General features: G+C 46.5%; 1 protein-coding gene across 9 annotated transcripts; it reads right to left on the reverse strand.

The window, feature by feature from the left end:
• Window positions 1-28,395: 28,395 nt before the first annotated feature.
• On the reverse strand, window positions 28,396-905,728 carry LOC147729834 (complement factor B-like). Of its 9 annotated transcripts, none has more exons than XM_086954730.1 (20): window positions 905,557-905,728; window positions 860,488-861,390; window positions 774,774-774,959; window positions 756,660-756,809; window positions 727,850-727,924; window positions 671,893-672,032; window positions 614,764-614,896; window positions 583,401-583,517; window positions 516,202-516,279; window positions 361,631-361,780; window positions 309,478-309,501; window positions 294,786-294,809; window positions 261,874-262,001; window positions 249,686-249,803; window positions 190,741-190,879; window positions 159,836-159,921; window positions 159,258-159,385; window positions 136,012-136,099; window positions 60,627-60,676; window positions 28,396-28,690 (listed from the first exon to the last, which is right to left on the reverse strand). In XM_086954730.1, exons 1-20 carry the CDS (start codon window positions 905,612-905,614, stop codon window positions 28,574-28,576), a joined length of 2,892 nt encoding a protein of 963 aa, XP_086810856.1. In that variant the 5' UTR covers window positions 905,615-905,728; the 3' UTR covers window positions 28,396-28,573. The 9 variants fall into 9 exon arrangements, with proteins under 9 accessions (XP_086810856.1, XP_086810855.1, XP_086810863.1 ...); XM_086954729.1 differs by having other exon boundaries at window positions 756,639-756,809; XM_086954737.1 differs by lacking the exon at window positions 774,774-774,959 and having other exon boundaries at window positions 756,639-756,809.
• Between the last annotated feature and the right edge of the window lie 11,915 nt (window positions 905,729-917,643).

Below are 917,643 nucleotides of genomic sequence, written 5' to 3' on the forward strand. Positions count from 1 at the left end.
CGCTGGCGGCCTGGGTGCGCATCGATGCCCAGTTTAGGGGCTTCAAGTGGTCTCCGGGACTCTCAGACAGAATTGCATTATATGCAGACGATGTCCTGTTCTTTCTTACTGCCCTAGACAGGTCGGGCTGCGGCTGCTGCGCATCTTACAGATTTTTGGGGGAACCTCTGGACTATATATGAACTTGCGTAAATCCACAATATGGGTGCTGGGGGGTCATCGGAGGTTGGGAACGTGGACTGCATCGGTTCAGCAGGCTGTTGGAGGATTGAAGTATTTGGGGTCTTCCTGTCTGATGTGCCAGCGGTGTCCTGGGAGCGCAACCTGGTTCCGGTGTGGGAGCGTATCCGGGAAGATATTAAGGTCTGGTCCCGTATGCCCCTGTCCATATATGGTCGGTGGGCCATATTCAAAATGGTGGCGCTTTCCCGTCTCTTATATCAATTGCAAAACCATCCTTTCCCGATCCCACCCCGATGGTTCTGGCAAGTGAACGCAGCGCTGGGAAAGTTTCTGTGGGAGGGAGGTAGGGTAAGGGTATCACTGCGCACATGCTTCCTCTCTACCTATTCAGGAGGCCTGGCCACGTCGGATGTTCTTTCATACTATCAGGCTTCACATTTGCTGGTCCTCAGTGAGCGGTGGTATGGGATAGGGGGGACCCGGCATATGTGGTTGAGCGGCAGCTCATGGGGCGCCACTCCCTTCACACCCTGCTGTATTCTGCGCTGCTTCGGGGACCCCTGCCACCGGTTACGCGGCTGATATTCTCTGTCTGGAGGCAGACGCTGTGTAGGATGGGGTGGTGGAAAACCTTAACCCGTGAGACCCCTCTCTGGGGCAATGGACGCCTGCCTCAATTAGCTGTGCTGCAGGGCTTCCGGGAGTGGGACTCGATCGGTATCTCGGTTCTGGGAGACGTGGTGAAGGACCTGACCCTCTAGTCTTTTCAGGACCTGCAGGAAGAATACGGTATTCCACAAGCCCAATTCCATTGCTATCTACAGCTTAGGCATGCCCTGGGCCCCAGCTTGGTAGGCCTGGAATCACTCCCTGATTTCAATCCCATTGAGGCGAAGGTCTTTATGGGGGAACTTCCAGATCGCAAGATCTCCTGCATATATCAAACGCTGGTCATCCACTGCTCCCCTGACCTGCAGGGGCTTCAATGTGCATGGGAGGTGGACGTGGGCGACCTGGAGGCAGAGGACTGGGCTGAGGCCCTTGCGAGCCCGCTTTGGGCGTCAATAGCAACGGGCTTGCGGTTAGTACAGTTTAAGTACTTGCACAGGGTATACTTTACCAGGAAACGCCTGTGGAAAGTGGGCTTGATCGCATCACCTGAGTGTCTTCGTTGCCAGCGGGAGGAGGGTACACTTCTTCATACAGTGTGGGATTGCCTCTCCCTACACAGATTCTGGAGGGGAGTGTACACATGTTTGTCTGAGGTACTGGGCTGGGAGCTCTCCAACACCCCGAGTCTGGCCCTGCTACACATCATGGAGGGAGTGGGGGGCAATCAGTACAAGCGACACCTCCTGCTATTGGGTCTTATACTCGCAAAAAGAGACATTGCTAGGGCCTGGAAGGCACCCAGGGCTCCATCCGTACACGCCTGAAATAACGGGTTAGACTTCTGTATGGGACTCGAACAACCTATCTTCCAGGCCAGGGGATGCCCGCACAAACATTACAAGATATGGCACAGGTGGGCTGATTATCGGGGGATGGACCTGGACCCGCCACAAGATATGGAGACACGCCTGCTGGGATGATGCAAATATTATTCTCATGCTTGTACAGGGGTGGGGCGGGTGGGACCGTAGGGGCTGTCATTTCATGGGCGTACAGTGGTAAAGTGGATGACAGTGTGTGACATGGATGCGATTTGGGAGAGTGCGAGGGGTGTTGTTATACGGGGTTTTGTTTACTGCTCTTAAAAAAGTTGAAGTCAATTACATGTATATTTGATGTGTGCAGTTGCCCCTGGTGCTCAGGGCCCTGCAATTTATGTGATGCTTGACAAATAAAATTTGTTTAAAAAATAAAAAAAAGAGACTGGTACTGGGTAAGATCAATTGCCGGCTCGTGGATTGTCTTTACTGAGTCTCGTCTGGTCGATGGTGCACCCTGGCGCAGACGAGTGGATTTCAGAGGCAAACACAGAATATCAAAGATGTAAGATTACAATAAAAGATTCAAATTCAGTTACCAGCGTGTGCTTAAAGACAGAGTGTGACGAATCCTATGGAGTACCTGGGGACCTGGAATTGAAGTGTCAACAAGCTAGATAACAACGAGCAGGTAAGGGATGGGAAATGGAAACATGAGGGACTAAAGAGGGAACCAAAATAAGGTATGCCAGTGACCGAACTATCGCAAACAGCGGGAGTTACAACAAGCCAAGCACACTGTGCCAAGCATCATGGTCATAGATCTCAGCTTCTTTATACTGCTACTGCCTTGCGTGACTGGAAATACTCTGAGACTTAAGTTTCCATAGGCAGACCTGGGTATGCACTTGTCTCTTTCCTACATGCCACTAACGTGTTCTCCAAAGCCGCCACTCCAATAAACCTAGTATCCTTGTCACTGGCCTCTTGATGTTATATATTGGTATACGTCGAGTTTTCTTCTAAGTCTTGTTGCTACCCTCCAGATGTTCAGATGTGTGTATCTGTCACCTGCTCACTCTGTGTTTGGGTTATCCTGTCAGCTACCTCACTGGTTCCCGACAGCTTCAGATTCAACCCCTACATTGTATCCGCTTATAAGATATCAAGGGGCACAGTCTGGTAACCTCTACCTTATAACACGCATGCCTAGTGTCATGGTATCTTGTAGCAGATATGGCTATGAAGCACAGTGGTGAGACAGGTGAAAACCTCATCAACCAGTCTTGCATCTGAATCCCTACAGCCCCTCTCAACCTAAGCATGTGATCCTGGGCAAATAATCTGCCTCCTCCTTTTTCAAGTGCTTACACGTAGTCCATTTTAACATGTGTGTTTCATTTGAAAATTCATACAGTGTGTTAGGTAAGCATGGGGCACTAAAGTATGTATAAGAAAGGGGAACGCCAGTAGAAGCCATTAGTGATACTAGGTTTGAAATTGACTCTCTCCATTCCGGGGGAACGAGAGAGAGAGATACAGAGAGAGAGAGAGAGACGATTGAGAGAGAACGAGGTGAAATGGAAGCAAAACAATACGTTTCTACTTTTCTACTTTCATTTATGCATACTGCAGACAGAAACACAAAACTGGTTATTAATATTAAGCCTGTTAATGCTATTTTTCTGAGACTTATAAATCTGCCACGAAGCTTAAGTACAACATCCTTCTGAGAGAAGCATCTAGTCCGTAATTCACCCTAAACTTTGATCCACCTTTAAAAAAATCTTCAGTTGAAAGGAAGTGTGGCTATGAAGCAATGCTTCATAGCCAGTTTGTAAAATGAATCAATAAAAGTATGGTGCCCGACATTACTTGGGAGTCTGCCACCCACTGCCCACTTAGAGGCGTACCCGCTGTGCTGCTCGTTCTTAAAACAGATTAAATTAATACCTATCGGACAAACATGAAACAAAAGGAGGCAAATAGCTCTCGTCTGGTTCACAGTGTAAAATTTAACAAGAAAGATCAGGCTTGGAACATAACCCCTGAGTTGAGTTGAGTTGAGAGATGATTTATAGAGCGCTACTTTGCCCAAGGGCGTCAAGGCGCTAAAGATGGAATAAAGAGCTGTGTGGTGGAAGACGGGAGGGAGGATCAGTTGTAGGCCTGCCTGAAAAGCCAGGTCTTCAGAGCCTTTCGAAAGAGGGGGGTAGGAGGTAAGTTCCTTGATCTCAGCCGGAAGAGTGTTCCAAATTTTAGGAGCACAAGTGCTGAAGGCTCTATCGCCCCATCTGGCTTTGCTGGTTTTAGGGACAAGCAAAAGATGTTTATTGGCTGACCGAAGTGCCCTGCCGGGGACATATGGAGTTACCAGGGGTTTGATGTCTTCAGAACCAAGCCCGTGCAAGGCACGGTGGGTGAGACATAAGACCTTGAACTCTATTCTGGCCTGGACAGGGAGCCAGTGAAGGTCCTTCCTGATAGCAGTGGCTGAGGCGAGTTTCGGGGCATCAGTGACAAAATGGGCTGCTGCATTTTGAACCATTTGCAAACGCTGTATCTGGGATTTAATAATTCCCAGGTACAGTGAATTACAATAGTCTAACCTTGAGGAGATTAAGGCCGTCGTAACCAATTTACGGGCATCGGTGGAAAGATAATGAACTAATCTCCTCAAGGTTCTAAGAACACCAGAGCAGGTGGAAGTTGTTCTGCTAACTTATTTTTGAAAGGAGAGTTTGGTGTCAAAAATGACACCTAGGTTCCGGGCAGATTGAGAGGGCAGTGGGCAGGTTCCTAAAGAAGGCGGCCACCAATCCATTGACCAAATCTCCTCCTTGCCTCAGAAAATCAACACCTCTGTTTTTTCCCCATTCAATTTAAGGGAGTTCCTCACCATCCAGTTAGCAACCGATTGATTCCATGCAGTTCCTGAAATTACGGGATGTAGTTTCAACCGTCTGTGAAAGGGAGACCATGATCTGAGTGTCGTCAGCGTAGGAGAGAACTTCCAGCCCAAACGATCTAACAAGTCTGGCAAGAGGAGTAACATAAATGTTAAAGAGCGTGGGGCTCAGGGACGAACCCTGAGGCACCCCGCACTGCACAGGCTTGGCTGGGGGAAAAAAGTCACCCAGCTTGACCTTCTGTGCACGGCCATCCAGGAAAGATTTTAAGAGACTGAGTGCAGGACCGTCCACTCCTATCTCCTTGAGCCGTTCGACTAAGATGGAGGGAGATAGAGTGTCGAAGGCGGCCGTAAGGTCGAGCAGGACCAGAAGAGTAGCCTGGCCCCTGTCGACCTTGGCACAGATGTTATTATTGACGACAGTCAGAGCAGACTCAGTACTATAGGACCTGCGAAAGCCGTGCTGAGAGGGATCGAGAAGGCTGGAGCTCTCCAGGAAGGCACTCAGATGGTGGTTTAAATGGGCCTCTAGCATTTTAGCAGGTGCTAGAAGAAGTGAAATAGGCCAGAAGTTTTTAAGGATCCTAGTATCAAGTGAGGCCTTTTTAAGGAGGGGCTTAACTATGGCCATTTTCCAAAGGGTCGGCAAAACACCTTGATGGATGGCTAGATTGGTAATTTCCAGGAGCGCAGGGAATAATACATCTCTACACTCTTTGAGGACCTTTAGAGGGCAGGGATCAAGAGGGGAACCTGTTTTAAGCCTATCCAAGTACCCGTTGAGTTGCTCTAATGAGATCGGGGGAAAAGTAAGAGAACAACCCTGTGGTGACTCAGCTGGGTCTTCGGTATAAGGGTAGGGAGGAGGGACAAGGGAGGATCCTAACGCTTGGTTGCAGGCTTCTAAGTTGGAGTGAATATCAGCTATCTTTGAATAAAAGAAGGCTGATATCTGATCACAGAGCTCCTGAGATTCTGTTACCGGACTAGGGGCTTGCAGAACTGACAGAGAGTCAACGATTTTGAATGTTCCCTGGGAGAGGTGAGGGAAGTAGTCAGTTTAGAGAAATGTGATTTTTTTTCAGCGAGCACCGCCGCTTTGTAATCTTTAAGTAGGAGTTTGTGTTTGATCCTTTCAGCCGGGTCTATATTGTCTCTCCATAGCCTCTCCTTTCTCCTACAACCCTGTCTCAGACATCTGAGAGAATCGGAGTACCAAGGGGCCGAGGGGCGTTTCCTAGCGGAGTAGGTCTGTTTAATGGGAGCAAGTTTATCCACCGCTTTTGAGATAGCGTTATGCAGATCAAAAGCCGCAGAGTCAATGTCATTTGTAGGAGATTGGGGTTGGGCGGGCAAGAAGGGGGCTAGTAGATGACTATTTATTGCTCTAAAGTTTCTTTTGAGTTCCCACTTGCACGGACCTGCTGGGGGTAAAGAAAGGTAGGGATGTGTAAAGTCCAGGGGAATAGCCATATGGTCTGACCAGGACAGAGGAAGGGGGGTCCCGGACTCTACCCTGGGGTCGTTAGTGAAGACCCCGTCAAGGGTGTGGCCAGCTGAGTGTGTGGGGCCTTTTACGATCTGGTTAAGACCGAGTGATGACAAAGAGTCCATCAAGGTGGCAGTGTCAGTAGAGACCTCTGTATCTAAGTGAAAGTTAAAATCTCCAAGAATGGAACAATTAGGTTGTCTATGTAAGGTTCAAGCAGCTTGAGAAGCTTCTGAATGAACGGAGGCCGAGGGCCAGGAGGCCTATATATCAAGATCCCCGCAAACGAAATTGAATAATAGTGAACGAGTCTGCTTTCCTCAAGGTGTGTACGTGGGGGTTCTTTTTCCCTGTGAAACCTTTGAAAACTATGACATTTCAAAGCACAATTTTCTCAATAAGTACCTAAAAATCTATGGTTTCCGCAAAGGCAATATTTTTATGGTAGTCAAGCAGGCCTACCACTTTTTAGAAGTATTGTAAGTTCATCCATCCTTGGGTATTGTTAAAGTAACAAAGGCAAAATGCAGCATTTCTCAGCAAATTACTCTAAAAATATCTAAAAATTAAATGCGATACAAGGCGTTCAGAAATTCAGTTTCACAAGGACTGTTGTTCACCCTATGGGCACCTACCACAACGCCCTCCTTCACATTTTAAAAAGAAAGTTTTTTCAGGTGCTGTTGTTAGCAGCGGCTGCCGGCACTGATCAGAGGTAGAGCGGCGGGGGGGAGGATGCGTGAGGTAGGGGGCGGGGGTGGGAGGACATGGAGGCAAGCAGGAATAAAATAAATAAAATAAAAACTTTGCTTCTTTGCCTCCATATTCTTCTCTCGCTCTGCCTTACCGGAAGAGCAATCAATCGTTGTGATTGGTCTGAGTGCTGTGTTTCAGCGCTCAGATGCTGACTGGGGGCCTGGACATGTTCTTCAATAAGGCTGTATAGCAACCTGCATGGAGAACATGCGAAGTGTGCAAGACTGTTTTGGGCTGCCAGAGAGAGCCGGCCAAGCAGTCACTGCACACTTTAGGAGGGTGCTACCACTCCTCCTCTGCCCCCACCCCTAACGCAAAGCAGGCGGAAGTGGGAGAAAATGAAATGATAATAACACAAGTTAATATTTTATTTTCCTTTTGTGTCACAGCAAAAAAGCAGTAAAGCAACGCTCCTCTGCCTTAGCGGAGGAGCTACCACTGGTTGTTAGCCAGATGACACACCAGTTCAAGTGAATCAGAGCATCTGGTACAGGGAAAAAGTGCTGACTGTACTGGCCACATTGGCCTTTTGGAAGCACTGCCTTTGACTGAAGTGATGAATCATCCCTAAATTGACTGGCCTTTCAGTAGTGAGACCTACATGTGAAGGAATGTTCCAGCCTTTCTGCCTTTTCAGAGGTTCTAGTCTAAAAGACCTTTTGGATCACTACGGTCCATTCTCTTCAGATACTGCCTATACATTCATCTTAGTTGCAGTTGACTCGTGCACATGTTTTCTTTGGGTGTGGCCACAAAGAAGTGCTGATACTCCAACTGTCATCAGGGATTTGTGTGTCTTTGTGGGAATTTTTGCATGTGGCACTTTCCATTCCGACCAGGGTCCTGCGTTCACCTCTAAGGAGGCCAATGGGTCTTTGGGAGTGCTGGTCAAATTTTCATCTCCATACAGACCTGAGGGTAATTTTGTTGTAGAGCGAATGAACTATGACTTAAACCAATCCTTGACAGCTAGGGTCCTAGGCACTGGCAGGGACGTTCGCCCATTTGTATAGCGTAGAACGTGCACTAAATAATCTCCCTAGAAGATCTCTGAGTGGACGGACACCATACGAAATGCTCTTTGGCATGAAAATGTTTGTGCAAGACCTTGATGGTCTAAACATGGCGCCCTCTGGCGTGTCCTTTGACATAGATAATCATTCTGCTGTATTACAGAGGCTACAAGAGACCTGGCGCAATCTTGCAAAAGAACATTTACCTTCAGCCACAGATGCAGCTCTGTAGATTCCGGTAGTGGGCTGGCTACCCAAAGTCGGAGACCTGGTCTGAGAGAAGGTAGAGAACAAAAAGGAGTTTTTGCCCCTCTTATCGTGCACCTGTCCCAGTACTTGGCTTGAAGGTTACTCGTACAGTCATTGTACCACCACTTCCTAGTTGAAAAGACAACAGAAACGTCTCTGTGGACAATGTCAAGTTACAACATCTGGCCAATCCAGAATAGTATAACACCAGCCTCTTCATGTACGGCAATATTCCGGAATCCAGTGTTAGGCGCTTCTGACACCGCGTAACCTGATACTGCCATAGATATGGACTATGTAAATAACCCTTTGAGAAATCTCCCTACTTCCAGTCTAAATGAAGAACTGAGCATACTTATCCTGCAACCGAGTCATCACCTGGTTTGCAACCGGATACCCTTCACCCGTCAAGTTTCTCTATTGACTCGCACTCTACATTATCATTGTCCCCTTCCAAATTTTCTATTTTGGGGCCTGGTTCAATCAAACTTATATGATTCCACCTTGGACTTACATTTAGATGGTCTTTTTTGCCATTTTTTTCTTTTTATGCCGATTGGATTTGTGACAGTCTTTTTCCTTCTCATAAACGGTCACTACATACCTGAACGCTCTGCTGTGAAACTGGTTGATGGAACTTTGCCCCCACATTCGTCTTCTCACATCATAGAGAGGGACCTGACTTCTGTCAACATCTCTGCCTGGCCAGTTGCGGATGGCATAGTTCGGGATGCAGTGGATTTTCAGACTCATGGCCCTACAGAGATAATTAACGTGCCAAATGTACTTCGTGTTTCCGTGGGTGATGTATTGAAACACAATATAACGGTCTGATGATTGGAACATACATGCCATACAATCTCTGTTTTCAGATTTGAAGTACTATGCTGCTTTTGATGCTGAAGATTTGTATTTGAATACTGCAAATTATGCTGATTTGTTTTGCTACCAGCATTACGGCCATCATTTCCTGCATAAAGCTAATACATTTAGAAATGTTTTTAATTACACACAGTGGAAACATTGCCTGGCTCCATTGGAGGTTAGCTCCAAAACGTTTTTGAAAAAATGTACATATTTTACAGATTTTGATAAATCCAAACCGGAATCCTTTTATTTTAAATTGAATGTTTCGTCCAATTCTAAAGTGACGCTCACCTACGCCAAATTAGTGTATTCCCAATCTTTTATTAATGATTTGTCGGTGGGTGGCTATGATCTGTGGGAGACCACAATGGATCTTAAATCTGTGTGGGATTCCAAACCCTGGCAGGTGCGAGGCACTGAAGCTTTACATCTCGCGGGCCTCATTCCAACTCAAATTTTATTTTTGAATGATTCTGTCTATCAGACTTCGGGGCAGATTTATGAGGCCCTTGCGCCACGTTTACGCTGCTGTTGCGTCACGCAACGGCGGCGTAAACGCGGCGCATCCCTACGAGGCATTTACAACGTGACGCATCTATGGAGATGCGTCACGGTGTAAGGCCCTGCGCCACATGAAACCTGCGTCAGGTTTCATGTAGGCGATCCGGTGCAGGGGGGGGGGGGGGGGGGGGGGGGGGCGTTCCGTCGCAGGAACGCCCCTGGAAAGTGACTCAGTGAAATCTACAAGATTTCACGGAGTCACTTTCTACGTCAATTCCTTACGCCTGCTTGAAGCAGGCGTAAGGGTGATGCACCATGCAATGTAGGGGTGGCCCCTGTGCATTGCAGGAGTCATGTCGCACTTGTGACATGACTCCAGCAATGCGCCGCCCGTACGCCGAAAGATGCGTCACGCATCTTCCCTGCCTTGAACCATGGTGCTCCGGATTGTAAATGCGGCGCACCATGGGTGGCAGGGCTGTGGCGCACTGTGGCGCACATTAACTGCCGCATCCCTGGGGATGCGCCAGTTAACGTAAATCTGCCCCGTAGTGTTTGGGATTGGCTACTTCAAAGCAAATTAATGCTCCTGCCATTCCCAGTCTATCTGCATATCTGAACTAGACCAATCATAATGATTATTCCACTGACTACTTGCGGTCCCTATCCCAGAATGTTACTTTTAATATTTCTGCTTTAGACCCCCCAGGTTGGTTGGTTTGGCAAACCAGCTCAAATGATTGCCAACTCCGTTTCCATCACAAGGCCCCTGGCTTTACACAGGATAGGCCTGACCCCCGTTTTTCTAATTCCCATTCTGTCACTACTTACTCGGTTGGTAAATTGTCAAAACTGGTTAAAACACTCGACACTGTCCTCTGTGAAACAACATTTGTCGTTATTATCAGGTGACATTGATTTGACAGATTTTATAAAGGGTCCTGCTGGTGCCTGATCGAAACGATTTATTTACGCAACCTATAATGAAATATTGAAGCTATCCCAAATTGAGGCTGCTTCCCATTTAAGGGCGATAGACCAGGCTAATTTGGAAAAATTCCTTGCTGTTGTGGATTATAGTAGTAGCACACTTTCCTTCTGCATGTATACATTGCACAGCACTGTTTCATCTGTTGTTGATATTGTGCAAGAAGATGTGTCTGTTTTGTATCATGGACAGAATCCGTTGCGTTCAGTTGTGCAGTTTGCATGGACTTTACAAATTCTTAAAATGGGAAAAGTTCCTTGGGATTATTTGAACGCTACATCTTTATTTATGCCGTTTAACTTGACAAGCAAACAGCGATTTATGTCCATGAAAGATGCTACATGCACACTTTTACTCATTGAAACTGAAGTTGCTGTCTGGCTCATCCATGGGGTAATAACCTTACCATTTCCCTTGTTTAAATTTAGCTCCTATATGAAGCATTACCCCTTCGGCCCCTGGGCAGAAGTTTACCTAACTGGGGAATCATGCGATTCAACCATAGGCCATTCTTTGGTTTGCAAAAATATACTGTTGCACGGAGTCTGTTACTTAATGACCCCGAATCTGGCATGCATTTTGAAAGGTATTCCAGTGCCCAATATTACACCAACTTTCACTCTGCTTGCAAATGGTAGTTATCTGCTTTTAAATAATGAGGGAATGCTGCGGTATGCTTGTGTACTGTTTCCACCCCCATTTGGGAGACCCAATGACTCGGTCTGGCCTTCCATTCCAACCTTGAGAGCTGACATCGACAAGTTGAGCAGAATTAGAGCATTGTTGTCCCAAAAAGAAGTTTCTCTCACATCTGCATGTGAGACATTCATCCTTCATGTGGCCAATACCTGATCTGAGGTTCAAGCCCTTCTTAGTACTGGCCTCCCACTGCATTTCGGTGCTTTGATTCATACCATTTTCAATGCCTCTAATACTGCAGGCTTGGCCCATTTTTTTAAAGTTGTGGGCTCTGGCCTTGTGTCTACTTTCCAAACTATTTTTGGTATAATACCGGCATTTATTCATTATATTTTTTCCGGCGTCTTTGGTGGGTTGCCACTATTACTTGCCTTAGCTGCTGGAGTACTGATATTAATTTACCTGCTGCGCAATGGCTGCTTTTCCGGTGGGGCTGCACAGCCAAGACTTACTGTAGATGCTTCATAGCTCTATGCTTGAATGCTATGGTACTTTGCCCCTGGCCACACTCAGCAAGGCTTATGGATTGTCCTTTCATTTTGCATATTACACTTGCGTGCAACCTGTCTTTACCGGCTTGGAATGTTCCTTTGAATGGGCATTGGACATTTGCCTCTCCAATAAGGTGTCTCCTGCCGTAGATTTTGATCGGCTGCTAAGCCCCTTAGTGTCTCATGAGCAAGAGTGTTCCGGTGTTGGGATTATGGCCTGCGCCGCTGCGCTTGGAGTTTTGGCACAGTGGGATATCTGTGCACAGCACAGGATTTCCTACAATGAAGTTATATGGAGTACCACCCAAGTTGTCTGCTGATGGCACTGGAGGCACCACTTATTGAGGAACATGTTTGTTCTTTCAGTTTGCTTGAGTGGATAGCATCTCTTTTTTCTGACGATAACAATGACTTCCTCTTGGAGGCTTTTGCAACTTACTGCTCATACACTTTGATGGATTAACTTGACTAGCATCGATCATCTTTAGGATTTATTTTTGTTTCCTTTTTTTCTCATTCGTCGTCTGTTGACATATTGTATTTGTCGACCGTGTTACAAGACAAAAAGATTTTTTTCACTCCCCCTAAAACTGACAGGCTAAATTCCAAATTGACTTCTTTGTCGCATTCTCGATGCTCTAACTACTTGCTCAAACTTCTTGAACTCTGTGTTCTCCGTCTACCTCTGTCTGGACTGACCAAGGGAGGGTGTAGTGAGGCAATAGAATTACCTGCCGACATTGCTAAGTTAGCATTAGTTAGTATATGCTTGCAGGCATCTTGCCGCTTTTGCACACGTTACTACATGGCTTTATTCTTGTGGATGAACTGCTGGTGCATTTGTGCATGATAATTGTCTGCCCTTCACACATTTAGCTGTACACTGTGATCTTAGTCTGCACAGCGTGTTCAAGGTCGAAAAACAATGTATGCTGTTGATTTACTTTGGTCAGTCCAGCGCCCATAGACACAACATAGAACACAGGTGCACTACTGAAAGACGAGTGCTTTCAATATGGCATTGCATGCATGAAAAGGTACTTGGAGAGATTCATTCCAACGAAGAGCTGTACTTGTACTGAGATGTGATTCCTTGCATCTACACTTAGAGGTATGGGGTCCCCCTGACAAAGCCTAGGGTCTTCTATAAATATAATAAATTAGCTTATAGCACAGGGAGGGTGGTAGGGCACTGTAGCCCTGTTTCCGCTATCATTATAAGATGATTACACCATTTGTGCTTTATGGAATTGTAACCATGCTGAATATATTGTTCTTATGGATTTCACTGCTTGTGTTGGCTAGTATACTACACTGTAGAGCACGTTAGTTAAAATAAACATTTTAAACTATACAGTGTTTCTATTTACTCACGTTGTGGACAAGTATGGGTGTTTGAACAAAAGAGTGTTCTTCTTCTTGTGATTCCTGAGAGGGACGGAGTGACATGTTCTAGGATGTCTAATCATTGGTAGCTTCGCTGTAGTATGCATGGGCGTCCGCAGAAATGTTTCCAGGGGGAGGGCAAATTTTTCACCATCCCCCCTTGCACCTTTCTCCCCTCTGCCTTGCACCCTTCTTTCCCACCCGCTTGCACTCTTCTCCCCCTCCCCTTGCACCCTTCTCCCCCTCCCCCTTGTACCCTACTCCACCTCTGCCTTGCACCCTTCTCCCCTCTGCCTTGCACCTTTCTCCCCTCTGCCTTGTACCCTTCTCCACCTCCGCCTTGCACCCTTCTCCCCTCTGCCTTGCACCCATCTCCACTCTGCCTTGCACCCTTCTCCTCTCTGCCTTGCACCGCTCTCCTCTCTGCCTTGCACCCTTCTCCCCCTCCGCCTTGTACCCTTCTCCACCTCCACCTTGCACCCTTCTCTACCTTTCACCCTTCTCCCCACTGCCTTGCACCCTTCTCCTCTCTGCCTTGCACCCTTCTCCCCTCAAACTTACACCCTTCTCCTCTCTGCCTTGCACCCTTCTCCATGGGCATCCACAGAAATGTTTCCGGGGGGGAGAGGGGGGGAATTTTTTACTTCATCACCATCCACCTTGCACCTGTCTCCCCTCTGCCTTGCACCCTTCTCAACCTCCCAAATGCACCCTTCCCCCCCTCCCCTTTGCACCCATATCCCCCTTGTACCCTACTCCACCTCTGCCTTGCACCCTTCTCCCCTCTGCCTTGCACCCTTCTCTCCACTGCCTTGCACCCTTCTCTACCTTGTGTCCTTCTCCCCTCTACCTTGCACCCTTCTCCCCTCTGCCTTGCACCCTTCTCCCCTCTGCCTTGTACCCTTCTCCCCTCTGCCTTGCACCCTTCTCCTCTCTGCCTTGCACCCTTCTCCACTCTGCCTTGCACCTTTCTCCTCTCTGCCTTGCAACCTTCTCCCCTCTGCCTTGCACCCTTCTCCCCTTTGCTCTGCCCCCTTCTACCCTCTGTCTTGCACCCGTCTCCTCTCTGCCTTGCACCCTTCTCCACTCTGCCTTGCACCCTTCTCCCCTCTGCCTTGCACTCTTCTCCTCTCTGCCTTGCACCCTTCTCCCCTCTGCCTTGCACCCTTTTCTACCTTGCCCCATTCTCCCCTCTGCCTTGCACCAGTCTCCCCTCTGCCTTGCACCCTTCCCATCTCTGTCTTTCACCCTTCTCCCCTCCCCATTGCACCCTTCTCCCCCTCTGACTTGCACCCTTCTTCTCTCTGCCTTGCACCCTTCTCTCCTCTGCCTTTCACCCTTTTCTACCTTGCACCATTCTCCCCTCTGCCTTGCACAATTCTCCCCTCTGCCTTGTACCCTTCTCCTCTCTGCCTTGCATCCTTCTCCTCCCTGCCCTGTACCCTTCTCCTCTCTGCCTTGCACCCTTCTCTATCTTGCACCATTCTCCCCTCTGCCTTGCACCCTTCTCCTCTCTGCCTGGCACCCTTCGCCTCTCTGCCTTGCACCCTTCTCTTCTCTGCATTGCACCCTTCTCTTCTCTGCCTTGCACCCTTCTCCTCTCTGCCTTGCACCCTTCTCTCCCTCCCTGTTGCACCCTACTCCCCCTTCGACTTGCACCCTTCTACCCTCTGCCTTGCTCCCTTCTCCGCTCTCCTGTGTACCCTTCTCCCTTCTACCTGGCACCGTCTCCTCTGTGCCTTGCACCCATCTCCCCTCTGCATTGCACCCTTTTCTACCTTGCACCATTCTCCCCTCTGCCTTGCACCCTTCTCCTCTCTGCCTGGCACCCTTCGCCTCTCTGCCTTGCACCCTTCTCTTCTCTGCATTGCACCCTTCTCTTCTCTGCCTTGCACCCTTCTCCTCTCTGCCTTGCACCCTTCTGCCCCTCCCCGTTGCACCCTACTCCCCCTCCGACTTGCACCCTTCTACCCTCTGCCTTGCTCCCTTCTCCTCTCTGCCTTGTACCCTTCTCCCTTCTACCTGGCACCCGTCTCTTCTCTGCCTTGCACCCATCTCCCCTCTGCATTGCACCATTTTCTACCTTGCACCATTCTACCCTCCCGCTTGCACCATTCTCCCCTCTGCCTTGCACCCTTCTCCTCTTTGCCTTGCACCCTTCTCCTCTCTGCATTGCACCCTTCTTCTCTCTGCCTTGCACCCTTCTCTCTCTCAGACTTGCACCCTTCTCCTCTATGCCTAACACCCTTCTCCTCACTGCCATGTACCCTTCGCCCCTCCGCCTTGCACCCTTCACCTCTCTGCCTTGCACCCTTCTCCCCCTCCGCCTTGTACCCTTCTCCATCCCCCCTTGCACCCTTCTCTACTTGCACTGTTCTCCCCTCTTCCTTACACCCTTCTCCTCTTTGCCTTGTCCCTTTCTCCTCTCTGCCTTGCACCTTTCTCCTCTCTGCCTTGCAACCTTCTACTCTCTGCCTTGCACCCTTCTCCCCTCTGCCTTGCACCCTTCTCCCCTCTACCTTGCACCCTTCTCCTCTCTGCCTTTGCACCCCTCTCCCCTCTGCCTTGCACCCTTCTCCACTCTGCCTTGCACCCTTCTCCCCCTCCGCCTTGTACCCTTCTCCACCTCGCCTTGCACCCTTCTCTACCTTGCACCCTTCTCCCCTCTGCCTTGCACCCTTCTCCCCTCTGCCTTGCACCTTTCTCCTCTCTGCCTTGCAACCTTCTCCCCTCTGCCTTGCACCCTTCTCCCCTCTGCCTTGCACCCTTCTCCTCTCTGTCTTGCACCCTTCTCCCCTCTGCCTTGCACCCTTCTTTACTCTGCCTTGCACCCTTCTCCCCTCTGCCTTGCACCTTTCTCCTCTCTGCCTTGCAACCTTCTCCCCTCTGCCTTGCACCATTCTCCCCTCTGCCTTGCACCCTTCTCCTCTCTGCCTTGCAACCTTCTCCCCTCTGCCTTGCACCCTTCTCCCCTCTGCCTTGCACCCTTCTCCTCTCTGCCTTGCACCCTTCTCCCCTCTTCCTTGCACCCTTCTTTACTCTGCCTTGCACCCTTCTCCTCTCTGCCTTGCACTCTTCTAACCCTCTGCCTTGTACCCTTCTCCACCTCCGCCTTGCACCCCTTCTCTGCCTTGCCCCCGTCTCCCCTCTGCCTTGCACCCTTCTCCCCTCTGCCTTGCACCTTTCTCCTCTCTGTCTTGCACCCTTCTCCTCTCTGCCTTGCACCCTTCTCCCCTCTGCCTTGCACCCTTCTCCCCTCTACCTTGCACCCTTCTCCTCTCTGCCTTTGCACCCTTCTCCCCTCTGCCTTGCATCCTTCTCCACTCTGCCTTGCACCGTTCTCCTCTCTGCCTTGCACCCTTTTCCCCTCTGCCTTGCATCCTTCTCCTTTCTACCTTGCATCCTTCTCCTTTCTACCTTGCACCCTTCTCCTCTCTGCCTTGCACCCTTCTCCTATCTGCCTTGCATCCTTCTCCACTCCGCCTTGCACCCTTCTCCTCTCTGCCTTACACCCTTCTCCCCTCTGCCTTGCACCGTTCTCCCCTCTGCCTTAAACCCTTCTCCCCTCTGCCTTACACCCTTCTCCACTATGCCTTGCACCCTTCTCCCCTCTGCCTTGCACCCTTCTCCACTCTGCCTCGCACCCTTCTCCTCTCTGCCTTGCACCCTTCTCCACCTCCCCCTTGCACCCTTCTCCTCTTTGCCTTGCACCCTTCCCCCTCTGCCTTGCACCCTGCTCCTCTCTACCTTGCACCCTTCTCTACCTTGCACCCTTCTCCCCTCTGCACTGCACCCTTCTCCTCTCTGCCTGGCACCCTTCGCCTCTCTGCCTTGCACCCTTCTCTTCTCTGCCTTGCAACCTTCTCCTCTCTGCCTTGCACCCTTCTCCCCTCTGCCTTGCACCCTTCTCCTCTCTGCCTTGCACCCTTCTCTATCTTGCACCATTCTCCCCTCTGCCTTGCACCCTTCTCCTCTCTGCCTGGCACCCTTCGCCTCTCTGCCTTGCACCCTTCTCTTCTCTGCATTGCACCCTTCTCTTCTCTGCCTTGCACCCTTCTCCTCTCTGCCTTGCACCCTTCTCCCCCTACCCGTTGCACCCTACTCCCCCTCCGACTTGCACCCTTCTACCCTCTGCCTTGCTCCCTTCTACTCTCTCCCTTGTACCCTTCTCCCTTCTACCTGGCACCCGTCTACTCTCTGCCTTGCACCCATCTCCCCTCTGCATTGCACCCTTTTCTACCTTGCACCATTCTCCCCTCTGCCTTGCACCCTTCTCCTCTCTGCCTGGCACCCTTCGCCTCTCTGCCTTGCACCCTTCTCTTCTCTGCATTGCACCCTTCTCTTCTCTGCCTTGCACCCTTCTCCTCTCTGCCTTGCACCCTTCTGCCCCTCCCCGTTGCACCCTACTCCCCCTCCGACTTGCACCCTTCTACCCTCTGCCTTGCTCCCTTCTCCTCTCTGCCTTGTACCCTTCTCCCTTCTACCTGGCACCCGTCTCCTCTCTGCCTTGCACCCATCTCCCCTCTGCATTGCACCCTTTTCTACCTTGCACCATTCTACCCTCCCGCTTGCACCATTCTCCCCTCTGCCTTGCACCCTTCTCCTCTTTGCCTTGCACCCTTCTCCTCTCTGCATTGCACCCTTCTTCTCTCTGCCTTGCACCCTTCTCTCCCTCAGACTTGCACCCTTCTCCTCTATGCCTAACACCCTTCTCCTCACTGCCATGTACCCTTCGCCCCTCCGCCTTGCACCCTTCTCCTCTCTGCCTTGCACCCTTCTCCCCCTCCGCCTTGTACCCTTCTCCACCCCCCCTTGCACCCTTCTCTACCTTGCACTGTTCTCCCCTCTGCCTTGCACCCTTCTCCTCTTTGCCTTGCACCCTTCTCCTCTCTGCCTTGCACCCTTTTCCCCCTCCCCCTTGTACCCTTCTCCACCTCCGCCTTGCACCCTTCTCCCCTCTGCCTTGCACCCTTCTCCTCTCTGTCTTGCACCCTTCTCCCCTCTGCCTTGCACCCTTCCCCCTCCTTGTACCTTTCTCCACCTACGCCTTGCATCCTTCTCCCTTCTGCCTTGCACCCTTCTCCCCCTCACCGTTGCACCATCCTCCCCTCTGCCTTGCACCCTTCCCCCCTCCCTATTGCACCCTTCTCCTCTCTGCCTTGCACCCTGCTCCCCCTTGTACTCTTCTCTACCTCTGCCTTGCACCCTTCTCCCCTCTGCCTTGCACCCATCTCCTCTCTGCCTTGCACCCTATTCCTCTCTGCCTTGTACCCTTCTCCCCCTCCCCCTTGTACCCTTCTCTACCACCTCCTTGCACCCTTTTCTACCTTGCACCATTCTCTCCTCTGCCTTGCATCCTTCCCCCCTCTGCCTTGCACATTTCTCGCCCACTGCCTTGCACCCCTCTCGCCCTCTGCCTTGCACCCTTCTCGGACACCCCCTTACACTCTTCCTACCTAATGGAGGGGGCTGCCACCTGGAACAATGGCACCATTTCAAAAGCATGATGAACTAGGGCCGACCCTGACTGGGCCCACACCGGACGCACTGGCGATCCAGGGGTGGGGGGGGCAAGTGACCCCCCTTGCGGACGCCCATGGTAGTACTGAGAACGAATGAGACACTATAGCTAGTCAGATTGGGGTTCTGGGTACTGAGGTGGGTTTTCTGGTACACTAATACACACCGAGCTCCTGGTTTCCTGCGCATAGTTCTGTGTATGTGCAGAATCCCTGCAACAAAACACTTTTATAGAAATGTTTCTAGGGGGGGGCACATTTTTAACTTCATCACCATCCCCCTTGCACCCTTCTCCCCTCTGCCTTGCACCCTTCTCCCCCTCCCCTTCTCCTCCTCCCCCTTGCACCCATCTCCCCTCTGCCTTGCACCCTTCTCCTCTCTGCCTTGCACCCTTCTCCTCTCTGCCTTGCACCCTTCTCCCCCTCTGCCCTATACCCTTCTCCACCTCCACCTTGCACCCTTCTCCCCTCTGCATTGCACCCTTCTCCTCTCTGCCTTGCACTCTTCTCCATGGGCGTCCACAGAAATGTTTCCGGGTGGCAAATTTTTAACTTCATCACCATCCCCCTTGCACCTGTCTCCCTTCTGCCTTGCACCCTTCTCGCCCTCCCAATGCACCCTTCTCCCCCTCCCCTTTGCACCCATCTCCGCCTTGTACCCTACTCCACCTCTGCCTTGCGCCCTTCTCCCCTATGCTTTGCACCCTTCTCCCCTCTGCCTTGCACCCTTCTCTACCTTGCGTCCTTCTCCCCTCTGCCTTGCACCCTTCTCCCCTCTGCCTTGCACCCTTCTCCCCTCTGCCATGCACCCTTCTCCCCTCAAACTTGCACCCTTCTCCTCTCTGCCTTGCACCCTTCTCCTCTCTGCCTTGCACTCTTCTACCCCTCTGCCTAGTACCCTTCTCCACCTCGCCTTGCACCCTTCTCTACCTTGCACTCTTCTCCCCTCTGCCTTGCACCCTTCTCCCCGTTGCCTTGCACCTTTCTCCTCTCTGCCTTGCACCTTTCTCCTCTCTGCCTTGCAACCTTCTCCTCTTTGCCTTGCACCCTTCTCCTCTCTGCATTGCACCCTTCTTCTCTCTGCCTTGCACCCTTCTCTCTCTCAGACTTGCACCCTTCTCCTCTATGCCTAACACCCTTCTCCTCACTGCCATGTACCCTTCGCCCCTCCGCCTTGCACCCTTCACCTCTCTGCCTTGCACCCTTCTCCCCCTCCGCCTTGTACCCTTCTCCATCCCCCCTTGCACCCTTCTCTACTTGCACTGTTCTCCCCTCTTCCTTACACCCTTCTCCTCTTTGCCTTGTCCCTTTCTCCTCTCTGCCTTGCACCTTTCTCCTCTCTGCCTTGCAACCTTCTACTCTCTGCCTTGCACCCTTCTCCCCTCTGCCTTGCACCCTTCTCCCCTCTACCTTGCACCCTTCTCCTCTCTGCCTTTGCACCCCTCTCCCCTCTGCCTTGCACCCTTCTCCACTCTGCCTTGCACCCTTCTCCCCCTCCGCCTTGTACCCTTCTCCACCTCGCCTTGCACCCTTCTCTACCTTGCACCCTTCTCCCCTCTGCCTTGCACCCTTCTCCCCTCTGCCTTGCACCTTTCTCCTCTCTGCCTTGCAACCTTCTCCCCTCTGCCTTGCACCCTTCTCCCCTCTGCCTTGCACCCTTCTCCTCTCTGTCTTGCACCCTTCTCCCCTCTGCCTTGCACCCTTCTTTACTCTGCCTTGCACCCTTCTCCCCTCTGCCTTGCACCTTTCTCCTCTCTGCCTTGCAACCTTCTCCCCTCTGCCTTGCACCATTCTCCCCTCTGCCTTGCACCCTTCTCCTCTCTGCCTTGCAACCTTCTCCCCTCTGCCTTGCACCCTTCTCCCCTCTGCCTTGCACCCTTCTCCTCTCTGCCTTGCACCCTTCTCCCCTCTTCCTTGCACCCTTCTTTACTCTGCCTTGCACCCTTCTCCTCTCTGCCTTGCACTCTTCTAACCCTCTGCCTTGTACCCTTCTCCACCTCCGCCTTGCACCCCTTCTCTGCCTTGCCCCCGTCTCCCCTCTGCCTTGCACCCTTCTCCCCTCTGCCTTGCACCTTTCTCCTCTCTGTCTTGCACCCTTCTCCTCTCTGCCTTGCACCCTTCTCCCCTCTGCCTTGCACCCTTCTCCCCTCTACCTTGCACCCTTCTCCTCTCTGCCTTTGCACCCTTCTCCCCTCTGCCTTGCATCCTTCTCCACTCTGCCTTGCACCGTTCTCCTCTCTGCCTTGCACCCTTTTCCCCTCTGCCTTGCATCCTTCTCCTTTCTACCTTGCATCCTTCTCCTTTCTACCTTGCACCCTTCTCCTCTCTGCCTTGCACCCTTCTCCTATCTGCCTTGCATCCTTCTCCACTCCGCCTTGCACCCTTCTCCTCTCTGCCTTACACCCTTCTCCCCTCTGCCTTGCACCGTTCTCCCCTCTGCCTTAAACCCTTCTCCCCTCTGCCTTACACCCTTCTCCACTATGCCTTGCACCCTTCTCCCCTCTGCCTTGCACCCTTCTCCACTCTGCCTCGCACCCTTCTCCTCTCTGCCTTGCACCCTTCTCCACCTCCCCCTTGCACCCTTCTCCTCTTTGCCTTGCACCCTTCCCCCTCTGCCTTGCACCCTGCTCCTCTCTACCTTGCACCCTTCTCTACCTTGCACCCTTCTCCCCTCTGCACTGCACCCTTCTCCTCTCTGCCTGGCACCCTTCGCCTCTCTGCCTTGCACCCTTCTCTTCTCTGCCTTGCAACCTTCTCCTCTCTGCCTTGCACCCTTCTCCCCTCTGCCTTGCACCCTTCTCCTCTCTGCCTTGCACCCTTCTCTATCTTGCACCATTCTCCCCTCTGCCTTGCACCCTTCTCCTCTCTGCCTGGCACCCTTCGCCTCTCTGCCTTGCACCCTTCTCTTCTCTGCATTGCACCCTTCTCTTCTCTGCCTTGCACCCTTCTCCTCTCTGCCTTGCACCCTTCTCCCCCTACCCGTTGCACCCTACTCCCCCTCCGACTTGCACCCTTCTACCCTCTGCCTTGCTCCCTTCTCCTCTCTGCCTTGTACCCTTCTCCCTTCTACCTGGCACCCGTCTACTCTCTGCCTTGCACCCATCTCCCCTCTGCATTGCACCCTTTTCTACCTTGCACCATTCTACCCTCCCGCTTGCACCATTCTCCCCTCTGCCTTGCACCCTTCTCCTCTTTGCCTTGCACCCTTCTCCTCTCTGCATTGCACCCTTCTTCTCTCTGCCTTGCACCCTTCTCTCCCTCAGACTTGCACCCTTCTCCTCTATGCCTAACACCCTTCTCCTCACTGCCATGTACCCTTCGCCCCTCCGCCTTGCACCCTTCTCCTCTCTGCCTTGCACCCTTCTCCCCCTCCGCCTTGTACCCTTCTCCACCCCCCCTTGCACCCTTCTCTACCTTGCACTGTTCTCCCCTCTGCCTTGCACCCTTCTCCTCTTTGCCTTGCACCCTTCTCCTCTCTGCCTTGCACCCTTTTCCCCCTCCCCCTTGTACCCTTCTCCACCTCCGCCTTGCACCCTTCTCCCCTCTGCCTTGCACCCTTCTCCTCTCTGTCTTGCACCCTTCTCCCCTCTGCCTTGCACCCTTCCCCCTCCTTGTACCTTTCTCCACCTACGCCTTGCATCCTTCTCCCTTCTGCCTTGCACCCTTCTCCCCCTCACCGTTGCACCATCCTCCCCTCTGCCTTGCACCCTTCCCCCCTCCCTATTGCACCCTTCTCCTCTCTGCCTTGCACCCTGCTCCCCCTTGTACTCTTCTCTACCTCTGCCTTGCACCCTTCTCCCCTCTGCCTTGCACCCATCTCCTCTCTGCCTTGCACCCTATTCCTCTCTGCCTTGTACCCTTCTCCCCCTCCCCCTTGTACCCTTCTCTACCACCTCCTTGCACCCTTTTCTACCTTGCACCATTCTCTCCTCTGCCTTGCATCCTTCCCCCCTCTGCCTTGCACATTTCTCGCCCACTGCCTTGCACCCCTCTCGCCCTCTGCCTTGCACCCTTCTCGGACACCCCCTTACACTCTTCCTACCTAATGGAGGGGGCTGCCACCTGGAACAATGGCACCATTTCAAAAGCATGATGAACTAGGGCCGACCCTGACTGGGCCCACACCGGACGCACTGGCGATCCAGGGGTGGGGGGGGCAAGTGACCCCCCTTGCGGACGCCCATGGTAGTACTGAGAACGAATGAGACACTATAGCTAGTCAGATTGGGGTTCTGGGTACTGAGGTGGGTTTTCTGGTACACTAATACACACCGAGCTCCTGGTTTCCTGCGCATAGTTCTGTGTATGTGCAGAATCCCTGCAACAAAACACTTTTATAGAAATGTTTCTAGGGGGGGGCACATTTTTAACTTCATCACCATCCCCCTTGCACCCTTCTCCCCTCTGCCTTGCACCCTTCTCCCCCTCCCCTTCTCCTCCTCCCCCTTGCACCCATCTCCCCTCTGCCTTGCACCCTTCTCCTCTCTGCCTTGCACCCTTCTCCTCTCTGCCTTGCACCCTTCTCCCCCTCTGCCCTATACCCTTCTCCACCTCCACCTTGCACCCTTCTCCCCTCTGCATTGCACCCTTCTCCTCTCTGCCTTGCACTCTTCTCCATGGGCGTCCACAGAAATGTTTCCGGGTGGCAAATTTTTAACTTCATCACCATCCCCCTTGCACCTGTCTCCCTTCTGCCTTGCACCCTTCTCGCCCTCCCAATGCACCCTTCTCCCCCTCCCCTTTGCACCCATCTCCGCCTTGTACCCTACTCCACCTCTGCCTTGCGCCCTTCTCCCCTATGCTTTGCACCCTTCTCCCCTCTGCCTTGCACCCTTCTCTACCTTGCGTCCTTCTCCCCTCTGCCTTGCACCCTTCTCCCCTCTGCCTTGCACCCTTCTCCCCTCTGCCATGCACCCTTCTCCCCTCAAACTTTCACCCTTCTCCTCTCTGCCTTGCACCCTTCTCCTCTCTGCCTTGCACTCTTCTACCCCTCTGCCTAGTACCCTTCTCCACCTCGCCTTGCACCCTTCTCTACCTTGCACTCTTCTCCCCTCTGCCTTGCACCCTTCTCCCCGTTGCCTTGCACCTTTCTCCTCTCTGCCTTGCACCTTTCTCCTCTCTGCCTTGCAACCTTCTCCTCTCTGCCTTGCACCCTTCTCCCCTCTGCCTTGCACCCTTCTCCTCTCTGCCTTGCACCCTTCTCTATCTTGCACCATTCTCCCCTCTGCCTTGCACCCTTCTCCTCTCTTCCTTGCACCCTTCTCCTCTCTGCCTTGCACCCTTCTCCCCCTCCCCATTGCACCCTACTCCCCCTCTGACTTGCACCCTTCTACTCTCTGCCTTGCTCCCTTCTCCTCTCTCCCTTGTACCCTTCTCCCTTCTACCTGGCACCCGTCTCCTCTCTGCCTTGCACCCATCTCCCCACTGCATTGCACCCTTTTCTACCTTGCACCATTCTCCCCTCTGCCTTGCACCCTTCTCCTCTCTGCCTGGCACCCTTTGCCTCTCTGCCTTGCACCGTTCTCTTCTCTGTATTGCACCCTTCTCTTCTCTGCCTTGCACCCTTCTCCTCTCTGCTTTGCACCCTTCTGCCCCTCCACGTTGCACCCTACCCCCACTCCGACTTGCACCCTTCTACCCTCTGCCTTGCTCCCTTCTCCTCTCTGCCTTGTACCCTTCTCCCTTCTACCTGGCACCCGTCTCCTCTCTGCCTTGCACCCATCTCCCCTCTGCATTGCACCCTTTTCTACCTTGCACCATTCTACCCTCCCGCTTGCACCATTCTCCCCCCTGCCTTGCACCCTTCTCCTCTTTGAATGCACCCTTCTCCTCTCTGCATTGCACCCTTCTTCTGTCTGCCTTGCACCCTTCTCTCCCTCAGACTTGCACCCTTCTCCTCTATGCCTAACACCCTTCTCCTCACTGCCATGTACCCTTCGCCCCTCCGCCTTGCACCCTTCTCCTCTCTGCCTTGCACCCTTCTCCCCCTCCGCCTTGTACCCTTCTCCACCCCCCCTTGCACCCTTATCTACCTTGCACTGTTCTCCCCGCTGCCTTGCACCCTTCTCCTCTTTGCCTTGCACCCTTCTCCTCTCTGCCTTGCACCCTGTTCCCCCTCCCCCTTGTACCCTTCTCCACCTCCGCCTTGCACCCTTCTCCCCTCTGCCTTGCACCCTTCCCCCTCCTTGTACCTTTCTCCACCTACGCCTTGCACCCTTCTCCCTTCTGCCTTGCACCCTTCTCCCCCTCACCGTTGCACCATCCTCCCCTCTGCCTTGCACCCTTCCCCCCTCCCTATTGCACCCTTCTCCTCTCTGCCTTGCACCCTGCTCCCCCTTGTACTCTTCTCTACCTCTGCCTTGCACCCTTCTCCCCTCTGCCTTGCACCCATCTCCTCTCTGCCTTGTACCCTTCTCCCCCTCCCCCTTGTACCCTTCTCTACCACCTCCTTGCACCCATTTCTACCTTGCACCATTCTCCCCTCTGCCTTGCATCCTTCTCCCCTCTGCCTTGCAAATTTCTTGCCCACTGCCTTGCACCCCTCTCGCCCTCTGCCTTGCACCCTTCTCGGACACCCCCTTACATCCTTCCTACCTAATGGAGGGGGCTGCCACCTGGAACAATGGCGCCATTTCAAAAGCATGATGGACTAGGGCCGACCCTGACTGGGCCCACACCGGACGCACTGGCGATCCAGGGGGGTGGGCAAGTGACCCCCCTTGCCCCCCCTGCGGACGCCCATGGTAGTACTGAGAACGAATGAGACACTATAGCTAGTCAGATTGGGGTTCTGGGTACTGAGGTGGGTTTTCTGGTACACTACTACACACCGAGCTCCTGGTTTCCTGCGCATAGTTCTGTGTATGTGCAGAATCCCTGCAACAAAACACTTTTATAGAAATGTTTCTAGGGGGGGGGCACATTTTTAACTTCATCACCATCCCCCTTGCACCCTTCTCCCCTCTGCCTTGCACCCTTCTCCCCCTCCCCCTTCTCCTCCTCCCCCTTGCACCCATCTCCCCTCTGCCTTGCACCCTTCTCCTCTCTGCCTTGCACCCTTCTCCTCTCTGCCTTGCACCCTTCTCCCCCTCTGCCTGTACCCTTCTCCACCTCCACCTTGCACCCTTCTCCCCTCTGCATTGCACCCTTCTCCTCTCTGCCTTGCACCCTTCTCCATGGGCGTCCACAGAAATGTTTCCGGGTGGCAAATTTTTAACTTCATCACCATCCCCCTTGCACCTGTCTCCCTTCTGCCTTGCACCCTTCTCGCCCTCCCAATGCACCCTTCTCCCCCTCCCCTTTGCACCCATCTCCCCTTTGAACCCTGCTCCACCTCTGACTTGCGCCCTTCTCCCCTATGCCTTGCACCCTTCTCCCCTCTGCCTTGCACCCTTCTCTACCTTGCGTCCTTCTCCCCTCTGCCTTGCACCCTTCTCCCCTCTGCCATGCACCCTTCTCCCCTCAAACTTGCACCCTTCTCCTCTCTGCCTTGCACCCTTCTCCTCTCTGCCTTGCACTCTTCTACCCCTTGCCTTGCTCCCTTCTCCCCTCTGCCTTGCACCTTTCTCTTCTCTGCCTTGCACCTTTCTCCTCTCTGCCTTGCAACCTTCTCCTCTCTGCCTTGCACCCTTCTCCCCTCTGCCTTGCACCCTTCTCCCCTCTGCCTTGCACCCTTCTCCCCTCTGCCTTGCACCCTTCTTTACTCTGCCTTGCACCCTTCTCCTCTCTGCCTTGCACTCTTCTACCCCTCTGCCTAGTACCCTTCTCCACCTCGCCTTGCACCCTTCTCTACCTTGCACCCTTCTCCCCTCTGCCTTGCACCCTTCTCCCCTCTGCCTTGCACCCTTCTCCTCTCTGCCTTGCACCCTTCTCCTCTCTGCCTTGCACCCTTCTCCCCTCTGCCTGCACCCTTCTCCCCTCTGCCTTGCACCCTTCTACTCTCTGCCTTTGCACCCTTCTCCCCTCTGCCTTGCACCCTTCTCTACTCTGCCTTGCACCGTTCTCCTCTCTGCCTTGCACCCTTCTCCCCTCTGCCTTGAATCCTTCTCCTTTCTACCTTGCACCCTTCTCCTCTCTGCCTTGCACCCTTCTCCTATCTGCCTTGCATCCTTCTCCTCTCTGCCTTGCACCCTTCTCCTCTCTGCCTTGCACACTTCTCCCCTCTGCCTTGCACCCTTCTCCCCTCTGCCTTACACCCTTCTCCCCTCTGCCGTGCACCCTTCTACCCTCTGCCTTGCACCCTTCTCCACTCTGCCTTGCACCCTTCTCGTCTCTGCCTTGCACCCTTCTCCACCTCCCCCTTGCACCCTTCTCCTCTCTGCCTTGCACCCTTCTCCTCTCTGCCTTGCACCCTGCTCCTCTCTGCCTTTCACCCTTCTCTACTTTGCACCCTTCTCCCCTCTGCCTTGCACCCTTCTCCCCTTTGCCCTGCCCCTTCTCCCCTCTGTATTGCACCAATCTCCTCTCTGCCTTGCACCCTTCTCCACTCTGCCTTGCACCCTTCTCCCCTCTGCCTTGCACCCTTCTCCTCTATGCCTTGCACCCTTCTCCCCTCTGCATTTCACCCTTTTTTCTACCTTGCGCCATTCTCCCCTCTGCCTTGCACCAGTCCCCCCTCTGCCTTTCACCCTTCTCCCCCCCCCGTTGCACCCTTCTCCCCCTCTGACTTGCACCCTTCTCCCCTCTGCCTTGCACACTTCAATTCAGTTCAGTTCAGTTCTAGTCTTAGCCTTCCACCCTTCTTCTCTCTGCCTTGCACCCTTCTCTCCTCTGCCTTGCACCCTTTTCTACCTTGCACCATTCTCCTCTCTGCCTTGCACCCTGTTCCCCCTCTCCCTTGTACCTTTCTCCACCTCCGCCTTGCACCCTTCTCCCCTCTGCCTTGCACTCTTCTCCCCCCTTGTACCTTTCTCCACCTACGTCTTGCACCCTTCTCCCCTCTGCCATGCATCCTTCTCCCCCTCACCGTTGCACCCTCCTCCCCTCTGCCTTGGACCCTTCCCCCCTCTCTATTGCACCCTTCTCCTCTCTGCCTTGCACCCTGCTCCTCCTTGTAACCTTCTCTACCTCTGCCTTGCACCCTTCTCCCCTCTACCTTGCACCCATCTCCTCTCTGCCTTGCACCCTTTACCTCTCTGCCTTGTACCCTTCTCCCTCTCCCCCTTGTACCCTTCTCTACCTCCTCCTTGCACCCTTCTCTACCTTGCACCATTCTACCCCCCGCCTTGCATCCTTCTCCCCTCTGCCTTGCACCTTTCTCGCCCACTGCCTTGCACCGTTCTCGCCCTCTGCCTTGCACCCTTCTCGGACACCGCCTTACACCCTTCCCACCCAATGGAGGGGGCTGCCACCTGGAACAATGGCGCCATTTCAAAAGCATGATGGACTAGGGCCTACCCTGACTGGGCCCACACCGGATGCACTGGAGATCCAGGGATCCGGGGGGGGGGGGGCAAGTGACCCCCCTTGCCCCCCCCCTGCGGACGCCCATGCATGTGCAAGAATAATAATAATAATAATTGAGGGCGGGGTAGTAGGGAGAACGGATGAGACACTATAGCTAGTCGGATTGGGGTTCTGGGTACTGAGGTGGGTTTTCTGGTACACTACTACACACCGAGGTCCTGGTTTCCTGCGCTTAGTTCTGTGTATGTGCAGAATCCCTGCAACAAAACACTATTATAGAAAAAGTAGAAAACAATATTAAAGTTAATTAAACTTGATATTATTCTAAAACAGTTAAACTATATTATACTTACCTTTGTTATTTTGGTTCACAATATTTTTGTATTCATAATATTTTGACCAGGTTATTATGATCATACAATATGTTTGAGTCAATATACAGGAGGAATAGCATTTCAGCTGGTTTGGTGCAGTGGTGAAAAAATAAAGCTACAAACACATATACATGCTCTTGATGCATTTTATTTTCTAAAAATATATCTACAGGACAAAGTAACATTCCCTATATAAACGTATGTAGTCTGTATTGAGCTTTGCTACAAAAAGAGTAACAAAAATCATGAAAAGAACCAACTGTTGTGGTGAACATGTGCCATAGATGTACATACACAATTGTCTCTTTTTTGTCATTTTATTCCGGTTTTGCTCTTTATCCAGCTCATAAGCCTGGGCACGCGGGTGTAGAATCCCATAAAATCTTCAGAGCCACATTCTTCGTGTCTGCCAAAGCTGACAATGCCAACCTGGTGTGAAAGAAGAAGAGAATTAGTGGGACTTACTTTAGAATGGACAATTTATTTAACTGATGTTGCCAGAGGTGGAAAGAGAATGAATAAGTAGTTATTTCTAAAGAATACTCCTTCCTGCTCCTGATGATCTTTTCCCAAACTTCAGGAAATGGAAGTTTTCCTTTTTAGCAATTACTGTTCACTGGTAGCATATGGTGCTGTTATAGATCGAACCATGGATCTAGATGATGATATTATTGAAAATGGCAAAGCTAATTGATAAAGGTAACAAATGGCGCAGGAGATGTCACTTTCCTTTTTTACCACGCTTCGCAGATGACATTAATGCTACTTAGAGGGGCTTTTAACACCTTTAGTCCCAGTTTTCGAGATTTTGCTATATTTTAGGTCTTGCATTTGGACAGCTTAGCTGCCTGGCGGTGGCGAGAGATCATGTTATCACATCCACACAACATACAAAGACAAGCAGATATAGATGGTGGCTTTCTGACCTCTCATTTCAGCCATAGGCTACTGTGCTTTAGATGGCTGTAGGCACTGTCTTACAGCGTTGTCTATCAGTCTATGGAATTTCATGGATTTGAGCAAGCTGAATAGTAGACCACACAAACATTGGCATTAATTCCTTTTTATATATATTTTTTCATCTATTTTATATCAGGAGGTCCGCAACCCCCATGCTCACTCTAGGTGCTAAAGCCATTGTATGTTCATGTGTGTTGGAACCAGCGGCGGCTCCTCCATTAAGAGGGGGAACACTGCCCCATTGCTGGAATCAGCATGAAAACATTTAAAATAAAATGATAATAAAGCAATTAATAAAACTGTTTTATTATCAAATTTATTTTACATGTAGGAGGGAGCCTTAGTCAAGTCTACCCAATATCTTCGGGACCTTCATTGGTTGAAGGTTGAAAACCGAATCAAATTTAAAGCACTCTGTTTTATGCACAAAATTAATTCTGCTAAAGCCCCGAAATATCTTCTTTCACTTGTCCGCCCTTATCTTCCACCTCGATCCCTCTGTTCCTCTACACAAAGAAAGTTTGTTATCCCCAAAATTAAGTTATCCCGTATGGGAGGCAAATCTTTTTGCTACCAAGGGCTTGTGTTATGGAACTCCTTGCCTTTCTCAGTACGCAACGAAGATAACTATTTTAAATTCTGCAAAATCCTAAAAACCTGGCTATTTAACATCTAGGCTCTCGTCTCCATCCACCTTATTTATACATCCTTACAAATCTCGCGCCGGGAAACCCTTTGTGGGTAGCTGTTGTGCGTAACAAATGCAATAATAATAATAATAATAATTGAGGGCGGGGCCATCAGCACCAGGGGGAGTGGTGGGCACAGGGCATCAAGTGCGCATGTCGATTTGGCTTGCCGTCTTAGAAAGGCCAAACCGACATGCACACTTGGATATCTCCAGGCTGTTGCTTGGAGATATCAGCAGGGCTCAGGACTCTCAGTCCCTGCTGGAGCGTGAAACCAGCCCCCTCTGACCAATCCTGGCGCTTCTCTCGTACTGGGTAATACCAGCATGAGAGCAGTGTCTGAATTGGATCAGAGGTGTCTGGGAGCCTTGTGTGCAGCTCCTGTGCATCAGGAGCGGAAGAGCGCAACGCACAGTGAGGCGGTAAGTTGTATTGTTTTAGCCCCCTGTGCTGCTCCATCACTTTTACATGCTAGCTGCGGCCACTGGTTGGAACGCATGCATTCGACACATGTCGTGACACACCAGCAGCTAATTGTGGCTTTTTTATATTTTGGAAAGGTAAAATAAAAATACCAAAATCATGCTGCAGGACAGCAAAAAAAGGAAGTAAGGGCTCAGTAAAAGCTGTCAGACTATCTTGAAAATATAAGGAAACAAAAAGATTTGACAACGTGTCAGCAACCACCTGTTAAAGGCAGACCTATTGCCTATGCCAATGCTCGTTTCTTTCTTTTTATTTAAAAATATTGTTATTGAACATTTTCCAGGATAAATGAACAGAGGAGGGAGAAACAGAAAAGGAATAGAAAAAGGTGCATATTGAAGAGCCCAGACCAGGTACAGAGGAGCTGGGATAGGAGGTTAACATAGAAAATCATGAACATATATCAAAACTTAGGCCGCGTTAAATCAGAACAGTATAAAGTTCTGCATGTATGAATCATAATAAAAAATTAATATGGTACCAGTAGGCGATTGAGTGAGAAGCAATGTATAGAGAGGGTCAGCTCACATAGAGTACATGGTGTCCAGTATCTTGCAGTGAAGATTATAACACGAGGCAGTTAAATAGGACAGAGATCAAGGGAAATAGTGTCAGCCGGAATTGAGGAGCAGATAGAATGCTTGTTCGGGGCAAAGAAAGACATGAGGTGATAGGCAACAAGGAATAGATCCAGCTAACCGCACAATAGGTCTTTAAGGAGGTTTGGTGGAGGCAAAGTAGTTGTTGAGGGCTGTCCAGACACAGGAATTGCAGACTATCCGTGGAGAGCTTCGGAGGGAGAGGTTATCCGTGCCTCTCAAAAAGGAGACCCTGTTTAACCAAGATCGGAAAGAGGTAGCTGCTGTTTTTCTCCAGTTAGTAAGTACTGTTTTGCAGGCAGCTGTTAGGAGAATATCAATGAAAAGGCTATCACTACAAGAGTTGATTTTTGGGTCCAGGAATCCTTGGACCAGGGATAGGAAGTTCCTTTCTAGTTGGACCCCACATAGGGTGTGAATGAAGTTGATTACCAAGTCCAAAATATGGGAGAAATGTTGTTAGAGACTACTGACTTCCATATTAGATTCAGGGTCTACTGAGTGAGAGTCTCAGCGGGCCTGTGTTATGGAACTCCTTGCCTTTCTCAGTACGCAACAAAGATAACTATTTTAAATTCCACAAAATCCTAAAAACCTGGCTACAGCCATCTATAAAACTAAAAAAAACCTTATTGGATGAAGTGAGATAAACAAGCTACAACAGCTTAAGAGAATGGCGATCCTCGAATTGACATGCAAAGAGAATCTTGATTGCATTTAAGGAGGTTAACATTACGCAATAACATTTTATTGCTGCCCCAACATGCAACCTATTGAAGAACATAAAATACATCACAAAGCATTAGAATGTTCAGACAATATATATATCCAAGGCATGCATTCATCATCCTCTTTAAGCTGTGACAAATCCTTCATCTTCTGCCAAATACCCTTATTGTACATTGTCTGAAAATAAAAACGTAACATTAATTCACAAGAACATTGCTGTCATAATATTATCCATATTATTAAATGTTACTTTTATATTCCTTTTTTGTGTAATAATTCTTCTCCTCATAGGGTGAGGAGGGCGGGATAATGGTAGCCTCTGTTATCTTTAATGAAATCAAGATTGTCTTTGCATGTTAATTGGAGACTTGCCATTTCATTACAAGACCAGAGGCTACGATTATGCATGTGTACAGCCATCCAGGACCACACTACTCATATGCTCCACTGGTCTTAAATAAAGTTTTAGAGAAAGTATTTACATTGGACCACTCATAAGTAGCTATTGAAACTGCTTTGTAAGACTTTAAATAAGACAGTAATAACTGTTGCTCTCCATCTGCCCAAAATTCCAACAACTTGTTCTCATATGACTTCATACAACTCCCCAGGGATACCTTTGCACACTCGGGAAAATAGGTACAAAAAATTGTCTCAGACATGATTTTAGTCGTCTCCCAAATGTCAAAATGTACCCCGACAGAAGAATACAATCTATTCGAAATCTCCAATGCCTTAACATCAGAAACTCTTCTAAGGAAATTAAGAAAAGTAAGGTTCTTAACTTCAAAGAAATCTGTCTAAGCGAAAGGTAATTATTACCTGGCCATGAAGTGAGCAACCTGAAAACTAAACTAACATCCTATAACGTTTCATAATAGGCCCTTAGGGGTCTCCTTAACCTAACTCTCGACATTACTCTCCTAATCAAAGGGTCATTTCATATAGCAAAATTATTAGCTAAAGCATGTTGATAGTCGTACATGAGAGATCGGAGCTGAATAAATCCGCAAAGTAGTTTTCTACCTTGGCTACAGGAGCTTCCACAGAAACCCCTTTCCATGCACCAACAACACTACTTCTTCCATACTCCTTTGTATCTCTTTCTATTGCCCAGGACTCATTCAATAGGTCTCTAGCCTTTTCTGAAAGACCAGAATATCTACTATTGCCCATGAAATCTCCCAAGAAGTTTCATGCTACCTTCTAAAACCAAAGGTGTTCCTCTCCTTCATCCACCAGAAGACCTAAAGAAACCAGAACCAGACAGGGTATTGCTACCACGAATTCCATCACGCCTGTGAACCAAACCTGAGACTTTTAATAGGGCGTTACTAGATTGATACTGCATTTTCTGTCTGGACCTTAATCAACATTAGGAAAGGCATAACCTCCCTCTCCCTCTCAATCCTGGAGAAAAGTGTCTACTGCCATTGCCCCAGGTTCTGGTCTCCAACTGAAGTATCTGAGTATCTTGTATATCAATCTGCTCGCAAAAAAGTCCACTTGAATTGGACACCATAACCTCTGAATCAAACCAAAAACCTCTGGATTCAACTTCCAGTTGCTGAAGTACATGAGGTGACTGGAGTTCTAATCCGGCTTACATTTTCCTGACCAGGAATACATTCCGCTCTGAAAAGGATCTTTTAATTCCAACAGATATACTATATCTGTTTTGCCAAATCTCGGGTTGGCCAAACGGTTTATATATGAAACAGCTGTAAAGCTGTCCAAACAAATCAGAGACCCTCTGTTTGCCAATAAATCTTTGAAGCTCATCAATATGTTTAAACCCGCTAAATCTCTAAACAATTTATATGTAACGATTGTTCCTCCTTGGACCATTTGCCTCCTGTCTCATACTTATTCAAACGTGCACTTCAGCCAATGCTGCTGGCATCCGATTCTAGAACCTATTCTGGAAAAGCCACTAAGATGGCTTTGTAAATCTAAGCTTCTAAAATTTTCAACCACCATTCCAGATCCTCCTGAGTGCCCAAGAACATGGAAATTGGGTCTCCATACCATAAACCTTTCCTCAGACCTAAGGCCTTCAGCCTCTGAAGAGCTCTGCAATGTAAGGGACCTGGGGAAATGGCCTGAATGGAAGAAGACAGTAGTCCTATGGCTCTTGCTTGGTCCCTCAAGGTGATCACATTCCTTGCTAGAACCAATCTTATCTGCTTTCTTATCTTTGTTATCTTCTTCTGTGGGAGAATCAGTTGGGATAAGAAAGCTTTGGAATTCTATGTTATGTTCCATGTTATGTTACTCTATGTATGTCCTAAGTAGTGACCACCACAGACTTTTCCACGTTGATTACAAACCCCAAACTCTCCAAGAGATCGCCTATCCAAGCGAGATGTTTCAGCAATTCTAACCTGTCCTGGGACATTAGCAACATGTTGTCCAAATAGATTATTAATCGGACCCCTCTCTCTACCTCGCTCTCTCCCTCTCTCTCTCTCTCTCTCTCTCTCTCTCTCTCTCTCTCTCTCTCAAGAAGGCTAGCACTGGACGCATCACCTTATTGCTTCTGGCTTTCTATGCCATATCTAGTATGTGAGTCAGGGGTTCCAGAATATCAAGGACCTTGTCCTGACATTGCTTCAGGCATTTCTCTATCTCCTTCCTGGGGCCCTTTCCAAACTTGACTGAAAAGGTAATGAGTTCTGGGTCTAGATTGGGTGTAGTACGGGTCTTATCTACAGTGGATGGCCTGGGGAACTCAGCCCTCAATAAATTGCAGGTATCGTTATCAAAAGATTTCCTGACCCATAATTAAAAACAAATGTAACCACATGATTCATAGGCCACCACTCTGCACTTTGCAGGGGGTTAATCATATTAGGGTTGAACATATCACCTTCAAAGGGGTCCTTTACACCCTTAAATGTTGAAGCTTGTTCCAAGTCATCATCCAGGCTTTCAAAGAGGTATGAGCTCTCCTGAGTATCACAAACATACTCGTCCAACTCTAAATCCCCATACTCAACAGCTTCCTCCTCGATCCCGCAACTTTGCACATCACGTAACTCTTTTGTACCATCTAGGTTGCTCTTTCTCATCATGCCACTTGTAACAACCTTTTCGAGAGCCATGTCAAGGCTGACCTTTCCTCTAGTGCTGCTGCGAGCACCATAATCTATTGTAACGCTTAGACTACCACACTTAAAAGCGTTAGACTGAACTCTCTCAAGATGTCTACTCTTCTGGGAAACTTTACATATTTTTTGGGTATTAGAGGTAGAAGGGGAGTCCTTCTTCGACAAGGAAAAATAATGTTCCTCTAAAGGAATGTCCCTCTTCCTCTTAGCAAGTGCGGCCTCCACGCCCAGTTTAATGGAGGATCTCAGCTCCTCGTCCAAGAATTATATATCAAACAGGAAAACTTCTACTCCCCATCAGGAAAAGAGCACGCACACGAGGACCATTTGGGTTAAGGCCTTTTTATTAAATGAGCCTCCTCCAACCCAACATAGATACGCGTTTCAGCTGACGCAGCAGCCTTCTTCAGTCTAGTGTGGGGCATTTTGGTATCAACCTTTATACATACTTAAAATCATAGACATAGAAAAGTTCATGACGTTTTAAAAAACAAATATTTGAAATTTAAATAGTAAATGTAAATATTTTTAAGATCAGTGAATATTGAACGTTTCATTGGTACTGTGTATTAGATGGTTGTTATTATCGGCATTTCTATATTGCATAATGCATGCAAGATTGTTCATGAATAAAGTGCATAGTGCCCAGACCAAACTATTCTAATACAAATTTATACTAAATCACTGATCCTTAGCAGTAGATATCTTCATGTTATTCTACATCAGGTAATGTCCATGTGCCATTTAAAAGAATCCCATCGCGCTGGTCATATGGTTATAAGTGTAAAACCATCGTGCTGCTCAAAATTAAAATTAGAATTCGAGGGAGACACGCTGCATTACATTTGCCATTATACTGAATTCAAAAACATTGTTGGGGAATGTCCGTATAATAGCGTCCGGCTCATGGCGAACAATGCTGAAATTGTGTGCTGTTGTATGCCATCGGAGATTGAAACATATTTAAATTATAGCACTGACTGGCAACACGCTGCATGTTTACTGAGGCATATAAATGATAGAGTGCAAGCCTTCTTGCAGCATCTCATTACCCAGTCCGAGCCTCCTAACAAAGGTTATCTAAAATGCTGGCCGGGACTACTCATCCCATAATGCCTCAGAATTATCACACCACTGATCGGAGGCATCGCATGTGCCGAAATGAAAGTTAATGTTTCTCCTGACGAACATGAGCATAGCACGAACTCATTCCTGTGGCGTGTTGCTGAATGAGTAACGTTTTTCACTTAACCGATATACATCTCTTGAATCAACATAACAATCACCAGCCCGGATATATATATATTGTAAATCTTCTGCTGAGGAATTTGTTAACAACATCAATATCAATTCTTTGAACCTTGAATTCACAGCTAATATCAACAATGTGAGTGTAGACTTCTTGGATGTAGAGGTTTACATTGAGGACAATAATATCATGACTGGAATGCATAGAAAATCCACGGCTGGAAATTCTATTTTACATGCCCAAAGTAATCATCCTCGCCATCTTATTAAGAGCATTCCTTATGGGGATTTTTTAAGAATTAAGCGCATATGCAATAATGAGATTGATCTTGCAATATGTGTTGAGGGTTCTTTTCAGAGGTTTTTACGTAGGGGATATGATAAAGATGCTCTCACTAGCTCCCTTAAAAAGGTGATGTCAAACCAGACAGGTCATACTTTTGAACCTGGGACCATAATTACTGACACTCTTCATTCGGTGCCTACTAAGACTGATAAACCCACTGTTCGGTTAATCACCACCTTCAACAATCAAGAAAGGAAGATCAGACAGATATTTAAATCCAATTGGCCCATTTTAAAAACAGACATTACGTTAGCTCCCCTTTTGGAGGACATGCCGAGTATTACTTTTCGCCGAGCACCCTCTATGAGGGATGCTCTGGTAAAAACTAGTCCAGAGGTCAACATTAAACCTAATTGGCTTTCTAATAGAACTGGGTTCCGTAAATGTTGCTCATGCAGGGCTTGTAAATTTTGAGTCAACACTGCAGAATATCTTGAAGGACTCACTAACACTGTCATTAAGATCAACAGTCTTTACACCTGCAAAACTGATCACGCGGTTTATGTTTTAAAGTGTACTTGTGAGCTGCTATATGTTGGCAGCACCAAATTACAAGTATATAACCGCATTTTACAGCATCTTCGGGCCATAGTCAATTCTGACCATAATTACCCAGTGGCACGTCATTTAAAATTGGTCCACAATAACAATCTTAATGATTTGCAATATTTTGTTATTGACGCTGTCCCCTTATCAAAGAGAGGAGGTGATGAAGAAAAGAAATTAGGACAGTTGGAAAACCATAATATAGTTCTGCTTAATATAATAGTAAGATTCCTAATGGCTTAAATATGGGAGAAGATCTTCATAATTTTCTGTAAATATTCCAGTTTATTCCATTATTTGCACAGTATTTTAATGGTTTTTACCTATTTATATGGTTTTACCTATTTTTATATTGTGCTGAGGATGTTTTATTGTTAACTTATTGGGCTTGCCTGTGGATTATTCTAATTAATTGTACATGATTCATGAAATTGTCTTTGATGCAGTGTTATCCTTTTCTGATCAATTTATTGGATATATTCTTAATGTGTTTTCCATCTATTTTTAGAATTGCAGTAATCTTGCTTATGCTCTAACTTTATAATTTTCTACTGTACTGTATATATCTGCCGGTATCTTGCACTTTATTGCACTTTGCACTTTATCACTATTGAATATATTTTTGTTTGGCTATTGATAGTTTGTTAATGTTAGAAATTATCATGCTCTGGTCCATTTTATGGACTTGAATCATTGCACTAGTTTTTGCACACTTTTATTATGTGGTTTTTTTAACGTTGTTACTGGATTGTGTCCGTTGGACCTCTTAGGACTAGATACATTATTTAACAATTTTATTGTTACCTTTTTATTGGCTGACTATGAATTCAAGCACTTGCCCTATATTTGCTTTCTGTTCATTATTTTCTTCAATGTATATATGGAGATAGTTTAGGAATAATTATGGTTTTAACCTTTGTCCTTTACTATGAAATTTCTCAATACTGCGATGTTATGAACAGACCATTATGAAAAATATTTTTTCAACATTGAATTTTGAAAAGTTTCACATCTCAGCCAGCCGATTATGTTATAATTAGTATTTTTTCTATGTCTTTGACCACGTGGGAGGGGCCATATGTAGTGACTGCCAGTATTTAACCACATGTATCTCTGGGATTGTCATGTGATCAAGTCCGGGTTCCCCGGACGAAACGCGTCATGTTGCTGTTCCCATCGATGGAATAAAGCACTTTATTTTTCACCAAGAAACCCTCATTGTGGTCTGTACCTGCTTTGTGTTCGACCCGTTTTCTGGTTGCTGACACTACAGGATATTGTGGAATGATATATATATATATATTCCGCTCCACTGTCAAAAAGGACCGGACCAGCATCAAACCATCCTCGGGTTTATTTGCGCAAATTAACAAGACTCGTTTCAGCCTAAGCCTTCGTCAGTGTCAGCTGGCGTCGGCGAGGCGGAAGTAAATATCGGCATTAGATACATAAACATGAATAAAGGACTCCTCGCCCCGTTTTGATCGCCATCTTAGAGTGGCTAAACAAAAGTATATACAAAACTTTCTTGTTTGCAGAAAGCTGATTTCAAATTTCATTTCCTACATTTCATAATTACATGGAGGTAGTTTGAAAACCGCATTACGTTTTTACATTATTATTAAACCCTGTATGGGTATAGTTGAAAAAGCGATATACAACCACTAAAACGTACATCAACATTATATCTCCATTGTCAAATTCACAAATGTGTAGGTAGAAATACAATTATCCACTCATTTTAGCCTTATTCAAACTAATCGTTGCATGATCCGCATTGAACATAATTACATTGATTCGTGATTAAGTCTTAAATGGGCAGACAGTGACTAATTCTCGCATGTATTGTTCCCTTCCCTGTCACTGTTGGAACAACTATCAATGTATGTAAAGTGTGGATCATATGCTTCCAATTAGATAAAGATCTCATAGTCACTGATAGCCCCCAAGGGACCTTCTCTGACACTGGTGCTGCTCTTTCTAAGATGAATGGGCTACAGGTGAGTGATGAGTTCCTCACCCACATTAAGCCCCTTCAGCATTTTCGTTTGGAGTTCAATGATGTACCTGGACTCCAAACGCCTTAATCTTTTCTTGTAGTCCCCTCCCCTGATGTCCATTGTGATGTAGTCAAGGCAAAAGAAGGTTAGGAGATTTCTATCACTGTTGTGGTGTGTGGCGAAATGCCTAGCCACCGGATAGTTTTAATCTCGGTTGGAAATCGCCCTTTGGTGCTCTAGTATTCACAGTTTTACCGCGCTCACTATGCTCCCTATGTAGCGGTAGCTACAGGGGCATTCTAATCAGTATACCACATAGGTCGTGGAGCAGGTCATGAATTTAGAGATCTTAGTGCATGAGTTTCTTTCTGGCACTTGATAGGATAGGACTCTCTTGCTTGAGCTGCATGCTTTGTATTTCCCGCAAGGATACGAGCCGTGCATTGCATGCAGTCCAGTTTTAGAGTTTTCCTTGGCTAGATGACTCTGAACTAGCTTATCTTTCAGAGACTTCGTCTTTCTGAAAGAAATTTGGGGATGATTAGAGAGCTCTTTCCCAATCACTACAACTGACTTCAGGATGTTCCAATTCCTGCACATAATCACTCTCACCTTATTCGCTGCCACCGAGTAATTAGTGATGAGCCTTACAGTGCCTGTTCCCTCTTTAAGATTACGGCCCTGTCTGTCTCCCAGTAATGTTATTCTGTTGGTTGTGTCAACCTTGCTTTTGGCATGTTGAAGTACCCTCTGTGGATAACCCCGGGATTTAAAGCGTTTAATGTTTTTGTCTGCTGCATCTTCATAGTCCTTCTCCATGGAACTGTTTCTTTTTATTCTTAATCGTTCCCTATAAGGGATACTATCAACAAGGGTCTGGGGATGGCTACTATGCCCATAGAGGACTGAGTTCCCAGCTGTACTTTTCCTATATAGGGCCGTTTGAATTGCCCCTGATTCGACAAACACCCTCAGGTCCAGGAAACTAACTTCTTCTCTGCTTATTTCATGAGTGAAGGTTACATTTAAGTCATTCTGGTTCAGGGCTGTGATATATTCTTCTGCTGAGGATTCTGATCCCTTCCAAATGATGAAGAGATCATCAATGTATCTTCTCTAGCAGACCACCCTGTCACCCACTCCCCCTTGTTGTCGGTCCAGGCCGCCTGCTTCTCCAACCAGCCCAAGAATAAATTTGCGTAGCTAGGGGCGAAGCAGGTGCCCATCGCCGTCCCTCTGATTTGCCTTTACCGTTGCTCTTGGAAAATAAAGATGTTATTATTAAGACAGAATGAAATTAATTCCATTATCATTTGCCTGTTTTCCAGGTATCTGGCTGATCGGAGGCCAAGGAAAGTTCCCAATGCCTTTACTCCATCCTGATGTCTAATACTTGTATATAAGCTGGAAATGTCAAGAGTTATCATAATAAAATCATCTTCCCAGCTCACATGCTGTATTTGCTTCAGGAAGTCTTTCGTGTCTTTTGTGTAAGGACTTAGTTGTGTTACCCACGGGGCTAGAAAAGAGTCAATCAATTTGGACATATTTTCAGTCAGCCCTCCAATTGATGACACGATTGGTCTTCCTGGTGGTCTAGCGGCATCTTTGTGGACCTTCCGCAGATGGTAGAAGGTGGGTATCTTTGGTTGTTTATTCTGTAGGAATAAATATTCTTCCCTTGAGAGAATTCCTTTCCAGTACCATTGTTCAATTAGGGTGTGATATTCTCATATGCTGGATTGGTAATCTACCTCCGTTGTTGGTAAATAATTGTCCTTATCCTGTAATTGGCGAAGTGCCTCTCTACAATAGTATTCTCGGCTGAGTATATATATATATATATATATATATATATATATATATATATATATATATATATATATATATATATATATATATATATATATATATATATCCAACACACAGTTTGCCTGCATTGAGTCAGCCCACACGAGTGCATAAAGGTAATCCTCTTTAATTCATGAGAAGAACAGCTTTCCATTATCAGCACAAGCGCTTCGCCATCTTAGTCCTGTGCTGCCCAACGCGTTTCATGCTTGGCGGCATTTCATCAGGGGCTCCAGGTAGGTGAGGGAATACAGCCCGCAATATGCAAGTCACTTTTAAATTAACCAATCCCCGCCCAGGTGGACCGCACTCGCCGAAGAAGGAGCAGCTCGTAAACGGCTTCTGCACCAACAGGAATGAGCGCCCTGAAAGAGGTCTTGTTAGCGGCACTTCCCAATCAGGCATGCCCTCGTGACTTCAGAAAACAAACCGCTTGACACACCAATGGGTCCCAGTTTCTGTCAAAGTAATACAATTTAATATTAAAATGCCGTACTGTAAGCCTTTTTGGTTAAAGTTCCCTAAACTTTTTGCTTTTCCCCTAGACTATTTTCCTGACCTAGAGATGCCAATTTAGATGCTATGGTTACTTTGCCACTGCTGATCAGTGTCAAAAAACAGGAGTTCCCTATGTGAAATGTAACAGTGAATGGTTGGGTATGATTGGTATGTTTGCCTTACTAGTAAAAGTCCCTAGTGATGTGCACTGTGTGTGCAAGGGCTAGTAATGCAAGGGCGCGCAGAGAAGGGAACTCAGGCATTCAGTGTAGGGCCTGCGTGCAGAAAGCTAAGTTAGCATGTAGTCCTGACAAGTACAACCAATTGTCAGGCCTGACTTTCCCTTTTACATACACATGGGGCACCCTTGTGATAGGTACCAGGTAACCCCTGGGCAGGGTGCAGTGTAGGTTAAAGGCAGGACATAAACTGAGGTGTGTGTTATGTTCTGGCAGTGAAAAACTCTCCATTTTTCATTGCTGAAAGGCCATTCTGCCCATAGGACAGAATGAGGGAGGCTGGGTGTTGTGTTTGTTAGCCTAGTTTCCTGTCAGTTTATAATGGAGAGGTGAAGTTTAGTATCTATGGAGTCACAGTGTCATAATGCATCTTTCTGTGAAGGTGGTTTTGTCACTGTGTGTTTATAAACCACTCCTTTAGAAAGTGGCTGAGTTCCTTGCTCTTAGCATTTCTGTGTGTCTCTGAAACGTGGATTGTCTGTCTGGAACTGAAAGGTGAGAGGAGCTGGGAGAGGTGGGAGAGATCTTGACCCAGGAGGGGTTGAGATGGCACCAGGCTCCCCTGCATCTGGTGAGTAGGGGGAGGAGAAGCCCGGGAGGTGAAAAGGCCTCAGCTGGGGCTATAAACCAATTGACCCATCTCCTGCGGAGTGATTAAGGATCCAGACCCCCTGTATCAACGGGAGAGATGTGGCACTGGGACGGAGACAATACACATACAAACTTCGAAGACATTAAAGGGTATAACTATGAGAGCTGAAGCCCCTGAACGTTGGAATGAAACAGATATGGATTGAGACTGAAAAGGCTTAAACCCATTCTGTGGTCAAGAGGAACCTATGCTAAAGAAGGAACAACTGAGGAGACTGCTGTGGATAGACCAATTTTTGCTTCGTGATCTGGGGCTGGTCTGCAGTTTGCTGTTCTAACTAAGGAAGAGGCTGTTGTGACTGTGCTTGGAGGCACTCGGTCCCCCTGCTTGAAGAAGACTGTGCTTTGTGCTGTGTCTTGTAACCCCAAGGGCCTGAGTTGAGCTGACTCCCTGTTTGGAAATACAGGATCATAAAAGTTTCTGGAGAAGTCCCAAGCAATGCGGTGTGTGCGTGCTTTTTGTCGCTTGAGACCCTCAGAAGTTGTGCCTTGTGATCATGGGCACGCAGCTGTAAGCTAAGTCTCAGACGCGCAGAGTGCGTGTCGAGGTGCAGGTGGAGTGTCTGGTCGTGGTGTGCACGGGGAGACTAGCCGAGGCTCCCTGTGTCGTGTCGTGGTGCAGCCTGTGTGTTGGTGAAGAGCACTTGGGCCTCGTGTGCAACAAAGGAAGAAGCGAGACTCGGACGGGCATGTGCATGTCGTGGTGCAGCCAGGGTGTTGGTGAGGAGCACCTGGACATCGCGTGCACCAACGGAAGGAGTGAGACTCGGACGCGCTAGGTGCATGTCGTGGTGCAGCCCAGGTATTGGTAAAGAGCGCCGTGGCCTCGTAGGCACCAAAAGAAGAAGTTAGTCTCCTACGTGCAAGTGTGCGTGTCGTGGGGGGGCGCTAGAGGGCACACAAGCTGAATGGCCGCACTCCCGTGAGGCTCCAGCAGCCTGGCGCCAATATCCGTAGTTTATCCTTCTTGACCTGGTCCGCGACGTCTGAAAACCCCTGTAATTGCCGAGTGTGGTCAGCTGAACACTCGGTGAAAGTTTGGTGGTTCGGAGTTGTATGACTCCGAAATTAGAGCGAGTTGAAGCTTTTCGCCTTGGGGACGCCCTGCCGCTGTGGAGCTCTGTGGCGGCGTAGGTGGACACTAGACACCGGTGCGCAACACGAGGTGCGCAGGCCTGAGCGCCACTTGTGGACGGAGCTCCTGGATGCACCCGGGACAGCAGACTACGGTTTTTACCGCATCCTCCCGAAATCGTTTGCCGGAGACCCTATCCTTGGTACTGGGACATCCTGGGACAGACGCAGGCGGTGTGAAGACCAGACGGAGGTGAGGCGCTCGAAACCAACGTCGGTGCTGCGGCCATACGCTAGTGCGCACGGTACGAGGCGGACTGGGCTCTCCCCCCCGGCCGGCCTGATAACGCTGGGAGGGGGACCGGGCCTTTGCCTCCCCAGCTGGTGCACTTTTGTGATCGCGTGGAGAACGTGGGCAATCTGCCACTCTCCGCAGGACTGAGGAAGGCTTGGGGCACTGCAGGTTGCGCTGCACAACGACCTGACACGAGGCCAGACACACGCCAGTACTGAGAGGGCCCTGGGAGCAGTTACCCGTCTACCCTGCCTGATACAGCCTTACAATATTCTGAGCCCCTATTTACTTACCGGATTGAAGCGCACTGAGACCTGGGGGTGCAGTGAGTGGCTGATCTGAAGAGGCAGTGAGTCCATACACGGCAGGCTACTATTGAAGGGTCCAGCGCTCGGCTTGGACAGGTCGGCCTTGAGGCGCAATGGGGAAACCTGACAGCAAGCAGCCCAAACTGCAATTTGAACCTGCTGTGCAAAGAAAGACCACGAGGCACACGGTGGATGGCGTACCACCTTGAAGCCCGTCTGCGGAACAATCCACATCAACACCGATGGCGCAGGACCTTACTACGATGCTCCAGGAGATGCGCCAGGGCTTCGCCACAGTGGTGGACAAAGTGGACAGCCTCTCGGCCAGGATGGACAGCATTGCCCAGAAAATGGATGTTCACGAAGAGCGTCTCACAGCAGCGGAACGCTGTATATCCGATAATGATGACACCACAGCCTCCCACGCTACGAGATTGTCGCGTATGGACAATGTGCTGCGAGTCATTGCCGCCAAAAATGAGGAATTGGAAGCGAGAAGCCGACGGAACAACATTCGCGTCACGGGCATTCCGGAGACAACCAATACAGGGAAAATGGAGCTCTACATTGAAAAGATTCTTGTCGCAGCGGTGGGAGCGGAGGCCTTCTCCAACCAATTCATAGTGGAGCGCGCTCATCGATCGCTGGGGCCCAGGCCCCAATCAGGCGCTGCGCCGCGGCCCATAATAGCGCGCCTACTCAACTACAGAGATCGCGATGCAGCGTTGCGAGCAGCCCGGGCAAATCAGACCCTCTCACACGATGGAGTTACTTTTTCAATTTATCCCGACTTCACCCCGGTGGTACAAGAACAAAGACGGAAGTTCCTGGTGGTGAAGAGGAAACTTAGAGACCTTCAAGTTGACTATGCCCTTTTGTACCCGGCCAGATTGCGAGTGACGCACCAGGGGAAGCAACATTTCTTTGTCAACCCGCAACAAGTCGAGGACTACATTAAAACTTTGCCGAAGCGTGGAAGGCCTGCTGCGGGCGCCGAGGACCAGGACGACGCAAGGTCTGAGTGAACTGTGAACTGATTTTGCGCTCCATGGAGTTCTACGTGCTACTGTGGAGTGGTCCCTGATTCGAAGTCATAAGATGGTGCCACTTCTGATTATGAAGGCTTCAACGACTCCAAGGGGTGCCACGGACGGGCGTGGACTACAGGTGGTAACGTATGCCAGGCACCCCCCCCCCCCCCGCTTCACCTCCCCTTTCGGACAGAGGCACAAGGGGCGAGCATGCACGGAGCGGGAGAACTAGGGGTGGGCGGTAGTGCACCTCGGATGTCCCCTAATGGGTATACCCCAAGTGACTTGGTACTATTTCTCTTCATGTTTGAATGTTTGGGTAGGGTTTTGGGTGGGGGGGGGCTCTGAGTACTGGCGAGTTGGGGATGCTTCAGTGGGTGGGGGGGGGGGGTAGGGTAGATTTGGGATGTATCCTGACAGTAGGTATTGAGACATGGACTCACTTTACAGCCTTAATTGGAGATCCGAGGGCGGAGGAGAGAGGAATTTTTGCTACTGCTTCGGTGCGCACTATGTGCCGACTGTGGGTCTCTTGGGGAGGGAGGGATGGATACGTACATTGGGGAATGTTTTGTTTACTGTTTGTTTCATGTGCGAAAGGTATCAACAAGCGATTTCTATGCTTAGATGTGGGTGTTTCGGATTCCGCAGGGTCTGTGAATACGCCTGGGGTGCGCTTTGTGAACTCTACTTTGCAGCGGTTTGCTGCGGAGGCAGTACTATCTTCTGTTTGTCTGGTCCTTTGTTATCGCTGGAGAATATGGTGTGTGCATTATACAGCCATACTATGTGGAATGTGGGGGTCGGGGAGGCCCAGTCTTGAACCATGGCCTTTTGTTGATATTTTCAAATGCATACATGGGTGATACTGACTTGAACATAATTACGTGGAACGTGAGAGGGCTGGGTGATCCTAGGAAGAGGAGGCAGATTCTGGGCTACCTTGACCGCCACAAAATACATATTGCCTTCCTTCAGGAGACACATTTTAAACCGCAGGGCTTACACTCATTTGGAAAGAAATGGGCTTTACATGCAGTATTCTCCTCCTACTCGTCGTATGCACGAGGTACTGCTATTTTGGTAAAAAGAAACACGCCTTTTCAGCTGGTGGGCACGAGAGCAGACACTCAAGGGAGATATTGTTTGATGTGGGGCAGACTGGGGCGCATGGCTGTCACCCTGGCCTGCTGCTACGGGCCGAATGTGGATGATGTGCAGTACTTCACTGACCTATGGGCGGCTATCGTTGAAACTGGGCCACAGCATCTCATTTGGGGGGGAGATTTCAACATTACCCTGAACCCCGCTTTGGATAGGTCGCATCCGGCCCCCCACCATTATACCACGGGGAGGGAGTTCCTCCGGGCAACGATTAAGGATAATAATCTACTAGACGCATGGAGAGCTATGCACGGGGCGGCAGGGGAAGGCACACACTTTACAGCACAGGCGAGGTCCTGGGCTAGATTGGATTACTTTCTCTTAACACCACAGCTTTACACAACCCTAATCCACTCAACGCATCTCCCCAGAACATACTCAGACCACTCCCCCGTCCTCGTCACATTGCGAGGCGCTGAATTGGGGCCCCCAGTAACGGCATGGCGATTGCAACCCATGATGTTGTTAGACAATGCATTTCAGGAAGAACTTAGGACTGAATGTCTGGATTTTTTCCAGCGCAATAGAGACTCTGTTAAAGACGTTGAGACCATCTGGGATGCCTTTAAGGTCACACTCAGAGGTCTCTGCATCTCGAAGGGATCGGGGATACTTAAAGCTATCAGGAACAGGTTGACACTGCTAGAGTCAGAACTTAGAGAAGCGGAGGCTACTCTTCGGGTTGAGCCTGGAGGCGACACACTAGCTACCATAAGAGAAAAATTGTCGGAATACAATGATGAGGCTGCGCGGGAGGTGAAATTCAGAAACAAACACTGGGTGGCCAGGAGATATGGGGAAGGCGAAAGGCCTGGGAAGGCTTTAGCTGCTACGATTAAACTTAAGCGATCACCCGCTATTATTTTTGAATTAGAAACGGCAGAGGGGATTCTCCTTAGAGACACCACACACATAATGAATGAATTCATAGGACATTATAGTGCTCTGTACACCTCAACCCGAACAGGAGAATTGTCGCTGGACGACTACCTGGCAGATGTGTCGCTGGGATGGCTGAGTGACTCACAGCGTGCCTTTCTTAGTGCCCCATTTCAACTTGACGAGGTGCGGGAGGCCATCATGCACCTGAGCTCTGGAAAGGCGACGGGACTAGATGGCATTCCTATCGAATTCTACAAGACATATATAGAATTCATGGCACCGGTCTTGCGCGAGGTATTTGAGGACGCACTGGAGGTAGGCCACCTGCCTGCATCCATGAGAATCGCCCTAATAACGTCCCTTCTTAAGCCCGGGAAGCCTGCTACCCGCTGTGATTCGTACAGACCCCTGTCACTATTAAATTGTGATGTGAAAATACTCGCCAAACTGATAGCTACGCGCATTGGCCTCCTGTTGCCTGATTTGATACTCCCGGATCAGGCTGGATTTGTGCCGGGTAGGGCAACATCACATAACCTCCGCACTTTTTTTTCAATTTGTGGTTCGGTTCATGAAGACCTACCGATGGCGGCCGTTTTTCTAGACGCCACAAAGGCGTTTGATTCGCTAGAGTGGGATTATGTCTTTCAGGTGCTGGGACGTATGGGGTTTCCGCCAGTTTTCATATCCTGGATTAGATTGTTGTATACGGAACCAGTGGCCAAGGTCCTCATTAACGGCAAACTGTCCTTGGAATTTACTATATCCAGAGGCACGAGGCAGGGCTGTCCCCTCTCCCCACTACTATTTGCCATAGCCACCGAGCCCCTAGCAGCCAAATTGCGCCAACATCACCGAGATAGTGCACTGCGGTGCTTTCAAAGGCAGATATTAATTTCGATGTATGCCGACGACATCACGCTCTACATTCGTCACCCTGGTGACAACTTAAACCCTATCCTTAGAGAGTTTGTGCGATTTGGAGTCCTCTCCGGGGTCCAGATTAACTGGAGCAAATCCTGTATATTCCCACTTACGGCGTCAACGCATAACTTCGCCATGGACTACCCGCTTGCCTGGTGTGAGGGAGATTTCAAATACCTGGGGATACGAGTTGAGAAAGACAGGGACGCACTTATCCGGGCCAATTATGGCACTGTTATGGATAAGATTAGCGACAACGTCTCCAGATGGATTACCCTTCCGCTATCCATGGCTGGCAGGGCGTCGCTGATTAAGATGGTGATACTCCCTCAATTGCTATACCTCTTTATGAACATTCCGTTCCACCCAGGGACCTTTTTTTTTCGACTGTTGCGCACTGAACTGCTATGTCTAGTGTGGGGCGGAAAGTCGCCACGGCTCAAATGGGAAGTCCTTATTCGGCCCTACTCACAGGGGGGGTTCGGAATCCCAGATTTTGAACTTTATTACCGTACAGCCCAGGCCCATTTTGCTTATTTTTGGATTAGGCAGCCCAGATATATGCCCCAATTAGCTGCTGAACACTGGCTGGCGCATCCTACGCCTATTGAAGGTGCACTCTACTCCGCTGTGGAGGGCAGAGATAAAACCCCCAATACTGTGTTAAGCACGGTGACGGCATGGCGATATATCTGCTCGAAATTAGACCTGGAGATGCTATATGCCCCACTGTTGCCGTTGGTGTATCACCCGAGGATGCCACTGTTACAGGAGCCAGGCTTTCAGAAACTACTCAAAAAAATAAATGTGAGTACATGGGGAGATCTGTACCAGAATGGCGTATTCCGCTCAAGGGAACAGCTCTACAGTGGAATCCAGCCCACACCACTGGAGGTTTTTTATTATATCAGACTCCGAGGTGGTTTGCAAGTTGTGACACCCGACTTTCCACACGAACCACCTGTCCTTGTCCCGCTACAACATATTCTCCTGAACGACAACCCCAGCAAACTAGTGTCCACACTCTACAAGTCGGTCCGTGCCCAGGTGGAGTATACAGAAGTACCTGCCAGGGAAAAGTGGGATCAGGAATTGGCCACGGCCCTAACGGATAGACAATGGACTTTCTGCTTGCAGCAGACAGAACGCATATCATCCAGTAGTCGATATAGAATCATTCATTACAAATTTCTACACAGACTTTACCACACACCTGCACGACTACACAGATTTCACTTGAGAGATACTGCAAATTGTGATAGATGTGGGGCCCCGGAGGCTGATTTCTTGCACCTTGCATGGGAATGTGACCAGGTCCAACACTATTGGGTACAGGTGTTTACGGCCATCTCCAAAATGATACACGCACAGGTGGAGCTATCCCCGGTGATGGCACTGCTGGGGTATGTGGAACCGCTTCAGGCGGCCCATCGCAAATATGTAGCACTAGCTATGTTGTTGGCTAAGCGAAGAGTGGCGTGCAGATGGGGAAGAGGGAGAGCCCCCAAATTTAAGGATTGGATGAGTGATCTGGTATATTGTCAGGAACAGTTGCATACCTATTCAGAGCTGTTGCCTGTCGCCTCCAGGCCTACTGATGTATGGGCCCCACTGCAATGTTATCTGCTAGAAGTACCTGGGGAAGAGCCATGTAATTAACGAGGGGCACTACCCATTACAGTAGTACTACTACAAGGCATTGTGCTCACGGGTTGAGGAGAGGGGTGTGATAACTGTGACCTCACTTGCTGGTATTGATGTCCCCCTAGTGTCCCTGTATGGGCCTCAGCGGCCACTAACGTAAGACTCTGTTTGTTCAGGGGAGGTTAATGGGGGCTAGGCAAATGTTGGGCCAGTCTGGCTCCACTTCAGGACATTGTAGATTGTTCCAAAGCAACCAAGCAACCCAGCTGTGTGGTGTGTAGGTCGCGCCACGCTTGATATGGACTAGGCTCTGCCGAGTGGACGGACACCCCATTGACGAGTTAAGATACCGCACGAGTTGCAAGTTAACACACAAAAAATAAAATGAAAAAAGTGAGACGCATGGATTTGATTACTGAATAAGCGTACTGTCATGATGTTAGCAGTGTAACTGCAAGTTTGAATGTATATAGCTATAAATGATGCCTTGTGACTACCTGATTATATGTGGATAGCGGCCGGCCTCCGGGTTGTAGGCGTGACGCTGTGTACACCTGACAGTACTTAATAAACGTCTTACAAAAAAAAAAAAAAAAGTGTGCGTGTCGTGGTGCAGACAGGGCATTAGGGAAGAGCGCCTGGACATCGTGTGCACCGGGAGAAGAGGTGAGACTCGGACGCGCAAGAGTGTGTGTCGTGGTGCAGACAGGGCATTAGGGAAAAGCAACTGGACATTGTGTGCACCGGGTGAAGAGGAGAGGCTCGAACAAGCAGGGTGCGTGTTGAGGTGCAAGCGGAGCATTGGTGAGGAGCGCCAGATCGTCGTGAGCACCAGAGATGAGGCGAGTCTCAGACATGCGATGTGCGTGTCGAAGTGCAACCTGAGGTGCTGGTGAAGAGTGCCTAGTTAGGGTGTGCACCCTAACTAAAGTAAAGTCTCCACAGTGCAGAGGGCTGGTCTTGGTGAGGACTGAGACCGCCGGAGTGAGGGCCAAGTCACTGGGGCCCTCGGAGTCGATCAGCAGTGGCCCCGACAGGCAGCCACGGAAGAGCTGAGTCGCCGGCCTGAGTCTGCCACAGCCCGTGACAGAGTTCTGGGTCAAGGCCCAAGTCGCTGAAGTCGGGGAGGAGAGTGGGATCGCGTCCCCCCAGGTGATGTGGATCAATACCTGAGGTGGGGCGCGGGCCCTGAGGGACACTCTCTCGGCCTCTGCTTCAGTCAGCTCGGACGCGCAAGAGTGTGTGTCGTGGTGCAGACAGAGTATTAGGGAAGAGCAACTGGACATTGTGTGCACCAGAAGAAGAGGAGAGGCTTGAACGCGCTGGGTGCGTGTTGAGGTGCAAGCGGAGCATTGGTGAAGAGCGCCAGATCGTCGTGAGCACCAGTGAAGAGGCGAGTCTCAGATGTGCGGTTTGAGTGTCGAAGTGCAACCTGAGGTGCTGGCGAGGAGTGCCTGGTTAGGGTGTGCACCGAATTGAAGTAAAGTCTCCACAGTGCTGATGGTGGGTCTTGGTGTGGACCGAGACCGCCGGAGTGAGGGGCAAGTCACTGGGGCCCTCGGAGTCGATCAGCAGTGGCCCGGACTGGCAGCCATGGAAGAGCTGTGCCGCCGGCCCGAATTGGCCGCAGACATTGACTGAGCTCTGCATCAAGGCCCAAATTGCTGACGTCGAGGTGGAGAGTGGGATTGCGCCCCACCCCCCAAGTAACGTGTTTCAACATCTGGGGTGGGGTGCGGGCCCGGAGGGACACTCTCTCGGCCTCCCACTTCAGTCAGATGCACGAACCATTGCTTCAGTTCGGAACCAGGCCCGTGCTGACCCAAGACGGGGTAGAACTGGGGCCCCAGTGGGAAGCAGTACTTTTTGTGTCATCATTTGGTCCATAAAGGGGGCACTGGTAACAGAGTACTTAAAACTGTTGTATTACACCTTGCATTATTGCTGCTAACAAACTATCAAACTGTCGTATGACGCCTGACCTGCTGGTGGTGATACGCATTGCATTATTCCTTCAATTGCAAAGTACATGACTGTGGCACTTCGTTTGGCATTGTTTCTCTGTAGCACAGTTTATGAGAATGTCCTTACGCATTGCAGTATTGTTTCTTTATGCAACGTGTGTGATTCTAGCAATAGGACTTGCCTAACCTTTTGGGAAACGGTTAGAAGTGAGCTTAACTGTTGGTTAGAATCAGTGGTTCGGAATAGAACCTACCAATCCACCGGAAAGAATACTATCCATCCTTATATGTTGATTTTGTACCGTGTGGTTGTATCATATAATTGCTTATATAAAGATTATACTCATTTTATCAATATTCGTGTGGAGTCTATTTGTGATGACATCATGGGGTTACTTTGAGCGTGGTTGCACATACTGAACACTCGTGCCTTGGAGATAAGCCTGGCTGCTCGTGCCAAGCTACTAAGTGGCTGAGCAGGGCTATCTCAGACGGTATCCTTACTTAGCCTAATGTTGAAGCGAGGGGTCAGGGAAGCACGCCTCCAGCATTTGGTGGTGGTGGTAAGCAACAGGTACATTCACTTCCAACACATACTATAAACCTAAATATGTACCGGGCCAATCAATAGATTGGAAAAGGTAATCCCATGCCCATTATAACAAGGCACCAAAAACTATACAGTAACATAATTACTAAACAGTTAAGATAAGCATAGATTAAATATAAGTATGCAAGAACTTATCTGTATAGGAGCAGCTAATACAAGAAGATGATAACTGTGTGCCTTGGATATATATATTGTCTGAACATTCTAATGCTTTTGGATGTATTTGATGTTCTTTATAAGGCTAAATGTTGGTGCAGCAATAAAAGGTTATTGCATAATGGTAGCCTCTAGTCTTGTAATGAAATTAAAGTTGTTCATAAATATTCTCCCCCAAAGCACCTTGACTTACGTACCAAACGTCCAGCACGTATGCAGTAATCTAGGATCCTTTTTCACAGTGTCAAAAGAATCAAAGCTCCAAATAACCATCACATACTTGTTACCTCCACTTCTGCCCCCGGACAGCAACAGGACAAGTGCTTCACATTCACACCCTCTTACGCAACCTTAACGGTCCAGCTTACCCATGCCCAACTGCAGCTGGCCACATTCAAGAACTGTTCTTCAAAATATGGGAAAGAGCCAAGCCCACTAAGGCAGATATTTGTGACGACCCTCCTCAAAAAAAGCAACCCCAGTCTTAGATGACCTTAACATTTCTTGTTCTATTGTCGTCCTTCCGTAGATTTTCAAAGTATTGGACAAGGTAGTAGCAGATCAACTACAATCCCACACAGAAAACAACTGTCTCCTAGACTTCCACCAGTGAGGTTTTCAACTTACACATGGAACAAAATCAGCACTCTTCACAATCTAGAATGACTTCCTGGAAATAGCAGACCCGAAAGGCCTCCCTTTACTCATCTTCCTTAACTTGTTGCTAAATTCAATACTGTAGACACAATCCTTCTATAAAGAACACAATCAGTGGCTCCTGTCTCTGAGTGAGTGCTAAATGGTTGCCATTTTTCCTCTTCGAGCGCAGTAAAACTTGAAGTCCTCATAAAATAACCGTCAAAAGAGAAGTACCACGTTGTTCTCCCTTTCCTACTTGAATTACATCAAACCACTCGTGGGCACATTCTGTGGCTATCCCCTCCAGTTCTACTCTCAGGCTGATCACACTCAATATTACCTTATGGTATTAGGGGAGTTAGACCAATCTTTGGCCTATCCAATGCTTTAAGGCCATCAAAACCTGGATAGCCTTCAATAGCCTGCAATAGCCTCAAAGTGGATGATTATTTAAAAAATGTAATTCTCGTCCTATGCCTTCAAGAATTCCTCCAACAAATGCCACAGTCTCCAGTCAGTCCCCTGAAAATCCACCAAATTAGAAACCTGGTAATAATTTGGGAAGCTACCCGCAGTCTAGTTTTACAGACAGGAGCATTCAAACGAAACTAATAAAAAACTGCCAATCCTTACACCAGAAAACCACACCTGATGGTGGAGAAGTGTGGCTCAATGGTTAGAGGCTGAGAAAACAATACACCTGCCTGTGCTGAGAAACTGTTTCTTAGAACGCAACCGATGATAAAGCATACATGAAAAAATAGCATGAACACTTGCTTTTAGAATTGCAACTTTTAATTCAATTTTTTCTCTGAAGACTGTTATTATTTTTAGTCTTTTGTCTTTTTAGTGCATGAGAATACAAACAACATGAATAAAATTATACATTTATATACAAACAAAAAACACACATTGGTATGTACATAGTTCCAACAAACTCACACTCAACACATTCTTGGCCATCCAATCATACAAAAACCACATTCATACTGGTCCCAGTGTCATGAAAACAATTGTGTAAAATAAATGACAATCCTGTTTGTTAATTTTTACACATAACTCAGATTTTTCAAAGATTTTTTGAAAAAAAGCAATATTTCAATACAATTAGTGCATTAGATATAGGACAAATGACAGGGGACCGGGTCAGGTCGACGCGTTTCGAACCCTACAAATCTGGGGGTTCTCTTCAGGACCACAGTCTGACTAGAAAGAAAAGAGGAAAAAATCATCACTAACCAAAACCTTCGAGATCACCATCTCAACCAATGTACAGTTTCCCTCAGCCTACCTCGACAAGTGGGACGAGTATCCACAGAAAACGAGAAGAAACAGGTGTATTCCCAGTGAAGAGGGAGCGAGAGGTGCTGCAAGAAAGATAGGATATTCTCAATCTCACTGCGCGTTTCCAACATAACTGTGCCTGGGCTGGTGGGTACAATGGGTCTGTGCGCTTACCTTTGAGTAGCGCGCGTTTGCTCAAAACAATGCTTCCCAGTCGGGACGTGCACGGTCCGAGGGCTCGGATCCGGCGTCACTGAAGCTGGGGAAAGAAAGGGTAACGCGGGTTACCGTCATACAAAAGCGATCGCGTGGTCTTTTACTGGGTGTAGGCGCTCGCTGGCGCTTTGGTGAGAAGCTTACCGTGATTGATGCTTTGTGTCAGAAGTCCACAGTCCTCGCTCCTCACCCTGCAGTCAAAGGCGGGTTACCGGAGTCTCCCAGCAGTGTAGCTAATGGGTGTGGCTTGGCCCCAAGGGATGTTGGGAAATGTAAGTGCTGTGGTCCTAACAGGAGTGACAAAGTCAAAGGAAGCGACAAGGGCTTCTGGGAGATGAAGTCCATTCATGAAAAATCAAGGATGGGTTTTATAAATTTCGGAAATTTCATTTAGTCCACTGACCGCCAAATAGACTTCTTAGGGTCGGTGGCTTTCCACAGATCAAAGGACACCATAAATGTGGAACCTGCGTCTGTTGCCCTGACACTATAGAAGAGACATTGTTCTCGTTTAACAACATTCACTGGAAACATGAAGTGTTTACAAACTGTAAAACAAGGAATGTAGTTTATGCCATTGTATGTCCCTGCCCCAAGTTATACATTGGGAAAACTACCCAAGAGGTCAGACAACGCATCACTCAGCATAAATCCAGGTTACGCAGAGAAGTGGACAATGCGCCCTTAGTTCATCATTGGTTGAAGAAAAAACATGACAAGAATAACTTCAAGTGGACAGTCCTGTCCAAAATTGAAAACGACCCAAGAGGCGGTGATGTGGAAGCAAGACTGAACCAAAGGGAAGCACTGCTAATAATGAAATATGATACAGCGGTCAGTGGACTAAATGAAATTTCCGAAATTTATAAAACCCATCCTTGATTTTTCATGAATGGACTTCATCTCCCAGAAGCCCTTGTCGCTTCCTTTGACTTTGTCACTCCTGTTAGGACCACAGCACTACATTTCCCAACTTCCCTTGGGGCCAAGCCACACCCATTAGCTACACTGCTGGGAGACTCCGGTAACCCGCCTTTGACTGCAGGGTGAGGAGCGAGGACTGTGGACTTCTGACACAAAGCATCAATCACGGTAAGCTTCTCACCAAAGCGCCAGCGAGCGCCTACACCCAGTAAAAGACCACGCGATCGCTTTTGTATGACGGTAACCCGCGTTACCCTTTCTTTCCCCAGCTTCAGTGACGCCGGATCCGAGCCCTCGGACCGTGCACGTCCCGACTGGGAAGCATTGTTTTGAGCAAACGCGCGCTACTCAAAGGTAAGCGCACAGACCCATTGTACCCACCAGCCCAGGCACAGTTATGTTGGAAACGCGCAGTGAGATTGAGAATATCCTATCTTTCTTGCAGCACCTCTCGCTCCCTCTTCACTGGGAATACACCTGTTTCTTCTCGTTTTCTGTGGATACTCGTCCCACTTGTCGAGGTAGGCTGAGGGAAACTGTACATTGGTTGAGATGGTGATCTCGAAGGTTTTGGTTAGTGATGATTTTTTCCTCTTTTCTTTCTAGTCAGACTGTGGTCCTGAAGAGAACCCCCAGATTTGTAGGGTTCGAAACGCGTCGACCTGACCCGGTCCCCTGTCATTTGTCCTATATCTAATGCACTAATTGTATTGAAATATTGCTTTTTTTCAAAAAATCTTTGAAAAATCTGAGTTATGTGTAAAAATTAACAAACAGGATTGTCATTTATTTTACACAATTGTTTTCATGACACTGGGACCAGTATGAATGTGGTTTTTGTATGATTGGATGGCCAAGAATGTGTTGAGTGTGAGTTTGTTGGAACTATGTACATACCAATGTGTGTTTTTTGTTTGTATATAAATGTATAATTTTATTCATGTTGTTTGTATTCTCATGCACTAAAAAGACAAAAGACTAAAAATAATAACAGTCTTCAGAGAAAAAATTGAATTAAAAGTTGCAATTCTAAAAGCAAGTGTTCATGCTATTTTTTCATGTATGCTTTATCATCGGTTGCGTTCTAAGAAACAGTTTCTCAGCACAGGCAGGTGTATTGTTTTCTCAGTTTATTGTTGACTCAGCCTTGCTGAGTTTTGAGTCAAGACCCTTTTTTTGTTATTCAATGGTTAGAGGCGGCAGACCCAGAGGCAGAGGTCGGCCCGGGACCTGGGTTCAATTCCCGACGCGGCCAGATGCAGGACCAATGTCAGCGGGCCAGATAAATCTCGCCTCGGTGCCACTCTAACCATGGGGTCCCACGCTGCAACTCTGGGTAATAGCTTGCTTAGTCTCCACTCCGGCCCCATCACCGCCGGGGATGCCTGGCTGCACCTTGGGGATGCCCAGTAAAGGGACCATCTCACAGGGAAAGCCAGAACGGGTTCCCCAGTGGTACAGCGCTGGGACGCTCAAGGGTAACCACGCGCTCTATAAATCCAACATTCATTCATTCATTCATTCACTATCACAGCATACCAAACTGCAAATACCCATTAGGGTCCGGCAACCTCATAATAGCGATGCATTGCACCAACTCCACAAATGAAGGGAATTAAAACAGCATCACCATAAGCTTGGTGAATAAAAATCAGGGCACAGACACTGGAGGCTCAGAAAGAGACAAGTTACACAATGAAATAGCACAATGGTCTGTGCGCATTCTGGTGTCAGAACATCACAGCCATATCTGTTAGCATTGCCAATCCCTAAACTCAATGAGTTTGTTTACTCTAGACATTAGCATTTTCATCTATACTTTAGCATGGCAAGAGTGCCTTAAGGTCAGGATTTGGTATGTAATGCGGTTGACCAATAGTTTTTGAGAAGGTAAGAGATTTGTATGTAGTTCTGTATTTTTTAATAAATACCGGGTCCAGAATAGAGCTCCTATTCTGGAAAGGGAATGTGTAATGTCCTAGTCTGCTGAGAAGGGTTTGAGGAGGGCTGTGTGGGTGTCTTTGTCTGTTTCTCAGTGAAGGTTGGTTGATATCAACAAGAGCATTTTGACCTGATCACTGCTGTAATCAAGTAAAGATTGTTTTAGCTTGCGGATGAACCGTATTAGATGTTCAGCATCAGTGGTTAAGGTGTTATAAGATAAGGGTGCGGGCCACAAAGTTTTGATATCCCACAGAACTACCTAATTCTTCTAAATAGCTGGTGTATGTGAGCATTCCATGAGAGAGGCCCTGACTCACAATTTCATATATTTCTTATATTCTGACTGCTTACTTTACTTTCTCAGCTTTAACCATTTATATTTGCTAAACTGCTGACTCTTAAATACCTGGTGGCTGAGATTTCTCTTCCAGTCTCTCAGACTACCCAGCTGCAGTTTGAAACAATAAACCTTTTATAACAACCACATCGTCAGACCCCATGGACGAAACATCATATCCTACGCAGATTACACCCAGGTCATCCTCTCGCTCTCAGAAGACCCCACCACGAGGGCCAACTTCCTCAGGTGTATGACCAGCATCTTCAACTGGAGGAAAAACAACTGCCTGAAACTCAAAACAGGGAAAACAGAAGTGCTGATTTTTGGCAGCAGCCCTTCACCATGGAACAACTCCTGGTGGTCCTCTGAAGCAGGATCCTCACCCATTTCGACAGACCAAGCTCGCAATCTTAGCATTATCCAGGATAGAAAACTCACCATGAAAAGCCAGGTTAACGCAGTCTCATCCGCCTGCTTCAACACTCTTTTCGCATGCTAGGGCAAATATTAAAATGGCTTCCCGCCAACACCTGACATACCGTCACTCAAACCCTATTCACCAGCAACCTGGAATAGGGCAGCACACTCTATGCAGGAATCCCCATTCACCTCCTGAAGAGACTGAAAACTATACAGAATTTTGATTGGTTCAGATGCTCCGTCCATCACCACCCTCTTTTGTACCAACTACACAGAACTCAGCGGCCAGACTCATGCTCGATCTTCTCAAATGGACCCACGTCACCCCTCACCTCAAGAAACTCTACAGGCTCACCATACAGAAGAGATGTCAATTTAAGATGCTGATCCACACCTACAAACCCCTACACAACCAAGGACCAGCATACATCAGACACCTACGATCCGCCTCCCCCGCACTCATACCCTGCATCCGCCAAAGCAACAGCGGAGGATGCTCCTTCTCCTACCTCGCTGCTAAATCTTGAAATGACCTCCCCCTTCACCTCTGGACCTCCACCTCTCTCCTAGCATTCTGGAACTCATTGAAGACCTGGCTGTTCAACTGAACCCAACTGAAGCAGCAAATCCCTCAGTGCCTGAATGCCCTCACGGGTGATTAGTGACACTTTATAGATCTTATTTGATTGATTCATTAACCAGACCAACCTCATACATGTCAATATTTTGAACCTGGCAAGAGGGAGAATTTAGGGGGGAAAAAACGGGAGAATTGATTTTTCCCATTGATTTAAATTGAAGTGCAGGAGCTTTTACGAAGGAGACACCAAAAATTAAGCTATTTTGGGCTTTGAAAATTGCTAGTATCCCACCTGAATCGGGTCTGGTGGAATGTAGGTAACCTCCAGCTACATTAGTCACCATCATCAAGACTACACTTAAGTACCATCAAAGTATAATTATATCCACCTACATAACGCTTCTCTGCTTTTCTACAAGTTTTTCATTCTTTTTCCAATGGTACCCGTCCATGGATCTCTACAAACATGGTTGACTATTCCACACTCCTTTAGCTTGACTGTCAATTATGCCAGGCCACCATTTCACAAGCTTTCAAGCCTTCTAAAGAAATTACCAGGTCCCTTACCAATCACCTCCTTCTTCCCTACACCCATGTGCCCCATCAAATCCTTTCTGATATTCTGTAGGATCTCATCCCAAATCAAGCGTCCCTGGATTACAATCGATCTATAGATAGATATTTGTGCATCCTCAAAACTTAGTAACTGACAGCTCGCTAAGTTGTCACAACCATTCACATTGTTTTCACTTAGGCACCATAGGTTCGCCTTTTTAGCACTTGTTTTCTCACTCATGCTGTGCCACACCGGTGTGTCATTCACCTACAATGCTGCACATTTATCTTCAAAAGCATGGTAACAAGGTCTTCTCTGCTACGTTTTAATACAACTACCCATGTGCGTATTCTAATGTAAATAATCTTCATATTGCAGCCTTGAAAAAGCACCAGGTCTGCAAGCCAATTGTTGGCTGTCACAACGTATATGACACAACTTATGTGAAACTGTGGGTAAATAAATACAATTCAGAAGAACACATGAAAAAAAATTCTGTTACGAAAACTAACATAGAGTAGCAAAATGAATGAGCATATCACTGTCATTGTTGTCTAATACTGAAAGGTGATTACACTGTAAATAATATGTTTTGTATTCTTATTCCGGCTACAACCCTTTCCCCGTGCAAGGGCTTCAGACAAGGGGCCTCATTTATGAGGCCCCTTGCGCCATCGGAACTTCACTTTTCATGAAGTTCTGTGGCGCAGAAACCAGCGTGGTATTTATCAGGCAGCAGTACGCCAGTTTTTGTGGCGTACTGCTGCCTGATAAATATCAGTCCCTTTAACGCAGTGTTCTGCGTTAAAGGGGCGTGCAATGGGTGTTGCTGGGGGCGTTCCCAGCAACATCCATGGCCTTTTGACACTGCCCCAGATTTACGAGAAATCGTAACTCTGAAGCAGTGCCAAAAGCTTACGCCTCCCCAGGGGAGGCGTAAGGGAGGCGCAACAGCGAGAAATGTCTTTATTTCTCCTTGTGTTTCCTTTTTCTATGTGTGCTGCATTCTACAGCACACATAGAAAGAGGCAAAGCCTCTTGTGATTATTTTTGTACAGAAAGGTTTCCCTTCCTGTACAAAAATAATCTTCCCGCAACGCAGGCACCCTTGCACCATTGTGCAAGGGTGACTGCGCTGGCGCAGGCAGGCCATTGTGCGCCGGCGGAGGGGAAAAGGACAGGAATGCGCCGTATCTTATAGATACGGCGCATTTCTGCCCTTTTCTTTTGCCGTAGGGAAGCGCAGCAGGAAGGCCCGCTGCTCTTCCATGCGGCAAAAAGTCATAAATGAGGCCCAAGGTGTCCTGCTGCTGATACCCTGGAGCCAGCAGGTAGCCTTGGAAATCAACAGTGAAGCACAGTACATGGTCCTCCCCCTAACCCCCCGACCAGCTATTGGGTCGCCAGCTGTGAGGTCACTGGGCCAGCTCCGCCCTGATTTGATGTGCATTAGTTTACCTGAATCCAGCGATTCCTCATCTTCATCACCAAAGGTCCCCCGGAGTCACCTTTCAAAAAAGATAAAAATAGCAATTACCCGCTCTTCTGAAATTGGTAAAATAGATCCAGGTTATTAGAACAACAGACAATATGTGTTGGCTTCTCTTTACCAGACAATCTATCGAATACGCTATGAAAATCAATCAGTTACTTTACTCAACAACAGTTGTACCAAGCACGGACTAATAATATACCAGAGACCTCAATCCATAAATGACCAGTCGGTCCCTTTCAGAATGTAATGCTGCTGTCAGGCCCTGCCCAGGGAGTGTGGCTTCACAGCAAAAGCAGGACCTACTGCTTGCATCTGGTTTCCTGGGGTCAATTCATGACTGAGATCTGGGCCAAGTATACCTCACCCGCACTTGACTCTCAATGTAGTGAGAGCCAGCAGTCAAAGGCTTCTCAGGGAAGTAGTGTGGGGACAGAGACTCAGAGCTGACTAGACAATGAAAAGCCATAATAATTATCTGTCCATCCCAGTGCTTGTCATAATGAAAAGAGACATTCTTAAATGTCATAATGATGGAGCGAGGTGGGAAAACAAAATTTTGTATGCCACTCGTGAAATCATTTCCTCATAACAGTAACCTTTATTAATTGTGTGGTGTGGAAAATATTAACCAACGAGGAATAGAATGCACACACATATACACGTGGGAATACTGATCTGCTTGCATGAAGAAATATAATTAACTAATTAATGTTGATGTTGTGATGTAAAATAATGCAAAGCTTCGAAATAAACAAAAACGGCGTAAATGTGCTTTTTGTGCATGTATTTGTGGCAGAATCCGGAGGATAAGTGAGTATAAATTGCATCTATGTCGCTTGTTTGCTAGGTAATAATTAACAGGGAAACCTTAGAATGGGGTGAGTGTTAGATCTGGGGGTTTCTAGTTGGCAATGGTTATCACCTTTGTCCAAATAGGGACCCTTACTTCTAAGTCAGGACAAGGGGATTACTGTCCTTAATAACCCCTGCTCACCCCCTTGGTAGCTTGGCACGAGCAGACAGGCTTATCTCAGAGGCAGTGTGTTAAGCATTTGTGAATATACACAGTAATACAGTGATAACACAACAAATGGACACAACACAGGTTTTATAAAAATAAGCATTCTTTATATAGACTTAAACACAAGATCACATACGACAAAAATCCAAAATACTGTACTAAAGGTTACTTAAAAGATGATAAAAGTCTCTCAGTTCAAGTGGTTGGTAAATGCGACAAAGTTCTCAACAAAGTACCTGGATGTAGCACGCAAAGTAAACAAAAGGCTCGCAGAAGGGGAGATGCGTTGGTTCCGTGACCCAGGGGAACGGTTGCGTCCTTCCTCAATGCTTGCGCAAAGTAGGGGACTCGTCGTGAGCCTTACCGGTGCGGAGGTGATGCGTAGATTCTCGACCTGTTGCTGTGCGCAAAATGGCGCCTTGATGCGATGCAATGATCCAGTTGCGATGCAAGAAGATGGCGCCCTTGATGCGGCGATGCGATGACGCCCGGGCAGCCTTGCGACGACTCTGTACTTTGGAGCCGCGACAGGCCCTGTGATGGGCTTCTCCGGTGATGCGATGACAGCTCTCTCGATGCGTCCCGCTTCTCCGGCGATGTGACAGCAGACAGCTTCGATGAACACACGCTTCCAGGGAAATGCAACAAACTCTCGCTTCTCCGGCGCTGCGATGATTTCAGCTGCGGCGGTGACACGCTTCTCTCAATGCGTCGCGCTTCCATCTCCCAGCGGCACGCAAGTGACTGGAGTCAGAATTCCCAGCATTGAAATTCAAGAGGGAGCTGGAGGTGAAGTCTTTTGGCCCCGAGACTTCAGCAGGAGGCAAGCACAGTTCAAGTCCTTGGAGAATATTCTGTAGATGAAAGTCCTTACAAAGTTCCTACTCCTTTCCCTTGGCAATGAAGCAACCACTGCAGGCCAACCCAGCAAACAGCACACTGGTAGAGGGGCAGTCCAAACTTCTGCAGCTTCCTTGGTTCTTCTCCTTGACAGAAAGGTTTCTTGTTCCAGAAGTGATCTAAAGTCTGTGGGACTGGGTCCCAATATTTATACCCCAAAATCCTTTGTTCTCCGAAGGCAGAGAGGCCTCTGCCTAGTTCAAACCAGTTCATGAGCACTGTGTTTACATGACTCTTCTCTTCCTTTCACTGTGCAGGGCAGAAACATCAGACGCCCCACAGGAGGTAGAGCCAGCACAGGGGAGGGAAGATACAGCTCTGGAGCACTCTGTTGACAGGATTCCTCTTCTCCTTTCACTGTGCGGGGCAGAGACATCAGAGGTGGAGCCAGCATTGTGGAGCGAAGGCCCAGCCCTATTCAGGTCCCAGGTGCACTCTCCCTCTCCCATCTGGAGGTAAATCTCCCTTTTCACCACTGGGCTGTCCCAGACTGTCTCCTGGAATTTCCCCAGCCCTATCACACACAAACCCAGACAAGGAATACACAAGTCAGCAGAGGCGGGCTCAAATAGTTAGGCAAGCAAATACCTGCCTTCTAAAAGTGGTATTTGCAAACACGGAATATTAAAATAAACTTTACTAAAAGATGTATTTTATTATTCTGAGTTCAGGCATATTAAACTCGAATTTCTACCATGTTCCCTGAGTCAGGATTGTAGGAATGTAACAATCTTCCCTGCCCATTCTGGCCTATGATAACAGGTAGCCTTCAATGGTGTAAAACGAAAATGGCTGTAATTTACTATTAGAACATGCTACACACATCAGAGCATGTCCTACCTTATACTTACAATGCACCCTGCCCACGGGCCTACCATAGGGGTGTCTAATATGAAGCAAAGGGAAGGTTTAGGGACTGGCAAATGGGTGCACTTGGCCAAGTCGATATGATAGTCACAGACTACACACAGGCCTTGCAATGGCAGGCCTGAGACACACTTTCGAAGCTGCTTCTGTGGGTGGCACAACCAGTGCTGCAAGCCCACCAGCAGCATTTGCTCTACAAGCCCTGGGCACACATGGTGCACTGTACTATGGGCTGACAGTAGATCAAATAAGCCAATCATGGAATCCAATCAGTATATCAATTTAACATAGGTAGCACTTCCACTGGGGCACTGATTAGCAGTGGCACAGGGCCCAAAACATACAACCAGCAAAAATATGTTATGCTATGTTATGTTATACTGTATTTCTAAAGCGCACAGCTACTCAAAGTGTCCCGGCGCTGCTACACTGAATCCCCCACCACCCGGCTAAGAAGAAAACATCAGTGGAAAGGGCTCAGAACAAAAGTGTTTTCAATTTCTTCTTAAAGACTACCGGGTCCGAAACCCTCCTAAGTGCAAGGGGAAGCTCATTCCAGGCAAGGCCAGCTTTGCGAGTGAAAGACCAACCCCCCAGCCTGTGACGCAGAAACCGCGGATTCAATCAATCAGAAATTCTTTATTTCGGCTTTGTTGCCATACAAGAAACAGTGCATATACATTACAATTAAAAAAAACATTACAGCATAGAACTTTAAAACCATTAGCTAAAAAAATACATTTCATATTAGGAAACAATCGGAGCACAAACAACATTAAAATTCTAGGATGGACCCCCCACTAGTTTCTAGAAGGTAGACCAATTCTATTTCTAAGGATGACCTCGATTACAGTTGATGCCCCATTTTTTTCCTTTGGAAAAAAATAGAATGTAAAAATCTACTTACACTAAATATTATTGGTTGCGTTGTGTTAGTTGTAAGAATTCTCAAAGCCTGTGTACATGACCTTACGCCTAACAGTAGGCATATTGGTTTAATCCATCTTTTCCTAGCCTGTGCGTACGCAGGGCAAAAAAAGAGGATATGTTGCTCATTTTCTATCTGGTGGTATTCGCACATGGAGCAAACTTCATCTGTTGCTATGGATGAAGTATTTGAGCTCCTAGCCCAACGTGCCAAGGTTGTCTTTATTAAAAGGTTTCCATATCTAAATTTTAGAAATAAAGTTTTGGCAAGAGGGGGCTCGATTTCGTCCATAAAAGTCTCAAATAATGGCACGTCCTTAAAAGTAAGGAAGTTTGTTACTAAAGTCCCGCCAGTTGAAGCACTTGTGATCATGTTAACAATAAAGGTCCAGAAGGCCCTTTTTAAAATTAATTTCGAGTTGGGTGGAAGTTGGTTGGGGTTCTCCCAAAAATGTTTCAGACCTATTTTACTGCGCCAAATTTTAACATGCTTAAACCATGGGATAGCTTTTAAATTATCAAGCTCCATAATTTCTTTTAGCCCGTCTCTATAATCTTGTAGTTCGGGGACCCGCCATAGTCTAACCCATAGCATCAGTGGGCGAATTATAATATGGTGGAGTGCCTCTCGGGACCCTTACCAAACTTCGCATAAAATTATTGTCTAGGACACTAAAAGTGTCCTTGGACCCAGGACCCCAAATTTCTGCACCATATAGCACTGCTGGTTGGACTTTAGATTTAAAAAGTTCAATCGCCGGAGACACAGCTTTACTAGTACTCAGGCTTTGGTCCCTAAGGATAGGTTTTACATTCTGGGAAAATGTGAGCTTACTTTTTTCCATTTGAGCTCTCCAAGAAAAATTGGAGTCTAATGTCACCCCTAAGTATGAAAAATGGGAGACCGATTCTAGTTTTACTCCTTTCAAAGTTAGACAGCCTTTATCTGATTTGGTTGGATTAAGGGCCATACATTTGGCCTTTTTCCCATTTATCTCCAGTCCCTTCTTACTGCAGTATTCACTGAAGGAGTTCAATAATGCCTGGAGACCTTTTTTGGTTCGGGAAATCAGGATAGTGTTGTCAGCAAATAATAAGGATGTTACCCTTTCACTGTTCAGTTTTGGGGAGTCATTTTTACATCCCTCCAGGTATGAGGGGATGTCATTCACGAAAAGGGAAAAGAGCGTGGGGGCCAGTACGCAACCTTGGCGAACACCACGCTCAATGGGGATTTTTTGGGTTAACTCACTGTTTGGGCCCCATCGAATTCTCGCGAAATTCCCTTCATGTAACTCTTTAATCTGAACTAATAGATTGTTTGGCAGCCCTACTGCACTCAGCGTTTTCCATAGGAAATTGCGAGGCACTAAATCAAATGCTGCCCTTAAATCAACAAAGGCGACATATAAATGACCCCTTTTAATCTTTACGTATTTCCAGTAAAGGCAGCAAAATCTAAAGATCTGATCTATTGTGCTAACTTTGGATCTAAACCCAGCTTGGTATTTGGTTAGAATTGCGTTTTCCTCCAGCCAGTCACTCACACGAGATAAAATGTGTCGTGAGTAGATTTTCTGGAGAATATCCATTAGACTGATTGGCCGATAATTAGAAGGGTCCAACCTATCTCCTTTTTTAAAAATTAAAACTATTTTGGCTCCCTTCCAGCTTTCGGGGAAGTCTGAAGTGCGGGATAACTTATTGCACAGATAATTAATGTATGGTGCCCATACTTTTAAATCGTGCTTATATAAGTCTCCCGGAATCTTGTCTAGACCTGGGGCTTTGCCAGATTTTATTTGGCTTATTGCCAGCTCGGTTCCCCTAGTGTAAAGTCCAGATAATCTGTTGGAAGTTCGTAGCTTGGGGCATTCATATCCATATGGGGATCGTCATATTTTTTATAAAGATTGGTAAAGTGGTTAATCCAGGTTTGTTCGTCCAAATAGACATCCTTAACCACTCTCCCTACGTGGTTCCCATTAGCTAATAGCCTCCAGAATGCTACGTTATCACGTGATTTGGCGGCCAGCAGCATATCAGCCCATTTTTCTTCTTCCCAAGCTATTTTCGAAGCCTTTTGAAACGGACTTGTAATTGTTCCTAGCTATTTGGATGTCTAAGGGTGACTTGGATTTAATCGCTAATAAGAGTGCCCTTTTAGACTCTCTACAGGTTCTGTCATACCAGGGTTTGCTATGGGACAGATTCTGTGTCTTTTGCTGGTTCTTCTTAGGCATTTTGGTGACTAACAATTTTAGATCATCAAAAATGTTTTGGTGTAGTGACATAAAATGAGTTTTGTTTTCCTCATCTGACGTTAGGCCTATATATGGTCCAAAAGTCCCTGCGAAGAGTATATATATTTCTATAAGAATGTCGCCATGGTCCAATATAAATGGCCATTTAAGTGATCGCCTATTATTACTAATATAAATCTCGATATTGTCACCATTGCTTTCTTCTGCTAAGGGGGAAAGAACTGTATCCACAAACAATGAAGCTTCCATTACGAGGTTTAAAGGAAAGTGGTCACTTTCTAACCTCTCCTTTACCTCAAGATCAAAAAGATACGGCCAAGTAGGTATGGAAGCAATCACAAAATCTATATTACTTTTGCAGTTTTTCCTGCAAAAGGTCGGTAACCGTCCGTTGCAGGCCCTGAGGCAGTACTCCGTACATATTTTAGTCATTTGGAGAGCCAAAGTTGAACATTTTACTGATTTGGCATTCTCCATGGCAGGGATTTTATTGGCCTGGTCTTCCTCTTCAAAAATGGTTGTGTACAGCTCTCGCCTAGGGTAATTGTATCCCTAATTACTGATTTAACCAAAGGTGAGGACCCAGAATTCTCCAACACTTCAGTTTCATTGACAACACCCTCAACGCTGGGAATTCTTGTTCCACTTTCCTCACCCCCCCTTCTCAAGAAACATCAATCACAATCGTCTAGGCCACTAAATATGTCAAATCTGTTTGTGGTCTCTAGAGGTGTGAATGGTTTTAGATGATCCATTCTTCTGTTATTAGCGTTGTAAGGTCTGGCTGGCACATAGTTCCATCCGTGGGAATCTGGGACTGACACAGGATAGGGCACATATTGTGGGTTCCTAACATTCTGTATGATCGGCGGGTACAGTGCATGTTGAGTGTTCCCAACACTCTGTGTAGTCGGAGGATAGCTGGTTGGGTGAATATGTGTTGTTATATGCTGTGGTGGTTGGTGCTGGGATGGAAACACCACTGACCTTGGGTAGAAGTACGTCAGTGGTCTAGGGATTATGCAGTTGTTAGTGCTACCTGGCGGCCAGTTTAATATAAATTGGACGGCATTAGGATCCCTGAAATTCACTACCACCACATCGCCCTCGATGTCTTTGGGTCTGCCCCCCAACCATTGAAGACGGCGAACGTGAACAATTTCGCCACTAATGTGATTTGCAATTTGCCTGAATAGACTTAGCCAGTGCATAATCTTATTTGTCAATTGAGCAAAGCCCTCCCGCTTATTCGTTTCCAGTACAGGCACCCCTGTTAGGACTACCACAAAGGGTTCTGCCTCTGGCGGGAGTTCGGGTAATGGAGTCTTTTTAGGTCTACCCCAGGTGTACCTAGTGTCTCCCGCCTCCCTTGTTGGTCTCTCTAAGAGTGTGTTCGCCATGCTATTAGAAGATTTGCTGTCTAAAATAGCCGGTGTCTGATCTGGTTTTTTTTGTGGCAATTTGGGGGGTGGGTTGTGTTGTGTGATCGTTTTGTTCCCCGGGTGCTTTGAAGTGGATGGGTTCGTGATTGGGGTAGAGATTGGGACAATTAGAGTAGATTGGGATGGTAATGAGGTATTTTGTGTTACATTACTTGGAGCTAAGATGGTAACAGCTTCCTTACTTCCCAATGCCTGCTCAATTTTACATAGTCTGCGTTCCACTTCGATCAGCCTCTCCAAAATTGATGCCGAGTAATTTTTAATTAAACTCTCTATACTATGCAATGTGACAAGGCCCTGGGCTGCTTGGGGCACATTAGCAACCACACTAGTATCCGTGCTACCCTCTTTGTCTGTAGGCATATTGGGTGAGGGTGGGATGTAATGTTAGTTCCTTCTGTAGCTACTAATAGGTTATTGGGGTTTTTAACAATAATATTCGCCTTTTTTCCAAAGTCAGAATGGCTCAACTTTGGTTGTTGCGAATCCCCCCTTTTCCGCCATTTTTTATTCGGGGGTGGGCCATATATTCTATGCGAAGGCATTGATGTTTTTTTTACCCTATTTCGTGTTATTTTGGCTGGCATGGGGGCAGGTGCCTTCATTAAACTAGGAGTGCTCGTGTGGGTTATTAAGGGAGGGCCAATCGTATCCGGCTTGGGGGAAGTACTTAATATAGGCGTGATGTCACTTGCTACCAAAGGCTGGTTATCCGGTATGTGTACAGTATCATTGGCTTTCTGACTAATCTTATTGATAGAAGTAACAGGTAGAGGTAATAGTGACACTGACCCGTTCTTCATGCTTTCCATGGAACGGCGGCGTTCAGCTCGTCGCTCTGCCAAAGCAGTTTCCTTAGTGATGTCAGGAGTAGATTTTGTGAAGTAATTGTCAAGGGTTTTGTTTAGCGGGCCCCCCTGCTTATCTGACATAATTGGCTCGGAGCTTAGCGATATCAAAGGAGTGTAAGACAAACAGTCCGACAGTTATCAAGAGCGAACCTATATGGTCTCTTCTGCAATTACGAACAAAATAACAAGATACCAAAGGGCTATGCCCAGTCCAGTCTCCTCGGTGCTCTGAGGGTCTCAGAGGGTCCGCCCTTAATTCGGGCTTCGTCCCGAGCTTCGGCCCGTGCGCGTCCCGCGTGCGCGTGGGTAGGTGGGGTTATATAGACAGGGGGAGGAGGGAGGGCGGGAAAAGTCGCAGGTGCGCTGGTGACCGGAGCGCTACTCCTGCTGGGACTCGCAGTCCCGCCGTCGTAGACCAACACAGGCTTCAGGAACTCCCCGCACAATCCAGGCAAGACACGGGACAATCAGCTTTTCCCCGCAATGAAAAATGCTCAGGCTAAGTCAGGGACTCCAGCAACAGTCACAGGCTGCGAGCGGTCCCGCGGAGCGGGGGCCGCGAGCCGTCTTTATGCAGCAGGGGGAGGAGGGAGGGCGGGAAGAGTCGCAGGTGCACTGGTGACTGAAGCGCTACTCCTGCTGGGACTCGCAGTCCCGCCCTCGTAGACCAACACAGGCTTCAGGAACTCCCCGCACAATCCAGGCAAGAAACAGGACAATCAGCTTTTCCCCGCAATGAAAAATGCTCAGGCTAAGTCAGGGACTCCAGCAACAGTCACAGGCTGCGAGCGGCTCCCGCGGAGCGGGGGCCGCGAGCCGTCTTTATGCAGCAGGGGGAGGAGGGAGGGCGGGAAGAGTCGCAGGTGCGCTGGTGACCGGAGCGCTACTCCTGCTGGGACTCGCAGTCCCGCCCTCGTAGACCAACACAGGCTTCAGGAACTCCCCGCACAATCCAGGCAAGACACGGGACAATCAGCTTTTCCCCGCAATGAAAAATGCTCAGGCTAAGTCAGGGACTCCAGCAACAGTCACAGGCTGCGAGCGGCTCCTGCGGAACGGAGGCCGCGAGCCGTCTTTATGCAGCAGGGGGAGGAGGGAGGGCGGGAAGAGTCGCAGGTGCACTGGTGACCGAAGCGCTACTCCTGCTGGGACTCGCAGTCCAGCCCTCGTAGACCAACACAGGCTTCAGGAACTCCCCGCACAATCCAGGCAAGACACGGGACAATCAGCTTTTCCCCGCAATGAAAAATGCTCAGGCTACGTCAGGGACAGTCACAGGCTGCGAGCGGATTCTGTATGAGGAGTTGGTCCGATGACCGCAAATGCCTAGATGGAGTATAGCAAAGCAAAGCGCTTCGGAAGATAGAGTGGGCCCTGTCCATACAAGGCCCGTTGGACAACGGCCAGCATTTTAAATTTCCAGCGGGCCTCAACTGGGAGCCAGTGAAGGTGCCGGAGATAAACCCGCACACTCTGCCTGGACGAAAAACCCAGCAGGACTACCTGCAGTTTTTTTATCAGATAGCCCGGACAACCCTCTAGAAGCGCGTTGGAATAGTCTAGCCTGGAAAGAATCAGCGCCCGGACCACTGTTTCTTTGGCCTCTGCAGGGAGCAGGGGGAGAAATTTGCGCAGCGTTCCCAGTATGCCAAAACAAGTCCCAGTAAGTTTTTTGACATGCATCGCAAAATTCAAATTTTCCTCAAACCAGACCCCCAAATTTTTTGCAAGACCTTTGTCAGATTGAGGGTGCGGAAAGTCCGGAGGCCATAGTCTGGTTCTGAAATCTGCAGGAAACGCTCCAAACAGGAGCACCTCCGATTTCTCCTCAGTACACTTGAGCTGCGCGTTGGCCAGCCAACGAAACACAGCAGAGAGACAACACTGAGCCAAACTGACCGAATCCTCGCCCTTTCTCCAGGTGAACAATAGCTGCGTGTCATCCGCATAGGCCATCACCTTAGCCCCCAGTGACTCCGCGAGGTAAACCATGGGAGTCCATAGATGTTAAACAAAAGGGGGCTAAGCGAAGAGCCCTGCGGGACACCAGTGGAGAGAGGGGATGGAGACGAGGCAAATGGCGGCAGCCAGACCTGCTGAGATCTATCCTCGAGAAAGGATCGAAGCCAGCTCCCGGCTGAGCCTGCAATACCGATAGCATCCAGCGCTCGAGGAGGAGAGAGTGGGGGACCGTATCGAATGCCGCCGAGAGATCCAGCATCACTAGAGCTGCTCTCCCGCCGGCATCCAAACAGTCCCTGATAGCCTCCACCACCTCTAACAGTGCCAACTCCGTGCTATGGGCGGCTCGGAACCCCGATTGCGCAGGATGCAGCGCGCCCGCCTTCGCCACAAAGTTAATAAGCTGCGAGCTGACCACCTTTTCACAAACCTTGGCCAAACTAGGCAGCAGAGAAATGGGTCTGTAATTGGCGGGGAGCGAAGGATCCAGGGTGGGCTTCTTGAGCAAGGGGAGTAGGAGTGCCTGCTTCCAAACCTGCGGGACATACGCCTCGCGAAGCGACTGGTTAATCAAAAGATTAACCTCCGGATTGACCGTGTCGGCTAATTCAGCCAGCAGCCAAGCCGCGCAGGGGTCGTTGGGGGAGCCAGATTTCAGTGCCCGAAGGATTCTGCTGGAGGCCAAAAGATCGATAGAGCTAAAGGACAAGAAGGAGTGAACCGAGTCCTTCTCTAGCCTAGACCCTCGCATGGGTAAGGACGGCATCGGGTTTTCAGGGAAGGAAACTTGAATATCCCTGATCTTCTCCCTAAAATGATTGGACGGAGTGTTTGCCCAAATGGCTGAGGGGGTAGCAACTACCTCCTGCGCTCTGGGCGCCACAAAACTCTGCACAATGGCAAAGATTTCCTTCGCATTGTTGTTCGCCCTCTCAATGCGAGCGGCAAAATGCAAGCTTTTAGCCGAGGAGATGGCTAGGTAATACAATTTCTGTTTGGCTCTAAGTGCCAGTTTGGCCATAGGACAGTAGCCACTGGCCCTCCATGCTCTTTCCAAAACCTTGCAGGAGTGTTTGAGGTCCCTCAACTCCGAGGTAAACCAAGGCTTCGAGGGGGTTTCTCTCCCCAACTTACAGAGACCAGGGGCCGATTGGGCAGAGACAGCACCACTAATCCAACTCGAAAATGTGGTGACCTTGTCGTAAGGGCACTTACTAAGGTCGGGCGCGAGGCCGCCAACTGATCCCTTAGAAGAGCAGCATCAATCTTCCTGGCCAAGGGGGCGCGGTGGCAAGACGGCAGTAGGCGTTTGTGATGAGCAGGCCACGAAAAGGATACTGGGAAGTGATCTGACCAGGTGATTGGGAGAGGTTTTTTGACCTGCACCGGGAAATTGGAACCAATGGGATCTAGAATGTGGCCCCCCTTATGGGTTGGGTCAGTCACCCATTGTGAGAGTATAGCTGGCTGGAGATAATCCCTGAAAGCGGCGGCGTCAGACGACTCAGCCGAGTCAAGATGTAAGTTAAGGTCGCCCAGAAAAAGGAAGTTGGAAAACCTTAGGACTCTCTCCGCTAAAGTGTCACCACAACCTTCCAGAAAGACATCCGCTGGACCCGGAGGGCGATATAGTAGTGAACCACCCAAGGTGAAGTGAGTAGACAGTTGGAGGCTGAAGTCCAAAGCCTCACTGCCATCCCAATTGTTGGGGGATTCCCACTGAAGAACCCAACAGTCTCTGAACATTATGGCTGAAACCCCCCCCCCACCCCTCCCCTCCCCCCCCCCCACTGGGCGGCCCGTCCGATGTATTTTATACCCAGAGGGGGTGGCCAGGGTGACTATGTCAAAACAGAGGAGGCAATCCAACAAAAATGGAAGGGAGACTCACACCAATGATGTCAGGTCTAACAGTGAGGTAAACAGAAGGGCTATAGTTCCATATTTAACATTATTTTGTGTTTGTTTCTATGATAGTTCCCATTCTGGCCTGTGAGGCCTAGTGAAAATATGGCTGCTCTAATAAAAGCGAATTGACGATGAACTGAGCGTGGGCAGCTCAATTCCGAGTTGAATGCGAGCTGTTTGTGCATGAACAAAGTCAGTTCAAGGCCAATATGCCCTGGAAATCCTGATGACTGCCAAGAGTATGGACGTTTGAGTTACTGAACGTGGGAAAACTACATGGAGTTGCAAGGTTAAGGATGTGACTAGGCCAAAGACTTTCTTAAACAAAGGACCTTTCAAAATTTAGCTGACACAACGGAATTGAATGTTAAAATTATGAGGTGATGCTCATCCACCTCAAATTTGTCCAATCAGAAACCGAGTTTGTGTTGATAGTTACTTTTTAGATAGATAAAGTTAGTGAAATAGTGTATAAAAGCCCCTGACTTTACTTAAAATTATGCTCCTCTTCGATTTCCTCCAGAGATGCTGTCGGAATGCTGATCTTCCTGAGATGTAAGATTTTCTTGAATAAATATTTTATTTCTTTGAATGAGAACTGAGCCTTAGATGAGGGTATTAGTTAGGGAAGCTAGGAGAAAATGAATTTTTGGGAACCATCTGTCTTTTGCTAAAACATGTATTCTGAAATCTAAATAATAATGTCAATTTCTGAATCTTTTAAATAAATGAAAATGACTATCTGAAATAAAGTTTACTTTTAAAAGTTACTTTGAATACAGAAATTATTAAAACGAATAAACTGTCAGACATGCTAAGCTTTGCTTTTAATAGAAAATAGATAAATGGAGAATTAAGCTGGTCTTGCATTTTCCTACGCCTAATTTTTTACTAGCTGATTCATCAATCCTAAGGGTGGTGTGTCTTAATAAATGTCTTGTTAATAAAAACCATGGTAAATCTCATTTAAACTGCAGGTGTAAATAGTATAAATATTTAGTTTTGATTTAGACACTCCGCCATGATACAGCAGCTCTCCTTTGAGTTTCACCGATCCATGAAGTAGGATGGAAGCTGTTTTGTGAGTAACTCGCAGTGTTATGGGCCCCACTGATGAGTAGATGTATAATTTTGTACTTCAGGGAAAGGTGACATGGTTTTAGAAATTGTTTCCGGAGTAGCGCTGCATCAATAACATACCAGCCTATGGGTTCTACGATCCAGATTATGGGCACTAGTCAAGTGCCACACCATATATAATGCTCTCTCCCAGTTCCTATGGTGCCCTTATATGGAGATTGTCTAGAAAAAATAAAAAGGTTGAAGGCAACCACCAGGCACAGGTTTGAGTGAGTATAATAAGCAACCACCATGTTGGGTACCCTGTAGATACGTTCTTTCAGGTGTTAGGCAAAAGAGTTCATACTGGCAAATGTTAAATGTCCTTATGAAATGTTTATCTTTACAATTTCAAGAAACAGTCTCTCTGTTTTTTGTTCTCAGGCCCCATGTTACCTATTTGCAGAACCGGCAGCTTGGTGCGGTGCTGGATGTTGTGCTCACCAGGATTGCACTGTTGGTATCTTTGGCAGCGAAGCGGGACTGCAGGAGGTGGTCTCACTCCTCTTTCTGTCCGCCGGGTCAAACAGCACAGCAGGCCTAGATGATGGGTGCTCATAAGTAGTGGCCTCTGGGCCAACTCCGCCATTGGGGTGGTGGGGAGCAGATCCTCTGTAGGATGTGCCTCATGTCGGGCAGTGACAGCACAATCTGCTCTGACCACACTGCAGGGTTTCCGGACAACATGGTATTGTCCTGGCTTGAAGTTTCTTCATGAAGTTGACCACATGAACTGTGCAGAAAGGCCAGGTGAATGTTCATGACTTGAGTTTATGCTAGGCTCGCTCCCAATGTAAGGAGGCTCTTGTGGGTGCTCCAAACCCAGTGAACAAGGTTAGGATTTTTCTCTTAGACAGTCTCTCCTCTTGCAGGGCTAGGCTCTTTCCTTTCCTCTTGGAGCAAGAAGGTAGCGTTCTAGGTGCTAGGAAAACCCACAGCTTGTCCAGCAAATTGCTCTGACTTCAGGTGATATCCCTCACCTCTGTGAGATGGGCTCTCATGCAGACACCAGCCTATGTCTCACAGTAACTTTTCGAGTATTCTGTTGAGCACCCCCGTCCTTGGCCAAGAAACCCCCGGAAATGGAACAAAGTGGGATGGGTTGGATCCCAATGTATACCCATTTCGTCCGCAACTGGTTTGGGGTGGTTCCCTTTCATATGGCATTTTCTGGCTGCAATGCAGACACAACCTATGTGCAAGGTGATGGCTCTCTCACCAATTAGTGATGCTGGTTCCAAGCATAAGTATCCAAAAGATCGGCACAATAATACTCTGACCCTGGCTGTCATTAGTCTTCCTGAACACGGGCGGCTCCTACATTAGGGTGGAGGAGCGTCGCCCCACTGCTTTCTCACAGTGCGAGAAGCAGAAACATATAATGGTATTTTAAATACCATTTTATGTTTCTGCTTCTAGCACTGTGAGAAAGCAGAAGGCAGGGCATGCCTGGTTGGTGGCGGGCAGGAGGGTATACCTGGTTGGATTGGGTCAGGGAGGAGTGGTTTGCACCACTCTGAGTAGCCTGACTGTTTGGTCGGCCCTCTAGGGCCGACCAAACCAGTCATGCGCACACTATATTTTCTCTATGTAGGCTGCATGCAGCCTACATAGAGAAAATGGCCTCCCTACAGGCGGCGGGCTCCAGCGTTGTGATTGGATTACGGGAGGGGAGAGACCATGCCTGTTCCTGATCCTGAGCAGGAAAATGCCAAATGCCAGACCCGGTCCAGGAGAGGTGGCGCAGGACCCGGTCAGGTAAGATTTTTTTTCTTTTAACCCACCCGCAAGTATTGCGAGCCACGACTGTTCCTGAAGTAGCAATCAGTGGAAGACAAAACAAAGAGCAAGCCATGCCTAAAATGCTCCTCACAATTATCAACAAAATCTGGTTGCTCACCTCCCACTTCTCTACCATCCGCCATCCACCAACTGGCAATGCTCTGGACAAATAAATGAGCAATTCCTTGCTAAAAGGTCCTCATAGCATTTTTAAGGGTAGAACTGTCTCCATCCCCCTTCACTTCAGTTTCTGGGTCTCCACCCTTCAGCTTCAGGAATGCTAGCAACACATGTCACGTTTTCTGGGAAGCTGTAGCCACCCTCCATCTTGTGCCATACTAAACCAGGAGCAATCCAAAATGGATCCCACTGGTCCCAGGAGTCATATCTCATATGGAGTCTTGCTACAGTATATATGCCACACACAATGCATACCCAGCCTCGACTCGCACACAGAATGTCCGTGCGAGGGTCTGAGTACATCTAAGTGGTAATTTAAATAAGTGGAGCCTGCAGACCGCACTTTCCTGAAGCCACAAGAAGTCTGCTCAAGACTATTAATACAAAAAAATTGTACGCTGCCATCACTATTTCCACATCCCAAGACATGGACAGTAGTCCCATGTCACTAAAGAGGGAAATACATCAAGTTCTGGCTGGACATTGGCTTTATCATGAACAGTGAGGCCTCCGGGCCCACAATAGATTAACATTTTAGCTGGGCCAATGAAAAGTAATAACCCCAGATTCACATGCAGGTGAGTCACCCAGGGCAGGGATACACACCCATGTACTATGAAGCAGACATTCCAATGCCAAAACTAGCAATTAGAGAAGAATTCAATTTAATTAATATGAATGTAGGTAATGGCTCTCTTCTAGGATGTGCAGCTGTGCTGCTGGGTTTGCAGGTTTTCTAGGAACTCGTCAGCAAACAGGAGTTTCCAACTTGCTGTCCTAGTGGGGATAGCTTAGACCCAGTAAAGAAAAACATTTCTGAACTGTGGAGAAAAGGTCTTAAAGAATAGTGCAACTAGGAGAGTTTGTGCAAAGTTTTACACCTGGTGTTGGTTCCACGAGGAGAGTGTGCATAATTACCACGTATAGCTTTCGTATAGAGAGACAGACTAGGGGTAGTCAAATGAGTTAGCAGATACAAAGGGGAAGTTAGCTGGTACAGAACACAACTGTGCAAAAATGCAAAGAAAGACACAGGCTAAACTACATGGAAAGCCATGTATGTAACAAAGACTGCAGCAAACCATGTATACGTCCACTGTGGCTCCCTTGACCCCAGAATACTTGGTTTACTCCCCTTTCTCAGAGTTGGTTATCACTATCTGACCCTTGTACAAAAGAATAATAACTTATGATGTGGATGAAGATGCATGGTAGACTTTAGGAGCATCAGATGTGTATGAGCCCAAGGAAGGCTGCGAGGGGTTGTGAAGTGTGGTCCTCTGCTCTGGAAAGAAGGTACAGCCACAGTGAGCTCGGGACAGAGGAGTTGCAGATATCAGACCAGGGGAAGGCCCGGTAAAGAAGTGAGGAATGGTATAAGGTCCAGGCCCAAGCGGCTAATGTGAGGCCCAGAACATAGGGGAGTTCGAAACTTAACATGGACATAAAGAGCCCTGATGCCACAACTCAGGGTGCACTGGAGACATGAGTCTCCAGGAATAGTCACTCGGAGCTCCTGAACCAGGGTCTTATGGACTGGGAACATCTAATGAAGTATCTGAGTCAGAGTCTGAATGTCTCACGGGAACCTCACCCTGGTTGATGGTCAGTGACGACTGGCTGAAATATGCGGTTATAGGATCCCTCTATAGCAGCAGGGGAGAAGCATAACTGTTTCATTTGTGTAGGTCATAGCAGTAGGCCTTTGCTGAGATGCTGTGCAGTCAGCAAGTCCAGATGGCACATGTGGGGGAAATTGGCGCTCACACGACAGTGAGTGTGGGTGCATGGATTAATGCATGAAACCAAGGAGTACATCCTCCTGGGAGTCTCTGTAATGCACACATGAATGTTTCAGATAGTGGGGCCTAGCAACACCCTGCAGACACATCAGTAGTTCTTGATTATGCCCTCTAAGTGCACCAAGAATAGAAGATAAACTTTGACAGCAGGCCCCTTATATATCATCTTTTCTACTGGGTCAACTGTCAATAGGAATGGCCAGTCCCAGAGAAAGAAAAGCTTTTCAATCCAATTGGATCTGAGGACCGCACACAGCGCCCTCCTCCTTTCCGAAACATTGGACTGAGGCCAAGAGACCACCTGACCACTAAGTGTAGGGACTTTCATCAATTCTGGAATTCCATGCGATCCCTAGGCTATCTGATCCCAGTAGGAGGGCCGGAGAGACATCCAGTTCTGTCCAAATGTGTCTTAAGCTGATCCTGGTATTTTCAAGACTTCACAGCCTTGCACAGAGCTGTCGTCCATCCGCTGGGCTCTTTTTCAGATGGATGCTCTCAGGTCACGCCTGGACTTGCACGGAAATGCATGTACCCTTCTTTAGTACAGTGGGTAGACTCGCAGTGCTTCGCAGCCCTATTTCGGCTGGCGTGATTGGAGTACAGAGTCCATGCCTGGTCGTCCTACCTGAACTCAGGAGCACAATGACAATTAGGTCTTCGGGGGCAGCTGCAGTTCATAGTTGCTATAAGTGTCTGCTGTGTGGAGATGGTTAGGCTGGCCGTGGATCATACCAGAGGCCACTTGAATTACCTAAAGGACGTTTTATGATTGAGAAGAGACAGGTGAAGGGATGGAGATGTGAAAGTCACAGCTGGTAAAAGGTCCCATTTCGCAGTTGCAGCAAACCTCTGTCCTATTGTGGCTTTAATATGAATGAATACGATATTCAAATCATTATCAAGGCTTCGTGAATGGGCTACTGAATGAATAATGTGAGCTGTGTTCCATATGTTTGATTGGTTGTTAAAGGTGGCAATCCTATTTTTTAACTCATGCTAGTAGCCAAGTAGTTATGTATTACCTTTGATGGGGAAAAGTTGGTTTTCATATATCATTTTGATCTCTAGTGGACAATTTATTCTCCACATGTCTCGTGTGTGCTATTCAGCTTTAGTATAGAAGGCAAGGCTTTACCATTGAAGAGGAAGGGGTTGTTTCCTTGACTTTTGTGACATGTGGGAGGAATCCAGGACATCACCTGCTCCAAGCAATCTCTGTGAGGTTGGGTGGCTGAGTCACTGTCTAAAGAGTCACTTTTCTTCATAAGGAAGGAAATGATCTTCAGCGGTTCGAAGGTACATTGGGATCATTTCAAGGTGATGTTATAAGTCAAACGGCACTTATGTAGCTAGGAAAGGCTGGCGATAAATTAAGGCATAGCATGTTTTTCGAGCTGATGAAACGGCTCATTCTTATGACTGAGATACTGTTTTAGGTCAGGCTACACAGCGCAATCCAATATTGTCACTGAGTCCTGATTTAGAGTTTGGCAGATGTTACTCCGTCCGTCAGGGTGGCGGAGAACATTACCTCTGCCACCCTCATGGACTAATGTCCACCCAAATGTACAAATGACCACCAGCCCAAGGCTAATTTGGTGGACACCCACTGTTGGTTTTGACAGCTGTTGATCAACCCTTTCAAAAGCTTTTTTTTGAGAAGCCAAAGCGTGATTTTGTTATTGAAAAACATGTCCACCCCGCCGGGAGGTTTCCTCACTGTTACTGCTTTTTTTCTGTTCCTCAAAGTGAGTTTTTATTCCTGGTGGTGACAGAGAAAAAAGGCATTATACCGTCCACCCTAAATGGGGCTGGCGGTGTAATGTCCCTCCTCTGATGGCCTCTATTCCGTGGGAAGAAGCTTTCCATCAATGGAGCCAACGAGGGCTCCATCAGCGGAAAGCTGGTGGCGTGCCTGACTTTGTGGGGGAGTACCCTGCCCGCCAAACTATAAATCAGACCCCAAATCTTTAAATATTTATCGAGTGGGATGTGACTTCGATCAGAAGACATTAGACTCACTTCATGCTACTGGCTATTGGAATATCATGCTCCTGAGTGCCTCTATTGGAATGCATGATGGACTATGTTTCACCTGAAAATGGAGTAAATGTGTGTTTATACACAAGAGAACGGCCAAACAAAGGTGTTCTTTTAGGATGCTGGAAACCCATATATTGCATAAATGTCTGCTTTAACACGGGTGAACCTTATGTGAATTTTTGTGTTTATTGTCAGAATTACATCTTATACCTTTTTATTTATGACAGTCATCAGGTATTGGCCTGTGGCTCCGGGTCCAAAGATGTCAAAAGCTACCTACTTTATCTTAGAAGTTTTGTGACAAAGGATACCGCTCTGTGGCTTAGATAATGACTACTTGCTCAAGCCAAGCACATCCTCTACCAAATTATCCACGAAGGGACACCATCCTTTCTGCCCTAGGATTACCCTGGTGGCACCAGTGCCAAAATGGCATCATATGCAACTTAGAGGTCCTATCAATGGGAGACTCTGGGATGCCCAGACAGGGGCCCATGAAAATCAGTTATTTTCTGTTGCAAGCTAGTTAGGTTAGACATGTCTTAGGTACTGGATGCCACGTCGTTGTGAGTATTCGCGACCCTATTCAAGTCTCTTTAGCACTTAGTATAGATGAGTAAACGCCCTGAGGGTGGGATTTTCCTGAGAAGTAGCAATGATAGACTTCATATTCAAGTTGAGAGAACGGATTAGCTTCACAAAGTATCAGACACACTCATCTTTACTGTCACACAAAGGCAAGACATTTTTTGAATAGACCCTTTCATGTTCATTTAGCCTTTAGCTGGTTTAGGCAAGGATGCAACATAGTGTCTAGGTCAAACTCGCCCTGTGTCTGAAGGGCACTCAGGCCTATTGGGCTGGCATGAACAGCAACATCAAAACACAGGGCAGGATCAAAGTAGGCCACACGCTTGCCTCTGTGATGTGTGGCGTGAAGCTATCAAAAAGAGTCACACAATGGTTTCATATGGCATATTTTGTAGGGAAAAACAATCAATGATTGTGGGAGACGAAAAAGAATATTACACAATTAAATCAACAATACAACTTCTGCTATATAAAAAAATGTGCGTATTTAAAGGCATAAAATAAATGATGCATGTATATAAGAAGAAGGGACTCGATGCAATGGAGAATATGTGTGTATACGAGCAAAGGGAATGTTTTAACATTGGAGTTAATGCAAGAAATAGGGTGACCAACTGGCATGGGTGCAAATTCTGGACAGTCAGTGTACAAATTCAGGACAAAGGGTCAAAATTCATGACAAAAATTCATGACAAAAATTTTGGACAAAACATACGTTTTACAGACATATCAGAAGAGGTTGTACAACAGTATATAAGTAAATAGATAACCAAAATAAGTACCAGTCAAAATAAGTTTATATAAGGTTGAGGCAATCGTGCACTTCAAAGTTTTTCAGTTTGCACGCAGCTTTGCAAAGCCACATCTGGCCCTCTCTGAAATCAAGATTTGTGCAGGAGAAGGCACACCACTATATGCTGCCCTATAATAGGGCCCATTGTCATTCTATCTGTGATAATCGTCTGCAGACTCAGAATGACAATGGGCCACTCCACAGTCTGTGTGAGGTCCGGGAGGGGCTGCTGCAGGCAGCCTCAGTCAGGGCGACACTGTTTGTTGGCGCCCCACAATGACCACCTCCGTCACAGACTCCCTCACTAGCGCCCATTAACAGTGTCCCTCATCTCCATAACCACTTTCTCTATGATGCATTAAATTAGTTTTATAGCGCCACTCGTACCAGTGCATAGTGTCATTTTACATCACACACACATACATGTGTTAGAAAAATGTATAGGAAATGTTACATAAGGCACATGATTATGAGGTGTAAGAGTCACCTGTCATCCATACTGGTAGGCAGTACAGTTTAAGTGTGCTTGGTCTGGAGAAGCACAAACTAAGAATTTAAAACTTAACGCCCTGGTTGGGGTATTCTTTTTACTAATAAGAATTAATTTCTACTCAAATAAACCATGTTTTCAACATTAGGATAATGAAAAACTGAGGGGGGATCAGAATGTTCTGATCTATACCTTGCAGTTAGCATGTAGCTCTTTGATGACAGTTAATAGCTGACTGCTCTATCATAGAATGTTAACTTATAAAATGCAATTGGCAGCCGCTCGTACAAGTGAGGTTTCGCAGTCGTGTGTGTTGGAGGCCAGGGTCTCATGCACTAAATTTGACGCCCCTCTAGATCATTGTCTGGAGGTGCGTCAGCCTCCCCAGGGGAGCCCACCTCTTCAACTTCTTCTTGGCCAGAGGCTATTAGTTCACCGACTAGGGTGTCCCAGGCTTTGGCCTTGTCCATGGTACCAATCCCTCGACTGGCTTCTCTGAACAACAACCTGCTTTCAGCCCCCGCCCACCTCTCTAACTCTCTTATCCAGGTGGTAATCTGCGGTCCTCTCGGGGCCTTCCAATTTCTAGCTAACTCCCTCTTGGCTAGGACGTAAGCAAGGTCCTGAAACTTCCCTGTGACCTTGTTCTTAGCCGTGTGTGGAAACCATCCCAGGAGGAAGTGCTCTGGCATCTGGGGCAATGTTTTATCAATGAGGTCGCCCATTATCTGTCGTATGTCTCCCAGAAAGTCTGCAGTAAGGGTAGTCCCAAAACATGTGGAGTATGTGTGCCTCCCTCACCCCGCATCTTGGGCAGCCTGCTGATTCCACGGCGAAGTACAGCCAAATGCGGGCTGGCATCAAGTACGCTCTGTGCAGTACATCATAGTTAATTAATTTAAAACGGGCATTCCTAGATGCCTTTGGTGTACTTTCTAGTATTTTTTCCCAGCCCCTCTCTGGAATGGGCTTCCTCCCATTGTAGTTTCAGGCGTTCTAGTAGCCGCCGTGCATCTGTCTGTATGGCCTTGTATAAGCAGGACACCGTTTTAATTCTGCCCGCTGAGAGTGCCACATATCTGCACCCCGCCAGTGCTTGTGGCTCTGTGTCCCCTCCTCTCCAATGTTCCCTAATCTTGCGGGTCGAGGCCCTATGCTTCAGGAAGTGTCGCCCAGGGATGTCATACTTAGCCTGCAGGTCCGCGAGGTACAGATCTCCCATTTCTCTCAATCCCGCCTCTACCCAGACTTCCAACCCCGCCCAGTGTTCTCCCTGTGGGCGATAGCCCAATTGTGTCAGTGGTATGGAAGGTGAGTAGGGAGTCACAGCGCCCACCTTCCTCAGGTATCTGGACCAACAGCGCTTTATCACCTTGGTGTCCTGCATGTCTGTTGGTGCGGTGCGGCGGGCTCGTAAAAGGATTTTTGCTAGGTTAACAGTATCTGGTGCATCCGGGCAACGTTCCCTGTCAGGGTTGCGGTCTGCCACTAGCCACTGGATCAGCCAGTATAGTTGTGAAGCTAGATAATAGCTCTCAAGGTCAGGCACTGCTAGCACCCCCCTCTGCTGTAGGGTGCCGCAATAATGACAGTGCTACTCTCCGCCTGCCTGAGCCCCAGATAAAGGAAGTGATCATTGTGTCCAATTCCTTAAACTTTGCCCGTGGGATCCATACCGGCAGTGTCCCAAAGTAATCCAGGAGGCGTGGCAACGTTATCATCTTTAAGACCGCCACTCTCCCAGCAACGGAAAGCAGGAGTGTGCTCCAGAAACCAATTGCTGCTTTGCCGCCCTCACTGCCTTGCCCACATTACCCTCTAAGAGGTCCAAGGCCTCATGATAAACTTGAACACCCAGATATTGTAAACATCTAGGTTCCCATGGCAAGCGCCCAAAAGAGAGCGGGGGAGGGGTATCAGGGTTCAGCGGAAACAGGCTAGATTTTTGCCAATTAACCTGGAGACCAGACACAGTGCCGAATCAGGCCAGCATAGTACGTGCCACACGGAGTTAGCCCGCCGTATCGCGCAAGAAGATCAGGAGGTCGTCCGCATACAAGGCTATTAGATTGCGGCCTGTTGATGTCTCCAAGCCCGTGTAATCCTGGCCACTCCTGGCTCTGCACACCAACGGTTCCATGGCCAGAGCAAACAGGAGAGGGGGTAAGGGGGCATCCCTGTCTCGTACCTCTCTCCACTCTCTGCGGAGGTGAAATTACTCTGCCAGTGCGCACACAGGCTGTAGGAGCTGCGTACAGGAGCTGAACCTATTTTAGGAATCCTTCCCAAGGAACATTCCAGCCAGGACTGCATACAAATATTGCCACTCCAGGCTGTCAAAAACCTTCTCTATGTCCACTGCGAGCACTGCTGCTTCCGGCTTATTGTACTATTCAGCATCCATTACATGCCCTCCTCGAAACGGCCACAGTGCTCACTACTAAATCCGCCAACTTCACCATCCTAGGTGACCTAAACTTGCACTTTGACGCGACTGGCGACCATACCATTAATAATCTCCTTGCAGACCTCTCGGAACTGCAACTTAACTCTCTAGTCCACACTTCTACCCACATAGCTGGACATACCCTAGATCCGATCTTTTCTAACATACAGGAGGCAGCTACAGAAACCCCCACCCCCATGGGATGGACGGATCACCACCTTGTTAAACTGAGTGTTCCGGCACCTCAACGTCAGTTTAAAACTGAATCCATTCAGCGTCTAAAAAGACCCTGGCACAAACTCTCCCCCCTCGCCCTACATGAAACCCTTGGAGAGTTCCAATACGATGCTAACCAGGAAATAGACGCGACCTACACCTCGTTCACCAACTGGATCAGCAATGGCCTCGACACTCTTATTCCGGCTAAATTGACTAAAGGACGTAATACACCCTCTAACCCGTGGTACGACGATACCCTTAGGGCAATGCGCAAGGAGTGTAAAAAAGCTGAGCGCCTATGGAGGAAACACTATGATAACCAGGATAAGGAAGAATATCTATCCAGGCTTAAGACCTACCATAAAGCCATCAGATCTTCCCGCGCTTCTTTTTATACCAACAAAATTAACTCCAATGCGAACCCATCTAAAATCATCTTCAAACTAGTGAAAGAGCTCCAAAACCCTAGGGCGCCCCCACCAAAAATTTCTTCCAACGAAAAATGTGAGCAGCTCGCAACATATTTCGTTGAAAAAGTCCAGAGAATTTATGCAACCTTTCCACAGATCGCTCCTCTCCGTGGAGTTCCTAAGATCACAGCTCCTAACATCTTACCTCTGTCCCAAATTTCTGCCATCACCGCTGCAGACCTGATCAGACTAGGCAAGAAAGTGAAGTCTGGCTCCCCAGCTGACCCCATGAGTCCTTCTCATTTCCTGGACTCGATGGACTTTTTTCTATCCCCCATGCTGAACATCCTCAACCTTTCTTTTACTACAGGATCTGTACCCATAGCTTGGAAGCAAGCATGGGTATCACCGATAATTAAAAAACCTACCCTCGACCCCTCCAAACCAGAAAATTTCCAGCCTATATCCCTTCTCCCCTGGATTTCCAAAATAGCCGAAACCCATGTTAATGGCATCCTTTCGAAACATGTGGAACGTCACGGAATCCTGGACCCCTCCCAAAACGGCTTCCGCGCAGGCCATAGTACGGAGTCTGCCCTACTGGCCACTACGGAGCATCTCCGGACGATTTTAGACAAAAAAGTTGACAGGTTGTCCATCAGTACCTGGTGTTTTATTACGCGCCATTCCCTTAATAGCCACCCGAATCTCCCGTTGGGTGGTATCCCCCCTAAGAGCTCCGCAATTTCAGGGGTCAGTCGTGTCAGTGGGAGATCAGTCAGGTAGTCCCGCATATCTGCCAATTCGCAGGTATATATTTTGGCATAGAGTGCAGTATAGTAGCGTGCAAAGACCTTGTTAATCTTACCCTAAGCGAAGTGTCTGATCCCCCATTTGTCCTCTATTTCCACTAGAGGAGAGCCCCAGCACCCCAGATTTGTCAGCCATGCCAGGAGTGAACCGGACTTGTACCTTTCAGAATGGGTGCGCTCCAGATATTTTTTATAGTCTCTCTGTTTGCCTCGCTGTCTCCTCTTTAGCATCCAGGAGTGCCCATTGGAGTTCCGGGTGTCCCGGCCTCCTGCGCTCTATTTCACGGAGAGCTAACTCTTCCCCCTCCACCTCTCTGATGAGGACCCTCCTGACTCCTGTGGCCCGTGTAATGCACTGGCCTCTCAGGACCACCTTAAAAGCGTCCCATTCTGTGGTGAGGGATGTCGCCGTCCCAGTGTTAAGTCTGAAATAGTCTACTATCTCACCACTGATCTCCTCTCTAAAGTCCTGATCTTCCAATGTATCTGGTTGAAGTCGCCATGTGGGAACCGCTGGTGCGCCCACCTCAGGGACATAGTCAGCGTGTTATGCTCTAAAACGGTGCCTGCTAAATATTCTGCTGACGTGACTTGTTGGTGAGCAGCCGCCAAGCACAACAAGGCATCTAGCCGGGCGTGCACCTCGTGGACCACCGAAAAATAAGAGTATTCTATGGTTTGCGGGTTCAGGGTGTGCCATGTGTCTAACAGGCCACAGCTCTGCCTCCAGGTTGTGAACCCATGGGAGGCGCGTGCTGCTTGGGAGGTTGGCAGCTGGGGTGAGACGGGTCCAGGTATGTGGTCTACACTGGTCTACACTGTTGAAGTCACCCCCACTATCACAGTACCTGCAAGCTATTGTGTTAATTTGTGACTGAGTGCAGAAAATAATCCTGACTGGTCGACATTAGGGGCGTATACACTGATCAAGGTAATGTCCCGGCCCTCCAGCTTCCCCTTGACGGCCACGTAGCGCCCTCCGGATCGGTTACTGAGTGGAGCAATTGGAACAGAACCCCCGCTTGGATCCACACTAACACCCCTCATGCATAGGCCGAATAAGTAGTGTAGAAGAACTGTCCCCTCCACCTTTTATGTAATGCCTGCCCTTCCTTTTGCGTGAGGTGCGTTTCTTGAAGGATAGCTAACTGGGCTCCTTGCCGATTATTGTATGAGAGGACTTTATGGCATTTTGACATAGTGTGCATGCCCCTGATATTTCAGGTCATGCATTTGTAATGTTGGTGGTCAGCCATGGTCGAGTAGTACTCTGTTCCGAACCCTTCCTAGGATGGTAAGCACCCACCGCACCCCTCTCTGGGCCGAGCCCTCATACCATCCTACATTTTGCAACCCAGCGTTTCCCCCCAAACCCAACAACAAACTCGCCCCCGAACTCCCACTCCCCAGTATAAGTAGATAAAAACACCCCCCATCCAAACCAATTGATAAAGTCTATAAGTGACTGCTTGTAGGGTGGTCAGTCAGTCCCAAAGGGTGGCCAGCTGCTGATCACCCGTCTCTGCCGCCGCCATGTTCTCATCTATGACAGACGCCCACCCCACAGCAATCCTCTCTCTTGTACCCCTGTACTTGAATGTAATCGCAGGAGCAACCTCCAGTGAGCGAGTTCTGCACCTCCCAGATCGCCATTGTGCACCACTAGATGATGCAATTTGCCGTCTACGGTGTTACAATCTGGAGTGGCTCACTCTGCACCTCAGAGTCACTGGACCCACCCTCCGAACCAGTATCCACTATAGTTCCACTGTCCTCCGGCTGGTCTTGGCTCAACACCCCGCTGCTGATCCGGGCAACCACCTGCATCGCGTTCAGCCTTTCCAGTTGTGTCTCCTCCTGCGAAGACGCCAGGGTCTCCGCCCCAGTCCTCCGATTCCTGGGTTGGTGTCCTTGTCATCCCCCTTTCGTCAGGTTCGGTGGCCGCTCCGCACCGTCATTGTTGTCTAACCAGTCGGACGCCTCCTGAGGGGTTCTGAAGAACTCCATGCCCCCAGCCATTACAACTCGCAGCGTAGCCAGGTATTGCTTTGTGTATTTGTAATCTAGTTGCCGCAACCTCTGTTTCACCTCCTGGTAGGACCTCCGCTGTCGTTGCATTTCCTGTGAAAAATCCAGGAAGATGCGCACCGCGAAATTGTGCACCTGCATGTAGCCCTTGATGCGTGCCTGGGTTAGAATGTGCTCTCTGTCCATGTAGTGTAGGAGTTTTGCTTTCACCACTCTTGGTGGGACACCTGGTAAGGGTGGTTTCGCTGGGACGCGGTGTGCTCTTTCCAGGGCAAAAAAGTTCGACAGCCTGTTAGGAGCTATCTCTTCCCTGATCCGGTTTTCGAGATAATCCGTCATGCTGCGGCCTTCAATTTTTTAGGGCAGGCCCACGATCCTCAGGTTGCTTCTGCGTAACCTGTTTTTGGTATCTTCAGCCCTGTCCTCTAGCGTCCGCACCTTCGACTCTAACAGAGCCATTCACTGCTTCATGTCAGTGAGCGCTGGCAGGGCCTCAGCAAGTTCTCCCTTAGTTGATTTGACTCGGACAGACAATTTCTTATGATCGTCTCTGAGCAAACCCATGTCTGTGCTCAACAAGTCAATCTTGTTTTCCAGGCGCTCGCTGGACGTGGTGATAGCCTGCAAGATGTCCTGCAGCGTGGGGGCTGCAGGGTGTTCCCCTCGCTGCTGGGTCTTCCCATTTTTGTCTGCAGGCACGTTTGAGGTGGTATCCTCTTTGTCCTTCTTCTTCTGGGGCTTCCCCATGGTGTCTTCATACCCTGGGACACCTCTGGTGCTGTGCGTACTCATGGGGCACCCCAAATCGTTCTCATCGGGTTTGCACTCGTCGCTTTCAGCAGGCCCCTGTATTTATACCAGCCCGGTAGGGCGACGTTGTCGACGGCTGCCGTGCAGTGCACTCAGAGTCACCAGTCCCAGTGTAGGGCCCCGATCCAGGTCTCCACCGCTCGCCGTCTGCGGTGTTCACTGTCACCAGTAGGTTCCGGACCCCTCAGGAGCTCCCGCCTGCCCCAGGTCCTGCACAGGAACCCCCAGTACTTCTCCTCAGTAGCGTGTGCTCAGGCCGCCCGGGTAGGCACACAGGCCCACAAGGGGCCTAGTCTGCTCGTAATATGGCGCTCTCCCGTCCCACAACCTGGAAGTCGCACAGGAAGAAGGGAGCCAAAGCCTTGTCACATCCACCTGTGGCACCCCTGGGTAGCCGGCGCCCGCCCCAGTTACGCCCCTATCTGGGCTCACCTTCTCATCGTGCCACCTGCGCAGCAGCGCACGCTTCAAGCTCCAGGCTTGGGGGGTACCACTGGCATTGCAGCTCTTCGTCTGGTTGTGGGCCCTATGGGGCCTACCCCAAGTCCCTCGGTGGCAGCCGATCGCGGCAGCCAGCTCTACACAGTGGGCAGGGGGGGCCACCCTCCAGAGCACAGGTGGATCTGCGCTAATCAAGGTGTCCCAGGCTCCTCTATCTCTGTCCGCGCCGCCATCTTACTGCTGTTCACCTCCATTGGCATTGCATCCGGTCTCATAGGTGCCAGTATACAGGGTGCTTCTCCAGGATCCACAGAACCGTGGGGGTTGTACCCCACAGAGGGAAGAAGAAGAGTTGCTGCAGCGCTTAAGCCTCTCACCATGCAAGAGGCAGCTAGCACTTGTCTCGTCCCTTTCAATTCCTGCTGGTCACTGCCATCTTAGTTCAGCTCCCTGCCGCGTTCACCGCAACCAAGTTTCAGCGATTTACGGCCACGGGGGAAGTTTGTTCCATCTCCTGGGTGCCCCCTCTTCAGTTCCAGTTATGGGGGGTGTGCTGTGGGGCGTCCTGCTCCCCCCCCCTCCCTCCCTGGGGGTTCAGGATGATCGGCGATGGCAGCTGGCCGACGGGAGCTCGCGGTGAGTGCTGCTCACACCATCGGCGCCAAGCCACGCCCCTCTAAGGTAGACCCTATGTTGCGTATTCTTTACTATTGACAGGTAATTTTGTATGCATGCTTGCACAGGTCCCAACAGATTTCTCTTTCTAAATCTTTTAGTCCCCTGAGTATCATTTTAACGTCAGTTTTGGTGTATTGTAAAATTTTCACTGTATACTTAACTCCAATGCTATTATCCACTTTTATTAGGTGGTTGTCTATGTAGGCCAGCCATCAATTTCCTCCAAGCATCAGGCGTTAGGCAATCTAATATTATAGCCTTTGTAAACTTGGTCCCTGCTTTACTCCATATATTATACCACAGGAGAACAGGACTAGCCTATAGAGCATCTTCTAGAAAGTGGGCTGCAACTTCCTTATGGGTTATGTACGTTGAGCTCGTTTTTGGCACAGCCAAAAGTCAAGCCATGAATAGGTTCTCTAAGGTTTCCAGCGGGGCAAGGTGAGACCAACCCCACACTCCGGCGCCATTTGCAGCACTTGGGAGGCATTTACTTTTATATAGCATCAATATCTCCTTAATCGGTTTATGGCCTATTTTATTTGCAAGCCTGAAGATGGATTCTATGGCTCTCAAGAATTTAATTTTAGAAATGTTTATTTGGCTTTCCCAACATCCCGATGCAGTAATTGTATTCCTAGATATGAAAACATTTTAATCTTATTCAGCCTTTCACCCTTTATATGGTGAATCCTATTTTTTGCTCTTCCCTTTCCACACACCATGATAACAGTATTCATTAAGTTTACTTTCAAATCTTTGTTTTCAATAAAAGTAACAAAGTTATCTATCAAGAGCTGGAGCCCATTTGCTGTTCTAGAAAGAAGAACGTGATTGTCTGCATATAATAAGATTAGGACAGGGTAAAACCCGACCATGGGTGGTCAGCCTTGATTTTCTGTAAGCACTCATCAACCCCATCTATATAGAGTGAGAAGAGCAAAGGGGCAAGGACACAACCCTATTGTATCTCCCGATCAACCTTAAAAATGTTGGTACATTCCCCCTTCGGGACATAGAGCACCAGTGCAGTTAAGTGGAAGTACCATTGGGACAAGTAGTTAACAATATCCATCAGAGCACCCATATCCGAGAGGGTTTTCCAAAATTTATTGTGGTTTACCAGTTCAAATGCACTACTTAAGTCTGCAAAGCATAAATGCACATGTCCCTCATTTGCAGCTGAATATTTAATAATAAGCAGTTTTAAATTAACACATTGTTCTATCGTTCCAATATTAGTCCTGAACCCATATTGTGTGTCAGAAAGGATATGTTTCTCCTCCACCCATTGCTTCAGTCTACTCTGGAGAATTCCACCCATTAATTTAGCACTTGAGTCCGGGAGAGATATTGGGCGATAGCATCTCGGCTCTCCTCTATGTCCTTTTTTAAATACTGGGACGATTGTACTCTCTGTTCATGAGACAGGAAGGAAACACTTAATTGTTGAGTTATATACTTGTGTTAAAAATGGGGTGCATAGAGTGGCATGTGCTTTAAAAATATCTATTGGAACTCCATCTGGGCCTGGGGCCTTTCAATTAGCAGCTTTATTTATTGCACTAGTAACATCCTCAAAATTTATGGTTCGAATGTCTACAGCATCAGTAAAACACAGTCGAGGTAGGCACCTCTATGGGATAATTGTCGGTATTAAAAATAGTACCGAAGTGTACTGTCCATCCGCCCTGTTGTACGGATACCTCTACCCCTGGGTGCTCTCTGTCTTTTAGGAATGGGTGGTTTATTGTTTTCCAAAATAGGGAATTGTCCTTTAGGTCTGCAGCCTGTGATAGATCGTCCCAGGTGTTATCTTTCATGCCTCTTTTTCTTTCATCGATGGCAGATTTATACATAGCTCTTAGGCTACTGATTTTTTCCTTGTCTCTTGGTGTGTCCTGTAAGGCATTCCTCAATTTCCTATTGATCCTGGAACAGTTCTTGTGAACCATCCCCTCTTTTCTTTCCTCTTGTCTACAGAGGGATGTCTTAATTTATCAGAGATCTCAATCACAATTTTACAGAAGGCTACCAAAATACTCAGAGGTGGTGAGTTCAGGTCCGTACATATATTAAAATCTCTAAGATTTTCTGCAAAAATTTCCCCTGTTACGACAGTGCCATATATATTTGCCCATTTTAAGCTGATGTAATTTCTGATTGTATTTCGATTTAGTTCATAATTTGTTGACCTTTAAGCCTTAAAATACTTATATGAAGGGCCACCGTCAAAATAGAATGGTCACTGAGAGTATTTGGAGTGTTGTCAAAAGATTCTGTTAATCGATGTTCATTTTTAGTCACCAAGATGTGTTCAATAACAGAGCTTCTACCATTCCCATAATATGTTGGTACTAGTGATTGTTCTTCCCCTTTAGGGTGTTCTAACAGGCCCAAGCTATATTTAAAGATAATTTCTTTTAATGCATCTCCATAAAGACTGTGTGAGAAGTGCATCATTCCTTCCCCGTTAGTTTTTACATAGCCGAGACGTTTTGGCCCCTGCTGCTACATTGGCTCATATTAAAACCCCCTAGCCATATTAATATAAACTCGTCCTTAATATAATTAAAAAATAGTTCAATCTCCCTGCTTAAGCTCATAATGACATTGGATTTTGTTTTATCAAAGACATTATTATAGAAATTAAGTAGAACCAGATTTAACTTTTCCTCTGTTTGTAGGTGGAGGAATTGGAAGTAAGGGGAAGACATAGAGGAGCTTGTAATTTTTAGTGGTGCGGGTGTAGGTATTAAAACAGTCAAACCTCCCTCAGCTCGCCCTCCCTCTGAGGGGGTTGCCGGAGTTTGGAAAGAAATAAAACCCTCCACATGAAAATCATCTATTGCCCACGTCTCTTGCAGGCAAACTGTGCGTCTGGCTAATAGCCTGAGCCCACTCTGTGTTTGTTAGTTTATTTTTCACTTCCGCCACATTCCAGGTCCTAATTACAAGGTTTGGATTTTCTGATCTTGTACAGGTCAGAGAAGATCTATCTAGATTCTGTGTTTCGCAGTCTACATGTATGTATGTATGTTACTACCCTTCCTAACTTCCCCACCCAATTGTCAATCCTGTTCATTATAATTCAAAAGGGCAGAAAACCTATTTGTGGTCGGAATTGCTATGCATGATCTGTTTTTTGATTTTATTTGGTTGTGGGGAGTATTCTGATTTGCTTAAAACTCTGTTTGTGCCGGGGTATCAATCCTGCCCATGAACATCTCTGGCCTGTAAAAAAAGCCCAAGGGTTTGGCTAAAATGTGCCCTCTGGTATTCTCGGAGAATCGCCTATGCCCCAAGCCAAGGAGTAGAGTTCTAACCATCTAGGGGGAGCGAAAGTTCACAAGAATACAGTCACTTTCACCAATTTCCTTTGAAGGACCTATCCAACCAACTCTTCTGACCATTATAATTTCTTGGGCAAGGCAGTTTGTACTACATGGTTGGTTAGGCAGTCAGTGTTTAACCTTTTTTTTTTTATATCAGTCCAAGTTTCTGATGCCCTTGGCAATAGTTTGGGTACATTTCTCAATATATTTACATATTGCGTTACTTCTGGTGGGAGGTTTAAACTCATATTTATGTGTTTTTCTTGACTCATGGAAAGATTGTTTTCACTTGAGAGCAGCAGTGGAATAGAAAGGGCAATGTGTAATGACATACTTGTGGTAAATTATTTTGTGTCACTTTTTTTATATATTTTTTGGTAAATGTTTATTGATAACAGTAGTGCGACAATCATATCACAACAATCAATTGTGGTACTTACTTAAAAAAGCTTGTATGTACATTACAGTACTTGATTACATGCATTGATATTTGACATTCCTTTGTTGCATTATTCATATCGTAAATGAGGCAGAAGGGGAGGGAACAAGATGCCGAGCACAGATATTGCCTCAATATTCATTCCACTTGCCCCATATTTGTGACCATTTTTTCGGGCAACACCTTGCTATATATACAGTTTTGTCCCTCATCATACACCAGCCCATGTTTTGCTTCCAGGCCTCCACTGAAGGTGCAACATTTGCTCCCCACATCTTAGCCACATTTTGTTTAGCTACCATCAGTCCGAATGTCACCCATGTTTTTCCTTTGTTGTTCAGGTTGGTAGGTTCCCAGATATTCAACAAGCATTGTTTAACCTCAAGCTCCATTCGTACCCCAAGGGTTTCCTGCAAGCTAAGGTGGATTCCCTTCCAGTATTTCTCCATGAAAGTGTACTCCTACAGTATATGTATGAATTTACCTTCTTGGCCATATTGCCTCCTTCACCCCAAGTCTGCTCTACTGCCATATTCTATGAAGAATCTTTACTTGGGCCAGTCTAAGTCGAGCTGTGATCACTACCTCTCAGGGGGAGGCTATCGCCTGTTGCCATTCGTCTTCATCCAGTTCTGAAATGTCTCTCGCAGCACCCACGTACCTTTCCCAGGGGGTCTACGGCATTATTAATCTGTTTTTTTATATGTTAAGGAAACCGCATTTGTGTGCATATTGCCCTCAAGGAGTCTGTCCTCCAGGGGCGGGGCCTCCGGGGGCAGGGGGTATTCCCCCTTTGGTATCTGTGATGCCAGAGCTTGGCTCACCTGTAAATATCGAAAATATTCTGTGTATGCCATCTCGTACTCCCATTGTAGGGTGGCGAATGATATGACCCTTATTCCCTTCCATAAGTCACCAACTCTTGAGATCTCAATTATGTCCCATTCATCAAATCCCTTCATCTTTCTCAAGTTACCCAGCTGCACTGAATCCCACAGGGGAGTGGCCTGAGTTACTTTTTGCCCCAGCCCCTACTTCTGGTGGCTGTGTGCCAAACTTGCACTGAGTGCCCAGTGGGTCCCGTCAGATGAAATTTGTGGGGTTTGGAGTAGAGTGCCATATTGTAGTTTCCACCTGGTAGAACCTATTTATCCATTCTGTAGCCGGGGTCATCCCAGATTCTATATGTGCATTGGTTGATGGTGGTCAGATGGGCTGCCCACTAATATTTTTTAATGTCCAGGAGCCCAATTCCTCCATTGTACCAACACCTCACCCAGGGGCGCAACTAGGTCTTAATTTCGGGGGGGGCTAACATGGCAGAGGAAGGGGCGTGGCTAATGTAAATCAATGGGGCGGAGCTAAAATGGCAGATAATCAGGATCGGTTAATGCTCAGGTCAAGCTGAGAAAAAAATGTGGTGAATTCTACATTTGAAACTGGACAACAATTAAAGCACACATTTTTGTTAGTTTGATGCATTGCCCCCCAAAACCCATACTCACCCTGAATCTTAAAATTACCCCTGGCACACCAAAACACATACCCACGCTGAACCCTAAAATTAACCCCTTCACACCCTAAAACCCATACCCGCCCTGAAATCTGTAATTACCCCTGGCACCCCAAAACCCATACCCATCCTATCCCTAAAATTATCCCTCCTCGGCACCCCAAAACCCATACCCACCCCACACCCTAAAATTACCCCCTGGCACCCCAAAACCCAATACCACCCTGAACTCTAAAATCACCCCCCTGGAGCCCCAAAACCCATACCCGCCCTGAACCTTAAATTACCCCTGGCACCCCAGAAACCATACCCATGCTGAACCATAAATTCCCCCTTGCCCCCCAAAATCCAAACCCACCCTGAACCTTAAAATTACCCCAGGCACCCCAAAACCCATACCCATGCTGAACCATAAATTCCCATCTGGCACCCCATAACCCATACCCACCATGAACCCTAAAATAGCCCCCTGACATCCCAAACCCACACCTGCCCTAAACCCTAAAATTACCCCTGGCACTATAAAACACATACCCACGCTGAACCCTAAAATTAATCCCATGGCACTTCAAAACCCACACCCACCCTGAACCTTACAATTACCCCTGGCACCCCAAACCCCATACCCATGAACCCTAAAATTACCCCTGGCACACCAAAACACATACCCACGCTGAACCCTAAAATGTCCCCTGGCACCCCATACCCACCCTGAACCCTAAAATAGCCCCCTGACATCCCAAAACCCACACCTGCCCTAAACCCTAAAATTACCCCTGGCACCCCAAAACCCATACCCATGCTGAACCATAAATTCCCCCCGGCACCCCATAACCCATACCCACCCTGAACCATAAATTCCCCCCTGGCACCCCATAACCCATACCCACCCTGAACCCTAAAATTGCCCCCTGACACCCCAAAACTCACACCTGCCCTGAACCCTAAAATTACCCCTGGCACACCAAAACACATACCCGCTCAGAACCCTAAAATTACCCCCTGGCACGCCAATCCGTAACCCACCCGTAACCCACCCTGAACCATAAAATTACTCCCTGGCACCCTAAAACCCACACCCACCCTGAACTCTAAAATTACCCACTAGCACCCCAAAAAAAAATGAACACTACAAACTTACACTACATTTGCATATTTGGAGGGGACTGTCCTCTTTGACGTTTCTATGTATGTAAGTCAAGAACAACATTCACAGTAACCAAGGGGCATATGTATGAAAGTTTGGTTTTGCTATTCTCAAATAGCAAATTTTAGAGAATCGCTATTTGAGAATGGCAAAACGAGATGTATGTAGGATTTGCAAAAAAAATTGTGAATCCTACATATTCCATAATTGTGAATCGCAAAGTGCGATTCACAATTACGGAAACCCTCTCCATTCATTCCTATGGGCCTAGAGGCCTATAGGAATGAATGGGAAGACATTCTCAATTTGGGCCATATGTATCATCAAACCAATTTGCATTTCCAAAATAGCGAATTTTAAGGAATCGCTATTTTGGAAATGCAAAATGGTATGTATGAACAAAATCGCTTTTATATAGCGATTCCTTACCATTCCTAATTTGCGATTAGCAAATTGCTAATTGCAAATTACCCATTAATTTCTATGGGCCAGGAGGCCCATAGGAATGAAGGGGCAATTTGCGATTAGCAATTAGCTAATCGCAAATTAGGAATTTTTTCAAGGGTGCAGGGGTGTCTCAAGAACACCCTGCTGCACCCCTGAAAAAGACATTTGGGGGCATATGGCGCACATACATGCCCTAAGGGCATGTATGGGCGTCATATGGCACCTTTGGTTTGTTTGAAAAAAGCATTATTAAAAGAATTTGCAACTTACCACCAACTGGAAGTTGGTGGCAATTTGCGATTCCTTAATGGCATTTTTTTCTTTTTTTTTCTCTGATACATTGCATTTAAGGAATCGCAAAATTTGCGATTCCTTAAGTGCAATCGCAAAATAAGGAATAGCAATTTTTGCGATTCCTTATTTTGATGCAAAAATGTTTGATACATACCATTTAGGTATTTAGCATTCGCAAAGGCCGAAATTCGCAGAATTTCGGCCTTTGCGAATGCTAAATGGCTTGATACATATGGCCCCTAGATATGTAGGCAGTATGTAATGCTGTGCTGAAAAATGCATTAAAGTTACTGGAACTTACACAAAAAACTGCTGCCTGACAACAGGGGGAAAGGGATGGCCAGTGCAGGTGAAGCTTTTCCTTTGTAAATTAATTCCTGCTGGCGTCATAGCCCAGGGGTTGCTGTCTGCGCACTTGTATGAAATACACATCTATACAAGTGCACAGACAGCACCCCATGGGCTATGACGCCAGCAGAAATTCCTTTACAAAGGAAAAGCATCACCTTAACTGGCCAGCCCTTTCCCCCTGCTGTGCACTTCACACCCCATGCTGACAAGCGATCAAGTGCTTAAGTGAAATCCCTGCCTTCAGGCAAGGATTTCACCTCGCGGCGCCACCGTAAAGGAAAACAAGAGGTGGGGGCAGGAGGTCACTCACTGAAGCAGAGGCTGGCTGGCTCGGGCTGCTGGGCCTCTCAGAAAGCATTAAAAAAATCATTCTCTGATCGGATGCTATCTTGCACCATTTCAGTGCGTGTAATCTTAGCCCGGGCAGAGGAGGCGACGGGGGGGGCTGAAGCCCGGTGAGCCCAATGGGTGTTGCGCGCCTGACCTCACCAGTTTTGGAAGTGATTTACGGGGACATCCATCCCAGAGCAGGTCTCTCTTATACTCTCTACCTCTTTCAAATATCTTGCGGAATGCAATTTGGGAAGTTTTGCAGAAGATAAAGAAAACGTGGAAATGACATCATTTTAAATTGAGCGGTTCTTCCCAATAACAACATTGGAAGATTTTTACAATTTCCTACGTCTCTTTTCAGGCGCTGTAATGGGGATAATAGATTATGCTCGTAGCACGCACAGGGGTCCGCTGTTATGTACATCCCCAGGTATTGGAATCCGTCTTTAGCTTCCTGTGCCAAGCAGTCTTTGGGCAAGGGGAAAGCCCTCCACTGAGTACATAAATCAAGGATTCAGTCCAATTGATTGTATAGCCTAAATACTTACCAAAGTTTGTAAATATATTGAGGACTCTATGCAGCGATACCTTGGGCAAAGCCAAATATAGAAGTATGTTTTCCGTATATAGGGAGATGCGAATCTCCGTAGTTTCTGCCCATTTTAGGCCCTGAATAATGAGGTCTCTGTGGATCCAGGCTGCGAGGGGCTCCAAAGTTAGTGCAAAGAGCAGCGGGGACAGCGGGCAACCCTCTCTTGTCCCCCTACCTAGGGAGAAGACCGCCAATTTTTTATTGTTGACAATTACTTGTGCTTGAGGTTCCGAATACAACAGTTTTACACAGTTTGTAAAGTTTAATCTGAATCTCATCTTGCGCAAGACCGCAAAGAGGTATGGCCATTCTATAGTATCAAATGCCACAGTGGCATCCAGGACCACCACTACCGCGTCTTCTCTTATGGTGTCCTGACGTCCTATAACCCCGTTAAGCCTTCTCATGTTAAGTGCTTTGTCACTTACTTTATAGCTGTGTTCCCAGTTTGTATCCCAGTTTGTGTCTTAAGTTGGGCTAATAATTCTTTTACAGCTATCTCATGTTTAGATATTCCGTAATTAATGACCTCCAGTTTATTTTATTTTATTTTATATTCTTCTATAGCGCCTGAATAGACCCCCGAAGGGGTATCTCCGCGCTTTGCCAGTAAGAATGTCCTCAGATGGTTTGTAGTAGGATGAAAATGGTACATATTGACAGAGGGGGATCAGTTACTGGAGAATAGATGTGTTTTTAAGACCTTTCGAAAGGTCAGATGACTGGTGAGTGATCTCATCTCAAGAGGTAAAGAATTCCAGAGCTTTGGTCCTAGATGTGCTAGTGCTCGCCCTCCTTGTCTGGACTTTTTTATTCTAGGCACCTGCAGAAACTGCTGGTTGCCTGAGCGCAGGGTTCGCCCAGGGGCATATGGCTGGAAAATTTTGGCTAGATATTTAGGACCTTCGCCTATCGCACTTTTATGAATAGTGCACAAGGTCTTAAACTGCACTCGTTTCTTCACTGGTAACCAGTGAAGCCTGGTCAGCAGCGGGAGAGAAGGAGACCTGGGGGGAGCATTTAGGATTGCCCTTGCTGCCGTATTTTGGATCACCTGTAGTTTTTTTAACTGCCCTTCATTTGCTCCTAGTAGAAGGCCGTTACAGTAATCAACTCTGCTGATGACTAATGCCTGCACAAGTGTTTTCCTGTGGCAGTCTGGCAAATAGGGAAATACTCTCCTTAGCATTCCAATAGCTCGAAAACAGGTACTAGCCACCTGATTTACGTGGTCCTTGAAAGTGAGTGTCTGATCTAATAGCACTCCAAGATTTTTTACTGTGCTTTTAGGGCTAGGAACAGGACCTAACTCTAAGGGCCACCATTCAGGTGTCCAGTGTGCTGCTGCTTGTCCAGTTCCTTCTTTCGCGTGTCCTTCAGTGTTATCAGTCTGGTATGTAACCTCTTTAAAGACCAGTATGTAGCTTTAGTGGATTTGGATATGTTTTCCTTATTATGTGTGACCGTAGGAACCGTTGTAGAAGCAGAGTTTCCATTTTCTCCTGTACTTGCCTTCACCTTTTTCAAATTAGTGACTAATGAATCTGACAATCGACAGGATTTCTTTGCTGGGGTAGGGTGGCTCATTTACCAGATAGTTCCTATCCGAAACAAACATATCAATCACATTATACAATTTATTTTCTGCGTATCCTATTTGGGCCTACGGCAAGGTCACTAGCTGGTGTTAGATCCTTATCACTAAACCACACCCTCCTGTCGGAGTGCGCATGCGCAGAGGGTCTATTTACAGTGAGGGAACTTCCCCCGGTTACCCCCCTACGCCCGATTAACCACGCCCTTCTGTCGAAGTGCGCATGCGCAGAGGGCCCGCTTACCAAGATGGTACTTCCGCCCCCCCGGTAACCCCCGTACGCCCTATTAAACTCCATTAAAGGGGGCCCTTGCATCTCTGAGCTGTTTACTGGCATCATTGTGCACGTGCAGGGTGGCTAACCAGCCTAGAGAAAGCATGACTCTCCCCTCCCCCGCACCCATGTAGCCAACAGGCTGTAACTGCCCCAGGAGTTCTACGAGAGACCACTTGTCCCTCCGTTTGGGCGACCCCATTAAAGAATGGCGCCGCCCCCTAAGGACCTTAAATTACTGCTCACCAATCATGACCTTACCGCCTGACCTGGAATAGCAATAAATACGACAATTGATGACCTGTAAACAGGATAAAGTTCTAAGGAACAGAAACGTATTAGTCAGATACACTTGTCATCTATAACTATTTTTAGCAAAACTGTGAAAATATTCATAACACACAATACCAATCATCTGCTTCAGGGGATGGTGGGTGAGGAAAAGAATAACAGCCTCCTAGAGGCTGGAGGGGCAGGTCGTGGCGCGCGGAGTCAAAGAGGCAGACTCCTGCGCTCCACTGCCTTTTAACCCCTCTTTGGCCAGGCCGGATCTAACCGGCCTGGCCTTTGTTCCATAGTGACCCGGAAGTGATTCAATCACTTCTGGGTCACTGCGGGACTTGGGGTCCAATCTCCGTTGCTGTGCGCCCGACGCGTCATGGTGACCCGATGGGAGCGCGCCACAACAGCCAATGCGGGTAGCGGTTGGGGGCCGGTGCGCCCGCGATACCTGCGGCGGGACCGATGACGGCCCCACCTTTCCTTTTCTGCTGCATCTTTTCCCAGCTCCATTGTCAAGGGAAAAAGGCATTTGAACAACAAAAATAGTGTTTTTGCCGAATTATTGTGAACTGTGTATGTTCTGGTCATGGGTTCCACTTCTAGTAATGAAATATAAATTGTAACAGAACGATACATTAAATAAGGTGGTTTGCCACTGCATACTTCCAGATTTTGGGACTTTACAATGCTTTCCTGGGCATAGTTCAGTTCACAAGGTTTGTGAATTGTGGCATTAGACCACGGGAACGCATTTCCTCATGTGTACTTACTTTACTTACATATTCAGGGGAAAGGAAACGTTTTGAACACTTTCGGGAGCCTCGAAAACAGACATCTTCGGGCTTCTTTCAATTGAGATCAGCATAAAATATGGGTCATTTTGAATAACGTCTGACGTTGTAGCTCTTCATGCCCCAATGGACGTGACCTGGCTCTTCCAAACGCCAGCTGCGTAGTAGCACTCCGAAGTTAGAGACAAGCAATGAACAGCTTACCTGGCTCATACTCCGGACATGGCAGGGTTTCCCTAACAAAAAGCATCCGGCCACTCGCAGGTAGCTTGAAACCGATAACAGTATGAGGACACCATGATACAGTTTAGGTGCTGAGAGGCAGAGGCAGGAAGCAGAAAACGGAACAAAAGAAGTGGACCGAAACTAAGGTAAGGTTAAAAAAAACAGCTCACTCAGTGGCACATGCTGAGTTCAGAGCGTCAAAACACAGCATTTGTGTCGGCGGGCGTATGATTAAGGGAAATTGCTGCCTTTGTGTCAGAGGGTGGTGGGAGGGTGGAAGCAGCGAGGTGGAAAGCAACGTTTTTTTTAAAAAAAAGTTCCCTTCAACAACAGATAAAGAAAGTAGGCGTAAGGACACTGTGAATGGCCAGTGCTCCTTAGCTTTGACCGGAAGTGATGCACCTGCTGCCTGATCGATATTTAGGAAAAAGCAAAGAAGAGCGATGCAGCAGTGACCCAATGGTAAGTAGTAGGTGAGATTATTATTATTATTATTATTAAAAAGGTTCTTTTATAGCGCATGGCCACTCTGGAGCATCCCAGCGCTTAAGACTGACCAGACAGGGATGAATTAAAATGGAGATCTGAGTTATCTAGTTTTTGGAAACAGAAGAGTTTTTAACTTTTTCCGAAAGACAAGAAGGTTAGGCTCCTGGCGAAGAGGTGGAGGAAGAGCATTCCACAACCCAGCCGCATTGTGCGAGAACAGACGACCTCCTGTGCGGGCTCTGCTGATCCTAGGAGCTATCAGCAGGTTTTGTTGGTTCGAGCGAAGATTCCTGGTGGGTTTGTATGGTCTGATCATGTCATCTAGAATGGGGGGGCCACTCCCATAGAGTGTTTTATGGACCGTGCAGAGTGTCTTAAAATGGATTCGCTCCTTTATGGGGAGCCAGTGCAAGGTGCAGAGTGCGGGCTTGGCTGATGTACGATGGCTGGTGCCCGTAAGTAGCCGTGCTGTGGAATTCTGGACAGTTGTTTAGTTTAAGTTGTTTTGTTGACCACAACAGTTCTTGCAGACAGCGCATGTACTGTAGGCTCGACCCCAAAAAAAGGGGGTAAAAAAAGTGAATTTATTTATTTTAATTCCCATAGGGAGCGTAATCGAACCTACAGCCCGAACAGCTGGACAGATTACCCCAAATTTGGTATAAAGATAGATGTTGTTACATGGATTGATCTTTTTGTAATTTGGTGCAAACTCGTTCAGTAGTTCTTGAGAAATTTAAGTTCAAAAGTATGGTGATATCTGTGGCCACGGACATTTCGCTGCAATTTCGCGATCAAACGTGAATGCGCATGCAAATGTGTTGGCTGGAAGCAACCTGAAATGAAAGTTGCAGCCGCCATTTTATCGATGGGGAACAGTTCCAGGGGCAGAACATTTCTGTGAAAGCTAATGTAAGGGGTCAGGGGGGAGGTACTCTGACCCCATGTTTAAGAAAAGACGTTGTTAGTGAGACAAGCTTACTTTACTCATCCCAGTTTATGGATTTGAAGGAGAACTAATGCTCAATCAATCAATCAATCAAAGCATTTATATAGCGCACTACTCACCCGGAGGGTCTCAAGGCGCTTGGGGCAGAGGGGGGGCGGGGAGGTCCGCTACTGCTTGAACAGCCAGGTCTTGAGCTGCTTCCTGAAGGCGAGGTGGTCTTGGGTCAGGCGGAGGTGGGTCGGGAGGGAGTTCCAGGTCTTGGCGGCCAGGTAGGAGAAGGACCTTCCTCCTGTGGTGGCTCTTCGGAGGCGGGGGCGGCGGCGAGGGCGTGGTTGGTCGATCGAAGCTGGCGTGTGGGGGTGTAGAAGTTGAGGCTGCTGTTGAGGTATCTTGGGCCTTGGTTGTGTAGGGCTTTGTGTGCGTGGGTGAGGAGACGGAAGGTGATTCTCTTGTTGACCGGGAGCCAGTGCAGGTCTCTCAGGTGTCCGGAAATGTGGCTGTGTCGGGGGATGTCGAGGATGAGTCTTGCTGAGGCGTTCTGGATCCGCTGGAGTCTCCTCTGGAGTTTGGCGGTGGTTCCGGCGTAGAGGGAGTTGCCGTAGTCCAGGCGGCTGGTGACGAGGGCCTGGGTGACCGTCTTCCTGGTCTCGGTGGGGATCCACCGGAAGATCTTACGTAGCATGCGCAGGATGTTGAAGCACGACGAGGAGACGGCGTTGACTTGTCTGGTCATGGAGAGGGAGGAGTCCAGGATGAAGCCCAGGTTGCGTGCGTGGTCTGCAGGTTTGGGTGCGCTGCCCAGGGCTGTGGGCCACCAGGAGTCATCCCAGGCGGAGGGTGAAGAGCCCAGGATGAGGACTTCCGTCTTGTCTGAGTTCAGTTTCAGGCGGCTGTTCATCATCCACTCGGCTACGTCTGTCATCCCTTCGTGTAGGTTGGCTCTGGCGGTGGCGGGGTCGTTGGTGAGGGAGAGGATCAGTTGGGTGTCGTCGGCGTAAGAGATGATGTTGAGGTTGTGTTGGTGTGCAATGGCCGCGAGGGGGCTCATGTAGACGTTGAAGAGGGTAGGGCTGAGCGAGGAGCCTTGAGGGACGCCGCAGATGACTTCGGTGGCTTCTGATCTGAACGGGGGGAGGCGGACTCTCTGTGTCCTTCCGGCGAGGAAGGAGATGATCCATTCTAGTGCCTTCTCTTGGATTCCGACATTGCTGAGGCGCTGCACTAGGGTGCGGTGGCAGACAGTGTCGAATGCCGCGGATAGGTCCAGGAGGATGAGGGCCGCAGTTTCCCCGTTGTCGAGCAGGGCTCGGATGTCATCGGTGGCTGCGATGAGGGCGGTCTCGGTGCTGTGGTTGGCCCGGAAGCCGGACTGCGAGAGGTCGAGGGATCCGTTCGTCTCGAGGAAGGCGGCCAGCTGCTTGTTGGCGGTCTTCTCGATGACTTTGGCCGGAAACGGGAGGAGCGAGATGGGGCGGTAGTTTTTGAGTTCGATGGGGTCTGCTGATGGTTTCTTCAGTAGAGCGCTGAGTTCGACGTGCTTCCAGCTCTCTGGGAACATAGCGGTGTCGAAGGAGGTGTTGATGATGTCCCGCAGGTGGGGTGCGATGACGGCGTCAGCTTTGTTGAAGACGTGGTGAGGGCAGGGGTCGGTTGGGGATCCGGAGTGGATGGAGTTCATCGTGCGGATGGTGTCTTCGGTGGTGATCGGGGTCCAGGCGCGGAGGGTGGTGGTGGGGGTCGTTGGTGCGGTCATAGGGTGCGTCGGTTGTGTGCTGAAGCTGTTGTGTATGTCTGCGATCTTGTTGTGGAAGTAGGAGGCGAGGGAGTTGCAGAGGTCTTGTGATGGGGTGATGTCGTTGTTTCCGGCGTTGGGATTGGAGAGCTCTTTGACGATGTTGAAGAGTTCCTTGCTGTTGTGTGCGTTGTTGTCCAGTCGTTCCTTGAATGCGGTTCTCTTGGTGGTATGGATCAGTTGGTGGTGTTTTCGGGTTGCGAGCTTGAGGGTGGTCATGTTGTCTGGTGTAGGGTCTCTGCGCCAGGCTCGCTCGAGGGCACGGCAGTTCTTCTTGGAGCACTTGAGTTCGTCGGTGAACCAGGGTGCTTTCTTACTGCCGGGTCTGCTGGGCGGGGTCCTCAGTGGGGCGAGGTCATCTGCGCAGTTGCTGATCCACTTCGTGAGGTTGTTGGCGGCCTGGCTGGGGTTCGCAGAGCTGGCGGGGGGATCTTGGCTCAGGGCTGCAGCGAGCTGGTCAGCTGTGATCTTGTTCCAGTTTCTGCGTGCGACCTGCTGCTGGTGGTGGTGGATCGTGTTCTTTCTGAAGCTGAAGTGGACGCAGCTGTGGTCCGTCCAGTGGAGTTCGGTGGCGTGGCTGAAGGCGATGTGCTTTCTGGATGAGAAGATGGGGTCGAGTGTGTGTCCGGCGTAGTGGATACCTAGTGGATATCTAGTGCCAAGACACCGTTCGGTATTCCTGCGCTGAGAAAATTGCTATAACATAACATAAAGGAATTCAGATGTTTCCATGAATCATCTAATGCAGCTAAGACAAAAGAAGACAGCACTTTAATGTTATCTGAACAACAAAAACTTTTCTGAAGGATTCTTTTAACTGCTGATTCCTCACCTTGTGAATCTTTCCAGGAATCAGACTGGATCCAGACTCTCTTGCAATAACTCCTGTGCACTGGTCAGTGGCACCATCAGTCCCATCATGACTCTGTCCCACCCCAGGACATGGCAACATCGAGCTGCATATAGGCTCCACCTCTACATGCCTAAATCAGCTGCTTTTTTCGGGACCGGGGCAGCACCCAGGACAGTGGGCCACCAATCTGGGGACCAGAGTAGAGGAGCCTCTCCAAATAGCATAATCTCTGTTTTGCTGGCATTCAGATGTAAGAAATTATTCCTCATCCAAGCCGAGATGGCTATCATGCCTGTGGAGAAGGTTGACTGGGTATTGGGAGAATTTTTATCAAACGCCATTTCGGAGCAGGGTATCGTCAGCATATGAGATTGGGATGAAGCCCAATTCCCTTAGTAAATTCGCTAAGGGAGCCATATAAATATTAAATAGAGTGGGACTAAGGCAGGATCCCTGAGGTACACCTTTTGTCAGCTCAGATGTTTGTGAACGGAAGGAACCAAGGTTGATGGTTTGGGTGCGGTGAGTTAGGAAGCTTGACAGCCACTGGAAGGCAAGGCTGTATACTCCCACTTTTCTTAATCTATTTAAAAGGATATCATGAGATAGTGTGTCAAATGCAGATGACAGATCCAGCAGCACTAGTAAGGCTGCTTGTCCATTGTCCAGTATGTGCCTGAGGTTGTCAGTAACTGCAATCAGTGCTGACTCCATACTAAACTTGGGTTGGAACCCGCACTGAGTGGGATCAAGGCAGCCTGTTGCTTCAGATGCTTGTTGGTGTGTTTTTCCAGAAGTTTGCATAAATTAGGTAAGAGGGAGATAGGACAGTAGTTGGACAGATCATCTTGAGGGGCATTAGGTTTCTTCCGAATGGGGATTACCTGGGCAGCCTTCCATTCAGATGGAAGATGGCCCTTGCTCATGGAAGAGTTAAGAATAGAGCAAACAGCGGGTGCCACTTTGAGGAAGACTCTCCTCTTGTTTCGTTGCTTTAGAGGCAGTATTCCAGAAGGATGAAGGTTCTGGCTGGCTTGTTTCCTACTGCTCTTCAGGACCTTGAGTGTCCAGAGGAGGGGGATGCGGAGATCTGCCGACGATGCAGCTGCCCTGAGGTAGCAGGGGAGAGTGCCTGGCTCCGGCGAGGTCATCGGGCTCTGCATGCAGCGGGGCGCCGAGTGGCATCCCTGACCAACGCGGCAAATTGAGAGCTGATAGCCGGACCACAGCGATGCCAGGCGGCCCTGCATAACGACGTGGGGGAGGACGAATGCTCAGGATCCCACCGGCCGGCAGGAGAGGAGCTTCTCAGCAGGCGGCGCCCAACTACAGTCCCCGGTGAGTGTGGTGGTGAGGGCCTGCACCCAGCGCTGCGGAGGTGGGGCGGGGGCAGGTCTGAGCCATCGCATGAGGGGGGACGGGGGCACGCGCCCAGCGGGACCGAGTCATGGTCACGGGCCCCAATAGGAAGAGGTGCGGAGCGCTAAGAGGCTGAGGGCCAGTCCTAGAACAAACACCCCAGAAGTAAGGGGCGAACAACCCAGGGATCTATGGCCACAGCTAAGGGAGATTGGAGGACTACGGAGGTGCAGCAAGTAAGCTCCAGTCAATCAGGGGGCCCGCAGTGAACTGGCGTAGGGAAACAAACTTTACTGGGGGCTGCACTATATACATCGTGGTACAGGCCACGGATGGCGCAACGATCCATCTGGGAACACTTTGAGTCAAAGGCGGAGGGGCGACCGGATTGGAACAGAGAGGTGGGCTTGGATTTGTGGGCTGCGTGGGGAGCGCCAGACTTCCCCAAGACTGACCAAGGGGTTCTTCCACTGCTGTAAGGAGCTAATTGCTAGTGGTTGTTAAAAGGTCACGCCCAAGGTAGTACGGGCTTCTGCAGGGAAGGCGGATGCGGACACTGGGAGCTGCAGGAACATTGGCGCCCGTCATCTGGAACCACAGGTGGTATCGTAAGGGGATTCTGGGCAGGGAGGTACACTTCTGCTGGACAGAGCAAAGATCAACGTTACAAGATGAAACCTAAAAACAAAAAGGAGGAGGCTGTCGGGCAGGAGGATACCAAGAGAGCAGGAGGCAGGTCGGAGGAAGCACTGTCGGATATAGGGCTGCGCCAACGCCTGGAACAGATACTTGAGGCAATAGCGGCAACGAAAGATGCCCTCCAGCAGGACATTGCGCAAGTGGCGATGGGACTGGGGCTCCTGCGTGCAGACCACTCGAAGTTGGCAGATAGGGTAAAGGAGACCGAACTGACCCGCCAGGAATTGAAACCAGCTCAAACCGCGATGGAAGCCAAGCTGGGCAACGCTCTTGAATGTTTAGCGGGGCTGGAAAGAGGGCAGAGGACTCAGAAAGTAGGAACCGGCGCAACAACATACGCGTGGTGGGCCTGCCCAAACAAACGGAGGGGGCCGGGATGATTACTTACCTAGAGACCTGGCTCAAATCAGTGGTTGCTCCGGAAGGCCTGTCTTCATTCTTCACTCTAGAAAGGGCGCACCGGGTGCCAGCTCGACAGCCGCTGCCTGGTCGCCCCCCTCGTCCTGTGGTGGCTAGGTTGCTTCACTATAAAGATAGGGACATACTGATCCAAAAAGCACATACAGCGGGACCCTTTAGGGTTGACAACGCCACAGTCACAATATTCCCGGATTACACCCAGGACATACAGAGACCCAGGGCCTCATACCTGGCGGTAAAGAAAGAACTGCGAGAAGAGGGGATCCAATACTCTCTGATCTTCCCGGCGAAATTGAGAGTGATTATGGACGGCGCGATGCAGTTCTTCCAAATGCCTGAGGATGCCTGGACATGGCTGGAAATGTATAGAGCGGGCACAGATCGCCGTGCCCAGGGACATGCCGCGCCGCCGAAGCCTTCCCAGATGCGTAAGTCCCAACGTCTCCGGAAACGGAATAAAAATCTGCAGAAACAACAGCTGGTAAAACTGGCGATGGACAGACAGGGGCGCTGGCGGCAACGGCGGAAATAACGGGATCGCAGAAGACTGAGCTAATCGTGGGGATGGAGTCGGATGAGGATAGAAGGAGGTCGGAAGCGGAGTTTTCGGAAACGGATAGCAATAAAGGACCTGCGGTTACGCCGAGCACAGCAGAAGGAATGCTGGACGAATAGCGTGTCTACAGGGCCTTTGGGGGACTGAATGATTGTCCTGGACAGCACACGAATGTTGTTGCGCCTGGAAGCGCATGGGCACACGTATTCACAGAATGGCATCGTTAGGGGTCAAAGGCGGGGGGGGCTGGGGCGAGCGCTGCTTCCTGTTGGGCCAAGTTACCCTCCCATTGCCCTTAAGGCTAACTGTGGTGACTACCATAGGATAGTGTTGTGTGTATTGTTATGAAGTTTGGATGGGGGCTGATAGCTTGTTATTGGGTCCTGTTCTGGGGGGGTGGGACGAGGGGGTTCTGGGGGGTGTTGTTACTTGGGGATCTGTTGGTGGTGTGGGCGGGCGAGTAATGTCCTGGGTGAGATGGCAAGACAACAGCGATCGGGACGTTACCTGACTTAAAATGCATCACATGGAATGTAAGAGGCTTGCACACAATGACTAGGCGCCATAAAGTTCATGCTTATTTACTGAGGAGAGGAATCCATATAGCGCTATTACAGGAGACACATCTGACAAGGGCGGAGGGCCAAGCGCTGCAGCGTAGGTGAAGAGGTCAAGTATTCAGCACGGGGTACTCTGCGTTTGCTAGGGGAGTGCTAATATGGGTAAGGGCGGGTGTCCAGTTTCAGGCAATAAAACAAGTGTTGGACCCGGAGGGCAGATATGCAGTGGTAGAGGGTAGGTTATATGGCAGGGACATTGTGCTCTGTGGTGTTTATGCCCCTAATACCGATCAGGCTCGCTTTCTGACCAACTTATCAGGCGTGTTGGCGCCCTACCTGGCGGGCCCGGCGGTGGTGGGAGGTGATTTTAATGCCATCGCAAATGTTGAACTGGATAGATCGCATCCTCCTCTAGCTACCACCCGATCCGGAAATTGGCTAAAACTAGATCTGAGTGGCAGGAAAGATGGGGGCTGGTTGATATATGGCGGGCGCAGCATCCTTATGAAAGGGATTATTCTTTCTTCTCTTCTATACATGAGCTCCAAGTCTGAATTGACGCAATCCTTTGTTCCCATTTGGTTGCCCAAGTGGTGGGACATACTGAATACCGTACCAGAACTATCTCTGATCACAACCCGTTGTTGATGTCGCTCAAATGGAAGCAAGTGTGATCCGCAATTCCGACGTCGCGCTTGCGGCCCGAAACTCTAGAGGAACAGGTCTTTAGAACGGAAGTGGGAGAGGGTATTGACCGTTATTTTCAAGAGAACCAGGGAACGGCATCCACGAGGGCAGTTGAGTGGGACGCTTTTAAATTAGTTGTTAGAGGGCTCTGTCTTAGTAAATATTCGGGAACCAGAAAGACAGTGCTAGAAGATGTGGCGAAAGTGGAGGAGGCACTGAGGGGCCTGGAGCAGCGGAGGCCAGAACAACCGACGCTGCAGGCGCAGTTACTTGAAGCGAAAGAACAGCTTGCAGTTGAAGTCGAGCAGTTACGCTGCTTTGACTACAAAGGCTACCTGGCAAAAGTACATGCAGAGGGGGACAAAGTCTGTACACTGTTGGCCAAACTGGCTGACCCGGTGCCGAGGAGTGGTCCGATCATGCGGATAGAATTAGACACTGGCCTACTGGTTCACTCGCAGGCGCTGGGATTGGCCCGGTTACGTACCTATTATGAATCCCTATATTGCAGTAAGCTGGAGGCAGCGGAAGCAGATATAGAGGAATACCTGGAGGGGATACCATTACCGCAACTGGCCGAGGAACAGGCTAAACTGTTAGGGCAGAATATCACTCTCACTGAGATAGGCAAGGCAATTAAGCACATGGCCCGGAACAAGACGCCGGGGCCTGACGGGCTGCCCATTGAATTTTATGCCCAATATATTGATGCACTGGCTCCCCGCCTATTGGAGGTCTATCAAGAAGCAGGGAAGGAAGGTCGACTGCCAGGATCTATGCGTGAGGCATTGATTATTCCCCTGTTGAAACCCGGACGCGCAGACGTAGATGTGGCCTCTTATCGACCATTATCTATGTTAATGGTGGACTACAAAATCCTGAGCAGGATACTAGCGTCCCGGCTCCTGCCGCACATGACCTCGCTGGTGAACATGGACCAATCGGGTTTTATACCAACTAGGAATACGGCTTCAAACATACGTCGCTTCCTACGAGTTATTGCAGAGGGACATGATGGCCTCCGGTCTCTGGCAGTCCTAATGGTGGAAGTGGAAAAGGCGTTCGATAGCCTGGAATGGGCCTTTCTACACACAGTCCTGGGCCGATTTGGACTGGGAGACCAGTTTGTGAACTGGACAAGGGTGCTGTATTCATCGGCCACGGCCAGGGTGCGACTCGGTGAAGTGATTTCAGACCAGTATCCGGCAATGCGGGGAACGAGGCAGGGCTGTTCGCTGTCGCCGCTGCTATTCGCATTGGCGATAGAACCGCTGGCGGTTCGGGCGCATTCAGGGCTGATCTATCGGGGGTTGCTGCTCCAGGATAAGCCACACTATATTTCATTGTACGCAGATGATTTGCTTCTCTTTTTGGGGGATGCACAAGATAATCTGTGTGGAGCTACTTCCCTGCTGTCGCGATTTGGAGCGATCTCAGGACTCAAAGTGAACTGGAACAAGACATGCCTCTTCCCGATCCGACAGGGACTAAGTCTGCCAACGTCAATTGGTGAGATCACCTGGGAACCGACTTGCCTCACCTATTTGGGGGTTCGGATCTATCATGACAATGTAGATCTGCTGGAAGGGAATGTGGGGCGCTGCATCAGGGCCCTGAAGGGCTGCATGGAGTTCTGGATGACACTCCCTCTATCGGTGATGGGCAGAATAGCTTTGCTTAAGATGGTAGCTCTTCCCAGGTTGCTGTATTATTTCTGTACTTTGCCGATCTGGATCCCACCAAGAGTTCGGATGTTGCGGGAAGGCTTACGCCCATTGGCGGGCCTCAAAACGAAATGGGAGGAAGGTATAGGCCGTCCGATTCCGCATACCACATGGGAACATATTCTCAGGAGGGCGTGGAAGGGGAGCAGGAACGCTCGAATCCAGCAGATTTCGTTTTTCATTCTACATCGGGTCTACTTGACCCCGGGAAAGATCAGAAAATAGGGCGATATGAGGTGCATTCTTCAGCAGGTTTTCCCGGTATCGTTGGTCTAGTGGGAGTTCGCCCGCCTTTAAGCTGTCAGAGAACATACGTAAAATGTGTGGGGCAATGGTCCCCCGGCCTTTTTGTAGAGATCTATAGGTATCCCATTTATCCATACCGCTTTGCCAGACTGCAGTGAACCAATCGCCACCTGCAATTCCTCCACCGAGAGATCTGCCTCGAGTGTAAGCGTCGCCTCCGGGGTGAGCTTGGGCATATCAATGTCTTTTATATAAGTCATTGCCTCCTCCTGCGTCATCGCAGAGGTGGATGCGTACACCTTCTGGAAGTGCTGCACTAGTGTGTGTACTGTTGCCTGTGGGTCCATTGTCAGCCCTCCCCCCTCTGCAGAAATCTGCGCTATCCATCTAGCACCCTGCTCCCTTTTGTCAAGCCACACTAGGAGTTTACCGGCCTTGTCACCGGTTTCATATATCCTGTGTTTCGTGGCCGTTAGCCTCTGGGTGGTCAATTATCAGAGGTACTCTCTATTCTGTTGCTGTTTCAGACACAGGGTTTGGGACTTAGCAGGTGTGGGATTGTCGGTGTGTTGTGTCTCTGAGCCGTGTAACTCTAATTCTAGATTCAGCAGCTCTTGCTGCTTCTCCCGCTTATGCCCTGTAATTAAAAAAATAGCCTACACCCCAGGACAGTTTTGTATGCTTCCTATAAGGTGGTGGGAGAGTTAACTGATGCAGTATTCTCTCGGAAACAGTGATCTGTCGCCTTAATGACGGCCTTTTTGATCTTGGGAACTTGCAAGTAGCCGGGATATATCGGGTACATACACCGCCGTGTCTTGTGATAGTATGTGTATTGTAAGAGTAATGGGGAATGATCTGAGATACCCATGGGTCTGATCTCTATACTATCAATGTTGTTGAGACTACCCGCCGAAGCTAAGAAGTAATCTATTCTTGTTAGACTAATATGTACCCCGGAGTGGAATGTGAATTGTCATGTCGTCGGGTGGTGCCATCTCCACACATCTGTAAGCCCAAGTGCCTCCATAAAACTCCTAAGGCGAGACACGCCGGAATCACCCGCCCTTGCAGGGTATCAGTCGATAATCCCGTCTATAGTGGCGTTGAAGTCCCCTCCAGTCGAAGTGGAGTGGTGTGGCTCACTGGTTAGAGGCGGCAGACCCGGAAGCAGAGGACGGCCCGGAACCAGGGTTCAATTCCCGACGCGACATGGTCGAGAACCAGGGTCAGCGGACTTGATAATTCTCACCTCGGTGCCTACTCTAACCAGGGATCACACTCGGCAACTCTGGGCATTAGCTTGCCTCATTTCCACAACGGCCCCCCACAAACGCCGGGGATGCCTAGTTTCACCTTGGAGATGCCCAGGAGGGAACATCTCACAGGGAAAGCCAGGACGGGGTCCCCAGCGGTCTATAGCGCCAGGACACCTCCGGGTAGCAGTGCGCTTTACAAGACACACACATTTACACATTTACATTTACATCCAATCAATAACTCCCCCACCAGGAGGTCAAGCGAAAATTTCCTAAGAGCCGGTAGTGTAATCGTGTGTAGTGCAAGGGGGGATGTAAACAGACTGTGTTGATAGATCGTCCCTCCCACTGACCTACTATGGCAGCAAAACGTCCTTGATCATCAGTTTTGGTGTTATGTACTGTAAGTGGGGATTGTTTACTAACCAAAATACCTACCCCCCGGGATCCTGAGGAGAATTCTGAGTGCACTATCATTTTGTATCCCCATCTGTCCATCGCTTTACAATTGGTGCCAGTAAGGTGTGTTTCCTGCAACAATACTAATGCCGGCGAGCTCTGTTTGATACACTGCAGAACGAAGCCCCTCTTAATTTTGTCTCCCAGGCCACGTACTTTCCATGTGAGCAGGTAGAGAGGTGCCACCTGAGTCAAGGAGCACGTTCCTGGCGTAGGGCCCCGTGGGTCATATAGTACCATCTCTGGTGAAGTGTATTAGATATAGTGCATGATCATAGGTGCAATGCATGTGTCGTGAACTGCATATGAGCGATGCACATCCGAGTATTGTATTTGAAGCCATAGCAAAAAACAAACATAAACAGTGAAACAGTCCCCCCTCCGACACCCCCCGCCCTGCTTCCCTGCCAGACGGACTCAAAACTGCCCGCCACCCCAGCTCAGCAGAGTGCTTGATCCGAAGTCCCATGACTGTTACTTGCGTGTAGGGGGAGAGAAGTCCGAGGCAATTTTACTTAGAGGTCCGTTAACATCTCTCAGCGATAGTGAGTCCATTTCTGCGTCACTGCATATTTCCTTAATGTGGTTTCAAACTGCATTACAATATCTAATTCCTCAGCCTCCTCCTGCTGCTGGTGGCCCCCCTCCATTTCTTGTTCCCGGTCTCTGTGATCTTCCTCTGCCCTGTGATGTTTCCGCCGGATGTCTGGCCGTCCGGATCCTTCCACTCGTCGCCATGCCTCTAGCCAGTCGGGGTCAGGTGTCTCAAAAAACCAAATTTTTCCATCTGCCACAACCCGCAGCCTCACTGGGAACAGCATCAAGTAGGGCAATTCTCTGGCTCTCAGTTCATTTTTAACTTCCAGGATGCTCCTGCGTCCTGCTGACACAGCTGCTGTGTAATCCGGGAAGAAGGACACTGTCGAGTTTTGGATGCGTAATGGTGGCGCCACCCACGCCGTCTGTAGTATGGCATCCCTGTCCTGGAAATTGAAAATTCGGGCGAGGACCAGTAGGGGTGGGGGCCCCCGAGTTTAGGCTTCCCTCCCGGCACCCTATGTGCATGTTCTACAGAGAAAAAGGAAGAGAGCCCGCTGGGTTGCAGTCTGTTTTCTTTCACATACAGGTCCATGGCAGGGCCCCCCTTGCTTTCGGGAATGCCCGTAATTCTAACGTTACGACGGGCGCGCCCTTCCGGGTCGTCCAGTTTTACCAAATGCTTTTGTTTTCTGCCTCTAGCTGAGTCACCTTCTTGAGCAAAGCAGTAGTGTCCTTCGTTAAAGACTTAGTCACTTGTTCAACTGTGGCGGTCATCATCTGAAAGTCGGCCCTCAGGAAAGTAACATCTGTAGAGATCGATCCCACCGTCGACTGGACATTAGTGAGGGCTGACATTATATCTTCCAGCGTTACCTTAGTTGCTCCGCTTTTGTCCTGGGCCTTGTCAGCAGGGTCTTTGTGCTGAGGTAATGGGGGAAACTCTTTACTGTACGCAAATTTGTCCAGTTTACCTTGAGAGGTTGTGTGAGGGCCCCTGCCCCCATCCTGTGCTGGACAGTGGAGTGCCAGTCGGTAATCGACGCCTTCTGCGAGGCCACCGGTCCCGTGCGGGCTGTCGGTATTCCCTCCGCACCGCAATCTGACCACGAGGATCTCGTGTCTTGTAGGGTGATTCCAGGGGTGACGCCTGCGCAGTATATCACAGGTATACGCTCCAATATCCCCGTTGTTCAGCACGGCTCAATTTACTGGGGGGCAACAGTCTGCGGCACCGCCTGAGCTTTCGGTTGCTGCCTGAGGGGATAGCTGTGCCCGGATGCCCCGTCTCTTGCCATGTACTAGGCGGGCCCACAGGGGCCGTCGACCCGCAATGCCAGCATGGCGCCAAAGTCAGGCAGAGTCAGTGGACGCCGCTTGTCCCCTCTGGCCACCACCTGGACCGTTGCGCCACTCCATAGTGTACCGTACGTTTCCCAGTAATGGATGCCCCTCTTCTCCTGCGTTTTCCAGGTGGGCCATTTTACACTCAGAGTCACGGCCTCAATCTGGGTATCAGACCACTTTTCCCATCAGCGGTACACCAGGCACCAGTCCCAGATGGTTCAGTGTGAAACCCGGCCGCGTTGTCAGACCGGCCCCGCGCTTGTTGTCAGCAACGTGTGTCAGCTGCAGGCCCTGGTCTGCGTTCGGGGTCCACGCTTTTCAGGGGGGAGGAGGGGTCTGTACCTGGTTGATGCCCCAAGGGCAGAAGTGGGTCGTGCGCGCCACAGGCCTCCACCAACTTCTCCGCACCTGCGGCCGACAACCACCAATCAGCCACGAACGTCAGGTGGGATATGCCGGACGTAGAACTCTGGAGATGGGCTTGCGTCACAATTTAGTCCCCCGGCGGGAGCCGCTGCAGCAGGCTTCCACCGTCTCCGCCCTTTCTACGGCGCCTCAAACTTCGGAGAATTGCCGGGTTTGGACTGATGTGTTGCGCTCACTTTCAGCTACATGCAAGCGTCTTTGGGGTAAAATTAACGTGCGGATTAATAAGCGGATCATCAGGGGAGTCTGTTCCTCCCTCGGAGCTCCTCTAGGCTGCGGCCATCTTACTCGACAGCAAGCCACGGCCCTTGAGAGGCATTTTCCTCTTTCTATGTGTGCTGCAGAATGCAGTACACATAGGAAGAGGAACAACAAGGAGAAATGAAGATATTTCTCCTAGGTTGTATGTTCTAACAACGAGCTCCACAACCACGACTTCCCTAACAACGAGGTCGCAACCACGACCTCGTCTAAACCACAACTTTTTTTCCACGCATTCCTTTATCACGTTTTTTCGTGGTATAGAAATGCGTGTTTTAAACAAATGCTTTACATCTACTACCCCGATCGCTCCACTCCTTAAAAACTAATTACACCCACCCTAAAAATAAACACGATTACCCACACACACCTGAAGCTAAGCTGGTGCTAAATTCTACTTTCTCTTCCTCGAATATCCCTCACCGCTCTTCCTTCCCTTCTGCGAGAGAGATCTGGTTACAGGGCTTACTGCAGAAGCCTCACTCACAGTTGTCCGTAATAAACTGGAATTTGATGATCTTTTGCTTTTTTTGAACAAAAATACTGATTAATCAAAGTAGCCCTGCTACAGTGCTAGAACTGTGCTGTGCATTTCTTCGTGTCAACAGCACTCACGAATATAAGAGAGGCTAAAATGCTTCGCCCGGTTGCTCTGCCCTCCAGCCAGGCACAGTGCGTTGCTGCTGAATTTTGAACAGACTAGCAGCACATGAAACACTAACTGGAAATACTGCCATAATTCCTTGAGAGTGAGACGGATCCAATTTCCATGGATCAATAGAAAAGGCCTCCTTCGCCTGCTCATTTGCACATGCCCTGGCATAGGTTGCAGCTGGTGAAAGGCACAATCAGTGAGGAGGGTTAGGTGTGTTGATGACTTCACGTGCCTAAAGAGAAACATGAAACCCAAATTTGCGTTATGGCAAGTTTCACTTCTCATGATTGGAGAGTGTCTCCTCGCATGCTGCAAACCTGCGCTCTAAAAAGTTGTGACACGTGCCCGCTTGACTGATTAAACCAGGTGACTTGGCCAGCCCCGCGCGCACGGAGAGGAAGCCACACATGGTCATCTTCTGGAGAAGAATGCTGGCGCAGAATAGGGCGTAGAAGAGTGAATTGCGTTTCCAAGATTGAAGAGTGCATTTTTAGTCCGGGAATCGTTGTTTAGAAGAGTCGTTGTTCATGCCTTCGTTGTTCCGCATTTGTCGTTGTTTGCACTTCGTTGTTCAGGTGAGTAGTAATTAAAACTTCATTGTTTAGGATGTTTCCCTTCTCCTTGTTATGCCTCACTTGGGGAGGCAATGCATTTCTACGCATTTCCAGGTCTACCACTAATGGTAAATCTGGGAATGTGCCAAAATCCATGGCTGGATGCGTGGGAACCCCCACGTTCCACCCATAGTAAACCTCCTGACGGCAGATTTGCGCTGTCTTGCGTTACTCTACATTTATTAAGCCCTGCAGGGCCACACAAGGTGGGCTTGCGCAGCTCAATAAATCTCTCTAGGTCTGCGTCGCCCTTACACCCTCTTCTGTGACACAAGGGTGATGCATCACCTTGATAAATCCGGCCCTAAGTGTTTGAGTCTGGGCGGTGAAGAGTAGTGTCAGGGTCTTTGACCTAGGCAGCTCTTGTAGGAATGAAGAGTAGGTATCCTTGCATTTCACTCTGAGCCAGTGGTAGGCAAGTTAATGTATCAAGAACTGAGACATTATTAAGAGTGCACAGCGATAAGTAGTCCAAAAAGCCCCCTAGCCACCAGGGATTTCTTTTTCCAAGTTCGGGGTGTGGGCTGCCAAGAATGGACATGCCAATGCCCCCACCCACCCCAAAAAAGATGCCACGTTCTTTCTGCCCCTCCCAGGAGGCAGATGGGGGCAATAGCCACTGATCTGCCCCCCGAGGGGGGCAGAAAGCTCACTATGCTCCAGCGAATATACTGGCTTTATTATACGCAGGGGTGGGGGCTGACCAGAGGGTTCATCCCAATGCCCCGACCCCCCAAAAGAGTAGGCACAGTCTTTCTACCCCCGTCGGGGGCATATTGGGGCAATAACCCCTGATTTCCCCCTCCCCAAGATGGCAGAAAGGCCACTAGGCACCAACTTTGTTTTTCTGAATGTGCCTACCTGGGTATTTTGGGTCCTAGCGCAGCCGGCACCTAGGGAAACATTGCAAACCTATATATTTTTGAAAACTAGACACTGAAGGGAATCCAGGATGGGGTGACTTGTGTGGCTCTCACTAGCTTCTGTTACCCAGAATTCTTTGCAAACCTCGAACTTAGTTAAAAAAAACACATTTTCCTCACATTGCTGTGATGGAAAGTTCTGAGATCTGCATGGATACACAAACTTCCACCCACCCCGCATTCCCGAAAGTCTTCTGAGAAAAATGGTACCTCACTTGTGTGGGTAGTCCTAGTGCCTGCAACAGGAAACGGCCCAAAACGCAACGTGGACACCCCACATTTTCACAGTGAAAACTGACCCTTTTGTGGCAAATTGCCTAGCTGTAGATTTTGAACCCTCGCTCTGCTGGCACCTAGGGAAACCTAGCAAACCTATACACTTTTTTTAAACTAGACACCCAGGGGAATACAGGATGGGGTGACTTGTCTGGCTCCCACCAGGTCTGTTACCCAGAATCCCTTGCAAACCTCAAAGTTTTTCAAAAAACACACATTTTCCTCACATTTCTGTGGTGGGAAGTTCTGGAATGCATGTGGATCCACAAAATTCCACCCACCCTGCATTTCCCAAGGTATTCTGAGAAAAATGGTACCTTAAATGTGGTGTGTCCACATTGCGTTTTGGGCCATTTTCTGTCGCGGACACTAAGCCTACCCACACAAGTGAGGTACTATTTTTCTCTGAAGACTTTGGGGAACATGGGGTGGGTGGAATTTTGTGGATCCTCTCAGACTCCAGAACTTTCCACCACAGAAATGTGATCAAAATGTGGGGATTTTCTTACATATTTTTAAGTTTGCAAGGGATTCTGGGTAATAGAACCTAGTGGGAGCCAGTCAAGTCATCCATCCAGGATTTCCCTTGGCGTCTAGTTTTCAAAAATGTATAGGTTTGCTAGGTTTTCATAGGTGCCCGCAGAGCTAGGGTTCAAAATCTACAGCGGGGCACTTTGCAAAAAAAGGGTCAGTTTTTACTGTAATAATAAAGTGTGTCTACCTTCCATTTTGAGCCGTTTCCTGTTGCGTGCACTAAGCCTATCCACACAAGTGAGGTACCATTTTTATCGGGACACTTAGGGTAACACAGAATTGTAGAGCAACTGTTATTACCTATTGACTTTTGATGCATTTCTGCCTACCAAATGAAAGCCAATGTGTAAAAAAGAAGTCATTTTGAAAAATGACCTATAATTCTCATGCTAGTATGGGTACTCACAATTTCGGAAATGTGCAAATATCTACTGTTTCTAAACTCTATAATTTGTTCCAATTTCAGAAATACAAAGGTGTCTCTCATACCGATTTTTCCATGTATATATTTTCCCAAATGAATTGCTATATACCCGGTACATAATAAAAAAACATTCGTTCTTGGTGAACCTACAAGTCCTATACATCCCCAGAACCAGAAAGGTCCAGCGGGTGCAACGGTATATTGCTTTTAAACAGCTGTCATAATAAGTTGTAGGTGAAAACGTTGATACAAATGGTTGTTTTTTTTAACTAATTTTCAATTTTTGCTATATTCAATGGTTAGTTTCTATAAAGAAAACTTGAAGGATCTACACAAATGACCTCTTGCTGAATTCAGAATTGTGTCTACGTTTCTAAAATGTATAGCTTTCTAGGATCCATTATTGCTCTCATACTCACTTCCAAACTTAACTGGAAGGAGTCTGAATGCACAAAAAATAGCAAACTGTGTAAAAAAAAATTTGGTTTTCTGACAAAAGTCTGATTGTCCCTGAAAGCTGGGGAGATGGTTATTTCAGCACAACAACCCCTTTTTGATACCATTTGCAGGGAATCCACAAACCCTGGTTACCTTTAGAATCCCCATGATGTTGGAAGAAAAGGACGCAAATTTTGCGTGCATACCTTATGTAGTCAAAAAGTTACAGGGGCCTAAGTGCAAACTACCCCAAATAGCTAAGAAAAAAGGCTTAGCACTGGGGGGGAAAAGGCCAAGCAGCTAAGGGGTTGATGTGCAAAGTCTGGTGCTGCCAATTCCCCATGATCATATGGCAGGTTAATACTTCTCAACGGACACATGGCTGTTCCCCAGATCAGTGTTGTTGTGTGATCTGAGTGTCATAAAGAAATGTTAGGACAGGGGATGGGGATATTGTTAAACAAGTAATGAAGTTTGGGCAAAAAAATCATCTAGCCAACTAGAGACGGTGGCAAAGATTTCCACTTGTTCGACAAGTCCTCTTCAGCGAGGAACAGATCTTGAATTTGAAGCAATAGGTGATTTGCCTGGATGTTTGTGTCTATATTGACTAGGGATAGTGGGCACTACAAGTCCAGGCAGTAAGGTGATTTTCCCGGTTTCAGAATGGGTATTAGTACAGACTCTCCAAGAGATTGGGGAAGGGTGTCCTCCTGTAGTGCCTCATTGACTACTTGAAGTAAGTGTGGTGTCAGAATACCAATTCAAACTTTATTTCGATCTATTAGATCATCAAAGATGTACAGACAATCAAAGTCATAATAATTTATACAGATCAATTAAACATTAGTTATAAAAGCTGGACTACAACATGTGAGTCAGTTCATCCTCAGGGAAGGTTAAAATCATTAATAGGCTGTAGTTATTAAAAATCCACCTCCGCCTTCAAAAGGCGGGTGCGAGTGAACCACATTGCTGTAAGATACTTTGCCACTGCAAACACAGTTGGAGGTGACACATCAGTCTTTAAGATTCTGTACGCAGGGAAGAACTGTCTGAAGCCCAAATTTTTGAGGAGGGGGACAAGCCAATATTTCCTTATTCTTTGATAGGCTTTGCAAAAGAGAACCACATGTAAGTCATTTTCTTGAGAATGCGCACTGGCCGGGCAGTGCTCTGTGGTTGGAGGCAAAGACCAAGAACTAGTGAATGACCTGAGGGGTAATGTGCCATATCTCCACTGCAAAAATAACTTCCTGGTTAGCACAGGGGTCATGCCATCCAGAACACCTTCCAAGAAGTAGAAGTCTTTGCTTTGAATAAATAGGTTCGTCAGGGATCCCTCTCGCGTGCTATCCAAAGCTATGGTAAGCTTTAGGTCGTAATAAGCTTTTGACAGTACTTTGCGTGGGATCCTGCTACTTGCATTTGCTGGATCAGTCCAAAGTTCTGAGAGGCCCAGGCTCTCACATGACCTTTTTATATAGCTTTGACATGGGATGTGGGTGGCATTTGATAGGCTTAAAAACTCCTGAAGCTCGGTCCTGTAATTGATGAGTTCTTGGCTGCTCCATAATCTTCGCCAAAAAGTTAAAGGTTTGAGACCCAGTTCTTCTGCAATTGGTCTAACTCCCAAGTCTAATCTCAGAGGGAGTAACGGCGTGCTTGGTGGGAGAGCTACCAACTGCCTGATGAATTTGTTTTCCGGGATCATGAGGTTTTGGGCAGAAGTGTGGCCCCACAATTCAGCCCCATAAGTGACTGCCCCCCGTACCTGAGATTTATAAATTTGGATGAAGGGGGGACAAGTGGACGATATATTGAATTGTTCACCATCCTGGAGATACCACCCACTATCTGCACCAGTTTCATATTTGCCTTAATCTGGTGTGTCCCCCATGTCATATTCTCATTTAAGGTTACTCCTAAGTACTCAAATGTAGAGACCCTCTCTAATCGCACTGAACCAAGCAAGGGATTAGGGCGTGTTGAAGGGGTGGGGTTTAGGATCATATATTTTGTTTTAGAAGCGTTGATCTCAAGGCCCCTCTCTGTACAAAATTTCAAAAAGCCATCAAGTACCCATTGAATTCCCGTGGGGGATTTTGACAGCAGCAGGGTGTCGTCCGCAAACATGATAACAAGAAGTTGGAGAAAGTAAAATCAGAGTATAAAGAATCAATCTGGCAGCAATTACTAAAAGCTAGCAAAAAACCCAACAGTAGCGATTTCTGGGGGATTATTAACGCGTTAACAATGGGCCCAACACTTCAGCAACAGGCAGGAATTGGTGCAGAAATCTGGACAGACCATGTAAAGACCTTGTTCAACCAGCGCAGGAAGGATCTAGAACAACAACACCAGGGGCAACATCACAACCAAAAGGAGGCACAAGCCGAACAGAGACATGCAATTCCAACAGCTAATTCAGACCATTTAAACTCCTCTTTTGAGGAGCAAACTTCTCTGACAAACGAGAAAGAACTAAAAATCCTCATAAAGAAATTAAAGTCCGAGGGAGCGGCAGGGCCAAACGGCATTCCAAACGTAATCTTCAGGAATAACCCAGAGTTATGGTCTGAAATTCTAACACCAGTCTTCAACGAGATCTATGTAAATTCTAACATCCCAGCTTCCTGGAGGGGGACTGTCATACACCCCATACACAAAAAGGGAGACCATGGTAAGCCAGGGAATTACAGATTAATCTCCTTAATTGACGTGGAAGCCAAACTATACGCCTCGTGCCTATTGAACCATCTGCAACGTTGGATGGAGGAACAAAACATCATACCCAACTTCCAAACATGATTCAGGCAAGGCATGGGCACTCAATCGAACCTTGCAACCTTAGCTCTATTGACGGAACAGGCGCAAAGAGGGAAAGTCCGCCTCTTAGCCTGTTTCGTGGACATCAAATCTGCTTTTGACAGAGTGAGCAGGAATCACTTATGGAATAAACTTAAAAGATGGGGTATACCACATGCACTCCTCACCGCTATTGTAACCTTGTATACTGACACCTGGACAAGAGTCAAGCTGGGAAACGGGTCGAGCACCACCGGAAATATTCCTACACAAAGTGGTCTGAAGCAAGGCTGTGTCTTGGCCCCAAGCCTTTTTAATTTGTATTTATCGGATATCGCCCGACACTTTGATAACCCAAACTGCCATCCCCCGAAACTGGCCAACAAACCAGTCGCAATCCTCCAATACGCAGACGACATTGTCTTGTTAAGCCAAACCCCAGTGGGACTACAAAGATCAATAAACAACCTGGCATCCTATCTGGACTCGGAACAGCTAGAGATAAACAAAGACAAAACAAAAATCGTTCGTCTGGTTGACAGCAGGAAATTAAAGTTCAAATGGAGGGTTAAGGGCGCCCATGTGGAAGAAAAAAGTTTGTATAAATATCTGGGCGTAATAATTGGGCATGGCACAAGTCACAAAGAACACAAAATGTCCCTCAAGGCAAAGACTCAGTCCTTGATCTACGCTTATAGTTCCTTGAGTAAAAAATTGGACTGCCCTAACCATTCGCATTTGTTAAAAGTAATGGCTGCTCAAATCCAACCAAGTTTGTCATACGGCCTTGTCCCCTGGTGCGGCAAACACTCCCATCTCCAGAACGAATTGCAGTCAAAAATTTATAAAGCAGTTTTTGATTTGCCAAAATGTGCTTCGCCCGTCCAGGTGAGACTGGAATTTGGGCTTCAGGATCTTAAATACAGGGCAATGAGTAACTTTATTAAATTCTGCCACACCCTCCGGCTATCCGAAGCGGAAACTCTAAATAGACTCTGCTGGGACGAAGTAAGGTCACAGAATGAGCAAGATACCCCAAATTCTTGGGGGAGTTATCTGAGCTCATCTTTGGCCACTTTGGAACTCCAACCAGCTTGGGACAACAAGATGGATCGAGTGTCCTTTAATAAAACTGTGAACGTCGCAAGCAAAAATAAATCTTTATTGGAAGATAAATGGACAGTCATGAATTCATACAGGTCTCTAAAGCCACAAGCCTACTTATCTGCCCATTTTAGTTCCTATTTAAAGATGTGCTTTTTAAAGTTCAGGATGGGGGTGTATGTCTCTAAAGATTTATCCCCCTCATGGGTGACAGGTTTTAACTCAGAACGTTGTCGCTTATGTGGATTCCAAAAGGAAACCTTGGCCCATTTGTTGTGCGCCTGTCCAGCCAAGTTGACCCAAAGGAGACAATACCTAAAGGCGATCTTTATCAATCTGAACATTCGCTCTAGCAGACAAGCAGTGATAAGCTGGCTGGAGGGCTTGTCATGCATCTTGTCTTGCCAAGGAGTTAAGTTTATGAGATTAGTCAACAGCTGTCTATTGCAAGCGGATGATCTTTAACCATAATTGCATGTAACATATTCCTATACTTTTAATCTGGTTGGTATATGATTTTAATTTTCTGGCTGTAATCTGATCTAAACATAGTTTTAGAATGATTTTATAATAACAGAATTTTATACACTTGAAATGTATGAGAGAAAGAGTACGGATGTAAAATGAGCACTTGCATAATGATATTTCTTGCTGTTCGAGTATATGAATCTCACTTATTTTATGTAGGGGGGGGGATTGTGATGATTTTAATTAATCAAGCAATAAACTTAAACTTGAACTTGAAACTTAATAGCGGGCACCCTGCTGCCATTCAATTTGGGAGCATCAATGTCGTCAATCCTGGTCAGGTGGGCGATTACCCCGTTGACAAAGAGGCAGAACAGGGTCGGTGCAAGCACACAGCCCTGTCTCACCCCTCTGTCAATGGGGAATCTTTCCGTTAGATTACCATTTCTGCCACACCTGACACGCGCAAAATTATTCTGATGCAATTTCATCAGAATGGCAAGATTGTCTACCGGGACCCCTAAGTCAGCGAGCACACTCCATAATTTGGATCGTGGCACCAAATCGAAGGCGGCTCGCAGGTCCACGAAAACCGTGTACAAGCTACCCCCCTCGATTAGTGCGGTCCTCCAGTAAATAAGGTTTAGGTGGAATATCTGATCAGTTGTAGACACCCCCCTTCTAAATCCCGCCTGGTATGGGCTCAGAGTGGCAGTTTCCTCGAGCCAGTTCTGGAGGCGATCCAATATAAGCCTACCAAAAAGCTTCTGGGACACATCTATTATACTGATGGGCCTGTAGTTGGCTGGGAGCAGAGGCGAACCCTTCTTGAATATAGGAACAACCTCTGCACCCAGCCAAGTACTGGGGACCTCCATGCCCAGCAAGACAGCATTAAATATTGTCAATAGATAGGGAGCCCATACATCAGGCTCCTGTTTGAACAGGTCGCCTGGGAGGCCATCCAGCCCAGGATCCTTGCCTGTTGACAGTCCCGCAATAGCAGCTCGCACCTCCTTTTCTGTAAAGGGGTCCCCCTCGGGGTGGCTAAATGTTGTTGGGGATGGGTAGGATGAAGCCCCAACTTCCACTGTACAGAGGGACTGAAAGTGCTCTTGCCATACCCCTGGCGCAATGTTCGGTTCTATTGCCGATGCTAAATGCTCAGATCCCGTATTAACAATTCGCCAGAACATACGGTAGTCCCTGGTAGCTAGAGAACTAGAGAGTTCCTCCCATTTATCCTGGTCCCATTCAATCTTAGCCTGGGTGACCAGTTTCTTATATTCCCGTCTTCTGGCCTGTATCTCCAGTCTGCTTTTGCCCTCCTTAATGCAGGACCGGAGATCTCCCTTCGCCTTGAGGCATGCAGCATTATACCATGTATTGCGGTATGACCCGCCACCTCTGCTTTGTCCCTCAGAAAAGAGGTCTGCCGCCAAGGTCCTAATGAGCTCCTCATGTGCCAAATACAGTGATTTGTGAGTTTCCTGGGTGCTGGATTCCTCACTTAGGATACCCACTTTTTCCAATATTGGAATGAGTCTAGCATAAAGCCTGGGAAGCTTCTCTCTACTAATGACTAATTTTTCCCACCTTATTCTCCTTCTGTTATTTTCATAGAAGCCCTGGATTTGCCACCACCGTAGCATAGTCCCTACCCTCCTGGCCAGGGAGAGCATAGTCCAATTCTAGGGCGTTGTGGTCTTTCTATCACCCTGAAGTCGATGATATGCGACCACAAGGACAGTTGTACTAGGACATAGTCCAGTAGGGACTCCCTGCCTGCTCTATTAAAGGTATGTTTGCTGGGAATATCAGATTTGATGCGCCCATTGCAAGCTCTAACACCATGTTTGAGAGTAAGGGCAGTAATCTGTAGGGCAAGTGGGGTCCAAGCTCTGGGCGGAGGAGCCACCGTGGAGGGAACTGGACACCTTGCGTCCTCTTCCAAGGAGGGCCCATCCAGGAGGCCTGCAAGGGGCTCGAAATGTGAGTTCAGGTCCCCACCCACCACAAATGGGATCCCCTTAGGAATTTCGCTGAGGAAAGCTGATACTTCCTCAATAGTAGGTGATTCCCGTGATATGTTTACCGGCCTTGAGTATACATTTATCACGGCAAGTCTACGGGAGTCTATCCATTCTAGCAACACCACTAATATATCCTTTGAAGCCAGGGGGAGATGTACAGCCTGACAGCCCAGGTGGGTAGCCACCCAGGTTGAAAGGCCTCCAGAAGGACGGCCCCTGCCCCCCATTTCGCAGGAATGTAAAATGCCACGAAGCCTTGGCGAGAGTATTCGTCCTTCGCCCAGTCCATTCCTGTTGTTCCAGCTTGTTGCCCAGGCCAGCCACATTCCATGAAATTAACATCAGAGATGGTGGCTTTAGGTTCGAAGCTGGGGTTAGGGAGGGGCCGTTATCAATTGCACTGCCCAAGGGCCTTGTTTTTGGGGTCAAATCTCCTGATGCTTCCCCTAGTTCCCTGATTATAAGGGGCGGGTCAGCAGTGGTTTGGTTGTCCTCCTTACTGTCACCACCACCATCTGAGGGACTATGTTCTCTACCTTTGTTAAACTCTGATAGCCTAGGCACTTTGGCCCGCAGAGTGAAGTCTGGGTCCCCTGAGGATCCACTTTGCCCTGAAGTGTTCAAGGACCTGGCGGCACATGACATCTCTCCGCTTTGTTCCTTGGTCAATGCGTCACTTACATCTGGCGTAGTTCCACTGAAGTGGAAGCGAGCCATGGTTCGTCCGATCCTGAAGAAACCTAGCCTGGATGGGAGCAAGCCGGAGAGCTATCGGCCTATTTCACTCTTGCCGTGGCCGGCCAAGGTGATGGAGGCACACGTAAATGCCGCTCTCTCGGAACATCTCCGTCGAGCTGATATACTCGACGCCACGCAGAATGGGTTTAGGGCAGGTCATAGCACGGAGACGGCTCTGCTTTATATGGTGGAGCACCTTCGCTCCGTGCTTGACGCGGGACAAACGGCAGCGCTGGTGCTATTAGATCTAAGCGCTGCCTTTGACACCGTCTCGCACCCTATCCTTCTGCAGCGTTTAGAGGAGGCTGGTGTTACCGGCACTGCTCTCGACTGGTTCCGGTCGTTCTTAACCAACCGGGCCTTTAGCGTGACCGTCCCACCTTATCAGTCAAAATTCCATCCGTTGAACCTGGGCGTCCCCCAAGGCTCCTCGCTGAGTCCTACGCTGTTCAATCTGTACGTAAGGCCGCTAGCTGAGGTTGTCAAACAATGGGGTATGACCATGGTGTCATATGCCGATGACACCCAGCTAGCGGTCACGATCAGCGGGGATGCTGAAGTCGACGCTCCCAGGTTTCAACAAGGACTGAGGGCGGTCGCTAGCTGGATGACGCTCAATTGTCTCCAGCTAAACGCTAGTAAGACCGAGGTGATGGTATTTGGTAGACAACCGGAACTGTGGGGAGAGAGATGGTGGCCGGAGGAGTTGGGTTCTGCTCCCATCCCAGTCGCCGAGCTTAAGAACCTCGGGGTCTGGTTGGACCCTTCCCTTACATTTGCATGCCACACTAAACGCACGGCTGCTTGTTGCTTCGGCATCTTGCGTGGGCTCCGTCCTGTGCTAAAGTTCTTCGATGCCCCCACTCGGCAACTCATGATCCAAGCTACCGTCATCTCCAGGCTGGATTATGCGAGTTCTTTGCTGGCCGGGTTGAACGTAGCTGAAATCGGGCGCCTGCAACGGATCCAGAATGCCGCAGCGAGAGCGGTGGTAGGCCTTCCAAGATTCTGTCCTACCTCCAGCACCATACGAGCGCTGCATTGGCTTCCGGTGGCACAGCGGATTCAGTTTAAGGTCCTCTGCGTCGCCTATAAGATCTTGAAGGGGTCCCCGGCAACGATCCTTACGACCCTCATGGCCAACTACATCCCAGCACGACCCTTAAGATCGGCAGACCTCGAATTGGCCGTGGTACCGCGCTTTAAGCGAAGCAGGGCCGGTGGACGCTCTTTTCGAGTGCGGGCCGCTGCTTTGTGGAACTCCTTACCCCCGGCAATTCGCGCTATGAGCGATTTGCTTTCTTTTCGTCGCGCCGTGAAAACATTTTTATTCCCTTAGTCATTTGCTTGTGCTGTTTTTATTAGTTGTGTTGTGTAGCTGCCTTGTCGGGCGCCAGGACGCTCCTTAGCTGGAGCATCTGTGCGCCTAATAAAAAAACCACATAACATAACATAACATAACATAACTGTGTGATGGAACATCAGGCTGCCCAGTCTCTACCATTAGATCCGTTGTAAATTTAGGGGATATAATATCTGCCTCCACACCCTCCCTAGGGTAGCAGTAGTGCTCACTAGCATTACACTTGAACTGTCAATCTACCATGTCTAAGTGGCTATACCTATTAGATGTAGGAAAATATATAGGGTGGTGGATAGTCTCCTTTCTCTCTACCCCTCCAAACACCTCCCCTCCCGTGACAAATTTCCCAACCCTCCTCCTCAGTGTTTGGTGTAAAGTACGCTTGTTGTTGACATCTAGGATAGTGAAAGTCTCCTCTCCCTCTGGGGTCCCACCCACCCGCCCTCTCCCGGAGGCTACCCCATCCCTCCTCCTCACATGCGTATGTCAGCCGGGGGTAAAAGAAAGAGAGGGGTAGGGACTGAATATTGCTCCCCTGCTCATCGGGGAACCATCTACAGATGTGTGAGACGGTCATGGGATCTCTGAAACTAATCAGGACACAGTCTCCTTTGATGGATTGTCTTGAACTGCCCACCCATGGGACACTTCTTACCATAATGACCTCACTCGTAATACCTTGCGGGAGAGGTCTATACATAGATAACCAATTTACCACCTTGTTCTTTAAAGGGGCGGTAGATTCTTTAAAAGTGGTTTTTAACTCCGGAACCCCCGCTAAAATTACTGTATAGGGACTCGCCTCCGGTGGCAAGTTCACTACTCTTGATTTGTTAGCATTGCCTAATGCTTCATCTGTTGGTACTGCTACTTTATGAGGCTGGCTAAGAACCAGAGTATTATCCTTAGGCTGCTTGGACATGGTTTGGGAAGGGAATGCTTGTGCATGATGAGCTGTAGGCTGGTTAGGGATAGCAGCATTAGTCTTGGACTGCGTGGTCATACCTTGGGAGGGGGTTGGTTTGGCCTGTTGGACTATGGTTACTACACTATTGCCCACCTTGGTGGTAGCTAAGACACCCCTCTTATTCTTTGTCTCTACCCCCCCTCTACCACCCTTGCTATCTAGTTTGCTATCTACTTTAAAGTTATCGGCTAGTTGCACTGTCGATTTCTCTATGTTCACTAGCCTGGCTTCCATCTTAATTAGCCGTGCTTCTAGGGGACTTAATAGGGACCTCAGAAGAGATCCTATATCGGCAAGAGTAATGTCTTCGCCGGAGGTCTCCAGGAGATTCGAATTAGTGTGTTCCGTTGTCTCTACAAACGGGATCTCAATAGGTGTAGCCTCAGCTCTATCAATAGGCAAATTCCCCATTGTGCTCAATCCATGACTATTAACCTCCAGAGTAGGATTGAGCTTTAGAGTTTTTGCCTTCCTTCCCCCTTTATTTTGTACCCCTCTTTTCACTTTGGGGATTGCTCCTTCCCTTGCCCCCTGCAGTGGGTCTCTGTCATTGATGTTAACCACAACGGGAGCATGGTCAGGATTGGGGAGTGGAACAGGGTGGGATTGGACCAGTGGCAAATTTAACAAGCTCAGATCAACAAAATCGCTGAGGTCCTTCGCACTAATGTGAGAGCTGGAGTTGCTCAAGTCTGGATTCACAGAAAACTCGCTGACACTTATTACCTCATTATTAGACTCAGGGTTCTCGGTACGCTTGGGTCTGTTAACTGGGCTCTTAGCCTGTGCCAAGGGACCCATGGAGGACCTTCTCACCCAGTCTATTTCTTGAGAAATACGCCTCTCCAAGATCGTGATTTCGTCAATCAGTAGTGACCCTGCTTTGACAAAGTAATTATCTAATGTACCTTTGGCAGTGCCGGTTGCTGCCAGCGTGCTTTTGCTCCTAGTTTCCCTCGTGGTCATCGTCAGGCACAGTTGATTTTGATGTTTACCAGAGAAGGGTCTAAAGAAGGAGCGGACCTGGGGGGATGGCCCGGTCCCGGTCACGACCGTTCTCGAACGGCCTCAAACGGCCCGCCCTTTGCCCGGGCTTCACCCCGGTCTTCGTCCCGGGTGCGTGGATGTGGGTGTGGCTATATAGGAGGAGGAGAGGGCGGGAAGAGGCATCAGGTGCGCGTGGTCACAAAGCGCATGTCCTTGTGGTCCTCACAGTCCCGCTCCCCCTAAACCGCCCAAACTACAATCCAGCGGCAGGTCCGGGTCAGGAGCAGACAAAGGACACCATGCGCCAATAGTTCCAGGTAAAAACGGGATAATGTGGGCTTTAAAATCGTACAAAAGTCACCAGCGTGCACCAGGAATTTGACTGCGAATGGCCCCGCGGAGCGGGGGCCGCGAGTCGTGTTATGAAGGTCAGCAGGGAGGAGGGGGCGGGAAGAGGCACCCGGTGCGCGTGGTCACGAAGCTCAAGTCCCTCTGGTCCTCGCAGTCCCGCTCCCCCTAAACCGCCCAAACTACAGTCCAGCGGCAGGTCTGGGTCAGGAGCAGACAAAGGACACCATGCGCCAATAGTTCCAGGTAAAAACGGGATAATGTGGGCTTTAAAATCGTACAAAAGTCACCAGCGTACACCAGGAATTTGACTGCGAGCGGCACCCAGAATAATAGAATAAGGTTGATAAAATCACTGCCTGGAGCCTTACAGGTGGGAAGGCTGTTGTGATTTGGTCTGGGGTAATAAGGGTCGCTAAAAATTGCCTACAAGGCCTCTTGAGCCAAGCTGGAGTAATGCACTTGTGGTAGGGTGTGTAGTCGTCAGGGGACCTGGATACGTGGGAGTCATAAGGCCTGGAGTAATATGCAGCACATTCCACTAATACATCCGCAGCATCGAAGAGGGCCTCACCCCTCTCACCCACCAATTGCAGGATACCCTTTGGCTGTGTTTGCTGACGCATTACATATGCTAATGATCTGCTTGGTCTTTCTGACTCTCCATAGGTTCTAGTTACCATGTATTTGTGTGAGTATTTGACCTCTTGGTCAGCTAGGTCCGATAACTTTGCTCTGATCTCGACTAGGGTATGGAAGTCAGTGCAAGCATATCGCTCCTTCAGTGTGTGGAGGTCTTGCTCCAGTATATCCAGGTTGCCCCACATTGTTTTCCACATGCCTTGGTGCTTAGCTGTACAGACCCCGCATATGTACGGCTTGACGGCTTCCCATACAGTGACCACTGAGGCCTGATTTAGTCAGATAGTCAGAAATAGATATGTAGTTCTGTTTGGATCTTGCTTTTGAAGATGGGGTACAGCAGGGCTAGAGGTAATAGACGTCAGGAAAAGGTGCAATGTCTGGAGTATGGGAACTCCAATGGCAGCTTAACAGGCAAATGGTCCAAGAGGGTGCGATCGAATGGATCCAGCTGTAGACGTCTTGTGTGCCTAGCCAGTAATCCAGTCTCACCCAAGTACCACGCGCAGGGGAAATGTGCCTACATTCCGTGGTGCTGGGTTGCCTGTCTTTCCAGATGTCTACTAGTCCTCCAGAATCCATTGTGTGGCACAGAGCGAGGGCAGCTGCATGATGTGTGTGTGTGTTGCAGTAATGGGGCAGTCTAGATTTCTAATGAGCATAAGCTTAAGACGCCCCCCACGGAGTATCACTTGGGGCCAATGTGTCACACATCTGTGCCAGAACTACTGGAGAAAATCAGGTTTGTCTGTGCTGAAGCCTTATGTGTTGATGAGAGTCGGCTGTCGTCATCCCAGCATGATCAGTAGCAGGTTGTACCATCCTTGTGTATCATTTTCTTCAGAGAGGAGCCAGAAAGTCAATTCTTGGCTTACTAGTATGGCAGTGCCAGAAGTAGAAGACGAGTAATTTTGCAAGTGCCCTCTGGATACTCCATATCTGTGCAAAGGTGCACAGCGAGTGTGCACTGCGGTGTGTCTCATTCTCCTGCAGGAGGGCCACGTCTATGTTATGGCAGTCAAGGTACGCCAGTACCTGACTAACTTTACAAGGATTGTTAAGTCTGCGCACGTTCCTCATAATGAACTGTATAGGTGTTACAGCTGGCATGGTCTATGCCATAGATCTGAACATGGTGTATGGTGGAGTGTGTGCCCCTGAAGCAAGTAATATGGGGTGAAATTAATGAGAAGCCTCACAAATGTGATCCAGTATAACAATTGTACGATATGCTTTGTACTGCAAAAACTATATCACAGCTATATTCCCACCCCTCCACCCACACCAGCCATCCCAACCTGCTAGTGAATCATCCCTAAAAAAGAACCCTCACCCACAACAACAACAAAATAGGCACCATAAGGGTGCCAAGTGCACCCAGAACATCAAGGGTATTACCACAGGGGGTAGTCCAAGGTGCTGGCCAAACACCTCCTCTTCATATGGGGGTGTGTGTCCCGGGCAGATGAGAGCAAATTGATGGCATCAAGGAATGTTGGATGGTAGTTTGCTAAAGGTAATTGTAGAGCCCAAGGGAGGAAGATACGGATTAGCCACCTCCCTCTGGCCATGGTCGCCAGGCAGACAGCTAGGGCCACAGTCCAGCCACTATTCAACAAGGAGTTTTCATGAAGGTCAAAGCAAAGCATTTTGCGGGGTGGGAGATGCAGAGACATGTGATATAGGGCAGTGCATATGAAATGCTTCCCTGCTGAACATGGGATTATGAGGCAGGAATTTGCAGTGTGTCTCTTATACCAAGAGGGTAAAGTCTGGGTAGATTGAAACAGTGGATCCTTCGTGCATTAGAGGTTGCTGTTAGTGTGATATTCACAGAGCAGCATTGCAGTCTCTGAAGTTTAGGATCCTAGCAATATTTGGCTGTTGCGGAGCCCTATGGTGGGCCTAGGGCCCAGAGCGCAGTGCATTCACTCAACTGCGAAAAGGGGCAAAAATGCAGTAAAGCCAAACAAGGATTTAAAGAGGGTCACCACATAGGGGCTGAACCGATGTCGGACCGGTCAGGAGCCGTAACGGACCGACCTGCTGTCGTCGATTATGTCCCTGCAAGTAAGATGCTACCGAACCCTGTTCAGTCGCATTCATATGCTTCATAATGGAAGAATGCATTCCGAGCGGAATGCATGCCTGCATTGTGTACAGCAGGGGTGCAGTTCATCCCTGCACCCTGTGGCCGGCACCCCAAGGTGCCTGCCACAGGGTGCAGGGATCAACAGAGGGGCTTAATAGGTGTCCCCAGGCTGCCATTTGGCCGCTTCGCACCAATGGGGGCCCTGCTGTAGGCCCCCAGATACAGTCCGGGGGAGTACTGAAGGATTTCCGGATGGCAGACGGGCTCTCCGAGCCCGTCGTAAGCCATCTGGAAATCGGAGTCGGATTCCATTCAGACCGAGCCCTTCAGAATGGCTCGGTCGGAAAGGAATCTGCCCAGCACATTCCGTTGCGGTCGGAAGGGCTCCCAAAATGGTTCGGAGCCCTTCAGACCGGAATCGGAATCAGCCCTTAATAAGTCTATCATATTCCTTGTGTTTTTTGACTTGGGGATGCCCACTATAGAAAAGTTTCAATTTAGTCTCCAAGTCTTCATTTTTAGCTTTGATAAGGCGCAAGACTTTGCCCATATCACTTCTTCAACTGTGGAAATCTGGGTCTCCGCTGTGGTAAGTTGGGTTTACTGTTTAATGAGAGTGGTTGTCATCTTGTCCACTCTGGAAGTGAGGGTGTCCAGCTTAGTATCAATGGAGGTCCAGCTTTTCTGCATATGTGGTGGGAGCATTTTAATGTTCATATCATCAGTGTACGCGATAGCGCTTGGGCTGGATAATTCATGGCCAGGTGGCTGGGCTTTGCCAATGCGTTTGTCCCCAAACTGGAGCTTGGACTGCCAGGTGTCTCCTTTGCCTATCTTTGTGCTTGAAGGAGCGGCTCTCTAAGCACAGTCAGGGTCAGTGGGACTGTTGCTCAATGATTAGAGCGGCAGACCCTGATGCAGCAGTCTAGCCCGGGACCAGGGTTCAATTCCCCGCCTCGGCGGGTCTTAGGCTCAAAATTCCACGGACCTGATAATTCTCGCCTCGGTGCCTATTTCAATCATGGAGTCCCACTCTGCAACTCTGGGCAATAGCTTGCTTAATCTCCACAACGGCCCCCACAACGTTAAGGATGCCTGGCCTCCACCTTGGGGGTGCCCAGGAGTGGACGCCTCACAGGGAAAGCCAGGGCGGGTTCCACAGCGGTATTCGTACCAGCGCCTTGAGACCCTTGCGGGTGAGTAGTGCGCTATACAAGTATCCATTTACATTTACATTACATTTACTGTTGAGGGCTTAAAGTAGTGATTTCTGATGTTCATATCTATTATTGGTCCTTGTTGCAACCAAAAGAGTAGAAAAAACCTCCCATGCGATATCCCTTCTGCAAGGCCCCTGTGCTGTAGAGCAGGAGGGATGTGGACAATTGTAGAGGTCAGTATGGCAAACTCATCGGTCCCTCTCATGGAAGGTGGCTAGGCCAGGGAATCATCCACCCTCCAGGCTGTCCCTCGGGGCCTCTAGGACTCATATGAATGCACACCAATCTCAACAGGGGTGAGGGCATTATCATCTCTCCAGGCCCAGCCGTTACCTGGCGTATCACCCATCATTCTCACCCAAGCTGTGAGCCTGAATGGGAGGGATTACAGTGTGCCGACATGGACACCCAGCACCAAATAGCTCGCAGCCGCACACACAGTCATCAGATAATCTTTTACGAACCACACAGCCAGCCCCCCGCCAGTAACTCAAACCACAGCAGGGCCACCCTCATGCAGCTCCCAGGCCATCTCACAAAGCTGTGCAGTCAGCCTCGCCAGTAATATTGGCAGCACCAGCAAAGACGCTGCAAACTCGAACACCAGGCCGAGCCAACCTTCTTGCCCCATCCCCGTCTGCCAGCAGCCAGGCTGGCTGCTGATTTTTTAAGTAAGTCGGCTCCATGCCAGTGTCAGATCACATTAGCGGGTCCTCAAATAGGAAATATAGCTGCAGCGGGCATCTGTGGAGGTCGATGGCGTCCTGTGAATGTGGTTAATAATAGATAGTGAGCCTATTGCAAGGGTCGTCTTGGAGTCAGGCACTTTAGCACCACCACATTCCCACGTTTTTTTGTCCACCAAATCCCTATGAGGAGGAGAGGGTACTTCGGCGAGCTTCTGCTTTTACATTGATAGCAATATGCTACACCAGGTAAACAATCAAATGGTCTGGTTCATTAGAGCAGAGAAGATAAAGATTGTTTAGAAACAGACCCTTAATCTGATGGGCTTTCCTTTGTATCTAGCTGTGTTATGCTTTGGCCAAGAAAGATTCTTCTAAAAGTCCTAGGGTCCATATAAAAGGGTGAAAGCCACAACCACAGCCCATCTCACAGTGGTCTGGTTTCTGACATTTGCCAGGAAGCATCATGGGCATCTATCCATTCTTTCTTCGGGCACTACTGTATTGATTCTCAAGTCTTTATAGAGCATCATTATGCCTGCTCAGTCATTCAGGACTTCCTGGTGTAAAATCAAAGCCTCAGACTCTGGTGGATACTCTATTTAACTGCAGATTCCTCCCTGCCTGCCCTCCTCAATGCTCTACTGAATACATTTTAAATTTTGCAATTGCTTGTTTTCGCTTAATTCCTCTATCTTTTACCTGGAGGAATTTGCACTCAGAATAAGTCGAAGTTGGGGAGGGAAGGCTACAATCACCCTTGGGATAAAGCTGCTATTTACATTCAAATTATATTTCCAAGAAAAATGTGTTATTCTAATCCTATCCAGGATGAGGATTTCTAATACAGTATACTAAATTGTAGAATCAATAGTGGCTGAAGAGAGGAAGTATCAAAGAGTACACTGTATTACCAGTGTTCAATAGTCGGGCATCGAAATACCTGCTTTGGAATGACATTTGTCTGCTGTGGCATCTCATGTATTTATGATCACTTACCTTTGCAGGCATCAGATTGTGAGCCTCTGGCACAGAACATGTTCTCAGTGAAGCGGATATTATGCCTGGTGTAACAGCGAAAGCGAGGCTGCATAAACAGAGGCAGAGGGAGAGAGGAAAAATGGAATGAGTTGAATTTGCAACAATATAAAGAGCATCATTAGATTGAATCTTTGGTGGAAGGGGAGCGACTTTTGTGCTTCTGGTTGCATTTTGGATTGAATGCAGCCCTCTGTGTTTCTGCACTTTATATAGATGTTTGAGTATGGGATCATCTTCCAATTTAACTATGAGAGCTAGTGGGGGAATAAGTGAGGCAGAGACTAAAAGAACATGGAGAAATGGTGTGCAAATCATAATCTGCTAAATCTTTGATGTTCCTACTATAAGTGAATATCTGTGGCTGGTGCTCCTCAGTGAAAGGTGTAGATCCACTTGATAAGATGCCATATGGTAGCATAAGCTAACGTACATTTAAATTAACCTGTTATTCTTTTTTTTTTATTCTGTGTTTTACTAACTAGTATTCGGTCACCACATTACAGTTAGAGATGGGTCGCCACAGCACAAAACTGAGAATTAGGTCAAAACATGTCATAGTACATTATACACAGCAGAACGGAATATCACAATGGCATGAGAATCAAGGCGATATTGGTTCATCAAGGGTGGGGGTAAGAGGGGGTTCACAAATATTGCCACAATATACATTTCATTTATCCCAGACAGCCATCCATTTTTGGGGGCAGCCTTGTGCAACATAAACAGATTTTTCCCTAATCATACTCCAGTCCATGTCCGCCTTCCAGGCTCCCAGTGTAGGTGGCGCAGTTGCTTCCCATAGACGGGCAATATTTCTTTTAGCCACCATTTGGCCAAGCGTCGCCCAGTGTTTGCCCTTGCTGTTAAGCTCCGTGGGCTCCCACACATTCAAAAGGCACCTTTTGGCTTTGGGCCGAATCACAACTACCCAGACAGTACTCATGCACCTCTCTCCAGTATTCCTGAATCAGCTAACATTTCCATATAATATGCATAAAGGAGCCCTCAAGTCCGCACTGTCTCCTACACAACCCCTCGTTAGCCCTGCCCATGTGTACCATTCTGGGACCAGAGATATAGATTCAGTGCAAAATTTTTAGTTGGACAAGTCGCAGTCTAGATGAAATAGCAACTTTCCTAGGGGAAGACACTGCCTCCTGCAATTCTTCTTCATCTAGTTCTAGCCCATCCCTCTCCCATCCCCACCTCAATGATACAAGGGGATCCGGTGTATTGTTAATGAGTTTTTTGTACATGAGGGAGATGGCCTTGTCTGGCAGGTATCCATCAAGCAGTCTGTCCTCAAGTGGGAAGGATTCCGGTGGGGAAGACCCTGTGGGGAGATTAGTTTGGAGGGAGTGTCGGGCTTGTAGATATCTGAAATATTCTGTATCCGCCAACTTGTGCGTTTGTTGGAGTGAAGCAAATTAAACCACCCCATCTCCTCCCTAGAGATCCACGATGCAGGATAGTCCAATTAGGTCCCATCTATCAAAACCTCTTGTCCTCCCGAGGGAGCCCAGTTGTTTAGCGTCCCATAATAGAGTGGCGAGTGTGAGCTTTTGGGCCCAGCCTAACCTACCATGTGCCAGAGCTGGACTGGGTGTTTTGTGGGTCCTGTTAGTGAGTACCTGTTGGGTCTGGAGTAGAGTGCCCTGTTAAAGTTGCCCCTTGGAGTAGCCACATGTACATTCTGTAACCAGGGTTGTCTCCGATACGATAAGTGCAGTGGTTCACGGCTGCCAGATGGGCGGCCCAGTAGTATTTTTTGATGTTGGGGGAGCCCTATGCCCCCGTCATACCATCCGAGTGTGAGTTTGTGTAGGTCTATACACGGTCTACCGTCCCATAATAAGTCCTTCTGGGTGCTCTCAATGTCATTGAAGTACCTAGTCGGAACCAGGTGAGGGAAGTTCTGCAGGGCGTACAAGAAGCGTGGAAGGGTCATCATCTTGAAAAGTGCTGCATGTCCCAATAGTGACAATGGCAGCGTTCTCCAGGTCGCGGCGTCACGTCTGAACCTCTGTAATGGGGGAAGAAGATTACGCTCATAGCGAAGTTTGGCATCAGCGGTGGTGAAAATGCCCAGGTATTTAAATCCCTCTGGTGCAATCAAGTTGGGACAGCCCAGTGGCAGGGAGGGAGGGTCTCCATGTAGAATGTACAACAGCGATTTGCTCCAGTTTATTCTATAACCAGAGTTTCTCACAAAGCTGGTGAAGATATCAAGGACAACTCGCAGTGATCTCTGGGGTGAGGCGAGATATAAGAGGATGTCTTCTGCGTACAGGGAGATGCGGTCTTCCCACCCCTCCGCCCACGCAAGCCCCCTAATGGAAGGGTCTTTCCGTATCCAAGCCACTAGAGGCTTGAGGGAAAGAGTAAAAAGCAAGGGCGAGAGTGGACAGCCCTGTCCCCTGCCAAGGGTAAATGCCTCAGAGATCTTGTTGTTGACTACCACTTGGGGCAACGTTTCTGTATATAGGAACTGTACCCAACCAATGAAGTTAGGGTTGAAGCCCATCTTCTTGAGGACCACCATTAGATATGGCCATTCCAGCGTATCAAACACCATTGTACGTCCAGTGAGACCACTATAACGTCTTCTGGAATAGTGGCCAGTCGCACCATTACTCTATGTAGTCTTCGCAAGTTGAGCGCCGTATTGCGATGAGGCATGAAGCCTGACTGGTCTGGATGCACCAATTTGCATATTACCTGTTTTAGTCGACTTGCTAACAGCTTAGCTCGGATTTTGGGTTCTGCATCTAACAGGGAGATGGGCTTATAGGAAGAGCATTCATCCCTCAGCTTCCCTTCCTTATGTATGGTGACCAACGTGGCGATACGTTGATCACGGGGAAGTTGGCCACGGTCCTTGCTATCCTCAAACATATTCCTGAGATATGGGGCCAGCTTATCAGGTTTAAGCTTATGAAGCTCAATGGGCAGCCCGTTTGGGCCCAAGGCTTTCCCTGACTGAAGGCTTCTGATTGCCGTTGCAATTTCATCATTCCTTAGTGCTCTGTCCAATGAGTCCCGTTCTAAGTCTGTAAGGGTAGGCAGTGCGATATCTACAAGAAGTGCGGCAGAGCCCTCCTATGGCAAATCCAAGCCGATCTGATACATCTTTCTATAGTGGTATACAAACTCAAGAACAATGTCGTGGGGTTCTTTCAATACAGCGCCAGAGCTGCTCTTGAGTTCTGGGACCAGTCTGTTTGCCCTCTCTCACTTATCTAACCATACTAACAGTTTGCCGGCGTTGTCCCCCAGATCATACAGTCGTCCATCTCTATCTCTCGCCAGGGTTTTGGCCATGTTGGTCGCAACGGCTTGGTATTCCGTTGTCTTCAGTTGTAATTGAATGAGCGCGTCTTGGCCCTCGCCTTCCTCCACTACCTCCTCAAGACGGAGGAGATCTTGCACGAGACGAGCCATGTCTTCGGCTTTTTCTTTGCACGACTCAGCGATGGCCGATAGTGCCTGCCCCCTGATGACTGTCTTGAATGCTTTCCGGAAGATGGTAGGAGAGTCAACCGAGCCTTTGTTGTCCTGGAAATAATGGTCAAGAGTTTTCGTAAATGTGTCCTTAACTGTGGGATTACGGAAAAACCACAGGTTGATTGGCGCCACACAATGCACCCTCTTGTCCCCGAGTGTCAAGTGGGCCCATAGCGGGGAGCGGTCAGAGATACCGTTTGCCAAATGTCTGATTTCTCGTACAGTTGTTGTCTGTTGCTCAGGCATGAGTATGTAGTCCATTCTGGAGAAGGTATGGTGTGACCTTGAGTAGAAAGTGTAGTATTTGAGTTCTGAGTGGCGTGCCCTCCAGAGATCTGTGAGGCCAAGGGCCTCGAAGAAGTTATCAAGCCATCTGCCTGCCATGCCAATATCTCGAGGCGGAAACCAATCGAGCTGACCCGAAACAACGGAGCTGAAATCTCCCCCATCACCAGGTGGCTTTCTGGAAGTGAAAGCATGAAAGCCCCCAGGTCCCTAAAGGATTGGTTCTGCAGACCCAGTGGAATGTAGACTGCTATTAATGTAAGGGTGTGACCCTCTCATTGCCTCGAGACCGCTGAATAACGTCCCAGTGTGTCAGTCCAGATGTGTTGTATGCTGAACAAAAGGATTGTTTAAAGAGAATGTCAACCGCCCTGGAACCTGAAGTGAAGCCCCTGTGTGCCACAAGCTTGTACCCCAAACTATTTAATGCTTTACAAGTGTTGACAACTAGGCGCATCTCTGGGGAAGTGTGACGTTTGGAGCCTGTCGCTTTATGTACTGGAGCACAATACTTCATTTTATCTTGTCCCCCAAGAAGACATTGGCTGTGTGCTCTAGACATGTAATGCAACCCATTAAGAAAGATTTTGGTAAGGCTTGACCAAAAATTACCCTTCCAACCACCCAGAACCCTTGAGAACAGCTAACTAAAGAAAACAACATAATATCCCCACATAACTGTCCCCCCCCCCGCTACACTGATGCATAGGCTTGAAACTACCCACATCCCCAACTAGCAGAGCGCATGTCGCCCAGTGAATAGATCAACAATTGCGGGGAAGTAAAGGATGACACCGACTCTGGCCACACAGGGCCCCGCCTCCAGCCCCCGCAGTAGAGTGCCATTGTGAGGTGCCATCAGTCCCGCAGCGCCAAACCCCTGTAGCAGGCCTCCACCCCCGCTCATCTCGTTAAACATTATACATTACAGTCTGCTGGAGCAGTTACTAAAGTCCAACAGCATAAAGAGCCGCGTTCAGTCCCCACCGCCGACCAGTGTTGCCGGGATCCTAGATCTCGACCTCCAGGATCGCTGACTTTGCCTGTCCGATTACGACCTGCCGCCTATGGAGCCTGGTGATCGGGGATGAGTATCTCCCCAGCTTTCTCCAGGGGTCGACCTTGTTCTCTGCGTAGTCTCCTTGTCCAGCCATGCCGGCACCTCCGATGGGACCGTGAAGATCCACGACTTCCCATTGGCTATGATCTTGAGCTTCACAGGGAAGAACATCATGTACTTGATGCCTCTGTCTCTTAATGCCTCCATCAAAAGAACGTAGCTCTTGTTGCACTTTGAGAGTAAAGTCTGGGAAGAACCGCACTGTGGTGTTTTTATAGCGGAGATCCGCCTGCAGACGGGCTGCTTTCAGGATTGCGTTGCAGTCCCTATAGTTGAGGATTCTTGCAACAATTGTTCTGGGAGCTGCCCCAGGCTTCGGCAGGGGAACCGGTGCTCATTCAATCGCAAAGAGGGAGGAGAGTCGTTTTGGTTTAAGGTGGTTGAGAATTAAGTCTTCAAGGAAGAGGTCCACACTCAGTACCTCTGGGCCCTCCGGGACTCCCACCACTCTGATATTATTGCTGCGGCCCCGCCCCTCGTGGTTTTCAAGTTTGGTGCTGATGCACCAGCTGTTGAACCCATTCTTCCAGCTTTTTAGTTGTACTATGGAGCTCCGTCACATTCGCCTCTGTTGCTTTAACTCTGTCCATTGTTTTATTCATATCTGTTTGCAGCAGATTCATTTCAATGGAGACTTTGCCAATTTTTGTTTCAAGTGTTGCTCCCAGGACCTGTATAGCCACCATTATTGAACCAAGGGATAGTTCGGGTTTGCCAGAATGTCCTCCCGGGGCCCCATGCTCTGTCAGCGGCTGTTTCAGTACGGTGTACTTGTTGAGTTTGTTTGTTTGCACCGCTGCACCACCTTTGGGCTTCATTTTGTGGGCAGGCCTGCCAGTGGTTCCCAACCGTTAGGGGGCCCCTCTGCCCTGCTCAGTCCCCACACTGGTCCCACGTAAAAGACCGAGGATTTAATTAAGGCGGCAGTCACAGCCCTGTCACTGTGGCTTTCTTACACTCCGTATATCAGCAAGAAAACCTTCTCAGGCACCAGTATTCAGGTCGGTAGTTCCCAGCTACATCCGGCCCTTACACACCTCCGCGTCACTCCGCTTCTACCACTAAGTGCCAGGATAAACCGCAGTGCCAGCAACACAGTTTACAGACTTCAGTTGTTGTTTGGGGGATCCCGCCCTGAACTTCGCAGTGTAGCCAATGTTCACTACAGCATGCAGCGAGCCTCGTAGTGTGGCACACCTAGCACATGTGGAGAAGTGTGGCTCACTGGTTAGAGGAGGCAGACCCTGATGCAGAGGCCAGACCCGGGACCAGGGTTCAATTCCCGACGCCGCAGGGTCTTGAGCTCAAAAATGTCCACGGACTCGATAATTCTCGCCTCGGTGCCTACTCGAATCATGGGTTCACACTCTGCAACTCTGGGCAATAGCTTGCTTAATCTCCACTACGGCCCACCGCGATGGGATGCCTGGTCTTCACCTTGGGGATGCCCAGTAGGGGTTATCTCGCAGGGAAAGCCAGGACCGGTTCCCAAAGCAAGCGCTAAGAGACCTGTCGGTGATTTGGCGCTATATAAATCAAAATTAACATAACATAACATAACATAACATGCCCGCTCCAAACCAATGTCCATCACCACATCCAGGACCCATCGCGGCCCCCCCACTGCAGACGACTCAAATCGTGAGGGAGGCGTCCAGCTCGGTTGTGGTTCTCTACGTACAGTAGGGGCGCACAGCTTGTCTCAGAGGGAAGGCCATGTCGTGTTGAAGGCTGTGCACAACCGATCCGCTGTTCGAATTCAGCCGGTAGCCAGTGAGTGCTCCTAGACGAGCGCAGTGCCCAGTGTCTCCGGTATCGTCCTGCCGTAAGCCTACGATGTCCACTGCAGTGCTGCCACCCACAGGAGATAGGCCAGGCTGCTCCCCAGCAGGCCACAAAGGATGAAGGAGGGGGAAGGGTGGAGGCCTCCCACTTCAGTCTCGGCTCCCGGACACGGGGGGGCAGTGCAGGATCTCTGGCGCAGATGGGCAGCCAGGCAGGATCAGGCTCCTTGCAGTCCTGGGGGGGGGAATCAGGCAGATGAGGAACAGCGGAGACAGCGGGCTCCCGCCCTCCCCCACCCCGATCACCGAGGTCTGTGTAAACTGCATCAGCGGCAGACCATTGTTGGGGACGGGGGAAGACGGGGGAGGACCCGCAAGCCCGTACCTTCGAGAGCTCACCACAGTGGAGCTGCGCAGAGATGCAGACTTGCTGCCCGGTCCCCAGTCTCCATGACGGACCTACTTCAGCTCTCCCAACCCGGTGTCGCAGCTAGGGACCAAAGCGATTTCAAGCAGTTTCCAACAGGTTTTTTTGCATCAGTCAGGTCGGCTGATGATCCGCTAGCGCTGCAGGTGCTCCGGCTCCACCAATGCAGGAGTTATTGTGGATTTTCAGGGTCTTTGGGGCATGGCTCCGGTGGAGCTCTCCCTTTAGGTGGGCATTTATTCCAGCACCAAACGAACCTGTTAAGTTTTATTTCTAAATCTGCCATGTTCCTCACTGGAAAATATATGATCACCATTTCTTTCTAATCTACTGTTACCTTCATTTGTTTTCTTTTTTGTAGGGTGACTGAGAAGGAATGATACATGTAATAAACTCACAAACATGACTTGGGCCCAGTCAGGCTTGTTTGTTGAACCTTAGGTCAACCCTGGGAAGCTGTGGCTTCGAGCAGTCAGGCTAAAACAAAGGAACAAGTGTAAAGCAATAAACAGCAACAAAGCAACTGGATAAGAAAGAAGCAAAAACTCGCTTACACCAATATATAACAAGCAAAGGCATACCCAATAGGTCTCGCTTTTGGGACCTTGTGCGGACAGAGGGATGAGGACTCAGTTGAGAACTGAGAGATGGCAAGTGAAGAATGATTAGTGAGGAACGTGGAGCGGTGGGTGAGAAATAATCACTGAAAGGCACTTGGCTAAACACTTATAAGGTCCCAAAGGCGAGACCTGTTGGCTATGCCAATGATTGTTTTTTAATGCATTATTACAATCTCATCTGTGTTATTCTATGACATACTCTTACTGTTTCATAATAACCCTATGTTCATTTGGCACAGAACGCCGACCAAACCCTTGACCGTCAAGCAGAAAGCCACTCTATGCCTACAAAAGAGGTCTGAAGAAGTCGGCATTATATTGGGTCCGTTTTGAGCAATGCTGGACTGACATGAGGGGGGGTGCTCCAAGCTTGTGAAAAACATGTGGCCAGCATGAATGCAACAAGAGTGGGTCGGTGAAAATGTGGCATCACCAGTAGGGGTTGCTCTATTGTGCCTCATAGCCAGCTGTACACCACTGCCTCAGACGCAGTGCAGGCAGTTATACCAACAGCGCCGTTTCTTACCTCACTGCACAAGCCTCTTTTGCCCTCTTCCACTCACAACCTGCAGGACAATGAGGCGGGTTCCTGTAATGGCACAGCACTTGTAGCCCTGTCCTAAAGTTCCCAGGATGAAGTCTGTTTTTAACCCATCCACCAAAACTAGGTTTGCACCATGCCGTGTCGCTCTGTAGTGCTGGTGCTGCTTTTCCTTCTCCTACTGCTCGGCATTTGTAGAAGTAAAATCCTGTAAGACTCTGCGTCGCCATACCGCTGTGGTAAATGTGGTCCCTTTTTGTACTGGTGTTTTCTCATGTACCATGGAGCTGTTCCGCTGATAGCTTCCCTGCGGTAGGGTCCGATTTAGAATTTGGCGGAGGGTAACTTCCACAAAGGCGACGGATAAGCTACTTAAAACTAGTGCTTTACAGTAACCCGCCCGCCAAAGTCTTCACCAGGCCCTCAGTTTCGTCTGGGAAAAAGATTCCGGCCACCATTTAAATCCTGCCACAGAAATCTTTGTTGTTATGAAAGCGAGAAGATCAGATGAGACTGCGACTGATTCTCGAAGCTCCAATACAACATCCCACCACTTCTGTGTGTTGGTGTGTCCTGTGGTTCAAGGCACAACAAAAGGCAGCAGACAGACAAGTAAGTACGTAAAAACCTACAACACTCTCTGCCTGGAGTTGGGGCTCGTGTCCGACTGACGAATCGTTTGTGGGGCTGTCTTTCCCGTGCCAATTGGTAGGTTTATTCCAGGTTTGGAAGGACGTTGTTTGACTAACGTGTCATTTTCCAAACAATTGAACGATTTTTAGGACCTTTCTGCCTCACAGCACCAGTCTCTGAGCCTTTCAGGCAGTATAATTCAGTGCTCCGATTCGAGCTGTCCTTTATGGGAGGAGTTTAGCAATTTGTATGTTTGTGCTGTTTTGAGACGGAAACAAAGTAGGAGAAACTGGATTTTTACCATCCCATTACATCTCTCGCGAGGTGAGACCCGCATTCAGGAGCATCCTGTCTAATTGGGGAGGGATGTTTCTATGTAGCGTGAAGCGCACGTCCAGCTTAGAATGTTTATTGCAATTTGAAGGTTCAGATTTAGAAACTGTTATTTTATTACAAACGGTGCTAAAACGTGCCGCTTTAAAGCCATACTCAGGAGTGGCAGAGTAGACTTAGATGGTGGAAACATGTTTGTGTTGGCTCCAGGCCCTATCCTGCACCAATCCTTTTCCCTTGGACCCTGTGGAGCGCTCTCAAATACATCAATCTTCGGTGGCATACAACACAGGTACAGCAAAGGTACAGAAAAGTCAGCAACATTTACTATTTGTGGAGAAAAACATTCCCAAGTCCATTCCTGATTGGATATGAAATGAAATGTAAGAGTATTTGTAAAGCGCGGTAGCAACCCTGAGGCATCCTAGTGCTGCGAAACAAACGCGTGAGAGAGGGCAGGGGGAGCCTGTTCTAGTCCTTAAAGAGCTGGGGTTTGAGTCCTTTCCTGAAGGACAACAAGTTCGATTGCCTCAAGTTGAAGGGGTAGGGAGTTCCAGAGTTTGGTCGTGTTGTAGGAAAAGGAACGTCCACCACATCTGGCCCTCTTGACTCAGGGTACTGTGAGTAGGTGAGAGAGGGTGGATATGAGCTGCCTATTTGGTAGGTATGGTGTGACCAGTGAGTGGTTGATATTGGCTCCTGATTTCCAGAATGCTCGATGTGCGATGCAGAGGGCCCTGAATGCGACTCGTCCTTGACGGGGAGCCAATGTAGCTTCCTGAGTTCTCTTTTGACTGATGTGTGACGCGGAATCTGGAGAACGGTACGTGCCGCGCAGTTCTGGACAACCTGCAGCTTGTTTAGAGTGGACTGAGGTGCTCCTAGGTAAAGGGTGTTTCCAAAGTCCAAGTGCGACAGGATTAAGCCTTGGATCATGATTTTTCTGGCATTGAATGGTAGGAAGGGGGTAATTTTTCGTATAAGTCTGAGTAGACCGAAGCAGGTGGCTTATAGTTTTGCTGCTTGGTGATTGAAGTTTAGGGATTTGTCCAGCCAAATGCCCAGGCTTTTGATTGAGTCCTTGGGCGCCGGAGGGGGTCCAAGGCATGAAGGCCAAAGATGTTTAATGTTGGGGTTGGGGTGGTGACCTAATAGCATTAGCTCGGTTTTGTCTCCATTTAGTTTGAGACAGGAAGATGTCATCCAGGAGGTCACTGCCTCGAGGCAGTCCCTAAGATGGCTAGGGGTGGTGTGGGACTGACTCAGGGCCATCACTAGCTGGGTGTCGTCCGCATAGGTGATTATTTTTAACCCGAAGGGGCGGACGATCTTCGCTAGGGGGCTCATGTACACATTAAAAAGCGTGGGGCTCAGGGAGGAGCACTGCGGCACACCACAATTTAGAGGTTTTTTGGCGGAGGCAGTGTCGCCTTCGAAGACTTGGAAGGATCGCTCCTTTAGGAAGGATGCGAACCAAGAGATTGCCAGCGATGAGACTCCTAGGTTGGATAGTCATTGTAATAGTATGCTGTGGTTTACAGTGTTGAAGGCGGCACTTAGATCTAGTAGAATGATGGCTGCTGTGCCTCCCTGATCCGTGATCTTCCGTGCCTCTTCTATCACATTGATGAGGGCAGGGATATAATCCTAGCCTCTGCCTTGTCTATATGCGTACAGTGTTGTAGCACTCAGACTGCGTGCGTGGGAGACTGCCGACAAAGCAAACAAGCACGCGAAAAGACAAAAAAAATGCGCCCGCGCCTCGTGCGACAGCAGGGGGCGCGGGGGTGATAAGAGGAAGGGGCCTGTGCGATTGACTTGCGGGTGCCAGCGGCTGGCGCTGCGATAATTGATAGCATATGGCGGCAGCCGCTCGCTCCCGCAAGCCAATCGCCTCACGTGCACGCATTGCCATTGAAGGCAATGGAACGCGTGCATGTTTTTGGCTGAAAAGCCACGGCGATAGCAAAAGGTCTTTTTTATCTATGCAGCGCATGGAACGCTGCGTAGGCGAGACCTAAAAAGTGTGGCTACTTGAGGGCTATACGCCCACAGAAAAACTGGTTTGGCAACTGTTTTCCCCTCTCTGTCACCTCTACCAGCCTGTCTACCTGAACAATAGAGCAGCCCCTCCCAGGTGTATCCACCATTTGCCCTTCAAAAGGCGGCTTACCATTGAAGTTCAGCTTACTGGATCACATCCTGTGTAGCCTCCTGTCATGGATGGTAACGTCTACTTCAATGACAGACCCCTAGTGTTTCTTTCATTGTTAGTCGTTTACACTTCTCCACAGGAGGGCAGAAGGCCATCTTGAAAGACAGTCTTTATGTGCAACAGCAAACAGGCACTGGAAATATTTGGCAACAGTGGCAACATACTAAAGTTGTACCCTGCCCAAAAGTGCCATTAAATTCTATTTAACCAATATATAGAATTGTATGTACTGATTATTTTGATAGCTTGAAGTAGCCATCTTAGTAGTCTTCTTCAGAAGTTAGCAGGGTTAAGTGTCAGCCTGCAACTCTGCACTCCCCAATGGGACACAGCCTTTTACCATCAGAAACAACAATGTGGAGTTTTTACTGGTAGGACTTTTAAAAAAGAAAAGAAACTACAGGTCCAACCTTTTAATATGATGCACGCTGCCTTTAGGGATTATTAGGCCTGCTTTAGGGGTGACTTACAAACCTTAAAAAGGAAGGCTTGGGCTTTACCATGGCTTGAAATATCAAACTTGAGTTAGTTTAAAACTGCTCTGCCATCCAGAAATGGCAGGCTGGTAGTCACACTTTTGCTTTGTCACACTCCTGGTGTCAAAACTAGTGCTGCAGTCCATCGGAAACACTTTCACTTACAGGCCCTGGGTCCCCTGGTACCATATGCTGGATATCTAGAAGTAATTCAAAATATACAATTGTGGATAAGCCAATTAAACATGCCTTTTAAGTGGTCAGAACACATGCACTGAGTCCTGATTAGTAGGGCTTCAGGCATTTAAAGGGTTGTTAAACTAGTGCCTAGTAGTCAAAGTGGGGGCACAAAGTGGTGGTGAACCAGCAAATAGCCTGTTTCCTCATAGCAATATGATCTATTTATAAGGTCTTCCCCTCCTATGTATGTTCTTATTTACTCTGTTGAGGTAATCTACCATTCATTGGACACTACTAGTGTAGCTCAGCTCAACAGGAGCTCAGTTTTACGATCCCAGGTAAATAGAAGATGCAAAAAAGGCGTATTTCTTTGGAGTCTTATTAAGGTCACTGATCTAGGCTCTTTCACAGGTTTATAACCATTCCGGACTCTTTCGGGCATTTTCCTTGTTTGTACCGAACTCCAGCTAATTTCATGTACGTTGTCAACTGATGGTTGTTTAAATCAGAAGACTCCATCCCCTACTTGTGAACATTGTCATGTAAGGAGATGAATAGACCACATTCTTGTGCTTCGCAATAAACCATCCTCCATTTTTCAACACATGGACTATACGCAGACCAGCACAAACTTTCCACTACTAATTTTCCGACTCCCGCACCATGCATAGCAGCTGTCTGTGCTTATCTGTTACATGGCTATGGGGTCTACTTGGGCCCGCCTATCTAGTTGTGACATACTCATTGTTGAATTATATCCCCTCGTGGATGCTTGAGTTAAAAGCAGGGGTAGATGCCCAGTACTACACTACTGGCAAGAGGTCAGGGTCAAGACTGATCTTCTGGTCTCTTCAAACACTTAACTCTCATGCATACCAGTAGAATATCGGTCCCCTTGAAACACATTTTCAAATATAGAACAAATACAGTGGGTGGAACTTTATATTCTTGCAGTGCTCTTGGAACTATCCTGACCCTCTTGTATGCAGGGATTATGGGCCAGTCCATTTTTTGTGTTTATACTAGCGTGAATAGGAGCCAACTCTAAATCTTCTGCAAAGGATGGGCGTCCACCATGCCGTCAATTTCATAATTTAGGGTTCAAGTAGAAATATATAGCGTGAGAGAAAAATTCAAATTGGCTGACGAGCAAGAGTTCCTCTAAGAGCTCCAGGGCCAGGGATTGCAATTTGGCAGAAGTCCCAGAGATGCCCCCATCGACGTACAAATCTTCAAGCCATAACCCTACATTGATGACAACCAACAAAACAAAGCAACAAAGCAAATATTAAAGCCTCCATAATAGTGGCTCTCAGCATGTGAAGCCCTTTAGGGAAGCTCACACAGGACGAAAATCACCTAGTACTCCAGGGACTGTGAGCAATCGCAAAAGTGAGCCCGGTGTGTCCAAAAATAGCCCTGGGCACCTTTTGAGAAAATCTCTATGCCCCAATTCTGATAGAATCTTACCAGAGAATGCTGCACTAGACTATCAAAGGCTAGAGTGGAACGGGAGAGTGCCAATCAGATAGGGACATTACTGATGGCCGGGGAGTGTGGGGAGAGCAGAGAGCATGAGGCACCTGAGACAATGTTCTAAGCGCGGTAACAAGTGTGATTTTAGGGGTAAAGTTTCATTGCCTGATCCAGACCGTGGAGAGCACCGAAGGGCTCAGGAGATGCCAATGTGCACAAAACCTTCGGGGAGTAGGGGGACGCTACAAACAGGTATCGGCAGATAAGAAGAACTCACCAAAAATAATACTAGGACAGTGACTCCACTGTCCTCGTTAATGTTTACCTCTTAGTAATGGCAAAGGCCTGGTCCTGTCCCGTAACAGAGTGGAATGAATATTAGTCAGGCTAACCAAAGAACGATGTCCTGAAACAACGTTAATGCTCCCACCTTGTCTCCTTCTGGTATTAACTCTCTCAGAATCAACCATGTAACGGATTTATCCAAAAATGGAAAAGAGATTCAAACCGAAAGGAGCAACCCCAAAACTCTCATATCTGATTCCAATTTTTGCTTGTCAAAAGGAGCCATGAAGACCAATCTGATCATCGACATGAGATGCTCAGTGAAATGAAGACATTTATTTTACTCCCTCAAGGCAGTCAATGCCACACAGAAAATCCCCCATGTTCTCAAACTTATAATTTCACCCTCCCTCTCACTCAAAGTGAAAGCTACCATATCAATTTATAAAATGACAACATCCTTATACCAGCAGCGGACAATGACATACAAGCTTTAAACTCACTTTTTAGTGACCTGAAACGGCAAGTAACAGCCCATCTCATATTCCAAACCCTGTACATGTTCCTAAACCCACTAACGCCATCGAAGAACCAAACCCATGAGCAACCGTAGCCCGTCAATCTACACAGACTCACAGAGTCTCCAACTAGACCTTCCTATCTCCATCTAGACCACCCTACTAACAGCACTCACAGCCCAAGATGCAACAACTCAATGCTAGGGAGTGGGTCAGCGCCCAAGAAACACCCTATAGACATAGGCCCGGTGACTAATCCAAAAACACAGTCAGCTCTCGAAAACTCGCAAACATTCGCATGAAACGATAACGCGATCTGTCTCCATCTAGACCGTCCTACAATTAGCCCTCGCGGCCTGAGATGCAAATACTCAACAATAGGAAGGGGGTCAGCACCCATGAAACACCCCATAGACTAACAGCTGGTGACTGTTTTAATCTTTTTAAAATATACTTTCTATTGATTTGTACTGTATTGAGTTGTACATCATGACAATATTTGGTGCTTTATGACATATATACAGCTGCAGGATCAAACTACAACAGCATGGAATCAGCAGCACTGGAAATCTCTGGCCATATCAAATGGGCATTGGATTCAGGGAAAAATACAGCCCTGATTCTTCTTGACTTGTCTGCCGCATTCAAGACCGTCCCACACTCTATCCTCCTGTCTGTGTGGGACTGGTGCAAGTCATTTTTGACTGATAGAGGCCAGTCGTTTGGCTTGCACCTTTTTCCTCGGAGGTCAAGGCAATTAACTAAGGCATACCGCAGGGCTCTTCTCCTAGCCCTACCCATTTTAACATCTTCATGCCCCTCATGGTGTCTGTTGTCGAGCTGTTTGCCCATAAAATAATTTCTAATGATATGACACGCAGCTGCCCTTTGCCTTCGAAGATTTGCCTGCCTCTATTGCAGCCCCTTTCTCGGACAGCATGCATGCTGTCTTTGATTGGACGGAGAGCAGACAACTGAAATTAAATACAGAGAAGATGAAATTCTCTCTTCCGGTTACATGTGCCCAACTGGTGGGAAGATCTCTGGCTCCCCAGTGGTAAAATATTTGGGAGTAAAACTGGACAATGCCCTCTCTATGAAGTTTCTTCCCCTCCTTCCTTTGGTGGCAAGAATTATTGCCATGATCAATTCACATCTCGACTATGCGAATGTCCTGTTCTTGAGAGCTGCTGATGCCCAGGTGAGGCGCCTGCAGGTGGTTCAAGACAAGACAACTTCTCCGTCTGCCTAGGCGTTCCTCAATGGCAGCTGCTGTCAAGGTTTTGCATCTGTTGCCAGATAAGAATTGCATCCTTTCAAAGCATTAGTGAGGGTCCACAGAGCAGTGTTCTCTTCCAGGCCTCGATATTTGGCCCATAGATTCGCTCAGTATAGTCACTCCAGAGCGCTGCACCCCACTCCTCTTCTAGTTATTCAACACTTTAAGTGAGTTCAAAGGGGCGGTAAGGCTTTTTCTTTTTTGGCTGCCAAGGCCTGGAATAAGCTCCCCTGTAAGCTGCGATGGACTGTTTCTGAGCTGGTCTTCGGTAAAAATGTAAGACTTGTTTTTTCTCTTGGGAGAAGTAGTTCTTCCGTATGGGGCTGTGTACCTGAGCTCGCCTGCTAGCGCCGGAACACTTCTTGGGGTAGCTGTGTGCTTTATAAATCATTCATTCATCAAATATAAATGAATATTCCCCAACTCCCCCCACCACACTTGGCTGCTCATTTGGTACTGCAATAAAATGTATTACTATCAGTAGTCAAGAATCATATGGTATAGCTATGAATCCTCGTACTTTAGTCCTGCACTTGCAATTCAATTTGTTTGGTCCCATTCAACTTTGACTACTTGTTTCCCACACAGTATATTTTCTCTTATGTCACATTACCGGGTCTGACTTCTGGTGCCACGTCACTCTGGAGGTCCATCAGCATCCGTCTCCATGCTGCCAAGTCATCCTCTAAACGCTTGTCATGTTTCACATGCTTCATTCTGACCTCCTCTTCCACCGCTCATTGGGACATATCCCACAACCACTCAGTGTACCTGGGGGGTGTGCATACATAGCATTCCGCCATTTTGCCAGTACCAAGCCCAGCATCGGGAATTTGTTTCTTCTTTGACGGGGCAGGGATCGGTACCTCCCGCGGTTACATGGAACCTCCCATCCTGTTGCCCTAATTTAACTTTGATAGACTTCGCCCCAGTAAGACATTACAGGGAGCAACTCCACGCCAAATGTGCAAATCCCCTTTCCAGAGTAGATCGAGTCGGGTAAATGGTATGCACAATTTTGGTTGAGAGGTATGCTTGAGCTTAAAGTGTGAACGCACCCCCATATGCACCTTTTCCCACTTTCGTGTAGGAATGACCTCACCCAATACCTCCTCCCACTTGCCAGCATCCCAGGTACAATCCCTGGCTGATTCCCTCCGGACAAGTCTAATAGTCTGGTTGGAGGTTAGTGACTTGTTTGGGAAAAAGGGCCAAATCAAACATGACGTAGCCAATATTTTGGCGTATCGTAAGTATTGCTCTGATGCTATCTATCGCATCTTCACACGTGATAAACTGGCCGCCGAGATACAGATCTCCTAGGACGTTGCAATCCCGTCCCGTTATTTCTGCACAGACATCACCTCCGTATGACGGCAAATGGTTTCAATGCCCAGATCTGCATATTGCATGCAAAAGGCATGCGATGGAGCACCCTCGTAACCATCTGCGGCTCACCTGCCGGATCAGAAACGGCCTCGCCACCGGTACTCAGAAGGTTCGCAATCTCCAGAAGAGCCTTTCAGAAGGTTCTTCTCTCAGTTGTCCTCCTCAGGTAGCTAGTGGATCGCATCATGAAGATGGACTGCAAAGTAATAAAGTTCCATATAGTGAAGTTCAATGTCTCCCTGTTCCCATGTCTGTTTCAGCATGGCCAGTCCTATCCATCTCTCTGCAGAACCCACAATTGAAAACAACTTAAAGGACATCTGCAACGCCTTCTCTACTTTCTTTAAAGACAAAATCGTAACCTTAAGCAACTCTATTCCCAGCCAAGCGAGTGCCCAACATAGGGAATTCACCAGCCCCACCCTCCCAGCACACAGCCAGAATACTGATCTACACACCACATCCTGCCCAAGGAAACACAGAGCTCTCTGGAACAGTTTCAGACCCCTATCTGAGAGGGAAATCCAGGAAACCATTCAGTGTATGAAAATTATCTCACACTTTGACAATCCCATTCCCTACCACCTACTGAAAGAGATTCTGCAATCCGTCAACTCCTTATGGACAAAAATTATGAATGAATGCCTTCAACAGTGATCCCTCCCTGAATGCCAAAAGATAGGTCCCCCTACTAAAAAAACGTCCATTGACCCGAAAGACTTAAATAACCTCTGATCGGTATCCAGTCTGCTTTTCCTGGCTAAACTGATAGTAAAATTCACCCGCAAGCAGCTATGTGAATTTTGACCTATTAAACAAACACCAATCAGGCTTTAGGCCTGAACACAATATGGAGGTCGGCATGCTAAACATCCTAGATGACATACAAACTTCACTAGACCATAATGAATCCTGTCTCCTAATATTACTGGATGTATCTGTGGTGTTCAACATGGGCGGCCACCAATGCCTTAGAGAAACTATTAAATGTAGAATGGACCTATAAGGAGCCATCTTCAACTAGTTCACCTCCTTCTTGTAGAATCGACAACAAAGAGTCAAATCAAATCAAATCAATAAAGCTTTATTCGGTTGTAGGAAAAACAGCCATAAAAGCACAATATATTTACAAATATATAGAAAATACGGTTAAAAAGGTGTAGCCAGCATGATAAAATGTCATAATAATGACAAGTTCAATTTAGCACCATAAAATTCTCTCAATATTCCATCAATAAAAAGACAAACAAATAGTTTTCTTAAGATATGACTCCTAACAAGAGAACTTGAACATGAGGTATATAAAGGGCTGGGTGCGTACACAGAGAGAAGATAATAATCTTAAAAACGGCAAGTTAAAAACAAATATAAAAATTTGATGGACCAAAATTAGTGCAAAACGCAGCAAATACAGGGGTTGACAGTTATAGAGAAACTCATGTTGGAAGAGGTGCAGCCCATGTTACTCCAGGTTCTGCCTATGCTTAACAACCAGTTTCAGGAATTTTACTATCAATTTGGCAAAAGGTTCAGCATCTAAAAATTGAAGGGCAAGAAATGCAGGGCGGCACCTGTGTAGGCCCAAGACTTTTAAAATTGGTATAAGCCACTGTTGCCTCGGATCCTGATGGAATTTACAAAACAGTGTTGTATGGATCGTCGTTTGGGGAGAAATTTCGTCACAGGGACAAGGTTGGAGGAATTTTTCCCAGGTGTTAGTTTTGGGAAAAGTGACCAGATGGTGGAAAATGTTTAGTCTGAACCTGGTTAACAAGAATCTTTCGTAGCCCGAGAAATTAAAAGTTAGATAAGGCTGGACTGCCATAGTTATTTGGATTTGTAACGAGTGTTGCACTGTAACTTTGGAGACCTCGCTAGACAGCCTTAGAGATTCTAAATGAGCCAGACAAACCTTTTTAAACTGTTTTCTCGGTATTACAGCAATTAGGGTGGGGGAGAGATAGTATTCTAGCATGCCCAGGTCGCTAAGGAATTTCCTGATATAAGCAATCCATCCGATCTTATGTGCTTTATCTAGGGAAATAAAGTCCTCTATGAACCCTTGGCAGAGAGTGGTTTCGCTAGACGACCAGATGCGATGCCATAAGAGAAGGGGTTGAATCCTGATCAAATCTGTTAAATAAGACAAACCCACTTCCAGATGCCATGCATAGGTTGACGTACCCCGCGGGACTGCCTATAGAAATCTCAGAAAGTTGTTTTCCACCTTTTGCACCTTCTCAACCTTGGCATATCCCCAAACACCAGCCCCGTAGACAAAGAGTCATTTTTAAAAAAAATTTTTTAACAAAGAGTCAAAATCGGCAAAAACCTGTCGGATGTAGCTGAATTTGACAGGGGCATCCCACAAGTATCTGCAATTTCACCAATACTCTTAAATCTGTACTTGAAACCACTCACTGACATCCTGAAACAATCAATAATCTCGTACCACGTGTGTGCAGATGATAGCTATCTCTACATCAAACTTTCCCTTCAAGAGGACCTCCAGAAACTAGACGATACACTGAGGAAACCGCAAAACTGCCTGGCCCAAAACCATCTAAAATGTAATCTGCAGAAAACTGATTTCATTCTTTTTTCCCCACCCCACAGGCCCCAACAACCTCAACTATAGCCTTGGGACTTCAACTTGCTAAACTGCTCCTCAACCATTTGCGATCCCATAAAATCTATAGGCATCACTCTCAAATCTTAGCATGCAAGCGCACATACAAGTTGCATGCAGAAGCGCCAACTTACATCTGCACATGCTAAGAAAACTGAAACCCTTCATACTGCTAGGAGACCTCAAAACAGCGATGCAATCTCTAGTGCTCTCAAGACTGGACTATGGGAAGGCCATCCTTGCAGATCTACCTAAAGCCAGCCTAGCCCCAATGAAAGCAACAATAAATGCAGCAGCAAGACTTTTAACAGGCACACATAGTTTTGATAGCATTTTCCCTTCACTCAGAGCCCTCAATTGACTCCCAGTTGAAGCTGAGATTCAAATGAAGGTTGCATGCATAACTCACAAAGCTCTAGACAATTCTGGTTTTAAATGCATGGCGAATAGGATCAAGCTAACAGGAGGTATAAGGGTTTCTAAAAGTGCTAAATCCCTCACATTAGAACCAAACAGATTCAAAACAGGAAAACACATGGCCACACTTTCGTCGAATATGCCTAATAAATATGGAACTCCCTACCATACACAACAAGAGAAATTCTCTCCTTCAAGCTTTTAAAGCCTTACTTCTAGTTAAACATGTATATAATAATAATCCTGTATTTGTAAAGTGCACAGCTACCCGTAGTAGGTTTCCCAGCGATGGGGGCCGTCAAGAAGATTAAGCGAGCTTTTGCCCAGAGTCACATGGTGCTGGGCAGACCCCTGCCGCTGGTGCCAGGGATCGAACCGTGATCCCCAGCGTCCGGCGTCAGTCGCCCTGGACGCTGCGCCACACCTCTTCCCCATGTATCTTTATAGAACTCTTTTGAATGTGCCTTGCACCTTATTCCATATTGGATTCTATTGTACTTGTCTTGCTCTTTGAACTCTCCACTTTTGAAACTGTCATTCAAACTATTTAATATTGTATATGATTGTTTTATACTTTGCTTTTCGAAATCTATGTACTGTGTATCTCAGCGTCAGGTGTCATTGCTGTACTGCAACCCTCATAAGCTCTCTTTGTACAGCGCTCTGATACCGTGATGGTCATGTTCACTGTTAGATCTGGGGGTCTCTAGTTGGCAATGGTATCCACCTTTGTCCAAATAGGGACCCTTACTTCTAAGTCAGGATAAGGGGATTACACTCTTTTATAACCCCTGCTCACCCCCTTGGTAGCTTGGCTCGAGCAGAGAGGCTTATCTCAGAGGCAGTGTGTTAAACATTTGTGAATATACACAGTAATACAGTGAAAACACTACAGATGGACACAACACAGGTTTTTATATAAATAAGTATTCTTTATATAGATTCAAACACAAGACCACAAATGACAAAAAATCCACAATACTACACTTAAGATTGCTTTAAAGATGATCAAAGTTACTTAGTTCAAGTTGATGATGAATGCGACAAAATTCTCACCAAAGTACCTGGATGCGTAACGCGAAGTAAACAAAAGGCTTGCAAAAAGGGAGAGGCGTCGGTTCCGTGATCAGGGGAAGATGATGTGTCGTGCCTCACTGCTTGCGCAGAGTAGGGGATGCGTCGTAATCCTTACCGGTGTGGAGGTGATGTGTAGATTCTTGGCCTGCGGTCCCATCGCGGTGGGCAAGATGGCGCCTTGTTGCGATGCGATGATTCAGTTGTGATGCGAGAAGATGGCGCCCTTTATGCGGTGATGCGATGACGATGTGTAGATGCCCTGGCAGCCTTGCGAAGACTCTGTACTTTGGAGCCGCGACAGGCCCTGCGACACGCTTCTCCGGTGATAAGATGGCGACTCTCTCGATGGCCTCACGCTTCTCTGGTGATGCAACAGCAGGCAGATTCGATGAACACACGCTTCCAGGGAGATGCAATGCAACAATTTCAGATGCGGCGGCGACATGCTTCCTCTCGATGCGTCGCACTTCCAGCTCCCAACGACACGCAAATTTCTGGAGTTGAGAATTTCCAGCAAGGAAATTCAGAGGGGAGCTGCTGAATGAGTCTTTTGTCCCTGAGACTTCAGCAGGAGGCAAGCACGGTTCAAGCCCTTGGAGAATATTCTGAAGATGATGAAAGTCCTTAAAAAGTTGCTTCTGCTTTCCTTGGCAATGAAGCAACCACTGCAGGCCAACCCAGCAAACAGCATACTGGCAGAGGGGCAGTCAAACTCCTGCAGCTTCTTTGGTTCTTCTCCTTGGCAAAAGGTTTCTTGTTCCAGAAGTGTTCTAATTTCTTGGGGTCAGGGTCCCAATATTTATACCCCAAAATCCTTTGTTCTCTGCAACCAGAGAGGCCTTTGCGTAGTCCAAACCAGTTCCTGAGCGCTCTGTTTACATGCCTCTCTTCTTCCTTTCACTGTGCAGGGCAGAGACATCAGCCGCCCCACAGGAGGTGGAGCCAGCTCAGGGGAGGGAAGATACAGCTCTGGAGCACTTTGTTGACAAGATTCCTTTTCTCCTTTCACAGTGCAGGGCAGAGACATCAGACCAGCCACAGGAGGTGGAGCCAGCATTGTAGAGCGAAGGCCCAGCCCTATTCAGGTCCCAGGTGCAACTCCTCCCTCCCATCTAGATGCAGATCTCTCTATTCACCACTGGGCTGCCCCAGCCTGTCTCCTGGAATCCCACACCCCTGTCACTCACAAACCCAGACAAGGAATACACAACCTAGCAGAGGCAGGCCTGGACAGTTAGGCGGGAAAAAACCTACTTTCTAAAAGTGGGATTTTCAAACACAGAATATTAAAACCAACGTTACTAAAAGGTGTATTTTATCATTCTGAGTTCAAACAAACTAAATTCGAATTTCTACCATGTTCCCTGAGTCAGTTAGGGTTATAAGAATGTAATAATCTATCTGCCCATTCTAGCCTATGGAGAACAGGTAGCCTTCAATAGTGAAAAACGAAAATGGCTGTAATTCACTATTAGGCTATGCTATACACACCAGAGCATGTCCTACCTTATTCTTACAATGCACCCTGCCCTTGGGCCTACCATAGGGGTGTCTAATATGAAGCAAAGGGAAGGTTTAGAGACTGGCAAGTGGGTGCACTTGGTCAAGTCGACATGGCAGTACTAGACTGCACACAGGCCTTGCGATGGCAGGCCTGAGACACACTTTACAAGCTGCTTCAGTGGGTGGCATAACCAGTGCTGCAAGCCCACCAGCAGCATTTGATTTACAAGCCCTGGGTACTTATGGTGCACTGTACTAGTGGGTGACAGGTAAATAAAATAACCCAATAATGGAATCACCAATTATTACATCAATTTAACATAGGGAGCACTTGCACTGTGGCACTGATTAGCAGTGGCACAGTGCCCAAAACATATAACCAGCAAAAACATATCAAAACAGAGGAGGCACTCCGTCAAAAATGGAAGGGAGACTCTCGCCAAAGATGCCAGGTCTAACATTCAAACTTTATAAAACATTAGAAATAAATAAATAATTCCCAGAGCCTCTCACCTGTATGTCAACTTTGGTGTGCTTCAGACTTATGCTTGGTACACTTTTGAAAAAATAGCCCCAGCCAGCTACATAGCCGGAAAGGGATCTCTCTCGCTCTTCAATACCCGTCACGGTCAACAACTTCTCTGCAAAGACAACACAATGGCCAGTCAAACATAGTCAATTAAATGCACTAGGATTTCACTTGGTTAAGTCCTATCAAATCACTGCAAAAATATAGCTTGCTGAAAGCAAAAGATAAGAAAGAATGTTGGCGAATTCAACAAGAAAGGAGGAGGCCGAAGCAATACAGGGGTGCAGACATGTCAGAGAAGAATGGAGAATGAAGAAACATTTCAATGTTTCAATGACAGGGAAAGGAAGCTTAGGTGCGCTTTCAGATGCAGACTTATCAGAGAGGGTAGAAGAGCTGTGGAGTTCTGGATGCATGCATGGCAGAAAGGTTGGTGAATTATGAGGAACAATAAGATTCAGTTATGGAAGAAGGAGGATGGGTTGTCCCGACATTTTGCGTGCAGGCTGTGTTGAAGACAAAAGGAGAGCTGGAGGGTGCATAGATCAGGGAATTTACAGACCTTGAAACAAGCAAGACTGCTCCCAGCTGGTGTCTGGTGGTAAAAGAATCTCCTTTACTTCCTCCACACAAGGAAGACATACAGGCCTAGAAGAACAAATTCAAAATTAATAAAGTCAGATTCAGTAATATAAAAATGAATCACAGAGGAGCAGATTTCAAGAACCTTGATCTAGATGCCAGAATTTTGTTTTTCTCACTTCAGTCAGCACGTTCAGCGGTATGCCGCCGGCAATATTTAAAAGAAGGTACCTTAGAGTGTGTTCGATGGAAGTTAATCAAGGGTTTGTCTGGGATTCTTATCGGCCACTTGGAGGGTCAGTACCCCCAAGCAGGATCTGTTATAGCCATCCTACAGGTTTGAATCTAGTTTAATTCGGTCTCCCTTTCAATCTTGAAAATGGGTTATGAAGCTAATAAGTGAAAATTAAAAAAGCGACAGACCTACCAAACATAATGTAATTTTTTATATTTCTAATTTTTTTGTTGTTGTGTACAGTGTTTTCTTTGCATGAATAAACCTAGTGTTATATATGGATATGCATTTGACATTTCAAGAATAAATTGGCTTACATGTATGTTGTTTTGATAGGAGGTTGAGTTTAGTGTATTTGTCTATTTCCTGTGATAAATGCTTTAGAACCATTTGTCCATATAAACTGCTGAATCTACATTTTCTGTGGCTTGTTAGGTGCACACCCCTATTATGAGGAATTGCACCACTTCCTCTTCTCCCCGTGCCCTGACTGTTCTAGTTTCCTGGCACCAGCACGTGGTCTTCACACTGAGCCCAGAAGCAACCATGTGAAAGCGACAGCATCAGTGTGACAAGATATGAGTTTCTCATCTAACCTCAGCACCCTTCCTGTACAGCAAGCACATAGGCAGTACCCTATGTACCCTTTGCTTGTATCGCACACACACTATATCCCCTGAGCAACTTTCCTCTCTACCGCAGACAACCTATACTCCCCGGCACACTTTGACTGATGCACAGAGCCCGTACCCACAGAGCCAATACCGTACCCAGTCGGTACAGCACACAGCCTGTAACTCCTGCACATCCTGCCTCTGTACCAAGGAGAGCCTGTATGCCCTGTACAATCTATTCTGCACAGAGCTTGTACTGTACACAGCCTGTACCTTTACTTTAAACTAGGGGACTTTTGTACAAGCCCCTAGAGCCATGGGAACGTCACTTCTTGTGACATTTACATGGTGACAGTGGCTTTGCCTTATTAACAAGGCAGCATTAAACCACTTAAAATGCCTTGTAAATAAGGCCCCCTTTTGTGCTATGCTTACCGTTAAAGGGGTGGACAGTGGGTGTTTCGGTGGGCGTTCCATCGCAACAACCATTTATTTTGATCCTGGCCCCTATTTACAAGGGCAGCATAAATAGGAGGCAGGGAAAACCTGGTCTTAAGTTGGCATAACAAGGAGAAATGCTATATTTCTCCTCGTTTTTACTTTTTCCATGTGTGCTGCCTTGTGCAGCACACATGGAAAAAGCAAAACGTCTTTTATTGTTTATGTACAGGAAGTTTCCCCTTCCTGCACATAAACAATCTTTAAAAAAATGCCATTTTGTGACTTTCATGTGTGCTGCATAAAGCAGCACACATAGTAGTGACAAAATGGCATTACAAGATTTTTTATGTCCAGGAAGGTCCCCCTTCTTTCCCCTGCACGCAGGCACCCTTGCACAATGGTGCAAGGGCGCCTGCATTGGCACTACATTGCTAAGTGTCGTGCCAGCGCAGGGAAAAAAGCAAGGCTGCACCATATTGTTGTAAATATGGTGCAGTTATGCGTTCTGAAGTGGTGGAGTGAGGCGTTAAGCCATGAAGGCCAACTCCTCATTCGGCCACTTCTGTTGTACATATCCCTCTATGTCTTTACTGCACAAAGTCTATTCCACTGCCTGTAAAACACAGTCTGTATTCTTGCACATCCTGTACCCATGTATACACCCTGCCTGGACTGCACACTGTCTGTTGCTCCTGCACACCTTGCCTCTGTACCACAACTAACCTGTAGTAACCTGCAAACTCCTTTACTGCACCTAACCATTTATTCTTGCCTGTAAAGCACACCTCTGTTTGTATCACACACAGCCTGTACTTCCGTACACACTGCCTCTACCACACATAACCTGTACTCATGGCACACTACATCAGTACTGCACAGAGCCTGTATCCCTGCCTGTAAAGCACAGAGACTGTATGTTTACCTGCATCATACACATCCTGTACCATTACACACTACCCATGCTGCACACAGCTTGTGCTCCTTTCTGTACCACACATAGTCTATATTGCACAGAGTCAGTACCCTGCCTATAAACCACAAAGCCTGTACCACACATAGCCCTTAGCTTACAGAGCCTGCACTGCACACAGCCTGTATCCCTTGCAGTATCTACTACTTCAAGCAACTCACAATGGCAATCAGCCATGGGATGATAGTTGCAATGTCCATCCCAGCAGATGGCTGATCCCTGTCTTCCTCCAACCTATATGTGTTCAGGACCCTAAAATTTTATACAAGATATCTCAAAATGGACAACCTAGTGAAGTAACCAACTAAGTGGACTATGAAAATAAGAAATGCCATAAGGGACCTGAAGAGCTGCGCAAAGCTGCCAGCTTGAGGAATACCATAAACTGCACGCGCCTATCTATCACACTTTGCCATCCAACACACTGCGAAGCGCTCAGTCTGATAACACGATAACCACACATCGCTGGTCATCACGTATTACATAGAAATGCTTCCCACATAGGATCAAAACAAACACAAAATCCTTCCAACCAAATACCCTACAGAGTGTGTTGCATGCCACCCATGTAGCCAAGCGCTTAAGCTACACACATAGAGGTAATAAGCGCCATATAAATGTGGCACTACAATACTACTTTGAGTGGTTGTGTTTGGTTAAAACTATAAAACATCATTAAATAATGAAAAGTCATGAAGTAATTAATGATCCATCACCTTGATCCATTTGCTTAGCTCTAGCATCTGTTTTAGTTAATATTTTTAGTCAGTGGAATGAAGCCCATTGGCTTCTAATGGAATGCCATAACCATACACTTCAAGGTAGACGTAAAAGTTAAACTTCAATATTGAAAGATCAGAGACACAAGGCATCAAATGTTATGGAACAAATAAAGAATAAGGACACCAAATATATATATATACAAATAACCAAGACATGCCATATTATTTCCCTGCCATATTAGGGACATGTTGACATTTTTCAAAGAATTGCAAAAAGCAGTTTTCACTTAATTTGGTAAAGGGTGAATTTGTTCTTATAATTTGAATCCCAACATGTTTGGGGTCGGTCTATGATGTGATATTGGGTAAGTAATTTAATAATATGATATTTGGCACTCACGTGCATTTTGTTGATTTTGCTTCAGACATTTTAGTAGCAAAATTTGTGTTGGACCTTTGTTGTAGTCCTTATGATGACTAGAAACCATCACTTTTACAAACAAACTCATATACCTCCAAAACCAAAGGATGCATAACAAGCATTGGCATAGCCAATAGGTCTTTCTTTTGGTATCTTATGTGTTTAGCCAGAACTGTTGTAGAGCATTGTGGCTGATGTGTTTGTCTGGTCACCATGCATGTCCTCTCCAACTCACCTCCACAAGAGTGCGCGTAGTAGAACTTGCACAAAGTAAACAAAAGCAACGCAAAGTTTGAAGCATGCATCCACTAAGTAGAGTTGTGCTAATCAGCGTGAGGAAAAGTTGCACAAACCAACAGAACAGAGCTGGTGAAAACAAGGAGAAATCAGCTGAAAATATGCTGTGCGAGTCAGAGTATGACGACCCAGTTGCCAAACGACACTGACTGGGTACGAGTACCAAAGTTCTGATTGCCTGGGCCACGTGAAGAAGTGAAAAAGAGCCAATGACCTGGGGGAAGCAGGCGAGGGCTCCCAATGAGGCTGGTAGAAACAACACGACTTGCTGACCTGCAAGTAGTACCAAGAGGCAACACAGGCAGACAATGGCAAAAGGAGACAGCAGAAATCGGCCAATAGGCGACAGTCAGGAAAGCTCCTGAGTAAGGAGAAAGGGCTGGAGAGGCAGAGCAGTAAGCGGGGAACAATGAATTTAAATTTGAAAAGAAAGAAAAAAAAACAGTCTCAAGTGACCGCAGGACGTGTCGCATGGACCAGACACACACAGCGTTTTCCTTGCGGGAGCGAGCAGGGGCACCGTCTGTTTTCAAGATAATTACAAACAAATGGCACCGAAGCTCGCTCCTGCAAGATAAATGCCAAACGTGCACGCGTTGCAATAGAAAGCAATGCAAAATGTGCATGCTTTTAGCCAAAATGCTGATCGATTCCAAAAGGTCCCCTCCTACGTAACGCATGTGCGCTGCGTAGGCAAGAGCTAAAAAGGGCACCCAGATTCCAAAAGCACCCAGGAACCATACAAACAGTAGAAATATGCTACCCAAATGCATGTTATGCAACATTCACACCTACCCATTCTGCCCCTCCTGCTGCAGCAATGTTGGCCATTTTGAAAGGACATAATGGAGCGAAGAATAAACGTATAAACTTTCTTAAAACAGAAGTCTCACGTTTCTACATAAAATGCAGCACTGGAAATTGGACTGACCGCTGTGAAGACACATCCCTTGCTTATAAGGTATGTGTTTACAGAGAGGCCCACAATGCTGCCCACATTCATGTTCTGAAAGGCTGCACAGAATAGCCGACCCTTCATGATTTCCATTAAGCAAGGTCTAAAGAGGTGGCCAAACGGAGCTCCGGACCCGAGCCCTACAAAATCCTGAATTAAACACACTGCTGCTTTCTAAGCGCGCCTCAATTACACTAACCAGCGACTGATGGTGCTGGGATCAGCTGGCCCTGAACATACAAGTCCGGCACCCGAGGAATTAACGGCAGCCATTGAAGATGGGAAATACTGATAGGCGGCGCGGGGGAACGCACCTCAACGGGATACAAGCTGTACTCCGGACAATCACCCACCTTCTGTTGAGACGCTGTGCATGACTGCGGGGCACCGCTATGAGCCGAAGACAATGAGGTGAGGGGCGCTCGATTGGCTGGGACTCTGTGGGAGCACAGTACGGGCACTACAACTACGCGAGCCCGGGGCTGCATGGCCTGCTGAGAAGGGGGCATAGCTACGACCCGATGGCGGAAAGCAGCTAATCTCCCAGGCCCCGGACTCCAAATACCGAGGGAAAAGTATATGGGCATGTACCCCTCACCCAGGGAACTCTGCTGTCTGTTATGTGCACACCTGCAACAAACTTTGAAACACTGGGGGATACTCTCATTGTCATAGTCCAGGAACACACGCACAGAGGCACATCGGGAATAATCACCGGAAGCCTTCTTTCTCCCTCCCGGAGTGGATGCCTGTGGACTTCCTAGACAACCCCCTCTGCTTATTGCATCGCAGGTCAGTCCATACTAGAATACCGTGTCCCGCAGGGTCGCAGTCCAAGAGGAATACGGCCCCCCTCCTCTAACAAACAAGAGGCAGTGACCTATCCGAATAGTGCTACGCCTAGGGAGTATCTCTGGTGACAATACCACCGGTATTCAGCAGCTACGACATAACAGGCATGGTCAAACGACCGAAGTGTGCCTTGCTCCCTTCCTAGCCCAAGGGGTTGCTGAGATACGAGGTAAGTCAACAACACCTCGACACTATGGGTCGGAACAGATTGAAACCACAGGGACAGATGGTGGTGGACCCCACGCAAGATGCGACGGATGACGTGGATACTACGCCGAGATTAGATTGTGTCCCCCCTATGGTGCTGCCAGCACAGGTGGACAAGCTGGACCTTATACTGCAAGAGGTGCGAGACTCCAGGAAGGCCATAGAGGCGCAGATAGGTACTCTAACTACAGGCTTAACCCTATTGAGAGCAGACCACACGAAGGTAGCGGACAAAGTGAAAGACCACGCCATGTCCTTGGCGGAGATACTACCGCAGCAAAAGAAAATGGAGACAGATGTGAAAACCCTACAATCCCAAATGGCCGCCCTGATAGACCGAGTGGAGGACGCGGAAGGGAGGGCGAGGCGCAATAACGTCAGAGTGATTGGCCAGCCGGAGAAAAGTGAAGGGACTGACGCCGCAAGATATATGGAACAATGGTTCAGAGATCATGTGACGATGGAAGGCCTCTCCTCGCAATATTGCATAGAAAGGGCGCACCGTATACCAACTAACAGACCGAAACCATGTGCCCCGCCACGCCCCCTTATTGTGAAACTGCTCAATTACAGAGACAGAGATGAATTATTGCAGAACGCCAGAGAGCAGGTGCCGATCACCTTCGAAAATACAAGAGTCTCCTTATACCTGGACTACACGCAAACGGTTCAACGCCAGCGTTCCTCATTCCTGGATGTGAAGCGAAGGTTACAGGACGTGAGTGTCCAGTATGCTCTCTTCTTTCCGGCACGCCTGAAGATACTACATGACGTCGAGGATTGGATTGAGGTGATGGAGCTGACTGCAGCAGAAGACACTAACCGCCAAGGCCTAGCTAAAGGATCTCAACAGACTGCATCAATGAGTCGAAGAGGTGGTCACTCCCGAAGGGCCTTCCAGAATAAGCGAACCCCCTCGCAACGGCTACAACAACCTAAGCAACAGGCGGTCATCGCGACGGCCACATGTACAAATGGTCCGCGAATTGGTAAAGGGACTAAATCCTCCACAGAAGAGGAATCATCACATTCACGCAAGTACACTCTACCCCGCATTTCTATGGCATAATTGAAATACAATGTTGAAATTGTTAATTGCTATTAGCATGCCTATTGCAAGAAAGTACAGATAGGGCTCGGATGCTGTTGTAGCTCCATAAAGTTCTTACAAGGTAAAGCACGTGCGCATGCGAGGTGCAGGACCCGCCCCCACATGGCGAAGGCCCATAGTTTGCAATTCTTTCTTTGCCTGTTGCAATGTTATGTTGTGGTCTGGTATGGTTCCGGTCCCAGACCGTGTATTGGAGAAGTTAGGGGGAGGGATGGTCACTTTCATGATGCAGATAATACTTTAGTCGCTTTCATATACATCACATTTGCACCACATAGAATATACGAATTGATGCAATGCATACACTGGACAGATATACTATAGTCACATGGAATGTACGGGGTATGGGCACCACACACAATCGTCATAGGATTCATGCGCTTCTGACTCGCCGTAAGGTGCAGCTGACCTTTTCGCAGGAATCACACATCGTGGCTGGTCAAATAGTGAAACTTAGAAAGAAATGGAGGGGGCAGGTGTTCTCCACCTCTTATTCGGACTACGCTAGGGGTGCTACGATATGGGTACGCCATGGAGTGCCCTTTGTGGCGCATGAACAAATAATTGATAAAGAGGGTAGATACGTTTTTGTGCGGGGGACATTCGATGGACAAATGGTGGTGTTGGGATCCATCTACGCCCCTAATTTTGACCAGGACAAATACTGGGATGTCCTCAGCGGTGCACTTACAGGATGGGACACGTGCCCCTGGATCTTGGGAGGGGACTGTAATACGGTTGTGGATGTCACCGTAGATAGATCACACCCGCCACTACGCGGTGCAGGGGTACTTAAGCAATCCGAGGTGCTGGTACGCTGGATGACGGGCTGGAGACTCTACGATGTGTGGAGGATGCGGCATCGAGAACACCGGGAATACTCATTTTATTCAGCAGTGCACTCCTTACACACTAGGATAGACAGGATTATTTGCTCTGCTGATATTACACGGCAGGTGGTTCACACTACGTATCTACCCAAAACATTCTCCCACCATAACCCACTGGAGCTTACTATCACATGGGGCAGAATACCTACACCGGGCCCCACATGGCGCTTGTGGCCACAATTGCTGGAAGATACAGTATTCCGCACGGATATATTACATACGATAGAGCAGTGCTTTGCCAAAAACAGCGGCACTGCGACCAGCAGATTGATAGAATGGGATGCGTTCAAGGCGGTTTTGCGGGGAAAGGCGATCAGCACAACGGTGGGTGCATGACAAGAATTACATAGGTCACTGGTAGAAACCGAGATGGAAATGGGCAGACTAGACCAACTAGCAGCGACTGATGACACACAATTGGGGGCACTCCAGGAAAAGCAGATTGTACATGCTGAACTGTTGGAATCTCTTAGACACATAGATTACCAGGAATACACCAGACGTGCACATCTAGATGCAGACAAGGCAGGCACCATGCTAGCCAGACTTCTCCGTGATACCCCTCCCACGATAGTCATAGCTGAAATCACTCAGGCTGATGGCGCAAGCTTATACACACAGGGAGAAATTAATGAGGCCTTCAAATCATACTACGCCTCCTTATATGCCTCCTTATATGCCGTACCTGAGGCGACACCCGCTGACCGAACAGATGATTTCCTATCTGCCTTGACCTTCCCCACACTGACACCCGCGGCACAAAAAGACATATCAGGGACTGTAACCCCACAGGAGATAAAGGTTGCTATGAAGGGCCTCCCTTGAAATAAGACCCCTGGTATGGACGGTCTACCCATCGAATTTTATAACACGTACCCAAATTAACGGACTTATACAAGACGATCTGGGAGGAAGATGCACTGCCTCTTACTACCGCGCAAGCACTGGTAATATCACTGCCTAAGCCAGGCAGGGACCACACAGACATGACCAATTATCTCCCGCTATCGCTTTTACCCACTGAGTATAAAATACTGAGTAAGGTGCTGGCCAATAGGCTGCAGCCCTTCTTACACCATCTGATACATGTGGATCAGACAGGGTTCGTACCAGTGCGTAGCACCTCCTTGAACATTCGGAAGTTACATTGCTTAATGTCTGAGGCACCGCAGGAATTCCCACATGCAGGATGCCTCTCTTTGGACCTTAGTTATAGGAAACAATGGAACCTAGCTTATTCAACATATGTACAATGTAGTATAGAAACACAATCGAAACTATACAGATCAAGATATCCTGACCCAGCCGGGACAGGAGTTTATTCTCTAAAATCAATGTCAAGTATACAATACAACTATAACAAGACACAAGCCTGTGCCGTACTGACAGAGAAAGAGAAGATAGATGTAGGGTGAGAAAAAGGGGTGTTTTTCAGGCAAGGAAAAAGAGCAAAGACAGGGCACTGCAGAAAATTCAAAGATCACTGGCAGTGTCGCCTGGAGTGGAATGTACACAAGCTTTTTAGACAATAATGTAAGTGTCAACCCACTCTTGGGTGTCGACGTTTCGATCCCTATAGCTCTACTAGATGCATGGGATCATCATCAGGACTTATATAATAACAAAACATGCCTGAATGAAACAAGCCTGTTAAGGAGACAAAACAAAGAAAGAAAGATTCTTTAAAGATCCGTTAACCAACAAGGAGTAGTTTAAAAACTAGACGCCCACTTTGTAACACATTCGAATTCGCAGTGCGTAAACCAGTGCATGGTGTTTGTGCCAGGTAAAAAAGCTTCACAAGGCTATTTTCACAATATTCGGAATCGCAGTGGCATGCGTGAAATTTGATTCGTCTACAGGACTCTATGGTGAAAGTGGTTTTAAATCCAGTGCAGTGATAATGCAAGGTTGCACTTCTTTAATACTTAGACTATTTAAACCGGAGAGGGAATTTGGCCTGGGGGGGCTAGAGATTTATAAAAATTTTTTAAAGAATCATACCTCTATGGTAAGAGGAGAATCCCCACAATGGAGGTCTCTATTACTTCTAGGAAGAGGCGGAAGTAGTGGTGTCAGGCTAAGGATAAAAACAAAGCCTGTTGTTTGAAAAACAACCATTTAAACCCTTTTCTACAGTAATAGTTAAACATGGATCGCCTGCAACATATGCAACATACCAAGCGGTTGTGTGTCCACGTAGTTTAAAGTGGAATTCAGTAATTGTGGTGTTTCGGTAGTTTAAAACTTCAGCGCCCGTCTATAATTGAACCGGGTGGCCGCACTGAAAACAAGAAATGGGTCAAGGATTAAGGTGGAAAAATAAGAGCTCAGGTATAGATGTTCCGACTAGGAACGGTACGCGGTTACCTTTCAAATGCAAGCGAGGGCCGGATTCAGAAGTTTAAGGCGACGATGGCACTATACTTCGGGCGTCAGCAATGTGACCAGTGTGCGCTCTAGCAGAGAGAGAGAAGGATATTCGGCTTAGTGCGATCCAGGGAGCAGGGGCCAAAGCATGGACGTGTCTTAGAAGTAAAAAACTACTCACGAAGTCATAAATGTGGCTTGCCTCGCCCTGGGGTTCACAAATGTGGAAATAGAGCGCTGAAATAAAGAGTTGGGAGTCAGCGCGTGGAGAGTCAAAATAGCGTGTGACTCGATAAAGGGGCCCATCTAGCCCGCAATCGATACCGCCCTACTTACTTAGCCATGATGAGACTGCGCCTCTCCCAGGGGTGCTCGGTCAATGCCGGTTTCAGCGTGGGAACATGTCCACTGACGCGGGTTGTATAATTCACCCCGGTCACGTGCTGTTAAAAATGGGTGCCATCTTGGAACGGCTATGGCGCTTAGATAGCGGCCATCTTGGAGTGGAGGGTGGGCAGTATTCTCATCGAGAGGACACTAGACTCAAGGCCACGACCACACAGGGTACCCACACTGTTTATACTACAACTGCTAGAACTGTGTCTCACTAAGAATTACTTTGTCTTTGATGGGGTGTTCTTCCAGCAGATAAAAGGCACCTCTATGGGAGCTATTTTTGCTCCCCACCTGGCGATTCTGTACATGGACGCACTAGAGACAGGCACTATTCTAGCTGATACAAACCCATTCAAGACAAGCATTGGTTGCTGGCGACGCTATATAGATGACATATTTCTGATTTGGAATAGTGACAGGGACATTCTAAATTCATTTCTACATTGGTTGAATAATAACTGTGACAACTTGGAATTTACTCTCTCACATCACAAAACTGAGATAGCATTTCTTGATCTCACAATTTACCATGAGGAAGGTGAACTGCTAACTCGCCTATATAGGAAACCGACTGAACGGAATACCTTACTGAGATACGACAGTAACCACCCCAAAGCCCTCAAAGATTCTCTCCCTTACTCGCAGTTCCTTCGGATCAGAAGGAACTGCTCTTCAAAGACTGATTATTTCAGGGAAGCAGGTGTACTATGCTCGAAACTCAAAACACGAGGTTATCCGAACAGGATAGTAAGAAATGCCTCAAAACGAGCATGGTACTGCCCGAGGGAGGCACTACTCCAACCCAAGACTAGGCCAAGCTCAGAGAGAATAGCCTGTGTTACAACCTTCTCTCCAATTTCAAACAAAATAAGAAAAACAATTCTCCGTCACTGGCCTACCCTCAACTCAGGAATACTAACGTTTGACAAACCATTGTTTGCTTTCAAAAAGAGTAGAAACATAAAAGACCATCTTGTCCGTGCAGCCCTCCCAGCACCACCTTCGAACAGCACTATTGATTCAAACTGGGGGCCGCCACCTTTGAGGGGTCATGTGAAATGTGGAAACTGTATTGTTTGCGATCTGACACTTGAGGGGCGCACTTTCATCACAACCCACATGAAAGACTTCACGAACTGCAACAGCTGCAATGTGATTTATGCTATTGTATGCCCTTGTCCTCTAATGTATGTGGGACAAACGACACAAAAAATAAAGACCAGAATAAGCCAACATCGGAGCCGCATACGCTGTGGAACCCTGAATGCCCCATTGGTTGAACATTTTGCCAGCATGAACCATTCAGCAGACGACTTGAAATGGACCATCCTGAAAACTGTCAAATTACCACAGAGAGGTGGTAATTTACAACAACTGCTCAACAGGGAGGAACTAAAATTCATTATTCAATTCAACACGATCCATACAGGTCTTAATCGAAGCGAGGATTGGACAACACTGCTATGATTGAGTCTCTGGTTTAAATATTCCAGGAGCAAAAATGGGAAGTAAAGGAAAACACTGTTGGTTTTATTAAGGTCTTGTGTAAAGATATAATGATCACAACGTGATGATGAGACATTCTGGATACAATTTGACATCTGGGCTCGATGAATGAAAATAATCGTTTTTGTAAATAACCAGTCACTTTTTCACAATTGTCACTCTTGGTTTGTCACATTGTCACTATCAATCTTTTTAGTCCAGGCAGACTCACAGCCCATTGATTATTTCATCCCACCCTCCACTCCAAGATGGGGGCTACCTAAACGCCATAGCCGTTTCAAGATGGCACCCACATTAATCAACAGCTGACCAGTTTAAGAATACTGCCCACCCTCCACTCCAAGATGGCCGCTATCTAAGCGCCATAGCCGTTCCAAGATGGCACCCATTTTTAACAGCACGTGACCGGGGTGAATTATACAACCTGCGTCAGTGGACATGTTCCCACGCTGAAACCGGCATTGACCGAGCACCCCTGGGAGAGGCGCAGTCTCATCATGGCTAAGTAAGTAGGGCGGTATCGATTGCGGGCTAGATGGGCCCCTTTATCGAGTCACACGCTATTTTGACTCTCCACGCGCTGACTCCCAACTCTTTATTTCAGCGCTCTATTTCCACATTTGTGAACCCCAGGGCGGGGCAAGCCACATTTATGACTTCGTGAGTAGTTTTTTACTTCTAAGACACGTCCATGCTTTGGCCCCTGCTCCCTGGATCGCACTAAGCCGAATTTCCTTCTCTCTCTCTGCTAGAGCGCACACTGGTCACATTGCTGACGCCCGAAGTATAGTGCCATCGTCGCCTTAAACTTCTGAATCCGGCCCTCGCTTGCATTTGAAAGGTAACCGCGTACCGTTCCTAGTCGGAACATCTATACCTGAGCTCTTATTTTTCCACCTTAATCCTTGACCCATTTCTTGTTTTCAGTGCGGCCACCCGGTTCAATTATAGACGGGCGCTGAAGTTTTAAACTACCGAAACACCACAATTACTGAACTCCACTTTAAACTACGTGGACACACAACCGCTTGGTATGTTGCATATGTTGCAGGTGATCCATGTTTAACTATTACTGTAGAAAAGGGTTTAAATGGTTGTTTTTCAAACAACAGGCTTTGTTTTTATCCTTAGCCTGACACCACTACTTCCGCCTCTTCCTAGAAGTAATAGAGACCTCCATTGTGGGGATTCTCCTCTTACCATAGAGGTATGATTCTTTAAAAATTTTTTATAAATCTCTAGCCCCCCCAGGCCAAATTCCCTCTCCGGTTTAAATAGTCTAAGTATTAAAGAAGTGCAACCTTGCATTATCACTGCACTGGATTTAAAACCACTTTCACCATAGAGTCCTGTAGACGAATCAAATTTCACGCATGCCACTGCGATTCCGAATATTGTGAAAATAGCCTTGTGAAGCTTTTTTACCTGGCACAAACACCATGCACTGGTTTACGCACTGCGAATTCGAATGTGTTACAAAGTGGGCGTCTAGTTTTTAAACTACTCCTTGTTGGTTAACGGATCTTTAAAGAATCTTTCTTTCTTTGTTTTGTCTCCTTAACAGGCTTGTTTCATTCAGGCATGTTTTGTTATTATATAAGTCCTGATGATGATCCCATGCATCTAGTAGAGCTATAGGGATCGAAACGTCGACACCCAAGAGTGGGTTGACACTTACATTATTGTCTAAAAAGCTTGTGTACATTCCACTCCAGGCGACACTGCCAGTGATCTTTGAATTTTCTGCAGTGCCCTGTCTTTGCTCTTTTTCCTTGCCTGAAAAACACCCCTTTTTCTCACCCTACATCTATCTTCTCTTTCTCTGTCAGTACGGCACAGGCTTGTGTCTTGTTATAGTTGTATTGTATACTTGACATTGATTTTTGAGAATAAACTCCTGTCCCGGCTGGGTCAGGATATCTTGATCTGTATAGTTTCGATTGTGTTTCTATACTACATTGTACATATGTTGAATAAGCTAGGTTCCATTGTTTCCTATAACGAAGTTATACCCATGGTTCTTAGCTATCCGTTGGGTTCCCCTTGTTTCTGTAAATCTCTTTGGACCTTAAGCAGGCGTTTGATTCGATTCACTGGGAATGCATGTTTAGGGCACTCCCGCGCTTTGGAATACCTGAAAGCTATATGGGGCCGACAGCGAGAGCGAGAACCTGTAGACACATCTCGGGCGAATGTAGGATACACCGAGGAACGAGACAGGGCTGCCCGTTATCACCTCTGATTTTCATATTAGCACTGGAACCCCTGGCGATTGCACTGCGGCAGAACTTGCCAGATATGGGAATACCACTCAGACATACTACTGATCTTTTGTTGGCGTATGCCGATGATATAATTATCTATCTCCGGGACCTCCGACAACCTCTAGCTCCACTTTATGACCTGTTTCAGTCCTTTGAGATCATGTACGGCCTTGCTGTGAATATAGCCAAATCACAGGCCCTTTTCTTTACGAATCATGATGCCACCGCAGAAGTGGGATTTGAGGACGCCACATTACAAGTTGCCCCCACTACATTTAAATACTTGGGCATCCAGGTGTATAGAACAAATGCTGATATGTTAGAGGGCAATCTTGGCAAGACTATATGATCCCTGCGATCCAGTATTGCTTTCTGGACCTCACTGCCCTTATCAGTTATGGGGAGGGCAGCAGTAGCGAAAATGGTAGTCCTACCACGGCTGCTTTATTTCTTTATAAATTTGTCTCTAATAGTACCACTGTCCACATTTCAAACACTAAACGCACTGCCATTAGACTTAATATGGGGAACAGGAAGGCAGCGTATTAGCTTGAAGAGATTACAAGTAGGTATGGGTATGGGAGGGTTGGGAGTCCCTGACTTCCGCGCATATTATTACGCCTGCCAACTACAATGGATGTCCTACTGGACAGCAGGCCACAATCTCCATGAAATAGGATACACTACCACTGACTCTGAAAATGGTACCCTACACGCTCTCTTACTGCCCAGCTACAAATTGCGGAAAGACTTACCTACACTACTAACCACTGCACTGACGTGCTGGAAGGCGGCACTTTGATACACAAAAACACCCTCCACATATGCGAGCAATATTCCTCTGCAGGGCATTCCGCTTGGCGCTGGTATCCTCACACATCATAAACTGATACCATGGACAGACTCTGGCATAACGACGGTGGCAGACCTCTTTAGTCACGAACTCCTGATAGATCATGACATGTTCGTCCACGAGACGGGTGCACCACAACACTTATTTTTTTTTAAATATATTTCTTTTTATTAATATATAATAAACAATGAAACAAAATTAGCAAATGCATTGGGGGTACATCGACATTATTTCTGCAGTACTCGGAGCAGAGGAAGTCTTGCAAAACAGGATATGATAGACAGAATATTCTAGAACTTAGAATCAAGGGGAGTCCTGAGTGTCACAACACTTATTTTTAACACACGCTGCTCTCCTACAGTAGATTAAAAAATATTGGGCACTGTGGGGCCAGGAACCCGACCAAAATGAACTGGTGAAAATAGTACATTACATGGGGAGAGGACGGCACTTGATCCGCTGGATATATCATGGGATCAGCGTCCACACCAGGATGAACCTAGACTCATTGCGTGTTATATGGGGGGAGGAGATAGGCAGGGAACTTTTGGATACTGAATGGGCAAGGATTATAGAGCACCCGAAAAAGCTTTCCCGAAACTCGAGATTTAAGTTTATACAAACCGTGATACTGCATCGAGCCTATCTGGCCCCAGGTCGGCTAGATAAAATGTTCCCCCAGACGCAACACTTATGCCCACGTTGCCACGTCCCGGAGCGGGATTATTGCATATGCTGTGGACATGCCCCTCACTAGAAGAATATTGGGTCAGGATTAGAGAACTTACTGAAACAGTGACACGCCTTACATTACACGGTACAGTGGAGGAATGCCTACTGGGCTTACACAAACGCAGATCAAAGCACAAGTTACAATTTCGCTTCATTGGCCTGGCGTTACTCCTGGCTTGTAGGAATATTCCGATGCGATGGAAATCCAGCAGGCCCCCTGAGATCCACAAATGGCACACAGAGATGATAAAATGGGGTAGTGCAGAAGGCGCAGTGCTGCGAAGAGAAGAGGCGAGAAGACTACGTAAAACACCGATAGCCCTAGAATGGGAGGCAATGCTGGAGGCGCTCAAATTGGAGAAATCTAATGTGTTAGTTTAATGTTTGCAATGTGTGTATAGATAATTGTCATTTGCCCACACCTGACTGTCCAACGGATTATGTAGATGTGTTACGCAGTTGTATGCAAAGCAACTTACTTAGACTGCAAATGTACAGATACGGATTTTGCTTTTGAAATGTGACCACAGTTATTGAGGGTGGGAGGGGGATTGTAAAGAGGTATTTCTTTATGTTCTTTATATTTACCCATTATGAACCACTGACATGTGTTACATTGTTGTGACCATAGAACCGATCATATTTATGACAAGTGATGTACTTACATGACCATTTTACAAGATTATGAACGGAAATTAAAACTCAATAAAATGTGTTAAAAAAAAAGCAAGGTCTGAGTATATGCTGAACATGGGTCGCCTTCATTTTAAACTGACTATTGCAATAGGTGAAAGGTTGCAACTTTGACGAAACTTCCTAAGTACATTACAAGTTTTCAGTGACAAAGGACTGCATTTTTCGAAGTTGCTTCACGCTACAATTCTCAGCTCCATTTCCCCCTCCTTGTGCTTAAGTTATTGTCAACCCAAGCCCCCATGTTTACATCCCAGCACACTGCCAAAATCACTTATAAAATAAATAAATACAATATATGTCCCATTTCCCTCTTGTGGATAACTAAGAAAAAGTCAGGATTGCGTGTTAGGGTTTTTCCTGCTGCCAAGTTTTTCATGCTCAGTCTGCTGGAGGCAGTGACCACGGTGGCATGTCGCCTCAGTTGTGAAAGAAAGTTTATTTAAAATGATATTATCAGGACACACTTGCCTGGAGGAGGATAACTCCGACTACCCCTAAAAATGGGCACCAGCATTGCTGTGGCGTTTTTGTACTTCAAGGCATGCTTAGGGAGGCTAACAATGTGGTTGTGGAACAGGAGGAGAAACAAGGAACCCGCGGAAATCGAGGGAGGATCATGGTACATGTGACTCACAGGAAGGAATTTCAGTAAATAGAAATGTACGCCATTGGTTACAAATAATTAACGGGCCAGGGATCAAGAAAATAAACATCATGTGATTGCGCCAAAGGCAGGACGAATATTTTTTATATTCAATCTCCCTTAAAAAAAATTTCAAAAGGGACCTTGCAGATTCCAAGATTATCTTATTGCAGGTGGCTTGCTGCGGGGAAATCTTTGACAACTAAGGAAGTGACTGTTGCAGATATTTAAATATGAAACGCCAACAGGATGGCTCAGTGAGCTGAACACTTGCCAATGCTATGTTCTAAAGCCCACTAGTTTTAATCACAGCAAGGCCTTCCATCCTGTGGAAGCTTCTTCATACTGTTTGCACTGTTGGAACTGCTGACAGCAGCAAACCCACAATCCTTCCTGGTAGGCTGTCAGAGTTCCTCTTAGTGTGAGCGACAGCACTCTGTCCCTCCACAGCCCCTCCGGAGACGTCTAAGCACATGTAAGACTGTTGATGCTTTCCAGCTACAGTGGGCAAAAGGGCAATGCGAAATAGAAAGACCAGAGATCTCGCGCGCTCTTAGAAAATGTTCCGCGCACCAGCAAAGAGGAACTGTTCCTACATGTGGACCTGGGCTGGTGTCATTTAATCACTGTGCAGCTGCATAAATACTGAACTGAGGAATGTCTGCCTGCCGTTGGATGCTTTCTTTGAAAGCACACTGTAGAAAATTCCTCTGCACCATTTTCCATGTGGTGCTAACACATGTGCACAAGTAACTGCATAGCCAGGGCTCTTCCTCAGCAAGGAACGCTGTGATGTAGGCCTACTACACCAAAAACCTTCATAAGCAGTAAGAACAAGCACAAGCTCACGCGGCAGCAGGGGGAGGCGTACATGCCTTGCGCTGCACCAGGGGGAGGAGGGGGGCCTGCGCGATTCACTTGCGGGAGCGATAATTGCTACCATATGGCGGCGTTCGCTCCCGCAAGTGAATAGCCACAAGTGCACGCGTTGCCATTGAAGGCAATGGAACACGTGCACTTTTTTGGCTGAAAAATCGTACGATAACAAAAGGTCTTTTTGCCTATGCAACGCATGCGCGCTGTATAGGCGAGTTCTAAAAAGGACCCTAAAGGAAAAACCTGCAAATTCAAAAATTTGGCTATGCCCATTTTTTACAGACAGGTTCGAAGACCATAGCGGCCTGGTCATCCAAGAATAGTGTGCTAGAGGGGTACTATGAATTAGCAAAACTTCAAGAGACACTAGAATTGACAAAACATGCTGGATTTAGGTACATTAGCAAAGGCCGGTCTGATTACAAATGTAAAGATAGTGCAGTCAAAAAGTGGTGCATTGGCAGAGCAATGTGAAAGTCTCAAACAGGACTAGCAGGGACACATTAAGTTAGTTTGTCAGAGTTGTGTGAGGCCCCTGCAGTGGAGATCTTTAAATGTTACAATTTTGGTATGAAAGGAGCACTGTAAAATGATGATCCAACACTGGAATTCCAGAAGGTACAGCAAGTCATGGTAGAAGGTGACTGAAAGACGCATGGGTTCAAGTGACATACCAGCAGAAGATTTGAAGGTTAAAAATGGCAGAATAGCTAGAAATCATGGAATATTTATCAGATTTGATTTTGTTTCGTATCTGCTGGAAAGGGAAAGGCTGAAGTACTCTGGTAGCACTTCATACGTACTGAAGGAGCTAGATTCAGGGGAAAATGGAGCCTGGGGCAGAACAACAGGACTTGTATACTTTGGACAGTCAGCACTTGAGGCATTCAAGTTTAGTTCTGTTCATTAAAATATGCGGAAAGAAGGCAAATAAGTGTGTTCTGATGAGTTTTCATGTAATATTAATCTCTAGTTTTCCTACTCGCTCTACCTGACTATCTAGGAGTAAAATAAATGAGTAATGAATTTCTTACCCCATTGCCATGAAAACCCAAAGGACCTGTCTTTCTTTGAGCATACACTGGGCACATGCCAGGAGAGTGCTTCCATGATGTCACCGAGACTCTCACATCGTGCATGAAACTTTAAAGGACACCTCAGGTAAAAAGAAATGAATACCATAATCATGAAAGGAATGGTGTTATAACGGTTGAGAATCTGAACAACATACCTTATGTTATGATAGGCTTTGACTGATACATCTGAAGACGCTGAGGTTCTTATGGAGACCCATATATCTGTGATGCCATGACTTGGAGCCTCTTTAAATCAGGGGCAAAAACTAGCCGAAGTCCCTTCTAATCAAAAGTCTCAGTTAGGGTCTCCCACGTTTGAGGTTTCTAAGTTAAGGTTCTTGATATGTAAGAGAAAAAGTTGGTAGGTGTCTGTCAGTAGTAGGTCTTGCTCAGGTATTGTGCGTATACTCATTATTGAGTGATAAAAGCCACTATTGACCAGTGGTGGATACCGCTTAAAAAATATGGTGGGGTGTAAAGGCATCAAACTCACATATATGATGCCACACTTCTCCCCAGTGTTCCATGAGCAGGAACGGAAGGACTTCCTTTCTGCTCAGTAGAAAGCAAATCCAACCAATCCTGGAGTTGCTCTCATCAGCATGAAAGCTGATGCAGGATTGGAGGTAGCAGGATAACCCAGCGCTCTTTTTGAGGCTAGGGACATGTGCCAGCAATTGATGGGTCTATAGTGCGCCTGTCGGACTGGCTTTAGGTAGCCAGAAAGCCAACCTGACATGCGCACTGAAAGGGGCAGCAGTAATCGAGCAAGCTGATGACAAAATAAACTGGCATTATTATGCTTTTTTATTTTTGTGTGTTTGCCTGCGGAGCTCGCAGGAGGCGGGGTGACACTCTACTGCTCTCGTAGAATTTACCAGTGTGCTTTGGACCATGACTGCCAACTACTTTCATTATTTTAAAGCTATAAACATAGAACAGTGTTTTGCTTATTCTTTTATATAATAATACTGTGTGGCTTTTGTTTATGTACATGATGTGATACATAGTCTTGTCTAGACATATATATATTCTTGCTGTGGTGTTTGAAATCCAAGCGTCGAATTAATCTTTGAGATATATGCTCAGTCTGAACTTTCAAATCTTCCTGACATGTTTCGAGGCACCGCCCCTTAATAATAGAAAAGGGGGCTGTTAGGTCACAAGGTGCACTATGTACTTTGATATTTCCATAGCATGCCTCTCACAGGTGAGTTCTCTTATGGCATGCTGGGAATTGTAGTGCCATAAATGATCTCCCCTCCGGTAGGGTTCGTGTACCTGGTATCATTATTTGGCTCCCTTACAGTCAATATGTTTGCTGTCCGGTGGGTTTCAGAGTGGGAAAGCAGTCCATTTAGGCAGGGACCTCCTCGCTGTTGCTTAGCTTGAATCCAGTTTCAAACTAACAGACCCGCATCTTCGATGTAATCGGCCCCAATGTATTAAAATCTTTATTTCGGCTGTCACAACAAGATGATGGATGGAATGCTGAAACTTTGCAACCACTCACCCCCAGCACATCGGGCAGGTATTTATGCAAAATATCGAAAAAAACATCCCCATGCCAAAATATCGTGATATGGAAATATCATCAGAAAAAATATAGATGTCAAAAATATCGACTTTAAGGTAAGTAATATCGATTTTTAAAATATAGAAGTCATAAATATCGTTTGCAAAAATATAGCTGTTTAAAATATCGTTTTTTTATTAGTGTTATGTATTTTTAAATATATGTTAAATATATGTAATGTCATTTTTTGTGTAAGTATTGTTTATGTTTTCGAATATATGTGTTACGTTTTTAGTAGTTAATAAAGTTAACATAATTACATTTTGTGTGTTTTAATCCTGTAGTGCTTTTTCGGTTTATATGTGAATCGGGTGGGAAGTAATTTAATTATAATGAATTAATGATTATTTTTTCTTTATTATTATTTCTTTAATAGATACCTAATTATGTTAATCGTGCTTGTAATTTTTTTTGGGTACAATTTATGTGGGTTGTGGGCTTTTTAGGGGTAAAGTGTGGGATGTTTTTTTTAAAAATTAATTAATAATTAGTTGTTAATAATAATTAATTAATTGATAATTAAAAATGTTAACTGTAATTTTCTTAGGTGCAGGTTGTGGGGTTTTAGGGGTGAAGAGTGGAGATTTAAGTAATTAATAATTAGTTGTCAAGCAATATTATTTAATTAATTGATAATATATTGTGTCTATACTGTAATAATTTCTTTTAGGTGCGGGTTGTGGGATTTAAAGGGGTAAAGGGAGATAAGTGGTATATTAAATAATTAATTAATTAGTTGATACTTATTTGATAATTAAATATGTTCATTGTAAAATTACATTTTCATAGGTGCTGCTTTTGGGTTAATAGGGGTAAAGTGTGGGGAGTAAATTAGTTTATAATTAGTTGATAAATACCATCAGTTATTACATTGAAAAGTAATTTTAATTCTGTAATTTATTTTTTTAAAGTTTAATGTTTGGTGCAGGTTATGGGGATTATAGGGATAGTGGGAAGTAAATTTGTTTAATGAATTATATTTTGAATTCTAATGAATATTTGTTTAATTGATAATTAATTATGTTAATTTGTCAAAGGTTTTGTTGGTGTATCCCGAGGGAAGTAAATACATTTTAAGCAATTAATAATAATTCTTTTTAAATGTTATGAGTGTTGTGTGTTTTGTGGGGTGTATTGTGGGAAGTACATTAATTATAACAAATTATTAATTAATACTTATTTAATGAAAATCAGTTTGTTGATGAATATTTATATTAATAGTGTAAATAATTTTTGGGGTGCAGGTTGTGAGTGTCATGGTATAAAAGGTTGGGAAGTAACTAAACTAAATTCATGTAATAAATAATGTTTCTGTTAATAAATAATTTCTAACTAAAAATATTTATTTGTATGAAAATTATTTTTGTATTGTATTTCTAATAACATTTGTAGGTATTTGTGTTATGTATTTAACATTGTAACATGTTTTTATTTTTTAAAAGTTTTAATATTAAATATATTTTTATTTTATTTTTCAACATATTTATATTTTTTATTTACTTTGTTTTTAAAATAATTTATTTAGTTGAACATATTTTGTTTGTTTTTAATGCTGAATTGACTGGAGTGGGAATAGTAAATTTTACCCTGTCCGCATTCCAACACTTACCTTTCTTTTGTACAGACTGGAATGGGAATAGTACATTTTGCCCCTCTTCTATCCAACACTATCCCTACTGTTGCACTTATTGGAGTGTGAATAGTTAATTTTACCCCGTAATCTAACACTTTCCCTACTTTTGTAGTGACTGGTGTGATCACAGTACATTTTAGCTCTTTGCACTCCAACAGTTTTCCTACTGTTGTACGGGCGGGAATGGGTACAATAAATATTACCTATCCGCAATCCATTGCTTTTATTACTGTTGTATTTATTGGCGGGAGATTTGTTCATTTTAACCAGTTTTAATATTTTTGCGTTTACTGACTTGGGAGTAGTAAATTTTTTAAATATTTCTTTTAATAGTTTTCATACTTTGGAATGAATTGTAGTGGGAATAGTATATGTATTACATTTTATATTTTATAATTTATTTTATGCTGTTATAATTTATATTATTATGTTTTTTGTTAATTTAAAATTATAATATTTTTATTCAAACCAATACCGGAGGCCTTCCACAGCGTCTAGAGACAACTCCGGAGATTCGGCGTGACCTAGAGCCGGAGAAAAGCCCATTTTGATTCTGGGCCGGTTTTGGAGCCGGAGCCTGGTGCTGGGGTAAGCGCGTCAGCCGCTCCTGAAGTGAATAACAGCGGGGACCCAAACCAGAAGTTGACGGTCGGGTCCCCTCGTGAAGGAGCTGCAAGTGCGGCGGCGTGCAACACCAACAGTGCTGCTGGACCCCCACCACCCCTCCGGGCAGTGAATTTGGGCGCTAGGGGAGCCTGGAAATCGGTGGAGCTCTGAATTTTAGCGGAGACTGGCGCAGAGCGTCTTGGCCTTGGCGGGGTGAGTGTGGACCGGGGTCACACTGTGGCAATGAGCGAGCACCAGCCAGTTGTTGAAGGGGACCCGGCAAGACTGGGGAACTGCCCCGGTGAATTCGAGGACACTTGTCTCCGTGTCCACGAGTGGGGGCAGAGTTGATTGCGGCCAAGTGACGGGGGGAGATCATTACCCCCCCCAGGGAGCGGCAATAGTATCTGCGACACACCCGGCGCTGAAAATTACAGTAGCCCTATAGGGGAACGATGGCAGTGGGGGTTTCTTGGAGCCAGTGATGGCTGACTAAGACTAAACAGTGTTTGACGTGGAGGTCCCCCACTGGTGAAATGCTTGCTTAGAGACCCAGATGGGAAGAAGTCTGTGCCTGAGCACTTGGGGTGTTGGAATTTCCGGCGCTGAGTAGTCGGTCTGGACACCGGACTGTGTAGTGATCACCACGGAAGATGGCGTCCAAACAAGATGGAGAGAGACATTCCTCCAGGGGACCGAGGGCCCCGAAGCCAGTGCAGTCTAATAAGTTGGGCCGGTACACTTTGCTGAAGGGTTCACCTTCCGGCTTGGGGTCCACTGTCCGGGGGTGGAAATCATGCTACACGATGTCATGGCGGCCATAGACGGTACTAAATTCTCCCTAGGACAGCAAATGGTGACTTTGAACTCCAAACTGGACACAGTGTCTATTGCAGTTAATCTAATAAGAGCGGACCTTACCAGGGTTAACGAGAAGGTCAAGTCACTTGATATCAAGACAGCCAGCCTAGTAGACGCCGTGTCCAAGCTGCAACAGGACATGCGTGCTCTTAAATCCTCACACGAAATGGCGGAACGCAAGTTGGACGAATGTGAAGGCAGGGCCCGGAGAAATAATGTCCGTATTTTGGGGGTGCCCGAGAGGTCGTAGGGCCCCACCACGGATTTATTTGAGGAGAACCTTGTCCTCAAGTATCTCTAACCTAAAGGCCTGAGTAATTTTTTCACCATTGAACGTGCCCATAGGGTCCCGGGAGGGAGACCGAGGCCTGGGGGCCGCCACGCCCCATGATCACCAGAGTCCTGAATTTTAGGGACAGAGACTAATCCTGCAGTCGGCGAGGTCCGGGGGCCCCATCCAGTATGAGAATACTGCCCTCACCTTTTCCCTGGATTTTACGCAGGCAGTCCAGAAGCAGCATCGTAACTTTTTGGCTGTCAAGAAGAAGCTGAGAGGCAGGGGGCTGAAATACGCCATGATGTTCCCAGCACTTTTGAGGGTGGAAGCCAATGGGCGAGCCTGGTTCTTTGACAACCCGGATACTGTGGCTGATTGGATAATCACTCTCCCTCGAGATGGCTCAGAAACACCGTACAGATCGGAGGAGCAGGCGATGGCGGAACAGGAATAAGATTGTCTTTTGGCCCTCTGCTTTGACCTGGTTTTGCCGGATGTCGGTGACTCTGAAGCCTTCGGGCTGCCACATTGCTCTCCGGAAGTTTAGCTGGGTGGCGGGTCGGGGGGCTCGGAAGGGGTCCAGTTGTTTTTGATAGGGGTCGGGGGGAGGAGAGGCCGAACCTTCTCCATTTTTCTTTCTTTGATTTTTTGGGGCGACAGGCACTCTGCATTTTTCAGTGGGCAGTTTGGAGCCCAGTGGCCAGGGCAGCGGGGTGGGGGAATGTTGGGGGGAAATGTTTGGTTTATTTGTTGGGTGGTTTGTTGGTTGCATCAGCACAATACTTTGGCTCAATAGACAAAATGCAAGGGTTTGCTGACTGTGCTGGGTGGACAATAGGGATAGAGAAGTAAAGGTATTGAGTCGGAACGTTAACGGGCTGGGTACAAAATTAAACGGAGTGTAGTCCTTCAAAAGACAGCCGCCAGAAGTGGTCCTGCTTCAGGAGACACATCTCGTTGGAAACTCATGCAAAGCACTACACAGAATGGGATACAACTTGGTTGCACACTCAGGGTTTACGTCGGTCTCCCGAGGTGTGGGAATTCTGATTCGTAAGGCATTCCCATTGGCAATCCCCTCCACATGGGAAGAAGGGAGTGGCAGATATATTGGAGTCACGGGCACATGGGAGGGTCAACACATAACCTTCCTATCCATCCACTTTCCTCCAGGGTTACAGGGCACAACACTAGCAGATTTGGGGACGGTCAAACTTTCACTCCCTGATGGGCATTTACTCTCAGGGGGCGACTTAAATGCAGTCATCTCTGGTATGGTGGATAGACATCCCCCACGGGAAACGGGACGGGCAATGCGGTGGCTGCCAGACTTTATAGACGCAATGGGCGTAGTTGACACTTGGAGATTACTCCACCCACATCAAAAGCAGTATACTTTCCACTCTGGGGCACATAATAGTCTCCCGCGACTAGACTATTGTCTGGTCCCTGCTGCACAAGCATCCTACATCACAGAGGTTACACACTTAGCTAGAGGTATTTCAGACCATTCTCCACTGTGGATCCACATATTCGTAACTCGGGGAACAGCTGGAAGGGTGGCCCCAATAAATCTGTGGTATCTGCGCTATCTCAAAATTCGCAAAGATCTCATTGCAACGCTAGATAAATACTTTACTAACAATGTTGGATCTGTGTCCTCTTCCTTGTCCTTATCGGAGGCCTTTAAAACTGTGATCAGGGGTCAAGCCCTGTCTCTGATAGCTGGCTCTAAAAAGGAGAGGCAGAGAGAGGTGGTGGAGTTGGAGGCTGAAATGTGTAGGTTGGAAGGTGAATTGGAACTGGGAGTAACTCAGGCTAAACTTCATCATCTGAGCCTGAAACAACACAATTACAAAGCACTGGTCACTGAGAGGGCTAAGGCTCTTGGTATGGAACAGTAGAGCAGGCTCTATGACTTGAGGGAACAAGGCAGAGAAGCTTATTGCATGACTTGATAAGAAAGATTGGGTCTCTCGTCTAGTCCCAGAGCTCCTAACGGAAGAAGGGACACAACTCACCGAGCCACAGGATATAGTGGATAAATTTGCTGACCCCTTCCGGGCAGTTTATACATCGTTCTCCACTAGCTCGGAAGCCGAGTCCCATCTGCTACTCCGAGACATGCAACTCCTGTGTCTTTCCCCCGAGGATTGAAAGTTCATGGATAGTGCACTAACAGCTGCCAAAATTGCCCAGGCGATCCGTTCATTAAATTCTGGAAAGGCACTAGGTCCCAACGGGCTCCCCATTGAACTCTATAAACTCAAACCAGATAAACTAATGCCTTACCTGAAGGAAGTGTATGTGGAATCCAGAGACAAGGGAGTTCTCCCTAGAGATCAGAGAGTCGCTACGATAGTAGTGATTCATAAGGAGGGCAAGATGAAAATGAGCTGTTCTTCAAACAGGCCTATCTCTCTTTTAAATGCCAAGCCGAAGATTCTGGCCAAGCTTCTGGCGCATAGACTGGTAAAAGTCATCAGTGATTTGGTCCACCCTGACCAATCGGGCTTTATGCCCCATAGGAATACGGCCGTAAACCTGCGTAGACTACATGGGGTATTGGCCAGAGCTCATACTCTGCGGGAACCAGCTATAATTGCGTCACTTGACGCAACAATGGCCTTTAACATGATCAAATGGTCTTATTTATGGGCAGTCTTGGCCAGGTTTGGGTTTGGCCCCGAGTACATCGGATGGATACGTCTGCTGTACTCAGAACCGCTCGCTCAAGTAGTTGTAAATAACAAAAGCTTAGGCTCCCTTTTTGCTGGGGCGGGGCACCCGTCAGGGTTGCCCGCTGTCCCCCCTTCTTTTTGCATTAGTTTTGGAGCCTCTTGCCGCTTGGATATGCTGGGAGCTCTCGATTAGAGGCTTACAGTGGTCCCCTGAATGGGAGGACCACATATCTATTTGACCTCTCCCCGTAAATCCCTTACTGTTATCTTCGATGTCCTGGCCTCCATCAGGAGAAATTCAGGACTTTCAATTAACTGGGAGAAATCCTTGTTGTTTGTATTGAAGGAAGACCCCCCAGTTCCTCCGAGACACTGTCCTAAACAGTTCAACACAGAAGGGTTCAAATACTTGGGAATCTTTGTCTCTTTAGATCCCTCGGTTAGGTATTCCCGAAATCTCCTCCCCCCTTTGCAGAGGCTTAAGAGTGATATTTCCAACCGGAGGAAGCTTCCCCTTTCATTGTTGGGTAGAGCAGCCCTCTTTAAAATGATGGCTCTTCCTTGTTTTCTCTACGCTCTGCAGAATACCTTGGATGTGGTGCCATCGGGATACTTCAGTGAGATCGAGAGCCTGCAGCGGAGCCTATATGGGAGGGCATGCCCCGCATTGCTTTACAAAAATGAATATTTTCTTGGTATGACGGAGGCATTGCTCTCCCAGATATCAAAAGATACTACTGGGCCTCCAAACTGGCAGCTATTAACCACGGCACACATGGCCGGGTTGATGACCCTGGATACGCTATGGATAAAAGGCTTCTTCCAGGGGGTATGTATAGCAGAGCTTTGTACTCTCAGCTGAATAGATTGGCGTTAACTGGGCCAACCAAGCACTTGGTTCGGATCTGGTACGATGCCACAGGTTGACTGGGCTGGAAAAACAAACTGACCATGGCCACCCCACTGTGGGACTCCGAAAAACTTGGCAAGCTCTGGAAGACAAAAGGTTTCGATAAATGGGACCTAATAGGAATCTCCACAGTTAAAGATATTTGGGGGAAGAGAAAAATCAAATTATTTGAGGAAATGCAGGTGGAGTATAAACTAGCAAATTCCGAATACTTCCGTTATGGGCAGGTTCGTCACTCCCTTCTCTCAGCACTATTCGAGGAGACAGAACCCCCAGAGGCCTCACCTCTCAAAGATAGGATATTAGATGGACACCTTCCTTACAAAACGATCTCCCTGATATATAAATAACTGATTAACCACAGTTCTAACCCCCTTGAGGCATTAAGAGACAAATGTATGCAGGATGGGATAGAGCTAGATGAAGAGGATTGGCAGATAGCAGTGTCCTCCCCAAGAGAAGTTGCAATTTCAGCTCGCCTGAGATTAGTTCAACTTAAAATTCTACACAGGATCTACCTCACAGGACCCCAACTAGTACATATTGGACTCTTAGACATGGGATTATGCAAACGACAATGTGGTCTCGTTGCTACTTTTATCCATATTATCTGGGAGTGTGAGCACATCACCACATATTGGCGCAACATACATGACATTATGCATAAAGTACTGGGGATCTCCCTGTTACCGGAGGAGAGGAGGTGCTTGCTTAACATCTGGGAACCCACTGACCTAAATACCTCACAGACACAATGGGCTACCCTCGGTTTTATGATTGCTAAACGAAATATAGCCCAAATGTAGGGAGCGGCACAGTCTCCCACTCTGGAAGTGTGGGAAAAGAATTTAGATTGGTGTATGTTTAGGGAGAAGATTACATACCTCGTGAGGGGACGCCCTCGCAAGTGGTCATTGGTATGGGGGCCCTGGAATAGTTACAGAGGGGAAATTTATACACCGCCACTAAATGCAGCTATTGATGATGCCCACTCCCGTGAAGTTCCTTTACAAGCGTAAGTATAATACTTTTAATTAATAATATTTTTAATGTGTACAATAATTTCTACTACATATAAAGAATTTTAAGTTGTTTCATTTTTTTTAAATTATGGAGCTTTATTTTTATGTAAATGATATATATATATAAATATATATATATAATATTATTTTTAAATTATGATATAAATTAAAATATTAATTTAATAACTTTTTTGTAAGTAGATATATGTAAATATATATTAATTATTATGTGTGTTTAACGTCTTTAAATTAAGTTCATTTGTTATATTTGTTAAGATATATTTTAAATATTTTTAAAATTAATGTTTCTATTTAATATGTTTAATACTTAATGTTTTATTTGATTAAAATGTAAAAATCAATATTTAATCAATCAATCAATCATAGACATTTATAGAGCGCACTACTTACCCGGAGGGTCTCAAGGCGCTTGGGGGGGGGGGAGTGCTGCTACTGCTCGAATAGCCAGGTCTTGAGCTTCTTCCTGAAGGAGAGGTGGTCTTGGGTCAGGCGCAGGTCGGTCGGGAGGGAGTTCCAGGTCTTGGCGGCCAGGTAGGAGAAAGACCTTCCTCCTGTTGTCGTTCTTCGGATGCGGGGGACGGCGACAAGGGCGTGGCTGGCTGATCGGAGATGTCGTTTGGGAGCGTAGAAGTTGATGCGGTTGTTGAGGTAGCTCGGGCCTTGATCGAGTAGGGCTTTGTGTGCGTGGGTGAGGAGGCGGAAGGTGATTCTTTTGTTGACGGGGAGCCAATGCAGGGCTCTCAGATGTCCGGAGATGTGGCTGTGTCGTGGGATGTCGAGGATGAGTCTGGCTGAGGCGTTCTGGATCCGCTGGAGATCCAACTATATTGATGACCGATATATCCCCCCGATATTTTTGTACTTACCATTATGACTATGGGGCTGATTACAATGGTGGGCGCATGACTGTATCGGAAACGGGACCGCCTATATTTTGTATTTTGCCTTGTGCGGCTGGCTGACATTTGAGGACACTGCACATATCCCAGCACTATTTGGCAGGGACCATGCAGTGCCTCCCACATTGTGCAGGGATGTGTAGGGGGGGCACCAAGAATGTTCCACAATTTCACCATATTTACTCTGCCGAAGGACGAGTTCAGGTCCGTAAAGGCCATCTGGCTAGATACAGATCTGGCTACCGGGTACTTGTTAATGATGAAATACAAGTTACTGCAAGGCTTGTTTAAGGTCTCTCTTTTGGAAGAATTTTAGATACTAAGGGCCAGATGTATTTAAATTCAATTAAGCGAGTCCTTAATAGTGATTTTTACCGAATTGCAATTAAGGACTCGCTAAATTGAATGTAGGTAGGAAACTCAAAAATATTAGCGATTCCTTAATATTCCTTAATAACTAATCGCTAATTGAGATTCGTTAATAAAGAATACATAGCCATTCATTCCTAGGAAGCCCATAGGAAGGAATGGGAAGATATACACTAATTGCGTTTAGGTATTAAAGAATCGCAAATAGCGGGAGCTATTTCAAGGGTGCCAGGGTATCCAAAGGACACCCTGTTGCACCCCTGAAATGTGCATGTGACCACATATGGCGCACATCCATGCCCTAAGGGCATGGATGTGCGCGACATGGCACTTTTAAAAAAGCAAAAAATTGCTTTTTTAAAGGAAATCGCTACTTACCACCAACTTGAAATTGGTGGTAATTAGCGATTCCTTAAGGTTGAAGTGCACTTTTTTTAGTGCTACTTACATTGCATTTAAGGAATCAGTATTTCCGATTCCTTAAATGCAAGAGCAAAATAAGGAATGGCAATTTGTGATTCCTTATTTTGCAAGTAGGTTTCAACTCTACATTTGCCCTCAGCCAAATACCGGTCGGTAACGCAGAAATTACGCGAATTTCTGCGTTACCGCTCGGTATGTGGCCACCTACATCTGTCCCATAGTGAGTTATCTCAGTGCATAAGCTTGCTTTATTGGGATTCATTTTTAGTTCCATATTTGGCTGAAGCAAATGTTATTATAATTATAAAATGTATCTAGTATACTGTGATGGTGAAGTAACATGAGCTTTCTTCCATGTTGGATCTGATGGTACACAGGTCTTATAGTACACTCATCATATTTAAGGGACAATCATGGTAAACCCAGTTGATTACGTATCTGAATCACCTTTCTTGCATGACTTTTTTCTCGTCAATTTACCTTACTTTGTCAGAGTACTCTATGGAGGTCTGAAGCTTCAGCAGAGCAATGTCATAGTCCTTGGTGGTGGAATTCCACTTCTCATGCTGTACGATCTTCTCAACAATCACAGACTGCTTTTCTTTGGTGGAGAGAATTCCTTGCCAAACAAACAAAACGCTTGTTATTAGAATGTTGGGCACGTGCACTACCAATCATTACAGCACTGCAGCCCACTCATTGGTATTTGAAATATGCTTCTCAGTGCATGCATGCCATTAGTTAATTCTTCATTTTGGTTCTCATTTATAATAGCATCTTGTCTCATGGCATACAGTTCTTAACAACATTTCCCTTCGTCCTCATGCCTCATACAATACATCATCGAGCTCCCTGCACATAACTGATAGTAGACTAGCCTTTCTACTGCATGTTCCATACAATAAAATACCCCTCTTACTGGCTTTTATTATTAATAGAATATTGTTGGCCTTGCATACCCTGACCAATAGAATACCATTCTTACTATATTATAACTGAATTGAAGACTATCTTGCTGTATGTCACTTCCAATACAAACCCTGTCACTGCAAGCAACTTACAATAGAATACTCTACTCACTATATTCTAGTTACAGCAGGATACCAGCCTCACTGTAAGACAGCAACAATAGATTAGATCTGTTACTGCATTCTCCTTTGTGGAGGCCCCCTTACTTCATGCCACTTACAAGTCACCAGCCGTCTGGACTACGGCAACTCCCTCTACGCCGGAACCACCGCCAAACTCTTGAAGAGACTCCAGCGGATCCAGAACGCCTCAGCACGACTCATCCTGGACATCCCCCGTCGCAGCCACATCTCCGGACACCTGAGAGACCTGCACTGGCTCCCGGTCAACAAGAGAATCACCTTCCGACTCCTCACCCACGCACACAATGCCCTACACAACCAAGGCCCAGGATACCTCCACAGCCGCCTCAACTTCTACGCTCCCAAACGCCAGCTTCGATCGACCGGCCACGCCCTCGCCGCCGTCCCCCGCATCTGAAGAGCCACCACAGGGGGACGGTCCTTCTCCTACCTTGCTGCCAAGACATGGAACTCCCTCCCGACTCACCTCCGCCTGACCCAGGACCACCTCGCCTTCAGGAAGCAACTCAAGACCTGGCTGTTCGAGCCTCCCCCAGCGCCTTGAGACCCTCTGGGTGAGTAGTGCGCTATATAAATGCTTTGATTGATTGATTGATTGATTACAACTGAATATCACTCACAGCATGTAACATTAACAAAAAAAAACATTTGCAATGCAATAGGTCTCGCATGTGCGTAAGTTAGAGCGATTGGTGTTGTAAATTGTAGTGGATGTACACAGATATGGACGTGCAGTAGGCACATTGTCCAACCTTTGTACCAAGCAGAACAGCTGGTAAACTACTGCACTGCAGTACCCCCACAACCATGAGCACCACTACTCCTCCGAGGCCAGCAGTAGAAAACAAGATAGCTGGCGCTGCTATGTAACGCATAATGGGAATGCATGATAATTGTGGGTTCCAAAGGAGTGCCAGACATCTTATATGCTGATATCGAGAGGAGTGGATATGGCGAGTGGCTGATCTTAAGGCCGGCAAACAGGGTTCGCATTCCGGAGGAAGGCAACAAATTCGATCAAACAGTTCTTCCAAACAATAGCATAAAGGAGATTAGCAAACACAGTGTAGGGTGGGGGGGCTGCAAGAAATAGTACCTTCATTAAAGCAGACAGCCACTAATTAAAGAGTATTAAAGTGTAATTCAGCGGTGCACCTCAGCACAAAAACGGAAGTTATTTATCAGGTGCACAAACCAATAAGATGCCACCAAAGAAGAGTGACGCTGTAGACAATGTATGGTAAGCAATAGGCGAGATTACACTATGTATAGTGATTACAGCAGGTCTTCGGGATAAGCATGCATGCATCCTAGGCTCAGCCTAAAAAACAGCCTACTACATTACACTAACAATTGACTGTCTCTGTTACTTCATAACCCTCATGATAAAACACCTTATTGCTGCATGTCACTCACAATTGGATAAACCTACCTCCCTGTGCTGCTTACAATAAAACGTATCCGTCATTAAATGCCACATTATAATAAAACGATACAGAAATGGGGGTGGTGATGAACAGAGTGTCTGAATTAAGCAGACCACTCTTACCCAGTCCAAAGATCAGGGCTTGATCCACCACCGTTATTTATCTCACTGCACCATCCCAGTTCAGAACCTGGCTATATGCAAATCAGTCTGTCCCTGGCCCAGTGCATCATGGGAACAGGGCAGACTAAACTACCAAGCCAATTCTTCACCAGAAAGGAGACAAGCTACCGGGGACCGGTTTCTGGCATTTCAGCCGTCTTCGGCCCGGCTTGCTTGAATCCTAATGGTGCAGTGAGAAAGGGACTCATGTCTGAATATACCCTGCCACACCTATAGTGGCCAAAAACGATACAGAAATGGGGGTGGTGATGAACAGAGTGTCTGAATTAAGCAGACCACTCTTACCCAGTCCAAAGATCAGGGCTTGATCCATCACCGTTATTTATCTCACTGCACCATCCCAGTTCAGAACCTGGCTATATGCAAATCAGTCTGTCCCTGGCCCAGTGCATCATGGGAACAGGGCAGACTAAACTACCAAGCCAATTCTTCACCAGAAAGGAGACAAGCTACCGGGGACCGGTTTCTGGCATTTCAGCCGTCTTCGGCCCGGCTTGCTTGAATCCTGATGGTGCAGTGAGAAAGGGACTCATGTCTGAGTATACCCTGCCACACCTATAGTGGCCAAAAACGATACAGAAATGGGGATGGTGATGAACAGAGTGTCTGAATTAAGCAGACCACTCTTACCCAGTCCAAAGATCAGGGCTTGATCCATCACCGTTATTTATCTCACTGCACCATCCCAGTTCAGAACCTGGCTATATGCAAATCAGTCTGTCCCTGGCCCAGTGCATCATGGGAACAGGGCAGACTAAACTACCAAGCCAATTCTTCACCAGAAAGGAGACAAGCTACCGGGGACCGATTTCTGGCATTTCAGCCGTCTTCGGCCCGGCTTGCTTGAATCTTGATGGTGCAGTGAGAAAGGGTCTCATGTCTGAGTATACCCTGCCACACCTATAGTGGCCAAAAACGATACAGAAATGGGGGTGGTGATGAACAGAGTGTCTGAATTAAGCAGACCACTCTTACCCAGTCCAAAGATCAGGGCTTGATCCATCACCGTTATTTATCTCACTGCACCATCCCAGTTCAGAACCTGGCTATATGCAAATCAGTCTGTCCCTGGCCCAGTGCATCATGGGAACAGGGCAGCCTAAACTACCAAGCCAATTCTTCACCAGAAAGGAGACAAGCTACCGGGGACCGGTTTCTGGCATTTCAGCCGTCTTCGGCCCGGCTTGCTTGAATCCTGATGGTGCAGTGAGAAAGGGACTCATGTCTGAGTATACCCTGCCACACCTATAGTGGCCGAAAACGATACAGAGATGGGGGTGGTGATGAACAGAGTGTCTGAATTAAGCAGACCACTCTTACCAAGTGCAAAGATCAGGGTTTGATCCATCACCGTTATTTATCTCACTGCACCATCCCAGTTCAGAACCTGGCTATATGCAAATCAGTCTGTCCCTGGCCCAGTGCATCATGGGAACAGGGCAGACTAAACTACCAAGCCAATTCTTCACCAGAAAGGAGACAAGCTACCGGGGACCGGTTTCTGGCATTTCAGCCGTCTTCGGCCCGGCTTGCTTGAATCCTGATGGTGCAGTGAGAAAGGGACACATGTCTGAGTATACCCTGCCACACCTATAGTGGCCAAAAACGATAAAGAAATGGGGGTGGTGATGAACAGAGTGTCTGAATTAAGCACCATCAGGATTCAAGCAAGCCGGGCCGACGACGGCTGAAATGCCAGAAACCGGTCCCCGGAAGCTTGTTTCCTTCCCAGTGTAAGAATTGGCTTGGTAGTTTGGTTTGCCCTGTTCCCATCATGCACTGGGACAGGAACAGACTAATTTGCATATAGCCAGGTTCTGAGCTGCGATGGTGCAGTGAGTTAAAAAACGGTGTTGGATCTAGCCCTGATCTCTTGACTGGGTGAGAGTATTCTGCTTAATTCAGAGACTCTGTCCATCACCACCCCTTGTTGTTAAATATTTTGTCCACCATAAGCATGGAAGGGTATACTCAGATGTGAGTCCCTTGCTCATTGCACCATCAGGATTCAAGCAAGCCGGGCCGACGACGGCTGAAATGCCAGAAACCGGTCCCCGGAAGCTTGTTTCCTTCCCAGTGTAAGAATTGGCTTGGTAGTTTGGTTTGCCCTGTTCCCATCATGCACTGGGACAGTAACAGACTAATTTGCATATAGCCAGGTTCTGAGCTGGGATGGTGCAGTGAGCTAAAAAACGGTGTTGGATCTAGCCCTGATCTCTTGACTGGGTGAGAGTATTCTGCTTAATTCAGAGACTCTGTCCATCGCCACCCCTTGTTGTTAAATATTTTGTCCACCGTAAGCGTGGAAGGGTATACTCAGATGTGAGTCCCTTGCTCATTGCACCATCAGGATTCAAGCAAGCCGGGCCGACGACGGCTGAAATGCCAGAAACCGGTCCCCGGAAGCTTGTTTCCTTCCCAGTGTAAGAATTGGCTTGGTAGTTTGGTTTGCCCTGTTCCCATCATGCACTGGGACAGTAACAGACCAATTTGCATATACCCAGGTTCTGAGCTGGGATGGTGCAGTGAGCTAAAAAACGGTGTTGGATCTAGCCTTGATTTCTTGACTGGGTGAGAGTATTCTGCTTAATTCAGAGACTCTGTCCATCACCACCCCTTGTTGTTAAACATTATAATAAAATACACACCACTGCATCACACTTCGAACAGACTACCAATCCCTGAAAGCCATGAGAAGTATAATAATTCTTGAAACTGCATGCTACTGCCAGCTGAATCCCCATCTCATTGAAAACCACTCACAATAAAATATAGATGTAAGTCATGATCTCAACTATAATGTAGGAAATGCAATTACAAAATTTGTGAATCATCTTACAGGTCAGATTACATATCACATTAACATTAACACTATCAATTTAATTTATTTCTATTTATAAAGTTTTATATAGCGCAAACTTGATCCCGAAGGATATCAAGAGCACTTTAGAATTTGAAGGAAATGAAGGTAACAGTTCAGTATATGAGTCACATGGAGAATCTACAAAGACATTGAATCAAATAGGGCTCACATAACAGGCTGTTTATAAACCTGGGCTAAGCAAAGAATGGGGTAATCGATGAAACATAATGACATAAGGGGAGCATATACAATAATAATATACAAGATTAACAACAAATTCTGGAGTATGTCCGGTGCAATTAGAGCAGACACTCGCACATCTTATTAAGGTAAGAACTTATTCATGAAGAATAAATGAAACAACTATGATTACAGTATTATTTTGTGACTTGAGTAAGCGTTATTATTTAATAAAGTTGTGCTATTAATTGTTGTTACTTATTTGAATAAATATTTTGAAGTTATAATCATCGTATCTTGTGTGTGAGTTATGGTTTTCAGGTTGAGTTATGAATTGCCGAGTTAACTATAACCAGCGAATTTCTCGGATTTCTAGATATTGTTTTGTATCAAAAACATCATTTTAATTGTGTTTTGTTAAGTGAATTTCAAACGTTTTTCTTAAACTTAGGGCATCATAACGATTTCGAGCGGAGCTGCCTCCTCCCGACATCATCTTGGTCAAAGTACCAAAAAATACCTGGTTGATGGTCCCAATCGACTAATGAGGATGCGACGAACACTGTTCAGTCGCACTCCTATACTTTACAATGGGAGCATGCATTCCGGCTGCAATGCATGCTCCCATTGTAAAATGGAGTTGCAGTTCATCCCTGGATCTCGTGGCAGGCAGCTTCGGATGTCTGCCATAAGGTACAGGGATCCTCAGGGGGTGCACCAACCAGAGGCCGGACACCAAAGGGGGCACTGCTGGGTGCCTCTAAAGTTGAGTTCAGACAGCCTTTCTGTGCTGGAAAGGCCCGCACAGAAAGGCTGTGTAAAAACAACAACATCGTAATCCTTACCTCAACAAATGATGGACAGAATGCTGAATGATTCAAACATTCTCCCCTAGTCAAGAGATCTCAGGAAAATTCCTTGTTCTTTTGCCCACTATGCCACCCAAGTTTGGACCCAGCCATAAATAAATCAGTCTTGAACCTGTGCCTCATGGGAACAGTTCAGACCGAACTGCCAAGCCAGGTACTCCCTGGACCGGAAACAAGCATCCTGGGACCGGTTTCGGGTATGTCACCCTTCATCAGTCATGCTAGCTTGAATCCAGTGGCACAGTGAGCAAGGGCCCACGTCTGGGCATATTCGTCCCACTTATGGTGAAAAGTGTAATTGCAACAAATGAAGGACGGAATGATGAATGATTCAAACAATCTCCCCCAGTCAAGTAATCTGGGTTAAATCCATTGTTCTTTTGCCCACTACGCCACCCCAGTTTGGACCCAGCCATTTACAAATCAGTCTTGGCCCTGTGCCTCAATGGAACAGGCCAGACTGAACTGCCAAGCCAGGTCCTCCCTCGACCGGAAAAAAGCATCCTGGGACCGGTTTTGGGGTATGTCACCCTTCATCAGTCAGGCTAGCTTGAATCCAATAGCACAGGGAGCAAGGGACCCACGTCTGGGCATATTCGTTCCACTTAGGTTGAAAAGTGTAACTGCAACAAATGATGGACAGATTGCTGAATGATTCAAACATTCTCCCCCAGTCAAGAAATCTGGGTTAAATCCACCGCTCTTTTGCCCACTATGCCACCCCAGTTTGAACCCAGCCATATACAAATCAGTCTTGACACTGTGCCTCATGGGAACAGTCCAGACCGAACTGCCAAGCCAGGTCCTCCCTGGACTGGAAAAAAGCATCCTGGGACCGGTTTCGGGGTATGTCATCCTTGATCAGTCCGGCTAGCTTGGATCCAGTGGCACAGTGAGCAAAGGACTCACGTCTGGGCATTTTGGTCCCACTTAGGGGGAAAAGTGTACCTGCAACAAATGATGGACGGAATGCTGAATGATTCAAACATTCTCCCTCAGTCAATAAATCTGGGTTAAATCCATCGTTCTTTTGCCCACTACGCCACCCCAGTTTGGACCCAGCCGTATACAAATCAGTCTTGACCCTGTGCCTCTTTGGAACAGTCCAGACCGAACTACCAAGCCAGGTCCTCCCTGGACCGGAAACAAGCATCCTGGGACCGGTTTCAGGGTATTTCACCCTGAGTGGGATTGGTATGCCCAGACAAGGGTCCTGTGCTCTCCATGACAAAGGAGTCAAGCTATCCTGGCTGATGATGGGTGAAACCCTGAAACTGGTCCCAGGATGCTTGTGGTGGACCTGGACTGGCAGTTTGGGCTGGACTGTTCCCGTTGGGCACATAGTCAAGACTGATTTGCATATGGCTGGGTTCAAACTTGAATGGCATGGTGAGCAAAAAACCAATGGATTTAGGCCAAGATCTCTGAACTGGGGTGAATGTATGACATTGTTCTGCATTCTGTCCATCAATAGTTGTTTTTGCATTTGTCACCCCGAGTGGGACGAGTATGCCTAGACGTGGGTCCTCTGCTCTCCATGCCACTGGAGTCAAGCTATCCTGGCTGATGAGGGGTGAAACCCCAAAACCGGTCCTAGGATGCTTGTTTCCAGTCCAGGGAGGACCTGGCCTGGTAGTTCAGGCTGGACTGTTCCCATTGGGCACAGGGTCAAGACTGATTTGCATATGGCTGGGTTCAAACTGGAATGGCATGGTGACCAAAAAACGATGGATTTAGGCCCAGATCTCTGTACTGTGGTGAATGTATAACATTGTTCTGCATTCTGTCCATCAATTTTCACCCGCCTTCCTCTGCTCTGGATCACTTTGACCCAATCTCAGCTGAGCTCTTCCTTGACCAAGCAGTCAAGGTTAAGTCTGGCTCCCCTGCGGACTGTGCTCCTGCACGGATCCTCAGAACCCTTTACACCAGCTGTCCCGTTCCTCCCCTTACCTTTCTCAATTCTTCTTTGGCTCTGGGTTGTGTCCCCTCTTCCTTCAAATCTGCCATTGTTCTTCCTATCTTGAAGAAAGCTGGCCTGGACCCCTCCCTTCCATCTAATTTTAGGCCGATCTCCCTTCTCCCTTACCTAGGGAAGATCCTCGAAAGCTACGTGACTTCTTGCCTCTCCGCCTACATTGAGGACAACCATCTCCTGGCCTCCCACCAGGCGGGTTTTCGACCCGGCCACTCCACTGAGAGTGTGGTCCTCGCGGTCCTGGATGAACTCAAGGGGAAGGCCGACAGTAACCTCCCCCAGGCCCTGGTCCTTTTGGACTTGTCCGCTGCGTTTGACACGGTCGATCATGCCATCCTTCTCGACCGTGTCAGCGCAGCAGGCATCCAGGGCACGGCCCTCTCCTGGATCGCGTCCTTTCTTCAGGGCAGATCACAGGCAGTTCACCTCTCTGATTTCTCTGCTCCTCCCCTTCCGGTCACTTCTGGGGTCCCACAGGGTTCTTCTCTTTCCCCCCTTCTTTTCAACCTCTACATCCGCCCTCTTGTTTCTTCCCTTCTTGAGCTGGGGGTCTCGGTGTACAATTACGCAGACGACCTCCAGCTCGTCTTTGATCTCTCATCCCCTGCTGACTCTCTCCCTAAATTCTGCTCCACTCTTGTCTTCATTTCTCAGTGGATGAGCTTCAATCATTTGAAGCTCAATCCAGATAAGACAGAGCTCGTCCTTACTGGTGGCTCGTCTAATCCTTGGTCCTCCGTTCACTGGCCCCTTTCTTTTGGCCCCCCTCCCTCCCCTGTTCCCTCTGTCCGGACTTTGGGCATCAAGATCAGCAATGACCTATCCATGCATGCCCAAATTAGCTCCGTTGTGTCCTCTTGTTTTTCTTCCCTTCGCCTTATCCGCAAGATCTCCCGGTTTTTTTCTGTTGACGCCCTCAAAACCATCATCACGGCCTTGATTACATCCCGCCTGGATTATGGAAACGGCTTGTACGTAGGCATTCCTGCCTACGAGACTCGCCGTCTCCAAGCCATCCAAAACCAGGCGGCCCGCCTCATCCTTCGTCTTCCTAAATCTGCCCACATCTCCCCGGCCCTTAAGACCCTCCATTGGCTTCCGGTTCACCTTAGGTCCCAGTTCAAACTTGCCTGTCTGGCCTTTCGGGCGCACTCTCGCTCTGCCCCGCTTTTCATTAATTCTTTAATCTCTTCCCATGCCCCCAGCCGCTCTCTTCGCTCTTCTTCCCTTTCCCTTCTTCACGTCCCACGCTTTCGCAAATCCCGCACCGGGGGCACACGATTCTCCGTGCGGGCCCCTCAGATCTGGAACAATCTCCCTCTTTCTATTCGTTCTATCCCTATTTTTTCCCACTTTCGTAAAGCCCTCAAAACTTTTTTTTTCCTTCAGGCCTTCCCCGGTTAAATTCTCTGGGATCCTCTGTTTATACTGATTTGCCCCTAGCGCCAGGAAGCCGCTTGGCCGCAGTGCTCTTTAGAAATATTTTTTCATTTCATTTCATTTGCAATCGTACTCCCTCCAGATGGAAGAGCTTCCCTTGGGATTACTGGCAGCATTCAAACTGGCGGACAGGCTCTCCGAGCCGGTCAGAAGCTAGTCCGAAAGACCATTCTCTTTCCTTTCCGACCGAGTCCATCGCAATGGGTCAGTCAGAAAGGAATCCGACCGGCAAATTACGATGTGATCGGAGCCAGGCCTTTAGTGTTATAGTTAATCCTCACCTTAACTTCAATTAACTGTAGTTCTTACAGTGAATTTCAGTTTTTCTTTCATTCTATACTTTACCAAACTTTTCTGAACATATTTCCTCCCTTGCTGCCCATGGCCTTGGGCAGTGCACAGTGGGGTATGGCCACAGGGACTGGCCAACAGTCATGACCTAGGCCCAACCAGCTGTGGGTGGCCTACACCGCTGTCTACAATCTTTGGCCATGCCCAGCGAGAGTCTGACTGAAATGCCCTGTAGCCAAACCATATCAGGTGACCTTGCAGGGCTTAGGCATTTAAAGAGACAAGCTCCCTTTTATTATTTTAACAGTTTTATGTTTGGGGTAGGTGGTTGGAATTAGATTTTTGTTTTCATTGTTTTCGGTTTTCTTATGCAACTTTGGTAGCAAGTAGACACTTATATACTTTCTTCTTATGTCTTTATTAATGGAAGTTGTGATAATACTCCTCCAATATTTCAATCTCAATCCTGGCAATCTTCTCCCTCAGAGATGATGGTGGTTTTGCATTCCATGCAGTACAGTATAAAGATGCTCAAATAAAGGGATATATTTCTTCAGGTTCCTGCAGCACATCTTGCAGAACATTCCAAGGTCTCTCCGATTTGCAGCGTACTGTTTCTTTTCAATTTTGCTCCTGTAGGAACTCCCCCCCGACACTCCTTGTTATGCTTCAGCTTGAGGTGTCTTCACATGGTGGATGTATGGAAGGAGTATGGTCCTCTTTGCAGCCATCTAAGATTTTTGGCCTCTTATCTTGCAGGTGAGCCTCCTAGAGTTCAGCTTGATCTCCCTCAGTGTGTTTCGCACTTCCCATTGTTGCTTGATCTGTGACCCCACAATATGAACTTAGGAATGAGCGCATTAAAATAATTGAGGCCATTGTGTTTTTTCCCCTGTAACTGACTCCGATACCAGTCCATTTCTGTGAAAAACAAAATTACAGAATATCTAAATGTAATGGTAATTCACCAATTGTTATCAAGGCTGAAGACTCAAACACCCCAAAATGTAAAGTGGTACCCTTAGCTTCTATAGCAGAACCACAGACTAGGAGACCTTTTTTGAGCCCTTTTTTAAGTCCCTTCCCAGCAATGAGACTGTGGTCTATGGATCGCAAACACAGTGTGCCTGTTGGGGTTTACAAACCCTACTCAGGGATCACAGGTCCCACACAAAAAACATTTCTTAACTTACATAGTTGTGGGGGAAACTTAGGGGCCTGCCAACAGCCCCTGTCCCCTTGTGTGGACTTTCAAATTGTTTTTAAGGGCATGGGGACTGTATCCCTTCTCCTGTAATGTCTGTCTTCGAGAAAATGTTTTCTTGCGGCTAGCCAAGTAGAGCCTTTGGGTCTGCGGTCTTTGTTTTGATTCTAGGTAACTGAAAATTATGATGGAAAAAAACCTCCATTGTCCAATAAAGTTTCTTTATTTTTTAAATGTAAGTCTGCAAACTCTCCTTGAACCTGGCCTCAAAACAGTTTGCAGATTAATGTCTAACTATCTTAATTTTTTGAAAAACAAGAAAATTAATAATCTCAACCTTCGGTAGTGCAACCACCGCTAACCAATCCTCCAACACCCTCCCAAGTTCCCATCCACCACCCTGGACCACTCAAACAAGCACTTAAAGAGGTCATTGTTCAATACTCTTTTGGGACCACAAAGGATCCAAATTGAGGAACCAAAGATATATCAGTCAGCTCCAGGGCTCACAAGATCTGCGGGCAAGCCAGGCCTCCGTAGTCTTTGTTTAAATAGGAATGGACAGGGTTCCATACATTTACAGAGGAAGTGAGATTTCTCTGCTATTTCAAATGCTATTTTTTCATGTCCCAGTAGATTACAAAGTTTATGCAACCAGAGTTCATATGTTGGTATGTTATTGTTTCCCAAAGGGATAGAACAGTGTGGTTGGCCACCAGAAGGAGGTGGGGGATCCTCATGCCAGCTATGGGGTGGAGTGGGCACAAGGCCCGCTGATAGCTTGCCAAACAGGGCCAGGCAGGTATCTTGTCTATGTCCTGACCTTGGATCCGTGAGATGGCAGAAAAGATCTTATCCCAAAAGTCTCTCAGTCAGTGGCAGGACCATACAATATGCCTTAGAGAGCCCACCTCCCCGGATCCCGCCAGCAAGCATTGGAGCATGTAGAATTAATAGTGTGGAGTCGGACAGCGGTATGATGACATTGAAATAGTATTTTATAAAGCATCTTCCTGCCTTGGCCCTGGCAGGCAAAGTTCTAAGAACGGAAGAATATCTTGTGCCATTGTTTGGTGACAAGTGTTATGTTAAGGCCTTTTTCCCACTGCGTCCGGAAGTATGATTTACATACAGTTGCTGTAGAATAAAGAATATTATACATTTTAGCAACTAGGTGCTTAGGCAATGTGAGGTATTGGAGGAATTTTTCGAATAGTATGACATTCCAGGTGGAGTTTGCTTTGATACAGCTCTGGCTGACCCAGTGTTGAATCTGTAGATAGTGGAAGCACTTGGTCTCAAGGATCTCAAATTTGTGTTAAATCTCCAGAAATGACTTAAAATTACCTTTAGAATAAAAGTCCCAAAGGTGAAAGCATCCCTTCGACCTTCAAATCTGGAAGTCACAGGTTGACATCGATGGTGAAAAATCTGTGTTATCTGTTATGGGTGTGAGAGGGAATGGAAAGGTAATGAGACCTCTGTCTTTGCAATTGAGTCCAAGACCACAAGTGTCCTTGTGAAAGGGGTCAATCATCCCCCTCCCAAACATAATTCATGCAAGATGCCTGCAAGTGAGGTTTCTACTCCCGAAAGGTAAGTAAATTGGTCTCCTGACAGAGACTTTTTTCCACATATTCTTCAACTTTTGAATAGATCCTAAAGCAATAATTATTCGGGGTGCGGTCTGTGAATGGACTCAAACCAGAAAGTCTTGCAGGGCCGAGTGGGCAAAAGGCCCCTCTTGGTGAACCTGACTGTCCAGGCACTAGTGCTTTGTAAATGAATGAACGACATCCACATAGTTTCTTGGCAAATGTCCAGGACAGGAACTCTGCTTGTTGACACAATGGTTGTTGTACAGAGTCCTTCCTGAGGCTGCTTTTTGGCCAGTCCATAGCAGATCCTAATGCAAAGCATGAACCAGCAGGAGATAGTTATTTTCTGCACAACCTTGCTTTTTTTTCACCCTGGAGACCCTCTCAAAGAGGTGACCGTCCATCCAGTGTTCTTTGGTAGATCAATATTAAAGCTTAGAGCGTTCCGGGGGTCCAAAATGGTAGAGTTTCTCCTCCTCATTTGAGAGGTGAAAAAGAGCACAGAACACCAGCAAGGTGATGCATTGATTGACGTGAAAAGATGTCACAACTTTAGACAAAAAGGATGCGGGAGTCTGCAAAGCCAGCTTGTATGGGAAGAAGGTGATGTGAGACAGGTTGACAAAGAGAGCCTGAAGCTCACTCACATGCTACGTAGATGTTATGGTAACAAGGAAAACACTCTTTAGGGTGAGAAGCCACAAGGAACATCTGCCTCAAAGTGAGTGCCCATCAGATACTTGATGACCAAGTTAAGGTACCACTGTGGCATGACAAACAGAGAGGGAGGAATGAAATCCTGCAAACCTTTCAAACAGCTCATAACAATTAGATACTTAAACAATGGGGGCTGATCAGGCAATCGTAAAAAGATGGTAAGATTTGAAAGGTGTTCTTTAACTTTGCCCAGAGAAAAGCCTTGCCTGGCTAAGGATAAAACAAATAACAGGTCATTAGATAACTTAGCCGGGGGAAGTCTATCACCTGAGTACTGCGCCAAGCCACAAATTTGTCCCACTAACATGCAGATACAGTTTTTGACGAGGGACGTTGTCGGAGGAATGGTCGGAAACGGAATCTAGGAGGCCGTATTCAGTTCTCAATGGTTGCCTATTTATTGAGGATTGGTAAGAGTAAGCTGTCAGGAATGGCAAAGGTGAATATTCCGGCAGATGGTACATACTTCAGTCTTCCTCTCTTCAGGGTGTTCTTGCTTCAGTGGTGCTTCTTCCCCAGGAAGCTCAAGAGAGGAGATACCAGGGGCAGTAAGTGCTCGGTCCTAGGGTTATTTTCTGTATTTATACCCGTCACCAACACTTTGTGACAACACCTGTGACTTCTGTAGGCTTTGTGCGCATAGTGAGGACAGGGTTATAGGTGGGACTGAGGTAAGAGCAAGTCACAAGACTAGATGGAAAATAATTGAAGTACCCAAAGAGGAAGAAAGGAAAAATGAGAAGAAGGCTAAATTCCCTTCAGTACTTGTCTTATGTTCTCAAAAGATACTCTTTTCACAAAAGGAAAAAAAAACAAGGAGTGGTAGTTTCTCCCACGCAGCCTGTTTTTACCTCAGGGCTTAGCTGTCACCTTGCATCCAATCAACCATTTTAAATAACATATATCTCTTGCATTTCATAAGAGAAAAATCACGACTTCTATCGTTGTCTCCCCTCCCCTTACTTGATTCCTCCTCAAGTCAGCCTCCCTCCTGTGGATGCCAAGGATCCCTGTCCTGAATCCCTTAAGCCTACCCCAGAGCTGACTTGCTGACTCATCACCTGGGCCGCAGTTCTCCAGAATAGCAGCGGCAAGCAGGCATCTCCTGGGGACTCCACCAATTTTCACTCCAGACTTCTGGGCCTACGTCCCCATCGCCGGTGCCTTCTCCTTCCTTCTCGCCATCCGCTGTCTCCTTTGGCCCCGGTTCCAATTCCCACAGTCTTCTCTCAGCATCCTCGATTCTCCCCATGCTTCAGAGTTCCTCCTCGCATCCCTCCTGTTCCTGTGGGATGCTCCTTTTCCCGTCCTCCTTGGATGATGGTTGGGGGTCCGTGACGTCCTGTAGAGAAGAGGAGACAGTGAAAGATGTCACCCCGCCTCCACTTCCGTCTCATAAAGAATGCTCCTCTCGTAGGGGACGTTCGTGCTCTTCCGTTGCCCCCTCCTGACAGACGACTTGTTGCCAAAATTACATTAACCATCTCCAGAGGAAGGCCAAAGATGGTCAGTTGTTGCCGCTCCATCTCCAAGCATGATGACTAAGGTGAAGATTGAGATGGTTTGGGTGCAGATCCCTTTCCAACTAATGCAACAGCAGATCCTCCTGGAGAGGCAGCCTGATCGAGGCAGATGCTCATGCCCAGGAGTTCTGCATACTACACCCTCCGTGTTCAATCTGGAGCCAGACATACAGGAATTCAGAGTTCCACTCAATGTGAATTGCATCTCCGATCGAGAGACACCTTGAAAACTCTAACACGCAGAAGTGCTGACCTTGCGTGTTCTTGGTGGTGGCAAACAGATCGAGCCAAGGTTCTCCCCATTCGCAGAAGAGACCTTGCACCACCACTAGGTGCAATTGCCACAAGAGATCTGCTAAGCGCCAAAGGTTGACTTCTTCCTCCCTAACATTCCATGATACTTCCAGGTGGTTCACCACCAGGAAAATTCCATGTTGGACTAGCCATGTCCAGAAGCGCAGGGCCTCCTGCCACAGGGTCCGTGACTCCACCCGTCCCTGTCTGTTCTATATGGCAGTGGTGTTGCCCTTGAGCACCTGTAGCAGACTTCCCTTGATGGACAGAAAGAAGGCTTTCAACGTCAAACAGATGGCCTTCAACTCTAGAAGGCTGATATGAGCTGTGGTCCAGCCAGAGACCACAAGCCTTTCATCTCAACCTCTCCTAGCTGGCCACCCAATCAAGGACCAATGCATTAGTCACCACTGTCAGCTCTGAGTGGGAAAGTGAGAGAGGTATGCTGCTGTCCCAAGCGTGGTCCAGAAACCATCACTGCAGACCCTTTCAAGACTCCTCAGAAATCTGAATGTGTTGGAGAGACCCTCTTGATGTTGTGTTCACTGAGATTTCAAATCGCACTGCAGAGCCCACATATGTGACCTGGCTTGCTGCACCAAAAGGATGCAGAAGCAATCAATCCCAGGAGACTCAGAGTTCACCTCACTGAAATCCAGGACAGAGGCTGGAAGATAATGATCATAGCTTGAATGTCAGGACTCTCATTTCTGGGGGAGAAGCATAAAACCAAGCATGTAAATAGTGAAAACCAAAGATGACAGGAGATTTTACATAGTTTGGAAGTGTTTGACAACTGCCTGGGGCAAGCCAGCCTTCAACAGTCTATCATCGAGGCAGAGGAAGTCTGAAGGTGTGCTGCTACCATGGCTCTCACTTCATGAACACCAGTGATGCACTGGTGAGACTGAAGGGGAGCACACTGAACTGGAAATGCTCTCTTCTCACTACAAACCGTAGGTAGCGCTGATGAGCCAGAAGAATGGAAACCGACATCGTAATCCGTACAACGGAAATGCCGTACATATGGATTACGTGCCAGTTTCCGACTGGCCAACAGACTCCTGGAGCCCGTTGGAATCTAGCTGGAGTCACGAATGGAGCAATAGGGTTGATGACATGGGCTGGGTGGGGCAGATAAGCCCAGATAGCGTGCCTAGGTTCACTCTAGAGTGAAATATACTGTGTTCCTGAACAGGCAAGTCCTGTCGAAGGGCATATCCATGAGGGGTGACTTGACAACACTTAAAAAAACAGTGGACGGCAGCTAAGTGTGACGGTGAATGGCAACACGAGTCCCAATGTGACTTAAAGGCAACCATGTTGTTTTGACCATGCTTAGGCTGTGTTCTGGGTTAGGGTCTTAGATATAGGTGAGTAGTAGGTTTTATATATTTTTCCCTACCTATTACCACTTTATTTAAATAGTAATAGGTAGGGAAAATTATTTCTAATTTTCTATATATGAAAAAAAGTTCATTACGTTCCAGAGTACTACCAAGAAGTACAGCTGTAATTTAAAAAAGTTTGTAAAAAATAAAAAATACAATGTACTACAATAAACTACACTATATTCTATAAATATAGGGTACTACAGTGTTTTAAAGTTTTTTACAGAATCTATTTAACCCCTTAGCTGCGGCGGCTATTCCGCCGCAGCGCTAGGGGGAGGGGGGGGCACGCGCCGCTCCCGTACTCGTGATGGAACCGCTCCGTCATGAGCTTCAGGTGGGCTGTGCTTGTGATGGAGCGGTTCCGTCACGGCCCCGCCCGCTTAATAGAATGCGCCGCGCAGGTGCAAAATCAGCGGCGTGCAGGTGCGGCGAGCGGGCCGTGACGGAACCACTCCGTCACCAGCACAGCCCACCCGAGGCTCGTGACGGAGCGGTTCTGTCATGAGCACGGAACGGGTTAAAAAAGAAATAGTTTACTGAGTACGGTATGACCAAGAAATTACAGTGCTACTTACAAAAATAAAAATACGTAAAAAAACGATGATAAACACTACTACATTACATATAAGGAGAAAGTTAGCATTTTTTTTTGACATTTTACACTTATGGCCTGATTACGATATCGAGCAGACGACACTATTGCAGTCTCTTGACTTACCAACACCGCGATTACAATGTGACCACACATAGAGCGGTCACATACTCCCATTTGTAAATGGGAGCATGTGCTGTGGCCATAAACCAATCTGTTCATCCCTGCACTGCATGACAGGCACTTCAGGGTGACTGCCATACGGTGCAGGGTTCAACAGGGGCCCGCAACTGGATGCCGCAATGTCAGTTTCTGACAGACTTTCCATATTGGAAAGCCCGACAACGAAAGCCTCCCGGAAACCGACATCGTAATCCCTACAATGGAAATGCCGTACATATGGATTACGTGCCAGTTTCCGACTGGCCAACAGACTCCTGGAGCCCGTTGGAATCTAGCTGGAATGATTGGCCGGTTTCACTGTCGACCACCAGCATCCTAATGTGGCGGTCAAAACTGAAACTGTGATGAGGCTCGGAATGCCTAGGACCTGCGGTCAGAGACTTTCCAACTATCATTGTTAGTCTGTGCTCTGTGTTTTAAGGTGAAATATAGTGTAGTACAGTGTACGGAATTTTTTTTAAACATTTTTAAAAAACACTGCACTGTACACTATACTTCCCCTTGATAACCACAACACACATTAAGCGTGGTCTTAACTTTATATCGCACTTTTGATTTTGGAAGGGCAAATAATTGTTTAGACCAGTGATTCTAAACCTACGGTCAGGGAACAGCAAAGCCTTAGAGAATTAAATATTAAGAGATGTATAAAGTGTATATAATTGAAGCATGAAAATGTACAACTGAAAATTGTAAAGCATTCCATAATTGAATCTAATATTGGAGGCCAAAAATTACGTTGGTATACTCAGATTGATTTGTAGGAGCAGTGCAAGAGCGTCAAATTGAATATAATATGGGGAATGAGTGACCTTAATTGAATTTAGAATAGCTCCAACTTTCCAATTATAATGAACATTTATTTGTTTTCTATATGTTTGTGAATTAACTAAAATAGTTAATCATTTGTGTAATTGTGATGAATGTTGCTGCATATTTTGTGTTCTGGTTTGCAGTTCAAATCATCAAAAATGCTTAGATCTGGGTCCCCAGCTTCCAGTAGTGACTCAGTGTGGACCTGGATTCTGTTAATAATTCAGTGGCGGTCCCTTGAGTTATGTAATGATTAAGTGGGGGTTCACAGGACTTAAAAGGTTAAGCACCACTGGTTTAAGCCATACTTAGTCAGTGTTCTGAGTTTTAGAGGGAAATATAGTGCAGGACAGTGTACTTAAAATGTTTTTTAAAAAAATGAGAAAATAGAAAATTACACTGTATTACATTATATTCACCATTTAAACCTTGAACACAGAATAAGTGGTGTCTAAACAATATGGTACTACCACGGTACTCTGCATACTTTTTATAAAAATATATAAATTAAGAAAAAGACTTTTACTTAAAATTACACACTGATATAATCTGACTCATCCCTTCATATATGCTGATAAACACTTGAACACTATATTTACACTAAAAAGCCAGAACCCAGCCAAAGTCTGGTCTAAACATTATGGCTGCTTTTTTACTTTTGTATGGGTAGTCATTAGCCAATCATGCAGTGTTTTATCAGCGGCATGCACAGCGGTATACAGTGAAATTACTAAAGTATACTGCCGCACAGGTTGTATGACAGAGGCAAGCATGGTTAGACCATGCATGCCTCCAACACTCAGCCCGAACAATGAATAGGTCTAAACAACGCATTCCTTTAACACGCATGCCTTTACCACTCAATTTTGTGGCAAAGGCATGATTGGTAAAGGGATATGTGGTAAAGTTCACACCCCATCCCCTGACCTATAATTAACCCAACCCTCCTGAGCACTCCCACCTCTAAAACCTTAAACTACCCCAACCTTCCCCGCTCTGTGCCCTAAAACCCTAGCCCCTGCCCTATAAAGAACTCAACCCCCACCGAGCCCTGAAAACTACCCCCATCGCTAACACCTAAAACTACCACGACCTCCCTGCACTGAGCCCAAAAACCCAGACCCATCCCTATTAACAACTCTGAGCCCTAAAAACGACACCCATCCCTAAAACGACTCTCCCAAACCTAGTCACAGCCCCTCTTACCTGTCAGCGTCGAGCTTTCTGTCCTAAAGCTTCATGTACCTGGACATCTAGACAGCGTTCTGCCTTAACCACGCATATGCTTGTTTAAGGCATATGCATGGTTATGGCATGCATGGTTTCACTTGCAGGGATCCGGCACACGTGTCTCTGCCAGCTTTGTAAAGGCCGTTTCCTGCAGCCCAATATATGCATAGATTTTTGTGCCTTAGGGGCCTGATTCCTGATGGTAAACATGTCTCTAAGTTTACCATTGTTTGCAATTCACAAAGACATTCTATTAGTAGTATCTTTATGACTGAGGAGTCGCTGCACATAAAAAGACTGGGCTGTCCTACCCTGTTATGTACGAATACTCTGCAGTCTTAAATATACTAGTTGTAAAATAAGTTTGTGAAAAGCAAACAATCATTAACTTACACAAAAGTGTAGGTTTACCTTTATGAATAATGCTCATATATTTTCTCAACTCTATGACATCCCACTCCACTCTACCATGCCCCACTCAATGACATGCAACTCCACTCTACGCCATCATACTATACAACATCCCAGTTTGCTCTACGCCCCTCCGCTCTAAGACAGTACCACAAGCCACTATGACACGTATTTCCACTCTATGACACTCCACTCCTTTCTACACCACTCAACTGCACATTATTCCTTTCTATGCCACTCTACTCTGTGCCACTGTAATCTAAGCCACTCCATTCTATGCTATTCCACTCTATGCCACTTCACTATATGCCACTTAACGCCACTTTACAGTATTCCACTCTACACAACTTCTCTCTATGCCACTCCACTCTAACCTATTCAACTGTATGCCACTACACTGTACACCATTCCACTCTATGCCACTCCAATCTATCCCACTCCACTATATGCTATTCAACTGTACAGTACTCCACACAACCCCATTCCACTCTATGCCACTCTACTGTATGCTAAACCACTATGTAGCACTCCATTCTACCATATGCCCCTCCAGGCTATTCTGCTCAACGCCAGTCAACTATACGTCACTCCACTCTACGCAATTCTACTGTATGCCACTCCACTCTATGACACTCCAGTCTAAATCACTCCACTCTACGATATTCCAATCTATGCAACTCTGCCTTATAGCACTCCACTTTATGCCAGTCCACCCTATGCCATTTCACTATACACTATTCCAGTCTATGCTATTTGACTCTATGCCACTCCTCTCTACTCCATTCCACTCTACACCACTCCACTCAATGCCACATCACTCTATTGTATTGCACTCTACACACACTAGTCTACACTACTATACTGTATGCCACTCTATGCTATTCCCTGTACACCACTCCACTCTATGCTGCTCTGCCCTACGCCACACAACTGTATGCTTTTCCACTCTACGGCACTCCACTTTACAGCGCTCCACTCTACGATATTCAGCTCTATGCCACTCCACTCTATGCCACTCAACTCTAAGTCACTCTACACCACTCCACTCAACAGTATTCCACTCTATGTCACTCTTCTCTATGCCACTCCACTCTATGGTGTTCCGCTGTATTCCGCACCACTATACTCCACTCTACTGAACACTAGTTCACTGTTCTCCACTCCACTCTACCCCACCCAACTCCATACCATTGCATTGCACACCACTCTGACTCTATACTATCCCACTGTATGCCACTTCACTCTAAGGACTGCAACTGTAAGCCACTGCATTGTACGGACCTCCACTCTACACTGTGCAACACTTGATTCTACGCCACTCCACTCTACGTCATTACACTCTATGCTAATTCACTCTACGCTATTCAACTGCACTCTAAGCCACCCCACTGGATGCCACTTCACTCTATACCACTGTAACCCACTACATTCTACACTATTTCATTCTTCACCACTCCATTCTACATCACTACACTCAATACCTCTACACTGTACAGTATTCCACTCTACATCACTCTACTCTATGCCACTCCAGCTTATGCTATTCCACTCTATGCTATTCCACTTTATGCCTCTGCACTCTATGCCACTCAACTCTATGACTCTCCTCTCTACGCTATTCCACTCTATGCCAGTCCAAATGTCATTCCACTTTCCGTCACTCTGTTGTAAACCACACTACTCTACGCTATTCAGCTCTACACCACTCCACCCTACGCTGCTCCACATTATGTTCTTCTATTCTACGCCACTCCACTGTACACTATTCCACTCTACACCGCACTACTTTATGTTACTCCACTTTAGGCCACTCCACTCTATGCCATTCTACTTTACATCACTCCACTGTACACCACTTTATTTCACTTTCCTCTACTGTATTACACCCTACACCACTCCACGCTATGCTACTCCACTCCATTCCACCATACTGTAAGCCTCTCCAGTCTATGCTAGTACACTCTACACCATTCCACTCTACGCCACTCTATGTCACTCCCCTCCATGCTATCCTACTACACTATTCCACTCTATGCTATTCCAAGCCACTCCACTTTGCGCTATTTCACTCTACTGTACTGTATGCCACTCCACTGTATGGCACTCCAGTCTATGTCATTCACTCTTTGTTGTTCCACTCTACACCACTTAACTCTATGCCACTACACTATAAACTATTCCACTCAATGTCACTCCACTCTACGCTATTCCACTCAATGTCATTCTATAATTTTCCCTCTGCGTTTCCACTTGATGCCACTCAACTGTATGCCACTCTACACCACACTACTACACTATATGCTATTCCACTTCACTCCATGCCACTTAAGTGAACGCTTTTCAACTCTATGTTACTTCACTCTATGCATTCATTCAATGCCATTCTACTCTACGGCAATCCAATTTACGCTATTCCTCGGTACACTACTCCACTCTACGCCAGTCCAATTTACGCTAGTCCACTCTATGCAATTCTACTCTAAACTCTACTGTATTCCACTCCACTCTATGCTAGTCCACTCAATGCCACTCGACTTTACGCTGTTCACGCTACACCACTCCACTCTTTCCCCACTCCACACCACTGTGTGTCATCACTCTATTGTACGCCACTCCACTATGTGCTATTCCACTCTATGCCACTCAACTGTACTCCACTCTATGCTACTCCATAATACACCACTCTACACCATTCAACTCTATGCCACTACACTTCATACCACTCTACGCTATTTTACTCTCTGCTACTCCACTCTTTCCACTTCACTCTATACCACTAGAGTGTATGTTATTCCACTCTACGCTACTTTCATCTACACCACTGCACTCTACACCAGTCCACGCCACTCTACTCTATTCTACTCTAGGTCACTCCACTTTACGCCACTCTAATGTACGCCATTCCACTCTACGCAACTCCACTGTGTGCCACACCACTCTTTGCCACTCTATTCTACACCAGAATGCAACAGGAAATGGGCTCTGATCATTCTGTTTACGACCCTTCCTAAATCTCTAACATCTTTTGGACGATGGCTATGCGAATTAATTTGCCTAGTTGAAGAAGACCTTGAAGAGTCTAATTTCTTCCTCACAAACAATTTCACCGAAAAGTCATACTTTTCTAGAGGGTAGACTGGCATGGATCTTAAATCCTCTGGAGGCTTATTGAGACAATTGTTTAAAGCGACTACCCTACCCTTGCTCCAATAGGTGCGCCCCTTTATTAATGCCGTGGGTTCCATTTCCACCAACATTTTTCATAAAATTGTTCTATTCACAACTTAAGCATTCTCCTCAAACAAAATTAAACTGAAACGTAAAAAAAACAATCGTCCAGATGCTATCAATCAATCAATCAAACATTTGTAAAGCGCACTACTTACCCGTGAGGTTCTCAAGGTGCTGGGGGGGGGATGCTGCTACTGCTCAAATAGCCCGGTCTTGAGGAGTACTCTGAAGGTTACCAGGACCTGGGTCTGATGTAGGAGGATAAGGAGGGTGTTCCAGGTTTTGGCGGCGAGGTGGGAGAACGATCTGCCACCGGAGGTCGCTCTTCAGATGCGGGGGACGGTGGCGAGGTCGGTGGAGCGGAGCTGGCGGTTGGCTGTGTAGAAGCTTAATCGTCTGTTGAGGCATGCTGGTCCGGTGTTGTGGAGTGCCTTGTGTGCGTGGGTGAGGAGCTTAAAGGTGATCCTCTTGTTGACGGGGAGCCAGTGCTGGTCTCTCAGGTGGGGGGTGATGTGGCTGTGCCAAGGGATGTCGAGGATCAGGAATGCAGTGGAGGTCGTTTCAGGAGTTTGGCCGAGGCTCCAGTGTAGAGGGTGTTTCGGCAGCCCAGCCTGCTGCGGACAAGAGCCTGGGTGACCGTTCTTCTTGTTTCAGTGGGAATCCACCTGTAGATCTTGCGAAGCATACAGAGGGTGCGGAAGCAGGGGTACGAGATGGCGTTGACCTGCTTGTGATGGAGAGAGTAGAGTCAAGGATGAACCCAGGTTGCGTGAGTGGTCAGTGGGTGTTGGAGCTTTTCCCAGTGCGGTCGGCCACCAGGAGTCATCCCAGGCTGAGGGGGAGGAGCCGAGGATGAGGACTTCCGTCTTGTCCGAGTTTAGCTTCAGTCGGCTGTTCTTCATCCACTCGGTGACGGCTTTTATCCCTTCGTGGAGGTTGGTTTTGGCGGTGAGAGGGTCCTTGGTGAGGAAGAGGATCAGCTACGCATTTCACCGGCGTAGGAGATGATGTTGAGGTCGTGCAGTTGGGCGACGTGGGCGAGCGGGGCCATGTAGATGTTGAACAATGTCGGGCTGAGGGTTGAGCCCTGGGGTACGACGCAGAGGATCTCGTTGGCTTTGGAGTGAAAAGGGAGGAGGTGGACGCTCTTGGTTCTGCCGGAGAGGAAGGAGGTGGTCCAATCCAGAGCCTTGTCTCGGATCCCAGCGTCGTAGAGGCGTGTGCGTTGGGTGCGGTGACAGACAGTGTCGAAGGCTGCTGACAGGTCCAGGAGGATGAGGGCCGCTGTTTCTCTGTTGTCCAGCAGGGCCCAGGTGTTATCAGTGGTGGCGATGAGGGCAGTTTCGGTGCTGTGGTTGCTGCGAAATATGGACTGGGAAGGGTTTAGGATGTTGTTCTCCCTGAGGGAGTGGGTTAGTTGTCTGTTGAAAGTCTTCTTGATGACCTACGCTGGGAACGAGAGCAGGGAGATGGGCCGGAAGTTCTTGAGGTCCTTGGGGTCAGCCTTGGGTTTTTTGAGTAAGGCGTTGATGTCGGCGTGCTTCCAGCTCTCTTGGAAGGTCGCTGTCTCGAAGGAGATGTTGATGGCTTTCCGGAGATGGGGTGCAATGGTGGTGCTGGCTTTGTTGAAGATGTGGTGTTGGCATGGGTCTGACGGAGATCCGGAATGGATTGTGTTCATGATTTTGATGATGTCATCGTCGTTTATATTGGTCCAGGAGAGCAGGGGATTGGTGCGGATGGTGGTTGTGGGGACAGAGATCTCAGTGGTTGTCCGGCGGTCATGACGTTGAAGCTGTTGTGATGTCTGCGAGGCTATCGTGATCTGTCGTAGCTATATTGCAAGATATGTCTCTTAAGGTGTTAGGGGTTGTCACACCGTTTGGATACTTTATAGGTAAAGGCTTGAAGGGATGGGCCCAAGGTTTTAAACATTCCTGATCACCTTGAGTTTATACCACAGATTCTTTCACAGTTTTGGCCGGATTAAAATTTGCTGGCTCTAAGATGTGTGTATTTAATTGAGAAGTGTCCTTTAAGCCAGATAAATTTTACTGGGGCGATGTAGGATCGATCAAAAACTTGGGGCGCTAGAGCTCCACCTGCTTGGTCTATATCCTTATCTGACAATGTAATTCCTCTGGGGTGCTCAGTGAACTGGATTCTCCTTGTGCCCTTTTTTCTTAGCCTTCACGATGGCCCTAATGACTGTGCCCTTAAAAAGAGATGAGTGTTGTTTATTTTGAAGGTATGCCATGCAACTTGTAAAGATATAAGGGTAAGAAGTTATCTCCTGCACAGGAACCCTAAGTTGGGGGGTCTCACTGTTTGGAGATGCAGTAATGAATTAACCTTTTCCTCTTAGCAACGTAATAGGTGTGAGTATGGGGCTTTCAAATTTTGTGCAGGATAACCAAGCATTCTTTAGGAAGACTAAAGTAGCCTACCTCTAGGAAATGAGATTCCAGAATGTGTGCTTCAGATTTTTGGGATATTGGTATCTGAGCTGATGCTGAACGAAAACGTCTAGTCTGAGAAGGAGCTTCTCGTGGGGACTGAATGACATCTCTCGGAGCGTTGACTCCTTGCGCTTTTACACCCATATTGGTACACTGGGATGAGGCTCATGGAAACCCCTCTCATCCTTTTCATCACATCCGTCATGAGGGGGAAAGATGGAAAAGCATTGGCAAATGTCCTTGACCAGTTTATTCATAGTGCATTGCTCAAGGACTGGCGATGTAGGTGCAGGGTGTATTTTGCATTTTCAGGAGTGGCCAACAGATCTATTGTTGGAGTCCCACACCGCTGAAAGTACTTGTGAAGGACTGGTAGGTGGAGTTCTCATTCATGGACTTTAGTTTCCCCATTCATGGACTTGTTGAAGCATTCTGCTACGCAGATTAAGAAAGGGTTGTTGAAGCATTATGCTAGGCAGATTCAGAATGGGGTACTCCACTCCCAGCAAATGCTTTGCCAACAGATGAATGTTGCTGCAGGTTGCCCAGTGTCCAATGGGATGCCTGACCCCAGGGTTGAACTCTCATTGTCCACCGCAGTGGAGGTTCTGCAGACAATAGGAGGGGTATTCGCCCAGGTTACATTAGGTATACTTGACATGTTGGTGGCTGTTTTTCTGCCCTTCCCATTTATGAGAGAGAACCAAAGGATAAGTAAGAATTGTTGGTGAGTAGTTTCTTGTTTCAAAATAAATTAAGATATCTCCAAACAAGAGCAAACAAGAATATGATAGTAATAAACATGAATCTTCCAGCCCCAAGCCTACACCTAACAAAGAAATCCACTATGAAGATTATTTACTTTACAGTCCAGAATGCACTTTGACTATGGGGGTGTGCATGTTGTTGTCTCTCATGAAGGCTTTATAGCAGAAAGCCCGGAAAAATTTATATAAGGTGACATGCGTTAAGTGTGCCTTAGAAGATTAAAAGGGTAGAGATGTGAGTGCCCAGGACCGCTTAGCTGCGAAGGTGGAAACACTGATATGGACTGATAAGTGCATGATGGGGAGGTTCAAAAGTTGCGAGGACAGTGCTGTGGTGCAGCTGGAGAACAACGTGGAGTAAATGAGATTCACTTCTCTTACATTAGTCTTTTAGGTGCACCCTCATCTGCTGACAGAGACAATGCTAAATAACAAATCCACACATTTCTGTACATCTAGGTTTTAGATGAGTCAATTGAATGTTCGGCTTACTTTAATTTGTTATCAGACTCCCCAAATAAAGGTCCAGTGGTTTAGGTTACTCGAGAAGGAACCTTAATTATGGACCTAAGGAATTCAAGACAAAGGGAGGATGTATATCATGCTGCAGAAAGGGAAAATATCTGGCATTGGAAGATGTGTAATTTCATGTGCTTTCGGACCTCATCAAGGCAACTTTGTCCAGGTAGCAGGGACTAGGAATCTATCACTGTTATTCCCTGCTAAACTGACTATGCACCAAGAAGGGAAGATACATTTCTTCTCACCATTTGATGCTGCCCACGAGGTCCTGCAAGAGGGTAAGGGCAAGGCTTCAGCGGCTAGTGACACATTTGGTGTCACTAAGTGTTCATGCTTTTGTGCAGTGGTATTTTTTGGTGTTTATTTGTTCATTTCAATGTTTCCTCTTCTAGGCTGGTGGTCTCTAATTGCTCCGCTGAGTATTCTTACTAGGTATTAGACTGGTGTCATCAGAATTTATTAGATTTTAGTGATCACTCCCTTTACCCACCAATCCCCCCACACCAAGGCCTTCTCGGTTTTAGGTGAGCACTGGTATTTTAAGGACTGTACTGCTTTCTTTGTGTCTATTGTTCTACTTTTAATTTATTTTTCGCCTTCCTGTGATATAACAAAAGTATAAAACGGCTTCTCTTTGTCTGAAAGGCTCTGTTTCAGGGCTAAATGGGACTTGGCAACAATCATCAGCCCTGATTATAAACACCTCACTATTTTAGTTCCACACATTTACACTTGCGGATCACTTACAACTGAAACTTGGAAGAATCATGGCTTAATTTACATTTCCCGTCAGCATCCCGACCACACTTTAAGACCGAGGAAGAAAAGCCTACTGTTGTATGAACTGAGTAGAACTTAGGCTGCTTTGGGGTTTGACAGTGTGCCATTTTCCAACAAAGAGCATAAGGGGGCTGTCTGATGAAATATTGTCAACATAACTATTGCCAAAAAATATTGAGGGCTCGAATACCTTGCATGTTTAGTCACAAATGTTCACGAAAAATAAATAGAAAACAGCAGTATAGTTAGACAATAGCTAAGTATATAATTTTTTTACTATTATAGACTATATTAACTTTAAACATATATTAACTTTAAAAATTATATTACAACTTTAAAATATACTTACAATATAAAAAATTTCAAAGAATTTAAAATAATAATATATACTTTAAAATATCACAAAAATAATGAACTAAGCTATATATATATATATATATATATATATATATATATATATATATATATATATATATATATATATATATATATATATATATATATATATATATATATATATATATAAAAATATACTCAATACAATATGTATGAAGTACATTTCCATGAATAGTCAAAAAACATTGTTACCGTATTTTAATTTATACACAAATAAAATGAAAAATGGGGAATGAACACAATAACATTATAAATAAAATTATATTAAACAATTTCAACAGTTAAAACATAAAAAATAATTTAAAACATTTCTCCTTCTGTGACCCTAAAATTTCAGAACCAGCAAAAACAACAGAAATTAATAACAGAAAAACAATAATACAAAATATTGAAAAAAATAAAAACATTATAAATTACTATACAAAGATCATAAACATAATAACATTCATTTACACAACATTAAATACAATTAAATAATTAATTCCCGTGCAACTTAAGCAACATTAGGGTAATAGCATAAGGAACAGTGGGGAAAGTGCTGAACTTTAGAAAGCTCTGCGTTAATTTCCTCCACCTCAAATTATTACATTGTGAACAATCATTTAAGCAAAGAGATTCCATTGAAAGAACACAAAAGCACCGCCCACTGGAGGGAAATATTAAGGGACTGCCGTCTTGGAACCACATGTCCCAGAATGCAATATAAAAAGGAGCCACTCGAGGCCATAATTATAAATTGTGGACATTTGGCTTTGGATACAAGCGGTACGTTAGTTGCAGACTTACCTTTGAGAAAGGTCTATGTTAGACTGAAACGCATCAGGACTGCCATGTTGTTCAAACAAGCATTAAATCAAAATCAAAAGAATGCAGCAAGTTACGTGTGCAGCTCACTTTCTTTCCATGCGGGGAGAGCTTTGTTGATATTTTGTCGGCGTGGTCCTGCCGAGGAGCGATGCACCACCAACAAGAGCGCCACCATTGCCCGCCGTGGACCGAAGTTTTTTCCCATGAAAACGTACTAGGGCAATGAGGTGCCGCCGAAGACTGGCTTCGGTATTGGACCCATACCAACCTTGAAAATGGGTTTGGACGCGGGGTAACAAAAGCTTCCAAAAGTGAACAATCAATTGGAAAGGGGCGACCACTCGGTCCCCCCGAATGTATGGTAGGGTGCCCCGATCCCCCCAGGAAACCATTTTGGGCAGGAGGCGTGTCTCGGCTGGTATGCCCGAAGCGGCGTAGCCGGGGCGCGCCTTTTTCCCGCCCAAGAGGGGTTGTCCTAGACACCTACACCGTTGGCCACGCCCTGTAGGCAGGCCGGAGGAGGGTACACGCCCTCCCGAGGAAGAATAAAAGGAGCAACAATCCAAAGAAGCATCCTCTTGTTCCTGTGCTTGGAAGCTGCACCTCCTCGTTGCACGTCAGCCCTCGACGGAACAAGGAGCCAATTTTGAGAACTTGTAATCTTTGTGTTTCTCTTCCAGGAGCCTTTCTCTTCCATTCGAACCTCTGGATCCAGGACCTCGTTGAGCAGCTAAAGCAGCAAAGGTCGAGTATCCAAACAACGATGCCGGGCAAAAAGGGCGGAAAGAAGGCAGGGACGGAACAGATGCTCCGCATGCTGGTGAAAGATATGGCGAACATGAAGAAACAAATGGCGGCAATGAACAGTGCGGGCAGACCGAAGAAGGTCGTCGGACCAGCATTGCCGGGAGTAGTCCCCGCAGGGAGAGGTAAAAGGGCCAGGAATAGGGCGGCAGGGGGGAAGCCCCAGTTCCTGAGTCACCGCCGGCAAGCCCGGTTAGTCCAGTGGAGGCCCCAGTTCCGATCCCGGACGCGGGACAACCGATCCCCGTTGTAGTTACGCCAAATAATGAAGGGGATATGCCTCCGGAGTTGGCCGCCCAGTTGGCCGCATGGCTGGGGAAAAATACAGAGGGTGCTACGGCGCCAGGGGACACGGCCGAAGAGGCCAGGTTACTAATGAAGCAGTTGCGGCAATCGAGAGATGCTGCGAAGGCGAATCTCCCTATTGTTTCCCCTCAGGTTCCCTCGGAACGACCGGCGTCTGGCGTTGGAACAACAGCAGGATCAGCTACCGATTCGGGTAAGCAGCCGTTGCCAATGGCAGGGGAGGGATCGTTACCCTCGAGGAGGGAAAGGGTGGTTCAACATATCCCGCTGGCCACGAAAGAAATGATTTGGGCTGATAAATATGTGAATATGTTTTCTCTCTTAACTGACCACTACGAGATAGAGCACGTTAAAGGTCAGAAGGATTTGTTGCACCCGAGCGTATGGCGTGCAAAAATGGCGGGATTCAGGGTGGATGAGACGATCTCTAATTGGGCCAGGGCATTTGCAATGTTCACTGCGATTATGGGGGAACGGAAGCCCGAGGTGTTGACTGAATTGGCCTGCTACCAGACATGTATAATGGGTTTCTATGAAACATATGAAGGCAATCAATGGTTGGGTTATGATAGTAAGTTTCGTAAGGCCAAGGAGCACGACTCATCTCTGACGTGGGATTGTTTCGACTCCATCTCTTGGCAGAAGCAGCTCATGCCGGGCACGACAAAGTCGTCTTCGCTTGGCGGGAATGGGGCGGAGCCCGCCCGCCATTATTCGGCGGCGCCCTTTCGAGCAGGCACCAATAATGACCAACAATCAAGGAATGGTGGGAATTCGGGTAGGAAAGGGGTCTGTTGGAGCTTCAACAGAGGCAAGTGCACGAGGCCACAAGGGACATGTAAGTTCAGGCATGAGTGTGCGGGGTGCGGACAATCTTCACACCCTGAGAGTTCGTGCAGAGCCAAGAATGGTGATACAGGGGGTAGAGGAGGGGCCAAACAGGTCTAACATCGACCGAGGGGCACCACTGCCTACTCCCGTAGACATCATGGCAATGATCCCTTGGCTGAATGAATACCCTGATCATGTCTCTGCTGGGGTGTTGCGAGACGGTTTCTCGTATGGTTTCCACATCCCGGCGGGGACAATTGCAGTGTAAAAACCAACTATCGGTTCAGCAGAATACGGCGGTGGTGCAGGCTAAGATTGCAAAGGAGGTTGCCCGTGGCCGGGTTGCTGGCCCATATGGGCAACCGCCAGTCGCTAACTTCATTTGTTCACCGTTGGGAGTAGTCCCCAAGAAGGACCCAGGTGAGTTTAGGTTGATTCATAACTTGTCGGCTCCGAGGGGTCTCTCGGTGAATGATGCGATTGACCCAGGAGTTTGTTCGGTGCGGTACGCATCCTTCGATGAGGCCGTCGCCATGTTGAATCGCCTGGGGCCCGGAGCGCTCATGGCCAAATCGGATATTGAATCAGCATTCCGGTTGCTCCCGGTACACCCTCAGGATCAGCGTCTGCTAGGCTTTGTGTTTCAAGGACGCTATTACATGGATAAATGTATGCCAATGGGTTGCTCCATCTCTTGTGCTTATTTTGAGAAATTCAGTTGTTTTTTGCAATGGGCGTTCACCAGAGCTACGGGCTATACGCAGGTTATGCATTACCTTGATGATTTTTTGTTCTTGGGGACAGCCGGTGACACGGAATGTGCACAGGCTTTACTGGAATTTTGCGATCTCATGAAACGATTTGGTGTGCCATTGGCACCAGGGAAGACAGTGGGGCCATCTACTTCACTCGAGTTTCTTGGAATTGAGCTCGATTCAGTGGAGGGATGCTTCCGTCTGCCCAGGGAAAAAGTAATGAAATTTAGGGCCTCTCTAGAATTGTGCATCAGCAAAGAAAAAGTGACTCTCCATCAGTTGCAACAAGCAGTGGGCCAGCTTAACTTTGCCCTTAGGGTGATACCTATGGCTCGCCCCTTTTCCCGCTCTATTGCACAAGCCATGGTCGGTCTCAAGGAAGGGCACCACCGCACAAGACTGTCTGCAGAGGTTCGCCAGGATATGCGCATATGGTTGGCATTTCTGGCGGATTTCAACGTCGCGTCGTGTGGAACAAGCCACCAGCTTCCTCCGAGGAGCTGGGTTTATGGACCGACTCGGCGGGGAGTGTGGGATTTGGCGCCATCTTCGGTAATCGATGGTCGGCACAAATATGGCCGACGTGGTGGCACGACAGTGGGCTCACGGGTAACATTGAGTTTCTTGAGCTGTTCCCCATTTTTGTGGCCTTAAAGACATGGCCAGAGGGGTTTCGTGATCGCACAGTGGTGTTTTGGTCCGACAACATGACCGTGGTTGAATGTATCAATAATCAAGCAGCACGCTGCAAATGGATTTTGAGAATACTGAAGGAAATTGTTCTACTGTGTTTGAGACTAAATGTCCAGTTTAGGGCAAGGCACGTGCCGGGTGTACTGAACCAATTTACAAAAGGGGGTGGTGATGAACAGAGTGTCTGAATTGAGCAGACCACGCTTACCCAGTCCAAAGATCAGGGCTTGATCCATCACCGTTATTTATCTCACTGCCCCATCCCAGCTCAGAACCTGGCTATATGCAAATCAGTCTGTCCCTGGCCCAGTGCATCATGGGAACAGGGCAGACTAAACTACCAAGCCAATTCTTTACCAGAAAGGAGACAAGCTACCGGGGACCGGTTTCTGGCATTTCAGCCTCTTCGGCCCGGCTTGCTTGAATCCTGATGGAGCAGTGAGAAAGGGACTCATGTCTGAGTATACCCTGCCACACCTATAGTGGCCAAAATCGATTTACAAAAGGGGGTGGTGATGAACAGAGTGTCTGAATTGAGCAGACCACTCTTACCCAGTCCAAAGATCAGGGCTTGATCCATCACCGTTATTTATCTCACTGCCCCATCCCAGCTCAGAACCTGGCTATATGCAAATCAGTCTGTCCCCGGCCCAGTGCATCATGGGAACAGGGCAGACTAAACTACCAAGCCAATTCTTTACCAGAAAGGAGACAAGCTACCGGGGACCGGTTTCTGGCATTTCAGCCTCTTCGGCCCGGCTTGCTTGAATCCTGATGGAGCAGTGAGAAAGGGACTCATGTCTGAGTATACCCTGCCACACCTATAGTGGCCAAAATCGATTTACAAAAGGGGGTGGTGATGAACAGAGTGTCTGAATTGAGCAGACCACTCTGTACTGAACCAGGCGGCTGATGCACTCTCTCGTTCCCACATGCAGGCCTTCAGGGGTTATCTACCTTCCGCGGACTTGGTGGCGGCACCATTTCCCGAAGCTCTCTGGTTACTCGGTGCCCCGGATTACAGGACCTCGTGGGAGCAAGTCTAGCACCCAGGACAAGGAAGGCATACGAGGGAGCGTTCCGTTCCTATTGGTCATTTTTGGGTCCAGCTATGGGGGATCATTGGGGGCAGGAAGAGTATGTCCTGAAGTTCCTAGTGTCACTTCACCAGGCAGGCCGATCAGCGGCAACGGCCAATACGCACCGGGCCGCCATTGCCTTCATGGCGCAGGCGCATGGCATCAAGGACCCCACGTCATCCTTTCTAGTAAAGAAGGCACTGCGTGGGTGGCAACGCCTCGAGGGTCGTAGAATGGACGTGAGGCGCCCGATCGGGCTAGAAAGATTGTCCCTGTTAATGTCCGTACTCCCTGCGACATGTTCATCCCAGTCAGAGACAGTGCTGTTCCGGGCCGCTTTTGCATTAGCATTCCATGGGGCTATGCGGGTAAGCGAGCTGGTAGCGAAGAATAAGCAGGATACGGGGGAGGTCTGTGTCGAGAACACATTCAGATCAGGGGTGATTCAATGGTAATCACAATAGCCAGGTCCAAAACCGATCAGGGAGCTATCGGGGACAGTGTTGTTGTCCAGCGCATTCAAGGGTCCCCCACGTGCCCAGTGAAATGCGTGGAGGAATATTTGGCGCAAAGGGCAGTATCGTGGGGGGGAAGCTTGCTGAGACACACCGACGCCACCCCGCTGACTTGGTTTCAGTTTCAGTGGGTGCTAACAATGGCAATCGCGGCAGCGGGCTTGGACCAGAGCGATTTTGGGACCCATTCCTTCCGGATAGGGGCTGCTACAGAGGCTACAGCCAGGGGTCTGAGTGTTGAAAAAGTGAAGCAGTTGGGGGCGTTGGTCCTCGAACTGTTATAAAAGGTATGTGCGGTTGCACATGTTGTGAAGCCAATGTCATGCACTCACGCTTCTTGTTTTCTGTTTGGTTTACAGTTTCGCGAGCAGGCTTTGCGGGGCGGACTGTGCAGTTGACCCGACACCTGGGGACCAGCGGTCAAAGATCACCGGCTGAGGGAAGAGTGGTGTGGGTCGTTGGCCACTCATACGTGAGGCGTGCCGCGGACGTATTCAAAGAAGGTGACATGATTCACGTGGCTGGGGAATACGGGTACAGGGTGACCTTCCACGGAAGGGGCGGGCTCTGTATTGACCAATTTCAATGTTTTATTGAGGGACTGTTAGGGCGGACAAGGTCACCGCCGTCTGTAATCATAGTACACCTGGGAGGCAATGATTTGGTGACCATTGGTCGACGAGTACTACTCGAGCGAATTCTATCCACTGTTAGTTGGTTGGCGAGAAGGGTCCCAGGGTGCACGATGGCATGGTCACACATGATTCCCAGGAAGGTGTGGCGGGGGGCCCTCTCTGTGACAGCTTGAATCATTCAGTTAAGAAAGTCAATAACAAACTTAGTAGGTTGTTTCACTCAGGACAGTTGCATTGTATTCCACATGGTTGTATTCGGGGGGACCACATGTATCTCGAAGATGGGGTTCATTTGTCCCGGGAGGGGAATGTCTTACTCATAGGAGACTTCGTAGCATGGTTAAGGGGTTTGTGAGTCCATGACCTTTAGTAGGAGTTTGTGGGGGGTCCGGATAGCCGGTCAACTATCCGGCCTGTGGCGGTAAGGTCATGATCGGTGAGCAGTAATTTGAAGATCCCTAGAGGTGGGGCGCCACCCATTATGGATGAGAGCGCCCGGGGGGAGGCGGCCATTGGCCCCTCACACGGGGAGGCGGCACCCTCTGAGTATGGGGTCGCCTAAAGGGAAGGCGGTCATATGCCCCTCCCAGGAGAGGAGGCGGCTACGGCCCCTCCTACGAATTTCCCGGGGCCAGGACATCCGCGACGGCGGATGTGGTAAGCAGTGTGGGGCGGGAGGGGGGTCTACGCTACCTTCTAGACACCTCACACGAGTCCTCGGACTACCACTAAGATGGCGTCGAGTTAAATAAGGGGCCCCCGCTAAGACAAGGGAAATTGGAAGTTGGCACAGAGGTACAGTCCTCTGTGCGCCCGCCCCTCACAAGTGAGGGGGGAGTTCTGGTATTAGGGATCTGACACCGGTTACGACCTTGCCGTTGGCCCGTAATGTTAGGATGTACAATTTTTATTTAGAGAGTATGCATTTGCAGGATGTTTAGACTCGGCTAGGAGAACCTTTGTATTAGAGATTTGTTAAGGTTAGCCAATAAACATCGTAATGTATAAATGAAAAATTGTACATGATATGAAACTGTTATTTTAATGTTTTCATTTTGTTTCATATTTTAATAAATACGGCCGGGAGGGTAACTCCCTCCCGCCTTCCAAAAGTTCAAGAACTGTGTCCGTCTTCCCATCCTTGGGGATTGTGTTGGGAGGGGGTGACGGGTATCCCGGCCATATGGAAAGGGGCGACCACTCAGTCCCCCCGAACGTATGGTAGGGTGCCCCGATCCCCCCGGGAAACCATTTTGGGCGGGAGGCGTGTCTCGGCTGGTATGCCCGAAGCGGCGTAGCTGGGGCGCGCCTTTTTCCCGCCCAAGAGGGGTTGTCCTAGACACCTACACCGTTGGCCACGCCCTGTAGGCAGGCCGGAGGAGGGTACACGCCCTCCCGAGGAAGAATAAAAGGAGCAACAATCCAAAGAAGCATCCTCTTGTTCCTGTGCTTGGAAGCTGCACCTCCTCGTTGCACGTGAGCCCTCGACGCAACAAGGAGCCAATTTTGACCCACCCACCAGCCCCTTATGGCAATGATTAGTATGGTATTAAGTTGATTTGCGGTGATAATATCTCTTTTTTCCAGGGTGTTTATGTGTAATAAAGTTCGGATTGTTCGGATTGTTTTTAAGGCAATAAAATGATTTGCGTCATCGCATGTTTTCTCACTCAAAGTAAGCAGAGTATCACAGTCTAGTTTGAAAGATGTGTTACATGTGTAGACAAGGTTTATATTGCGAAAGTCCAATTAAACTGTTTTCCGCTCTTCATTAGGTTCACAACGTCGTATTTATTTTGGTCGGGCGGTAAGGTCATGATCGGTGAGCAGTAATTTGAAGACCCCTAGAGGTGGGGCGCCACCCATTATGGATGGGAGCGCCCGGGGGGAGGCGGCCATTGGCCCCTCACACGGGGAGGCGGCACCCTCTGAGTATGGGGTCGCCTAAAGGGAAGGCGGTCATAGGCCCCTCCCAGGGGAGGAGGCGGCTACGGCCCCTCCTACGAATTTCCCGGGGCCAGGACATCCGCGACGGCGGATGTGGTAAGCAGTGTGGGGTGGGAGGGGGGTCTACGCTACCTTCTAGACACCTCACACGAGTCCTCGGACGACCACTAAGATGGCGTCGAGTTAAATAAGGGGCCCCCGCTAAGACAAGGGAAATTGGAAATTGGCACAGAGGTACAGTCTTCTGTGCGCCCGCCCCTCACAAGTGAGGGGGGAGTTCTGGTATTAGGGATCTGACACCGGTTACGACCTTGCCGTTGGCCCGTAATGTTAGGATGTCTACACATGTAACACATCTTTTATTTAGAGAGTATGCATTTGCAGGATGTTTAGACTCGGCTAGGAGAACCTTTGTATTAGAGATTTGTTAAGGTTAGCCAATAAACATCGTAATGTATAAATGAAAAATTGTACATGATATGAAACTGTTATTTTTTTTTTTTTTTAATTTGTTTTTATTGTTGCAGTCGGAGAAATAGTGTACACTGTTATACCATTGTCGGTGCCGCTTCAACATTCGGCTGCATCCGACCGTTATCGCAACTTTTATATTTTTTTTGTTTAACATTCAACTTTAAGGTCATAGATTGGCAATTAGGGAGCATTCCGCACGTGGAGTATTACATCCCATTGTATCAACATATCAGTTAAGGTCTATTGTTCCACAGATAGTGCATCCAACCCCCATGTCAGGAAGGCAAGGGAAATTCTGTACCCTCCCGCCGCGTCTATAGCCCCCTCCCTCTCCCCTCACCTATCCCATATCCTCTTCCTCGTCTGAACTGTCTACATCTTCCTCCTCTGGCAATGGTTCACAAATTTCCCCTCGATATGTGTTCCATGGCATCCATATCTTGTTCCATTTACGTGGGTTGATTCTTTGCTGGTATACCGCCCGCTCCGTCACCATGAGCATGTCCATGTTTCTGCACCATTGCGTCAAAGTCGGTGCCTCTGAGGCCCCCCACTTCTGTGCTATGTCCCGCTTTGCTAGCATCAGTCCGATGACCACCCAGTGCCGCCCCTGTGGAGTCAAGTTGTTCGGGCCCCAGACATTCAGCAGACAGATTCTAGGGTCAGGTGTGAAGGGGAGTTGCAGAGTCTGTGCAATAGTACGTGTCACCCGCCTCCAGTATTCTACCATACTGGGACATGTCCATAGGGTGTGAAACAGTGTGCCCTCTTCCCCACAATTTCTCAGACAGTATGGGTGATTTGCCCTCTGGATTTTATGTAGGGTGGTGCGTGTGTAGTACACCCGGTGTAGTATTTTGAATTGCACTAAGCGGAACCTCATCGAGATACCAGCTTCTTTAGGCGACGCTAGCGCCGCATTCCAGTTTGTCTCGTCCAAGTCCCCGAGCTCCTCCTCCCATTTGTCCTTCAGTTTCTGTAATGGGTCAGGCAAGTTGTTCACCAGCTTGCGGTACGTGAGGGAGGTGGCGCTGGAGTCCATGTAATCCGTGAGGAGTCGGTCTTCTAAAGGAGCCGATTCTGGGACCTTAGCGCCCGGGGCAATGGCAGCCATTAGAGCATGCCTGATCTGTATGTACCGGTATGTTTCAGTAACGCCCAGCTCGTATTGGTCTCTCAGGGTCGTGAACGGAATTACTTCATCTCTCACCCACATGTCACCCACTGTGGAGATCCCTATGTTGTCCCATTGGGTAAAGCCCTTGCTGTGTCGTAGATTGCCCAGGGCTTTGGAGTCCCACAAAGGTGTAAGCCGTGTGATCACACCCTCCCAGTGTAGACGTCTCTGGGCCTTGTGCCATAGTGCGACAGTGTGCTTAGTTGGGCCTATCAGTTTCGCCATTAACCCTTTGTTATAGAGCGGGGCCAGAAGGGTACTAGTGCCTAGCTGCCCCCTGTCCGCAAGGTATGCCGGGTCATTCTGTGGTGCATGTATCCATTGGTTAATCACCTTGAGATGCGCCGCCCAATAATATAGTTCTAGGTTCGGGAGCGCAATTCCTCCACTGTACCAGTCTCTGTTCAGCTTCGCTTGAGCGACCCTAGCCGGCCGGTCTCCCCATAGTAGGCCTGACAATTGCCCTGATATCTGCCTAAAAAAGGAAGGCGGGACCATCGCGGGTGTATTTTCCAAGACGTAAAGGAAACGGGGCAGCGCCATCATCTTGAAGAGCGCCGCCCTGCCCAATAGCGTTAACGGGAGGGTCTTCCAGTGCCGGACATCCGCTTTTAGTCTGTCTAGCAGTGGCTTCAAGTTGCGTTCCCGAAAGGCCACGTGATCTTGAGTGATTTGGATCCCCAAGTACCTGAAGGAGACGGTCTCCAGTAGTAGAGGACAGTCCCCGTGCAAGTGCGGCGGAGTCCCATGCAACATGTAGAGCACTGATTTCGCCCAGTTGATTTTATACCCTGAGGCTATACCATGTCGTTCACACAGCGCCAATAATACCGGAATTCCCTCTGCCGGGTCAGTCAGGTACACCAACATATCGTCGGCGTACAGGGACACTCTATCTTCCCAGTCGCCGCCCCAATCTATTCCTCGCAGTAGCCGGGTGGTTCTAATGACCGTGGCTAACGGCTCCAGTACCAGAGCAAATAGTAGCGGCGAGAGCGGGCAGCCCTGTCTCGTGCCCCTTGCTATCGGAATGTCTCTCGAGATATGGCCATTTGCCGTCACTCTCGCCACCGGGTCGCTGTACAATAGCTTGATCCACGCTACGAATTTCGGGCCAAAGCCCATATGTTGTAGGACCGCAAAGAGATACTGCCATTCTACCAAATCAAACGCCATTTTGGCGTCCAGCGAGAGGATCGCTGTAGGTTCAGTCAATAATGGGGCTCTTGCCAACACTCCGTGCAGGCGTCGGAGATTCATTGCCGTGCTTCTGTGAGGCATGAACCCCGACTGGTCCGGGTGTATTAGATGGGTCAGGTGCGGCAACAACCGGGTGGCCAGTAGCTTCGCCAGTATTTTACTTTCGGCATTGAGGAGGGAAATCGGTCGATAAGAACCGCATTCCTCAGGTGGCTTGCCAGGTTTTGGGATAGCCACGATGGTCGCCATGCGCTGGTCAAGCGGCAGCTGTCCCTTATCCAGACTTTCCACGAACATACGAAGCATGGGTGGGGCTAATGTCTCCGGCATGGCCTTGTACCATTCAATCGGTATTCCATTGGGGCCTAAGGCTTTCCCTGAGTGCAGTGCTGCGATGGCTAACTGCAGTTCTTCAGTAGTGAGGTCAGCCTCTAGTTCCTCCATCCTGTCCTGAGACAGTGCACGGGTAGGTACTCCCGCCAGAGCCGTCTCCGTCATTTCCCGCGTCACATCTATTTCAGGGGCATACACTGTTTGATAATGATCCGCAAGTAGTTCGACTATCAGTGAGGGGCGAGTTTGCATTTCCCCTTGCGGGTCTTTCAGTCGCAGAATCGACCTCTGCCCTTCCCGTTTCCTTTCCAGCCATGCTAGGAGTTTGCTGGCCTTGTCCCCTATATCATATATTCTGTGCGCTGTGGCCGCCATATTTTCTACCACCCTTTGGCGTAAAAAATCAGTATGACGTCGCTGACACAGTTGAAGCGTGTGCAGCGTGGCATTTGTCGGGGTAGCCATGTGGTCATCGTTGGCCTTAGCGAGTTCGTCTTCTAGGAGTATCAGTTCTTGCTTCTGAGTGCGCTTATGTCTCGTTATGGCGGATACAGCTTGTCCCCGGAGCACCGTTTTGTAGGCCTCCCAGAGGATTGAGGGCGAGGAGACAGAGCCTTCGTTCTCTGTGAGGTAACATCTGGTGGTTGTCTTAAGTGTTTTGGTCACCTGGGGCACTTTAAGATATCCCGGGTATATCGGGTAAATGCGTTTTCGGGATCGTTCCGGGTTAGAAAGAGTTAGTGCCAACGGGGAGTGATCCGAGACACCTCTCGGTCCAATCCGTACGTCCTCAACCGCCAGGAGTCCATGGCCCAACGCCAGGAAGTAGTCGATCCTTGAGAGACTATGATGGACCGCTGAGTGGTAAGTGTATTGTTGGGCTGTCGGGTGGAAGCTTCTCCAAAGGTCTATCAGACCTTGCGCTTCGAGGAAGTCAGTCAGTCGGGACGGCCCGGGAGCCTGTGCTCGTACCGGGAATCTATCCAAGGTATTGTGTGCCACTGCATTAAAATCCCCTCCCACTATGAGATCCCCTTCCGGAAGGTCCAACAGAAATTTCCCCAGTTCCGGGAGTGCGACTGCATGTAAAGCCGGTGGTACATAAACCGAGACCACATTTAGCGGCCTCCCCTCCCATTGTCCAAGAGCGGCCGCAAAGCGCCCCTGCGTGTCTACTCTTGTGTTTTGAACTATGTATCTGGAGGATCGGTGCATTAGGATCCCTGTGCCACGAGACCCCCTAGTAAATTCTGAGTGTACTATCATACGGTATCCTTTCCTGTCGAGGGCTCGTGTGGCAGTGCCTGCTAGGTGTGTTTCTTGTAGTAGAACTAGGGCCGGGTTAAGCCTTTTTATACTTTGCAACACTAGGCCTCGCTTGATCTTATCTCCCAGGCCCCTCACATTCCACGACAAAAGTTGTAAAGGTGCCACTGGTCCCGACCCCGGGTCTGCCCCCCCTACGTCATTCCGAGTAGTGTGTGCCATAGCTTCTGCGGTGGAGAGTGTCTATGCGTCGGCCTGAAATTAGTGTGAGAGAGTGCCTGGAGCTCGCCATGCTGTGTACGTGTGCTTTGCCAATCCAATTCTGACCTGTGAAACTTCCTGAAAAACATACAAACCCCCCTACCCCCAACTCCCCCCCTCCCTGCCCCCCTGCTACACGGACTCAGAACTGCCCGCCCCCTAAACTCAGCAGAGTGCCTAACCCGAACCCAACCCACAGTACTTGCTCGTTGGGGTGAAGGACTCTCCGGAGTCTGCGGTCCTCCATCATGTCCACGGAGGTCCTCCGCCCAGTGTCCTTGGCGGCCCACCCAATCAAAGTTGTAGTCAATCTGCCATGAGAGACCTGGGAAGTCATTGTTCTTCGTTGTGCTCACGTTCTTGAACCTCGCTCAGGGGTGAATGCTGTGTCGTGTCTCCCTCAGACGTCTGGGAACTCGGTCGCATACCATTATTGCGGTGCTTGTTCGGTCTGTTGGAGCGGCGAGGCAGGCCCGTTGGTCTCCAGCCCTCCAGCCAGTCGTGCATCGCCTCCGGAGTATCAAAGAACCATGTCTTATTGTCCGCCACTACCCTCAATTTGGCCGGGAAGAGCATCGCGTAGGGAAGTTCTCTCGCTCTAAGTTCTTTTTTCACTTCAAAGAATGTCCTCCTCCTGCGTGCGACCTCAGCCGTGTAGTCCGGAAAAAACGCTAGTGTGGAGTTTTGGACTTTAATTGGGGGTGAGTTTCTTGCCGCTTGTAGAATCGCGTCTCTGTCCCTAAAATTGAAGAGGCGGGCAATGATCGGTCGTGGGGTTACTCCCGTTTTCGGGCGACCCCCTGGGACTCGGTGTGCTCTTTCTACTGAGAAAAATGTGGAAAGACCCTTGGGCTTAAGTTCTTTCTGGATCAGCTCCTCCACATACAGGTCCATTGCCCCAGTGTCTTCCGATTCTGGAACCCCTATTATGCGGATGTTGTTCCGTCTCGAGCGCCCTTCCTGCTCGTCCAGCTTTTCACGCAAGTCTCTGTTTTCTTTTGAGATCCGCTCCATACTGATTTGCAGCTCTGAGACATCCTCCACTAACGATTTGGTTACAACCTCCATCTAGTTCACTTTTTCGGACATTTTGTGGAAGTCCGCTCTTATCAGTGTGATCTCCGTTGAGATCGACCCCACTGTCATCTGAACCTGCGCCAGGGCTCGCATCACGTCCTCCAGGGTCGCTTTCTTCCCCCCTGCCGAGTCGACTGATTTGTTCGCCTGCATCCTCGCGTCTGTCGGGGAGGACGTCGTCTTGTCGTAAGCATATTTCTCAAGCTTGGACTGCGTATTGCCACCCTTCGGTCCCTTCCCTGCCATTCCGGCTCCTGCCGCGGTGGTGATATACAGGCGAGAGATGGCTGTGCACGATGCGTCCAAGGAGCCGATTCCGGCTGAGAGTGTTCCAGGCGTGTGTCAGCTGCTTCCAAGCTGGTAAGGATGTCGGTACTCCTTCCACCTGGCCGGATTCCGACAGGCGTTATTTATGGTACCTTCCGCTCACCATGTGTATACTGTCGGTGAGACTCCCGGTCCTGGCCTTGTCACAGTGCGGCTCGCTCGGGATATTCCCCCTCTCTGTCGATCTGGCGCAGTTGCACTTCGGTCCGGTGTTTCTGGCCGCACCTCCCCTCAAACTGCTCTCTCCCCGTATTCACTCCGCGACTGATGTTCTGAGCAGCCCCCGGTAGGTCTTGTCCTCAGCTGGGGTTACTGTTGGCCTCCATATGAAGGTGCCCACCATCCGGTGTTGTAGCCGGGAGAACAGTGCCCCTCAGCAGCCTCACCCGGCGGCGAGTCCACCAGTGATGCGGCTCCCTCACCCCCTGGGCGAGGAACAGGCACTGCGTGTAATCTGCGGGGTGCGGGGTCCCTGACCTTGGGGTCTGTACCGGGACTCGGTGACTGGACTACGGTGAAGGGGCCGGTGACGTGCCTCGGTGCATTAGAGAATGTCCCTGCGCCATTGTTGTAAGGTGCGACGCACCCCCATTTCAGGTGTCCCGTGATCCGGCCAAGGACCCCAGTCTGCCCTCACGCTATCTTCAGGGTGCCGCACCGGGGCAGGTGTCTCACTCGTAGCTCTGCGGTATGAATGCCTGGGTCTAAGATGGCGGACCCGAGTTCCGATGTGGCCGGGTCTTCTGCCTCCGTACCACGATCGGGGAAGGTCCCTGGTGTGCGCCGGGTCTCAACGGATATCAGACAGGCTCCCGGTCACTCGTACCTGGGTCTCGGCGCCGTCGGACACTTCCCGCAGTCGGAGCTCCACCACCAGCGGTCGCTTCCGGTGCCTTTGTGCCCAGTCCTCAGCACTTCCTGTCGGGCTCCGGATCACACCACCTCCCTGCTTCTGCTCCGCTCCGTGGCCTGAGCGGGTCGAACGGGTATCTCCGCTTCCCTCAGGCGGATTCACTCCGCTGTTTTTGCTGGGTGTGCCGCCCGGTCCTGGGCTTCGGTACCTTCCCGCTGGGAATCTGTAGTCGACGGATTATTGGTCGGATTTGCGAGGAGGCCGCTCTAACCTCGGAGCTCTCCCTTTACGCTGCCGCCATCTCCGGCTGCTAGCCACGCCCCGAAACTGTTATTTTAATGTTTTCATTTTGTTTCATATTTTAATAAATACGGCCGGGAGGGTAACTCCCTCCCGCCTTCCAAAAGTTCAAGAACTGTGTCCGTCTTCCCATCCTTGGGGATTGTGTTGGGAGGGGGTGACGGGTATCCCGGCCATATAAGCAATTGATTGGTCTTTGAGAAAGGTCTATGTTAGACTGAAATGCGTCAGGACTGCCATGTTGTTCAAACAAGCATTAAATCAAAATCAAAAGAATGCAGCAAGTTACGTGTGCGGCTCACTTTCTTTCCATGCGGGGAGAGCTGTGTTGATATATATATATAAATATACACTATATAATATGTATAAAGTACATTTCGAAAATAGTCAAAAACATTGTTGCAGTATTGTAATCTATGCACAAATAAAATGAAAAATGGGGAATTAACACCATAACATTATAAATAAAATTATATTATACAATTTCAGCAGTTAAAACATTAAAAAATAATTTAAAACATTTCTCCTTCTGTGACCCTAACATTTCAGAACCAGCAAAAACAACATAAATTAATAACAGAAAAACAATAATACAAATTATTTCAAAAAATAAAAACATTTAAATTACTATACAAAGATCATAAACATAATAAAATTAATTTACACAACATTAAATACAATTAAATAATTAAGACCATAAAACTGACCAACTAAAACATAAAACTTACAAAAAGACATTTTATAATCAATTAAGAATAAATATATAACAAACTTTCCACCTTATTTCCTCGCAAGGCTGCAGGGGGAGGCGCATGACTCTCTAGCGGTGGCAGCGGTCGCAGGCACTGCTCATCTTGCTCATTTTGCTCATCTTGATCCACCTTGCCATCACTGCAAGCTGTTTGATCCCACTAATCCCACTAATTCTGATCTTCGAAATTGCCGATGCCGCCTCAGAGGACTTAACGTTGAAACGTCCTTAGAGTTGGCCAAGGAACTAGAAGACCACCACAGGACACTAAGAGTGCATAAAAACAGCCTAAAGAGTACCTGAGGAGCACTGTGCATGTGCCTCAGTCACCCCCCCACTGTCTGTCACTGAATCACAGAATTACAGAGCCTCCCAAGACTCCCTCCCAAGATCCCACAGGGGCAGCAGAGAGCACCAAAGCCCACCGCGTGGGGGGGGGGGCTCCACTTGCGATCAATTACTCACTTGGGTTCATTGCTCAGTGCGGATTTGCTCCCCTAGGCCACTCCTAGGTCTCTCCAGGGTCGCTCCACCCTACCCTCCAGCCATGGATTTTCAGATTGTTTGGCCGCTTAGTGGAGAGGACACAGAGGCAACTAGGGCAACTAGGGATCAGGGAGCAGGGAGCCAAGTGGCTAACCACTTAACATTGAATACTGCATACTGAACACTGAATATTGAGCTCTCGGTGCCCTCTATACTCATTGCACTTATTGCATCCAACTTATCCTCACTGCACACTGCCCATCGCACTTCAAACACCACAAGAATAGCGAACAGCAGACCACACCTGCCACAAGCAGATCAGATAGCAAACCTATTTCACACACGCCTGTCCAGGCACTGGAACATCTGGAGAGCAATAAGTTCTGCCAAAAGACCGCTAGAGCTAAATATCTGACAACTGACAACTGAATCACGCCTTTAGCACTTAGCCTTTAGCCTTTAGCCACTAGGCGGACTCCAGGAGTCTCAAGGCAAGGTCATGAGGTCGGGTAGATCTAGAGAGACCCTGGCATCAAAACCAAAGGCAATAAAAGGGAAGAAACCAAATCCCAGCGCAAACAACATCTTAGAGCCAAACCTTATCACAACGGAGCATGAATCAGGCGAGGCTCAGGGTACGGCAATAAAACAGCAAGCAACAAGCGAAAGCATAAGCTCAAAAAATTGTTACTAACCAAAAATATATGCAAAATTCAATTTCTTAAAGGATGTGGGCTCAGCTATCTTCTCAAGCAATAAATCTTTGCAAGGCTTGCAAACCCCACTGCTACAATTGCCACCATTGCTATCAGTACCAACATCACCAACACTAGTATCCAACAAAAGCCCTCTACTCCCAGACAAACCTATGGAACAACAACACCAAGGCGAGACTTTGAAGCACAGTAACAACACCACTTTCCATAGGACCCTGTCTAATGGAGAGAAGCCCCACTAATCGGCTGATAACCCGTCATCACCCCTACAACAATTCACAGGGAGCCTGTGTAGCAGCCAGAGGACTCCACTGGTAGAATTCAAATACAAAGTGAATATAACCCTCGCCTCATCATCTCAACCAGATGGCAAACCAGGCAACGGGTCTACTGAAAGGGTTAAAGTCAAGCAGGTACAGGAGCAGGAGCCCGGAGTTGAATCATGGACAAAATCAGAGGAACAAATCAGGGAAACAAATTTCAGTCTTATGACGAGCACGCTAACAAGGAGCCACAGCACACCGATCAAGATCCAACAACGAAAAGTCCTCTACCAGTTGCAGATCTGTACGGCTATGACCATGGCAGCACACCTACTAACCTGGGAGGTCTGGGGGCAGGCTCTCAGGACCATAGCCAGAAAGAAGATGGCAGGGCAATGGTGTCCTATCTTAACACACTCGAATGGGAAGACATGGGAATACCTACAACTCAGACCAGAAGGCGCACCCCCAGCAAAACTCCCTACAGGAGTCCCCCAGGGCTATAAACCTGGCAGCTCACAACACCAACAATAGCAAAAACGAGAAAGAACTCAGGAAAGAACAAAACTCTGGTACCTGGAATTCTCTCTTAAACAGCATTCAACTAGCCGTCAAAGCCTTGCAGTACCAATCACAAAAGATGGAGCTACAATGAACACTTCTGAACACATTGTCAGTTTTCACAGCGGGCATCGATGACAAGTTGGGCAACCTGAACAGTCTGATAAAGAGAGCGCAAACAAACACCTACCTTAGTTGCAACTGCAACTAGGTAGTCGACAAACTAGCTACTCTGCCCTCAAAGCTAACTGGTCTTATAAGTGATATAAAAAACTCAAGTGCAGGAAACGCAACAAAAGATCTGGGCACTACCAAATTCGAGGAGGGACCACTGTAACGACCGGATTCTCGGACCAGATGGGATCAGCTCCTAAGAGCCCCTCTAACCCAGTCGGAACGTAATCACCTCCCTCCTTAGAACGTATTTACAATGGGTATATGTATATGTATGTACATCTCGTACCTAAGGATGGGGAAAATAGCAATACACATGCATAGGTTTTTCTACAATATCCCATTCATACCAACTAGTCTCACGGCCACTTAGGCCCAGACTAATCTACCCTGGGGCAGTTCTGATTTTATGGCACGACACGGAGGCCATATTATGCAAATTCTCCTTTATTACCACAGCTCAGCAGCAATAATAGAATAGAACTTTGTGAACATTCTGAAGAGATGACTACTCCATCTCAGACCAAGTATCTTCCTTCTTTGTTGCTGCTGCTCAGAAAGATAAGTACTCTGCTCTTCAAGCTTAGTGACTTAACCTTAGAATAAGCTTGTTTGTGACACTTGGTGTCTTGCTACTTCTTAAACCTTTTGTATAATGCTTGAAATTACCGTATTTTTTGGTTTTGTGTCAGCAGTAACTGGATCTTATATTTATTTATATATCTCTTTCTAATGCTGTCATCCAGGAGGTCACTCTGTGTTTTTCTGTCCGTTTATCGAACTGTGTTATTGTGGACTTCACTCGCTTTGCACTAGGGGCTTGTCATCTCTATTTTTATGTATCTATCGATCTATATTTCCCTGCAGACGAGGAAGACTGAATGCGCGTCGTCCTCATCCTTGTTCTCATAGTTTGAATGACATATTGAGGAATTGGTATTGACATTTTGACATTTTGACAGCTTGTCCATTGGTCCGACCGGCTTCCGTTACCCGGCGCCTTTTTGAATGTCCCTCGCGCACACACGCGCATGCAGTTTTGTCGCGCACACACGTGCATGCAGTTTGGTCTAGTGCCTACCTTCTAGTCTAGCCTCAGGTCTCCCCGCATGCTCCGCCTCACACTTTGGCCCCACATTGGGAACATTTAATCGGATTCCGGCACCGATGTGATGTGAACGGGCACGGGGCAATGACACGCACACGCGTTAGAGGAATGCCCATTAGCAGAGGCCACGTTCACGTAGCAACGTACGTAGCAACCATTTTGTACCCCTTAGCAACCCTTCTCAACGGACTTCGCGAACGATCTCCTCACCGATCTGATCACCCTCTTGTGCTTTCCCCTCACTTTTCCTCGCGTTTATAATCGGTAACTTTTCCGATTTACTAACAATATTAACAACAATTTTGGACATAAAAAAAAGGGGAATTACCATGTCCACATCCCCATCGATTGACCAAAAATTAGAAGAGCTCGTCAATAAGGCTGTAGAGAAAGCCTTAGGATCAATTGACGATGCTATTAACAAAAAATTAGATTTAATTACTAGTCTTTCCTCCAGTCCCTCTACTAGTAAGGTCAATGGGGGTCCAAAAGGTAAAAAAAGAGCTATTCCTGTACCTAAACCTAATAAAGGGGCAAAGAAACCCAGAAGCTCTATTACTTCAGACCCTAGGGGCGCTGACAAGACTGGTGCCTCGGGCACCCCAGATGGGCAACATAGAGGCCCAGAGCTTCCAATCAATATTTATAACAGCGATGAAAGCTGCGAGGAGGAATTAGAACTATCCTGTTCATCAGGATTCAATACTGATGTGGAAGACGACCACACCAGGGGAACTGGAAGCCATGAAGAGGCGTCCAAGGCCTCAGCACCCAACAATATGCTCCTTGATCCCTTTGGGGAAGAAATGTTCGATCCCCTTCTTATTAAACATCCCCTGTCCCCAGAGTGGACCCCCTCACAACACATAGTCGATTACCTGTCTTACTGGCTTAGAAGGGAGATTCCCCAAGAAGTAAGATCCAGACTAAGATCCGAGTGCCCACGCCCGTCCCTGCCAAATAAAATTGCTATGACACCCGAGTTGGACCCAAAAGTGGTGGCATTTATAGCCAAAAACAACAGGGACCCAAGGAAGGGTATTGATAAAGGACTGAAGTCATGTCAGGAATGTCTACTTGACGTTATAGGTCCTTTATCTAAAATATTTGAAATGACGGAATCTGCATACGTAGGCAATAATCAAATTGACATCAAGGAGCTCAGAGAATGGGTGCAAAGAGCTTTATGCCTTGTAGGCAACGCTAATACCGCCATCTCCATGGAAAGGAGAAAGGGAGTCTTGCTTAAAATAGACCCTAAACTTATTGAACTGGCTAAAAAAGACGGAGGTGCTGATTCTCAAGGTCTCCTGTTTGGAGAAGACTTCATCAAGGAAATGGCGAAATATGTAAGCGCTTTCAGCTCCATTCAGAAATCGCAAAAGGAAATAAAAAAGGGATTCAACGATAGAGTTTTTACCAGGGCCGGGAGAACACGGGGTCGTTTTCCCGGCCGCGGAACCCAACCTACAAGACCCTTCAACACCCGCGGAGGAAGATTTCATAACAACTACAACTCCCAATTCTTCCCACAAAGGCAAAGAAATCGAGGCCCCCCATTCAGAGGCGAGAGAAGACAACGTTCCTTTTCTTCAGGTAGGAACCTTCAAAGACCATTTAGATACCCCTCCAAAGATGGGAGGGAGATTACGCCTGTTTGCTGGGAACTGGAACTTAATAACTCAAGACAACTGGGTCTTACAAACAGTAAAGGGTTACAAAATAGATTTTCTAGGGATCCCCTTCCAAACACGTTGCCCTCACGAGATCACTTTCTCTCCCAAAGACAGAGATCTGGTCTCCAAGGAAGTACACGCACTTTTAGAAAAAGGGGCTATAATCGAGACCAAAATAAAAGGATTTATCAGCAATGTTTTTCTAGTAGAGAAGAAAAACAAAGAACAGAGGCCTGTAATAAACTTAAAAGATTTAAATCGTTGGGTAGTTTACCAACATTTCAAAATGGAGGGAATTCACCTCCTAAGAGACATCTTAAGGAAAGGGGACTGGCTCACCAGGTTAGACGTAAAGGACGCTTACCTCACAATTCCCATTTGGGAACCCCATCAGAAATTCCTCCAGTTCACCTGGTTAGGAAAACTCTACCAATTTTGCAGTCTCCCCTTCGGACTATCGTCTGCCCCTTGGTGCTTTACCAAGGTTCTACGACCTGTGACCGCTTGGCTCAGGGAAAGAGGGGTAAGACTGATCATATACCTAGACGACATCTTAATAATGGCCCAATCGAAAGAGACTGCCTCTCTCCACACAAACCTTGCAATCCGAATCTTGGAACATCTGGGTTTCATCATATATTTAAAAAAAGTCCTCTACAATACCCAGTCAAGAAACCCAATTCCTAGGCTTTACGGTAGATACTATCAAAGCGGAACTAAAATTACCATCCGAAAAAGTCAGGAAGGTAAGAAAAGAATTGAGGAAAGCTCTTTTGAAGAAAACCTTTCCTCTGAGAGTACTAGCAAGGATAGTGGGACTCTTGTCTTCAACGATCCAAGCTAGTGGGACCACTCCACTATCGAGCACTTCAAAGACTAAAAGCGAGTGCTCTAAGATCAAACCACTCATACTCCCATATGATCTCTCTAGATCAAGAGTCGAAGACAGAACTCCTCTGGTGGTTGAAGAATGCGAAAGCGTGGAATGGCAGAGCCATTTTCGGGGAACAACCGGATCTGATAATAGAATCAGATGCGAGTTTGCAAGGCTGGGGAGCGAGATGTGGGAAGTACTTAACAGGTGGTCGTTGGACCACTCAGGAGAAGAGATTGCATATCAACTGCTTAGAATTACTAGCAGGTTAATTTGCAATTCGTTGCTTTACACCCAAAACAGCGAAATGCTGTGTGACACTACGAATGGACAATGTTTCAGCAGTCCGCTACGTCAACTAATTAGGAGGACCTCACTCCAAGGGCCTGACGGACCTTGCGAAGAGTTTTTGGGAATATTGCTTGAACAAAGACATTTCGGTAGTAGCGGAACATATTCCGGGTTTGAGCAATGGTGTAGCAGATTGGTACTCCAGGAATTTCAGGGACTCAAGCAACTGGAGATTAGACAGACAAATTTTTCTGACTATTCACTCAATGTGGGGTCCTTTCAGGACAGACCTTTTTGCAGATCGTCTGAACACACAACTGAAGGAATTCTTCAGTTGGAGGCCGGACCCTCTAGCTCGAAAAGTAGACGCCTTTTTACAAGACTGGAGAGGTTTGAAACCTTATGCCTTCCCGCTGTTTGCCTTACTTCCTCGACTTCTTCTACATGCTCGACGCTACACCGAGGTTATAACCGTAATAACTCCTCTCTGGAGGTCCCAAGCCTGGTTTCCAGTCATTCTGGAAATGAGCATAGACTTTCCAATTCTCTTACCCATGTTCAGAGAAATCCTCTTGGGCCCAGAGGGAGACATCCACCCCCTTGTGGATCAAGGTCTTCTAACCCTGACGGCATGGAGGATTTCAGGAGACAATGGCAAATCCCTGGGCTTTCGCCAAATGCTTTCAGACTCATTTCTGAGTCGTGGGCTCAAGGTACAAGAAAGGCATATCGACTGGCATGGAGCAAATGGGTTCGCTGGTGTCTTCAACGAAATCACGATCCCGTTTCAGTTGATCTAGTTCATGTTATCAACTACCTTTCTGAACTTTTTACTTCAGGACTCTCTTATAGAACCGTTAATGTCTATAGATCTGCAATTTCTGCAGGCCATTCCCTCATTGATGGTCTCTCCGTTGGACAGAATTTACTCACTAAAAAAATCATGAGAAGCATGAGAGTCATTAACCCTCCAACCACTAAATATACCGCCCTTTGGGACGTAACACTGGTACTCCGGACCTTATCATCCTGGGGGGAGAACTCTTCCCTTTCTTTGAAACGTATCAGAAGAACCTCCGATGTCAAAGCTCTAGATATTTCTAGCAGATCCTTTCAACCAGAGGGTGTATGTTTCTATCTTAAGAGAATAACTAAAACTTTATCTTCCTCTATTTTCTACCCCTTCTTTCCTCAGAATGAAAGGCTCTGCGTGGTTAAATGTCTGAAAGAGTATGAGAGGAGGACTGCTAGTCTAAGATCAAATGAAACTCAGTTATTGATTTCCTTTAGATCTCCCCATAAAGGAGTTTCTTCTCCAACTCTAGCCAGATGGGTGAAAGGAGTTATGTGCGAAAGTGGTGTGAACACCTCTATTTTTGGAGCGCATTCCCTTAGGGGCGCTTCTGCTTCTAAAGCCTATTTTCCTGGTGGTGGTTTATAAGAAATTCTTAAGGCGGCAGACTGGTCTAATGATACTATGTTTAGATCTTGCTACTTCAGACCAATCTCTAATGTGATTGATAATGTTCTTAATGCACTTTGAACCTGCATAATATGGCCTCCGTGTCGTGCCATAAAATTTAGATTTTTCACAGCCTGCTGGGCAGAAAATCTGGATTTTATTAAGGACACGGAGGCTAATATTATCCCGCCTCTATTCTCATGTATAACCCACCCTTTTTTTGAACAATGTTATTTGGAAATGTATTCTTCTTCTTCTTTCAGAATAAGAATCTACTTCTCTCTGGATTACAAGTTGGAAATGTATTCGTTGGAATGCTGTTCCTTTCCTGTTGAACATCTTTCTTCGCAGCCTGACAAGAAGGAAGATACTTGGTCTGAGATGGAGTAGTCATCTCTTCAGAATGTTCACAAAGTTCTATTCTATTATTGCTGCTGAGCTGTGGTAATAAAGGAGAATTTGCATAATATTAGCCTCCGTGTCCTTAATAAAATCCAGATTTTCTGCCCAGCAGGCTGTGAAAAATCTAAATTATGTACCATTACACACTGATCACCCTCAGTGCTCACTCGACACGCAATCCGGCGTGCCATATACACTGGGCTGCAGTCCCAGCGCTCTCTTTTTATCCGGTCCACAATCCGGCTGACCTACACACTGGTTTCCCCCCCAGTGCTCGCTTACTTACAACCCGATCCGCAATCTGGCGGATCTATGCACCAGCCTCCCACCTGGTGTTCTCATTAACGCCGCTTACCAACGACGATCACTCTCCTATGAATACCTTTGGAAGAAATCTCTCATTTGCTACTCGGGATGATACTACAATAATATGAATAAGCACAGCTTTCCAAATTGAATCATGTACCTTCTGCTCTCGGCATCAAATGGTCCCTCTCTCCCTCATTATTCAGTCACCTCTTACCTGACCGGGATTTACATCCGTTCATGAAAACGATGTCTGACTAGAAGACCAGGTTACCCTGATTGAACAAGATTACAAGGCACATGTCGGTTCACTGAGAACTGGGGTATTTTATTACAATGATTATAAACACAGCACTATACTATAACATATATCCTGCAAAGAAAGGTGAAAGGTTAGAATGTGCACATTATACTAAATAGGGCAGAGATCACCTTGTGAGCACGAAGTCGGGGTTCAACAGTCATCTAGGTTCCCTTCTCGTCTGTGCCTTGGCTCGTCTCGGAATCACACCTCAGCAGTCACGAGTACACGTCTGCACCGCTATGCTCTGTCTCCTCTGCTTCCCTCCAAGTCACTGGAACCTTCCTCTTTATTAGCTGCTGTCTCTCTCTATCTCTGGTCGCTCTGCGCTACTTCTCCTTCTCCTTCAATCTTTCTCAGAGAGTATCAGCTTCATGACCTTTCTCAGGCTTCAAGATGGCGACTGTCTGCCTGGAAATAATTAATAGCATTGATGCTAACGGCTAGCTGCCGCCTACAGACTGACTGACTCACTGCCTAACACTTTCGCTAATATGGAAGCTTGTCCTTTCATGGAAAGTTACGGCCAGTAACCTGCCGCCCACCAAATTCTTGTACCTCCCCGTACCAAGGACACGTTCCCAGCCGGCCGGCCTGATGTTGTATCTTCGGAGTGAAGAAAAATACAGTCTTTTGATAAGGGCCAGCCTGAGCCGGTTCTCTCCAAGCGAACAACACTTCAAAACTAAAACATTACACTTGACCTAGAAGCCTATCAAGCTGCTGGGGCAGAAAGCAAGATGGAGTCTCTCCCGTTTGAGGCCTACAAGGCCCGAAATAAGCATAACTCCATAGAAGGTATACTAACACTCTTGCAAAAGGACGGATTATCACTAATACTAATGAATCTATCCCCTAACTTAAGTTTATAAGCCCTGATCTAAGGAAAAGGGTACGAAAATGCACTACTGTGCCTTATGAATAGGCCCTGTTTATAGTTCTAATCCCTGCACTAGGAGGGTAATAGGCTGGAGTCACCTTCAATCTTTCTCCCTCAAAGGAGGGCCGAAAAAGTCGCTCAGAACAACCACTTAGTAGGGAAAACCCCGGTAAAAGGTCAAAGGACGACCTTGATGACCTCAACGAGGAGATAGCACTGATTGGGAAAGGGAATACACAAAAACTCAACGCTAAACGTCGCCAACAAAAAAGGAAAGGGCGAAATCAAAATCTACAAACAAACACAACAAAATACTTTCCCATCTTCGCAGGCACTCAGGAAAAACATACAACTAATGCAAGCAACGAAGGGGCAACACATTGGCTAAACTTGGTATCAAATACTTCTAACCAACTGCAAAAACCAAACAGAAGAATGATAGATTATGATGAAATACATGTCCAAGATTCGCCAATAAGAGACAAAATCAAACAAAACGAAGAACAAAACATAGAAATGCAGAAGATGAGACCGTCTCCAAAAAACGGCAGTGACAAGATCAGCCAGGAGCAAGATAACCAAGAAGAAATGAGTGAACCAAGACTCCCAACCAACGATCCTCCAGGGCAAACACGCGGTCAGACGTGTAACCTAGAGGCACTTAGACAACTTGAATCTAAGCAAACCAACGGGGAACTCACTGGTAAAATGGCTACATGACAAGGGGGCAGAACCACCACAAACTCCCTTAAAACATACAATAACAAGTCCAAACAAAAAGATCTCCTCAGCAGCAGGAGTAAGCAAACACCTGGATAACCAGGAAGCAAAACTACGCAATGGACCAACGGCTATAGCACACCGATCACCAGTGAAACAACAAAGACAAGGTAACAGCCGACAGTCAACCGAGGTCCTGGTCTTTTACCCCAAATACACGTCAAAAGGACAGCAGGACCTGCTCAACCGTGGGAACATCCTCAGACTAATGCAATCAATCCCAAAACTGGGGGGAATAAGTTCAAAGGACTTAGGGCCAGATGTAGGTGGCCGTTTGAGGCCATTTACCGAGCGGTAACGGCCGATTTTGGGCGTTACCGATCGGTAAATGGGTGACAGGTATGTAGGGGGCATTATATTACCGAATCGGTAAAATTACCGAATTGGTAATTTTACTGATTCTGTAAAATACAAATTCGGTAATTTTACCGATTCTGAGGCACCCAGATGTAGGTGGGACTCGTCAGAGTCCCAGAGGCCTTACCAAATCGGTATTTTACCATCAAATCCAATTTGATGGTAAAATACCGATTCCGGTGTGCATGCACATGTGTGCATGCACACCTATGCCATGTGACAGGCAGATCTGCCCTTAGGGCATGTATGCCTGCCACATGGCACCCGAGCCTGTTTTGGGGGTGCCAGAGGGTGTCAAAGTGACACCCCCTGCACCCTTGTGAAAATCGGTATTTACTGATTCGGTAAATACCGAATTGGTAATGCCCATTCATTCCTATGGGCTTCAAAGAATCCAGCAAACAGCCTTAATCAAAAAGCAGATAGCCAAAGGCAGGAAAGAAGGAGTCCCGGGACCAAATGGCATCCCACCTGCCCTCTACAAAGCTAAGAACAAAGAGTGGGCGGAGATCATGCAACTTTTATTCGTGGCAATCAGGCTACTAAACAGAATTCCAGAATCCTGGAGGGGGTCGACGACTGTTCCTATTTACAAAAAAGGAGACAAAGCTGACCCAAACAACTATCGTTTAGTAGCCCTTCTTGATAACAAGGCTAAATACTTTGCCGGCACCATACTAGAGGAGATCGCACTTTGGGCTGAGTCTAATCTGATTATACCACTGAATCAGACTGGCTTTCGGAAAAAAACTGGAACAGCAACAAACATCCTCACCATCTCACTAATCATCGACGCAGCAAAATCTTCCAAGCTCCCGATACACTTGTGTTCTATAGATTTTAGTGCGGCATTCGATAACATAGAGAGAGGTAGACTATGGGGGAAACTGGCGCAATGGGGCCTACCGCAGTCGACCCTAAATATGCTGATGCTTCTCCATACGGACACCTGGGTGCAGGTGAAACTAGGTAGCGGCACACACCTGTCCTCTAAAGTTCGAACTACCAAAGGTCTTAAACAAGGGTGTGTGCTTGCGCCAATTCTGTTTAACCTTTTTATGGCGGATCTGCTGAGAACGCTCAATGCTTGTAACTCCCACTCACCGCGGATAGGAGGGAAACCTCTGAGCAATCTCCTGTATGCAGGTGACGCAGTGCTACTTAGCCACACCTACATTGGTCTCCAACGTCTTCTGACTGTAATGAAAAAATACGCCATGGAAAACAACCTAAAAGTAAACCTCAGCAAAACTCGCACAATGTAATGTAAAAATTATTTATATAGCGCACGGACACCAAACGGTTTTATGGCGCTGTGAACGGATGAGCAAAAGAGGGAGACAGTATGCAGATGTTATTCATAGGCTTGACGGAGCAGATGAGTTTTTAAAGTTTTCCTAAAAGAGGAGTAGCAGGAAATAGACCTGAGTCCAAGTGGAAGAGAATTCCATAGTTTGGGTGCTAGAAATGAAAACCTGTCAATCAACAGTCACAAAAAACAACAGAAGAGCTGGTCTCTCGGCGGTTTAAAAATTGAGCCAGCCTGCGAGTACAAATATCTGGGAGTCATCTTCGACAAAGAAGGCGCTTTCACGCTCCAGAAGCAGGAAATAAGAAGGAGAGGTTCATTGATTACTTTGACGATGAAAAACCTGGCAATTCAATTGATGGGTCCGACTCTGACCCCGTTCTTGAAAGTAATCAAGGCAAAGCTGCTTCCCTCAATTACCTATGGCAGCGAGGCTATGCGGGGAAGAGACTCCAAAGACCTGGACAGCATACAGGTTAAAGCTTACAGAATACTGTTCTCGCTCCCGCCTTACACATCTCCGGCTCAAATAAGACTGAAGTTTGGCCTGCAAAAGCAAGATATAGCCAGGAATGGGGCATACATCATTTGCTTGCATAAACTGAGAAACGCCAACACAGATACACTAAACTCTCTGCTATGGCAGGATATACAAAGTAGGGATGCTTCTGAGGCAAGAACTTACCTTCAAGCAGCATTGGAAGCCACCAAACTCTCAAGAGCTCAGGGACACACAACTAGGCCATAGCACTTTCAAAAAACTAGTCTGGAAAAATGTTAAATCACTCTCCTTACTGGAGGACAAGGCACTATTCTCTAAAAGATCACACGCATGGATGACCCTAAACTCTTATAAATCGTCAACACCACAAACATACTTCAATCAGGGTTACCCGAAAGCCACAAAAATGATCTTCTTAAAATACAGACTAGGGATTCTGCCAAGCACAGAGCACCAACCGCCATGGCTCAGGAAAGACGGAAAAGAAACCTGGATGCTATGCAACTTAAAGAATGGTGACATTCTCCATGTAATTTGCTCATGTGCAGAACTGCAACAAGCACGCCAACTGCTTCTTAAAGATCAATTCAAGCAAAAAGGTATCAGCACTAGAAGGCAAGCGGTGCTCGCCTTCCTGAATCCCTCAAACACCAAACTACACTGCAGACTGGTGAAATTTCTGCCGACACTGGGGGACAATGCTACAGACTCAGGTCATTCAGTAGACGGACAATAGTACCTAAAGGGCACATCCAGTGCACATGTCCGTCCAGTACCAGAGGGTCATTCTTGAGAAACGCAAAAAAGCTAGTCGCCAAAATAGCATATGGCCGAATAGGATGGGAACAATCTAATATGAGGATCTGTACTGCTTACCGCTCAGTGTAAAAAGTGTGTTGATCAGTCTCATTGAGTTACTTATGTGTAATTGCAACAAATTCCCAATTTTACGATCTATTTTAATGGTTTTAAACAATGATGTTTTAAGAATTCTGTAATACGCACTGCAAAGGTTCTAATTAACTATGCATAATGAACTAAACTTCAACTTATTTCCCTACAAACTCAACAACCTGCCAAAAAAATTAACATAAAACAAAAAAACCTTAATATATATTACTAAAATAAAAGAACGCACTAACAATAATTAAACATAGTTAACATTGAAATAAAAACAACGAATAACATTAAAAATAATAAAAGCCAAGTCAATAAAGAATCTAAAATATTCTAAAAAATATTATATTCTCTTCCACAATATTTTTGACACAATATTTGTGTCTCACGACATTATTACTACAATACTGTCAGAAACCCCACTAGAGCTCATCTGCAGATGGTATCACTGTCTAGACATGAACCCTGGGGTCTACCCAACGCTGAGTGGTGTTTGCTTGTTCAACTCCTGAATAAATGCATGTGTAAGAGATATTCTGTTCTGCCATTCTTTATATGTGCTTACAAACAAATCCACATTCAGTCTGCAGGGTATGAGGGAAGGGCTGAAGACTCTCCCTAGCAAACGTCTGCCTTTTTTGGTGGGTTATGTTTGTTCTCACTGTCACTGCTTTCCCGCCCTTTTGGCTCTGAGATGCCGCAAACTTACCTACAGTGATCTTCTATAACCAGTTAAACCATTAAGGTTGCATCACCCCATATGTATGTAGTCACTGAACCACACATCTGTTTTTGCCTGGCGACATTCACTCCCACTTCCAGATTGCACTGTGTGTTCAATTTAGCCAGAGAAACTTCCCTGCACCGTGGTCACAACCAGGTTCCAACAATCTGCATATATATGACTTTAATACTAACATAATGGATATATTATAAGCATGAATAAAAGTCTCATCTCTTTTTAAAAGGTACACCACTGATTTGACAACCCATTTTCTCAGTATTACTGATGTACTGCATTTCTGCGCATCTAAATCTACGTCACTCTCCAAGAGTATGCCTTGAATGTTACACTTCACTACTCCTTGTGCTTCAAAGCATACAAAAGGAGGTACTTCAGTGAGCTTCATTACTATAGTATCTGGTTCCTAAAGCAACAGGCAACGTTGGTTGCAAGGTTTTCCTAATGGCCACTTCGTTCCTAGACGTGCAGAGAGCTGGCCTCACACTTACCAACAGAGACAATGACATTTTCCGGCTTCAGCAACCTTCCCTCTTCATCATCAAAGCAGTGAGCTGCGCTAAGGATCCATTTTTCTCCAATTACAGAACCTCCACAGAAGAGATCGCCCTAAAACACACGGGAACACAACACCAGATTAAGATAATAACTCTACAGATTGATAACATTTACCAGTTCTGTTAATAATGCCCCCTTCTGATAATAAAGCCCTGATACTCATGAAACAATACGTCTCCATGACTGCCCGAATAAGGCACCAGGGGGCATATTATCAAGGGGGTTTATCTCCGCTTTTTTGGCTTTAAAAGCCAAGAAAGCGGAGATAAAATTATCTCCCTATTACCTAGCTGTCGCTAACACCAGTTAGCGACAGCTAGCAGGAGATAGCGACCATCTTGGGCCCCACTTTGCATATCAGTGATATTTATCACTAATGACATGCAAAGTGGGCGTGCCAAGATGTTAGCGACTGGAAACAGTCGCTAACATCGCTATCTCGTATTACCAACTTATGGAGATATTTGCGCTAAGCGCGAATATCTCCAAAAGCTAACACCTGCCCTGAGCAGTTCTTAGCCATGTTATCCAATGGGAGGTGGATAACATGGCTAAGAGCATTAGCTCGGTAATGCATGAATATCGCTGACTTTTCAGCGATATTTATGCATTGCGGCCGATTTTTATCGCATTTGCGATAAACCTTGGTAATACCAAGGTTTATCTGCGATAAAAATCGCCGCAGCTCAGCGGTAAATTTTTGTCTCTAACCAAGCAAAAGCGATAATTATCGCTATTGCTTGGTAATATGCCCCCTGATTCGGCAAACTAACGTCAGGATTCCAGAAAAAAGTTGGCTCTATGGAACATGGCAACCATACCACCCAGTCAAATCCATCCAAAACCATGAATAAAAGTAACTATCAAGTGAAGGCTTTTGAGAATGTTTTTCTTGCCCTGGTATCTAATGGCCTGGTAAACATAATTGATGGTAACTGAGGACCTCTATTTTTCTGAATGAAAAAGCAGAATACACACTTCCTTAAAAACACTTAATCGTGAGACAGCTAATAACCCCCAAATTCCCCAGAATCAATCAATCAAGGAATGTGTAAAGCGCACTACTTACCCGTGAGGGTCTCAAGGCGCTGGGGGAGGGGGGGGCAGGGGGGCTGGCGGGGGGTGCTGCTACTGCTTGACAGGCCAGGTCTTGAGCAGCCTCCTGAAGGTTAGTAGGTCTTGGGTCTGCCATAGGAGGATAGGGAGTGTCTTTGCGGCGTGGTAGGAGAATGATCTGCCACCGGAAGTTGCTCTTTGGATGCGGGGGACGGTGGCGAGGGCGTTGTCGGCAGAGCGGAGCTGGCGGTTCGGGGTGTATGCTGGTCCGGTTTCATGGAGTGCCTTGTGTGAGGAGCTTGAAGGTGATCCTCTTGTTGACGGGCAGCCAGTGCAGGTCTCTCAGGTGGGGTGTGATGTGGCTGTGTCGCAGGATGTTGAGGATCAGGAGGGCAGAGGCGTTGTGTATGCGTTGTAGTCGTTTCAGTAGTTTGGCCGGGGCTCCCATGTAGAGGGCATTTCCGTAGTCCAGCCTGCTGCTGATGTGGGCCTGGGTAACAGTTTTTCTTGTGTCGGTGGGGATCCATCTGCAGATCTTGCGGAGCATGCGAAGGGTGTTGAAGCAGGAAGATGAGACGGCGTTGCATTGCTTGGTCATGGAGAGTGTTCAGTCGAGGACGAACCCCAGGTTGCGTGCGTGGTCTGTGGGTGTTGGTGCTGTTCCCAGGCGGTCGGCCACCAGGAGTCAACCCAGGCTGAGGGGGTGGAGCCAAGGATGAGGACCTCTGTCTTGTCTGAGTTCAGCTTCAGACGGCTGTTCTTCGTCCATTCGGCGACGGCTTTCATTCCTTCGTGGAGGTTGGTCTTGGCAGTGAGGGGGTCCTTGGTGAGGGAGAGGATCAGCTGTGTGTCATCGGCGTAGGGGATGATGTTGAGGTTGTGCAGTCTGGCGACGTGGGCGAGCGGGCCCATGCAGAAGTCGAACAATGTCGGGCTGAGGGATGATCCCTGGGGTACGCCGCAGATTATCTTGGAGGCTTTGGAGTAGAAAGGGGGGAGGCGGGCGCTCTGGGTTCTGCCAGCGAGTTAGGAGGTGGTCCATTCCAGTGCCTTGTCTCGGATTCCTGCGTTGTAGAGGCGTGTACGTAGGGTGCGGTGGCAGACTGTGTCGAAGGCGGCTGAAACCTAGCCAGAACCTAGCACCCACTGCCTTGAAATCACTTTTCGACTGTTTGACTTCATTGGACCCTGAATAGAGCCTTGCTGCTTTCAGATAGGGGTGCATTATAGAAATATCACATGCATACATGAATCTCTTCCTGTAAAGGCAAACGAGTTATACCTAAAAAGTCTACATGTCATAATATAAAATAAATTCGTAGTATTCTAAAGTAGGTTCTCAATATTTATCAAAGAAATCCAGCCTGTTTATAGCACTGCACATTATCATTTCTAAAGTTCCAACTTGGAGAGTTCAATGGACCATTTCTCTACTACTGGTTTAACTACATATTTCCATGTATGAAAAACACTTTTATTTGGAGGCATTTCTGGGCACCAAGAGTGGAAAAGCAAATTGGTAAAGTACTGAACTCTAATTTAACCCAGGAGCCTAAAATTATTTGATTCACAAACTTGCTAGGAATGAAAACATTGTGCAGGTAATCGATCTGTTCTCGAACCTCAATTTCTGAAATCAGATGATGGAGAGAATTAGACTGATTACAGGTGAGTAGGTATTTAATAGAGTTTCTATTATGACTGTGCATTACCCTTTGACAAAGTGATGTACCTATTCGATATGTGAGAGAGTCTACCTGCTCCCTACCTTTACATTAGAACTTACGCTCTGGTTGCTTGTCTGTTATATGTGTAAATGTCTGTTACCTGTTTTGTGATTATGTAGACAATCTTGAACTTGTGCTGACTGTTTTGTTCCTGTTGTGTAACTACGACTAAGGCAGGATAGCATTTCTGCTCACTGTGTGCAAGGCGATCTGTCACTATTGTGTTCTTTGTTGTTTATGTGTGAATTACATAAGCTTGCAATACTGAGTGTTGGGCTGGCTGTTCTGCATTCCTAGGAGTACTCTTTATTTCTATAGCTTACGCTGTACATGTTAAATGTGAATAAGGGAAGCTTGTTTTCCTGCTGAAGATGTGATAACTGTTGTGGCTACATGGTGCAGTTTGTACAGCTGCTGCGAATGCTGTAACTGAACAGTATACAACTGAAAAGACTTGCAGATCCGATTTATTTATAAATAAAATCCTTATGTTTCATGTCTAGATAGCTTCCTTAAGTCATTCATATTCATACATTATTTCTCCAAGAGGAGTGCAATTCCACTCTCCATGTGTTTATACTTTGAAAAAGAATTAGAGTGAACACAAATATTCAGAAAAATACACAAAAATACGTTCAAAGTACTTGTCCAAGTCACTGCGTGCATATCTCCAGAAATATTTTTGAGCAATTTGAAACTTGTGAAGACTTAGACAAACCGTTAATAGAACTAGAAAAAAGATACTGGCTATTAAAGTCTCAAAAGATGCACTAGGGGAAAGCACCAACTCTCTTAGCAAAAGGGTCTGGGGAATTCCTATTAAATTCGAAAAACGTTATTTTTGACTGGAGCAATTAAAAGAATTGTCACTTTCATTTTAGTTCATGGATACTTCGCAGCATAATGGTTGTAAACACGTTTTGACCTCACAGTGTGGAACCTAAATGCAATGAAGGTCTTCATCAGTGCTGGTTTTGGAGGCAAGATGGCGTCCGAGTCGGACGTGTGAGTTTGTTGCTCCTGCCGGACCCCACAGAGATAAAGGCAATGCGGCGAGAAGACTGAAATTTCGTTAATAATCAGTTAAAAGCCTCTGCTATTGCTGAGTTGGATCCTTATGATGCTACAAGGAATAGTATTACCTGGATGTGGCGGCGGTTTGGTCAGCGAGTGCGCTACGCTCGGTTACTGCCCCTGATCAGACACCTAACTCAGCGCACCTGGTGGAAGGCGGTTTCCCGTTCGAAGCAAGACAGAGCGGCTTTCGCTACTACGGTGCCCGGAGCTACGGTGCTTGGCATAGAGAGAGGTTCTTCGAGCGGTTTGGACGAAATGCGGCTGAAGGGAAGGAGGGCGCGAGCACAGGGCGCTGCAACTGAAGCGGTTAACGGAGCAGAAGCGGCGAGCAAAACGCCAGAAACTACGGCGGTGACTACGGCTGAGACTGACATTGCTGGAACAACTCCCCCTCCTCCACCTCCCGCAGTGAGTACAAACTGTGCAGCGCTAGAGAAATTAACGGGTAGAGAAGGGGAGTTAAGTGTTCGGAGAAAGATACCAGGAATGTTTACCGCTTTGAAAACAAAAGCGGTGGATACAATTGTTTCAAACATCCCAAATGTCTCAAATATCCAGCAAACAGCTGCTGTAGGAACGGAGGCTTTGATGACTGTGTCCGGGGAAAAGGCTTCTGACTCCAGCCTGGCTCCGAGTTCAACAGCGGTAGCTTTGGGAAATGAGAAAGGGTCTTTGACAGACTTTAATACATTTGTGAGCGGTGGCAAAGATTTGAATGTAATAGGCATGACTGCACAAATACAAGCACAAGTACAAGTGAATAAAGGGCCTTTGTGTGAAGTGCTACAAGAGAAAGCAGGCAGTGCTGAGGCGACTTTTCCAATTGCGGGAGATACTGACTCTGCAGACTTCTTTTCTCTATCAGAGCATTCTATGTCCTCATCCGAAAGTTTGGTTGAATTGTATGCGACTCGTTTGAGTATGGAGGACGATGGCCCAGACGATGAGATAGAAGAAGAAACCGGCTGCAGTCTTCACAGTAGTCCGGATGAAAATACGGATAAAGAGTTTACTGGCGCAAGCACTGTTCGGAGGCTTAGATTGGACAGAAATGACAAAGAGCTCTACTTAGAAGGCGCAGTAAATGGAAATAAAGATGTGGAGTACTCTGAGGATATATCATTAGATCTGATATATCAAACCATGATGCAACACAGGGAAGAGAATCGAGAAGACAGTATGAAAGTTCAAAACTCTTGCAAGAAATTACAAAATTCGGTCAGGAGGTTGGTCAAGTCACATAATGAGTTTGTCACTAGAGCAACTGAAGCTGAAGCACGTATATCTTCATTGGAAGATGAGATGGGTCAACAGCGGAAAACTATTGAATCACATTTAGCGACCAAAGAAGATATTAATTGGAAACTCACAGACATTGAAAATAGAGCCCGTAGAAACAATCTAAGATTTTTGCAAATTGAAGAAGGGAAAGAAGGATCTGATACACGAGGATTCATAGTTTCATTGTTAAAATCTGCTATGTCACAGACTGAGAGATGGGATTGGGACAGAGAGGTTGAGAGGGCCCATCGATTTCCGTTCAGGGTAAATCCTAGAGATAAAAAACCTCGTGCAATTCTAGTAGCGTTTAACAGTTTTCAAGCTAGAGATGAGATTTTTTTAAAGGCCCGCCCTGATAAAAAATGTAAAGGTCTTGATTGTGAATTTTTTGTTAGACCTGATTTGTGTAAGCAGTCTGTTGAATTACGGTGGCAGTTCAGACAACTTATAGCTCAGTTTCAAGGCAAAGGTGCGCAGGTGTATTTAATGTTTCCTGCAAAACTCAAAGTTATACACAAAGAACGCACCAGATTTTTTTACCACTGAGTCTGCCGCCAAGGAATTTTTGCTTTCAATCTGATATTGGGCTACGAGATGCAAATGTCTAAATAATTTGGATTTCTGGGGTTATCTCGCTGGCAGTATTGATTTGTAGTTTATTATGCAAATGTCTAAATAATTTGGATTTCTGGGGTTATCTCGCCGGCAGTATTGATTTGTAGTTTATTCATAGGATTTGTGAAAACTCTGTTGGGGGGCGGCAGGGGAGGGGGGACAAACTTTCATCACAGGACCATTGGTCCTAAAGCCTCAGCGAAGCGGGGGGCAAGGGGGAGGGGGGGTGAGAGGGGGGGCTCTTTTGGGGGGGTAAAGGCACGGGAGGGTGTAATTAAAAGGGGGAAAAAATTGGAACACGACTAGTGATTGCTGAAAAAACAGACACAAGATACAATGAGCAGAAATTGGACTTAAACATGTTATCATATAATTTTTCTTTTGTAAAAAATTTGGTTAAATTACCTTGGTCGAAACGCATGGATTTAATATGGCGGGAAATTGCTTAAGGATTTGCTCTCTGAATGTATCTGGTTTAAATAATTTAATAAAAAGACATAAAGTGGCAGCGGAGTTAAAATATATACAACCTGATGTGGTTTGCATACAAGAAACGCATATCCCATGGAGTAAGAGGGATCTCCTGAAGGATTTAGGCTATAGATCTGTATCAGTCTCCAAACAATCGAGTATGATACGTGGGGTGGCTATTTTGGTTAGAGACACCTCAGTTACTGTTGGGCGTAAGTTGGAAGACAAGAAAGGACGCTGGGTCATTGCTGAATTAAAGCTTGGAAACAGACAGGTTACGTTAGTCTCGGTATATGGGGCTCATCTGGATGACCCCGAGCCATTGATAGAGATCAATTTGGAGTTAGTTAATTTCCAACATCCGATAGTGATCTGTGGTGATATCAATATTAATTTGAGCACTAGTGCTCTAGGAGATCCACAAACAATTCATAAGGGACGCAAGCCCAAGGTTTATATTGCCCTTAAGAATTTATTAGAAGATCATGGGCTGGTGGACACTTGGGGGGTGCTAAGAAATAAGGACTGTGGATATACATTATATTCTTATCCACACAAAAAATTAGTAAGATTAGATTATTTTTTTTTACCACGAAATTTAATTGAAGGTACGAATATTAGAATCTACCCCCGAATTTCTTCGGACCATTCCCCATTAGTGGTAGACATACATCACTTACCCAAAAGGAAGATACAAGCTATTTTCTCATACGATCGTAAACTGGGCGTAAATACTGAATTTATCACACACATGCAGGGCTGGATTCAAACCTTTTTTGATGAAAATCGTGGTACGGCTATCATCCCTGTAGTATGGGATACATTTAAAGCAGGGTTTAGGGGAGAATGTATTAATTTCGCATTGGGCCAGCGCAAGAAATTAAAAAAGGAACTAGATACGTTATATGAAGTACTGAGAAACGCGGAGATCTCTTTAACCAGAAAAATTGCTTTGGGTAATGCTGACTTGGCTGAAGAGGAGAATGGGGTTATTAAAGCTAGGTCCAATATCTTGGGGTTCTGGGATAAAGAAATTGCTAGAAAGTTTTTAACTTCTAAAATGACAAGCCACAAATTCGGGGAAAGAATAGGCTGGATCTTGGCGACAAAAATCCGAATGAAACATTCCGCTGAACATATAGGGGCAATAGAAGATTCTCATGGCAATTTACATTATGATCAAGAAAGTATACTGGGTATTTTCCAAACTTATTATGCAAAACTTTATGCTAGGGAAGACATTACAGTGCCTGATGACCAATGGTATGATAGGATGTTGATTGACCTGAAAGTACTAGACCCTGGAATAGCTGATGAACTAGACCAACCCATAACTTTGGGGGAAGTGGAAATTGCAGTGAACAGTTTAGCATTGGGTAAAGCTGTGGGGCCCGATAGGTTGCCTGCTGAAATGTATAAACGTTTTTTGTATAACATCAAGGATGAGCTACACCGGGTAATTTTATCTGCTCAAGGTGGCAATCCTCCTGCTACATGGGCCGAAGCAACAATTTTAGTGTTCTGTAAAAAAGATAAACCTACTGATACTGTGGGGTCTTATAGACCTATATCCCTGCTGAATGTGGACAATAAGATTTACTCAAAGATATTGGTAACCGATTGTCCGGGGTAGTGTCATCTTTAGTGTCCAGATATCAACACGGGTTTATTCCTAAAAGGAGCACCACTGAACACATCAATAAAGTTATCACCCTGTTTGATTTGGCTGCGGTTAATAAAAGAAAATTAGCGCTTTTTCTATTAGACGCGGAAAAAGCGTTCGATCGGGTGGCATGGGAGTATCTATGGATCTTAATGGAAAAAATGGGTTTTGGTCAGAGATATATTAAGGCTATCAAAACACTCTATCTCCAACCCAACGCTAAGATATCTACTTTGGGCGGACTCTCTGATGTGATCAATATTACAAGAGGGTTCCGCCAAGGCTGCCCATGTTCCCCCCTTTTATTTGCATTATATATTAACCCCTTTATTGAGTTACTAAGTCAGAATAGGTTGATTCCCCCCTTTATAGTTGCTGATTTTTCTTTCTCCGTCTTCGCATATGCGGACGACATAGCAGTAGTGACGGATAGCCCGGAAACTGCTAGTTTGGAAATTGAGAGGTTAGCCAAAGAATTCGGCAGGATAACGGGATATAAACTCAATGCTTCCAAAACACAAATACTCTGTTCCAGTGCCATAACTTGGGGGGATGAAAGGGTGGTTGATGAAGTTACATACTTAGGAATACGTATTAAAACGGACATGGATGAGCTGGTTAATGCTAACTGGAGTAATGTTTTCCATAAAATTAAAACCTCCTTGGAGAAATGGGAGCGGCTATATCTGACTATTATTGGTAGGACCAATGTCATCAAAATGAATGTCCTTCCGAAAAGTCTTTATTTATTCCGATCGATACCCCTGGACTTTCCGAAACCCAAATTACAGGTGTTACAATCTCTCTGCGGTAAATTTATTTGGAGTCCCGGAAAACCCAGGCGGGCAATGAAATATCTTACCGTACCAATTGAAAGGGGAGGGTTGGGGGTACCTGATTTTTTTTGTATTATGTAGTATGTTTTTTGTTAAAAATGAGATTTTTGTTAATAAGAGATGCCAAGGAGGACATGCATAATTACCCCTCTGTATTTGAGATTTTGATGGGTTCACAAACAAAACAAGTGTTTTTCAATGAAATTGATGGCAATTATTACAAAAGGACACGATTTAAGGTTCTTATAAGTGCTCATAAAGTTTGGAAATGGGTGGCCCGTCTTATTGATGTAAGGAAAGTCTCATATTACACTCCATATTGTTCGGTTGGTTTCTTACCCATGATATTTTCGGATGGAGTGGCTCGGAACTTGCAAAAAAAAGGGGTATTTAGGTTGGGAGATTTTTTTTCGAGTGCAGGAGAGTGTAAGTCGTTCTTAGAAATGAGTGAAGAATTTGGGTTATCCAGAAATTTTTTCTTTAAGTTCTTACAGATACGAGATTATTTTAACAGACACAAAATTTCCCTAAGGGAGGACAAAATCATAGAGGGTATAATACAACAAGTTAAGATAGGTGTTCTCTATCGCATGTTTTTGGAAGAAAAAACTGATGATTTGGATAAAATACAAGGAAAATGGAGGGAATTATTGGGAGACAATGATATTGAAGTGGGAAATCTGATTTTGATGTCTAAAGATGTACTGATGTCCGCTTATTTAAAAGCTCAATTTTTCAAAAGCCTCTTTGATTTATACTTTACACCGGTTCGAATGTTAAAGTGGGGAAGAGGTCATGATGGCAAATGTTTTCGCTGTAAAATGGATAATGCAGATTGTTTACATATTTTTTTTTCTTGTCCCATATTAGGGAAATGTATTCAAGATATTGAAAATTTTGTCTCTATTATCCTAAAGGTTAATCTAAAAATTACTCCTTCAATGATGATTTTAGGAAAGCTTCCTGAGGATGGTCAAAATAAGGAATTCATTGGTTTTCGACAGTTTATTTTTTTTATAATGACAGTAGCCAGATTATGTATTGCGGCAGAATGGCTTCAAGAAAAACCTCCATTATTTCAACAATGGCAAGCTCGGTTATATAAATTGTATAAGTTAGAATGGAGTCTCTTCTCGTTATCTGAATCAAGAAGGAAAAAAAGATTGGGATGGAAAATTTGGGGGACTTTTTCTGATTTCTATGAGACTTAAAGAACTAATGATGTGGTTATATCTGCGTGTATCTCTTACTGTGTAGTTTTCTCTTTTTCTCATTTGTAAGTTGTATTTGAGTATGTTCGCTTGTATTCTCCATCTAGCCAAGGTTGGAAATCTGTTTTGAACTTTGAATTATGTACTCTGTGATGATTATCTTGTGTACTTTGTATGTTTATGTTTTTTTTTCTTCTTTTCTGTCGTGTTCCAATAAAAAGAAAAAAAAAAAAAAGAAGGTCTTCATCAGAAATGAGCACCTTCTCGTTCTTTAAAGCCAGGCCTATTGTATGGTCTGTTTCCTCTTGGGAGGCTAAGTTATTTGTTGAGAATCAGGTATGGATTCTTGTTGCATTCAGCTCCAGATGGCCTCTTTCCTTCTTTCCAAAAGACTGCTGCCACTAATGCAAGTGTCAGTCTACCTGCGAGGACGGAGACAGAAAACAGTATCTTTCAGAAGAATAGTGCTCCTCTTTGAGAAACAATGAATGATTAACAGGCTTTAAGAAACTATATAGACACGATAAATGTATCCACGCGTCTTGTGTTTTTTAAGAATAGATCCAATTTGACTTTTATGTCAACTGGAAGTAGTCTTTTCAGTTATATGATTAACTCGCCTCCCACATCAAGCCGGGCATACAGGACCATACGCTTCATCTCTGCAGTAGCTCGAAAGTGTCTGGTCTGCATTACTTTAAGGGAACTGCGGACTGCTAAAGCTAGTGCTCCACCGGCTCTGAACATTTTATTTATGGCGGAGAAGCTTGAATTGCTGCAGCCAGGGCTGACCCAAATAATTGAATGATAATATGCAGCTATAATGTTATTTATAAATAACTGTCAGTGGTTGCAGTTCTTTTTCACACGGGAGTAGTATTAGCTCTGTGATGCTCAGGGCTGCAGAGGTGGCTGGGGCAGCAGGAGGAGAGAGAGGGATATTGCCTCTTCTGCTGCCTGCAAGTAGGCGAAGTCTGACATCAGCAGTGAAAGCAACATCATTTAATAAAAACACTGAGAGCAAAATGCTCCTGGGAAGGGCAAACACAATAATTTGGAGTAGAGCCATTTAACCAGCAGTAGGAAAGTGAAAGGGATAACACATCTATATAATCATGAGCAGGGGACTGACCCAAAGCGCATTCTAAGTAATATATGATATGTTTAGGAAATTACAGCTATTGACAACAAACAGCTATAGCTGAGACCTAAAGAAAGATTTGCTAATGTTTGGGTTGTGGGTGTCTTTGTGGGTGCTGGCTAGTCTCTGGAACAGTGATAAAGGCAAAACATTCATGGATCCTGAGGTGTCATGGGAATGTGTGGCCTCAAAAAGAGTGCCTGGTGAACACTCAGAGAGACTAAGAGGCTGTGGGACAGGTTGTGAAAGATGTTGTGCTGGATCTGGGGTAATCTCTCGGATAGAAGGCTGGTATCTAAGGGTACAAGAGCACTGTTTCCATTTATCTGAGATGCCACAAAGATGGTGAATTGATTATACAAGCGTGGCTTGTCTTGTATTCTTTTCCTCCTCTCCCTCAAAATGTTTTCACTCACTCAAAACACGGTGGGTTAAGTTCATGATCAGAGTTGATAAGATGAAATGGGAATGTGGAAATAGTGCCTTCCTTTCTAGCTTCCTGAGTGTTTGGTATTATGGATGTCAATCCAAGTTTCAGTGTTATTGGAATTAGTATGTGTATAGGTTGGCTATACTTTATTTGCTTGAAGCCCTTTATAAAAAGGAAGAGAAGGAAGTCAAAAGGCTATTTCGTACAATCAACTTTAAACTTGTTTTTTCCTTTACCTCTCTATGCCTATTTCTTTTAAATATAATTCAGTACATAAAGTCTTCCGCTAGCTTTCGAAATGTTGTTTACTTTCAAAAGTTAATTCTTTACTAAAAATGATGAGCATGTTAAAAAAGCGGCGTGGTTCCCGCACATCGTGGAGACTAATTGTGGATTATGATCATCATAAAAACACCATAATTGTAGAACAGTGTGTCACTCCAAAACACTGCAGCAACCCAAATCAACTTGGCACTCATGCAATTTCAAATATAATATTCTCAGCCAATGTGATGTTTCATCTTCACAGGACGCTCCTCTCCTACTTAAGTACACCTCAATCACAACCTATTTGGCTTTCCAATCACTGGGAATGCACCTTATTGAGACTTACTGGAAATTTGATGTGAGCCTGCCACGGCCAGTCCCCGACTGAAGAAAAGAGTCCATTAAAAATTCGCCCCATGGGCCTCTGCACAATTGGACCTTGTACACCACACTGAGAGAAGTCACCAGTAGCATCTAAAAAAGAGAAGAAGACTTACCTAGGAGGAGTATCAGGGATACAATAGTTCATTCCTAGACAGCGCTTGCATACATATATAAAGGTGAAGTACAAGGGTGCGTTCAGAATACCATATTCCACTTGTGGCCTTAGCCGCCTCTGTCAGCTCTATCTTCCTGAACCTCTCCCAGCTCTCCTAACTCCTGACTAGCAATATAAAACTCTGCGCTCCACCAGCCACTCAAGGAGCACTCGGCAGGTCGCCTCTAGCATTCATAATTCACCAAGCCTGGAATTAAAGTTCTAATCATATGTTAGCTTTCTCAACCAGAATACTGGTGGGGTATCAAAATACAAAATCACCACTACTCAGAATGGGAAAGAGGGCCCAGAGGCCAGCCCACACATCAGAGGGAATCTACTGTACCCTAGTGCCGCTCTATTTCCCTATTCATGTATTATAGTCTTAATGAACAAGTTACTTACCTTTGGGAATGGCTTATACGGTATCCATTGTAAACATAAGCTTTACTTTTTCACACATTTTTGGCAATACAACTTTGTTTTAAGCCACAAACGTATTTGTAATGTGCGGTAAAAATTCACACTGGTTGCACTGAGTCTCTAAATTGCCTAAATAAAGTACTTTTTTCACTTAAAATTTGCTAGAAGGTAAACTGTGCATTGTTGGACCCGGCCCTTTTGGCAGGTTCACCCTGAGACTTTTTGCTTTTTCCTAGCCTGTTTCTGTGACCTGGTGTTAGTGATTTTAGGCCTCTGCGCACTTTTTCACTGTGGTACAGTGTAAAGTGCTTGAGCTCTCTGTGTATGTGTGGTGAGTGACCTGCCCTCCCATAGGAATGAATGGGGAATATGTATGCCATGGTAGTTCCTGATGTGTGGGGAGTGCAGGGTCGAGTTTGATATGTACGGACTCGTGAGATTGAATGCTGCGTAATGATATATGCGGCATGATTGTGTCTAGTCTAGAAGTGCCACTTTTGGAGGTGGGCATATTTGTGTAATTTGTGTCTGGCGTGTGATTGGCTGGTGAGCCTGGCCCAGGAGGCCTGCTTGTGGATTGACTGTATGGTTGGAGGATGGCAGGGGCTGGGGAGCCCCAGGAGGTTGTCTGAGTCAGCCCGTGGATGAAAGGCTGCATCTGCTGCCAGGGAAGTGGGAGGAGATGGCACCTGGGAGTGACTAGGGCTGTGCCTGCCTGACCACAATGCTGGCTCCACCTCCCGCTGGGCGACTGTCACCTCTGTCCCTGACACTGAAGAGAGTTCCCTAAAACCAGTTCTAGCTAGTTCTCACACTGCCTGCACAAAGACTTCAAAGACTTTTCTCTGTATAAAAAGGGTGCTGTGACACTCTAAAAATGTTCTTGTTTCTGACTTGAATCCTGCCAGGGGCGTGCTGCTGCTTGGGCCCAGGGGAATCCCTGGGCCCTGCCCAGCCCCTGGATGCCTGGAGGACTTCTGGGGTGGCGCTGTGGATGGTCCTTTAGCGCTTGGGAGCGCTTTATGTGCGAGTGCCGGTGCCCACCCGGCGCCTTTATTTAATTATTTTTAGTGATGGGTGCCACCCCATTTATTTACATATCTAACGGGTGCTCACCCCGTTTCTACGTTTAATTTTGAAACCGAGGGTGCCCACCCCTCGTTATGCCCCTTTGTTCACTGCCGCGGCAAGAGTGTGTAATGGCCGCCGGAGAGAAGCTTTCTCGAGAGCCGTGCAGCCATTGGCTGGCTGTGGGAGGCTCGTCCCAAGAGGCCCCGCTGTGATTGGCCAGCGCCGGATGCAGTGCTTTGTCACCCAGGGGCTCATCCTAGTGAGCCACGCTGGGATTGGGCTACGGCAGGAAGAGAGGAAGTGCAGCTGGTCTCTCTCGGTCCGGGGCTACGGTGAGTTATGGAGATCCCCGGGGCCACCACGAAGAGGAGAGGACACAGCACGAGTGGTGCGGGGCTCCCATGCGATGGAGGGAGCCCCGGAAGTCCAGTTACCTGCAGCGGAGATGCCGCAGCAAGAGAGGAGACGCGCTGCTCTCCCGCCGGAAGAAGCCCCAGTGAAGACGCCACCTCACAGCAGGCATCCGGTGAGTGCGGGCGTCTCGGGCGGGGGTCTCCAATGGAAATGTAGAGCGCCCCCGTCTGGCAGCTGGCCGCTTCCCGGTGTAGGGGCGCATTTTCGCAATTTAGAGCCCAGAGAGGCTCCGTGGCATTTGTTTGAGCCCCGAGGGCTCTGGAGGCCATTATCTCTTGAATCCCCCGAGTGGGACTCCAACGATTGGACATTTCCTTGTTTAGAGTCCAGAGGGGCTCACCGCCCCCATGATGTTTAGAGCCCAGTGAGTCTCTTGGGGGACACCAGTGTTTTAAGAGCCTGTGTGGCTCCAACGTGTGGGGCATGTGATATGCTCAGATCCTGTGTGGCTCCAGCAGTGGGTGCAGTTTGCGCCTAAGGATCAGTGAGGACCCTGTCGCAGTTTTGAAGTTCCCAGCTGCCCAGCAATTAGTGGGCAAGTGCACCGTTTAGGTCTTGTGAGTGTCCCAGGTGCCCAGCAAGTAGTGGGCACCTGCTACGTTTAGGCTTGTGCTTGGACTGGCGCTGCATGGCAGCGCGCCCTGACTTTTGGACACAGGGCGTCTTAGCCCCAACAAGGCCAGTTGGCCTAGGGACTGCCACAGGTGGTGGTTTATGTAAGTTTTGCGCAATTGTATGGTTATTGCACCTCTGAATGTGTTTTCTTGCATCATGTGTTATTCCTGCACCTCTGAATGTTTTTAGGCATCATGTGATTTTTGCGCTATTGTATTGTTCTGGCACCTCTGAATGTTTTTAGGCATCATGTGTCTTCCTTTTCCCTGCGCTGCACCTCTGAATGTTTTAGGCATCATGTGTCTTCTTGCGCTGCACCTCTGAATGTATTTTATTGCATCATGTGCTTTGTTCTGAACACTGCTGAATGTGTAGGTTTATGCATCATGTGTTTCCCTTGTCTTACACCTCTGAATGTTTTTAGGCATCATGTGTTTCCCTTTACTACACCGCTGAATGTGTTTTCATGCATCATGTGTAATGTGTTGTGCTTATACCCCTAATTGCTGTGTGATACTTAGGTGGTTGTTCTTTTTAGTACAGGTGGTCCTAGTGAGGTCCTGGTTCCTGTTACCAGTGGTTACTGGTTGTGTGCCATAGTTGCTAATTTGTGCTACTATGATTTTTATTCTTTATTATTTTTTTATTCTAGAAGTGCTATTTCTGATTCTGACAGTGGCCCACGTGGCCCTGTCTCCTGTAAATAATCCCTTGTGAATATTGCCCGTGCCAGTTGGCACCATGTATTTTGTGTGATACTATCTGATGTGTTTTTACAATACAAAAGTTATTTTATAATAAGCTTGTGTGGAGTTCCTTTTGTGGTGTGCCTAGGATGTTGTTGCTGTTGTGTGCTAGCGCAAATACTTTACACATTGCCTCCGAGTTTAGCCTTACTGCTCGTGCCAAGCTACCAGGGGGTGAGCAGGGGTTATCTTGGCGTGTGACTCCCTTGCCCTGACTAGAATGGTGGTTTCTGCCTAGGTTTGGCGTCAGCCTTAGCCAACCAGAAATAGCCAGTTCTAACATGCATCATATACATTTTACCATACTAAATCAAACTTGTCTCCAGGACTACACTATACTATGTGAATTTCACAGGTGAATTTCTGTGTTTTTTGGGGGTTTTAAGCATTAGTTTTGCTCACTTCAACACCTAACTTTAACATTTCAGTGAATTTCATGTATTTTTTTTATGCTAGGGCAGATCGTATTACCATACCTTTGTATAACGTCAATCTGACCTGTGTTCTTTTCCAGGGAATTTCTAGGGTTTCTTGACCACATTCATCCAATACCCCACGGAGCACAGCCTTTGATCATTCGCAGTGGGGGTTGGCACAGCCTAATCCCCCGCTGGTGTCCAAACTACTGCAACTTGCCCTCCATAGTCAGCTTGCTGCCCCAGGCCAGACTACCCTCCTGCTTGCCCTCTGTTCTCCATTTGCGTGCCCCTGCCTCCACCTGCTGCCCTCTGTGGTCAGTTTGCTGCCACTGCTATCCTTCTGCCAATAACCCTGTTCTCCATCTGCACGCCTGTCTCCTCCTGCATGCCCTCTGTGATAAGATTGTTGTCCCTACCCCTCTCCTGTCTGCCGTCTGTTCTCCATCTGCGTGCCACTGGCCTCTCCCGCCTGCTCTCCGTGGTCAGGGTGCTGGTCCTGCCCTCCTCCTTTCCCTCCATTCTCCATGTGTATGCCTTTAACCCTGCTAGCCTGCCCTACATGGTCAGCCTGCTGCCCTGCTCCTGCCCCCTCCTCTCTGCTCTCCATTCTATGTGTGTGTACACCTGCTGTCTCCTTCCATGGTGTGCTATTTCGCCCCACCAAAGGAAGCCTTTCTTCCTAAGTCATCTTGGTGCCCCTGCTCCCCTCCTCGCTGCTCTTCATTGTCCAAGTCCATGTCCTTGCCTTCTCTCTTCAGCCCTGTGTGGCTGTTGTGCTACGATTGCCTTTCCCGTTTGCCCTGCTTGTTTAGCTTCCTACAAATATACACTTCCTCCCTACCCTCTGTTGTCTATGCCCTACTACTACTACTGTCCTCCTGCATGGCCTCTATGCTTAGCTTGCTGCTTCTACCCTGTTTCCTCCTGCCCTCTGATGTCCCTTTCTCCCTCCCCCAATCTAGCCTACTCCATATTCCATACCTCCTGCTCTCCATGGTTCGTTGTGCTGCTATTACCACTCCTGCATGCCCGCCGTAGTCTGTTGTGCTGCCCCATCCCCATTCCCCATCTTTTGTCTGTGTGTATGCTCCTGCCACTTTGCTCTCTCTTGCCCTCCATGGTCCATTGTGCTGCCACTCCTCGCCCAAATGCCCTGTGTGGTCTATTGTGCGGCTGTCACTACCCCTGTCGCTTGTCCTGCATGGTCAGCTTGTTGTCTCCGCCACCTCACTCCTGACCTACAGGTCAGTGTCCTTTCCCCATTTCTCCTGCCCTCCAATATCTGTTGTGCTGCTTCTGCCTCTAACACCTGCCCTGCATGGCTGGCTTGCTCACCTTGCCCACTCCCTGTTGCCCTCTAAGCTCAGTTGTTCTGCCACTGCCCATCCCACTTGCCCCGTGTGCTTGGTGAGCTGCCACTGCTCCGCCTGCCTGCCCTGTGTGATCCGTGGTGCTGCCACTGCCCCGTCCACCTGCCTGGTGTGGTCAGCTTGCTGCTTCTGTCTCTGCTCCCTTCCGTTTGTCCTCAACTGTCCAAGTTTGTGTTACTGCCCCCTCCCTCCCCACAGTGTTCTAATGAACAGCCAGAATGCTAGCATTCTGTATTTATTACAAACTTCTGGCACACCTAATGTCATCTTGATTAATTCAAACTTGTTGAACCTAAAGCATTTTCTTAAGAAATTAACAAAATGAGTGGCAGGGTCTTTTTCTAATAGAAACCATGGCTAGTATTCTTAAAAGTTATGAGGACACATTTTCTGAGTTCTCAAATAGTGACAAAAGGCTTTTAAACTAGTTGCTATTTTTTTTTTTTTATACATTTGATCACTTGATTATTTTTTGCCCTAGTTACTTACGCGTTTTACACATAACTGTCACTGGGCTGCAATTGGGTGATAGGATTTGTCCTAAACATGGAAAATCCAATCTCGAACCTTAAAAAAAAATGCCTGTAAATGAACTTCACACATATAGCAGTTAGGAAAGCAAAAATGAGGCACATTTTTGCAAATCTAAAGTGTGAGGCGAAGCAAGATTTTAACAGGATTAAAATAAATCAAGACACTTTATTTGGTGAAGCGTAAGTGATAAATATTTACTGAACTCTTATTTCCACACATTATCATTTGTGTGCAATAAAGGTTTCTCAGTGAAACTGCATGTCTGTGCAAATTCAGTGGCCATTTTAATGGAAAATGTGCTGCCTGTGCATGACAGTGGGCTACCCCACAATGTTTTAGTTACATTTAAAAAAACAAATCGCTGACCTCATGTTTATTAAAGATATATCGGTCGTGAAAGCGTGTTCTAAAAATTGGGTCATGTTCTAAGAAATTTAGGAAGCACTGCTTCAGAGGATTCTCTTAGTCATAAATTGCTAATAACTACTAGCAGGCTCATTTGTGATTTGTTCTTTTTCCACACTGTTGTATCCTTTTAAAATTCGACAATGTATCTGCAGTTCAATATGTCAACCATCCGCGAAGTACAATATCTGATCTGTTAGCAGAGAAGACCAAAATATTTTGCCATTACAGGCTCAAACACAATATTTCTATCCTAGTGATGCATCATCTCAGGAGACTGAACAAGGTATCAGACTGGAACTCAAGATAGCTCAAGTGTTACAGCAAGTGGAAATTGAATTCCTAATTATTTATCAAAATAATGCAAATATGGGGTAATTGTCAACTGCCGGGGATTGTTCGGACTGTCAGTACTACCTCAACTTTAATGGACACCTGTGCTGTACTGATCTCCCCCCTGTGCAGCTTTGCCACTCTACCAGAAACGCGTGGTGTATGCACCTCTATCCACTGGCCTGGTTTCGATTTGAGACCTGCTGACTGACTGGCACTTATCCTGGGTGCATGCTGGGTTGATGACATTCGATTTACAAAAGGGGGTGGTGATGAACAGAGTGTCTGAATTGAGCAGACCACTCTTACCCAGTCCAAAGATCAGGGCTTGATCCATCACCGTTATTTATCTCACTGCCCCATCCCAGCTCAGAACCTGGCTATATGCAAATCAGTCTGTCCCTGGCCCAGTGCATCATGGGAACAGGGCAGACTAAACTACCAAGCCAATTCTTTACCAGAAAGGAGACAAGCTACCGGGGACCGGTTTCTGGCATTTCAGCCTCTTCGGCCCGGCTTGCTTGAATCCTGATGGAGCAGTGAGAAAGGGACTCATGTCTGAGTATACCCTGCCACACCTATAGTGGCCAAAATCGATTTACAAAAGGGGGTGGTGATGAACAGAGTGTCTGAATTGAGCAGACCACTCTTACCCAGTCCAAAGATCAGGGCTTGATCCATCACCGTTATTTATCTCACTGCCCCATCCCAGCTCAGAACCTGGCTATATGCAAATCAGTCTGTCCCTGGCCCAGTGCATCATGGGAACAGGGCAGACTAAACTACCAAGCCAATTCTTTACCAGAAAGGAGACAAGCTACCGGGGACCGGTTTCTGGCATTTCAGCCTCTTCGGCCCGGCTTGCTTGAATCCTGATGGAGCAGTGAGAAAGGGACTCATGTCTGAGTATACCCTGCCACACCTATAGTGGCCAAAATCGATTTACAAAAGGGGGTGGTGATGAACAGAGTGTCTGAATTGAGCAGACCACTCTTACCCAGTCCAAAGATCAGGGCTTGATCCATCACCGTTATTTATCTCACTGCCCCATCCCAGCTCAGAACCTGGCTATATGCAAATCAGTCTGTCCCTGGCCCAGTGCATCATGGGAACAGGGCAGACTAAACTACCAAGCCAATTCTTTACCAGAAAGGAGACAAGCTACCGGGGACCGGTTTCTGGCATTTCAGCCTCTTCGGCCCGGCTTGCTTGAATCCTGATGGAGCAGTGAGAAAGGGACTCATGTCTGAGTATACCCTGCCACACCTATAGTGGCCAAAATCGATTTACAAAAGGGGGTGGTGATGAACAGAGTGTCTGAATTGAGCAGACCACTCTTACCCAGTCCAAAGATCAGGGCTTGATCCATCACCGTTATTTATCTCACTGCCCCATCCCAGCTCAGAACCTGGCTATATGCAAATCAGTCTGTCCCTGGCCCAGTGCATCATGGGAACAGGGCAGACTAAACTACCAAGCCAATTCTTTACCAGAAAGGAGACAAGCTACCGGGGACCGGTTTCTGGCATTTCAGCCTCTTCGGCCCGGCTTGCTTGAATCCTGATGGAGCAGTGAGAAAGGGACTCATGTCTGAGTATACCCTGCCACACCTATAGTGGCCAAAATCGATTTACAAAAGGGGGTGGTGATGAACAGAGTGTCTGAATTGAGCAGACCACTCTTACCCAGTCCAAAGATCAGGGCTTGATCCATCACCGTTATTTATCTCACTGCCCCATCCCAGCTCAGAACCTGGCTATATGCAAATCAGTCTGTCCCTGGCCCAGTGCATCATGGGAACAGGGCAGACTAAACTACCAAGCCAATTCTTTACCAGAAAGGAGACAAGCTACCGGGGACCGGTTTCTGGCATTTCAGCCTCTTCGGCCCGGCTTGCTTGAATCCTGATGGAGCAGTGAGAAAGGGACTCATGTCTGAGTATACCCTGCCACACCTATAGTGGCCAAAATCGATTTACAAAAGGGGGTGGTGATGAACAGAGTGTCTGAATTGAGCAGACCACTCTTACCCAGTCCAAAGATCAGGGCTTGATCCATCACCGTTATTTATCTCACTGCCCCATCCCAGCTCAGAACCTGGCTATATGCAAATCAGTCTGTCCCTGGCCCAGTGCATCATGGGAACAGGGCAGACTAAACTACCAAGCCAATTCTTTACCAGAAAGGAGACAAGCTACCGGGGACCGGTTTCTGGCATTTCAGCCTCTTCGGCCCGGCTTGCTTGAATCCTGATGGAGCAGTGAGAAAGGGACTCATGTCTGAGTATACCCTGCCACACCTATAGTGGCCAAAATCGATTTACAAAAGGGGGTGGTGATGAACAGAGTGTCTGAATTGAGCAGACCACTCTTACCCAGTCCAAAGATCAGGGCTTGATCCATCACCGTTATTTATCTCACTGCCCCATCCCAGCTCAGAACCTGGCTATATGCAAATCAGTCTGTCCCTGGCCCAGTGCATCATGGGAACAGGGCAGACTAAACTACCAAGCCAATTCTTTACCAGAAAGGAGACAAGCTACCGGGGACCGGTTTCTGGCATTTCAGCCTCTTCGGCCCGGCTTGCTTGAATCCTGATGGAGCAGTGAGAAAGGGACTCATGTCTGAGTATACCCTGCCACACCTATAGTGGCCAAAATCGATTTACAAAAGGGGGTGGTGATGAACAGAGTGTCTGAATTGAGCAGACCACTCTTACCCAGTCCAAAGATCAGGGCTTGATCCATCACCGTTATTTATCTCACTGCCCCATCCCAGCTCAGAACCTGGCTATATGCAAATCAGTCTGTCCCTGGCCCAGTGCATCATGGGAACAGGGCAGACTAAACTACCAAGCCAATTCTTTACCAGAAAGGAGACAAGCTACCGGGGACCGGTTTCTGGCATTTCAGCCTCTTCGGCCCGGCTTGCTTGAATCCTGATGGAGCAGTGAGAAAGGGACTCATGTCTGAGTATACCCTGCCACACCTATAGTGGCCAAAATCGATTTACAAAAGGGGGTGGTGATGAACAGAGTGTCTGAATTGAGCAGACCACTCTTACCCAGTCCAAAGATCAGGGCTTGATCCATCACCGTTATTTATCTCACTGCCCCATCCCAGCTCAGAACCTGGCTATATGCAAATCAGTCTGTCCCTGGCCCAGTGCATCATGGGAACAGGGCAGACTAAACTACCAAGCCAATTCTTTACCAGAAAGGAGACAAGCTACCGGGGACCGGTTTCTGGCATTTCAGCCTCTTCGGCCCGGCTTGCTTGAATCCTGATGGAGCAGTGAGAAAGGGACTCATGTCTGAGTATACCCTGCCACACCTATAGTGGCCAAAATCGATTTACAAAAGGGGGTGGTGATGAACAGAGTGTCTGAATTGAGCAGACCACTCTTACCCAGTCCAAAGATCAGGGCTTGATCCATCACCGTTATTTATCTCACTGCCCCATCCCAGCTCAGAACCTGGCTATATGCAAATCAGTCTGTCCCTGGCCCAGTGCATCATGGGAACAGGGCAGACTAAACTACCAAGCCAATTCTTTACCAGAAAGGAGACAAGCTACCGGGGACCGGTTTCTGGCATTTCAGCCTCTTCGGCCCGGCTTGCTTGAATCCTGATGGAGCAGTGAGAAAGGGACTCATGTCTGAGTATACCCTGCCACACCTATAGTGGCCAAAATCGATTTACAAAAGGGGGTGGTGATGAACAGAGTGTCTGAATTGAGCAGACCACTCTTACCCAGTCCAAAGATCAGGGCTTGATCCATCACCGTTATTTATCTCACTGCCCCATCCCAGCTCAGAACCTGGCTATATGCAAATCAGTCTGTCCCTGGCCCAGTGCATCATGGGAACAGGGCAGACTAAACTACCAAGCCAATTCTTTACCAGAAAGGAGACAAGCTACCGGGGACCGGTTTCTGGCATTTCAGCCTCTTCGGCCCGGCTTGCTTGAATCCTGATGGAGCAGTGAGAAAGGGACTCATGTCTGAGTATACCCTGCCACACCTATAGTGGCCAAAATCGATTTACAAAAGGGGGTGGTGATGAACAGAGTGTCTGAATTGAGCAGACCACTCTTACCCAGTCCAAAGATCAGGGCTTGATCCATCACCGTTATTTATCTCACTGCCCCATCCCAGCTCAGAACCTGGCTATATGCAAATCAGTCTGTCCCTGGCCCAGTGCATCATGGGAACAGGGCAGACTAAACTACCAAGCCAATTCTTTACCAGAAAGGAGACAAGCTACCGGGGACCGGTTTCTGGCATTTCAGCCTCTTCGGCCCGGCTTGCTTGAATCCTGATGGAGCAGTGAGAAAGGGACTCATGTCTGAGTATACCCTGCCACACCTATAGTGGCCAAAATCGATTTACAAAAGGGGGTGGTGATGAACAGAGTGTCTGAATTGAGCAGACCACTCTTACCCAGTCCAAAGATCAGGGCTTGATCCATCACCATTATTTATCTCACTGCCCCATCCCAGCTCAGAACCTGGCTATATGCAAATCAGTCTGTCCCTGGCCCAGTGCATCATGGGAACAGGGCAGACTAAACTACCAAGCCAATTCTTTACCAGAAAGGAGACAAGCTACCGGGGACCGGTTTCTGGCATTTCAGCCTCTTCGGCCCGGCTTGCTTGAATCCTGATGGAGCAGTGAGAAAGGGACTCATGTCTGAGTATACCCTGCCACACCTATAGTGGCCAAAATCGATTTACAAAAGGGGGTGGTGATGAACAGAGTGTCTGAATTGAGAAGACCACTCTTACCCAGTCCAAAGATCAGGGCTTGATCCATCACCGTTATTTATCTCACTGCCCCATCCCAGCTCAGAACCTGGCTATATGCAAATCAGTCTGTCCCTGGCCCAGTGCATCATGGGAACAGGGCAGACTAAACTACCAAGCCAATTCTTTACCAGAAAGGAGACAAGCTACCGGGGACCGGTTTCTGGCATTTCAGCCTCTTCGGCCCGGCTTGCTTGAATCCTGATGGAGCAGTGAGAAAGGGACTCATGTCTGAGTATACCCTGCCACACCTATAGTGGCCAAAATCGATTTACAAAAGGGGGTGGTGATGAACAGAGTGTCTGAATTGAGCAGACCACTCTTACCCAGTCCAAAGATCAGGGCTTGATCCATCACCGTTATTTATCTCACTGCCCCATCCCAGCTCAGAACCTGGCTATATGCAAATCAGTCTGTCCCTGGCCCAGTGCATCATGGGAACAGGGCAGACTAAACTACCAAGCCAATTCTTTACCAGAAAGGAGACAAGCTACCGGGGACCGGTTTCTGGCATTTCAGCCTCTTCGGCCCGGCTTGCTTGAATCCTGATGGAGCAGTGAGAAAGGGACTCATGTCTGAGTATACCCTGCCACACCTATAGTGGCCAAAATCGATTTACAAAAGGGGGTGGTGATGAACAGAGTGTCTGAATTGAGCAGACCACTCTTACCCAGTCCAAAGATCAGGGCTTGATCCATCACCGTTATTTATCTCACTGCCCCATCCCAGCTCAGAACCTGGCTATATGCAAATCAGTCTGTCCCTGGCCCAGTGCATCATGGGAACAGGGCAGACTAAACTACCAAGCCAATTCTTTACCAGAAAGGAGACAAGCTACCGGGGACCGGTTTCTGGCATTTCAGCCTCTTCGGCCCGGCTTGCTTGAATCCTGATGGAGCAGTGAGAAAGGGACTCATGTCTGAGTATACCCTGCCACACCTATAGTGGCCAAAATCGATTTACAAAAGGGGGTGGTGATGAACAGAGTGTCTGAATTGAGCAGACCACTCTTACCCAGTCCAAAGATCAGGGCTTGATCCATCACCGTTATTTATCTCACTGCCCCATCCCAGCTCAGAACCTGGCTATATGCAAATCAGTCTGTCCCTGGCCCAGTGCATCATGGGAACAGGGCAGACTAAACTACCAAGCCAATTCTTTACCAGAAAGGAGACAAGCTACCGGGGACCGGTTTCTGGCATTTCAGCCTCTTCGGCCCGGCTTGCTTGAATCCTGATGGAGCAGTGAGAAAGGGACTCATGTCTGAGTATACCCTGCCACACCTATAGTGGCCAAAATCGATTTACAAAAGGGGGTGGTGATGAACAGAGTGTCTGAATTGAGCAGACCACTCTTACCCAGTCCAAAGATCAGGGCTTGATCCATCACCGTTATTTATCTCACTGCCCCATCCCAGCTCAGAACCTGGCTATATGCAAATCAGTCTGTCCCTGGCCCAGTGCATCATGGGAACAGGGCAGACTAAACTACCAAGCCAATTCTTTACCAGAAAGGAGACAAGCTACCGGGGACCGGTTTCTGGCATTTCAGCCTCTTCGGCCCGGCTTGCTTGAATCCTGATGGAGCAGTGAGAAAGGGACTCATGTCTGAGTATACCCTGCCACACCTATAGTGGCCAAAATCGATTTACAAAAGGGGGTGGTGATGAACAGAGTGTCTGAATTGAGCAGACCACTCTTACCCAGTCCAAAGATCAGGGCTTGATCCATCACCGTTATTTATCTCACTGCCCCATCCCAGCTCAGAACCTGGCTATATGCAAATCAGTCTGTCCCTGGCCCAGTGCATCATGGGAACAGGGCAGACTAAACTACCAAGCCAATTCTTTACCAGAAAGGAGACAAGCTACCGGGGACCGGTTTCTGGCATTTCAGCCTCTTCGGCCCGGCTTGCTTGAATCCTGATGGAGCAGTGAGAAAGGGACTCATGTCTGAGTATACCCTGCCACACCTATAGTGGCCAAAATCGATTTACAAAAGGGGGTGGTGATGAACAGAGTGTCTGAATTGAGCAGACCACTCTTACCCAGTCCAAAGATCAGGGCTTGATCCATCACCGTTATTTATCTCACTGCCCCATCCCAGCTCAGAACCTGGCTATATGCAAATCAGTCTGTCCCTGGCCCAGTGCATCATGGGAACAGGGCAGACTAAACTACCAAGCCAATTCTTTACCAGAAAGGAGACAAGCTACCGGGGACCGGTTTCTGGCATTTCAGCCTCTTCGGCCCGGCTTGCTTGAATCCTGATGGAGCAGTGAGAAAGGGACTCATGTCTGAGTATACCCTGCCACACCTATAGTGGCCAAAATCGATTTACAAAAGGGGGTGGTGATGAACAGAGTGTCTGAATTGAGCAGACCACTCTTACCCAGTCCAAAGATCAGGGCTTGATCCATCACCGTTATTTATCTCACTGCCCCATCCCAGCTCAGAACCTGGCTATATGCAAATCAGTCTGTCCCTGGCCCAGTGCATCATGGGAACAGGGCAGACTAAACTACCAAGCCAATTCTTTACCAGAAAGGAGACAAGCTACCGGGGACCGGTTTCTGGCATTTCAGCCTCTTCGGCCCGGCTTGCTTGAATCCTGATGGAGCAGTGAGAAAGGGACTCATGTCTGAGTATACCCTGCCACACCTATAGTGGCCAAAATCGATTTACAAAAGGGGGTGGTGATGAACAGAGTGTCTGAATTGAGCAGACCACTCTTACCCAGTCCAAAGATCAGGGCTTGATCCATCACCGTTATTTATCTCACTGCCCCATCCCAGCTCAGAACCTGGCTATATGCAAATCAGTCTGTCCCTGGCCCAGTGCATCATGGGAACAGGGCAGACTAAACTACCAAGCCAATTCTTTACCAGAAAGGAGACAAGCTACCGGGGACCGGTTTCTGGCATTTCAGCCTCTTCGGCCCGGCTTGCTTGAATCCTGATGGAGCAGTGAGAAAGGGACTCATGTCTGAGTATACCCTGCCACACCTATAGTGGCCAAAATCGATTTACAAAAGGGGGTGGTGATGAACAGAGTGTCTGAATTGAGCAGACCACTCTTACCCAGTCCAAAGATCAGGGCTTGATCCATCACCGTTATTTATCTCACTGCCCCATCCCAGCTCAGAACCTGGCTATATGCAAATCAGTCTGTCCCTGGCCCAGTGCATCATGGGAACAGGGCAGACTAAACTACCAAGCCAATTATTTACCAGAAAGGAGACAAGCTACCGGGGACCGGTTTCTGGCATTTCAGCCTCTTCGGCCCGGCTTGCTTGAATCCTGATGGAGCAGTGAGAAAGGGACTCATGTCTGAGTATACCCTGCCACACCTATAGTGGCCAAAATCGATTTACAAAAGGGGGTGGTGATGAACAGAGTGTCTGAATTGAGCAGACCACTCTTACCCAGTCCAAAGATCAGGGCTTGATCCATCACCGTTATTTATCTCACTGCCCCATCCCAGCTCAGAACCTGGCTATATGCAAATCAGTCTGTCCCTGGCCCAGTGCATCATGGGAACAGGGCAGACTAAACTACCAAGCCAATTCTTTACCAGAAAGGAGACAAGCTACCGGGGACCGGTTTCTGGCATTTCAGCCTCTTCGGCCCGGCTTGCTTGAATCCTGATGGAGCAGTGAGAAAGGGACTCATGTCTGAGTATACCCTGCCACACCTATAGTGGCCAAAATCGATTTACAAAAGGGGGTGGTGATGAACAGAGTGTCTGAATTGAGCAGACCACTCTTACCCAGTCCAAAGATCAGGGCTTGATCCATCACCGTTATTTATCTCACTGCCCCATCCCAGCTCAGAACCTGGCTATATGCAAATCAGTCTGTCCCTGGCCCAGTGCATCATGGGAACAGGGCAGACTAAACTACCAAGCCAATTCTTTACCAGAAAGGAGACAAGCTACCGGGGACCGGTTTCTGGCATTTCAGCCTCTTCGGCCCGGCTTGCTTGAATCCTGATGGAGCAGTGAGAAAGGGACTCATGTCTGAGTATACCCTGCCACACCTATAGTGGCCAAAATCGATTTACAAAAGGGGGTGGTGATGAACAGAGTGTCTGAATTGAGCAGACCACTCTTACCCAGTCCAAAGATCAGGGCTTGATCCATCACCGTTATTTATCTCACTGCCCCATCCCAGCTCAGAACCTGGCTATATGCAAATCAGTCTGTCCCTGGCCCAGTGCATCATGGGAACAGGGCAGACTAAACTACCAAGCCAATTCTTTACCAGAAAGGAGACAAGCTACCGGGGACCGGTTTCTGGCATTTCAGCCTCTTCGGCCCGGCTTGCTTGAATCCTGATGGAGCAGTGAGAAAGGGACTCATGTCTGAGTATACCCTGCCACACCTATAGTGGCCAAAATCGATTTACAAAAGGGGGTGGTGATGAACAGAGTGTCTGAATTGAGCAGACCACTCTTACCCAGTCCAAAGATCAGGGCTTGATCCATCACCGTTATTTATCTCACTGCCCCATCCCAGCTCAGAACCTGGCTATATGCAAATCAGTCTGTCCCTGGCCCAGTGCATCATGGGAACAGGGCAGACTAAACTACCAAGCCAATTCTTTACCAGAAAGGAGACAAGCTACCGGGGACCGGTTTCTGGCATTTCAGCCTCTTCGGCCCGGCTTGCTTGAATCCTGATGGAGCAGTGAGAAAGGGACTCATGTCTGAGTATACCCTGCCACACCTATAGTGGCCAAAATCGATTTACAAAAGGGGGTGGTGATGAACAGAGTGTCTGAATTGAGCAGACCACTCTTACCCAGTCCAAAGATCAGGGCTTGATCCATCACCGTTATTTATCTCACTGCCCCATCCCAGCTCAGAACCTGGCTATATGCAAATCAGTCTGTCCCTGGCCCAGTGCATCATGGGAACAGGGCAGACTAAACTACCAAGCCAATTCTTTACCAGAAAGGAGACAAGCTACCGGGGACCGGTTTCTGGCATTTCAGCCTCTTCGGCCCGGCTTGCTTGAATCCTGATGGAGCAGTGAGAAAGGGACTCATGTCTGAGTATACCCTGCCACACCTATAGTGGCCAAAATCGATTTACAAAAGGGGGTGGTGATGAACAGAGTGTCTGAATTGAGCAGACCACTCTTACCCAGTCCAAAGATCAGGGCTTGATCCATCACCGTTATTTATCTCACTGCCCCATCCCAGCTCAGAACCTGGCTATATGCAAATCAGTCTGTCCCTGGCCCAGTGCATCATGGGAACAGGGCAGACTAAACTACCAAGCCAATTCTTTACCAGAAAGGAGACAAGCTACCGGGGACCGGTTTCTGGCATTTCAGCCTCTTCGGCCCGGCTTGCTTGAATCCTGATGGAGCAGTGAGAAAGGGACATTGGCGGTTACTCGCGGATGCACTGCGAAACTCTGAGTGCTGCAGCCAGCGCTGTGCCTCCTTTTTAGGTTTCGAACCTGGCGAGGGGCACGAAGTGGCCCCTCCCAGTTTGAAAACTATTGTCTTCAGTATGGATGTCGGCCCCGCCTCTGCCTCTCATTGGCTAGCTCCATAAATGGAGGATAGCCATTGGGAGGCAGAGGCTGTCAATCGCGCTTTCTCTCGAAAACGCGATTCGGGGGCGTTTCTGGTGCTTTTTTTAAGCCCCGCCCCTTTGTCCCGGGCCGCGCTGCGAATGGCTGCCGGCCCGGGACACCCCGTGACGTCATTCCCGGGCCGCGCTGTGATTGGCTGCCGCCCGGGACACCCCCGTGACGTCAGCCAATCACAGCGCGGCCCGGGACCTGACTTGTTCAGTTTTGCGTTGTGTAGAAAATTAAATCATAATAGTTTAGTTGTCTCTTGGATATGCTGCACAAAATAAACGTTAGCGTAATCTCATTTCACAATATTGAGCAGCAGTTATGTCAATGCATTGGCATTAGTACAGCGAGTATTCTGTTATTAGTAAGGCCTGGATTCAAGGACGCATTTTGTCCTATCCACTCGAAGCTCTAGTTCAGACTTCAGTTTCGTGACTTGCAGGACTTTTGTTCTTAGATCGGCCTGGTTTCTAAGTTCCACCCTTTGGTTTGGAAGATGCCCACGAGTAGTTTCTAACACTACTACTGGCCGTGCCACAAAGGGTTCACGTCGTGGGTGACTCGCAGACAAAGTGCAGAGGAACCATAAGCCTACCTTCAGGCGCCCATACTTCAGTTTAACACGCCTCGTGCATTTGATTCTCAGTGTTTGTGTGTGTTGGTGTAAAGAGTGACGTCACGCCCGTGTGCTCTTTTTCAGGGACTTTGGTATGCTACGCATGAGCCCAGAGCTTGTTTCTCCGTCGCTATCGGCGTCCTTTTACTGTAGCGCCTCATCTCGTGTATGTCGGCGATAGAATTTTTTATTGTCCTTCCTGTAACCTTTTGCGCTATTTTGGATCTTTCAGTGTAGGTCTGACGTGCCCTTCTAATGACCGTGCTGGTTAAATAGGAACACTTGGTCCTACTGTTGTTGCTGACGGTCCAGTTTCATGATGTCCGGTTGGTACAGCGCGTATTAAGTGTGTGCACTCCAAGCAAGTCGTGCTTGAAGCTGACTACATGGGAGGAAACACCCCACCCATAGCAATACCTTCGGGTCGAGTGGGCGCTATATAAAACTGCAAAACAAAATATATATATATATATATATGAACTATGCCTTCTGGCATTTCTCCACGCAGTCCGGTTTATTTCACTGTGGGGGTAAAAAGTTAGAGGCTTATTAAAATTCCCCCCGCTGTCTGCCCGGGCTGGAAATCCCATACATGCTTCGCGCCGTCCAATGGGGCGCCCTCGCCGCGCTCTTGTTTCACTGGCTGCTGCCGTACACTGCAGACGAACCTCCTGCCTGGTGCGCCTATCACTGGTGCTGCCCGGAGGTAAGGCTACTCTCTCCCACTTGTCTTGCCGAGTTGGGCTCCCTCTACTTCACTCATCTGTTTCCCTGGCTCGGGCCGAGGCTGATCCATGGATCGACGGTGTGTCCTGGAGACTTTCTCGAGGTGACTTGCTCTGTTGTCCTAAAACACACGGGCGATCCCACGGTGCTGATCACGAGCAGCAGTAGAAGGAAGCACAGGGTCAGAAATCTTGCATGAACTACTAAGCGCGGGCGAGTTGCTAATTGACAGACTAAAAGTAAGCCTCATCCTATTCAACAATGCAACACATTTCCATGTATGTATGAGACCGAGCAACATGGCCGGTGCCCGGCGGAGCTGCCTTCCCTCTAGCCTTGTGGGCATGTGTCCCTGTCTACCCCACCCTGCCAGTAACACTTCTGGTCACTCCACTCTCTCCTCGTGGCTTCCCCTGTTTCGTTCCCGCTGTAAAACCCTCTTGTACTCCCCTCACATGCGTTTCTACCTCGCCACCCCTGACACGTTGCACTTTCCATGTGTTTCTCTGCAGTCCCTCTCATTGTGTCACCTGTTCTCTACAATCTGCTTCGCGTTCCTGCTTCTCTCGTCTTTCTCTCTCCCCTACAGACCCCCCCCCCCTCTGTTTCTGTAACTCGTCTCCTGTTTCTCTTTCCTCCAATGTTCTAATGAAATCTCTCTCTTAAGCCTCTACCTTCTGTGTAGAGTTCATCTCTCTTCGGGTTCTCTCTCCTCTCCAACATCTGTTTCTCTCTCCGCTTTACTCTCTCCTTTCTGCTTCTCGTTTGTGGACGATTCGCCACACCCAGCCCCTCTTAACACACAGGATTATCTCTAGCTTTCCTTTTGTTTCTCACACTTGTGTGAGTGACCCCTCTTGCACTCTCGGGTCATCACTGTTTACTTCCCTACCCCTTCTGTGTTTCCCATAACTTCTCACCAGCAATGCTTCTCACCCCTTATCCTATTGGGTCTCTGTTCTCACACTCCCTTCTCCACTATTACATGGATCTGACCCCCCTTTACTCCATACTTTACCCTCCCCCTGCACACAGATGCAGTTTCAACTTTGCGCCCACGGGATTCCTCCCCACCCACCCCCGTAGAGCAGGAGAACACTCTGCAGCCCTAGCCCCTTCTTTTGTTTTTCCTCTTCTTTAGGGGTTCACACCTCTCTCTCTCCTACTCTACCCCCCTCTGATTCTCTGCCTATCTGCACTCTCTTTCTGCCCGCCGCCTCGTGTCCCACTCTGTCTTCCCCCACAGACGGGTCTCTTCAGTTCGCCCCTTGGGTACCAGAATCAGGGTGCCTTGTGTACGCTGCTACATCATTGTGATTTTTTTCCTTACAGTATCAAGCGAGGTACATTGAGTCTGCAGGTTTCTTCTTAGTATAACTCAATGACGTTGCCTTTGAATGGTAGTACATCAGACTAGTCTTGATTTATTTTGATCCACATCAAACTGTACAATGTTCTTTAGTATATCGCAATGCAATGTGTTTAGAGCAATTCCCGTTCTCTTTGTATGAAGTCTACCACAATCTGGGCGCATTGTTCCCTAGTACATCGCAGTACCCTTATTTTATACCCCATGTTGAATGAATTGTGTTTACTGGTACATCACAATGCCTTTTGTTTATATTATAACACAACCACAGACAGACAGCATGCTACTCCACTGGGACACAGTGTTATTAGGGAAAGATGTTTAGTAGTTAATAGTGTATTACCTCAGTCAGTTTCACTGTTAGGGGGGAGTGATTAGTGTTTTGTTTTTGTTTAGTGATTAGTTATGTTTGGTAGAAATTAGAAGAGCGAGCTGCTTACAGTATTGGCTGTGCGCGGACTATTAGGTTGAGTTTATGCAACCGGCTAATATGTGTTTTTAGTTTGTTTGTTACACCTTTGCTTGAGTGAATGCGGCGCTTGTTCAGGATGCATGTTGGTGGGGGTGCCTCTGAAATAACCCGGACGTGGTTGGAAAAGGTTTGGTTGGTTGATCTTGTATGAGTTTATTTCTGATTCTGGTGCTCTGTGGCGTGACTTGTACAGTCAGTTGATTCGAGAGAGGAAGAACCAGGTCTTTTCTGCCTTCCTAAATGTCAGGTGAGCTTCAACGCACCCTTCATCCACTGGGAGTGAGCACCATCGTTTTGCTGCTTGCACAGAGAAAGATGTGCAACCAATGTTTTTTTTTTGTAAGTCTGAAAAACCAGTTGTGGTGTCATTCTACAGCGAGGTAATCTTTTCAGGTATGTGTGTTGATCTTTTGATGGAAGGTTGGTGCTGTTCTATTCATGGCTTTGTGTGGCATAAACAGGGTTTTGAAGGTGGCTCCCTTTGTAATGGGCAACCAGTGAAAGGCCTTCAAAGCAGCAAGATGTTCTCTTATAGGTTTATGTGCAGGAGCTGTTCTACGGGCTAACTTCTGGATTCTTTGTAAACACCTCAAGACACAGAATCTTTGGTTAGGCTGGTGACATAGTTGTCATGGATGTGCTCTACATTATGAAGTCAGGAGTATTGCTGACATGCCATATATTTTCAAAAGCTAATTTTGCTGGGGCAAAGTCAGACACTTATAGGAGTACTTCTGGGAAAGTTATGTTGGCTCTTAAAGGCCAGGGCTGCAGAGGGGGGGAATTGACCCTCTTGTCAGGCAGCCTGGACAATTCCTTTATAAATGATAATTTGGTCATGATATTTCTGGCAAACAGTATTGTTACTAATGACCACTGTCTATGAGGTCGCCCGAGTGGGCGAAGCAAAGGTATGCAGTCCCAGAGTGCGGCTGGAGAGTCATGGGGGCATTGCATCTACTTTGACTCTCATGGCGTCGGCTGACCAAGTTTTCCCCTGTCAGTTAAATACTAAACCCTCTCGCCCACCATAACAATGCAGGATGGGAGAGGAGTGGGGAGTGGCCAGAGCAGGTGGATTAATTTACAAATATATTCGAAATTCTCCCTTCTTTATTGATGTGAGCACAAACACGCATACACTCACCGCAATGCATATTGAAAAAGAAGAACTACTCAACATATGAGCTCTTACACCTGTTTTTTCGATTATCAGCCCTCATGTCTAACAAGTAGCGGGATCTTAGGTGAGAACGATGGCAGCACATTCCTGGGAGAGAATAAAAGTGACACGTGGAAATGCTTGAATTACTCTAAATCACTAGCAGTGCATTCCATGCTATCGTTTTAGCTCATCACTATCATTTCAGAAAGAACCAATCACTTGGGCCTTGGTTTTGCTCCTCGTCCCCCCCCCCCATTTCTGTGTGTGTGTTTGTGCTCTGTGAATGTGTGCAAATGCAATAGGTCTCGCATTTGTGAGAGATTAAGCTATTGGCATTGTAAATGACAATGCCATTTATTTATCTGTTTTCAAAACCATCACATAAATACAAAATTTGTCATTTACAATGCCAATAGCTCTAACTTTTACAAAAGGCGAAACCGTTGCATTGTAAATGCTTGTTTTGTTTTGCCACCTCCTCATACCACCGTATTGCGCTGACTGACAGAGAGGAACTTAATTCTTTTTGTTATTTTTCTGTACAGGCCTAGCTCTGACCATCACAGACTGTGACAACATCATGGGCAAATCAGAGCGCGGCCACGGCTCACATTTGAACCACGTAAGACCAGCCGAGCCTCTCGACTTGCTGCCTCTGATTCTGAAGCGTACGCTCCGGCTGATCATCTTACTAATATTGACAAAACCCTTCTTGCGCTCCAGGCCAGTCTCCAATCCATAGATTGATCATCTGAATTTGCGCATGGACCATATGTCCGCGAAATTGAACAAGCACGCACAACGCCTTGGGGAACCGGAGACATGTATTTCAGATGTGGAGGATGGGCTGCAACAGGTTAACGCAAAAACGACATCCATGGAAAAGGTGCTGGCAGTCATACAGGCCCGTAATGAGGACTTGAAAGCCAGATCGCGTCACTACAACGTGCGCATTACGGCCTACCAGAATCCACGAACATAGGCCGCCTGGAAACTTATGTGGAAAATCTCCTCTGTGAGATATTTGGGGCGGAGCAGTTGTCCCAGGTCTTGATCGTGGAAGGGGCCCATTGTTCTCTGGCTGCCACCGCGCACCATTATTGCCCGCCTTTTGAATTATAGGGCCCGTGACACTGTGCTCAGGTTGGCTCGTGAGAAAGTGTGCATCACACATCAGGGGAACGTCCTTGCCTTCTACCCTGACTTCACGGTGGCGGTTCAGGAAGCTCGGAGAGAGTATCAGCCCGTGAAGGAACTTCTCATTGCAGCAAAAATACCATACCCTATGCTGTACCCTGCGCGATTGCGCATAGAATAAAATGGGAAGCACAAGATCTTCACCTGCCCGAAATCAGCAATGGACTTTGCCAAGAATATCACACGACGGAGTCAATCCCCAAAATCTATAGCGGGGAGTGATGACGGGGGCACTACCGAAGGGAGATGAGCGCTGATGTCTGTAGACCACATGTGAGGAATCCGGTCTAAATCATTTTGTGATTTCATGGCCGAGGTGTCGTCCATCAGCCGCATTGACACACTGAACTCTGCCACCAGTGCTGTTGATATCCGACATGTATTGATATAATGATAACAATGTTGATGTTTGCAATGTTTGTTCTGCGCTGATTACTACTGGGGACAACCCAGGGGATGCTTTTTTGTGGTGTAACATTGACAAATGGCTAGAGAGTGTTATCACAATGGCTTGGCTACCTCCTTTTTCACCGGGAGGGATACTGTGCTCAGGCGCCTCCCTTGTGGGTATTCCCCATAACTTTTTACTCCCTCAGCATTGCACTTCGGAACTGTTTTGGGGGTTTCGGGATGGCTTTGGCATGTTGGGGCAGCTGAAGTGGATGGGGGTGTGGGTGGGGTGGGGGGTGTTGTGTGGGTTGTTAACGTGACTGGATCTTATCTTAATCTTTTAGGTGATGCATGTGTGCACTGTAAAACAAACATATCATCACACACTTATGTGGCAGGGAAAGGCTGTTTTGAGACTTTGGATGATTTCTATATCAAGAATAGTTTGCTATAATTATACATAACAATGTAATGTCCGTCTCTTGTTTAACATGGAACGTATGGGGCCTTAACCCGCCAAATAAGGTCCATCAGGTAACAGCACATTTGGATCGCCACGGGATTGGCATTGCCATTAACAAGAAACGCACCTGACGTAGACTACTGATAGATTGGTGTGGAATCACTGGGCTGGTTACCGGCTTGCTCCTTTCTACTCCTCCTATAGCTGCGGGGTGCTCACACTTGTCAAAAAAGGCCTCCCTTTCACTGAAATCTGGACTTATGTTGACATCGAGGATAACGTTGTACATGGAAAGCTGATGGGCATAATTGTTACTATTGCCAACACCTATGGTCCCAACACTGATGCCCCTGCACTTTATGAGTGGATCCTTGCCGCTCTACGTGGGTTTCCGTACGCAGTAGTTCTCTGGGGCGGGGATCCCAATACACATTTGGACCCAACCAGGGATAAATCTAGTGGCAGAGAGGGACACTCTGTTGGGGCAGCTCGTGCTATCAAAGACGGAATGGCTGACCTGGGACTGCTGGATATCTGGCCCACAGGCATGCTGAGAAACTAGAGGGCACACATATCTCCACCGTGCATGGCAGCTGGTGTCGCCTTGACTACTTGCTGGTGAGTAAGGGGGCAGCGGGCTGGGTAAAGGAGGTAGAGAGTCTGCCACACACTTTATCAGATCACTGTCTTGTCTGCCTCACCCTTTCTATCCCGCAAACAGTCCCCGGGTCCTTCACGTGGCGCTTTCGGCCGGAAGCACTATTGGACCCTCTATATATGGAGATGATTAGTGAGGCCATCACACAATATTTTGCACACAACAAGGGTTCTGTGGATAGAGCTGAGGTGCTCTGGGAGGGATTTAAAGTCACCATTCGGGGCACTTGCATAGGCACATCAGCGGGCATTTTAAAAGACCTCAGAGGACAGTTGGCTAAGGTAGAAGCAACTCTGAAAAAATTAGAGCAGGATTATGAAGCAGCAGCCTGTGAGTCGACCCCGGCTTCCATTACAGACGGCGTATTAGAACAGGCGAAATTAGCAGAGGAAGAGATGAGATATATCTCTAAACGCCACGTAGCTCGTGCTTATGGGGAAGGTGGTAGGTCGAGACATCACTTAGCCACTAAAATAAAGCACCGTATGGAGAGGAGGATCATTACTAAGCTCACAGATGACACGGGTCACAACCACTATAACATCCTAGATATTACAGACCAATTCCGGCAATTCTATGTAAAACTGTACACATCGCAAGGAAAGACTGACATTGCTGACCTCAACGACTATCTCTCACAGATAGCCATTGCACGGCTGTCAGATGGCCAGAGGGAACACCTCAATCAGCCGATCAGGGTGGCAGATTTTCGGACGGCGATAAATACCCTACCCAACAAGAAAGCACCGGGTCCTGACGGGTTCCCCTGTGAATTTTACAAAGCTTATGCAGAGGAACTCACCCCTTCTTTATAAAAAATGTATGCTGAAGTGTATGATCTAGGGGTGTCATCACCGACTCTCCGTGAGGCACTTATGATCACAATACTCAAGAAGGATTAACCTCCGCATTTGTGAATCATACAGGTCGATTTCGCTTATTAATACGAATGTCAAAATTCTGGTGAAGATTTTGGCCACTTGTCTCCAACCACTCATGCAAAAATTGTTACTGCCAGATCAGTCTGGTATTATACCGGCACATTCTACCTCCCACAATTTGCGGACACTGTTTGCTATACTTCACACTCTTAATCCAGAATTACCGGCGGAGGCTGTCATGCTTGATGCTGCAAAGGCGTTTGATTCCATAGAATGGAGTTATATCTTCTATGTGTAACAGCGAATGGGATTGTCTCCTCTCTTTGTTAATTGGGTGCGACTCCTACATGCGGATCCCATAGCGCGTCCGAGTAGAGGGCTACACTTCTGACCCAATACAGATTGCTAGGGGCACCGGAAGGGGTGCCCCCTTTCACCGCTGTTATTTGCCCGGATGCTGGAACTGCTAGCTTGCCTTATTAGGCAGTCCCACAAACACGCAGCTCTCAACTTCTTCCCTCGGCCGGTCATCATCTCTCTCCATGCGGATGACATGCTGATCTTTATACGCAAGCCCCGCACTTACCTAGTGCCAGTTCTGCGCGAGTATATCCACTTTGCTCAATTTGCTGGTGCCTACAAATTAACTGGTCCAAATCTACAGTGATGCCGCTGACGGAGGGTACCCTTCCACATGAACCTGAATTTCAATTAAATACCTGGGGGTGTGGATTCACCGGAACCCAGAGGTCGTTATCCCTGAGAACTATGGAACTGCCACCACGATGCTGGAACAACAAGTGGATAGTGGGGTGAAACTCCTGCTTTCCCTTGCAGACTGCATTGCACTGATCAAAATAGTAGTGTTTCCTAAATTTTTATATCTTTACAGTAACATCCCACTTCAACTCACACAACATTTTTTTAAACTATATGTACCCTGCTGCTTCACCTCGTTTGGGGCAGTCGACAAGCGCGGGTGAGCTGGAAGACTCTCACACTGGATTACAAGTACAGAGGTTTCAGTGTACCCGATTTTTATCTGTACTACCTTGGAGCACACGCACAATACACACACTTCTGAAGTGATACACAGCGAGAATTTCTCTCGGCCGATTTTGAGGAAGATGCAGCCATTATGCAACTAAGGTCCGGAAAGGCTCCAGGCCCAGACGACCTTCCGGCTGAATTTTACAAAACGTACATTGACATTATAGCACCGTGCCTCAAGACCCTCTATGAGGAGGCCTGGGAATCAGGTACCCTTCCGCCCGCCATGGGAGAGGCCCTAATTATATCCCTTCTAAAGCCTGGCAAGTCAGCAGATGCCTGTGAATAATACAGACCCCAATCTGCTGACAGATGCTTAACAGCCTCCACATGTATACATGGGGTGACCTATATACAGTAGGTAGTTTTTGACACAGGGAAGACTTAGTTGGGGAGTACACACCTGCCCCCATGGAGACATTCTTGTGCATTAGGCTAAGACATAACGTTAAAGCAGCCACTCCGGATTGCCCGAAGGGTGCCACCCACCTTAGCCCCCTTGCACATGATGCTACAGGCTACTACGCCCTTGTATACTGTATCAAGGTTATATCGCAGAACGCAGGCAGACCAAGCTGAAATAACGGGTGGGTCAACGTCAGGATGGGAGACAGAACTGGGTACACCCCTAGGGAAAAAGCAATGGAAATACTGCTGCCAACAAACAGGGAGGTATAACAGCCAGCAGTTGGCTACAAGTTTTTAGACAGGATATATTACACCCCAGCGAGGCTGCACAGATACAACCTAGAGATATCAGATAACTATGACAGATGTGGGGAGACCTGGTGGATTTCCTCTATTTAGCATGGTTCTGTGGCCCGGTATTTAAGTATTGTGAGGAGATCAAAGAAGCCCTGTTACACATGATGGACACACAGATACAACTCACCCCACTCACAGCACCACTTAGATATACAGAGACCATACAGGCACCCATTAGACGGCTTGTCTCATTTGGCTCTTGCTTGCCAAATGAAGGGTGGCATGCATGTGGGCATATGAGAGTGCTCCCAAATTTAAAGATTGGCTGAGCGATTTATCATACTACCAGGAGTAACCGTCCACATACTCAGAACGTTTACCTATGTCCTCCAGACCTAGAGACATAAGGGGGCCACTAAAATCCTATATGCTGCTGCACCCCACCGGGCACTGAGGAGCAAAAGTTCCTGGTCTGCATTGGAAAGCTGATGCTGGTTGTCTAAACTATACAAAATAGGATGTAATGGGGAAGAGAACTCAACTTATTTACTGTGGAAATACAGTGGGGGCAAAATACACTTATTGAAAACATGTCGAAAGAGGTTGGAAATGAGTACATTGTGCATCAGACATGTGAGAATGCCTTGAGTTTCAAAGTTGCTCCTTGATAGAATATGCCCTCCCCCCATAAACAACCCAAACCCATCACATGCATGCTGGTCGATTGCTGCTCAGCTGTCCGGCATACGACGGAAGTAGCTGAAATCATTCTAAGCGGAGACATTGACATTGCCTTTCTTATGGGTATTTGGCTCAAGGTCCACTCTACACCTATTCTTGACCTACTCTTCCCCCTGGTTATTCCATACCCAGAAAAGATCGACTGGATAGAATTGGAGGTGGTTTAGCTATCATCTTTAAAAACGAAATTCAACTCTTGCTTGTCAAGAACTCTGACCCAGCCACCTTTGAATACCTCGGAGCAGAACTTAAAATTCAGGGCGCCCCACCTTTTTGTCTACATAATATATACCATCCCCCTGGTGAATCCCTTCCCTTCGCAGAGGTACTTTCCGACCTCCTCACCCAATCCTCACTTTCCAACTCTAAAAATCTCTTCCTTGGAGACTTCAATTTCCACTGGAATGATATCAAAGACCCTGCTGTTAATCGCCTCCCTTTCCAAAATCATCCCCATCGACTGGTCTGACCATCACCTCATCCTCTTCACGATCACCTCTAAGGCCCCCACCTCCACGCCAAAAGCATCAAAAACAAGAAATTGAGCTTCATCTTACCCCCCCCGGTGAACTAGAAACTATACTCAAAGCCCAATTTCTGCTTACTTCCCTCTGCCATAATGCTAACGCACTCACCGAGCATTATAATAAATCTGTTACCGAGGTCCTAGACCAAGTTGCCCCTCCCAAACTAAATGCCTAAATAAACTTACTTTCCGAATCCTGGTTCAACTCTGATTTCAACAATGAAAGACGCTCCCTTCGACTGTCCGAAAGAACAAGGAGGCAACACCCGTCCCCCTCCCATCTAGCCATTCTAAGATCTGCTAGGTCCAACTACAAAAAACACATCCTCTATGAAAAGGCCTCCTTCTTCCGCACACATCTTGATAGGGCCAAAAAACAGACATCCTCTTTCCCCCCAAAAACTGATGGCCACAAATGAGAAATGTGAAGAAATTTCAAGTTTCTTCACTGATAAAATCACCAAAATAGATCAATCCTTCCTCTTAAATCCCTTCTCTCACCAGCCCACTACTTACTTATGACATCTCTCCTGAATCTTCATCCCCATCAAATCCCCCCAAGGTTTCTACCCGTCTCTCATCCGTTACCTTCCCACCTGAATCCAACCCTTTTCTCCCCCAGCAACAAAAAAAGGCCTCCTGGCATAATTTTCTCCCTGTCACGGAACATGAAGTCTATAACATCATCTCTAAGCTTAAACCATCCTCTCACACCAAAGACCCTATGCCCTCCTACCTTGTCCAAGATCTAAAACATATCGCCCCACTTTGGACCACCATTATAAACTCGTGCCTGACCACTGGCTGTGTTCCTGCCTCTCTCCAACTGTGTCAAATCACACCCATCCCCAAAAATCCCGACGCAGATCCCAACAACCCAAATAACCTCCGTCCTATCTCCAACCTCCCTCTTCTATCCAAAGCCCTTGAAAAATGAGCCCTGCTCCAACTGGATAATCACATCAACACTTTCAACCTCTTTGACTCACTGCAATCCGGCTTTAGGAAAGGATGCAGCACAGAATTGTCGATGCCCAATATAGTGGACGACATACATCACTTACTTGACAATGGCGAGTATTGCCTACTCATTCTCCTTAACCTTTCAGCTACTTTCGATACAGTTAAGCACACTGCCTTACTTAACACTCTTAAAGTCCGCTTTGGCCTCCATGGCCATGTACTCAACTGGTTCACCTCCTTTCTCCAACACAGAACCCAACAAATCCAAATCGAGAACTGCCTTTCCAACCCCACTTCAATCTCCCCCGGTGTCCCCCAGGGATCCATTCTCTCTCCTGCTCTTTTCAACCTCTTCATGGAACCCCTCCCCGTCGTTCTCAAACAAGCAGGACTCAATTACCACCTCTATGCAGACGAAACTCAAGTGTACTATAAGATTAAATCCCACTCTGATGTCCTACACCTCAATGATGCTCTGACCAAGATCCAATCATGGTTCCACCACAATCATCTCAAACTCAACCCTAAAAAAACCAAAATCATTCTCTAAAAACAACCCACTCTCCATTCGAGACTGGATATCTGACCTTAATGCTTTCAACTGCTCTCTCACAACTTCCAATTCAGTTAAGTCTCTAGGCATCACCGATGATAACAGCCTTGCCCTTACCTCGAACATAAAAACCACAGCCAAATGAGCACTCTTCGCTGTCCGTCATCTCAAGAAAATCAAACCCTTCATCCATCCTGACCGAGGACTTTAAAACTGTGGTCCAATCACTGGTCCTGTCGAGAATAGACTATGGTAATGCTATCCTCGCTGGAACACCTAAAGTCCATCTTGCACCACTCAAATCTTTGCTGAACAAACGTTTTAACCACATCTCCCCCACTCTTAGAACCCTCCAATGGCTTCCCATCGAAGGCGGATCCACCTATAAGATTGCATGTATCACACACAAATCCCTTCACCAAAACTCCCCATGCTATCTCTCTGACAAACTCTACAAAGCGGGCTGCACCCGACCGACAACGAGGACCAACGCCCTCATTCTTATCACCCCTAAGTTAAAAAAGAAATGCACACAAACTCGCTCCTTCTCTGGAAAAACTCCTATCTGGAACTACCTGCCTAAAGACCTACGCTGTAAAACTTCCTACTTCAACTTAAAAAAATACCTCAAATTGTACCTCCTCAACAAATATTGGGGTCAATAATTCCTACTTCTGACACCGTCTCCCACTCATTCTCCCCTCTATTCCCCCTCCATGCCGCTATTTTTTATTTTGACATCTAGCCTCACTCACAGCTTCCCACTGATCTCCCGTTCCCCTATTCCCCTGATCACCCACTTTCCTTATCATCTCCCTCCTTTATCTTCTCCTTTTTCACTCCCTCACACCCACCCTCGCCCTATTACTTCCCAATTAATAATAAGCTCACACACGTGAGCTTATTGTTGTTCTTTTGTAAATAGAATTCGTATTTATCTGCTTTCCTTGTTATATTGGTTCTTATTGTAATGTTTTTGACCTAATGTATAGATTACTGTACCTCCTCACACTTCTGTAAAGCGCTCTGATACCTCTGGTTCTAACCAGCACTATATGAAACCTTTAAAATAAATAAATAAAATATATAAATATGTAATTGTATATTGACCTGCAATTGGCAGTAAAAAGAGAGGGAAAAAAGTATTAGGTTTGGTGTTTTTTCCATACTTACTACCACTTTAGTAAAGTGGTAATAGGCAGGGAAAACTATTTTTAAGTTTATATATATATTTTTTTTAATGTTTCAATATGCACAAAAAAGTGTACAGAGTAGCACGGTAATTAGTGATAATTACCTCGCTACTTAAAACAAAAAATACAGTTCACCGCACACTGGTATAAAAATATAAAGAAATGTATAAATACAAATGTTAACCTTAGAAAATATTTTAGGGGTACCACAGTACTCCCACACTACTCCATAGTTTTTAAAAACAAATATCTAGAAACATATACATGTTTTGCTCTTCCTATTACCACTTTACTAAAGTGGTAATTGTTGGTAGTGGGGGTCCTTATCGCTTACCGCCGCCACAAATGCCCTGCCCACATCCTTAGTAGCTTGGCACGAGCACCCAGGCTTATCTCCAAGGCACAAGTGTACAATGTGTGCAACCACAATCACAGCAACCCAATGATATCACCACAAATTGACTCCACACCAGTTTTTATAAAATTAGTATAATCTTTATATAAGAAGTTATACAATATGACCACACGATACAAAATCAACATGTAAGAATGGGTTGTATTCTTTCCAGTGGGTTGGTAGGTTCTAATCCCAACCATCGCTTCTAACCAACAGTTAAGCTCACTTGTAACAGTTTCCAAAAGGTTAGGCCAGTCATATTGCTAGAATCAAACACGTTGCCAAAGGAAACAAATACTGCATCGCGTAACGATATTCTCTTGTACTGTGCAACAGGGAAACAATGTCATACGTAGCGCCACAGTCATGTACTTTGCAATAAAAGGAATAATGCAATGCGTATCACTACCAGCATGCCCTGTACCAGGAAGAAACAAAGCAATGCATCACGCTACAATCCTGTACGGTGCAATGAAGAAATAATGCACAGCGCCACGTTGTAATCAGATACTGTGCAAGGAAGAAATAATACAATGCGCCTCTTTACAATCAGGAAATCTGCAAGGGAAAAATAATGCAGTGCGTAACGCACCAAGCATGTAGTTCATCAGGCACAAATGTGGTCAGGCGTCATACGACAGTTCGATAGTTTGTTAGCAGCAATAAGGCAAAGTGTAATACAACAGTTTAGGTGCTCCGTTAACAGTATCCCCAATATGGATAAATTAAGACACAAAAGTACAGCTTCCCACTCCGGCCCCCATACTGCTCCTCCTTGGGTCAGCACGGCCGGGATCCGAGCCGAAGCAACAGGCTCACGCAGCTGACAGAAGCGAGAGGCCGAGAGTGTGTCCCTCTGGGCCCGCACTCCACCCTAGGTGGTGATCCACGTTACCTGAGAGGGCGCGACCCCACTCTCCTCTCTGACGCCAGCGACTTGGGCCTTGATCCAGAACTCCATTACGGGGTGTGGCGAGCTCGGGCCGGCGGCTCAGCTCTACCAGGGCTGCCGGTCCGGTCCACTGCTATCTTACTTCCGAGGGCCCAATAACTTGGCCCTCCTTCCTGCGGTCTCAGTGAACACCAAGACCCACTCAAAGCACTGTGGAGACTTTACTTCCAATTTGGCGCACACCCTACCCAGGCATTCCTTACCAGCGCCCCAGGGTGCACCTCAACACGCACACTGCGTGTCCGAGGCTTGCCTCTTCTCTGGTGCTCTAGATGACCCGGAGCTCTTCACCAGCGCCGCTGCTTGCGCCTCGACACGCACCCTGCGCATCTGAGTGTCAGGCCTGCAGATCAAGCAGACAGCAACATGTGCACAGCACTGGCTCAAGGAGCCCTTGAACAAGATAAAAGACAAAGGAAGAAGCTTACTTGGAGCGGTTGTTGGTATTAAATAAATTCCAAGATGGCGGTAGCGTCTATCATAAGATGCACAGTCTAGTTTTTCAAAGTCTCGAGCGCAGAGGAATCCAGGTGAAGCGTGCAGTTCCTTTGAACTGCGCACTTCACAGAAGCATTTACCCTCACCGGTTTCATGTCCCAGTGCTCCATGACTAAACATTAAAGCTTTAGCTAAAATCGTTGGTTTAGGTCTCGTTTCGGTAGCGTCCTTGTGCCTGTCAGGTCTAGGACTTCCCTGACTTCTTTCTCGTATCGAGTTTGCGTATTAGAATTTAACTAAGACAATATTAAGAAGAGGAGTTTCGAGTAAACCATCATTTCCTATTGTCAAATGTCAATAGGAAAGTCAGTTTTCAAGAGAGGAGAACGAATACAAAATCTTCAGTCGAAAGGAGTCTTCAGAGAAGGACTTCCCCTCTCAGATAAGTGTAGTGGTAAAAAAGCATAATTGAAAAATGAAGAAATGACAATTATATATATTCTTGGAATTTAATATACTCAATGTAAAAAATTAGATTAAGACTGACCTGGAAGTGCGACCTTGAATGTACCTGTAAAAAGAAAAGAAAATACAACATTTAATTATGAAGAGAACTAGTGAGAGTATCACAGTTTCAGTGGACAGAGAAACATGGTAAAATGATTTATAAATAGAACACGTATAAAGTTAGAGGTAGGTGGTTACGATAGATAATATGTTTAAATACTTATCCAGATAGGAAGTTGAGATAGATTATAATTAAAGTACATTGTGGTCTTTCTAGAAGCCTAACTCACAAGGACACTGAAAAGAATACAGCACTGAAGCGCAAGAAAAAAGGCAACAAATAGAAGAGAGGATTAGAATCAAGGAATTTTGGGTATGTAAGAATTAGCAAGACTAGAGTACATAAAAAGCAGACTAGGGTAGAATAGGTGTGTAATAACTCTCGTATTCTTTTAGTATTTCTAGATTCTTCTCCACTCCAACGCTACAAACAAGTTCAGCAAATAGAGGGAGGAAGAATTGAAGCCAGAATTCCTGGATTGTTCTCTTCCTATTTATTATTTTATCCAATTTCCCCTTCCCCTTGGGGGTTTGTTGGAGACTTGATCTACATCAGTCTCCGAGATATTCCTTAGCGGGAGTTGGAAAAAAGGCAACTTCTGTTCCTGTGCAAGTTACAGGTAAGAACACCTGTCTCCAGTCCTGACAGAGTGAAGTGCCCACGGCTGGTCGACTGAGGAAAATGGCGGCAGGCTGCCGTCTGCCTTTGGAGCTCCGACCGTGGGAGCTTCCTTCGGGATTTTCCCCGAAGGAAGGCAGCAGTGAGGCGCTGAAAACGGTGAAAGATGCTAGCGAATCCCCTCCCTTTACAGCGTTTCGGATTTTAAAGCATTTTTTCCGGTATTTTGTTTGAAGATCGGCACCCGGCGTTCAGGATACTAAAACCCTAACAGAATGGCTGAAGGAATTAATTTACAAACCTTAGGATTGATCTTAGTTAGTTGCAGTCCGGGAAGAAAACCAAGACCTCAGACAGGAAGTAATAAGTTCAAGAAAAGAAACAGCGGAGTTAGCCTTGCGTGTTGGGCAACAAGCTAGTTTTGGGAGAAAAACATTAGAGTCTTCCCCTGAGAGATCAAATAGACCACACAAGTAATACATTCCTTGTCTCCAGTAATACCGTTAGCTACTCCAGAACGTTTTAGCGGAGACCCTCAAAAGGCGCAGGTATTTCTCACCCAATGCTCTCAGCATTTCATGTGTCGTCCTTCAATTTTCCCTGGCGCGCAATCCAAAGTGGCGTTTGTTTTATCATACCTGAGCGGCAATGCGGCAGCGTGGTCAATGCTAATAGTAGCAAGAGATGATGCAATATTAGAATTTAAACAAGAATTTTTGAAGATGTCTTCAATGAAAAAGAGGCAGAACAACTTCCCCCTCATCGTGCTTATGACTGCAAGATAGAGTTTGAACCAGGTTCCAATCTACCTTGCAGTCGGGTTTACGTATTGACTGAAAAAGAACAGCAGCATTTCAAAGAATACCTGGACAAATACCTGGGTAGTGGTTTTATTAAGCTTTTTCAATCACCATTTTCCTCACCTTTGTTCTTCGTACCCAAGAAAGAAGGAGATTTGAGGCCATGCATTGATTACTGCGCAATCAACAGGATCCCAAAAAAGAATCAATACCCTTTACCCCTCATCTCTGTCTTATTGGATCAGGTCAAAGGAGCAAAGATTTATACCAAACTTGACTTACGAGGAGCCTACCATCTCATCAGGGTTCGAGAAGGTGATGAATGGAAGACGGCCTTCAGGACTAGATATGGACTGTATGAGTACCAGGTGATGCCATACGGACTTTGTAACGCGCCGGCTGCCATCAAACATTTTATAAATGATGTCCTCAGTGAATTCATCAACCAAAGTGTAATTGTATGTATTGATAATATATTGATTTATTCAGCAGACAAGACAGAACATCAAGAGCAAGTGAGAAAGGTGCTGCAAAAACTAGAGAAATGCATATTCAATGTCTCTCAAGTGGAATTTCTGGGGTTTATTCTCTCTCCAACGGGAATAAACATGGATGAAAGAAATATCCAAGCAGTGGTTGACTGGAAGTCGCCTTCGGGTGTGAAAGAGATTCAAAGCTTTATTGGCTTTGCAAACTTTTACCGAAGGTTCATTTGTGACTTTTGTGACTTTTCGTAAAAGATACTGCCTTTCGTAAAAGATACTGCCTCTGACACGACTGCTCAAAAAAGGAGTTACCTTCCATTGGTGAGATGAAGTTGAGGAAGCCTTCAAAGTATTAAAGAAAAATGTCACATCTGCTCCTATCTTACTACATCCAGACCCCTCAGAACTGTTTTATGTGGAAACAGATGCATCGGACCAGGCTGTAGGAGGAGTTCTCTCCCACAGGCAGAAAGAGACAGGCCAGTTCCACCTGGTAGCCTATCGTTCTAGGAAGTTGAAACCAGCTGAAACCAACAACACGATAATAGAAAAAGAGTTGTTTGCCATTAAATATGCTTTCAAAGAGTGTCAACACTACCTCATGGGGGCTAAACACACTCTCACAGTCTTTACCGACCACTGAAATTTAAAAAATGTTAAATCAGCAAGAACATTAACCTCATGAAAACTCAGGTGGTTGCTTTATTTTGCAGACTAGGATTTTGTGATCACTTAGCGGCCTGGAGCTCAAGATGGAAAAGCAGATGCCTTGTCCAGAATGGACACCGAAAATCAGAAGGATCAGAAAAACATCCAAGCGATAATTCCTGAATCCAAGATAATATGTACAACAACCTACCAAGATATGATGGAGCAAGTTACTCAAGCCGTAAGTCCAGAAGAGATGCAAAAATGGTCCAAGAAAGAGTTGGGAAGAAAAATAGTGCATCAAATGCCTTTCTATAAAGGAGTCTTGTATCTACCAACCAAAGAACTACAAGTCCAAGCAATGCATGAATGTCATGATAATCCTTTGGCAGGACACAAAGGTGAGTTAAAAACTAAAGAACTTGTGAAAAGAAGTAATTGGTGCCCACAGATGAATAAAGATATCGAGAAATATGTTAAAAGGAGTAGTTTCTGTCCTGTAACTCCAGTTCTGTAGTAGGGGTATCTCTGTTATAGTCATAATCTAGTGAATAGTCCCGCCCATGTGCGTGGACCCCGGCAATCAAAAATAATCTCTTAAGTTGTCAAAATAATCCAGAAACTGCAAAGACACTTAAGAGAGAATTTAAAGACAGATAATGCAGCCTATATCCACAGGCTACACTGTCCAGTACTTCAACTAGAAATTCCACCAAAAAAACACCACACATAATACAGCCTGCCCAGTTTCTACCATAGAGAAACTTGCCTCCCCCGGTAAAAGACTCTGGAATGATAGAGAGGAAGGTAGGGACAGACAAGCCCCATAGGCTGCCATTATGTGCCTTTAAGAGAACTTTCCAGAACTTCTCCCAGTATCCCAGAATGCATAGCAGGTCCCTCTACTTTCAGTTCTTTTTGAAGGCGAAGCACGCCAGACCTGTCGCATTCCTTACATGATGAGCCATCTCCACCGGGGAGGCGGGCGGGCGCTTATGACTATAACAGAGATACCCCTACTACAGAACTGGAGTTACAGGACAGAAACTACTCCTTCTGTAGTAGGGGATCTCTGTGTATAGTCATAATCTAGTGAATAGAATGGCAAGCCCATCCCCACACCAAAGCGGCGGTGGAGAATAAACAAATAACGCCACTACTGTGCGAACAAATTCCGCAGTGAAGCCTGCCCAACCTGAGCGTCTGCCCTGGCGTCAGAGTCCAGGCAGTAATGCTTAGCAAAGGTATGAGCCGACTTCCAAGTGGCTGCCTTGCAGATTTCAGCAATCGGCACATTACGGAGCAGAGCCGTCGTGGCAGCTTTGCCCCTGGTGGAATGAGCCTTAGGCTTACCTCCTAAGGTCTTATTAGCCTTTTGGTAACATAATTGTATGCAGGACACAATCCACCTAGAGATGGACTGCTTAGAGGTCGCAAGACCCGTCCTGACCGATCCGTAATTGATGAACAACTGGTCAGACCTACGAATATCCTTGGTTTTATCCAGATAAAATTTCAACACCCTCCTAACATCCAGGGAATGGAGAGACCTCTCCGCTGGGGATGAAGGGTTCTGAAAAAACGTAGGCAAAGTTATGGTCTGGTTGACATGAAAATCAGAAATAACCTTGGGAAGAAATTTAGGGTAAGTACGCATAACAACCTTAGCAGCATGAAATACAGTATAAGGTTCAGTACAACACAACGCCTGAATTTCACTCACCCCGCGGGCCGATGTAATGGCCACGAGGAACGCCGCCTTCCAGGACAGGTGCTGCAACGAATCCTTATGAATAGGTTCAAAAGGCTCCTTCATCAATCTGGACAGCACCACATTCAGTTTCCATGAAGGCGAAGGAAGCCTGACAGGAGGGAACACTTTCTTCAAGCCTTCCAAAAAATCTTTGATCACAGGGATCTGGAAAAAGGAAGTCTGGGAAGGGCATTTCCTGTAGGCAGTCAATGTAGCAAGATGAACCTTAATGGAATGAACATTAAGGCCAGACTGCGCCAAATGTAGAAGGTAAGGAAGGATGACGTCTTCCTTGCACGTCGTCGGGTCATAGTTCTTGGACGCACACCAGATACAAAACCTCTTCCACTTGTAAGCATAGGATGTCCGAGTGGAAGGTCGCTTAGACTCCTTCAGTATGTCCATGCAATCCGCAGGCAGATTAAGATGGCCATGCCGCCAAACTCAAAGGCGAGAGGTTGGGGTGCAACATCTGCCCCCTGAACTTCGTGAGAAGGTCCGGCCTGCACGGCAGCCGAATGTGAGGAAGGAGAGACCGGTGAAGCAGGTCCGTGAACCACCACTGTCTGGGCCACTCCGGGGCAATGAGTATCATCCGAGCCCTGGACCGGGCTAGCTTGATGAGCACCGCCGGAATCAGGGGAATGGGAGGAAAGGCGTACAGAAAGCTGTTCGTCCAGTCGATCCATAACGCATTCCCCAGCGTCCCCTGCTGGTAGTACCTGGAGGCGAAGCCTCTGCACTTGCTGTTTTCGGCGGTGGCGAACAAATCTACGTCTGGAGTTCCCCACCGTGCGAAGACTTCTCCTAGTACTTCGTCGTTTATGACCCATTTGTGGTTTTCCTGAACCAGTCTGCTCAGTGCGTCTGCCTGAACATTCTGCACACCTGGTAGATGGGTGGCCGTTATCGTCAGTCCTCTGGCTAGGAGCCAGAGCCAGATCGCCTGCGCCTCCTGTGACAGAGTGCATGATCTCGAGCCCCCCTGCTTGTTGAGGTAATACATCGTGGTGGTATTGTCCGTCTGTACAAGCAGAGAGTTGGTCTGGAAGGACGGAAGAAAGGCCTTCAGTGCCAAGTGAACAGCTCTGAGTTCCAGGAAATTGATGTGATACGTGGCCTCCATCGGTGACCACGTTCCTTGAATCTGTAGAGTCCCGGAATGCGCTCCCCATCCCAGGAGAGAAGCATCCGTCACGACAGTCTGCGTGGGAATGTCCTTGTGAAAGGGAACCCCTCTGAGGAGATTCTCCGCCGAACACCACCACTTCAGAGACTGAAGAGCATGCAGCGACAGTCGAATCTTGTCGTCCCAAGATCCTTTCCTCTGATCCCACTGGTCCTCCAAGCACTCCTGCAGCGGTCTCATGTGCAGCCGTGCGTGTGGCGTCAGGAAGATACAAGAGGCCATCGATCCCAGTAGAGAAGACACCGTCCTCACTGTTGTAGATGGAGTTGTCATAAGAGCCTGAGCCTTCCGAAGGAGAGATAATCGTCGCTCTTCCGAAGGAGACATGCTTGCTGACAGCGTAGTGATGGAGGCTCCCAAGTACTGTATGCATTGGACTGGAGTCGGGACAGACTTGGCCATGTTGATGTGCAGCCCCAGCTTGTTCAAGAGCACGCACGTCTTCTGGAAGTGTGCTCGCGCTTCCGAGAAGGAGGATGCCTTGATTAACCAATCGTTCAGGTACAGGTAGACGAACACCTTGTTCTTCCTCAGGTGTGCTGCTACCACCGCCATGCACTTCGAGAATGTTCTCGGCGCAGACTTCAGTCCGAATGGGAGTACTGTGTATTGATAGTAATTGGTGCCGACTTGGAACCGCAGGAACTTCCTGTGTTTGTGTGCAATGGGCACATGGAAGTAAGCATCCTGTAGGTCTATAGCGCATAGCCAGTCTCCCTGTTGCAACTGAGGATAAATCTGATGCAACGACAGCATGCAAAACTTTTCCCTGCGAATCCATTTGTTTGCCTGCCGCAAGTTCAGAATGGGCCTGAACTCGTTCTTGTCCTTCTTGCGAACCAGAAAGAACCGGGAGTACAGACCTCTTCCTCTCTGAGACAGAGGTACATCTTCTATTGCCCTTTTCCTCAACAGGATATCCGCTTCTGCCTGAAGCTCGCGCAGCTGAAACTGCGAGCTGACCGGGGGAATTGCTGGAGGAGGGCTGGTGAACCGAAGACTGTATCCATTGCAAACAATATTCAGCACCCACTTGTCCTGAGTAATTTTTCTCCACTCTGCCAGAAAAAATGTAATGCTTCCCCCTACCGGAGTGGGTAACAGATCCGGGGGAAGTAGGTTCCTAGGGCCTAGACCCAGCCTGGCCCTTGGGCGCCGGAGCCGACTGCTGGCCTCCTCTGCCCTTCTGGCGCTTCTGGAAGGGCTTACGGAACTGTTGTTGATGTTGCGATTGTCCCGAAGCCTGACCTTGTCCTCGGCCTTGCCCGCCGAACCGCCGTTGGAAAGGGCGGTACGTCTTCTTGGTCTCTTTAGGCTTCTCCAGCCCCACAGCCGTTAGCATCTCTGCCTCCGCCTTCATGCGGGCCATCTCATCGTCCGCATGCTTCCCGAAGAGTGTCTCACCGTAGAATGGTAGGTTGGCCACCCTCTGCTGTGCGTCCGGTTTCAGGGACGTAAGCCTGAGCCATGCGTGGCGTCGTTGGTTGACTCCATGGCGAAATCCGTGAGCAGCCAACAGGGAAGAGTCCGCTGCGGCGCTGATAATCTGGTTCGCCACCAGCATCCCTTCATTCAGCACTTCCGTGAAGTCCTCACGCTTCTCCCGAGGTAAGTGCTCTGCAAATCGCTCGAGGGCGTCCCAGAGGGCACGGTCGTATCGGCCCAACAGCGCCGTGGCACTCGCAGCTTTCATGGAGGTAGCGGAAGTTCCACAGACTTTCCTCCCCGCCGAATCCATCCACCTGGACTCCTTATCCGGGGGAACCGTGGAGGACGGAGTGGTGGCATGTTGCTTGCGGGCCGCCGTCACAATGACAGAGTCAGGAGGGGGTTCCGTTCTCAGAAAGGCCGGATCCGAAACGGGAGCCCGGTACTTTTTCAGCAACCTCGATGGAGCCGCCTTCGTCACCGCAGGGGTGAGAAAAAGGGCCATAGCCGGTTCTTCCAGGCCCGGCACCAGAGGTAGGAGAGGACGAGATAGGTGTTTTTGATGCAATGTCTCAAAAATGACTGAAGTTTTCGGAGTAGGCACCGTTAGGGATATGCCCAACTTCGCAGCGCCCCTTAAAAGGACGTCATGGAACGCCACCAGGTCATCAATCGGGGACACCCTCGTGTCCGGTGACCCCGACAAGGTAGGGGAATAGTCCCTGGTCCCAGAGGACCTCGTGTGTGAGCGAGATTCCCGCCTCCTATGGCAGCGGCTCGACCTCGTGGACGATCTGCGTCGCGATCTCTCCCTTCTCCCAGAGCGAGAGCGAGACCTGCCAGCCTGTGGCCGCTCCACCGGTTTCCGTGGTGGGGTCTTCCTTGGCTCCTCACGGCGTTTCGGTTTTGGGGTCCCCTTAGGAGGTACAGGCAAAGACAGCAGCGAAGTGGACCTCGGCGGAGGAACCTTCGGCTGCGGTGCAGGCCCATGCGGAGGGACAGGAGGTGGTGGTGGGTCGCCTGAAGGAAGTGAAGGTTTGGGTGGAGGATCCTCTTTAGGAACAGGGGGAGGAGTTGGAGTCCGACGCCTAGATGGCGTGTACACCTCTGAGTACACCGAGCCCGGTGACCCCTTAGGCGAAGGGGGCGGAGATCCAGCCCCTTCAGCTGGTGATCGCTTCCTCTTGCGTCCTCCACTAGAAGCAGCGTGACTTCTGGGACTAGAATCCCTCTTGCGCCGTTTTGGAGAGGCTGACTGACTCCCAGACGCCGACCGCTTTCTGCTCGACGCAGAGCGTCGCTTTTCTGGCGTCGAACGACGCTTCTGTGACTCCGGCATCGAACGCCGCCTCCGCGACGTCGACCCCCTTTTTCTCGACGTCGAACGCCGACCCCTCGACGTCGACCTCTTCCTCCGCGACGTCGTACACCGCCTCCGCGACGTCGTACACCGCCTCCGCGACGTCGAGCGTTCTGTCTTTGACGACGAGCGATCGCCATCTCCTTCTTGATGCTCTCGATGTCGAGGAGCCCCTTGACGTCGACCGGTGCCTCGACGGCGATCGACGGTGTCGCCTCGACGGCGAGCGTCGATGCTTGTCACTTCGCCTTCGGCGTCGATAGGAAGACCTTGACGTCGACGAAGACGATGACGTCGACGGTGGCTTCGACGGCGACTTCTCCAAGATCTTCGACGTCGAGCCGTCACGCCGTCTCGACCCGGAGCCCCGGGGAGAAGAGGGGAGCACACCGCCGTCATCCCTCTCGACGTCGTCGTCGATGCCATCGACGTCGACGGAGACCGGGACCGTTTGCTGGACTTCCTGCCCCTGGGGAGCCCCCCAGAGGCCTCAGCAGAGGCAGAGGGAACCTTCCCAACCTGCCCAGACCCACCTGCAGCCTGCAGACGCCTCTCCTCAAGGCCAGAAAGCCTGATCTTCACTCTGTCCCTCAGAGTCCGAGCAGTAAACTGCTAACAGATGACACAGTCCTCAGGGACATGATCCTCAGGGAGGCAGACGATGCAGACATCATGGGGATCACTCTTGGCCTTCTTCCTCCCGCATGCTGGACACTTATCAAAAAGGCCAGGCATTTTAGAGCCCTAAAATACCTGAAACAGCACACAAAAGAGAAAGAGAACACCAAGAAAGTAAACTGAAACACTTTTAGAACACAAAAGTGCCAAAATATCCAATAAACCCTTGAAACAAGGGAGAGCTCAATGCCAGGGTCCTGTAAGCAGGAGCCGGAAAAAAGAACTGAAAGTAGAGGGACCTGCTATGCATTCTGGGATACTGGGAGAAGTTCTGGAAAGTTCTCTTAAAGGCACAGTATCCTATTTAAGCCACATAATGGCAGCCTATGGGGCTTGTCTGTCCCTACCTTCCTCTCTATCATTCCAGAGTCTTTTACTGGGGGAGGCAAGTTTCTCTATGGTAGAAACTGGGCAGGCTGTATTATGTGTAGTGTTTTTTTGGTGGAATTTCTAGTTGAAGTACTGGACAGTGTAGCCTGTGGATATAGGCTGCATTATTTGTCTTTAAATTCTCTCTTAAGTGTCTTTGCAGTTTCTGCATTATTTTGACAACTTAAGAGATTATTTTTGATTGCCGGGGTCCACTCACATGGGCGGGACTATTCACTAGATTATGACTATACACAGAGATCCCCTACTACAGAACCTGTGATATTTACGCTCAGGGAAAATCTGAATGACAAGCCCCCAATGGCTTATTACAACAAATGCCAACCCCTCCCTTTCCTTGGCATACCATCACACTTGATTTGATAGTTGACTTACCTTCTAGCCAAGGTATTGGTATTCATAGACTTCAGTGGAGAAGTGTGGCTCAGGGGTTAGAGGCGGCAGACCCGGAAGCTGAGATCGGCTCTGGACCAGGGTTCAATTCCCCGCCCCGACGGGGGTTGGGCTCAATAATTCCACGGACTCGATAATTCTCACTCTGGTGCCTACTCGACTCACGGGTTCACACTCTGCGACTCTGGGCAATAGCTTGCTTAATCTCCACAACGGCCCCTCGCGGCGGGATGCCTGGCTTTCACCTTGAGGATACCCTGCCGGGGTATCTCACAGGGGAATACCAGGACGGGTTCCCTAAGCAAGCGCATAGATGCCTGCGATGTGGGCGATTTGCGCTATATAAATACATGTACATTTACATTTACAATTACCAAAACGGTACATTTCAAGGCATTAAAGGGAGTCCTGACTGCTAAAGAATTAGCCATCCATTTCAGTACACAGATAGTGAGAATTAATAAATAATTTCTGATCGAGATTCACAAATCTGGTCTCATTTTTGGAAGGCTTTTGTAGAAAGCTTAGGAATTGAGACCAGATACTCCACCAGCTACCATCCTGAGACAGATGGACAGACCTAGAGAGTAAATCAGGAATTAGAACAGTATTTAAGGCTGTTCCTTCTGGATCAGGATGGAGATTGGCCACATTAATTATTGTCAGCAGAGTTTGCACACAATAACACTAAAATGTGTCCACAGGTTTTTCCCCATTTTACCTAAACTATGGCAGACATCCAAACTCTACAGTCAGTCAAACAGAAGTCCCGGTTCCTGGAGTTAAAGATGTAGTTGCACATTTAAAACAAGGCCACCACACAGCGTCCAAAAATCTAGAGCAGGCTCAAAAGAAATATAAAAAGTATGCAGACAAAAAAAAGAAGAGCAGGTCCATCTTTGGTGTTAGACCTGACATAATTGGCGTGAGACTTCCTTCCATTTTGACGGATTGCCTCCTCTGTTCTGATATGTTTTTGCTGGATTTATGCTTTGGGCACTGTGCCACTGCTAATCAGTTTCACAGTGCAAGTGTTCCCCATGTTAAATTGATATACTAATTGGATTCCATGATTGGGTTATTTGATTTATCTGTCAGCCCCTAGTACAGTGCACCATGTGTGCCCAGGGCTTGTAAATCAAATACTGCAAGCCGGGCTGAAGACGGCTGGAATGCCAGAAACCGGTCCTCGGAAGCTTGTTTCCGGTCGAGGGAAGACATGGCCTGGCAGTTCAGGCTGGACTGTTCCCATGAGGCACAGGGTCAGACTGATTTGCATATAGCCATGTCTGAACTGGGGTGGCAGAGTGGGCTAAAGAACGGTGATGGATTAAACCCAGATCTTTTGACTGGGTGTGAGTGTTTGATTGATTCAGATTCTCCGTCCATCACCACCCCCTTTTGTACCGCTTTTGGCCGCCATAAGTGTGGCAGGGTATGCTCAGACGTGAGTCCCTTGCTCACTTTGCCACTGGATTGAAGCAAGCCGGGCTGAAGACGGCTGGAATGCCAGAAACCGGTCCTCAGAAGCTTGTTTCCGGTCCCGGTAAGACATGGCTTGGCAGTTTGGGCTGGACTGTTCCCATGAGGCACAGGGTCAGACTGATTTGCATATAGCCATGTCTGAACTGGGGTGGCAGAGTGGGCTAAAGAATGGTGCTGGATTAAACCCAGATATTTTGACTGGGTGTGAGTGTTTGATTGATTCAGATGCTACGTCCATCACCACCCCCTTTTGTACCGCTGGTGGGCTTGCAGCACTGGTTGTGCCACCCACAGAAGCAGCTTGTAAAGTGTGTCTCAGGCCTGCCATTGCAAGGCCTGTGTGCAGTCTAGCACTGCCAAGTCAACTTGGCCAAGTGCACCCACTTGCCAGTCCCTAAACCTTCCCTTTGCTTCATATTAGACACCCCCATGGTAGGCCCCAAGGGCAGGGTGCATTGTAAGTATAAGGTAGGCCATGCTCTGATGTGTGTAGCATGTTCTAATAGTGAATTACAGCCATTTTTGTTTTCACTATTGAAGGCTACCTGTTCTCATAGGCTAGAATGGGCAGTTAGATTATTACATTCTTATAATCCTAACTGACTCAGGGAACATGGTAGAAATTCGAATTTAGTATGCCTGAACTCAGAATAATAAAGTACATCAAGTTTATTTTAGTATTCTGTGTTTGCAAATACCACTTTTAGAAATCAGGTATTTGCTTGCCTAACCATTTGAGAATGCCTCTGCTGGGTTCTGTATTCCTTATCTGGGTTTGTGGGAGACATGGCTGGGGAATTCCAGGAGACAGGCTGGGGCAGCCCAGTGGTGAATAGAGAGATCTGCATCTAGATGGGAGGGAGGAGTTGCACCTGGGACCTGAATAGGGCTGGGCCTTCCCTCTACAATGCTGGCTCCACCCCCTGTGGCTTGTCTGATGTCACTGCCCTGCACTGTGAAAGGAGAGGAGGAATCATGTCAACAGAGTGCTCCAGAGATGTATCTTCCCTCCCCTGTGCTGGCTCCACCTCCTGTGGGGCGGCTGATGTGTCTGCCCTGCACAGTGAAAGGAAGAAGAAAGTCATGTAAACAAAGTGCTCAGAAACTGGTTTGGACTAGGCAGAGGCCCCTCTGCCTTCAGAGGACAAAGGATTTTGGGGTATAAATATTGGGACCCTGATCCCAAGAAATTAGATCACTTCTGGAACAAGAATCCTTTCTGCCAAGGAGAAGAACCAAGGAAACTGCAGGAGTTTGGACTGCCCCTCTGCCAGTGTGCTGTTTGCTGGGTTGGCCTACAGTGGTTGCTTCATTGCCAAGAGAAAGGAGAAGGAACTTTGTAAGAACTTTCATCTTCAGAATATTCTCCTAGGGCTTGAACTGTGCTTGCCTCCTGCTGAAGTCTCAGGGACAAAAGACTTCACCTCCAGCTCCCTCCTGAATTTCCTTGCTGGGAATTCTGACTCAAGTCACTTGCGTGCCGCTGGGAGCTGGAAGCGCGACGCATCGAGAAGAAGCGTGTCGCCTCCGCAGCTGAAATCATTGCAACGTCGGAGAAGCGAGCCTTCGCTGCATCTCACTGGAAGCGTGTGTTCATCGAAGCTGCCTGCTGTGGCATCACCGGAGAAGCGTGGCGCCATCGAGAGAGTCGCCATCGCATCACCGGGGAAGCGTGTCGCAGGGCCTGTCGCGGCTCCAAAGTACAGAGTCGTCGCAAGGCTGCCAGGGCGTCATCGCATCGCCGCATCAAGGGCGCCATCTTCTCGCATCGCAACTGGATCGTCGCATCGCATCAAAGCGCCATCTTGCGCACCGCAATGGGCCCCCAGGCCAAGAATCTACGCATCACCTCCTCACCGGTAAGGCTCACAACGAGTCCCCTACTCTGCGCAAGCATTGAGGAAGGACGCAACCGTTCCCCCAGGTCACGGAACCAACGCATCTCCCCTTTTGTGAGCCTTTTGTTCACTTTGCGTTACGCATCCAGGTACTTTATTGAGAACTTCGTTGCATTTACCAACAACTTGAACTAAGAGACTTTAATCATCTTTTCAGTAATCTTAAGCGTAATATTGTGGATTTTTTTCGTTTGTGGTCTTGTGTTAAGTCTATATAAAGAATACTTATTTTTATAAAACCTGTGTTGTGTCATTTTCACTGTATTACTGTGTATATTCACAAATGCTTAACACACTGCCTATGAGATAAGCATGTCTGCTCGTGCCAAGCTACCAAGGGGGTGAGCAGGGGTTATTAAGGAGTGTAATCCCCTTATCCTGACTTAGAAGTAAGGGACCCTATTTGGACAAAGGTGATAACCATGGCCAACTAGAGACCCCCAGATCTAACAATTGGAAGTTGGGGATAGAGTTTGATTAAGCACTAAGAACCTTAGATTGAAAGGTAATCGAAAGTTTCAGCTAAGATACACTGTTCCCTACCTGATAGAGAAAATAATAAATCCAGTAGCTTATTGGCTCAAATTACCTAACAAACTTAAGATTCACCCAACCTTTCATGTTTCCCTGTTAAAAAAGACATCACCAGACTTGAGTAGAAACTCGCCACCTAAACCCATCCAACTAGCATCTGGTCAAGAATTCAAAGTAAAAGGAATCCTAGATTCAAAAAGAGTAAAAAAGAAACTTTACTATTTAGTAGACTGGAAAGGTTATGGTCCTGAGGAGCGATCCTTGGAATTGGAATCAGATGTTCATGCCCCAAGGTTGGTGTAGAACTTTCATCAACGTTTTAACTAAACCACCACCGGAAGGACCTCCTTTGTTGGGGGGTACTGTCAGGCCTGCAGATCAACCAGACAGCAACATTTGCACAGTGCTGACTCAATGAGCCCTTAAAGAAGATAAAAGACAAAAGAAGAAGCTTACTTGGAGTGGTTGCTGGCATCGAAGAAATTTCAAGATTGCCGTAGCGTCTATCATAAGATGCGCGGTCTCGTTTTTCAAAGTCTCGAGCGCAGAGGAATCCAGGTGAAGTGTGTGGTTCATTTGAACCTCGCACTTCACTGAAGCATTTACCCACACCGGTTTCATGTCCCAGTGCTCCGTGACTAAACCCTCGCCCTTTAGCTAAAATCTTCGGTTTAGGTCTCGTTTCGGTAGCAGCCTTGTGCCCATCGTGTCTAGGACTTCCCTGACTTCTTTCTCGTATCGAGGCTTCGTATTAGAATTTAACTAAGACGATATTAAGAGGAGGAGTTTCGAGTAAACCATTATTTCCAGTTGTCAAATGTCAATAGGAAAGTCAGTTTTCAAGAGAGGAGAACAAATACGAAATCTTGAGTCGATAGGAGTCTTCAGAGAAGGACTTACCCTCTCAGATAAGTGTAGTGATAAAAAGCATAATTGAAAAATGAACCAATGACAATTTTATATATTCTTTGAATGTAATATACTCAATGTAGAAATTTAGACTAAGACTCACCTGGAAGTGCGACCTTGAATGTACCTGTAAAAATAATAGAAAAGACAACATTCAATTACGAACAGTTTCAGTGAACAGAGACACTCAGTAAAAGGATGTATAAAAAGAACACCTATAGAGTTAGAGGTAGGTGGTTGCGATAGATAATACGTTTAAATATTTAGCCAGATAGAAAGTTGAGATAGAGTATAATTAAAGTACATTGTGGTCTTTCTAGAAACCTAACTCACAAGGACACAAGAAAAGAATACAGCACTGAAGTGCAAGAGAAAAGGCAGCAAATAGAAGAGAGGCTCAGAATCAACGAATTTTGGGTATGTAAAAATTAGCAAGACTAGAGTACCTAGAAAGCAGACTAGGGTAAAATAGGTGTGTAATAACTCTCATATTCTTATAGTATTTCTAGATTCTTCTCTACTCTATCGCTACAAACAAGTTCAGCAAATATAGGGAGGAAGAATTGAAGCCAGAATTTCTGAATTGTCTCTTCTCATTTATTATTTTATCCAATTCCCCATTCCCCCTTGGGAGTTTGTTGGAGACTTGATCTACATCAGTCTCTGAGATATTCCTGAGCGGGCGTTGGGAAAAGGGCGACTTCTGTTCCTGTGCAAGTTACAGGTAAGAAAATCTGTCTCCAGCCTTGACACCAAGGCTGGAGACAGACACCAAGGCTCTTCTCCCGGAGCACACGATGTCCAGGCGCTCTTCACCAACAACCTAGCTGCACCACGACAAGCACTCTGTGCGCCCGAGTCTCACCTCTTCTCCCGGTGCACACGATAACCAGGCGCTCCTCACCAATGCCCTGGCTGTACAAAGACATGCACTCAGCACATCCAAGACTCACTTCCACTTTCAGTGCACACGATGTCCAGGCGCTCTTCACCAAGGCCCTTGCTGCACCACGACACGCACTCAGCGCGTCCGAGTTTCACTTCATCTCCCCGTGCCCAGAATGACCAAGCGCTCCTCACCAATGCCTTGGACTGCACCACGACATGCACCCAGCGAGTCTGAGACCCAGCTTACTCCTGCGTGCCCACGATCACAAGGCGCAACTTCTGAGGGTCTCAAGCTGCAAAAGAATGCGCACACCGCGTTGCTTGGGACTTCGTCGGAAACTTTTATGATCCTGTTTTTCCAAACAGGGAGCCACCTCACCTCAGGCCCTTGGGGTTACAAGACATAGCACAAAGCACAGTCTTCTTCAAGCAGGGGGACCCAGCGCCCCCAAGCACAGTCCCAACAGCCTCTTCCTTGGTTAGAACAGCTAACTGCAGATAAGCCCCAGATCACAAAGCAAGAATTGGTATTTCCACAGCAGTCTCTTCAGTTGCACCTTCTTTAGCAGAGGTTCCTCTTGACCACAGAATGGGTCCAAGTCTTTTTAGTCTCAATCCATTTCTGTTTCATTCCAATGTTCAGGGGTTTCAGCTCTCATAGTTATACCCCTTACTGTCTTTGAAGTTCGTTTGTGCTCAGGGGTCACTGACCCCTCCCTAAATCAGTTCTGCGTGTCTCCCTCCCAGTGTCGCCTCTCTCCCTTTGATACTGGGGGTTTGGATTCTTAATCACTCAGCACGAGATGGGTTAATTGGTTTATAGCATCAGCCCAGGCCTTTTCACCTCCTGGGCTTCTCCTCCCCCTACTCTCCAGATGCAGGGCAGCCTGGTGCGATCTCAACCCTTCCGTGGGTCAAGACCTCTCCCAGCTCCTCTCACCTTTCAGATCCAGACAGACAATCCACATTTTAGCAGAGTCACACAGAAAGGCTTAGATCACAAAACTTAGCCACTTTCCAAAAGAGTGGTTTCAGAACACACAGTGACAAAACCACCTTCACAGAAAGATGTGTTATGACACTGTGAGTTCATACATACTAAACTTCACCTCTCCATTACAAATTACAGGAAGCTAAGCTAACAACCACAACACCCAGCCTCCCCATTCTGTCCTATTTGCAAGATGGCCTTTCAGCAGTGAAAAACGAAATGGAGTGCTTTTTACTGTCAGGACATAACACACACCATAGTATCTAGTCTGCCTTTTACCTACACTGCACCCTGCCCTGGGATTACCCGGGACCTACCACAGGGGTGCCCAATGTGTATGTAAAAGGGAAAGTCAGGCCTCACAAATGGTTGCACTTGCCAGGACAACATGCTAACTTAGCAATCTGCGCGCAGGCCCTACACTGCAGGCCTGAGTTCCCTTCTCCGACTGCCTTTGCATTACTATCCCTGGCACACACAGTGCACATCACTAGGGACTTTACTAGTAAGGCAAAAATATCAATCATGGGCAACTAATGACCATTACATTTTACATGTGGAACACTTGTACTTTGACACTGATCAGCAATGAAAAAGTACCCAAGCATCTAAATTGGCAACTCTATGTCAGGAAAATGTTCTAGGTGAAAGCAAAATGTTTAGGGATCTTTAGCCAAAAAGGCCAAGTTCTACAGTAATAATCCAAAATACCAGGCCTAATAGTTACCTACATCAGAATGCGCAAACCACAACACAGGGTAAGTGTACCTAAAAACAACTTGTTTGCCTTTACCTTTTGCAAAGCCAATGATTACCTAATGAGCTATTAACTTGTGTTACTATGATTTTGCAAAAGTACTGCAATAACAAATATTACTAATTTTAAATACATTAAAACTTAAAAAACAGTTACATTACTTACCTGCACTACACACAATTAACATGTGCACACCATAATATGTAATCCTGCCACATTTAACAAAATCCAACTCCTGTTTTTTGCGCAATGCAAAATTTAATAGTGTATGTTAAATAAATTTAATTTAAGCATGTTTTGGGACACCTATTTTTCTTTACACCGCTTTCAGCCACCCCCACAAAATGTTTTCTCCTTCCACAATTAACCGGCAGAAGAAGCCTGGTAAAATGTGTGAACAATCCTCCAACAGGTGCAAAGTTTTTAAGGTGTAAAACTTTGAAAGAGCATATTTCGATAATATATACAATTTTTAGCCTATCCACATTCCATATGGTTAGGCTGTAATGCGAGTTAAGTTCTTATACTAATGGTATTAGTGGTACTCCAGTGCTCGATGTAAAGCAATTTGTTGCTTTCAATTGCTTTTACTGATATTGGCGATATTTGAACTATATTTGGGACTCCGCTATCAGTACTGTACTTATATTTTTTTTATATCAACTGCACTTCAGTGCTAGATCTAAAGATGTTGTAATTTAATTTGCTACTATTAATGTAATCAAATCCGGTTGCTGCTCTTTTAGATTTTGGTGATATTTGCACTATATCTTAGATTTCATGTTCAATACTGTATTTTCATAGCACTTTCACCTTTTTTGTATATATATTTATGAATTAATGGTTATATTGGACAAGAGCTGTTTAATGTAACTGTGTAGGATGTTCTTCTTTTTATATTCCATTAATGGTAAGGTTGGCAATCCACTCAATAAAAAACAATATATATATATATATATATATATATATATATATATATATATATATATATATATATATATATATATATATTACCTACTGGCGGTCGCCAGTAGGTATATATAGTTAGGATTTTTTTCCTATGGGATTTCTGAAAATTCTATGTCGAATAACTTTGGCGTTTGTGGACGGAATTGGCTGACATTTTCAGGAAAATGGCACATTTTGTTACTGAGCAGCCCCTGAAAATTTGGGGGGGTTTCGTCAAGGGGGGGCCGAGAAAAAAGGGGGGTCCCAAAACGCGTTTTTCCCATTCATTTTTCCATAGGGCGGTTGGAATCACTTTTAGCTTGAACGGCTGAATGGATTTACACGAAACTTGGCAAAATTGTAGATATGATTTGCCCGACGTGCCTTTGCTATGTCTTAATATAAGTGCTCCAGTGGATTTTGAGAAATTAACGTTTTAAAAAACAAATATATCTGTGACAGCGCTCCGGTTAGCGCCACGGTTCGCGTACCTGACGCGTAACGGAACTTCGCGAAGCGAAGCTGATTGGCTCTCCGGTGTCTGTCAACATTCTAAACAGTCCGGAACGGCCGCCATCTTGTGTCTCGGTAGGATCGAGACACAAGAGGTGGCAAAAACAAAGGGGGAAATGAGCATAAGGGGGCAGAGTACATCCTCCCTGACCCCCTAGGTTTGATGAGGGGGCTTTAAAAGGGCCCCGCGGGGCAAATAAAAATAATTTTTATTATCGTTTTTTTTGCGGGGGAGCGCTCGGTACGCGCACCGGGAAGCGGTCCGGGGAGCGTAATATAGGGAAACTAGAATGAAAGAATGTTCAAATAATGTATGTTTATTGATTGTTCTTTTTTTTATTTTTTTTTATTTAAGTACCAACATGTAGGTACCAATGCAGAGTCTAAAAAATGAAAATACACCGTTTCCTTGGTAGATATCTTGCATGTTGTTACAGAAGTTATTGTTGTATATGGAATTCATAGTATAGTCTGTGAGGAAAGCAGAAAGAATATGGAGGCAGGAGATGAAAAAGAGATGTTAAATACACATTGGAGATAAAATAGTGGGAGAAAGGAAGTAACTATGAGCAAACTTACTATGTAACACAAAAAAGTTGCACAGTATATTTAAAGTCTGACTTTACATTATAATCAATTTGGTACTTGTTTAAAAAATACATATAAAAATGAATAATGTCCCAAACAATTTTTGAATTATTAAATATAAATTTATTTCTGAGATTCTTTTTCAAAATTTAAAAGAACTTCTAATATTTGATTGTCAGAAATGTTCTCATTTTCAATCAGGAAATCTACTGATTGTACACATTGAAGTAGTTCATAGTCCCGTGATTCATCCATGTGTTCAATAACTTTATCATTGTTGCTTTCCAGAACAATTTCGATTGAATTTTTTTGCTCTCCTTCCATTTTTGTGCTGTAATTTGAATTAAAAAAAATATGTCAGTAGAGATAGGGCACTGTTGGGATTAAGTTCAGACAGGTACTTTGTTTTTTTTTAACAGTGATTTTATGTGATAAAGCCTAAGTAAATTCATAATTATACAAGACAAACCTAACTCCATCCATAACAATAACAGAGAAGTCTATCTTATTCTATAACTATTACAGAGGGATAGTATATAACTATCAGAAAATATTTTCCAAATTAACTTAAAGTGCACAACATACTTCAGTTTTTAAAATAACATCTTACCTTTCAAAAAGAAGTTTAAGTTGTCAGTTGAAATGCACTTGAAATGTACTTCAGGAAGTAGTAGTCAAAATAGCTGTGTTTCTCTCTCTTTCTTTATATATATTCAGGTACATAACCAATCAAATGTCATGAAATAATAGAAGATAATGAAAGTAGCATTTTAATTGGTTGTCAATTCTAACACTTCATAAGTGTTTTTGTTAGGTAATTTACCTCAGGATATTTAGTCAGGCCTACAGCATAATTTTCTCAATGGAATTCCATCAAATTTGGGTAAATGGTAGGGACTGCTATGTAGTAGGGCCTATTCTATATTTGATGAAAGTGTCTCTAGTGGTTTTTCTGTAAATTACTTTCCCACCTTTTTTTAGCGAGCGCTCACCGGTGCACGCCCCAGTACGCGAACCGGCAGCGTTACGGGAGTCCTCCATTTTGTGTATCGGTAGAATTGAGACACAAGATGGAGGACGAACAATGTTCGGAATGGGTAGAAGGGGGCACGGTAGACACTTTGTGACCCTCTAGGTTTTCTGAGGGGGGCTTAGGACTCTCATATAGGCAAAAAAAAAAAAAAATTGCGTGGGAAGCGCCCGAAACGCGCACCGGTAAGCGAACCGGGGAGCGTACTTTGGTGAAAAAAATTTTAAAAAGTTAGAAAAAGAGGTTAGGGTTTGGCAGATGCATAAAAAATTATATTACAAACATATAAAATATATTTTTCATTTAAAAGAATAATACATTTAACAGTTTTTGATATTTGCTATAAAAAAAACATTGAAATTCACTGAAAAAACCATAGGTTATAGACCATATATAGTTAGGAATTAGCATTTACAAAACCTTGAAAATTCACTGAAAAAACCATAGGTTATAGACCATATATAGTTAGGGATTAGCATTTACAAAACCTTATTTTACTCACACAAAACCATTGAAATTCGCATATATAGTTAGTTGCACTAACTATATATCGCGCACCCGCAATCCACTGCTGATGATGTCACATATTACATCATTCATGACATGGTCAGTGACATCACTGATGACATCACTGATGACATCTCAAATGACATCACTGATGACATCTCAAATGACATCACTGATGACATCACTGATGACATCTCAAATGACATCACTGATGACATCTCATTTGACATTACTCATCACATCACTGATGATATCATTTATGTGATAATACAATGAACCTCTTCAGACTCTAATATAACCTTAGATACAAACAGTGTAAAAAGACACTCACAGACTGTCACTCATCCATGGAGTTACTCACACACCTAGTCAGTCATGCAAAAAATCAATCACACCTCCATTTCCTCAACTATACAGTTATACACACCTTACTTATTCAAACATATACTAACACATATTTACTCTCTTATACAATCCCTGATACAAGTTTACAATGATCCATACAACCACTCACACATTCACTGGCTCTTATGCACAGTTATTTTTATATGTCAACTCTCACATGTACTGTGTTTTACATATGTACTTACTTTGACATGTAGCACTGAGATATCCATTCACTCACCAATACACTCATGCACACAGTCAACCGCCCATACAGCTGATTCAACATGCACCTTTGAACCCATACATCTAGTGAATCAACTGCTCACACATCTATGCACAGAGTTACACACCTCCCAGCCACCCACACACACTCACTCTCCCATACAAATACTTGGCCAAACAATCAATAACCCATATAGTTACTCATATAGCTACTGATCAACACATGCAGCAGTTTACAGAACAACAGATATAATGATGCACAAATTAAGACCGTTTAGTCACTAACCCATGCACTCAGTGAGACATATTTAATCACTCTCTCATACAGTCAGTCAGGCACCTACTAAATCCTTCATCCAGACACTCATTCTTCAATATGTAAGACATATTTTAATTTTACAGAAACATACAGTCACTGGGTGATGTCATCAGTGATGTCACTGACCATGTCATGAATGATGTAATATGTGACATCATCAGCAGTGGATTGCGGGTGCGCGATATATAGTTAGTGCAACTAACTATATATGCGAATTTCAATGGTTTTGTGAGTAAAATAAGGCTTTGTAAATGCTAATCCCTAACTATATATGGTCTATAACCTATGGTTTTTTCAGTGAATATATATATATATATATATATATATATATATATATATGCAGGCAAAGCACGAAGACTGAAATCTGGAGCCCCAGACCCAGAAAACGACACGAGTCCCAAAGTAAAGGCAAGTTCTTTTAATTTTCTTTAAGGCAGAGGCAGCATACGAGACTGACGCGTTTCGGGCAGTTGCCCTTGTTCACAGTCACAGATTACCCTACATGCCTGGTTTTTTAAATTGCTAGTGCACACCATGTGATAGTAAAAAACATAGAAGAGTTACTATTACGGTTTTTTGTTATACATCTTCTCGAGTAAGGCTGCAATGTTGTTTTAAATGCCCAAAAGTCAAATTAGTAATTCATTTACACAATGGATACTGTAACACAGGATGATATCTGCATAAATGCATGTTTATGGTCTGAAACAGTCTCTCATATAAAGTGCAAAGTGCAAAGTGCTGAATTGTGCAAATTATAGATCTTTACATCCTGTGCAAAATAGGCATTTTTAGTTATAAAAGTATAAATACTTAAAAACTTTCCATACAAAATTAATTGTTATGTCATAAAAATGTTATATCCTATATACACGTTAAAAAAGACAAGATCTGTAAACCTATATACTCTGTGCAAAATCGCAATATAAATACAAGGACCTTAAAGACCAAAAAATACTGTTATCAATCCTGCAGGGACATCTTAAAATGATGGCAACCCTGTTTATCCTAAATGAATTGTAAGGGACATCAAGAAGTGATGGCAGCCCTGTTACTCTCCTAGATTAACACCCCGTCTGGTAGATCTCTATGTCAAAATATTCTAAATGTGCTGATAACACCATAGTGCTATGTGTTAAACTCAAGATGGAACTTAAACTAATCCATTTAAATTTGAGTGAACCCCAGTGCAAGAGATAAATAAAAAAGGGAAGGGAAAAAAAGATAGACTGGAATCGACAACGAGGGAAGGAGTAAGGGCCACAGGGAAGGGAGGAGGGAGAAGGACAGGTAACTATACCAGCATAACCATAAAGCAAGAGACTACACCAGGTTCATCAATAAGTATGAAGTTTGACAAATGCAGAAATTTACAAATCAATTACAGAAAGTGATAGAGATCCTCCGTGGTGTTAAGTCCATTGGGCACCTTGGTATCTAGCTCTAATATCATTTTAGATTCCATCTGCCGCAGAAGTTTGTCTCTGTCTCCCCCTCTTCTTGGTTGTGCAACTGATGTTAATACAAAATAATTCAGGCATTCCAAGTTGTTATTGTGTACTTGTCTGAAATGCCTGGCGACAGGATAAGCATTGTCGTTATTTACAATTGCACGTAGGTGTTGTAATATCCTGCCATGTACTGCTGGTCGGGTGCTTCCAATATATCTCAGTCCGCAAGTACATGTCAGGACATATACCGCATATTCAGTCCTACAGTTGTAATTCCCCTTGATTAGTAGGGGAGTTGGACTGAATGGGGTAGAATATGAGCATGTGTTAATCCCGAACTTACATGCCCGACAGCTATTACACTTAAAAAACCCATTTCTGGGTGGTGATCGGGTGGGTTGTGTAGTAAGTTCTGGGAAAGGGTTGGAGACATGATTACGTAAGGAGGGTCCCCTCCTAAACGTAATAATTGGATTAGCTGGAAGATCTCCGGCTAGAACTCCATCTGTCTGCAGAATTGGCCAATTTCTTGTGAGGATAGATCTTATTTTTCTGTCCTGATAACTGAAAGCTGTAAGGAACCTAATCTCAGAGTTTTCAAAGTGTTCCTTTTTATTCAGAATCTTTTTATTTTGGGACAGAAGGGATTCCCTGGTAACTTGTTGGATTTTTGTTACTGCTGTTTTCAGGGTTTTATCTTGGTATCCCCTGGCCTTAAATCTGCTGATTGATTCTTTTATACATTTGTCCCTTTCTTCTGCCACACTACAGATTCTCTTAATCCTAAGTAGCTCACCATATGGAATGTTATCTATGGTGTGTTTCGGATGGGCACTACTGGCGTGCAATGTGGAATTACCCGCTGTTTCTTTACGGTACAGGGTGGTTGCCAACCGGTTGTTTTTGGGATAAACTTTTACATCCAAAAAATTAACTGCTGTTCTACTGATATGGTGCGTGAATTTCAGATTGTATTCATTAGTATTTAACATAGTTATGAAATCCAACGCACTGGCTTCATCACCCCTCCAGATTAAAAACACATCGTCAATAAATCTGACCCATTTTTCCACACATTTAGAAAAGATGGCTTGATGTTCCCCCATGAGGACCTGCTTCTCCCAATAGCCTACGTGCAGGCACGCGTAGCTAGGGGAGAAGCAGGCCCCCATGGCCACCCCCCTCCGTTGCAAATACACATCCCTCCCGAACATAAAAAAGTTGTGATAGAGACTCCACTTAGTCAGGTCCACCAACATTTTGTTGTGGTTGTAGCAGTTAGCTGGTCTGGTACTTAAAAAATATTCCAGGGCTTTTAGACCAGTGGAGTGCTCAATGCTCGTATATAGAGCTTCTATGTCCAATGTTATTAGTAGGGAGTTTTCTGTCCATATGGTGTCTTTAATCTGTTGTAGGAAATGTCCCGTATCTTTGATATATGTGGGCAGACTGGATACCAAAGGTTGTAGAAAATAATCTACATATTGAGCGAGATGTTCACCAATGCTGTCTATAGCCGAGATAATTGGCCGTCCTGGAACTGGGAATATCCCCTTGTGCACCTTGGGGATTAAATAAAATCTGGGCATAATAGGTAGCTCGGTGTGTAAAAATTTGAATTCTTGCATAGAGATTAGGCCCTCCCTTCTATATTTGAAGAGCATTTTGCGTAACTTCTCTCTAGCCAGATCATAATCTTTCAAAGTAGTCTTCATGTAACAAGTCAGATCTGATAATTGTCTGTTGGCTTCTGTTATATACTGTTCTTGTGGCCATATAACAACATTTCCTCCTTTGTCTGAGCCACAGACAATATTATGGTGATCCTGTTTTAACTTATTCATGAGTTGCCAATATTGGTTTTCATGCTCTCGCTTTGCTCTTCTTCGATGTTTTACCTGATGGTAAAGTTTTTTCAAATCTGCTGTTACCACATCATGGAATGCATCTATTGCATCTTTGGGCATGGTGGGTGTAAATGTCGATGCTGGTTTGAATGGACTGGAGCCCGCTCCGATTTGGGAGATGTTAGCTTCCCTGAGTTCCTCTTGCGTGGATGTGCTGGTATTTAGTTCATTGTTATCATCACTCAGTTGATGTAGTGTAAGCATACCTCTGATATCACGGGCTTGTAATACAGGTATTGTAGGATTTAAGTCCACTGTTTCAGTGATATTCGGGCCCTCCTTAATATTGAAGAATTTGCGGAGCTTCAATTTGCGGATGAAACGAAACACGTCCACTCTGGTGGCTGTGTAATTGAAGTCTGTTACTGGACAAAAAGTGAGGCCTAGACTTAACAATTGGTTTTCAGCAGCGGTGAGGGTAGTCGAGGACAGGTTTATGACGGTCTTGTCATTTAATTTCTGTTCTTGCGCCATTGCTTTTTCTTGTTGTTGTTGTTGTTGACGCTTGTGTTTTTTGCGGCGCTCTTTGCGACGGCGGTTAATTCTGGCCCTTTTTTCTATATATATATATATATATATCAAATCGTTTGCAGGTTACCCATTTGTACAAAGGCCACAGGAAGACTGTTCTGTTACACTTCAATTTTAATGGCAGCAGGCACGCGTAAGACCTCACAGCAGTCCCCTTCGATAAAATTCTTAGCCTTTAGCCTGACGCGTTTCAGGAATCCACTTTCCTTTCTTCAGAGGAATGGTTTCTGGCTTTGATGAACTCATTTTCTTGCACACGTGATATTTAAAACCAACACCTGTCCTAGTGGGCGTGGCCGAAAAGATGGCCTTCTGGGTGTTGTAGTACACTTCTGCATTTCACCCTTGTGGGTGTGTTCATCATGTCCAAATTAAAACATTGTTCTTTCCGCAGTGGGTAGAAGCGGGATAGGTGTAGTCTCACACTCCGCTTTATTGCTGTCATTATGTGAAGGCGAGCATCCTCCCGCGTAAGGTGCCAGCCGCTTCCTTCTCCGTGATCAAACCCCTTTCGGAGTTGATATATAATACATATATATATATATATATATGTATATATATATATATATATATATATTTTTTTTTGCAGGTCAAATGTATAAACAAATCAGGGGGGCTTCCATGGGCTCGTGCTTCTCCCCCTGCTATGCGAATTTATTCTTGGGCTGGTGGGAGAGGCACGAGGCATGGGAGGAAAACCATGAGGCTTGGAGTGACAATTTGTTATTATGGACTAGGTACATAGACTACCTTTTTATAGTGTGGCGTGGCGATCAAACCTCGGCTGAGGCATACATCGCAGCTCTTTATAACAACCATTGGAACTTAAGATTTACCAGTACAATAAGTAGTACGAGTGTTTGTTATTTAGACTTGGAGGTTTTTGTAGAAGACAGGACCCTCCAAACACGCCTCTATAGAAAGCCCACAGCGGGCAATGTCATACTGCACACGGCTAGCTACCATCCCAAGAGCCTTATTAAAAATGTTCCATATGGAGAACTTTTACGATTAAAAAGGAACTGCTCTGTGAACAAAGATTTTGTAAGAGCAAAAACACAAGTAGGTGAAAGGTTTAAAAACAGGGGATATTCGACCAACCTGTTTAATCAAGCTGCAAAAAAGGCGTCTACTATCAATAGGAGGGATCTCCTGATAGTCAAAGATAAATCGAAAGAAGATGACCAAGTCAGAATGATTACAACTTTTAATAACAAATCGGGTAATCTGGTCCAGAGCTTCCAAAGAAACTGGGACATCTTAACTACTGATGGTGTCTTAAAAAAGCATCTGACAGATAGGCCTTTAATAACTTATCGCCGCTGTCGGTCGCTATCAGATCACCTGGTCCGTAGCCACTTTTCATTCAAGCCCCAACCTGCATCTTTAACTAACACAAAAGGGTTCTTTCCTTGTTTAAGATGCAAGGCCTGCAAAAACAGCAAAAAAGTCTCAGAGTTCCCAGGCAGATCAGGGGAAGACAGACCAAATAGAAAAATAAAACATCTCTTCAACTGTAACTCAGAGTACACGATTAATTGTCTAGAGTGTCCATGCAAGAAAAGATACATTGGTAGCACCATCAATGCCACAAAGCTGAGGATCTTAGAACACATGAGAGCGATCACAAATAAGGATAAAAATTATCCGGTCGCTCGTCATTTCTCTGAATACCATCAAAGTAATAGAGATCTCCTCAGCTTTTATTGCATGGACCAAGTAATTAGAACAGAATGAGGAGGAGACGGAGAAAAGGCACTCCGAATCCTAGAGTCAAAATACATCATTGACCTTAAGACAATGACACCTTGGGGTTTAAATAACGATGAGGAGATGTGGGTGCATCTATAAAGAAACACATGGGATCATGTGAACTTTAGTTCTGTCTTTGCTGCAGATATATTAAATATCTTTTAAGAAACTTAAACAAACAATGAACGTTTCCTAACCCCTGAGTCCGAAGCTAGGCATCAGTTTTTTTAGCATTTCTAGTAAAAATGAATTTCTGCCCATACAGGGCTACACAACAAAGAAAAATAAAATGAAATAAGTCAGGAATATAACAGTTGACATTATTGTGATATTTGGGGATTCACCCCTGGATGCAACACCATAATAACAAATAGATCAGAAAAAATGATCAATTAGTCATTGTTAAAATTGAAAACTGACTTGTATATATAAAAAAGGTTAGTATGTACACAAATAACGAATGTTTGTTGTTCTCAATGAGTTTTTAATTATGCACTTTAAGCACTTTATTTAGAATTGCCATTATAAGTCACTGTAAATGAATGTGTAAATGCACACTCTAAGATGGCCGCCGCCTTTTTAATGTATGAACCTTCTTTTATGTCGATGAATTAATACAGGCCAGGTGGGCTTTAAAATGGCAACTAGTCACTAACACGAACTGACACTGACGAAGCTTCTATGGCATCTGTCTGGGGTGAGGGGGGTTGCAAATAAAAATACTCTAAATATCGGATTACCTGCGTGCTTGCTGTTTCTTCTGACGACACAAAGTTGGATTGTGTGGCAATATATATATATATATATGAAAAAGCAAATGCGCAAGCGCTTTGGAGAAGGCTCACCGCAGCCTCCAACCATCCGGCTTTCATGTGGCTCCCAAGCAAAAACTGCAGGCTCTCTCTTTAGTTGCTTGAATGTCCGACGCGTTTCGGGGCCAAAACCCGCCCCTTATTCATGGACTGCAAAAAGAACACCATACTCGGTTTGCGCTTCCTGAATGCATTTTATTCAAGAAGAGGGCGTCGTCCGCCCTGAGTGGGTGGAGTTTCGGCACCAGGACTCCTGGAGCTTGTAGTTCCTGGAGTTTTGTAGCGGCCTGCCTTGGTCGCGGAGAGGAGCTCCGCCTCAATACAGGAACAATCATCCACGTATTGGAAGCCTGAGACGATGCAAACGATCATCGTCATTCAGCACAGTCTCCAGATGAAAAATGAAGCAAAGACTGAAGCCTTCCCTCGCGTCCTACTAACAGGACTCTAATGACATTACTACATGCAAAGAAACACCAATCTACTCAAGATTTCATAACCCACTCGATTTGCAGGACTACAAAACTCCAGGAACTACAAGCTCCAGGAGTCCTGGTGCCGAAACTCCACCCACTCAGGGCGGACGACGCCCTCTTCTTGAATAAAATGCATTCAGGAAGCGCAAACCGAGTATGGTGTTCTTTTTGCAGTCCATGAATAAGGGGCGGGTTTTGGCCCCGAAACGCGTCGGACATTCAAGCAACTAAAGAGAGAGCCTGCAGTTTTTGCTTGGGAGCCACATGAAAGCCGGATGGTTGGAGGCTGCGGTGAGCCTTCTCCAAAGCGCTTGCGCATTTGCTTTTTCATTTTCCAGCGGCCTGCCCTGGTCGCGGAGAGGAGCTCCGCCTCAATACAGGAACAATCATCCACGTATTGGAAGCCTGAGACGATGCAAACGATCATCGTCATTCAGCACAGTCTCCAGATGAAAAATGAAGCAAAGACTGAAGCCTTCCCTCGCGTCCTACTAACAGGACTCTAATGACATTACTACATGCAAAGAAACACCAATCTACTCAAGATTTCATAACCCACTCGATTTGCAGGACTACAAAACTCCAGGAACTACAAGCTCCAGGAGTCCTGGTGCCGAAACTCCACCCACTCAGGGCGGACGACGCCCTCTTCTTGAATAAAATGCATTCAGGAAGCGCAAACCGAGTATGGTGTTCTTTTTGCAGTCCATGAATAAGGGGCGGGTTTTGGCCCCGAAACGCGTCGGACATTCAAGCAACTAAAGAGAGAGCCTGCAGTTTTTGCTTGGGAGCCACATGAAAGCCGGATGGTTGGAGGCTGCGGTGAGCCTTCTCCAAAGCGCTTGCGCATTTGCTTTTTCATTTTCCAGCGGCCTGCCTTGGTCGCGGAGAGGAGCTCCGCCTCAATACAGGAACAATCATCCACGTATTGGAAGCCTGAGACGATGCAAACGATCATCGTCATTCAGCACAGTCTCCAGATGAAAAATGAAGCAAAGACTGAAGCCTTCCCTCGCGTCCTACTAACACGACTCTAATGACATTACTACATGCAAAGAAACACCAATCTACTCAAGATTTCATAACCCACTCGATTTGCAGGACTACAAAACTCCAGGAACTACAAGCTCCAGGAGTCCTGGTGCCGAAACTCCACCCACTCAGGGCGGACGACGCCCTCTTCTTGAATAAAATGCATTCAGGAAGCGCAAACCGAGTATGGTGTTCTTTTTGCAGTCAATGAATAAGGGGCGGGTTTTGGCCCCGAAACGCGTCGGACATTCAAGCAACTAAAGAGAGAGCCTGCAGTTTTTGCTTGGGAGCCACATGAAAGCCGGATGGTTGGAGGCTGCGGTGAGCCTTCTCCAAAGCGCTTGCGCATTTGCTTTTTCATTTTCCAGCGGCCTGCCTTGGTCGCGGAGAGGAGCTGCGCCTCAATACAGGAACAATCATCCACGTATTGGAAGCCTGAGACGATGCAAACGATCATCGTCATTCAGCACAGTCTCCAGATGAAAAATGAAGCAAAGACTGAAGCCTTCCCTCGCGTCCTACTAACAGGACTCTAATGACATTACTACATGCAAAGAAACACCAATCTACTCAAGATTTCATAACCCACTCGATTTGCAGGACTACAAAACTCCAGGAACTACAATCTCCAGGAGTCCTGGTGCCGAAACTCCACCCACTCAGGGCGGACGACGCTCTCTTCTTGAATAAAATGCATTCAGGAAGCGCAAACCGAGTATGGTGTTCTTTTTGCAGTCCATGAATAAGGGGCGGGTTTTGGCCCCGAAACGCGTCGGACATTCAAGCAACTAAAGAGAGAGCCTGCAGTTTTTGCTTGGGAGCCACATGAAAGCCGGATGGTTGGAGGCTGCGGTGAGCCTTCTCCAAAGCGCTTGCGCATTTGCTTTTTCATTTTCCAGCGGCCTGCCTTGGTCGCGGAGAGGAGCTGCGCCTCAATACAGGAACGATCATCCACGTATTGGAAGCCTGAGACGATGCAAACGATCATCGTCATTCAGCACAGTCTCCAGATGAAAAATGAAGCAAAGACTGAAGCCTTCCCTCGCGTCCTACTAACAGGACTCTAATGACATTACTACATGCAAAGAAACACCAATCTACTCAAGATTTCATAACCCACTCGATTTGCAGGACTACAAAACTCCAGGAACTACAAGCTCCAGGAGTCCTGGTGCCGAAACTCCACCCACTCAGGGCGGACGACGCCCTCTTCTTGAATAAAATGCATTCAGGAAGCGCAAACCGAGTATGGTGTTCTTTTTGCAGTCCATGAATAAGGGGCGGGTTTTGGCCCCGAAACGCGTCGGACATTCAAGCAACTAAAGAGAGAGCCTGCAGTTTTTGCTTGGGAGCCACATGAAAGCCGGATGGTTGGAGGCTGCGGTGAGCCTTCTCCAAAGCGCTTGCGCATTTGCTTTTTCATTTTCCAGCGGCCTGCCTTGGTCGCGGAGAGGAGCTCCGCCTCAATACAGGAACAATCATCCACGTATTGGAAGCCTGAGACGATGCAAACGATCATCGTCATTCAGCACAGTCTCCAGATGAAAAATGAAGCAAAGACTGAAGCCTTCCCTCGCGTCCTACTAACAGGACTCTAATGACATTACTACATGCAAAGAAACACCAATCTACTCAAGATTTCATAACCCACTCGATTTGCAGGACTACAAAACTCCAGGAACTACAAGCTCCAGGAGTCCTGGTGCCGAAACTCCACCCACTCAGGGCGGACGACGCCCTCTTCTTGAATAAAATGCATTCAGGAAGCGCAAACCGAGTATGGTGTTCTTTTTGCAGTCCATGAATAAGGGGCGGGTTTTGGTCCCGAAACGCGTCGGACATTCAAGCAACTAAAGAGAGAGCCTGCAGTTTTTGCTTGGGAGCCACATGAAAGCCGGATGGTTGGAGGCTGCGGTGAGCCTTCTCCAAAGCGCTTGCGCATTTGCTTTTTCATTTTCCAGCGGCCTGCCTTGGTCGCGGAGAGGAGCTCCACCTCAATACAGGAACAATCATCCACGTATTGGAAGCCTGAGACGATGCAAACGATCATCGTCATTCAGCACAGTCTCCAGATGAAAAATGAAGCAAAGACTGAAGCCTTCCCTCGCGTCCTACTAACAGGACTCTAATGACATTACTACATGCAAAGAAACACCAATCTACTCAAGATTTCATAACCCACTCGATTTGCAGGACTACAAAACTCCAGGAACTACAAGCTCCAGGAGTCCTGGTGCCGAAACTCCACCCACTCAGGGCGGACGACGCCCTCTTCTTGAATAAAATGCATTCAGGAAGCGCAAACCGAGTATGGTGTTCTTTTTGCAGTCCATGAATAAGGGGCGGGTTTTGGCCCCGAAACGCGTCGGACATTCAAGCAACTAAAGAGAGAGCCTGCAGTTTTTGCTGGGGAGCCACATGAAAGCCGGATGGTTGGAGGCTGCGGTGAGCCTTCTCCAAAGCGCTTGCGCATTTGCTTTTTCATTTTCCAGCGGCCTGCCTTGGTCGCGGAGAGGAGCTCCGCCTCAATACAGGAACAATCATCCACGTATTGGAAGCCTGAGACGATGCAAACGATCATCGTCATTCAGCACAGTCTCCAGATGAAAAATGAAGCAAAGACTGAAGCCTTCCCTCGCGTCCTACTAACAGGACTCTAATGACATTACTACATGCAAAGAAACACCAATCTACTCAAGATTTCATAACCCACTCGATTTGCAGGACTACAAAACTCCAGGAACTACAAGCTCCAGGAGTCCTGGTGCCGAAACTCCACCCACTCAGGGCGGACGACGCCCTCTTCTTGAATAAAATGCATTCAGGAAGCGCAAACCGAGTATGGTGTTCTTTTTGCAGTCCACGAATAAGGGGCGGGTTTTGGCCCCGAAACGCGTCGGACATTCAAGCAACTAAAGAGAGAGCCTGCAGTTTTTGCTGGGGAGCCACATGAAAGCCGGATGGTTGGAGGCTGCGGTGAGCCTTCTCCAAAGCGCTTGCGCATTTGCTTTTTCATTTTCCAGCGGCCTGCCTTGGTCGCGGAGAGGAGCTCCGCCTCAATACAGGAACAATCATCCACGTATTGGAAGCCTGAGACGATGCAAACGATCATCGTCATTCAGCACAGTCTCCAGATGAAAAATGAAGCAAAGACTGAAGCCTTCCCTCGCGTCCTACTAACAGGACTCTAATGACATTACTACATGCAAAGAAACACCAATCTACTCAAGATTTCATAACCCACTCGATTTGCAGGACTACAAAACTCCAGGAACTACAAGCTCCAGGAGTCCTGGTGCCGAAACTCCACCCACTCAGGGCGGACGACGCCCTCTTCTTGAATAAAATGCATTCAGGAAGCGCAAACCGAGTATGGTGTTCTTTTTGCAGTCCATGAATAAGGGGCGGGTTTTGGCCCCGAAACGCGTCGGACATTCAAGCAACTAAAGAGAGAGCCTGCAGTTTTTGCTTGGGAGCCACATGAAAGCCGGATGGTTGGAGGCTGCGGTGAGCCTTCTCCAAAGCGCTTGCGCATTTGCTTTTTCATTTTCCAGCGGCCTGCCTTGGTCGCGGAGAGGAGCTGCGCCTCAATACAGGAACAATCATCCACGTATTGGAAGCCTGAGACGATGCAAACGATCATCGTCATTCAGCACAGTCTCCAGATGAAAAATGAAGCAAAGACTGAAGCCTTCCCTCGCGTCCTACTAACAGGACTCTAATGACATTACTACATGCAAAGAAACACCAATCTACTCAAGATTTCATAACCCACTCGATTTGCAGGACTACAAAACTCCAGGAACTACAAGCTCCAGGAGTCCTGGTGCCGAAACTCCACCCACTCAGGGCGGACGACGCCCTCTTCTTGAATAAAATGCATTCAGGAAGCGCAAACCGAGTATGGTGTTCTTTTTGCAGTCCATGAATAAGGGGCGGGTTTTGGCCCCGAAACGCGTCGGACATTCAAGCAACTAAAGAGAGAGCCTGCAGTTTTTGCTTGGGAGCCACATGAAAGCCGGATGGTTGGAGGCTGCGGTGAGCCTTCTCCAAAGCGCTTGCGCATTTGCTTTTTCATTTTCCAGCGGCCTGCCTTGGTCGCGGAGAGGAGCTCCGCCTCAATACAGGAACAATCATCCACGTATTGGAAGCCTGAGACGATGCAAACGATCATCGTCATTCAGCACAGTCTCCAGATGAAAAATGAAGCAAAGACTGAAGCCTTCCCTCGCGTCCTACTAACAGGACTCTAATGACATTACTACATGCAAAGAAACACCAATCTACTCAAGATTTCATAACCCACTCGATTTGCAGGACTACAAAACTCCAGGAACTACAAGCTCCAGGAGTCCTGGTGCCGAAACTCCACCCACTCAGGGCGGACGACGCCCTCTTCTTGAATAAAATGCATTCAGGAAGCGCAAACCGAGTATGGTGTTCTTTTTGCAGTCCATGAATAAGGGGCGGGTTTTGGCCCCGAAACGCGTCGGACATTCAAGCAACTAAAGAGAGAGCCTGCAGTTTTTGCTTGGGAGCCACATGAAAGCCGGATGGTTGGAGGCTGCGGTGAGTCTTCTCCAAAGCGCTTGCGCATTTGCTTTTTCATTTTCCAGCGGCCTGCCTTGGTCGCGGAGAGGAGCTCCGCCTCAATACAGGAACAATCATCCACGTATTGGAAGCCTGAGACGATGCAAACGATCATCGTCATTCAGCACAGTCTCCAGATGAAAAATGAAGCAAAGACTGAAGCCTTCCCTCGCGTCCTACTAACAGGACTCTAATGACATTACTACATGCAAAGAAACACCAATCTACTCAAGATTTCATAACCCACTCGATTTGCAGGACTACAAAACTCCAGGAACTACAAGCTCCAGGAGTCCTGGTGCCGAAACTCCACCCACTCAGGGCGGACGACGCCCTCTTCTTGAATAAAATGCATTCAGGAAGCGCAAACCGAGTATGGTGTTCTTTTTGCAGTCCATGAATAAGGGGCGGGTTTTGGCCCCGAAACGCGTCGGACATTCAAGCAACTAAAGAGAGAGCCTGCAGTTTTTGCTGGGGAGCCACATGAAAGCCGGATGGTTGGAGGCTGCGGTGAGCCTTCTCCAAAGCGCTTGCGCATTTGCTTTTTCATTTTCCAGCGGCCTGCCTTGGTCGCGGAGAGGAGCTCCGCCTCAATACAGGAACAATCATCCACGTATTGGAAGCCTGAGACGATGCAAACGATCATCGTCATTCAGCACAGTCTCCAGATGAAAAATGAAGCAAAGACTGAAGCCTTCCCTCGCGTCCTACTAACAGGACTCTAATGACATTACTACATGCAAAGAAACACCAATCTACTCAAGATTTCATAACCCACTCGATTTGCAGGACTACAAAACTCCAGGAACTACAAGCTCCAGGAGTCCTGGTGCCGAAACTCCACCCACTCAGGGCGGACGACGCCCTCTTCTTGAATAAAATGCATTCAGGAAGCGCAAACCGAGTATGGTGTTCTTTTTGCAGTCCATGAATAAGGGGCGGGTTTTGGCCCCGAAACGCGTCGGACATTCAAGCAACTAAAGAGAGAGCCTGCAGTTTTTGCTTGGGAGCCACATGAAAGCCGGATGGTTGGAGGCTGCGGTGAGCCTTCTCCAAAGCGCTTGCGCATTTGCTTTTTCATTTTCCAGCGGCCTGCCTTGGTCGCGGAGAGGAGCTCCGCCTCAATACAGGAACAATCATCCACGTATTGGAAGCCTGAGACGATGCAAACGATCATCGTCATTCAGCACAGTCTCCAGATGAAAAATGAAGCAAAGACTGAAGCCTTCCCTCGCGTCCTACTAACAGGACTCTAATGACATTACTACATGCAAAGAAACACCAATCTACTCAAGATTTCATAACCCACTCGATTTGCAGGACTACAAAACTCCAGGAACTACAAGCTCCAGGAGTCCTGGTGCCGAAACTCCACCCACTCAGGGCGGACGACGCCCTCTTCTTGAATAAAATGCATTCAGGAAGCGCAAACCGAGTATGGTGTTCTTTTTGCAGTCCACGAATAAGGGGCGGGTTTTGGCCCCGAAACGCGTCGGACATTCAAGCAACTAAAGAGAGAGCCTGCAGTTTTTGCTTGGGAGCCACATGAAAGCCGGATGGTTGGAGGCTGCGGTGAGCCTTCTCCAAAGCGCTTGCGCATTTGCTTTTTCATTTTCCAGCGGCCTGCCTTGGTCGCGGAGAGGAGCTCCGCCTCAATACAGGAACAATCATCCACGTATTGGAAGCCTGAGACGATGCAAACGATCATCGTCATTCAGCACAGTCTCCAGATGAAAAATGAAGCAAAGACTGAAGCCTTCCCTCGCGTCCTACTAACAGGACTCTAATGACATTACTACATGCAAAGAAACACCAATCTACTCAAGATTTCATAACCCACTCGATTTGCAGGACTACAAAACTCCAGGAACTACAAGCTCCAGGAGTCCTGGTGCCGAAACTCCACCCACTCAGGGCGGACGACGCCCTCTTCTTGAATAAAATGCATTCAGGAAGCGCAAACCGAGTATGGTGTTCTTTTTGCAGTCCATGAATAAGGGGCGGGTTTTGGCCCCGAAACGCGTCGGACATTCAAGCAACTAAAGAGAGAGCCTGCAGTTTTTGCTTGGGAGCCACATGAAAGCCGGATGGTTGGAGGCTGCGGTGAGCCTTCTCCAAAGCGCTTGCGCATTTGCTTTTTCATTTTCCAGCGGCCTGCCTTGGTCGCGGAGAGGAGCTCCGCCTCAATACAGGAACAATCATCCACGTATTGGAAGCCTGAGACGATGCAAACGATCATCGTCATTCAGCACAGTCTCCAGATGAAAAATGAAGCAAAGACTGAAGCCTTCCCTCGCGTCCTACTAACAGGACTCTAATGACATTACTACATGCAAAGAAACAGCAATCTACTCAAGATTTCATAACCCACTCGATTTGCAGGACTACAAAACTCCAGGAACTACAAGCTCCAGGAGTCCTGGTGCCGAAACTCCACCCACTCAGGGCGGACGACGCCCTCTTCTTGAATAAAATGCATTCAGGAAGCGCAAACCGAGTATGGTGTTCTTTTTGCAGTCCATGAATAAGGGGCGGGTTTTGGCCCCGAAACGCGTCGGACATTCAAGCAACTAAAGAGAGAGCCTGCAGTTTTTGCTTGGGAGCCACATGAAAGCCGGATGGTTGGAGGCTGCGGTGAGCCTTCTCCAAAGTGCTTGCGCATTTGCTTTTTCATATATATATATATATATATATATAAATATTTCAAACAACTGCCCTGGAGCCTGAAGCGAGTGACATCAGTGGAAGCCTTCGGCTGGCATGCAGGGAAGTGCGTCCTGGAAGGCTCCAGGGCAGTTGTTTGAAATATATATATATATATATATATATTATATATATACAATTTTGAAAACAAGAAACGCTAACCTATTACTATGCAACACCCTAACCCAGAGTCATCGAAATACTGAACGTACAATAATGCAAAATTGTCATAAAAATGACATGGTTGATTTCTACTTTCGGTAAACACAGCGAATCAATCAATCACATGACCGGTTCTAAGCCCCAAGTACTGTGGTATGCCATGAACTTTGCACGGTACATCATAGCACCATATATAACTACGTTTTTTCACAATGTATATGTTCACAATTACTTACACTATTTATATATACAGCCAGAAAATCAACATTTAGATATAACATTCACATGTTTTCACTTAATTTTACGGTATCTTTTATTTTAGTCACTCACTCCACTTTACACCACTCCAGTATTGAGTTTAAGTCACTGAACACTACGCTATTGACAGTATGTTATTCCATTTACGCCACTGCAGTATACGCCATTAAATTATACACTAATCCACTGTACATTACCCGACTCAATCTTACTGTATGTTACTCCAAACTACATCACTAGTCTACGCTATTCTACCGTTCACTGTATTTTATTACACTTTCGTGTATGCCAGTTTACTGTACTGCTCGCAACTGTAAGCTATTCCACTGTATGCAATTCCACTACATGCTATTCCACTATGCCCCACTTTGATACACTTCTGGAGTGTTTGCTTTTCCAGTGTGCGCTACTCCACTCTACGGCACTCAATTCTACTAAAATGCAGTATACGCCACTGCAATGTACCACAATGTACTGCATGCTATCCCCTTTTACACAACTACATTCTGCAGCACTCCACTAAACAACACTTCAGTGGACATCACTGGACGCAATCCTTCAATAATTAACCCTATTGAAATGTATGCTACTCCACTATATGCCAATCAAATGTGCATCCCAAGACTTAACACTGATAAACTCTATGGTATTACAGTAAACACCACTTATTTGTAAGGTAATCTACTGTATGGCACTACACTTTAGGCTACTCCAGCATATGCCATTTCATTGTGCCCTATTACACTGCACACCACTGTAGTGTATGCTATTCCGCTCTGCACCACTGCACTGAATGGCACTGCAATATAAGCCACTCCACTTTGCACAATTGTATTTTACAACCCTACACTGTATGACACTCAATTGTACATAAGCCCACTGTACAACACTCACATGTATGCCACTCCACTGCATGGGACTTCACTGTACCCCCTTTCAGTGTATGTTATTCCATTTTAAGCTATTGCAGTGTATGCTCCTTAACTCTACGGCACTCAATTCTACTAAAATGCAGTATAGGCCACTGCAGTGCACCACAATGTACTGTATGCTATTTCATTTTACAAAACTACATTCTGCACCACTCCACTAAACAACACTTCAGTGAACGTCACTAGACTCGACACTTCGTTAATTAACCACATTGAACTGTACAACACTCTACTGTATGCCACTCCACTATATGCCACTCCACTGTACATCTCAAAACTTAACACCAGAAAACTCTACATTATTAAAGTAAACACTACTTAATTGTAAGGTACTCCAATGCATGACACTACACTTTCGGCTACTCCAGAATAGGCCATTGCACTTTACCCTATTACACTGTACACCACTGTAAAGCGTGCTATTCAGCTCTGCACCACTGCACTGTATGGCACTCCAATATAAGCCACTCCACTTTACCCAATTGTACTATACAATACTGCACTGTACGACACTCAGCTATACGTAAGCCCACTCCAGTGCCCCCCTTATCCAGTTCACGCCACTCCACTGTACAACGTTCCAATGTACACCACTCGACCGTATGTTATTTTAGTGTATGATATTCCAATATATGCCCTTACACTATACAACACCCCACTCTATAGCACTCCACTGAATAGTACTACAGTCTACATGAATACACTCTATAATATTTTCAGGATGTAACTCCACTTTACCACATTCCACTTTATGCTATCCCACTGTGTACTACTGCACTGTATGCCACTATGCTCCATGCTACTTCAATATATGTCACTATACTGTATCCAACTTCAGTCTATGTCACTCCAATGTATGCAACTCCCCTCTATGCCACTCTGCTGTATGCCATTCCAGTGTATGCCACTCCAGTATACCTAATTCTACTTTATTTCACTCCAGTACACCAACATAATTACTGTACCGCAGTACACTTTACAATAGTATCCTCCTCTATATTCTACTGATCTCCCATACATAACAGTCAACTACACACCACTAAACTGAACCAATACTACACATTTGTTACTAACATTAATAAAACCATTGACATTTACTAAAAAAGGTTAAAGATAAGGTATAGTTAGGAAAACGTTCTTTATGTTTGGTATATATACCCGACTTAAGCTGCACAAACATTAGAAATTCTACAATTATAGTTATATCTTTAAATTATCATTTAGGCACCACTTTCCAAGTATTATAACTCACATTTATACTTAAGCACCACCATATTTTTCAAATAACTTACGCACCTCCGTACAATCTTAGCACCTCATTCGCCATATATACATAAATTGCTCCCCACCATGCACTGCTTATGACCTCACGTATTACATCACTCATAACATGTTCTATGACATCTCAAATATATAGAGCAATGTGTACAAAATAAGCTTGGATGATGTCATTACTGGTGTCATATATGAAGTCATAGAACATGTAATGAGTCATTATTATAAGTGGTCATAAGCAGTGCGTGGCGAGGTGCAAGTTATAGATAGCCCGGCTAACTATAACTGGTAAATGTCTGTCTTCTTGTAGTTGATACTGCCAATTTCACCTAACTATAATGTTTTTTTAATTTTGGTTATTTGCTGAAAATTTCTAGAGTTTTTTTTTCTTAAAACAAAAACAGATCTTTTTATCACACCTCCTTATAATATTACTTAAACCTTTGTTTTTTCAGTGAATATATGTATTTATATATTCACCGAAAAAACTAAAGGCTAAAGTAACATTATAGTTAGGTGAAATGTTCAGTATCAGCAAAAGGTTTTAAACTCTACAAAATACAGGAATTCACCAGTCATAGTTATAGTTATCTCAATAACTATAACTGTTGCCATAAACTAACTATAACTCACTCCTCCACCATGCCCAGTATTCTCATCAATAATTTCACTGCAAATGTTGCAGTGATATTATCAATGATGTGATAGAAGATCTCCTGACTGATATAATATGTAAGGCAATTAGCAGTGCATGGGGTGGGTGTAATATTTAATTGCAATACATAAATCCAACACCGCCGCGTATGGCCTCTGGCCAGGCCTCTGTAGCCAGGCCCTGTGACCAACCCCTGCAAGCAGTCAACCCCATGCTGTGCAAGGCCTTTAGGAATGGGGTGCGCCTGGGCCATTAAATACATTAAATTAAATACAGGTAAGCCAGGGATGGAGTCCCTAGGGGTAAAAACAGACCAGAGAGGATGGCTGGGTGTCCCCCTCCGCCAGAAAATAGCGCCAAGATCAGTGGAGATGGGGTCCCCAGGGCCGATATCGGCCCTGGGGCCTTGAGCCACATGCACCACCGTTCTCAAAAATATAAACAGTTGTTCCCTCCGAGACCTGGCCCACCTGAGTGCATAAAAATAACAAGCACAGTAGACTGTGCTTGTTTTTTTTATTTAGCCGCAGATAGTAGTCTAGTTTGTAGAAAATACTTTAAAAAAAAAAACAAGGTCTAGAGGATCAGGGTATTGCAACTATAGCCCCTTGTGCCCTTTTTTTGTTTTTTTTAGGACTTGGGACAGAGTCAGGGAGGTATAGCTTTGTTCAGGCACCAGGGAGCACCCAGTATAAGTCAAAACAATACCCTGTCAGGCGTTGAGAGTGCTCTATACTGAAGTTGCTTTCCACCTAAACTTGAGACCTACCCAGAGTTCTCTACTTCTTTTTTTGCACAATTTATGATTCGCTCTATCAGTGATGTCATTTGAGATATCATCAGTGATGCCACTTACCTAGTCATGAGTGATATTATATGTGATATCATCAGCATTGCATTGAGGGGGCGCGAGTTATAGTTAGCTCAGCTAACTATAACAGCTGAATTTCTCAGTTTTTGTACAAGTGAAATGTCATCCTAACTATAACGTTCCTGTAACCTGTGTTTTTTTTTGTGAATATATATATATCTTAATTGCTGGTTAGGTGGTGAGTTGAAATTCTAACCCATAAATATGTTCATACATATATATATATATATATATATATATATATATATATATATCCAAAAGTTCCAAAGTAACAGTGCACTCAGACCACCAAACAAACGCGACTCCACTGCTGCTCCAAGGGTGTTTATTCACCTAACAACATGTTTCGGCTGCGGACAGCCTTGATCACGCCAGAGCGGACTTTGAAATCATATATATATATATATATATATATATATATATATATGTATATATATATATATATATATATATATATATATATATTCACTGAAAAAAACATAGGTTATAGACCATATATAGTTAGGGATTAGCATTTACCAAACCTTATTTTACTCACACAAAACCATTGAAATTCGCATATATAGTTAGTTGCACTAACTATATATCGCGCACCCGCAATCCACTGCTGATGATGTCACATATTACATCATTCATGACATGGTCAGTGACATCACTGATGACATCACTGATGACATCACCCAGTGACTGTATGTTTCTGTAAAATTAAAATATGTCTTACATATTCAAGAATGAGTGGATGTATAAGTGTCTGGATGAAGGATTTGGTAGGTGCCTGACTGACTGTATGAGAGAGTGATTAAATATGTCTCACTGAGTGCATGGGTTAGTGACTAAACTGTCTTAATTTGTGCATCATTATATCTGTTGTTCTGTAAACTGCTGCATGTGTTGATCAGTAGCTATATGAGTAACTATATGGGTTATTGATTGTTTGGCCAAGTATTTGTATGGGAGAGTGAGTGTGTGTGTGTGTGTGGCTGGGAGGTGTGTAACTCTGTGCATAGATGTGTGAGCAGTTGATTCACTAGATGTATGGGTTCAAAGGTGCATGTGGAATCAGCTGTATGGGCGGTTGACTGTGTGCATGAGTGTATTGGTGAGTGAATGGATATCTCAGTGCTACTTGTCAAAGTAAGTACATATGTAAAACACAGTACATGTGAGAGTTGACATATATATAAATAACTGTGCATAAGAGCCAGTGAATGTGTGAGTGGCTGTATGGATCATTGTAAACTTGTATCAGGGATTGTATAAGAGAGTAAATATGTGTTAGTATATGTTTGAATAAGTAAGGTGTGTATAACTGTATAGTTGAGGAAATGGAGGTGTGATTGATTTTTTGCATGACTGACTAGGTGTGTGAGTAACTCCATGGATGAGTGACAGTCTGTGCGTGTCTTTTTACACTGTTTGTATCTAAGGTTATATTAGAGTCTGAAGAGGTTCATTGTATTATCACATAAATGATATCATCAGTGATGTGATGAGTAATGTCTAATGAGATGTCATCAGTGATGTCATTTGAGATGTCATCAGTGATGTCATCAGTGATGTCATTTGAGATGTCATCAGTGATGTCATCAGTGATGTCACTGACCATGTCATGAATGATGTAATATGTGACATCATCAGCAGTGGATTGCGGGTGCGCGATATATAGTTAGTGCAACTAACTATATATGCGAATTTCAATGGTTTTGTGTGAGTAAAATAAGGTTTTGTAAATGCTAATCCCTAACTATATATGGTCAATAACCTATGGTTTTTTCAGTGAATTTTCAAGGTTTTGTAAATGCTAATTCCTAACTATATATGGTCTATAACCTATGGTTTTTTCAGTGAATTAAAATGTTTTTTTATAGCAAATATCAAAAACTGTTAAATGTATTATTCTTTTAAATGAAAAATATATTTTATATGTTTGTAATATAATTTTTTTATGCATCTGCCAAACCTAACCTCTTTTTCTAACTTTTTTGTATTTTTTTCACCAAAGTACGCTCCCCGGTTCGCTTACCAGTGCGCGTACCGGGCGCTTCCCACGCGATTTTTATTTTTTTTGCCTATATGACAGTCCTAAGCCCTCCTCAGAAAACCTAGAGGGTCACAAAGTGTCTACCGTGCCCCCTTCTACCCATTCCGAACATTGTTTGTCCTCCATCTTGTGTCTCAATTCTACCGATACACAAAATGGAGGACTCCCGTAACGCTGCCGGTTCGCGTACCGGGGCGCGCACCGGTGAGCGCTCGCTAAAAAAAGGTGGGAAAGTAATTTACAGAAAAACCACTAGAGACACTTTCATCAAATATAGAATAGGCCCTACTACATTGCAGTCCCTACTATTTACCCAAATTTGATGGAATTCCATTGAGAAAATTATGCTGTAGGCCTGACTAAATATCCTGAGGTAAATTACCTAACAAAAACACTTATGAAGTGTTAGAATTGACAACCAATTAAAATGCTACTTTCATTATCTTCTATTATGTCATGACATTTGATTGGTTATGTACCTGAATATATATAAAGAAAGAGAGAGAAACACAGCCATTTTGACTACTACTTCCTGAAGTACATTTCAAGTGCATTTCAACTGACAACTTAAACTTCTTTTTGAAAGGTAAGATGTTATTTTAAAAACTGAAGTATGTTGTGCACTTTAAGTTAATTTGGAAAACATTTTCTGATAGTTATATACTATCCCTCTGTAATAGTTATAGAATAAGATAGACTTCTCTGTTATAGTTATGGATGGAGTTAGGCTTGTTTTGTATAATTATGAATTTACTTAGGCTTTATCACATAAAATCACTGTTAAAAAAACCAAAGTACCTGTCTGAACTTAAACCCAACAGTGCCCTATCTCTACTGATATATTTTTTTTAAATTCAAAGTACAGCACAAAAATGGAAGGAGAGCAAAAAAATTCCTTTGAAATTGTTCTGGAAAGCAACAATGATAAAGTTATTGAACACAATGACTCAGAATTCATGGATGAATCACGGGACTATGAACTACTTCAATGTGTACCATCAGTAGATTTCCTGATTGAAAATGAGAACATTTCTGACAATCAAATATCAGAAGTTCTTTTAAATTTTGAAAAAGAATCTGAGAAATAAATTTATATTAAATAATTCAAAAATTGTTTGAGACATCATTCATTTTTATATGTATTTTTTAAACTAGTACCAAATTGATTATAATGTAAAGTCAGACTTTAAATATACTGTGCAACTTTTTTGTGTTACATAGTAAGTTTGCTCATAGTTACTTCCTTTCTCCGACTATTTTATCTCCAATGTGTATTTAACATCTCTTTTTCATCTCCTGCCTCCATATTCTTTCTGCTTTCCTCACAGACTATGCTATGAATTCCACATACAACAATAACTTCTGAAACAACATGCAAGATATCTACCAGGGAAACAGTGTATTTTTATTTTTTAGACTCTGCATTGGTACCTACATGTTGGTACTTAAATAAAAAATAAAAAAAATAAAAAAGAACAATCAATAAACATACATTATTTGAACATTCTTTCATTCTATTTTCCCTATATTACGCTCCCCGGACCGCTTCCCGGTGCGCGTACCGAGCCTCCCCCCGCAAAAAAATCGATAATAAAAATTATTTTTATTTGCCCCGCGGGGCCCTTTTAAAGCACCCTCATCAAACCTAGGGGGTCAGGGAGGATGTACTCTGCCCCCTTATGCTCATTTCCCCCTTTGTTTTTGCCACCTCTTGTGTCTCCATTCTTCCGAGACACAAGATGGCGGCCGTTCCGGACTGTTTAGAATGTTGACAGACACCGGAGAGCCAATCAGCTTCGCTTCGCGAAGTTCCGTTACGCGTCAGGTACGCGAACCGGGGCGCTAACCGGAGCACTGTCACAGATATATCTGTTTTTTAAAACGTTAATTTCTCAAAATCCACTGGAGCACATATATTAAGACATAGCAAAGGCACGTCGGGCAAATCATATCTACAATTTTGCCAAGTTTCGTGTAAATCCAGTCAACCGTTCGAGCTAAAAGTGATTCCAACCGCCCTATGGAAAAATGAATGGGAAAAACGCGTTTTGGGACCCCCCTTTTTTCTCGCCCCCCCCTTGATGAAACCCCCCCAAATTTTCAGGGGCTGCTCAGAAACAAAATGTGCCATTTTCCTGAAAATTCCAGCCAATTCCATCCACAAACGCCAAAGTTATTCGACATAGAATTTTCAGAAATCCCATAGGAAAAAAATCCTAACTATATATACCTACTGGCTACCGCCAGTAGGTAATATACATACAGATGTACATGCACAGTGGGTAGGCTCACTACTTACCAAACTGCTTTGTGAAGGTTCTATGAGGTAAAAGACTGTAATGCAATGGTAATCATAAATGTGGGTACCACGATGTAGTGTACTGCAATAAAATGCACTGCACTGTAACAACTGACATTTACTATCAAGCAGTATTGTCTGACTTTTAATCGGTTAGGTTTAGGAAAAACTTTGTGGTATTAAAAAAATAGCACAATACAGCTGCAAAGGGGTGGTTAATATAGGTTAATATAGGAATGTTAGTTTTGTTCCCCTCACTCTTTTCCTTGTTTTGGGGTGTATGTTGACAACTTAAGTAATATTTGGACTACCCACCATTCTGGGATTGATAATTTATATCAGTACTCAGCAAGTCAATGTATTTCTTGTACTTGAGAATATAGGTATGAATAACAGAAATATTTCTATAGTAATAAAGTGCATTGATATATGATCTAATTAGTTTTGTTTCATGACTCTGGTCATGCGGTGCTACAAAGAGTGGCAGTATTCACAGTCCAGAATAGCTGGTCTGGTTCCGCCTTTTAACCCTTTCGCTGCTGATGACGAGCTCAGCTCGTCATCACCCACGGGTGTCGTGTGCTGATGACGAGCTGAGCTCGTCATATCTGCAGCAGAATAGCAATTTGCAGCACAGCGCAAAAATCCCCGCAGCAGCCATGTGGTTAATTGTGTTTTTTAAATAATTGACTGAGTGACTCCAGTGTTTCATTATCCATGCAACGGGGCTCAGGGATCAGATGTGGCTTGCCCCTGTAGCTACCTAGGGTGATGATCTCCGATCACTTTGTGAAATTCCCAGCTCACAGACACTATTTATGCTGGTTGTTAATGTTTTTCTGTGGTGCTCTACAAAGCGGTCCTTACCACTGTCCTATGAGGGGGTGGGAGAAGTGAGGGGTGGCGGGGCTGAGATGGGAGGGGATTTACAGCTGGTGGGGATGCTGAGGGGAGGGGCGCCGCATGCCCCAGACTAAATGTCTTTTAGCTGTGTATCATGGTAAGTGAGGGGGCTTAACTCTCTGAACAAAAGGCAACACTCGTGAAAGTACGTGGGAGACCACCAGGCTCATATAGTGGCACTACAGGAAACCCACTTAAAGAAGGGGGAAGACATACACCTAAAACATAAAACCTATCCCTTGATATTCTGATCTTCGTCCATCACTAAACAGAATGGGCAGAGGCGTAGCTAGAGCTTGTGGCGCCCGGGGCTATCCTTCAGATTGCCGTCCCCCTGGGGAGGTGTTGGGAGAAAAAGGATGGCGAGCACCTGAAAGAGGTCCGAGAAACACGTAGTATCACAGCTAATAGTTACCTTGATCATGCAAGTTACATGCACATACATGACACCATTGCTTAATTTGTAAAAAAAATAAGTGCTGGGCCCTCATCAGGAGGCCACCGCAGTTTGCACCACACATTGCCACTGTACTTACACAACTACTAACCATCACACTGGAGTGTGACAATTCAGACTGTTTGATGCTGCCAAAACGTTAAGAATGACTTTGGTGGCAGGTATCAGCTGTTGTCAATGTATATTGAATTAACAAACAACTGCTTTTCTGCCCATCTTTAAATTACACAAACAACGCCACCATGTGACAACTGTCATAAGTGCAGGTGCGGGCAATTACGTTCCGGTGCTGGCAATTACATGCTGATGCCGAACACCGGAAACCACTGGCTCAAATGAAGCACTGCATAACACGGTCCTGGGCTAGACAGCCCCCGTCCCCAAAATAGTGCCGCCTGGGGTGGAGCACCCCCACCCAGCTACGCCGCTGAAGGAAAAGCAGAAGAAAACCCAAAATTGACATCAGTTCTACCTACCCTGTTTGTGACATCTCACTCATAACATCACAGCTTGTGCAGGACCCTTGTCCCCTGTCCCCTATCTGACCCGTCCATGATCTCAGCAATGTCTGCAGACCGGTCCACCACACTGCGTTTGACCACAATTCCTCTGGCAGCACCTTCAGGATACTACAGGTGAGTCCAATGCACCTGATCACTAGACTAACTTGAGTTCTGCAGTTGGGGCCGGATGAGGGGGAAGAGGGTTGGGAGAGGCAGTAAGTTAAAAACAAAGCTGGAAGGACAAAATATGTTTATTCTGTCCCAAGTTTCGATTATCTTCACCTTCAGGTAACAGCATATAAAATAAAGGCACACTGTATGTTTACAGATAAATCAAAGTATAAGTGATCTTCCGGGCGACGGGCCTGCTGGTCTCTGTTCCTGTGGCGACGTCTCGGACCACGCGCCCGTGTCCTTGTTTCATAGCCCCGTATTTGCCTGGGTGCCGTGTCGGTGCCACTGTCCAGCCAGGAGCTCACCTCCTCAAGGGTGGTAAAGAAGTAAGTCTTATCCTGCGCTACTACTCTTAGCTTCGCAGGGAAGAGGAGGGAGTATTTGAGGCCTGCTGTACGGAGTCTCCGTTTCACCTCCAGGAACGAGTGCCTTTGGCGTTGTACTTGGATGGTATAGTCCGGGAAGAACATAACTGTGGCATTGTCTATTCGTATCTCCCCGAGTCGTCTGGCCTCTCGCAGGACCGTGTCCCTGTCCCGGTAGTTCAGTATCCGGAGGAGCAGCGGTCTTGGGTTAGAGCCTGTGGGAAGTGGTCTCGTAGGCACGCGGTGTGCCCGTTCCACCACAAAGTAGGGCGAGAGTGTGTCTTCTGGCAGTATGTCTCGCAGCCAGTCCTCCACCCGCTGGGCCGGGTTGTTGCCCTCCCATTTCTCCGGGATCCCCACGAGTCTGATGTTGTTTCGTCGTGCTCGTCCTTCCGCATCCTCTGCACGGTCTTCCAGGAACTCTACCCTGTTCAGGAGGTCCTGTACTTGCTTGTCAGTCTGGGTGACTCGGGGTTCAAGGTCCGCCACTGCGCCTTCCAGAGTCCTGGTCCGGTCCACCAGTTTCTTGTAATCGTCTCTCAGGTGGGTGAGGTCTACGGCGACGCTTTCTATTTTGGACTCCAGTGATGTCCTAGTCGATTGTAGCGACTCCTCCAATCGCTCCATGGCAGCCAGCACGCTATCTAGTCTTGTGGTCACCTGGTCGGCAGCCATCTTATTCAGTGTCTTGCCAGTCTTCCCTTTCTGCGGGGCGCCTCCAGTTCCGGTGCGCGTTTTTACCCCTCCGGACATGGGCAGTGCCACTGGAATATCAGTCCTGCCGGGGGGCGTAGGAGAATCGGATGACCGTCGGCCTGTGGTGGGGTGTGCCCAGGTGACAGTTCAGCCTTGCTTGTCAGGAGGAGAGGACTTTGTCCGGAGTACAATACCAGCAGTGCCCAAGAGTGGCGGCGCGGCCGATACTTGCGTCGGTGTCCACGTGGATGGCCAGCCAGCGTCCCACATGTCCTGCGTCCCAGTCCGCAGAGTAGGTTAATGTAAGAGGGTGGCTGAGCAGGCGTCAGTCAGCAGCCTGGGGTGGGCATGCACATGTCGTGAATAGCTGGCCGCGTGGTATCAGACTATCTCCCGCCCTCGGGATTCACAGGGTCCTCAGGGCATGCAGGTCGGGCAGCGTACCTCAGTGCATGGGGCGGGGGAGCCAGTGTCCTGCGGTCGGGGTCTCGTCGCTTCTCTTCGTGCTGTGGGGAAGCCAGGTCGCTTCGGCCCTGGAAACACGTTGCGTGCGGTCCCCCCAGTCGTGTGTGGCCTCCTCCTCTCCACAAGGCCCAGAGCAGTCCAATTTGGCCGTGGGATGAGGCCGTTCCCAGTGCGCGGCTCCGGCAGTGTCTTCAGTCCGTGGCGCAGTTGGTAAGCCGGCCCCTCGCGTGACCTCCGTGCCGGTCCGTGGGGTAGGCCTGCGTGGTGGTGTGCCGGAACAGTCGTCCGATAGCAGTATCCAGTGGGGTGTGCGCACTGCAGCCAGCCCACCGCGTGGCAGCAAAGTGTCTCGTGTCTACTGGAGCCGTAGATTTTCCCTGGGCAGGTGGGGTGGGCCGAGTGTCACTGTGTGTTTGCTGGCCACCAGCAGAGCTTGTCCCTGAATGGGCGAGGGGCGCTGTCGAGGTCTCAGCGCCGTTGACGCATGGGCTACGGTGTTTAATTCATGCCCCAGCTTGCATCTGTCCCCCACAGTAACGCCTCACCCGTGTGGGAGGGGGCCACTTCAGGCGGCCACTGCCTTCTATCAATGTCCAGAGCGTGGGGCCCTCTCACCTGGCTCTCCGGCTCCACTAGTGTGTTGTTGGCCGTCCCCCTGGGGTCGCGCCACCCTCGGGCGCACAAACTGGCAGTCGGGCAGCCGCGTCCCTGATTTGGGCCACGTCCGGCGCTACGGCTGTGTCACGCCGGCCAGGCCTCCTCGCCACCCCAGCATGACCCCTCCGCAGTCTCCCAGGAGCAGGGGTCAGGGTGTCAAGATGGCCCCCGGGCCACAGTCCCGATGTGTGGGGAGGTCGCGGTGTCCAGGCCGCGGGCCGTGCAGTGAGGCCCAGATGTTAGGCCCAAGCCGCGGTCTCCCGTAAGCACCCTCGCTGTCCGGGCTGCGGCAAATCCCGCCAGAAGCTCTTAGGAAAGGCCGGTGCTGCTGTGTCGGGCCTCCAATTCAAAAATCAGCCAGAATGCCGAGTATGTCGCTATGGTGGTCCGCCTGCCATTTCAGCCGATTACAAGGATAATCGACTGAGAATCGGCCCGGGGAAGGGGAGCTCAGCTCGGAGCTCTACCTGGTTGCGACCTCCGCCATTGCGTGCTTAGCCACGCCCCCCCAGGAATTCACCAGTCATAGTTATAGTTATCTCAATAACTATAACTGTTGCCATAAACTAACTATAACTCACTCCTCCACCATGCCCAGTGTTCTCATCAATAATTTCACTGCAAATGTTGCAGTGATATTATCAATGATGTGATAGAAGATCTCCTGACCGATATAATATGTAAGGCAATTCGCAGTGCATGGGGTGGGTGTAATATTTAATTGCAATACGTAAATCCAACCCCGCCGCGTATGGCCTCTGGCCAGGCCTCTGTAGCCAGGCGCTGTGACCAACCCCTGCAAGCAGTCAACCCCATGCTGCGCAAGGCCTTTAGGAATGGGGTACCCCTGGGCCATTAAATACATTAAATTAAATACAGGTAAGCCAGGGATGGAGTCCCTAGGGGTAAAAACAGACCAGAGAGGATGGCTGGGTGTCCCCCTCCCCCAGAAAATAGCGCCAAGATCAGAGGAGATGGGGTCCCCAGGGCCGATATCAGCCCTGGGGCCTAGGGGCCACATGCACCGCTGTTCTTAAAAATATAAACAGTTGTTCCCTCCGAGACCTGGCCCACCTGAGTGCATAAAAATAACAAGCGCAGTAGACTGTGCTTGTTTTTTTTTATTTAGCCGCAGATAGTAGTCTAGTTTGTAGCAAATACTTTTTTTTTTTTTAAAAACAAGGTCTAGGGGATCAGGGTATTGCAACTATACCCCCTTGTGTCCTTTTTTTGTTTTTTTTAGGACTTGGGACAGAGTCAGGTAGATATAGCTTTGTTCAGGCACCAGGGAGCACCCAGTATAAGTCAAAACAATACCCTGTCAGGCGTTGAGAGTGCTCTATACTGAAGTTGCTTTCCACCTTGTGAGATCTACCCAGAGTTCTCTACTTATCTTTTTTGCACAATTTATGATTCGCTCTATCAGTGATGTCATTTGAGATATCATCAGTGATGCCACTTACCAAGTCATGAGTGATGTTATATGTGATATCATCAGCAATGCATTGAGGGGGCGCGAGTTATAGTTAGCTCAGCTAACTATAACAGCTGAATTTTTCAGTTTTTGTACGAGTGAAATGTCATCCTAACAATAACGTTCCTGTAACCTGTGTTTTTATTGTGAATATATATATATATATCTTAATTGCTTAGTTTTAATTGTGAATATATATATATATCTTAATTGCTGGTTAGGTGGTGAGTTGAAATTCTAACCCATAAATATGTTCATACATATATATATATATATATACATATACATATATATATATATAAATATATATATATATATATATATATATCTATATCTCTATATATATATATATATATATATATATATATATATATATATATATATATATATATATATATATATATATATTACCTACTGGCGGTCGCCAGTAGGTATATATAGTTAGGATTTTTTCTCTATGGAACTTTTGAAAATTCTATGTCTAATAACTTTGGCGTTTGTGGACGGAATCAGCTGACATTTTCAGGAAAATGGCACATTTTGTTTCTGATCAGCCCCTGAAAATTTGGGGGGAGTTTCTTCAAGGGGGGGCCGAGAAAAAAGGGGGGGTCCCAAAACGCGTTTTTCCCATTCATTTTTCCATAGGGCCTTTGGCCTCACTTTTAGCTCGAACGGCTGAATGGATTTACACGAAACTTGGCAAAATTATAGGGACTGTTAGCCCGATGTGCCTTTGCTGGGTCTCAATATATGTGCTCCAGTGGATTTTGAGAAATTAACGTTTAAAAAAACAGATATATCTGTGACAGCGTCCTAGATAGCGCACCAGATCGCGTACTTTTCGCGTAACGGAGCTTTGCGTAGCGAAGCTGATTGGCTCTCCGGTGTCTGTCAACATTCTAAACAGTCCGGTGCGGCCGAAACCAAAAGTAAAATGAACCAATGAAAAGTTTTATAAACAAGTCACATGACCTGTTATGCTTACGTTACGCGCTGGTATAAAAAGCGTAGAAAATCCGTTGGCACGTGAGGCGGCGTCAGTAGCGGACCGATGTGCGAATAGGCCGAAGGCAGCACAACGCGCCAAGATCCGGATGGCACCGAGGTGGTGTTCAGCAAGTTGCCGCACTGGTGTGGCCATCCTACAATGCTGCGCCGAAAGTCGGCGTGGGGCGCCCCGCTGGCCTGTGAGGTCGCGTCAGTCAGTGGGGGCTGTTTGAGAAAGCAATGTGATGCTGTGCGTCGCCCCCAAGATGGAGGCTCCTTGGCTGCAGTGGGGCGCCCCTTGGTGTTTCACTCGCTATGCAGCTGAGTTGCGTCCGCACTTGCGGCTACAGTAGACCGAAGGCAGCACAATGCGCCGAGATCTGGATGGCACCGAGGTGGTGTCCAGCAAGTTGCCGCACTGGTGTGGCCATCCTACAATGCTGCGCCGAAAGTCGGCGGGGGGTGCCCCGTTGGCTTATGAGGTGGTGTCAGTAGCGGACCGATGTGTGAATAGGTCGGAACCAGCACAAGGCGCCAAGATCCGGATGGCAAGTCCTGGATGTTGGGTGCCATAGTTGAGAGCCAAGATCCGGATGGCAAGTCCTGGATGTTGAGTGTCATAGTTGAGAGTTCTGAGCAGTGCTTGTAACACTGTCTGAAGCTTATTTGCACCTGCTGCAGCTTCACTATTGCCCTGGTGTGGCCAAAGATCGCCCATGACATAGGCGGCCGGCTCCCATGGTCTGGCGGAACTTTTTTCCTTTTCCTTTCTGCATCTTGTCCCACAATCCGTTTGACCTTTAGACACGACCAGGTCCCTGAATGTGTGCAGGGGGACGCTATTGATTGAATCAAAATGGCGGCTTCACACAAAGCTGACTCAAGCGTTGCTGGTGATGCTATACAGACAAAAAATGGTTTTCAGTTTGTACATTCTTCAGGATTTTTCCATCCAAGTCTGCTTGAGAGTTTGTAGAACAATGGCTTTAGATCTTGCCCTCCCCTCTTTTGACTGTTGGTTCTTGTTGCCTATCTCTTCTGTTGTCATTTAACTGAAACTTTTTTGACTGCACAAAGGGGTTCTGGTCCGACCGCTGGTTGGTGGAGACATTTTGACTATATCCTGGACCTGCCCGGCCTCGCCCAAAATGGCGCCGGTATAAATGGGACTCGTAACTCCTTGTTGTGTACTGGTTGAACAACCTTGATATCACGAGATACGTATGCAGTTTTGAAGCACATGGCGGGCGGGGACGAGTACTGATTGAACATTTGGACATCCCTATTGATATTAAGTTCTGATGTGTTATTGATTACTGTATTATTGTAAGTTCGAATTAACGTCACCCATGGTACTTGCCCGCAAATGTATATCTTGAAAATTTTATTGTAAGTGGCCCTGTCGTATTTTAATTACAAAATGTACGTCCACCGATTCCGCAACTGTTAGACACCTTAGTTCTTGCAACCTAATGGCCCGCTCGTTACGTTCCTCTACAGTGTAAATGTTTCCTCATCATATACGATTCCAGTTTGCTCCGTGGCCGGCCCACGTGGTTATAGGCCCGTATTTGTATACTGACATTTTCACAATAAAGGTTTTTAAAACAAAACATGGTAGTAGTATTTACATTGGTAAAGTTTTTAATTTTAGTCACTGTTTTCGAATTAGTAAAAGGCAAGTGAAATAAAGCAGTCCAATTATATGACGGATAAAAGGTATAATACGCAGGAACGCAGTTAAGCTAAATGGTCAAGGGCTGTTTTTTACTCCTGCAACATAAAGTGATCGATAAGAATCTGATATTCAGGCGTATCGGCGACTAAGACAGCAGGCCGAGCATCTTTTGCTCAACGGCTCCGTCATGGGACGAAGAAACGCCCTTTTGCTAAAAAAGGAATATATTTTACTTGCAGGACAGTTGTAAATTTTCCGGGAAAGTACATTAGCCTGGAACATTATAACATATATTTTTAAGAAAAAATAATGTTCGAAAGCAATGAAAAGCGTAATTTTTAGGTCATATGACCAAGCCTTTCATCATTAGAATAACAAAAGTAAAATGAACCAATGAAAAGTTTTATAAACAAGTCACATGACGTGTTATGCTTACGTTACGCGCCGCGCCCCGGATCGCTTCCGGGAAGCTGCGCTTCGCGCACCGGAGCACTTCCGGGTGCGCTAACGCGGCGTGTCATATAACGCATTACGCGACAACGTAGGTCCAGAATATAGTCAAAATGTCTCCACCAACCAGCGGTCGGAACACAACCCCTTTCAGTAGTATAAAAAGTTCTGTTAAATGACAACAGAAGGGACAGGCAACAAGAACCATCAGTCAAAGAGGGGAGGGCAAGTTCTTCCCTACCGGGTCACGTTGGGGCGCTACCGGAACTGATAGTCTACAGTGTTTCTGGATGTTTCAGACTGAAGCTGGCGTCAGCATGAGAGCACCACCATCTCGTAGCTCAGTCGTGGCCATTCCACGAGCAATCATGGCAGCCGCTCCCCACCAGAAGCCTGCGGGAGTCGGGGCCCCCAAGACTTTTGTAGAATCTTCAAGGCTCAGGGGACGCTTTCGAGAAGGGGGCCCAAGCCCTAGCAGACAAGCGTCCGAGTTCCAAGGTGTCCCAGGGCCATTTTAGTGGATCACGCCCAAATCTGAAGAGCCGGCCGCCATTTTGAGAGTCTTGTGGCAACCGCCTATCGCTGCACCGCAAGAGTGGGCGCAACTCAACTACATGGTGAGCGAGACGCTGTAGTCGCAAGAGCGGGCGGTAAACAGCTGAATGGCGGAAGAGGCACAGTGTAGCAAAAGCGGGCGGAATGGCAACTGAAACGGTAAAGGGGCACCCCACTACAGCGTGTCTTCAGGTCAAACGGATTGTGGGACAAGGTCCAGAATGGATGAGTCATCAAAAGGCAAAAAGTTCCGCCGGACCCCGGGAGCCGGCCGCCTATGTCGGGGGCGATCTTAGGCCACATCAGGGCAACACGACTTGGGGAGGGGGCAGGAGACAAGCGCCCCCTCCCAGTCGGCGCCACCACACCGTATGTTGAAAATCTGAAGCTATCGTTCTACAAACTCTCAACCAGCCTTGGATGGAAAAATCTTGATGAATGTACAAACTGAAAACCAGTTTTTGTCTGCATAGCATCAGCAGCAACGCTTGCTATCAGAGTTTATGAGATTCATACTCGATCGATTGAGCTAGCCGGATCAGGCAACAAAAAGTATAAAATAGTTATGTAAATAGTTATTTAATAAAATGTTTTACCCTGTTACTTTGCTGGTGTGTTGTATATATTTATAATATTTGCATAGAGTTTATCGTTATTTTTGGCGGGGTGGGTGGCGGAGCCGAGCTGTCTTGCAGTCCTCATGGTGTGGAGCTCAGTTCATCTCACTATTTTCGTATTTCTCAAGAAGGGTTGTTCCTAATGTTTCTATTTTAGCGAGGTCAAAAAGAGATTCCATTAGTGGCCTACTGATTTTGCTCGATTAATTTTTTTTTTTTCAACGATTTATCACAATCTGCAAAGACTAAACAGAGTATTGCGACTTTGTGCTTGTTTGTAAATAGAGAATGAACCAAAGAGAACCAATTGTAAAACAGTAAATGCTTGGATAACAATCAATCAAATGGAGAGACAAGCAGGCACGACGGATTACAACGGGGGTAAAGGCCTGCGTTAACTACCCTTCACTATCTGCAAAGAGAGAGTACTACTTAGAGAAAAGAGGGGGGGGGGGCAGCGTTCAAAGCACATCAGCGTGCATAAACACGAAAAAGTTTTTACCTATCACGTACTTGACATTTTACAGCTTTTGATATTTGCTATTAAAAAACCATTGAAATTCACTGAAAAAACCATAGGTTTTAGCCCATTCATAGTTAGGGATTAGCATTTTCAAAACCTTAATTTACTCGCACAAAACCATAGAAATTCGCATATATAGTTAGATGCAATAACTATATATCGCGCATCCGCAACCCACTGCTGATGATGTCACATATTACATCATTCATGACATGGTCAGTGACATCACTGATGACATCACTGATGACATCTCAAATGACATCATTCATGACATGGTCAGTGACATCACTGATGACATCACTGATGACATCTCTAATGACATCACTGATAACATTTCATTTGTCATTACTGATCACATCACTGATGATATCATTCATGTGATAATACGATCAACCTCTTCAGACTCTAATATAACCTTAGATACAATCAGTGTAAACAGACTCTCACAGACTGTCACTCATCCATGGAGTTACTCACACACCTAGTCAGTCATGCAAAGAATCAATCACACCTCTATTTCCTCAATTATACAGTTATACACACCTTACTTAATCAAACATATACTAACACATATTTACTCTCTTATACAATCCCTGATACAAGTTCAGAATGATCCATACAGCCACTCACACATTCACTGGCTCTTATGCACAGTTATTTATATATGTCAACTCTTACATGTACTGTGTTTTACATATGTACTTACTTTGACATATAGCACTGATAAATCCAATTACTCACCAATGCACTCATGCTGATAGTCAACCGCCCATACAGCTGTTTTCACATGCACTTTTGAACCCATACATCTAGTGAATCAACTGCTCACACATCTATGCACAGAGTCACACACCTCCCAGCCACCCCCACTCACACACTCACTCTCCCATACAAATATGTGGGCAACCAATCAATAACCCATATAGTTACTCATATAGCTACTGATCAACACATGCAGCAGTTTACAGAACAACAGACATAATGATGCACAAATTAAGACAGTTTAGTCACTAACCCATGCACTCAGTGAGACACATTTAATCACTCACTCATACAGTCAGTCATGCACCTACTAAATCCTTCATCCAAACACCTATACATCCACTCATTCTTCAATATCTAAGACATATTTTAACTTTACAGAAACATACAGTCACTGGATGTTGTCATTTGAGATGTCATCAGTGATGTCATTTGAGATGTCATCAGTGATGTCATCAGTGATGTCACTGACCATGTCATGAATGATGTAATATGTGACATCATCAGCAGTGGGTTGCGGGTGCGCGATATATAGTTATTGCATCTAACTATATATGCGAATTTCTATGGTTTTGTGCGAGTAAATTAAGGTTTTGAAAATGCTAATCCCTAACTATATATGGGCTAAAACCTATGGTTTTTTCAGTGAATATATATATATATATATATATATATATATATATATATATATATATATATATATATATATATATATATATATATATAAATATATATATATACACACACAGATATACATGCACAGTGGGTAGGCTCACTACTTACCAAGCTGCTTTGTGAAGGTTCTATGAAGTAAAAGACTGTAATGCAATGGTAATCATCAATGTGGGTACCACGATGTAGTGTACCGTAATAAAATGCACTGCACTGTAACAACTGACATTTAATAAAGCAGTATTGTCTGTTTTATTGTGACTTTTAATCGGTTAGGTTTAGGAATAACTTTGTGGTATTAAAAAAATAGCACAATACAGCTGCAAAGGGGTGGTTAATATAGGTTAATATAGGAATATTGGTTTTGTCCCCCTCTCTCTTTTCCTTGTTTTGGAGTGTATCTTGCCAACTTAAGTAATATTTGGACTACCCACCATTCTGGGATTGATAATTTATATCAGTACTCTGCAAGTCAATGTATTTCTTGTACTTGAGAATATAGGTATGAATAACAGAAATATTTCTATAGTAATAAAGTGCATTGATATATGATCTAATTAGTTTTGTTTCATGACTCTGGTCATGCGGTGCTACAAAGAGTGGCAGTATTCACAGTCCAGAATAGCTGGTCTGGTTCCGCCTTTTAATTGTGTTTTTTAAATAATTGACTGAGTGACTCCAGTGTTTCATTATCCATGCAACGGGGCTCAGGGAGCAGATGTGGACTTGCCCCTGTAGCTACCTAGGGTGATGATCTCCGATCACTTTGTGAAATTCCCAGCTCACAGACACTATTTATGCTGGTTGTTAATGTTTTTCTGTGGTGCTCTACAAAGCGGTCCTTACGACTGTCCTATAAGGGGGTGGGAGAGGTGAGGGGTGGCGGGCTGAGATGGTAGGGGGTTTACAGCTGGTGGGGATGCTGAGGGGGGGGCGCCGCATGCCCCGGACTAAATGTCTTTTAGCTGTGTATCATGGTAAGTGAGGGGGCTTAACTCTCTGAACAAAAGGCAACACTTGTGGAAGTACCTGGGAGACCACCAGGTTCAGATAGTGGCACTACAGGAAACCCACTTAAAGAAGGGGGAAGACATACACCTAAAACATAAAACCTATCCCTTGATATTCTGATCTTCGTCCATCACTAAACAGAATGGGCAGAGGCGTAGCTAGAGCTTGTGGCGCCCGGGGCTATCCTTCAGATCGCCGCCCCCCTGGGGAGGTGTTGGGGGAAAAAGGATGGCGAGCACCTGTAAGAGGTCCAAGAAACACGTAGTATCGCAGCTAATAGTTACTTTGATCATGCAAGTTACATGCACATACATGACACCAGTGCTTAATTTGTAAAAAAAAAATAAGTGCTGGGCCCTCATCAGGAGGCCACCGCAGTTTGCACCACACATTGCCACTGTACTTACACAACTACTAACCATCACACTGGAGTGTGACAATTCAGACTGTTTGATGCTGCCAAAACGTTAAGAATGACTCTGGTGGCAGGTATCAGCTGTTGTCAATGTATATTGAATTAACAAACAACTGTTTTTCTGCCCATCTTTAAATTACACAAACAACGCCACCATGTGACAACTGTCATAAGTGCAGGTGCGGGCAATTACGTTCCGGTGCTGGCAATTACATGCTGATGCCGAACACCGGAAACCACTGGCTCAAATGAAGCACTGCATAACAGGGTCCTGGGCTAGACAGCCCCCGTCCCCAAAATAGTGCCGCCTGGGGTGGAGCACCCCCACCCAGCTACGCCGCTGAAGGAAAAGCAGAAGAAAACCCATATTTACATCAGTTCTACCTACCCTGTTTGTGACATCTCACTCATAACATCACAGCTTGTGCAGGACCCTTGTCCCCTGTCCCCTATCTGACCCGTCCATGATCTCAGCAATGTCTGCAGACCGGTCCACCACACTGCGTTTGACCACAATTCCTCTGGCAGCACCTTCAGGATACTACAGGTGAGTCCAATGCACCTGATCACTAAACTAACTTGAGTTCTGCAGTTGGGGCCGGATGAGGGGGAAGAGGGTTGGGAGAGGCAGTAAGTTAAAAACAAAGCTGGAAGGACCAAATATGTTTATTCTGTCCCAAGTTTCGATTGTCTTCACCTTCAGGTAACAGCATATAAAATAAAGGCACACTGTATGTTTAAAGATAAATCGAAGTAAAAGTGATCAGTAGGAAATGCATTTGTTTGCATTATGATATTTTATTGATTAATCAGTCACTACAGACTGTAACAGTAAAGGAATAGATTCCTGGTGGTGGTGGGTAAGGAGTGGTGGTTAACAACTTCTGTATTTAAAGTGCTACAATGTCACAGCCTATGACTTCAAGCACAATGAATATGCAACTCATTATTTTAACACAGTATAAAATGTTTTTGAAGTGTCAGATTTCGCTGTGGAATGTCTTTCATAAGTTACAGCATCAATGGAAATGTCACATTAGCAATGTGAATACTTGGCAGCTATGACATTAACCACCTGCGCTACCTCACACAAATGAAACCTGCCACTAGATCCAGAGTTTACTTGACACTGTGTGTTGCCCAAAAACTGCTCAATATACAATGAACATTGTAGTACTTTTAACACCTCTGTACTGCTACAAAACTGTGAAACAAAAGTTCCATTACTGAAGAGAAGAGTATCTTGAAGTGCAAGCCTTTTTAAAACACTGCCCCTGTTACTGTGCCGGTTTGTCCCTGTGGTTAAGGCCACAGCCTGCAACCCACTCCCTGTACACATAGCAGAAAAAGCACCATAGCTGCCAAGGTTTCAGACTGCTATGTGTGACCATTCATAATTTCAGTGAAATTATGAGTGACATTTCAATGACAATAAGTGGCACCTTCACAAGAGTAACATTAAGCAATGAAGACGAGGGAAACACCCTTGGGTTGAATAAAAAAATGCAACATAAATGAGTAGAAATGTTTTTTTCCAAAAGCTAACGACTCCAACCGTAATAAAAATCATTAACCCTGAGAGGTCTGCGCCCACCCCTCCCCCGGTTAGGGAACCTCTATCTGCCCAAGGCACAAATCACACCATGACCCCCACATGCTGTCAGAGCTACACTCGGCTCTATTGACTTAAGTGACACAGTGTGGCTTAAAAACACCGAGCGGCCTAACACGATTGGAGTGCCGCATCTCATGAAAATGAGTGATTCAACTGACCCAGGCTGTGAGTGACTGCAAAACTACAGCTTGTAACAGAGCAGGCAGCTGAAGATAATCATGACTGCACTAGGCGCTGCTAGTTTACCATTACTTCACTCTATGCACTGACTCAAGATGTGCGGCAATTCAGTACCGCGCAGCTGCCTCGTAGTAGCCACAATTACTCCTGAGGAAAACCATGCCGCCCGGGCATTATTCAAACATAGCTAAGCAGCAAAGCTGCACAACCCAATGCTCTGAGCTCCACAGCAGCAGCGGTTCATGGGGCGGGATGGGGAGAGTCACAGGCGGCAGGGCTCACTTGATGTTTTAAATAATTTCTGTGGTGTGACCAGTGCTGATTGCCACCACAGCTTCCCACAACTTCGTCACAGTGTGGCTCAGTGCTGTATAATTTAAAGGAACCTGTAGAAATGGGGCGATATATCACCCCAATCGGATGCACAGCATAAATTAAGCATGACTTTGATGCCAAAATAAACCATTGTCATCATTTTTATTCCAATTTCTTCCAACTTTAACGTTTTCATCCTTAGTTGTCAAATGAGAGACAACTTATGTTCTTTAAATCCTTATCAACTGCAGACATGCCAATCCTGGCCTTATACTGTATCGTGATACATAAATAATCCTCATTCATTGATCCAAATAACCCAATCCATTTGGGGCCTATTTCCGGCCCTTTGTCAGGGGTACTCTACAATTAAAAAACATTGTTGTCAAAATGAGCATTCGAATCAATACAATGCATTGATATCTACACTGAATTATACTGTTTTCACCTTGTATAAATTAACGCTTTTCCCACTAAATGTAACCCTAGAGCTACCCCTAAGTTGATGCCCAAAACCACCTCTCCACTACCCTTAAGCTTGCATCCCAATACATTTACATGACAGCCCTTCATAAACGAATTGTTGCCCAACTGCTAAGTCACCCCGGACATTTACCTTCTAAATTAGCTTCCATAAACGCCTCACGATTGAAATACTAGCCTCCAAGTACTGCATGCTTTCCTAAACCTGTGCTTTTAACACCGGTGCTCTGTGTTCACCCTCCTCCTTTTCGTAACCACCTTCAATTGACCCTATATCTCGCTCATCCTTGCTGCATTAGGCAGTAACCTTTCCTTTCATGTACTTCATAATCATTAGTGATTTATTTAACATGCCGACGTCTTTACTCTAGTAACCTCCCCTTCATCTTACCCTGGTAACCCTGATACAATCGAAGTGAACCCACTCTTCTAAATCCGTCCTTCGTGATATTTGCCAAAATCCAAATCTACTACATGTCCCAAAATCTACTGCTTGTGCCAAGGTAAAATGTGTCAGTGCTTTGTCTAACAAGCAGCATAATTTACACTTCCTCCCCCACCACACATCAAACCTAACTGCCCCGCCCACCCTATGACATACAACCTTAATTATATACAATCCTATATCTCTTGTTAACATTAGCTGTTGTACAAATTCATTGTACGCATGCAGGCGTGCTTATTATCGAACCTGTCATGAATTCCAATACAATCCGCCTTGTTTAAAAACTGCAAGGGCTTGCACGCAATCAAATTCAAAATGTAATAAGAATTCCTGACAAGAAGAAAATAAAGAAGGTGTGCACGCTGTCAAACCCCTCCTTTTTGTATATAATTTAAAGGCACATTCTTCTTAATTTTATTAAAAACTAGCAGAGTGAGAGATACAAGTACCTCACTCCAGATGAGCAGCAGTTCGGTACAGCCCAGCCTCCTCGTAGCCCCACTGACTCCCAGTGCTGGGGCATGATTCAGGTTCAGCAGCCAAAGTATGCCCTGGGCTGCGGAGGCCGCTAAGATCCTTAGGTTGGGTTGGGTGAGTCCAGTAACAGCCAGGGACACATTTTTGAAAATATTTCCTGCGTGTGAGGCACGCTTATTGCCCCTAAAGCCTCCCACAACTAATCTCAGGCACGTAGCGAGGCACTGCTGACAACCACTGACGCCGCATCGGGCAGCAGCAGGAAACAGTAACTAGGAAGTCACGTGCGGTGCTGCTGCGCAGCGCTTGCTCTTCAGACAGCCGCCGCGCAGCACTTGCCTGTTGCGGCGGCCTTTATAATTTATTTGGGTACACTAACTGACAGTAATGTCAGCAAGTGTCCCCAAATAAATTATAAAGGCTGCTGGAACGGGCCATTGCCGCCCGGGCGCCTTCAAAATAGTGCCACCTGGGCGGACTGCCCCCTCCACCCCCCTAGCTATGCCTCTGAGAATGGGGTTGCCCTCCTTTTCCACTCCTCCATCCATTTCCTTCATCACGCCACTCACTCTGACAAGGTGGAGAGGTTCCTTATGGTCAAGGGGGTCTTGTGGGGTCATCCATGCACTATACCCATAGTATACCCACCCAATGCAGGTAAATCTGACTTCTCCTCACGTTTCTACTGGCTCTGGAGGGCTTCGCCTCAGGGGACATAATCCTGCTGGGCGATTGTAATCTTATATGGGGCCCTACTGAAGACACGACCCACCGACACATTTCTGCAGGGGGAGTCTTTAATAAATCCCTCAGGGCATTCTGGCAACGCTTGGGGCAGGAGGATTATTGGCGGGCTTTCAATCCTTCAACACAAGGCTACTCATTCTTCTCTCACTCTTACAGATCATACTTTAAGATTCACTATATATTCCCTAGCCAAACACTCCGCCAGTCACTTGCTGGGGCTTGTTTGCATCCAATTTGCCTCTAAGATCATGCTCCATTGAAAGTGTCGTTCACTTGGTCAGCTCCGCATTCTAAACTTGCTAGATGGTACTTCCCCAATTTCCTAACTAGAGACAGACTACTCCCTGACAACCTGAGGATGGCAATTAAGGATTTTGTTTATCACTAGTGACCCCTGAGACACTACCCACGTAAAAAATTGGGATACTCTCAGAGCAGTCGTCAAGAAGGAGGGAGAGGGATCAGTTGATCAGACGGGCACCAATTACCTCCCAGAGAGAGGGGGAGGAAGGTCCAGTATCAGCTTATGCCCTTGTAGACTACACGTTTCAACAAAGGGGGGTTGCTGAACTGTTCCTAAAGAAGATTGAACAGATTGGCTCGACCGAAGGTGTGTATGTTACACCTTTGGGCATCCATTATGTTGGACGTGTTTGCCTCACACACCCAGAAGGGTGTCATGCTTCATCATAGGCGTTGCTCCTCGTCGGGGAGGCGGTGCAATCCCCAACGGGCTCACCTCAGAGAGGGGCTCTTTGGCGGAGATCTTTTTGTCCAACAGCCTATTGGTGAAGTGCAGGTGTGTGGGTCAGGGCAATCAGTATCCTGAAGAAAAAGAGTGATTTAAAATGTAGCAGGGGGTGCCGGAAACCACTTTATTCTGGGGGTCCCCCTACTGCAGTTAAAAAATGGAAATAGCTCGCTGGGTGACGGCAGGTTAGGTAGCGTAACCCTAAACGAGACTAAAGTGAGGGTTGGTCATACTCTCAGAGCAGTCATGAGAGGTAAATATATTGCTTTAGCTACTTTCTTTAAACAACAGCATATGGGGGAGTGGCTCTTATTAGTAAAAGGAGCTCTGTGTGGCGGAAAAGCACACAAAGAGGGCCCTTCGGTTCAGACCCTGAGGCGGTTTACACGAGTGAGGGGGAAACTACAAGCCATATACAGCAACAGGGCGGAAAACACAATCCTACGCCTTCAGGACAGTGGCTATGATGGGGGCGATAAACTAGGCCCGCGGCTGGCGCAACAACTCAGAGCGAAACAAGAAAAAGAGTATGTTAAACACATAGTCGATGACATGGGCGTCACACACTCTAGTGAGGGGGGAAAAGCAAACGCATTCAGGGACTTCTATTGCTCACTTTAAACTGCAGAATCTCTAACTGAGTAGGACCAGTCCTGCTACCTGGACTCACCAGACTTACCACAGGTTCCCTCTTCCATCAATAGTGAGCTTAGCGCACCAATCAAGATAGAAAATATTCAAAAAGCGATAGACGCTCTTAAATTTCAGAAAGCCCCCGGCCCCAATGGGCTAACAGCTCAGTTTTCCCGAACATTTGATGCGGAGTTAAACCCTCATCTGACAAGCCTCTTCAATGAAATAGCTGCTGCACAACAGGTATCCCCATCGATGATGTAATTAGAGACTCCCCATGGGGGAGTCTCTAATTACAATATTCCCCAAAGCTGGGAAGGATCCGCAACTATTTGCTTCCTATCGGCCCATAGCCCTTTTAAATCTGGACGCTAAATTATACTCTAAAATGTTGGCCAGTTGGCTAGAAAATGTCCTACTTACGATAATACATCCCAACCAGTTGGGCTTTATTAAGGGTCGACAAACCTATGATAACTTGCGCAGAATGATACATTTGATAGACAAAGTGCAGAACAAGAGCGTCCCGGCGGCCCTCCTCTCACTTGACGCAGAGAAGGCCTTTGACCGGGTTGACTGGTCCTCCCTGTGTCGCACCCTTCACCGCTTCGGTGAGTCTTTTATCGGAATGGTCCATGCTAACTATCATCCCCCCAGATCCTGAGTCATTGTGAATGTTGAAGCTTAAAAAAAATTCCACTCTCAAGGGGGACGAGGCAGGGTTGCCCCTTTTCCCCCATGCTGTTCGCTCTTTGCATAGAGCCAATTGCAAAGCAGATAAGAGCTAACCCCAATATATATGGGTCAAATTTGGCCCAGATGAACACAAAATTTCGCTCTTTGCAATGATGTTTTATTATCCATTACAGACCTACAGACATCGCTGCTGCCTATTCAAAGTGAACTCAGCTTTTTCGGGAAGGCAGCAGGATTTAAAGCCAATCTATCTAAATCTTTTCTACTTAAAATGACTCTGCCCTAATCGACAATGGCGAGGGTCGAGGAGACATCTCCCTTCTGCTGCGTACGCAAAGAAATTGCCTATTTGAGTGTTACAATCACTCCCAAATTAACTGACCTCTATAAGGCCAACTTTCCTCCTCTGTTGTGGCAGCTTCAATTCAAATTACGGAGGTGGGGTCTGCATTCATCTCTTGGATAGGCAGGATAAATGCAATCAAGATGAATGTTTTACCCAGAAGCCCTGGGAGAATTAGTTCTTTTTGTGCCATCAATCACTGGCACACATTAATCGCTGACTTTGAGTGTTATTTTCAATTAGAAGAGAGACACACAGAAATTTGCTACCTTTAAAATTATCAATATCTATAAGTAGAGGGGGACGGGGAGCTGAAAAGAGGTCCAGTACCCTTGCTCTCAAGAACTATTATAACAATACTATAGGGTAACGGTTCCTATGGTGCTGGATCACAGGTTGGAAAAGTGGTATAGAGGTTGAATGGGTACTTCCTTAATAGGAAGTGGTGCCCTCACACACCAGTGAGAGTGTCATGTGTACTCATCGGGCTTTGCTCCTTGTGGGGTTGGCGCTGTAATAACCCACGGGCCCCATGAGAGGGCTCTTTTGCAGAGAGCTTCTTTAGAAAACTTTGATGGTGAGTGTGAGTGTGTGGGGAAGTGGTGGGTGGTGAATTAAAACAACCTGAGGGGTACCTCAATGTTATATTTGAAGCCGCTGAATGTTTGCTGAGGCAGGCAGAGGAGAAGGACTTTCATTCTGACACACTGATACAAGATGCTGAGGTTCCTGCAGACACTCCAGCTCTCAGTGGTCTGGCATCCCTCGCGGGTTGTCCATCTCGAGACCAAGACGGGGTCCCACAATCTCTCACTTCTGGTAATGGGGTTGGCTTCAGCTTAGGGGGATTCTTGGCTCTACACCTACATACATGCTAGGTGCACGTAGGTATATCTAGTTAGGTTTGCATCATAGGAGTACGCAGTATTATTGTCATGTATTTACATACCTGCCTGTATTAATTGTTTTAGCACTATGGTAGGAATCTACCATCCATTTGCTCTATTGGTGCTCATAATCATTTATATCTGTTTCTGTCTTCCGGTTGTTTCGGCACAAGGGGGGGGATTGTTGACTCCTCAAAATGACTGCTGTAGAGAACAGTGAAACATCCTTCATGAAGGGAGCCTTGGATGAAGGGGAAACCCAGAGTCTCTAAATTGGCAGCATCCATTTGTGTGAGACATCCAGCAAAAAGGGTATGGAATGGGAGGATCCAGCAGAAGAAGAAAGACCACCTATAAAAAGCAATTCGAGGATGGGACATCCTACTCATGTCACTGGCATAGATTAAGTTATACAACCATCACCTATGAGTGGTGTGCTGTAGACCATGTCCAAATCATCATAGTTTGGGAAGTAGAATGTGTATTGGCGACCTTCTTCCTCTGTGTCCTTTAATACTCCCAGGCTTTCCAGAGATTTCTTTTGAATTGCCCCAATGCCAATGGCAATGATATCTGCAAGACGAAAAAGTAATTAACCTCAGTGTGCTTGCAATACAGTGCCACATTTTTTACATTTGCTCGGAATACGTACACAGTAGCATGCTAAATCTGTAGTATTACTATACGATTTATACACTATAGGTAAGGCTCCCAGTTCACTGTATTACCTTAGGATAATGCTGTAGTGTTCCAACTAGAGAATAATACTACTTCAAAATCTGTAGCAAGCAAAATTCATGCAAAACCATTTTAGTGTGAAAAACATGAAGGAGGGCAATTGGAGTACTACATGGCAGTATGCCGAATTCACGACATTACCCTGCAGTACAGTCCGATTTCAACAATACAGCCTACGGGGTAGCAGAGCACACATTCTTTTTGGGCTCTGCAACTCAATCCTCAAAAGTACTGGACAGGTTGCTGTATTAGGTATGGCAGGTGTGACCATTCCTAAAGTACTAGGGTCCATCCTATTGATATGCCGGTCTTCCAAGCAGTTAATTTGTTGTAAGGGTGAATTTTTCGATATTAATTTTCTGTGTGAATGCGCACAACGACCTATGCCTGCCTTACACACATGTGTGGTTTTTAAGCATGGTGTGGCTTGCCGCATATGTGAATTAAATTAATGCATCCCAAACGTTTATCACATATGGCGCATGCAGGACATATTTCCCACCCTTGTTTCCTTCACCTAGTTTTTCAAAAAACCTCTCTGACACTAGTGCTATCACTACACTTGGGTTTTAACCCTTGACCACAACCTCACCAGCATGTTATTATCACATGTATATACCAATTTAAAACAGACATATTTTTGATTGTACCCCCTTTTGTTTCCTTTCCTAGTATTGGGGAGGTCCTACAACAAAGGGTATTCCTGCGACACAATTCAGGTCGTATACTTGATTCCTTCAACCACTGGGGAATCTACAGCAAGTTGATGAGCAATTTGGTCCTGATGAATTGCCTTAGAGGCATGAAACATGTCGACCACGTCTTTGATTGAGGGTTGAATGAGGCTTGATCACCCTAACCGTCACGCCTCAATACCCCTCACTTTCACCAATTTTTAATGAGGCAGTGAGCCATGTTATTAAAGTCTTCTTAAATGGACTCTACTGACCTCTTTTAAACCACACTCACGCTCACTTTTGCACCTTTTTTAGGCCCCTTACACACATGCATCCATTGGCGAAGGAATAAAAGAACTCCGCTAAAGCGTAGCACTGAGTGCCACCCGACGGGCATTGCATCGCCAGCCCGCCGCAGGAGCAGGAAGCCAATGATGACACTGTACGATCATCGGGTGGGATGGCAATAGCCGTCCAACCTTTGACTTGTGTGAGGCATCCTTAATTCCGGTAAGGGATTACTTTAATCCCTATTCCAGACACTTTTAGAAAGAGAGGCTTTCTTAACTTCAGTCCATCCACTGCGGGGAACTCTGTACACCTTGTTGGTTTCTAGATACTGTGGTCGCCCAAAGATGCCATTCCACATCCACAGTAGGGGCGAAAGGACTGCTGTTGTGCCGGGTTGATAAGGAAAGGGCAAGGGATCTGGCAGTGCCCCTTTTGTTGCAAAAGTGCTCAAGTACCATGTCGGTGGAGCACGGAGTAATGTACAAGTTACTCACCTTTGGTAATGTCTTTTCTGGTAGAGACTATTTAACAGCAGATTCCTCACCATAGATCCCGAAAATCATGAGTAGTACCTCTGCGTGCCGGTAGGTGGCTTTGTTCTGCTCTCGTTGGCGGTGTCCATGTCAGAATTGAAGTTGCAGTGCCAACATTGGCGACACCAAGGTGTGCTGACATCAGTTTATTTTGTGACTATTTCAACACCAAAAATGCAGAGCCACGTAAAAAAAAAATGTTGTTATCTTTACCAGTGTGCAGTGTCTAATGGGATCTTGTGGGCAAACAATCCAGTTTACATAGCGAGGAGGATGGGAGAGTCAGTGACAAACCTGTACTTAGATAGAGTCTCTACTACATAATCCGTTACCAAAGGGAAGTAACTTGTTCTTCTGATAGAGACTTTTAACTGCAGATTCCTCAGCAATACCTCCCCATAGGCGGGTCTGAAAACTGGCTTCTACCATAAAGTCTATTTCTGCATGGCCTTGTCCTTCTTTGCTCTGGTGAACCCAATGAAGAGTTGATTGTCCACCTGATGGTTATTAGTATGATCATTGTAGAAGGCATGAGTTCACTTATGGTCCAAATAATTGAGTCTCTCCTCCTCTTAGGAGGGGTGAGGGGAAGCAGGCAGAGGGATACTTTTGGCTGACAGACATGGGAGGGAGTGACCACCTTCACAAGGAAAGAGCTACGTGTCTGAAGGAATACTTTGTCAGGGGAGTAGTTGGTAAATGGTGGGTTGGCTGACAAAGCCTGGAGGTCACTGGCTCTCCTTGACAACGTAATGGGCACCAGGAAAACTAATGGTTAAGAGCTGCAGAGTGCAGCTATGCAGGGGCTCAAAGGGAGAACACATTAGGTAAGTGAGGACCAAATAATTGTCCAAATGTTGCAAATATTACAACAAATGAGTCACAACTTGTGAATTAGACAGGGAGGGTTGAATAAACACCAAGCCACAAACGTATCCCAATGGCAGGTGTGCACAGTCTCAGTGGAATGATGCCTGACAGCCAAGATGACATAATAGACCTCAGCGGGAGATCAAAACCTGTCAACTGTTGCCGCTCAATCTCCTGGCATGAAGGTGGACAGTGTGCAGGTCTGGGTACAGAGCCCTACCCTGTCCTGCATCAGGAGATCCTCCAGAGAAGGCAGCCTGACCAGAGGAGCTATGCTCATGTTCAGGTCTGGATACCACACTCTCCATGCCCAATCCGAAGCCACTAGGATGGTTTGGGCGCGGTCGGTCTGACATTCTTGAAAACATGGGGCAGTACCGGTATCTTCCAAAAGGTATACAGGAGTCCCAAGTTCCACTTGGAGCAGGAGGCGTCTCCGCGTGAGAGCCTATCGAACTGCTGACATTTAACATTGTCTGCAGTTGCGAACAGATTGAATTAAGGCTCTTCTTACTCTCAGAAGAAAGAGCCCATGCACCAACTCCGGATGTAGTCACCATTTGTGATATGCGAGGCATCGATGGCTGCGTTTGTCTGGTCTGGAATTCTGGGAGCCAGTCAGATGTTGCATGACGAGGGAGATGTCCTGTCCCTCCAGTCAATATCCTCCTGGCACAGGGTCTTAGATCCCACCCGCCATGTTTGATGCAATACCATATGGCAGTGGATTTGTCAGTGAACACCTGTACCAGCCTCCCATTGATGGATTCCAAATGAATAGTCCTCAGCTTCAACAAATGTATTTGGAGCTGCGACTTCGCCGAAGTCGTCTTCACCTCTCCCAGGTGGCCGCTCTAACCCAGAAGGGACGCATAAGTCACCATATGTCCTCTGGGTGGGGTAGGGAGAGGCGTCTTCCACTGACCTAATCATGGTACATCAGCCACCACGGCATATCTCTTGCAGTATCCTTCAAACCGGGACCAGGTTGGGGAGATTCCCCTGATGATGCACCCATTGGTACTTCAGATTCCTCTGCAGAGCCCACATATATCATCTGGTGTGCTTAATCATCAGGATGTAGAAGGCCATCAGACCCAGCAGCCTCAGAGTCAGTCTCACCAAATTCTATGTTTGAGGCCAAAACAATAGGATCATAGCTCGAATATCCTGGACTCCCAGTTTGGGAGGACAGGAGAGGAGCTGCACTGTATCCACAATGGCTCCAATGAAAGGGAGCGACTTAGGAGTCAGGTGTGACTTCGGCATCTTCATAATGAAGTGCAAATGTTTGGCTGTAGTCTGGGGGTGGGTGTCGACTGCTTGGGGCGAGACTGGCTTCAACAGCCAGTCATCGAGGTACAAAACTGGATCCCAAGGTCTCTGAAGATGTGCTGCAACCACTGCCATCACTTTCATGATTCCCCTGAGGGGCAATGGTAGGGTCAAAGGGGAGTACAGCAAACTGGAAAGGCTAGTGGCCTACCGTGAACTGCAGGTAATGCACGGGAGCTGGCATGACTGGAATGTGGAACTAAGTGTCTTGCAGGTCCAATGCTACCATTCAGCCTCCAGCATACAGGGCATACAGGCACTGAGCCAACATGAACATCTTACATTTCTCTCTCTGTAGAAAGGCATTGAGAGGGCACAGATCTAGGAAAGAGACCTCTGTCTTTCTTTGGCACCAGAAAGTAGCGGGAATAACAATAATGCCACATGTCTGGTGCAAAACCCTCTTGGTGGCTCGTTTGGCCAAAGGAGCCAGCACTTCCTAACTGAGCAGGGTGAGATAGTCCTCTGTCTGGGATAGTGGCAGTGGCTGATAGGTGCCCACAAATAGTTGTAAGTACCCCTTTTGAATGATCTGAAGCACCCACTTGTTGGAGGTGATCGCATACCATTGTGGCAGGTGGTGCCTGATTCTGTCTTCAATGGGAAAGGCCAAGTGATATGACAGTGACCCTGCTCTTGTGAAAGCACTCACGCCCTACGTAGGCCTTGTCACCAAAAAGGTGGGAGCTATTGTTGGGCATGTTGGTCACTGGTGCCTGGATTTTCCCAAAGAACCATGTGTGGCACCGCAGTAGCACATTAGAAGCCTTGGCGCTACACAGGGAGTCTGTGGTGACAAGTTTATACCAGATGGCAAACTTCATCACAAACTGCTGTCCACCAGAGCTTGGCTGAGGATGGCAAGTCCCTCCTCAGGCAGCAGGCAATTCAGCTGTGCAACTGTGTCCGTGTATGGGAATATCGTCCCAAGTGCCATACAGTCACCACCAACCACATGGCAAGGCTGGTGAAAGAAAATATGCGCAGTCCAGAGGTGCTCAGCCTATTGGATTCCCTATCGAATGGTGTGGTAGAGAACACGCTCTGGTTGACCTTTGAAGTTGACGTCTTCACCAACAGGCTCACAGCGTAGGGGTGCTGGGATTGGAATGCTTGGTCTCCCTGGGAGGGACGATATTGACAGGCAATAGTTTGATACACAGGATCCCCTGTACAAGATTTCGCTCAGGTCCCCAATAGCACTTCAGTGAGGGCTTGATTAAAGGGGAGAAGGGGCTCAGGCAAGCCCACTCCAAGTAGAATCACCCCCATCAAGTCATTGCTCCTGACCTCTACAGCAGGCAGCTAAAGCTTGAGCACCACTGCCGCCTTGCTTTTCACAGTAGCAAAAGATGCACTTTCCTTAGAAGCCTGGCCCAGAGTGGAAAGCATGCCAGAGTCTGAGGCGCTATCCAAGTCACTGGTGTAACCCAGCTCCTCATATCAGTTTATTTCCCTCAGGGTCACCATACACCCCCTCCTCATCTGGCCCTTTAGATAGGTAGGGCATGTCAATGTACAGAAAGTCCGGGGTAAGGTAAGGCCTGGAAGGCGCTGGCTTCAATATTGAGCAGCGTCAGGGCATCACTTAGTCGGCATTGGGGATTATGGTCGGCATGTCGTCAAACAGTGGTACCGGGGAAGTCTTTGGATGGAAATACAGCCGGAGTCTGATCAAGAAACCTGTTTTAAGTTATTTAAACTTAGTGAGATCTGTTGCCACTGTATTTTAGCGAAATGTGGGGGATGAGTCATTAGCTGATTGGCTGATGACTGTAAAAGGCAGGCATGTTGTTTTTAGGTATACTTTGCCTGTGTTTTGCGTTATTAATTCCAATGTAGATAAGTATTAAGTAAGTATTAGGTTTTGTATTTTTGCCCTACTTATTACCACTTTATTAAAGTGGTAATCGGTAGTGCAAAATATTTATACATTTCTATATATGTGTTTTTAAAAATACAGGGTAGCACGGCACTACCGCAGTATCCACCAGACAGATCATTAATACAAGCAACTTTTTCTTCTGATGGATACTTCTACTTGCAGATTCCTCACCTGCAGAACACAGTTCACAGCAATTCCCTGACCAGGAGGATGATTAAACAAGAAAGTCATGCAAGATGGATCTGGTAAAATGTCCATCTCTGTGCATCTCTGTGCCCGGGCAAAAATGCTTTGCAAAGGTGTGCAGTGAAGCCCACGTTGCCACTTTACAAATTTCCGCAATTGGTACACCTCAAGCAAATGCAGAGATGGTGAACATAGCTCTGGTGAAATGGGCTTTGATCCCCCGCCGGTGGACTCTTTCTTGACCAAGGCGTAGCAAGTCTTGATACAGAGGATGATCCATTGAGATAAAGTCCTCTTCTGTATCACCTTGCAGTTTCTGGTTACCACAGTAGCCAGCAAAGAGCTGGTCGTCGGACCAGAAGAGTGATGGACTGACTATGATGGACCGAAGTGACCACCTCAGGGAGGAAAGCAGATCTGGTTTTCAACACCAACTTATCTGAGAAGAAGGTAGTGAATGGAGGATGAGAGCTAACGGCTTGCAACTCACTAATCCTTTTCACAGACATAATTGGAACAAAAAACACATGTTAAAGGGTCCACATACAAACTATGAAGAGGGTCAAACGGAGTACCCATCAAAAATAAAGGAACCCCCTACCAGGAAGTCCAGTTGAGGGAGTGGTAGGAAAAAGATTGGTCATCCTTTGAGAAAACACTTGACAACAGGTATGGCACATTCCGTCTGAGCAAGAGGAAGTGCAAAGTGCATTACTTGAGAAATGTTGGCCTACAGAGAATCCACACAACTGTCTACACACCATGCAACCATGTTGCACCTTCTGCTGTAATAAGCAAACTTAGTGGAAGGGCGACGTGCAGACAAGATGATGTTTACCACCTCTGGTGCCAGCTGAAAGGAGCTCAGGTATCCCAGCTTAATTGTCAAGCATGTAGGCACAGATCCATTCCCTCGAGAGTGAAAGAAAAGGTTCGGCCTTAGTGGAAGGTCATGGGGTGGACAAGTGGAGAAGTATAGAAAATCAGCATACCACACTCTTCTTGGCCAGTCTGCGGCACAGAGAATAACTTGGGCCGGGTCTTGACGAAAACGCATATTGCAGCTGAAAGTTCCACCTCAACTAAAACATGTCCTCAAGGCTTCCCTCAATGGATACTGAAAGGTGTAGAACTGCAGGCACTGAGCATTTTCTGAAGAGGTAAATATGTCTACCTGAGAAGTGCCCCACTGGGCGTTAATGTCCTAGACGACATCTGGGAGAAGTCACCACTCGATATCGGCAAGATAACACAAGCTGTTGATTCTGACATTCAGAGACACCCCACTAGGCGACTCCTGTGGCAGTATGCTCAAGACCACAGTCTCAATGCTTTCAGGAAAAGGAGTAGAGACTTTAATCCCCTTTGTTTGGTCACATGCAACATTGCAGTTGTGTTGTCCATCATGTTCTGCATGGATCGACCCAAGATGGAGGGGAGGAAGGCCTTGAGCGCCAGCCATATCGCCCACAGTTCCAACAGGTTTATATGAGCACCTACTCCTCTTAAGAACAGAGACTTATGATCTCCAAATCCTTCAGTTGAGCTCTCCACCCTTAGGTGGAGGCATCCTTCACCACCGTAGTCATGGTTGAAGTGGGAGTGAAGGCCATCCCTAAAGTCAGGTTCTTCTCATTCCCCCAACAATCCACTTCCATCACAGTGCTGGGGGAGACCATGGAGGACTCTGACAGGTCTCCCACAGGCCCTCATGTGCCAATGTGCGTGCATGACTAGGAGGACAAATGGAAGCCAGCGGACCCAGTAATCATAGGACTCTCAGAAGTAGAACTCTTGCGCCTGGCTGAAAAGATGTAACATCTCCTGAATGTCCGTTACTCTCTGTGACGGAGGGAAGACACACAGAGGGTGGTGGTCAGTACTGACCCAATGACCTTGAGTCGTTGGAAGGGCCACAGGTAAGAATTTCTTTCCCCAGTCCTCCAGACATTTGGACTCTCTGTCAGCAGAAACGGTAGGAAAAGCATTGCCAGATTGGGTGCTCCAACAGAAAGCTTGGATGACCAGACTCTTTGGAGGTAGATGTGTTGGCAAGAAAGCAGGATCACCAGCGGCAGAACAATAATGGGAGGCAACCAGCCTATTGACTGCCAACGTAGATGAGGGTTTCTCCCATGCTGCCATAACAGGATCCAGCAGAGCCTCACTGAAGGTGAGAAGTGTTTCTGAGCAGGCTGATGAAGGAAGAATAACCTCTCTAAGGACTCTAGTTTCTGTTTCAGTAGTTGACAACTGTAAGTCTAACATCTATGCAGCCTTCAAAGTGACTGTGTGCAAGTGTAAAACCTCCGACACTGGCTCCAGTACGGAAGTCCATAGCTAACTCAGGCAATGTACTTAAACCAATGGCTGAAGACAGGCCATAGAATCCAATGGGATTTTGATCCGGTTCACCTACAGGAAAGTACTTCACTGTATCAGAGACTCTTACAAAAATTTAGTTGAGATGGTGTATTTGGGGCAGGAGGGGACAGCAGCAATGGTGAAGTTGATGGTGGAGGTGGGATTGGCGCTGTCCATGGCATTGGCTATGGGACTGAGAAGCAGAGTGCAGGATCAAAGCAATATGGTGCAGACATTGCCTTTAATGGAACAGCGCTGAATGGTTGTGGTTGAAAGGGGATAGAGAGTTGTAGATTCAGTGGGTCCACTGGGCCCAAAGGTGTGCTGGACTGCGCTGGTGCCTTCGTGAAAATCGTGTACATCGTGTTGAGAAAGGCTGCTGGGATGCTCCTGGTGCTGGGAACTTCGGGAGAACAGGGGTCAGAGGCACTGTTGTTGGCTTGAGAAATGATGGCTCCGGGCCCAGAAGCTAAGGAGGTGGAGGTCTATGCAGAACAGGGTCTAAGGGAGGAGGAGGGCTACATAGAGGATGCTCTGTAGGTATGTCGACCAACTCCAGTTCTGAGGGCAAAGGTCTTGTTGGAGAAGGAAAATGACTGGTTGGCTCCTATATTTCTATTCTTCTTGCCAGTGGATGGAGATGGAGAGAGGGACAGTGTTGTTGCAGGGATTCCGTAGAGTACTTGAACTATGCTTGGGATCATAGAACCTTAGTAGGCTGGGACTGAGTCATCCCACCACCAGAGTACCCATGAGCCTGGAACCTATTAGCTATAGTGTCTGACTTGCCTTCCTACTCACTCACAGAGGACCAAGTGATTAGACACCCCAGAACACAACACTCCCAGCCATCTCAGGAATCGCAGTTGCAGGACACACCCTTTCGCTCTCACACTCATACTAGTCCACAATAAGATTTGACAGAGACTTGACAAAAGTTGAAAATGTTTATTTTAACTATAATGCTCTAGTATGCTGTATATGTGCCACAATAAGTAAGAAAATACGGTCAGCATAGTAAGTAGTCCATCAATCATAATAGGAGCTGTCAATGTATAAGACAGAATAACCTAACCTCCCTCCTCTTCTACAGTAGAAAAAGTGATTATATATCAGAAGATCTCTGGGTTTGACAGCAGGCACTGTACCTTAGCATGCACAGATGAAAGTTTTGCATCTCAGGTGCAGTCACTATCTCTTCCCTGGAAGGTTACCTCTCCACCTGTGTTTTATTACCTATTTTTGCATACCTATATGACAACAGTACAGGTTCCCAAACAACAGCTGCATTTGTGTGTTTTGTCTATGTGCTAGGACCTGATCAAAACAGAAGAACAAGGGGAATTGTTGTTTGGCCTAGTCTACTGTGTTCAGACTAAATCCCAGGAAAGAACAGAACACGAAAACAACAGCAGGTTCTGTGTGAAAGTACAGTGTGGCAAAATATGTTTGTATAGTAACGTGCACAAAGCAGAGGGCAGTCTGTAACGGGCTCATGCTAACATAGGGAAAATGACAATGGGCCTGCTCAGGATATATAACACGCTAGCCCTGGTCAGGATGGTAGCACCACAAATGAAGACAGAAATCAGGTGATACGCAGACCCAAAACGTCCACAACAGTTCATAGTCAGTGTCTCCTATACTGACCATTGTCAAACTGGAAAAAAAAAGGTTTGCCGTGGAAAATATATCCAATTACGGGGAATCTCCGGGACCCAGGATGTAGGATGCCAAGTGAAAATATAATGATTCCAATAACAAATCCGAACCTTCCATATTAGAAATGTTAGCCATCCAATTGAGAAGCTCAAAGGAAAAAACATGCTCTTCGTATCCAGCAGTTAACAAGACCATAAATGGGCATCCTGTGGTGATTTCGATGAAACTGAGATCCAGAAGATGCTGTGCAGTTGCACAGGGATCACCTCCGGCCACCAGCCATAAGGACTGGTGGTACAGAAGCAACATGCCCAAGGAACAGTCCTGGTTATGGGCCACTAAGGGACACATCAACAGTTCGAAATCCAGGGCAGCGTGAGATGGTGTAGCCAGGCCGAATGTCCAATGCCTACTGAAAGGGGCACCAGATGCAATGAAACACAGGTTGCACACAGGTGAAATAAGCATAGTGGAATGTTCGACAAAACTAGGCATCCAGAGCGTCTATAAGCACCACTCCAAAAAGTTGCAGCATTCGCTCACGGCACAGTTGCAGCGATGCCTGTCCAGGCAGGACCACAAATGAAGCAGCCATTGTGGAATATAAGGAACAGCACGTTGATGCCTCAAATTAAGAGGAGCATCAGAGGGATCCGACCGAAAATGCTGGAAATAATAGATTGTATTAAAGTTGGGATTACTCCAATAACAGTCTGAAATGATGTCACAAAGCAGGAGCCCAGAGGTTTGAAAAAGTGTGCCAGGCCTTTGTTAACAGACGCATTAAATATTTGATGAATCAATTACCTGAAATGAAGGGGAGATTTGTGTTTAACCCGTTTAGTGATTGCGTCGGACAATGGCCAGCGCAAGCACTACCTCCCTGGTGCGGCGCACGTCCATTGGCCGTCACCAGGGAGGGCCCCTTTAAAAAGTATGATGCAAAGCACAAGAGATTTTTTTTTAATGATTCCCCCTGTGGGAGACATGGAAGGCTTTCTGCGTCTACTCCCGCCCCCTCTCCCACCCATCTGTGACGTCAGCGCGCCACGAGGCGCTCTGATATCACTGATTTCCCCACCAGAGCTGAGGACAGCTGCAGGAAAGGCAGCGCTCGACTCCGATGGGGAAATTAGGCTGAACACGGCCTCCCCAACTTTCAGGGAGGCCTGGTTTGAAAGGGGAGAGTCTCCCCTTTCAAACAAGGCCGTCCTGAAAGGGTTTCCTGGCCGTGGATCGCAGCGGTGCTGCGAACCACGGCCGGGAAACCCCCACTAGACAACAGGGATGTCTTTGGGGGGGGGCTCCTCATGGTAATGGGTATATTTTTTTTAACCTGAATGTTGGCTTTCCTTTGGGGGGGCAATTGCCCCCCCCCCCAAAGTGTAAAATAAAGAATAATAAAAAAAAAAGAATTGCGGCAAAATTGGCAGGGAGTCGGTCCTGCTAACAGTGGCCAGCCCCCTGGGGGGCATTTTATTTATTATAGACATATGCTTTCTGTGTGGGCCACAATCGCTCCCAACGAAGCCATAGCTATAAAAAAAATAGAGAAAGAGGGATATCTCTTTATATATATATATATATATATATATATATATATATATATATATATATATATATATATATATATATATATGTATATATATATATATATATATATATAAAGAGAGAGAGAGAGAGCGAGTCCCTTTCTCTCTTTAGATGGTATACGAATATATATATATCCATATAAATATATTTGTATATAGATACATCTATACTACTATTATAAAGAGATAAGTGTGTCCTTTGAGCCAGGTAAACTCGAAAACTACACCACCAATCCAACCACCCAATACATCTTTGAAAACGCCAGGGCAAGCAGATGGACATAGGCTATATTAAAAAACCAAATATACGTTATTTAAAAAATTTAATATAAAAAAATGTAGTCCCTTGGAAGAAGCGCCGGCCGCGACATGCGTCGTTGACATCAGAAGAGCGCGGGGAGGAGCGGCGTACACTCTCGCGGTCTCTTTCTTACTTCAGCAATAGTGGCTACAGAACAGTTTAAAGAATTCCTTTTTCCCTCGGGTAGCCTGTTCTAAGGTCCTTGTATGCACCTTAAAAAGGCTCATGAAGGTAGGCGTGCAAGAGTGCGAGTTAATCTGTGCTCGGTGGGTGTGTCAATAACAGGCATTCCTTTACAGAACAGGGGGCCTTATTTATGAAAAGTGACGCACCGCTGCGTGAAAACAGCGATGCGTCACTTTTCACTGCGCACTCCTTGCGACACCAATGATGCGTCATATTCAATGTATGACGCATCATGTCGCAAGGACTTACAGATACGTCAGTATTTCTGACGCATCTGTAAGCGCAAAAGTGACGCATTGCTGGAGTGTGTCACAAAGTGACGCAACTCCAGCAATGCGTCCTTTCACATTGGTAAAGCCCCATGTGAAAGGACTTGCGTCAGTCTTACGCGTGCTGTGAGGCAGGCACAAGATGTTGACGCAACAGCATCCTAAAAGTGACGCAGTGAAATCTCATAGATTTCACTGCGTCACTATTACGAGGCTTTTTGCGGGGGAACGCCCCCTCTGCATACATTATACCTGGCGCAGGTATAATGTGGCGCAGGAGTTTAAAAAGTGACGCATCTACCTAGATGCGTCACTTTTTAAATATGGCGCAACAAGGCGCATTTTGTACGCTGCTGGTGCGTCACAAAAAGTGACGCACCGGCGGCGCAAAACTGACGCAAGGCTTTTTTAGGATTGCGAACTTTGAACACAAGCGTGTCATTTACCGGCATTTACAGCAGAGGTCGACCCTGAGCCATGCAGGTGGCATCCGGGTAATGACGTCCCCGACCCGTATTTCAAGTCCAAAACGGACGTCATTACAGGAGCATGCTGATTGCCCATTGTCGATGTTTGTTAGCCATGCAGACCTGAGCAAAGAGACCCCTCTCTGTTCCTCAGACGGCCCCTGATTGGGAGGGTTAATTAGACAGGGCATTTCCCAGAGCAAGGGGTGTTACCCTGAGAAAGAGGCATTGTCTCAGACGTCATGAAAGACGCTTTTCCCATATGGAGGCGCACCGCTGTGGAGTGATGACGGCGCGCGGGGATTTACTGTGAAGGGTAAATTCCCGAAAGAAGGGGCTTTGTGCAGAGGATCACAGATTAGCTAAGGCATGCCGAGACTCTTTTTTTCACAACAGCAACCAGCAGCCAGACATCTCCATGCCAGGCCTGAGTGACTTTGTTCACTTTGATTGCTCGACATCACGTGGACCAGGATGACTCCTCCCAGAGTTGATTAGGTTGTGAAAAATCCAGGACAGGAGAACAGCGTCCTTGGTGCAATGAATAATAATAATACAAATTGGTATTTGTAAAGTGCTTACATCTTACCCCTCAAAGGTTTCAAGGCGCTGGGAACTGTGGGGGAGATTACGTGAGCTTGGCAACAGAAAAGCTTAAGCAGCCTTAACGTCAGGGCGGGCGGGGGCCCGGAAGCAGCCTTTTTCTCCCAGACAACATCGGGACGGCGGGCTGCTAGTATATATATAAATATATATATATATGTATATGTATACATAAGTATACAGAGTGAATGATATATATATATATATATATATATATATATATATATATATATATATAATGTGAAAAGTTAAGAGTTACCCCTCGAGAGGAAAAGCACTGCTCTGGTTGTGTCAGTGATACCTACCTGAGAGTGCTTCTCCTCTCAAGGGGTAACTCTTAACTTTGCACATAATGTAGTCAGCCCAGGCCACAGAGGAGCACCATCGCAAGCCCCGGGCGGGTCCTTTGCAGCTTATTTGGCCAGCGAAAATGGAGCAGGAGGCGCTTTTTGAAATTGGGGGAAACTCTGCATGATGCTGTTTTACTCTACAAAGCGAACTGTAAAGGTGATGTGACGGCAGCGACCCACATGGGTTTCATGGCACATCCAGGCCCACAATGAAATTTGACAATTCACTTGATGTTGTATTATGGAAATAAAAGAAGGGAATATACTGGTGATGCATTATTTGCCGTCACCCACTTTAAGCTGTCCATGAAGAAGGGTGTGATTCCCGAAAAGCGTAGGCAGTGACAATTTTGATGGGTATTGTGTCTGCATGAGCTGCTCTGGTTGTGTCAGTGATAGCTACCTGCGAGTGCTTCTCTTCTGGAGGGATAACTCTTAATTTTGCACATGTATCTATATAAATATATGTAGAGATGAAATCTTACATATATGTATATATGTGTGTGTGTATATATATATATATATATATATATATTACCTACTGGCGGTCGCCAGTAGGTATATATAGTTAGGATTTTTTCTCTATGGCATTTCTGAAAATTCTATGTCTAATAACTTTGGCGTTTGTGGACGGAATCGGCTGAAATTTTCAGGAAAATGGCACATTCTGTTTCTGAGCAGCCCCTGAAAATTTGGTGGGGTTTCGTCAAGGGGGGCCGAGAAAAAAGGGGGGTCCCAAAACGCGTTTTTCCCATTCATTTTTCCATAGGGCGGTTGGACTCACTTTTAGCTCGAACGGCTGAATGGATTAGCCCGATGTGCCTTTGCTAGGTCTCAATATATGTGCTCCAGTAGTTTTTGAGAAATTAACGTTCAAAACAAGATATATATCTGTAACAGCGCTCCGGGCAGCGATCCGGTCCGCTTACTTTTCGCGAAACGGAACTTTGCGCGCAGAAAGCTGATTGGCTCTCCGGTGTCTGTCAACATTCTAAACAGCCCGGAGCGGCCGCCATCTTATCTCTCGGTAGGATCGAGAGAGAAGAAGAGGTGAAAAACGAAGGGGGAATTTAATGAAAGGGGGCAAGGTATACCCCTCTTGACCCCCTAGGAATGTTGTTGGGGTTATTAAAGGGTCCCGTGGGGAAAATAAAAAAAAAATGATTTTTCACGGTAGAAGCGCTTCACGGGCCGCGAACTGGGCCGCAAACTGGTAGCGAAACAGGAATTCGCCATTTTGTGCTTCGTTAATTAAATTACTAGGTATAAGGGGGTGCGGGAGACGTGTCCTAATCCCCTATGTTTCCTGAGGGTGGCTGAGGAGGCTCATATATGTTGATACATCTCTTCCAGCGGCTGTGCGTGAGCTTTTTTTTTTTTTGCTGCGTGACAGTCCGGAGCGGCCGCCATCTTATCTCTCGGTAGGATCGAGAGAGAAGAAGAGGTGAAAAACGAAGGGGGAATTTATTGAAAGGGGGCAACGTATACCCCTCTTGACCCCCTAGGAATGTTGTTGGGGTTATTAAAGGGTCCCGTAGGGAAAATAAAAAAAAAATGATTTTTCACGGTAGAAGCGCTTCACGGGCCGCGAACTGGGCCGCAAACTGGTAGCGAAACGGGAATTCGCCATTTTGTGCTTCGTTAATTAAATTACTAGGTATAAGGGGGTGCGGGAGACGTATCCTAATCCCCTATGTTTCCTGAGGGTGGCTGAGGAGGCTCATATATGTTGATACATCTCTTCGAGCGGCTGTGCGTGAGCTTTTTTTTTTTTTGCTGCGTGACAGTCCGGAGCGGCCGCCATCTTATCTCTCGGTAGGATCGAGAGAGAAGAAGAGGTGAAAAACGAAGGGGGAATTTAATGAAAGGGGGCAAGGTATCCCCCTCTTGACCCCCTAGGAATGTTGTTGGGGTTATTAAAGGGTCCCGTGGGGAAAATTTAAAAAAAAATGATTTTTCACGGTAGAAGCGCTTCACGGGCCGCGAACTGGGCCGCAAACTGGTAGCGAAACGGGAATTCGCCATTTTGTGCTTCGTTAATTAAATTACTAGGTATAAGGGGGTGCGGGAGACGTATCCTAATCCCCTATGTTTCCTGAGGGTGGCTGAGGAGGCTCATATATGTTGATACATCTCTTCCAGCGGCTGCGCCATCTTGCCTTTTTTCCAATGCCACAATTTTGTCGTGCACGGCAGCCATTTTAGATGCCAGGCTGGTCCCAGGCTATCACCTACCCCTGCGGATGTAGTTTATGGCCCCAGCTGTAGAGAATTCAGACATGCCAACCCTCCCGATTCAGGCGTGAGACTACTGATTTCAGTGCTAGTCTCCCGCCTCCCGATTTCTGCAAGCAAAAACCCGGGGGCATATTACGAACAACTAGCGATAATTTTTGTCTCTAACTTGATTAGAGACAAAAATTATCGCCGCACATCGGCGATTTTCATCGCAGATAAACTTTGCTATTATCGCAGAAAAGTCAGCGATATTCATGTATTATCGAGCAAATGCTCTTAGCCATGTTATCCACCTCCCATTGGATAACATGGCTAAGAACTGCTCAGGGCAGGTGTTAGATTTTGGAGATATTCGCGCTTAGCGCGAATATCTCCAAAAGTTGGTAATAGGAGATAGCGATGGTTAGGGACTGTTTCCAGGCGCTAACATCTTGGCACGCCCACTTTGCATGTCATTAGTGATAAATATCACTGATATGCAAAGCGGGGCCCAAGATGGTCGCTATCACCTTTTAGCTGTCACTAACTGGTGTTGGTAATAGGGAGATCATTTTATCTCTTTTTTTTTTGGCTTTTAAAGTCCAAAAAGCGGAAATAAACCCCCTTGATAATATGCCCCATGATTTCTCGGGAGTTTCAGCTGACAGGGCTTGGTATTGTGTTACGTGCTAATTCTTCCAGGAAACGTCAGAGGGTCGATGCAGGGGTTCTAGAAGGGGTGATAAACCATTTAAGCCTTATGAACAAGCGCATGGTCTTTTAAAGATTTGTGAAGTACTCGGGGCGGCGGTGTGTGTGTGCCCTCTTTCAGGAGCGGGCGGGGGGGGCACTGCCAGCAACTTGCCAGGCCAGGCAGTGTTCAACACGTGCGTCACCCTTTCTCTGCCTGCTATTGCGCTCCATGCTTCGGAAAGGTAAGAAAAAGAACGTGCATTTGAGTTTGAAATGTCCGATCTTGTAGCAGTACACTTGCAAAGCCCACACATGACAATAACCCGATTCAAGGCCCCATTCACCCGATTTTTTAAACATATATAGCACTCCAACAAAGTTAGATTTTAAAACTTTATTAACATTTAACTATAATGAACGGAACAAAAACTGTAAAAACATTTAAACATTTTTCACCCAAAAAAGCAACAATGGTCAGAAGCTGTCTTTTGTGCGAATAGTCCCAAGGCAGCACAACGTGCAGAGTTCTGGACGGCACCCAGGTGATGTCGCCTGGGTGCCGCACTGGTTTTGGGATCCTACAATGCTGCTCCGAAAATTGGCGTGGGGCGTCCCGGGTGGGGCGAGGGGAGGCCTCGTCAGTAGCGGTCTGTTGTGCGAATAGTCCCAAGGCAGCAGAACGCGCTGAGATGTTGATGGCACCCAGGTGATGTCCAGTAAACTGCCGCACTGGTTTTGGTATCCTACAATGCTGCTCCGAAAATTGGCGTGCGGCGGCCCGGGGGGGGGGGGGCGTGGGGGAGGCGGCGTGAACGGGCCTCCCCAGGTGGCGGCCATCCAGCTGAGTTGCGTCCGCTCTTGCGGCTACAGCGTCTCGCTCACCATGTTGTTGAGTTGCTCCCACTCTTGCAGTGCAGCGATAGGCGCCTGCCACAGGACTCTTAAAATGGCGGACGGCTCTTCGGTTTTGGGCCTGGTGCACTGAAATGGCCCTGGGACACCTTGGAACTCGGACGCTTGCCTGCTAGGGCTTGGGCTCCATTCTCGAAAAGCGTCCCCTCAGCCGTGAAGATTCTACAAAAGTCTTGGGGGCCCCCGACTCCCGCAGGCTTCCGGTGGGGAGCGGCTGCCATGATTGCTCGCGGAATGACCACGACGGAGCCACAAGATGGTGGTGCTCTCATGCTGACGCCAACTTCAGTCTGAATGATCCAGAAACAAGGTGGGGCTTTCATCGTTTGGGAAAAAAAAATGTTCTAAACCAATGAAAAGTGTTATTTTTAGGTCATATGACCAAGCCTTCCATCTTTAGGAAACCAAAAGTAAAATGATCCAATGAAAAGTTTTATAAACAAGTCACATGACCTGTTATGCGGCATAGGGCTACAAAAAGCGTAGAAAATCCGTTGGCACGTGAGGCGGCGTCAGTAGCGGACCGATGTGCGAATAGGCCGAAGGCAGCACAACGCGTCGAGATCCGGATGGCACCGAGGTGGTGTCCAGCAAATTGCCGCACTGGTGTGGCCATCCTACAATGCTGCGCCGAAAGACGGCGTGTCCAGCTGAGTTGCGGTCACTCTTGCGGTACAGTGACTCGAACGCGCCGAGATCCGGATGGCACCGGGGTGGTGTCCAGCAAATTGCCGCACTGGTGTGGCCATCCTACAATGCTGCGCCGAAAGACGGCGTGTCCAGCTGAGTTGCGGTCACTCTTGCGGTACAGTGAGTCGAACGGGCCGAGATCCGGATGGCACCGAGGTTGTGTCCAGCAATTTGCCGCACTGGTGTGGCCATCCTACAATGCTGCGCCGAAAGTCGGCGTGGGGTGCCCCGTTGGCTTATGAGGTGATGTCAGTAGTGGACCGATGTGTGAATAGGTCGGAACCAGCACAAGGCGCCAAGATCCGAATGGCAAGTCCTGGATGTTGAGTGCCTCAGTTGAGATTTCTGAGCAGTGCTTGTAAGACTGTCTGAAGCTTATTTGCACCTGCTGCAGCTTCACTATTGCCCTTGTGTGGCCAAAGGTCGCACATGACATAGGCGGCCGGCTCCCGAGGTCCGGCGGAACTTTTTTCCTTTTCCTTTTTGCTTCTTTTCCTACAATCCGTTTCATCTGAAGACACGACCAGGTCCCTGAATGTGTGCAGGGGGACGCTATTGATTGAATGAAAATGGCGGCTTGACACAAAGCTGACTCAAGCGTTGCTGTTGATGCTATACAGACAAAAATTGGTTTTCAGTTTGTACATTCTTCAGGATTTTTTTTTCTATCCAAGTCTGATTGAGAGTTTGTAGAAAAATGGCTTCAGATTTTCCACATACTACTCTTCAACATTCTTCCTAAATGTAACAATGTGAAACTCACTAGGAGAACGGCTGTTTCTGTTTCCTTTCAAAATGCTGCCAACAATATTTTCTGAATAGAAGACACCATCTTGTAGCATAAAGGGCCGAAAGGGGTTCTGGTCTGGCCGATGGTTGGTGGAGACATTTTGACTATATCTTGGACCTGCCCGGCCTCGCACAAAATGGCGCCGGTATAAATGGGACTCGTAACTCCTTGCCCGCAAATGTATATCTAGAAAATGTTATTGTAAGTGGCCCTGTCGTATTTTAATTACAAAATGTACGTCCACCGATTCCTCAACTGTTAGACACCTTTGTTCTTGCAACCTAATGGCCCGCTCGTTACGTTCCTCTTCAGTGTAAATGTCTCCTCATCATATACGATTTCAGTTTGCTCCGTGGCCGGCCCACGTGGTTATAGGCCCGTATTTGTATACTGACATTTTCACAATAAAGGTTTTTAAAACAAAACACGGTAGTAGTATTTACATTGGTAAAGTTTTTACTTTTAGTCACTGTTTTCGAATCAGTAAAAGGCAAGTGAAATAAAGCAGTCCAATTACATGACGGATAAAAGGTATAATATGTAGGAACGCAGTAAAGATAAATGGTCAAGGGCAGTTGTGTTTTTCATTTCTGCAACATAAAGTGATCGATAAGAATCTGATAATCAGGCGTATCGGCGACTAAGACAGCAGGCCGAGTCTCTTTTACTCAACGGCTCTGTCATGGAATGAAGAAACGACCTTTTTCTCGAAAAAGGAATATATTTTACTTGCAGGACAGTTGTAAATTTTCCGGGAAAGTACATTAGCCTGGAATATTGTAACATATATGTTTTAAAAAAAATAATGTTCGAAAACAATAAAAAGCGTAATTTTTAGGTCATATGACCAAGCTTTTCATCATTAAAATAACAAAAGCAAAAAGAACCAATGAAAAGTTTTATTAACAAGTCACATGACCTGTTATGCTTACGTTACGCGCTGCGCGCCGCGCCTCGGATCACTTCCGGGTGCGCTAACGCGGCGTGTCATATAACGCATTACGCGACAACGTAGGTCAAGAATATAGTCAAAATGTCTCCACCAACCAGCGTTCGGAACACAACCCCTTTCAGCAGTCCAAAAAGTTCTGTTAAATGACAACAGAGGGGACAGGCAAGAAGAACCATCAGTCAAAGAGGGGAGGGCAAGTTCTTCTCTTCCGGGTCATGTTGGGGCGCTACCGGAACTGATCGAATTGGTAGTCTACAGTGTTTCTGGATGTTTCAGACTAAAACTGGCGTCAGCATGAGAGCACTACCATCTCGTAGCTCCGTCGTGGCTATTCCACGAGCAATCATGGCAGCCGCTCCCCACCAGAAGCCTGCGGGAGTCGGAGGCCCCCAAGACTTTTGTAGAATCTTCACGGCTGAGGGGACGCTTTCGAGAATGGGACCCAAGCCCTATCAGGGAAGCGTCCGAGTTCAAAGGTGTCCCAGGGCCATTTTAGTGGACCAGGCCCAAAACCGAAGAGCCGGCCGCCATTTTGAGAGTCCTGTGGCAGCCGCCTATCGCTGCACCGCAAGAGCGGGAGCAACTCAACTACATGATGAGCGAGACGCTGTAGTCGCAAGAGCGGGCGGTAAACAGCTGAATGGCGGAAGAGGCACAGTGTAGCAAAAGCGGGCGGAATGGCAACTGAAACGGTAAAGGGGCGCCCCACTACAGCGTGTCTTCAGGTCAAACGGATTGTGGGACAAGGTCCAGAATTGAAGAGTCATCAAAAGGCAAAAAGTTCCGCCGGACCCCGGGAGCCGGCCGCTTATGTCGGGGCGATCTCAGGCTACACCAGTGCTATAAGACTTGGGGAGGGTGTCGGAGCCAAGCGTCTTCTCCGAGTCCATGGCCATCACACCGCCCCTCAGGGGCCTCCGTCAAGCTGTTTAGGAAGGTAACATATCACATTGTTTTCTAATGCAGTCAGGTCCACAAACGACACTCACTTACTTTGAGAATAGTGAAGCTGCAGTAGGTGGAAATAAGCTTCAGACAGTGTTACAAGCACTGCTCAGAACTCTTAACTATGGCACCCAACATCCAGAACTTATGCCATTTGAGAATGGCAGTGACATTGAAGCAACTCAGGGATCCAAACCATTAACGTACTTTCACGTATGAAAAACTTACTTGGGGAGGGGGCAGGAGCGAAGCGCCCCCTCCCAGTCCGCGCCACCACACCGTATGTTGAAAATCTGAAGCCATCATTCTACAAAGTCAACCAACCTTGGATTGAAAAATCTAGAAAAATGTACAAACTGAAAACCAGTTTTGGTCTGCATAGCATCAGTAGCAACGCTTGCTATCAGAGTGCATGAGTTTCATGCTCGATCGATTGAGCTAGCCGGATCGGGCAATAAAAAGTATAAAATAGTTATGTAAATAGTTATTTAATAAAATGTTTTACCCTGTTTCTTTGCTGGTGTGTTGTCTATATTTTTAATATTTGCATAGGGTTTGTCGTTATTTTGGGCGGGGTGGGTGACGGAGTCGAGCTGTCTTGCAGCCCTCATGGTGTGGAGCTCAGTTCATCTCACTATTTTCGTATAAAAGAGATCCAATTAGTGGCCTACTGATTTTGCTCGATTACTTTTATTTTTTTACACGATTTTTCACTATCTGCAAAAACTAAACAGAGTATTGCGACTTTGTGCTTGTTTGTAAATAGAGAATGATCCAAAGAGAACCAATTCTAAAACAGTAAATGCTTGGATAACAATCAATCAAATGGAGAGACAAGCAGGAACGACGGATTACAACGGGGGCAAAGGCCTGCGTTAACTACTGTTCAGTATCTGCAAAGAGAGAGTACTACTAAGAGAAAAGAGGGGAGGGGGGGGGCAGCGTTCAAAGCACATCAGCGTGCATAAATACGAAAATGTTTTTATCTATCACGTACTTGACATTTTAAAGCTTTTCATATTTGCTATTAAAAAACCAATGAAATTCACAGAAAAAAACATAGGTTATAGTGGATATATAGTTAGGAATTTGCACTTACAAAACCTTGAAAATTCAATGAAAAAACCATTGGTTTTAGGCCATATATAGTTAGGGATTTGCATTTACAAAACCTTATTTTACTCGCATAAAACCATTGAAATTCCATATATAGTTATAAGCGCTAACTATATATCGCGCACCCGCAATCCACTGCTGATGATGTCACATATTACATCATTCATGACATGGTTCGTGACATCACTGATGACATCACTGATGACATCTCAAATGACATCACTGATGACATCACTGAAAACATCTCATTTGACATGACTGATAACATCACTGATGATATTATTCATGTGATAATACCATGAACCTCTTCAGACTCTAATATAACCTTAGATACAATCAGTGTAAACAGACAGTCACAGACTGTCACTCATCCATGGAATTACTCACACACCTAGTCAGTTATGCCAAAAATCAATCACACCTCCATTTTCTCAACTATACAGTTATACACACCTTACTTATTCAAACATATACTAACACATATTTACTTTACTCTCTTATACAATCTCTGATACATGTTCTCAATGATCCATACAGCCACTCACACATTCACTGGCTCTTATGCACAGTTATTTATAGATGTCAACTCTCACATGTACTGTGTTTTACATATGTACTTAATTTGACATGTAGCACTGAGATATCCATTCACTCACTAATACACTCATGCACAGTCAACCGCCCATACAGCTGTTTCCACATACACTTTTGAATCCATACATATAGTGAATCAACTACTCACACATCTATGTACAGTCACACACCTCCCAGCCACCCATACACACACACTCAGTTTCCCATACAAATACTTGGACAACCAATGAATAACCCATACAGTTACTCATATAGCTACTGATCAACACATGCAGCAGTTTACAGAACAACAGACATAATGATGCACAAATTAAAACAGTTTAGTCACTAACCCATGCACTCAGTGAGACACATTTAATCACTCACTCATACAGTCAGTCATGCACCTACTAAATCCTTCATCCAGACACTTATACATCCACTCATTCTTCAATATGTAAGACATATTTTAACTTTACAGAAACATACAGTCACTGGATGTTGTCATCAGTGATGTCATCAGTGATGTCATTTGAGATGTCATCAGTGATGTCATCAGTGATGTCACTAACCATGTCATGAATGATGTAATATGTGACATCATCAGCAGTGGATTGCGGGTGCGCGATATATAGTTAGTGCTTATAACTATATATGGAATTTCAATGGTTTTATGCGAGTAAAATAAGGTTTTGTAAATGCAATTCCCTAACTATATATGGCCTAAAACCAATGGTTTTTTCATTGAATTTTCAAGGTTTTGTAAGTGCAAATTCCTAACTATATATCCACTATAACCTATGGTTTTTTCTGTGAATATATATATATATATATATATATATATATATATATATATATATATATATATATATATATATATATATATATATACATATATATATTCACTGAAAAAGCCATAGATTTCGAGGACATTATATTTAGAAATTAGCATTTTAAAAAAACAATAGGTTTCAGGGATGTTGTAGTTAGTTGGACATTTCACTCGTACAAAACCAGAAAAATGTGTCCGTTATAGTTAGTAGAGCTAACTATAAATCGTGCCCGTGCAATGCACTGCTGATGACCTCACATATTACATCACTCATGACACGGTCAATGACATCACTGATGACATCTCAAATGACAAATTTTTGTGAATTTCAAAGGTTTTTTAAATGCTAATTTCTAATTATAATGTTCATTAAACCTATGTTTTTTTCAGTAATTTAGATTTTTTTGTGATATTTGGTAACTTTAATATCCTAAAAATAGGTTTTGTAATTTTTTGTGTTTGTTGTTGAAAGTATATAATGTCTTCTGTTTTCTTAAATATTAATACACATATATTTTATTTTTGGAAAAAAAAGTGGAGTTGCGCACCTATTGTGTACCTATCTCGGTGGGTGTGCAGATTCAAACTGCCATATTGGTGCAGTCGTGAAGGATGCACGTTTCAGCCAGCCCACTCCGCTTACATTTACAGGGAGGCAACTACAATGCTACATGTCCCAGGTCTTCCCTGTAGTGATCTGCTGACCACAGGTCTAGTTGTCAGCATGCCACAGCCACTCCCTCACAGCTGGTTTACACCCACACCACACCCATGCTGCACAGGCGTCTCAGGACATCTGACCCTGCCAATAAAGAGGGCCCGGCGCATGTGCGCAACACCATTTCCACTCTCTATCTGGGTATATCTGTGTGCTTATTATGTTGATGGCAGCGAGGAACTTTGGCCGACACAGGCCTCGCGCAATGTGGCAATGACTTGAGGTACAAAGAGTTGGTGGCAGCCGTGACTCTTTGGCCAGCACGGGCCTCCAGCAACATGGCAATGACATGAGGTGCACAGAGCTGGTGGCAGCCGAGGTATTTTGGTCGACACGGGCCCCCTGTCCCGTGGCGATGTTTTGAGCTGCACTGAGTTACTGCCACTACAGCTGAGCGGGTCGCAGCCTGTGATGATGCACAGGCCTCGATACACCATCCTGCCAATCAAGACCCAATTTGAATTCTGAGCTCGGCTGGACTGCTTGTATGCCAAAAGCAGCTGGCTGTACAGACATGACTCCTTGGCGCGGTGCAGCAGGATGCACTGGGGGCCTGTGCCGCGGAATCTGGCAACGGCTGAGGAGGTTGCTCTGGCACGTGGTTGGCCCTCTTGGAGGCAAGCCGGGGGCGGTAGGTGAGCACTGAGGTCTGGGTGAGCAGGGTTGGGCAGTCATCGCTGGGCGGCAGACTAGTCTGGGGACTAGGATAGGATACTTGCGAAAGATGTAGGATTTATGCACACTGCCTGAGAAGTCTGCAATGACATTAGTGTACAGGCCCTGGTGGTCCAGTTTTACCAGCACATAGTTAGAATACATGTGGTTTCTGTTGCAGTAATTGTGTGCAGTGTCGACAGCGGGCACAAGTAGTACATGTGTGCAGTCAATTGCCTCCAACGCGTGCAGGAAGCCTGCTATGGCGTGGTTACCTTGCTTGGTCTCCAGCTGTTCCTCCGCAGTGTGCGTGAAATGAAATGAAATGAAATGAAATGAAAAGACCATTTATATAGCGCGATAACTACCCTTAGGCGTCCTAGCGCTGCAGAAGTCACGCTTATTGCAAAGCAGTTAAGAGCTACTCTGGTTTATTAAAAAGCAGGGTTTTTTGGAGTTTACAGAAGGTGAGTAGTTTGGGCTCCGATCTGAGTAGAAGAGGGAGGGAGTTCCAGAGCCTGGCGAGATTGTGAGAGAATGAGCGGCCTCCACACCTAGCTTTCTTGAACTTAGGTATTACAGCCAGGAAGGAGGACCCAGATCTGAGCTGTCTGTTTGTATGGTAGGTGGCAACTGCAGCAATACCCAGGACTACAAATCACAATCAACAGCCTTAGTCCACAAACTGAAGGACAGAGGATACCCCACCAAAATCATACAAAAACTCTAGCGCTGAAAAAGAACTTTTTTGAATATGAAGGAACATTCTATCTACAGACAAACGGGACTTCCATGGGGAGTGTTTTTGCCCGCAGCGTGGCTGGACTATATGTCCACCACTTCGAACGGACCCATATCCATGGACCCACCAACCCGTACATCACCAACATCAAAATATGGCACCGTTACATTGATGATATCCTCATCATCTGGGAACATCACTCGACAACTTCCTCCTATGGATCAATAACCGTGACGCTTATCTACGCTTCACATGTTCCAGCAGCCAGGATGAACTGCTTTTCTGGACCTCAACATCAAGGCTGAGGGTGGTGGCCTCATCACAAAAACCTTCTACAAACCCACAGCCAGGAACTCCCTCCTCAGGTTCGACAGTTTCCATCCGAGACCCCTGAGGGAGAACCTGCCTTATGGGCAATTTTTGCCCATCAGACGCAACTGCAGCAATACCCAGGACTACAAATCACAATCAACAGCCTTAGTCCACAAACTAAAGGTCAGAGGATACCCCACCAAAATCATACAAAAAACCTGCAAACGGGCACGCAACCAGAACCGAGAAGCCCTCCTGGAGACCATCATAAAACCCCCAGAGGAACCACAACTGTACTGTGTCAAACCAGGTGTCCAGCATCATCAATAAAAACTGGAGAATCATCAATTCAGGCACCAGGAAATGGGAAAAAACACGATTTGCATACAAGAGAGCAAAAAACCTAAAAGACCAACTTGTATTAACCAGACCCAAGCCACAGAATCAGACAGCACAGAACACCATTATCAAGGTCTGGGGCCTCCCAAAACTAACTGGCCACCAACCATGCAATAACTGCAGTTTCTGTCACCTGACTTCCCCCTCGAAACCCCTCTCACTGGAACCCGTTAAAACTTGGATACAACGGCAGTTCACTAACTGCAACTCCTCCAATCTAGTGTATCTAATAACCTGCAGATACGGTCTCCGACATGTTGGGATGACCACCCAGAAAGTCAGAACCAGAATGACGGAACACAGGAGTACCATCAGATGTGGAAAACACATTAGCAGATTAACAGACCATTTCCTGACTCACAACCACACCCCGAATGACTTCACATGGACTGTGATTGAACAGTTCGAAACAAGGGAAATGAATGAAAAATTTCTCCTTGCCAAAGAACAACACTAGGTATACCGCCTCTCCACCCACCTTGAGGGCCTGAACGACTCAATACCATGGAATTCCCTCACACCATGAGTAATCTGACACCCCAGCTATACACTGGCTCGATGCTAGACGGCCCTTGGTCGTCCTACACCCAGCCATGCAGAGTGACCCTTCCTCTACCCCGTTTCTTCGCAGCACAGTGCTCCCAGCACACTAAATTAATAAAGGGGCTATGTAAACCAAACGTACTCCCTTCGATACAGCACACACGTGGTAGATAGCAATAATGTGGCTACTCGCCCATCACCATGAATGCACAATCGGCACCTCAACCCCGTGCGCACGCATAACAAAATAAAAAGATGTGCAAAGTGCTTCTTAGTCACAACGCGCATGCGCTATATCGACTGCCCCACGCACACATGCGCATAGTATCTCGAATGACTAGGCACTTAGGGCGAGGCACTTTCTTCTATTTCCACCACCACACAGGTGCAGCCAATAAACCGGGCTACTTAAAAACCGAGCGATGGCCCTCACAATTCGAATCCGGGCACCGCAGAAGGACGACAGGTCCAAGGAGGAACCAGACCGGTACTACCGTGAGTAATACACAGTCGATCACCAGTATTGGGGTAAGCAACTTTCTCTCCTTACAGGTTGTTCGTTAACCGCGCTTTCTTTAAAACTTTTTGTAGTGTCTTTTTCTCTGCCGAGTGACCCAAGAAGGCTTTTACAGATACTAGCCTGTGTGAGGATATAGTATACTTACTTACCTGCTCCTCACCATGTCTAAAATTACGCTGTCTTAGCCCACCACCACCAATACGGTCTCATGATAAAATTACTAAGTCATGTAACGAACATGACCACACCCTAGTCCGATATAGGACGAGCACACACCTTACCAGTTGGCAATGATTTGTGTTACCAACTCACCATGCTAATTGACTCTACCTGTACGTCTGTCTTTGTCCTATGTGTTATATGTAGTAAAAGCAAGAGGGAATCCCCCTCTACATATATACGCACTTTAGGGAGTGCAACACATTATAAACAACCAGCACTATAATTTAGTATCATTTAATTGCACTTTTTCACTTATTGGTCCTGAGGAAAGCCAGTTTTTAAGTCCTGGCTGAAACATGTAGACCGCACTGGACGTAGGGAATCATAAATTCACCAACACGTCCGAAAGCCTTTTTATCCGCTAACAGGGGCCCAGTTAATAAAATGTATCTATCTTACCCTCGGGTGCTGGGGGACCCACTGTATAGCTTTTAATCTCACTTTCTCACTCACTACACAACACACTCAGCAATTATACCAGCTCTGCAGTAACACTGGCATTGAAGCACACCTGGGGCATGCTAGGTGTCACTGTGGTGGGCCCGATGATGAAGCATGCCACCAACTAGGTTGGTGGGTGAGGGCCTTTTAAACAAACCCAATGGTTCCCAGATAAAAGCGTACATAACAGAGTCTCGCACCTCTAGCTAGTTCTTATTCATATACCATATATAAATCGGGGATCCGGACTAGCTTATCCAGTCCTCACTCTCTTCTTTGATCAGGCATACACTAGGCAGCGCACAGCTGCGAGAGTATAACTCAACCGCCTCCAAAATGGCAGAAAACACCGGCCTCACCCTCTCCGAGGACGATGTCAGCGAAACCTTAGCTGACCCTGCTCTCTTGGCAGACTTCAACACCTCTACCACCATAGCGCAAACAACTGACTGGGACACACTGACAGAGAAGAAACGGAACAGGATACGGACCATCCTGCATGGCGTCATCCTAGCACAGTACCTAAGAACCAACACTGCACCCACGGGCTTACTTGTCACCAATGCCCCACGGATATTCCTAGAAGACGCCACCTTCAGAGAGGACTGAGCCCAGATCGCCTGGCACTGCACCAGGGACTGGCTGATCCTCATCATTAAAACCGCCAAACGGCTTTCGGATGCAATAATGATAGAAATCCAAGCCACCGAAGCTCATTTCAAGACTACAATTACAGGCATCAAGAAAAAACTAGATGACCAGAACCGCGAAATGGCTGAATATAAAGAATATCTCACCCAAACAAAAGCCAAGAAATTTGAGAAAGGCCTGAAAAGATTCAGCTACTCAAAAACCTACCCCTATTCTGATGAAGGCTATACAGCTCCCAAAAGAGACTCTGACAACTCGAGTGACGACAGCTTAGCCTCTAGCAACTCAAGCACAAGATCAAAAAAATCCAGGGGCAGAGGACGCTGCGGTGAACACTGGCAGCAACCTTGGCAGGGACCACCACAGAAGTATAACTTCGGACCTCCACAATTCAGACCCCTACAACCACCATACTTTGGATACCCTCCGATGTATACACCGGGACACGTTCTACCCAGGCAACCAGAACCAGAGGTACCCTTTTTTATCACAGGGCCGCAGGACACGCGGAAAGAGAAGGACGAACACCCAGGTGCACTGGGCACCAGAGGAAGAACCCGTGAGCTCCAACACTCGGAACAAATCCAGAGAACAAGCAGGACCGAGCAAGTAGCAGACAGAGACGCCTCCAGTCCCCTAGTGTTCAACCTCTCAAGTACACCACTTACCAAGAAGGAAACAGAAGTCCTCAAAAAAGGCCTCTCCTTCGTGCTGACCGCCAAACTTGACACCTTTAAGCTACATGTGGCACTTGATGAGTTCTTCAGGAAACTAAAGTTAAAGGCCTTTTTCGAAAAACAAGAACAAACGGAAATGAATGATGAAATTCAAAACGAAACTGGCCTGAGACTAAAATCCACCTTCATCCCACCACCTACAAGCATACCGGTGGAGATAGCGGCCTTTGAACAGGCGGTCTACTCGGACATAGAACTACTACAACCCAAAAATACCTTCAACAACTTCTCCAACGAAGATCGTGAGACCATCAAACGATTACAAGAAAACCCATCTCTGGTAATCAAGCCAGCAGACAAAGGAGGGGGCATCGATCTGATGGATAAAACTGATTATGATCAAGAGTGCCATAGACTCCTGAATGACGCACGCAACTACAAACGTCTAAGATCAGACTCCACAGACGAGTTGAGAAATACCATCAATTATCTGGTAAAAAACGCCAGTGATACGGAGCAAATCTCGAAATCAAGAGGCAGACTACTGACGCACAAAAAATGCCAAAACCCCTTACTTCTATATAGTATCTAAAGTGCACAAAGGGGTTATACCACCACCCGGCAGACCCATCGTATCTGGCATACAATCCCTACTGGAACCACTTTCACGATTCTGTGATTTCTTCCTTAACCTGTTGGTGCAAAAGACACCGTCATACATTATGGATACGAAACACTTACTCAATATCATAAAGGACATCAGCTTCAACCCCACAAAACAAATCCTAGTTGGACTTGACATCGAAAGTCTATATACTAGTCTCCCCCAAGATGCCACCTTACAGGTTCTACATGACGTTCTATTGGAAACTCAATTGGAACACCAAACCCCAATAAGCTTCATAATGGACTGCGCTACTCTAACGCTGAAAAAGAACTTTTTTGAATATGAAGGAACATTCTATCTACAGACAAACAGGACTTCCATGGGGAGTGTTTTTGCCCCCAGCGTGGCTGGACTAAATGTCCACCACTTCGAACGGACCCATATCCATGGACCCACCAACCCGAAAATCACCAACATCAAAATATGGCGCCGGTACATTGATGATATCCTCATCATCTGGGAAGGCGACCAAACATCACTCGACAACTTCCTCCTATGGATCAATAACCGTGACGCTTATCTACGCTTCACATGTTCCAGCAGCCAGGATGAACTGCCTTTTCTGGACCTCAACATCAAGGCTGAGGGTGGTGGCCTCATCACAAAAACCTTCTACAAACCCACAGCCAGGAACTCCCTCCTCAGGTTCGACAGTTTCCATCCGAGACCCCTGAGGGAGAACCTGCCTTATGGGCAATTTTTGCCCATCAGACGCAACTGCAGCAATACCCAGGACTACAAATCACAATCAACAGCCTTAGTCCACAAACTAAAGGTCAGAGGATACCCCACCAAAATCATACAAAAAACCTGCAAACGGGCACGCAACCAGAACCGAGAAGCCCTCCTGGAGACCGTCATAAAACCCCAAGAGGAACCACAACTAACATGTGTCACCACATACAATACTGTGTCAAACCAGGTGTCCACCATCATCAATAAAAACTGGAGAATCATCAATTCAGGCTCCAGGAAATGGGAAAAACCACGATTCGCATACAAGAGAGCAAAAAACCTAAAAGACCAACTTGTATCAACCAGACCCAAGCCACAGAATCAGACAGCACAGAGCACCATTATCAACGCCTGGGGCCTCCCAAAACTAACTGGCCACCAACCATGCAATAACTGCAGTGTCTGTCACCAGACTTCCCTCTCGAAATCCCTCTCACTGGAACCCGGTAAAACTTGGATACAACGGCAGTTCACTAACTGCAACTCCTCCAATCTAGTGTATCTAATAACCTTCAGATGCGGTCTCCGATATGTTGGGATGACCTCCCGGAAAGTCAGAACCAGAATGACGGAACACAGGAGTACCATCAGATGTGGAAAAAACATTAGCAGAGTAATAGACCATTTTCTGACTCACAACCACACCCCGAATGACTTCACTGTGATTGAACAGTTCAAAACAAGGGAAATGAATGACAAATTTCTCCTTGCTAAAGAACAACGCTGGATATACCGCCTCTCCACCCACCTTGAGGGCCTGAACGACTCAATACCATGGAATTCCTTCACACCATGAGTAATCTGACACCCCAGCTATACACTGGCTCGATGCTAGACGGCCCTTGTTCGTCCAAAACCCAGCCATGCAGAGTGACCCTTCCTCTACCCCGTTTCTTCGCAGCACAGTGCTCCCAGCACACTAAATTAATAAAGGGGTTATGTAAACCAAGCGTACTCCCTTCGATACACCACACACGTGGTCGTTAGCAATAATGTGGCTAATCGCCCATTACCATGAATGCACAATCGGCATCTCAACCCCGTGCGCATGCGCAACAAAATAAAAAGATGTGTAAAGTGCTCCTTAGTCACAACGCGCATGCGCTATATCCACTGCCCCACGCACACATGCGCATAGTATCTCGAATGACTAGGCACTTAGGGCGAGGCACTTTCTTCTATTTCCATCACCACACAGGTGCTGCCAATAAACCGGGCTACTTAAAAACCGAGCGATGGCCCTCACAATTCGAATCCGGGCACCGCAGAAGGACGACAGGTACAAGGAGGAACCAGACCGGTACTTCCGTGAGTAATACACAGTCGATCACCAGTATTGGGGTAAGCAACTTTCTCTCCTTACAGCTTGTTCGTTAACCGCACTTTCTTTAAAACTTTTTGTAGGGTCTTTTTCTCTGCCGAGTGAACCAAGGAGGCTTTTACAGATGCTAGCCTGTGTGATTATAGTATACTTACTTACCTGCTCCTCACCATGTCTAAAATTACGCTGTCTTAGCCCACCACCACCAGTACGGTCTCATGATAAAATCACTAAGTCATGTCACGAACATGACCACACCCAAGTCCGATATAGGACGAGCACACACCTTACCAGTCGGCAATGTTTTGTGTTACCAACTCACCATGCTAATTGACTCTACCTGTACGTCTGCCTTTGTCCTATGTGTTATAAGGGTATACAGCAAGGAGATTTTTACGTTTACCAGAGAAATAGGGCGCACACCTGTATGTCCGCAAAGTGGAGAGTACTGTGAAATAGCTAGTACAGGCAAAAGGGCGAGCGGTAATCTCACACTACCGCTCAAGGTTGGACCAAGGAGATCCACACAAATAACAATAAAACAGCAATGCCCCTGCACTATACAAAGTTAGAACATTTTTGTAATGTTATTGTTTAAGGATATAATCAGTTTGTATACATCCACACTTTCGGAGTGACTTTAAGAGAATCAATCATCCAAGTTGAGGTATAAAAGTTCAAAAAAGACGTTCTGTTCTTGGTGTTAAGATTCTGTTTATTGTTCCTTTAGTTATGCCAACACGTGTTTCATCGCAGGGAACACACTGCGAATCTTCAGGGCTGAACAGAAAACACAAAAAGTGCATTTGCAAAAGGTTCTTGTTTTTTAAACAATAATCTAGTGACTTGTTGTGTATGCCGAAGTGAAAAAGTGGGCATGCCAAAGGTGACTCTGTGTATTTGTGACTCATGTTCAATGGTTGAGTGAATTGGTGAGCTATAAGGTGTACGTGATTGAGTGATTCTATTGTGACATGTATTAATATCCTTTATTTCTCTTTCGTGCACTTGTCCATCTGAACAAGAAATTTGTGAAAACAAGTTAAGTCTATACACTGGCCGCAAAGAAAGTAGTGTGGTGTGGTGAAAAGAGTGTTGCTGTGTTATAAAAGGCGGTATTCCCATGTGACTTAAGTGGTAACGCGAGATAGCTGGATAGCATAATAGTAATAAGTATCAGATCATATCCATAGACACATAGCCAGTATCAAGAATATTCCTTACTGCTATTAATCATCCTTTTAATCGCATCACTGCAGTTATTTCACTACGTAATAAATATCAGATCATATACATAGACACATAGCCAGTATCAAGAATATTCCTTACTGCTATTAATCATCCTTTTAATCGCATCACTGCAGTTATTTCACTACGTAATACATTCAGGTTTTGAAATTAATGAAAGTTTTCGGTTTGCTGGGTGGTGTAGTGTTTGATCAGGCATACGTGGTGTGTATAAAGAGACAGTCAGTGGCTAGACTTAATGGGGTAATTACAGAGACCAGCTGGGTAGGTATTCATAAAACGACAAAAGAGGAACTGGTTAGATGGGGTAGCTTGAGGTATAAAGCGGACTGTGTTGTTTATGTCCTTGGTATTGTATACGAGCTTAGAATTGTGAAAATGGCTCACTATAAATGGCTCCAAGAATAACTGCACTGGAGAAACATCCCTCTAAAACTATGAGAGCACTCACCCTCGTCAAGAACATGTGACAATCGTGCTGGATATGTCCGTTTTAGGGCGCTGCTTCGGTTTGTTTAGTTTCTGGGTGAAACAAAGATCCGTGAACACGCTGTCTGCGTAGTTGAAGGATCTGGGTGGGAACAGGTGTTATTAGTTCCCGTTTGACAAATAGTGGTGTCGACAAAAAGGGGTAGAACGCTATCGCACACTCCTACCTTGCTCAATAGTGATGTGCGTTGTAACCGGGAGGAGTCGAAAGGTATCTTGTAAAGTACAAAGTAACGCTCTGCTTTCTTGAAGGCGGGTACACCTAAATGAACAAATTCGGACATGAGTAAATGTTCGAAAAAATGCTGGCTTAAACACTACGATCTAGGGTCCTATTCTAAGCAGGAGAGAGCTCGCTTACCTTATTCGTGCTATGCTCCCTCTTGAGGTTCCCGGTGCCGTTTGCCAATAACGGTCACATGACAGGAAGTATTCTCAAGCTAAATACCGGAGTTCCGTTTTGCACTCCCTAAAAAGCTAGAACGTACGTTGCTTCATAATGGAAACAAGTATCGGCAGAATAAAGAAGAGTTACTTAGATTCTTCAATGTTTACGGTGAAAAAAGTGGCTAGATTTGTTGGTCAGTCGGTCTCGTTAGTTGACAGAAAGCTCATGATTTTAGTTATGCTCCGAGCTGACTCTCGTTTATTGCCATGTGGTAGCGTAATTTGCTGTGTGGGAGAAATTGTTACCGATATGAGATTTTAGTGAGGGGATTACAAGTAGTAGCGTAATCTGTTGAGTGACATTCTTGTAGATTGTGAGATTTTAGTGAGGGGGTGGCGAGGAACCTCCACACCGAGATGAAATTAATTTTAGTGCGTCAAAAGTACATGTCTGTGGTTCATGTCTGGCAGAGATAGCGGTAGTATATAAGAAGTATTAACAGGGGGCGCAGACTTCCTGTAGATGGGGCCAAACACAAATCAAATCCTCATGTCTGGTGGTGGCAGTGTGTATACCCCTTAATGGTATTAATGAGTCATTGTGGAGCCATATATTAACCTCATACATTGTTAGGTTACGAACAAGATGAAAACATGATAATTAAAATTACAAACATCTGTAAATGAATTCTAGAATCAGAGGCTGATGTTGTGATAAGCCAATACAAAACTTTTTTTGACAAAGTGTTATTCGTAGTGTACATGTGGGTCATTATAGCTAGATAAATTTCGCTGTTCGTGCAGATTTAATAGGGAGAGAACATCTAAGGCAAGAGTATTTCAAAAGGTTGTTATCCTAAGAAAAATTGTAGCTCGGGATCGTAATTGAGCCCGAATTCAATGCTTCGGAGACGCATAATCCAGGTGGCTTCTTTCCGTCTCAAAGTCAATTCCCGGTTGCCGCCTCTTACATGGGCGGGCACTGTTTCAATTCCGTAGAAAGAAACGCAAAAGTCCTCTGTGTTAGCCTGGCATTTCGCTACATGAAGGGCTACCGGATATCTTGGATCTTGTTTCTGGATTGCCCTCATGTGTTCTGCTATTCTGTCCTTTAGCATCCTGATGGTGCTTCCAACGTATTTTTTACCACATTGGCATTCTATTATGTATATCACGTATTTCGTGGTACAGTTAATGTTGACTCTAATGTCATAGTTCTCTTGTTTAGGTCCTTGAAAGTGCTTGGTTTTGTGTTTAGCCCATTTGCACATTGTGCAGAACTCACATTTGAAAAACCCATTGCTGCGTTGTGTCAGCCAATTCACTCAACCATTGAACATGAGTCACAAATACACAGAGTCACCTTTGGCATGCCCACTTTTTCACTTCGGCATAAACAACAAGTCACTAGATTATTGTTTAAAAAACAAGAACCTTTTGCAAATGCACTTTTTGTGTTTTCTGTTCAGCCCTGAAGATTTGCAGTGTGTTCCCTTCGATGAAACACGTGTTGGCATAACTAAAGGAACAATAAACAGACACTTAACACCAAGAACAGAACGTCTTTTTTGAACTTTTATACCTCAACTTGGATGATTGATTCTCTTAAAGTCACTCCGAAAGTGTGGATGTATACAAACTGATTATATCCTTAAACAATAACATTACAAAAATGTTCTAACTTTGTATAGTGCAGGGGCATTGCTGTTTTATTAGTCCTATGTGTTATATGTAGTAAAAGCAAGAAGTAATCCCCCTCTACATATAGATGCACTTTAGGGAGTGCGACACATTCTAAACAACCAACACTATAATTTAGTATCATTTAATTGCACCTTTTCACTTATTGGTCCTGAGGAAAGCCAGTTTTTAAGGCCTGGCTGAAACATGTAGGCCGCACTGGACGTAGGGAATCATAAATTCACCAACACGTCCGACAGCCTTTTTATCAGCTAACAGGGGCCCAGTTAATAACATTTATCTATCTTACCCTCGGGTACTGGGACCCACTGCATAGCTTTTAATCTCACTTTCTCACTCACTACACACCACACTCAGCAATTATACCAGCTCCGCAGTAACACTGGTGTTGAAGCACACCGGGGGTACGCTAGGTGTCACTGTGGTGGGCCCGATGATGAAGCATGCCACCAACGAGGTTGGTGGGTGAGGGCTTTTTAAACAAACCCAATGGTTTCCCAGATAAAAGCGTACATAACAGAGTCTCGCACCTCTAGCTAGTTCTTATTGATATACCCTGATTTATGATAGTGCCTGTTTTCCAGAAGGATCGATGTGCAATTCAAATTGCCTTGAATCCGATCCTTGCTCTCACTGGGAGCCAGTGGAGGTCCTTCAGTCTGGGTTCGATTGAGACTCGACGGGGAATTTAGAGGAGGGTTCTGGCTGCACAGTTCTGAATAATCTGCACCTCATTTAGAGTGGCCTGGGGTGCCACTAGATACAGGGGATTCCCAAAGTCTAGACGGGACAAGGTCAGACCTTGGACCATTATCTGTCTAGCGTGAAAAGGCAGCACGGGAAGGATTTTGAGCAGGAGTCTTAGCAGGCCAAAACAGGTGGCTGATAGTTTAGTCACCTGGTGGTTGAAGTCAAGTGACTTGTCTAACCTGATGCCCAGGCTTTTGATTGAATCTTTTGGTGCGGGGGCAGGTCCCAGGCAAGGGGGCCAGAGTGGGTCAATGGTGCTGTTAATGGAGTTGCCGAGGAGCATGAGCTCCGTTTTATCCCCATTTAATTTGAGGCAGGAGGATGTCATCCATTCGGTGACTGCTTCCAGACAGTTCTTTAAGCCGTAGGGTGCGTTTTGCAGGGGATTGAGAGCCACCACTAGCTGAGTATCATCCGCATATGTGTGATGATTTTTACTCCGAAGGGGCAGATGATCTCAGATAGGGGGCTCATGTATATATTGAATAGCGTGGGGCTTAGGGAGGAGCCCTGCGGGGCGCCACAGCTCAAGGGCTTACTGGAAGAGGTGCATTCACTCTTGAATACCTGGAAGGAGCGATTGGAGAGGAAAGACTTAAACCAGGTGATTGCCGTTCCTGAGATTCCTTTCCTGCTAAGTCGGCGCAGTAGGATGTTGTGGTTTAGAGTGTCGAAGGCGGCACTTAGGTCGAGGAGGATGATGGCTGCCGAGCCTCCATTATCCAGGATCCTCCTGGCTTCATCTGTTACTGCAACCAGGGCAGTTTCAGTCCATTGGAGGGGGCGGAATCCCATCTGGGTGGAGTCTAAGAGTTTGTTGGACTATAGGAAATCTGTTAGCACTGTATTGGCATGTTTTTCAAGGATTTTACTTAGCCAGGGCAGTAGGGAGATGGGTCGGTAATTGGAAGGGTTGTTTTGATCTAAGTTTTTTTTTTTAAGAGGGCTTTGACCATGGCTTGCTTCCATGGGAGTGGGACAATGCCGGTGGATAGGGAGGCCTTGAGTAGTTCTAGAATAGTTGGTAGAATGTGATTAATGACTGAGAGTAGGGTGCGTGGAGGTGCAGGGTAATTAGGGGAGCCAGATGTTACCTGATACTTGATAAATTCTAGATTGGTGGAGTCTAGAAGAGGGAAATGATCAAGTATGGCTGGGGACTGAGACCTGGGTTCAGGAGGGTTCTTGGGTCGGGTGACGGGGTGGGGAAAAGAAGTGTAGAACGATTTTGCGGAGGAAGAAATCTGATAGGTTGTCATAGGTTGTCGCAGTGGGTTTGGGCGTTCAGGAAGTCTTGGGGTTTCTCTGGTAATTGAAGAAGGGTTTTTGCTATGCAATATATTTCCCTGGGCTTTGAGGCTGCTTTGGTGATTTTTTCCTCGAAAAAGGATCCCTGCGCGCATTTAATGCTGGCCTTGTATGATTTAATCGCTGCTCTGTAGGCAGTTTTCCTAGAGGGAGAGTAGTCTAGGCGCCATTTCCTCTCTTTGGATTTGGTGGTTTTGATAGGGAGCACCAAGTCGAGTGAGTTGGAGATCCAATTATTATAGTTCTCATTCCCCAGAATGGGGTCGGCGGTGCTAGGTGGTTTGGTGGTTTCAAGACCTCCCAGCCATTCCGTTTAGGGGAGTTTTGACCAATTACGATTTTTGCTAATTGCTGCGGGCCTGAGAGGGCATAGATTTGGAGTGGTCCATTCGAGGGGGATAAGGAAATGGTCCGTCCAAGGAAGGGGGGAAGGAGTTACTACTTGAAGGTCTGAGCAGTTGCTAAATATGGGGTCAAGGAGATGGCCTTTAAGATGGGTCGGTGCGGGCACTAGCTGTATAAGCTCAAGAGCTGAGAGGCTGGTGGTCACTTCTCGGGCTTTGGGGTCATTGGAGTCATCAAAATGAATGTTGAGGTTTCCTAGAAGGGTAAAGTTGGATGGGCTATAAGCAAGATTGGCTATAATAGGTGGGAGAGCGTGGGAAAATTGCCCTTGTGGGCCAGGTGGGCGGTGTAGAAGCACCCCCGAGAAGGTGATGGTGGAGGAGAGGTCAATAGTGAAGGGGAGACTTTCGCAGTCTGGAATAGAGGTAGGTGAGCTGCGACATCCGTAGCAGTCTTTGTAAATCACTGCTAAGCCTCCGCCCTTTCACGATTTACAGTCGCTGCGTAGTATTTGATAGTCTTTGGGGAGGGCCTGGATGAGGTCATGTGCTGACTGATTATGCAGCCATGTCTCTGACAAAAATAGAGCGTCAGGTTGATGCAGGTGTATGAAGCTGAAACAAACCGTGATACTTACAGGTATGATAAATCCTGCATAATGATACCGTAACAGAAGTCCGTGTGGTTGTAAAGTTCCTTTTCTTTCCGACAAAGGTTACTACCTCACAAGCTTATATTACGGTCATTTGGTGCAGGATTGTTCATACCAGTAAGGATTCCGGTTTGTCTAGGTGCAATACATTCAGCCATATTACGTTTGTGACCATACTAACCCTTGACCATTTTCACCCTTCATCCAACAGGTTTCTGAATGTGGACTATGGGGATTTTCAGGACGATATGCAGTTATCTGGATCCACAAGATTCCCTTTTGATATTCCCCGTAGGGAATGTCACACATGTTTGATGTTTTTGTGTTGTTAATTTATGTTTTTGTAATAAAGTTCTGTTTTTCCATTACTGTTGACTACTGGACTTTATGACCTGGTGCACCCCCATTTCAGTGACTACAATCTTGGATCTGGAGCAGAGAGGTGTCAAGAAACGGCTGGGGTTGGGGTGTTTGTGCAGGAATACTACGAATCGGGACGAGCGGGTAGTGCGGATACAGGGGCCCTACGTTGCTTTTGTGGACATGCATCCAAGACGTGTGAGGAAATTTAATAGGGCTGGCTGTGAGACTCCTCCAACTCTGGCATTTGTTAGTTAGAGGGTACTAGAGGGCAGCAGGTGCAGTGCAGCCAGCAGCTTTGTCTGCGGTTGGATGTTGATTGACCGATGTGTTGGCACCGTCAGCCTGTGGGCAATGTGGCAGTGTGCACCAACCTGAGAATGGGGCGATAATTCGTTCGCCACTTTTCCTGCACTAAAGTGCTGATAACTCAGTGATAAGTTCCCACTGTTGGGTTATAGGGTGACTCTAAAACGACCCTTGTGTTTATTTGGACTTTGTTGTAATGACATGCGAATCACAAAATAAAAGATGAAAAAACAAGAAAAGTGGGCAGGGTACAAACACGCTGACCCCCTAGGCCTGATCAGGGAATCCCACAAAAAACCCAGGGGCCAAAAATATTACTTTTTTTTTTTTTAAGTGGCTGGGTGCCCGTATCCAGACGGAAAAAAAAACAATGGGTCGTATTCTCAAGGACTTATCACCGAATTAAGGGCACTGTAGTGCAGCAAAAGTGGCAAAATAATTACCATCCCATTCTCAACCTGGTAAAAACTGCTGATATCGCTGTTTTCCAGGGATAGCTTCCGCAAAAAAACATCGACACGAATGAGAGCGACAACTAACGCTAAAGATATACAGAGTAGGCGTTCCCGTGCAAAAAAAACACAAAAACACCACTTCTCAATATTTTCAATGACCAGCCAAATCTGTGATGCGATCCATAAACAGGCGATATGCCACGTTAGCAGGAAGAATATAACATCTGCCTTTTACTGGTGTTAAGCAGGACGACTACCTACAGTATGAAATGGAGCCCAGCCCAGAACAACATCTGAAGACCAACACATGTCATAGAGCTACTGGTCATGCAGCTCCGACACCCAAAAGGGCCTCAACTCCCACCACCCCCAGGACCTCCCCATTTGACCCCCCACCACTTCCATCAAGGCAGTGCAGAACAGGACAGCGGACCTTCCCAAAATGGCATGGCCCCTCAGCCACACAATTGCTGAATAGTGGGAGATGTGGCAACCAAGTATTTGTGAAGGAGGCAACTCACCCATCAATAACAATGCACACAATGCCAAGTGTAGCAGTGATAGTACTGAACAGACCTCACTATGCAGAGCACAGACCTCTCCATGTTTACATATACTGCTGGTGCTTGTAGTGTTGTGGACAGTCGACACAACCATGTCACCTCAGGCAGTGGGGAAGATCTTGGTCATGTAGCTGTGTCGTCCCCCTCCTGGAAGCGGAAGCGGAGTGGGCTGGTCCAACGTACACCACTCCAGGGTAGTAGTGTGAATAAATAGGCCGGGGCTCTGGGTGTGGTTCGCTTCTGGGAAGGCCATCGTGTCTGCCAGAGCAGCGGCCACAAGGCCACCGCTGTGTCCGCCGGCCTCTTCGACACAGGCTGCCTGCGCACCCTGCGGCACAGCAACGCAGAGTTATGTCTCTACAGACTACTGCCTTCGATGCACACTGTGGACAGCAGGGCTCACAATTCAGATCGAGTCGCAATTGCAGATGACGCAGTCCAATAGGCAACAGACATTACTCCCAGTGCGGCCTCACCGGACCACTCATCATAGCAGGCTGCACACACATTGAGTGCTTCAAGTGCTTCAAGTGCCACTAACTCTGTGCAGCTCAAGTGAATGCCATGTTACTGTTGGTCCTTGCTGACAGCTGCCTCTGGCCTACACTGCAGTCAGCATGGCTGACAATTCAGATAGAGTCGCGCTTGCAGATGATGCAGTCAAGTAGGCAACAGACATTGCTACCAGTGCGGCCTGCCCGGACCACGCATCATCACTGGCTGTGCACACATTGAGTGCTTCAGGTGCCACTAACTCTGTGCAGCTCAAGGCAATGCCACGTGTGTGTGGGCCCTTCCTGACTGCTGCCTCCGGCCTACAGTGCGGTCAGCAGGGCTCACAATCAAATTCTGTCTTGATTCATTCTTTTCAGAATCCAGTAGGCAATTAACTATAATGTCCCTGAAACCTACATATTTCGACAATGTAGTCCATACATATTTCATCTTTTGTTCCATACGCCTACACTGCGGTCAGCAGAGCTGGCAATTTGATTTATTAATTGCAGTACTCTATGTCCTCGGATTTTGTCAAGAGGAAGTGACAAAAAGCATTCCTCGCTGTCTGTGCTGACTACTGCCTTCGATCTACACTGCGGACAGCAGGGCTCACAATTCAGATTGAGTCGCAATTGCAGATGACGAAGTGCAGTAGGCAACAGACATTGGGCCATATGTAGGTGGCAAAATACCGGTCGGTAACGGCCGATTTCGGCCGTTACTGACCGGTATTTGTACTTCCAGATGTAGGGGGCCTGAAAATTACCGATTCTGTATATTTACCGAATCGGTAATTTTACCGAATCGGTAAATTACCGAATCGGTAAATGTACAGAATCGGAAATTTGGGATGTAGGTGGCACTGGAAACAGGGAGAGCGAGGGAGGGAGACAGAGGCTGAGGGAGGGAGACAGAGGCAGACAGAGGGAGAGCGAGGGAGGGAGAGCGAGGGAGAGCCCGACCGAGGGAGAGCGAGGGAGAGGCAGACAGAGGGAGAGCGAGGGAGGGAGACAGAGTCCGAGGGAGGGAGACAGAGGCAGACAGAGGGAGAGCGAGGGAGAGCCAGACAGAGGGAGAGCAAGGGAGAGCGAGGGAGAGGCAGACAGAGGGAGAGCGAGGGAGATCGAGGGAGAGAAAGGGAGAGCGAGGGAGGGCGACAGAGGCCATGGGAGGGAGACAGGCAGACAGAGGGAGAGCGAGGGAGGGAGACAGAGGCAGACAGAGGGAGAGCGAGGGAGAGGCAGACAGAGGGAGAGCGAGGGAGGGAAGCAGAGCGAGGGAGGGAGACAGAGTGAGGGAGGGAGACCTCAGAGTGAGGGAGACCTCAGAGTGAGGGAGGGGGAAGGAGAGAGAGGGAGACAGAGGGAAGGAGGGAGAGGGAAGGAGACAGAGGGAAGGAGGGAGAAGGAAGGAGAGAGAGGGAGGGAGAGGGAAGGAGAGAGAGGGAGACAGAGGGAAGGAGGGAGAGGGAAACAGAGTGAGGGAGAGGGAAACAGAGTGAGGGAGAGGGAAACAGAGAGAGGGAGAGGGTAACAGGGAGAGGGAAACAGAGAGAGAGAGGGAGACAGAGAGAGTGAGACAGTCAGAGTGAGTGAGACAGAGGGAGAGAGGGAGTGAGACAGTCAGAGTGAGTGAGACAGTGGGAGAGAGGGGGTGAGAGGGAGTGAGACAGTCAGAGTGAGTGAGACAGAGGGAGACAGAGAGAGAGAGAGAGGTAGAGAGAGGGAGGAAGAGGGAGAGAGAGAGGGAGGGACAGAGAGAGAGAGAGAGAGACTGAGAAAGAATGAGAGAGATAGAGAGATGTGTGTATGTCGGGTCTGGTGGCTCAGTGGACGAAGGCGTCCGCTGCAGGGACCAGTGATCAACCTCATGGTATCAGGTTTTTTTGTTGATCGAGCCCCGCCCCCTCCCCCACTGACCCCGCCCCTTCCGGTGCGGCCCTCGGCCACAAACCAAACTGTAAATTTGGCCCCCGAGAGAAAGTTTGTGAGTACCCATGCCCTAAGGGCATGTATGTGTGTCACATTGCACACAAGCCAGAATCAGGGGAGCAACAGGGTGTCAAAGTGACACCCTGTCCCCCTTGACAAATCGGTAAAATTACCGAATCGGTATTTACCGATACGTTAATTTCCATTGATTCCTATGGGCCTCAAGGCCCATAGGAATCAATGGCAATTACCGAATCGGTAAATACCGAATCGGAAAATACCGATTCGGTAATTACCGAGTATTACCGATTCGGTAATATTTTAAGAATTATTACCTACCTGGCATTTACCGAATTGTAAATACCGAATCGGGAAAATTCGGTATTTACGATTCGGTAAATGCCATTTACCTACATATGGCCCATTGCTACTAGTATGGCCCTCCCAGACCACGCATCATCGCTGGCTGTGCACACGCTAAGTGCTTCCGTTGCCACTAACTCAGTGCACCACAAGTCATCGCCACGTAGCCTTATTAAGGCAGAATTCATTAGACAAAAGACATTGCTACCAGTGCGGCCCGCCCGGACCACGCATTATCGCAGGTGGCGCGCAGGCTCAGTGCTTCAGGTGCCACTAACTCTATACAGCTCAAGTGAACACCACGTGGCTGTGGGCCTTTCCTGACAGCTGCCTCCAGCCTACACTGCGGTCAGCAGGGCTCACAATTCAAATTCAGTCTTAATTCATTAATTTCAGAGTCCAGTAGGCAACTAACTATAACGTCCCTGAAACCTACATATTTCGACAATGTAGTCCATACATATTTCATCTTTTGTTCCATACGCCTACACTGCGGTCAGAAGAGCTTACAATTTGAATTCAGTCTTGATTTATTAATTGCAGAGAGAATTGTACTCTATGTCCTCGGATTTTGTGAAGAGGAAGTGATAAAAAGCATTCCTTGATGTCTGTGCTGACTACTGCCTTTGATCTACACTGCGGACAGCAGGGCTCACAATTCAGATCGAGTCACAATTGCAGATGACACAGTCCAGTAGGCAACAGACATTGCTACTAGCGCGGCCCTCCCGGACGACGCATCATCGCTAGCTGTGCACACGCTAAATGCTTCTGAGCCCCTACCTCAGTGCACCACAACTCATGGACCCTTTACAATAGAATCTTTTGTGTGTTATTTCACATCTGACGCCCCTACCTTAGTGCAGCACAAGTCATAGACCCTATATGATTGAATTTCTGTGTGTGATCCGATAATTACTGTTGTACTTGTTGCCCGCACTAACCATTCCCTGAGCATACACTTATACCAAACGCATCCAGCACAGACGTCACTGGACATGTGACCCTGGTAATAAAAAGGAGCAAGTGTGCCCGTACCCAGTTCCACTATCTATCTAACTGTGTCCGAGTGTTCATTGTGTATGCATGATGCCCCTGGGCCCTACCACATTATATTGCACTGTTGACAGCACATGAAACCATGTTACCTCTGGCAGTGGGGAAGACTTCGGTTATGTAACTTTGTCTGTGTCATTGTATAATTACATAGGTAGAGAATGGATCATTATCGTACTGCAAGGAGAGTGTTTCGTGAATTTATAAGTGCTTGGGGATTGGCGGAGTGATTGGATAAGTACATATGTTGGCAGAGCCTAACCCCCAAGCAAAAGCTTGGCTCTAATTGGCTGCTGTCCTCCATGTGACAAAAACTGGCCCTGTATTGCTACAGCTGCAGCACTCCACTGAATGTGCAATAAACATTCATATCCACACAGTTGTGTCATGCCCACAATCTTTCATGTGTGGAAGTATGGATAAATGTAGGGCCAGTGATTCCCCCTACCTTCCATGTTCACCATGTTGTGGGACTTGGGTCACAGGGTGACACATTGGCGCTTGCGGCCAGGGTGGCGGCAACACTACAACAGAGACACCTGCATCATTTGATTCCTCATATAGCCCAGAACGGAACCACGCCCAGAGTTACAGAGTCATTGTTCACAGCCTCACTCAGGACTGGCAAACGCCAGGCCTGCGCACTCCCCTTACAATTAAAGGGAGGAACGACAAGGCTACATGTCCCAGGTCTTCCCTGTAGTGATCTGCTGATCACATGTCTAGATGTCAGCATGCCACAGCAACTCCCTCATGGCTGGTTTACACCCACACCAGATTAATGCAGCACAGGCGTCACATAACATGTGACTCTGCCAATAAAAAGGGCTGGGCGCACGTGTTGGAGGCCATTTCCATTCTCTGCCATGACTTGAAGTACACAGAGTTGGTGGCAGCTGAGGCACTTTGCCAGACACAGGCCTTCCGCAACGTGGTGATGACTTGAGTTCCAATGAGTTAGTGCCACCAGAGCTGAGCGGGTGTGCAGTCTGCAATGATGCATGGCCTCGATACACCATCCTGGCAAACAAGACCTGATTTGAATTGTGAGCTCGGCTGTACCGCGTGTACACCAAAGACAGCTGGCTGTACAGACATGACTCTTCGGCGCCGTGCAGCAGGATGCGCTGGAGGCCTGTGCCGCAGAATCCAGCGACGGCTGAGGAGGTTGCTTCGGCACGTTGTGGGCCCTCTTGGACACACGCCGGTGGCGGAAGGTGAGCAGAGAGGCTTATTTTATTTTATTTTATTTATTTTAGTGTTTTATAGAGCGCGAACTTGACCGGTGAGGGTATTGGAGCGCTTTACATGGTGTACAAGGCCTACAAACCAACATATTGCAGAGAAATAATAACACATCTTACCCTTACTCCCACATGTAGATGGTTACAATCATAGTTAGAAACAGTAAAAACAGCAGCCCTTAAATTCTTTGCGGGATAATTGATGATCAGGGGAGGAGGCAATAGTCTTAGCTTCTTTCGGGAGTGATAGGGTAAGATTCGACAGCCAAAATGTGGTGGGTGAGGGCAGGGAATAAATGAGGAATTTACCCATGAGGAAGGTTTTGGCCTCCTTCTTGAAGCCTCCTTCTTGAAGCATGCGAGAGAAGGGATTTTTCTGATGTCGGGTGGGAAAGAGTTCCAAATTCTTGGTGCGGCCCCAGTGAACGCCCTATTGTAGGTTCTTTTTTTCTGAAAAAAGGCAGGTTGGAGTAAGAGGTTTCTGGCGGACCAGGAGTTTCTGCCTGCTCCAGATACCACTAGTTCTGTGCCAGATAGACAGGGGAGTTTGTGTGTAAGGCCTTGTGTGTTATGCATGCCAGTTTCAACTGGCTTCTGGCTTCTAGCGGGAGCCAATTCAACGCTCTCATGTGTGGAGAGATGTGGTCGAATTTTCTGGTGCCAGTGAGTAGTCTGGCGGCTGCGTTGATGTAGGCTTTTAGAGGTGCTAAAGAGATCTTGGGTAGACCGGTAAGGGTGGAACACTCATATTCCAATCTAGAGACGACTAGAGCTTGAACTGCCATTTTTAGGTCAGGAGCATCAATGAAAGGTTTCAGCTTCCATAGGTAACTCAGGTGAAATCTGGCTGCTTTGGCCATCGAGTTGATGTGGTCTTGGATATTCAGGTTACAGTCAAGGATTAAGCCCAGGGATTTGGCAGAGTCCACAATGGTTGGCAGGCAGTTTTTGCGGTGATGGCCTTGATCCACTTCTGAATCTCCGGGTCGGCTTTTGAAGGGGAGATTAGCAGAAATTCAGTTTTCTTTGCATTGAGTTTGAGTTGGTTAGCGGCTAGCCATTGGACAGTCAGTTTCAGTCTCATTCAGTTAGAGGATCTCCTCGAGCGAAGAGATATTGATGTATATTTGGGTATCGTCCTCGTACATGGTAAGAGATGTTGGCGGTGGGTAAGTGGCTCTAAGTAAAGTAAAGTTTGCGCAGCGGCGGGCAGTCACCTCTGGGCTGTGGGAGTGGATGGGGTACAGCAGCCTGGGTGCGAAGGGGCGGGCAGACACCTCTGGGCGGCGGGAGTGGATGGGGTGCAGCAGCCTGGGTGCACAAGGGCGGGCAGACACCTATGGGTGGCAGGAGTGGATGGGGTGCAGCAGCCTGGGTGCGCAGGGGTGGGACAGTGATGAAGGTGTGTGCAGTTGTATGTACTCGGCCATAACTGATTCTATACTATGTTTCAGATGAGTGAGCTTGAGGGCTGAACTAAGTCCCGGCACGTGGTTGGAGACACATCAGTGGCGGAAAGGTGAGTTGTGAGGGTTTTGTCCACAGTGTCGGCACTCACTCTGCCTATCCCTCTCCATCTCTTCCTTTCTCTCTCTCACACTCTTTGTCTCTCTTCCTCTCTCTCTCACTCCTTCTTTCTCTCTTCCTCTCTCTCACACTCTTTCTCTCTTTTTCTATCTTCCTCTCTCTCCCTCACTCTTTCTTTCTATCTTCCTCTCTTTCACTCTTTCTCTGTCTTCCTCTCTCTCTCTCTTTCTCTCTCTCTCTCTCACTCTTTCTTTTTCTCTTCCTCTCTCTCTTACTCTTTCTCTCTCTTTCGCTCTCTCTCTCTGTCTGTCTCTCTCTCATTTGATGGGAGCAAGACGCACAATCTTATCTCGCTTTTTGTCTTGCAGGCTGTGATTCACTGATTGTTGAGGGATGACACGCTATGGCTGTACCTACTTTTATTTTGTTGTTTTGTTTAAATACAATGTTTTATATGTAAATTCATAGATGACTGTGATTCTCATTTGTCCAACCTCACATGCATCTTGATTGTTATAATTGTGTGACATCAGCTGATTTCTTACTTTCCAGATTTCTGAAGGTTGCTGTCACATTTGTTTGTCGTGGGGAGGGTCAGGGGGGGATGGCGGACAAGGGGGTGGTGGTAGGGGAGTCTGGTCACTGTTGTGTGTCCGAGCTGCATGATCGTTGGCTACATTGCATCTGTTGTCGTTCAGGTGTGGCTGTGGACTGGGCTCCCTTTCATGTTGCAGGTTGTAGTCCAACTTTACACCAGGTCAGAGCAGGTGTAAACTTCCTATTGCTAACGCACCTTATCGCCTGTTTTGTATTCTCTTAGCCAATCTTGCTGGTTGTTGAGAAAGTTGCGAAGTGGTGTGTTTGTTGCTTTTTGCATGGGGACGCCTACTCTGCATCTTATTAGCGATATTTAGCGGGGTAATCCGTGATGATGTTTTTGTGAGGCTGCTATTGCTGGTAAATTGGTGATATGGGCTGTTTGCACCAGCTTGGAATAATGCGTTATGTTTATCACCATTTTGGTTGCAATAAAGTGCTGTTAACTCGGCAAAGTGTCCATGAGAATATGCCCCTCAATGTTTTAAAGACCTGAGAAGTATTCGAGTGCCGCGCTGAGAGCCGCGGACCCAGCGCATTCACAATAGGGGGCCGCACTGAGAGCTGCGCACTCTTCATATTCACAATAGGGGGCCACGCTGAGAGTAGCACACCCTTCGTGTTCAGACTAGGGGGCCGCTCTAGGGTCGTGACTACAAACTTTTTTGAAACAAAATCAATAAAAAGTGTCCCATCCCCCGAGGCATGCCCACATCTACGTAATTTTGTATTTTTTTTCAAAGGGGAGGTGGCAGCCCGGGGCCTGGCTTCTCTGCTGGGGACCTTGGGGGGGAGCCCCAATGTCCCCATGGTCCCGCCGGCTCCCCGCCTCCTGCGGGAGCCGGCATGCCTTTTGGGCAGCGAGAGCTGCTAACATGCAGCTTCCCTTGGTCAAAAGCAATTCTCCTTTCCTTGATTGAAGTGAGAGGAGGTTTTCCTTCTCTCGCTTCAACGAAGCAAACCAGGGTTTCCGATCACTGGATAGAAGCCATGCTCCCTCCCTGTCATAGCAAACAGCAGTGTCCCAGTGGTGGACACCCCGGGACATTGTAGGACCCGGCCCTGGGTGGTGACTGTCCCCAGGGCCATCCAGCGCTCCAGGAGGGGGCCGCGCAGCCCTCCCCAACTCTTTTTTTAAAGCCCCGGGGTGGTGGTGGTCCCTGGGGCTGCAAGAGGGCAGTGTGCCCTCACGCACCTAATTTACATAGCCCTGAGAAGGTGGCAGTATAATTATACGATTGCCCCCAGGACCTGGCCCTCCAGGGGGCTCATTTAAATGTAGTGGGGTAGCCCCCGCTTCATTTTTTTATATTTTTTTCACCGAGATTCGCGCACCCACCGCACATTAGTACGTTTAAAAAACATTCTTTTACTGTTTTCTTGTGACTGGGTTCTACTGAGTCACATGATGGCTGCCAACACTTCCTGGTTTGGAGTGTTGGCAGCCAATTAGAATGAAGCTAATTGTCGGGAGGGTTCGCAAACACACTGCGCCCCTGGAAATCAATATTTTAAATTTTTTAATTTTAATAAAATCTTTTTATTAACAAAGACTCGAGAAACCACAGCATACAGAGAAAATAGCATGAGGACGATGTTTCCTTGTACAATGAACCACAGATGATACATTCTCAGGTGGGGTGGGTCCCCCGGTATTTCACCCCACTTCATGAATCTACTACCCCCAGCACTCTGTACCTCTGCCAGGGCAACCACACCCATTCCCACTTTTTGGCACACCTCCCTGCTCTTGAACTCTGTTTCCTCTGCTCTCTGGCACCAATTAAGTTCACGTTTTCATTCTTCAAGCAGGGGGGAGCCTGCACCCCCCCACCACCAGAGTCAACCATATGACCACCTATCTGGACCAGTCTGCCTCCCTTCTAATCATGAGAAGAAGCCACTTTGGGTCGAACAGGATCGGCTCACCTACCACCTTCGACATAACTTCCTCGGAACACTCAAATAGTGTGTGTAAAAAGGTACCTTCTTCTCCGCACCCCCGAACGCACAGCGCAGATGTGGCATGTCCCCAGGAGTAGAGGTGGGTGCTAGGGTAATATACGCAATGTAGAATCTTGAGCTACAATAGCCTGAATCTGACATGCATACCCACTTCCCTGGGGCTCTGGAGTGCCTCCTGCCAATCTTCATCATCGAGGTCTCCCACCCAGGCCGCCCTAAGGGAGACCAAGGGGTATGGGAGATTGTTAACTAGTTTGCAATATATTGTGGAGGTGGGTTGCCCCTGTGTGGGGTCCAGCAAAAGCTGATCCTCAAGCGGGGAATATTCAAGAATCGAAACCCCATGTTGGCTATGGGAGTGCAGGGCATGCAGGGCATGTAAGAGCTAAGTGTGTCTGCGATTCATGCATGCCGTATTCTTTCTGCAAGTATTCAAACGATCGGGGTGATTCGCCCTTCCACACATCTCCCAGGTACTCAACGCCAATCAGTCACCAGCCCCTGAATCCCGTCAGCGCTGCCACCTCCCTGAGAGGATTACCAGCCCATAACGGGGTTCTGCCTGTCAGTCGCCCAGCCCAGCCGAGGCACCTGTTTACGTCCTTCCAACATTGAACCACCACCGAGTATGTTCCGGGCAGTCAGTGCCCAGTCAGCGGGCATACAAAAGGGATTTGTAGTTGCCCTGCGGCATAGATGCCCTATCCACTCTGTAAGCCGGCTCTTCCCTTCCCACATAGACCCAATCGGTAATTACCCGCATTTGGGAAGCCCAATAGTATAGCTTGATGTCCGGGACTGCAATCCCCCATCAAAGACGCCTCTATGTAATTTCTGTAGCGCAATCCTCGGCGTCCCCCTGCCCACAACAGAGACCACACCTCCTGTGTTATACGCTTGAAGAATATCTTTGGAATCCGGAATGGAGTGTTCTGCAGTACATACAGGAGCCGAGGTAGCATCAAGATCTTATACAGGGCTGCCCGTCCCATTAGCGATAGTGGAAGCTATAGTCAGTGGCTCACATCTGCAGCCAGACGACTCATCTGCTGCCCCAGGTTTCTTGCCAGAAAGTCTTTCTGATCTCTGGTGATGTAGATCCCCAGATACTTAAAAACATCTAATACCACTGGGGCTGCACAACACCGCGGAACCCTAGAGGAAGGTCCAGAAAGAGGAAATATCACGGACTAGGACCAGTTGATAGTATATCAACAAATTAAATGGTAACTGTTCCTAAAGAAGAACTGATTCTCTACAACCAATTTTGGCTAGAGCTATACTATGCCTATATGTAGGTGGAGTTAAAGTGGAGATATGGGAATTCCTCCTTTTAGAATAGGTGTCTTCACACACCCTTGTGGGTGTTGGGCTTCATCATCGGGCAATGCTCCTTATGGGGGTGACGCTGCAGTCCCCCTTGGGCCCTGCAAGAGGGCTCCTTATCAGAGATCTTTTCTAGAAGGTGCCGCCGTTGTGCATGCGGGTGTGTGGGCCCAGTGTAAATGTGTGTCAGTGTGCAATAAAATTATCAAAACCAGATCTCCAAAGAGAATTTATTCCGGGGTCCGGAGCATAAATTAAAATATTAAATACTGGAGTAGATTCTAACCAACAGATAAGTAGGGGGGTGAGTGAGTATGCTCTCGCTGCTCTCTATCCGTGAAAGTGAGGTGTACATAAAATTAGGTCAATATGTTTCGCGCATTTGGTGGGTCCCTAATGGATCCTCTGTGCGCTTTGTCAGGACCGTGAGTAAGGTGCTAAAAAAGTGTATAGGAAGTGGTATAAAACTGTTGTAGTCAGGAAAGAGACATCCGGTACTGCCACCTACATTAAGGTGAACATATATCTAAGCACTAGGAAATAAATTTTATTCGTATTTTCGTGTACCACCCTACAGTAAACATAGTAGAAAGAAGGAAAAATGATCAAATCAACAAAAGAAAGTATAATGCAGTACATAATTTCGATTGTGGTACCGTGACGGTCTCCAGACCTTAGTTTTTAGTCTTATTGATGGACCTTATCACACGGAAACACAATTACACATACAGAAAACGGCTGGTCTCAGTTTAAATTTGAACATGCACACTCTTTTGTACAAATAAGGGTGAGAGTCGTGCAGAGAGGAACTGACAGACCGTTGTATAAATGCAACCGTCTCTATCACCTCAATCGTGCCACCGTGACTGCACCCAAAAATAATCTAATAAAGTGCATGTTTAAAAAAAATAGTTGATAGTGTACCCTGAATAGCTACCGAAAAATTCGAAGATGTGCAGGACTTTCGCTATGGAGTAGTACGGCCGTGCCAGATAGAGCACGATTTCGTCAGCGTATAAGAAGATATGCTCTTCCCAATCATCCTGTGCTTGCAGCCCCCATATCTCAGGATCTCTCCTGACCCAATGAGCCAGAGACTCCGATGCCAGGGCAAACAGGGGTGGGTATAGTGAGCACCCCTGCTGCGTGCCTCTCCGAAGCCGAAAGGACCTAGACATGGCATTATTGACCCTCACGCGGGCCATCGCCCCCTTGTATAGGAATTTGACCCCGCTGCAAAAGGAAGGGCCAAAGCCCAGCCACTGGACGACCATAAACAGGTATGGCCATTCGATACTGTCGAAGGCCATCAAAGCCTCCAATTAAATTACAGCCGTTTGTTGGGACCCAACACCTTCAGTCATGTGCAACACCCCATACAGCCGTCGCAAGTTGTGTCTCATGCTTCTACCCGGCATGAACCCCGGCTGGTCCATGTGCACCAGATCTTCAACTACTGATAGCACCCTGTCCATCAGCACCTTTGCCAAGGCCTTGGTCTCCACGTTCATGAGAAAGATAGACCTATAGGAGCTGCACTGATCTGCCGGTTTACCCTCTTTGTATATCACCACTGCCGTAGCTGTCATTTGGTCCGCTGGGAGATGACCCACCTCTCGCACCTCTCGCAACATCTCTAGAAGCGGGGGAAGTATGATCGTTGCCTGCTTTTTGAGAATTTCTACCGGTAGACCGTTGGGCCGGGGCACCTTCCCCGGCTTAAGCAAATTCAATGCTCTGCCCAGCTCTTCTACCGTGAGGTCTGCTTCCGGGGTGCTGCAGACTTCCGGGGGCACCGTTGGCATATCGAAATCCCTAAGGAATTCCTTGCAGTCCGCTGCCGACCTTGTACTCACTGAGGTGTATACGCATTCCAAGTACACCGCAAAGGCCTCCGTGATGTCTGAGCTGGTGGTCTGTAGTACTCCCCCTGCATCGTGGATCTACACTACCCAGGATCTGTTTCTGTCCCTCTTCTCCAGCCACGCTAAGAGCTGTAGGGCCTTATCCCCAACATCGTATAGGCAATGCTGAGTGGCCAGCGCATATTCTCGCACCTCTACTTCCGCCAGGGCCGGCAGATCCCGTTGTTTCAACATTAGGCGATGCCCCGCCTCTGTGTACGACGCCGTCTCAGCCTCACCCTCCATTTGACTAATTTCCTGTTCGAGTTGTCTATATTGCAGGGTCTCTTGCTTTTTCTGTGCCCTAATCAGCACCTGGGCCTGCCCCCTCAGCACCGTCTTGTAGGCCTCCCAGAGTGTGATATGTGATGGTACCGTTCCCTTATTTTCTTCGAAATAGTGCCGCCCTATTGATTTTCGGGCCCTTGAGCGTGGCACAGACCGGCGCATGGTCAGATATTACCCTTGCCATAATATAGACATCCGAGAAGTCCCCCACCCTTTCTGTGTGTGTGTGAATAAATATTCAGGTCTGGAGAAGGATCCATGCCTGGCTGAATAGAAAGTGTAGTGCCTCACTGAGGGGTTGAGCGTCCGCCATAGATCAGCCCGACCCAGCGCCCCCGTGAAGTCTGCAAGACCCCGTTCCCCCTGTGTGCCCCTTCGGGCCCAGACCAATCCATTTACAGGCACATTACAGCATTCGTGTCTCCCCCAATGAGCAGGGCCGCTATGAGTGTGGTAAGTTGTGGAGCGTTACTGAGTGTAGCCTCGCGGTATATAACATTAGCTGAAAACCAACAGGCGTCCCTCCCACTTGCCCGCTGCTGAAGCAAAACACCCTGCTGTGTCCGCCCATGTCTCAGTGATCACCAAGGGAAGCGCTTTGCATATAAGGAGGACCACCCCCCTTGCCCCAGATGTGAACCCGGAGTGTACGACTAGTGTATAACCATATCGATCTAAGGATTTACATCTGCTTCCCCTCAAGTGTGATTCCTGAATGAGAACAGCGTCTGAGGAATGTCTCTTCAAATATTGCATCACTAGCGTGCGCTTGATTTTATGGCCCAGCCCGTTCACATTCCAAGACCAAACCTTTACAGTGGCCGGGTCACCCATTGGCGCTGTATTTGACTGTTGACAATGAGGCCCTCCCATTCCCCATCATAATTTCCACAACAACCCTTATGTTCTTCTGGATGTATAGGTCTCAAGTGTAACTTTTCCCCCTGTATTATGGTTCATGGGCCTCTTTTTGTGTGCATGTTAAGTTAGCATGGCTTATTAGAAGTTTAAACGCCATTTTACTATTTGCTGCTTTTTGCACACAACACTGCTTAGTTGTTTTTGCAAAGTTAGCTTTCACGAAGGTCTATACATGAGAAAAGGTTTGTTTTTCAACATCTCTAGACATACATTGTGGCCCCAGTCTGTACAGTGAGTGCTGAGCCGTCAAGGTTATTATAACATGTGAGCCTGTTTATAGGCGTGTCCGTATAACACATTCTAGACACAACATTTTGGCAGCTGCAAGCCGAGTAGGATTCTGGCGCCTTTATCATAGCACACTTGCCATAATTTTACACAGTTGGAAGATTCCAGGGATGCAGAGAGACTAGCCGATCCAGATGTAATTTACACTTACTGAGCGGACAGGTAATCGGGTCCCCCAAACAAGCTCAAGAGACCTTCTATAGTTTTATAATACATAGGGGCCCATTAGGATGTCAGGCGGATCGCCACCGCCATGCGGGCGGTGGCGATCCGCCCGACATCCTTTTCCGCCCGCCGCCCGCCACCCGCCCGCCACCCATTTCCCTCCCGCCATATTACTATGGCGGGGGGGACCGCGGCGGACGGAAATACCGTCCAATGCTTTTTCGCCCCGGTCGCAAGGAGACCGGGCGGAAAAGGTTTAATATGGTGGCGGTGTCTATCAGACACCATCAGCCATATTAGTATGGGCTTTGGGGAATGCCTTTCCGTCCGTGGCGGCAGGCAAGCTGTCTTCACTTTGGGGTCCCCTGCGGGCTCCCATGGTGAAGGCGAGGTGGGGGGTGCACATGGGGGGCAACTGTGGTACCCCCCTGCATTTGCATACACAATGCGGCAGGCACTGTGCGGTGCAGCCGCTTTGTATATGCAAATGCATCACATGCATTTTTAGCATCGTGGCGGGCGGTGCTGAGAGCACCGCCCACCACAATGTTAAAAATTCAGTATGCGCCCGCCACTGTGGCGGGCGCATCCTAATACCCCCCACGGTACCCTCGCCCTTATGGCGGGCGGTCCCATAATCCGATAGGATGGCGGGCGGACTAAGTCCACCCGGCATCCTAATGACCCCCATAGGTCCTAGATAGGGAGGGTGTTTAAATTAAGAGCTACATCACCTGTTTGCACTATCATTGTAATATGATTCCTCCTTTTGTATTTTATGGAGTTGTAACCATGCTAACCACATTACGTTTAATCATATGTCTGTTATGTTGACCAAAATGCTGCGCTTGAGATCACGTTGTTAAAATAAATATTTTAACCTTACAGTGTCTCTTTTTTACTCCTGTTGTGGACTGGTATGAGTGTATAACAAAAGAGTGTTCTCACTTCCCACCATTCCTGGGATGGTCCTAAGTCGCATGTTCTAGGTTGTCTAATCATTGGTTACTTTGCTATAGGACGAAGAGCTAATTATGACACTGAATCTAGCTGGTTGGGGTTTTCTGGGTACTGAGGTGAGTTTCTGGTACACCACAATTTACTAAAGTCCTTGTTCTCTGTGCACAGTTCTGTGTATGAGCAGAAATCCTTGTACAGCCCCCTGTGAACAAAAAGAAACAACAATCCCAACACCTCCCTCCCTGCATCCCTGCTAGGTGAATCCCCAACCTCCCACCTCCCTAACTTGTAGAGTGCCTGTGGCCCTTGAGAAACCCAGAAACCCATTTCTACGTGGTCTGGTGTAGCTCCCAGAGTGTAGCGATATCTGACAGCTGACTGGAATTTTCCAACCCCATGACTGCATCCCATCATCCCAACGGATTTATGCCACTCTCCGTGAAGCATACACCAACTGCAAGAGTCTACGGCACAGTTCCATAGTTTCGGGTGTGATAGTAGAGACACCCCCTCCACCCCGGAAGAGCAGTCCCCCCTCCATCCAGCACCACACATTGGTCTATATCTGCTGGCGATTATCTCAACATGTAACTTTGCTGTCGCAGCTATCCGCTGCGGGAGCTTCTGACCTCTGGGCCCGACTCCTCTCCGTTTCGGTCCCTCGCCTGCGGCCTCCCTTGCGGCTCACGGTGCGCCAGCCCTCCAACCAGTTGCTCGCCTCTTCCGGCCTTTCAAAGAAGTATGCCTCTCCATTATCGAGGACTTTAAGTCAGGCCGGAAAGAGCATAATATACTTCACGCCCTACTCCAGAAGCGCTCTTTTCACCCCATCGAAGGAGCGGCGCTAGCGTTGCACATGTAACGTGAAGTCAGGGAAAAACTGGATTGTAAGATATACAAAATTGGGACTCAAAAGCATAAATGCCCGCACAAGTCCTAATTTCCCTTTTCAGTGGCGTAGGAGCAGAAAGGTGCAAAAACAAGGGCTGGAGGCACAATTCCCTATATCCCCGAAGGTTAGGAAGCTGGTCCAATACAACCAACTTACCCAAATGCAAATACACAAGATAGCCCAGCACACTTTGTACGCAAAATGTAACAATTATACAATCAAGAAATGCAGAATTATTTCAAAGACGAGTCGATGTTATATTCCAATTCATCCTTTATTAAAAACTTTTGAAACCGCCAACGCGTTTTATCCCATCCAGGGACTTCTTCAGGGCTTATAATAAGTATAAGAAGAATTCTGGTGTGGTAATTCCTCATATGTTAGGGATGGGTAGTTTTTTAGAGTCAATTTGCACGCTTTCCCATAGATTTATATTCCAAGTAATTTTGACACGTGTTTTTTCTTTAGTAGAAAGAGTATCCCGGATAGTAGAGTTATGGTCAAACGATCCTCAGCGATGTCGGGTTGCGCATAAAGTGTGCTGAGCTATCTTGTATATAAAAAAACTGGATTGTAGCATTCTCGTGTCTGAGATCACTGTGGATCCGTACCGCCTGCAGGATGGCGTGTCGATCCCTAAAGATTAGGATACGGGCAAAAATGGTGCACGGAGGGGCCCCCAGTCTGAGCTTACCCCCCAGCGCACTATGGGTGTGCTCATTGGAAGAAAATTGTGACAAACGTTTCGGCTTAAGGTGGTTCAAGATTAAGTCTTCCAGAAAGAGGTCTACTGCTGGCCCCTCCATCACTTCCGGAACCCCCCCGCCCCACTCTGATATTGTTGATCTGGCCTGACCCTCCTGGTCCTCGAGCCGGGCATATATTTCTGCCTTATTTTTTGTGAGTGTCAACACCTGTTCCTCCAGTCGTTTTGTTTTGGCTTTAACTCCCCCAATGTCTGCTTCCGCTGTGGCTACTTTATCAGACATCTTGCAGAAGTCCGCCCTCGTGGGGTTTACTTACTTTGTAACTGAGTCCAGTTTCGGCTTTAGCATGCCTTTCAGCTCACCAATCACCCTGATAATGTCTCTCAGGGTCGGGCCGGGGCTTTGTTCACCCTCTTCATCATGCAGTCCCTTCCGATCGCTCCATCATCCCGTTCCATGGCCACAATGTAGTTATCAATCTGGTTGGCCTGGCCGGGCCCAGGTTCCCGGGTACGACCCATGCCTGAGTCTGTGGAAGAATGAGGCCACCGTCCAGTGGCCTTTGCCAGGTCTGCTGTAGCCAGCACTGGTAAAGGAGGATGAGTCTCGCCTGTGGCACTCCGCTGGTTCGGACAGAGATCAATGTAAGTGTGGCTCGGTGTCCCGGAGTGTTCTGTTGGAGCCGCTGCCCCAAGCCATATTCCACCCCTGCTATCTGGAGGTGCTCGCCTCCTCTCACTGATCTCCACTCAGGCTGTTCTTTGTGGCTGTCACACCCCGTCCGGGAGATCTGGACGCGCAGCCCCCTGGGTCTCCCTTCACTTGCCAGGCCACACAAGGCTTCTTCAGTCATACTCTGGCCAGCTGTCGCCAAATTATCAAGGGGCCCCCATTGGCGTCAGCGCGTCAGGCCGGGGACTCTCCGCTATCTAGCCCACACCACGCCAGCCTCAATGCACCTCCGGTGATCAGGTGCCCTCAACCCCAGAGGCCGTGCTCCTAGCACCAGTCTTTGGGGGCTCATTACCTCATTTAAGATGGCTGCCAAGTAAGGAGCTCGTGGATTTTATCCATGTGATGGACATAGAAACATGTGAATTCTTTTTCCATATTTATCTATTTATCTATTTATTTATTTATTTATTTATTTGTACTAGTCTCACTATCCAACTCGCGACTATACATTTAAGTAAGAATATAGATTGCATCAATCTGTACATATGATTAGATGACACCTCCTTTTAGAATCGGAGTATCTATGTTAATTTGGAATAGGTTTTTAACACTTTTTAGATTCTAGCATATTTCGCACATTATTAGCATTTTGCACTTTGGTGAAAACAATATATGCTATAGAGTTGTTTTCAAATGATCACAATAGTTGTCTGAATATACATTTATAACCTCATACAACACAAATGACTATTGTATGTATGTGGAATTCGGGCAAATTGTAATAATGGCGTATTTTTGGTAAGTTTTTTTATGATGTTAAATTCTTACCAAATGCACTTTCTTCCATCACATATAAGGATATAGTCTGTTTACCATGTTTATGTATCACGTGACACGGGTTTAGCAATTTAAAAAAGTCTTTCCACTAAGCCAGTCTTATGTGATCAAGGCCGTTGTATTGGTCGAAATTGGCAGGCAGAAGAGAAAAATAAAAAGATATTTCATTGCCACGAAGAGTTCACTCATTCTTTCTCGCCGTAAACGGAGGTAAAGGAATGCTTGGAATTGATATATATATATATATATATATATATATATATATATATATATATATATATATTCACTGAAAAAACCATAGGTTTCAAGCCTTATATAGTTAGGAATTAGCATTTAAAAAACCTTTAAAATTCACTGAAAAAACTATAACTTTTAAGGGTGTTATAGTTAGCTGGACATTTCACTCATACAAAACCATTGAAATTGCTCCTATACGTTAGTTGTACTAACTATATTTCGCGCACCCGCAATCCACTGCTGATGATGTCACATATTACAGCATTCAAAACATGGTCAGTGACATCACTGATGGCATCTCAAATGACATCACTGATGACATCATCCAGTGTATGTGGTTTGCTTCGTTATTTAAATATGCATTATATATATAGCCATTTGCATTGAAGAATGTGTGGATATATAAAAATAAATATTTGGATGGAGGATTTAGTAGCAGTGTAATTGACTGTTTACTTGACCAATTTATAGTGCCTCACTAAATATAGTGGATAGTGACTAAACTGTGTGAATATCTGTATTACTTTGTCAGTTGTTGTGTAAACTGGTTCTCCGGTTGGTAACTAGCTATGTGAAAGTCTATATTAGTTATTGATTAGTTAACTGAGTATTTGTATGGGAGAGTGAATGTGTGTGTGGTTCGGTGGGGGGGGGGTGTGACTGCCCAAAGATGTGTGAATACTTGATTCACTAGATATAATAAGTTAAAACTACATGTTCTAACAGTTGATTGGGTGAGTGAATATCTTTATGGGTGTGGTGATGAGAAAGGAATATGCTACTTACCAGTATGCATCTGTTCTTGGCATAGAGGGCTGCAGAGTGGTACATTATGAATAGATCGCCATCTGGTGTTGGGCTCGGATGATTGCACTTTGTTTTTCTCTTGGAGAGTCTTTTGTAGCTTGGTGACTCCTCCTTTGGTTGGTAGTGCGCATGGGCATCGGCTCCATCCTTAGATTGTTTTGCCATAGTAGGGTTAGATGGAGTAGTATGATAGAATACAGATAGAAATGCCCATGTAAGTGTATCTAAATAAGATATTGTTGGAACAGACACAGGTTTCCGGGGAGGCTGGGAGGGCATGTACCACTCTGCAGCCCTCTATGCCAAGAACAGATGCATACTGGTAAGTAGCATATTCCGTTCGAGGCATATGGGCTGCAGATGGTACATTATGAATAGACTATACAGCAGTTCTCTCCCTAGCGGTGGTCGCCCGTGTCTGTTGTACAGCTTGTCCCACTCTATCTTGTTGTGTTGTGTGCACATCTACACAATAGTGCTTTGTGAAGGTGTGCGGTGTAACCCAGGTAGCTGCTTTGCATATGTCATCTAGTGGAATGTTTCCCAAAAATGCCATAGATGCTCCTAGTTTACGTGTAGAGTGAGCTCTGGGAGGAAAAGTTAATGTCCTCTTTGCTTTTAAGTAGCATATTTGAATACATTTTACAATCTATCTGGCAATGCCCGCTTTAGAGATGGGATTGCCCTTATGTGTAGGAGAAAACGCAACAAATAGCTGTTTTGTCTTTCTGAAAGATTGTGTTCTTTCTATATAATACAATATTGCCCTTCTGACATCTAATGTATGTAGGGCCCTTTCCGCTACCGTCTGTGGTTTTGGAAAGAAGACTGGTAGTTCCACTGACTGATTGATGTGGAATGCAGAAATTACTTTTGGTAAGAATTTTGGGTTTGTTCTAAGAACCACTTTGTTTTGGTGTAACTGCATGAATGGTTCTTGAATCGTAAAAGCTTGTAACTCACTTACTCTTCTGAGTGAGGTAATAGCTATAAGAAAGGCCACCTTCCATGTGAGGAATTGTATTTCAGACCTATGCATAGGTTCAAATGGTGGTCCCATTAGTCTGGTAAGTACTATGTTGAGATTCCAGACTGGGGAAGGTGGCCGTCATGGTGGAATGACTCTTTTGAGTCCCGCCATGAAAGTTTTAATTGCTGGTACTTTAAACAGGGAAAGATGTTGCCTGTTTTGTAGGTACGCCACTATAGCTGCGAGATGAACCCTGATAGAGGTATATGCTAAGTTACATTGCTGCAAGTGTAGTAAATAGCAAATGATCTGTTTAGTGGATGCGTCCAGAGGGTTGATGTGATTACTATTACAGTGTACAGCAAACCTCTTCCATTTTGCTGCATAGCATGCTCTGGTGGTAGGACGTCTTGCTTGTTTAATGATTTCCATACATTCTGGTGGTAAATCTAAATATCCAAACTCTATGACCTCAGGAGCCAGATCGCTAGGTTCAATTGTTTGGGATCTGGGTGCATTATTTCTCCATGGTTCTGTGTAAGGTGCATGGGTAATAATCTTAGCTTTTGATGTGGCACCTGTGAGAGTTGTAGTAGCGTGGTAAACCTCGGCTGTCTTGCCCACGTGGGTGCCACTAGTATCATTGTCATTGAATGCTGTTGCAGTTTCCGAACCACTAACGGAATTAGTGGGAGAGGGGGAAAAGCGTAAGCAAATCTGTTGGACCAATTTATCCATAGTGCATTGCCCTGGGACCGGTGGTGTGGGTACCTGGATGCGAAGTTTTGGCATTTTGCGTTCTGATGATTGGCAAACAGATCTATCTCTGGTTGACCCCATCTTTGGAAGAATGGCTGCAGTATCTGGTCGTGCAGCTCCCATTCGTGTACTTGTTCTGACTCTCTGCTTAGGATGTCTGCTATCTGATTTGGAACTCCTGGTAGGTGTTCTACTAACAGATAGATCTTTTGAGGAATGGCCCATCTCCAAATGTCCTGTGCTAGTTTGGATAGTTGGAGAGAGAGTGTGTCCCCCCCTGTTTTTGAATATAATACATTGCAGTCATGTTGTCTGTTCTGATCAGGACTGCCTTATTATTATTTGCATTTGGAAAGCTTTTAGTGCTAGAAATACTGCTAATAGTTCCAAGTAGTTGATGTGCAGTTTCTTTTGCTGCACACTCCACTTCCCCTGCACTGTGTATTTGTCCATATGCGCTCCCCATCCGGAGAGCGATGCGTCCGCTGTTAGTATCACTTGTGGAATCGGTTCTAGGAACGACCGTCCCTTGGAAATGTTTGTTGTGTTCCACCACTTCAGAGAGCGATGCGTACTGTCGTCTACCAACACCAGATCTGTAATCTGACCTTGAGCCTGATTCCACTGTGTCGCTAGACACTCTTGTAGTGGACGCATTTGTAGTCTGGCATGTGGTATTAGCAGTATGCAGGAGGACATCATGCCTAACAGCTGCATAAACACTCGTGCTGGTAGTGAGTGTTGTGGTTGAAATCTTTGTATTAACCTGACCATTGTCTGTATCCTGATTGGATTGGGGTATGCTATGGCTCTTTCTGTGTCTATAGTAGCCCCCAGGGAATTGTTGAATTTTGTTTGGTTGCAGGTGTGATTTTTTGTAGTTCACCGTAAACCCTAGTTGGTGCAGCAATTGAATGGTCTTCTGTGTGTTGTGAAGATATTCTTCTTGTGACTTGGCCTTTATTAACCAATCGTCCAAGTAAGGGAAGACATGTATTTGTTGTCTTCTTAGGTGTGCTGCCACCACAGCTAGGCATTTTGTGAACACTCTTGGTGCCGTTGTGACCCCGAACGGAAGGACTTTGAATTGATAATGTTGTCCTTCCAGTACAAACCTTAGGTATTTCCTGTGGGCTTTGTGAATCGGGATATGAAAGTAAGCGTCTTTTAGATCCAGTGTAGAAAGAAAATCCCCTTTCTTCAGTAAAGGAAGTACCTGTTGGAGCGTGACCATGTGGAAATGTTCCGAATTTATGTATGCATTGAGAGGTCTGAGGTCTAAGATTGGTCTTAGAGACCCATCTTTTTTGGGGATTAGGAAGTATAGAGAGTATACTCCTGTCCCTTGCTGATGTTTTGGAACCTTCTCTATGGCATGCTTTTGTAGCAGTGATAGTACTTCTTCTTTTAACAATGTCAGATGATCTTGACTCATTGGACGCTGTTTGGGGGGGATGTTTGGTGGGGTAGCTGTGAGTTCTAGGCAATAACCATGTTGGATAATTTGTCTCACCCACTTGTCTGATGTGAGGTTTTCCCAGACAGGTAGGAACTGTGATAGATGTCCCCCTACCGGTGTTATGTGGTCTGGGGGGAGTTGTATTAAGTCACTGTTTTGGGGTTGGGGAGTTACGGTTGTTATTATTTCCGCGGCCTCTACCCTTGTTGTTGTTACCTCTGTAACTACCTCTTGAATTACCTTTGGGTGACGTAGGTGTAAAAGAGGTGGATTGCTGATTTGTTCCTGTATTTTTTGAGCCTCCTCTATAGGTGGATCTACGAAAGGAACCCCTTTGTGTTGGCTGTTGTAATGCTCCCATTGACTTAGCCGTTTCTGTATCCTTCTTCATCTTTTCTAAGGTCTCATCTGTGCTTGAGCCAAAAAGTATTTTCTGATCAAAGGGTTGGTTCAATAAGGATGTTTGTACTTCATGTTTGAACCCTGAGACTCTAAGCCATGCATGTCTCCTTAACATGACACTGGTGTTGATGGATCTTGCTGCAGTGTCTGCCGCGTCTAGGGCGCACTTAATGGAAGTGTTAGTTATTATCTTTCCTTCCTGTATTAGCTGATCTGCTCTCTTCTGATGTTCTTTGGGGAGATGTGTGATGAGTTTTTCTAATTCATCATAATGTGCCCTGTCATAACGTGCAAGTAGCGCTTGTGTATTGGCTATACGCCAGCTATTTGCCGCTTGTGATGCTACTCTTTTGCCTGATGCATCTATTAATTTTGACTCTTTATCAGGTGGAGGGGCCTCTCCTGTAGATAATGAGTTCGCTCTCTTGCGAGCGTTTGAAACTACAAGCGAGTCCAGAGGTACCTGCCCTTTGATAAATATTGGATCCTTTGGAGCCGCCTTATATTTTTTATCAATTCTTGGGTTTAACACCCTAGCCCTCAATGGGTCTTTGAATATTTCTGCTGTGTGACTGAGAAGACCCTTCAGCATAGGTAGAGTACCTGATGTTCTTTGTGCAGTAGGTAGTGTCTCTAATAGGAAATCCTCTACCTGAGGTTCTGTATGTAGATCTACCTTATGATATTTTGCTGCCCTATTAATGAGCTGTACAAACCCTGTGTTATCATCAGGTGGTGAAGGCTTTGAGGGATATAACTCTGGGTCGTTGTCATCATCTGACCCTGCGTCATAATTTTCCCATGGGTCATCCTCATCTGGGATAGTGTCATCATCCCCTTGAGGTTCTCTCTCCCCTGTATCACTGTCTACATCTGACTGAGGTGTAGATGGTCTTGGTGTAGAAGGTGGAGGAATATTTGGCATAGTGTGAGGAATAGGAGAAGAGGGTGTGACTTTAGGTCGAGAAGAAGTAGGAGGAGTTGTATTTGTCCCCAGTGTTCTCTTTTTAGAAGGAAGAGGTTTGTCTTCTAGCTGTTCATTCTTCCTCTTCTTCGTCACTACTTTGCCAGTTTGTGGATCGATAAACAAAATCTTTTGTTTGGGATCTGTTTGCTGCTCCTGTGTCGGTACCGAAGCCTTTGGTTCCGAAAGGTGCCTTTGTTTTCGATCGTCAATGTTCGGTGTTTTCGGCACCGAGTGTTTGCTCGATTCCGATTTTTTTGGTGTCGAGTGAGTCTTCGACGTCGAATCATGTTTCTGTTTCGACATGGAATGTTTCGATGCCGAGCTTTCCCTTGCATGAAGCTTCGGCGTCGAAGTTGATGTCGACCGCTTCTCGGATCCGACATGGGGGGAGAAAGCGTGGGCGAATTTTGCGAATCTCGCGTTCGCGAATTTTGCGGATTTGCGAACTCGCAATCCGCAAAATCCGCGAATTCTTGCGAATATGCGGATTTTTTTTTTTTTTGTGTTCGCAAGGATTTCTGCCAGTTCGCGAGGGTTTCGTACCAGTTCGCAATTGCGAACTTACATTTCGTCGCGCAACGGTCGCGAATTATGTTGTTTCTACGTCTGGTTCATCATCACAGGTTCCCAGCACCCTCTGTTTCACCACTGCAACCCTCTGTTACATCAATGCCACCCTCTGGTTCATCATTACTGTAGATTATGGGGGGGAAAAGCAAGCACACCAGCCCTGCTTCAACTGAGATGAATTAATTTGGGGTTAGTTTATTAATGTGTCACTGTTTTAAAATTCCAGTCTGGCACCTGCTTCCTTATCTGTAATTTTGCTTTCTGTTGCAGTGCATTTTTTTTCCCCAGGACCTTCTTTGTGGCCTACTTGTAGCTATTGTATGAGCCTGCTGTGAGGGTCAGAGCAGGGTCATACAATTGTTGCAACTAGCAACTGAATTCTGGAGGGGCCCCAGTCAGGAAGCACTACCGGGAATTGTTACTAATGATGAGTTTGAACTCTTGCCCCTGCCGAGTGCTTTCAGTTTTGAAAAACTCGTTTTTCTGCAAGTTCGCGGGGTTCGCGGGGTGCGAACACGCGCGAGATCGGATTCGGAAGCCGCAAATTCGTGCGAATATGCAATTTGTTTTTTTTGCGGCGTGTTAGTTGGCAAGGTTTTGTGCGTTTTTGCGAGCCGCTCGTAGCGCAAGACGCGAAGTTACCCTCGCGGTCGTTCAAGGGCGCAGCCATCTTGTTTGCCTGACGTATTTCCGTTTCCGGGCGCGACGTGTAATCTCGCAAAGTCCGCGGCTTGCCAGTACAGTCTCGCGCGTGTTCGCAAGGAAAATCTCGCGCGAACTTACCCGCGCGGTCGTGAACGGGCGCGGCCATCTTGTTTCTCATTCATTGCTATGGTTCTGGGCATGGTCTTTGTATCCTCTGTCAATCTCTGCCATCCTTTGCTTGTTTGAAGTTTTTTTTGATCTATTTTACTTATTATCTATCCCTCTATTTTTCTAGCCCTATATTTTTGTGTTTACTGCTACTTTTGGTTAATTTTATACTACTTTTGTAAACTCTTTTCTTTTCTTCTCTTCCCTATTCTATTTTCTTTATTCCTTTCCGCCCAGACCATGGTGAAGGGAGCCGGGAAGCATCCCGAGAAGGGGAAGGGTCCCGCACCCCGTGTCCGGCTCCCGTGCGGGCGTTTGAGGGGTGAGCTAGTGATGCCACGGGAGATCTTTACCCCGGAGGAGGTGGCCCAACTCATTTTTTATGTTCAGCGCCGCCTCCCCAGGACCATCATGGGAGGCGGCAGGATCAGTGCCGGGTACGGGGCCCGGGAGCGCCGGAAGCGGTGGGAGAAGGTGTGCCAGGCCATTTACCACCACTCTCGGGTCTGGCGCACCTACAACCAGGCCACCCACCGCTGGACGGATGTCCTGACCCGTGAGCGAGATCTGCTCGACCTCCTTGGCCTTGAGATCCCCGGGCTTGGTGAGTAGTAGTAGCTATGTCTTTACTACTATGTTTTCTCCTGCTGTGTTATTATATTGCAAATTTTTGTTTTTTACCAAGAGCAATAATGCTGCTCATTACATTGTAGGTAAATTTTATTTCAAAATCTTCTGTGCATTTCAGGTACACTGCTCTCCTTCTTCTCAGTAGTGTTGCTACTATGCTTATTTGTTTTAGATTTTGTGTTCATTTCATTGGCCTGTGAAATTATGTATGAGTGTAGTTGAAAGAACTGCGTAATGCTACACACTAAGGTTCAGATTTTTAATTACCGGCGCATCCCTGCAAAGTTGCAGGGATGCGCCAGTAATTGTGCGTCACGCCACCATCACCCATGGTGCGCCGTATTTACAATGCGGCGCACCATGGGCCCAAAACGTCACCAAAGCGTTACGCATCTGTGCCGTAAAGGCGGCGCATTGCTGGAGTTGCGTCGCAACGATGGTGCAGCTCCATCAATGCTCTGGGGTGCCCTATCTCCCCAATGCTGCGTCAAGCCGTACGTCTGCTTCCAGCAGGCGCAGGGTTTGAGTCACGCATCATTGTCCTCAAAGTGACTGATTGAAATCTTGTAGATTTCCCTCAGCCACTTTTAGGATGCGTTCCTGCGCAGGAACGCCCTCCCTTGCGCCGGAACACCCCTATTGGCGCAGGGCTTTACAACGTGATGCATCTCCCAGATGCGTCACGTTGTTAATATACGCCGCACCATTGCGCCTCTTTTGTGCTGTCGCTGCGTCACAAAAGTCACGCAACAATGGAGCAAAAGAGCCGCAAGGGCCTTCTAAATCAGCCCCTACAGACTCAAGTCCAGTCCTTCCTTTGTACACATGGCGATAAGAAGAAATAGTGGTGGTGGATTAATAGTTTGAGTATTTTAATGACTGGTGAATGTAGTAGGAAACTTTAGTGTTGTCGCTGATCTTCAATCACGATGGACTTTGGCTGTCACTTTGCGTGCTGCGGACTGCTGCCTGCCAATCCTAGGCAAACCTTTTTAGTACTTTGTTTAGTGAGTTACATAGGGTATTTTCCAATTCGACGGTCCGCAAATCAAGCAATACTAAAGTAATGACGTAGTCGACCACATGAGATTGGTCAATAATATATCCCGTGGAGTCGTTACCTATTTGCTATTTCGCAAAAATATTTTGTTACTTTGTTAGTTCTTTTTTAAATGTTTGATTTGGTTGAGAAATATCATCCATGTTTTCTGTTTTTCTTTCTTTCATGTTGTACATCAGCTTCCCCCAGGGGCAACAGGAGGACACAGGAGGAGGAGGAGGAGGGTGCTGCTGTCGATGCAGGCCAGGACCGGGCAGTCGAGGGCTCCTTTGCTGGCCCCAGTAAGTTTTAATTTTAATATAGAGTACTTATTTTTTCCTAGCGTTCCTCATTCGATTTTTTCTAAATCGTCTTTGATCTTCTTGTAGACAGGATCTAAATTCTTATCCTGCCTCGACTATGACTCCGTGTGGTATTACTAGATTATTCTTATTAGTCTGTCTGTGTAGCTAACTAAGATTGCACATTTGGCATTTCCATTGAACTCCCATTCTAGTCACCAATAGCTGTATGCACTGAGTGTAGTCCTCTGGGATTGTACATAATGTCTTTTCAAGTATTCTAAATGTTTATGCTTTGACCATTGCCAACAATAAAAAGGTGAATGACCACCACCAAGAAATAATAAGATACTACTTTATTTTTGGTTTGGATAGGAGGACAATCCATTCTACTACTGTTGCAGGGACAAATCTGCACAAACAGAACTATGGACACTAAATAATGCATCGCTTAGCTTATCAATTATAATAGGTGCTGTAACTGTTAGACTTTCCACATACCTCAGTGATAACAGACTTTGTAGTTGAACCCCCAATCTCCTTACTGACTAGATAGTGTGGCAGAGTCATTTAGCTCCCAAAGTCACCGATGGCAGAGGCACGGACTCATGCTTGCAAAAATTCGAAAACCTTTAGCTCATCCACTCTAGTCTGGAGGACCAAAAACCACAGAGTCTATTTAAGTTTAAAAGCTTTATTAAAAGTAAACACATTTATTAAATTCAAGTTTGTCATAAAAGTGAACGTGTAACTGAAAATGGAAAAGTGCTTAGTGCTGACGATTAATTGGACACATTTCTTGTGGTCGAGCCGAGCTCTCACCTGGTTTGAACTTGATCCTGCTCGTGTTCTTAGAAGTCAAGGTTCTGTCTGTTAGGAGAAAAAGTGGTGCGTGTTAAAAAGTAAAAAGCAAACATTCATCAGTTGTGCCAAAAAGTGCAGCAAGACAACAGCCTTCCCTGGAAAAAGGGACATTTTTACTCTAGAGTACACAGTCAAAAATTATTAAATTGTACACTTTTTTCACATTTCTTTCTTCCTCCTAGACCAAATATTATATAGTAGTGAGTGGTGTATTCTAACATTATTAAATGTACTTTGTAGGTGGAACATCTGGAGACGGGGCCAGCGCGGAGGTGGTGGCATTGGACGAGGAGGACAACTCTGGGGAGGAGGCGGTGCAAGTGCCGGAAAAGGACATGCCTGTGAGGGTTCACACGGTGGTGGCGGGCAGAGGTAAGCTATACATTCCTTAGTCATTGAGATTGAAGACTGCAGAGTGTGCTTTCTGCACGGGTGTATTATAAAAAAAGCAGGTAGTAGCCTCCTCTAAATGTACTTCGACTTAGCTGTGAAGTTTTTGGCGAGAAGAATCCCAATCAGATCTGAGGTGAACTTGATGGATGGGATGAACGAAAAGCGAAAGAAGGGTGTAAGTAAGTGTGGAAGCACGAGAAATGTAATGATGACTGGCAAAGAAGAATGATATGTGTTTGCTTGGTCCCCGAGGTGGCTGGGAAGGTAAGAAAATGGTATGGTGCATGGCTGGGTGAATGATGAAGCAAGGATGGGTGGAAGGAGAACAGCCTGGGTGGGTGAGACAGAAACTGTATGTGTGCAATATACTTTGAATGGATGGATGTCTGGATCATTCATGGTACTATCTGACTCTTAGATAGCATATGTGAATCTAGAGAGAGTAGACGGTCACTGGATGAACTAAGTGTTACTTTGAAGAGCATGTAACACCGCACCCGCACGTCCGTTCCAGTGTAGGAAAGGCAAGGAAAAGAAGTTGTAACGTTGTCCAAAGACTACCATGAATAGTAGCAGTAGTTTGTATTGCAACTGCAAGCACAGCATATATCCAGTTATTACGGTGGGCACTCCCTACCTCCCTTAATAACTTTAGTTTAGTAGTAGTACGTCATTCATGTGTGGGGGTATCACTGTTCACTCAATAATAAGCAAAGCACCTAAAGTCATCCCATATGTCATCAAATACATCCCATGTGAAGTGATAGATAATCAGATAATTTAGCTTCTTCATTTTCCTTTTCTAATACTCATTTGCACTGTAGGGTGAAAGCTAAATTAATTAAGCAGTAGCCCTTTTAACAGAGTATTCTCAGTGCCACCCGTAATAGAAAAGTAAGAGCTTCACCACCTGCATGTACTGGACCGGTACAGTAACGCAAGTCTGTCTCACTCACCATGGTGTGCGTCTGTTTTTCTCGGGTGCAAGTTCACTGCGCTGGCATTATGCCGGCTTGCATAAGATAACGTACCAATTTTCCTAAACAAGAGAGAAGAAGAAGAATAAGAGTGGTGTACTGTCATAGTCGACTGTAATAGAAGTCCATAGTGCTCGTAGAATTTGTTCCTTAAACTCCCACTAATGTTAGAGCAAGGATGAAGAAGTCGGAGGTTACATAGATACTGTCCTCAATAGTTATGCACTGTGCTTTCAATTTGCTACTTGTACTGTGACAACTTTCTGCTCAATCATTTTGTGTTAATCTTAAGGAGCATTGGTTACAGACTATGTCTTTCTTTTTTCATGTAGTTGCTCCTTCCAAATCCAAGACACCATCAAGGAGGAAGGAGCTGGCTCGAATGGCCCGGCAACGGAGGCTGGATGCCACTGTTGCTGAATATCGGCGGCTGGTGGCCCTGGAGGAGGAGGAGACGCAGTCTGGAACAACAACAACGTCCACTGGGACAGCTGCCTCCTCCTCCGTGCGGGCTGCCAGCCAGCGCAGTGCTCCAGCGGTACGGAGCCGGGCTACCAAAGCCAAACGCCACCGCCCAGCAGCAAAGAAAGCAGCTGCCCCTCACAGGATTTGCAAGGCACACCGGCGCCGCTTATCCCTCAGACTGTCCTACCTGGAGCAGGAGGTCCATAATTATAAGAACGTGGTGGAGGGCCTCCGCTTCGAACTTGCCACCCTCCGCAAGGAGCATGATGCCCTGGCTGCTAATTCCAACAGCACCCTGCCATAGTGTCCCTTGCCCCTTTTTTAGAGACTTTTGGGGGGTGGGAATTGGGAGTTGTGATTTTTGGGGACTTTTGAAGGACAATCGTTGGGGTTAGGGAGGGTCTTGCGGGAGATTCTTTTGTTAGGGCTATAAAAATATACTTTTTGAAACTTTATCTGACCATACCTGTTTTTTACTGCTTTTGAGTCTGGTGGGTGGGGGTTTAACATAACAGTAAGTTTGTTTTCCTGAATAGTCCTAGGACTTTAGTAGTACTACCGTCAATCAAATCTCTCGTCTCTCCTAATACTCCATTATACTACCTCCAACCAAACGCCTATCTTACCTGTAATTTCTGTTTGCAAGTAGGGCTAGGCCCAGGGCTGGCTCCACGGGAAACAGCAAATAAGGTTGGCAATCCTGGGCGGATAAAATTTCCTCATAGCGGTGGTACTAGTGGTGTGACACAGTGGCAGTTGCTTGCCTATGAAAAAAAGAAAATGAAATCTGGTTTGTCCTCCTGAGCAATACAAAGGTACAATACAGAATATAGCAGGTGACAGAAGTACACTAGAACAGTGCCACGTTGTAGCCTAACAAATGTTAAAGTATAACTAATTCGGTTGAAGTTCTTTGACATTAGCCATGGGTCTTTGTCAAGCAGAGTAAGAATATATCCTCGGATTTCTTCACCAGCCTGTTGCTATCACCTTATCCTCCCCAGCAAGTGTGTGGATTTATTGCTGTAATTTAGTCACACATCAATCAAAACCACACAGCCCGGGGGAAGAGGGTTAGGGTTTGAAAAATGGATGGGTACGGGGGTTTTTGGGAAAGGTTTTGGGAGACAAGAAAAAGTAGCACAGCATGGACGAACAATTGTAAACATAAACAAATCTTTGGGTACAAACCTATCCATCAATCTTTGAAAGTGCATACACTACTGTAACTGCATGCATGTCAGTTAAAAGTAAGTAGTACTTTCGACAACTGTGGAAGAAAGAATGCGACAGTACAGGGCGTGGGTGGAAATATTGATAACTATATTCAACATAAGGTCTCTGTAGCCAGATACCTGAGAGCCTTGCTGGTCACTATAAATCCATTCACAACAACACTCAATGGGGTTGGTCTGGAAGGTGTCAGGTTTACTCCCCGTGATCCAGTCGATGCAAATATGGTTCCACCTCCAAATGTCACCAACACCCAGAAGTGTAAACACAGGGTGTTCGAGGCATTAGGCGGGGGAGAAAAATAACAAACTAAAATAAAAAATGTGGGATGGGTAAAGGTAGGGTCAGCAGGGAAAGGATACCTGTAACAGAAGACAAGACAGGCATCAGTGAAGTGCTGTCCTAACATACAAGGGTACTCTCATATAGTCTCACTAAATAGTCTGCAAGTCTCCCGCCTACTCATGGGAAATGTAGTTTCATAGTACGGTAGGCGCTTAGGGGCTGCGTAACCTGACAGAAGGTATAGTAGATAGAAAAGGAGAAATTGCTTTTTTTCTAGGTGTCCCCTCACTCACCAGGGTTGCCCCTTGGTGACATGCTTCATCATTGGGGCCATCCCAGTCCTCTACGGCCTGGGGCGTGCTGCGACTTGCGAATTACGTAGGAGCACTTACAAATGACTATGTGTGGTGCAGATGTGATAGTGGAGTGGACTAAGTGATGTGTTAAGGGATCAATGTAGAAGCAGAGAGAGAGCCAAGAAATGCAGTCACAGTCAGAGAAAAAGGCAAGGGATACTGTATCTATGTGGTTGTAGTGGTCCTGTTGGAAGTGGTAACTAAGTTGCCCGCAGAAAAAAAATCCTCCTATTAGCGGCACTCCTCCATTGCAGCCGACGCTTTGTCCATCGATGTTGGTCACCAGAAGACACCCTGTCCACTGCCTGCCTGATGCTGAATTGTGGCTCGCTACTGTGAAGCCTGACTCCATCCTTTTTTCCCCATTGCAGAGACTGAAACCCGGCCTGTAATTATTCAACGAAAAACAGGAAGTGATATAATATTACAACACCACTGATAAATAAATATAAGGTATGTAGGCTGTGGAGTGCAAAAAGTCACAATTTGTTTTTCCTAGTAGACAGTACAATGTTTTTGAAAGTGCGTACTCTGAGTCACCTTTTGAAGGATAAATAAGTATGGGCAAATTAATGTAGCGGATCTTGCCCCTCAAGCTAGGTGTACTGTAAACTGTGTTTTAGAACAAAATTAGATCTTCCTAGCAGTGCTCCCACCCAGACCCTTACTAAAGCCAGTCGCAAAAATGTAGAAGACCCCCAATCAAATCTCAAAAAACGAGGCCTAGCAGAAAACTGGTGACAAAACTTACTTTGAAAGTAAAAGTAGGCCGAAGTACCCTATTTACCCATTACCCACCGTGGATTGCATTCAAACCACTTGCAAGCAACCAAGCAAAAGTAGCCATAGCCAGCATCGCTCCAAGACTCGAAATCCCCCCCACTCAAACACATGCAATAGAAATACTGCTAACCCTAACGAACCCTAAGTTAAGAATAGTGGCAAAGGCTTTCTTTAACTATGCCAAATCCCCCCTTTCCCACCATGGATTTTCTTCAAATGACTTGCAACCAAAATTACACATTCTCACGAGTGCTCTAAGACCCCAGAACTCAGTTTGAAAAATCTAGAACACCCCGAAACACATGCAATCCTGCTGCTAGGGCTAACCCTAACGAACCCTAAGTTACAAAAAGTGACAAAACTAAAGGCTTTTCCGCGCGGATTTTGTCCCAACCACTTCTACCCGGTATTAGACCTTCCCAGGAATGCCCCAAGACCCGGCAACCCACCCGCCAAGAAGCGTAACACCCCCAAACAGGCCAAAAGCAAAATCTCATACTTGCAATATTTCTGGGCCTTCGGTCCAAACGCGCTGCGTAGCTAGGCCATAAGTCGGGGTTGGCACGACGGATTTCCTGAAAAGCAAATGCAATCAAGATTAGAGTGTCCCAGCAGTGCTCCCAGACCACGAAACTCACCCGCAAACACCAGGAAGCCCCCCAAACAGGCCCCCGAAAACGCTACATAGAGCAAAATGTCAGAAATAGCCAAAAAAAAAATCGGCCTGGATTTTGTCCCAACCACTTCTACCCGGTATTAGACCTTCCCAGGAATGCCCCAAGACCCGGCAACCCACCCGCCAAGAAGCGTAACACCCCCAAACAGGCCAAAAGCAAAATCTCATACTTGCAATATTTCTGGGCCTTCGGTCCAAACGCGCTGCGTAGCTAGGCCATAAGTCGGGGTTGGCACGACGGATTTCCTGAAAAGCAAATGCAATCAAGATTAGAGTGTCCCAGCAGTGCTCCCAGACCACGAAACTCACCCGCAAACAGACGGAACCCCCCCTAAGAGCACCTCAAAGGCAAGCAAGTCATCAAAAACACAAAAAAAATTCCGCCTGGGATTTGGTCCAAAACACTTTTATCCGGTATTAGAGCTTCCCAGCAATGGCCCCAGAGCCGTCAACCCAGGAGAAAACGAGTAGAAGACCCCCAAACAGCCAAAGAGCAAAAGTACAAAAATGGGGACTTAGTCAATTTTTCACAAATTTCCCAAATCACTCCGCGCGCGCTCTGCAGCTAGGCCCTAATTCCCCTCTGCCACCATGGATTTGCTTCAAACCTCTTGCAAAGTAAAGTATATATAGCCAGCAGTGCTCCCAGACCACGAAACTCACCCGCAAACACCAGGAAGCCCCCCAAACAGGCCCCCGAAAACGCTACATAGAGCAAAATGTCAGAAATAGCCAAAAAAAAAATCGGCCTGGATTTTGTCCCAACCACTTCTACCCGGTATTAGACCTTCCCAGGAATGCCCCAAGACCCGGCAACCCACCCGCCAAGAAGCGTAACACCCCCAAACAGGCCAAAAGCAAAATCTCATACTTGCAATATTTCTGGGCCTTCGGTCCAAACGCGCTGCGTAGCTAGGCCATAAGTCGGGGTTGGCACGACGGATTTCCTGAAAAGTAAATGCAATCAAGATTAGAGTGTCCCAGCAATGCTCTCAGACCACGAAACTCACCCGCAAACACCAGGAAGCCCCCCAAACAGGCCCCCGAAAACGCTACATAGAGCAAAATGTCAGAAATAGCCAAAAAAAAAATCGGCCTGGATTTTGTCCCAACCACTTCTACCCGGTATTAGACCTTCCCAGGAATGCCCCAAGACCCGGCAACCCACCCGCCAAGAAGCGTAACACCCCCAAACAGGTCAAAAGCAAAATCTCATATTTGCAATATTTCTGGGCCTTCGGTCCAAACGCGCTGCGTAGCTAGGCCATAAGTCGGGGTTGGCACGACGGATTTCCTGAAAAGCAAATGCAATCAAGATTAGAGTGTCCCAGCAATGCTCTCAGACCACGAAACTCACCCGCAAACACCAGGAAGCCCCCCAAACAGGCCCCCGAAAACGCTACATAGAGCAAAATGTCAGAAATAGCCAAAAAAAAAATCGGCCTGGATTTTGTCCCAACCACTTCTACCCGGTATTAGACCTTCCCAGGAATGCCCCAAGACCCGGCAACCCACCCGCCAAGAAGCGTAACACCCCCAAACAGGTCAAAAGCAAAATCTCATACTTGCAATATTTCTGGGCCTTCGGTCCAAACGCGCTGCGTAGCTAGGCCATAAGTCGGGGTTGGCACGACGGATTTCCTGAAAAGCAAATGCAATCAAGATTAGAGTGTCCCAGCAATGCTCTCAGACCACGAAACTCACCCACAAACAGACGGAACCCCCCCTAAGAGCACCTCAAAGGCAAGCAAGTCATCAAAAACACAAAAAATTTTCCGCCTCGGATTTGGTCCAAACCACTTTTAGTGCTTCCCAGCAATGGCCCCAGACCCGTCAACTCACCTGCAAAGAGGTAGAACAACACCCCCACAAGTGCTGAGTCTTTCTTCATTGGGCGTAAACCAGCCCTCTGCTTTGATGGAAATAGGAGTCTGGAGGATAGAGGAGCATGTTCTTCTGAACTTGTGAACCTGAGGAATGCAGACTGCGGCACCTTCAAATAAATTAGCAAACAAGTGAAGACAGTTCTGCTGATGGGCTTGTTTTTGTGATTATCTGATTAAAGTTTGAATTATATTAACTGTGCACAACAAAGAAAGACAGACACACAGGAATAAAAGTGAATAAGGATGAAAAAGAAAGTTATTGATTCGTTGTCTCATTTTCAGGGCTCGAAGTCGGTATCACGGTCCAGGAATAAGAATAAGGCTTCGTCATCATACTCTGCGAATTCAGCCAGGGTGAGGTCAGTGCCACCTGACAGAGTAGAAATTCCCTCATCTATGTTGCTGGCCACCTCCTCTTCATCCGGCACGCTCTCTCGTACTCTTATATCTGGTGGTATGAGGTGCTGATTCATCTTGATCATTGTTAACCTCTCCTCATTTTTGGGCGAGAGGCGGCTCCGTTTGGGAGTTACAATCCCACCAGCCGCACTGAAAACCCGTTCAGAAGACACACTTGCGAGTGGGCAAGACAAGTAGTTTAAAGCCAGGTTGGTGAGCTGTGGCCACAATTCTTTTTTCCCATGCCAATACGCCAATGGGTCAGAATTAACATAGACCTCTGTGGAGTCATTCAGATAGTCCTTCACCATCGACTCAAGGTCCTCCTCCAAGGTTCCTCCACTTTGCGTAGCTCTTGCTGTGCCTCTGACCTTTTGAGAACCAAACCCACGCAGAGCTAGCCAATCCTCTTCAGCCTCCAATGTTTCTGTTGTCTTTCGTGCAGATGATCCGGTTGCCGGTGTCTTTAACGGCTGAGAGGTCACTTGTGCCACAGCCACAGGTGCAGAAGTGGATTGTTTTGACTGGGGATGGCCTGCTGATGTACTGCCATTTCCTTCAATTTCCAGCCGTTCTGTTTCAAACTTCTTGGCTGACAAGGCTAGCCAACGTTTGTACTTTGTAACATCTTCATCACCAAAAGGAAAGAATGCTCTGCCTGCCAGCGCCTTTTTGTAGCGTGGATCCAGAATAGTAGCACAAATGTAATGCTGTTCTGAGTGGATCTTTTGAAGACGTTCATCACCTTGTAGGAGCTCTAATAATTGCTCAGCCAGAAGCAAAGAGTCTTTCTTTTTGTCATCTTTTCCAAACACAGAACACACCTCCTTCAGTTGGTCCTCCAGCATGTACAACAATGGGATAGCTTTTCCCAAATTAGAGTCCTCCTTGCTGACTGCACGCGTGAAGACCTCAAAAGGACGAAGCATGCGTGTTAGGCTTTCAACTATGTTCCATTGCGGCCCACCCATCCTCAGCTCCTCTATACCCTCTTTCAAGAAATATTGATCGAGTTGCGTATACTGCTCATACAGACGCTCAAGCATGTAGAAGGTTGAGTTCCAACGTGTTACCACCTCCTGGATGAGTGCTTTCACTGGCATTTGACATTGATATAGCATGCTCCTCAGCTGCTTCCGGGCCTTAAAAGAATGCCTGAAATGCTTGCAAATTTTTCGGCAGTTCTCCAATACACTGTACGCTGCACTGCGTTTATTACCCAAGAATTTTTGGACAACCAGGTTTATACAGTGCGCCAAACACGGCACTCTGAAATAGTAACCGTCCCTCATGGCCTTAACTATATTGGAGCCATTGTCCGTGGAAACATAACCAACCTTGCGTTTTAGTGGGGACAGACAGTTAAGGACCTTTGTGTTAAAGACATCCAAAATGTTTTCTGCTGTGTGACGTTTCTCCAAACCAAACATGGCTAGTGTTGCATGTTTCCGAGCACCTTTAAAAACAATGTTAGTGTCAACACCTGAGTTTAGCTTTGCTTTAGCCCCTGAAAAAGAGACCCAGTGTGCAGTGATGCACATGTAATCAGCGTCTGCGCCACTGGTCCACATGTCTGTTGTCAGATGTATAGTGTGAACAGCACTCTTCTGCAAAGCTGCCCCAATCACCTTCAGAACATCTTCATGTAGTGCTGGAACCGCAACTCGTGTAAAATAGAACCGGCTAGGAACCTTCCATTTAGGGCAGAGCGCTGTCACTAATTCTAGAAAACCAACCCCTTCTACAAAAGAAAAAGGGAGAAGGTCCAGAGCTAGCATTTTAGCCAGCTTAGTGTTATACAGACGGGTCATTGGGTGGTTGCGTTCATATTGCGCTTCTGTAAACAACATCTTTTTAATGTTGCCCTGGACCAAGGATTTACGGGATGATGATGATCTCTTCGACCCAGTTACGCTCGCTGATGAACTTTTCCGCATTGATGTCTCACTCTCTCCCACACTCTTAGTGTGGCTCCCATGGGGTGTGCTGCTGACAGGGGAACTGGGTTTAAGTGAAGTGTTTGAATCGTCTTCTACCTCCTCGTCATCACCAGATGAAAAAACAACGTTTTCATTGCGTGCAATTGCGGCTTCCTTGATCGTGTGTAGGTGCGCAAACCATTGGACATCGTGCGTTCTCCTAAGATGACCTCTCTGGCCTCCGGTACCATAGTTGGAACCCAACTTACCACGACTAACTCGAAGCTTACAAATGCTACAAATGGCTATGTTTTCATTTTTTGGGCAAACACTAAAGAAGTCCCAAACTGGAGACTTGAAATGTCTTCGGGGGGCAGAGGAGGCGGCGATACTGGTGGTGGTGGTCCTGTTGCTAATGGCAGATGAAGTGGAGGATGTGGATTGCCGAACTTCAGTACGTTTTGCACTTTCACCACCACGAATTGAGGTCGAGGACGAGGTGGGTACCTTCTTGCGAGGAAGAAATATGGAAGCTGTAGGTTTTGGTGTACTACTTAACTCCAAATCTAATGATTCCATTTCCATTGCCTCCTCGCCGACATCATCATCACGCTCAGCAGCTTCTCGGGATAGGGTCAAAATGTCTCTTTGCTGCATGCCCGGTGGGGCTGCAGTGACCTTTGTGATGACTGGCTCGTCGTCATCGTGAGAGGCTTCATCACCAGCAGTATCTGTCACTTCTTGTTGAGCCTCATCACACTCCATAGGTTTGAGTTTTTGGACGACCTTCCTTTTACGCTTAGGTACCGGTGTCAGATCATGGTGTGCCTCTGCCTCACTGTCAGACCGCAGTTGTGGTTCCCAAGACAGATCACTTGCACCAGAACGAGGTGGGCTTGAAGAAGATGTAGACACCCCCCTTGATCTTTTCCTTGCTAGGGATGTGGAAGACAATGAATGATCATCAGGAGGAGTGGCTTCCAATGATACCTCGGCTTCATTGTCGATTTCCAAATGTGCCCCTACTTCGGGAGGAACAACTATTGTGGGCACTTGTGAACCTCCATGCACCTTTGCTTGCGCATCTCCTTTTGCTGCCTCTCCTTCCACATGTACTTGGGCGTGTACTTGCACATGGTGTTGTTGTTGCGGCTGTGGTTGTTCAACACTTGTCAGATGAGTTACAACAACCTGTGTTGATTCAGGGACATTGCTGCTACTTTCTTGCGATGAGCCAACATCACTGGTCGATGGTGATTGGAGAAGTACACTGACTGCCTCTGAAGCACTCAAGGGCTTTGACTTAAGTTGGCGTGGTGGTGGAGGCACTGAACCCAATGGAGCAGGGGTGCTGCTCCCAGCTTGGTCCCCAGCAGATCCTGCTGCTGCAGGCGTACTTTTTTTTTTGCTCCCAAAAAAAGTGGCGGGTGGCACACCAGCCTCCTTGGTAACTTGCTTCTTCTGCTCCTTACTAGCAACTTTCTTGCTAGAGGAGCTACGGAGAACTTTCTTTGGAGGCGGGGCCATCTTCTTCAGAGCAGGTCAGACAGCAGGCCGCAGTTGCAAGAATTGTAGAGTTGTCTGAGGCCAGACGTGACGTCGCGTGACGTTATGCTGCACACACACACCGCTGCAGGACTTCTTCCAGGCACTGGTGGTTCTCTTGAGTCTTGTGCACCTAAAAAAAATGGAAGACAGAGGAACATCAGTTCAGTTATAGAGCACCAAAAAATCGAAAAACACTGCAAAATCAGCACAATCCCAATCCATCCATGCCCTCCATAATGTTTAAATTCAAGACAACCCACAGAAAGACTAGGCCCATGCAAGACTCACTACCCCTGGGCATAAATAAAGGTTGAAAAGTAGGCAAAATGGTTGGAGGCCTAACAACAAAGCCTGCATTTAAAATGGCCACTTGCCTGCCAGCACATGGCCAGTGCCTGTAGCTGCACTCAAAATGGCCACCAGCCACATGGCATGTCCCTCCCCATGAACACCCCCAAAAATCGAAAAACACTGCAAAATCAGCACAATCCCATTCCATCCATGGCCTCCATGATGTTTAAATTCAAGACAGCCCACAGAAAGACTAGGCCCATGCTAGACTCAAATACCCCTGGTGAAAAGGCCACAAGTACAGGCCCAAAAATCGAAAAACACTGCAAAATCAGCACAATCCCATTCAATCCATGGCCTCCATGATGTTTAAATTCAAGACAACCCACAGAAATACTAGGCCCATGCAAGACTCACTACCCCTGGGCATAAATAAAGGTTGAAAAGTAGGCAAAATGGTTGGAGGCCTAACAACAAAGCCTGCATTCAAAATGGCCACTTGCCTGCCAGCACATGGCCAGTGCCTGTAGCTGCACTCAAAATGGCCACCAGCCACATGGCATGTCCCTCCCCATGAACACCCCCAAAAATCGAAAAACACTGCAAAATCAGCACAATCCCATTCCATCCATGGCCTCCATGATGTTTAAATTCAAGACAGCCCACAGAAAGACTAGGCCCATGCTAGACTCAAATACCCCTGGTGAAAAGGCCACAAGTACAGGCCCAAAAATCGAAAAACACTGCAAAATCAGCACAATCCCATTCAATCCATGGCCTCCATGATGTTTAAATTCAAGACAACCCACAGAAATACTAGGCCCATGCAAGACTCACTACCCCTGGGCATAAATAAAGGTTGAAAAGTAGGCAAAATGGTTGGAGGCCTAACAACAAAGCCTGCATTCAAAATGGCCACTTGCCTGCCAGCACATGGCCAGTGCCTGTAGCTGCACTCAAAATGGCCACCAGCCACATGGCATGTCCCTCCCCATGAACACCCCCAAAAATCGAAAAACACTGCAAAATCAGTACAATCCCATTCCATCCATGGCCTCCATGATGTTTAAATTCAAGACAGCCCACAGAAAGACTAGGCCCATGCTAGACTCAAATACCCCTGGTGAAAAGGCCACAAGTACAGGGCCAAAAATCGAAAAACACTGCAAAATCAGCACAATCCCATTCCATCCATGGCCTCCATGATGTTTAAATTCAAGACAGCCCACAGAAAGACTAGGCCCATGCTAGACTCAAATACCCCTGGTGAAAAGGCCACAAGTACAGGCCCAAAAATCGAAAAACACTGCAAAATCAGCACAATCCCATTCAATCCATGGCCTCCATGATGTTTAAATTCAAGACAACCCACAGAAATACTAGGCCCATGCAAGACTCACTACCCCTGGGCATAAATAAAGGTTGAAAAGTAGGCAAAATGGTTGGAGGCCTAACAACAAAGCCTGCATTCAAAATGGCCACTTGCCTGCCAGCACATGGCCAGTGCCTGTAGCTGCACTCAAAATGGCCACCAGCCACATGGCATGTCCCTCCCCATGAACACACCCAAAAATCGAAAAACACTGCAAAATCAGCACAATCCCATTCAATCCATGGCCTCCATGATGTTTAAATTCAAGACAACCCACAGAAATACTAGGCCCATGCAAGACTCACTACCCCTGGGCATAAATAAAGGTTGAAAAGTAGGCAAAATGGTTGGAGGCCTAACAACAAAGCCTGCATTCAAAATGGCCACTTGCCTGCCAGCACATGGCCAGTGCCTGTAGCTGCACTCAAAATGGCCACCAGCCACATGGCATGTCCCTCCCCATGAACACCCCCAAAAATCGAAAAACACTGCAAAATCAGCACAATCCCATTCCATCCATGGCCTCCATGATGTTTAAATTCAAGACAGCCCACAGAAAGACTAGGCCCATGCTAGACTCAAATACCCCTGGTGAAAAGGCCACAAGTACAGGGCCAAAAATCGAAAAACACTGCAAAATCAGCACAATCCCATTCCATCCATGGCCTCCATGATGTTTAAATTCAAGACAGCCCACAGAAAGACTAGGCCCATGCTAGACTCAAATACCCCTGGTGAAAAGGCCACAAGTACAGGCCCAAAAATCGAAAAACACTGCAAAATCAGCACAATCCCATTCAATCCATGGCCTCCATGATGTTTAAATTCAAGACAACCCACAGAAATACTAGGCCCATGCAAGACTCACTACCCCTGGGCATAAATAAAGGTTGAAAAGTAGGCAAAATGGTTGGAGGCCTAACAACAAAGCCTGCATTCAAAATGGCCACTTGCCTGCCAGCACATGGCCAGTGCCTGTAGCTGCACTCAAAATGGCCACCAGCCACATGGCATGTCCCTCCCCATGAACACACCCAAAAATCGAAAAACACTGCAAAATCAGCACAATCCCATTCAATCCATGGCCTCCATGATGTTTAAATTCAAGACAACCCACAGAAATACTAGGCCCATGCAAGACTCACTACCCCTGGGCATAAATAAAGGTTGAAAAGTAGGCAAAATGGTTGGAGGCCTAACAACAAAGCCTGCATTCAAAATGGCCACTTGCCTGCCAGCACATGGCCAGTGCCTGTAGCTGCACTCAAAATGGCCACCAGCCACATGGCATGTCCCTCCCCATGAACACCCCCAAAAATCGAAAAACACTGCAAAATCAGCACAATCCCATTCCATCCATGGCCTCCATGATGTTTAAATTCAAGACAGCCCACAGAAAGACTAGGCCCATGCACCACTCACTACCCCTGGTCAAGGCCCCAACAACAGGTCAAAAATCGAAAAACACAAAATTTTACAAAAAAAAAAAATCGAAAAACACAGAAAAATCAGCACAATCCCAATTCATCTATGGCCTCCATGATGTTTAAGTTCAAGACAACCCACAGAAAGAATCAGTCCACCCACCACTGAGTACCCCTGGGCAAAAGGCCCCAAAACAGCCCAAAAATCGAAAATCCCAAAATTTTAGTTGCAGCAACTGTAATGCCCCAAACAAACTTACTTGTAAAATTTCTAATCCAACAGTGATCCAAAGAAAGTCAAAAAGGCCTCAAATCCAAAGATCCAGCAGCATCCACAAAAAGTAATCCTTCCAGGTCCACATCCAAATGAAAAGTGACCAGGAGATGGACAAAGCACTGGGAGGAGCCTGCTGAACAGGAACAGGAAGTTGAAGACTATGGGGCACTTCCTTCCTCCCACCCCCCTGCCCCCCTCCCCAAAATGGACTCCTCGCTAAAAAAGTGCAGGCAAATGTCAAACTAAGGAGTTATTCACATAAAAATCATCATTTCTAGAAGGTTTATGCTGCTTGCTGGTGGATTTCTTGTGCAGAATTGCAAATTTATATTTTCGCGCGCCGCATCTCAAATCTCGCAATTGCGAAGTACCGCGAGACGTGATCTCGCCGTACTCGCGTTCACAAACTATCGCTGGCAAGCCGCGATGACGTAATCGCGCTCGCCAATTCCCGCGGGATCACACAGCAAGATCCAAAATGGCGCAGCACTCGCAAACTATCGAAAAAAACAACTCGGCAAACGATGATAAACGCCGCGCGCCGCAAAAATTGTATCACCAACGCCGCGCGCCGCCAAAAAAATCCGCTGCGTGCGAATTTGCGGATTTTGCGGGAAATCCGCAAATCTCGCGGATTGCGGATTTCCCGAAAATCCGCAAAATCCGCGAGCGGAACGGATTTTCCGCCCATGCTTCGAGAGTTTCGGTTTCAGTTTAGGTTTCGTTGCCGGGCCCGAAGGCGGGGCGTCGGAAACTTTTTTCTGCGGTTTGACCGGGCTCGAAGGCGGGGTCGTTACCACACGGGGTCGGTTTTTTGGTAAGGGGACGTCGTCACTCACGGTTTGTTGCACGTCGAGTTCTTCGACATCCGACTCGTCCCCTTCCGACCCCGACTGATCTTCATGATCCTCTTCTTCATCGAGGTGCTGGTCTTCGAACAGCTCCGGGATCGCCTCCGACTGCATTCTGGAAACCTCGTGTCTTCGAGCTCGACGTTTTCTAATCGTCGACTTGGAGGAGAATGCTGCGCAGGCTTCGCAGTCCCTGGATTCGTGTTCAGGCGATAGGCAGAGGTTGCACACCTCGTGTAGGTCCTTGTGTGGGAACTTAGGGCCAGATGTAGGTAGGCATTTACCGGTCGGTAACGGCCGAATTCGGCCGTTACCGACCGGTAAATGCAATTTGAGATGTAGGGCCCTGTATTTTACAGAATCGGTAAATTTACCGATCTGTAAATTTACCGATTCTGTAAAATACCGAATCGGTATTTTTTCCGATTCGGTAAAATTGATATGTAGGTGGGACTCTTCTGAGTCCCACAAGCATTACAGAATCGGTATTTTACCATCAAATACTATTTGATGGTAAAATACCGATTCTGGTGTGCATGCACATGTGTGCATGCACACCTGTGCCATATGACAGGCAGACCTGCCCTTAGGGCAGGTATGCCTGCCACATGGCCCCCGAACCTTTTTTGGGGGTGCTAGAGGGTGTCAAAGTGACACCCCCTGCACCCTTGTCAGAATCGGTATTTACCGATTCGGTAAATACCGACCGGTAATGCCCCATTCATTCCTATGGGCTTCAAAGCCCATAGGAATGAATGGGGCATTACCGGTCGGTATTTACAGAATCGGTAAATACAGATATTTACCGATTCGGTAAAAGGAACATCTGGATGTTCCTACATATCCACCCCTCAGATTTACCGATTTTTAATTACCGAATCGGTAAAATTCGGTAATTAAAAATCGGTAAATCTCATTTACCTACATCTGGCCCTGAGCACCACACTTTGGACATTTCTTAAATGGAGTCCTTTCCATGGACTCCGGGCTTGACCACCTCGAGAACGGCCTCCTGTTCGTCGACGTAGATCAAAGTTTTTCTTCGATGTTGGAGTCGAAACGCGCCGGAATGGAAATGAAATCGCGTTTGATAACAATATCGTCGAATTGGAAAGGGAATACGCGCCGACAAGTCACTTCTTTCCGAAGTCGATCTGGAGCGTCTCAATCCTCATCCGAACCCGATGGCGAAAAAAAACAATCTAAGGATGGAGCCGATGCCCATGCGCACTACCAACCAAAGGAGGAGTCACCAAGCTACAAAAGACTCTCCAAGAGAAAAACAAAGTGCAATCATCCGAGCCCAACACCAGATGGCGATCTATTCATAATGTACCATCTGCAGCCCATATGCCTCGAACATATATTTCCCAGATGCTCTAAACTTGCCTTGACATCCCTGTCCTCAACTGGGGACATACTTGTTTGCTGCTGGACAGTCCCCCCCGCCGCCGCTTATTCCACCTGCAAGCGGCCGCAGTGCAGGGGGACTACACGCCCCAGGAGTCCTTGCGGGGCAGTCCCGCACACTGACGCTGACCAACGAGCCCGGAGGCGCATAAATTACCGGGCCCTCCGGGAGCTAAGTGGGAAACGCTCTAAACTTGCCTTGACATCTTGCGCTGACACTGGGACCACTTTTCTGTGCCGTCCTCAACTGGGGACATACTTGTTTGCTGCTGGACAGTCCCCCCCGCCGCCGCTTATTCCACCTGCAAGCAGCCGCGGTGCGGGGGGACTACACGCCCCAGGAGTCCTTGCGGGGCAGTCCCGCACACTGACGCTGACCAATGCGCCCGGAGGCGCATAAATTACCGGCACTCCCTCCGCGTCGCGGGATCGCACGCGGGTCGGCTCCGGGCCCGCCTAAGCCCGTCCAAGACAGGATAAGACTGGGCTGGGCCACCCCCCTTCGATCACCTCATCAGATGGACTTATTGACTGTAAGCTACCTTTTGGTATCTCGTCTGTTTCGTTTTTTGTATCATAAATCTACTGTTCTCGGGGCGTGGCTAAGGCGCCGATGTAGGTGGAAGCGGGACTCCGGAGCTCCTCCGTGCCCGCCTTGCACCACTGCATATCCTGAACCCCGGCTCGCACCCAGACCCCTCAAAAATACATAGGAGGGCAACGGGGGCACGCAGGGTGAGTTTGGAGGACTGGGGGCCCCTGTGTACACCCCCACCGGACTTAACAACTCGAGCGCGGCTCCCGGAGTGGAGAGCGCCCAAAATGGCGGCCGCCGTCCTGCCCTGATGTGCCTGGCGGCTGACTCCAGGAGGCGAGGAAGGACCCCCTGACGCGGTGGCGACTGACCGCTGACCGGCGGAGAACCCCCGGAGACCGGACAAAGGTGAGGGGACCGGGCTGGCGCACTCGCGGGTGACGCTGGAGGACGGGAGGCGGCGGCCATGCCTGACCCTAAAATGGCGCCGGTGGAGACCGAGTGACCGCGTTGGCGGCCGGCGACAGGGCCCCTGGAGCTGCGTGGACCGCTGGGCCAGCGCACTACACACGACCCGACCTCCTGGTGGTTGCGTTGGGGGGTGCGCGAGGACTCTGGCCGTCAGGGAGAGCGGGGTTTGAGGGACTGACTGCCCTTCCCCCCCCACCACGAGGCGCCTACCTGGGCTGGGTGGCTGTCTGTGGAGCTGTGGGGGCCGAGTGGAGGCCTGGACCTACGAGGGGCACCTGTCCTGATATCCCGGTGACGATCTTGCCAGGGAGGCTGTGCCACTGTGGATTGGCAGCACGCGCACAAGGGGGACGAAGAGGGGAACAGGAGACGAGGTGCTGACTCCCCACCCCTATGAGACACTGAAGCTCCGGGCGGGAAGAGGTGCCTGCCTGACCGGGGGCGTCCGGACACAGCGGACCGGGTACTCATCGGTGACTACCCTGCCTTAGCCTTCTAGGTGCCCGGACCAGGGGCACTGGTGCCACACGACGCCGGCGGAGACTGGCCCTTGAACTGGACCCCACGAGACGCAGGCCCAGTGGTCGGAAGGCACGGCGGGCCTGAGGCTGACCAAGGACGGAGAGGGGGAACATCGGTGGCCACCGCAGGGGCGCTTGACGATCGCTGCCCGCCAGGATGGTGCGGGGCAACAGCAGGAAGAAAGGCTTCGAGGCCCTGAGACAGGACGACCCGGGGCACCTCGTCGAGGACGACCCGCCGGGGGAAGGGGCCGGGAGCTCGACCCGCCCACGGGATCCCTCTCTGGGGGACATAATGCAGGCGATTGTGGCGTCGCGGGAGGCACTTGAGAAGCGCATGGACACCATAGGGTCGGACCTAACCCTGTTGAAGGACGACCACAGGAAACTGAAGGAGCGGGTGACGACCTCAGAGGTGGCCCTGAAAAACTTGCCAGGGGACGTGGCGGAGCTCAAAACGGCATTGGCGGAAATGGCCCAGAAGGTGCGGGTCCTGGAGCTCCGAGCTGAGGACAGTGAAGGACGGTCTCGGCGCAATAACCTCCGCCTGGTGGGGGTCCCTGAGAACGCAGAGGGGCGGGATGCGGTCACCTACCTGGAGGGCTGGCTGCGATCCGAGGTGGCCCCGGAGGGACTCTCGCCGTTCTTTGCCATTGAGCGCGCACACAGGGTCCCTGCGCGTCCCCCCAAACCGGGGGTGCCTCCGCGCCCAATTGTGCTGCGGCTGCTGCACTTCAGAGACAGAGACCATATACTGCGGAGGGTGAGGGACATCCCGGACCTGAGAATAGACAACAGCAGGGTCATGGTCTTTCCGGACTTCACCAGAGATGTACAGAAGCAGCGTGCCTCCTTCCTGGCGGTCAAACGAAAATTGAGATCACTGCACCTGCCCTACGCCATGCTGTTCCCGGCGCGGCTGCGGGTGGTCGATGGGGAACGCACTCACTTTTTCCTGACGCCGCAGGAAGCTTGGAGTTGGTTGGACGCGAGAGGGGAGCCGGGCACGGGCCCCACGCAGCAGACCCCCCCCAGGAGACACTCCGCGGATGCGACACCGACGCGACGATCTGGCTCCCCAATGGGCTGGCAGCAGGAGCGAGCCAAGGCGGTGCAAGCGGTGGCGGCTATCAGCCAGGGGGACGCCAGCCCCTCCAGCAGCGCATCTGAGCAGTCGAAGGACAGCACTCCCAGCCCTGGCTCCAGCAGTGGGCACGAACATTCTGAGACGGACCTGCCGGTGGTGACTCCCCAGACGGCGGATGGTATCCTTGGCTGAGACGGTTCGTGAGACCTTGGCCACACAAGTAAGATAATGGGACATGCAGGTGGGGGGGGGGGACCGCTTCTGGACGCTCTGCAGTGGGATGCGGATGCCCCCCCGGGACTTCGCACTGGCACCGTGGGGGACAGGGAGAGTCGGGGGGTCTCTCCTGATTGTTGTTAGGGGTAGTGGGGCGGGGGCGGGGGGCTTCGGACCTGTCTGGAGCCGGCATCGCTGCCACTCCAGCCCTACTATGTAGTGATACGCTCTTTGATTCTTGAGTTTGGATGGGGTTTCCACGTTGGTTGTCTGTCCGGGGGTGTGGGAGTTGGGGTAGTTTGATTATGCAGGTTGGGGGGGGGACGGGGGGGGACCTAGGCGTGCTGGGGGGGTTGCCGGGAGAGTGAGTGGAGTGGATGGGGCTTGGCAGACTTCGCCATGGGATCCGACTTAGGCTATAGATGTCTCACATGGAACGTAAGGGGGATGCACTCGATGCACAGGCGTCATAAGATCCACTCCTATCTGGTCAGGCGGGGCATACACATCGCCTTCCTTCAGGAAACCCATCTGCTGGACAAAGAAGGGAGGGCGCTGCAGCGGCGCTGGAGGGGGCAGGTCTTTCACACCGGCTACTCCGCTTATGCTAGGGGGGTGGCCATCTGGGTGCGGGCGGGGATTCCCTACCAATGCACACAACAGGTGATTGACCCAGAGGGGAGATACATAATGGTGCGTGGCAAGCTGGACGGGAGGGACCTTAACCTGGGTTGCATATACGCCCCAAATGTGGACCAACCTGCATTCCTCGCACTACTGTCCAATAAACTAGCTCAGTTTCTGGTGGAACCCTTGCTCCTGGGCGGCGACTTTAACAGCGTGGCAGACGTTAACCTGGATAGATCCCACCCTCCCCTTCCGAATGCACCAGCTGGTAAACTTGCACTCGCGCGCTCGGCCTGGCAGCGCCGGTGGGGACTGGTTGACTCCTGGAGGGCTAACCACCCGTCGGACAGGGACTACTCCTTCTTCTCCGCTCTCCACGAACTACATGTCCGCATTGACGCCTTCCTATGCTCGCAAGACGTGCACGCGGAGGTGTGCCACAGTGAGTATCTCACGCGCTCGATCTCGGACCACAACCCGCTCCTCGTGCGGCTGCGCTGGTCGCAGCTCCGCCCGAGGATCCCGGCTTGGAAGCTCCGCCCTGAGGCACTGGACGATCAGCTCTTCCGTGCCACGATTGCCTCGGGCATTGAGGCATATTTCCAGGAGAACGCGGGTACGGCGGGGTCAGCCGCGACGGAATGGGACGCCTTCAAAGCGGTACTTCGGGGCCAGTGCATTGCAACGGCTTCGGGAGTGCGGAGAACGCTACTGGAAGACATCGAGAAAGAGGACGAGACCCTGCGGAGACTAGAGAGGGCGAGACCTGAGCGGCCGGACACTCACGAGGCCCTGCTAGGGGCGCGAGAGGCGGTGGCGGCGACAGTGGAGCGTCTCCGAGGCTTTGACTACAAGGCCTACCTCACGCGAGCGCACTCGGAACGCGACAAATCGGGGGCTCTCCTGGCCTGGCTGGCCAACCCGTCCCGCCGAAGCTCGGTCATTCTTGAGCTCCGAGACCAGGCGGGGGCGGCGAGGTTTGATCAACAGGGAATTAACGTGTTGTTTTATGACTACTACACAGAGCTCTACCGCAGCAGGGTCCTCCCGTCGGAGGAGGAGTTTAGGGCCTTTCTGGAGGGTCTTGACCTACCGGTGCTGGAGGAGGAGATCGCAAAGCGACTTGGGGACAAGATTGAGGAGAGGGAGGTACGGGTTGCCATCAAGAGCATGGCAAGAAATAAGACGCCGGGCACCGATGGATTCCCGACGGAATTCTACCTCACCTACACGGATCTCCTAGCGCCCCGGCTGACGTGGGTATACAACGAGTCGAGGCGGCTGGGCTGCCTCCCTGCGACCACGAGAGAGGCGCTGATAGTCCCCCTACTGAAGCCGGGTAAGCAGCAATGGGACAGGTCAGCGTATCGCCCACTGTCCATGCTCAACCTGGACTATAAGATTCTGAGCAAGATCTTGGCGACGCGTTTGCTCCCTCACATGCCCATGCTGGTACATGCGGACCAATCGGGCTTCATCCCGGCCCGCAATACAGCGCTTAACGTGCGGCGACTCCTGCACATACTAGAGGCCGACACTTACGACGGGGATGAGGCAGTGGTGTTTGCTGTCGACATGGAGAAGGCCTTCGACAGCCTGGAATGGCCGTATCTCTTCCATGTTTTGCGAGCGCTGGGCCTTGGCGAAGGCTTCGTAGATTGGACGAGGCTGCTCTATACGAACGCGACGGCAAGGGTCAGGACGGGGAGGATCATCTCTGAGATGTGCGGAGTGGGCAGGGGCACCCGTCAGGGTTGCCCTCTTTCCCCCCTGCTGTTTGCCTTGGCCGTCGAGCCGCTTGCGGCTCGGGCCCGGCTGGGGCAGGCGTATCGGGGCCTGGACGTCTATGGTCAAGACCACCACATCGCACTATACGCAGATGATCTGCTGATGTTCCTGGCGGATTCGACGGACTCCCTGCGAGGAGCTAAGGCCCTCCTGCAATCGCTGGGTAGAATCTCAGGCCTCCGAGTGAACTGGGAGAAGTCCCACCTATTCCCGGCCCGCCCACGGAGGGCATGCCCGCAAACTACAGAGGGATTGACCTGGGAAGAGAGGAGCCTGCGATACCTTGGCACCTCGATCTTCCATGACAGAGCCGATATTCTTGAGGGTAATATCGGTACGGCGATATGGCACACTAGAGAGAATTTCGACTTCTGGGGCACGCTCCCATTGTCACTCATGGGCAGGGTGGCGTTGCTCAAGATGGTAACCCTCCCGCGGCTGCTTTACTTCTTCGGGACCCTCCCGATCTGGATCCCGGCGAGCTACTTTCGGCGGCTGCGATCGATGGTCATCGGCTTCCTGTGGGGGACGGGAAGGCGCAGGGTGGCCCATGCCACGCTTCTCCGCCCTAGGGCGGACGGGGGTCTAGCGGTGCCGGACTACGAGCTCTACTACTTAGCGGCGCAGCTGCAATGGCTGACACAATGGGTGGCTCGGGCCAGGAGGGGGGAGGATGGAGCAGGAGAACCGGCGGGTCCGGTCCAGGTGTTGTCCCGGATTGTCCTGGGACTTCCGATGGGGGATTTCCACCTCACCCAGGAGTTTGCGACGGCCCGGAAATGCTGGAACAGATATCGCCGGAGATGCGGTATTACGGTTCCTTACGCACCAGAGATCCCGCTTAGACTCTGCGGGGCGCTTCCGCACGGAGGCTCGTGGCGCGGGCTGAACGGCTGGGACCAGCAGGGGCTGTCATCCATAGGTGACCTGTACGAAAATGGAGTGATGTTGCCATTCGACCTCCTGCAGGACCGCTTCGAACTGGCGGGTGGAGACTTCCTTCTTCATGCGGCCTTAACGGCGGCGATCCGCAAACACTGGGGGGCGGGCATTTCGGAGCCACCATTGTCCCTGGGATGTCAGTACGTCGTGATGATGGCAGGGACGGTCAAAGCGGTCACGTGCCTGACTCGACGCATGGTCTCGGAATCCACCGCTCCGCTGCTGACCCTGAAGACGAAATGGGAGGCCGACCTGGCGACTGAGATCCCCGAAGAGGCCTGGAATGGTATACTGGAGGGGGCCCGGAACGGCACGCGCAACGCAAGGTTCCAGCTGGTGCACTTTTATGTCCTACATAGGGCGTATCTGACCCCTGATAAATTACATAAGTACTTCCCGGCTCACCCAGCGTCCTGTCCGCGCTGCCCGGCGGATCCCGCAGACTTCCGACACATGTTCTGGTCCTGTCCCGAGCTGGGGCCCTTCTGGGAGGAGGTGGTGGAGGTTCTGAGGGAGGTGACGGAGAGGGACCTGCAACTCACCATGGCACATTGCATACTACACTGGTTCCCACACACATCAAAGAACAAAGTCACTAGCAAGTTCCTGGACTTGGGGCTCCTCCTGGCGAAGCGGGCCATTACGTCCCAGTGGAAGGCGTCCCGGGGCCCCGTAGTAGAGCGCTGGAAGGCTGAACTGCTTAAATGGGCTAGATGTGAGGGTGAGCTTCGCCTGCGAGCTGCGCTCAGGATAGACAATGACTTGGCACTGGAGAGAGCCAGGGCGTGGGAGGGGCTGGTCCTAGATCTCACGCTCCTGGACGTGGAGGAGGAGGAATCCCCAGTACATAGCCCGGCTCCAGAGGGACGCCCGCCTGACGGGGGGGCGGCATAGACCCGCTCGGCTATTGCACTGCCCTTGCGTTCCATCGAGATGATTTACGGATGATTGCAGACGAATCCTGGCACCATGCTTCGGGTCTGATCTTGGTGACAAGGTTGAGAGTTCAATTAGGTGATACTCTAGCACGCCTGGGGGGGTGGGGGGGCTGGGTAGGGGGCAGGGAGAGTTGGGGGGGGGAATCCTGGGTGGGGAAGGCGGGGTAGGAAAAGTTGAGGGGGCTTAGGGGAAGGGGAGGGGGTATGTTCACGGGAGTTGCACAGAAACTCTTGGCTTCAACTGGACTTGGGACAGGGGAGAGGGAGTGTTAGGTCCGAAAAGCAGCGCTGCCGTTTCCCATCCACTTGTTGGCTGTAGCCATGCACAGAATGCTCCAGCGCAGTTTCCTATGTACCTGCGACTTTGCCGCTCGACCTCCGGGGTGCGAGCTGAATGGCTGTGTGATACTGGGGAGTGGGAGCGGAGCTCACACTGAGCATCAAGGGGAATGGCATAAAGTGTACTGTATACTTATCTGTCATTGCTGCAATAAAAAGATAGTTACAAAAAAAAAAACAAAAAAAAAATCTATTGTTCTCTATTTGAGAGAAAGCCTTAAAACCTCTGTTCGAATAATTTCTTCTTGTTCCCCACCTGGGGTTAATTATAACTGGCGGATTGGGTTTAGACTAGCTTGAGGGTATAAGATAGACAATGCCCTCTACAACAAGCAAAGCCTTAAAACCCCAGGCGGGAGGAGGGCTCAGAAGGACCCTGGATGCCTACCTAACTAAAGCGGTCTCGACCTTAGACCGCGAAATCTCTGCCGCCGAGAACCGCTTGTCCCTCGAGTTTCAGAAAAATAAAAGATCTTCATTGGGCTCAATACAACTATCAAGGTCCCAACCTATACTCAGCACGCAAAATAATCATAATGCTTCCATCTTAGACATTGGTATCCCCCTTTTATTTCAAGACCACCGGCCCTCACAGATATCATCCAGCGGAGGCTCGGTTGAAGTGGTTAATCTGGACCCCTCCCAAGACTTTTCCCTGGAAGAACCTTCTCTGCCACAGCTCCCTAAACCAACGCCAAGAGTATAAAGAGTAAACCATCTCCAACTAAGAAGAGGAAGAGAGGGGGAACCGTCCAACGTGGGAGGAGACCCAACGCACCTAGAATCTGCTTAAATTCCAACAGGGGGGGACATACCTGTGAAAGAGACTCGACCAAGGAAAAAGCCAAACCGGCAGGACAGCACACATCCATTTAAACCTCATTTCCTAGAAGCTCAACAGGATGCCACTATGGACAAGATGGAGAACTTTGTTAGGTCCCTACTTCTTCCCCTAAAAGAGAGGGTAAAGAGAGTGGGCAGTGATTTAAGCAGCTTGGTGGAAACTACTGCCTCTAACACTAAAGCGCTAAAAGACTTATCAATATTCATAAAGGCTAACATGAACACCAGACACAGCCTGAGTCACACTGAGGGCACCCTAAATGGGAACACACCTACGCCCCCATGCCACATTTTACCTAGCAAGACAGACGAGAAAGCTTCAGTTGAAGAAACGAGAGCCCCCGCAGTCCCCAAGAAGGTAAACGTAGATGCCACAAAAACACCCATTATAACAAAACAAGGTAGAACGAAAGAGTTGGGGGAGAAGCTAACAAAGAGCAGAGGGCCAGATGATACCACAGCCAACTTACATCCAGCCACCTAGGAGAATGAGAAAGCTCTAAATATAGAAAGGGCCCATCCCTCAGAGAGAGTCCCAAAAAGTATAACCCGTCACGTAGATCTACCCCCGGAGTCGGCCCCGTACGTCATTATCCTTACAGGGGTGCCCGAACTCCCGGACGGGAAGAGGGAAGGATATCACGATTTAAAGAACAAAGCCACTCATTGGCTTAGTAACAACAGGCCATTGCCCCCCAACCTGGACGGGCTGATACTACACATGAGAAGACTGGTTTGGCTGGGACAGAGACCCAAGGACCTATCAAGAGATGTCATAATTATCAATTTTAGAGATCCCAGAGTCCCTACTTATATAACTGATTGGTACCTAGAACAGGGAGGCAGTGGCATATCGACCAGGGATCTGAGTTATTTCTATCCACAACCTCTAGTGTCACCCTGGGGTAGTCGAGATACTTATAACAGATCTAAAGCCGTCTGTGCCCCTATCCTCAGAAATGCTCATATGAATCAATGGGAAACGATACACAATGACCGTAGGAGTATAGGAAGAGCGGATAGTCGCTGGGGTGGAGGATTACAGAACGCGCCACATACTCCACACAACTTACACTGGTCTATCCCCTTAAGAAATAGTTTTAATGAATTCTCGGGATTGGATGACCTAGATTGACAGCCAAGGAAACCCCCGGGGGAGTATGTAACGAGTCCAGTAACCTCCATAATCATACTGACACCTCTGCCTAATAATTATGACAAACACGGTAGGACAGAAGACTTACACGAACCAAATGAACCTGCCACTAGCAGCAAAACAGCGGTGGAACCAGCAGTGGAAGTAGAGGACATTTACCACCCGAGCACACCCAAAAGGGAGAACGATAACCTCTCACTCCTTGCCCAGACACCAATGGATCACTCTCTATCTAAGGAAAGCGGCACAAGAGCAGGCTCTTTAGTGAAAACTACTGGGTCCAAGTCGGATAATCACTTTCACAGTCTGCTCACTTGGAACGTAGTGGGCCTGTCATCTAAGGTCGCCCAGTCTTCATGGCTTGAGCTTATAACGAAACACACCATAGTTTGTTTACAGGAAACCTGGTCGATCGAAGAAATTCACATTATAGGCTTCCAAACTTTTCATGCACCAGCACTTGCCAGCAAACAAGGTCGGAACAAAGGAGGTCTCTGTACCTATGTCGCAATTACAGCTGACATAAAAGTTAGTAAGATCCTAAACACAGTGTTTTACCAGATACTGGTTCTCAGAGGGAGTCATTTACCTAATGAAATTTTAATAAACTTTTACAACAATGTACCCCTTAATATGATTGAGTCTACATTTCATAGCCTCCTGAATAGTCTAATATCTTTAAGAGATCAGCAAGTAGGAGACACAGCGATAATCTGGGTTGGCGATTTTAACTGCACCATCTGCCCTTGTTCTGCTACTGGTTTGTGCGGCCTGGCGGATTATAGGGAAGACTACCCAACCCACTTCGTCCACTCAAAATTAGGCAATATTATTAACAATATGATTTTTCACCTTAATTCGTCCTTTGTGAATGAGCTATGCAGCCCGATTGTCTCTTTCCAACCAACTTTTAATGGACGGGGGTGCAACTCCACTATTGATTTCACATTAATGTCCTCAGCTTACGCAGGATCCGTGATCACTTGGGAAACAGGCAACGATCTTTTTGGCGATCATTACCCCATATCCTTTCTAGTAAAAAAAAAGCGGGGAGTCAAGGCCAAACAAAAACGAAGTTAATTACACACCAAAGGTCAAACTAACTGCCACTAACGGCTATGTTATCAAATGGGATAAGGTTGAGCCTGTCGGGTTCTTAAAAAATGTAATTACGGCGTCCCTTGAAGACATTTTGATATGTCTGACAGACGACGCAGAGCCCGACAAAGTTATGGCCTCCTTCTCAAACCTTCAACTAGCGGTGAAGAATCTCCTATTCAGAGAACGCAGATCAGTTGTAAATAAAGCGCAAGGGTGGTTCGACCACAAATGCACTAAAGCATTAACATCCTTAAAAAAGGCATTACAGAATAAACCTAAAAAACAAACTTTAATTCGTCAAGCGAGGAGAGATTACAAACTAACCATTAACATCAAGAAAGCCACCCTAAAGAGGGAGGCCTGGGCGTCCTTGCGCAAGGCCTCGGAACAACGAGACAACACAGCCTTTTGGAAAGTGATCAACACCCCATACCTGCAAAGTAGAGTTGAGGACTTTATAGATGTAGCTATTCCAGGGGACACATGGGTGACCCATTTTAAACAGCTTTATAATAGACCGATCGACAGGCATAGCTTGACCACTCTTAACGACAGCATGATAGGCCCTATCGAACCGGACGACTTAAGCGCATTTCCCCTGGACATAACCTTTAGCTATCAAGAGGTTATTAAAGCTATCACGGAGAGTTCGTCTGGTAAGGCTCCTGGTCCCGATGGCATCCCTATCGACGTTTATAAGGCAGAAATGGACTTTTGGGCGCCCCTACTGTTCTGACCGGGTTTTTGGCTCTATTTCTGAGTGATGGTGACTTTAAGCTTGCTACCATCCTGGATCCCTATTCTTAGCTTGCTTTGGTCCTTTTAGGCCTCTTTTCAGACCTAGAAGCATAAACTAGAGGATAGCCGCTTTATATGATGATAGATCCCTTATTCCTGACTCTAATCCATCTATTGCCTATTGGCTTTGACATAATTATGTGTCCTTTCATCATCCTACCTATAGTAGAGGGTGGATCCTGTAGTCCTGACTTTATATTACATATTGGTATGGTTTGTGTATGTACTCTGATAGAGTTAAGTCCTTTTCGGGCCTACAAGGCCCAGAACTAGAGAGACTCCATTTTGCTTTCTGCCTTTGCAGACTGGGATGCTTGCAGGATAAAGGTGATGTTTATAGTTAATCCTGTTATGTGCTAGGGGAAAACCAGCAGAGACTGGATCTTATCGAAAAGAATGTGTTTGTCTCTTGGGCCTAGAAGTAACATGCAGATGGTCACTGCAGGCTGCGCAGGGAGCCTCGGAGCTGGCACAGGAATTCGGTGGGAGCCAGGTCTCTGTTGGAAATTTCCATGAGGAGAGAGCATTCCATATTAGCGAAGTGCAGAAAAGGCGGAGTAGTCAGTCAGTGAGTTGGAACCAGAGAGAGCAGTCAGTCAGTTCTTGGAATGGTAGAAGTCAGTTGGAGCTGGAGAGAGCAGTGAGTTGGAATGGAGAGAGAAGGAAGATGGTGTTTGGAGCTGAAGAGAGAAGTCAGATGATTTTTGGAGCTGAAGAAAGCAGTCAGAAGCAGTTACTTATCAGAAGGAGTTGTGATCAGCTGGAGCAGGCAGTTAACAGCTGGAGTCTGGAGTGATGCCTTTTGGAAGAGACTGAAGTTATATCGTGGATTAGTCTGTGGGAGCAGCTGGAGTGAGTTGGACATTGGAGCTGGGATAATCAGACAGAGAGAAGAAGCTAGTGGAGCGAACGGTTATCAGAGCGGCAGAAACTATATCATTAGACTGAAGCTGGAAGGTGAAGACAGTTCGTGGGGGAGAGGAATCCAGTACAGAGTGATCAGCGCAGATGTGTGTCCAAGAGTGCAGGGGAGAATCTGAGATGAGCCAAGGCACAGACGAGAGAGGAACCCAGATGACAGCTAGAACAAGACTTCATACTAATCAGGTGATATCTGTCCTGTTATATTAGTGCCCATATACATTAATCTTGTCTTTTATTTCCTAGGCTAGATTCCCTACTGTATTGCTAATCCTTTTTCTTTCAGGGGTGTGCAGCCTGTTATAATTAGTAATAAAGCTTTCCATTATAATAAAGAGACCCCGCAGATCTGTGTATGTGTCTATTCCCCTTTACTTTTCAGGCTATGTGTGATATTGTAGTGTTATATTGTTGATGTTATTAATGAATAAAGATACCCCAGTTCTTAGCAAACTAGTGCGTGATGGTTGTTCCCTTATGATAAAGTTAACCTTTCTTCTAGTCAGATGCTGTTATGTGAACGGATGCGACTCCCGTCCAGGTAAATGGTAACTGAGCAAGGGAGTAGAGGAGCACTCGAAATAGGGAATAACCTTTACACAGTGTAATTTGGCCATTCTTGTGTACCACATAAAATATAACAATTGCATATGAGACATCCCCAGTAGATATTAGATGTATGAGAGAAACTTCCCAACAGAGAGAGAGAGAGCAGAAGGTATTCATAGGACAGAGATTGCCACTAGAGAGAGAGTGGAATTAGTGAGAGCACTGATTGTGGTCAGTGTGTATACCCACTAGATTGTGGCTTGCGAGAGCACTGATTGTGGTCAGTGTGTATACCCACAAGATTGTGGCTTGTGTATGTATGAAATAATGAGAGCACTGATTGTGGTCAGTGTGTATACCCACCAGATTGTGGCTTGCGAGAGCACTGATTGTGGTCAGTGTGTATACCCACCAGATTGTGGCTTGCGTGAGCACTGATGGTTATCAGTGTGTAATGGTAGATAATCGGAACTGCCCCAGGGTAGTCTAGTCTGGGCCCCTGTTCCCGCGAGACTATAAGGTATGAGTGTGGTGTAGAGCATGGATGTCCTTAGTAATCAGTGAGTATTCCTAGTAATCCTATAGATTTAGAGGTGTTTTTGATGATATGAGCTTGTATATTGTTAATTCCCCATTCTCAGGTAGGTACCCAGGTGCCTGGATAAATGGGTCCTGAGGAGGGAGATGGTTACGTTTCAGCTGGATTGATGGTGTTTTGTGAGCTGATTCTATCTGGTCCGAAAATCCGGTCGTCACACCTACTCACAAATGTCTTAAATAAGTCCAATCAACATGGATTTATTCCATCTTGGCACGACGCAATTGTCGTGCCAATATTTAAGAAGGGCAATAGAAACGTCCCCATCTGTTATAGGCCAATCTCTCTTCTCGACGCCTTGATGAAGGTGGTGGGGAGAATAATCCTAAATAGGATTCAAAGTTGGGAAGATGAAAATCAGGCTATCTCCAATTTACAGTATGGCTTCAGGCCAGGGAAAGGGACGGTTGAACAGTGTTTGAACTTGGCCTTAATCACTTCTAAATACACACAGGTGAGGAGCGGAAAATTACATATCACCTTTATAGACCTAAGTTCCGCCTTCGACTGTGTGGACCATGCGCTCCTATGGAAAACACTGTTCAACCTGGGTATAAATGCTGAAATCCTCACCTTTATTCAAGAACTATATAAAAACGCAGGAGCAAGGGTGAAATTTGGACGCCAGGGGGAATGCTCAGCTAAATTTCCCATTTTAAGGGGGGTCAGACAGGGGTGCATACTAGCCCCCCTGCTGTTCACCATTTATGTTAATTCTATTGGGGAACACTTAAGTGATTCTCAGTGTGACTACCCCTCTATAAATGGTTCACCGGTGTCACTACTTCTGTATGCCGATGACGCGGCAATAATGTTGCGGACTAGAATCGGACTACAGCGGGCTATGGCACATTTTACCACTTTCATGAGGGAAAGGGCCTAAAAGTAAACACCTCTAAAACCTATACAATGTCCTGTGGTCGTGGGCCAAGAAAGGGATCCTGCCCTATATATATAGAATCACAAAGAATTGAAACAACCAACAGGATTTGCTACCTAGGTGTTACCTTCGATAGGAGGGGGAGCTGGCAGCCAGCTGTAGCTGCCAGGAAATTAGCCTTCACCCGTTCCATTGGTGCCTTGAGCAACTTCTCCGCTAAAATTAGGGGAAAGCCCGCGAAGGAACTAATACAGATCTATAAGACCAAATCTGTATCTACAGCAACATATGGGGCCGGGCTATGGGGGACAGAAAACACACAGATGTTACAAAGTTGTGAGAACCAGTTCATCTGCCACTTACTTGGCATCTCCAAATTCACATCAACATTCATGACGCATATTGAAGTAGGACTTCCCTACATTTGTGACATCATCAAGATTTCTCCCCTAATGCTGTGGCACAAGGTCTGGGTGACGGAAGAGACTACATTCAATAGAGAGGTATTAGTTGATTGTCTCTCATTGGATGGGGCAGCTAATATTAGATGGCTATCCTACGTGAAAAACTTCTACACAAAGATAGGCCACCCAGAATTTTTTGACAAACCATCCAGCATGGAGGGGATATCAAGAGGCGCACTGAAAAAGATGGCCTTTGACCATCTAATCACTGACAGATGGAACCTAGAGAAAAAGAAACACACAGTTCTCATATACCAGGAAATAACCCAACATGAAGGCCTTCAATTCTATCTCACTTTGGACCTAAGTCCATATGCCCGCATGCTGATGACCCGCCTGAGATTGGGCACTTTCTTTCGCATGGTCACTTTTCCTACCTGTAACGACTGGTCTTCAGAAATTCAACTGTGCCTGTGCGATGATATTTCAACACAATCTAGCATACATTGTGTGCTGTTTTGCACTTTCTATAAGAGACCGCGTAGGGCCCTTTTGATACCCGTCTTGAAAGCTTGGGGGATTCGGACCTGCAGATTAGCATACACGAAATTACAGCAACTAGAAAATGTTTATGTTATATACGCAGTCTCAAGCTTTTTAAAACTCATTATTACATTTAGGAACACTATGCAAAGCCCATGAAATTAAATTACGTTGGTCTAAGTACTGTGCAATGAGTCCACTCTTTTAAATCATTTTCTTAATCATACAAAATATCTGAAATGTTAATTCATGAAGATTTTTTAGCATTCAATTGTCCAAGCTTATTCTGACTATTATGTTTTATTACTTGTTCAAACGTATTTATTGCATTACCATGCTTTTATAATTTTATCTTGAAAATCGAATAAAGCTTGGTTTGAATTTGAATTTGAATATTTCTCAATGCTACATATCCAACAAACTAGAAAAATAAAAGGCAGTGTATGTGTCAGTTGTTGTATATAAATAAGTATACATAAGACTCAATGATTGTGTGAGTGACTGTATGGATAACTGTATACTTGTAATAATGATTTTATAATTCACTAAGTATGGCCTACTATCTAAATGAATAGATGAAGTTGTGTTTGTATAGGTGTATAGCTAAGTACATACGTAAGTATGATCCATTGTTTGCATAAGTGAGTAGGATGACTTCATATGCGAATAGGATGTGTGCTGGTGTGTAATGTCGATATAGGTGTATAAGTATTTTTTAATAGTGTTCTATTGTTCATTGACAGCATGTATCAGTGAATCTACAGGTAAGTGATTAGATGTGTGTATACATCTATGAATCACTGAGTGGGTTTTTAGATACTTGTATTGCTGTGACAATGGATTCAAATATGATGAAAGAGTTTACTAGTGTATGAAAAGGTGTATGTGATTGTCACGTGGAAGTTGTCATCAGGGATGCCCTCAGTGATGTCATTTGAGATGTCATCAGTGATGTCACTGACCATGTTATGAATGATGTAATATGTGACTTCATCAGCAGTGGATTGCGGGTGCGCGAAATATAGTTAGTACAACTAACTATATAGGAGCAATTTCAATGGTTTTGTATGAGTGAAATGTCCAGCTAACTATAACACCCCTAAAAGTGAATTTGCAAGGTTTTTTAAATGCTACTTCCTAACTATATAAGGCCTGAAACCTATGGTTTTTTTCAGTGAATTTCAAAGGTTTTTTTAATGTGAATTCCTAACTATATAAGACCTGAAAGCCCACCAGGAATCTCCAGTGTGCGCCAGGGGACTGCATTGCAGAGAGGTGTAATGAAGCCACGCCCCTTTTTACACCTCTCTGCAACGCAGCCCCCGGGCGTGTTTGCAGAGGGAGAACTAATTCCCCTTGCATACTGGGGGTCCCTTGGGGCCAACTAGCCCACCTTGAACCTGCAGTATGCGCCAGGGGGCTGCATTGCAGAGGTGGTGTAATGAGGCCACACCCTTTTTTACACCTCTCTGCAATGCAGCCCCCAGGTATGTTTGAAGAGGGGGAACTAATTCCCCTTGCATACTGGGGGCCCCTGGGGGCCAACTAGCCCACCTGGAACCTCCAGTATGCACCAAGGGGCTGCATTGCACATAGTTGAAATGAGGCTATGCCCCTTGTTACACCTCTCTACAATTCAGCCCCCTGGCGCGTTTGCAGAGGGGGAACTGATCCCCTTGCATACTGGGCGTCCCTGGGGGCCAACTAGCACACCAGGAGCCTCCAGTATGCGCCAGGGGGCTGCATTGCAGAGAGGTGTAATGAGGCCACACCCTTTTTTACACCTCTCTGCAACGCAGCCCCGTGCATGTTTGAAGAGGGGGAACTAATTCCCCTTGCATACTGGGGGTCCCTGGGGGCCAATTAGCCCACCTGGAGCCTCCAGTATGCACCAGGGGGCTGTGTTGCTTTGCCCCGGAGAGCGGCGGTCGCCGGGGCAGTGTGGGGGGATTGGGCACCCCCCACACTTCTTTATCACTATGCCCCCGCGATTTGGTCCCCCTGGGGAGTAATTTTTAAAAAAACATACCGGGTTTAAAAAAAAAAAACATTTGGCCTTGGGGGTCTTTGTGGGACCACCTTAACAGGCCTAGCGGGTCAGGGTGTTTCTACCCTGACCCCTTTTTGTGTTCTACTCGTTTATTTTCTTGGTTTCTTGTACCTCAGTCTAATGAGTACAAGATGGCTGCCAACACTTCCTGGTTTGGAGTGTTGACAGCCAATAAGCATGCAGCTTTCTCGGAAAGGTACGTGCACCATCCGCGTACCGTATGCATACGTACGCGGACCCGTGCGCGCACGGTACGCGCACCCTGCGATTTTTCGAAATATATATATATATTATTATTTTTTTTTTGCCTTGGGGGTCCTAGTGGGACCCCCTGAGCAGGCCTAGGGGGTCAGGGTGCTTCTACCCTGACCCCTTTTGTAGTTCTACACGTTTGTTGACAGACATTGGCAGCCAATCAGCAAGCAGCTGATTGGCTTGCTACAGTGTCTGACCAGAGGTGGCATCTCTGGCACTGCGCTGAGATGGATCCAAGACTCCAACTGGTCTCTTACGCCGACGACACGCAGCTGGTGATCTCCCTATCGCATGCGCCCTGTCTTGCTGCCGATGGCTTCCGTTCGTGCATGAAAGATCTAGCCGAATGGATGGCCATCAATTGTTTGAAGCTGAATGGCAGCAAGACAGAGGTGCTGGTGGTGGGGAGAGCCCAGTCTGCCTGGTCGTCGGCGTGGTGGCCTTCCTGCCTTGGACCTACCCCAACCCCCTGCCAAGAGGCACGCAATCTGGGGGTGTGGTTTGACACGGGTCTCACTTTTGGCCCCCAGATTAATCGGGTGGTGGGAGTCTGCTTCGGGATTCTGAAGAAGCTGAAAAAAGTCCTGGACTTACTCCCGATTGAAGCCCGTCAAACCCTGGTCCATGCCCTGGTGACAGCTAGGTCGGATTACGGGAACCTGCTGTACCTGGGCGCTCCAGAAAAAAGCTTGGCTCGTCTGCAAGTGCTGCAGAATGCGGCAGCGCGTCTGATTCTCAGACTGCCTAAAAGGGCGCATTCTAAGGCGGCCCTTCAGCAGCTACACTGGCTCCCTGTGAGGAGAAGAGTGGAGTACAAAGCCCTCTGCACCTGTCACCGTATCCTGAATGGCAGGGCACCCGACCCTCTGACAAAATTGATCGAAGTGTACAAACCAACACGTACGCTTAGATCCGCAGGGGGCGGCCTACTGAAGATTCCAAGAATTAAGAAGGCCCGCATGGGAGGCAGGTCTTTCAGATGCCTAGCGGCTACTAACTGGAATAAACTGCCAGCGGACCTGCGCCTGGAACCAGAGGAGGCCAGCTTCCGAGCGAAATTAAAAAATTTCTCTACACTAGATAACGGCCTGCGCAGTTTTTGTGCCCCTGCTTTCTGCCGCTCCCACTGTTAGCGCGTGGACACGCCGGTGTGCGTAATCGCAGCGCTCTACAAATATCCCAATGAATGAATGAATGAGCTAACGCACGCGAAAGTCCGCGCACATCCGCGCACGTATATATAAATATATATATATTATAGTTAGCTGGACATTTTACTCATACAAAACCATTGAACTTCCCCCGTTATAGTTAGTTGTACTCACTATAACTTGCGCGCCCGCAATCCACTGCTGATGATGTCACATATTACATCATTCATGACATGGTCAGAGACATCACTGATGACATCATCCAGTGAATGTGGTTTGCTTTGATATTTAAATATGTATTATAAATACACTACTTTGCATTGAAGAATGAGTGGATATATAAATATAAATGTGTGGATGGTGGTTTTAGCAACAGTGTCATTGATTGTTTCCTTGACTAATTTGTAGAGTCTCACTATATATAATGTGTAGTTACTAAACTGTGTGAAAGTCTTTATTGCTTTGTCTAATTGCTATGTTAAAGACTATATTTGTTATTTGTTTCCTAACTGAGTATTTATATGGGTAAATGAATGTCTATGTGGTTTGGTGGGGGGGGGGGGTATGATTGCCATAAAATGTGTGAATAGTTCATTCAGTAGGTATATGAGGTTAAGACTACATGTTATAACAGTTGTTTCAGTGAGTGTATATGTTTATGGGTGTGGTGGTGATGAAATATTTCTCTCAATGGTACATCTCCATTAAATTTGAAAAAAATGGCAGTATATGTGACAGTTATATCTAATTAAGTGTGCCTAAGACTTAGTGATTGTATGAGTCACTATATGGATAACTGTATACTTGTAATAGTGATTTTATAACACACTAAGTGTGCGTTACTATCTATATAAATAGATGAAGTGGTGTTTGTATAAGTGTGTAGGTGAGTAAATGTAAGTATAATCAATTGTTTGCATAAGTCAGAAGGATGTCTTTATAAGTGAATACAATTTACGCTGGTGTGTAATGTTGAAATAGGCGTATAAGTATATTTGATAGTGTTCTGTTGATTATTCACTGCATATAACACTGAATCTATAGGTAAGTGATTAGATGTGTGTATAGTTCTATGAATAACTGTGTGGGTGTTTAGAAATTTCTATTGGTGTGTCAATGGTTTCCAATATGCCACTTTCTATTTTACAGTGAGTGATGAAAGATTATACTAGTGTGTGATGAGGTGTATTTGATTGTCACATGGATGATGTCATCAGTGATGTCATCAGTGATGTCATTTGAGATGTCATCTGTGATGCCAGCAGTGATGTCACTGACCATGTTATGAATGATGCACTTTTTGTGACGTTCCGGTGGCGCAGAAGACTGAGTGATATTTATCAGGCAGGACTAAGCAACTTTTTGTGGGGTAATCCTGCCTGATAAATATCAGTCCCTTTCACGCAGTGTCCTGCGTTAAAGGGGTGTGCAATGGGTGTTGCTGGGGGCGTTCCCAGCAGCATCCAAAGACTTGAGTAATTTATAGCATCCTCAAAGTCAGTCTTTCAAAAATTCTAAAGTATAGAACATGATAATCCAAATCCAAATGTTTCTCAAGAAAAGTCATAAACCGTGTCCGTGGGTCATAACTGCCCAAACGCCGATATTCCGAACGATTGAAAATGACTTTTCTTGAGAAACATTTGGATTTGGATTATCATGTCCTATACTTTGGAATTTTTGAAAGACTGACTTTGAGGATGCTATAAATTACTCAAGTCTGCCCGAATTGTGTGGGTAAAATTGATACCTAATCACTTTGAATAAGAATGTACTTACGTCTCGTCTAACATTTGGAAGAAATATCTAGTTATATGACAACAGGATACCGACATAACATGAAGGAAATAAGAACGCCCTGAAGTAGTTCTGTTGTACAGAACGAAACGCGTCGGCTGGCTGTGGTACATAAACTTAAGGAAAATAAAAGCATTTGAATATACACCAAGATTCAGCGCTTCAATAAGGACTCTAAGTGATATGATTTGATTGGACTTGTTGTGCAAGTGGTGCTGTGCCAAACTTTGGAATATTCGCCACTACTCTCTACTACTCACTCTCTACTACTCCACTACTCTCTAAAACTCACTCTCTACTACTCATTCTCTACTACTCTAGTACTCTCTACTACTCTCTCTCTACTACTCACTCCGTACAACTCACTATCTACTACTCTCTACTACTCACTCTCTACTACTCTCTACTCTCTACTACTCACTCTCTACTACTCTCTCTCTACTACTCACTCTTTACTACTCGCTCTCTACTACTCTCTACTACTCACTCTCTACTTCTCACTCTCTACTACTCTCTACTACTCACTCTCTTCTACTCTCTCTCTACTACTCTCTACTACTCACTCTCTACTACTCACTCTACTACTCACTCTCTACTACTCTCTACTACTCTCTCTCTACTACTCTCTACTACTCACTCTCTACTACTCTCTCTCTACTACTTACTCTACTACTCACTCTCTACTACTCTCTACTATTCTCTCTCTCTGCTACTCACTCGCTATTACTCACTCTCTACTACTCTCTACTACTCACTCTCTGCTACTCTCTACTACTCACTCTTTACTACTCTCTACTACTCACTCTCTACTGCTCTCTACTACTCACTCTACTACTTACTCTATACTACTCTCTACTACTCACTCTCTACTAGTCTCTACTACTCACTCTACTACTCATTCTCTGCTAATCTCTCTACTGCTCTCTACTACTCTCTACTACTCACTCTCTACTCTCTATTACTCACTCTCTACTCTCTACCTCTCTACCTCTCTCTACTAGTCTCTACCTCTCTACCTCTCTACCTCTACCTCTCTACCTCTCTCTACACGCACACATATACACATCTATATATGCATATATATGCATATGCACTTATATATATATGTGTATATATATACATACATATATAAACATATATAATCTGCATATCTATATAAATACAAATATAAATGCATGCATACATATACATATATGCATACATCACAAACAGTTTGCCCACGATGAGGAGCCCGCACAACTCCGTGTCCTTGTGCAGTGAGGTCACAGCCAGCTCTCAGTTACCACACTGGCAAAGTACAATTTTCTTGGCTCAACGCGTTTCGAAATTCCTTTCTTGTTCACGAGCCTGAATAACACTGCAACAACAGCCAAGATTTGGACCAACTGCTCTTTATTTGAATCAGACCCGCCCCTCTGAGCACGATCTGTAGCTTGCACAAGTGTGTGCCGTAGTGCATCATGGTATTCGCAGTTCAAACCTTTCAGTGTTCCCCAAGTGGGTGCTGTGGTTGAGGAAAAATATAATCAAAATGTTCCCCAAGTGGGTCAATGTCAGTTTAGGTAGGAGCGCCAGCTGTTTTACTCCGAACACTCACTGTTAAGCGGAATTGTCCTTGATGCGGCGCCGGTCTTTCCAACGCCGCAGGTCCGTGCACTACGGAGAAGCTTCCCCGCGACTTGGACGAAGCCGCATTTAATCCATCACAAACAGTTTGCCCACGATGAGGAGCCCGCATAATGTAAGGACATTAGATCTTGTTGATCCTTGGCGTTTTATGAATCCTCACAAAAGAGATTATACTTTCTGGTCAGGAAGGTATAAGTCATTTTCACGTATAGATTTCTTTCTTGTCTCTGCAAAACTTAAAAGTAAACATCAACGAATTCTGCATAATGGCTTTTCCGACCATGCGATGTTAGTAGCTGAATTTGTGTTTGATGAAAGCATGAATGTCTTAAAATGCTGGGGGTTTAATAAATCCTACTTGTCTGATGTAATATGGGTTACCTCACTTAAAAATGAGATAAATGAGTTTGTTGAATGAAATATTGGGACAGCTCCTATTCATGTGGTTTGGGACTCACTGAAGGCATTTATTCACAGGATTGTCATTGGAAGAGATGCAAGGGAATCAGCCACCCTTAGGGATACGAAGAAGCTATTGCAGCAAAATATTCAGGCTCTAGTAGAACAAAGATACCACAATCCCTCTGTTAGGTTACAGAATCAATTAAATGCTGCCAAAAGGGAGTTGAGTGCATACTACTTTGAAAGAAGTGAGGACATTTTTTGTAGACAAGCCCAAAAAATATACGAACACAGCAATTTTACGGGCAAATTCTTGGCGTGGCAGGTCAAAGAACAAGCCGCAGCCAATGTAATTTGTTCTCTTAAATCTCCAATTAGTGATCTGGACACCTTTGATGTAGGAGAGATAGGGGAAATGATGCTGTCCCATTACAAGAATATCTATACTTCACAGCATACTATGGATCAACGTAGATTAAAAAGCTTCTTAGCTAAATATAGTCTGCCCACTCTCCCTCATCTGGATCAAGAAGTAATGGCAACACTTTTTTCGAGGGATGAATTAGAGTTGGTAGTTAAAAGTCTCCCACAAGGTAAGGCCTGCGGTCCAGATGGATTTCCAGCAGAATTTTTTGTCACATTTCTTAGCTCCCTCTCTGAACTTTTATGAAAAAGGGAAAGGAAGCTAAAGACCCAATCTCTTATAGGCCCATAACACTTCTAAATTCAGATTATAAAATTATCACTAAATTGCTATCTATTCGTTTTAATCATGTATCTTCACAACTGATCCACACAAATCAGAATGGCTTAATTCCAGGTCGTCAACTTATCACTAATACACACTATTTGATTGAGACATTAGATTATTTTGAAACACGTAAGGTGCCGGCTTTAGTTTTTCTTTTAGATGCAGAAAAGGCTTTTGATTTGGTGGTTTGGGATACACTTTTTTTTATTTTACAATATTTTGGTATTCCCCCACAAATCATTACCTTAGTTAAAAATCTGTATCAGGGTGCAAAAGCTCATATTCTTGTCAACACATCTATAGTGGGCTCAATCTCAGTGCAAAGAGGGACGAGGCAGGGTTGCCCACTGTCCCCTGCCCTTTTTGCTTTCTTTATTGAGCCTTTAGCGGCTGCAATTAGGAAATGCACGGATATTCTACCACCTATTGCTTTTATGGATAAGATTAAATTATATGCAGACGATATAATGCTGCTTCTGAAACCTGAGATACATTCGCAGATACAGGCCTTTTCTGTTTTTGCAGAATTTGAAGCGATGGGGAGGTATCGAATTAATAAAAAGAAAACTGAGATTTTAATTTGCGGCAGTATAAATCCTGAATTACACCCTGATATTCAGAGCTGTATTAACAATAGACCAAAAAGGTATCTGGGTGTTTATTTTCTGCCATCAGTCCCTGATTTGTATTTTTTTAATTTTGAACCCTTAATCCAAAAAATTCGGGATCTGTTTGCATGATGGAATGCATTGCCTATATCCATTTTAGACCGGGTGGCATTAATTAAAATGCAAGTACTACCTTTATTTAACTTTTTGTTCTCTACTATTCCTTGCTCCCTACCATGCTCCTTTTTTTCAAAAGTCGAGTACTTGTTCACAGCCTTTGTGTGGGCAAAAAAGACACCTCAAATAGCTATTAATACTTTATACGAAGATAAAGAACAAGGAGGTCTTGGCCTACCAAACCTTAAAGACTATTACTATGCATACTTTGCACAGTATCTTTCAATTTTCAATACCCAGTGAGGCATTGTTCATAAATTTCTTTTTTGACCTAATTTGTAAAGAGGCTGAAATCCCTTCCCCACTCTCAATAATCAAATCACCCAAATTAGTAAGATATAAGGTTTTGAACTGTTTTTTTAAAAAACGCGATGCTATGCTGAAAAGGTACGCACTCTCCCTCCTAAACTCAATAACTCCATTAAGCGAAGCCGTTTCTGGTCTCGAGATTTAAATGGGGCCAGAAACTATACAAAATTGGGCCAGATTAGGCTTCAAAACATTATCGAATTTTGTGGAAAATGGAGCTTGGTTAACCCCTAATGAGATGGCTTTTTTAATCTGCGGAAACTTTCTTCTGATAGGGTCATATAATTTGCTGTTTAAGGCTCTAGCTCAAATTGATCCAACGCAGATAAGCCAACCCTCACATTTAACAAATGATCTTTTTTGATCCTTACTTTTCAAGAAACCCGGAAAATGGAAAAGAAGCTTAGCGCAAAGTAGAGAGGAGGACGTGAGTGCCAAAGCAGTTAAAAAATGGCAGAACTATGAAAGTCTTGAACTTACCGATTATACCTGGAAAACCTTAAACAAATTTAATGTTACTGTATTGAGAGGTGCTAATTGGAGACAAATTCTTTTTTTCAGTAAATGGCTCTTATATTATACTCCTGCAGTTATTGACAAAATGTATAGTAGCACATTGTCTACCTGTTTCAGATGCACACAACCGGACTAGGCTAACTGGTCCCACATAATAGCTCTCTGCCCCAAAATAAAGGTATTTTGGAATGAAATATTCTCCTTAGTCTCTCTTCATCTACATTGTTCGATTACTAGGTACGAAAATTTAATTATATTTGGATTCAATCAAGATCTTAATCTGGTTGAATCTTTAGCAAAATCTTTGTATATTATAGTAGAAGTAGCTAGATCACGGATTCTTAAGTATTGGAAAACAGACATAGTTCCATCCGTGGATGAGTGGTATCAAAAAATCAAGAGAGTCAGGAAAAGTGAATACTTATTTGCTCAAAGGACTGGGGCATTGCGTAAATTTGCAAAAATTTGGGAATCTTATTTTGATTAAAGTTGCTGTTTTTTGGGTGTTAAAATCCATTGCATTCTGTCGGAATATCTAAATATTTATGTTTCTATATGCCCTCTGGGGACTGCATTAAGCCGCTATTGTTTTCAGCTTACCATTTTTAAATTTCTTTTTTTAATGTTGGATATATTGTAATGAATGTAATGAATGAAATGTCAAGAACTCAATACAAATTTATATATAAAAAAAATGTGAGCTCATTTTTCTTTCTGAAGCACTAATCATACTTTCTATGGCAAAATGAACCCCCTCATTTTGTTCCTTTTTAAATTAAATGTTTTCAGACTTACCACTTCATTCCAATCAAGATGGCTTCTGGTGTGCCATACTTTTGTCATAAGTAAGACTGTTAGCGCTCTAGTTGTTCTTTAGAACACTCTGGGACATTCTGTCATTGGGCTATACTTGGGCTACATCTGGGTGATATTTGGGCTACATTCGGGCTCTTTTGTTTCTGTGGCCATCTTGGGAGGCTGCATGTCAGAATTTTTTAATGAAATAGAAGAGGATTTGAGAAGTCACTCAAAATGTGCCCTATTTTTTCTTTCTGCAGCACTAATCATACTTTCTATGGAAAAATATACCCCCTCATTTTGTTCCTTTTTAAATTAAATGTTTTAAGAGTTACCACTTTATTCCAAGCAAGATGGCTTCAGGTCTGCCATACCTTTGTAATAAGTAGGACTGTAAGCGCTCTAGTTGTTCTTTAGAACACTCTAGGAGGCTGCAGTAGAACACTAAGGAATCCACTGACAGTCTCTGTCCTTGTTGGATGTACATGTTTTACTGAGAATGTCAGACTTCATTCTCACATGACTGAGAAAGATAATGTGAATTTACAGAAAATATGCTTTCAGTTTAGCTTATAGATCCCCTGCCAAACCATTGTGGGAAAAGCAGTAGATAATAGTTTTGTTTCAAACATGATTCATGATATCCCAGCAGAAGGCTTTTTCACATGGTAAAATCACCTTAGAACACACCAGTCTAAAGAGGCAAAAGATGGCTGCCAACACTTTCTGGTTTGGAGTGTTGACAGACATTGGCAGCCAATCAGCATGCAGCTCGTGCTCGGAATGGTACAGAGTACAGTAAGCTTACGTAAGCTTACAGTAAGCTGCTATAGATATATATATTTTTTCTCTTTTGATTTTCTCAGGAACTACTGGAGGGATTTACACCATTTAAACAAAAGGCACTTCTGCGTACCAGTCCCTACAATTTTGCCAAGTTTGGTGTAATTCCGTTCAGCGGTTCGGGCTGTAGCAGTGTCTAAACGTCCTATGGAAATTAACATGGGGAAAACACGTTTTGGGACCCCCCTTTTTTCTCAGCCCCCGCTTGACGAATCCCCCCAAAACTTTCAGGGAAGGAGCAGAACTGAGCTGGCCAACATTTTGGAAAATTGCACGCAAATTCCTCAATCGACGCCAAAGTTATTCCAAATAGAATGTTGCAGATTTCCTATGGAAACTAGGTCCTAACTATATATATAAAAATGAATGGGAAAAATGCGTTTTGGGACCCCCCTTTTTTCTCGGCCCCCCTTGACGAAACCCCCTCAAATTTCCAGGGGCTGATCAGAAACAAAATGTGCCATTTTCCTGAAAATTTCAGCCGATTCCGTCCACAAACGCCAAAGTTATTAGACATAGAATTTTCAAAAGTTCCATAGTGAAAAAATCCTGACTATATATACCTACTGGCGACGGCCAGTAGGTAATATATATATATATATATATATATATATATATATATATATATATATATATATATATATATATATATCATACAAGGACAAGGGGACAAGTCTGAAATCAAACCTTCACCCAGCGTGAGGCAGAATACCTCAACACCGCTGTATCGCGTCCCGAACTTGCAGGGTGGCTCTGGTAATTCCGGTAACCCGGATAGAATCCTCCACAGAAGCAGAACCCAGCTGTCCAGAGCCTACTTGACAAAGCGGGAGCCTCTTAGCGCGTACCTGGAACCCGCGCTGAAATATCCACACTCCACACCTTTACCGAAGACAAAGTGAAGAGGCTACACCAGGGGAACAGTGAGAGAAACGGCTTTATTCCATCACATGGGTAAGTATCAGTCCACCAACACCCTCACTCGGCGAATGCAATTCGGCATATTCTCTGCCTTCCTCAGCGCCAGGGGTGTAAATAGTTCAGGAAGGATCTGGTTTCTCAGATATATTCTCTAGCCCTTCCTGATAGGTAGCACAGTGTCCCGCTCCTTAAAGGTATATGCCTAACGCTAACAGCCTTGGTAGTTCGTTAATGTCTCTGCGCCTACCAGTTCCAGGATGCATTGTTCATGTTCGTGTCTGGAGGCTGTTACGTGGGGCGGGTGCACAGAGTTGCTAAGGGGAACCTTCCTTATTTCCATGCTGGCGGAACGTGCTGTCACCTCATGTCCCCAACCGCTTTACCCTGCCGTCACCGGTAGCACTTTGGACGGGGACAAGGCTGAAATTAAACCTTCCCCCAGCGTAAGGCAGAATACCTCAACACCGCCGTATCGCGTCCCAAACTTGCAGGGTGGCTCTGGTAATTCCGGTAACCCGGATAGAATCCTCCACAGAAGCGGAACCCAGCTGTCCAGAGCCTACTTGACAAAGCGGGAGCCTCTTAGCGCGCAACTGGAACCCGCACTGAAATATCCATACTCCACACCTTTACCGAAGAAAAAGTGAAGAGGCCACACCAGGGGAACAGTGAGAGAAACGGCTTTATTCCATCACATGGGTAAGTATCAGTCCACCAACACCCTCACTCGGCGAATGCATTTCGGCGTATTCTCTGCCTTCCTCAGCGCCAGGGGTGTAAATAGTTCAGGAAGGTTCTGGTTTCTCAGATATATTCTCTAGCCCTTCCTGATAGGTAGCACAGTGTCCCGCTCCTTAAAGGTATATGCCTAACGCTAACAGCCTTGGTAGTTCGTTAATGTCTCTGCGCCTACCAGTTCCAGGATGCATTGTTCATGTTTGTGTCTGGAGGATGTTACGTGGGGCGGGTGCACAGAGTTGCTGAGGGGAACCTTCCTTATTTCCATGCTGGCGGAACGTGCTGTCACCTCATGTCCCCAACCGCTTTACCCTGTATATTTACCATGTCTATTTTTAGCCCTACACGTGACCAGGCAACAGCCAATTACTGGCACTTTTAAAAGAACTCGTCATTATTGTGATCACTGTCATGTTAACAAGGCTCCTTTGAGCCGAAACGTCATGCGGAAAACTTGCACCAATTAAATAAGTTCTGGACTTAACTGGTCCGTGTCTGCGTGATCCCTAAACATTGTTGGTGCATTCTGGGACCTGAAGTAATTGGCAGGCACACACCACTTGGTTTACCCGCAGTTTTCCAGGATCTCTGTTCCTGGTTCAGAGCCCGCCCTGCAGGACCGGTGGCCCCCAGCAAAACGGAACTGTTTCTGGTGATGTTTACTGAGGGGGCATGGACCGCTCCTCGCCACTTGCCAGCAGCAACATAATGGAAGCACAAACTTGGAATAACATTGCAAAACGTTTGAAAATGACTCTATTAAGCAGTAATTTGAATCAACTTGCACGTTCCCTAAACATTGTTGGTGCATTCTGGGACCTGAAGTAATTGGCAGGCACACACCACTTGGTTTTTATTTACGCTCACGTGTGAACAAGACGTCAGTGACGTCAAAACGCGTAAGGTGTAAGAGCGCAATGTTGCACATGAAACGACGAATAAAGGTCAGCTGAATCGTCAGTCACGGTGGGGCTCTTTTTGTTGTTCGTGGTTCTACCCGCAGTTTTCCAGGATCTCCGTTCCTGGTTCAGAGCCCGCCCTGCAGGACCAGTGGCCCCCAGCAAAGCGGAACTGTTTCTGGTGATGTTTAGTGAGGGGGCATGGACCGCTCCTCGCCACTTGCCAGCTCAAATGGACGCACCGCAGTAATTGGCAAGGACGAAGGAGAAAGGGGGATGAGAAAGGGTGTCTCCTCTCTTTGGAACAGTGCAGAAGCGGCAACTAATTTAACATCATGCAGCAACTACCAGCACTAAGCAGCAACATAATGGAAGCACGAACTTGGGATAACATTGCAAAACGTTTGAAAATGACGCTATTAAGCAGTAATTTGAATCAACTTGCACGTTCCCTAAACATTGTTGGTGCATTCTGGGACCTGAAGTAATTGGCAGGCACACACCACTTGGTTTTTATTTACGCTCACCTGTGAACAAGACGTCAGTGACATCGAAACGCGTAAGGTGTAAGAACGCAATGTTGCACATGAAACGACGAATAAAGGTCAGCTGAATCGTCAGTCACTGTGGGGCTCTTTTTGTTGTTCGTGGTTCTACCCGCAGTTTTCCAGAATCTCCGTTCCTAGTTCAGAGCCCGCCCTGCAGGACCGGTGGCCCCTAGCAAAGCGGAACTGTTTCTGGTGATGTTTACTGAGGGGGCATTGACCGCTCCTCGCCACTTGCCAGCTCAAATGGACGCACCGCAGTAATTGGCAAGGACGAAGGACAAAGGGGGATGAGAGAGGGTGTCTCCTATCTTTGGAACAGTGCAGAAGCAGCAACTAATTTAACATCATGCAGCAACAACCAGCACTAAGCAGCAACATAATGGAAGAACGAACTTGGGATAACATTGCAAAACGTTTGAAAATGACGCTATTAAGCAGTAATTTGAATCAACTTGCACGTTCCATAAACATTGTTGGTGCATTCTGGGACCTGAAGTAATTGGCAGGCACACACCACTTGGTTTTTATTTACGCTCACCTGTGAACAAGACGTCAGTGACGTCGAAATGCGTAAGATGTAAGAGCGCAATGTTGCACATGAAACAACAAATAAAGGTCAGCTGAATCATCAGTCACTGTGGGGCTCTTTTTGTTGTTCGTGGTTCTACCCGCAGTTTTCCAGGATCTCCGTTCCTGGTTCAGAGCCCGCCCTGCAGGACCGGTGGCCCCCAGCAAAGCGGAACTGTTTCTGGTGATGTTTACTGAGGGGGCATGGACCGCTCCTCGCCACTTGCCAGCTCAAATGGACGCACCGCAGTAATTGGCAAGGACGAAGGAGAAAGGGGGATGAGAGAGGGTGTCTCCTCTCTTTGGAACAGTGCAGAAGCGGCAACTAATTTAACATCATGCAGCAACAACCAGCACTAAGCAGCAACATAATGGAAGCACGAACTTGGGATAACATTGCAAAACGTTTGAAAATGACGCTATTAAGCAGTAATTTGAATCAACTTGCACGTTCCCTAAACATTGTTGGTGCAATCTGGGACCTGAAGTAATTGGCAGGCACACACCATTTGGTTTTTATTTACGCTCATCTGTGAACAAGACGTCAGTGACGTCGAAACGCGTAAGGTGTAGGAGCGCAATGTTGCACATGAAACGACGAATAAAGGTCAGCTGAATCGTCAATCATTGTGGGGCTCTTTTTGTTGTTCGTGGTTCTACCCGCAGTTTTCCAGGATCTCCGTTCCTGGTTTAGAGCCCGCCCTGCAGGACCGGTGGCCCCCAGCAAAGCGGAACTGTTTCTGGTGATGTTTATTGAGGGGGCATGGACCGCTCCTCGCCACTTGCCAGCTCAAATGGACGCACCGCAGTAATTGGCAAGGACGAAGGAGAAAGGGGGATGAGATAGGGTGTCTCCTCTCTTTGGAACAGTGCAGAAGCGGCAACTAATTTAACATCATGCAGCAACAAACAGCACTAAGCAGCAACATAATGGAAGCACGAACTTGGGATAACATTGCAAAACGTTTGAAAATGACGCTATTAAGCAGTAATGTGAATCAACTTGCACGTTCCCTAAACATTGTTGGTGCATTCTGGGACCTGAAGTAATTGGCAGGCACACACCACTTGGTTTTTATTTACGCTCACCTGTGAACAAGACGTCAGTGACGTCGAAAATCGTACGGTGTAAGAGCGCAATGTTGCACATGAAACGACGAATAAAGGTCAGCTGAATCGTCAGTCACTGTGGGGCTCTTTTTGTTGTTCGTGTTTCTAACTGCAGTTTTCCAGGATCTCCGTTCCTGGTTCAGAGCCCGCCCTGCAGGACCGGTGGCCCACAGCAAAGCGGAACTGTTTCTGGTGATGTTTACTGAGGGGGCATGGACCGCTCCTCGCCACTTGCCAGCTCAAATGGACGCACCGCAGTAATTGGCAAGGACGAAGGAGAAAGGGGGATGAGAGAGGGTGTCTCCTCTCTTTGGAACAGTGCAGAAGCGGCAACTAATTTAACATCATGCAGCAACAACCAGCACTAAGCAGCAACATAATGGAAGCACGAACTTGGGATAACATTGCAAAACGTTTGAAAATGACGCTATTAAGCAGTAATTTGAATCAACTTGCACGTTCCCTAAACATTGTTGGTGCATTCTGGGACCTGAAGTAATTGGCAGGCACACACCACTTGGTTTTTATTTACGCTCACCTGTGAACAAGACGTCAGTGACGTCGAAACGCGTAAGGTGTAAGAGCGCAATGTTGCACATGAAACGACGAATGAAGGTCAGCTGAATCGTCAGTCAGTTTTCCAGGATCTCCGTTCCTGGTTCAGAGCCCACCCTGCAGGACCGGTGGCCCCCAGCAAAGCGGAACTGTTTCTGGTGTATATATATATATATATATATATATATATATATATATATATATATATATATATATATATATATATATATATATATATATATATATATATATATATATATATATATATATATATATATATATGAGGCAAAAAGAATCTCATTTCATTCTATTGCTAGATACTAGAGCCCCTAATGGTTTAAACCTTACGGAAGATTTACATGTCTTTTTATAAATTATTTTAAATCTCGGTCTTTCACATGGGCATCGTTATGGTATTTCAGGAAAGTCAAATCTTTGAATCTGTAACAAGTCACTATTCATGAAATTAGAACATATGCTATATATTAGTGACTTTTTGTTTGTGGTTTTCTATTGGGATTCAATATTATTTCTCTTTGAAACATCTAAATCATTAGAAACTTTTTGATGCTTGCTTGCTTTTAATCCTATCTCCTATGTTAGGTGTCTTTATATTCACTACTAGTGTGTAAAAGATATACAACTTTTGGTGTTTCATTGAAAGTCTTTGTTGCTGCTGTTTTTAATACACGTTCTTATATGGTTTAGCACGTCAAATCATGTTTTTTATACACAGTATTTTTTTGTTTTATTTTAGGCCATATTTCTACTTCTTGTTTCATCCCTGCCAATCAACAAAATGTTTTTTTGTATGGACTTTCTTCGATCTTGTTAAATTTGGACCTATTTGAAGTTTAGAATGAAGAACATTTCCACTCATGGATTATACTTGGACACTTACTTTTTTTTGTTCTTCATTTTTTCATATTAGTTTCATTAAGACACTTGTCGATTATTCTTTTGCAAGTATGCATGTTTACATGTAATATTTTCAATAATTGTATATATTTATATATACATTTTATGATGTAACGGTTTCCTATTTTAGTGAATTGTTACTTCATATGATCTAGTCCATTCAATGTTGATAATGTTCAGGCACTGATTTGCTGTGATTCACTTAATATGGCGTTCACTTTAGTCTGTCTTTTATTTTTACTTTCTTTTTTGACATGTGTCAAATATTGTGGTTGAATTTTGGAGCGCGTTATGTGAACAAGCTCCTTTTGGGAATGAAACGCGTCATGGACGACACCATGTCTCTCATTTTCTTTTGTGTGAATTAAATATCCTGCCTCCATTGAAAAAGATTTGCTGCCTCTCCTTGTTTATTTTCCTCTGAACAAGTATCGTATAAGAGATCCTTACCTGGTTTTTTTCACCGTGAAGTGGTGAACAGGAACATTATTATATATATATATATATATATATATATATATATATATATATATATATATATATATATATATACATATATATATATATATTTATATATATATATATATATATATATTTATATATATATAAACAGAGAAATGTCTCAGCGCTGAAAATATGAGAAGGTGAAAGAACTATAATGAGTCTCTTTGAACTTAAATGAAAGGCAGTAAAGTGTGGTACTGCTGCAGAGTGCAAAAAATGTTTTCCTGCTAGATAGAGATATCTGACTTTTGTCTAGTGGCAGTTTTGACGCCATAAAGGGCATGCTGGAAAGAACAGATCTGTATTATGTGGATAGCTAAGTTGATTAGTAGAGCCACGCAGTAGAAACACTTTGAAACAGATGTAATGTACGTGAGAAAGGGGCTATGGAGAGATGAGGGGCACGTTTGCAAGGATACTAGTGAGGGATTCAAAGAAGGTCATATTGTGCAATTGTAAAGCACACGTTCACCCGTGGGCATCGTGGCCCCAAAATGATGGTTGCACTGGCTTTCACCTGCGCCAAAAGGCTGCCATGATAGGTATGTGGCAAGGTAAAGTAATACCGTGTCTTTTTTCTCTCTTTCCTAGTCTTTTTGGAGAGAGTACGGATTACGCAAAGGAAAGGTAAGGTGACTTTGTCATTATGGACTGTTAAACACTTAACTCATGCACACACCCACCTACACTTCAAAACCAACAACCTATCTGCCTTCTACGTAGGATAGTATTTCAAAAGGATAGTTTTAGGCATTAGCAGAGATGGCAAATCGTTGGATGAATGCTGCCCAGGCCCTAAGTCTGGTTCTAGAGTCCAGCTCTGAGGCAGGATCAGAGACTGAGACAGCAGATACTAAAACAGCATCTGAAGGAGAGGGCAATGGAGCCAAATCTGGAAATGATTTTTCAGTCGGCGCAGTTCCATCCGACGACTCATGTTCCAGCGATTCTGAAGGAGACAATGTCAGTCGTGCTGTCCCTTTGCCAGCACAGTCTGTGCAGCAGGACACCTGTAACAGGTTAGAGCAACCCAGAGTGCAGGCATGTGTGGCTGCAAGCACAGATGGAGTGCTGTCTTGGCAGGCTCCCAATTTAGTTCAGCCCCAAATTCCACCTTTCACTGGTGACGCTGGATGTAAAGTCGATATGGCAAATTTGTTGCCAATTGACTACGTCATCTCTTTTTGGATGTTGACTTTGATGAAATTGTGCAGCAAACAAATTTGTGTGCCGAACAATTTCTGGGGGAGCAAGGAGGCACTCTTGGGCCTCATTCTAGAGTGCGCAAGTGGACTCCCACTTCTTTAGGGGACTTGAAGATATTTTTGGGCCTCACGCTTAAAATGGGGGTAGTGCATAAATCAACCTTGCTATCCTACTGGTCTACTCGCACAGTTTGGTTAACCCCCATCTTTGCACGATACATGAACAGAGGTCGTTTTTTGCTATTGCAGCGTATGCTGCATTTCAGTGAAAATTCTGCTTCATTACCCTGGGACCATGCATACCATGATGGTTGTTCAAAATTCTGCCTGTCGTGGAACATTTGTCTGCCAGGTTTCCAGAGGTTTATACTCCTGGAAAGAATATAGCCATTGATGAGTCCTTGATCTTGTCTGAAGGGCGGCTGCTGTTTAAGCAGTACATTCCGAGCAAACGCACTCTCTATGGCATCAAGCTGTACATGCTGTGTGAGAGCTCGACTGGCTATGTGTACAGCTTGAGTGTGTATACAGGGAAGGACACAACTCTTAACCCTGTATGTTGCTCTCCCACCTTAGGGGTCACAGGAAAGATCGTATGGAGGCTTATCCAGCCTCTTCTTCACAAAGGTTATAACCTTTATGTGGACGATTTCTATACAGGAGTAGAGCTGTTCAGTGAGTTCTAGAAAGCTGGCACCATAGCTTGCGGTACAATTCGTTTTTGCATCAAATGATTCCTGCAGGAGCTTGTTTGCAAGAAGCTCCAGAACTCCCAGAGCACTGCGTTGCATTCCAACAAACTGTTCGCAGTCGAATTCTCAGAGAGGTGTGACGTTACGTGCACACTAAAATTCATGCCGAGAGCACTGCCCCAACACGGTTTGGGGTCAGATCGTCCACAAGGCCACCTGTATACTTTATTACAACAAGTACATGGGCGGTGTGGACAAGAACGACCAGGTCCTTCAGCCATACAATCCGAGGCATAAAATTCGTACTTGGTATAAGAAGCTGTTTACTCACCTGATCCAGATGGCAACATACAATGCTTATGTTATTGTCAGACCACCACAGGAAGACTCATGTCTTTCCTTGACTTTCAGTTGTCTGTGATTGAAAGTCTCATTGCTACAGATGCAGCAGCCTCCACTTCATGTATTCTGAAGGACGTGGCAAGGCTGCATGAGCGACACTTTGCTGATAAAATTCTTGCAACACCCAAAAAGGAGCGACCATGTTGTTGTTGTAAAGTGTGATTGATGCAGGGAAAGAGTCAGGAACTCGTGTTTACTGTCCCCAGTGCCCAAGAAAGCATGCCTTCTGTTTTCCTACTCGCTTTATGTTGTATCACATTAAAGCAAAATATTAGGAAATTGACTGAGGTGGAGCTGCCAACAGGTAAACCTTTCAAGTGGTTGGTGCCTTGAAGTGGCTTTATGGCTCCCCTTCAGAAGGCTTGGCTTCAATATTTATATACTTTGATAAGTATTTGTGCTTTGAAGCCAGTATTTCTGGAGGTGCTAAAAACAACCAGTTTAAGTGGTAATTTAGCCTTATCAAATTAGAGTTAGATTAATATTTTATGGCAGTGTAATGGCCTTTTGTAACACTTTTTTTAGTCAATATGGGTAGCATGGGACTTTGTGCACTAGCTCAGTCTTCACCTAGGCAAACCTTCATAGTTTTGAGTAGTAGACAAAGGAGGAAGTACATGGGTGAATGACTTGCGTGGCTCTCACTGTTTTTTTACCCAACATGCCATGCAAAGCTCAAATTTAGTTGCAAAAAAAACTCCTTTTCCAACCATTTTTGAGTGGGAAATTTATGGGATCACTGATCTGACACAAAGTTCCTACCACCCAGCGTTCCCCCAGGTCTCCCGATAAAAATCGTGCCACACTCGTATGGGAGGCAGAAGTACCCGCGACAGGAAAGGGCTCAAAACGTATTGAGGAGACATCAAAATTGCCTTTCTGAAAACAACGCTGTTTTGCAAGGGTGTCACCTTTGCTGTGCTTGGCGGCCAGCTAGGGAACCCTACCAAACCCATATATTTCTGAAAACTAGACACCCAGGGGATTCCAGAGAGGTATGACTTTGGGGAACGTAGGGTGCATGGAATTTTGTGGATCCACGCAGAATCCAGAACTTTCTACCACAGAAATGTGAGGAAAATGTATATTTTTTTGACAATGTTTTTAGGTTTGCAAAGAATTATAGGTAACAGAACCTGGTGAGAGCCAGTCAAGTCACCCCATCCTAGATTCCTCAAGGTGTCTAGTTTTAAAAAATGTATAGGTTTGCTAGCTTTATCTAGGTGTCGGCAGAGCTAGGATTCAAAAGCTACAGCTTAGCACTTTGCAAAAAAAGGGTCCAGTTTCACTAAGAAAATGTGGTCGCGGGCACTTGGCCTACCCACACAAGTGAGTTACCATTTTTCTTGGAAGTTTTTTATCCTGAAAATATGGTGGGTCCATGTTGCGTTTTAGGCCATTTCCTGTTGCGGGCACTAGGTCTACCCACTAAAGTGAGGCACCATTTTTCACGGAAAATTTGTTTTTTGGGACACATTTTTAGGTTTGCAGGGGATTCTGGGTAACAGAACCTGGTGAAAGCCAGTCAAGTCACCCCATCCTCAATTCCCCTCTGTGTCTAGTTTTCAAAAATGTATAGGTTTGCTAGATTTCCCAAGGTGCCGACAGAGCTAGGGTTCAAAATCTACAGCAAGGCACTTTACAAAACAAGCATTGGCATAGCCAATAGGTCTCGCCTTTGGGACCTTATAAGTGTTTAGTTATCCAGCACAATATCCTTGGTGCAGCAACATAAACTGTTGCATGGCTAAACACTTAAAAGGTCCCAAAGGTGAGACCTATTGGATATGCCAATGCTTGTTTTTAGAGGCCTGGCATGCAGTTTTAAATGTAGGCTGGTAAGAAAGGTGTCAACCCAAGGGGCAAGGTCTAGAGAGAAATAAGACAAGAAGAGAGGTGAGTTATAATGAGATAGCACAAATAGAAAGGTGAAGCACAGAATGACAGGTCAAGTAAACAAAGTAGCGCGACAGGTAGAGCCGGTGGGATGAAAAATAGAAAGATATGAGAACTAAAGAGAAAATAGATGCAGATGATGTAGAGAGATGAGGCTAATACAGAGGAAGTGAGAGGGGGTAAGACAGATGTATTAAACGAGCAAGACATTGGAAGCAGAGAGAGTGAAAGGAAACAGTGAAGGAGATAGAAAGAGAGATGAAAGCAAAGAGAGTGATAGATGGAGTGGAAGAGGTAGGGAGAGCATTGTAGAGAGAAAGAAAGAAAATAATGGGAAAGGTGAGGGAAAGAGGACATCAATAAAAAGCGAGACATTGAAGGCCAATAGGTGATGTAAATTGAGAGTCTAGATAGTGTATGAGAGGTGGGGAAGAGAGAGATGAGGTAGTGAGTTGTGAGGCAGAGAGAGAAATGAAAGAGAGAATGGTGAGGTAGAAAGAGGCATGCGAGAGGAAGAGAAAGGTAAGGTATAGATGGCAAACATGATAGAAAGGGTAAGATAAAGAGAGATGAAATTAAGAGGGAGGTGAAGTAAATGGAAGAGAAATGAAGGGGGATGAGATGCAAACAGAGCAGCAAGATGCAGAAAGAAGAGAAAGTAGAGAAAAAGAGAGAGAGAGAGAGAGAGAGAGAGGCACTTGAGGAGAAGAGAGGGGCAGAGAGCTGACGAGAGCTAGAGATCTAGAGGTAGGATCAGAGAAAGGTGGCAAGCTGAGGTCATGAGAGGTAGGTACTGTGGGGCAATGATGCTTATTGAAAGAGAGGTGTGACATACAGAGAGAGAAGACAAGGACTGGAGAAAGTGTCCACACTGAACTAGAGGTTGGTAAACACCCTAAATATAATTATTTAAATAAAGCATTAAGAGTGCACTTTTACGGATTTCAGATTGTGCACCATCTTGCTTTGAAGATGACAAAAGAAGCCTTTTTGGCCCAATAAACACATCCAGCATGTGACATTTAGAATAATGGAGAAGATTAAGAAATGTGCTTAGGCAGAGGATGAAAAGTACTCTACTAATAGGGTGGCTACCGCACTATAGGTCACAACAGACACTATCTCCAGTCCTGAACTATTCACCTACAAACAACTGAATTTTATGTGTTTTAGTGTAATTAGGTCAGTGGAAGATTAACAAGATTACAATACCCATAATACATTAGTCTATCACACAAAAGTCCACGAGTGGAAATAGTGTCTCTGGAGGGAGCTCAGACACTTTGAATTAATAACAGATGTAGATACTTGTGCAATATGGATGACTGCGATCAGCTCGGTGAAAATACTGGTGTCGATGATGTATATACTGCAGTCACTTATCTATATGAAAACATGGCATGCCGAAGCAATCAATCAATCAATCAATCAAAGCATTTATATAGCGCACTACTCACCCAGAGGGTCTCAAGGCGCTGGGGGAGGGGGGTCCGCTACTGCTCGAACAGCCAGGTCTTGAGTTGCTTCCTGAAGGCGACGTGGTCCTGGGTCAGGCGGAGGTGGGTCGGGAGGGAGTTCCATGTCTTGGCGGCGAGGTAGGAGAAGGACCGTCCCCCTGTGGTGGCTCTTCGGATGCGGGGGACGGCGGCGAGGGCGTGGCCGGTCAATCGAAGCTTGCGTTTGGGAGCGTAGAAGTTGAGGCGGCTGTTGAGGTATCCTGGGCCTTGGTTGTGTAGGGCTTTGTGTGCGTGGGTGAGGAGTCGGAAGGTGAATCTCTTGTTGACCGGCAGCCAGTGCAGGTCTCTCAGGTGTCCGGAGATGTGGCTGCGACGGGGGATGTCCAGGATGAGTCGTGCTGAGGTGTTCTGGATCCGCTGGAGTCTCTTCTGGAGTTTGGTGGTGGTTCCGGCGTAGAGGGAGTTGCCGTAGTCCAGACGGCTGGTGACGAGGGTCTGGGTGACCGTCTTCCTGGTCTCGGTGGGGATCCACCGGAAGATCTTACGTAGCATGCGCAGGATGTTGAAGCACGACGAGGAGACGGCGTTGACTTGTCTGGTCATGGAGAGGGAGGAGTCTAAGATGAAGCCCAGGTTGCGTGCGTGGTCTGTTGGTTTGGGTGTGCTGCCTAGGGCGGGGGGCCACCAGGAGTCGTCCCAGGCGGAGGGAGAGGATCCCAGGATGAGGACTTCCGTCTTGTCCGAGTTCAGTTTCAGGCGGCTGTTGTTCATCCATTCGGCTACCTCTTTCATCCCTTCGTGAAGGTTGGCTCTGGCTGTGGCGGGGTCGTTGGTGAGTGAGAGAATCAGCTGGGTGTCGTCGGCGTAGGAGATGATGTTGAGGTTGTGCTGGCGTGCGATGTCTGCGAGGGGGCTCATGTAGACGTTGGAGAGGGTTGGACTGAGCGAGGAGCCTTGAGGAACGCCGCAGATGACTTCGGTGGCTTCAGATCTGAACGGGGGGAGGCGGACTCTCTGTGTCCTTCCGGCGAGGAAGGAGATGATCCACTCCAGTGCCTTCTCCTGCATTCCGACGTTGCTGAGTCGCTGCACTAGTGTACAGTGGCAGACAGTGTCGAAGGCCGCGGAGAGGTCTAGGAGGATGAGGGCTGCTGTTTCTCCGTTGTCGAGCAGGGCTCGGATGTCATCGGTGGCTGCGATCAGGGCGGTCTCGGTGCTGTGGTTGGCCCGGAAGCGAGACTGCGAGAGGTCGAGGGATCCGTTTGTCTCGAGGAAGGCGGACAGCTGCTTGTTGACAGTCTTCTCGATGACTTTTGCAGGAAACGGGAGCAGCGAGATGGGGCGGTAGTTCTTGAGGTCGGTGGGGTCGGCTGATGGCTTCTTTAGTAGAGCGCTGAGTTCGGCGTGCTTCCAGCTCTCCGGGAAGGTAGCGGTGTCGAAGGAGGTGTTGATGACGTCCCGCAGGTGGGGTGCTGTTAGACCTGTCTGCTTCTGGGAAGACTCTAACCACCATGATTTATTTTTTTGTCCCCCTTAGCCTCCCAGAGTTTCTATTTTTATTTTTACATATGTCCATCAGGAGTTTTTTAATGCTGTCAGGAGGCTAGGTGCTCCTTGGCGATGACGCCATTTTTCCCTCATAACCTGTGAGGCCTAGTCAGCCCCCTTGAAAATCTAGGGATCTCCAGAGACCTAAAATGGTGTCCACCAACTGCCATAACGGACACCACTGGAGGACAGGTCCATAGGTTAACATTAGGGAACTTTCTAGAATACCCTAGAGAATTCTGCAGGTCTCAGGCCACCCTATATAAGGCCAGTGACCAGCAGCCATTTTGTGCTGACCCCAGAGTAGAGGAGTGAGGCAGTGGTGAGAGGAGGTGGACACACTGAGAGCAGCTAGTTTGTCACTGAGGCTGACAGTTACTTCAGAGGATTGTTCCCCCTTCAGCCCTTGACCGATCCCTCTACCAAGACATCAATTATTGACCAATGAATCGAGCTACTTGAGGAGGAAGACCCTTCGAAGTCTTGCCCCCGCTGATCCCTAGCGGAACGCCTGATTAGGAGACTTAATTTCCCTGAGTAAGACTTCCACCTACCAGCGCTGAGTAGTAGAGTGGATTCCATCCAGGTGTGGACTCTGTGGTGCTCCTGAGGCTTGGTGTAGGAGGTAGGCGGCAGCAGAGCCTGTTGGGACCCTGACGATAGAGCGCCCCGCTCTGTGCAGCGTTTTTCCTGGAGTCCAGTGAGGGGAGGAGCAGTGGCCAAAAGTGTGGTGACAGCGCGGCGCCAAGCGGGAACACTGGTCCCTCGCACCCGCGCTGCCTTGATCAGTCTTTGTGAGGCAAGGTGAGCCGGCCCTGAGGAGACGCTTCCAGCGCCGGGTCCGCGCATGCCCTGTGAGCGGCGAAGGTCCCCGGAAGGAGGGGCAACAAGGTGAGCAGGCCCGAAGCAGTGCGTCGCTGAGGAGGCAGAGCCGGCGTGGGACGCTTCCGCGCATGACCGGAGGAGCAGCGCGACTGTCGGTGTGACGGAGGAGGCGCCGGAAGGCTTCCTGGAGCGCCGTGTCAGCAACACCGATTCCCCCCACGCTCGAGCGCCGGCTGAAGGAGCCAGCGCGAGCGAAGGAGAAAGAAGGCTCAGGCGTGTGCTCCGGTTTGCCTTTCCGCTTGTGTGTAAAGAAAACACGAGCAGGGAAGGGTGAGCGGGGCCCCTAGTTGATTCACTTCCAGACCCCCCAACAAAGCGCCGGTTCGGCAGAACAGAGGCACAGACGCCGGCAGGCGCCCAGAGGCAACAGTAACGCGTGGGGACTGGGACATCATCGTCCCCACGCTAAAGTAAGGAGTGGGGAAGAGGGGCTCCTAAAGAATCTTATATCTGGGAACTGCTAATAAGAATCCTAAGCTGTGAATAGAGGAAATAATAGTTCATTGTGGAGCTCAGGGCTCATCTGAACGGGGAGTTAGCTTGATACCCCAGAGTAATTATAGCCTTGATTACAGGGTAGTGATACTAGGGCCTTGAAAATTACTACTGAAGCAGGCCAATAATCTTGAATAGCACTGTGAAACTGTTAGGAAATGTACATGCCAGTTAGGTGATGCAAGTGTGTAACCCTGCATAGTAAAAAAACTAATAGGTTTCTTCTAATTACAAAAGAGTGTCACTTCCTCATTACTGAACTTTGATCAAATGAATGTGTTTTACTGCCTTTTTCCACAGCTGGAGGAGTGAAAACTATTTTCCCTAGTAAAAGTGTAATGTTTATTCCTAAAAGCAATTGATGTGATAACCTGTATGATTTCAAATCCAAAGAGCCATATTATTTTTATAAAAGGTAACGGTATTTTTGCAAACAAAGGTGTTGTGTCTTTATTTTAGTGGTTCATCAATGTGTTACTGTGGGTAAGCCTTGTAAGTACTTAGCCAACGCCTGGAGTTAGCTGTAGACCACTACTGTGCCAAGCTACCATATGTAGGCTTGGGTAATCTAGGTCCAACATAATTGGTGTTTCAGCGGTGGGATAGCGGATCTGTACTTACACTTACTTATTAGTAACGCAGTGACAACCACGAGACCCCACCTGGAGTTTTCTCCCTGCGGCCCTCCTAATTTAAATTTTTGATTTTTCCAAATTGACTTCTGGCGGTGGGTGGAGGTTGACCTCAGGTCACTCTGTGGATTTCTCCTGTGTAGCATTTTATACTTCAAATAAGAATGGAGATAAATGTGGAAGAGCTAGACAATTATACTGTGAACCAATTGAAAGAATGGTGTCAGCAGCAGGGGGTGTTCTTCAAGAAAGGCGCCAGAAAAGTTGAGCTGCTGACCAGTATTCGAGCATGGGTAGAGGCTCATTCCGGGGAGGAGGTAGATCCTGAAGAGAGTGACAAGGACACTGTCCTGGAGACCACAACACTGTACCAGGCGGGAGGGGAGAACCTAGTAACAGGTCCTAGAACACCTTCTAGAGTGGGCAGTAGTGTGTCAGAGAGGGGCCTGACCGACGCCGAGTTAGAAGACAGGAGGGAGGAGAGGAGGATGAGAATAGAACTAGCCAGGATGGACATGGTGAGGGAGGAAAAGAGGTTGGAGCATGAGCGGACCATCAAGGAGATGGATTTGCAAGCCCTAAACTTACGTACCCCCAAACCAGAGAATGGTGGCAGCGATAACCAAACCAACACCCGAGAACCTAGACCGTACCTACCAAAAGACATTATGGCTTGTTATGTACCCAGCGACGACATTGCTAAATGGTTAGCCGCCTACGAGGTCTCGCTGAGGGCCCATGGGATTCTGGAAGTCCACTGGGGAGGTGGGTTATACAAATACATGCCCCCCACTGGCAGGGATACTTTGTTGGCCCTTGACCAGAGTGAACATACCTACTATCCGGCTATGAAGCTAGCACTGCTTAAGAAGTTTGGGTTGACCCCTGAGAAATATAGACAAAAGTTTCGGGGCAGCTACAAGCTGGGCACGCAAAACTGGGTAGATTTCTTGGACTACTCCAGGAAGGCCCTGGAGGGTTGGGTAAGAGGCAGCGAAGTAGGGGACTATGAGGGACTATATGACCTCATACTCAAGGAACACCTACTCGAGAAGTGTCTTCCCGAGCTAAGACAGCATCTGGTGGACAGCAAGCTGACCAGCCCCAGGAAGCTTGCTGAGGAGGCGGACATCTGGGTTAGTACCCGGGTGTCGACTAAGGGGACTGGAGGGAATTCCCAGAAGCCAGGACAGGGCACCCCCCAGAAGAAAGAGGGAGGGGAAACTAAGAGGGAGTTCTCGAAAGGGCCACAAAATACTTCGCAAGGAAGGGGCAGAGGATTCATCCCTAAGAGTAACCCCCCTCGCAACCCTACCCCTGGCCAAAGCCAGCAGCCAAGGGTTGTTCATTGTTTTGAGTGTGGTGGTGTGGGACACTATAAAGGAGATGTGAGATGCCCAAAAAGACCACCCCCTCCCACTGGAGGAAAAGCCCCGGGAATCACTAGTGTAGTGCTCGGGGAGGAGATGCCTTTGGTTAATGGAGGGGAGCGGGCGGGTGTCACCTTAGTGTCCCTGGGAGATAAGGAGATGGTTCCCAAGACCCAGCTGCCCTCCAATACTATTAAGTATGAGCAGTGGGTCACCATCAATGGCCGTAGAGGGGAGGCTCTGAGAGACACAGGAGCCAGCATGACTATGGTAAGGAGTCAGCTGGTGTCTCCAGAGCAGGTCATCCCAGATGTACTCCATCCCGCCGTAATGGCTGACGGCAGATTGGGCCACTACCCTGTGGCTGAGGTTCCCTTTGAGTGGGGAGGGGTTGCAGGTCCACTTCGAGTTGCCGTAAGCCTGCCGTGCCTGTTGACTGCCTGTTAGGGAATGATATGGAGCACAATGCTTGGAGGAGGGTGGAGTACCAGACTCACTCTGAGATGCTGGGACCCCCTGACTGGACTTGTGTCAGCACAAGGTCAGCAACTGCCCGAAGGGAAAAGTTGCTTACGCTGGAGCCTGGAACAATGGCCCAGCCGGCTGCCAGAGAGGAGAAGGACAAGAGGCCGGAGGACCCTGCCTCGACATCTCCGCCTCGTGAGACAGCTGGACCACCTGCGGAGGTGGATCTGGAGTCCACAGGGGAGAATGTTGCTTCCTTGGAGAACCTACCCATCCCTACAGAATGGCATGTGGAGGGAGGTCCTTCCAGGGAAGAATTCTGTGCAGCTCAGAAAGAGTGTCCTACTCTCGAGGGGCTGCGGCAACAGGCCAACGCCCAGGCAGCAGGAAACATTGAAGGGAGCTACCGGATTTACTGGGAGGATGGACTCCTCTACAGTGAGCCCAAGGCACCTGGCCACGGTTCAGCCAGAGCCTTGGTGGTCCCTCAATGCTTTAGAGCCTTTCTACTGGAATTGGCTCATGAGATACCATTGGCAGGACATCTAGGACAGGACAAGACCTTTGCCCGGCTTGTCCACCACTTCTATTGGCCTCGAATGAAAGTGGCGTCTGACACATACTGTCGGACGTGTGTGTCCTGCCAAGCTAGTGGGAAAACAGGAGTGAAGCTTAAAGCTCCCCTGGAACCACTACCTGTCGTTAGCACCCCCTTTGAGAGGGTGGGCATCGACATCGTTGGGCCATTGGATCCACCAACTTCAGCTGGCCACCGGTTCATACTGGTTTTGGTGGATCATGCCACACGGTACCCAGAGGCCATACCTCTGAGGACCATCACTGCACCTGTGGTGGCAAGGGCCCTGATGGGGATCTTTACCCGAGTGGGTTTCCCCAAGGAGGTTGTGTCCGACAGGGGGACTAACTTCCTTTCAGCGTACATGCGGGCTATGTGGAAGGAGTGTGGAGTTACCTATCGGTTTACCACTCCTTATCACCCACAAACCAATGGTCTTGTGGAAAGGTTTAACAAAACCTTGAAAGGTATGATCAGGAGTCTACCTGAGAGCCTGCGGAGGAAATGGGACATCCTCCTACCCTGTCTCTTGTTTTCTTACAGGGAAGTGCCACAAAAGGGAGTGGGCTTCAGCCCCTTCGAACTTTTGTACGGGCACCCTGTACGGGGACCTCTCAGCCTGGTGAAGGATGGATGGGAACGGACTCCCAGAAAACTTCCCCAGGACGTGGTGAGCTACATGCTGGCCTTCCGGAGCCAAATGGCTAAGTTGTGGAAGCAAGCTTCAGACAATTTGGAGGCCAGCCAAGCTGTGATGAAAGAGTGGTATGACCACAACGCTCACCCAGTGGAACTGGAGCCTGGACAGAAGGTGTGGGTGATGGAACCTGGAGAGCTAAATGCCCTCCAGGACCGTTGGACAGGCCCCTTTGAGGTGTTGGAGAAGAAGGGGAAGTCCACCTACTTGGTGGATCTTAAAGCCCCCAGGCAGCCCCACAGGGTGCTGCATGCCAATCGCCTCAAGCCACATCATGAGAGGCCCGCGGTTGTCTTGATGATGGTAACCGATGGAGCAGAGGAAGAAGAAAGCGAACCTCTCCCTGATCTTCTCTCGTCCCAAGAAAAGGATGGGTCGGTGGAGGGAGTTATTCTCTCGCCATCCCTAACTCCTGAACAGCAGGGTGATTGCCGCCAGATCCTGGGGCAATTTTCTTCTCTGTTCTCCCTTGTCCCGGGTAGGACCCACCTGTGTACCCATGACGTGGACACAGGAGACAGCCCACCTGTGAAGTCTAAAATCTACCGGCTGTCGGACAAGGTGAAGGCCAGCATCAAGGGTGAAGTCGCCAAGATGCTGGAACTGGGAGTGATTGAACCTTCTGGAAGCCCTTGGTCTAGCCCGGTGGTTTTGGTACCAAAGGCTGCCCCACCAGGCACCACACCGGAATTGAGGTTCTGTGTGGACTACCGAGGCTTGAACTCAGTGACCAAAACTGATGCCCATCCCATCCCACGGGCGGATGAGCTGATTGACCGGCTGGGAGCTGCTCAATACTTAAGTACCTTTGACCTAACTTCAGGGTACTGGCAGATTTCCCTTACGGAGGAGGCGAAGGAAAGGTCAGCCTTCTCTACACCTGAGGGACACTACCAATTTCGCGTGATGCCCTTTGGGCTCAAGAATGCCCCTGCCACTTTTCAGCGGCTGGTGAACAGGGTCCTTTCTGGAATGGAAGCTTTTTCTGCTGCATACCTGGACGACATTGCTGTCTTCAGTAGCAGCTGGGAGGACCATTTGCAGCATCTGCAAGCTGTTCTTCATGCCCTGCAACAGGCTGGATTGACAATCAAGGCCAGTAAGTGTCAGATTGGACAGGGGTCGGTGGTGTACCTAGGTCACTTGGTGGGCAGAGGGACGGTGCAGCCCCTCCAGGCAAAGATTGAGGCTATCATCGCCTGGGAGCCCCCCAAGACTCAAACAGAGGTCCGAGCCTTCCTGGGCCTCACTGGATATTACCGTCGCTTCGTGAAGGGGTATGGCACTATTGTGGCCCCTCTCACTGAGCTTACTTCCAAGAAGCAACCCCGACGGGTAGTCTGGACGGAGGCTTGCCAGCGAGCCTTCCTGACCTTGAAACAAGCATTGTGTTCCGCTCCCATTGTCAAGGCCCCTGATTTTGCTAGAGAATTCATTGTCCAAACAGATGCGTCAGAACATGGCATTGGGGCAGTGTTATCGCAGCTAAATGATGAGGGCTTGGATCAACCCGTGGTCTTCCTGTCCAGGAGACTACTTCCCAGGGAAAGGAGGTGGAGTACAATTGAGAGAGAAGCCTTTGCGGTGGTTTGGGCTCTGAAGAAGCTGCGACCATACCTGTTTGGTTCGCACTTCCTGGTTCAGACTGACCATCGCCCCCTTCGTTGGCTGATGCAAATGAAGGGGGAGAATCCCAAGTTGCTAAGGTGGTCCATCTCCCTACAGGGAATGGACTTTAGGGTGGAACACCGACCTGGGGCAGACCATGCCAATGCAGACGGTCTATCCAGGTATTTCCGCCTTAGTGATGAGGACTCCCAAGGGGTTGGGTAGTTCTCCCCACTTTCAGCTGGGGGGGACGCGTGTTAGACCTGTCTGCTTCTGGGAAGACTCTAACCACCATGATTTATTTTTTTGTCCCCCTTAGCCTCCCAGAGTTTCTATTTTTATTTTTACATATGTCCATCAGGAGTTTTTTAATGCTGTCAGGAGGCTAGGTGCTCCTTGGCGATGACGCCATTTTTCCCTCATAACCTGTGAGGCCTAGTCAGCCCCCTTGAAAATCTAGGGATCTCCAGAGACCTAAAATGGTGTCCACCAACTGCCATAACGGACACCACTGGAGGACAGGTCCATAGGTTAACATTAGGGAACTTTCTAGAATACCCTAGAGAATTCTGCAGGTCTCAGGCCACCCTATATAAGGCCAGTGACCAGCAGCCATTTTGTGCTGACCCCAGAGTAGAGGAGTGAGGCAGTGGTGAGAGGAGGTGGACACACTGAGAGCAGCTAGTTTGTCACTGAGGCTGACAGTTACTTCAGAGGATTGTTCCCCCTTCAGCCCTTGACCGATCCCTCTACCAAGACATCAATTATTGACCAATGAATCAAGCTACTTGAGGAGGAAGACCCTTCGAAGTCTTGCCCCCGCTGATCCCTAGCGGAACGCCTGATTAGGAGACTTAATTTCCCTGAGTAAGACTTCCACCTACCAGCGCTGAGTAGTAGAGTGGATTCCATCCAGGTGTGGACTCTGTGGTGCTCCTGAGGCTTGGTGTAGGAGGTAGGCGGCAGCAGAGCCTGTTGGGACCCTGACGATAGAGCGCCCCGCTCTGTGCAGCGTTTTTCCTGGAGTCCAGTGAGGGGAGGAGCAGTGGCCAAAAGTGTGGTGACAGCGCGGCGCCAAGCGGGAACACTGGTCCCTCGCACCCGCGCTGCCTTGATCAGTCTTTGTGAGGCGAGGTGAGCCGGCCCTGAGGAGACGCTTCCAGCGCCGGGTCCGCGCATGCCCTGTGAGCGGCGAAGGTCCCTGGAAGGAGGGGCAACAAGGTGAGCAGGCCCGAAGCAGTGCGTCGCTGAGGAGGCGGAGCCGGCGTGGGACGCTTCCGCGCATGACCGGAGGAGCAGCGCGACTGTCGGTGTGACGGAGGAGGCGCCGGAAGGCTTCCTGGAGCGCCGTGTCAGCAACACCGATTCCCCCCACGCTCGAGCGCCGGCTGAAGGAGCCAGCGCGAGCGAAGGAGAAAGAAGGCTCAGGCGTGTGCTCCGGTTTGCCTTTCCGCTTGTGTGTAAAGAAAACACGAGCAGGGAAGGGTGAGCGGGGCCCCTAGTTGATTCACTTCCAGACCCCCCAACAAAGCGCCGGTTCGGCAGAACAGAGGCACAGACGCCGGCAGGCGCCCAGAGGCAACAGTAACGCGTGGGGACTGGGACATCATCGTCCCCACGCTAAAGTAAGGAGTGGGGAAGAGGGGCTCCTAAAGAATCTTATATCTGGGAACTGCTAATAAGAATCCTAAGCTGTGAATAGAGGAAATAATAGTTCATTGTGGAGCTCAGGGCTCATCTGAACGGGGAGTTAGCTTGATACCCCAGAGTAATTATAGCCTTGATTACAGGGTAGTGATACTAGGGCCTTGAAAATTACTACTGAAGCAGGCCAATAATCTTGAATAGCACTGTGAAACTGTTAGGAAATGTACATGCCAGTTAGGTGATGCAAGTGTGTAACCCTGCATAGTAAAAAAACTAATAGGTTTCTTCTAATTACAAAAGAGTGTCACTTCCTCATTACTGAACTTTGATCAAATGAATGTGTTTTACTGCCTTTTTCCACAGCTGGAGGAGTGAAAACTATTTTCCCTAGTAAAAGTGTAATGTTTATTCCTAAAAGCAATTGATGTGATAACCTGTATGATTTCAAATCCAAAGAGCCATATTATTTTTATAAAAGGTAACGGTATTTTTGCAAACAAAGGTGTTGTGTCTTTATTTTAGTGGTTCATCAATGTGTTACTGTGGGTAAGCCTTGTAAGTACTTAGCCAATGCCTGGAGTTAGCTGTAGACCACTACTGTGCCAAGCTACCATATGTAGGCTTGGGTAATCTAGGTCCAACAGGTGCGATGACAGCGTCGGCCTTGTTGAAGACGTGGTGAGGGCAGGGGTCGGTAGGAGATCCGGAGTGGATGGAGTTCATCGTGCGGACGGTGTCTTCGGTGCTGATCGGGGTCCAGGCGCGGAGGGTGGTGGTGGGGGGCGGTGGTTCGGTCGTGGCGTGCGTCGGTTGAGTGCGGAAGCTGTTGTGTATGTCCGCGTTCTTGTTGTGGAAGTAGGAGGCGAGGGAGTTGCAGAGGTCTTGCGAAGGGGTGATGTCGTTGTTTCCGGCGTTGGGGTTGGAGAGCTCTTTAACGATGTTGAAGAGTTTCTTGCTGCTGTGTGAGTTGTTGTCCAGTCGTTCCTTGATAGCAGTTTTCTTGGTGGCGTGGATGAGTTGGTGGTGTTTTCGGGTGGCGAGCTTGAGGGCAGTCATGTTGTCCGGTGTTGGGTCTCTGCGCCATGTTCTCTCGAGGGCTCGGCAGTTCTTCTTGGAGCTCTTGAGTTCGTCGGTGAACCATGGGGCTTTCTTGCTACCGGGTCTGCTAGGCGGGGTCTTCAGAGGGGCGAGGTTGTCTGCGCAGTTGCTGATCCACTTCGCGAGGTTGGTGGCCGCCTGGCTTGGGTTCGTTGCGCTGGTGGGAGGGTTCATGCTTAGGGAGGTCGCGAGCTGGTCGGCTGTGATCTTGTTCCAGCTTCTGCGTCCAACCTGTTGCTGGTGGTGGTGGATCGTGGTCCTTCTGAAGCTGAAGTGGACGCAGCTGTGGTCCGTCCAGTGGAGTCCGGTGGCGTGGCTGAAGGCGATGTCCTTGCTGGATGAGAAGACGGGGTCGAGTGTGTGTCCGGCGTAGTGGGTGGGGGTGGTGACCAGCTGCTTGAGTGTCTTATGACAGAATGCAGGGTCAGGAATAATGAATTGTGGCCAAATTTTAATTAAAAACAACATACTGGTCAAATGAAAAAATACTGCATTGCAGAGCTGAGTGTTATTTCATATAAGTTTAAACTTCACTACTTACAATAAAAGATCAGATCAGTATTCATTCTAGAGTTTATCTGCAACCAAAAAAGAATGGAGAAATGTAAAAGGTTCACCGGTTTGGAAAAAGCACTCGCATGCCTGATGCTGCGTGGAACATTCCTGCTGAGAACATAGAGCGCTTCCAATAACCTTTCAATTACTTAACGTGCCTGCCCTCGTGGTACCGCGTTTAAACTTTGCACTGTACAAAACCTTTAACTATTGTGAGACCTTCTACTGGCAGAAGCATACAATGCCTAATTTGTGTCTGGTGTGTTTGTCTCAACGCAGTTAAAAAATACACCAAGCAGGGGCAAGAAACAAAAACAAGCAATGTCAGCACTCACCAACCCTGATATGACTGCTCTTGTTTTTTGATAAATATTCCACACACAAAAGAGACGCATTTGGAATGTATTATTATTATTAGTGGTTCTTCGTGACCTTTGAATGTATCATCTGGTGACATAATGGCAGATCAGTGCTATAGGTTACACAGAGTTATTCGTGTAAAAAGGAAGCAAGCTTTGTTAGACTTTCAACAAGAACACGGGAGTATGGAGTACCAGCAGTTAAGGGGTTAACAATGACTCTATTTGACATGATGTTCTCACCACTTGCAACTTGAAGGTCTCATGTGCCGTAGTGAGAGCCACTGCTTGCTGAAACAATAACGCTTCGAGTCGGCTTAGCTTATCTGTTTTTAGAGTTGGAATGGAACGCCACAATGAACCATCTACAATCCCATGTGGGGGGCGGGAACAAGACGTTGCTACAACAAGTAACTAACTGGGAAACAGACACCACATATGGAGTTCTCGCCTGCAGAGTGCAACAGTCCTGATAATTAGGGACGAGATAACTGCCATTCACAAGCAGTGTAAGAGTGGTAATAATTGCGGGAACAGGAGTTCCTTTCAAATAACAAGTCAGATTGGGGGCAGAAACATTGCATGCACTGTGAATTTTTACTTGATGACACACAAGGGAATGACCGTCAGCAGAGTCGCACCCTTCCCCTGTAAGAAAAAACTCTCTCAGCTCGCTGACAATGATAAATAAAGGGGAGGGACCATAACTCATGTATGTAGCTGCTCCCAAGGGATTCATATCTGCCTGCTGGAAAGTATTGCATGCATGCAGTGAACTGAAACATCAAGATGGGCAATGAGATAACCCTGCGCATTATTTATTTATTTTATTATTATTTATAGAGTTTTATATAGTGTGACAAGACCACAGGGGGTATCAGAGCGCTTCACAGAAAGGTAGTTTTATAGTTACAAGGGTACAAGCAATAAAAATGACATTAGAACAGGGAGGTCCGGAAAAAAGCAAAATCAGTCACAACCGTAGCACATTTCAAAAGGGGGGAAGAGTAAGATAGCGAGCCCAAGTTCTTTCAGTATAACCCTATGACTTTCTTTATAAGGGAGCAAGAGTTAATGATCCAGCTGAACAGGAGAGGGTAGAACTAAATGACAATAGTAATCCTTGTAGTACTCTCAAGAAAAGGGAAAAGCATCGCCTTCTCAAGTGGCCTGTGTACTAGGCCAGAACTTTTTTCATCAGATTTAGTTTGACTTCCCTTTTAAACAAAGCTGTGGAATTATTCAGTCTTAATTCTGGTGGTAAGGAGTTCCAAATTCTAGGTGCAATATCTGAGAATGCTTGATTGTATGTTTTTATTTTATGGAATTTCTATGGTTTGAGTAGTAAGGTGGTGGAGCCTCTAGTGGTTCTGGAACCTCCTGAGATCTCAAGTTTTTGAGCAAGATATAGAGGGGTGTTGAAGTGTAGAGCTTTGTGAGTTATACAGGCAATTTTTAGATGTATCATTGCCTCATACGGGAGCCAATTAAGAGCTTTAAGCTCAGGCGAAATATGATGATATTGTTTGGAGCCTGTGATGAGCATTGCCGCAGAATTGAGAGAAGCCTTGAGTGGGGCAAACCTCGCTCTCGGAAGACCACATAGGGCTTCACTGCCATAATCCAGCTTAGAGAGCACTAATGCTTGCACCGCAGTTTTGAGGTCGTTGTGGGGCAGAACGGTTTTTATTTTCCTTAGGATGCCTAAATAGAAGTTTGCTCCTTTGGTGAGAGAACTGATGTGATTCTGCATGTTCAAGTGACTGGCAAGTATTAATCCGAGTGAGCTTGTAGAGTCAATGATATTTGGCAAGCAGTTGGGGGCAGTCAGTTGGTGCATCCAGAGTGTAATGACTGGAGACTGTTTGTCAGGAGTGATGAGGAGGAATTCAGTTTTGATCGCATTTAGTTTCAGATGATTGAGTGTCAGCCAACTTTGTGTTTCTTGAAGCACTGAGTTGAGAGATCTGATGTCCTCTGGGGAGAAGGATTTTCAGGTACAGTGTGTGTCATCAGCATACATGTAATAATAGATGTTGGTCACCATCAGGATTTCTGTTAGAGGTTCCATGAACAGGTTGAAGAGAGTGGGTGAGAGCGTGGAGCCCTGCGGTACTCCCAGAGTGAGCGGAGAGGGTTCGGAGAGGGACCGATTAACCTTCAGCCTTTGGGATCTATTGTGTAGAAAAGAAGGAAACCAGTTAAGCACCATCCCTGATACCCCCATCCTGTGCTCCAGTAGACCAATGAGGGTATAATTTTTGACTGTGTCAAACGCTGATGAAAGGTCAAGTAGGATCAAAAAGCATGGTTCATTTTGGTCCAGCATACGCAGTGAATCATCTACAATTTGAACAAGAGCAGATTCTGTGCTAAAGCCGAATTGGAATTTGTCAAGAAGTTGGAATTGTTCAATATGACTACAAAGTTGTGTGTGAACGCATTTCTCATGGAGTTTTGCCAGAGTGTGAATGGTGGAGATTGAACGAAAATTGTGAAGATTGGTCTGGTCAACCGTTGTTTTTTTTAGTATGGGGGTGACCTGCCCAGGCTTTAGGCAGTGGGCAGGGGGGTGACCCTTGAAGCAGGGAGGCGTTGACTATCTTCGTCCATAGAGGGAGTAAGGATGATCTGATCTCTGTGAAGACGTTTGGATGTATGGGGTCACTGAAGTGGGTGGAAGGTTTTAGGGTATCCAGATTTTTTCTCATGGTGCTCTCATCAACGGTTTGGAATAGATCCCAAGAGGCTTTGTTTTTGGGCAGAGGAACCAGACTTTGAAGGGGCATAACCAGCCCACGGGATAGAAAGGTGGCAGGTAGATTCTCACGGGCTGCCTGTAGATCCTGTTCAATATTTGTTTTATCCCAGAAGAAAGAAGCAAACTCCTCACAGTTTGGCTATTGATCAGGTCCTGTGGAGGTCGGAATAGGTGTGTTGTTAGATTGAAGCTTGATGAGCTCAAATAGCTTTTTTGGACGATTTCCTGCCTTGTCTAGTTGTTCTCTGAAGTAGCTAGCTTTAGAGCTTCTGTTGTGTTTGTTATCTACATTTCTGAGAGATCCCATCTGCGAAAGATGGTCCACAGAGGGCGAAGATCTCCATACATGTTCTGCTAGTCTTAGATTTCTTCTATCAGTATTTAGGTTCCAGTTGTACCAAGGTTTGGAGATTATGAAGGGTACTCTTTTCAGTTGTAGTGGTGCCATAGCGTCTAGAATGTTGGACATCGAGTCATTGTAGTGATTTGTGAGGTCGTGACCGCCAACATGTCCGGGGGTGGAGGCAGGATGTTATCTCTGCAGAAGGAAACATCATATAGGTTAATATTTCTCAGGTTTCTTTACCAGATTCTAGTTTTTTCCATTTGCGATTTAATGGTTCTCGCCGGTTCTGAGACAAGGAAGGAGATGCAGTGTTGGTTGCACCATTTACATGGGAGGATAGATACAAGTTGAGTGGAGCTGCTCTTGTCAATTACCAGATCTAAGGAAGCTCCCAGGTTGTTCAAAGGGCTACCACATATTTGAGTAAGGTTGAGGTCTGATATGAAGGATTTGAGGCTATTGACTGACAAGTCATTTAGGTAATTACAATGCAGGTTAAAGTCCCCCAAGAAGACCTGGTTGCCGGGACAGTCCACATTTGTTGAAATGATTTCCATGACCTGTTCTATAAAAGGGGGATTGTCTCTTGGAGGGTGGTAGAGGGGGTGGAATTTAAAGGCCTGCTTGTTGTTGCATGAGACCTCGAAGCACATGTATTCGCACGAAGCCAGGGAATCCGAGTGCAGTTGTCTAACTGATAGATTGATACAGTGATTGCAAGCGATGCTGCCACCTAGCCCACCCAGTCTATCAAGCCTGATGATGTTATAGTTGGGGGGCACTAGAATATTGATTATCGGACCAGCAAATTCGTTAAGCCAAGTTTCCGTCAGCACTGCAATATCAGGATCATTTGCAAGGATGAGGTCAGCGATGTCTGCAGTGTGGCAGACTGTCCAATCTGCAAATGAGAGTATGCTATTAAGCTGGGCTTTGGGATCAACTGAGGAGAGGGTGGTGGTGGGTACTATGTTGAGGTTGCTATTTTTTAATGATCTAGTGTTACCCGTGGATTTTCTAGCCGGGTCAGAGTGGATTGTTTCAATTTGGCACATCATTCAAAGCAGGTGATGATACGTAAGATAGCAGAAGGGTTCTAATATCCAAGTCTTGAAGTGGAACTTTAGCTCTGAGAGGCCGAGAGGGGTCATTAGGGAAGGGTATTGTTTCCCAGCTTTGGAGAGTATGAGCCCCTGGAGGTGAGGAACATAGTTGGTGTGGTGGTGTATTCAGGCAGTCTAGTCCCAGACATCAAGAGATGATCGAAAATGTGAGGCACAGTCTCTGAGAATGCTCTAGACTTCTTATTAACCGACTGCTCCGATGTGAGGAGAAAGAGGCTATGTACAGCTGCCTTGAGCTGTTGGAATTTAAGGGATATAGCATCAGCCTAGATTCCTAGCCAGTGTGGGGGCTGCTACTTGGTTTTACAGGCCAGATGCTGGGGGGGGGGGGATTTCGAATAGACTAAAGGAGAGTGGGAAAGTAAGGGGAGGATTGGTTTGCAAAATTGGGTTCCGAGTTTCAGGCCTCATGTTCTTAGGCGATTGGTGTGAGCCTGTTGGCAAGTGGGGGGGGAGGAGAGATGTGGCCTCGCCTGACTATAGACTTAGGAGAGTTGCAATTTAGGAGGCCAGACCCTATATCTGAGCTAAGTTGGGGAGGGGTGGGATCGCTATCCAGACTGCGAGAGAGCGTCGGTAGAGGATTAAGGGGTTTGCCAGTGGGGGAAGAGGGATTTTGGGAGGATGAAGGGTTGTTCCTAGATAACGTGTTCTTGATGATGGGGAAGATGTAGTTGAAGATGCTCAAGTTGTGGTCAGATGTTTGTATGAGTATGGTTCCATTGTTGTAAAGGGAGATGGAGGCTTTGATTTTAAAGGAGGGAGACGGGGTGACTGAAAGTCTGAGGCCATTAGGTTCTTCTTGGAGGTGATCATTTTGAGCATTGAGTAGAATACCAGTCTCCATGTAGCCCGTCTTTTCATGAAGAAGATAAGGTCACTTCCTACTGCACCTTTTTTTAATGCATAAGTAGAGATCTGAGATGAGGGTTTCTGGACGCATTTTTAAGAGTCTATGCTTAAAGTTTTTGGATCTGTTTTTTGTTAGGTTGGGGGGGTACTTAATTGAGAAGGTGTTGAGTCCTGAGGATACCAAGTTCGACATGACAGGAGTACCTCCTTTGGGATCCATACTCAGAAAATAGCCGCTAGGGTCTTGGGTTCAGGTGAAAAAAGGACAAATATAACAGAATGAGTTTCCACTACAGAGAAGGGAAGTTGTTCATGTTCCTCTGCATGTAACATAGTATAACTAGAGTCTTTCATAGCCATTGATTGTTGTTTATGTGTCAAAATAAATAGTAAGAATAATGCGCTATGATTTAGGTAATGCCAAGAAACGCATCCATTCTTAAGTGTTTGCAGTGTCCAGCCGAATTGCTTAACTGATCTAAGTTGATTCGGACCATAATACAAGGTAGATACTTCATTGAAACTATGTTAACAGAAAATAATGTATTAATACTATTGTCGACAACAGAAAACACTGTTTTTTAAATTATCCTGACCAATTCCATGTAGGTGTACTGCAGCCTCCATTTGCGACAATTGTCAAAATATTATATGCAGCATAAACAAATCATTTGGAACAAGGGTCTTTTGGACTCAAAAGAAAATCTGATATGTATATGTCATCCAATAGGAGAGAAAGATGTTGTTTCAAAGCAGTCAACATGGAATATTCTAGCAATTGTTGACATAATATACCTACGGAATAAGTAGAGACAGTGTTGGAACGCGGTGGTTGTGGATAAAGTGGATCAGGTCTGTATCATTTGAACCCAGAGGTAGTGTTGAGAAAATGAGAATGCCAAACATTTGTGTCTTATGGCCATAGTACTCATCCAGTTGGAGCTATCATATAAAAATTAAATCTATCATTTCGTATCATACTAATTAGTTGATCTTCAGTATAATTTGTATAAGGTTGCAAATTATCAAAAAGGGCCAAGGATGGCATAATGGGAGCATTCAATTCTTTACTCTTAGCCAACCCTACGAAAGTAGTCTATTGGACCGTGTCATTAAGAAAGATAATTTGAGTAGGAATCAGACATACATGGAATAGAGATTCTGTACACTGGACTTGCCATGACATAGAGCCCCATACAGATTTTAAATCAATATTGTATTTCCAATAGTCATATCCTTTCAGGGCTAAATTGTCTATAAACAAATGCATATATTAAATTGGTCTGAGTAAGCATATACTTCTTTGAAAGAGTGGGAACCATTTTAAAATAGTACGATACCGGGTCAGATAGGTTATAACCAATAAAATAAGTGTATTTCTTCTTTATGTATTAGAACTACCCTGTGCTACGTACCAACTGAGTATGATTGTACTGGGAAGTTGTCCATTAGCCCTATGTTAAGAATTATGTCCTTAATGTTGATAACAAAACAAATCGGCATTGTTAGCAGAAATTATATATAAATCCTCAGTATCAAAGACAGCATAGTACTGCACTTTGGAAAACATAGAATTCTGAGCATCAACATCCCAATCATCTGACTGCAACCCAGGCACAATTACATCACCCATGGAAACACAGAATGGTATCTGTAGGGTCTCCGTCAGACTGAAGACATCAAATGATACTTTGTCCCATACAATTCCATCATTGACTTGAACCACAGAAATGTTAATAAGGGAACCAGATAAGTGTGTGTTAATAAGGAGGTAAAAACACAAATCCTCGCTGGTGGTGGGGTTAAAACAGAGGGCAATGAAGAACTATCGGAATTTTTTTTAATCTTGAATGATACAGTAAGCATTTCTGCGCCCGTCCGCACCCGTCCAATCCTGGATGGCATCAGGGGCCAGGACCCCTGCCTCTCCCATGAAGATCAGGAAAGTATTTCCCGCTGAGGAACTGCTAGCCCTCAGTTGCGGCATAGATACTGTCTGCTTACATTCGGCCGGTGTTGGGTGGGTGAATGTGAACCTCTTGGTCCTCAGGGTCAACCTGACACCAACGAGAACAGCCACAGAGGAATGCCTGCAGTGCACAAAGCCTACAACTGCCTGCGGAGTTCCTGTGGGAGTGAGACAGAGGCAAAGAACTAGATAATCATTCCTTAATCTGCATACGAAAACAAATATAAACGCCCAGACAACAATGAGGTATAGTACTGTTAGGCGGTTTAATGCATTACCAAAGTAAAGATTACACATCCTGGAAATGAACAAGAAAGGAAAGTCAACGATACCCTTTGTCGTTCAGCAACTCCTGGCGGAACCCCTCTCAGCCGACAATGCCGAACGAACCGTAGGGACCAACTGTCCTCCGCAAGAGCCCCCATCCTGGTAGCTCATCAACGGAGGACACTGTGCAAAGCAGCAGCCTAAAATGCTGCTCGAGTTCCGCTTGCTGCGGTAGGGTATGAGTTGTGTTGCGGGGTTACTGTCCCAGCGGTTAACGTCACTGCTTTGAACCCCTAGCAGGTCTTAGGGGCTTGCCTGCTCTGAAGGACTTCCCACTGCCGCTGTTGATAGTTCCTGTTCCCCCTTTATTAGGCAGCTGGCAAGCACTGATGCCAAACGAGGCAGGGCAGACTGCGCCGCTCACACTGCAGGTGGAATGTTCCTAGAGGCTCCGAAGATCCCGCTCCGAAGAAACGGAGACAAACGCCAGCCTCGCGTTTCTCCCGGGGTATGCTAGCTTCAGCTAGCGTCCGTCAATATCCGATGCCGCTACTGACTGGCGGACGCCATATATGCCGTGAACGCCCTGCACATGCGTCGCGCACGGCCTGTTGGGCATTGTAATTCCTGCAGCATGGCGGAGTTGTCATGCCTGCGCCGCGCGCCGCCGATCGTAAGTTGCAGGCTCGGAAGGCGGCTGCCATGAACGCCGTTCGGTGCCTCTCATGTCCGGCAGTATAACCAGGTACCCGAGAGGGGGGATGGGGGGGTGGCGGGGTCTCGGGGTGCGGTCCTGACAGTGAAGTGATTGTGAGCACTGTGAATTCCAGCTGACAACGGACAAGGAATTGCCAAAAACTAGCTGCACGTCTCTATATTGCCTCTCCTTGAATTGCCAATCCCTCAGTAAACATAGGTTAGAAATCTGCGACCTTCTTAATGACTATGAACCAGCTATACTATTTTTGGTTAAAACCTGGCTTAACGAGACGTCTGCCCCTTATATCTTGGAGGCTTTACCTGATGGATATGCGATTCAGAGGGTGGACAGGGCTGGCCAGAAGGGAGGTGGCATTGCTGCAATTTTTAGGATAGATCTCCAGCCTAAACTGGCAAAACCCGTGCTTTTTTTTGTCTGGGTATCGCGATCTCTAGATCAGTGTCTGGATTACTTATATAGAGACACCCCTGGTCCAGGGAGAGCCTCTATTGATGAACTTATGGAAATACTACCTTCTTATGTCCTCCGCTACTCTAACTTCCTCCTATTAGGGGATTTTAATTTGCATTTGGAAAATAAAGGTTGCAAGGAATCGGCTGAGTTTTTAGCAGGTCCTCAGGCTTTGGGCCTAAATCAATTGGTCTACACTTCCACACATACAAAGGTCACCCATTAGATAACATTTTAACCAACTGTATAGGTACATCTGGCCACTCTGCCGGTCCCTGTAGCTTGGTTAGACCACTATTTACTGCCTTTCAATGTGTTGGTGTCAGGTCAAGCCCTCCAGGGTAGGTGCTCAAAATAGACATTGGTCCGGAAATGGGCGGCACTAACTCAGGATGACTTTGAAGAAGTATTGGCGGGGAGCCCCCTTGAGGTGGGGGACAACATCCTGAGTGCTGATAATTTAATATTGAGTTGGTTGTTGGAGGCGGGTGACTCACTGATACCGCTTAAACAATGTAAAAGTGGGCGTACTTCTACCTCTGCAAAGTGGTTTTCAGCAGAGTTGGCGCAAATGAAATCTAGCTGTAAGCAGCTTGAGTGCCAATGGAGGAAGGGCTACAGGAACGAGAATAGACAGAAGTATTTAGAGGTTTTGAAGTTGTACCATCGCCAGATCAGGAGAGTGCGGAGGGAATACTACACTGGGCAAATTGACCTAGCAAAAAATTCGACGAAGGCCATCTTTCAGGTAGTGAAACAACTGTCCTCTCTGGAACGAGTGACTGCTGCGGTCCCTGCCTCTACGGATTATTGCAATAGGGTTGCTGATTTTTTGTCAATAAGATTGTTAAGATCTACACCACTTTTCCAGAAAGTAGTAGGAGATATGCTCCCACGTCTGGCTTGGATACTCCGGGGTCTGTAGATAAGTTTGTCCTCCATCCTTTGGTGGAAAATTAGGTTCTCAGCCTGATCGAGGTGGTGAAATCTGGGTCACCTTTGGATCCAGTCCCCCCGAAATTTCTGCAACTGGGAAGGAAAATGATTGCTCCTGTTTTCACTTCGCTATTGAACCCCCCTGAATGCTAATAGGACTATTATACAGGCGTTGGTCATGTCTCGCCTGGATTACTGTAATGTCTTGTATCTAGGGGTGACTGCCAAAAAATCTTAACGTCCTGCAGAAGGTCCAAAATGCTGCAGCCCGGCTTATCGTGAACATACCTAGCATTGCATCGGTCGGAGAAGCTTTGAAGGAACTGCATTGGCTCCCTATCCGGGCCAGAGTTACCTTTAAGGCTTTATGCCTTAGTCACAGGATCATTGGGGAAAGGGGATAGCGTTTCTTATGGCCTCTCCTGACAGTCCACCAGCCTGCTCAATATCTGAGATCATTGGGCAGTGCTAGATTGAACGTGCCCCTGGTGCGGAAGGCACGGATTGGTGGAAGATCCTTTGGTTTCTTGGCAGCTAAGGCCTGGAATGAGCTCCCAGTGGATCTTAGAACAACTGAGTTAGAGTCTTTGTTTCGCAAGAAATTGAAAATATGGCTCTTTCGTCTCCCCCGGGGTGGGCTGTGGTAAGGTGCCGTCTTGTATGGATGCCCGTGTTTTCTTGGTGGCCAGATTGGGAGGGTTTGGGGTTCAGCTATGTCCTAGCGCGGGGACACTCCGGCTGGAGTAACCATTGCGCTTTATAAGCTTCATAATAATAATAATAATAATAATAATAATAATAATAATAATAATGATAATAATAATAATAAACAGAAGAACTCAGCTGGAATAACATAGGCTTGGATTCTGGATGTAGACCTGAAGCTTGCACTCCCAAAGGGGTGGATCAGAATAAACGATTTCCATTGCAGACTGTGAAAATAGTAAAATAGGCTCCAGGTCAACTGAAGACTCGACATCCCCCTACGTAGCAGGGGAGAATCAGAAGCAGTGGAGCACAAAGGTTTGTAACCCAGTAGTGGAGGTAAAACCACAGTTCGGGTACTCTGAAGACCAAGCACTGAAACAGGAGTCTGATAGGAGGGACCAAATTCTTTCTTGATCACCACCTTTTCTCGAACCAGATCTCCAACTTTAGCAAGCCAGTCTGAAACAGGAATCAGAGCGGCTGCATCAGATGGCTGAGTTGAAGACAAATGGGTTTTAGCCAGTGCGCCACAACACTTTTGTAGACCCTGTAAGACAGCACAGTGGTTATCTACATCAAAGGTTATGGCATCTGCCATAACGTCTAGACCGTCAAGGTCTGGAACAAACATCTTAATGCCAAAGAGCATTTCTTACGGGGTCCGCCTACCCAGAGATCTTCTTGAGAGGCTATTAAGAGCAAGTTGAACCACATAAAGATGAGTTAACCAGTCATCGACCGTACACAATTCCCTTGCTGTTAAAGAATTCCTTAAGTCATGGTTCATCCGATCCACAACAGAATTGCCCTTGGACCTATATGTAGACGAGAAATGCACCTGCACTTCCATCTATGTCATCGAATCGTGGAATGCCATAGAGATAAAGACGGAATCAGGACTGAATGGAAAGTGCCACAGACATTAGTCCCGACAAAGACATGAAGATCTTTTTTAACAGTGTGAGCGTCAGCCGAGTGCTGTGGCCAAGCCCAGAGGAACCATGTGCAAGAATTCACTGCAAGCAAAATATGTTTGAAAGAATTATCGGATATAAGAGGGCTGAAATGATCAAGATAAATGCAGCCAAACAGCTGATTAGAAATCAAAAGGTGTTTCTGAGGTGGACGCAACACAGTAGAACTCTTAATTTGCTGACAAACATTGCAACAAAGAACATACCTGCAAGTCTGCTAGTATAAACCATGCCACCAATAGCTGTAAAAGAGAAACAGTGGCGGACACTCCCCTGTGTGCAGAACCAATACTTTTATGAGCTGCCATAATAAAGAGCATCTGCAGTCATGGTTAGGAATCAAACAATCTCCAACTCTAGGAATCTACACAAAAGGAGTTTTGTCAGTAGTTAACTAATAAGTATATTTAGAAGAAAATTCCTTTGAAAAAGGAGTTTCATCCCGAGTTGTGGCAATGGCCGCCAAGATTTCATCATCGTTTTAAGTCATGGAATGTGTAACTGTTGCTACTTTAACTGTGACTACTGCAGATTTGGCTGCTTCATCAGTCATTGAATTGCCAACAGCGTGCGCTCACACATGTTGATGGCTCAATGTATGTACAACATGTGTAAGTGACAAGCGTTATTTAAGAGCGGCCACTCGAACCCAAAGCATTTTATGCTTTATCGTGTTACCTTTAAATCCCGAAAATCATTTTGTTTTCAAAAAAACAAATTGTCATTGGAAGACTGTACACAATAGAAAGAATCGCACACAACTAATGTGGGTAATATAGGATCAGCTTATTCAAGAGCTAAAAGGAGAGCCCTCAATTTGACTAGCTGGGCTGTCGAGTACCCAAGGGACTGGGTATGAACCAAGGTAGAGTGAAAAAATGCATTGTTCACTAAACCTACGAGACAAGCGCAAAGTGCAGAGTAAGCTTGTTTAGAGACAAAGGCTGGTTGAGACAAACCGTCAGCATAAAACATACATTTGTACTGGTCAAGGGGAAGTACTAAAGAAGGTAGAGGGTGAATAAGTGCATACTGAAGAAACTCTTGCACTTACAAGGAAGGATCAAATACAAGGTTGACATCAGCCGACAACAAAGACGTTGATCATTGAATCCAACGAGGATGCAGAGCTTTAGAATTAGGAACATTGGCTTTTGTGACTACCTCTAAGGCGGACACAGGAGAAACAACAGAAATGTGGTTACCTAGACCAAGAGAGCATTCTTTCAGAATAGCCGACTGAACCAGACAAAATACAGATGACCAAATTGGGACTATTTAACCAAGTCTGCAAGTATTGCATAGCTAGCAAATGCGACTTTAAAACATGCAACACTGAGGTATGTTCTGGAAGCCAAGAAGAAGTAGAAAAGGATGGATGTATCAAGGCATAAAGTGGTTTGATACGCTGAGCATAGTCAGGAATGTAAGGTCTGACAGCATTTAAAAATCCTAGCGGAGACTGCAACTGAGCACACTTCTCCAAGAAATGGGGAGCTAAGCCACAACCCTTCATAAGTTAATTCATAACCAAGAAAAAGAACAGCTAGAAACTAAATATGCGATTTTGCAAAATTAATTAGTAGCCCAGAGCAGCGAATTGCGTAATAATGTGATCCACTCTTGTGAGTTGGGGATTTAATTCATCATCATTAAGGTATATGTCATAGACATAAGAGAAAGCGTCAGGATCAATATCATGCAAAAGGGACACTATGTCTGCCGCAGAAATCCTGAAGCTATTCTTATACACCATGGGCAGTCTCGCTTATTGCCTCCGGGACCCAGGGCACCGAACCCGGACACATCCTTGTTCTCAGGAGCCAGTTTATGACTGAAAAATCCATTTGAAATATCAAGTGTAGTTTTTAGCTTTTTACACACAATATTGTTGATTAAAGCTGTACTATCGATATTCTGCACAGCAAAAGTACGAGAATGACTATTCAAATGTCTATAATCCAAAACTATGGGATAAGAATTATCAGGTGTCAAGATAGGAAAAAGAGGATTATTCATCACAGGGACACACAGGCTTAATCGGATACTGAGACTACGGCTGAGGTGTAGAACATATTGGACAACATGAGAATGAGAGTCCTTATCCCAACCAGCCCGGTTGCAGTATAAGGATGAAGCCAAGGCAAGAGACCCCTCCGAAGCATAAACATGCTTAACCTCATCAGGGACGAATTGCGAAAAGGAAGGTCTAATCACATCAAATGTCTAATTGTCCCAAAAAATTGCATTTATGGTGCGTCTAATGTCACCTTCAATCTGAATGTTTACATAGTAAAGTATACCAGGTGGAGCTATACAGGTGTCCGTGGTTCCAACAGTTACAAAGACGCCTGTTGTTTCACCTCCAGTAACTGGCGGAGTGTCTGACGTACTAAGGTAACTTCCACTGAGCTGTCAAGGAGAGTCACCACCCAACTCCTGTCCAGGAGGAGGGTTCATACTGTCTGGGGCATACTTTCCTGTCAAAGCTGCACCTTTCTTCTTCTGGAACAGGGCTCTATATGGAGGTTGTTCCTCTCTTTTAACTTTCACGTCAAAAGAGCGCTGCGGGTCCTGTTTGGGTTGCGAGAACTCGCCCTGTCTTTGATCTTGCTGCTCTCCTTGGTAGTATTGTTAATCAGGTGATTCCTGAAAGGAATGAGGAGAACAAGGATCAGGAACCTGGAACCTCTCAGGAGTTCTAATTTTAGAGCGATCACGTAAATCATATCTACGTTCAGAAGCGTCAGAGGGTGGTGACCCACCCCAAGACCTTGGCTTCTGCTTATGTTTGTCCCATGACTTTTAGCAAAGACAGGATGACCCTCCTTCTCTGGAGGGAGCTTACCTTGAGCCTGATTGAAAGGTCTAACCCCCAAGTTTTCATGACCCAAGGACTTATAAACATAAGCAATAATAATCGCAACTCACATTCCTGGTCAATGTCAGCCACCGTCAATAGGCGTTGGCGAACCATTAAAGACACTGCTACACCTTTAATATGAGAAAGAATCATTTTGGAGACTACTGGAATCAACTTCATCCCCAAATCTAAGACAGGACCTGCCCCACGTTCATTCTGTACTTGTTTGAGAATGCTCGGGAGAACGCTCAACAAGTCAAGTCAAGTCAAGTCAAAGAATTTATATAGCGCACTACATACCCATAGGGTCTCAAGGCGCTTAGGGAGGGGAGGAGGATTACTTGTCAAATATCCATGTTTTAAGTTGCTTTCTGAATGCTAGGTGGTTCTGGGTAAGGCGAAGGTAAGTGGGGAGAGAGTTCCATGTTTTAGCTGCCAGGTATGAGAAGGATCTGCCTCCCATGGTGGTCTTGTTGATGCGAGGTACAGTGGCGAGGGCTTGGTTGGAAGAACGTAGTTGGCGGGGGGGGGGGTGTAGAAGGACAGTTGTGAGTTAAGGCATTCTGGTCCGATGTCGTAGAGTGATTTGTGTGCGTGGGTTAGCAGTCGGAAAGTGATCCTCTTATTGACGGGTAGCCAGTGGAGGTCTTTCAGGTGACCAGAGATGTGTTCGTTACGCGGGATGTCTAATATGATCCTGGCTGAGGCGTTTTGGATTCGTTGGAGTTTCTTCTGGAGTTTAGCGGTAGTACCTGCGTAGAGGGTGTTTCCGTAGTCCAGTCGGCTCGTGACCAGAGCATGGGTGACTGTTTTTCTGGTTTCGGTGGGGATCCAGCGAAATGTTTTTTTGGGCATGCGAAGAATGTTGAAGCAGGATGAGGATACGGCGCTGACTTGTCTGTTCATTGAGAGTGAAGAATCCAGGATAACGCCTAGGTTCCGTGCGTGGTCTGTCGGGATGGGTGCTTTTCCAAGGGCTTCCGGCCACCAAGAGTCGTCCCATGCAGAGGGGGATGTACCTAAGATGAGGTGCCATAACAAAGTGTATACACTGAAGCAAACACCATCCCCCTGGTGTTGCAGTCAGCCCACTAGGAGAGCATACAGTAAGGATCCTATGTTTCTCAACAGGACAGGTGGGAGGGAAAACTGCGTCAGGCTGATAACATTTTCTGAGCAATCCAAAACGGAAAGTCCTCACAGTTCTGAGCACGTTTGCCCATCACTGAATTAATAATAATGAGGCTGATAACAAGACCCCCACCGTGACCACCCTGCACTAGTGGCGCAGCCCCAGGCAGAGCCACGAGAAAGGCACGAGCAACAAATTGGATCAGGCATCAATAAGGGAGAACCACCTGAGCATACAACAAACGAACTTCTGCCAAATAGGCTTTAAGATAATTTTGGTACGGTGTAAAACCAGCCTATACAGGCCAAGTGGCCCGTCAATACTTCAGGGGCCCATTCGAACAGTAGCAATAGGATGGGGTAGGGCACCATTAAACCAAATCTGGTGCTCCGAGGCCGTAAGAAGAACTTCAACAACTACATTTGGGTGATAAGATGCCGGAACAGTGGCAACAGTATAGGCATGAAAAGAATTAGCGTTCTTCTCCACAGCGGGAAATGTAACCCAGGAGTAAAAAACAACGAAACGGTACGGAGGATCTACCTCAACGACAAAAACAACCGGAGACCCCACATGGGAGACCCCATGCTGTAACAAATGTTGAGTAACCGCTTCAATGAGCCAGAATCGCAACCGGTTGAGCCATGAAGCCAAACAAAGAGATTCAAACGATAGCACTAAAATGGGTCAAAAGCCTTTTAAAATTCAAGGTTGAAAAACCTACAGCAATAGGTAGTCCCTATAAACTGAGGGGACAAACCCCGCCCACCATGCACGTCTCGGGAAATGGTGTGAGGGTCTTGTGGACAAGCACAAGTGCTATCCGGTGGTGCAGTGAATAAGTACCAGACCAAATGTTGGTGGTGCCATGTGTTTGGGGTTGGATGGGTCAACAGTGCAGGTTTTCTGTTCATGTTTTCGGGTCTAGTTACTTTATTATCCTATGTGCACTTTTCAGTTGATACAGCCATGCTTTTCTGCATCAACTCAATAAAATCAGAAAATCTGTTATTAAAAAATAATACTAGCAGTTTAAGGAAATTGCCAGTAAATGAGATGTCTGCAAATATTGAAGCCTTATCACAAAACACTGTAAATTCTGCAGTATAAACTAAACAAGTAAATCTTATCAGATGGACTTTTACAATAAAGGTCTATATATTGGGGAGAATGGTGGGCTGCTGAATGAATGAATGAATGAAGTGTGATTTATGACCGCGCAACTTAGCCCAGTGGGCATCAAGGCGCCTAGCTCAATATCTAGCTGAATCCACCAAGTGACAGGAGCTTACTGGTAGGCCTTAATGAAACACCAAGTTTTAAGGGCTTTCCTAAAGAGATCCAATGAGGGCTGAGATTTGATCTCCAAAGGAAGTGTGTTCCATAATTAGGGTGCCAGGATGGAAAAAGCCCTACTCCCCCATCTAACCTTCCTAGAATGAGGAACTACCAGTTGGTTCAGCTCTAGAGAGCGTAGACATCTGCTAGGGACATACCGGGTGAGCAGAGACCCAAGAGCATCGGAAGGGCCTGCCATGAGGGCACTGTAAGTAAGGCAGAGGAGTTTAAAGGACACTCTAGAAGTAATAGGGAGCCAATGGAGGCTCTTCCTTGCCATAGTAGCAGATGCAAGCCATGGCAGGGCCAACCCAAATCGCGCCGCGGCATTCTGCACAACCTGTAAAGGCTAAACCCAGAAGAGTCCAGGAAGTTGGATAAGTGAAAGTTCAAATGAGCTTCCAACATCTTAGCAGGAGCCGGCAGAAGGGATATTGGTCTGAAATTCTTAAGGAGACCAGGGTCCAAAGTGGGCTTTTTAAGAAGAGGCTTCACTATCGCCTTCTTCCATAACGTAGGAAAGGTGCCCTGTTCCATAGCTCCATTCATTATTTCCAGCAAGGGGGGTAAAATGATGTCCCTACATTCCTTTAGTACTTTCAAAGGTACAGGGTCCAAAGGAGAGGCTGATTTAGTTCTATCGAGCAGTCGATTAAGACCATCCAAGGAGAGCGCTGGGAAGTGGGTAAGGGTTCGGGTAGGATCACCAGTCCAAGATCCAAGATGCTTAATTGCAGAGGAAGCATTGTCATTCAGGATATTCCTCTGGGATTGTAGAGCAAAATAGATATCATCTATTTTTTTATAGAAGAAGTCCGAGATATTGTTGCATAACTCCTGTGAGCCTACCACGGGGTCAGGTGCCTGAAGAGAGCAGAGGGAGTCCAGGATCTTAAAGAGCTCTTTGGATGAAGTAAGAGAACTAGTCAGGTTGGTGAAATATTCCTGTTTCTCCTTGATAACTCTGCTTTTATATTCTCGCAGCAGACGCCTGTATACCTCCCGTTCTGTAGGATCCCAAGATTTGAGCCAGCCTCTTTCCTTCCTTCTACATTTTTGTCTGAGGAGCCTTAATGATTCCGAAAACCAGGGGGCTGTAGGTTTCTGTCGTGCCACATATCTGAGTGAGGTAGGGGCTAACTCATCAGCTGCTTTAGTGATAGAGTCGGCAAGTTCCTGTGCCGCCTCATCCACCGCCCTCTGGGATGAAATACTTGTGGTTTGGATATAGGGAGCCAGAGCCTCGTTGGAGAAATTTCCGAAGCTTCTTGTAAGACATTTATTAGTGGCAGCAGAATTAACCTCGATACGGGGAGATTCTAAGTCCAGAGGTACTGCTAGATGATCTGACCATACCAGCGGCAGAGGCACGCCAACTGTTAGTCTCAAATCATTGGAAAACACCCCGTCCGTATGACCGGCCCTATGAGTCGGGCAATGTACCATTTGGACGAAGTCACAAGCTTCCAATGCATTAACCAGAGTAGATGTGTCTTTAGCTTCCAGGTCATCTAAATGAAAATGCAAATCACCAAGAATGGTGAAGTGAGATCTCCCAAAGTAAGGCTCCAAGATTCTAAAGAGCTCAGGGCAAAAGTTGGTTCTCGGTCCTGGAGGTCTATATACAAAAATTCCAGTGAAGGAGATCGAAGAGGAACAGACAATACAGAAATATAAAGCCTCAAAGGGATCCGAAGGAACCGATAGAGACTTCACAGTACAGGAGAGTGTGGCCTTAAAGAGGATTGCCAATCCACCTCCTCTGCGTCGCACTCTATCCTGCGTATGAAGCGTATATCCTTCATGCTGCGTGTAGCTCTGCAATATCAGCCTCATGAGGATCCATCAGAGGCGGGTATTGTTAACAGTATAACCACAGATGTCCAATTAAAGAAGGTCATGGATGTAGAAAACAACTTTGAAGATAAAAAGCAGTCTAGCAAGACATTACCTCACCTAGATTAGCTTCCATTGTTTTGGCATGCTTAGCGAGTCTCTCTATGACAGTTGAGGGCTTTCCTCCACTATAGTCTCCTGCAGAAAAGAACAAAAGAAGTTCATTAGATGCTACACGTCTAAAATTCTTTTAAGCCCTAATAATAAGTTAGGGGAGAAATTCCTACATTTGCAGAACTTTTTGTTATTGAACATACTGGTATTATGAGTTTTGCACTTCATTTTCTAGAGGTAAGTATTGGCAGCTCAAGCCTGCTGATATTCCTGGGGAAATGCCTCTTATGTTGAATTTGTTTTTTTTTACTTACCAAATTCTGTATGTTATTACCCATTTACCAAGTGACTACTTGTGATTATAGCTCATGATGCAAGGCAGAATTGATTGGGCATCACATTTCAATTTTTTCTCAAGAAAAAACAACCCTTTATCTGTATTTGTGCCGCTTCCCACATATGCATATCATGGAAGGCTGGCTGTCTGGACATATCTAAAATACCTACCACCAGCAGTAACAAGACCACAATAGAGAAAATACTTGTTGTAACCCAATCCAGAAATCAAGAAAAAATCATGAATAATGAAGTTATCCTTTATTTGGCCAAACGCAAAATACACAATTTCTGTTCAGTTCAACAATCTCCTTTCAGAATCAGGATCCAGACAGTAATCATGGTCCTTCACATGCATCCCTTCTGCAGGCAATCTGAAGGGTGCCAGAATCTTGCCCACATGCTATCTCATCCAAGTTATTTCTTATATTCAACCTCCATCTTCTGACCCAAAATTCTAAACTGCATCTTCGGAGACTGTATTCTTTAGCAATCAGATAACAGTCATAAATAAAGTCTTGACATCAGTGTTTTCAGCGAACTGCAACATTCTTTATCAATGGGGGGATCTCTCACCTTTATGCCTAAACATAGGCTTTTAAATCTTGCATTGGAATACAAGTGCCTTACCTAAATATCTGACCTACCACAAATACCCCTGTGTGTAGACATATATGGTCGCACAGACGGATTAAAATATAACACCAAATGGTGGTCTCTATAGGGATGCCAGCGGCTAGGACCAAGCAAGTATCCATCTAGGAATTTCACAGAACTCTTAATCCCTAGATTTTTATATTATATCCCTGAGGGGTTCACAATAAGACAATTAACATTTATGGAATCAAATAGCAAGATGTCACCTCATGCTTAGTATTTAGCATCACAGACAGGAGAAATGTGGGTCCATACTCCGGATCCCAACATCTTTGCACTTTTGCTGCTTAATTACCAATGGCTGACTTTGACTCCGACATGACTTCCTCACATCAATGATGGTAAACTTCTAGAAAATTGAATGGATCGAGCCTGAGATTTGGAAAGAGCTAAAGTGAGGAAGCTATGTAAAGGACTATTCATCAGAAAAGGAATTTATTTTCAACTATACCAACCAACACTCGAATACCAAAGAAGTTGTGCTCAAAGAACGTGAAAATAGACAATCAAGAAAACCCTTGTTTGCACCACTGTCTTATACACACCTAATGATAGACTAAATCCTAATTCCTAAATACAGCTTGTCTAGGAGAATGACGATGGCTCGATTACAGTTCGGGCTGGACTGTTCCCATTGGTCACAGGGTCAAGACTTATTTGCAGATGGCTGGGTTCAAACTGGAATGGCGGGCAAAAAAACAATAAATTTAGGCCCAGATCTCTGCACTGTGGTGAATGTATGACATTGTTCTGCATTCTGTCCATCAATTGTTGTTTTTCCATTTGTCACCCTGAGTCGGACGGGTATGCCCAGACGTGGGTCCGGTGCTCTCCATGCCACTGAAGTCAAGCTATCCTGGCTGCTGAGGGGTGAAACCCCGAAACAGGCCCTAGCATGCTTGTTTCCAGTCCAGGGAGGACCTGGCCTGGCAGTTCGGGCTGGACTGTTCCCATTGGGCACTGAGTCAAGATTGATTTGCATATGGCTGGGTTGAAACTGGAATGGCATGGTGAGCAAAAAAACGACAGATTTAGGCCCAGATCTCTGCACTGCGGTGAATGTATGACATTGTTCTGCATTCTGTCCATCAATAGTTTTTGCAGATGTCACCCCGAGTGGGACTGATATGCCTAGACGTGGGTCCTAGGCTCTCCATGCCACTGGAGTCAAGCTATCCTTTCACCCCGAATGAGACTGATATGCACAAACGTGGGTCCCTTGCTCTCCATCAAGCTATCCTGACTGAAAAGGGGTGAAACCCCGAACCCGGTCCTAGGATGCTTGTTTCTAGTCCTCGGAGGACCTGCCTGGCAGTTCGGGCTGGACTGTCCCCTTTGGCACAGGGTCAAGACTTATTTGCATATGGCTGGGTTCAAACTGGAATGGTATGGTGAGCAAGAAAACGATGGGTTTAGGACCAGGGGCGACATGCATCAAGGTATTTAGGAGTCACAAACGGTGCGAATCGGTAAATTCGGCCGTTTGCGATTCCTAAATATCTTTTTTGTATGCATCAAACATTTTTGGTAAAATCTCTATTTTTTGCGAATTCCAAAAATGCGATTGCTTTTAAGGAATCGCAAATTTGCGATTCCTTTAAAGCAATGTATGATTGCTTTTGAAATTGCGAATTCGCAATGAGGGGGTGCAAATTACCACAAGGATGAACCTCGTGGTAATTTGCGAAAAAGTTTTGAAATGCACAAAATTGCATTTTAAACACTGTAATGTTACAGACACACATGTCCTTAGGACATGTGTGTGTGTAACATGCACTTAAAAATGCATTTCAGTTGTGAAGGGGGGGTAATTTGGACCCCCCCCTGCACCCATGGAATGCATTAACATTTTGCGAATCGCTAATAGAAATTCGCAAAATGTCAATGCCTTCCCATTGATTCCTATGGGCCTTTTGGCCATAGGAATCAATGGGAATTGCGAAATCGCAATTTAGAATTCGCATAATCCTTGCGATTCGGTAAAAATTGCGATTTTCACCGAATCGCAAAAATTATGCGAATTAATTGATGCATCCCATTTTGCGATTCCTTACTTGCGATTCCCTAAAAATCGCAAATAAGGAATCGCAAAACCTTACAATGATGCATGTCGCCCCAGATCTCTGTACTGGAGTGAATGTATGGCTTTGTTCTGCATTCTGTCCATCGATTGTTGTTTTTGAATTTGTTGATGTTTGGATTGTCCTCTTGTCCCACTCCACCTCTTCCAGTTTGATTAAGCAACTCTGCTGAGTGTTGGCTGGGACAGGAATCCTGTGATACTTTTTGAACCAGTATACATTATGTGTTACTCAGCAAAACCCTTGTGTGGCGATGATCATGGTGCCATTTATGCCCATAACAGTCAAGAGCTTACTCACAAACAGCATCTTGAAGGGGGGCGTGGCCTGACGCCGATGGAGACAGCTCCCGCCGGTGATGCCCTCTCTGGCACCATCCTGCCTGCTATAGAGGAGCCCGAGCAAGGTGACCGGCCCTGGGGGTGTCGGAACCAAGGAGGCGTCAGGGGCACTCACCGCAGGAGTTTGATAGCCCTCCCCCGGAGCCATAGAGCTGACGGACTGGTGAGGCCGCAGGCTGCACAAAATGGCAGCCGCTCGGCATTAACGACTCCTGGTGAGAAGCGGAGCAGACGGAGCTGTGTGCATGATTGAGGATCGCCTTGCACTGCCGCCTCTGATACAAGAAGAGTGGCACCGGCGGAGGTGGGGGCCGGGACTAACGCTGGTAAGGAGGTGGCGCGGGGAGAAAATACAGCAGACCCCTGGACCTGGCCTGTACCTACACACGAGAGAGGAGGCCATACAGGGAGTCCAGAGAACGGAGGCCGACGCAGGGACTTGGAGCCCCAACGCGGCCGGTGCGACCTGAGACACGCGATGACCAGGGCCCCTCTCCCATGGTGGCGGGGCAGTGAGGAAGAATGGCGGCCGCGTAGGGCAGGCAGAGTGGAGACAGCGCTGCGGAGGTGAAGGTACAGGCCCAGCTGAGGATAACAGCAGGGCACAGGGACGGAGCGACTGGAGCCTCTGGGGAGGTCTCCGGAGTTGGGCGAGGCTGCGGACTGCATGAAATGGCGGCCGCGCGGCAATAACGGCTCCTGGATAGAAGCGGTGCAGACGGAGCTGTGTGGCTGACTATTGGCCGCCTTGCATTGCCGCCTCAACCAAAAGAAGAGTGACACCGGTGGAGGCAGGGGCCGGGACTAAAACAAGTATGGAGGTGGCGCGGCGAGAAAATAAAGCAGGCCCGGGACTTGGCGCGTAACTGCACCCGATTGAGGCGGCCGGCCTTCTGGCCATACAGGGGGCCCAGAGGACGGAGGCCGCGCAGAGACTCTGATCTCCAACGTGGCCGGTGCGGCCAGAAACAAGCGACGACCCGCGGGGCAGTGCGGTGGAATGGCGGCAGCGTAGGGTCGGCAAAGTGGAGACAGTGGTGCAGAGGTGAAGCTACAGGCCCCAGCAGCGGATAAAGCAGGACACACGGAGGGAGCGGTTAGACCCCCTGAGGGGGTCTCAGGTGTTGAGGCGAACTAGGGTGCACGAAGGTCAGCGCGGAGGGCAGAAGATGCGCCAGGCAGGCGGGGAGATTCGCAATACGTCCCCACAGGTAGTAGCGCTGCCTCAACGAACATCAGAGAGTCTGGGGCAGAGATAGGGATTCAGATAGGGCAGCTGATCAGGGACCCACTGAACCAGTAGTGGAATGGAGGTAGCGGCTGGAAACCCAAGGTTAGAGTGAGAGAGGCACGGCCTGGCGGTGAAGGACCTAAAGGCAGCAGGCGCAGAGGTGGAGGTTAGGTTCGGGATGGCCAGTGCAGTGGATAAGGAGCCTTCAGGCAGAGGGCCTAACAAACAAATATAATACAGCAAGCCAGGGCTGAGCGGTGAGCTGGCTTTCGCTCCCTCTATAGGGGTATTGAACAGGGCAGCGACTGGTCCCACAGGTCGTTCGACGCATTGGGACGGTGAGTGCCAACATCAAAGGAAACATGAGGCAGACCACCAAGAGAGCAGCAGGATGGGCCCAGCGAGGAGAATGGGAACTCCAGTGCACGCACAGGGTCCAGGAAGGAAGGGGCTGCAACCCAGGAGGAGCTCTCACTCCATGATATCTTGCAGGCCATAGAGAGATCGAGTATGGCAGTGGAGACAAAGATAGACACAATCCGGGAAGACCTGGGCCTTCTACGGGCTGACCATAGGAAGTTGCGAAGCGGGTGACGGTCACGGAAGGAGAGGTAGAAGGCCTGAAGTCACCGGTAGCTGTGACGACACGCAAAGTAACGGACATAGAAAAGAGAGTCCTGATCCTAGAACAGGGCGCTGAGGATGCGGAAAACAGGGTTCGCCGCAACAACATCAGGGTCACGGGCCTTCCCAAAAAAGTTGAAGGGAACGACATGGTGACATACCTCAAACTCTGGCTGCGCACAGCAGTAGCAGAGGAGGGGTTGTCAGCATTTTTTGCCTTGGAAAGAACACACAGAGTTCCGGCCCGAGCCGGCAACCTGGCAGGCCGCCGAGACCGGTGGTGGCCCGCCTCCTATTCTACAAGGACAGAGACCATGTGCTGGGTCAGGCGCGCCTCAAAGGGCTCCTTAAGGTGGACAACAGTATTGTGCGGATCTTCCCAGGTTTTTCTCGGGAGGTGCAACAGCAAAGAGCATCCTTCACCGCGGCCAAAAGGAAACTGGGCTTGATGGGGGCGTCCTACTCTATGGTTTTCCCAGCTAAGCTTCGCATAGTGCGCCCTTGGGGCACTTTGTTCTTCACCACCCGCAGGAGGCCTGGGACTGGATTGAGGAGCAGGACCCCCGTGGACCGCAGAATAAGGGTAAAAACCCAGCTGAAAAGAGCCAGACGCGCTCTCCGGATAGAGGGACATCCTCAAAGAACCACCCGACGACGAAAGAGGCGAACCGGGCCAGAGCCAGTGCAATTGCAGGGGTGGTATCGCTGAGTGCGGCGGATACCCGGGATCCGCTATTGCACTCCGGGGAAGATCAGAGGGACTCAGACTCTGAAACTAGCTCAAGCTCGGTGGGGGATGCTAGCCAGACCCTGCCGCATGTCACCCCCAGATCGGCGGACGACTTGATGTGAAGCGGGGCATGCAAGCAAGTATTGACAGGGCTATGTTGAGGGGAAGGAGGGCATGCTGTCTGTATAGCCCTATACATTGGTAGGAGGGTCCCGAGATAATTACCTGCGGCATTTCTGCTGGTGAGGGTCCGGGGGCGAAGAGGACGGCAGTCCTCCAGGCGGACATTGGCCTAGCCACCACTTCCGAACTTTGGACTACGACTGATAAGGCACTAGTTTGCTAGGTTTGGATAGGGGAGAGGTTCTCACTTGTCCTGGGGGGAGGGAGTTGGGATGTTTATTTAGTTTTCTTATTAACAGGGGGGGGGCGCTGCTGTCGACGGGGGTAAGGGCTATGGAATGACATACCGCATGGGATTTCTACGAGGCACACATAGTGGATCTGGGTGTCGGGAAGGACGGGGCGGAACACAAGCACTCATGCAGCCGACGTGGGCCACATATAATATAATGTCATGGAATGTTAGGGGCATGCACTCCATGAGCAAAAGGTATAAAATATTCTCTCAGTTGAATGGGCGAGGAGTGCACATAGCGATGCTCCAAGAGACCCACACATTGGACACAGAGGGGGCAGCACTGTGCAGGCGCTGGAGAGGAAAAGCATTGTACACATCATATTCAGAATTTGCCCGAGGAGGAATGATCTGGGTGCGGGCGGGGGTCGCCTTCCAACCTACTGAGCCTAAAATTGATCCTTGATGCTTGTATCTGGAAAACTTAATGGGCAGGATATCACCCTGGTAAACGTGTATGGCCCAAATGTGGATCATATTCGATTTCTAGAGCAGCTGTCGGGTATCCTGGCACCGTACATGACTGGAACGGTTTTAATAGGGGGAGATTTCAATTGTACAGCAGACCTCGAAATTGATAGATCGAACCCGCCACTTCGAGACTCTCCTGTGCATACAGTGGCTCGATCCTTCTGAGACTGGCAAACTCACTGGGGGCTAGTGGATGTATGGCGCAGCACGCACCCGACTGACAGGGACTACTCGCACCTATCCCATACTCACGATTTGCATGTACGCCTAAACACTTTTTTAAGTACACCGGACCTATATACACAACTTGGGGTGCGGAGTACCTGACCAGAATGGTCTCGGACTATAGCCCACTAATGATTAGGTTCAAAGGAGGAACACTATAGCAGCCCATCCCAACATGGCTCCTCAAGCCAGAGTCCCTGGAGGACCAGGTATTCCAACATGAGACAAGGGAACATATCATATAATATTTCGCTGACAATGCGGCCTCCACAAACTCTAGAGTCATGGAATGAGAGGCCTTTAAGGCCGTAGTCAGAGGACGGTGTATGGCAACTTCTATTGGGGTTCGTAGGATGCTAACAGTGGACATAAAGAGAGCAGAGGGGGCACTCAAGGACTTGGAGCGTAGACAGCCGGAACACCCGAAATTGTGGCGGGAACTACTGGAGGCCAAGGAAGAAGTAGCGGTGCAGGAAGAGCGTCTATGCTGCTTTGACTACCAGAAGTACATGGATAGGACGCATGCTGAGCGAGACAAAGCAGTGAGACAGTTGGCATGGCTTGCCAACCCGTCCAAGCGGGGCAATAATATATTGACAATTCATGATGAGGTAGGACGACCCTTACATAGACAAGTAGAGATTAATAACCGTTTTCGTGAATACTATGCCCAAATGAATGAAAGCACTGGCAACCGTGAAATGGAAACAATTACAGACTACTTCACACCAAAGAGGCGGGGGAGGCAGAGGCACTGGGAGCTGCCATAACAGAAATGGGGATCAGGGGGACGGTCAAAGCTATGGCACGAGGGAAAACCCCTGGAACCAACGGCCTGCCCCAGGAATTCTATGCCACATATCTTACAGAGCTAGTGCCCAGATTGGTGGAACTATACGCAGAAACATGGGAAGGCGGGAGTTTACCACAGACAACGCGGGAGGCGGTAATAAGTCCCCTGCTCAAGCCCGACAAGATCCCAACAGAGTGCACAGCATACCGACCGCTGTCGATGCTAAATTTAGATTTTAAAATCCTAAGTAAGATATTAGCCACCAGACTGCTACCACTTATGACCTCCTTGGTCCACGAGGACCAAGCAAGATTCATCCCTGGCAGAAATATAACCCTTAACATCAGGCATCTCTTCGCAGTGCTACACCGGTGCACGGAGGAAGCTCCGGAGGGGACGATTTTTGCTATCGGTATTGAGAAAGCATTCAATAGTCTAGAATGGGACTTTCTATAAGCGGTGCTCACACGTATGGGGCTGGGGCAGGGGTTTGTCCAGTGGGTTAAAATATTATATAAAGACCAGGTAGCGAGGGTCCGCACGGGCCGCACCATTTCCTCCACGCAATACCAGTTAGAGAGGGGCACTAGACAGGGGTGCCCCCTCACCCCCTATTATTCGCTCTAGCAATAGAGCCACTTGCGTGCGTGCTACGCTCAGGGACGCCATATGAGGGTATCAGATTAGCTGAGCAGACACACCACATTGCATTATATGCAGATGATCTCCTGTTATTCCTAAAAGACACTGGCGTGGCCTTAGGGGGCGGGCGGCACACGATGGATGAGTTCAGAACACTCTCTGGATTACGTGTTAACTGGCAGAAGTCACAACTCTTTCCGGCGAAATGAGATACTCCGCCTCCCATGGGCTTGGGAGACCTACAGTGGGTGCTGCGTTGTTTTAAATACCTAGGGGTGAAAGTATACCATGACCTCTCTGATGTTCAGGAGGGGAATATAGGGGGGGCTCTGCAGTCACTAAAAGGTTGTATGGCTTTCGGGGGAATGCTGCCCCTATCAGTAGCGGGGCGAATTTCCCTACTGAGAATGATAGCCCTGCCCCGATTGCTGTATTTCTTCACCACCCTGGCGGTGTGGATACCCAGTGCGTTGTTTCGCTCGCTCTACTCCCTTATTGCAACTTTTATATGGGGGCCCAGCAGACACAGAGTGGCCTTAGCTACGTTGAGAAGGGCACAGGTGGAGGGAGGATTGGCGGTGCCGGATATGGAGAATTATTACCTGGCAGGACAACTCCAATGCTTTATGTAATGGGTGGCGGGTAGTCTAGATCCAGATGGGAGGAAGCCCCCCTTCACTCCGAATAGGGAGGATGTCATGAGCACATTAATGGGCACCATTAAGCAGCAACAGATAGGCTCTTCAGAGCATAAAGTGATAAGGAATTGCTGGGCCAGGTGTCTTCACAAGAACAAGACCAAGCGTCCTTACTCCCCAGAGATGTGGGTGGCGTTACTAGAGGTGCTCCCACATGGGGGCCAATGGAGAGGATTGGGGGAATGGGCACAAGCGGGAGTCAATAAAATTGGGGACCTATATGGTGATGGGGAACTGCTTACGTTCGCGAACTTCCAGGCAAACTGGGACATTCCGCAGGGACACTTTTTACTATATGGGGCAGTTACTGGGGCCATGCGCAGGCACTGGGGACAGGGGACAAACGAAACACTCATGCACACCACATGTGAATACATAAGCCTAGCGGGAGGCGTCATTAAGGTGGTATCGTGCCTCTATCGAGCCAATCGGCGGGACTCCACGGGACCGTTGGAGGGACTGAAGGACAAATGGGAGGTGGACCTTGGAGACAAGGATTGGAAAAATGCGCTCCTCCGAGCCACCAAGGTCCCGTAATGCACGATTCCAAATAATTTGTTTTTACACCCTACATAGAGCATACATTACACCTGACAGAATTAATCGCTATTTCCATCGTGAGGACGCAAGTTGCCCTCGCTGTCAGGAGACAGGAGCTAGTTACATTCACATGATGTGGAGCTGCCCACAGCTAGAAGAGTACTGGCAAGACGTGGTTAGGGAGACAGCGTGCGTCACAGAGAAGGAGATCCCATGCACCCCAAGGCATGTGCTGCTCAACCTGTTCCCCCACTCCGCTAAGACCAAGGTTACGGCAAGGTTTCAAGATCTAGCATATATTTTAGCAAAACAAGAAATAACAAACAAATGGAAGGCCCCTGCGCGTCCGAGGGTGGTCAACTGGATGCGGGAACTGGATAAATGGGCGGTCTGCGAACATAGAATACTGCTTCGGAATGCACAACGAGGCATAGGTAGACTGGAGAGAGCGCAGGCTTGGGGGGCATTAGTAGACAATCTGAAGAATGTAGACCAGGAGCCTACTCCCAGCACACCTCAGGCCGGGTCTCGACTGGCCAGCCCTAATAGCCAGGAGCGGGAGAGGAGGGAGTGGGTGCCATGCGTGAACAATAGCACCCTAACATCCACAGATCTGAAGGGGAGCATGAATTGGGCCTAAGGCTGAGCCCATGGAAAGTGAGACCCAGACCACATGTGCAGCGAGAGACATAGTGGCAGATTAGCCGACAGCAGCGGGGGCTGGGGGGGCAGTTGGGGGGGAACTGTTAGATTTTTGTATTAGTTGGCAGCCACCTACTACTAGAGCAGTATAATAAGGCAGAAGTCGCACGGCAAGAAGAGGTATGGACTAGTAACTAGCTGAGCAGATAGGGCCAATACTCTGAACTGTTAACTAGAAATGATTATCCCCCAGATTCATCATTGTCATGTTTTGCGAGTCCTTAATAGGGATTATTAAGGAATCGCTAATAAAGACTCGCAAAACGGGATTCATGTAGAAATCGCAATATTTATTGCGATTTCTACAGCTTCCTTATTTGCGATTCGCTAATTGCTAATCGCAAATAAGGAATGACTCCCCATTCCTTCCTATGGGCCTGAAGGCCCATAGGAAGGAATGGGGAGTCATTCCTTATTTGCGATTAGCAAATAGCGATTCGCAAATAAGGATGCGATTTCAAGGGTGCCAGGGTGTCCAATGGACACCCTGTAGCACCCCTGAAATGGTAATTTACACAGGTGTTGCGCACACACATGTCTAAAGGACATGTGTGTGTGTAACATACAACTTAGAAAAATGCACTGAAGTGCATTTTTCTAAGTTTTCGCTATTTACCACGTAGTTACACAGCACTTCGCGGTAAATAGCGGCCCCAGATTACGAATTCGCAATTTTAAAATGGTTCATGAATTGCATTTAAGGAATCTCAAATTGAGATACCTTAAATGCAATTATTCGCAATTTAGCTATTTTTAGAATTGCGATTTTTGCATTTGGGATGATGAATCCCAAATGCCAAAATAGCGCTCGCAAAGGGCCAGATTCTCAGAATCTGGCCCTTTGCGAGCCGATTTCGACTTCATGAATCTGGCTGAAAGACTAGAAATTGAAATGAATTGAAGATGTACCGCTAATACAGAAATGGCAATAAAATATGTTTAAAAAATAAAAATAAAAAAACAGCATCTTAAACATTCCTCCTGAATGGCAGTTTCTGACTTGTTCTGCAGTAGCCACCTGGAAATTAATGTGTACAGTGCTTTCCACCCTATTCACTGCCCTTATTAACTTGCTCTTTTGCATCACTGTAGTGTCTGATCCCAAACAAGAGTGTGATGATGGGCTGAAGGAACAGGTATGCTTATTCCTAAGGAGTACAGAGTCATGCTGCCTTGCAGCACACAGGATGGAGGTCAGCTTACAACAGCATTTCCTCTTCATTTCACAACATTTAGCCCATTTTAGAATCATACCATTCCTAGAACCACTATGAAACATTCCCTAATGGAACACTAAAACTACAAACCCCAATAAGCATTGACTACATAGTGCGGACAGTATGCTCAGATCGGAATTTACAGATTCTGCTGTTCACTATGGTTGGTGTCGGCAGGTGGTCGACTGAGCCACATGGTCCCTGTGTTACAAAGCTGTGGGCATTTTCAGGTGAAGTAGCGGATGGCCATTTGATATTGGCATTTTGTTCCACACATATCCTAATTGTCTTATTCAAGCATGTGGCCAATGTGAGATGCTTTTCCAGTGTAGAACGCCTAATGTGCTGAGGTACTCAGGAAGTGCAACCTTTGGAAGGGAGGTCCACTGTCGGTCTTAAAAGAGTCCAGCAAACTGAAGGCGCTGAAGATTTTCTACACTTTGGGAATACGTGTTCAAAGGCAGTTGATTCTCCAAGATTGGGCATATAAAGGGAAAATGTATTGTTCTCACTCAAGGACACTCTAGTGGACCAAACAGTGAGTAAATACTGTTGGTGTCAAGCCAACGGAGGTGCGGAATGGCCCAGTTCCCTTATCACAGAGGTAGGACTCTAGGAGAACAATACCTTCGTTTGTACGCAGTGAGCAGTTGGTGTTGCTCTGAACATGAAGTTACTTGGTCAAAGTCCTTCTCTGCAAGCACTCGTAAAGTCTAGCACTGCCTGGGACATCCAGATGCAGGATGTGACATCAACCCACACTACCCAAAGGTCTTCCTCTCTGTCAGCAATCTCTGACAGCAATCTCTGTGTGGCCTGACAGGGCGTTATGGGTCCTGCTCCTCTCTGACTGCTCATCTGTTTCAACCTTTATAGAGCATTGCTCCCTTTGCTCTTCTCTTATCTCAGTCTGGATGAACACTGATACCATCTGATCTTCATGTGTGTTTAAGTGCTCATATGACCTGGTTAGTGGGAGCATAGTGTCCAGCATCATTTTGGGCTCCCTGAGTATCTGCCTGTTCAGGACTGCGGATCTTCACCCTTGAATGAGTTATGATCTTGCTCACTTATTGGCATTGTCTTCTGTGCATGCACTCATACGTTCTCTCAGCCTAGCATGGAATCCGCTAATGGATTGCCTTCTTTCTGTTGGGATAGACTCATTCTGATTTACCGAACATCAGGATCATCCGAAGCTACCCCCGCCCGGTTATAATTATGATCCCCCCTGGTGTTGGAGAGATTCTGGAAGCGCATTAAAATCTTCTCGATGGTGTAATGTTGCAGTAATGTCTCTTCCCCTTCCCGCCAATCTCTTTGCCGTGTTCTAATCTAGGACCCTGATCAATACTGTGACCTTATGCCCCTATACGGCTATAATCCATTCATACCCCTATAATGGCATACACGATCAGAGCCATATTTCAGCCACATTTCTGAAACTCGCCTCTGCAGCTCATTACAGTAGATGACACAGCAGAAGCCAGTATCTTAGATTCCTAGATTACACTCCGAGTTCTTCAACAAGATAAAACCCAGCAACCTGGGAAAACCCCGCTTGCTATGTTTTGATTAATAATAGAACTCTAATGAGCACTGAAAGGACGATCACTTCCTAGTGACATCTTTATTGACGTCTTATGTCCAAAAACTTACATCAAACAAGGCACCTTTCGGGTATAAATATTACCAACGTTGCCTTAAGCAAGCGCGACATCGATGATAGCGATGGTGTGGTGAATACAGGAGAAGAACAGCTGTCCCTTGCAGAGCCCAGCAGATGCAAGCAGCCCACGGACGCTTCCCCTCCTCCTCCTTGACGCGCTGAGAGAGACACTGTCTTTTCTCCTGCAGAGAAAATCCAGCTCCGGCGTTTCCAGCCTACTCTTGCGAGTGACTGGGATATCGAGTCCTGGAAGGAGATATAAGACCTCCAACATTTTATTCCAGAGGTATGGTGTTGACTAAACCCTTAGAGAGAATTCTTGAAGCAAACCTTGGCAAAACCAACTTAACTTAAACTGCTACTTACTTACTCCCTCCCAAGTATTAGGCTTAGGTCAGGTACACTGGGGTAGGCGTAGTTAGAAGCACCAGTTGAGTACGTTAGCTAAATGTATATATGAATGTAGATATTTTATTCATTTTAACCATTGTATGGCTAAGAAACCATATCAATGCTTTTACAGTATTATTTCGCAATCCGCTTTTTACTGTACGCACTTTTTATAATGACTAGTCTTGCAATTGTGGCAATTCATTTCTCTTGCATGAGAAGAAAGACTGTTCAATAAATAATACCTTTTATTGAAAACGCCCGTCTCTCTATTCTCTGCATCTTGGTGAAAGTAATCTGCACAACTGACTGAGTAAATGTTTCACACGACTCTAGAGATTGACTTTTATTCTAAGGAGCAAAGTTGTCATGTTTATGCGGTTGTTGGAAAACTGAATCCCTTCTTGTCTGTACCAGGGAAGCTGATCACTTCCTATTCAGTCAAGAAAGTTTCCAGTGACCTCTGAGCAAGTTGGTACAAACCCAATTAAGTTTAGCATAGTCAGTGGAGACCTGGAAGACCGCACTTCTACGTCTATACTACTGTTTATGTTATTCCAATGCGCAGGGCCTATTGGGAAAATAGGAACTACACTACATGGCGCCCAACGTTTGGTAAGGCGACAAAACTAACGCAAGACGTTAGAGTAACTCAGTCGTGCATTTTTCACACAGACCCTTACTCCCGTAAATACTCCAATAGACGTCTGGAGTGGTTGAAAGGTTAAAATCTGCCCGAACTTAGTAGGAAGAGATTCCTATGTAAAGCTCTGGTTTATTCAACGTTGACGGATACAGTGTTTCAAAATATTGTGCACCTAATCTTTGTCTCCTTGGAGACCTGCTCTGCAAAACCTTTCTGACAATAAAATGTCAGACACTGAAAACGGAACTGTTGATGCCGCAGTAAATGCGACTCAGCAGGGTCCCGATGGTACAGGGACTACTGAACCGGGTGCGATAATCATCCCGGTCAACATAAGAAAAACTATAACGTCAAAACTTATAAAAAATGGACTGACCACACAAGTTGGCACAATCGTCTTCATGATAGAGGCACACGAATATCGGCAGACAGAGGTATTCTATTCATAATTCTTAAATGACACAATTCACCAAACAACTTGTCTTGGCCTAGCTAAGATTAAAGAAGTTAACAAACCGTCTATTCCAAAGCCAATACCTGATAATGCAACCACAGATATTGAAATAAACGTATCACAAATTTTACATCTAAACAGAACACATCCTAATTGGAAAAAGTGGTTAATCTGGCCTACTGACACAAATAACTGTCAAGATAGATTCCTGAATAAAACACAGGGGTTAACAATGACCAGAGCAGACCCCAGATACTCCCAGAGACAACATCCAGGGATAGTAACAACATAAAGTGTAGGGAAACTGTGACTCGAATGGCTAGAAACATCCACACTGGCAGAAATTAAGCTACACTTATCTTTACTTAAAGATGGTGCTGATTTGCGCGATTTCATTCTGGGACCACGCAAACAGCGTCAAAAACGTTTCATAGCGACCAGTATATATGCGGCTTACAACGAGGCTTGGAAAGTCACACAAATTGAAACAGCTGAAAAAATACGAGAAATTGATCGTATTAATTTGGAAAAATCACTTTCTGTAGTGGACAATAGGTTAATGACTCTGTCCTCCAGAATATATTCACTGGACAGTATTGTATCATCTGCCATAGATATAATAGACAAACACTTGCTAATGTTACAGCATGGCCAGGCACAATTGCGTTCTATTGTACAGTTAAGCTGGACGTTGCAAAATCTTCGTTCAGGCTATGTGCCTTGGCGTTTAATCAACACAAGGTCATTGTTTTCCATCTTTAACCTTACTGATAAACAAATCAGCTTGGCACAGAAAGGAACGGACTATACAATCCTGAGCATCGAAAAACTTGAGAGATTACCATTGACAATGTCAGAAAGTCCTGTCATTGAATGGATAATACACGGGATTATCACAATTCCGAAAACAACTTTCCGATTTAAAAATTGCCTTGAATACATACCGACTGGCCAGTATGAACTTTTGGGTAAAGGGTACATTAAGTCAGCATGGAAATTACCATACACACACCCATGCTATAGTGACAGCAACAAAAATGTATTTCTTAGTGGTGATAATTGCAAGCATTCACTAAGCGGTATACTTTTGTGCCAGGTTATTAATTTACACGGGGCCTGTGAAGGAACTTCAAACAACCTTTCATGCCACCAACATGTCACACCTGCAACGCAGATAGAGCCTTTCTTTAAGCGACTCTCGAACTGGAGTTACATTCTAATAACGGATCACAGCTGTTGTGGCCTTTTGCCAGGGAAAGCATATCTCGTACAAGTAACTTCCATGGTCAAATGCTGTATGCAAGCATTGTTTCCAAACAGCCCTGGAGACTCCGAGACTCCCATATGGCCTCGTTTGAATGTCTCTTCTATACGAATTGATACTTTAAGCATAATGAAGTCTGTGCTTTTTCAGACAACAGTGCCCATCACATCATCAAAAGAGACGTATGATCTCCAAGTTGCAAGGACGGCTTCGGAGATACATGACCTTTTAACAACAAATTGCCCCGTGCATTTCACAGAAATGCTTAGCCAAATTCTAAACATGTCAGATGCCGTAGGTATCCGAGGCATATTTAAGATGATTTTTACGGGACTGTTAACACCATTCAAAGCAATTCTAAGAATCACTCCTAATTTTGTCCATTCAGTCTTTGGCGGCATACCCCTGATTTTGGGACTTGTAACAGGCATTTTATTTTTGACCCTCCTGCTCCGATATGGCAAGCCAAAACACAGACATGACTCCGGCAGGGATGGAAGAAACGATCCTAGCAATACGCTACCGGGACCGAATAACTAGAGTCCTTGGATTGGCCAGGCTGAGAGATCTGAACATGACCTGGTTTCTTTCATTCAGACCTATATGGCAGACCTGCATCTTACCTGTGCTTCGATGTATGCTATGCGGAGAGAGAAGAATGCGTGTTGGACACCTGTCTTGCACTTCCATCAGCAGTACCAATGGATATCGATACTTTGCTAAGTCCTGTAACGGCTCACGCATTGTGTTGTCCCCAGCAGCTACCAATCCTGATGACGGCATTCGTTGAGACTCCTGTGCTACGACTAGGTGGTAACAGTGGAGCGAGAAATAAAAGCAACATCATCCAGGTACGACCCTCTGTGAGCATTGCTGATCCAGACTTTGATGATAGCAATCATTCTCACACCTGCCAAGTTACAGCGTTATCGAACTTGGTCGAACTGTCACCTGATTTTGTAGACCAATTTTTTGAGAGCCTGTCTGATATGATGTTCTCCCCTGAACAGAAACAATAACTTTTGAAAAGCATTCCGACACACAGCGTTCCCATGAACTCTGAATTCAGCCTTCAGTTTTGATCAACAAAAACTACTGAAAAGCATTGGAACTCTATTCCCCCGTTCACCAAGAATTTTTTTTTAAATTTAACACTTTTTCAAAATATTTACCTTTTTTCTGGCATGAAATTCTTCGCTTAAAGTAGACCTATTCATAAAGAACAGAACTTCTATTTTTAGGTAGATCTAGAGACATAATAACTTTACATCAGCCTCTAGCACATGTTACAGCAAATGCATTTATATGTGATGAAATTATCTCGCCCTTTTTTTCTGTATAAGGAGATATTTCATGTGTAATTTTTTCGCAAAATCGTTCACTGATTACATATGCTATAATTTTTGAATGATTTCTATGCTTAAAGACGTACAGTACCTATATTTTCATGTATTTCAAAATACACCATTTCAAATGCAAATATGTATTTTGGGGTGGGCAATGTTACACATGCATCTTATTGCTTTAGTTTTTAGTAATTTGATGGACATAAATTCGTGGAGTGGGTGTTGTGTTCTAATCTAGGACCCCGATCAATACTGTGACCTTATGCCCCTATACGGCTATAATCCATTCATACCCCTATAATGGCATACACGATCAGAGCCATATTTCAGCCACATTTCTGAAACTCGCCTCTGCAGCTCATTACAGTAGATGACACAGCAGAAGCCACTATCTTAGATTCCTAGATTACACTCCGAGTTCTTCACCAAGATAAAACCCAGCAACCTGGGAAAACCCCGCTTGCTATGTTTTGATTAGTAATAGAACTCTAATGAGCACTGAAAGGACGATCACTTCCTATGACATCTTTATTGACGTCTTATGTCCAAAAACCTACGTCAAACAAGGCACCTTTCAGGTATAAATATTACCAACATTGCCTTAAGCAAGCGCGACATCGATGATAGCGATGGTGTGGTGAATACAGGAGCAGAACAGCTGTCCCTTGCAGAGCCTAGCAGATGCAAGCAGCCCACGGACGCTGCCCCTCCTCCTCCTTGACGCGCTGAGAGAGACGCTGTCTTTTCTCCTGCCGAGAAAATCCAGCTCCGGCGTTTCCAGCCTACTCTTGAGAGTGACTGGGATATTGAGTCCTGGAAGGAGATACAAGACCTCCAACATTCTATTCCAGAGGTATGGTGTTGACTAAAACCTTAGAGAGAATTCTTGAAGCAAACCTTGGCAAAACCAACTTAACTTAAACTGCTACTTACTTACTCCCTCCCGAGTATTAGGCTTAGGTCAGGTACACTGGGGTAGGCGTAGTTAGAAGCACCAGTTGAGTACATTAGCTAAATGTATATATGAATGTAGATATTTTATTCATTTTAACCATTGTATGGCTAAGAAACCATATCAATGCTTTTACAGTATTATTTCTCAATCCTCATTTTTACTGTACGCACTTTTTATAACGACTAGTCTTGCAATTGTGACAATTCATTTCTCTTGCATGAGAAGAAAGACTGTTCAATAAATAATACCTTTTATTGAAAACGCCCGTCTCTCTATTCTCTGCATCTTGGTGAAAGTAATCTGCACAACTGACTGAGTAAAATAACTGTCTATTGTTTCACACAACTCTAGAGATTGACTCTTATTCTAAGGAGCAAAGTTGTCATGTTTATGCAGTTGTTGGAAAACTGAATCCCTTCTTGTCTGTACCAGGGAAGCTGATCACTTCCTATTCAGTCAAGAAAGTTTCCTGTGACCTCTGAGCTAGTTGGTACAAACCCAATTAAGTTTAGCATAGTCAGTGGAGACCTGGAAGACCGCACTTCTACGTCTATACTACTGTTTATGTTATTCCAATGAGCAGGGCCTATTGGGAAAATAGGAACTACACTACATCTTCAGCGGCTTTGAAGAAGTAGTGAGCAATCCACATCTGCCATCTGGGTGCCACCAGCTCACTGAAGAGCGGTTTTGGGTGTGTAGTGCTACTGGCACGAAGCACCTAGTAAGTCCATTGTCAACGCCGAGGTCTTGGGGCAGAACAAGAATGGGGCTGGGTTCTGGGACAGGTTCACATCCCTGAACACTCACTGGGGGATTAGCTGTGTTGTTCTGATTAGTTGTCACTTGTTGTCATTGGGACCATGGTGCACTTGAGCACATGCAGGCGTGCCAGGTGCTGCTATGCGTACAGAGATACTCACCACGAGAGCGGAGCACAGGAGCACTGCCTCCTCTTAAACAGATAAAAAACAAGAAACTTTTATTTTTACACACAGGCCTGTTTTCTTTAAAGAACACATGCTGCATTAAAACAAAGTTTCCATTTGTACTGGTACACAATTAAAAACTACCTCATTAATATTCATGAGGTAGGTCGAATTGAAACCCACTAAAATTTGGTATTTTGTGAACTGATCTATTAGCACATGTACTGGTTTGCACAATATCACAGTGGTCCCAAAAGTTGAGGAAATGGAGATATCTTATATGGTATGGGTGTGTGACCTCACAATGGAATACACTCACCACTCCAGTCTGGCTCGTTTGTCAAACCTTACCGCAACCTTCAGTAGCTGTGACTTTGAGCAGCCAGGTTTAAACTAAGAAACGAGTCTAAAGCATTTAAACAGCACCAAAACAATTGAATGAGAAAGAACCATGACTCTCAAGAAACTCCACACCAATTTATAAAAATAGACTATATTTGCATGAATGTATAGACACCAAAAGGAACAAGATCCATCAGAGGGTTCCAGAGATATAAATACTTGAAGAAACAATAAATGACAGCTTTTCACTCAACCGCAAACAAGCATGGTAGGTACCACGAATTTGACACTTAGAAACTTTTTTGACAAAACTTGTATCAAGGTTAAATGTGTTCACTTCAGGTAACTTTGAGCAACCAACTCTGGCAGGGAGCAGGTCAGGGGGACCAACCAGGTCGAGCAGGACAGCTAACTCAACAAAAATCAGTCTCTAGCCAGGTTCCAGCATCAATGGCAACTTGCCATTGGGTCCAATGGAGTTATCCTGATGCAAGGGATACTGGTTGATGATGATGCTCATGGATGCTGCAGTCAATGCTAGGTTTGACAGAGGTCATCCCATGGTCCACCAACATGAGGGCATCTTAGGCCACAGAGGTCAATATCCCTGAAACTCCAGATGGTGTCCTTCACTGAACCAATTGTCACTGGTCTACTGGTCTCTGGCTACAACAAAACCAGAGGTTCCCTTCTGCGATGTGAGCGAACAAACCGCACTCCGATGACATCCAGCATACTAAGGTGTAACTGCACAATATCCGGAATTGGTCTCCCAGGATGCCCTTTGGTGAGCTCCGTTGACCAGTAATCTTGACTACCAACTCACCAAGGCATGCTTCTCCAGCTTCCGTGGCCCTGTTGCTGTGCCAGAAAGTTAGCCAAGTGCCTCTTGGAGTTCACCACTTCTGTCTTGGGCTTAGGAGCAACTTTTCCATGAGCCATGCACCTCAAGCACAGTCCTCGCTTTGCTAGACCAAGGAGCAGCACGTGTAATGCAGTCTTTGATGCCGCCTCTCTTCCCAGAGAACAGCAGGGCAGTGCTTCTTTGGTCCTCTCTCCAGTACAGCTGTGATCTGAGGTCCATTGCCAGGAGTGCTATATTTATGCCCAGAGACTGACCTCACAGATGCAACAGTTCCTAGCCAATGAGCTACCATTCCCCTCTCGCCTGATGATGACTTCCTGTATTGTGTGGCAACTAGCTATCCCAGCGTGCACTATTCTGCTCACTCCCAAGCTGGCTGAAGCCTTCTCTCTGGGTATTGAGCTTGGTAGCCTACACTAGAGGTGTGGATACCTGAAGGCTACACATCCATGGGAAAACCGGTCAGGCAACTGTTTACCCCTCTCTGACCAGACGCCAACCTCTCTTGTGTGTGTTACCTATTTGCCCATCGAAGGCAGCTTCCCCTTTAAAGCTTGCCTTTTGGACTCACACCCTGTGTGACTTCCTGCCAGGGAGAGAGGACACCTCTTACAAATTGCAGGCCTCTATTGCTCCTGCTCATGGGAGTTGTTCATACTTCTCCCCAGTAGGGAAGAACGATGTCTAGTAGACAGCATTTGCGAATGGCCACTGGAAGACTTGGACAACCGAGTGGCAACTTTCTAAAAGTTGCATATAGTTATAAGTTACAATAAATTTGACTTGGGCATCAAGTCAGGTTTAACCCTCACAGTAGACTTTTGCTCTAGGGGGTTCCTAAAACAACAACCAAGCACCTTCCAGGACAAAAGCGGACACCTGAGGGAAAACACACAGCTTCCCAATAGTACATACCCAGCTACTCATGCTACCTTTGGTGGGCCTGGAAGTGAAGTCTTCCCACCTTTGTTTGCTTTGTATGACCCCAGCAGAATGACATAAAAGAAGGGTCGCCTCCTGACACCTTTCCAACAAAGTCCTGCAATACAGAGGTGCAGCCTGCACTCACATTCTTGACGAGCCACTGTGATTTAGGTGAAACCATCTGTGCCAGCTCCATGCGCTTCAGAGGCCTTCAAGACAGACCTACCACAAAAGCTCTACGATCTATAGCCGCAGTATGCTGCCACCAGACATGTGACTTACATAAGTGGGCTTCCTTCAGCTACCTACACAAATCACCCCAAACTTGCTGAATTGGTAACTGCTGATTGAAACACTGAAAATATACTCCAAATTCCTCCTTATATTTGAACTCACCACCCTTAAAGCCTTAGAGAGTTGCCAGCGGGATTGCCCACAGTGCCCGTGAGAGATGGAATCCTTGTCCCCGGGGATCCTATGGGTTGGCAGAAACACCATGCTCACTGCCAGATGCACCACTTTCCATTAGGCAACAACAATTGGATAAGACTGACCAGCCTTCTCATAAGAGCAAAAAAAAATTGGCAAGTTTACTTCCCCGTCAGCCAGGGTGCCAAAACTGATCAATGAGGCACCCCTCTATCAGAGGTTCCCAGACTAATCAGACATTGGCATTATATTATTCTTATCTTCCCATCCAGGCTTAAAGTGCTCCATAACTCTCATTCCTTCTTACTTGAATCCCCTGAGGCTGCTTGGGAATTGGGTGGTGGAAAGGAAGGAGCTGAAATAAAACATTCCCTCCCTGGAAGGGTAGCTGCAGACTATAGGAGCAATAGAAGCCACATCAACAGCACCACCCAATCAACAGCACCAACCCAAAAGGTAAGAGACATTTGTATTGACAAACGGGTCCTCCTCTAGGATCACCAAATGCATCAAAGGCTGAAGGTAACCGTCCATGAAACGATGAACGAGTGGGCTCCCCTATTTTGTGTCATACTGGTTGGAAGACAGACTGTTGGTATTTCTACCCTCACTCATATGTTTGGTACACCATTTCATGCCAGAAACATTTTATCCTCATGCACTGCAATGTATAGGGATGTGTTCTTGTGTTTATCAAATTGTTAGCTGAGTTGCAATATGGGCATTGTTGGGAAGACTTATGCTTCTGGGTTGGAAGTGTGGGATGATGGCAGTTGGGGGTTGAAAACCAGTTGATCTTAAGTTTCCCATGTATTGTCTATATCTACAGTGCTCTCCTTTTCTAAGCTACATTACTCATTGAAGCTCCTGCATAAGGCTCCTTTATAAGACTGCCCACTATGCACTCAACACCTTTGGTCCTAGCATCTGCGACTAGGCCGTACATGCAATCCCAGTAACAAGAGCTCACACAGTTGCTTTTGCTGTAATTTTGTAGAACATCAACAAACTTAATGATTGCACCAAGAGGGGTGTGGTTCTCAGGTTTGGCAAACTTCACTCCTAGCTGGAATGGAAGCAATACAAACTTCTCGGAGTGCATATCCCAACACAGCTATCTAAATCAGTGCTTCCTAAACATTTTAGAACTGCAACCGATTTTTTAGAATGACAGGCTTTTGTGACCCACCTAGCTGTAATGGACATGAGGTGGTGACATTTTGTATGCAACTAAAGCATTATGTGGCAGCGCACTGTCATTTACAGGCAGCACTTTGTACAATGAAATGGCCACTAAATTTGCACAGGCATATCGTTTTTACTGATAAAACTATATTACACACAAATGAGTGTGTGGAGATAGGGATTCAGTGAATATTACCATTTGTGCATCATAAGTGTCTTGATTTGTTTTATTGCTATTAAAATCTTTGTTTCCATCGCACTTCAGAATGACAAATAAAAGTGCTTGATTTCTGCTTTACTGCTTTGGTTACAGGTATTTACATTTTGTTTTCTAACAAAAAATGACATCCTCTAGCCTTTCCTTTCATACTTTCTGTACCCCAGCAGGATTCTCACATAATTCACTTTACTTTTCTTTATCTGACTGGAAAGTGAGAGGAGTTTCTAAACATCAATACCCATGTTAAAAAAAGTTTGCAGCAATTTACCAGGAAGACAAAGTCTGACAAATGACTTCTGTCTTTGAAGAGCAGTAAATGTGACACAATAAATACAGAATTTAAAGTCATCTTTCTTTATTGATTGGACTTTCACGACTTTCATGTGAAATGGTCTCCAAATAAACCAGACCACAAGCAACCCACTCCAGTGAATTGGCAGTCCTCTCAGCATCGCAAGACACCCCTATCTTTTCTCAGATCCAGCACATGTTTAATATTATCCTTGAAAACATGTAGGCATCTTCCCAGATAAGCACATGCTGAGCTTCTCGACAAAGCAGCTCTAATTGGGTTGTCTGGTAGGAAGCAGACCACATGCATTACACTTCAGTGGATTGGTGGTGATCTTAGCACGTAGCATCTTCTTCCCAGATGCAGCACCTGACTAACTCTTATTTTGAAAACATGTAGACATCTTTGGGGATTGGCACATGCAGGGCTTATCAACATAGAATATTCAGAGCTGTCTCATTGCCATAGTTTATCACACCTCATCAATTTCATCTATGTATGAAATACATAGGGGTCCATTAGGATGTCGGGCGGTGGCACCACCGCAGTGCTTGCGGGGGGGGGGGAAACGCCTTTTTCCGCCCGCGAACAGCCCGAACAGCGGATCCCACGTCCGCCATATTAGTATAGTAAAACATAGCTCATTTCCCGTCCGCCGCGGAGCGACGGGCACCACCATCAAAGTGCGCCCGCCACCGCGGCGGTGGGAGCCAATCGAGACTCACCGCCATGCCGAATGACGTCCGCACCGCTTCACAAATTAGGATGGCCCAAACAGGCAGACGCACCACTGCAGAGACACCGCATAACCAGACCCGGTGGAAAGACGATAGCAGAGCACTATAGCCGAGACCCGGCCATGAACGCCATGGACCCAGCCCTCCACATGCATCCGGTCATGTACCTGCTACTGCACTACCATCAACAGGGCCGCCGTGATCAAACGCAGCAGGTACACAAATACACCAATACAACACATAACACACGGCGCGTCACAGGGTCCAACTCCATCACAGACACCCTGCTGGGGGTCACAACACATCCACAAGGGCACCCCTATGTTACCCACCTGCCAACAAGTCACCCCTCTGCATCCGGGACACACATCGACCGCGAACTAGCAGCAACGTCCCGCTTCCGGTCACGTCACCGCCGCGGTCAACACATGCACACAATGCAGAAGGCAGGGCCACTACAAGGCATGGGCAGGGCACTGACACCACAGGGACACACCACCCCACCCTGTACATCCCCATGCACATCAACAAGCACAGGCACAAGCAAGCACAAAACGCGCCATGCACCACACAACAGACAACCAGGGAGTCAGCCACTGCAGGAGTAGCTGACAAGGAACACACAAAACCTGTGCCTCACACACTGACGGCTGACAATACATCTAAGCACATACACACAACCTTGGTGTAACCACAAACAGAACACACACACACAGGTTAGCCTGAACAGATGCCTGCACAAAACTATACACAAACACCACAGGACATCAGGAGATGCACATCAGGCAATGCCAAGCACACAGACACACAACACTGTATGCACAACAGGCAGTGTGTGCACAAAAAGCAAAACAGATACACACACACATGACTGGCACAACCACAACACACACCACAAAGCAGTACAGCACAAAAACAACAGTACACCCATGAAATGAAGCTACACCACAGCCAACACACAGACATCCAACACAACAACAACAGGATGCACCACTCTGGGATACAACAGCACACCCAGCAATACCAGAGCACTGGGCAGCACACACAGCTCAAGTGCACAAGGTCAAGCAAAACTGATAAATACCACAAGAACATCACACAGAAAACAATGTAGCCATGTCTAGAGTAGAACAGCACACTTGGCCTAAAACCTCCACCACAAGGCACAGACTCACAAAGGAAGAGATGGGGAGGCACATACACATGGAAACAAAGGGGACAGCTGACATCAAAATCAACTGATTTGCATGTCAGTATCAGACATGTGAGGTGTGTCTAACAGACAAATAGATTCAATGCAGACCCACAATGTCTACGCACAAGTGGCACACATAGGGGATGGCATCACACCACACACCATGCCTCACAGGAGGAGAAAAGGCACCATGTGCCTGCAGTGCTACAGAAAGTCACACACAATGCCAGTGATGACCAGCAGGGTCACACAGTCCACACAAACACACACAACACACATTGAGAATCAAACAAACACAACACTGATGTGCAAGTCACACACTTTGCACACACATAAGTGACAAATACAACAACAAGGAGGAGTCACACAGAACTGCATGGACACATCAACACACTGCACAGTGCACAACAGACAACTCACGCAAAAGCATCAAATCATTTACACAGGGCAGGACAATCAAACCCTTAGGCACACAACTCCTGGCTGACACATGTGTGTCTATCCAAATCCAGGGGCACACACACATACACAACAACTACAAAATCGCACCCTTCACAATGCACACCTCCTCACCACCCAAGAGCACACATCACATGTATGCCAGGGGACCTGGACTACGGGCCAACACAGGATGTCCATACACATACACAGTTGGGCATATATACAGGAATAACACATATACATCATGACAGTGCGCAGCCAGCATGCTAACCTATGCCCAGCATCACACCCTGTGCTGGCAGTGTACCCCAAACTGACATGGCAACCACATAGCCAACAACACAAAACCACTCAAAACATAACAGCATGACAGCTCAACGACCCAACACAGGTAACACAAGTATCAGTGTCAGAATGGAGTGAAGCCCCTGTCACTAAATGTGATGCAAACAAAGAGCCTTGCAATGTCGAATTGATACATAGAGCATGGGGCCCAGTCAACTACACAAACAACAAGCACTGGCGTTGCCAATAGGTTTCGCATTTGGAAAGTTGGAGCTATTGGTTTTGTAAATGGCATTTTATATTTATAGATTGTTGTTGACAATGCCAATAACGATATATAAATCTAAAATGTCATCTACAAAACCAATAGCTCCAACTTTCCTACTGCGAGACCTATTGGCAACGCCAGTGCTTGTTTACTGAAGAGGAGAGATGCGTGGGCAGAGAGGAGCCTGTGTGAACGTGCGGCGGAGATCAAAGAAACGCTAACACCCATATGGAGAGGAAGGGGGGTGGGCTGCCTGGTGAGTTCAATGCGTGTGGCAACCAAGGGAGAGCGCGGCGCACGCTGGAGAGGGAGGGGGTGGGCTGCCTGGCGAGTTCAATGCGTGTGGCAACAGTGGTAGCAAATGGAAGCCCTTCATACTGTTCAGCTCAATTAAAGAAGCACCCAAACCCCGAGTGTGCTGTTCCGCCTGGCACTGGAAACTAGAGAGATGCATATGTCGAGGCATAATGCTGAAAAAATCTGCCGAAGGTCACACCGAGTGCCACCTCCTTCATTGGGAATTCAGGACAAAAATGCGAAAAGTGCGAAAAATACGAAGGCCCTGGTCCGAGCTCTGCACGGCATGTCGGCCTTTCATCCAGACGAGGGTGATAAATGACGTCTCGTTAAATTGGGTAATGGCAGGAACATCTTTGTTACAGCGGAAGAAACCAGCGGAAGAAACCACAGCCACAGGCTCACCAGCTAGAGATCACGCAATGAACACAATTTCATCCTCACAGAGGATGAGATTAGAACTTGATGTCACAACATTGCTTCTGGTCTCGGATTTGCCAAAACACCCTAATCATTCGAGTGGAAATGATTAATAAAAATATAGTAACACGAACATAAGTTCTCAGAAGAACATCACAATTCCAGCGTGGCAACGGGTCTTCGTTATAGTTAGTTTGACAAAACAAAACGTAAAGTTTAAAAAAATAATAGTTAAACGTAAACTGTCAGCGAGGAAAGTAAATACTTTGAAGAAGGGCAGACAAAAACATTTTCCGCCCAGAGGACATAAGTTACTAAAATATAAAAGTCTGAAATAACTTGTGCTTGTGTATTCCAGTGTCACTTATATGTGTCGAAGCTCATTTGTGGGCGAGAACATGCTACTTTGTGCGAGTACTGTGAATTTAAGACTTTGTCTTGGGGCCTGTGTGGATAGTATTCAGAATTCATACATAAGCACTAGAGTTCTGCTCTTATAATTTTTGTTGCTGTGCCTAAGAGGGAATTTGAGGGGATATGACGCGTAAGCATAAGTTGTTGGTACACCAGCCATGCTGTATGACAGGGGAGTCTGCTCATGTGTGGTAAAGAGCAGCCAGTAGGCATGGGAATTGTGTGCGTTGTTGGTGTCTTCCTTTGCACGTGTGAGTGGAGGAGACCCGTGCTCTGCTCTCTGAAGTGTCTGAATGTGGGGCCGTTAAATACTGAAGAGAGGGTCACCTTTGTGCTCACCGGAGCGGGAGTCCTTGAGTGGCTAATGGTGGAGCTTGCTGTGAGGTACATTACTGAAAGTTAACCTCAGTCCAGGCCTCTGCAGTAAAGGAAGAAAAAGCAAATGGCCGGATGGGGGCGGGAGAGCCTGGTGGGGGGGCGGGAATGCGTGCGAGGGGAGAAGTGTGATAGGCAGATGGGCCGGATGGGGGCGGGAGAGCCTGGTGGGGGGGCGGGAATGCGTGCGAGGGGAGAAGTGTGATAGGCAGATGCGCGGAGGGAAGCCGGATGGGGGCGGGAGAGCCTGGTGGGGGCAGGCGGATTAGGGAGATGCTCGTGCGTGTGTGGTCACGTGACCCGCTTTTGTGGTCACGTGACCTCACATGCACTGTAAAGAAACCGCAGTGGAAACGGCAGTGGTTTCACTATTCGATCGAGCCCATGAATTTTCGCCTATTCCATTCGTAAGCGAATGGTAATAGGCGAAACCTAAAAAGAACTTTAATCAGCAAGGACATCGACAAAAGACACAAACGGAGTAACTGTATTTATTCATATATTGCACAGATGTGAAAGTATAACAACTGTACGCAACATCAAGGTACAAAAAGCAGATCAAAAGCAAGATATCCTGCACAGGCAAAGTATAAAAAGGAAGGCCAGTGTCCATGGCACAGGGGAGACTCCAACACAGCAGAGCAACAGGGTCATTGTCCATCGCACAGGTGAGAGTACACCACAGCAGAGCAACAGGGTCAGTGTCCATGGCACAGGTGAGAGTACAACACAGCAGAGCAACAGGGTCACTGTCCATGGCACAGATGAGAGTACAGCACAGCAGAGCAACATGGCCAGTGCCAATGGCACAGGGGAGACTCCAACACAGCAGAGCAACAGGGTCAGTGTCCATGGCACAGGTGAGAGGACAACACAGCAGAGCAACAGTGGCAGTGTCCATTGCAGGTGTGCCAGCAAGTACATGAGAGGCTGCACAGGGGGGACTCCAACACAGCAGAGCAACAGGGTCAGTGTCCATGGCACTGGTGAAAGTACAACACAGCAGAGAAACAGGGTCAGTGCCCATGGCACAGGTGAGAGTACAACACAGCAGAGCTCACAGGGTCAGTGTCAATGGCACAGGTGAGAGTACAACACAGCAGAGCAACAGGGTCAGTGTCCATGGCACAGGTGAGAGTACAACACAGCAGAGCAACAGGGTCAGTGTCCATGGCAGGTAGGCCAGCAAGTACATGAGAGGCTGCACAGGGGAGACTCCAACACAGCAGAGCAACAGGGTCAGTGTCCATGGCAGGTGGGCCAGCAAGTACATGAGAGGCTGCACAGGCAAGGCCAGAACAGCAGTGGGCAGGGACAAGTGCAGAGTCAGGGCATGAGAGGCTGCACAGTGAGTGTATATGACTGTACCCTTTCACGGCCAGTAATACAACCAGGTGGCAAAAGATGGTCAGGACTAGCACACCTCTATGAGAGACAGGTGTATGAGGGGGACTAACACTCACATCTGGCTGTCAGGTTGACTTGGAGCTGGCTGTGTTTTGGGCTCAGCAGGAACACCTGACTGGGGAGACAGGGAAACAGGTGATGTAGGGCAATCAGTCGTCTGGCAAGCTGGAGGGCTGTTTGGACCAGGTCAGGTGGTATAGTGGCACGTGGAGGGGGAGTCATGCAGACCTGGGACACAGTGTGGGTGGGAGAGGTTGGAGGGGTGCCCTTTCACTTTTTTGGGAAGACAAAATGGCTTCCCTGTTTTGGGGTTAATGGGAACAGGTGATGACACAACAGGTTCACACCCTGAATGGCCCGCATCTGGCTCAGACACTGGCAGTCACTCTGGGGATGTGCTGGATCCTGAAGGATGCTTTGTCTGGCTATGCCTCTGGACCACCTTACCCTGCTTGCCAGGTGTCCCACTTACAGTGTCCTCCTTTGCTTGACTGCTAGTGTCCCACTTACAGTGCCCTCCTTTGCTTGTCTGCTAGGTGTCCCTTTCCTATAGAAAAGATAATAACTCCCGTTACCTTGAAATTACAGCTACACCCCCAAATGAAGATATACCCAGTATTTAATTGCTCCTTGGTCAAGAAATATATACCCCAGTTTTACCTGAGGTCCTACCCACGCCTTTGATAATCAACGGAGAAGAAGAATGACTGAAATGAATGAATGAATGAATGAATGAATGAATGAATGAATGAATGAAATGAAATTTATAAACGCGCAACTAAGCCCGAAGGCATCAAGGCACCTAATCAAAGGAAATCAAAAAAGGCAAATCCAGAGCTAAGGGTAGGCTTTGGCAAATAGCCACGTTTTGAGCGTCTTCCTAAAGGCTTGCTTAGAGGGGAGGGATTTAATCTCAATTGGCAGGGCATTCCACAGCTTAGGAGCCAAAGTCGAGAAGGCTCTGCCACCCCACTTGGCTCAATGAACACGAGGGATTTCCAACTATGATTTGTTGGCTGAGCGCAGAGTTCTAGAAGGGGAATAGGGAACCAGCAGGTCCCTCAGGCCTCTAGCTCTATTTGAAGCCAAAGCCCCATAGATCAGGCATAGGGACTTAAAAGAGATCCTGGACTCAATCGGGAGCCAGTGCAGACTTTTTCTGGCAGCCGTAGCGGAAGCCCTCTTGGGTAAGTCTAGTACAAATTTCGCTGCGGCATTCTGTACCATTTGAAGTCGCCTTATAAGGCCCTTGTTGATGCCAAAGAAAAGGACATTACAGTAGTCGAGTCTTGAGCCTATTAGAGCAACTACAATTTGCTTCCTAGCTTGAGGGGACAGATAGTGTTTTATCTTACGCAAGATGTTTATTATGCCCCAGCAAGTAGAAATGGTCCTGTTTACTTGATAACCCATCCCCAGGGTGGGGTCAATCATGACTCCTAAATTCCTGGCCAAGGCAGTGGGTGTAGGGCACTGGCCCAGGGATGAGGGCCACCATTCCGCCGACCAGATGTCCTCCTTACCTCCGAACACTAGAATCTCTGTTTTCTCGCCATTGAGCTTCAATGAATTGCAGATCATCCATTGAGCCACTGCCTCCATACAGTGTCTAAAATTGGAGGCATCCGAGATGACATCCCTTGAGGGACCCCACACTGCACAGGGAGGGATGGAGATAGAAACTCCCCCATCTTGACTCTCTGTTCCCTCTGGCCAAGAAAAGAGGTCAGCAAACTAAGTGCTGGCCCCTCAACCTCTATCTCCCTCAGTCGAGCTGTTAACACTGTGGGAGACAGGGTATCAAACGCAGCCGTGAGATCTAGCAGAATGAGGAGGGTAGTCTGGCACTTATCCACTCTTGTGCGGATGTTGTCAAGCCCAATAGTGAGGGCCGACTCAGTACTATGCTCTCTCCGAAATCCATGCTGCGAATGATCTAAAAGGCCAGAGGTTTCCACAAAGGCTGCAAGATGCTGGTTTAGATGAGTTTCCAGCATCTTTGCGGGTTTGCGGGGGCTGGGAGCAGCGAAATGGGGCGGAAATGTTTGAGGACACCCGGATCTAATGTGGGCTTTTTCAACAGTGGTTTAACCACCGCTCTTTTCCATTGTACGGGAAAAGTACCGTCCCTCATTGCCCTGTTCATGATCTCTAGATATATAGGCAGGAGAGACTCCTTACATTGTTTAAGGAGCTTCAAGGGGCAAGGGTCTAAGGGGGAGCCCGATCTAGTTTTAGCAGAAGGACTTCAAGTTCCTGGAGGGAGAGGGGTGGAAAGCTGGACAAACCCCCCGGCAGCAACTCCTTGGAGGATGTTATCGAAGGGACAGATGAACACAGTGTGGTAGATAGGGCCGAACTCTGAAGCTCTAGAGTCGAGTATATATCCACAATTTTAGATTGGAAAAATTGTGCAATATCATTGCAGAGCTGCTGTGAACTCATCACAGGGTCTGGTACCTTCAGTGATGTGAGCGTATCTACTATCTTGAACAGCTCTTTCGGCGAAGAGAGTGAGGTGATAAGAGAGGTAAAATACTCCTGTTTGATCCTAATCACTTCCCTCTTGTAATACTTTAGGAGGATTTTATGACTCTCCCTGTCTCGCCAGTCCCAGCTAGTCCTCCAAAGACGTTCCTGTCTTCGTACTCCCTGCCTGAGAAGTCTTAGTGATTCACAGAACCACGGTGCCGATGGACTTTTCCACGCAGAGTAGCACAGTGAGACTGGGGCAAGGTCGTCAATGGCTGTTTTGATGGCAGTGTCGATCCTCTCAACTGCAGAGCCTACGTCCTCCTCCAAGGAGATCGCCCAACTTGGCAATCTGGGAGCAAGCATGTCATTGGTAATACTTCTAAGATTACGCCTCAGTTCCCTTTTACTAGGCTCCCTTTCCTTGCTGTTCCCAATGGCGGTCGTTAAATCTAAGGGGATAGCATAGTGATCCGACCAAGAGAGAGGGATGGGAGACTCAGTGGTCAACCGTGGGTCATTCGAAAAGACCCCATCCAGCGTGTGGCCTGCCTGGTGGGGGGGACCATTGACTAGCTGTTGCATACCACATCCAGAGAAAATATCCAGAAGGGATAAAGTTTCCTTTGATTCCCGATTTTCCAAATGGAAATTCAAGTCCCCCAAGACAGTAAGGTGCTTGCAGCCAAAATGTGGCTCTAACATGTTGAGCATGTGTAGGCCAAAGTCTGTTCTATTCCCTGGGGGTCTATAGATAAGAAAGCCCTTAAACGGAATTGCATATTCTCCGTTAATAGAAAACTGCAGGGCCTGGAAGGCATCTGGGGATTTGGAGAGAGGCATAATGTGGCAGGAAAGGCCATCTCTATGAAGGATGCCGAGTCCTCCCCCAATTCGTCCCACTCTATCCTCCCTCACCAGCGTATAGCCTTCTGGTACCGCTTCGACCAAGTCCGGACCCGAGGAGTCCTTGGCCCACGTTTCCGTGATGAAGACCCAGGCGGGCTTTCTGGCCAATACAAAGTCCTTGAATGCAAGATTGTTCTTAATCAAAGACCTTGCATTCAAAAGAAACCCTTTATTGCTCCTCATAGAGGATCCTAATTTAACATTAGGACCCGCGGGTGTAACCACCGAAACCGGAGGCGGCACCGTAGTGGCGGAACAAAAACAATAACAGTCTAGGGAGGTCAGAAAAGACTCCGGGGGATGCCTATGATGGCAAGGCAACTTAGAGGGCTTAAGGCTAATCAGATCCTGCCAAGAATATGTGATCCCTGCAGACTCATCATCAGTACGTCCAGTCTCCCAGCCATCCAGCCCGTCCTTAGTGCGGACGGGCGCAGACGGGCTGGACTCTGGCGTGACTCCGGCGTTACTGCGGCACACACGCCGCGCGCACACGCTGCGCGCCTGCATGTTGAGCCTAAATAGGGCTCTAGCTAGTCTGCCTGACTGCTAGAGCGCTACCTGGCCTGGCGTCCTCTCAGCGTCCCCTACCTACCCCCAAGATGGCGTCGATGTTCCAGGAGAGCGCGAAAACGCGCTGGAAAGGACCCGCTGAAGCCGCGGTGAGGGCACGATTATGGTGCAAGTAAGTGGCCAATAATTTTAAAATCAGGGTAAATATTTAAAATAATTTTAAAGAAATAGACAAAAACGGGATATTTAAAATGTCACACAGCGCCTAAATGCCTCAGCGCAGCGCGCAGCAAAGGAGAGCCTTAACAGGCAAAGCCCCCTTCACCTGCCCCTTATATAGCGTTATGCTCTAATTGCCTCTAGCTAGTCTGCCTGACTGCTAGAGCGCTACCTGGCCTGGCGTCCTCTCAGCGTCCCCTACCTACCCCCAAGATGGCGTCGATGTTCCAGGAGAGTGCGAAAACGTGCTGGAAAGGACCCGCTGAAGCCGCGGTGAGGGCACGATTATGGTGCAAGTAAGTGGCCAATAATTTTAAAATCAGGGTAACTATTTAAAATAATTTTAAAGAAATAGACAAAAACGGGATATTTAAAATGTCACACAGCGCCTAAAAGCCTCAGCGCAGCGCGCAGCAAAGGAGAGCCTTAACAGGTGAAGTACATAAAATCCTAAATTCTCGAAGACGTAGGGGTAAACTCCAATATCTCATAGATTGGGTGGTCTACCCCCCGGAGGACAGATCCTGGGAACCAGCTGAGAACATCCATGCAGCTAGACTGAGTGGTGGTCGCTCCCAGTGTCCCTTGAAGACTCTTGGTATCGTTGTGCTGCTGCGATCTAAAATTGCTAACTACTGCTGCCTTCTGTCTGCCTTGCTGCCGCCTTGCTTGCTGTGCACTGTTATTATTTAATTCTGCTCTTTTCAGTCGGTTTGCGCGTTTGCCCCTAGCTGCTATCGTTGTACTGCTGCGAGCTGAAATTGTCAATTACCACTGCCTACTGTCTGCCTTGTTGCCGCTTTGCCTGTTGTGCACCTTAATTATTGAAGTCTGGTCTTATCACTCGGTCAGCGCGTTTGCCCCTAGCGCTCCGCTGTGCTCCCCCCTCCGCCTCCATTTTGTTTGTTTTTGTCGTCCTCGTGAGCCCGCCCCGCCTCCCAGCTGAGCCGCCCTCCCACTAGTAGAACAGCGCTCTCCTACTTGCAGACGCCGTGACTCGCTCCTCTCCCTCGGGCTGAGTGGTGGTCGCTCCCAGTGTCCCTTGAAGACTCTTGGTATCGTTGTGCTGCTGCGATCTAAAATTGCTAACTACTGCTGCCTTCTGTCTGCCTTGCTGCCGCCTTGCTTGCTGTGCACTGTTATTATTTAATTCTGCTCTTTTCAGTCGGTTTGCGCGTTTGCCCCTAGCTGCTATCGTTGTACTGCTGCGAGCTGAAATTGTCAATTACCACTGCCTACTGTCTGCCTTGTTGCCGCTTTGCCTGTTGTGCACCTTAATTATTGAAGTCTGGTCTTATCACTCGGTCAGCGCGTTTGCCCCTAGCGCTCCGCTGTGCTCCCCCCTCCGCCTCCATTTTGTTTGTTTTTGTCGTCCTCGTGAGCCCGCCCCGCCTCCCAGCTGAGCCGCCCTCGCCCCTCCCCCTCCACTATCCTTATATGACAGCTGTTCCTGCGCGCAGCGTTCACGCGCAGCGACCGCGCCCAACCCGCGCCGAAGGTGCGCCAAAGGTAAGCCCGTCTACGCCCGTCCGCGCCTGGACCGCGCCCAGCGCCAGACCCCCTGCCCCTCGCGCTGCCCAGCCCCCCCGCATTACCTACGATGCTGCCACCCTCCTAGCCCTTAACCCCGGTCGCGCTCCCAACTGCGTCCTAGCCGCCCCTGGACAAACCCATGGACCTTTCTCCTGCCTCTCCTGCAAATTCTGCGGCACCGACAACATCTCCGCTACGACCACACCACAGATCCCCGACCCCAACCACCTACAATGCATCCTTCTCAACACCCGATCAGTCCACAGGCACGCCATTGACCTATGGAACCTACTAGACACCACTTCTCCGGACATCGCCTTCCTTACGGAAACATGGATGAATGCTTCCTCCGCACCAGACATCACCATTGCCATCCCTGAAGACTATAAGATCACTCGCAAGGACCGCACCAGCCACACAGGAGGAGGAATCGCCATCGTCCACAAGAAATCAATCCGCATCTCAACCAGCTCTGACGCCAACCTCGCTAACTCCGAACACCTTCACTTCCAGATCCACATCGACCCCAAGACCACACTCAGAGGCACCCTCCTCTACAGACCACCAGGCCCACGCGCAAAATTCAGTGAAGACATCACGGACTTCATCACCCCACACGCGCTCCCCTCCAAAGACTACATCCTTCTGGGAGACCTCAACTTTCACCTCGAAAAGATCAACGATCGCAACACCGCCACCCTCGTGGACAACCTCGCCAACCTCGGACTTAAACAACTAGTCACTTCCCCCACCCACATCGCAGGTCACACACTCGACCCCATCTTCACATCCAGCAACCATGTCTCCTTCAGCCACACTACGGACCTCCTCTGGACTGACCACAGCTGCGTTCACTTCACCTACAACAAACCAAAACCCAGCATCCACCTCCAACCTACCCTGCAAAGGAACTGGAACAAAATCACCACGGACCAAATCTCTGCATCGCTCCTTCTAAACACCCCAGCCCCCTCTTCCAACGCTAACGAAGCCGCCGCCAACCTCACCCTATGGTTATCCAACACCGCTGACACCTTAGCACCACTGAAAAAACGTCAAAACAAACCTGGCAGCAAGAAGGCCTCATGGTTCAACGATGATCTCAAGAAGTCCAAGAAACTCTGCCGCTCCCTTGAAAAAGCCTGGAAAAAAGACCCAACCACCAGCACCAAGGACGCCTTCAAAAACGCCACCCGCACTCACCACCAACTAATCCGAAAAGCCAAGAAAACAGCATTCAAGGATCGACTCGACAACAACGCTCACAACAGCAAGGAACTTTTCAACATCGTCAAGGAATTTTCAAACCCCTCGGCCAACTCCAACGACATCACCCCCTCTCAAACCCTCTGCGACTCCCTAGCCTCATTCTTCCACAACAAGATTGCAGACATCCACAACAGCTTTGACAACCTACCCGGAAACCAACCCACCCTACCATCTGCTGATCATCATCCCCCGTGAACACCCTTAACGACTGGAACCCAATCTCCACTGAGGACACCATCCGCCTGATGAATTCCATCCACTCAGGATCCCCCACAGACCCATGTCCTCACCACATCTTCAACAAAGCTGACTCCGCCATAGCACCGCACCTCCAAGACGTCATCAACTGCTCCTTCAACTCCGCCACCTTCCCGGAAGACTGGAAACACGCTGAACTCACCGCCCTTCTGAAAAAACCCACAGCGGACCCCACCGAACTCAAAAATTACCGCCCCATCTCGCTTCTTCCATTCCCGGCCAAAGTCATCGAGAAAGCTGTCAACAACCAGCTCGCCGCCTTCCTCGAAGCCAACAAATCCCTCGACACCTCACAATCTGGCTTTCGAGCAAAACACAGCACTGAGACCGCCCTCATCGCAGCAACAGACGACATCCGAACTCTACTGGACAATGGAGACACAGTCGCCCTCATCCTCCTCGACCTCTCTGCAGCATTCGACACAGTCTGCCACAGCACCCTTTTACAACGCCTCAATAACATCGGAATCCAAGGAAAAGCACTTAAATGGATCACCTCGTTCCTCACCGGAAGAACCCAGAGAGTCCGCCTTCCACCATTCAAGTCCGAGGCCTCTGAAGTCATCTGCGGCGTACCACAAGGATCCTCACTCAGTCCCACCCTCTTCAACGTATACATGAGCCCCCTCGCGGCCATCGCACGCCAACACAACCTCAACATCATCTCGTACGCGGATGACACCCAACTGATCCTCTCCCTCACCAATGACCCCAGCACCGCCAAAACCAACCTACACGAAGGAATGAAAGAAGTTGCCGAATGGATGAAACAAAGCCGTCTGAAACTGAACTCAGACAAAACAGAAGTCCTCATCTTAGGTACATCCCCCTCTGCATGGGACGACTCCTGGTGGCCGGAAGCCCTCGGAAAAGCACCCATCCCGACTGACCACGCACGAAACCTAGGCGTCATCCTGGATTCTTCACTCTCAATGAACAGACAAGTCAGCGCCGTATCCTCCTCCTGCTTCAACATTCTTCGCATGCTCAGAAAAACATTTCGCTGGATCCCCTCCGAAACAAGGAAAATAGTCACCCACGCTCTGGTCACGAGCCGACTGGACTACGGAAACACCCTCTACGCAGGTACTACCGCAAAACTCCAGAAGAAACTCCAACGCCTCAGCCAGACTCATATTAGACATCCCACGCAACGATCACATCTCTGGTCACCTTAAAGACCTCCACTGGCTACCCGTCAATAAGAGGATCACTTTCCGACTGCTTACCCACGCACACAAATCACTCTACGACATCGGTCCAGAATGACTCAGCTCACGACTGTCCTTCTACACCCCCTCCCGCCAACTACGTTCTTCCAGCCAAGCCCTCGCCACTGTACCTCGCATCAACAAGACCACCATAGGAGGCAGATCCTTTTCATACCTGGCTGCTAAAACATGGAACTCTCTCCCCGCTTACCTCCGCCTTACCCAGAACCACCTAGCATTCAGAAAGCAACTTAAAACGTGGATATTTGACAAGTAATTCTCCTCCCCTTCCTAAGCGCCTTGAAACCCTCCGGGTATGTAGTGCGCTATATAAATCCTTTGACTTGACTTGACTTGACAGATTACACCCCACTAAACAAGGTCCAGGAAATAGGCCTTTGGGGAGGGGTACTGTTAGGAATACGAGGCTCGGGTCCGCTCGTAAACCTTGACATGTGTTTTTATCCTCAAAGTTCCCCTATGTCCTTTGTACACACTCCCTAAGGCGATACACACATTCCCATTAGAGCATTGCAGACGCTCCCTGGACCACGTAAAGAGGCGCGACGGAACATAGCCATTGCTTGGCTTACTGTTCTGGTATCCACGCCCCCTTCCTACTTCCTGATATCGAGCAAACTCCTTTCTGCGGTCTGCGCTGTGTCTGCCCGCTCTACCTTTCTAGTTGTGCTCTTCTGACCTGCCAGTGATCAAGCCTTTCTCCGTACTTTTCAACATCCTCCCTTCGGAGAGCTTCACGTTTGGGCCGACCAGATTCCTTTGCCCGCCCTGTGATTCCTCACGCATTTGGAGGGCGTAATTTCCCGTGTCTGATATTGGAGCCCTTTCTCTCCTCTCTTCGTTCTTAGAGGGACGTCCTTCCAGGCAGGGTCTGCTGAATCCTCCTTTCTCCATTTTTGAGCCTGCTCTCTATCCTCAGTCTGGGCTCTTTCTGTAATTTTTTCCCTGTTGAGAGAGAGAGCGCTCCGCTCTGCTTAATTAACCGGGCCGGGTGTCTCTCCTCTTGAGAGTGTAGCTGCTCCGCTCTTAAACCCAGAGAGAGACGGCAAGTGCACCTCAAGTCCTTTCCCTTTTTGTTTATCTTAGTTCCTGTGTGTCTGGTGTGTGTGTTCCTTCTCGAGTTCTGCTCCTTTAGGCTTGGTACCTTTCCTCAAGCCATTTTGCTTCAGCAAGAACTCTTTAAAGCCACCTGTGGACTTTTCTGGGGTAAGTGGCCTTGTGGTATAATAACGCATGTCAATGTTATACAGTCGCTCTCTAGAATAGTTGTCTTAATGTATTAGTGCATGTACTGTTTTCTTACAGCCTGGACCACACCGACCAGAACTACACCTGTCCTGTTACCCCACCCCTCGTATGGGAGAGTGGTGGACACTCCTTGGGGTATTCCCCCATACTTTTAGAGAACAGTAGTCAGGAGTGTGTTCACTGTCACATTCTTGTTTCTATTTTCTGGAGATGTTGGGGATTCTTCTTCGTTCCTGTGGATACTGGCTTGAATCCCGACAAGCAGGATGAACTAAATGTTATCCCCAAATAACTGAAATCCCTAACCTTACCCAGTTTATGTCCACCCATGTTAAAATGTTTTGTTTTTTTAACCAATGGGCCACAAGTTATTATAATTGATTCAGAGTAATTGTCTTTTGGAGAGAATCCCTCCATGAAGTCTGAGAAACCCTCCAATAAATTCTGAAGCCTATTGCCTATGCCTTATGCCTGCGAACAATAAAACTGGAATATTTTGAGGTCCCATTTTGGACACGTCCCTACTCGTATGTATTAAATGGTTCAAAATTCCATTTATATATGATAAGAAAAGGAAGGGGGGCAAAATACAACCTTGTCTGACCTCCCTTGGAGAATCAATAAATATGATGTTTCCCTGGGAGGTTGTAATTGATGGATACCTTCAAATCCCAGGGTAGGTGTCCTATCATAATAAGAAGACCCGGTTCCACTCCCATATCCTGCATGCACTCCCAAAGTTTCTCTCAGTTGACCAGGTCAAATGCACTAGATAGATCATTAAAGACATGGTGAAACACATCACTTTCGGCCAAAACATACTTGGTAATTATTAAGTGCAGGCTCAATGCCTGGCCTAAAGCCATATTGTACATTTGATAACACATTATTTTTCTTCACTCATATCTCTACTCGCACCAAAAATACCCTCGCCAGGATTTTCGCTGTTGACGCCATCAATGATATTGGTCTACAGCAGGCTGGGGATAATTTCTTTCCTTTTTGAAAAATAGGGACCAGAGTGGCCAATCTCCAGGAGCCAAGGATATCCCTTTAAATTGCAACCCTAATAACATTTGTGATTAAAAATGCCCAGTTGGGGATGTTTGCTCTAAATAAGTCGACATGGACCCCATCGGGGCCAGGGGCTTTCCCAGTGGAAGACTCCGCCATGGAAAGGCAGATGGGAAATCTACGCTAGGCTCATTGCGGGTGCCTGGGTGGTGGAGGGGTGGGGGACTGCACTGGAGGGTACCCATGGTACCCCCCTTCATTGCCATGCACAAGGTAGCAGGGGCAGCGCGGTGCCTGTCACTTTGTGCATGGCAATGCACAAAATGAGCATTGACATTGCGGCAGGTGCTGCTTAAAGCACCGCCTGCCGCAATGTTAATGTTCACATTGGCGGGCGCATCCTAATTTGCATGGTGGGACCGCCGCAACTTCGGCAGTCGGTACTGTTCTAGGTTCCGCCGCCATCGTATTAGCCTTCTATGTTCAGTAATATTAGGGGATTAGCATTTTTTAGTCTTTTATGTGCAGCGGAGCAGGCTTAAAAACAGCGATGCATGGGACTCACTGAGTTAAAACTATGTATTGTTAGTTCCTTTGTTATTGCTTCACGTAATAATTCATATTCCTTTCAAACGAATAGGCGAATTGGGCTGTCTGCAGGTCGTTATGGCCTTTAAATTTCCATTTATTATCCTTTGATTAAAATATATAGGGTCTATTTTGTCCCACTGAAGGCGCAGACCTTGATTCTTGATATATGTTTCTGTTTATTTATTTATTGTTTCAGCTGACAGCCTTACATTTTGTTTAAAACATGCAATATAAAAACAACTCAATACAAACATGAGCACACCAATCTATCAATAAATTCATTAAGAAAAATTAAAATACAAAGACAATAAAATGCTAGAAAGGTGTCTTTTTATCGCAGGAATACGGCCTGAGAAGAAGAGCATATTTAAATTCTTTAGTTACAGTAAAGTGCAAGTAAAATGGGAAAGGTACATATTACCGTCAGAGGCTGTCTCCTGAATAAAAACATATATATCCCCATTAGTTCAAAAACGTAAAAACAGTTAGGAATTGTCTTTTTTTCAGTTGTAAACGGTTTGTCAACCCACCTAGGGAGTAAAAGTGCAGTGCATAGAAGTAGTGCAAAATGATTCAACTTATGCATAACGTATTTAATGTGTTCCATAATAGGAAACTACTAAGTTCATAAAACTTACCTACTGAAGTATAATCCCAGAGTGGAGGGCAACTCTTTCAGGCAGGGCTACGCAACCCATAAATAGCTAACCATATTCATATCATCTAGTCTAATACATACCGCCATTGCTGGATTTAACACAGATTACCCCATAGTGTTTAAAAAGGGAAAAGAGCAATCTCTGCCGGGCGGCTACATATTTAATACATAACAGCATAAAATAGGTTAGGTTGTCCAGACCACCAACACTACAACCACTGCAATCGGATCAGCCATCAAGCATATGTATACTTATAAGGAAATCCCTGGTTGGGAGGATACCTAGCCAGAATCTTAAGTGCAATGTTCGCTTTAATTCAGGGTACAGCATGTCCAGGTATTCTGGACATGAAAGGCCATAGGTGTTATTTAAGTAATTACTCATGAAAATCCTGGCTTTAGCTCCCAGCTTTTTTTTATCGATATATGTTGGTTTCCGTCTAATTATCACCCCTGTTCTTATTATAGAAAGTTGCAGTTTAACAACCAGTGGATTGTGGTCACTCATGCATTTGGGGACAAATTTGGACTCTAAGATGAGGGGTATACCCCTCTGCCGAAGAGAGTATGAAATCTATGGTACTGCCTGGAGGGGAACAAATAAAAATAGGAGTTAGAGTGGGAACTGGCTGATCAAAAAAGAAAGAAGAATCAAAAATATAAAGTAATCATATCTAGTTATTAATAAATTAATGGCATTGCCCAACATTGTAAGTTTAAAATGCACCATATTGGCGTCATCAAACAAGACGTTACATAAGTGACTGTCTTCCACCTGGCAGACTGTAGTACTAAAATATCCTACCCCTATTATCATGGTATTTCTATTAAGTTGCAAGGAGAAATATTCCATAAACTCAACCAACCCATCAATTACATCAGTCAGATGATTAAACAAATTATTGTAGAAATATATCCGCAGGATGTCAGACTCCAAAATTTGATAATAGGATAACTAGAAAATATGGGGAGGATTTGTCGAAATGAAAGTTGCAATGCCTCTGTTTACTCTACCAGCTTTCACAGGAACGTCAGGTTGAAAAAACACATTGTATCCATCTAAATAGAAAGGATCAACCATCCATGTTTCCTGATCAAAGTGGCAAAGTGAGCTAAAGAATGATGATGGATTCAACCCAGATCTGTGACTTGGGCGAGTGTTTGAAAAGTTTCAGCACTCCTTCCATCATCTCCTTATGAACTGGAGGTGGCAAAGTGAGCTAAAGAATGATGATGGATTCAACCCAGATCTGTGACTTGGGCGAGTGTTTGAAAAGTTTCAGCGCTCCTTCCATCATCTCCTTATGAACTGGAGGTGGCAAAGTGAGCTAAAGAATGATGATAGATTCAACCCAGATCTGTGACTGGGGGCGAGTGTTTGAAAAGTTTCAGCACTCCTTCCATCATCTCCTTATGAACTGGAGTGGCAAAGTGAGCTAAAGAATGATGATAGATTCAACCCAGATCTGTGACTTGGGCGAGTGTTTGAAAAGTTTCAGCGCTCCTTCCATCATCTCCTTATGAACTGGAGTGGCAAAGTGAGCTAAAGAATGATGATGGATTCAACCCAGATCTGTGACTGGGGGTGAGTGTTTGAAAAGTGTCAGGGCTCCGTCCATCATCTCCTTGTGTTTGCTTTGAACACAAATAATGCCATAGGAAGTCACACAATTTCGCAACTCAGTATTTTTAACTTTTCTTTTGCTCCTGCTACGTTCCAGAAAATCAAGGACAGTCCCTCAGGGGACACATCAATATTTACATCTACATGATGCAAAGGTGGAGAAAAAAAGATTGGTGAGGGCTCAGCCATGATCAACAACGAACAAACCAACTTAGCATCCTCTCCATTTCCCTCTGGTGGTTTTGATCACTTGGAAGTCAATCATTTATGTCACAGTGAAAGGGCCTTTATGGTTAAATGATGAATAGTTAATTCCCTATACTCATGATATTGTACTGATGTGCTCTATAGAATTGTTATTTCGATGGCATGAGATGACCCTTTTATGAATCTTAGTTGACGCCTCATTGTGGACTCTATCCCGGTTTGAGGAGGTCCCTTGATTTTATAAAAATTATGGGGCATTGCCTAGGTACCCCCTCTTATTTTAATTATAACATTCACAGCAGACTTATGTTATACTCAGTCTTTCTGAATAGGCTGTCACCAATACCTATACCATTCCTAAAGAAGACCTGCTGTGATGTGTACTCATTAGCGCATACACCCGGAGACAAAAAGTTGACAGTACTTTAATCAGTCCATGTCCTTAGTCACATCATCCTACGCCCCTAAAATTAAAACTAATGGAGATAGAGTATGGTTGTTGAACCATTTGATTAAAAAGGACGGGCATTTGTTTATATTTGCACATCATTTTGAGGAATTATTTTAGTGTTCTGTACAATACACTGTTGCACAGTTTGTCACTTGGTTCACTGATTCACGTTTTTATGTTTTTATATGTATGACTGCCATATACAAAAGAAATCCTTATTCAAAAATGATGAATTAAAAAATATAAATTGAATAACAGTTGTCTGTAGTGTGTTGACTTACATTTATTGTTGAAAAGGAGACCGAAGTATTGATTATTGAACGTTTCAGCTCAAGAATTGCTCTGTGGCTTCACTAGATCAATTATTGTTTACACTAAGGAATTGTATTACCCGACAGAACTCGCATTTCTCAGGTGTGGCAAACATTGACTCACTCTCAATGCCAGTGTTTGTCCAGCGGTGATTACCACTTTATTTGTTCCCCCGCTTCCCTTCCCAACCCGCCCAGACATTTCCCCACTCCCAACTGCAGTGCTACTTATATAGGCGCTGCAGAGCAGGCAAGTGTCTGTCGGCAGGAACAACATAGCCCAAAGTCCGGAATATGGTTCAATTGCAGTGTGGTTTGGGAATCGCTATCTTAGTAATGATGGTCTTTTCCTTATTAATAGTTTCAATGTGTCATTATTAAAGTGGAGTTTGAGTAGCAACTTAATTTCCCCCAATTATGATAATTACCAGCACATGGAAGGCTTGCAAGTTAACATGATCCTCGAGATGGTGACTGTATCTGTTTTGCAATAATATCAGTACGGCGGTGATGGAGCAAGGTTTCACATGTATCGAAACTTGCTTGTTCTCAGCCCTCTCGAAATAACATGTCACATAATAATCAACATGTTTTTTCCATTAATATTTGCAGTACACAACATATTTAGCAAGCTGGGGAAGCTTGTCTATGTGCTTCTACTAACAGTAACGCGAGTGCCATAATTTGGCCGCCAAAACACGGGTACTTTACTGCGCATGCGTCCGCCACATCTATGTGGTGTGACATACTTCTGCTTTGGTGGGAAATTCTTGCTTCTGTGCACTAGTGCCAAGATGCCTGCTTCATGCTTACTCATATTTATGCACATGCTGCTGCTTGTACTAAACTTGTTCGTTCTGCTTAACCATTATTGCTATAATATAAATAAAGTAATGGGGTTAGAATACAGATAAGTGGTATACAGTGCATTCATTTTTTTTTGTATTCTCATATGTTTTTCTTTGACTTTGTTACTAGCTCGAATTTGGGCCCGAGGGTGACTTGAATCGCCATTTTGAATATACACAGCGCATGTGCCGGGAGAACTGAAAGACCTCGAGCTGTGGCATTGAAACCGTGCCAAGGACTGTCTTACCCGCGATGCGCCTGGGAACCTCAACCCATAACCGGGGAAAAGGAAGACAACTTGCAAATATGTACAACATTGTATACTAAAATGAAATAATATTGGTGGGTGGAATAAAATCGTGAGAAAATAAACTATGGCCGGGAACTTGATCAATTCAAGTCAATTGAAATTACCTCATCTTAGTATGGTGTGATGACCTCTCCTTTTCTTTCTACCCAATCACCGAAGGGGAACACATAGATTTACAACATTTAGGGGTGGTGCATTGCCCTCGAAATGGTATAACTAAGGCAGGTTTAGTTAGAAAAATTGTACGACTTGTCCGAGTAGCGTACCTGTCACTGACCCAACGCATGCCATGGTAGATTGACAGCAGTGGTGCTGGCGGAGCACTCTGTCAGAAGAATCGAGGTGTTTGAGAAATTATTGATTACCCAGTTGGGTACTAATTGGCCTAGAGAGAGGGGTGTGACGCTGGCATTGCACTTAGCAGAGGTCACCTGTCCGGATCTGCACCTGTCTTGTCCTGTGGGCACCTGATTAGTTGGGAGCCCTGTCCTTTGTCCCAGCCCGTGGCCAGGATTGTCCTTGCACCATTCTAGGTAAATATGTTCCATGTGGTATGTCCTTGTGCTATTTCCCTTTCTCACCCTTCCCAGGTACCAATGTCTAAAGGTGTTACTGTGATTTCTTACAAACTTTATATTCTATTAGTCATATTCTTACTTATGAAATTCATGATCTCTGTAATTTGGCTGAAGACTCACTTAAAACTTGCATAGATAAAGCTTTTAAAACTTCTCCCGAGTCTGTGGTTATCACAGGAAAGGTAAAATTGTTTAAAACTGCTTTTTATTCTAACTCCTTTTTGATCACTAGGACTTATAGCTAAAGTGACAAGGATTGGTAAGTAATGGTTTAAAGGTATAGGTCCTAAAAGGACTCAAAGTACTGATAGACTAATATTAGTGAAGGAAGCAGGACTACTAGTTCAAAGTGTGAATGTTTTATGGGCCCAGGTGAGTTTGGTAAATTGAGCTGGTGGTCCCGCGCTCTATCAGTACACTTTTCTGGTAGCAGATTGATGGTTAGGGATTAGTTAAGAATAGGTAGTTCGATGTGTATTGATTATTGAGTTTATGTACTGACCAAAACCGCTTGTATTGTTATTTGTTGTATGGAATATCCCGGGATAATGAAGGCAATTGGTAAATAGAAGCCACACTGTCGTGAGGTTACTTGCCTAGATGGAATAGGTGCGGAAAGTTAGGTAAGACTTGAAGCACTAGTTAGGGATTATTTTTCTAGTATAAAAGTGAGAGTGATTGGTAGCAAAAGAGTTCGCTTGTGAAACTTTGGTCTTATATCACCTAGAAAGGGTAATTCTGAAGGAGTAGCAGGTTCTTTTTGCTTAAGTGATGAGTAAACGGAAGGTTGATTTTACTCGCAATGCATGAAGATTAGACGGAATTAGGTTACTCATTGTAAAAGAAATTGTTTTTTCTTTTCTATTAGGCAATCAGGCACAGTAGCTAATGTTTTCATGTTATCAAATAATGAAATGTGTAATTGAAATTTTAAAGAAATTGAGTTGACGTATTACCTTGCAAAGGAGGGAGTCTGTCGCGGATGCTGCACTGACGTCATAGAGAGCCATACTGGGATTGGTAGAAGCAGCAGGTATGTAACCGTGAGGAAATTGTAAAGGAAGGGTGAGTGCAGAGAGTGAGACTCACGTCACAGTAAAGCCGTGCAATCATTGGTTAACACTGCTTGTAAGTTTAAAAGTCATTGGTCATTGAGAATAAGAGGCACGCTGGTACTTGAGACGTAAATTACGGATAAAGGAATTATTGTCGTTGTTGCAAAAATGGGGAGATTTAGACAAATGGAAAGCTAGATGGACATAGGAACAGGAAGAGGCACAGGCAAATAAAATCACTTCTGCAAATAAAATCACTTCTGAGTATTTACTAAAAGAAGCAGAAAAAATTGAAAGGTTGTGTCCGATGAGAGAAGTGCCAGGAGGAGGTTATGAACATGTCCCATGGTCCCGACAGGATATTTTATCATTTACTAATGACTTCCCAAAGCTTAGAGAAAAACCTGTTGAATGGTACCAGCAAGTTGAAAGGTTTGTGAAAGTGTCGTAGGTACTGTTAAAAGATTTAGATGGTTTATTCAACATTGTTGTTCCAGCTGATTTGTGGACTGAGTATAAAATTACAGTAGATTGGCCTAATGATGAATACCCTAGAGAACCAAAGACAGGAGCCCCGTCCGAAGATGTAATGAAAAAATACAATCAACTTACTTGAAGGGAAAGATTCCTCCAAAAGAAACAGATTGGACTAAAATAGACAGAACCACCCAAAATAAAGATGAATCTGAACATGCATATTATTAACGCCTCGTGCAGGTATTTAAACAGTACAGTGGTTTAGAAAACATTGATAATAAGGGCATGACACATTTTATTCATCGTTTTGTATCTGGACTAAAACCTGAAATCTCCCAAACAATTAAAGAACATAAATTATGTTGGCAAGGGAACCCTGTTGACGAAATTTTCAAGTATGCAAAATACTGCGAGGATGAAATTGATAATAAACGAAAGAAATTAGAAGAAAAAGTAATGTGGGCTCAAGTAAAAATGGCAGAACAAGAACTTCAGTTAAGTCAGCAAGCAAATAATCAGAAAAGAGGGGAAGGTCAAGGTGAAGGAAGTGGAGGTAAACCCAGAGGGAAAATGAGTAAAGAAGAGGCAAAGAAAAAGTTTCCTTGTCATGGGTGCGGAAAATTGGGGCATTAGAGAAACAAGTGTAAATTAATACAGAATAATAATGTCCAAACTCAAAATTTAAATCCACAGACGCAGAATGAGGTTTCAATGAGACAGCCGCAACAGATAATACAGAATCAGTTACCTCAAGCCCCTAGGCCAGATTTTGTGAGTCAACCCAAATACAGTGTGGACACCGGATTTCAGGAGGGAAGTGGTAAGAAAAATACGGTAACACCACAGTTTCTTCATCCAGCTGCGGACGCGCTGTATGAAAGGCAGACACAGTGTAAGCTTGGATAAGAGGAGCGCTTGGGAAAAGGCTCCGTTTCATTTTTAAAACTCAGTCTTTGCACTCTGTGCTTTTAATTCATTCGCCTTGCCTATCTTCACATATTGCTTTTAAACCACTTTACATGAGCAGATTGTATTGAGCACAAATAACTTACATTACGTCTTGTACTTGGATTCTATGTCCCCGGTCCACCGCCAAAAGTTTGGTTTGTGTGGAGGGACGGGAACCGGGCCTTGAGGAAGTGATTCACAACTTCCGGTTCAGGCTGCCAATCAGCTGCTCGCAGCTGACGAACCTAAGCCCTTAAAATCAAATGCCCTTTCAGTCGCGCAGCGGACGCGCTGGATGAAAGGCAGACACAGTGTAAGCTTGGATAAGAGGAGCGCTTGGGAAAAGGCTCTGTTTTCATTTTTAAAACTCAGTCTATGCACTCGGTGCTTTTAATTAATTTGCCTTGCCTATCTTCACATATTGCTTTTAAACCACTTTACACGAGCAGATTGTATTCAGCACAAACAATTTGCATTACCTCTTGTACTTGGGTTCTATGTCCCCGGTCCACCGCCAAAAGTTTGGTTTGTGAGGAGGGACGGGAACCGGGCCTTGAGGAAGTGATTCACAACTTCCGGGCCAGGCTGACAATCAGCCGCTCGCAGCTGATGAACCTACGCCCTTAAAATCAAATGCACTTTCAGTCGCGTGGCGGACGCGCGCCGCTCTCGCGCCGAAGGCGGGCCAAAGGCAAGCCCGTCAGCGCCTGTCCGCGGCCGGATGGGGTCTGGGGCCAGAATCCCTGCCCAAATTCATCTTGGCCCTCTCCAATACCCCCGAGAAGCCCTCCTGTCTCTCCGGTCCACCCAGTGCACACACGATGCTCCCCTTAGTTATGACCTAAGCCCTTTGCACTGCTCTGGCTGTGGTTTCTCTCTCTCACCTTCCCCATCTAAACCGAACACTAGCATTTCAGATCTTGTACAGGCCTCTCATACCAAGAAAAATGTGACCAAATTCTCGGAATTCAACTTCTTCAGCCTAAACTGCAGGTTACTCCCAAGACATAAAAAGAGACATCTATGACCTGCTATCTGTCTCTCTACCAGATGCTATCTTCCTCACAGAGACAAGGCTAAGCGATAGTTCTGGTCTGGATATCACAACAGCACCCACCCCTAACTATACATACCTTGGAAGAAACTGTGTCGGCAAGGATGGAGGAGGGATAGCAATCATTTTCAAAACCTCCTATAAATACAAATGGGATGACCTAGACTTCCAGGACTGTGAAGCCGGTCTTTTTAAACTCCTGCTTTCACCTAACTTTACTCTCTCAGGAACACTAATCTATCTCCCCCCGGGACCAGTCAGTACTTGGGCCGCCTCATTTCCTGATCGCATTGCCTCCCTTCTACTTCAAGCCACTAACTTCTTGATTGTGGGCGATCTTATTATACATCTTAATGAGAACTCCTGCCCCACTTGCGCCAACCTAATTGCAGACCTGTCTGCTTTGAACGTTACTCTCAGGCCCCAGGCATAAAGCAGGAAACTTACTCGATCCTATCTTCTCTAACCTTACCAACGTCTTATGTAAACCTGCCATCCCCATCCGTTGGTCAGATCATTTCCTGGTCGAATTCCAAATTAAACATGAGCTACATTCAAAGAACCCCTTATACTCACCAGGGCCTATGAACGGCAGAAACTGGAAAGATCTAGACCTAAACAAATTTATCCTTTTTTTAGAAAACACCAGGTCGGTAGCCTCCATCACCAATTTGGATGATGATGCGGTCATTCATCAATGGCTTAGTTCAGCTCTTGACGCATGTCTACCTCCAACCAATAAGAAATATAACCACCACTACCCACCTGCCCCGTCGTTCACTGAAAAACTCAAACAAGAAAAAACAAAATGCTAAAACTTAGAGAGACGTTTGCGCAAATACTACGATCCTAGAACTAAATCACTTACAAATCATCCCTCAACAAATATCATTCCTTATGCAACATCGCTCGGGCAGAGCATGCCAATTTAACCGTTTTACACGCACAAAACTGCCCCAAAGTACTTTTCAAAGTTGTCAAGGAACTCTCGGGTGCCACCTGTCAGCCTAAACCTCCATGCCTGCACTCTAAGCAATGCGATGTTTTAGCTGATTTCTTTGTCGACAAAATTGCTAATTAATATCTATGCTCACTTTGATAAACAGACGACTATGCTAATAAACTCAGAATCTGATAGTCTCCCAAAACAACTTCTCCCCCAGGAAATTATTCCAGCAAACAGCGACACCTGTTTAGATAAATGGACCCCACTTGACATCTCCACGTTCCACACTATTCTTAGCAGTATTAAATCGGGGTCCCCTAAGGATCCATTTCCCCCCCCCCCCCCCCCCCGGTACTCCAAGCATTGGACCATCCTACACTCAATCTAATCATGGAATTACTTAATACTTCTTTACTTGAAGCTAGGGTCCCTGCAGCTTGGAAGCATGCCATGATTGTGCCCCTGTTGATAAAGCTAACTCCGATCCAGAGGTACCATCTAACTTTCGCCCCATCTCTCTTCTCCCAGTCTTTTCCAAAATTCTGGAGAAACATATAAATGTCCAGCTCACCAATTTCACGAAGACACAAAATTTCCTTCACACGTCCCAGTCCGGTTTCAGGGCAGGATTCTCCAGGGAACCAACACTGTTGAGTGTCACTGAAAATATCCGTCAGCAGGTCGACAAAGGAGAAACTGTGGCACTCATTTTACTAGATCTAGTGCCGTGTTCGACACTGTTTCCCATACTATCCTCCTAAATACCCTCCATTCCTGTGGTATCACTGGCCAAGCACTCAAGTGGCTATCCAGTTTCCTATCGAACAGGACCTTCCAAGTTTTCTCCCCCCACTGCCAATTCCAAAACTCATGTATCACAGTATGGAGTCCCCCCAGGGTCCATACTGAGCCCCTTGCTCTTTAACATATACGTTAGCCCTCTGGCTACAATAGCTGAGCAAGCTGGGCTCACTATTTACTCCTACGCGGATGACACTCAGCTCATCTTTTCTCTCTCTTCTAACACAACTTCCAATACATCAGTGCTCCAATCTGGACTAATAAACATTGCTGACTGGATGCATGCCAACTAATTAAAACTTAATGGTGGAAAAACTGAACTTCTCCTTTTCGGTAACAATAAAACCCTCTGGGGCCCCCATCATTGGCCGTCACAGATGGTTTCACCTCCGCTCCCATCCCAATCTGCCCGCAATCTTGGTGTCATTGTCGACGACCAACTGACAATGAAACAACAAGTGGTCAAAGTAGCCTCCACCTGCTTTTCCATTCTTAAATGGCTTAGGAAAATTCTCTGGATGCTCCCTTTGTCCACCCAAAAAACTGTAATCCAAGCCTTGATAACATCCAGATTGGATTACGGTAATGTTCTGTACTTGGGAGCAAGCAAGGAAGTGCTAGGCAAGCTACAGGTTGTACAGAACTCTGCTGCGAGATTACTCTGCAAACTTCCCAATAAAACTGCTATCTGAGCCTCACTACGTGACCTTCATTGGCTCCGAATTGACAGCCGTGCCAAATTTAAAGCCCTATGTTACATGCATAAAATCAACTCCAGTGTAGCACTCCACTATCTAAAGGCCTTAGTGCACCATTATCACCCCCCCCGCCTTCTTCGATCCTCCAATCAACACAAATTCCAAGTCCCTAGGATCAGACGAGCCAGAATGGGTGGACGCTCCTTTTCCTATCTAGCTCCCTCACTCTGGAGATCTCTCCCCAATCACTTACGCACTGAACAACACTATCTCAAATTTCTTAAAGACTTAAAAACCTGGCTTTTAAATCAGTAGTCCCCCTACCACTTCTGTTACCTAGCCTTTCATCCTTCTGTGTTCTCTAGCGCCGGGAAACCTCTGGGTAGCTGCGCGCTGTACAAATGTAATAATAATAATAATAATAATAATAACAGGACACATTTTTTGAGGACAAGCCCTACTGATGGTGCCTGAGAGGTGGGCAAGAGGATTGCGTACTTTGCGCATCCTTACCGGTAGATCAGTTAGGTCCTTACATTGAAGGAAAAGTAGAGGGAAATTATGTTACCTTTTTGTTGGACACTGGTGCTACCCGTTCTACTATGAGAACAGCAGAAATCCCAAACATACCCCTCTCGGGAGAAGCGATCCAAATAGTGGGCATTTCTAATAAACAAATTAGGACCCCTGTCACAGAACCAATGGAAGTTTGTATCGGTCATTTTAGAGAAATGCACAAGTTTGTAGTGTGTGAGTCTAGCCCTGTAAACTTAATAGGAAGGGATTTACTGTGCAAGATGAATTGCACAATCTTTTGCACCCCCAGTGGTGTCGAAATTCAAACTCCAGATGAAGCCAGAGTGTACATGATTATGCTAGCCAGACAAGAAACAGGAGTTAAAAAGATGTGCCTAGAAGATATACACAAAGAACTAAAAACCCTTATAAATCCTGATGTGTGGGATTTTTCTGGGAACGAAGTAGGTCTAATGGCAGATGTCGATCCCATAAAAGTGACAGTGAAAGAAGGTGCAGTTTACCCAAATATTCAACAGTACAAAATGAGTCCAAAAATAAAGGCAGGAGTTGCAAAAGAAATAGAGCGTTTAGTTGAACAAGGCATTCTAGAAGAAATAATGAGCAGTCCTTGCAATTCACCCATAATTGGCATTAAGAAACCAAACGGAAAGTACAGGGTGGTCCAAGACCTCCAAAAAATTAATAACATTTTCATCCCATGTTGCCCAGTAGTACCGAATCCAGCAGTGATTCTGTATCAAATACCATGGGGAGCTGGATGTTTCACTGTAATTGATTTATGCCATGCCTACTTTTCCATCCCACTGCATCCAGATAGCAAGTTTTTATTTTTGTTCAAATTTGACTAGCATGTTTACATCTAGAATCGTGTTCCACAAGGGTACACGGAAAGTCCATCCATCTTTAATCAGATTTTGAAAAGGTGCCTTGAATCACTGGTGCTGGCCGGACAATCAGTTCTGGTGAAGTATATTGATGACATATTATTGGTATCAAGAACCCGAAATGACTGTATGATTGATTCCCTTGCATTACTGAACAATTTAGCAAAAGGTGGACATAACGTGTCCCCAGAGAAGTTGCAATACTGTACAAGCTCAGTCAAGTAACGGGACACCGGATAGAAAGAGGGGTCAGAAGAGTAACATCAGAAAGAATTAAAATAATTCAAAACATAAAACTACCCCAAACTCAGAAAGAAATCAGAATGTTCCTTGGAGTTGTAGGTTACTGCAGGCAGTGGATTGTGGGATTTGCAGGACTAGCTAAACTATTGATTCAGATGACAAAGACATGAGCAAAGGATCCAGTTGAATGGGATGATGAAAGCATGACTGCTTTCTTAAAAATGCGTAACAGTCTATGTGAAGCTCCAGCATTAGGGATGCCTGACTATTCAAAGGGATTTGCACTATTTTTTGACACAAGAGACAATTGTGCCCTTTCAGTCCTAACCCAGACTCATGGATTAATGCGACAACCTGTGGCATATTTTTCTGCTACATTGGACCCAGTGGCATCAGCACTGCCAGGTTGTCTGAAAGCAGTAGCTGCAACATGTATGAGTCTTGAGCAAAGTGAATCCATATTCATGGGACACCCCGTAACAGTTTATGTCCCGCTTTCAGTCGTGATTCTGTTAACCAGAACACGTACTCAGCACTTAATTCCTAGTCGGATGACTAAATATGAATGAATTATCATTGGTTCAGAAAATGTGACAATAGTGAGGTGTACTTTTTTAAATCCAGCAACCTTATTGCCAGATTCCCACTTTGAGGAAGTAAGAGAGGAAGTCGAACATGATTGTATCAACCCGAATTCAGTACTAAACCACACGGAAACATACAGGAAGTACCTTTAAAAGACCCAGAGCATGAGCCGTTTGTAGATGGTTCGTATATGCGCCATGAGGAAGGCGGACTAAGCGCTGCTTATGCTGTGTGTACATTATCTGGTTTTGTAGAAGCATCCTATTTACCAGGAGTCAAATCTGTGCAAGTAGCCGAATTGATTGCTTTAGTAAAAGCGTGCAAAATTGGGAGAAATTGGAGAGTAACCATTTACACTGATAGCCAGTATGGTTACGGGGTGGTGCATGACTTTGGCCAGCTATGGATGCAAATGGAGTTCATGACTTCTTCAGGAACCCCTATTAAAAATGGATAATTTGTAAAAGAATTACTTGAAGCAATTCAATTGCCAAAAGAACTGGCCGTGGTCAAGTGTGCTGCTCACCAATCTGGAAATGACAAAGTGATAGCCGGTAATCGTTATGCTGACCAAGTGGCCCAACATTGTGCCAGATATACAATGGCAGTAAATAAGAAAATCGAAGCATTTGGAAAGAGCTGCCAACTTATGCTATTGAGAGGAGTGAATACATGGGAGGAAGTGAAAGATTTACAAGATGAAGCAGAGCCCAAAGAAAAGGAAGGCTGGCAGAAAATAGGGTGTCAGGGAAGACCTGAAGATGGCGTGATAGTTTACTTAGATGGGAGACCAGTATTACCTGACTGTAGACTTGCACCAATGGCTAGGATGTACTATGGGGACACACACATAGGTAGAGATGCAATGATCCGGTAATTCAGACAGGATTGGTTCAATGCAAAATTCAGGAACATAGCAGAGAGTCTTTGCCAGAGATGCTTAACATGTAAGCAAATGAACCCTGGTAAGAAAACTTTGGTTTGCCCCAGGAAAATTGGGAAGGCAGAAAGCCAATTTATTAGACTCCAAATTGACTTCATTCAGTTACCTGCTTGTAGAGGATTAAAGTATGTCTTGGTAATTGTTTGCTTATTTTCAAAATGGGTAGAAGCATCCCCACCCGCAGGAATGAAGGTTTAACTGTAGCCAAACTCTTTTTAAGAGAACTCATTCCTCGGTTCGATTCTCCAGTAACAATTTAGGCAGACCGAGGGACACCCCCGCGCCGCACGTCCACCAGCTGTAGCGTTGCTTTCCTTCCCGCTGCTGACCTCAGCCTCGCTGAGCCCGCCCCGACGTGCCCGCGCCCCGCCATAGTCACGTGATCGTGATTGACTCTGTCTGATCTCCTTCGTTTTTGCACCGTACTGTTCTGTCCCCTATTGTTTGTTTAGATTGCCGTTTTTCTCCCATATTGTTGTTGTTGTGTGGTGCTTCCCTCTCTACCCCTGTGCCTCCCGCCCCGCTTCCCGCCGCCTGCGTGCGGCCACGCCCCCTTTCCTTCGGGGCCCTCCCCGCTCCCGCCTCCCAGTTGCTCCTCCCTCCCTCCCACTTCGCCATAAATGGCAAACGTACGTACGCGCAGCGTTGACGCGCAGCGGGCGCGCCGGTTGTGCGCCGAAGGCGCATCAAAGGTTAGCCCGTCTGCGCCCGTCCGCGCCTGGACCGCGCCCAGTGCCAGGACCCCTGGCCCCCGCAGACACCAGCCCACCCGCCGGACCTACGACGCCGCCGAACTCAACGCACTCAACGCCGGCCGAATCCCGGGGTGCTACCGAGCAACCCCGATACGCACCCACGGACCCTTCTGCTGCCACTCCTGCAAATTCACCTGCATCCGGACCTGCACTACACCAGCACCGACCAAGACGAGCAGCAGCCACCTGAAGTGCATCCTGCTCAACACCCGCTCCGTCCACAGACACGCCGTCGAGCTCTGGAACCTGCTCGATACCACAGCCCCAGATGTGGCCTTCCTCACGGAAAGCTGGATGAACGCCCGACATCGCCTTCGCCATCCCGGACGGCTACAAGATCATCCGGAGGGACCGCGTCAACCAGACAGGAGGAGGCATCCCCATCATCCACAGGAACACCATCCGCATCACGACCAACACCGACGACACCCTCGCACCCGCCGAACACCTGCACTTCCAGATCCACATCAACCCCAAGACCACCCTCAGAGGCACCCTCATCTACAGACCCCCGGGACCACGCACACAATTCAGCAAAGACATCGCCGACTTCATCAGCCCGCACGCCCTCCTCTCCGCTGACTACATCCTCCTCGGGGACCTCAACTTCCACCTGGAAAACAACAACGACCGCAACACCACCACCCTGCTGGACAACCTCGCAAACCTCGGACTCATGCAGCAGGTGACCACCCCCACCCACTACGCCGGACACACACTCCACCCCGTGTTCTCATCCAGCAAGGACATCACCTTCAGCCACACCACTGGACTCCACTGGACGGACCACAGCTGCGTCCACTTCAGCTTTAGAAGGACCACGATCCACCACCCCCAGCAACAGGTTGCACGCAGAAGCTGGAACAAGATCACAGCCGACCAGCTCGCAACTTCCCTGAGCAAGAACCCTCCCACCAGCGCAACGAACCCCAGCCAGGCGGCCACCAACCTCACGAAGTGGATCAGCAACTGCGCAGACGACCTCGCCCCTCTGAGGACCCCGCCTAGCAGACCCGGCAGCAAGAAAGCCCCATGGTTCACCGACGAATTCAAGAGCTCCAAGAAGAACTGCTGAGCCCTCGAGAAAGCCTGGCGCAGAGACCCAACACCGGACAACATGACTGCCCTCAAGCTCGCCACCCGAAAACACCACCAACTGATCCACGCCACCAAGAAAACTGCATTCAAGGAACGACTGGACAACAACGCACACAACAGCAAGGAACTCTTCAACATCGTTAAAGAGCTCTCCAACCCCAACGCCGGAAACAACGACATCACCCCTTCACAAGACCTCTGCAACGCCCTCGCCTCCTACTTCCACAACAAGATCGCGGACATACACAACAGCTTCAGCACTCAACCAACGCACGCCACGACCGAACCACCACCCTCCGCGCCTGGACCCCGATCAGCACCGAAGACACCGTCCGCACGATGAACTCCATCCACTCCGGATCTCCGACCGACCCCTGCCCTCACCACGTCTACAACAAGGCCGACGCTGTCATCGCACCCCACCTGCAGGACATCATCAACACCTCCTTCGACACCGCTACCTTCCCGGAGAGCTGGAAGCACGCCGAACTCAGCGCTCTACTAAAGAAGCCATCAGCCGACCCCACCGACCTCAAGAACTACCGCCCCATCACGCTGCTCCCGTTTCCTGCAAAAGTCATCGATAAGACCGTCAACAAACAGCTGGCCGCCTTCATCGGAACGAACGGATCCCTCGACCTCTCGCAGTCTGGCTTCCGAGCCAACCACAGCACCGAGACCGCCCTGATCGCAGCCACCGATGACATCCGAGCCCTGTTCGACAACGGAGAAACAGCGGCCCTTATCCTTCTAGACCTCTCCGCGGCTTTCGACACTGTCTGCCACCGTACCCTAGTGCAGCGCCTCAGCAACGTCGGAATCCAGGAGAAGGTACTAGAGTGGATCATCTCCTTCCTCGCCGGAAGGACACAGAGAGTCTGCCTCCCCCCGTTCAGATCAGAAGCCACCGAAGTCATCTGCGGCGTTCCTCAAGGCTCCTCGCTCAGCCCAACCCTCTTCAACGTCTACATGAGCCCCCTCGCAGCCATCGCACGCCAACACAACCTCAACATCATCTCCTACGCCGACGACACCCAGCTGATCCTCTCCCTCACCAACGACCCGCCAGAGCCAACCTACACGAAGGTATGACAGACATAGCCAAGTGGATGATGAACAGCCGCCTGAAACTGAACTCGGACAAGACAGAAGTCCTCATCCTTGGATCTTCACCCTCCGCCTGGGACGACTCCTGGTGGCCCCCCGCCCTGGGCAGCGCACCCAAACCAACAGACCACGCACGCAACCTGGGCTTCATCCTGGACTCCGCCCTCTCCATGACCAGACAAGTCAACGCTGTCTCCTCGTCGTGCTTCAACATCCTGCGCATGCTACGTAAGATCTTCCGGTGGATCCCCACCGAGACCAGGAAGACGGTCACCCAGGCCCTCGTCACCAGCCGTCTAGACTACGGCAACTCCCTCTACGCCGGAACCACTGCCAAACTCTAGAAGAGACTCCAGCGGATCCAGAACGCCTCAGCACGACTCATCCTGGACATCCCCCGTCGGAGCCACATCTCCGGACACCTGAGAGACCTGCACTGGCTCCCGGTCAACAAGAGAATCACATTCCGTCTCCTCACCCACGCACACAAAGCCCTACACAACCAAGGCCCAGGATACCTCAACAGCCACCTCTGCTTCGACGCTCCCACACGCCAGCTTCGATCAACCGGCCACGCCCTCGCTGCCGTCCCCCGTACCCATAGAGCCACCACAGGGGGAAGGAGAAGTGTGGCTCACGGGTTAGAGGAGGCAGACCTGGAAGCAGAGGTCAGCCCGGGACCAGGGTTCAATTCCCGTCTCGGTGGGGTCTTGAGTCCTAAAATGTCCATGGACTCGACAATTCTCGCTCCGGTGCCTACTCGATTCACGGGTTCACACTCTGCGACTCTGAGCAATAGCTTGCTTGATCTCCACAACGCCCCCTCGCGGCGGGATGCCTGGCTTTCACCTTGCTAAATACCCTGCCAGGGTTATCTCACAGGGGAATACCAGGACGGGTTCCCTAAGCAAGCGCTTAGAGACCGGTTGGTGATTTGCGCTATATAAATACCTGTACATTTACATTTACATTTACATTCTCCTACCTGGCCGCCAAGACTTGGAACTCCCTCCCGACCCACCTCCGCCTGATCCAGAACCACCTCGCCTTCAGGAAGCAGCTCAAGACCTGGCTGTTCGAGCAGTAGCAGACCCCACCCCCCTAGCGTCTTGAGACCCTCCGGGTGAGTAGTGCGCTATATATATAAATGCCTTGATTGATTGATTGATTGAATCATTGGTCTAATCTGTGAAGCATTCAAAGTTGAGCAAAAGCTGCGCAGTGCATATCGCCCAGAGGCTTCTGGAGTGGTAGAACAATTGAATGGCACAATCAAAGCAAGATTGGGAAATATGTGTGAATCTACCCAATTAGAATGGCCTGATGCTTTACCTCTTGTCCTGATGGGACTCAGAAGCATTCCTGACAAGAAAACAGGCTTGAGTCATCCCCATGAAATACTCATGGGAAGGGCAATGAGGCAAGCATGTGTGCCAGGACATCAGCTGTTAACTATATCTGATGATTTAGTGTTGGAGTACTGCAAAGAGTTGGCTGACCAAGTGTGTTCTATCTCTCGCCAGGTTGGGGAAGACACTGAAGCCAGACATTCAACTCCAGCACATGATTTGAACCCTGGAGTTGGGTAGTGATAAAAAAATCACACCCGGGAATCATGCATAGAACCAAGGTGGGGAAAGCCAAATCAAGTGATATTGGTCACCACCACAGCTGTAAAGTGCAAGGGAATCCCCGCACACCACACTAATAGGGTAACAGAACCTGACAAATTTGAGGCTGAAGGTTGTGCAGCTGAAGGGTCTCAAGAAGTTGATCCTGAAGTAGTTGACGAAGAACAACCGAGCACCAGTCAGGATGAATGGATCCCAGTGATTGATATACCTGAAGTAAGAATAGGAACAAGAAGCCAAACATATTTAGATAGTGAGGACGAGACAGGAATAGAAGAACGTACTCAGATTACAGAAATCCAAGCTAATGATAATCATGAGGAGGACCAGATAAGGAAAGAGCAATATACTCAGACCCACAAAACCTCCACAAGAACACCTCTGTCTGAGGAGGGACAGATAGGTATTAGACAAAACGCACAGGCAGACGACAATCAAGATACTGCAAGACCCGTGCAGGACCAGACAGGATTAGTAAAACGGGTTCATGACGAAGAAAAAACTCCGGGCCCAACAAAGTCATATCCTGAACCAGGTAAGATTAGTCTAGAAGAACCCATCCAGGCAGAAACGTCAACAGCAATAAGTCCTGGACACGGTCAGTTAGAGAGGATGTATACAAAGAGAGGGACAGAGGGGCTTTTTCTACTCAACTCGGAGTAGGAGGTCCAGCAGAAATGGGCGCCCCATTACAATGTCAAAAATAATTATTTCTGCCGTTCCTCTCGTGTTAAGGTCACTGGTCCAGCAAGAGGCTGCGTCCCACTATATCCTCCTTAGTTTATAGTTGGGAATCCATTTGTTGGATTGCAATGCCCTCACACACCCTTTCAGGTGTCATGCTTCATCATCTGGGCTGCTCCTTGTTGGGTCAATCAAATTCATATTAGGTACTCCCAATCCAAATTAAATTCACCACCACACATCTACCCGGTTCTGGCCCCATACCCACACTTCACCAAACAGCTGTTGGAAAAATATCTCCGGTAAAGTGCCCCTTTTGAGGGAGCCCATTGGGTATTGCACCGCCGACCCAACGAGGAGCAGCCCAGATGATGAAGCATAACACCTGAAAGGGTATGTGAGGGCATTACAATCCAACAAATGGACTTCCAACTATAAATCAAGGAGGATATAGTGGGACGCAGCCTCTTGCTGTACCAGTGACCTTAACACAAGAGGAACGGCAGAAACAATTCTTTTTGACAGTTAGGGAGGATACTTGAAGTTGACGAACTTAAAGAAAACAAAAAAACATCCGAAGAGTCAGAGAGCACAGTGCCAGCTAAAAGACTCAGAAAAGGGGATAAATGGCCTGGTTTTGTTAAAAGACTGAAATATCGCCTAGTCACAATAGATGAAGTAACTGAACAGGTGGATGAAGTAACCAGTCCAACTGAACCATCTACAAGCAATCAAAAAAGGAGAAGTCCACGCCTGAAAAAGCTGAACAATAAATTCAAAGGCCCTGAAAGGACTTACGTCATCCTTGAAGATTTCGAGAATCTGGAAATCAGTGATGAAAGTGATGAAGAATTGATGGCTGATCAATATATTGAAGAAGTGAGGCCAACTTGAGATAAAATCACAGGAGATTTCTGTGTCACAAGGGCTGATAAAAGAGTTACTGGAAACTCGAAAATAAATTGTATAAAGACATGCTGTAAAATATGCATATGTAGTGTATTGATAGTACTCATAGTATGGCTAGGACTGCTGATAGCAATACCATACTTGATGGGTGCTAAACAGAATGACACTAGTATACACGGAAAGATAGCGCACCACAAACTAGATAGAGTTGACTTAGAAGCACCAGGTGAGATAGAATTACATCACTTTAGAAATAAAAATGAAACAGATATGAATGTATTCGCTAGTCTATTAGTACACTATGTAGAGACAATACAAATTAGTGACTGTTATGTTTGTATGAAATTAACAACATCAGTAGTTGAAGGTGTTACCTACCACCATTTACCCTTGACCTATGGTATTTCTTGAAGCAAATTAACTAGTCTGTTTTATAGAACTGGAAATTTACAGTATTATTATTCTAACCTAGATGTCGTTTTCTCTGAAATCCCTATCCGTAGAAGAATGAATCCTGTCCTTAGTAGTAAAGACAATTCATGGTTGAACATTTTCTAACAATGAAAACGATAGATATAGCTGATGCACACAAAGACAATTTAACATGTAAATTACACGAAGAGGAAAAGATATTTTTATATTTAGTAGAGAAAAGGAGACAGGATTTCAATAGAAAAGCCACTGAACCTAAACCCCAGATACCCAACTGGGCTGAAAGGGAGGAATTTATGACAATTGGCAAGACTCATGCTGCTATGTCTCTGGATTTTGAAAAGAACGGGAAAATATGTCTCCATAGAAAGAAAACCGAGTATAACAATGTATTCATCGGTTCCAGTGAATGTGGACACAAGTTCCTCATAATTGGGGGTTGGGGACTGAAAGGAGGAACTGATCCAGTATTTCCTGGAGTCTATTATTTTTGTGGGAACAAAGCTTACTTAAAGCTGCCTGATCATTGGTATGGGAGTTGCTATTTCGGAATATTATTCTCGAAAGTATACCATGTGAAAAGAATCACTGGAAGCAATGAAAACTGAAGTGAACTAACACGATGAAGAAGAGCTTGTTTTTCAGATATTGTAGGTGATATATTTAGTGCATTGATACCTTCAGTGGGAGTAATTATGAATACTCAAAGAATTTGTAAATTGTCTACAGTGGTGGATCGCTTATCGACTGACACTGCTGGAGGATTCTTATTGATCAATACCGAATTGGTTGCGATCAGATCAATGGTTATACAGAATCGACTTGCTCTTGACATATTATTGGAAAAAGAAGGCGGAGTCCGTAGAATCTTGAAGGCGCAACATTATTGCACTTACATACCTGATAAAAGTGTTGAAATTGGAAGGTATGTAAGAAATATTACTCATTTGGAAGAAGAACTGAAACCACTGGAAGTTGGTAGTGCATGGAAGAGACTAACAGATGGTCTCTCTTCAGTAGGTAGTTGGCTTTCTAATGTTGGTGGAAGCATTATAGGTAAAGTACTGATGCCAATAATGGGGATATCACTGATAATTTTAGTGATAATGATTTGGTGTAAATGCTGCAGAAATAGAAAAAGGTATACTGTGAATGAGAAAAAGAAGAAAAGAAAAATAGATAAAATTCAAATGGAAGAATTAAAGGGGGATATATATATAAAAAAGAATGAAAGTTTGCCAGAATAAAAGTGAAAAGAAAACTCCCAAAGTCATTGAAGAAATTGAACTGGGAGAGTGTTAAAGTTGGCATTATGGGCCATATGTAGGTAATCTACATTTACCGATTCTAAAATACCGAATTTTACCGATTCGGTATTTTAGAATCGGTAAATGCTATGTAGGAAAAAATTTGGTAAATGTAACCTAACATTCGGTAATTACCGATTCGGTATTTACAGATTCGATAATTCCCATTCATTCCTTTGGGCCTAGAGGCCCATAGGAATGAATGAGAATTACCGATTAGGTAAATACCGAATCAGTAATAAGGGGAAGACTTACAAGGGTGGCAGGGTGTCACATTGACACCCTGTTGCACACATACATGCCCTAAGGACATGTATGTCTGCCACACGGCACTGTTAAAAATTGTAAAAAATTGCTTTTTTAGCTGTTTTCGATATTTACCACCAAGTTGTAGTTGTTGGTAAATAACGAATCCTGAAATAAGAAAAACACTAATTTGAGTGCTCCCTACATTAAAGATTCAGTAATTTACCGAATTGGTATTTTAAGAATTCGGTAATTTACTGATTCCTTAAATTACCGATTTGGTAAATTACCCAATCCTTCAATTTGGCCTCCTACATCTGAAAAGCCTAATACCGGTCGGTAACGGCCAAAATTCGGTAATTTCGTCCGTTACCGACCGGTATTAGGCTACCTACATTTGGCCCCTGGTTCCTTAATTTGTGATGATATAAAATATCATCAAAGAGGGAATTGATGGAGCAAGGTTTCACATGTATCGAAACTTGCTCGTACTTGCCCGTCTCGAAATAACATGTAACATATTAATCAACATGTTTTGTCCATTAATGTTTGCATTACATGATATATTTAGCAAGCTGGGGAAGCTTGTCTATGTGCTTTTACTAACAGCAAATGAGTGCCTTAATATGGCCGCCGAAAATGCTGGAACTTTACTGAGCATGCGTCCGCCACATCTACGTGGAGTGACATACTTCTGCTTTGGTAGGAAATTCTTTCTTCTGCGCACGATGGCTGCTTCATTCTTACTCATGCTTATGCATATGCTGCTGCTTGTACTAAACTTGTTCGTTCTGCGTAACCATTAATGCTATAGTATAAATAAATTAATGGGGTTAGAGTAGAGATAAGTGGTATACAGTGCATTCATTTTTTTTTGTATTCTAATATGTTTTCTTTGACTTTGTTACTAGCTCGTATTTGGGCCCAAGGGTGACTTGAATCGCCATTTTGAATATACACGGCGCATGTGCTGGGAGAACTGAAAGACCTCGAGCTGTGGCATTGACCGTGCCAAGGACTGTCTTACCCGCTATGCGCCTGGGAACCTCACCCCATGACCTGGGAAAAGGAAGACAACTTAAAAATATGTGCAACATTGTATACTAAAATGAAATAATATTGGTGGGTGGAATAAAATCGGAAGAAAATAAATTATGGGTGGGAACTTGATCAATTCAAGTCAATTGAAATTACCTCATCGTAGTATGGTGTGATGACCTCTCCTCGTCTTTCCAACCAATCACTGAAGGGGAACACAGAGATTTGCAACATTTAGGGGTGGGACATTGCCCTCGAAATGGTCCAACTAAGGTAGGTTTAGTTAGAGAAATTGTCTGACTTGTCCGAGTAGCTGATCTGTCACTGACCCAACACATGTTAAAGGAGATCGAGAGCAGAGGTGCTGGCGGAGGACTCTGTCAGAAGAATCGAGGTGTTTGGGAAATTATCGATTACCCAGTCGGGTACTAATTGGCCTCGGGAGAGGGGTGTGATGCTGGTGTTGCATCTAGCGGAGGTCACCTGTCCTGATCTGCACCTGTCATGTCCTGTGGGCACCTGATTAGTCGGGAGCCCTGTCCTTTGTCCCAGCCCGTGTCCAGGATTGGTTCTTGCATTATTCTAGGTAAATATAATCCATGTGGTATGTCCTTTCTCATCCATCCCAGGTACCAATGTCTAAAGGTGTTACTGTGATTTCGTACAAAGTTTATATTCTACTAGCAGCCCGCCCCAGCGTTGCCCGGGGCAGAAGGGGGCTGGGGGCAGCATTTCAGGCTTGCGTGCACTCCTGCCCCGGTCCCTGCCCGCCACGACATTGTCTGTGTCCCGGACAATGTCGTGGCGGGTGGGGTCCTGGGCGGGAGTGCACGCAAGCCTGAAATGCTGCCCCCAGACCCTGAGCCTTACCGCAGGTGTTCCGGGCCAACCTCCCGCACCGGCTCCCTCCGGTCCCATGTCCCTGAAATTCTGCCCCCAGACCCTGAGCCTTACCACAGTTGTTCCGGGCCAACCTCCCGCACCGGCTCCCTCCCGTCCCGTGTCCCAGAGCCTTATCTGAGCCGCCGCTCCTCCCCGAGCTCCTCACTTCACCGCCGCTCCTCCTCGTCATCACGTACGTTGCGGCCAGCGCTATGTCGTGGCCGTCAGCGTGGTGGCCGGCGCTACTTTCAGGGCACTACCTTTTTTGTTTTTAAGTTATATTTTTAAATTTACTTTTTTTTTATTTTCTATAGCCTATGTCCATCTGCACACCCTGAGGATTACAACAATGTATTGGGTGTGTGGATTGGCGCTGTGGTTCCCGAGTTTACCTTGCCAAAAGGTTTGTGTTCTCTCTTTATAATAGTAGTATAGATTAGTCATATTCTTACTTATGAAATTCATGATCTCTGTAATTTGGATGAAGACTCACTTGAAACTTGCATAGGTAAAGCTTTTAAAACTTCTCCTGAGTCTGTGCTTATTACAGGAAAGGTAAAATTGTTTAACACTGCTTATTTATTCTAACTCCTTTTCGATCCCTAGGACTTATAGCTAAAGTGACAAGGATTGGTAAGTCATGGTTTACAGGTATCGGTCCTAAAAGGACTCAAAGTAATAATAGACTAATAATAGTGAAGGAAGCAGGACTACTAGTTCAAAGTGTGAATGTTTTATGGGCCCAGGTGAGTATGGTAAATTGAGCTGGTGGTCCCGCACTCTATCAGCGGGAAAAAGGGGGCCCAGGAAATCATTTGAAACCCTCCATGTGGAGGCACTGCCACACCTGGGTGGTGGGGAGACAAGGTTCAAAAGGACTGTGCTGACACTGGAAAGGCTCTATTCGAGGAAGATGGGCAGCCCACTGAATTTTGAAAACCCACCCACACCTGGAACAGCAGCATTGCAGCAGTGCTGGAGGGCGGAGAAGTGGGCAAAGAGGTACATTTTTTGGTAAAGAAAGCACACCGTCAGGGGAGGGTGCCAGTGGAAGGAAACTTATCGGAAGAGGCCTTCGGCAGGGTGAGTAGGCTGACAGGAGGAGTAAGCGTACCACAGCATTCGCAGCCCAGACCCGCCAGACGTGATTTATTTATGGGAGACGTGATTTATAACCTGTCACCCGTTATTATTTATGTACCTGTCAGAATGATAGATCTATGACACTGTAAGAATGATTTAAGGCCCGGTCATCTTGATTCATGACTGGCTACTGTGATTTATGAACACAACGAAGCAAAGTATCAATCATATATATTAATAAATTGAGGACAAGAATTCCCATGGGATAACAACACATGGCTGGTGTACTCTATGCACAAATGTATATGTGGGATGTGTACTGCTTACTGGTTAGAGTGGGGCATGTGTGGTGCTACTTGGCCTATTATCAGGGTTCCTTACTAGCCTAACTTGAACATATCAGGGTGTGGATGAGTTGAAGCCGGCTGCAGCTCATTAGAGGCAAAACCAGGCCACTGAGTAGGCGTGGTCTGGCAGTTTGAGCTGGACTGTTTCTATTGGAATAAAAGCCAAACTGATTTGAATATGGTTGACGTCTGTCTAGAACTGCAAATTTGCCTAAAAATTATGGACTGGACTTCGCCACAAACGTTCGCCTGAGGCTAAGGTTAAGTCAAGCATTCCTTCCATCCCTTTTGTCTGCTGATGCTGCTTCAGGCATGCTCCCTCCCCAGAAATAGGATGGCTGCTGCAGACGTCAATCACAGAGCAGCAAAACGTAAGTACCCTGCACAACAGCAATTTAGTTCAAAAAGCATGTGAATAGCAGTCAGGAGTCAGCAATATAGTTACCATCTTCTTCTCAAGCAATCTAACTATCAAGTACATGCATCAATATTGCTTTTTGCGATTCCTTAAATGCAATCGCAATTTGAGAATTCGCAAATATTTGCGAATTCTCAATTTGCGAAGGCCTTCACCCTTCATGCATTCCAAAAGCAGATTTTGCGATCGCAAACGGCCGATTTTTGTGATTCGCACCGTTTGCGATCGCAAAATCCTTTGATTCATGTACCTGATAGTCAAGAGTGTTATAATGCCATGGGACTTGGAGATGTGTCATTTACAGGAGCCGGGTCAGATAATGAGACATACGAAGACAGCTCCCGCGCATAGTCATCAGAGCCCCCTCCACCCAACGGACCCCGCCCCACTCACTGCAGGTGATGATGATGACAGTGTACTTGGCATGTGCTGCACCAGGGTCTCTAGTGGCGGACAGCAGCACCTCACTCAGTGCCTTATGCATGTTGGTGCTACGCCCGATCCTAAGATCTGCAGGAGTGGGAAGAGAATACAAAAAACAATGTTATATGTTGCACACATTTTACAGTCGCACAAATCCCATTAGATGTAAAACCCACAATCTATGTATTCATATCATTTTACTGCGCAACAAGTACCAGGGGTCTAGCATCTAGGCGCAGTACATAATTTTGCGAAAAATATACATGTGGGAATGAAAAAAATAAACATTCTAAAATAAAATACAAGCTGGAGCTCAGATTATATTCCCTTTGGACTGCACTTCTTATTGTGCTTGCGTTCCACAACCTTTAGTCAATGCTTCCCTTCTTCGACTTTAACATTCTCGGTTGAGAGGCGAGCCCTTGGTTGCCCCTCTGTGAGTAGTGCGGGCCCATTGTTTTCTTTTGCCGCATGGCGTTTATGTACCAATATTTCTGCTTGACTTGCAAGTTTTTAATTTGCACATCACAGGCAGCGCTTTTACCATTTAACGCTACATAAAATTCGGCTCAGGGCATTTTCTTTAGTTGTAATGCAGCCGCCAAGATTTCCTTTTGTTTGTTGTACATTTTCATATTTTCAGCATGCTTATGCGTTACGTTTCAGAGCTCTGTGTGGCTCACTTTGGGTGACATTCTATTACGATTAGAACACAGCATTTCTCTTCAAACAGTGAAATAAAGAAACGAACACTTTTGTAATATTGTGGTCTGGAGCCTGCCTAAGGACTGCTAAAACCCAGAATACAGAGTGCGCAGATGGCAGCAGTGTCCTGGGTTCGCAGCCCTCCCGCCCACCAAAATGCACACTCAATGGACATATATATCATAGATATGGAAATTTCAGAATCAGTATTTAACATTGCTTACTGTCTGTAAACATCAATTCATAAACAAGAGATAATTACATTAATTTTAACTGTTAATAAGTTTAAAATATGTTTGTAATTTTGTTTGGTTGTTTATGTATTACTCTTTTAAAATGTGTTTTCTCCTTCACAGAATACTATGCAGTGAGCCAACACTAGCACTCCAAGGTTGTGTGACACCGTTAAATAAAGGCCCAGGATTAGACCACATATTTCCTAGTCATCTGACAACGCATTATCAGCCGAACGTGTGTTATTGACCTAAGTGGGATGAAAGGCAAAATGGACCTTCTAGTACTTCTTGTCTTATTGCAGTTCAACGCAGCAGAAGCTCAAACAGTGGAGCCACCTTTTTAAATGCGAAACCTCAAACGCCATCAAAGTGTTTGGTATTACAGGAGACTTTCCTAGAACTGCCCCTCCTACATTGAGAACTGTGTTATAAGCATGATGGAGCGAGGTTGGAAGCAAACATTTTTGTATACACCTCGTAAAGCCGCTTCTCCATAACAGTAACATGAATTAATCGTGTGGTTTTGAAATTAACCAACATAGAATAGAATGCACATACACAAACACACGTCGGATACTAATTTACATGTATTGCGAACCATAATCTAATAATTGAGTATTGTTGTCTTGTTTATTCTGTGCGCATTTGTCATAATCTAATCGAAAATTGCATGAATATGCTTTTTGTTTGTCCTATTGTGGCATAAATGATGGAGAAAGGTGAGTAAACTATGCTTATGTGTTGCTTAAATTGATAGGTAATAACTAATTGGGATATCTTAGAATGGGGGAGGTAAATAAGAAGGGCTTTATTTCTAAAATTAACGCTTATTTGTGTTTGTTTCTATAATAGTTCCCAATTGTGGCCTATGTGGCCCATCAAAAATGGAAGCTGTCTGCGACTCCGAGTTTGCAATGATGTACGCATGTGTGACAGAACTCGAGGAGAGTACAAGCAGCCTGTGCCTGTGCAGAATGGGTCAAGGACAGTGTGGCCTGGCTACTAGAATGAGTGCCAACTTTTTTGAATGTCAGCATCGTGAACATGGGAAACTGGTCCTGAATATCAATTTAAATGACACAAGCGGAAGAGGAATGTTACGAACAATAGAAACTTTATTTTATAACGATGACCCTGCGGAAATTGAATAATAAGGTGATGAGGTTATGCTCATCCACCCCTCGGTTTGACCAATCCGGATAGTTTGAGATCCCAAAAGTTACAACTTTTAGATAGATAAATTAGTGAAAAAGGGTATAAAAGAGGATGTTTGGAAGTATGAAAAAAGCTTGCTTTTCGATTTTATCTTTGCACCCCGACATGCTGCCGGACTGCGAAACCTTTTCTATGCCACAAGGACTTTGAAATTTTTCTGAACTTTAACTTTTGAATGGGTACGGAGTCCTATGGGAGGTGAACATTGAGAGCGATAGAGAGGTGTTCTTTGGGAACTATTCTGTCCTCATGCTGAAGTGCGTGTTCTAAAATCTTGGTAATATGACTTTTTGTTTATTCTTCAAACTATTATGCTACTAAATATAAATGTTTTGAATTTAGGAACTTTTCTTTTCTAGGTCATTGATGTTTAAATGACGTTGATTAGAGTTAATAGAATAGAGGTCATGCTAGGAGATTTAGTCTCTAAAATAAAAATTAAATAAATGGAGAATTAAGTTGGTCTTGTTGTCCTTTGGTTAACTTTTACTAGCAGATCCATTGACAAATAATGGAGGTGTGTTGAAATGTTTCTGGAAACAGACCATGGTAATAGAAATAAACTGCAGATGTATATAATGTATACAATGTAGTATTAATTTAGACACTCCACTATAATCCAGCAGCTCTCCTTTGGTCTTCAACAAATCCCCGGAGCAGGGTAAATGAGTGTATGAGTGACTCGCAGTATTATGGGCCCCACTGATGAGTAATGTGTGAATAGCTCTCTGGGATAAGGTGATGGTTTTACAGAGAATTTCTGGAGCCGTGCTGCATTACAGTGTTATAAGCATGTCCTTAGAGCTGGATGCTTACCAACAGCATTGTGTTAAGGGGGGTTTCTAGTTTGCTACAATGACTTTAAACATATTACATTTTAAAGGTCCTTTATATAAATAAATAAATAAATCCACCCAATTGCTGTGAGAGTAATAAGGACAGGACTCCTGGGACAAAGCACGAAATGCCACTAGTGTGTTTAAGGGTTGTTGTGCCCACCTAATCGCACACTGTTCACTTGGTGCTCCGCACCTTATATTTTTAGGTTTTATACGTACTATGAATCAACTCTCTTTCGTGTGTCAACAATTTCACATTTAATCATATTTTTTCATTGTCAACTTTTCATATTGTTATTCATTATATTCATAACATCATATATTCAAAACTCAATCTTTGATTTATGAACATTTACATTCCACTTCATTTCCACATAGTTCAAACAAAACTATTCAATTGAACATTTCAACAATATTCACGGTGAAGCCCAATGCATTTCGGCACCAGTGTGGTGCCTTCATCAGGGGAAGTTCTGAAAAAGTAAAAGTACATGGTATAAGTGTCTGATATTGCGATTTGAATGGGGGTTCACTGTTGTTTTTTAATGTGTAAGTTCACATACCTGAGTATTTCTGTTATGTGACGTATATGTTCGAGGGATCGCCACTATCGACCTAAGTCTGTTAAAAATGAAACATAAATGCTGCTTTAGCCCGCTAATACCTTATTGGCTTCAATCTGATCAGTCTCTCATAGATTACCTACATACCTCGTAATCTTTGCCGTTGCACTCTGTAACAACAAATGTAAACAACCTTACAACCTGCTATACTCTCCAAGGGTCTCAAAATGAATGAAACAAACCTAAGTAATCAATCAAAAAAATCGCCACTCCATACCTTATCTTCTCTGTAACTGGCGTCTAAAGAACCGGAATAAAAATAATGGTATGTTACCAACGGCTAATTTGGTTCTATTCGCTACGGCTCGGCTAGATATCTTTTCCGCTCCTACCTGTGAGTTCTACTTTGTCTCCTTAAACAATCACCGTCCCGCAAATATTTTCGTGTCTGCTCAATGTGGGTTCACTGGTTATATTAACTCCGCGAACTCCGCGAGAGTCGCGTAGTTGAGAAGTAAAAATAAAAAACGGACTGTACTCAATGTTCATGATCTAAAGTGATTCAAAACTGACGCCATCTTCTAATGGCCAAACTTCCCAAGAGCAAACGTTGCGAAGTTGAAAAGAAAAACTAAAAAACGGACTATGCTCAATATTCACGATTTAAAGCGATTCCAAACTGTCTCTCACAAGAGTAAACCATAACGTTGCCTGATCGATTTACCGAATGACATTGAATAATCCAATGTTCGTGTTGTCACTTTATGTATGTTGTTGTTACTATTGCCTATATACGGATGCCTACCTATTCTACTCTGACTCTAGGTGATGTTTGACAAACGTGTGTGGCCATGTTGAATTATTTCTGTGTCACATTGGTTTCATGTTTACTTTCCATCTTTCAGATGTTACAAGTTAAATACAATAAGACCTTAGTGGATACATTTTTACATTCGATTACATGAATTGTTATTTTGCAGTACTTGTACATTTATGTTCATATTGTGCATAAATTTAATCTCAACTTGTTTAGTTAGATCAATAGGCTAAAGGTAGCACGCTAAATCATATTTGTCATTGAGGCCTATGGGAACCATGGTATTAAGGTATTTAATCCAAAACAGCTCTCGTTGTAGTAATTTCTGATGGTTGTTTATCCCTGGTTTAACTTGAACTTGTTCTAAAACTAGAAATCTGAGTTGCGAGATACTGTGTTTCTCTAGGTTCCAGTGTTGTACTAACGGTGAGGTTAAGTTTTCATTGCGAATTCGACTTTTATGTTCTGTGATCCGAACTTTTATTTTTCTCTCCGTTTTACCGATATACATTTTGCCACACGGGCATTTGATACTGTACACAACATTCTGTGCATTACAGTCTCTGGTATGTTTTAATTGAATCTGTTTCCCTGAGGTTGGATGTGTACAGACATTGCCAGGTATCACATTATTACAATTTGTGCAGTTGAGGCATCGAACTGTTCCTTTGTATGTTGCTGTCAGTTGTGGTTGATGCTTGTGTTTTAATTTCTCTTTCAAGTTCAATCCTCTGGTGTATGCATGTAATGGAGGTTCTTTAAATAATCCATTAAAATCCCGCTCCATGGCCAATAGTTCCCATCTTTTGTTGATGATGTTTCTAATCTTGTTTGATTGAGTTGTGTATTTGGTTACAAATACCATCCTGGTTTTTTTAATCCTTTTGCGGGGTTTCAATAGTTCAGCTCTGTTCATTTGTGCGACCTTCTGTATTTGCTCTTGTAATGTTTCTGCCGGATAACCTCTCTCCTCATATTTTTGTACTTGTTTTGCCAATGTGTTTTCACAAGTCAATGCGTTTGAGCAAATGCGTTTGATTCGAATGAACTGGGATAATGGTAGGTTTCTGATTAAACTTTTCGGGTGAAAGCTTGTATAAATCAGTGCATTATTCCGGTCTGTCGGTTTAGTGTACAGTTCGGTTTGGAACCCACTATCTGTTTTTGTGATCCTTAGGTCCAAGAAATCAATGACTTCCTTATTTATCTTGTATGTAAATTGAATTCTTTCATCCACTCGATTGATTCCCATGATCACCTGCTCCAATGATTCACTCAGTGTCATCCCAGATTAGAAAAATATCGTCAATGAATCGACAATATAGTTTCACATGTGGCCATTCATTTGAACTCATTATGTTCTGTGCCTCGAACTGGGCCATGAATGTATTCGCATAAGCTGGGGCTCCAGCAAAGCCCATGGAAGTTCCATTGAGTTGAGCATGATAGTTATTTTTCCATATGAAGTAGCTATTGTGTAAGCAAAATTTCAACAACTGTAGCACAAAGATTTTTTTATCAGTTGACACATCTTCCAATTTGAGCAATGCCCATTCTGCGGCTTCAAGTCCTGCTGCGTGTGGTATGGAGGTGTAAAGTGCCACCACGTCTATGGTGCACATTATCCAATGTTTTTGGAACCCTTCCTGTATCCATGTCAGTTTGTTTAAGAAATCCGTTGTGTCCTTTATGTAAGATCCCCACTGTTGTACGAATTTCTGTAGATAATAGTCAATGTATTGTCCAAGGGGGTCAAAAATTGACCCGCACCCCGAAACTATAGGTCTGAACAGTGGGTTTGTTGGATGTTTATGGATCTTAGGGATCATGTACAATTGTGGTCGCCTGGGATTTCTTTCTGTAAGAAATTGTACGGTTTGGTCATCAACACTTTCATTCAATTTGGCTGTTTGCAATAATCCGTTTAACATGATTTGAAGCATGGCGGTAGGGTCTGATGGTAATGGTAAGTAAGTTTCTTGGTTTGATACATGTTCATTTACTTTATGTACATAATAATGCGTGTCCATTATTACAAGTGCTCCGCCCTTGTCTGCCGGTTGGATTGTTAGTGTCTCATCATTTGCCAAGTTATTTATGATGTTTTGTTCAGACTTGGTCAAGTTTTGGTATCGTGTTTTCTTGTAATCCAGAGATTTAAGGTCACTTTTCACCATAATTTCAAATGTGTCTAGCATCTTGTGTGACACGGGGGCCTGGTATGTGCTTTTTGGTTTAAATTGTCTCTCCGTTTGTTCAATGAGATTGTTTGACGGTTCCATCACGTTCTCAAAATATTGTCTCAATCTTAACGTTCGCATGAACTTGAAAAAAGCTCCTTCGGTTTCCAGTTCGTAGGTTATTGTAGTTGGTACAAAAGAGAGTCCCTTGTTTAAAGTCCTAGTTTGTTGTTGTGATAGTGTTATAGAAGAAATATTTATTATTAGACTACTGTCCGTCCGCTCCTTAGTGCTTTGCCTGCCACTTCCTCTCCTTGTTTTCCGCTTGGTGCTGGTGTTGGTATTTGCGGTGTTGGAGGTTGGCCTTGATCCTGTTCCTGTGATAAAAAAGCCGCGTCTCTGCTTGCTGTCGCTTGTTGGCTGCTGTCTGTGGACAGTATTTCTCCGGACTCTGTTGCTCTTATTGGTCCTCTTCTTATGGATGTTTCCTTGTCCGTTACCAGACTTTCTTCTGATGAGTGTGTAGTCGGTGTTGCTTTTTTTGGATCGAACTGTCGTCGAGCATAGATATCGGCCCATGTATAAACTTCATTGAGCTTATAGTCTATTGTATCGCGTTTGTATTTACGCAACTTTCCTTCTTGCAATTCCTTCTTATATTTCTCAAGTTTCATGTTTATGCCCTCCAAACTCATCTTCCAGGTGTCTACTTCCATTCTTGTTTCCAATTCCGTTTTGAGGGTATATATCTCATCCTCTAGATCTCGTATCGTTTTCGCTAACTCTTCAATAATTAGTAGTATTAGATCTAACGAGCATTTGTTTAATATGCTATACCACTTATCCATGAACTTGGAATTGAGATTGAACCGGAATAGCATCGGTTTTATGGATAATCGTAAACCTCTGGGAATAAGTTTGGCTCTGTGGTATTGGATTAACGTTGAAGCGTGCATTCTCTGATTGACTTGACGTCGAGTTAAATATTCCAACTGTTTGAGTTGTTGACTGATGGAACCCCCATGTGCATCCATGTTTCTCACTTCTTTTATTAGCGAATTGATTTGGTCTGCCTGTTCATTGGTGTAGGCCATTGTATTGGCCCTGTTGTCCGTTATTGCTGTTATTGTTTCGAACTGCATCTTGCTTTGATTGTTGGGTGACTCCTCAGCTATTCGACTGTTATATGAATTGGTAAATTGGGTTTGTGAGGAGCACTCCGTTTTAAACCTTATTAGTATTGTAATCAAATGGTGCCGCGATTATTAAGGATAGTCACTCCTCGGATAAGTGTGAAGTTATGATGGGTTGTTATGCCCACCTAATCGCGCACTGTTCACTTGGTGCTCCGCACCTTATATTTTTAGGTTTTATACGTACTATGAATCAACTCTCTTTCGTGTGTCAACAATTTCACATTTAATCATATTTTTTCATTGTCAACTTTTCATATTGTTATTCATTATATTCATAACATCAATATATTCAAAACTCAATCTTTGATTTATGAACATTTACATTCCACTTCATTTCCACATAGTTCAAACAAAACTATTCAATTGAACATTTCAACAATATTCACAGTGAAGCCCAATGCATTTCGGCACCAGTGTGGTGCCTTCATCAGGGGCAGTTCTGAAAAAGTAAAAGTACATGGTATATGTGTCTGATATTGCGATTTGAATGGGGGTTCACTGTTGTTTTTTAATGTGTAAGTTCACATACCTGAGTATTTCTGTTATGTGACGTATATGTTCGAGGAATCGCCACTATCGACCTAAGTCTGTTAAAAATGAAACATAAATGCTGCTTTAGCCCGCTAATACCTTATTGGCTTCAATCTGATCAGTCTCTCATAGATTAGCTACATACCTCGTAATCTTTGCCGTTGCACTCTGTAACAACAAATGTAAACAACCTTACAACCTGCTATACTCTCCAAGGGTCTCAAAATGAATGAAACAAACCTAAGTAATCAATCAAAAAAATCGCCACTCCATACCTTATCTTCTCTGTAACTGGCATCTAAAGAACCGGAATAAAAATAATGGTATGTTACCAACGGCTAATTTGGTTCTATTCGCTACGGCTCGGCTAGATATCTTTTCCGCTCCTACCTGTGAGTTCTACTTTGTCTCCTTGAACAATCACCGTCCCGCAAATATTTTCGTGTCTGCTCAATGTGCGTTCACTGGTTATATTAACTCTGCGAACTCCGCGAGAGTCGCGTAGTTGAGAAGTAAAAATATGTGACTGTCCTTAATAATCGCGGCACCATTTGATTACAATACTAATAAGGTTTAAAACGGAGTGCTCCTCACAAACCCAATTTACCAACTAGTGTGTTTAAGGCACCACTCCTACAGCCATTGCACTTTTCCCACCACAAAATGAACTTCAAAATCAACCCCTTGAATTGGTATAATTCCAGCCCTGAAAACGTTGCAAGTAGGAGAAAAACCAGTGTCCATTTGACAGTTCATGAAACATTCTATTACGCAATGTCCAGGCACCCGCCAACACATCACATGGCGACGAGGCAAGCAAAGCAACTGGAGCGCACTGTCCACCTGCAAAGAGTGGCGCGCATTCCTGGATCCACGCTGTTCTGCTGCTGCTGACTGTGCCTGGGGCCTCTCAAGGAAGAGTGGCGCGGAGCAGCGTGAGCATCGTGCTTTGCTGACCTGGGCAACAGGGCAGGAACAAGCCTTACAAGAATCAAGGAAGGCCCTGTCTGCGAGCACAACACTGGCATATTTTGATCCAAGGAAAGACCTGGAGCTGTTCATGGACACCAGTTCTACAGGACCAGGGGCTGTATTGCATATGGCCATGTCTGAACTGGGGTGGCTTGGTGAGCAAAATAACAATGGATTAAACCCAGATCTGTGACTTGGGGTGAATGTTTTGCCATTGTGCAACATTCCGTCCATCATCTTGTTTGTTTTGCTGTATTGTCCCATAAGCAAGAGTGTGGGAGTTGGACCCCAGTGGCATATGCAAACTGTGGACTCACGGCCACTGAACAGCGGTATTCTGATATTGAAAAGAAAGGGAACCCTATTCACTAGGGGTAAAGGCATTTTAATCTATACCTATATGGGCAAAGAGACCATAAGCCCCTCATCACACTGTTCCGAAGGTCAGCATCTAAAGAGCCTTTTCACATAGAGAAGTAGATATTACAGCTGCAACAATATCAGTTCACTGTAGAATACAAGCCGGAGAAGCAGAACCCAATAGATTACCTGTAAAGATATGCATGACCAGCTACCAGGGATGATGAAAAGGCTGTGTTAAACACTGAAGAGTATGTTTCCATGATCATAGAGCGATCTGGGCCATCACCAGTATCCCTTGTCGAGATAACCCAGGCCACCCAAGCCAATGACTGCCTACAACCTGCAGCTGCAGCGATATGGTCATTAGACTGGAAACCTCTTACACTCAACGAAGCTTACAGGACAGATGAAGACCCAAAAGTGCTGACATCCTTTTATCATGTGCACCACAAACTGGCAGGCATCACTGAGGATTGCCTCATGTGAGGACCCCCACAACCACAGATGTCACATTTAGCACACAGGTCCCACCAAGAAATGGTCAGGGAAAAGAGTTGAATCAGGATCAAAGTATGGTTCCCAAACTGGACGAGCTGGTGTAACAAGCAGTTATTAACACTAATAAGACTAAGCTATTAGTGTTAATAGCTGTTATTAACACTAATAAGACTAAGCTTGGCGATAGGGGAAAACATGGCGGCCGGCTAGTAGCGGGCCGTGAGTGCGGGAGAAGTGGTGGTGCGATATTGTGCAGGCATGGCTGTTTTCGCTGTTATTCCGGGAGGAGCCGCGATTTGAAACTCGGCGGCGTGGAGCGGCTTTTCGATAGCCGGTCTGCCTTTTTCAGCATTTTTAGTGCTACGGAGTGTTTGATCCCGTATGGAACTGTGTGAAGAAACCCTGTAGGCACAGGGTGGTTAGCCTGAGCACACCTGTAAGCTATAATGAGCAATGTAATCCGGAGTTCTTGTTCAAAAAAGTTTTATTCACTTTTTCTCTTTCATGATAATGTTCAAAAAATATTTTTCAAATGTTACACAAATGATGAGCAAATTTTCATTTGTTGGATAAAGCTTGTCCAAAATATTCACATTCAATGCGGTAACGTCCTCTATACATGTCCTCACCCCGATGCATTTCGAGCCCCGAGGCTCTTCGTCAGGGGGTATTAGCTGTGAATGGAGTAAAGGGAGGTGGTATCAGTACGGAGCCGGAAATGGGAAAACGCTAACAATAACGTGATAGTAAACATGTGAATCAACAGGCATGCAGTGCTCTGTATCATAGATGGGTACGCTGAAGAATTGTGCGCATGCGTAAGAAAAATGAAATAAAGTGAATAGTAAGTGTGTCTAGAAAATGTAAAGTCCATTGACATTGTAATCCCAAACGATGATCGAACGTGTGAAAAGGTAACCCATGATACCATCACCAAAAAATACTAACAATGAAAAGAAACAACCCGTGTTGTCCCCAAAGGACTATGGCATACGTGTTTTTAAAAGAATTATTCAAACGTGCTTACCGAGAATTGGCATGCAAGGAAGCGGGAATTCCGTGGGAAAACCGGTGATAAAGACGCCCAGCAGACGCGAGTGAAACTGTATGAAAGGGCCGCGGTGGCGTTTTAAGAAATCAAACGGGTGCAATGAAGAACGGACTAAAGCGGAAGCTTAAAATAATGAACACAAACAAGGGACTAAACGTAAACACACGTATCGAGTACATATCCAAATGGTGCAATACTGAAAAGAAAAAAGGAAGCAAGATAAAAGTAAGCATCACGAAGGAAAAGAAATAAAAAGCATGTGAAGAAATTAACACAGTAATGGGAAAAATGGGATAAAGTGGAAGGGAAGAAAAAAGGAAAAACAGTGAATGAGCGAAATATAATACATGAATTCCAGATGAATGCATGCACAAAAAAGTTGATCAACCAGCTGGCAATAAAGTTTCAAATAGTAATGCATGAATGTCATAGAAAGCTGCTAAATTCCAGGCGCTCGTTGAGACCGTGAGGCACAGTCGTTCCCAGTTTGAAGATCCAAAATAGTTCTCTTTGTAATAGATGTTTTTTGGGATCAATGCCCTCCGATTTATTTACTGTTTCAAGAATCAAAAAACGGATCTGACTGTTCGTGTGATTTTGTTGGGTGAAATGAGCAGATACGCAAGATTTCAAGTTTTTATTCCTGATATTGCTTCTGTGTTCATTTAAGCGTGTTTTTATCTTACGCTCAGTTTTACCTACATAAGGTAATCCGCAAGGGCATTTTAGAAGATATACCACGTTGGTGGAATCGCAGGTGGCATTAGTTCTCAGAGTAATGATTTTGCCAGAACTAGGATGGTTGATGTTCGTCCCTGGGATGATATTGTGGCAATTTTGACAATTGTGACATGGGATCGTGCCTTTGAATACTGCTGGTTCATTACTCTGTGGTTTGATCAATGATCATAGATTTCTAGATCTTTGATAAGCAAATATGGGCATGTCCTTGAAAATCCCATTAAAATCCGTTTCTGCTTGTAGCATTTGCCAATGAGTTTTGATAGTTTTTTTAATCATATGGCTTTTAGTAGAGAATTTAGAAACAAACACGTTAGGTTGCGTGTCCGTGTTAGTTCTCTCTTTTGGTTGCAATAATGTGGAACGAACAGTGGAAGTAACGCGTTGGTACGCGTTGTTGATAATCCTTTGTGGATAACCACGTCTTAAGAATTTTTTCATGATGGTAGAACAATCTTGTGCAAATGACTCTTCAGCGGAAGCTATTCTTTTTGCTCTGAGGAGTTGTGAATATGGTAAATGGATTTTGAGACTGGATTGATGGAAGCTGGAGTAGTGCAGATAATTGTTACGATCGGTAGACTTGATATGCATAGATGTTTCCAATTTCTGGTCTGTCTTTGTTATGTTGACGTCCAAGAAAATGATGTTGGAGCTGCTGTACTGGTGGGTGAATTGAATTCTTTGATCAATGTTGTTCAGATTGGTGATGGCAAATATTAACTGATCTTCCGTGCCTTTCCAAATTAGAAAAATATTGTCGATGTAACGATAGTAAAGTTGTAGATGATTTTTCCAATGGGGTACTGAGAGGATGTGTTCATTTTCAAAGTCCTGCATGAATGGAAAGGGGCGACCATTCGGTCCCCCCGAACGTATGGTGGAGTACCACGATCCCCCCGGGAAGCCATCTTGGGCGGGAGGCGAGTCTCGGCTGGTATGCCCGAAGCGGCGTAGCCGGGGCGCGCCTTTTTCCCGCCCTAGAATGGGCTGTCCTAGACACTGACGCGGCCGGCCACGCCCTCGGAGGCAGGCGGGGGCGGGTTTACGCCCGCCCTGAAGACGGATAAAAAGAGCGGAAGCCAAGAAAGCATCCTCTTGTTCCTGTGCTCTGAAGCTGCACCTCCCTGCTGCACGTGAGCTCGAGACGGAACGAAGAGCCAATTTTGAGCGTTGTAATCTTTCTTTTGTCTTACAGATATCCCGTCCGAGAATGCCTAAGAAGGTCGGAAAGCGGGTCGGTACCGAGCAGATGCTCCGCATACTCATGAAGGAGATAGCCGATTTGAAGAAAAAGGTGGAGGCTAAGGACGGGGAGGGAGGACCGAAACGACCTTTGCAGGGAGCAGTCCCCGGTGGAAGGAGCAAGAGGCCCAGAAGGGGGGCACTTGGGGGGGACACCGCGGTTACCGATACCCCACGTGAGGAGCTAATCCCGGCGCCGAAGGAGGGGAATCCAATCCCTGTGGTGGTCACCCCCGTGAACAGGGATGATATGCCCCCCGAGTTAGCGGCACAATTGGCAGCGTGGTTGGGAAAAGATAGCGAGGGCGCCACGGCTGACGACGCCCGGGCAGTAATGAGGCAACTGCGGGAATCTAGGGAGGCTGCGAAGGCGCCATCTTCTGTTCCCCCACAGGTTCCGGCGGCTGAAGGTGCAGCAGGCCCAAGTTCGGCGGCAAGTGCAGGGTCTACTTCAGGTAAGCGGCCATTGCCGATTGCGGGGGAGGGGTCTGTACCTTCTCGAAGGGAGAAGATTGCCCAGCATGTTCCACTAGAAATTAAGGAATTGATTTGGGCGGATAAGTATGTAAACATGTTTTCATTGCTTACCGACCATTACGAGATAGAGCATGTGAAGAGCCAAAAGGAGCTCATGCATCCGAGTGTTTGGCGCGCAAAGATGGCCGCCTTTAAGGTTGACGAGAACATTGGTACTTGGGGCAGAGCGTGGGGCATATTTACCTCCATCATGGGCGAGCGCAGGCCCGAGTTGCTGACCGAGTTACCTATTTATCAGTCACGTATTATGGAGTATTCTGTAGCATATGGGGGCAATCAGTGGTTCTGCTATGACAATCTTTTTAGGAAAGCTAAGGAACACGACCCATTGTTGACCTGGGATTGTTACGACTCCGTGTCATGGCAAAAAATGGAGAGTACAGGAATGTTGAAGGTACCATTGGTAGGGAGTAACGGAGGGGAATCTTCCCGCCAAAACTCTGGGACACCCTTTCGGACGGGTGCAGGTAACGAGTACCACTCGAAGCCGAGTGGCCACACAGGTAAAAGGGGGATCTGTTGGAATTTTAACAGAGGGAAATGTACGAGGCCCCAGGGGTCATGCAAATTCAGACATGAGTGTGGGGGGTGTGGGCAGCCATCCCATCCTGAGTCCTTGTGCAGAGCCAAAACGGGTGATAACGGTGGTAAGGGAGGCACCAAACAGGTCTGATATAGTCCCAGGGGCGCCTTTACCTACCCCGATTGATTCCATGGCAATGATTCCTTGGCTCAACGAATACCCGGATCATGCTTCCGCTGGGGTGTTGCGAAATGGGTTCTCATATGGTTTCCGCATCCCAGTGGGGGATTTCCAGGGTGTAGCAAACTGTAAGAATCAACTATCGGTCTTGCAGCATGCGGCGGTGGTACAGGTAAAAATTGGGAAGGAGGTGACTCGAGGTCGTGTCGCCGGTCCATTCGATTTGCCACCGGTTGCTAACTTTGTTTCTTCCCCTCTAGGGGTGGTCCCCAAGAAGGACCCGGGTGAGTTTCGGCTGATACATAACTTGTCAGCCCCACGTGGTCTTTCCGTGAATGACGCGATAGACCCGGAAGCGTGTTCAGTGCGGTACGCATCTTTCGATGAGGCCGTAGTTATGTTGAATCGCCTGGGGCCCGGGGCGCTGATGGCGAAATCAGACATCGAGTCAGCGTTCCGGTTGCTCCCGGTACACCCAGACGATCAGCGCCTTCTTGGTTTCATGTTTCAGGGTCGCTATTACATGGATAGATGTATGCCAATGGGGTGCTCGATTTCATGTGCCTATTTCGAGAAGTTCAGTTGTTTTTTGCAGTGGGTATTCACAAGGAAGACAGGTTTTCAACATGTTATGCACTATCTCGATGACTTTCTGTTTTTGGGGGCAGCCGGGGATCCTGAGTGTGGACAGGCTTTACATGAATTGTGTGTCTTAATGAATCGATTTGGTGTGCCATTGGCGCCAGGTAAGACTGTGGGTCCCTCGACCTTGATCGAGTTTCTGGGGATCGAGCTCGACTCGGTAGAAGGTTGTTTTCGATTACCCAAGGAAAAAGTGTTGAAATTCAGGTTATCCCTTGAGACATGTATTCGTGCAACAAAAGTAAACCTGCATCAATTGCAACAGGTGGTGGGTCAGTTGAATTTTGCCCTAAGAGTAATACCAATGGCGCGCCCCTTTTCCCGCTCGATTGCACAAGCCATGGTCGGCCTGAAGGAAGGACATCACCGCACGAGACTCTCGGCAGAGGTTCGCCAGGACATGCGCATTTGGTTGGCATTTCTGGCGGATTTCAATGGTCGAATTGTCTGGAACAAACCAGCGGTGTCCTCCGAGGAGCTGGGGCTTTGGACAGATTCGGCGGGGAGTATAGGTTTTGGTGCCATATTTGGTACACAATGGTCGGCTCAAAAATGGCCGTCATGGTGGCATGAGTGCGGGTTGACGAGTAACATTGCTTTTCTCGAACTTTTTCCTATTTTGGTGGCCCTGAAAACGTGGCCCGGGGGTTTCCGTGATCACTCTGTGGTGTTCTGGTCTGATAACATGACCGTGGTTGAGTGTATCAATAGTCAGGCAGCACGATGCATATTGATTCTGAGACTGCTCAAGGAAATTGTATTGTTATGCATGCAACTGAATGTACTGTTTAGGGCAAGACATGCGCCGGGGGTGATGAACCAAGCGGCTGATGCGCTTTCTCGTTTCCGTATGCAGGCCTTCTGGGGTTTTCTGCCCACAGCGGACCCGGTGGCGGCACCCTTTCCCGAAGCTCTCTGGTCTCTCGGTGCCCCGAACTACAAAACCTCGTGGGAGAGAGTTTAGCACCCAGGACGAGGAAGGCATATGAAGGGGCGTTCCGTTCCTATTGGGCCTTTTTGGGTACTGCTAGGGGGGAGCTTTGGGGTCAGGAAGAGTTTGTAGTGAAATTTCTGCTCTCTTTACATCAGGCAGGCAAATCAGTAGCTACGGCCCAGAGGCATCGGGCCGCCATTTCCTTTATGGCAAAGGCTCATGGGATCCAGGACCCGACAGCGTCTTTCGTTGTGCAGAAAGCGCTACGTGGGTGGCAACGCCTTGAGGGTCGCAGAGTGGATGAGAGGCACCCGATAGGTCTGGATAGGTTGGCCCTGTTATCCTCCGTACTCCCTGCAACATGTTCATCCGAGTATGAAACTGTGTTATTCCGAGCCGCATTTGCGCTAGCATTCCATGGGGCTATGCGGGTAAGCGAACTAGTGGCAAAGAACAAGCGGGATACGATGGGGGGATTGTGCCGGGAGCACATTCAGGTCAGGGGGGAGACGATGACGGTCTCATTTGTTAGGTCCAAATCCGATCAAGGAGCAATCGGGGACTGCGTAATCATTCAGAAGATCCCCGGGTCTTCCATGTGCCCTGTGGTATGTGTAGAGGAATATTTGGCACAGAGGGTTGCAGCATGGGGGGGGACCTTCTTGAGACACGCTGACGCCACCCCACTGACGAGGTTTCAGTTCCAGAGGGTGCTTGCGATGTCGATTTCGGCCGCGGGCTTGAACCCCGGCGAGTTCGGGACCCATTCCTTTCGGATAGGGGCTGCTACTGAGGCTACAGCCAGGGGTCTGAGTGTGGAACAAGTAAAACGTGTGGGGCGTTGGTCCTCGAACTGTTATAAAAGGTATGTGCGGTTGCACATGTTGTGAAGCTGTAATGATATACTCACGCTTCTTGTTTCTGTTTGATTTTCAGTTACGCAAGCTTGCGAAGCGGGGCGGACTGTACAGTCGACCCGACTCCTGGGGACCAGCGGTCAGAAATCACCGTCTGCGAATAAGGAGGTTTGGGTCGTGGGCCACTCATATGTGAGGCGTGCCGCGGACATATTCAAAGCAGGTGATATGATTCACGTGGCTGGGGAATACGGGTACAGGGTGTCCTTCTACGGAAAGGGCGGGCTCTGTATTGACCAGTTTCAATTCTTTTTTGAGGGTTTGTTAGAGCGGACAAGGTCACCGCCGTCTATAATCATAGTCCATCTTGGGGGTAACGATCTGGTGGCCACTGGTAGACGACTTCTTCTTGAGGCAATGCTTTCCACAGTAAGTTGGTTGGCAAGAAGAGTTCCAGGGTGCACAATTGCATGGTCCCATATGATCCCACGGAAAGTGTGGCGGGGGGCTATTTCGGTTACTGCTCTGAATCATTCAGTAAAGAAAATAAATAACAAAGTGAGTAGACTGTTTCGTTCAAATACACTACATTCTGTTTCGCATGGTTGTATCAAAGGGGACAGTATGTATTTGGGGGACGGGGTTCATTTGTCCCGGGTGGGGAATGAGTTACTCATAGGAGACTTCGTAGCCTGGTTAAGGAATTTACAGCATGACCTTTAGGTAGGAGTTTTTGTGGGGGGTCCGGATAGCCGGTCAACTATCCGGCCTGTGGCGGTAAGGTCATGATCGGTGAGCAGTAATTGGAAGATCCCTATGAGGGGGCGTCACCCATTACGGATGGGAGCGCTCGGGGGAGGTGGCCAATTGGCCCCTCAACGGGGAGGCGGTCCCGTCTAAGGAGAGGCCGCCGGAAAGAAAGGAAAGGTGGTCAAGGCCCCTTCCTGGATAGGAGGGGCTACGGCCCCTCCTGGGGAATTTCCCGGGGCCAGGACATCTGCGACGGCAGATGGGTAAGTTGTGTGGGGTGCGGGAGGGGGTTTACACTACCTTTTAGACACCTCACACGAGTCCTCGAACGACCGTTAAATGGCGTCGAGTTTATTGGGGCCCCCGTCAAGTACAAAGGGAAATTGGTAGATGCACTTGAGGTACGCCTCTGTGCGGTCGCTCCTCTCACAAGTGAGGGGGGTATTTCTGGTTAGGGATCTGACACCGGTTACGACCTTGCCGTTGGCCCTTAACGTTAGGATGTACAATTTCAAGTCAAATGTTTTGTAGGATGTTAGTTCGGCTAGGAGAACCTTTGTATTAGAGATCTGTTAAGGTTAGCCAAACATCGTAATGTGGAAATGAAATTGTACATAATATGAAACTGTTATTTTAATTTTTTTATTTTGTTTCATATTTTAATAAATACGGCCGGGAAGGGTAACTCCCTTCCCGCCTTCCAAAAGTTCAAGAACTGTTTCCGGTTTCCCAATTCTTGGGGATTGTGTTGAGAGGGGGTGGCGGGTATCTCAGCCATACAGGTTGGCATATGCCGGCGCGGCACAGTTGCCCATGGCTACTCCGGATACTTGACTGTAAAATTTGTTGTTGTATCTGAAATAGCTGTGCATCAAGGTAAATTCAATAAGTTCCATTAGGAAAATTTGCAAACTTTGTGGTTTATCCGTTTTCAACAATGCCGCTTCTGCTGCCTGTATTCCTAAGTTGTGGGGAATAGAGGTGTAAAGGGAATTTACATCAATTGTACACAACAAGATGGCTGCATGAGGATCAATGTTCACTTGACTGAGTTTGGCAAGGAAATCTGTAGTGTCTTGTAGAAAACTGGTCATAGCTTTAACAGATGGTTGTAAATGACGGTCAATGTAGGCTCCAACTGATTCGTGAATTGAGTTTATGGTGCTCACAACAGGTCTGAATGGTGCTTTTGTCGGGTGCTTGTGAATTTTGGGAATCATGTATAAGTATGGAACACTGGGATAATTCTTGATGAGATAGTTACGGTCTCTGGTGGTGATGGTTCCAGTGGACAAGGTTTTGTCAACAATTGTCTGAAGGATAGCAGCATACTCCTTAGTTGGGTCAGATGGGATTTCCATGTAGGTGTTAGTCTCTGTAAGGTGTTTTTGTACACTGTCGATGTAAAATTCACTGTCCATGATAACCAAGGATCCGCCCTTGTCCGTAGGGCAGATGGTAATGTTTTCATTGGTAGCTAGTTGTTTCAAAGCCATTTTCTCTTGGTTGTTCAAATTTTGCTTCTGCCTTGTGGGCAATTTACGTATTATGTCAAAATTCTCAAATAAATCCAAAGTTTTGTGGCTCACAGGGGCCATAAAGTTGCTTTTAGGACGTAAATCCAAGGTTGTGTGTTCTTCTGTGTTGGAAGGGGTCGGGCAGATGTTAGAAAAGAAGTGTCTTAGCCGCAAGTTTCGCATGAATTTAAACAGGCTGGTTTGAATTTCGAGGTCGTTCAGGTTGTGTGTGGGGACAAATGATATCCCTTTTTGTAATACTTTGTTTTGGGTGGTAGAGATGATTGTTTTTGAAATATTTATGATTATGTTCTGTGGCTCCTCGTTGACTGTGCTATGGGGCGTTGTTGCTCTGTTATACTGCGTTCTCCGGGATCTCCGGTTGCATCTGTGCCTACCCCTAAAAAAGGAACCGGTCCAGTGCTTTGTGTGGTGGTTTGGCTGGTTGATGCTGCGCTCTGCGGTTGAGAACTCGCCGAGGCGCCTCCTTGTTGGTGTGAGGTTGTACGAGGTGGAGGTCTTGGTTGCCGAAAGCGAGTGGAGTCATCTGAGGAGGAAGTATCACCTTCTGTAGATTAATTTTGTTGTGTTCTTTGTTGTCGTCTAGCTGCATAGATCTCAGCCCAATTGTACACCTCCCCCAGTTTATAATCTACGGTATCCCGTTTGAATTTACGTAGTTTGCGTTCATTGATTTCTTTTGTGTACTTTTCCAATTGAGTATTAATGTCATCAAGGGTTTGTTTAAGTTCTTCTCCAGTAAGTTTGGAACTGAGTTCCTCCTTGAGCTGTGTTACTTCAGTTGTAAGATCTTCTAACATTTTTGAGAGTTCTTCAACAATCAATAAAATCAGGTCGAGCGAACATTTATTTAAAATCCCATACCATCTTTCAGTGAATTTGTTGTTGTTCTTACATAGCGTGGATTTTAAAGGAATCCGTAGACCTCTTGGTATTCTAGACACTTTGTGATAACGAATGAGTGTACTAGCATGTAGGCGCTGGTTGATTTCCCTTTTTGCTGCCTAAAGTAATTGTCGGATATTAGACTGTGTTGATCCTGTGCTAGAGCTAACACATTCCGTTTCCTGAATTAAGGTGTAAATCCGTTCCGTATCTTCTGTGGAAAATTCAAAGGTATCAGCTTTGTTTGATGTAAGGTTTGCAATGTCTGCATACGACATGATGTTCAACAGGTGGGTGCCAAAAGCGGATTGGACAGAAGGAGATAACTGTAGTGAATAGGGTTCCGCTGCACTCCTAGGTTAACTGTAGTTCCTCTAATAAGTAATGGGAAATTAAAGTCTTTTAGGGTGCTCAGGATGATGCTCTTACTGTCCAAAAAGAGCCAGGTGAGAAACTGTGTGAAGAAACCCTGTAGGCACAGGGGGCCCGATTCACAGAATGAACTTAAGACTCAATCCTAAACTTACTACTATTTTGGTATTCACAGAATGCCCTTACTACTTTTGGCATTCACAAAATGAACTTACTACTTTTGGTATTCACAGAAGTTAGGATTTTGTCTTAAGTCTGTCTTAAGTCTGTCTTAAGTTTGTCTTAAGTCTGTCTTAAGACTAACTTAAGACAAAATCCTAACTTCTGTGAATACCAAAAGTAGTAAGTTCATTCTGTGAATACCAAAAGTAGTAAGTGCATTCTGTGAATACCAAAATAGTAGTAAGTTTAGGATTGAGTCTTAAGTTCATTCTGTGAATCGGGTCCGGGGTGGTTAGCCTGAGCACACCTGTAAGCTATAATGAGCAATGTAATCCGGAGTTCTTGTTCAAAAAAGTTTTATTCACTTTTTCTCTTTCATGATAATGTTCAAAAAATATTTTTCAAATGTTACACAAATGATGAGCAAATTTTCATTTGTTGGATAAAGCTTGTCCAAAATATTCACATTCAATGCGGTAACGTTCTCTATACATGTCCTCACCCCGATGCATTTTGAGCCCCGAGGCTCTTCGTCAGGGGGTATTAGCTGTGAATGGAGTAAAGGGAGGTGGTATCAGTACGGAGCCGGAAATGGGAAAACGCTAACAATAACGTGATAGTAAACATGTGAATCAAAAGGCATGCAGTGCTCTGTATCATAGATGGGTACGCTGACGAATTGTGCGCATGCGTAAGAAAAATGAAATAAAGTGAATAGTAAGTGTGTCTGGAAAATGTAAAGTCCATTGACATTGTAATCCCAAACGATGATCGAACGTGTGAAAAGGTAACCCATGATACCATCACCAAAAAATACTAACAATGAAAAGAAACAACCCGTGTTGTCCCCAACGGACTATGGCATACGTGTTATTAAAAGAATTATTCAAACGTGCTTACCGAGAATTGACATGCAAGGAAGCGGGAATTCCGCGGGAAAACCGGTGATAAAGACGCCCAGCAGACGCGAGTGAAACTGTATGAAAGGGCCGCGGTGGCGTTTTAAGAAATCAAACGGGTGCAATGAAGAACGGACTAAAGCGGAAGCTTAAAATAATGAACACAAACAAGGGACTAAACGTAAACACACGTATCGAGTACATATCCAAATGGTGCAATACTGAAAAGAAAAAAGGAATCAAGATAAAAGTAAGCATCACGAAGGAAAAGAAATAAAAAGCATGTGAAGAAATTAACACAGTAATGGGAAAAATGGGATAAAGTGGAAGGGAAGAAAAAAGGAAAACCAGTGAATGAGCGAAATATAATACATGAATTCCAGATGAATGCATGCACAAAAAAGTTGATCAACCAGCTGGCAATAAAGTTTCAAATAGTAATGCATAAATGTCATAGAAAGCTGCTAAATTCCAGGCGCTCGTTGAGACCGTGAGGCACAGTCGTTCCCAGTTTGAAGATCCAAAATAGTTCTCTTTGTAATAGATGTTTTTTGGGATCAATGCCCTCCGGTTTATTTACTGTTTCAAGAATCAAAAAACGGATCTGACTGTTCGTGTGATTTTGTTGGGTGAAATGAACAGATACGCAAGATTTCAAGTTTTTATTCCTGATATTGCTTCTCTGTTCATTTAAGCGTGTTTTTATCTTACGCTCAGTTTTACCTACATAAGGTAATCCGCAAGGGCATTTTAGAAGATATACCACGTAGGTGGAATCGCAGGTGGCATTAGTTCTCAGAGTAATGATTTTGCCAGAACTAGGATGGTTGATGTTCGTCCCTGGGATGATATTGTGGCAGTTTTGACAATTATGACATGGGATCGTGCCTTTGAATACTGCTGGTTCATTACTCCGTGGTTTGATCAATGATCGTAGATTTCTAGATCTTTGATAAGCAAATATGGGCATGTCCTTGAAAATCCCATTAAAATCCGTTTCTGCTTGCAGCATTTGCCAATGAGTTTTGATAGTTTTTTTAATCATATGGCTTTTAGTAGAGAATTTAGAAACAAACACGTTAGGTTGCGTGTCCGTGTTAGTTCTCTCTTTTGGTTGCAATAATGTGGAACGAACAGTGGAAGGAACACGTTGGTACGCGTTGTTGATAATCCTTTGTGGATAACCTCGTCTTAAGAATTTTTTCATGATGGTAGAACTATCCTGTGCAAATGACTCTTCAGTGGAAGCTATTCTTTTTGCTCTGAGGAGTTGTGAATATGGTAAATGGATTTTGAGACTGGATTGGTGGAAGCTGGAGTAGTGCAGATAATTGTTACGATCGGTAGACTTGATATGCATAGATGTTTCCAATTTCTGGTCTGTCTTTGTTATGTTGACGTCCAAGAAAGTGATGTTGGAGCTGTTGTACTGGTGGGTGAATTGAATTCTTTGATCAATGTTGTTCAGATTGGTGATGGCAAATATTAACTGACAGTGATCCCGTATGGAGGCAGGGGGCGTGGAGCTTGACAGTGCGGGAGGAAGCAGGACGCTGGAGTAGGTGTGGGCGGAAAATCCGTTCCGCTCGCGGATTTTGCGGATTTTCGGGAAATCCGCAATCCGCGAGATTTGCGAATTTCCCGCAAAATCCGCAAATCCGCGAGCAGCGGATTTTGCTCGCGCTGCTCGCACTGTTAGCGTGAGTTCGCGCCCCGCGAATAAGTGCGAAATTGCAGAAATACGATCTTGGCAAAACTGAAAGTAACTACTTACCAGGTTCAAAAGTTCAGGCACATCATTAGTAGCCATTTCCTGTAGGGCTTCCTGAGGGGCCCCTCCAGAGTTCAGTTGCCAGTTGAAACTATTATATGACCCTGCTCTGAACCTCAGAATAGTTACACATATGCCACAAAGGTCCTGAATTACAGCTAAGGGAGACAAGCAGGAGCCAGGCTGGAAGTTAAAATCCATTAATCAGCCCCTAATTCATTATTGTCAGTTGGGGCAGGGCAGGTGTTGTAACTAATTTTGCAACAATGAAAGCACTTAGCAAGTGCAAAAGATCACTAATCAGGGCGCACTAAGGAAGCAGGTGCCAGCTAAAAAAATATTCTGTGACACATTAATCAGCCCCAAATTAATTCAGGTCACTTGAGGCAGGGAAGGTGTGCTTTGCTTTGCCGAAAATAATGTACACTGGACAACCAGAGGGTGTAGTGATGAAACAGAGGGTGGCATGGGTGGGCCAGAGGGTGGCATGAGTAGTCAGAGAGTGGCAGTGGTGACAGAGAGTGGCAGTGATGAAGAAGAGTGTCCCAAACAGGCTGGACACGTAGAAACAACAAGTTCGCAAAACTTGCGACCCGACAGGTAAGTTCGCAAATTGCGAAATTGTAAAAACCCTCGCGAACTGGCAGAAACACGGGCGAACACAAAAAAAAAAAAAATCCGCAAATTCGCGGGAATTCGCGGATTTTGCGGATTGCGAATCCGCAAATCCGCAAAATTCGCGGATTGCCAATCCGCAAAATCCGCTCATGCTTACGCTGGAGGAGCCGGCCGCGGAGTCGGCCGGGACTGTAGCAGCTGTAGTGGATCGAGCTGAGTCAGTCGGGTGGAAGAGGGCTGCCCAGCAGGTAGAGAGAGGCCGGCGAGCTGCGGCAAAAATCGCCCTTAGAGCAGTCGGAGGACGCGGAAGGGGGGCAGATACAGCTTTAGTACTGCCCAGCAAGAGCATTGGTGACAACAAAGACAACAATACAGAGGCTAAGCAGGGGAGTAAAAAAGGAGGTGTTGTCCCAGGAGGAGGTGTAGCCGAGCCGGCTAAAGCTGCGTATATTTTGATGAGTGCGGCGAGGGGAACGGGGAGTAAAGCAGCGACGAGTGATTGTGCAGTTATTATTTTGAGGAAAGCGCTTAAGAAAAAAACCTCTGGTAAACAAAGCTGTAAACTGGTGAAACATACCGTGAGCACAAGATTAAAACAACCCCGTCCCTTAACTCTTATTTTAAACCTATCCCTAAAACACTGATATTAAGACCTGACCCCGTAAAGCTGAGTCCAGATTTAGAAGGTCGGCAGGATTGGTCTCCCCATCTGAGTCCCAATAGGTATCAAACCTTGGATACAGATATGGATATGGAAGGGCTGGGTCAGGAGAGTGGAGACAAGGAGATAGTGGATACTGTGGACTTAGCCACATCAGGTATGGCTTGTCTGAATGGGAAACAGTGGAGGGGGCCTCGAGCGAGGGGGAGAAGGTAGGGAATAGGGAGGAGATCATGAGGAATTACACCTCCGGGAAAAACACTTTAGCAGACGAACTTGAGCATGGCAACCCAGATTTACCCATAATAGCACTGCTGCAGAAACTAGATAGGGACATGCATGAGGGCTTTGAGGTATCAAAGGCTAATCAAGAAAGCATTCGAGCGTCCTGCAGCCTGTTAGAGGCCAGGTTTAATGAGTTAAGCTCCCATACAGAAGTATAGAGGCCGAGGCAAAACAGCTCCGGGAGACTGTAATAGACCATTGCAAGGAAATTGACGAGATTAAGTTTAGAGAGAGGGTGCAGGAGGACAGAGTGGAGCAGCTGGAAAACATGCAAAGACGAAATAACATAACAATTTTGAAGCTACCTGAAGCTAAAGAAGGTGCTGATGTTAAAAAATATGTGGTACATCTTTTGAAGTCTGAGTTAGAGTTGGAAGAGGATGAGGAGTTGATCTCTGCAGATATACAGCGGGTACACCATGATCCCTTTAGGCTGAATTCAAATAGGTCAAAGCCGAGGAAAATATTAGTCCATTTTCTGACATATAATCTAAAGGAGAAAATTTTGTCAGCTGCTCTGAAAAAGAAAAGCATAACAGTCGACGGAATCAGGGTGGAAGTAAGATCTGATTTGTCCCTGGTAACGTCGAACAGGCAGTGGGAGTTAGGCAAGCAGATAGAGCCACTTAGGGAATTGGGCGCCACGGTTCAACTCAAGTTTCTGGCATTTTTGAGGGTTATGTGGCGTAATAAGATGTACTCGTTCCGTTTTGTCGAAGAAGTAGATATATTTATTGAGCGATGGCTCATGAGGCAAATGTCTAATTCAATGTCTGGCTCTAAATTTTTTGGGGAAGATAAGCCTGTACAAAAATGTATGTAATTTGTAGTACTAGGAAGGTTAGCACCACCACCAGAGGCACTCGAAGGGCCGAGGCCATGGGTAGGTCGGTTGGGTTTTCCAAGGGAGGGATAATGGGGAGAGGGAGGGCGGGGGATTGGATTGTGGTTTGGGGGACGGGGGGTGGGAGGGAGAAAAGTACAAAAATGATCCTCAGAAGCGTATTTGCCACCAGGTTGATTATGGTATTTTGTTTGGTAATTGATGAGTGGGGCTAGTGTAACGGAGTTGAAATTCCTGTTGTGGAATGTTAATGGGTTACGTGTAAGGTCCAGGAGACGGCTAATTCTAAAATATTTAGAGGACTCACTGGCCCACATGGTTATTTTACAAGAGACGCATTTAACTGCCACCGAGTGCAAGGAAATATTTGGAACTCAAAGGTGGGTTGCGCATTTCTTTTATACAACTCAAACTATAGTTACAAAAGGGGTGGCGATTTTGGTTAGACAAGGAGTGCATTTTTGTTTTGAATCTATGGCAGCAGATCCTAGAGGGAGATGGTTGATCTTGCAAGCAAAAGTGGCAGGGGAAAAGCTTACTATCACAGGGTATTATGGGCAGAATGAAGATGATGTGGGACCCTTGGACACTCTGGCTAGCGAACTGCTAAATTTTTCAGGAAAGATTATTATAGCGGGTGACTTCAACACGGTCATGGAGAATAATTTAGATCGTTCAGGGAAAAGAGGGCAGAGTAATTTGAAAATGTCTAATAAAGTAAGGTTGCTGCTGACTCAGTTTGGTTTATGTGATATATGGCGGGTAAAATTCGGCCTGCAGCTTGGATATACATACTATAACCGAAAATATAACCATAAATCTCAAATTGATTATTTTTTATTGGATTTGAGACTAATGGATCAGCTAATAAGTACTAACCATGTAGGTGTTCATATCTCAGACCACTCTTCTATAACATTAAACCTGAGGTTCAAGATAGGTAGGGCGGATTCAGCCTGGAGGTTAGATCGTACCCTACGTCTAGATCAGGAATGTTTGAAAGTGCTAATGGAGGAATTAGAAGTTTTTCTAGAGGTGAATCTGGGCTCAGTTAATCCTGAGACAGTTTGGGAAACTTGTAAAGCCTTTCTGAGAGGTAGGCTGGGAGCTTTGGGTGCAAGAAAGCGCAGAGAGTATTATAAAGTGGTTTCAGATCTGGAAGAGAAGATCCGCCAAAATGAAGCTAAGATTACTGCTGAGGGGGAGTCTAAAATAATCTGGTGGCAGTTCTTGCCCACAGAATCAAGGAAAAGTGGGAAGCTAGTAATCTGGCACATTTTAGCTACGGGGAAGGGTGCAGTAAACTACTAGCATGGAAGGCGAAGAAGGACCAGGTACGCAACTTTATTAAGGAAGTAAAAACTGTTGCTTCAGATACTGTAACTACAGACAGTAGAGGGATTGCAGGCCTTCTATGAGTATTTTTCAAAGGTCTATAAGGAGGACCTAGATCCGGAGCTCCCGGCCATTAGGGAGTGGGTGCAGCTTGTAAATCCACTTCCAGCCCAGTTTAAACAGATCTTGAACACTGAAATATCTTTAATGGAGGTGGAAAAGGCCATAAAGTCGGGTAAGAGAGGCAAGGCTCCTGGGCCAGATAGTCTTCCGCTAGAAGTATGTAATCTTTGATAGGATTAATTGCTCCAGTATTACATAAATTATTTAATAGTATTTTTCAAGGTGAGGCAGCAATGCCCGAATCCTGGAATGAGGCGGTCATTGTTTTAATTCCAAAACCGGGCAAATCCCCTAAATATCTTGACTCATATAGGCCAATATCACTACTAAATTGTGATTATAAACTTTTTGCAAAGATCATGGCGGATAAGTTAAGTTTGGTTATCTCAAAATTAGTGCAGGAGGACCAAAAAGGATTTATTAGGGGCAGATTCTTAAAAGAGCTCACCTTCTCATTAATCGGAGCTATTGATATGGCCCCGGTTTACAAACTCCCGCTGGCAGTAATAGCACTTGACGCCGCTAAGGCTTTTGACTGAGTCAATTGGTCCTTTTTGAAGATTTTTATAGGTCACCTTGAGTTAGGGAAGAGTTTTACCAGCACTTTATTATCTTTATATTGTTCCCCTACTTCCAAGGTACTGGTAACCGGAATCTTAACACAATCCATTAAGGTGAATCACGGCACACGGCAAGGATGTCCCCTATCCCCACTATTATTTAATCTATATATAGAACCACTTGCATGTAGGATTAGGAATGCAGACACCATACCACCGTTTGTTGTAGAAGGATGGGATAAGAAAATAGGTCTCTACGCAGATGATATTATCATTTATACCCACAATCTGCAGCAATCATTGCGAAGCTTATTTGAATTCACTAAAGAGTTTGGTCAGGTTTCTGGCTACGAAATTAACGAGGACAAGACCGAAATTATGTTGTGGAACTTAGATTCAGAAGGTATCTTATGTAAAAAGGAGATGCGTTACTTGGGAGTAAGGATCACACATAACATCCCAGAATTAACAAAAATTAATTTTATGAAGATCAAAAAAGAAATAGGTTCTACACTGCGTGGTTGGGGGAATTTACCACTCACTTTGTACGGCCGTACGAATCTGGTAAAGATGGTGATCCTGCCAAAAATGACTTTTTTGTTTGAGACAATCCCTCTGGCATTTAATAAGGACTGGTTTAAGAAACTACAAAGCAGGATTTGCTGTTTGATTTGGGCCTAAGAAAGGGTCCCGTTTGTCTTGGAAGAAACTCAGAAGAAGATGGTCTAAAGCTGGATTGGCGGCCCCAGACTTTATGTTGTACTCATGGGCTTTTCAGTTAAAGAACTTTAGTATATTACTGGGTGTCCCGATGGCCACAGCTATTGGGGGTATGTTTTTGGCTATTCTTAAGAAAAGCAATTACAACGAGGCCGGTTTTTTGTGTAAATTTTCTGATCCTAAGTTTTTCAAGAAAGTAAGGTTGAAAATCTTGCGGGAAGCGGCAGAACTCTGGTATAAAATCAGCAGAGTTATAAAGATTTCTTATTATGGATATAGGGCTCCTATTTGGGATGCCCCAGGCTCACCCCTCTGGTCTCAGGATGCATTGGCTACGCCGCTTAGAGCAGCAGGGTTTAGAGTGTCGGGGAAATCTATTTCCGGACGGAAAATTGATTGACTGGGGACAAGGGGAAGCCACCTGGGGGAGGGGGTTTTCAAAATTCAAGTATTTGCAGATACAAAGATGGGCGAGTAAAACAGATGTTGTTCTTGGCCTCCAGAACGATTTTGAAGACAAACTCTTTTTCAAATCAAGTCTATAAGAAAGTAGTTGCTCTATGGTATTGGGCAATGTTGGAGATGGAGGATGGCCTGTTTCTGCTTCCAGAGGCACTGTGGGGTGATTGCTTGCCGGACATCGCCACGAAAGATCAATGGCAAGTAACGATGACTATGCTATATAAAATAGTTAAGTCTGCAAATTTAAGGCGAAATCTTTTGTTCACTATCCACAGAGCATATTGGTCTCCCCGTAGACTCTCGAAATTTAAGGCTGGCGGTTTGGTGGAATGTCCTAAATGCAGAAGTATCAACGTGGATGATTTGCATATGTTTGTGGACTGCCCAAACATCAGGGAGTTCTGGGAGGCCGTAAGTAAAAGTTTGTCACGGGCGGTTGACCTGAATATTGAGGTAAGCCCTGAACTAATTATTACTGGAAGATATGATTTGCAGAGCAAGAACATTAATGATAACGTTAAGCTGGTGTTTTATGGAGTCCTGCTTGCCCGCAGAGAAATCTGTAAATTATGGGTGTCCCCAACACTTCTGGAATGGGTGAAAGCTATGAGATATTTTGCTAAATTAGACTCCATGGATCAGAAAAGGAGAAAGCATAGTTTTTGGTTACCTTTTTTACAGCACTTTGGTTCAGGGGGGAAATAGGGCTGGGAGTAAGGCTTGTTAATAATAATCCAATGATTAAGGTCTTGGCCTATCTCGTCGGTGGTTTTCCCTCCTTTCAAGTGGGATATACAGACAAGGTAGCGGCTGCCAGGGGGTCGTGGCCTCGGAGTCCTCGGCTAGTACGAATTGAGAGGCTTAGTATTTGTTGGTGAGTTGCACAAGCCTTGGTCTGTAAAGCTGGTATATGAGATAAAAAGCCCATGGAGGGTACCGTGTCGTTTTTTGAATATGGATGGCGTAAAGGCCAATGAGGATAAAAAAATAAATTAAAAAAAAAACTAATAAGACTAAGCTAGCACTGATTTTGAAAGTCTATGTGACGTAAAACACGTTAGTTTTTATAGAAGACCATTCTAAATATCCAGAGGTGAAGATCATGCCATCAACAGTGGCAGGAAACGTAATACAGAAGCTGGAAAGAATAATGACGATCCATGGTGATCCATGGCCTCATTCATGAACTCCTAATAAACAATAGACTCCCTTTCAACGGGCAGGAGATCACGGAATATATCCAATCCTGATGCACTAAACTCCGTAAGATCACACTCTGGAGACCTCAGGCCAACGGAGAAGCTGAATGCTTCATGAGGACATTGGTAACAAGTATCTGCATAGCTCAAGCAGCAGAACATCAAAGCAGCCGTCTACACATTTTTAAGGGACTAACTTACTTACATATGACTACAGGAGTGGCCCTAAGAATCCTGTGTTTACATTTAAGGGTTGTGGACACCTTCCCGCATCACCCCAAATGGTCCACAGCAGCTTCCGCAATAAATGAGTTGTTTCAACACTGAATGAACTGAAATACTCGAGTCAGTAGACAAAGGTGGGCCCTAGATCGGAATCTGAAAGTGGGTGACCAGATGTTGGTTAAAGACAGGTACCCAGGGAGAAATGTTTGACCTTCTTTTGAACCTTGCCCATAGATGGTCATCAGAGTTCGTTGCACAATGGTATCAGGGCACAAAGGAACTAAGACCATTATCAGGAACATCTTATTCTTTAAAGGATTCCACGACCCAGTGGGTAAATAGCAATTTGTAATGGTAGATAAAGACCAGGATGAAGATTACAGAGGAGGGTCAATAATATTGATGGAAGCAGCTCGCTCTGCGGGGAATGAGGTGTCAGAGTCAGCAAAGGCAAACCTGGTGCATGAAGTGAATGGCCAATGTCAGAAACATAGCGATTTCCCCGCAACTGAGTCTCAGAGCCAGCAAGAGGACACACAGAGGTACATTGGGCGTCCCAAACTGTATCACTCCAGGCAAGGAAGAGAAGGATACATGCTCTGTATTTGCTGGACCATTTTGTATGCCCCCGTGTTACATCATAAGGGCTAGGTAACTGGGTGGAGAGAGGCAATTCAAAATGTTCTTGCTCAATCTTACGGGAAATGTAGTGTTGAATAGCAGAGTGTATTAAGAAGCCTAAAGGTTACACTTTAAATGTGGTGAAGCATCCCTGACTAGCCAATGAACAGCAGGATTGGAGCATTAGGTATGTAATTAATGGGCAATACAAGAGAATTCAACATGATTGGGATGATTAGCCACCGGGAGTCCACAACCAGACAATGACTCAAAGTTCTACCGAGGTCTACCCGGAGCAGTGTGCGTACAATTAGGGCAGTTCTACAGTCTTTGAAATATTTTCCTTCAGTCCAGTGATGTCCACTATGCTCATGACAATATCAGTCAACAAACTTGCCTCTGTCTAATGAGATATTGCCACAAGGAACAAAACAAGAACATCCATCATTGTCAAAAGAATTAATAGCGCAAACCTTACCTTTATAGATAATTCCATTGATGGCTTCAATGACTTTCTCATTCCTCCAACCATCTTCGATCTTCACCACAGTCATCGTTGTCATTCCAAAAACCACCACCCCAAAGGACATGTTGGTTCTGTACATGGAAACCTACAAAAGAGTGACAACAAAATATCAGATACAAGTCGTAATGTCAAGGCTGAGCATACAGGACATAAAAGGGAAAGGTAGGACGTGCACAAGAAAGACAGGACCTATGAGGCCATAGCAAGAGCGACTAGATTTGTAATCACATAGCAAGACATGGAGGGCAATAACTGGAAATGTAAGCAATTTAAAGGCAAGGCAGAACCTACCAGGCAATTCAGAGACAGGTAAGATGCACAGGAGTAAGGTAAGACTGAAGTGGATTGAGCAGGTAGAACTTTAAAGGCAATATAAAGGTAGGTAGGCAATGCAATGAAGAGGTGGAACATAAGAAGGCAGGTTTTAAGCCGGTCTGGTAGAGAAGGGTGATCAGAAAGCAGGTTAAGGAATGATGAGTTGAGCCATTAACTAGAGAGCAATAATTACACAAATTAATGTGTGTGGTTAAAACAGAGCCTATCGGAGAACATGATGAGCCAATAGTTAATGGATACAAGGGGTGAGTCAAGACCCAAAAGCATAGTTTACAGTGCATTTAAGTGGTATAGTAGAGGGCGCTCTTAAAGAGAAAGGTAGTGAGGAGAGCGATAAATAGTAGCTGCAAGGTTAAATTACAGCCTAAGGGTAGGATAATACAGGGGCATGGTAAGTAGTACATGAGCTATTGAATACATGTTGAAAAGAGAAAATGAGACAAGAACAAGCTGCAGGAACAAAACAAGTGCAAGAGAGGTAAAGTGATAAGATGCCATGACAGAGAAAGATAAGTATGTCAGGCTTGTGAGGAAGAGTAATAAGGAGGAAAGAAAGAGGTTGTTGGAACCAGCATTATCTGGTTTGCTGAGTGGGTACCTGTTATGGCTGCCTTTTTGCTAGCTCTTTGGAGAAGGAGAATGATGGAGAGTGACTCCAGCCTATCACCCCCATAGCATAGGGATTAGGCCGATAGACAGGGACCCTGCCTTACATATATTAGGGCATTTTCGTACTATTTTCCTTAGAGTAAGGCTTATGAATTTAAGTTAGGGGATAGATATATAAGTATTAGTCATGATTCGCTCATTTGCTAACATGCTGGGCTATTTTCCATGGAGCTATGCATATTGTGGGCTCCGTAGGCCTTAAACGAGACAGACTCCATTTTGCTTTCTGCCCGGTAGCTCGAGAAGGCTTTCTAGGTGAAGTGTGATGTTTTAGTTTCAAGCTGTTGTTCGCTTGGAGAGAACCGGTTCAGGCTGACCCTTATCGAAGGAATGTATTTTTCTCCACTCCGAAGACACAACTTCAGGCCGGCCGGCTGGGAAAGTGTCCTTGGTACGGGGAGGTACAAGAATTTGGTGGGCGGCAGGTTACTGGCCGTGAATTTCCATGAAGGAACGGGCTTTGATATTAGCGAAGGTGTTAGTCAGTTTGTCAGTTAGTCCGTAGGCGGCATCTAACCGTTAGCATCTCTGCCATTATTCATTTTCATGGTGGACAAGTCGCCATCTTTGAAGTCGGAGAAAGATTTAAGACCGAAACTCTCTGAGAAAGACTGAACGAGAAGTAGCGCGGAGCGCACTGATACAGAGAGAGAGAGAGACGGTAGCTAATAATCAGCCAGGTTCCGGTGTCCTGAGGGGAAGCAGACGAGGTTGAGCCTAGCGGTGCAGACGTGTACTTGTGACGGCTGAGGGTGACTGCAAGGCGAGCCAGGATACAGAGACGAGAAGGGAACCTAGATGACTGCCGAGTCCAGACTTCCCATTAACAAGGTGATACCTGTCTAACCCAACTAGGATGTGCACTCTAATCTTTACCTTTTTCTTGCAAAAGTTATGCTGCATAGTAATGTGATTTGTGTCTATTGTTAATAAATACCCTAATTCATATAGAATTATTGTGTACCTGGTGCTTATGTTCAATCTCGGTAAACTGCATTCCTAGCCAAAAGCTGTTTAGGTGAACGGATGAGAAATCCCGATCAGGTAAATGGTGATTGAATAAAGAGGGAGTGAGTGGACCTTTGATGCCAAGAGCAGGGAGTACACTATATAATTTGGAACTATACTCAAAGTTATTATTGTAGTTTTATCCCAAGTAGATAACGGAGATATTATCCCGATAATTGTTCATAGGAATGTGGTCGTCGTTGATATGCGGCGTTAGTGAGAACACTGGGGAGGACTACCAGTGCCGATACCCACAGGATTGTGGCTTGAATAAGGGAGAGCGTCAGGGGGGACACTGGCGTGGAGTTCGACAGGATTGTTGAGCGTTTGGAAACGGGAGCATTGGGTTCTGCAGGCCCATGTGTAGTCGCACCGGATTGTGCGCAATATCTGCCCGAGGGTAGACCGGTCTGGGTCAGGGTGGCCGCGAGACCAACTGATGTGAATAAGATATTGTAGAAAATTCCTATATATGTATGTTATCATTCGCCATCCTTAGGTGCGACCTGTATATATATATCTGTAAATCTATCCATGGTGAATACGATCTGAGGAGGGAAGGTGAGTACGTTTTGGCTGGGTCATAGGGGCCCCTGGGGGCTGATCCCATCTAAACAGAAAATCCAGCCATAACATCTGGCGTCACGAACTGTTTACGAAGCCTGTGTGCATTGTGTTGTTTTAATCTTGTTGGTTTGCGCTCGGCTTGTACGTATAAAATTTTGTTTATAATTGTGTATATAATTTTTTGTGTGTCATTATGTTTGCGAAAAAATCATCGTCGGTTTTCAAATTACCGATTCAGATTCCCGGCTGGGAATGTACCCCTTACGAGGCCTTGGCCCGTGAGTGGGCTGATTCTACTGGTTTGAGTGAAAATTTGGTCTTCATGTTTGGAGCAGGCGGAGCCTGCCGATGTGGTATCGTGCTTGCAGAAAGCGCCAGTAGTGAAGGGTGATGAGCTTCCTATTTTAGGACGCAGAGGGTGGATTGTTCTTAATGCGTACAGAATATTGCATGAGAAGTTTGTTCAGTTACAGAAGCGGTTTAAAGATATGGAAGGACAGTGTGTTGAATTACAAAATGCACATACTCTGTTGCGTTGTCAAAATAAATTGCTTGCCGACAAACTTGAGACATATCAGACCATTGCTGAAAGAGCTGCGGTCCGTATTGCACGATATAAGTATAAACATCGTCGTGGTCGTGTATCTACACGCAAAGTGCGTATGGTTGTAGCGAAAGCTGGAATGGATTGGAACCCCGATGAGTGGGACGGTAATATCTGGGATTCTCATACTTCTGACTCCTCGGCAGAGGAGGGTGACAAGCGCGAGTCTTCTCGCTCCGGACGTGATTGTAAATCTGCTTCATGCATTGATTCAACTCCCGATTGTGACCGTGCTCGTTCTTCCCGTGTGGATGACGTAGCTTGCCCTGATTGTGCTGTTAAATCTAAGATGCGGGCTTCCTCGGAAGCTCTTCCCGCAGTTTCTGCTCACCCGATTTTTCGACGAAAATTACAACAGGCCCCTGGTAATCCGGGTGGTATTGCTCTTGATTGTATTGAAGATTTTACTCAGCAGGAGGTTAGTGACATTCTGCAACGATTTCGACAACGGCCTGGTGAGGCCTTGCTTACCTGGATGGTGCGTCTTTATGAGCTTGGCGCTGCCGGTATTATGCTCGATGCTGTTGATTGCTTACGATTTTGCTCTTTGAGTTCTGATTCTACGATTCAGGATCATTTTCGGAATTATAATGGTGCTGGTCAAATTTCTTTGCTCCAGCTTGCGTCCGACGGCTGTAATCATAAATATCCAACAGAATCTGATTGGCCTACTGATGAGAAACCGTGGTACACTCTGCGCGATGCGTCGCAACGTTTAAAAGAGGAGGTCATGAAAACGGCTATCTTTCTTAGTACTGCTGATAAACTTTTGGATGGTCTTTTAACATCTTCTGTGCGTAATCGCATTATACGTTCTTCTCCTGTTGCTTACAAGCAGGTCATGATGACATTATTGATTAACCAAACTGGCAACCCTTTGTCTGTTGTGCTTGAATCTGTTCGTCAGCTTGGTGAGCTGGGTGAATGGTTTAAACCTGAAAGACAATCTCGGCCTGAGGGTCGTACTGGTGGTGACTACAAATTCTCTAGACGTGACATGTTCCTTGCTCTCATTGCTGATGGTGTCAAAAAGGAAGACATTGATGGTGAACCTAATAATCGCTTATGGGATATGTTTCGTAAGCGTGGTCTGGATCGAAAGGAGGGTGCCCGTCGTGTGCGAAAGAATGAGTATGATCGTGGTTCGGATGACAGTGGTGATGAGAGACGACGTGTGAATTCTGATCGCCGTGATGATCGGCGCTATGAACGTGATGGGTCCCCTCGTCGTAATGATGGAAGGGGGAGAGAGGATGATCGTGAAAGAGGAAGTGATGATCGTGTTTCCGACAGACGACGAGATGCAAGGAGTTATTCCCCTGACGTACGAAGGAGGGAGGATCGTAACAGACTCTCTGACCGTAATTCACATCTTTTTGAGCCTGACACTAATCCGTTTCGTACTGGAGACGGATATGAACAAGACATTCTAATACCAAAGAAAACCGAGAGTATTTACCCTGATTTGTCTTGGTTGACAGAGCGCAGGAAAAATGACTAGGAAATAGGTCAAGCTCCGGTACGCAAGTGGGCCCACAGAGATTACAGACCCTATGTAGATATTGAGATTTTTTGGAAACATCGTAATATCCAAAGGGCCCGAGCGTTAGTTGATACTGGGGCGGAGGCCACTTTAATTCATGGTAAATCGAGAAAGTTTCATGGACAGTCCTTTACGATTACTGGTCTGGGTGGTAAAGAAACACCCGCGGTTCAGACTGCACTCGAAATTAAAATTGGTAGAATTCCTCGTAGAGAATACTCTGTGTTGGTTGTGCCACTTTTGGAATACATTATTGGAATTGACATTTTGAAAGGTATGACTTTACATTTGGATGATGGATACTATCAATTTGGTACACGACAGTACATTTCGACCAGACCCGTACGGGTTGGCCGTTTACGCATGCCACCTATTAAAATACCTTTAGCAACAAAAGTGATTTCTCAAAAGCAATATCGCATCCCAGGTGGTCATGAAGAAATTACCGCTACGATTCAGGATTTGGTTGACGCAGGAGTCATTACTCCGGTCACATCTGCTTGGAATAATCCCGTTTGGCCCGTGCGCAAAAGTGACAACTCTTGGCGCATGACTGTTGATTATCGAGAATTGAATAAAAATACGCCTAAATTGACTGTTGCAGTGCCTGACATTGTCACACTGATTCAGAGAATTCAAAAGCATCCAGGTACGTGGTATGCTTCCATTGATATTGCTAATGCATTCTTTTCAATTCCGATTGCCCCCGAATGTCAGGAACAATTCAGTTTTACATGGAATGGACGTCAAATGACGTTCCGGAGTCTTCCTCAAGGCTATGTACATAGTCCTACGATCTGTCACCGGCTGGTGGCTGAACATTTGTCTGAAGTGCCCATGAATCCACAAGTTCAGGTTTGTCATTATATTGACGACATTTTGATTCAAGGTGAAACGCAAGATCAGGTGCAGTCCCATTTAGATCTGATCATTGACTGTTTGCGAGCGAAAGGCTGGGAAATTAATCCTGACAAATTACAAACTCCATCCCAAGCTGTGAAATTTTTAGGAATTAATTGGCATGAGGGTCACAGAGAGGTGATTCCACAGGTTAAACGAAAAATACTTGATTTTGCTGTTCCCAGAAACAGGAAAGAAGCTCAATGTTTTATTGGTTTGTTTGGATTTTGGCGTCAGCATATTCCCCATTTGAGTCAAATGTTAGCTCCACTGTATCGAGTCACTCGTAAAAAGAATGCGTTTGAATGGGGTGAACCTCAACAGACTGCTTTTAATTTGGCTAAAGAAGCTATTCAGTATGCTTTGGATTTGTGGCCCGTGAGTGAAGGTGATGTGGATTTGAATGTGTCCGTGGAAGGCCTGTATGCCAATTGGAGTTTGTGGCAAAAGCAGGGCAGACAAAAAGTGCCATTAGGTTTTTGGACCAAAAAGTTACCCGAGGCTGGTGAGCGTTACTCACCTTTTGAGAAACAGTTGCTTGCTTGTTATTGGGCTCTGGTGGATACCGAGCAATTGACCCTAGGCCATGCTGTGATTTTGCGGCCCGAAATTCCCATTATGCAGTGGGTTTTGAGTTCACCTAAATCCCATCGAATTGGACATGCTCAGGAGGCTAGTGTGATTAAATGGAAATGGTACATTCAGGACAGGGCACGTGTGGGTCCGAAAGGTGTGGCAGTCTTACATGAGCGAGTGGCGCAGGCGCCCTCCAATGAGGCGGAAAGTGAATGTTCGGTTCCCGTAGTGCAGGAGTCTCCCGTGAAGTGGGGTAAATCATTTGATGATCTGTCCGCGGAGGATAGAAAACATGTGTGGTTTACGGATGGTTCTGCGAAGTTCATTGGTGAAAAAAGACATTGGAAAGCTGTCTCTTTTAATCCGATTACAAAGAAATTGTTAAGCACCACTGGAGATGGTAAGAGTAGTCAATATGCAGAACTCTATGCAGTTTACCAAGTTTTGAAACAGGAACTACCTGGTACATGTCATATTTTCACTGATTCCTGGTCCACTGCAAATGGACTAGCGGTGTGGTTACCAACATGGCATTCTCATAATTGGGAATTGCATTCCAAGGAATTGTGGGGTAAAGAGCTGTGGCAAGAAATTTGGGAATTGCTCCCGCAGAGTACTGTAACAATCTTTCACGTGAATGCTCATACTCCAATTGACTCCCTTGACAAATTTTTTCATAATATTGCAGATGAACAGTCTAAAATTTCTGAGGCAGTGGTTGACATGCAAGATTCTGATTTGGCGGGATTGGCGAAGTGGGCCCATCAGAAAGCAGGACATTTTGGAGAGAAAGCCACTAGCAGGTGGGCTGCCGATAGAGGAATTCATATTCCCTTTTCTTTAATTAAAGATGTCATTCTACATTGTCCCATTTGCCAACATTCTAGGAAAAAAGAGGTGCCTCAGATTGTTCGAGGTCACTTACATCGAGGTAAATTGCCCGCCCAAATTTGGCAGATTGATTATATTGGTCCGCTCCCTATGAGCAGGAATTGTCAATACATTTGCACAGTGGTGGATACTTATAGTGGCCTTTTGGTCGCTTTCCCTTGCAAGAACGCTACCCAAGTGAATACCATTAAGACCCTGGAGCTCATTATTCTGTACTATGGTGTCCCATTCCAGATTCAATCAGACAATGCATCCCACTTTCGTGGAAGATTGGTGCAGGAATTCTGTACGGAAAATAATATTGATTGGGTGTTTCATATTCCATATTATCCACAAGCTTCAGGATTGATTGAGAGAATGAATGGCTTGTTGAAAGAACAGTTGCGCAAGTTGACTGATGACCGTTACAGCCAGTGGAGAGATGTCCTACTTCAAGCTTTGTTGATTTTAAATAATCGTCCTTTGTTACATGCTGAATCTCCTTTAATGCGTTTATTTCCTCCACATGTTGATGCGAAACCGAATTCTATCTCAACTACCGTAATGTATTGGGAAATTACCCCCGGTGCTTTGGCTCCATGTAGAGCAACCCCAGGTTCCGCAGGCCTCGACCTGCATGCTTTAAATGATGCACAATTCCCAGGAAAGGATCGAATCATTGTTGAAACTGGCATTGGTGTCTGTATACCTGCCGGTAGCTTTGGATTAATTGCCCCTGGATCTGGCCTGGCCCTGAAAGGTGTACAAGTACTCGGAGGAGTGATTGACAGTGATTATCAGGGAGAGATTAAGGTTCTCCTGCTTAATAGCAGTGAGACGGATTTGTTCATCAAAAAGTCTGACCGTGTTGCTCAGTTACTGATTATGCCTGTCTTCAGTGGTGAGATCAAACAAGGCTCTGCCCCAACGTTGCTAACTGTGCGAGGACAAAAAGGCTTCGGATCGTCTGATCTTCCTGGAGCTAAAATATGGGTGCAATCGCCTAAAAATCCTCCTGAACAGGCTGATATTATTGCGACCGGTCATGACAACACCGTTTTGGTGATGAAGCCAGGGAAAGATGGCTGGGAAGCTGTCCCAGCTGATAAATGTTACTTACGAGAATGATTAAGGCCTGTATTTGTATTCTTTCAGATCATTCTTTGGATTGCTGCTGCAGGATGTGTCGGCGTTGGACTCCTTTTGGCTTGCTACGCCGGGAGAGGAGAGGATCCACCGACGCCGGTTGATGGGATAATAAGAGCCCCGCGGTCTGCGTGGCAGACATCGTCGAATTTCTGGATCACACTCGCGAAGCGGGTGACGAACTCTCCGCATTTTTGCCTTACCCCCATGAAGAGCGTTACTGACATTTTAGCGACCTGTTTGGTAGCTGTCCCTGCATCCACTGAGACTCTTCACCATATTTTCAATGTATCTAATGCCCGACCTAATGTTATTCTGGGCGATTTTGCGGCACACAAATTTTGTCCCTCATGTACTCTTATTCCAGACCCTGATATCCCTATTAATTCCAGAATTACTACTTTTAATATTACCCCTGGAGATCTTTGCTTCATAATGACCTGTAACCCTAAAGCTATTACCGAGTGCCTGCGGCTGAAGCTCCAAGCCGCTACTACTTTTTCACCTCATCAACGTTTGTTATGTTTAAAGAGACTTCCTAACTCATGTCTTTCAGTTACGAATAACATGACCTGTAAAAGATTATTAGTAGCCACTAGCCATTATAGTTCAATGCTATTGCCAGCTGGATGGCTCTTTTCCTGTGGGAATTCATCTTGGCCCTATATTCCTGCGAATATTTCTGGTGGCCCATGTGCCATCACTAGATTAAGTTTGCTAATGTTTTCCTCACGTCCTACTTCATATTCCCGTATTGTACGTGATTCAATGTCATTACATGAAGACTGTGATTCCTCTGTTCATCTTTTTTCCAAATCAGAATATCTGGGTTTAGCTTTTTCTATTATTGGAGTGCCAGCATTGGCCGTTTATAATGCCAAAACAATTGGCAAAATGGCCTGCTGGATGGTCAAGTCAATTAACCAAACGTCTACTGTTTTATCAGATTTATTATTAGACTCCCAAGGTGAACGTAGAGCTATTTTACAGAATCGTGCGGCTATCGATTACTTATTGTTGAAACATGGACATGAATGTTCTGATTTTGAAGGTCTATGCTGTTTTAATTTGTCTGACCATTCTAAAGCTATCCAATCCCACATTGACAAACTCCACGACTTGACTGCAGAAATTAGAGAACATATAGATCAGGGTTTCTTTGACTGGCTTTTTAACTGGCTCCCCGGCATGCATTCCCTACGACAAATCTTAGGGGGGGTTATTGTCGCTATTTGTGTCCTGATAGCTATTTGTTGCTTTATTCAATGCATCCCTTCCCTGCTCCAATTTTTTAGACTTAGTAAGAGTCGTAGATCAGTTAGTTTTGTTTCATATTATTCTTCTACTGATGTTAGCTCCATTTAGTTTGTGGTTAATAGACTGGAGTCAAGGGGTGTAATGTTATGGCTGCCTTTTTGCTAGCTCTTTGGAGAAGGAGAATGATGGAGAGTGACTCCAGCCTATCACCCCCATAGCATAGGGATTAGGCCGATAGACAGGGACCCTGCCTTACATATATTAGGGCATTTTCGTACTATTTTCCTTAGAGTAAGGCTTATGAATTTAAGTTAGGGGATAGATATATAAGTATTAGTCATGATTCGCTCATTTGCTAACATGCTGGGCTATTTTCCATGGAGCTATGCATATTGTGGGCTCCGTAGGCCTTAAACGAGACAGACTCCATTTTGCTTTCTGCCCGGTAGCTCGAGAAGGCTTTCTAGGTGAAGTGTGATGTTTTAGTTTCAAGCTGTTGTTCGCTTGGAGAGAACCGGTTCAGGCTGACCCTTATCGAAGGAATGTATTTTTCTCCACTCCGAAGACACAACTTCAGGCCGGCCGGCTGGGAAAGTGTCCTTGGTACGGGGAGGTACAAGAATTTGGTGGGCGGCAGGTTACTGGCCGTGAATTTCCATGAAGGAACGGGCTTTGATATTAGCGAAGGTGTTAGTCAGTTTGTCAGTTAGTCCGTAGGCGGCATCTAGCCGTTAGCATCTCTGCCATTATTCATTTTCATGGTGGACAAGTCGCCATCTTTGAAGTCGGAGAAAGATTTAAGACCGAAACTCTCTGAGAAAGACTGAACGAGAAGTAGCGCGGAGCGCACTGATACAGAGAGAGAGAGAGACGGTAGCTAATAATCAGCCAGGTTCCGGTGTCCTGAGGGGAAGCAGACGAGGTTGAGCCTAGCGGTGCAGACGTGTACTTGTGACGGCTGAGGGTGACTGCAAGGCGAGCCAGGATACAGAGACGAGAAGGGAACCTAGATGACTGCCGAGTCCAGACTTCCCATTAACAAGGTGATACCTGTCTAACCCAACTAGGATGTGCACTCTAATCTTTACCTTTTTCTTGCAAATGTTATGCTGCATAGTAATGTGATTTGTGTCTATTGTTAATAAATACCCTAATTCATATAGAATTATTGTGTACCTGGTGCTTATGTTCAATCTCGGTAAACTGCATTCCTAGCCAAAAGCTGTTTAGGTGAACGGATGAGAAATCCCGATCAGGTAAATGGTGATTGAATAAAGAGGGAGTGAGTGGACCTTTGATGCCAAGAGCAGGGAGTACACTATATAATTTGGAACTATACTCCAAGGTATTATTGTAGTTTTATCCCAAGTAGATAACGGAGATATTATCCCGATAATTGTTCATAGGAATGTGGTCGTCGTTGATATGCGGCGTTAGTGAGAACACTGGGGAGGACTACCAGTGCCGATACCCACAGGATTGTGGCTTGAATAAGTGAGAGCGTCAGGGGGGACACTGGCGTGGAGTTCGACAGGATTGTTGAGCGTTTGGAAACGGGAGCATTGGGTTCTGCAGGCCCATGTGTAGTCGCACCGGATTGTGCGCAATATCTGCCCGAGGGTAGACCGGTCTGGGTCAGGGTGGCCGCGAGACCAACTGATGTGAATAAGATATTGTAGAAAATTCCTATATATGTATGTTATCATTCCCCATCCTTAGGTGCGACCTGTATATATATCTGTAAATCTATCCATGGTGAATACGATCTGAGGAGGGAAGGTGAGTACGTTTTGGCTGGGTCATAGGGGCCCCTGGGGGCTGATCCCATCTAAACAGAAAATCCAGCCATAACAGTACCCCAGCCAGGCAGGGTGCACTGCTCCCGTCAAGGGCAGGTGATTACCCACACTGTACAACCCATGCTCACCCTTGGGAGGACTGGCTCTGAGCAGTCAGGTATTCCTCATAAGCAATGTGTAAAGTAAGAACACAGCAAACAGACACAATAAATATTACACCCGATAAAAATTAGAGACTTCACACTTGTAGTCGAGAATTGTCATTTATATTCAACACTCCCATAAAACAATATCACATGAAAATCATGGAGGTCTGGGCATAAATCACACTTGGCAATGTTACTAGCAGTACTAGGTCGAATTTGTGGTGATCACATCTCAATAACATGCACATATGGGAAAAGTCCTATTCTAAACCGCACACAGAACCCTTATACTGTACGACACGTTGCCAGCCCACAGCCCGCAGCCCACCCTCACAATCTTAATCATTAAATTTCACACAACTATAGGGTGCACCCTGGCTACAGCGATATCAGTAATATTTGCTTACACGGAGTTATAACACGTTTAGCAGCACCGTAGGATGAGGTCACACAAATAAACTCACTTTTGAGAGGTAAAGTGCTTTTGGTAAGAGAACAAGTTATAAACTAACACAGCCGACCAGCGTCATGAAACACAGCCGGTCTGCTGACAGTCACCCCACACACTCACTTCGCACCGCTACATGAAGTGAGAGGTACCAGCCCAGTTCGTATGGGCACTTTCACACTCACACGCACCCGACATATTAATGTTGTATCACAAATACCAAACAGGTCAGTGGATAACACACTATAGACCCCATGGCTCCAAATCTCCCGCCACCCTCATTCACCTCCACTGTCTAGACACCCCGGATGGAAGTTCACAAGCCCCTCCCTCCAGACACAAGGCCACTCATGGCTGAGGACACACCTCATCCGGGTCCCCGGAAAGCAGGTGGGGATAGATATTAAGCATAAACAAGAGGTAGATGCAAACAAAGGGGGTCCTTGTACTGCTCTGACAGTTCATCAACAAGTTACAAAGCAGAAACAGGCTAAGAGCAACAATTCGTTACAAACAGGGGTCCACCAGAGCTTTCTAGAACCAGCCCAATTATGAGAAGTACAGGGGGCATGAGGGGAGTCATGCAGTCTCCTGACTTGCTCTGGCCTAGTTAATTCCTCTTACTCCTACCTGGTGCCACAAAGTCTTCAGAAGGGCCAGACGAGAAGAGGCCAGTTGGTCCACTGTGATGAGACCAGTGAGGGAACAAGCAGTGAATGGAGAAACAAAGCATAGGAGAGCCTCTTGGCTTAGGGAGGGACCCCGTCTGATACATGTTGATCCAAGTAGTGCCCTGACAATCCGGGCACTGGGTCTGATACACGACGAGATGAGTCACAACAGTCGCTTTGGGTTACACGAAGTACAGTTGCAGTTCAGTACCATCCTGGAAATGAGGTACTAAGTCAGCACACCTTGAGGCTCCACGCAAGACCCAGCAAGATGTAAGAGAAGAAAGCAAAACGTTTAGGGAAATGCTACTTGACAAGTATTAGGCCCAACAGATGTGTAGGAGTAACACTGGAGTGACACCTAACAGGGAGCAGATGCTAATGTAACACAAAGCAGAGTTGAAAGGGTAATGGATCATGTAATGGATACACGAGTAGCGCAGATGGGTAATATCCAGATATGAAAGCTAAGAGGTAATATAATCTTTAAAGGTGATTTAAGAGTTGCCGCAGACACATAGGCGTAGCAAGTAGAGGCAATACAGAGATATGAAATTGGTGCAGTAAACTAGTGAATAAAGAAGAGACAGATGCTGGAGTATCAAAGGCTATAGAGGACAGAGTTAATAAATCATAGGCATTAAATCCATTCTGTAAATCTAAAAGATTTTTTTACATCTCGAATTAGGTTCATAGGATAGCAAAAATCCCTTTTCCAGTTGCAATCCCTATGATTTTGAAAACTGCAGGGTGTGAAACAGCAAAACGGGCTTTGGACATGTGTCTCTATGTTTGTTGTCTGTGGATGATTGCACACACTAGAAATACTTTATGTTCTTACAAAACCCCTTAACCAATGTAGTTGTAAAAAGAGGTTTGCAAGTAAGAGTTTCTTTAAAGGTCTAAACCGTAAACCAGATTTAGCAAAGTGTAGTACTATTTTGTCTTAATATTTCAGCAGTTCAATGGGCCCTGCAGTTAACCATATGCAGTATCTCTTCCACAAGAAGATATATGATGAGCTAGTGGAAAGCTTTTTTGTGTCTCTGGTGCAGTCCCGTTTAGTCTGTTGGACGGATTAGACAGCCACACTGCAGGAACCCAGGAGTCAGCTCACCTGGTGCACTGATGTCAAGCTTGGATTAAATAGGGGGCGTGGCCAGCAACATGGCCGACTAGACGTGCCTGAACAGAGCTCCGGCCGAGCCCGCTAATTATCCGGCATTCACTATCCCCCAAGACCCAGAAACGCCATCAAGAGTAGGGAACTGACACCCGATCACCTGCCACGGGCGGCTGCAGTCCAGAAACGGAGTCAACCCTGCCTGACCGTCGTATATGACGTTGACTCCTCTGCCTCCCGGAGATCGTGCTGGCGGCCTGAGCGCCGGGGGAGAAAGGCGCGCGCCGAGAGCCGGCGGTCCCGCAAATTGCTGTCGCGGGCTGGTGGAGGCTTGACCAGGTGATCGGTCGCCGGGCGGACGGTCACACACCGTCTCCGCCGGACAACGGGAGCGGGACAGCGACGACCGCCGACCACCTAACCAAGATGGCGACCGACATGGTGGCGGAGGAATAACAACGGCGAGATCCCTCCATTGATCCCGCCGCCGTGCAGAGCCTGGGACTGGTACCAGAGACGGAGCGTCGGTGAGCCTTCCACAGAGGTGAGGGGATCCGCACCTGTCCGACACCTGACCCTGGGGACGACCTCGGTGGCGGCGCCCGCCTTTACCAATATGGCGGCCGCGCACTACAGGAGCGCGGCGAGACGGCTCTAGAACCGCGGAAGACCACGGAAACCTGCCTGGAGGGGGAAGGCTTGCTCCTACTGCCCCGGAAACCCTGTGGCCCATTCCGAATCGGGAGCCCCCCGCTGCCAGCACCACACCACCTGTGCCTCCATCTGGTGATCCAGCACCGAGGCGGTGAGAATCTCAGGGGGGGGCACGCATGAGGCACGGGCTGAGGAATACCCCCCTGGCTCCCCAAGATCGAAGAGTGGCAGCGGAGGGGCCCCCTCCTGTACTCACCGCCAGGGTGATTCTGCGACCAGGGCCCAGCCCCAGAGACGGAGAGACGGTGGGCCCCACACCACGAGGGCGAGGCCTGATCTACCTGTCGCCGGGAGCGAGGGTTCGCATCGGAGGTGCCACACGCCTCCACCAGCAGAACGGCCGCACAGTAGAACACTCTGAGGATACGGCGATCAAACTACGCAAGATCACGGCGGCGCACCGGGAGTAAGTGGACTAGGCCCTGCAGTCCTAGAAACCGGCACCCCATACGGGAGAGGGAGCGGCTGGCCGATACCTCGACACCTCCGACCACGGCGCTACGTTGCCGGTGCCTACGCCCTGAGACCCGGGCTCGGGGGGGTACGTCCCCTGGGGTAAAGGCCCCTCACGAGACACGAATAGAAGAATACCGCCCGGCTACCTGCACCCAGGACGGGAAGTGTACACGGACCCAGAGACTCTAGAGACCACGAATAGAGGCTGCCCAAGGGAACTGAGCAGTCGGGCGCCCTATAGCTCTGCCTCTGCCCCAGACACTCGACCAAGCACAGCGGTAGCGCAGTGGAACGGGGATCTATCTCGGAGGCTCCCGGCCTCTAGACGACGCAGGGATGGGCAAGAAGGAAACAATACCCAAGACGGCGACCAAGGGCCCAATGGACAATTTCGCTGCTCCACGACCTACGGTGGACCCACAACCCGTGCACTCTGGCGCACGCAATGATACGGACATGCTATTGGAGGCCATCCAGGCGTCTAGAACGGACATCCAAGCTTCACGTGCGGCCCTGGAAACTAAAATAGGGGAGGTAGGGTCCGAGGTGACGCTGTTACGCCAGGACTTTCGTAACTTGACAGACAGGGTCACGGTGGCCGAGTCGAGGTTGACGGACAATGAGAAGTCAGTTTCTGAACTTAAGAAGGACATGGCAGAGCTCCAGGCCTCCCACCGCCAACTCCTGTGGAAGGTGGACGACGCCGAAAATAGGTCAAGGCGGAACAACCTACGCTTTGTGGGCTTTAGAGAAGGGATTGAAGAAAGGAGCATGACCGCCTTCCTCCTCGACTGGCTCACAAAGACCTTCCCGACGGCACGATTCTCCTCGTGCTTTATCATAGAGAGGGCGCACAGGGCGCTTCTGGCCAAGCCACCGGAGGGTGCGAGACCACGACCGGTCATAGCGCGATTTCTGAACTTTGCAGATCGAGATCTGATCCCACGAGAAGCCAGAGGTATGGGCGAGATCCGCTTTGAAAACACCACCATAATGATTTTCCCGGACTACAGCCAGGAGGTCTCGAAACAGCGCCGCTCCTTCGACACTGTAAAAGCAAAACTGAGATCCCTCAACATCCAGTATATGCTCCTCTTCCCGGCCAAGCTCAAGGTCATCTATCAGGACAAAGCCATCTTCTTTCCACACCCGGACGACGCATGGCAGTGGCTCGAGGAGCGCCCTATCCTGAATAGTAGAGAGGCGGCGGGCCGGGCAGCACTCGACCGGTCACTGCGAGGACGACCGACATGGGAGAGGCCGAAGCCACAGCGTCGAAGACTGAGGAGGACACAGAACAAGACGCCGGTGACTCCGTACAGGACGAGGAACTTGCAGGACAGGAGACGAGGCCGATTGGCGTCTCCGGGTACCGACTCAGTGGCGGGATCGAGAATTGGTAGCCTGAGAAATGGAATCCGCTCGAAGAAGAAGATGTGGAGGAATCGGAAGGCCGCGCATCCGGAGAGGAGGAGGAAGATACAAGGAGTGATTCATTGCACCCTCTGGCTAAAGAAATCCGGCAACTGGAACAGGACTCTACAGGACATGAGGGACATGTGGACACACAAGACTCACACTCGTGAACTATGGTATACTGGGAGCGGGAAAAGATGGCGGCTCGGCGATGCGGAGCAAGCAAGTTGGCACACCCCCACTACTGTTTTCTGTGTTCTTAGCACTGGTTACTGCTTATTGAGGGTGGGATGTGTGGGAGGGCGACAGGCCTTCTCCCACGGATAGTTGAGACCCGGATTGGGATGCAACTGGAAGGGGAGGGAGGTGGGGTGGGGGGTGCGGGATGGGGTTTGGTTACAGTTTACCTCATGTTGGGGTGTTGGGACGTTGGGGAGGGAGGGAGACAGATGTGCATGAAGCAGCGAGTTCGAGAACGTTTACCCTTGCTACCATCCCTGCCCTGGGGTCTGGTACTTGATAGTCCTCGTGAAATACAATGGCGAGTACACTAGCTGCACCAAACGGTGAAGGCGCCGGGATTAGGGCGCTAACCTGGAATGTGAACGGACTGGGTTCCAAAATTAAGAGGAGCCTGGTTACTGCATATATTAAGCGAGTAGCACCAGACATCATCTTCCTTCAGGAAACACATTTGAGGGGGAACCGCTGTGCTTTTCTAGCGCGCGGGCAATACATAGTCCTGGCGCACGCAGGATACACCATGGACTCACGGGGCATGGCAATACTCATTAGGAAAATGACACCTTTCACAGTAACACGCACATGGTTGGACCCACAGGGCTCATTTGCTGGGGTGCAGGGGACATGGAGGAGGCGCAGGTACACGCTGTTGTCGGTCTATGCTCCACCCAAATTACAAACACGAACAATGCAGGAGATCACGACCATACTACTAGACACGGCTGACACGGTACAGATTGTGGGGGGGGATTTCAATGACGTGATGTGCACGACGCGCGATAGATCGGGGAACCACCACACGGTGGCTGCAGAGACTGCTTTGGCGCGTAGAATGGACACGATCGGTCTCACCGATGTTTGGCGGTGGCTCCATCCTACGCAGGAAGCTTACTCCTTTTACTCTGGGGCCCACAAAGTCTTCTCTAGACTAGATTACATATTCACTACGAGGCAGGAACTCTCGGTGGGGGACTCAGCAGACTACAGGGCGAGGGGTATCTCGGACCATTCCCCGCTGTTCGTACACATAGGCCGGGGAAGGGGGAGAGGTCAGGCACAGTGGCATATGTCGCCATGGGATATACAGACTCCTGAAATTCTAGGGGGCATAAGAGCGGACATCAGAGTCTTTGTGGCGGAAAACGAGGGTTCGGTACAGTCCGGGGTTACACTATGGGAAGCCATGAAGACTGTGTTGAGGGACCGCTTCCAATCCAGGGTAGGGGAGGCCAGAAGGAAACGCACTGAAGCCATAGCGAAGGAGGAGGCAAACATCTTGACCCAAGAGGCCAAATATCACAGAACGAGGGAGGAGGTAGATCTCAGAATACTGCTAGACACTCAAAGGCTGTATAGAGAACTAATCACGGACGAGGCGCGTACACAGGCGCTGGCCACCCTACATCGCCTGTACGATGTCGGTGACAAATCCGGGAAACTCATGGCATGGCTGAGCAGGCGGGAGCGAGCTGCCAGGTGGGTGGATTGGGTTGAGCTCCCTGGTAAGGCGCGGGTGTCCACGGATGACACTATAGCAGAGGCCTTTGCGACCTATTTCGAAGACTTTTACAGGGCTAGAGACCTAGGGGACCGCGAGGTGGTGCAGTCCTTCCTGGGTAACATGGAAGTTCCGCAGTTGACCCCCGAAGATAGTGAGGCTTTGGAAGCCGACCTGTCCCTAGATGAAATTGCAGAGGCGATGGCTGCCCTGAAACCGGGGAAAGCTCCGGGACCAAATGGTTTCCCGGCGGAGTTCTTCAAACGGACGGGGGACCTCCTTTCACGTCACTTGAAGTCGTTATATGCGGGTGCGTTCGACTCCGGAAACCTCCCGCCGGACCTGGCCCTAGCTACCATAATCCCGATCCACAAGGAAGGCAAGCCCAGAGGAGACTGTTCCTCCTACCGCCCAATATCCCTTCTAAATATTGAGACTGAAATCCTGGCCACTATTCTGACAAGGCGCCTACGACAGGTCATAAGGGGCCTGGTACACCCAGACCAGTCCGGGTTCCTGCCGGACAGGGCCACCAAACTCAACCTGCGGCGCACCCACAACTGGCTCCAGGAAGTCTGTGACAGAAGTGAGCCACATTGGTTCCTCTCCTTGGACGCAGAGAAAGCGTTCGATGCGGTTCACTGGCCCTTCCTGATGGGGACCCTTGCACGGTTTGGGTTTGGGCCCAAGTTCCAGCATTGGGTGCGACTTCTATACTCGAATCCTAGGGCTAGAGTGCGAATAAATGGGCGAATGTCGAGAGAGTTTGCGATAGAGCGGGGGACACGTCAGGGGTGTCCGTTATCCCCACTCCTCTTTACCCTCACGATTGAGATCCTTGCGATCCGTATCCGGCTTAATCGAGATGTGACTGGCTTCTACTGGGGGGAATCGGCCACTGACCAGGAGAAGATCTCCCTATACGCCGATGATGTACTGTTGTATGTGACAGACCCGGCTAGGACTATCCCGGCCTTATTCAAGGAATTGGGCCACTTTGGGGCAGTGGCCGGACATACCATAAATTGGCATAAGTCGATCCTCTACGACCCACAAGGTGCACCGCGAGGGGAGGGACTGCCTGAGCTGCTCATCCACACCACGGAAGGCTTCTGGTACTTGGGGGTCTTTATCACCCGAGATAAGCGGCGCTCCTACGCAGACAATGTCGACAGAGTTTTGGTGGCAGCGAAGGCGGAGATGGCTAGGTGGAGGTCGCTCCCGCTCACCATTTTGGGCAGAGCCGCCCTGTATAAGATGGTCCTACTACCGAAATTTTTATATGTCCTCTAGAATGAGTACTATCCCTTACAGGCTATGAGAGTGCGGAAAATCCATACTGATCTCCGCTCCTTTTTGTGGCTGGGGAAGCAGTCCCGGGTGGCACTCACGACTCTGCAGCGCCACCAATATAGTGGGGGAATCTCATTGCCTAATCTGGAGGCCTATTACTGGGCGGAACACCTTACTCCGATCAATGATTGGATACACGCCCAGGCTGATCACCCCACTTATGCACTAGAGAGATCTAAATGGGACAATAGGACGGTGCTACACTTCTTATACGGGGGGAGAGGGGGCCGCCAGCTCCTCCCTGCAACTAAGATTACCCTGTTGGCTTGGCGCAGAGCGACGGTTAGGATGGGCTGGCATGAAAGGCCCACCCGCCAAACACCCCTATGGTCATGTAGGTGGCTGACGGAACTGAACAAACTACGAGGGTTTCAAAGATGGGACGACATTGGCATCTCCACAGTTGGGGATGTCATAGCAAGGGGGGAACTTAAAACCTTCCAGGCGCTGCAGCAGGAATTTGGACTCCAGCGAACCCAATACTATAAATACCTACAGTTGCGACATGCATGGGGAGCACAAAACATATCTCTCACAGACATACCCCAGTTTGCACCACTCGAGGGCCGCCTACTGCAAGAACAGATACAGAGGGGGGCGGTATCCATGACTTACAAAACACTGACAAATAACATGTTGGGTGATCTTCAGGCTCTCAGGGAGAGGTGGGAGGCAGATGTGGGCACGCTGGAGAACCTGGATTGGGAACTCATACTCATGCACCCTCGAGAAGTGGCCATAAAATCGAGGCTTCGCCTCATACAGTTTAAGGTCCTTCATCGGGCCTACTTTGACAGGGTGAGGCTCTTCCGGATGGGGAGGGTCACCGACACCACTTGTCTACGATGTCAGCACCACACAGGCGATTTCTTCCACATCATTTGGGGGTGCACTGTGATACAGGAATATTGGGACGAGGCCTTCAATGAATTGAGTGCGATACTAGAGGTAGAGATACCTAAGGACCCCAAACTGGCGCTTTTGGGAATGTCCACAGAGGTGGATATCACACGACACCTACTCATTTTTCTGCTGCTGGCCCTGGTAGTCGCCAAAAGAGACATTGCAAGGTTGTGGGGGGCGCCTGGGAAACCCAATCTAGAGGATTGGAGAAGGGGTCTAGATATGTATATGGCAGCTGAACGAGTTACCTATAAGGCTAGAGGGTGCCCACGAAAATTTCGAAAAATATGGACTAAGTGGAGGCACTACCATGGATTGGAGTAGGTGGGTGAGACCGTTCGGGGAAGAGGGCGGGAGGTAGGGTGGATCACCGGGGTGGTGCGTATGTCGCTGATTCCAGCGAGTTTACCCCTGTAGGTTTCGGGCCATGGGATTGCTTATACTCAATGGGCACAACTTGGAGGGCTGAGGGAGTCACGAGGGTCAGGGGGGGTGGTAGAGAAGGGTGTCACGCTGCTTGAGGGGGGGAAGTGGAGGGCGGGAAGGGGGGCTTCGAGAAGAGGTCTCTCAGTTAATTACTTTACTGGTAGTTGAGGGAGGAGGGGGGAGTTCGGGGTGAAAATAAAAAATAAGTTCGTCAAGATGAATGCTATGTAACTGGCTTTTTCAAAAGTTGCGTAGTGGCGGGTAGAGCGGAATGTTGACGCTCCCCAGCGGTGTCTTGTTTCTTGTACTTATGATTCGCCTGATGCAACAATAAAAAGAATTCATTAAAAAAAAAAAAGCTTGGATTAAATATTCTCTTCTATCCCAACAGGTGAAGCAGTTGTGCAACTACAGCCTGCAAGGCCGTTCTTCAGCTATCAAGATCATTCTGGCCTTGTATTGCTTTAGCTTATCTTTGGGATGAGGAGTTCGGAAAAGCATAAATGATTACTCTTGACCAACTGATCAAAATGGCATTACTCTCTTTCAAATTTGGCTCTTGATCCCTAGATAGAAAGCTTTGGCCCCACATGTTTGCTGATGTTCCAATCAAATGTATCTGTGGCTGGATCCAGAAGTACTGAAAAGCTTAATTGAGAACCATGCTGATGTTGATCCATTTGTGAGCTTCTTATAGGTTTCTGCTTAACTCCTCTGACTATTGGGTTTGTGCTAAAGACAAGTCTATCACTGCTAGACTAAGGTGCCTAGTTATGAGCCAATCCAAATCATTTGAGCTTCCACTGATGTGATACTTGATTTTGTTCTGCTTGCTTGTTTAGGTTATATTTAGTTGTTGTATTGCCTGTTTGAACTATTAGGTCTGTGTTCAACAAGACTGAATGGGCAGACTACAGAGCAAGATGGACCTCCCTTGAGTTCCAATATATTGTTGTGATATACTTACATGAGTCTTACATTCAGTAACACTCCTACTGGTAGATCCTCTATCTAATCACAGATTCCTTACCTTTAGATTATTCCCCAGGTGCCAGACTGGATCTGGACACCTTTCATATCAGTGGTTCCCGCACACCATTAGGTGGCTCAGTGCGACTCTGCACAGGATTTGTTATATCCCTGAAGTGATAGAGCGGAGCTGAATATAAGGGTGACACCTGCATGCTGATATCAGTTTCTTGCTTGACTCTTTCCATGCCCATGATGTGAAGCACAAAACAATTGTTGGTACCATGGTGCAGATCTGAGGCGGCTCATTCATAATGGACATTTATAAAAAAAAACATTACCAGTACAATTACAATTACAAACTCATCTTGCTTCTTAAGCAAAAGGCAGAACATGAATCAAACAGTGTAAGGTTGTGCCCTTTGCCAACAACTGTCTTCTGTTTCTGCTGCACGTGTCTGGGCAGCATTGATTGTATACCTAAAATTGTGCAACAAGAACAGTAAAGCTGTGTCAGTAAGGAGGAGGGGGAGCAGCAAGGGTACACTGAGGTTCAATGGGCGTTAAATGCAACAGTCTCAAAAATTGGAGGTACCCCTGTTGCTTGCGACAGGTGGGGGAACTAAACACTAGAGAATGAGTAGAGGCCCTGAGGAAGTTACTCAAATGGTAACTGCAGCAGGGCAATATCAAGTAGACAAGTTGACAAAGTGAATATAAACTAATAACAGTGATTAAACAAAAATTGTTAAACAAAAATTGGAATTCAAACAATTTTTGTTTAATCACTGTTATTAGTTTATATTCACTTTGTCAACTTGTCTACTTGATATTGCCCTGCTGCAGTTACCATTTGAGTAACTTCCTTGCATAAGTTCCTTAAGTATTTAATCCTCTTTGTCTATAGATGAGGATACTCTGATTAAGAACCACTAAGACAGGGCCTCTACTCATTCTCTAGTGTTAAATGCAACAGACCAGAATCAGATCTATGTCTGGCACCAGCAAAGAGTAAGTCTTGCTATGAATAGGATTGTAGGTGTGAGATCACCTGAAAAATTATCTGAGATTCGGGATCAAGTTAGAATGAGGTAAAATGCAGGTTAGCTTTTAAATAAAGGGTGTAGAGATTGAATTGGCATGAGGGAGAGAAGAAGCACAGGCACCAATTTGAGAACAGGTGTGGGTGGGAATGAGAGAAGTCTGCAGCTGTTCCAGTTGCAGTTGACCAGCGCCCACTGCAGGTCTTGTGCACTCTCCTCTGAAATCTTGACAGCACCCAGCAGGTTTCCTTGGTGCTGGGTCTACTGAGACTTCAGAATCCATAGAAGACCCTAATATGCCACCTTGCATAGTCGACCAGCAGAATGCAGGATGTAAAGAAGGCCAAAAAGGCTAAATACTGCTCTCCAAAAATATGCATCCCGCAGTTCCAAGGCCACCATCCAGTCACCGGGTTCCAGGGCAAAAAGAACCGGAACCCACATGAGCATTTTCAATTTGTCCTTCTTTAGGAAAGCATTCAGTTGCAAAGATCTAAGATACAAAGTAGCCCTCCAACCTTCTTCGGCAAGAGGAAATAACAACTGTAACAACCAATCCCTTTTTCTGAGTCTGTACCTTTATGATAGCTCCTTTGAAGAGTAAAGCTCACACCTCTTGCATTAGAATGCACAGCAGCTCCTCTGAGAGCCGTCCTCATATGGGGGAATGGGATGAGGAAGGTGTAATGCACCAGAGAGAAAGGCTAGGGCATAGCCATGCAGCATGACTTGGAGAACCCATATGTCAGATGTCATAGAACGCCAACTTGGAAGTAAGTGCTAGATCCTGCCTCTCACAAGGATGCTGTGAGCAACTAATGGCAGGCCAAAGCAGCTTGGAGGTTGTATGACGTTACCCCGCATGCATTTACCCCGCAAGCTTTTACCCTCCAGTTTTTACTCTGCAAAATCTTTTACAACGCGCTCCGTTACATCGCATTCCCCATTACAATGCAATTACTATTATAACTCCAGGGGGGCGTTACTTTGGGGAATGCTTTGTAAAAGTTTTCGGTGTAAAGGCCTGCATTGTAAAAGTTTTTGCGGAGTAAAAAATGCGGGGTAAAGACATGCGGAGTAAAGAATGTGGGGTAAAGGATGTTTCTCCAGCTTGGAGGCTCAGTGCACACCTAGGCAGGTGGAGTCTCACTAACTGCTCAGTGCACACCTAGGCAGGTGAAGGCTCTCTTGCTGCTCAGTGCAAACCTTGGCAGACAGAGGCTCTCACCGCTCAGTGCACACAATGGCAGGTAAAGGCTCTCCTGCTGCTCAGTGCACACATAGGCTGTCTGGGACTCTCTCGCAGATCAATGCACACCTAGGCAGGCAGCGGTTCTCTCGCTACTCACTGCACACCTAGGCATGCAGTGGATCTCTCGCCACTCAGTGCACACCATGGCAGGTGAAGGCTCTCTCGCTGCTCAGTGCACCCCTACACAAGAAGAGGCTCTCTTGTTGCTCAGTGCACACCTAGACAGGCGGAGGCTCTCTCGATGCTCAGTGCACACCTAGGCAGGTGGAGGCTCTCTCGCTGCTCAGTGCACACCTTGGCAGGCAGAGGCTCTCTCGCTACTCAGTGCACACCATGGCTGGCAGAGGCTCTCTCGCAGCTCAGTGCACACCTAAGCAGACAGAGGCTCTCTTTCCACTCAGTGCACACCTAGGCAGGCAGAGGCTCTCTTGCTGCTCAGTGCACACCTAGTCAGGCGGAGGCTCTCTCTCCGCTCAGTGCACACCCAGTTCGGGCTGGACTGTTCCCATGAGGCACAGGGTCAGATTGATTTGCATGTGGTCATGTTTAAACTGGGGTGGCGGAGTGAGCTAAAGAACGGTGATGGATTAAACCCAGATTAGTTGACTGGGGTGAGTGTTTGATTTGCTCAAACGCTCCGTCCATCATCACCTTTTGTATCGCTTTGTTCGCCCTAAGTTGGCAGAGTATACTCAGACTTGAGTCCCTTGCACACTTTGCCACTGGATTCAAGATAGCCTGGCTGATGAGGGTTATGAACCCGAAACCGGTCCCAGGATGCTTGTGTCCGGTCCAGAGAAGACATGGCTTGGCAGTTCAGGCTGGACTGTTCCCTTGAGGCACAGTGTCAGACTGATTTGCATTTGGCCATGTCTGAACTGGGGTGGCGGAGTGAGCTAAAGAATGGTGATAGATTAAACCCAGTTCGGTTGACTGGGGGTGAGTGTTTGATTTGCTCAAACGCTCCGTCCATCATTCCCTTTTGTGTCGCTTTGTTCGCCCTAAGTTGGCCGGGTATGCTCAGACGTGAGTCCCTTACTCACTTTGCCAGTTGATTTAAGATAGCTTGGCTGATGAGGGTTATGAACCCGAAACCGGTCGGAGGATGCTTGTGTCCGGTCCAGGGAAGACATGGCTTGACAGTACGGGCTGGACTGTTCCCATGAGGCACAGGGTAAAACTGATTTGCGTATGGGCATGTCTGAACTGGGGTGACGGGGTGAGCTAAAGAATGGTGATGGATTAAACCCAGATCAGTTGACTGGGGGTGAGTGTTTGATTTGCTCAAACGCTCCGTCCACCATCCCTTTTTGTATAGCTTTGTTCGCCCTAAGTTGGCAGGGTATGCTCAGACGTGAGTCCCTTGCTCACTTTGCCACTGGATTCAAGATAGCATGGCTGATGAGGGTTATGAACCCGAAACCGGTCCCAGGATGCTTGTCTCCGGTCCAGGGAAGACATGACTTGGTAGTTCAGACCCTGTGCCTCATGGGAACATGTTCCCATGAGGCACAGGGTCAGTCTGATTTGCATATGGCCATGTCTGAACTGGGGTGGCGGAGTGAGCTAAAGAATGGTGATGGATTAAACCCAGATCAGTTGACTGGGGGTGAGTGTTTGATTTGCTCAAACGCTCTGTCCATCATCCCCTTTTGTATCGCTTTGTTCGCCCTAAGTTGGCAGGGTATGCTCAGACGCGAGTCCCTTGCTCACTTTGCCACTGGATTCAAGATAGCCTGGCTGATGAGGGTTATGAACCTGAAACCAGTCCCAGGATGCTTGTGTCCTGTCCAGGGAAGACATGGCTTGGCAGTTCGGGCTGGACTGTTCCCATGAGGCACAGGGTCAGACTGATTTGCATATGGCCATGTCTGAACTGGGGTGGCGGAGTGAGCTAAAGAATGGTGATGGATTAAACCCAGATCAGTTGACTGGGGGAGAGTGTTTGATTGGATTACTGACAGAACATCGACAGACAAAATATCGAGAGGACAAAATATCGAGGTCAAAATATCGACTGCAAAAATATCGACTTCCTATCTTCAAACAGGTAAGTACAAAAATATCGACTCAAAAATATCGAGTGTAAAAAATATAGACTGTCAAAATATCGAATTTTTTAAATGTCTTAAAAGTAAATTAAAAGTAATATAATATTAAATTAAATTAATTTAAACATATTTAAATTACTTAAACGTAACATTGAGAAATAATTAATGTAACTTAAAAAAAAAAATTAATACATATATATATATATATATATACATACATATTATTTACAAAACATATACAATAGTTTTTACGGTAGGATAGCGAAAGGGTTACATTTACTGTAACGACTCCAGTGAGTGCAACAGTAGGGAAAGCGTTGGATAGCGTAGGGGTAAAAATTACTATTCCCACTCCAGTGAATGCAACAGTAGGGAAAGCGTTGGATAGCGTAGGGGTAAACATTTCTATTCCCACTCCAGCGAGTGCAACAGTAGGGAAAACATTGGATAGCGTAGGGGTAAAAATTACTATGACCACTCCAGAGAGTGCAACAGTAGGGAAAGCGTTGGATAGCGTAGAGGTAAAAATTACTATTCCCACTCCAGTGAGTGCAACAGTAGGGAAAGCGTTGGATAGCGTAGGGGTTTAAATTACTATTCCAACTCCAGTGAGTGTAACAGTAGGGTAAGCGTTGGATAGCGTAGGAGTAAAAATTACTATTCCAACTCCAGAGAGTGCAACAGTAGGGAAAACATTGGATAGCGTAGGGGTAAAAATTACTATTACCACTCCAGAGAGTGCAACAGTAGGGAAAGCGTTGGATAGCGAGGAGGTAAAAATTACTATTCCCACTCCAGTGAGTGCAACAGTAGGGAAAGTGTTGGATAGCGTAGGGGTAAAAATGACTATTCCAACTCCAGAGAGTGCAACAGTAGGGAAAACATTGGATAGCGTAGGGGTAAAAATTACTTTTACCACTCCAGAGAGTGCAACAGTAGGGAAAGCGTTGGATAGCGTAGGGTTAAACATTACTATTCCCACTCCAGTGAGTGCAACAGTAGGGAAAGCGTTGGATAGCATAGGGGTAAAAATTACTATTCCCACTCCAGTGAGTACGACAGTAGGTAAAGCGTTGGATAGCGTAGGGGTAAATTTTACTATTCCCACTCCAGTGAGTGCAAAAGTAGGGAAAGCGTAGGATAGCGTAGAGGTAAAAACTACTATTCCAACTCCAGTGAGTGCAACAGTAGGGAAAGCGTTGGATAGCGTAGGGGTGAAATTACTATTTCAACTACAGTGAGTCTAATAGTAGGGCAAGTAAATACTTCTTATTTAAATATAAATTATATAAATAGTTACACCAATCTCAAATTAATTAAAATATTTTACAATTGTGTAAAATATATTAAATAATCAATTTAAATAAAAATTAAAATGATTTGATAATAAAATTTACCTACTGATATTAATTATGTACCTATTAAAAATAAAATAATGAACAATTTTAAAGTATTTTTAAAAATTAACAATAAATTATTTATTAAAACATGTAATTACTTACAATTAAATTACTTCACAAGCAATTCCCCTAAAACACACAACCCACTACAGAAATTAATGTAATAAAAGTAACATAATTGTCAATTAATCAATTACAATAAATTTCAAAATATATTTTAATTATTAACAAATTAATAATTAATCTATGATTAATTCTAAATAAATACCAATAATTAAATTAACATATTTAAATATTTATAATTCAATTACTACTCACCCTATTCCCCTATAAACCCACGACCTGCTACCGAAAATGAATTACTAAAATTAACATATTTATCAATTAATCAATTAAAATTAATTACCAATTATATTTTAATTAATTGCTAATTAATAATTAATTAACAATTAATTCTAAATAAATACCCAAAAATTATATTACATATTTAACTAATGATAATAAAATTACTTCCCACCCTATTCCCCTATAAACCCACAACCCGCTACAGAAAATAGATTACTAAAATTAATATTTTTATCAATTAATCAATTAAAATTAATTACCAATTATATTTTAATTAATTACCAATTAATAATTAAATAACAATTAATTCTAAATAAATACCAATGAATAGAAAAACATATTTAATTAATTATAATTACATTACTTCCCACCCTATTCCCCTATAAACCCACAACCCGCAACAGAAAATAAATTACTAAAATTAACATATTTATCAATTAATCAATTAAAATGAATTACCAATTAAATTTTAATTAATTACTAATTATTAATTAATCAACAATTAATTCTAAATAAATACCAATGAATAGAAAAACATATTTAATTAATTATAATTAAAATTACTTCCCACCCTATTCCCCTATAAACCCACAACCCGCTAAAGAATTATATTACACAAAAAATAAAAATTAATATTAACTTACCATCAAATTCGATATTTTTGTTGTCTATATTATGTCTAGTCGATAATATGTCCATTCTATATTTTTGATTCGATATTATGTCCATTCTATTTGATATTAACATTTTCTAGTCAATATTTTGGTAGTCTATCTATATTATGTCTGGTCGATATTATGTCCATTCTATATTTTTTACTCGATATTATGTCTAGTCGATATTAAAAACTCGATATTTTGACTCTACACTGTTTGATTTGCTCAAAGCTCCGTCCATCATCCCCTTTTGTATTGCTTTGTTCGCCTTAAGTTGGCAGGGTATGCTCGGACGTGAGTCCCTTGCTCACTTTGCCACTGGATTCAAGATAGCCTGGCTGATGAGGGTTATGAACCCAAAACCAGTCCCAGGATGCTTGTGTCCGGTCCAGTGAAGACATAGCTTGGCAGTTCGGGCTGGACTGTTCCCATGAGGCACAGGGTCAGACTGATTTGCATAGGGCCATGTCTGAGCTGGGGTGGCGGAGTGAGCTAAAGAATGGTGATGGATTAAACCCAGATCAGTTGACTGGGGGTGTGTGTTTGATTTGCTCAAACGCTCCGTCCTCCATCCCCTTTTGTATCGCTTTGTTCGCCCTAAGTTGGCAGGGTATGCTCAGATGTGAGTACCTTGCTCGCTTTGCCACTGGATTCAAGGTAGCTTGGCTGATGAGGGTTATGAACCCGAAACCGTTCCCAGGATGCTTGTGTCCGGTCCAGGGAAGACATGGCTTGGCAGTTCGGGATGGACTGTTCCCATGAGGCACAGGGTCAGACTGATTTGCATATGATGGAAAAAAACCCAGATCAGTTGACTGGGGGTGAGTATTTGATTTGCTCAAATGCTCCGTCCATCATCCCCTTTTGTATCGCTTTGTTCGCCATAAACAACAATAGGCAAGGTGTTGCTCCCTATCCACTTCTGGGCACCTCAGGGTCCAAATTGTATAATGTTGGTGAACATGACTACACTGCATTGTCAGGACCACAAACTATGATCAGAGCTACGCCGCTCGGCTTACTTGTGAGTGAAAATTATTTCCCGTGCACGGTAACTAACAGACTTCTTAACTGATGATGTGCTATAATTACTCACTGAATAAAAGGAAACACGATCGAGACAGCCAGTGTATTTTAACAGAGCACAATTACTGCCAGGACAGCTTGCTAAAGCTCATCGAAGAGCGCCAGTGCACCTCAAGGGTGGTCACAGGACTCTATAATATGCATGATTAATGCATTTTCGTAAGGTAATGCAAAAACCAGCAATTAAATGTGTTATTTTAAAACCTGAAGCGTAGCTCTTGACTGGGCTGCTAACAGACTTTATGCTTCACCAAAGGCCGATTAATTAAATAGATGTATTCAAGAGCAATAGTTCCCTGGCAATGCCTTGCAGCCCCATATCCCACTTCTTTAGTTTAATATGCATTAAGTCAAGTCAGCAACCCTCCATTAAACCTGCCATTCCTCCTCTATTAAATTGTTCCTGTCCTTCTCTTTCTAGTAGTCATCTCATAAAGTCACCTACATTTTTAGGTAGAGCCTAGGCAGCGCATGCGCTGTCTCTCCGAGACATTCAGTAATTAGTATATCTAGTGAAACTCCGCCTATTGTGCTTGTATTGGTTCATACATTTGTCTGTTAGATTTCTTGTGTGTTGACAGGTCAATATGTGTGTTGTTCCTCCTTTTTGGGGGGGGGGGTGGTAGGACGCCTATGCAGCACCGCCTAACTACTATAAACATGCTATTAGAGGGTATTTGTATTAGAACTCTTGTGTTTGGTTGCGTGCTTAACTGTTTGTGCATGGTTGTGTTTTATTTTTCCGACTTTAGGTAGGAATAAGTATTTGTGTTTGATCTGTTTCATTTGGTTACGTGTTTAATTTGTTCATGTATGGTTGTCCATTTAGTGTTCCGATTTCAGTAGAGCTGTGAATGTTAACAATGTTCTTTGTATTTTAACGTGAATTATGTTTATTTGTACATTTTTAGTAGTGTGTTTATTTTAATGTACTTTCTGTGTATCTGAAAGTTCCGAGAAAGTGATAGTTAACATTATTTTGTAAAAACTCTTTTTTTGGTGCGCAGCACGTGTTTTTAAAACATGCTAAAGTTGTATATTTTATTTGACTTTGTAGCGGAGTTTTAATTTGTTTGTGCGATGTGAATAATAACAATGTTGTTTGTATTTAAACGTGAATCGTGTTTTTTAGTCAGGCTTTTGTAGTAATTTGCATATGTTTTTAAATTGTTACAGCCGTGTCCTCTAATGCATCCTAGCTGACCATACACAGAGGCCACTTACGTCCATTTCTGGACTACTTTTTACAAGGGTCACCGCGCTGCCCCTTGTTCTGGCTGCTTTACCTGTGCAGATCAGTAAAAAACGCATTTTGGGGATTGCTGCAGTTCTGTTGCTGTTTGTGTCTTTCCTCCCCAACACCCTCTAGACCAGGGGTCTTCAAACTGTGGGGCGCGACCCCCAGGGGGGCCGTGGAGCAGTGCAAAGGGGGTCGCGCCTTCACAGTTTCACTTCTGCCCTGGCCTCCAGGGCTTCAGCCCCCCTCCTCCCCCATCCTGTGTCTCAGCTCGCGCTCCTGGGGCCTCGGCTGGGCAGTGTCTGGAGTCTTATCTCCGCCGAGTTTTTCTCAGGTCTTTAAAGACCATTAGCATATTTACATGCCTTTGTTAACTAATTACCAAAGCTTAGTTTTTATACGGTTCCAGTACCCCCTGGGCCCCCACTCTGCCTATTCTTTTACATTTGTATTTTTACACTTACTGCTGTAGTGTGAGAATGCATTTAATGAAAAGAAATATAAAGTTGGGTTGCCAAAAGAAACATGCCTGCTATGTGTTGTTTAAAGATTCTGCAGAGACCTGCTCGACACTAAATTGAGTTATAAATAAAAAGTATGTATTAATTAGTTATGTGACTTTTCTGTCTTTATTCTCTTTAACTATTAGTCATGGATCATTGAGGCTTCCCTAGAACACAATTAAAAGTGCTTTCTATGTATATTTGCTGTTCTAAGTATTCACAGGTAAGTGCAAAAAATACAGCTGTGGGTGACTGCTTATTTCTGGGCCATCAAAATAATGAGCTGGTAACCCTAATCATTAGCCTGGACGTTTGTTGCAGGATCAGCACATTATTTATTTCCTCCACCCTCGAAACCTGATTAATGCCATTATAGCAATAGTTTAACTTATATCTGAAACCCTACGCTTCAAGTTTCTGGGAATGCACCCTGCTTTCAGACTACTCACTTCTCATTCTCGCCTTCACTTTCACGTTCACCCTGCACTCCCAGCAATCACCATGCACTCACAGCGATCACCATGCACTCCCAGCGATCACCATGCACTCCCAGCAATCACCATGCACTCTCACTGATCACCATGCACTCACACTGATCACCATGCACTCACACTGATCACCATGCACTCACACTGATCACCATGCACTCACACTGATCACCACGCACTCACACCATTCACTCCCCACCCTGCACTCAGTGATCACAATGCACTCAGTGATCACAATGCACTCATAGTGATCACAATGCACTCACACTGATCACCATGCACTCACACTGATCACCATGCACTCACACTGATCACCATGCACTCACACTGATCACCATGCACTCACAACATTCACCCGCTCACCCTGCTCTCACAGTGATCACTCTGCCCTAAAAATTCGCTTGCATTGTTCACTCTGTACCTCACCCTGCAGTCACACGAGCACACTTCTCACCCTGCACTCATGTGACACTTCACTCACCTGCCCCCCCCCCTTACTGCTCAATCTGTAGCCTACTCAAACAAGGCCATCACTAACCATGCACTAATTCGTCCCACTCTGCACTTACAGCCGTACCCAAATTCATATGGTCACCTCACTCACCCTGCAGTCACTCCTTTTACCCTACTTTCACACTGTTGCATTGCTCACCGTGCAGTCACATGGGCACTCTTGTCACCCAAACAGTGCAGAAGGTTAAAGTGCCTGGTACAAATAAGATGTATCATGCACATCACAGAACTGAGTGAGAGTAAACTATGAGTAGCGCTATAAAAAAATGAAATGTTAGTCAGACAGGTGCTATAGAGAGATGAGGTGTATTGTTGGTGAGTGAAAGTGAGGGAATTCATGGAGAAGGCGGAAAGACTGTTGCACCGTGTGCGACCAGTGCTTAGACTAGCCCTGGCTGGGAGTGTTAACCCCCCCCCCCCGATGTTCGGGTCTAGTGGATCCTCTGCTTCTGCCTATTATTTATATTAGTAGAGCGCTACTGTTACCAAAAGGATTCCTGGGGCTAATAGCCATCTGCCTGCAATGTGAGAGAGGGATCCGGGGCTGGGAGAGGAGAGAAGAGAGGGATGGAAGGAAGGGGGTGAGAGGAAAGGGGCATGGGTAAACTGCTTAACTCTGCACAAGACCTCCACGGTTTGAATACACCCTTGCTGCTCCCGGCCATGGCCAGGTGAGCTTCTAATGTGGCAGCGTGTATTCCAGCGGATTGGGAGGCCCTTCACAGAGGTTGACTAGACATTTTTCAGATGTTAATTGCTGTATTTTGGTTATAAACTGGTACTGATGGGGTGAAATCTTTCCTCAGTATTACTATGTTTAAAAAAATTCTAAATAATAAAGCAATGCTACCCCAGAATACGCAGCATCACAGAACATTATTTACATTTTCTACTCACACAATTTAGTCAAGCCTGTCGCATAATTTGGTCCTCACCTTCCTCCTAACCTAGAGGTTTAGAAATTTTTGTCAGGAGGGGGTCCTTACGCTTGAAAATGTTGACAGGGGGGGTCTCGACATCCAAACGTTTGAAGACCTCTGCTCTAGACTATTAACTCACCGGGAGGGCAGCGAGGCAGGTGTTGCGGGATGATTCTGAGAGTACTTCACACAATCCGTTTGTGTTTCATTTCATTGATCAGCGCAGTGCCCACTTTGCAGCCGCTGCCATGCAATATTATGATTTTTGCCATTTTTATGCCAGAAAGTATTTCAGTATTGCCCGCAGCCTTCCTTACGGTTCTTATGGTATCATTCAAGATGTCTGGGTTACTGTTTCGTTCGTTGCCTTAGCCGGCCTCTACTACACTCTCACAATGCCGATGTGGGGATGGGCGGAATAGGCAGTGTCATGAATGCTGCAAAGGCGAAGTCACTGCATACATCGTCCAGGTTCCCCTTTATTGTTTGTTGTTGATCAACCCCGCATCTACTCTGGAAGTTAGCCTCTTAGCAGCTATGGAACGTCCAGCTCCAGTGCTGAACGTTCCATTGCGCAGGTGAGGTTCGAACGTCCAACGGCCGATGGCAGCACTCCTGAGGTAGTGGTGCCGTCGGCCGATGGAATAGGCGCAGCACCTTAGAGGATATGAAAGGGAAAACCCCCCCCCTCCGGCAGAGCTTCATTCGCTAGGCTTTAATTGCAGTTAAGCATGGGCGAATTCGCAATCCGCAAAATCCGCGAATTCTCGCGAATTTGCGTTTTTTTTTTTTTTTGTGTGTTTGCGCGGGTTTCTGCCAGTTCGTGAGGGTTTTGTACAATGTCGCAAATTGCGAACTTACCTGTCGGGTCGCAAGTTTCGCAAACTTGTTGTTTCTACGTGTCCAGCCTGTTTGGGACACTCTTCTTCATCACTGCCACTCTCTGTCACCACTGCCACTCTCTGACTACTCATGCCACCCTCTGGCCCACCCATGCCACCCTCTGTTTCATCACAGCACCCTCTGGTTGTCCAGTCAGTGTACATTATTGTGGCAACGCAAGCACACCTTCCCTGCCTCAAGTGACCTGAATTAATTTGGGGCTGATTAATGTGTCACAGAATATTTTTTTAGCTGGCACCTGCTTCCTTAGTGCTTCCTGATTAGTGATCTTTTGCACTTGCTAAGTGCTTTCATTGTTGCAAAATTAGTTACAACACCTGCCCTGCCCCAACTGACAATAATGAATTAGGGGCTGATTAATGGATTTGAACTTCCAGCCTGGCTCCTGCTTGTCTCCCTTAGCTGTAATTCAGGACCTTTGTGGCATATGTGTAACTATTCTGAGGTTCAGAGCAGGGTCACATAATAGTTGCAACTGGCAACTGAACTCTGGAGGGGCCCCTCAGGAAGCACTACAGGAAATGGCTACTAATGATGAGCCTGAACTTTTGAACCTGGTAAGTAGTTTCAGTTTTGCTAAGATCGTATTTCTGCAATTTTGCACTTATTCGCGGGGCGCGAAGTTGTACTGGGAAGCCGCGAACTCACGCGAACAGTATGAGCAAAATCCGCTGCTCGCGGATTTGCGGATTTTGCGGGAGATTCGCGAATCTCGCGGATTGCGAATTTACCGAAAATCCGCAAAATCCGCGAGCGAAACGGATTTTCCGCCCATGCTTAATTGCAGTTCCCGGGACTGACCGAGTGTGTGGGGGAAAGGGTGTAAGATGCGTGAAAGAAGATCGTGGCTGATACGCAGTCTGAGCTAGAAGCAGATAAGAAGGCTTCATCGGGGCCTATATTCTCCGGTCGCCCACTATTCTAGGAAACAGAGCTAGCAACACTACAGAGGCAAAATTCAGTTTACTACTGGTCTGCCATACAGCACCCTATGAGCCTTCATCGACCTAAAAGTGCCCATTTTTATGTAAGAGAGACTCAAGCAGTTAAAAGAAGGCCTGTGATTGCATTGTACTTTATTTTTTTTACATAATTTCCCTGAGCTGTATCTATTTATTTCTGTAATTGTACAATTGTGCTTTCCATTAAATATCTTTTTATACTTTTTGACACTTATTCCTTTATGAAATAAAACTTTAACAAATTTTAGAAGCTTTTTGTGTTTTTACACTAACTTCACATCGGTGTTAAAGGGTCCTGCCGCATGCACACACCCCTCAGTGTGCTTCCACGTCTCCTTTTCTCTCAGCCTGAAACCTGCTCTACACCAGAAGTCGAGGGGGCGGGGCAGCAACACCCAAATGTTTCTCTTGTTGCTTTTGTAGTAGTCATGTTTCGCTTGCCACACGTGGAGTTAAGTTATTTCCATGATTTTTATCTTTCTCTGCCTGTGTGCCTGAATGTGAGTACTGACCGGGATTAGGTATGTTATGAAATAGGGAAAATAGTTTGATTGTTTTTTGGACAGTTGCAAAAACGTGAAAATCAACTCTGTTCACTTTCTTACAGCCTGTAAAGTGCGCACTCCTAACCTGTCTTTAGTTTCACCTCATGTGTGACCGACCTGAAAGTATTTGTACGCTTTATAACTACATTTCACAACTTTGTAAAGAAAACCGTGCCTACAGTTTCTTGGACTTGTGAGTGTGTCTATGCCACCTCTTTCATCCACATGCACCATCGTAACTGCTTGCCCTCTGGGGTAGATTAATTTTGGGATTCCAGTGAGTAGTGGCTAACCAAGGTGCCCTGTGCCTTAGTGCAAGAATGGAACAATGCCCCCCTGGCCGGTGTTTGAACTATAAAATGCAGCAATAATTAGGGGCCCCACTCTTTGGTGCCCCGGGGTCACTGCACCTGTGCACCACAAGGTACAACACTGCTGTTGATAGAAAAGCATATATGTAGCCATGTTGAAATACCTGGGGGTATTGAGGTACCGTATGAAGGAGCACATTCCATATCTTTTATGGTAAAGTTTATTAGATATGACTTTCAGCTTGCCATTTTGTCTTTAATTTATCTTACTTTCATAGAGAACAGTCCAGTGGAGCCTTCAGCCTGAAAATTAAACTTATCTGTGGTATTAGGTCAAGGGTCTAAGCAGACACCATTTTGTGTAAATGTAAGCATTCGAATTGCATAGAAATAAAGTTTTCTGCAACATGACTGGCAAAAGAGTAACATAGTTTGTATTGGCCATAAATGTCCATTACAGGTCTGTTGAATTATTTTTCGAGTGCCAGGCGAGCTCGACTGTACTACATTTAACCGCTGGTAAAGGTACACCTACCCACCGAGCTATCTTAGTAGTGCATTCATCTGCTCTGTCGGGCATGCCCACGGGGCAGCAGCACCCTTTGTGCGCACGATTGCTTTCATTGAAAAAACGCACAATAGGTTTGCCAACTGCATTACAAACTTGCTGCTAGCACGAAAGCAAACCATCCACCATGACACTATGCCAAAAATCCACACAAAAAAATAGAAAAACGTATATATTAAAGCACACAAATTCTGACTTGCCATCAATTACCTTTTGTAGGCCAAGTAAGGAATTGCTTATGTGGGAGAAGAATGTGCACGCCAGAGAGCAATGTTGAATACACCATATAACAGAAGTCATTAAATTGCCCTAATGATGCCTTCTTTTCAAAATCAAACTATTCTGTGGAGCTCCCCTCCACCTGCTCCCAAATGATATATTTTACAATTTTACAATGTTTTCCATTTTTTTATGTTTAAGTATTTAATAGCGCACGAATGAACAAAAAGAACACCATGCCTTTTATAATAAAGAGAGCATTTATGTAACATCTCTTCTTGGCACTGTAGCCTTTTGATAACTTATTTCTTTAACTCCTATTTCTGGGATGTTTCATTTAAGCCATCTTTCACCATATTTCCGGACGCAGTTACTAAATTAACTTCATAGTGAAAGTGAATTGTTTCTTATCACCAGTGTTTAGCGTGTCTTTCAACCTTGACATCTAGCTAATGTTGTGAATTTGAGCTCAATGAAAGGCCTCCTTTCATTGTGACTGTATCATCATTTTAAAACTTGGTAACACAATTCACACAAATACAATCCACATCATGACACATAATTCCAATTAGAATAATTTTCCTCAATGCCACATACTTAACACCACTTAATTCAACTCTACACATTTCCATGCCACAACACATAATTTGACAACAAACAACATCATTTAACCCAACAACACAATTACATACCACATACATCCAATCCACACCACAGAATTTCACATCATGCCACAAAATTCAACAGCATACCACATAATTAAACTCCACTGCATACTACTACCAATACAAAATACCATTCCACATTATTACACTACATGACACAATCCCTCGCCACACGATTCCAATACATTCAATACCACATACTTACTATCCACATAATTCAACTGCACACTATGCCACATAATTCCACTACACAATTCCATAACTAACAATTCCAAACTAACCCACTTAATTCCACTCCACACCATATACACCCACTCCACTCCAAACCAAAAAACATGAGTAAAAGACATTGTCATTTATGAAACCAATATCTCTAACTCAATAGCGGTCGATGGTGGAATAGCTGCCGAGCGGTGACGTTGGGAGGGGGAGGATCAGGGTGGGGGGTAGTAATCTATGGATTACGGAGGATTACAGTTAAGTAAACATATAAATAAATAAAATGAATTTTGTTGCGTGCACTGCATCCCCAAATGCGAAGCAGTGCACACAACAACATTTGTTTTATTTACTTATATGTTTACTTACCTGTAATCCTCTATAATCCATTGATTACTACCCCTCACCCTGCCTCTCCCTCTCCCCATGTCACCGCCCGGCAGCTACTCCCACCACCGACCGCTACTGCTCTAACTCTTACAATTGCGAGACCTATTGCATTGCAAATGCTTGTTAAGAGTTCCTTCTGCAACCAGCAAGTCTGCATATTTGTTTATGTCTTTGGTCAGTTTGATAGCAGAATTAACCAAGGCCTGCGGAGTGTGGAGACATGTGTGAGAATCAAGCTGTGCTGATACAACCCTTGACGAAAGACACACCTGATCCATCCTTTGACTAGAGCATGCCTCTAGCTCTACTGTTTGAAAATAGGCTGCACGAGCAGCCTTTCAGGTTCTTTGCACAGGCTTTTTGTTCCTAATCAATCAAACCCCTAGGAAGGCCTACTTATTTTATATAATCAACGCACCATTTCCATTCACTTTCTACTTCCCTGTTTCACGTTAAATGTTGCCCAAATGTATATATCACTGTCTGTTCTTATTCAAATACATTGTAATGTGCTTTATGCTCGTGTACACTAATTCTCTTGTCACAAATGGAAACCTGGAGACGCACTGACTCTAATGCTTAAAAGACAGACTTTTTATATTTTTAATAATGCCATTTTTAAAGACCCTTGAATACAACCCTGTAAGAGTTGTAGAAGCGTTATTAAATGCGTACCTTATCTTAGAATAGTATATCACACTACTATAAACTGCACATATATCCTGCATCTGACCCTGGGCAGTTTATTTTACTCAAAATAATCTAATCTAGATTGCTAGAGATTATTTTCAATGTTGGGCTGGTCCAGGATGTTTATATCTAGCATATAGACTAGCAACCTGGTGTCATTTGGTTTTGCCCAGATAAAAATAATTTCTAAAGGATCCCATTGGAACTTAAGCCCTGCACAATTGCTTCTTTCATTTTTTATCTCACTAAAAAAAGGATTTAGCTCGTTAAAGTAAATTTGTTGGTGGCATCTGTGTGCACACCTTTTAATTTGGAGTATATATGTGCATTCGAAAATGAAAAACAGAAATCCTGCGCTTAAATTAAAATGCTAGCTTCGATACCAGTGTCAATTGAAAGTTCCTGTGCACCCACGTAGAGCTTGAGCGGTGCATGCTCCTAAAGCTAAATATTGCTTTATAACCAAATACGCTCATATTATAAACTGTTTGGCACAGAAATCTAATCCTATTTCCCAAATTCCCTCCTCTTATTTTATGCCATCAAAACATTCTGTAGAGGAAAAGTACTAATTCAAGGTTACAAGCATAGCCTTTTAATCAGTTGTCTTTGTACACTAATATATATCCCGCAAAGTTATATTTACTGCACACTTTTCCTAATGATAAATGAAGTATAAATAAATGTATATATTTTAAATAGTGCACCACGAGAAAGGAGACCCTGAAAAGTGAAAGAAAGACCTTGCTCTGGAGTCTTGAATAAAATGCATACGTTGTGTAAATTGCATGCCCTATCGAAAGAAATGGATGCACAGCAGGCAAATACATTTGGGCCACAAGAGAAGCCGTGCATAGCTGATACAGAGAACTCCACTAGATACAAATCCCATTGCTAATCCTAAACCAAGAGAAGTAGCACATATATATATATATATATATTTTACACTGTGGCAGCTGCCCATAGTATTTATACGCAAGTCAGACTTTTTTGAAAAAGCATTTTTTGTTTTGCTAATTACTCTGGCGCCGTTTGACTAATCTTCTTGAAACATTCCCAAAAATGGGGTCCTCAGTTCCTTCTTGGAAAGTGTGTGGGTGATACATTAAGTAGGGACTGACAAAAAGTGGGGTTCCCAAAACAATTTTTTCTTCATGCAATTTCTATAGAATTTTTTTTTCTCTCAGAAACCATGCTTTTGTGATTTGGTCTAATCTGTATCTTAATAAAATCCTACTTTACATTAAACAAAACATAGAGATTAAAAAAAAAGAAAGAAACCAAAGGTTCAAGTAGAGTTATGAGTAAGTACAACGCTAAGATTTTAACTTCGTTTTTTTTTTTTTAAAAACAGAAATTCACTGAAAAGATCTACATGTTCAAGTTGCATTTTAGGTTGGTATTCCAATAATAAACAACTACAGTTTTAAAACCAAAATTCTACTGAACTTTACAAGTTATATATAACTTGTAAATGTGCCAAGTTTAACCATTATCCATAGTTACAGTGTTGTGATGGATCTGGGAAATCCTTTTAGGCTCATGAAACTTGCTATGTACTTTGGGTACTTTCCTGGCACTTTTAACACAAACCAATTGACAACATGCAAATTTACAGTTTTGGTTCCATGTTTAGCGTCATAGTAGACTGTGTTCTTAGTTTGGGATCTAAATAAATTGAGTCTAACTTCATCTAAATTGCAAAATGACATACTATTGTGTTGTATCCAACCAGGATTTGTTTTGGACAAAGGAATTCTGCATCTCAGAAGAGAAAAAGGGCTTTTACCTAAGGAACCATAGGGAGTTAGGCTAAAAGCCCATAACTTTTTCTTTAACGTGCATTCTCAAGAAAGTCTAGGCTTGTTTCAGAACTGCAAAGTACCTTTGATAACGCTACTAAGTATTTCAACTATGCCATTGCTGGAAGGATGATAAAGAGGGGTGAATTTTTGTGTATTGCCAGCAGAAGCTAGAAAATTCTACATGTCTTTAGATTTAAACTGTACCCCATTATCAGTTAAAATGGAGGCAGAAGAACCTTCTTGCAAAAGAACTGTTTCCAAAAAATCAATAACGGTTTTGGTATCAACTTTATCCACCACTCTTAATTCAACCGAGAGAACAAATTTACCAAAACAATGATGTACTTGATGTTACCATCCATCCAACAAATTGGGCCCATAATATCCAAAGCTACTTCTTCCCAAGTCAAATTAGGAGAACATACTACACCCAAAGGTGGATTAAATGTTGACTTATCAGCAACTTCGTCATTTATGCAAGACCTTACAATTTTCTTAATGGCACTGCCAACTCCAGGCCACCAATAATGGTCTTTAACTCTAGATTTAGTACGGGAAATGCCAGGATGATCCTCATGGGATAAGTGTACAATTTGCTCTCTTAAGGACCTGCGGGAATAACTTTCTGACCTCTTAAAAGTAAATCATTAGCTAAAGTGAGTTCATTCCTGACCTCCCAAAATCACACAAATCTCTTTTTTACTAGAAATATTCCACCCATCAGTAACTTTGAATTTAACTTCTGTTAAAATGGTATCTTTATTTTCGGCTTTCGGCTTTCAACCAATCCTCTTGGGATATATTGCTCTGGAAATCACTATTTATGAGAACATTGGCAACCAAAAACTCATTCCATGAGTTACAGTCAATTTGTGTTAAAGGTAAAGATAAACTACTGAGACAATAAGCAATTACATCTTTAGCTCCAGGAACATAATGTATTTCAAACAAAAAGTCTTGCAAACGCATAGAAAGTCTGGCTATTCTGACAGTGGATCTGCTGAGGTCATCAGTGGTGAGTAATTTGGTGAGAGGTTTGTGATCACTTCTCACAATGAATATTTTTCCCCACAAACATTTACGAAAGTGTTCTAATGCCTACACAACAGCCAAAGTCTCTCTTTCGATGACTGACTATTTTCCTCCATAGGAGTGAGAGACCTGAATGCAAATACAATCACAACTTCTTGTTTTTTGTCAGTCAATTGGGTCAAAACTGCACCAAGGCCCTTTGAACTAGCAGCAGTAGTGACAAAGGTATGTGCATGAGGATCAAATCCTTGCAAATTAGGTGCTCTACTAATTGCTTTTTTATTGAAACAAAAGCTTGTTGACATTCCTCCGACCATGAGAAAGTAACCTCGTTCCTAAGTAAATATCTCATGGAGTGGGTTTTTCAGAAAAAGTACTAACAAACTTTGAATGAAATTCAGCTAAACCCAAGAATGATCTTAAATCATCGGATTTCGGAGCAGGAGCATCGATAATGGCTTGGATCAATTTAGTCCTGAGTCTGATACCATGATCACTGATCTCATGACCCAAATAAGTAAAATTTTTCTCAGAAAACTTGCATTTGGAAATTTCAGCAGTAAGACCTTTATTATTTAAAATGCTTAAAACCTTCCTTCACCTGTCATCATGTTGATGAGGCTCACGACCGATGATGAGAATGTCATCTTAGAAAAATGTAATGCTCGGCATATCACCAAATAACTGCAACATTAGTCTTTGAAAGACCGCATCCGCAGAGGTTAAGCCAAAAGGCCTACAGCGAATATGAAAACATCCAAATGGAGTGCAAAAAGCTGTCATATCTCTGCTTGAACGATGCCAGGAAATTTGGTGATATGCTGAAGATGGATCAATTGTAGAGAATCATTTGGCACCACGAGTAAGAGACAACGTTTTTTCTATCCTGGGTAACGGAAATTGATCCACAATTATATTCTCATTGAGACTCCAGAGGTGAACACATTAACACATGTTTCCATTGGCACGCCTAGCTATAACCAATCTAGAACTTCCTTCCTAAACCTCAATAGGTTCAATAATACCACTGTCTTGTAATTTGGTCAATTATTTTTTAACCTCATCTTTTGCAATCATTAGAATGTTACGTACCTTGTGGATTTTAGGAATAGAATTACTCTTTACCCTAATGCGGTGTGAAAACCCTTTAAGTTTACCAATTTTATCTGTGAAAACAATAGGGAATTCCTTGAGAACCCAATTCTTTTAATTTTCACTCACACAAGCAACCAGAACTCGTTCGGGGCTGTTAGGATCAAGAATTATTTATGTAAAGCTCTTTGATCCTACCAAAACAGATTGCTATGTAGAGTTTACAAAGGGCTGTGCTATTTTTAAATTCAAAAACTAGAGAACGATAACCCAACATCTCAATATTGTCACCAGTGAAACTTTCAGGAAGAACATCTGTGGGGTCTAGGTGTGAACCAATAACACTGACAAACTAGGCTTCCCAAATATTGTTTTCAATAATAGTAAAAGTGGAACTGGAATCTGCAGCAACCTGCAAGGGAATCCCACCAAAATGTAATATACACAAAGAAAGGTTTACTTCTATCAGGTCCTGGTGATGCTCTTGTTCTCTTTTGCTCAGGATTGTAAGACTCCGAGTCATAGTCTGAAGAATTAGAGTCTGTTTCAGTAAGACAAGTAACCTTCATTTATTGTCTAGATTTCTTCTTGCAAACTTTAGCGAAATAACCTAGAATTCCACACTCCGAACATTTAACAGATCTGGCAGGACATTTTTCTGATCTGGCATTGTGGGCTTTAATACCGTAACGATAACAAGCAAAAGTTGTGGAGTCATATTGATTCATTTTAGATTTATGCACTTTGCTAGAAAAATACATTTTATTTGGATTATTCTTGGTGTTTCAAGGTAAGCCTCTTTCTTTTTTGTACTCTGAGATCTTGTTGATGGTAGAAGGTTCATTTTGTTCTGGTAAAGTTTGAAACTCCTATCAGAAAGTTCTGCTTTCTTGACTAAAGAAATAACATCCTTTAAACTGGAGTTACTTTCTATCCAAAATGTATCTTGAATTCCTTTGCTTTTTAGTGCATTCAAGTACTTGATCACAAATAAGTTGGTTGTGCAAAACACCAAACTTGCAAGATGCTGCTAAAGTGTTTAATGAAGAAACTTCCTCCTCAAAGAAGTCATGCTATTGTTGTTTCCTTTTAAAGAAATCACGTCTAGTTACACCTATACATACTGTAGGAGAAAAATGCTCTGAAAGATCTAAAATAGCTGCTTTAAAAATATAAATGCCACCAGATCTTTCAGGTTTCTGCATTTGATTATAAACTCTCAAACCATCGGGGCCTAAGCAATGTAAAAGAATTCTCTTTTTCCTTTCAGGAGACAAAATATGAGTATTGTCTTTTAAAGTGCCAATATAATTTACAAAATATTCCTTCCATCCCACCCATTTAATAATGTGCTCACCAGGTGCTGTTAGGAATTCCTTGACACTGGTATTTGCATAGTTTGAAGTGGTAGCTCTGTCCGTGGCATCCATTACAGGAATTAACTTTTTTCTTTTTTAAACAACAAAATAAAAAAACAAGAGAATAAAAAAATAAATTTAAAGCACTCACTTGTAAAATGAACTGGAAGCGGCAAGTAAATAGCCGTTTGGTTAATAGCTGAGTTGAATCGGATCCAAAGAATAAATTTGTGAAAACCCTGAGTGAACTTGTAGATGAATGAAATGAATGAAAATTGCACTTGTATAGCGCTAACTACCCGGAGGCCTCGTAGCGCTTGTGACTGAATTTGCTTAACGCGAGCTCAGGGCAGATCAGCAGGATTTGGCGTACAAGTGTGCTTTCAAGGCTTTCCTGAAGGACAGGTGGTTACTGTTGCCTCGAAGGGATAAAGGGAGGGTGTTCCAGAGTTTAGCCGCAGTATGTGAGAAAGGGCGGCGTCCCCAGCGGGCTTTCTTGACTCTGATGGAAGTGGCCAGCTGGAGGGTACAAGAGCGGAGGGAACGGGACGGGACGTAGGGAGTAGCCAAGGGATGCAGGATAGCGGGACCTGTGCGATGAAAGGCTTTGTGTAAAATACACATAGCCTTAAATTGTACTCTTGCCACTATAGGGAGCCAGTGAAGCTCCCTTAGGGCGTTCCTCGCTGACTGCCAGCGAGGGAGGTTATAGAGTAGGCGGGCCGCACTATTTTGTGTGACTTGGAGCTTCTGGGTGGCAAAGGTCGGAGCTCCCATGTAGAGGGCATTCCCGTAATCCAGGTGGGAGAGTATAAGGGCCTGGACCAGGATCCTCCTTGCCAGGAATGGGAGCAGAGGGAGCACCTTCCGCAACATCCTCATAAGCCCAAAGCAGGTGGCGGCGGTCTTTGTGGCTTGGACTGAAAAGTCCAAAGCTTTATCGAACCAGATCCCGAGGCTTTTTATTTGGGACTTGGGGACGGGGGGCAGGCCCAAACATGGTGTCCAGATGGATGCAAGAACAGAGGGAGAAGGATTGCCCAGTAGGATGACGTCTGTCTTCTCCCCGTTAAGTTTTAGGCAGGAAGATTGCATACATCTGGCAACAGCCTCCAGACAGGGGCCTAAGGTGTGGGACGATCCCTCAGAGTGGTCTAAGGAGACCACCAGTTGGGTATCGTCCGGGTAGGTGACAATACGCACACCGAAGGGATGGACTATCCTGTCTAGGGGTTCCATGTAGGCATTAAACAGGGTAGGGCTCAGGGAGGAGCCCTGAGGGACCCCACACCTGAGTGGGTGTTTGGGAGACACCGCCTCACCCTCAAAGACCTGGAAGAAACGGTCAGCCAGGAAGGATGTCAGCCATTCCAGGGCCGCGCCCGACATGCCCATGTCCGCCAGTCGTTGTAATAGCGTGACATGGTTAACCGTGTCGAATGCGGCGCTGAGATCTAATAGGATGATGGCGACTTTTCCACCCCGGTCCAACACAGCTCTTGCCTCTTCCGTTACCGCTAGGAGAGTGGTTTCAGTCCCATGCAGAGGACGGAACCCTGTCTGAGAGGCACGCAGAAGACTATTAGACTCCAAATAGTTCATCAAGGTGTTATTTACGTGCCTCTCAAGCAGTTTGCTCAGCCAGGGGAGTAAGGAGATAGGACGGTAATTCGCCAAGTTGTTCTGGTCGAGATTGGGCTTCTTCAACAGAGCCCTCACCATCGCGCACTTCCATGAAGGTGGTACGGATTTGGAGGTGATGGATGTGTTGAGAACGTCCAATATGACCGGGCGAATAATGTCCATGACCTTAGTGAGGGTCTGAGGGGGTGCTGGGTCGTTGGGAGAGCCAGAGGTGATTTTGGGGATAAGTCTATCCAAGGCAGGAATGTCCAAAAGTGGAATTGTATCAAACGTACAAAAGACAGAGGAATCGGAGGTTATAGATACGAGGGGTTCCGTATCATTGTTAGCGTCCCTGAATGAGGAGTATATGGCCTGGATTTTTTGGGAGAAGAAAACGGCCAAATCGTTACAGCGATTTTGGGCGCCCTCGGCAGAGGGACACTCGGCAGGGGGTGAAATAAGGGATTTGACAATTTTAAAAATTTCCTTTGGGGCATTAGCGGCTGCATTAATTTTGCCACCGTAAAAAGAAGCTTGTGCCACCTTTATCTCCTGTTTGTAGAGCTTGATGGCAGCTCTATATTCAGCTTTCCTGAGTTGGGAGTAGTCCTGTCTCCAGGCTCTCTCGCTTTTACGGCAAGCTAATTTCATGGTCTTAAGGGCAGGTGTATACCATGGGGCGGCTTTGGGTCTTTTTATGGAGTTACTAAATTGTATGGGGAGGACCAGATCGAGTGTGCTGGAGATCCAGCCATCGAAGTTGTTGGTGGCTGTGCTGGGATTCGTTATCTTCCTAGGTGGGTCTCTAGTAAGGGCGTCTTCCCATGCAGGGAGGGGGAGTGAGAACCACTTCCTTCCTCGATGTCTAGCAGGATGGAGAGTCGAGGGAGGGGGGTTTGTGCGCCAAGTGAAAGGTATCAAAAAGTGGTCGGTCCAAGGTAGTGGTGTAGGGGGATCCACCACAAGAGCATCTATATTACTATAGATGTGGTCAAGAAGATGACCCCTATTACGGGTTACGTGAAAGCCCTTTTGATGTAGATCCAAGGCTTGTAAGTTGAAACGAAGATTATTAGCTGTAGTGTCGTGAGGATCATCTAGATCATGGGTACTCACAAACTTTCTCTAGGGGGCCAAATTTACAGTGTGGTTTATGTCCGAGGGCCGCACTGGTGGGGGCGGGGTCAGTGGGGGAAAAGGCGGGGCTAGAGCAACAAGAAAAAATCTGTGACCATGAGGTTGATCACAGGTCCCCGCAGCGGACGCCTTCGTCCACTGAGCCACCAGACCCGGCATACACACATCTCTCTCTCTCTCTCTCTCTCACTCTCTCTCTCTCTCTCGTTCTTTCTCTCCCTCACTCTCTCTCCCTCTCTCTCCCTCTGTCTCTCTGTCTCCATCTGTCTCCCTCACTCTGACTGTATCGCTCCCTCTCTCCCTCTGTCTCACTCAGTCTCTCCCTCTGTCTCACTCTTTCTCTCCCTCTGTCTTGCTCACTCCCTCTCTCCCTCTGTCTCATTCACTCTGAATGTCTCACTCTCTATATCTCCCTCTCCATCTCTGTCTACCTCTCCATCTCTGTCTACCTCTCCATCTCTGTCTTCCTCTCCCTCACTCTGTTTCCCTCTCCCTCAGTTTTCCTCTCCCTCACTCTGTTTACCTCTCCCTCAGTTTCCCTCTCTCACACTCTGTTTCCCTCTCCCTCAGTTTCCCTCTCTCTCACTCTGTTTCCCTCTCCCTCACTCTCTTTCCCTCTCCCTCACTCTCTTTCCCTCTCCCTCAGTTTCCCTCTCCCTCACTCTGTTTCCCTCTCCCTCCTTCCCTCTGTCTCCCTCTCTCCTTCCTTCCCTCTGTTTCCCTCTCTCCTTCCCTCTCCCTCCTTCCCTTTCCCTCCTTCCCTTTCCCTCTTTCCCTCGGTCTCCCTCTCTCTCCCTCCCTCACTCTGTCTCCCTCCCTCACTCTGTCTCCCTCCCTCACTATGTCTCCATCCCTCACTATGTCTCCCTCCCTCACTCTGTCTCCCTCCCTCACTCTGTCTCCCTCCCTCACTCTTAGCGGGCTCCCTCACTCTTAGCGGGCTCCCTCGCTCTTAGCGGGCTCCCTCACTCTTAGCGGGTTCCCTCACTCTTAGCGGACTCCCTTACTCTTGGCGGGCTCCCTCACTCTTGGCGGGCTCCCTTACTCTCCTTCCCTCACCTTTCTTCCCTCTCCCTCCCTCCCTCCTTCCCTCACTCTCTCCTTCCCTCACTCTCTCCTTCCCTCACTCTCTCCTTCCCTCACTCTCCTTCCCTCGCTCTCTCCTTCCCTCGCTCTCTCCTTCCCTCACTCTCCTTCCCTCACTCTCCTTCCCTCACTCTCCTTCCCTCTCCCTCCCTCCCGCACTCTCGCTCTCTCCCTCCCTCGCTCTCTCCCTCCCTCACTCTCTCCCTTCCTCGCTCTCTCCTTCCCTCGCTCTCTCCTTCCCTTGCTCTCCCTCCCTCGTCCTACCTCTCCCTCACTCTCTCCTTCCCTCGCTCTCTCCCTCCCTCGCTCTCTCCCTTCCTCGCTCTCTCCTTCCCTCGCTCTCTCCTTCCCTTGCTCTCCCTCCCTCTCCCTCGTCCTCCCTCTCCCTCGACCTCCCTCTCCCTCACTCTCTCCTTCCCTCGCTCTCTCCTTCCCTCATTCTCCTTCCCTCTCCCTCCCTCACTCTCCTTCCCTCACTCTCTCCTTCCCTCACTCTCTCCTTCCCTTGCTCTCCCTCCCTCTCCCTCGTCCTCCCTCTCCCTCGTCCTCACTCTCTCCTTCCCTCACTCTACCTCGCCCTCACTCTCCTGCCATCACTCTATTGCCATCACTCTCCTGCCATCACTCTCCTTCCCTCCCTCCCTCTCCCTCCCTGTCTCTCACCCTCCCTTTCCCTCCCTGTCTCCCTCCCTTCACCTTGCCCGTGTGTGCCCGGGCTGAGACAGCTTCTGGGCAGGCACACCCACAAACACAGCCTCACCGGAGCACTTCACATGTCTTCAAAAGACACTTTGTATGTTAATGAGGCTTTGTCACCTCTTAGCCCCCCTGCAGCCCCACTCTGACTACGAAGGGAATCGCCTGGCCCCCACAGAGCAGCAGTCTGAGTCGCGCTGCCGCAGGGGTTTTTGCTGACACTGTAAAAAAACAAAAAAAATTTAAACACGGGTACATGTCTGCTAGGTCCGCGGGCCGCCAGGGAAGGCTTGCCGGGCCGCCCCTGGCCTGCGGGCCGTACCATGAGTACCCGTGATCTAGATGTAGGTTGAGATCCCCCAACAGAGTGAAATTAGGCGAGGACAACAAGAGACTTGCAGCAAGGTCTGTTATTTTAGTGATGAAATTGTTAAGAGCGCCAGGTGGGCGATAGGCTAGGATGCCAGAAAAGGTGGTAGTGGGGGAGAATTCTAGTGAAAAGTGAAAGCTCTCACAAGTTGGTGAGGTGGTGGGGGTGATACGGCATTTATAGCTGTCTCGATAAATGATGGCCAGTCCCCCACCTCTCCCGGTCTGGCGATCCAGTCTTTTAAGCGTGTATCCTTGTGGGGTGGCCCATACAGTAGTCGGATCGTTATCTGTGTGAAGCCACGTTTCAGTTAGGAAGAGAGCCTCAGGTTTAAGCTCTTCAATCAGTATATGCAGTTCGGTATAATGTTTGCATAAGGACCTACAATTAAGGAGGAACATTCTCCATTCCTGAATAGGGGGTGAAGGGCAGGTGTGAAGGGAAGATGGGCTCCAATTACAGCTTTTACAGAGGTACTCAGTGAGGGATGGGAGGAACGTGTGACGACATAACAGATTAGTGGAAGGACGTAGGGCGAGAAGCGATGAGGAATCATAGGAAAGTGGGAGCCCTACCATTGTGAAAGAGCCTGGCCGCCAGCAAGCAGGAAGCGTCTTGACGCGGACTGGCGCAGACTGGCTTCTCTTAGGCGCCTCTTCGGCACGTCTACGGCGCGTCTACGGCGCTACCGCTGCGCGTCACCGCTGCGCGGGAAGGTGAGGGGCTATATAGATTAGGCGAAGTGGGAGACTAGCGCTTCAACCCACCTAAGATCGGATTCAAGAATGAAAATAATAAAGATGGCGGCACCCACACTGGGTAGATGTTGCGTTGCATGACCCGATGATGTCATGGTTTGCCCCAGAATGCTTTGCTGTGGCTGGAACGAACACGGATGCTTTGCGTGAAGATGGAGGAGCCGGAACCAAGCAACGGGGAACGCGCAGGATCCAAGCTGCAACTAAGCAACAAGGAGCGCGCAAGATCGTTGGAGCCAGTAAGGTTGAAATGAAAACAAGGCTGTTGGTCGATAGTGGGGACCCAATGCAATTAGGTTGTGATTTCATCAAGAATTACGACAAACAAACACTCGCACTAACTTGTACCAACAAAACTCACAGATCCGATGAATCTAATAGCTGGAACAGTTGTTTTCCCCTGTAGAAGCGAACTGGCTCTTCGTGAATCATTTTGAGTACAATTTTAGGTGAAAGTGTACTTGAAAAAGCAATGTAAATGAGCCTTGAATTGAAGAACTTGGTTTGCAATGTAGATAAGCATTGAATTGAAGAACGCCAGCTAATTACTAGAAGGGTCTTGAAGGACGAGGAAGAGAAAAAATAACCAGGTCGTCGCCAAATCAATGTAGTAATCCCTCATTAATACACTTCCAGAAGTATACTGGTGTAATCTTCTTTAATGAATTTGTAGTAGGAATGTGTTGGACCTGGCCCTTCTGGCAGGTTCACCCCTTCATTTTTTACTTTTTTAATGTGAATTAGTGGTAGTGATTTTTGGTTTCTACGCACTTTCACTGGGTCCCAGTGGAAAGTGCGTGTACACTCTGAGTGCGTGGGTAAGGTTGGCCTGCCCTCCCATAGGAATGCATGGGGAATGTCTGTGTCCCTGGTAGTTCCTGATGTGTGAGGTGTGCAGGCTCGAGTCTGGTATGTGCGGACTCATGGGATTGAATGCTGCGCAATGATGTATGCGGCGTGTATGTGTCTAGTGTGGAAGTGCCACTTCTAGACATGGGTGTGCGTGTTGCGTGTTGCTGTGAGTGTGCTGGAGCTGGCTGGTGAGCCTGGCTCCAGGCGTCTGGATGGGTCTGCTCGGTGGTGAGTAGAGAGATTAGCATACTGATGGCTGGGGAGGAGTGCACCTGGGTCCTGAATAGGGATGGCTTTCCCCACACAATGCTGGCTTCGCCCCCTGTGGTGCGTCTAATGACCCTAGCCCTGCCAGAGAATAGAGTGAGGGGCTGAGCACATCAAGAGTGCTCACAAACCAGCTGTGACTATTTTTTCCCCTCACCCTGAGCAAAGACAAAGGATTTTACAGTATAAGAAGGGGCTGTGTCCCCTTACAATTTGTTCTCTTCCAGGATCCTATCTGAGGGGGGCTGCTGCTGCTGGCGCCAGGAGGAACCGCCACTTGGACTGCCTCCCTGCCTGGAGGGCCAGTAAGCTGGCCCCTGGGCCCAGCCTTGCCCCCCTGCCTGCCTAAAGTCTTTTTACTGGACTGGTGCACCGCTAGCGCTTGGGAGCGCTGTCTTTACCCCTTAAGCGCCTGGAAGCGTGTTATCTGCCTCAAGCGCCTGGAAGCTCTTTAATTGCCCTAGCGCTTGGGATCGCTGTATTTTACTTATAGCGCTGGGAGCACTTTAATTGTCCCCTAAGCTCTTGGTAGCGCTCTTATGCCACTTTCGCGGCTGCCCACCCCGCATATTTATCCTAATTTTCATTATTAGAACGGGTGCCGACCCCGTGTTGAGCCCGGGAAGATACAAAGCTGTGCCGAGCTGTTGTTGGGCAGGGTTCCCGTTGCGTCATCTTGGGGCCACGCAGGGATTGGCCCGACCTTGAGGGCTTCCCCACGCGCACCTGGAAGTACTGGGAGCCCGACAGGGAGCGGACGGAAGGCCACCCCGCGCCCCTGCCTTGTGAGAAAGCCAGCCGTCATCCCTCCCCTGGGGCTCCCAAGAGCGAGGGAGAGCCCCGTGGAGGAGGTGGAGAGGAGCCGGCATCCGACCAGAGAAGAGCCACGTGAGGTAAATTGACCGGCGGGAAGGTGAGAGGAGGGGGGCCCGAGGTGCATTGTCGGTGCCTGCCCCAGGGAGACAGAGGAGCTGCCCCGGTGAGTGGGACTCCGTTTGGCAGGCCAGGGGGAAGTTAGTGTCCGAGAGCCAGAGAGGCTCCCACGAGGCTCCTCCTGACCTGGGGCATTGTTCAGTTAGAGCCGGTCGGGCTCCGACGAGTGGGGCATTCCTCCAAAGTCTGAGAGGCTCCGTCCTGGGGCATTGTTACTGGTGTAGAGCCCACGGAGGGCTCCTGGGGGCAGAGTCCCCAGTGGGGACTCCACCTAAACAGCCGCATTTCTGTCGAGCCCGGAAAGGCTCTTGGGGGCATTACAGTCTCTTCAGAGCCCAGTGGGGCTCAGGGGGCAAAGTTGGATAACGAGCCCAGAGGGGCTGAGGCACAGTTGTTGCTAAGCCCACGAGGGCTTCCATGGGGCACCGTTGGTTTTGGGCACCGAGCCTGCAAGGCTCACACGTGGTTTTCACCCCATTCCTGTTCAAAGCCCTACCTAGAGCCAGGAGGCACAGTGGTGCCAGGCCCCCTGCCACAGCTGCCCAGCATTTAGTGGGCAGCTGCTCCATTTAGGACCCTGACATTTGGGACAGTTCTGGTGTTGTGCCTATGTGCACCTTGCACAACTTGTGATTTACTTGCCAATGTGATTCCTGCACAATTTTTCCTTCCCTGCACTTCTGAACATGTTTTTATGCGTCATGTGCCTTGTTCTTACACCTCTGAATGTTTTGGTTTATACATCATGTGTATTGTTTCTATGCCTATACCCCTAAATGTATGGTGATACTTAGGTGGTTGTTCTTTCTAGTACAGGTGTGCTAGTGAGGTCCTGGTTCCCTGCGTAATATTTTCCTACGGTGGTTAGGGTTTCGTAGGTGGTACTTACCTGTTACCAGTAATTACTGGTTGTGTGCTCTATTTTCTATTTTGTGCTACAGTGATTTATATTCTATGTTTTAAGTGCTAGTTCTAAAAGTGACTATTCCTGACAGTGGTCCATGTGGCCCTGTCTTGTACATATCCCCTGTAAATTCTGCCCGTGCCTGTTGACACATTGTAAAGTGTGTGTTTTTATCTAATGTGTTTTGGTATAATACAAAGGCTATTTTTATATATAACCTTGTGTGGAGTTTCCTTTGTGGTGGGCTCTGGGTGTTGTTGCTGGGTGCGCGCGCAAACACTTAACCTACATAGCCTCCAAGTTTAGCGTTGCTGCTCGCGTCACGTTACCTAGAGGGTGAGCAGGGGTTATCTTGGCGTGTAACTCCCTTGCCCTGACTTAGAGTGGTGGTCTCTGACTGACTTTGGCGCAAGCCTTGGCCAGCCAGGGATCCCATTTCTAACAGAATGAATACAGGTATGATTGTAGGTGCTGCCAAGAATGAATGTGGCATTCCATAACACTCCTATAAATACAGGAAACCTGGAATGTAGAGTGTTCATACAACTCCAGCAATGTCACATTCCATTGAAAGCAATACAAACACATACAATATAAAACCAAGCAATGAATACCTACCAAATTACATATATACTACACACCTCTATGATGCAGTACTTATGACAACATATATTACTTCTCTGATGAACATCTGAAATCTATGGCGGTCCACGTTATACTTAGGTCAGTTAAATATAACTGGTGAATGTCAGTGTTCTTTGTTTTTAAAGGGTCGTTTGCTATTCTTAGAATCAATCATATCATTTGTATCATTTGTAAAGCGCACTACTCACCCATGAGGGTCTCAAGGCACTGGGGTGGGGAATGCTGCTACTGCTCGGAAAGCCAGGTCTTGAGGAGTTTTCTGAAGGTCAGCAGGTCTTGGGTCTGCCGTAGGTGGATGGGGAGGGTGTTTCAGGTCTTGGCAGCGAGGTGGGAGAATGATCTACCACTGGAGGTCACTCTTCGGAAGACGGGGACTGTGGAAAGGGCGAGGTCGGCAAAGCAGAGCTGGCGGGTGGGGGTGTAGAAGCTTATTCTTCTGTTGAGGTACGTTGGCCTGGTGTTGTGGAGTGCCTTGTGTGCATGGGTGAGGAGCTTGAAGGTTATCCTCTTGTTGACCGGGAGCCAGTGCAGCTCTCTCAGGTGGGGTGTGGTGTGGCTGGGGCGAGGGAAGTCGAGGATCAGGCGTGCAGAGGCGTTCTGGATGTATTGGAGCCGTCTCAGTAGTTTGGCCGAGGCTCCTGCTTAGAGTGCGTTTCCGTAATCCAACCTGCTGCTGACGAGGGCCTGGGTGACTGTTCTTCTTGTTTAAGTGAGGATCCACTTGTAGGTCCTGCAGATCATGCAGAGGGTGTTGAAGCAGGAGGAGGAGACCGCGTTGACCTGTTTAGTCATGGAGAGGGTGGAGTCAAGGATGACCCCTAGGTTGCATGCAGGTCGATGGGTGTTGGAGCGGTTCCCAGTGCGGTCAGCCACCAGGAGTCGTCCCAGGCGGAAGGGGTGGATCCAAGGATGAGGACCTCCGTCTTGTCCGAGTTGAGCTTCAGTTGGCTGTTCTAGTTGTGCGTGGTGGGTTTCTTGAAGGTGAAGTGGATGCAGCAATGGTCGGTCCAGTGGAGTTCGGTGGGGTGGTTGAAGGAGATGTGGGGGCTTGTGGAGAAGATGGGGTCAGGCGTGTGACCGGCGGAGTGGGTGGGTGTTGTGACGAGTTGTCTGAGTCCGAGGTTGGCTAGGTTGTCGATCAGGGTGGTGGAGTTGGTGTTGTTGTCTCGAGGTGGAAGTTCAGGACCCCGAGGAGGATGTAATACGTGGAGGCGAGGGCGTGTGTGCTGACGACGTCGGCGATGGAGTCGCTGAACTGTGGTCAGGGTCCGGGGGTCTGTAGATGAGGGTTCCTCTGAGGGTGGTGTTGGGGTCGGTGTGGATCTGGAAGCGCAGGTGTTTGGCGGTGCTAAGGTTGTCTTCGGGGTTGGTTGAGACTCTGAGAGTGTTCCTATGAACGATGGCGATTCCTCCTCCTGCTCCGTTGGTGCAGTCCCTGCGGGTGATCTTGTAGCCTTCCGGGACAGCTATGGCTATGTCGGGTGCTGAGGCGGGGTTCAGCCAGGTCTCCGACAGGAAGGTGACATCTGGGGAGGTTGAGTTGAGTAGGTCCCAGAGTTCAACGGCGTGTTTGCGGGTGGAGCGGGTGTTGAGAATGATGCATCTGAGGTGGTTGGGTTCTTTCCTGGTCGGCAGCATGGTGGGGCGGATGCTTGTGAAGCTGCAGTTCTGGCAGGTGAAAGCTCCGTGGGTGCACTTCGGTGCGGCCAGAGAGCAGGAGTGTGATCGTCCGGTGTTGAGTGCGTGGAAGGTTCTGGCATCGTAGCGGTGTCGGGTGTCATGGCGTTTCCAGGGTCCAGGGGTCCTGGTCCTGTGCACGGTCCAGGCGCAATGGGCGCAGACGTGCTTGCCTTGGCCGCGACTTTGGCACCCCAGCGGCGCGCCTGCTGCTCGCGTCCACTGCACGGCCTCCATATGAGGGGATGTGGGAGGGAGGAGCAGCTGGGAGGCAGGAGTGGGGCGGCGAATGGGATTGCAGGGGGCAGGGCCACAGGGACGCAGCAGCGGGGAAAATGGGCAGGCTGTGGAGAACTGGGCACAGGAAGGAAAAACAAGTTTAGGCAAGAAAACAAGTACAGGCACAGAGGAATAAAAACAAGTCTGGGAAAGAAAGCATGTACAGGCACAGGGGAATAAAAACAAATCTGGGCATGAAATCAAGTACAGGCACAGGGGAATAAAAACAAGTCTGGGCAAGAAATTAAGTACAGGCACAGGGGAATAAAAACAAGTCTGGGCAAGAAAGCAAGTCAGGCACAGGGGAAAAACAAGTCTGCGCAAGGAAACAAGTACAGGCACATGGGAATAAAAACAAGTCTGGGCAAGAAATCAAGTACAGGCACAGGAGAATAAAAACAAGTCTGGGAAGGAAAGCAAGTCAGGCACAGGGGAAAACAAGTGTGGGCAAGGAAACAAGTACAGGCACATGGGGAAAAAAACAAGTCTGTGCAAGAAAGCAAGTTAGGCACGGGGAAAATACAAGATTAGGCAAAAACAATGCAGGCAGAGCCATGCAGCAGCGTGGGGAGCGACCTGCCTGCGAGCAGGATCAGAGGTCGCTCCTCTGGTCGCTAGAAGACATATGTGTAACTCCACTTTTATGAACATCCATACATTTTGGTACCTATACCCTTAAGATTGTATTCACTTTTTTTTCAATTTGCAGATGAAATTTACATTTGCAAAAAATTGCTCAATGGTAAAAATGACCTGATTCACAGAAATCAGATTTGGGGACATTTGTGCCTACAGCTCAGACTTAATTTGACAGAATGGTGAGTGTTTGTGTGTGGGCAGTGGTGAGCATCCACAAACTCAGAGATTTGTGAGTACTCATGAATATTTTGCAAGTTTCTTGCTATGCTAGAAACACATCTAAATATGCTCATATAAAAAGCTTGAATATGTGCCTTTCCAGAGTTGGATAGGAGCATTTGTCCTCAGACAGCCCTAATATTTCAATGGGGGTATAGTGGCAAGGGATTGTCCATGAGGGAAAATGTTACCCCATGGAAAAAACAAAAAATATGATTTTCCATATTTCTCACCTCGTATTTTCCAAGGGATTGTTTGCTACACATGCCTGTCATGTGTAAGTTGTTCACCTAAATCTATGATGTGCATCGATTTCCATTCAAACAAGTTACACATTATGTGAAACACCCAAAAGGTCGCCAAACTCTAGAACACGGAACATTGTTTCAATTTAACTGAGCCCTTCATAATTATAGTCAACAAACAGCGCTGATACATTCAGATATTTTCTATGTCCTACAGGTCGCCCACAAGATATTTGTGATAACCAAGATTATTTACCAGCACTTCCAGAGCATTAAACCTTCTTGCACCATTTTGCTACTGTTGACCGTGCCACACAAAGTGAATGGGTGATGAGTTTGCTTTTATAAATTTGTCTTTCATAAGCAGAGTACAACACCCAGTAATACCACCTTCTGGCTTCGGGTAACTGAATTCAAATTAGTTGTAGATCTAAAAAAACACTTTGGCAAGAAAGACTGTTTTAATACTTGCAGATGGATACAATGTTTACTAAAATTGCATTTCTGTACACTAAGAATGCATTTTAATCAGAAATATTGAAATAATGCGAGACGTGTATGAATCAAATGAATTAACAATAGTTATATAAAAATATGAACAACTGCACCTCATAGAGAGGGACAGCTTGTCTGTGTCCTTTACAGCATGTACACACTCAAAATGCAAGTCTAACGAGCTGAGACATGGGCCTCAATGGAATCTGGACTTACGTAGGCACACTGTTTTCATGCCTACACCTCTATCAAGCAACCTACAAAAAACATAAGCATGCTCCAATCTCCTGCAGTCAGCCTGTAGTGAGAGTGTGGACTTAAGATTTAAGAGATCTCACTGTACACAACAATGCTCTTACCTTCTCTGTAAATCTCTTGATGAAACTGAGACCCTTGTCAAAGTTTTCTTGACCGACACTGGCTGAAGCTTCAACCACAAAGACAATGTTGTGCTTTTTATTCTTCAGTGGGTTAAGGGACAGATCTGAAGACCCCTCAGCTATGAAAAACGAAAGAAAAGTCACAAGAAGAGAAAAAAAAAACAAAGATCAATATGAATGAACAAACATTTATTTTAGGAGCGTGACGGCTGCTTCAAAAGAAGCGTACTGGCGCTGTCCCAAAAAGAAAGCAGGAGTAAAACTACATCTCATGGAACAGAAAGGTATTTAAATGTGCCTTGAATGCTTTTCTTAGAGATAAACCGGAGACAATATATGTAGGCGTTTGGGGTCTACTGAAGGGACAAAAGTATTAGTTCTTGACTGAGAGTGGCACTTAAAGGTCTCTGAAGCTGTTTCCTCCATCAGAACACACTATGGCTCAGTGCAGAACAACATCTACATTTTTGTCTAAGAGACAAACTTTGACTCATAAGTCAACGAGATGAAATGTAGGAAAAGAAGATCGGGCAAAAAGATGAGCTATACAGGAGTAGGTAACACTGCATGGCACAGCTGCTGCCATGTGGCCACAACAGAGGCCATACTTGGAGCCTGAGCATAAGGATGAGTGGCACTGTAGGACATTTTAGTCCAGCATGCAACCAGCTGAGACGTGCACCATGTAGGATATGACTTTGTACCTCTAAACGTTATTGAGGGTCATTACTCTGCTTCTTATTAGTGAGTTTGGAGGTTGGAAAAGCTTTGAGGAAACATACTGAGCCTCGCAATATCTGAAAACATGACCCCTGGGGAAGTCTGGAATGGTTTGGCTTGCACTGATTCCACTGCAAGTTCTTATGCAGCACGACCTGCAAAAGTGAACGTTTGCTAAAATCACAGACCTTTTCCACATTCCTTTAAGGAAAGGTTCTGGCAAAATCCTTACCATCATGCAATCCTTTACTGCTCCCAATAAAAATGATACCACCCTTGTGTGGGTGGGCCTATCACCAGCAAAAGGGCAGGCTACAAAACACACTAGAAAACATGTAGATTTTACTTTGAATTATTTGAATTATAATCATTCTGAGGCTGTGGGCAGATGGGGTAGTTCAGCCAGGAGTCGGCAAGCACCCAGGCAACCCTATCAAGTATCAACCCTAGATATTTCTAAAAACTCATACGCTCAGCATTCCCACATTTCTTCGGATAAAACAGGACTGTATTTGTGTGGACAGGCTTATCGCTTGGGACAAGAAAGGCCCTGCAACATCTTAAGTTTTGCTTTTAATTGAAATCACTACATGGATGTGGATATCTGCAGTAATTGGGCCCGGGTTGTCTGGCACCTACGGAAACCTGCGAACCCCATACTTTTCTGAAAATTTGACACCCAGAGTCCCCTTTCATCTGTCCCGAGTGGTGGTGTTACAGTGCGGGACTAATAGCATCCAGCACTCATTCCTGGAAGGGCCATTGCTGGGCACAATTGGTCCTGAAGGGATGGGAAAAGTCTTAACAATATTTACACCCCGAAATCCCGGTCATGATTCTACAACAGGAATCACTTGAGAAGGGACAGCTGAAAAAAGTGAAGATTCTCACCAGTGTCTCCTGTGCTGGGTGCTGACTCACCCTGGTATTTTTTCCTACTTACGAGACTTGTGTCACGTTCCTTGACAAGTGTCCATAATATTTTGGTTGTTGCTCAAAAATAGAGTGCTGGTTATTTTGGGTGCCCGAGGCACACTCTAAGTGTTATTCCTCTTATCATGGATGGCTAACGCACATGAGTAGGGCCATGAAACACTTAATAGCTAGTGACAGCTGATGAATAGGATTAGATTACAGACCTTTTTACCTGCAACCCAGTAGGGAAACCGCCCCTCTGAGTCTCCCTGTGTAAATCTCTGAAGTTTGCCTTGAATGGGCCTCTTATTCCCCATAATTGTAAGAGGTGTGATAGTTTTGTAAGTGCATGTGTGTGTGAATAGTGGTTGGCTACATCAGAGGTAAAATACGTCCAAAGTAGGGTCCCCATATGTATGTATTGGCTAAGGTTTTAGCATGATTTACAAGTAGTCATTGTTATGGCCTCTTTCCCCGCCTGCCTCCAATTGCTGCTGTCTTTTCCTACCTACCTGCAAAAATGATGTATGTGTTTGGAAATGATGTTCATAACTTTGAAGTAAGCAAAGAGGTCTCTTGTGCTCACCACCCAAGTCAATAGCAACAGGTCAGCCTGTGGCCTTGGCATCTGAACAGAGGACTGGGATCACTGGCATGACCACAGCCACTCACACATGCAAAGATGCGCTGCCTACCCATTCTCCACATCCAGTTTCCCGAGCTACTGGAGAAGCAAGAACCCAGATAAAGCTGCTGACTGACGAGAAGTCTATCATGCTCCAACCTACAAAATATAGTGTACATCATGGGATGCCTTTTACCCCTCCTCCCAAGAAGCAAGACTGATGGAAAACGGTGCTACTAATGGGAGGTCTCTCACAGTAGATAGAAGTGCCCTTGCATTCTTCTAGGTCATTAATAATCCAAGATGGTTATTACTCACCTTCATGTTAAAATATGCACAGCCAAAACTAAACATACATTAAATGGTGTGTATCCTTTTCCTATCTGATTACATTGTATCATTTAGGGATGTGTCTTCATCATTTTCTACGTCCTTTGCATCTCAATTGCATGTTTCCTGTTTCTATCCATGATTCTAGCTCTTGTGGTTGTTTTGCTTATGACGGCACAAAACTGTTACCTGCACATAGCAATGCCATTCTGCATTCAAGCATACTCACACATCATAGTTTCAAAGTAGTGCATTCCAAATTGCTTTACTCTTTGTTGTATAGCTTCACTATCTGATAAGCAACCATATGTATTATGGTGTTCCTTCTGCTCTTTGGCTATTTGGGTCAGTAGTTCTAGTCCTGGATTTTTAAGTGGTCTACCTGGAAATTTAGAAGTAGTGAATTACGTAAGATTCTAATTTGCAAGAATGTGCATGCTTGTCCATTCCTTACTTGTTTATTTTAAGTGATTTGTTTACATGCTCCTTATGTGTTCACTTACTGTAGAACATTAAGGGCCTGATTTAGATCTCCGCTGAAATATAAATCCAATTATATCCTATGGGATTTCTATTGCAGCGGAGGGATATCCCTCACTGATGTGATGGAGTAACCCATCGGCCAAGATCTAATTCAGGCCGTAAATCTAGGTTTTGATATTAAAAAGCGCATTTTTTAAAGCAAGAACTTAATGCAAAAAAAGTTCTTTCACAAGTTGTCATTATTGTTCTGCTTCATATATCCCTTTAGAGGTTGCTTGTAAAGGTTGTCTCACTAATACGTATGTTATTTTTTATAGGGACCACCAGCAATTGTTTAACCGCATTTAGACTCACAGGCCTGGTCTTTGTCAAGGCTGAAATATGTTTTAACATACATTTGTGAAGGGAGCAATTGCATGTAAAGTTTAAGATGAAACAGAAAAATACTTGGCAAACTGCAGTCAATGCTTGGGATGCGAATCATACTGGAGAGGAACGAGACGTGCTGCACACAAAGTAAGTAAAAATAAGTTATGTGTTCTCAGGCTCAAGCCTGTGTTATGTTACTTAACATATAAACATTGTTCATTCTATTATAATGCAGTCTGCTTCTCAGAGTTCGATATAGGAGTACCATCAAAGTCAGAGTGTGAAAGGATTTAAGCATGGAGGGTCAAGTAATGAATGAAAGAATGTACCAGAATGACTGTAAATCATACTCTGGTTCTCCTCTTCAATTTGGAGAAGGTGGGGGATTGTGGCCAATTTATTTAATTTAGTTCATTAGGTCCAGCAATTAGAGTCTAAAAGTAACATCTGAAAGAGACTATTAATTATAGATTCCTTACCTTAGAATTACCTCCAGGCGTCAGACTGGATACAGAGATTTTTTTCTTAGCAGTACCCCTGCGCGTCAGTAGGTGGTGTTGGTCGACTCCATGTTCGCCGGGATGATATCGCAGTATCTACTTAGTCGCCACCCCTGCGTGCTGCCGTCAGTTCTTTCTTTTTTCGCGCCAGCCAGCGCAGATCCGGAAAGAGCGGTAACCGTAGTCATTTTTAGGTCTCGCCTGTCGATGCGCATGCGCATCGAGCTTGCGAGACTATGGGGGCTTAAACACTCTTTAACCAACTTGCAAGGAATCGTGGCGATTCCTTGCAGTGCCCGTGAAATTTAAGCTCAATGCGCATGCGCATTGAGCTTAAAAGCGCGTGCACATGCCCCCAGCCGCCTGCCTTGCCCACTCTCTCTCTCACAGCCTCCCCCAGCTCCGCCACCTCACTTCTTGGTTGCACGGCCGCTAGGCCGTGCCTCCCCTACTCTCCTCCCCCCTCCTCCTCCTACTCTCCTCCCCCCTCCTCCTACTCTCCTCCCCTGCCTGCCGTGTCGCACCTCTCCCCGCTCCGCACCCTCCCCTGCCCGCCGTGTCGTTCCCTCTCATTATGGTCATATCTCTCGCTCTCTCCCGCATCGAGCTTGCGAGACTATGGGGGCTTAAACACTCTTTAACCAACTTGCAAGGAATCGTGGCGATTCCTTGCAGTGCCCGTGAAATTTAAGCTCAATGCGCATGCGCATTGAGCTTAAAAGCGCGTGCACATGCCCCCAGCCGCCTGCCTTGCCCACTCTCTCTCTCACAGCCTCCCCCAGCTCCGCCACCTCACTTCTTGGTTGCACGGCCGCTAGGCCGTGCCTCCCCTACTCTCCTCCCCCCTCCTCCTCCTACTCTCCTCCCCCCTCCTCCTACTCTCCTCCCCTGCCTGCCGTGTCGCACCTCTCCCCGCTCCGCACCCTCCCCTGCCCGCCGTGTCGTTCCCTCACACTTGCCCCCCTCTCCCTCCCACCTCCCTCACCCCCTGTCCTCCCACCCCCACTCCCCACCACGTCCTTCGCCATTTTCTTGCCAGGCTTAGGAGTGAAGGACCGGGCCAGCCACAACAAAGCTGGCACAGTAAAAATATACCTTTCTGCCAACTGGGAACACGCTGCCTGTGAATCATGTAGATGTATTGAAACTATTTAAAAAAATGATATGCCTGGGACGCGCAAAAAGGCCTTTTATTTTTTTGTCATGTGAAGCTCTGCTTAAGCCAGGGCAAAGTATGTTTAATACCAGTAACAAATGCTATAGGTGTCACATTCGCAAAAGTTATAACTATTAGCATTGTAAATGACAAAGGTATCAATTTAGCTATTTTAAAAACCAACACATAAATAAAATAATTGTCATTTACAAGACCAATAGCTCCAACTTTTCTAATGCGAGACCTATTGCATTTCCAATGCTTGTTTGACTAGTGAGTTTTCGACTTTTGTAGACAATTTTTTTGAGTTGTTCATCTTCTGGTGAGCATAGGTAAGCCTTGTGACTCTTGTCAGAAGTTGATGTCAGCCATGGAACCGCACCTCGAGTGCCTTTGGTGCATGGAGCGTGACCATGACCCGAAGTCATGCTCCGAATGTCGGACCATGAACCTGAAGTCTTTGCAGGAGCAGTCTCGAAAGCTTCTGGAGGCCCGGCAGTCAGTTCCGCGCCGCTCAAGGACCTGGTCGAGATGAAGGTCGCGGGACCGTTGCAGGTCACCACTATGCCTCTTCATGTAAGTCAAAGCACAAGAGGAAGGCAAACAAGCACCGTCGCTCTTTGCCTTCTTCCCGTCCATTGGCCGAGACGACGCAGGACGCGAAAGGTCGTCGTCGTCCTTCGGCTCAACGGCTCTGAGCTTCCCTTCCTTCCCGGACTGTTGACCCTTGGCAGACCAGCTTGATGAGCCAGACTGCAGAGAGGAGTTGGGTGAGGCCAGTGGTCTGGCTACCTCCCCAGACCTTGGCATGCTTTCTCCCCCTAGTGTGGCCATGGAGGAGGGAGCCTCCCATGCTGTGGTGATGCGTAGGGCGGTTGAGGATTTAGGCCTTGAGCTTCCTACAGTGGCAGTCAGGTCTTAAAAAAAATAATTTTTTTTATTCAAAGAACAAACCTGTAAATATCCCATCATTGCATAGTAAATAACGTGTCATTCAACATTAGTAGTGCAGGTTGGGGGTACAGTATTACATTCTGTGTGTATGAGGGAAAAATGTACTCCTCTCTCAACTATTTGCTAGGTGTAACCCATCAGTCCCCTTCGGCGGTGTCAGTGTGTGTCAAGGATCTATACATGTCCCATGCACTACATATTTTCTCCCACTTTTTGGGGCATCCCCTGCTCTGATAGAAAGTTTTTTCAGCACCAGTCTAGGTCTCGTTTCCACGCATTGAGCATCTCTATTTCCTGTACACCCCATAGTCTAGCTATATTGCGCTTTTGCACGCCAGAGACTAAATCCAGCCAAGTTTTTACATGAGGCGGCAGGCAAGTTTTGCCTGTGATGCCCAGTAAGTGCCAGCGAGCATCAAGGGGAATTTGTGTTTCAAGGGCTTCGGACATCCCTCAAGAGATTCGAGTCCAATATCATTGTATTGCGAGCATTCCCAGATTATTCGAAAGAAAGTGCCTGCCTCACCACAGCCCCTAATGCAAAGTTCTGAGTCTGCCCTGCCTAGTTTATGATACAACGTCCGGGTGGTGTATGACCTGTGGAGTATCCTCAGTTGGACCAGCAGGAAGCGTGCACTAATGGCGATTTCCCTTGGACTCCGGATTGCTTCCTGCTAATCATCATATTCTATCAGTCCCAAATCAGTCTCGCAGTGCGCCCTAAGGGAGGCGAGATGGTCCGGGAGATTATTCATGATTTTTTTTATACGCGAGAGATGTTGCCTTATCTATCATTGGATCAAGTAGAAGGCGGTCTTTAAGGGGGGAGTACTCCGGGACAGATTCCCCTTCCGCTATATGGTGGTGTATGGCGTGACGCAGCTGTATGTAAGAAGTAAAAGTGTTCTGAGTCAGCCAGTTGATATTGATGCTGAAGTTCAGCAAAGGTTAGCATTTTCCCACCCCTCTGCATGTCCCCCAGGGTGTCCAGGCCTATTAGGCACCACTTACGGAACCCCTGCAGATGGCCTACATCTCTCAGCCTGTCGCTTTCCCAGAGCAGTGTCTGTTGGGTTAGCCGCCACTCCCACCCCAGTAGCCTGTGCATGGTTTGCCATGCTCTAATGACCTCATGGGTATGTGGTGGCAGCTGATTTCCTTGTTATTTGCGGTAGACGGCTGCTAAGTGTCCGCCTCTTCCCAATGCATGCCTATCAATTCTGTATGCTGGTTCTGTCTGTGACTCACCCATTAATATTTATCAGTTGGGAAGCCAGATAGTAACTCTGAATATCTGGGAGGCAGTCAGGACTAATTTCCTGACTGAGGTGCTTCAGCCGGCAGCGACCTCTTTGGAGCCCCTGCTGCCTATCAATGAGGCCCTCACGGACATCTTTCTCAGCACTTGGTCAAAGCCCAGCACAGGGGCTCCTGTGGATAGGATGATTGCCCAATGCCACCGCCTGGACCCGGGCGACCCTATTTTCCTATCCCATCAGCCTGCCCCCAAGAGCTTAGTGCTCCAAGAATCAACATCCAAAGGTGTGTTCTCTTCTGCTTCCCCAGATAGGGAATAAAAGAAGATGGACCATCTTGGGAAGAAGGTTTTTTCTTCCGTCAGCTTTGGACTGCAGTCGGTGAACACTGCATGTCTCTTGGGCCGTTACACCGACTCTGTGTGGGATATGGTTGCACAAGTGCTGCCACAGTGTCCAGGGGAGGAGGCCCGGGTCACACTTTCCTGTGCAGTCGCAGGGGGGAGAGATGCAGTAGAGTTCGCCATCTGCTGTGGGCTGGACACCGCTGACTCATTGGGTAGAACGATTTATACATCAGTAGCCCTAAGGCACTACTCCTGGCTGAAATCCACTGGCTTTTCTGGGGATGTCCAATCAACTCTTTTTGAAATGCCCTTTGATGGCCGTCGCCTGTTTGGGGACAAGGCAGACAGTGCGCTCGAGCGCTTCAAGAATTCTAGAGCTACGCCAAGATCCTTGGGCCTCGCTGCAACCTCTCGGCCTGTGCCGTCTTCCTTTTGCCCCTTTCGTGGCTAAGGAAGGGGTGCCACATCACGTTCCACCCAGGGTCACAACCCAGCGTGAGCTAACCAGCCTCTGCGCGGCCGGGGAAGTGGGACCCACCGCCGTGGGTCTGGGGGCCAGTCCACCAGTGACCCTGCTGCAGCAGCCTCTAAGCCTTCCTAGTCTGACCATTCATGGCCACCAGTTACCAGTGGGCGGCAGGATCCACCATCACCTCCCCCACTGGCACAACATCATGTTGGACAGGTGGGTTTTGCAGATAGTTCGAAGGGGCTACTCCCTCCGATTCAAGACTAAACCCTCCCTCCATGCCACCAACATCCCATCGCATGTTGGATGATCACTTGGTCCTTCTCTATCAAGAAGTTATGGCTCTCTTGGCTAAGGGAGCTATCGAGAGAGTCCCTGTCCCAGTAGTAGCTCATGGTTGCTACTCCCACTACTTCCTGGTGCCCAAGATAGACAATGGCCTGCGTCCTATCTTTGATCTCAGGGACGTCAACTGCTTCATCTGGAAGGAGAAGTTCAAAATGTTAACATTAATTCAGGTTATGTCTACCCTCGACCATGGAGAGTGAAAGGTAGTGTTGGAATTGCAGGACGTTTACTTCCACATTCTCGTCCAGCCACTCCACAGGCGTTACCTACGGTTCACGGTAGGCCACGAACATCTTCGGTTTGCCGTGCTCCCCTTTGGCCTTACCAGCGCCCCTCTGGTGTTCACGAAAGTGATGGTGGTGGTCGCAGCTCATTTGCGCAGATCAGGGGTTCCAGTCTTTCCGATGTCGTCAAGATCTCGGAGGGCACGGCACAGCATTTGCAGTGGTGGCTAACAAACCAGGATTGGGACAACAGCAGATCGCATTCCCTTCCCCAACCAGACTTCACAGTGGTGATAGATGCGTCCATTCTGGGATGGGGAGGCCACATGGGCGAGGCGGAAATCAGAGATCCCCAGTGTAGTCCGGGCTCAACATCAACCTTCTGGAGCTCCAAGCAATTCGTCTTGCACTGAAAGCAGTCCTTTCTTCTGTTAAAGGAAGAGTAGTGCAGGTGTTCACGGATAACACCACTGCCATGTGGTACTGTAACAAACATGGCGGGGTGGCGTCGTGGACACTCTGTCAAGAGGCTCTTCACCTCTGGACATGGCTGGAACATCAAGGCATGTCCCTGGTGGTTCAACACCTGACAGGTGAACGGCAGGGTGGACGAACTCAACCGCTGGTTCATGATGGAGCAGGACTGGCATCTTCACGCAGAGGTGGTGCAAGGTCTCTTTCAGCAGTGGGGAAAGCCTTGGTTAGATCTGTTCACCACCGAAGAGAACGCGCAATGTCAGCAATTCTGCGAGTTGGATTTGCCAAGGCGGTATTCGCTCAGTGACACTTTTCGTTGCAAGTGGAATTGCGGTCTTCTATATGCCTTTCCGTCTATACCACTTCTGCCCAGAGTGCTGAAGAAGTCAAGTGCAACCGGGTCCAAGTCATTCTTGTGGCTCCGGATTGGGCAAGAAGAGTCTGGTATCCCGAGCTCTACGGGAGGATCTTCTGTTGCAGAAACAGGGGGACGGTCCTCCACCCGAACCTGTCCAGCGTCCACCTTCTTGTGTGGAGATTGAGTGGCGATAGTTGACAGCTTTTGACCTTCCTCCTGAAGTCTGTAATGTCATCTTGACAGCCAGGCATGCCTCCACTAAAATGATATACGCCAGTAGATGTAACAAATTTGTGGCATGGTGCACAGCAAAGGCTGTCGATCCACTTAGTACCCCTCTTTCTGAGGTTCTCCTCTTCATCCTTTCTTTAGCCCAGCAGGGCTCTGCTCTGGGCACTCTTAAAGGCTATCTTTCGGCCATTTCGGCCTTTCTTCAACTTCCTGATAAGTTTTCTATTCTCAAGTCCGCTTTTGTAAATAGATTTCTTAAGGGCATTACTCACCTCTTTCCTCCTATTCCTTTCATAATGCCGCAGTTGAACTTGAAGCTGGTCTTAACTTACCTCATGTGTGCTCCTTTCGCACCACTACATAACTGTCCTCTCAGACTCTTGACCTTAAAGATTGCTTTTCTAGTTGCCATCACCTCTGCTCGCAGGGTCAGTGAGCTTCAGGCTCTTTCTTCTAAGCCTCCTTTCCTTGCTGTTCATCCGGACAAGGTTGTCCTTTGAACTCAACCTTCTTTTCTTCCCAAAGTGGTTACCTTTTTCCACATAGCACAGACCATCACTTTGCCCACCTTCTTCCTGCCTCTGCATCCTTCCAAGGAGGTGGAGAGACTCCACCGCCTGGATCACACAAAACAATTCTGGGTGGACGATCAACTCTTTGTTGGCTATGTGGGCGCCAGGAAAGATCGGACTGTGCAAAAACGGACCATCTCTTGATGGGTCGTCCTTTGTATTGAGATCTGCTACTCTTGGGTGAAAAAGGAAACTCCGGTAGGACTGCACACCCATTCCGCCAGGGCAACGGCAGCCACTACTGCTTAAGGACGTGGAGTCCCCCTCAATAATATCTGCCCGCCAAGTACGGAGAGATGGCTACTTTTGCCTTTCAGTTCTCCAGGACCTTTTGGTGTGAACTTAGTTCGCAGACCCACCCTGGGGTTGGTATTGCTGGAGTATCTATTCTAAGGTAAGGAATCTATAACTAATGGTCTCTTTCCGATGAACAAGTTACTTACCTTTGGTGTCTGTAAGAGACATATATTAGTTATAGATCCCTAACCTCCCCACCCATCCTCCCCGTTCTATGAACTGGCTTCCCATGTAAGGGACTCCCACTGAGGGCCCTAGTTTTGTGCACCAGTGATCAGTGTCTTGCATGGCTCTGCGCTTCTGACGTGGAATGATGTGTAAATAACTGGCATCAGCGCACCGGGCGGCGTCTAAGTAGATACTGCCATGTCATCCCGGCGATCACCATGCCGACAATGAACCCGGAGTCCACTGACGCTACCTACCGGCGCGCAGCGGGACTGCAAAGAAACAAATTCTCCGGATCCAGTCTGACGCCTGGGGGTAATTCCAAAGTAAGGAATCTATAACTAATATATGCCTCTTACAGATATATCATTACAAAAGGTAAGTCACTTGTTCGATGAGTTCCCGGGGCTTGGGCCCACAATGCGTTATGGTCAATCTTTCTCAAAGTGGCAGTGTGAAATATTGATGTAAAAGAACAAGCAGTGTCATGTGTAAGCAAAGCTAATGAGCAGGCCAGAGGCATGAGCAGGGAAGACAGCTCATGGGTCACAGCATAAAAAGAAGCTTACAATGTGATCTGTATGTTAGGCGATGGTCTGGAGTGCAGAGTTAGCATGCAGTCTGTAAAAACCTGTGTTGGACCTGTGTTCTTTATTGAGTCTAAGCAGTGTGATATGTAAACCCAATGTAGAACATCTATATCTTCCATTTGGAGACAATTAATTGATGACATTTTTGGAGTGGACCTGTAGGAACATTGTACCAATTTGCAGAATATTTTAAGACCTGACTTCCCCTAGAAAGCTTACACTAACTGTAGGCCAACCTTCTATTAATTTGTTAGCTACAATCTTGAGTCTAGAAGGTGGATTGATTAGAACAGATCTGTGTGCCATAAAAGTTTATTGTCATCAAAAAGCATTAATGTAGAATTTGCTAAACAGTCAAGTGTTGCATGGACATATAACAGTGGGTGACAAAATGAAGGACATAAGAGAGAGAGAATAAAATACATACAAAATTCACAAAAAGAAATTATCTTGAGAATTTGTTACAAAAAGCAAGAGATAACACTTTTACTGAAGATCTGCACCAGTTAGCTCAGGACAGAGGACTTCATTTATTTTAAAATTGTAGCGCTCACCATTCACGCTCTGTCACATTTGTTCAGTCTCATTCTTGTGACTTCGGCGTTTTTTAAAATGTATTGCTAAATTGTGTTTTTATGTTTACTATCTGCTGACACTTGCGCTCACTCTTTCCCCTATTCCCTATCCGCCGCGGGATGCTCCGTTAGTGCAGAGGGAAACAGGGTACTCGAGCCGCCCACCAGCTGCAGCCGCCATCTTAGGGCTGGTTGGGGACGCGCTCTAGCTCTCCCCGACTTCCGGGTTAGAGGCTATTTAGGCAGAACGAGCCCTTGGCTCTGGGATAACACTTTTACTGAAGATCTGCACCAGTTAGCTCAGCACAGAGGACTTCATTTATTTTAAAATTGTAGCGCTCACCATTCACGCTCTGTCACATTTGTTCAGTCTCATTCTTGTGACTTCGGCGTTTTTTAAAATGTATTGCTAAATTGTGTTTTTATGTTTACTATCTGCTGACACTTGCACTCACTCTTTCCCCTATTCCCTATCCGCCGCGGGATGCTCCGTTAGTGCAGAGGGAAACAGGGTACTCGAGCCGCCCACCAGCTGCAGCCGCCATCTTAGGGCTGGTTGGGGACGCGCTCTAGCTCTCCCCGACTTCCGGGTTAGAGGCTATTTAGCCTTCACTTGCCAGGATGCGCAGCGGACGTGCGCAGCGGGCGCGCGCCGAAGACGCGCCTAAGACTAGCCCGTCTACGCCCGTCCGCGCTATACCGGGCCCAGGGGCCAGTCATGTTGCCCATTCTACCACATATACGCCACAATCACTAAGACAGCTACAATACCCCCCCCCCTTCCATTATGTCCCATTGCCGTTAGGCGTATAGATTCTCTGGGTCTTAAACGCTCAGCTACCCCCGACCTTAGTATTTGTAACGTGCCTGCTCCCTCCATTACAAGCAACCAGACCATCAGGGTAACATATCTGAACACACGCTCTATAGTAAGGCATCATGATGAGCTTTTTATTCTTCTGTCCACCAATAAACCGGATATACTTCTGTTAACAGAGACTTGGCACACCTCTGAGTCTCTCACAGACATTTTGGCGACCCTCCCTCCCGACTATTACATCCTCCACGCTGATCGTCCGGGAGATCGTCCTGGGGGTGGGGTAGCTGCTATCATCTCTAAACGTCTTAACTCTTTTTCTTCATCTTCCCTCCCTATACCTGAGGTGGATAACCTGCTCCTCAATCTCGAAACCAACATGGGTGCCTCACGCTTCTGCTTCTCTATCGTCCACCATACCCTATGACATCTTTTCCCACTTGTCTGAGTGAACATTTGTCAGTCCTATTGACACACCATGCCAGTCTCGCCCTTTTCGGTGATTTCAATTACTGGTACAACGACCCTAAGGCCGGTTCCTCGGCTACTGAGTTTTTTGATTCACTCCACAGTTTGAACCTGATTCAACAGGTATCTCACCCTACCCACATCAAGGGTCATATTCTCGACCAGATCTGGACCTACAACTTAACATTGTCCGAGCCAGTCATCTCCCCTTGTGTCTGGTCGGACCATTTTCTAGTCGACACCATTATTACAGTCGCTGGCACAACCCCCGCCCCTCTTATGGCTGGTGGTCTTGCCCGGAAGTGGAGTGCACTTGACTCCCAGGGGTTCCTTACGGCTTTGGCTGATACCCGTCCATGTACGAACCTCACTGACCCTTCTGACATTAACTCACTGGACAGAGACATCAGCACCTGGTTAAAGTCGGCCAGTGATCAATTCGCTCCACTTACGAAATTTCCCTGCATGCGCATCATTCCTCTCACAGATGGTTCACGAATGATCTTAAGCAACTTAAATTGAAAGTGCGCCAGCAGGAACGGATCTGGAGGCGTACTTACTCCGATTCAGCTAGGCTGCTCTATATCTTGGTGCGGAGAGAATACAAAGCTGCCATCATCTTAGCTAAGTCAGACCACTTTTCCAACAGACTCTCATCAGCGGTCAATAAATCCAAGGAAGTCTTTCAGGTCATGAATGAACTTACCACGGATGACAGAACCCTCCCAGCCCAGACCCCCTCCCAAGTGACATGCGATGCTCTAAACCACTTTTTTTGTTGAAAAGATTATAAAAATAAAAAACTCTATCCCTTCCTGTCCTCAGTCGTACATCTCGGAACCTTCCTCCGATAATCCCCTGACCTTCACGACCTTTCCCGGCCTTGATTTTACTTCCTTAGCGGGCCTTGCTAACCGGGTCCAGTCGGGTTCCCCCAACGACTGTTGTCCGCCATCAGTACTGCGGGATATCTGCCTTAAATTACCGGATGACATTCTATCCCTACTGAATGGCTCTCTGGGGAGCGGCATTGTTCCTAACTCCTTTAAAAATGCCATTTTAGTGCCCCTTCTTAAGAAACCCGGAGCTGATCCCGGCGATCTCTCAAATTTTCGCCCTATTTCTCTCCTTCCCTACTTTTCTAAATTAACAGAAGCATATGTCACCCGTTGTCTCTCTAATTTCATTGAGACTTCTGGCTACCTGGAGCCCAACCAGGCCGGTTTTAGACCCGCCCATTCAACTGAGGCTGTTATCCTCGCGGTCTTGGATACACTGAGGAGAAATCCGGATGCGGGCATCCCTCAAGTCCTTGTACTCCTGGATTTGTCTGCCGCATTCGACACGGTGAACCACAACATCCTTCTCCACCGTGTCGGCCAGGCAGGCATACAGGGTACTGCCCTCAAATGGATTGCGTCATTTCTAACTGGACGTACTCAGGCTGTGCGCCTGGGCCCGTACACCGCAGCAAAAACCTCCACGTCTTGTGGAGTACCCCAAGGCTCTTCCATCTCGCCATTATTATTCAATCTTTACCTTCGCCCACTTATCCACTCACTTAAGAACTGAGACATCACGGTATATAATTATGCTGATGATCTGCAGATAATTTTTCCCCTCAACTCTTCCAATGCTGTTAACACCTTTCGCACCGCTATGATTCACATCCTACATTGGATGAATGAGAATCAATTAAAGTTGAATCCAGGAAAAACCGAGCTGCTCCTTCCCGGCTCCAGTTCTGCTCACTGGGGTCCACAGTTCTGGCCCACTGAATTTGGCCCCCTTCCACCTTCGGTCAAATCAGTGAAAAGTCTGGGCGTGATCATTGATGCAGAGCTTTCCTTGAAAGCCCAAGTGGGCGCTGTCATCTCGTCCTGTATGTATCAACTGAGAAAGATCCGCAAAGTTAGCCATCTCTTACCACCTTCTGCTCTAACTCAGGTTGTCATCTCTTTGGTTCTCTCCCGCCTGGACTTTTCCAATTCCATCTACCATGGCCTCCCTCAGTCCCTGCTGTATCGTCTCCAGGTGGTTCAGAACCAGGCGGCCCGTCTCATCTACAAAATCCCTAAATGGCAATCGGCAAAACCCCTGCTGCATCGACTTCATTGGTTGCCGATGGGACTAAGGTCAGCCTTTAAGGTAGCCTGCCTCACTTACAAAGCCCAGTACTGCACCAGTCCTGCATTCTTGCAATCTTTAATTACTTCACATCGCCCGTCACGCAACCTCCGTTCTGCTCACCTTCACATGCTTGTTGCTCCCAAAGTTAAAACCAAGAAATACGGCGGCCGCCGCTTCTCTCATCTGGCCCCTAGCCTTTGGAATTCCCTCCCTCTTTTCATCAAGTCAAGCACTTCCCTTTCTATCTTCAGAAAACTGCTTAAGACATTTCTCTTCCCCTCCCTAGGCTAACCTGGTCAGTGTCAACTCTTCATTTTCCATCCTGTTATAAAGAGCGCCAGGAAACCTTTGGTGACAGTGCGCGTTACAAAAGTCATTTAATATAACATAACATAACAGAAAGGATGTTGCAAATTATAATGTAAAAAACTTTAACAAAACTGAAAGTACAAAATACTCTATACAGGTGGGGCAAATAATTACATAGAGAATAACTGGAAAATATTTGAGGGGTCCCACAATTAGGACCATTAGTTGACAAATAGAAAAATGTATCTGCAGAAATTGAAGAACTTTCTAATCAGAACAGGTGTTCAGAAACCCAAAAGAAAAGATCTAACTATGACTACAGATATATACCCATGTTTGAACTGCTAAAATGTAATGGAATAATAGGTGTACCAAACAAGTACTATCCAGCAACAGGCAACATTTAAAAAAAAATACAAGTATTGTGTAAAACAGAAGGTAAAATCTATTTGATTAAATATCTTTGTTAAAAAATATATTATTATAATTCAATCGTCAGCAATAGAAATGGAAAATCCAGTTAAGGACACTGAATTGAAATTGAAAACCTTTACTCTAAAGAGAATTGGTCTGGATGGAATGTTTAAATTTCCAAGACCCCCTTAGATTAAATGAAGGGCAAGGTTGGTCATGTTTCAATTGTATAGAAGTAAGGCCAAAATATACTTAAACATTTTGAAAAGATGTAAAAAGGTGGCAGAGAATTTATTTTTGGATTTGACTTAATGAATTGTAATGCATCAGTTCTTAGGTGTGTGAAATGGAACAATAGCAAATGAGTTTCACAAGGTGCAGTGTTTGAACAATAAGTTGCTATAATTAACGTGGAGTCAAAAAATGTGACACATAAAATAAACAAAAGACAAACAAATTCTACTATTAATAAATATTAATTTATATATAATGATGCAAGCACACTTTTCAGAAATCAATAAATCACAGAATTTGAATATAAGTGAATGCATATTTAAAGAAATTGACAGTCATCATTGTGGAATCGATGTATATATCAATTCAATTCAAAAATAGCTTTATTCGATTTTTGCAAAAGAAAATCATAAAAGCACATTTAATACAACATAAAATTGAGTTCAGAGCTCAAACGTAAAAACGTAGAAGAAAGAGTTAAAAGAATCTTTTAGGCTTTTCAAAAAGTAACTATCAGAAATCAAAAAACAATCAGTTCATGGACGCCCTGCACCTTACTGCAAATTTCAAAAAACTAGCAGCTGCAGTGATTGTGAGTTCATCCTCAAGCATGTATAGCTTGAGTAAGGCTGGCCTGCACTGTCTTAAACCCTGCAGCTTCAGGAGTGGGAGTAGGTGTTTCTTTCTTCCCCAGTCATAAAATTTGCAAAACAAAAGGACATGTACGTTGGATTGCTTGGAGACGTTGTCGCAAGGACAGGCCACCAAGTTAGTAGACCAGTCGTTTATGGTGGGGAATGTTAGTAGACGGTGAAAACAGTCCGTCCTCATCCTTGTTAGCAACATTCTCGTATAGGTTGAAAGAGTCGGGGAAAGATAAGAGGGAATGCCTGCGTCGTGGAGTAAAAGGTTATGGTGGGCAATCGATGATTTGTTTCCTTCAAGGTAGGAACGCCTGTCTTCAAGTAGACCTAAACAACGGGCCTTGAGGTCCTTTTTAGAGATTGTTAGGCACAAAGTCGGGTTATCGTACAGATCAGCTAAATCCAGTGATGTTAAAAATTTCTTGGCGTGAGCAAGCCAAGGTATCTTCCTTGAATCAGCTAAAGCCATACAGTCCTTGATCACATCTCGGTTGAGGACTGTCTTTTCCGAGGTCCATATTTTGTGCCATAGCAAAATTGGTGTGGCTTTGATTATGTCCGAGATATGTACCCGGGCAAGCTCATTGTGGCAGACTGTAGTGGAGATGGAACGAGGGACAGCCAGCAGGTATCTCAGGAAAGCGTTCTCGCTGGTTTGTATCTCTCGGCAGTCCGCCACATCCCAGATTCCAGCGCCATATGTTGCTGTGGAAACACATTTAGCTGCGTATATGTCCAGCAAGATCCCAACCGGTTTCCCACCTAGTTTTGTAGCAAATTTCTTTAGGGCTCCAATTTGCCTGATAAAAGCCAGATTGCAAGTATGAATGGCAGTGTTCCATGACCCTTTACTATTAAAATGTACGCCCAGATAGCTGAAAGTTTTCGTAAGGCTAATCTTAGTTGCATTAATAAAGGTGTTACATAAAGCGTTCTTTTTATTGCTGCAACACATAGTATAAGTTTTGCTTATGTTAATCTTAAGGCCTCTCACACCCATGAATGTTGAAAAAGCTGACAGCGCTTTTTGTAGACCTAGTTGGGTCCTGGACATAATAACAGCGTCGTCCGCATACAAAAGAATTGGGACTGCATGGCCATTTATTTTAGGATAATCAACGTCCAGTTCCGCCAGGCAGTCAGCAACACTGTTAATATAAAGGTTAAAAATAAAGGGGGCGAGGATGCAGCCCTGCCTGACCCCCTTTCTGATGGGAAATTTATTCGTACAGGTTCCATCCTTTCCATAGCGAACCTTGGCCCCGGCTCCTCGATACAGTTCCATTATAAAAGCGAGTATGTTAGGATCAACTCCCAGGTCGGTGAGGGTAGACCAGAGAATGCTATGGTTAAGACAATCAAAAGCAGAGCTTAAGTCCACGAAGGTCATGTATATATTGCTCTTCTTTGCCATTAAGTATTTATCAGTGATCAAGGCTAAGTTGAGACATTGTTCCACTGTCCCAAGGTCAGAAACAAAACCATATTGGAATTTAGACAGAACATCATTTTCCTGAGCCCATGCTTGTAATTGGTTCAGCAGGACTCTCCCAGCCACCTTCATCATAGAATCCAGTAAGGAAATTGGTCTATAGCATTTTGGATCCATTCTTTCGCCTTTTTTAAAAATGGGTATTATTATAGCTTCTTGCCATGTTACGGGGAATCCTTTGAGGGCATATGAGTTGAGAACATTTGTAATAATTGGTGCCCACAATTGAATGTTATCTTTAAATAAATCAATAGGAATTCTGTCCGGACCAGGAGCTTTGGCATTGGAGCTTTCAAGAATGGCCAATTCCACATCTGTATAATTAAAATGAATGGAAAGCGGAAAGGACTCTGTATGGTTTCTTTGAGTCTCATTTCTCTCCACTAGTAATGTTTCAAGGTCGAGATTTTCAATCTGCTCATCTAATTTGTACAGTTCAGTGAAGTAGTTAGTCCAGGCTTCCTCCGTAATGGCGATTTCTATGAGGTCAGACGTCCTATCGTTGAAAAAGGGGGAGTTGACCTCCCTCCAAAAGGCCGTGTTATCCCTTAAGGTGCTTGCTTTTAACAATGCCTCCCAGGCGGCAATTTTCAGTTCCTTTTTCCTGTTTTTGATTGCCTGTTTGTAAGCAGCACGAGCGGATCTTATTTCCAGTAGGTTTTTTGGAGATTTATTGAGTGTAGCCTTTAGAATGTTATGTGTATTCGAACATTCATGGTCAAACCAACCAGTGCTCTTGCACACATTACTTTTGTTGTGTTTTTTGTGGTCAAGTTTTCCCTGATTTGTTTTGCGATTTGATCAAAAGCAAGAATGATTGCTTGTGAGTTGGGAGGGTATTCAAGGCAGGTCTGGAATAAATCAGGGTCAAACATTATCAGTTTTTCCAGGAATTTGATTGTGTCAACTTTAGCCCATTTTATGGTGTAACCGTTTCTCGATGAGAGGGATATGGAGTGTGAATAAAGATTTCCTGTTATGCTCCCGGATTTGTTACCACTGGAAGGAGTATGTATTTTAGCACTAATTGGATAGTGATCGCTCATGACTAGATCTTCTCTCTTGATTTCTCTAGCGTCACCATGATGACTGTTGGACAACAGAATGAAGTCTATTGTCGTGAACGACCCCCTTCCGTGAAATGTGGGTAGGAAGTCAGTCGAGGGCACAGTTAGGTCGTTAAAGAAGCCCAGATCCCATTCGTGTAGTAGGTTGTTCAATTGGGATCCCACGGTTGTATGCTCGAAGTGGGTAGTGTATTCGCCATTGGGGGCTCTTAGATCACAGACCCTAGTTCTACTGTGTGGGCATAGATGACAGTTGAAATCTCCTAAAATCACTATACGTCTATCTGAACAGGACCCTCCCATGCCCTTCTTTATAAGTTTAAACAAAAGCTCTGTAAATTTTGATTGGTCATCTCTCGATGCATTGTTGTATAGGTTAATAATGAGGGAACTGACAACCTCTTTCCCAGTCATTCTGAAAGCCTGTAGGGAGAGACCAATATTATTTAGTCTGGGATCAGATGAGGCAAGCTCTACCCATTCTAGAGATACATTGAGCCTATTTGAGACGTATAGGCAAAGACCTCCCGAAGGTCTGCCTCTACTAGACTGAATGGCTGGAGTGAAGTGTGTGCTGTAGCCATCCAAGTTAGTAGGTGACAGATCCCAGCATTCCTGGAGCGCTATTATATCAAAGGTGTTTATGAAGTTCAGGAAGACTGGGTCATTTGCTTTATTTGAAAGGCCAGCGATGTTCCAGGTTAGGAGGGACATATATTGGTTTGAATCAGAGTAATTTGATAGGGAGTTGGAGTGAGTTTGATCAGGGACTGAGTGCGGAAGGGGGGCCAAAGATCCATCAGGTTGAGCAATCGTGGACCCAGAAATGAACTTGTTAGTAAGGGCCATAGTGGATGGTTCCATAAAAGGTTCCCTGGCTTGACTTGGGGATGACCCTGAGCTTATAGGAGGCAAAGGAGTTTTAGTCTTATTCTTAGAAGATGTTTGGTTGCTTGATGGTCAATCAACCATTTCTAAGACTGAGAAATGATTACGGGTCGGTGCCCCTCACCAGCCCTCTATATAGGGTTGCTCTCTTCTTGGATTCCAAGGGTAATGTTCCCAATCCCTTCTTCTGCTGCGTGTATCTACTTGGGACCAGCTCCACTCTGGAGATTGGTTCCAACTAAGGGGATAGTCTTGTTCGTAAGGAAACCTTGGAGGATAAAAAAAGGACAGACGATTAGTGTCTATACCTCCCTTTCTCTCCAAAGTTGTCCAAGAACATATATATCTGACTGTCTCTGGGTCATCGAAGTTGATGATGATGCAGTCCCCCTGTGTTCTTTTTCTTGTATCCCCGATCCAAGGGACCCTACGTACCATGGAGAGTCTACTGTTGCAGTTTGAAGGAAGGGGTCTATTGATGTTAAGCCATTGCATGACTTTGTTTTTTAAAGACCAGGTAGATTCACTCATGTTTTCCTCTAATTCTGGGACCCCCGTGAGAATCACAGTGTAGGGGCTTGCCTCTGAGGGGAGGTGGATAAGCCTCTTTGGTCTAACTGGTTTTTTTGTAGTATCACCAGCCTGTTGGAGATCTAGAGTTTTGGGGGGAAGAGGCTTCGGTTTAGTTTTGGGAGGGTCGGCGGATGTTGCTGTCTTTCCCTGTGCTTGCTGGGTAGTATCCTTGGTTTCTATTGGAATCACTTGCATGTTGGTAGGGATCGTGGGAGTTTTGCCTGTTAGTGACGGAGTTTTAGGTATTAGAGGTGGAGGTGCAGGTTTCTTTACAGTGACTGCCTTGATGTTATTAGCATTAGTGGAAGCTGGAGGAGCTAAGGTGCTGCTAGTAGGTTTTTGGTGACTTGTAAGGTTGATAAGTCTGGCAATTTGTTTCTCGATGTTAATTAAGGATCGTTCGATTGGTATTAGTTGGGACTTTATAAGATCCTTGATTGTAGCTACCACTTGCGCATTAAGCTCTAGGTGATTTATATTGCCAGCAGCGGATCCCCTCTCAGCAGCAACCAGAGATGCGGCTGTTGCAGAGAGGTCATCCATGTTAACAGGTAGGGAGTTAGTAGAATTATTTTTTTGAGAGGTATGGGGAGATTTTCTGGACCTTTTATGCTTTGGTGGGCAGTTTTGTTTGTTTTTATCTAATGGCCTGGTGCTGTTTTGCTTAGGAATTGCTACCTCCCTTGTCCCCTTGTCAGTTATGGTCGGGGAAATTACCAACGTTTGCGACTCGATCAAGGTTTGCGGAGCCGTTTGGGTGGGACTAATCACCAGAGTCGGTGTTTTCTCCAAGTCTTCCAAGGTGACTTCGCCTCGAGATAGACGAGTGGCAGATAAATCAACACTCATTGGAATGGTATGTATGTCTGCGCGAGCTTCATGCAATAGTGGGGCGTTTGTTCCTTGTTGGATAGGTGTTTTGGCTAGAGCCAGGAGGCCCGTTGAAGATCTTCGCGCCGCGGCGAGGTCCTGTGATACACGTCTTTCTAAGAGTACGATCCCCTGGTTGATTGCATCGTTAGCTTTCGTGATGAATTGGTCAATTGGGCCGGTGACCTGACCCAAGCCTTGAGCCGTCTTGCTCCTACTACCCCTTGTGGTCATGGTGTCGCTATAGTTGCACGTTGGTAGGTAGGAATGAAGGAGATAGCAGAAGAACTACCAGGGTGAAGGAGGAATGTCCAAAGGCAAAGTAAAAAAGGATAGGCCCAGACCAGACTTGCACAGGCTTGAACGGGCTTAAACGGGCCCGCCCTTTGCCCGGGCTTCGCCCCGGGCTGCGACCCGCGCGCGTCCCGCGATGCGCGTTGATGACCTTGTTTAAATCCCTGTAGAGTGAGAGGGGGCGTGGCACTGGGAGGGGGCGCGGCTCACGCGGGAAGAGGAAACAGCTGAAGGTATTGAACGCTGATCCTCGCAGTCCCGGGGCCGCGCCTCTCACCTCCTCTGCGGCCTCGCAGGTGGTTTCCTCCTCACAGCAAGGGCACAAGGGCTGGAACACTGGAACACTGACAAGCTACTCCTGTAGCGGCGGGCAAGAGTTCACACTGGAAACCTCAGAGCGAGCGGCACCCGCGAAACGGGGGCCGCGAGAGGTTAATAGCACCTTGGTGGGGGCGTGGCACTGGGAGGGGGCGCGTCTCACGCGGGAAGAGGAAACAGCTGAAGGTATTGAACGCTGAACCTCGCAGTCCTGGGGCCACGCCACTCACCTCCTCTGCGGCCTCGCAGGTGGTTTCCTCCTCACAGCAAGGGCACAAGGGCTGGAACACTGGAACACTGACAAGCTACTCCTGTAGCGGCGGGCAAGAGTTCACACTGGAAACCTCAGAGCGAGCGGCACCCCTAATAAGTCAAAAGAAATTGTAATTCATATGCACTGAGGTATTAAATAAAGATGTGAAAACAAATCCCAGAAGTCAGCAGGAAGAACAGAATCTGTTTTCTACAGAAATGAGCGCTAAAAAGCACAAGTTCCAAAAAACTTCAATAGCAGTTGCTAATAATGTGGGATTGAAATCAGGTATATACTTAAAATGAAACAGAAATGGGTGAAATAAACTGTATTAAGGATTCATACCAAAGTTTAACTTAAAGTTGAATTTACAAACCGCGGACATGAATGCAAGAAACGGGATGATCACTCCCTATCAGAAAGGAAAGGTTATCCTCCAACTTGAAATGAATGTACATTAAAGGAAAAATAATAGGGAGAAGCAAGGTATGCAATGCAGAGCTTAAGAGCCATAATGGCAAGGCGAATATAAAAGATTCACACTGAAATTGCTAAAGATAAGCAAATGTGTAGCATTTTGTAATGGGGTCCAGTGACTATGTCTGAGTACAAGGACTGTTAGGATGATTATAAATTGTTTGTATATTGTTGTGTTCATTCTAAGAGCTGCATGTGTCAGAGGTTCCATCTCCATAGTAGTGTCTCGTGTGAGACAGTTACTACCAGGATATTCAAGTAGGCTGGCAGCTGGAGTTGGTGGTTCCTTACTTCAAAGAATAAACAATCATGAAAACTTACCAGTGTGTCCCTTCTTAACACTGGCGACGAGGGAAGCTTGCGAGGGACAAGCCTACCACCAACTCTCCCTTTCTTTTGAACCCATGAATTGCCATCTTTTCCTCATCGACCGCAGTCCTGAGACCAGTGAAGTAGCACCTTAAGCGGATTTCTGATCCGATTCTCCCGCGTTAACTGTCTTCCTGAGTGAGTCCATGCTGGAATTAGGCAATTTCAAGGTATTTTGCCTTTGATACTCAGCAGTTTCCTCTTGTGACGCTGACCTGTGCGTTTGCTCACAGATTCCACCAGCTCAACAATGTCATCATGTCATACGCACACAACGTAACATGCGCTACTTGCGGCCGTCTTTGTTGTTGTGTCTCCATGACAACCAACATTTCACCGCGAAGCAAGATTTACCGCTAAATCAGCACAACAGATGATTTATAACGGATTACTCGCGCATCAGCTGAGTTTGTTTCAGGAAAGAGTGTGTGCTTTAAAAGGAAGAACTTTTAATCATTTTTCAGTTTTCGAGATTATTACAGGTATTTAAAAGCTGCCTATGCCTACGCTTCTTGTTCTCTAGGCCTGTACTTGTTTCTGCCTTGCATTTGAGGTATTCATTTTCCTCAAGTTTGCCTTATTTGACTTTTTGTGGCACCATCAACATTTATGATGAGACTTTAGGAATTATTTCTACTGGACTGTCTTTTCTCCTTACTCTTGACTTTTTCACAGACTTCAGCTATTTTAATGATTCACATCTACTGAACTATTTACACCTAAGCTTCAATGGCTCCTACCACAATGAACCAGCCGCCTCCTTTTCTGTTGCCATGGTAAAGGTGAAAACTGTTTTTTGATTCTTATTTAGTAGCCATTGATGGTGAAAAATTACTCCGCTCATAGGAGACAAGCCATTCTCCTTCATAACCTTGGTATAGAAGGGCGCAATGTCTATGAGAGTATTGACATAATTCCTGTTGGTGAAGGAACCATCTGATGTTTTTGATATTGCTATAAAAATGTTGGAGATGTACTTTGGTCCATGAAACAATGTTGTGTTAGAAAGCACAAGTTATTTATGAGAATACAGGAAACTAATGAGAACATTGGAAATGATATAGCTTCTCTAAAAACACTTGCTCTCACCTGTGAGTTTGGGGACCTTACTGACTCATTGATACATGATCAGTTAGTCATGTACACTAACAGTCAAAGAGTACAAGAGAAGCTTCTGTCTAAAAATCCTTCTCTCAAGGAGGCTGTACCCAATGTAGAAGGGATGGAAAATACCTCAGGTTGGGTTTAAGAGATGAAAATCCATAAAGCATTAACTGATAGTGCTCCAACTCCAAGTAGTATTCATGAATTTACCCAAAAGGAGACCCCTCAAGACTCTATTAACAACGTCTCTAAAAATATGCATGGAGTAGAGGCCAAACCGTCCACTGATTTTTCGAGGATAAAATGCTATAGATGTGGTAGCACTAATCACTCCTCCAATTACCCTAATTGCTATGCAAGTCCAGTGGCAGAGTGCGCACTGTAGAGAATGTTGAAACTTGTGACACCTCAAGATCTGTCATGCTGAGTGTGCGAGGTGATGGCATAGTTGATGCTGATCTCATCAGTATTCCAGACTGTGACAAGATAATAATAATAATAATAATCAACATTTGTAAAGCGCGAACTATCACCCATTAGGGTCTCTAGGCGCTGGGGTCGTCGGGAAGATTAAGCAAGCTCTTGCCCAGAGTCACATGGTGCAGGGCTAATCTGCCGCCGGCCCTGGGGATCGAACCGTGATCCCCAGATTCCGGAGTCAGTCACCCTGGCCGCAGAGCCACACCTCTCCCGATTGGTGACAAGTTAATTGTGGTTTTGGCAGACTCTGGCTCTCCTTTTACAATGTTGTGCAATTAACTATGGGACAAGACTTTTCATGAAGTCCAGCTTGCAGCCCCTGACATCGGACCTGTTGGTTATGGTGGGTTACATATTGATGTAATTGGGTTTACCAACATGAAGGTTATTTTCAAAGGAAGAGAGACCAATGGGAAGATTTATGTCGCCAAACAAGGTGATAATCTTTTTGGCTGGAGATAGCAAAGATTTCCATCTGAGCAAGTCATGCTGGTTGACCAATCAGCAATCTCTAACAAGTTTTTCGAAGAGTTCCCTCAAGTCTTCCCTGACAACCTTGGTCTTCTCAAAAACTTTGAACACCATATCGTACTCAAACAGAATGCAGCACCTGCGGAACACAAGGTTAGAAAGGTTCCCAAGAAAATGCTTGAACCGCTCAGGAATGAACTTAAGAAACTGGTGCTTTTGGGTGTGATAGAGGAAATTGAATCTTCTGAATGGTTGGCCCCGGTGGTTTTGGCCCCCCAAGGATGGAGGGAAAAGCATTAGAATGTGTGTGGACTTGAGGAGTCTGAATAAGTGGATATAGGTTGATCGCCAACCCCTACCAAATATCTCTGAGTCAATCAATATGCTTGATAGTGCCAAGGTTTTCAGTGTATTAGACTTGTCCTCAGCTTATCACCAGGTGCCCCTCCATCCTGAGCCCAAGCACTTAACAACTTTTGTGACAACACTGGGGGTCTTCCGTTTTGTCAGAATGCCTTTCAGATTATCCTCTGCGGCTGCCTGTTTTCAACGCATTATGAAGATGTTCATGGGGGATATTTCCAATGTCATGTTCTTCCAGGATGACATTTTAGTTTATGGGAAAGATGATTTGGAACATGACATAATTTTGAAAACTGATTTACAGAGTTTGAGTCACAATGGGTTGACTGTGAACAGAGTAAAATGTAAAATGAGGGTATCTACTGTCACTTATCTGAGACATGTTATCCCTGGGGAGGGTATCCGACCTAAACTGGATCTGGCTAGAAGTATTGTGGATGCTCCTGCCCCAACAAAGAGCAGGTCAGGTCCTTCCTTGGACTTGCAGAGTTTTACTCTAAGTTTGTTCCTGGTTTTGCCTACACTGTTGAGCCCATCAGGGCTCTTCTAAGGAAAGGCACACATTTTGTTTGGTCCCCAGAGTGTGTTTCAGCTTTTAATTATTCCATTAAACAGGCAATTGCTAAAATGTCTACACTTGGTCACTTTGACTCAAAGAGGAAAACTTTCTTGACTACTGATGCTAGTTTGTGTGGCCTTGTGCAGTGCTTTCTCAAGTTGATGGAGGTGCAGAAAAGGCCATTTCATTTGCCTCAAGACCATTGAAGAAACCAGAACAGCAGTAGTTGTGTATTGAAAGAGAGGCTTTGGCTATTGTCTGGGGAATTAAGCATGTTAAGTTTTACCTTTGGGGCATCCCATTCTTAGTTAGATCTGCTCATCGCCCTTTGGTTCACATTTTCTTGTATGCAGAGAGTGAAAAGCTCACTCCTAGACTTAAGCGTTGGAGTGAGGAGTTGGAAGAGTACAATTTTCAAGTGCAATATCTGCAGATTGCTTATCCAGGCTCCCTGTTGATTCTTGTAATGATACTTGGGATTGTGATGCTGTCAGTGTTTGCTGGGTAAAGGAGCCTGCTATTCAAGAGCTAGAATGGGAAGAAGCTTTGTTGGAAGATGTGCTGCTTCCTGTTATTAGAGATTTTGTTGTTAAAGGGTGGCCTGACAGCAAGAGATTTGATCCTGACTTACTACCATTTTAGTCCATAAGGAATAAGCTTACTATATGTCAAGGTCAACTCACGGTGAGAGAGTGATACCTCCAGAAGCCTTAAGACATAAGCTGGTAAATCTTGCTCATGAGGGACACTTAGGGAGAAATCTCACAAAATCTTGACTACATGAGAGGTATTGGTGGCCCAGGATGGATAGCCAGGTTGAGAAGGTTGTTAAAGAATGCAGTCAGTGTGTCTCCAGTGATAAATCCAATGTTACTAATACTGCTCCTTTGTCACCTGTTGAGGTTCCGCGTGAGCCTTGGATCAAACTTGGTTTGGACCTTATGGGCCCCGTTGTATTTTTAGGTCCTTCGGAGAGATTTGTGATTCTTTGGTGGATTACTGCTCCAAGTGGGTGTCCACCAGGTGTGAGAATTCTATTAGCACCAGGGTTGTTATTGATTTCCTGAAGGATGAATTCGCTTGTGAAGGCATACCCATGTTCCTCATCACAGATAATGGAGTGCAGTTCATCTTGCAAGAGATGAAGGAGTTTTTGAGGGATTATGGGCTCACTCATCAGAAAACTGCGCTTTATATACTACAGGCAAATGGACTTGCGGAATGAATGAACAGGGTGGTAAAGGGTGGTAACAGGGTGGTAAAGGCATGTGTGCAGAGGGCTGTTGAGAGAAAGGTTTCTCCCAAGAGTGCCTTAAGATGGTGGGCACATCGCACAGCTCTCAATGCTGTGTTACAGAAATCTCCTTTTCAAATATTGAGAGGGAGAGTTGCTTTGTCCAAACTCAATCCTGTTTGGTTACCTCTCATTGAGGTTCCTGGTTTGGATAGGGAGGTGGTGGATGCTAAAGTCAAGTCTTATCAAGCGAGGTATAAGGACAGGTTTGACTTTAGGAATTCTACCAAAGCCAGAACATGGATGGTGGGTGATTGGGTACTTGTCAAAAAACCACGCTGGAATAAAAAGAGTATCAGTGAGCTTATGGGACCCTTTATTCATCACTTCTATCTACAGGAATGTAGTTACTGTGCATAATGGTGGCAAATGGAGTGTGTCTCGCTTGGTAAGATTTGAAGGTGACAAATCCTTGTTTCCATCATGTTCAGATAACTTGCCTGGTCCAACTTTTCATTCACAAGGTCTTTCTCTAAGGTCTCGTTGTCCTCCAAAACGTTATGAAGACTATGAGATGTATTAACCCGTTAAGCGCGCCGAAAATTCCGCCCCAGTGCGGACGTTCGATTCCGCTTACGGGAATGGAACGTTCAGCGGACGTGCGCAGCACTAGCGAGGTAGTGCATGCGACGACCGCTGAACGTTCCCCGCACTTAAGGGGTTAATTTCATGTATGACGCTTTAAGCTATTTATGCTATGTATTTGCTATGTTTTGAACTGTTTATGCTATGTATTTGCCAGTGCATTTCTTTATTTCCATGCCTACTTTCTTTTCTTCTTTTCTTTTTGATTTTCAGTAAGGGGGATGTGTTGTGTTCATTCTAAGAGCTGCATGTGTCAGAGGTTCCATCTCCATGGTAGCGTCTTGTGTGAGACAGTTACTACCAGGAGATTCAAGTAGGCCTGCAGCTGGTGTTGGTCGTTCCTTACTTCTCAGAATAAAGAATCGTGAAAACTTACCAGTGTGTCCCTTCTTAACATATATATTTGAGATAGACATTAAAGTTATTTCATATGACTAAAAATAATGGCAGATGATTTAATACACTGAGGGAACACAAGGAACAAAGCCCAAATACCACAGCATGACGTGCCCTACCTGTTTTGCAATACTAAGCAGGGACAGAAGCCATTGCACTAGATTCCTAGACCAACAGAAGGAAAGTCCAAAAGATCTAGGGCCAGATTTAGGTCGCCCAATACCGGTCAGTAATGGCTGAAATTACCGAATTTCGGCCGTTACCGACCGGTATTTGGCTTTTGAGATGTAGGTGGCATGATACCTGGATTCTGTATTTTACTTAATCAGTAATTTAAGGAATCGGTAAATTTCCAAATTCTTAACATACCGATTTGGTAAATTACTGAATCCGTAATGTAGAGAGCACTCAAGTTAGTGTATTCCTGAGTTAAGGATTCGTTATTTACCACCAACTACAAATTGGTGGTAAATATCGAAAACCTTTGAAAAAGCAATTATTTTGCATGTATGTGTGCCACATGTGCACCCATGCACTATTCATGTGACACCCTGCCACCCTTGAAAATTTTCCCCCTGTTACTGATTCGGTATTTACCAAATCGGTAATAATGAATGGCTTCCCGTTCATTCCTATGGGACCCATAGGAATGAATGGGAATTACTGAATCAGTAAATACCGATTCTTAATTACCGAATCCTACCGATTCGGTAAAATTTACCGAATAATTATCTACATCTCATTTACCTATTCTTAAATACCGAATCAGTAAAATTCGTTAATTAAGAATTGGTAAATTGAGATTACCTACATATGGCCCCTAGAGCCTAGATCAATCACATAAAAGGACTATGCATAACTGGCTATTAAGACTGAACTTCACAAATGAACAGATAAGGCCAAACAAAATAAAGGAACATTCAGGACAACTGCAGTGCTTAAAGTGTGGATGCATTAAGTCCTAAACATGCTGCCACAATGAGAAATAAATTGTGTCCGTTCAGCATGTTCAGTTTCGGATACAAAATGGAACAAGGAATTGCAATGCAATCTGTACCGACTTTGGGACCTTATAATTATTTATCCATGCAGCACAGTATCCTGGGTGCTGCAACAAAAGGCTCAAATTAAGCAAAGGGAGATGGGAGCAACAAGGGAGGGATGAGAAGCCTGGAGGGAGAGGCGAGGGATTAGAGGCCTGGAGGGAGAGGAGAGCAGCATGGGAGGAGAAGCCTGGAGGGAGAGGGGAGCAATAAGGGAGGGACGAGAAGCCTGGACGGAGAGGGGAGGGACAAGAGACCTGGAGGGAGAGGAGAGTGCAGCAGAGGAGGGACGAGAGACCTGGAGGGAGGGGGAGCAATGAGGGAGGGGCGAGAAATCACACTGATTTGACATTCAGGAGTGAGAAGCACAACGTCAACCTCATGAACTTGAGAGCATCCTTGACTCGCGCAGATGAGACCCCCCTTCGCGTCAGCTTCGGCAACAGTCGCAGGTCACACAACACATCATGATAAATAACAAAATAGATACAACACAGGTAGTTTGTCGTTAGATGCAACCCTGAAGTTTTTGTGCCAAGCAAGGCTCAGCTCCCTGCAAGCTCTGCCTCGAGCGTATCAATGAGAATGGCTGACAGCCAGAGGAGTGGAGGAGGCGCAGTGCCCCAACAGTGCACTGTCAGGGAACATGCCAGTGCCGCTGCCACCATAGGCTGCGCCAACTCACATCTGTATTTCTCAGAGGAGGGGCAAACAATTTGGAGTGCAAATGGAGGGAGAGCGGAGTAACTAGGGAAGGACGAGTGGCCTGGAAGGAGAGGGGAGCAACGAGGGAGGGACGAGTGGACTGGAAGGAGAGGGGAGCAGTAGGGAAGGGGGTGGGGGAAGAGGGAGCTGCCGAGCATGCACGTGTGAAAGATGAAGCGCAGTGTCCATGAATTGGCATTGAGCTAAGACTGGAAATGCCGCTATCCGTGTCCCCGCAGGGGGACATCAGCAGGGCAGCCTTTTAGTGCCCACTAGTCGGAGCACCCCTCCCCCTCCTAGTCTGAAGGAGGTGAAGGCTCGGGCTGGCTCCCAGGCCCTCCCCTGGGCGCGGGCACCGTGTGTCCATCTGGGGGAGTGCTCACACTTGGGGGCGGCCCGGGTATTTAGGCCCCTACCTAGGGTGACCAACTGGCATTGGTGCAAATTCAGGACGGTGAGTGTAAAAATTCAGGACAAAGGGTCAAAATTCAGGACACAAATTCAGGACAGGAGGTCAAAATTCAGGACAAAACTTCAGGACAATAGGTACGTTTTACAGACACATCAGAGGTCGCGCAATAGTATATAAGTAAGCCCAGCCATTTCCAAACATATTCAACCGTTTGCAAACCTATCCATCATGTATCCTTCCATCTATCATTTCACTCATCCATCCCTTCATCCATCCCCTCATCCATCCTTTCACTCATCTCCATTATCCATCCATCCATCCATCCACCATTTCACCCTATCCATCTGTACACTTATCCATCCATTCTTTATCCCATCCATCCATTCACTCATCCATTCAGGAATTTACCCTTTCACCAATCCAGCCATCTTTTCACTTACTAATCCTTCCACCCATCCACTATTTTAGTCATCCATCCATCCTCCCTTTCTCTCTCCATCGACCCTTTCACTTAGCCATCCTTCCTTCCATCCATCCATCCACCCACCCATCCATCCATCCATCCATCTACTCATCCACTCATGAATCCATCCATTGATCCTATCACTCATCCATCTATCATTTCACTCCTTCACACATCTATTCATCCTTTTGTCCATCTACCCTCCCTTTCACTCACTCATCCATCCTTACATCCACCCTTTCACTCATACGTCCATTCATTCACCCTTGCACTTATCAATCCATCAATCCATCCATCATTTCACCTACCCACCCATCATCCACCCAACCATCCACCCACCCACTCATCCATCCTTTCACCCACCCACCATCCAATCCACTGATCCATCCTTTCACCCACCCACTATCCACCCACCCACTCATCCATCCATCCTTTCACCCACCCACTCATCCATCCATCCTTTCACCCACCCACTCATCATCCATCCTTTCACCCACCCACTCATCATCCATCCATCCTTTCACCCACCCACTCATCATCCATCCATCCTTTAACCCACCGACTCTCCATCCATCCATCCTTTCACCCACCCATCATCCATCCATCCATCCTTCCCCTCATCATCCATCCTTCCCCTCATCATCTATCCATCCATCCATCCTTTCACCCACCCATCCATTCACCCTTCCCCTCTATCCATCCCCTCATCCATCCATCCATCCATCCATCCCCTCATCCATCCATCCATCCCCTCATCCATCCATCCATCCCCTCACCCATCCCCTCATCCATCCATCCATCCATCCCCTCACCCATCCATCCTTCCCCTCATCCATCCATCCCCTCATCCATCCATCCTTCCCCTCACCCATCCATCCTTCCCCTCACCCATCCATCCTTCCCCTCACCCATCCATCCTTCCCCTCACCCATCCATCCATCCCATCCCATCCATTTATCCTTCCCCTCATCCATCCATCCATCTCCTGATCCATCCATCCACTCCATCCATCCATCCATCCATCCCCTCATCCATCCATCCTTCCCCTCATCCATCCATCCTTCCCCTCCATCCATCCATCCTTCCCCTCCATCCATCCATCCATCCATCCTTCTCCTCATCCATCATCCTTCCCCTCATCCATCATCCAGCTACCCTTCCACCCATACATCCAGCTATTTACATTTTCTCTCCATCCTTCCCCTCACTCATCAATCCATCCATCCTCTCTCATTAGCCATTTATTCAATCTTTCATTCATCCATTCACCCTTTCACTAATTCATCCAGCCATTCACACATCCCTTCACTTACTTACCTTTCCATATTCATTTTGAGCTGAGCCCTTTTGAGAAGAGACCCATCAAGAACTTCACCCTCGCTGCAGGAGCCTTTCCAGGAGTGAGACAGAAGCCACCCAGGGAGGAGACAGGAGCCACCACAGGTGGGGGTGGACTGGAGCCACCACATGGGGGGACAGGGGACATCACCGAGGGGAGGGCAGGAGCCATCACAGGAGAGGGAACACAGGGGTGGGCATGCAGTATTCTAGTATCATCTTGGGCTCCACTCGTGCACAAGACAACGAGAAGACAGGCTCTCTGTCCAAAATGCCACCCCCCACTGTGATGTACAGTACTTACAGGAGATACTCTAAGAGAACTGATTGAACTGATTGTCCTCCATACTTTGTTAATCAGTGTGGGTGCGATTGTGCCATTTCTTTATTTTCTTACATTATAGACTGCATGTTTGAAGGACCGAGGTTTGCTTACAATTTAGTGACAGTAATTAAGCTCTGTGAAGAGAACCACGTGCTGCCTCAGTGTAATCAGGGGTGTAATCTGGCCGAGTCTCGGATGTTTGGGGCCCTGGGTAGAAATGGAATGTGTGAGCCCCCTCTAAATAGCAGACACATGACACATTCAGGGCTGTTTGCATGTGAATAGATGTCGCTGCTCCTGAGCCTGCAGCCCCTCCCTCTCAGTCACCTTCGAAGCACCTCTTAACAGGTCATCAAGGGCTGGAGGTGTGAGGGTAGCCATCCCGCTGTGCCTCTCCATTGCTGCTGAGTATCTGAGGAGCTTTGGTGCAGCATTGGAGTGAAGAAAAGAGGTGGGTGGAAGCTGTGCTGGCTTTAGGGTGGAGCAACCGGTGCCCTGTTAAAATGACGGACAAATGGCGTCCGTTAAAGATTCCTTCACGGACAACGGACAGACGGCCGAAATTACGGACTGTCCGTGAAATTTACGGACGGTTGGTCACCCTACCCCTACCGCCCCCCAGATCGACCTCTTTGACCCGCCGATCAGCCTGCTGCCTGCCTGACGCGCTGCACATTTTTTCGTGTTGTCGTCTTTGTCGTCGTTGCGGCCTAGCCTGGTGAGTGCCGCACTCCGCGCCGCCCCCCCTGCCCTGTCCCTGGGTTAAGCCGGTGGGACCGTTTAGCCACGGGGGGGAGGGTACAGGATGGGGCCAAAGTTTGCATTGTGCGCCGGGGGGCGAGTGGGGCAGATTGGGGGATGTGGGCTTGCACTCGTGCTCGATGGGTATAGCGGCCGGTAGTAAAATATGGGTCGGGCCCACAAACAACGCTAAACTAGGGAGTCAGAGAGTGGGTGATTATATACCTGCGTGAAGGCGCGTAGCCTTACGGCTAGAGTTGCTGCCTTTTGAGCTAATGAACCGAGTTCGAGCCTCGGTGTCTTCTTAGCATGCAGTGATGCTGACCAAGTCACTTGGGGCCAGATGTAGGTCGGTCGGTAACGGGCGAAAATCGGTATTTTCGGCCGTTACCGATCGGTAAATAGGTGATAGGTATGTAGGGGATATTATTTTACCGAATCGGTAAAATTACCGATTCGGTAATTTTACCGATTCTGTAAAATAAAAAATCGGTAAATGCACCAAATCTGAGCCACCCAGATGTAGGTGGGACTCTTCAGAGTCCCAGAGGCCTTACCGAATCGGTATTTTACCATCAAATCCAATTTGATGGTAAAATACCGATTCCGGTGTGCATGCCATGTGAAACACAGACCTGCCCTTAGGGCATGTATGCCTGCCACATGGCACCTGAGCCTGTTTTGGGGGTGCCAGAGGGTCAAAGTGACACCCCCTGCACCCTTCTGAAAATCGGTATTTATCGATTCGGTAAATACCGAATCGGTAATGCCCATGCATTCCTATGCGCTTCAAAGCCCATAGGAATAAATGGGCATTATCGATTCGGTATTTACCGAATCGGTAAATACCGAAGTCATCCGAATCGGTATTCCAGCACATCTGGAATACCTACATGTCCACCCCATAGATTTACCGATTTTTAATTACCGAATCGGTAAAATTCGGTAATTAAAAATCGGTAAATCTATTTCACCTACATCTGGCCCTAAATCTCCACGCGCTCACCATGAAAAACAACTATTTTGTTAGGATGCCCAGCAGAGCTTTCAGTGTGCCGAAAAACTGACTTTTAGAGGATAGCAGCCATGAGTTTGCAAAGTGGTCTTCAGGTGATCTTTGCTGGCTCCGATATTCATGTCCTTATTGCACATTGAAAGGTGTGGATTCATTTTCGCAGCCGTTGGAACGCGTTTGGGGTGGCGCACACATGGCTCTTGTATGAACCGGAAGTGGGCCAGGGGCGGCAGCAAGTGTGGGGCCGTTTGTTAAGAGCAGAGCGTATGAGCAGGGTGCGGGATTTCCAATACGGTTGGTCCGCACGCAACGAGGATGGTGCTATAGAAAGCGCTCTGACCCCAGTTATGGGGGAACGTGTTTGCATGCAGGTAGCGGGTGCTATGTAAAGCGCACATACACCCGATATTCCATGTTTGGAACCGTGGATCGGGGCTCCCGGCATTCAAGGGAGTCCCGCGTTGGTCGAGGCGATTGGCGGCGAAGTAGGGTCACGTCCCCCGGGAATGCAGCTATGAGGGCTCCCTCTATCAGAGCCTCGCGGGGCCACATTGTGCGGGAGGCGGCGTGGCCTCCCGTCCTCCAGGCTGGCTAATGCTGGGGCTGCCTCCATTGCGGGGAAGCACCGCGAAGTTGCGCGGCACGCGGAGGCGGGGTGGGCTCCCGTCCTCCACGATGGTTGAACCTGGGGCTCCCTCCATTGCGGGGAAGCCTCGCTAAGTCGCGGGGCGCGCTGAGGCGGGTGGGCTCTCGTCCTCCACGATGCTTGACATTCAGCTGGGGACATAGATCAGTGGTAAGGTATGTGATTTCAGAGCAAGAGGTCCCTAGTTCAGATCCGGGTGTCCCCTGCAGACATGTTTGGGCTCCCTACATGGCGGGGATGCACCGGTAAATCGCGTGGTGTGCGGAGGCGGGGTGGGCTCCCGTCCTCCACGATAGTGGATGCTGGGGCTCCATCCATTGCGGCGCAGAAGCGAGGGGGGATCCCGTCTCCCAGGAGTGTTCATGCTTGGGCTACCTCCATTGCGGGGAAGCCATGCGGAGTCGCGTGGTGCGCAGAGGTGGGGTGGGCTCCCGTCCTCTAGGTTTGTTGATGCTGGGGGCTCCCTCCACTGCGGGGAAAGCCTCGCGAAGTGCACGGTGCACAGAGGCGGGGGTGGCTCCCTGTTAATTTTAGTGTCCAAACACCTATTTTCTCAGCCGTGTATTTAAACTGGGTGCAGTGAGGTGTTTACGCCACAGGGTGGCACTGTCCTTCAGTATGAACTCTGTATACGCCAAATGTTGTCAATAATGTGTTAAACGGGTTTTCTCCGGCAACCTATCATTAGCATGGTATAGAGTAACCTCCCTGTGTAAGGCCTTCTGGGGTGGCCTGGTGAAGAGGTGCTGGGGATTTCAGGCATGTTTCTACGTTTACACAGGGGAATCATTTTCTTGTTTGTCCCTCATGTAGGGTGGCTTGGTCAGCACATGGCCGAGTAGGGACAACTTATATGAGGTAGCAACTGGATGTGAGCAGGCCGGGCTTGGCATGGGTAACGCACTTTGGACCCCGCCCCCCACCTACCTCGAGCGGGTCGGTGAGAAGGCGGGGGAGTCCCTCGGGGACTCTTCTATCCCTTAGGGACTGCCCTTGGCTCCGCGTTGGTTCTGTGGTTTCTTGGTTCAAAGGCGCCAGGGTATTCACAGCTCCCGTCCCTCATGGTAGCACTTGTGTGGCATGAGAAAGCTGCAACCAGGCAGCCATGTTTTAATAGAGAGTCTTACCACAGCGCCAGGCATTGTGAACCTTCGCATAAGAGTGTCCCACGCGCTGCAGCAAGTCAAGGCACAGGATAACTTTACACAATTTCGGGGGGGGGAGGGGAGATCAGGTGCTCTGGGGGAGGGCCCACACTCTTAAAAGGGGCACCTGATTTTCGAAATGGCGCCCACGTGAATGAGGCCCCCGCCTCCTCCACGGAGCTTGAGATGTTTTAGAATGGCGCCCAATTTTAAGAATGCCCGCATCAGTACCCGGGCGTGTTCGGTGCACCGTGCTTCTGTTGCAACTTCTAGATTGCAACCTAGATTGAAGTAGTTAGCCGTGGGTCCAAAGGAGTGCTTATTATCCTTTATTCTCCCTTTCATGTATCTATTCAGCATTCTTCAGCTGATGGCACTGCCCGTAGCGAGATCGGCGAGGTGGGCAGTATCGAGGGCATTTTCTTCGGGTGTCCATAATTTCAGAAGGTTGCCCCCTCGGTGCACCGCCACGGTCAGAGAATTACTAGTCAGAGAAGTGCCGGGACTCAAAATAACGATCATGTCACTACCGCGACAATTGCATTCGTGGATATGGTTAGGTATAGAGAGAATCTGGAACACTGAAGCCGAGGAGAGCAAATGGCACGGTAGCTAAGACGGCAGTGTTGGTTCACGAGTCCAGGGTTCGAGGCTCGGCTGGGCTCACTTTGGACTTTCTTGCGGTAGCTGATTTCCCCGACAGGCAGGGATGGGCTGTGACAATTGGAATTTTCTCATTAAGGTTTGTCGCGCAAGAAATCACTGTCCACACTTCTTCAAGGAGCAAGAAAGGCCACTTTATTTTAAGACAGGTGCATAATACATTTCTTGAACACATTCATTATTTAATTATATCATAAAATTCCAATCTACACATTATGCCTAAACTCCCTACCTAACAGAACCCGAAACTAACTCTTGACTAATACCCCCAGGATTACCCAACGAGCTACCCTTCAGGATGGCCAACCCGCTCCAGGCTGCCCACCCCACTAGCAAAAACCGCCTCCTAAAAGAACCAAGACACCTGTCCTAAAAGTGGCAAGGCCCGAAGACCAGAGCACCGCCTAGAGCACCGCCAAGGAAAACCTAACTAAGGAATAAAGGGAGGGTGGGTGGGGCAAAAAAGAACCTTCCTTCCCTTGCCTCCCGCTAACGCCGTGCCCAACCGCCAGCCTGACTTCCCTTTATTACCTCCCCCCAATCAACCCCACCTGCTTACCTGATTCTCGCGCGAACGCACCCAGGGAAAGACCAGCTCGCGCCTGGCTCTCCCTGGGTCCCCCCTCGCGCAAGAAATCACTGTCCACACTTCTTCAAGGAGCAAGAAAGGCCACTTTATTTTAAGACAGGTGCATAATACATTTCTTGAACACATTCATTATTTAATTATATCATAAAATTCCAATCTACACATTATGCCTAAACTCCCTACCTAACAGAACCCGAAACTAACTCTTGACTAATACCCCCAGGTTACCCAACGAGCTACCCTTCAGGATGGCCAACCCGCTCCAGGCTGCCCACCCCACTAGCAAAAACCGCCACCCAGGAAAACCTTTAGCGTTTTCCTGCCCCACCCAAAGAAGGAAGGGGAGGAGCACCCCACAACTGCACCTGAAGAACTGTGGCAATTACATCTCTGAGCTCCAGAAGGAAAAAGAAATGCCTAATGTAGATAGATGGACCCCGTCCTCACAGAATAAATGCTTCTCTGAAACTTTCCAATTATGATGAGCCAAACTGTATATACATAAATGATTACAAAACGTCGTATTGTTCTCTTCACTTTGCGTCCTGCCTTCTCCATGGCGGAATAGCTCCTTGCCCCAGTCCATTGCAATCGAGGCACGAACTCAGTCCATATCACCATGGTGCTCACCCATGTGGTCTTGATGACTTCGAGATCATGTTTCATTAACTTTAGCAAAGTCAAACCTGATAGAGAAACTAAGTCTTGTCCTCGAAGATGCAGCACCAGTAGATCCGAAGGGCCCCCCCAACCCTTTGAAACCATAGAAGCCAAGGCAGGAAAAAGACCGCCCCAACGCATGCCCCCTGCGCCATGCCAGGAGACTTCATGTGTCAGACTGCTGAAACCAAGAGATCTCCCACAAAGCTGACGCGCAGCGACTACAGCAGCCCGTTTAACAAAAGAGTGCCCCAGGATCCACACCCTCCTTGTGTATCCAGCGACTGGGGGCCAAATACCTAGCAGATAGAGATGTCAGGCAAAGCAAAGGCGGACTACTTTCTCACATACTTTTACAACATCTAGAACGCCAACGCCCAATACGACGAATTTGAGACCAATCCCACCCCAACCTGGCGGCCTCGGTCGCCGCGCCAAAACCTGAAGGAATGGGTGCCGAAATGAGAAGGATCCCTTCCCAGGCCCAACAAAACCTTGCGGAGGACATCTGACAACTGAGAAACAAGGATGGGACTGCCATCAGCATGACAAAAAATTGTCCCCCGAGACACAATGAGGAGAAGACACAAAAAACCTCCCAGTCCCCCACAGGGCAGCATGCATACACACCGCTGCCACCCAGAAACACCCACCTACCCCTCCCCATCTGATCAGTGTTGGACATCCTTCGCCACAGGCGTACCCTGTCATGTTCCACCACCACCTCGCTGCCGGTCATTCCCACTCAACCCCTCAGACCCAGCAGTGCAGGGGCCCGAAATGCCCCAAAGAATAACCACACAAAGCACAACGAAATTTTGTGGCACTCCAACGCATCATAGCAGCACACCTCCAAGTGCGATAAAAGCAACTGAAGCAAATCAAAGGTCACCGGCTGCCGTAGCTACTAACCACCAGCCCGGAGCCTACCCACCCTTTCAGAACTTTACGAAACAACACCCCCCCCCCCAACCGGATCCCTCCCCCACCAAAACTGACCATAAAAAGACACCCCGGCCAACTTGCCCGAAATGATCGTGAGGGGGATGCCTTTGTCCGCTAAATGTAAAACAAACTGCAATAAAAAGTGTTCATCAGATAACCCAGCCCTGACCGGACCTGCCATCTCCTCACCAAACTTCAAAAAACTCATGCCAGGCCTTCAAAGGACTCCGCCGTGCAGAGGCAGCTACGGAATGTGCGACCAAATGGTGGACCCTCAATCCCCCAAGTCCCATACGTACCGTGGGATTGCCGTTGGTTCCAGGTCCGCCCCGGGAGCCCATTTGCGGAATACGGAACCCTTGAAAGCGAGATAAAGAATCAGCGATACAAATAATGGCTCCAGGAGCATGTCGAGCTCTAAAGACAATATTCAGTTTGTAAACACCGCAACATGAAGGCGCGCAGGAGCTTTAGTACCCGCAAATCGCGGGCCCTTTGTTTATTAACAAGGTCAACTACTGCCATATTAGGCCACGTGAAACAATACAGAGCGAATCTGAAATTCCTCCCCCCAGATACACAGAGCAACCAACAACGGGAAGAGTTCCAAAAAACGCAATGCTGCAACCTTGTTCTTTCCCGCACACTGGCCAGCCAGCCGCGCACCAACGACCTTCCCAAGATGCCGAAGCCGTGAGCTCCTGATGCATCCGTGAAAAGCTGCACCTGCCACACCATGTCCTCATCCGCAAAAAACAAGGACACGCCATTGAAATCTTGCAGGAAACGCAACCAGATATTCAAATCAGTACGGACAGCAGTTATAATGCGCACACGAATGATGAGGAATGCCGTCGCCGGACATCGAGAGGCCCAGACGTCGACAAAAACGTCCTACCCGTCCGAACAACCCGACAAGCAAAATTGAGGCACCCCAAAAGTTTCTGGACTTTCCGCAGCCCCACTTTGTGGACTCCCAACACCAAGCGTATTAAATCAGTCATCTCCCGCACAGTAGCAGCAGGCAAGCGCGTCATCATAGTCGTGGTATCAATTTCAATCCTGAAGAAAGTCAGTGATGTACAGGGACCGTCGGCCGTAACCGACGCCAGAGGAAAGCCCAAAACCCTGGTCATAGCCTGAAAGATTGCCAAATCCGCCTGATACTGCACCGGACTGACCCCCACCCCTGAAAAGAAAGTCATCAAGGTAATGGCAGATCAGGACGTGGCCGCTGACAAAAATGAAGCGCCACTGCAGAAAGGTACTGAGGGTCTCAAAGGGGGAACATGACACCGAGCAGCCCCATGGGTAATACTTTATTGACATAAAAAACATCCCCCAAAATGCATGCCCAAGAGACCCAAAAAACCCACCGATGGATAGGAAGGAGCCGGAAAGCCGACTGAATGTCACACTTTGCCAGCAAAAAACCCCCAACGCCTGCCCTGCGAACGAGCCGTAAGGCGTCATCCACTGAAGCATATGGCACAGTTGAGGCAGCTGGGCAATGAAATCGTTGACGGATGCACCCTCAGGCCAGGACCGATGATGGATGAGGCGAAAAAACTCCCCCACCGCCTTTTTGGGACCACCCCCAGTGGAGATACGATCCAATCAGGGAGAGGACAACTCAGAAAAGGACCAGCAATCCGATCCCTCAGCATCCAACTTCTTCTGCACAAACCTGAGGGCACTCCCTCGCAGACCTCAGATCGTCAGACCACCAACCCACCCGGGGACCCTGATAACCAATCCGAAACCCAACCTTGGAAAAACCCCAGAACAAAGTCGCAGCAGCCTCAAAGTCAGGATAGTACACCAACCACAAAATCAGAATGTGCTGCTTAATAGGAGTAGGAGCCCTCATGTACAAAGTGCGGAGGTTGTCACCTACCCCCTGAACCCCTCCCCTGGCCTCCAACCCGCTTTCCGTGAAAACACTGTGTGAGAGCATGCCGCCCCCCCCCACACTGCGCACTCTCATGGCAATCGTTTGGCAGGATACTATCCTCCGTAACCATGTTTGGAACAGCCACACCATCCCCAACTGTAGAAAACTTCCCCCGTAGGTTGCATAGTAGAAACATTCAAAACCACTGGCCGCTCAAGCCTCAGTGTCAGAGCGACTCGCTCACCAACAATCCCATCCCCCGCACCAATTAATCTTATACTCTTAACCGGGGAGACTCTCCCTTGGTTTCCACACAGCCCACCATCCATCCTTACCTCTTGGCAACTTTGCCGACTGCTTCTGAAAAAACAACATGATCCCCTGTAGAAGGTCTAGTCCTCGCGAGTACCGCCACCCCATCCCCAACTGTAGAAACATCCCTTGTAGGTTGCACATCAGAAACATTCAAAACTCACAGGCCGCTCAAGCCTCGGTGCCAGAGCGACTCGCTCACCACTAACCCCATCCCCTGTACCGATTGATCTGGTACTCTTAACCGGGAGACTCTCCCTTGGTTTCCACACGGCCCACCAACCATCTTTACCTCTCGGCAACTGTGCCGACTTCTGCTGAACATCCACCTGATCCATTTCAGCTAGCCTACTCCCCCTGTCTCACGTACCGCCGCGTGGCCGCACATGACTCCTGCAAAAATACTAGAAACAGGGGGTTGCCCCAGCCCACCCCTCTGGGCCCGTGCTGCCAAAAGCCCAACCCCCTTATCCCTCAAACTCCCCTCCTTCCAAGTCATCATCTTGTACATCCAACTAGAAAGCTTCCCCAGAAAATGAAACTTTTGCACTGCCACTTGGCAGCGCCCCATCACCAATTCCCCCATCATAAAACTGCCAATCGACATCATGAAAGCTCCGCGCGCGCAAAACTTCCAGAAGAGAGATCCGCTCCAGATAACTCTCCCGGGATCCCACCACTGGAAACAGCCGTAGGGACAGCTCCCAAGCCCGAAGAACCAGTCAACAGCCGCTCAGCCGGAGGAACAACTCGAAAAACTGCGGCCGCTCAAACCAGACTGAGAAGAATCCGCAAAAACTACCTCCCCCCCCACAGAGGCAAGGGAAACACCCCTCGAGGACCCAGCAACCGGCGCCAACCCAGAGACACCACCCAACCCGGTCGTCAAACCGCCCTGGGAAGCAGCAGGCTTCCCCCGAGGAGCCGGGAACAGCACCTGGCTGGTAACAGGGGGCGCCCACCAGAGGCCTGAGACTGGTGGGAAGCAAAGGGGGGGGGGGGCGGGCCAAACCAACCTACGCCTACCGCCGGCACTCCAGGCTGCCTGAGGTCCTCGCGCCCAGCGGCGCAAAACGTCTGAACAGCCCGCCCGACCTCCGCCGCCTCCTCCATGGCCCCCTGACAGATACCAGTAAGCTAGCAGGGCAAAAAAGAACCTCCCTTCCCTTGCCTCCCGCTAACGCCGTGCCCAACCGCCAGCCTGACTTCCCTTTATTACCTCCCCCCAATCAACCCCACCTGCTTACCTGATTCTCACGCGAACGCACCCAGGGAAAGACCAGCTCGCGCCTGGCTCTCCCTGGGTCCCCCCATACGCAACCCTGTCGATTTCACTATGTAAAGTATGCCGACCCTGCTGCTCCCCACTTTGGGGGGCAACTAAGTTATTTCAGAGTAAAGATTTTAAGGAGGCTCACAGGCGAGCAACAACTTGGGGGTGGAAAATATCACCAGTCAAATGTATGCTAGCAAGCAGTAAGAGCGGCTGGACAGCATATACCTCTAGGCTCTAGCTGCTGTTCAGAGCGTTTAATTATCACCCCTGTGTACAGGAATGTATAGAATGTAGACACAGGCATTATATTTGCTGCCTCCCAGATAGCACGGATTTGCCTCAGTAGCACCGGGAGCGTCACAAGGATATCAGGATGAAGTGTACTGTGAGTAACAGTTTCAATCATTTCTCGTAGCAGGCAAGGTTGGAGACAGCCAGGTGTGTCATGTTCCTCTGTCAAGTGTAATAATGTGTGGCATTTAAACAAATGTGGGGGACACTTTCGCCTTACATTTGGGTACACAGAGTGGTTAGCAGTCTGGGTGCCTTCTGCTCTTGTTGCTGGCAGGACAGCAGTGACCCGCTTGTAGTTCCCCGATGTGCACAGTTTTCCTGTGGATGCGGGGGAAGCGGGCCCGAGTCTGGAGTGATATTCTTATATAGAAGGACCTTACTCGAAGGTGTCGGAGCACCTCACGATAGTGTCATACCTGATACACGGGAGCACGATAAGTGAATACTTGACAGAAAACAAACGCTAAGTTACTTGAGGCAAAATGGCAAACTGGTGCAAACAATACAACAGGTAGCAAAGGATGCATTCCAGGAGAATAAAGTGACAGGTGTGCAAGTTAATAAAGGGTGCAAAGTGTAAGTAGAGGTACAATACTGCATTATATGGCCGACAGTCAAACACTCGAACATTCGTCAGGTAGTCAATGGTGGCACTTGTGCAAGTACCGGAAGAAAAGACTATGTGCGAGGTAGCAAACAGTGTATTATAGGAGAAAGGTGACATGTGCATGTTACGAAAGAGCGCCAAACACAGGTAGTAGGATAATACTGCAATAATGGCGGACACTAACCACAAGAGGTACAAGTGAGGAATAGACTGCGATGCATAGCAGACAGTCTAACATCGGAACAAACGTTATGTAGGCAATGGGGCTGTGATGGTGGGCGTACTGCAGGCTGGAAAAGCAGGCAAGGAGGCCGGATATAGTGGGCGATGTTGTTGTTTATTCAGATACAAGGTATAAAGCAAGATGTGAGGACAAACGAACAAAGTCCAGATAAGGGGTCCGAGGTCTGCTTCAGGGCTTGGGTCCAGTTCCTTTCTTCAGGTTCGTCTGGCGTGTCCGGCGTCGGGGAGGAACCTCGGAGGGTAATAAGAGACACAAGAGACCTGTTAGTCTGGCCTCTATACAATACTTCCACCGTCACCCGGGTAGTGAGGGAGAGAAAGGAATGACCGTGAGGAAGGGGGGGGGGCGGTATCCAGAAGGGAGGTAGGGGACGAGAGCGGGTCGAGTGAGGTCGTGAGGGGAAGAGTTTCCACACAGTGAAGTGCTATACAACTAATATACAGTGAGACTAAGAGTACGTTTGTGCCTATGGGAGAAGATATGTACACAGTATCTACAATGAGCACCTAGCGAGCTCTGAGGTGGAATTACGGTACTCACACGGTCTGCCGTGACTCTCCGCTGAGTCACGGCCGCTCTTCAGCCACCTCCTCGGGTCTCCACCAATCCTCCGTCCACACGTCTTCTTCGGTCGCCTCGTCTCCTTCTCCAGCTCCAGTTCGAGTGTCCTGCCACGATACTCCAACGTCGGTCTTCTGCCAAGTCTCGGCTTTTCCCTGTTCTGACGCTGCCACAGGGTTGGGACTTCCGGGATTAGAGGGTTGTCCTTCCTGTGATCGAAGGTCTCTGATTGGCTCCTGCAAGAGAGAGGAAGGCGGAGTTCCGTTGACATGGTTGCAGCTCCTATGCTCGTTATTGTCATGGGGAAGCGTTCGTGGGGCTGCAGTCCCGGCGGGAAGGAAGGTGACACAGGTGTGAGGGGGCGTTCGCGGGGTAGGGGGGTCCGAGTCTCCATCTCACATCCCCTTTCCCTAGCTGTCCTTCCTGTACGGGTTGGAGGGGTTGGAGTATGGGGGTAACGGGAAAGGTAGTCGGCGTTGCCTTGGTCTGTCCCTTTTTGGTGCAATGTCCTGAAGTGGAAGGGCTGTAGGGAAAGGAACCAGCTGAGGACGCGGTCGTTCTGCCCTTTGTTCCGGGACATCCACTCCAAGGGGGCGTGGTCTGTGTAGAGGACAAAGTCTCGGCCTTCCAGGTAGTATCTTAGACTTTCAACCGCCCATTTTATTGCCAAGGCTTCCATTTCCACTACAGCATAATTCTTTTCTCTAGGGAACAATTTCCGGCTCAAATATAGAATGGGTTTTTCGTTCCCCTGAACATCTTTCTGTGACAACACCGCCCCCAACCCTTGGTCGAAAGCATCAGTCTGTAGAATGAAGGGAAGCGAGTAATCAGGGCTCACCAAGACCGGACTGGAGATCAGGGCATGTTTCAGGTCGGTGAAAGCCTTCCATAATACGGGAGTGGGGTTTTTTAGGATCTCCTCGGACCTGACTGTTTTCTTTAGTATGTCGGTGAGGGGTGCTGCTCTCTGTGAGAAATTGGGCACAAACCGGCGGTAGTAACCCAGAAGCCCTAAAAAGGCTCGGAGGTCTTTCTTAGTTTGGGGAAAGGGCAGGGATTGAATGGCCTTCGTCTTGCTTTCTTGGGGTCTTATCAGGCCATCCCCCAGGAGATATCCCAGATATTTCACTGTTTTTGCTGCCAGGGTGGTTTTGGCGGGGTTGATAGCAAAGCCAAAGGAGCCCAGGGTGGAGACAATGTTGAAGAGATGGACCAGATGTTGGGCCCAGTCATCACTGAAGATGACAATATCGTCTAAATAGGCTCCGGCGTACTGGGAGTGGGGTCGCAGGACGTGGTTCATGGCACGTTGAAAAGTGTCAGGGGCACCATGAAGCCCAAAGGGCATGACGATAAACTGGTACAACCCCTCAGGGGTAGAAAAGGCGGTTTTCTTTTTGTCCTCTTCCCTGAGGGGTATTTGCCAATACCCTTTACAGAGATCAAGGGTGGAGATGTACTTCGCTTTCCCAATCCTCTCGATCATCTCATCCACCCGGGGCAAGGGATAGGTGTCAAAGCTGGACACCTTATTGACTTCACGAAAGTCGATACAGAACCTGACAGAGCCGTCAGGTTTCGGCACAAGGACTATAGGGGAGTTCCATTTGCTTACGGAGGGCTCTATTATCCCCATCCTTTGCATCCCCTCTATTTCCTGTCTTATAACCACCCGGCGGGCCTCAGGGACCCTATAGGATCGTAACCGGACTACCTTCCCTGGTTCCGTTTGTATCACATGCTCGGTGATAGAGGTTCTACCCGTGGTGGAGGAGAAGACCCCTTTTACGGGTGCTAGATGTTAATGTTAATGTTAATGTTAAGCCGTACTTTTTGAGCGCACGGCTACCCCAAGAGGGTGTCCCGGCGCTTTAGCAAAGAGGCCTGAAGAAAACCATGAAACCAAAGGCAGACACGCTATAGTCACGATGATTACTTAGTGAAGAGCAAAGTCTTCAACTCCTTCCTAAAAGCCAGAAGGTTATTCGCTTTCCGAAGAGAAAGTGGGAGCTCGTTCCACAAACAAGCTGCCACATGTTGGAAAGATCGGCCGCCCATCCGGGCACGTTTGACCGCAGGCACCTCCATTTTGGCCAAATCAGCTGACCGCAGCGTCCTTCGTGGCACATAGAAAGCAATACGCTTCCTGAGATAGTTGGGACCAACAGAATGAAGGGCTTTAAACGCCAGTGTGAGGAGTTTAAATCTAATTCTGCCAGAAATCGGTAGCCAATGCAGCCTAGCTAATAGCGATGAGGCACTGGCTCTCCTAGGCAGGCCATAGATGGCTCTGGCCGCCGAATTCTGGACGATTTGCAGTCTAGAGCCGCACGGAGCTCGTAGACTTGTAGTGTGTTCAGTTCGGGATAAATACAGGGATCAAAAGGGATTGGAGGTGGGAGACCAGTCCCGGATAATACCGGACGGGGTCCTTCCCATTTTTTTAGGTGGTTCACATGATAAATCTGGGATGTACCCCGAGTGGGGTCCAACTCCACCTCGTAGGTAACCGGGGTCACCTGCTGTCTGATGGTGTAGGGACCTTGCCATTGACCCAGGAGTTTCTGGTCTGAGGAGGGCATCATGAGGAGGACCAGGTCACCTACAGCGAAGACGCGGTTTTTGGTGCCCTTGTCATATTGCCTCTTCTGGGAGGATTGGGCACGCTCTAGGTTCTGGCGAACTATGTCCCGAATCACCGACAGGTGAGTCTTCAGGTTTTCTAGGTATTCAGGGAGTGGACGGGTACGGTCTGGCTCCGCTTCCCAGGCTTCCTGAGCCATGTCCAGCAAGGTACGAGGGGGACGTCCATACAACAACTCGTACGGGGAATAACCCAGGCTACTCTGTGTCTTACAGCGAATGGCGAATAGGGCCAGGGGTAGCATGTCTTCCCAACGTTTTGCCTCTAAACCTAATAGTTTTTTTAATGTTTGTTTGATTGTGGCATTATACCGTTCCACCAAACCGTCGGTTTGAGGATGATACGCTGACGTTCTGATTTGTTTGATCCCCAGTTGGGAACAAACATTTTTCATGAGAGCAGAGACGAAAGGCGTGCCTTGATCGGTCAGGATTTCCCTGGGAAACCCTACCCGGGAAAATATCGAAATAAGGGCTTTGGCGATGTTTTGGGCTGTGGGTTGGCGTAAGGGAATAGCTTCCGGAAAGCGAGTGGCATAATCGACTATGACCAGCGCATAGCGACACCCGCTTCGTGAAGGCTAGAGGGGTCCAATGATGTCCATCCCTATTCTGCTAAACAGGACGTCAATGATGGGGAGGGGTTGGAAGGGTACCCTAGGGGGTCGAAATCTGCTATTCCTTTGACAGACCGTACATTCCCGGCAATAGCTCTTAACCCTCTGGTGAACTCCAGGCCAGTAAAACTTCTCTAGGACTGTCTGACTAGTCTTCTCGTCCCCGAAATGGCCTCCTAATAAGTGACTGTGAGCCAAAAAGAGGACTTTATCATGAAATGGAGCGGGGACGAGTAGCTGGGGGTTCTGTTGGGGCCCCCCCTTCCGGTATAGCAACCCGTTCTTTTTGTAGAAGTAGGGACCTACGTGTAAGGGGTCTTCGTTCTCTAAGGCCCTTCCCCATGCTTCTCGTAGGAGGGGGTCTTCTTGCTGTGCTGCCCAGAATTCCCGGTCTGTCTGCCAGGGGTGGTCTTCTGTGAGAGCGGGATAAGCACTTGCATAGTCCTTTTTTTCTCTTCGCTTCTGACTTTAGGGCTTGTGCGGTTTTGGTTCGTTATCTGGGAAGGCCTGACCCTTCGAATAAGGGGCTTCCTTCCACCACTGGGTCAGTGAGTCAGTTGTGTCCTGAAGGAGTGAAGGCAGTCCAGGGTAATCGCTTCCCAATATGGCTTGTTCCGGTAGAGCCAGCACAAGACCCACGGTGAGGCATGTTCCGGGATCTTTCTGATGTTGAACTCGCACTTGGGTAGTGGGGTATCGTTTGGTGTGTCCATGGACACATTGAATGGCTATGACACCCGTAGGGTTACCAAGCGGATGGGCTAAGTCTTGTGGCCTGAGAACGCTCTGACGACACCCAGTATCAGCAAGGGCCCAGACTCGCTGTCCATCAATAGATACGGGGCAGTGAAAGGGGGGAGGGGAGGTCCCTGGAGTGGTGCACACATAGTTCCTTACGAGGCCGATCTCCATCGGCTTTTCCTTCTGTGGACACATGCGTGCTATGTGTCCGAAACCCCCACAGGAATAACATTGGGGTCGGGGGTTGGGTGGCCGAAATGGGACCGGTGCTGGCAAAAGAGGAGCAGGCTCTGCTCTCCGGGCTAACGGGGGTCGTGGAGGACGAGGGGCGGCAACGTTGTGTGGCCTGTGCAGATGATCCTCCTTGCCCCGCTGGAGTTCTTGAGCACGACTGAAGGCACAGGCAATGTCGATGGCTGTATCCAGAGTGAGGCGGGAATGCTGTCTCACCCAGCATTGGGTTGCCGGGTGTAGAGAATTCAAGAACTGTTCGAGGTATATTTTCTCCAGGATGTCTTCCTTTGTAGAGGCCTCAGGTTTGAGCCATCTGTTGGCGAGATCCTTAATACGAAAAGAGAGGGCCCTGGGATTCTCTTGGGGTCTTTCTCTCGCTTGTCTCAATTTTACCCTGTAGGTGTCGTCGTCTATGCCAAGACGTTCCAGTATGCATTTTTTTATGTCCGCATACGGGGTGGTCCCCTGCACATTGGCCTGTTGATAGGCGGCTTGTAGATCACCGGTTAAAAGAGGTCCTAAATATTGGCCCCATCGGTCCACCGACCAATTGGCGGCTTGGGCCAACCTCTCGAAGTTGGTGAAGAAGTAGTCTGCATCTTCTCCCGGCACGTACTTCTGTAGGACTACGGAAGGTAGTGAGGTCATAGGCCGTTGTTGTCCCAGGGCATCGGTCAGTTTGCCCATCGCTTGTTCGTGGACCACCCCCTGACCTTTGAGGACATCGTGAAGCTGCCCCCTGTCATCTTCTGCGGTCTTCAAAAACTGCTCCATCAGTTTACTGAATTGTTCCTGGGCTTCGGACATTTTTTTCACCACGGCCTCCATGCTTCCAGAGTATCCCACTTCTGACACCAGATGTGATGGTGGGCGTACTGCAGGCTGGAAAAGCAGGCAAGGAGGCCGGATATAGTGGGCGATGTTGTTGTTTATTCAGATACAAGGTATAAAGCAAGATGTGGGGACAAACGAACAAAGTCCAGATAAGGGGTCCGAGGTCTGCTTCAGGGCTTGGGTCCAGTTCCTTTCTTCAGGTTCGTTTGGCGGGTCCGGCGTCGGGGAGGAACCTCGGAGGGCAATAAGAGACACAAGAGACCTGTTAGTCTGGCCGGGATCTCTATACAATACTTCCACCGTCACCCGGGTAGTGAGGTCGTGAGGGGAAGAGTTTCCACACAGTGAAGTGCTATACAACTAATATACAGTGAGACTAACAGTACGTTTGTGCCTATGGGAGAAGATATGTACACAGTATCTACAATGAGCACCTAGCGAGCTCTGAGGTGGAATTACGGTACTCACACGGTCTGCCGTGACTCTCCGCTGAGTCACGGCCGCTCTTCAGCCACCTCCTCGGGTCTCCACCAATCCTCCGTCCACACATCTTCTTCGGTCGCCTCGTCTCCTTCTCCAGCTCCAGTTCGAGTGTCCTGCCACGATACTCCAACGTCGGTCTTCTGCCAAGTCTCGGCTTTTCCCTGTTCTGACGCTGCCACGGGGTTGGGACTTCCGGGGTTAGAGGGTTGTCCTTCCTGTGATCGAAGGTCTCTGATTGGCTCCTGCAAGAGAGAGGAAGGCGGAGTTCCGATGGACATGGTTGCAGCTCCTATGCTCGTTATTGTTATGGGGAAGCGTTCGTGGGGCTGCAGTCCCGGCGGGAAGGAAGGTGACACAGGTGTGAGGGGGCGTTCGCGGGGTAGGGGGGTCCGAGTCTTCATCTCACAGGGGCCAATCGTGCAAGTAACGAAACAAACACAAGGTAAGAGGTAGCAAACAGTCTGTTACCAGAGAAAAGTGAAGGGTGGATGAAGCAAACAGGGTGTTACCAGAGAAAAGTGACGGGTGCATGTCACAGCTGAGGAACAACCTCAGGGTGAGGGATATCACTGCAACGAGGGGCATACTATCAAACTACTGGAACACCCTGGAAAGACACTTCCAGAGTCAGGGAGAATAGAATTTCTAATTGAAACGTCTTTCTTCAGATAATAGACTCATGTTAAATTTGGAAGTGTGGAGGTAAGGTTGACAAACCAGTTATCGTAACTCCAAACAGGCTTGGCCTGGGTAGCGTGTGGGGTAGCGTGTGGGGCATTGTAGGCCCCTGTCTCATTGCAGAGAATCCGGAGTGGTAGATGAAGGGGGGGGCAGGGCTTCTAATGAATGTTTTCTGTCTCTAATGCAGGAACCGCGCTGGAGAACCGCCAGACTCACATGGGGGGGCCACTGGAACTATCAACAGGTATAAGGGTCATAGCACACCAGGGGGCAATGTGTTAGGGTCAGGGAGACCCACGTTCTCCCTAATTGTCAATTCTGTCCCTGGGTGTGGGGCGAGCAGGTTGCACTCATTTTACTCTAGAATGGGCAAACCACGCCTATCTGGCTGGCATGCGAGGGCTGGGAGCTGGTACACTGGAAGGACACACTGGGGCAGTGCGGGGGGTCTTTTCTTTTGTAAAACACTGCATAATCTGTAGGTTACTGATGTGCATGCTAGGACATCTTTGCTGTCCTGACCTTTGGCATGGGATCGGGAGGTAATCCTGAGGCAAAGATCCTCTCCAAACAAGATAGCCCTCGGGCATGTGCTTGCGGCATACCACAGTTGGACGTTTCAGGACATGAGTAGCGGGCTCAAGCTTTTACTGTGGATCGTGATAAAATTAGTACCAGTGAGAGAATATCAAGAACAAATTATCATGGTACTGGGTGTTATCCACAGCTATTTGTGTAAGGATTCTCCTACACCTGCGCAACATCACACATATTGGGCTTTTGGGGCACATGTTATATGTTCCGCCTACACAGATGAGAGGTACCCACACCTTTCCAGCACGGTTAACCACGACCGGTCTAGAGGGGCGGGTAGTGGTTGCAAAAAGACACCGGCATCAGTATGCTGCTAGGCGGCAAGGAGAGGAAGGGTGTATAGGACTGTCAACACCCTCTTACCTGCTTCCTGGTATACACAAACAGAGGTGTGGCACAGGGCGACGCACTCCAGGGGTCGGTCAGGAGCAAGGTGCACAGCAGCTATGGATCGCTGTCAGATGGCGAGGGACCGGCAGGTTAGGGCAATACAAAGGCGGAGGCTAGTTGTGGTGTTCATGGGATGAGATGGAGGATCAGGCTAGAACAGCAGCCCCCATTAGGGGGACCCCCTCCCATGTCCTTATTATCCATTTTAGGTGGCAACGACTTAGTGACCATGGGGAGTAGGGCACTTATACAGGCCATGCAAACAGATATAGGGACTATCGCCAATAATTAGGGCCATGCGAGCTGGTGTGGTCAGAGTGTCCCATGTGGCCATGCAGAAGTTCACGGAACAGAAAGGCTTGGGGTCCATCAGGCAGGCACTAATACAGGCAAGAGTGGAAGGCTATTATTAAAAGGATGGCGTGCACTTGTCCAAAGTCGGGAGGGATATGTTTCTCCTTGATATAGAGGATGCACTGGAAGCTGCGAGAAGTAAGTAGGGAGCTCGGAGTTGGGGGGCTCTGTCATCGACGGTAGCCTCCTCCAGAGCTGTGGCGGAGTTACAGGGAGATCTGGAGGCAGACGGGTACAGTAAGGGTACCTCTGCGGCAGACCGGTACAGTAAGGGTACCTCTGCCTGGCACAGTAAGGGTGCCTGAGCCAAAGACCTGGAACCGCAGAGAGGTTCCGGGAAAACCGCGACGGCGCCCTGTTAGTCCTTCGGGCGGTTGGGGGGCTGACCAACCGGGGGTGTGCCATACCATGCTCCGCCCGAAAGGGGCGGGAGTATAAGACATGATCACATGATCCGTAAGGGGATCTGCAAAGGTGCTGCACTGTCCGGGCGTCGACCCACCGTGCCGGCAGGCTCAGAAGGAGGGCGGGGCAGCAAGGGGCTGCCTGCCCTGGATCGCCCGTAAGATAACCCACTAAAACATCATACTTTTGTTGTATGAAAATAAACCTGCGGCAGTTCTTTACCCATAAACAATGTGTCCAGTGTAATCATTATATGGCCAAATGTCATATGTGATGGGGGGGAGCGGATGACGGTGTGGGCACTAATGCTCATTAAAAGTGAAGGCGAGGGGCGCAGAAGGATTAAAAAGAACAAGAAGTGATGGAGGGTGGGAAACAGGGTAGTTTCCCTAAAGAAGATTGAGGGGCAGCGTATAAGGAAATAACGTGTATAAACCCTTCTTTCTTATATGTTTGACCATTCATGAGACCGATGAATACTGTATACTTGTGGATTTGACCAGTCTTGTTGTTGTTTTGTCTAAGTGTCTGAATGAGTGAATGAATGTGTGCTGTGTTGGAAAAATGTCCAAGACATGTGGGGTACATTTTGTACAACATTTATATTCATGCTCAGTTTGTAGGGGGTTTCTGTTTTTTTAACATATATATTTGTTTTTTGTGTCAATTTTCTTGACTATTAATGATCAATTTATGAATATCGATATAAATGTGTATTATTGATATACACAATATACTAAGGACATATATTTTGATAGCATGAAAACTCATAATCTATTATATCATATACCAAAGTCCTTTCTGCTGTTGCCCTGGTTCAATGAGGTGATTTATTCTCCTCGTTCCTACATTGAGACTTTATGACTTGTCTAAAAATAGGTTTCAGGCAGTTGGGTTGGTTTGGTAGCTTGAAGTAACCACCAGAGCTGACCACTTTGGACCCGGAGAACCGGGTTCGAGTCTCGGCAGTGCAAAAACTGTGCATTTAAAAATTAAAAATACATGACGATCGTCACTAAAACTATGGCAGGAATGCCAATAAACCAAAAAAAGATATATATCCAGGCGGAACTGTGACGTTGAGACAACTAGGACGAACCCTGAAGGTCAACGGGGGAGTGGCGAGGGGTGACTCAGGGGAAGTACCCCAACAAAATCAGGCATAGTCTCCTCATGCGGGACAACCAAAGAAAACCATTAGTGAAATTGCCATGGGAGGAAGGAGCCATACAAAAGAAGGACAATTGTAGTAATAGATCAGTTTGAAGCTAGCATTTTTGAATGCTGAAGCTAACAGCCATTGGCAATGGTGAAGAATTGGCTTGGTAGTTTAGTCTGCCCTGTTCCCATGATGCACTGGGCCAGGGACAGACTGATTTGCATATAGCCAGGTTCTGAGCTGGGATGGTGCAGTGAGATAAATAACTGTGATGGATCAAGCCCTGATCTTTGGACTGGGTAAGAGTGGTCTGCTTAATTCAGACACTCTGTTCATCACCACCCCCTTTTCTGAATCATTGGCAATGGGGGGTTTGCAATGGCCCCAAAGAGAGATACAACAGGTCATCACTAATGCTCGACCTAAAAAGGAGAGAGGGTCTATGTCTCAAGTCACTATATATCCTGTCACCAAGGGCCATATGATATACCTATTGATCAGAAGAAATAAATGTGAGGAATTATGATTAAGAATTATAGAAATAAAAATCAATGTATGCAGCAAGTTCATATATTCAGTCATTAGAGAAAGTCTAGATAGCTGTAAAGGTTATTTTCATACATAATTGCTCATTTTGACCAATATTAATACCTATGCAGCCATCCAAATTATTTTCCAGATTTAAATGTGTGCATGTAGGATCTGTAGTATTTACTTGTGTACTGAGAAGCTACAGAGCACCAGTACTGTGTGCTTACTCAAAAACACACATTGAAAGAATGGTACAGTCAGAAACAGAAAGGCATGCAATCACAACCAAATCGCCACTCCAAGTTGAATTTAGACAATACATTCTGCAATTTTCAAGCACTGAGGAAAATAAAAAGAAAGACTAGCAGATTAAACAAATACAGGTCCCCCTCATCAGAATAATGAATACCTGTAATGAGAATACTTCCCAACCTGTCGGAGGCCCATAGGAAAGCTAATGATATAGAGAGCCTGAAAGAAAAGCTAAAGAAAGGGGAACCCCTCATCATTTTGGGAGATCCCAGGTGTGTTGCTTTAGCCAAAAGTTCTTAAAAAGAAGGCTGCTTCTACCCATTCCTATGCTGCGCATTTGCAACAGATTGTTTAATAAATATAGGGCTGATCCCACAGCTGGAACACACCCCAGTTTTGCAAAACAGAGAATTAGAAAGCATGTAAATCTTCAATTGTATTATATTTTGCCAATAACTTCCATCCGCAGTAGAGGCTGAGGGTATACCTCCTAATGGTGGCCATCACAGTCAATTCAAGATTCCCTATACCAGCTTCAATATCGGCACGGAAAACACTAGAAGGGTCTGAAAAGCTGTCTACTCCTGATACTGCAGTTGACTGATGGACTGGGACTCACTACAACCTACATCTGCGTTGTTCAGCGATGACAGACTTCAGTTGGAAGCCTCCCTTAGCAGAGGCAAAAGCATGTCAGTCGCCTATACTGCAGGTCCATCAGTTTTGTGTCCCTTAAGGTGAGTACACAACCCATAGTCCCACACACCTGAGAGCCCTGTGAAGCAAGTTCTATTCAGGCCTTCATCAAGACTGCTTGTTCTTCTTGCTGGCACAGAAGTTGGAAACAGAAGCACACCACAGCAAAAGGAGGACTCTAGGCACTTAGGGTCTAACTAATAACCATACAGTGTCAAGAGAAGTGTAACCCATGTAACCCTTTACAGATGTGTGAGAGGCACATAGTCAGACACAGCCATTGAAAAATTGTGTGGTGCAGGGGGAAAATTCATAGCCTTGTCTGCTGTAAAAGGAAAATAGCTAAAGTACCTTATTCTGATGCTGTGGTATTCTGTGCTACCTGTCTCCCCTCACCACTTCTCTCAGTAGCCTGCTTAACCAAACCACAAAAGCTCAGCAGGGACTGGGGAAGCCACGATGAGGATATTCCAGGATATTCAATAAGAAACATTATTATCCTGCAGAGCACTAGACACCAAGAAAATTGTAACTAGCACAGTGACCAGGCAGAGGACTACCACAAAGGTGGGGGAAATTTGGAGACATTACTGCAATTGTATCCTCACCTGAGCGTTTTACCTCGGTCTCCAGAATCTGCAATTCTTTCTCAAGATTAAGTGGACTATCAAACATCTGCCAACCTTTGAAAATGAATAACAGAGAAGGCATCAGTATGTCAGGAAAATAAAACAATCAGAATAATTAAAGTCATGTTTTAATGTATACACTACAAACTAATGTAATTGTATTTAACAACTGTTGCTATCACTCTACTTAACAGAATGGGGGTCTCCAACCTTTTCTGTAATAAGAGCTACTTATGTTCAATGAAAATTATCCCAAGTTACTAACATTATTAGTGCTGTAATAGTGACCAAATCAGAGATGATTACATTAGTAGCCACCATAAGCAAGATTACCAGCAGTGATCACCTCAGTGCACCTAGGCAGGGTTGCCAGAAGCAATGTAAAACAGGCTTTGTTAATGTGAAATGCTGCAATGGGGGTAATACATACAGCCAATGCTGCAGTGCCCCTGGCACCAAGGTGATAATGTTAGTAGTAAGTAGGGATGAACTCTCACAGTAGTAAGTATTTCCCACACTGCATGTTTTATCAGTCAAATATCAACTTCAAATATATTTTGGAATTCAACCATTTTTCTCTAAACATAAGTTTATGGGCTCTGAACAAACACATATTTTCTTCTTACATGCACTCTCAATTTATAAACATTTAAATAAGCAAAAGATTCTAATTTAGTAGGATGGGCTGAACACTGGAGAGCTACGTACAAGTAGCTGGAGGGCTACCAGTAGCTCACAAGCTACTCATTGAAGAAACCAGCAACAGAATAGTTGTTATCCCCCCCTGAAGGATGAAACAGAGTTAAACTAGGAGTAAAACCTCCAAGCTGAAGATTACACACACGCCTCTTAAGTACACCCTTAACCAAGAAAGCTGTCAGAGCACTGTAGTTCCAGGTAGCAATTACAATGAAATTCTGTATTGTTTTATGTGTTTGGCCTTAGTGCCAAACACAGGAGTTGGTCCATCTTTTATGTCTACCCAGTAGAGTCCTGTGCAGCAAGAAATGTCCAGCTGTGACATCATAAGTATCTCCCAGATCCCGAAAGGAACTAGCCTCACCCCCTGCAAATAAATAACCCAGAAAGGAGAGTCCTGCCTAACTTCACAACTGTAGTCCACTCCATCCACCCAGATGCCACCAATTTTGAACAATAATCAAAGGGAATTCAAAGTGTATAGAATCCTCTGCAGTGCCCTCACCCAGTGTATCTTGCCGTTCTAACTAACACATTCTTGCTGCACATTAATACTGCAGGGACAGGTCTCAGCAGGATCCGGGTCATAAGAACACAGTAAGGCCTCCCACAGTCCCCCGCAACCTATAGCATCCCAGGTAGTCGATCGCTACTGAGCCAGCCTCTACAAGCGGATAGCCAGGTAATACTTCTCAAAGTCTAGAGCAGCCATTCCTCCCTCATCCACAGGGAGCCACAATTTCTGCAATGCCACCATCGGCCCCAATGTCTCCCAATATAACGTAATGAGGATGCTGTCCAATTTCCCAAAAAACGCCCTAGGAAGTTCCACTGGTAAAGCCATAAACAATTAGAGGGGCTGTGGTAAAATCACCATTTTAGAGATGGCCATCCGGCTACTGATGGAAATAGGGAAGGCACTCCAAAATTTGATTGATCGTCGCAGAGCAGAAATAGCCCGGTCACAATTACCCTTGAAGAGCAACTCTGCAGTTCTATGCAGGCCACCCCTAAATATCGAATGGTAGTCTGTTTCCAGTGCACCACCGGGGCGACCGCAGAAGGCTGAAACCCCCAGGACGCAGCCCACTGAGCTCAAGGTGGACCCCCTACAGGACTGCGTCCCAGGATGCAGCATGCTCCCTTCAGACCTCAAAGAAGCCAACATCTCCACTACCCCCATCTGTTCCTTGCCCACCTGTTGCCTGATAGGCTGACTTGCCTCCCTTCTTCTGGAGAACCGAAGCCTCAGACGCTGGGGCAGTGATGTTCAGAAAGTTCCAGACCCTTTGTCGTAAAGTTCAGACCAATCCCACGCTGCAGAGGAGTCAGTGAAAAATTTGCTACTTGTTTTCCACGTATGCTCGCAGGTGGGTCGGGAACAACAAATAATAAAGTTCACAAAGCTTCTTCCTTGCTCAGGAAAACAAAGCCCTCTGAGTTTGAATCTGATGCACAAAGTCTGGATAGATAGAGACCCTAGCTATCGCCACTGTAAGGGGTCGTTGCTCCATGCTAGTTGGAGTATAAAGTCCCTATCATGGGGGAACCCCTGTTGGGACGGCTGAGCTGGAACTCTATTCACACGTTCCGACACATAGAACTTTGACAGGCCCTCCAGGGCCACAAACTCTTCAGCCAGTCCTCCAGGAATCCAAGCATGGATTTGCTCTCCACTCTCTCTGGTAGGCCAATGACTCCAATATTATTACAGCAAGCCCTCCTCTCCTGGTTCTCACGCTTTGACGCTAATCGAAGTGTCTAGGCCTCCAAATCTGTAAGGCTGTAACCCATACCCAATACCTCAGGTGCTAGGGTTTGGACTAAGGCCTTCAGGGCAGACACCCACTCTAACATTTTCTCAGAGTCTTCTCGGATGAGGCCCAGTTTGTCTGCTATATAGTCATTCTTATTCTCCAACTGTTCTCTTTTGGTATCGATCACAGCCAACAGTTTAAGAAACTTGTTGTCCAGTTGAAAAGCATCCCAAAACTTAGCGCCATATTTAATACCCTCCTGCGGGGCACTAGTCAAGGCATCGTCATTAGGTCTCTGGGTGTAGCCCATGGTGTAAGAGAACAAGGGTGATGAAGGTGTGTCACAACCTAATGGTCACCAACAAACGGGGTCAGAAGTCACAGCACAGCCAGCCATAGCCGAGGCGAGAGTGTGAGTTTTAATATGGCCAGTAGGGGCCAGAGATTACCACCAGCCTTGTATTGTGTCAGATATCCTATAGAGGTATACTCTATATGTGTATAGGTAGTGTCCACCCTCCAGTCGGATCACCAGAGCAACCTTTGCAGCTTTCAGCCCAGGCTACACCAGCCATAATGCAGACAAGGAGGAACAGGCAGTTAAATAGAGTCATTTTCAGGCCCGTCATCAGAACCTGCAGGGTCGAACAGCACTACCCGAATGCAAGACGCAGCACACCAAACCACTCTTGGGGGTGTATCCCAGGAGCCTCAGCAGTCCTAAGGCAAGAAGGAGGAGCAGCCAGTAAATGAAGAGGGGTCTCGAAACCCCCGCCTGCTCCTGTGCTGCAGGACTGGCCAGTACTGCCAGGAAACTCAATATCATGTACCTTGGGTCCCAGGAGGTCAAAGATTCATCCAGGAGAGCCACAGCCAGCCAGGATAGTTGCCCAATACTCATTGGGCCACCGCAAATCGCCCCGTCTCTCATGTGGTTGGCCGTTGGTAGCGTTCCGTGGGAGCCCTTCCTCTTCCTCTTCAGTCGAAATGTGTGTAGAAATCCACCACAGAGGGCACCGCGGTCAACTCGACAGGGCTACCCTCAAGAACAGTAAGTGATGCAATGCCCGCTCTTCAGTCAAGAGCCCACCATCTTAATACCACCGGGAAGCTGTCTCCGTCCAAAAAAGCCAGGCTCCCGAAGAATCTCCTCAGCAGGCATTGCCATCCATGGTCCACGGTTACCTCCATGGCACAAGAAGTCCTGGTGCCACAGGACCAGCGCCAAATGTGGAGCACAGCAGCTATACGAGGCTGGTGGATTGCAAGCCAGCAGGGAGCTCACAGAAAGAGCTGCTCATGGCATGTTGGTGAGCACCACCCCCAATCTACCTGACACTCCTAATAATGAAGGAGGGGGTGAAAAATTAAACTTGTTCCAATTTAGATTAAAAACATGGAAGATCATTTCTGTGACAAAAACTATTGTAGTGCTGGAAACACACGATTTGTTTGTTTGAATCCAAGGAAGAAACGAGAAAATTACAAGCTGCATTGCTACTCTAAGCGGTTTATCAAACACGTGAATTTGGAGACCTTTGTGATTCAATATTTCAGGGTCAATTGATAAGATGCACTAGTAACCTCAAGATTCAATAAAAATTATTATCTTGCAATCCAGATTTAAAAACAGCAGTGACAATTGCCAGGAGCACTGAACAAACAGCAGAGTGTGAGGAAAAGAAATTAAAGGAGCTAATCAATCACCAGTGTGTGAAGTGAGAGTTAAAGGAAAAAGAGACAAAACCGAAGAGTTAATTTCTAGAAGGACTAATAATGTTGCGGAATCAACAAAACAGAAATGCTACAGATACCGTAATCCCAACCATTAAGCAAATTGCTTCAAATGCCCTACTTGTAACTGCATCTGCCAAAAGTTTGGAAGTAAAGTTCATTATGCTAGGTTTGTGAAGAATCATTACACAAACTGGTGAATACTGGTGAAGAGGGTTGGAGAGATGTATTCCAAGTGTAGGATGAAAATGAAAATGTACTCGCACATTCATGTGAGATTTAATTAGATGACCACAAGATTGACATTTTAGCTGAATCCTGCTCACCTGTTCACAAATTTGTCTATACCTTTTAATAATAATAAGTATAGGTTTTGCCCAACGATTAGGGGGAAGGCCCTGTGAGGCTATTCTATCTATAAGGCATAATGCCTGGCAATAACGTTATATGGGGCAGCAATATGGGGATATAAGCAAATGGAAGAGGTCCAGAAGGTCGAGAATAATTTTTTTCGCTCTCTCTTGTCTATCCCCCTATCTACCCCAACATTTGCTACCCATCAGGAATTGGGGATGGGGTATGTTTGTGACCTGATTAGTATGGCCCCCCTATCTGTTGGCTAAAAACCTGGCTTAACGCAGAACTAACGTTAAATCGCCAGATTTTAAAAGATTGTGTTACTTTAGAAAGGGGGAATGAAATAAGTGGCTTTCCTACATTAAGTCAATGTTTGTCAAACTTGGGCGCCCAGAAATTTTTGTTAAAGGTGATATTAGCTGGGTTAAAGAGCATTTCCTGACTTTGAAGACCCAGGAACGAGAGGGTGAGGAATTAAAAAAAAACTATGGTTAGGGCTCATTTTTTACTAGTTACATCACCATCTATTGAGCCCTACCTTAAGTTAGTAACAAGGCCATATCATCGCTGGTTACTAACTAGATTCCGTTTCAGTCAGATTCACCTTCTTTTGGGTACTTTTCAAGGATGGAGTAAACCAGAGGAGGCAGCACTTTGTAATTGCGATAGGAGCTCAATTCAAAATACCATGTTATTTATATTTTTTTGTGCATATTATTCTGTCATTAGAAATAAGACTCTTAAGAGGCAAGGGGTTTTTACAGGCTAAAGCTGCCCTATTATATCTGCAATTATTGGATAACCCCTGGAATATTTTTTATATTGCAAACTACCTTGTAACAGCTGTTCAGACGAGAAAATTGAGATGCCCAGTTATGACAATTCGGGAGGGTTTGGGCACTGTGGAGCAGGCATTAAATCTCTCCCTTATTATTGGAAAATATGTGGGGGCCAAAAATGTTAATCTTCATCTGGTATATGTAGACCTTTCCGCGGCGTTTGACTGCGTGCCACACTCAAAATTGTGGTCAATTTTAACTGAATTGGGTGTTGATCACTCTTTGGTCACATTTCTGCGTGAACTGTATTCCGCCGCCTAAGCTAGGGTGAGATACGGGGTCCAAGGCAATCTTACTTCACCATTTCCCATTACCAGGGGAGTCAGACAGGGCTGTGTACTGGCTCCCTTCCTTTTCAACCTCTATACTAATGGCCTAGAGCTGGCTATGTTGGAAGGGAGCCAGGACCTCCCCAAAATAGCCCATCGCCCTATCCCTGCATTATTATATGTGGACGATTCTGTGATAATGGCAAGAACCCCTATCCAACTGCAGCACCTTCTCAATAACTATTGTAAGTTCATGTCTTCTCTGGACCTGATGGTTAATATTAAAAAGACTTTTGTTATGCATCAGGGCAAAAGGTTAAAGGAACTGTCGCAGGGTTTCCGTTCTCTCACAGAACTGTGCACAGAGATCTAGAACCTGGGTGAGTTAGGGTGACCCACAACTCACCTTTGTTTCAGAAATCCCCTTACCAAGCTAGCTACAGTGTCGCATCGGTAGTATATACTTCCCAATGTCTTAGACAATCCAGAACATGAACTTAGAGTACCTCAGGTATCGTGGAACACATGAACACTCTTTAGTTACATAATCATTCCAAACCGAAACTGGGAGGCAATGAAAACACGTGCAAGTTTGAAATGTTTATTTTTCAATGCAGCATTCTCAAACGCAGTATCTTGTATAATATCAATATACATATTATAAAAATCAGAGTCAGCAGCATAGTCACTAATCCATAGTAAGCAAAAGGTGATAACATGTTATGATGCAAAAATCTATAGAATTCTGTATCACCTATATTTCGCGCACCCTAATTAGCATATTATATTATATCTAAGAAGGTCTCATCTGGGTTCTTAGCAGGGCGGACCCATACCTCTAATTCTCAGTAGGAGGAGATCACATCAACCGCTACCAGCGCTCAGCATGCGAAGCATCAAGTGTGTTGATTCATTCCCTGTAATTGTATCTTAAACTCACGTAGAGCCAAATGTTGGCACAAACATTATTTGTGTTATGACTAACGTGGTGCGAGGATCAGGCCTGCAGCAACCTTGTGTTAGGTTATTCGGAGAGTGTGCCGTTCTCAGTGTGCAGACAGTTGTACCAAGTGTTCCAGGCACGACTGATACCAGTGCAATAACATATTATTCTCAAATAAATCACATCTTTCGTCTAGGTTAAAAGCTGTAATAACAACTAGGTGTCGTGTGCAAACCGAAGCAGAAAGAAAATATGGCGTTTAAACATTTAATATGCACATGCTAACTTAACACAATATATAGAAACGTAATAACCATATGACACCCTCCCAATGATCCGAGGACGGTCAAAAGACAAAAATATAAGCCAATACTCTATGAGAGGCAAGACATGAAAGCAGAGTTCAATGATATTGAGCCAAGCTAAATGTATGTAAATGTATGTAAAATTCAAAAACACAAAAAATATGTATGAATGCCTAAAGTGGCCACACAAAATATAAAAAGTCGAACTTGAGGCCTAACTATAATTAACAGGCCTAGAACATATGAAAAAATCGAATGTTCGTATTGAAACTGGCACCATTCAGAATTACTAAAAAGTCACGTGCCATAATGATGGAAGTATTCAGAGTCATTCCTCGTTGAATGAATATGCAAAATAGGTAGCAACAGCTTCCAACATGAAATCACTGCCATCATCCGAAAACAGTTCAGCCATCCAATTAAGCAATGGGAAAGAACATACGTGCTCCTCCAACACCGAATCCTCTAGCAACATCAGAGGACAACTCAGTGGGTTCTCGAGAACGCTTTGTGCCAGAAAGTCATGCGCCGCTGCGAATATGTCCCACTGACCCATTAGTCCATGCATCGCTGCCACAGCCATAACCCTTTCGCCAGAACAGACCAACTCGTGAGCCACTACGGGGTACATCAGCTGATCAAAGTTGACGTCAGGAGAAGTCGGTAAACAGAGACACAAATCAATGGCCCAGTCGAAATCACAGCTCAGGCAATGAAACACAGGCTGGACACAGGTGAAATAGGAAAATCTGAAGGATAATCCAAAAGCCGTGCTTAAGGTCGCAAGCGGCAGGGATCCATAATAATCAAGCATCCGGTTGCGAAACTGCATCAGTAGGGGCTGTGCGTTTCCTTGCGCAGGATGGGCATCCATGTTTTATAAAATAAAATATCACCAGAACGCCTGCAGCCAAAGCCAGCAAAACAGGAAATCCGCCAAACAGGCTAGCGAATATAGAATGAAAGAACGCAGGGATAATACCAAATACTTTTTCAAATGTAGTCACGAGACCACTGCTAACCATTTTAAAAAAATGAGCCAGGCTCGTTGTGGAGGAGGCATTGAAGATTTGATGAACCAGCTCGCAAAAATGAAACGGCAAATCAGTACTTAAAAGTGCTTGTACTTCTGTGCGTGTGTTTGCTATGTGAAGGACATACGTTTCGCGGGCAGAGCTCAGGGCCACCTGTTTTTGAGACAAAAGGGCTCTTATACGGCCTAAACCATTGAACTCAGCTCTCAAGGTTGGTATTCTTGGCCAAATTAAAACTTCTGAATTCCCATGCGTGGGTGGATACAACACATTCTTGCAGCAAACCACCCTTTCAGACACGGTAACCACATATGCGATACCGGCTTCTAACCCACAACAAAACTCGTTATTCAAAAGTAAATAACTACCGTTGGACAACAACGTGAACGTGGAAACTATTGCAGGAACTGGTGTCCCTTTCAAAACACAGGCCAAATTAGGTTTGTCCTGATTACAAGAACCATGCAACTGGATGTGTCTGCAAATTAGTGAGCGGTCAGGCGACTGTGTACATTCTTCACCATTCAGATTCACTTCATTTCCCTCCTTAAGGCATCTGTAAGTGTATGGTAAAGACCATGTCTCATGGAGGAAAGCGCTGCCTAATGGTTCATATCGCCCAATGGCTATATATTTCATACAATTTGTAAATTTATACAAAGCAAAAGGTAATGTTATAACACCATGAATAAGCCATGTTGCTGCAGTCACTTCAGCCACCGAAAATGGCAGGGATTCTAATTTTTCAATATGTAACATAGAGAATGTTGCATCTCTCATTGACAACATGCGCTGTTTTTCAGTCAGATTAAATGGGGCAAATAATGATGAGACGTTCATAAAAGTCCATGGCACTCGACCAGACTTAAGAGTCTGTAGTGTCCACGCAAACTGCATCACAGAACGCAATTGATTTTGACCATGATATAACACGGACACTTCATCATGTACAATGTCAACAACAGAAGACACAATATTATTTAACGTGTAAATCCGGGAAGAAAGTGTGTTAATGCTGTTATCAACAACTGCAAGCACTTTCTCTAAATTAGCTTGATCAATAGCTCTCAGGCGTTTAGCAGCCTCAACCTGGGTAACTTTCCAAATTTCATTGTAAATCGCATACAGCCATCGTTTAGATCTACCTTTAGCCGGGCCTTTTATAAAATCGTTCAAATCCACATTGTCATTTAATTGAGACAGATGTAGTTTAACTGCAGCTAAAGTGGAATGTTGTAACCAATTCTGACACAGCTTCCCCACAGAATAAGTCGTGACAGTATAGTCGTCTTCAAAACGTGGATCAGGCCTGAGTTTTGTGAACCCCTCAGCCAAACCCAAAAAACGGCGTTGGCAAGAATCAGCACTCTTTTGCCATACCAGCCAACCCTTGGAATCCAAACTGGAAATGTTAAAGGACGAATTGTGTAAAAGAGTTTGCAACTCCTGAATGGAGGAATCAGTGAAATTACCCCAACCTGTATATTCATCTAAATCTGGGATGGTCGGTGTATTTAATTTTTTAGAAGTAGCCAATCCAAAGCATGTTGTCTGGAAAATGGTCGAATTTAAAAACAACATGTGATTCGGGATGAGACATGCACGGTGCAAAGCCTCAGTGCCTTGTACCTGCCAATCTTTGGTACCCCAAACCGATTTAAGGTCAATTGTTCCTTTCCAGAACTCGTAGCCATCTACAGCCAACCTGTCTAAAAAGGACTTCGAATACAGCAATTTTGTATTGGTAAGTCTAACTTTGGAAATGGGCTTTTGTGTCATTTTAAAATAAAATGACTCGGGATTAGACTGATCAAAGTCTGTAAAATAGGTATATTTTTTCAGAAATGTATTGGAACTGCCACTGAATGGAGCAGGGCAATGTTCCCATTGTGTATAATTTACAGCAACCCTCCTGGAATTTGTCTTATGTAAAAAATGATTACCATAGTGTTGAAAACAAAACAAATCACCATAATTAATAGAATCTGTATACAGATCCTCAGCATCGAAGGCAGCATAATACTTCAAATCCGAGAATAATGCTTCTACGGCCTGAATATCCCAATCATCAGAACGTATATTTTGTTTAATCACATCTCCCATGTTTACTCTAAGCACATTTGGAACATTAATAACTTCAGTAGGCCCATGTATCTGAAACCTAACCGCAACCCACACAATCCCATCAAGGACAGGCCAAGCAGTAATGTTAACTGTATTTAAGTTTCGTTTCAGTCTGTGCGCAGAATGTGAAGAGGAAAGAGGGGCCAATGTTCCATTAAGGTACCGAATTCCTGTTCTTTCTTTAACGTAGTGACCATCAATCAGGCGGAAAAAATAAAACACAAAACCAATTGACATAAAAAGATAGAATGAAAATAGGATCAACCAAATGTATGTCCAAGGCGGAATTAAAAAATGTTTTTTAAACAACGTGGCGTATCTTGCAATGTTTGTGGGTTTCTTTGTAGTTTCCGAAACAGAGTCAAAAGAGAATCTGGACTGGCCTGCCAAAAGGGTCTGTAAATCGGGCATCGATAAATCAGCAGGATAAGTGTAGTTTAGCTCATCAATGTTAGAATCAGGAATAGTATTTAATAAAGGACTGGATATGGCAGGCATCTCGAGGGACACCTCCTGTTCTGCACCAGATGTAATAGCCAGCACAGAGTGCCTCACCATGGAAGGACAGGATACAGCCGGTGTCATGCTATGAAGAATCGGCCACCCTGTGTGTCTTGACATTGTCAATAGAAATAAATCTGTTTTCCTTACGACCTGGAAGTGGTGGTAAAATGACTGTTCTTGTGCCCTTCACTCCAAGAACTCGAACCGGTGCTCGATATGAGGGACCAAACTCTTTCTTGTTATCGATCTTCTCTCGAACCAGTTCTCCAACCTGGGGTAGCCAGCCAACTACCGGGATCTGCAGCGCATCATCCGATGTGGAGGGCATATGTTCCTTTGCAAGACTGTCTCTGGTCTTTTGTAGATTCTGTAAAACATTGCAATGTTCATCTACGTCAAAGGCCGTGGCCTGGGCCTTGTAGTCCAGCCCATCAAGGTCAGGTACATACATCTTGATTCCAAAGAGCATTTCGTATGGGGTCCGCCCACCCAGAGACCTTCTAGGGAGATTATTAAGCGCACACTGCACGCGTATGAGGTGGGCTAACCAGTTACTGCCAGTGCCTATAACTCGAGCTGTCAAAGATTGCTTTAAGTCGCGGTTCATTCGTTCAACTACACTGTTACCCTCGGGTCTGTAGGGACTCGAAAATTTGACTTGGACCCCCATCGAAACCATAGCATCCTTATACCCCTTAGAGGCAAACGCCGGACCCTGATCCGAATGGAAGGTACCACAGGCAAAAATTCCCACAAAGACTCGCAAATCCTTAATGACAGTACGTGAATCAGCGCTCCGATGCGGCCATACCCACACAAAGCGTGTGCATGAATCAACTGCGACTAAGATGTACTTATACGCAGTATCAGAAGAAAATGGACCGCAGTGATCCAAATAAACACATCCAAGTGGTTTATTCGAGATGTACAACTGTGTCTGAGGCGGACGCGCAGCAGTCGAAGGCTTAATCTGCTGGCAAATGTCACATTGAAAAACATATTCACGCGTCTGTTTGTACAGTCCCCGCCACCAGAATCTCTGTTGTAGCTGTGTTACAGTGGCCGAGACGCCCGCATGCGCAGACGCCACACCTTCATGTGCCGCTGTAATCAAAACAGCTCTGCGATCCGAGTTGGGAACTAGACGCTCGCCAACTTCAGGGATTTTCACATAAGGAACCTTATCGGGACTTAAGTGGTATGTGTATTTAGAAGGGAATCCCGCAGGATATTTACTTCCCTTCTCCGTTGCAGCAATAGCTGCCAAGATGTCATCATCTATTTTGCTTTTGGACCTCATGACCGCTGCAACTAAGTATTTCGATACCGCCGACTTCGCAGCTTCATCAGCAAGCAAGTTGCCAACAGCGTGGACCCCCACGCGCTGATGACCGAGAGTATGAATTACAAACACGAGTGGCAGCTTCTCTTTAAGTTCCGCCACTCGGACCCAGATCGTTTTATGTTTTATTGTGCTACCTTTGGAGTCACGAAAATCATTCTGAATCCAAAAGAACAAGTTTTCATTGTAAGACTGGACACAGTAGTAAGAATCACTTACGATCAAAGTCGTCACACTAGGATCAGCGTACTCTAATGCAAGCATCAGAGCACAAAGCTCTGCTAATTGTGCGGTGCAGTCTCCAAGCGTCTGCGTGTGCACGACACTGGACTTGAACTCGTCGTTCACCATGGCACCGACCACAATGGCGCAAGCGGAAACGTAGGCATGTTTTGAGCCATGCGCAACCTGCGCCGAACCATCAGTGTAAATGATGCAATGGAAATCCTCCAGTGGCCGCATTGCTAATGGAGCAGGATGAACAAATTCATACTGTAAATACTCCTGTGACCGTAAAGTGGCGTCAAAAATAAACGTGACATCCTGGGACGTCAAGGATGCAGCCCATTGAATCCACCGAGGGTGCAAAGCTTTGGAATTAGGTACACTGGCTTTTGTAACCGCCTCTAAGGCTGGACACGGGGTAACAACCAACATGCGCTTTCCTTGTGACAGGGCACGTTCCTTAAGAATCGCCATCTGCACAGCCGTCAAAACTTTCTCCACAGTGGAAAAACGCAGTTCAGCCGAAGTGTACTAGTGTGACTTGTAAGCAATAGGTACTGTATCTCCTTCATTAAAAGTCAGGTACGTGAAACCCACCGCCCCAGGGATAATTCTTATCACCAGGTTGGTCTGGTTATCACGAGTCTGTAAGTATTCAGAAGCGAGCAAATCAGCCTGCAAAGACTGCAGAATGGCCGAATGCTCAGGCAGCCAGCATGATTTGGAAAAAGATGGTTGTATCAAAGCATACAAAGGCTTGATACGCTGGGCATATTCCGGAGTGTATGTCCTCCCGAAATTCAGAAAGCCCAGAAGAGATTGTAATTTTTTCAGTGTTGTCGGAGAGCACAATTGTGCGCATTTCTCCAGGAAATGGGGTGCTAAACCCTTCCCTTCATGGTTAAGCTTGTAACCTAGAAACAACACAGTGCACTCTGCAATGTGCGATTTTGCAAAGTTAAACTTGTAACCCATGTCAGCAAAGTTACAAATTATGCTATTTACTCGACACAGATGCTCCCAAAGATCGTCGTCTGTGAGATAAATGTCATCCACATACGAACAAGCAACTGGGTCGAAGCTCTCCAAAAGAGAGACAATGCGTGCGGAAAAAACTCCAGGACTGTTCTTGTAGCCCATTGGGAGTCGTTTAAACATTTTTTGCACACCGGCGCATGTAAAACTGGTCCATTGGGAACTTAGACCGTCTAATCTATGTGCATAAAAACCATTGGAAATGTCAAGCGTGGTTTTGAACCGTTTACGCTCAAGACTATTCACTAACGCAGAGCCATGCGTATTCTGTACTGCACAGTTACGGCAATGCGAGTTCAAATGCCTATAATCCAAAACCAAACGATATGAGCCGTCCGGCTTGTTCACAGTAAAAAGGGGGTTATTCATCGGTGACACACACGTTTCAATTACACCTTGATATTCCAATTGTTCAAGGATAGCTGCGACTGAAGCTTTCGCTTCACGCCGTATGGGATATTGAGGTTGAGGCTGTGGCTGTGACCGTAAAGGAATCTCATGGCTCGGTGACAATTTATCCCAGCCACATTGATTGCGGTACACAGCCGGCGCAAGCGCCAGAGCCCACTCTTCTGCAAAATGCAGCGCCTCCACCCTCGGCACTGTGTGCGCGAAGCTAGGTAGGATTACCTCCTCCCCCCGCGGAGCTGCGAGAACAAAAGGTGGGGGCCAGTCAGCCTCCGAAAGCAAAATGTCATACGTAGACGAGAGATTTTCCCAAAATACCCCTTTTACAGTTCGCTGCATGTCACCTTCAATTAACAGGACAATTTCAAAAAGTCGTTCAGGGGGAGCAACATGCGTATCAGCTGTTTCAATCACAACATAAGAATCAGTCGCTGTCACCTTCAACAGTGGACGGAGGGCCTCTCTCACTATGGTAATCTCTGCTGCGCTGTCTAGCAAGGTCAGAGCCCACGTCAGATTCCGAAGCCGTGTTCTCACTATCTTCGGCATAACGATGTGCGGTCAGGGCAGCGACTTTCTTCGTGGTAAACTGTGGTCTCTTGGGCGTAGAGCCTTCCTGCTGATCACCACCGGCACGCGGGCGGGGCTGACCACGTCCTTGCTGGCCACCCCGGCCCCTGCCGCCCCCTCCACCACCGGTTGACGGAGCCGATGAGTCCTGAAAGGAACGAGGAGAGCGTTGGTCAGAAGCCTGAAACCTCTCAGGCGATTTAATCATCGCGCGGTCGCGCAAATCATAAACACGATCCGACTGCGCAGGCAATGGAGACGCAGGAGCAGAAACCTGTGTTTGTTGTTGATGTTGCTTACCCTGATTCTGCTTTTTAGGCCAATTTTGCTTTTTGGACTTTTGTTGACCACTAGTTTCCGATGTCTGACCCTGGGGCTGTTTCTTCTCCTTCTCAGGAAAAGATTTAACCCCCTTTGCATTGCGACCCACCATTCTGTAAGCAGTCACAATAATCTTTGCCAACTGTCGGGGTCGGTCGGCCTCGGGAACCAACGCTAATGCGTTAGCAACTTGAAAGTTCACTGCATCCCCCTTGACATTCGCAAGGATCAGATCGCAAACCACATCAAAGGAGCCACACAGGCGCATGCCCAATTCAACAGCCGCCTCCGGTCCGTGTTCGTCTTGAACACGTTTAAGGACCCCACCTAGATTGGTCACAGACGGGGAGCCATAGCACCTCGAATAGACCGCTGCAAAAGTTTTTCCCCAGGTCTCACAGTCAGCAAGGTCAGGAGCCAGATCTTTCGGCAAACTCAGTGTAAGAATCCGGTGTTTATCACCCGGACTCGTATTGGGAAACACAGCTTCCAGCTGGCCGAACTTCTCAGCAAGCCAGAACGGAAAATCGTCCTTTTCCTGGGGCTTTTTACCCATCACGGAATTAACCATGACCGGATTGATTTTCAGACCAGCATGTTCTGCTCGAAGCTGTGCGCCTCTAGGGGCCGCGTCCTGAACATTACGGCTAGTGTAATGAACAAGCGCTCTAATCACTCCCACCGCGACTTCATGAAGCCGCCGCAGATCAGCCACGTTACAAGTGGCACGTTGAGGGTGAGGAGTAAATCCCGCCAAAGCAGGCCAAGGAGTGCCCGGAATGGACAAAGGACCTAACCTCGGAGCGGTCAAAGCGTGCGGTAGGGCGCCACCAAACCAAACTCCATGCTGCCAAGCGTCAATAGGAACCTCCAGTGCTCTGTACGGGGCGTACGCAGCCGGTACATCTGAAGCAGTGTATGAGTGGAACACACCAGAATTAGCGTCCACCGGCGGAAATGTCACCCACGAATAAAACAATTCGTACGGGTAAGCATGTTCCGCACTCACCACCAGAACCACAGCCAAGCCTTCCACAGGAACATCATACATCCGCAAATGGTCACGCACCGCAATGCGACTATGCTGCGGGATGTCCACGGCTTGAGCCATGTTAGCACAGGAACGAGAAAAAACAAATTATACTTTGTAGCACAACTGGGTAGTAATTCAAAGAAACCGTTTTAGATAGAATCAAGCTTGAAAAGGACCTATTTCAAAAATAGGTAGGTTTTTCCGACACTGCCGTTTTCCGGAAACGGGAATGTAGGCGTTAAGGTTTGAATGATATACTACTCGAGTGTCATGTTATAAGGCCAACCAACGTATGGGCGCCATGTCGCAGGGTTTCCGTTCTCTCACAGAACTGTGCACAGAGATCTAGAACCTGGGTGAGTTAGGGTGACCCACAACTCACCTTTGTTTCAGAAATCCCCTTACCAAGCTAGCTACAGTGTCGCATCGGTAGTATATACTTCCCAATGTCTTAGACAATCCAGAACATGAACTTAGAGTACCTCAGGTATCGTGGAACACATGAACACTCTTTCGTTATATATACATTCCAAACCGAAACTGGGAGGCAATGAAAACACGTGCAAGTTTGAAATGTTTATTTTTCAATGCAGCATTCTCAAACGCAGTATCTTGTATAATATCAATATACATATTATAAAAATCAGAGTCAGCAGCATAGTCACTAATCCATAGTAAGCAAAAGGTGATAACATGTTATGATGCAAAAATCTATAGAATTCTGTATCACCTATATTTCGCGCACCCTAATTAGCATATTATATTATATCTAAGAAGGTCTCATCTGGGTTCTTAGCAGGGCGGACCCATACCTCTAATTCTCAGTAGGAGGAGATCACATCAACCGCTACCAGCTCTCAGCATGCGAAGCATCAAGTGTGTTGATTCATTCCCTGTAATTGTATCTTAAACTCACGTAGAGCCAAATGTTGGCACAAACATTATTTGTGTTATGACTAACGTGGTGCGAGGATCAGGCCTGCAGCAACCTTGTGTTAGGTTATTCGGAGAGTGTGCCGTTCTCAGTGTGCAGACAGTTGTACCAAGTGTTCCAGGCACGACTGATACCAGTGCAATAACATATTATTCTCAAATAAATCACATCTTTCGTCTAGGTTAAAAGCTGTAATAACAACTAGGTGTCGTGTGCAAACCGAAGCAGAAAGAAAATATGGCGTTTAAACATTTAATAAGCACGTGCTAACTTAACACAATATATAGAAACGTAATAACCATATGACAGAACCCAAACCAATTGTTATCGCCAACGCCAAGCTGGATTGTACTTTTACCTATCCTTATTTAGGCATTCTTTTTGATAGCAAAATGTCTTGGAAGCAGGCTATGTGCTCTAGGAAACTTCTGTTTCTCTGGGCCACCACCGCCCTGATAGCTTTTTCAAGACAGCTTGGTAAGCCCCCGCCCGAAGAACTCTTAAAAATGTAATTTGCCAAATGCCAAAGTGTGGCAGTATATGGCGCGGGAGTTTGGGGATACGCTGCCGCAGAAGCACTTCAGGTTGTAGAAAACGATTTTATTAGGTATGTGCTGGCAGTCCCTAAAAGTGCTCCAATCTACGGTAGCCATATTGAGTTGGGTATGGATTATATTATGGATAACATCAAAATCCAGCCCATTCTCCTTTGGCACCGAGTGTGGACCACGGAGCAGTGTCATCTGACACGCGCTCTCATTAACGACTGCCTGGGCTTGGTTACACTGGGCCAAAATTCCCTGGTTGGCCTATGTGAATAACTTCTTAGTGGACTTAGAACTCTCTCTGTACTTCCATGAGCCATTAACCATGTTAAACATTTCAAGGAAAACTCTGAAAATGTTATGTCTATCACATTTAAGGGAGTTGCGTTTATCCCAAGAAATCAGCAAGCCCTCTAATATTCAGATCCTAACTGTCCAAACTACCCTAGGTATTCAACCTTATTTAAAATATCATTTGAATGCCTATGAAAAACATTTACTTACTAGGTTTCGTTTTAATATTTTCTTTCGTATGATTTCTTTCCCAAAGAAGCAGGATTGGTCTAAATCTATCATTAAATGCCCATGTGACGATTTTTCGGATCAATCGACCCTTCACGTTGTATTATTTTGCAGGTTTTATGAATACCCCCGAAAGCGATGGATTATTCCTTTACTCTCATTCATGGGCTTGAGATCTTGTCGTCCTGCTCTTTTTGATTTGCAACATTTGGACACTGTATTTATTGCTAAATGTGTAGCTTGTTTTCTTAAAATGTGTACAATATATCGACGCAACTATGATTAACTGGCTTTTTAATGCACCTGCACTTTATTTACCCTCCCCCTTTTCTCCCCCCTGTCTTTTTAACAATTTTTAACAATTGTAATTTCATTTAAATGTAACTACTTCGCTGGGTAATATCTTTTAGCTGATTATTTTTATTGAACTATTTCTTGTAATGTTCTTTTTATGGTTCCTAAAAAATTATGGCAACAGAATAAAAGTTCTCATGACTGACTGACTGACTGACGGATTTGAAATTGTATTGTATTACACTAGGATTTTTGTGTAGTTTTTCTTTCACCCTAAATGTATTTTATGATGTGTAATTTGTATGTGTACCTTTATGATTTTAATTAATCGATTAAAGTGGTTTTGATTTGACTTGACTTGAATGAGTATACCCTTTTTTTACCTGAAATATATTGAGGGGGTTAAAATTAAGATCCCATTCCTCTGGTTGGTATGACAACCATGTGAATCTCATTCAGAGGATGATCTACTGTGTGGAAGATATACATCACTGAACGAGCATCAAAATGTTTCGGTGGATACACCGAAGGTAGCTGGGTATAAAACTAGACCCCAATAGACCTGATCCAGTACTACGGTTAGAGGGCATCATTAAGTGATCGGGATGTAGACAGTAGAACTGTTCTCTAATAAGATTTGTCATTTGAAGAACTTCTAATTTAAAATAAAACTGAAATATGGACACAGTCTATTACCCATGAGGTCTTTCCCGTTCCCAAATTAGTGAGAGGTTTTCTGGCAGAAAAATTAGCAAGGCTCACACACATGAACAAATAAAATAATATATTAAAGCATCAGGGTGGTTTGCCCCTACAGTTATAACCCAAACATCTGAAGGAAAAAGCCTAAGATTAAGGAGAGATTTGTGAGACTTAAACACTACGATTTGGTTTGATCATTGCCCTCTTTCCAATATTGGGTACATTCTGAGTTTGATCTATGAGGCACCATGTGTTAGTGTAATAGACTTATCTGCAGTCTGCGATCAGGTAGAACACCATTCCAGCTCTAAACATCTAATTTTTTTGCACACCGCTAGGTGCCATCAGATTCTGTTGCTTACCATTCGGCCTTGCTTATACTGCTGTGGTTTTTCAGCACCTAATGTAGTAGATACTGAAAAGCATCCAATGTGCCACCTTGTTTCAAGACTTCATAGTGATTCATGGCAATAGTGTTGAACATCACAACAGTACCCTTTGAAAGGTGCTTTGCAAATTAAGAGATAGAGTCAAACCGAGGTTGAAGTGGTAAAGAAAGCTCTCACATCTAGTAATAAAGACAAACTCAAGCCTTTATTGGGACTTTCTTAGTTCTATGCTTAATTTGTTTAGGGGGTTGTCAGCATAGTCCACCCATTTAGAGCCATTCTAAAAAAAATATTTCACATGGTCCCAAGAGTGTTGGGACCACTGTTGAAAAAGAAATATCCAGTGTGCCCTTTTTGGCTCTTTCGACATCGACTGAAAGCCATCCTTACAACTGATGCAAGCTCAAAAGTTCTAGGAGCTACTCTAGCCAAATTCATTCACAAGAAAATAAAAGTTGCAGCATATGCTTCTAATGATGCTGAAAATAAGAGAGGCACCTCCATCCTACTGGGCTATTAATAATTTTAAATTCTTCTTATGGGCTTTACCGATCAAAGTCCATACCGATCACAAACCCTAAGTTCATGCGTTCACCACAAATGATTCCACACGCATCAGACCCAGACTAGCCAGATGGCTCCTAGGATTAGAAAACTACACCTTTGCCACTTATCAGCTTTGAGGAATTCCTTAGCCTACTGCCTGAGAAAGATGTGGTTATAGCAACTGAGTTCTCAGGAGGAAAGTGATGCTGCTTTCAAAAAACATCAGAGCATTTGTTCACCATGGAGGCTCTCCAAACATGAGTTAGTTGAAGTAGAGTAACCATATTGGCAAATAAAAGATGACCTTGGCCTTCTGGGATACAAGCTAGCCTGGGGTTCTAAGATTATACTTCCCTTTTCACTAAGAGAACGAAAAATTAAACTTGGTCAGAAGGGCCACTTAGGTGGAAACCAGACCAAGTCCAGAGTAGGACGTAGTTATTACTGACCAGGTATGGATGCCCTGGTGGATTCCTTAGTAAGGGATGGTGCCAGCTGTGCCTCAAGTGATAAAGTTAAAGTAACTGTGAATCCTCTTCTTAGTCCAGTTGCAATCCCAACTGCCCCTGGTGCAAATTCTGGTCCCTTAGCGGGTTATTGCAAATGGGTGGTGACTAGTACTGTCACCCACACTACCACTGCAGTACTAATCACATTTCTGAAAGAAACATATATGAAGGAGAGGGCAGCAGAAACTTTAGTAATGGATTATAGAGTACAATTCACTTCTGAACATATACATTTTTTTCACATGAACTTGCTTTCCATCACCAAAAGATAGCTCTTTATTGTCCTAGAGTCAATGGATTGGTTGAAGGGTAAAGTAACTGATTATGGGATGTTTGCTACTGGTCATAGTTAATGGTAGTCCTAGAAATTTCTCATTACACAATATAATCCGGTCATTCTGCACCACTCCATATTTAGTTAACAAGATTTCTCCTTTCACCATTTGAGAGAGGTGCATCCTGGAAACAAATTGACACCACCATGATTAGTCAAATCACCAGATTGATATAGACAGAGAAGGAATAATGTATAAAATATGTAATCACTATAAGAGTCAAAAGTGTGAAGTGTAGGGAATGGAAGATAGAGGACATTGTGCAGGTTACAAGAATAGAAACAAAAGACAACAGACTTTGAAGTGTTTTCTTTGCCAGCAAAGATAGTTGGGAGGAATGCGTTAAGACTAGACAATAGTCAGACTTGGAGTATGGGTCGTATCTGTCATGCTCTACAGATTGTACCCCAACTGGAACATAGATGTAAGGTTCCTAATGAATATAGAAGTGGGGTCCCAATTTGCAAACCATTAAGTAAGAAACACACTCACAAGAAAGTTACTCTTTGTACATGGTGCTCCCAAGCATCTTCCAGGTCCCAATTAAATTGAGAAACATGGAAATTTCATATGGGACTCTTCCGCATGCAGCATAAAAATCCCCATTCCTGCTATCATTCCAGTGCAAGTGTAATTTTTTCCAGTTGTGTGACACCCCCCAAATATTTCTTTGTACCTCTTCCCCCGCCCCTCAAAGTGTACTATGCATTGGTATAATCTGACTGAAAAGGAATGTTGGATGAGGTAACATGTGGAGCGAGAAGTACCAATCACAGTTGATGTATCGATCCCAAGGTTCTTACCAAAGTGCTGAAAATAAAGACTTCGACATATAAAATATGTGTGTTGTGATTTTAGCTCATGTGCAAAGCTAATATTGTACTTAGGCTAAATTTACGTTTTAAAAGTTAAAGTTATAGGGAAATACTAAAACAAAGAATATCAGCGGCAGCAACCCCAGGGACACAATGCAGCCCACACAGAAGCATCTCTTGAAAAACAAAATGGCACTCTAACGCAAGAGAGACAGCTGAGGCACAGTGCAACCGTGGAGCTGTGTAGGAATTTGGTCAGGGTTGGTCATAAAAGAACATTCTCTGCAAACAATGTTTTGCCAGGAAGAAGCTGCTGTTCAGAAGTGTAACCTTTCATTAACAAGTAAAACTATTTTCAGTTTTGATTGGTTCATCAAACAAGTTTTGTCACCACTACTATCAGTAAGTATTACATTCTTGTAACACACTCAAAACCGCATTTCTCCTAACACCTCTTTAAACATCTTTCTGATTTATTAAGTGAATGTCTCCTTTGCAGAATTTTAAATCCAAACATCCTAAATATTCCAAGAGTTGATTTTACGTACTGTTTATCTATCATTGATACATGGTACAAACGTGTTCATATTCATCTTTCATCTCCCATTGTAATTCATGATCTGAATCCTTGCTACTTTTTAGGATCATGACTGCTCTCAATCTTGTTTGCACTTGCACATTCGTTGGCACACTACATATCAGTCCCTTTACTGAACATCATTCTTCCACTCCAAACCTCTTTATATTCAACACGTATACTTAACTTTGATTATAATTCTTGGTTTAAATAACAATCTATACCTGAATACAAAAAAGTTTGATATTTTTCACCCTAAAAACATATTTCTTGCAAGCTTTCACCAGGATACAGCATTCAAATGGAACTGACACTAGTAGACAATTCCTGGTTGTGAATAATAGTTTTCCCTTTACTGAATGCATGCTCCTGTTACATCTGTGCTGAATGTTAGCCAGAGATTGCAAGCATTCAGGAGAAGATGATACACTTCTCATGCAGTCAAGGAATTTGGCAAGTTAATCAGGACTAGCTGAGGCTCTCCACTTCCATGCTAATTCAAGGTCACAGCAAATAAACTAAAGCGAAGGTAGAGGCTCTTTCATGTCTCGTTGCATCCACGGGGGTCACACCAAGGGGACATCATGATACAACTTTAACAGGAAGTTCATGTGGCACTGAAGGGGGACTAGTATCTTACTCACACTAGGCTTAGGATCACCCAGTTCCAAAGAAGCCCATCGTTAGATGCCACCCTAAAGTGTCCTGCAGCTTCAGTATCAGGCTCTCCATGGAAACCTCATGGATTTTCTCCTGAGCAGGGCACACTTCCAGCAGCTATTGCGTCTTGTAGATCAGGCAGGTTACTGGGGTCTAATACCAGGTGGCCTACAGGATGCTTCATCTCCCAAATTCTATGCCAGGAAGCTTCGACAACTGTACAGATGACTTGGCTATATCCGACCCTTATGAGATCTATATGTGGCTGGGGTTTCTGAGTATGGTGTTTCTTCCTGAGACCCTGTCAGAAGGAATGTCAGTGATCGATTCACTGCAGCATCCCTACCGTTAAAACTATGAGACTGTACAACTACAGACAAACCAAATTGAGGTTCTACCCAGTAACAACCTTTTCCTACTCTGTAATGGTATCTCTAATAATGAGATACTGCAAGAACGTTGAGTATTAATTGTCCACCACAAAGAATAAGGCCATAAGCTTGTTAAGGTAAAACACAGCTTCAATATTTTAAACCAGGCTCAAACCCTGCTAGCTATGTCACAGGGTAAATAGGTTTAGTTTAGGTAAATGTGAAAAGTATTTAGCAGTAACAAAACAGTTAAAACCCCAAAATACAGCACCCATTTCTAAAAAGAGAAAAATCAAATTTAATGAGCAAAATAACTCCCAAATGACAAAAATCTTATAAAGGGAACCAGCGATATGAATTTATAAAGATGTTGGGCAGAAAGTACCAAGCAAAAGTAAAACGCCAATCAGAAGTCACAGGTCCTGGTTTACCAGGACGAGGCACGAATCATGATGGAGCGCTGGTTGGATACAACAAGTGGGTTGCCCCAATCAAAGATTTTATCTTATGAGTTGGTGTCTGAAATTGAAGAGGAGAAGGTTAGAAGCTGTACCTAGCAAAGTCCTCTCAAAGCAGGAAAGCTTTTGGAGGAAATCCCGCAGAAGCTGTTGGTTTTGGCAAGAAAAGCTCCAAGAGGGAGGGATTCAAATTTCACAACCACCAAAATGCTCTCATCTAGCAGATGCTTTTTGTGTCTCTCCAAGTAAGATTACCACCTTGGGACTAACAATCTGATTTGTATATTGGCAGTAAGCATACTCTGTCGCAACAGTGACAGAGTATCCTTACCGCCAATAAAAATGGAACGCTCACCGAATTTATATGCACGCAGACCATAGTTAGATCACAGTGGCCAATTTTCTCCAATGGCCTGTCGGAGTAAGGGCTGTTGGAGAAAAGGCCAAATGTCTATGCACCCAATTTAGAAGGGTGGACATGTAGCCATTTTTTTACTGCCCATCAGTGGCAGTAAAAAACATAAAAATGCCCCCCTCGCCATGGAATGACTCATGGTAAAGGAGGCATTTTTTCCCAAAAACTAAAATCCACTTGGGCGTTTGTTTTCAAAAATATAAAACGTTTTGAGACTTAACTGTATGGCTCTGTCATGTTTGATGGATCTGTACAACAAAGTTCCAATACATTCAGAGGAACAGGGGCTGAATTATTATTCGGTGGGCAGAATGTACTCCATCAGGGAGACAGAGTAAATTGGGCAGGCAGATATATAACCATCTCCCAGATGGACCTTACTCCTTCGGGCCGTCAGATAGATTTGGACATGGCGAGATGGAGTGGTCACTGGTGAGGCCAAACTATGGTCTACCCGCATATTAATGTGATAGGTGGACCATTAAATTGGGGGCAAGAATACTCTGTCTGAGTTATTACAGAGTATGCCTATCACCAATATATAAATCAAAATGAGTCTTTTTAGTAGAGCTCAAAACCCTCTAGCAGGGCAAGCTTGTAGTTGTATCCAACGAAGCCCATCCAAAATCGGACACCTTTGCTACAAAGTCCCACTAATACTACAGGGCATCTGGAAGTACAGATGTTTCTTAACCCTCAAGTTTTCAGGCTTTCTAGAGAATAGCTTTTTGGTTACTTCTAAGACTCGCAGGTCTCAATGACCAGCATAGGCTACAGGCAGGGTCCAGCTCACATCCAGTTGGTAGAGCCAGCCAGACACTTCACTGGACAGCTTATTGTGTCTCAATAATCACACAGGAGCTCAGCCAAGTGACTATTGGAGTTCACGTCTTAGTCCTGGATACTAGGGTAGTAGAAACAGGTGCAGTCCTTGAGGTCTCCACGCAAGTCTCAAACAGCAAGTACAGTCTACTTCTGTTCATCCACAGGTACAGACAGTGTTCTGATGAGCTGAGGAAGAGGTGGCACTCTTGTAGGACCCCTGGGTTTCAAATTATGAGACAAACATTCTCAAGGGCAACTTTTCCAACATTTGCAGCGCAATTTGTTTGCCTCACTGTAAACTATCTCGCAGTACACTATTCTGAGGATATCCAAAATGGCAGCCCTCTCTGCCCTTGAAAACTACTGCTTTGCCAGCACGGGGCGTGTTTAGGCAAATAAGCAGTCCTGTACTCCTCAATTACACCAAACTGGTTCTGGGACAAACACCCCCTCCCACTGGGCTGGTCGCAGAGTCACAAAAACAAAAAACTTCCCTAAGACTCAGTTTACATTTAACTATGAATGAGCAGGCCTCATCCTGGTCCATTTCAAGTTAAAGATATAAATATATAACATTAGTTTACATGAGTATTTAGCATATAAATGTTTTCATATTCATATCAAAGTTGAATAAACGTTTTAAAGTTTTCCCTATACATTACCATTGGGAGATCTCCACCCCGACTGTGGAATCTCTCTTTGGTAAAATATAGGGAAACGTAGAAAAGCTTACTGAATTACAAACAAAATTGGTAAAAATATCCTATATTAAATATTAAAGTAAACTAGTTTTGCATATTCATTTTAAATGTAGACCAAAATAAAATAATGCAACAACACTATTAACTAAATTTTAAATTAAATATTTAATAAATGTAAATACATTAAATGACATTTAAAAAAATTCTGAAGTTTACATTTTTAAATAATTATTCACCAAAAGTAAAAAATAAATGATGTATTGATAATTATTAAAAGAGGTTATAAATAATACAAATTAAAAACATTTTTTTACATTAAATTATTTTTACCTATTTTTTATTATTTGAAATAATTTAAACAAACGTTATTTCCTATATGGTTTTATTTTAAGACCCTACCACCATTAGTTTCTATGGGAGGGTGTTGCAGTGCCTATAGTTGGTGATATGTGGTGCTGCACTCAAGCTCTGAGCTGGAGCACTGTACTACTGTTTTGAGCCCCTTTTTGGCTGCGCTTACTTTAGAAGTGCAGTTCGTGAACATCAATGGGCTTACTCTTTTGTAGGGGGATGAATTTCACTCCCTAAACTCCTCATTACTCCTGCCTAAACCCATTCCATTTAGTAGTAAATATGCTCCTTAACCAGCCACTCTCTGTAGTCTTCCAACATTCATAAGTAGTAGACGTAATGTGAGGATCTCACCATAGAAAAGATAGGAAAGGTGGTGGTGGAAATTTCCACTGGTAGGTTTGTGAACAGCATTTTGTACCACTTTAGCAATACAACTGTATTACTACTAAACATACTACAAAATGCAGTTTGCTAATAGGCCCCAAATATGTTTATTTTATAGTCCAAGCACGTTTCAAAAGGATCTTATTTCCAATTAACATGTAAGGGTCAAGTAGGGAGCAGAAAATATGCAATAATATGTCACAATATCTCAAATGAGGAACATTAAACCCTAAAGTCCAGGATTAGTGTAAACCACCAGGAGAAGCTAATTTTGATTAATGCCCAGGAGCGGTAATCCCTGTGAAGCCAGTGGTAGTACTTCAGATCGAAAATCCTTAATTTCCAGGAGCAGCTGTACCCACCTAGAGAAGCTGGTGTTGATTGATACCTAGGAGTTGTAACTCAGCGATGTCAATGGTAATACCTCAAAGCCATAATCCCTGAAGACTGTAAGTAACCACCCAGGGAAGCAGGTGTTGAGTAACACCCATGAACTGTGATCCCAATGAAGCTGGTAGTGGATTATACCAAGGAGCGATAAGGTACCCAGGGCAGTTGCCAGTGGATTTTAGTCAGTTTCAAATCCCTGCGTTAACGGTAATGGTTTAAAATCTATGAGAGATTATATAAAACCGGGATGTATTGAGTAAAAAGGTAAGAGTTTACCTGCCAGTATGGGGTTGTACAGACAAAATGTATAGCCTTAAGCTTCTTCCAGGACCAAACATGAGTGATGGTTTAGAGCTTCTGCCCTTTAGCGGGACCACGGGGACAGATGCCCTGCAGAACTCGTATAAGTAGGATGAAGAGGGGAATGGTTGAAGCCCTGTGTCACATGATCAAGAATCAAGATATCAGAGCCCTCCAAAAGAGTACACAAGTACAAGGTAGGTGCTATCTTAACTGAAAGTGAAACACTTGGACTAGCTAAGGCCATAGGAAATTAGATTAGAGCAATCATCATTCAATGTATCCCAAAAAGGTTTCATAGAAAGCGCTGCAATGTTATCCCAGAGAATAAGAAAACGTGTTGTAGGTGGTGTATAATTACCCAGAGTTAAGTGCAGTGTTCCGCATGCACTTGCATAAATTCATCAAGACATTGGGAAACACATTTACCTATTATTCTTGTGGTTTTAGAAGTTCTGAACATACTTCCCGTCTTCCAAAATAGCGCTTCTCTGTGATCTAAATATCCTCACAAGTTTCACCCCAAATTTTCCCTTTCTTCAAAGTGCTTCCTTTGTTTTGTCATTTTCCCACAAGGAGGAACTAACCTACCCTGCTCTTCAACTCTCCAGCCTTACCTGTAGCCTTGTCTGTGCTTTAGGTATCCCGTTAATTCCTTTTGATCTTGTCTTTCTTTAGTGACCTGTCTGGGATGCCTCAGCTGCTGGACTCCAGGTCACTGCTTCTCATCGTTCTTTCTGGTGTCAGTTTTCCTTTTCATCAGTCGCCAGATCCTCCGCCCACGTCCATTCTTCTGCCCCTAATGTGTTCTGGCTCTCCGAGGGCTTTTTTTCACCAGTAGTCTGTATTGGCTCATCTTTTCTCCAAAATAACTTTGTATTTACTAAGTTCTTCCGACTTCCTGTTTGTCCCCTCCACACACCGCAGTGTGTTTTTTCCGCAGAGGGAGATCCTCTACACCCCACTTCTTTTCATTGGTTGTACTTCTTTATGGGGTTTCAAACTATTTAAAATCGGATCTGTGTTTCTAAGAAAAAAGTGCCTGGAACAGTGTTTTTTTCTTTTGGTGACATACTTTTCTGAAGTGTCATTTTGAAGCAGTCAGGTTATATCTAAGTTTTCCACTGAAGGCTCACCGGAAGGGTCTTGTGGGTGATATTTGTATTGTGTCCATCCGGGGAAACACGTTGATTGAAGATTCAGACAACATTCATCATTTTTGGGCTATCCTTGAATAATACTCTAAAACTTTAATGGTTCACGACTTCCAACTAATGTGAGACAAAGGCTATAGCGTTTTAGACCACCCAAATGATTTTAGATACATTAAGGAGCACTGTGTTTCCATTCAGGGTTCCTTGAACCTTTGGCTTAGTGTCTTCTCTCTTTAAAAGGTCAGAAGTTGGGTGCATTGATTTACTGAGGATTATCTGTTGAAGCCATCTAAATGTCTTCAGATACTTTTGGAGCCTAAGAGGGCGGGCTGGGTCGGTGAAAAAATCCTATTTTTGGCCCAACCTTTACTTGTTTTCACATATTTCCAGATTCCAAGTCCAAAGTACAGATAAATATTGCCCACTGCCTGATGTTTCATCATTGATGTTAAATCTTTTTATATTTCAGCCATGCCATACAAGTGTCTGCTCTGCCAACAACGATGTTGCTGAAAAGCCATTTCTCAGTTCAACTGAAAGCTCTGTGCAAAAACAATCACATTCGGCTCACAATGCCACTTTAAATTTGTCACAAAGTGAGAACAGGACAATAGTAGTGATGGAAAAAATCTGAGTGAAGAAGCTTTTCTGGAATTTGGTTGTTTCAGTAGGACATTCACAGCCTAGAACTATTAAGGTGCTATTACCCCATCCATGGCAGGACTCTGCTCTTAGCGCTAGACCTACTTGGCAAGAAAATCGACTGATGAATAGAATATTTTATTCTAATTGCCTTTTACACTGCTGATGTCTGAAAGAGAGGGGATTCTCACATTTGCCAACAACCTGGGCAGCTGAATCTGCTTAGTCTCTAAGGAGTGTCCTGAAGGCTAGGAACACCAGAGCAGCCAGGTGATACTTCAGTGGAAGACATGACGTAAAAGACGTCTTGGATGCAGAAAGCTATGCCACCACGACTACACTCAGGGATGAGAAGTACATATCAAAGGATGAAAGACGAGTTGAATAAATAAAGAAAGCAGAGAAGTACAGTTGTTTTTTAGAGAAAGGACAAATAACACATCTTACTTTCACACAGTGGAGGCTCACCAGACCATCTTCCAGAAGGTAGGCATTCACGAATGGCAGAGCCCCACAGTGCATGTTCTCCACAGGTATATGACACAGTCTGGAGCATGCCAAAGCGATTTCCATTCCTGCTACCTCCAATGGGAATACCTGGGTCTGGGCATATGAACTCTGTAATGCAATAAAAAGTAGAAACGTTTTTAGAATAGCCACAATGAGTTTATGCGCGAATCCTCACACAGCGTTTACTTTACAAAAACACATGAGGTTCACCAGAATTCAAAGTGTAGCACAGTATGCCAACTGCATGATAGATGGAACTGTGTTACAGATGACAGCCTGGCTCATCTAGTCAACCTGTTCTCTACCCACTGAAAGAGAATCTTTTTTAATCTCCAGCTGTCTATTTATTCTAAAGACATATATGTTACATGTGTTACTTTATGCACTTTATTGCCAGCACTTGCTTATTACTTCTCATGCTATTACAACTGGGGTGGTGCTCCCTACAATAAAAAAAGTAGGACAAAATAAATAGTTAATGTGTATCTCTCTACTTATTTGGCATATTTGACAAGTGGACAGAAACCTAGAAGCTGGGTCATCTCAACCTGCACTATATAAAAATAAATTATAGTCTCAAGTACAACTAAAAATGTACTAAGGTAAAACATCCTGTTGCCCTCCCTAGCACACATCTACGTCACACACATTTCAATGCAAGCCACAGGCTACATTCCAAGTAGCCTCATCTTCTCTGCCTTGGAATAAACAGGACCCAGATGCCTCTGGCAGACTGGATGCGGACTAGCAAACTTTATGTAGTTGGACCCCTTCCATAATGCCCTAGACAAGCTAAAAAATATTGAAAGCAGTACTTCTCTGAGGAATTCCAATACATTAAGAAGCACTGGCTGCTGCATCAGAGCCAATAACTTTTCATTCTTACTCTGCCTAAGTGGCAAGAGATGGTTCTAGAGGATGCTATTTCGAGTGACTCAAACTGCACCAAACTTACGAGACTCAGATCTGTAGGGGAAAACAGCTTAAAGATATGCTACAAACCACAAAATGGCAATCAGACCTCTAGAAAAGGCAATACTCCGTGCCTACGAATAGTGCTAAACTTACACTTACAGGAGGGTGACTGACTGTTAAACTTGGCCCTCTTTGCAGGATCACCCCCAAACCTTTTTGCCTTCACCCCTCCTCTTTCTGAACCCGCTTTTTGTTGGTGTTTAGGATTCTGTGCACTTTACCACTGCTAACCAGTGCTTAAGTGTTTGTACTCTCTCCGTTAAGCATGGTAACATTGGCTTACACCCAATTTGCACATTTAGTTTACTTATAAGTAAGTATGGGCGTAGAATCCGTTTCGCGGGCGAATTTGCAGATTTTTGACGATTTCGCGATCCGTGAATCGCACGAATTTGCACAAAAATCCGCAAATTTGCAAGCTGCAAATTATTTTGCTTGCTCGCGCTCGAAAAATACAATATCGCGCGCGCGGCGTTGACTTACCGTGAATCTGAGTCCGCCGAGTTGTTTTTCTCCCGGTTTGCGTGTGCTGCTCCATTTTCGATCTTGCTGCGTGTTCACGCCAGAGTTTTTCAAACGCAATTACGTTATCACGGCTTGCCATCTTGCACAGCGAGAGTTTGACAACGCGAGTACGTCATAAAGGCCCCTGATCACGCATTGCGGGAGTAAACAATGCCGAACACGTAGATGCGACGCGCAGCTGACTTCCGGCAGGAGATTTGAACAGCTCGCGTTCCCGAAATTGCAAAAATTGCAATTCTGCGCAAGAAATCCACTGCAGGAAGCATAAACCTTGTGAAAATGATGACTTTGATCAGAATAACTCCTCAGATTGACATTTGGCTGCACTTTTTGGTGCAGGAGTCCATTTTTTGGGGGTGGGAGGAAGGAAGTGCCCCAGAGTCTCCAACCTCCTGTTCCTGTCCAGCAGGCTCCTCCCAGTGCTTTGTCCATGTCCTGGTCACTTTTCATTTGGATCTGGAGCTGAAAGGATTACTTTTTGTGGCTGCTGCAGGATATTTGTATTTGAGGACTTTTTGGACTTTGGAGTTTGGATCACTTTTGGCTTTGAGATTTTACAAGTAAGTTGGTGTTGCTTGTTTGGGGCATTGCAGTAGCTGCAACTACAATTTTAAAACTTTTTCACAACTTAAATTTTTTTTTATTGTGGGTAGCCACAGTATCCAGTAGGCCCAGGGTTATTCATTGGTGCATGATACAACTGTTTCTGTGATTTTTTTTTAAACTTACTTCTCATTTATGTCATGGAATTTTAGCTCACTGTTATATGTTGATTTTATTTTAAATTTTGGGGTGCCTGTAAAGCCTCACTAGCCAGTAGGCCCAGGTGTAGTGAGTGGTGCATGGGCCTAGTCTTTCTGTGGGGTGTCTTGAATTTAAACATCATTGAGGGCATGGATGGCATTGGATTGTGGTGATTTTTGTGTGTTTTTTGACTTTTTGGGGTGGTGTTGGGGCCTGGCCATGTGGGTGGGGGCCATTTTGAGGCCTGGGAAAGGCAGGGCCTGGCCATGTGGTGGGGGTTGAGGGGCCATTTTGAAGCCAGGCGGTGTGCTCAGGCCTGCACCCAGTTTGCCTTGCTTTCAACCATTATGCCCAGGGGTACTTAGTGGTGCATGGACCTAGTCTTTCTGTGGGGTGTCTTGAATTTAAACATCATTGAGGGCATGGATGGCATTGAATTGTGGTGATTTTTGAGTATTTTTCGACTTTTAGGGTGTTGTTGGGGCCTGGCCATGTGGGTGGGGGCCATTTTGAGGCCTGGGACAGGCAGGGCCTGGCCATGTGGTGGGTGTCAAGGGGCCATTTTGAAGCCAGGCAGTGTGCTCAGGCCTGCACCCAGTTTGCCTTGCATTAAACCATTATGCCCAGGGGTACTCAGTGGTGCATGAGCCTTGTCTTTCTGTGGGGTGTCTTGAATTTAAACATCATTGAGGGCATGGATGGCATTGGATTGTGGTGATTTGTGTGTGTTTTTCGACTTTTTGGGGTGTTGTTGGGGCCTGGCCATGTGGGTGGGGCCCATTTTGAGGCCTGGGACAGGCAGAGCCTGGCCATGTGGTGGTGGTCAAGGGGCCATTTTAAAGCCAGGCAGTGTGCTCAGGCCTGCACCCAGTTTGCCTTGCTTTCAACCATTATGCCCAGGGGTACTCAGTGGTGCATGGGCCTAGTCTTTCTGTGGGGTGTCTTTAATTTAAACATCATTGAGGGCATGGATGGCATTGAATTGTGGTGATCTTTGAGTGTTTTTCGACTTTTTGGGGCATTGTTGGGGCCTGGCCATGTGGATGGGGGCCATTATGAGGCCTGGGACAGGCAGGGCCTGGCCATGTGGTGGGGTCAAGAGGCCATTTTGAAGCCAGGCAGTGTGCCCAGGCCTGCACCCAGTGTGCCTTGCTTTCAACCATTATGCCCAGGGGTACTCAGTGGTTCATGGGCCTAGTCTTTCTGTGGGGTGTCTTGAATTTAAACATCATTGAGGGCATGGATGGCATTGGATTGTGGTGATGTTTGAGTGTTCTTCGACTTTTTGGGGTGTTGTTGGGACCTAGCCATGTGGGTAGGGGCCATTTTGAGGCCTGGGACAGGCAGGGCCTGGCAATGTGGTGGGTGTCAAGGGGCCATTTTGAAGCCAGGCAGTATGCTCAGGCCTGCACCCAGTTTGCCTTGCATTCAACCATTATGCCCAGGGGTACTCAGTGGTGCATGGGCCTAGTCTTTCTGTGGGGTGTCTTGAATTTAAACATCATTGAGGGCATGGATGGCATTGGATTGTGGTGATTTTGTTTAGTGTTTTTCGACTTTTTGGGGTGTTGTTGGGGCCTAGCCATGTGGGTGGGGACCATTTTGAGGCCTGGGAGAGGCAGGGCCTGGCCATGTGGTGGAGGTCAAGGGGTCATTTTGAAGCCAGGCAGTGTGCTCAGGCCTGCACCCAGTTTGCCTTGCTTTCAACCATTATGCCCAGGGGTACTCAGTGGTGCATGGGCCTAGTCTTTCTGTGGGGTGTCTTGAATTTAAACATAATTGAGGGCATGGATGGCATTGGATTGTGGTAATTTTTGTGTGTTTTTCGACTTTTTGGGGTGTATAACTGATGTTCCTCTGGCTTCCATTGCTTTTAGGTACACAAGAGAACCACCAGTGCCAGGAAGAAGTCCTGCAGCGGTGTGAGCAGCACAACGTCACGTGACGTCACGTGTGGCCACAGACAACTCTGCAACTCTGCTGTTTTGACATCTGAAGAAGATGGCCCCAAAGAAAGTTGGCCGTAGCACCTCAGCGAAAAAAGTTGCCGGTGCCACTGCCAGTAAGAAGGAGCAGAAGAAGCAAGTGGCACCACCTACCAAGGAGACTGGTGTGCCCACCGACACCTTTTTTGGGAGAAAAAAAACTACACCTTCAGCAGCTGCGGTGTCCGCCGGGGACCAAGCTAGAAGCAGCCCCTCCGCTTCATTGGGCACAGTGCCACCACGCCAAGTTAGGTCTAAGACCATGAGTGCTGCTGCAGCAGCCATTGTGGTTGTTCAATCGCCATCGACCAGTGATGTTGGCTCATCACAAGAAAGTACCATCCAATCAACGCCTGGTGTAACTCAGCTGACGAGTGTTCAACAACCACAGCCGCAACGACAACCACAGGTGCAACTAGTACAAGCGCAAGTACATGGGCAAGGAGAGGAGCAAGGAGAGGTGCAAGTAGAGGCGCAAGGAGAGGCGCAAGTAGAGGCGCAAGGAAAGGCGCATGGACAGGTGCATGGAGAGGTGCAACTAGAGGTTCATGGAGCGGCACAACTGCCTACAACCCTTGTTCCTCCAAAAAGAGGTGAACATCAGGAAATTGATATTCAAGAGGAGGTATCATCCGAGGAAGCCACTCCTCCTGATGATGATCCATTGTCTTCCAGATCCCCATGAAGAAAAAGGTCAAGGAGGGCTACTCCTACTACTACAAGTTCTTCTTCAAGCCCCCTTCATTCTGATGACCTTGATCGTGATTGGAACCCAGCAATGCAGTCTGAGAGTGAGTCACTCCATGAGCCGACAAAGGTAGCTAAGCCTAAAAGGAAGGCTCCCGCAAGGCTTCGACTTATGGGTGATGACGACGAACAAGAAGTGGTGTCTTCTGCTGCTGATGAACAGTCTGACGACGACCCAGTCATCACAGTCGTCACTCCGGCCCCAGCGGGCATGCAGCAGACAAACATTTTGACCCTAACCCGAATGGCTGCTGAGCGGAATATGGACGGCGTGGCACTGGTACTACCACCAACGCAGTTAACTACAACGCCAACACGACCTACAGCTTCCATCTTTTTTAGTCAGAAGAGCCGGCATGGACTTCCATACAGCTCGACCTCAAGTAGTGGTGCTGTAAGTGAACAAAAGAAACGAATTCAGCCACGCCCATCCTCCACTTCATCTGGCATTGAAAGTCAAAGTAGCACCTCCACCACCAGCAGTCATCACCAGTCCCCAGTTTGGGACTTCTTTACTGTTAGAGCAAAGGCGGAAAACATGGTTGTTCGTTTGATTTGTAAAGTATCCGTTAGTCGGGGTAAGCTTAGTACCAACTATGGTACCGGAGGCCAGAGAGGTCATCTCAAACAACACCACCCTATCCAGTGGTATACGCACCTAAGTAAGATCGAGGAAGCCCAACAAAGTAGAACTGATCCAAATGTATCCATTCACATTGCATCTGATGCTGACGAGGGGCTGATTGTGCAGGGGGGAAGTCAAGAATCGAGCGACATTTTTTCTGGTACACCCAGTACCCCTGGCAGCAGCACTGCAGTGGTAGTGCCCACACCCTCTACCCCTGCAACATGTATGAGGCACACTAAGAGTCTGGGACGACACCAATGCAAAAAAGTCCATCAATGAGCCTAACTGGTTTGAAGTCTGCATCATCATCATCATCACGTAAAACGGTCCAGCCCACCATTAGAAGCATGTTTTGGCCGGAGGCGCCATTTGAATACAACCACCCAACGGTAAGTCTGTATAACACAAAGCTGGCTAAAATGCTAGCGCTGGACCTTCTCCCTTTTTCTTTCGTGGAAGGGGTGGGGTTTCAGGAATTGGTGGCAACAGTCTGCCCTAAATGGAAGGTTCCTAGCCGGTCCTATTTTGCCAGAGTTTCGGTTCCAGCACTACATCAAGATGTACTGGAGGTGATTGGGGCAGCTTTGCAGAAGAGTGCTGTTCACACTATCCACTTGACAACAGACATGTGGACCAGTTGCCAAGCCCTTGATTACATGTGAATCACTGCACACTGGGTCTCTTTTGAGGGGTCTTTTGCAGGGGTTAGAGACAAGTCAAGTGCAGTTGTTGACCTGGACACAGTTTTTCAAGCTACTCGGAAACATGCAACATTAGCCATCTTTGCCATGGAGAAAACTCATACTGCAGAAAACATTTTGGAGGAGTTTAACAGTAAGGTCTCTGAATGGCTGTAACAAAGAAATCGAATAGTTGGTTATGTTTCCATGGATAATGGCAGTAATATAGTTAAGGCCATGCAGCAAGGTGACTATGTCAGAGTGCCGTGTTTGGCGCACTGTATAAACCTGGTTGTGCAAGATTTCTTGAAAAAGGAAAACACAGTCAGGAAGTTACTGACCACCTGTCGAAGAATCTGCACACATTTCAGCCATTCTTTTAAGGCCCAGAAGGAGCTGAGGAGCATTCAACATGAATGTAAAGTGCCAGTCAAAGGACTCATCCAGGAGGTGGCAACACGTTGGAACTCAACCTTTTACATGCTTCCGCGTCTGTCTGAGCAGTGCATGGTAATCAATGAGTATGTCTTTCAACTAGGTTCTACTATGAAAGACATGAGGCTAGAGTTGGAGGAATGGAAGCTAGGGAAAAGCCTGACAGACATGCTTCGTCCTTTTGAGGTCTTCACGTGTGAAGTCAGCAGGAAGAACTGCTCTTTGGGCAAAGCTATCCCATTGTTGGTCATGCTAGAGCACCAACTGAAGGCGGTGTCTTCAGAGATGCTGGTGAAAAAAGCAAGACGCATATCAGTTGGCGGAGAGCTTATTAAGCCGCCTAGTTGCCAATGAAAGGCTTAAAAACATACATACAGAAGAACATTACATTTGTGCCACTATTCTGGAGCCACGGTACAAAAAGGCAGTGGCCAGCAAAGCATTCATTCCTTTTGATGAAGCAGATGTTTCAAAGTACAAACATTGGCTAGCTGTGTCAGCCACTCGGTTCGAAAAAGATCGGCAGAAAATTCAAGGAGCCGGCAGAAGTCCAACTGAATCAGCAGGCTATCCGGCGTCAAGTTCCACTTCTGAATCTATGGGCGAAGGGAGTCACTTTCCCTCACAGCCGTTAACAACACCAGCAGCAACCGTATCATCATCCTCACCTGCACCAGGCCCAGCTGTAATATTGTCGGAAGCGGATTGGCTAACTCATCAAGGGTTTGCTTGTTCAAGTGCTGCAAAGGCCATAGATGGTACGCAAACTGGAGCAACCATGGAGAACCTTGAGTCGATGTTGCAGGCCTATCTGCATGACCCAACAGAGGTCTTTCTTAATAGGAAACCATTGCTGTATTGGTACAGGAAAATGGCTCTATGGCCACTGATCACCAACCTGGCTGTAAATTATTTGTCTTGCCCACTCGCAAGCGTGTCTCCTGAACGTGTTTTCAGTGCTGCTGGTGCCATTGTAACTTCAAAAAGAACCCGCCTCTCACCCAAAAATGTGGAGAGGTTAACACTGATCAAGATGAATCAGCACTTCATACCACCAGATTCCAAAGTACGTGAATGCACGCAGGAAGAAGAGGACACCGACTTAGGTAACGGAAGTTCTTCTCTGTTACCTGACCTACTCCCGTCTCAATTCATGGAGTTGAGGACGAGCTCTACTTCCCTGACACCGAGCCCTGAAAATGACTTCCTTTTTTCGTCCTTATTCACTTTTATTCCTGTATGTCTTTCTTTGTTTTGCAACTTTTACCACACCAAACCTCTAATCACCTAATCACCATCAGCAGCACTGTCTTCATCTTATATTCCTTATTGATTTGAAGGTGCCGCAGTCTGCATTCCTGAGGTTCACAAGTTCACAACTCAATCATGCTCCTTTATACTCCTCCTCCAGACTCCCCCTATCCATTTCCCTCAAGGCAGATGGATGGATTACGACGAGTCCCCTCAAGTGGGACTGAAATTACTGACTGACTACATGCTTGCTGAATGCTGACAGAGTTACTTCTGATATTGACAGGAGAGGCTGCCCTGTGGGCCCTCACTTTCCGAAGAAGATGCGGACAAAAAGTATAACAGGTTGCATGCAGTGGACGGCAATGGCTGTCTGGCTCTGATGAAACCAATTGCTGTTTGTTTTTTGTGCATGAAATGATGATTCATATGTCTTGACTTAGTTATTATTTAATCTTTTACACAGTAATTGTAACTCATGTCAACAACTCTGTTTTTTTTACCTTGTTTAATTCAAATTGTACTTCAAATTCAGGGGCCACTACATTGCATTTCACAATATGCAAAATGTCCTTGGAGCGGACTCACTTGCCAATATACCATGATGATTGATTAAATAATATATCTTATTTCTTTACAGTCACTCACTGGGATGGATGGATCATCAGCGTCGGTTTACGGAAGAACTATGGCCAATTCGTGAGTGGCAAACAGGTAAACCAGTCTACAACAACTACTACAGCAGAACTACATGTCTGTCAATTCGTGGTATGTAGTGGTTGAGTGTGAGGCAGTGTACTGTTGTTGTTATGCCAGGCAGAGTCCACTCCAGACAGCAGTTCATGTAAAATTGGGGCTATGTGGCTTGCTGCATACAATTAGATATGCTTTGTCTGTATGACAAAGAGCCTAGGTATGTTACATCAGGTTGCTTCACTCAGTGGTGCCTGCCTTGACCGTCTGCATGGCACTGCCTCAAGCTTGGGCCAAACATCTGTTATGTGTGCGAAATTTGCTGTTTTTTGTTTTTTCGCGAATCTCGCGAAATTACCGAAAAATCGCAAATTCTGTAGCTCACTTTCGTGTTTTCGGGGGCCTGCTTTGGGGGGGTTCCTGGTGATTGGGTGGGGTTGTAGGGTCTTGGAGCGAAGCTGGGTATGAATATTTTTGATTGCAAGTGGTTTAGAGAAAATCCATGGTGGCAAATCGAAGCCCATGTTAAATGTGAACACATCTAACATGGGCTTCGATTGGAATTCATAGAGCATATTATCAAGGCCATTATCGCCGCTTTATCGGCAGTTTCCTGCCGATAAAAGCGGCGATAATGTATCGCCTGTCCTTGATAATATGCCCCTTAGTATTTTTTAATTTGTGGCTGCTTCAACTACAGTAAAGTACTGCTTTTTTATGTGATAACCCCTAATATTATCGTAAACTGTTGATTAACCTTTTCATAAATGTAATTCTATGTCTCAATCTGAGAAGAAGTAATACACACAGTACTGTCTCTTACAAGAACTGTTCGGAGGGTGTGGTCATGATGGCGTATTAGTAAAATAGCTATGCCGTGGCTCCGCCTCAACAAATATTGATGCCAGATTACTGTAGATAGGAGGCCCCTGCATCACACGGGAGAGCACTATGATGCTGCACATCTGGGGAGGAGGGCCAGTTTTGAGGCCCGGCCGGGACAGCAGTGGAGAGGGACTTCAGCCACGGCGAGCCTCTGTTACAACAAAACGGTGTGCCACAGTCTAGCTTTCAAGGACTTTCAGGAGGCGTTTTTGGGACACCAGACTGACAGTGAGAGGCATTTTGAGGTTGCAACTGTTTGAAGAGCATAAGATGAGTAGCGCCTAGCGACCGGGTGGATGTGGGCCCCTGGTCCAGGAGGCTATTTATTGATGGTTCTGCCAGAGCTGTTTTCTCTGCATGTTAAACACTTCAAAAATTGGGCTTACACTAACCGAGGGTGTGTTTACAATTGTCCTCCATCTTGCACCTCAGCAACAATGTTAACTGTTGTTGGTATTCTCGGTCTAAATAAAGAATTGCAAGACTCACACTAATAACAGAGAATGTTCCCAAATACGTTTCCTCTTCCTGTACCTAATCAACAACATTCCAACTGTCCCAGGCTATTGCTATACAATGTGTCACTTGAATTGCGTGAATTAACTGTGAGAATGTCTGCAGACCCAATGTAGTACTAGCATGACAGAAACTTCAAATTTATTCTGTACCAAAATGTTTCTTATTGCCCGTTCCCTGTTGGGGCACATCCTGAGAACCATGTACAATGTATGAATACCTTTGTCTAAAGTCCTATAAAAGGACAAGTAGATTTCTATGTTTAGAGACCCCTTTCCCCCACCGTTAGAAGGCGAACCTATGCCAGAGCTCACTTAGAACTGTACTGAGTTCTTTGTACCTATGATTTGTATACTTTGCTGCTGAGTACCTATGGCATGTTTTCTGTAATCTGCCTATTGATTCTTAACATAAAGCTTTGAAACAACACCCCGTATATGTCATTCTTACAAGAATGGTTAATACCTGCTACTGAGCTTAATCAGTTGACTGAAAGTTACTGCTCCATCCAGGGAGCATCAAAGTTCGTATTGGGACTACTTCACTCTCGGTCCTAGCTATTGGCATGCCTCATTAGTTGGATTACAGGATACGTTTGCGCCCTGCAGGGAGGCCCTATTTGGTCCTGTGCCCCATACTTTAGGACTATTAGGGTGGGGGTTAGCACTACTTGGCCTGCCAAGTGGGAGATATGACAATGATGACCCCTCCTAAAGAAACCATCTGCCAACCCAGCAGAACCGAAGAACTACCGGCCCACCGCCCTGCTCCCCTTTCCGGTGAAGGTTCTCGAAAAGCCAATCAGCCAGCCACTCACCAAACACCTAGAACACAACAACCTCCTGGACCCCTCCCAATCCAGATTCCGAGCCAACCACAGCACTGAGACAACCCATATCGCAGCCACCGACGACATCAAGGCCCTCTTGGACCGCAGTGAAACAGCAGCCCTCAACCTCCTGGGCCTGTTGCCACTTTTGACACTGTCTCCCACCACAGCCTGATCAACAGACTCCACCACATCGGAATCCAAGGAGACACCCTTAAATGGATCACCTCACACGTCACCAGAAGGACCCAGAGAATCCGCCTCCCACCGTTTGCCTCAGAACCCAAGGAGATCATCTGTGGTGTTCCACAAGGAGCCTCCCTCAGCTCCATCCTCTTCGACATGTACATAACCCCCCATTGCCAATACAACAGGATTGCACAGTCTTAACATCATCTTCTACGCCAATGACACCCAGCACATCATCTTGCTGTCAGGAGACTCCTCCACCAGCAGAGCCAACTTCCACAAATTATGAAGAATCATCATTGACTGGATGAAGGACAACTGCCCCAAGCTCAACACAGACAATACAGAAGTCTTTGAAAACAACACCTTGCCATGGAACAATGCCTGGTGGCCTGCTGAACTAGGCCTGTTCCCCGCATAACAGACCATGCCCACAACCTCAGCATCATATTGGATAGCAAGTTATCTATTCATAAACAGGTAACACAGTCTCATCTGCCTGCTGCCACACCCAATGCATGCTCCGAAAGAGTTTTAGGTATTTGTATTTTTTTTTGTATTTGTGGTATACTTGTATAGCGCAAACCTGTCACCACCAAGGGCACCCTGGCGCTTTGACCCATGATCCAACAAATTCAGTAGCTCAACCTGTCCTAGGAAAGAGGTAAGTTTTCAGCGCCTTTCTGAAGGCTAAAAGATCTTCAAGACTTCTCAGGGTTATTGGCAAGGAGTTCCAGAGTTTGGCCGCCGCTACTCTAAACGAGCGGCCACCCATCCTCACTCTCTGGAAGCGCGGAACTACAAGTAGCCTGGATGACGAGGAACGTAAAGCTCGAGATGGAAGGTACCAGGCAAACATTCGCCGCAAAGGGATTGGGCCCAGGCCATGGATAGCCCTGAACACAATACACGCTGCTTTGTAGCGAACGCGTAACTGGACCGGCAGCCAATGGAGTTCCTGTAGCGCTGTTGTAGAAGAGCTGTGGTAGGGGCGGGAAAGGGCGAGTTTGGCAGCCATATTTTGCACCCTTTGAAGCTTGCCCAGAAGTGTTACCGGGGCCTCCAGAAGTAGTGCGTTACAATAGTCAAGTCGACTTAGGATGGTACTTCGCACTACTTCTGGTCTGGCTTGCTCAGGTAGGAGGGGTAAAACCTTGCGCAGCATGCGGATCAACATCATGCACGTTGAGGTGGTCTTATTTACGTGCAGATCCAGCTGCAGGTTGGGCCCAAAAATGACGCCCAGATTACGCGCCGATTGTGCGGCTGACACCGTCTCTGAAAAGGACGGGGGCCAAAAGTTATCTGGGAGATCTCGGGGAACTCGGTCATTGGAACAATACAGGACCTCTGTCTTGGTTCCATTGAACTGTAACAAGTTCAGACGGAGCCATTCCGCTGTAGCCTGCATGCACCGGTGGAAGGTCTCCAATGGGACTGCATCCTGTCCCTCCAGAAAAAAGACCAGCTGGGTATCATCCGCATAATTAAATGCGAAGATCCCAAATGATTTAATGAGCTGGACTAGAGGGCGGAGGTAGATATTAAAGAGTATAGGGCTGATGGCTGAGCCCTGAGGTACTCCTTGTCCCACTCTCCGCTCCTCTGAGCTGAAGGGAGGGAGCGAAACCCGTTGCTGACAGCTGTCCAAGTAGGAGATTAACCAGTCCCTGGCCTTATCTTTGACCCCGCATTCTTCCAGCCTCGAAATCAAGGTAGGATGACTGACCGTGTCGAACGCGGCCGACATATCGAGCAGCACCAAAAATGCTGCCCGACCACTGTCGACTCGCGCCCGCAGATTGTCTAACACGGTCACCAACGCGGATTCCGTCCCATGAGCTGGGCGAAAACCAAATTGCGTTTCATCCAGCCAGGTGTTCCCTTCTAAGAAGCCGGACAGAGTGCGGCTAACCAATTTTTCCATGATTTTGACTGGAAAAGGAAGCAGGGAGATTGGCCGGTAGTTGGAAAGGCACATAGAGTCGAGCGTAGGTTTTTTTAAGAGCGGAGATACCACTGCCTTCTTCCAGCAGCCCGGTACAGTCCCTGTTTCAAACGACTGGCAACAGATGGCATGCAAGGGCTGGAAAAGATCCTCTTTAAACACCTTCCAGAGTTTTGGAGGAAGAGGATCAAGAGGCGAGCCGGATGAAATCGTAAGGGCTAGGCTGCCAAACTCCTCCAAAGAGGGAAGGGGAAAGCTGCTCAGCTGGGGTCGACTGGCCTCAATCGCCGGAGCTCCCAAACTGAGAGCCGGATCCGAGGAGTAAGGAGAAAAGCTACTCAGCCGGGGTCGACTGGCTTCAATCGCCGGAGCTCCCAAGCTGAGAGCCGGATCCAAGGAGGGAGAGGAAAAGCTACTCAGCTGGGGTCGACTGGCCTCACTCGCCGGAGCTCCCAGACTGAGGGCCGGATCCAAAGAGGGAGGGGAAAGGCTACTCAACCGGGGTCGACTGGCCTCACACGCCGGAGCTCCCAGACTGAGGGCCGGATCCAAAGAGGTGGCTCCCTATCAACACCAGAAGGACCACCACTCAGGCCCTTGTCACCAGCATGCTGGAGTATGGGAACACCCTCTAGGTAGGAACCCCTATACGCCTCTCGAAGAGACTACAGACAATATAAGACTCAGCTGCGAGACTCATCCTCGCCCTCCCCAGACACAAACGACGTCACTCCACATCGATCCAGAAGAGATGCCAGTTCAAGATGTTAACCCACACTTACGAAGCCCTACACAACAAAGGATATACATCAACAAATGACCTTTCACCAACCAACTAGACACCTGTGATCTACCTCCCTCTTCCTCGCAGATGGCCCCCAGAGCTGCCGATCCAGCGGAGGCGCTCCTTGTCTCACCTGGTGGCCAAAGCCTTGAACAACTTTCCCCTGCATCTTAGGCGCTCCTCATCACTATGCGAATTTAGGAAATTCCTGGCTGATTAAATTAACAGAGCACAGCGAAGCACCAAAGCGCCTTGAGACCCTCATGGGTGATTTGCCACACTTTATAAATCTTGATTGATTGATTGATTGATTGATTGATTGATTGATTGATTGATTGATTGATAATGTATTGGAGCAGGTCTGGGTTCGAGGCGATCCTCCAAATCTTAATGCAAAATAGGGTCAAAGCTTTGCCACTGAAAGAAATGTAAAATATGATGGTTCGGGGAACGACATGGTTGGGACCTGTACTTATGTGGAAGTAAGTAAAACAACAAACAAACAAACAAATGAGTCTCGCATTGAAGATGTACCAGCTTTACTGATCCCCTATAATGACTATATTGAATTTTAGGTATGTAGGCCCCCAGAGTGCGCTAAAAAACAAGGCAGCCTTCCAGGAACACTGTACAGAAGGGTGTAGAGTTATATTTAGGATTGTTGTGGAGGGCTTGTCTGAGCCTGGTGGTCCAACTGGGACCCCCCATCTTCCCAAAAAAAGACATCTGGAGGTGGCCTTATGGTCTATCTGAACAAAGCAAGGCCCGCAACCCGAACTGGTAAAATCAGGTAAACAAGAATCTGCTGTGCAGGCTGCAGATACACAGACCCCAACCATGCCCTTGACAAAGCCAGATCTCTTGTAGAGCTTGTGCATTTTTAAAACAGAACTTAAAGCTGGGTTGAGAGTGGACACAGACAAAAGCCTGGCTCAACTGGGTACCGACCTTTGTTCTAAGATCCAGGAGCTCTGATGAACCAGCAATTGTAGGACACACTGGCGAAACTTGAAGACTTTGATTAACACTCCTGCTGGAAACATCTAAGAATTAGAGGACCGGTAGAGGACATTGCTGACTCCAATCTGGAAGCTTCTGTAGTGGGCTTATTGTTCGCATTGTTGGAAGATGAATGCCAGATACAGATGAACATATCTTTTTGGCTAGACTTTTGGAAAAGAATGAAAGCGATCTACATCACGCACAAGCTGCAGCTACTGGGTCTCTCGTCTTTGGTAAAAGTGACCCTGACCTACCTGCCTGTAAGACAGCCACAAACAAATAGGGCTACCCAAGGTGTTTTGCAGCCTCTCAATGTTGCCCAAGGAAGCGAGTGCAGCGATGAACTTCTGAGCATCCAAGGAGACACTGAACTGATAACGTTGGTGGGGAGGAGTCTTGGTTTTTGGTGCCTCCTTCTTTTTCTTCTACTCCTATTCCTGTGTGTGATGAGGGTCTTGCCTGTGGGAAAGGGCCTGGGTGTCGTAAGAGCACAAGGGAGGGAGGATGGAATGAGGGAGCTATTGAAACCTCAGCTGATCTTGGTTGGCCCGTGGGCTTGGAGGGGCCCAAATTAGTCTCTTCACCATTAATGCTTAACCCAGTGCAGGAGCAGTGCCCATTGGCATCTTCTGCTAGGCAGCCCTTTAGGAAAAGACAACTTTTGAGACACACTTACCTAAACTATAGGCATCAGGGGCATTATTTCAAACCTATACTAGGTACTTAAACCACCAAAATCTTGGAAACACAACAAGGTAAAGTAATGGATACTGGGTAGACTGGTCACAAATAAGGAATAGAAAGGACTCCCCAGGGACACACACTCATCCACATTCATAGCAGGGTCATAACTGAGCTACAAATTTTGGTATGGGTGGTACTATACACCCCTCCACCTTCACCTAATGTTTTCTAATTCAAAACTGAGATGCTGGAATGGTATGAGTGCTTTGCTGCACATATGGTGGTGGTGTCCAGAGATTGGTTCTTTCTAGGAGGAAGTGTCCAATACCATTAGGGAAATGTTGGGGTACAAATTTCCGAATTTCCAAGAGGTAATGCTACTGGGCCTGGATCAGGAGGCTGTTAAAGAAATGGCTAAGTGCCAGTGACACATGGTATTGCAGTGTCTAGGGCAACTGGTAGGAAAAGGAAACCCCTGTGCTTTCCCTGTGGTTCCACAAAATCTGGCCCATCCTAGCTTTTGAACGGTCAACTTGTAACAACTTGTAACATGAATGGGTAACATTTATATTTTGTAGGTAAATGGACGCTGGTATACAAAGTACTGTGTTGAGGCTTTCCAAATATATTGCTTTCCCCTCGCTGGAAACACTGGGATGTTTTGATTCAATCTGCTGGTAGAATAATCTATTGTGTTGAAGCTATCTAAATTTATGTATAAAGTTAATGGCATTTTACTGTTTCAAAATGATTTGCACTAAATGTAATAAACAGATTTTAGAAGAAGAAAAAAAAAGAAAAGATATCTATTGATATGGCAGAACATATGTAATTCAACCTTGACTGGGATGTTAACACTGATTTTACTCAATTTAGATTACATCACATTGAGACACTTTGGACAATTTAAGGTGGGCACTCTCTGCAAAAAGAAATATTATTAAGCAAAAGCTTCATACAACACATAGCACAGAGTAAGTGTATGAATATTATCCATATGTAGACCTTAGGTTTGGCACAGTACAGAATAAACATCCATCAATGTAAACATGGCGTTTACAACCCATAGGTATGCAGGGATTGCCCTAGCCTTTCTGATTATCCTCTTATCTCGTCACTCATCATATCCCAAACCCTGTAGTCCCGCCAGGCCTCCCACACGTTTTCCCACTTGCAGGGACTATCTCTGGCTTTTTATATTACTTGTTCTGTCCCCTGGCATCAGTTTAGGTCCACCTCCCAGTCCACAACCTCAGGGGGGCTGTAGCGCCCCAAGCCCTGGCGATGTTCCTCTTAGCTATCCCACCGCCAATCGCAACCAGATCTCAGTATATCTAGGCCATGTGGTTTCCCCAGTAATCCCCAGGAACAGCCATTTCGCATCCAAGGGCACCTCCACCCATTTGACTTGAGACATTAATTCAGTTGTTTTGACCCAGAACACCTGTTTGTGCGGGCATTCCCAGAGACTTCCCTTCCTACAAAGCAACTCTATCAATTCAATACAGTAGTGTCTGTAATTAGTAGGTTTGGTGTAATATTTTCAGATGGATCAGTCTGAAATGGGCGTGTATAGCCATCTCTCGTGGGCTCTGGAAAGCCTCTGTCTAGTCTTCATCATCCAAGTTACCCACATCCACCTCCCATGCCTTCCTCGGAGACTTAAGTGGGTCAGGAGCATTGTTGATCAGTTTGTGATAGATCATTGACACAGCTTGTTTGGAATTGCCTTAAAGACAAGGTCCTCTAGGGCGGAGGACTCTGTGAGTTGTTTGCCCTCTCGTATATGGCATCAGAGTGCATGGCAGAGTTGCAAATATCGAACGAGTTCGCAGTCTGCTAATTCGTATTCTCAGCGTAGATCTGCAAATTTGATAATAGCCTGGTCTCTCCAGAAATTGCCTAGATGTTCGATACCAAGCAGCCCCTAAAACCTCTGAGCCCCCCCCCCTCACCTCGGACAACAACTGGCTGTACCACAGTGGTGTCATTCCAGTGAGTCTCGCTGCCCAAACTAGGATTCTTGTAGCATCTCTCCAGACCTCAACTGTCGTCATTGTATGTTGTGGTATGTCTCTGTCCCTCTTCGCCCCTTCGAGGAAAGCTTCATAGCTCCCACCGCCCATTGCCTCTCTATCTACACTGTACGCACGGTTCCAGCGGTCAGAGAAGACCCAGTCGTTAGTCACAATGAGTTGTGAGGCCTAGTAGTATTTCGGAATGCTCTGGATTGACAATTCCCCATTGTAGATCCCTCTTAGGATATGGACCAATGCTATTCTGGGGGCCCTCCCCACCACAATAACCATCGAATCTTGTGATCTAGGTTTTAAGATGGGCACTCTTGCATGAAGGTCAGGTTTCAGCAGATCATGCGGATCTTGCTCTAATGATTAGGTTTTAAGATTGATGAACTCTGTTGAGAATAACATTATTGTTAGTCTTGTAAAATCTCTTAATGCCTTTATATACAATATCATTTCAATACTGTTGAATCATGTGCTTACATTTTTTTTTTTAATATATAACTAAACCACATTCTTAGTTGTTATAAAAGTGCACGTATTCTTACCATGATTTTCACAGATGGTCAACTTTCCACTCCAGTGGCCATTGGGCAGGCAGGTCCGGACAGCCGAGCCCAGCAGCTCATAGCCTGAGTAACATTCAAACTTTATTGTGCTATTCACCTCGTAATGAGGCTCTTTGGGATGGAAAAATCCATTATCAAATGTTGATGGACGCAGACAGGTCACCGCTATGACATGGTAACAGAAAGACTTTCTTGGTCACATGATTCTTTTGCACCACGAATCACACATAGCAGTCCTGCATAGCATCCAATTTTGAAACGTTTGAAAGACAAGTGTACATTATACCACAAACATCAGTGAGGATCTAGTTTTCTGAACTTCTCAGAAATATGTTGTGCCTCAACGCGCTTTAAAGCTTATTATACAATGCATGCCTCGTTTGCGCAGTATTACATGCATCAGCATTATATTAATTGTATAGTGCCAAAAATCTCACCCCCTCAAAAAAGAGATCAGATCACACCCCAAAATACAAATGGAGGAACGCTAAGAGATTCCCTGGAGATTACTGGCCAGGGCCCCTGTCTTCAGGTGCCCTCTCCTTAGAGAACCCAGACGCTGGATTGGCTGGCCATCTGTGTTTAGACATTGTCATTGTGTGCAAGTAAACATGCTCTGCTAATGCCTGTTCTGTGTAGGAGAAGCTTTCCCTCCTGCTGCCTCCACGCAGAGTGCAAGTGGCGGTGTATATCTATTATGTATGTGGAAGGAATCAGTGTTATCCTGAATTATGCCTTTTCCCACATGCATTGTGCCTATTGTGTGGGTAACAAACTTGCAGAGCGGCTGTGTGTCTGTAACACAACTTCAACTGCAGCGCTGTAACCTGCACGTGGGTATGCTACAACAATGATCCTAGCAGAGAAATCCTTCCACACAGGCTTCCTGGCAGCATTTCTAAAACTGCCAAAAAGCCTGCGTGGATGGATTTAACATTAATAATACCATGTACATTTTATGTACAATGGACATCTGGCACATGCATTTTCATAAACATATCGGACACTAAATGTGCAGGTTTGAGTTGGAGTAAACGGCAGGGTGTTTTTAGTAGGAACACGAATGGTTAGTGGGACTTGTATTTTTTAGTAGGTTTTCATTTTGAACTGACAATTAGTATCAAGTGAATGGTAGAGAGGGAGGTTCACAGGGGGGGGGTGTAATTGCGGTCACAACGCAGCAGTTAGTTGTTTTTTGTACTCGCACGGGGATGAGACGAGGAGGAGAGGTGTCAATTTCACTGCTAAGGAACATTGTTCTAGCATGTGCAGGTACACATTATTATGATTATTTTGGGGAATTCATCACACTTTGTGGGTTTAGATCGACATACACTGGCTGGAGTTCTAGGTTTTGAGTTTTGAATGTCCGTGGGGTTACGTGTTTATGTACTATTTTTTTTTACTAAACTAGCAAGTATTATAGTTTAAAGAATGTGTTAAGATACCGCGGTTTAGGTATGTTGTCTAATGTCATATAATACTAATAGTGGTTTTAAATTTGAATTCATAGCCACCCCTGACGAAGGGCTCTCCAGCTCGAAATGCATTGAGATTACAGGTGTCTAGATTTAATTATGTATTCCCAAATGCTGCAGAAAAAGGCTTGAGGCACATCTGTAGTATTTGAAAATATGGGGATACATACAGCCATTTATGTGATTGGAGACAGCAAAGAGAAAGTTGTGACTAAAACATGGATTAAAAAGGATTACAATGGATTCAAACAGATTATTTAATTCACAATGGAGTTTATGGAATATATCCTGATTCTGCTGTGTGACTAGTGGATGGAGCGCCGAGGCGCTACACTGATCATGGAGAAATCTAACCTTAGACATTTAACAAATTTCATACTCAAACTGGCATGTATAGTGACAAATGGTGTCGCCCATAAAACCGATAAATAGGGTTTTTTGATTCTTTTGGAAAAATAAATAATATGGTCCGTGGGGTGTGCTCATGGCTGATGTTCCTTTTGCTGTTTACCTACAAGTTTGATTACATTTCCATACTTGTTTTTTTACCTTTGGAAATAAAAAATCCTGGTCCAACCAGTTACAATAAAAAAATATGCCTAATTGTTCCTGTGTTTAGGGGCTATGAGGTGCTTATAGAGTGAAATTCAGGACTTGTGCAGTATTTTAGCACTATGGTACAACATTCTTAAAATGCTTCGAAGTAATCCTAGGCAGTACTAGTGAAGATAAACCATGTGCCAGGAGGTATGTGCATACGGTTAAAGGACTTAAGTATACTGATTAAGTAGAAACATTTGCTGAAATTCAAGATATTGCTCTACTAAAGGGCTACCTACTTAAGTTGAGAACAGTTGAATCTGTTGCTGTTTTCCAGGACAGCCGCAAAATATAGAGACAGAAGCCGTTCTGCCCATCTGCCTTGAAGATGAAATGCTGTTCTACAGGTAGCCAGTGCAACTTCCTGAGTAAGAGGGTAATGTGGCAGTTGAGGGGTTGATGATACAACAGCCTGGCAGTTTGGTTTTGTGCCATTTGAAGTCTGTAAATTAAGCATTTTTGAAGAACCAGATACTGAGAATTGGCATACTCTAGCCTGGAGAGGACTAGTGCAATAACTACTTGAGTGAGAGCCTCAAAGGAAAGAAGTCTGCTGATCTTTCTGATTTTTCTAAGTTGAAAAAAAAATTGGAAATCACAGCCGCAAGTTGAAGTATCCTGGTCAGGTAATCATCGATCAGAATTACGAAGCTCTTCACAGATTTCTTAGGCAGCGGGGGAGACGATAGTTGCTGGCCAAAGTGAGGGCCTCCATAAATCAAACTTATTTTTGATGATGACAATCTCCGGTTTATCGGAGTTGAGTTTAAGTTGATTGTCGTCAATAATCAACCAAACTAAGTGGTAATTGTCATTACTTAGATCCAGCTCTCCTGGAGCAATTTGTTCACCCCAGCTGTTCTTAATTAAACCGAGATAATGTGTGCTAAAGAAGAGTAAAAGCACAGCAGTCTCGATGAGATAAGCATCAATTCCTGAAACAAAGGGGCCCATTAGGATGTCGGGCGGATCACCACTGCCATGCGGGCGGTGACGATCTGCCCGATATCCTGGTCAGTCACTCAGCCATTTCCCCCCACCATATTACCATGGCGGGGGGTGACTGTGGCGGACGGAAAGACCGTCTGCCGGTTTTCCGCCCCGGTCGCCTTGCGACCGGGACGGAAAAGGGTTAATATGGTGGTGGTGTCTATCAGACACCGCCAGCCATATTACAATGGGCTGAAACAAATGCCTGCCGCCATGGAAAGGCAGGCGGCCTTCACTTCGGGGGCCCCCATGGTGAAGGCGAGGTGGGGGGTGCACATGGGGGGTACCTGTGGTACCCCCATGCATTTGCATACACAATGCAGCAGGCACCGCACGGGCCTACCGCTTTGTGTATGCAAATGCATACATGCATTTTTAGCATTGTGGCGGGCGGTGCTGAGAGCACCGCCCGGCTCAATGTTAAAAATGCAGGATGCGCCCGCCACTGTGGCGGGCGCATCCTAATACCCCCCAAGGGACCCCCGGCCTTATGGTGGGCGCTCCCAAGAACCGTGAGGATGGCGGGAGGGCAAAGTCCGCCCGCCATCCGAATGAGGGCCAAAGTGAGAGCTGATGATGATAATGACCTACTGGTCACAATGTAGTTCGGTTTATTATTGTTTTCATTTGATCTGCTGGCCCATTTTGCCAATGCTTAAGGTGCGCTAGTGAAATTTAGAAAAATAGATAGTAAATCGAAACTTTACATGAGCATGCAATAAGTAAATATATGTTCTTAATCAAAGAGAATAAGGTATTAAATTGGATATAAAAAGCACTGTAATGGGTCAATAACAGTCTGTCTCCAACTGCTGAATGTGTCATATTCAGAAAACGAACTGAGAAATCGTAATGCGAGCTAAAGCCTGATCATGAATCCAAACCAACGCCAACTCCATTTGAGCATAAAATCGTGATCTTGGTTTGTCACACAAATCCGAGTAAATAGCAAATATGGGCAGGTGTATTTAAAAAAAGGTTTTACACAACACCACGCTAGACAAGGCTAGAAAGTCACAGAGAAAATGATCCATATGTGTAACCCATTGACAGCCGTCTTTGGCCCCCTAACTGATGTTACTGTTGTGTTGTGAGTCAAATAAGAATAAATGGTAAACAAGTAAAAAAGAGTGAGATCAAAATATACATTGGTTCGATTTATTATAGAAATTTATATGCAGTTATTTTAGTTCCCATAGCACGATTTCTAGTGATTAGCTGTTTTTATATATTTCTTTTTATTGTTCACAAAAGTCTGTAGCTGTTTCCAGGAACCTGTATGCAGCTTTAGATATTTTTACAAATTGTAAATTGTGAACCCTGGGTTGCTTTTAAGGGACTGTAAAAAATGGGGCCAAGGAATTTGGATTCACGGACTTCCTTCTCTGTTTCTGAGCATTATAGTCAAAAAATAAATCAAGTCACAGGAAAGGAAAACTAGAAAATAGAGATGTGTGTTGAGTCTAAAAAGTCACAAATTAAGTGTATTTGGGTGAACTTTGATTAGCTGACGATTAGTCTGTCCCGTCGAGGTGTCTGAGATAAAAGGTGGAGCTCGGATTCTGTTCGTGCAATTGTTTAGAAATGTCACAGAGAAAACCTCTGCTTTTTATTGTCCACTTGAGTTAAGGTGGAGGAGGGAGGGGGATGAAAGATGTGGCACAAAGGTCAGAGCAGCCAACTTCGGAACTAAGGAACAAAGGGTTCGAGTCTTGGCATCGCTTCAACAATGTGATTCTGGGCAGTATCACTTAGTTTTTTAACTTTATTTTAATGTTGTTTTTAGTGGCTAGTTGCTAGTTGAACAGGAGAAAAGTGGACTTACCTGGGCAAGGGTTTGTTTTCCTGGTCTGCCGTGGGTGTTCCAGTTTGAGCGGAGGTTGACAAAGGGTCCTCACTTCTGCTCACACCTTAAAGAGTAAGGATGTAGAGGGCTAATGTTCTGCTCTTCCTACGTCACCTCACCTCCGGGTTAAAATCAGATGAAGCCGCGGGTGCGCTGTTGGCGCTCCAAAGGCGAGCCCGTCGGCGCTCTGACCGCGCTCAGCACTAGCCCTGCTGCTCGGCAGCGACCGGATCTAGGGACTTTTCGTTGTTACTCACGAGAGGCAATCATGGCTTTGAGACCGGCGGGTAAGGTTCAATGTAATGCTGTAATAGCTCCTCTGGATCAGGAGCATGAAGGGGCCTGCAAATACTGCAACTTTTTCGTGTACCCACAACAGGGCACAAGTCGTAAAAAAAGAAGTGGGGGGACGCTGTCACAGGAAGTGACGTCACGACAAGTAGTGACGTCACAAAAGCTGGCGAGCTCCTCGTCCCAGAGAGGCCAAAGAGTGAAGTCCAGCTGTTTGGCAGGGGGGACGATGTCCCCCCGGTAAAATAAGTGGGGGGATGCCATCCACCCGCGTGGTACCTCGACTATAGCCCTGACCCACAATGGACGAAAGCCACATAGAAAGCCACAAATTAAGGTAATACAAAGAGAGACTCTAATTATAGTTTCCATTGTGTTCTTATTAATGCAAGGTTATTAATAAAAAAAAACTGGAATTTTATTAATTAATTTATAGAAACACATAAATTAGATTACATCTTTCTTACAGAGACCAAGGCGGATGATAGTTCTGGCCTAGATTTAGTGCATGCCATTCCAGCTGACTATGCTGTTTTGAAGCTCAATAGAATGGGGACTGGCTTTAGTTATAAAAGAAAATCTTAATTGTACTGCCCTTAAGGTGTGTTCGTCCAAAAATCTTGAGGCTATGCTTTTCAAATGTCGATTCCATGATCACAGTTCTTTTTACTGACTGCTAATATATGGCTCCCCAGATCCGAAAACTAATTTTACGGAAGTTATAGAACATTTGTTGGAAGCAAAGGTCAATTACTAGGACATTACAGTACTTGGCGACTTTAATTTTCATTTGCAAAACTTTGAACACAGAGATACCTGCAAACTGATCGACATGATGAGTATCAACAGGTGAATGCCATTACGTCAAACGCCTTTCTTACGTTAAAAATTCTGAAAAAGATCTTACCTTTTATTCCTTTGGACCTGAAGAAATTAATATGAACTGCCCTCCCTTTATCCAAAATAGACCACTGCAATGGCCTATTTATTAATATACAGAAATGACTTCTTAGCAAACTACAAATTCCGTAGAACTCTGCAGCTCTCCCATGGCTGGGAATACTTAGACAAAGCTCAGTAGCTAAGGCTCTTGTTGAACTTCATTGGCTGCTAGTTGTTAAGAGGATAGACTGAAAGGTACTGTGAATCGCCTTCAAGGCCCCACATGGAGAAGGCCCAGACTATTTTAAAAATGAATTGACAAGATATATTACCGCTAGGCCACCTCGATCATCCTCAGCAGTTAATCTTAAAGTGCCCAAGTTTAGAAGAATGCGGTGGGGGGGTTGGTAGTTTCAAGTATGTCACACCATACGGTGGTATGCCCTACCCACCAAATTAAAAAACAGTTCTTCGCTGTTAGTTTTTAGAAAGAATCTTAAGACCTGGCTTTTTAACTCATAGCTTCAAAACCAGCTGTCATAAACCATCCATCTGTTGTGCTACTAGCGCCAAGCTCGCTTGAAATGCTTGCTGACACGAGAAAATTAAATAAAAGGTGTCGGAAACAAATACAGCCAGCAATGATGGACATGCTCGAAATGCATGCAGGCAGGGAAGATAAGGTAAACAGTAAACCCTGCGCAGGCAACACCTACTAAAAGAAGTTCTCGATGTGGAGGGGGCTCCTCCTTTCTTAGTTTGACCTCATGAGCACACAGGGCATTAGCTTGTATACATGAATGGGTGGGGTGGTGGCTGAGGTGCAGGGTCTCAACTTCAATTGCAATTACGGGATGATACGCGCACCGGGGGAGGGGGTGGTTGGGGGAGTTTTTTGTTCTTTTTCTCCTCTTAAAAGGAGGGAGTGGTTCTTTCAGACGTATTGCATTTCTGAATCCTTGCTATATTTCTCTCCTTAACAAAAAAATAAGTCAAAGTCATTATGTTGATTATTGATTGTGCAGAGGCCTCTGGAGTACAGAGCCCTGTGGTATATTTGTCATTTGATGAATAAAATTTGTTTAAAAAAAAAAAGAAGTTCTACCCATCAAAGCAGATGAAAAGGAGTACTTGGGCCATGGGACACTGATAAGAGAAGATAAAAGGAACAGATAACAGTGTGCTACAGCCAATAGAAAGGGAGAAAAAGTAAGTGGCAAGCACCCAAACAAATAAAAAGTAAGAGCGGGATGTAAGCTCCTTTTAAGATTTATATTAAAAACAATAGATTTCACATGCACAGTGCAAGCGCTGTGAAGGCAAAACCTAAAAAGGCTAAAGTGTAGCACAGTCATCTAGGGCAGAATACAGAAACTATGCATCCTGGTTGACCCCCGGCACGCGCTATCCCACAGGGGAGCTATCCCACAGCCTGCCCTGGCAGTCACTTTTTCTTGGCGTAGGTAATTCCAAAGCAAACACAAGGAGATGATGGACGGAGCGCTGAAAGCTTTTCAGACACTCACCCCCCAGTCACAGATCTGGGTTGAATCCATCATCGCTCATTAGCTCACTTTGCCACCTCCAGTTCAGACACAGCTATATGCAAATCAGTCTGGACCCTGTGCCTCCTGGGAACAGTCCAGCCCGAACTACCAAGCCATATTTTTCCTGGACAGGAAACAAGCATCCTGGGACCAATTCCAGGCTAACAGCCCTCATCTGCGAGGCTAGATTGAATCCAGTGGCAAAGTGAGCAAGGGACCCACGTCTGGGCATACCCTGCCAATTTAGGGTGAATAAAGCTAACACAAGGAGATGATGGACGGAGCACTGAAACTTTTCAGACACTCACCCCCAGTCACAGATCTGGGTTGAATCCATCATCGTTCTTTAGTTCAATTTGCCACCCCAGTTCAGACACAACTATATGCAAATCAGTCTTGACCCTGTGCCTCATGGGAACAGCCCGGACCGAACTGGCAAGCCATGTCTTCCCTGGACCAGAAACAAGCATCCTGCCCTCATCAGTCAGGCTAGCTTGAATCCAGTGGCAAAGTGAGCAAAGTTTGGGCATACCCTGCCAACTCCAGCAGCAATTGGGGAAGTGTCAAAGTGTGGGGCAAAGATGTTTTTAAGAAGGACAAAACGATTCTGTTGTATTTTCTTTGGTCTTTCACCTTTAAGTAGCTAACGCAGGCACACACACTTTAAACTATGCAAGTCACTGATTGTAATACACACACTAAAAGATAAGTGTCCCTCAAAGTAAGTGTCACTCAAAGTGTCACACATTTGTAGAATGTCACTCCTAAACTGAAACCTTGGAAATGTCATACTTAGGAAAACTTAAAACTTGGCACCTATGACCTTGTAGGTCAGAGGAGGCAGTGGCTGACATGCCCACACCCTAGCCCTCTGTGCAATAGATGAGAGGGGTCTAAAGGTGTAGGACAAAACCCTAGTCATGTGATCACCACTGTTCGTAATCTAGCGACCTTGTAGATTCCGCAGCTGCTCTGAAGCCTGGGCATCCAGTGGCCTCCTCTCTGTACTGCTCCCATCTGGGACCTGAGACAGTGGTGTAACGAAACTTGAGGGGGCCCCCCCGCAAAGTTCATGGAGGAACCCCCCCACCCACTGAACTCAGTCAGGAGCTATCATGCACCTTTATTAAAGTACGCACAATTGTTATATTATAAAGTGCTTACACATCTCAGGTGGTTAGTGCAGCGTAAAAATATAACAATAGTTTTATTCCCACTGGCAGGGAAACTCAGTGTATTGAGTAGTGACATAGTGGCAGCTAGGATAGCGTGCCACCCATACACGATGCCGGAGAACCCCTGAAGCTCAGGCCCCCTCACACCTCACCCACAAACTGAATAGTTCTGAAAACACATAATACCCACCCTACCAACATTACAAGTATTCACTACCATGCCAGGTGTCTTAACCCGATAAAGCATCGTTGATGAATTGAGATCAGAGCACCTACATGCCTGCGGCAAGAGATGCACTCGGGTGGGGGCAAATCTGCCTCCGCTCCTGGTACTTTCCTACCCAGTATCAAGCATTGGCCCCCTCAAAGACACCGGGGATTACGATCTTGATGAGAGACACTAGAAAATTACTTATAAGGGAGGTCCTGGTGGGTACCCAAGGCAGATGGCTAATGATAGTCGGCAACTGGCAGGTCTGACTGGACATTAGGGCAATCAAGCTGTGTCCGAAGGGGCTGGTTTGATAGATTAGTGTGTAAGCTGTTTTCTTTTTGGTTTGTGAGCCTGTTTTATGGTCGGGTGGACCGTTTTTTAAATGTTAATTTCCCGGATATTAGCACAAACATTGCCTGTAGCAAGCCGAAATGCATGTCATCTCCCATATTATGCAAAACACCTCTACAACGTGCTTTTTAAAGTTTAAAACTGCCCTTTTTGCAAATGTGAATCATTTCTTTTTAGCTAATGGGGGCCACTTTTATTTTGGTGCCAAGACCTATTTTCTGTCCCAGTCTGACCCTTGCGACTTAAAGGGTACTCCCATTGCTACTGGTTATATTTATTCCCCCCCGCAACATCGACCAAGAAATGTTCCTAATCACTGAGACTCAAAAGCTTGTGAGCTCCATAGACCAGATGCTAGTGATAGGGGAAGATCTAAACAGGGTCATGCACCCTACTCAAGAAAGGTCACAACAAAGTGCCGGGGGCACCTCGGCGATTTCTGCAGCAGATAAGCTAGTCTGGATGAGCTGGTATTGGTAGACTTCTGGCACCACTGCCACCCACTAAAGACCGATTATTATCAGTTCTCGGATGCCCACCATAACTAAGCCAGGATAGACTATTTTCTACTGGGCTAGAGGCTGTTGCCTCTGATAAACGATGTCATACATGGCCCCATGACTATATCGGATCATGGCCCAATCCACATTACGCTGGAATGTCCTAGACAAGGTTCTGTCAGGAAGGCGTAGCATAATCACTCCCTTCTGAGAGACCGAATGGTTCAACACAAGACAAAAACAAGCATACAAGAATATCTCAAATTCAAACACACAGGGGAGGTAAGCCCCAACATAGCCTGGCATGCGCTGGAGGCAGTCACACAAATGGTACTTATTAAAGAGGGCAGTTGCCTTAACCGCATCGCTGCAGCGGCTTTACCCACTGTGTGCGGATATTTTCAAAATACAGCGTTACATGACGAGCTGAGCTCGTCATCAGCATACGAGCGCCATAGCTGATGACGAGCTGAGCTCGTCATCAGCTTCGAAGGGGTTAAATGCATGAGGGAGACTGAATTGCTCCGACTCCGGGAGGACATTCTCCTGGTAGAGATACACCATCATTGCAACCCTCTAGAAATCTCTGGCAGAAACTGACAGCAATCCGTGGCCAAATCGCTCACAAGAATAAAACAAATCTAACTATATTCTGATCAGATCAGGTGCCTGTTTCTATGAGGGGAGAAACAAAGCAGGCTCTCTACTTGCTAATCAACTACAGGCTCAGGGTACCAAGGGTTTGATTCCAAAGGCCAAGAGCATGGTTAGGGTCTTTGCACCTCCAATGAAGGGAAAACACAAACTATAGGGAGCTATATAAAGCTAATAACTTAGACGTGTAGACCCAGAGGTCCTACTTACAGTGTCTTCTCCTTCCTAACCTCATAAGGACCGACAGAGAGGATCTAGAGGAGCCCATTTCAGTAGCAAAAGTACTTTCAGCTATAAAATATTCTATCCTCACTCTCAATACCATACAAAGGTACCCCCTTGGGGAGGAGCTTCGCGCGCATCCAAGATGGACGCGTGTGCACAGGGCTCCCGAGACCCTTTCCGCCTCCCGCATCTATCCTGCCACGTATCCTGATTTTGATGGCGGGTTCTACTAGCTGATGCCCTGCTGACACAATATCTCTTTTCAAAAATCATTTTGGCCGCCGGGAACCGGACTTACTACACTTCGAAACTTCGCGGCCTACATCGACGACCATCCACGGACTTGAGTCCCCGAGGTACCCAGGTGGCAATTGAAAAACAACGGCCAGTGTGACTGGGCCACTGCCCCATGTGGTACTTTCGGTTTTGTTTTTGGTCATTGTCTCCCGCGACCTGCTGTCTGTTGATACTGCTGGCCTGTGTCTTGCTGCCGGCTCTAAGCTTGTCCTTCGCCTTCGTCCCCAGACTCTACACGTCAGTTTTGCGGAGAGCCATTCTAACCAGGTCCCAAAAGGCCCGTCAGAGCTCGCTGCTCAAAATGGCGGGCAAGTCGGAGAGCGTGTAGCGGGCCACCAGGGGCACGTACCGAGGGGGTATCGCCCAATCCAATACTATGGATCGCTTCACCCGCCCGAAAGGATCCCCTGGTGGGTTGGGTAAAGTTTTGGACGAGACTGGAGATGGCTCTCCTGCGACGGAAGAATTGACATTGAGGGACGTCATGGGCGCCATTGCAAGTTTGAAGACCTGTATGGGCCAGCAGTACGAGGCACTTGCTTCTAAGATAGACACAGTGGCGATCGAAGTCAACCTCATCAGGACGGATCTCGCGAAGACCAATGAGCGGGTCAAGTCCCTGGATATCAAGACTGCAAGTCTCACTACTGATGTCTCTGATCTTCAGACCGAAGTCCGTAATCTCCGAACATCTAATGACTTGTTTGCTCGTCGGCTGGATGATTTCGAGAGCCGGGCCAGGAGCAACAATGTCCGCATCATCGGTGTTCCGGAGAATTCCACTGAATTATCCACAAACCTTCTGGTGGAGGACCTCGTGCTGAATCACTTAACACCCAAGGGCCTCAGTAACTTTTTCACGGTGAAGCGTGACCATAGAGTTCCAGGCGGGAAGCCTAAACTGGGTGCCCCCCCCCCCCGAGGCCTATCATAGCCAGGATTTTTTATTTTCGGGACAGAGACGCTATCCTGAAGCATCACGCACCAACGGTCCCACAAAATTTGAAAACGCATCGATCCGTTTTATCCGGATTTTACACAGGCGGTGCAAAAACAACGCATGGGCTTCACGGGGGTGAAGCGGCGACTTAGAGACATGGGACTGAAGTACGCCATGCTTTTCCCGGCCCGATTGAGGATTGAATATGAGTAACGTGCGCTCTTCTTTGACCGCCCTGAGGTTGTCAGTGACTGGCTCGATACTCTGCCGGCGCATTGGAACTGCCCGGAACAATCGAGGGGCGCTGAAGGTGGCCTGGAGGAACAGGAGGAGTGAGTGCTTACCGGCGTGCCAGCTCTATGGACTTATAGCAGTGGTTCGATGATTCTTATGTACATATATTGGTGATTACCCGGGGGTGGGAGGAATCGGGACTCTTCCTCCTCTAGGGGGTTTTTCTCTCTTTTTGTAGGTTAGTTTAATGGGGCGACAGGCACACTGCAAGTTGGGGTGGCTTTTTGGTCTAACGCAGGGGTGTAGGGTGGGGGGTGTGTGTTTTGGGGATTCCTCTGGGGATGGGTCTTTGTTTCTTTGTTTATTTCGAGGCTTCACTTTGTTGCATATTCCGTCTCTTGTGCCTGTTTCTTTGTGGGGGGGGCACTGTTCTCATTTCTGGGATGGGGGCTAGGGGGCTGAGGGTGCTGAGTTGGAATGTTAATGGTCTGGGCGATAGGATAAAGCGGGGGATAGTTTTGCAATACTTGAAACGTCTTTCCCCAGATATAGTGTTATTGCAGGAAACACATCTGATAGGGAACACATGCCATGCATTGAATAGACGGGGCTATCGTCTGGCGGCACATTCCGGATTTACCACTGGGTCGAGGGGGGCGGGCGTCCTCCTTAGGAGCTCCCTACCCCTGGAGATAGACGACACTGTGCTGGATGATAGAGGCCGATATGCGGCCATTACGGGCCGCTGGGAGTCAAGTCAAGTCAAGTCAAGGAATTTATATAGCGCACTACATACCCAGAGGGTCTCAAGGCGCTTAGGGAGGGGAGGAGGGATTACTTGTCAAATATCCACGTTTTAAGTTGCTTTCTGAATGCTAGGTGGTTCTGGGTAAGGCGAAGGTGGGTGGGGAGTGAGTTCCATGTTTTAGCAGCCAGGTATGAGAAGGATCTGCCTCCCATGGTGGTCTTGTTGATGCGAGGTACAGTGGCGAGGGCTTGGCTGGAAGAACGTAGTTGGCGGGAGGGGGTGTAGAAGGACAGTCGTGAGTTGAGGCATTCTGGTCCGATGTCGTAGAGTGATTTGTGTGCGTGGGTTAGCAGTCGGAAAGTGATCCTTTTATTGACAGGTAGCCAGTGGAGGTCTTTCAAGTGGCCAGAGATGTGTTCGTTGCGCGGGATGTCTAATATGATTCTGGCTGAGGCGTTTTGGATTCGTTGGAGTTTCTTCTGGAGTTTAGCGGTAGTACCTGCGTAGAGGGTGTTTCCGTAGTCCAGTCGGCTCGTGACCAGGGCGTGGGTGACAGTTTTTCTGGTTTCGGTGGGGATCCAGCGAAATGTTTTTTTGAGCATGCGGAGAATGTTGAAGCAGGATGAGGATACGGCGTTGACTTGTCTGTTCATTGAGAGTGAAGAGTCCAGGATAACGCCAAGGTTCCGTGCGTGGTCTGTCGGGATGGGTGCCTTCCCAAGGGCTTCCGGCCACCAAGAGTCGTCCCATGCAGAGGGGGATGTACCTAAGATGAGGACTTCTGTTTTATCTGAGTTCAGTTTCAAACGGCTGTGTTTCATCCATTCGGCTACTTCTTTCATTCCTTCGTGTAGGTTAGTTTTGGCGGTGCTAGGATCATTGGTGAGTGATAGGATCAGTTGAGTGTCATCTGCGTAGGAGATGACGATTTCCATACTCTCTGTATATGTCCCGCCAGGCCTACAGTCCACCACGTTTTCTGATTTGGGAGTGGTGGTTTTGGGTTTCCCTGAGGGTATGTTGGTTGTGGGTGGTGACTTTAACTCGGTTGTCTGTGGCAGTGAGGATCGTAGCCCCCCCAGGATTCTCCCGAAATCACAATCATGGCTGGGCAACTTCCTGGATACGCTGGGTTTAGTGGATTGTTGGAGGCAACTGCACCCCGGGCAGGCACAATATACCTTTTATTCGGGAGCACATGGGAGTCTCTCGAGGCTTGATTATGTCCTAATATCGGCGGGGAGGTGGTCTCTGTGAGGGAAATTCGACACCTTGCTAGGGGGATCTCGGACCACTCCCCAATCTGGCTTACTATTGATGTACAGTTGGGAACTGAGGGCCGGGTTGCTCCGATTAACCCCTGGCACCTTCGTAATCCTAAAACTAGAGCCGAGGTGGTTAAATGCATGGATTATTACTTTGCTGAGAACGTGGGGTCGGTGTCCTCCTCCATATTCCAGTGGGAGGCTTATAAGACTGTGATTCGTGGTCAAACCTTGTCCTTGATTGCCAGTGCGAGGAAAAGCAAGAATGAGGAAGTGGTATGTTTGGAGAATGAAATTACTACTTTGGAAAAAGAGTTGGAATCAGGGGTTACACCTGAGGGGTTGCATGTTCTAGCCCTTAAACAGTCTGACTACAGGGCTCTGGTGACTGATGCGGCCAAGGCAATGAGTTGTGAGCAACAGGGGCGTTTGTATGATGTCGGTGACAAAGCGGGAAAATTGATTGCTTGGTTGGATAAAAGAGAAAGATTGAATCGGGTGGTGCCTGTTGTTGAAAGAGAGGATGGGACGCGGGTTGTGGACCCGGTTGAGATAGTCGGGGGCTTTGCCCAGCACTTTCAGAAGGTCTAAGCGCCGGTCTCGGACAGACCGGAGGAGGACTCACATTTGCTACTTAGGGATATCGCATTGCCTAGCCTGTCGGAGTCAGACAAGGAGCTTATGGAGGCGGATTTTTCCACCGATGAAATAGTGCTCGCTATCCGCTCCCTTCGCTCGGGGAAGGCCTCCGGCCCGAATGGTATCCCGATCGAGCTGTACAAGTTGTGCCCCGACAAAATGGCGCCACATCTTCTCCAAAGGTTTTTGGAATCGCGAGATCTTGGATCCCTTCCCCGGGACCAGAGACTGGCATCCATTGTAGTCATCCATAAAGACGGGAAACCCCGCGACCAATGTTCATCATACAGGCCGATTTCGCTTTTGAACGTCGAGCCAAAGATCTTGGCAAAACTTTTGGCAAAATGACTGATGAAGGTGATCAGCGATTTGATACACCCAGATCAGTCTGGGTTCATTCCCCATCGCAATACTGCGCTCAACATTCGCCGTCTTCATGGCGTATTGGCAAAAGCGGGGTGGCTACGTGAGCCGGCCATCTTGGTTTCTTTGGATGCCTCGATGGCCTTTGACACGGTTGAGTGGCCGTACTTGTGGGCGGCCCTTGCAAAATTTGGTTTTGGCCCCAATTTCATCAGGTGGGTTAGACTCCTGTATGAGCATCCGTTAGCCCAAGTGGTGGTCAACGGTAGGGCCTCGGAACCTTTTGTTCTCAGAAGAGGCACACGGCAGGGCTGCCCTTTGTCACCACTGCTCTTCGCGCTCGCCCTTGAGCCCCTTGCCGCGTGGCTTCGGTGGGAACCATCGCTCAAAGGCATTAGGTGGTCCCCCTGACTTTGAGGATCGTATATCGTTGTATGCAGACGATATTTTGCTGTACCTCACTTCCCCTCGTAAATCATTAGGAGTATTGTTCGACGTTTTGAGTTCCTTCGGGAGGAATTCTGGCTTGGTTATTAATTGGGCCAAGTCCTGTATCTATTCGCTTACTGGAGAATTGCCTCTCTTGCCCCGCGTCTGTCCGATACCGATATCACACGTCGGTTTTAAATATTTGGGGATTTATATATCATTGGACTTCGCAGTACGGTATGAGAGGAACTTGCTTCCTCCGCTTCTCCGGCTTAGATTGGACGTCACGGCGTGGTGTGGTTTGCCGCTGTCCCCGGTAGGGAGAGCGGCCCTCTTTAAGATGATGTCTCTTCCCCGATTCCTGTACGCCATCCAAAATACGCTTGATTTGGTGCCCGCCAGTTATTTCCGCGGGATTGAGGGCCTTCAGCGGAAGCTTGTGCGGGGCGGATGGCCTCGCATTGCACTGGCAAAATTGACTTTGCCCTGGTACGAGGGCGGCATAGCGTTGCCCGATATCAAACGATTCTATTGGGCATCCCAACTGTGTGCAGTCAACCACGCAATGTACGGTCCGGTCCCGAATGCCGCATTCGAAATGGATAGATGGCAGCTACTGGGAGGCAACTATAATAGGGCGCTCTATTCTAAATCGGCTAGGAAGAATCTGACTGGCCCCACTGGGGTTGCGGTACGGGTGTGGGGTAGTGCAACCGCTGCCACGGGGTGGTCGGACAAGCTGACTAGAGCTACCCCGCTTTACGCGGCAGAGAGACTGGACAGTCTCTGGACGACGAAGGGATTTGACAAATGGGACCTCATCGGTATCAGTAAGGTTGGAGATCTCTGGGTCAAGAACAGAATCAAAACTTTCGATGAACTCAAACGCGAATACACATTGAGTGATAGGGAGCGCTTTCGATATATACAGATTCGCCATGCGCTTGAGTCGGTCTTCCCAGCCGGAACCGCTATTCCAGAGTCCTCCCCCCTGGAAGATAGGGTGCTTGATGGGCACGTCCCTGATAGTACTATTTCTCTTATTTATAAAAAACGTATCAATGACCGCTCGGATCTCCTTGTACAGCTTCGTGGGGCTTGGACCGGCGATTGACTGGAGTTGGATGACGAAGACTGGCAGGCTGCGATATCTTCCCCTAAAGAGGTCACGATTCCGGCGCGTCTCCGGCTGGTGCAACTGAAGATTTTACATCGAGTTTATGTCACAGGTTCCCGTCTGATGTGTATGGGTTATTCTATGGATGGGTTGTGTAGGCACAGCTGCGGTATGCTTGCTACCTTTCTTCATATTTTATGGGAATGTCCGGATGTTGTGGTATTTTGGAACCGGGTGCATGCTGTTATGGAAGAGGTTACGGGTGTTTCCTTATTGCCAGAGGCCAGACGCTGTTTGTTGAACGTCTGGGAGCCGAATGACTACAGCGTTGCTCACAGTCAATGGGCCACCCTCGGAAACATGATAGCGAAAAGGGACATAGTCCAACTGTGGGGGTCTCAAAGGGAACCTCTGGTTTCAACATGGAAAGAAAACATGGACTGGTGCATGTTCAGAGAAAAAATTGTGTATGTCGCCCGTGGCAGGCCCAAGAAGTGGGGGAGGATATTGGGCCATTGAAACTCGTATCGTGGAGAGATTTGCACCCCCCCCTTTCGTAGAAGCCTCTGATATTCCTCTGTCCCCGTGACCGTGCATTCCATGCATCTATATCCTATGGTATACGACTGGCCTTCCTACTCTCGGCCCCCTTCCCTCCCCGAGATCCTCTATCCTCCATCAAATCAGCTTCTTTAGCTGGGTCGCTCCCCCTGCTACCTGAGACAGCCACTCACTGTATAGTCTATTGCCTCGGAATTTTTGTTTGTGTGTTTGTTTTATAAAATATAAAATATGAAACCTTTCATTCATCCTCCTATCATCACAAGATCTCTGCTTTGACGTACGATATCGCTGCCGGACCCACGGGCTGTCGGCTGATGAGCTGTGTAACATTGTGAATTTGATATTTATTGCTACTGGCCGGCATCTGTGGTTGTAGGTCTGTACCTGTACTACTTTTCTTGTAATAAAGGTTTTCATTAAAAAAAATAAAACGGTACCCCCTTTACCAGAAGGGCAGGGAGGAACACCTGGGAGTCATAATAACCAATGGGACAAAATGTATATCCACACAACCAATTCTGCCAAATACACACCAGGGAGGGAGACACTTTATACAATATTATATGGATAGCATTATACGCCGGCACAGATTCACAGCCACAGCAGACAACAGCCACTTAAAAGACTGTTGAAGGGGCTGTTGGGGAACGGGCACCATATATACCATCTTGTAGTCTTTCTTCAGATTTGGTTCCTTCTGGGGGGAAGTTTTAGATACCGCAGCTGCCAGGGCAGGAGCCTAGTACGAGACCGAAAGTTGATCCTCTAGGGACTCCCCAGGAGTCTATGTATCCTCTACACTTGCCTCAGAGGAAGAGAATCGCTCCTCTCCTACTGGCGGCAATACAGACTATATTGGGCCTCTGAGGTAAGGAGCTAATTGTTAACACTACACTGAGGCTGCAAAAGATCTGGCTGCTCCTAGCATATGAGAAAATTGCATATGACCTACATAACAAACTACACAAGTTCACTACAATGTAGAATCCCATCCTAAGGTACCTCAACTGGAACAACAGAGAGTTAACTTGCCCTAATCAGCTGAGAGCCATGGGCCTGTTGTCCCAGGGCTGGGCCCAGTCTGGGGGTGATCCTTAAACGACCTTTAGTTGACCATTCTCGTCTCTTATTGTTTTATAAGACATGCTGTGGCATCATGGGGTGGGGAGGGTGGGGCTATGTGGTGGACAGGGTCGGGCTGTTGGGTGGGGATTGTTTTCCATTATTTGGCTGAGCTACACTAGTGGTTATATAGGTGATATGTTTGCCTCTTAATGTATATGAAAACGAAATAAAATGCAACTGAAAAGATTGAAAAGAAAAAAATATTGGGCATTATCAGACTGATTCAAGACAAAAGCCTGCCTCCTTTTAAGGATCAAAATCATCATAAGTCGCTGTAATGAATACAAGCACCACTGGCCCCACAGTAAATGAATACCGCTATTTTATATAGGAACTGGTTTTAAAATCTATACAATTAAAGTATATTGCAGTAGGCTGCATAATTTCTAACTTTTTTGTGGGAAATTTTGTAATGATTTTAATTAATCCTACAAAATAAATATGTTCATCTAAGCTGCTTTTTACAAGCATTACTGCTTGCTTTATGAGGGTGAGGCCAGAGTCACTAAAGCAGCAGATGAGCAATATTTAGGTACAGCAGAGCATGCGCTGTTGCTCGACATTTAGTAAGGGATTTTTGGAAGTGCTACCCTGGCCTAAAGCTTGCTTGCAAGTGGACTAAAGCTTGCGTGCATGTGCACGGGCATGTGCGCGTGAACGCGCGCAGCATTCACCGCTGTTATCTGCCTTTTTTTTATTATCTCTTCCTCCGCATCGCTGGCTCGATCTGCCTCTGTCGTGCTCGCCCCTCCCCCTCCACAGAGCATTTAGCAGTCTTTATTGTCACCTTGGCTTGCATTCACCGCTCCTTCCTCCCCTTTCACCCGCTTTTATCTTCTCAGTGAGCTGCATTTACATGCCGGAGACTCAGGCCGGAGCACGCGCCTGCCTCAAGACTCCGCTTGCCTCACCTCTCCGTGTTAGTTTGTTGGGTCACCACCTCTCATTATCCCTCCTCGCCGTGCCACAGCTCACCAACTTTCACCCCCTTCCCTCGCTCGCTCTCTCCCTAATCCGCGCCTCCCCTTTGCTTTCTCCCTCCCCTCACTTCCCCTTCCCTTCCCTCCTCCACAATCCAAGCTTAATCACGTCGTCTCTGCTTCTGTACTGTGTGATTTTGGGCAAGTTGAACTGCAACGTGAAAATAAAAAATCCAAGCTTAATCACAGCGCCTCTGCTTCCACACTGTGTGATTTAGGGCAAATTCTTTTTCACAAAGCCGCTTTTGTGCACATCACAAATGACCGCACCTTTCCCATACTTTACCATACTTCAAGCATCCAATCTTACAACACATGGATGGATGGATGCTTAGGTTTGTAAGTTTCATATAACGAAGGGAATAATAGTTCTGATGTCAAATGTTAGGTATAGATCTGCATCTAATGCCTGGACTAATGAGCTTTGCCTAACTGTTAATATTTTGATGGGAAATGAAAGCAAGTGGAAGGTGGGAATGAGTTATCTGTTTTTCTTTATGCTTTGTTGTGGTTTTTAACAGCATGTGAAGTCTAGGGACTTTTACTACATTTGTTCTAATATGCACAAATGTGTGTCATATTTTCAAGTGTTTCTTTGGGGAGGACTCCCTAAAACATTCTTGACGAAGGTTCGGTTAGAAGAATTAGAATATTTCATGGTTTCTCCTTCACAATGGCCTGAAATACCCGTGGCCTTTAAACCGATTTTGTTGAGATGTGCCCTGTAAAATATACAATTTTTACTCTTTTATATTTTTGGAGGGGAAAAGGGTAAACCTGCATCAAACCCCCAAGTGGGAAAATTGGACTCTTTTATTTAATCTGTTTGACTCCGGGCAGGAGATACACATTACAGCTTTGAAACAGCACGTGCCACCACAAACACACAGTTCATTAAAATTCCAATTTACGAATAATCTGGACCCACTCAAAAACTGTGTTCTTGATTAATGAAAACAATGTCCCTGTTTTGGTTCCTTCTGTTTATTCCGCCCAGAGTGAACCAAAGAACGCACTGATCTCAGTAAATGGTAATAGAATTCCCAGGATCCGAACGGACGCATTCTAGCACAGTGCACAATGTTATTCCTGGGTTGGACCCTTCCCAAGCACATGCAGGACTGCTGCCATTGTGTAGGTGTGGAGTGTTGATGCATTCTGTGAACAGGATGCTGCGACCATCTTCTAAGAAGACATGCTGACAGTGGTGATCTGGCGATGTGTGCATCTTTTGTACTGTGAGACTCAGGCAGCTAAGACATTTGCACAGCACAATCCGCTTGTGCAGTTTTACATCACAAAGATAATATTATGCATTTAGTCATTTTTCGCTATGTTATGCATTATCAGGCACCAAATTGTTCACTTAAGAGCAGTGGTCCTGTATTTTTAGGTCTCGGCCTGATCCAGCGCATGCGCTGGTCTCGGCCAAGACATTTAGTAGGGCTCTGAAAAATGATACTTTGCTGGCGATCAGCTTGCTATAAACGCTTTGGCATTCTTTGATTTACACACCGTCTGTGATAACATAATACATGGGCCTATCTGGTATCACTTGCTTTTCTCCGGTGCACATAGACATTCAGTGAGGCCTGTCTGATATCCCCAGCTCTTCCCTTGTAGATACAGGCATACTTAGGGTAACACACTGTTTAATAACGTAACGTCGATTGGTCACGCATGCGCACAACTCACGTTTTTTTATTATTTATTTTCTGCCCGGCGAACACTCTGGCATGTCTGGTATCATCCGATCTTCTCTTGTGCACGTTGGCATTCTTTGATTTACACACTCTGTGATAACATTATACCTCTTAACTTCTATCCTACGTCATTCTTTAACGCTCGTACATCTCTTTAAACACCCACCTATCACATCTACACCAATACGCCCCCTAAACTGCACTCTCTCTCTCTCTCTCTTGAAACACAGGTGCAGATCTCCCATACAAAAGCATGTCAAGTCGTGCCCTAAGAAACACAACACAGCGGAGTGACCCATAATGCACTTATGGGTCACTCCGCTGTGGGGACCTCTCCCTCACTAGCACACTTCATTTACAAACAGCTTACCCGGCCACATATCTTCTTTACACATTTCTACCATGCAGTGTATACCCATACAACATACACAGATACATCTGTTTTCGACACAACGTTCTCTTACATACTCTCCATGAAGGCGTGCAGCCCTTAGAGGCTCACGTTATACTTAAACACATATCTCACTTGCACAGATCCCCGTTGCACTCAGATCGCTAGTAAACATGCATCTCCTTACCACACAACATCCTTACACAACAGACACACACAAACACACACATGCACGCACATCTCAGTCACAAGCACACATTGCTTCAACAGCAAACATTTCCCTTACATGTGCACATCCCTCAGGTATATAGCGCTCTTAAACACAAACATGCAGCCGGCTTGTTATCAAAGTATGCCCCAGTTTAATAATACCTGCTGTGCTTTGAGTCTTCTTGGCGTAGTGTCAGATGCTAGTTTTCAGCTTGTTGTTTCAAGTGAGAAATGCTGGCTGCATCACCAGTCAGTCATTGGCAGTCCTTTGCAGTTTATCTCAGTCTTTGCCCGCTTCGGGTGTGTGTAATTGGATAAATTTGTCTGGCGTTCTTGTCAGAGAGCCTGAGAATGCTTATAATTTACAGCAAGATATCTAAGCTCATATAGTGCTAATGTGTCCATGATGAATGTTGCGGCACTCGGGCAAGCATCTAAAAGTCAATCCAGTGCCTTAACCACCCTGTAGCAAGTGCCATCATTCACATGTAGCCCACTAGGTTCAGTTAGAGCACTTTAACCATAGCATGGCTTGTGTTTTCCAGTCTGATGTAAGGCAGGATTTCCTTCGAGGATAGTTGTGCGATGGGAAGACATTACTAGGATTATAGAATTTAAAAGGCAACTCTCTAAAACCTTGTATTTTGAAACGTACTGTGCTTTTCATGCCTGTAACACTTGCACGGATAGGAAACTGCAGTAGAGTAACAAGTATATTTTTCGGTGTAGCATTAGTGATTAGGAAAGTTGTAATTCGGAAAGACTGCTGTGAAGATGTTTATGCAGTGTGACAGAATGATCCTTTAGTGGCTTGCTCCTCATAGAGCACTGACTTGCAATACACTATGAAGCAATTCTGTCTGAGGTTCACAACTGTGCTCCAAACGACCCTTAAGCCAAAAACTAGCGGTCTAAGACTCAAACGTGTTGCTGATACTGTGCTGTCTGGGTCCTTGGACAACAAAGTCTGATTTCTAGACTTTCCTCCATTTCTTTGGTAACAGTCATCCCTAGTCTTGTTATTATACCATTGACTCATGCTTACGATCCCATTCTGGCAAAATCGTTCTGCCCCTCTTTTTACTACCAAACATAACACGCAGATGCCAATAATATTAGTAATACAATAAGATACCCAGGTTCGAGCTAACCTACTGCACAATAACTACAGTTATGAAAAGTCTGTCCTGATTGTGGCTCAGTGCCAAGAAGCCTGCTAAAGCAAAGCGGAACCTTTGTTTGTGTGCAGCGATTATTGCATTAGCCCCCTTTTCTATCTGGGCCTATTCTATTCAAATTAACAGTCTAAATAAATAATTCCTAGATTATTGACTCTACCAATATATATTTGTAAACAAGTGTTCAAAATTATTTCTGTACCAAATTCTCAAGCAATTGGTATGACAACCACCAACACGTCCACCACCACCACGTCCACCACCACGTCCACCACCACCACCAACACATCTACCACCACGTCCACCACAATGTCCACCACCACGTCCACCACCACGACCACCACCAACCCATCCACCACCACCACGCCACCACCACCGCCACATCGTCCACCACCATGTCATCCATCGCCACGTTGTCCACTACTACATCATACACCGCCACGTCATCCATCGTCATGTCCACCACCACGTCGTCCACCGCCACATCCACCACTTCCACCACCACCACGTCCACCATAACCACGCCCACCTCCACCAACATGTCCACGACGTCCCCCACCACCACTTCCACCACGTCCACCACGTCCTCCACCACGTCCACCACCACCATCTCTACCACCACCACCACGTCCACCACCATGTCCACCACCACGTCCAACACTACTACCACCACGTCGTCTATCCATGACAGGGAAAGTGTCACTGGAGGGCAGGGGTAATAGGAGTGTCAACCCCAGCTGTACATGGGACATTTATGGATGCATTGGGTGTGAAAAGACAGGAATAGGGGCTAGAAGTGTTACACCAGACCCAAGGTACATTTTGAAGAGGCGCAATGTCACAGGGGCTCCTGTAAAAGCACTCGCAGCATCTCTACCTCACAGTGGCATACCTGCAAAACACGCATTGGCATAGCCAATAGGTCTCACCTTTGGGACCTTATAAGTGTTTGGCCATGCAACACTTTATGGTGCTGCACAACACTTTATGTTGCTGCACCAAGTATATTGTGCTGGATAACTAAACACGTATAAGGTCCCAAAGGCGAGACCTATTGGCTATGCCAATGCTTGTTTGATATTAGACATGTGACACCCTGCATTGTTCAATATCCGACATGTGATACAGTTCTTATACAGAAAGGCGCTCTGCCTTGGAGCTGCTTACTTCTGAAAGCTAAAACATCTTTATGAAAGTTCCATTCACCTAGGCTATCTTATATTAGAGGGACCTCTCACACACCAAAAGGACCCTTAGTGTCATGCTTCATCATTGGGGTCTTCGCACCCCTCTACGGGATGCAGCGTGCTGCTAACCAACAGCTACGTGGGAGCAATTTAAATTTTTGACTATGTGTAGTTTGTGTGGAGTGTTGTAAGTTAATTGAGTGGTGGGTTACAGGCTCCCGCGCATGCGCAGTTTCAAAGAAGAAGGCACGATCGGAAAGTTTGCAGTTCAATAATAAGGTAAGTTTTATTTAACTTTATTTCCAGCTTTAAATATAATTATTAAGGAGGGCGGGAAGGCGGGCAGGAAGCGGGAGGCAAGCGAGCGGCCAACTTCCGTTCCGCCTGGAATTGTGAGGAAATTTGCACCGTTTTTCTGCCTTCTTTGCAGAAGTTGCAAAAAGGGGGGTTGACCCAATGTAGTCACTGGGACCTGGGTATATAGATTGCTGAGAAAGAGGGGTCCCAGTAAACCAAGGAAAATTATTCACAACAAGATAAAGTCAATTATAGAGACAGCCAGGTCATTTTGCTAACATTGTTTATTATTTACAATGTAGCTACGCCACTTATTCAGGCAACCATTATAGACATTGCATTTACATTGATATGTACAGTGCCCTGAAAAAGGGGGAAGGGGAAGTGCGGAGTGAGTGTAGGAAGGGGTAAAGTGACATAAAAACAAAGCCAAAAAGGCTACAATTAATTGAAGATTCTTATACTGATTTAAATTCACAAAGAACTAAGTTCGGTAATGATACTACAAAATACCATGCTTCATGAGTGTACTTAATAACATTATTGTGGGAATGAAGCTGAAGAACACGAAAAAAACCAGTTGACGTTTCGACCCCTAGTATGAAGGCAGGCTGAGATTGATCCCTTGCATTGGGGTCTTCATCAGGACATAGGACAGGGACACAGACCTATTTAGTACAGAAAGGGTATAGTACCATTAGGAACACATCCACACATTAGTACCAATTAAAATTAAAATTAAGCACATCAACGTAGGAAATAACAAAACATACCAGGGATGTTTGTTAAACTTGGTGAAGAGGGAACCGGTACTCCCACAAAGCAAGATAAAAGGGTCCAGGGCTGGAGAACCACGTTCAATTATCAGATGCAACCGAAGATAAAGGGCAGAATCCTTCTTTATTGGAGGAAGAAAAACTAAACTTAGCTTGTGCCACGCAACATGTATGATAGCCACATATAATAAAGTGGATAAACTTACAATGGGCTCCACTGTAATTCAGAGTGGATGCAGTAGCGTCACTGTCATTGACGACTAAGTAGTTATGAAAAATTGGTAAGTTGACACCAAAAAGGGAAATGTTTAGAGAAATGAGGGTTGGATCACTAGATAATACTCCATAACATCAGAGCCATTGAAAATCAGTCTAACTTATTATTAACAAAAACATTAACCGATTTGACTATAGCCCATTTACTACATACCTCTCTGTACATCCCAGCATGAAACGTAGGACCGGGACACTGGTCTCCAATTGTTTACACGCAGGGCTGTGTAAAGATCAATCAATAGCTAATGGGAAGGCAGAAGGCCAAAAGTGCAAATTATCACACATTCCGTAGGCAGAACGGAAATGTCCGCCCACCTCTAGTCTATCACCAAGAGAGAACAAGGATTGTCATAGCCAATAGGTCTTGCTATTGGGAACTTATAAGTATTTAGTTATGCAAGCACAATATCCACAAACAAGCACACACACACAACCACACACAACCACACACACAACCACACACAACCACACACACAACCCCACAAACAACCACACACACAACCACACAGACACACACAGCCACACACAACCACACAAACAACCACACCCAACCACACACACACACAAGCACACACACACAAAACCACACACACAACCACAAAAACAACACACACAACCAAACACACAACCACTCACACACAACCAAACACACACACACAACCAAACACAACCACACACACACGCCCACACACACAACCACAAACACACAACCACACACACAACCAAACGCACAACCACACACACACAAATTCAAATTCAAAAATAACTTTATTCGATTCAATTAGAGAAATCATAAAAGCACAGGTAAATACATTGCCAATATTAATAATAAATTCATTAACACATGCCATAAAATACCGAACCATAGGCCAAGTGAAAATCAATTCATTGAAGATCTGCATCTAATTACAGTTTTTAAAAACATGGCAACTAGGTGCGTGGACATCTCATCTTCTAGCATACGCAGTTTCAGTAATGCCAGTCTACATTGTCTCAGGCCCCATTGTTTCAATAAAAGTTTTAAATACTTATTCCTAGACAATGTGTAAAATTTACAGAACAAAGTACAGTGTATCAGTGACTGCTGTGAAATGTCATCACAGGGGCAAGGTGTCAAGTCTTTATGCCAAATATTCGGTTCGGGAAACGTAATTAATCTAAAAAAGTTCCCCCCTGAAACGAGTCAGTAACATCCTCGTATAACAACACTGGGTGTGTATTAAGTAACCCTGAATCCCAGAGCTCTGTGAGATTAAATGATCACTGAAACCTTCTTTCCCTCTAGATGCCACAGTTTAGTCTCTAACGAGACAAGACAAATCTCTTTCAATTTTTTACGCAATATAGTGGCTAGCAGGGCTGGGGAATCAATAAATTCAGGATACCCGATTTCATGGAAAAAATCCTTAACATAAATAAGCCACTTGATACTTAGAGCCCCCTGTGACTTAAGACAGTCCTGTATTATTTTCCTATTTAATTCAGTCTCAGTTGAGGTCCATATCTAATGCCACACCAACACAGGACTCACTTTAATAAGATCTGTGACATAAACCAGACCCAGCTCCTTGTGGCAAACATACGTGGAGGTTGACTTAGGTACGGCTAGCAGATATCTGAGGAAAGCGTTTTCACACAGTTGAATCTCATGACTGTCTGTAATCCCCCAAACTCCTGCGCCGTATGTTACAGTTGAAATACATTTCGCTTTGTAAACCTCCACCAGAATGTGTACAGGTCTGCCCCCTAACCTGTTTGCAAAATGTTGAACTGACCCGATAGCACGAGAGAACGCTAATTTTCTCGTTTGGGCTGCTGCCGACCATGACCCCTTCCTGTCAAATTCAATCCCCAGATAGGAAAAAATATTAGTTTGTTCTATCTTAGAGTTGTCTAGGGAAAGCTTGCATTGTATATTTCTTTTGTGGGCACAACACATAGTAAATGTTTTCCCTATATTGATTTTTAAACCCCTCTGACTCATAAAGTCTGCAAAAGAGCTCAGCGCTTTTTGTAAGCCAATCTGGGTCCTGGCCGTAATGACCGCGTCGTCGGCGTAAAGTAGGATGGGGGCAGGATTACCACATATTTGGGGAAAGTCCTGTTTTTCATTCAATAAATGGGTTGCCACATTATTAATATAAAGGTTGAATAAAAATGGTGCTAATATGCAACCTTGACGCACTCCTTTTTTTTATTGGAATTTTTTGGAGCATTGACCCTCTTTACCAAATCGAACTTTTGCGCCTGCTCCCCGGTATAATTCTTTAACAATATTTAAGATGTTAAATTCAATGCCTAGTTCTAACAGGGTGTCCCAAAATATTTAGTGGCTCAGGCAATCAAACGCCGAACTTAAATCGACGAAAGTTAAAAAAAGATTGCCTTTTTTGGCTGCCACGTGTTTACTATTAATTACCAATAATTATCACTAGATTGAGCCCCTGTTCCACAGTTCCCACTCCTGATTTAAAACCATATTGAAATTTTGAGGGGGCTCCTGAGTCTTCTGCCCAAGTCTGCAGCCTATTTAAGATAACTCTCCCTGCTATTCTTCATTAGGGAGTCTAACAGCGAGATGGGCCTGTAGCATTTGGGATCGTTTCGGTGCCCCTTCTTAAAAATGGGGACCACAATTGCCTCCTGCCATGAGTATAAAAACCCTTCTTTATTGCTACTATTCAAAATATTGGTCAAAAGGGGTGCCCATAGATCCAGATTTGTCTTGTAGATGTCCAAGGGCACCCCATCTGGCCCAGGGGCCTTCTCTGCTGCCCTTTCTGTAATGGCCAATTCCACTTCAGATAACGTGAAGTGGATATCTAATGGAATAGACCCTCTGAATTTGTCTCAAACATATGGGCTGGTTCTGCCTTATCCACCCCCACTAGAGCGTCTCTTTTATAAAGTTCAGTAAAATGTGCTACCCAGGAACCCTCATCAATAGCCATCTCAACTTTGTCTGTATTCCTGTCTACGAAGAATGGTGCGTTTACCGCCTTCCAGAACCCATTGGTATCTCTTAAAATGCAGGCCTGATGAAGAGCTTCCCACGCTTCCTGTTTAATTGCCTTCTTCCGTGTTTTGATAGCTGCATAATAAGTCTCTCTGGCCTTTCTTATTTCGAGGGGACATTTTGGTTCTCTTTTAAGTGTTTGCACCAAGACTGCATGTGCTTTGCTGCAGTCTGTGTTGAACCAACCCTTTGCCTTTTTTCCAAAACTATTTTTTGGGGGAGCTGAAAGGACCTTACTAATGTCTTCTGAAATGCCACGAAAAGCGGAGATGACTGAGCTACAGGCTGCATCTTCCGCTAGACATGTCCTGAAGTCTTTATAATTATTTTTTACTAAGATTTCAAGAAAATCGACAGAGTCTACTCTATTCCATTTTATAGAGTAGCCATTAAGTTTAGCTAGAGTTAGCCTGTGACTATACAGATTATCTATTACGTCATTATTTTTGCTTTTACTGGAGGAGGAATCTAGACACAGGCTTATAGGAAAGTGGTCGCTTAATGCGATATCGCCTGTTTCAAAATTTGAGAAGTTACAATAATAGCTATTTGAAACCAATATAAAATCAATCCCCGAAGTGCATCCCCTACCATTAAAAGTGCGATTAAAAGGCACTTGTGGGTTGCATACTTCATTGGCAAATCCCAAGTCTAGTGACGAAAGTGAAGTATTAAAAACTTCCCTGCAATAGTAGATTATTCACACCACACACGCCTGAATGACTATTAGTGCACAGATGACAGTTAAAATCCCCGCCCAGATCACACAGAACCCCTTCGAGAAGACATCACGGGTATTGTGCATATAATTTATGATGTCATCTAGAACATTTGTTACATCACTCCTTGAGATATTATTGTAGAAGTTAATCAGATTGATATATTGATTTCCTCCCAGACAAAGTAACAGGGACTGAAAATAATTTGACTCCCTGGTATCTATTTTAACCTTGATATTAGTAGTATTTGATATATAGGTACAAAGTCCCCCGGAGTTTCTACCCCTCGTTGAAAGCATAGCGGGAGTACAAAATGTACGGAAACCGTTTATGTGCATAGGTTCCTGCTCCCAGCACTCTTGTAGGCAGATGATAGAACATTTCTTTATGAAGGACATAAATAGTGGGTTATTTAATTTGCTTGATAAACCTGCTACATTCCAGCAAAGAAATGTCAGAGAATCGTCCTTATCCATATATTTGATGGTAACTTGATCCCTCTTGAAGTTTGCTAAACTACTATCATGTGTTAAATAGATCCGATCATCTTCTAAGTCTTGGTGTTGTAGGTTCATAACTTGGACTTGTTCGGCAATGTAGTGTGGAGGAATCAAGTTACCAAAATGAGTTGCCAAGCTGTTATCGCCGTCAAGGACTTTCCCAAGCGCCCCTACAATCCATTTATCATCCAAATTAAACGGGCCCTCATGGATAGTCAACATATTGGGACAATTCTCATTTATATTATCACCATTAGAAGGGTTTGCATCATCATCTCGCCTCACCCTAGTGGGTTTATTTTCTCTGCCACAGGGTAGTCAGTCTACTAAGTCAAGAACACTAAACCTATTTTGAGTAGGTATCTCTCTCCAATCAGATACTGATGGATGGCCTCTATTTTCCCCTCTACCTCGAGCTGATTTCGTGACTCTAGTCCAGTCTCCACCTAACCTCGAGTAAGTTGGTTACTGGGTAGAAGTACGAAAGAGGTTGGGCTTCTATGGCTGATCTTATATTTTGGTTACCCAAGAGCAGATATAATTTACTGTACGGGGATCCCTAAAATTTACCACCACGCAGTCCCCCACCGTTGTTTTTGGACTATTCCCCACCCAGGAAATTCTCCGAACCATCAATATCTCGCTAGTGACATGTATAGGAAGTGTTCGATTTGTCTTTAACCAATATGTCACCTTTTTTTTCAGAGACACATACGGTTCATGGATAGAGTTATCTATTTCCAGGACTCTGGTCAATACGACCACGTACGGGCTAGTTTCTGGCGGTAGATTGAAACTAAAGCCCTCTTGGAATTTCCCCCCTCTTAGAACCCTACGGGACTCTCTGAGTGGTGCATCAGGTGGAAAATGTATTCCCGTAGGCTGCAAGTTGGATTTCGCAGGTTCTACCGGAGTTATTAAAATTGATGCAGTCGAGATGTTTGTGGTCGATTTCTGAACCGGGGGAGGGGGATTCTTAGCCCTATGCGGATCTTGTGATTTATCTCCCTGATCAGTACACAGGCTTAAACTTTTTACTTTTATTTCGTCTGACAGGGCCCTAGTAGTCTGTTATAACTGGGAGAGCTTTTTCTCAATCTTTGACAATCTAGCTTCCAACGGTTCGAGGGAAAGTTTAAGCAAAACCCTATTTTTTGTAATAAGGGGTTATTTTCCCCCTCAACCTCAACCCTACCTACAAGATTTTCTTCACCTCCGGTGCAAACGTCTTGGATTGTTTTTACCAGGGAGTTAGTAGCGTGCCTAGTTGGGGTTTTCTTACTATTATCCTTACTTGACATAGAGGCAATATCACTCTTACCCGTACCTTTAGCTACCTTTGGTTGCCTACCACCAGTATTTATCATAGTGTCTCTCTTTCTCTTAGGAATTGCACCCTCCCATCTCTCCCTTAGTTTTCTAGTGTTTTGTATCTCAGGGGGATTATTGCCAATTGAAATTTGGACAACCTCAGGGGTTTCTGATGACGGTGAGATGTTTCTAGACATGTTAGTCACATGTTCATCGGCATTAGGAGGGTGATGTATTAGGGCCTGGATTTCGGTAGAATTACCTTTTGAAACACAGTCGGGCGGACGAGCTGTCGCAAAATGGCCCATGGAGGATCTTTTAGCCATTGCCAAGTCTTGCAACACCCACCGTTCCATAAGGATTATTCCTTGGTCAATTACCGAATTAGCTCTATAGATAAAATTATCCAAAGTGCCAGTAAAAGTTTTCCCCGTGATAGCGTTATTACTCCTACATTCACGAACAGGAATACTAGATGACATGCTAGTGTGTAGATCTGTACACAGGGAAACTGAATTACAACAAGACAAAAATAAATTAGCTATTTTAACGAGTAATATCAGAGAGTGGGCCCAGTCCGGTCTCTCTTGGGCTCGAACGGGCTACAATGGGCCCGCCCTTAATAATAATAATAATAATAAAGGAATTTCTAAAGCGCCTGGTGACGCCATCACGGCGTGTCCCCGCGCTGTGGAGTAAGAGTCAGAAAGGAGGAGGGGCATCTATCCCTACAGGGCAAACAGATGTGTTTTCAAGAGTTTCCGGAACATGGTTTCATTGTTGGCTAGTCTGATCCCAAGTGGAAGGCTGTTCCACTGGGTGGTAGCCAGCACCCGAAAGGAGCGGCCTCCCATCCTGGCCTTTCTAACACGAGGAACTGTCAGGAGACCCATACCCGCCGAGCGAAGTGCTCTTTGGGGTAGATAGGGGATGGCCAGATCCTTCAAATACCCTGGCGCTTATGCAGAGGCTATCCTGTAGCAAAAGAGGAGGGCTTTAAAAAGGATTCTTTTCTTTACAGGCAGCCAATGAAGGGCAGCCAAAGTAGGCTTGGATGCTGTTCTTTTGGGGAGTCTGAGGGCTAACCGGGCCGCCGTATTTTGCAGCACTTGCAGTCTCCTCAGGTTCTTCTCCGTAGTACCTAATAGCAGCACATTCGCATAGTCCATGCGAGAAGTAACCAACGCTTGGATCATAATACGTCTGGCCTCCAGTGGCAGTAGGTCCAGAGTGCGATTTAAGGTCTTCATAACCCCAAAGCATTTCCCCACCACTTTGTTCACATGACTCTCAAACGAGAGTTTAGGATCTACCCAGACCCCCAGGTTCTTGGCCTCACTGCATGGGATGGGCAGAGAGCCAAGGCAGGGCGGCCACCATTCCTGAGTCCAGCTCGCCCCATCTCCCCCTATCACTAGCACCTCCGTTTTAGCCCCATTGAGCTTAAGGCAGTGTTGATTCATCCAGCCAGCAAGCTCCTTCATGCAGGTTTTAAAATTGGCCGCTGCTAGCTTAGGTGACTGTGACAGGGAGATGAGCAGCTGCGTGTCATCGGCATAAGATACAAGATCTATGCCGTATGACTGAACAACCGCTGCCAATGGAGCCATATACAGGTTGAACAGGGTGGGACTCAGGGCAGAGCCCTGAGGCACCCCCTGTTCTAAGGCCACGCTGTCGGAGAGGAACATCCCTCTCTGAACCTGGAAACTACGGTCCGAGAGAAAGTCCTTGAGCCATCCCCAAGCTGCCTTAGTAACCCCCGCGCTGCTCAGACACCGTAGCAAGGTGGAGTGTGCTACGGTGTCGAAAGCGGCGCTGAGGTCTAGCATGATAAGTGCCATAGTGTTCCCCTCATCAGCACCAATCCGTAAAGTTTCGGTTGCTCTCAGCAGGGCAGTCTCAGTGGAGTAGTTCTTACGAAAGCCAGACTGAGAGCCATGAAACATATTGTTTGACTCTAAATATTCCATGAGCTGAGTGTTTACCAATTTTTCCGTCACTTTAGCTAAGTAAGGTAAAAGAGATATTGGGCGGAGATTTTCCATTATATCCTGACTTACATTAGGTTTTTTTTTTATCGGTAAAACTATGGCTTTCTTCCAGTCACCTGGCAGGGTGGCCGAAGAGAAAGACAGCTGGATAACATGTCTGAACAGCGGCTCTAGCACATCCAGACTGGCATTGAGTATTTTGGGGGGGGCCGGATCACGGGGGGAGCCTGATTTAACTTTCTTGCATACAGTAACTAGTGTTTCCGCAGCAGGGACATGAAAGCTGGGTAATTCATAATCTAATGAGCCTACCTCCCTGCTACTGTCGAGATCAGGGCCATTGATCAAATTCCCCGTAAAATTGGCATAGATGTTCGAAATTTTGCCTGCAAAATAATGAGCAATATTGTTGCAGGTTTCCACAGAATCTGCGGACGGCCCACTATTGTTCGAGATTACCGAGATCTCTTTAAAAATTTTAAAAAGTTCCTTCGAAGAGTTTTCAGCCTCCACAATACGATTTTTATAATGTGTGGCTTTAGAGACCCTTATAGCCTTATAGTACTCTTTTTGCTTTTTCTTATAGTCTGTTTTGATCTCTGGACAGAATCTGACTCGCCACTCACGTTCCAACTGCTTGCAGGCAGATTTCGCAAGCTGAAGTTCCGGAGTGAACCAAGGGGAGGTTTTCCTCACATTCCTCGTGTTTCTCTCAGTACGCATTGGGGCCGTTTTATCAAGTGCACCTAAAATGCGATTATGTAGCTCATGATGGGCCATTTCACAGTCCATTCCTCCTAAAGGGCCGCCTACTGTAATTAGTTCATTGAAGGTGGACTGCGAAAAACTTTTCCATTTCCGTCGCTGATACCTCTGCTCAAAATCTCTCTTAGACTCCGCCTCTGCAATCTGAATCAGGAACGGAATCACAAAGTGATCCGACCAGGGGACCGGAATCGGAGTAAGAGGTTGTACCCCAAAGCGATGACCAAAGATGGGGTCTAAAAGGTTCCCTAATCTATGCGTAGGGTCCTGATTGATAAGCTCAAGCTGTAGGGAGCTGAGATTGGAGCAAATATCCTTAGCATCCATATCCAGTGGATCGTTGAAATGAGCGTTCATGTCACCGAGCACAAGGAAGCTCCTTTTCCTAATAGCTTGATGAGCAGAAACCTCCATGAGGCTGGAGCTAAAATCAAACATCCTGCCAGGTGGTCTATATACCAGGATGCCTGAGAGAGAGGTTTGGGGTCCCAAGTTAATATTAAAAGCACCAGCTTCAGAGTTTTTAATGGTGAGGGGTGTTAAAGAGCACTGGAAAGGCAGTCTGGTAGCGATAGCAATCCCCCCCCCCCCTGCCATTCCTATCCAATCTGGCCAAGGAAAAACCGGGGGGCAAGGACTCTATGATATCAGGATCAGATGAGCCCCCAAGCCACGTCTCAGTAAAGAACATGATGTCATAGTCCTCATCCTCCAGTAGATGGTATATTTGAGTGCTATGCTTACTGAGTGAGCGACAGTTGACCAATCCTGCCTTAACCTGCCAATTGCCCGGCGCCTTCCTAGCAGTGGTGGAGGGCTTGAAAGAGCACCAGGAGCAGTCCCGTAGGGATAGAGCTTCCGAGGTGTGTAAACACTGGGGGACAACCTCGGGACAGAGAGCTAACAGCTCCCTACTATCATACTGTATCCTAGGGGGAGTTGAGTGGCCAGAGTCCTTAGCCCCTCGCCCCGTCCTGTCGCGGACGGGCGCAGACGGGCTGGACTTTGGCTCGACTTCGGCGCGCTTCCGGCGCGCCCGCTGCACGCGTCCGCTGCGCGGACGCGGGCCTACACACATTTATAGTCGACCTAGGGGGAACTAGAGCGCTGAACTCTCAGACCTTAGCCCGGAAGTGCTGGGCTCCTCCTCCACCCTCCGCAGCAAACGCCCACAGTGGACGCGGCGGACCGGGGCGGGAGTGTTCAGGTAACAGAGTGAGTTACAGGTGAGGCAAAGTTTAAAAATACAGTATTACACAGGTATTAAAAGTCAGTAGAACGCCAAAGTTTAAAAACACACGCTGTTCAGTCAGCGCTCGCTCGCAGTGTAACACGCACACAAGATTCCCAGCGTGAGCGGACAGAGTCGACCTCTGCCACCGGCCAGACTCTTCTCCACCACGCGAGTGTGCAGGATAGCGGTATTTATGCTCTCCGGTAATACAGCGAAACTAGAGCGCTGAACTCTCAGACCTTAGCCCGGAAGTGCTGGGCTCCTCCTCCACCCTCCGCAGCAAACGCCCACAGTGGACGCGGCGGACCGGGGCGGGAGTGTTCAGGTAACAGAGTGAGTTACAGGTGAGGCAAAGTTTAAAAATACAGTATTACACAGGTATTAAAAGTCAGTAGAACGCCAAAGTTTGCCCGGGTGCGTCCCGCAGGCGTCCCGCCTTGCGTGGGAAGTGCTTATTTATATAGAGCAGTAAGGCGGGCTAATTACGGGAAGAGGCACCAGCTGTCAGCAAACTAAGAATGCTGGTCCTCGCAGTCCCGTCTCAGCTTGCCCCACCACCGAGCCTGCGGACGCTGTCGTGGCTCCAAGCTATTACCATCCCCCGAGTCCGACGGACACTGTCGCGGCTCACACCGGTCTTCCACCTGTACTGATCAGCAGCAACATAGGGTGCTTTCCGCACTCCTGCCCGCACTGCTGAGGGCATAACGAACTGTGAGAAGTCCACATCGAGTACCCAGTGTACTCCTGCCTGCACTGCTGGTGCGCCACGAACTTAGAGGACAGAACCAGGAGTACGAAGCCTACTCCAGGCCGCACAGCTGGGGCGCCACGAACACTGAGACTAGAATCACAGCCTCATCGGAGGTACTGTGGAGATTGTACGGTTATTCACCTACTGAGAAAGTTATATAAAGAAGTCTATATTTTTACTAGAACTCTGTGTCATGTCTATTTTGTCGTGGGTCTCCTCGACCACTACGTGCAATCCGAAATACTTGGCCCGCTAACTAAAGAGAATAAACCTGCCTGCCCTCGCTACCATCCTCCCAAGGGGAGCAGGCGTCATTTGGGGAAGGACCCCTCCCTTCCTGTACGTGGGAGTGGGGTTCCTACTGGACTGGGGTGCGACCCTCAAACAGGTGGGGGTTCCATTTCCAACACACACACACAAAAACATCCAACCACACACAACCACACATATGCAACCACACACACAACCACACACACAACCACACACACACAACCACACCCATCCACAACACACACACAACCACACACACACAGAACCACACACACACAGAACCACACAAAACCACACAACCACACGCACAACCACACAACCACAACCACACACACACAACCACACACATGCACACAACCACACACACAACCAACCACACACAAACACACAACACATATACAACCACAAACAAACACACAACCACAAACACACACATACAACCACAAACACAACCACACATACAACCACATACACAACCACACACACAACAACACACACACAATCACACAAAACCACACACACAACCATACACACAACCACACACACACCACACACACAACCACACACATAAACACACAAAACCACACACAAAACCACACACACAACCACACACAACCACACACACACAACCAAAAGCACACACACAACCACACACACAACCACAAACCCAACACACACAATCATACACACAACCACACACGCACAACCACACACACAACCACACAAAACCACACACAACCACAAACACAACACACCCAACCACTCACACACAACCACACACACACACAACCACACACACAATTACACACACAACCAAACACACACACAAAACCACACACACAACCACACAGAACCATACACACACAACCACACACACAACCACACACACACTGAACCACACACACACACACACACAACCACACACACAACCACATACACATAACCACACACACAACCACACACACAACCAACCACACACTCACAACCACACCGACAGACACACAACCACACACCTAACCACAACCACACATACAGCCACACATAAAACCACACACACAACCACACACACCACACACACACACAACCACAAGCACAACCACAAGCACACACACACACAACCACACCCAACCATACAACCACACACACAACCACACACAACCACAACTCCCACACACAACCACACACAACCACACCCAACCACACACACACCCACACACAAAAACACATCCAACCACACACAACCACACATGCACAATCACACAGACAACCACACACACAATCACACACACAACCACACACACACACAACACCACACACAACCACACAGAATGACACACACACACACAACCACACACACTCACACAACCAAACACAACCACACACACACTAAACCACACACACACACAACCACACACACAACCACAAACACACACAACCACACATAAAACCACACACACAACTACACACTCACAAACACAACCACACACACAACCACACACACACAACCACACATACAACCACAACACAACCACAAGAACAGCCACACACACAACCACACACACAACCATACAACCACACAAACCCCCCCACACACACACACAAACACACACAACAAACTACACAACGACACACAACCACACACACAGCCAAATACAACCACACACACACAACCACACCCAACCACACACACAACCACAGGAACACACACAACCACGCACATAACCACACACAACCACAAACACACAACCACAGCCACACACATAACCACACACACAACCACACATACAACCACACACACACTGAACCACACACAACCACTCGAACAACCACACAACCACAACCACACACACACTCACAACCACACACACAACCCCACACACACACAAACAACCACACATACAACCACACACACACACAACCACAGACACACAACCACACACACACAACCACACACACCACAGACATAACCACACACATACACGCACACACAACCACACACAACCACACACACAATCACACACACAACCACAACACAATCACACACACAACTACTCACACACAACACCACACACAACCACACAGAATGACACACACACAACCACACACACAACCACACATACATGCACAGAACCACACACAACCACACACACACCGAACCACACGCACACACAACCACAACCATACATGCACACAACCACACACAACCACACACAACCAAACCACAAACACACAACCACACATAAAACCACACACACAACCACACACAACCACACACACAGCCACACACACAATCACACAGACAACCACAAACACAACCACACACACACACAACACCACACACAACCACACAGAACGACACCCACACACACAACCAAACACACACAACCACAAACACACACAGCCACAACCACACATAAAACCCCACACACAACCACACACAAACACACACACACACACAACCACACACACAATCACACAGACAACCACACACACAATCACACACACACCAACCACACACAACCACACAGACTGACACACACAACCACACACACAACCACACATGCACACAACCACATACAACCAACCACACACAATCACACACACACAACCACACACAATCACACACACACCGAACCACACACACAACAACACACAACCACAAACACACACAACCACAACCACACATAAAACCACACACACAACCACACACACAACCACACACACACACAACCACAACACAACCACAAGCACAACCACAAGCACAGCCACACACATAACCACACACACAACCATACAACCACACACACAACCATAACCACACACAAACAACCACACACACACAACCACACACACACAACCCCACACATAAGCACATGCAACCACACACAACCACAGACACACCCACACACGCACAAACACACACAACCAACCAAACACAACCACACAACCAAAACCACACACAACCACACACACAACCACACCCAACCACACACCCAACCACAGGCACACACACAACCCCACACATAACCACACACAACCACAAACACACAACCACAGCCACACACACAACCACACATACAACCACACACACACAGAACCACACAAAACCACTCAAACAACTGCACAACCACACACACAATCACAACCACACAAACCCCCCCCCACACACACAACCACACACACACACACACAACCACATACACACACACAACCACACACACATACACACACAACCACACACACAATCACACACACAACCACACACAATCACACACAACCACAAAACACCACACACAATGACACACACAACCACACACAACCAACCACACACAACAAACCACACACATAGACAACCACACACACAATCACACATACAACCACACACAAACACAACACCACACACAACCACACAGAACAACACACACACACAACCACACACACAACCACACACACGCACACAACCACACACAACCAACCACACACAACCACACACACAACCAAACACACACAACCACAAAAACACACAACCACAACCACACATAAAACCACACACACAACCACACACTCAAACACACAACCACACAAAGAACCACGCACACACAACCACAACACAACCACAAGCACAACCACAAGCACAGCCACACACAAAACCACACACAACCATACAACCACAACCACACACACAACCATAACCATACACACACAACCATTCACACACAACCCCACACATAAGCACACACAACCACACACAACCACAGACACACCCACACACACACACAAACACACACAACCAACCACACAACCACACACAACCACACAACCAAAACCACATACAACCACACACACACAACCACACACACCACACACATAACCACACACATACACGCACACACAACCACACACAACCACACACACAATCACACACACAACCACTCACACACAACACCACACACAACCACACAGAACGACACACACACACAACCACACACACAACCACACACACATGCACACAACCACACACAACAACAAACACCGAACCACACACACACACAACCACACACACAACCAAACACACACAACCACAACCACACACAACCACACACACAATCACACAGACAACCACACAGACAACCACACACACAACCACACACACACACAACACCACACACAACCACACAGAACGACACACACACACACCAAACCACACACACACACAACCAAACACACACAACCACAAACACACACAACCACAACCACACATAAAACCCCACACACAAACACACACACCCAACCACACACACAATCACACAGACAACCACACACACAATCACACACACAACCACAAACACACACCAACCACACACAACCACACAGACTGACACACACACAACCACACACACAACCACACATGCACACAACCACACACAACCAACCACACTCAATCACACACACACACACCCACACACAACCAACCACACACAATCACACACACACCGAACCACACACACACACAACCACACAACCACAAACACACACAACCACAACCACACATAAAACCACACACACAACCACACACTCACACACACAACCACACACACAACCACACAAACACAACCACACACACAACCACAACACAACCACAAGCACAACCACAAGCACAGCCACACACATAACCACACACAACCATACAACCACACACACAACCATAACCACACACACACAACCACACACACACAACCACACACACACAACCCCACACATAAGCATACGCAACCACACACAACCACAGACACACCCACACATGCACAAACACGCACAACCAACCACACACAACCACACAACCAAAACCACACACAACCACACACACAACCACACACAACCACAGGCACACACACAACCCCACACATAACCACACACAACCACAAACACACAACCACAGCCACACACACAACCACACACACAACCACACACACAACCACACATACAACCACACACACACAGAACCACACAAAACCACTTGAACAACTGCACAACCACACACACAATCACAACCACACAAACCCCCCCCACACACACAACAGCACACACAACCACACACACACACAACCACATACACACACACAACCACACACACACAACCACACACACATACACACACAACCACACACAACCACACACACAATCACACACACAATCACACACAACCACAAAACACCACACACAATGACACACACAACCACACACACACACACAACCACACACAACCAACCACACACAACCACACACACACCGAACCACACACATAGACAACCTCACACACAATCACACACACAACCACACACAAACACAACACCACACACAACCACACAGAACAACACACACACACAACCACATACACAACCACACACACGCACACAACCACACACAACCAACCACACACAACCACACACACACAACCAAACACACACAACCACAAAAATACACAACCACACATAAAACCACACACACAACCACACACTCACACACACAACCACACAAAGAACCACACACACACAAGCACAACACAACCACAAGCACAACCACAAGCACAGCCACACACAAAACCACACACAACCACACACAACCATACAACCACACACACAACCATAACCACACACACACAACCACACACACACAACCTCACACATAAGCACACACAACCACACACAACCACAGACACACCCACACACACACACACAAACACACACAAACAACCACACAACCACACACAACCACACAACCAAAACCACACACAACTACACACACAACCACATCCACACACACAACCACACACATAACCACACACAACCACAAACACACAACCACAGCCACACACACAACCACACACACAACCACACACACAACCACACATACAACCACACATACAACCACACACACAGAACCACACACAACCACTCGAACAACCACACAACCACAACCACACACACAATCACAACCACACACACAACCCCACACACACACAACCACACATACAACCACACACACACACAACCACACAACCACACACACACACAACCACACACAACCACACATGCAACCACACACACACACAACACCACACACAACCACACAGAACGACACACACACACAACCACACACACAACCACACACACGCACAAAACCACACACACACACACACAACCACACAAACAACCAAACACACACAACCACAAATAAAACCACACACACAACCACACACACACAACCACACACACAATCACACAGTCAACCATACACACAATCACACACACAACCACACACACACACAACACCACACACAACCACACAGAATGACACACACACACAGCCACACACAACCACACACACATGCACACAACCACACACAACCAACCACACACACAACCACACTGTTAGAAGGGGTGGGCCCAGAGGTCGGGTTATGTCTACCCAGCTCCTCCGTGACCCACCTCTCCCACCAATACTGCCGAGCCTTATGAGAGACCTTCGCCGGGGAATCGTACACACGAGGACTACACCACACTTATAAACATGATGATAGCAATATCACACTTATGTACAATGGTCGAAGGATCGCAGAGAGTCTCAAGTCTTTTAGGGAAGGGGGTAGCGGGACAGTCTTAGGGTCGTAACCCAGCACGTGGCGTACCCTGCGCACAGCTCTCAATCCTCGAGCCGGGGGGATACAGAAGATGGTGAACGCACTGGTGATCCTACTCACTTGAGGATAGTCTCTTCGGGGTGGTGACTTCGATAGTCCAGCTGGACTAGAATGTTCCTTGAGCCGCGCCAGCGCCAGCAGGGCTCGCTCTGTAGGAGGTTCAGGAGGAGCCGCGACCACATCAGCAGGGCTCAGAGTTCCGTAGATGTCTTCAAGATTCAAGCTTGAGCCGCGACGAGGTCAGCAGGGCTCCGATAGTTCAGTTTCAAAAATGAGCCGTGACAGCGTCAGCAGGGCTCAAAGAGTTCACGAGGTTCAGTTCAGCCGCGATCAGATTAGCAGGGCTTCCTTGTCCAAGATACAACTGCCCCCCAGTTCAGGGGCCAGCCTTGATATAGATCAGTGATCCTTTGATGTCCAGACCCTAGCAGGCGGGAGTCCGAGGCTGTGGGGGCGGTGTGGGTGCGAGGTCCGGCGGTTGGTTCTTTGATCCCTTTGAGGATGCGTCCAGGAATTCCCAGACGCCCAGCAGGTCTGGAGCGAGCACTCGGGGAGGCCAGAGGTAACATCGAAACTGGCCCTCAGGGGGGAGACCAGAGGTGTGAGCAAAACCGGTCTCTCAGGGGAGGCCGGAGGTGCCATCTAAACTCCTCAGCTTCTATAACTAGGGTAGCCCTCACCCTCTCAACGGGGGCTGGCGCGTCTGGAGCCTACGCTACGCTGGGGTCGGGGTCAGGTTAGGCCCACGCCATCAGGGATCTCGGGAAGGGAAGATGGCTGCCGATGGGCCTATGGGGCCTTGAGGGTCTGGGGCATGCGGGCTGGAAGGGTGGCCGGGGACAGGCCGATACGGACAATGGGCATTGGTTCGGACATGGGTAGGAGGCTAGGAAGTCCCTATGTACAGAGCTGAGCTGATGGGGAGCTGATTTGGGGGGGAACCACGCCACGAGGCCAGGTCCAACACGCACACACACACACACAGACAACCACACACACAATAACACACACAACACCACACACAACCACACAGAACAACACACACACACAACCACGCACAACCAACCACACACACACCAAACCACACACACACACAACCACACACACAACCAAACACACACAACCACAAACACACACAACCACAACCACACATTAAACCACACACACAACCACACACAAACACAAACACACAACCACACACAACCACACACACAATCACACAGACAACCACACACACAACCACACACACACACACAACACCACACACAACCACACACACGCACACAACCACACACAACCAACCACACACACCAAACCACACACACACACACAACCACACTCACAACCAAACACACACAACCACAAACACACACAACCACAACCACACATAAAACCACACACACAACCACATTTACACACACAACCACACACACACACAACCACACACACAACCACAACACAACCACAAGCACAACCACAAGCACAGCCACACACACAACCACACACAACCATACAACCACACACACAACCATAAGCACACACACACAACCACACACACACAACCTCACACATAAGCACACACAACCACACACAACCACAGACACACCCACACACACAAACACACACAGCCAACCACATAACCGCACACAACCACACACAACCACACCCAACCACACACACAACCACAGGCACACACACAACCACACATATAACCACACACAACCACACACACACACAACCACTTACACACAACCACACACACAACCACACACATACACACACACAATCACACACACAACCACACACACAATCACACACACAACCACACACACACACACAACAGCACACACAACCACACAGACTGACACGCACACAGCCACACACACGCACACAACCACACACAACCAACCACACACAATCACACACATCGAAACACACACACACACAACCACACACACAACCACACACGCACAACCACAAACATACAGAAACACAACCACAGATAAAACCACACACACACAACCACACACAACCACACACACAATCACACAGACAACCACACACACAATCACACACACAACCACACTCACACAACACCACACACAACCACACAGAACGACACACACACAACCACACACACATCCATTCACACATGCACACAACCACACACAACCAACACACACACACCGAACCACACACACACACAGCCAAACACACACAAGCACAAACACACACAACCACAACCACACATAAAACCACACACACAACCACACACTCACACAAACAACCACACACACAACCACACACACACAACCACACACACAACCACAAGCACAGCCACACACACAACCTCACACACAACCACACACAACCATACAACCACACACACAACCACAACCACACACACATAAACACACAACCACACACAACCACAGACACACCCACACACAAAGACACACAACCAACCACACACAACCAAAACCACACATACAACCACACACACAACCACACACACAACCACACATACAACCACACACACACAGAACCACACACAACCACTTGCACAACCACACAACCACATACAATCACAACCACACACACAACCCCACACACACACAACCCCACTTACAACCACACATACACACAACCACACACACACAACCACACACACAACCACTCACATGCACAACCAAAACCACACACACAACCACACACAACTACACACACAACCGCACACAACCACACACAACCACACACACAACCACACACAACCACACACATACACACAACCACACACACACACAACCACGCACACAACACACACAACCACACCTAAAACCACACACAACCACACACACAATCACACATACAACCACACACACAATCACACACACAACCACACACACACAACACCACACACAACCACACAGAACGACACACACACACAGACAACCACACACACATGCACACAACCAACCACACACACACCGAACAACACACACACAACCACACACACAACCAAACACACACAACCACAAACACACACACAACCACACACACAACCACACACACAACCACAACACAACCACAAGCACAAGCACAGCCACACATACAACCACACACACAACCACAAACACAACCACACACACAACCACAACTACACACACACACACAACCCCACACATAAGCACACACAACCGCACACACACCCACACACAAACACACACAACCAACCACACACAACCAAAACCACACACAACCACACACACAACCACACACAACCACACACACAACCACAGGCACACACACAACCACACACATAACCACACACAAACATACAACCACAGCCACACACATAACCACACACAAACACACAACCACAGCCACACACACAACCACACATACAACCACACACACACAACCACTCGCACAACCACACAACCACACACAATCACAACCACACACACAACCCCCCACACACACACACACACACAACCACACAGACAACCACACACACACACAACCACACACACACAACCACACACACATACACAACCAAAACCACACACACAACTACACACACAACCGCACACAACCACACACAACCACACACACAACCACACACAACCACACAAACAACCACACACACACACAACCACACACACACACAACCACACACACACAACAACACACACAAGCACAACCACACATACAACCACACACAAAACCACACTTCCACCAGGCACAGACACCATTATTCGTCAGTGCACGCTTTTACCAGACACACACACACAACCAGCCGTCAGTGCACGCTTTCACCAGGCACACACACACCACCAGCCGTCAGTGCACATTTTCACCAGGCACACACCACCAGCCGTCAGTGCACATTTTTACCAGGCACACACAGTCCCAGCCGGCAGTGCACACTTCCACCAGGCACACACACCACCAGCCATCAGTGCACAATTTCTACAGGCACGCACACCACCAGCCATCAGTGCACACATCAATTGTTAATGCATCCACAATTTAATATTGTAGCAATCGCAGTATGGCACACTTTACTTTTAAACATATTCATCTAAAGCGCAGCATGTCACCATTGCTATAAAAATAAATACACATTTTTTTGGCCTACAATTTATAGACTTTTGTTGCAATTGGTGTTGCAATATTTAGCAATGCCAATAGCTCAACTTAATTAATGCGAGACCTATTGCATTGCAAATGCTTGTTTAAAAAGCTGCCATTACCTAGGGTTCCTCCATGCCTGAAGGAGGAAACAGACACTCCCACCACCATCCAGAATATTAGGGAGGACATATGTGATCGGGCTACTGGAAAGATGGCAGAAACGGAAGAATTTCTGTTAAAATTCTATAAGATGTTCTAGCGCCAAAGCAGCCCCTTTAGTATGAAGTGGTGGTTGTTGAAGGCATGCTATCACCATTACTGAGAGAGGACCTTATATTATTGGTACCTAAAGCAGGTGGCACCCTTTCTGCCCCCCTTCAACTGACTGGTAGCTATCCTGAACTCTGACTATAAAATTCCCATCAAGGTTACTGCAGGTCATATGCTGCAAAGTCTTCATAGCCTAATCCACTAGGGCCAAAATGCTAGGGAGCAGTTGGACATATACAAAGGGCAATTCCTGACCTACCGAGTCCTAGTCAACATCCTCCAGGTTAAAAGGCACATTACTAGTGCAGACTCCATAACAAACTCCCTGATTCAGACCTTATCTGTGATGGGGAAAGGTAGGGGGAATCAGCTGGTTATATAGGGCCATTCAACTAAGTATTCAACCATTGCTACAGTCCCTACACAATGCAAGGGAGGTTGAAATAGGTAATCCACTCCACAAAATGGAATGGCAGAGAAAAACTGTGTACCCAGACACTATATCACCCAGTGCCAAATTTAAATAAACACATTTTAACATATACCCTAGAATCTATTAAAATACTGATAAAATCAAAAACAATGTTCCCAATGCGAAGAAAGCCTCCTACCACGATGCACTGCACCCTCAGCAGGCAGAACACAAAATGGAAATGTCGATCTTTAGTGAACTAATGGTCTGAGGTCTTGGATTGGCTGACTGACTTCGCTGTTGTAGTTAACTTAAACATTGGGAGGTCTGTGTTGTGAGGCTCTACTAATGGACTAAGAAGGGTAAAGTCAGCTATGCATTTTCTTGACTTTTCTCTACTCCTTGCCAAGTAGGCAAGAACCATAAAGTGAAAGGCTTAGGTACCTCCCACACCATGTGTATGGTGTCAAGCCACCTTAAAATGGTCTGAGGCTGAGAGCAAAGCCCTGCAATGAGGAGAAGTCAGAAGTCTGCGCAGACACACTTAATAGTGACTGGTACAACATGTTGCTTATCCTGAAAGAGGAACCTGAACATCAATCAATCAGGATTTGTACAGCACAGCTAATCACCCGTGAGGGTGTCCATGCACTGGAAGCACATAGCGCACATAGGTTGCTATTCCCCCAAACCCGTGGGGAAATGTGTCTGGGTTACACATTTCACTATACTTAAGTTACAAGCACCTGTTAGAGGGAAACAGCCTTTAGAACGCGGGCTAAGCCATGCGTACCATTTCCATGCAAGCAGAACAATGCTTGCCTAAACCAATTACCTGCCTTAACCACGCATATGCGCGGTAAAGGCAGTCAGTGGTCTAGATGTGCAGATGGGTGGGGGGAGGAACAGGAAGGATCAGGAGAGAAATCTCTGGGACACGGCCTGGTAAGTGGGGCTAGGGCCGGGTTTAGAAGGAGTAGTGTTTAGGGGTGGGCCGGTTTTAGGGCTCAGGACGGGGGTAGTGGGGTTGGATTAGGTTTTTGGTAGGAAGCAGGGTTTTAGAGCTATGAGGTGTCAGGGTAGTTTTAAGGGCTGGGGAAGGGTTCTAGGGCTCAGTGGGGTGCGAAAGGAGCAGTTTTCAGGGGTGGGATCAGTTTTAGGGCTCAGGACAAGGGGGGTAGGTATGGATTGTTTTTTAGATGGTGGGCAGGTTTCAGGGCTGGGGGTCAGTTTTAGGGCTCGGGGAGCGGGGTTCAGGTTTGTTTTTGGGCAGTGGCTGAGTGTTAGGGCTCAGGGTGAGGAATCACAGTAGTTTTAAGGGATGGGACAGGGTGGATTGCAGGGCTGGGGTATTGAGTGTTAGGTCGCACGGCAGGGGCTGGGTTGGGAAATGTACCACGGATATCCCTTTAGCAATCATTCTTTTACCACAAAATTAGTAAAGCTGTGGTTGTGGTTCAGACCAAAGGGTTTAGGCATGCATGGTTTACGCATTAGTGGTTGTATCATCCAACCCCTGCTAGAAACTCTTGTAATCAGGTCTCAGCTTCACCCCTACTTTCTACCATTCACTCAACTGGTTAGGTCGGGCATTATAAGTAGTCCTGCTTGCACCTACTGATGACATCTGCTAATTTACCTTAGCACCACCAAAAGCACTGCCTGCGTCCCTGCCTCTGGGAACAAACATGTAGGTCTGTTGTACACTGCTATACTGACCATTGTTACATGGTATATTGGAACTGTATATGACACTAACACATGGCTAGCGATGAGTGACATCCTGTTTCTTGCAACTAATATTCACTGTGGTAATTTTACATGCAGACTTAATTTTCATGGCTTAAACAACAAACCACGGCCCACTGCTCCTCTTCATTTACTATTTATAATGCATTCTAAAAATATTAGAAAAGATAAGTTAAAAAAAACCTTCAATCACTCAAAAGAACAATCAGAGTTTGTATCGACAAGGTATGGGCTCATTAAGAATCACATATGCTTGGGATAGCAGGTATGGAGTTCTGGACTTTTTGGTTCCGTCCAGAGGTGTCAGGGATAACACCCGAAGACCCCGGAGTTCCACCTGTCTCGGTGCACAAATAAACAGAAACACGGGCTTCTCGATGGTGGCGTCAAAGACCAAAGGTTTATTACTGCAGGGACACAGAAGTCACAGAAACTACACAGAGCAGATTCTAGGAGCCTGTTCGATTTGTACAAAAGGGTTTGCTCCTTATATACTAAAATTTGAGCTTGAGGCAAATTCTTTACATGTAATACATTCCCAAACCTTTGTGTCCTAAACAATAAATATTTGGCGTTGCACAGGAATCGTCGACAATATCTGATGTCAAAACATTACGAACGAGGGGTTCCCACTTTTCCATCATAATCTCATGTCAACTTTTCATTCAAGACCCGGACCGCCTCATCGTAAATTTCGTTACCTCCCCCTAATAAAGGCCCAGAAGGAAAGGAGCAGAGCCAGGTGTAGAAGATAGAAAAGCAGGATAAGAGATGTTTGTGGGTTGTAAATGGGCAAGGCTACCGACTTCGGCCGCCTAATCATGATCAGGCCAACGAACACAAGAACCAGTATAGCAGGACTGGCCTCGGGCAGAGGAGGTAGCCTTTGTCGAGTCATGCAGCTACAGCGTGTTCTGTTCTAAGGTGCACGTGTCACTGGAAAGGTGAATCGCCGGCTAAGCCTACGTGTCCTTAATCGAGATGCAGTGATCAGAGGTTATTGCGTATGTGAGGGCAAGAAACACAAAATGGCTGCCATGATCTAAGATGGATGCCATGGGTAGATCGGAAATGTGTTTGTATCAGGAGTACTCTTGCTAGTAGCATAGCGAAAACACCAGGATATGCTAAATGGATCATTTGCGGTTCATTGATACCAAAATTATGTATTTCCGACAATATTGAAAACACGGGTTCAAATCGTCACGGAACCTCAGACCCTCTTTTTGCCCTTACATAGGCAATTACTCAGTCTATGTCAGAATCTAACTCTATGCTCATCAGGTCAGTGATATGCTGTTGTATCATCATCCTTTCTCGTGCCTTTTCTCCAAACGCAAGTGGTTTTCTAAAACAGGTTGCAGCACAAAGACTACACAGAGCTGGACCACACTGGATAATCAGACAACACGAGAACAGGAATACTAAGATGACACCAATGACCATCAGAACCTTCCATCCCCACGCTGATATCAGAGTCCAAAACCACTCCATGAAGGACCAGTTTCCCTTGTCTACATGTATAGAGTCGGAAATCTTGTGTAGCTTAGAGATCGCCTCATAGACAGTTGGAGCATTATTGGGAATAAAAACACAGCAGCTCGATTGGATCATTCTGCATACCCCACCTCGATCTGCAAGTATTACGTCTAGAACCATACGGTTCTGTAACGTCATGAGTCTATCCGCCTGAAGCTCAGCTGTCAAGTTGCTAAGGGCACCAGCAGTTTCGGTAATAGTAGATTCAACTACCCGTGTTAGCTGACGTATGTTTCTACTATTGGCCATAGGCCCCCAGAACGGAAGGAAACCTTTGAAGAAGTCCCCAGCTTCCTGACCAGCGGTATCTTCCTTGCTGAACACACCTCTTGCTACTCTGGTCTTGTGATAATCAGATGAAGCAGTGTACGTTGGAGGCAATAGTCGAGCAATATAACATGAACCTGAAAAGTCAGCAGGCAACCATGTATACGCTCTATCTTGACAGATGAAGTAGGTACCCCTAGCAGTAAGAAAAGCAGGGGAGGAGTTAGACGGAAACACGTAAGTCTCAATGCACTCACTCCTCCCTAGCTGAGCTCTCGGATTTCTCCCATTTCCTTGCAAACAGACCTGACCTCGGTGAGGCACGACCCAGATTGGAGTTGAGCTTTTACGCTTGCTTTCTCCCAAACTAAGGCGATACTCTGATGAATTCCAACTCAAATATACTCGTAATTCATCTCTAGGGTAAGATGGAGTATTATTGACATCCTTGATCATGTCAATAATTCCCTGGACTAACGCTTTGTTGGCAGAGTTATATTTAGTGGAACGTGGTGGACGCGGAGGATAGGTTTCAAGGGCATAAGCAAAAATGGTCTGAAGGGCCTGAAATGATCCATTATAGCTAAAAGGCAATACCAGATAGGGAATGCCTTTATCCATAGTGTGGGGTATCAAGCCACACACCCAGCAGTCTGTGGTGTTAACTACCAGTTGGTGTTGGTGCAAGAGTTGTACGAAAGTGTTATTGATGAATTCTGAGCGTCGAGCTTGCTCATGTTCAGGAAATGAGTGGAAAGAGTGCATAGAAGAAACAGTAGAAGTAGCAGGATCAAGGGGAGGTACTGTAGTTACTGGCACAAAAATCAAATTCACACCGAAGACAATTCCACCCACCAACGTTATCAAAACAATTAAAAACGTAGTAGCACATTGCATCAGAAAACATTTGCTGTGGAGGATTCTATAAAGTCTGTTTCTGCGAACATAAATCACATTTTCTCGTTGCAGCGCAGGAAGCTCCATCTTCTACAATCCGCTCGCGACCACTGATGATGTGTACGTAGATGAAAATGCCTCTATCAGTCCTGGGAGTTCCCAGAACTAACAGAAAGATCGACCTTGTGTCTGATCCCTGCAGATTCAACTAGGCACACAGCCACGACCCTACGGCTACCCAGACGGCAAGGCAATTTTAAAAACAATAAATCAATAACAAACTTCCTGGCTGAAGGCAAAATGTTAGGATTCAAATATCATAATAGGCAGTTTCCTGCTTTATTTGTCCATATTACGAGACCGTAAATTGTATCTTAGTTTTGCAGGAACTGTTTGATCCGGAAACAGTGTATCATTAGTGGATGTTGCAATGTTCAGGTTCGCAAATGACAGAGTCTCTTCAGATGCAGAGGACGAATGTTCAGAGTTCAAAGGAATGGTTTCAGGAGGAGAGTCAGAGTTCGATGTGTCAGTTATCAATTCGGCATCGCTAAAAGGGACAAACTTGGGTGTTCTCTCGGACTCAGAGGCACCAATTCCCTTCTTAATCCAGTCGTCATAAGGTAATGGCAGAGGCACACGTTTGACATGTGTCGTATGGATCCAGTGCTTGCGTCCAGCCACACGAACAGCAGTTCTTGTTGCTAGTAGAACTTGGTAGGGGCCAACAAATCTGGGCTGAAGGTTCTTTGTCCTGGCGAAGTTCCTCACCACAACGTGGTCACCTGGTTTCAGCTGATGACCTGGACTCTCCGGTGGCTTTGGCAACGCATCGAAAACCTGTTGATGAATAAGACTCAATTTAGCAGTCAAGTCGTAAAGGTAATCAATCAACATTGGATATTCCAGAGAACAAAATTCCTTTGTCCTAGGCACTCCCCAAATGTTAGCGGGACGACCGAAAACTATCTCGTAGGGACTAAGCCCTATTCTAGAATGTACAGTCGCTCTCGTTGATAATAAAGCCAAGGGTAGTGCATCTGGCCAGGATAAACCCGTGGATGCCTGTATCTTAGCAAGTTTCAGTTTGAGGGTGCCATTGTAACCCTCAACTAAACCAGCTGACTGGGGATGATTCGCACTGTGGAACTTCTGTTTTATCCCTAAGCCGGCACACACACTCTGCATAACTTTCCCTACGAATTCACTTCCATTATCTGACCATACAATCCGTGGCATTCCAAATCTGGGGAAGTATTCTTTGAGAAGGATTTTGGCAGTGGACAAGGCAGTATTGTCCTTCAGTGGGTATGCTTCGACCCATCTGGAGAAAGCACAAACTACCACCAGGACGTACTTTAAGTTATTGCACCGATCCATGTGAATGAAGTCTAACTGAATCACTTCAAAAGGACAAGAGGGAGGAGCGAAGTGACCAGCAGGAGTAGGGATTCCCTTGCCAGGATTATGCATCAGGCATACCATACAATTTTTCACCACTCTCTCTGCACATTTACCAATCCCATCATTCTTCCAGACTGGAGCCAACATCTTACAGATCCCCTTAGAACTTATATGCGCTACTCCATGTGCCATTGTCACCACTGCAAGCACAAACGCATCAGGCAACATCCAACGCTGTTGTTCCGACAAGTCAATCCAACACCCACTCGAATCCAACTTGCCCGTACTTTCTTTCCATGTACGCTTTTCCTCCTCAGTCGCCTCTTTCTGAATCTCTTTCACACTTTCCACTGTATCCTCACACATTCCAGACTCAGAAATCCATCTTGCAGACGTTGCAACATACATTCTACTCATCATATCTCTAGCTGTCTGTTTAGCGGTCTCATCAGCAAAAGCATTCCCACGACCAATATCATCCGTGATTGCTTTATGAGCACTGCATTTCACAATCGCAACTTCAGTCGGCAAGGTTAGAGATTCCAACAAGTCATTAACTAGCTGACCATGTTGAATCTTAGTCCCATGGGACGTAATGAAACCTCTTTCTTTCCACAAACGGCCAAAATTATGGGCCACGCCGAACGCGTACTGACTATCTGTGAACACATTCACTCTCTTTCCCTCAGCTAAAACACACGCTCTCGTTAGAGCGATTAATTCTGCAGCTTGGGCAGAATTCTGACTCACTCTCGCAGTTTCCACAATCGTACTCAAAGTCGTTACTGCATAGGCAGCAGTCACATCACCATTCTCCAATTTAAAGCATGACCCATCAACATACAACGTGCCATCTGGATCTGACAATGGGGTGTCTTTTAAATCAATTCGTCCTTTTGTCTCCTCTTCAGTTCTGAAACAGCAATCATGGGGCTCGGAATCACTCGACTCTTGATTAGCCGGCAACAGTGTTGCTGGATTCAATACATTGCATCTTTTGATCTGAATATGACTCGCTAGCAGTGTCAGCTCGTAGCCAGATAATCTAGCACTGGTAAGATGCTGTGTCTTGGTTCGGTTCATGAGTGTGTCCACAGCATGAGGAACCATGACCACTAGCATATTATTCATCACTAGACCAGCAGATTGTCAAATGGAAGCCGCAGCTGCTGCTGTAGCTCTCAAACAACTAGGCAACGCTCTAGCTACCGGATCTAATGTTGATGAAAAGTACGCACAAGGGCGTTGTTTATCACCGAATCTCTGTGTCAGAAAACTCAATGCGCAACCTTCTCTCTCGTGAACATAGAGCGTGAATGGCTTACTGTAATCGGGTGTACCCAACACAGGAGCTGAACATAGTGCATTTCGTAACTCAGAAAAACTCTCCTGACATTCGGCAGACCATGGCACCGGACTCGGAACATTTTTCCCAGTCAAAGCTACCAATGGTTTTGCTAAAAGAGAAAAATTTGGGATCCACTGTCTACAGTAAGAGGTAATACCTAGAAAGGCATGTACTTCTCTCTGTGTACGAGGAACACTCATCTGCGTAATTGCTTTTATTCTCTCTGGGGTCAACTTCCTTCCCTCCTTTGACAAGAGATGACCTAGGTAGGTCACTTCTTGCAGCAATATTGCATTTTCGAAGGTGACACCTTGTGATTCAGATTAGATAAATGATGCAATAACAAAATCGTAGCTGCTTTGCAAGTTTCCTTGTCATCGGCAGCCACTAGAAGGTCATCTACATACTGCACTAGAGCAGAACCTGGAGGAAGTACAAAGGAATCTAACTGACTTTTTAATGCCTGACTGTAAATGGATGGGCTCTCACAATAGCCTTGTGGAGCGCGTTTAAACCTGAAGCTTCGACCTCCTAGACAGAAGCCGAAAATATCTCTGCTTTCCTCGGCTATCGGAATGCTGAAAAAGGCATTCTTCAAGTCGATGACTGAAAACCATGTAGCTGTAGCAGGGATCAATGTTAACAAGGCAGTAATGTCTGGAACCACAGGAAACTGCGGAACCACAATCTTATTAACCTCTCTGAGATCGATAACAAATCTATATACTGGAGGTTTAGAAGGATCAGTACGTTTCAAAATCGGTAATACAGGACTGTTACAGACATTTCCTCTAGTCTCTTCTACCACACCTTTCTTAATCAAATCTTGTACAATTAGTAAAAGTGCACGTTCACCTTCACTAGAAATCTTGTATTGAGGAATTCGTGGAAATTTGACATTTGCTTTTAAAGTGACTACATATGGTGGTATTTCCAAAAGGCCCACATCGTTAGGACCAGTCGCCCAAAGAGTATCAGGGAGAGAACGCAGCTCTGGTGGGAGTGCATCCATTGACAAGTACATCGGAGAGGTGTTTTTTTACCTAACGTTAGCTGTACTCCTTTCGGAGAACAGTACAATGTCGCATGTAGGCGTTTTAACAAGTCTAAACCAAGCAGATTTTCATTACAACCTGTCGTCAAAATCAAGGGTGCTTTTAATTGACGCGGTCCAACAGAAATAGACAAAGGACCAGATACAGGGTTGTAAACAGGGGCGCCTGAAAATCCTACAGAAACATTTGTTAAGCCGGACAAAGGTGCGCCAGGGAGTTTCGCATGAATGATAGAACTTTTTGCGGCACCAGTATCCAACAGAAACGGTTCGACTACACCTGATGTTGCTACTGCGACATAAGGCCCACTCTGATCCACTGGAACTGATACTACTCCCTCTCTCTGTCCATGGCTGTCCTAGTATCCAGTTTGCTGAAATCCCTCGTCATTTTCACAATAGTCTTCGACATGATACTGTTGTGACCTATTCTGTTGAGCAGACTGTCCATTTCGCTGATCAAAGTGATTGGAAGGGCGATCATTTGTTTGTGGAGGCATAGCACCTCGTCCTCGACCTCTAGAATTCTGCACAAAACCACCACGACCTCTCTGAGCTGCTGCTGCGTTATTTTGCGCTAAGACTGGACACTCATTTTTATAATGACCCTCTTTCTTACAATACGCACACTGATTCCACTGGTATTGTGGTCTCTGAGAACCATAATCTGTCCTTTGATACGACCCTTGCTGTGTATTGGTCTGATTCATGCGAGGCGGATATGCTTGTTGCAGAAGAACTTTAGTTTTTAAGTCTTTCGTTTTCTTATCTGATTTCTCTTTCTCCTCTTTATCCCTGTTCTCATAATACTGTGCAGTTGCAAGTATTTGCGCAGTTGTAGAGACAGCCCACGCACTCTCGGAATCTTTTAATTTATTGCATAGCTCGGGTAGCAAATTGTGTACAAATTTATCGACAAACAATCTCTGTCCTCCTTCTGTGCTCATATCCTGACCACTGTGATCTACAAAAGTCTCTTCGAACCTCGTGAAAAAGTCGGAGACACTTTCGTCTTTCTTTTGCCTGCATGCGGATAATTTGTCCCAGTTAACACGCAATGCTGGCATCAGAGTCTTCATTAAATCGATTATCCTACCTGGAAGATTAGCAATTAGAGGTTCGGGTTTGGAACCACCTATCTGCTGACCGTCTGCTGCAATGATAGCCGCCCAATCACCACCTAGAGCAACTGGGTGATTCTCCTTACGAATTTTGGCCCAAATTGGTTGCGGAACTACATTCCCGAATAACATGTCAATGTCCGCTAGATTCATTACACAAGCCTCAACTGTTTGTGCTAACTCCTTATAATATCCGGCAGGGTTTTTACGCGGGTCTGGCAAGGCCTGTTTCACTGCCAATACCTCAGCTCGCTTTCATGGAATGTGTATCCACACTCTCTGGAATTGTGCCGGAGCGGCTGCAATACCAAGATTCGCATTAGCTTGCACAGCTTCACGCCAAATTGGAGGAACCTCTCTCATTGGATATTGGCGATTATGCTTCGTACTATTTTTCTCTAAGTCCCTTGGTGAGCGAAGTGATGGATCATTCCTATAACTTAAAATCAGTTCCATCGCTTCTTTTATATTTTGACCTACTATCATTCCTGCAGCGAACTCTTTCTGAACTTTGATTAAGTCTTCTAAATTTGATTCACAGTCATCTTCTTCTAGTTCCTCACGTAAAAGAGAGCACATCTCGTCGAATACATATCGTTGTGTTGGTTCGTTCCACTGCATAAATGTATCTAGTACATCTCTCGTACTATATCTCCTACTTTTCGAAATCCATCGGAGAGCCGTGGAATCTAATATTCCCCGTTCCTCAGTACTTGGGAGCTGACTACGTCTCTGCACAGATTCAGAAGTAGGGGTCTTAATTAAAGATTTATAGAAAGGAGACAGAATGTTAGAGACAGAATCAGTGATTCTTCGACGAACAGAAAGCGGAGTCATAATACTAGCAGATGTAGAAAAGACAGTAGCAGTTGGAACAGATAGTACAAGGACAGTAGGGGTATCGAGTAAGGTAGCTTGTGAAGCAGTAGGTGTAAGCAATATAGGTATAGGCAAAGAAGTCGGCAACCCAGGAAGAGGAGGTGCCGTAGGAACATTTACATTAACCACAGGAGGTACAGGAGCTTGATTCTGAGGGGCAGGAGCAGGAATACCAGGTTGTCCAGCAACCGGCAATTGAACATTCGGTACAGGTGGAGCCGTAGCACCCTGTGCATACGGTGGGGGTGACCGTAACAAGTAAGACAACAGAGGATCATTTTCGGGGTCCTCTACGATCTTAGTTGTACTTGATAGCAAGGCAGGATAGCACTTATCTATCGCTAGGTTACGCTCTCTAGTAGCTATCTCCATTGCTTTCTCAGACTCGTTGTCTTGCAGCTGCTTAGCCGCTTGTTCTAAAGTTAACTCTTGCTCTTTCTGTTCTTTTTTCAACCTTTTAATTTCTCTCTGTTTAGATTCTTTTCGCCAGAAACAGGAAAGAATCAAACATTGCCGGCCGGGCTTTCTTCTTAAACAATTTCACTTCTAAATTGTCAAGAACTTCAGGTTCAAAACTACCATGTAGTGGCCAACTAAGGACACCATCTTTTTCAGTGTATCGGACCCACACCTCATTATAAGATATAGGACCCACTCCAAACTTACAATAAAGATCATATAGGGGAGTTCCGATCGGAGGAACCAGACATGAGTCCTCCAACCGGGAATCACTGTTGCAACCAAAGCACGACAACATACAATTTTTCCGACTTACCATTTTATAATCCGGAACACAGAACAAACAAACACAAACAGGAATGTGCACTCGAACCAAGAACTTACGCCTACCAAAAGCGAACAAACGTATCGATACCCAAACTAAACCAATAGATTATCTTAACCAGTACAACTAGTGATAATCTTACGAAACCAAACCAAACCAAGAACCAAAAGGATTTTAACAACCCGTACGAAGTAACCAACTAGCAACCACTAAATACTTAACTGAGGCACTGAAGACGTCACCAAGGAGAAACCCGTCACGTTTCGCCGTACTAAGGACTGCACCTCGGGTCCAAGACAGGGCGACGGTCAAGGCAACGGACCACTGCAGCCGTCCTGAACGGGAACCCTCGTGGAAGAGAACGTCGGGCCACTTTTGCGATATGCCGGGATCGATGAAGTGGGGCGCCTCCCTCAGGAATCTTCACACGAAGCTTCTCGAACTCTTCAGGCTTTTGGACCGGTACCGAATGACGTCGCCCCACGTTGGGCGCCAATTGGAGTTCTGGACTTTTTGGTTCCGTCCAGAGGTGTCAGGGATAACACCCGAAGACCCCGGAGTTCCACCTGTCTCGGTGCACAAATAAACAGAAACACGGGCTTCTCGATGGTGGCGTCAAAGACCAAAGGTTTATTACTGCAGGGACACAGAAGTCACAGAAACTACACAGAGCAGATTCTAGGAGCCTGTTCGATTTGTACAAAAGGGTTTGCTCCTTATATACTAAAATTTGAGCTTGAGGCAAATTCTTTACATGTAATACAGTCCCAAACCTTTGTGTCCTAAACAATAAATATTTGGCGTTGCACAGGAATCGTCGACAATATCTGATGTCAAAACATTACGAACGAGGGGTTCCCACTTTTCCATCATAATCTCATGTCAACTTTTCATTCAAGACCCGGACCGCCTCATCGTAAATTTCGTTACCTCCCCCTAATAAAGGCCCAGAAGGAAAGGAGCAGAGCCAGGTGTAGAAGATAGAAAAGCAGGATAAGAGATGTTTGTGGGTTGTAAATGGGTAAGGCTACCGGCTTCGGCCGCCTAATCATGATCAGGCCAACGAACACAAGAACCAGTATAGCAGGACTGGCCTCGGGCAGAGGAGGTAGCCTTTGTCGAGTCATGCAGCTACAGCGTGTTCTGTTCTAAGGTGCACGGGTCACTGGAAAGGTGAATCGCCGGCTAAGCCTACGTGTCCTTAATCGAGATGCAGTGATCAGAGGTTATTGTGTATGTGAGGGCAAGAAACACAAAATGGCTGCTATGATCTAAGATGGATGCCATGGGTAGATCGGAAATGTGTTTGTATCAGGAGTACTCTTGCTAGTAGCATAGCGAAAACACCAGGATATGCTAAATGGATCATTTGCGGTTCATTGATACCAAAATTATGTATTTCCGACAATATTGAAAACACGGGTTCAAATCGTCACGGAACCTCAGGTATGTGATTCATTCTATAGACTCATACACCCCTTAACCATTCAAAAATAGTTTCCAACATTATGCATTTTCATTCAAAGACCCTTTGTATTGGACCTGCCCTTTTGTTATATCTGTATGCATTTTCTCTGTCTCCTTTCCCTTTAGGTATTTGTGTATATTTGATCCTGGCACCTGCCAGCACAAGGCAGATATTCTAAACAGAACTAGAACTCTGCATTACTGATCTGGATCTGCTGGTTGCTGGATGGGACTGTGCCTTTGAGGATTAGACTTCTTTTTCTTCACTCCATGAGTCAGTTTCTTCATTTATAGAATTTTACACTGGCGAGGAGGATGGGATGGGAAATTAATGGAAAACAAATATTTTACTGCACTGTTTGGGTGCAGAGGGCCAAGGTATTTCACACCGATGTGCACGAGTACTGGCAAGTCCATAGAGTGCATGTCCATCTCCACGCCGATGTGCACGGTTACATTAAGTGCATGTATATCTTTTACTCTGATGTGCATGGCTGCACAACTAGTTCAGTGTGATTAATATTATAGCATTTTCTCCACGTTTTTTGCCGTTATGTGCTACTAATGAACTAACTTGGACAACTATCAATATGCCAACAATCTGTATTTATGTACCTTATGGTTAGTAATGTACAAGACTACATGTTTATTTATCCCTTGAAGCAATAATTTAGAGTCATCTTAGGACATAATAATAGTTGTTTTTTACCCAGTTAGATAGTTTTTAGTGCAAACATGCAGTTTGAACCTCCTGCAAAATGTTTACAAGCTAAGGGTGATCTTCCAATTCCTTGGTCTAGATGGAAGGAAGAATGTATAACATATATGAAAGCAATTGATGGGGACAGGATGGGAAATGAAAGGGAAAAAAAATATTTTACTAGACTGTTTGGGTTCAGAGGGTCAAGTTGTTTTTAGGACCTTACCAACCGTCCTGGAAGATTTAAGAAGTTTGGAATAAGCCTTAGCCGTATGGAGTATAGAATTAAACTCGCAACGAGTATTGCAATCAATAGGTATACATTTTATATTCGTGCGCAAAGGAAAAATGAATCTTTTGATGATTTTTTGACTGGTTTTAGAGCACTTGCTATTACATGCAATTTTGGAGTTATCTGTGATGAGATGATCAGGGATCAAATCATAGTGAATGTCAAAAGCAAAAAAAACACAGGGCGTGGCTTCCGCGCTGAAGGTCTTTCTGTGAGCTCTGTGCAGACGCGGAGCTTAACTGCTGTTTTTGCCTCTTAAAGGCAGCCTTTGATGTCTCCGGTTGCGGCAATATGCTCATGAATATCGGTGGTGAGTTGGCACGCCATCCCAATGCAATAAGGATGCTTTTATGGACCTATCAGCTGCGGCGGTGATTCTCTTCATTAAAACGCGAGCAGACGTCATTTTGAGGCGCGTCGCTCACACTACGAATTTCTGCCTGCTTTCTCATACATTGTCTACATTTATGGAAGCTGGAAGCAATTTAGCCCTTCTTATCATCGGCTATGAGTTAACTGGTTACTATTTATGTTAAAGGTACTTTCTTGTTCCTGTAGAAGCGGCGATGATTTCCTTCACCCTGTCATATCCATCCGCTATTTTAGTATGTGGAATGACTGTCAAAGTGATGCATTAGAGATTTTTCTTTTATCTCTTTCTCAGACATAACTGCCCTTTATTTCATTGATATGCTATATTGTGGAATGTTCTTTTTTAAGTCCTGTTGATGCATTGGTCTTTATTCTTCGTTGACAACTGGCTGTTTTACATGGTGAAAATCCTTCTCTTCAACTGGCTTGCCTACAAATGACATTTTGTATTTGCAACAAAAGCCAACATCTTTGTCACTTCCTTTTATGGATATCTCCAAGTTTTCAAGATTACCTACATTTCGATGGTCGTTTTAATTGAATATTTTCTTCTAATGGCATGGGCAGGATTCGCCCTTCCCTTTTGCCTGCTCGTCGCTCAACTAATTACAGCATGATGGCCAGTGACTTACACACATCTTCTAAACCAATGTCTTCGGGTACAAAATCAAAAAGAGCGAAGAATGACCCACCTTCTCCTATTTTATTTTCCCAGAATCCTGTCTTAGATTTTATTTTGGAAGAGGCACATGGTCTTCAACCATTAATGTGAGCAACCAATGAGAAGCTACAACAAACTGAGAATCGCTGGATTGTTATGGAGGGAAAGGTGTCGCAATTAGAACATTGTGTGGGAGATCTTCAAGATATATCTACTTAAATACCTATGTTAGAAAAAGAAATACAAAAACTCAAATTCCACACTGAAGACCTTTAAAATCGAAATTGGAGAAATAATCTTCGTCTTTACGGTCTTCCGGAGAATATTGAGGGCTCTGATATCCTCTCCTTCTTGAAGAAGTTTCTTCTGGATCTTCAATCTTAGCTATCTCTCAACATACAATGTGCACATTGGTTGGGTTGTCTTCAACCTAACTCAAATAAGCTGTGTGGTATTATAATGCTCTTTTTGGAATTTACTGACCTTTTGCGTGTCCTGAAGGCTGTGAAAATTAAACGTTGTTTTATTTGGTCTGGTCAAAATCTTTTTATTTCACAGGATGTCTCCAATGCAACTAATGCCTGTCGAAAAGAATTCTTAGCTCTTCGCCCCCAGAAGAGACACTTGAACGTTCAATATGGCATCCTTCATACATGTCTCTGCAAGATCACTCATGAAGGAAACTCATGTTCTTTCGACGATCCAGTAAACTGAAACTTTTTCTATGTAGAATTTCATCTCGCAACATGGAGACTAACGATCAAATTCTTTTTCAGTTTGCTGATGTCTTTACGCTAATACATTCTTCTTCTTTATCTTCCATTCTATTGTACCATTTGTTTTTCCTTTCTTATCATTCTTTATGTCTCCACTCTTTAAGAGGCTCTTTACTGTTTTATTTCTTAGTTTTGTTCTTGTTGCCGTCCTTGTTCTCGGTGTTAACATGATCTTCGCATACCTGTTAACCGTTTTATTTCAGATCTTCCTTGATCTGTCTACCTTTTTTTCTCATTCTTATTTTTCCCTCTCCCTCCTTCTTTTTTGCATTGGACTTTCTTACTATCTACCTTTTTCAACCTTTTTTCTTGTTCTCACATGAGTATGTTTCTAATTCTCTCTTCTAGCCAATTTTTTGCTTTTGTCTTATATTATGTTGTTACATGGTGTCTTTTTGTCTCTTTTATTGTATTTGCAGCCCATGATACTTACTTCCATGTTCCCTTCCTCAACCCGCAACATGTTTAATGTTGTTTCATGGAATATCCATGGTCTTGGTCACCCCATAAAGCATCAAAAGGTGATATCTCATTTATCTAAACTTAATTCTCATGTAGCTTTTTTACAGGAAACGCATTGTAATGATATTGAATCTCTCAAACTTAAAAGTCAATAGGTCAACTAGGTTATTTTTTTCTCCTGCTGCTAATAGTAAAGGTGGCGTTGTAATAATATTTCACAAATCAATTAATGCTCAAATTTTTTTTGATAATCAATTTGATTGATTTTCAATGAATACAATCAATGAAAACATAACCAACTTTTCACACGATAAGCATTATACAATAGCGACAAATAACACAGGGGGGAAGAAGCCCCCCACATAGAGGAGTCTGACGAGGAACACAAGGCGACCATGTCCATAACCATGTCCACAGTAAAGATTCAAGTAATTCAGTCTTCTACCACCCCAACCCATTTACCCCACACTCTTCGGAACTTTTTTAGGACAACCGACAGCAGCATACATGGGACGTTCCTGCGCTTGGCACCAATCTACCCCCCTGCGCCACCGCGTCATGGAAGGGGCCCCCGGGTCCAACCAAAGGGCTGCAATATCGCGTTTAGCCATCATCAGGGCCGTGGTGAGACAAAGCTTCTCAGCCCTGTTCCCGTCCAGACCGTCCGTCACCCCCAAGAGTATGTTCAGCGGATTCAACGGGACCTCCCAGCCCAGGACCTCCGTAAGATCAGTGGTCACTAACTCCCAGTAATGCATAATATCTGGACAGAGCCACACCATGTGATAAAAATCTGCTTGAGGGCACCGACAGCGGGGGCAGGAAGAATAAGACCGGAGCCCAGAGCGATGAAGGCGCAATGGCGCGAGATAGGCTGCGTGCAGATAGAATATTTGAACCAGCCAGAGCCATGCAGAAGCTGTAACTATTTTAGGGGCCATCAGTGTATCCCTCCAATCAGCATCATCTAATGGACCAATCCAACCCTCCTATTTATCCCGGAGAGAGGAAAGGGAAGTGGGGGTGTTGTTTATGAGGGTACGGTAAATGCGGGAAATCCCCCCTTCCCCAAATTACCAGTCATAACCTGTGCTTCAGTCGGGCTATACTCGGGCAAGGAGGTCCCCTCCGAAATGTGCATGTGGAGTGCATGGCCCAACTAAAGATAGCGATAAAACTGAGAGGTGTGAGGGGAGAACTGGGTCTGTAGATCTGAGAATTCACGAATGTGGCTCCCGCTCCAAACTTCCCCCAGCTGAGAAATCCCAATGAGGTCCCAGGTTCTAAACCCAGAGAGGGTGGCAACCTCCCTGAGCTGTGTTCCACACCACAGAGGGGTGTATTGGGTTAACCTACCCGACCAGGGTGTGTGGCGCAGGGCAGCTCGCCAGGCCAGAAACACCCCACGAGTAACTTCCAGCAAAGTGTGGGGGATAGCAGTTCCATAGAGCATCCCCTGTATATCTGAGAAACCAAACGCATGCAGTTCGAGGCAATAGGCCGGATCCGCCCAACTGCTGTTGAACCAGTCATGTACAGTAAGAAGCCAGATATTAGAGATGAAGGTTCGTCATTCCTAACTCCCCATCAAAGGGCGGAATCCTGCAGGTGTTTAGGGCCAGTCTCAGCCTACGACCCCCCCCCCACAAGAATTTAGTGGCCAGGACATCCATTGTACGAAACCAGGACCGCGAGAAGGCGAGTGGCAGGTTTTGGGGTATATAAAGGAAACAGGGCAGAACCATTATCTTAAAGAGAGCTATCCTGCCCATAAGGTTCAATAGCAGTGTCTGCCATTGAAGAAGATCAGCGCGGACCCGCTTCGCCAGATGGCTGACACTGAGGGACCAGGCGAGATCAGGAAGGAGCGCTACCCAGACCCCCAAGTACTTGAACGACTGCCGCGGGGGAGGGATCGAGGACTGCCAATCGAAACACTCTCTGGCCAGATGAAGGGGGACCAGGACCGACTTGGCCGCGTTCAATCGGAGACCAGAGACACGCTCAAAAAGATATAGGGCTCAGAGACACTGAGGCCCCAAACGGGCTAGATCTGACAAAAAGATCAGGACATCGTCAGCGTAGAGGGCAATCTTGTCCTCTGCCAGATCAGGCCAGTGCCACCCCATGAGGAGTGGGTCCGCGCGGACGAGAGAAGCAAAGGGCTCTATCGCTAGCGCAAAGAGGAGAGGGGAGAGGGGGCATCCTTGCCTTGTGTCCCTCCCAATGGGGAAGGGACGTGAGAGGACTCCGTGAACAATCACCTGGGCCTGGGGCTTTTATTATAGGGTCTTGACCAAGTTGAGAAAGGAGGGCCCAAAGCCCATCTCCGACAGCAACTCCTAGATACCGCCAATCCACGGAATTGAATGCTTTCTCGAAATCCACGAGGAGCAAAGTAAGATAGGGAGTTAGTTGGTGTTGATGCGCCAGAGCAAGGTAGAGTCGTCTGAGGCAGTGCCTGGTACCCCGGTCGGGCATAAAGCCGCATTGGTCCATGTGGACCAATGTGCTGAGATAAGGGTGTATGCTCTGTGCCAAGACTGAGGCAAATATTTTGAGCTCTAAGTTGAGATGAGAAATAGGGCGATATTCAGAGCAGCGGGCAGAGGGGGGCTGAGACTTAGGAATCACCACAATGGTGGCCATATCCGTTTCAGGACGAAAGAAGCTGCGATCTGCCGCCTCTCAGTAGATTGCCAAGAGATGGCGAATCAGCATATCCCGGTAAGATGCATAAAACTTCTGCGGGAGGCCATCCGACCCAGGCGTCTTACCCCCCCGCCATGCGGGAGATGGCATCACTGATTTCTTCAGGAGTAATCGGGAGATCAAGGCCCTCTGCATCAGCTTTGGTCATCCGCGAGAGGGGGAACCTCTCACTCTGGAGGAGCTCCGAGAGAGCGAGGTCAGGGGGTTGGGCAGAATACAAGGAAACATAGTATGAAGCAAAACATTGGGCCACCGCCATGGGGGCTTGATGGGTCACCTCCAGAGAATCCATTACCTCGGGAATAATGCGGTTAGCCATAGGATAAGTGGCTAAGCGGTGGAGGAGCTTCCCATTTTTATCTCCCCACCCATACACCCGCGCCACAGAGGACCTCCATAACAGCTTAGCGGATTCCATGGAGGGCCTGTCTAAGCTCATCCCTTAGGAATGTGAGCTTCCGATCCTGAGCCTCCGATCAATCTTCAGGCGGATAGGCCTTTAACCGGGCAGCTTGGGCCTCCAGAAGCGTAAGCCGGGTCTCCTGTTTTGCGCATTGGAGCTTAAGTTGGCCCTTGGCAAACCCGCAAATTTATGCCTTACCGGCCTCCCACAAGGTACCAGGGGACGAAACAGAGTCTTGATTAGCGGCAAAGTAGTGACGCAGTTCGAGCCCTACATGCTTCCGGAAATCCTTGTCCTAGAGAAACCAGGCATTAAGCCGCCAGACCAGGCGCGAAGAGGCGGAGAGACTACCTATCTACCTATGTGCATAGAAACTGGGGAGTGATCCGATATGCCTCTGGGAAGGATAGCGAGGGCCGGAAGAAACAGATAGTCTAACCTGGCCTGTGTATGATGAGCAGCCGATGTGTGAGTGAACATCCGAGTAGCCGGGTGCCAGAGTTGCCAGGCGTCTCCCAATCCCAAGGTCACTGCCCAGTTCGAGAGGAGTGTGAAGTGGGAAACCTGAGAGACAGAAGTGGCTGTAGCAGAGCCGAGGTTCGGGTCAATAAGCCCATTCAAGTCCCCCCCCCACTACTGTGGTCCCCGGGGGTAGGGCAGCTACCAGTGGAGCAAGGTGCCGGAGCGTGGAGGCCAGCAGAGAAGGGGAGAGTAGACAGCTATCAGATTCAAGGGTTGGGTCCCGATGCTCCCCTCCACAATAACAAAGCAACCCCCCGGATCGTGGATGACTGTACGTTCGACAAAAGGGAGAGCGCGGCACAGCAGGACTGCCACCCCGCGAGACCCCCGGGTGAACCCAGAGTGCCAAATCCCGCCATAACCATAGCGCACCAGAAAGGGGCAGCGGTTGCCTACCAGGTGGGTCTCCTGAAGCAGCAATATGTCTATATTGTGTCGCTGGGCATAGCGCAGGGCTGCAGTCTGCTTAACCTTATCCAGGAGGCCATTAACGTTCCATGACACAATATGAAGGGAGGTAAGACTAGTTCAGTCGCCGGACATGGAGAGGCTGAGGTAATGATCGAGCGCCTAGCCTGCGCAGAGAGTGTAGTGGTGCCAGCACGTGGGGTATGAAACATAGCAGGACAATGTCAATCACTGTGTGATTGTCGCAAGATGAGGCAATATGGCTGGCATAAGAACAACAAAAATCAAACAATAAAACCCGGGGCAACCGCCCCCCACCCAAACCCAAGCCCCACCCTATACTTAATAACAGGAAGCAGCGGCCCGTGGGTGGCTAAAAACAACAAACTGTTGGGAGAAAATGGTCTTCCCCCCTCCCTCGCCCCTCAACTCCCCCCACCCTACACTTCTGAAGCGGAAGCATCTGTCGCCCTGAAAGAGAAAACATCAAACCAACAAACCCACAGTGAGGCTAACTGCTAAGCTAAAACAGTTAGCGACACAGGAACAAGGCAGAGATGGAGCCCCCCTCCATGTAGCCGAATAAAATGCCAACAGCTGTATTCACGGTAAGATAACCTTGCAACCAGTACTGTATACAAGTTCTGGGATTAAATTGGAAATTGATTCGCCAAACTCAGTGGAACAATAAAGCCAGATCGGCCCCGGCTCAGGAAGTTTAAGAGCAGTCACACCGCAGGGACTCCAGAGAGGTGAGATACAGAGTTCACATTGTGTGGGCAGGTCAGATGTTATTCTCCTCACCAGATCCACAGATCACAGGGCTCCCAGACAGGTCCGAATCCGACACAGCCCTTCGCAGGGTTTTAGAGGGCCCCGAGACACTGCCCATATCGATCATCGAAGTAGTCAGGCTGGGGGAGGCGGATGACCGAGTCAGGGCCCGGGAGGGAGAGCACTGAGTCTGCGCAGCTGGCAACCCCGAGCAGCCTCACAGTAATGACCCCCTGGGGGCACCACCTCTCCGGCGCCACACCGGGGATCCCACAGATCGCAAGCGGCTCCCAAATCACGCAGTCCAGGGGTGGGCCGCGGGCAGGTCCGCCATTTTCTCTAGCGCCCGTGGGCGAGGGGCAGAATCGGGGCGGCAAAGGCCTCTATCCGTGCATAAGGGGGCCCAAAACCCAGCAACGACACTGGGTGTGCCAATCCTGGTCCGATGGAAGCTGTCGGGAGCGGATGTCAGGCGGATGACACAGGGGGTCCAGAGCACTCCTAGAGTGCGACCGCCATCTTGACGCCTCAAACCACCAATGCTCAAATTTTATCCACTGAATGTGATACGAAAGGACAATGGTTTTGGTTGGTGCTAATATATTCCAAAAACAAGTGACTTTTTTCACTATTTATGGCACAGTTAAAGCTGACCCGGAGTTTTGGCATAGTATCAAAGTGAAACTTTCTTCAATTTCCAATCCCAATATCATAGTTGCTGGTAACTTCAATGATTTGTTAGATTCCTTTACTGATAGAAAATCTAAGTGCAAATTCAAACCTGATAATTCCCATAGAGCTTTTCAATCTGCCATTTCCTCTCATCCATTCTTTGATGTGTGGAAAACGTGTAACTCTGATATATGTGAGTTCACATTTTTTTCTAATGTACATCATAATTAGGGCTCCCGGTTTTGCCGTATTTATTTTTTTGTCATTTCCGTCTGTATTTATCTATATTTATTTTTTGTCAACTTTATCTGTATTCATCCATATTTATTATGGGTTTTGTGAAAAAGTTAAAGCTGAACTGGTATATTTCAACACTTATTTAACCAATAAATATGCAGTCATGCTTGAATGCCTGCCAGGTCTCCTTGATATGAACAACCACAGAAGATAAATCAATGCACTTTTATGAAAATATACACATTTCAGTATCAGGCTTGTGCATAGCTACTGCTGTTTAAGCCTCTTTACTAATATTCCTTTCTTGTTGAACCCCCTTACCTATCAATCCACACAGTTATTGGCTGGCAGTCATGGAAAAGTGTGTTTACAATCACTCAAAAAGCACCCAATATCCGTTTTTATCCACATTTAAAAATAAATACAGACAAGAAAATAAATAGTTTTCTGTCTGTATTTATCTGTAAAAATCAGTAAAAAAGGAAAGCAGGGAGCCTTTTTCATATTATGTCTCGTATTGACTATGTTTTGATTTCCAAATCTCTTCTTCCCACTATTCAATCGTCAGGGATTGGTTCTATTTTCATTTCGGACCATGCTCCTGTCCTATCTTCCTTTGATATGTCCTCCATTACCCCCAAACAGGGCCGGTGGTGCTTTAATAACACTTTATTATCAGACCAACCTTTATCTCAGAAGAGACCTCGTTTACTAATGTATTTTTTCACATCATTCTAAAGATACCTCAATTGGGATGCTTTTAAAGCTTCCTTCAGGGTCTTTGCAATCCCCTACTCAGCCAGAAAGAAAAGGTATTCAATGCTAAATACCTCTCCACCCTCAAACATATAAAAACTCTCGAACACGCCTACTTTACCTCCAAATCTTCCTTGAGTTTACAAGATTTGATTAAAAATCTACTTTGAACAAAATTGTCACGACTGATGCTTGTAATGTCCTCCTTAAAATTAAGTCTTAGTATCATGGTGACCAAAATAAGGATGGTAAAATGTTTGCTAACTATTTAAAAATTAAATCAAAGAGGAAAACTGTTGGTCTCATTCGATGTGAACATAGTAATGAGATGCTGTCTTCAGATCCCAACATTACTAATGCCTTTCAGTCTTATTGCAAACAATTACATACTGAGGATACAGACCCCTCTGAAGATGATATTGAATCTTTTTTTTTAGGAACTACCTAGCCCTCCTTCCATTCCTGACACTCTCTCCTCCCTAGTAAAAGATATTTCCCTTTCAGAAATTACTAATGCTCTTAAATCCCTAAAAGAAGCCAAAGCTCCTGGCCCTGATGACTTCACTGTTGAGCTTCTCTTATTTTCTTCTACCATTTTTGCTCCCAAATTACTTTATACTTAATTTTTGTCTAAGGCTAGTGATTCTTTTTTAGATGCCATTATAATTATTATCCCCAAACCTGATAAAGACCCTACCTTATGTAAAAATTACCGGCCCATTTAGTAAATTAACTATGATTGTAAGGTTGCAAAAACTTTTAGCATCTTGTTTGAATGATATCATCCCCCTTCTTATTAAACCTGACCAATCGGTTTTATTAAAGGCAGACTTGCATCTGACAATTCCAGAATGTCTTCTAATATTCTTGTCCTTGGTACAAAGTATCCTTCTTCCCTAGCAGCCTTGTCACTTGGTGCTGAGAAAGCATTTGATCGTATAAATTGGCAATTTATGCTTTCTACCCTTCGTTGGTTTGGTTTTGGTCATACATTTATCTCTTTAATAAAATTGTTATATACTGACCCACGTGCCTGTGTGTTTGTTAATGGCCATTTTCCCCCTTTTTTAAACTCCATAGAGGTACTAGACAAGGTTGTCCTTTATCTGGGGGCGCTAGAGGGCGCACTGCAGCATGGCCGCACTGCCGTGAGGCTCCTGCAGCCCGGAGCTTTCATCCGGCTAGTTATCCTTCGGATCCTCGCTGACCCCAGATCTGACCCGAGATTCTGCCTTGGAGGAGTGTATTCTACACTCGGCTCGATTTTCGTGCTGATCGGTGGTTCCGATCCGGAGTTCGTGGCCTCTGAAGATTCGCCGCCTGTTGCTCTGGAGACCTGGTGTTCCGCTGTCCGGCGTCCCGGATTACTCCAGCCCGCTGCTTGTCACGAGGGGAGGAGGCCTGTCCCCTCCCCCCCGTCGGGGACTTTCCTTTGCTGCCTGCATGGACGCGACCGGCGTTGGCGCCTGTGGCTGGCGATCGTGAGCAGGGGTGAAGCGACGACATCGCGGGGGTCACGCTGAGCTGTCCCTGTAGAGATCTGACAGGTGCGTGGACATCGCCCCTGAGTGGACCGCCGGCCATCTCACAGAGGGGAGTGGCGGGGCATGCCTGCCTGCTCGTGCCCCCTTCTGTGGTCTCCCCCTGGGCGCCAGCGGACGGCGTGCTGTACATGGAGGTGAGCTGCTGCTGGCGTGAGGACCTTGTCTGATTGCACTACGGGGGGGCCGTTTGCTCGCTCATTTGGCACCATTGTGTTTGGCATACTTGTGGAGCCTGCTATACTCGTCTGTTTGGCGGCGTGCCCCCGCGGACTGCATTGTCACTCCCTGCTGTGTTTCAACTCTTGCGTTGGCATAGGGGCTGTGGGCGATATTAACGCATGTACCACAGCGGACCTGGACTTTTGCTTCTTGGCGCCCTTTTCCACTGCAGCGGCCGTTGTATTGCGGAGCCGGCTGGGATAGGCTACGCGGCGAGTCCCTTCTGGGGGTTTGCACGGCGCTAGCGCCATTCACATACCACGGCCCATGGCTGTCCCCTGCTGTGCCTGATTTGCCCCGTGATCCTGGTTTGCCCCACCCTGGCCCCTGCGGAACACAGCTGGGGCTGACCCCTACACGCAGTCGCTGGTTGCGGACTGTGAGTGGCACAGCCCTCTCTACATCAAGGTGTGGTGGACAGGGTCATCACTTGGCCCCCCTGGACTACATCCTGCTATTATTACAGCGGCAGCTCTTTTGGCACCTGGCGAGTCTGTACTGTGTCTACTGGTGGATTTGTACGGAGGTGTACACTCTGCGACCCACTTTTGACATTGTTTACGAGGCATCCCCTGCTGTGTGTGTCGCTGTGTTGACCGTGGCCTTACTTACGAGATTCAACCCTCAGGCCTCCCTGCTTACGACATTGGTGCGTGTGTTGTGTGCACCACCATGGGCAAACCTGATAATAAGCAACCTAAGCTCTCCTTTGACTCGGCGACTTCCAGAAGGGGCACCCGCCTGGTACAGGAGGCTGGTACCTCGCGATCTCCTCCTCCGACTGCCGCTGATGCTGTCTTGCAACCGTCCACCCCTGACTTCCAGCAGATGATGCAGGAGATGCGGCAAGGCTTCGCCACCATTGTGGATAAGGTGGACAAACTATCCTCCCGCATGGACGCGGTGGTACAGAAACTTGATGTCCATGAGGAGCGCCTGACCACGGCGGAACAGCGTATCTCCGATCACGACGACACTGCGGCCACTCATACCACTCAGTTGGCGCGGATGGACAATATCCTACGTGTAATAGCCGCTAAGAACGAGGAGTTGGAGGCGAGAAGTCGGCGCAATAACATTCGCGTAGTAGGTGTGCCGGAGTCTACAAATGTTGGAAAGATGGAAACGTATGTGGAGAGGCTCTTGGTTGGGGCAGTTGGGGCGGGATCCTTTTCGACCCAGTTTATTGTAGAACGGGCGCACCGCTCGCTTGGACCGCGACCGGCCCCCGGTGCGGCCCCACGCCCCATCATTGCTCGCCTCCTGAACTATCGGGATCGTGATGCGGCTCTTCATGCGGCCCGCACTTCCCGCTCGCTCTCCTTCGAGGGTGTCAATTTCACGATATACCCTGACTTCACTCCGATGGTGCAGGAACAACGGCGAAAATTCTTGGCGGTTAAGAAGAAGCTTCGGGACCTCCAGGTGGACTACGCTTTGCTCTACCCTGCGAAATTAAGGGTCACTCATCAGGCGAAGCAGACTTTCTTCACGAATCCGCAGCAGGCGGAAGACTTTGTGAAGCGGCTGCAGAGGGAACGTGCTGCTGCTGACCGCCAGGATGGGATGGGACAGAACGATCGTCAACCGGCGGGGGAGGAGGAAGACCCCTGATCAGGTTTTTGATGGCATGATGACTATGTTGAACGCTTCCTATTGACATTGTTTCACCTGCCGCTGCCTGCTGCCTCTCCGAAGCGTGTGATATTGTGGGCTGATGGGTGGTCCTCTGTGTTTTTTCTGTGAGGCTGCATGGTGTGACTGTTGGGTTGGCGTTGGCTGAGGTTGTGTTCCTATTCTTGCTCCGGGCACCCACCCTACCACTGTGCCTGCCTTGTATCTTTGCCTCATCGGCTGGGAGGGCGGCATAGTGTGAGGGGGTGGTGAAGTGCACCTCTGGTGGGCACCCCCAGCGGGAATTCCCCTACTATGTTCACACTTTACTTTGTTGTGCGGATGGTGTTTTGGATGTGTGGATGGATGCCTGGGGTGCGGGGAGGGGGGGTGGTAGGGGGTCCTGACAGGTTGGGGTTGGTCAGGTGGGCGGTGGGAGGTAGGGACTTTTTGGACCCTGTACACTCACTTGTTGGGTGCGATGCGCCCTGGATGTTCCCGTATGGAGCTGCGCGCCTGTTGCACGGTTGTGCGTTGACTGGTTTTGGGGGGGGGGGTTTGGTTCTGGGGATGGAAGACGACATGGTTGATTGTACTTTTCTTGTTACTGGGTGGGGTAATGGTGTGGCGGCTACGGCCCCCTATAGTGGCTCGTATGGTGTGCCTGATGCGGGTGCGCGGGGCTCTTTGACACGTATACCCTATGAGTGATGGCGATCGCAGTGTTGGATAAGATTTCGATTCTTTCTTGGAATGTGCGTGGGCTCAATGATGCCAGGAAATGCCGAAATGTGTTGCAGTATCTAGACCGACATGCCGTACAGGTGGCACTTTTACAGGAAACACATCTGGGCCGGTCACCGACATGTGCGTTTGGTGGGAGGTGGGCCACTGTGAGGAAGTTCTCTTCGTACTCCTCTTATGCAAGGGGGGTTGCAATATTGATTAAAAAATCACTTGCCTTCCAGGAGTTGGGATCACACTTGGACTCTGATGGGAGATATGTACTGTTGTGGGGAAGGATTGGACAGCTCACTGTGCTTTTTGTGAATTGTTATGCACCAAATGTTGATAGCCCAGCTTTTTTTCTTACACTGTGGGGACATGTGCTTGCTGTTGAGGCTTCTCATATTGTGTGGGGGGGGGATTTTAATTTGGCAATGGTGGCTCTTGAGGACAGATCGGAGGGGAGTCATCAGTACAATATACAAGCCAGAGATGTTTTGCGGGGCATTGTGGAAGAGGCAGGGCTGGTGGACAGCTGGCGATATGTACACCCCACTGTTAAGGAGGGCACTCATTTCACGACACAGGCCCGTACCTGGGCGAGGCTGGATTATATCTTCCTTTCCAGGGGGCTAGTGGCAGGATTGCATGGGGTGACGCACCTCCCCAGGACCTTCTCTGATCACTGTCCGGTTCGGGTTGTGGTGTCAGTACCTGGACTACACCGACCGCGTCCGCCTTGGAGGCTATTCCCTTCGGCCCTGCTGGACCCCATTTTTAAGGCGGAATTGGGTGAGGAGATAGAGGCTTTCTTTCCGAGGAATAAGGGGTCTGTGAACAGTGTGGAGATAATATGGGAGGCATTCAAGGTTACGATTCGGGGGCTCACTATCTCCAAGAGCTGTGGGGTACTCAGGACCATTGTCCGTACACTTGCTGATTTAGATGCCGACCTAAAACGACTAGAGAATGGTCTACTTGCTGGCCCGGACCCTGATCTCATGCACCAGTTTAGGGTTAAACTATCGGAATACGAGGAAGAAGCGGCCAGGGAAGCGAAGCATAGGGGAAAATACTGGGTAGCTAGACGGTATTGTGAGGGTGAGAGACCGGGGAAGGTCCTGGCGGCTCTTACGAGACACCAGAGACACAGCTCAGATGTCTTGGAACTGGTCTTGGCTGATGGCACTCGCTGCACGGACTCAGAGATTATACGGGACACATTTCTGCAACACTATACACACTTATACACTTCCCAGCACTCCGGAGATGTGAGATATGGGGGATTTTTGGATGAGCTGTCGCTTTGCTGGCTCTCTGATGATCACAGGGCTTTTCTGGGTAGGCCCCTGGAGGTCGATGAGGTCAGGAGTGCCATCATGTCGCTTAATAATGGCAAGGCTACAGGCCTAGATGGCCTCCCCGCTGAATTTTATAAGTGTTACGTAGATATTATGGCTCCGGTGTTGCGGGAGGTTTTCGAGGAATCCCTTGAAGTGGGGCGCCTGCCAGGGTCTATGAGGGAAGTTGCTATCATCTCTTTACTCAAACCCGGAAAGGATCCTCTTGATGTGGGCTCCTATAGGCCTCTTTCATTGCTTAACTGCGATGTTAAAATTCTGGCCAAGGTGTTGGCGGTGCGTCTCTCTGAACTCATGCCCATTATAGTACTACCTGACCAGTCAGGTTTTGTGCCTGGACGGGCGACCTCCCATAACCTTCGCACATTATTCTCCTTGATCCCGACCATCTCCCCGGAGCTCCCGGTGGCTGCTGTTTTTCTAGACGCGACAAAGGCGTTCGACTCGGTAGAATGGGGTTATTTAATTGACGTCCTGTGCAGAATGGGCTTCCCCAGGATATTTATCTCGTGGGTTAAACTACTCTACACTGACCCTATGGCCAGAGTGGTTGTAAATGGGGTGTTGTCCTCCCCTTTCCCGATCACGAGAGGTACCAGGCAGGGGTGTCCACTCTCCCCCCTCTTGTTCGCCATTGCTATAGAGCCTCTTGCATGTAGGATACGGCAACTGCATCAACAGAGTGCGTTTAATTGCCTTCAGCGGCAGATTGGCATATCCATGTACGCTGATGATGTTACCCTCTATGTGAAAGACCCACAGTCGAATCTTAATGCGTTATTACGGGAGTTTGTAGCCTTTGGTGGTGTATCTGGGGTTCATATCAATTGGCAGAAATCCCAATTCTTTCCACTCACTGCGGCGGTCCACCGTTTCCCACTTGACTACCCCTTGGAGTGGTGTGACTCCGACCTGCGATATTTGGGTATTGTTGTGTCACTGCTCAAGGAGGAGACACTACGGCTTAATTACGGTGTGGCTATAACTAACTTGGCAGACAGCATCACGAGGTGGAGTTCTTTGCCATTATCTATGGCGGGCAGGGCATCTCTCATCAAGATGGTGGTGTTACCTCGCTTTCTGTATTTGTTTCAAAACATTCCGTATTATCCTGGGGCTTATTTTTTCTCACGTCTCCGCTCAGAGTTGCTTCGGTTGTTTTGGGGGGGTAAACAGCCACGAGTGGCGTGGTCTACGCTGACGCTGCCTTACGTCGATGGGGGCTTTGACGTCCCTGAGTTTGAACTCTATTATGTTAGCGCTCAAGCGCGCTTCGCCTACCACTGGATGCGCCCCACGCCGTTCATGCCTCAGGTGGCCGCCGAACAGTGGGTCGCTCATCCTCTCCCGTTGGAGGGCATGGTCCTGGGTCGTGTTGAGGACATTGACACACACCAAACGACGGTCACCTGCACTGTAGATGCCTGGAAGCGCATCGCAAAGGTGCTGGATGTTGCTTTTCTTTACTCGCCTGCGTTGCCTTTGATGTATCACCCTGCCCTGTCTCTTCTGCAGGAAGCTGGTTTCCGACGCCTGTGCAGTCGTCTTGCGATTCACACCTGGGGTGACCTGTTTCGTGAGGGCACCTTCCGTACCCTGGAGCAATTCTTCGGGGATGGGGCGTACTCCCCACTTGATATGTTTTACTATGTCCGGCTGCGCCAGGGCCTGAGATCACTGTTGCCTGAGTTCCCCGGTGAGCCGGGGGTGACCCTGCCACTCCATGAGTTGTTGCTTTCTGATGGACGTCACTTGGTGTCTCGATTGTATAGTGCCATCAGGAGACAACGTGCTGTCTCACCTGGGCGAGCGCGGACCCAGTGGGATGCTGAGCTAGGCATTTCCATTTCTGATGACCAATGGAAGTATTGTTGTGGTGTGACCGCTAACATCTCCTCTAGTTGCCGCCTAAAGATCATACACTACAAATTCATACAGCGCTTTTACTACACCCCAGCTAGGAAGCTCAGGTTCCGACTAGCGGAGGATGACAGGTGCACTCGTTGTCAAGCGACGGGTGCTGATTTTCTCCATTTGGCGTGGGAGTGTGGGGTGATTTTGGAGTATTGGGTGCGGGTCCATGATGCTCTTCAGGCTATGACCGACAATGGAGTGCCATTTGACCCTCTGGTCCTGTTGCTGGGTTATACCAGGGCGGTGCCAGCAATGTATCGTAGGTTTGTGGATGTCACTCTGCTGCTGGCAAAGAGGCGTGTGGCCTGCTGCTGGGGTAGGGGCAGGATACCGCGGTTCGATGACTGGCTGAGAGATGTCATTTATTGTCAGGACCAACATAATGTTTACGCAGAATTGATGCCTATGCGCTGCAGGCCCAGAGACTTTTGGAGTCCACTGCAGGTGTACCTTCTTACCAGGGCTGTGCAGGATTCTGATTCGGACAGTGCTGATCGGGTTGGGGTGGGTTAATGTGGATTAGTTTGTTGGGATTGTACGTTTTTCTGCCACTTGCCCGGTCCACGTGCTGTGAGGGTCCCTATGTGTGCACTGCGGCCTCTCTCGATGTGAGGAGTATGTTATTATCGTTGATGGGGGAACGGGGTTTTACTGCCCTCTCTCTTGGGATGCAGCTTACGATGCCTTACCTTGGGGGCCACTACGCTGTGCGTATGTGCTCGCGGCCCTGCCACTGCTCTCCCCTTGGACCGTTATTTGCTTGCTGTCCGTATTATTGGTGTGTTTATATGCTCTGTAATGGTGTGTCGCGTCCCAGGCCCCTACTGTTGCCGTGACCTTATTTCTGCCAACTGGACTTCTCCCTCTGGATATGTCACCTGAACATTTTTTTTGTATGCCGCTGCACTTCATCACACCTGTATCGTTATATGCTTTGTATGTATGTCATTGCTGATCTCATGCTTGTCTTCCACCACTTGTTACGAATAAAGGTTTTAAAAATTAAAAAAAAAAAAAAAAAAAAAAAAAAAAAAAGGTTGTCCTTTATCTCCAATACTTTTTCTCCTATGCCTGGAGCCTTTATTAGAGCAAATCAGATGCAACCCTGGCATAACTGAATTTAAGGTCAACTCTCAAGAAGTAAAACTTTCTGCTTATGCAGATGATGTTTTAATTTACATGTCTAATCCCTCTATGTCCATCGACCCGTTTTTGCAAAAGATTACTTTTTTTACAAGCTCTCTGGTTACAAAGTAACTTTATCTCACACTGAAATCCTACCACTAAATTCCTCTTGTTATCATTATATGCTTCATAAAACTAATTTCACATGGTGTCCTCAAAAGATGAAATATTTAGGAGTTTGGTTTTCTGCCACCATACCTGACACACTTGTTCATAATTTTACCGTCCTAAAATCTAAACTCCAAAAGTTATTATCTTCCTGGTCTCCCCTATTTTTATCTTGGTGGAGTAGATTAGATACTATCAAAATGATGATGGTCCCTCATGTTCTTTCTTTACTTTCTATGTTACCTTTTAAAATTCCTAATTATTATTTTTCCCAAATAAACTCCATCTGCATTAAGTTCCTTTGGAATAACAAGCGTGCTTGTATTACCTTATTGAAGTTAATTAGACCGAAAACCGAAGGGGGTGTACGATTTCCTGACTTTAAGCTATATCATACTGCCTTTTTAATCCGTACATTTTTTGCTATGTCTAAAGATTACCATGATTCTCCGATACCTGGGGTTGTTTTGAATGTTTTTTATGATGGAAAAATCAAACATCCAGGCAAAAACAATGCAGATAGCTGGCAACTAATCAATATAGCAAATATAAACACAAGTAAAAGAAAAGATTTTTTAAACCAGTAAATGTAGTCATACATGAAATTTAATAAAAAATTGATAGACATGTTCAATCAAATACAAAGGTTATATAAAAACAATAAAAAGAGAGTACAGTATTCAATTATAGTAATCTCTAATGTCAAGGGGAAAAGTAAAAAACTATGATGATTCCCAAAGCTGATTGTCAGAGTAGATGTTTTTTTCTGCCAACGCGTTTCGACGCAAACACTGCGTCTTCATCAGGACAACATCTGCTTTTTTCTATAATTCAAAAAATGATATTTTTTAGAATCATTTTACTTGTGTTCAGACAACTCGATCTTTTATTAAACTTTGATGGTTATGATCAAACCAATAAGCCAGACAATTCTTACGACAAAAACATATTAAACCGCAAGATAGGGACACAAATACAGAGCTCATAGACCAACACATACATGACATTGAATAGATAAATAGTCCAAACTAACTTTCAACTTTAAAATATAAAATAATTTCTCTGGGAGGTGGGAAGTAGATAAGAACACGGTTAGAGACGTGCAGGATTAATATATAGGTAGGTTAAAATTTTGTAAACGGATGATAAGGTTGTTGTGAATATTAAAAGGTGTAGTTACGCTTTAAAATATCCGTCTCTAACTAGATAGTAATAAAATATACGCTGGTTGCGTTATTTATTAAAGAAAAAATATGTATGGAATGTAAACCAAAACACTCTTTTGTTTCTTTCTGTCTTATTCTTACTTAATCGTATATATATATTTTTTTCTCTCCCATCAAAGTCTCATAAATGTATTAGTTAGCAATACTTGACTGTTGTAGATTGTAATGTTAATTATGCTCTGTCGTTTGATTGAAAAAAGAAAAAAGTAATATACCTCATCAAATGTTTTATGTAGATGTGGTCTGAACTCCTAAAGAAACATCAATAGGGTTGCATCATGTATGTGTTGGTCTATGAGCTCCGTATTTGTGTCCCTATCTTGCGGTTTAATATGTTTTTGTCATAAGAATTGTCTGGCTTATTGGTTTGATCATAACCATCAAAGTTTAATGAAAGATCGAGTTGTCTGAACACAAGTAAAATGATTCTAAAAAATATCATTTTTTGAATTATAGAAAAAAGCAGATGTCATCCTGATGAAGATGCAGTGTTTGCGTCGAAACGCGTTGGCAGAAAAAAACATCTACTCTGACAATCAGCTGTGGGAATCATCATAGTTTTTTACTTTTCCCCTTGACATTAGAGATTACTATAATTGAATACTGTACTCTCTTTTTATTGTTTTTATTTAACCTTTGTATTTGATTGAACATGTCTATCAATTTTTATTATATTTCATGTATGACTACATTTACTGGTTTAAAAAATCTTTTCTTTTACTTGTGTTTATATTTGAAATATTGATTAGTTGCCCGCTATCTACATTGTTTTTGCCTGGATGTTTGATTTTTCCATCAATTGTTTAGCCCTGATCCAGGAATCTGATCTTATTCAGGGGGTCCCTGTTTAACGCCACTTTGAACGTTTTTTATTACATGAATTTATTTTTGAAATGTTGTTACTATGTCTAATTTCACCTTTATATCTAAAAACCCTATTCTTAAGTAATCCCACTATTTATTACACACCCTTTTTAACCAAGGATCCGGTTCTAGTCAATCCTTTCTTGCATCTTCTATTTGGTACAATAAATGTATTAAATTACGCCACAAATCATTTTACTTTAAACATTGGAAGGAAAAGGGTATTTTAATGTTCATCATTTGACTTCCCATTTTTACCTACCCACAATTGCAGGAGAAGTTTGGCCTTCCTGATTCTTGGCTCCAAAAATACAATCAATTCATTCCTGTACTTCATACTTATTTATCAGACAACAACTTTACACCTGATGTTACACCATTTATTCCTATAACACCATTGCATGATCTCACTACTGACTCCACAGATAAAGCCTCCTTTATTTATAAATCTCTCTCTTCTCCTCTCACTATAAGAAATAAATCACCTACTGAACTATTATGGGAGATAGATTTGTCTCAATCCTTATCTATCCAACAATGGGACTTATTATGAAGTAAATTATTAAAAACTTCTAAAGATGCCAATATAACCCAATTTTTATTTTTTATCTATAGTAGAGCTGTAATGACCCCATTTTTTCTTCATAAAATTGACTCATCTGTTTCCTCCTCCTGCTGGTCATGTCTTGAATCTGATGGTACTTTGAGTCACCTCCCTGATCATTGTCCTAAAGTTACTGTATTTTGGAAAACTATTTGGGCAAAATGTTTATTGATTTTCTCATGAAATATTCCACTTTCTTTCCAAAATGTTTTTTTCGTTACCTTGTCTGCTGACTTTGATAACCTATCTCCGAAACCTGTTTTATTTGATCTATTTATTGATCTTGCTTTTAAAATTATTTTATCATGTTGGAAAGATAATTCTAAGTTATCTTTTATGGCTTGGTGGGACCTTATATGTGATGAACATAGAATATCTACTGTTTCCTCTTCTTCTTTATCTCTGAAAATCAAATATGACATACTGTGGCTCCCCTTTACTACCTTCTTATCCTCACACTCATCACCTCCCTCAGAACTCATGATATCTCTTTTTCTTTTCTTTCTTTTGTTCCTCTCCTTTTCTTTCTTTCTCCTTTCCTCTTCTCTTCCCTTTTGTAAATAAATTATACACTGTGTAATTATCCTTTCATGTTTCTATTCTGTTTATTACTACACCTAGATTTCATATTCCTATGTTGTTAAGGAGTTTCTGGTTTTACTGAATGCAATAATATTATGAGTTATTAATAAGATATGTTTCCCTTATTTTCTGTAATGCTTACCATGTTTTATCTTCAATAAAAGTACTAAACTAAAAACAAAATTAAAAAAACACAACAACTTTGGGTGTTGGGTAATTCCAATTTGCATGCTACTATTGCCACTGCCAAGGCCTTTGAACAATCAGAAAGATGGATGAAGACTGTTGAAGACGTTGGAGCCAAGAATGAGAAGAGTCTAGATGATGTGTGTTTAGTAAATGCCTCTAGCAGATTACCTCAACCAGGAAAAATAACTGACAAAAACGTAATTCGCTATACACGTGGTAGTTTCAACCATATTGCGTCATTTCTGCATTGTCCAGCTAGGGTAAAAAATGCATTAAATGTGGCAGGGTTGGTCATTTTGCTCGAGTATGCAAGAATGATAATAAGAAAGTCCTTACCAGAGGAAGAGGATTTTACATGAAGTCTAATGAAGACTCTTGTGTAAGATGTGTATGTGATCAGGACTGTTTATCCAGTAAAGAAATTGGTATTGTTGTGTCTGTTGATGAAGTATGTGCTGGAGAAGGCGATGTTAGGAAATCTCCTAAATGTCTTGTTGAGTTTCTGAAGAAGGAGTTAGAACTAATGGCTGACTCTAGTTCACCATGGTCAATTATCGCATAAAATGATTTCAATGCAAAATTCAAAGGAGTTTTATCCCACAGTGATTTGTGTGCCTCAAATGTTATAGCGCAAAGTTTTGCTGGTTCCATATTAGATCTAATGGGTTATGTAGCTTCCGGTGTCTCCTTCAAAGGGAGGACTGCATTTATCAAAATGTATTTGGCATAGAAGGGTGTTAATGTGCTGGGTTGGAGATATGAATGGATATTGGGAATAATACTCAACCCTCGCAGCAAAGAACCTGTTTTGGTAGTAAAGACAACACAAGTGGATAAGAAATTGAAAGCGAATTTCCGGATGTTTTTTCTGAGAAGTTGGGAAAACTAAAAGGTTTTTCTCATTTGATCAAACTTAAGCAAGAGGCATGTCCAGTTAAGCAAAAGCTCAGGAAAGTTCCAATCAATGTGTTAGGTCATGTGCTTAAGGAGACGTTGGATGGAGATGTCATAGATGAAGTCAAATCGTCGGAGTGGGTTTCTCCAATTGTCTTAGCGAGCAAACCTGACAAATCTCTGAGGTTGTGCATTGATCTTAGAGCCTTAAATGCTACTATTTTGATGGACTATCATACGTTACCAAATATTAATGAGGTAGTAAGCATGCTTGGAGGTGCCACCATATTTTCTACACTTGATTTTTGTTCTGTGTTTCATCAAATTGAAACTGGCAGAAGAATTGCATCACATTACAGCTTTCATCACTCCTTAGGGTTTGTATCAATTGAAAAGGTTGCCTTTTTGGACTCGCAACAGCGGCATTTGTCTTCCAAAGGTCTATGTGTCATATTTTCAAAGGGATGGAAACCTTCGTCAAGTGTTTTCAGAATGACATTCTTAAATTCTGTTGTGATAAAGCAGTACATTCAAGTCATCTGAGGAAAACGTGTGAAGTTTTGAGAGAACATGGTTTGACACTTAAACAGAATAAATGCAAGTTATACCAAGATTCAGTGGAATACCTGGGACACATATTGTCTAAGGAAGGAGTTGTACCCAAAAAATATCTTGTTGAAGCAATTCTTAAAGCCCCTGCTCCAGATTCGAAGGACAAACTTCTCTCTTTTTCATGGCTCTGTGAATACTACAGTAAGTTTATAAAGAATGTTGCTTCCAAGATGAAACCTTTGAGAGAATTAACAAGGAAGAACATGAAGTTTATGTGGGGAGAGAGACAGCAACAAGCCTTTGAAAGCATCAAGGCTGAAATGGTGACGGCTCCCACTTTAAAACCATACTGTATGAATAAGATGTGTATAATTACAGTTGAGGCAAGTTTATATGGTTTTGTGGGAGTGTTGTCACAACGTGCTGGTAAACAAGAATGGAATATAGCATTCGCTTCTCACACCCTCAATGAAACTGAGAGGCATTATACTGTTATTGAGAGAGAGTTACTAGCTAGTTTGTGGGCGGTGGAGCATTTCCTCAATTATTTTTGGGTAGCTTGTTTTGTTTTGAGGACAGACCATAAGCTGCTTGTAACCATTTTGTCCCCTGGGAGGAGGGGCTCAGAAAGCAAATTCACGCATAGCAAGATTAATGTCTCGCTTACAAGAGTACAATTTTCATGTGGAGTATGTGCCAGGGAAGATCAATGTGACAGCAGATTGTCTTTCTAGGTTGCCTTGTAACATAGGTAAGAGAGGGGTGATGAGGAGATTGTGGCCAGCGTTCAGGAAGTGATGTAAGCGAAGTTTAGTACCATTACCAAAGAGATGTGGAGAGATGCCGTAGCGAGCAATAATTTACTTCTTTCAGTTACAGACTGTGTGAGCGAAGGGTGGCCTCTTAAGGGAGATATCCCTGCAGATTTATTTCCATTTTAGAAAGTTTCGGGTGAACTGGAAATGGAGGGAGATCTTGTTTTCAGGCAAGGTAAATGCATAACATCTGTGTCTCTTTGAGATCGTATTCTCACTGTGGCTCACGAGGGTCATCTGGGAATGTCCTCCATGAAGAGATTGGCCAAAACTGTGTTCTGGTGGCCAGGTTTAGACATATTTGTGGACACAGTAGTCAGGGAGTGTTCTGATTGTGCTGGTAGTGAAAAGATGTTGAAAATTAGTCCTGCACCTTTAGTTCCGGTGGAGTGATGGATTTTTCATGTCAGGAAGTAGGATTTGACATTTCAGGACCATTGATTTTTTTGCCTCGTGATTGCAGATTTGCATTAGTAAAGATCGATTATCGTTCTAAGTGGCCTGAGGTCAAACTGTTGCCTCCGGTAAATACTATGAGTGTCATTGAATTTTTCAAAGAAGTATTTGCTAGAGAGGGATATCCAGAAGTACTAATTATTGACAATGGTGTGCAAATAACATCACAAGATAAGAAGGATTTACTTAAGTATTTTAACATTCGGCATGTCACCACCACCTTTTTACGAACCCCAAGGAAATGGTCAAGTACAAAGATACAATAGAGTTTTGAAACAGGACATTCTATGGGCATGCAATTTTGGTGCAGAATTTAAGGACAAGTTGAGGGAAAAGTTATGGCTGTAACATATAACTCCTCATACCACCTCTGAGATTAGCCCATTTAAGTTGTTGAAAGGAAGGGAACCCATCGCCAAACTATGCCCACAGTAGTTTAAGAAAAAAAGAGGTGAAACACTTTTTGACAAAAGTAAAGAAGAAGTGGCTGTGAGAGTGGAGGAAAAACAGTTGAGATGCAAACACTGTTAGGATGTTAGGGTGAATGTGAAGCAATCCCATTTTGATGTAGGTGAATGGGTCAGGTTAAGTAAACCAGGCATTCTGGTTAAAGGTGAGGCAACATTTGGGAAACCCATCAAAGTCACACAAGATGATAAGTTATGGAATGTCAGGAGAGTGGCTAAAAGTATGAGAGTCAGTTCTTAGTTTTGTTAAGGAAGGGAACTGTGTTATATCTGTTTGTATATCCTCTTTCTCCTTTCCCTTTAAGTATTTGTGTATATTTGATCCTGGCACCTGCCAGCATGAGGCAGATGTTCAAAACAGAACTAGATCTCTGCATTTCTGATCTGGATCTGCTCGTTGCCAGATGGTTCTTTTTCTTTACTCTAGGAGTCAGTGTCATCATTCACAGAATGTTACACCTCTCCTTCCATTAACAAACACAACAAAGTGAATTATGCATGCTGGTTGTGGCGGAGCCTGATATTGGTTACATACAGAAATTCAGAAGTGTAATCAAACTTACGCTTGCACAGAGCGGTGTACATTTGCTCTCCACTGGGACTGCGAAGTGCGCTCCATTGGCCCCAACGATTGCACACCCTCCAGCTGACAGGGAAGGCCCGAAACCCTTCAGGGCAGATGTGCTTTAACATACTTCCCACTGTTCTCTTTTCTGGCCACACAATGTGTCCACCCTGAAGCAAATCCTTCTCATCACATGTAATGTCCTCTGGTTGGAGCTTTGACTTAGGCCCAACCTCCTTCAAGAGGTTTGGATTACTGCCAGCATTGACTGGGCCTGTAGGGGATCCTGCAGAACGGGGCTGAGCTGCTGGAATTTGAAGAGTGGACAATACATGTAAAGGTGCTTTTAGTTGGGGATCCATTCCAAGAGAACCACTCAGGGTAGAGTTTACCACAGTGGCACTCTTATTGTCTTGCTCTGCGTTAAAGAGAGATGGGCCAGGGTCAGTAAAGGAATGGGCCATATTAAAGCTTGCTTGTACATTTGCACTTTCATCTGGTTCTGCACTGCTAGTCTCTGGAGAGTGCCCACGTATTGCCCTGTTGCTGGTCAACAAGTCTGACCTTCCACCATTATCTATGATTGATTGTCCATCTATTGTTGAAATGTTATTTAACTTTTCTGGTTCTATATAACTGGATTTTGCAGACTGGGCTTCTATTATGTTTGTTCTGTTTGTTTTCAGTGGCACACTACCAGTTGCATTGACAAGGAAATCATCTGTAGTAATTGTGCTGTCTTTTTCTTCTTTTCTCCAATTCTTGGCATTTAGCAAATGATCATGTGTTGGTATGGAGGTATTTTGTAGTGATCCAGGCCCGTTCATCTTAGGTGTGGCTGGAATTAAGTGGTTCAGGTATGAAGGAGATGTTCCAGAAGCATCAGCATTTCTCTCCAACTCTGTGAATTTAATAAATAAAATACAGAAATAATTAGTCAAAACATCTCAGTTACCAGTTATAGAAGAAACTATTCCATGCTTGAGGGCCAGAGGAACAGGATTGTCATAGACAGTTATAATGTTGTAGCTATCAACAAGAAGATTGTTTGTAACTGAGGTGTTCCAAGTGACCTCATAAAACACAGGGAAGTAGCTCAAGTTACATATTAAGTTACTTGGTGAAAGTATACCCATTCTTTATAGCTACTCCATCTACGATTTTATGTTGTGTATGCCCTCATGAGCATCCCTCACTAATGTGCATCCAAACACCAACTGCACCGGGAAAGGAGCCGTAAAACAATCACACACAAAAAGCCCTATAGCACTACCACCCATCCATCCTCCAACTACCTCATGTATTAAAAACAAAATGTGCCCAGTCTTGCTCTCTCAACTCTTCCAGGCATTTCCTCTCTCCTATAACAATCACTTGCTTTTATACAGCTCTGCAACTGTCTGTCTAGCTCACTGGGTTGAGGAATAGTGGTTTGTAGATTTGGAAGCGGGTCTGCGGGGGTAGCTGACGTGGTGTGACACGCGACCTGGTGGGGAGAAGATGACTGCTGTTGGGTCAGGGTGTGCTGGGGAGGGGAAGACTCGAGCTGGGTACCACACAAAGATGGCGAGAAGGAATCAGCCGCCCGAATGCTGTTACAGGGGTCTTTTGGGTTGGGAAAGACGCTGTTGTAACTGCTGTCTGTTGTGGGTAGAGATGGTAGTCAGTCCACCATATCCAGGCAATCGTATCGATTGGATAGTGGTGGACCTCTCCAATTGCTAAAGTGGCCTGGTGGTGGGTTACTAAAGCCATACCCCGGCGTGCACCAGACTCCAGGGCTACCTGTTGGCTTCACCGGGGGACTGCGAGGACCAGCAGCCCCTACATCCAACAGCTGGTGCCTCTTCCCCCGGAGGCCACGCCCCCCTTAGACGCCTACTTACTTTTCGTTACACCCGCTTCACGGGTGCCGCTCATTTTTAAACACTCTACCTGCCACAAGGAAGGATCACAGAACGCTGCTCACGGAGGGCGAATTGCCACTTGTCTTGCTCAGGAAGGGTCGCGCCGCTGGTGGGAGCTTCTCCGCAATCGGCGGACAGCCTGCACGCTCCCAGCGTGCACCAGACTCCAGGGCTACCTGTTGGCTTCACCGGGGGACTGCGAGGACCAGCAGCCCCTACATCCAACAGCTGGTGCCTCTTCCCCCGGAGGCCACGCCCCCCTTAGACGCCTACTTACTTTTCGCGACACCCGCTTCGCGGGTGCCGCTCATTTTGAAACACTCTACCTGCCACAAGGAAGGATCACAGAACGCTGCTCACGGAGGGCGCATTGCCACTTGTCTTGCTCAGGAAGGGTCGCGCCGCTGGTGGGAGCTTCTCCGCAATCGGCGGACAGCCTGCACGCTCCCAGCGTGCACCAGACTCCAGGGCTACCTGTTGGCTTCACCGGGGGACTGCGAGGACCAGCAGCCCCTACATCCAACAGCTGGTGCCTCTTCCCCCGGAGGCCACGCCCCCTAACTGTCTCACTATAAACTGACCAGCCCCAAACGCAACGCGGGACGCGCGCGGGGAGAAGCGCGGGCGAAGCCCGGGCCAAGGGCGGGCCCGTTTAAGCCCGTTCAAGACCGGGCAGGACTGGACTGGGCCACCCTATTTGCAGTTCGTGCTTTTATATTTTGCCACTGTCATTTCACACTAACTTTTTGCTTTTGGCTTGAGAAAATTCATTGTTCCTCACTATTGTAATAATCCTCACGGTACAATGTCCACGAGAACCACTAGGAACACAGTTAAAAAGCAGGCTCAATCCGCTGGTGAGGTCATTGGCCCAATTGACCAATTTATAACTAAAGCCAACGATGCTATTGAGCAGGGCATTATTCTACTGGACCGGAGGATTTCACAGGACTTGATGATTGCCAGACGCTCTTCGATGGGCCTACTGGCCACTGCAAAAACCCCCTTACGTCCTGTTGATCTACCTCCACCAGTGACAGTGCATGCAGAAACGCACACTGTTCCCTGCACAGTGGACCTTTCTGCATCTTTAGATTTGTCTGAATCTCATCTCTCCCTGGAAAAATCTCCTGCTATTTTTGTTACTCAACTAGATAACACCCCCTCTTCCCCAATGGCTAGGGGTATACGAGAAGGAGCAATTCCTAAAAAATTAAAGAAGACAACCACTAAGCTCCCCCATTCCACCATTCCTCCTGTTACAACCATCCCTGCAACTCCTCTTTCCTCTAATTTTCCCCCGCAAAACCTTAACCATCCATCCCTCCATCATTCTCCTTCACTGTCAAATGTTCAAATAGTGGATTCTATCTCTGCTAATTTGAACATCAGCTGCACCAGCTCAAGTACCCATTACAGCGGAGGAGATATGGTAAATGGTAATCTTACAACCAACGCGTGTAGCAACGACAGCCTATTGCTCACCAGAATTGGTGATTTATTTAAATCTCACTTGGAACCCATAGAAAAGGCCCTACATATGGTTCAGTCTCAACTTACCCAACTGTCCCTTGCACTATCCCAAAGTATAGGAAACAAGAAGGATTCCAATTTGGCGAAAGGCAGGTCCACTACTTCAAACACTCCAAACGCCAAAGCGCTAAAACCTGGAACCTCTGCGCAGAACCCCAATTCCAACAAACAAAAAGTCCCTGAGAAGCCTATTAAAAATCATTCCCTAGCATCTACAAACAAGCCGCAACCACCTCCTAAATCCTCTAACCCTTTACCACCCCGCCCTGGAACCAATCCTAAACCAACAGCACCCTCCCTACCAAACCCTCCTTCTTCCCTTCCCACCTCTACAGCCCCCACTCCCGCTCCTGCCAAATCCAATAATGCTACTGGATTCAACACCATTCCTAATAATCGTAAGAGAAGGATCCCTCCTATCCATCTCCCACCTGAGGCCTCTCCATATGTAGTAATAATGACTGGGGTTCCGGAACTCCCCCCAAACCAAGATGAACCGGTTTGGTCCTTAAAAAATAAAGTAATATTCTGGTTGTCCAACAATAGACCGCTTCCAATCTTTATGGACAACAGAGTTACTACAGTGCGTAGAGTGCCTTGGTTAGGCAATCTACCAAAAAACACACAGGGCGACTGTATTATAGTAAATTTTGAAGACCCAAACACAGTCGAGCATATTTGCTCCTGGGGTGATCAAATCTCCACTGAAGGGATAGCTACCCATAATTTGTCGTATTTCTATCCCCCTAATACACGACGTAACGCAGGTCCTCCGTGGTCCTGGACGAGGGTAGGAAACTGGGGTGGAGTCAGAGACCGAGACCAGTGGTCGGGGTATGGCTTTAGTAACCTACCACCAGGCCACTTTAGCAATTGGAGAGGTCCACCACTATCCAATCGATACGATTGCCTGGATATGGTGGACTGACTACCATCTCTACCCACAACAGACAGCAGTTACAACAGCGTCTTTCCCAACCCAAAAGACCCCTGTAACAGCATTCGGGCGGCTGATTCCTTCTCGCCATCTTTGTGTGGTACCCAGCTCGAGTCTTCCCCTCCCCAGCACACCCTGACCCAACAGCAGTCATCTTCTCCCCACCAGGTCGCGTGTCACACCACGTCAGCTACCCCCGCAGACCCGCTTCCAAATCTACAAACCACTATTCCTCAACCCAGTGAGCCTAAACCCAACCCTCCTCTCTCTGCTATAACCACTCAGTCCCCGTCCCAATTCCCACACTTCTCTGCTGAACCTCAGCCTCCAAACTCTACTTTTTCATCAACCCAGGACCTCCCAATTCTATTCTGGAACGTAGCTGGCTTAAGATCGAAAATCCATCTTCAGTCCTGGGTGGAAGTAACCAACAAATTTAAGTTAATCTGCCTAGAAGAAACTTGGGCAATTGACCCTATTGATATCCAGGGTTTTAAAACATTTCACCTTCCTTCCTTACCGTCCACTCATGGTAGACCCAAGGGCGGCTTAGCCATCTATGCTTCCAACTTAATTCCCTTTACGATCATGGAAGTTCCGCTAGTCTCGCCAATTTCTCAAATCCTCAAAATAGTTCCAGACAACAACTCATGTTATTATCTCATCAATATGTATAATAACTCTTCACCCAGCGACTGTGTAAAATCTCTGTCGGAAATTACTTTGTATTTACAAGACCAAAAAGCTATGAATCAAGAGTTCAATTGTCATATTGTGTGGGGTGGGGACTTCAATGTGTATTTGTGTAACAACTATAGCAAAGGTATTTGCGGGCTCTTAGACGAGCACGATGTCCCCCTGGCCCACTTCACCCATAGTACAGTGGGTCATGCACTAAACACTTGTATTTTTGCACTAGAACTTGAATTCGCGAACATTTTAGTGTGTCCCGCTGTAGAGTTCAAGACGACTTTTCATGGTGGAGGAGCTACCACAATCATCGATTTTATTTTATGCTCCCAATCCCTAAACAACCGACTGAAGCAATTTACAACTGGCACCGACCCCTCAAGTGACCACTACTCAAATAGCATAACCATAGTATTAAATACTCCATCCTCAGCCTGCCCAAAAACAAGTCTCTTAGCGCAGCACTCCCTGGAGATGAGTAAAATTAACGGTTATACTGTTAAGTGGACGACGATCAACTCCACAGAGACCACCAGTAAGATCATTCAAAAAACCCTTCCCTTAATCCACCACTGCCTGGAGACGTCATCTTCCCCCCAGTTGATCCTCTCCAGCTTTGTTAAGATACTAGAAGTCATCAGACAAGAGCTTACCCGTCCACTTAGGACTCACGACAACGATAAGGACTCCAGAGGGTGGTTTGACTCCCGTTGCCGTAAAGCGCAGCGTGCACTGAAAAGTGCTCTACACAATCAGACCAGGGACCAGCCCCTAATCGCCTCCCTAAGGAAAAACTATAAGATGGCACAGCAATCCCGTAAACGGGAAATAAAAAATAATCTCTGGGCCCAACTACACCAGAGCACTCTAACCAAAGACTCCACCATGTTTTGGAGAACAGTTAAGGCCCCTTTCCTAGCCGATGAAACTGCGATACAGCATCTAGATGTGGCAGTACCCGCTGATAAATGGGTAGCACACTACTCGCAGATCTTCGGGGACAACCCCTTGACAACCGAGGCTCCCAGACCAGATGCAGAAGCTCCCACTAGCAATAACATCTTCCCTATCGACCTCCACTTCGATCTAGTGGAGGTAATCACAGCACTGACTGCCTCAAAGACCGGTAAGGCGCCTGGTCCAGACGGGGTCCCCTTAGACATATTTGTGAGCAATATAGATCTTTGGTCTCCAATTGTCACACAGGTCATGTCTGCAGTTACCCAGATCGGCCTTATTGATTCTTGGTCTACCTCTGTGCTCCTGCCCATTTTCAAAAAGGGAGATCGGGACAACCCAGCCTGCTACAGGCCCATCTCCCTTTTGGATTCCCTAGGCAAGGTTGCCGGCAGACTAATCCTGGAGCGATTAAGGGACTGGGCCACAGAGAATAAGATCCTAACTGACTTAACAGTTTGGGTTCCAGGAGGGCCTGGGCACAGTGGAACAGGCCTTAAACCTGACTTTACTTATAGGCAAATACGCTGGGGCCAAAGGCGGTAAACTTCATCTAGTTTATGTGGACTTGAGTTCCGCATTTGATTGCGTAATTCATTCCAAGCTATGGGTGATCCTGAAAAATCTGGGTATAGATCCTGCACTGCTGAATTTTCTCCGAGAGCTATACTCAGACGCAAAAGCTTGTGTGAGATACGGTACCAAAGGGGAGCTTACTGAATCCTTTAACATCGAAAAAGGCGTAAGGCAGGGATGCGTCCTTGCTCCATTCCTATTTAACATCTATACTAATGGACTGGAGCAAGCGATGCTAGCTGACAGTAAAGATCTCCCCTGCATAAGCTCCCACCCTATCCCTGCATTACTGTATGCAGACGATTCAGTCATCCTAGCAAGAACACCCAATCAACTTCAGACTCAACTAGAAAAATACTGTGAATTTATGTCTTCTCTTGGTCTCAAAGTCAATAAGTCCAAGACTTTCGTTATGAATATCGGGAAGAGAGCCCAAAAATGTAAATCTCTCTTTATTGAGAAGACCAGATTAGAAACTGCTAATACCTACCCCTACCTAGGTATTCTTATTGATAATCATCTGTCCTGGAAACCTGCCATATCCAGCAAAAAACTGCAGTTTCAACGCACAACATCAGCACTGACTTCGTTCTCTAGGAAACTGGGTAAGCCCGCTCCTACTGTGCTTTTGAAGATCTACCAAGCTAAATGCATGAGTGTGGCTACATACGGGGCTGGAGTCTGGGGCTATGTGTCTGCAGACGAGCTACAAATCATAGAAAACTACTTTTTGAAATACATATTAGCCCTCCCCCGTAGTGCTCCTACTTACGGTGCCCATGTGGAACTCGGTTGGGAGTATCTGACTGACATCATTAGATACCAGCCGATTCTACTATGGCACCGTATATGGACTCAGGAGCAATGTCATCTAACTAGGTCACTAATATCTGACTGTCTCACTTTGTCCCATTGGAAAAAGATTCCTTGGCTGTTATATGTTTCAACATTTTTGACAGATTTGAACCACCCTGCATATTTTACTGACCCTGAATCTCTATTGGGCATATCTAGAAAATCTTTGAAAAAGCTATGTGCTGACCACTTAAGCGATCTTCGTCTGTGTTCTGAACTTGTCAAAAAGTCAAATGTTCATCTAACGATGGTCCAAACTTCTTATGGCATTCAACCTTATTTGTCTTTTTTTCTGTCAAATCATGAGAGGTATGTTTTAACCAGATTTCTGTTTGATGTATTCTATCGCCTTGTGTCACTGCCTGTGCCCTTAGACTGGTCACGGGAATTAATAAACTGCCCCTGTGACGGTCTTACTCGCCAGTCAACTCTGCATGTAACCTTTTTCTGCGGTTTTTATAAATCCCCGTGGAAACGATGGCTGGTTCCATTGCTCCGGCACTTAGGACTGAGAAGATGCAGACCGGCTCTTTTGGCACTTCAATACTTAGACACCCCGTACGTTGCCAAAACTGTTGCCTGCTTTCTCAAAGCCTGCTTGAAAACTCATTCCCAACTATTGGCAACTGTTTCCTAAGATTTTACTGACTACTGTGCTACTATTCTTGTATATAGAGTGTTAGTGTTTACTTGTAAAATGCCTGCCTTCCTTAGCAGCCAATGAGCAAACTGAATTTTTACTGACTATTGTGTTATTATTCTTGTATATAGAGTGTTAGTGTTTACCTGTAAAATGCCTGCCTTCCTTAGCAGCCAATGAGCATACTGAATTTTTATAATGTTGTAATGTTTTAAAATGTACTTTTTATGATTGTAAATTCAATCGAAATAAAGTTATCTTTTGACTTTGACTTTGACTAATCTAAGGGCCTGATTATGAGTTTGTCGATAAGGGAACTGCCAAAGCGGCATCGGACTCCCTGCCGCTCAGTTGGCGGTCCACCCGCCAAATTATGATTTTGGTGGGCTGTTGAAGGAAAAGCTGCCGGAGTCCCGCTGATGCTGTCCGCCATTCGCAGACTGCCATGATCGTAGTAGGGGAAAGGCAGCTGTCAGAGGGCAGTGCAGACAAGTTCACTGTTATCGGAATTGTGTGTTGGCTTTCCATCGAGCTGATCATGGCTGGAAGACCGCCTGCTTCGAGTTGGCGGAATCGAAGGAATTGGAGTGCATACTCACCCATATCATTTTCTTCCTTTCAGATCCCTTCCTCCAGGGCCCCACTTCACAGTAGCATCTTGACCCTGAGAAAAACTGTTGGTGTTGGTAGCAGCAGTGTTTTTAATGGCGGGAAATCTTTTTTTTTATAAGTGCTGATACAGGTGTGTATATTTTGACTGCACAAGTGTTAAATATACACATATATATATAAATTACTTTAATGTTAAACAATGACATTATTTTAAATCAAGTCTATACATAACTATGATCCCGCGGGACACCAACCTGCGGAAAATTATCACTAAACACTCATTCGGGCCCATGAACCACACGCAAGCATGATCTAGTTAATGAAACCCGCTGGGCATCAATTTTAATACCACTGGGCGAGCAGCAGTGTTTTTGATGGCAGGAAATCTTTTTTTTTATAAGTGCTGATACAGGTGTGTATATTTTGACTGAACAAGTGTTAAATATACACATATATATATATGTTTTAGCAAATTGCGCAAGCGCTTTGGCAAGGGCTCACCACGTTCTTCCAACCATCCGGTTTGTTGCACTGGCTCCCAGAGTGATGCACCAGGACTCCCTCTTGTTGTTGCTGAACGTCCGACGCGTTTCGGGGCCAAAACCCGCCCCTTATTCATGGACTTGCTGAAGAAAGCGCCAATCTGTACTCACACTTTTCAAGCGCTTCAAAGCTTGAGAAGGGCGTCGTCCGCCCTGAGTGGGTGGAGCTACGACGTCGGGGCTTGTGGTACATGCAGTCCTGTGAGTATAGTAAGTTATAAAACCCTTAAGTAGGGTGGCTCAATCCTTCTTTGTAAATGTCATTAAAAACCTTTGGTTAACAGGCGAGGGTAGTTCTTGAAACACCACTGACTTATTCAATGGAATTCCGTGCTGACAGGCGATCACGTTTTCGACCGCCTCAGGCTTCTGTTGTTCGGATCCTCGTTCCGCACTGGAAGCGGAGCCCCTTGCCACGACCCAGGCAGGCCGTTAGGAATGTGTTTTAGCAAATTGCGCAAGCGCTTTGGCAAGGGCTCACCACGTCCTTCCAACCATCCGGTTTGTTGCACTGGCTCCCAGAGTGATGCACCAGGACTCCCTCTTGTTGTTGCTGAACGTCCGACGCGTTTCGGGGCCAAAACCCGCCCCTTATTCATGGACTTGCTGAAGAAAGCGCCAATCTGTACTCACACTTTTCAAGCGCTTCAAAGCTTGAGAAGGGCGTCGTCCGCCCTGAGTGGGTGGAGCTACGACGTCGGGGCTTGTGGTACATGCAGTCCTGTGAGTATAGTAAGTTATAAAACCCTTAAGTAGGGTGGCTCAATCCTTCTTTGTAAATGTCATTAAAAACCTTTGGTTAACAGGCGAGGGTAGTTCTTGAAACACCACTGACTTATTCAATGGAATTCCGTGCTGACAGGCGATCACGTTTTCGACCGCCTCAGGCTTCTGTTGTTCGGATCCTCGTTCCGCACTGGAAGCGGAGCCCCTTGCCACGACCCAGGCAGGCCGTTAGGAATGTGTTTTAGCAAATTGCGCAAGCGCTTTGGCAAGGGCTCACCACGTCCTTCCAACCATCCGGTTTGTTGCACTGGCTCCCAGAGTGATGCACCAGGACTCCCTCTTGTTGTTGCTGAACGTCCGACGCGTTTCGGGGCCAAAACCCGCCCCTTATTCATGGACTTGCTGAAGAAAGCGCCAATCTGTACTCACACTTTTCAAGCGCTTCAAAGCTTGAGAAGGGCGTCGTCCGCCCTGAGTGGGTGGAGCTACGACGTCGGGGCTTGTGGTACATGCAGTCCTGTGAGTATAGTAAGTTATAAAACCCTTAAGTAGGGTGGCTCAATCCTTCTTTGTAAATGTCATTAAAAACCTTTGGTTAACAGGCGAGGGTAGTTCTTGAAACACCACTGACTTATTCAATGGAATTCCGTGCTGACAGGCGATCACGTTTTCGACCGCCTCAGGCTTCTGTTGTTCGGATCCTCGTTCCGCACTGGAAGCGGAGCCCCTTGCCACGACCCAGGCAGGCCGTTAGGAATGTGTTTTAGCAAATTGCGCAAGCGCTTTGGCAAGGGCTCACCACGTCCTTCCAACCATCCGGTTTGTTGCACTGGCTCCCAGAGTGATGCACCAGGACTCCCTCTTGTTGTTGCTGAACGTCCGACGCGTTTCGGGGCCAAAACCCGCCCCTTATTCATGGACTTGCTGAAGAAAGCGCCAATCTGTACTCACACTTTTCAAGCGCTTCAAAGCTTGAGAAGGGCGTCGTCCGCCCTGAGTGGGTGGAGCTACGACGTCGGGGCTTGTGGTACATGCAGTCCTGTGAGTATAGTAAGTTATAAAACCCTTAAGTAGGGTGGCTCAATCCTTCTTTGTAAATGTCATTAAAAACCTTTGGTTATATATATATAAATTACTTTAATGTTAAACAATGACATTATTCTAAATCAAGTCTATATATATATATATATATATATATATATATATATATATATATATATATATATATATATATATATATATATATATATATATGTATATTAATCAAAATACATTAATATATTTTGACATTAATTCCTATGGAGTTCCATTTTAAGTCCATGCCACCAATGTTTTCTATGCAAGAGTACTGCAGTAGCATTGGTTGAACTTGTTTGATGCTGGACATACTACTGCTTGTTTTAGGCAGTAATAACTTACACTCATAAATTTGGCTCAACCACTACTTTGCACTTGTAGATTGTGAATAGCCAAAAATAGTAAAGTTACTCAAAAGTGTAAGAGTAAACTTACATGTGTAACTTACTCAGAAGTGTATGTTACCTTTGTGAATAACCCCACAAGTGCTAAGCATTTAGAAGTATCAAAACAAGTGAAAAGTCAAAAACACAACACCTTAAATATCCAATTTATGAAAATAGAAATAGAGACTTAAACGAAATGACACCAAAACAACAAATATCGAATAAGGGAGAACCAGAGACATGAAGTTTTAGAGATTTTAAAGAAAAAGTTGCAAAAGAAAGTAAAGCCTTATTAGAAAGTACTGTTCTTGTATGACCGGAACCTAGCAGAGATCACAGGCCAATTGTGATTGAACACAAATCGGATACACCATTCAGATTCATCAAGATCAAAGATTTTACATTCTGACGTAGTCTGTGCAATGGAAATCAGAATTCTCCACTAGGGCAAGGCAGCAGATTGTATCCGGTGAAGTTGCTTTGAATTTTTATATGTGTTGAGTGAGGGCGCTGAGTCTGTAATTATGGAGAAAAAAGCTCCAAGCTGGACAGATCACATTTTGCAACTAAGGAAGTCTTTTTACAGGCTGGATACTTTTGGCGACATTGCACAGTCAAGATTTCTACCTTTGAACTTAGGGCCTGATTTAGAGTTTGGCAGACGTGTACTAGATGAAAATTGTGATGGATATCACATCCACCTTATTACAAATGCCAAGGATATAATGCACTTATTAAAAGGTGGACAAGATATCATATTTGTTACGGAGTAACTCATCAGCCAAACTCTAAATCTGGTCCATAGTCTATTTTTGGAGTTAGAATTCCTCCAGTGAAGAGAAGTAGCAGGAAGCATCCAGTAGGGTTGCACCAGAGTCGGACAGGCTTGACACAAGGGTCCACTAAACTGTACTTCGAAAGCAAAAAGCTCCAAACAAGATTAACCTGATATTCTTGCCCAGCAAGTTCATGTCTTGGGCAGACTGACTTGAGTACTTGGCCCCAGTCCTCTGGAGGTCTGAAAATCCAAAATGTTTCTACGTCCAAATTTTCACACATTTAAGAATACATCCTTCTGGACACCACTAAGGCTCCCAGGACCTCAGGGACAGAACGTAAGGGTCGGGACTCACAATATTGACTTATTCCATCAGATGCTACCAGCAGGTTGCAGTGACCTTCAAGCTGCACCTGATAACTGGTCACTCCAGGAAAAAGGCCTTGTGCAGCTTTTTAATGCTCCTGTAGGAACACAGGAGGTCAGCCAACTGACCATTGGTGTCTACTTATTTGTCCTGGGTACAAGTGGGAGCAGGTTCAGCCCTTCATCCTCACCGGTTATGCGTACACCTCACCAAATTGTCACAACACTTCATCTGTTGGCAAAGTGTCTTATACGTTTCTTTTACAGGTCCAAAGGTTCCTTCCTACGGAGCAGTAAAGTAGCTGGAAGATATGAGCCAACTCCAGGGCACCTTGAGAGGCAGGATACAAGGTTGAAGATGGAGAAGTGTGGCTCAATGGTTAGAGCGGCAGACCCTGATGCAGAGGTCTAGCCCGGGGACCAGGGTTCAATTCCCCGCCTAGGTGGGTCTTGGGCTCAAAATTCCACGGACCTGATCATTCTCACCTCGGTGCCTATTCCAATCATGGAGTCCCACTCTGCAAATCTGGGCAATAGCTTGCTTAATCTCCACAACGGCCCCCACAACGCTAAGGATGCCTGGCCTCCACCTTGGGGGTGCCCAGGAGTGGACGCCTCACAGGGAAAGTCAGGATGGGTTCCACAGCGGTATTCGTACAAGCGCCTTGAGACCCTTGCGGGTGATTAGTGCGCTATACAAGTATACATTTTTTAATTTACAATTTACAAGATAAGGACTCTAAATAAGAAAACTACCAGGATCGGCTGCCAGCAAGACAAACAGGGCAGAAGATAAAGATTTCAGCAGGAAATCATAAACATGGTAATTAACACAGGTAAGTATGTTGTTTCCTCCGGACACCGCTTTTATCTCAGCCACATCTGAACGGCAAAACCACAAGATCTGCGGTCTTCCAGGGTTGTTGTGGCCACCGGATGCACAGAATGCAGTCAATATAAACTAAACCACGTCCTGTGTGAGAACCCTTTTCCAGGTCACGGCTCAGTTGGTGTGCCTGCAGCAGCCATGATAGTACACCCTGCCCCCAAGTTTCTCCCCACAGGTTTGGGCTTGGTGGGATGTTATAAATGAAATCTTCTTAAAAAGCGGGGCATGTATGTGAACTATGGGTTCTTACAACCTACTTTCAGGCCCATAACCCTTCCAATCAACAAGACAGAATAAACATCCCTTAATTCGAATCCAATAAAGCCTTCACCTCAAATTCTGCATGACCCCTTATTTCCATCAGAGGTGGTGTTTTTGGTAAGCAGGTTCCTTCATTTACAGGTTTGATTAGTGAAATGTACTGGTAGAGTTTTGGGTAGTTCTTGTTTTACAGCAGCAGGATTAATAATTTTTATGATCTTAAAAGGCCCTATGAACTTTAGGCATAAATATTTGGTAGATAGCCACACTTTATCTCGAATATTGTACGATTGTTCAGGTCCCCTATGCTTAGCTACAAGCTTCTAATACCTTTTCTTGGCTTGTTCTAGTTTATTTTGAGCAGTGGTGTGAATGTCAAGGAGGTGTTAATAGAACCAATAAGCTGCAGCTACTATTTAGGGTGTCTGAATGTCTGTATTCATCATTTTGGGGTGGAGCAAGACCTCTGACGCTCTCCCGACAGCTCCGCTCTACCAGCGTCACAGCGGAGCCCTCCTGCCCCCTCCGGGGAGGTGTTCGAGAAAAAACTCCAACGCATCCAAAACGCCTCAGCCAGACTCATACTGGACATCCCTCGGCAAGCTCACATTTCCGGCCACCTGAAGGATCTCCATTGGCTCCCTGTGAACAAGAGAATAACGTTCTTTCTCATCTCCCACGCACACAAAGCCCTCTATAACCTAGGCCCCGAATGCCTCAACACGCGACTTTCCTTCTACACCCCTTCCGCCTGCTACGATAGTCCAATCAAGCCCTCGCCGCAATTCCAAGAATTCACAGATCCACCATGGGAGGAAGATCCTTCTCTTACCTGGCGGCCAAGACTTGGAACTCTCTCCCCACCCACCTCCGCCTTACACAGAACCACCTCTCCTTCAGAAAGCAACTAAAAACTTGGATATTTGAAAGGTAAAGCACCTCCCTCCCTCAAACGCCTTGAGACCGTCTGGGTGAGTGGTGCGCTATACAAATTTTGGAACTTGATCTTGAACTTGAACTTCGAGCCCTGCTGTGTGCTCTGCCTGATTTCGCCTCCTGGCAGCGCCCGTAATTGCTGGTATTGTCCGTGTTATTCTTAAATTTTGCTGCACCTGTAACTGCTGGCACTATCTGTGTTTTTTCATTACATTTTTTGTCTTCTGTGTTCTGCCTCAATGCATTGCATTGTAGTTCCCAGTTCCCAGGCTCTCCCCGCTCCCTTCCCACCGCTGCTGCCCCTGCAGCCCGTCCCCGTGTCCATGGCCGCTCCCCACCTCCCCTACTTAATGGCAGTCGCTGCGACGCACGCAGACGGTGCACCTAATGTAAGGCCATCTGCGCCTGTCCGTGCCCCGAACGCGACCAGCACCAGGGACCCTGCATCTTGCACCCCCCACCACTACAGCTCAGCTGCCCTCCACACACTCAATACAGGAAGACACGGAGACTGCCTCAAAGCCACGCGAAACATGACACACGGCTAGTTCTCCTGTCTCCACTGCCGCCAAACCTTCAACACCACCCCGGCCTTCAAAACCACCGACAACAATACCAACGACTCCCTCAGCTGCATCCTCCTCAAAGTATTCTCCGTGCATAAACAAACCGTGGAAATATGGAACCTACTAGACGCCCTCTCGCCCTACATCACACTCTTCACAGAGATCTGGACCAATGCCACCTCCGCTCCCGAAATCAACACCGCCATCCCAGATGGATATAAAATCCCGAGGAAGGAGTGCCGAAACCACCCGGCAGGGGGACTCGCCATTGCCCACAAGAACACTCACCACCTCACCAACCCACCACCTCACCACCTTCAGCAAGACCCTCACCACTGCCAAACACCTGCGTTTCCAGATCAAACTCAGCCCTGTCTCCACACTCTGCAGAACCCTCATCTACATGCCCCCGGGCCCTCTATGCCCCATCGCTGAACTCATCACACCCCATGCCATCGTCTCAGTGAACTACATACTCATCAGAGGCCTGAACTTCCACCTCGACAACCTGAGTGACCCCATCTCCACCACCCTCCGGGACAACCTCGCCAATATCGACCTCAGGCAACTCATTACCACACCAACCCACAGGGCGGGACACATCCTCGACCCCATCTTCACCGCAGGAAACAGCAAACACTTCAGCCTCACTACGCAACTTCCTTGAACCAACCACCACTGCGTACACTTCACCGTCAACAAGCCCAAGACACCCAAACCTGCCCCACACCTACCATGAAGGAACTGCAGCAAGGTCACAGACGAGCCACAAGTCAACTAAACCACGGCAGCAGATGCCAACGTCGCAACCAGGGAACGCCACACCTGGATTTCCACATGCGCAGACGAGCTCACCTCGCTACACAACATCGACAAACAACGACCAAGGAAAGCTGCCTGGTTCACCTCCGATCTCTAAGAAGCTAGGCGCACCTGCAGACCCCTGGAGAAGAACTGGAGAAACACCAAGACACCCGAAAACTACACCACTTACAAGAACGCCATGACGGACTACCACAACCAGATCAGAACCATAAAGAGGACTTTCATCCATAACAAGATTCTCGCCAACTCCACCATCTCCAAGGAACTCATCAGTGTCATCCAAGAATTCACAAACCCTTGCAGCGAATCCACAGACATCACGCTATCCCAAGACCTCTGCGACAAGCTCGGAACCTACTTCCACCTCAAAATCAAAAACCTCTACGACAACTTCATCGCCCACCATCAGATGCCACAGCTGTCCCACCCCCTAGCCACACCAGCCAGCCCACCATCTCCACCTGGATGCCAATCACGGCCGAAGACACCGCCTAGACTATAAAAGGCATCCACTCAGGGGACCCCACTGACCCCTGCCCGCCACACATCTACCACAGACCCGTCGCCGCCATTGCACTTGACTTACAAAGCACCATCGACACCACCTTCAAAACAGGCACCTTACCAGACAAGTGGAAACGCACAGAAGTCAGACCTCTGCTCAAGAAGCTCACAGCTAACCCCACTGACCCCAAAAACTACAAACCAATCTCGTTCCTCCCCTTCATGGCAAAAGTTGCAGAGAAAACAGTCAATAGGGAACTGACATGTTTCATTAAGGACAATGCCATACTCGACCCGTCCCAATCAGGATCCTGAAGCAGCAACAGCACAAAAACCGCTCTACTCGCTGCCACAGACGATATACAGAACATCCTTGACCAGGGCCACTCCGCAGCCCCCATCCTCCTCGACCTCTCAGCAGCCTTCGACACCGTCTCCCACTGCACCCTCCTCAACAGACTACACAAGGCTGACATACAAGGGACATCCCAAGAATGGATCCGATCCTTCCTCAACGGAAAAAGCCAGAAAATCAGACTGCTGCCCTTCCTCTTTGATGCCACGGAAATCACCTGCAGAGTCCCACAGGGGTCACCCCTTAGCCCAACCCTCTTCAACATCTACATGGCCCCCCTCGCTGACATCGTCTGACAACATGGTCTTAACATTGTATCCTACGGTAACCACACCCAGCTGATTCTCTCCCTCACCAAAGAACCCACCAGCGCCAGCCTAGACTTCCAGAAAAGAATGCAGGACGTAGCAGCCCGGATGACCAACAGCTGCCTAAAACTCAATGCTGAGAAGATGGAAGTCCTTCTACTCTGTACCACCCCCTCAGTATAGGACAACACCTGGTGGCCGACTGTCCTCAGAAGCCCACCAACCACCTTGGACCACGCCAGAAACCTTGGAATTATACTCAACTCATCTCTCACTTTGAACCAACAGGTCAATGCCGTCACCTTCAGCTGTTTCAACACCCTACGCAACCTCCGCAAGTCTTTCAAATGGATCCCCCCGGAGTCAAGGAAGATCATCACCCACGCACTCATCACAAGCAGACTGGACTATGGAAACGCACTCTACACCGGCATCACTCAACAAGTCCCTACTCCGAAAACTCCAGACGATACAGAACACCGCCGCCAGACTCGTCCTCTGCAGCCACTGGCATGAACACATCAGCCATCACCTTCAAAGCCTCCACTCGCTCCCCATGGAGAAAACAGTCACCTGCAAAATCCTCACCCACGCCTACAAATGCCTACACAACACCGGACCAAAATACCTCAACGACAGAGTCAACTTCCACATACCCAAGAGAAACCTCCGATCCTCTAACCTTGCACTAGCCGAACCCCAGCACGTCCACAGAGCCAGGGCAGGCGCAAGATCCTTCTCTCACATCGCGGCCAAATCCTAGAACGAGCTACCGGCAAACATCAGATACGCCTCCTCCCTGAACACCTTCAGGAAGACCCTCAAGGCATGGCTTTTCGGCTAACAGATATTCGACCCCCCCAGCGCCTTGAGACCCCCACGCATGAGTAGTGCACTTAAAATTCACTAATTGATTGATTGATTGATTGAAATCATAAATACAGAAAAAGGTGAAAACCCTGAAGATTCGCTAGTAGAATTATTGTATGAGAATTCTGCATTCCATAACCAAGTCTCCAATCAGAGGTATCCTGCAAAATCTGACACCGTAAATACTGTTCTAGACATTGATTTATTCTCTAAGTTTGACCATCTGTTTGCCGGTGGTGACTTGAGGATAACCTCACTACAATACCTATGAGTCACAAAGTGAACTCCAGAAGTGTGAAATAAACTGTACTCTCCTGTCTGAACTAAGCACTGATGAGATTCAATGCAGCCAAACTTCACATTGAATACAGACCTCAGCTAATCTTTTTGCAGACAGCAATCCTTCAAGCGGAGCAAAATGAGCCATTTTAGTCAAATGGTTAGCAGTTACAAGAGTTGTGTTGCATTCTTTTGGTGTATGGGGCATTTCTACAATAAAATCAAGAGAAAGTGTCTGCCATGGACATGGTGAGACTGGAATAAGTTGAAGTAATCCCGTGGATGTTGCATGAAAAACCATATTCTGAGCAAATACTACACATTTCGACAAATCTTTTTGTATCTATCCATAACTATTGTAGGCCACCCCTGGATACCCCCTTCGGTGACTTGAGTGACTTCACTGTAAAACCTGTTCCTGTAGCACTTTGGTGGGAAAGAATAGGGCTTCATTTACATAGCACAAATCATTTTTTAGATATCAGAATGTTGTATTAGTAGATCTTTACTTTCGTCAGTACTTTGTTCCGGTTGTATTTGAGTCGAAAATACATCCACTGCCGTAAGTCCCACCAATTTTTTGATGGGTGTTATGGAAGGAGGGTCAACTGGTTATTCCAAAGGATACCCATAACATGACAAGGTATCCGCCTAACCGTTCTTTTTCCTGGATGGAAAGTGATAATAAAGTCATAATCATTAAAAAGATGTGTGCAAATAACTTCCTAGCACACAAAGCTCGGGATTACTTCAAAAACTGTAAATTGTGATGATCAGTCAGAACTGAGTTGGGTGTTGTGCTGCCAACAAATGATGCCTCCATTCTCAAAATCTTAGCTTTACAGCTAGTAATTCCCTATGTCCTACAGTGTAATTTGACTATGCTGGGCACAGTTTATGAGAGAAGAATGTGCCTGGGTGTAATTCTCCATTAACTGGGCCTCGCTGTGACAATATTATATTAAAATGGCACTCTGTGAAGCATCCGCCTCCGCAACAAATGGATGTGAACATTCTGGATGGCTAGGAACTGGGGCAGATAGGAAATTTGAGTAGATCAGGATGCCATCAATATTGACTGCAGTGCACATGTCTATGAATTTGTGCAATACCTCATTTATGAAGTATTAAAAGGCAGTTTTTCACTCAACGTCTCGCAGACGTGCACAAGATGGTATGCCCTCTTTAGGTCTAATTTGCTGTATAGACTGTTGCTTGCCCCTTCTTGGTCTAATAAAGATGGACTCAACGGTAGGGGATGTCTGTTTTTTAGAGTAACCTGATTTAAGGCTCGATAATCTATGCTCGATCTGAGCTCTCCCCCCTTATTTGGGACAAAAATAAAGGTGAGGATGCATGAATATAATTTCCAAATTTAATCAAGATATTCTCTAAAATGAAGATTTTCAGGCTCAGTTAGGGCATAAATTCTGCCTCAAAGAAGTTGAAGCCCAGATTAGAGATATATATCAGAATCATAAGGTCCAAGAGGTGGTAATCCACTAGCATTTTTTGTCAAATATGTCTTTGAAACGCCTATAGACTTTATGAACCATTGACCCCTCATCAACCATAGTGTATTTAAAGTCCCCTTGATTTTTTTATGTATTCAGCAGACAATACTGAAAACAATGAGAAGTCTGAACTTCTTGATGCCCAGTCAATGCTCGGATTATGTTGGTTGTTGGACCTGGCCTCGTGGCGTGGTTCCCCCCCCGCGACACGGCTCCCCGGTAGCCCAGCTCCGTACCCAGAGACCCCTAGCTGCCCTGGCCATGTCCGGCCAAACGCCCATGACCCGCATTGGCCTGTCCCCGGCCACCTTCCCAGCCCACGCGCCCTGAACCCGCAAGGCCCCATAAGCCCCCCGGCAGCCATTTTCCCTTCCCGAGATCCCTGACTCCGTGGGCCTAGCATGACCCCAGCCCCAGCGCAGCGTAGGCTCCAGAAGCGCCAGCCCCCGTTGGGAGGGTGAGGGCTACCCTAGTGAGCGAAGACAAGGAGTTTTGGTGTCACCTCCGGCCTCCCCTGAGAGACTGGTTTCTGTCACACCTCTGGCCTTCCCCTGGGGGCCAGTTTCGATTACACCTCTGGCCTCCCTGAGTGCTGGCTCCAGACCTGCTGGCGTCTGGGAATTCACAGACGCATCCTCAAAGGAATCAAAGGACCAACCGCCGGACCTCACCCACAGGCCGCCCTCAAAGCCTCGGACCTCCGCCTGTGAGGGTCCAGACATCAAAGGGCCACTGGACTATATCAAGGCCCACCCCTGAACTAGCGGTAGTTGTATCTTGGACAAGGAAGCCCTGCTGATTTGATCGCGGCTGAACTGAACCTCGTGAACTCTTTGAGCCCTGCTGACGCTGTCGCGGCTCGTTCTTGGAACTGAACAATCGGAGCCCTGCTGAGCCTCGTCACGGCTTGAGCTTGAATCTTGAAGACCTCTACCGAACCTGCTGAGCCCTGCTGACGTGGTCGCGGCTCCCCCAGAACTTTCTCCAGAGCGAGCCCTGCTGACGTCATCGCGGCTCAAGGAACAATCTAGTCCGGCTGGACTATCGACGCTACCAACCCGAGTTGAATCACCGACAAGTGAGTAGGACCACCAGTGCGGTTCCCATCTTCCGCATCCCTCCGGCTCGAGGATTGAGAGCTGTGCGCAGGGTACGCTCCGTACTGGCCTACGATACTAAGACTGTCCCGCTACCCCATCCCTAAAGACTTGAGACTTTCTGCGATCCCTCGATCAGTGTATCTAAAAGTGATAATCCTTTTTATGTGCTTATAAAGAAGTTGATAACGAAACCTACGTTGTGGTGTCTGTTCGTAAGTGTGGTGTGGTTCTCGTGTGTACGATTCGCTACCTGAGGTCTTCCCCTGTGAAGATCTCTCATAAGGCTCGGCATTATTGGTGGGAGAGGTGGGTCATGGAGGAGTCGGGTAGACATAACCTGGCCTCTGGGATCGCCCCTTCTAACATTGGTACAGCCAAGTGACTCCAAGATTTACTCCAAACCAGGGGTCTCCAACAGGTCGATCACATGTAGCTCTCAGGCTGTGTCTGAGTAGGTCACACAAGACAAATAACTGTCAGCTGGTTTGAATGCTAAGGCAGCACTTTAAAACACAGTGCACCACTTTATGTGGCTCCTAGGAATCGTATAGCTCACTCTCGTCTGATAAAATATTCTTCTGTTTCTTTTCTTACAATGTCTTTCTTTCTGCTACTTGTTTCCTTTTTAGCTATTTCTTTGTTACCCTTTCTCCTTTTTTCTTCTTTCCATCTTTCTGTCTCATTGGTTCCTGCTTTTTTTCTGCTTCCTTTTCCTCTCTTTTCTCCACTGCTTTGTTCTATCTCCACACTTTCTCTTCTTTTTCCACCTATCTTTCTTCTTTCATTCTCAACTTCTTACCCCTCTTCTCTTCTGTGTCTCCTTTCGCTGGTCTTCTTGCTGCCTTCCTTTCACCTTTTTGTTTCCTTTTCTCTTTTCTTCCTCAACATCTCTCCCTTCTCTCGCTTTTCAGTTTTTGATTTGTTTTGTCCTCCTACATTCCCTCCTTCTTTCTCCACTGGTTCTCTTTTACTGTTTTTCTTTCATTTGCGCTTTGTTTTTTCTTATCTGATTTTTCTGATTTTGTCTTTCTCTCTGACTATTTTTTGTTTTATCTTCATCTCTTTCCTTCTCAATTTGTACTGTACTTGCTCTACTTTTATCTTTCCTGTTCTTGTTTTAGTTCCTGACTTGCAGTTTTCTTCCTCTTCTTTTTCTACCTATTTCCTATACTTTCACTTCTTCTGTTTATTTCTTTTGCTCCTTTTTCCTTTTCTTTTTTCTCCTTTGTTTAGCTCCTGTTTCTTTTTTATTTTCATTTTCTTTTTTACTCTTACTTTTTCTGTTTATTGCCTTATCTCATGTCTTTTTTCTCTCAATCGATCATGTTTCTGTTTATACTGTCCTTGGTGCTCATCCTCTACTTTTTTCTCTTTTGTTTTCCCTTCTTTCCCCTTTCCTTTCACAGGCCTTCTCCCCACCTTTCTCTTTCATCCTCTCTGATTTCGTACTCACTCCTGTCTCTTTTTGTAACTTTTCTTCTTCTCTCTTTCTCTGGCTTTCTTAGTCTCTTTCTTTCGTCTTCTCTATTCTGTTTTCCTCTCTTTACGGTCTTTCTTTCATGGTCTCTGGCTTCCTTTTTCTTTTCCTTTCTTTCTTACTCACATTGCATTTTCTTTTTCCCACTTCTTTTTATCTTTTCTTCTCCTTCCTTCCTTTCTCTTCTTTACTTTCTCACCTTCCTTTATCTTCCAATCTTAATTGCTTTCTTTCTTTCTATTCTTTCTTCCTTCCTTTGTTTGAAGAGTGCCTGGCTTCTTACATGAATCTATTCAAGGATTCATTTGTGTGCCATTGTCGTCTTACTGCTTTACAGTGTGCCGGCCACTGCTGAGATATGTTTACTTGTAGATACCTTTGAAGACTGCATGGGTCTCGCAAAATGTATTCTTGCTAATGGTCCTTTCTGTCCTAAGTCTCAAAATGAGAGCAGTGTCATCTTATCTATTGGATGATAATGAGAGCACAAGTCTAAGTTTGATTCCCACCTCTCAGTGTGAATCATAAACAATGGACAGAACTGATCTTGGGGTCTCCACTAGTTAATATTTCTTGTTTTGATAATGGTGCATTATTACTATATGTTCAGTACAGCAGGACTGGGATACTCTAAAGAATGTGTTTAAGTTACTTAGACTTTATGTACCCTTAACATACACAAGAACAGTAGGCGGTAAATCAGGATGGTTTTCGATGAGCATCAGAAGGTCCCACTGGAGAAAAGGTGGGAGACCCCTATTCCAAACTGAGGTGGAAAAAGTCAAACTAGAACTGCTCTGTATGTCTACTATGAATCATCATGGTTAACTAAATGGTCTGGGTATTAACTGGTCCTGATAAAATGTTCCTGCCATCTGTAGTCCAAATTGTTCTACCTTGTCCCTCTCTATAATGGGAATTCACAAGTCTTTAGCAAAAGATAAATTCATAAAGTTTCCTATTGCATCTGAATCAATCAACATGTCAATAGACACTTTGTAAAAGGCATCTATTCCAACTGTACATGCAAATTAAAATAGTGTTTTGAAGTTCCCATAGAGAAGTTTCCCAATTCTTTAAACACCTTGAAGCTGGGTCTTAACAACTACTGGGTTTTGAAATTTCCCTCATCTTCAAGGACTGTCAAAACTGTTCTAGGTTTACCTTTGGTTTTACTAATTGTTCCGTCTTTCCACAATTGAGATGCAGTTTCTGATCTCTATGTCTCTGTCTCTCTTTTTTAGAAAGTGAACCATGAATCCCACCAATTTGCATTGCCTGACTGTCATCCACTGTTTTCTTCTCTCTAATTTTCACTATATTCTGAAAGGATTTACCCTGATCAGTCTTTCTTTCTGACAGTGGCTGATCTAATGTAACTATTAAATCAATAAATTCATGACAACGCTCTGGAGGATTAACAACCTGGGTTAGTAAATCAATGAGGCCACCCAGATTCAGCAACCATTTGATTCAAAGTGGTCAGATGAGAAAGAAGGAAATTATTACCTTGTTTGAGTATAATTAGTCTTGGTCTAGAGATTGGGTAAAAGTGTGTTTATCAAAGAGCTTTTTCATTTCAGCTCTAAAGTTTGAATAGTTGTACAGAAGAAGATCTTCCCTTTCCAACAATGGTATAGGAAGCAGAGTTGTAACCCATAAATAAGAGAGAATAAATGCTACTCCAGACTGATCGTCATGAAAATAAGTTGATTTACACATGAAATGTAACTGACACTGATTCAGAAAGGTGGAAAATTTAAAAGACTCCTTATAAAATTGTTTGAGTGGTGCCAGAGGTACTATGTTAGGAATAACTTCTTATTTCACAGGGTTTGGATTAGCTCCTTCAGTAGCACTCTACACTTCTAGGAGTTCAGTAGGTGGATCAGGATGCATAAAAGTAGGTGGGTGAATCTTGAATTTGACCTAACACCTACAACTGTAGTTTGCCTTTCGCTGTGACTTGTACCACTTAGATTTCTCTGTTTCTAACCATTATGCTAACTGTCATGCTTCACCCTGAGATTGTTGTACTGTCTGGGGTAAAAATTTTGTCAAACAATGACATGTATTCTGGGACTCTATCTTATTCAGACAGGATGACTATGTGGGCCTGCTATTCGTTAACATTATAGTACTAACCTGTTCTTTCGTTTTCTTCATTAGGGGCACATGCCTCAAGCAAAATACCGGTCATAAAGGGGCCGATTCGCAGATTGGCCCCTTTGCGACCGGTATTTTGCCATTTGGGATGCATCAACCCAAAAGCAATTTGCAAAATAGGTAATCGCAAATTTTGCATTTACCTATTTTGCGAATGCAGTTAGTGCCTCACAAATTGCAATTCCCTAAATGCGATGCATTATTCATTTGGAATCGCAAATTACCATCAACTTCAGGTAATTTGCAATTCCTTTGAAAAATGAACAAAAATGCATTTTTCAAAGTGCATTGTGGGGCATACACATGCCCTTAGGGCACGCGTGTGCACCACATTTGCATACTTACCTTTTTTGGGGGAGCATCATGGTGGCCTTTTGGCCCCCTTGCACCCTTGAAATTGCATGCACAATTTGCGAGTACCTATTAATGGGAAGCCAAACCTTAATAGTGATTCACAATTTGTGATTCCCTATTAAGGAATATGTAGAAATCAAATTTTTTTTTTTTACGAAACCTACAAGCACAGGTAATTGAGACTTAGCCATTCCTTAATAATCACTATTAAGGACTCGAAATTCCTACATTTGATGCATTCGCCCCAAGGTATTGTAGTTTTGTCGGAGTGGGATGTGATCCAAGAAGCTAGCACTGAATCCAGACTGAGGACTCGAACAGAGCCAAAACTCAAGGGACAAGGGAAGTGGATGAAAAGAAGATGAAACAATGTTCTTCGCTAGTCTTGCCCATCTGCATGCAGGTATTTCTCACTGGTCCTTTTGATATGGGTCTGTGTGTATCTAACAAAAATAAAGTGAGATTATAATTAGTGGTAATTTGATACAAGGTGTAAGAATAACCCTATTACCGCCAATGTATTCTGCTTACCAAAGACTTTCCTCTCCCACTTTTGACTTTGACCTTTGAGTGAAGAGTATGTGCATGTAATGAACCTTATGAAAATACAATGAAGACCATGACTAAATAACTCTGATCATAATGTAGTGACATATGTAACGTCCTTAGAGAATGCTCTTTATCTTCTAAAACCACTTAGGGAGGACCTATAACATCCAGGTAATTATCACATCGTTCCATATCTTCCTGTTAGACCTGTCATGCTTAGGGTGGTCTTCCTCCAAACATTTTGCTTACTTTTCCCCTCTTTTTGCTGATTCTTTTTGTTGGCCTGAGGACTCTGAGCACTTTACCACTGCTGACCAGTGCTAAAGTGCATGTGCTCCTACCCTAGACATGGTAGCGTTGATGTATACACAACTGCCATATTTAGTTCACTCATAAGTACCTTATAAAGTGGTATATCAGTTGGTTGTAGGATTAAATGACTACCTCTGAAATCACGAGTGCCTAAACCACGAAGGCTAAACAACGACCAAATGCTAATGAACCACCACTTAACTGAACCTCGAAAATAATTATTTTGACGTGCAAACCGAATCTACCCATATTTTTTAAGTTGTGTAAATGAAAACCTGCTATCTTTTAAAATGCCATTCTTACAGTGTTTTTCTTTTTTTACGATTCTAATATTTACACTTAGACGATTTCTGATTTTAATGTAATTTTCTTCATTGGTACTAACTGTTATTCTTTATCCTTGTATTAAATAAAAATATTGCTGGTATTGATTTTTTTTAAAGGGAAATCTATTTTTACTTTGCGAACTGGGCCTCCTGTTTTAGGATGTTGTCATCAAACAGGAAAATACTCTTTGCGGAGCCTTTCCCAGAGCTACATTATTAATGGCAGAAAATAGATACTTTTTGTTGAAAATAAATGTATTAAACCTCGCGAAAAGGGCGATCGTAGTGATTGAAAAAAAACTGCTACAATCGGATAAATAAAGCAGAAGTGCCTGGTTGTCTGTTCTTCAAATGATTATACATATTCCAGTAGATCCTTGATGCAGGAGTCCACACCAACCTACTTTTTTTTTAGCACTGAGTTATAGAGTCTGATTTTAAAATTGCAAAATGCCTATATCACACAGAATGACACCGTGAAGCTGTGTTGTGAAAGTGGTCCCAACTAGATTGCTATATTAATTTGCGCCATATTAAACGTAAAATTAAAACCAAATCCACTATTTAAAGCGATTTTATAAAAAACACGTCAGCATAAAAACCATCTGAAAACAATCCTACAGCGCCATCTATTGGCCTCACAAGGTAAATTGTGTTCATGTTTATATTCATTGTTAAGGCTACTCGTTGTTGTTGAGGTGGTCGTGGTTCAGTTGCAGGTCGATGTTAATGAGTCATTGTTAAGGCCACTTGTTGTTAAAACATCGTTGTTCAGGCTGTTTCCCATATCATATACCCAGTGCCTCTAAATTGAATGCTGCTAGTGGTCCTGCATAAAAGAACAATTGATGGACGGAATGCTGAACAATGTCAAACATTCACAGCAGTATGGAGATCTGGGCCTAAATCCATAAATTCTTTTGCTCACTATGCCATTCCAGGTTGGACACAGCCCTATGTAAATCAGTCTTGACCGTGCTCCTCATGGGAACAGTCCAGCCCAAACTGCCAGGCCAGGTCCTCCCCGGACCGGAAACAAGTACAGTGGGAAAGGTATCGAGGTATCAACCCTCCTCAGCCAGGCTAGCTTGACTCCAGTGGCTTGGAGAGCATGGGACCCACACCTGGGCATACCCATCCCGTTTGGGGCGGATTCCGATCCTGGAAAAACGCTGTACAAATCGTGGTATGGAGCGTTTTCCCCATACAACTCGTACTTATAAGGAGGCCCCTACAACCTAGGAAGTACGATCAGTACAAATAGACGCACTCCATACAAATTGTAAAAAAGACCATACAACTCGTATATACAAGCGATTCCGATTCGGATTGCTCTGTACGAGACGTTACCATGTATTCCCAACAGCAGTTTACAACCCGGCAAGTCCGATTTATACAAACGGCACTCCGTACGGCTCTTTTTTTACAAGAGCCAAAAAGTGCCGGAAAAACCTTGTACGCCCCGAAAACAGTACGAGACAGACCCCCCATGTACACGTCGTACACCCCATGAATACACGGGTACTGTTGGACCTGGCCTTGTGGCGTGGTTCCCCCCGTTCCTCAGCTCCCTGTTAGCCCCGCCCCGTACTCAGAAACCCCTGGCTGCCCTGCCCATGTCCGACCAAACGCCCGCGACCCGCATCGGCCTGTCCCCGGCCACCTTCCCAGCCCGTGCGCCCCAAACCCGCAAGGCCCCATAGGCCCACCGGCAGCCATTTTCCCTTCCCGAGATCCCTGACTCCATGGGCTTAGCATGACCCCAGCCCCAGCGAAGCTTAGGCTCCAGACGCGCCAGCCCCCGTTGGGAGGGTGAGGGCTACCCTAGTGAGAGAAGACGGGGAGTTTCGATGGCACCTCCGGCCTCCCCTGAGAGACTGGTTTCTGTCACACCTCTGGTGTTCCTCTGGGGGCCAGTTTCGATTACACCTCTGGCCTCCCCGAGTGCTGGCTCTAGACCTGCTGGGCGTCTGGGAACTCCCGGACGCATCCTCAAAGGGATCAAAGGACCAACCGCCGGACCTCACCAACGGGCCACCCCCAAAGCCTCGGACCTCCGCCTGCGAGGGTCCGGACATCAAAGGGCCCCTGGACTATATCAAGGGCCGCCCCTGAACTAGCGGACAGTTGTATCCTGGACAAGAAGCCCTGCTGATCTGATCGCGGCTGAACTGAACTTCGAGCCCTGCTGACGCTGTCGCGACTCATCCTCAGAACTGGAACATCGGAGCCCTGCTGACCTCGTTGCGGCTCAAGCTTGAACTCTAAAGACCTTCAACGAACATTCTGAGCCCTGCTGACGTGGTCGCGGCTCCTCACGAACTATCATCCGGATCGAGCCCTGCTGACTCCGTCGCGGCTCGAGGAGTACTCTAGTCCGGCTGGACTATCGATGCTACCAACACGAATTGAGTCATCCTCAAGTGAGAAAGACCACCAGTGCGACTACCATCTTCCGTAACCCCCCGGCTCGAGGATTGAGAGCTGTGCGCAGGGTACGCTACGTACTGGCCTGAGAGACTGAGACGGTCCCGCTACCGCTTCCCTGAAGCCTTGAGACTTTTGCGATCCCTCGATCGTGTGTACATAAGAGTGCCAATTCTTTTACCTGTTTATAAAGAAATTGATATCGGAAATCCACGGTGTGGTGTCTGTTCACAAGTGTGGTGTGGTCCTCGTGTGTACGATTCGAAACTTGAGGTCTTCCCCGGTGGAGATCTCTCGTTAAGGCTCGGCATTATTGGTGGGAGAGGGGGGTCACGGAGGAGTCGGGTAGACATAACCTGACCTCTGGGACTGCCCCTTCTAACAGGTACGGTGCATATGTACGGTGCGTACGGATGACACGGAAAGTGGGGTACGATGCATACATACGTGATGAAGGGGTACTGGTCGTGTACGCACCGTACAAGCACCGTACACCAAAATCGCGTATGTACGCACCGTACCCCAAAATCGCCGGTGTACGCACTGTACCCCAAAATCGCGTATGTACGGTGCATACATGAGCGATGTCGGGGTATGCCCCATACGCATGCCTTGCATGTGGGGGGACCCCTGTACCCCTCATACCCCTATACGACCCGTACCCTGGTATGAGTCATACCCCCAGAACGAGTCATACCAGGGTACGAGGCGCATAGGGGTTCGCTTCATTGCCTGGTACAAGTCATTCCCCGTATACAGGCCATTTTCCATACAAATCGTATTCTGACAACCTGGTACGAATCGTACTTGACGGGTTGGACAGCCTTTTTACAAATGGTATGGTCTTTTTTACAAGTCCGTGTCATACAGCTTTTCCCGATCCGATTTGTAAGGATCGGGCCGATCTGTATGTATTTTCCTGTACGAATCATACTACACGGGTTGGAAGGGACTTGTACAATTTGTATGGAAAAAAATACAAATCCTATTTGCATGGAAAATAAAACTCCAGGATCAGAATCGGCCCCTTGGTGTACTTGTGGTCCTGCAGCACTGATTGTGCCACCCACACAAGTAGCCTTTCAAACCTGTCTCAGGCCTGCCATTGTAGGGCCATTGTGTGCCACCGTGACTTGGCCTTTAAAATTACTTGTAAAAAAAATGACTTGCCAAGCCTTGAACTCCGCTTTTATAACACATAAGTCACCCCTAAGGTAGGCCCTAGGTACTCTATAGGGCAGTGTGCCATGCAAGTAAAAGGTAGGGCATGTACTTTTAAGTTTTGCATGTCCTGGTAGTGACAACCAGCTACATTTTTCACTACTGTGGGGCCTACTCCTCTCACTGACAAACTTTGTGAATTCCTTAATACACTTTTAAGCTGTAATTCATGATCAGAAAGGAGTGGCATCTTCATATTTTATATCTTTTGAATGGTAATGATAAAGCCTCTTTAATGGAAAAGTTGGATTCAACATTACTATTTTAGAAATGCCATTTTTAGAAAGTGGACCCTTCTTACTGCTCTGTGTGCCTGTAGCCTTTCTCCAATACAAGTCTGGGGTAGGTGACAGCTACACTTTGTGTATTCCCTCCAGACGGCCACAAACACAGGACGGATAGGAGCAACAGATAACTCATCTGCAATCTGATAGCTCTTCCTGGATAGGAAGAGATGGGGGAGTTGACATGCCTGAATATGCAGTGTCCTGTTATCCTACACAAAGGGCTGATTACACCCTTCTGATAGTCTGGAGTCAGGACTGGGCCTGTGTGTAATTCAAAGACCCTTCTTTGAAATCACCCCACTTCAAAGTCACAACTAGGTATAAGTACTGTGACTCTGACCCTACTAATGCAGTACACTAATGGACCTGTGAAGAACTCTGCATGGAGTAAAGATTCCTGTGCTACACGGATTGCCTCTTTACTTGACTGCTGCTCTGGAAGAATTACTTTTCTGCTGTGCTGTGTTGCCCTGCTGCCTGCGGATCTCTGCCCTGCAGAGGACAAGGACTGGATGCATCTCTCTTAAACCAAAGGGCTTGCTGGCTTGCCCCCTGGCTTGCCGCCTGTTCCGAAGTCTCATGGCCATCAAAGACTTCCTTCATCCTTACAACAGCAACTGCACTCTGGCATCTTTGAGTTCTGACCCTGCCAAGTGGTGCCAATCCAGTCCTGGGCCCCTGAAAGGTGATTTCTGGTGTGCTGATCCATCAAAAGCGACGCATCGATGACTTTGCACCATTCGGAACTGACACATTGCCCTTCAACCCCGAAACCCTTGTCGTTCGACAACATCGCTTCGAAGGACTGTGTGGCTCAGCAACGACGGACTGCTCAGCCCGACAACGACACATCACCTGCATCGAAAAGGGTCTATCAATGAAGCGTCACCGACTGCGGGATCGGAACCAACACCTCATTGACATCGAAGGGATCGACACCTTGCCACCTCCGTTGCTTGCCTCGAGTTTATAACGTCAACGCTCCCTCCATCCAAGGTACTTTTTTCACTGGGCCAAGGCTGATCCCTATCTCCGACCCAAGCCCCTTTGAGGTCGACCTGAACTTTGGATTTACCCCGCTCTAGCACGACCAGATGTCCCCTGTTATGAATCTAAGCACTATATTTCCACATTTCATTGTGTTACTGTGTGTGTGTGTGTACTTTACACATTGCCTCTTTAGATAAGCCTAAGGACTCTGTGCCAAGCTACCAGAGGGGAAGCACCGGACATCTTTTAGTGTGCATCTAGCTTACCCTGTCTAGATTGATGGTTCCTGCTTATACAGGGTGCATACTCTGACAATCAGAAACCCCAATGCTAACATTAGTGATCAACAGCACTTGTGTTTGTGCAATACCATATAGTAACTTATTGTACACTAAAACTCTATACTAAGACCCTTTTGAACTTTTTTAATTCTCCCTGATTGACCTTTTGATTTTTTTCTGCTAAACATGTGTCTCACTCTGTAGAAACAGCACCTTCACCTGCAGGAACTGATTTGGAGCTGGCCAGGTTAAAGGTCTGCACTGTACCTCAGCTGGGAGATTTTTGCAAGGATTTTTGACTTTCTAAAAGAGGCTTCACCAGAAGGTGAAGTTGCAAAAAAGCCTTGAGACCCTGGGCAGAGACCCAGGTTGCAGGGGATGACAATCTAGAGGAGGAGCAGGGCATTCCTGAGGAGGAGGATGACCTGATTCTGAAGTCTGACATGGCTCTGTAACTGCCTATAGAGAGGGCCACCGATGTGCTGGAAGCCATGGTGATCCCCAGAGCAGGGAGCAGGGTCTCTTCCAAGAAACGAATCACAGAGGAGCTGGCAGACAGTAGAGAAGGAAGGAAGCTCAAGTTTTAGCTTGCAAAATTGGTGCAGGCCCTAGAAGAGAGGAGGCTGGCCATGGAGGAAAATAACCTAACTCATGAGCTCAGTCTCAAAGAGCTGGATATTAGAGCCCTATGAGTGGGATTCAGCAACAGCAATGGTAGCAGCATACCTATAGTGGTCACTAGTGAGTCCAGAGTCCAGATACCCAAGGATTTGGTGCCCAGTGATGTGGTGGGGGATGACATAGATAAAAGGTGCGCAGCTTATGAAGTGGCTCCCAGAGTGCACAAGGTCCCTAAGGAGTTGTGGCTCTAGGAGTGCACCAGGTCCCTGAGGAGCTCTGGCGTGGTAGTTTATGGAGGTGTATGCCCACGGTGCAGCTGGACACACTCCTTTCATTAGAGGACCAGACATGCTACACTGCTATGAAGGCCATCTTAGTCAGTAAGTTTCAACTGACCCCTGAGAGGTATAGGCTCAGTTTTAGGGGCAGCCACAAACTCTCCACCCAGACATGAGTGGATTTCTTAGATTAAGCCCATAAGGCACTGAAGGGCTGGGTGAGGGGCAGCATGGATGATGATTATTCAGGGCTGTACAACATATTTTTAAAGGAGCACATACTTGATACTTGTTTTCCTGAGCTGCACCGACACCTGGTTGATAGCAGAAGATAAACTTGCCAAGGAGGTGGGCATCAGCACCAGAGTGTCCAAAAAGGTATTGGGGGAATCCCAAATGGATGGTCAGGGTTCCCATCAGAAGAAGGAGGGAGGAGATAAAAAGACAGAATTGTCAAAGGCCCACAAAATAACTCTGGTTCTCGTTCCCAATCTGTCCACCATATGAAAAACTACCCTGAAAAAAGACAGCAGCCCAAGCCCATCAAGCACTATGGGTATTGTCACTACAAGTGGGATCCTAAGTGTCCAAAAAGAGGACCACCTTCCACTGGAGGAAACTTTACAGCGGTGGTTGGTGTAGTGGTGGGTGCAGAGTTTGTCCCTGTTAATGGGAGGAGTTTAGTGGGGTTTCCCTAATGTCCATGGGTGACAGTGAGAGGGTTCCCAAGATTCATGTGCGCTCAAATACTGCAAAGTATAGACAATAAGTCAACATCAATTGGAATGGTTTTGAGGCTCTGAGGGAAACAGGTGCCAGCATGACTATGGTAAGACGTTAGCTGGTGTCCCCAAAGCAGGTGGTTCCCAATGCATTCCACCAAGTTGTGGCTGACAACAGAGAGGGTCACTACCCAGTGGTCCTTCCTCCCTTTGAGTGGGGGGGGCGGGGGGGTGGTTTCAGATCTTCTGAAAGTTTTTGTGAGCCCTGCAATGCCTGTGGACTGTTTGCTTGGCAATGACCTTGAGCACACTACCTGGAAGGAAGTGGAGCTCATGGCTCATGTGGAGATGTTGGGGGTTACCTGACAGGAACTGTGCTACCACACGGTCCATGGCTGCCCAAGGTGGGAGTAAAAAAAGAGTTGGAGCCTGGAATAATGGTTCAGCCAGCTGCTAAGGGGACAGACAGAGGACGTAGGAAACCAGCCCCTAAGTGTCTTCCCAGTGAGATGAATAGGGCACCTGAGGTGGCAGCCCCGGAGCCCAATTAGGAGGACATTCCTCCCCCTTGGTGACCTGTCTGAGCTTGCTGGATGGCATGTGGAAGGAGGACCCACCAAGGGGGAGTTCGGAAGGGCATAGAGAGAGTGTTCAGCCCTGGTGTACATTAGGCAACAGGCTGTAGCCCAAGTAGCAGGTGGTGCCTCATGTAGCCATCACATTTAATGGGAGGAAGACCTCATTTACAGTGAGCCTAGGACTCCTATGCATGGGACAAGAAGGGCCTTAGTGGTCCACCACTACTACCGGGCCTTCCTCCTGGAGCTGGCTCACAGAATTCCCCTGGCAGGACACCTGGGCCAAGACAAGATCTTTGCAAGGCTTGTCCGCCACTGTTATTGGCCTAGGATCAAGGCTTACCCAGAGGTGTTCTGTAGTACTTGTGTGACTTGCCACGCTAGTCGGAGACAAGGCAGAAACCTAAAGCCCCCTTTAATCCCTTTCCTGTCATTGACAGACCCTTTGAGTGGGTGGGCATCAGCATTGTTGTGCTTATGGATCCCCAGACTGATTAAGGCAACAAGTTCATCCTGATTTTTGATGATCATGCCACTAGGTACCTTCAAGGACTACGACTGCACTTGCAGTGGCAATGTCAGTGATGGGGACTGTTAACCGAGTGGGTTTCCCCAAAGAAGTGGTGTCTGACAGGAGAATGAACTTCATTTTTTTTGTCAACTCTGTTTATTGGCATTTGTTTTTTTGAAAAAGAAAACAATTCAACATTGCAGTATGGGCGCCATTGTAGACAGTACGGTTCTTCAGCCATGCCCGCCTTAAAATACATAATCACCATGACATAACCAGGAGGCATTATAGCATTACACACAGGTAATATGCACAACAGCCTTGGGCGCCGGAGAATGTCCGCAGCATAAAGAAGTCAATGCGCCCTAGTCTTGTGTAAAGTGACGAATCATATATGCATAGAACAACTGCAAAAGGTCGTTTGTAACAAAACAGAAACAATAAACTTCGGCATCGTTACATAGATACATTGCTGATCATCCCCATACCCAGCCCTGGAGCCCGCCCCCCTTCCCCTCCCCTACCCAGCCCCCTTAGCCTACGTATCTAAATTGTGCTGCTTTCCCTACGTATGTTCATGTTGTGCACTAATCTGCGTGTCAGATGCGTTGTCCGCTTCGTGTCCACCCATCGCTCGCTGTGTCTGACTAGTCTCCTGTCCCCCTGCGCTCGTGGCGTTGTCTGCTGTCTGGAAAGCGTTGAGCATGCGTTCCCATTGGTCTGCCATGGGTTCCCTGGGGAGTCCCACTGTTTCCTCCCTCCGTATGGCAGTCCACTCCGCTCGGGCCCACGACTGTAGAGACAGAACCCAGGCCTGCACACCTGGTGCAGTGCTCGCCTTCCATCTTCTTGTGAGGAGGCGCGTTGCTGTTACCATCCCCAAATCTAAGAAGCGGGATGATGCCTTGTCCTTAGGTGAGCGCCTAAAGTGGTGCAAAAGGTATTCAGGCCAATCGCACGGGATGGTGCTGCCTGTGCACCGTGCAAGTAACTCACTAACATCCCTCCAGTAAGTGCCAAGCCCGGGGCAGTGCCACAAAAGATGAAGAAGATCTGCGTTCACCGCACCACACCTAGGGCAGGAAGCGTCCGTCCTGTGAAAGTACTTATTTATTAAGTCAGGGGTGAGATAGACCCTGTGAACTATATATACCTGAATTTGGTGGAAGTGCATATTTCTGGGGATGCGTACCGGACTTTTAAGATTTGTCCGCCAGTGCTCGCTCTAGGTCTCGCTCTCACTTTCCGCGGAGCGGGGTTAGGTCCAATCCTGTGTGCACCCTTAGGGATGCAGCAAACCACTTGATCAGATGCCTGCCTCTGCCCATGACATGTAGGTATTGTACGGTCAGATGCTGCGTTGGCTCCTCCGCAATGTCGCCCCACCGAGTCGCCACGCGAGCCATGAGTGAGCGATGCAGGAGGAACCCCCCAGGGGGTAGCCCAACGTCCGTGACCAGGGTCTCGTAGTGTGTCAGTGCTCCATCTTGATACAAGTCGCCCAAAATATGGACGTTCACTTCCCACCACTGTTCTAGCATGTAGCGCGAGAGGACCCCCTCGCAGGAGAAGGAACTTCATGTCTGCTTCTATGCAGTCAATGTAGGAGGAGTGTGGGATAACCTACAAGCTCTCCACTCCTTACCATCCACAAATAAATGGGTTTGTTGAGAGATTCAACAAGACCCTGAAGGGCATGATTATAAGCCTATCTGATGCATGGAAGAATGCATGGGACATCCTCTTACCATGCTTGTTGTTTGCCTGTGAGGAAGTACCACAGAAGGGGTGGGCTCCAGCCATTTTGAGCTTCTGTATGGGCATCCTGTCAGAGCACCTCTGAGTTTGGCGAAAGAGGGGAGGGAGTAAGCTCCCAGAAACATTCTGCAGGATGTAGTGAGCTACATGCTGGCCTTGAGAAGCCAAGTAGCTAAGTTGTGGAAGCAAACTACTGACAACTTGGAAGCCAGCCTGGATGTCATGAAGCAGTGTATGAATGATCAAAATACTACCACTGTGGAACTGACTCCTAGGCAGAAAGTGTGGGTGATGGAACCAGTGGAGCCTAGGGCCCTCCAGGACCGTTAGACAGGGCCATATGACAGTGACTGAGAGGAAGGCTAAAGCCACCTACTTTGTGGACTTCAAGACCCCAAGGCAACCTCACAGAGTGTTCCATATTTATCAACTCAAACCCCACTTTGAGAGGTCTGAACTCACCATTCTGTTGGAGACAGATTGAGAAGAGGAGGAGGAGAGTGAAACTCTCCCTGACCTCTTAGATTCCAAGAAGAAATATGGATCTGTGGAGGGAGTCATCATTTCCCCCGTCTGACTCCTGAACAGCAGAAGGACCACATCCAAGTGTTGTGACAGTACTTCTCTATGTTTTCACCCTTCCCTGGGACTACCCACCTGTGTACCCGTGATGTGGACCGAGGACACAGCCTCCTTGACAAGAATATGTCTTACAGGTTGTCTGGTATTAAGAGTGAAGTCTCTAAAATGCTGAAATGGGGGTTATAGAACCTGTAGTAGCCCCTGGTTCAGTACTGTGGTTCTGGTACCAAAAGCTGCCCCACCGGGTACCACCCCATAACTCCTGTTCTGTTTGAAGTACATACGGCTAAACTCAGTCACTAAGACAGATGCTTATCCCATCCCCCGGGCTGATGAGGTGATCGACCCGTTAGGGGCTGCCCAGTACTTAAGTACCTTTGATCTTACATCAGGGTACTGGAAGATTGCCCTAACACAAGATGCCAAGGAGAGGTCAGCCTTCTCCACTCCAGAGGGGTACTACTAATTTTGTGTGATGCCCTTTGAACTCAAAAATTCCCCTGCCACCTTCCAGAGATTGGTGAATGAGGTTCCTTGCTGGTATGGAGGCATTCTCAGCTGCCTATCTGGAAGACATAGCAGCCTGCAGTAACAGCCAGAAGGACCATCTTTTTCCCTCTCCATGAAGTGCATCAGGATCTGCAACAGGCCGGCCTAACTGTCAAGGCCAGTAAGTGCCAGATAGGGCCCCGGATCTGTGGTGTACGTGGGACACCTACTAGTCAGGAGTAAGGTGCATCCTCTCCAGTCCAAGATAGAGACTTTCATGGCATGGGAGACCCCCGAAAACCCAGACTGAGGTGAGAGCATTCTTGTGTCTCACTGGGTACTACAAGAGGTTTTTCCAGTAATATGGCTCCGTTGTTGCCCCCTTGACATGGCTGACTTCTAAGAAGTATGATTAGGAGAGAGGCATGCTGTATCTAGCTTAGCCTGACTAGAATGGTGGTTAACGCTTGTACAGGGGTGCATACTCTGACAGCCAGAAACCCCATTTCTAACACTTCCATAGAACAATCAACATTGGAATTTATATTAAAACTCCAATATGTGCCACACAAGATTTTAGGACCACATGCTTGGCAAAAAAAGAACACACAAATGAAGCGTTTTCATATTGCTCACATAGCCCTTTTCCCTTCTTCAGGAACTTCAGAAACTCCGGGAAGAGATGATAGACATCCATTTACGGCAAGTACTTCTCCACATAAAATGTAGGTGGGTACCTTACCAAATTGTAGCAACAGTTCCTCTGTTAGTAAAGTGTCTTTAACTTTTATTTTTCAGGTTCCCAAGTTCCTTCCTTTGGAGCAGTAAAGCGGCTGGAAGATGTGAGCCAACTCCAGGGTTCACTGAGAGGCAGGAAAAACGAATGACGACAAGAACTCCTAACAAAATACCCAACTACCAGGATGGGCCGCCACCAAGTCATAGAGCCCAAAAGATGACAATTTCAGCAGGAAGCCATAAACACATTAAGTGACACAGGTAAATATCGAAATAGCAGGCAAGTTGCAGACTCTCCCTAATTCTGGGGGCATAAACCTAATATTATGACTGCTTGGCTAGCTGGTACTGGATAGGCTATTATTTCATTAGTGGGTGCTAAAGCTTCTTCCCAGTATAACGGTAATGGTATATTTGTGGACAAGCCTTCCATACATGAAGGGGTGTTCCCACAGTTCGCAAGCCACATAACAGCTGTCTGTTCCCCACGGAACATCTTTTTTATCTTATCCAGTGTCATGAACCATCCTTTCAAAATCAGCACGGTTGAGTATTTGTGTTGAACTGACATGCTATTTCTGTATATCTTACCCTAGGTTTTCTCATCTATCTCTTGTTATCTACCGTTGCAAATCCTTTCAATATTTAGTTGCAGGGTTCTGTTTTTGTATAGAACTGACACCCATCCCTAGGAGCCCTAAAACAAAGTCAAAACTTTCTCCTCGAGTGTGAGAGGTCATGTGGCTGCCTCTTTCCCCCATAGTTCGGGTACCCTGCGGTGGCTTTGCCGGTACAGGAGCTTTTTGTTTCAGTGAGCTCATAGGTATTTTCCCAACATGCAAATTATCGAATATGCCTTTTTTGACGCATGTCTTGTATTATTCAACAATTGCCTTCTCTCCACCTAAGGAATCTTATATAATAAATACCTGGAGTGAATTCAGGGTTGGGGAGAATCAGTGACAGAGGGGATGAAAAGGTTCTTATTTCTCTTGTTCTATCCAGTGTGTTTCACATTTCCAACAAAGTCTATGTTATGTGAATATAGTAGATGTTCTGTAGTCTAGATAGCTTAGGGAATCAAATAAGATCCGACATGAATCTGCCCACCACTAAGCTATTCATATAAACCTAATTTTAATCTGTTTCTCTTTTTGATCTATTACCAATTAAGCGGAGCTACGTGGCTCCGTAGTAGTTGAGGACAACAGATCTGCAATGCCTACAAGGCATATAAGAGTCTTGAAATTGCATCCATTTTAACTGCTACAATACAACGCATCCAAGATACATATAGGTTTTGCCATTTTTTTTAAGTTGTACTTAATTTCTTTCCAGAGTTGAAGTATGTTTTCAGCATACCATCCTGTTAAAGAATGAGCCATTTCCACCCCAAATATCTATTTGCGCAATTTACAATTATAAAGGGAACTCCATGGATTACTCCCGGAAATCCTTCTCATCTAGACCCCTTGATAAACACTCAATATTGCTTTCATTTATTGTGTACCTGGATGCTTGTCAATAGTCCCCCAGCACTGTCATTAAGTTCTTAAGTGATGTGTCAGATACAATCAAACATAACAAGGCGTCATCCGCAAATGGCAAAAGTCTTTGATCCACCATCCCCAAATGAAATACCCTTAGAGGCCTCAGCTGCTTGTATTTTCATTGCGAATGGTTCAAGTTTGATGACGTATAGCAAAGACATTAGGGCGCAACAGTATGTAGTACCTCTTTTAAAATTCAAAGGGACTGACCTGACTTTATTCAAAAGCAATTACGCCCTTCAATCTCGGTAACTAGTTTGTTGATAAAATGTTCTCCTAAGCCATGTGGTGTGAGTACTTCTTTCAAGATAGTCCAGTTCATCATGTCAAGAACTTTTTGGGGATCCAATGGTATCATCATAGCCTTCAGCAACTTTTATTAGCCTTTTTGACAAGGTAGGTTACCCTCCCAACATTAAAAAGATCTGCCTATCTCTAGCAAACTCTGAATGGTCCTCATAGTATACTGGGAAGAAGAGAGGCCAGCCTCCAGGCTATTACCTTCACATACATTGTAAAATCCATAGTTAGCAACATAATAAGTCTATATTCTGAGCATTCTGAATGACCTTGGATTGCTTTCAGAATCACCACTACTATGGCAGCCTTGAAAGTTTATGTAATACTGTCTGTCTCTGCGAAGAAGAGACACATGTTTAGAGATAGAGAGACTATTTAGAGGTATACACTTTATAAAACTCTTCGCTAAAGTCACTAGGCCCCAAAGCTTTATTCACCTTTGGAGTTTTTATAGGAAGCATCATTCCATCTTCTTCTACTCGGATGACAAGCACTGTCTCTTGGTCCTCAGAGATACCAGGGTAGGAGTGAGAAACAATTGCTGTCCCTTCCTTCCTAGTGTATAGTTGGTTTTACAAAGTAACCCCTTTTCTGGATGCTCACCACAAGCTTTTCATTGTTTTGGGATTCTAACACTAGGACACTGGTATTCAGTGCCCAGAGTATAAGCTCTGACCCCTAAAACATGTAAACATTGGCTTAAAACCTGACTGTCATATTTAACTTTCCTATAAGGCTAGAGTATATGGACAGAAATACTCCACTGGCATGGAAAGGCAAATGCCGCTAGTGGACTGCAGCACCTAATATACCATTCACTATAGGCCAAAGGCAAGCCCGCCTGCGCCCGTCCGCGGCCGGAAGGGGCCTGGGGCCAGAACCCCTGTCCAATTTCATCATAGTCCTTTCAAATACCCCCGAGAAGCCTACTGTCCCTCCGGCATAGCCAATGCACACACGATGCTCCCCTGAATTGTGACCTAAGCTATGGCAGTGGCTTTTCCTTTTCACCTTCCGCACCTATACTAAATAAGAGCGTTGCTGATCTTGCACAGACCTTCCATATTAAGAAAAATGCGATCAAACTCTCAGAGTTGACCTTTTTTAGCCTAAATTGCAGATCACTTCCAAGACATAAAACAGACATCTATGACCTGCTCTCTGTCTCGCAACCAGATGCTATCTTTCTCACTGAGACATGGCTAAGCGATAGTTCTGGCCCGGATATCGCGATTGCTCTCCCCCCAAACTATACCTACCTTGGTAGAAACCGTGTTGGCAAAGAAGGAAGAGGGATAGCAATTATTTTTTAAAACAACTACAAATGCAAATGGAATGACCTTAACTTCCAGGACTGTGAAGCGGGTCTCTTTAAACTTTTGCTCTCACCTAATTTCACTATCTCAGGAACTCTAATCTATCGCCTCCCAGGACCAGTCAGCGCCTGGGCCACCTCATTCCCTGATCGCATTGCCCTGCTCTTACTTCAGGCTACCAATTTGTTGATCGTGGGCTATCTTACAATACACCCTAACGATACCTCCCTCCCCACTACTGTAAATCTCATTGCTGATTTATCTGCCTTGAATGTCACTCTCCACAACTCCGGCCCCACGCATAAAGCAGGCAATTTACTAGATCCTATCTTCTCTAACCTCACCACCGTCTTATGCAAACCTGCCATTCCCATTCTCTGGTCCGACCATTTCTTGGTCGAATTCCAAATTAAATGTGAGCAACTTTCGGAAAATCCTTTATACCCACCTGGGTCTAGAAATGGCAGAAACTGGAAAAACCTGGATGTAAACAAATTTAACCCTTTTCTAGATAACACCAGACCGGTAGCCTCCATTACTACCCTAGATGAAGATGCGGTCATCCATCACTGGCTTAGCTCATCTATTGACACATGCCTACCCTCGTCTAAAAAGAAATACAACTACCATCACCCTCCCGCCCCGTGGTTCTCTGAAGCGCTTAAACAAGAAAAAACCAAATGCAAAAACTTAGAGAGACGTTGGCGCAAATACTACAATCCTAGAACTAAAGCACTGTACAAATCAGCCCTAAGCAAATATCACCTACTATGTAACAACGCTCGGGCAGAGCACGCTAATCTAGATGCAGCGGCCCTATGTGACACAGCGCTCACACCCACGCAAAATGAGGCAACGCTGATCTCCCTCTTAAAGCCGGGCAGAAACCCTGAACTCTTGGGCTCCTACCACCCACTAGCTCTGCTGAATACAGACTATAAAATACTTGCCTCCACCCTAGCTAAACGGATAGCCCCGTTTGTGCCAATTCTGGTACATAATGATCAAAACTGATTTGTTCCTACCAGGAGCACCTCCCTTAATATTCTTAGGCTATTTAGAATCCAGAAGTATGCAACGAAGAAATGGCCTTGAACTGGTTGTCTGGTATTGGACCTGGAGAAGGACTCCGACTCGCTGGAGTAGTCCTATCTTGCGGCGGTCCTGCGTAAGTATGAGCAAGGAGACGAGTATTTACAACTGGTGGAAATACTGTATCAGTGCCCCACAGTATGGTCTCCCACGGGTAGGCTCATTTCTGACACTATCAGGGTTAGACGAGGAACCAGGCAGGGATGCCCTTTATCCCCGTTCCTCTTTTCACTTGCTATGGAGCCTTTAGCAGCTCTCCCCTAGAGGGTGGTGCGGACTGGGGCATCCACTTGAATGATGGACTACACACAGTGTCCCTATATGCGGATGACCTGCTGTTGTACATAAGAGACCTGCATGCTGTGCCGCCGGCGATATCCGCATTGTTCCGTAGCTTTGAGGCAGTGTCAGGCCTCAGGGTAAATTGGGCTAAATCAGGCGCATACTCTTTCCGCGAGGGCGTATCCATGACGGATATAATTATCAACGGGACTACGCTTGCTTGCTACCCGACCATCTTCATGCATCTGGGCATATATATCTATGGGTCCCCAGCAGACATATTGGAGGGTAAACTGGTAAGTGCCATTTCCTCTGTGAGGGCGCAGATGCAAATCTGAAAAACTCTACGCTCAATGTGGAGAATCGTGTCACCTTAACCAAAATGATAGTACTGCCAAGGCTATTGTATTATTTTGCAAACCTTCCGGTATATGTCCCAGTACGACTTTTCAGGGAGCAGGGCGACCCAGGATAGCACTGCAGAAACTGTATGCGCCACCGGAGAGTGGAGGATTGGCAGTTCCTCATTTGGAACTATAATATTTACCTGCGCAGCTACAATTGGTCACAAAGTGGCTGAGTGGCAAGAACCTGATGACACGGCGACCGAGACATCAACATGGATGCAGAATCAGATCTATAGCTTGTTACACCCACTGGCGAAACTCCCCCGCCCGACACAGATGCATATTGAATTAGCTCATAGATTTTACAGGAGGAGCCTTCAACTTACAAAAGACACGGTCCCTTATGCCCCAATACTGCCACTTGATGGGATACCCAGAGGTAGAGACTCTATAACGGACATAGCACTGACGACCTGGACTGAAGTGGGGGTGGAGACGCTAGGAGACCTATACGCAGACAGTACCCTTCTACCTTTCGCGACCCTAACAGCAGATAATGGTTTGCCGGTGGGCCAGTTCCTTCTACTTGCAGCCATCACATGGACGCTGACGCTAGCATGGGGAGACTTGACTAATGAGCCGCTAGTACAAGCCCTGCTTATCCATGTATTCAAAACACTGCAGAGACTCCGCACACGTTGGACTGAGGACAGAGGCCGTCGCTGGACCAATAAGGAATGGGAGCGCGTCCTAGCCAGTGCCACGCACATACCACGCAATACACGATTCAAACCTATACACACTTATATATTGCATAGAGGTATCTCTCACCAGATAAGATTAATAAATATTTTACATCCACCCTTCCGAATGCCTGAGATGCCATCTCCTAGGTGCTGACCTATTACATATGCTATGGTCTTGCCCCCTGCTTTTACCCTACTGGCGCACGATAACAGAAACACTTAAGAACTGCACTAGCGCTGAGGTGCCTACCAGATGGGAGGTCTGTATCCTGGGATTTTATTAACGAACTAAGGCCAACAAAGTAAGTTCCAGAGTTTGCGACCTAGGCCTAATAATCGTGAAACGACTGATAACTAAGCGGTGGAAACACCAGGACCCTCCAGAAGTACTACACTGGACAAAATCCCTAGATGTCTGGGCTCAAGCGGAGAGCACCATCCTACATAGGGAAGAAACTGCAGGGTTGTGAAAGTATCCCATTGCACAAACCTGCACAAACCTGCAAACCTGGGATGATATCCTCAGAGCCCTCGAACACTCTACTGCCACATTGCGTGCACCTCCTACGCAACAAGTGGAGAACAATACCGGACATGTCGCTTAGGTGAAGAGGACACGCTGCAATCCTCCATTAAATGTTAATTTAACCGTAACTGTAGTGGCATTATTGACTACTATGAATTCTTTCTGTATGTATCAAAGAAAGAATGTGCAACAATGTTGTACGTTTCTATAATGACATTGAGGTTTGGTAACCTGGTATTCAACCACTAACCAGAGTGGATTGTAAATGTCATCTAAACTTCTTAACACATCTGTTACGCATTTTCATATTACATGTTTTTGAAATAGGAAAACGCATAATGAAAATAACACTTCATAACACTTTTGTAAGTTAAAGTGTAATGCTCTACTTCCTAGCATCCTCACTGACTGAAAGTCACATTTTACAGAATTATGCAATTTCAGTGAATTATTGAAAATTAATAAAAAAAATAATGTATGACACCTTAGATGTGAAATATATAATTTGAAACAACGGCTGAAAGAATGTTATCATTATGACCCAACAGCTAAACACATTGATTTCATCAGATCTGGTACCATAGCCCCCTGTGATTGATTGCCTACGCACCACAGACATGGTCAGGGCAAAATATACCTGCCCACGTTAATCACTTGGCTTGCCAGCTCCCAATTGTCATTGGGCATCAATATGCCCTGCAGTCATGCCATGACATGGGCTCAGTATGCTGATAGTAATACCTGCACACAATACGCTCCTGTGCATTCGTGCGCTGTATAAATAAAAAAATAAAATCAATCAAATCAAACACATCACCCCTGGGCACGGCCAAATGGCTCAGTTCAATGGAGCCGCCAACATTGCTAAAGATATGTAACTTTTGTTTTCTTCTTAGATATGTTAAAACACCAGCAGCACTTTGCCGACGAGTAAAACAGAAGATAGTCCCAAACAAGCCCCTTGTTGATTTTTCCCCTCCCCCATGCTTCTTCATGGCGCTCTAACATGCTGAATCCGCGAGTCAGCCTCTTGGGAATCGACCTTCAGACTGACCGCGAGTCTGAAGGTAGCGCTCGGCACTAGGTGGCCGATTCCCTGTTTCCATAAATACCATGTACCAGAGTAAAATGCTGCCAGTACTGTGAAACGGAGTACGGAACTTGCTCCTGAAATCTGCGGCCTGTGCACACCCAGTACGTCAGAGGTAACGGAGTCTGAATGAACTCACTCAGTCACTCATTCGAAAATTACCTGCTCCAGTATGACCCAGTAAACAAATGCTAATAAGCAGGTGCTGTGCAGACGTCATGGCCGGTGTCCTCCAGTGTCCCCCTCAGGGCTCCCTCGTCGAGCTGACGGTGGCACAAATCTGGCGAATAACGGTGGTCAGGCGGACGTACAGTCCTGCGCCAGCGACAAACTCAAAAACATTAAACGACTGCCCAGTCCCCCCCCCCCCCCCCGCTCCCCCCTTCACCCCTCCTCCCCCACCCCCCTAGGCGCCCACTGTCAGTGACGTGTGATCCCTGCGAGATGTTATCTATTGGCAAACATGCAAGCCTGTATGCCGGGAACAAAACATGTCGGGAAAACTATGCACAGGAACGTCCTCGCGCCAGAGTCCAAGGTAAACAAACTTGCGTTGAGCAAAACCCTGATGGGTATTGATTGGTGTAGATCAGGGAGGTTCCAATGAATTGCCCTACTTGTGCAGTAATGCGATGAAGTTAATTCATGATGATTCAAAGAAACTGCAACCAGCAGATTACCCACACTTTTCAACCACAGTAAGTGCATGAACCAATTTAGCTCTCTTGCCAGTATTATGGGAGGATTGCAGGAGATGCATATTCAGAAGCAGTATTAACAAGCATTTGCAATGCAACCGGTCTCGCCTTTAGGACCTAATGAGTATTTAGCGATGCAGCACATTTATCGCACATTAGTGCAATGTAGCTTCACTTAATTGGATTTTTAAGCACAATTACATTTCCAGGTGACAGTAATCACTACAACACAGCAAAAACCCAACTACTTCCTGTGACATATACATATATATATACGGACCAAGCGGATTAAATGAGAAGAATTCCTTTTGCCTGCTAAGGATTGAGCTTCGGCACAGGAGGATTGTGTTCTTTCAGGTGGAGGCGTTTGGATGTCTTGAGGCGTGCTGATATCTGCGGTCTCCGACGTCGCCTACTCTGGGTGAGCTCACATATTTTCCCTGCTTTGCATGCCGAATGGAGCGCGATGTGGACAGGGCCGGCCTTAGGCATGTGCAAGCTGTGCACCTGCACAGGGCCACCAAACCCCAGGGGCCACCACACCAATATATTTCCTTAATATAATAATCCTCCGAGGATGGATACATATTTGCGTGGCGGCCCCTGGCAGGGATTTGGCGGCCTCCGGCTCTGTTCCACTTCCAAACACCCTGACCCCCCCTCTTCAATGGCCTCCGCGCTCCGCCCCGCCCGGACCCCCTCTTCCAGGGCCCCCTACCTACGCTCCCTGCCCAGGGCCACCATTAGCCTAGAGCCGCCCCTGATGTGGAAAGCGCTATCTAACCCTTGACTTTTGCCGAACGGAGCCTGCTGATTTGATAGCGAGTTTCGGATTCAGGCATTTGAGATAATTTTTTAAAGGAACGATTCACGCCGCATTGGTTAAGTTTATTTTGCGCGATTGTCCCATGCCCTTCCTGCAGCGTACAATAAGTCTGCTAGTTAAGAGGCACGGGCATTCAGGTACAGACACAAAGAAAAACACACGACCAGAAAGATGTACATAAGAAAACGGAAATCCATTTGAATGAATGTAATAGAGACATTAATTCTCTACGCACAGTAACATGGATAATGATACAGAATCACGCAGGAGACTTAGGGCACAGACGAGGTTTATGCAAGCAGCAGGACACAAACCAGCAAGGAGCCACACGCAATGCCCACAACAGTACATAACAAGTACCAGAAGTTGGAGAAATTGATTCGCAAGGAGGTTTCCAAGTGGTGGGAAGCCATCACCTTGGAAAAATACCAGGAAGAAAAAAAGAGTCCCTAGGGGACTGAGAATTCTGATTGCCCCCTCATATGAGGAACCAGATATGGAGTTGGCGGAGGAGTGGGCGGAAAATCTTATGGATTGCTCAAACAGGATGTTATCAATTCTGATAAAATATGCGTGGAAGGACAGACTGGCTTTGTTGAAGGCAATATCTGACTTGAAAGATGAGATAGACAACAATGAACCTACTGAAGATGTTTGTAAAAAAATGGAGGAGATCAATAAGAGGTCTCCTCTGTGGCCAAAAAGGAACGCAAGTTCCTACGAGACAAAATAGACTACCAATCAGGGAGAGTTTTTACCTTCAGCAGAAAATATGATGATATGACCAGGAAGGGAGTACAGGCCACTCTTGATAAGGTACATGCAGGCGGAGAATCAGAGGAAGAAGTTGTTGAGAGTGACGTCTCTGAGGATGGCCAAACCCCATTGACAAAGAATCCTGGCAAACCGACAAATTTTTGGCAGGAATTCAAACTAATGAACAAAGCTGCGCAACAACAGAATTGGCAAATAGACAGAGGTCGTGGAAAGGGCAAAGGATTCAGAGGAAGAGGCAGAGGCAGAGGAAATCTTGGAGAAGAAACAACCAAACCCAGTCACAAACAAGGCGGGCGGATGGTGCAAAAGGAAACACAACCCCAATGGGAGTGGAAACACTGGGTCAGAAAAGAAGAGGAAAATGAATATCAAGAACGTGGTAAATTTATCTTCACGCATTCTTTCTAAAAGTGAATATGATGAGTTACAATTTGGTCTGTTGTTCTGCCCTACCTCTAACTTTGTTTATTCGCAGGAACGTATAGACCTTTTTAAATTCACCAGAAAACTCAGTTTACACAAATGGAACAAACTTAAGGTGAAAAATATTGACAAAAATATTGACCACAGTACATCAAATGTCAAACCTGCGGACATAAGCATCAATGAAGTTGAATCATTAATAGCCCTTAAAAGTTTGGAGCACAGTTCTCCTGAAGATGGATCAGGCAATGCGACATCCTTGGGCTATATCACTAATTTGAACTGTCCTAACCCTTTCAAAACCAAATCTACATTCAATCCTTCCCTACCCACATGTAGCATTGATACATTTGAGTCTTTGGTCATTGCTGACTTCAAGGATTTGGCCAAACAGAGCTATTGGCCTAATGACAACTTGCTGAAATCCGAAAGACTTGCTAATAAATCTTTGGAGGATGATCACTCCATTGTTATAAGGCCGTCGGACAAAGGAGGCAATGTTGTCTTAATGAATGTACATGACTATCTAGAAGAGGGCATGCGCCAATTAAACTGTACAGAATGTTATGAAGTGTCCTCATTACCTGTTATTGAGAGAACTAATGATACTTATTTCGAGCTCCTCAAAGAATGGAGGAGTAAGGGAATGAATATGCTTATCTACTCAACAGAAATCCCAAGGTAGCGGCATTATATCTCCTGCCGAAACTGCACAAAAATGCTACCTCCCCCCCAGGGCAACCTATTGTGTCTTCTATGGGTTCTCTACTTGAGAACACATCGAAGTATATTGACTTCTTTTTACGTCCTTTTCTGGAAGGAGCTCCCTCCTATCTTAAGGACAGAAGGGATTTTATTAACAAAATACAAAAGTTTGTTTGGCTGGAGAGTTATTTGCTGATTACTCTTGACTTGTGTAGCTTATACACGTCAATAAGACATAATGATGGAATCGACGCATGTAGCAGGTTCCTTTAGACCAGATCCATCTCCTATTTAGAACACACAGAAATGATCATACAGATGATGACCTTCTGCCTAGAAAAAAAACTTTTTTGTTTTCAACGATGTCTATTATCGACAGAAATAGGGGACGGCGATGGGAACTTGTTTTGCTCTCAGCTTTGCTACTTTGTTAATGGCTAGCTGGGAGCAACAAGTGGCAAGGACCCATGACCTATACCGCAGCCATGTGAAAATATGGCTGCGGTATATAGATGATTTATTCATTGTGTGGGATGGTCCTAGTGAACAAGCGGAATCATTTATACAAGACCTGAATGACAATACTCTCAATTTGAAGCTAGGAAGAAAAATCTGTAGCTCTAAAGCTATTTTTCTAGATTTATCCATTGAGGTGTCTAACAAAAACTTGACAACAAAACGTTTCCGCAAAGAGACAGCCGGGAATACCCTGCTACATGCAGACAGCGGACATCCTAAAGCACTGATACGCAGTATTCCATACGGCAAGTTCCTCCGGGCCCGGAGGAACTGCAGTCAGGATCAAGATTTTGCCAAAGAGAGTAAGTGTATGAAGGAAAGATTCAAAGAGAGAGGCTACCATCCTAGAGTCATTGAGGAGGCATATCAGAAGGCTAATAAGATCAGCCATGAATCTCTACTGAACCATGAAAGAAAAGATAAAGGGCAGGATAAAGAAATCATCAGGTTCATATCAACTTACCATTCCAAATCATGGAAAGTTCATAAAAGTCTTATCAGACACTGGAAAGTGCTCAAGGCAGAATCAGCTTTGACTGACGTTTTGGGTGACAATCCCAGTATGACATACCGGAGGGCAGACTCACTGAGAACCAAAGTGAGTCAAAATGAAATTAGCACGATAAGACCCAAAACCAGTAACATCCAAGGTTTATTTACATGCATGAAATGTAAAGCGTGCAAATATAGCTCTAACGTGAAAAAGGTATTCTTCCCAGTAGAGGAGAAAGAAAAGAACATCTCTGAATACTGTATATATATTCTGGTGTGCCCTTGTCCTAAAAAATATGTTGGGAGTACAATGTTCGTGGCCAAAATACAGGTCCTTCAACATATGAGGGCCATCCAGAATAAAGATCAGACCTCGCTTGTGGCTCGTCATTTTGAGGAGTATCACAAAAGTAATCGTGATCTCCTAAAAAATTTTGTCATTGACAAACTGCCACCAATGCCAAGGGGAGGGGACAAAATCCGTAAATTGAGACAGTTGGAAAACAGGTATATCATCAATTTAGATACCCTGATCCCTGGAGGCCTCAATTCCAAAGAGGAAATAATATGGCATCTGGGTGACACGTAGACTATGTATGACTATGCAGGGTATTTTCAGTGTCTGTTTGTATATATTGCTTTTCTGTAGTGTGCCTTTTGTATATAGTGTAAATCTACTCACCTGAGTCTCCTGCAAGAACTTGTTTTTAATCATTAACCAATTGGTTTATTGTTTTTCACATGTTTAATTCATTTTGGGAAATAATAGGGCCCTGTTGGAAAGTCATTCTAAAGTCATCAGTATAGGTGTTTAGAATTGATATTAGCATTGACAGGCAAATGTTGCTTTGTCTTTTCCCCTTTCCTGCAGAGGGCTGCGGAGGAGTTTGATTGCTGAGAGACATTCTTAAGGCTTTTGTAATTTGGACAATTGGCCGTGATACCTTCCCACTGGGGTAGCAGGATGTTCTCTTCTTTTCTTCTTCTGGTTTGCTTATGTGTTTTTTCTCCTTTCTCTAAATCTACTAATTTACAGTTGATGATTTGCTTTGGAACCTTAATCCACTTGGAATTTATTTGTATTACAAATATTCTATGCACTGGCGCTATGTATATTGGTTCTAAATGTTGGGCATATCAATGGAGAAATTAATCTTACAATGGATTTCAATTTTGAACACTGTGAGCAACCCGATAAATTCATGCATTAATGATGGGAACTTTCCAACTAATATTGATATTTTCTTCCATGAATTTCGAATCCTGCATCATACAGGGTGTATATATTTGAAATATTATATTTATGTGATTAGCAAACACAGTATGGTCGATAATTTCTTCTAAATCTTCTAAATGTGTTCTGCAATGTTTTGCTATGTCCAAACACCACTATAAGATGGCCACCGTATTTTGACTTTCTGTCCTTTGTTTAGGTTTTCACTGTGGCAATCATGTGTGCATTTGTGTTTTTTGAAATTTTATTAATATATGTTTAGGAACATTACTCAACTACCCGTGATCAAGGCGACTGGTTCGCTGAAACGCGTTGGGCTGTTCCATGTATCTGTGCTTTGGAACCGATGCAAATTAAAATCAACTTGACAAGTACACCCGACTGTTGGAGTAATTGACGAAGACGTGTTACCTGAGTGGAGTGCATCGGCACAGTTTTTACTGTGCTTCGTGAACTACAATATATATATATATATATATATATATATATATATATATATATATATATCTCCCTTCACAAGCGCCCCAAAGCAAGGGAAACTCGACTCCATGAGGATTGAAAATATTTCTTTAATGCGCAAAATCACGATAGCAGCCCTTGCAATCATACAAGTCCCTTGATGCGTTTTGCTGCACCTGCAGCTTATTCATAAGGGGAGGGGCACAGGCAAAATCCGGTTTGGTATTTCAAAGTCTTTCATTACCCATATTGCATCTGCTTCTATTTTGAGATGTATGCTGGGATTTGCAATTATAATCTTCCCTTTCGGTAGGGTCCGTTTTTCTTGCCACATTGTTTTCAAGCCCCTTTATTTTCCACAAAGTTCATAGCCCTCCAGTGGGCTCCAGGGCTGATCTCGTGATTTAATAAGGCCATCCTCGCGCTGACAGGCTGTGATTGATCACAGCCTCACAGACCCGGTTTCAAATTCCGGACGGTGCTTCTCCCGCGGCACGGAGCATTCCGCATTTTATCCCTTCACAAGCGCCCCAAAGCAAGGGAAACGCGACTCCATGAGGATTGAAAATATTTCTTTAATGCGCAAAATCACGATAGCAGCCCTTGCATTCATACAAGTCCCTTGACGCGTTTCGCTGCACCTGCAGCTTATTCATAAGGGGAGGGGCACAGGCAAAATCCGGTTTGGTATTTCAAAGTCTTTCATTACCCATATTGCATCTGCTTCTATTTTGAGATGTATGCTGGGATTTGCAGTTATAATCTTCCCTTTCGGTAGGGTCCGTTTTTCTTGCCACATTGTTTTCAAGCCCTTTTATTTTCCACAAAGTTCATAGCCCTCCAGTGGGCTCCAGGGCTGATCTCGTGATTTAATAAGGCCATCCTCGCGCTGACAGGCTGTGATTTATCACAGCCTCACAGACCCGGTTTCAAATTTTGGACGGTGCTTCTCCCGCGGCACGGAGCATGCCGCATTTTATCCCTTCACAAGCGCCTATGAACTTTGTGGAAAATAAAGGGGCTTGAAAACAATGTGGCAAGAAAAACGGACCCTACCGAAAGGGAAGACTTTGAAATACCAAACCGGATTTTGCCTGTGCCCCTCCCCTTATGAATAAGCTGCAGGTGCAGTGAAACGCGTCAAGGGACTTGTATGAATGCAAGGGCTGCTATCGTGATTTTGCGCATTAAAGAAATATTTTCAATCCTCATGGAGTCGCGTTTCCCTTGCTTTGGGGCGCTTGTGAAGGGATAAAATGCGGCATGCTCCGTGCCGCGGGAGAAGCACCGTCCGGAATTTGAAACCGGGTCTGTGAGGCTGTGATCAATCACAGCCTGTCAGCGCGAGGATGGCCTTATTAAATCACGAGATCAGCCCTGGAGCCCACTGGAGGGCTATGAACTTTGTGGAAAATAAAGGGGCTTGAAAACAATGTGGCAAGAAAAACGGACCCTACCGAAAGGGAAGATTATAACTGCAAATCCCAGCATACATCTCAAAATAGAAGCAGATGCAATATGGGTAATGAAAGACTTTGAAATACCAAACCGGATTTTGCCTGTGCCCCTCCCCTTATGAATAAGCTGCAGGTGCAGCGAAACGCGTCAAGGGACTTGTATGAATGCAAGGGCTGCTATCGTGATTTTGCGCATTAAAGAAATATTTTCAATCCTCATGGAGTCGCGTTTCCCTTGCTTTGTGGCGCTTGTGAAGGAATATATATATATATATATATATATATATATATATATATATATATATATATATATACACACACAGAAGCACTAGTAAAAGCAGTACTTAATAATGGCATCAGCCACTAATCTGGAGTGTACCTTGGGATAATCACAGGCCTTCAAGAAGGGAGGTGGGAAATGATTACTGGGTAAGATGGCTCAGCAAGTTACAAATACAGAAGTAGCCAATAGGCTTTTAATAAGCTCCACAAATGATACATTCAATAGTTTTTGCTTCTTAATCTCATAATAATGAGAATCCCAGCAGGGCCGGCTTTAGTGCTGATGGCACCCGGTGCGAAAATCTTTTTGGGCGTAATCCCCCAATGGCCTCCTCCTCGAATTCCCTCAGTACTACCCAGCAAAAGTGCCCCTCTACTCCCTATAGCCTCTCTCACATACATTTCATTGTTTTAAAGAGCTGGTAAGGCTTCACTAATACAATCGGCTATCCACATAAAATAAAGATCTGTTCTTTGCAGAAGGCATATTAACCCTCTGCGCTACTTTGTGGTGAATAAAACCGCCACCAGACAAAACTCCCATTTCTCTCGTTTAGCAGGAACATTTTTTTTTTCAGAGGCTCATATAGGGGGAACTTGACCCGAAGGAATTAGAGCGCTTTACCTGAGCACAAGTTGCGCTACAGACAGACACATTCATTTTTAGGTCGAGCCTTATCGACCTGTTGTATCCTCTTCTAGGGCTCTGGCAAATCCACCAATTGCCATTGGTTTTTTCTCGTGCTAGTCTGCAATGCAGGCCTGCTATTGGTCAATCCCGGTCAGCTGTCCCTCCTGTTGTAGCGGAGGCAATTTCACGAAGGAACTGTTTTTGTTGGCCATTCCATGCTTCCTTCTTGCACTGCGCATGATGGCCCCTCCTCCTGTTTGGGCATTTAAGCGCTGCAGAGCGACCCACAAAACAATCACACTGCCTTGTTTTAAATGTTTAGTTTCCACCGTCGCTGCATTGCTTGTCAGTTCTTGTTTTTGGAAGTCGAGAATACCAGTACAGGAACGTCATGACTCGTCTGCTCCTGCTTCTTATGCTATTGCCTTTGCTTCAGTGTGTGCTGAGACATCCTTTCATGCGTTCGGCTGTTGATGGGTCACGTTTATATCCATTGGTTTTTTTTCTCTGCCTGGGTTAGAAATTTCTCTTACTTAGTGAGAGAGCTGGCTGATGTCCCAATCGAGAGAGCCTCTTCCTCCGGAGCCTTAGTGCCAACATCGGCACATACCCCAACCCTCCTGCAACAATTACCTGAATAACAGACACAACACAATTGTTTGGTGGAGAAAGTTGCTGCAGGTTTATTTGCATAACAATATGCCAACGTGTTGGGTTATCTTACGGGCGATCCAGGGGCAGGCAGCCCCTCGCCACCTGCCCACCTGATGAGCCATAAAACCCCAGTGGTATTAACCGCAGGGTGTTGTCAAATTGGGGGAATGGATAGTCCCTCCTTCCGGCGGACCTTCAGTCCACCACTTACTCACGCCCCTCCCCGCTACGGGGGGCGAAGAGTTGCAGGCAACCCCCAAATGCTCAGGTCCACAACCGCCCGTAGGACTAACGGGGCGCTGTCGCTCCTCCAGGATTCCACGCGAGGACCTCGCTGGGGATAATTGGCCTTAGCACCCTTACTGTGCTCCTGTAGAGGGGACCTTTCTGTACCTTACCGCCTTTGGATCGCCCTGTAACTCTGCCTGCAACACAAAGAAAATAGTATTAGATGAAACCCCCCGCTGCCCGACATCCGGGTTCGCGGTAGAGAGGGAAAAACAGTATGGCAGCTCGGCCAGGTAGTAGGAGGGCGACTGCCCTCAGCGATGTCCAGGACTAAAGAGGGCGCTTGGTGGGCGGCAAAGGTAATTATACCTCTCCTCCCCCACACCCCACCTCCCCCGCCAGAAGTGATGTCACCCGGGGACCCCACAGGTCCCCAACACTAGACTGCTAGCTGAGTCTGTGCCATCGTGTGGCACTAAGGGTGGCCGCCCTCTTAGGGGGCCCCCTTCGGAGGCCCGGGGCAGCCTGGCATAGTGCCAACATCGGCACATACCCCAGCCCTCCTACAACAATTAACTGAATAACAGACACAACACAATTGTTGGGTAGAGAAAGTTGCTGCAGGTTTATTAAGGATGGTCCCTACTTTACATTGGTGGTTAGTGAATTGGATATGGTTTGGGTAGCTGTCCGTTGTCGAGCTACTCTGGGATCAGGGAGTTCTTAGTTATGGGAAACAGTTTTTTATGTGATGTTGTTTTTTCTGCGGAATGGGAGTCATTACCAAGTAGGAGGATTGCTTGGTGGGCGACACGGGGAGCTGGACAACTTTCTAGTACCATTAACCATGGCTGCCACTCCGAATGTTATTAGATTCCTCAAATGGAACATAAGGGGGTTGGGGTCAATGAACAAGAGACATAATGTGCATAGTTGCCTGAGGAGGAGGGGGGGGGGCAGGTTGCCCTACTTCAAGAAACGCACCTCATTCAGACTGAAATTGCAAAACTCCATGGAAGGTGGAGAGGGCAGATGTACGCAACAATTTAATCAGCTTTTGCTAGAGGCATTCTGATATGGATACGACCGGGGGTCCCCTTAGACTTCACCAACACTAAGATCAACAAAGAAGGGCGAAAATTGCTGCTTATTGGGAAATAGTGCGGCAGGGACATTTCTATTGGTAATGTCTATGACCCAAATTACAACCAACTAGCTTTCCTGCAGGGCTTTCAGCCTAACTAGTCGATCATATGCAGAGAGCCACAATAATAGGGGGAGACTTTAACTGTGTGACGGGTGTAGTGCTAGATCGTTCACACACCCCCTCCCTGGCACCCAGCCACACCGCACATCAATGGGTTTTCAGGAGTGGAGTAATCACTGGGGTTTGGTTGACGCCTGGAGGATGCAGCATGCCACAGACAGAGAATATTCCTAATTTTCTCCCCTACATCAATTCCCCACTAGACTAGATGCATTTCTCTATTCCACAGATATTAATGAGACTGTTACACACACTGAATATCTAGGACGCACCTGCTCGGACCACAGTCCCTTGCTGCTGTTCCACTGACCCCTCGGAACTAGACACCCTATTCCTATGTGGAGGTTCAGGCCTGAGATACTGGAAGACGGCCCCTTTAGGGAGTCACTAGACTCCTGCATTGCAACTTACTTCGATACAAACACACACTCTGCCTCCACGGAATTGCTTGAATGGGAAGCCTTTAAAGATATGGTACTGGGGAAATTTTAGAATTCGTCAGTTGGGGTGTGGAGAGTCCTGTGCAGGGAGCTAGATGAACTGGAGGAACACCTACGTACACTTGACAATATACAGCGGCAGATGTGACAGCATCAGAGGCCCATTTAGACGCCAGGTCCTTATATAATGAAGCGCTAGAACGCTTACGAAGGTTTGACTATAAAGGCCACATGGCCAGAGTACATGAGGAGGAAGGTAAACCAAGCCAACTGTTAGCAAAACTGATCAAACCAGAAATGCGTGGTTCACAAATTACAAATATCAACAATATTGCTGTCATTAAATTATATCAGCCGACAGGGGGTTAACATCCTGTTCCAGGAATATTATGAAAGGCTATACACCGCTCCACTCCAGCCCTCCAGAGCACAGTTGGAGACTTTCTAGCACCCCTGCGGCTAGGAACCTTAGATAGACAGTACCAATACTCACTGGGAGAACCAGTGACACTACCAGAGATACGGCAAGCCACAGCCTCAATGGCCACAGGGAAAACACCAGGACAAGATGGTCTTCCTGCTAAATTTTACTCTGTCTTGCCTCCAAATTTTTGCCTGGATTGGAGGCCCTATTTGCTGAATCATTAAGGCTGGGACAACTCCCAGACTCCACGCAAAGCGCCAAAGTGATCCCGCTCCCTAAGTCAACAACCCCTGGGATCCGGGTAGAAGAATACAGACCGCTATAAATGCTTAACATGGATTTCAAGAACTTAAGCAAGGTACTGGCATGGAGATTGCTCCCACATATGCCTACACTGATTCACATAGACCAGAATGGGTTCATACCTTCACAGAATACCTCATTTAACCTGAGGAGACTCCACTCAATACTATACCACCCTAAGGCGAAAGCACATGAGCACACCACAGTGTTATTAATAGTCCTCAAAGAGGCTTTTGATACAATTAGTTGGACTTTTATTGTATGCTCACCCAGCTGCGAGAGTCAAAACGGGCGGGACGGTGTCTGCCCAGTACGGGATATCTCGTGGCACGCGACAAGGATGCCCATTTTTCGCCCTGGCAATGGAGGCGCTCACTGCACTGTTTCACCATGGGGGGACTGGCCTGGGGTTAACTCTAGATGGGAGGCA

This window comes from Lissotriton vulgaris, chromosome 2_1, assembly GCF_964263255.1.
Source record: "Lissotriton vulgaris chromosome 2_1, aLisVul1.2, whole genome shotgun sequence".
Lineage (NCBI taxonomy): Eukaryota > Metazoa > Chordata > Amphibia > Caudata > Salamandridae > Lissotriton > Lissotriton vulgaris.

What these genes read in the sequence shown, in the direction of transcription:
- LOC147729834 (XM_086954729.1), bottom strand. Translation starts at nt 905,614, where the DNA reads ATGACGTCTGCACAGCACCTGCTTATTAGCATTTGTTTACTGGGTCAT. An exon ending in GACCATCTGTGAAAATCATG is followed by an intron (nt 756,810 to 774,773) that starts GTAAGAATACGT and finishes ATTGCATTACAG; the next exon opens with AGTTCATATGCCCAGACCCA. An exon ending in CTACAGCACACCACTCATAG is followed by an intron (nt 309,502 to 361,630) that starts GTGATGGTTGTA and finishes TTATTTTTACAG; the next exon opens with GTACATTCAAGGTCGCACTT.